Source organism: Mobula birostris, chromosome 12 (assembly GCF_030028105.1).
Source record: "Mobula birostris isolate sMobBir1 chromosome 12, sMobBir1.hap1, whole genome shotgun sequence".
Taxonomy (NCBI): domain Eukaryota; kingdom Metazoa; phylum Chordata; class Chondrichthyes; order Myliobatiformes; family Myliobatidae; genus Mobula; species Mobula birostris.
The window spans coordinates 9,379,594-10,533,026 of NC_092381.1; the positions used below are offsets into that span (position 1 = coordinate 9,379,594).

Consider the following 1,153,433-nt stretch of genomic DNA (forward strand, 5'->3'; position numbering starts at 1 on the left):
CTAATCTCACCCAACTTCATTGAAAAAAGCATGCTTACATTTACTCTATCTATACTCTTCATAATTCTGTGTATATCTCTCAAATCCCTCCTCATTATCCTATGCTCCTAATCTATTCAAACTTTCCCTTTAATGCTCAAGCAAGAAGCATTCAATCCCTTGACCAACAGACTATACCATCATGAGGTTTTCCATCTAGGCGGCATCCAAAATTAAGAACCCCTATCACACAGGACCTGTCCACTTCACAGAGAAGAGGTACAGGATCATGAAGAGACAATGTTTTAGGAACAGCTTCTTCCTCTCCACCACCTGATTTCAGAACAGACAATAGACCAGCCCATAAACTTCACCTCATCATTCAGGAAACCAGTGTGGGACAGTTTTTAAAGTGGAAAAGCTGTTGCACTGGTTCCACTCTATCCACCTCAGAAGTCCAGGTCCAGTGGTACAAACAAGTGTCACAAACTGGGGTCTTCCTTGGTTGGATGACCATGACGTTTTCTGTGCCTTGTCGTACCCTTGCTGTCCACAGAGTGTTGCAGTACCGCCTCCCTGGCCATTGGATCTCATCTGCCCAGTCTGTCAGAGCTGACTTCACATGCTAGGACAGGCGTGTCCCTATCTCACTGGGGCTGACCAGCTTGAGTATTTCACAACATATATCAGTGATAGGAAATCTGAATCTGAAGTGTTTTGCAAAAAAGAACTCCCAAAATTTCTCCACTATGACAACAGCTTCCTTGTTCAGTATGTCTCCCTACACACACACACACACACACACACACACACACTGTCTCTCACTCACACTTCATACACCCATGAACACAACCTCGCTACTTAAAAAAAAAAGGTTAATTTAACTTTTGGATTACTTAGCTATTTAATGTATATACTTACTGTAATTCACAGCTCTTTCCCTTTAACTTTGTATTGTATTGCTGCTACAAAATCAACCAATTTCATGGCATATGCCGGTGATATTAAACCTGATTCTGATTCTAAACTTCTTTAATACTTGGCCATCTTTAATGTACCACACCTGAGAAAATTCCTAATACATGTAAAGTATATGAGGGAATAAATTTGATAACCAATGGTGGTTGGAACTGTACACTACCATCACTTGAGCTAATGTAGTCCGTGGTCCACCCTCCTCAAAGCGAGGTGTCCGTTTCCCTTTGAAATATAAATCCAAATTATAGAGAGCTCTTTGACTAGAAGCATACATTATGAATATTATTTTCGTTAGCACTCCAAAACTGACTTCCCTCTGTAAATAAATGATCTCTCTAATAGCATACCGTTTAATGTAATGATAATTGCATTAAGTGCTAATGCAAGATGTCAGCAATAATTAAAATTTTGAGCTCAATGGGCCATAATACTAAAATTAATTCACTGGTATATGTCGTCTTATAGTACATCTTCAGACAAGGGAGAATTTCAGAAATGGGGGATTTTCTGCAAAGTTCTTTATCATAATGCAAGAAAAGAGTATGATTGCTCTGGGCCTGTACTCACTGGAGTTAAGAAGAATGAGAGGGATTCCCATTGAAACTACCAAATATTGAAAGACCTGTATAAAGTTGGGGAATCTTTGACCAGAGGGCATAGCCTCCGAATAGAAAGATATCTCTTTAGAACAGAGATGAGGAGGGATTTCTTTAGCCAGAGGGTGGTGAATCTGTGGAATTGATTGCCACAGGAGACTGTGGAGGCTAAGTCATTGGGTATATTTAAAGCAGAGGTTGATAGTTCTTGAGAGTGTCAAAGTTTATGGGGAGAAAACAGGAGAGTGAGGTTGAGAGAGATAATGATTTAGCACTGATGGAATAATGGAGCATACTTTGTGGGACAAATGCATTAATTCTGCTCCTGTGTCCTACGACCTTATGGCCTTATTTCTACGTTTATTCTCTGTGGTTTTTGAAGTATTTCTAACTGGCAGAATCTCAGAAGATGATGAGAAGGCATATATGGTGTGATAGACCAGCTGTTGAGTCATGACAACGACCTTGCACAATGTCAATAAGAACAAGGTTGACTGTGAACTTCAGGAAGGGGTAATAATGAGAACATACAGTAGTTCATGAATCACACAAAGTTGGTTTGCAGGTGCAGCAGGCTATCAAGAAGGCAAATGGAATGTTGGCCTTCATTGCTAGAGGGATTGAAGTTAAGAGCAGGGAGGTTATACTGCAACTGTACAGTGTACTGGTGAGGCCACACCTGGAGTACTGCGTGCAATTCTGGTCTCCTTTCTTGAGGAAGGACATACTGGTGGTGCGGAGGAGGTTCACCAGGTTGATTCCAGAGATGAGGGAGTTAAACTGTGAGGAGAGATTGAGTTGTCTGGCACTGTACTCATTGGAAATCAGAAGAATGAGGAGATCTTATAGAAACATATAAAATTATGAAAGGGATAGATAAGATAGAGGCAGCAAAGTTATTTCCACTGCCAGGTGAGACTAGAACTAAGGGACATAGCCTTAAGATTTGTGGGAGTAGATTTAGGATGGAGATGAGGAGGAACTGCTTTTCCCAAAGAGTAGTGAATCTGTGGAATTCTCTGCCCAAAGATGCAGTGGAGGCTACCTCAGTAAATATGTTTAAGACAAAGCTGGATAGATTTTTGCTTAGTAGGGTAATTAAAGGTTATGGGGAAAAGGCAGGTAGATGGAGATGAGTCCATAGCCAGATCAACAATGATCTTATCGAATGATGGAGCAGGCTCGATGGTCCAGATGACCTGCTCGTGCTCCTGTTTCTTATGATCTCAGTGAGGGGTCAGCAGTGGAAAGGGTGAGCAGATTCAAGTGAAGGATCCTCACCATTAAGGACATGCCCTCTTCTCATTTCTACCATCAGCAAGGAGATACAGGGGAGTGAAGACACACACTTTAGAAACAGCTTCTTCCCCTCTGCCATCAGTTGCCTAGATGACCTGTGAACCCATGAACTCTATGTCACTACTTTGCGCTATTTTTATTGTAATTTTTAGTGATCTTTTGGGTGGCAATATGTCTCTACCAAAGGAGACTCCTTCCCTCCACTGGCCTGCAGGTTGACCAATCAGGGTCTTGTGAAGCCACGGGAGCTGGTGGTGGATGGTCATACGAGCAGCTGGTGCATATCACAAGTGCTGGTTATGCAACCACTGGTGCCAGGCAGACAATCTCTGAAGAGTATTGATAATGGCTGAGGTCTCCTGTCTTGTCAAGACACTTCCCAGAAGAAGGCAATGGCAAACAACTTCTGGAGAAATATTCGCCAAGAACATTTAGGGTCAAAGACCATAACAACAGGAATTCTGCAGATGCTGGAAATTCAAGCAACACACATCAAAGTTGCTGGTGAACGCAGCAGGCCAGGCAGCATCTCTAGGAAGAGGTACAGTCGATGTTTCGGGCCGAGACCCTTCATCAGGATGAACTGAAAGAAGAGCTAGTAAGAGATTTGAAAGTGGGAGGGGGAGATCCAAAATGATAGGAGAAGACAGGAGGGGGAAGGATGGAGCCAAGAGCTGGACGGGTGATTGGCAAAGGGGATATGAGGGGATCATGGGACAGGAGGTCCAGGGAGAAAGATGGTGGGGGGGGCGGTGGGAAGCCCGAGGATGGACAAGGGGTATAGTCAGAGGGACAGAGGGAGAAAAAGGAGAGTGAGAGAAAGAATTTGTGTATGAAAATAAATAACGGATGGGGTACAAGGGGGAGGTGGGGCATTAGTGGAAGTTAGAGAAGTCAATGTTCATGCCATCAGGTTGGAGGCTACCCAGACGGAATATAAGGTGTTGTTCCTCCAACCTGAGCGTGGCTTCATCTTTACAGTAAGCGGAACAAGTGCTACACATGCCCTTACACTTCCTCCCTCAGCTGGGGTGATATACTGCGTCTGGTGCTCCAGACCCGACACAGACTGGGAGATCGTTTTGCTGAACACCTACGCTCTGTCCGCCAGAGAAGGCAGGATCTCCCAGTGGCCACACATTTTAATTCCACATCCCATTCCCATTCTGACATATCTATCCCCGGCCTCCTCTACTGTAAAGATGAAGCCACACTCAGGTTGGAGGAACAACACCTTATATTCCGTCTGGGTAGCCTCCAACCTGATGGCATGAACATTGACTTATCTAACTTCCGCTAATGCCCCACCTCCCCCTCGTACCCCATCTGTTATTTATTTTTATACACAAATTCTTTCTCTCACTCTCCTTTTTCTCCCTCTGACTATACCCCTTGCCCATCCTCTGGGTTCCTCCCCCCCCCCCCGCGTCTTTCTCCTCGGACCTCCTGTCCCATGATCCTCTCATATCCCCTTTGCCAATCACCTGTCCAGCTCTTGGCTCCATTCCTCTCCCTCCTGTCTTCTCCTATCATTTTGGATCTCCCCCTCCCACTTTCAAATCTCTTCCTAACTCTTCCTTCAATTAGTCCTGACGAAGGGTCTCGGCCTGAAACGTCGACTGTACCTCTTCCTAGAGATGCTGCCTGGCCTGCTGCGTTCACCAGCAACTTTGATGTGTGTTGGTCAAAGACCATGATCACCCACATCATACAACACAGCATGTAGTAATGTTGATAAATGATTTATTATAGGCATAACACTGTACTGCTGCTGCAAAGAAAGAAATTTCATGACACGTTATGTCATTGATAATAAACCCGATTCTGGTTTGAATTCAATGCACCTATCTTTCACTGGGCTTAAATGGGGCAAAATCTACTTAAAATCGATGAAGAGGCAGATGTGTGCCTTATTCTGAAGGTGATTGGAGGAAAGTATAGTGGGGGCTTCAGAGAATGGTGGGGGTGTGGCATGGAATGTTTGCCATGGGTGGTTGTAGAGGCAGATACATTGGAGGCATGTAGGAGGGCTTTAGATAGACACATGAATGAGAGAGAAATGGAGGCTATGTGGGAGAGATGAGCCAGATTGATCTTGGAGTAAGTTAAAAGATTAGCACAACATCGTGAGCTGAGAGGCCTACACTGACTGTGGTGTCCTATGTTTAATCATTACAGCTGTTGGATGAATGTGTTGTTGACGCTGCTGGGACACGTGACGGAACCAGCTTCTGGCTTTCCTCCTCCTGACTGTGGCCCATTTGGTTTGGGGACCAGAAAACAACCTTCTCTGCAGGGAAAGAGAACAAAAGGCTGGAGGGTTTCACTTCATGGGTTCAAGGTGAGAGGAGAAAGAACTAAACGGGAGCTGAGGGGAAACTTTTTCACCCAGAGAATGTTAAGTATATAGAATGAGCTGTCAGAGGAAGTCATTGAGGCAGGTACGATAACAAGGCTATTGAATAGTTCCCTATTATAATAAGATGGGCCCTTGACTTCATAATCAACCTCATTATGATCTTGCACCTTATTGTGCAATTTCTCTATAGATAATTATTTTATTCTGCACATTGTTATTGTTTAGCTTGTTCTACTTCAATGCACTGTAATGATCTGATCTGTGTGAACTGTATGTACAAGCTTTTCACTGTAGAGTATCTCAGTACATGTGACAATAATGAATCAATTCCAAGTCCCTGTCAACACTTAACAATTTTTGCAAAAGCACCATAGAAAGTATCTTATCTGGATGCATAGCGGCTTGGTTTAGCAACTGCTTTGCATATGACCTCAAGAAACTGCAGAGAATTGTGGACGCATCGTAGCACATTGCGGAAACCAGCCTCTCCTTTCTGGATCATCTACACTTCTCAATGTCTCAGTTAAAGCAGCCAGCATATCAAAGACCCCACCCGCACCAGACAGTCTCTCTTCTCCTCTTTCCCATCAGGCAGAAGACACAGGACTCCTAACCATCTTGCACCTTAATGTTCAAGGACAGCTTCCAACCCACTGGTTGTCAGACTGTGGATCTCTCGTAAGATAAATGGACTGTTGACCTCACAATCTACCTCATTATGATCTTGCACTTCCTCCTTTACCTACATTGCTCTTTCTCTGTAGCTGCGACACTTTATTCTGCATTGTTATGGTTTTACCATGTTCCACCTCAATGATTTGATCTGTATGCAAGATGTGCTTTTCACTGTCTCTGTGTGTGACAATAATTAACCAATTCCAGTACTTTATGTAGGCAGAATGGATTAGCTCAGTTGGGCATTCCTAACACAAATGTGCAGAGAATGATTCTTTATTGACCACTCTGTTCTCACCCCTCCCACTGGGCAGAAGATACAAAAGCCTGAGAGCACGTAACACCAGGTTCAAAGACGGCTTCTACCCCACTGTTGCCAGACTCTTGACTGAACCTCTCATAAAATAAACTGGATTCTTGACCTCACAATCTACCTCATTATGATTTTGCAGTTCCTTGTTATTCCACACCGCACTTTCTCTGTAGCTGTTACACTTTATTCTGCGTAGTGCTATTTCTTTAACATAAACATAGAATAGTACAGCACAATACAGGCCCTTCAGCCCACAATGTTGTGCCGACCCTCAAACCTTGCCTCCCATATAAGCCCCCACCTTAAATTCCTCCATATACCTGTCTAGTAGTCTCTTAAACTTCACTAGTGTATCTGCCTCCACCACTGACTCAGGCAGTGCATTCCACACACCAACCACTCTCTGAGTAAAAAAACCTTCCTCTAATATCCCCCTTGAACTTCCCACCCATTACCTTAAAGCCATGTCCTCTTGTATTGAGCAGTGGTGCCCTGGGGAAGAGGTGCTGGCTATCCACTCTATCTATTCCTCTTATTATCTTGTACACCTTTATCATGTCTCCTTTCATCCTCCTTCTCTCCAAAGAGTAAAGCCCTAGCTCCCTTAATCTCTGATCATAATGCATACTTTCTAAATCAGGCAGCATCCTGGTAAATCTCCTCTGTACCCTTTCCAATGCTTCCACATCCTTCCTATAGTGAGGCAACCAGAACTGGACACATTACTCCAAGTGTGGCCTAACCAGAGTTTTATAGAGCTGCATCATTACCTTGTCCTACCTCAATGCACCGTGTAATGATCTAATCTGTATGAATGAGAGAAACTTTCCACTGTCTCTCAATACGTGTACCAATAATAACATCAATTCAATCATTAAAAAAATGCTTTTGGGATAAGAATCATAATCAGGTTTCCTAATACTGTCATTTCTGACTTGTAATTTATTGACTTCTGGCAGGTAGTAGAGTGCAAAGGCATAAATTAATATAAATAACAAAAATAAGTGGTGCAAAAATAAATGAATAGTGTGGTAGTGTTCATGGATTCGTGGAGCATTTGGAAATCTAACGTCAGAAGGGGTGAATCTGTCTCTGAATCACTGAGTGTGGATCTTTAGGCTCCTATACCTCCTCCCTGTGGTACTAATGAAAGTAAGGCACATTTCGGATGATGAATGCTGCTTTCTTGAGGCTCTTGAGGTTGTCCTCGAAGTGAGGGTTATTGCCTCCACACCACTGAGTATATGGATAGGAAAGTTTTTGAGGGATATGGGTCAAATCGTCCTTGCTCACACGGGCAGTTTGACTGGCATGGACCAGTTTTGCCAAAGGGCTTCCATGCTGTTTGACCCAGGTGCCTTTGTCAGCAAGACCATTTCAAGATTGACTATTGCTTAATGTCATTTCCAGTACAGAAGTGTAAAGGAAAATGAAATAACGGTCGCCTAGTAGGGCGGCATGGTAGCGTAGTGGTTAGCACAACGCTTTACAGGACCAGCGACCTGCATTTCCCACCGCTGCCTGCAAGGAGTTTGTACGTTCTCCCCATGACTGTGTGGGTTTCCTCCGGGTGCTCTGGTTTCTTCCCAAGTCAAAATTCATTGTAAATTGTTCTAGGCTAGAGTTAAATCAGGGGTTGTTGGGCACTATGGTTCGAAGGGCCAGAATGCCTATCCTGCACTGTATCTCCATACGTAAATAAATAATTGTACTCCAGATCTGATGCAGTATGTAAAAAGCACCATATGGTAAAGAACACAATAATAATTAAATAACCATCATAAATATAAATATGTAGATAGCTAATATACATAGATTAATTGGATGTCCATATCAGTGCATAAGGTGGCTGACAGGAAATGATAAAGTAGTGGTGGCTGGTGGTGTGAGGGGTGGGTTGGTGAGTGGAGGTGTTGATCAACCTCACTGCTTGGGGAAAGTAATTGTTTTTGAGTCTGGTTGCCCTGGCATGGATGCTACGTAGCCTCCTCTCTGATGGGAGTGGGACAAGTAGTCCATGAGCAGGGTGGGTGGGATCCTTCATGTTGTTACTGGCCTTTTTCCATGTCCTTGACAGTGGGTAGCCTCATGCCAGTGATGCCCATTGGGAGAAAGACAGTACATAGAATTAGATGCAGGAGCAGGCCCCCAAACTTGTTCACTCATTTAAGAAAATTATGGCTGATTGGATTGCAATCAATTCAGTATTCCCTCAGTAACCTTTCACCCCTTTGCTACTCAAGAACCTATATATTTCCAATGCCTTTTGAAGACCTTAAGACTTGCATTATATTATGCTAAGAACTTGGATTTGGTCCCGCCTTCTGTGGACTCAGCACACCCACTAAAAACACTGTACTCTCGGAAATTATTGTGTGCAACTTCCCATTAACTGCAATAGTGACCAGAAGAGCCGCTTAAGGAAATCTGCGTCAGGAAGCGTAGGGCAGGCTTGACCCAAAAGCAGAGCAGCAGAGATCAATCAGCAGTGAATGGTAACTTTAATAGTAGACCACAAAATAATGAGCCACTAGGACCCATAAAACAAGAGAGCACAAGGTAAACACGGCGGGGAGAATGAGGGCTGAGGGCAACTGGTTGTGACGGCTACTTTGATGAGTGAACAAGGACTGTGACTGAGAACTGGGGTTAAACAGGCTGCAGGTGATGAGTCTGGGATGAGCAGCAGGTGAACCCTGTTGGTTGGGTGGAGATTGGTGGGGGTCAGCCGGAACCTGACAATCTGTTTGAGTAGGGTGGATGACCAGGACATTAGGTGAAACTCAAGAGCCATACAGCATAGAAACTTGCTCTTCAGTCCATGCCATGCTAGCTAGCTCTATTTGTCTGTATTTCATCCATATCCCTCTAAACATACTTTTAAATGTACCTGTTACAACCACTTCCTCTGACGCCTAATTCCATATATAAGACCATAAGATATCGGAGCAGAAGTAGGCCATTTGCCCCATTGAGCCTGCTCCGCTATTCAATTACGGGCTGATCCAATTCTTCCAGTCATCCCCACTCTCCTGCCTTCACCCCATACCATTTGATGCCCTGGTTAATCAAGAACTTATCTATCTCTGCTTTAAATACACCCAATGTCTTGGCCTCCGCAGCCGCTCGTGGCAACAAACTCCACAGATTTACCACCCTCTGACTAAAGTAATTTCTCTGCATTTCTGTTCTAAGTAGACGTCCTTCAATCTTGAAGTCGTGCCCTCTTGTCCTAGGATCTCCTACCATGGGAAATAACTTCGCCATATCTAATCTTTTCAGGTCTTCTAACATTTGGGACCACCATCTAGGTAACAAAATAGTCCCTTGGGTTCCAATTAAATTCCTCCTGTCTCATTTTAAACGAATGCTGTCTGGTTCTTGATTCCCCAGCTCTAGGGAAAAGACCCTATCCAGTGACCCTATCCAAGCCCCTAATTTTATACACCTCTATAAGCCCACCCTTCAGTCTCCTACACTCCAATAGAAAAAAAAGTCCCAAACTCTTCATAATTTTAAGGTGACTGGAGGAAAAGTATGGGGGGGGGGGGGTGTTGCGAGAGGTATGATTTTCACACAGAGCGGAGTGTATGTGGAATACACTGCCAGGGCTGGTGGTAGAGGCAGATACATTAGGGATATTTAATAGACCCTTAAATAGCCATGGATGATAGAAAAATGAAAGGCTTTGTGGAAGGGAAGGGCTAGATTGATCTTAGTGGTTAAAATATTGGCAGAACATTGTAGGCCGAAGGCCCTGTACTGTGCTATAATGCTGAATGTTCTGTTCAGACTCTCTTCACAACTCAGTCCCTCGAGCCCTAGCAGCATCCTCATGAATCCCCTCTACACTCTTTCCAACTCCTTAGCAAAATTTGCAAGTTTTTTTTTTCTGAATGTTCACCTGACAGAGTCTGGGTTTAAATTCTTGGCTGGAAAACACCATTGATGATAGTGACAGACCCTCAGCCCGCCTAGTAGTCTTGGTGCCAAGAAATGTAGGGGAGGCTTGACCCAAACGCAGTGCAGCAGGGGTGATTCCGCAGCCAGCGGTCACTTCAATAATAAACTGCAAAGTAACAAACCACGAGGGGTCACAAAACAAGAGAGAATGGATGCTTGACACGACAAGGCCACAAGATAACTGAAGGCAAGGAGCAACTGGTGCGGCTGACTGGTTTGATGAGTAAACAAAGGACTGTGGATGAGAGCTGGGTTTAAATAGGTGATGAGTTGGAACAAGTGGCAGAATTTGGCTGTTAGCTGGGAGGTGTGTCTGTCTGTGAAGGACTGACACTTGGTCTCAAACCTTGGAAGGACCTGTGACTTGATGTGAGTAGTATTTCGAGATAGGAGAAAACCAATACATGAAAGAAAAACACTTGTCTCTCTTGTGTTATCTGCAAAATTGTCACATTTATTTACTGTCAAAGAAGTGTTAAACTTTACATCAGAGATTAGTGGCAAGGGTCCCATTATTAACAGGGAGTACACAAAATCGATATTCTTGAACTATATATTTCCTGGGAGGGGTCAAATCCTGATTCGCAGACCTCGGTAAATAAATAAACTCTTGAGGGCTTTAGGAGGAATGAATCTTTGCAGAGTTAACGCTGACGGTCCGAGAGGGTCAACCTCCTCCTCTGATTGGCTGGATCAGGTTGGCATGACATTAATTCAAGTGCCTTTCAACCCACTCCCCACAAAACCACCCCCCCTCCCTGCCCTCCCTATCAAGTATAATACATTAAAACAAAGGGAACCATATCTCAGCGCATTGAAACCGATGGGGGCAACTCAGCTATGTCGGCAAAGATTAGAAGGACAAAACTCATTTGGCCAATGAATATATCATTAAAGGCAATTCATTAGAGGGGGCAAGAGAGAGTGGGAGAGAAAATGAGGAGAGAGGGAGGGAGAGAGAGAGGTAGAGAAAGAGGGAGAGAGGAAGAACGAGTGAGAGAGGGAGGGGGAGGGAGAGGGGAGAAAGTGAAAGAGAGAAACCTTTCTTACAAAGGCTAGTAATGCAATAAAAAATTGAAAGACTTTTGGCTTAATCTGCACAATGGACAACTTCCAAAACAAACCCCCCACATTTCATCATATGTGCAACTGGGAGATTCACATAATATTTTCATCAAATGTATTCCGTTTAAAATTCTCTTATATTTAGGTCTGACAACGTATTCGCTTTATTTTACACTAGCATTACAACAAAATATATCTTCTTTAGCCGTTTCTCAGTGAGAACAGATAGCTATACAGCTGAGCAGATGTGAGGTGCAGAGACTCGTCCAAAGAATGGAGAAGCCACGCCTCCTAAGGCCGGCTGAGGCCCTCCCCTGCCCTTGGCGGAGCCTCCCTGTGAGCATTAACAGTACTGGAGACAACCTTCGCAAAGTTGGAGACCTGTCCCTCGTGGTTGAGCCTGGAGTCCGGCTTTGGTTGTAGGATGGGTCAGGAGTGAGGTGTGGGGAGGGGTTGGGAGGGAACAAGAGGAAAGCAAGGTGCAACTATATACACAACTAGGAAACCGTTTTCAAAATGGCTGCCTAGACTGGCTCTCGCACCAGACGAGCTGGGGCAGCAACCTGCGTGCCTGGTCTCACTTGCGGCGGGACACCAATTTCTGCACTGAGTCCTTTGCCTCACAGACGTCCTCCCACAGGACCCAGCATTCCTTTCCACGTACATCCATATAACAAGCACAAGTCCGGCATCTGAAGAGGTCCATTAGTTTTCCTGTGTGTGTGTGTGTGTGTGTGTGTGTGTGTGTGTGTGTGTTGGTGTGTTTTTGTCTCACTGAGTCTTTGAGCGCTTCATTTCACAGACTGGTGATCAATTGCATTTGTCGTTCCCGCACATCCCCCTCCGGGATGGATTCCTCCTTGTTAACGGGGATAATATATCCGTCGCTGTTGCCCCGGCTGATCTGATAGTACGTTTGGAGCTGGTTCACCCCACCCAAGTTGGGCATACTCTTGTAATAAAGGTCCTCATTCTCGCTCCTCTTGGAAGGTGACAAGTCCTCCTCAGGCCCCGGGCTGTTCTCTGGGTCCGGTGAGTCCCTCAGGTTGGGCATGCTTGTGTACAGGGAGTCTCTGTTGGGTGACGGCAAAGGCTCGTCGGGGCCAGCGACGAAGGCTGGCTCAGTCCGCGGCTGTTCTCCTTTCTGCTGGTGGTACAGGAGGGAGTGAGTGCGCTGGGGGATGAGCGGCGCCTCCAGCTCTGGTTGCCTGGGCTCGCCGGCCGCCAGGGACGAGGCGTCGGCCACGATGGCGTCGTCCTCGCTGCTGCTCCCCCCCACTGGAGGGGCCGCCACCTTGGAGGGCAAGCCGCGCTCGGGGTGGTGGGCCTTGAGCCCCCCGGCCCTCAGATTGTTGTGCACCAGCTCAGAGATAATCATCTTCTCGAAGGCTGTGTCCCCCAGGCTCAGTCCGCAGTCCAGCGCCTGGACGCTCTCGTTGCCGAAGTCCCCGTTTTGGATGGAGTAGCTGTTGTTGAAGTTGCCGTTAAGTGGTAGGGTGTCCATTGTGCTTGCGTCCCGTCCGTTGTTCAGTGAAGGCCCTGGGGAGGGAGGAGAGAAGGTGTCGGGAGGGTGGGGGGGGGGGAATCAAAGGGGAAGTAGCGAAAAACACATAGCAATTAGCAGTCCATCTCTACCTGAACTTCCACCTACAGAGTAACCTTCTGGGGAAGGGGGGAGAAAAAAAATCAACCCTTTTAACGTAATCCAGGACAAAACGGCCAAGGCGGCTTTGGCCACGTTGAAGCATGGTCCCGCTTCCCCACACCATCCGCTCAACCCCCATCCCACTGGGTGTTCGAGCCAATCCGCTACAAGAACCCACCTTGTCCTGAAGTACCTTAAAAGCCAACTCAGGGAGGTTTGGGGCCCAGGGGTGGGAAGGTTACAGAAGGGAGAAAATGCAGCACCCACAAAGGACGAGCGCCAGATGGACAGACCAATCGAAAAGCAGCAGGCAAGGATGATGACACAGCCTCCAGCGACGAGACATGGTGATGGAAAGCAGGGGATGACAGGTGGTGAGGGGGAAAGGGTGGTCAGGCATGGCAAACACAGAAAGGGTTGTCCTCCAAGCAACACGGGTGAGGGGTGAAGGGGGATTGTTGTCACCACCTGGACACACGAGAGGACAAGCGGCTGGGTTGACTCACATGGGCAATTCACATCAAGTCTGTCTGCTCAGGCTAGCTGTGGTGAGAGTAGCTGATGCACAAAAGAAAGCAGAACGATCAACTGTAACACGAGGCGAGGGTCAGGTGACATCTCAGCAAACCAATCAGAGCACGGAGGGAAGAGACATACAGCGGTGGCCAAGGCCAGGGCGAGATGCGGGTGACACACAGGCCGACGACCTATTATTGGGGGAGGTTTTTTTTTAACAAGAAAGATGTGATTGGACGGGAGGGGCTCGGCTCTGCTCCACCTGGAACGGCTGCCTTTTCCGCCTCCCCCCATGGACATTACTCGGCCTGCTGCGTGTTCCAGCACCTCCTCCTGCTCTTTCTTCCGGATTTCTGGGGCTTTTGCTCTGGGCTGCAGGCGAAGCAGGGAGGGGGGGTGGGGGGGGAGAGCTGCAACAGACTGGATCGCAAGCAAAACTGGGGGTGGGGGGGTGTTTCTCTTTCTTTCCCTCGCCCCTCCCAACCCCTCTCCCCGTCCTCACCCTTCCTGATCAGCAAAGGACAAAAGTGTCTGCGAGTGCGCTCACCTTACCCACCTATTGCGTGGGGAGGGGAAGAGGGGCGTTTGCTGGGTGGACTTTCGGTGGAGTTGGGATCGGGGAGAGGAAGCTGGCCACATGTGTGGGTCGGGCCTCTGATGAAAGGGAGGACCCTTTCCTTCATGGAGGTGAGAGGTGGGGGGGCAGGGAAGGTTCACCACCTCCCTGTTTTCCCTCTCACCCCACCCTCTCCAGCGGGGCTCGAACAGAGCTGATGAGCACCGGACACATCATGGTGTGGAGCCCCGGAGCAGCCGACCGCTCCCCTGTTGTTGGCTACAATTTGGCAACCATCTCCTCCACTACCCTCTGCCCGCTTCACTGTCCTAACCTTATCTGCAGGAGGTCTTGGACTCTTGTGGGTGGGAACCCATTCTGAAAGCAGCCGGGCGCAACGTGTCCCCAGCAACTCAAGTTTTGCTGGGCAGGAAGGGTCAGACAGAGACATAAGGGTAGAATAATGCACATCTGTCCCAGGGCAAACCCTGCCCACAGATACCCCCTCTGTTAATCATCTTGGCACTGCAGGTTGTACGGGGTGGAGCGGCTCTGAAGTGGTGGGGTTGAGGCATCAAAGAGATCAGGAGCCAGGATCTGAGGAGTCCTGCCGTGAGAGATCATGGGGTCAGGCAGTGGGAGGCGGAATTAAAGAGTGAAGGATCAAAGGGTGCAAAGGTCATGGAGTGAAGGGCTGGAGGGTGAGAGGTTATGGAGTTGGGGGCCACAGGTTGAGAGGTCATGGAGTGAGAGGCCAATGGTTGAAGGGCAGGAGGGTGAGGGGGCACAGAGCTGAAGGAGTTAGGGGCCATGAGGTGAGAGGTCGAGGAGCGTTGGGAAGGGAAAACAAGCCAGGCTGTATCAAGCCCCAGAGTGACCATGACTGCTCATGCACATGAGAAGGTAGCAACACAGTCAGCAGGACGTGGGTGACCGGCCCAGACCAAGGACTGGCGTGACTTCAGTGAGGCTGACCTGGCTGGAGAGGTACAGGGTGCAGGACCCTTCCCTGGTTTGGTCTCTGCTGGTGGGGATTCGAGCCTGACACTCCCTGCCCTGTCAAGTGTGCCAGAACACATATTCCACCACCCACTGCTGCCTTCTATTCTGCACTGATGTGGGAGGGGTGTTGTGAGCTTCACGTGTTGACCTGTGCTCCTTCGCGACCCTCTCTGCTCACCTCACTGTCCTAACCTCACCGATAAGAGGTTCTGACTCCTGTGGGCAGAAACCCATTCCGAGTGCAGGTGGGTGCAAGGTGTCAGTAGCAAATTGGTTTTCACTGGGGCGGGTTGGGGCAATCCTCTACCATCTTTTGAAAGAAGGGAAAATCTGCCGAATGTGCAGACCCTGTTGACCACCGCCCCCCACCCCCTTCCCTCAAGCTCAAGGTAAGGTGGAGTGTTTGCCCTATGGCCTACGGACTCAAACACAGTCCCCCACCTAACCATCTGCTGAAAAGGGTGGGACCAATAATCAATGCCAGCTCCCTGAATCTCCAGCCATAATGAACCCCGTGCCTCATTTCAACAACAAATAGAAAATAAAAAGGAAACAGACATGCCAGAATTTATTTTTACATTTGATAGGAAAAGTTAAGTGTGTCTCCCATACTTGTCTCTCTGTAGGTCACTAGAGTGAAGCATAAGGAGAGAATAATAGAAAGGCAATGAAAACAAAAGAAATCTTGGGCGTTATATATATATTTCTTACTGCAAGTTATAGTATATTTTATGTATTGCACTGTACTGCTGCCGCAAAACGACAAATTTCACAACATAGGAACATGAAATAAACCTGATTATGATTCAATGTACCACATTTGAAATACATGCTCTTTTCTCTCTTTCCTCTTTTTCTTTCTCTATCTCTCACACATTCTGTCTCCCTTTGTCTCATCCTTTCTCTCTTTCCCTCTCTCCTTCCCTTCCCCTTTTTTTCTTTCTCTGACTTTGTGTGTGTGTGTGTGTGTCTCTCTCTGTCTCACACTCTCTCTCTCTCTTTATCTCTCTTTCCCTCTCTCTGTTTCTGCCTTTCTGTCTCTCTTTTCCTCCCTCTTTGTCTTTTTCTCTGTCTGTCTCTCTCCCTCCCTCCCTCAGTTTCATAATCTAGTCCCAGTGTAGATCTTTGTCAGATCTGAAATTGCAGACCAGTAACAGGTACGAGGCATCATGCCCTTTCTTGTGAGAGGGACTTTAATAGCTAACTCCAGTCTCAGTGGGGGCCTCCCCTCGTTCCCCCAATGCCCCACCCATTGTGCATACCCTTTGCCCACAGTCCTCGATGAGCCAGCCTCCAACCAAGCTCCTGCTGATGAGTGTGGGGTTGCAAGGGTTGAAGTCAATTTCTCCTCATCTCCAAATCCCACCAAGAGGTGGGAGGAGAGGGTTTGCCCCTTCCTGGTCACCAGGAGCATGGGGATGCTAATCCTTCAACCCCTTGCACCCACCGTCCCCATCTGATCAGTCAGCTCGAGGTCAGGTGGGATTGAGGCTCAGTCTTGGGGTGGGCTTCCCCATGGATACCAGCAACCTGAAGGATGGGATGGTGGTGGAGAGGGAAGTGTAGGCGAGGGATGGATGATGGGAAGTATGGGGGTGTTCTGCGGGTGTCAGGCGGGGAGGGTGGGGAGGAGTGTGAAGGAAGGATGAGGAGGTTGTCAGGAAGGGCAAGTTCAGGATTATGTGGGGAAGTAATGGTGGTGAGTGCAATGAGAATGAGGAAGTGAAGGGTTTGGTTATAATTGCAAATCTCCTTTGATCGATCCCCAGGAACAAAATAAAACAATTCCTCACCCCCAGAATAACACACACAAAAGACTAGAGGAACTCAGCATCCATGGAGGTGAATAAATAGTCGACATTTTGGACCGGGACCCTTCTTCGGGATCCGATGAAGAATCATCGAGCCCTGAGGAAGGGACCCGGCCTGAAATGTTGGCTGCTTATTCCCTTCCATAGTTGCTGCCTGACCTGCTGTGTTCCTCCAGCATCTCGTGTGTGTATGTTGCTCTGGGTTAACAGCATCTGCAGAATCCCGTTAATTTACGACCCACAGGTCCCTCACATTTTCCAGCACAACCTCGTCTACATAACTCTCCTTCCAACGGCAGCAGACACGATCCAGTAATAGTGTTAAGTCTCTTTACAGAAGTGAAGGAGGCACACCTGGTGAACTAAATACGTCAGCTGATGGGGCATTAAAGACAACAGTTTCGGCAAGCAAGGTGTTATAAGGGTTGTTAGTGCCGTGAGGCCGCAGAAGAGGATTTGTTAGTAGATAATTGCCTGTCATCCCTAGAGCAACAAGACAGAAAAAAAGAGGTGTCAGTTCAGTTTTTCCTTCATTAATCTCATCAAATCTCACACAGACAAGGGAATGAGAGAACACAGTGTGATAGCGTGGCGGTTAGTATAATGCTTACAGGTTCAATCCCCATCGCTGCATGTACGTTTGCCCTGTGACCGTGTGGGGTTGCCCCAGGTGCTCTGGTTAGGATTAGTCAGTTGTGGACGTGGCCACGCTTGTGGGCTGCCTCCGGCACAGACCTTAGACTGTGTCAGTCATTGACACAAATGGCACACTTCAATGTATGTTTTGATGTACATGTGACCAATTAAACAAATCTTTAACTGTTATCCTTCCCCTCTTAATAAACACCAGGCCACATCATGCATCACCACCTTGTATGGAGAGGCCACTGCACAGTCAAAAAAAAGCTGCCGAGGCAGCTCCATCATGGGCACTAGACTCCCCAGTATCCAGGACATCTTCAAGGGGTGACACCTCCACCATTAACATCCCTCACTATCCAGGACATGCCAACCAGGTTCAGGAAAAGTTATTACTCCTCAACCATCAGGCTGTTGAACAAAGGGGATAATTTCATTTGTCCCATCATTGAAATGTTCCCACAACCAGTGGACTCACTTTCAATGACTCTTCATCTCATGTTCCTGAGATTTATTACTTATTTATATTATTATTTCTTCTGTTTACATTTTCAGTTTGTTGTTTTCTGCACTCAGCTTGAAAGCCCTAGCTGGGTGGTCATTCACTGATTCTGTTATAGTTACTATTTTATAGGTTTGTTGAGTGTATCTCAGGGTTGTATATGATGAGGTATATGTACTTTGATAATAAAAGTTACTTTGTACTGTGTATGCCCTCTTCTCATTGCTACTATCACGAAGGTGGTACAGGAGCCTGAAGCCAAACACTCAGTGTTTTAGGAGCAGATTCTTCCCCCTCAGCCAGCAGATTTCTGAATGCATGAAGACCACTTTGCTTGCTTTATGCACAATTTATTTTACATTTCGTAACTTATAGCAATTTATATATGTTTAGTAATATTTTGTGTATTGGACTGTACTGCTGCCACAAAACAACAACATTTCACAACATTATGTCAGTGATAATAAACCTGATTCTGAATTCAGATGGAAAGGACACTGAAGTGAGAACTAGAGCAGATTTGCTTCCTCACGAAGAGGTAGCGGAAGGAAGATCCACAAAAACTGTGACAGTGAGGGTGATTCGGCAGATGAATATGCGCCTGGGGCACTGATGTAGGGGCAGGGGTTTCAGATTTTTGGACCATTGGATGCCTTTTGGGGAAGGTAGGACCTGTAGCAAGGGGAACCTGGGGGGGGGGGGGCAATATTCTTGTGAGCAGGGCTAGAGTTGTTTGGGAGGGTGTCAACTAATTTGGCAGAGAGTTTGGAACTGGAGTGATAGGGCTGAGGATGGGGTTAGCTGGTTTACAAACAGAGGCAGTGAGATTGTCAGGAAGAACTGGCAAATAAGGAAAATTTACAGTCAATGGGATGAATTGAAGTCTAACAGGGGGCCGAAAGCAAAAGGGGTGACGAACATAGGACTGAAGGTGTTATATTTGAGTGTATGTAGTGTACGAACCTCCAAGAGAACCGCAACCTTGTGGTTGGGTTTGAAGGCTTGCATGCCTCAATGACCCGGAGAGCTTTGCTGGCTGCAGTCGGGCTTTATGCTTAGGCTCTTGGCAGGGTCACCCAGGCCAAACAGGTCAAAGGTTTGAGGCCAGACTAAGAGTGGTCCACTGGTCCTCTAGGTTTGTGTGTTCAGCTCAGGGCTAACAGCAATGAAGAATCCTTATACATCTGAGTGTAATGGTATTCCCGAGTTTTCATGTGGGTCTTGCATGACTGACAGTAGTGAAACCTGAAAGGAAGCCCTGAACAATGCCAGAGTTTGAGGACCTTCATTACTGCCCTGTATGCCAGCAGAGTAACAGGCAAGAAAAATACGGAATAAGTTAGTTGAACTTGTAGCACAGTTACAAATTGGCATGTATGGCATTGTGGGTATTACTGAATCATGGAAAAATGGACTTTAGTTTGCACAGTTATGGAGGAGCTATGTGACTTCCAAGAGGAAAGTGAAAAAGAATGGCCACAAGGAATGGCCTAGTATCAAGGAAGACCCAGTTTCTGCCTTAATGATCACTTTCCAGTTTTATAACCTCTCAATAAGCAAATTATATTCTGAATTAACGTGTTGCTCTTGGTGATGCGTCCAGTGCTGAACTGCTCATGATGTGGTATCTTCTGATTCGGGGAAACCAAAAAGCAAATTGGGTGGCAGCTGTTGCTGATTGTCCTGTTCAGTCTGCGAGGGGAAATGGCACTTCCAGTGGCCTGATCGTTTACTCCTCTGTCCCATTCCCACGCTGACACCTCCTCCTCGGCTCCCTAACAGCGAAAGTTATTGTGAGATTGTGGTACAGCACCTCATCTTCTGACTCATTGTGTTACAGCCTTTAGGATTCTATGCTGAATCCAATGGTTTCAATTTATCAGCTCTTCCAGTCTCATTTGATTTACTTACCTCCTTTCTCCTTCTGATATTTGTTTTCATTGATCTCCTGTTTACAGATTCCCTCCAGACACATTCAGTACTGTTTGCCCTTTGCCCTTCTCTCTTAGTCAGCTGCACCTGGGTCTCCTGCTCTCCACTCTATTACCTTCTCCTTTCTTCTCTTTGCCCTACCAACCATGCCCCCTCCTGGTTACTTAAGATTGTCCTAGCTGGGGGTGGGCAGTGGGGCTAAGCTCCCACTACCTACTGAATGCACCCAGTAGCGTACATCGCAAATAGCCTCTGACAACTGGACTTCACGTGTGGCTTAGCTACTAAACCTGGCAGAACAGTTTCTGCTGACAGGAGAAGGGGCAAAGGTGGGTTTAACTGGTGCCTTAAAACCATTCGCTTCAGGCAGATAGGGCTCATCATCCATGGTTGGCACCTCATCTAGGAGAAGGAGTACTCTGATCACAGACCTATGCTGCCTTGCAGGTACACCCACTCACGGGGAAGGCTTCGGGAGTAAACCGCGAGGGAACAATCTGGAGCTGGCGACCCTAAGGCAGTCCTACCGAGTTCAATGCTGACTGGCAACTCTTGCAATGCTGCTGGTGCCCAATCAGTCTCTGGCCGTTCCTTTGAGATCATCAGCTCTGTCTAGAGGGGCAGCATGCCACATGGGCAAATGCTGCTCTCCAAATTGATCTGCCCTGGCTTCCTTATCTAGACAACTGGGATGCATTATCCATGGTCGACTCTGACCAGCCGAGACCTCGGCACCAACCACCCCCGTTTCTCTGCAACTTGTGTTCCTTCTCTAACTTTTCCCACTGCTGTTGAAAGGGAACTAGACTGGCACGTTAACTGTTTCTCCCAGCTCAGATGCTGCCTGACCTGCTGAGTATTTTGGATTTCATTTCAGATTTTCCAGTATCAGTGGGAGTGAGGGAAGTCAGCATGGCAGCCCAGAGGTTAGTGTCACACTTTACAATGCCAGCGAGCTGGGTTCAAAATTCCACTGCTGTTTTCCCTGTGGATTTCCTCTGGGTGCTCCGGTTTTCCCTCACATTCCAAAGCTATACAGGTCAGGGTCGGCCAGAATTCAGAACCACGGACAGGTTGACTACAAGCGGCAACTCAAAAACCAGGCCAATTCCAGCATCTGCCTACACATACGGTGATTGGCAGAGGGACCTGCAGCTGCACACATCCTCCCCACCACCTCAGGAACTCCAGCTGCCTACTTTGCTGAGGTCAGCCTTTTTGCAACAGGCCTAAAATGGGGCCTGAGCTGCAACAGCCACGAGATAAACTCTCTGGGTTAACAGAAAATCATAAATAAAAAAAATTCTTTGCAATTACATTTACATGTTCCTGCATTGATCCAGTGACCAAATTCATTGTTCTGATTCAGGATAGGTTGAATCTATCAGGAAAAGAAGCAGCCTAGCTTTTTGTTTTAAAAAAAAATGCCATTCAGAATTGATGATAATGAGAATTCTAGGCCTGTGAGGTTTTTTTTTTACAGAGCTCCATCACAGAGATTAGGAAACGTGACAAACGACATTCTGAAAGACATTACTGTTTGTGAATATTTACTTTTATTCCCAGGAACTGACCTTGGTTTAACGTCGAGGTACTGTTGATTTCACCTGAGATAAAGGAAGATTCTGATTGTTTTCGCACAGTGTCGTTCCACATCCTTCTGATGCGACTCTGCAAACAGGCCAGATAGGCTGGGTAAGCAAAAAAAAAGACGACTCCGGAACAAAAAAAAAATTAGGCCACCATACATGAAAGGCTGTACGGTGGGCCGAGCCTTGGCGCTTCTCGATGCCGGCCTGAACATTACCCTCAGATTGGGCCTCTGGAACGGGGAGCGGCTTGGCTCTCCCTCACTTGCATGCTTACACGCTTCAAGGGAGCCTCTGAGCACGCGGGCCCTGAAGGCGGGATTCTCTAAGGTACGCCGTCTCCTCGCTCGATGGTAGGATGCCCATTCGGGCCCTGGGTGAGTAGGCCTTGTGTGTGGTGCTATGCTACAAGCATTCTGCCATCTAACCGAATTCCCGCTTGGAAGAACTGCATTCCCTGCCTGGCATTCCGTCAACACCATCCACCTGCTGCTGCTCTGCCTCCTTTCGCTGGCATGGTTTCTAGTTGGCAACAATTCCCGATCCAGACACTTCTCAGTTTCAGATATTTTCACAATCTCACCCTCAAAAGCACAATGATTACACCAAGACAATGGGGCTTGGGAGAGTTGAAGCACATCTCACCATCTGCCGAACACATTTTAAAACTTCTAGTAATGAAATATGCAGTTATCTTAAGTACTGTCTTTTTTAAAAATTGCTTCACAGTCAATGCTTCTGCCATATTATGTAAACATTTGGCTTACATTCTGAGCTGGCTTCCTTAGACTGATATTTGATCTGTAAGTGATAACAAATAAGGTTCTCGTTACAGTGCTTGCAAACCTCACCTTGAGAACTCCGAAGGCGCCAGGCTGCTGACTTAAGCGTGAAATGAAGAAAAGGATTGCCATAGAGACATAGAGAACTACAGTCCAGAAACAGGCTCTTCAACCCAACTAATCTGTGGCAAACTGTTATACTGCAACTTCATAGAACTCTGGTTAGGCCACATCTGGAGTGTTGGATACTGTTCTGATTGCCCCATTATGGGAATGATGTTGACGGTTTGGAGGCAGTGCAGAAGAGGTTTACCAGGATGTATGTTGCCTGGTTTAGAGGGCATGTGCTATAGCAAGAGGCTGGATATACCTGGGTTGTTTTCTGTGCAGCAACAGAGGCTGAGGGGAGATCTGACAGAGGTTTATAAGATTATGAGAGGGATAGATAGAGTAGATAGGTAGAAATGTCTAATTCCAGAGGGCATGCAGTGAAGATCAGAGGGGGAAGGTTCAAAGGGGATGTGAGGGGGTAAGTCTTTTACTCAGAGTCAATGCCTGGAATGCGCTGCCTGGTGAGGTGGTAAAGGCAAATACCTCCGAGGCTTTTGAGAGACATTTAGATAGGCACATAGATATAAGGAAGATAGAGAGATGTGGACATTGTGTAGCTAGGAGGGATTAGTTTTTGTTTTTTTTTAAACTTACTTTTTAGCTGATTTGGCACAACACTGTGGGCCAAAGGACCTGTTCCTGTGCTGTACCGTTCTCTGTTCTATGCCTGGTCCCCTTGACCTGCACCTGGACCATAACCCTCCATACCCCTCCCATCCAGGTACCTCTCCAAACTTCTCTTAAACGTTGAAATCAAACCCGCTCCCCCCTCATGTCCCCCTTAAACATTTCAACTTTTGCCCTTGACCTATGACCTCTAGCTCTAGTCTCACTCAACCTCAGTGGAAAAAAGCCTACTTACAAATTGCGAAGCTGAGAACATTGGCAATGTTACAACAGTTAACATCAAGGCTGAGCAAGAAGTGAGTGTTTTGAAGTGCTGAGATCTGGGAGGGTTGAGAGGCAGGGAGTCAGTAACAAAACGGAGATGATAAAATCTTAAAGGAAATTTTGCAAGGTGGAAAGGATACAGACTACTATTAAGCGCAGTATGGCACAGAACATGTTCTTGGGGCGTCGATACAGGAGACAGACAGAGAGATGACTGACCAGTTTTGTTGGCATCTCCTGCTGTTCAGATCAGATGTGTGAAGTGCTACCCATTTTCCCTCTAGCAATGTTCCGTAGCAGTGTTCTACACTCATTGACCACCTGCTTAGTTATACCTGTACATTAATGCAAATATCTAATCAGCCAATCACATGGCAGCAACTCAGTGCATTAAAAAGCATGCAGACATGGCCAAAAGGTTCAGTTGTTGTTCAGACCAAACATCAGAACAGAGAAGAAACATGATCTAAGTGGCTTTGACCATGAAATAATTATTGGTGCCAGATGGGCTGGTTTGAGTATCTCAGAAACTGCTGATCTTCTGAGATTTTCATGTGCAGTTGCAGAGAATGGCATGAAAAGCAAAATAAAAAATCTAGTGAGCAGCAATTCGGTGGGTGAAAATGCCTTGTTAATGAGAGGTCAGAGGTGAACAACCAGATTGGTTCAAGCTGAGAGGAAGGCAACAAAACTCAAATAACCATGTGTTATAACAGTGGTGTACAGCAGACCATCTCTGAATGTACTCCCATTGAACCTTGAAGTGGGTGAGCAAAAGCAGCATCTGATCACAAAAATACACATAGTAGCCACAGCATTAGGTACAGATATGGCAAATGCAAGCAGGCTTTTTCCCGAGTTTGGGCAAGACTAGGATAGACTAAGGGTGAAAAGTGAAATATTTATGGGGAACCATATTCATTCGGAGCGATGTTCCAGAATGCAGCAAGGGTCTGACATGGAGAGTAACACTCACAGCCACCCAGGCAAAGTCTTGGTGCCTGCTGGTGAAGCCTGGCTTTGAGGCATTCTACCAGATGGCCTGACAGTGGACCTGCCCACTGGGTTCATCGAGTCTTCTGCAGTGTCCACAGGATATTCTGTGTTGACCACTGCCTGATGGGCTTGTGGTGAAAGTGTTGGTCAGGAAGAACTTTTCCACAAAGGGAAGCTAGTGCAACAATGTCCAACTGCCTGGGATATTGCGTGGCAACAGGGCCGGACCTGTATTTCACCACAGGGAAAGCTATAACCTTAGCAGGGGGCCAAGTGGTTAAGGCGTTCGTCTAGTGATTTGAAGGTCGCTAGTTTGAGCCTTGGCACTTAACCACACATTGCTCTGCAATGACACCGGTGCCAAGCTGTATGGGTCCTAATGCCCTTCCCTTGGACAACATTGGTGGCGTGGACTTCAGACAGATTAGGAGAATGGGCAAAGAAGTGGCAAATGGAATATAGTTTAGGGATGTATATGATCATCCATTTTGGCAGAAGGAATAAAGGTGTAAACTATCTTCAAAATGGGGAGTAAACTCAGAACTCAGAGTTGCAACGGGACTTGGAAGATCTCATGCAGTGTTCCCAAAAGGTTGACTTAGTAGTAAGGAAGGCAAATGTAATGTTAGCATTAATTTCAATTGGACTAGAAATTAATAGCAAGACTGCAGTGCTGAAGCTTTATAAGGCACTAGTCCAACTGCACTTGGAGTATGGTGAGCAATATTGCACCCTTTAGCTACGGATGTGCTATCATTGGAGTAGGTCCAGAGAAGGTTCACGAGAATGATCCTGGGAATGAAAGGATTAATGCATGAGGAATGTTTGATCGCTCTGGGCCTGTACTCGCTGGAGTTTAGAAGAATGAGGAAGGATCTCATTGAATATTGAAAGGCCTAGATAGAGTGAATGTGCAGCTTTCCTATAGTGGAGGGAGTCTCAGACCAGAGGGCACAGACTCAGAGTAGAAGGACATCCCTTTTAAACAGAGATGAAGAGGAATATATTTTAGCCAGAGAGTAGTGAATCAGTTAAACTTATTGCTGCAGATGGCTATGGAGGCCAAGTCATTGGTGATATTTAAAGCAGATGTTGATAGGCTCTCGATTAGTAAGGGCACCATAGTTTATGTCAGGGAACGTGGTTGAGGGATTAATAAATCAGCCACGTTGGTATGGTGGAGCAGGATAGAGGGCCAAGCAGGCTAATTCTGCTCCTATGTCTTATGGTCATAGGAAATCAATGGGCTGAATAGACTTATTCAGGGTAGTACGGAAGACATGAAAAGTGGGACTGTTAGGTTCATGTCTGGCTGAGGAGAATGGCTGAAAGCAGGAGAGGCAATATAATAACTGGGCATTTGTAAGAGGGTGGGGAGTTAACTTGGCAGAGACATTTCAAAGGGTACTCATCTGTAAATAAAACGCTGTTAAATTAAAACTTCCTGATCAGTATGTTCTAAATACTCATTAGGATGAAATGGTCTGGTGCCCAGCTTTATCCAGACCTCCTTCCAATGTATGAACAATGTACACACATCCTAATGGATCCCACAAGTTCACATCAAGCCTCAGCACGGACTGACCAGCTACTCTGAAGAAACTACGGGTGAGGGTCCATAAGACTATGGGAGCAGAATTAGGCCATTTGGTCCATTTAGTCTGCTCCACCATTCCCTCATGAGTGATTTATTATCCCTCTCAACCCCATTCTCCAGCCCCCTCCACATAACCATTGATGCCCTGACGAATCAAGAACTAAGCAACCTCCACTTTAAATATGCCCAATGACTTGGTCTCCACAACCATCTCTGGCAATGAATGTTGCAGATTCATTAACCTTTGGCTAAGGATATTTCTCCTCTAAAAAGGCTATATGGTCAACAAAGGCTAGCAGGAACTGACACACTTTAAAGGATACCAGTTTGTAAGCATATGTGTCAAAATAACTTTAACCTTCCTAATCAATATATCCCAAATATTCATGAGGATAAAATGTTCTGGGTGACTTTATCCAGACCACCTTCCAATCTAAGACCAAAGTACTGTACATACGTCCCATAAAGCACACATCGAGCCTCATCACAGACTGACCAGCCACTCTGAAGAAACTATGCAGGCGTGCCCATAACTAAGGGCGTGGGATTTCAGAGTTGAATCCCGACGTCATCTGTGCACCCTCCCCGTGGAATGCGTGGGATTTCTGCGGGTGTTTTGGCTTTCTCCCACAGCACAGAGATGTATGGGGTAGCTTCCTTGGTCATTGCAAATTGTCCCATCATCGGGTTAAGTTTACATCAGGGCTTTCAGGGGTTGCTGGGGTGGCGCTCCAAAGGGTTAGGTGGGACTATTCAGTGCTGTATCACTAAATAAGTAAGTTGATAAGACATGAGAGCAGAATTGGGCCATCGAACCTGCTGCATCGTTCCGTCATAGCTGATTTAGTTTCCCTCTCAACCCCAATTTCCCCAAAACCTTTGACACCCATACCAATCAAGAACCTATCAACCTCCACTTTAAATATACCCAATGGCCTTGCCTGCACTGCTGTCTGTGGCAATGAATTCCACAGATTCACCACCCTCGGGCTAAAGAAACTCCTACTCGTCTCTGTTCTAAAGAGGCCACAAGGTCAAGAAAGGCTAGAGGGGACTGAGCAGAGGGTGGGGGTGGGGTGGGAGAGCCAATTTTACGAATTGTTATGAGTTGGGAACATAAAAGAAGAAACATTCAATAATAAATTTTTTATAGAGCACTTTTCATACAAATGATGTAATTTAATGTGCTTTACAATGGTGTAAACTAGAAATATAAAACAAAAGACAAAAAGATATTACTTAAAAGCCGGGTTAAATAAATAGGCTTTGAGCTGGTGTTTAAAGTGTAAACTGAGTCTGCATCCCTTATAGTTTTAGCTATTGCGTTCCACAGTTTAGGAGCAACCAAATGAAGACTGAGAAATGGAGAAGCTCCAACCAAAAGAATCCAAGGTATGGCTCTGAGCAACAGAGAGCAAGTTTGAGACGTAACAAGTTGGCTCAGAATCCATGGAGCCATTGACTTTGGTAATGAAGTGTAGGATTTCTTCGAAAGTAACAATGCTAAATTAAAATATCCGGTGTTAATGGCACCATTAAATACGAGGGTAAATGAAAGAGGTGTAAACATGCATTTTTGACATCACTGCTGTATAATTTATAATGAAGGGTGTGGAACTTCACCAACTTGGCTCATGTACATCTTGGAGTTGTAAGATTGTGGCTTTGAACTTTGCAACCTCAGCTAGTATTTTAAGCGTCACTTTTATGTACATATAATCAATCTGTGAACAGTATAAAAGCCATCTTAAATATTTATATTTCTTGTTTTTTATTATTGTGTTCTTTTCCTTAGTACGTTTTTCATATGCTGCATTGGATATGGAGTGACAATTATGTTGTTTTCCTTTACACTCGATTACTGGAAAAGACATTAGATAATCTTGAATTTGATAACATTTACTGAGATGTTGCTGCATTACTGGATAATATTGTCCAACACATTTCGGGTAGCTTGATGTGACACTTTTCCAAAAAGAAGGGGGCTGGGTGGGTGAGTATACATACTTGGGGTATGGTGGGCAGTTTTGGGTCCCTTATCTAAAAAAGGATGTTTTGGTGTTGGAGGGGGTTCAGAGGAGGTTCACAAGAATGATTCTGGGAATTAAGGGGTTAACACATAAGGAACATTTGATAGCTTTGGGCCTTAATTCACTGGAAGGTAGAGAATGAGGAAGGATCTCATTGAAACCTATTGAATATTGAAAGTCTAGATAGAAGTGGATGTGAAGAGAATGTTCCCTGTAGCGGGGGAGTCCAGGACCAGAGGGCACAGCCTCAGAATACAATGACATCCCTTCAGAACAGTGATGAGGAAGAATTTTTCCCCCCAGAGAGTGGTGAATCTAAGCAGTTCATCGCCGCAGACAGTTATGAAGGCCAACTCATTGTGTAAATTTAAAGTGGAGGCTGATAGGTTCTTGGTAAGTCAGGACATCAGAGATTAGTGGTTAAATCAGGAGAATAGGGTCGAGAGGATAATTGATCAGCCATGCCGAAATGGCGGAGCAGACATGATAGTCTGAGTGGTCTAATTCTGCTCCTGTGTCTTATGGTTGAGGCAGGTTCAACAACAAGGTTTAAAAGACAGAGATTGGACATCGCTCGACCTGCCACACTGAGGACCATTCTGGCCCGGTCTACAGAAGGCTAGGTAACAAGCCAGACTCAGCCGTGTCAGCATTGTTAGGGAGAGCCGGTCAGTTTCCACAATGCGCATGCAGTTCAGTGACAGAGATTGGCAGGAACATCAAGTTACTGCAGGAAAGCCGGGAGAAGAAGAACATGCTTGTTTCTAGGAACACGGTACTGGGGCAATTCTCCCCTTACATCGATCCCATTGTCCAACCATTTTCACATAATAGGTGCAGCAAAATTAGGAGAAAGATCATGGAAAAGGCACCTTCAAGTTAGGCAGCAGAGAGGTTGCACCCTGTTATGAAAGCAAGCTACTCGAGCAGTTCCATTTTAACGTCCATTCCCGAAGAACACATCCAGTTCCCTCATGGAAACACTCCACTGCAGCCTCAGTATGCTTCGTCCCATCATAACAAACTGAGTCAAAACCATTTCCTCCTTCCTTGTAATAACTTTGTGTCCATCCCTTCCAATCACTTTCGGCGTCCTGGTTAAACCCCACTCTTTCTGACCCCTGATCCACCCAGACTGCACGTACCCCACCACCAAACTGGTAAGTCACCTGTCGGAGTACCTGGCTGCCGGAAGAGTAGCGGGCACTGGTCCTGTTGGTGGAGGGCTTTGCTGAGCTGTGCGAGCTCTCGGTGGTGAGCCTGCCGCAGCAGTTGGCGTAACGGAAACACTTCAGGTATTCCTTGCGGACCTGCGGACAAGCAGAGCGGTGAGTGATTACAGGATACTGAAAAGCACGGCTGATATGCAACACCGAATGCAGAATATAGAACATAGAATAGTACTGCAAAGGAGCAAACCCTTCAGCTGATCAGTTACGATTAGCATACAGGAAATGCTGGAGCAACTCAGCAGATAAGGTAACATCTATGGAGAGGTTCTGATGAAGGGTCTCTACGAAATGCCGACTGTTTATTTCCCTTCATACACGCCATCTGTCTTGCTGAGTTCCTCCATCATTTTGTGTGTTACCCTAGATTTCCAGCACCAGCAGAGTCTCCTGTTTAGAGGAATAAACAGTTGCTGTTTTGGGCTGAGACCTTTCAGCAGGGCTCATGAAGGATCTGGTCCTGAAACATCGACTGTATATTCCCATCCACAGATGCTGCCAGATCCATTGAAGCTAAAGCATCACAGTTTGTCCTGCAGTCCTGATGAAGGGTCTTAGAAACATAGAAAACCTACAGCACAATACAGGCCCTTCGGCCCCCTGAACTGTGCGGAACCTGAGAAATTACCTAGGGTTACCCATTGCCCTCTATTTTTCTGAGCTCCATAACCTGAAACATCAACTGTTAATTCCTCTCCATAGATGCTGCCTGACTTGCTGAGTTCCTCCAACATTTTGTGCCTGTTGCTCTGGATTTCTAGCATCTGCAGAATCGCTTGTGTTTAATATTTGCAACATTGCCTTGCACAGCTCTTGAACCCAATCCCTGACTAACAAAGGCTAGCACACCATAGACCTTCTTAACTAGAGGGTGGTGAGTCTGGGTAATTCATTAGGTATATTTAAAGTGGAAGATGAAATGTTGAACAGTTAAATTAACTTTTCTAATTAACTGACTTTACTAATTAAACTTTTTTCCATAATCCATATCCCTCCGTTCTCCATATATTCTATCTGACTCTCAAGCTACCTGGCAGCTTCTTAAACAGCTCCATCACATCTGCTTCCTCCAGCACCCCTGGCAACTCGTTTCAGGTACCTACCACTCTGTGTAAAAAAAAAAAACACTCCAAAGTTCAAAATACATTTATAATCAAAGTATGCATACTATATACAACCTTGAGATTCGTCTCGTTACAGGCAGCCATAAAACAATGGAACCCATTAAAACAAAAGAAGACTGGCAAACTTCCCTGTACATCTTCTTTTAATTTAATCCCCTCTCGCCAAAAATGCAAAACCTGCTCTATCTGGCATTTCTATGCCGAGAAAAAGATTCTGACTCTCTATTAATGCTTCTCATAAATTTAATAAACATCTTTCAAATCTCCCCTTATGTCTTTGACGCTCTAGAGATACCAGTCCCAGTTTGTCCAACCGCTCCTTACAGCTTGCAGACAGAAAAATAAACATAATCTTGTGGATTTTAAATCCATGGGTTGCTGGCAGCATGACTGGAAGGGCTGGAAAGGCCTATTCTGCGCTGTATCTCTAAACAAATAAATAAATTCCTGCTTTCTTTCCAAGATGTAATTAAACTTTTAAGTCATAAACAGACATCTGTTAGTAATCTTCACAATTTTATTGTTTCTCGAAGTATACAGCATTTATTACCCCTCAACCATCAGGCTCTTGAACCGAAGGGGTAACTTCACTTGCCTCATCATTGAGATGTTCCCACAACCAATGGACTCTCTTTCAAGGACTCCTCATCTCATAGTTTCAATATTTATTGCTTATTTATTTATTATTATTTCTTCTTTTTGTATTTACGTAGTTTGTTGTCTTTCACACTCTGGTTGAACACCCTGGTTGGACGGTCTTTCATTGGTCATCTTATGGATATTATTCTATAGAGTTATTGACATGCCCATAAGAAAATGAATCTTAGGGTCATATATGGTGATATATATGTACTTTGATAATAGAATTAATTTGAACTTTGAACTTGCGAAGCAGGCCATTCAGCCCAACTGGCGCATGCTAATCACTGGTTCAATTTGCCAGCACTAGGCCTGTATGCATCTAAAGGTCTTAAGTCTCCGGGCTGACGCTGGCTTCAAATTGTCTGCGATCAGATCTCTGATTTTAAGAGGGATCATTTACCCAGAGTGCTGTTGGAGAACTTGGCAGACATTTCACTATTGTTAATAAAAGTCAACAAACCAGTTGTAAATGCAGTTTTAAATAGGCCTCATTCATTAGATCAAACAGATTTATAGTTTTGACATGATAAAAGTTTGACATAAATACATTGAGGATCTGGCAACGTTCTTTCCCAATAAGAAATCACTTTATGTTTGGCCTTATTCCCTGGTGGATTGCAAAATCATTAAAGGTTTCTTCCTAAACAGTTAACAGGCCTGTTGGTCCAACTGGGCCATTCTGACCAGGGTATCAAACCAAGCTGGCCCCATTTGCCTGTGTTTGGCCTGTTTCCTCTAATTATAAGGAACTCTCATGTGTTGAAAGATGAACTCTTGATCTCCCAATCTACCTCATTAAGGCCCTTGCACTTTAGTTGTCCATCTGTTCTGGACTTTGTAACTGCAACTACACTCAGTGACCACTGTGTTGGGCACAGGAGTAGAACCCAGTGTAGACTTCTGCTGTTCTAGCACACCATCTTCAAGGTTCGACCGCCTTGTGTGTTCAAAGTTGTTCTTCTGCACACCACTGTTGTAATGTGTAATTATTTGAGTTACTGTCACCTCCCTGTCAGCTTGAAACAATCTGACCATTCTCCTCTGACCTCTCTAATTAACAAGGCGTTTTCACCCACAGAACTGGTGCTCACTGGATTTTTTTTTTTGTTTTCTCATACCATTCTCTGTAAACTCTAGAGTGAAAATCCTAGGAGATCAGCAGTTTTTGAGATAATCAATCCACCCTGTCTTGCACCAACAATCATTCCAAAGACAATTTAAATCACATTCCTTCCCCATTCCGATATTTGGTCTGAACAACGACTGAACCTCTTGACCATGTCTGTGTGCTTTTATGCATTAAGTTGCTGCCATGTGATTGGCTGATTAGTGTGTTTGCATTAACAAGCAGGTGTACAGGTGTACCTAATAAAGTGGCCACTGAGTGAATTTCCTTCTGGCATTACAATGGCTGTACACTCTCTGTTTCCTTTCATTGCTTATCAAACAGCCTCTTGGATGCATCTATCGAACTTGCCACCACGACCACCCTTGGACAGACATGCACCTGGATGAAGAGGTGGAAGGATGGTTGAGTAAGTATGCGGACGACATGAAGATTAGAGAAGTTGTGGATGGAGCTGCAGGTTGTCAAAGGTTACAAGAGGATATAGACAGGATGCAGAGTTGGGCAGAAAAGTGGCAGACGGAGTTCAATCTGGATAAGTGTGAGGTGATGCATTTTGGAAGGACAAACCAGAAGGATGAGTACAGGGTTAATGGTCGGTTACTTAAGACAGTGGATGAACAGAGGGACCTTTGGGTTCAAATCTATACATCCCTCAAGGTCACCGCATGGGTTGATAGGATAGTTAAGAAGGCCTATGGGATGCTAGGCTTCATTAATGGGATTGAGTTCAAGAGTAGAGAGGTCATGTTGCAACTCTACAAATTGCTGGTGAGACCACACTTAAGAGTATTGTGTTCAGTTATGGTCACCTCATTATAGGAAGGATGTGGAAGCTGTGGAGAGGGTGCAAAGGAGATTTACCAGGATATTGCCTGGATTGGAAAACAAGTCTTAGCAAGGTTAGCAAGGCTGAGACTTTTCTCTTTGGAGCGTATAAGGATGAGAGGGGACTTGATAGAGGTCTACAAGATTATGAGAGGCATAGATAGGGTGGATAGCCAGTACCTGTTTCCCAGGGCACGAATAGCAAACACCAGAGGGCATATGTACAAAGTTAAGGGAGGGGAGTTCAGGGGAGACATCAGGGGTAAGTTTTTTGACACAGAGGGTTGTGGGTGCCTGGTATGACTTGCCAGGGATGGTGGTGGAGGTTAAAACATTAGGGGTATTTAAGAGCAAACAACAGGAATTCTGCAGATGCTGGAAATTCAAGCAACACACATCAAAGTTGCTGGTGAACGCAGCAGGCCGGGCAGCATCTGTAGGAAGAGGTGCAGTCGACGTTTCAGGCCGAGACCCTTCGTCAGGACTAACTGAAGGAAGAGTGAGTAAGGGATTTGAAAGTTGGAGGGGGAGGGGGAGATCCGAAATGATAGGAGAAGACAGGAGGGGGAGGGATGGAGCCAAGAGCTGGACAGGTGATAGGCAAAAGGGGATACGAGAGGATCATGGGACAGGAGGTCCGAGAAGAAAGACGGGGGGGGGGGGACCCAGAGGATGGGCAAGAGGTATATTCAGAGAGACAGAGGGAGAAAAAGGAGAGTGAGAGAAAGAACGTGTACATAAAAATAAGTAACAGATGGGGTACGAGGGGGAGGTGGGGCCTTAGCAGAAGTTAGAGAAGTCGATGTTCATGCCATCAGGTTGGAGGCTACCCAGACGGAATATAAGGTGTTGTTCCTCCAACCTGAGTGTGGCTTCATCTTTACAGTAGAGGAGGCCGTGGATAGACATGTCAGAATGGGAATGGGATGTGGAATTAAAATGTGTGGCCACTGGGAGATCCTGCTTTCTCTGGCGGACAGAGCGTAGATGTTCAGCAAAGCGGTCTCCCAGTCTGCGTCGGGCACCGGACGCAGTTTATCACCCCAGTCGACTCACAGGTGAAGTGTTGCCTCACCTGGAAGGGCTGTTTGGGGCCCTGAATGGTGGTATGGGAGGAAGTGTAAGGGCATGTGTAGCACTTGTTCCGCTTACAGGGATAAGTGCCAGGAGGGAGATCAGTGGGGAGGGATGGGGGGGGACGAATGGACAAGGGAGTTGTGTAGGGAGCGATCCCTGCGGAATGCAGAGAGAGGGGGGGAGGGAAAGATGTGCTTAGTGGTGGGATCCCGGAGGTGGCGGAAGTTACGGAGAATAATATGTTGGACCCGGAGGCTGGTGGGGTGGTAGGTGAGGACCAGGGGAACCCTATTCCTAGTGGGGTGGCGGGAGGATGGAGTGAGAGCAGATGTACGTGAAATGGGGGAGATGCGTTTAAGAGCAGAGTTGATAGTGGAGGAAGGGAAGCCCCTTTCTTTAAAAAAGGAAGACATCTCCCTTGTTCTAGAATGAAAAGCCTCATCCTGAGAGCAGATGCGGCGGAGACGGAGGAATTGCGAGAAGGGGATGGCGTTTTTGCAAGATACAGGGTGAGAAGAGGAATAGTCCAGATAGCTGTGAGAGTCAGTAGGCTTATAGTAGACATCAGTGGATAAGCTGTCTCCAGAGACAGAGACAGAAAGATCTAGAAAGGGGAGGGAGGTGTCGGAAATGGACCAGGTAAACTTGAGGGCAGGGTGAAAGTTGGAGGCAAAGTTAATAAAGTCAACGAGTTCTGCATGCGTGCGGAAGCAGCGCCAATGCAGTCGTCGATGTAGCGAAGGAAAAGTGGGGGACAGATACCAGAATAGGCACGGAACATAGATTGTTCCACAAAGCCAAAAAAAGGCAGGCATAGCTAGGACCATACGGGTGCCCATAGCTACACCTTTAGTTTGGAGGAAGTGGGAGGAGCCAAAGGAGAAATTATTAAGAGTAAGGACTAATTCCGCTAGACGGAGCAGAGTGGTGGTAGAGGGGAACTGATTAGGTCTGGAATCCAAAAAGAAGCGTAGAGCTTTGAGACCTTCCTGATGGGGGACGGAAGTATATAAGGACTGGACATCCATGGTGAAAGTAAAGCGGTGAGGGCCAGGGAACTTAAAAGCATCGAAAAGTTTAAGAGCGTGAGAAGTGTCACGAACATAGGTCGGAAGGGATTGAACAAGGGGTGATAAAACAGTGTCGAGGTATGCAGAAATGAGTTCGGTGGGGCAGGAGCAAGCTGAGACAATAGGTCAGCCAGGACAGGCAGGTTTGTGGATCTTGGGTAGGAGGTAGAAACGGGAAGTGCGGGGTGTGGGAACTATAAGGTTGGTAGCAGTGGATGGGAGATCCCCTGAGCGGATAAAGTCGGTGATGGTGTGGGAGACAATGGCCTGGTGCTCCTTAGTGGGGTCACGATCGAGGGGTAAATAAGAGGAGGTATCCATGAGTTGTCGCTGTGCCTCGGCAAGGTAGAGGTCAGTACGCCAGACTACAACAGCACCCCCCTTATCGGCGGGTTTAATAATAAGGTTAGGATTAGTGCGGAGGGAGTGGAGAGCAGAGCGTTCGGAAGGAGTGAGGTTGGAATGGGGACAAGGAGTATTTAAGAGCCTCTTGGACAGGCGCATGGATGAAAGATAAATGGAGGGTTATGGGGTAGTGTGGGCTTAGTACTTTTTTTAAACTATATATTAAAACAGTGAGGTAGTGTTCATGGGTTCAATATCCATTTAGGAATTAGATGGCAGAGGGGAAGTACCATGACAGGACTGTCAATATTTTCACACAATTAATGTTATTTATTGTGATACAGTGGGGAACAGGCCCTTCCTGCCCTTTGAACCACACCGCCCAGCAATCCTCCAATTTGATCCTAGCCTAATCACGGGACAATTTGCAATGACCAATTAACCTACCAATTGGTACATCTTTGGACTGTGGGAGGAAACCAGAGCGCCCGGAGGAGACCCGGGGAGTACTTACAATCTCATTACAGACAGTGGTGGGAATTGAACCTGTGTCAGCTGTACTGTAAACCACAGTGCTAACCACTACGCTACTGTGCTGCCCCAATGATGTTCTAATAATGGATCCAAAACATAGCCTGGATGGTAGAAATAAAAAAAAATTAATAAGCTGTAAATACTCACCAGGTTCAGGAACTGTTATTGCTCCTCAACCATCTAACTCTTGAAGCAGAGAAGATAATTTCACTCAACTATACTTGCCTCATCATTGAACTGTTCCCATAACCTATGGGCTCACTTTCAAGGACTCTTCATCTCATCTTCTTGATATTTATTGCTTATTTATTTACTATTAATATTCTGCTAGTTTTTTTGTTCCTTTGCATTTACTGTGAATGCCCACAAGAAAATGAATCTGAGGGTAGTATATGGTGACATATATGTATTTTGATAATAAATTTACTTTGAACTTTGAATTTTGAGGTCAGACAGTGTCTGTGAAGGGAGAAATAGATTTAGTGTCTCAGATGAACAATATTTCATCAGAGCTGGGAATGGCCCAAAACAAATGAACAAACACAAGAAACTCTGCAAATACCGAAATCTTGAGCAACACACAGAAAATGATGGAGGAACTCAGCAGGTCAGGCAGCGTCTATGGGAAAAAAGCATAGTCGACCTTTCGGACAATACGCTTGAACAGGACTTCTGAAATAAGTTTATGTTAGTTTGCAGAGAGGATGGAGAGGGATCAATGGGTCAAAGGTGTTGGATCCTGATGTTTTTCATCCGAGGTACTTCAGAAGTCAAGAATGAAGCATAAAACTTTTTGCTTTTGGTTGCTTATTAAGCGTTACAAGAATAAAATGAAAGGAAAGGCAAGAGAAAAAAAAACAAGAGACAAAAATCTTGCAGGGGTCGGGGGAAGACAGGGACAAAGAGACTAATTCAACGTGGTTTGGTTTTCTTGTACCAGTTTGCTGATAACATTAAATTCCATACAAATTCCATTGCTTAAATTAACCAATAAAATAGCCCCTATTCCAGTAATGGGATACCCACCAGTAAAACAAAGTTTCTACATAGATATAAAGCACAGCTAATTTTATCAAAATGCAGACAGGCATAAGAAAGTTAAACTCCAAAGGAAATAACAATTTATATATTTATTTAGAGATACAGTGTGGAACGGGCCTTTCAGCCCTTTGAGTAGCACTGCCTAGCAACCCACCGATTTAACCCTAACCTAATCACAGGGCAATTTACAATGACTAATTAACCTACTAATCAGTATTTCATTGGACTGTGAGGGTCTAACAAACGTTATATCTGGTAAGATGAGACATGGGTTTCATCTCCCTGTTTCTCAGAGGACATGGGACACAGGAGTCTCTTGATATTTTCACGGAAATGCTTGTGATTCTTTTTCAGTGTGCAAGTGTAACAAACTCATGTTCTCAGTGTTATTTTGTTCACTTGTACAGTTTACCTTTTGCTCTTTTTGGTTGTTTATCAGTCTTTATGTGTAGATTTTCATTGATTCTATTGTATTTCTTTGTTCTACTTTGAATGCCTACAAGAAAATGAATCTCAGAGCTGTTTATGGTGACATATACATACTTTGATAATAAATTGACTTTGAATTTTAAATAATGTGTAAGATTTTATGTATGTCCATGTATGTGTCTACGTGTGCGCGCATGCATATAAGCATGTGTGTCTTCATGTATGTGCATGTGTCTGTGTGCGTGTGCATTTGTGTTTGTGTGCACATTCATGTCTGTGTATGTGTCTCTGTCTGCGCATGTGCATATGTGTCTCTCTGCGTCTGTATATGTGTTTATCCATGTATGTACTTTTAACAATACATACTCTCCTCTCTCTATTTAGGTCACTATGTGAACCCTGACAAAGCAGAAATATTTATAGACTCGAGGCATTAACTGTTTCTCTCTCTAGATGCTGCCCAACCTGCTGAATTTTTGCATTTTTACTAACAAACCCTGTTCCCAGGACTGGACAGTCACTTACCTTTTTCTGCAGAGCACAGTGAAATATAAAAATAAACATCCCCTGGAAAGTGTTGAAGATTGTGAAGAGATAGGCCATGACAATGGACTCCTCGTTGATGAAAAGCAAACCAAATCCCCAAGCCAAGCCAAGCAAACAGAGAAGAGCAAAGGCACCCATAACCCAGGACCTGGGGAGAGAGAGAGAGAAAAAAAGCATAAAGCTGATTAGGTTAAAACCTACATAAATGCCACTTTAAAAGACACAGCCTAATAGCAGCTTTTAACCATTAATACTACAGCTGTCTCCGCCAGTAAGCAGATTAAGTATGATCTCTCCTTTTACATTCTAGCTCCATTCCAGCCAGCTATGTGGGTTGCTGATATGAAGAATGCTTCTTTCTCCCACTCAGATCAGTGACCTTCACTTTAGGCAACAGATTTCTCTTGAATTAAAATGCAGTCGTGTGATATTAATAACTTTAACCTTTCCACATTGATGAGAACTGTTCACACCCATTGTTCGAATGGAGAACCAGCCCAAAAATCTTTCTTACCAACAGAGGACGAGGAACATCAACCTTTTTTATTGATCCTTTATCACTTGTATCACTTTACACCGATTGGCAAAAATGTTAGCATACAGTCGGTGGTGACTTTATTAGGTACACCTGTACATCAATACAATATCTAATCAGCCAATCCCATGGCAACATGTCAATGCATAAAAGCACGCAGACATGATCAAAAGGTTCATTTTTTGTTCAGATCACATACCAGAATGGGGAAGAAATGTGATCTAAGTGACTATGTCGAATGATTGTTGGTGCCAGATGGGGTGGTTTGAGTATCTCAGAAATTACTGATCTTCTGGGATTTGCATTTGCTCTCTAGAGTTTACAGAGAGTAGTTCAACAAGTACCTAGTGAGTGGCAGTTCTGTGGGCAAAAATGCCTTGTTAATGACAGAGGTTAGAGAAGAATGGCCAGACTGGTTCAAGCTGACAAGAAGGCAACAGTAACTCAAGTAATCACATGTTACAACAGTGGTGTGCAGACAGCATCTCTGAAAACACAGCATGTCAAACCTTGATGGACTACAGCAGCAGAAGACCACAAACATACACTTAGTGGCCACTTTATTCGGTACAGGAAGTATGTTCACATGACTTTTCAGCTTCCTAAGCACCTCCTCCTTAGTAATAGCAACAACACTTATTTCTGCCTGTGACACTTTCACATCTCTTACCCTGGTAAGTGTTGTTGTAATAGTCTTCACAAACATTGTGATTACTGTACTGTGTGAGCAGAAGCAAAGGGGTAAGAAGAAAAAAAGAGGGAGAGAGGAAAATGCTGCAGCTTTTGTCTCTCTCTCTTCCTCTCCTGCTTCCCCTCTCTCCCCTTCCTTCCCTCCCCCTCTCTCTCCTTCTCTGTCTCTGTCCATGCTGTATGCAGGGAAAGTGATTTTCAAACATCTCGCCAGCTGACATCAATAGGCATCATGTTCCTTTCTGGCTTTCCTCTCCCCATCTAACCCACTCTCTGCCTAAACCCTCAACTGCCTCCCAGGGTCCCAGAAATGCTTTGAACCCAGCTGGCTGGTTTCTCCACCATTCCAGCAACTGAGAAGCAACTTTGATTTTTTTTCTTCTCTTTCTTATAAATTGTCCTCAGTGCCAACCCAGACTGCATCCGATCACAAGGAGAGCTGCTGGAAAAGGCATTGCACTATGGCTCAGCCACGCGACTGTTTCAAAGAGTAAACCTTCGGCAGAGATGTGTGTGGTCTCACTACAATCCACTGCCTTGTGGTTCCTTTCATTTTTCCACGCAGTGAAAACGTTCAGCCTGTTAAATCTCCACAGTCAGAAATAAAAAAAATAAACTGCCCAAGACTCTCACAAAATCTTCGATTTACAACATTTGTAGAATGTACCAAAAGAAGTCTCCATTTCCCCAAAGTTCACTGGGGTAAATACAGGTATGCCAATGGGAGCAGCTTCATTTTTAAATTGCTTTTATTTTAGTATATGGGATATCAGTCTCTCAGCATCTATTTGTTATAGCAAGTAATAAATTTCCTTTCACTTTGCCCATCTCTAAGTACTGCTGAGATAGTAGTGTTGAGGCCCTTTCAGTAACTGTTGCAGTCTGTGTGGTAATGGTACCCTTGGGTTGGAAGCCCCAGGATAGAGACCCATCAGTACCCATATAATGTGTGGCAGTAAATATTCTGACTCAGGAGAGGGCATGTGGCCGACTGTGTTTGTGTGTGTGTGTGTGTGTGTGTGTGTGTGTGTGTGTGTGCGCGCGCGCGCACGCGCGCGCTGGATTGCTCAAAGCTATAAAAATCAACCACTACTCTGTTAACTTCCGCCAAGAATGGCTCACGAGAATGATCCTATGAATGAAAGGCTTAACATATGATGATCATCTGATATCTCTCGGCCTGTACTCGCTGGAGTTCAGAAGGATTAAGGAACATATTATTGAAATCTACTAAATTCTGAAAGGGCTGGATAGAGTGGACATGCAGAGGATGTTTCCTGTAGTGGGAGAACATAGGGTCCAGGGCACAGCCTCAAGATAAAGGGATGTCCCTTTAAAACTGGGATGAGGAGGAATTTCTCCATCCAAAGGGCTATGAATCTGTAGAATTCATTGCTACAGATAGCTATGGAGACCAAATCACTTGGTGCATTTAAAGCAGAGGATGCTAGTTTGTAACTGATAAGAGAAAAAGAGAGAATCATGTCAAAGAAAATCAGCCATGATTTAATGGTGGAATAGACTTGATGAGTCAAATAGCTGAATTCTTCTTCTATGTCTTCTGGTCTTACTTTGCTCATTAAACTCAGAAAAAAGTAAAGTGTAAAATTAGTTGTTAAAAAGTTGCAAAATTAGTCAACTCCATCATGGGCATTAGCCTCTATAGTATCCAAGACATCTTCAAGGAGCGGTGCCTAAAAATGGCAGTGCCCACCACCCAGGACCTGCCCTCTTCATACTGCTGGTGTGGAAAGGAGGTACAGAAACCTGAGGGCACAAACTCAGTGATTTAGGAACAGCTTCTTCCCCTCTGCCATCTGATTTCTGAATGGTCATTAAACCCATGAACACTATCTCACTAATATTTCTTTTTTCCTTACCTGTCCATCACCTCCATATGGTGATCCTCCCCCTTCCCTTTATTGCATGGTCTTGTACACTCTCCTATCAAATTCCCCCTCCTCCAGCCCCTTATCTCTTTGTTTCACCTCTACTCCTTTCCTGGTTTCACCTATCACCTACCACCTTGTACATCCTCCAACCCCCCCCCCCCCCCCCGCACCTTCTTACTCTGAATTCTCGTCTTTTTTTCCAGTCCTGGTGAAGGGTCTGGGCCCAATAATAATAAAGAGGATACCAAAAATTTCCTGAGGTACATAAAGTGTAAAAGAGAGGTGATATCGGACCACTGGAAAATGATGCTGGAGAGTTAGTAATGTGGGGGGACAATGGAATGGTGGACAAACTGAATAGTATTTTGTATCAGTATTCATTGTGGAAGACACTAGCAGTATAGTGGAAGTTCCAGGTGTCAGGGGTCATGAGGTATGTGAAGTTACCATAACAAGATAGAATGTTCTTGGGAAACTGAAAGGTCTGAAGGTAGATAAGTCATCTGGGCCAGATGGTGAACACACCAGGGTTCTGAAAGAGGTGGCTTAGGAGACTGTGGAGCCATTGGTAATGATCTTACAAGAATCACTAGATTCTGGAATGGTTCTGGAAGACTGGAAAATTGCAAATGCCACTCCACTCTTCAAGAAGGCAGAGGCAGAAGAAAATAAATTATGGGGCAGTTAGTCTGATTTTAGTGCTTGGGAAGATGTAGGATTAAGGATGAGGTCTCAGAGTACTTGGGGGTACATGATAAAATAGGCCTTGTTCAAGATGGTTTCCTCAAGGGAAAATCTTGCCTGACAAATCTGTTGGAATTCCTTGAAGAAACAACAAGCAGGATAGACAAAGGAGAATCGACTGATGTTGTGTATTTGGATATTCAGAATATCTTTGACAAGGTGCCACACATGAGGCTGTTTAGCAAGCTAAACACCCATAGTATTACTGAAAAGATTCCAGCATAGATAAAGGAGTGGCCAATGGGCAAGAGAGAAAAAGTGGGAATAAATGGAGCCTTTTCTGGCTGGCTGCCAGTGACTTGTGGTGTTCCACAAGGATCTCTGTTGGGACCAATTCTTTTTACATCATATGTCAATGATTTTGATGATGGAGTTGAGGACTTTGTTGTAAAGTTTGCAAATGATACGAAGATAGGTGGCGGGGCAGGTGGTTTTGAGGAAGTAGAGAGGCTACAGAAAGACTTAAGACAAATTAGGAGAATGAGGAAAGAAATGGCAGCTGGAATACAGTATCGGGACATGTATGGTCATGCGCTTTGATAGAAGGAATTAAAGGGTTGACTATTTTCTAGATGGAGAGAAAAAACAAAAAACAGGTGCAAAGAGACTTGGGAGTCTTTGTGTAGGATTCCCTAAAGGTTAATTTTCAGGTCGATTCTGTGGTGAGAAAGGCAAATGCGATGTTTGTAATCATTTCAAGAGGACTAGAATATAAAATCAAGGATAGAATGTTGAAACTTTATGAAACAGTATTGAAGCTTTACTTGATATATTGTGAGCAGTTTTGGGCCCCTTGTCTTAGAAAAGATGTGCTGAAACTGGAGAGGGTTCAAAGGAGGTTCACAAAAATGATTCCAGGAATGAATAGCTTGTCTTATGAAAAGCGATTGATGGCTCTGGGTCTGTATTCACTCGAATTAAGAAGAATGAGTGCTGTGACCTATCGAATGGTGAAAGGCCTTAATAGAGTGGATGTGAAGAGGATGTTTCCTATGGTGAGAAAGTCTACATTACCTCACGGTGATGACACAGTCTCAAAATAGAGGGACATCCTTTAGAATGGAGATGATTTCTTTAGCCAGAGAGTGGTGAATCTGTGGAAATCTTTGCCACAGGGGGCTGTGGGGGCCAAGTCTTTATATACATTTAAGTTGGATTTGATAGATTCTTGATTGGTCAGGGCATGAAGGGATATGGGGAGAAGATAGAAGATCAGGGCTGAGGGGAAAATGGATCAGTCATAACGAAATAGTGGAGCAGACTTGATGGGCCAAGTGGCCTAATTCTGCTTCTATATCTAATGGTCTTATGGTGAATGGAAATGTTGATTGTATTCTTTTCCATAGATGCTGCCTGGCCTGCTGAGTTCCTCCAGCATTTTGTGTGTGTTGCCTTATATATATATATTTATCATAATTCAGTTTTTTTCTATATTATGTATTGCATTATACTGCTGCCATAAAGATAACAAATTTCATGACATATGCCGGTGATATTAAACCTGATTCTGATTCTGAAGTGATTCACTTTGAAAGGTCAAACTTGAAGGCAGAATGCAGGGTTAATAGCAAGATTCTCAGTAGTGTGGAGAAACAGAGGCATTTTGTGCTCCACGTTCATAGCTCTCTCAGTTGCCGCACAAGTTAATAGGTTGGTTAAGGAAGCGTATGATGTGTTGGCCTTCATTAGTTGGGTGACTGAGTTGAAGGGCCGTGAGGTAATGTTGCAGCTTGGAAGTATGATTTTTGGTTCTGTTCATCTCATTATAGGGAGGATGTAGAAGCTTTAGAGAGGGTACAGGGGAGATTTACTAGGATGCTGCCTGGATTAGAGAGCGTGTCCTACGACAATAGTTTGAGTAAGCTAGAGCTTTTCTCTCTGAGGTGAAGGACGATGAGAGGTGACCTGACACAGGTGTACAAGATGACACAGGTGTACATTGATCAAGTCAGAGTCTTTTTCCCAGGGCAGAAATGGCTAATACGAACACTGTGTATTTAATATTTCAGTAATCTTGTTAATATGTTGGTTTATTAAGCATTCTTGGTCATTTAAATATTTCATTATGGGTTACATGTATAAATACGTGAATTGCATATGTCATCACACTACCACAAGATGTGTGCGCACCCGCTTAAAGTAAAATATAAACTAAAACTTGCATTTTGTGACTCTCTTGTTTTCCTTTGAATTGGTTTATTGTTTTGAAGTTACAAGACATAACAAGGAGGGGGGTGTAATTTTAAGGTGATTGAAGTATCCAGGAAGTGTCAGAGGTAGGTTTTTTTTTATACAGAGTGGTGGGTATGTGTAACATGCTGTCAGAGGTGGTGGTAGAGTCAGATACATTAGGGACATTTAAGAGACTCTTAGATAGGCACATGGATGAATACAAAATGGAGTGTATGTGGGAGGAAAAGATTAGATTGATTAAGACTAGGTTAAGGGGTCAGCTGAAGGGCCTGGACTGTGCAGTAATGTTCTACATTCTATGATGAGAATCAGAATCAGGTTTAATATCACCAGCATAGGTTGTGGAATTTGATGTCTGCGGCAGCAGTACAATGGAACACGCAATTGTAGAAAAAAAAACTGTGAATTACAGCAAGTACATATATTAAATAGTTAAATAAGTTGTGCAAAAACAGAAATAGAAAATTAGTGAGGTAGTGTTCATGGGCTCAATATCCATTCAGAAACCAGATAGCAGAGGGGAAGAAACTGTTCCTATATCACTGAGTGTGTGCCTTCAGACTTCTGTACCTCCTTCCTGATGGTAGCAATGAGAAGAGGGCATGTCCTGAGTAATTGGTGTCCTTAATGATGGATACCACCTCTTTGAGGCATCGCTCCTTGAAGACGGCCTGGATACTATGGAGACTAGCGCCCATGATGGAGCTGACTAATTTCACAACTCCCTGCAGCTTTTTTTGACTCTCCGTAGTGCCCCCACCCCACACCAGGTGGTGATGCAGCCAGTCAGAACGCTCTCCATGGTACATCTGTAGAAATTTGTGAGTGTTTTTGATGACAGACTAAATCTCCTCTAACCTCTCATGAAATATGGCAGCTATCATGCCTTCTTCGTAGTTGTGTCGATTTGCTCACTCTTTCCGATTCTGATCCCTCTATCCGGACTGGTGTGTGTATTCCTCCTTGTGAATCTTAGTCCACTTCTCCTTCCAAAATGGCCTTCACTACCCTTGGAAACAGAGCATCTAGTTCCTGATAACCAATTTCCCAAACCGCACTGTACTGTTATAGAATAATACCTGCTGTCATTATTCTATGCAAGTACCGTAAGTTGCTATGTGGCTGGCAGTTATTGAACAAGCCAAGAATGTAGTTATCACAGAGCCCCTTGACAGCCACTGGATTGTTGACAAACAAGCCGCTTCAGTCTCTGAAGAGTGCAAAATTATGAAGAAATACTTTCCGCTACCAAGGACGAGAAAGCCATTTAGCAAAACAAACTGCGTTAAGGCATTGTAAATATCCATACAAACAGTGGCCCGGGTTTCTAGAATACCAGTGAAATTACTTCACTTCTGACAAATGTGAGCCCTCGAGACTGAGATTAATACTTACTTGGCTTCTATTCAGAACCTGAAATTGGCCTTCGAAATTGCCAAGCAAAACTGACCTTTCTGGCCATGCTACAGAGAGAGGGAACTGAACCCGGTTGGGAGAGGTTTAGAGTCACAGATCACTGCTTTATTCCTGGTAAGGTTCAGTAACCTCATACAAGGACAATGGAATTCAGCTCCGAGGTTAGACTGGAGGAGTTGGAAATATCTCCCCTTGGAGTAGGAGAGATTGAAAGAGTTGAGAGACGGTGCACACGATCCCAGAGGGCTGAAATGGGGTAGAGAGAGAGGAGCTGCTACCAATCAAAGCAAGGTCAAGGGCCAGGGTTGCAGATTTACGGTTTTGGACCAATGTTACCTGGGGTCCTGATGATCCAGGACAAGGACTGGAGGACGAAGGGCCAATGTCTGTGATCAAGGACTGGTGAAAATGCAGGGATGTGGACAGAATGGTTGGGAGGGAGAGGGGCGTGGTGGTGATATAGATCATGTGCAAGCAGAAAAGATTTAGTTTTCTCTTTTGCCTGTGAGTCTGAGAATTCAGGACTAAGGACTGGAGGCCCAGAGATGTCTTGTCCTGGGGTTGGAGGCCTGTTTTTATGTGTGAGTGGGTTGGAAAGAGCCTTGTTTTGTGTTGTTCTTGTTGTTGCTTGTGTTGTTCTGCTGTACATCGTAGACAGACTATGTTGTCGCTGGAATGTGTGGCGGCATTTGTGGGCTGCCACCAGCACATCATTGGATTGTGTTGGTTGTTAACCCCTGACGAGACATTTCATTGTATGTTTCGACATACACGTGATACATAAATCTGAATCTGAAAGAATCTTTCAATGCAGGGAACACAAATTAGAACTCAGTGCCTGGGAGAGTTTGGGAAGTCAAATCCATGTAGGTCTTTCACAGTGACCGGCAGGGCCCCGGGTGGTGTTGTAAGACACAGGGACCTTGGAAGACAAGTACCTAGCTCACTGAAAGTGGAGTCACAGGTTGATAGGGTGGTGAAGAAAGCTTTTGGCATGCAGGCTTCAATAAGTCAGGATACTGACTATAAAAATGAAGAGGTCACTGTGTACAGCAATCTGGTGAAGACACACTGGTGAGTACTGTGTTCAGGTCTGGTCGAATGGCCATAGAAAAAGTGTTACTGAACTAGAAGGAGTGCAGAGAAAATATTACCTGGATATTAAGCAACTGAGTTACTGTATAGGGAGAGGTTGGACGGTCGCGGTCTTTTTATTCCTCACACCGTTGGAAACTGAGAGATGATCTTAAAGAGGTATATAAAATAATGAGGGCCATTGATAGGGTGAATACACAGTCCTTTTTTTCCAGGGTTCAGGAATCAAGAAACATAAGAGGACATAAGATTAAGGTGAGATATGAAAGATATAACAGGAACTTTGTGGGGGGGGGGGGCGGGAGAGCGGATCAGCTACTCTTTTACATCAGGGGTGGTCTGTATACGAAATGAGCTGACAAAGGAAGTGGTTAAGGCAAGTACAACATTTGAAATACTGTTTGACGGGCACTTTTAAACAAAGTGTGGAATCTGTAGCCAGAGAAAGTGGTTAAAGAAGTTACAGTAACAACTTTTAAATGACAACTGGATATATATATGTATATATGTAGTCCTGTATGTTTCTATGGAATTAGACAGATAGTCAAAAGAAACAATAAATAGCCAAGCAGTAGGGAAAGACCTGGAGGACCCAAACCTAGCCGTGATTTGGCGGCTTGTGTGTCTTAATGACTCAGAGAGCTATGTTGGCTGGAGTCAGGGCCTTGTGCTTTGGCTCTTGTAGAGTCCCCATGCCAAACAGGTGAAAGGGTAGAGGCCAGACTTGGAGTGGTCCACCGATCCTCCCAGTTTAGGGGTTCAGCTCAGGGCTCCTGATTGGTCAAAAAATAACTGTTATGTAAACAGCAATGAAGAATCCTTCCATAAAGATAGAGATGGAAGACCTTCAGTGCATCCCTAAATGCCAATGATGTAACAGGCAGTAATAAAAATTAGCAGAAAGAACTCCTGAGAGTGCTCTGTTCAGAACCAGCATAGTCTTGTTGGATCTGGATGGTCATTGAAAGATTGAACTCAGTGAACAGAGTCCAGGCCAGCATTGGAAAAGGCAATGGAGAAACAATTAGGCCATGCATCACAAAGTCTTCCAAGCACTCCACTGCCACACCCTCCGCGCAAAATTCCCTGATGCTTACTTGATGTTCTCCAACCTGCTGGAGTCAGGTTTCAGTGTCGGCGTGTGCTTCACCATTTTGTAGACGGTGACGATCAGGAAGAAGATGTTGACCTGCCAACAAAAGGAAAGGTCAGTTACGGCTAATACTCACATATTAACCAGGCTCCTGAACCAGTGTAGATAACTTCACTCATTCAAACACTGAACTGAACTCACAACCTATAGATGAAGTTTCACAAACTCTACAACTCATGTTCTCAGTATCATTTATTAACTGATTTATTACTTTATTTTGTATTTGCACAGTTTTTCTTAATTTGCACTTTGGTTCTTTGTCAGTTTCACTGATTCCTATTTATTTGTACAACTGAGAATGCCCACAAGAATATTACAAGGATGTTGCCTGGATTGGAGGGTGTACCTTATGAGAATAGGTTGAGTGAACTTGGCCTTTTCTCCTTGTAGCGACGGAGGATGAAAGTGACCTGATAGAGTTGTATAAGTTGATGACAGGCATTTTTCTCAGGGCTGAAATGGCTAGCACGAGGGGGCATAGCTTTAAGTTGCTTGGTAATAGGTACCGAGGGGATGTCAGGGGTAATTTTTTCACACAGAGAGTGGTGGAGCATGGAATGCACTACCAACAACAGTGGTGCAAGGGGATACAATAGGGTCTTTTAAGAGACTCTTAAATAGGTACATGGAGCTTAGAAAAATAGAGGGCTGTGCGGTAGGGATATTCTAGGCTCTGTCCAGAGTAGGCTACACGGTCGGCACAACATTGTGGGCCGAAGGTCCTGTAATGTGCTATAAATTTCTATGTTCTAAGAAAATGAATCTCAGAGTAATACATGGTGGCATATACATATTTTGATAACCAGCTTACTTTAAACATTTAATTTTGCACGAGAGTGCAAAGGAGATTGGATGAAAATACAGGAGGGATATCAGAATTAGGTTTTTTCTTACACAGAGAGTGGTGGGGGCGTGGAGCACCCTTCCAGGGGTGGTGGCAGATACATTAGGGGCATTTCGGAGACTCTTACAATCATGCAGTTGTAGAACTCTACAGCAGAGAAACATGCCCTTTAACCCATCCAGTCCACGTGGAACTGTTTTGTCTGCCTAGTCCCAACACCATGCATCTGGACCACAGCCAATAAGACCATCAGATATAGGAGGAGAATTAGGCCATTCAGCCCATCAAGTCTGCTTCACCATTCCATCATGTCTGATCCTGGATCCCACTCAACCCCATACACCTGCCTGCTTGCCATATCCTTTGATGGCCTGATCAATCAGGAAATTTATCAATTTTCGCTTTAAATATACCCACAGACTTGGCCTCCACAGCTGTCTGTGGCAGAGCATTCCACAGATTCACCACTCTTTGGCTAAAAACATTGCTCCTTACCTCTGTTCTAAAAGGTCACCCTTCAGTTTTGAGTCTGTGCCCTCTAGTTCTGGATACCCCCACCAGAAGAAACATCCTCTCCACTTCCACCTTATCTAATCCTTTCAACATTCGGTAGGTTTCAATGAGATCCCCCTGCATTCTTATAAATTCCAATGAGTACAGGCCCAAAGCTGCCAAATGCTCCTTATATGTTAACCCCTTAATTCCTGGAATCACCCTCATAAACCTCCTCTGAACTCTCTCCAATGACCAGGCATCCTTTGTGAGATATGGGGCCCAAAACAGTTGACAAGACTCCAAGTGCAGTCTGACTAGTGTCATATAAAGCCTCAGAATTATCTCCTTGCTTTTATATTCTATTCCCCTTGAAATAAACGCCAATATTGCAATTGCCTTCTTTACCACAGACTCAACCTGTCTCCAAGTACCCCAAAGCTTTATCCTCAATAATAACTTTCCCAGCCACTGAGGTTAGGCTAACTGGCCTATAATTTCCTTTCTTTTGCCTTCCTCCCTTCTTAAAGAGTAGAGAGACAATTGCAATTTTCCAGTCCTCCAGGACCATAACAGAATCAAGTGATTCTTAAACAATCATGACCAATGCATCCATTATCTCTTCAGCACCTCTCTCAGGACTCTGGGGTGTAGTCCATCTGGTCTAGGTAAGTTGTCCACCTTAAGACCTTTGAGTTTGCCTTACACTTTTTCATTTGTAATAGCAATGGCACTGACTCCAGATCCCTGACACACATGGACCTCTGGTATACTGCTAGTATCGTCCACATTGAAGTCTGACGCAAAGTACTCATTAAGTTCATCTGCCTTTTCTTTGTCCCCAATTACTACCTTACCACCGTCATTTTTTATAGTATGCCTCCTGTCCCATGATCCTCTCATACCCCTTTTGCCAATCACCTGTCCAGCTCTTGGCTCCATCCCTCCCCCTCCTGTCTTCTCCTATCATTTTGGATCTCCCCCTCCCCCTCCCACTTTCAAATCTCTTACTAGCTCTTCCTTCAGTTAGTCCTGATGAAGGGTCTCGGCCTGAAACGTCGACTGTACCTCTTCCTAGAGATGCTGCCTGGCCTGCTGCATTCACCAGCAACTTTGATGTGTGTTGCTTGAATTTCCAGCATCTGCAGAATTCCTCGTGTATACCCTTTCTTTCGCTTTTATGCAGTCCTTAACTTCCCTTGTCAACCATGGTTGCCATTTGAAAGCATCTTCTTCTTTGGGACATATCTATCCTGTGCCTTGTGAACTATTCCTAGAAACTTCAGCCACTTGTGCTCTGCCATCATCCCCACCAGTATTCTCCTGGCAAGCTCCTTTCTCATGCCTCGGTATCCCTTTACAGGTGGCCCGATTTCCAAATGTTCGCTTTACGGCACCTCGCTGTTACAAAAGACCTACATTAGTTACCTGTTTTTGCTAACAGAAGGTGTTTTCACTGTTACGAAAAAAGGCAGCGCGCACATGAACAGCCAAGCTCCTCCCCCGGAACGGCATTCTAGCCGGCATTGCTTAAACATGTGCTTTATCTCGATTTATTTTGTGCATCTGTTAGCAAGATGAGTTCTAAGGTATCGGAAAAACCAAAAAGAGCTCGTAAGGGTGTTACACTTAGCGTAAAACTAGACATGATTAAGCATTTCGATCGAGGTAAACCAAGTAAGGACATTGTCCGCGCGTTGAACTTGCCTGCATCCACCATTCGCACTATTTATTCACAGAGAGAGAGTATCCCGAAAGCTGCCGATGTTACTGTTGGTTCTGCTCGTAGCAAAGTGGTCTCTCTTAGTCGGCATCCAGTAATGGATAAAATGGAAAGTCTATTGCTTGAGTGGATTGATGGGTGTACAAAGCGTGGTGTTCCGTTAAGTTTTCTTATACTTAAGGAGAAATCAGTCAGTCTTTTTAATAAGCTGAAACAGAAAGCACTGGACGGTAGTGATGAAAGTGTTGCAAAAGTGGAATTTAAAAGTAGTCATGGGCGGCTTGATTGGTTTCTGAGGCGAGGGCACGGAACGCACCCAGCACATCTTCAAGAAAAAAGCCGAAATAAAGAAGCTAATTAATTAGGTGCCGCCCAGCACGTAAATGTCGGCCCAGATCAGAGGCGATTGCCGATTGCGTCAGGTGCTTATTTGTATAAGCAAGTGTTTAACTGTGACGCAACTGCAATTTATTGGAGTCTTCCCGATTCCGGTAAGTTAAACTACGCTGTACATACATTATTTCTACTTTATATAGGCTGTGTATTTTTATGCGTTACTTGGTATGATTTGGCAGCTTTATAGCTTAAAGGTCACTGGAGAGAGTGTTTCTGCCGAGAGCGCTTCCGCGAGATTTTCGCTGCGCTAGACAGTGCTGTAGGAAAGTATTTCTACTTTATATAGGCTGTGTATTTATCATATCATTCCTGCTTTTATTATATGTTACTGTTATTTTAGGTTTTATGTGTTATTTGGCATGATTTTCTAGGTTATTTTTTGGGAACGCTCAAAAAATTTTCCCATATTAATAAATGGTAATTGCTTATTCACTTTACGACATATGGCTTACGGACCGTTTCATAGGAATGCTCTATCTTTGGATAACGGGAGAAACCTTTATTCCATTGCGATACTAATACATGTGAGTTATGCTTCTCCCTCTCAGATTGCAGTATGAATTCAATCATATTCGGATCACTGCCTCCTAAGCATTCCTTTATGTTAAATTTCCTAATAAGATCTGGATTATTACACAACATCCAATCTAGGATAGCCTTTCCCTCAGTAGGCTCAAGCACGAACTGCTCTGAAAAGCCATCTCATAGGCATTCAACAAATTCCATCTTTTGCGATTCGACACCACCTGATTTTCCCAATCCTCTTGCATATTGAAGTCCCCCATTACAACTATGATAGTACCCTTATTATATGCATTTTCTAGCTTCCTTTGGAATCAAAACACCACATCTTAGCTACTATTTGGAAGCCTATGTATGATTCTCATAATGCTTTTTTTACCCTTGCTGTTTCTTAACTCCACCCTCAAGGATTCAACATTCTCTGACCTCTATGTCACCTCTTTCTGAAGACGTAATTCTATTTCGTGCCAACAGAGCCACATCACCACCTATTCCTTCCTGCCTGTCCTTTCGATACAAAGTATATCCTTTGATGTTAAGCTCCCAACTATGGCCTTCTTTCAGCCACGACTCAGTGATGCCCACAACATCATATTTACCCATCTCTAATTGCGCCATGGGTTCATCCACCTTATTCCGAATGCTACGAGCATTTAAACACATCACCTTCAGTCCTGCATTCTTTGCCCTTTTGAATTTTGACTCTATGGTACAATTTAACTCTTTGCTCTGTCTGCATTTGTACCCAATCATTGGTTTGTCCTTCCTTCCATTCACATTACATATTACACCATCTACTTGTAAACCTGCTGGCTCATCCTTAGCTCTATCCCACCCTGCCATTTTAGGTTAAACCACTCTCTACAGCTCTAGTAACTTTGCCCACAAGAATATTGGTCCCCCTTGGATTCAAGTGAAACCCGTCCCTTTTATACAGGTCCCACCTGCCCCATAAGAGGTCGCAATTATCCAGAAACCTGAATCCTGTTCCCCTGCTCCAATTCTTCAGGCATGCATTTATCTGCCACCTCATTCTATTCCTATCCTCACTGTCGCGTGGCACAGGAAACAATCCCGAGATTACTACCCTTGAGGTCCTACTTCCTAACTCCCTGTATTCTTTTTCAGGACCTCCCCCTCATTTTCTACCCATGACCTTGGCACCAATATGTACCACGACTTCTGGCTGCTCAGCCTCCCTGTTCAGGATATTGTGTTCGCGTTCATAAACATCTCGGACCCTGGCATCTGGGAGGCAAACTACCATCTGTGTTTCTTTTTCCCATCCACAGAATCACCTATCTGTCCTCCTAACTATAGAGTCCCGTATTACTGCTGCCAGCCTCTTCAGTTCCCTACCCTCTGAGCCACAGGGCCAGACTCAGTGCCAGAGGCACGGCCACTGTTGCTTCCCCCAGGTAGGTTATCCCCCGCCAAAAGCAGTCAATACCCCTGCTATTGAGCAGTCCATACCCCTACCATTCATGTAGCTATCCAAACTTCTCTTCATTGAAATCAACCCCACATCCACCAATTGCACTGGCAGCTCATTCCACACTCTCAGTACCCTATCAGTGAGTAAGTTTCCCCTCATGTTCCCCTTAAACATTTCACCTTTCACCCTTAACACATGACCTCTCACCCAACCTCAGTGGGAAAAGTCTGCTTGTATTTACCCTATCTATACCCCTCATAAATTTGTAGACTTCTATCAAATCTCCTCTCAATCTTCTACGCTCCCAGGAATAAAGTCCTGACCTATTCAACCTTTCCCTGTAACTCAAGTCCTGGCATATCGTAAGTTTTCTTTGCCCTCTTTCAATCTTGATCATATCTTCTCTGCAGGTAGGTGATCAGAACTGCACACAGTACTCCAAGTACAATGAAGATCTAGCTTTGGACAGCTTCCAATGGAGTTTCATGAAAATTATCCCGGGAATAAAAGGGTTACGATGGCTCTGGGCTTACTGAAGTTCAGAAAAAGGAGGGGGATCTCATTGAAATCTAGCGAATACTGAAAGGCCTGGAAAGAGTGGATGTGAAGAGTAAGAGTCTGGATAGGACCAGGAACCACAGCCTCAGAAACAAGGCCAGTGCCAAATTATTGGGTTTATTTAAAGTGGAAGTTGATTAGTTCTCAATCACAAAGGGCATCGAAAATTACAGGGAGAAGGCAGGAGAACAAAAGGAGAGGCAGCACACACTTGATACAAACAACACATTTCATGTTATGTTTCAATAAAGTGAATCTTTATCTTCAAGCATCCAAGCCCTGTCAGAATTATCAGTTCCAAGATCATCAATAATCTCCCATTCTTCTAAACTCCAATGACAAGAAGATCAAACTGGTCAGCCCTTCCTCATAACAAAGTTACTTCATCTAATTAATCAACCAACACAGCCTTCTCTGAACTGCATCCAATCGGTGTGTGACTGTCAAGCGATAATATCAGTGAACACTGCTTCACATTATGGGAACTGGAATTTTAAACTCTCTACTCAACCTCTTTTACGCCATGGACCAATACCATTAAGCAAGGACTTCATGGACCCCAGGTTGGGAACCCCTACTGTACCCTTTCCTATCGACCTCTAAAGATCCCCACCATCCGGGCACTGCTACAATGGGCAGGAGCTACAGAAGCCTGAAGTCCCACAACACCAGGTTTAAGAACAACTCCTTCCCTTCAACCATTTGTCTCTTGAAATAACCTGCACAACCCTTATAATTACTGTTAGCAACACTATGACTTTACACTACAAAGGATGTTGTCTGCTCTTCTTGTTTTAATTGTGGCCCCACACCACCAGGTTCAGGCCTCAACCATTAGGCTCTAAAACCTGATGTGATAACTTCACTCACTGCATCACTGAACTATTCCCACAACCAGTGGACTCACTTTCAAGTCTCTTTATCTGATGTTCTCAATGTTTATTGCTTATTTATTATTATTATTTCTCTTTTTCTCTTTTTGTATTTGCACAGTCTGTTGTCTTTTGCATGTTGGTTGTTTGTCTATTTTGTTGGGTGGGTTCTTTCGTTGATTCTATTGTGCTTCTTGAATATGCCCACGATAATGAATATCAGGGTAGTATATAGTGACATAGATGTACTTTGATAATAAACTTTATAATAACTGAATTTGAAATTTCTTGTAAAAATTGGGTATAGTTTATGTTAAATTCATGTTTCTCTTGTGAATATTGTGTCTCTGGTGCTCTCTGCCTGCGATGCTGTTGCAAGTAAGTTTTTCATTTCACCTGTACATACATGTAGAACGTTGACCAGTACGGCACAGAACAGGCCCTTTGGCCCACTATGTATGATGTCCTTTTAAACTAGTCTAAGATTAATCTAACCCTTCCCTCCTATAACAAGAAATTCAATTTGACACACCAAAATGCTGGGGGATCAAAGGGACACAGTTTTGAGCTGAAACCCTTCATCGGAACTGGAGAGGAAAGGGATAAATGCCGGAACAAAGATTGACTTCAGTCTAGGTATAGTGGTTAGTGTGGAGCGATTACATCTCGGGCTGTTCCACAGTTTAGAGTTCAATTTTGGCACCGTCTGTAAGGAGTTAGTACATTCTCCCAGTATAGATTTCCTCCAGGGGCTCTGGTTTCCTCCCACAGTCCAAAGATGTACTAGTTAGTAGGTTAATCGGTCATTGTAAATGGTCCTATGATTACACCAGGGTTCAATATGTGGGTTGCTGGGTGGTATGGCTTATTGGCTTATGATGAGGCTGGGGTTAAATCGGTGGTAGCTGTGTGGTGCGGCTCATTGGACCTATGATTGGGCTAGGATTAAGTAGGCAGTTGCTAGGTGGTGTGGCTCACTGAGCCTGTTCTGTGTTGTATCTCTAAATAAATATAAATAACCATGTGAAAGTTTCAGGAGCTGAGTCTGGATATAAAATCAAACTGAGAACGATAAGTTTTTGTGCAAGGGAGTCACTCGGGAAATCAAACCAAAGCAGGTCAAAGCACTGAGTTTCAGAACAGCTTAGGTCTAAGCGAACAACAGAACAGGCCCTAGACACTGAATGCTCTCCCTTACCTTATGTTTCCAGCTTAAACTTTTCAACAGTTTAGCTTTTTATTGAACAGGGTAAGGTTGGAAAGAAGAAAAGGAACAAAAAATTGAACTTTCTTTGTCTATAAACCGCCTGAGGGAACTCAGCTTATTCTGATCACATGATTTTAATACGGTGCTGGAACTTCAAATGAGAAATGGAGTTATTAAATATTAAATACACAACATCTGAAGGGGCAGTGATTTGACATATTTATTTTCGCTTTCAAATCAATATTACCAGAAAGAATTTTCTGAAAACCAGTTAGTTTGTGATAGATTACTGCTTTTGCACAGAAGGGAGTTCACTGACTTGGATGCATCTACGGTAAACATCTTAGGAAGGGGATTTGCAATGGTCGAACACTCATGGGCCAGTGGGAGAGGCGGCAGGAGTCCGCTCATTTACTGAGTACACGGTGGAGGGGGAATAGACAAACATGGACATCAGAACAAAGAACAAAATGAGGCTACACTTAGTGGCCAAATTATTCGGTACAACTTTATGCCTTCTCATGAATGGAAGTATCTAATCAGCCAATCATGTGACAGCAATTCAATGCATAAAAGCATGCAGGCATGTTCAAGAGGTTCAGGTTGTTCTGTGCAAACATCAGAATGAGAGAAGAAATGTGATTTAAGTGGTTCTGACTGTGGAATGATTGTTGGTGCCAGATGGGGTGGTTTGAGTATCTCAGTAACTGCTGATCTCCTGGGATTTTCACACACAACAGTCTTTAGAGTTTACAGGGAATGGTGCGAGAAACAAAAACAAGCATCCAGTGAGCATCAATCCTGTGGGTGAAAACTCCTTGTTAATGATGGAGGTCAGAGGAGATTAGCCACACTGGTTCAAGCTGATCGGAAGGCAACAGAGGAGCATCTCTGAACGCACAACACATTGAACATGGGCTACGGTAGCAGAAAACCATGAACATACACCCAGTGACCACCTCATTAGATACAGAAGCTATCTAATAAAGTGGCCACTGAGTGTATTTCCCCGTCATCTCTACTCTCACCCATGTTTTAGCAACTCCTTCCAGACTGTACAACTGTAAGAAATTACAGAGAATTGTGGGCAGAGCCCAGTCCATCATGAAAACAGATCCCCCATCCATGGATTCAGTCTACACTTCCTTGCTGATTCAGAAAAGCAGCAAACAAAATTACGAACTTTAACCCTGAACATTCTTTCTTCAACCACCTCCCAAGGTACAAAACCTTCACAACACAACACCTACAACCAGGCTCAAGGACAGCTTCTATCCCACCGTTATCAGATTCTTGAATGGACCTCACAATTGCTAAAAGAGGAATTTTTGATCTCCCAATCTACCTCATTGTGGCCTTTGCACCTTTTTTTTTTTGAGTTCCACTCTTGCATGTAAGAAAGTGGCCACTGAGTGCAAAAGAGTGATGGAAAACAATCCCGTTCAATAGAGGGACCTTCCTGAGATGGACAGTGGTTGGTCAAATGGTAGCTGGTTTATTATGTCACATAGAACATAGAACAGTACAGCACAGTACAGGTCCTTTGGTCCTCGGTCCTGCTGACCTTTTAACCTACTCTAAGATCAATCTGACAGTTAAAATAAAACCGTCAGTGGAGAATAACTGAATCATAGAAAGTCCAACTGAGACATTGGCAATGTTGAATTCAATTTACTCCTTCATCCTGAAAAATGATGACTGGTCAGAATAAGGACTCATCGTTCAGGACTCGCACCATCCAGTACATGCCCCCTTCTCCTTAGTACCACCAGGGTGGAGGGACAGGCAGACACTCTATGATTTAGGAGGTTTCTTCCCCTGCACCATCAGGTTTCTGAATGATACATGAACACATGAGCACTTGAAGATACCTTTTTTTTTGACTATTTACTTATTTTAGACCATAAGCCACCGGAGCAGAATTCGGCCAATGGCCCATCGAGTCTGCTCTACCAATATATCATGGCTGAGCTTTACTCCTCTCAACCCAGTTCTCCTGCTTTCTCTCTGTCCCTATTGATGCTCTGACTTATCAAGAACCTATCAGCCTGCTGAGTGTTGGGGTGAATATATGTCTTTACCAAAGGAGGTACAAGGCGCCCTTTCTCTCCACTAGCCTGCATGTCACCGTTGGGGAAGGTGTAGCACCTTCTTAGCCCCCCACCCACCCCTCCAAAGTCATGGGCACGTGAAGCCACGGGAGCAGGTGGCGGATGGTCGTATGAGCAGCTGGTGCCTATTGTCACAGGTCCTGGATACGTGACCACTGGCGCCAGGCGGACAATCTCTGAAGAGCACTGATAGTGGCTGGAGTCACCCGTCTTGTAGAGACACTGCCCAGAAGAAGGCAACGGCAAACAACTTCTGTAGAAAAATTTGTCAAGAGCTATCACAGTCATGGAAAGGCCATGATCACCCATATCATACGACATGGCACATACATGAATGAATGATGATGAGGATCATCCTCTGCTTTAAATACACCCAATGACTTGGCCTCCACGTCTATGGCAATGAACTCCACAGATTCACCATGGCAATTCTTGTAATTTATAGATTTTTACACCTTTGCACTGTACTGCGACCACAAAACAACAAACTTCATGTCATATGTCAGTGATAATAAATCTGATTTCAGAGTATTCGTAAACACCAGATGCCAGAAGACCAGAGACAGATGCATACAAGATGCTGGAGGAACATTTCTGGCTTCTTCCCCGTTCCTTTCTGGTCCTGATGAAAGGTCTCAGCCCAAAACGTCGACTGTTTATTCCCCTCCATGGAGCTGCCTGACCTCCTGAGTTCCTCCAGTACTTTGTGGATGTTACTGCGAAATTACAAAGGCGGGGCAGAGGTGAAGCTAGAATTGGAGTCAGGCAGCATTGAGGGCAGGAACTTATAACAGTCATCAGGCTGAATGCATTGAGATCAATCCATCCTGTATGACACTCTGGTAAACAAGAAACCGTCTGAACTCACAGCCAAGAACAACTGAGTCATTATTTTCCTTTCCTTCAGTGCTACAGATTGAAGAGTTCAGCAGCAGCCTTAGATCACCGACATGGATCTTAAAACCATCAGGCTGACCAGCCAACTCACATCTACCTCAGAGTTCAAACTCCATGTCATAGGACCTGTGGATACTGGCCTTCATAAATCAGGGCATTCTGCAGCTGGGATGTTATACTGAAGATGTATAAGTCGTTTGTGAAGCTGAATTTCAAGTACTGTAAGTGGTTCTGGTCTCCTCCCTACAGGAGATATATCAATAAGATTGAAAGAGTACAGAAAAAATTTACAAGGATGTTGCCGAGACTTCAGGCCCTGAGTTACAGGGAATGGTAGAATAGGTTAGTATTGTATTCCTTGGAGTGCAGGAAAATGAGGGGTGATTTGATAGAGGTATACAAAATTACGAGGGTTATAGGTAGGACAAACAGGCTTTATCCCCTGAGGCTGGGTACAACAGGAACTAGAGGTCATAGGTTCAAGGTGAAAGATTGAGGTAAAACTTCTTCACTCAGAGGGTGGTGGGAGAGTGGAATGAACTGCCAGGGGAACTGGTAGACGAGGGTTCAAAGATAACATTTAAGAGAAGGTTGGATAAGTACATGGATGAGAGAGTATGGAAGGCTATGGTCCGGGTGCAGAGAAATGAGTGTAGGCAGAAAACCAGGCCACACAGATTAGATGGGCCAAATGGCCTGCTTCTGTGCTCTATGAGAACAGCAAGATAGGATTGTGAAATATCTGTAGTGAACCAGCCTCACTTCCAGCACCCTCAGCTACTGTGAGCCAGTATGGATGTGTGTCGTCCTGTCAAAGAGCTTGGCTCATGACTGAGAGGTGTTGACTGCCAACCAGGCAAAGAGAGCTCGTTCAGTTCTCCCTGGGACCAAAGGACCACCCAAATGGTCTCAGAAGAAAGGCATGTGCGGGAGGTTGAACTCTGAATGAACCAAATTAAATAAGGTGCGGACGGAGCTGTCCGTGCGATAAGTACGGTTGTTGACATGTCGTGATCCGAGCTTTCATTGAAGCATTTCAGGCATACTAATAGTTCCCCAATACTCATTACATGCACTTGGCTCTCTTTGTGTGTATGATAACCTTCCAAGGGTTTCAAAGGAAGCTGATATAATTGTGCCTTTGTTGGTAGTAGGAGATGAACTCAGTGTCATGAATATTTGGGAAGTGTGTGGTGGGGAGATGGGGATGGCTTTTAAGTGCTTTGCCAGAGATATTTTATGATATTTTATAATACATGGGATTCACTAAATGAAAGGAGGCATTGAGGACCTTCCAGGAAGCTCTCAGCTCTTCGAGTCTTTCTTTTTGTTTTCCGTTTATTTATTGAGATACAGTGCAGAATAGGCCCTTCCGGCCCTTCAAGGTGTGCTGCCCAGCAAGCTCTCAATTTAGCCCTAGACTACTCACAAGACAATTTGCAATGGTCAGTTAACCTATCAGTTGGTACGTCTTTGGACTGTGGGGGCAAACCAGACACCAGAGTACCCAGAGGAAACCCACGCGGTCACAGGGAGAACGTACTATCTCCTTACAGGCAGCAAAGGGAATTGAACTTGGGTCACTGGTACTGTAAGGTGTTGGGCTAACTACGATGCTACCATACCACCACTACTTTCTGAAAATGTCGTCTCTGTTGTAATGTGAGGATTATAGATGGCGGTTTGCAGACAGCAAGGTCACACACACACGTTGTGCATTTAATATTTCAGTAATATTTGAGCAATCTTATGTATAGTGGCATGCAAAAGTTTGAGCACTCCTGGTCAAAATTGCTGCTACTGTGAATAGTTAAAGTGAGTAAAGATGAACTGATCTCTAAAAGTCATAAAGTTAAAGCTGAAACATTCTTTTCAACATTTTAAGCAAGATTAATGTATTATTTTTGTTTTGTACAATTTTAGAGTGAGAAAAAGGAAAGGAGCACCATGCAAAAGTTTGGGCACTCCAAGAGATTTGAGCTCTCAGACAACTTTTACCAAGGTCTCAGACCTTAATTAGCATGTTAGGGCTATGGCTTGTTCACAGGCATCATTAGGAAAGGCCAGGTGATGCAAATTTCAAAGCTTTATAAATACGCTGACTCCTCAAACCTTGTCCCAACAATCAGCAGCCATGGGCTCCTCTAAGCAGCTGCCTAGCACTCTGAAAATTAAAATAAATGATGCCCACAAAGCAGGAGAAGGCTATAAGAAGATAGCAAAGCATTTTCAGGTAGCTGTTTCCTCAGTTCGTAAGTTGAGGTCTGGAAGACTAAGAAAACTGCTCATAGGATTGCTAGAAAGGCAAATCAAAGCCCCCAATTGACTGCAAAGGACCTTCAGGAAGATTTAGCAGACTCTGGAGTGGGGGTGCACTGTTCTACTGTGCAGCGACACCTGCACAAATATGACCTTCATGGAAGAGTCATCAGAAGAAAACCTTTCCTGCGTCCTCACCACAAAATTCAGTGTAAGAAGTTTGCAAAAGAACATCTATACAAGCCTGATGCATTTTGGAAACAAGTCGTGTGGACTGATGAAGATAAAATAGGGCTTTTTGGCCGCAATGAGCGAAGGTAAGTTTGGAGAAAAAAGGGCGCAGAATTTCATGAAAAGAACACCTCTCCAACTGTTATGCACGGGGTGGATCAATCATGCTTTGGCCAGTGGCACGGGGAACATTTCACTGGTAGAGAGAAGAATGAATTCAATTAAATACCAGCAAATTCTGGAAGCAAACATCAAACCGTCTGTAAAAAAGCTGACGATGAAAAGAGGATAGCTTCTACAACAGGATAATGATCCCAAACACACCTCAAAATCCACAATGGACTACCTCAAGAGGCGCAAGCTGAAGGTTTTGCCGTGGCCCTCATAGTCCCCTGACCTAAACGTCATCAAGAATCTGTGGATAGACCTCAAAAGAGCAGTGCATGCAAGACGGTCCAAGAATCTTACAGAACTAGAAGCCTTTTGCAAGGAAGAATGGGCAAGTATCCCCCAAACAAGAATTGAAAGACTCTTAGCTGGCTACAGGAAGCCTTTACAAGCTGTGATACTTGCCAAAGGGAGTGTTACTAAGTACTGACCATGTAGGATGCCCAGACTTTTGCTTTGGGCCCTTTTCCTTTTCTGTTATTTTGAAATTGTAAAAGATGGAAATAAAAAGGTAATCATGCTTAAAATATTAAAGGAATGTGTCATCTTTAACCTTATGCCTTTTGGAAATCAGGTCATCTTTTACTTGCTTAGCTATTCACAGTAACAGAAATTTTGACCAGTGGTGCCCAAACTTTTGCATGCCACTGTATGTATTGGTTGATTGAGCATTCTTGTTCACTTAATTCATTATGGGTTATGTGTATAAATATGTGAACTGCACACCTCATGATATGCGCACCTTCCTTAAAGTAAACATTAAATTAGACCCACATTTCTGACTCTCGTGTCTTCTGTTAAATTAGTTTCATGTTTTGAAGTTACAAAACATAACATCGCACACAGACAAAGGGCGCCATCGTAGTGCAACGTTATTAAAGCTGGGGGCGTTGGAGTTCGGAGTTCAATTCAGATTCCTTTGGGTGCTCTGGTTTCCGCCGACAGTCCAAAGGCATACTGGTTAGTACATTAATTGGTCATGATTACACTTGGGTTAAATAGGTGGGTTGAACAATTTAAGTTTGTTCAACCTCTCGTTAAAGTACATGCCCTATAATCCAGGCAACATCCTGGTATACCTCTTCAGTACTGTCTCCAAAGCTTGGATATCCTTCCTAGAATGGGGTGACCAGAACTGTGTGCAATACTCCAGATGCGGCCTAACTAGAGTTTTGTAAAGCTGCAACATAACTTCCCGACTTTTGAATTCAGTGCCTCAACAAATAAAGGCAAACATGCCATATGCCTTCATAACCACCCTCTCAACTTGTGTAGCATAGCATGAACTTCACACTTGTTATCGCCAAAATATATTTGTGCTTTGGGATTTTATTGAAAGAAAATAGGACCTTGGTGTTATTAGCTCAGTTTCCTGGCTTACATTGCACTGTGCGTAATGACCCGTTAATACAAGACCATACAGACATCAGTTTGATGGCAGATGGAAGTGTCAATCAGCACGTTGGTGTAATGTCAAGCACACCACACCCTGTATTAATGCGTGTTGAAAGTTTTCTTCCTTTCCTATGAGCTCTGTGCTGATATAGGCTATTGTTTCAGGCTTAGCAGAGTCCCAGGACACCAACTCAACTGTTCCAAACGTGACCAGCAAAACAGATCACAAGCTAGAAAAAGAAATGGCATCAGCAAAAGAAAAAATATCTTACCACAATGATGAACGTAACTGGTCCAATGAAACTCCAGATGAAATGATTATCGTTCCTAAGCCAGCAACTGGAGGGAGAGGACAGATGTACATTAAGTATAGAATCCGTACATGAGGAAATTCCCATTTACTAGCTAGCTGGTGTTTATTGGGTGTCCTTGATGGGCTGAAGTAAGGCAGAAAAAGATGTTCTCATTAGTTCATGTTAGAAGGATTAAGGGGAAATGATTCAAGGTTCGGGGATAAAAGAAACTGTGAGGGGATGAAGCTATACACAAAATGCTGCAAGAACTTAGTGGGTCAGGCAGCATCCATGGAGAGAAATGGACAGTTGATGTTTCAGGACTGTCCATTTACCTTTCACGGATACTGCCTGACCCACTGAGTTCCTCCAGTGCTTTGTGTGATTCTCCAGATTCCAGCATCTGCAGGTTTTTGTGTCTCCAGTGAGGGCCATGAATCAGAAATATTGGATGCTTTGAGTGGTGAGTGGTGATGACCTGGAACTCGCTGCATGGGGTGGCGGGGGGGGGGGGGTGGAAATCGCAGAAACAGAGATGATCAATGATTTCATGAGTAAATTAGATGCCACTTGAAGGAAATAAATACCGAGCACAACAGAGAAAGAACAGGAGAATAGAGGCAAGAACTAGCTTGCATGATGTACTTATATGTAATTAGTGACTCCATGAATACAGAAGATCCTAGTGGTCCTCAAACTATCAGCATACTTAGAGATGGAACCCTCTGCAATAACACAGGCTTGTGGCAATGTTGGGATCCGATCTGTAGGTTTCAATTATGCATTGAGACAATGCAGTCAGTTTTAGAACAACAGCACAGTTTTAGTGCAAAGATCTTCAGCGCATATATACCCAAGACTATTGCAAACATGAGAAAATCTGCAAATACTGGAAATCCAAGGCAACACACACAAATGTTGGAGGAACTGATGAAGGGTATCGGCCCGAAATGTCGATTGTTTATTCCTTTCCACCGATGCTGCCTGACCTGCTGAGTTCCTCTAGCATTTTGTGTGTGTGCCTGACTATTGCACAGTACTATATTTGTGAATGTGAAGCGGAGTGCAGAGGATGTTGGGAATGGTGAGGGTGGAATGCCGCGGGAGGGGTGTGGAACGGGTGGCAGAGAAGGGGTGCCAGGGGTGTGTGGTGGCTTGGATGCAGACACACCCAGCCCTGAAACACCAAGCAAGTTCATTTGATTCCAAACATTTGGTTGATTGATCACTACAGAATGAATCTCTGGTGCTTCCCACTCCCTCCCCTCTCCCTTTCCATTTGCCCAACCGTGATTCCCCTCACCTAGCCCCATTCCCACTCTCAGTCCACAACAGAGACCCTCATCAGAATTAGGTTTATCATCACTCACATGTCATGAAATATGTTTCCTTTTGCTGTAGCAGTACAGTGCAATACATAAAATTATTACAGTACTGAAAAAATCCCTAGCTACATATAAGTGCCTAAAACTATTGTACAGTGCTGTACATCAGTACAAAACAGTATAGGCCCTTCAGCCCATATAAACCTACTCCAAGATCAATCTAACCCTTCCCTCTAAAAATCCCATAAGCTTTCATTATTTTCCATCCACATGCCGATCGAATGATCTCTTAAGTGTCTCCACTGAATCAGGTAACCAAAGAATTCTGATCAAGGAATGAAATCCACCGGATCCGTGGGTTTTTAAAATTTCAAAATATTCCCTGAAATCCATTTCTCTAAAGATATCAACTCTGACACTGCAGTGTGTGGAATTTGCATGTTCCCTCTGTGACCACGTTTGGACTCAGATGATGGCAGAGTACAGGTGGTTCAAGTTTTGGGGAATTATTCACAAGGTGCAGGATAGATATGTCTTATGGAAGAAGTTATTGGCAAATGTCAAGAGTAGGCAACCGTGGCTGACAAGGGAAGTTAAGGACTGCATAAAAACCAAGGAAAGGTCACATAATGTAGCAAAAAATGAGTGGGAAGTCCGATGATTAGGAAGTTTTTACAATCCATCAAAAGACAACTAAAAAAAACCACAAGAAGGGAAAAGATGAAATATGAGGGCAAGCTAGCCAATAATATGAAACACAATACTGAACAAATTTTCATTTATATAAAAAGAAGAGAAGTGAGAGTTGATATTGGATCACTGGAAAAAATGATGCTGGTGAGATAGTAATTGGGGAACAAAGAAATGGCAAGTGAACTTAATAAGCACTTTGCATCTGTCTTCATTGTGGAAGACACTAGCAGTGTGCCAGAGGTCCGTGAGTGCCATTGCTATTACAAAGGAAAAGGTGCTAGGTAAACTAAAAAGTCTTAGGGTGGATAAGTCACCTGGACCAGATGGACTACATCCCAGACTTATGAAAGAGGTTGCTGAAGAGGGAGCAGATGCATTGGTCATGATCTTTCAAGAATCACTTGATTCTGGCATAGTTCTGGAGGAATGGAAAATTGCAAATATCACTCCATTCTCTAAGAAGGGGGAAAGGCAAAGCAAAGGAAATTATTAGTCAGTTAGCCTAACCTCAGTGGTTGGGAAAGTGTGGGAGTCCACTATTAAGGATAAGGTTTCAGGGTACTCGGAGATGGATGATAAAATAAATCAAAGTCAGCATGGTTTCTGTAAAGGAAAATCTTGCCTGACAAATCTGTTAGAGTTCTTTGAGGAAGCAACAAGTAGGGTGGACAAAGGAGAGGCAGTGGATGTTATTTATTTGGATTCTCAGAAGGTATTTGATAAGTTGCTGCACATGGCACTGCTTAACAAGAGAAAGTCCTATGGCATTACAGGAAACATACTGGCTTGGATAGTGGAATAGCTGACAGGCAGGAGGCAGTGAGTAGGATTAAAGGGGTCCTTTTCTGGTTGGCTGCCAGTAATTAGTGTGTTCCTCAGGGGTCTGTATTGGGACTATTACATTTCACATTGTTTTTCAGTCACCTAGATAATGGAATTGATGGCTTTGTGGATGATACGAAGATAGGTGGAGGGGTAGGTAGTGCTGAGGAAGCAATGTGATTGCAGCAGGACTTAGACAAATTGGAAGAATGGGCAAAAAAGTGACAGATGAAATACAGTGTTGGGAAATGTACGATAATGTATTTTGGTAAAAGGAATAATAGTGCGGACTATTACCCAAATGGGGAGAAGGTTCAAACATCAGAGGTGCAGGGGGACTTGGGAATTCTTGCGCAAGACTCCCAGAAGATTAATTTACAGGTTGAGTCTGTGGTAAAGAAAGCAAATGCAATGTTTGACATTTATTTCAAGGGGAATAGAATATAAAAGCAAGGAGGTAATGCTGAAGCTTTATAAGACACTAGTCAAGCTGCACTTGGAACATTGTCAACACTTTGGGCCCCATATCTCACAAAGGATGTGTTGTCATTGGAGAGAGTCCAGAGGAGTTCACGAGGATGATTCTGGGAATGAAGGGATTAACATTTGAGGGTTTTTTTGGCAGCTTTGGGCCTGTACTCACCGGAATTTAGAAACAAATCAGGGTATCTCATTGAAACTTATGGGATGTTGGAAGGACTAGATAGTGTGGATGTGGAGAGGATGTTTCCTCTGGTGGGTTGTCCAGAACTAGAGGGCACAGCCTCAAAATTGAGGGGTGACCCTTTAGAGCAGAAGTAAGGAGGAATTTTTTTAGCCAGAGAGTAGTGAATCTGTGGAATGCTCTGCCACAGACAGCTGTGGAGGCCAAGTCCGAGGGTATATTTAAAGAGAAAACTGATAGTTTCCTGATTGGTCAGGGCATCAAAGGTTTTGGCAAGAAGGCATGTGTATACAGTTCCGTGGCATCTGGGATCAGCCATGACGGAATGGCGGGGCAGGCTCAATGGGCTGGGTAGCCTAATTCTGCTCCTATGTCTTATGGTCTTATTACCTACCACGTTCCTAAAAGATGCAGGAGGGTTGGTACCAGTAATTGGCCTTAGTGCATCAGTGATAGGGTGTCAATCACACCAGTGCCCAAGAAGAGATGAGTGAGTTGCCTCAATGACTTTCACCCAGGGGCTCTCACATCTGCTGAGATAAAGCGCTTTGAAAGGGTGGTCACGGCCAGAATCAACTCCTGGACCTGGACCTGCTGAAGTTTGCCTATCGCCACAACAGGTCTACAATAGATGCAATCTCACTGGCTCTCCACTCTGTACTGGATCACCTGCACAATAGTAATATCTATGTCAGGTTACTGTTCATTGATTACAGTACAACGTTCAATACAATCATACCGTCAGTTCTAATCAACAAGCTCCAAAACCTGATCCTCTCTACCTCTCTCTGCAACTGGATCCTTGGAACAGCTCCTTCCCCTCTGACATCAGATTTCTCAATGGACAATGAATTCATGAACATTACCTCACTATATTTCATCCTCTCTTTTTACACTGATATCTGCAGGAGGGCCACAACATTTTGGTCACCTACCCAAATGAACGATGAAAATCAGGTTGAAAGAGTACAGAGAAAATTTACAAGATGTTGCTGGGTCTGGGGGAGATTGAATAGATTAGGACTTTAATCCCTGAGACTGTATGAGATTGAGAGGAGATTTGATAGAGGTATACAAATTTATGAGGGGTATAGATAGGGTAAATGCAAGCTGACTTTTTCGACTGAGGTTGGATGGGACTATAACAATAGGTCATGGGTTAAGAGTGAAAGGTGAAATGTTTAAGGGGAACATGAAGGGAAACTACTTCACTCAGAGGGTTGTGAGAGTGTGGAATTAGCTGCCAGCACAAGTGGTGCATGTGAGCTCGATTTCAACACTTAAGAGACGTTTGGATAACTACATGGATGGTGGGGGTTTGGAGGACTATGGTCCCAGTGCAGGTCAATGGGAGTAGGCAGTTTAAATAGTTTCAGCATGTACTAGATGAGCCAAAGGGCCCTCCTTCTCATAGGATTTGGAGGCTTGCTTGCTTCAATAACTTGGAGAGCTATGTTTGCCGGAGTCAGGGTTTTGTGCTTGACTCCTGATGGGGTCACCCATGCCAAACAGGTCAAAGGGTAGAGGCAAGACTAAAGGGGTCCACCAATCCTCCAGATTCGGGGATTCAGCTCAGGGTTAACAACCCCTGACGAGTGGGAAAAAGAATTCTACGGAAACGGCAATGAAGAATCCTTCTGCATCTGAGTGCAGTACTGTGTAACGCCACTGACATTCAGGGCAGCAAGTAAGTAAGTTTTGCACTAATTATTTAATTTAAATTATATACGTATTTCTTAGTGTGATTTATAGTTTTTAATTTTTTTATTATTATGCATTGTAATGAACTGAGCTGCAGAAGAACAAATTTAACAACATACGCCAGTGTTATTAAACCTGATTCTGATTCCTGATGAAGGGTCTCAGCCCAAAACATCGACTGTTTACTCTTTTCCACGGATGCTGCCTGGCCTGCTGAGCTCCTCCAGCATTTTGTGTGTGTTGCTCGGATTTCCAGCAGATTTTCTCTCATTAGTAATCGGTAATTAATTTATTATGGCCTCGTGTGGGTTGTACGGGGTGTCCAGGGAGGGGTAGCCCCTCTGGTGAAAGGGCTTGTCATTGTCCAGTCAGGGACACTTTGGTCTCACCTATGGTTCCAGCTAGTTCACGCGTGACAGCAGCCGCACCCCGGCACGCTGCTTCAACCGGCGGGCTAAACCAGGTGAGGGTAGCTGGAGGCCTTGTACCCCGGTGAGATAGTGACCTGCCTGTTCGAGTTTGTGACGTCATCTCTGGAGGATGGCATCTACAGTGAGATCCAACTGCCAGGAGAGCGCAGGACATGACAAGACACAGAGGACATCATCGTCATCCACTGTAACCAAGTAAGACCTAGTTGGGATGCTGGTTTGTACCACTGGACCCAGAGTTCCAAAGTCAAGAGAGTGGAACTGTACCAGTGCAACAGCTGTTCCCCTTTTAAACACTCTCCCGCACAGGTTTCTTGTCATCGTCAGACAAAACATACAACCGCCAGCACAGTTATATGTACCAAGGTACAGTGAAACACTTTCTTTTGCATGCTGTCCCGAAAGTTCACTCTAAATGTAAGTGCTTTGAAGTAGTAAGTGAAAAGCAATACCAGAATGCAGAATACAGCACTACAGTAAGAGAGAAAGTGCAGTACATGCAGACAGTAAGGTGTAAGGCCATGACAAATCCATCTTATCATACCAGGGAGCTACTTGATATTCTCATAATAGTGGGATAGAAACTGCCCTTTAACCTGGTGGTACATATTTTAATCTTTTGTATCTTCTGCGTGATGGGAGAGGGGAGAAGAGGGAATGCCCGGGATGGATGGGTTTTGATTATGCTGCCTACTTTACTGAGACAGCGGGAAGTGTAGAGAGAGGCCATGGAGCAGAGGCCGGTATAGATGGGGACCTGAAGTTTACTGATGGGCTACGGGGCTGTTTTGCTGCTATTTTCTCTGCATACAGTAAACTTTAGCTTAAACAACACACTCAGCAGAAGCTACTTAGTGGCAAATAGTGGAACCATCAGCTATGAACTTACGCTTTCCTCGTCCCGTAGCTCTTGTAGTCGATGGCCGCTGAGACTCCGACGATAATAGCGGGAATGAGGTAGCCGCAGAGGTAGAAGTATTTTTTCCGAGAGTATTCGCTCTCAAAGACCTCCACCAGCATCAGATAGAGCTGCACACCTTCTAAGCACATCCAGATGAAGGCAGCCAGGAAGAAGAAATGTAGAACCCCAGCAAAAATGGAGCAGGCGATCTGAAACAAGAAAGACACCCTTTCAAACATAAAGGACGACAGGAGCTTTGGGAAAACTTTGCTCTGTCCACTGCACTGGCTAGGATATCCCGGTGACCAAGCATTTTAAGTCCACTTCCCATTCCAATGTAAAAATGTACCATGAAGTACCATGAGTTCCTCTTCCAATGTAGAGGAACAACACCTGATTTGCATGCGAGAAACTCATGGTACTTCTTAAAAGACTGGTCTGCTTATTGCAAATAGTATAAAAATTGTGTGAGCGATCTCTACTTTTACACATTCTACTGTTAAATAGGATAGAGGGATTTTCACATCCTCTGTAATAATGTTTAATCTTTTCCCCAGTTCTTAATATTAACTATTAGATTTTGAAAGTCCGTTTATTGCTTGTTGGTGGTCAAAACTACCCAATGCGTCACTGGTATCAGCCTACCCAGCATCGGGGACAAATATACAAAAAGGTGGAGGAAAGGAGCCAGTAACATTATGAAGGATCCCACCCACCCTGCTCATGGACTGTCTGTCCATCTCCCATCAGAGAGGAGGCAACATATCATCCACACCAGGACCACCAGACTCAAAAACAGTTACTTTCCCCAAGCAGGAAGGCTAATGGACTCCTTCAGCCACCAACTCCACCACTATTTTATTATTTCCATCAGTCACTTTATGTATTTATATTTATATTATTGTGTGTGTGAATTTTACTATTATAATTGTGTTCTTTATCCTTTGTGGTTTTTTTGTGTTGCATCGGATCTGGAGTAACAATTATTTTGTTCTCCTTTACACCTGTGTACTGGAAATGACATTAAACAAACTTGAACTTTGTTGCACTATTGATGTGATTTTATCTTTAATCGGGATGTGAGATTGGAACATGAACAGGTGCCAAAGGCTGGCAAACAGACTCGCTCAGGAAGACACCAGGGATGGAATGGATGAGTTGGGCGGAAGGGCCTATTTCTGTGCTTTCTAACTCCAGTGATATTTAGGTTACCCATTACAGAGTCTACCCCTTCATCATCACCCTTCTTTCCTATTCCTGTCCCGATACACTAAAGCAGGGGTTCCCAACCTGTTTTATGCCATGAACATCTACCATTAACCGAGGGGTCTGTGGACCCCAGGTTTTGAACCCCTGCACTAGAGTAACTGTTTCTGTGCTGTATTGTTCTATGACCCAATGACACTATCAGGAACAACAGTATGTACCATACTGGATTTCACCATCAGAATCAGAATCAGGTTTATTATCACTGGCTTGTATCACGAAATTTGTACAATGCAATACATGGTAATAGAGAAAGAACGAAAAGTAAATCAATAAATCTGTTAGGGGTTTCTTCTTTTGTGTTACTGCGTAGGCTAAATAAAATGGCTTCTTTGTTATGTTAACTGCTGAGAAAGTTCTCTCGCTAGCAGCTTGTTTGGGTGACATTATTGATAAGAGAGCGAACGAACCAATTGAGATAGATGTTATTCTTTCTTGTGTGTCTGTAAGCTATTATGATGCACGGGTTTTTGGGGCAGAAGGCACGATGGGGAGAGAGAGAGTGTGGACGCAGTGCTGTGAGCTGGCTAACGGGGTCGATCCCCGAGCAGGAGTCCGAGGTCCAGGGTGTTCGGCGAGGAGAGGAGACGGAGACAGACTTGTGTGGAACGTCTGGTCGACCACCGTGATTGGTCCCAGGTGGCGGGTCGAAATGGTCAGGGGGGATCAAATGGCGAAGAGAGGATCGTTACTAGAGTTCCAACTGTTTGTGCACGAAGAGATGGAACTTTGATAAGTTTGGTGCCTTTGATTTTCCTTTTATATTTTATCTCTATTAATTATATAGTTCCAGTAATATCTATAAATTGTAATCAATTAATCGTATATGGTGTTTTGTCTGTTATTTGGCGGGGTGGGGTACAATCACACAGCATCCACACAAACTTTAATTACCCAGTTTGGCGGGGCTGAGGGCTGCTTTCCCTAGACAGCGAGTTCACCGAGCCTGAGGCTTACCAGGGGACTACAATCAATTACAGTATATATATATGTGTGTGTATATTAAATAGATCAAAAATAGTGCAAAAACTGAAATAATATAAAAATAAATTGAGTTCATGGGTTCAATGTCCATTTAGGAATCGTATGGCAGAGGGGAAGAAGCTGTTCCTGAACCACTGAGTATGTGCCTTCAGGCTTCTGTACCTCCTCCCTGACAGTAACAATGGCTGAAGGGGCTCCTTGATAATGGACACCGTCTTTTTGAGGTACTGCTCAGATTTCAAGGATCTATAGAATCTGTGTATATAATGTTAAGGTGATTGGAGGAACATTCAGTCAGAGGAAGTTTTTTTACACAGATGCCTGGAATGCACGGCCAGCAGTGGTGGTAGGGGCAGATACATTAGGGACTTACGATGGACACATGGATGACTGAGAAATAGAGGGCAACGTGCAAAGGAAGGGTTAGATTAACCATGGAGTAGGTTAAAAGGTCGGCACAACTTTGTGGTCCAAAGGGCCTAAATCATGCTAAACTGTTCTGTTCTACATCCTGCACCTCATCACAACCCACATCTTGGAACTCCTTGGCTGGCAGACACAATGAGCTTCTAATGGCTAATTGGCCACTTAGATCAGGCCTACACAATGAAAGTGGCAAGATACCCATTCACACATAAAAGTTGCTGGTGAACGGGTGAGAATGACAAGTAATTTCGCCAACCATAAAAGCATTGTCTCTCTCTCTCTCTCTCTCTCTCTCTGTAACTCATAAAGCAAAACTAGAAACGATTATTATCAGTTGACCACTCTTCTCTTAAAGAATGAAAACAATTATGTCCATTGTTCAAATAACCAGTGACATTTATATAGACGACTAATCACTGCAGGCCCAAATTCAAATTTTGCAATTGTTAAATAATTCATCATCTTTCTATGTAATTACATTAACAAATTCACAGTGCCAATCACAAATGCATCTAATCTACCTGACCTTCCTTAGAAGCAACAATATTTGACGAGATGAGGTGGGCGATTGGATAAACAAATGGATACTAATTATAAAGGATTTGATGGGTTACCAGACAGAAAAAAAAAACTCCATCATTTTTAGTGTCTGCTTTAAAGCAGATTCCTGGTGGCCTTTTCGATTCAAATTAACTTAAATGTAAATGAAAGTTCAAAGTAAGTTTATTATCACAGTACATATATGTCACCATATACTACCCTAACCTCTAAGAAGACCACAACATCATTGTGGTTTGGAGGCTTGTGTGCCTCAGTGACCTGGAGAACCTGATGGTCAAAGGTCTTGATGCTTTCAGCTCCACTAGTTCGGGAGTTGGGTGGTTGAAGGTCCTGATCCTCACTGGTACCAAAGACAAGGACCACACCATTCAGAACTTGGAACTCAGGAGAGAGGGGAAAAGTGAGAAAGAAGGAACAAAAGAGAGTGAGAGAGGGAGGATGAAGGAATGAGAAAAATGTCAGATGTAGGATTGACAACAGCGAAAGTAGATGTGAATAGAGAAAACAAGTAGAGGGGAAGAAAATCAAGAACTTGATTTCATAAATGCAAGAGATTCTGCAGATGCTGATAATCCGCAGCAACACACACAATGCTGAGCTCCTCCAGCATTTAAAGTGTTAACTCAAGAACTTGAATTTGTTTGGGAACTTTCAGTTTTTTAAGGTGTGAGGAGGAATTTCTTTAGTCAGAGGGTGGTGAGTTTGTAGGATTCACTGTGGAGGCCCAGTCATTGGGTAAATTTGATAGGTTCTTGATTAGTAAGGTTATTGAGAGAAGGACGACAAAGGCAGGGCATCAAAGATTACGGGAAAAAGGCAGGAGAATGGAGCTGAGGGGATAATAAACCAGCTATGATGGAATGGCAGAACAGACTCAATGGGCTGAAAGGCCTAATTCTGTTCCTATGTCTTATGGTCTAAGACAAGGGTTCCCGACCTTTTTAATAACATGGACCCCTATCATTATCCGAGAGTCCCATGGACCGCAGATTGGAAACCCCTATATATCCCACAATATTTTAGAGCTAGGGAAGGATTTTTCAAGGGGAAGTCTCTTCTTGTGATTTGAGAAACATGGACAGGAGGTTCACACACTCTAAGTAAAAAATGGCTGAACAACTCTGCTGAGAGACACTTGTCATTCATGGCACAGTGGATGGCTCCCCTTCTCTGAAAATCATGCTCTGGGAGCTTTGACATTCAGCCAAGACAGTGAAGAGTAGGATCATATTGGGAAGACAGGGTCAGGTGTGAGGCCTGTGTGACATGTAAACCATGGACCCGGAGCCATTGACCTGAATGGCACACTCCTTTGCTGTAGACTCTAAACCTTACAGAACAATCAAGTCTGCAGTTTGCTTCAAATACTCCATGCACTCGTCTCCTACAAGCAATCTTGATTGCTGACCTTGCCATCTTTGCTTGCTCAACATGACAAATTGGCTGTTGCTAAGCAAGGCCTGAACTTAAGATCACAAGCGTTAACAGGTTAAATAGGCCACACCCAAGTTTTTGTGTAGAAATTCACATTCATTTCACAGTGAGGTAATCACTCACCAGTAACCACTACCCTCTGTTCCGCCGCTCCCCCACCTTATCTTCCTCTCACACCTTTCCTATTGCTTCCCCACCTTCATGACCAGCCATCCATCTCCCTCTAGTCCCCCACCTCCTTCCCTTCCTCCCACAGTCCACTGCCTTCTCCTATCAGATTCCACCTCCTTCAGCCCTTTACCTCTTCCACCTATCTCCTCTCAGCTTCTTACTTCACCCCCACACCCTCCCCCCCAGCTTCTTCCCATCCACCAACCTTCCCCCTCACTTGGTCTCACTTATCACTTGCCAGCTCCAGCCGTTTTATTCTGGCACCTTCTCCCTTCCTTTCCAGTCCTGATGAAGGGCCTTGGCCCAAAACATCAACGGTTTATTCACCTCCATTGACGCTGCCTGTCCTGCTGAGTTCCTCCAGCACGGTCTGTATCTGTTACCTTTGATAAATGCTAGTGATTGAGTGTTTGCCATTGGTTCCCAGGTAAGTGTATGAACAACAAACACGAGAAAATCTGCCAATACTGGAGATCCAAAGCAAAATGCTGGAGGAACTTGGCAGGTCAGGCAGCATCCATGGAGATGAATAAACAGTTGACATTTCGGACCAAGACCATTTTTCAGAACTGGAAAGGAAAGGGGAAGACACCAGAAAAAAAAGGCAGGGAGAGGGAAAGGAGGATAGCTAAAAGGTGATAGGTGAAGCAAGGCGGGTTGGAAAGGTCAAGGGCTGGAGAAGAAAGAATCTGATAGGAGAGGAGAGTGGATCATAGGAGAAAGGGAAGGAAATATGTGAGAAGGAGTAAAAGGTCAGAGCAGGGAATAAACAAGTATTTTATCCACAATTGTCCTTGAAGCATTGTTGTTCAGCTGGTAAAATTTAATCTGAACAATTATATCAGTCTGAATAAAATGGTTCCAAGTTATTGTTTTTTTATCAAGTTACACACACAAACTGCTGGAGGAACCCAGCAGGTCAAGCAGCATCTACAGAGGGGAATAAACAGTCAACTTCTTGGCTTGAGACCCTTCATTCGGCCTGAAACGCCGCCTATTCGTTTCTTCTCCATAGTTTTCATTTTTTCATTTAGGAACAAAATGCAGAACAGGCCTTTCCAGCTAAACAAGCCACATCGCCCAGCAACCCACCTATTTAACCTGGCCTAATCACAGGACAATTACAATGACCAATTAACCTACCAACCGGTATCTCTTTGTGGGAGAAAACCAGAGGCAGCTACATTAGGGATGTTTTTGAAGCATTTACTGTAGATAGGCACATGAATGTGAGGAAAATGGAAAGATATGAACATTGTGTAGGCAGAAGAGATTAGTTTAGATACCCCATTATAGGAAGGAAATTGAGGCTTTGGAGAAGGTGCAGAAGTTTACCAGGATGCTGCTTGGATTAGAGGTCTTGTGCTATAATGAGAGGTTGGACAAACTTGGGTTGTTTTCCCTGGGACGGTGGAGGCTGAGGAGAGATCTGATCGAAGTTTATGTGATTATGAGAGGCATAGATAGAGTAGCCAGACAGTATCTTTTCCCCAGGGTCAAAATTTCTAATACCAGAGGTCATATATTTAAGGCGAGGGGGGTAATTTCAAAGGAGTTGTGAGAGGCAAATTTTTTTACATACAGAGTGGTAAGTACCAGGAATGTGTTGCCTGGTGCTATGGTAGAGGCAGATAGCTTAGAGACTTTTAAGAGACGTTCAGATAGGCACATGAATGTGAGTAAAATGGAAGGATATGGACATTGTGTAGGCAGAAGGGATTTGTGTAGTTGGCCATTTGATTATTAATTTGGCACAGCATTATAAGCTGAAGAGCCTGTTCCTGTGCTGTAGTGTTCTACACCAGAGCACCCAGAGGAAATCCATGTGATGATAAGGAGAACGTACGAACTCCTTCCAGAATTGAACTCTGAACTCCAATGCCCCAAGCTGTAATAGCGTCACCCTAGCAACCACTATGCCACCGTGGCACCCCACTGCTGCTGCTGCCTGACCTGCTGAGCTCTTTCGTCATTTTCTGAGTGCTGCCGCATCACCAGGCTAGACCCATACCTGGTAGTTCACCTTATTGACGCCCACCAGGAAGATGAATTCCGCGACAAACAGGTTGATGCACAGGTTCTTGTGGATGGTGTTCCGGTCGCTTTGGAGGCCTCGGAAGAAGCAGAAGGTGAAGATGCAAATGCCCAGGCAGACGAGGGAGATGATGATTCCCACCCAGGTGATCATGGAGAGGATTAGTTCATGCATTTCGTTGGTGAACTGCAGGCAAAGAATGAACATGTACAAATAGTGCATCCTCATAGGTAACGGCTCGCCCACACAACGGCAACCCACTGTCTTGTATTTTTATTACTTTTATATTCAGAGATACAACATGGTAACAGGCCCTTCCAGTCCAATAAGGCCACACTGTCCAATTTCACCCATGTGGCCCATAAATCTACTAACTCCTACATCTTCGGAACGTGGGAGGAAATGAGAGCATCTGGAAAACACTCGCATGGTAAAGGGCCGAAAGTACAATCTCCTTACAGAGAGCAGTGGGAATTGAACCCATCTCGCTGGTACTGTAACAGACACCCCACCCTGCGAAAAATCATTTCAGGGAGGTAGCACCATCAATTTGCGGGAGACTTCCGGGAGAGATGGGATGTCTGCAACAGAGTAGCTCCTTAGCAGCTAACCAGCTAGTTTAAATAACGTTAGCTATGCTAATGAACGAATGACACCTGTTAAACTCACCACAACATGTCTTTTACAGTCTTAACCCACCATGGGCAATAGAAAAGTCACTGTTGCAAACAGTGCAGTGAGCAACACTGTCATTATTTTGACCCCTATTAGGCAGGGGTACACTTTAGTGTAGTCTGGGGTGACGTATGTTTTATATTTTTTTTTGGAACACTGCCATGGCATTATGGCATTCTCTCATTCTCTCTCATTCTCAATCTCTCTCTCTCGGTCACTCACGCACTCTTGCTTGCTTTCTCTCTTGCTCTCTCGCGCTCTCTCTTGCTTGCTTTCTCTCTTGCTCTCCCGCGCTCTCTCTCGCTCGCTTTCTCTCTTGCTCTCCCGCGCTCTCTCTTGCTTGCTTTCTCTCTTGCTCTCCCGCGCTCTCTCGTTCACGCACTGTCGCTTGCTTTCTCTCGCTCGCTCTCAAAAAAATTGATTTCCATGATATTGTATATAGTTTGCGGGCATCAGGGAGCCACGGTTCATATGTGGGAGACTCCCGGAACTTCCGGGAGAGGTGGGATGTCTGCTGTGATAGCGTTATGCTAACTGCCACGCTACTGTGCCCCTCCCCCCCCAGAAGCAGAAAGAGAAGTAATTTGAAGTTGAAGATTCTTGATAAGACTAAGCTTGGAGTATTTTGTATAGGGTGCCATGCCTTCTCCTCTTTTACATAACAATAATAAAGCAACTTATCAATTTAGAATATCATAGATAGAGTCATAGTATATTACAGTACAAAAACCAGCCAATGGGTCCATCTATTCCATGCTAGATCATTTAAACTGCCTAGTCCCACCGACTTTCACTGGGACTGTAGCCTTCCATATCCCTCCCGTCCACGTATCTATCTAAACTTCTATTAAACATTGAAATTGAAATCGCACCCACCACTTGTGCTGGCGGCTTGTACCAGACTCTCATGACTCACTGAATGAAGAAGTTTCCCCTTAAACGTTTCACTTTAAACCCATGAACTCTAGCTGTAGTCTCACCCAACCTCAGTGGAAAAAGCTTATTTATACCTGTTGACTTTTTACAACTATATTTAGAGATACAGTATGGAACAGGCTCTTCTGGCCGAACAGGCCACTCCACCCAGCAACCCACCTATTTGACCTGAGCCTAATCACAGGACAATTCACAATGACCAATTAACCTACTAACCGATATGTCTTTAGACTGTGGGAAGAAACTGGAGCACCTGGAGGAAACCCACGTGTGGTCACAGGGAGAACGTGAAGCTCCAAATTCCCTGAGCTGTAATAGTGTGTCCCTGACTGCTAAGCCACTGTGGCATGCCTCCTGTAGACTAAAAAGTCAGCACAACATTGTGGGCCGAAAGGCCTGTACTGTAGCGTTTATGTACTATGTTCTGTCTCCCCCCCCACTATGCTTCAGTGCACAGAATGAGCCCGAGAGTCTACCAGCAGCTCACCTCAATCTCCTTGTGGGCCATGATGATGGCAAAATTGGTCAGGTGCCTGCATTCGCACTTTGTGTGAGTCCTGTTGGTGTCGATCAGCTTACAGCCCTGAGTGGACCAAAACCCCATCATCGTTCGTTCCGAGTAGCTCCAGAATGAGCAGTTTGCATTGAAGTAGTTATCAGGCTGGAAGGAGGAAGAGGCAAGAGAGAAGGTCAAGACTTGCTCAGAATCTGAATCAGCTTTATTTCCACTGACATACTTAGTGAAAGTTGTTGTTTTATAGCAGCGGTGCAGTGTAAAAAATACTATAAGTTACAATAATAAGTATTATTAAATAGTGCGGAAAAGGACCAAAAAGTGAAGTAGTGTTCGTGGGTTCAATGCCCGTTGAGAGATCAGATGGCAGAGGGGAAGAAGCTGTGCCTCAAGATTCATGGTTCAAGTTTATTCATCACGAGTACATCGAAACAAACAGTGAAATGTGTCGTTTGCGTTACCAACCAATACTCGGAGGGTGTGCCGGGGCAGCCCTCGTATTCCGGGCTCCTGTGCCTCCTGTACCTCCTCCCTGATGGTAGTAACGAATAGAGGGTATGTCCAGGATGGTGAGAGTCCTTAATGATGGATGCTACCTTCTTGAGGCTCAGACTTTTCAACACCACTACCCATGAGGCAGCCAGCGAGGCCTACAATCCCCCGTATTTTACTTATTATTTTATTTAGCGATACAGTGCGGAGTAGGCCCTTCCGGCCCTTCATTCTGCACCGCCCCACTAACCCGATTAACCCTAACCTAATCACGGGACAGTTTACCATGACCAATTAAACTGCCCGGTATGTCTTTGGACTGTGGGAGGACCTGGGGAAACCCACACACTCCACAGAGAGGATGTTCAGAGATTCCTGACAGAAAGGCACTGGAATTGAACTCGGGCTGCAGAACGCCGGGAGCAGTACTAGTGTCACACTAACCGCTACGCTGCGGCTGTGCCCCTTTTTCCCGATCCTGGGCATTGATGCCTCCGTACCAGATGGCGAAGCAATCAGTCAGAATGCTCAGCGCGGTACACTTTGTAGAAATTTGCGAGAGCCTTTGGTGACAGTTGGGTCTCCTCAACTGTGAAAAAACCATTCTGATTGCTGCGCTGCAGTATTGCAAAGGCAGCTGGCTGAAAGGATCACAGCTGGATGAACAGTGTCATATTCAGATTTATGTAACACATGTACATCAAACACACAGTGGAATATGTCTATCTATCTATCGATTTATTTATTGAAATACAGTTAGTTCCCTTCCGGCCCTTCGAGCCACACTGACCATCAAACTCTGACTTACATCCTAACCATAAGTGACATGGTTTCATTATCTTGGCCCGCAGGAAAGATTCAAGCCGGGGCCCGTTCAACGTGGCCCAGTTGCCTGGGCGGAGTGTCTGATGTTGAAAGACCCAAAACATCCGATAACCACAGGTTACATCACTGTCAATGTGTTCCAGCACACACCAGGTTAATAAAGGCCAGTTGTGTTGGACCAGGTTAATAAAGGCCAGTTGTGTTGGACCGTGTTAATGAAGGCGTGAGCCAGTCAAGGCGGTAGAGTCGAGAGAAACTAACACAACCTCTAGTAACACAACAGGAATAATTTTCCCCACTGCATGCATAATTCCAAGCTACACACCCTGCTGGGGGCAGCCCACACTTTCCAGCACCAAAATAGTATGCCGATAACGTTCAGAGAACAGTGCAAGCAACTTCAACAGAGCACAACAAACAACAATGGCAAGCGAAGAGACCCTTTCCTCCTTACCACCCACCTGGTCACACACACACACACACACACACACACACACACACACACACACAGAGGAAGCGCTGCCTCCAAGCCTCCAGCCTGACGTGGACTCCATGAAGAAGCCTACAACTTTTAGGAACTCTCCCCATGGGTGTTACACAGCCGTGGGGGCGAGGCAACTACCAAAAGAGGAGGGGTCAAGAGTCTCTGATCATGCGACCTCTCCACCTCGCTCCTGCCCCACCTTGAACTATGACATTGGCACTCCACTCTGTAGAGATGGCTCTTTCTAGTGGCCATGAGATCTAGCTCTGATGACTAGTAGGACCAGAGCACTGAGAACTCAAGACAGACAGATACATATGGCATTACCACCATGTCACAGAGCGGTCTTTGGAACAGAGATGAGGAGAAATTTCTTCGGCCACAGGGTGGTGAATCTGCAGAAGGCATTCTGCTTGAGACACCAACAGAATCAACAAACTCATTCGTAAGGCCAGTGATGTTGTGGGGATGGAACTGAACTCTCTGACGGTGGTGTCTGAAAAGAGGATGCTGTCTAAGTTGCATGCCATCTTGGTCAATGTCTCCCATCCACTACATAACGTACTGCTTGGGCACAGGAGTACATTCAGCCAGAGACTCATTCTACCGAGATGCAGCACAGAGCGTCATAGGAAGTCATTCCTGCCTGTGGCCATCAAACTTTACAACTCCTCCCTTGGAGGGTCAGACACCCTGAGCCAATAGGCTGGTCCTGGACTTATTTCCTGGCATAATTTACATATTACTATAATTATTTATGGTTTTATTACTATTTATTATTTATGGTGCAACTGTAACGAAAACCAATTTCCCCCGGGATCAATAAAGTATGACCATGACTATGACTATGTGAAGGCCAAGTCATTGGGGATATTTAAAGTAGAGGTTGATTGGTTCCTGATTAGTAAAGGTGTCAAAGGTTATGGGGTAAAGGCAGGAGAATGGGGTTGAGAGGGATAATAAATCAGCCATGATGGAATGATGGAGCAGACTTGATGGGCCAAATGGCCTAATTCTGTTCCAATATCTTATGGTCTTATGGAGATGTTCACTCACATGCCCCTGCCATGGGTTGTTTCCTCTTTTGCTGGAGTTCATAAAGAATATTATTTCTCAAGTTTCTGTCAGAGGGATAGAGCTGGTTGGTGGGTTGACTGATTTACTTTAGTTTAAAGATTAGTTTTATTTGTCACCTATACAATGAGACATCAAAATATACAATGAGATGCGTCATTTGCATCAACCACAAACATAGTCTGAAGATGTACCTGGGGGCAGCCTGTGTGTATGTCCACACATCCAGTGTCAACATAGCATGTCCACAACTTACTAACCCAAATCTTTATGTGCTTAGACCAGGGGTTCCCAACCTTTTTTATGCCATGGAGCCTTACAATTAACCGAAGGCTCCATGGACTCCAGGTTGGGAACCCCTGGTTTTGAATCTTGGGAGGAAACCGGAGCACCCGGAGGAAATCCTTGTGGTCACAGGGAGAATGTACAAACCCCCTGTACAAACACATACAGGCATGTGTTCCAAAATACAGTGAAAAGCTTGCCTTGAAAACTGTTCATACAGATCAAATCATCACACAGTGCATTAAGGTAGAACAAGGTAAAACAATAACAATGCAGAATAAAGTGTAACAGCTACAGAGAAAGTGCAGTGTAGGTAAATGATAAAGTTCATGGTCATAACAAGGTAAATTGCGAGGTCAAGACTCAATCTTGTTGTACAGGAGGTCTCTTCAAGAGTCTGTTAACAGTGTGGCAGAAGCCGTGTTTCAGCCCGGTGGTACGTGCCTTCAGGCTTTTGTATCTTCTGCTGGATGGGACAGGGGAGAAGAGAGAATGTCCGGGGTATGTCACGTCTTTCATTGTGTTGGCTGCTCTACCGAGGCAGTGAGAAGTGTGGACAGTGTCCATGGAGAGGAGGCTGGTTATCGTGACGTGCTGAGCTGTGTTCACAACTCTCTGCAGCTTCTTGCCATACCAAGTCGTGACACATCCGGAGAGAATGCTTTCAATGTCCTTGACATCCATACATGAACAGTGGCAGAGCTGCTCCAGGGACCCCCAGTTTGATCCTGACTTTGAGTCCTGTCTGTGCGGAGTTTTCATGTCCTCTCTGTGACTGCATGTGCTCGCCACAAGTGCTTTAGCTTCCTTCCACATCTGAGAGACGTTCAGGTTGCTGGGTTAATTGACTGCTTGAAAACACCCATCACCAGGCTCGAAGGCAGCTTCATCCTGCTTTAGTAAGAATCTTAGACAGTTGCCTTGAACAATAAAGATATACTTTTGATCTCACAATTTACCATGTCATGGCATTTCAATGTTATATCTCTATCTGCACTTCACTTTCTCAGTAGCTGCTGCGGTATATTTTGGATTCTGTTATTGCTCTTTTAATTCTGTGCTACATCAAAGTTCTTAACTTTGGAATGATCTGTATGGAAGGCACACAAAACTAAGATTTGTTGTATACAGAAAAGTTTAATTTGCTAAACTCTGATACACTGAGCTGTAATAACATCGCAATAACCACTACGCTACCAATTGTTAGAGAAAGGCTGCAGGAGCTTTAGAGAGGATTGATTGCTTGCATGGTGGGTGGTGGGGGGAGCTGATGCTTTTGCTGAGGCAGGTGGGGGGGGAGGAGAGAGAAGGCTGATAGTTTTGCTGCTGCTTGTGCGTGGGAGGTGCGAGCGGGAGCTTTGGGGTTCTAACATATTTCTATCATTCATTCCTTCGGGTTTTTCTTCTGTTTTGTGGATGTCCTTGAAGATTAAGAATTTCAGGTTGTATACTGTATACATTCATTGATATTCAATTGAATCGTTGAACCATTGATGTAGAGGAGATTTACCAGGATGCTGCCTGATTAGAGGGCATGTCTTATGAAGATATGGGTGTGTGCAAAAGTCTTAAACAAATATAGATAGCTAGGGTGCCCAAGACTTTTGCACAGTACTGTATATTATGTCTTCACAGTTACCAAGTAACACTTAGTACTACTGAGCTAATACAAAGCTAAGTTCTCTGACTTCAGTTTCCCAACCATCTTCCTATTTTAATCAATATACAATACTGTGCAAAAGTCCTAGGCATCCCAGCTATACATATGTGCCTAAGACTTTTGCACCAGACTGTAGGTTCAGCAAGTTTTATCTTTCTTCTTTGGAGCAAAGGAGGATGAGAGGTGACTTGATAGAGTGGATAGCCACAGAGCTTCTCCCAGGGTGAAAATGACTAATACAAGGGGGCATAATTTTAAAGTGACTGGAGGAAGCTGTGGGGGGGGGGATGTCAGTTATTTACACAGGGAGTGGTGGGGACGTTGAACGTTCTGCCAGTGGTATTGATAGAGGCAGATACATTAGGGGCATTTAAGAAACACTTAGGTAGGCATATGAATGATAGGTTAATGGAGGGCTGTGTTAGAGGGAAGTGTTAGGATTGGTCTTAGAGTACATTAAAGAGTCAGCACAACATCATCAGCCGAATGGCCTGTACTGTCCTGTAAGGTTCTACGTTCCATGTTGTAGGTAACTCACATCGATGTGTTCCAACGTGAAGACCACCGGCTCTGTCACATAGATGCGGCTCGACTCCTTGTTGATCGACGCAGCGATGATGTGTGAGTTCACTGCAACAGTGTAGTTCCGCCCCGTACCGTCCCCTGCCACCTTGATTGTTGCATTCTCCGTGGTCAGGAACTGCCCCAGACTTTTGTACAGTGTGAACACCAACTTCGCTGCACCGACCCAACGTGGAAGGGGGACAGGACGGGAGGAGAGGAAGGAGGGGAGAAAAGAAAATATTAAAACCCATCAAAACACTCCCTTAAACCCCCACACGGAACACAAATGTTTATTTGACTCATCTCAATGCATTACGTGTGCATCCCTCCCTACCACATTGCCACAAGAAGGTGATACCCATCATCAAAGGGTCCCACCATCTGGGACATGCCATCTTCTCACAGTTCCCATCGGGCAGGAGGTACAGGAGCCCAAAGTCCCACACCACCTGGTCAGCAACAGCTAGTTTCCTTCAACTATTCAGTTCTAGAACCAATTAATTTAATTTTAAAACATTTTATTGCAATTTATCATTTTTTTATTATTACACATTACAATAAACTGCTGTCACAAAAAAACAAATTTCACAACAACACACACAAGATGCTGGGGGAGCTCTGCGGGTCAGGCAGCATCTATAGCGAGGAATAAACAGTCGGCGTTTCGGGCTGAGATCCTTTCAGCACATTTCAAAATATTCAGAAAGATCTCACAACATGTGCCAGTGATATTAAACTTGATATTGATTCCTAATCAAGTCGAGTTTATTGTTGTTTAACTATATACATGTATACTGATAGATGAGACATTTCTCTGAACCAGGCTGTAGTACACATATCACAGACATAATACACAATAACATATGAATGTAAGAATAAAATCTAAAAACAATTTAGGCACGAATAGTCTAACTAAAGAGCATAAGTTAAATATTGTAGGATACAGAACAAATCAACCGGTGACACCTCACACGCGGTGTGGCATCACTGAGGGCCTCAAGCAACACTACGACAGTTTTTGTTCTAATTGTTTTCTTTCTTGCAAAAATTGTGTATAATTTCATGTTTAATTTATATTTTTCTTGTCAGTGCTGCTTATCTGATGTTCTGTGTGCCTGTGATGCTGCTGCAAGTCAGTTCTTCATTATACCCGTGCAGACATGGACCTGTGGAGGTAGCAATGAACTTGACTTCGACTTTGATTATTGTTCACATTAATGGGACATTTACCTAAGTGACCATTTCATCAAGAAACAGTTGATTCAATGTGACACTAACTTTCATGTCAGCACAGAGAAGGGAGAACAGTGAATCTAAGAACAGAAGACATTGGAAATTTGCAGTGGCTCAGGTGGATCTGGGAATACAGGTCCATAATTCATTGAAAGTGGCAGCACAGGTAGATAGATAGCGTCATAAAGAATGCTTTTGGCACATGGCCCTTCACAAATCTATGTACTGAGTACAGGAGAAGGGATGTTATGTTGAAGTTGTCTAAGATGTTGGAGAGGCCTAATTTGGAGTATCATGTGCAGTTTTGGTCACCTAACGAGGTTGAAAGAGTACAGAGAAAACTTACAAGGATGTTGCTGGAACTGGAGGAACTGAGTTATAAAGAAAGAATGAACAGGTTAGGTCTGTATTTCTTGGAATGAAGAAGATTAAGAGGAGATTTGATAGAGGTATACAAAATTATGAGGGGTATAGATAGGGTAAATGCAAGCAGGCTTTTTCCCACTGAGGTTGGCTGAGACGACAACTAGAAATCATGGGTTAAGGGTGAAAGGTGAAAAGTTAAGGGGAGCAGGAGGGGAAATGTCTTCCCTCAGAGGACCATAAGAGTGTGGAATGAGCTGCCAGTGCAAGTAGTGCATGCAACCTCAATTTCAATGTTTAGGAGAAATTTGGATAAGTACATGGATGGGAGGGGTATGGAGGGCTTTCGTCCAGGTGCAGATCAATGGGACTAGGCAGTTTAAATCATTCGGCATGGACTAAGTGGTACAAGGGCCTGTTACTGTGCTGTATTTTCTATGATCCTATGACTCTAACTGCATAAGGAAAACTCTGTTATAATAATATTAACTTTCTGAAACTCCATAGATGCTGTCTGAGTCATAAAGTCATAGAGTCATAAAAAATTAAACAATTTGGCCACAACACTGACAGAAATTAATGCGCTTCAAAAAAAAAAATCCAAGCTTCTTTGGCCAATCAATTGAGGAATATTTGAACTGTGACCCCTGTTAAAGGCCTTTCACACATAAAATGCTGGAAGAACTCTGCAAGTTAGTAAGCATCTGTGGAGGTGAAGAAACAGTCAACATTTTGGGCTGAAACTTTCATCAGGACTGGAATAAAAGGGGGCAGAAGCCAGAAACACAGAAGTTGGATTTCTAAACACAAGAGATTCTGTAGATGCTGGAAATGCAGATCAACACACACACAAAATACTGGAGGAACTCAGTAGGTCAGGCAGCTTTAATGACAATGAATAAGCAGTTGACATTTCGGGCCACATGCCTTCATCAAAACGGAAAAGGAAGGGTGTAGAAGCCATAGTAAGTGGGGGGGGGGGTGTGGAGAAAGGGAAGCTAGAAGGTGATAGGTGAAGCCAGCTGGGTGGTAGTGGTGGTGGGGGGGGGGGGATAAAGTAAGAAACTGACAGGTGATAGGTGGAAAAGGTAAATGGTTGAAGAAGAGGGAATCTAATAGGAGAGGTGCTGAGAAATGGAAGGGGGAGTGGCACGAGGGTGGTGAGGGGGAGAGAAGAGGTGGGAGGGGGCCAGAATGTGGAAATCAAGGAGAGGGGAGGGAGTAAAAATGACTGGAAGTTGGAGAAATCGATGATCATGCCATCAACTTGGATGCTACCCAGACGGAATATGAGGTGTTGCTCCACCAACCTTGGAGTGGTCTTATCATGGCAGTAGAGAAGGCCATGGACTGACATGTCGTAATAGGATTGCGGATTGGAATTAAAAAGTTTGGCCACTGGGCATCCCTGCTTTTGGTGGAAGGAACAAAGTTGCTCGACAAAGGCCCCCCCGCCCCAGCCTATGTTGGGTCTCACCACTGTAGAGGAAGATTTTTGTTCAGAGTGCTATGAGCCTTCGGAACTCACTACCCCACAGCATAGCGGAGGCTAAATCAATGAATATATTCAAGGTGGATTAGTGGGGATGTGTTCTGAGGAGAAGTTGAGCAAACTCAAGTATTTGTAGAGGGGAATGGAGAATCGATGCTTCAGGCCGAGACTCGTCATGAGGAAGCTGCCTGAGCTGCTGAGTAGTTGGAGCAGTTGGAGTAGTTGTTCTTTTCAAGGCCACGGTGGTGTTGCTATCCGGATGACGGTCAGCGATCATTTGAGGACAACACTTACCAGTTCGACTGTTCTGTTTAATGGTGTTTCCAGAAAGCTGAATGGAGTTTCCTCCCATGTAACCCTGGGGAAATTTCAGGTCCTTAACTTGGCCTTCTGTGCTCAACACACCGACCTCCAGCACTGTGCAAGCAAGGGCAGAGGGAACAAGGAGAGCGAACTTCATTAGTAGGAGTACTCAAACTACATTCAGTGGCCACTTTATTAGGTACAGCTGTACACCTGCTCGTTAATGCAAATATCTAATCAGCCAATCATCTGGCAGCAACTGAATGCATAAAAGCACCTAGACATGGTCAAGAGATTCAGTTGTTGTTCACACCAAACGTCAGAACAGGGAAGAAAGGTAATCTAAATGACTTTGACCGTAGAATGATTTTTGGTGCCAGATGGGGATCTCAGATCTCCTGGGATTTTCACGCACAACGGTCTCTTAAGAGTTTACAGAAAATGGTGTGAAAAACAAAGAAAAGCATCCAGTGAGCTGCGGTCCTGTGGGTGAAAATGCTTTGTTAATGAGAGGTCAGAGGAGAATGGCTAAGCTGACAGAAAGTTGACCACAGGAACTTCAGGATAAATAACCACACATGCAATTAACCACACATTACAACAGTGGTAGAAGAGCATCTCCGAATGCACAACATATTGAACATGGAAGTGGATGACCTACAGCAGAAGACAACCATGAACCTAATCAAGTGGTCACTGAGTGTAGAACATAGAACAAGGAACATTACGGCGCATTAGAGGCCCTTTGGTCCACAATGTTGTGCAATCTAACCCTTCCCTTCCAAAAAATATCTGCCTCTACCAGAGGACGTTCCATGCACCCAGCACTCTGTGTAAAAAAACACTATACTTTCCTCCAATAACATTAAAATTATGCCCCCTTGTATTCGCCTTTCTGCACTGGGAAATGTCTTTGGTTGTCAACTCAGTTTAGGCTTTTTATTATCCTGTACTCCTCTATCAACTTACCTCTCATCATCTTTCGCTGCAGAGAGAAAAAGCCCTAGCTCACTCGACCTATCCTATTGGACATATAAGGCACGCTTTAAGACATCCTATAAGACATGCTCTCTAGTCCAGGCAGCATCTTGGTAGATTTCCTGTACATCCTCTCTAAAGCTTCCACATCCTTCCTATAATGAGGTGACCAGAACTAAACACAATATTCCAAGTGCGATGTACCTAGGTTTTTACAGGACTGCAACATTACCTCATGGCCCTTGAACTCAAATTACCAATCCTTATGACCAAACCAGCTAAGTACCCTGTAAAGAAGAGACGTTGACAGGTCCGGAACTGTAGGTAGGTTAGACTTTATGGTGATGAAAGATGTCATCAGATTTCTTAACGGTCCATGAATCCATGAACACTACCTCGTTATTATTTTACTTGTGCTTTTATAATCTATGAGCAGAGTTAGATGGCTCTGGGCCTAATGTCCATTTAAAACAGTGATGAGAAGGAATTTCTTTAGCCAGAGGGTAGTGAATCAGTGGAATTCATTACCACAGACAGCTGTGAAGGCCAAGACATTGAGTATATTTAAAGCAGAGGTTGATACGTTCTTGATTTGTCAGGGTATCAATGGTTATGTGGAGAAGACAGGAGAATGGGGTAGAGAGGGATAATAAATCAGTCATGCTGGAATAGCAGAGCAGAATTGATGGGCTGAATAGCCCAATTCTACTCCTATATCTTCTGGCCTTATGACCTAATCAAATTATTGTTGCTGTCTTCTGTGGCATGAAATGTTTTGTTTGCTGCAGCAGAGCAACAGGGGTAAAAGTTAGTGCATCATTTTACAGTGCCAGCAGTAAGAGCCTGGTTCACTTCCTGCCTCTGTCTCCCCATGACTGCATGGGGTTCCTCCCGGTGCTCCAGTTTCCTCCCACATTCTAAAGATGTATGGGTTAGGGTTAGTGTGTCGTGGGCATGCTTTGTTGGCGCTAGAAGCATGGCGACTGTCCCCAGCACATTCTTCACTGATCTGATTTGACAGAAACAATGCATTCCACTGTATTTTTTCATGTTTCAACGTACGGGTGACAAATAAAGCTAATCTTTATTCTGTACAGTGCAAAGACAAAAAAAAATCGATAAATTACGAAAATATATAAAGGGTTCACTATTTGTTTATCTTGCAGCTTAGAGTAATTTTAGTTTTTTGCAGTTTACTGCTGCCAGAAAACAGCACATTTCATTCATGTTGAGTAAGTCACTGATTATAAATGTGATCCCTATTTCCTTGACAGGACGCCGTCATGACGGCGTTTCTTTAGCAGGCTTTCTTATTTTTACAAGGTCCAGTTGCTAGCTCGATGCTCAATCCAGCACGGATGGAAAGCATGCAAGGGAGCCGGCTCGATTTGAACTCGGGAGCCTTTGCTCCGAAGTCCGGCGCTGATGCCACTACACCACCAGCTGGACATAGGTGAAGGAGATGAGCCTCTCCAAACTACCAGAAGGACCATTTATTTATTGAGATACAGCATGGAGTAAGCCTTTCCAGCCCTTCAAGCAGAGCTCCCTAGCAAATCGCCCGACTTAATCCTAGCCTAATCGTGGGACAATTTACGATGACGAAATAACCTACCAACCAGTACGTCTTTGGACTGTGGGAGGAAACCGGAGCATCGAGAGGAACTGGTTACTGTGAATAGAGCCAGCACACCAAATAAACATTTTTCACTATATCTTGGTACATGTGACAATGACAAATCAATATCAATATTAATTTAATTACTTGAATTTCAATCTTCCAGATAAAGCATTCATATTTATTTATTTATTTTACTTTATTTATTTCATGATACAGTGCGGAATAGGTCCTTCCAGCCCTTCAAGCCACACCAACCTGCAACCCCTTGATAATCCTGATTAACCCTAACCTAATCATGGGACAAATTGTAATTAACCTACCCGGTATATCTTTGGACTGTGTGAAGAAACCGGAGAACCTAGAGAAAACCACACATTCCATGAGGAGGACATACACACTCCTTACAGATGATGCTCGGATTGAACTCTGAACTGTGCTAACCCCTACATCACCCTGGCATTCTGACTTGTACAGTATGAAAACAAGCCGTATGGACAATCCTGTCCCTGCTAACCAAGGTGCTTTCCTGAGCTCATCCTATTTGCCCATATTAGAATCATTGTGGTGGTCGCACAGTAGATCACGCAAGTCAAGTATGATGTTCTAAGGGTTGCCTATTGGTGGGTTCTCAGGTGGCTGCAGATCCTGATCTAAGATCCACGTAATCCAGGATGTTAGGGTGAATTCCCTTAATGGAGAATGCCTGTGCGTGGCTTTGTTTAACATGGAGAGGCTGACATATGGGCAGCCACCACACCGCCCTTGACAGAATGGGTCAGGGCCAGTGATATGGAGTGCAAGATGACCGGGGACCCTTCACTGCTGCAGCCTTTCTCCACTTCACTGCCATTGTGATGTGTCATCATCTTCCTTCCATAAGCCCCTCCGCTAAGGTCTTTGTTGGATCACTCCTGTGTTCAGAACCTCTCCCTGGACCTTGCCATTATGGGTGATGCTACCAGGAGCTAACCTCCAGGCATTGCTCTCAAGATAGCAGGAACTCACAAGCCTCTCCGCCATGATAAAGTGCTGAGCCAGAGAGGAATTAAAGTAATGGAGCATGGATACAGGCTATTCAGCCCAACCAGTCTATGATAACCATTGTGCCCACCCCTCTAGTCCCGAGTTCCCATTCTCCTCCAAACCCTCCACCTCCATGTACCTATTCAAGTGCTTCTCTAATGATATTATTGTACCTGCCTCAACTACTTCTAAAAGGAGTTTGCACGTTCTCCCCATGACCGCAAGAGTTTCCTTTGGTTGCTCTGGTTTCCACCCACGTTCCAACTTGCGGGTTACGGTTAATAAGCTGTGGACATGCTATGTTGGCAAGGCATCCTCGGTCTGTGTTGGTTGTTAATGCAAACGATGCATTTCCTGCATGTTTTAATGTCTTGCGAGACCATGGATCTGCACCTGGAAAGTCTTCACTCTCCAGGGCGCAGGCCTGGGCAAGGTTGTATGGAAGACCGGCAGTTGCCCATGCTGTGAGTCTCCCCTCTCCACGACATCAATGTTGTCCAAGGGAAGGGCATTAGGACCCATACAGCTTGGCACCAGTGTCGTCGCAGAGCAATGTGTGATTAAGTGCCTTACTCAAGGACACAACACGTTGCCTTGGCTGGGGCTCGAACTCACGACCCTCAGGTCGCTAGTCCAAAGCCTTAACTACTTGGCCATGTGCCCACATACATGTTTGTTTTAATGTACATATGATAAATAAAGCTCATTTTTAATCTTCAATAAAGCAAATTGTAGACAGTCAGTAAGTTCAGCACCAATGGGCCCGTTTCTATCTGGTATGACTCCACAACTCCATGATGCAGATACTGGCCCGGATTCAACCCTTCCTGTGTTGAGAGATTGGCAGCATTGTTTGGCAAGGTCTCAAATCACTGCGAAAGGCCATTATGATTCAGCATGGGTCTGGAGCCATAGAGAAACCCAGAGTGAATAAGGAAGACAGGTTTTCCTTCCCTCAATGACTTTAGTGAACCTGTGAGAAACTTTAACAGCAGTTCCATAACTTCACACTCACTTTGCTGCAAATTGTCTTTTTTTAAATAAACTTCCAGATTTCCTTTCATAAAAGAAACCTCACGTCAAATTCAAAGTAAATTTATTATGAAAGTATGTATATGTCACCATATACTTTTTCCCTGCAGGCATTACCTCAGAGATAGAACTCTACAGACCACTGCTTGCACTACCCTGGACTTAGCTGTGACTGTTTATTACACTAATACAATTCATGTATAATTTGTAATCTGTGCATCGTCTGCACGTACGATGCTGCTGCTGCAAGCAAGTATTTTATTATACCTGTACCTCACATGATAATACACTTGACTTGGATATAAGATCAATAAGATATAGGAGCAGAAATAAACCATCAGGTCTGCTCTGCCATTTCATCATGGCTGGTTCATTTTCCCTCTCAGCCCCAATCTCCTGCCTTCTCCTCATATCCCTTCATGCCCTGACTAATCAAGAGTCTATCAGCCTCTGCCTTCAATATAAGCAGTGACTTGGCCTCCATGGCTGTCCATGTCAACAAATTCCACAGATTCACCACACTCTGGCTACAGAAATTCCTCTTCCTCTCCATTCTAAAAGGATGCCTCTTTATTCTGAGGATGTGTCCTCTGGTCCTAGACTCCCCCCACTATAGGAAACATCCTCTCCACATCCACTCTATCGAGGGTTTTCAACATTGGATAAGTTTCAAAGAGGTTATCCTTCATTCTTCTGAATTGCAGCAAGTACAGGCCCAGAGTCATTAAATGCTCCTCATACGACAAACCTTTCAATCCCAGAATCATTTTTGTGAACCTTCTTCATGAAAATGGTTCCAGGTTTGAAAGGCTTGTCAAATAGGGAAAGTTTGGATCAATTAGGGCTTTATTCTCTGGAGGGTGCAATATTGAGGGGAGATTTGATGGAGGTATACAAAATTATGAGGGGTATATGTAGGATAAATGCAAGCAGGTTTTTTCCACTGAGGTTGGGTTGACTACAAATAGAGATCATGGGTTCAGGGTGAAAGATGAAAAGTTTAAGGGAAACATAAATGGCATGTTCTTCACTCAAAGGATCGTGAGAGTGTGGAACAAGCTGCCACTATAAGCGGTAGATATGGGGTCGATTTCAACACTTAAGAGAAATTTGGATAGGTACATAGATGGGAGGGGTATTGAGGGCTATGGTCCAGATGCAGGTCAATGGGTCTAGGGAGATTGATAGTGCAGCATGGACTAGATGGTCTGAAGAGCCTGCTCCTCTGCAGTGGTATTCTATGATTCTATGACTATGACTCTATGGATTTGAGATTGGCTTTATTTGTCACATTCACATTGAAGCATCAAAACTCACAGTGAAATGTGTTGTTTGTGTCAAATCAAAGGGGTGAGGATTGCGCTGAAGGTAGCCCGCAAAAGTCACCATGGTTTCAGCGCCAGCATAGCGTCATTACATACACAAAGACTGACAAACAACCATCGTGCAAAATAGACAAGTAAATAAATAAATAAAACTCAGGACATGAGTAGGCAGAGGGGATTAGTTTAGTTGGCCAGTTAATTGGCTCAGCACAATGTAGACCAAAGGGCCTGTTCCTTTCGTGTACAGTACAGTCAGCCCTCCTTATCCGCGAGTTCCGCATGCATGAATTCAACCAACCGCGAATCGAGAAAACCTGGAAGTGCTCTTCCAGCACTTGTTGTTCGAACATGTACAGACTTTTTTTCTTGTCATTATTCCCTAAACAATGCAGTATAACAACAATTTTACATGGCATTTACATTGTGTTAGGTATTATAAGTAATCTAGAAATGATTTAAAGTATACGGGAGGATGTGCGTAGGTTATCATGGATAGGGATCGGAAAAAAACGGAAGTTCTCTTACTCAGTAAGTTGGAACAGGTACATCCGATATTATGTAGCGTCAGTTAGTCAAACGTTTGTCTTAGTATATAGTATATATTTTACCTATCTGTGCATATAAAACACTTAAGAAACGTATATTTCAGCGCCAGACTTGGGAACAGAAATTCCCAAGTTCGATCCAGTGACAGACCACTCCCGAGTGCGCTCTCCATCCGTGCCGGGTTGATGTGAAGGATCAAAAACCCAAAACCCCAAAACCCAATAATTAAACCACTGTGTTGCTTAGTAATAATTGTAGCTTTCATCAGGGCAGGGCTTTCCTCACTTTATCCTTTAAAATTGTTCCAATCGTTGACTGACTGTAGCCTAACGCTTTTCCAATGACCGATGGCGTTTCACCTCTTTCCGATGGCTTCATTATTTCCACTTTATTTTAAATCGCGATTATTTTCGTGAACAGAAACACTGCAGATTCAGACCTCTGCCACCAGGTCCTAATGCCCACCGCACTGCGACAGGTTAAATAAAGTCCGGGGTTCCGCTGGGTCCTATGAGTCAGCTGCACCTTTCCTCATTCCCTGTCACGCCCACTGTTGAGCTTGAACGCACGCGAGGTCATTACCCGCGCGTCATCCATGTCAGCGTGGGAAGGAGATCAACTCCTCGAGCTTGCAAATGACGGCAGGCTGAAAAGTTTCTTTGACATAATATCTCTGCCGGCATTCTGGATCAAAGTCAAGGCTAAAAATCCTGAGATAGCCACGAAAGCACTGAAAATGTTGCTTCCAACATATCTCTGCAATGAATGCAATGAAAACTAAATTGCGGAATAGACTGGACATAAGGAACTCCCTTCAAGTATAGTTGTCTCCCATCACCCCTCGATAGGACTGTCTTGTTGCAGGAAAACAAGCCCAGGGCTCCCACTGATTCAGCGATATTGGTGTGTTGCAATGATTTTATATGTTCATACGAGGAAAATATGCGCTGTGTGTTTGATATCCAAACATTACTTAAAATGATATGATGCTATTATAAGTGACTTATATAACCATGTAACAATTACGGCATGGAAACAGGCGATCCTGCTCCTTCTAGTCTGTGCCGAACGCTACTCTCACCTAGTCCCACCGACCTGCACTCAGCCCATAACCCTCCATTCCTTTCCTGTCCATCTACCCATCCAATTTTTCTTTAAATGATAATATCGAACCTGCCTCTACCACTTCTACTGGAAGTTCGTTCAACACTTCAAGCTCCCCTGATAATCGATGTATCACTATATTCATGCGAGGAAAATATGCACTGTGTGTTTAATATTAAATTTGTTAGATAAACCCTTTTAGAAACGAAATTGAGTGTATTAGCCACTTAGCACCTATTTTCCGGTTGTGATTAACACCGCCGCGGCCGCCAACAGAATCGGCAAAAACAATTTTTAAGAAATCGGCAAGTAAACGCATGCTCAAGTTACGCATGTTGCACTGGTGCCTGCGCAAGGCTTCATGGTCATTGTAGTCTTTCTCGGGGTAAACCCAACGTATTTGACTGCTACTCTGAAGGAAGAGTTAGTAAGAGATTTGAAATCTCTTACTAACTCTTCCTTCAGTTAGTCCTGACAAAGGGTCTCGGCCTGAAACGTCGACTGTACCTCTTCCTAGAGATGCTGCCTGGCCTGCTGCGTTCACCAGCAACTTTGATGTGTGTTGCTTGAATTTCCAGCATCTGCAAATTTCCTGTTGACTGCTACTCTTGTACGTTGGCAACCCTATCCCCCCCCCCGCCCCCACCCCGGTCGGCCGGTCCGCAAGAATATTGTTAATATGAAACTGGTCCGCAGTACGAAAAAGGTTGGGGACCCCTGAAATAAGGGACTTGAGCATCCGCGTTTTTTGGTATCCGCGAGGGATCCCGGAACCAATCCCTTGCGGATAAGGAGGGCTGACTGTACTATGTTCTGTGTTCTACCATGAGCTGTAGAGTCCTTGAAAGTGAGCCTACATGTTGTGTAATCAGTTAAGCGTAGAGGTGAGTGAAGTTATTCACACTGATTCAGGAGCCTGACGGTTGTAGGGTAAAAACTGTTCCTGAACCTGGCGGTGCAGGACCTAAGGCTCCTGTACCTCCTTCCCAATTGTGTAGTGAGGAGAGAGAATGGCCTGAAGTTCAAAGTACACTTATGCTCAAAGTACGTATAAATTACACAACCTTGAGATTTGTCTGCTTACAGGCAGTCGCAGGCGAATCTCATGGCTGTATAATTTATACATGGTGGGCTACTCTACCTGCCTTAATCGCTGTTTTTGGCAGCTCGTTCCTTATACTGACCACCCTCTGTGTGAAAAATGTAATCCCTCAAATTCCTATTAAATCTTTCCCCTCTCCCCTTAAAGCTGTGCCTTTGAGATCTAATAGGAAAGTTGGGGGGCTACTTTTTTTTTTACACAAAAAGCGGTATGTTTATGAAATGAGCTGCTGGATGAAGTGGTTCATACAGGTACATTAACACTTTCAAAAGGAAGTGGTGGAGGAGAGAGGTGGAAGGGGGAGTTGTAAATGACATGTTCTGGATTCAGCGAGAGGGTGGTGAATCTGTGGAATTCATTGCCGCTGATGGCTATGGAGGCCAAGTCATTAAATACATTTAAAGCAGAGGCTGATAGGGCATCAGAGGTTATGAGAAGACAGCCGGAGAGAAAAGTCATGATGGAATGCTGGGTAGCAGGATGAAGATACGTCTCTACCAAAGGAGGAGTGAGGCGCTCCTTCCCTCCCCTAGCCTGCACTCACCTTGAGCAAGGTGTAGCACCTGCTTAGGCCTCCCCCAGTCAAGGGTCACGCGAAGCCATGGGAACAGGTGGTGGATGGTCGTACGAGCAGCTGATGTATATCACAAGTCCTGGTGATGCGACCACTGATGCCAGGCAGACAATCTCTTAAGAGTTTTGATAATGGGTGTGGTCACCCGCCTTGTAAAGACACTGCCCAGAAGAGAGCAATGGTAAACCATTTCTGTAGAAAGTTTTGCCAAGAACGATCATGGTCACTGGAAGACCATGATCGACTATGTCTTATGACACAGCACACGATGATGATAATCACAGTGAACAGAGCTGAGGAGGAAATTCTTCAGCCCGAGAGCAGTGAATCTGTGACATTCATATGGCTATGGAGGCCAAGTCATTGGGTGTATTTGAAGCGGAGGTTGATAGGTTCTTGATTAGTCAGAGAGTCAAAGATTATGGGGAGAATGAGGTTGAGAGGGTAAGTATATCAGCCATGATTGAATGGTGGAGCAGACTTGATGGGCCATAAAGCCCAATTCTGCTCCTAGGTCTTATGGAGATGGAGGTGGAGGTGGGATGTGAGGAACGAGATGAAAAGGGAGAGACATAATTTATGTGTTCTGAATTAAAACTCTACCTTACCCACTTGCTGATGCAATGTAAACAGTGAAACCATGCAGCATCTGCCTTCCAGCCCAGTAATTAATTTAAAAAATAAATACATCTGCACATCCTGCAGATTCCCACTTCCCACCCCAAAAAAAAAAGAACAATGCCGTTCATTAAATATATTTTTGTAGTTTGAAAGCAATTTGTGAAAGACAATAGAGACAGATTTCCTCCAACCGCTATTCGTCACTGACACCCTGACTGGGAAAATTCTCTTATTGTTTCTCTCCCCTCCGAGGGTTATAACTCAGTTCTTTTAAAATTCATTTACTATTTCTCCAGAAATAGCTGAGGGCCAGATCTTCCTGACAACTCTGAGATTGGATTCCGGTACGATTATCCCATTTGAAAAGAATCCATCACCTGAGAGTAACTATTACCATCACGGCCTGACTCGCCATACAAGCCCCCATCTCTGGCATTAAACCCTTCTCAGAGCAGGACGATGGCGAAGGCTCCCTCAAAACATTACCCTATTCAGAGTTCTTGTCATGAGAACAGGTTATGTGGGGAGGCATGTCAGAAGTCACCTTGAAAGGGCGACTTCCGACATGCAGGAGGAGAAGATGGCAGCGCGCCTGTGTGTGCGCAGCCCTCTGGTGAAAAATGATATCGTATCTGTTAAATAGGGGCCGTGGACAATTCTGATTTGATGGAGAATGGACGTGAAAGCACAGAGGAGCATCTGGAGAAATTTCTGAAACGCTCGTTCGCTGCTGTCATTACTGTGTGGTCGGGAATCTTTCTCAGAGGGTAGGCCTTAAAATCCCCGGCCTTGCCTGCTTTTGGCGACCGAGAAGGAGGTGGAATCGTTCGGACAGAGATGGTGCTCAATACTCGGTGTCGGAGAGCTGATCAGAGCTCGAAGTTTTCGGATGACTCAGAGTCGGACCGTGGTCGGGTATGGCAGGGAGAGTTTTTCTTCCTTCTCCCGTCTGCGTGAGATGTGGGACATTTGAGAAACTTTGAACTTTACTGTGCTCATGGACTTCTTCATCAAGTTACGGTATTGTTGCACTGTTGTAACTATATGTTATAATTATGTGGTTTTGTTAGTTTTTTTCAGTCTTGGTCTGTCCTGTGTTTTGTGATATCACACCACCGAGGAAATATTGTATCATTTCTTAATGCATGCATTACTAAATGGCAATAAAAGAGGACTAAGTGTCTTCATAATCTGAAAAAGAGGCCCCACTGACTTTGTGGAAATCTGCGATCCTGACCACTCAAAATTGAGAAAGCGCTCCCAAGATGGTCTACTCCAAGGGTGAAACGCTAAAGATAGACACAGATATATTTTTGAAGGGTTGACGAGCCAGGGGAATATCTTTAGGTGAAAGGGGAATAGAGAATCTAAAGCAGGTCTGATGGAGGCTGAAGGCCAAAGAAGATTTGGGGTTAGAGAACTGAGTACGCTGTGGGAGGGAGGGATCATGGGATTGTTTTACAGTTGTTTGCTGGTTGCGTTCTGTGTTGTTCTGCTGAGCATTGTGGGCATGCTGTATAGGTATCAGAATGTGTAGCGACATTAGGGCTACCCATGGCACACCATCAGGTGTGTTAGCTGCTAAAATAAACAACGCATTTCACTGTATGTTTTGATGTACACTTGAGAAATAAACTTGAATCTTGAAGGACAGTTGGAGCATTGGGTTCAGACCTGAGCTATTCATTATAGGAAGGTACAGAAGGTTTAGAGAGGGTGCAGAGGAGATTTACAAGGATGCTGCCTGGATTAGAGATTGTATCTGGTGAGCGAGGGTTTTTCCCTTTGGAGTGAAGGAGGGTGAGAGGTGACTTGATAGGTGTGTACAGGATGATAAGAGGTACAGATCGAGTGGACAGAGATTTTTCCCAGAGAATGGTGGGTGCCTGGAATGGGCTGGCAGACAGATTGTGTTGTTTAAGGAACTGTTAAGCAAATAAATATACAGGGAACTGAGGGTTATGGCCCACGTTTTCTCCTGCCTGTGAGTGACAATCAAGAGCCAAGGCCTGGGGTGTGTGTGTGTGTGTGTGTTGGTAGAAGGGATGGGAAAGAAGATTGTTTTGCCATTATTGCCTTGTCTTATTGCGCTGCTGACACATGGGTCTCCAGTTTTGTTTCATCCATGTACCTTTCTAAGAGTTTCTTAACTGTCTCCATTGCATCAACTACCAACATCGCTGGTAGCACGTTCCACACACCCACCACTCTGTGCAGAACCCTACCTCTGACATCCCTCAGTACCATCCCCCTATAAATCCTCTGGTCTAGCCACTGCTGCAGAGAAAAACGGCTTGTCATCCAATCTACCTTGTTTCTTATCATCTTAAACACATCTATCAAGTCTAGGGGTTCCCAATCTTTTTATGCCATACCATTAAGCAGGAGGTCCATAGATCCCAGGTTGGGACCCCTGATCAAGCCCCCTCTAGTGAGGTTCCCCCTTTGTGTTCAGTCTCATGCAGGCAGTGGAAAAGGCCGAAGATGAACAGGCCAGTGTGAGATCAGGAAAGAGAAGTGGAATGGCTTGCAACTAATCCCCCACCTTCATTCTGTTGTAAACCTTGCCCATCTTGACACAACCATCAACACAATGATTGTGTTTTCACCGACTACGAGCAGGTAAATTGAAGGTTTTGTTTTCACTGTTGCTTCAGGAAGGGTAATAGTGTCGCACACAAAATGGCAGGGGTACTCAGCCAGTCAGGCAGCATCAATGGAGAGGAATAAACAGTCGACATTTCAGGCCAAGACTCTTCATCAGGACCCTTCATAGATGCTACCCTACTGAGTTCCTCCAACATTTTGTATGTGCTTTACTCTGGATTTCTACCTTCACACAAGCAAGATTTCTCATGCACCCTGCTGTACATGACAAGAAGCTAATCCAATAACTTGTTCTCTTTGTTGGCACCCTCTCTAATTTTGATTTTATTTCAGTAAGAGATAAAGAGCAGAATAGGCCCTTCCAGTCCTTTGAACCACACTGCCTAGTAGCCCCTGGAAAACCCCGATTTAACCTGAATGTAATCACAAGACAATTTACAATGACCAATCAGCCTTCCCGGTATGACTTAGATTGTAGGACTCGGGGAATATTCATGCATTCACGGGGAGGACATACAGAGACTCCTTGGAGAGGGCACCGGGATTGAACTCTGAACTCTGACACCGCAAACTGAAATAGTGTCAGGCTAACTGCTACACTACAGTGGGCGACTAATCTAATCCACATAAGTGGCAAAGGAGAGGGCATGCCTTCACTCCCATCTCAAATAATAATGAAATGGAGTACAGGAAGGAGATAGGGAGCTCAGTGACTTGTTGGAATGACAACAACCTTTCACCCGGTATCAACAAAAGAGCTGGTCATTGGCTTCAGGAAGGCAGCAGTGAACACACTCCTGTCTACGTCAAACGTGCTTTGGTTGAGAGGATTGAGAGCATCAAGATCAGAGATATAAAGGTTCTCAACAGTCTGTCTTGGACCAACCATGTCAATGTCACAACCAAGAAGTTCAGCACTACCTCTACTTCCTCAGGATGCTAAAGAAATTCAGCATGTCCCCTTTGACCCTCACCAATTGTTATTGATACACCATAGAAAACGATCTATCAGATGCATCATGACTTGGTATGGCGACTGCTCAGTTGCCGTAAGAAACTGCAAAGGGCTGTGGGCACAGCTCAGCACATCACAGGAGTCAGCCTCCTCACCAGTATAATCAAAGACCCTTCCCATCTTGGACATTCTCTCTTCTCCCCCTCCCGTCGGGCAGTAGATACGAAAACCTGAAAGTACGTACCAGCCGGCCCAAGAACAGCTTCTGTCCCACTGTTCTCAGACTTTTGAACTGACCTCGTGTTTGATAATCTACCTTGTTATGATCTTGCCCTTTATCGTTTACCTACACTATACTTTTTTGGTAGCTTTTACACTTTATTCTACCAGACATTCCACCTCTCCTGGAAGTTCCGGGAGTCTCCTGCATATTAATAGTGGCTCCCTGATGCCCGCAAATTATATACAATATCCTGGAAATCAATTTTTTTGAGAGCGAGAGAGCGCGTGAGCAAGAGAGCGACCATGAGAGAGAGAGCGAGAGCACGCCATGGCAGAGTGCTCCAAAAAAAGAAAACATAAAACGTACGTCACCCCAGACTACCCTAAGGTGTACCCCTGTCTAATAGGGGTCAAAATAATGACAGTATTGCTCGCTGCACTGTTTGCAACAGTGACTTTTTTATTGCCCATGGTGGGTTAAACTGTAAAAGACATGTTGAGGTGAGTTTAACAGGTGTCATTCGTTCATTAGCATAGCTAACGTTATTTAAACTAGCTGGCCTGCTGCTAAGGAGCTACTCTATTGCACACATCCCACTTCTCCCAGAAGTTCTGGGAGTCTCCTGCAAATTGATGGTGCTACCTCCGGGAAATGAGTTTTTGCAGGGTGGGATGCCTGTTCTACATTGTTATTGTTTTATCTTGTTCCAGCTCAATGCACTTTGTAATGGCTTGATCTAAATGCAAGACAAGCTTTTCACAAATGAACCAATTCCAATTACAGCACTTCACCCCGCAGGCCTGCACCCGAAGGCGGACTCACTCACCTATGTTCTCGGTGGGCACCGTGACAGTTGTTGGCTCGATGAGGTTGTCTGCGAGGACGAAGGCCCCCTCCTCCAGGGTGTCGAGGAGCAGGGTGGCGGCATGGGCCTGCTCAGTGGTGTTCATGTCCCTCCAGGACTGCAGCGCCTCCGGTCTCAGCAGATTGTCTACGGTGTCCACAATGGCCTGGGGGGGCAGATGGCAGGAGGGGAGGGGGGAGAGGTCAAAGTTCAAAGTTAAATTCAGTTTCACGATCAAAGTATGTATACCATATTCAACCTTAAGATTCATTTTTTTTTTGCAGGCGCCCATGGAAAACAATCAAATGCAATAGAATCCCCAAAATAAACACATATACATACACGTAACAGACTGACAAACATGCCATGCGCAAAAGAGGACAAATTGTGCCAATAAAACAAAATTAAACAAATAATATTGAGAACAGGAGCTGCAGAGTCGCTGAAACTGAGCCCATGCACTGCGGAATTAATTCAGTGCTGAAGTCAGTGAATCCCATCCACGCTGGCCCAGAGTCCAATGGTTGTAGTTCCTGAACATGTTGCCGTGGGACACAAGACTCCTGCACCTCCCACTCGGTGGTAGAAGTGAGAAGAGAGGGAGATGGGTCACATACAGGCAGATTGGACTGGCCCAGATGGGGGATTGGGCTGGCACAGAGTAATGGGACTGAACAGTGGTGTTCGTTTTCCGCTCTCCAGCCTCGAAGCTTTAACCTGGCTTGAGGCCCATTCTGGCGCTCTTTCTTCCAGTGACGGCCGGCCTTCGCCTGCTTCGAGGAGCCATACCAGTATTCCTGAGAGTCATGTTCGCCGAATCCTTCAGGGCACCATAAAATCACTAGTTCATTTGGAGCAGGGGAAACCCTGGTTTAGAGGAATATGGGCCAAAAGGGGGCAGGGGACGGGGACGGGGGGTGGGTGGGGAGTGTGACCAGCTCATTGAAAGTGGTTTCTGTAGGATCAAGACCATCGAACACTACTCCGCAGTACAGGCCCTCTCGAGGGAATGAGATGGGGAAATAAAGTAATAAATATCTAAATGGAGGGGCTGACATGGACACAAGTAAAGATCGAAATGGAATGAGACTGATGAGGGAGATAAATGGGCTGGCTGATGGAAATATCAACCAGCAAGACAAACAGACTCTCAGCAATCCTACACAGGCCCACGCTTTCTCAGACAGAAATGGGAAGCAGATATATAATCATCTGTGATGCAGAGAATCCCTTTTAATGTCTCTTAAGTAATGGGTCGACCTTTCTTCAAATATGGGCATACTCTTGCTGTACAAGAGTCTTGTACGATATTGTACGAGAGTTAGGACTCTACGGTAATACTGTTAGCACGTCGCTATGACAGCTCGAGGCGTCAGAGTTCGGAGTTCAATTTTGGTGCAGTCTGTAAGGGGTTTGTATGTCCTTCCTGTGATGCCTGTGGGTTTCCTTTGGGTGCTCTGACTTCCTCCCACAGTCCAAAGACGCACTGGTTAGTAGGTTAATTGGTCATTGTAAATTAACTTGCGTTTAGGCTAGGGTTAAATCGGTGGGTGGGTTGCTGAGCAGATTTATTATCTCTTTCAACCCCATTCTCCTGGTTCCCTTTTATACTGCGAATGACAGCAAGAAAACAAAACTCCACGTAGTATATGGTGACATACACTTAGTGGCCACTTTAATAGGTGCACTGTACGTCTGCTCCATAATGCAAATATCTAATCAGCCAATTATGTGGCAGCAACTTAGTGCAGACATGGTAAAGAGGCTCTGTTTTTGTTCAGACCAAACTTGAGAATGGGGGAGAAATGAGATCTGAATGACTTTGACCATGGAATGATTGTTGGTGCTAGACAGAGTGTTTTGACTATCTTAGAAACTGCTGACCTCCTGAGATTTTCATGCACAAGTTTCTAGAGCTTACAAAGAATGGTGTGAAGAACAAAAAAGACATCTAGTGAGCAGCAGTTCTATGGGTGAAAATGCATCGTTAATGAGAGGACGAGAGGAGAAGGGCCAGATCGATCCAAACTGACAGAAAGGTGAGAGTAACTCAAATAGCCATGTGTTACAACAGTGGTGTGCGGAAGAGCATCTCTGAAGGGACAACATGTCAACCGTTGAATTGGTTGGGCTGCAGCCGCTGAATACCAGGCACATGCACCCTGTGCCCACTTCAAAAGGTACAGGAGGCATCTAATGAAGTGGCTACTGAGTGTATATGTTATTTGGTAACAAGTTTGCTTCGAAAACTGAACATTTTTGTGAAACTTAATAGTTGATTTGAGGGACATCACTTGACTGGGATGAAGATCTTAAGCGAGGGGTAAAAGTACACAACAGGAGAAATAAGTAACATTTAAGCCAGGGGTGGCCAACCCTTTACATTCCACGCGTCAATTTTTTCATGCACGAGTTCTATATTAACATATTTTTACAAGAATTGTATGGTGCATCTGAACTCGTGAGTGAAAAAATTGACACATGGAATGTAAAACGTTGGCCACCCCGATTTAAGCCCTACCAGGAAATAACAATCAAGTTCAAATTCAAATTTATTGCCATCTGACTGTACAGATATACAAACAAAATAATGTTTCTCTGGACCACAGTGCATCCAAATTGCATACAGTACAGTATATCACACACAGTACAAAAAACAAAATATGTTGACTGGTAATTAACTCTGTTCTCTGCTGTGTAAGCAAGAGTGAATTATGCAGAGGAAACTGTGCTGTGGCCCAGGACACACAGTTACCAATTACTGAAGCCCCCCCACCCCTCCCCATCCCTTCACTCTGCACTGGTCTTTCTTTGATTAATGCTCATGGCACTGGTTTCGGTAACCCACTGCCTATTGCAAGGTGAGTTTTATACAGTCCTTGCAAGAATGATTAGGAAAGAAGTTTACCCAGGCGACTTGTCAGCATAGGATTAATTAGCTTAATCCATCTTGGTCTCCTCATTGTCCAGGTTTTCAGTCACACTGACCTTCCTAGCAGGTGGGAATACTTAGACGTGACATTGCCAGTTCTTTTCCTCCCTCTCTGACGGAGCCAGGTCAGTGGAATGTTAGCCCAAGCTTTTCAGTCAATACGGTCTTGCTACCACTGTGTATTGAAGAGCTGGATCCTGTGCAAAAACCTCCCCAATAGCTGAAGCGTGTACAAAGAACATAGAACTTGTGGGGTAAGTTGTTGTTTTTTTTTTACATAGAGTGTGGAGGGTGCCTGGGAACATTAATTCCCAGGATCAGAAAGCGGTGGATACAGTCCAGTCCGTCACAGGCAAAGTCCTCCCCATCACTGAGCACATTTCCATGGAGCACTGTCACAGGAAAGCAGCATCCATCATCAAGGACCCCCACCATACAGGCCATGCTCTCTTCTCACTACCACCACCAGGTTCCCACCCATCTGATCATGGACTGTTTGTTCCACCTCCATCAGGGAGGAGGCTACGTAGCATCCAGACCAGGGCCACTAGATGCAAAAACAGTTACTTTCCCCGAGCAGCAAGTCTGATCAACACCTCCACCCACTAACCCACCCCTCCACACACCTAACCACCACTACTTTATTATTTCCTGTCAGAGTCATCTTATGTACAGACACACCTGTGCCTAGTGTCACTATATGGACATACAATCAATCTACATATAGTTGTTGCTGAGTGTTGTCGAGTCACTGTCAATTCATGGTGACCCTATGGATAGTGTAGCTGTCCAGTGACAGCGATCGCTCTCACTGGAGGCTGGAACTACGCAGAGGTCCAAAAAGAGAAGAGAAGCTGAGGCTTGCTGCTGAAGAAAAGCGTACTCGTCGGAAAAACAGCACCAAGGCAACACTGGAGGACAGTGCCTTCAAGTGCAGTCACCGCAGACGAGACTGTCACTCCCGTGTGGGCCTCTACAGCCACAACAGACGCTGCTCTAACACAGACTGAAGCAAGACTTTCCAGGCGCAGATCCATGGTCTCGCAAGACTAACGGATGCTACCACCACCATAGGGTTTTCATGGCAAGATACGGAAGTAGATTTCCAGGCCTTTCTTCTGCACAGATACTACTGCTGCCCAGATTGGGACCCAGGCAGATTTGAACTCAGGACCATTCGCCTTGAAGTCCAGTGCTGAAGCCACTACACCACTGGCTACGCAATACAAATATCTATAAGCTACCTATATATTTATATTTATTGTGTTTTTTTATTATTGTCCTCTTTATCTTTTGTGTTTTTTGTGCTGCATCAGATCTGTAGTAACAATTATTTCCTTCTCCTTTACACTGGTGTACTGGAAATGATACTAAACAATCTTGAATCTCGAAGAAGGTACAGAACCCTTGGGTCGCATACCATCAGTTTCAGGAGCAGTTATTACCCTATAACCACCAGGCTTCTGAAACGTCGTACATAACTTCACTCACCTCAACTTGAACTGATTCTACAACCTACTTTTAAGGACTGCAGAAATCTAGTCTTCAGTATTATTTATTTACTTTAACTTTTTTTCATTTGCACGATGTCTTCTTTTTCACATTATTTGCCTTTGTTTAAGAGTACTTATTTTATAAAAGCTATTACATTTCTTTTTTTTCCTGTAAATGAATAAAAATCTATCTCAAGGAAGTATATGGAGTCATCGACATACTTTGATGATAAATGTACTTTGATTCTAATTCTGAATAGTGCTGCCAGGGACAGTGGTAAAAATCTGATATCATTATCATCATGTGCCATGTCCAATGATGTAGGTGATTATGGTCTTTCTGTGACCATGATTGCTCTGCCAAATTTTCTACAGAAGTGGTTTGCCATTGCCGCCTTCTGGGCAGTGTCTTTACAAGACAGGTGACCCCAGCCATTATCAATACTCTTCAGAGATTGTCTGCCTGGTGTCAGTAGTCACATAACCAGGACTTGTGATACACACCAGCTGCTCGTACGACCATCCACCACCTGCTCCCATGTCTTCACGTGACCCCAATTGGGGAGCTAAGCAGGTGCTACACCTTGCCCAAGGATGACCTGCAGACTAGCAGAGGGAAGGACTGCCTTACGCCTCCTTTGGGAGAGATGAATCTCCACCCTGCCAAACCAAAAAGCAGATATGGTAGAGGCATTTAAAAGACTTTTAGGTAGTTCCACAGATGTGTAGGGAATGGAGGGTTAGGAACATTGTGTTGCCAGAAGTTGCAAGCAATTTGGTTAGGTATTTAATTTTTTAATATTAATTTATGGGATGTGGGCATCGCCAACTATGCCAGCATTTATTGCCCATCCTAGTTACCCTTGAGAAAGTGAAAGCTGCCTTCCTGAACCGCTGAAGCCCCTGAAGTGCAGGTACACCTGATTATTTGTTTAATTAGGTTGCCACAATATTGTTGGCCAAAGGTTAGTAGGTAGGTAGGTAGGTAGTCATACTTTATTGATCCCGGGGGAAACTGGTTTTCGTTACAGTTGCACCACAAATAATTAAATAGTAATAATAAAACCATAAATAGTTAAATAGTAATATGTAGATTATGCCAGGACCAGCCTATTGGCTCAGGGTGTTTCACCCTCCAACGGAGGAGTTGTATAGTTTGATGGCCACAGGCAGGAATGACTTCCTATGACACTCTGTGTTGTAATTGGGCGTAAATCAAAGGGTGTAATTGGGCATTGTGAGAAAGTAAGTTGGTAAGTAAAAATGATTGTTTAATGTTTGTTTGTTGTTTAATGTTATTTCCAGTACACAGGTGTAAAGGAGAACAAAATAATCGTTACTCTGGATCCAATGCAGCACAAAAAAAACCAAAATGATATAAAGAACACAATAATAATAAAAGACACCAAGTATAAATATAAAGCACAGTAATACACGTAATATGCATAGTAAGCTCTGAAGGTAAAGATAAAATCGACAGATGAGTGATGCATAAATAACAAACTATGATGCATAAATTAAATATTGTAAAGAACTGAACAAATAAACCAGTGAAACTTTGAATATGGTGTAGCAGAGAGTTCAGAAGCCTAATGGCCTGGGAGAAGAAACTGTTTCCCACCTTGACAAGGCGACCGACAGGAAATGATAAGGTAGTGGTGGGAGGGTGTGTGCCAGGGTGGGTGAATGGGAGGAGATGTTGATCAGCCTTACTGGTTGGGGAAAGTAACTGAGTCTGGTGGTCCTGGCGTGGATGCTACGTAGCCTCCTTCCTGATGGGAGTGGGACAAACAGTCCATGAGCAGGGTGGGTGGGATCCTCCACGATGTCACTGGCCCTTTTCCGGCAAGTTTCTGTATACATGTCCTTGACCGCAGGCAGGCATTCAATATTGGAGATTGTAATTCTCAGCTGGCAGATGAGGAATGAGAACTTCCTTTGCCCTTGCTTTTGCAGACCAACGTGGATTAACGAACGTGATGTTCATCCATTTGCTACCAGTGGGTCAGTGATGAGACAAAAACGATCCTTCTGGGCTGCAGTCACCAAATCCATAGATCGAACACTGATAACGGTGTCATATGACTGCTCTACACAAGGTGCTAAATAAATTCAAAATGCCCTTGGAAGCTCGTTCCAAAGATCGATTGTTGTCTTAAATGTCATAAATCATTGATATGGTATTTTGTCATGTAAATGTAAACATTATGCTATTCTTGAAGAAAATGTACCATGGAGAGCTTTCTAACTGGCTGCATCACCGTCTGGGATGGGGGGGGTGGTGTGGGGGGTGCTGTGAATGCACAGGATTGAAGTAAGCTGAAGACAGTTGTAAAATTAGTCAGCTCCACCATGGCCACTAACCTCTGTAGTATCTGCACATCTTCAAGGAGCGATGCCTCAAAAAGGGCAGGGTCCGTCATTGAGGATCCCCATCAACCGAGACATGCCCCCTTCTCATTGCTATCATCAGGAAGGAGCTGCAGAAGCCTGAAGGCACACACTCAATGATCTAGGAACAACTCCTTCCCCTCCGCCATCAGATTCTGAATGGACATTGAACCCATGAACACTACCTCACTAATTCACTAATTTCTTTAAATTTTTTTTGCGCTACTTATTTAACTATTTAATACATATATACTTACTGCCATTCACAATTTTTTCCCTCTCTATTTTCATGTGTTGCATTGTGCTGCTGCCCCAAAGCCAACAAATTTCACAACATATGCTGGTGATATTAAACCTGATTCTGATTCCTTTGTAGCCATAGATTCAGAGTGTAGAAACGGGTCCCTCAGCCCTCCCGAGTCCGAATCGAACATCAAACACTCATTTACGCTAATCCCACACAAATCCATGTTTACTGACCCCACGTTCTACCATTCTAAAACACGAGTGACAATTTGCCATGACTTTGCAACTCATTGCAATTTTACCATAACTGTAACGCTTTATTCCTGTATTCTGTTATTGCTTTCCCTACTATTACCTCAAGGTAACAATGTGATGAAATTATCTGTATGGATGGAATCCAAAATAAGATTTTATTTTACTGCACATTAGTTAATGTGACAATAATAAACTTAATTTACCAATTTATAACAGCCAATTAACCTACAGACCCCTGTATGCTAAAGATGATCTCTCTGTCTGTCTTGTTATGCCCCTTGCACCTTATTCTCTATCAGCACTGCACTTTCTGTAACATTTTATTCGAAGTTCAAGATGCATTTATTATCAGAGTATGTATACCATATACAACCTTGAGATTCATCTTCTTGCAGGCAACCTCAACACAAAGAAACACAATAGAATCCATGAGAAACCCTCACAACAAAGACCAACAGGCATCCACTGTGTGAAAAAAAGAACAAATCATGCAAACAGTAAAATAAAACAAATAACAGACAGAACATGAACCACAGAGTCCCCGAACGCAAGACAGGGCGCCAGTTCAGCGCTGAGGTCAGAGAAACCAGTCCAGAAGCCCGCTGGCTGAGGGCCACAGCTGTGGAGTCTGTAATTCAGTGCTGACTGAATTACACTCCATTACTGCTTTACCTCAACATACCTCTGCAATGAATTGATCTGTATGAATCGCAAAATAAACTCTTTCAGTGTATCTTGGTACATGTGATATGAATAAACCTATTTGATTTGCCAATTTGCAATGGCCAATTAACTTATAGACCTCTTTATGCAAAATATGGACTCTTGATCTCACAATCGACCTTGTTATGGCTTTTGCACCTTCTGGTCTGCCTGCACTGCACTTTCTCTGTAGCTGTTACACTTTATCCTACACTGTTATTGTTTACATCATTACTGTGTAATGATTTGATCTGTATGAACAGTATTCAAGAGAAGCTTTACACTGCATGTCGGTGCACATGACAATACTAAACCAATACCAATTTACAACGACTAATTAACCTACAGACCTCTTTACTCTGAAGATGAATCTCAGGCTATCTCACTGTGCGCTTTATTGTATAAGGTGCTGTATAAATAATTCAATAATAAATATGTGAGAATAATAAACTAACTTAATTTACAGTGGCCAATGAACCTGCAGACCTCCATACTAAATATCTTTCAGTCTATCTCACTGTGGACTTTATTGTCCGCCTGCACTGCCCTCCCGCTGTAACTGTAACACTTTATTCTGCACTCTGTTATGTTTTCCTTTTGTACCTTCTCATTGTACTTACATACAAAATGATGGGTCTGGAAGGCAGACAAAGAAAGCTTTTCACTGTATCTCCATGCATGTGACAATACTAAACCTGTTACCACCTGGCATCGCCTCCAAGAGGACCAGTGTTATTGTCGTGGTTTGGAGGCTTGTGTGCCTCAGTGACCCAGAGAGCTATGTTGGCTGGAGTCAGGGCTTTGTGCTTTGACTCTTAGCAGGGTCACTCATGCCAAACAGGTCAAAGGGTAGAGGCCAGACTAAGAGTGGTCCACTGGTCCTTCAGGCTCAGGGCCAACAACCCTGACTGGCGAAACAAAATTGTTATGGAAACAGCAGTGAAAAATTCTTCTATACGAGCAGAGACAGAACATAGAACTCGACAGCACATTACAGGCCCTTCAGCCCACAATGTTGTGCCGACCATGTAACCTACTCTAGAAACTGCCCAGAATTTCCCTACCACATAGCCCTCTATTTTTCACAGCTCCATGTACCTATCAAAGAGTCTCTTTAAGACCCTATTGTATTCGCCTCTACCACCATAATGGGCAGTAAGTACCTAGCATATCCTTGGGGTGTGATTGGAACTTGGGACACCTGAAGCAACACATGCAGTTACAGGGAGATTCTGCAAACTCCACATGGTAAGCATTGAATATGGGTTAATGAAGCTCTACTGCCAATTCTCGCTTTCTGAATGACAGCACTGTGAAATATTACCCAGGAAATTCGCCGATCATACCGACACACAGCCAGTAAAAACAGAATTAACAGTCCAACAGGCGACACAGGGGTTTGCCTTTGTAGAAAATACAGGGATGATAATTAGGCTCCTGTACCATCAGGAAAGGGATACAGGAACCAGAAGACACACACTCAATGCTTCAAGAACATCTTCTTCCCCTCTACCATCAGATTTCTGAATGGACATTGAACCCATGACCACTACCTCACGATGTTTTATCGCTCTCTTTTTCAAATTTTCTAATAAATATTTCTGATTGTAATTTATAGTTTTTAAAAATTATTACGTATCGCAATGCTCTGCTGCCGCAAAACAAAAAATTTCACTACATATGCCAGTGATATTAAACCTGATTCTGAGAAAGTACAAGGGTGAAACCAGATGGCAAAGAGAGGCAGGAAGGACAGCACTGGGTGAGTGTGCGAAAGGGGATAGAGGGAGGGAGAAAAAGCGTCATGCCACATATCAGCCAAGCAAGACGCAACGGCCTCGATGGGGGCAAGGCAGACAGAGCAAAGGAAAATCAATATCACAGAGTGCTACCTTAATATATCCTCTGCAAGTCTTGTCTCTTCTTTGGAGCTTTTCCAGTTGTGGGAGGCAGAGAGAGAGAGAGAGAGACAGAGATGGAGAGAGAGAGAGAGACAGACAGACACACAGAGAGACAGAGACAGAGCAAGAGAGAGAGACAGACAGACAGAGGGGGAGGGAGAGACAGAGAAAGAGATAGGGGGTGGAGAGAGAGGCAGACAGAGAGAGAGGGGAGAGAGGGGGGAAGAGAGAGAGAGGGAGGGAGGGACAGAGAGAGAGAGGGAGAGAGAAAGAGAGAGGAGAGAAAACATGTGGTTATTACGGAGAGAGTCAGCACTGTAACATCATCAGAGTAGAGAGAGTCACTCACTTTGCAATCATCAGAATGGGAAGTTCTGACCCGAGGCTTTTGGCCTTCATGACCCACTGGCCTTACCTTGGTAAAGCTGCGCCCCAGCGTGTCCTTCTCGCTCGGCCGCAGTTCCTGGAGCTGGGCATCCAGGATGTCGACCAGCTGCTCCATAAGCCTGACTGATGAGCTGACATCTCCCGCGAAAATGGGTCCTTTGGTGTGCTTAGCCAGCTCATTTGCTAGGTTAGCAGCATTCTCTCCGCTCCTGATCTGTGAACACAAGTTCAAAGTAAATTTATTATCAAAGTATATATACAGTGCCTATCAAAAGTATTCATCCCCCCCCCCCCGGAGGTTTTCATGTTTTATAGTCTTATAGCATTGTTTTACAGCGGAGTCAAGGGATATGGGGAGAAGGCAGGAACAGGGTACTGATTGTGGATGATCAGCCATGATCACAGTGAATGGCGGTGCTGGCTCAAAGGGCCGAATGGCCTACTCCTGCACCTATTGTCTATGGTTTAACATTGAATCACAATGGACCTTTTTTGACACTGATCAGCAGAAAAAGACTCTTTCATGTCAAAGTGAAAACAGATCTCTATAAAGTAATCTAAATTAATTACAAATATAAAACACATAATAATTGATTGCATAACTATTCACCCCCTTTAAAGTGACACACCAGATCATCTCTGGTGCAGCCAATTGGTTTCAGAAGTCACATAATTAGCTAAATAGAGATCACCGTGTGCAGGCAAGGTATTTTACTGATTCTAATAAAAATACACCTGTAGCTGGTGTCCTAGCAAAGACTACACCATGAAGTCTCCAAGCAACTTCATGAAAAGGTTATTGAAAAGCACAAGTCAGCAGATGGATACAAGAAAATTTCCAAGTCACTGTATTTCCCTTGGAGTACAGTTAAGCCAATTATCAGGAAATAGAAAGAATATGGCACAGCTGTAAATCTGTCTGAACAGACCTAAAACCTCAAAAGCTGAGTGACTGTGCAAGAGGAGAGGACCACCAAGAGACTATGACATCTCTGGAGGAGTTACAAGCTCCAGTGGCTGAGATGGGAGATACTGTGCATACAACAATTGTTGCCTAGGTGTTTCATCAGTCACAGTTTTATGGGAGAGTCGCAAAGAGAAAGCCACTGTAGAAAAAATCTCTCATGAAATGTCAACTGGAATTTGCCAGAAGGCATACAGCAGACTCTGAAGTCAGCTGGAAGACGGTTCTATGGTCTGTTGAAACTAAGATTGAGCTTTTTGGCTATCAGACCAAATACCATGTTTGGCATAAGTCAAGCACTGCACATCATCATAAACACATCATCCCTACCATGAATTGGGGTGGTGGCTGCATCATGCTGTAGGGATGCTTCACTGCAGCAGGCCCTGGAAGGCTTGTGAAGGTAGAGGGTAAAATGAATGCAGCAAAATACAGGAAAATCCTGGAGGAAATCCTGATGCAGTCTGCAAGAGAACTGTGACTTGGGAGAAGGTTTGTTTTCCAGCAAGAGAATGACCCCAAGATTAAAGCCAAAGCTACACAGGATTGGCTTAAAAACAACAAAGTTAATGTCCTAGAGTGGCCAATTCAGAGTCCAGATCTCAATTTAACTGAAAACTTGCAGCTGGACTTGAAAAGGGCTGTTCCCTCATGATCCCCAAGCGATCTGAGAGAGTTTGAGCAATTTTATAAAGAAAAATGGGGAAAAATTCCAATGTGCAAAGCTAATAGAGACCTATCCACACAGACTCAAGGCTATAATTGCTGCCAAATGTACATCTCCTAAATACTGACTTGAAGGGGTATGTAATTATGCAATTAATTATTTTATGTTTAATAATTCTAATAAATTTAGACCAATTTGTAGAAATTTGCTTTCCCGTTGACAAGAAAGAGTCTCTTCTGTTGCTCAGTGTCAAGACAGCCAAATTAAATCCTCTGTGACTCAATGTTGTAAAACAATAAAACATGAAAACTTCCGGGGGAGGGGAGCAAATACTTTTTTATAGGCACTGTTTGTCACCATATACTACCCCGAGACGCGCTGATTAATCAAGAACCAATCAACCTCTGCTTTAAATATTTCCAATGACTTGGCCTCCACAGCTACCTGTGGCAAAGAATTCCACAGATTCACCACCCTCTGGCTGAAGAAATTTTTCCTCAGCTCTGTTCAAAATGGACGTCCCTCAATTCTTACGTTGTGCCCTTTGGTTCTAGACTCACACACTAAAGGAAACAATATCTGATACTAGAGTGACGAGTCTATGGAATTCTTTACCACAGGCAGCTGTGGAGGCAAAGTCTTTATGTATGTTTAATACAGAGTTTGATCGATTCCTGATTGGTCAGGGAGGGCATGAAGGGATATGGACAGGGAGGAAGCAGGAGATTGAGGCTGAGAGAAAAATTGGATCAGCCGAGATGAAATCTTGGAGCAGACTTGATAGGTCAAATGGTTTAATTCTTCTCCGTTATCTTGTGGTTCTGTAAGTTTCAATGAGATTCCCCACTCTCCCACCTCCCCACCCTTCATTCTTCTAAACTCCAGTGAGAACAAGCCCAGAGCCACCAAACACTCCTTATACATTACACCTTTAATTCCCGGGATCATTCTCATAAGCCTCTTCTAGACCCTAGCCAGCATAGCCTTTTTTTTAGATAAAAATCCCAAAACCGATCACCATCCTGCGAGTGCAGTCTGAACCTAACTCATTAAAATAAATTGGCTAGAGTCTGGGAAGATGTGGGAGGTAACAATCTGAGCATTTCACATTTTTTGACTGACAACAAATCTCATTGTGACCTTCCATGAGCTGTTGTGCTCCTTTGTGCCGATGATGAGAGAGTGTCAAAACTTTTGGTTCGATTTAATATTGAAGAATGTATACAATATGCAACCTAAAGTTTTACTCTTCACTTTTGTGTTATTTCGCTCTCCTTTTGTTGCAGATTAATCTAGTTTAGAGTTGTTAGATTGATCTTGGAGTAGTTTTAAAGATCAGCACAACATTTTGGGCAGAAGGGCCTGTAATGTTCTATTTTCAATGTTTTATTAAGATGACCAAACAGTTGGAATCACTGTCGACAAGCCTGAGTATTCATGGATCCATATGGAGCTTTAGCCAACCTCCAATGGCCAAAGGCCCTGACCAATTAAGTAATGACCGTTAACTCATTAAAACATCTGAGAGTGTTTGAACAAAATGCCAGGTAGCCGTCATATTTCTGTCTGTGGCAGCTTGCTTTGTACAGAGATTTCAAAAATGCTTTATCGCTTGTGCTCTATAAATGTACTTCCTTCTTCTGGGCCACGTGTGCTTTGAGACTCCTGAGCGATAACATCATCGCCGTCGATTTCATGAGCCCCATTGGACTGTGAAATATTTGGCCAATCTCTCAATCATATTTGCACAGTTTGAAAATATTACTTCGAGATTAAATGACTCAGAAACTGATAAAGGGATTCAAACTCTATTTGCAGTCCTCTTTGAAAGCAGCTGTCTTGCCCACATGTTAATTTCATATTCGAGTATACTTGGCAAACATTCTTTCAATTCCCAATGGCTAACCATGCCGTGCAAAAGAAAACTAATTATGTCCATTCCTTCAAAGGCCTTGGTTGGTTGTTAAAGGTTGTTAAAGCTCTAGTTTTCAAACATGAACCACAAGATGTAGGAAAAGAATCAGGCCATTCAGCCCATCAAGTCTGCTCTCCATTCTACTACGGCTGATTTATTATCCCTCTCTCTATTTTCCTGCTTCTCCACGTAGACTTTGACGCTGTCACTAGTAGTGTGGTGGTTAGCACAACAGTCTACAATACAGGTGACCCAGGTTCAATTCCCGCCACTGCATGCAAGTTCCCCCTGCGACTACGCGGGTTTCCTCTGGGTGCTCAGGTTTTCTCACACAACTCAAAGACATACTGGTTGGCAGGTTAATTGGTTAATTGTCATTTGTCCCATGATTAGGTTAGGGTTAAGTCAGGGAATTACTGAGAGGTACAGCTGGAGGGACTTATTCCGTGCTGTATCTCAAGATATTTAATCAAGAACCTAGCAACTTCCACTTTAAACATACTCAATGGCTTGACCTCCATAGACGTCTGTGGCAATGAATTCCACAGTTTCACCACACTCTGCCAAAGAGATTCCTCCTCAGAGATAATACAAAAAATGTGTAACTTGGGTAGTTGATAGTTGGGTTGAATTATTGGTCCCAAAGTGTGGCCACACCTGCAGGCTGCTCAGCACAGTCTTTACTGATTTGACTTGGCGCGAGCGATGTATTTCTCTATAAGTCTCAGTATGTTTCGATGTCCATGTGACAAATAAAGCTAATCTTTCTTTGTAGAAAAGTAATTAATGCATTTCTTAATTATATGTATGTTTATGTATTGCACTGTACTGCTGCCACAAAACAACAGATTTCATAACATATGGAGAGGATGTTTCCTGTGGTGGGGGAGTCTAAGATCGGAGAGGACAGCCTCAGAATAGAGGGGTGTCCTTTTAGAATGGAGGAACTTCTTTAGCCAGAGAGTAGTGAATCTGTGGAATTCATTGTCAAATCATTGGGTATATTTAAGGCAGAGGTTGATAGATCTTTGATTAGTCAGGGCATAGAGGGATATGGGGAGAAGGCAGGAGATTGGGGCTGAGAGAGAAAATGGATCAGCCATGATAAAATGTGGAGCAGACTAGCTGGGCCAAATTGTCTAACTCTGCTCTTGTACCTTGTGGTGTTGTACGTCAGTGATATTAAACCTGAATCTGATTATGATTAACTCACCCTACTGTAAAGCACTTAAAGATCCCTTTAAACCTCAATGCTCAGCACATTAGACATAGCAGGAACACACGACAAACCTTCTGAGCCACTTGGTTCACCCAGTGCGAGGTACAGTTGCTCAAGTCCGGACCCTTTGGGTTCCATGTGCCAGTGGTGATTACACAGAGGTAAGTGGCTGTGCCTGTAAAAGATGAATTAAGAAAAATCTTAGACAACTTCCCCTCTTCCCTTTCTTCCATGGTCTTCTGTCCTATCAGATCCCCCCTTCTCTTCCACTAATCAACTTCCCACTCTTACTCCCCCCCTCCCAGTTTCACCCATCACCTACCACCATGTACTTCTTCCTCCCCTTCGATACCACCCGACCCTCCCCACTTTCTTATTCTGACTTTTTTGTTCTTCCTTCCCGATCCTGATATAGGGTCTCAGCCCAAAAAGTTGACTTTTTTTCCCCGTTCATAGATGCTGCCTGACCTGCTGAGCTCCTCCAGCACATTGTGTGCATTGCTCTAGATTTCCAGCATCTTCAGTACCTCTTGTGTTTACAACTTGGTATTTATTTTATTTAGGAATATACAGTGTGGGCAGGCCCTTCGAGCGCAACGAGCCATATCACCCAGCAACCCACCAATTTAACCCCACCTAATCACAGGACAATTTACAATGACCAATTAACCGACTAACCAGTACATCTTTGGACTGTGAAAGGAAACTGGAGCACTTGGGAAAGAAGGTAGAAACCTAGAAGGCGCCGGAATTGAACTCCAAATTTGAGGTCATGAGCTGTAATTATGTCATGCTAACCTCTATGCCACCATGGCACCCATGTGCATACAAGAACAAAAAAGACAGTAAATGAACTGTGGCTCGGCCAACTCGATTAGCCATGACTTATTTCCAAATTAATCTTCCTACTTAACGTACTGGAGACCCAACACCAGTGACCCAGGTTCAACCCTGGCCATTGGTGATCTTGGATAGTACAGTACTGTAGTGGTTAGCGTCATGCATTACAGTCCCAGAGATCACGATCGGGGTTCAATTCCACAGCGATCTATCAAGTGCCAATCGAGGGTGTTTTTATCTTTTTTGAAACTTCTTTTTAACGATCACAAGACAGTGCTGGACATTAAAAACTTCAAGAACTGCAGATCTACCCCATCAGTGAGCTGCACGTTGGGATTGAAGCAACGCTTGGTGTGGATCATGTTACAAGCTGCTACAGGGGAGTCATCGGGGTCTGTGCACAGAGGCAGTGTGCAGTCTAACAGTAATTGATCGTCTTGGACGTTGTTCTTGTGATCGGAAGACCCTGTTGAACTTTGGTAATGTAATATACTGCAAGTCCATTTCCCTTGTTTACTGGCAAGACAGGTGGTTGGGAAGCTGCATGACCTCAGTTGTAGCAATGACTAGGCCTCAAGCCGTGGGCTTGCCTGTTGCAGCAGTCTTGTAGAGGAGAGGCCAAAGGCAGTGTAGCACAGCATCCATGCTGGGTTAAGGCTGAGCCCTCCTGTCAGTGCTGCCCTCTAGTGCTTGATTGGTGGAATGACAAGGTGGATTGCGTGTGTGCTTGTTCCTGCTGATAAAACCTTTGCACCATCAATTTACAGCACATGTCGGTCAGGGACTTGGGCTATATATTATTTTATTTGTGTGACTGTATGTTTACTGGTTATCTTATATGTGCTAAATCTGCCTTGTGCAGTGTATTGACTGTTGGTACTATGGTTTCCACCTTGGCCATGGAGGAACACTGTTTCATTTGGCTGTATTCATGGGTATTCATGAATAGTTGGATGATAATTAAAATTGAACTTGAATGATTCATGGTATGAAAGGGTTAACATTTGAGGATTGTTTGATGACTCCATACTCACTGGAGGTTAGAAGCATGGGGGGGGGGGAATCTCACTAAATCCTATTGAATATTGAAAGTTCTAGACAGAGTGGAAATGTTGCAGATGTTTCCTATAGTGACAAGAACCTCTGACCAGAAGGCACAGCCTCAGAATACAAGGACTGCCCTTTTGAACAGAGATCAGGAGAAATTTCTTTCTATAATTTGTAAAATTCATTGCCACAAATGGCTGTGAAGGCCAAGTCGTAGGGTATATTTAAAGCGGAGGTTGATCACAAGACAAAGGAGCAGAAGTAGGCCATTCGGCCCATTGAGTCTGCTCCACAGCTCCCCCATGAGCTAAACTATTCACCCATCTAGTTCCAATTTCCGGCTTTTTCCCCATATCCCTTGATACTCTGACTAATTAGATACCTGTCAATCTCCTCCTTAAACACTCTCAATGATCGGGCCTCCACAGCTGTATGTGGCAACGAATTCCACAAATCCACGACCCTCTGGCTAAAAAAATTTCTCCTCATCTCTGTTTTAACTGGGTACCCTCTAATTCTAAGACTATGGCCTCTTATCCTGGACTCACCCACCAAGGGAAACAACCTTTCCACATCTACTCTGTCCAACCCTTTCAACATTAATAAATTTCAACATTGATAAGTTCTTGATTAGTCAGGGCATAGAAGGTTACAGGGAGAAGGCAGGAGAACAGGGTTGAGATGGATAATATATCAGCCATGATGAAAGGGCGGAGCAGACTGGATGGGCTGAATGGCTTAATTTTGCTCCTATGTTTGATGGTGATCTCTATGGATGGCATGAAAAACACACAACTTTTCACTGTGCATGTGACAATAATGAACCAATTACCCAAGAACAAATGGTCAACACTTGAGACAGCAAGGCATGGGAGGCTCTCGGCTGAATGCTGGTAAATGGGATTGGTGTACATTGGCAAACTGGGTGGCAGGGATGAATAGGGTTATGGGCCTGTTTCTGAACTGCATGTCTCTGAGACTCCATAATACATCCTACATTGATTGATTTAGTTAGAGATACGGTGGCTCTGTAAGGTTGTCATAGCCATGGGTGGTAATGGTGGCAGGCTCTGACTACCTATTAAATGCTCCTAATGGTATGCATCTCAAATAGCCTCGGACATCCAAACCCAGTTCCTGACCTTCACATGTGGCTGAGCTACTAAGTCCGTCAGAGCTGACAAGAAGGGAGGCAAAGGTGGGTTACTGGCACCCTAAAACCAGTCACTTCAGGCAGATAGGGCTCATTAGCGATGGTTGGGGGCTCATTAGCGATGGTTGGCAGCTCATCTGGGAGAAGGAAAACTCGGATCTCTAACCTCCGCTGCCTTGCTGCTATACCCACTCATGGGGGGAGGCTTTGGGAGTTAACCCTGAGGGGGAAAATCAGGAGCTGAAGCCCGAGGCAGTCCAACTCTGACTGCCAACTCCTGCGACACTGCTGGTGACAAACTGTCACACTGCCGTCGCTTTAATTTCATCAGATGTTTGAGGAGGGGGAGCTTGCTACATGGGCACCAGCTTGCTCTCCATATCGTACTACCCAGGCTTGCGTATCTAGCCAGCCAGGATGCAACACCCATGGACGACCCTGACCGACAGAAGCCTCACTTACTCCAGGGGTATCGTGCGGAACAGGCTCTGCTGGCCCAGCAAGCCGTGCTGCCCAGCAACCCACCGATTTAACCGCTGTCTAATCACAAGACAATTTATAATGACCAATTAACCTACTAGTGTGTCTGTCTCGGGACTGGAGGAGGAAACTGGAGTATCCAGAGGAAACCCGCAGGGTTCACAAGGAGAACATACAAATTCCTTACAACAGACATCAAAGTTGCTGGTGAATGCAGCAGGCCAGGCAGCATCTCTAGGAAGAGGTACAGTTGACGTTTCGGGCCGAGACCCTTCGTCAGGACTAACTGAAGGAAGGGTTAGTAAGAGATTTGAAAGTGGGAGGGGGATGGGGAGATCCAAAATGATAGGAGGAGACAGGAGGGGGAGGGATGGAGCCAAGAGCTGGACAGGTGATAGGCAAAAGGGATATGAGAGGATCATGGGACAGGAGGCCCAGGGAGAAGGAAAAGGGGGGGGGGGGGGGAGGAGGAAGAAAACCCAGAGGATGGGCAAGGAGTATAGTGAGAGGGAGAAAAAGGAGAAAAAGGAGAGGGAGAGAGAGGGGGGGGAGAGAGCGGGGGAGAGAGGGGGGGGGGAGAGAGAGAGAGAGAGAGAGAGAGAGAAAGAGAAAGAATATGTGTATATAAATAAATAACAGATGGGGTACGAGGGGGAGGTGGGGCCTAGCGGAAGTTAGAGAAGTCAATGTTCATGCCATCAGGTTGGAGGCTACCCATACGGAATACAAGGTGTTGTTCCTCCAACCTGAGTGTGGCTTCAACTTTACAGTAGAGGAGGCCGTGGATAGACATATCAGAATGGGAATGGGATGTGGAATTAAAATGTGTGGCCACTGATGCCCTGAGCTATAATAGTGTCACGCTAACAGCTACATTACAGTGGTGCCCCGTTCAGAGATCCGGCCGAAAGAACCCTTGCCAATTACACCTATACGACCAATTGAACTACTAACCCGTACGTCTTTGGAATGTAGGAAACCCAGGTGGTCATGGGAAGAACATACAGACTCTTCACAAGCAGGTGCAGGAATTGAACCCGGGTCGCTGCCACAATGCTTCCAGTGCCAACACAGCATGCCCACAATTTACTAACCCAAGCCCCTACATCTTTGGAAAAGCCTAGTGGAAGCCCATACAGTTATGAGGAGAAGGCATAAACTCATTACTGACGGCAGTGTGTATTGAACCCCTGGTCGCTGGTGCTGTAATAGTGTTACACTAAATGCTACACTACCTTGCTGCCCAAAATCAGTATTTTGACAAAGACAGCAAAATAAGAATCAACAAGGGAGGAGTTAATGCAGTCTTCCAAGAGGTGCTCCTTTTAGATTTCTCTTTGCAGCAAAAGTTGTGATTTTTCGTGATGTGAATCAGAATCCATTTATTATCACTGACATATGTGAAGAAATTTGTTGTTTTGTGGCAGCAGAACAGTGGAAGATATAAATATCACTACAAGTTTCAATAAATAGATACACAGACAGATTGACAGACAGACAGATAGTGCAAAAGGGAATAGTAAGATGGTGTTCCTGGACTGTTCTGAAAATGGAGGGAAGGGAGCTGTTTCTAAAACACTGACTGTGAGTCTTCAGGCTCCTGCACTTCCTCTCCAATGGTAGCAATGAGAAGTGAACTATATGAATTGTTTTTAAGCCTCCTGTTAATGAGCTCTGAAGTGCGGGGACTGATGTGTCACGGAGGGCAAATGGAGTGGTGGAAGGAGATGTTAGATATGCTTGCTCCTGAGCATCACTGAAACTACCGCCTCCCATTTATCACACCTCCCGCAGCCGTCCCGCGCTGTGAGAAAGCAATTAGTTATTTTGGCTTTGGAGTGATTGCTGTTGTGTTGGCAAGTTTGGGAGGCACGGTGAAACTCCAATTATCTGGCACTTGATTGCTTGGAAATCCCAATAATCTGATTTCTGGCTTCCTCCTAGTCCTGGAATATGAGTCACAAATGCAAAGACTGAGGTTGAGGGACAGAGTGGATGGGGAGGGATGGGGGAGGGACAGATGGGAGGGAGACAGATTGAGAAAGAAAGAGGAACAGAGAGGGCAAAAGGGGAGGGAGAGAATGTGAGTGAGTGAGAGTGTGAGAGAGAAAGATGAAAGGAAGAGGGTGAAAGAGAAAGGGGTGGTAGAGAGCTGTAGATGGGTGGGATAGAAATTCTGCAGGTCTCACAACAACCGGTGGAGTCGTGGACAGTAGGGAATATTGTCAAGAATGGATATCAGTTGTAGATATCGGGGTGGGGATTGCAGATAGAACTTAAACCGGGAAGCCAAATTAAGGAAGTAGATGGACGGGAGGTGTATGGAGGGTTGTGATGCTGGTGCAGGTTGATGGGACCCAGCAGAATAATAGATTGGCACGGACTAGATGGGCCAAAGGGTCTGTTTCTGTGCTGTAGTTCTTTGACTTTGGCCTCTACAACCCTCTAGGAAAGAGTATTCCAGTGATTCACCATCCTTTGTTCCAAGAAGTAAAGGGAACAAGCAAGAGCAATGAATTGAGAACCAATCCAATTTGTGTCATAAATTAGCAGCTGTGTTAATCCAGTATTAGATGCTAATAGACAGCACCAGTGACCAACAGAGCATTTCATAGCATGCTTAATATCACAGGCTCTCCCAGTTGTACCTAAACACAGTTTATAACGATTACCCTTTGGGGAACTAAAATGCCAATTTAGCTGATTATTAGGAGATAGATCCAATTAACTCCAGTGCGGGAGTCAGACATACTCCGAGCTTTTCAATAAGTGGTGTCAATGTTGCATATGGTTTCAGCTCCACCACAAAACCCTTCACAGTGGGACTGATGGCACAAGATGCATCAAGTGCCAAGAATTTCTGGTTCCTGCAGGGCACAAAGGAGGATTAAAAGGCACAGTGAGCCTGTCCAATATACGGGTCTGAAATTTACAACGTCGTGCTGAAGGAACAAGATGTTTCAAAGTTCATAGTAAATTTAATATCAAAGCATGTACACATCATCATATACTATTCTGAGATTTATTTTCTTGCAATTACACAAAGATAAAGAAATACAATAGAATTTATAGAAATTATAAATAGCAAAAACTGACAATAAAAGTCAAGTTGTGCAAATAATAAAAAAAAATAAATATTCCTAAAAACATGATTTGTAGAGTCCTTGAGTGTGGAGCCAGTTCAGAGTTGAGGTGAGTGATGTCATCACACTGGTTCAGGAGCCTGATGGTTGCAGGTAGTAACTGTTCCTGAACCTGGTGGTGGCTTCTGTACCTCCTTCCTGATGGTAGTACTGAGAAGAGAGCGTAGCCTGGATGGTGGGGCTTCTTGTTGATGGATGCTGCTTTCTTGTGGCAGCGCTCCTTGTAAATGTGTTCAAAGTGGTTTGTAAGGACTCTGCTCAGGGTGGGGTTAGACAGATTGATCCCTTGCTGATTGCAAAAGTAACAGCAGTCATTAGTTCTGAGAGAGATGAGGCTGGGGGTGGAGAGGATGACATAACAGGGACAAGTGAGGAGATTATGCTGAGAGGTATAGAGTCACATGGCAAAGAAGACACTAAGATATGAGCAGAATTAGGCCATTGGGCCCTGCAAATCTGCTCTGTCATTTCTTTCACAGCTGATCCATTTTTCCTCTCAGCCACAATTTCCTGCCTTCTCCCCAATATCCCTTCACTCTCCTGACCAATCAAGAATCTATTACGCTCTGCCTTAAATAGACATAAAGGTGTGGGCTCCACAGCTGTATACGGCAAAGAATTCCACAGATTCACCACTCTGGCTAAATAAATTCCTCCTCATCTCCATTCTGAAAGGACATCCCTCTATTCTGAAGATGTGTCCTCTGGCTTTAGACTCTTCCACCATAGGAAACATTATCTCCACATCCACTTCATGAAGGCCTTTTATTATTTGATTGGTTTCAGTGAGGTCACCCTTCACTCTTCTGAATTCCAGTGAACACAGGCGCCGAGCCAGCACGCACTCTTCATATGACAAGCTGTTCTATCTTGGCATCATTTCGTGAACCTCCTTTAAACCATCTCCAGTTTCAGCACAACCTTTCAAAGACAAATTGCCTAAAACTGTTCAAAATACTCTAAGCGAGGCCTCACCAGTGCTTTATAAAGTCTTAACATCACATCCTTGCTTTCACAGTGTCTATAAAGAGTATTCACTCTCCTTGGAAGTTTTTGTGTTTTATTGTTTTACAACAGTTAATCACAGTGGATTTAATTTGGCTTTTTGATACTGATCCACAGAAAATGACTCTTTCATGTCAAAGTGAAAACAGATCTGTACAAAGTGATCTAAATTAATTACAAATATAAAACACAAAATTCATTGCTCAAGTATTAACCCCTTCAAGTCAACATTTATTAAATGCACCTTTGGCTGCAATTACAGCCTTGAGTCTGTGTAGATAAGTCTCTATCAGCTTTGCATGTCTGGACACTGCAATTTTTCCCCATTCTCCTTTACAAAACTGCTCAAGCTCTGTCAGATTGCATGGGGATTGTGAACCCTTCTCAACTCCAGCCACAATTCTCAACTGGATTCAGGACTGGACTCTGACTTGGCCACTCCAGGACATTAACTTTGTTGTTTTTAAGCCATTCCTGTGTAGCTTTGACTTTATGCTTGGGGTCATTTTCTTGCTGAAAAACAAATCTTCTCCCAAGTTGCAATTCTCTTGGAGACTGCATCAGGTTTTCCTTCAGGATTTCTCTGTATTTTGCTAGATTCATTTTACCCTCTACCTTCACAAGCCTTCCAGGGCCTGCTGCAGTGAAGCATCCCCAAAGCATGATGCAGCCACCACCATACTTCATGGTAGAGATGATGTGTTTATGATGATAGAACATAGAAAACCTACAGCACAATACAGGCCCTTCGGCCTACAAAGCTGTGCCGAACATGTCCCTACCTTAGAACTACCTAGGCTTTACCCATAGCCCTCTATTCTTCTAAGCTCCAGGAGTCTCTTAAAAGACCCTATCGTTTCCGCCTCCACCACTGTCGCCGGCAGCCAATTCCACACACTCACCAGTCTCTGCATAAAAAATTTACCCCTGACATCTCCTCTGTATCTACTTCCAAGCACCTTAAAACTATGCCCTCTTATGCTAGCCATTTCCGCCCTGGGGAGAAGCCTCTGACTATCCACACGATCAATGCCTCTCATTATCTTGTACACCTCTATCAGGTCACCTCTCATCCTCTGTCGCTCCAAGGAGAAAAGGCCGAGTTCACTCAACCTATTCTCATAAGGTATGCTCCCCAATCCAGGCAACATCCTTGTAAATCTCCTCTGCACCCTTTCTAGGGTATGCCAAACACAGTACTTAGTCTGATCGCCAAAAAGCTCAATTTTGGTTTCATCAGACCATAGAACCTCTTCCAGCTGACTTCAGTCTCCCAAATGCCTTCTGGGAAACTCTAGCCGACATTTCATGTGAGTTTCTTTTTCAATAGTGTCTTTCTCTTTGCCATTCTCCCATAAATCTGCAACTGGTGAAGCACCCAGGCAACAATTGCTGTATTCACAGTCTCTCCCATCTCAGCCACTGAAGCTTGTAACTCTTCCAGAGTTGTCATAGGTCTCTTGATTGACTTAACTATACTCCAAGGGATATTCAGTGACTTAGGAGTTTCTTTGAATCCATCTCCTGACCTGTGCTTTTCAATAACCCTTCCATAAAGTTGCTTGGAGCACTCTTTTAACTTCATGGTGTATTTTTTGCCAGGATACTGACTCACCAGCAGTTGGACCTTCAATTTTTACTACAATCAATTGAAACACCTTGACTGTACACAGGTCTACAAAAACAGATCTCCGTTTAACTAATTATGTCACTTCTAAAACCAATTGGCTGCACCAGTGATGATTTGGTGTGTCATATTAAAGGGGCTGAATACTTATGCAATCATTTATTTTGTGTTTTATATTTGTAATTAATTTGGATCACCTTGTAGGGATCTGTTTTCACTTTGACACAAAAGAGTCTTCTCTGCTAATCTGTGTCGAAAAAGCCATATTAAATCCACCTTATATTCCGTTTGGGTAGCCTCCAACCTGATGGCATGAACATCGACTTCTCTAACTTCTGCTAGGCCCCACCTCCCCCTCGTACCCCATCTGTTACTTATTTTTATGCACACATTCTTTCTCTCACTCTCCTTTTTCTCCCTCTGTCCCTCTGAATATACCTCTTGCCCATCCTCTGGGTCCCCCCCACCCCCGTCTTTCTTCCCGGACCTCCTGTCCAATGATCCTCTCGTATCCCCTTTTGCCAATCACCTGTCCAGCTCTTGGCTCCATCCCTCCCCCTCCTGTCTTCTCCTATCATTTTGGATCTCCCCCTCCCACTTTCAAATCCCTTACTCACTCTTCCTTCAGTTAGTCCTGACGAAGGGTCTGGGCCTGAAACGTCGACTGCACCTCTTCCTACAGATGCTGCCTGGCCTGCTGCGTTCACCAGCAACTTTGATGTGTGTTGCTTGAATTTCCAGCATCTGCAGAATTCCTGTTGTTTGTTTCCATATTAAATCCATTGCGATTCAATGTGGTAAAACAACAAAAAAACATGAAAACTTCCGGGGGGGGGGGGGGTGAATACTTTTGATAGGCACTGTATATTCTAGTCCTCTTGAAATGAATGCTAACATTGCATTTGCCTTCCTCACTACAGACTCAACCTGCAAATTAACCTCCACGGAATCCTGCAGGAAGACTCCCAAGTCCCATTGCACGTTAGTTTTTGTATTTTCACTCCATTTAGAAAATGGTCAACCCTTATATTTCTTGTGCCAAATTGCATGATCATCTGCCACTTCTTTGCCCATTCTCCTAATCTAAGTCCTTCTGTAGCCTCTCTAATTTCTCAAAACTACTGGCCCCTCCACCTATCTTCATATCGTCTGCAAATTTTGCAACAAAGCCATCAATTCCATTATCCAAATCATTGACATATAATGTAAAATGAATCAGTCCCAACAGAGACCCCTGTGGAACACCACTTGTTTCTCTTTATTCCCACTCTTTGCCTCCTGCCAATCAGTCACTGCTTTATCCATTCTAGAATCTTTCCTGTAACACCATGGGCTCGTAGCCTGTTAAGCAGCATGGTATCTTGTCAAAGTCCTTCTGAAAACCCATGCACACAATATCAACTGATTCTCTTTTGTCTATCCTGTGGTAATTACGCTTTCGAAGAATTCCAACGGATCTGTCAGGCAAGATTTTCCTTTGAAGACTGACTATCGCCGATTTTGTCATGTGCCTCCAAGTGACCTGAGACCTCATCCTTAATAATCCACTCCAACAAATTCCCAACCACTGAGGTCAGACTAACTGGCCTATAGGTTCCTTCCTTCTTTCTCTCTCCCCTCTTGAAGAGTGGAGTGACATTTGCAATTTTCCAGTCCTCCAGAACCATTCCAGAATCTAGTGATTCTTGAAAGATCATTACTAATGCCTCCACAATCTCTTCAGCCACTTCTTTCTGAACCCTGGGTTGTACACTACTGGGTCCAGACGACTTATTTAACTTCAGACCTTTCAGTTTCCCAAGAACGTTCTATCTTGTTGTGGTAACTTCACACACTTCATGACCCCTGACACCTGGAACTTCCACCCTACGGCTAGTGTCTTCCACAGTGAAGACTAATGCAAAATACTTATTCAGTTTGTCTCCCATTCCAATGTCCCCCCCACCCACCCACATTACTAACTCTCCAGCATTGTTTTCCAGTGGTCCGATATCTGCTTTCACCTCTCTTTTACACTTTATGTATCTGAAGAAACTTTTGGTATCCTCTTTAGTATTGTTGGCCAGCTTACTTTTGTATTCCATTTTTACCTTAATGACTTTTTTAGTTGCCTTCTGTTGATTTTTAAAAGATTTCCAATCCTCTAACTTCCCACTAAATATTGCTCTATATGCCCTTTCTTTGGCTTTCATGTTGGCTTTGATTTTTCTTGTTAGACATGATTGTGTCATCTTTCTTTAGAATACTTCTTCCTCTTTGGGATGTATATATCCTGTGCCTTCTGAATTCCTTCCAGAAATTCCAGCCATTTCTGCTTTACTGTCATCCCCGTCAGTGTTTTTTTCCAATGAATTCTGGCCAACTCCTCTCTCATGTCTCTGTAATTCCCTTTACTGCACTGTAATACTGATGCATCTGACCTTAGCTTCTCCTTTTCAAATTTCAGGGTGAATTTGATCATATTATGATCATTTCCCCTTGGTTTTCTTTTATCTGAAGATCTCAAATCCATTCTAGTTCATTGCACAACACCCAATCGAAAATAGCTGATCCTGTACTGGGCTCAACCATCAGCTGTTCTAAAAAGCCATCTTGAAGGCTCTCGAGAAATTTGTCATCCTGCAATCCAGCATCAACCTGATTTTTTTTCCCAATCTACCTGCAAATTAAAGATTGTAACACCGCCCTTCTGGCATACATCTTCTATTCCCTGTTGTAATTTGTTGGCCACATTCTTATTACAGTTTGGGAGTCCCTATCTGGGTCTTTTTAACCTGGTAGTTCCTTAGCTTTATCAACAATGATTCAACACCTTCTGACCCTATGTCACCTCTCCTTAATGATCTGATTTCAGTTTTTACCAACAGAGCTACACTGCCCTCACTGCCTTCCTGCCTGTTCTTTTCAGACAATATGTATCCTTGGACATTAAGCTCCCAGCTGTAATCTTCTTTCAGCCATGATTCAGTGATGCCTACAGGATCATACCTGCCCATCTGCAAATGTGCCTCAAGTTCATCTACCTTATTACAAATACTGAGCACATTTAGATAAAACACCTTAATTCCTGTATTCACCCTTTTTGATTTTGTCCACTTTTTAGATTGTAACTGATCCTGTTGACTGCAATATTGCCCTATCAACAGCCTCTCCTCACTACACGGTGCCTCTGTTTGTAAGCCAGCTACCTCACCTTCAGTACTATTAGCTGCTTTTCCTATGATATGTCTTGCATTGAAATGTATGCTGAATCAGAATCAGGTTTATTATCATCGGCATGTGACGTGAAATTTGTTTCAATGAGATTCTCCCCTTATCCTTCTGAAATGCAGCAAGTACAGGCCCAAAGACATCCAACACTCCTTGTACATTCAGCCTGTCACTCCCAGGATCATTCTTCTGAACCTCCTCTGGTCCCTTTCCAATGCCAGGACATCTTTCCGAGATACTGGGCCCAAAACTGCTCATAGAATTTCAAATGTGGTCCGACCAATGCCTTGTAAGGCCTCAGCATGACATCCTTGCTTTTGTACTCTCGTCACCCCAAAAATGAATGCTAACATTGCACTTGCCTTCTTCACCACCAACTCAACCTAAAAATTAACCTTCAGGAAATCCTGCACTAAGTCCCCAAAGTACCTTTGCACCTCAGATTTCTGAATTCCCTCCCCCTTCAGAAAAAACGTCTCCATCTTTATGCTCACTACAAAAATGCAAAACCCCACACTAGAAGCTTTCAGTGAAGACTGCCATTCCAATGACATTTCTTGTTAAATCCTGTACAGCAGACACATGCATTTGCTGAATTACGAATCCTCTTCCCACTAACAACATGGTCTAACAGGGGATTTCGGGAAGTATAAGCTGGCAAGAGTGAAGGGTTCCCAGAAGATGCCATGTCAACACATGCCCTTTCTGGGAAAGACTTGAGCACTATCTAATATTGGATAAGTTGGATGCATCAGCGAGGGAGATGAGGCTGAGTACAGGGCTACGGTAGGAAACTTTGTCACATGGTGTGAGCAGAATTATCTGCAGCTTAATGTGAAAAGACTAAGGAGCTGTTGGTAGACCTGAGGAGAGCTAAGGTACCGGTGACCCCTGTTTCCATCCAGGGGGTCAGTGTGGACATGGTGGAGGATTACAAATACCTGGGGATACGAATTAACAATAAACTGGACTGGTCAAAGAACACTGAGGCTGTCTACAAGAAGGGTCAGAGCCATCTCTATTTCCTGAGGAGACTGGGTCCTTTAACATCTGCTGGATGATGCTGAGGATCTTCTACGAGTCTGTGGTGGCCAGTGCTATCATGTTTGCTGTTGTGTGCTGGGGCAGCAGACACCAACAGAATCAACAAACTCATTCGTAAGGCCAGTGATGTTGTGGGGATGGAACTGGACTCTCTCACGGTGGTGTCTGAAAAGAGGATGCTGTCCAAGTTGCATGCCATCTTGGACAATGTCTCCCATCCACTACATAATGTACTGGTTGGGCACAGGAGTACATTCAGCCAGAGACTCATTCCACCGAGATGCAGCACAGAGCGTCATAGGAAGTCATTCCTGTCTGTGGCCATCAAACTTTACAACTCCTCCCTTGGAGGGTCATACACCTTGAGACAATAGGCTGGTCCTGGACTTATTTCCTGGCATAATTTACATATTACTATTTAATTATTTATGGTTTTATTACAATTATTTATGGTGCAACTGTAACAAAAACCAATTTCCCCTGGGATCAATAAAGTATGGCTATGACTATGACTATAAGGAACAGGCTGACCAACCCTTAGATGTCTCTGCCACATTATCACTAGCGCGGTAGCATAGCGGTTAGCGAGACGTTTACAGCACTTGCAGTCGGAAGATTGGAGTTCACTTCTTGCCGCTGCCTGCAAGGAGTTTGTCTGTTCTCCTCCATGTGGGTTTCCTCCGGGTGCTCCAGTTCCCTCCCGCATTCCAAAAGACGTACGGGTATGGACTAGTGAGTTATGGCATGCTATGTTGGCGCCAGAAGCATATCAACACTTGTGGGCTGCGCCCAGTACTTCCTTGCTATCCTCACGGTCATTGTTGCCCACAATGCATTTCGCTGTATGTTTGGATGTTTTGATATATATGTGACAAATAAAACTAATCTTTAATATTTAACCTTTCTTGTAACAAGTTGAGGGCTATCTCTGGTTGGAGGAGGAGCTGCCCACCCAGCCCTTAACCCGCACACGTACCCGACTGGCCATCTTACCTCGAGTGCCTTTGGGACAGGGGCGCTCCACCATGGTGCCTCTCTGGCTCCGAGGCCAGCCTATGCCCCTGGCTTCCGTAACTTCACAGAACCTCTCGGGGAGGGGGAAGGTGCTGGACACCGGGGGCGGCCTTGTGCCCACACCGTGGAGCCCTGGCCTGGCCCCTTGGCCGCCCTCCTTGGCGCCTGCTGCCAGGGTCGTGGTGGCCAGAGCTCTCTCAGCGGCGCCGGTAGTTGTGGTCACAGCAGTGGTCCTGGCACGCGTCACCCCCGGGGGAGTCGTCTCCACCGTTGTGGGCACTGCAAAATAAATCCGCACGTCAGCCAGAGTGATACAGCAATGGTATACGCCCTTCAGCCTGACCAATCCATGCTGGCAATTAGATATCCAGAGATATACAGCACAGTAACAAGCCATTCAGCTCAACTTGTCTGTGTTGACTAAGTTGCCTAGTCACGGTCGTCGAATTTGCATGTGTTTGACCATAGAACATAGAATACTACAGCCCAGTACACATCCTCTGGTCCACGATGTTGCGTTAAACTCTTAACCCAATCTAAGGTCGATTTAACCCTTCTTTTCTAACTAGCCCTCCATTTTTCTATCATCCGTGTGCCTATCTAAGTGTGTCTTAAATGCCCTTAATGTACCGGCCTCTATCATCACCCCTGGCAGGGTGTTCAGTGCTGTCTAAAAACTTACCTATGATATCCCAATCACCTTAAAATGATGCCCCCTCATTGCCATTTCTGCCCTGAGAAAAAGTCTGGCCCCTAGACCTAGTCATCTCTGCCCTATTTATGTATTTTTGTAACTTGGAATAATTTTCATATCTGATACAAGTTGTGGACGTGGCCAAGTGGTTAAGGCATTGGACTAGCAACCTGAAGGTCGTGACATTGAGCCCCAGCCGAGGCAATGTGTTGTGTCCTTGAGCAAGGCACTTAATCACACATTGCTCTGTGATGACACTGGTGCCAAGCTTTATGGGTCCTAATGCCCTTCCCTTGGACAACACTAGTGTGGTGGAGAGGGGAGACTTGCAGCATGGGCAACTGCTGGTCTTCCATACAACCTTGCCCAGGCCTGCGCCCTGGAGAGTGAAGACTTTCCAGGCGCAGATCCATGGTCTCGCTAGACTAATGGATGCCTTTAATTTACAAGTTCAAAGCCAGGTGGTATAGGACCTATGGCTTCTGTACCCTCTGCCCAATGGTGTTAGTGAGAAGAGAACACGAACGGTGTGGTTTTCTTGTTGCAACACTCTGAAAGCATATTCAACTATAGGGAAAGTTTTTCCTGTGATGAACTGGATTTCTGTGATGAACCACTTTCTGTAGATATTTCCGTTCCTGGGCATTGGTGTTTCCATACCAGGCCATGATGCAGCCAGTTAGCTTACATTCCACTGTGCATCTATAGAAGTTTGTCAAAATTTTTGGCGACATGCTAAATCTACACAAACTTTTCAGAAAATGGAGGCAATCTTGTGCCTTCTTTGTGATGACACTTCCTCCATCTGCCTTTTTTCGGCCCACTGGTGCAACTGATCAAGATCTCATTGCATTCTGAGATGACCTTCTACACTGACTACTACAGCAGAAATTTTCATGTCAAAGTTTAAAGTACATTTATTATCAAAGTTATCATTCACTAACTTAATAACCAAGGCAACTGCACTCTCATCCATATACAATTCACTCTGAGGGACAAAATTTGAGCTCAGCCACCCTCTGTATGAGAGACCATCCTTACATCAACTTCAAGTTTATCATTATTTCAACGGTACACATATATACTGGAATTTAGAAGATTGAGGGGGGATCTTATTGAAACAAATAAAATTCTAAAGGGATTGGACAGGCTAAATGTAGGAAGATTGTTCCCAATGTTGGGGAAATCCAGAACGAGGGGTCACAGTTTGAGGATAAAGGGGAAGCCTTTTAGGACCGAGATGAGGAAAAACTTCTTCACACAGAGAGTGGTGAATCTGTGGAATTCTCTGCCACAGGAAACAGTTGAGGCCAGTTCATTGGCTATATTTAAGAGGGAGTTAGATAAGGCCCTTGTGGCTAAAGGGATCAGGGGTATGGAGAGAAGGCAGGTACAGGGTTCCGAGTTGGATGATCAGCCATGATCATACTGAATGGCGGTGCAGGCTCAAAGGGCCGAATGGCCTACTCCTGCACCTATTTTCTATGTTTCTATACCAACAAACATAACAACGTTCCTCCAGACCAATGTGTACAACACTCTACATATAACAAACATGTAACACATAAAATAAGATTACCACAAATAATGTGTGTGTTATGTTTTGTGACTTCAAAACAATAAACTAATTCAAAGGAAGACACGGGAGTCTGAAATATGCGTCTAACTTCGTGCTTACTTTAAGGGAGGTCCGCAGATATCACGTGGTATCGTGATGATGTATGCAATTCATGTATTTCTACCTATGACCAGTAATTAATTATTTAAATGAACAAGAATGCTTAATTAAACAATATATATACACACACATACACAATATTACTCAAATATTACTGAAATATTAAATATACAACAGTCTGTTTATGACACAAGATAAGAAGTAAACTGTATAAAGTTACTGGTGCTTCACACATGATGAGACATGGTGGTCTCAGGGAACACAGCCTGGGTGAAGAAGCGGTTTCTCACCCTAATGGTCCTCGTCCTAATGCTATGGTACCTCCTATCTGATGGTAGGGGGTCAAAGAGATTGTTATTTGGTTGGGTGGAATCACTGACAATGCTAAGAGCCCTGCGTAGTCAGTGCTCCTGGTAAATTATCACTCAACCTGATTTTTACCCCCCCCCCCGCCCCGCAACCACCCAGGCTCTTAAATTCACTCAACTTCACTCAGCCAAACACTGAACTATTTCCACAACCTACGGGCTCACTTTCAAGGACTCTTCATCTCATATTCTCAATATTTATTGCTTATTTATTGTTATTATTATTTTCTTTTTATATTTGCTCAGCTTGTTGTCTTTTGCACATGGGCTGTTTGTCTGTCTTGTGCTTCTTTGTATTTCCTATGACTGCCTGCAAAAAAATGAATCTCGGGGTTGCAGTTGATGAAATATATGTCTTTAACAATAAATTTACTTTGAATGTTGAACTTTGAAACATCTTGGATGCACAGCACTCCTGGTAACTATTTTGGATCATCCATCACCCACTTACTGCTTTCAACACTCTTCCCTATTTTTTCCTCTCCCCTGCCAGAAAAAACAATGTTTTTCTATCTAACAGAGGCTGAGGCTTCATAAAAAATTGGTTAAACTTTGCTGGGAGTACTGTGAGCAGATTATCTAAGAAAGGATGTGCTGGCATCAGAGAGGGTCCACAGGAGGCTCATGAGAATGATGCTGGTAATGAAAGGTATGAGGAACATTTGATGACTCTGGACCTTTACTCAGTGGAGTTTGGAAGAATGAAGGGGATCTCTTTGAAACCTATCAAAGATCAAGAATCCTAGATAGAGTGGACATGGAGAGGATGTTTCCTATCGTGGGAGAGTCTAGGACCAGGGGCACAGACTCAAAATCCAAGACCGTTCTTCTAGAATAGGGATGAGGCAGAATTTTATTAGCCAGAGGGTGGTGAATCTGTGGAACTCATTGCCACAGCCAGCTGTTAAAAGCCAAGTCATGGGATATATTTAAAGCAGAGGTGTCATGGGATATATTTAAAGCAGAGGTTGATAGGTTCTTGATTAGTGAGGACATCAAAGGTTACGGGGAGAAGGCAAGAGAACGGGGTTGCGAGGCATAATAAATCAGCCACGATGGAATAGAAACATAGAAAATAGGTGCAGGAGTAGGCCATTCGGCCCTTCGAGCCTGCACCGCCATTTAGTATGATCATGGCTGATCATCCAACTCAGAACCCTGTACCTGCCTTCTCTCCATACCCCCTGATCCCTTTAGCCACAAGGGCCATATCTAACTCCCTCTTAAATATAGCCAATGAACTGGCCTCAACTGTTTCCTGTGGCAGAGAATTCCACAGAATGGTGGAGCAAGCTCAATGGAAAATGACCATGTTCCTAATTCTCAGCCTAATTCTTGCTCCTATTCTTATGGTCTTTCTCTATACTCTCACACCCAATCCCTGCATCATTTAATTACAATCTATACAATTCGATTTGCAAACACATACAGGACTGAGGTTAAAGCTGTGTGCAGGGCCTTAGCTTGCTTTCTGCAATAGAGAACATCTGAGAAACATCAGTATTTCCAGCTCTCAGGCACTAAAAACAACATTCGATCTGGATGAAAACAGTCATTAAATTTTTCTTTAAGCTAGCAATAAGCAAATGAGAGAATTGAGGAGTACGTGTCTGGGAAACATTCAACACTCAAGAAGCGTTCAATTTGAATCATGTTTCACTAACTTAATGAAGTGATTTACAAAAAAATAATGAACGTTAACATCTTGTAACCCCCTCCCACGGCCACTTAGGCATGAAAATAAGTCTGTTAAATTTACAAAGAACCATATTCTCTCGCAGTTGGAGCACTCCTTTTCTTTCACAAAGATACCTCAATATTCAAGATTCAAGTGCAGTACAGTACAAAGCTTTACATTACCAGTGACCCAGGTTCAATTCCCGCCACTTCCTGTAAGGAGGATGTACATTGTCCCCGTGACTGCGTGGGTTTCCTCCCACACTCGAAAGATGTACCAGTTGGTGGTTTAATTGGTCATTGTAAATTGTCCTGTGATTAGGTTAGGATTAAATCAGGGGATTGCTGTTTGGCACAACTCAAAGGGCCAGAAGAACCTCTTCCAAGCTTTATCCCAATAAATAAATAAAGATTTAATATTGTTTAATGTTATTTCCAGCACACAAGTGTAAAGGAGAATGAAATATTCATTATTCTGGATGCAATGCAGCACAGAAGAAAACCACAAAACAATAAATAACACAATAAACAACAGGAATTCTGCAGATGCTGGAAATTCAAGCAACACACATCAAAGTTGCTGATGAATGCAGCAGACCAGGCAGCATCTGTAGGAAGAGGTGCAGTCGACGTTTCAGGCCGAGACCCTTCGTCAGGTCTAACTGAAGGAAGAGTGAGTAAGGGATTTGAAAGTTGGAGGGGGAGGGGGAGATCCAAAATGATAGGAGAAGACAGGAGGGGGAGGGATGGAGCCAAGAGCTAGACAGGTGATTGGCAAAAGGGGATACGAGAGGATCATGGGACAGGAGGTCCGGGAAGAAAGACAAGGGGGGGGGGAACGCAGAGGATGGGCAAGAGGTATATTCAGAGGGACAGAGAGAGAAAAAGGAGAGTGAGAGAAAGAATGTGTGCATAAAAATGAGTAACAGATGGGGTACGAGGGGGAGGTGGGGCCTTAGCAGAAGTTAGAGAAGTCGATGTTCATGCCATCAGGTTGGAGGCTACCCAGACGGAATATAAGGTGTTGTTCCTCCAACCTGAGTGTGGCTTCATCTTTACAGTAGAGGAGGCCGTGGATGGACATGTCAGAATGGGAATGGGATGTGGAATTAAAATATGTGGCCACTGGGAGATATAAGATATAAAAGGCCACAATATATAAAATCCTACAAAAAGTAATGGATATGGCTCAGTCTGGTCCAGTGCTCCCGATGTGGCCTTTTATATATTGGTGAGACCCGACGCAGACTGGGAGACCGCTTTGCTGAACATCTACGCTCTGTCCGCCAGAGAAAGCAGGATCTCCCAGTGGCCACACATTTTAATTCCACATCCCATTCCCATTCTGACATGTCTATCCACGGCCTCCTCTACTGTAAAGATGAAGCCACACTCAGGTTGGAGGAACATCACCTTATATTCCGTCTGGGTAGCCTCCAACCTGATGGCATGAACATCAACTTCTCTAACTTCCGCTAAGGCCCCACCTCCCCCTCGTACCCCATCTGTTACTTATTTTTATGCACACAGTCTTTCTCTCACTCTCCTTTTTCTCTCTCTGTCCCTCTGAATATACCTCTTGCCCATCCTCTGGGCCCCCCCCCCCATCTTTCTTCCTGGACCTCCTGTCCCATGATCCTCTCGTATCCCCTTTTGCCTATCACCTGTCCAGCTCTTGGCTCTATCCCTCCCCCTCCTGTCTTCTCCTAGCATTTTGGATCTCCCCCTCCCCCTCCAACTTTCAAATCCCTTACTCACTCTTCCTTCAGTTAGTCCTGACGAAGGGTCTCGGCCTGAAACGTCGACTGCACCTCTTCCTACAGATGCTGCCTGGCCTGCTGCGTTCACCAGCAACTTTGAAATAACACAATAATAAAAACAATAAATATAAATACATAGCCTATATGCATAGATTGATTGTATGGCCATAAAGTGACTCTAGGCACAGGAGTGTCTGTACGTAAGGTGACAGACAGGAAATGATAAAGTAGTGATGGTTGGGGGTGTGGAGGGGTGGGTTGGTGGGTGGAGATGTTGATCAGCCTTACTGCTTGGGAAAAGTAACTATTTTTGAGTTTGGTGGTCCTGGCGTGTATGCTATATAGCCTCCTCCCTGATGGGAGTGAGACAAAGAGTCCATAAGCAGGGTGGGTAGGAGATCCTTTGTGATGTTACTAGCCGTTTTCCAGGACTTTTCTTTATATATGTCTTTAATGATCAGCAGGCTGGTGCCAGTGATGCGTTGGGCAGATTTGACTACTTCTGTCGAGACTTTGTGTCCACTGCAGTTTTAGATAAGTTCAAAAATGAGTTCACTTGTTGGAACTGGTCAACCTGCCCAGATCAGGAGAGGTGGCCAGAAGCTATATTTCATTCACAGTCTGAAGACATTTGGTATGTCACCAAAGCCTCCAGCAAATATCTATAGATGTAGAAATTTACTGACAGGAAATGATAAAGTAGTGGTGCTTGAGGGTGTGGAGGGGTGGGTTAGTGGGTGGAGGTGTTGATCAGCCTTTCTGCTTGGGGAAAGTAACTGGTGGTCCTGTTGTGGATGCTGCGTAGCCTCCTCCCAGATGGGAGTGGAACAAAGAGTTTATGAGCAGAGGTGGGTGAGATCCTTCATGATGTTACTTCTTAAATTACAAAAAAAAATCACCTCATACTTCCCTTTAAGTCTCTTTGAATTCTTTCAGTCTGAACTCATCCAAAACTTAGAATTCACACAAGATTATTGTCCAATCCCTCAAAGTCAACGTCAAAGTAAACTTCATCAAAGTCTGTATGTGTTACCACTTACTGCCTCAAGATTAATTCTCTTGCAGGCATTCACAGGAAAAATAATAAGTACAATAGGATTTATGAAAAACTATACATAATCAAAGACCAACTAAAGACCAATATGCAAATAAAAACCAAATGAGCAAATAAAAAAATAATACCGAGAAGTTGAGTTGTAGAGTCATTGAAAGGGAGACTGTTGGTTGTGGAGTCAATTTAGTGTTCAGATGAGCCTGATGGTTGTAGGATAATAATTGTTCTTGAGATTGTGGTGTGGGACCTAAGGCTTTGGTACCTCCTTCTCGAGGTCGTTAGCGAGATGAGAGGATGGCCTAGATCAGCGGCTCCCAGCCTTTTTTTTTACGCCATGGACCCGTACCATTGATCAAGCAGTCTGTGGAGCCCCTGGCCTAGATGGTGGGGGGTCTTGATGATGGATGCTGCTTTTTTATGGCAGTGCTCCAAGTAAATGTGATCAATGGTAGGGAGGGCTTCGCCTGTGATGGACTGGGCTGTACCTACCACTTTTGTAAGTTTCTTTGTTCCTGGGCACTGGTGTTTCCATACCAGGCTGTGATGCAACCAGTCAGGATACTCTAAGCAAATCTCTAAGAAAATAGAGGCGCTGTTGTGCATATTTTTATGGCACTTGTATGCTGGACAACTCCACCCTGGACAGTCCCAAGCCTGGCTGCAAAAGTGGGGGGGGAATTAACAGCCCCATCCAATAAAAATCCAGTGCTACAGAAACACCAACAGAGGCTTCAATGACCTCATCACTGGGAGAGGAAGGATCTGCACCGAGAAGATATATGGAATTGTGTGATGAAAGCCGCAAGTCCATGGAAGCCACAGGACCAATCAGCCTTCTACAGGAGAGGCTGGCCAAAAAATGTCTGCCGACGCAACCTTCAAACTGACTTCAGAATCAGGTTTATTGTCAGCGGCATGTGTTGTGCAATTTGGTAACTTAGCAGCAGCAGTTCAATGCAGTACATGATAATATAGAAAGAAGAAAAAATAAATAGGTAAGTTAATCCATTACAGTAAGTATATGTGTGTGTGTATATATATATATATATATATATTTATGCATATAGAATAGATTAAAATAGTGCAAAAACAAATAATATATATTTTTTAAAAAGTGAGGTAGTGTCCAAGGGTTCAATGTCCATTTAGGAATCAGATGGCGGAGGGGAAGAAGCTGTCCCTGAATCGCTGAGTGTGTGCCTTCAGGCTCCTGTACCTCCTACCTGACAGTAACAATGAGAAGAGGGCATGCCTTATGAATAGATGTCACCTTTCTGAGGCACTGCTCCATGAAGGTGTCTTGCCAAGAAGGTAGGTTATACCTGGACAACTTAAAAGACAGAGCACTCTTGGCGGCCTGTGCCTCTGTAGGAGTGATGGGATTTTTTTTTTTTGAGGCTCCACTGGTGAGGGTCAACCATGGATATTGCATCCAAGTGGTCTAGATACGCAAGCCAGGGCAGTACAATATGGAGAGCGAGCTGTTGCCCGTGTTCCTGACTACCCCTCTCCATGCATCTGAGAACCCAGAGTAACAGCAGAGACCGATACAGTTCAGCACCAGCAGCATTGCAGGGGCTGCCAGTCAGCATTGAACTCAACGAAGGACTGTCTTAGGGACTCCAGGTTTTTCCGCGGAGTTTACTCCTGAAGTTTTCCCCATGAATGGGTACAGCCTTAAGGCAATGGAGATCTGAGATCAGAGTCTTATTCTCCTGGATGAGCTGTGACCACGGCTGATGAGCCTCCATCTGCCAAGAGCGACTGGTTTTAAGGTGTCAGTAACCCACCTCTTCCCCTTCTCCTGTCAGTAGAAAGTGTTCTGCCAGGCTTAGTAGATGTACAGTTCGTCCATCGTCGTCGATGAAGACCTCGACACCATTAGTCACTCTGAGACTGGATGCGATGTGTCTGAAGATGACGGGTCAGGCCAATTCGGGCGCGGAATGCCCTGGCACATGTTGGGCAGACATGTGTAGGCACTGCAGTTGTTGCGCTGGTGGCTCTGGACTTGTGCAGCTCACGCTTATGTTGTGCTTCAGCAGCGCACCTTGCTTCGTAAGCTTGACAGCCCTTGCGGATGAGGCCGCGCCAGGTAGGGCGGTTTTGTGCCAGCGTTTCCCAGGAGGCTGTGTCTATGTCACACTACTTCAGGGAGGTCTTTAGTGTGTCTTTGTAACATTTCTTCTGCCCTCCATGCGAGCGTCTTCCAGCAGAGAGTTCCCCAAAAATGAGTTGCTTGGGTATGCGCTCGTCCGGCATGCGGATGACATGACCTGCCCACCGGGTCTGTGTTCTCATCAGCAGTGTGTGGACTGATGGTAGACTCATCAGTTTAAGGTCGTCATAGCCGGGGGGGCGGTAAAGGGGACAAACTCCCACTACCTATTAAATGCTTAGTAGATAGCCACACGTCAAGGCCAGGAGGGGAATTAAAGGTTATGGGGAAAGGGCAGATAGCTGGCATGAAACCACGGCCAGATCAGCCACGATCTTATTGAATGGCGAAGCAGGCTCGATGGCCGACTCCTTCTCCTATTTCTTATATGTTCTTATGTAGGAGCTGGACATGGCAGTCAGAAGCTACTTGAGACACACGCCATTGGGAGCATTTAATAGGTAGTGGGAGCTTGTCCCCTTTACCGCTCCCGGCTATGATAACCTTAAATTGATAGGATTAAGTAACTGACTTACGTACTGAACCCAGGCCTTCACTGCAGAATTACAGACTTTGAAATCTCTCTACTCCCTATCCCCAATCTCTGCAACCTCTTTTACCAAGGTTAATACAGTGAAGTGCCACAGAAGAGTTCAAAGTAAGTTTGACACCCACTCACAGCTACGTAACCTTAGTGCCCCTCCTTCCCTTTCTCCAATGGTCCACTCTCCTCTCCTACCAGATTCCTTCTCGAGCCCTTTCCACCTATTAACTGCCAGCTTCTTACTTCATCCCCCCTCCCCCCACCCTTTTAATTTTGGCATCCTCCCCCTTCCTTTCCAGTCGTGATGAAGAGTCTCAGACGGAAGCCTCAACTGCTTATTCATTCCTCACTTCAAGTGTTGGTGCGTGGCCAAGTGGTTAAGGTATGGTCTAGTGATCTGAAGGCCGCTAGTTTGAACCTCAGCTGTGGCAGCGTGTTGTGTCCTTGAGCAAGGCACTTAACCACACATTGCTCTGCGACGACACCGGTGCCAAGCTGTATCGTCCCTAGTGCCCTTCCCTTGGACAACATCGGTGGCGTGGAGAGGGGAGACTTGCAGCATGGGCAACTGCCGGTCTTCCATACAACCTTGCCCAGGCCTGCACCCTGGAAACCTTCCAAGGCGCAAATCCATGGTCTCACGTGACTAATGGATGCCTATATGTGTATACCAACTCAACCTTTAAAGTGAGAGGGAAAAGTTTAAAGGAGACTTCAAGGTTCAAGCGTGTTTGTCACAAGTACATTGAAACATAGAGTGAAATGTGCCATTTGTGTAAACAACCAACACAACCAAGGATGTACTGGGGGGCTGCCCGCAAGTGTTGCACACATTCCAGCACCAACACGGCATGCACACAATGCTCGGCAGAACACAGAACAAACAAACAATAACAAGCTCTGCTCACCCCTCCCACCCATCCACATACATACACTGTACTCTAACGCCTAGACATGCTGCCTTCTACAGCCCCCAGCCACCAGCAGACTCAGGCTCAGACTCGGAAATGCCAATATTTTTTAAACAATGTATTTTTTACACAGGGAGGTGGTGGAAGCAGGTTTGATAGCACTGTTTAAAAGGCTGTTAGACGGACACATGGACAGGCAGCGAATGCCATTTGCAGGCAGATGGGATTGTTCTGCCCTTCGGGCAATAGGTTTATTTCTACTATGTAATTGATTACGTTCAGCTTTTATTGTAATGAGCAGTTTCAGATCTGCATTAGGTCACTTCCAATGCAGTCAGGAAGTAGTAAATTGGAAAGCACTTTGGCTGGCAGAAGACCAGAGGGTTATGTTGAGAGAAAAAAGTTTCTATATTGTTTCACCAGCAGAAGCATTCCTTATAAGCTCTTGTTATATTGTTTAGAAGTTGGTCTAAAGTCATCAATACAATTTTGCTGAAATAGAATGTGATTAGACACTAACTTATTAGACAGTAACCTATACATTAATGGTTTACATATAATATTTATCTGCAGGAAATTTAATTAAGATCTTATTTATCTGTGTATATTTACTTGTGTGAATAAAACAATGAGATAATTGCACTGTATTTTGTTGTTTTTAGTTCCACTCCTTGTTCACTATGTCATGACATTGAGTCTGTAACAAAACTATGACTCTCATGCATTTCTGGATGGAGTTTGGCTGACTGTCTAGTTGATGTCACAACAATCAGTGAGGGCAGTACAGGCAGCACTGTCAGTACAGTCAGTGAGGGCAGTACAGGCAGCTCTGTCAGTACAGTCAGTGAGGGCAGTACAGGCAGCTCTGTCAGTACAGTCAGTGAGGGCAGTACAGGCAGCAGTGTCAGTACAGGTGCAGTGAGCTGAAGGGCCTGTTCCTGTGCCGTACTGTTCTAATTTTGATGCTTCAGGTTAACAGTGAGACTCAAGACAGCAGTGATATGCTTGAACTGAAATAATTATGAGATGGTGCTTCACCTCAGCCCTCAACATAAATAGACCATAGAAGACCTCACCACACAGTACAGGCCCTTTGGACCACAATGTTGGGCCAACCTCTGAACCTACTGCAAGATCAATCTAATACTTCCTTCCCACATAGCCCTCCACTTTTAGTTCATTCACATGCCCATCTAAGAGTCTCTTAAATGCTCCTAATGCCTCTACCATCACATTTGGCAGGGCATTCCACGCACCCACCACTCTCTGTGTAAGCAGCCTATCTCTGACATACCCCCCCCCCGCCACTCCTCCAGTCACCTTAAGCTGATCAACCGCAACTGCCTTCACTGTGTGAGCTTCTTCAGTTGGTTCACAAGAAGTCAGAAATATTCCTCTTTTTATTCATTTTACCGACTGTATTTTATCCAGTAGGAATGTTCCCCTTTCCCTCCACCCCACCCACTTTTTCGGGCAAGTTCTCCCTCCCTTTCCAGTCCTGATGAAGAGACTCTGCCCAAAATGTCCACTGTTTATTCCTTTCCATAGATGCTGCCTGACATGCTGCATTCCTCCAGCATTTTGTGCTTGTCGTACTTATGAAAATTGGTCCACTCTCATCTCCTATCATATTTCTTCTTCTTCAGTACTTTACCATTTCCAACTGTCACCTGCCAACGTCTCACTTAACACCTCTCCCTTCTGCTACCCCACTTCCCCCTCACATGGATTCATCTGTCACCTTCTAGATTGTACTCCTTCCCCTCCTTCGTATTCTGGCAAATACCCCCTTCCTTTCCAGCCCTGATGAAGGGTCTCCGCCTGAAACGTCGACTCTTTATTCCCCTCCATAGATGCTGCCTGACTTGCTGAGTTCCTCCTGTATTTTGTGTGCGATACTGTGTTCAGTAATTCAGGAAAGGTGCCAGGCAGGATTATGGGAGTATATTCTCTATTCTGTTTCTCTTTTGTACTAGCTCGATGCGCTTATGTGAACTGTTGGGCACTGAGAAGTGCGGCAGAATAAAGGGATCTGCAAATTTTTTTTGTGTGTGTGTGTGCCATACTCTGCCAGAGCCTCGGCAACCACCTTTCAAGTGGTTGTCTTGGGAGAAAGATTCTCTGAGTGGTCCTCCACGTCCTTCTCACAACGCAGTTTCTTTTTTTTAAACGAGGCCGGGTTGCTAGCTCGACACTCAACCCCGCACGGATGGAAAGCGTGCCCGGGAGCGGCCCGACTGGATTCGAACTCGGAAACCTTCGCTCCAGAGTAAGACGCTAATGTCACTGCGCCACCAGCTGGCCTATGGATCTGTATGAAATACAGATCCATAATTCTTTGAAAGTGGCATCACAGGTACACGTGGTCATAAAGAGAGTTACTGGCACCTTGTCCTTCATAAACCAATGTGTTAAATACATTGAGATGTTGTGTTGAAGTTTTATAAGACGTTGGTGATACCAAATTGTGTGCAGTTCTGGTCACCTACCTGCAGGATAGATAGCCCCGAGAATCAGTCACACCACCCAGCAACCTATTGAATTAAAGATACACGTGGACTGAGATGTTAACTGTCCTGTGCTAACACCAGTGGGATCATCAGTTGATCTGCCACCTGTCTTCAGGAGTTTCAGCCCGCTTATGATCAAGACTCCCTCGAGGTGGTGGGCCAGCAGTGCTAAAGCACCACCTCCCACTGGTGAGCTTAAAAACTTGGCATCTGCCTCTATCAGTCACTTCCATCCAACAGAGAGTCTGCTCTTCAGGCGTCTATGTAACTACTGAAGGTTTTGCAAGATATGTATACACTGTCTGACTATCTGCCCCTCTGGACGTACTTGGTTCACACCCATGCTGATCCTTTCTCTGCTGCCTCAGCTACAGCCCTGCTGGTTGACTTGATCTCTCTTCTAGTGAAGCCAAGGTCACGCAGCCACTTCTGGAAAGTGAACGCAATAAACGCACGACAGCCTACTTCGAATGGATAGCATGAGACCTTCCACCCTCTGTCTCTGCACTCTGATCTTACTTTTATTTAACCCAGGCCTAATCACAGGACAGTTTACAATGACCAATTAACCTACTAACTGGTACATCTTTGGACCAGGAAGAAACCAGAGCACCTGAATGAAACACACTCGCACATGGGAAGGACTTGCTTACAGAGGACGCTGGAATTGAATTCCAGGCTCCGACGCCACGAGCTGTAATAGCATCACACTCAACGCTGTGCTCCCATGGCAATGCCTCAGGAAGGCAGCATCCGTCATTAGGGACCCCCATCACCCAGGACATGCTCTCCTCTCATTGCTACCATCAGGGAGGAGGGACAGGAGCCTGAAGATACACACTCGGCAACAGCTTCTTCCCCTCCGCATCAGGTTTCTGAATGGACAATGAATCCATGAACACTACCTGATTACTTTTTTGCAGTACTTATTTAATTTAGCTTTTTAATATATAGATAGAGATACTTAATGTAATTCAGAGTTTTTGTTATGTATTGCAATGTACTACACCGTACAACAACAAATTTCACAACATATGCCAGTGTTATTAAATCTGAACATGAGAAAATTTGTAGATACTGGAAGTGCAAAGCAACGCACACAAAATGCTGGAAGAACTCAGCAGCTGATGGGGGCCCGGACGAAGGAAACATCCCCCCTTTACTCTTTTGCACAGATGCTGCTGGGCTTGCTGAGTTCCTCCAGCATTTTGTATGTGTTCTATTAAACGTACTTATGATTTTGATTAAATAAAACCATACCTTTCCAGGCAGGAATCTAGGGCCTTTTGGTGCCTGATTTTCTGTAAAAAAAAACTATAAATGGCTGTCTGAGTAACATATGAAATTAATTTAGGCTGGGGAAGAACAAGCGCATTAAACCTATCATGAGGTATTAGGTACAGTGAGATTCAAACTGCATCCAGATAATTTGTAGACCTTTTAATGTAATAAACTCATATTAAGGATACTGTCAACAAAACTGACAGAGCAGAGCACAAGTCAGCTTTAAGTGGCCAACACTCATTCGCGAGTTGATTGGCTGGAAAACTATTGAAGTCGACAGGAATGGCTTAGTAGTAAAGATTCTCAGTCCAGAGATCAAATGTCAGATTGGGACACAGCTGAGAGAATCAATGTAGTGGGTGGGGATTAAAAATTATAATCGATCCCCAATTTAGAAAATACAAAGATTCAAAAAAAAAACACTGCAATATCTTGCCATAAGAAGGTAGCCATTTTGATGATGAACTCATTTAGATGCAGATGTGTGTGTCATGTCAGTTCTTATTATGCCCTCTCCTAAGGGATAATCATCTTAGATGTCTGATTTTCAGCTATCTGATTAATAATCTAGTACACTTAGTAAACAAGGAATCTATTTTCCCCCTGAGACAACAGCACAGGGGCATATTCACAAGCAGCAGTGCATTCCAATGACACATTTTATACACAGTAATTAATCAAAAATGCAATAAAAACCTATCTTGCGAAGTCTTGCGAACATTTCTAATCATCTAGGGCTCTTTCCAGTGCAGTCAGAACCCGGTGAAAAAACTTGATTTCGACAATTAATTTGAATTGTAAAAAAAAATTCATTTAGCTGACATCATTCTTTTGTGTATGGATTATAATCACTAAATTATCACCTGTAAAAAATGATGTCTGAATCAACAGGGTATGAAGCGTACAAAACAAAACGTTTTATTTTTATTATGTTTTACTGAGACTAGGCCTCTCCTTCCCTTCAAGCCATGCCACCCAGCAATCTGTCGATTTTTATCTTGGGTTAATCATATGACAATTTACAGTCACTGATTCACCTACTAACAGGTACACCTTTGGACTTGGGAGGAAACTGGAGCACCTGGAGGAAAGCCATGTGGTCATGGGGAGAACGTACAAACTGCTCATAAGCAGCGGCGGGTCACTGTTACTGTAAAGCGTTGTGCTAACCACTACACTACATTGCGGCTAACGTTAGAGGGTAACTTATATCAACAGCTTCAATTTTGGGAGCTCCAGTGAGATGACATGGGGATGAGCCACCTTACTGCCTGCAATCAGCTAACTCAAGGGTGATGTGAGGCAGCATGGTAGCATAGTGGTTAGCACAATCGCTTTACATCGCCAGTAATCACCAATAGCGGTCTGAACCGCGCCACGCTAATGCCTGTAAGGAGCCTGAACGTTCTCCCTGGAAACCGCATGGGTTTCTTCCAGTGTTATGTTTTGTAACTTCAAAGCATTAAATTAATTCAAAGGAACCACGGAAGTCCAGGAATGCGGGTCTAACTTTCAGTTTACTTTACGTGAGGCGTGCACGTATCACGTGGCAGCATAATGACATATGCAATTAATGTATTTTTACATATAAACTGTAATTATTTTAATGAATAGGATTCTCCTCCGGGAGAAGGCTCAGGAGCTTGAAGACTCATACGGCCAGATTTGGGAACAGCTTCTTTCCAACTATGATAAGACGGCTGAACAGATCCTGACCCGGATCTGGGCCGTACCCTCCAAATATCCGGACCTGCCTCTCGGTTTTTTTGCACTACCTTACTTTCCATTTTTCTATTTATGATTTATAATTTAAGTTTTTAATATTTACTATCGATTTGTAATCCAGGGAGCGGGAAGCGCAGAATCAAATATTGCTATGATGAATGTACGTTCTAGTATCAATTGTTTGGTGACAATAAAGTATAAAGTATGCTTTATCCACCAATATATTTATGAGGTGACTCAAATATTACTGTAATATTAAATGCACAACATCCGGGTGCTCTGATTCACTCCCACAATTCCATGTTGTACAGGTTAGGTTGACGAGCTGTGGGCATGCTATGTCGGCCCTGCAGATGTGGTGACACTTGTGTTCTTTCCCCAGCACAGTCCTTGCTGATTTGATTTGACGCAAATGGCGCATCTCACTGAATATTTCGATGTACATGTGACAAGTAAAGCTAATCTTTAATTTTTAATGTGAGTTATGCCTAGCAGCCTTCTAAAATCCAGAACTATACAGTTGTCATATTTGGCTGCACAGGAAATATACATTTCAGTGAAGAAGAAAAAATGCTTGTGAAAAGGTGTTTTAAGGTTAATTATTTTGACTATTGTGTGATTTTATTATTCATTTGTTATATTTAGAGGGTGCACTAGTTTCACGTCAGTCTGTCTCCAATGTGACAGGATATCCTGACTCCTGCTGGTCTTTGTTCGGTTGCTACTGTCTTCTTGATGGTGATATTAACCCTCCAGGCAGTCAGCTCTGGTGGCTGCTGACAGGTTTATGTCAAGGCCGGTCTGTACGTGCACTGGCGCGACAATGTGCCTCCATCACAAGTTGTCCCTGGACGACAGACAGGTTTGTTTTTTTTTTACAGAGAGCAACAGAGTGTGAGCCTTTTGGCCCACAATGTTGCGCTGACATTTCAACCGACTCCATGATCATTCTAACCCTTCTCTCCTACACAGCTTCTGTCTTTCTTACACTTATGGGCTTAAGGAGGAGTAAGGCGCTCCTTTCCTCCACTAACCTACAGGTCACCCTTTTGCCAAGGTGTTGCACCTGCTTAGCCCCCAGATGGGGGCCATGTGAAGCCATGGGAGCAGCACTGACACCAGGCAGATCGCCTCTGAGGAGTACTGATAATGGCTGGCGTCACCATCATTGTTGCTCGTCTCTGCACCTTGTGGCACATCGGGCAGCATTTTTGCCATTTCCTTAGCACTTTTCGTCTGCTTTTACGAAACCAAGTTGCTAGCTCGCGCTCAACCCAGCAAGGATGGAAAGCATGCAGGGAGCCGGCCGCATTCAAACCTGCGATCACTCGCCTCGAAGTACAGTGTGGATGCCACTACGCCCCCAGCCGGTTATGTCATTAATGTAAATGTCCCTATTGTATTGGCTTCACCATCAACTCCGGCAGTGCATTCCAGGCACACACCACTCTCTGAGTAAAAAACAATCTAGAACATCTCCAATCACATTTAAAGGATGGTGTCTGGTATGAGCCATTGCCACCCTGGGAAAAAGCTACTGCCTGTCCACCTCATCTATGCCTCTTACAATTGTATACAGTCAATTTTGCCCTGAAATTGAATACTTTTAAAAAATCATTCGATTTGGTAACAATTCCTCCACAGTATTGTAAAGAACAGCTTCAAAGACACATAAGACTGATAATAAGGAACAATTCTACTGTATCTGAGGGTAGGTGGCAGGCCTGTTGGGATAGGTCTGTGCCTGTCCAAGCATGCAAGGTTAGCTCCGGCGGACTGGGCTGGTATGATCAACGTATGATCAGCCAGGAAGGCTGTTCTCAATGCTCTGTGGAGAGCAAGGGACATGACAAGGCACAGAAGTTGTGGTCATCCACTGCAACCAGGAAGACCCCAGTTTATGACAACTACTGTCCCCGGACCCGGACATCCGAGGTCAAGAAAGTGGAACTTCCCCAGTGCAGTGGCTTCTCCAGTTTAAAAGTTCTCCTGTCACTGTTGGATACAACAGACGATATAAGTGAAAAGAGGAAGGAAATTAGTTTGGCTTAACAACATATGAAACACACTTGATGGTTCTGGGCCGGTACTTGATGAGGACAGAAGGTTGAGTGGAGGTGGGGGGGATCTCACTGAAGCCTACCAGATACAGAAAGATGTTTCCATTTGTAGGAGAGTCTAGGATTCAAGCTTCAGAATAAAGGGATGTCCCTTTTAGAACAGAGATGAAGAATTTCTTCAGCCAGAGAGTGGTGAATCTATGGAAATCATTGTCACACAGGCTGCAGAGGCCAAGTGTTTGGGTATATTTAAGGCAGAGATTGATAGATTCTGGATTGGCAGTAAGGGGGAGGGAATGGGGAGAAGGTGGGAGAATGCAGCTGAGAAACAAAAATGTCATATTGTACCTCCCACAAACACTTCTTCCGTCAGCTTGTTTCAGATGCGCCCAACTGCGAATGGGACATTTTAAATCTGCCCGCTCTGAGAATGGTGTTGAAAAAAAAACACCCATGATTAAATGATGGAGCAAGCTCGATGGGCTGAATGGCCTAATTATGTTCCTATTATCACATGCTCTTATACAGCATTGTGTAAAACTCTTAGGCACATACTTAATACCCAGGTTGCCTAAAATATTTGTTCAGTACTGTAGTAATTTTATGCATTGCACTGTACTGCTGCAGCAAAAAAAAAACAGATTTCATGACATATGAGTGATGATAAACCTGATTCTGACATGGGTCTCCATTGTGGACTGAGAGTGGGAAGGGGGCAGGGAGAGGGGAATCACGGTTGGAGAGAAGCGGGAGGGAGTGTGAAGCACCAGAGAGACATTCTGTAATGATCAATAAATCAATTGTATGGAATCAAACCTTGCCTGGAGTCTCAGGGTTTGGTTTGTCTATAACTGTGTCACCACCCCCCCGCCACTGCCCCGGCACTCCTCTGCCACCTATCCCATGCACCCCCCACTTCACAGTGCTCCACCCTTACCATTCCCAACATCTTTTGCTCCCACCAGACTTACTAACTCGCTCTCTGCTCCACATTGACAAATACAGTACTGTGCAAGAGCTTTAGGCACCCTAACATCCTCTCTCCCCCTCCCTGTCTCTCCCCTTGCTTCTCTCTCTCTCTCTCTCTATTATATACAACTGAATTTTGCACAATACTGTAGTTCTGTTCTGCACACACACATATATTCTCTTCATACATGTGTATGTATGTATATGTATACACCTGAGTTTTGCACAATATTGTAGTTCTGCTCTACATAAGAACAAATTTGTGTAAGTATGTATGTATGTATGTACTTATTTATTTAATGACATACAGTACGAAATAGACCCCTCTGGCCGCACCATGCAGCAACCCCCAATTTAACCTGAGCCTAGTTACGGGACAATTTAAAGACCAATTAACCTCCTAACCAGTATGCCTTTGGACGATGGGAGGAAACCGGAGCACACTGAAAAAACCCACACAATCCACTTGGAGGCTGTACAGGCTCCTTAGAAATGACATTGAAATTGACCTCTGACCTCCAATGTCCCCAGCTCTAATAGTGTTGTGCTAATCGCTACACTACCATGGCACCCCATGTCAGACAATAGAATTTAATAATATTCCGGGAGTTCCTTTGTATGTAGGGCTGTCCGTAAGCCTGATGTTGCTAACTAGGGGATGGCTGATAACTCATTCCGAAGATGCATGACCTTTGACCTGGCAGGACTAGTCCTTAAATTTCTAGCTGGCGGAGTAGCCCAGCTGGCAAGGACAGGAAGGGCCTTCCTCTAAGCTATAAGTCTCTCATGATTCAGTGATGCAGCCTTCCCTAAAAAAAAAGTATTGTGTAGGTGTTGGTAGAGTCTGTGTTTATTTCAAACAAATTATTGGACACATCTCCTCCAAATCTCACTGAGGCGCACAGAATGTCTACCAGAACTTCTCCTCCTTCTCTCTAAACACTTCCTGCTTTAGTAACTTCATCTCAGACACCACCCCCACTCGTCAACCTGCTGCCGTGTAACTTCTTACACACCACCCACACGTGTGGAACCAGGACCCCTGTACTGCTTACCCTGACAGTCGTCATCTCTTTTCCCTTTGAAACAGACAGAGTGGATGTGGAGATTGTATTTCCCACAGGGAGGGAGTCTAGCATCAGAGGGCGCAACCTCAGAGTAGGGCAGGGATCTCCAACCTGAGGGTCCACGGACTGCTCGGTAAAGGGCAGGGGTAGACGGTATAAAAAAGTCTGGGAACCCCTGAAATAGAGGGACATCCATTTAGAACAGAGGTGAGGAGGAATTTCTTCAGCCACAGGGTGGTGAATCAGTGGAACGCATTGTGAAGACCATGTCATTGGGTATATTTAATATGGAGGTTGTTAGGCTCTTGATTAGTAAGGATGTCAAGGGCAAAGGGAGAAGGCAGCAGAATGGGGTTGAGAGGAATAATACATCAGCCACAATGCAATAGTGGAGCAGTCTTAATGGGCTGAATGGCCTAATTCTGCTCCTATGTCTTATGAAAAATCTTTACCCACTTGGCATCACTAGCCACTCCTGCCATGAACTATTAACTAATATCATTTTGTATTTTAGTTTTAACTAATATTATTTTGTATTTTATTTTCATGTTTGCCTATTGTAAAGCACTTTAAGATACATTGTTTTGTACAAAAAGTGCTCAATCAATAAGTTATTATTATTATCATTATTATTACGATTAACTCTGTAAAATGAAAATCCTTTCCATAGAGATGGGGATTTGACACCGGTGTTTAAAAAGGCAGAATGAACACATGCCGCTAAGTATCACTGAGTGGCAGAATTATGAAGTCAGTCCCAAACTGGGACAGATTTTGCAGTTGAGACCCACCAGATTTTAGCAGACACGATGCTGGAGGAATCCAGCTGGTCAGGCAGCATCAACGAACAGACGAGGGGTCTCGGCCTGAAACGCCGACTGTCCATTTCCCTCCACAGATGCTGCCAGACCTGCCGAGTTCCTCCAGCAGATACTGTGTTGCCACCAGGCAACTGTGTGAGCCAACAAGTTCAGGAACGATTATTACCCCTCAACCATCAGGCTCTTGAATCAAAGGGAATAACTTTACTCGCCCCATTATTGAACTGTTCCCACAAACAATGGACTCACTTTCAAAGACACTTCATTTCATATTCTTGATATTTATTGCTTATTTCTTTTTTTTCCCTCTTTTTGTATTTTCACAGTCTGTTGTCTTCTGCACTCCGGTTGAACACCCAAGCTGGTCGGTCTTTCATTGATTCTGTTATGGTTATTATTCTCTAAATTTATTTAGTATGCCTGCAAGAAAATTAATCTCAGGGTTGTATATAGTAACCTATATGTATTTTGATAATAAATTTACTTTGAACATTGAAGTCCATCAGGTTGTATCACAGACATACTGTACTGCATGTTGTGAAATATGTTGCTCGGTGGCTGCAGTACAGTGCAAGTCATGAAAATTCCTCTAAATCAAAAGAAAACCGGAGACACACAGTGCAAAAGAGGAATAACGCTTCATGGGCCATTCAGAAATCTGATGGGCAGGGGAAGAGGCTGCTCCTAAAACACTAAGTGTCCGTCTTCAAGATCCTAAGTAAAAGCAAGAGTCGGAAATATTCCAGATGGAGAATGTCCTTAGTAATGGATGCTACATTCTTAAGGCACAACCTTTTGAGGATGACCTCAGTGATGGGGAGGGTTGTTCCTCCCCCATCACCTAGAACACAGGGATGGGCCATTTGGTCCACGAAGTCTGTGCTGAACACGATGCTGAATTAAACTACATCTCTTCCGATCCATACCCTTCCATTCCCTTCATGTGCCTCTCTAACAGATTCTAAACCCCACTGTTATAGAACCCCTGTCAGCCCTTCCCAGATACCAGTCACTCACTGTAAAATCTTACCTTGCACATCTCCTTTAAACATACTCCCGTGCACCTTCAATGCATGACATTTCTACCCAAGAAAAACATTTCTATCTCCCTTTTCAGTACCTCTTATAATCTTATAAACTTCTTTCAGGTCTCACCTCAGACTTGACCACTCCAGAGAAAACAACACAAGTTTAGAGGTTTGAGCTATAAAGTGAGGCATGTTCACTCTCTGTGTCACTCTCTCTGTTTCTGTCATTCTCTTTCTCTCTCTCTCTCTTGCTCTCTATGTCACTATCTCTCTTTCTGTGATTCCCATGTACATTCGTCCCTCCCCACTTATCTCCCTCCTGGTATATAAACCTGTAAGCGACCTAAGACCTACACCTGCCCATTCACCTCCTCCCTCAACTCCATTCACAGCCCCAAACAGTCCATCCAGGTGAGGCAACACTTTACCTGTGAATCTGCTGGGGCCATCTATTGTGTCCGGTGCTCCCGATGTGGCCTCCTCTACACTGGTGAGACCTGACGTAAATTGGGGAACCGCATTGTTGATCGCCTCCGCTCCATTTGCCAAAAATAGGAATTCCTGGTCACCAACCATTTTAATTCCTATCCCCATTCCTGTTCTGACATCTCAGTCCATGTTGAAGATGAGGCCACCCTCGGGGTGGAGGAGCAGCACCTTATATTCTGTCTGGGCACCCTCCAAGTTGATGGCGTGAACATCGATTCCGCCTTCTGCTAATTTTTCCCCTCCTTCCCTCTTTTTCTATTCCCCACTCCGGACTCTTACCTCTTCTCACCTGCCTATCACCTCCCCGTGATGTCCCCCTTTCTTCTCTTTCTCCCATGGTTCACTCTCCCCTCCTATCAGATTCTTTCTTCTCCAGCCTTTGACCTCCCCCCCCCCCACATGGCTTCACCTATCACCTTCTAGCTTCCTTTCTCTGGCTTCTTCCCCCTTGCTTTCCAGATCTGAAGAAGGGTCTTGGCCCGAAACTTCGACTGTTTATTCATATCAATAAATGCTGCCTGACCAGCTGAGTCCTTCCAGCATTTTGTGTGCATGTTGATCTGTGACAATCTACCTTAGGTGAATACACAACTTTGAAAGAGAGATCTTTATGGAACACTGACCTTGTGCAGGGTCGGGAGGTCCAAATTCCAGGGTGTACCGCAGTATGAAGTAGTTATTCCAGACATACAGTAGATTGTCCCGTGGGTTGTAATCCACAGCAGCCACGTGCTGGTAGGGGTTGGGAAAGGGGATGTCTACGTACTCCTCTCTGTTGAGGTTAGTGTTGTAGGCATAGTCAATGGAGTTCTTGCCTGTCTCACTCTCGTTGTCCTCATACACCGACCGGACCACGTAGAGCACGCCGCAGATCATGAAAGCGTTGGAGGCCGAACGCTTGTCGTACGATGTGTCCCAGGTGCCCTCGAACCGCAGCGTGTACGGGTTGAGCTGGCTCACCACCATCATCCCATTGTTCTGCTCGGTGGCATAGATGACCCACAGGCCGTTCTCGTCCACTGCCAGGTCGATGTCAGACTTGCCCCCCCACCTGTAGGGCGAGGTGTCGTGGTAGTTGGCATTGGCGATGATGGCCTCGCCACTTTTGATCCGGGTCCGCAGGTCATACTTGACAATGTTCCTCGTCCGCTCCTTGTTGAAGAAGACTGCCCCGTCGTACACCACAAAGCCAGTTCCGTCGACACGGTGGGGCAGCTTGTAGGTGGTGGTGTGGCGGCCAGAAGTGAAGTCCTCCAGTGAGGCATACTCCATCAGCGTGTCCGTGCGGTACGGCGTCCATGGCATGTAGTAGATCTTGTCTCCAGCCTGTAGGGGGTCTTTGCACCAGGCACCAGACTGCTGCTCAGCCTCCGTTACGTAGGCCGACTCCACAATCCCTTTCAATGTCCCGGGGCACACAAAAACTGCAAAGATAAGATGGGCAGCACAGGAAGAAACAAAGTTAACATCTCTCTTGAACAATTTAATATCGCAACACCAGTCAAACTCAACAGGTGAGAGAGTGGAGATTTTGATTGAGAGCTCTGGCAAGAGGAAATGGGATGCAGGTTGAAGCAAGGTGCTGGGAGGGGTCGGGAGGGAGGTGGTGGGGAGAAGAGGGTGAGGGTGCAGGAAAGGGCTATGGTTGCATCTTTGCAACGGGAAAATGCAAGAGGCAGAAGGCACCAGGACGCAAGTCCAAGGAGCGATGATAAGCCAAGACATGCGAAGGGAAAGGGTTCTAGAAGCAAGGCAGATGACACCCGATGACACAACAGAAGCACTTGTTGCGTCTTGGAGTAGATCTCCATTGGGACACCAGCAACAGCACCCATCACCTTGAGACGTGAGTGGATGAGGCACTGTACACAGTTCAGAGCTGGACCGAGCAGAGGTTCCCTGGAGAGATACTGGTGTTAATAGGGTGGGTGGGCGAGGGGTGGTGGAGAGAGCACGGGTTCTTAAAGGGGTCAAGCAGCCAAAACAATCACAAGGAACCAGAGCGGGACTGTGCTGGATTCATTACCTTTTTGCTCCACTTCTATTTTAAGCATTGGGAGAGAGAGTGAGAAAGAGTGCAAGAGAAAAAGAACAGAGATTAACATGATTATCGTCAGCTTCTGCCACACCTCAACAAGCCGGCTCGTTAACACGCACCGAGGCAGGAGGGAAAGTGAAATTACAACTGTGTTCCTTGCTTGTCAAATTCTACATCAGTCACACATTATTATTTACTTATTTATTTAGAATTACTATTATTTGTTTTTGTCCTTACATTTCCACAGTTTGTCTTCTTAGGCACATTAGTCGATCTTCGTTTGTGTATAATTTTTATTTGTTTATTTGGAGATTCAACATGGAACAGACCCTTCTGGCTCTCTAAGGTGCGCTGCCCAACGACACGCCTACTTTACCCCGACGTAATCACAGAACAATTTACAATGGCCAATTACCCCACTGACCAGTACATCTTTGGACCGTGTGAGGAAATTGGAGCACCTGGAGGAAACCCACATGCACACAGGAAGAAACGTACAAACTTGTTTACAGCAGGTGCTGGAATTGAACTCCAAACTCTGGTGCCCTGAGGTATAATAGGACCGCGCCAACTGCTACGCTACAGTAACACCTCCATTTTAACAATTATAATTATCCTTATGCATTTGTACAGTTTGCCTTTTGCATACTGGTTGTTTGCCAATCTGTGTGTTGTTTTTTATTGATTCTACTCTCTGTTCTACTGTGAGTGTCTGCTAGAAATTGAATCTCAGGATTGTATATGGTGGCATACACACAGGTACTTTGATACTAAACTTACTTTATCCTTCCCTATTTTACTGTGATTTACAATACTCTTACAATGGAGGCAGAAGAGACACTGGAAGCAGCACACCCGATCTTTTGGAGGAACTCAGGAGGTCAAGCAGCATCTGTGGAAGGGGAATGAATGGCTGATGTTTTGGGTCATGACCCTGCATCAAAGCTTTCCCCTGACAGACGCTTCTCAACCTGCTGATTCCTTGTGGTATTCGCCACACAGTACCTGTGTTGGGACAGGCATGGACGGAATTAATAACCTGGGTTGACTTAATATATTGGTGGGTAGCCCACACAGAAAGTCTCCAGGATCAAGGATCAACTTTATTCACCAAAGACATTTACGTGTACTTGGAATTTGCTGTGGTGTGTTGGCATGACATACAATTCAACAATTATAAAGTATGAAGCAACTTTTCTCGACATCTAGAAAGTAGTCTATGCCTTTATTCCTAGAGCCTAAAGTACGGAGATGGAATAAAATGCGTATAAATACATAACAATCAGCACATATTAACAATGTAAGCAGCATTATAAAAAGCCAGTGTTTACAGTGCAGTGACTGGTGTAATTGATAGAGAGGGTGGGGTTTGCTAACTAGAATGGTTGATCAGATTAATGGCTTGTTTTAATAATTCCTATAGTGCTTTACAGAAGGGAACTTTTGGAAAAGACAGTTGGCTGTGTAGTATGAACACCAAATTTTGTTTTTCTTTTTTCCCCTTTTCCCTCCCCCTTCCCTCTTCTATTCCCCACTCTGGCCTCTTACCTCTTCTCACCTGTCTATCACACCCCCCCGATGCCCCTTCTTCTCGCCTTTCTCCTATGGTCCACTGGTCCACTCTCCTTTCATATCAGATTCCTTCATTGCTTGCATTTTAGCTTTCCCGTCCATCACCTGCCAGATTCTTACTTCACCCCCCTCCTACACCCGCCTGGTCTCACCTATCACCTTCTAGCTTGCCCTCCTCGCCCTACTGCACCCTCTTATTCTCGCATCCTCCCCCTTCCTTTCCAGTTCTGATGAAGGCTCTTGGCCCAAAATAGCCACTCTTTATTCCTCTCCATGTTTGCAGCCTGACCTCCAGAGCTCCTCCAGCACTCTCTGTGCGTTGCTCTGGATTTCCAATGTGGTATTGTCTGCCTGAGTTCTCAGTGTAAGAATCTATCATCGCTCTGCAGTTCACAACACCACCGCAGCCATCCAGTAGCAGTGTAATGGAGTTATACTGCATGGAAGCTTGCCCTTCAGCCTAACTGTTCGATCCTAACCTACATGACCCGACCAAGCTAATCTATTTGCCAGCATTTGGCCCAGAACCTCCTAAACATTTCCAATCCACGAACCTGTCCAACAGTCTTTTAAATGATGTTATTACGCTGCCCCAACCTGAATTGGTTGGACTTTATTCCCTGGACCATAGGAGAATGAGTGGAGATTTGACAGACCTTTTCAAAATGATGAGGGATAAATGCAAGCAGGCTTTTTTTCCGCTGAGGTTCGGTGAGACTAGAATGAGAAGTCATGGGTTGGGGTGAAAGGGGAAATATTTAAGGGGAATGAGCCAGCGGAAGTGGTGGATGTAGAGTTAAGAGAAGTTGGGAGGGGTATGGAAAGCTATGATCCCAGTGTGGGTCAATGGGCCCAGGCAGAATAACTGTTCGGCATAGACTAAATGGGCTGAAGGGCCTGTTCCTGTGATGTAGAGCTCCAAGACTGGCAATTTGTACCACTTACATACATACATACTGTACTGTAAAAATAATTGTCCCTCAAATTCCTATTAAATCTCCCCTCTCTCATCTAACTGCTATGCCCTCTAGTTTTGCATTCCCCAACTGCAAGAAAAAGACTTGAGTACATTCACTCTATCTGAGCCCCTTGTGGTTTTATACACCTCTAGGTCTCCTAAGCTCAAAGTCCAAATTAAGTGAGGGGTTCTGTCATGTCTGTTCCCTGACTGTCTCACTCAGGTAAAGAATGGAGGCATTGTATCTCTTTATCTATCTATTTATCTATTTATTTATTTATTTGGAGATACAGTGTAGAACAGGCCCTTCCAGCCCAACAAGCTGCACCACACAGCAACTCATCTATTTAACCCCAGCCTAATCACAGGACCTATAAGAGGAGCACAACCCGGTTGTGGTTTGGAGGGTTGTGTTCCTCAATAACCTGGAGAGCTACCTTGGCTGAAGTCAGAGCCTTGTGTGGTGGCTCTAGGTGGGGTCACCCATGCCAAACAGCCCAAAGGGTAGAGGCCAGACTAACAGTAGTCCAGCGGCCTTCCAGGTTCGGGGGTTCAGCTCAGGGCTAACAACTCTGACTGGTGAAACAAAACTGTTACGGGAACAGCAATGAAGAATCCTTCTACATCTGAGTGCAACAGTATTTCCGAGTCTCCACCCGGGACTTGCATGACTGACAGTAGTGAAAACCGAGAGGAAGCTACGGACATGATGAAGGAAGCCCTGAACGTCGTCAGAGATAGAGGACCTTCATTGCTGCTCAAAATACCAGAGGTCTAACAGGCAGTAAGTAGGTAATCACAGGACAATTTACAATGACCAATTAGTCAGGTTTGAGAAGGCAGAAGAATGGGGTTGAGAGGGGAAATTGGATCACCCATGATAAAATGCATTTTCCCCAGTGTTGGGCACGTGGCCAAGTGGTTAAGGCGTTCACCTAGTGAGCTGAAGGTTGCTAGTTCGAGCCGCAGCTGTGGCAGTGTGTTTGTGTCCTTGAGCAAGGCACTTAACCACACATTGCTCTAGTCTGTGCGAGGAGTGGTGCCCCACACAGATATCCAATCTGTCCCTTGTAAGGCATGAAAATGCCCGACACAGGCCTCCCATGGTCTGAGTCGACATTCCCTCCCCGCTCCCCATGATAAAATGGAGGAGCAGACTTGATGAGCCAGATTGCCTAATTCTGCTCCTATCCCTTATGGTCTTGTTTACCTACTAACTGGTTCGTCTTTGGACTGTGGGAGGAAACTGGTGCTCCCGGAGGAAACCCATGATCTCACTCTTACAGAGGATGCTGGAAATGAACTCCCAACTCCAACGCCCCAAGCTGTAATAATGTTGCTCTAATCGCTACACTACCATGCTCCCTCCCGTGGCGCTACATATTATTGTCATTTGTTCAAAGTCTAGCACTTTACGAGCAGCACCTTGAACACAAATTAATCAGGGCCGGTTTCACGCTTCCTGTTCAATCAATCGACTTGCATCGTGGATGCAGTTCTCAGGTTTCTTCCCTTCGTTTGGAAATGTTTGCAGCTAAGAGCATTAGCATAGTGTTCCATTACTCAAGGCATCAGAGTCAAAAAGAGTAAAGTTAATGCAAGGTCACGGTATTGATATCATAGGCCTTCCTTTCTGTGCCTCGCCACGATGGCTTTAATGATTCTGCCAACCAGTCTGGCTGCGTTTGCAATCCAAATGATAGAATTGTGATCAAAGTACTTCCCTCTACGTCTCTGTGTACGAACGCAGAGACAGAAGCTCAATGGGGTCAAGAGCACCCACCAAACAAATCCATTGCCTTCGATTAACCAGACTGACAGGCATTTTGAGAGAATATCTCAGCCAGCAACCTTACAGTACAATAAACAAAGTAAGGCCCTTGGTGGTATGCAGCCAGGAATCTCGTTTCAAAACTGAAGCATGAACTCCCACTTGAACATCAAAACATAGTGGAATCTCTCATTTGCGTTAACTATCAACACACCTGAAGCCGTGCGTGGGGTCAACCCGCAATGTCGCCGCACATTCTGGCACAGTGGTGGAAAGTGGGAATGAGGCATGGATAGAGCTGACAGCCAGTGTCTTTTTCCCCAGGTGGAAATGGCTAATACAGAGGTTCCCAACTTGGGGTCCCTGGGCCCCGCAGTTAATGGTAGGGGTTCACGGCATAAAAAGATTTGAAACCCTACGGTTACGTAAGGGGGCATAATTTTCGGGTGATTGAGGGAAAGTATTGGGGGTGGCAGAGGTAGGTTTTTTCACAGTGGTGAGTGCATGGAACGCACTGTCAAGAGAGATGATAGAGACAGATACATTAGAAGCATTTAAGAAGATCTTAAATAGGCACATGAAAGTAAAATGGAAGGCCATGTGGGAGGGAACGGATACATTAATTGTGGATCAGATTAAAATTTCAGCATAATCTTGTGGGCCGAATGGCCTGTACTGTGCTGTACAGTTCTATTTTCATATGACTAAAGAGGGCAGCACACTTATGCAGCTGGCAAAGACCTGAAATAAATCCCACCCTTGGATGCTGTTAGTCGATACTTCCCACTGTCTGAAGAAAGCAGCCCGCATAACAAGACCATAAGACACAGGAGCAGAATTAGGCCATTCAGCCTATCAAGTCTGCTTCGCCATTCCATCATGGTTGATTTACTATCCCTTCAACCCCATTCTCCTACCTTCTTCCCAGAACCTTTAACACCCTTACTAATCAGTACAAATAGACTGACATTCAATCAAAGCTCTCAGTGTGGCATCAACAGGCAACAAGCAGTCCAAATGGTAGCACGAACTAAAGGCTGTCACAGCTGCTTAATGCAAATCAGAAGGTGTTTGAGGAGGGAATAGATAAACAGATCGAAGACTTGGACAAAAGCTGTTTGCGATGTCAAAAAGTTCAAAATGCACCCTTTCAGGCATCATTACCCCCTTGGGAGAGGCTGTTGTCACCATGGCAAAGAGTACATATTGACTTTACTAGGCCATTCATGGACCCTGTGATTCTGATTGCTGTGAATGCACATTTGAGGCAGCCAAAGGTTATACCAATGAAGTCAACCACCTCAGCAAAGACTGTCTCTGTTCTGAGAACCATCTTCACCAGAAACAGCTTACCAGAAGAAATTGAGAGTGACAACAAACCATAACACACACCAGAAGAATTCCAACTATTCATGAAGAAAAATGGCATCAGACATTTCAAGTTGACTCCTCACCACCCAGCAATGAACGGGTTAGCTAAAAGGTTTACCCAAACCTTCAATAAGTCCATTAAAGCAATGGGCAAGGAGGACATTTCTCTGCAGCACAAGGTGGACAACTTCCTTTTTGTGTATCGGAACCCTGTTCATGCGACGATAAATCAAACACCTGCAATGCTGTTCATGAGTAGGAATCTGAGATCTTGCACAGACCTCCTGAAACCAGATCTACAGAGCGAAGTAGAGAATAAACAGTTCAGCCAGTTGCCAAGTGAAGCAGCAAGGAACTGTGAGAATGGACAGGAAGTCCGAGCACATGATTATTGAGAACACAAGTGGACATCCAGTAGGATAGCTACAAGAACTGGACCACTGATGCACACAGTGGATGTTGGAAATCAGACATGGAGACATGTAGACCAGATACTGGATGCTCAACTGAAGAACACACCTGAGTCGACTGCATCCAACAAGCCGGACTTGCCTCTCAATGACGATTATGTCACTGACAGCTGCGTAACACAGGAAACTGAGAACGTCCTCTTAGACAAGACACCTACTGAATGTGATGCAACTCCACAGGTCCAGAGGCGCTATCCTGAAAGACACAGAGCACCACCCAAAGACTGAACCTTTAGAACTGTGAAGTTAGTTATAGACTGTTACTGTTTATTTGGAATGTGGGTTTCTGAAAGGGAAATTGAATGTTTTGTACACATACTGTTTTGTGTTGCATTAATCTAAAGGGAGAGGAAGTGTAATATATAGATCTGTTTATTTTAGAGCAATGAACCCCTTCCCCCGCACTAAGTATTGATCTGTTCTCTGTGCATGCACTCTTGTCTACACATGTACATTGTTCTCTCTTCCTCTCTCGTTGCAATGTTAAAGCCATCTTCTGCATGGGTGCCTTTATTTAATATAATGTAGTTGTGCAACAACACAATTTATAAATTTATAACCTGTGCTTATCTGGCCCCAGTCATGTCTTCGGTGAATAGAGGAAGTGCTTCTCATGGGGTAAAATGCAAACACCACATGCTATCTATACAAGATAAGGTGGAAGTTCTGAAAAAGCTCGACAGTGGAGTGTCTGTGAAAAACGTATGACTTGTATAACATTGGCTCTTTCACAGTTTATGATATAAAGAAACAAAAAGAAAAGTTGCCCCAGTTTTTTTTCTTGCTGAGGGCAAATCAAAAAACCAGATGTGCATAAGGAAAACAATGAAAGATGGAAGAAGTTCACGACTAGATAAAGTTCTCATCAAGTGGTTTAAATTCCACGTCAGCAAAGGTGTAGAACTGTCAGGAGAGATGGTAAAAGAACAAGTAAAAATTATTTTGTTCAGTGCTGGGACCGCAGCTGTTTACAATATATATTAATGATTTAGATGAGGGAATTAAAAGTAACATTAGCAAATTTGCCGATGACACAAAGCTGGGTGGTAGTGTGAAATGTGAGGAGGATGTTATGAGAATGCAGGGTGACTTGTACAGGCTAGGTGAGTGGGCAGATGCATGGCAGATGCAGTTTAATGTGAATAAATGTGAGGTTATCCACTTTGGTGGTAAGAACAGGAAGGCAGATTATTATCTAAATGGAGTCAAGTTAGGAAAAGGGGAAGTACAATGAGATCTAGGTGCCCTTGTACATCAGTCACTGAAAGCAAGCATGCAAGTACAGCAGGCAGTGAAGAAAGCTAATGGCATGCTGGCCTTCGTAACGAGGGGAATTGAGTATAAGAACAAAGAGGTCCTTCTACAGCTGTACAGGGCCCTGGTGAGACCACACCTGGAGTACTGTGTGCAGTTTTGGTCTCCAAATTTGAGGAAGAACATTCTTGCTATTGAGGGAATGCAGCGTAGGTTCACAAGGTTAATTCCCGGGATGGCGGGACTGTCATATGTCGAAAGATTGGAGCGACTGGGCTTGTATACTCTGGAATTTAGAAGGCTGAGAGGGGATCTTATTGAAACATATAAGATTATTAAGGGATTGGACACGCTGGAGGCAGGAAGCATGTTCCCGCTGATGGGTGAGTCCAGAACCAGAGGCCACAGTTAAGAATAAGGGGTAGGCCATTTAGAACGGAGCTGAGGGAAAACTTTTTCACCCAGAGAGTGGTGGATATATGGAATGCTCTGCCCCAGAAGGCTGTGGAGGCCAAGTCTCTGGATGCTTTCAAGAAAGAGACGGATAGAGCTCTTAAAGATAGCGGAATCAAAGATTATGGGGATAAGGCAGGAACTGGATACTGATTGTGGATGATCAGCCATGATCACAGTGAATGGCGGTGCTGGCTCGAAGGGTCGAATGGCCTACTCCTGTACCTATTGTCTATTGTCTATTATTTCAATAAATTTCACTTGCTTTTCATTTGTCATTTCTTTTTTCTTTATTATCCAACGGTGATGTGATTTGGCAAAATCACTAATATGGCACTGTACAGGTACCAACCGCTCCGGATTTGCGGTTGTCAACCTGTACTTCCTCGATGCACTGTTGTAATGAACTGATCTGTATGGAGGACATGAGGCCACATGCTAACGTAGTGGTTAGCACAGCGCTTTACAGTACCAGTGATCTGGGTTTGTTCTCAACACTGTTGGTAAGCAGTCTGTATGTTCTCCCTGTGACCACGTGGGTTTCCTCCAGATGCTCCGATTTCCGCCCACAGTCCAAAAACGTACGGATTGGTAGGTTAATCGGTCATTGTAAGTTGTCCTGTGATTAGGCCGGGGTTAAATCAGTGGATTGCTGGGCGGTGTGGTTCAAAGGGCTGGAAGGGCCTATTCCACGCAGTATCCCAATAAATAAATAAATCAAAACAAAGCTTTTCACTGTCCCTCAGTATACATGACAATAGTAAACCGATTTGCCAGTTTTCACCAGGACTGAGGACATCTTCTATCCTGCTGCTATCTGACTATGGAAGAGAAATCTCACACAGGAAGGTGAACTCTTGATCTCCCAATCTACCTCACTGGTCTGTAAGATTTATTTGTCCAGTTGCACGGCAGAGTTCTCTCTAACTACAACACCATATCCTGCGTTCTATAATTTCTCTGTGGATGTAACACTATAATCTGTATTCTGTTTTACCCTCTGTGCTACTTTGATTGGTTGGTGTGATGGAAATACATCTCTACCAAAGGGGGTGTAAGGTGCATGTCACCCTTGGGCAGAGTGTAGCACCCGCTTAGCCCCTGATCAGGGACACGTGAAGCCACGGGAGCAGCTGGTGGATGGTTGTAGGAGCCGCTGGTGCACATCGCAAGTCCTGGCTATGCAACCACTGCGCCAGGCAATCTCCGAAGAGTGTCGATAATGGCTGGAGTCACCCGTCTTGTAAAGATGCTTCCCAGAAGGAGGCAATGGCAAACAACTTCTGTAGCAAAATTTGCCAAGAACCATGATCGCCCACATCATATGACACGACACATAACGACAGTGACTATCTTGGCGTACTTAAGCAAGGAAACATCTGTCTGAAGGGCACACAAACAGATGTTTTGCACTGAATTTCAGCAAGTGACAATAAATGCAATAAACGAAAAACTACAGCAACAGGATGGACAACCAGTGGGTAAAAGGTAACAAATCTGTGCAAATACATTGGAAAGAAAAAAAAAGAAATAATAGAAATAAATAAATATTTAGAAGCTTAGATGAACAGTCTTTGAAAGTGAGTCCATAGGTTGTGGGAACAGTTCAGTTATGGGGAAATGAAGCTGAGTAAAACTCTTCGAGGAGAGGGTCCAGAAGATGTTCACAAGAATGATCTCAGAAAGAAAGGGCTGATGTATGAGAAGTGTGTGCCTGTACATGATGGAGTTTAGAAGAATAAGGAGGGGCGTCATTGAAATCTTCTGAATATTGAAATGGCTAGATAAGAGTGGGCATGCAGAGGATGTTCCCAATAGCGGGAGAGTCTAGGAACAGAGAGCACAACCTCGGAACTGAGAACCAAAGGGCGATGAGTCTGTGGAATCGATTGCCACAGACTGCTGTGGCAGCCAAGTCATGGGGTATATGTAAAGCAGAGATTGATGGGTTCTTGATTAGTAGGGTATCAAAGGTTATGGAGAGAAGGCAGGAGAATGGGGTTGAGAGGGATAATAAATCAGCCATGATCGAATGGTAGACCAGAGTTGACAGGCAGAATAGCCTCATTCTGTTCCCATGTCTTCTGGTCTTAAGGTCTCTTCTTTCCTCCCTTTTATTTTGTTGTAGCCCTGCAGACTGTTCTCTGTTAAATGCATTTTGGAGTCTCCTTTGTAGGCTCTGTTTCCCCTGCTCAGCAGGCAGACAGGTCTGGGCTCATCACCGCTCCCTGCATAGAACAGTATTCCTTCCATCTCTCTCGTACTTCTCTGGTCACAGTTTTAAGACAGTTCTAAGCATAATCCCTCAACCATCCCCTCTCCCTTACATTACTCTATCTCCGCCAGTCATGCCTAAAATTAACCTCGCAGCGCAGAATGATGCCAAGTTCTGTCAGATAACATCCCTTTGAAGCATTTCAGCTCTTCGCATTTATGACATGTAAGTACGTTGTTGAATATTCATAGCGGGATTCAAATGATATAAACCAGATTCAAGAACCAAAGTAAAAAGGTACAATTTACCAAGCTTCTCAGAATTGTCATCTTTTCCGAATGTTTACACAAATTCTTTGGAGTGAATTCCTGTATCCAACGGCACTCAAATGATTAACTGCCTCACTGAACCAAGAGATGTGTTGAAATTCTCCTGAGCTTTGGGACTACATATGCAAACAAATTCCCTGTCCTCAACACGAGAGTCTGAGATTACTTTACTTTGGTCCCATCTGTGACACTTCAAGGCAAGAGACGTGGGGGGGGGGGGGGGGGAGAGAGTGGGCGGGAGAGAAACAAATGTCCAGGTGGATTACATACACCTTATTCATCAGTTTCAATGTGTAGTCAGAGGGAGGGGGAGAGAGAGAGAGAGAGACAGAGAGAATGACACTAACAGAAAGTGAGAGAGAGAGAACCACTGTGTGTGTGTGTGTGTGTGTGTGTGAGTGAGAGAGAGAGAGAGACAGAGAGACAGAGACAGAGGGGGAGAGAGAGAGACAGACACACACACACACACACACACACAGACAGAGAGGGAGACAGGATGCGGCGTAGAGAGAGGGAGAAAGAATGCAACCGAGAAAAGGAAAGAGAGCGAGACTGTGTGTGTGTCAGAGAGAGTGAAGAGGAACAGATGAGAACACAATATAAAAGAGAGGGAGAGGCTGGTGAGGAACACAAATTAAAGGATTAACACATGAGATGCGTTTGATGGAGCTGTGAAGAATGAGGGAGGATCTCTCATTTCAATACCGAATATTGAAATACCTAGATAGAATCGACGTGCCACAGGTGGCTGTAGAGGCCAAGTCATTGTGTATATTTAAAGTGGGGATTGATTTTTGAATAGTAAGAGCATCACAGATTAGGGGAGAAGGCAGCCAGATGGGGTTGAGAGGGATAATAAACCAACCACAATGGAATGGTGGGAAGACTTAGTGGGTCGAACTGGCCCAACTTTAGTCCTAAGTCTTATTATCTTGTGGTGATAGTTGGAAACATTAAAGGGAGGATTTACAAGGATGTTGCAATAACTCGAGGGACTGAGCTAATAGGGAGGGTTTGCGTAGGCTAGGACATTATTCCTTGGAACATAGGAGGCTGAGGGATGTTTTTATGGAGGGGTATAAATGATGAGGGGTATAGATAGGGTGACTGAACACAGTATTTTCCCTAGTGTTGGTGAATCAAGGATTAGAGGACTGAGGTTTAGGGAGATATATAAGCTTGAAGTCCCGCACCAGAACACTACTTCCCTTAAACTATTCAGTCCTTGTACCAAGCAGCACCGCTCTAATCACCACCGACTGGCAGCATACTTTGACAACTCTGCACTACAATAACTTTTTTTTTGTTTTAATTGTGTTTTCTTGTGAAAACTGGATATTATTAATTATTTATATTTTTCTTGTCTCTTATGATGATCATCAGGGACTCCCACCACACAGGTCATGCTCTCTTCTCACTGCTGCCATCTGGAATTAGATACAGGAGCCTCAGGACCCACACCATCAGGTTCAGGAACAGTTATTACCCCTCGGCCCTTGAACCAGAGGGATAACTTCACTCAACATCACCTGTCCCATCACTGAAATGTTCTCACAACCTATGGACTCACTTTCAAGGAGTCTTCATCTCGTGTTCTCGATATTTATTGCTTATTTATTTATTATGATTATTTATTTTTGTACCTGCACAGTTTATTGCCTTCTGCACTCTGGTTGATTGTTTGAGTTGGTTTAGCCTTTCATTGATTCTGTTATGGTTATTATTCTACTATAGATTTATTGTGTATGTCGGCAACAAAATCAATCTCAGGGTTGTATATGGTGGCATATATGTACTTTGATGATACATTTACTTTGAACTTTGACGCTATGTGATGCTGTTCCATTTTTCATTCGACTCGAACATCCATGGACATGCCTATGACAATAAAGTCAACTTTGACTTCAGAGAGAACCCAAGGGTCATGACATGGGCAAATGTGTGGAGGAACAGAGGGATCTTGGAATCAACATCCAAAGATCCCTCAAAGGGGAGAGGGTGACCTCATTGAAACCAATCAAACCTATCAGTACTGTGCTCAGTTCTGGTCGCCTCGCTACAGGAAGGATGTGGAAACCATAGAAAGGGTGCAGAGGAGATTTACAAGAATGTTGCCTGGATTGGGGAGCATGCCTTATGAAAACAGGTTGAGTGAACTCGGCCTTTTCTCCTTGGAGCGACAGAGGATGAGAGGTGACCTGATAGAGGTGTATAAGATGATGAGAGGCATTGATCGTGTAGATAGTCGGAGGCTTTTTCCCGGGGCTGAAATAGTTGCCACAAGAGGACACAGGTTTAAGGTGCTGGGGAGTAGGTATAGTGGAGATGTCAGGGGTAAATATTTTTTACACAGGGAGTGGTGAGTGCGTGGAATGGGCTGCCAGCAACGGTGGTGGAGGCGGATATGATAGGTTCTTTTAAGAGACTTTTGGATAGGTACATGGAACTTATAAAAATAGAGGGCTATGGGTAAGCCTAGTAATTTATAAGGTAGGGACATGTTCAGCATAACTTTGTGGGCTGAAGGGCCCGTATTGTGCTGTAGGTTTTCTATGTTTCTATGTTAAATATTGAAAGCTCTTGATACAGTGGATGTGGAGAGCATGTTTCCTATGTTGGGAGAGTCTAAGACCAGAAGTTACGGCTGCAGAGTAGAGGAGTGTCCTTTTAGAATGGAGATGAGGAGGAATTTCTTAAGCCAGAGGGTGGTGAATCTGTGTAATTTTTGCCACAGGCAGCTGCGGAGGCCATGTCATTGGGTATATTTAAAACAGAGGATGATAGATTCTTGATTCGTCTGGACATGAAGGGATATGGGGAGAAGGCAAGAGACTGTGGCTGAGAGAGAAACTGGATGAGCCATGGTGAAATGGCAGAGCAGACCTGATCAGCCAAACGGCCTAATTCTGCTCCTATAGCTTATGGTCTAAGTAGCTGTGCAGTTAATAGAGTGGTTAAGAAGGCATACGGTGTATTGGCTTTCATTAGTTAGGGTGATTGAGTAACCGGCCATGGGGTAATGTTGCAGCTCCATAAAACTTCTGGTTAAGTCACACTTGGAGTATTGTGTTCTCTTAAAGTATTATCTTAAAGTAGGTGGAAGAGCCTCTACTATTCTATATTATGTGGTCTGAATCATTGGGATTTCCACATCTGCCCCAAAGCATGGTATCAAAATGGATTTCAGAATCAGGTTTATTATCAGTGTTTTACATGATGTGAAATTTGTTTTCTGACAACAAAACAGTGCAAAGACATGAAATTGCTCCAAATTACTAAATATATAAACGATACAAAGAGGGCTATGTATGGGGTGTCTAGGGAGGGGTAGCACCTCTGGTGAAGAGGCTTGCCATGTCCATTCTGGGGAAGCTCACTTACCTCTGCTCTCACCCGTAGCTCCACGTAGCTGTTTGCATGCAACAGCGGCCACACCCGGTGAACCACTCCGACAGGTGGGGGAAGCCAGGTGAGGGTAGCTGTCGGCCCTCATACTTTGGTGAGTTAGGGGTATATCTGTCCTGGCATGTGACACCAGCTCCAGCGGACTGAGTGGATGAGATCTATAGTGAGATCCAACGGCCAGGAAGGTGGGGAGCAAAGGGTATCACATGTCACAGAAGACGTCATGGTCATCCACTGCAACTAACGTAGACCCCAGTTTCTGACACTCGTCCATACCACTGGACCCAGACTTCTGAGGTTGAGAGAGTGGAACTATCCCAGTGTAACGGCTTTTCCACTTTAAAAACTCTCCCACACAGGTTTCCTGACATTGCCAGACATGATGGACAACCACCAAATAATGCAAAACAAATCAGCAAGTAGTACTCATGGGTTTGTGGACCGTTGAGCAATCTGATTGGAGAGGGGAAGAAACTGTTCCTGAGTGGGGGTCTACAGGCTCCTGCATCTCCTGCTTGATTTCTTTTGGTAAGTGATTCATTATCATCATGTGCCGAGATAGGGTGAAAAGCTTTTATTTGTGAACCTTCCAGTCAGATCATTTCGTACACAAGTACCCGCAACGGCAGCGTAGCAGTTGGCGCGACGGTACTACAGCCCGGGCGTCGGGAGTTTGGAGTTCATTCCCAGTGTCCTCTGTGAGGAGTTTGTACATTCTCCCTGAGGAATGTGTGGGTTTCCTTCAGCTGCTTTGGTTTCCTCCCACAGACCAAAGACGTACTGGTTAGGAGGGAAATGGGCCATTGTAAACTGCCTTGTGATTAGGATAGGGTTAAATCGAGGGTTGGGGGGAGTGCAGATCTAAGGGCCGATTCTGCACTGTATTTTTAAATAAAGAAATAAACAAACAAACCGATAAATAAATAGTTACATAACACAGTAGCGTTGTGGTTAGCACAACACTTTACAGTACAAGCGACCCGGGTTTAATTCCCACCACTGCCGGTAAGGAGTTTGTACATTCTCCCTGTGAGCACGTGGGTTTCCTCCTTCAGTCTAAAGACGTGCCAGTTGGTAGGTTAATTGTTCATTGTAAATTGTCCCGTGAGTAGGATTGGGTTATGGGGGATTGCTGGGCAGCGCGGCCGAAAGGGTCAGAAGGGCCTATTCTGCACCATATCTCAATGAATAAATAAATGAGAGTAAGTGAGGACGACTGACTTATTCAGATTATATAAAAAAGTTGTTTACTACCACAAAATGTTGCACAGAGCTGTTAGAATTATGGGAGGATCTTTAATGGAATAACTTATTGAAAGCTGGCAGAGCAATCAATACGCTGAGGACACAAATGTAATTCAATTGGCAAATGAAGCTGACTGATTGAGATAAGGTGAATAATTCCTTTGATTGACTGAGTTCTTCTCATCTGGAAGACATTCTCTCAGAAGTCCCCAGAAACTATCAAATAATTCAAAAGAATGAAACAACTGTTGGATTAGGAATGGCTGGATGAACATTCGAACAAACAGTTAGAATGCTTCAGGGAAGTCAACCTAGGTACAGTGGACCAAAGAACCTTGTTTGGTTCTGTAGGTTTACAAAGAGGTCTACACCCAGTGGCCACTTTATTAGGTACACCTGCTCATTAATGCAAATATCTAATCAGCCAATCATGTGGCAGCAACTCAATACGTAAAAGCATGCATGCATGGTCAAGGGGTTCGGTTGTTCTTCAGAACAAACATCTGAATGGGGAAGAAATATAACCTAAGTGACCATGGAATGATGCTGGTGCCAGATGGGCTGGTTTGAGTATCTCCGGGGATTTTCACACACAACAGTTTCTAGAGTTTAAAGAAAATATTGTGAAAAATGAAAAATGTCCAGTGAGTGGCATTTCTGTGGACGAAAACGCCTTGATAATGAGAAGTCAGAGGAGAATTGCCAGACTGGTTCAAGCTGACAGGAAGGCGACAGTAACTCAAATAACCACATGTTACAACAGTGGTGTGCAGAAAGGCACCTCTGCACACACAACACATCGAACCTTGAAGTGGATGGGCTACAGCAGCAGAAGACCACAAATACACACTCAGTGGCCACTTTATTAGGTACTGAAGGTGTCGAACAAAATGGCCACTGAGTGTCCAGGCATTATGAATACAGTGAAATCCACTGTGCTTCAGCAACCCTTCTGGAGGTGATAATTTGGCATATGTAGGAAAATTGCAAACAGAAAATAGAAAGTTCGGATTCCAAATTATTCACTTAATTATTCCAGATCAATTTCGGATTGGCATTCAAGAACTTGCAGAGAGCTTCTTGGTGTCGGCACTGGGGGGATTAACTATTCATAATCTGCACTATTAACAGGTGTTAGATCTGGACATGATGTTCTTGTGATGGACATGAAGCTTCTCCGGAAGTAAAGAATGATGTGCTAGCTGGCTAGTGGAGTAGTGGCATCAGCACCGGACTTCGGAGCGAAGGCTCCCGAGTCCGAATCCAGCCGGCTACCTTGCACACTTCCCATCCATGCTGGGCTGAGCGTTGAGCTAGCAACTCGGCCTCGTAAAAACAAGAACGCCTGCTAAAAAAACGCTGTTATGACGGTGTCCCGATGACTCCACTCGGAGTTAAGGGCGTTCTTCTTCTAAGGAATGATGTGCACATGCAAAGTGCTGGAGGGACTCAGCAAGTCTTTGCTGAGAAAGTTCCTCCAGCCTGTGCATGTTGCTCAAGATTTCCAGCATCTGCAGTGTCGCTTGTGTTTAAGAACGAAGGGCAAATGTCATGGTTACAGGAGCAGCACGGTAGTACAGCAGTTAGGGTAATGCATAAGAGCACCAATTGTCATCGGGGTTCAATTCCTGCCGCTGTCTGTAAGGAATTCGTCTGCTCTCCCCGTGACCACTTTCGTTAACTCCCTCAGAGTACTCCAGGTTCCTCACACAGTCCAGTTCCAACTAAAACTGTTTATTCCATTTCTGTGTTTCTCCTTGAAAACTTAGGCCATCAGTGAACTCTTGTCAGAGACAAAAAAGGTGATTATATAAACATAGAATCAAGCATTAAAAAAAAGCTAAAACTACCAGGAAAACAGAATGAAATCAATAATCTTGGCACTAATCCAACACAGGTGAAGGGACCGAGTGCACTGCGATCAAATCTGCTGATGATACAGAGATGGGTGGGTTGGCAAATTGTGAGGAGAATGCAGAAGGACTTGTAAAGGGATATGGATCGGTGAAGTGAAGAGGCAACAGGTTGTCAAATGGGACATCATAGTACGAGGTTATCCATTTCTGAATGAAGAATCAGAATATAAATTATTATTGAAACAGGCACATTTAGTTCTGGTGGTGCTGGCTGTCCAGCCTATCTATGTCTCTTATCATCTTACACACCTCTATCAAGTCACTTGTCATCTGAAGAGTAATGAGAAATCATGTGTTTTCTGCATAAGAGTCTGCCAAGCGTAGACCTTCATAATTAATTGAGTACAGGAGTTGGGATGTTAATTTGAAGTTCTGTGAGATGTTGGTGAGGATAATTTGGAGCATTGATTGCTGTTTTGGTCACCTACCTACAAGAAAGATATCAGTAAGTTTGAAAGAGTACAGAGAAAATTTACAAGGATGTTGCCAGGATTTGAAGACCTGAGTTATAGAGGAAGGTTGAATAGGTTAAGATTTTATTCCCTCAAGCTAAGGAGAACAAGGGGAAATTTCATAGAGGTATACAGAATTATGATGGGTTTAGATAGGGTAAATACAAGCAGGCTTTTTTTCCACTGAGTTTAGGTGGGACTAGAACTAGAGGTCATGGGTTAAAGGTGAAAGGCTACACGTTTAAAGGAAATATGAGGAGGAACTTCTTCACTAAGAGGGTGGAGAGTGTGTGGAATGAGCTGCCAGGGGAAGTAATGGATGTGGTTTGATTTCAACATTTAAGAGAAGTCTGGATAGGTACCTGGATGGGAAGGGTATGGAGGGTTATGGTCAAGGTACAGGTCAAAGCAACTAGGTACGTTAGTAGTTCAGCATAGACAAGATGGGCTGGAGGGCGTGTGTCTGTGCTGCAGTTCTCCAAAACACACTGGTCAGTTCGAGCTCGGCGCTGACTAATATTCCTCATGAACAGTGGCATCAGCAGAATTCAAAGACAAGATTGACCTTCTATAAGAGGGCCATTAATCAATTTCCTGAGGAGGGGTCTACCTCCTGATAAGGTTGTCAGCTATTTTAACAGCTTCCATTTGAGAAAGATCACCCATTTAAGCCAGCATAAATTTACATTGGAAGCTGCAACTGCTTTTGTCATTCTCGACTGTAGCTTAAGCGTCAGAAACTTCTATTTCCTCTTCTTCTATTCCTCACTCTGGCCTTTTACCTCTTCTCACCTACTCATTACCTCCCCTTGGGTTCCCTCCTTCCCTTTCTACCATGGTCCACTCTCTTCTCCTATCAGATTCCTTTCTCTCCAGCCCTTTACTTTTCCCACCCTCCTGTCACCTTCTAGCTATCCTCCTTCCCCCTCCCCCCCACCTTTTTATTCTGCTGCCTCCCACCTTCCTTTCCAGTCCTGACTAAGGATCCCAGCCCAAAATGCCGACTGCAGATTCATTTCCACAGATGCTGCCTGACCTGCTGAGTTCCTCCAGCATTTTGTTTGTGTTGCTTTGGATTTCCATCAGACTTTCTCATATTTTTGAGAAGCCACACCAGACTATTTAAAGCAACTGTCTAATCCGAGGAAGAAGTTAGACGCACTTGAGTTAGATTAAACTAGCTTGCAGTTACATTAACCTGGCCTGCCCAGTCAACCGGGTCTTAAAGAAGCAGATTTGACAATCCAGTATTCACTGTGTTCCTGGAAAGGAAGAAATCATTTGGTTTTACAATTCACAGTTATACATATCATTATTAATTATTGAAATGCAGGAGTTCTAACAGTAAAGATCAGTGTTGAATCATCTTTAGCCCTGACCAATTTTCATTATATTCTTTAACAAAAGGAGAATATTTTCTTCTACAAAGCTCAGAAATTATTTAACAGATTTGAGGGGGTGGGAAAGGAAACTGAAATACACTGTTAAGGAGCTGGAAGGACACTGTGAACACTGCACCAGACTCAGGGTGGGTCAACGGTTAACGTGAAGGACTTTATCAGTCGCTCATAGCAACTAGAATATGGAGAGAATGGGTATATACACAGTGGGTTCCCATCCGCAGATGGTACATATGAATACATGCGAAAAGACATCCATTTTAAGCTGCTTACAGAATAATACACAGCAGGGATAAAGACTAGCTGTATGATCTGTTAATGGATTTTCCCTGCAATATGCTGCTAAATGTTTCAACTAACAGAATTAGAACATAGACCAATACAGCACAGTCAAGGCCCTGCAGTCCATAATGCTGTGTTGGCCTTTTAACCTACTCCAAGATCAATCTAACCCTTTCCCTCCACACAGATCTCCATTTTTCCTTCTTCCACATGCCTACCCCTACCTAGGAGCCTCTTAAATACCTCTAATGTATCTGCCTCTTCCATTATCCCTGGCAGCGTGTTCTACACACTCACCACTCTCTGTGTAAAGAATTGACCTCTGACATCCCTCCTATACTTTGCTCCAAACATCTTAAAACTATGTCCCCTCATATTAGACGTTTCTGCCCCGGGAAAAAGTATCTGGCTGTCAGTCCACTTCATCTATGCATCTTATCATCATCAACACATCCATCAAGTCTCCTCACATCCTCCTTCATTTCTAAAGAAATAAGCCCTCGCTCGCTCAACCTCTTCTCATAGGACATGCTCTCTAGTCCAGGCAGCATCCTGGTAAATCTCCTCTGCAGTCTCAACCCCTCTTCAGTGCCCAGTTCCCTGTACCCCTCAGTTCCTCAAACATTCACATACAGTGGCAGGAAAAAGTTTGGGCACCCCTGGTCAAAATTTCTGTTACTGTGAATAGTTAAAGTGAGTAGAAGATGAACTGATCTCCAAAAGTCATAAAGTTAAAGATGAAACATTCTTTTCAACATTTTAAGCAAGATTGGTGTATTAATTTTGTTTTGTACAATTTTAGAGTGAAAAAAAGGAAAGGAGCACCATGCAAAAGTTTGGGCACACCAAAAGATTTGAGCTCTCAGATAACTTTTACCAAAGTCTCAGATCTTAATTAGCTTGTTAGGACTATGGCTTGTTCACAATCATCGTTAGGAAAGGCCAGGTGATGCAAATCTCAAAGCTTTATAAATACCCTGACTCCTCAAACCTTGTCCCGAACAATCAGCAGCCATGGGCTCCTCTAAGCAGCTGCCTAGCATTCAGAAAATTAAAATAAATGATGCCCACAAAGCAGGAGAAGGCTATAAGAAGATAGCAAAGCGTTTTCAGGTAGCCATTTCCTCAGTTGGTAATGTAATTAAGAAATGGCAGTTAACAGGAACAGTGGAGGTCAAGTTGAGGTCTGGAAGACCAAGAAAACTTTCCAAGAGAACTGCTTGTAGGATTGCGAGAAAGGCAAATCAAAACCCCCGTCTGACTGCAAAAGACCTTCAGGAAGATGTAGCAGACTCTGGAGTGGGGGTGCACTGTTCTACTGTGCAGTGACACCTGCACAAGTATGACCTTCATGGAAAAGTCATCAGAAGAAAACCTTTTCTGCATCCTCAACACAAAATTCAGTGTCAGAAGTCTGCAAAGGAACATCTAAACAAGGCTGATGCATTTTGGAAACAAGTCCTGTGGACTGAAGTTAAAATAGAACTTTTTGGCCACAATGAACAAAGGTATGTTTGGAGAAAAAAGGGTGCAGAATTTCATTAAAAGAACACCTCTCCAACTGTTAAGCACGGGGTGGATCGATCATGCTTTGGCCAGTGGCATGGGGAACATTTCACTGGTAGAGGGGAGAATGAATTCAATTAAATACCAGCAAATTCTGGAAGCAAACATCACACTGTCTGTAAAAAAAAAGCTGAAGATGAAAAGAGGATGGCTTCTCCAACAGAATAATGATCCTAAACACACCTCAAAATCCACAATGGACTACCTCAAGAGGTGCAAGCTGAAGGTTTTGCCACGGCCCTCACGGTCCCCTGACCTAAACATCATCAAGAATCTGTGGATAGACCTCAAAAGAGCAGTGCATGCAAGACGGCCCAAGAATCTCACAGAACTAGAACCCTTTTGCAAGGAAGAATGGGCGAAAATCCCCCAAACAAGAATTGAAAGACTCCTAGCTGGCTACGGAAAGCATTTACAAGCTGTGATACTTGCCAAAGGGGTTATTACTAAGTACTGGCCATGCAGGGTGCCCAAACTTTCGCTTCAGGCCCTTTTCCTTTTTTGTTATTTTGAAACTGTAAAAGATGGAAATAAAAAAGTAATCTTGCTTAAAATATTAAAGAAACGTGTCATCTTTAACTTTACTCCTTTTGGAAATCAGGTCATCTTTTACTCGCTTAGCTATTCACAGTAACGGAAATTTTGATCGGGGTGCTCAAACTTTTGCATACCACTGTATTTATCTATCTCCACCTCAAATATACCCAATGATCTGGCCTCCACCACCTGAGGGTAGAGAATTCCAAAGGTTCACTCCCGTTTCACATCTACACCAAAACACAGAGTGAAATTTGTCATTTGCATTAACAACCAACACAGTCCGAGATGTGATAGCTGAAGCCAGCAATTATCACCATGCTTCCCGTGCCAACATAGCATGACCACGAGATTAAAGCTTTATTTGCCACATGTACATTGAAACACCAAAACAAGCTTTGAGAGAGCACTGAGAAACAAGTATTGTTTGTGTCAACAACCAACACGATCCAGAATGCGCTGGTAAATGCTTCAACTGACGCCAAAATAATATGCCCACAACTCTCTAACCCTAACTGGTAGGTCCTTGGAATGTGGGAGGAAACCGGAGCACCCGTAGGAATGTCGTTACAGGGAGAACGTGCAAACTTCTTATGGACAGCGGCGGGAATTGAACCCCGATCGGTGCTCGCTGGTGATTAAAACATTGCGCTAACCACTCTGGTACCCTGCCACCTTCTATTTCTTATGTGTCTAATTAAGGACACATGTCCTTGCAAGCCCACTGCAGGTATAGGGAGTGTGGACGAGTCTGAAGGGTGAATACTTACTGTAGGGTACACATTCATATTGAACCTCAAGGTACTTGTACGTTCCAGGGCAAGGGTCTGGAAACACATCAGATCCTGTGATCACAATGCACTGTGTTCGGTTGTTGCACCTGTAACAGAGGGCACATGAAATTATTCATTTAGTTCCTGAAGTCCAAATCCAGAAATTACAGTGAAGAGACAGCAGGCTTTGCTACACTACAAGATAGCCCGATCAATAGCTCAAAATACTTAATTAATATTACATTAGTCAGTATGAGCAAATAAAGCAATATAGACAAGAAGAAAAGACTCTTGGAGAACAGACAGTCATGCCTCAATGATTGGGTAGAATCCCAATGAACTGAAACAACTGCTAGGAATAGTCAGCAAACAATTCAAAAAGCAAATTATATACACTCAGTGGCTACTTTATTAGGTACACCTGTACACCTACTCCTGAATGCAAATCTCTGATCTGTCAATCATGTGGCAGCAACTCAATGAATAAAAGCATGTAGACACGGCCAAAAGCTTCTGCTGTTGTTCAGACCAAACATCAGAATGGGGGAAGAAATGTGATCTAAGTGAGTATGACCATGAAATGATTGTTGGTTGCCAGACAGGGTGGTTTGAGTATCTCAGAAACTGCTGGGATTTTCCACACACAACAGTCTCTAGAACTTACAGAGAATGGTGTTAGAAACAAAAAAAACAGTGGGTGGCAGTTCTGTGGGTGTTGCTGAGAGAGGTCAGAGGAGAATAGCCAGACTGGTTCAAGCTGACAGGAAGGTGATAGTAACTCAAATATCAAAACGTTACAACAGTGATGTGCAGAAGAGCATCTTTGAACGCACAACACATTGAACCTCGAAGTGGATGGGCTACAGCAGCAGCAGAATGCAAAGATACACTCATTTGCCACTTTATTAGGTACAGGAGGTAAAAGTGGCCACTGTGTGTAATTAATTTGTCATTACCAGCAAATAAAGCAATACATATTGATCACACTGCTTCCCCATTCTGATATTTCATCAGTACAACAACTGAACCTCTTGACCATGTCTGCATGCTTTTCTGCATTGAGTTGCTGCCATAATTGGCTGTTTAGATATTTGCTTTAATGAGCAGAAGTACTGGTGTACCCAATAAAGTGGCCACTTAGTGTATCTTAATGCTGCAATCTGTTTGGCATTTGCTTTTGCTGGGGCAAAAATCCATTAATTGAACAAAAATGCTTCACGTTTATTGACTTGTCGGGATCACTAACATATTATGCTGTTCTTGCCAGGACATTATGTACTGAAATCAGGCTGTAATTTACTGAGGGGAGAAACTGCGAAGACGAGTGTTGATGCACTAACACCAACCGAGCTGTGATTACGATCAACAGGGAAGTGTCACCCTTGTCAGAACTCCCACCACACAGACTCAATCAAACTTCAATTTCCTCGTGAGTGTCTTTGCGAAAAAAAAAAGCTGATAACACTTGGCCTGCAATTTGCTCGCTCTGGTGAAATAACTCTCCTCCGTGCATTGCAAGCACATACACAGTCACAGTGGATCCGTAAGCAGAGGGAGCCCAAGGAGTTATCAGAGCTGGTTACTAAAAGCGACTGAGCACAATAGAAAGTGGTCGCAAGGACGTTTCAAGTCATAGGAACCGCACAGTATGAGGCCACATCTGCAGTCTTCCAGAGTGCTCCGTTATAAATTAGAGACACAAAAGATTCTGCAGATGCTGAAAATCTCAAGCGACACGCACGTACACAATGTTCGAGGAACTCAGTGGGTCAGGCAGCATCGAAGGCCAGCAAACCCCATGAATGGATGTCAGGTCAGTAGGCGCAGTAGTCAAGGATCAGTGAACCCCGTAGTCAATGACTGAGGTCAGCAGGCCATGTGGATGAGAGCTGGTGACCCTCTAGGTCAGTGAGGCCCCTAAGTCGGTAAGGTCTGGGATCGGAAGTCCGTGCAGTCAGGTCCACTTCCTGCACTACCATGGACTTGTTTCTGATTATGGGATTTTTTTTTGCACATAATATTTTGTTTTCCAGAGCAGCACACATTAAATGCCTGAGGAACTCAGCAGGTTGGGAGGCGTCAATAGAGAGGAATAAAAAAGCTGAATCATATTTTGCCGGGGGAGTCTTCAATGTGTTGGCATGAACATTGATTTCTCTAACCATTCCCCTCTGTTCCCCCCATTCCCTGTTTTCCCACATTCTGGTAGCTTTCTCACTCCTTCTCTTCCTCTCCCCTGACCTCATGACCTGTGTTCCCTCTACGCTGTGCGCATGTGCGTGCGCACACACATTTTTTCAACCAGCGCGCAAGAGAAATTAATGTACGCACAAGAGGTTAGTTACCTAACATAATGCAGTAATTAATAATTATACATATTGAAAATAATCTTTCAGCTAAATGAATCTGTTAACTAGTTAGTCGGTTTTCAAATACCACAATGCACGTCACCTCACCTATCCTGTTCCGGGATCTGGGAGACAATGTTTCGTGGAGTGACAAAGTTAAAGTTTTCAGCAGGTCGGGCAGCATCAGTGGAAAAGATCGGTCGACGTTTCGGGCCGGAACCCTTCGTCAGGACTGTAGAGGGAGGGGGCAGAGGCCCTATAAAGAAGGTGGGGGGAGGGTGGGAAGGAGAAGGCTGGTAGGTTCCAGGTGAAAAACCAGTAAGGGGAAAGATAAAGGGGTGGGGGAAGGGAGGCAGGGAGGTGATAGGCAGGAAAGGTGAAGAAAGAATAGGGGAAAACATAATGGATAGCAGAAGGAGGTGGAACCATGAGGGAGGAGGTAGGCAGCTGGGGGAGGGGGCAGAGTGACATAGGGATAGGGGAAGGGAGGGGGAGGGAATTACCGGAAGTTGGAGAATTCTATGTTCATTCCAAGGCGCTGGAGACTACCTAGATGGTATACAAGGTGTTGCTCCTCCAACCTGAGTTTAGCCTCATCATGGCAGTAGAGGAGGTCATGCATGGACATATCTGAATGGGAGTGGGAAGCAGAGTTGAAGTGGGTGGCTACTGGGAGATCCTGTCTGTTTTGGCAGATGGAGTGGAGGTGCTCGACGAAGTGGTCCCCCAATCTGCGTCGGGTTTCACCGATGTAGAGGAGGCCGCACCGGGAGCACCGGATGCAATAGATGACCCCAACAGACTCACAAGTGAAGTGTTGCCTCACTTGGAAGGACTGTTTGGGGCCCTGAATGGTGGCAAGAGAGGAGGTGTAGGGACAGGTGTAGCACTTACGCTTACAGGGGTAAGTGCCAGGTGGGAGATCCATGGGGATGGACGTGTGGATCAGGGAGTCGTGGAGGGACAGATCCCTGCGGAAAGCAGAGAGGGGTGGAGAGGGAAAGATGTGCTTAGTGGTGGGGTCCTGTTGAAGGTGGCGGAAGTTGCAGAGGATAATGTGTTGGGTCCGGAGGCTAGTGGGGTGGTAGGTGAGGACAAGGGGAACTCTGTCCCTGTTGTGGTGGCGGGAGGATGGGGTGAGAGCCGAAGTGCGGGAAATGGAGGAGGTGTGGGTGAGGGCATCATTAATGACAGCAGAAGGGAAACCACGATCCTTAAAGAAAGAGGACATTTGAGATGTCCTGGAACGGAAAACCTCATCCTCGGAGCAGATGCGGCGGAGATGGAGGAATCAAAAGCTATCATAGAACCATAGAACCATAGAACATCACAGCACAGAAACAGGCCTTTGGCCCTTCTTGGCTGTGCTGAACCATTTTTCTGCCTAGTCCCACTGACCTGCACCTGGACCATATCCCTCCATACACCTCTCATCCATATACCTGTCCAAGTTTTACTTTATCTTTTTTTTTGTTATTTATTTTTTATTGAATTTCATTATCAAACATTTCCATAAGATGTATTTCAGATACTGTACATATATATTATATAATCATATTTGTCACAAATCTCCACATATTTTTTCTGATAGAAAGGAGAGGAAAGAAAGAACAATCGAAACAAGGAAACTATGTACAGAGTAGGGAGTGATCTTTTTTTTTTACAACATATTCATTGACTTGTGAAAATAAAATCAGGCCTATGAGGTTTTATGTAGTTAAACCATTTTTTCCAGTATGAATAAAATTGTTCCAACTTATGATTAACAGATGCTGTTATCTTCATTTTGTAAATATCCATTGTAATTTCAATCCATACATTTAGAGTTGGGCTTTCCTGTGATAACCATTTCCTGGTAAGGGTCTTTTTACCAGCCACCAGCAGTACATTCATTAAATATTTATCTCTTTTCAACCATTCTTGAGGTATATACCCAAAATATATAGCCCCCCTGTTTGCTGGAGAAATAGTGGAAATCAAACTGCAAACCATTATCATATTTTCTGGGAATGTCCTGTTATCAAAGACTATTGGAATGGGATACATAATGGCCTACAAGACATCTTTAAATGTGAAATACCTTTTGAGAGTAAGACCATATCAATTGGATGGAAGTTCTATTAGTCTAGATAAAGTTTACAAAGAACGGGTAAACGCCAAAGACAGGAAAGAGAAAAAAATAACTGACTTAAATAGTTGTTTTGTTGTTACTCTGTGCAGTTTTATGTCAAATATTTTGTAAACCTACATAAATTGTGCCATGTGTACATTCAGTGTGCACATATTTTTGTCACAGGAAGAAAATTTGCACAACATAAGATTTTTGCGCACACTGACCTCTAAAACTTAGAGGGAACATTGCTCATGACCTGCCCATCATCTCCCTCGATTCCCCACCTCCTACCATTGCCCTCTCCTATCCAATCCTTTTCTTCAGCCCTTTACCTCTTACCCCTCCCAACTTCTTACTTCATCCCACCCACCTTCCTCCTCACCTGGACTCACCCATCACCTCCAGCTCATACTCCTTCCCCTCCTCCAACATTTCGTTCTGACTTCTGCCCCCTTCCTTTCCCTTTCCAGTCCTGATGAAGAGTCTACGTAAGGTCTCAACTGTTCATCTCTCTCTCTATAGATGCTGCCTGACCTACTCTGTTCCTCCAACGTTTTGTACGTGTTGCTACATGATAATTGCAGAGTGAAGTTATAGTTCTTTTTCAAACACAATGCTAAACAAAGATAAACATTGAATGGGGGGGGGCAGCTGAAGGAACTGCAGATCGTGCAAAGACCTTCAGAAGCAGTCAGTAATAAAAATACGGTAATTCAACAACCTCATTGCATTGCCAGGACTTACCACTGTGACACATTTACAGCACCTTGGGCCAGTTATATTTTCTGTGTTCTGAGAATGTCAAGAGGGGATTTAGCAGGGGCCTGCAACATTCTGAGAGGTTTTAATGGAATCATTATGGAAACAGTGTGTTCCTCAGGCAGGAAGTCAGGAACCAGAGGAGGCAGATAATCAGAGAGTCATAAAATACTACAGCACAGAAAAGGCCCTTTGGCCAATATAGTGTGTGCCAAGCTATTATTCTTCCTGGTCCTATTGACCTGCACCCAAAGTATATCCCTCCCATCCACGTACCTATCCAAATTCATCTTGAAACAGAAGAGTTCAGGGACAGTATAAACCCTACAATCATCAGGCTCCTGAACCAGCGTGGATAACTTCACTCACCTCAATACTGAACTGATCCTACAATCTATAGATTCACTTTCAGGGACACTAGAACTCAGTATTATATATTTACTTTTTAAAAAATTATTTGGATGATTTGTTTTCTTTTGAACGTTTGTTATTTATCAGTCATTGTTTATGCATATTGTTGTATTTATTTATTTTTCCTGTAAGTCCTGCAAGAAAATGAATCCCAAGGTAGTATATGATGCTTGGTAATACATTAACTTTGGACTTTGTGTATTGAAAACAGTGTCACAGGTTGAAATGCTGGTGGCAAAGGCATTTAGCAGGCTGACCTTTTTTGAGTTAGGGCACTGAGTATAGGAGTTGGGAAATTATGTTGTAATTGAACAAATTGTTAATGAGGCTACATTGGGAAGTATAGAATATAGTTTTAGAACATGGAACAGTATAGCACAGTTGAGGCCCTTCTGCCCACAAAGTTGTGCTGACCCTTTAAACGACTCCAACATCAACCTATCCCTCTCACACAGCCCTCCACTTTTCTTTCATCCATGTGCCCATCTAAGAGTTTCCTAAATGCCACTAATGTATTTAACATCATCCCTGGCAGGACATTCCACACAGACACCACTCTCTGTAAAGAACCTATCTTTGACATCCTCCCTATACATTCCTCTAAACGCCTTAAAATAATGCCTCCTTGTATTAGCCATTTCCAGCCCAAGAAAAGATTTCTGGCTGTCCATATGCCTCTTATCATCTTGAAAACCTCTATCGAGAAACATCTCATCTTCCTTCTCTCGAAAGAGAAAAGCCCCAGCTTGCCCAACCTTTCCTTGTAAGGTTTGGTCATCCAAGCATAGGAAAGAGGAGGTTAAACTGAAAAGAGTGCAGAAAAAAACTTTTGGGGAACTTTTCCAGGTCTATAAGGCTTGAGATTTTAGGAGAGCTTGGCCAGACCAAGTCTTTTTGTCTTGGGATGTAGGAGAATAATGGGAGACCTTGTAGAAAGTTATTATGAGAGTTATAGATAACGGGGATAGTCACACTCCTTTCCCCAGGGCAGGGAAGTCTAAAGCTAGGGAGCATAAGGTTACAGTGACAGGAAAAAGACTTAAAGTTTAAAACTTCAAAGTTCAAAGCAGCAAGCAATGTACATATATGTCACCATACACAACCCTGAGATTTGTATTCTCGCAGGCATTCATTATAAATCCAAGAAAAACAAAAGAATCAATGTAGGGTTGTACCCAACAGGATGGACAAACAAACAATGTACAAAAGACAACCATGCAAATACAAAAGAAGAGAAAAATAATAATAAGTAGATGAGAAATTCATATTGAGAACATGAGATGAACAGACCTGAGTCTATCAGTTGTAGGAACCGTTCGGTGATGGGGCAAGTGAAATTATTCCCTGTTGGTTCAAGAGAAGGGAGCAAAGGGGCAAATCTTTCACCCAGAGGGCGATGACTTCATTGAATGAGCTGTTAGAGCAAGTGATTAAGGCAGGTACAATAGTATCATTTAAGAAGTATTTGGGAAAATACATAGTGCAGCAAACTAGCTGGGTGGGCACTGTGGCTAGCATGGATTGGATGGGCCAAAGAGCCTGATTCTTTGTTGTACTGTTCTAGGACTCTAAGATGGTTGGTTAAGTGAGCATCAGGAAATGAAGAAGCCACGATCTGAAGCTCATTGCCTGGAATGTGGATGGAAGCAAATTCCCAACAACAGTAAAGTGCCATTGGGTCTGCTCCAACATTCAGTCATAGCTGATTCTTCTTCAATCCCATTCTCCCATCTTCTCCCCCAGAATTTATGAATCTCTGCCTTAAATACACCCAATGGCTTGGCTTCTACAGCCATCTGTAGCAATGAATTCCACAGATTCACCACCCAAAATTGCATCTCATCTCCATTCTAAAGGGATGTCCCTCTATTCCAGGGGTTCCCAACATGGGGTTCACAGACCCCTAGCTTAATGGTATTGGTCCATGGTATAAAAAGGGTTGGGAACCCTTGATTTATTCTAGGTATGCCCTCTGGTCCAAAACTCTCCCACTTTAGGAAAAGTCCTCAATACGTCGACTCTGTCTGGATCTTTCAGTATGCAGTAGGTTTCAATGAGATCCCACCGCATTCTTTTGAACGCCATAGATACAGGACCAGGGACATCAAGCACTCTTCTTATTTTAAGCCTTTGCTTTGTGAACCAAAGGGAGCAACTTTCATTCTTGATGATGGCACCCAGCAATTTAGTTGTAGTCTTCGTGGGTGATGTGTTTTATCCCATGACGATTTCAATAGTTCAATTTAATATCCAAGAAAGCATACAGTATACAACCCGAAATTCTTATTCTTCACAGACATCCACAAAACAGAAAAAAACTCAAAGAGTGAATGACAGAAATTTCAGAACCCCAAAGCCCCCTTCCCTCTCCCATGCACAAGCAGCAGCAAGAGTATCAACCATCTCCCTTCCCCTCCCCACACTTGCTCCAGCAGAAGCAATAGCAAAGCCCTCAAAGAGACCTTGACAGAGCCCATTGAAAAACTACAGTCCATCCCAACACTTTGGTATCTGAGACAGGCTCTCCTTCACTAGCGAGGGAGAGAGAGGTCACTTGTGCAACAAATGGGTGCGGGAGACCAACAGCTCACTGTTGCAGTGTACAACCTTCCGTGTCACTTCTCCAAGTCCCATGACAGGAGGGAGGGGGGGAGGGAGAGTGTGTGTGTGTGTGTGTGTGTGTGTGTGTGTGTGTGTACACACACGTGTACAAGGCCCTTCTTCCGACAGCAGCTCACATGGCCTGCTGACAGGAATTCAGTGATGGCCCAAGCACAGAGGGAGGGACGGAACATGAATGAACAGTTTAGTGAGTTTTAATAAGAACTGTACAAAACAAAAGGTAAATCATAAACTCTAGGCAAACAGGGCCACTAATTAAAACTCTCAAACTAACTAAAGTCACTGCAGCGTGAAAGCAGTAACCAAGAAGACATTAATACCTCTCCTTTAACAGGGTCTATCTCAATCACTTTTCTTCTTTCCCGGAATGTGGACTATGGAAAGCAGGGAGTATTGTCTTCGCTGTTCTTCAATAAAGGTTTGACAAGATTGAAATACAATGAAGCGAGCGGGCCTGTCCTTCTGAAGGGTCTCAACCCGAAACGTCGACTGTGCTCTTTCCCATAGATGCTGCCTGGCCTGCAGAGTTCCTCCAGCATTTTGTGCGTGTTGAAGCAGGTTAAATACGGTGAGAAAGAAATTCTAATTGGCTGGAATGAGGGCATTCTGATGTTCATGATTGGCATACTCTCTCAGCTGCCCGCCTGTAGGGGCAGCCAGACTCTGCAGCGTGTCCGTGGTTGTGACACTATCTCCCTCAACACCAGGACTCCTGTTCCAATTAGCCTGGAAGTGATGATCATTAATCGGGTATTATTTTCCATCAATAAACAGACCACTGGAGAAACTCAGAGGGCCAAGGTGATGAAGGGACGTTAAGACGCTGCATTAGAACTGATACTTTTTTTTCCAGATTAATTTCAATTGAAAGACCAGTTTCTACTGCTACTGATTCAAAATGCAAAATAATTGACCCAAATGTGCACTGTGCAGGTCAGATTTCAGACATTTTGTCTTAATTCAACCTCCAATTAAGCTTTACATTGATAACCTCAAGATCTGTTGAAGACATCTTCCAGAAAGTTGTGCCTTTTTTTTAAAGAGGCAACTCAGATGCCCTTCTGAAGACTTCAGGGCAAATTGCAACGACGTTCCTTCAAGCTCAGAGCCCTTGAAATGTCTGCCTTGCACATTTTCCTTCTCTATTGAGTTTGGGTTTGTGACTGGCATGACCCCAGTGATAGTTTGCATCAATTATGAACTGGGCCAGAAGGGCTGACAAGCATTCAGAAAAGCACAACAAATTTCTGCAGCAGCGACACAAACCCGGACTTCGGCATGCAGGGAATCTGCAGCTCACGGATATCACAAACCTTTTACAGTTCTCTGGTGCAAAGGTCACCTTCCTCCTCGACCAGCTGGGACCATCTTGCGGATAGTGCCAGACTATTTTTAAACCGCACCTGCCTATTTATATTTCCCACCTGTCTCACTCCTCATCAGGCTATCAATGGAGAAAGGGGATAAGATCTCTACAAGAACAAGCCTCATTCCTTGGCTAATAAGACCATAGACATAGGAGCAGAATTAGGCCTTTTGGCTCACCAAGTCTGGTCCATCATACTATCATGGCTGATTTACTATCCCTCTCAAACCATTCTCCCTGTAATTTTACTAATCAAGGACTGATCACCTCCATTTTAAATGTATCCAATGACTTGAACACCGCAGCCATCAGTGGCAATGAATTTCACCAATTCCTCACCCTCTGGCTAAAGAAATTCCTCCTCATTTCTGTTTTAAAGGGACGTCCTTGTATTCTGAGGCTGTGCCCTCTGGTGTCTATAGGAAACATACTCTCTATATCCACTCTACCTAGGCCAAAGTTCCCAACCTTTTTTATGCCGCAGACCTTTACCATTAATCAAAGGGTCTGTGGACTCCAGGTTGGGAACTCCTGATCTGGCCCTTTCAATATTCATTATGTTTCAATGAGGTCCCCCTCATTCTTCTCAAATCCAGCGTGTACAGGCCCAGAGCCAATCCTGGGCATCAACAAACTCCTAACCAAGAGTGCCAAACTACGGTTCCTTTCCTAACCATTGAGAAAACTATCCACTGAAGAAATTCAGCACCTGCTACCCTCTGAATAAAACTAACAGTCAAGTGTTGAAAAGTGGAAACGTCTCTCTACCTTACCCTCCTATGTTTTCTAAGGTGGGGTGTGGTGGTGGGGGGGGGGGGGGGGGAGGTATAGGACAAGAGGACACAGCCTCAGAATAGAGGGGCGTCCATTTGGAAAGGATGAGGAGGTATTTCTTTATCTAGAGAGTGGTGAATCTGTGTAAGTCATGACCACAGGTGGCTGTGGAGCCCTAGTAATTTGGAATATTTAAAGCTGAGGTTGATAGGTTCTTGATTGGTCAGGGCTTAAAGGGATGTGGGGAGAAGGCAAGAGATTGGGCTGAGAGGGAAGTGAATCAGTCGTGATGAAATGGCGGATCAGACTTAATGGACCAAATAGCTAATTCCGGTCCTATAACTTATAGTCTTATGGTTTTCCATCTCAGGAAATGAAAGCGCGTTGAGCACTCTGCTCTGCACATATACGGGAAAGAGGTGGAGAGAGTAGAGAGTTTCAAGTTCCTTAGCGTCCACATCTCGGGTGACCTCACCTGGACTGCCCATATCTCTTATCAGGTGGGGAAGGCCCAACAGAGGCTCTACTTCCTAAGGAAGCTAAAGCACGCTCTCCTCCCTCATCACCTGCTGATCAACTTCTATCGGAAGCCTCCTGACGTATTGCTGTGCAGTGTGGATTGCCAGCTGCACAGAACAGGAAGGACTTGCAGCGGATGGTGAGGGTAGCAGAGCGGGTTACTGGCACAACATTACCCTCCCTCAGAGACATTTATACTGGCAGACTTCAAAAGAAGGCTACCTGTATTTCAAAGGATCCCACTCATCCTGGACATCACCTGTTTTCCCCTCTACCTTCTGGGAAGAGATACAGAGCATTAAGGACGAAAACAAAGAGACTCCTTAACAGCTTCTACCCACAAGCAGTGAAATGTATAACATCCCCTTCCCTTTTCCTGCCCCCCTCCTAAGACAGTGGTAGCTAAATGCATCACACTTCCAGGAATGGCAGGTGTGCAACAGTCCTACCCCCCACCCCCCCATCCATATATTATTAATTTTGGACTGCACTCCTGAGGTTTTAGAGTTTATTTTATGTATATATTGTCATGCTGAAAAACGTTGAGCTGCTAAACTGTGTTTCATTGCTCCACAACAATGGCAATAAAGATATTCTTCTTCTTCTTCTTCTAATGGTTTAAGTTGAGTGTTGGCTGAGGGAACAGCCTCAGTATAAGAAGTATGCAAGGACTCTGGGCCTGTACTCACTGGAGTTTAAAAGATCAAGGGGGGATCTAATTGAATAAGTAAAGAAAAACCATCTACTAGCTTTCATCTGTGAAGGGGAGGTATGATAATGATTAGAAGCAACATGATGGAGGTGTAAACTGATAAGAGGCAGAGATAGGGAGAACACCAGACAACAATGGCGAATACCAGAGGACATCTGTTTAAAGTGAGTGGACGAGAGTGTAGGGGGATGTCAGCAGTTGTTTTTTTACACCGAGAGTGGTGGGTGTGTGGAAAGCCCTGCCAGGGGTGGTAGTAGAGGCAGGTACACTGGGGGCATTTAAGAAACTCTTATATAGGCACATGGATGTAAGAAAAATGATGGGTTTTGGACTACTTAGGAGGAAAAGGTTAGATTGAGCTTGGAATACGTAAAAAGGTTGGCACAATACTGTGGAGCGAAGGACCATACCGCGCTGTACGGTTTACGAGGGGGCACAATTTTAAGGTGATTGGAGCAAAATATAAGGGGGATATCAGGTTAGTCCTGACGAAGGGTCTCGGCCTGAAACGTCGACTGTACCGCTTCCTAGAGATGCTGCCTGGCCTGCTGCGTTCACCAGCAACTTTGATGTGTGTTGCTTGAATTTCCAGCATCTGCAGAACTCCCGTTGTTGGGGGATATCAGAGGTAGTTTTTTTTCCACACTGAGAGTGGTAATACTTGAAAGATGCTGCCAGATGGGGTGGCAGAGGCAGATAAATTATGAATATTTAAGAGACTCTTAGACACATGGATAATAGATAAATGGAGGGCTCTGCGGGCGGGAAGGGTTAGATTGATCTTAGAAGATCAAGAGGTTGGCAGAATATTATGGAGTGAAGGGCCTGTTATGTTCCAACTCTGAGCCTAATGAACTACCAGCAGGACACAGCCTCTCTGGAGAACAGAAGAAAAGTGCAGGTGGGCGACATGATAGCCTAGCGGCTAGCGCAATCACTTTACAGCAATCCCTGACCAGGGTTCGATTCCCGCTGCTCCATCTAAGGAGTTTGTATGTTTTCCCCATGACTATGTGGGTGTCCTCTGGGTGCTCCTGTTTCCTCCCACATTCCAAAAACTCAGGGTTAGTAAGGTGTGGGCATGTTCTGTTGGTGGCAGAAGCAGGGTGACTTTTGCAGTCTGCTCCAGAAAAATGCTTTTCAGAATGATGTATTTTACTGTATGTTTCGAAGTACATGTGACAAATAAATCTAATCTTGTATGTGTGTATATATATATATATATATATATATATATATACACACACACATATATATATATATACATACATATACACACACACACTGTGTGTGTGTGTGTGTGTGTGTGTGTGTATATATATATATATATATATATATATATATATATATATATATATAAATATAACTTGAGTGTAACATACATATACACAAAGTAGCAATGAGAAGAGGGCATGTTCTGGGTGATGGGGGTCCTTAATGATGGATGCCACCTTTCTGGGGTATCGCTCCTTGAAGATGTCCTGGATGCTGGGGAGGCTAGTGCCCGTGATGGAGCTGACTGAGTTTAAGAATTGCACAGTAGCATTGATTATAAACACAAGGGATTCTGCAGCTGCTGGAAATCCAGATTAACACACACAAAACACTGCAGGAACTCAACGGGTCAGTCAACATCTATGGAAAGGAATGAAGGGTTTCAGCCCGATTCATCAACTCTTTATAAACATAGATGCTGACTGATGTGCTGAGTTCCTCTAGCATTTTGTGTGTGTTACAGCAGCACCGATTACTGTGCTAAGTTCTATTTTGCCTTCTTAGCTACAATCCTAAAGACGTACTGGGCAGTGTCTTGCAGTGGACAGGCTGCTGAATCACTCACTCTGTGTACCTCTGAAATCCGGGATCACATACCACAATCTCTAGTTGCAGCTCCACTTGTTATTAGAGCTGCTAAAAATGTCAGTCATGGCCTCATATTTTCCCTCTCAGTTCTTTGGATATCCAGGCACCCCATCTGGAGCAGGTGTCCCTGATGATATTCACTGACTCACTGATCCCTGCATATGGTCTGGATTCCTCAGCCCAAATGACTAGATCTGGCCTGCATTCAGATGTGTGTCCGTGAGACAGGACTCTCAGTGAACGGCTGGACCCTGGGGAGTGATGTTGGACAGGAGGTCCTCGGAGTACAAGTACGTAGTTCCCTGAAAGAGGTAGTCAGGGTGGTGAAGAAGGCTTTTGTCATGCTGGCCTTCATCAGTCAAGGCAATGAAAATGGAAGTTGAGATGTTATGAGGAAGATTGATGTCATGTAATGATATGAGTATCGATAGAAGGCAAAGACTGGCGATAAAAGGGGCCTTTTCTGGTTTGCTGCTGGTGCCTAATGGTGTTCTGCAAGGACTAGTGTGGGGACTGATTCTTTTTATGTTACATGTCAATTATTTGGATGCCAGAATTAATGGCTTTGTGGCCAAATTTGCAGATGATACCAGGATAAGTGGAAGGGCATTTTGTGTTAAGGAAGCTGAATTACAGAGACCATAAGACAGTGGGGTAGAATGGGGCCATTTGGCTCATCGAGTCTGCTCCACCATTCCATCACGGCTGATTATTTTCCCTCTTCATTCCATTCTCCTACCTTCGCCCATTATCAAAGTTTACAAACAATAAAAAAGGGATCAAATAATAATGCAGAAAGCAGGGATCACAGAGTCCCTAAAAGTATGCCCATAGCCATAGAGCCAGTTCAGCACCAAAGCAAGTAAAGCCGGTCCAGAAGCCTAATGGATGCCGGGCAACTACTCCCGGAACTGGTGGTGTGGACCCGAGACTCCTGCACCACTCATCCAATGGGCGACTCCGAGATCCACCATCAGACTGAAAGGAAATGTGGAAGAAGCCAGAATAAGGAGGTTAGGGGATGGGAAAGATTTCAAGCTAGCAGGTGATAGATGAAGCCAGGTGAGGGGGAAGGTAAGTAGGTCCCTCTAAGTCCTTCCAGCTTTTCAGACAGAGGGATTGTATGAGATCTTGATTACTTTTTGATCACAACTTTGTTTTTTTTTAAAACTTTCCTTTATTATCCCCTTTCCAAGACTCCTACGTATTGTAACATTTATCCTTTTCCAAATCGGCCTTAATACTTTTCACTATTCTTACGTCAGCTCAGGGACCCCCCTCATCAGTCATTCTTCGTGCCTGGTTAATTTTCAGCAGACATCTGGCTTACAGCAGTGGGACTCCCCCCCCTCACACTTCAGCCTAACGCCTTTGTTTAAATGGTGTCACTTTAATGCAGTGTGAGCTAACTGCAGGGTGAGGGAAGCCGGAATGAATTCATCAACAGAATAAAATAGGAACCGGAGCATGGCATTTAGGCCTTACACGAGTGGAAACCCATTAATCAAAACCCAGGAGTCCAGTAGAGATGGAGATTGTGGAGAGGATGCAGAGGAGGTTTGGCAGGATGCTGCTTGGATTGGACAATATGAACAAGCGTTTTGCACAGTGTGGTAGATACCTGGAAGAGTATTAGGAGTAATACTGGAAGCAGGCAGAGAGCCTTTTCCATAGTCACCTGAATATGAAAGCAATAGAGATATACAACATCATGAGGGTTATCATCATTATGGCATGTCGTATGAGGTGGGCACGTGGCCAAGTGGTTAAGGCATTGGACTAGCTATCTGAAGGTCGTGAGTTTGAGCCCCAGCCAAGGGAACGTGTGTTGTGTCCTTGAGCAAGGCACTTAATCACACATTGCTCTGCGACGACACTGGTGCCAAGCTGTATGGGTCCTAGTGCCCTTCCCTTGGACAACATTGGTGTCGTGGAGAGGGGAGACTTGCAGCATGGGCAACTGCTGGTCTTCCATACAACCCTGCCCAGGCCTGCGCCCTGGAGAGTGAAGACTTTCCAGGCACAGATCCATGGTCTTGCAAGACTAATGGATGCCTTAATGTATGAGGTGGGCACTCATCCTTTTCCCAAGATAAGAGAGTCCAAAACCAGAGGGTGCAGGTGTGAGGTGAGAGGAGAAGGATTTAAAGGTGACACAAAGGGGTAAAACTCTTTGGATGGTGGGTACATGGAACAAGCTGCCAGGGAGCCAAGTCATTGGCTGTATTTAAAGCGGGGCTGATTAGTCAGGGTGCCAAAGGTTATGGGGAGAAGGCAGGGGAATGGGGTTGAGAATGATGATAAATCGACCGTGATGGCGAGATCAATGACCTAATTCTGTCCCTATGTCTTATGGAAAGTGGTGGAGGTGGGTACAATTATAGCACTTAACGAAAGTCCTGACGAAGGGTCTCGGCCCGAAACGTCGACTGTACCTCTTCCTAGAGATGCTGCCTGGCCTGCTGCGTCCACCAGCAACTCTGATGTGTGTTACTTAACAAAAGCAATTGGATAGTATGGGAAAGGACCAGCGCCAAATGCAGGAAAATTAAGTTAGGCTCTTTAGGAATCTTGCACCTGGTTGACGTTTTTCTTGGTACTACCTCACTGCACTGATGTAATGAATTGATCTGTATGCGAGGCATGCAAAACAATGCTTTCCCCTGTACCTTATTTTAAATTTACCGATTTACCATTCCTAGTCATATTAGACAAGCCAGACCAAAAGGTTTGTTTCAGGGCTGCTTAATCTTATGGGTCTCTAACATATCTTAAGCAAAGCCCCCAAAAAATTGCTCTTTCCCCAAACAGTGTGACAAAACGCAAGCAAAACAATGCTGGATGCATCAAAAGAAAACTATCTCATGCAAATGGAACTTAGCTGGAGAGCCAGAAATGTGGCCACAAGACAGTAAGACGTAAGAGCAGATTTCCTTCCCTGTAGGACCCAAATCTGGGGTCAACAGAACCCTTGTTTAATGGTATTAGTCCATGGCATAAGTATAGTTGGGAACTCCCACCCTAGGACATGACTCAACCAGACATTTTTAAAGACCATTGTGGCTGCCATTGTTGAAGACAATAAAGCATAGGAGCAGAATTAGGTGACTAGGCCCATCAAGTCTGCTCTGCCATTCCATCATGGCCGATTTATTTTCCCTCTCAACCCCATTCTCCTGCCTTCTTCCTACAACCTGGACATCCTTGCTAATCAAGGATCTACCTGCCTCCACAGCCTTCTGCAGCAATGAAACCCACAGAATCACTACCCTCTGGCTAAAAAATTCTGCATCATCGCTGTTTAAATGGGTGTCTTTGTATTCTAAGACACTGCCCTCTGGTCCAAGACTCCCCACATCTTCTCTTTATCTATAGTACAGTGCAAAAGTCTTAGGCGCGCGCGCACACGCACTCACACACACCCACCCTTATGTATAGCCCCCACAAAGTTTCTCTCACTCACCGACAGTATTTATCACTGTAGATCCCACAATCTCTAAATTGCTCCTCTCCCTCCTATTCTCTATCCCCCACTCTTTCTCCCCCCTCTCTATCGCACTCTCTCTCCCCCTATCTCTCTCTCACTCTGTCTCTCTTTCACACACAATATTTATCACTCCAGTACCCCCTACAATCCTGACATCATTCATCTCTCTTTTTCTGTCTCTCTCCTTCTCCCCCCCTCCCTTTTTTCTCTTTCTTTCTCTTTTTTCTCTCTCCTTCCCCCTCTCTCCCTCTTTTTCTCTCCTAACACCTCTCTCTCTCACAATATTTATTGTTCCAGTCGCTCTCTGCAATCCTGATACCATTCATCTCTCTCTCTTTCTCTCACTCTCTCCTCCCCCTCACTCTCACAGTATTTATCGCTCCAGTACCCTCCACAATTCCAAAACCACTCATCTCTCTCTCTCTCTCTCTCTCCTCCGATGCACCATCATGCTTGGCTTCAGAGCTGGATGCAGCATCAAAATTTGATGTTCTGCTTGCAATGTTCTCATTCTCTTAATTAATAAAATATTAGAAAGAGCAACATCCCTGGAATTAATCCCTGCTCACCTCATCTGGTCACCAACGCCCAATATAAACCAACAACAACCCCTCTGCTTCCTATTAATTATCCAATTTGCAACATCCATTGTGATCCCATGAGTTCCAATTCAGTCAGCGGCCTTTTACAATGAATGTTATCAAATGCCTTTTAAAAGTCCGGATAAATATCTACAAGATTACTCTTAGCTGCTAACTCTGTTACGTACCTTAAACATTCTCATAAATTTGTGAGGGTTGACCTGTCTCTCACAAACCTATGCTGACTTTGATTTATTGGCCTTTATTCTTACTAAATGCTTCTGAATCGCTTCCTTTATAATAGATTCCAGCAATTTCCCCACTGCAGATGTCGAGTTAACTGGGTTATAATTCCCAAGATCATGTTTCTGACCTTTTTTTATGGATGGGAATTACATTAGTCGTTTCTTGGTCTTCTGGTTCTGCCCAGCATTTAACAAGCTCAGCAGATTTTCTCCTCTAACAACACTGCCATTTTTTTTAAAACAGAGCTTTCCTTTTAATATTCTTGGATGCACTCCATCTGCATCTGGTGCTTTGTGAATCTGAAGTTGTTCCCCTTCTCTTAACGCTCTCATTACTTGGCCGTTGTGTTTGCTGTGAACTCAGTCAATCAAAGCATTTGGAAATAGGCCTCAACTGGCCCAGTGGCACAGACTGTCCAGTTGTGCACCGCAAAGCTTGTTAGGGTAACGGAAGCTTGACAGAGTGAAGGGTAAATTCAGGTCCGAGGAGGAACACCTTATATTCTGTCTGGGTAGCCTCCAACCTGATAGAATGAACATCAGTTTCTCTAACTTCCGGTAATCCCATCCCTCTGACCCCCGCCCCTTTCTTCTTTTTCTATCTCCCAATCTCGAGGATCTCTCTTTTCTACATCCACCCTCGTGACCTGCACACCATCTCCCTCTGGCTTCTCACCTCCTTCCGTTTCGCTCATGGTCCACTCTTCTCTCCTATCATATTCCTTCTTCTTCAGCCCTTTACCTCTCCCACCTATCACCTCCTGGCTTCTTACTTCATCTTCCCTTCCCCCAGCCATCCACTTTTCCCCCTCACTTGGCTTCACCTGTCACCGGCCAGCGTGTACTCCTTCTCCTCCAGCCACCTTCTCAATGTGGTTTCTTCGCCCTTTCTTCCCAGTCCTGATAAAGGTTCTCAGCCCATAATGTTGACTGCTCCCCTCCTTAGATGCAGTCAGAAGTGTTGGGTTCCTTCAGCATTTTGTGCGTGTTGCTCAAAATTTCCAACATCTGCAGAATCTCTTGTGCGTCTAATTTATGTGTAACTTACATTCTGTGTATTGTCTGTAACTATGTGCTTAAGATACTACTGCAAGCAAATGTTTTCATTGTACCTGTACAATAAACTCCATTTTATCCTGGCTCCTTGACAAACCCCAGTGTGGGAAAAATACTTTTACTATCTATCCTGTCTATCCCCTTACAGTACTGAGCAAATGTTTAGGCACATACTCTATATATAGGTAGGGTGCCCAAGACTTTTGCTCAGTATTGTAGTAACTTTATGTATTGCTCACTATTGCTGTTGCAAAAACACACAAATTTCATCACATGTGGGTAATGATAAATCTGATTCTGATATGGGTCTCTGTTGTGGACTGAGAGTGGAAAAGAGGCAGGAAGTGGGGAATCATGGTTGGGAAAAGGGGAAGGGAAAGGGATGGGGAAAGGGGAAGGGGGAGGGGAGGGAGTGGGAAGCACCAGAGAGACATCCTGTAATGATCAATAAACCAATTGTTTGGATTCAAATGACCTTGCCTGGTGTCTCAGGGCTGGGTTTTTGCACCCGTGTCATCCTCACCTCACCTCCGCCCCAGCACTCCTTCTCTGCCACCTGTCCCACACCCCTCCTGCGGCATTCCACTCTGGCCATTCCCAACATCTTCCGCTCCTGCCAGGTTTACAAACTTGCTCTCCGCTCCATGTACAAATACAGTACTGAGCAAAAGTCTTAGGCTCCTACACTGCAGCACAAAAACAGGTCCTTTGGACTATCTAGTCAGTGCTGGATTATTATGATTTCTAGTCCCATAGACCTGTACCTCTATACCCCTCCTATCCATGTATTTTATCTGTTTCACTTAAGTGTTGAAATAAAATCTCCATCCACCACTTCCACCGGCAGCTCATTCCACACTCTCACCACCTGCTAAGTGAAGTGGATCCCCCCTCAAATTCACGACCTCATTCTCCGTAGAGAACGCCTGTTTCTGCTTACCCTATCTATACCCCTCATAATTTTGTACACGTGGTTGATCCTGGTGTGGATTGCACATAAATTTAGACAGCAAAAACATTCAACCATTCAGTCCAGGGTGTCCAAGCTAGGAAAATGCAAGCTAATCAGCACACTTCCATGTCCTACTTCATGCTCAATAGATCTACAGAGATTGATAGGTTCTTTATTAGTCAGGGTGCCAAAGGTTATTTGGAGAAGGCAAGCAAATGAGGTTGAAAGAGATAATAAATTAGCCATGCTGGAATAGCAGAAGAAGACTCGGTGTGCTAACTGACCTAATTCTGTTCCTATGTCTTATGGTTTTATGGTCTTATAGAACTATCCTATACTAGAATATAAAAGCAAGGATGTAATGCTGAGGCCTTATAGGGCATTGGTCAGACTGCACATGATGTATTGTGAGCAGCTTTGGGCCCCTTACCTATGAAAAGATGTGCTGGGATTGGAGAGGATACAGAGGACGATCACAAGAATGATTTTGGGAATGACGGGGTTAACATGTTTGATAGCTCTGGGCCTGTACTCACTGGAGCTCAGAAGAATGAGAGGGTTCTCATTAAAACGTATTGAATATTGAAAAACCTACGCAGAGTGGATATAGAAACATAGAAACATAGAAAATAGGTGCAGGAGTAGGCCATTCGGTCCTTCGAGCCTGCACCGCCATTTATTATGATCATGGCTGATCATCCAACTCAGAACCCCGCCCCAGCCTTCCCTCCATACCCCCTGACCCCCATAGCCACAAGGGCCATATCTAACTCCCTCTTAAATATAGCCAATGAACTGGCCTCAACTGTTTCCTGTGGCAGAGAATATGGAGAGAATGTTTCCTATAGTGGGGGAGTCTAGGACCAGTGGACACAGCCTTAGAATAGGAGGATGTCCCTTTTGAAAAGTGATAAGGAAGAAATTTTTTAGTCAGGGGATAGTTAAACTGGAATTCATTGCTACAGGCAGCTATGGAGGCCAAGTCATTTAAAGCGGAGGTTGATAGGATAATAAGTAAGCCTTGATGGAATATTGGAGCAAGCTCGATAGGCTGAATGACTTAATTCTGCTCCTATGTCTTATGGTTTTATGGTCCATAAAGTCTTATGGACCTATGCTGTACTAGAAATATAAAAGCTGAGGCTTTATAAGGCCTTGGTCAAACCACACTTGAAGTATCATGAAGTTTTGGGCCCCTGTTCTAAGAAAAGATGTGCTGGCATTGGAGAAGGTTCACAATAATGATCCCAGGAATGACAGGGTTAATGTATGAGGAGCATTTGATGGGTCTGCGGATGTACTCGCTGGAGCTTAGAAGATTGAGGGGAGGGTGATCTTATTGAAACCTTTTGAATATTAAAAGGCGGATGTGGAGAAATAAAGTGGGGTGAGTCAAGGACCAGAGGGCACAGCCTGAGAATAAAAGGACCTCCCTTTAGAACAGAGATGAGGAGGGCTTTCTTCAGCCAGAGGGCAGTGAATTTGAGGAATTCACTGCTGCAGACAGCTGTTGAGGCAAATCATTGGGTATATTTAAAGTGGAGATTGATTGGTTTTTGAGTAGTTAGGATATTGAAGTTTACGGGGGGGGTGGAGGCAAGAGAGTGGGTTTGAGAGGGATGATAAATCGGAAATAATGGAATGGCGGAGCAGATTTGATGGTCCGAATGGCCTAATTCTGCTCCTACGTCTATGGTCTAATGTTCTATAGGTTACACCTCTTCAAATATTTACATGCTTCTTTCTTACAGTCAAGGGAACATAGAGCCATACATGCATAGTCTGATCGTCCAATATCAATCTCGATTATAGTGTAGTCATGGAGTACTAAAGGAGAGAAATAGACTGATTTGTGGGAGTGTCACCAACTATAGGATCATGCTGGACAAATGGACATTATGGGCTGCACAGTATCATAGAGGTTAGCGTGATACTTTACAGCACCAATGATCACGATCCGGGTTCCATTCCCGCCACTGAGCTTGTATGTTCTCCCCAGGAATGCATGGGTTTCCTGTAGCTGTTCCAGTTTTTTCCCCAATTCCAGAAAGTATTACAGGATAGGTTTAGTAAGTTGTAGGCATGTCTTATACATTATGAAAGATACTTCAGGGGCATTAAAAAGATCTTGGATAGGCACGTGGATGATAGAAAAATGGAGGCTATGTTGGAGAGAAGGGTCAAGCTTAACAGTTAGTTAGGTATATTTAACGTGGAGATTGATAGGTTCTTGAGTAGTAAAGATAGTGAAGGTTAAGGGGAGAAGGCAGTAGAAAGGGATTGAGAGAGATAATAAATCAGCCATGATGGCACAACATCATGGACCAAAGGGCCTGCACTGTGCTGTAATGTTCTACGTTCAGGGTTGGCAACGGAACGATTGCAACTCTTATGCGCTGCCCCAAGACATCTTCAGATGTTTTGGCTGATGATGCAAATGACACATTTCACTTTAGGTTTCAATGTACACATGATTTCAAACTTCCGCTGCCTTGTGGCTACACCCACTCATGGGGAAGGCTTCAGGAGTAAACCCTGAGGGATAATGCCTGAGCTGGGGTCCTAAGGCAGTCTTACATTGAGTTCAACACTGACTGGCACCTCCTGCGATGCTGTTGGTGCCAAACTGTATCGGCCTCTGCCACTCCTTTGGGTTCATCTGATACGTGGAGAGGGGAAGCCTAATACATGGAAAACAGCTTGCTCTCCATATTGTACTGCCCAGCCTCGTATATCTAGACAACTAGGACGCAAAATGCATGGACGACCCTGACCATCGGAGGCCTCAGACACATGATAAATAAAGACAATCTTTAAAATTTAGCATCATGCTTCAGCATTTCCCACAATGCATTGCTCCCACATTGTGGCCTTGAGCACACCCAAGACGTCTAGGCCCACAATCTCCCCTCTCAGCCGCAACTGTGCCACCACATGAGGCAAGCAAACACAATTTTACATTCAGTTGCCATGGGAGCCCAAATGCATGCCCATAACCATGAAAGTCACAGCACCTGAGGGCAAATGGTTGCTTCAATGTTATTCCATAAATCTGGTGAGGAGAATGAGATAATGAAAATCAATAGCAACCAGCTCCCAGAACCTGAGCTGTAGCTGGTGACATAACCCTTGGCGTGTTCCCAAGCATGATAAACCATTGCCTGATGTGTTGCATTTGAAGGTAAAACACTACAAATAATTTGTCACCAACTGATGAGATGTTTCTTTCCCAAAAACACAGTCTGAGAAACCAGCTGACCAGCATGTTGGAAAATGGTCTGACAATCCTTTGTAGCAGAACGAGGAGAGATTTGATAAAGGTGTATATAATATTAATGGTATAGATAGGGTAAATGCAGGCTATAACGATAAGCATGCTTGAAATTTGGAGTAACATGCACATAAGATGCTGGAGGAAGTTAGCAGGTCAGGCAGCATCTCTGGAAATGAATAAACAGTCAACGTTTCAGGCTGAGACCCTTTTTCAGGACTGGAAATGAAGGAGTAAGGCATCAGAATAAGAAGGTGCAGTGGGGGAAGGAGGACTAGGCAGAAGGCGATAGGTGATGTTAGGTAGGTGGGAGAGGTAATGTACTGGTGAGGAAGGAATCTGATTGGGGAGGAGAGTGGACCATGAGAGAAGTGGAAGAAGGAGGGGCAGCAGGAGAACATGACAGGCAGGTGAGAAGAAGAGGTAAGAAGGGTCAGAGTGGGGAAAAGAAGATGAAGGAAGGGAGAGGGAAAAAGTTTTTTTTTACCAAAAGGAAAATTTGATGTTCTTCCCTTTCTATTGGCTTTTTCCACTGAGGTCAGGTGAGACTAGAACTAGATGACTTGAGTTAAGGGTGAGATGTGAAACGTTTAGGTAGAACATGAGGGGGAATGAGCCACCAGCACAAGTGGTGAATGTGGGTTCAGTTCTGACATTTAATAGAAATTTTAAATGTACATGGATGGAAGAGGTATGGAGGGATACGGTCTGGGTGCAGATCGGTGGGACTAGGCAAAATAATGGGTCGGCATGGACTAGACGGGCTGAAAGGCCTGGTTCGGTGCCGTAGTGTCCTATGACTCTATCTGTTAGTGTAACAATATTACAGTGCTGGCAGTCTGGGTTCAGTTCCCACTACTGGCTGTAAGGAGTATGTACCTTCTCTCCTGTGACTGTATGGACTACTTCCTGCTGCTGACACAATCCATCGATACGCGGATTAGTAGGTCACATGGTTATGACTGGGTGATAGAGGTTCACTGGGCTGAAAGGGCCCGTAACTGTGCTGTATCTTTAAATAACAAAATAAAACTCCCTCTTGTTCAGCAGTAAGGAGAAAGCATCTTCCAGCCGCATTTCTTTTAAAGCCATTACCCAGCCTTGCGCAGACAACACACAAATAAAGCAGTGAAGGTTTCCTAGGGTGAGATGCTGCTCAGTGACCTGGTGAGAGGTTTGAGAGGGAGGACTGATGATGCAGTGAGGAGAGTAACCTTGTCATTGACAGAGGGCTCACTCGAATGTCTCTCTGTCATATCTCTATCCCAGTCTCACCAGAAGAAAGGGAAACCTTAAAGACTGCAATTGATGGAAAGCTACAAAAAAAATACAGGGGAATAAAAACAATATCTTCCACAGGTCATGCTTCACCTGTGGGGACCATGGCTATGGGCATGGGTCTTCGACAAACTTTGATTGGATTGGTTTAGCATTGTTGCATGTCCATAGTTACAATAAAAGCTTGTCTTATGTATCGTTTATACAGGTCAAATTAGTGAGCTGGAATAAGGCAAAGCAATAACAATTCAGAATAAAGTGTAAATCCGCCAAGAAATGAGGTAGATTGTGAGGCCAGGAGTCCATCTTATTGTAGAATTGGTCTGTTCATGAATCTGATAACAGTGGGATATCAACCAAAAAAAAGAAGGGAAGGTGATGCCATAGAGGGTAAACAAGGGAAGAGAGATGGGCAGAAATCTTGTCAGAGAACAGAATAGGGGTTGAGTATCCCTGAAAGTGAAGCAGCAGTGAACTGAACAAGTCCTCGGCTTGCAAATCATTAACACAAGAGATTCAGCAGATGCTGGAAATCCAGAGTAACACACACGAACTCAGTAGGTCAGGCAGCATCTGTGCAGAGAAATAAACAGTCTCCATCCAGAGGAACAAACAGGCCACGTTTCAGACCGAGCCTCCCTCATCAAAACTGGAAAGAAAGGGAGGGACAAGAAGAAGCTAGAACAAGGTGTGGGGGAATTCCTCTGACTCCTGTGAGGACACTCTAAGCAGCTACCACTCTCTGTGTAAAAAAAAACTACTTCTGACAACCCCCTATACTCCAATCTCCATAAAATTATGTCCCCTGGTATTAGCCATTTCCATTCTGGAAAAGTCATTGACTATCCACTCAATCTACATAATTTTCTATCATCCCTGTGCATATCTAAGAGTTTCAAATGGGATGAATGGTCCAATTCTGCTCCTATCTCTTATTCTCTTAGGCTTCCTCACGGCCAGGTAACCGTCTACAAAAAAAACTGCCTGATTGAATACAGACTCGAAGCCTACAGGACAACACAATAGGTGTAGGAAACATTTTCTTCTGTTGACGACACGTCCTCACTGTGAGCACACAGGTGTCGATTAATGAGACCTTTAGGATGTGTAGCAGACAATTTTATGAAGGTGAATTTTATACTCTCCAGCCACAGACCTCTGCTGCTTGTTCCTAAGCTTTGACCAATTACAGCCTAAGGCCCCGGAGGCAAAGAGGAGAGGTTAGTGTGCTCTGCCCTCAGCTTCCTGCCAATCTGGAGGTAGAAACCAGAGGTGAAGGACAAAGGTTAACCACAGCACCAGTCAGTGGTGATAAAACCTGCCTGCTCATTGGAAGCTAAATTCTGCTGCCAGAACCCTTTATAGCACAAGGTGCTGGAAGTGTGGGTTTTAACAGGCAAAGTCCAAAATGAATAGTTCAATGAGATCTGTCTCCAACCCTCTGCTGCTTCCACATTCAAGATTCAATATTGTTTAATGTCATTTCCAGTACACGAGTGTAAGGGAGAACAAAATAATTGTTACTCCAGATCTGATGCAGCACCAAAAAAAGAGTAAGATAAAGAACCCAATAACTATAAGAACATAAGATAGCTTATACACATAGATTGATTGAATGTCCATAAAGTGACATTAGGCACAGGAGTGTCTGTACATAAGATGACGGACAGGAAATGAGAAAGCAGTGGTGGGTGGGGGTGTGGAGGAGGGGTTAGTAGGTGGAGGTGTTGATCAGCCTTATTGCTTGAGCCAAGTGACTGTTTTTAAGTTTGGTGGTCCTGGCGTGGGTGCTATGTAGCCTCCTCCCTGATGGGAGTGAAACAAATAGTCCATGAGCAGGGTGGACATATTGATTGTATGTCCACAAAGTGAGGCAACTATTGGGAACAATGCAAGCCCTATTAATAATTAACCTTATCTGTCACATGTACAAAAAACCATACATTAAATGCAACACTTGTGTCAACAACCATCACAGTCCGAGATGCGCTGGGGGCAGCCTGCGAGTGTCACTATGCTTCTGGAGCCAAGGTAACAAGCCCTCAGTTTACTGACCCCAGCCCGTACAGCTTTGGAATGTGGGAGGAAATCCATGCAGCCCTGGGGAGAACAAGAAATTCCTTCCAGACTCCAGCAGGAACTGAGCCGCGATCACTGTTCACTGGTGCTGTAAAGCATTACGCAAACCACTGTGCTACAGTACCAATCCTTTCTGCAGCGGTAAGGCTGGCCAAAGTATCCGATCCAAGAGCCTTATCAAATCTAATATACAGTGATGTCAGATCAAGGTTAACTTCCTGAATTCGGTGAAAGTTAAAGTAATTTGTTATGTATAAGTATATGTAAAGTATGTGCAGGTCACCTTATACTGCCCTGAGATACACCTGCTTGCAAGCATTTAGAGGAAAATAAGGTAGTACAATAGGATTATGAAAAACTATGCAGAAACAAAGACTAACAAACAACCAGTGTGCTGATTCAGGAGCCTGAAGGTTACAGCATAACATAATATCTGTTTCTGAACTTGGTGGTGGCAGCGAGAAGAGAGAATGGCCTGGATGGAGGGGGTCTTTGACAAAGAATGCTGCTTACTAGTGGAACCACTCTTTGCAGATGTGTCCACTGGTGGGGAGGGCTTTGCCTGCAAGGGACTGGGCTGTAACCACTACTTTTAGAGTTGAGAGGGATAATAAATCAGCATGATGGAATGGTGGAGCAGACTCAATGGGCTGAATGGCCTAATTCTGCTCCTTTGTCTTATAATCTCATGATCTAATGGAGGGTCCAGAAAAGACGGTTTCAGCGATAAGCGATTTCATCAACAGACATAGAAGTAAATAAATAATAGAGAACAGGAGTTGTAGCATCCTTTAAAGTGAGTGCGTAGGTTGTAGGATTCAGAGTTGGAGTGAGTGAAGTTATCCACGCTGGTTCAGGGATCTGATGGTTGAAGGGTAATATCTGCTTCTAAACCTGGCCCTAAGGCTTCTGTACCTCCTGCCTGATCGTGGTAGTGAGAAAAGAATATTGCCTGGATAATAAGGGGCTCTTGATAATGGATAAACACAAGAGGTTCTGCAGAAGCTGTAAATCCAGAATAATATACACAAAATGCCGGAGGAACTCAGTAAGTCAGGCAGCGTCTACGGAGAGGAATTAATTTGAGGGTCCTCGACGTGAGATGTTGACTGTTAATTTGTCACCACAGATGATGCCTGACAAGCTGACTTCCTTGATGATGGACACTGGCTCCTTGTGGCAGCGCTGCATGTAAATGTACTCAGTCGTGGGGAGGGCCTTTCCTGTGATGGACTGGGCCGTATCCACCACATCCAGTGTAGACTTCCCATTCCAGAAGGTGGTGGATAAAAAACGTCTCCGCCATTTTTTGCTGCACGAGCAAAGCTCGTTTGTAATGCTATTCCTCAGATAGCAGCACAGGCTCTAAGTGCCTTAACAGCAGGCTTTTTAAAATTTAAAGATGCTCTCCTTCCACATCCCGTTCACCGAGAGGAACGTGTGTTAACTGCCATCCTGCTGCCTAGTTGGAGGCAACTCCAGATTCGTAGGGATAATGAGAGCAAGGAAGGTGGATGCACTCAGACAACATCCCAGGAAATTGAAATAAACACAAACGTAGATGCTGGAAAGCTCAAGTAAGCGACACCATGGTAGAGTAGCAGTAGCAGTAGCAGTTAGTGTGATGCTCTTGCATATCAGGGCGTCGGAGTTCAAAGCGCAATCCAGCATCCTCTGTAAGCAATAGTGAGGCCTCACTTGGGAGTATTGTGAGTAGATCTGGGACGCTTATCTTAGAAAGGATATGCTGAAACTGGAGAGGGTTCAACAGAGGGTCACAAAAATGGCTTTCAATTGAATAGCTTGTCAATATGAAGAGATTTTGATGCATCTGGGCCTGTATTCACTCGAATTCTGAAGAATGAGGGGTAACCTCATGGAAACCTATCAAATCGTGAAAGGCCTTGATGGAGTGGACGTGGAGAGGATGTTTCCTATGTTGGGAGAGTCTAAGACCAGAGGACACAACCTCAAAATAGCCGGATGTCTCTTTAGCCAGAGAGTGGTGAATCTGTGGAATTCAGGTAGCTGTGGAGGCCAAGTCCTTATGTATATTTAAGGCTGATTTGATAGATTCTGGATTGGTCAAGAATATGAAGGGATATGTGGGGAAGGCAGGAGATTGGAGCTCAGAGGAAAAATGGATCAGCCATGATGAAATGGTAGAGCAGACTCAATGGGCCAAATGGCCTAATCCAGCTCCTATATCTTATGGTAAGGAGTCTCTGTACATCTGTACATCTCCCCTATGCAATGTGTAGGTTTCCCCTGGGTGCTTCAATTTTCTCCCATAGTCCAAAGTTAAATAGGTAGGCTAATTGGTCATGTAAAATTGTCCCATGATTGGGTCAGTGTTAAATCAGGGTTGTGGGGTTGCTGGAACAACATAGTTCAAACAGCCGGAAATGCCTATCCCTCGCTGACCTCTAAATAAATATGTCACCACATGCAACCCTAAGATTCATTTTCTTGTGGACATTCACAGCAAGAACAAAGGAGGAAAATAATAGTAAATAAATACACAATCAGTATTGAGAACATGAGATGAGAGTCATTGAAAATGAATACATCCATAGGTTGTGGGAAAAGTTCAGTGAGGGGGTGAAAGAAGTTGAGTGAAGTTCTCCCTTCTGGTTTGAGCATGATGGTTGACGGGTAACAAATGTTCCTGAAATTGGTGATGTGGGTCCTGACGCTCCTGAACCTCCTGTCCAATGGTAGCAGCAAGAAGAGAGCATGGCCTGGACAGTGGGAGTGGTTCTTGATGATGGAGGCTACTTTCCATCAAAGGGGAAAGGGGTTAACACTGAGAAAGAAAGAAATCAAGTTGGTTTCAGAGAAGAGATTGAATGTGGGGAATAGTGGAAATGTTTTGATAAATGTGAAACGCAATAAATTAATGTGATAATCACATTACTCTGTGTTATGTGTTTTGAACAGCTAAGCTGACCTGATATTCTGCTTAGTCCCAGCTCCTTCCACATAAACCCCTCCTCTCAAAGTACCTATCCAATCTTAAATGTTACAAGTGAAGCCGCATCCATCATTTCTGCTGGCAGCTCAAAAATGTCCCCTTCAGTGGAGGAAATAAGAGCAGAGGACACAGGAACCAAATACTGCTTTGCCATTCCATCATGACTGATTTATTATCCCTCTCAACACCATTCTTCTGCCTTCTCTCCATAACCATTGATGCCCTGACTAATCATGAACCTCTCACCCACTGCTTTAAATGTACCCAATGACTTGGCCTCCACAGTCGTCTGTGGCAATGAATTCCACAGATTCACTACCCTCTAGTGAAAGAAATTCCTCTGCATCCCTGTTCTAAAGGGATGTCCTGCTATTCTGAGGCTGTGCCCTCTGGTCCTAGATTTTCCACACTATAGGGCACATTCTCTCCACATTCACACTATCCAGGCTTTTCAATATGTGATAAGTTTCAATGAGATCTGCCCTCATTCTTCTGAACTCCAGTGAGTACAGGAGCAGAGGCATCAAACAGTCCTCATACGTTAACCCTTCCATTTCCCGGATCATACTCGTGAACCTCCTTTGGACCCTTTTGAATGCTAGCACACCCTTTCTTAGATAGGATTTCTTAACCTAAAACTGTTCATAATACTCCAAATGCAGTCTGACCAATGTCTTGTAAAGCTTCAACATTACATCTTTGCTTTTATATTCTAGTCCTCTTGAAATGAATGCTAACATTGTATTTGCCTTCCACACCAGTGATTCAACCTGCAGAAATATGTCATCCTTATCCAGTCTGGCCTGTAAGTGACTCTACACCCAAATACGGCATTGATTTTTAACTGATTTCTTGGTGAGGACGATAAATTCAGTGATGCTGGCACTCTATGAATGAATAAATTTTTTAAAAAAGGCCTTTGGAGTTGGATTTAAGCCACCTGTCTCTGAAGACTGTGGGCTCAACACACTCAGTCACGGCTGAGAAGATTGAGAGGAGGCACTTCCCCGTTTCAAGCCTTTTGTTGCTTCCTGACAACAAGCAAAGAAAAAAAATACCTAAAACTGGGCACATTGTTGTGTACAGGAGAAAATGCATTTATTTCCCTGTACTGAACAACAACAGAAATCCATTGCAAAGGCAAAAGTATCCATAAATCAGTGTTCCATTAACTAAAAATCACTGTCTTCAATAATTAAGTGCCAAAACACAGTGTCAAGCCAACCATGTCATTCACCGAAAGCCTACATCAGTGGAAACGTCCACTCAGGGAGATGTGTTGATTTACTGCCTGGCCTCAATCAGTGCTTTGCGATTATTACCCTACAAGAATGCGCTTAATTACGAAGCATATTTAAGTAGGCCGGCCCTCACTAGTGTCGTTCCCATTTATACTTGATTGTCGTGGTGAATTAGGAGTGGTCTGGTGTGATGTGTCTTTTGCCTGTGTGCCTTTGACAGCAGCACATATCATAGGGGTGTTCTCTGATGCTCGACGACCTCTGAGAGGCAGTGAAGCTTTCACAGCTACTGCAGAGGTACAAGAGAGAGGCCCCTCGTGCAGCCTGAAGCGACAAGACTGTAGAAAGCCTTGCTGCGTTCAGTGAGGCCTCACCTGAAGTATCAGGATGCCGGGATTAGAGGGAAGGTCAGACAAACTTGGGCTGTTTTATCTGGAGCATGAGCGGCTCAACAGTGTCTGCAGATATTGGAAATCCAAAGCAACATGCACAAAATGGTGGAGGAACTCAGCAGGTCAGGCAGCGTCTCCAGAGATGAATAAATAGCCCTGAAACTTTTTGCGAGTGCTGCTCCAGTTTAATTAATAATGATTAGCTTTATTTGTCACATGTGCATCAAAACATCGAAATACACAGTGAAACACAATGCTTTGCGTCAACAACCAACATAGTCCGAGGATGTGCTGAGAAAATCCCGCGAGTGTCACCACGCTTCTAGTGCCAACATAGGGTGCTCCACAACTTGTAACTCTGACGCATACGTGGAACGTGGGAGGAAATCAGAGCACCCGGAGCAAACCCACACGGTCACAGGCCGAATGCACAAACTCCTTAAAGACAGCAGTGGGAATTGAACTCCGTTCTTACAGCTGGGGCTGTGACGCGTTGCGCTAACTGCTACGCTACCGTGCTGTCCCACAATCTGCCATTGTGTTCAGCACTTTGCCTGTTGTCCAGCTGTGCTTTGCATGCGCTATGAGAAAAGGAACTAAGAAAATGAGAGGTGGCAGCAAGAAGAATGCAGGATTGCTTCGAGAGGAATCTTTGGCATGATGGATGAGCTAGATAATAAAATAGACGTTTTCGAAAGCAGACACGAGAGGTTTGCGTCGTCACAGAGATCATCTTTAAAAGGTCACGGCATATTGTGTTGTCATGAATAATGATGCGGGCTCTGCGAGTCTTGACAGAAAGCGTAGAAAAGCAGGGCTAGATGTGGCAATCAGATCCTGCCATGTCGGAGTACCGGGGAGGAGTTGAAGGAAAGCGAGAGGAGTGACAGGGCAACGCACACAAAATGCTGGAGGAACACAGCAAGTCAGGAAATCTGGCCTGTCCCCTAAAACCCTCACTAATTTTTATAGATGCACCATAGAAAGCATTCTTCTAGGGTGCATCACAACCTGGTATGGAAGTTGTCCTGTCCAAGACCGGAAGAAGCTGCAGAAGATCGTGAACACGGCGCAGCACATCACACAAACCAATCTTCCATCCTTGGACTCACTTTACACCGCACGCTGTCGGAGCAGTGCTACCAGGATGATCAAGGACACGACCCACCCAGCCAACACACTTTTCGTCCCTCTTCCCTTCGGGAGAAGGCTCAGGAGCTTGAAGACTCGTACGGCCAGATTTGGGAACAGCTTCTTTCCAACTGTGATAAGACTGCTGAACGGATCCTGACCCGGATCTGGGCCATACCCTCCAAATATCCAGACCTGCCTCTTGGTTTTTTTGCACTACCTTACTTTCCATTTTTCTATTTTCTATTTATGATTTATAATTTAAATTTTTAATATTTACTATCGATTTGTAATCCAGGGAGAGGGAAGCGCAGAATCAAATATCGCTGTGATGATTGTACGTTCTAGTATCAATTGTTTGGTGACAATAAAGTAAATATAAAAATATCCATGAAGAAGAAACAGTCAACACTTCAGGCCGAGATCCTTCATCAGGGGGCTAGAAGGAAGGAGAATAAAGATGGTCGGGGGGGGGAGGGGTGGAAGAGGAGGACCAGGACAAGCTGGCAGGTAATAGGTGAAACCAGGTGAGGGGGGTAAGGTGTGTGGGTGAGGGAGAGGGGATGAAGTAAGAAACTGGGAGGTGATAAGAAGAAGTGGTAAAGGGCTGAAGAAGGAATCAGATAAGAACAGAGTGTGGATCACTGGAGAAAGGGAAGGAGTAGATCTGGATGGAAGTGATGAGTAAGTGAGGAGAAGAGAAGAGTGAGAGGGACTCCAGAACGGGGAATGGCAACAAAGAGACATGGCTGGGGAGGCCGAGTCTTTGGGTATACTAAATGTGGAGTTGATAGGATCTTAATTGATAAGGGGGGGAAACAAAGGTTATGGGGAGAAGACTGAAGAATGGGCCCACTTTCTCTTTATATCTACAGGTAAGTTTCAAGACCTTTCAGGGTTAAGAATTCTTTCGTTTGAAAAGGAAAAAAAATGCCTTGATCGAATGGCGGAGCAGACACGATGGGCCAAATGGCCTATTTCTACTCCAATATCTTATGATCTTGTACAGAAGAGCAGGGGAAGAGATTGTCTCACACATTACCTACTTGTTCCCTTCCACCTTCCCCAACCTTATTATTCTGGCTTCTTCCCCTTTCCTTCCCACTCCAGATGAAAGGTTTAGGCAAGGAATGTCAACTGTTTATTCCTTGTCATAGATGCTGCCTGCTTTGCGGAGATACTCCAGAATTTTGTGTGTGTTGCTCTGGATATCCAGCATCTACAAAATCTCTTGTGTTTATAGTTACAAAGTAAAGTGGCTGTCATTCTAAACTTGGCCATCTAGGAACTTCTCTCAAAGAGTAGAGCAACACAAGAATTCTCCACTCTGAAATGTTGTTGAACATAGATATAAAGAGGAATTAGATCCATTATTGCACAACCAGGGTCTAAGGACGCCAGGGAACAGCAAGTTAGAGACGTTGAGTTCCTGGGTAGATCACATTGAATAGCAGGTTTAGCTTAATGTGCAGAGTGGCTTGCTCCTGTTCCTGTATTAGAGCACTACAGAGAAACAGGCCCTTTGGCCCATCTAGTCCATGCCAGCCTATTCTTCTGCCTCGACCCATCTACCAGCATCTGGCCCATATCACCCAAAACTGCTCCCATCAATGTATCGATCCAAGCTTTTCTTAAATTGAACCCACATCCACCATCTCCACCGGCAGCTCGATCCACACTCTCACAACCCTACAGTTATCACTCTGAACCAGTGTGGATAACTTCACGCACCTCAACACTGTACTGATTCCACAACCTGGAGACGCTCTTGCAAGCACTCAACAACCGATGTTCTCAGCATTATTTATTTATTTGTACAGTTTTTCTTCTTTTGCACATTGGGTGTTTGTCAGTCTTTCTTTATGTATAGTTTTTCATAAATTCTATTATATCTCTTCATTTTCCAGTAAAAACAGCAAGAAAGTAAATCTCAACATAGCATATGGTAACATATACATATTCTGATAATAAACTTACTTTGACCATGGCCCTCTGAGTGAAAAGTTCCCCCTCAAGTTCCCCTTCAAAATTTCACCTTTCACCCTAAAGCTATGACCTCTTGTTACAGCCTCACTCAAACTGGGGGCTGGGGAGGGGAGTACAGAAGTAAGCCCTTTGAACCATCCATGCTGAACTGTTAATTCTGCCTCATCCTATTGAGTCACATTTGGACCATAGTCCTTGGTACCTGCCCGTCAATATACTTATCCATAATTTAGTTAAATATTATAAGCAAACCCACACGCACCACTTCAACCAGCAACTCATTCCACATATGAACCACTCTCTGACTGAAGAAGCTCCCCCTCACATTTCCTTAAATTTTCACCTTTTACTCTTTACCTATGACCTCTGGTTCTGGTCTCACCGAGTGCAAAAAGCCTGCAATCATTCACCCTGTCATGCACCTCTCATAGTTTTCCAGATTTCAGATTCAACATTGTTTATTGTCAGTCAAGTCAAGTCAAGTCAAGTCAAGTCACTTTTTATTGTCATTTCAATCATAACTGCTGGTACAGAAAGTAAAAATGAGACGTTTTCCAGGACCATGGTGCTACATGGAACAATACAAAAACTACACTGAACTACATAAGAAAAAACACAAGAACTACACTAGACTACAGACCTATCCAGGACTGCATAAAGTACACAAAACAGTGCAGGCACTACAATAAATAATAATCAATAATAAACAAGACAGTAAGCACAGCAGAGGGTATAGTAGGTTGGTGTCAAGCCAGGCTCTGGGTATTGAGGAGTCTGATGGCTTGGGGAAAGAAACTGTCTGGTTGTGAGAGCCTGAATGCTTCGGTGCCTTTTTACACTCTTCAGTACCCGAGTGTAAAAGAGAATAGAATGATTGTTACGCTGGATCTGATGCAGCATCAAAAACACAATAAGCATAAGGAACACAATAAATGTAATTATACAAATAAAATTATATTTAGGTTCCTGATTGGACATGGCCAAAGGTTACAGGAGAAGGCTGGGAACTGGGGTTGAGGAGGAGAGAAAAAGGCTCAGCCATGATTGAATGGCCAAATTCTGCTCCTATGCCTTATGGTCCAAATATATATATATAAAATCATGGCAATGAGGCTAAGCACAGATCCGATGCTATATTTCAGTTTGCCGATGACATCACTGTCATTAGCCAAATTAAGGGTGGTTATCAATCAGGATAGAGGAGGGAGATTGAAAATCCAGCTGAGTAGTGCCACAACAACCACCTCTCACTCAATGTCACCAACAACAATGAGATGATTGTTGACCTCAGGTGGAGGAAATCGGAGGTCCATGACTCAGGACTCATTAGGGGACCAACAGATGGTGAGGGTCAGCAACTTTAAATTCCTCTGTATTATAATTTCAACGGATCTGTCCCGGGCCCAGCACGTAAATGCCATTACGAAGAAAGCACGGCAGCACCTCTACTTTCTTAGAAGTTTGCGAAGATTCGGCACATCATCTAAAACTTCGACAAGCTCGTATGGGTATGTGGTGGAGAGTATTTTGACTGGTTGCATCATGGCCTAGTATGAAAACCTTATTGCCTTCGTATGGAAAATGCTCTTGATTCATAAGGGTATTATGAGGAGAAAGCAGCAGAGAGATAATAAATTAGCCATGATGGAATGCTGAAGCAAACTCAATGGACCAAAAGGCCTATATCTGCCCCTATGTATAATGATTTTATGATTTTAAAACACCATACACTAAGTGTGGCTACAAATACATAAGGTAAGTTTGTATACATAGACTAATTATATGTACATAAAGTGATGCTAAGTGCAGGAGTATCTGGACATAAGGTGACTCAGACAGGAATTTCAGATGGTGACAAGAGGACCTATAGGAGCGAGATATACAGTATCGGCTGGTTGAGTGGTGTCGTACCAACGGTCTTGCACTTATCATCAGTAAGACCAACAAACTCATTGTGGACTTCAGAAAGGGTAAGACAAGGGTATTTGAACCAATCCTCACAGAGGGATCAGAAGTGGAAAGGGTGAGCAATTTCAGGTTCCTGGGTGTCAACATCTGTGGATCTATCCTAGGTCCAACAGATTGATGCAGCTATAAAGAAGACAGGACAGTGGCTATATTTCATGAGGAGTTTTAGATTTCTTTTAGATTATGAAGAGACGTAGTCCTCTTTTATTGTCATTTAGTAATGCATGCACTAAGAAATGATACAATATTTCCTCCGGTGTGATATCACAAAACACAGGACAAACCAAGACTGAAAAAACTGACAAAACCACATAATTATAACACACAGTTACAACAGTGCAACAATATCAAAACTTGATGAAGAAGTCCATGAGCACAGTAAAAGTTCAAAGTCTCTCAAATGTCCCACATCTCACGCAGATGGGAGAAGGAAGAACTCTCCCTGCCATGCCGACCACAGTCCGAATCTGAGTCATCCGAAAACTTCGAGGAGCTGAGGAATCTGAGAAGCTTTGGTATGTCATTAAAGATGCTCACAGGTTTCTACAGATTATTTAATAGACATATATAGGATTGAAGTAAGCTGCAGAGAGTTGTAAACTTAGTCATCTCCAGAATGTAAGCTCCATTCTTAGTATCCAGAACATCTTCAAGCAGCGTTGCCTCAAAAAGGTGGCATCCATCATTAAGGGCCCCATCACCCAAGACATGCCCTCTTCTCATTGCTACCATCAGGGAGAAGGTACAGGAGCCTGAAGACACTCTCAATGATTCAGGAACAGCTTCTTCCTCTCTGCCATCAGATTTCTGAATGGACATTGAACGCATGAGCACTACCTCACTACTTTTTTTTATTTTTGTACTACTTATTTTGTGTAACTATATGATATATATTTACTGTAATTCACAGTTTTCTTTCTCTATTATCATATCTTGCATTGTACTGTTGAAATAAAGACAACAAACTTCACGACATATGCCGGTGATATTAAACGTGTTTCTGATTCTGATTCTGAAATGATAAAGTGAGAAAGTGACTCTTGACAAAAAGCCGCCACGATGCGGAACTTTTCTTCCGCCGTCTCCGTCTCCGAGCTGCCACGATGCGGAACTTTTCTTCCGCCGTCTCCGTCTCCGAGCCTACTTCTTCGGCAAGGACTCTTCCACCCCCACCGATGACCCCTTCTCCCGTCTTCAACTCTCCTCTTCTTCATGGACACCCCGCTCTGGTCTTCTGCCTGCTCTGGATCTCATTATTGCTAACTGCCGACGGGACATCAACCGTCTCGACTTTACCGCACCTTGTCCCCATTCCAACCTCACTCCTTCGGAACGCTCTGCTCTCCACTCCCTCCGCACCAATCCTAACCTTATTATTAAACCTGCCGATAAGGGGGGTGCTGTTGTAGTCTGGCGTACTGACCTCTACCTTGCCGAGACACAGCGACAACTCGCGGATACCTCCTCTTATTTACCCCTCGATCGTGACCCCACTAAGGAGCACCAGGGCATTGTCTCCCACACCATCACCGACTTTATCCGCTCAGGAGATCTCCCATCCACTGCTACCAACCTTATAGTTCCCACACCCCGCACTTCCCATTTCTACCTCCTACCCAAGATCCACAAACCTGCCTGTCCTGGCCGACCTATTGTCTCAGCTTGCTCCTGCCCCACCGAACTCATTTCTGCATACCTCGACACTGTTTTATCACCCCTTGTTCAATCCCTTCTGACCTATGTTCGTGACACTTCTCACGCTCTTAAACTTTTCGATGATTTTAAGTTCCCTGGCCCCCATCGCTTTATTTTCACCATGGATGTCCAGTCCTTATATATTTCCATCCCCCATCAAGAAGGTCTCAAGGCTCTATGCTTCTTTTTGGATTCCAGACCTAATCAGTTCCCCTCTACCACCACTCTGCTCCGTCTAGCAGAATTAGTCCTTACTCTTAATAATCTCTCCTTTGGCTCCTCCCACTTCCTCCAAACTAAAGGTGTAGCTATGGGCACCCATATGGGTCCTAGCTATGCCTGCCTTTTTGTTGGGTTTGTGGAACAATCTATGTTCCGTGCCTATTCTGGTATCTGTCCCCCACTTTTCCTTCGCTACATCGACGACTGCATTGGCGCTGCTTCCTGCACGCATGCAGAACTCGTTGACTTTATTAACTTTGCCTCCAACTTTCACCCTGCCCTCAAGTTTACCTGGTCCATTTCCGACACCTCCCTCCCCTTTCTAGATCTTTCTGTCTCTGTCTCTGGAGACAGCTTATCCACTGATGTCTACTATAAGCCTACTGACTCTCGCAGCTATCTGGACTATTCCTCTTCTCACCCTGTCTCTTGCAAAAACGCCATCCCCTTCTCGCAATTCCTCCGTCTCCGCCGCATCTGCTCTCAGGATGAGGCTTTTCATTCCAGGACGAGGGAGATGTCCTCCTTTTTTAAAGAAAGGGGCTTCCCTTCCTCCACTATCAACTCTGCTCTTAAACGCATCTCCCACATTTCACGTACATCTACTCTCACTCCATCCTCCCGCCACCCCACTAGGAATAGGGTTTCCCTGGTCCTCACCTACCACCCCACCAGCCTCCGGGTCCAACATATTATTCTCCGTAACTTCCGCCACCTCCAATGGGATCCCACCCCTAAGCACATCTTTCCCTCCCCCGCTCTGTCTGCATTCCGCAGGGATCGCTCCCTACACAACTCCCTTGTCCATTCGTCCCCCCCATCCCTCCCTACTGATCTCCCCCCTGGCACTTATCCGTGTAAGCGGAACAAGTGCTACACATGCCCTTACACTTCCTTCCTTACCACCATTCAGGGCCCCAAACAGTCCTTCCAGGTGAGGCAACACTTCACCTGTGAGTCGACTGGGGTGATATATTGCGTCCGGTTCTCCCGATGTGGCCTTTTATATATTGGCGAGACCCGACGCAGACTGGGAGACCGTTTTGCTGAACATCTATGCTCTGTCCGCCAGAGAAAGCAGGATCTCCCAGTGGCCACACATTTTAATTCCACATCCCATTCCCATTCTGACATGTCTATCCACGGCCTCCTCTACTGTAAAGATGAAGCCACACTTAGGTTGGAGGAACAACACCTCATATTCCATCTGGGGAGCCTCCAACCTGCTGGCATGAACATCGACTTCTCTAACTTCCGCTAAGGCCCCACCTCCCCCTCGTACCCCATCTGTTACTTATTTTTATGCACACATTCTTTCTCTCACTCTCCTTTTTCTCCCTCTGTCCCTCTGAATATACCTCTTGCCCATCCTCTGGGTCCCCCCCCCCCTTGTCTTTCTTCCCGGACCTCCTGTCCTATGATCCTCTAGTATCCCCTTTTGCCAATCACCTGTCTAGCTCTTGGCTCCATCCCTCCCCCTCCTGTCTTCTCCTATCATTTTGGATCTCCCCCTCCCCCTCCAACTTTCAAATCCCTTACTCACTCTTCCTTCAGTTAGTCCTGACGAAGGGTCTCGGCCTGAAACGTCGACTGCACCTCTTCCTAGAGATGCTGCCTGGCCTGCTGCGTTCACCAGCAACCTTGATGTGTGTTGCTTGAATTTCCAGCATCTGCAGAATTCCTGTTGTTTTTGTTCTTGACAAAAAGAGTCTTCTTGGTAGCAGAAGGTATATCTCTGTAAGATTTCCCCTCATATTCCTTCAATCCAGGAAATAAAATAACCTATTGACTCTTTACCAATAACTCAACTTCTGTTCCTGTGTGATTTAGCGATACAGAGGATACTCCACCTCTGAAGTCTGCTCCACTTTTTAATTAGACCATATCTGAGCAGTACCTGAATTCTATTCACCTGTTTCAAGCCCATAATCCAAGAGTACACCCTCCGCCTAACAAAATAAAGCCTTATCGATCTTGGTCTTGAACGCTCCAATTGCCCCCAGCAACCACAGCCCCTTGGGGGGGGGGGGGGGATCTCAAGATATCTCATAAAAGCTCTCTGTATGTTGCTCCGATGGTTAAGATATAAAGTTTTGGGTTTGCGAGACATAAAAGCATCAATCTGAGAACAAGATCCATTGATCTTTCTTCCAATATCTTTTGTGTTTTACCCGGCTGGTACATTGGGAAAGTATAATCCACACAAGCATTGTGTGTGAAATACCTACACTCCTCAGCGCAATTTACAAAGTAAGGAGCAAAGCTTCCTGGTGTAATTTATAGCGCACAGAGAAAAGAGAGAGAGAGGAAAAATCAATAGCCTTGTTCTGCTGATGTAGCAGCAGGTTTTCTGTTTTGGCAAGATAACATTCGTCTACTCGGCCAGAACTCCCGGGAATCTGAATGAGATCATTAGATGGATTTTAAGAACACTTTGCGGATCTCATCTCTCTACCAAATGACTTGAGTCAGGCCGTTGGGGGGGGGGGGGGGGGTACACTGCCACTGCCTAAACTTCCCCAACCCTGCCTCCCGAGCCACATAGAGGTTATCAGCTGTAAGATGCCACATTCCACAGAAGCTACCGTGTCAAAATATATAAATTAAGAAAACACCATCATTCTTTGCCTCAGGCTGTTATTCTGATGTGTTCTCTGGGAGATTAAAAATGCAAGGGAAGGGGAAAAACTTAACAACTCGAACAAATATCCTGTAATTAAAATGAAAAACTTAGCGATTCTCAATTCACGAAAAGGAAGATTGAGACAGCCTGAAGATTTAGCAAGAAGACAGGTTTCCTTCCAGCATTAAAACTTTTTGTGCCATGTAGATCAGGATATCCCAATGCTTAATTGAAGTGATTTTAGACTTCCCTGGAGTTTAAAATTAAAAGAAGATTGGAACACTTACAAAGGGTGTACGCACGGCAGCGTAGTGGTTAGCACGATGCTTTACTGTACCAGTGGCCCAGCTTCAGTACACATCACTGCTTGTAAAGAGTTTGTAGGTTCTCCCTGTGTCTACATGGGTTTCCTCCAGGTGCTCTGGTTTCCTCCCACAGTCCAAAGATGTATTGGCTGGTTGCTTACTGGTCACTGTAAACCGTTCTGTGATTAGGCTTGGATTAAATCAGGGCTTGATGGGCAAAAGGGCCTTTTCCACACCGTAGCTCAATGAATAAGTAAAAAGCAAGCCTAAAAACACCAGGCTCCCAGACAGCTCTGTCACACTGTTACAAGATTACACTTGGCAAAAATGTTGATTTCATTGTTAAGCATTTGCCTGTGAAAGATGTCCATCGTAGTGATACTGATGGAAAGAGCAAGACTGATTGACCAGTACAAGCTGACAATTTCATTTCATATGCATCATGTGCTAAAAGTCTAAGGCACATATATACAGTCTATAGATAGGATGCTTAAGACTTTTGCACAGTACCATATTTGTCCATTGGGAGCGGAGAACGAGTTTGTAAACCTGGCAGGAGCAAACAATGTTGAGAATGGTGAGAATGGAGTACCATGGGAGGGACAGGGGATGGTGCGGGTGCAAACACACCCGGCCCTGATACACCAGGCAAGATCATTTGATCCCAAACAATTGACTTATTGATCATTACAGAACATCTCTCTGGTGCTTCCTGCTCCCTCCCCTCTCCCTTCCCCTTTTCCACTCTCAGTGCCCAATAGAATCCTGTTTCAGAATCAGGTTTTTCAGCACTCACAAATGTCATGAAATTAGTTTTTTTGTGTGGCAGCAGGACAGTGCAATATATAAAATTACTACAGGCTTATGCAGAAGTTTTAGGCACCCTACCTATATGTATGTGCCTAAGACTTTTGAACAGTACTGTATATGTATGTATGCGTATCTATACATACATATATATGAAATACATATATATGAAATATTTTTTAATATAATTTATGGTATACTTATGTATTACACTGTACTGCTGCCACAAAACAATACATTTTCTGACATAGTTTACTGATAATGAACCTGGTCTGGATTCTGATTTTAATCTACAGGCCTGATCTCTTTCTCTGCTGTTACTCTGGTGAGATATTTATCGAATTGAAATGTGGTGTCTTCCCCAGCAAGAATCAATGCGCCATGTGAACTCTGTCTGTGGTTGTTGGAGAGCCGTCTGTCTCAGTAGTGGCGGATCAGACAGTCCTTATACGGTTGTGAATCCATATCAGATGAGTCACTAGCCTGAACAATCACTATCTTCACACCAGCAAACCACAGCAATAGTGTGTGCCATCTACAATACGAACTGCATTTACTCACTCTCACTCATCTTCAATAACACACAAAAATTGCTGGAGGAGCTCAGCAGGTCGAGCGGCATCAATGAAGAGGAATAAACAGTCAAACTTTTGGCTGGGACCCATCAAAGGGATTGGAAAGAAAAGGGGAAGATGCCAAAGTAAGGAAGTGGGAGGGGAGGGGCAGCAGGGCAAGCTGGAAGGTGATAGGTGAACCCAGGTGGGTGGGGGAGGGGTTGAAGTAAGAAGCTGGGAGGAAATAAGTGGAAAAGGCAAAGGGCTGGAGAAGGAGGAATAAACAGGTTTCTTGCCCAGATCTTTCTTCAGGACTCAGAAACGTTGACTGCTTATTTCCTTCCATGGATGTGTCAGACTTGCTGAGTTCCTCCAGCATTTGGTGTGTGTTGCTCCAGTAACACTTCCCATGACTTCTATCTCCAAGGAAGAAAACTGCAGCGTTTACAGAGGAACACGCACAAAATGCCAGAGGAATTCAGCAAGTCGGGCAACATCTTTGATGAGGAATAAACTGTGGTGGACATTTCTGCCAAGATCCTTCAATCGCCTGTTCGTTTCCTCTCCATAGATGCTGCCTGACCTGCTGAGTTCCACCAGCATTTTGTGTTTGTATTGCTGTGGATATCCAACATCTGAAGAAGCTCTTGAGCCACCACAATCTGAGGCTACCCCTCCAAATTGCAAACTCTTTTCCAGGGAATGGTTCTCAGGTTCAAGAGGAACAAGTACATTCACCCCATCTATGCGCCTCATGATTTTATACACCTCTCTAACACCATCCTTATGTAACGCGTGTTGCAAGGAATAAAGTACCAGCCTCTCCGTACAGCTCAACCCCTTGAATCCTGGCAAAATTTTCATGTAAATCTTCCATGTACTCTATCCATCCTAATGACTTCGCCCCTATGATGACATTACCAAAATAAGAGACAATACTCCAAGTGCAATCTCTGTCACCTCTTGAACAAACAAAGGGGATGAGCTTAGAGTGTGGATCAGTACTTGGAGCTATGATGTAGTGGCCATTACAGAGACTTGGATGGCTCAGAGGCAGGAATGGTTTCTTAGAGTGCCAGGATTTAGATGTTTCAGAAAGGACAGGGAGGGAGGCAAAAGAGGTGGGGGCATGGTACTGTTGATCAGAGATAGTGTCACAGCTGCAGAAAAGGAGGAAGTCATGGAGGGATTGTCTACGGAGTCTCTGTGGTGGATGTTAGGAACAGGAAGGGGTCAATAAATCTACTGGGTGTTTTTTTATAGACCACCCAATAGTAACAGGGACATTGAGGAGCAGATTGGGAGACAATGTCTGGAAAGGTACAATAATAACAGGGTTGTCGTGGTGGGAGATTTTAATTTCCCAAATATTGATTGGCATCTCTCTACAGTGAGCGGTTTAGATGGGGTGGAGTTTATTAGGTGTATTCAGGAAGGTATCCTGATACAATATGTAGATAAGCCTACAAGAGGAGAGGCTGTACTTGATCTGATTTTGGGAAATGAACCTGGTCAGGTGTCAGATCTCTCAGTGGGAGAGCATTTTGGAGACAGTGATCACAATTCTATCTCCTTTACAATAGCATTGGAGAGGGATAGGAACAGACAAGTTAAGAAAGTGTTTAATTGGAGTAAGGGGAAATATGAAGCTATCAGGCAAGAACTTGGAAGAATAAATTGGGAACAGGGAAGAATAAATTGGGAACAGATGTTCTCAGGAAAATGTACAGCACAAATGTGGTAAATGTTCAGGGGATATTTGAGTAGCATTCTGCATTGGTACATTCCAATGAGACAGGGAAAAGATGGTAGGATACAGGAACCGTTGTGTACAAGGGCTGTTTTAAATCTAATCAAGAAGGGAAAAAAAGCTTACGAAAGGTTCAAAAAACTAGGTAATCATAGAGATCTAGAAGATTATAAGGCTAGCAGGAAGGAGCCTAAGATTGAAATTAGGAAAGCAAGAAGGGGCCATGAGAAGGCCTTGACGAGCAGGATAAAAGAAAGTCCCAAGGCATTCTACAAGTATGTGAAGAGCAAGAGGATAAGACATGAGAGAATAGGACCAATCAAGTGTGATGGTGGAAGAGTGTGTACGGAACAGGAGGAGATAGCAAAGGTATTTAATGAATACTTTGCTTCAGTATTCACTATTGAAAAGGATCTTGGTGATTGTAGGGATGCCTTTAAGCAGATTGAAAAGATTGAGCATATAGACATTAAGAAAGGGGATGTGCAGGAGCTTTTGGAAAGCATCAAGTTGGATACGTCACTCGGACCAGACGAGATGTACCCCAGGCTACTGTGGGAGGCGAGGGAGTAGATTACAGAACCTCTGGCGATGATCACAGCATCATCAATGGGGATGGGAGAGGTTCCGGAGGATTGGAGGGTTGCAGATGTTGTTCCCTTATTCAAGAAAGGGAGTAGAAATAGCCCAGGAAATTATAGACCAGTGAAATTATAGATCAGTGGTTGGTAAGTTGATGGAAAAGATCCCAAGAGGCAGGAGGTATGAACATTTGCAGAGGTGTAATATGATTAGGAATAGTCAGCATGTCTTTGTCAAAGGCAGGTTGTGCCTTACAAAACTGATTGAATTGTTTGAGGATGTCAATTATCACATTGATGAAGGTAGAGCAATAGATGTAGTGTTTATGGATTTCAGCAAGGCATTTGATAAGGTACACCATGCAAGTTTTATGGAGAAAGGAATGAGGCATGGGATCCATACTTATATTTTATACTTTATAGTCACCAAACAATTGATACTAGAACGTACAATCATCATAGCGATATTTGATTCTGTGCTTCCCGCTCCCTGGATTACAATTCTGGATTCCATGGGGATCTTGCTTTGTGGATCCAGAAATGGCTTGCCCACAGACGGCAAAGAGTGGTTGTAGAGGGGTCATATTTTGCATGGAGTTCGGCAACCAGTGGTGTGCCTCAGGGATCTGGGACGCCTTCTCTCTGTGATTTTTATAAATGACCTGGATGAGGAAGTGGAGGGATGGGTTAGTAAATTTGCTGATGACACAAAGGTTGGGGGTGTTGTGGATAGTGTGGAGGGCTGTCAGAGGTTACAGCAGGACATTGATAGGATGCAAAGCTGGACTGAGAAGTGGCAGATGGAGTTCAACCCAGATAAGTGTGAGTTGGTTCATTTTGGTAGGTCAAATATGATGGCAGAATATAGTATTAATGGTCAGACTCCTGGCAGTGTGGAGGACCAGAGGGATCTTGGGATCCAAGTCCATAGGGCACTCAAAGCTGCTATGCAGTGACTCTGTGGTTAAGAAAGCATACGGTGCATTGGCCTTCATCAATCGTGGGATTGATTTTAAGAGCCAAGAAGTAATGGTGCAGCTATATAGGACCCTGGTCAGACCCCACTTGAAGTACTGTGCTCAGTTCTGGTCACCTCACTACAGGAAGGATGTGGAAACTATAGAAAAGGTGCAGAGGAAATTTATAAAGATGTTGCCTGGATTAGGGAGCATGCCTTTTGAGAATAGGTTGAGTGAACTCAGCCTTTTCTCCCTGGAGTGACGGAGGATGAGAGGTGACCTGATAGAGGTGTATAAGATGATGAGAGGCATTGATTGTGTGGATAGTCAGAGGCTTTTTCACAGGGCTGAAATGGCTAACACAAGAGAGCACAGTTTTAAGATGCTTTAAAGAAAGTACAGAGGAGATGTCAGGGGTAAATTTTTTTACACAGAGAGTGGTGAGTGCGTGGAATGGGCTGCTGGCGACGGTGGTGGAGGCGGATACGATAGGGTCTTTTAAGAGACTCCTGCATAGGTACATGGAGCTTAGAAAAACAGAGGGTTATGGGTAACCCCAGGTAATTTCTAAAGTAAGTCCATGTTTGCCACAGCATTGTGGGCTGAAGGGCATGTACTGTGCTGTTTCTTTTCTGTGTTTCTATGTTTTAAATTTATCCATCTAGGGCAAGAAACACAAAATGCTAGCGGAACTCAGGCAGCATCTATGGAGGGGAATAAGTGTTTGAGGTCCTGATAAACGGTCTCGGCCTGAAACTTTGATTGTTTGCTCCTCTCCATAGATGCTGTATGACTTACTGAGTTCCTCCAGAATTTTGTGTGTATTGGTCTGGATTTCCAGCATTTGCAGAGTCTCTTGTGTTTACTCATCCAACCTAATTTCCTCTTGCACAACTTAAGTGTCGGGATCTGCATGCTAATTAAACATTTGAGGAAACTTGGAATTAAAGATTAAAAGAGTAAAAATTAGTTTTATTTGTCACATGTACATTGAAACATACAGTGAAATGTGTTTTTTGTGTCAATCATTAACACAGTCTAAGGATATGCTGGGCACGAGCCATACGTGTTGCTATGCTTCTAGATCCAACGTAACATGCCCAGAACTTACTATCCCTAACTCCTATGTCTTTGGAATGTGGGAGGAAACCGGAGCACCTGGAGGAAACCGGAGCACCTGGAGGAAACCCACGTGGTAGCACGAAGAACGTACAATTTTTTTCTTTTCAGACAGTGGTGGGAATTGCACTCAGATATATTGACCGCTGGTGTTGTAAAGCATTATGCTAACTGCTGTCACTTCTCTGCCACCGCAATGCTGAGCAAAATTTGTTGCTGTTTTGAATTTGCTTTGTAAATTCCAGTTACTGTTGGTGTGCGACCTGCCCACATTGACCTTGGCAAACTTAATGCCACCAACCATCCATGTGGTGCCGGTGAATTTAGTTTTGAGCTTATGAAGCCATCAAACCATTCCCTGCCTCACTTACTGTGTGCACTGAGGAAACTGTTCGATCAGTCACATTATAGTAAAAAATAATCCAAAAAAGAAACCATCCCTGCACTGGGTCAACAGTGAATGAATTTTCTCCAGGCTTTGTCATTGTACTCACTGACTATTGTTCAGTATTGCAACCCAGTCCTGTTTCACATCAGACACAGCCCTTTACAGAAATAGCGTGCCATAGGGTTTTCAACATTCTGCCTCATACTCTTGCTTCAGTAAATACAACCAGAAGAAGTGGATTGTCATAAGTACCACACACAAGATACTGGGGGAGCTCAGTAGATCAGGCAGCATCTAAGGAGGGGAATTAATAGTCAACGTTTCAGGCAGAGACCTTTCATCAGGACATAAGAAGGTTCTCAGCCCAAATGTCCTTTGTTAATTCCATTGCTTAGCTGTTGCCTGACATGTTTAGTTTGTGTGTGCGTTACTCTGGATTTCCAGCATCTGCAGAATCTCTTGTGTTTCTGAAGCGGATTGTCGTAGAGTCACTACGAACATAGAATGTTAAAACAGTACAGCACAGTAACAGACTCTTCCAGCCCAATGAGCCTGCATCACCTAAATGTATCCATGTCATCAAAATAACCTACTAACCTGCAAACACGAGGAATTCTGCAGATGCTGGAAATTCAAGCAACACACATCAAAGTTGCTGGTGAACGCAGCAGGCCAGGCAGCATCTCTAGGAAGAGGTACAGGAGTAAGGTTGGAATGAGAACAAGGTGCGGTGAAGTCGAGATGGTTGATGTCCCGTCAGCAGTTAGCAATAAAGAGATCCAGAGCAGGCAGAAGCCCAGAGCGGGGTGTCCATGAAGAGAAGGAGGGTTGAAGACAGGAGAAGGGGTCATAGGTGGGGGTGGAAGAGTCCTTGCTGAAGAAGTAGGCTCGGTGACGGAGATGGCAGAAGAAGAGTTCTGCGTCATGGTGATCACAGAACTTGCTGAGGTGTGGGCGAAGGGGGACAAAGGTGAGGCCCTTACTGAGGACAGAGCGTTCTGCCTCAGACAGTTGAAGGTCGGAGGGGATGGTAAAGATCCGGCACGGGTGAGAGCTGGTATCAGAGGGGGAGGGAGGAGGCTGAGGGTGTCAGTGGAGAGTGCAGGGTTGCGGTGAGAGGAAGATGGAGCCTCTGAGGGCCCAGGAGCTGATGGTGGGATCTGAGGGAGATGGGGTGTACCTCTTCCGAGAGATGCTGCCTGGCCTGCTGCGTTCACCAGCAACTTTGATGTGTGTTACCTACTAACCTGTACGTTTTTGGAATGTGGGGGAAACCAGAGCACTTGGAGGAAACCCATGAGGACACGGGGAGAATGTACAAACTCCTTACTGACAGCGGCGGGATTTGAACCCGTGTGATGATCCCTGGCACTGTAAAATATTACTCTACCATGCCGTACTGCTGGGAGTACTGTTCTTATTACTAGCATTAGAGAGGAGTTTCAGGAGCCTGAAGGTCCACACTCAAAGATTTGGAAGCAGCCCTATGTAAACCAGGTTATTCCAGCAGATAGAGGAGGATGAAGACCCACACCTAACGTTTTAGGTACATCTTCTGGCCCTCCACCATCACGTTTCTGAACATTCCATGAATTTCTTTCTTTTGCACTGTCGGAGCCAGAACCAGGTTTATTTATCACTAATATTTGTCATGAAAAATGTTCCTTTGCACCAGTAGTACAGTGCAAGCCAAAAAAAAATATTGTAAGCTGCAAAGTTAAATAAATTGTACAAAAGATGAATACTGAGGCATGCATTCAGGGACCATTTAGGAATCTGATGACAGAGGCGAAGAAGCTGTTCCTAAAACATTAGAACACAATTTATTTTGTAATTTATAGTAATTTTATGTGCTTGTACTGTACTACTGGTGCAAAAACAATATATTTCATGTCATCTGAATCAGTGATAATAGAGCTGATTCTGACTGGGATTTCCCCTCCTCAAGTACATATTTGCACTCATATCAGCTTGTGTGTCACTTCAGAGCTACCTGTGTGAATGATTATTAATTCTCTCCTTGGACTGGAAGAGTTAGGCATGAACAAATCATGTCTGGCTCTCCAGGGTTTCTTCAATGTGAACTATCCCAAATCAAAAAGACCATTACGTTCACCAAGCAAAGTATTTAAAAATCAGATTAAAATTAAGATTATCTTTTTTTTTTTGCCTTTTGCACGATTTGTTTTTGGGAGGTAGGGGGTCGCTGTTTCTCTTTGAACGGGCATCTTGGTTTTCTTCGTTCCGTGCGTGTCTGTGAGGAAGACAAATCTCAGGGTTGCATATTGCGCACGTATTTTGTTAATAAGTGTACTTTGAATCTTTGAATTTGTCACATGAACATCGAAACGTACAGTGAGATGCATCATTTGCTTCAATGATTTTGTGCCAGGGGCAGCCTGCAAATGTCACCATGCTTCTGCTGCCAAAATAGGATGCCCAAAATTCACTAACCCTTATCTATATGTTTTTGGAATTTGGGAGGAAACTAGGGCACCCAGAGATTCCCACATTGAACCCTGAGCACCAATCGCTTCTGCTAACTACTACGTTATTGTGCTGCCCCTTATTATACACTGTTTTTTTTTTACAGAACCAAACTCACTATGCTCTTCTCAATTAGGCCATAAGACCCTAAGGTATTGGATCAGAATTAGGCCATTCGGCCCATTGAGTATGCTTTGTCATGGCTGCTGTGTTCTGACTTAGAAAACACAGGATAACTTTAGTTATTCATAAAACAGCTTTAATTTTTCATGAACCAAATCTAAGTCTACTTTTCTGCAAATCCCATCAATACCTGACAGTTCAAAGGAAATTAATTATCAAAGTATATACATGTCACCATCTACAACACTGGCTCGCAGGCATTCACGATAAATACAAGAAACACAATAGAATCAATGAAATATTGTACCCAACAGGACAGACAAACACCAATGTAGAAAAGACAACAAACTGCAAATACAAAAAAGAAATTTAAAAATGGAATAATAATAACAATAAATAAATAAATAAAATCAATAAGTGAACAACACCAGAAATATGCTGAATTAAAAGAGGAAAGTGAAAGACTTTGGAACATGAACAAGGTATACATTGTCCCGATAGCAATATCTACAACTGGTGTCATCCCAAAGGCACTATAGAATAGCATTAAACAATTAGGGCTACACAGTAATATCTATGTAAACCTTCAGAAAGCCACAATATTAAACACCACTAGAATAGTTCAAAGGTTCCTAGCAATTGAGAAATGAGCGTGCTTGGCTATGCCCGTGCCTCAGGTTTTACTAGCTTGAGATGAGAAAAAAATGAATAAATAAGTAAGCAATAAATATTGAGAACATGAGATGGAGTACCCTTGAAAGTGAGTCCATATATTGTGGGAATATTTCAGTGATGGGGGAGTGACAAATCTGACTAACAGCAATTAGATCATTTTTGGTTTGTGTACCTCTGTTTTCAGACCCAAGACAACCTTGCACACTCTTCTTTGTGGGTGTTTGCTGGACTAGGAGCTGGTGGGTGAATGGCCAGCTCCAAAGCCGTTACAATTTTATGATTCCAATCTAAGCAAACCAGCCATAAATAAAAGAGACAGGAATTGCAGCCTGAGCAAAAGGACTTGGAATATTTTTTTTGGAATAAAAGCATTCTCTGCTTGTCTCATCGTCTAGTATGGAGGGGGCCACTGTAGAGGATCAGAAAACGTTGCAGAAAGTTGTAAACTCAGCCAGCTCCATCACTGGCACTAGCCTCCCCAGCGTCCAGGACACCTTCAAAAGGCGATGCCTCAGAATGACAGCATTCATCATTAAGGACCCCCATCACACAGGACATGCCCTCTTCTAATTGCTACCATCAAGGAGGAGGTACAGAAGCCTGAAGGCACACACCCAACAACTTAGGAGCAGCTTCTTCCCCTCTACAATCAGATTTCTGAATGGACATTGAACCCATGAACACTAACCAGTGTTCTTCCCTCTCTTTCTGCACTACTTTTTACATTTAATTTTAGTTCTTACAGTCATTTACAGTTTTTTTAATTATGTATTGCAAAGTACTGCTGCAGCAAAACAACAAATCTCACAACATATACCAGTGATATTAAACCTGATTCTATTTCTGGCAACTAAGAGCGTCACCATAAAAGAAACTGGAGCCCAATGCAATTATCATTTGAAATCCTGTTTGTTCCCCATTTGCTTCAGACCAGCTGTACTCACCACATTAAACTGACAGCAAACACTGCTCGCGGAGACCACAAATGTGGTCACAACACTGGCCCCACGCACTTCTCACATTATTTTAATCTCTGACGTTGCTCTCTTCTTTCTGTTCAGTGTTTGGGCCTAGCTCCTGCAGCCCTCCTTCAGTAGCCTCCCTTCCACAGACACTGTCTACACATTGCGCTGCCTCAGAAAAGCAACAAAGGATAGCATTCTCTCTTCTCCCATCAGGCTGAAGATATAAAAACTTGAGAACACATATCACCAGGCCCATGAACAGATTCTATCCCACTCTTATCTGACTCTTATACAATAAAGATGAGCTCTTGATCTCTGTCTAACTTGTCATGACCCTTGCACTCAATTGGCTAGCTGCACCACACTTTCTTTGTAACCTTAACACTATACTCTGCATCCTGTTCAGTACACTCAAAATGCCGGAGGAACGTAGCGGGTCAGGCATCACCTCTGGAGGGGAATAAATAGTTGACATTCTAGGCCAAGACCCTTCACCAGGCCTTGAAAGGAGCGGGACAAAATCCTGGCTTCAGGCCCCTTCATTCCAGTCCTGATGAAGAGACTTGGTCAGAAATATTGACTGTTTATTCCTCTCCATAGATGCTGCCCGACTTGCCGAGCTCCTCCAGCATTTTGTGCGTGTTGCTGTGGATTTCCAGTGTCTGCAGACTCTCTTGTGTTTATGTAAAGATATAAAGATTAGCTTTATTTGTCACACAAGTGTTGAAATAGACAGTGACGTGTGTCATGCGTGCCAGCAACGAACACAGTCCAACAGTGTGTGGGGGGCAGCTGACAAGCATTACCACACTTCCAGTGCCAATGTAGCTTGCCCACAACTCACTAACCCTCACCTGTACACCTCTGAAATGTGGGAGGAAACCAGAGCACCCAGAAGAAACCCACACGATGCTGCGGAGAATGTAAAACTCCTTACGTAACTGCAATGGGAATGGAATCCTATCCTCATAGGACATGCTCTCTCATCCAGGCAGCATCCTGGTAAATCTCCTCAGTGAAAGGGTTGGAGTTGAAATGGAACTCCACAGTGTGCATTAGTTGTTAAAAAGCTCCTTGACAATGTCTTTCCTGCAGTAGTCATGCCCTTTAAATTGTGTCTGATTGCATTAGGCAGGGCTTGGAATCAATAATAATTAATTGAAATCGTTAAAATTCAAGTGGAGATTGAACTGCTCCTTAAAAACCTGGATGGTATACAAAAGGCAGTAGAAGAAGGGAAACAATATAATTAATCATGTTACAAAATGCTGGAATTCTTCACATCCATTATGCATTCGATCCACAGTCATTCGTTCCCTTTATAATGAGGAGTGACTTGAGAGGTGCCAATATCCTTTCCTCATCTCAGAGGGAATGTCCCAAGGTGTTTCACAGGTAGAAACACATTCCAAGTTGGATGAAGGAAAACTCAAACAGGTAGACCCATCAATGAGCAACACACACAAAAGCCGGAGGAACTTCATTTCAGACAGCATCTATCGAGAGGAATAAACAGTCAATGTTTTGGGCTGAGACCCTTCATCAGGACTGGAAAGGAAGTGAGGAAAAAAATCAGAATAAGAAAGTGGGGGCAAGGGGAAGGAGTAATATCCTTCAGGTGATAGGTGAAGCAGGGGGGCGGGGAGGATGAAGTAAGAAGCTGGGAGGTGATAGGTTGAAATGGTAAAGGGCTGGTGAAAAAATCTGATTGGAGAGGAGAGCAGGCTGTGGGAGAAACGGATGGAGCAGAGGCACCATGGGGAGGTGATAGGTAGGTGAGGAGAAGAGAAGAGGTAAGGTGGGAACCAGAGTGGGGAATTCAAGGAGAGGAAAGCGCTCTGCCTTTTCTCCTTGGAGAGACGGAGGATGAGAGGTGACCTGATAGAGGTGTATAAGATGATGAGAGGCATTGATCGTGTGGATAGTCAGAGGCTTTTTCCCAGGGCTGAAGTGGTTGCCACAAGAGGACACAGGTTTAAGGTGCTGGGGAATAGGTACAGAGGAGATATCAGGGGTAAGTTTTTTACTCAGAGACTGGTGAGTGCGTGGAATGGGCTGCCGGTAACGGTGGTGGAGGCAGATACGATAGGGTAATTAAGAGACTTTTGGATAGGTACATGGAGCTTAGAAAAATAGAGAGCTATGGGTAAGCCTAGTAATTTCTAAGGCAGGGACATGGTTAGCACAACTTTGTGGGCCGAAGGGCCTGTATTGTGCTGTAGGTTTTCTATGAGGGGGGAAAATTGATGTTTGTTTGAAATCCAATCAATGAGCTGAATTTTGAAAGAGAACAAAAGGTGGAGAGCCCAAACACGAGGAAATCTGCAGATGCTGGAAATTCAAGCAACACACATAAAAGTTGCTGGTGAACGCAGCAGGCTAGGCAGCATCTCTAGGAAGAGGTACAATCGACGTTACGGGCTGAGACCCTTTGTCAGGACTAACTGAAAGAAGAGCTAGTAAGAGATTTGAAAGGGCGAGGGGGAGGGGGAGGGGGAGGGCGAGGGGGAGGGCGAGATCCAAAACGATAGGAGAAGACAGGAGGGGGAGGGATGGAGCCAAGAGCTGGACAGTTGATTGACAAAAGGGATATGAGAGGATCATGGGACAAGGTGGCGAGGTTTAGTAAGGCCATTCCCTACACTATAAGAGGCAGTACATTGATAAAGGCAAGACCCTTAACTGTGTTGATGAGCAGAAGGATCTTATGGTCCAAGTTCATATCTCCCTGAAAGTGGCTACACAGGTTGATAGCATAGTTAAGAGAGCATATGGCATGCTTGTCCTTACTTGTTGAGGCATTGAGTTGAAAAGTCAGGATGTTACAGATTTATAAAACTCTAGTTAGGTTGTATCTGGAGCACTGCAAATAGTTCTGGTCGCCCCATTATAGGAAGGATGTCGAGGCTTTGGAGAGAGTGCAGAGGGGTTTACCAGGATGTTGCCTGGATTACACAGCATTCCAAACAAACTGATTCCTAAGCTCCGGAACCTGGGCCTTAGCACTCAGATCTGCAGCTGGATCTTCAACTTCCTCACAGACAGGACCCAGGCTGTAAAAATAGGGGGCAAGCTCTCCTCCACAATCACTCTGAGCACCAGTGCCCCACAAGGCTGTGTACTCAGCCCCCTGCTGTACTCACTGTACACCCATGATTGTGTAGCCAAGTTTCCATCAAACTCAATATATAAGTTTGCTGATGACACAACAACTGTAGGCTGTATCTTGGGCAATGATGAGTTTGAGTACAGAGAGGAAATTAAGAACCTGGTGGCATGGTGCGAAGACAATAACCTATCCCTCAACATCAGCAAGATGAAGGAATTGGTTGTTGACTTCAGAAGGAGTAGCGGACCACACAACCCAATTTACATCGGTGGTGCGCAAGTGGAAGAGGTCAAAAGCTTTAAGTTCCTCGGGGTCAATGTCACAAATGACCTGAATTGGTCCAACCAAGCAGAGTTCACTGCCAAGAATGCCCACCAGCGCCTTTACTTCCTGAGGAAGCTAAAGAAATGTGGCCTGTCCCCTAAAACCCTCACTAATTTTTATAGATGCACTGTAGAAAACATTCTTCTAGGGTGCATCACAACCTGGTATGGAAGTTGTCCTGTCCAAGACAGAAAGAAGCTGCAGAAGATCGTGAACACGGCGCAGCACATCACACAAACCAATCTTCCATCCTTGGACTCACTTTACACCGCACGCTGTCGGAGCAGTGCTGCCAGGATAATCAAGGACACGACCCACCCAGCCAACACACTTTTCATCCCTCTTCCTTCCGAGAAAAGGCTCAGGAGCTTGAAGACTCATACGGCCAGATTTGGGAACGGCTTCTTTCCAACTATGATAAGACTGCTGAACGGACCCTGACCCGGATCTGGGCCGTACCCTCCAAATATCCGGACCTGCCTCTTGGTTTTTTTGCACTACCTTACTTTCCCTTTTCTATTTTCTATTTATGATTTATAATTTAAATTTTTAATATTTATTATCGATTTGTACTCCAGGGAGCACGAAGCGTAGAATCAAATATCGCTGTGATGATTGTACACTCTAGTATCAATTGTTTGGCGACAATAAAGTATAAAGTATAATGAGAAATTGGACAAACATGGGTTGATTTCTCTGGAGCGGCGGTGGCTGATGGGAGATTTGATAGAGGTTCATAAGATTAGGAGAGGTATAGATTGGTAGGCAAACAATATCTTCTTCCCAGGGTCAAAATGCCCAGTACCAGAGGGTGTGCACTTAGAGTGAGAGGGGGTAATTTCAAAGACGACGTGAGGGGCAAGGTTTTTACACAGAGAGTGGTGGGTGCCTGGGGTGGTGGGAGGAGTAGAAACATTAGAGACTTTTAAAGGACATTTAGATAGGCACATGGATGTGAGGGAAATGGAAGGATATGGACATTGTGTAGGCAGAGGAGATTAGTTTAGTTGGTTATTTGATTACTAATTTATTTGGTTTGACACAACATTGTGGGCCAAAGGTCTGGTTCCTGTGCTGTATTCTTCTATGGTCTATGCTATCATGCAGGTTAAGTCATTGGTAGGGAAGGCAAAGACTGGAATGTGAAAGCAAGAAGGTAATGCTGATGCTTTATAAGACATTGGTCAGACCACACTTGGGGTACTGTGAGCAATTTGGGGCTCTAAACTAAGAAAGGATGTACTTTCACTGGAGAAGGTAGTGTATGGTGACATCAGTATTTTGAGAATAAATTTATTTTAACTTTGAATGTTGAACTTTGGAAAGATCCTCTGCCTGTCTGCCCTGTCAGAACCCCCATACAGTCACGAATTGGCTCAGCTCTCCGCAGCACAGAGCACACAGCCCCTCACAAACACAGCTGTGCTGGAACGATAAACTGCATCGGAGCTTATTTTCTTCGGACATTCCAACTGTCTGCTAAACTTATAAAAAGCCTGTAACATTCCAAAGGCGGGATATAGGAGCTCAGTTTTCTCGACTACAGTCCACATGTCCAGATCTACCAATTGTTAGTCAAAGTATTTCAGCTTTTGAAAGCAGAGTGCCTTCACTGGATTTAGTTTCTAAGCACTCATTTTTTGCAATGCAAATATTTCTGTCTTGTCACGCTTTGCAGTTCTCATCCAAAGGGATTCATTTGGATTTGCACTCCTAAGCTCTTCCAGCAGCTCGGTAAGTAACCGACTGGATTGCCACACAGAAGAGTGAGGGATCTAGCTCACTAATAGGCTGGCAGAAAGGGGATTTGGTTCCTCATGTCCCCCTCTAAGAGAGAGTGGCAAGCACCCTTTTTTTTGAACCATCATGCCCTCCCCCCCCAGCCTGCTCAGTGACAGTGGAGCCACAGGGCTACTGACCGAGCAGGATAAGGAGAGCATTCTAACTGGTTGCGTCAGTGCCTGGTATGTAGGGGTCACTGCACAGGATCGGAAAAAGCTGCAGAAAGTTTCACACTCAGCCAGCTCCATCCTGGGCACTAGCCTCCCCAGCTTCGAAGGCGTCTTCAAAATGCGATGCCTGCAAAACACGGCATCCGTCTTTAGGGACGCCCATCACCCGGGACGTGTCCTTTTCTCATTGCTGCCATCAGGGCGGCGTTCCGAGAGCCTGAGGATACACACTCGACGTTTCAGGAACAGCTTCTTCCCTCTCCGCCATCAGATTTCTGAATGGACAATGAACCCATGAACAATATCTCACTACTTGTTTTTTTGCACAACTTATTTAAATTTTTATCTTACGGTAATTTATAGTTTTTTAATATTACGTATCGCAATGTACTGCTGCTGTAAAACAACAAGTTCCACAACATATGCTGGTGATATTAAACCTGATTCTGATTAAGGACACAATCACAGGGGATGAACAGCAGTTTTGACCTGCACCTGTGCCTCATGAGTGAAGGGAAAGGGGCGACGGGGAAAATTAGAACAATCCTTGGTTCCCATATCAACTTGTTTGGAACCTGGAGGAAACCAGAGAACAAGGAGGGAACCCATGCAGCCACGAGGAGAATGTTCAAATTCCCTACGGAGAGTAGCAGGTATTGAAACCCGGTCGCTGATCACTGGCACTGTAAAGCATTGCACTGACCAGTACGCTACCATACTGTTCTGTGAGAGATACGGCACAGGAAGAGGACCCTCAGCTCATCAAGTCCACCCTGACAGTCCACCATCCTAATTTACACTAATCCCATTTAAACTGGAGAAGTGTAATGTGAGACACTTTAGAAAATAGAACATGGAACAGTACAGCATAAGAACAGGCCCTTTGGCCCACAATACTGTGCTGAACCAAATAAATTCGTAACTAAATAGATAACTAAATGACTAATCACCTCTGGCTACACAATGTCCATATCCTTCCATTCTTCTCACATTCATAGAACATAGAACATAGAATAGTACAGCACAGTACAGGCCCTTGGGGCCACATTGTTGTTCCGACCCTCAAACCCTGCCTCCCATATAACACTCCCCCACCTTAAATTCCTCCATATACCTGTCTACTAGTCTCTTAAACTTCACTAGTGTACCTGCCTCCACCACTGACCCAGGCAGTGCATCCCACGCACCAACCACTCTCTGAGTAAAAAACCTTCCTCTAATATCCCCCTTGAACTTCCCACCCCTTACCTTAAAGCCATGTCCTCCTGTATTGACACAAACAAGAGGAATTCTGTAGATGCTGGAAATTCAAGCAACACACATCAAAGTTGCTGGTGAATGCAGCAGGCCAGGCAGCATCTCTAGGAAGAGGTACAGTCGATGTTTCAGGCCGAGGCCCTTCGTCAGGACTAACTGAAGGAAGAGCTAGTAAGAGATTTGAAATCTTTCAAAATCTCTTTCAAATCTCTTACTAGCTCTTCCTTCCTCTTGTATTGAGCAGTGGCGCCCTGGGGAAGAGGCACTAGCTATTCACTCTATCTATTCCTCTTAATATCTTGTATACCTCTATCATGTCTCCTCTCATCCTCCTTCTCTCTAAAGAGTAAAGCCCTAGCTCCCTTAATCTCTGATCATAATCCATATGTCTAAACCAGGCAGCATCCTGGTAAATCTCCTCTGTACCTTTCCAATGCTTCCACATCCTTCCTATAGTGAGGCGACGAGAACTGGACAAAGTACTCCAAGTGTGGGCTATCTAAATGTCTCTTAAAAGTCCTTAATGTATCTGTCTCTACTATCATACCAGGAAGCCCATTCCAGGCACCCACCACTCTCTGCATCCACCCCTCGCATCTCCTTTGAAATTACCCCCTCTCACCTTAAATGCATTTCCTCTGGTATTAGACATTTCAACCCTTGAAAAAAGATACTGTTTGTCTGTCTGCTCTATCTATGTCTCTCATAATCTGATAAACCTCTAGCAGATCACCCCTCAGTTTCTGCTGCTCCAAAGGAAACAACCCAAGTTTTTCTAGCCTTTCGTTATAGCGGTTGGAGAGGTTGAATTTGATGGCAGAATACAGGATTCTGGATTGAACTCCATCTGCCACATTATCTCATGGTTCTTGAACTCAATCCTCTGACTAACAAGCCCAACACAACAGACTTTGTTAGTCAGGGGACTGTCCAGGAGCCATGAGGTAATGTTGCGGCTCTATAAAATGCTGGTTAAACCACACTTGGAGTATGGTGTTCAGTTCAGGGTGCCTCATTAAAGGAAGGACGTGGAAACTTTAGAGAGGGTCCAGATGAGATGCTGCCTGGACCAGAGAGCATGTCTTATGAGGATAGGTTGAATGAGGTAGGGCTTTTCTCTTTGGAGCGAAGGAGGATGAGAGATGACTTGATAGAGGTGGCCAAGATTATAAGTGGCATAGATAGAGTGGACAGCCAGAAACCTTTCCCCAGGGCAGTGTGAGATGTTGCACTTTGAGAGGACAAACCAGGGTAAGAGATACACATTGAATGGTAAGGTATTGAGAAGTGTTGTAGAACAATGGGATCTGGGAATACCTAATTCTTTGAAATTGGTGAAGCAGGTCAAAAGAGACATAAATAGGGTTTTTGGCACATAGGCATCCATAAATCAGAATACTGAGTACAGAACTTGGGATATTATGTTGAAGTTGCATAAGACATTGGTGAGGCCAAGCTTGGAGTATTGTGTGCAGATTTCATCACCTACCTACAGGAAAGATATCAAAAAGATTGAAATAGCACAAAGAAAATTTACAAGGATGTTGCCTGATTCTGAGGAGCTGAGTTATCGAGATCATAAAGAGGCCATCTCGATGGCCACATCCTTTTCAGCTTTTCTATCAGTGAGTGACATCATTTCAAGGAACCACAATACAGGAGCTACAGAAGGGAGAATATTTAATGCCCTGTTAGTCACAGTCATGGAGTTATAAACAGTACAGGCGGTCACGGGGAGAACATACAGTGTCCTCACAGGCAGTGGTGGGAATCGAACCCCAATCTCAAAGCCGGCTACTGTAAAGCATTGTGCTATCCACTATGCTACAATGCCACCCTGATTCTAATTCTAATGCTTCGGTTGTATAGTGCATCAGTGAGACCATGTCTGGACTATTGTGTTCAAATTTGTTCCCCCTTATTTCAGATCGCAGCCGCACCCCCTCCCCCATCACTGAATAACACAGAGAGAAGAGAAAATCTGCAGTTGCTAGAAAGCCATGCATCACACACAAAATACCGGAGGAACTCAGCGGGCCAGGCAGCATCTATGGAAAAGAGTAACCAGCCTGATGTTTCAGTTTTGACGAAGGGTCTCGTCCTGAAATGTCGACTGTTCACTCTTTTCCGTAGATGTTGCCTGCCCTGTTGAGTTCCTCCACGATTTTGTGTGTGTTACTTACACAGATAAAGTCTGTTAAGACAACAGTCCGACTTCTTATTTACCCCAACTCTTTCCAACACTGCCACAGTTCTCATTTCCCCTTCGAAATTTTCAATCATTGTCTGCTGCCCAACTATTGGACCATTGCTTGTACTGAGCGGAGCCGTGATGAATGTACCATAAGGGAATACTTTCTTTGTTGACCCTGAATTCCCTGAACACTTAATTCAAGTTAAAAAAAATCATTTCATGGTACATCTGGCCGATAGATCAGATAGATCTATCTGTACTTCTTACATTTTTGTTTTATTTACTTTGTAGAGAAACAGCACGGAATTGGCCCTTCTGGCCCTTCGAGCCACACCACCCAGCAATCCCCCAAAGCCTAATCGCGGAACAATTTACAATGGCCAATTAACCGACCGACCGGTACGTCTTTGTACTGTGGGAGGAAAACAGAGCACCCAAGGAAATCCACCCAGTCACAGGGAGAACATACAAACTCCTCATAGACAGTAATGTGAATTGAACCTGGGTTGCCTGTACTATAAAGCATTGTGCTAACCAGGACACTACTGCAGCGCCCCTCACTTCCCTACTGAAGAGCTGCCAAGCACATTCCTTGGACTCACGGGCCTCAAAGTAACTTAATGAAAGCAAAATGTTTCAAATCAAAGAGAAGAGTACGATACGTCAAACTTTCACACATTCAAGAGCTTGAAGGGTTCCACATTTGTAACCTTAATTGGCTCCAAATATTTTCAGAACACAACTGATAGGCAGAGATGATGAAACGACAAAACTCTGGTGAGGCACAAGGAAGTGATTTCACTAATTAAAATGTCCTTTCCTCTCCTTGCAGGTTTTGAAATGCCACTGGATGACAGAATCGCGATCGGCCCTTTCTTTTAGTCCCCAAGTGTATTGACGCTAATCACTCCATTATTCAAATTCCACTGGCTCTCTCCTGTCTACGGAAACAAGCTGAGAACATTTCCATCCACGTTTATTGGTTTCCAAAGCAGTATCATCATCAGGTTTTGGCACAGAAGGAGGATATTTGGCATATCGACTCCTGGACAAACATTGTAAGAACAGTCCCACCCAAGCCATTCCCTGTAACCCTGCAAATGACGACCCCTCATGTGTCAACCCAATTCCCTGCCCGAAGACATAGGAGTAGGTTTAGGCCTTTCGGCCCATCAACTCTGCTCTATTATTGCATCGTGTCTGATTTATTATCCCTCTCATCCCTATTCTCCTGCCTTCTCCCCATAACCTTTGATGTCCTTACCAATCACAACCTATCACCTTCCGCTCTAAATATATTCAATGATTTGGCCTCCACAGCTGCCTTTGGCAATGAACTCCACAGGTACACCACCCTCTGGCTAAAGAAATTCATTCACATCTCTGGTCTAAGTGGATATCCTTCTATTCTGAGGCTGTGCCCTCCTGTCCCAGTCTCACCACGTCCACCCCACTTCCACTCTCTCTATGCCTTTCAATATTTGATTAGCTTCTAAGCAGTTCAACCAACTTTTTACTGGATACTGCTATTTATGAAGTACAAATCCTTTACATTTTATTGACTGCTCTTTCAACATGCCTACCACTTTAAAGAAATTGTGGATAGGTCCCCCATTCCAGTCATAAACATGAGAAAATCTGCAGATGCTGGAAATCGGAGTAACACTCACAAAATGCTGGAGGTACAGGCAGCAACTATGGAAAAGAGTACAGTTGATTTTTCAGGCTGAAGGGTTCCTCCAGTATTTTGTGTGTGTTGCCCCCATTCCAATACTCTCTTCCTAAAGAACCTATAGTCATAGATTTTTTGGAGTCATGGAGTCATAAATGGATGGTGGGCTGGAGATACATCTCTACCAAAGGAGGTGCAAGGCGCTCCTTTCTTCCACTACCCTACAGCGCACCCTTGGGCAAGGTGCAGTATCTGCTTAGCCCCACTATCAGGGTCATGCGAAGTCATGGGATCAAGTGGTGGATGGTCGGATGAGCAGCTGGTGCATATCACAAGTCCTGGTTATGTGACCACTGACAACAGGCAGACAATCTCTGAAGAGTATTGATAATGGTTGGAGTCACCCATCTTGTAAAGACACTACCCAGAAGAAACATTTGCCAAGAACAATCACGGTCATGGAAAGACCATGATAGCCTACGTCATACAAAATGGCACATAACAAACGAACAAGAATTATAGAGCTCTACAGCACAGAAACAGGCCCCTCAGCTCATCTAGTCTGTGCTGAGCTATTAATCTGCCTAGTCCTATCAACCTGCACCTGGACCAAAGCCCTCCATACCCCTCCCATTCATAGACCCATTCAAATTTTTCTTTAATGTTGAACTCAAACCTGCATTCATCACTTTTTCTGGCAGTTTATTCCACACTTCCACCATCCTCTGTGTGAAGAATTTCCCCCTTAAATATTTCACTTTTCACCTTTAGTTTTCTGTTGTTCTGCCAAGCTGCATCACCTCACTCTTCCCTGCATAAAATAACAAGCCAAACCTCAGGTGCAAGGTAATGTGTTAGAAAGAGACAAAAGATCTTTGCAGGTAACGTGCAAAATGCTGGCAGATCCCAGCTGGTCAGGCAGCATCCACAGACGGGAATAAACTGCCAACATTTTGGGCTGAAACCCTTCATCAGGATTGGAAGGGAAAGGAAGACAAGCCAGAATAAGAAGATGGGGGATGGAGAAGGAGTACAAGATGACAGGTGATACATGAAACCACGTGAGGGGGAAGGTGGAGGGGTGAGGGAGGAGGATGGAGTGAGAAGCTGGGAGGTGATTGGTGGAACAGGACTGAAGAAGAAGGAATCTGATGGACAGGAGAGTGGACTATGGAAGAAAGGGAAGGAGAAGGGGGGGGCGGTGCGGAAAACTAGAGGGAGGTGATAGGCAGGTGAGGCAAAGAGAAGGCATGAGAGAGAGAGAGAGAGACTGTCATATGCACCAAAGGGGATTTTTGTAAGCATGCATTCCATCACTGATGTAATTCCACGCTAGTTTCCAAAGACAACGTGACTCAAAAACCAAATGAGGTAAATTAAACTGAAAACCCCAAGCGATGAGCTGAATGCTCGAGGGGAAGAAAGTTAAGAGGCAGGGGTAATCTCCTGCAAAATGAAACACCCGATTCAGGAGAAGACAGTGGATTGGAAACACGCGGTCAAGATAGAAGATAAACCTCTTTACTACTCAGTGGAAATTGCTTGCTCCAGATGGAATCCATCCATATTAAGCTGGATATTTTCAACTAGTGCTAACAGAGTTTCTGGTTTTGATTTATATCTGAATAAATAAATAAATAAACAAACAATAAAAGCTCTCTTAAGCCTGTATTTATGTAGATATACAAAATAAATATTTTAAAAATTCAAAGGCTGACTCTTCAATTTTGGAGAGAGAAGCATGATGCTTTTTGGAAGCAGTACAAAGCTTTAATAAACAATCTTTCTATTTACATGACGTTCTCTGAATTAAACAGCAGAATACTATTGGTATTTTCCTCTTAATTCTGAAAGACCTTCTTTGATCTGCTTTAATGTCCGTTCATTATGTGCTGTGGCATATGTTGTGAGCAACCACAGTCTTTCCATGACCATGACCATGATTGTTCTGGGTCAATTTGTCTACAGTAGTGGTTTGCCATTGCCTTCTTATTGTCAGTGTCTTTACAAGACGGGTGATGCCAGGCAAAACAATCTCTGAAGAGTACTGATGGTGGCTAGGGTCACCCATCTTTAAAGACACTGCACAACCAAGTATTGTGATATGCACCAGCTCCTCATACAACCTTCCCATGGCTTCACGTGACCCTGATCGGAGGGCGAAGCAGGTGCTACACCTTACCCAAGGGTGACCTGCAGGCCAGCAGAGGGAAGGAGTGTCTTACATCTCCTTTGGTAGAGACGAATCTCCACCCTGCCATCCACCTGCTTTGACACTAGGATTAAACTCAGAAAGCCTGCCTCGCAGTCTACCACCTTATGCAGCCACAGAGCGAGGATGCAAGTCCTTCGGCACATTGAGTCGATGCCAATGATCAAGTACCCACCTACTGAAATCCTATTTTCATATTCTCTGCAGTACATTAAGGAAAATTATATACTTAAAAAAACCTTTCCTGAGCCATTACCAACATGACAATTCTTTCAATCCTGGAATCATTTTTGTACCTCCTTTGAACTGTCTCCTATGTCAGTGCATCCTTTTTTTAGATAAGGGGCCCAAAACTGCTCACAATACTCAAAGTCAGCCCTGACCAGTGCTTTATAAAGCCTCAATATAACAAACTTGCTTTTATATTGTACATAAACCACTCCTTTAGTTTGTATACCAAACAACATTGTAAGTTTTCTGCTACTTGCTGAAGATAGAAAGACTTCATATCCTCCCAAATCATCTTATGTGAAATATAGCATTTTTCTGTAATTCAGTTTTGGACTCTGAGCATTGATAGCACAGATGGGCATTGATTACATGGGTGGGTATTGATAACACGGATGGGCATTGATAACATGGATGGGCATTGATAACACGGACGGGCATTTATCCAATAGCCCTATCAACTGAAAACAAGAGATCCTGAAGATAAGGTTCAAATTTCAAAGTACATTTATTATCTAAGTATGTATACTATATACAACCTTGAGATTCGTCTTCTTACAGGCAGCCACAAAACAAAGAAAGCTAATAGAGCCCATTAAAAAAAGACTGTCAAACATCCAAAATGCGAAAAAAAAGAACAAATTATGCAAACAATAAAAAGTAAGCAAATAACATTCAAAACTAAACTTCCCAAAAGTAAGTTCACAACCTCGAAGGCAGTCATCACTGTAGCCAGTCAGTTGCAATTCACAGCAAGTTTTTGTTTCTTTATCTTTTCATGTAGGGAGGATTGACGTCTTTTTTCCCACTACTTCTAAGGTTTTCTGTATCTTATGGCTATCTTGAGAAGACAAATCTCTGGGGTGTATTCTGCATATCTACTTTGATAATAAAATGAACGCTTGAACCTTTTTTGATAGATAGGTGGGAAGATGGACAGATAGATATAGATAATCACAAATGTGAGAGAATCTGCAGATGCTGAAAATCCAGTAACACACACAAATTGCAGGAGGAACTCAGCAGGTCAGGCAGCATCGAGGGAAAAGAGTAAACAGTTGACATTTTGGGCCAAGACCCTTCTTCAACACCAGATAGATAAAAAGGTAGGTAGATTACTGTCAAGCTACCATGACACCCTCCTTATTGACAGAGGAGACGTATTCTTGCTTTTAATTCTTACGTGACTCTCACAAGCAGCTTTGCAAACACACACTACAGACCAGGCCCTCCAACGGTTAAATCTCATTAATGTTCAGTTATCGCTCCTCGCCTGCTCCCCAAAGGCCGGCAGCCACCGGGAACCGAAGAGAAAAGGGGGCTTGTAAAGTCAATTTTAAATTTCCAGTCAACCAAACCCCTGCCTGAGAATTAGCAGCAACCTCATCAGGGCAGAAAAAACAAATGCTAAACACATGCTAATAATTCCACCCTTTAATCCAAACATCTTTTCCCTTGAGCTGCAACATGCAAAATCTTCAGCTCATTTAACAACATAAATACAGCAAGGAATGGTGGCAAGTAAGCTTCCATTACCTGGTGCATTGGTACGCAAACAGGCAGGAGGCTTCACCAACGCTGCAAAAGGCTTTGCATTAAAGTAAAGCACCCAACTATTCAACGATGCCAAAGATCATGGCTTTAGTGGGTTGGCCCATTTTGGCACTGAGCTAGAAAGCGGTTTTAGGACTTGGGAAGAGATGAGATACCCCGTGAATCGGAATCAGGTATGATATCACTGGCATCTCTTGAAAACTGGGGCAGACTAACCACAACACTATTACAGCTTGGAGCTTCGGAATTTGGAGGTCAATCTCAGCATCTTCTGTACATCTTCCCAGTGACCGTGAGTGCTCCAGGTTTCTCCCACAGTCCAAAGATGTACAGTTAGTAGGTGAATTGGTCATTTTAAGTTATCCCCTGATTAGACTTGGGTTAAATCGGGAGTTGCTGGCAGCATGGCTGGAAGGGTCAGTATACCACCGTATATCTAAATAAATGAATTTGTTGTTTTGTGCAGCAGTACAATACATTAGAAAACTAATAATTACAGTAAAAAATACTGTGGTGCAAGAAGATTGCAAAAAAAAGTGAGTTGGTTCATTGTCTGTTCAGAAATCTGATGACAGAGAAGAAGCTTTTCCTAAAACAATTCCAATAACTGTTAATCCATAAACCCTCAAGCCACTAAGACACACCTCTCTTATAGAATTACAGAACCGTACACCACAGAAACAGGCCACCTTGTCCAAGCCAACCAGGATACCTCACTATGCTAATCCCATTTGCCGGATTAAGTCTGTATTGCTCTTTGCCTTTCTTATCTTAAGTGTCTGCCCAAACACCTTTTAAAAGTTCCTTAAGGTTGTTACAGTTGAGGGTGGTAATCGGGATAAGCTCCCACTACCTATTAAATGCTGCAAATAGATGCAGCTCCTGGCTTTCACGTCTGGCTTAGCTACTAGGCCTGGAGAAGCCGTTTCTACTAGGCCTGGAGAAGGGGCTAAAGTGGGCTTATTGGGGCCTTAAAGCTAGTCGCTTTGGGCTGACGGACTCTCAGCCATGACTGGCAGCTCACCTAGGAGAAGGAAAAACTGACCTCAAATGTCTGCTGCCTTGAGGCCATACCCACTCATGGGGAAGGCTTCAGGAGTAAACCCCGAGGGGGAAAGTCCAGAGCTGGCGTCATTAAGGCAGTCCTATGTTGACTTCAATCCTGAATGGCAACTCCCGTGACACTGCTGGTGCCAAACTGTATTGGTCTCTGCCGTTCCTTTGGAGTCATCAGATGCTTGGAGACGGGGAGCCTGCTACATGCTCAGACAGCTTGCTGTCCGCGTTGTACTGCCTTGGCTTGTGTATCAAGACAGCCAGAATGCAAACTCCTTGATTGACTTTGACCAATGGAAACCTACTGCTACTACTGCCTTTTAAATGTTGTCATTCTACCATTCTCCACTGTCTCCTCTGCTTGTTCCAGGTAGTCACAATCCTCAGGGTGAGAAACGTACCCTTCAATTTCCATTAACTTTCTCCCCCCTCACCTTAAACCTGTGCCATCTTGCTCTTGAATACTCTGCCCCAGGAAAAAATGAATCTGACCTATCTCTGCCCCTCAATATTTTATAAAGCTTGATAAGGTACTGCTCGGACTCAATATACCATACTCTCCAGTTTTGAACAGACCTCCAAAATGCTAGCAACAAACCCTTGATTTCCTAATCTACTTTGCAGTGACTATCACTTGTCTATCTGCACTGCATCTTCTCTCTGCAACTGGAACACAACAGTCTGCCCACTGGAGATTCTGCATGAGATCTTGAGCAACACACATTTCAAGCCAAAACTCTTCATCACGGAATGTTCTTCCACTAGGATGTCGACCATTTATTCTCTTCCATAGATGTTGTCTGACTTGCTGAGGTCCTCCACCGTTTTGTGATTTTTTTTTTATTTAGAGATGCAGCACCAGGTAACAGGCCCTTCCATCCCAATGAGTCTGCGCTTCCTTAATACACCCATGTGACCAACTAACCTACTAACCCGTACGTCTTTGGCATGTGGGAGGAAACCAGAGCAACTGGAGGAAACCTACCCAGTCACTGTGAGAATGTACAAACTTCTTACAGAAAGCGGTGGGATATTAACCCAGGTGTCACTGACACTGCAAGACCATTAAGGCTGATTTATACTTTAGCGTAGCCCTATGCCATAGCGTGCATGCATAGTTGTGTCTGCGTCGCTCTGCAATTCACGGCCAAAACGCTAGTTGGCGGTAGGATTTCTATGCCACTGTGTTGAGTTTCTTTGTGAGAGACATGGACGAGGAAATACATTTCAAATAATTTTGGTTGTCAGCAGGTAGATTTGACGATTTGGTTCATGCTCTCCAACCATTTATTTCACATCAGAGTACAGACGTGGCGGAGAAAAGCAACCGGAATGCGTAGGAAGAAATGCAATGCTACCAAGCGGACTAATCACAGTTGTTGCACTCTGCGTCACCGCGACATGTGAGTTACATTTTTGGGGAGGTGCATGTCACCCTATGGCGTAGGGTACGCGGTACCTACAGCATACATTTGACACACAAGTATAAATCAGCCTTTACTCAATCACTAATTCCGACAACCAATGGACTCACTTTCAACAGCTCTTCATCTCATGTTCTTGATATTTATTGCTTATTAATTTATAGTATTGCTTCTTCTTTTTGCATTTGCACACTTCATTGTCTTCTGCACTCTGGTTGAAATCAGAATCAGAATCAGGTTTATTGTCATCGGCATATAGCGTGAAATTTGTTAACTTAGCAGTAGCAGTTTAATGCAATACATAATCTAGCAGAGAGAAAAAAATAATAAATAAAATAAAAAATAATAATAAATAAACAAGTAAATCAATTACATAAGTTCAATAGATTAAAAAAAAACATGCAAAAAAGGAAATACTGTATATTATTAAAAAAGTGAGACAGTGTCCAAGGGTTCAATGTTCATTTAGGAATCGGATGGCAGAGGGGAAGAAGCTGTTCCTGAATCGCTGAGTGTGTGCCTTCAGGTTTCTGTCCCTCCTACCTGATGGTAACAGTGAGAAAAGGGCCTGCCCTGGGTGCTGGTGGTCCTTAACAATGGGCGCTGCCTTTCTGAGACACCGCTCCTTCAAGATGTCCTGGGTACTTTGTAGGCTAGCGTCCAAGATGGAGCTGACTAGATTTACAACCTTCTGCAACTTCTTTTGGTCCTGTGCAGTAGCCTCTCCATACCAGACAGTGATGCAGCCTGTCAGAATGCTCTCCACGGTACAACTATAGAAGTTTTTGAGTGTATTTGTTGACATGCGAAATCTCTTCAAACTCCAAATAAAGTATAACCACTGTCTTGCCTTCTTTATGTAACATGCTGTAAGGGTTCACTGCAATGCAACGGTTTTTTGCAATGTTCACTGCTGAAGTAATGGTTTCTTATGGCCGGAGATAACCGGACTGTTGATGCATGTTAGCCAATGAGGATTTTGTTGCCCTGTCTTATGATTCTGGAAGCAGTTGTTTTCATGGGCTTTTGAAAGAGAGAGAGAGCGAGAGAGAGCGAGAGAGCGAGAGAGAGAGAGAGAGAGAGAAAGAAAGAAAAAGAAAAGACGCGAATGGAGAAATTTGGTAGACTGCTGGACGGGGTGGACTCGGAACAGGGGTCCGAAGGTCGGCGACGCTCGGAGATCAATGCTGGAAGGAGAACTACTGAACTGCGTGAACTCCAACTTTGTGTGCACAGACTGTTTAATAAGATTTGGGCCCTTTATCTTTTCAATTTTATTTCTCTACTAATCATATCTTCAAAGAAGGAGTTATAAAGCTTAATCATTTAATCACATGTTTTGTACTGTTTGTTATTTCGGGGTACCGATTTGTAACAGGGGACATATCGCGCAGCATCTACCCAAATAAGATTTCTTAAGTTGGGCCGGGCAGGGCGTTATCACCCCCTCTATTAAGCCGCTAGGCGGAGTGAGTGTTACATTTAAAACTACATCAATATGTTGGGACCAAGTTAGATCCTCAGAGATCTTTAGGGATCTTCAGAGATCCCTAGTGTGGCAGTCGTAAACTGCTTCTGTTATAGTTACTATTCTATAGATTTGCTGAGTATGCCCACAAGAAGATGAATCTCAGGATTGTATATGTACTTTGACGACAAAATTTACTTTGTACTTTGTAAGCTACTATGTCGTCATACATTCTGAATTCTGATTTCAATTTCACTATCTCAATGTGATTATGTATGGAATGATCCGTCTAGATGGCAAGCAAAACAAAAGCTTCTCAATGTGTCTTGGTACATGAGACGATGATAAAACAGTATTAATCCTAATATCCCCTTGTAACAAAACTCCTCCATTCCAGGCTACATGCCAGTGAAACTGAGTAACAACCACACAGTCATACCATGTGGCAAGGCACACCCCAAGTTCCATCTATAAATTTGCTGATGATACAACCATTGTTGGTAGAATTTCAGATGGTGATGCAAGGGCACACAGGAGTGAGATATACCCGATAGTGGAGATATTTCAGATGGTGCTGCGAGGGCACACAGGAGTGAGATATATTGGATAGTGGAGATATTTCAGGTGGTGATGCGAGGGCGTACAGGAGTGAGATATATCGGATAGTGGAGATATACAAGATGGTGATGTGAGGGCACACAGGAGTGAGATATACCGGATAGTGGAGACATTTCGGATGGCGGTGCGAGGGCGCACAGGAGTGAGGTATACCGGATAGTGGAGACATTTCGGATGGCAGTGCGAGGGCGCACAGCAGTGAGGTATACCGGATAGTGGAGATATCTCGGATGGCGGTGCGAGGGCGCACAGGAGTGAGGTATACCGGATAGTGGAGACATTTCGGATGGCGGTGCGAGGGCGCACAGGAGTGAGGTATACCGGATAGTGGAGACATTTCGGATGGCGGTGCGAGGGCGCACAGGAGTGAGGTATACCGGATAGTGGAGACATTTCGGATGGCGGTGCGAGGGCGCACAGGAGTGAGGTATACCAGATAGTGGAGACATTTCAGATGGCGGTGCGAGGGCCCACAGGAGTGAGATATATCGGATAGTGGAGATATCTCGGATGGCGGTGCGAGGGCGCACAGGAGTGAGGTATACCGGATAGTGGAGACATTTCGGATGGCGGTGCGAGGGCGCACAGGAGTGAGGTATACCGGATAGTGGAGACATTTCAGATGGTGATGCGAGGGCCCACAGGAGTGAGATATATCGGATAGTGGAGATATCTCGGATGGCGGTGCGAGGGCGCACAGGAGTGAGCTATACCGGATAGTGGAGATATCTCGGATGGCGGTGCGAGGGCACATAGGAGTGAGGTATATCGGATGCTGGAGATATTTCAGATGGTGATGCGAGGGCCCACAGGAGTGAGATATATCGGATAGTGGAGTGGTGTCGCAACAACAACCTTGCAATAAATGTCAGTGAAACCAAAGAACTGATGTGGACTTCAGAAAGGTTAAGATGAGGGAACACACACTGGTCCTCATTGATGGATCAGAAGTGGAAAGAGTGAGCAATTTCAAGTTCCTGGGTGTCAATATGGGGGCTGGGTGCTACTGCATAGGATCAAAATAAGCTACAGAGTGAGCTCCCTCATGGGCACTGATAAAATACCAGTGGGTTGTGACCATCACTCTCAGACATATGACACTTGGAGATGGAGAAGAAATATGCCAACTATAGTATATTATATTCACTGAATAAAGTAAACTGCCAAAACTTCAAAGATCTTCTGAGGAACAGACAGGGGAGAGAGTGAGGAACGATTACCTCTGGTTGCGAGACTGGATTTAGGCTAGGCTTCATCTAAGAACTGGACTGGGCCATTGTGGAGTAGTTTGACATACAGAGCCTGGCAGAAATCCGAAACTCCCTGCCACAGACTGCAGCTGATGTAGCCTCAAATGACAATTCGAAATATGAGATCGAACATCATAGTGAAGGAATTAAGTCGTGTGGGTGACAGGTGGCTGTATGGAGCAACACTCGCAAATTGCTGCAGGAAATCAGTGACTTGGGCAGCACCATTGGAGGGAAATGGACAGGCGAAGTTTTGGGTCAGGACCCTGCTTAGAGGAAAGGCAGCCACAGACCCATGTGTCCTTCCCTTTAAAACTTCCGCCCTTCGGCTCACTAAATTCCAGGAAATGAAAGCACACTCCCAGAGTGAATTCTGGTGGACATCAGTCAGTCCTGAACATGAAGGGTGTGATTGTTCTGACCAAGACCGAAGACTGTCACTGAGGGACAACATTGTCACCAAGAGAGTGGTCAGTATACTTCTTCACTCAGAGACTGGACAAACTTGGGTTATTTTCTCTGGAATGGATGGGGGCTGAGGTGAGATCGGATAGAGGGTTATAAGATTATGAAAGTCATTGATAGAGTAGACAGATAATATCTTTTTTCCCAGGGTTGAACTGTCTAATACCAGATGGCATGCATTTAAGGAGAGATGGGGTAATTTTGAAGGAGATAGTGAAGAACAAGTTTTTTACACAGAGCGGTGGGTGCCTGGAATGCACTGCCTAGGGTGGTGATAGAGGCAGATACCATAAAACAATAAGACCCTAAGATACGGAATCAAAATTAGGCTATATGGCCCATCGAGTCTGCTCTGCCATTTCATCAGAGCTGATCCACTTTTCTTCTCAAACCCATTCTCCTGTCATCTCCTCATAATCTTTCACACCCTGACTAATCAAGATCCCATCAACCTCTGCCTTAAATATACATTAAGACTTGGCCTCAACAGCTGCCTGTAGCAAAGAATTCCACAGATTCACCACTCTCTGGCGAAAGAAATTCCTCTTCATCTCTGTTCTAAAAGGACATCCCTCTATTCTGAAACTGTGTCTTCTGGTCTTAGACTCCCATCATAGGAAACATCCCCTCCACATCCATTCTATCAAGGCCTATCACCGTTTTCTAGGTTTCAATTAGGACACCCCCCATTCTTTTCAATTCTGGGTAATACAGGTTCTGAGCCATCAAACGCTCTTCGTGTGATAAGCCATTCAATCCTGGAATCATTTTTGTGAATCCCCTTTGGACTTTCTTGAGTTGCAGCACATCCTTTCTAAGATAAGGGGCCCAAAACTGCTCACAATACTCCAAGTGAGGCTTCACCAGTGCTTTATAAAGTCTCAATATTACATCCTTGCTTTTATATTCCAGTCCTCTTGAAATGAATGCTAACATTGCATTTGCCTTCCTCACCACAGACTCAACCTTCAAATTAACCCTTAGGGAATCCTGCACAAGGACACCCAAGTCCTTTTGCATCTCAGATTTTTGTAATATCTCTCCACTGAGAAAATAGTCAATTCTTTCATTTCTTCTATCAAAGTGCATGACCATACACTTCCCGACTCTGCATTCAATCTGCCACTCTTTTCCCATTCTCCTAATCTGTCTAAACCTCTTCTGTAGCCACTCTCCTTCCTCATAACCACATGTCTCCTCAACGATCTTTGTATCACCTTCAAGCTTTACAAAAAACACCATCAATTCCATCATCATTAGGAACTTTCAAGAGACGTTTAGGTCGGCACATGAATGTGGGGAAAATGGAAGGAAATGGAGATTTTGTCAGCAAAAGGGATTGGTTTAGTTGGTTGTTTGATTACTAGTTTAATTGGTTTGGCACAGATTTGTGGGCTGAAGGGCCTGTACCTAGGCCGTATTGTGCTATGTTCTATATGGAATGAGCTGCCAGAGGAAGCAGTTGAGTCAGGTACATAAATAAATAACACAAAAAACATTATAGTTGTTCATTTATTTATTGAGAAAAATTATCCAATATTACATGTATTTGTTGGAAAAAGTATGTGAATCTTTGCTTTCATTAGCTGGTGTGACCCCCTTGTGCAGCAATAACTTCAACCAGACTTTTCTGGTAATTGTTGATCAGTCCCGCACATTGGCTGTGAGGAATTTTAAGCCATTCCTCCTTACAAAATGCCTCACCTCTGGGATGTTGGTGGACTTCTTTGCACAAACTGCTTGCTTCAGGTTCTTCCACAACTTTTCTATAGGATTAAGGTCAGGATTTGGCCATTTCTAGACACAAATTTTCTTCTTCTTAAACCATTCTGTTGGTGATTTGCTCTAGTCTTTTGGATCATTGTCTTGTTGCATTATTCAACTTCTATTAAGCTTCAGGTGAATGACTACTACCCTAATATTTTCCTGTAAAATGTCTTGATACAATTTTGAATTCATTGTTCTCTCAACAATGGCAAGCTGTCCAGGCCCTGAAGTAGCAAAGCAGCCCCAAACCATAAAGCTCCTTCCACCATGCTTCACAGGTGGGATGAGGTTTTGGTGTTGGTGTGCATTGCCCTTTTCCCTCCAAACATAGCAATGTGCATTTCTTTTAAAATGTTCAATTTTTGTCTCATCTGTCCACAGAACATTGTTTCAGAAGCATTGTAGAACATACAGATGGGCTTTTGCAAACTTGAGACAAGCAGCAATGTTTTTTTTGGAGAGCAGTGGTTTCCTACATAGTGCCATTCCATGAACACCATTCTTGTTCAGTGTTTTTTCCTACAGTGGACACATGAACAGAGACTTTAGGAAGTTCATAAGAGTTCTGCAGGTCTTTTGCTGTTACCCTTGGGTTCTTTTTCACCTCCACTGAGCATTGCACATTGTGCTGTTGGTGTGATCTTTGCAGGATACTCACTCTTAGATAGAACAGGACTGAGTTTCTTCTATTTGTAAATAATTTCTCTTACTGTGGACTGATAAACACTCAGATATTTAGAAATGTTTTTATAGCCTTTTCGAGCTTCATGCATTTCTACGATTCCTCTTCTAAGGTCCTTGGAATGTTGTTTTGATCGCGGCATGGTGCACATAAACAGATCTTTCTGGAGGAGAGCAAGCTCTATCAGTAACCTGACTTTGTGCATCTTTTTTTACAGGGTGGGCCACCTCTATAACCCACACCTCCAATCTCATCTCATTGACTGGAATACCTGACTCCAAATAGCTTTTATAGAAGACATTACTCTATAGGTTCACATACTTCTTCCAACAAATACATATAATATTGGATCATTTTCCTCAATAAATAAATGAACAAGTATAATGTTTTTTCTATGTTATTTATTTAATTGGGTTGTCTTTATCTAGTTTTAGGACTTGGGTGAATATCTGATCACATTTTTGGTCATATATATGTAGAAACAGAGCAAACTACAGGGTTCACAAACTTCCTAGCACCAGTGTACATTAACATCATTTCTGAGCGGGTAAATGGATAGAGTCATGAAGAAGTACAGCACAGAAACAGGTCTTTCAGCCCATCCAGTCCATGCTGAGGCATTTAAACTGCCTGCTGCCATGGACCTGAACTGGGACCATAGCCCTCCATAGCCCTACCATCCATTTACCTATCCAAACTTCTCTTAAGTGTTGAAAACGAGTTTGCATGCAGCATTTGTACAGGCAGCTCCTTCCACACTCTCATGACCCTCTCAGTAAAGATGTTTTTCCTCATGTTCCCCTTAAACTTTTCACCTTTTGCCCTTAACCCATGACCTCTGGTTGCAGTCCCACTCAACCTCAGTGGAAAAGTCTGCTTGCATTTACGCTATGTTTCCCCTTCATCATTTTGCATACCTCTATCAAATCTCCTCTCCATCTTCTATGTTCCAAGAAATAAAGTCCTAACATTCAGTCTTTCCTTATAACTCAAGTCCCTCAGTCCCGGCTACATCCTTGTAAATTTCCTCTGTTGTCTTTCAACATTGTTTAAACCTTTCCTGAAGGTGCAGAGGGATAGGAACCGTGCCCTGCACTGTTTTGTGCACTTTATGTAGTCCTGTGTAGGTCTGTAGTCTAGTGTAGTTTTTGTGTTGTCTTACGTAGTCTAGAGTAGCCTTGTGTTGTCTCATTTAGTCTAATGTAGTTTTGTGTTGTTTCATGTAGCACCATGGTCCTGGAGGAATGTTATTTTGTTTATACTGTGTACTGAACCAGACGTTTATGGTCGCAATGACGATAAAAAGCGACTTCACTTGACCTGAAATGCAGGAAATGGCACAAGCTTAAATTGGAATCATGGTCGGCATGAGCCAAATGGGCTGAAAGGCCATTTTCCATTCTGTCTGAATCTATCACTATCCTTCGTCTTTGCTGGCATGTTGCCTGGAATAGAGGACTGTGATGATCTGCAGAATGCAGACGATTCTGAAGATAGTAAATGCAGAATGCAGACGACAGAGAAGATAGTGAATACAGAATACAGGTGATAGTGAAGATAGTGAATGCACTGGATTTCGAGGCAACTGGCCCCTGGTTCGAATCTGGCCGGCTCCTTCCACACTCTCCATCCGTGCTGGGTCGAGCATCGAGCTAGCAACTCAGTCTCATACAAATCAGGCAAAAATGCTAAAGAAACAGCGAAGTTACCAGCCGATGCACCACAAGGCTCAGAAAGGAAGAACATCAAGAATACAATGAGCAACACACTCAAAATGCTGGAGGAACTCAGTAGGTCAGGCAGCATCAATGGAGAGGAACAAACAATGTTTCAGATCAAGGCCCTTCCTCAGGATTCATTCTCCTAAATTCCAGCGAGTACTAGCCCAGATCCATCAAACCCTCATCACATGTTAACCCTTTCATCCCTGGGATCATTCTGTTGAATCCTCTGGGCCCTCTCCAATGCCAGCACATTGGATAAAGTGCTCAAAACTGCTCACAATACCCCAAGTACAGTCTGCCCATGCTTCATAAGGCCTCAGCATTCCATTTTTTAATAGTCTCGTCCTCTCCCCTATGCGACTCTTTGCAGAGAGAGAGGCAAAACAGGCTTAAGATCATACACGCAACCTGAGAAAGTATTTTTAGCCAATTTCCATAATTAGCAAATGAATGAAAGCATAGCCACCGGGCATATATCCAACCCAGAGTCTTCCAGTAGCAATGCTGCTTGCCATAATCCCATTGCACTCGGCACCTGAATGTGTGATCACACACACACACAAACATTATGTGTCTGTGCATAACTGTCTTTGTCCAGGACAAAGAAGTGGGCGGGAAAAGTCATTGCAGATTTTACCCACCTTGCAAAATACCTTTTACTAAAACTCCCTTCTGGAAATCGCCATAGGGCTTTTAAAACAAAAACTTCTCGCCATTTTAAAAGTTTCTTTACCCCAGGCAGTGTATCTGATCAACCATTCTAGTTAACTCCCTATGCACCCCCGCCATCTCTAGTGACCTCATCACTGCACTGTAAACACCTTAAACTAATTTTTATAATGCTGTTTACATTAATATGATATTTATCTATTTATGCATATTTTATACCATTTCCATACATTAACTTTATATTTTTTAAATTCTTTATTCATATAATTGTTGAATGTTGTTTTTGTTGCATGCCATGTCCTGAACAACATATCACAACTAATTCCTAATACATTCCCTCACGTCATTAAGACAGGAGTCACAGCTTGAGAATAGGACTGAGGGGGAAAAGGGGAAGAAAGTGGATAGAGTGGGAGAGAAAGAACCAAATGAGGCAAGGAGGGAGGGTGGACGAGCGGGAGAGAAAAGGAAAGGAATGAAGAATGAAAAAATGTTCAAGACAAAGAAAAAGGAGAAAGAGAAAATAAAAGGAAGTGAGAGAAAAAGAAAAGGGAGAGGGAGAGAGGAAGAGAAAGAGGGAAAGTGGCAGAAAGAGAGAGAGAGAGAGAGACCGAGAAAGAGAAAAGGAAAGAGAGGAAGAGAAAGAGGGGGGGAAGGGAGATAGAGAGAGGGAGACAAAAGGAAGATAGATATACAGACAGAGACAGAAAGGGGGAGAAAGAGAGGAAGAGAAGGAGGGACAGAGACAGAGAAAGGGAGAGAGAGAGAGAGAGAGAGAGAGAGAGGAAGAGAAAGAGAGAGAGAAATAGTGATAGAGATAGAGAGGGACAGAGGGAGAGTACAATGCCTTGGGAGATTCCAACATTCATTATAGCTAATTGGAACATTATGAAAATTAAGTGCTGGGTATTACAAGTGTAAAAGTTAAGTGGCTTTGGGCCTGAAAAAGCAGGGAAAAGCTCAGGAACAGGAGGAACTCTGCAAGCTGAGGCTTGGGAAAAGGCATGGATCAGCACTGAGCACTTAAAATGGTGGTGAATGAACATTCAAATCCTCCTCATCGCCCGACGCTCCGTGTTTAACAGGATTGGAACCAGTTTCAAGGAACTTACATCCTGGGGTAAACTGAACTCACAGGAATCTTGTGTGGATGTTTTCAGCATCTACCTGCCAGTAGACAATGTTCATGGTCCCTGAATATTAACAGCAACTGTGCCAGGTCCAGTGGAAAACTGAGAGAAGGAACTCAGGTCTCCACTTGCGATCCGTGCAATCCATCACCTTATAGTTTCAGCACCTCTCGTTACACAGTCAAAGGAGATGTGCTTCCTCACTGACTGCCTCAATTGTTCCATAGGTTTCTTTTTTCTCTTTGCAATTTGATTTTGGTCCCTTGACAAGTGGACCATTCACTGATCACCTGCTAAGGGTTGACCGCCGAAGGATGGGCAACAATGAAAGGTCTCCATACCAGTAAATGATCTCACATGGACATGCCAGTGGAAAATCTTTGGCAACCCAGTTTCCACTAAAAGGTAGGTAGGTTACCTACCTTCAGGAAAGATATCAATAAGATTGAAAGAGTACATAGATGATTTATTGACTTAATTAGAGATACAACATGGAAAAAGGTCATCCGGCCCTTCAAGCTGTGCTGCCCAGCAACCCACATATTTAACCCTACCCTAATTACAGGAGTGTTGGCGCGTGGCCAAATGATTAAGGCGTTCGTCTAGTGATCTGAAGGTCGCTAGTTTGGCCTTGGCTGAAGCAGCGTGTTGTGCCCTTGAGCAAGACACTTAACCACACATTGCTCTGCGACGACACTGGTGCCAAGCTGTATGGGTCCTAATGCCCTTCCCTTGGACAACATCGGTGGTGTGGAGAGGGGAGACTTGCAGCATGGGCAACTGCCGGTCTTCCATACAACCTTGTGAGGCGCAAATCCATGGTCTCACGAGACTAACAGATGCCTATAAAATTACAGGACAATTTACAATTACCAATAAACCTACTAACTGGTATGCCTTTAGATCGTGGGAGGGAACTGGAGCACCCAGAGGAAACTGAAGCACACATGAGAAAGAGCATAAAACTTGCTTACAGAGGACGCCTGAATTGAGCTCCGAAATCCAATGCCCCAAGCTGTAACAGCATCGTGCTAATCATGACGCTACGTTTGCATCCATTTAGATGGATGTTGCTGAGACTTGAAGACCTATGTTATAGGGAAATACTACAGGTGAATACTTGGGACTTTATTCCCTGCAGCACAGCTGAATCGGAGGAGATTTGATAGAGGTATACAAAATCATGAGGGGCATAGACAGGGTAAATGCAAGCAGGCTTTTTCAGCTGAGGCAGAACTAGAGGTCATGGGTTAAGGGTGAAAGTGAAATGTTTAAGGGGATACTGAGGGGGAAAGTTCTGCAATCAGAGGGTGGTGTGAGTGTGGATCCCATAGTTAATCACAAACACCTGCATGAGGAAGGCCTCGTTAGGCTCTGCCACTAACCTAGTTACTGCAGACATGAGACACAGGCAAACGTCTGATCAGCAGTGATTTCATCCCACCATCAGGATGTCCTGTTAACCTCTGAGTTGCAGCAACACTGGGGGGTGGGGGTTCAATTGTAACATTTAACAGAAAGTTGGATAGATATATGGATGGGTGAAATATGGAGGGCTATTGTCCAGGTGCAGGTCAATGGAATAAGGGAGAATAACAAGTGTGGCACAAACTAGATGGACTGAGGGGACTGTTTCCATGCTCTAGTGTTCTACGACTCTGTGGTGCATAATCAAAGGAAAATGATTTGATATAAGATTAGATGGCTTCTCCAGCAACTATTTTGATGTCACCACCTTATATTTAGCATGATTAGTGATTTAACCAGACTATCTCTCCATTCCCCCCCCCACCCCCTCCCCTTTCCTTCTATTCCCACTCTGGCTTCTCATCTCTCCTCCCCTGCCTATCACCTCCCCCTGGGTCCCCTCCTCCTTCCCTCTGTCCTGTGGTCCACTCCCCACTCCTATTAGATTCTTTCCTCTCCAGTACTTTATCTTTCCCACCCACCTGGCTTCACCGATCACCTTCCAGTTTTCCTTCTTCCCCAAGCCCCCACATTTTCAGTCTGGCATCTTCCTCCTTCCTTCTCAGTCCTGAAGGGGGGGCCCGAAAATCCCTTAGACGCTGCCTGACCTGCTGAGTTCCTCCAGCATTTTGTGTGTGCTACTCTTCCACATGTATCCTTGCAGTGGGGCGGGCATTCTACAAAAAGAGATGGTGGCACACTGGCAGACTGTGAAGATTTACCACCATCCTTGATCTTGGCCCTGAGTTCGGAACAATCCCACAATCCCCCTGTGCCCTCCTGACCTGGCGGGTCCACTGCTGCATTCAGAATTAGAATCAGGCTTATTATCACTGATATATGTCACAAACCTTGTCGTTTTGTGGCAGAATGACATAAAAATACTATAAGTTACAATAAAAAATAAACCGATAAATATGCAAAAGAGGAATAGTGAAGTACAGCTCATGGGTTCATACCTTGGTCAGAATGGATGAGTTGGGCTGAAGGGCGATTTCCACGCGTATGACCCTATGAATCTAAAACAGCACCCCTGCCACAGGCTTGTCATATTTCCGGGGACCACCCATCTCTTCCATTCACGTCATGGGAATGAGCGTTCTGATCCTGGGCACCGCAGGGTAAAGCATTGTCCATTGAATTCTCCATGGGTCCTTGCTGCACCCTTTTCCTCTGGGACAAGCAGGGCACAGCCTCAGAATAGAGGGACGTTCATTTAGAAGAGAGGTGAGGAGGAATTTCTTTCACCAGAGAGTGGTGAATCTGAGGAATTCATTGCCACAGGCAGTTGTGGAGGCCAAGTATATTTAAAAGGGAGGTTGATAGTTTCTTGATTAGTCAGGGAGACAAAGGCTACAGGGAGCAGACTTGATGGACCGAATGGCCAAATTCTGTTCTTATGGCTTAAGGTCTTACTTGCAGGCATATCGTGTTCCAACAATGTTTCGAATCTGTTGCATCAGCCTTTCTAAATAAAAACCCTGCACAAACAGATATTTATAAAAGCCATTACTCTCATCTTAATCTTCAAATATGTTTCAGCTTAGTGCTGGTCTTAAAAATCCCACAGCTAATCACAAACACCTGCACGATGAAGGCCTCGTTAGGCTCTGCCACTAACCTAGTTACTGCAAACATGAGACACAGGCAAACGTCTGATCAGCAGTGATTTCATCCCACCACCAGGATGTCCTGTTGACCTCTGAGTTGCAGCAACACTGGGGGGAAAGGGGGCTGGCGAAATTTAAAAGCAACGGCTACTCCATTAAATGTGCTACCCCTCAGATCCTGTCTGGGTAGCTTCCAACAGTTGGCATAAACTTTGATTTCTCCCCCCCTCCTTTCTTTTTCCATTCCTCATTCTGGTTCCACTTTTGCCCTTTCTCTTCTCTTCACCTGCCTGTTACCTCCCTCAGTTGCCCCTCCTCCCATGGTTCACTCTCCTCATCTATCAGATTCCTTCTTTTTCAGCTCTTTACCTTTTCCACTCATCACCTCCCAGCTTCCTATTTCATCCACCCACCTTCTCCTTCACCTGGTCTCACCAGCACCTTACAGCTTGTCCTACTTCCCCTCCCATCACCTTCTTATTCTGTCTTCTTCCCCCTTCCTTTCCAGTCCTGAAGAAAGGTCTCGGCCTGAAACATCGACAGTTTATTCCCCTTCATAGATGCTGCCCGACCTGCTGAGTTCCTCTAACATCCTGCTTGTTAATAATGACTAGCTGAGTCTGAGTGTAGTTGAGTTATACAGCATAGAAACTGGCCCCTGGTGTTCCTCTTGTGTGTTTATGTAGAGTTACTCCTAACAGGTTGAAAGTACCAAACACGGGGAATTCTGCAGATGCTGGAAATTCAAGCAACACACATCAAAGTTGCTGGTGAACGCAGCAAGTCAGGCAGCATCTCTAGGAAGAGGTACAGTCGACGTTTCAGGCCGAGACCCTTCGTCAGGAAGGGTCTCGGCCTGAAAGTACCTGCCAACCATTCCCACATGGATCATACCATCAAAGGAACACCAAACAGCACAGGAAGAAAACATTTGGCCCACAATGTCTAGTGTGGATCTCAATCAACATTACCCTCCAATTACAAACCACTGGTCTTTTGTCCCCACATCCATCTGTAGCTTTTTTCTCCAACTTTGCAATCCTAAAGGCCATGATGGAACCTTTCCCCTGTAATATTTTGGTGTACCTTTGTTTTGATGTGCTTTACGTGGGTGGCCCTTCAAGAGGGCCACAAATTTGTCATTGGGTTTTGAGGACTGGGTACCTCAATGACCTGGAGAGCTATGTTGGCTGGAGTCAGGGCTTTATGGTAGGGTCACCCATGCCACAGATGTCAAAGGGCAGAGACCAGACTAAGAGTGGTCCACTGGTCCTCCAGGTTCAGGGGTTCAGCTCAGGCTGACAACCCTGACTGGTCAGAAAAAAATTGTTTGCGCAGACAACAATGAAGAATTCTTTTACATAGATGGAGATGGAGGACCTGCATTGCTGACCTAAATGCCAGCGGCGTAATGGACATAAGTAAGTATATGGATGGCATGCAAAAGGAAATTTTGCATGACAGTATCTCATGGAGTCGTACAGCACCTTTGGCCCAATCCATCCACGCCAACCGCGATGCCAATGAGCTGTAGTCCCATCTGCCCACAAATGCTCATATTCCTGTAAACCTGTCTTCGAAATGTATTTATCTAGATGGATTTTTAAGTGTTTCTAATGATGCCCACGCCAACCACTATTTCAATAAGACCATAGGCCCTAAGATATAGGAGCAGAATTAAGCCATTTGGCCCATTGAGTTGGCTCCCCCATTCCATCATGGCTGATCCAATTTTCCTCTCGGGCCCAGTCTCCTGCCACCTCCCTCTTTTCTGACAGTTCAATCCAAATACGTACCACTCTCTGTGTGAAGAAGCTGGTCCTGATGTCTCACCTCTGATCTTAAACTCTGCCCTCTTGTTGTTAACACCCCCTTCCTGAGAAAAGGCTACGTGCTGTCACCCTCATGATCTTATCAGATCTTGGAAACACCAAGAGATCCTGGAGTTCTTGGGGATAAACTAAACGCGGGAGAAAATCATGACAGATTAACAGAGTGTGTGAACATTGTGATGTGGCTTCTGGGGTGACCTACAGATAATGAACACTGAGCCGAATTGAATATGGAGTCTTTCATTCTTGTGTTTTATATTCTGTGTCTTCACTCATTCTTTTTGCTACCGTTTGCATGGGGCAGGGGTATGGGGGGGGGGGTTGATGATTTTCTTTGATTGGCTTTCTTTGTTTCATGGCTGTTGGTGGAGAACCAAACAGAGTTGTATACTACATATGCACTTTGATAGTACATGTACTTTGAATCCTTTTAGGTGTGGTGGAGGTAATTGGAATTGGTTTTGGCTTGGAGCCAGAATGACAATGGAGTGGTATGATTAAACATTTTTACTGAATCGTGTAAGTAGCAGTGCACACTGGACAACTTACTATGTGGGACCGACAAACCAGGCCCATAGAAATGAAAACACGTGCATTCGAATGCCTACGCCAAAACAGTGAGAGCCCTCCACAGATAGAGGGTCCGATGACTCTATCAGGTCATCCCTTAATCTCCTAAATTCCAGGGAATTAAAGTCCAACTTGAAGCAACCTCTTCTTGTAACTTAGGCCCCCAAATGTAGGTAATATTCTGGTAAATCTCAGTACATGTGACAATAATAAACACGAACTGCATTGCATCAATTGTGAGATTGTGGCAAGCACACATGCAGCCAATTGATCATGCAGTGTATCGATTGGGACCCTAAACGCGGTGGGTGGGTTCTCAGTCCCTCATTTGTTTTATCCCTATAAACTCCAAGAGCTCTCTCTCTTTCCAAGATCTGATAAAGGGTCTAGGAACTGTTTCTCTTTTGACAGATATTGTCTGTGATTTTTTTTTGGTAATTTCTGATTTAAACTCAGATTTTCCAGGATCTTCAGCTTTTTTTTTAGAATTTTGTCCTCTGGTGTTGCACTTGGCCGAGAAGGAGGTAAAAATCTCAAGTGAGATTAGTTTTACTTGTCACAAGTAAATGCATCGAAACGCAAGGTCAGATGTGTCATTTTGCATCGATGACCAGCACAGTCTGATGATGTGCTGGGGTCAATATACCTCCGGCGTCAACAAAGCATGTTCACAACTCACTAGCGCTTGGAAAGTGGGGATGAAACCAGAGCACCCGGAGAGAACCCTCGTGGTAAAGGTACGAACTCCTTACAGACAACAACGCCGGCCGCTGACACTGTCAAGCATTATTCTACCGTCCCTCCCCTTGCATTCCTCATTCTTACAAGTGAAGCTCAGGTGCCAAGGGCTGAGATGAAGGAAGTTGGGAGGGGGTGGGTGGAAGAGGTAAATGGCTGAAGAAGAATCACGGGAGAAAGGGAAGGAGGTGGGGATGCAGAGGAAGGTGTAGGTGAAGGCTGTGTAAGAGAATGGCTGAGAGGGCCTCCAGAATTAGTGAAAACAAGACAAGGAGGGTTGGAAAACAGAGGATGGTTGTTTCCAGAAGCTAGAGAAATTGATGTTCCTGCTACCTTATATCATGGTATCTGCTGTTTTGTGGCAGCAGTACAGTGCAAGATAAGGAAGGTGGACTGTCCACCGTGGCTTCACTCCTGCGCCCCACTGACATCTGGTAAAGTACAGCTACTCAGGCAGAGAGAAAAGCCTCAAACCACCAGCAAATGCTGCCATTGTGTGGCTGCCTGTTCCAGAGCCGTCAGTGAACATGGCAGACACAGATTCTCTGTGGCCGGTGCCAAATTGCATCCAGACACACATTCTAAATTCATTCCTTCATGTTCAGCCACAGTAAAAGGATCCTTGCACCAAAATCGAAAAAAGAAAAGATGAAAGTTTCTGTTGCTTGACAGGCATTGATATCCTCTGGAGAGAAATGGCAGAGTTCCATCGAACTCCATAAAAAACTGTTCTCTGCTGCCACAGCTTAACAGTGCATAAATTTTAATTAGCGAATCTTATGGTGCTTCTCATAGTCATAGAAAGCATCGAACACTACAGCACAGAAACAGAACCTTCGGCCCATTTAGTTCATGCCAAACTGTTATTCTGCCTAGTCTATTGAGCTGTTCCTGGACCATAGCCCTCCATACACAACCCCCCCCCCCTCCACTGATGTACTGTACCTATCCAAACTTCCTTTTAATATTGAAATCAAACCCGTATCCACCACTTCCGTTGGTAGCTCGTTCCATACTCTCACCACGTTCTAAGTAAAGAAATTCCACCTTGGGTTGAACTTAAACATTTCACCTTTCACCCTTAACCCATGACCTCTAGTTGTAGTCTCACCCAACCTCAATGGTAAAAGCCTGTTTAAATTTACTCTATCTATACATCTCATCATTTTGTATATCTCTATCAAATCTCCTCTCATTCTTCCACGCTCCGGGGAGTAAAGTCCTAAACTATTCAACATTTCTCCATAATTCAGATTCTCAAGTACCAACAATATCCTATGAAACTTTCTCCACACTGTTCCGATCTTATTGATATCTTTCATATTGGTAGGTGACCAGAACTGCAGACATCATTCTCCTTAAATATTCCTTCCTTATAATTTTGGAAGATCACTTCAAGCTGTTGAATCTTTCAAACTGAGGTAATCTTCGCAAGTCAGCATGGTGGCCTCTTCTACTGAATTTGCCTGCCTGCTGTTCATTGGAGGGGGAGTCTACTGACACAAATGCTTTGTGCCATTAAGCAATATTACAGAATCCTTAAAAAAGCAAACACGAGGAAATCTGCAGATGCTGGAAATTCAAGCAACACACATCAAAGTTGCTGGTGAATGCAGCAGGCCAGGCAGCATCTCTAGGAAGAGGTACAGTCGACGTTTCGGGCGAAGACCCTTCGTCAGGACTAACTGAAGGAACAGCTAGTAAGAGATTTGAAAGTGGGAGGGTGAGGGGGAGATCCAAAATGATAGGAGAAGACAGGAGAGGGAGGAATGGAGCCAAGAGCTGGACAGTTGATTGGCAAAAGGGATATGAGAGGATCATGGGACAGGAGACCCAGGGAGAAGGAAAACGGGGAGGGGGGGAAACCCCAGAGGACGGGCAAGGGGTATAGTCAGAGGGACAGAGGGAGAAAAAGGAGAGAGAGAGAAAGAATGTGTGTATATAAATAAATAACGGATGGGGTACGAGGGAGAGGTGAGGCATTAACGGAAGTTAGAGAAGTCAATGTTCATGCCATCAGGTTGGAGGCTACCCAGATGGAATATAAGGTGTTGTTCCTCCAACCTGAGTGTGGCTTCATCTTTACAGTGGAGGAGGCTGTGGATAGACATGTCAGAATGGGAATGGGATGTGGAATTAAAATGTGTGGCCACTGGGAGATCCTGCTTTCTCTGGTGGACAGAGCGTAGATGTTCAGCAAAGCGGTCTCCCAGTCTGTGTCGGGTCTCGCCAATATATAAAAGGCCACATCGGGAGCACCGGACGCAGTATATCACCCCAGTCGACTCATAGGTGAAGTGTTACAGAATCCTTGCAAGGGTCATTCATCCCATCTATCAGGGGATTGCCGCAGGATCTGGATCAACTGGGAAAATGGGATGGCAGATGGAATTTTAATTAGACGTGCAAAGGGGGTAGTTTTTTTTGGATAGTTTAACCGGGGCAGGACTTATACGGAAAATGACAGGAGCCTTGGGAGTGTGGTTGAACAGACAGACCTACATCGTTCCCTGAAAGAGGTAGACCCAAGAGCATGCCGACCAGGAGATGTCCCGAACGCCCCCTCCCTCCTCTGTATCAGCTGGTCAGGAGCGTGACACTGAACCGCAGCCAGAACTTGAGGAGCAGCCCCTGCAGGTAGTCAAATAGAGGCTGCACTCTCTCACACTCCACGTGGTTGTGGCACGTCGACTCCTCCGGGCCACAAAAAAAGAACATGCAGCAGGCCAGTCACTGAACTGACACAAAAATACCTTGCAGAGCTCTGTGCATCGCCTTCTACCCCAGGTCCCCAATGTACAGGGGAAGGGATCCCTTTCTCACAATTCCTTACACGGTCTGGTGTGAATTTAGACCCATCCAAAGACGGCTGTGTATTTTGCAAAAGGCAAAATGCAAATACAGGGTTCAGATTTTAAAGGATCCTAGGAACACACCATGCAGATGTACGAAGATGTCTTGAGAGCCTTTAGACTATCAGGATACAGGGCACGAGAGGCTCACACTGCTGTGCTCTCACCGGTCGGGCAGTCCTGACACTGAACTGGTGCTCTCAGGGGTACCGGAAAGAGGGATGCCTTCTGGGTTCTAAATCCTGCAGGCTGTAGAACAGAAGGACAGAAGGCTGTATGGAGAAAAGGGAGAGCCTCTTCCCCCATTTGCTTAGATACTCAAAACATTGATAAATAAAACAGAGAATTATCTTTGGAAAAGCAACAAAAAGAAAAAAAAAGTTGTAAATAATTAAAAATCCAATTCACCAAGTATTTCCTTGCCACACTTTGAAATGACTGTCTGAGTTCATTTAACAAAAAAATCAATAGCTCATTTAATTCATCAACTGCTCAATTCTATCAGAACTGGATCTAAATCTTAATAAACATAGCACCTTTTATGACCTCAGGAACCCAGAGAATCCACAAAGCATAATTGACACTCTGTTCTGTTTTCCATTAGGACAGGAGCCATTTTGTGCACAAGAATCGCTCAAAATGCCAGAGTTGCCTCAGAGTATAGAAGACTTTAGGACCATAAGGCATATGAGGGGCATTGGACCGTTTGGCCCATCGATTCTGCTCTGCCATTCCACCACGGTTGACTTATGATTCGTCTCAATCTTATGCTCCTGCCTTATTCCTGTAACCTTAGTAATCAAGAATCTATCAACCTCTCCTCGACTTGGCCCCCACAGCTGTCTGTGGTAATGAATTGCACAGATTTACCACCCTGAAGCTGAAGAAATTCGTCCTCATTTCATTCTAATGGGATGTCCCTGTATTTTGAGGATGTGCCCTCAAGGCCTAGAATTTTCCATTACTGCAAACATTCACTGCACCTTCACTCTATCTAAGCCTTTCAGTGTTTGATGGGCTTCAATGAGATGCCCTCTCGTTCTTCTAAACTTCAATGAGCTCAAGCCTCACACATTAACCCTTTCATTCCAGGATCATTTTCATAAACCTCCACTGTAATGCCAGTACATCCTTTAGTAATGAGAGAGCTATGGATGGCGGTGAACCCAAGTGCAGAGTGAGGTCTAAGATTAACTCAGAGTCAAAATAAACAATACAACAGAAACAAAATTCAAAGGCAAAATCGCAAACACTAGAAGCTCCTATGATTGAGCATTGAGTGCTCAGCACAAAGCCTTTAAGTACAGACTTTCATGAAGGAGATGTGGCAGACAATCGCTGTTAATTTTGGTTATTATTCTGTCAATTTATTGAGTATGCCACAAGAAAATGAGTCACCAGGTTGTATGTGGTGTCCTAGATGTATTTTGATACTAAGTTCGATGTAGATGTGGCAAATAAAGCTAATCTTTATCATTGCCTATCTAACTGCCTCTTAATTGCCACTCCTGTAAATGGTTCCAGTGCTACACCTGGCAGCTCATTCCAGGCAGTCACCACTCACTATGTAAAAAAAAACTTGTCCCAAATATCACCTTGCCCCTCTCACTTTCAAAGTCTTTTAGTAGTTGACATTTCTAACTAATGATAATGGCCTCTCAGCATTGTATAAACTTCTAGGATAAACATTATTGTTGTTCCTTTCTGCGCCTTGTGGCATATCGGGTGGCAACCTTGCTGTTTCTTTAGCATTTTTGTTGTGTTTTTACAAAGCCAAGTTCCTGGCTCGACACTCAACTCAGCACGGATAAAAAGGATGTAAGGAGCCAGCCGGATTTGAACCTGGGAACGCTCGCTTTGAATTCTGGTGCAGATGTCACTATGCCACCGGTGGCCTTGGTTAAAAGTCAAGTTGGCACAACCTTGTGGGCCAAGAGGCTTATACTGTGCTGTATTGTTCTATGTTTTATGTTCTATTTGGTCTCCCCTCAGCTTCCGATACTCCAGGGAAAACAACCCAAGTTTGTCCAACCTCTACTTTTAGTTCGTATCCTCAAATATCCAGTCAGCATCCTGGTAAATCTCTTCTGCACCCTTTACGAGGTTTCCACATCCCTCCTGTGATACGGTGACCAGAATTGCACACAAGTGCAGTCTAACCAAAGCTTTACATATCTCCAACATGACTTCCTGCTCATAGACTCAACACTCCATCCAATGTAGGCAAGTAGGCCAAATGACTTCTTTGCCACCTTGTCTCCTTGCATGGTCACTTTCAGAGAGCTGTGGACTTAGACCCCTTTGGAGTAGACTGTTCAATTGTCATTTTCTTTGCAGCTTAACAATTAATTGGCCGCTTGTATTTTTGACAACTACCTATAGATGTGTAACTGTTTAGTATGTTTCCCAGTGGTCACAGTATGTACATGCAATTGCTGAGTGTGCCCCCTGGTGGTCACAGTATGTATATGCAGTTGCTTGGTGTGTCCCCTAGTGGTCACAGTATGAATATACAGTTGTTCAGTGAGTCCCCTAGTGGTTACAATACATATATGCATTTCTTCACTGCGTCCACTGGTGGTTATGTTTGTATGATTCTGGAAGCTTCTTTAGTGTAGCACTATTTGAACAGGGGCTATCTTATTGGTTAACTCTTATCGAAAAATTTGTATGAAAAATTTCTTATCTATGGGGTATCAAAAGAGCCGCCCATGCTGTGCCGTCGCCTTCTGTCCCTTCCCTTCCTAGATCGGTATCACTGTTCATATTGAAGTCACTTTGTTCCATTAGTACCTAATAAAATGATCATGAAGCAGCAAGATTTTGGCTCCTTTCTTGACTTCCAAAAGAAGCTTGGATCAAAAACATTAGAAATCAACAATCTCAAGATCTTTCCGCGCATTAATGCTGTTAACAGTCCTGCCTTTTATTGTACACTTTCTCCATATGCATCATGGATACCAAACGGCAGTCTGAGCGACATGCTGAGTGACTAAACCTTACCTCTGCGTCATGATCTTGAAAGCATCCGGGAGGTAACACTCCACATTTTCCATTTGGAAGAGGTCAGCATCGCAGATCTTGTTGTCCGTCCGTCCGTAGTTGGCACTCTCGATCACGATGACATCGCTCCCGGGACAACGAAGGTCGATAGGGTATCCCTCACAGGACAGTTCTCGCCTGACCAGGCCAAAAGGCAAGGCAGCTCGGCTGAAGCCTGGAAAACACAAAGTGGAAAATTTCTGATATAACACACAGAAAATGCTGGAAGAACTCAGTAGGTCAGGCAGCATCTACGGAGAGCAAAAAAGAGGTGAGACCCTTCATCAGGACTGGTGATTCTGATATGGATTCCTTGTTGATAAGCAGACAAGAAAACAGCACTACCAAATCTCACCAGAGGCCAAAACATGTTGGGGACAAAAAGCAGGAAGATTCTACAATAAATCTCCACATTCCTTTGTTAGAAAACAGGACAAAAGGATGTGCTGGCATTGGAGAGGGTTCAAAGGAGATTCCGGGATTGCGAAGCTTATCATATGAGGGGCACTTGATAGCTCTGGGCCTCCAATCACCGTAATACAGAAGAATGAAGGGTGACCTCATTGAAAACTATCAAATGTTGAAAGGCCTTGATAAATGTTTCCTATAGCGGGAGAGTCTAAGACAAGAGGACACAGATTCAGAATAGATGGGCATCCTTTTAGAATGGAGATGAGGAGGAAATTCTTTTGCCAAAGAGTGACGAGCCTGTGGAATTCAATGCCGTAGCCGACTGTGGAGGGCAAGTGATTGGGTATCTTTAAGACAGGGATTGATAGATTTTTGATTGGTCAGGGCATGAAGGGATACAGGGAGAAGGCAAGAGATTGGCGCAGAGAGGGAAATGGATCAGCCCTAATGAAATGGTAGAGCAGGCTCGATGGGCCAAATGGCCTAATTCTGCTCCAATGTCTTATGGTCTTATGGTCTAATAATAAAGTAATATTAATACCAATTTTCCTTGAATATACTTGGCAACCCAGCCTACATAAATCTCTAGGGTAGATAGTTCCAAAGACTCATCTTTGGAGATACAAGAGACTGGAGATGCTGCAATCTGGAGCGAAAACCAAATTGTTGTTAAGACACAACAGGCTGAGCAGCATCTATGGAGGCAGAGGGATGGTTGATGTTTCAGGTCTGGACCCTGGGTCAGCACCAGTGTCACCATCTTTCTCCTGGTTGACCAACCCATCGTTTATGAGACAGTGACTATTGGTAGTACACCATGCAGCCAGGTCTTATAGTCTGAACTTGGCTTCAGTTCCACATGCCTGCACCTTTACCATAGTAAACACAAGAGATTCTGCAGATGCTGAAAATCCAGAGCAACACACACAAAATGATGGAGGACCACAGCAGGTCAGGCAGCGTCTATGGAGATGAATAATCAGTCGACGTTTTTGGCCAAGACCATCCATTTGGTCTGGAAAGGGAATGGATAACTATTCAGTGGGATGGCATGGTTAGTGTTAACACCCTACAACACCAGCTGTGAGATCCGGGTTCAATTCCTGCCACTGCCCATAAGCAGTGTGACCAGTCTTCCCATGAGTGCAGGGTTTCCTCCAGGAATTTCCGTTTCCTCCCACATTCCAAAGACGTGCCGCTTTGAGTTAGTCCTGAAGATGGGTCCTGGCCTGAAATGTTGACTGTTTATTCATTTCCATAGACGCCTCCTGACTTTCTGAGCTCCTCCAGCATTTTATATGTGTTGTTTTGTTAGTAAGTTGTGGGCATGCTTTGTTGGTGCCAGAAGCATGGCAACACTTGCAGGCTACCCCGCACGTCCTTGGACCCTTTTGGTTGTTGATGACAAACAGCGAATTTCACTGTATATTTTGTTGTACATGTGACAACTAAAGCTAATCTGAAAACTGTTGGGAGCCAAGGAGGAGGAAAATCTACAATAAATCTCCACATTAGGAGGGAGCATAAACATTAGCATGTAGGAGAAAGGATTAGGAGAAGTTGTTCCATCAATATTGAGATCATGACAGATATGAACTTGGCTTCAGTTCTGCTTTCCTGCCTATTCACTTTAACCTTCGACTTGAATATGGAGCAAAAATCTGTTTATCCTAACCCATACAAAGAGGGAGATGAAGGCATGTGACCTGCTTGCCTTCAGTGGTTGAGGTGCTGAGTATAAGAGTCAGGAAGTCATACAGCAGCTTTATAAAATTTTGGTTAGGCTGTATTTAGAGTAATGGGTACAATGTGGAGGCTTCGGAGAAGGCACAGAAAAGGTTCACCAGGATGCTTCCTGCATTTGAGGGAATTGGCCTTACGGACAGTTTGGACAAACCGGAAATTTTTTCTCAGGAGCGTCAAAGGTTGAGGAAAGATCAGACAGAAGTTTATAAAATTATGAGATAAGGCATATAATTACAAAGTTTTGTTCCCCAGGGTAGAAATGTCAAGCACTAGAGGACATGTACTTAAGCTGAGGGAGGTAGAGTTTGAAAACGGCGTACAGGACAAGTTTTATAAGGTCCTACATTCCAAGGAATAAAAACCAAACCTGGCCAATCTCTTCTATTGCTCAGGCCCTCAAATCCTGGCGACAGCCTTGTAAATCATTAATGCATGCTTTCCAGTTTAATGAGAACTTTTAGATGACCAAAACTGCACATAGTACTCCAAGTGCAGCCTCACAAATGACTCATACAACTGCAACATAATGTCCCAATTCCTATACTCAGTGGCCAGCATTCCAATTGCCATTTTCACTGACCTGTCTATCTCTGACGCCACTGTCAATGAACTATGCACTTGTACTCCTAAGCCGCTCCTGACCCATTACACACCCTAGTGCCCAACCATTCATAGTATATTAACTTTATGTGTTGAAGATAATATTACTTTATGTGTTGTGTGTGAAGCTACGTGTATTGTGTTGTGCACCTTGATCTGGAGGGGTGTTGTTTCATTTGGCACGTACATGTACAGTTGAATGATAATAAATTTGAACTTGATAAATTTACACTAGCCTGACTTTCCAAAAGCATCACTTCCCAGTTATCTGTATTGAAATCAATTGATCGCTCCTTGGCCCACTTCCTGACAATTCAGATACTAAGGAGGTAAGGAGTCATTGATTTAAGGAAAGAATTGAGAAGTTAAGAGTTTTGCTAAGAACTTTCCTCTCCCAACTCCTGTGGTGTAGAGAAGGCTGCAGGCAGGTCTAGTAAAGATTTACAAGATCATAAAGGCTTTTATTTAGGCAAACAGCGATAGATTGTTTTTACTACTGGGTGAGGGCTCAGGTTTAAGAGCATTAAGAACATTTGAAACAGGGGAAGGTCTTGACCAAATGGCCCCTCGAGTCTCCTTTGCAATTCAGTAAGATGTTGGCAGATCCGATCTTGGTCTCAGTTTCCTTTCTCTGTCTGGTCCTTTAACCATGGATTCCCCCATACGCTGGCACAATACAGACCCTTCAGCCCTCAATGTTATGCTGAACTTACCTAGCCCAGGATCAATCAAACCCTCTCCTATGAGATTCCTTCTTTTTCAGTCTTTACATCTTCTATCTGTTTTTCACTATAAAGGCCCTTCCCCCACCCACCCCTATACTATCCTCCAATCACTTTAAAATTATGCCCCTTCTATTAGCCATTTCTGCCCTGGGAAAAGTCTCTGGCCGTCTACTCAACCTTATCATCTTGTACAGCTCTGTCAAGTCACCTCTCATCCTCCTTCACTCCTTGAGAAAAGCAATAGGTCTTTCATCCTATCCTCATAAGAAAATGCTCTCTAATCCAGGCAGCTTCCTATGCACTCTCTCTAAAGCTTCCATACCTTTCCTATAACATTGCTGCCTTCATTAGTTGGCACACCGGATTCAAAAGCCATGAAGTAATGCTGCAAATCCATACAATTCCGGTCTGCGTTCAGTTCTGGTTGCCTTATTATGGTCAACATCATCATGTGCCATTTTGTACAATGTGGGCTGGGCAATTGTGGTCTTCCATCTATCATTATTCTGAGAAGCTCTGATAAGCTCTTCAAAACGTTTGCCTGTCCATCCCTTGATGCCTGTTTGCCTGTCCATCCATGGATGTCATGCGCTGTTGACCGCGACTTTTTCTTTCATCAGTTTTTCCTGTTACTTTAAGACGTTCCAGCTTTTCTTTCCTCAGTACCTGCCCCAGAAATTCCAGCTCCCTTTTCCTGATTAATGATATCAGCTCTCTCCTTATTCTGGCTTTTCGCAACACTTCTTCATGGTGCATCTGTGATAAAGTTGGGGGGGGGGAGCAACAGGGACACACCAAATATTGGTGGAAGATGTCCATCTCCTGTTCCCATTTTACCCCTGTGATTTTTCCTCTCCCACCCTCAGGGTGGAGTATGATTTGGGACTGGACAGAGCTAAATGAGTATGATTTGGGACTGGACAGAGCTAAATTTTGTCTGGATTATCAATGAATGCAAGTGCACTAGAGGAAGCCTGGCTGTGTTGTCAGCTGCCCCAGCTACTCCATCAATCATGATTGGGTCTGTAATGCTTGTAATTTTTAAACAATAATGCAATAAAACTTCATGTGCGTGGCAGTCATTACAGTGACAGGATATCTATTAACCATTATGAAAGACTTTGAAATCCGTCTGCAGTGAGGAGGGAAATGAGTCCTCAATTCAGAATGAGGTTAGAGGCGGAATTGGATACACGTCAGCTCTGGCAGGGTTCACAGGCCAGTACATCCTTCCAAGTGAAACCTGACATCATAAATGGGTGTGAAGCTTCACTCCTGGGTGAGCTCAAGGTATTCGATGCACGCTTTCAAAGGGAGAACAAAACTACACCTGTGCAAATCCTGCAGTGTCTGGTGGTTGAGATTTCCATCTCGGAGGCCAAAGTCAGAACATCTTTCAAGAGGGTGAACCCTCACAAGGTGTCAGGCTCTGATGGTGCACCTGATAGGCCTCTGAAAACCTAAGTCCAATACTGGCAGGTGTGTTCAAGGACATCGTCAATCTGCCTGCGGTCGGAGGTTCCCACCTGGTTCAAAAGGGTGACCAGTATCCGTGAAGACCATGGTGAGCTGGCTGAACAACTATGGTCCAGTGACTCTCACATCTGCTGTGATGAAGTGCTTTGAGAGGTTGCTGATAGCCAGAATCAACTCCTGCCTAAGCATAGACCTGTATCCTCTGCAATTTGCCTATCGCCATTATACGTCTATAGTGGATATAATCTCACTGGCTCTCCAATTGGCCTTGGATGACCTGGAGAATAGTAATATCTATGCTAGGCTGCTGTTTATTGATTACAGAACCTTCAACATAATCATACCTTCAGTTCTAATCAACAAGCTCCAAAACATGGGCCTCTGCACCTCCCTCTACAACTGACTTCCTCACTCTGTGTGGGTTGGAAATAACGTCTCCTCCTGGCTGTCACTCAACCCTGGTGCACCTCAGGGGTGTGTGCTTAGCCCACTGCTCTACTCCCTCTACACCCACAACTGTGTGGCTACGCACAGCTCAAATGCCATCTATAAATTTGCTGATGGCAGAATGTCAGATTCTGAGGAGGAGTCATACAGGAGAGAGATAGATCAGCTGCTGAGTGCTATCACAGCAACCACCTTGCACTCAACAGCAGAACGACAAAGTAATTGATTGTGGAGTACAGGAAGGAGAACTCGAGGAAACGCACACCAGTCTTCATCAAGGGATCCGCAGTGGAAAGGGCGAGCAGTTTCGTGTTCCTGGGAATCGACATCTCTGAGAATCCATCCTGGTCCAACACATCGATGCGATTACAAAGGAGGCACAGCCGCTGCTATATTCCCTTTAGGAGTACGAGGAGAAATAGTATGAAATCAAAACTCGCAAATTTCTAAAGGTGTACTGCGGACAGTGTTCTAACTGATCGCATCACTGTCTGGTGCGGAGGATCGGAAAAAGACGCAGAAAATTGTGAACTCAGTCAGCTCCACCCTGGGCAGTAGGCTCTCCAGCATTCTGTACATCTTCAAGGAGTCATCCGTAATTAAGGTCCCCCATCACCCAGGACATGCCTTCTTCTTATTGCTACCATCAAGGAGGAGGTAGAGGAGCACTCAATAAAGCAGGAAGAGTTTCTTCACCTTCCCATCTGATTTCTAAATGGACATAGAACCCATGTACACTACCTCACCGTTTGGTTCCCCTCGATCTTTGCACTACTTATTTAATTTTCATTTTTATATTTCTTGTTATAATTTAGAGTTTTTATGTTGCAATGCACTACTGCAGCAAAGCAACAAATGTCACAACACATGCCAGTGATATTAAACCTGCTTCTGATTCAGAGTCCAAGAGAACACCAGGTTAACATCGCTGCAAAACCAGAATGAAGAGGTCAGGGAGAGTTAAATCATAAAACAAAGAAACAGAATTCGGCTATTTGGTCCATTGAGTCTGTGCTGCTAATTGATCATAACTGATGTATTTTCACTCTCAACCCCACTCTCCTGCCTGTCCAAATGGGGTCTGACCAATGCCTTATAAAGCCTTGGCATTACACCGCTGCTTTTAAATTCTAAAGCTCTGCAAGAGTGTGTTTCTCTGCTGCACTGCTCTGTAACCATACACCCCTGTCTACATACCTGTCCAAACAATGTGACTATACACACTTGTAACTGTTCCTCTAACAGCTCCCTCATTCCATATACTCACCATCCTCTGTATGAGAATGTTGCTCCTTAGGTCTCCTTCAGATCTGTCTCCCTTTACCTTAAATCTATGCCCTACCTGGGAAAATGGCAGATGAACTGAGTAAGTATTTTCCATCATTCATCACTATGGAAGACACTAGCAGTACAGTTGATGTTGCCAGTGTCGGGGGCCATGAAATGTGTGAAGTTACCATTACTAGGGAGAAGATTCTTGGGAAACAGAACAATCTGAAGGTAAGTAAGTCACATGGACCAGATGGTGTACATGCCAGGATTCTGAAAGAGGTGGTTGAAGAGTCATGATCTTTCACGAATCACTAGATTCTGGAATGTTTCCAGAAGAATGGAAAACTCTTTCCACTCTTCAAGAAGGCAGAGAGGCAGAATAACGGAAACTATAGGTCAGTCAGCCTGACCCCAATGTTTGGGAAGATGTTGGAGTTGATTGTTAAGGATGTGGCTTTGGGGTACTTGGAGGTACATGATAAAAAAGGCTGGAGTCAGCATAGTTTCAGGGGAAAACCCTGCCTGACAAATCTGTTGGAATTCTTTGAAGAAATAACAAGCAGGATAGACAAAGGGGAATCAGTTGATGTTGTGTACTTGGGTTTTCAGAGGGCCTTTGACAAGGTGCCACACATGAGGCTAGTTTTCAAGCTATGAGCCCATGGTATTTAAGGAAAGATTCTAGCATGGATAAAGCAGTGGCTGGTTGGCAGGTGGCGAAGAGTGGGAATAAAGGAAGCCTATTTTGGATGGCTGCCGTGACTAGTGGGTTTCCACAGGGGCCTGTGTTGGGACAGATTCTTTTTACATTATATGTCAATGATTTAGATGATGGAATTAATAGCTTTGTTGCAGAGTTTGCAGATGATATGAAGATTAATGGAGGGGAAGGTAGTTTTGAGAAAGTAAAGAGGTTACAGGAGGACAGACAGATTAGGAGAATGGGCAAAGAAATGGCAGATGGAATACAACGTGGGGAAGTGTATGGTCATGCACTTTGGTATAAGAAATGAAATGGCTGGCTATTTTCTAAATGAAGAGAAAATACAAAAACCTGAAGTGCAAAGGGACTTGGGAGGTCTTGTACAGGATTCCTTAAAGGTTCATTTGCAGGTTGAGTCTGTGGTGAGGAAGCAAATGGAATATTAGTATTCATCTTAAGAGGACTGGAATATAAGAGCAAGGATGTAATGTTGAGACTTTATAAAGCACTCGTGAGGACTCACTTGGAGTATTGTGAGTAGGTTTGGGCCCCTTATCTTAGAAAGGATGTGTTGAAACTGGAGAGGGTTCAAAGAAGGTTCATGAAAATGATTCCAGGATTGAAGGGCTTGTCACTTAAAGAGCGTTCGATGGCTCTGGGTCTGTATTCACTAGAATTCAGAAGAACGATGATCAAATGGTGAAAGGCCATGATAGAGTGGATGTGGAGAGAATGTTTCCTATAGTGGGAGAGTTGAAGACCAAAGAACACAGCCTCAGAATACAGGGGCTTCCTTTTAGAATGGAGATTAGGAGTAATTTCTTAAACTAGAGAGTGGTGAATCTGTGGAATTCTTTGCCACAGGCAGTTGTAGAAGGCAAGTCATTATGTATGTTTAAGGCAGAGATTGATAGATTCGTGATTGGTCAGGGCATGAAGGGTTACAGAGCGATGACTTGAGATTGGGGCTGAGAGGAAAATTGGATCAACCATATTGGAAAGGCGGAGCATGCTCGATGGGCCAAATGGACTAATTCTGCTCCTTTGATTTATGTTCTTATGAAATAGACTTGTCCATGTACCCAATCAGTCCCCCTCATGAATTTATAAACTTCACTCATCAAGGCATAGAAGGATAACTGGGATGATAAGCTTGACTCTTGACATCACAATCTACCTCCTTATAATCTTGCACTTTATTGGTTACCTGCACTTCACTTTCTCCGTAGCTGTTACACTTTATTCTGCACTTCATAAGCTCAAGATATTTTGCAGATGCTGGAAATAAAGAGCAACACACACAAAAAACTGTAGGAACTCAGTATCTCTGGAGGGGAATGAACAGTTTTAGGCCAAGATGTCCTGATGAAGGGTCTCAACCCGAAACGTCGACTGTTTATTCCCCTCAATACAAGCTGCCTGACCTGCTGAGTTCTTCCAGTATTTTGCGTGTTACATTTTATTCTGCAGTCTTTTATTGTTTTACCTTGTTCTACCTCACTGCACTGTGTAATGATCTGATCTGTATGAACATTATGCAAGACAAACTTTTCACCGAACCTTGGTACATGTGACAATAATAAACCAATTCAAAATGATGGCAAGATTAGAGAACTTTTGTCTTGAGGTCCTTTACTAGACTTTTAATTAAATCAGGACTTCTTTTCAAGAGGATCCAGGTGTGTTGAAACATGTCAGTTAGTAACAAGCCCCTAGTTTCAGTGTAATTAACATCTTGAAACAAGTTGACATAAAGTGCATATTAGATGCATAGTTTTATATTTAACCAGATGTCATATATGCACATTCTGTCAACTTGTACATCAGCAGAATACAGTTTTGTTTGGCTGTTAATATTATTGGGTTAAGTGCTCTATGTGATATGTGTACTGTGTTTTGTACTTTGGTCCCTGGGGAATGTTGTTTTGTTCAGCTGAATATATGTGCTGCGTTGAATGACAATAAACTTTGAACTTCGTCCTAAGGGAGCAAAGTCCTTTAGGTAGACACTTAGAGTGTGTGTGGGCAACCTCACCTGTTGTGGAAATCAGAGTACCCACATTGTCCCCGTCCTCCCCCCTCACTGAACAGTGCAGCTGGAGGGGCATTAGCATCGGCATTGCTGAAGATTGATTCACAGAGTTACACAGCAGGAAAAAACAAGACAGCTCGACCATGCGAACCAAAATTTCTATCTACAGTATCCCATCTACCTGTGGTTGGAATGCATCCCTCAAAAGCAGGGGGCTCCCAAATGTTTTTATGCCATGGACAAATACCATTAAGCAAGGGGTCCATAGATCCCAGGTTGAGAACCCCTGCTCTAAAACAATGACCACAATGAGTGTGTGCATCTTCACCTCAGGTGAGACCATGGTTCTAGAGCTGCAAAACTCTGCTGCCCCATGTGGAGAAGGTCAGAGGGTGGTGAATCTGTGGAATTCATTGCCACAGACGGCTGTGGAAGCCAAGTCATTGGGTGTACTTAAAGTGAACGTTGAGAGTTTCTTGATCAGTCGGGGTGTCAAAGGTTAAGGTGAGAAGGCAGGAGAATGTGGTTGAGAAGGATAATAGATCAGCCGTGATGGAATGGCGGAACAGACTCGATGGGCCAACTGGCCCGACATTGCTCCTAGGTCTCAGAGTCTGATATTAGTTTTATTTGTCACATGCACATCGAAGCACACAGTGAAATGCGCCATTAGTGTCAAATTGATTCAGTGAGGATTGCGCTGGGGAGCCCACATGCGTCACCGTGCATCCGATGCCAACAAAGCATAGCCGCAACTAACCAACTCTAAATCTTATGTCCTCGGAATAACACCATAAGACCATAAGATATAGGAACAGGATTAGGCTATCTGGCTTACAAAGCTCAGGCTGTGTCCTCTGGTCTTAGACTCACCCACCATAGGAAACATCCTCTCCATATCCACCCTTTCACCATTCGATAGGTTTCAATGAGGTCACCCCTCAGTCTTTCAAAAGCTCTTTATGTGACAAGCCATTCAATCCTAGAATCATTTTCGTGAACCTCCTTTGAACCCTCTCAGTTTCAGCTCATTCTTTCTATGATAACAGGCCCAAAACTGCTCAGAATACTCCAGCTGAGGCTCACCAGTACTTTATAAAGTCTCAACATTACATCCTTGCTTTCATATTCTAGTCCACTTCAAATGAATGCTAACATTCCATTTGCTTCCTTACCAGAGACTCAACCTGCAAATTAACCTTTAGGAAATCCTGCACAAGACCTCCCAAGTCTCTTTGCACTTCAGGTTATTTGTATTTTCTCTCCATTTAGAAAATAGCCAACCCTTCTATTTCTTCTACTGAGGTGCATGACCATACACTTCCCGACACTGTATTCATTCTACCATTTCTTTGCCCATTCTCCTAATCTGTCTGTTCTTCTGTAGCCTCTCTATTTCCTCAAAACAACTGCCCCTCCACCTATCTTCATATCATCTGCAAACTCTGCAAGAAAGCCATCAATTCCATCATCTAAATCATTGACATACAATGTGAGAAGAATCGGTCCCAAAACAGACTCCTGCAGAACACCACTAGTCACTACTTTATGCATGCTAGAATCTTGCCTGTAATACCACGGGCTTGTAGCTTGTTACCAGCCTCATGTGTGACACCTTTCTGAAAATCCAAGCACACAACATCAACTGATTCTCCTTTGTCTATCCTGCCTGTTATTTCCTCAAATAATTCCAACAGATTTGTCAGGCAAGATTTCCCCTTGAGGAAACCACACTGACTATGGCCTATTTTATCACATGCCTACAAGTACCCCGAGACTTCATTCTTACTAACCGACTCCAGCGTCTTTCCAACCACTGTGGTCAGATTAACTGGCCTATAGTTTCCTTTATTCTGCCTCTCTCCCTTCTTGAAGAGTGGAGAGACATTTGCAATTTTCTATTCTTCTGGAACCATTCCAGAATCTAGTGATTCTTGAAAGATCATTACTGAACCCACACAATCGCTTCAACCACCTCTTTCAGAGCTTTAGGGTGCACACCATCTGGTCCAGGAGACTTAATCTACCTTCAGACCTTTCAGTTTCCCAAGAACCTTCTCTCTTATTATGGTAACTGCACATAACTTATGTCCCCAGAGACCTGGAACTTCTACCCTAAGGCTAGTATCTTCCACAGTGAAGACTGATGCAAAATACTTATTCATTTCTTCTGCTGTTTCATTATCCCCCATTACTACCTCTCCAGCATCATTTACCAGCGGTCCAATATCCACTCCTGCTTCTCTTTTACACTGTATGTATCTGAAGTAACTGTTGGTGTCTTCTTTAATATTATTGGGTCTCTTACTTTCGGATTCCATCTTTACCTTCTTAATAACTTTTTTTAGTTGCTATCTCTTGGTTTTTAAAAGCTTCCCAATCCTTTAACTTCCCACTAACTTTTGCTGTATTTTATGTCCTCTCTTTGGCTTTTATGTCGGTTTTGACTTCTCTTGTCAGCCACGGTTGTGTCATCTTTCCTTTAGAATACTTCTTCCACTTTGGGATGTCTATGTCCCATGCCTTTCGAATGTGCGAAGAAAGCAGAGAACCCAGAGGAAACCCACTCTGCGATGGCAAGAACAAATAAACTCCGTAAACATAGGTTTGGAATCGAGCCTCGATCTTATAGCTGGCACTGTTATAGCATCACACAAACCTGCTACTTCACAGAACTCCACGGAGATATTGGAAAAGTGAACAGGCCAGTGATGGAAGCAGGGAGGCTGAATAAAGGTTTCATCAAAGAGTGGGTTTGACGTTTGAAGTACAAAGCAGGAAGGTTTTAGGGGGTGAATACTGGAGTCTGGGAAGTGTAGAGTGGGAAGAGAATAACTAGTGATGTCAGAACAAATTGCAGCACCAAGTTTAATTGTGCAGTAGAGAATACAGTGTGCAATGTCAGGGAACTTCGTCACATTTTCAGAAATGGGGGAGCCACGGCACTGAAGCAGTTAGCGCCATTGCTACACATTGCCAGGGATCACTGATCGGGTTTCAACTCCCATCACTGACCGCAAGAGGTTTGTACTCTCTCCCCATCATTCATATCAGAATATGGCTTAATATCACTCGAATATGTTGTGAATTCTGTTATTTTGTAGCAGTAGTACTTTGTAATACATAATAATAAAGAAGTATGAAGTACAATAAGAAAGATATATAAAAAAATACAGTAGTACAAAAAGAGAGCAAAAAAAATACAGTGAGGTAATGTTAATGGGTTCATTGTCCATTCAGAAATCTGATGGCAGAGGGGAAGAAACTGTTCCTGAAACATTCAGTGTGTGTCTTCAGGCTCCTGTAGCTCCTCCGTGACGGTAGCAATGAGAAGAGGGCACATCCTGCGTGATGGTGGTCCTTTATAATGGATGTTGCCTAATTGAGGCATCAGCTTCTGTAGGTGTCCTTGTTGTCATTCATTGCACATCCCTAGTTCGCCCTGAAGAGTTAAGTTTGTTGGATGGAAGCATCCCAATCCAAAATGTCGACAGTCCACTTCATTCGCTGGACGCTGCCTCACCTACTGAGTTCCTCTCGCACTTCTAGTATGGCTATATTCATTGATTAATCCTTATCTCTGCTTTACAACATAATGTCACGAAAGACTCTAACAAATTTGTCGAGCATAACAACCTTTCATGGAGGCTTTTGCATCGTATTCATTATTTTCCATGACCTGTTGCTACTTCCTTAGTAACAGCTTCTAATATTTTCCCAATAGTTTAATCGTCGCTGTTATTAACACCAGCATTTGATTCCCTGGTTGTTCGAATTTAGATTTGTGGTATGATTTGAACAACTCCCTCTGGACTGACAGGACAGGCTGCCAAATGTTATTTGACAATCTTAACCATAATGAGTCTGTGCATCTTAGCCTTACAGGCCATGAAAGAGCTGATAAAAAAGGTGCAAGACATTACACATGTTTTACTCAATGCGAGCGCCAGACAAGCCCACACACTGCTCACATGGGAAAGGGGCAAGGGAGAGGAACAGACGAGAACTTTGCTATCATAGAGTCATAGAAAAGTACAGCACAGAAACAGGGCCTTTGGCCCGTCTAGTCCATGCTGATTCCTTCTAAACTGCCTACTCCTATCGACCTGCAACGGGACCATTTAGGCCTCCATACCCCTCCTATCGTTGTACCTATCCAAACTTCTCTTAAACATTGAAATCGAGCTTGCATGCATCACTTGTGCTTTCAGCTCACTTCACACTCTCACTCCCTCTGAGTAAAGTTTCCCCTCATGTTCCTCTTAAACTTTTCACTTTTCACCCTTAGCTCATGACTTGGAGTTGTAGTCCCACCAACCTCAGTGGAAAAAGCCTGCTTGCATTTATCCTATCCAATACCCCTCTTAATTTTGAACACCTCTAGCAAATCTCCCCTCAATCTTCTACGTTCTAAGGAATAAAGTCCTAACTATTCAATCTTTTCTTTATAACTCAGGTCCTCCAGTCCTGGCAACATCCTTCTAAACTTTCCCTTTCAGCTTTATTTACATCTTTGCTGTAGGTAGGTGACCAAAACTGCACGCAATACTTCAGATTAGGCCTCACCAACGTCTAATCTCCTGTTGTTCCTCTCCACGCCTTGTGGCGCATTGGGTGGTAAACTTATGGTTTCTTTAGCATTCGTCCGTTTTTTACAAGGCCGAGTTGCTAGCTCGATGCTCAACCCAGCATGCATGGAAAGTGTGTAAGGAGCCGAGCGGATTCGAACCCAGGACCACACACCTCGGAGTCCGGTGTGGATGGCACTACACCACCGGCTAGCTCTGTACTCAGTAAATACCGGTTGCTACCTGCCCCACGATCTTCCTGCGAGAAGTATTCAGCAAACAAAGAGTGCTGTCAGTGCTGGCTTTAGTACTCAGACACAGAGCACCAGTCTTCTATATTTACAGCCCCTCTGTGCACTGACTGTGTCCCGTCATGGTCCGTTGGAATGAGAAAACAAAAAAACAAATCCTGTGCATTGATTTGGTCATTAAGCTCGGCAGTGCAGTTCAGTCTTGCCCTCAGGAATAACAGAATAAAATCAAACATTCCGCTGAAAAATACTCCTGCATCAAGTTCTTTCTGTAGAATTTTATTCCTCAGTTGAGGCAAAGTAGAGAAACCAATCCTGGTGAGAGGTGAATGGAAGGATAGAGGACCATAAGACTAAGTATTCAGGGTTATGGCCAGGTACTGTTGACAAAGGGAGGTGGGGTGAAGATACGTCTCTACCAAAGGAGGTGTAAGGCACTCCTTTTCTCTGTTAGGCTGCAGATCACTGTCTCATAAACAACGGGTTGGTCAAGCAGGAGAAAGACGATAACACTGGTGGTGATCCAGGTCTAGAATTGAAACATTGACCATTCCTTTGCCTCCATAGATGCTACTCAACCTGTTGTGTCTTTCCAACAGTTTGCTCTTTGCTCCTGATTTCAACATCTGCAGTCTCTTATAGCTCCAAGAATGAGTAAGTAATAAACATCTAGATGGTGTTGATCCTTTGGTACTGTCTACTGAAGAGGTTTAGGTAGGCTGGGTTGCCAAGTATAATCAAGGAAATTTGATATTAGTATTACTCTATCATTGGACCAAAGGACCATAAAATATAGGAGCAGAATTGGGCCATTTGGCCCATCAAGTCTGCTTCGCCATTTCATTATGGCTCATCCAATTTTCCCTCTCAGCCCCAATCTTCTGCCTTCTTCTCCTATCCCTTCATGCCCTGTCAAATCAAAAATCCATCATCCCCTGCCTTACATATAACATATCTGCAGGCACTTACTAATCAAGACTTTATCCACCTCTGCCTTAAATATACTCAATGACTTGGCCTGCACAGCTGCCTATGGCAACAACTTCCAGAGATTCGTCACTCTCCGGCTGAAGAAATTCTACCTCATTTCCCTTCTAAATGGACACCTTTCTATTCTGAGGCTATGTTCTCTGGTCTTAGACTCCCCCACCATAGAAAACACCCTCTCCACATTCACTCTTTCGAGGCCTTTCACCATTCACTAGGTTTCAATGAGGTCACCCCTCATTCTTCTGAATTCCTGTGAGTAAAGGTCCAAAGCCATCAAACGCTCCACATGTAACAAGCCTTTCAATCCTGGAATAATTTTCATAAACTTCCTTTGCACCCTCTCGAAGTTTTATGAGTAGAATGGCCACTCATTAACCAAATAATAATTCCATGACTAGAATTGGAATTGGTTTATCATTGTCACATGTATGGATATACAGTGAAAAACTTATCTTGCATACTGTTCAGATCATTACTGAGTGCATTGAGGTAGAACACAGTAAAACTATAACAGGATGCAGAATAAAGTGTAAAAGCCACAGATTTTATGGAAAATAAAATTCCATTTGAATAAAATTTGAAAAAGATGATTTGCATCCTTTTTCCAACAGGATGGGAAAATGTATTTACTGAACCAGGGGACACAAATTGTCACGTTAGCAAACCCAAGGTTTACGGTGACCATTGCATACATGAGAGATTGTCGAGATTAAAGATTTAAGAGTCAAGATTGTTTTATTGCAATTCGTCAGTGCACAAGTGTAAAAGAGAATGAAATGATTGTTATTCCTGATCTGATGAAGTGCAAAAAAACATAATAAGCATAAAACACACAATATAAAAATGAAAAATAAACCCCAAATAGATAAGAATATAAAAACAATCCCATTAAAAATATACAAGCAACTGTTAGATACACAGACTGCGTGTACCTAACGTGATGTTAGGTGATGGGTAAATACTGGTGGTGGGACTTGGAGGGGTGAGGTTAGTGAGTGGAGGTGTTGATCACCTTTACTGCTTGGGGAAAGTAACTGTTTTTGAGTCTGGTGGTCCTGGCGTGGATGCTACGTAGCCTCCTCCCTTGTGGGAGTGGGACAAACAGTCCATGAGCAGGGTGGGTGGGATCCTTCATGATGTAACTGGCCCTTTTCTGTATAAATGTTCTTGATGGTGGGTAGGCTGCTGCCGGTGATGCATTATGGCTTTAATTTTTAATCCATGCTCTCATGATGAAGTGTGCCCAGTACTGAGCAGAATTTGAACCTGAATTTTCCATTGTCACCTCTCAGAGCACTGTGGGTGGCTCAGTGACTCAGCTGGTAGAGCCCACTGCCTCAGAGTGCCAGAGTACCGGTTGCTGTCTGTGTGGAGTTTGCACATTCTGCCCGTGATTCTTCGTGGTGACCCAGTTTCCTCCCAAGTCCCTAAGACATGCAGGTTGGTAAGTTAGTCAGCCACTGCTAATGACCCCAAGTGAGTGATAGAATTTGGGTGGGGAGGATTGATGGGAATATTGCTGGAATAGAAGACGGCATCGATGGTTAGCATGAGTTTGGTGGGGCGATAGGCCTCTTTCTGTGTTGCACCTTTCTATATCTCCAGGAGGTTAACTAAAATTTAGCGTAGTTCCAAAGGATGAAGGAAATGACGTTTCAATGGCTCTGGTTCTGAACTTGCTGGGGTTTAGAAGAACGAGGGGGATCTCACCTAAATCTACCAAATACTAAAAGGCCTCGATAGGGAAGATGTGGGGAGAGTCAAGGACCAGAGGGCACAGCCTCAGAATAGAGGGATCTTCCATTAGAACACAGATGAGAAGGAATTTATTTCACCAAAAGCTGGTGAATCTGTGGAATTCATTGAAACAGGTGGCTGTGGAGGACAAGTCATTGGGTCTATTTAAAGTAGAGGTTGATAGATTCTTGATTAGTCGGGGTGTCAAAGGCAGGAGAATGGGGTTGAGAGGGATAATAAATCATCCATTCTGGAATGGTGGACCAGACTCAATGGGCCGAATGGCCTAATTCTGCTCTTATGGTCTAATGACCCTCTCAGTTGTATCTGTTTGCCACGGGAAACAGCGCTGTTTATCACACAAGACAGTTGGGACTCAAAATTTAAACCAGTTTGAACAGGATGGCAAAATTGATTCACTGAACTAGGGGGCAATAATTGTCATGCTGGCAAGATTCAAGATTCAAGATTGTTTATTGTGATTCTTCAGCGTGCAAGGGTAAAGGATCCGATGCAGCATAAAAATATGCAATAAGCATAAAGAACATAATAAAAAACACAATAAATATAAGTATAAAAGTAAATCTAAAAAACAGAATGTACTCGTAACTATTGAATGTGGCCGTATATACACAAGATTAGCCTATGTACGTAGACTGATTGTGTGTACACAAAGTGACACTGGGTGCAGGGGTATCTGCACACGAGGTGACTCTGACGGGAAAGGATAAAGTCACAAAGTGATTCTTGTCAAGAGGATCTCTTCCAGGTGGCAGTAGGTCAAATGAAAACGCAGTAGGTCAGTGACTCGGTTAGTGTAGATATGAGGTGTGGAGTGTAAGCATATATTGGAAGTGAATGAGGGGGGCGAGGGATGAATGGAGGGAACACACACAAAATGTTGGGGGAACTTGACGGCTCAGGAAGCATCTATGGAGGCAAATATACAGTAATGGAAATGCTTACTCCCCTCGATGGACACTGCCTGATCTTCAGCATTTTAGCATCCGCAGAATCTCTTGGGTATTTGGAAGGAAGAGTTCACTCGTTTCTGTGAGACTCAAACACATCAAGGCTGCCACAGTTAGAAATAATTTCAAAGACTCTTGATATACTCAGATTGGAGGAGCATAATCTCTTTTTCCACCTGGGTACCTTCCAACCTGATGGCACGAACATCGACTTCTCTAACCTAAGGTAATTCCTCCCTCCTCCTCCCTTTTCACTGTCCATTCCTCATTCTGGTTCCCCTCTCACCTCTTCTCCTAACCTGTCTAGTACCTCCCTTGAGTTCTCCTTCTCCTTGACTTTCTCCCATGGTCCACTCTCCTCTCCAATGAGATCATTTCTTCTTCAGCCCCTCACCTAGACTCACCTGTCACCTGGCAGCTTGTACTCCTTCCTCTCCCCCACCACCTTACTCTCGCTTCTTCCTCCTTCATTTCCAGCCCTGAAACGCCGTCTGTTTATTCCCCTCCAGAGACGCTGCCTGACTTGCTGTGTGGGTGTGTGTTGCTCGAGATCTCCAACATCGGGAGAATCTTTGATGGTCTTGATGTGCAGTCTCTGCTTCTGTATGGAAAATGCAGTGGCCAATTTCATCAAGTCCCAAAGAACAGGAGTGTAAATAAATGCTAGATGATCTTCTTATTACCTCACCTAATGATCATTCAACACAGAGTGAGAACCTTCCCAACAGTGCTTCAACGGTTCAATTTAATGTCAGAAAATGTATACAGTATACAACCTGAGACCATGATCTAGAGCCCCTTAAAGAAAAACTGCCCATCCCAACACTTCCACATACTACAGACTCTCTCTCACTAACGACAGAGAGAGGTATCACTCCTGCCACAGAGAGAGGGAGACCACCAACTCGCTGTTTCTATGTCACAGTCTGCATCATCACTTATTTTGACAGTAGTGAACACTGCTGCCTTGATGTTCCGATCTCCTGCGGCACTTCAGTCAGCAACACGGGTGAGGAATCGGATTGTCTGCAGGGACGGACACACCCCAAAGGCACACGTCTTGGAGGTCACTTCTGGCGATATTGAAAATGCTGGGCCAGTTGGCAAGCTCCCAAGCAGGAAACCGCTGCATGAAGAGCCACAATTTGACTGCAGCTGTAGATCACGAACTGCGACAGGACTCCTGCTCCGTATCTTCCAATTAAGTACCCTGAGTGGGTGAGAAGCTACGCTGGCAGCCTCTGCTGAGAGGAGGCAGCCTGAAAGCATGACGTCTTCCAAACCCAGAATGCACCAGAGCATCGAAAAGACCGTATCATACTCGCATAATGAAGAAGCTTCAATCACTTCACAATTTATTCACAGAACCCCAACTACAAACAGCATGGAATGTCAATCCCATTAAATGAGCACAATCCGAGTCCTCAGAACCTTCTGCATCTCAGCTGTGCAGAATAAGAAACAAGGTTTTTAATAAGAGTATTACATTTTATAAGGGAATAGATAATTAAAGGCAAATCTCCTTGCACTCTTTTCTTTCCTGCTGAGCCACAGTTGGGGAAATAGTCCACTTAGCTGAAATAATTATTCACAGCAGTTATCAAACTCAGAAAGCAGTTTTGAATTTTCAGTCACAGATCGAAGATTGAATTGCAAAGGACACAACCAAGCTCCGAGACAGTTGCAATGCAGTTCAGTGAAAAGAAATTAAAACGCATGAGATTCTGCAGATGCTGGAAACCTAGAGCAACACACAAGCACGCGCACAGTATCAGAGAAGGTCAGATAGCATCATCTGTGGAGAGGAATAATCTGTCTATGTATCGAGACGAGACCCTTCATCAGGACTGGAAAGGAAGGGGGCAGAGGCCAGTAACTGAAGGTGGGTCATATATAGAGTCATAGTCATACTTTATTGATCCCGGGGGAAATTGGTTTTTGTTACAGTTGCACCATAAATAATAAATAGTAATAAAACCATAAATAGTTAAATAGTAATATGTAAATTATGCCAGGAAATAAGTCCAGGACCAGCCTATTGGCTCAGGGTGTCTGACCCTCCAAGGGAGGAGTTGTAAAGTTTGATGGCCACAGGCAGGAATGACTTCCTATGACGCTCTGCGCTGCATCTCGGTGGAATGAGTCTCTGGCTGAATGTACTCCTGTGCCCACCCAGTACATTATGTAATGGATGGGAGACATTGTCCAAGATGGCATGCAACTTGGACAGCATTCTCTTTTCAGACACCACCGTCAGAGAGTCCAGTTCCATCCCCACAACATCACTGGCCTTACGGATGAGTTTGTTGATTCTGTTGGTGTCTGCTACCCTCAGCCTGCTGCCCCAGTGTGTGTGCGTGTGTGTGTGTGTGTGTATATATCTATATATATATATATATATACACACATACACACACTTACTATAATTCATAGTTTTTTTTTCTATGACATATTGCACTGCTAAGACAAGTTTCATGATACATGCTGGTGATATTAAACCTGATTCTGAAAGGATTTATTAAAATTAGACTGTAATCAAAAATCAAAATACTGAAGACGTTGTAACTCAAATGAACAGTAAATACAGAATTCAAAGGTCCACAAAAAATATCGATCACAGTCCTTGGCTATGTTCAAAATCAGGTTTAATATCACTAGCCTATGTCGTGAAATCTGCTGTTTTGTGGCAGCGGTACTTTGCAATACATAATAATAAAAAATCTACAAATTACAAATAAGAAAAATGTATTACAATCAAAAATTAGTACAAAAAGAGAGCAAAGGAAAAATGAGCTAAAAACTAGTGAGGTAGTGTTCACTGGTTCAACGTACGTTCAGAAATCTGATGGCGGAGAGGAAAAAACCGTTAGAGAGAAAGATAGAGAGAGAGAAAGGGGAGAGGGAGAGCGGAGAGAGGGAGAGAGGGGAGAGAGAGAGAGAAAGAGGGAGAGGGAGAGGGAGGGGGAGAGAGGGAGGGAAGGAGAGTAAGAGAGAGAGAGAAAGAGGGAGAGGGAGAGGGGAGAGAGGGAGGGAAGGAGAGAAAGAGAGCTAGAGGGAGAGAGGGGAAAGAAAGAGAGAGAGAGAAAGGGGAGAGGGAGCTGGAGACAGATTGGGAGAAAGAGAAAGGAAAAGGGAGAGAGAGAAAGATGGAAAAATCAGAGGAAGAGGTTGAAAGAGAAGTGGCAGAGTGATGACAGCTTTTGAAACAAGACTCTAATCCAAAGGCAAAATAATAAATGCTGAAAGTCAAAATGAATCAGAAAATGACATAGATACACATCAGCCAGGCAGCATCCTGCCTTCTCCACATAACCTTTGACACCAGGACTAATCAGGAAGCTATCAACCAGCTTCTGCTTTGAATATACCTAATGATTTAGCCTCCACAGCCGTCTGTGACAATGAATACTGTAGATTCACCACCCTTTGGCTAAAGAAATTCCTCCTCATCTCTGTTCTAAAGAGTCATCCCTCTATTCAAAACTTCCTCTCTATGTCAACTCAATGCAAACCTTTCATACTCAGTACGTTTCAATCATATCCCCCCTCATCCTCATCCTTCCGAACTCCAATGAATACAGGCCCAGAGTCATCAAACACTCCTTACAGGTTAAGCTTTCTTTTTTCAGAATTTTTCTTGTGAATCTCCTCTGGATTGCCTCCAGGGCCAGCATGACTTTCCTTAGATATGGAGCCCAAAGTTGCTCACTGTGTTACAAATGGTCCAAAATGTGCTGTGGCATGCTACTTGTCACTAATGGAGGGTGTTGTGTGGGTATCTATTTCACTCCAGATCCATTAAGACTCCCCTTATCACTGCAACAACGCCCTGTGGAATGATGTGCTGATAACAGGCAGCACCTTCGGAAGGGCCAAGAAGCAGATAAGCCGGTGTGGTGGAATGTGTTGAAGGAGACGTTACAGCTCACTGTGGAACAAAGCCAAGCCAGGAAAGTTGTAAGGGTTCCCATGGAATCTGTCCAGCCCTCAGCTGGTATCTCCAGTGTCAACAGAGGGCAGCACGGTAGTATAGCAGTTTGCAAACACCTTACAGCACCAGAGACCCGGGTTCAATTCCCTCCGTGGTCTGTCAGGAGTTTGTACGTTCTCCCTGTGAACATGTGGGTTTCCTCAGGGTGTCCCCAATTTCCTTCCACATCATAAAGCCGTATGGCTTAGGGATAATAAGTTCTGGGCATTTCATGTTGGCACCAGAAGAGTGGCAACACTTATGAGCTGTCTCCAGCACTGTGTTGGTTGGTGACACAAACCGTGTATTTCACCTATTTTTGAATGTACTGTACATCTGACAAATAAAGATAACCTTTCAGTTCAGGAAGTGATTCTCCTGCAGTACGCCCTGTATGGCTGCCGTAGTTCATGTCTGACTCAGGACTGGAGCTGGTTGGGGTGAGACCTCAGCTCCAGGAGCCTGCACTCCCATTCAATAAGACTTTTATTGTGTTACTACAAACACAATCTGTGTATCCCTCCTCATTAAAAAGACAAACATTGGCCTATGAAGAGTCTTGGAATTATTTGTCTCTTTACAGATCCTTTATAAATCCGAGCTGTTAATTGATTACTAGACAATCTATTTGCCATCTATCACCATAAAACCATAAGACATAAGAGCAGAATCAGGTCACTCGTCATTCCATCATGGATGATTTATTATCCCTCTCAACCCCCATTCTCTTGCTTTTCCCCAGCATCCTTTGACAGCCTTACTAATCAAGAACCTATCAACCTCTGCTTTAAGACTTGGCCTCCGCAGCCATCTGTGGCAATGAATTCCACACTCTGGCTAAAGAAATTCCTCCTTATCTCCGTTCTAAAGGGAGGTCCTTCTATTCTGAGGCTGTACCCTCTGCTCCTGGACTCTCCCATTATAGGTAACATCCTCTCCAAGTCCATTCAATCTAGGTTTTTCAGTATTCGATGTATTCCAATTTATGTATTTATTTATTTAGCGATACAGTGTAGAACAGTCCCTTCCAGCCACGGTGCCCAGCAACCCACCAATTTAACCCCTGTCTAATCATGGGACACTCTACGATGACCAATTAACCTACTAACTGGTATGTCTTTGGAGGGTGGGAGGAAACCAGAGCACCAAGAAGAAACACAAACACACACACACACACACACACACAGGAAAGAACATACATACTTACAGAGGACGACGGAATTGAACTCTGACTCCAACACCGATAGTCTAACTGCTGTGCTAATGTTGCACCCCAATAAGACAAGATGATTGAGTCACAGAGAATGGAAATGAGCTCTTCACAGCACTGAGATTGTGCTGACTATCAACCACGCTTTATCGCTCCTCCTATGCTCAACTGTTTTTAACTTACCCCTCATCCCTGACTCCATACACACTCCAGGCAACTCACATCCTGGGTTACGGGAGGAAACCGGAGCACCCAGAGGAAGCCCACACGGTCTCAGTGAGAACGTGCAAACTCTACACAGACAGCACTCCAGGTCAGGATTGAGTTTCAGCAGCAGAGTCCTAATCAGGTATATTATCACTGCCCTACGTTGCAAAACATGTTGCTTCGTAGCAGCAGTGGAGTGCAAAATGTAAAATATACTATAAATTACGATAAGAAATGTACATAAAAAATTAAAAGAGTAGTTCAAGAAGAGAGGAAAAATAGTGAAGTATTGCTCCTGGGTTCATTGTCCATTCAGAAATCTGATGGCAGAGGAGAAAAGGCTGTTCCTAAAATGCCGGGTGTGTGTCTTTAGGCTCCTAAGGAGGGCATGTCCTGGGTATTGGGGTTCCTTAATGACATACGTCATCTTTTTGAGGCATTGCCTTTTATAGATGTACTTGATAAGGCCATGTCAATAAGACAGGAGCAAAATTATGCCACTCAGCCCACCAAGCCTGCTCAGCCACTCACTCACGGCTGATTTATTATTCCTCTCAACTCCAGCCTCCTGCCTTCTCCACGCAACCTCTGACACCCTGGCTAATCAAGAATCTACCAACCTCCGCTTTAAATATACCCAAAGACTTGGCCTCCACGGCAATGAATTCCACAGATCTACCACCCTCTGGCTAAAGGAATTCTTTCTCATCTCTGTTGTAAATGGGTGTTGTTTCATTCTGAGTGTGTGCCCTCTGGTCTTAGACACCCACGCACAGGAAGCATCCTCTCCAGATTCCAGAACTGCTAACAATATTCCACGGTGTACTCCATAATGCTGGGGAGGCCAGTGCCCACGATGGCGCTGGCTGCGTTTGCAACCCTCTTCAGCTTTATCCGCTCTTGTGAATTGGTGCCTCCCTACCAAATAGTGATATACAACCCATGAGAATGCTCTCCACAATTCATCTATAGAAATTTGCTCTTGTCTTTGGTGATATACCAAATCTCCTAATCAAATATATCCACTGGCATATCTTCTTTCCAAGCGCATCAGTATGTCAGGCCCAGGGCAGACCCTCAGAAATGCTGACACCCAGGAACTGGACATAGCTCACCCTTTCCACTGCTGATCCCTCAATGAGTGTGTGTTCCCTCAACTCGGACCCCCAGAGCCGTGAGGGAGCAGGTTGACCAAAGGAGCTGCCTCAGCGTTTGTGCTGTGCATTCTCAGTGGGGGTGGGGGTGCTATAACTGAGTGCGTTCTCCTGGGGTTTGAGAAGAAAGGGGTAACCAGTTGGCTGCGGTTCCCACTCTGGTCATTTCTGTCAGGACTATGAATGAGGGGCGGCTGGGTCTGTACAGAATCAAGCTCAAAGCTGTGATCTGAACTGTTTGTCAACACTCACCCAGGGCTCACATGCCAAGTCTAGGCGATGACAGATATGAACTTGATGACAGGAAACAGGCCATAAAGATAAGAGTTTGACTCACTGGTCCCAGTTTGAGAGACTTCAGCTACTTGCACAGGCAGACGGAAGGAGCTGGGGCAGCAGACGAGTGGTTGGAAGGGGGGGGGGCATTCTTCTCAGAGCAGGAAAGATTACGAGCTTTTCAAATTCCTGATGGGTTCTGATAGAGAAAATCTTTTTTTTTCCTACTTACAAATGATCACAGATTGAAGGTAAAGAAATCTGAGCATCTCATATTTCCAGTACTTTTTTTCCTTCTCTCTTGTTCTGCTACAATGTGGTCATTACGTTCCTGAGAAACCATGCTAGAAGGTCACAGTATAGCAGAATAGACTGCAGTTGCCTTCAAGGTACAAATTTAAACAGCTTTTCTATATCGAACAATAACCATAAGAGTACAAGTCATAGGAGCAGAATTGGGCCATTCAGTCCATCGAGTCTGCTCTGCCATTCCATCATGGCCAATTTATTATCCCTCCCGACCCCATTCTCCCACTTTCTGTCCATGACCTTCAACAAGAACGTCTGCTTTAAGTACACCCAATGACTTGGCCTCCACAGCCATTTGTGGCAACGAATTCCACAAACTCACTACCCTCTAGCTAAGAAATTCCTCATCTTCTCTGTTCTAAAGGGACATACTTCAATTCTGAGGCTGTTTTAAAGTTCAGGGTACAATAGTTCAAAATAAATTTATGATCAAAGTACATATACTTCACTATATACAACCCTGAGATTCATTTTCTTGCAGGCATACTCAGTAAGTCCAAGAACTATAATAGAATCAAAGAAAGACTGCACTCAGCAAAATGGCCAAACAACCAATGTACAAAAAATAAACCACAAATGCAAAAGAAAAAAAGGAAATAAATATTGAGAACATGAAGAGTCCTTGATAGTGAGTCCATAGGTTGTGCGAACAGTTCAACATTGGGGTGAGTGAAGTTATCCCCTCTGGTTCAACAGCATGATGGCTGGGAAGTAGTAACTATTCTTGAACCTGTAATTCTGAGTCCTGAGGCTCCTGTACCTTCTTCCTGAGGGCATTGGCAAGAAGAGAGCATGACCGGGGAACGAGGGTCCCTAATGATGGATGCTGTTTTCCTTTGTCAGAACTCTGTGTAGACGAGCTCAATGGTGTGGAAAACTTTACCTGTGATGGAATGGGCTGTATCCACTACTTTTGTAGGATTTTCTGTTCAAGGGCATTGGTGGCTCCATACCAAGCCATCATGCAACCAGTCAATATACTCTCCACCACAAGTCTATAGAAGTTTGTCAAGATTCCTCTGGCCCTAGACTCTCCCACTATAACAGGGGTTCCCAACTTTTTTTGTGCCTTAGACCATTAAGCAAGGAGTCCATGGATGCCATGTTGGGAATCTTTGCTCTATAGGAAACATCCTCTCCAAGTCCACTGTACCTAGGCCTTTCAGTATTCAATATATTTCAATGATATTTCCCACCCCTAAGGGTTTTTCTTTATCCAGAGGGTGGCAAATTTCTAGAGTTCATCACCACACATGGTTGTGGATGCCAAATCGTTCGGTATATTTAAAGCTGAGATTGGTAGGTTCCTGATTAGAAAGGCATCAAAGGTTAGCAGAGAAAAGCCATGGTGAGCTGTGATGCATCTGGAGAGGATGCTTCATTCGCTGGTGAATCACTAAAAATTGTGGCAGGTTGGTAAGGGACAAAGTAAATGATTTCTGCTCTGTCTGCCTTTTCCTTACAACCTGACACATCAGCTTCACTTAGGCTTTTGTTCTGTGACAAGAGGCAGGCCATTCTGGGCCTAATGTTCACGGCTTATCGTAATGGCTCTACATTGATTATTCAAACGTTACAAATTGTAGCCTCCTTTAACAGCATTATCTTAAACTCAGCACATGTAATTGGAAAGGATTTAACCTGCTGACACTGACAGCAAAATTTAGATGCACAGTCCTTGCTCCTAACTGGAGACCTTGGAGGTAATTTTTCCAATGATAATAGCTGAACTATTGCCAGCAGAATTGAATTGTGCACCCCTGTCTATTGTAGAGATAATCTACAGCAGACTGAACTCCCCTGAGACTCAAATCTACTCAGTAAACCTTTGCGTTGGCAGAGCTTTTAGATTAAAGAATGTAGAAACATGAATCAGATGAAGATGTTGCATGTGTATGAAACTTGGATCTGTACATTACTACGACAGTAAAAACTACCGAGAGGATGAGTGAGGTCTCCCTCCCCACTATTTGTGACATTTTTACCAGGAGCATTGTAGATGAAGGGCCAAAAGCATTGGTAAGGATCCCCACCACCCATTCCACACTATCGTCAGGAAGGAGATACAGAAGCATCAGGACTAGGACTGTCAGACTAGGTAACAGCTTCTTCCCTCAGGCTGTGAGATTAATGAATACTCAGCCACCACCGAGGTCTCCTCACTAGGACAGCAATCTGTTTACTGTTTACCTGTGCTGCTCATGTCGCGTGCATTTTGAATTATATTTTATCTACTTATTAGTGGTAATATTTTGTTTTTATGTGCTGAGTTATGTTTTCTGGGTGCACTGACAGAGCTGAGCAGCATGGAATAGCCCATCTTGTCCATGCCAACCAAGCTGTCAATCTAAGCTAGTCCCTATTTCAAAGTAAATTTATTATCAAAGTACAGATTGTATATGTCACCATGTACTACCTTGAGATTCGTTTACTTGTGGGCATTCACAGTAAATTTAAAGAAATTCAGTAGAATCGATGACATAACAAAACCATACAAAAATGTATAAGACAACAAATTGAGCAAATAGAAAAACAAAAAAAATTAATAGGAAATAAACACCAAGAACATGAATCACACAGTCCTTAAGTTTGCCGACGATACCATTGTAGTTGACGAATCAGCATAGAGGCGGGAGATTGGAAATCTGGCTGAGTGGTGCACTCACTGTGAGCAAGACCAAGGAGCTGATTATTGGCTTCAGGAGGAGGAAACCACAGGTCCATGAGCCAGTCCTCATCAGGGGATCAGAGGTGGAGACGGCCAGCAACTTTAAATTCCCAGTGTGTTACCATTTCAGAGGATTTGTCCCGGTCTAGCATGTAAAAGCCAAAGTTTGTGAGGATTTGGCATGACATCTAAAACTTTGACAAACTTCTATAGTTGTGCAGCAGAGAATATATAGACTGGTTGCATCACGCCCGGTATGGCAATACCAATGACCTTAAATGGAAAATCCTGTCGCAAGAAAGCAGTACCCATTATCAAGGAGCCCCAGCACCCAGTCCATGGTCTATTCTCACTGCTGTCTTCAGGAAGGAGGTACAGGAGCCTCGGGACCCACACTACCAGGTTCAGGAACAGTTATCACCTGTCATCCATCAGGCTCTTGATCCAGTGGGGATAACTTCACTCACCTTCACTCGCCACATCATTTGACTGTTCCCACAACCTGTGGGCTCACTTTCAACAACTCTGCAACTCATGTTCTTAATATTTATTGCTTATTTACTTATTATTGTTGCTGTTTTGTTTTTTTCTCATTTTGTATTTGCAGTTTGTTATCTTTACACACCAGTCTTCAATGATTCTATTGCGTTACTTTGTATTTACTTTGAATGCCCACAAGAAAATGAATCTCAGGGTTGTATATGTCTTATATGTACTTTGAAAGTGAGCCTGTAGGTTGTGGAGTCAGTTCAGTGCTGGGCAAAGTGAAGTTATCCACTCCCATCGCTCTGCATTTGACCCGTACCCTTCAATCCTTTCATATATCTGCCTCAATGTTTTTTCAAATGTTGTAGTTGTAACTCACCTCAACCACTTCCTCTGGCAGCTTATTCCGCATACCTACAAACTTGCTCCTCAGGAGAAAATCTGCTGATGTCGAGCAACACACACATAAAATGCTGGAGGAACTCAGCAGGCCAGGCAGCAGCTATGGAAAAGAATACAGTCGACATTTCGGCCGAGACCCTCCATCAGGACTTGCTCCACAGATCATCTTTAAATCCTTCCCCTCTCCCCTTACACCTGGAGTTTTAGACTCCCCTACTCTGGGGAAAAAACACTTGGATTCTCTAGTGTAGCGGTTAGTGTAATGCTATACACTGTTAAGCCAGGTTCAATTCCCACCATTGTCTGTAAGGAACTTGTACATTCAGCCCATGACTGCATGTGGTTTCCTCCGAGTGCCCCAGTTTCCTCCAGCGTCTTGTGTGTGTGTTCCTCAGGATCTTGGGCTGCAGGTCCATGCCTGTCTGAAAGTGGCCATAAAGGTAGATAGAGTGCTACAAAATACTCTGTGCATGCTGGGCTTCACTGCAAGGGCACACAGCACCAGAGTCAGGAAGTCATGTTGCAGTTCCGGTCGCCCTGTTATAGGAAGGATATGGAGACTTTGGGGAGGGATCAGAAGAGGATCACCAGCACGTCATGGATGTACTCTAACTGCATGCTTGCCCTTCAAAGGGAGACCAGAAGTAGGATCTGAAGCCCAGTGAGTCTGTGCCATGAGACCACAAGACATATAAGCTTGTTTTAATGTGGAGCCATTACAATAAGCAGTGAACAGGAGGATTGCAATGGCCTGCTTCTTGTCACAAAACAAAATCCTAAGTGGAGCTGATAGCACAAACACTTTACAGTACAGGTAACCTGGGTTGAATTCCCGCCACTGCCCATAAGGAGATTGTCTGTTCTCCCCATGACAGCCTGGGCTTCCTCGAATGATCCGGTTTCCTCACACCGGTAGGTTAATTAGTCATTATAAATTGTCCCGTGATCAGGTTAGGGTTAAAACTGCAAGTACCTGCACTTTCAGATTTACTTATATGTTTGAATTTGAAATTCCCCAGCTGTCATGGTAATTCTTGTTTCAGAAAGGTCCGGAATATGGGCGCGTTGCCCAGTCAGAAACAGAACACGTCCATAACTAATGGCATCACCATGGAACAAACCCCTATAATCCAACTCAGCTGACAAAAGAAACTCAAAAACCAGAGCTGCAAACTGCCCATAATTCTACGTAACTTCCACCACCTGCAACTGGATCCCCCCACCAAGCACATCTTTCCCTCCCCCCCCCCCCAATTCTCTGCAGGGACTCCCTTCGCCATTCATCCCTCCCCACTGATCTCCCTCCCAGCACTTAACATTGCAAGCAGAACAAGTGCTACACCTGCCCCTACACCTTCTCCCTCACCACCATTCAGGGCCCCAAACAGTCCTTCCAGGTGAGGGAACACTTCACCCATGAGTCTGTTGGGGTCATTTACTGTACCTGGTGCTCCTGGTGTTGCCTCCTGTATACTTTTAAGGCCTGACGTAGATTGGGAGACGGCTTCACTAATCTCCGTCTGTCAGGAGAAAGTGGGATCTCCTGGTGGCCAACCATTTCAATTCTACTTCCCATTACCAATCTGACATGTCAGTCCATGGCCTCCTCTACCGCCGCAATGAGGCCACACTCAGATATGAGGAGCAACACCTTATATTATGTCCGGGTAGCCTCCAAACTGATGGCATGAACATCAATTTCTCAAACTTCTGGTAATTATCCCCCCCCACCATTCTCCATTCCTGTTTCCCTCTCCCACCTTATCTCCTTATCTGTCATTACTCCCCACAGGTGCTCCTCCCCCTTCCCTTTCTTCCATATTCCTACCCTCTCCTATCAGATTCCCCCTTCTCCAGCCCTTACTCTCTTTCACCTATCAACTTCTCTGCTCTTTAATTCGTCCCTCCCCCCTCCCAATTTCACCCATCACCTGCCACTTTATATTTGTTCCTCCCCTCCTCCCACCTTCTTGTTCTAATTTCTCATCTTTTTTTCTCCAGTCCTGATGAAGGGTCTCGGCCTAAAAAAATCGACTGTTTACTCTTTTCCATAGATGCTTCCTGACCTGCTGAGTTCCTCCAGCACTTTGTGTCTGTTGCTTGAATTTCCAGCATCTGCAGATTTTTTTGTCTTTGTGCTAACTGCTCGATTCATTTCTAATGAGAAATAGATGTCACAATTGCAGATGTTACAATAAAGAAAATTATTATTTACAAGTATTTTGATGTAATTTCATAAAACAGCAATTCCCTTTCAAATTCCTCAAAAGATTTTTTTACCTGAGTCAGTCTAAATGTACTTGCAGAATTACCACTGCAATGGATTTGAAAAAGAACAATATATTAGCACCTCAATGTAATATAAATTGATTCATTGTATCAGTGATGGAAAGACACAATGCGAAGGATTACATCCTTTAAAAAGCCTCTCACCACTTTGTATTGAAATGGTCATTGTGTTTCCTAAGAATAAACAGCCGATACATCGGGCCAAGACCCTTCATCGTTGCCTTTCTGCGGTGGCTGACTTTCAAAAAGAATTGTTATTGGGACAGGATGAGGCCATCTGGCCCATCCAGTGCATACTAGCAACTGCTAAAACAATTCTTAAAAATTAAGGATTAGCTTTATTTCTCATATGTACATCGAAACATGCACTATTTTGCATCAACAACAAACACAACCCGAGTTTGTGCTGTGGGCAGCCTGCAAGTGTTGTCGCACTTCCAGCACCATCATAGCGTCCCCACCACTCGCTAACACTAACGTTATGTCTTTGGAATGTGGGAGGAAAGCCGAGCACCCGGAGGAAAACCACGCGGTCACAGGGAGTACAGACCAACTGCTTACAGACAGTGGTGGGAATTACACCCTGACTGGGGATCGCTGGTGCTGTAACGCGATTACGTTGCCATGTCAGCCATAATTGTCAGGAGTCCAGAGAGGCCCATCCGACTAACTAGTCACCCAAAGGAAGTGAGGAAAGGTCAAGGTCAATGACAAGTTTATTGCCATCTGCACAGGTACAGGTGCAATGAACAACTGACCTGCAGTCGAGCATCAGATAAGCAGCATTCACAAGAAAAACATAAATTAATCGTAAATTGTGCACAATTTTTGCAGGGAAGAACACAACTGGAAAACAAAAGTCTATTTTAGTGCAAGGTGACCAAAGTGGTCACAGGGTTGCTAAACTGGACTGATTAGGGCTGTGCCAGATGGTTCAAGAGCTGAAAGGTTGAAGGGTGAGTGAAGTTATCCTCACTGGCTCAGCAGTCCAATGGCTGAAAGGTAATAACTGTTCCTGAATCTAGTGAGATGGGACTTCAGGCTTCTGTACCTCCTGCCTAATTGTAGCTGCGAGAAGATGACATAGTGGGGATCTTTGATAGCGAACGTTGCCTTCTTGAGGCAGCACCTACTGCAGATACTACCGATGGTAGGGAGGGATGTGTCCGTGATTTATTTATTTATTGAGATACAGCATGGAACAAGCCCTTCCATCACTTCGAGCCACCCTGCCCAGCAATCCCTCGATTTAACCCTAGCTTATTCACAGGACAACTTACAGCAACTAATTAACCCACCCACCGGTACGTCTTTGGACTATGGGAGGAAACTGGAGATCCCGAAGGAAATCCATACGGTCACAGGGAGAACATACAAACTCCTTACAGACAGTGGCAGGAATTGACCCTGGTACTCTAGAGAGTAGCGCTAACCACTATGCAACCGTGCACCCGTGTATTGGGCGGAGACCAACTTCTGTCTGCAGCTTCTTACGTTCCTGCGCATTCAAACCATTTTACCAGGCAGCGATGCAACCAGACTGGACTTGTGAATCAGTCAACATTTTCCAGTGGCCTTCGGAATAAGAGACTCTGCCTTGGCGTAGGAACAAGGCATTCCGTTACTTTAAAAGGGTTTTGCAGTGATGTGAGGCTGTAACTGGGAGCAATTGTCAGTGAAAGGAACTCAACAATGGCAAGAGTGACAAGTGATCAAAGTGAGTCAGCTACGTTTTCTGAAGCATAGCTCAGCTCTGACTAATCTTGTTGAAGTCACTGAGAAAATGGGGTGGGTGTTTGAGATTATTGTCCACATCGCTACTCGGGAGGCATTTGATAAGGTCCCGCGCAGTTCATTATCAGAGGAACGACAGATCGAGACTAAAGAAGAGGGTGTGTGATTGGCAGGAAACGGGGAGCAGTGTTCCCAGTGCGTTCCGCATCACTTAGCTGGTACAGGACGCATTACAGGGAAAAAGAAATCCACCCCACATCAGGAAAGATTGGCCTTGGATTCTGTTGGTGAATTCTTAGAACATAAAACATACCAAACACTGAAAGGCCCTAAAGCCCATGATGTTATGCTGACCTTTTCACCAACTCTAAAATCAATCTAACTCTTCCCTCCCACATAGCCCTCCATTTTTCATTATCCACGTGCCTTGCAAATATGGTAGTTTTTTAAATTCCCCTATAACACAAGAGATTCTGCAGATGCTGGAAAACCAGAACAACACACCATCTCTTCTCGCCAATGCCATCAGGAAGGAGGTGCAGGAGCCACACGATCCACATCACCAGGTTCAGAAACAGTTAGTACCCTTCAACCATCAGATTCTTGAACCAGTGGGGATAACTTCATTTAACCTCACTCCTCCCAACACTGAACTGTTCCCATAACCTTTGGGCTCACTTCCAAGGACTTTTCATCTCATGTTCTCGATATTTCTTGCTTATTTATTATTATTATCATTATTATTATTATTGTTTTCTTTCTGTATTTCCACAGTTTGTTATCTTTCGCACATTGGTTGTTTGTCTATCCAATTGGGTGTGGTCTTTCATTGATTCTATTGTGGCTCTTGGATTTACTGAGTATGCCCACAAGAAAATGGAATCTCAAAGCTGCATATGGTGACTCTTCTGTACTTTGATAATAAATGTACTTTGAAGTGCTGGAGGAAGGTGCTGGAGAGGAAGGGGAAGAAGCTGGAAAAAGAAGGTGGGGAGAGGGAAAGGAGTACAAGTTGGCAAGTAACAGGTGAGACCAGTTGAGGGGGAAGGTATGTGGATGGGGGAAGAGGTGATGAAGTGAGAAGTTGGGTGGTGATAGGTGGAAAAGGTGAAGGGCTGAAGAAAGTCAAAGAGAACGGTCTCAGTCCAAAACTTTGACTGTTCATTTTCCTCCATTGATGTTGCCGGAATTGGGGAGTTTCATAAGACCAAAAGACATAGAGGCAGAATTAGGCCTGATGGTTGAAGGGGTAGTAACTGTTCTTGAACCTGGTGATGTGAGTCCTGAGGCTCTTGTACCTTCTGCCTGATGGCAGCAGTGAAAAAAGAGCGTGGTGGTGGGGATCTCTGATGATGGAGCAACACACATCAAAGTTGTTGGTGAACGCAGCAGGCCAGGCAGCATCTCTAGGAAGAGGTACAGTCGACGTTTCGGAAGGGTCTCGGCCTGAAACGTCGACTGCACCTCTTCCTAGAGATGCTGCCTGGCCTGCTGCGTTCACCAACAACTTTGATGTGTGTTGCTTGAATTTCCAGCATCAGCAGAATTCTTGTTGTTTGCGTTCTGATGATGGAGGCTGCTTTCCTACAATGTGTAGGCTGTGAGGGCTCTACCTGTGGTGGACTGAAACTCTCTGGTTCACACACACACACTCTGAAACCTGCCTTACCCCCCTCACATCTGCCCACACTCTCACTCGCTGAAACCTATCTAAACTCCCTCTACACACTTGTTCAGACACTCCCCGAAACCTGCTCACACTCACTCACGTTCCTTCACTCTCTTGACTTTTGACCCGGCCGTTCCCAGCCTTTGTCGCCGCTTTCCATTGCGCTCCCAGTTGTACTTTCAATAGGGCCTTCCCCCGTCTGTATCACTCAGCTAGCAGCAGCCTCTCGGGAAAACATTCTCCTAATCTCCAGCTTTCCTTTCTGCTTTTTTGTTTGTCCACAATATGCAGAGTCACAAAGTACCGTATTTTTCTCAAACTGACAGGCTGCTCCCAGTGGAATTTAACCCCTTCGTCTCATCACCATTGCACTGCTATCCATTGAAATATATGATTCCGTGGTTTGAATCCTTTACTCATGGTTGAGTTAAAGTGCTCATTTTCCGAACCTTATCGGCAAGACTATTTGATTGTTTTTAAAACCTACATCAAGCAACCTCTCTTTATCTGCCAAAGTAATGTTATTTGCTGACTCTTATTTGTTAAGGGATCCCCAAGGCCGAGCACCTTCCTTTCAGCTTCCTCCACCCACCTCCAACTTCACTCATCTGAAGCTGTCGTTAAGAAATAGCTCACATTGTCACTGGAATTCAGAGGTGGCTTCGCGCTTTCTGATTCAGTTCAGCTGCTGCATGTGGGAGTTACTGGCAAGATTTACACTGAAGATGTTGTGGCATTCAGCCCATCCTACCTATGCTAGCTGCCTGAGGCGCAACTCCCCTATTGCACACACCACCACCCCCACCCTCCCGGCACCACCACCAATTCCATCACCCCACACTTTAATCTTGTACTCCTGCCTATGATTCTCTTTCAAGTTGTTGTCCAGCCTCTGGAGATGCAAGGGGTGTTGAAATCCATCTAGATCAGGGGTTCCCAGTCTGGGGTCCATGGCATAAAAAAGGTTGGGAACCCCTGAACAAGATGAAGAGTCTTGACCTAAATATGTCAACCTTCGACTTCCCAAAACAGATACAAGGGACCTCCCACTTCTCACTTCATCCCCACTCCCTCACCCTCCTACTATCCCTCTTACCTGGCCTCACCTAACACCTGCCATCTTGTACTCCTTCACCTCTCCCACCTTCTTATTCAGGCTTCTTGCCACTTCCTATCCAGTCCTGATGAAGTGTCTCAGTCCTTAACATTGAACTGTTTATTCCCCTCCATAGATGCTGCCTGACCTGCTGAGTTCCTCCAGCACTTTGCGGGTATTGTGTGGGTTAAAATGACTGTTGGTTCCAGGTAGGGCCATTTGAATATCTCAGAAACTGCTGATCTCCTGTGATTCTCATGCACAACAGTCTCTAGAGTTTACAGAGAATGGTGCGAGAAACAAAAAAAACATCCAGTGAGTGGCAGTTCTGTGGGCGAGAATGCCTTGTTAATGATAGAGGTGAGAGAATGACCAGGCAGGAAGGTAACAGTAACCCAAGTAACTACACGTTACAACAGTGCTGTGCAGAAGAGTATCCCTGAATGCACAACACATCGAACCTTGAAGTGGATGGGCTACAGCAGCAGAAGACTCAGTGGCCACTTGATTCAGTCTAGGAGGTAGCTAATAAAGTTGTGACTGAGAGTACATCTTTGGTGCTGTGAGTCTCTGATGGGTTTATTTCTCTTGTTTCATCCTTTCCAGCAGAAAACTCAATCAATCTCAACATTCAAGATGGCGCCAAGCTGTGACCTCCACATTGAGGTTGTGGCTCACTTTTAGTTGTGTTTTTTTTTAAAGTGATTGTTTTATTGTTTACACAGGTTATTTTGGACCTAGTGTTTGGGGCTCCATCATCAGTGAGTCTGGAATTTAAGGCAGCTCCTGTGGCTGATGCTGAGGATTGAGGCCTGAGGGTCAAAATGGAAGACCGCAAATCGAGGCCTATTGGCCAGAGTCCCAGGTCTGTGAATCTCTGTGAGTTTGCTGGGTTAGTTGAAGGTCCAACATTTGTGCGTCCACATCTGAGGCCGGGTCTGCAAGAGGCCAAAGAATACAGAATCTCTTGGGGTTAGAGGACTATATTGGTGTCTGGGAAGGCTTATCTTGCTGCTATTTTGCTGATTGACGTGTTCTGTGTTGTTCCACAGAGCATTATGGACATGCTATATTGGTGCCAGAATGTGTGGCGACACTTGCATAACCTTGGGTGTGTTGGTTGTTAAGCCAAACAACACATTTCACTGTATGTTTCGATATACACGTGATAAATAAATTAATCTGAATCTGAAAAAAACTTGCTTCACCAAGCTGAGAGTGTGGCAGGAGAGGAGGCCATGGATAGGGAATGGGAAGTAGATTTAATATGGGCCAAGGGGCTTATTTCTGTGCTGTAGTGCTCTATGACGATGTCGAAACCAGTCTTTCCCCTCCCAGAATGACACTGCATGGGCTCTAGGAACACAAGGTACAGGAAAAACGACCTGTTCACTTAGACCGACAAATGGAAAGTCTTCTCTCATTACTGTTCAGGTCCCCCTCTGTGACAAAGTATTTGTGAAGTGACCATCTGCTGCTGTGCCGATGCGATTCAGGTGGACTGGAGATGAGAAGGGACAGCTCGCTCCTGGAACCATGGGACTAATTAAAGACCCAAACAAATGGAGGAACAACGTCGTCTTCTGCTAATTGGCAGCAGAGATCCTCACAGAAAGGAGATGTTTCATCGAGGGGAAAGAGGCGAAAACCAGCTTCAGAATCAGAATCCAGTTTATTATCACTAACGTATGTCGTGAAGTTTGTTGCTTTGCGGCAGCAGTACAGTGCAATACACAAAGTTATTAAAAGTAACAATATTTATACTTTTATTTAGTTATACAACATGATAACCGGCCCTTCTGACCCAATGAGACTGCGCCACCTAATTACACCCATGTGACCAATTAAAGGACTAATCCATATATCATTGGAACGAGGCGCGGTGGCATAGTGGTTAGCACAACGCTTTACAGTACCAGCGACCATGCTACAGCTCCCGTCACTGTCGATAAGGAGTTCGACGCTCACCCCGTGACTGCGTGGGTTTCTTCCGGGTGCTCTGGTTTCCTCCTACAGTCCAAAGATGTACTAGTTGTCAGGCTGATCGGTCATTGTAGATTATCCCGTGATTAGGCTGGGGTTAAATTGGGGGGTTGCTGGGCATCGTAGCTCAAGGGGCCTACTCCATTCTGTATCTCAATAAATAAATAACAGGACACCCGGGGGAACCCACATGGTCATGGGGAGAACGTACAAACTCCTCATCGACAATGGCAGGCAGTGAACACGGGTCACTAGTGCTATAATAATTACACTACTGTGCCGCACCAAATAGGAAATGTAAAAAATGAGTAAGTATTGCAAAAAGGGAGAAAAACAGGTTCATGGGTCATGAACGAGGAGAAGAAACTGTTATTAAAATGTCGAGTTTGTGGCCTCGGGCTCCTGTACCTCCTCCCTGATGGTGGCAATGAGAAAAGGGTATGTCCTGTGTTGTGAGTGTCCTTCATTAAGGATGCTGCCTTCTTTGAGATATTGCCTGTGGAAGATGTCCTCGATGCTGGGGAGGCTGGTGCCCATTATGGAGATGGCTGAGTTTACAACCTTCTGCAGCTTTTTCCAATCCTGTGCAGGAGCATCTCCACACCAAACAATGCAGTCGATGGAACAATGCAGTTACGAAGAAGGGATGACAGTGGCTATATTTCATTAGAGGTTTGAGGAGATTGGGAATGTCACCAAACACACTCGCAAATTTCTACAGATGTGCAGTGGAGAGCATTGTAACTGGCTGCATCACCGTTTGGTATGGGGCGGGTACGCCGCACAGTACACGATCGAAATGAAACTGCAGAGAGTTGTAAGCTCAGTCAGCTCCATCATGAGCACGAACCTCCCTAGCATCCAGGACATCTTCGAGGAGCCGCGCCTCAAAAAGGCATGCCTTGTTCCCATTGCTACCATCAGAAAGGAAGTACAGGAGACTGAAGGAACACATTCAATGATTCAGGAACAGCTTCATCCCATCCGTCATTCAATTTCTGAAAGGACATTGAACCATGAACACTACCTCACTAGTTTTTTAATATTCTGTATTGCAATGCACTGTTGCTGCAAAAACAACAAATTTCACAACATACACCAGCAATATTAAACCTGATTCTGATACTTCTGACTGTGATGGAAATGGAGATTTCAGAGATGGAGAATGGAATTTTTTGGCCTTAACAACTTGTTTTCAATTCTTTTGCATATAATCCCTATAATATGCAGCTAATTAAGGATTCACTTTGAGTTAGGTGTATGATGTAATTGGCACCTGTAACCACAGTGTAAGGAAATGATTAAGCAAAGATTGCAGCCCACTAGAACACACACTGCTTTAGCAGGCTCGGATTTTGGCCCACAAAATATTGTTAAAGATAGGTGTTTGTCTTAAAGATTGGCTTGCTTTGTTACATGTACATCGGAATATAAGAGGAAATGCGTTACTTGCATTAACAACCAACAGTCTGAGCATGTTGTAGGGTCTCACAGTAGCACAGTGATGAGCATGATTCTGCAACAGCTAGGAGCACTGGAGTTCCGAGTTCGATTCCAACGCGATCTGTAAGAAGTTTGTACATTCTTCCCGTGATTTTGTGGGTTTCCTCACACAGTTCAAAAATGTACCAGCTGGTAGGATAATTGTCACTGCAAGTTGTCCCATGATTAGGCGAGAGTCAAATCAGGGGTTGCTGGTGCTGCGATTTGAAGGGCCAGAAGGGTCAATTCCACGCTTTATTAGATTAGATTAGATTCAGCTTTATTGTCATTGTGCCGAGTACAGATACAAAGCCAATGAAATGCAATTAGCATCTGACCAGAAGTGCAAAAGAATAGTGTTATTTACAAAATAACTGCGAATAAAAAGTAAGTGTTACAGCACACAAATATAAAAGTACTGAGACAGTCCAATATGGGTGCAATACTGCTTAGCGCTGTGATGTGAGGTTCAGCAGTGTCACAGTCTCAGGGAGGAAGCTCCTCCCGTGCCTGCTGGTGCGGGAGCGGAGGCTCCTGTAGCGCCTACCGGACGGGAAAAGAGTAAAAAGTCCATGGTTAGGGTGAGATGCATCTTTGATAATGCTTTTCGCTCTGCCCAGGCAGTGTTTATAGTAGATGTTCTCAATGGCGGGCAATTGGGTGCCAATAATCCGCTGGGCGGTTTTCACCACCCACTGGAGTGCTTTGCGGTCCGATACGGGACAATTGCCATACCACACTGAGATGGTGTGGAGACGCTACTGCACAGGACTGGAGGTGGTACAGCGGTAAAAGTCCTCAATAAATAAATAAACAAACTCAAAGAAACACAAAGAATTAATGGAAAACCATACTCAACAAGATAGTTGAACAACCAGTGTGCAAAAGACAACAAACTGCGCAAATACAGAAAGAATAAGAATAATAATAAATAAGCGATAAACACTAAGAACATGAGATGAAACGTCATTGAAAGTGAGTCTATAGGTTGTGGGAACAGAACCTGTCCATCTTATTTTCTCCTGCACTCTGCGCAGAACCATTTAAGAGTCAACAGCTTTTAATTTCCAGACTGTTTTGAATTAATTGAACTTACTTCTTCACTCCAGTCTCTGTATCACTGGACTAGAACTTTCAACTGAAGATACAGTAATTTAACCACTAATGTACTCATTCCAAAAGGAGCTCTTCTTTCTTGATGACCTGACCACCCCACACCCAGTTTCACTCCCACCACTCTGCAGAATTGTGCCCAAACCAATTGCAGGTGCTTTTTGACATTATCATCATAAGACATTAGCATCTAAAGGCACAAATAGGCCATTCAGCCCATCAAGTCTGCTCCACCATTCCATCATGACTGATTTAATAACCCTCTCAACCCCATTCTCCCACCTCCCAAGAAACATTGACACCCTGATTAATCAGGAACCTATCAACCCTCTGCTTTCAATATATCCAATGACTTGGCCTCCAGAGCTGTCTGTGGCAATGAGTTCCACAGATCACCACTCTCTGACTAAAGAAATTCCTTCTTATGTCTATTCTAAAGGGTCATCTCTATATTCAGAGGTTGTGCTCTCTGGTCCTGAGCTCCCCTACTCTTGGAAACATCCTCTCCTTATCCACTCTATCTCGGTCTTTCAATACTCAATATGTTTCAATCCCCTGAAATCTTCTTCTAAACTCCAGTGAGTACAGACCCAGAGCCATCAAATGCTCCTCATAAGTTAATTCTTTCTTTTCCAGAGTAATGTCCTATGTTCTACACTCTATCCCTTTAAACACGTCCTATCCATTTACTTGTCCAAATGTCTTTTAAATATTGCAATGGTGCCCATGCCTAACACTTCCTCCGGTAGCTTGTTCCATACACACCACTCTTTGTGTGAGAAAAGTTGTTTCCAAGGTCCCTTTTAAATCTTTCCCCTCTCACCTTAAATCTACGCTGTCTCATTCTCGACTCCCCTACCTTGCACTCCTTATGGAATGGAAAGAAGGAAATGGTCTTTGCGCTGAAATGCCTGTACTGTGCTGTACTATTCAATGTTTTAAGATTAACCACAACCGTACTCATTAAAAAACACATGCTTTTCCTTCTTGGTGATTTGTTTACTTTATTTATTCAGAGATACAGTGTGCTGCCCAGTAGCCCACCTATTTAATCCTAGCCTAATCATGGGACAATTTACAATGACCGATGAACTTACTAACCCATACATCTATGGGACGTGAGAGGAAACCCATATGCACATGGGAAGGACGTATTAACTTTCTTACACAGAACTTCGGATTTGAACTGCAAACTCAGATGCCCCAAGCCAATCGCTGTGCCACTGTGGCACCGGGCTTGAACGATGTTCACCCCTCAATACTCCCAAAACTCACGCAGACGCCTCTTGACGTTAGAATCGCCATGATCTTTAACAATCTGCAGTCGTCTCTACCACATATATATCTCCAATTCCCAACCACACTCGAGAAGCCTGAAGACACACACTCAACGATTCAGGAACAGTTTCGTCCCTTCGCTCATCTGATTTCTGAATGGACATTGAACCTACGAACACTACCTCACTCCCTTTTTTATTTCTATTTTGCACTACCTTTTTAACTGAACTATATAATACATATATGTAATTCTCTATTATTATGTATTGCGTTGTACTTGAGCCACAAAGACAAAAAATTTCACAATACATAGCGGTGATATTAAACCTGATTTCGATTCTGAACATAGACAAGGACTGTGATAGATGTTTCTGTGACCTTTTGAATGATAAGGACAACCATGCCAGGCTGTTACTTGTCTGAACCACATCAATCACAACTGTCCTGATGCTCATGGAAAGGCTTTGCGGGAATGGCATACCTGTAAGTACCAATTTGATATATGGATCAGAATCTGAATCAGGTTTACACGTCATGAAATGCGTTGTTTTGTAACAGCAGTTCAGTGCAATATGCAAAAAAACATCGGTTCCAATAAGAAATATAAAAGTAAAGTAGTGCTCATGGGGCCAGAGAAACACAGGCTCAGTGTGAAAGGAATGGCTACGACTTCCATCTGTAAAAATGAGATGTCTAGGCTGCTCAGAATCACTTCTCACCACTCCTGGGATGACATGCCATCGGGAAGCTGAACCTCATTGCAAGGCTTGACTCACTAAACAACGTTCAGTGGCAGGAGAAGTATCCGGAGTCATTCACAGGCCTGGGGGTACTGAGAGAAGACGACTTTATCCAAGTGAGCCCGGGAGTGACACCCTATTCTCTGACCACAGCGAGGCATACAGCAGCCCCACTGATGAACTTGAGAAAATGGAGACCCATGACATCATAACTAGAGGGAATGGGCCTACTGACTGGTGTGGGGGCATCGTTCCTGCTCATAACCAGATGGCACAGTGACGATCCGTGTTGATCTAACAAAATTGAATAATGCAGTGAGTGAATTGGTTGATAGTTTATTCTGCCCTCTGTAGAGCACACATTAGGTATGCTGGGTGGAACAAAGTTCTTCACCAAACTAGATGGGAACTCTGGCAGATCCATTTAGCTCCTGAGTCACAGAATCTCACAACCTTTATCACACCATATGGACGCTATGCCTTCAAGAGACTTCTTTTTGGCATCTCATCAGCCCGTGAACTCTTTCGGATGAGGATGAACTAAGTTTTGCAGGGACTGGAAGGAGCACTCTGCCACATGGACGATATACTCATCTTCGGAGGCTCAAGTGAGGAACATGACAAAAGAGTGGCAGCTGCCTTGGAGAAACTGAAACAGACTGGAAATCACCCTGAACAAAAAGAAATGTGAATTTGCAAAATGTTGGAAGTGAAGTTCTTAGGCTATTAAAACTGGCCTCAGAGGGAGTGCAAAAAGATTCAGACAAACTGTCTGGAGTTCACATCATGGAACAGCTTACAAATGTATCAGAGATAACACACACAAAATGCTGGAGGAACTCAGCAAGCCAGGCAGCATCTATAGAAAAGAGTACAGTCGATGTTTCGGGCCGAAACCCTCCGACAGGACAAATTCTGCTGAAGGGTCTTGGCCCGAAAAGTCAACTGCACTCTTTCCCACAGATGCTGCTTGGCCTGCTGAGTTCCTCTAGGATTTTATGTGTGTTGATCGGATTTCCAGCATCTGCAGATTTTCTCTTGTTTATGAATGTATCAGAGATCCACAGCTTCCATGGCATGGTAAACCAGCTGGGAAAGTTCATTCCAGGTTTGGCAGAGAAAACAAAGCCACGATGAAACTTCCTCTCTCAGAGAAACATTTGGACCTGGGACGCACACAAAAGAAGTCATTTTCATCACTTAAAGCAGAGCTTATCTCTCCACCAACATTGGATCCGAACAAAACAACTGAGATATCAGCAGACGCCTCTTCCTTTGGCCTTGGGGGAGTGCTCATGCAAAACGGCAGTGGTGTAGGGAAACTGGTGACATATACATAGAACATAGAACAGTACAGCATAGTACAGGCCCTTCGGCCCACAATGTTGTGCCAACCCTTAAACCCTACTTCCCATATTTCCCCACCTTAAATTCCCCAATATACCTGTCTAGTTGTCTCTTAAACTTCACTAATGTATCTGCCTCCACCACTGACTCAGGCAGTGTATTCCATGCACCAACCACTCTCTGAGTAAAAAACCTTCCTCTAATATCCCCCTTGAACTTCCCACCCCTTACCTTAAAGCTATGTTCTCTTCTACTGAGCAGTGGTGCCCTGGGGAAGAGGCGCTGGCTATCCACTCTATCTATTCCTCTTAATATCTTGTATACCTCTATCATGTCTCCTCTCATCCTCCTTCTCTCCAAAGAGTAAAGATCTAGCTCCCTTAATCTCTGATCATAATTCACACTCTCCAAACCAGGCAGCATCCTGGTAAATCTCCTCTGTACCCTTTCCAATGCTTCCACATCCTTCCTATAGTGAGGCAACCAGAACTGGACACAGTACTCCAAGTGTGGCCTAACCAGAGTTTTATAGAGCTGCATCATTACCTCACGACTCTTAAACTCTATCCCTCGACTTATGAAAGCTAACACCCCATAAGCTTTCTTAACTACCCTATCCACCTGTGAGGCAACTTTCAGGGATCTGTGGACATGTACCCCGAGATCTCTCTGCTCCTCCACACTACCAAGTATCCTGCCATTTGCTTTGTACTCTGCCTTGGAGTTTGTCCTTCCAAAGTGTACCACCTCACACTTCTCTGGGTTGAACTCCATCTACCGCTTCTCAGCCCACCTCTGCATCCTATCAATGTCTCTCTGCAATCTTCGACAATCCTCTACACTATCCACAACACCTCCAACCTTTGTGTCATCGGCAAAATTGCCAACCCACCCTTCTAACCCACATCCAGGTCATTAATAAAAATCACCAAATGTAGAGGTCCCAGAACCGATCCTTGTGGGACACCACTAGTCATAACCCTCCAATCGAATGTACTCCCTCCACCACGACCCTCTGCTTTCTGCAGGTGAGCCAATTCTGAATCCACCTGGCCAAACTCCCCTGGATCCCATGCCTTCTGACTTTCTGAATAAGACTACTGTGTCAAATGCCTTACTAAAATCCATGTAGATCACATCCACTGCACTACCTTCATCTATATGCCTGGTCACCTCCACAAAGAACTCTATCAGGCTTATTAGACATAATATGCCCTTCACAAAGCCATGCTGACTGTCCCTGATCAGACCATGATTCTCTAAATGCCCAGAGATCCTATCTCTAAGAATCTTTTCCAACAGCTTTCCCACCACAGACGTAAGGCTCACTGGTCTATATTTACCTGGACTATCCCTACTACCTTTTTTGAACAAGGGGACAACATTCACCTCCCTCCAATCTTCCGGTACCATTCCCATGGACAACGAGGACATGAAGGTACTAGCCAGAGGCTCAGCAATCTCTTCCCTCGCCTCGTGGAGCAGCCTGGGGAATATTCCGTCAGGCCCCAGGGACATATCCGTCCTAATGTATTTTAACAACTCCAACATCTCCTCTCCCTTAATATCAACATGCTCCAGAACATCAACCTCCCTGATATTGTCCTCACCTTCATCAAGTTACCTCTCATTGGTGAATACCGAACAGAAGTATTCATTGAGGACCTCGCTCACTTCCACAGCCTCCAGGCACATCTTCCCACCTTTATCTCTAATCGGTCCTACCTTCACTCCTGTCATCATTTTGTTCTGCACATAATCGAAGAATGCCTTGAGGTTTTCCTTTACCCTACTCGCCAAGACGTTCTCATGCCTCCTTCTTGCTCTCCTCAGCCCCTTCTTAAGCTCCTTTCTTGCTACTCTATATTCCTCAATAGACCCATCTGATCCTTGCTTCCGAAACCTCATGTATGCTGCCTTCTTCCACCTGACTAGATTTTCCACCTCACTTGTCACCCATGGCTCCTTCACTCTACCATTCTTTATCTTCCTCATCGGGACAAATTTATCCCTAACATCCAGCAAGAGATCCCTAAACACCGACCACATGCCCATAGTTCATTTCCCTGCAAAAACATCATCCCAATTCACACCCGCAAGTTCTAGCCTTATAGCCTCATAATTTGCCCTTCCCCAATTAAAAATTTTCATGTCCTCTCTGATTCTATCCTTTTCCATGATAACGTTAAAGGCCAGGGAGTGGTGGTCACTGTCCCCCAGATGCTCACCCACTGAGAGATCTGTGACCTGACCTGATTCGTTACCTAATACTAGATCTATTATGGCATTCCCCCTAGATGGCCTGCCAACGTACTGTGACAGGAATCCGTCCTGGACACACTTAACAAACTCTACCCCATCTAAACCCTTGGAACAAATCAGATGCCAATCAATATTAAGGAAGTTAAAGTCAGCCATGATAACAACCCTGTTATTTTTGCACCTTTCCAAAATCTGCCTCCCAATCTGCTCCTCGGTATGTCTGCTGCTACCAGGGGGCTTATAGAATACTCCCAGTAGAGTAACTGCTTCCTTCCTGTTCCTGACTTCTACCCTTACTGACTCAAAAGAAGATCCTGCTGCATTACACACCCTTTCTGTAGCTGTAATAGTATCCCTGACCAGTAATGCCACCCCTCCTCCCCTTTTTCCGCCCTCTCTATCCCTTTTAAAGCACTGAAATCCAGGAATATTGAGAATCCATTCCTGCCCTGGTGCCAGCCAAGTCTCTGTAATGGCCACTACATCATAATTCCATGAATGTATCCAAGCTCTCAGTTCTTCACCTTTGTTCCTGATGCTTCTTGCATTGAAGTACACGCATGTTAGCCCTTCTACCTTCCTACCTTTACACCCTTTATTCTGCTTCTCTTTGCTCAAAGCCTCTTTATATGTTAGATTTGGCTTTACTCCATGCACTATACTTGCAGTTCCTGCATGACCTTTATCCTCCTCCACCTCACTATCTGCCGTAACACTCTGGTTGCCCTCCCCCTAGCAGCACTAGCAAACCTTCCCCAAGGATGTTAGTCCCCCGCCATTACAGGTGCAACCCGTCCTGTCGGAACAGGTGCCTCCTTACCCAGAACAAAGCCCAATTGTCCAGAACCATGAAGCCCTCCATCCTGCACCATCTCCTTAGCCATGTATTTATATCTTCCTATTTCTAGCCTCACTGGCATGTGGCATGGGTAGCAATCCTGAGACTGCAACCCTGGAGGTCCTGTCCTTCAATTTTGCACCTAACTCCCTAAACTCTCTTTGCAGGACCTCCTCCTTCTTCCTATACACGTCATTGGTCCCTATGTGGACCACAACATCTGGCTGCTCACCCTCCTCCTTGAAAATACCAAGAACTCGATCCGAGATATCACGGACCCTGGCAGCAGGAAGGCAACAGACCATCCAGGATTCTTGACCTCTCCCACAGAACCTCCTATCTGTCCCCCTAACTATCGAATCCCCTATCACTACTACTCTCCTCTTTTCCCTCCTTCCTTTCTGAGCTGAGGGTCCAGTCTCGGTGCCAAAGATGCGACAACTGCAACTTGTCCCTGGTAGGTCATCCCCACCAACAGTAACCAAAACGGTATGCTTATTATTGATGGGAATAGCAACAGGGGTGCTCTGCTCATTCTGTCTATTCCCCTTCCCCCTCCTGACAGTCACCCAGCTACCTGCCTCCTGACTTTTAGGGGTGACTGTCTCCCTGAAACTCCTGTCTATTTCTGCCTCTGCCTCACGAATGAGTCGAAGAAAAAGTCAAGTGCTCTGACTCCTACTGAACAGAATTACACCCAAATCAAAAAGGAGATGCTGGCTCTCGTGTGGGATTGTGAATGCTTCAGCTGTAACTTCATAGGCACTAAATTCCTGCTTAAACAGACCGCAAGCCACTTGTCAGCCATTTCTGTGCCTTCTCCCTGATGGCAGTAAATGAAAAGGCGCCATGTCCTGGATGGAGAGGGTCTTTAATGATAGACTGAGACCAATAAAACATAGGGGCATAATTAGGCCATTCGGTCCATCAGGTCTGCTCTGCCATTTGATCATAGCTGACTTATTTTCCCTCTCAATCTCATTCGCACCATAGCCTTTGATGCCCTGATTAGTCAATAACCCATCAACCTCCGCTTTAAATACACACAATGACTTGGCCTCTGCAGCTTTTAATGGTAATGAATTCCACAGATTCACCACTCTCTGGCTAAATGAATTCCTCCTTAGCTTTATTTGTTATCAGCACACCAGCTCTTGAACCAGAGTGGATAACTTCACTTATACTTTATACTTTTTGGCGCCAAACAATTGGTACTAGGCCTTTTCGGCAGTGAACTCTGCTTGGCTGGACCAAGTCACAGGTCATTTGTGATACTGACCCCGAAGAACTTAAAGCTTTTGACCTGTTCCACTTGCGCACCACCGATGTAAATTGGGTCGTGCGGTCCGCTACTCCTTCGTCTTGCTGACGTTGAGGGATAGGTTATTGTCTTCGCACCATGCCACTTGCCCCAACACTGAACTGTTCCCACAATCTATGGACTCACTTTCAGGGACTCTTCATTTTATGTCTGTAAATATTGTAAATGCCCACAAGAAAATGAATCTCAGGGTTGTATCTGGTGACGTATATGTACTTTGATAATAAATTTACTTTGAATTTTAAAAAACTAGGGGGTCGGGCACATCGCTTAAGGAATGCTACTTCAGTCTCTCCCTTTTCTTTGAACAGTAAAAGCGTGCCCCACTTTTGTTGCCCAAGAGCATTGCCAGTTAAATGGCACATTCTTTATTCCAACCACTTGTGATCGGAAACTATTCGTCTACTTTTAGTGATACATGCGATTGTGGATGCCAAAATCTGGAGCAACAGATCATAGTCTGCTGGAGCAACTCAGTGGGTTGAGCAGCATCTGTAGCGGGGGAAGGAACTGTTGATGGTTTGGGCCGAGACATCTCATCCCGACTGAGAGCTTACTTCTGGGGGTGCTTAGTGCTGACATGTGGGTGATTAGTCACAGAGAATGCTATCCTATATCTCACTCCCTTTTTCACTGCAGTAATGTCGAGATGAGGAAAATCTGAACTCATTTACATTCGCAACTTGAAACTCCTTTACATTCATCTCTCTTTCATATGCTGGGGTTTGTGTGTGTGTGTGTGTGTGTGTGTGTGTGTGTGTGTGTGTGTGTGTGTGTGTTTGTATATGAGTCATGTATGCGTGTCTGATTCTATTTGAGTACTGTGTGTGTGTGTGTCAATGTATATAACAATTACAACTTTATTTATGTAGCATTTTTCAAACAGACAAAGTAGTTCAAAGTACTTTGCAATGGGATAAAGTGAAAACATGAAAATAAAATACAAAACGCTGTTGGTTAAAAGCAAGGTTAAATACATAGGTTTTGAAGTGGTCTTTAAAAGTGTCAACTGAATCTGCATACCTTTAATTTTTGAGTTCCACAGTTTTAGAGCACAGTTCAGAATAGCTGACCTGCCAATTATTTTTGAGGGAGATTTGTTGAAATTTAAAAGAGCAAAGAAGATCTGAATGTATATGAGTGGTGTGGTGTGTGTGTGTGTGTGTGTGTGTGTGTGTGTGTGTGTGTGTGTGTGTGTGTGTGTGTGTATACACCTGTGTGTGCGCGCGTGTCTGTGTGTGTGTGTGTGCGCGTGTCTGTGTCTGTGTCTGTGTGTGTGTGTGTGCGCGTGTCTGTGTGTGTGTGTGTGTGTGTGTGTGTGCGCGCGCGCGCGCGTCTGTGTGTGTGTGTGCGCGCGCGCGCGTGTCTGTGTGTGTGTGTGTGTGTCTATGTGTGCGTGTACATACTGTATATATGTCCACAGTGTGAACACCAGGTCCTATTGCCCATCGATTCAATTCTCACGATGGGCAGAAGGTTAGAAGAACACTGAGTGATGAAAAAGTAAATACTACAGCTGTGTTGCAGCTCATCGTCCAGAGCTTGTGGGGGCAGTGTAGGGGGGCATTTGAGCATTTGATTAAAAACACATCATGACGTGTTGGGCACGACCCATAGCCCTCCATACCCCTCACACCCCTGTACCTATCCAAATTTCTTTTAAATGTTGAAATCAAGCTTGTATCCACCCCTTCTGCTGGCAGCTCATTCCACACCCTCACCAGCCTCTGAGTGAAGAAGTTCTCCTTCATGTTTCCCTTAAACATTTCACCTTTCACTCTCAACCCATGACCTCTGGTTGTAGTCTCACACAAACTCATAATTTTATACTCTTCTATCAAATCTCCCCTCAATCTTCTACGTTCTTGGGAATAAGGTCCTAAGTGTAGTGTATTTAATATTTTGGTAATATTTGAGTAATATTCTAAATATATTATTTGATTAAGCATTCTTTGTTTAAATAATTAATTGTGGTTATGGCATACCGTATGTCATCACACCACGCATCATAGGTGCGCACATCACTTAAAGTAAAAATGAACTAAGAAATTTATCTCTTAGCTCCCTTGGTTTCCTTTAAATTAGTTTCATGATTTGGAGTTACAAAACCTAAGTCAGGTCGAATCATGTTTATTGTCATTTAACTATATACATGTATACCAACAAACCAGACGTTTCTCCAGACCAGGGTGTAAAGCACAGTAGTACACAAAACAGACAATAACTTAGGAAAGTAAGAATAAAATCTACAAATGAATTATTTATAAATAAAAAAAAGTCAAGTGCATAAATTAAATATTGCAAGGTGTAGAACAAATTAACTGGTGACACTTCCTATTTAACATTTCGATAACACTAACCTATTCAACCTCTCCCTATAACTCAAGTCCCCAAGTCTCGTCAAAATACTTGTAAATTTTCTCTGCACCCCAAGAAAAAAATCTGCCTTGAAGTTTCAGGACAGATTGAGAGGAGGACGGAAAATAAGGACCAACGGATAATGTTAATCAGGCTTGTGCATCTGATAAACCATGTACAATACCATGTCTTGTGCTGTCAAGGACACCCTGAAACACAGCAAGCACTGAATAACACAAAACAGGAATGTTGCCGATTTAATGATGTGTCTAAATGTGAAGCTGTAAAGAGAATAATGCACAACAGATGATTTGAATTAATTTCACTCAGTTCCTCTTATTTTTCTTTATTTAGCGATACGAGACTGACCAGGTCCTTCCGGCCCTTCGAGCCACACCACATAGCAACCTCCAACAAGCCCGATTTAACCCTAACCTAATCACAGGACAATTTACAACGACCAGTTAACCGACCCGGTCTGTCTTTGGACTGTGGGAGGAAACCAGAGGACCCAGAGACAATCCACTCATTCCACAGGTAGGACATACAGAGAAACCTCACAGAGAACATTGGAATTGAACTCTGAGCTCTGACGACCCAAGCTGTATTAACGTCGCAATAACCGCTACGTTTTCAATGTAGTCACTTTAAATGTTCCAAACTCCTGTATAATCGATTTTGACTTTAAACGACCAGAATTCTTCCCCCCACCCCAGGAAATAAAACTGAAAAATATAGGACACAGATTTACGGTAGGAGGGGAAAGGTTTAGGAGGAACCTGAGGGGCAAGCTCTTGACGCAGACGGCGGTGAGTATATGGAACGAGCCTTAGGAAGCTGAGGAAGGTACAATAACAAGATTTAAGAACATAAAACATAGAACATTACAGCACAGTACAGGCCGTTCAGTCCAGAATGTTGCCCCAACCCTTTAAACTACTCAAGATCATTCTAACCCTTTCCTTCCACATAGACCTCCATTTCTCCGTAATCCATTTGCCTAAGAGTCTCTGGCTGTCCACTCTGTCTATACCTCTTTTTTCTTGTATTTAAAAGATACTCGGATAGGTATAAAGATAGGATAGTTTTTTTAAAATTTTGAGACACAGCATGGTAACAAGCCCTTCTGGCCCAGTGAGCTCTTCCACCCAATTATACCTATGTGGCCAATGAACATACTAACCCGTACGTCTTTGGAATTTGGAAGGAAAGTGGGGCACCTGAGGAAATGCACGCTGTCGTGGTGAGAACATGCAGATTCCTTACGGGCACTGCCAAGGTTTCTGGTGGTCGAATAGAGTTAGGCTACCATGTAGTTCCAAGGTTTAGAGGAATACAGGTCCAAATGGGACTAGCTGACCAAATTGGTCAGAATGGACGAGTTGGGCTGAAGGGCTTGACTCCATGCTGTATAAATCTAATTTCTAAATCACCTATTAAACGCAAAATTTGCCGGCTTTCCAGAGTCCATTCCCAGTAAGCTGTCTGTTTTCTCAAGAATCACACCATTACGTAAGACGCCATTTATCCAGATGTACATTTCCTTGCTCTGCGCCCAGTGACGTCTTTGAGCTACAGGACCACATTTAATTACTTAATAGCAGAAATTAGATCAAGGAACTGCACCCTTCAGCCTTTGTAGTCAATTCCGAGCCAAATAAGGAGCACACATCTCAACAAGCGAGTGTGGCTTGAATTTCCAGAGTCCCCCACTCCCACAATAACATTTCATGTTCAAAAACTATTTCTGTGAAACACAGACAAAATGCTGGAGGAACTCAGCAGGTCAGGCTGCATCTGTGGAGAGGAATAAACACTCGGTGTTTTGGGCCGAGACCCTTTGTAGGGACTGGAAAGGAAGGTGGTGGGGGGGGAGAAGAAGTACAAGCTAGTAGGTGATAGGTGAAGCCAGGTGGGTAGGGGAGGGGGATGAAGTAATAAGCTGGGAGGTGATAGTTGGAAAAGGCAAAGGGCTGGAGAAGATGGCATCTGATGGGAAAGGAGTGAAGGTGCTTGACATCGCAGTCTCTTGATGATGTTTCTCCAATATAGGATTTCATTTAGACCATAAGACCATTTTATAGTGGTACATCAGAAACCAGTGATTAAGCTTAATCTATAAAAGAATGGAATACCAATGCTGGTCAGTTTTATTGAGCTTAAGTACACACACACACACAAAATGCTGAAGGAACTCAGCAGGTTAGGCAGCATCTACGGAGAGGAATACACAGTCAGTATTTCTGGCCGAGACACTTCATCAGGACTGGACAGGAAGGGGGAGGTAGCCAAACTAAGGAGGAGGGGGGAGGGGGAGTACTAGCTGGCGGTTGGTAGGTGAGACCAGAGGGAAGGTAAAAAGATGGTTCTTCTGACGTTCAGTTCCCACTTAATTTCCCCCATCCACACCACTGTTCCCTCTAAGCTGCACAGGTGCGTGGCCATGCCATAACAGAAATGCTTCCAGACACTTTTGTCTTTGTTGACATGCAGCTGGAATTGGATACAGCTAGAAAGATTTTACAAAACGCGGAAGATTTTCTTTGCTACACTGCATTTCATTACACACTTCAATTAATAAATAACATCAGAAGTATGCTATCTTTCGATTTTCATTCTATATTCATAGTATGTATATTACAAAAAAAATCAAATGGGCTGCAGTTTTCGGGCCGTGTGAAAGTTTCCTGCTCACAGCAATGGTTAGTCCACCCAGCTGTAGCCACACCTGAGAGCACTGGTGTACACATTGAAGAATTTATTCACATAATTAAACAAGGAATAAAGAGTTAAACTGCACTGTGCTTAAATTTATCATTGCTTTAAGGAAAAGTAGACTTGGCTTCCTCCTAAACCTTATCACCTTCAGAGTCAGATCATTGTACATCTCAGAGAAAGTCAATCTAAAAAGTACCAATTCTTACCTTCAAAAAAAAAGGTCCCTTATAGATAATGCCTTGCTGGGTACTTATTAATCATTTTTAATCTTACCGATTTACATTCAGTGACCACTTTATTAGATACACTTGGGCACCTGCGCATTGATGCAAATATCAAATCAGCCAATCATGTGGCAGCAACTCAGTGCATAAGAGCATGCAGACATGGTCAAGAGGTTCAGTTATTGTTCAGACCAAATTAGGAAGAAGTGACTTTGACCGTGGAATGATTGCTGGTGCCAGATGGGGTGGTTTGAGTAACTCAGAAACTGCTGATCTCCTGGCATTTTTATGTACAACAGTCCCAAGAGCAAGGGTTCTCATGTTTTTTTAATGTCATGGACCCTTACCATTAACTGTCTATGGAGCCCAGGTTGGGAACCCGTGCTCTAAAGTTCACAGGGAATGGTACAAAAACAAAAACAGTAAGCCAGTGAGCATAGTTCTGTGGGTGACAATGCCTTGTTAAGAGAGGGAGGCCAGAGGAGAATGGCCAGACATGTTTGAGCTAACAGGAAGATGATAGTAACTCAGATAACCAGGTGTTACAACAAGGGTATGCAGAAGAGCATCCCTGAACGCACAGCACAATGAATCTTGAAGTGGGTGGGCTACAGCAGCAGATTATTAATATACGTCCAGCAGACACTTTATTAGGTTTTAGAGAGACTTAATAAAGTAACCACTGAATGTATTTTGCAAATTAAAGACACAAAACCAAGCTGGAGATTTTAGCGTATGCCCTCACTAGGTGAACCGTTCATAACACCATCGCATTTGCCGCAGCGTATCTGCTCACAAGCCCCCACACTGCAATAAGCAGGGGACACGTTTAAAGGATGCACAGACTCCTTTCTGTAACATAGCAACAGAACTGCATGGTAGCACTACTCAGCAAGCTTCTAGAAATTTCCTTCCAGTTTACATTAGTATGAAGAACAGAAGGCTGGAGGAGCAGGTACAGGCCTAACTGTTCCTCCTCTCTGCGCTACCATTGGGGGCTAACAATAAAAGATAAAGATTAGCTTTATTTGCCACATCCTGCAAGAGGACCACAACCTTGTTGTGGCTTGGTGGCTTGCGTGCCTCAATGACCCAGAGAGCTACGACGGCTGGCGCCAGGGCCTTGTGCATTGCTTCCTGGCAGGGTCACCCATGCCAAACAGATCATGGGGTAAGAGGACAGACTGAGAACGGTCCACCAGTCCTTTAGGTTCTGGAGTTCAGCTCCGAACAACCCTGATTTGTCAAAATAAATTGTTATGGAAACAGCAATGAAGAATCCTTTCTCTGTGTGTGATGGTATTCCTGAGCCTCCACCTGGGACTTGCATGGCTGAGAGCAGTAAAAACTGAGAGGAAAAATTTGGCACAATGAAGGAAACCCTGAACACCGCCAAGACAAGGATCAAAATTGGTTTCTGGAATGTATGAAGAGAGGCCAACATAATTCTCACGACAGCACTTCACTGGACCCATGAAGGGTGGAGGAAATGCAGTAGACTACAGGCAACTGTAGAGGCAGAAATGAGGCACAATGGTAAAGATGGCTCAGGACAGACAGAGATGGAGGACATACATCACTGCCCTAGGTGCCAGCAGTGTAAGGGGAAATAAGGTACATCAAAACATACAGTGAAATGCGTCATCTGCATCAATGATCAAGGCATCTCAAGGATGCATGGGCGGCAGCCTGTAAGTGACACCACGCTTCTGCTGCCAACATGCCCACAACTTACTAATCCTAACCACCCATATGTCTTGGAATATGTGCGGAAACTGGAGCATCCGGGGGAAACCCACATGGTCAGGGGCAAATGTACAAACTCCTTACAGTGAGTGGTGGGAACGAAACTCCAATCGGTGATAGTTGGTGCTGTGAAGCATTACACTACCTGTTCCCCATCTGATTGACAGAAAGACTCGTGCTCACAATCTACATCATTATGACCTTGCACCTTATTGTCCCAATGTGGTTCCTTAAGGTTGTCAAAGCTGGGGTGGTGACGTGTTTAAGTTCTCAATAGCTACTAAATGCTCCCAATGGTGTGTGCCTCGTATAGCCTCTTACAACCAAGTTCAGCTCCTGGTCTTCACGCGTGGTTTAGCTACTAAGCCCGGTGGAACCATTTCTACTGACAGGAGAATGGGCAAAATGGTAGGTTACAGGTGCCTTAAAACCAGTGGCTTCTGGCAGATGGGGCTCATTAGCTGTGGTTGGCAGCTCACCTTGGAGATGGAAAACTCTGATCTCAAACCTCCGCTGCCTTGTGGCTATACCCACTCATGGAAAAGACTTCGGGAGTAAACCCCAAGGAAAATTCCGGAGCTGCAATCCCTAAGACAGTCCTACGCTGAGTTCAATACTAACCGGCAACTCCTGTGACGCCGCTGGTGGCAAACTATATCAGTCTCTACCGTTCCTTGGATTCATCACCTGTGTGTAGAGGGGAGCTTCCGCATGGGCAACAGCTCGTTCTCGATATTGTACTGTCCTGGCTTGCATACTATCATGGAGACAGCTAGGATGCAACATTAATGGCTGACTACGATCAACAAAGAGCCTCAGTTTCAATGCACTGTGTAATGATTTGATCTGTATGAACAATAGGCAAGTTGGCGCTTTTCAGTTTAACTTTGAGATACCAGGTTGTAGTAGTCTTACCAATTTCTCAGCAAGCTCTTGACTTTGAAGTTTCTTTGATTGACATGAGGTTGTAAAAGCAGAAAGAAACCAGTGAAATTGGACTTGGATGAGTATGTAAAAGAACCTTTGAGAAGCTGGGAACTCTGGTGTATGCCTGGATATAAACAGCTATTTTTAGGAGAACAAGCAAACGCTCGAAGTGGATGTGGTGGTGTATGAGTGAGACCTGATTGTTCAAGAGGCTCCTAAATCAAACTCATGTTCGAAATGCTTTCTTCGTGTAACCAGGCAATGACGGAGGCAATAGAAGAACTGTGGGCCCGAATTCCTTCAAAGCTGTTGGCTTCCTGTTACTTATTTTGGGTTTTAATGACACATACTTTCCTAAGATTGGGAACATGGTAATGCAGTGGCTAGAAAGATGGATAGATAGATACTTTATTGATCTCAAAGGAAATTGCAGTGTCACAGTAGCATTACAAAGGCACAGATATACAAATATACAAATATTAGGAGAGAAGTAAGAAAAAATAAAAAAAATAAGTTTCCCCAAACAGTCTAACAGGATGGGGGTCATCACTTCCCCGGCTGACTCATTATAGAGCCTAATAGCCGAGGGTAAGAATGACCTCATATAGCGCTCTTTAGAGCAGCACAGTTGTCTTAGTCGAATACCAAAAGTGCTCCTCTGTTTAGCCAAGGTGGTATGCAGAGGGTGAGAAACATCGTCAAGAACTGCCAGGATCTTTCATAGGGTCCTTTGTTCTACCACAGCCTCTGGTGTGTCTAGTTTGACTCCTGTAATGGAGCCAGACATTCTAATCAGCTTATTGTGCTGGTTGGCATCACCTGGGTTGATGCCATTGCTCCAGTACATCACCATATAGAAGATGGTACTGGTGACAACAGACTGGTAGTACCTGTGAAGGAGAGGTCTTCATACGCCAAAGGACCTCATTCTCCTCAAGAAGTAGAGGCAACTCTGGCTCTTCTGTGTTGGCACTCCACTCAAATCTGTCATCCAGGTGCACCCCCAGGTACTTGTAGGTCTTCAGCACATCCACATCCTCACCATCAATAATGACAGGCAGCAGTGCAGGTATAGTCTTCCAAAGAGGCTAGTGTAATGCTTTACAGCGCCAGCTGAAAGCTTGGGGGTTCAATTTCTGCCGCTGTTGGTAAGGAGATTGTCTATTCTCCCTGTGACCGCAAGAGACTCCTCCAGTTGCTAAGACCATAAGACATAGGAGCAGAATTAAGCTCTTTGGCCCGTCAAGTCTACTCTGTCATTCCATGGCTGATTTATTATCCCTCTCAAACCTATTCTCCTGTGATCTTTAATACCATTACTAGTCACGAACCTATCAATTTCTGCTTTAAATATACCCAATGAGTTCCTCCAGCATTTTGTGTGACCGTCCGCTCCTTCAACTATTTGGCTTCACCTATCACAATCTAGCTTCAACCCTTCCACTACCTTTTTATTTTGGCATCTCCCCTTTCTTTCCACTCTGGATGAACGGTCTCAACTTGAAACATTGACTGTTTATTCCCATCCAGAGATGTTGCCTGATATGTTGAGTTCCTTCAGCATTCTGTGTGTGTCCCTCCACAGCTGCTGCCTGACCTGCTGAGTTCATCCAGCTCTTTTGTGTGCTGCTTCAGAATCCAGCATTTGCACCATTACTGATCAAGTTATTGGTATTGAAGTATTGCTCAATATCATTATTGACACAATTTCTGTGCCTTTGCTGAACAGCGGAAGTTAATTGGTTGGGTGGTAATTAACCAAATTGGTTTGACGCTGTCTTTTGCTGGGCAATTTTCCACATTTTTGAATAGAAATATTTTTATTTATTTAGCTGTACAGTTGGGAACAGGCCCTTCAGGCCCAACGAGCTGTGCAGGCCAGCTGTTCACCCATTTCCCACCAGCCTATTCACAGGACGATTTACAATGACCAATCAACCTACTAATCGGCGTATCTTTGGACTGTGGGAGGAAACCAGAGCACCCGGAGGAAAAATGCATGCGGTCACAGGAAGAACGTACAAACTTCTTACAAACTGAACTGCAAACTCCGACGCCCTTGAGCTGTAATAGCATTGTGCTAACCACTATGCTACAGTGAGACCCAGAATCTAGTGTTGTAAATACAATGGAACAACCTGGCCAGGGACTGCAAATTGTGATGGAGCACAGATAGAACACAGAATGTAGAAATCTCCAGCGCTGTACAGGTCATGATGCTGTGCCGACTTTTTAACCTACTCTAAGATTAATCTAATCCTTTCCTCCTAGCAAACAGTCCAACTTTGTATCATCCATGTGCCTATCTAGGAGTTTCTTAAACGTTTCTAATATACTTGTCTCTACTATGTGGAGACAATGTTTTTGATACTGGGGGAGACTAGGACCAGAGGGCACAGCCTCAGAATACAAGGATGTCCCTTTAAAACAGAGATGAGGAGGAATTTCTTTCTCCAGAGGGTGGTGAATCTGTTGATTTCATTGCCTCAGGAGGTTGTGGAGGCCAAGTAATTAGGTATATTTTAAATGGAGGTTGATAGGTTCTTGATTAGTCAGGGCGTCAAAGGTTACAGGGAGAAGGCAGAGCAATGGGATTGAGAGGGATAATAAATTAGCCATGATGGAATGGTGGAGCAGACTTGATAGACAAAATGGCCTAATATTCCCCTATGTTTTATGGTCTTATGTATCTCGGCACATGTGACAATAATAAACCAGTTCCAATTACCATCTAAGTTGGCTTAGACCCCCTCAAATACCATCAGACCTGTGCTTTCCACCAAGGAAAGATTCTGCATTTCAATTTCCAACAGTTCACAGAAAGCCTCTGAGTTATTCGTTAACTATTTCATTCACAGTTTAAATCTTTGAAGCTCTCATCAATACCTAAGTAGCCAACATCATTATCTCCAGGTCCTTTTCAAAGTTCAAGTTGCAAATTGATTTGATGTATTCATAATCCAAAATGAAATAATTATAGTTGAAAAATCCCTCTTTGATCTCATTCTTATGGTCTCTTGCTTTATGTTTCCTTGCGCGCTTTTGTGCACTTTCCATGCATCCCTTTTCCCTTTTCCTTCTTCCCTCTCTCACTCTTGGTCACTTTGACATTCCATGTGAATTCTCTTTCCAAGTACTCTTTGTCTCCTCTTCTACATCTCCATATTCTTGCCCTCTTCTATCTTCTTTTCTCTATCCCAATACTCACTCTTTTGCTGTTTGTTTCCCTCTCGCTTGTACACCCACCCTGCCTGTTTTCTATATTTCTTTACTCCTGTACTCTTCTATCGTCTATATCCCCCATGTTTTCCCTCTTCTATATCCCAATGCTCTTCCTCTTTCTCACACTTTCTCTCCTTCCCTTTTAGAGTCACAGAAAATTACAACACAGAACCTGGCCCTTTGGCCCATCTAGTCCATGCCAAACCATTTAAATTGCTTTCTCCCATTGAACTACACCAGGACCATAGCCCCATGCCCCTCCCACAAATGTACCTATCCAAACTTCTCTTAAACTTTGAAGTCGAGCTCACATTCAGCTCTTGCGCTGGCAGCTCCTTCCACACTCTCATGACTCTCTGAATGAAGAAGTTCCCCTCATCTTCCCCTTAAACCTTTCACCTTTCACCCTTAACCCATGACTTCTGGTTATAGTCTCACCCAAACTCAGTGGAAAAAGTCTGCTTGCATTTACCTTATATACACTCCTCATAATTTTGTATACCTCTATCAAATCTCCCCTCAATATTTTACATTCTAAGCAATAAAGTCCAAATGTATTCAGTCTTTCCTTATAACTCAGGACCTCTGGGCCTGGCAAAATCCTTGAAAATGTTCTCTGTACTCTTTCAACCTTATTTTAAAACTTCTATACCTTCTCTCCAATCGCCCCCCCCCCCCCAATAACTACATGCTCATTCTCTCACCCGACCTTCTACCCCAGAGGAAATCCATGCGGTCACAACAGGAACGTGCAAACTCCAAACTGACAGCGGCGGATGTCAGGATTAAACTAGGGTCAGTGGAACTGTGAAGCAGCAGCTCTACAACAGCCCTATTGTGCGGCCCCAAAAAAAACAGGGCACAGGGACTTTAATTAGCTGTTGCTCCTATCTGTGAAGAATACAAATTTCAGGATGTATATACATTCTCTGATATTAAAGGAACCTAAATCTTAACTAAATCTCCACCCTCCACCCCTTCCTTGATCATAAGGAAGTTTTACCATCACAGTTTTGATCGTAAGCTGGTCTGGCCGTCATGGTGATCACAGAAGCCTGGTTTGGGGTCAGCCATTGCTGTTTGGTGTGGAGTAGGCCTTTGTGGCCCTTCAAGCAATCCCCACGATTTAACCCTAGCCTAATCACAGGATAATTTACAATGCCCAATTAACCTATCAACCCTTCCATCTTTGGGAGGAAACCAGAGAACCCAGAGGAATGCCACACATTCACGGGGAGAACATACAAACTCCTTATAAGCAGTGGCGGGAATTGAACCCGCATTGCCTGCACTGTGAAGTGCTGTACTAACCTCTGCACTACTGTGACACCCTGACTACTAACCATTGTTGGGTGGTTGTGAAAACAAACTACTGGTTAGTGGGCAGAAGATTGATCAAGTAGACTGACGCCCTGCATTGCTGTGCTCACTGGAATGGTGTGGGAAAAGCATTAGAGCAATGACTTGTCTTAAGGTTGTCACAAATTACTGGGCCCAGCTCCATCTATGAAAATGAAAATCTCACTGTGGTCTACCAGGGGTTCCCAAGCTGGGATCAATGGACCCCTGGGTTAATGGTAGTTGTCCATGGCATAAAACCCTACGTCCCCATAGTGAGAGGTGGAAATGGGTAAGGTTGGCCCACAGGGCTCTGGTGAAGCTGTACAGGACAATCCCTGTGCAATGGATGCAATGGATTGCAGAAACATTGATGAACTCCAGCCACACCAGCAACCAGACGGTGATGGAGACGGGAGGTCATCAATGGCCTGTGTTCCAATGGGAAAAGGTTGGGAACCCCTGTGTCTACCGTTGCTGATGGAATGACTGTCCATGTAGAAAAGAATTGGCTTCTTAAACTTCCTGATCCGGACAAAACTGTGAGTTTACAGTACAGTGCGAAGACATAACAGAGGAATCGTGAGGGCATAGTTATATATTCAGAGATCCAGCATGGAACAGGCCCACTGAGTCGCACTCCCTAGCAACCCCTAGCCTAACCAGAGGAGAATTTAAAATGAACAATTAACCTACCAGTTTCTTCCCACAATCTTTGGATAGTAGGAGGAAACTAGAGCATCTGGAGGAAACCCACGTGGTTGACGGGGAGAATGTACAAACTCCTTACAGATGGTGTGGAATTGAACTCCAAATACCAGTTTACTCCCACAGACCAAATAACCTACAGGGGAGATTAATTGGTCATTGTAAATTGTCTCCTGATTGGTTAGGGTTAATCAACAGACCAGGCAGCATCTATGGAAAAGAGTATAATCAATGTTTTGGGCCGAGACCCTTCTTCACCAGATGAAGGGTCTCGGCCTGAAACATCAACTGTTTACTCTTTTCCATGGGTGTTGCCTGGCCTGTTGAGTTCCTCCAGCATTTTGCGTGTGATGCTTGGATTTCCAGCATCTGTAGATTTTCTCTTGTTAGGGTTAATTAGGTTTGTCGGGGGTTGCCCACACTCCACTGTATCGCTAAAATAAAATAAAAAGTTTAAAAATGAACATTTTGAGACGCGTAACAAATAAAGATAATCTTAAGTAAAACTAACGCTTGCCTTCAGGCTCTCAGCCAAACACTGGAGGAATTCTCTGCTGGAGTTGAAGTCCTGTACGAATAAACTCTAATGGGGGAGAGGGGAGGGAAGAGTTCAGATTAAAAGTAAGACTATAAGACCGTAAGACACAGGAGCAGAATTCGGCCATTCAGCCCATCGAGTCTGCTCCACCATTTCATCATGGCTGATTTATTTTCCCTCTCAACACCATTCTCTTTCCTTCTCCACCCTTATTAATCAAGAACCTATCATCCTCTACTTTAAATATACCCAGTGGTGTGGCCTCCACAACCGTCCTTGCAATGAATTCCACAGATTCACCACCCTCCATCTAAAGAAATACCTCCTCATCTCTGCTCTAAAGCAACATCCTTCAATTCTGAATCTGCGTCTTCTGGTCCTGGACTTCCCCACAATAGAAAACATCCTTTTCACAACCACTCTATATCTTGGCCTTCAAAATTTAATAGGTTTCCATGAGACTTTCCCTCATTCTTCTAAACTCCAGCCAGTACTGAGAAACTAAGACCTGTTTTCTTTAAATCTCTCATCCTGTCTCAATGTCCCTTCAACAATCTAGCCTGGGAGATTCAATAATGCATTAGAGATATCACGAAGCTATTGGGTCAGTGTGAGCTATGATGGTTGGGAGGACGGTGGTGGGAGTTGGAAGACAGCGAGAGTACTAAATGGGACCTACCAGTCTCAACAAACATCAGTGTCATCGGTTTGCAGAAGGTGGAAGTCTCTCCTTAGTTTCCCTCATCAGCCATGTGATCTGATATCAACCCTGACACAAGGGTGGCTGGATATTTGAATTGGAACTAGGCCTATTCCTATATCAGTGTTGCAACAGAGCAGTTTAAGTGTTTCCTGAATGAGAGTGTCAAATAAATCGCATGCGATGTAATTATATGTTCATCTGGCTGTCCCAGGACTTGAGAAAGAGCAACAAATCAGCTCTGGGGTGACAGCAATACTCGCATAGGCTAGGGCATAGGTGACACTGATCCAGAGAAGTACATTTCTATAGCTGTACGGTGGAAAGCATTCTGAGCACCACCAACTAGCACGGAGGCTCTAAGGCACAGGATCAGAAAAGGGTGCCGAGGGTTGTAAACTCAGCCAGCTCCATCGTGGGCACAAGCCTCCCCACCACCGAGGACATCTTCAAAACGTGATGCCTCACGAAGACGAAAATTATGAAGGACCCTCCTCATGCAGGACCTGCTCTCTTCTCATTGCCACCGTCAGAAAGGAAGTACAGGAGCCTGAAGACACACAGTCAAAGTTTCAGGAACAGCTTCTTCCCCTCTACCATCAGATTTATAAATGGACAATGAACCCATGAACACTACCTCAGTGCATTGGTCCCTTAGCTGTTAACCTGCACTGCACTCTTTCAATAGCTGTTGCACTTTATTCTGCATTATTACTGTTTTACCTCATTCTAGCTCAATGCCAATCATCAGGTACCATTTACCAGTCCAGTTTACCATGCCTTCTTAATTCAAGTTAGCCTTCAGATATGCCTAAATATTACAAGAGGACCTCTGTCAATCAGCTTCTCAGGCAGTAAATGGACAAATTACTCTCTCAAGAGAAGATTAAGATGTAATGAAAGTGAAGGTTTGGGGCGGGCTGACCAAGGTGGAATCCTACCACCGCCACGGGCTGGGGGCTCCCACCCTTTCAAAGTTCAAAGTACATTTATTATCGAAGTCTATATACCATATACAACCTTGAGACTCATTGTTTTGGCGAAGAAATGATGCAGGAGCGCATATTAGGACACAAAAGATGGTGAACTGTGACCGGGTAGGGCGAAGCCTGTAACCATTCTGATATGTAAAATAGTCAGCTGACCTTGGTCTTGGGGCAAAAGACTAATCGAACCGTCTAATAGTTGGCACTCGATCCACACCCAGTTTAATCTGGTAGAGCGAATGACTAGAGGCTGTCAAAGAGCCTTTGCCTTCTTTGTTGTTTATCTGGAGCTGAGATGGTTATCAATCAATCAGACAGGCACATGCCACAAGATTTGATACTCTGCCGATTCGGTTGACTGAACTGTACTGTTCTAGAAAACTGAATCCATTAATGTAAGCACAAGAGACGCTGGAGATGCTGGAAATCCACAGCAACACTCACAAAATGCTCAGGAGGAACTCAGCAGATCAGGCAGCTTCTATGGAGGAGAATAAACAGGCGGCGCTGAAACCCTTCATCAGTACTGGAAAGGAAGAGCGAAGTGAGATTCTGGCCTCTTTCCCTTTCCTTTCCAATCCTAATGAAGGGTCTGGGCTCAAAACATTGACTGTTTATTCATTTCAATAATATTGTCTGACCTGCTGAGTTCCTTCAGCATTTTGTGTGCATTGCTCTGAATCCTTAAAGGGTTTGTTTGACAGCTTAGATTCAGAGTTGATTTCCCCCGCGGCTGGTGCGTCCAGAGGTGGGGTGGTCACAGTTTTGAAATAAGAGGTCAGCCAGTCAGGCATAAGGTGAGCAAACGTTGCTCCACGGAGAGGGTGGTGAATTGTTGGGATTCTCTACTCAAGGCAGCTGTGACTACATTCAATAGAAAGATCAATAAATCTTCAGATATGAAGGGAACCAGAGTGTTTGTGCAGTTAAAATCTCAGGGAGGTATAGACAACTATAATCATGTATGCATGCAGGCTTCTTCCCCTCTGGTTGGGTGAGACTAGAACTAGAGGTCATAGATGCCATACTAGTGTATCGGTTAGCACGGCACTATTATAGCCCAGGGCCCTAGAGTTCAGAGTTCAACCCTGTTGGCCTCTGTATGTCCTCCCCATGGAATGTGTGGGTTTTTCCGGGTGCTCCCCTTTCCTCCCACAGTCCAAAGACCAGTTAGTAGACCATTGTAAATTGTCCATAGAGCGACAGAGGATGAGAGGTGACCTCATAGAGGTGTATAAGATGATGAGAGGCATTGATCGTGTGAATAGTCAGAGGCTTTTTCCAAGGGCTGAAATGGTTAACACAAGAGGTCACAGTTTTAAGGTGCTTGGAAGTAGGCACAGAGGAGATGTCAGGGGTAAGTTTTTTACGCAGAGAGCAGTAAGTGCGTGGAATGGGCTGCTGGCGACAGTGGTGGAGGCAGATATGATAGGGTGTTTTAAGAGACTCCTGGATAAGTACATGGAGCTTAGAAAAATAGAGGGCTATGGGTAACCCTAGATAATTTCTAAAGTAAGTACATGTTTGGCACAGCATTGTGGGCCGAAGGGCCAGTATTGTGTTGTAGGTTTTCAATGTTTCTGTGTTTCTATGTCCTTTGAATAAGCTAGGATTAAAGGGGTTGCTGGGGAGTGTGAATCAAATGGCATATCCCTCAATGTATTTCGAAATTAGACAGACAGATAGAGAGGCAGACAGATTTGAAATATTTAAGGGGAATCAGAGCGGAATCTTCACTCAGAGGGTGGTGTGAGAGTGGAACGAGCAGCCAGCAGAAGTGGCAGATGCGAGTTCATTTGCAATATATAAGGGAAATTTTGGACAGGTAGATGGGAGTGGCTAGAGGGATATAATCTGGGTGAATGCAGATGGGACTAGGCAGAAGATCGGGTTGGCATGGACTAGATGGCCTGAAGGGCCTATTTGTGTGCAGCAGTACTTTATGACTCTGTTACAAAAAAACAGTCATCGTAGAGTCATAGAGCACTATAGCATGCAAACAGGCACTTTGGCCCACCTCGTATTTGTTAAACAATGCCCACCCAAGCTATCTACATTTGACCCATATCTCTCCAAGTCCTATCTACATATCCTTTAAGTGCTCTTATTGTATCTTCCTTTGGAAGATTGTTTCCTCCCAGTACCACTGTCCACGTGAAGAAATTTCCTCTCATGTGTCTGGGAATATAGAAGAGTCTTGATCCTGACGCACAGCAGCAGAGATAATTTAGCAATGAGTGAGAACTTTAATAATGAGCTGCAAGATAACAAGCCACAAGGGAACCACAAAATGAGATAATAAAAAAATGAAAGCTAGGAGCAACTGGTTGAGCCTAGCTGGTGCGCAGGAGTGGACAAGGATTGTGGATGACAGTCGGGTTTAAATAGGCTGCAGGTGATGAATTGGAAACGGGTGGTGGGTGACTCCTGTTAGTCGGGTGGAGACTGGGAGGTGACTGTCTGTACAGGCACCTCCCAGGTCCTTTTAAAATATTTCCCCTTTTTACCGTAAACCTTTGCCCTCTAGTTTTTTATTCCCCTTCCCTGGCAAAAAGACCATTCTAGCTACACCCCTTATAATTTTATATACCTCCTGCACCTGTCTGTAACGAGCTTGTATGCTCAGAGAAACTTCCTTAGCCAAAGGATGGTGAATTTGGGGAATTTGTTGCCACATGCAGCAGTTATAATGGGTGACTTCAATCTACATGTAGATTGGGTGAACCAAATTGGTAAAGGTGCTGAGGAAGAGGCTTTCTTGGAATGTATGCGGGATGGTTTTTCGAACCAACATGTCAAGGAACCAACTAGAGAGCAGGCTATTCTGGACTGGGTTTTGAGCAATGAGGAAGGGTTAATTAGCAATCTTGTCGTGAGAGGCTCCTTGGGTAAGAGTGACCATAATATGGTGGAATTCTCCATTAAGATGGAGAGTGACATAGTTAATTCAGAAACAAAGGTTCTGAACTTAAAGAGGGGTAACTTTGAAGGTATGAGACGTGAATTAGCTAAGATAGACTGGCAAATGACACTTAAAGGATTGACCGTGGATATGCAATGGCAAGCATTTAGAGGTTGCATGGATGAACTACAACAATTGTTCATCCCAGTTTGGCAAAAGAATAAATCAAGGAAGGTAGTGCACCCGTGGCTGACAAGAGAAATTAGGGATAGTATCAATTCCAAAGAAGAAGCATACAAATTAGCCAGAAAAAGTGGCTCACCTGAGGACTGGGAGAAATTCAGAGTTCAGCAGAGGAGGACAAAGGGCCTAATTAGGAAGGGGAAAAAAGATTATGAGAGAAAACTGGCAGGGAACATAAAAACTGACTGTAAAGGCTTTTATAGATATGTAAAAAGGAAAAGACTGGTAAAGACAAATGTAGGTCCCCTACAGACAGAAACAGGTGAATTGATTATGGGGAGCAAGGACATGGCAGACCAATTGAATAATTACTTTGGTTCTGTCTTCACTAAGGAGGACATAAATAATCTTCCAGAAATAGTAGGGGACAGAGGGTCCAGTGAGATGGAGGAACTGAGCGAAATACATGTTAGTAGGGAAGTGGTGTTAGGTAAATTGAAGGGATTAAAGGCAGATAAATCCCCAGGGCCAGATGGTCTGCATCCCAGAGTGCTTAAGGAAGTAGCCCAAGAAATAGTGGCTGCATTAGTGATAATTTTTCAAAACTCATTAGATTCTGGACTAGTTCCTGAGGATTGGAGGGTGGCTAATGTAACCCCACTTTTTAAAAAAGGAGGGAGAGAGAAACCGGGGAATTATAGACCGGTTAGCCTAACGTCGGTGGTGGGGAAACTGCTGGAGTCAGTTATCAAAGATGTGATAACAGCACATTTGGAAAGCGGTGAAATCATCGGACAAAGTCAGCATGGATTTGTGAAAGGAAAATCATGTCTGACGAATCTCATAGCATTTTTTGAGGATGTAACTAGTAGAGTGGATAGGAGAGAACCAGTGGATGTGGTATATTTGGATTTTCAAAAGGCTTTTGACAAGGTCCCACACAGGAGATTAGTGTGCAAACTTAAAGCACACGGTATTGGGGTTAAGGTATTGATGTGGATAGAGAATTGGTTAGCAGACAGGAAGCAAAGAGTGGGAATAAACGGGACCTTTTCAGAATGGCAGGCAGTGACTAGTGGGGTACCGCAAGGCTCAGTGCTGGGACCCCAGTTGTTTACAATATATATTAATGACTTGGATGAGGGAATTAAATGCAGCATCTCCAAGTTTGCAGATGACACGAAGCTGGGTGGCAGTGTTAGCTGTGAGGAGGATGCTAAGAGGATGCAGAGTGACTTGGATAGGTTGGGTGAGTGGGCAAATTCATGGCAGATGCAATTTAATGTGGATAAATGTGAAGTTATCCACCTTGGTGGCAAAAATAGGAAAACAGATTATTATCTGAATGGTGGCCGATTAGGAAAAGGGGAGGTGCAATGGGACCTGGGTGTCATTATACACCAGTCATTGAAAGTGGGCATGCAGGTACAGCAGGCAGTGAAAAAGGCGAATGGTATGCTGGCATTTATAGCGAGAGGATTTTCCTGGGATGGCAGGACTTTCATATGAAGAAAGACTGGATGAACTGGGCTTGTACTCGTTGGAATTTAGAAGATTGAGGGGGGATCTGATTGAAACGCATAAAATCCTAAAGGGATTGGACAGGCTAGATGCAGGGAGATTGTTCCCGATGTTGGGGAAGTCCAGAACGAGGGGTCACAGTTTGAGGATAAAGGGGAAGCCTTTTAGGACCAAGATTAGGAAAAACTTCTTCACACAGAGAGTGGTGAATCTGTGGAATTCTCTGCCACAGGAAACAGTTGAGGCCAGTTCATTGGCTATATTTAAGAGGGAGTTAGATATGGCCCTTGTGGCTACGGGGATCAGGGGGTATGGAGGGAAGGCTGGGGCAGGGTTCTGAGTTGGATGATCAGCCATGATCATAATAAATGGTGGTGCAGGCTCGAAGGGCCGAACGGCCTACTCCTGCACCTATTTTCTATGTTTCTATGCAGCTGTGGAGCCCAGGTTGTTGGGTGTAGTTAAGGCAGAGATTGAGAGGTTCTTGATTGGACATAGCATCAAAGGTTACGGGGAGAAGGCCGGGAACTGGGGTTGGGGAGGAGAGAAAAAAGCATCAGCCGTGATTGAATGGCAGAGCAGACTCGATGAGCCAGGTGGCCTAATTCTGCTCCTATGTCTTATGGTCTTATGGGCATACAATCAATCTATGTATTGTATATAAACTATCATATGTATTTATATTTTTTTTATTATTGTGTTCTTTATTTTATTGTGGATTTTTCATGTTGCATCATATCCAGAGTAACGATTATTTTGTTCTCCTTTACAATGTGTATGGGAAAAGACAATAGACAATCTTGAATCTATTTAGCCTTCTTCTCATTGCTGTTTAGAGCATCTTGCTCTCCAGTAACTGGCAATGCTAAATCCCAGATTGAAACAGTGTCCAAAAGCCCTTTTGTTTTGGCAGTGAAGTACTCTGTGTGTCCTAAGGCAGTTAGGAATAAAGGATGTGATGCAAATACATTATCCTCTTGCCAGGCTATCGAGCTAATTGTCATCACCAATCTGTCATCTGACGGGAAATGGAAGCTCTCCACACAAGTCTCTGCTCAATGATAATGGAAGCAGGCAGAAGAGAGACCTCCCACTCTGAACTCCTTGTGTGTGTGCGTGTCAGGGGATTTATCTCTTCCAATTCTGTGTCAGAGGAAGAATACACTTGTCATGCACCCAGTTCCGGAACGGCAATTCAATGTGAAGGTATCACGCCACAAGAAGACAGAGCCTGTACTGCCCGAAGTGGAGATAAGACCATAAGACCATATGACAAAGGAGCAGAATTAGGCCATTCGGCCCATTCAGTTTGCTCTGCCATTCTATCACGGCTGATTTATTATCCTTGTCAACACCATATTGCTGCCTTCTCCTTGTAACCTTTGACACTCTGACTAATCAAGAACTTATCAACCTCCATATACCCAGAAGATAAAGGAGCCGAATTAGACTACTCGGCACATCAAGTTTGCTCTGCAATTCCTTCATGGCCAGTCTATTTTTCCTCTCAGCTCCATTTCTCTTGCCTTTTCCTCGTAACCTTTGACACCCTGACTAATCAAGAACCTATCAACCTCTGCTTTAAATATACCCAATGCCTTTGCCTACACAGCAGACTGCAGCAATAGATTCCACAGGTTCACTACCCTCTGGATAAATAAAATCTTCCTCATCTCTGTTCTAAATGTACACCTCTCTGTTCTGTAGCTGTGCCCCCACTATACAAAACATCTACTCCACGTCCACTCCATCTAGGCCCTTCATTATTCGATGGATTTCAATGAGATTCACCTTCATTCTTCTAAGCTCCAGTGAGTACAGGCCAGGGGTCATCAAACACCCCTCACATGTTAACCCTTTCATTCCTGGAATCATTCCCGTCAACCTCCTCTGGACTCTCTGCGGCGCCAGCACATCTTTTCTTACATAAAATGTGGTGAATGCACTCAGTCTTTTACACAGGCTTGGTGAAGTTGAGAACTAGAGAGCTGAGTTTAAAATGAAAGGAGAGAAAAAAAACCCCATTTGTCTAACCTTTCCTTATTGCTCATTACCTCTAATCCAGGCAGCATATGCAGTGGAGCATGGCAGAGTGTAGGGCATTATGGTAGTTTGTTAGTTAGCAGAATGGCTTTGGGGTATAGGGGGCTCTGGATAGAGGTAGTACCTTTGATGTCTGGCATGCTGCTCCCTACTATACAGGGTGGACGGGCATCACTGGTCCTCATCCATCTCCTAAATCTCTCACGTGTTGGCTCCCAGCGACATAGCCCGGTAAACCACTTCAGATGGTGGGCTAAACCATGTGAGGGGGTGGTGTTAACGCGGCACCACTGGGCGAAAGACTTCCATGGTGAAGTCACCGGCCAGGGTGGAAGGGTTCTCAGATGAACTATAACGGCCACGTGTTCATGACCAAGGCGAGCCACCTAGTTGGAGGAAATAGGCTGAGGTCAAACCTGGAGGGGGATGGGCTCCGCCAGGTTTCAGATGCCCAAGACACGCCGCATGATGAGCACACCAAACTGGTGCAAAGCTTGTCATGACGGCGCCCCGACGACTCCACCAGGAGCTAAGGGCGCAAGAAGACCTCAATGGCTTTACAGCTCCAGCCGTAAGATTCGCGTTCAGTTCCCGCCATTGTCTGTAAGGCTTCTGCATGTTCTCTGTGTGACCATATAGGCTTCCTCTCTGTCTTCTGGTTTCTTCCCTCTTTCCAAAGGTGTACAGTCAGGGTCAGTGAGTCGTGGCCATGCTATGTTGACACTGGAAACATGGTGCCATTTACAGGCTGCCCCCAGCACAATCTTCACCGAATGGATCAGACTCAAATGATGCATTTTACCACATGTTTCATTGTACATGTGAGAAATAACTTATCCTTCTTTAATATTTATCCTTCTGCCTGCACATGAACCACCTGTCTATTCATGAGTCAGGCAACTTCTGAAATGCCACAATCGCATCTGCTTCCACCAGCACCTCTGGTACCCCGTTCTTCGCACCTACAATTCTTTGAACTAAAAACTCCCCGTACACATCTCCTTTGAATTTTCCACCCTCTCCTTAAATGCATGCTGTCTAATATCTGTCATTTCCACCCTGTGAGAAGCATTCTGACCCTCTATCCTATCTGTGCCTCTCATATATGTTGCACCCTAGCTGGTTTCATCAGTTGATATGCACGTTGTGGCAGTATCATGTGGACAGGAGGTCTTGCCCATACAGGAGACTCTATCGCTTTTCGCAGCCAATGAATCCAAAGGAACAGTAGAGAATGGCACAGTTTGGCACCAGTGGCGTTACAAGAGTTGCCAGTCAGTGTCAAAGTTAACACAGAACTGCCTTAAGAGCTCCAGCTCCGGATTTTCCCCTTGGGGTTTACCCTAAAACCTCCCCCATGAGTGGGTATAGCCGCAAGGCAGCGGAGGTTTGAGATCAGAGTTTTCCTTCTCCCAGATGAGCTGCCAACCACAGCTGACAAGCCCCATCTGCACAAAGCGACTGGTTTTAAGGCGCCAGTAACCCACCTTTGCCCCTTCTCCTGTCAGTAGCAATGGTTTCACTGAACTTAGTAGCTAAGCCACACATGAAGGCCAGGAGCTGGACTTAGTTGTCGGAGGCTATTTGAGATGCACACTACTGGGAGCATTTAATAGGTAGTAGGAGCTGGTCTCTAGTATCACCCAACCACCACACTAATCCCCCCACCCCCACTATAACAACCTTAAGAAACCTGGCTGAGAACACCAAGCATGAAAGTAGCCGAAGTCTGCAATCAGAAACTGCCTTGAGCCCAAGGCACTTGAGGGGTTTTGGGGAGAACAGACTCCCCTCCTGCCAGCATTCCAAGGCGAGAACCCCTCCCACACCCGCTGTCAAAACCACTCACTCACTTTCTCTGACCTCTGTGCGACGAGAGGCTGTGGGACCCCATTCACCATGTTGAAGGCATTACAAACCCAACATTTACTCACTGTGGGTATGATACAATCACCGGTTCTCCAGCAAAGCTGAAATGGAGTAATCTGGTTTTGACGATGTTATTAGTGGGATTGGTTTACAGAAATCATCCTCGGAGGACCTGACCTATTCAAAAACACGTGACCTCTCCAGATGCAAGTCAAACAGCTGAGATTACAGCTCGCCTTTGGTATCAGAGCTTTCAGAACGGGCAAAAACCCTGGGAGCCCATCGTCCCAAATTGGATCAGACAGAGGATCTCACACTTGCACAGAACTTACAACATTACAGCACAGTACAGCCCCTTTGCCCCACAATGTTGTGCTGACCTTCTACCCTGCTCTGAAAACAATCTAACCCTTCCCTTCTACACTGTCCACCATTTTTCAATCCTCCATGTGCCTATCTAAGAGTTTCTTAAAAGTATCTAACGTATCTACCTCTACCACCAGTACATTCTATGAACTTACCACTGGCATCCACCCTCTGCATTCCTCCAATCACCTTAAAATTGTCCCCTTGTAATACCCATTTTTGCCATGGGGAAAGGTCTTTGGCTATCCAATCAATCTATGCCTCTTACCATCTGGTAAACCTCTATCAAGTCACCTCTCATCCTCCTTTGCTCCAAAGAGGAAAGCCCCAGCTCACTCAACTTATCTTCACAAGACATGCTCTCTAGTCCAGGCAGTATCTTGGTAACTCTCCGCATCCTCTTAAAGGTTCCGCATCCTTTTATAGTGAGGTGGACAAAACTGAACACAACAGTCCAAGTGCAGTCTAACTAGATACTTATCAAGCTACATCGTTACCTGGTGCTCTTGAACTTAGTCCCCTGACTAGAGGTGATCTACACACCATACGCCATCTTAAAGATCAGCCATGATTGAATGGTGCAGCAGACTTGATGGGCCAAATGGCCTAATTCTGCTCCTGTGTCTCATGGTCTTATCTGAGGGGAAAAAAGGACCAACCATGATTGAATGGTGGAGCAGAGTCGATGCACCAAATGGCCTAATTTTGCTTCTATATCTTATGGTCTTAACCACCTTATAAGCTTGAAGTGTGCATTTGATTCCTGGTTTTCCACTGAAGGTCCCACAAGTGGTTTCCAAAGGGTGATGAGGACAGTAGTGGGGTAGGAGGTCACCGATTTCTATCCTTTGCCACAAGCAGTAAGTATAGCATAGAGGCACAATAGCACCGGAGATTCCTGCTCAAACCTGATTTCAGACACTGTCTGTGTGTGGGAGCTTGCATGTTCACACTGTGACTGTGTGGGTCCCCCCCCCCCACCCCCACAAGTGCTCTAGTTTCCTCCTACACCCCAGAAAGGTGCTAAATGTTCACTGGTAATTGTAAGGATCAGGATGAAGGTACAGGAAGCTCAGGACCCACACCGCCAGCTTCAGAAAAGGGTTTACCCCTCAACAATCAGACTTCCAAACCAGAGGGGATAACGTCACTCACCCCAAAACTGAACTGTTCCCACAACCTATGGACTCACTTTCAAGGCCTCTCCATTTCATGTTCTCAACATTTATTGTTTACTCATTTATTTATTACCATTTTTATTTTTTTTCTTCACTCATACTGGTAAAACTGAGTTGAGGGCATAGCCAAGCACACTTGTTTCTCAATTGCCACGAACTTTTGGACTATTCTTTGCCGCCAACTTATAGCACATGGTTTCCAGACTCGTTTTCAAGCTTTTTTGGACTATTCTAATAGTATTTAGCATTGTGGCTTTCTGAAGATTTACATTGATATTGCTGCGTAGTCCTAGTCGGACTCACTTTACACCGCAGGCTGTCGGAGCAGTGCTGCCAGGATAATCAAGGACACAACCCACCCAGCCAACACACTTTTCGTCCCTCTTCCCTCCAGGAGAAGGCTCAGGAGCTTGAAGACTCGTACGGTCAGATTTGGGAACAGCTTCTTTCCAGCTGCGATAAGGCTACTGAACAGATTCTGACCCGGATCTGGGCCGTACCTTCCAAATATCCAAACCTGCCTCTCGGTTTTTTTGCACTACCTTACTTTCCCTTTTCTATTTTCTATTTATGATTTATAATTTAAATTTTTATTATAATTACTATCGATTTGTACTCCAGGGAGCGCGAAGTGCAGAATCAAATATCGCTGTGATGATTGTACACTAGTATCAATTGTTTGGTGACAATAAAGTAATAACGTAAAGTAATTGTTCAATGTAGTGACTCTGGGATGATACCGGTTGTAGATATTACTATCAGGACAATCAGGTTCATGTTCCAAAGTCTTTCAGTTTCCTCTTTCAATTCAGCATATTTCTGGTGTTTTTTCACTTATTGATTTCTGTATGTTGTATGTGCTTGAAATGGCTATATCTATTAAGTAATTTGTTCTTGCTTGTTTATCCTGTATTATTATATCTGGCGACAGCTGGGAAGGGATGGGATTCGTATTCTGGAGATGGAAAGAACAACCAGAAGACAGCAGAAGAGAGCCAGGAGAAATGCAGCCATGGTTGCCGCCACTACTACATGTACATGTCCCACCTGCAATAGAGCTTGTGGATCCAGAATAGGACTGTATAGTCATCAAAGATCTCACCGTTAAAGGAGTGGACGTCGTCATCGGATTTCGATGGACAACCGGAGAGAAGGAGATTATATCCAAATGGTGATTATAGATTGTCCTATCTGTAATAACAGATCAGTCGTAATATTATCTGTGTTCATGTTATTATTATTATTATTACCTTTCGTATTTGCAGTTTTTTTTGCACAGGGACTGCCTGTCCTATTGAGGACGGTCTTTCATTGATTTGCTTGTGTTTCTTGTATTTACTGTGAATGCCCGCAGGAAAACAAATCTCAGGGTTGGTGTATGGTGATATATATGTACTTTGACAATAATTTTAGTTTGAACTTTGAGCTTTAAATTTTACCAAGTTTGGGTGGGGGAATTGCAGAGAAAATATATTACAAGAAAATAGGGAGTTGAATACATTGATGGGATTGCTCTGGGGGATCAGCATGAACCTGATAGGTCAAATGGCCTCCTTCTGTTTCACAAGAGAACAAAACATAACAAATGTAAGATCAAAGGAGACACTACCGAGACTTTGAAAATTGTTGGTCAGGAAGCATTGTCCAGTATCTCTGATAATCTATCCCAGATCCAACATGTTGACGCAGGCTATATATTATTCGGAGTTTGAGGAGATTTGGTATGTCTCCAGAAACACTCGAAAAATTTCTACAGATGTAGTATCCAGGACATCTACAAGGAGCCATGTCTCAAAAAGGCGGCATCCAACAGTAAGGACCCCTATCACCCAGGTCATGCCCTGTTCCCATTGTTCACATCAGGAGGAAGAGTGCAAGAGCCAAAGGGCACACACTCAATGATTCAGGAACAGCTTCTTCCCCTCTGCCATCCAATTCCTAAATGGACATTGAACCCATGATAACTGCCTCACCATTTTTTAATTTCTACTTTTACACTACTTATTTAATTTAACTATTTATTACATGTAGTTACTGTAATTCACATTTTCCCTCTATTATTATGCATTGCATTGTACAACTGTTGCAAAGACAACAAATTCCATGATATATGCTGGTGTTATTAAACCTGATTCTGATTTGGAATACTATGAGCGATTTGGGTACCGTATCTCAGGAAAGATGTGCTGGCCTTGGAGAGAGTTGAGGGGAAGTTCATGAGAAAGATCCCTGGAATGAAAGGTTTAACATGCGAAGAGATCTTGATGTCTCTGGGCCTGTACTCATTGGGGTTCATACGGATGACGCGAAGTCACATTGCAGTCGATTTCTGAAAGATCTGGATAGAGCGGACATGGGGAGGATATTTCCAATTGTGGGAAAGTCTAAAGCCTCAGAATAGGATGATCTCCCTTTAGAAAAGAGATGTAGAGGTACTTCCTCAGCCAGAGGGTGGTGAATCTGATGATCCGAATTGAGAGGGCTATAAATACAGCCAATGATTTGACCTTTAATGTAGAGATTGATATGTTCTTGATTGGTTATGGGGTTAAGGGTTAAGAGGAGAAGTTGAGAGAATGAGGTTAGAAAATACAATTCAGCAATGATTGATTGATTGAGTGGCCTAACTCTGCCCACATGTTTGAGAGTCTGAATGGTCTAAACCTATCTCCCATGACCGCTCCTAACTCCAGAACAATCCCGGTAACCCTCAGGCGGATGTGATCTCACAGGGGCTCCCCAGCTGACCTCAGATACACACGGCTATCCCACGGAGTGTTTGTCAAGATGATAAGAGGCATAGATCGATCGGACAGACAGTGCCTTTCTCCCAGGGTGGAAATGGCTAATTTGAGGAGGCATAGTTTTAAAGCGATTGCAGGAAAGTGTGGGAGGGATGTCAGAGGTAGGGTTTTTACATGGAGAGTGGTGGGTGCGTGGAGTGCCCTGCCCTGCCCTGCCCTGCCCTGCCACAAGTAGCAGTGGAGGCAGGTACATTAGGGACATTTAAAAACACAAGGGATTCTGCAGATGCTGGAAATCCAGAGCAACCCACACAAAATGCTGGAGGAATTCGGCATCTATTGAAAGGAATAAACAATCAATGTTTCAAGCTGAGATCCTTCATCAGGACTGGAAAGGCAGGGGAAAGAAGCCAGAATAAGAAGATTAGGGTGAGAGGAAGGAGTACAAGCTGGCAGGTGATCGGTGAGACCAGCTGAGGGGGAAGGTAGATGGGTCGGGGAGGAGAGACATTTAAAAGACTCCTAGATTGGCACATGTATGAAATAAAAATAGAGGGCCATGCAGGAGAAAAGGATTAGATTGATCTTGGAGTGGGTTAAAAGGCTGGCACAAAAATCATGGGCTGTTGGGATTGTACTTTTCTATGATCTATGTTCTATATGACGTGTGACCCGTAAACCTTGACCTTTCCAACTCAAAAATAAAATCTGGCCCAGCTAGCTAACAGTTGACAATTTTAAAACAAAGACATGTGATCTGCCAACCAGTGACCTCTGGCAGATAGTGTTTTAACTCTCCTTTCAGGCACTCGGCAGACACCACTGGTTCTTTAGATTAAACTTCGCAGCAAAGCATTTTGATGTATCTATCAGCTTCTTGCCCTAAAGCTGGGCGGCTCCATACAATTTTATTTTTAGCTGGTGGCTATCAAATATTTAAGAAATCTAAATGCTCCTCTTGATTCAGTGTAGTTGGGCCATCAAACATTCCCACAGACAATCTTCAGGAGACATAGAGAGAGAAAGAGAGAGAGGGGGGGGAATAGAGAGATAGAGATAGAGGGAGAGAGAAATAGAGAGATAGAGGGTGAGAGATAGAGAGAGAGATATAGATAGAGAGATAAAGATAGGGAGAGAGACAGGTAGAGAGAGATAGAATGGAGAGAGATAGAGAAATAGAAAGAGATAGAGAAAGAAAGAGAGAGAGAGAGAGAGAGAGAGAGAGAGAGAGAGAGAGAGAGAAAGAGAGAGAGAAAGAAACACTCCAATGCATCTGAATTGAGCAAAGTTGCAAAGCTCAACAAGGGAGCTCAGAGACCACAAACCATCTCACTCAGGGTTCACACAAACCTACTGGCGGCAACATACTGTGTTGTAGTACCCACATACAGTGCTGCCTCAACAAGTCTGGTATGAGGGAGTGGGGGCTGCTGCACAGAATCAAATTAAGCTGCAGGGAGTTATAAACTTAGTCATCGCCATAGTCTCTATAAACAGCTTCCATAGTATCCAGGACATCTTCAAGGAATGATGCCTCAAAAAGGCAGCTGCATCATTAAGGACCACCATCACCCAGGACATGCTCTCTTCTCAGTGCTACCATCAGGGAGGAGGTACAACAGCCTGAAGACACACACTCAACATTTCAGGAACGCCTTCTTCCCCTCTGCCATTTGATTTCTGAATGACCATTGAACCCATGGACACTAACTCACTACTTCTTTTTATCTTTTATCTTAGCACTACTTACTTAATTTAACTATTTAATATATACACATACTTAGTACAATTCACAGTTTCTTTCTCTCTATTATTATGTATTTCATTGCGCTGCCGCCACAAGGACAACAAATTTCACAACAAATGCCGGTGATATTAAACCTGATTCCGATTCCAACAAGGATCCTCACCAAAAGGGCTATGACATAAGATCATAAGACTATAAGACACAGGACCAGAATTCAGCCTATTGAGCCTGCTCCACCATTCAATCATGGCTGATTTATTATCCCTCTCAACCTTATTCTCCTGCCTTCTCCCCATAACCTTCAACAGCCCTTACTAATCAAGTATCTAACAAACTCCATTTTAAAGCCGCCTGTGGCAATGAATTCCATAGATTCACCACCCTCTGGATAAAGAAATTCCTCTTCATCTCTGTTCTAAAGGGGCATCCTTCTATTCTGATACTGCGCCCTTTGGTCCTAGAATTCCCCCACTACAGGAAACATCCTCTCCACATTTACAGTAATGAACCTAATTACCAATTATGGTCTGAAACAAGGATAAAATTCATCATTCACATTTTCCAACTGCAGAGCTAATGACTACTTCAATGTAAATAGGGTGTGTGTGTGTGCGCGCGCGCACGCATTGGTGGTCTAGGGCCAAGCGGGCACAAGCATGGACGTATAATCTTTCTACCTCGTAACACCGTGGTTACAATGTTGACCAAATGTACTAAAGGTGTCGTCCTGAGGGTGTCAGGGAATAACTGAAAGACAGCATATTAGAATCAGAATCAGTTTTAATATCACCAGCATATGTCGTAAAATTTGTTGGCATTGCGACAGCAGTACAATGCAAAACATAACAATAGAAAATAACTATGAATTACTATATATATATAATTAAATGAAATATGTAGCACAGCAACAGAAATAAAATACTAGTAAGGTAGTATTCATGGGTTCAATGTCTATTCAGAAATCAGATGGCAGAGGGAAAGAAGCTGTTCCTAAATATCTGAGTGTGTGCCTTCAGGCTTCTGTACCTTCTTCTTGATGGTAGCAATGCAAAGAGGGCATGATCTGGATGATGGTGGTCCTTAATGATGGATGCCGCTCTTTGAAGATGTCCAGATACTATGGAGACTAGTGCCCATGGTGGAGGTGACTGAGTTTATAACTCTCTGCAGCTAATTTTAATTCTGTACAGTAGCCACCCTATACCGGAAGATGATGCAACCAGTTAGAATTCTCTCCTTGATACATCTGTAGAAATTTTCTAGTGTTTTTTGGTGACATACCAACTCTTCCCAAACTCCTAACTCCAAACTCCATGCCTTCTTTGTAGTTGCATTGGTAAGTTGGGACCAGGATAGATCCTCAGAGATATTGACACCCAGGAACTTGAAATTGCTCAGTCCTACTTCTGGGGTGCAATAAAGAAGGCAACCCGTGTAGTAACAGATCCTTCCAGCCCAATGAACCCATGCATCCAGTTATAGCCATATGGCCAATTAATCGACTAGCCCATACGTCTTTGGAATGTAGGAAGAAATTGGAGCACCCAGAGGAATCCCACCCAAGCTGTGTTGACAAAGGATGGCTGTAGAGACAAAGTCATTAGGTACATTTAAAGTAGAGGTTGATAGTTTCTGAATTAGTCGGGGAATGAAAAGTTACAGGCAGAAGGCAGGAGAATAGGGTTGAGGGGGAAAATGAGATTTGAGAGGGATAATAAATTCACCATGATGGAATGGGTGGAGCAGACTCAACGGGCCGAATGGCCTGTTTCTGCTCCAATGTCTTACAGACGATGGTGGAATTGAACCCCAGATGGAGATCACTGTCAGTGTAAAGCGATTGCACCACCTCCGTTTAAAGTTAAAGGTTAGCTTTATTTGCCATGTACATCGAAACATTGAAAAACACAGTGAAAGGCCTCAACTGCATCAGTAACCAACACGACCTGAGGATGTGCTGGTGGCAAACCACAGGTGTTGCCCTGCTTCAGTCGCCAACATCGCATGTCCACAACTTACTAACCCTAACTGGCACAGCTTTAGAAACGTGGGAGGAAACTGGAGCACCCAGAGGAAACCCACACGGTCACAGGAAGAACGTACAAACTGCTTACAGACAGTGGCAGCAAATGAACCCAGGTCGCTGGCTCTGTAATGGCATTATGCTTCCTGTCTTCTGGGACACCAAATTTTTGGAGATACAGCATGGCACAGACCCTTCTGGCCAATGAGCTGCACCGCTCAGCAACCCATCTCTTTAACTTGAGGCTAGTCACAGGACCAACTCCTTACAGAGGATGTCAGGATGAACTCTGAACTCTGACGCCCCGAGCTGTAACAGCGTCGTGCTAACAGCTACGCTACCGTGAATGCCTGTAAGAAAACGAACATCAGATCTGAGATACAGCACAGGCCAGACCCTTCCAGCACAACAAACTGCACTGCCCAGCAACTCACCTATTGAACCATAGTCTAATCACAGGACAATTTACATGGCCAATCGACCTACTAACTGGAACGTCTGTAGACTGTGGAAGGAAACCGGAGCACCCGGAGGTAACCAACTCCTTACAAGGCAGTGGCAGGAATTGAAACTGGGTTGCCGGGTTATGGTACCGCGCAGCTCTCAAGTTTCACAAATCCCAGTGCTTTTGCCTTGAGTACTGACCCAACAGTCCGATACGTCGCTCCTTACTGTAATTAGATTATCATTTCATTCTGAATTAATCTTGCGCAAACTGTGCACAGACTGAGTTAATCCATCTGTACGGTCACATTACCAGGCCGACTATAAAGCTCAGCACACTGGAAAGCAGGATTTACGCAATTGGCTTTAATAATCGAAAGGAAATGGACATTACTGGATAATGAATGCATAGCAGTGATAAACAGCGTGTTCCTTAATGCTTTATCAATTGGTATATTATACCAGCAGCAGCTTGGGAGTTTGTGAAAACACAAAACCATCATAAAATTATCATAAATAGAAGCTGGAGTACCTCAGTCAGATTAGATATTTATTTAGACATACGGCGCGCAAAAGGTCCTTCCGGCCCTTCAAGATGCGCTGCCCTGCAACTCAATTATTTAACCCTAACCTATTCACAGGATTCCCCACCCCACCCCGCCAAAAGAACCACAGCATAGCCGTAGGGTTTGGAGGTCTGCATGCTTTAATGACCTGGAGAGATCCGTTTGCTGAAGTCAGGGCTTTATGCTTTGGCTCTTGGGAAGGTCACCCTTGCCAAGCAGGTTAAAGGGTACAGGGCAAACTAACAGAGGTCCTCTGGTCCTCCAGCTTCAGGGGTTTAGCTCAAGGCTAACAACTCTTGACTGGTAAAACAAAATTGTAAAAGAGACAGCAATGAAGAATCCTACATCTGAGTGTGATGGTATTCCTGAGTCTGCCCTTGGGACTTGCATGACTGACAGTAATGAAAACCGAGAGGAAGCTGCTGACATGATGAAGGAAGCCCTGAACACTGCCAGAGATGGGCGACCTTCATTGCTGCCCTAAATACCAGCGGTGTAATAGGCAGTAAGTAATCACGGGACAATTTACAATGACCAAATAACCTACCAGCTGGTACATCTTTGGATTGCGGGAGGAAACCCACGCAGGCTCGATGGGCCAAATGGCATAATTCTGCTTCTATACGGTCATTCTATGGGAAGACATACAAATTCCTTACAGAGGACACCGGAATTGAACTTCGAACTCCAAGCTGTAATGGCATCGCACAAACTGTGCATCTTCTGGGCTGCACCAGTATCCGCACATGGATATTTCACTTCAGACGCACGAGATTCCGCACAAGCTGGAAAACCTGCGGCAAAATTCACACAAGTGCTCTCCCTGTCATTGAGCGCATTTGCAAGGAACGCTGCCACAGGAAAGCAGCATCCATCATCAAGGACCCCCACCATGCAGGCCATGCTCTCTTCTCGCTGCTGTCATCAGGAAGGACGTACAGGAGCCCCAGGAACCACGTCACCAATTTCAAGAATAGTTATTACCCCTCTACCATCAGGCTCCTGAATCAACACGGTTTCACCTCAACTCTGAACTGACTCCACAACGTACAGACTCACTTTCAAAGAGTCCAAAACTCATGCTCACAGTAGTATTTATTGGTTATTTGCGTAATGTTCAAAGGTTGAACAGCCTTGATAAAGAATAGTTTAATTGCTCACATGGGTGTAATTGGGCAGTGGAGGGTTGATGGTGCGGAAGGACCTGTCACCATGCTGTATCTCTCAGTGAAATTAAAATGGACAATGGTGTGCACATTCTGTGAACATCACTGAAGGTAAGGTAAAGGAAGCATGAAAAGCTGTTGTCAGCAAGCCATCACCTTGGAGCAAGAAGTTCAGTACATAAACTGTTGCCTCTCCGGACAACTGAGCTGGGTCGATAACCAATAAGAGGTCATTCAAAGGAGAACATTGGCACCAATAGTTAAATCGTTGGGTTGTGGTTAAATTATTCAAATAACAATCCAGACACCTGATATCTGTGTGCATTTTATTTTCTGTGTGTGTTCACGTGCGTGCAAAAGTGTAGTGCATGTGAATTGGTATGTTTGTGTGTTCATGCAGTGCGTGTGTCTGAGTGCATGCATATGTGTGTTTACAATTTATTTATTTATTGAGATACAGTGTGGAATAGATCCTTCCGGTCCTTCGAGCCGCACCGCCCAGCAACTAATCCCTCCCCAAGCTCCCCTGATTTTAACCCTAGCCTAATCAGGGAACAATTTACAATGACTAAATAACCTACTAACAGCTACATCTTTGGACTGTGGGAGGAAACCAGAGCAGCCAGAGTAACCCTTGCAGTCATAGCGAGAACGTACAAACTCCTTACAGGCAGCGCGGCAGGAACTGAATTTGGATCGCTGGCACTGAAAGCACCATGCTAACCACTATGCTACCATGCTGCCCTGTGTGGTGTGTGTGCGTGTGTGTGTGTGTGTGTGTGTGTGTGTGTGTGTCTCTAAGTGCACCGGTAATGCTGCGACTGTACATGTCCACCCTCAGTTCTGCTCCCTTGTGCCCTTGGGTCGAGGGCTTTACTCAGGAATGTCAGGACTGATGTCAATGCTTCTAAATGTACCACAGCCCTTCCCCTCAAACAGTCATTTGCTCTATAATCCTGACGGAATTTTGCTCTGTCACTTGATCCACTCTGCGACTCCCAGTTAATGAAGTTAGGGGGGGAGGGTGTGCAAAAAAAGGAGGGAATTGGCATGGTCTAAACGGGGAGCAAATTCAGAAATCAGAGGTGCAAAGGGACTTGGGAGTCTTCAGGCAAGATTCTTTAAAGGTTAAATTGAAGGTTGAGTCAGAGGTGAGGAAGGCAAATGCAATGTTAGTATTCAATTTCAGAGGACTAGAATGTAAAAGCAAAGATATAATGCTGAGGAACACACACAAAATGCTGGGTGATTTCAGCAGGTCAGGCAACATCTATGAGAATGAATACATAGTCAACGTTTCAGGCCTAGACCTTTCTTCCGGACTATGCTGAGATGAGGTACTGGTCAGAATTCACTTGGAGTATTGTGAGCAGCTTTGGATACCATATCTAAGAGAGGATTTGGAGAGAGTTGAGAGGAGATTCACGAGAATCATCTTGGGAATGAATTGGTTAATGTATGAGGAGCATTTAATGGCTCTGGGTCTGTACTCACTGGCATTTAGAAGAATGGGGGAGGGGGATTCTCATTGAAGCTTATTAAATATTTAAACACCAAGATTGAGTGGATGTGGAGAGGATGTTTCCAATAGTGGGAGAGTGTAAGTCCAGAGAATGCAGCCTCAAAATAGTAGGACATCCATTTAGAGCAGAAATTTCTTTAGCCAAAAGGTAGTGAATCTGTGGAATTCATTGTCAGATGGCTGTGGAGGCCAAGTCATTAGGTATATGTAAAGTGGAGCTTGATAGGTTCTTGATTAGTCAGGTGGGGAGAAGGCAGGAGAATGGGGTTGAGAGGGATAATAAATCAGCCAAAATAGAATGACGGCACAGACTTGATGGGCTGAATGGTTTAATTGTGCTCCTGTGTCTTATGGTCATAAGGGTTGGTGGGGGGAAATACCGCAGGAAGGCGGTAAAGAATCGGGTCGTTTTCTCTGGAGTGGCAGCAGCTGATAGAAGTTGATGAAAGTCAGGTACTAAAGGACAGGTATCTAAGTTGAGAGGAGGATGAAGTTTAAGAGAGATGCATGTGGTGAGTATGTTGGTTAGCTGGTATGGCTGCCATGAAAGTGATTGATACAGACACAATAGAGGTGTTTAAGAGACATCATGAATATGCAGAGTAGTGGGCTGTGCACCTTTTGCAGGCAGAAGGGATTTGTTTAATTCAGTATCATGTTCAGCACAGATCTGGTGGGCCGATGTTCCATGGCTGTACTGTGCCATGTTCTACCAGACAAAAAGGAGACAGAGAGGTCAGCTGTAAACAACACGCTCAGATTAATATTTGAAGCAACGCACAGCAGAGAACAGGGCAATTGATGGACTCTGATTTTTTTTCCAGCAAAATGCATTCATTATAAATTCAAACTACTACACAGTACTATTGTACAATCACAAAAACAGACAAATCATACGAATGCAGACTGAACTAACAGCTTCCAATTCTCATCAAGGATGGCATTTATCCCCTGTGGTGCCCAAAGGGCACAGAAATACCTCTATAGTACCCGTGGTTGCCGCGTGTTATTTTCCTCAGCACTCTGCTTTAGGGCAATGGGATTACAGTCTTTATGATAGCAACACACATCAAAGTTGCTGGTGAACGCAGCAGGCCAGGCAGCATCTGTAGGAAGAGGTGCAGTCGACATTTCAGGCCGAGACCCTTCATCAGGACTAACTGAAGGAAGAGTGAGTAAGAGATTTGAAAGTTGGAGGGGGAGGGGGAGATCCAAAATGATAGGAGAAGACAGGAGGGGGAGGGATGGAGCCAAGAGCTGGACAGGTGATAGGCAAAAGGGGATACGAGAGGATCATGGGACAGGAGGTCTGGGAAGAAAGACGGGGGGGGGGGGGACCCAGAGGATGGGCAAGGGATATACTCAGAGGGACAGAGGGAGAAAAAGGAGAGTGAGAGAAAGAATGTGTGTATAAAAATAAGTAACAGAAGGGGTACGAGGGGGAGGTGGGGCATTAGCGGAAGTTAGAGAAGTGGATGTTCATGCCATCAGGTTGGAGGCTACCCAGACGGAATATAAGGTGTTGTTCCTCCAACCTGAGTGTGGCTTCATCTTTACAGTAGAGGAGGCTGTGGATAGACATGTCAGAATGGGAATGGGATGTGGAATTAAAATGTGTGGCCACTCGGAGATCCTGCTTTCTCTGGCGGACAGAGCATAGGTGTTCAGCAAAGCAGTCTCCCAGTCTGCGTCGGGTCTCGCCAATATATAAAATTTATATAAAAGGCCACATCGGGAGCACCGGACGCAGTATATCACCCCAGCCGACTCACAGGTGAAGTGTCGCCTCACCTGGAAGGACTGTTTGGGGCCCTGAATGGTGGTAAGGGAGGAATTGTAAGGGTATGTGTAGCACTTGTTCCATTTACCCGGATAAGTGCCAGGAGGGAGATCAGTGGGGAGGGATGGGGGGGACGAATGGACAAGGGAGTCGCGTAGGGAGCAATCCCTGTGGAAAGCAGAGACGGCGGGGGAGCGAACGATGTGCTTAGTGGTGGGTCCCGTTGGCGAGACCCGATGCAGACTGGGAGACCGCTTTGCTGAACACCTACGCTCTGTCCGCCAGAGAAAGCAGGATCTCCCAGTGGCCACACATTTTAATTCCACATCCCATTCCCATTCTGACATGTCTGTCCACGGCCTCCTCTACTGTAAAGATGAAGCCACACTCAGGTTGGAGGAACAGCACCTTATATTCTGTCTGGGTAGCCTCCAACCTGATGGCATGAACATCGACTTCTCTAACTTCCGCTAATGCCCCATCTCCCCCTCGTACCCCATCTGTTACTTATTTTTATACACACATTCTTTCTCTCACTCTCCTTTTTCTCCCTCTGTCCCTCTGACTATACCCCTTGCCCATCCTCTGGGTCCCCCCCCCCTTGTCTTTCTTCCCGGACCTCCTGTCCCATGATCCTCTCATATCCCTTTTGCCTATCACCTGTCCAGCTCTTGGCTCCATCCCTCCCCCTCCTGTCTTCTCCTATCATTTTGGATCTACCCTTCCCCCTCCAACTTTCAAATCTCTTACTAGCTCTTCCTTCAGTTAGTCCTGACGAAGGGTCTCGGGCCTAAACGTCGACTGTACCTCTTCCTAGAGATGCTACCTGGCCTGCTGCATTCACCAGCAACTTTGATGTGTGTTGCTTGAATTTCCAGCATCTGCAGAATTCCTGTTGTTTACAGTCTTTATGATGTCAGGAAACATATCGAGGAGGCCACTTTAGCCACAGAATACAAGGCGTTAGAAACTCCTAACTCACTCTTTCTATCAATGTAGTGCACAATATACAAAGAAGAATTAAGCTCAAATTCAAGTTTATTGTCATCTGACTGTTCTTTTATTGTCAAATGCAGCAGAAGAAAGCAGCAATTGGATTTGGATTAAAAGGAAAGGCAACAACTGGGCTGCAAGATGAAGACAGGAGGGTATGGAACTGAGGGGGGTGTATCTGGGACGCTAGGTAGCACCATTGAGCCTTCTGGAGACGTCATGGGCTTATCAACGAAACATCAAAGAAGGAGGGTGCCCACCTGATGACCCCGATGACGTACCTACCCTCCCTCCTTGTCACCACTCCAAACCCACTGCCAACATCGAGAGTGCCACCTTACCATAGGGATTGAAACATCAAGTCCTAGTAGCTCACTAATACACTATACAGTACTGTAGTGCTGCCACAAAAACACATTTCATGACATGTGAGTGATGATAAACCTGATTCTGATGTGGGTCTCTATTGTGGACTGAGAGTGGGAAGGGGGCAGGGAGAGAGGAATCATGGTTGGGAAGAGGGGAAGGAGTGGGATGCACCAGAGGGGTATTCTGTAATGATCAATAAACTACTTGTTTTGTATCAAATGACTTTCCATGGTGCCTCAGGTCTGCCACCACTCCCCACGCCCCACCCGTCCCTGACACTCCTTCTCTGCCACCTGTCCCACAGCTCTCCCATGGCACTCCATATACACCATTCCCTCCCTCCCCCTCCGGATTTACAAACTCACACTCCACTCCACGTTGACAAATACAGCACTGCGCAACAGTCTTAGGCACCCCAGCTATACAAAGAGTGATTGATAAGTTCGTGGCCTAAGGTAGAAGGAGTAAATTTTAGAAAACCTAGCACATTTATTTTTCAACATAGTCCCCTCCTACATGTACACACTTAGTCCAGTGGTCGTGGGGCATATCGATCTTGGACCTCCAGAAAGTGTCCACAGCAGGGGTGATTGATAGGTTCGTGGCCCTAGGTAGAAGGAGATGAGTTATACAGCTCTCATTACGTGCACATGCAGTTCAACTCTTTCAGTGATTATGCAGAAAGTTAATAACTCATCTCCTTCTACCTTAGGCCACGAACTTATCAATCACCGCCGAGGAGTTATTAACTTCAAACCTTCCACATAATCACTCAAAGAGTTGAACTGCATGTGCACGCAACGAGAGCTGTATAATTTATCTCCTTCTACCTTAAGGCACCCTTGCTGTGGACACTTTCTGGAGGTCCAAGATCCGTATGCTCCACGACCGCTGGACTAAGTGTGTACATATATGTTGAAAAATAAATGTGCTAGGTTTTCTAAAATGGACTCTTTCTACCTTAGGCCACAAACTTATCAATCACCGCTCGTATACTGTATATGTACCTAACATTTTTGCACGGTGCCATACAACCAAACAAAACAGTGTTCCTCTGGACTATGGTGCACCAACAAAGCATACCACACTTAAAACAAAATATTAACATAAATATGTTAATAAAATAAAATTCAAAGTGCATGTGGTGCACACCACAGGTAAACAGTAAACAGCTCGCTGTCTAAGTGATAAGACGTCAGTGGTGGCAGCGTATTCATTAGTCTCACAGCCTGAGGGAAGAAGCTGTTACCTACTCTGGCAGTCCTCTACTGATCCTAGCCCTGATCACTTGACTAGAATTAAGATTCCAGACAAGCCAGTAATGTGTCAGGTACACTAGTCCAGACCTGCTTCAGGGTATTACAGATAAATAAAGGTTTGCATTTATTCTCCAGTTTGGATGTTCCCTAACCTTTTAACAGTTAGTGAAGTACCTGCTGAATCCCATTAGCAACACACACAAAATGGCGGAGGAACTCAGCAAGTCAGGCAGCATCTAAGGTGGGGAATAAACAGTTGACATTTTGTGCTGAGATCCTTCATTAGGACTGAAGATCTGTGTCCTATTTATCTTTTCTTCTGTACGACCTCAGCGTACTTGCAAGATCAGAAGACACAAGAGAAGACACAAGCCTACTCCACCATTCAATCATGGCTGATTTATTATAGAAACATATAGAAACATAGAAAACATACAGCACAATACAGGCCCTTCAGCCCACAAAGCTGTGCTGAACATGTCCCTACCTGAGAACTACCTAGGCTTTACCCACAGCCCTCTATTTTTCTAAGCTCCATGTAGCCATCCAGGAGTCTCTTAAAAGACCTTATCATTTCCGACGCTGGCAACCCATTCCACGCACTCACCACTCTGTGTAAAAAATTTGCCCCTGATACCTCCTCTGTACCTACTTCCAAGCACCTTAAAACTATGCCCTCTCATGCTAGCCATTTCAGCCCTGGGAAAAAGCCTCTGACTATCCACACGATCAATGCCTCTTATTATCTTGTATAGCTCTATCAGGTCACCTTTCATCCTCCGTCGCTCCAAGGAGAAAAGGCCAAGTTTACTCAACCTATTCTCACAAGACATGCTCCCCATTTCAGGCAACATCCTTGTAAATCTCCTCTGCACTCTTTCTATGGTTTCCACGTCCTTCCTGTAGTGAGGTGACCAGAATTGAGCACGGTACTGGTGGATTGGGTTCAATTTCAACAATTAAAAGAAGTTCGGTTAAGTTGATGGATCATCTCTCTCAACCCCATTCCCTTGCTTTCTCCCCTTAACCTTTGACTCCCTGACTAATCAAGATGTATGACTGTAACAAAAGCACTTCACTATACCTTCGTACATGCAACAAAAGTAAACCAATGACCAATTTGGCCAGAAAACTGACAGGAATTACTTCTCTTCAAAAAAAATTCTAAGAGCTTCTTTAACACATCAAATGAGAAATATTTGAACCGCTAAAGGCCTAAACTTTGTCAAATCTTGAGCAACTCACATGAAATAGTGGAGGAACACAGCAGGTCAGGCAGCAAATATGAGATATAAACAGTTGACAGTTTGGGCCGAAACCCTTCATCTGGACTGGAACGATACCTACAAGCTCAATTAAGAGAAGCTGGAGTAAGAAATGCTAAATTTGATTTGTTAAGAAGTGGTCAGAGATATGACTGTTTTAGCTAAAGCAGGCAATATCTTTTATATGAGCAACACACATCAAAGTTGCTGGTGAATGCAGCAGGCCAGGCAGCATCTCTAGGAAGAGGTACAGTTGACGTTTCGGGCTGAGACCCTTCGTCAGGACTAACTGAAGGAAGAGCTAGTAAGAGATTTGAAAGTGGGAGGGGGAGAGGGAGATCCAAAATGATATGAGAAGTCAGGAGGGGGAGGGATGGAGCCAAGAGCTGGACAGGTGATTGGCAAAAGGGATATGAGAGGATCATCCTTCTCCCTGGGCCTCCTGTCCCATGATCCTGATCTGTTGTTCATTCAGTGTTTTGTGTGTGTTGCTCAAGATTTCCAGCATCTGCAGAATCTCTTGTGTTTCTGATAAATTCTTCCCATTAACTGTTGGCACCAGCAATAGGAAAACTGATTTGCAGAGATGTGGGGAGACAAGAGGAAAAAATATCTTACACGCAACAACTGCCGATGACCTGGAATGCACGGCCTGAATGAGTGGCGGATGTGGAGTTGATGAATTGTTCCAAAAGAAAATTGGATTGTCACATGCATAAATTTGCAATGCTAAGAACAGGAATCAGGGCATGGAGGCTGAGAGGATTAATTTAGAAAGCTGGCATGGACTTTGATGTGCCAAATGATCTTCTATGCTCCAGCTACTCAGGAGAAGGCAAAGGAGCCTAAAGACACACACTCAAAGTTTCAGGAACAGCTTCTTCCCCTCTGCCACCCAATTTCTGAATGGACAATGGACCCATGAACACTATCTCACTACTTTTGGTCTCTTTTTGCACTTCTTTTATATATATAACAAATTTCATGATATATGTGAGTGATGATAAACCTGATTCTGATATGGGTTTCTATAGTGGACTGAGAGCGGGAAGAGGGCAGGGAGAGGGGAATCGTGGTCGGGAAAAGGTGAAGGGAGAGCGAAGCACCCAGAGAGACATTCTGTAATGATCAATAAACTGATTGCTTGGAATCAAATGGCCTTGCCTGGTGGCTCATGCCTGGATGTGTCTTCGCCTGTGCCACACCTTGCCCCCGGCATTCCTTCTCTGCCATCTGTCCCACACCCTGTCCTACGCACCCTACCCTCACCATTCCCAACATCCTTTGCTCCCACCAGAGTTACAGACTCGCTCTCCGCTCCACATGGACAAATATAATCCTGGGCAGAAGAATGAGGCATCCTTGCAAATTTCATGACACCGTCAGCACATGCCCTCTTCTCATGGCACACACTCAACATTTTACGAACAACTTCTTCTCCCTCACATTCAGATTTCTCAAAGGTCCACGAACACCACCTCACCATTGTGCTCTTTTTTGTGCTACCTACTTATATTTTTATTTATTTCTCATCATACCTGATAGTAATTTTTTATATGTGTTAGACTGTACTGCTGCCACAGAACACAATTTCACTGATAATAAGCCTGATTCTGGATATTGTACCAATCCAGCATTACAATGTTAGGAATGTCAACAAGGTGAAGTTTTTAAAAAATCAACCATCGTGGCACAACACTATACCAGCGGCGTGAAGATTACTCTGAGAGGATTACAGTTACAAACAGCAACATCAGAACATGAGACAGTTCAGCCCCTCGAGTTTACTTGCCCATTCGATCAGCTCACCGCTAATCCACTCAACTCCACTTTCTCACGCGATCTCCACATCCCTTAATTCCTAACGTATCCAAAAATCTATCAATCTCTGAGTCAAGTAAGCCCGAGCTATTCTCAGCACCCTCCAGAGAAGAGAGTTGCAACACAATTCGAGTGAAGAAATAGTTCCTAAACAGCTGGCTCAGAGATGGCAAGCTTGAATTCTCGGATCCTCCCCCCACCCCAGTGTGATTTTGAAAGATTATTTGTAACATGTTTACATGGCAATAGAGTTCATGCTTGTCAGATGTGAAATACTTAGTGAGCAGTCACAGAGTCATAGAACAGTGCAGCACACAAACAGGCCCTTTGGCCCATCTAGTCTATTCTGAACTGCTACTCTGCCTGCTGGACCAACAGCTGGACCATAGCCCTCCATATTCATCCCATACATGTAACTATCTAGATTTCTCTTAAACATTGAAATCGAGCCCACATCCACCACTTCGACTGGTAGTAGAATCAAACGGTTAACGTACGAGGAGCATTTGCTGGCTCTGGGCCTGTACTCTCGTGAGATTAGAAGAATTGGGGGGATTTCATTTAAACTATAAAATATTGAAAGACCTAGATAGAGTGGGCATTTCCAATTGTGAGGAGGTCGAGGACCAGAGGACACAGCCTCTGAAGGATGTCCATTTAGATCAGAGATGAGGAGAAATTTCTTTAGCTAGAGAGTGATGAATCGGTGGAATTCATTGTCACAGACTGCTGTGGAGGCCAAGTTATTGGGAACATTTAAAGTGAAGCTTGATAGGTTCTTGATTAACAAGGACATCAAAGGAATAAGTTTGAGAAGGATAATAAATCAGCTGCGATGAGATGGCGGAGCAGACTCAAAGAGCCATAGGGTCATAGGACACCATAGTATAGAAACAGGCCCTTCTGCCTATCTAGTCCAAGCTGAGTTCTTAATCTGCCTAGTCTCTTCAACCTGCAACCAGATCATAGCCCTCTAGACACCTCCCTTCCATGTACTTACCCAAATTTCCCTTAAGAATTGAAATTGAACCCAGATCCACCAGCTTGTTCCACCCTTTCACCACCCTCTGTGTGAAAAGTTTCTCCCTCATGTCCTCCTTAAACACTTCACCTTACACCCTTAACCCATGACTTCTAGTTGTAGTCTCACTCAACCTGAGTGGAAAGAGCCTGCTGGTATTTATTCTATCTATACTCCTCAGAATTTTGTCTAGCTCTATCAAATCTCCCCCATTCTGCTGTGCTCCAGCAAATAAAATCCTTACCTATTTAACCTTTCACTCCCAGGAGAGAGAGCCAACAGCACTCTCATGTGGGAATAAAAAGGTTGATGTCTCTGGGCCTGCACTTGCTGGAGTTTACAAGAACGAAGGGGGACCTCAATGAAACCTATTAAATATTGAAAGTCCTAGATAGAGTGGACATTTCCAATAGTGGGAAGGTCTAGGACCAGAGGACACAGCCTCAAAACTGAAGGATGTCCCTTTAGCAAAGAGATGAGGAGGAATTTCTTCATCCAGAGGGTGGTGAATCTGTAGAAGTCATTGCCACAGGCCGTTGTGGAGGCCAAATCATTGAGAACATTTTAAGTTGAGATTGATAGGTTCTTGATTAAGGGTGTCAAAGGTTTATGGGGGAAAGGCAGGAGATCGGGGTTGGGAGGGAAAATCAATCAGTTATGAACGAGTGGAGGAGAAGACTCAATGGACTAAATGGACTAACTCTGTCTTATGATCTCTCCCTTCTCAGTGCGTACAGCATTCACTTGGGGAAAGAGGCTTTGAAAAAGAACATTTGAAAGTACATCACATGGTTGGATCAAACGATAACACCTTGGCTGAACATTAGATGAGATATTTTCTCTCTCTCCTGATGGCTATTGCCACACAGACATGGAGAGGGCCAATAGGCCCAGACATAGTAAATGCAAGAATGGATCAATTTTAACTTAACAGGTCAGTCAGCACACTGACAAGACACCCAAAGCCTGTCTCAGAGGCAAGAAAATTCTTTTGTGAAAAAGAGGAAATAAAACAATTTAAAAACATCTCGGAGTTTCTTGTGTTGTTTTCCATTTGATCACAGACAAGACTCCCACACAATAGCTGGACGAAAGCTTTTAAGAACAATGTGTCACCTTTCCTGACAATGTCATGCAATTACCAAAGACAACCAATTTCAGAAACGGTTCACCAACGGTAAGTAAAAGGATCTGCAGTTCCTTGTAGCTACAGCAACTTCTTTCATTGGTCTTGTTAATTTAACAGCAGCTGCCCCGAGGTTAAAAGGCATTACATCTCATTAGGTGTACTGATGGGCATTCTGTGGTATTGCTCCTGTTAATCAGGTGATACTGACATATCTCGTGATGCACAATCTATTTGCTCCATGACAGAGCAGCACTGAGTGAGTGTGTGTGCGGGTGTGCGTGTCTATGTGTTTCTGTGTGCATGTGTGTCAGTGTGTGCATGCATCTGTGTGTGTGTGTGTGTGTCTGTGTGTCTGTGTGTTTGTGTGTGTGTGTGTGTGTGTGTGTGTGTGTGTGTGTAGTCAAGTTGAGTTTATCGTTATACGCTCAAGTACCCGTACGCACAGGTGCAATGAAAAATTTACTTGGAGCCGTGTGGCAGGCACACAGCATCAGATAAGCAGCATTCACAAGAAAAACATAAATTATATTTTTTTACAAGAAAGAATGCAATTAGAACAAAATCTAGTCTATTTTAGTGCAAAGCAATCAGAGTGGTCCTTGCGTTGTAAAGCTGTGGTGATGAGAGATGTTGTGATAGAAGAATTAAATGGCTGAAAGGAAATAGGTGTGAGTATGAGTTCATGTATGTGTGCACGTAGAAGTATATAGTCAGACCATCTTTAGCACACACTGCCTTTACCACCAGCATATTGTGCTGCCATTTAGCCCTTTATAAAGTTCTATAGCAACCTATCAAAGATTCTTCAACAGAACCTCCCAAATGTTGAATCTCCACCAACAATGGTGATGATGATGCAGAAAGCCAAAAGGAAAACTATCCCAGGCAGATTCCCTTTCAACGTTACCGGCAGCTTAATAGCTCTGCTATTGACCAGTTCAAGACTCACTAGGGTCTTGGGAATATATTGCCATTTCTGTACCACTGGGTCTAGTTCCTACAATGTTCCTATCAATGGCATGGTGGGAGTACCTTTACAACAAGGATGATGCATTCACCACCATCTATTCAAAGCCAATTAGAGATGGGAAATTAATACAGATGAGAATGGATGCTGAAATGATTTGAGAGGTTGGTAATGAGAACTATCACCTCTTGCCTGAGGAAAAACTTGGTATCGCTGGCACCAGCCTACCCACCGTCAAGGACAAGTGTACAGTGAGGTGCTGGAAAAGGGCCAGTAACATCATGAAGGATCCCACCCACCCTGCTCATGGACTGTTTGTCCCACTCCCATCAGGAAGGAGGCTACGTAGCATCCACATCAGTATCACCAGACTCAAAAACCTTTACTTTCCCCAAGCAGTAAGGCTGATCAACACCTCTACCCACTAACCCACCCTCCACACCCACGACCACCACTACTTTATCATTTCCTGTCAGTCTCATTAAGTATAGACACTCCTGTGCTAGCGTCACTTTATGATCATACAATTAATGTATGGAAACTATCTCATGCATTTGCATTTATTGTGTTTTATTTTTATAATTTTTTAAATCTTTTTTTTGTGCTGCAACAGATCTGGAGTGACAATTAATTCATTCACTTTTATACTTGCGTATAGGAAATTAGATTAAACAATCGTGAATCTTGAATGAAAAAACCATTCCTTCGCAATGAACAGGGTGGGATATTTTGTATTGCTCTGGTCTGCACAGTAACACTCAGACAAACTTGCTCTGGAGAAGGTGCAGAGGAGATCCACCAGCGTGTTGCCTGGGATGGAATGTCCCTGCCATGAGAAGAGACTGCTTTCCCAGGGTTTGCTTTCCCTGGGGTGGAGAAGGCTAAGATAAGACATGTTAGAGACATATATAGGGGAGATAGTAAGAAACCCTTCCCGATGGCAGGGGTCAGAATCAGAATCAGGGTTATTATCACAAAAGTAGGTCATGAAATTTGTTGTTTAGTGGCAATACATAATATTACAGTGCATTATTGCATTAGTGATACATAATAATAAAAAACTATAAATTACAGTAATATATATTACAATATACAATAGTAAACAGTGTAAAAAGAATGCAAAAAAAGAAAAATGAGAAAATAAAGTGAGATCGTTGTCCATTCAGAAATCTGATGCAGAGGGGAAAAAACTGTTCCTGAAATTGAGAGAAAATCTTCATCTCCTCACTGACGACGAAAGGGCATGTCCTTGGGTGATGGGGGTCCGTAATGATGGATGCTGCCTCTTTGAGGCGTTGCCTTTTGAATGCGCCATGAAGAAGCTGGCTGAGTGTACAACTTCGTAAATTTTAAATTTGTAGTTATGCAAGAACAGTATAATGAAAAGGCATAAAAATCACAATCGGTTACAAAAAGAAATAAATAACCCAAAAGGGGAATAGCGAGGTAGAGTTTACGGGTGGTTCGGATATCTGATGGTGGAGGGGATAAAGCTGTTCCTAAATCATTGAGTAAGGATCCACTGGCTCCTGTACCTTCTCTCCGATGGTCATAACAAGAAATGGAATGCCCTGGATGGTGAGGGTCCTTAATGACAGATGCCGAATTCTTCAGAGACCATCCCTTGAAGATGTGAGATATGTCAGACACCCTGTGTGTAACACCAGAGGGATGGGCGTAAAGTGATGAGTCGGTTGTTCTGACGGGATCACAGACAGGTATTTCACTCTGTGTTTCAAACATAGAACATAGAACACAACAGCACAGTATAGGCCCTTCTGCCCACGATGTTATGCCAATTTCTCCAGCCCTTTACCTTTCCCACTTACTTGGCTTCACCTATCACCTTCTAGCTAACCTCCTCCCCCCACCACCACCTTTTTATTCTGGCGTCTTCTCCCTTCTCCCATTCCTTTCAGTCCCGAAGAAGGGTCCTGGCCCAAAACGTCGACTGTTTATTTATTTTCATGGATGCTGCCTGACTTGCTGAGTTCCTCCAGAATTTTGTGCGTGTTCCTTTACAATGCCTGATCAAATCCTGTACAGTAAGGAGGAAAATTAAAGGCATGTTGAGAACAGACATAGCCAGAGGCACCACTCAAAGGCCATTTCAGCTGGCCAAGTGGTCCGATCAACAGGCCACACAATGGAACTATAAGCTACCTTAGCAGAAAGAAGCACCTCAGTCAAATTGCAGCATTGTGCTCTGTTCTGGTCAGATTACTATGCCAAAGATGCCAGTAAGCAAGCCGGAATGAGTGCAGAGGAGATCAACAAGGATGTTACCAGGGCCTGAAGGACTGGGTTACAGAGAAGAGTTGAGCTTTAGAGCAGAGGAACCTGAGGAGTCAACTTATAGAGGAGTATAAAATCATGAGAGGCATTGATAGATGAATTTCCCAGCGAAAGGGAATCAAAAACCAGAGGTTTAATGTGAGAGAGGAAAGATTTAACAGGGACCTGAGGGGAAAACTTCTTCACATAGAGGTTGGTGGATATATGGATCGAGTTGCCAGAGGAGGTGGTTGAGGAAAAGTTCAAAGTAAATTTATTATCAAAGTACACATATATCACCATATATTTTGAGATTTATTTTCCACCAGACGAGTACAGGAAAGTAAAGAAATACAATAGAATTTATGAAAAAATATACATAAACAAAGACCAACAAACATCCAAGGTGCAAAAGAGGACAAATTGTGACAAGAATAAATAAGAAAAGTGAATAAATAAAATTGAGAACATGAACTGTAGGGTCCCTGAATGTCAGTCTATAGGTTGTGGAACCAGTTCAGTGCTGAGGTGAATGAAGTTATCCACGCTGATTCAGGAGCCTGATGGTTGTTGGATGGGGTGGCACAGTAGTGTAGTGGTTAGCACAAAGAATTACAGTACCAGCAACCAAGGTCCAATTCCCACCGCTGCCTTTAAGGAGTTTGTTTGTACGTTCTCCCCGTGGCAGCATGTGTTTCCTCCGGGTGCTCTGGTTTCCTCCCAAAGTCCAAAAGTACACCATTTGGTAGGTTAATTGGTCATTGTAAATTGTCCCGTGATTAGGCTAGAGTTAAATTGGGTGTTGCTGGGTGGCATGGCTCGAAGGGCCAAAAGGACCTACTACGTATTCTTACTATCTCAATCTCAATAAGTGGTCCTGAACCTGGTGGTGTGAGGCATATGGTTCCTTGTACCTCCTTCCCAATGATAGTAGTGAGAAGTGAGCATGCCCTGTATGGTGTGTGTACTTGACTGCTGGTTTCCTATGGCAGTGCTCCTTGTAAATATGCTCGATGGTGGGGAGGGCTTTGTCTGTGATGTACTGGCAACATTGCATCATTGGTGTAGTGGTTAATGGGACACTATTACAGTTTGTGACGTCAGAGTTTGGAGTTCAAATCTGACCTCCCCTGCAAGAAAGTTTGTACGTTCTTCCTGTGTATGCGTGGGTTTCCTCTGGGTGCCTCCCACACTCCAAAGATGTACTTGTTAGTAGGTTAGTTGGTCACTGTAAATTGTCCTGTGACTAGACCATAAAACATAGGAGCAGAATTAGGCCACGTGGCCCATTGAGTCTGCTCCACCACTTCATCGTGGCTGATCCATTTCCCTCTCAACCCCATTCTCCTGCCTTCCCCCGTCACTTTTCACGCCCTGACTAATCAAGAACCTATCGACCGCCAACCAAATTAGGCTAGAGTTAAATGGGTGGGTTGCTGGCCAGTGGACCGCAAGGGCCTGTTCCATGCTGTATCTCAAATAAAAGACATTTGGTAAGGGGCAGATGCATACGAGGATTATGAGTCAAATGTAATCAAGTGGGATTTGTTTAGAGGGGCACCTTAATGAGCCTGGACGACTGGGACCAGTGGGCTTGCTTCCAAGCGGCATATCTCTATGGCTATGAAATAAATCTGCCTCCTCACTCGCCAGCAATATTTTGCCCTAGTCACAGCTGCTTACCATGTTTCATTGGTTTCATTCTTGGCACAATTTTGCACATTGGATGCTTGTCAGTCTTTGTTTACATATCGGTTTTCTCAAACTCTGGTGTATTTCGTTATTTTTTTCTGCAAATGCCTCCAAAAAAAACAAGTCTCAGGGTATATATGGTGACATATATGTACTTTGATAGCAAGTTCACCTTGAACTTCGAACTGTGAACCTTCTTCAACCACTTCCTCTGACAGCTTGCTCTATCCCCGCCACCCTCTGTGGGAGGAAGTTACCCCTCGAGCCCTTTTTAAATTTTCCCCTCTCATCTTAAACCTCTAGTATTTTATTCCCTTTCCCTAGGAAGTGTATCCGATTTATGCCCCTCATCAATACCTGTCCAAACTGACCCCTTGGTCTCCTACGCTCCAAGCAATGAAGTCATCGCCTGCCCAACCTCTCCCTGTAGTTCAACTCCTCAAGTCCTGGCAACATCCTTGTAAATCTCCTCTGCACTCATACCAGATTGCTCATTCCATTTTAGTGTGTGTAAGGCAGTGAATGGCTGCCAGCCTGGCTCCCACCCCTGTGACTTTCGCCTGTGTTGAAGATAAAACAAAATGGCCTGACACAGCCAACATAATGCGATCATTGTGATGTGCATCCTGCTTATCGCCAATTTTGTAAATCTCTCACAATATAACAGGATAAGGGTATCACAAAGTGAGGGAATCAGCAGACAGTGAAGGGCCATGCCTCATGCTATTGGGATCTTTAACCACAGCAGTGTCCTTGACATTGTCCATTTAATATAGGGTGACAGAGGCATCGAGTAATACAGCACAAATAAAGGCCTTTCGGCCCGACTCACCCTACCGACCAAGGTGCCCACACAAACTAGTCCCACTTGCCTGCATTTGGCCCCTATCCCTCTGAACCTTTCCTATACAATACGTATTTTCAATCTTTTTATTGTACCTGCCTCAACTACTTCCTACAGCATTGAAGTTTCTTGCAAATTCTGGTCAGGCGGCGGCTTGACCCAAGTGAGGCCGGCCAAGGAAAAGATTATCTGTATTTGTCGCGTGTACATTGAAACATACAGTGTAGTGTGTTGTTTGTGGCAAACCAAATCAGTAAGGATTGCACGGAGGAAGGAGTCACCACACTTCAGTTCCATCACGGCATGCCCACAGCTCACTAACTCTAACTCATACATCTTTGGAATGTGGGAGGAAACCAGAGTACCCAGAGGAAACACATGCAGTCATGGGAAGAACATAGAAACTCGTTATAGACAGCAGCGGTAATCAAACCCCAATGTTACAGGCTGTAAAGTGATTGCGCTGACCGCTACGCTGCCATGGTGGCGTGTGAAGAGCTGAGCCGGTGAAAAAACCAGGAGGCCAGAAACATTGCCTGGAAAGACATGAAAGTCACTGAGAAGGGATCACATCCTATTGTCCCCTCTCCAGCCAAGGGCACAGACAGAAGTGAGTACAAACTTGCTAAGATCAACTTAAAATCAAACCTGAGAGACAGTCCATCAGCCATTCTGACATAAGACTATAAGACACAATAGCAGAATTAGGCCATTCAGCTGTCAAGTCTGCTCTGCCACACCAATATGGCTGATTTATTATCCCTCTCAACCCCATTCTCCTGCCTTATCCTAGTAACCACTGACACCCTGACTAATTAAGGAACTATCAACCTCTGCTTTAAATATATCCAGTGACTTGGCCTTCTGTGGCGATGAATTCCACAGATTCACCACCCTCTGGCTAAAGAAATTTCTCCTCATCTCTGTTCTCAAGGGATATCTTTCTATTCTGAGGCTGTGTCCTCTGGTCCTAGACTCCCCCACTATAAACACCCTCCCCACATCTACTCCATCTAGGCTTTTCAATATTCAGATTTGAGATTCTTCCTTCATTCTTCTAAACTCCAGTGAGTACAGACCCAGAGCCACCAAACACGCTATATATATTAACCCTTTCATTCCCAGAATAATTCTTGTCAACTCCTCTGGACCTTCACTAATGCCAGCACATCCTGGATTTGGGACCCAAAGCTGCTCACAATACTCCAAATGCAGTCCGGCCGATGCCTTAGAATGCCTCAGCATCACATCCTTGCTTTTGTATTCTAGTCCTCTCAAAATGAAAGCTAACATTGCATTTGCCTTCCGTACCTCCGACATATCATTATGAGGAGCCGCTCCAGCAACCTCAGTACAGAGCACCTCGTGAGAGCAACAGCTCTGAGAAGAGCTGAGAAACAAGTTGTAAAAGTCTTTTTGTCAAATCTATATAAAAAAAAGGGCAAATATTAAAAAAGAGTGTGTATTGATTTTCACATCTGCCAGACAAATAGTGTCTTCAGAAATCTTCAGTACATTGAGGAACGAGAGAGCAAGACTGAGCCAATGTTGATAAATTGCCAAACTAATGAGATGAGGTTAAAGTTACATTAACTCACGATGGACAGACTTGCAACATAAATCTATAGAGCACCAGTTTCCATAGATAAGACACTCACACTCACAATATGTGGGTGTCTAGTCCAAACAATTTCAATACATTACATGTGAATCACAGGATCTCCAGATCTGACTTGAATGTATCCAGTCTTTTTTTTGCCACAGTCACACACCTGCACTTTCTTTGTAAGTACAGCATTTTTTTTGTTTTCATAATGATAAGTTTTATTTGTCACCTCTACATCGAAATGCACCATTTGTGTCAATGACCAACACTGTCAAAATATGTGCTGGGGAAGCCCACAAGTGTCGTTACACTTTTGGTACCAAAATAGCATATCTCTCTCTCCCTCCACGTTTCTCTCTTTCTCGCTGTCTCTGTCTCTTTCTCTCTCTCTGTCTCTGTTTCTCTCTCTCTGTCTCTGTCTCACTTTCCCACTCTTCATCACTCACTCACACGATATTTATCCCTCCATTAGCCCCCACAATCCCAACTGCACTCATCTCTCTCTCTCTTTCCCTCCCTCTGTCCCTCCCCTTCTCTGCCCCTCCCTGTCTCTCTCTCTCTTCCTCTCTTCTCTGTCTCTCTCTTTCTCTCTCTCTCCAGCTCTCCATCACTCACTCATGCAATATTTATTGCTCCATTAGCCCCCACAATCCTGACTGCACTCATCTCTCTCTCCTCCACACTCTCTCTTTCTCTCTCCCTCCTTCTCTCTCTCCCTCTCTCTCTCTCACAATATTTATCACTCCAGTACCTCCCACAATGCCGACACCACTCATGTGTACGCTTCTGTCACTCACTCAGACAGAATATTCACCACTGCATTGGATCCCACGATCCGTACACCACTCATCTCAATCTCTCTCTCCCTCTCTCTCGCTGCCACTCTCGTGCTTCCTCGCTCTCGCCCTCTCCCCCACTCTCTCTCTCTTTCTCATACACAAATACACAATGTTTAACACTCCACCAACTCCCACGCAGCTTTCGTACAAGCTGCTCCCTCCAGTGCAAAGCGCCCTAGGAGGACCTGAGGATGAGGAAAGTACTGGAAAAGTCGGAGACTGGAATAATGTCCTATCTGGGCACGGACGGGTTAACGGACACCTGTACAGCAGCATATACTCACGGTGTCAGAAGACCAAGAAAGTTGTAAAGAAGGAACACCATTATTGATTTATTTGTTGTTTTGTTTTAAACTGTGAAGAACAGTGACTTTGAATTATTCAGAGACATGCATAAATGATGAATACTTTGCGCCAAAGTGGTTCAATAGTAAATCTGTATTCACAGTTCAATCCAGCATCCCATTCTGCAGTTAGCCGACCTCAACCAACAGCTGATTATTCATTACTTTTCCACAGACGCACTCCACAACTGTATGTACATATGGGCCCAACAAAACATCATTCAGTCCGTGTGCATGGTGTCTAGCCTCTTTAAAGTGCACTGCAGCCACCCACCAAGACTGCTCCAACATCTCCACACAAACCTGCGTCACAGTCACACAATGCAGAAACAGGCCCTTCAGCCCACTGAGACTGTCCCACCGAGTTGGGGAAAAAATGTTGCAGAGGCTTGGAGACTCAGCCAGCTGCTTCAAAGTAAATTTATTATCAAAGTCACCTGAGATTCATTTTCTTGCACACATTCATGGTAGGACAAAGAAATACAATAGAGTCAATGAAAAACTACACACAAAGACAAAAGATGCAAATGCAAAAGAAATATATAAATAAATACTGAGAACATGAGCTGTAGAGTCCTTGAAAGTGAAGCAAGTAACTTCTTCCTCAATAACAAGAAAAAGAAGATGCCTTATCAACTTCAGAACTCACACTATCCACAGCCCTCTTTACATCGGCAGCACAGCAGCGGAAACTGTGAGCAGTTTCAAATTCCTGGGATTGCACATCACACACAAAAGAGCCAGCAACATCATGAAGGATCCCACCCACCCTGCTCATGGACTGCTTGTCCCACTCCCAGGGAGGAGGCTACGTAGCATCCACACCAGGACCACCAGACTCAAAAACCTTTACTTTCTCCAAGCAGCAAGGCTGATCAACACCTCCACCCACTAACCCACCCCTCCACACCCCCGACCACCACTACTTTATCAATTCCTGTCCGTCTCATTAAGTATAGACACTCCTGTGCCTAGTGTCACTCTATGGACATACAATCAATCTATGTATAGAAGCTATCTTATGTATTAATATTTATTGTATTTTATTTTATTGTATTATATTAATCAGAATATGTATATAAGCTACCTTATTTATTTATATACTGAGATATAGCACAGAATAGGCCCTTTCCGTCCCTGGAGCCACGCGACCCAGTCATTTCCCCGATTTAACTTTAGCCTAATCATGGAGCAACTTACAATGACTAATTAACATACCAAATGGAGCACCTAGAAGAAAACTATGTGGTCACAGGGAGAACGCACAAACTCCTTAGTGGCAGCAGCAGGAATCGAACCCCAGTCACCAGCACTGTAAAGTGCTGTGCTAACCGCTACACTACTGTCCCATATTTATGCAGTTATGTTTATTGTGTTCTTTAAAATATTATTGTTTCGTTATCTTACCGTGTTTATTTGTGCTGGATCGGATCCAGCGTAACAACAATTTTGTTCCCTTTTACACTTGTGTACTGGAAATGACATTAAACAACTTGGAATCTTGAAATTATTAATCATCATTCCATTCTTTTTCATCTCCATTCTAAGACTGTGAGAACTACTAAAATGTAAATGTTCTCTTAAAACAGGGCAGCATTACGCTTTCCTGCACCAGCAATCTTGGTTCAGTTTCCAGAAGGAGGGGTCAGATTGAGCTTGGAGTAGGTTATCGGTTAGCACAGCATTGTGGGCTGAAGGGTCTGTATGGTGCTGTAACATCGATGTTTTATTTTTGGACAAGTTCATTCCTGACTTAGCAAATATTCGCTCGCTGCCAAAAGAGATTTTGTTGCAGGTTTAATTCAAGGACTCTACAACTCATTTTCTTGATATTTATTGTTTATTTATTCATATTGTTATTTTTTTCTCATTTTCTATTTGTACATTTTTTTGTACATCTTTTGTTTATTGGTTGTTTGCTCATCCTGGGATTTCCAATACACAAGTGTAAAGGAGAACAAAATAATTGTTACTCAAGATCTGATGCAGCACAAAAAACACAACACAATAAAGAACACAGCAATAAAAAAAACACATCAAATATAAATTATAGGGTGGTCCTTCATTGATTCTGTTGTACACCTTGTATTTACTATAAGTGCCCACAAGAAAAAAAATCTCAGGGTTGTATATGGTGACATATATGTACTTTGATAATAAATTTGCTTAGAACTATGTTGGATTCTTGTCTATGGTCTTCATAATGAGTTGAGGAGAGGAACAGAGGAAATCCACATAAACTAGCCACAAATTCCTGAATCCCAAAGAAACTAGATCGTTTACTGCCAAGACCGCTCATCAAGACTGGAAAGGAAGGGGGAAAAGCCTGAGTAAGAAGGTGGGGCGTGGGGTGGAGAGATACAAGCTGGCAAGTGATAGCTGAGACCAGGTGAGGGGGAAGGTGAATGGGTAAGGAGGGAGGAGATGAAGTGAGAAGCTGGCAGGTGATAGGCGAGACCAGGTGAGGGGGAAGGTGAATGGGTAGGGAGGGGGGATGTAGTGAGAAGCTGGCAGCTGATAGGTGAGACCAGGTGAGGGGGAAGGTGAATGGGTAGGGAGGGGGGATGTAGTGAGAAGCTGGCAGCTGACAGGTGAGACCAGGTGAGGGGGAAGGTGAATGGGTAGGGAGGGGGGATGTAGTGAGAAGCTGGCAGCTGATAGGTGAGACCAGGTGAGGGGGAAGGTGAATGGATAGGGGAGGGAGGAGATGAAGTGAGAAGCTGGCAGCTGATAGGTGAGACCAGGTGAGGGGGAAGGTAAATGGGTAGGGAGGGGGGATGTAGTGAGAAGCTGGCAGCTGATAGGTGAGACCAGGTGAGGGGGAAGGTGAATGGATAGGGGAGGGAGGAGATGAAGTGAGAAGCTGGCAGCTGATAGGTGAGACCAGGTGAGGGGGAAGATGAATAGGTAGGGAGGGGGGATGAAGTGCGAAGCTGGCAGCTGATAGATGAGACCAGGTGAGGGGGAAGGTTAATGGGTAGGGAGGGAATATGAAGCTAGGAGGGGATAGACGTGAAGGGCTAAAGAAGAAGGAACCTTCTTCCTGACCTGCTGAGTTCCTCCAGCATTGTGTGTGTATTGCTCTTAATTCCCAAACATCTAAATCAGCCTGAAGAAATTCAACATTACAGCTAAAAACTGGGATGATATGGCACTCCTTAGATACACCTGGAGGAAATCTGTTCAAGAGGGAGCTGTGTGACATGAGAACAATATCCACTGTGCCACAGGGAACAGCTGTGTAAGGAGAGACTGAACAACCAAAAGACCCAACCACTGACCACAGTCACCACTTTCTCTTGCTACACTGCACCAGAACACGTCGATCTCGGATCGGCTTCTATAGCTATCTGCGGACCCACCAATAGACAAATATGAGGACATTGTACACAATTTGAGTGATCACAGTACTGATTCCCAGCATCTGCAGAATCTCTTGTGTTTGTAAAGTACTACAGATGCTGGAACTGAGGCATGAAGTGTCTCATAACTGAAATATTAAGTCTGTTTTTCCTTCCACTAATACTGCCTGACCTGCTAACTGCTTCCAGCATCTTCTATTTTAAAAAAATCAGAATAGATTATCCCAATTATCCAGTGGAGAACTGTTCCTCTCTCAGCAACCGGTTGTAACCATTGTTCACCACTGAATTCATATTAATCTTGATAATAGCTGCCGGATTGCTTCACTGATCACAGTGAAACACCATCACATTCAGCCGAGACAGGTAAGCAAGCCCTGCCGTCTGTTCTGCAATAAATTACACCGCACTTGCAAAAAGCTACAATGCAGCAGCTGTAAAGGCTGAAGGAGCCTCCACACGAAACCCATTCAAGTGTTGTCTCCCAGAATTCAGCAACATTGTACGATGAACGGGTGACACTCTTGTTCAGTTGTACAGAATGCCCAGCGTGACAGATCGCAGTTAACCTGGTGATCACACTGTTACTGTGAGAGGATTTGCCCGGAGATGTAAAGATGTCTTATTACAACTGCTCAGGGCTCTGGTGATTCAACTATTTGGTACTCTGACCAACTAGAAAAACCCCAGTCACACAAACTGCCAGAGGAACTCAGCAGGCCAGGCAGCATCTCTGGAGAGGAATGAATGGTTGATATTTTAGGCCTAGATTCTTCATCAGGACTGGAAAGGAAGGGGGAAGAGCCAGAACAATAAGGTGGGGAGAGGACAAAGAGTACAAGCTGGCAGGTTACAGGTGAGACCACATGATGGGGAAGGTGGTGGGGGAAGAGGTGGGATGAATTAAGAAGCTGGGCGATGATCAGTGGAATAGGTTAAGGGTTGAAGAAGAAGGAATCTGATAGGTGAGGAGAATGGACCATGGGTGAAAGGGAAGGAGGAGGAGATCCAGAGGGATGTGAGGAGGAGGAGGAGAAGAGAAGAGGGTGAGAGGAGAAACAGAATGGGGGAATGGGAAAAGCTAGGAGGAGGGAGGTGATAAAGACTGATGATGGATCTTGGCCTGAAACATCAGTTCTTTATTACCCTCCATAGATGCTGCCTTACCTGCTGAGTTCCTCCAGCATTATGTGTGTGTGTGTGTGTGTGTGTGTGTGTGTGTTGCTGTGGATTTCCAGCATCTGCAGAATCTCCTGTTTTTAAAGCCCAATCACTACAGTTTAGCAACACTGTGACCGGCGTGACCACTTTGCAGTAAAACGGACTTTATTGTATCCTAAATGTGTTCCCTTGGGATTCCCAACCTGGGGCCCACAGACCCCTTGCTTAATGGCATTGAGCCACAGCATAAAAAAAGTTAGAAACCACTTTCCTAACGGGACTTTGTCTGTGGAACGAGTGTTGGTGCCAGACAGGGTGGTTTGAGTATCTCAGAACCAGCCAATCTCCTGAGATTTTCACGCACAACAGTCTCAAGAGTTCACAGAGAATGGTGCAATAAACAAAAGAAACTCCAGTGAGTGGCAGCTCTGCAAGCAAAAAATGTCTTGTTGATGACAAAGCTCAGAGGAGAATGGCCAGACTGGTTCAAGCCGACAGTAACTCAAATAGTCACGGGTTACAACAGTGGGGTGAAGAAAAGCATCTGCGAACGCACCACACGCCGAATCTCGAAGCGAATGGGCTACCACAGCAGAAGACCACAAACATAACTCACTCAGTGGACACTTTATTAGGTACAGAAAGTACCTAATAAAGTTGCCACTGAGAGTCTGCGTAAATAATAAATTTACTTTGAAACTTGAACTGCTGGAACTGGGATACTCCACCGCGAGCCTTTTCCTAGATATTAGCCAGCAAGCAGACTAGAGGACAACGCCCTTGGTTCACCTCGCACTGATTAAAGGCCAGAAGAAGAGGAGGCAGGGTATGAAAGTCTCCCTGCGCAGACATGGCCACAGCTGTGTTCCCTGTATGATGTGGTTTTGTGGGTTTCCTGATATTTTACACTCAAGAGAAATATGCAAACCTCTCTGCCTGTGTTCAGTCCAAATCAAACAAGGTATCCCCGAGGACTGCAGGCTATTAAGGGTCTAGACCTTATGTTTTTCAATAATAATCAACTTAAACAAGATGAAGTACTCTGAGATGGGGGTGGTGGGGGGTGGGGTTGGGATGTAAACCACCACTTGATCTCTTATTGCTCACCAGTGCAGCATCTGTCAGCATACCAACTACCTGCTGGAGAAACTCAGCCGTCTGTGGGAGGAAAGGGATTGGCAGCTTGAAACACTGCATCCACCAGAACTGTTCGAGCAGGTTCAAGAACAGCTACGGAAAGCTGCAAACTCAGCCAACTCCATCGTGGACAGTAGCCTCCCTCGCATCGAGGACACCTTCAAAACGTGGTGCCTCAAAAGAGGCAGCAGTCGTGGTTAGGGACCCCGACATCTAGAATGTACCCTCTTCTCATTGCCAACATCAAGGAGGAGGTACAAGGGCCTGAAGACACACACTCAATGTTTCAGGAACAGCTTCTTTGTCTCCATCATCGAATTTCTGAATGAACAATGAACCCATGCACACTACCTCATTTTTTTGCTGTCTTTTTGCACAACTTATTTAATTTAATTGTTATGTACATTTCATATTGTAATTTACATTTTTTAATTATTTTTATGTATTGCAATGTACTGTTGCTGCAAAGGCAACAAATTTCGCATCACATGCCAGTGATGTTAAACCTGATTTGATTTTGATTCCCTTCAACCATTCCCTTTGTGAGGCAATAGGCACAACCTTCGGAGCAAGATAATGTGTGATCTCCCTCTCCACGGCCCTCTTTATGCTGGCTATCTTGCCTTTCCACTCTCAGCTATAATAAAATTCAAGTTATAGAAACATAGAAAACCTACAGCACAATACAGGCCCTTCGGTCCACAAAGCTGTGCTGAACATGTCCCTACCTTAGAACTACCTAAGCTTTACCCATAGCCCTCTATTTTTCTAAGCTCCATGTAGCCATCCAGGAGTCTTTTAAAAGACCCTATCATTTCTGCCTCCACCACCACCGCCGGCAGCCCATTCCACGCACTCACCACTCTCTGCGTAAAATACTTATCCCTGATATCTCCTCTGTACCTGCCGTCAAGCACCTTAAAACTATGCCCTCTCGTGTTAGACATTTCAGCCCTGGGGAAAAGCCTCTGACTATCCACACGATCAATGCCTCTCATTATCTTGAACACCTCTGTCAGGTCACCTGTCATCCTCCGTTGCTCCAAGGAGAAATGGCCGAGTTCACTCAACCTAATCTCATAAGGCATGCCCCCAATCCAGGCAACATCCTTGTAAATCTCCTCTGCACCCTTTCTGTAGTTTCCACATCCGTCCTGTAGTGAGGTGACCAGAATTGAGCACAGTACTCCAAGTGGGTTCTGACTAGGGTCCTATATAGCTGCAACATCAGCTCTCAGCTCTTAAACTCAATCTCATGATTGATGAAGTTTATAAGCATATTTTTATTTTTATTTCATTGCGATACAGCGCAGATCAGGCCCTTCAAACCGCGCCACCCAGCAACCACCAATTTAACCCTAGTCTAATTACAGGACAATACTCAATGACCAATTTACTCCGGGAGGAAACCGGAGCAACCGGACGAAGTTCGTGCGGTTACGGGGAAAACGTACAAACTCCTTACAGGCAGTGGCAGGAATTGAACATGGGTCACCTGTACTGTAAAGCAATTTGCTAACCACTGCTCTAATGTGCCAAAAGTATATCCACAGGCGTAATCAGTACCTCAGGGTAGCAACACATCGTTCACTGTTTTTTTTTGGTTCTAATTGTGCTCTTTCTTGCAAAAATTGCACATAATTTTTATTTAATTTATGCTTTTCTTCTGATTCTGGATGTGCCTGTGATGCTGTTGCAAGTAAGTCTTTTTTTAATGCACCTGAGAATAAACAAGGGGATTAAAGGCAACCCTGACCTGTACAATCCATGAGACACAGGAGCACTCGGCCCATCAAACTTATTTTGCCGTCCGATCATGGCTGATATATCATCACTCTCAACCCCATTCTCCTGCCTTCTCCTCGTAACCATTGACACCCTGACTAATCAAAAACCTATCAAGCTCCGCTTTAAATATACCTACAAAGCCGAGAGATGCTGCAGGTGCTGGAAATCCAGAGTAACGTACACAAAATGGCAGCATCTATGAAGAGGAATAAAGAATTGGTATTGAGGGCTGAGATCCAACATACTCAATGACTTGGCCTGTACAGACTCACCATTTTCTGGCTAAAACAAGTTCCTCCTCATCTCAGGGGAAGTCCCTGTATTCTGATGCTGTGCCCTCAGGTTCCATGTTCCACCACTACTGGAAACATCCTTCTCATATCCATTCTATCTAGGGCTTTCAATATTTGATCGGTTTCAATATCCCGTCCCCCCCACCCCATTCACCTAAACACCATCGAGTGCCGATCCAGAGTCATCAAATGCTCCTCATACATTCCCCCTTCTGTTCCTTGGAATGTTCTAGTGAACCTCCTCTAGAAATTGCCAGCACATCCTTTCTCAGCCAAGGAGCCCAAAACTCACAATGTATCCTTGGAGCAGAAAGGGATGAGGTTATGCCACCACCTGAAGCAGTTAAGGGCACCACACCCTTGTAAGAACTCGTTTGTTTTGGATAGCCATCAGTGTTGATTTTCCAGAATAACACCTGAATTCCAAGACTGTGATTGCAAGGAGAGATTAAACCTGAGCTAGCGTTGCTGGAATTTAGAAAATGGAGTGGTAATCTGATCCTGGTTTCCTTGGCTCCAGCTGCTGAATGGAGTCAGTTCAGGGCACTGCACTTCAGGATGGATGGGGATTCTGGGGTGAGGAGTACTGGCAATAACTCAGGGGTGAGGGGGTGACACAGTCTGCAGAAGTTAGGATCATTCTCTAAAATCAGAGGTACAAATGGTCTTGGGAGTCCTTGTGCAAGATCCCCTAAAAGTTACCTTGCAGGTTGAGTCAGTGACAAAGAAGGCAAATGCAATGTTAGCATTCAGTTTTTGAAGACTATGATACAAAAACAAGGATGTAATGCTGAGGCTTTTTTACGACATTGATGAGGCCTCACTTGGAGTATTGTGACCTGTTTTGGGCTCCTTATCTAAGAAAAGATGTGCTGGCATGGGAAAGGGCCCAGAGGAGGTTCACAAGAATGATCCTGGGACTGAAAGGGTTAATGTATGAGCAGCAATTGATGGCTCTGGGCTCATCGAAACCTATTGAATATTGAAAAGGTAGAGTGGATATGGAGGGGATATTTCCTATAGTGGAGGAGTCTAGAATCAGAGGGCACATCCTCAGAATGGAGTGGTTTTCGTTCAGAATGGAGGTGACGAGTAATTTCCTTCCCCAGACTGTGGTGAATCTATGGATTTCATTGTCACAGATAGCTGTGGAGGCCAGTCATTGGGTATATTTAAAGAGGAGGTTGAAAGGTTCATTATTAGTCAGGGTATCAAAGGTTATGGGGAGAAGGCAAGAGAATGGGGTTGAGAGGAATTTTAAAAAATCAGCCATGATCAAATGGTGAAGCAGATATGATGGGCCAAATAGCCTAATTCTCCTCCTATGTTTTATGGTCTTACCTTGTAAAGTTCAGGTTTGTATCTATGATGCCGTTACCAGTCAAGAATCTACCATCCTCAGCTTTAAATACACCCAATGACTTTGCCTCCACAGCCATCAGTGACAATGAATTTCAGAGATTTACCACCCTCTGGCTAAAGAAACTGTTCCCCATCTCTGTTCTAAATAAAATTGTCCAGTTACCAGCACATGTACTTTTGCGAGCATGTTAACATAAAGACATTTTGGCAACTATTGACTAGGTAAGGAGTAAGTTGAATCTTCCAACAAACGCACACTGGTATGATGATTAATTGAATGCTGGAATAAAATCATCTGCATCCTTGAAGTCAAAATCTGCAATTGAGATAGAAACAATGACATTTTGTTGAGAAGCCGTTTGTGTGCACCTGGCAGTATACAACCATGAATCAAACAGAGGGACAACATCCTGTTACTTACAAACAATAATTAAAAGCATTGCCAAAAAAAAAAATTGGGCACAACGTTTTCTTAAAGGCAAATTCCTGTCAGGTGCTTGCACTTTCCTTTAGAACTTCAGAAAATACAGAAGTTCCTTATTCTGCCTACAGTGACTTAACTGGTTGGTAAACACCTGAAGGTTTGATACTGAGCAACACACACAAAATGCAAGAGGAACTCAGCAGGTCTAGCAACACCTATGGAATCATTTTGGGCCGAGACCCTTTCTCAGGACTGGAAAGGAAGTGGGAAGATGCCAAAATAAGTGGAGGGGAAGGAGGAAAAGCTAGAGGGTGATTGCTGAATCCATGTGACTGGGGGCTAGTAGGTGGAAAAGGTGAAGGGTTGCAGAAAAAGAAATCTGATAGGTGAGGAGAGTGGGCCATAGGAGAAAGGAAAGGAGGGGCACCGGGAGGAGGTAATGAGTCGAGCCAATGAGGAGAAGAGGTAAGAGGCCAGAGTGGGGAAATGAAGAAGAGGGAAGGGGGAAGGGACCAAAGTTACCGTAAGTTGGCAAAATCAATGTTTATGCCATCAAGTTGGAAGCTACCTTGGTTTGATACTACACCTGTTAAATTGGATAGTTCTTTAGAAGAAGCTAAATCATAAAAAGGCACATGTCTTCATTCTCCCCATATTCCAGCGAGCTCACCCTCAAATTCTACTGCTCACTAGCACTCCAGCGGTACGCTATAATAGACCATTAACCTATCAACATATCATTGGAATCAAACAGAGAACATAGAACAGTACAGCACAGGAATAGGCCCTTCAACCCACAATGCTGGGTCAAACCAAATCAATCTGTAATCAAATGGCCAACTAAATAAATCTCTTCTGCTTACACAATGTCCATATCCTTCCATTTTCCTCACATTCAGATTCCTATCTAAACGTCTCTTAAATGTCCCAAATATATCTGCCTCTGCCACCACCCCAGGCAGTGCATTCCATGCACCCACCACTCTCTGTGTAAAAAACACCTCATATCTCCTTTAAAATTACCCCCCCCCCCTTAAATGCATGTTCTCTGGTATTAGATATTTGCACCCTGGAAGAAAGATACTGTCTGCCTACTCTGTCTATGCCTCTCATAAACTTATAAATCTCTATCAGATCCACAGAAAACAAGCCAAGTTTGTCCGACCTCTCGTTAAAGCACATGTCGTCTAATCACGGCATTGTCCTGATAAACCTCCACCGCATTCTCTTGAAATCCTCGACATCCTTCCCGTAATGGGGTAGCCAGAACTGTATGCAATGGGAATGGGATTTGGAAAGAAACCAGGGCAGCCAAAGGAAGACTACATAGGGAAAGCATGCAAACTCCACACAGGCAGCATACAAGGTCAGGGTTGCGCCCATGTCTCTGGCACCGATGCAGCAGCCCTGGAGGAGCCTGAGGTAGATACCCTTGGCTGGCTTGTCCAGAATCAGGGAGCTAGCTCTCGAAATATGGGGCTGGACTTTTCAGGTAGAGGAAGGAGACATCTTGTCATCCAGAGGTTGCAGTAACTTTGGAATTCTGGACAAGGAGACTGGGAAGGGTCAGTTGCCAAGTGTATTCAAGATGAGGGTTGCCAGGGATGGAGGAAAATGTCACTGAGGCTAAAAAATATTGAACTCAGTGATGGAGCTAACATGAGGTGCTGAATCATAAGACCATAAGATAGCAGAGCAGAATTGGGCCATTCAGCCCATCAAGTCTGCGCTGCCATTTTGTCATGGTTGATTTATTTTCCTTCTCCACCCCATCTCCCTGCTTTCTCCCTGTAACCTTTGATTGCCTTACTAATCAAAAACCTCTTAACCTCCACTTTAACTGTACCCAATGACTTGATCTCCACAGCAGCCTCTGGCAATGAACCCCACAGATTCTAAATCCTCTGGCTGAACAAATTCATCTCTATTCCAAGGGGATGCCTTTATATTCTGAAGCTGTGTCCTCTGGTCTTAGACTCTCCCACCATAGGGAACATCATCTCCACATCCACTCCATAAAGGCCTTCGAATATAGGGTCAGTTTTAATGAGACTCCCCCCCCCGCCATTTCATTGTCCTGAACTCCAGTGAGTACAGTCCCAGAGTCTGGGTATGTTCCTCATTTATATTAACCCCTTCATTTCCAGGATCGCTCTCGTAAAGCTCCTCTGGACCCTCTTCAATGCAAGCACATCCCTTCTTAGATATGGGGTTCAAAGTTGCTCATGATACTCCAAATGTCATCTGACTCATGCCTTTTAAAGCCTCAGGATTACATCCTTGCTTTATGCTCAAAATGAATGCCAGCATTCCGCTTCCATACTGGTATTTACTCTTGTTTTTATCTATTATGTCCCGAGGATTCCTTCTGTACACTGCTGTACCCCGATATTAAAGGGAATCCTGAGGGTGGAGGAGGCAGAAATTCAATTCGTACACGGAATTTGGACTCTTTCTACTTCATACTTGACAGAAGTTTATAAATGTGTAATATAGAGCTTTGGAATCCCACGGTAGAAGTGACAAACACTAGAGGACAGTCGTTTAAACATGCAGGGATGTGAGAAGCTGCAGAGAATAGTGGACTAAGCCCAGTACATCATGGGCAAATACCTCCCCACAATTGAAGGTATCAATAGCAGATCCCTGGAGCTCAGGGAGTAGCTATCTGCTGCATTGCTCCTCTTCCCCGCACAAACCCACTCACAGTTCCCCCCCGCGCCTTGGTTTTTACTGTTAACACGTATGATCACCTGGGCCTCCTGAATCTGAATCTCTCTAATCTCTTAGATATGCTTCTGAGAACAGACCCCACTCAGTTCTTTTGAAATCTCTCTCTTGATACGCAATCCAACATCTCCTCGGGAACTGTGGGGCATAAAATATCCTGACTGCCCCCGCTCGCTTCTTTTGAGATCTCTCTTATGTACAGACACTTCTGTGCCTAGCGTCGATTTATGTACATAAGCAACTTTATGTATTTATATTTATTGTGTTTTTTTAATTATTGTGTTCTTTAACTTATTACGTTTGTATTAGGGTTGCATTGGATCTGGAGTAACAATTATTTTGTTCTCCTTTACACTTGTGTACTGGAAATGACATTATAGAATCCGGAATCTTGAGCCCAAAGAGGTATATTGGAGCTGGAGGAATAGATCAGAGTAGGAATAATATCCTGTAACTGGAACACAAATGGCTTGTGCCCTGAGTTGTTTGTCTTTAATGACCCACTGGTCAGATGGTTAAGTTCAAATTCAATTTATTTTCAAAGGATATACAACCCTGAGCTTCGTTTTCTTGCGGACATACTCAATAGTCATAGTCATAGTCATAGTCATACTTTATTGATCCCGGGGGAAATTGTTTTTCGTTACAGTTGCACCATAAATAATAAATAGTAATAGAACCATAAATAATTAAGTAGTAATATATAAATTATGCCAGGAAATAAGTCCAGGACCAGCCTATTGGCTGAGGGTGTCTGACCCTCCGAGGGAGGAGTTGTAAAGTTTGATGGCCACAGGCAGGAATGACTTCCTACGATGCTCTGTGTTGCATCTCAGTGGAATGAGTCTCTGGCTGAATGTACTCCTGTGCCCACCCAGTACATTATGTAGTGGATGGGAGACATTGTCCAAGATGGCATGCAACTTGGACAGTATCCTCTTTTCAGACACCACCGTCAGAGAGTCCAGTTCCATCCCCACAACATCACTGGCCTCAATAAAGCTTTAATAGAATCAATGAAAGACCGCTTCTACCAGGGTGGACAACCAGTGTGCAAGAAACAAAAAACTGTGCGAATACAAAAGAAAAAAAAGGAAATAATAAATAAGTAAGTAAATAAATAAGCAATAAATATCAAGAGTCCTTGAAGGTGAAGCCATAGGTTGTGGTGGGAACAGTTCAGTGATGGTGCAAGTGAAGCTGAGTGAAGTTATCCCCTCTGGTTCAAGAGCCTGATGGTTGAGGGTTAATAACTGTTCCTGAACCGTTCACAAACAGGAGGAATGGATGAGTCATAGAGCCTCCGCTTGCATCAAACAGACAATCAGGCAGGACGATCAAAAGGCGCGGCACTGAAGGGAGGTATGGACAGCTTGAGCACAGCAATATCAGTGGAAGTTGGAGAACACCAGAGCAGAGGTCACAATTCACCTCAGAAGCAGCAGGAAGCGTTCTGGGAGTTGGTCAACTTTTCGCCCATAGCGTTTCACGTTAGTGTCCTCTGGAGCTAATCTGCAGTGGCACTGGCTACCAGAGGTCAAATGAAAATTTCACCACTAATCTGAAGCAAACAAGAGGCCTTTTATTTGCACTGAAAATATTCTCCCACCTACTTCAGACATGGGTGATGGACACTTCATGAAGCAAGGGTGGAATGGCGGGCAACCCACATCATACAGAACAAAAGGGTACGCGTGCACATCAAACTCCAGTTTAGACATGAAACACCATTTGTATAAGCAGACAGCAATGGAAATCTATTCCAAATTTCAAACTCATTGTGAATACAAAAGGTTGGCACTCAACAGCAAAAAAATTAAGATCTTACCTTTTGTGAACGGTATCCACCCACCAAGGACAATAAACCACCACAAGACCCAAAGCTTCCAGACAGATGATGACATCTTCTGATCCTTTAATCTTGTTTTTTCTCTTGGCAGACACTGTTTCACACGTCAGATTATTGGCCTCTCATGGAACAAATGTTAATGACTTCCTTCATAACACTTCAAGTCTGAAATAAAGAAAGAAGACAATCTGTTACCACCAATAAAATGAGGCATTACTTACCCACTTGAACCTTGAACCTTCTGTACTGTACCTTCCTGAGATGCTAAGACTCTATAAAGTATACAGTGAAATGCGCTGTTTCCATCAAATCAAATCAGTAAAGATTATGCAGGGGGCAGCCTGCAAGTGTTCGAACACTTCTGGTGCCAACACAACATGCCCACAGCTTGCTAACCCTAACTCAAATGTCGTTGAAATGTGGGAGGAAACCCATATGGTCACGTTGAGAACATACTAACTCCTCACAGGCAGTGGCGGGAATCAAACTCTTTTCAGTGGTTGCTGGCGCTGTAAAGTGATTGCACTTACGTCCCACAGAGACACAGGTGACTATGCAATACTGCCTGGCTGTGCCAACTTACCTCATGTGCCTGCAATTTGAGAGCAAGGCTTTTAACCTCTTAAATCATGGTTGGCTTTAACTAAATCACAGTTGGTTTTAACTAAATCACAGATAGTTAAAGCCAACTCAGGGAAATACAGGCTTATGATGTGGTGGGAAACCACTCTGTGCATTGAGTCTGTGATGGAGTCGGTGGTGGGTTTAATCCCCATCCCGGTATCCAGGGTTGTGGGGATGCCCAATTTCTACACACGGTAGCCTTGAGGGGCAGCTGAATCATGGATCACCTACAGGAGGCACCTAAATGCCCTGGAACAATACCACCAAAGATCCTGATGAAGAATTTTGAGGATCATCTGGAAGGACAGATGCACCAACACCAACGTACTGGAGAAGGCGAACATGAACAGCATCTCCACCATGATAAAGCAACACCAACTCTGATGGATACCTTATGTCACCCGGATGCCTAAGTCATATCTTCCCAAACAGATCCTTTACTCCCAGTTGAAGGTTGGTCAGCGAGCCCCTGGTGGGCAGAGGAAACACTTCGAAGATAACATCAAAATCAGCCTGAGGAAATTCAACATTACACCTAAAAACTGAAAAGACTTCACACTCAATAGAAACACCTGGAGGAAATCTGTCCAAGAGGGAGCAACATGACAACAACCTCCACTGTGCCACAGAGAACAAGTGGCAGCTGTGAAAGGAGAGAGTGAACAAGTAAAAGATCCAACCACTAACGACAACCACCACTTACTCTTCTCTACACTGCACCAGAATATGTCGATCCCGGATCGTTCTTCTATAGTCACCTGAGGACCCACCAATAGACAAACTCTCAGAGAACATCATACTCAACTCGAGTGATCGCACTACTCCTAAAATCAGTGGCCACTTTACTGGGTACAAGAGTGGAAACCAGTGTGATCTTCTTCTGCTGTAGCCCAGCTATTTCAAGGTTTGACATGTACATCACTATTGTAACACGAGGTTATGTGAGTTTCTGCCACCTTGCAATCTGGCTCTTCTCCTCTGACCTCTCTCATCAACAAGGCGTTTTCACCCACAGAACTGCCACTCACTGGATTTCTTTTTGCACCATTCTCTGCAAACTCTAGAGACTTATACATGAAATTCCCAGAAGATCAGCAGTCTCTGAGATACTCAAACCAACCCATAAGGCACCAACAATCGTTCCACGGGCAAAGTCACATAAATGACATTTCTCCCTCATTCTGATGTTTCGCCTGAACAACAACGGAATCTCCGGACCATGATGCGTGCTTTTATGCATTGAGGTGCTGCCACACGATTGGCTGATTAGATATTTGCATTAACAAGTAAGTGTAGAGGTGTACTATTAACGAGCAAGTGTAGAGGTGTACTGTACCTAATCTGGAGTAATCTGGACTCTGGAGTAAATCAGAGGGTGTGCCTTCTTCTGGAGAAAATGTGTGACCATAGGTGACGACAAAGATGTTTCGTGTGGTTGAATAGTCTAACGTCAAATTCAGATTTACTTATCACACGTACATCAAAACATACAGTGAAATGGGTCGTTTGCATTAACAGCTCACGCTACCTAAGGACTTTATACTTTGGAAGTTAGAAGACTGAAAGGTGACTTTGTATAAAATCACAAGGGGCCTTTATGCAGGGCTGGAGAAGCAACAACTGGGACATGGGTTTAGGGTGGGAGGTTAAAGATCAGGAAGTTAAGAGGCAACTATTTTATACAGATGATGGTATGCAGTGGAATCAACTACCAGAGGGGATTACTGAGGCCAGCACAATTAAAGTTCAAGTGCAGAAGACAACAAACTGCAAGTGCAAATATAAATAAATAGCAATAAATAATGAGAAAATAAGATAATGAGATAATCAGTCCTTAAAGTGAGATCATTGGTTGTGTATAAAACAGACAACGTTACCACAATGCTGTGCTGAACTGATTAAACCGATATCTAATTAATCTACTTATTCATTGAGATACAGCATGGAGTAGCTCTTCCAGTCCTTCGAGCCGCACCACCGAGCAACCCATCGATGTAACATTTGCCTAATCATGGGACAATTTACAATGACCAATGAACCTACTAACCGGCACATCTTTGGACTGTGGGAGGAACCCGGAGGATCCAGATATGATTCCATGGGGGAGAACGTGCAGGCAGCGCAGAAATTGAACTCAAAACTCTGAGCCCCGAGCTGTAATAGCATTGCTCTAACGTGGCGCCTATGTGCTCTTTCCAGTACTTTGACACTATCCTGCTCCCTTCTCAGCAGATTCATGTGCCTATATAACTCACTTAAATACCCCTCTGCTATCTGCCTCCACCATCCCCCAATCAGCTCATACCAAGCCCCCACTCCCCTCTGTGTAAAAAAAAATTGCTCTACATATATTTGTTCTTTCCCCCTCTCACATTAAATACATGTGCTCTACTACTAGATATTACAATCCTGGTAAAAATAAATGGGATTGAAATATCTACCTATGCCTCACATAATTTTATAAACTTTACTAAATCTTCCTTTATCTTTTATTACTCCAGAGGAAATAGCCCTGGTCTGATAAACCTCTTACAGTACATGTTCTTCAGACTGAGCAGCATGCTGATAAACCTCCTCTGCACCCTCCACATCCTCCGCCTATAACAGGCAATCAGGCTGCACAGCCCACAGGTCAAAGACTGAAGCTGACGAGACTAGAAGTCAAGGGCCTGGGTCTGTGGGTCCATGAGTCGGCTGGAGGACAGAGGCCCAGAGATGCCCTGTCCTGGAGTTGAAGGCTGTTGGTGTGTGTGAGCGGGTGGGTGGGAGGGAGGAAAGGGGGATTGTTCTGCTGCTGCTGCTGTGTTGCTGTTGCTTGTGTTGTTCTGTGGAACACTATGGGCATGCTATGCTGGCGCCGAAATGTGAGGACACTTATGGACCATCTCCAGCATATCGTCAGGTGTGTTGGTTGTTAATGCAAAAGACACGTTTCACTGTATGTTTCAAAGTACATGTGATAGGTAGATAGATAGACAGAAGTTGAGATAAAGGTAGAAAACCTAAGGGATATATATTTACCCTCTTTATACCATTCATAATTTTGTGTACCTCTATCAAATCTCCCCTTAATCTTCAATGTTCCAAAGAATAAAGTCCCAATCTATTCAACATTTCCCTGTAACTCAAGCCTTCATCTATTTATCTTCTCTCTCTCTCTCTCACACACACACACTCTCTCTATCTATTATAATAGATAAATAGATAGATGAAGGCCTAAGTTACAGGGAAATGTTGAATAGATTAGCACTTTATTCTTTGGAACATTGAAGATTAAGGGGAGATTTAATAGAGGCACACAAAATTATGAATGGTATAGATAGAGTAAACAAAAGCAGGCTTTTTCCATTGAGCTTAGGTGGGACTACGACTAGAGGTCATGGGTTGAGGGTGAAAGGTGAAATATTTAAGGAGCACACGAAAGGCTGCTTCTTCACTCGGAGGGTCATGTGATTGTGGAACGAGCTGCTAGCACAGTGGCGGACACGAGTTTGATTTCAAAATTTAAGAGAAGTTTAGGGGGAGGGTTACGGAGGGCAACGGTCTCAGTACAGGTCAATGGGAACAGGCAGTTTTAAATGTTTGGATGGCAGGGGTGTGGATGGGAAATGTATGGGAGAAGTTTGGACGGTAGGGGTAGGGCTGGGTGCAGGTCGATGGGAACAGGCAGTTTAAATAGTTCGGCTGGACTGGACGGGCCGAGCAGCCTTTCTGTGTGCTGTACCTTTCTATGACTCTATAACTTGACAAGAGTTAGAAAAAGAGGAAACAGAATGAACGAACGACTCTATTCCATGGAGCACTGATCGGAAACGGGTCCGTTCTTTATTTCTGCAAAATAAAAGCCTGGTAACCAACCAGTAGTACAGGTGCCCGCCGAAGTGGCTCTGCAGACATGCTGATCCCGGACGCGAGCTCCCCGGTGACCTGAGGCAATTAAGGCCGTTGACAAAGAGGCAGCTTTCAGACCATGTAATTGGGGGACTCAGCTTCCTACAAAGACAACTAGTCTGGCAAACAAACAAACAGACAAACAGGTAATGCGGATCAGGTTTCTCGGAGCCTGTCAAAGGGTGGATGACTGCTGGTATTTCGGCCCCTGTTGACCTGGTTGAAGAGACCACCTCAATTTCACTGACAACGATGCCTTTTTTTTTTCGCTGATTGCAGCATCTTACAAGCAAGAGGACGATCAGATATCACAGACTGCAATTACTTAGGAGGTTTTTAGTTGCAACCGGATCCCTTTTCCTGTGTGCTTCGACCGGCTTGCTCGTCCCCCCCCCACACCCCTACTTTTCACCAAGCTCCTTCCATTGTTGCGCCATCAACCTTTACTGACCCCGGTGTTTGGAGTAAGTCAAAACAAACAGCAGAGACAACATGAAAGCATGAGCGAGAAAGCCGGACAATGAGGGGAGTCATGCAGGCAGAACGTGCCCCAGTTAAAAGGAAATTTTTGAGCAAGGTAAATACGAGAAGTGACTGTGGCATTCCTGACTTCTCCCTGTGGTGTATGGGAGAACAATCCCGAGTATTCACGGAGCCGGGGCCCTGTGAGGGATTATGGTCCGTCAGACATGAAATGGAGCCCACCTGGACGAGCCTGGCTCCTCGTGAGCCCAGCCCCAACCCTTGAGTGTAAAGTATCCAGGTTTACATACCTGCTAGTAGCACTGGCAATTTGCCCTCCTACGAATGGCCTAGTCTACCCCATCAGTGCGGTGGAATGTGTGTGACAGATATTGGGGCAGTTATTTCAAAAGGGAGAGGAAAAAAGGCAGACAAAGGGGGGAGAGACAGACAGACATCCACACTGGCGTAGAAGGTAAGAGGGAAAGAGGGGGAGAGGGGGAAGAGAAAGGGAGGGGGAAGAGAAAGGGAGGGGGAAGAGAGAGAGGGGGAAGAGAGAGAGGGGGAAGAGAGGTGAGAAGAGAGCGACAGAGAAAGAAAAAAGAAAGATAAAAGGTAGAGACCGAGAGATAGACAGATAGAAAAGGGGAAAGATAGAGACAGAGAAAGAGACAGGCATTGAGGACAAGATAGAACGAGAAATGGAAAGAGTGAAGAGAGAGAGAGGGTGAGGGAGAGAAGGGGGAGAGAGAGAGAGAGAACAAGAAAGAGAGAGAGAGAAAGAGAGACAGGGAGCAAGAGAGTGAGAGAGAATTCTCTTCAGTGAGCTAGAACCAATGCTCTTCACTTACCCAGCATCTCTACAACAGACTGGAGCAAAACACAAGCACACATGGAACGAGCTGCTAGAGGAAGTAGAGGCAGGTACAATAACAACATTCGAACCTGTAGACTCGAAGAACTGCCCTCAACTACACAGAGCTGAAATGCCTTCGCACAACACTGAGCAATGCCAGTGTAAGGAGCAGGACAGAGGGGGAGGGGAGGCTCTCCAGCCCTCATGTACACCCAGGCCCAAAGACTCCAGCGGAGAACAAAATGAAATTATCAAAGTACAAGCCTGAAACTGAATCCATTCCCACAGAAACAAAAGCGGCCTGTTTCTGTACCAGTCATACAGGTCCTTCAGCCCATTCAGCCCATGGCAACCAAGACTCCCATCTAAACTAGCCCCATTTGCCAGTATTGAGATCATATCCCTTCAAATGAGGGGTTCCCAACCTGGAGTCCTCACAATGGTAGGGGTCCGTGGCATAATAAAGGTTGGGAATCCTGCTCCGGATGTTTCTTCTCCAAAGGTCTTGTAAGCATTGTTAACATACTTGTCTCAACCCTCAGGTTCCTGTCAAAATCTTCTCACTATCTCAGTAAAGCATCGAAGACCCCTCTAGACATCCTCTTTCCTCCCACCCTCTCATCGGGCAGAGGATACAAAATCTGAAAGCATCTACAACCAGTATTAAGGACAGCTTCTGTCTCACTGTTTTAAGACGATTTGTCACTCATTGTCAGCAAGACCAAGAAACTAACTATAGATTTGAGGAGAGGGAAACCAGAAGTCCATAAGCCAGTCTTCATCAGAGGATCAAAGGTAGAGGGGGTCAGCAGCTTTAAATTCCCTGATGTTTTCACTTCGGAGGACCTGTCCTGGCCCCAACAGATGAGTGCAATTGTGAAGAAAGCATGGCAGTGACTAAACTTTCTTCGCAGTTTGCAGAGATTTGGCATGACATTTAAAAATTTGACAAGCTTCTTCTGATGTGTAGTGGTAAGTATGGAATAGTATGGAAATGGTATGGAATGGCTTGGTATGGAAACACCAATGCCTTTGAATGGAAAATCCTACAAACAGTTGTGGATTCGGCCCAATACATCACAGGTAAAGCCTGACACCATTGTGCACATCCACATGAAATGCTGTTGTAAGAAATCACTATCCATGATCAGAGACACCGTCCTCCCAGACCAAGCTCTTTTCTTGCTGTTGCCGTCAGGTAGAAGGTACAAGAGCCTCAGGACTGCACCACCAGACCCGTGAACCGCAACCAATGATCTCACCTTATCTCACATTGTCATTATTTATTGCTATTTACTTCTATTTGTATTTGTACAGTTTGTTGTCTTCTGCACTCTGGTTGATCTTTTACTGATCCTGCTATAGTTACTATTCAATAGATTTGCTGAGTTTACCCACAAGAAAATGAATCTCAGAGCTATGTATGGTGATATATATGCACAGTACTTTGATAATAAATTTACTTTCATCTTTGAACAATAAGATGAACTCTTGACCTCACAAACTTCCTCGCTATGACCTTGCACCTTCTTGTCTATCTGCACTGCACTTTCTCTGTAACTGTAAAACTTGATTCTGCATTTTATAGCTACACACACAAAATGGTGGAGGAACTTAACAGATTGGGAAGCATCTGCAGGGAGGAATAAACAGTCGATGATTCAAGCTGAGACCCTTTATCACTTTTATAATTCTGCACTCTTATTCTTTTCCATGGTTTTCTTTGTTTTGTGGCTGTCTGTGGGGAAGATGAATTTCAGGGTTCTGTACTGCATACATACTTTAAACCATAAGATATAGGAACAGAATTTGGCCATTTGGCCCAATGAGTCTGCTCTGCTATTTCATAATGGCTGATCCATTTCCCCTCTCAGCCCTAATCTCCTCCCTTCTCCCTGTATTTTTTCATGCCCTGACTAATCAAGAACCTATCAACCTTTGCCTTAAATACACCCAATGACTTGGCCTATACAGGCACCTGTAGCAATGAATTCCACAGATTCACCATTCTCGGGCTAAAGAAATTCCTCCTCATCTCCATTCTAAAAAAGCACCCCTCTACTCTGAGGCTGTGTCCTCTGGTCTGAGATTCCCCCACCATAGGAAGCATCCTGACCACATCCACTCTTTCAAGGCCTTTTACCATTCAATAGGTTTCAATGAGATCCCCCCTCATTCTTCTGAATTCCAGTGAGACATCCAACGATCCTCATATGACAGGCCTTTCAATCCCGGAATCATTTTCATAAGCCTCCTTTGAACCCTCTAATAATAAATGTACTTTGAATATTTGAATCTTCAAATCGTTTAACTACCTGAACACGGCGTTGTAATGAAGAGATCTGTATGGACAGCATTGAAAACAAAGTTTAAACTGTACCTCAATACAGGTGGAAAGAACAAACCAATTTACCAGCTTCCTTGATTTGTCCTCTCACACTGAACCCATGTAGTATGACTCTACAAGACTCTAAAGATGCAAAAATTAGTAAAGGTTAAGGTTTAGTTGTGTCACATGTACACTTAAACATTGAACCATTGAGTGAGATGGGTCATTTGTATCAATGACCAACACAGTCTGAGAATGTGATGGGTGGCAGTGACAGCTGTGAGGCCAGGTCATTGGTTTTATTCAGATGAAAGGTTGATAGGTTCTTGATTAGTAAGAGTGATAGGTTCTTGATTAGTAAGAGTGACAAAGGATACTGGGAGAAAGCAAGAGAATGGGGTTGAGAGGGATAATAAATCAGCCACATTCCTCCAGTATTTTGCCTACATGCCTCTGAGTTAAGTTGTGTGGAGCTTATTTTGTTGATGGGCAAAAGAAAACGGGTGGTTTTGTGGAACCATCAGAACTTCTGGCTGTGTATTCAGTCCCCAGTGTAATGTGGGAAGCCCTGCGGCCAGATCACACAAACAGAGTTCCCACAAAGAGTGGGTGATGATCAGACGGCATGCGTCTTTGAAATCGGCAAGCAGAAGACTGCACTCAGTGGAAATCTGAACTAAAGTAAAATGGATAATGCCTGCCTGACTTGCTCTCTGTCCATCACCTAAAGTAGTTATTCCTGGCTCAATGTGGTTCAGTGTGCACCAACTCCAAATTACCTTGTAGTAACTATTTGGCCCATCGAGCCAACCACACTGTTCCATCATGTCTGATTTATTATCCATCAGATTTCTGAATGGACATTGAACCCATGAACATTACCCCTCTACTTAATTTTTCCCTCTTTCTGCACTACTTGTTTAATTTAATTTTTTTAAATATATAAATGGACTTCTTACTGTAACTTTTTATTATTATGTATTGCAATGTACTGCTGGGCATAACAAGTTTCACAGCATATGGCAGTGATATTAAACCTGTTCTGATCCCTCTCAAACGTATTATCCTGCCTTCTCCCATAACCTTTGACATCCCTACTAATGAAGATCCTTACAACCTCTGCTTTAAATATACCCAATGACTTGCCCTCTACAGCTGCCTATGGCAACAAATTCCACAGGTTCGCCATCCTCTGGCCAAAGAAATTCCTCCTCTCTGTACTAAAGAAACATGCCCCTATTCTGAGGCTGTTCCATCTGGTCCTATTCTCTCCCACTACAGGAAACATCCTGTCCACATCCACTCTTTCTAGGCCTTTCACCATTCGATAGGTTTCGATGAGATTGCCCCTCATTCCTCTAAACAGCAGCGAGTGATCAAATGCTCCTCATACATTAACCCTTTCATTCTAAAGCTTCCACATCCTCCTCATAATGAAGCAACCAAAACTGCACAGTTTCGTGTTTGTTGAGGTAGTTTCATTTCACCCTCCACAGGGGTCTCCTGATGCCGAGTTTGGTTGCCTGGGAGCTGGAGAGTTAATTCTGTCACGTGTTTGCCACACGGCAAATGGAACCTGTCTCTCCCACCACTCAATTGTGGTGGCCTTTTCTCTCAGTGCAAATTTTTACACCTAGTCTCTCAAGACTGTTAAAATCTGCTGCTCACTGAGATGCAAAAGCAATGAATACGGGTTTCAAAGCAAGGCAGGCCACTCAGCCAGCAGATGCTTTGATATACGTCTCACTTCTCATATAATCCTTGCTCTAACTTGCAAAGCCCCCATCAACTGAACTACACCTGGTGCAGAAAGTTGTGTACTCAGCCAGCTCCATCTTGGGCACCAGCGTCTCGAGCATCAAGAACACCTTCAAAAGGAGATGCCTAAGAAAGGTGGCATCCATCATTAAGGGCCTCTGTCACCCAGAACGTGCCTTCCTCTCATTGCTACCTTCAAGGAGGAGGTACAGGAGCCTAAAGACACACACTCAACATTTCAGGAACAACCTCTTCCGCTCTGCAATCAGATTTCCGAATGGACAATGAGCCCATGAACACTAACTCACCATTTTTTGTTCTTTTTTGCACTTCTTATTTAACTTAATTCTTTTTTTTATATAAGACACTGACCAGAAAAAGGCAATGGCAATCCAGTTCTCTAAAAAAATTTGCTAAGAACAATCATGGTCATGATCACCTACGTCATATGACACAGCACACAACGATGATGATAAAAATATGTTTCTTATTCTAATTTATAGTTTTCATATTATTATGTATTGCACTGTACTGTTGTCACAAGCACAACAAGTTGCACAACATAGGTCAGTGATATTTCAGTTGTCATATGTTTCATATGTCAGTTTATTCTTTTAACATTTTGTGCCTCAAATGTGCTGCCGGGAGAGGTAATAAGGCTGCATTCAAGAAGCACTTGGGTAGGAAATGGAAGGATATGGACATTGTGTAGGCAGAAGAGAGTTGATTTTTTTTGGGCTTTTGATTACTAATTTTATTAGTGTGAGCTGAAGGGCCTGTTCCTGGTCTGTACTGTACTCTGTTCTATGTTCTATTGTGGGTCAAATGACCAAAGAGTTTTATTGATCACATGTACATCAAAACACGTGCTGAAATACAACATTTACGTCAATGACCATCTCAGTCCAAGGGTGTGCTGGGGAGAGCCCACAAGTCTCGGCACGTTTCCAGTGCCAAAAAAAACATACCCGCACTTCACTAACCCTAACCTGTACATTGTTGGAGTATCGGAGGAATCTGGAGCACCCAGAGGAAGCTCACATGGTCTCTTTGGAAGGTCAAGTTTGAAGCCGGAGTACAGGATTAACAGTAGGATTCTTAGCAGTGTGAAGGAACCGAGAGATGTTGGGGTCCAAGTCTATACGTCCCTAAAAGTTGCCACGCTGGTTGATAGGTGGTTAAGAAGGCATATGGTGTGTTGGTTTTCATTAGTCAGGGGACTGGATTCGAGACCCATGAGGTAATGTTACAGCTCTATAAAATCTTGGTTAGACCACACTTGGAGTATTGTGTTCAGTTCTGGTAGCCTCATTATAGGAAGGATGTAGAAGCTTTAAGGAGGGCGCAGAGGAGACTTATCACAATGCTACCCGGATTAAAGGGCATGTCTTACGAGGATAGGTTAAGCGAGCTAGGGCTTTTCTCTTTGGAGTGAAGGTGGATACGAGGAGACTTGATAGAGGTGTATAAGATGAGACATAGATAGAGTGGACGTCCAGCGACTTTTTCCCAGGGTGGAAATGGTGAATATAAGGGGGCATAACTTTAAGGTGATTGGAGGAAAGTATAGGGGGATGTCAAAGGATGGATTTTTAGATGGAGAGTGATGCGTATGTGGAATGCCCATCCAGGGGTGGTGGAAGAGGCAGAGACATTAGGGACATAAAAGAAACACTTAGGTAGCCATGTGGATAATATAAAGATGGAGGGCTGTATGAGAGGGAAGGGCTAGTTCGATCTTAAAGTGAGTTATAAGGTTCTCCAAGAAGACCACAACCATGTTGTAGTTTGAAGATTTTCGTGCCTCGATGACTTAGACTGCAATGATGCAATTCAACTACTTAACCCTAACCTAATCACAGGACCCCCCCCTCCCCCAAAAGGACCACAACATAGCCGTAGCGTTTGGAGGTTTGCATGCTTCAATGACTAGAGAGATACATTGGCTGAATTCAGGGCTTTATGCTTTGACTCTTGGTAAGGTCACCCATGCCAAAGAGGTCAAAGGGTAGAGGCCAGACTAAGAGTTGTCCACCGGTCCTCCAGGTTCAGGGGTTCAGCTCAGGGCTAACAACCCTGACTGGTAGAGCAAAATTGTTATGGAATTTGCAGTGGAGAATCCTACATCTGAGTACCACAGTATTCCTGAGTTTCCTTGTCTGTATGACTGACAGTAGTGAAAACCAAGAGGAGATTACTGACACAATGAAGGAAGCCCTGAACACCAGCAGAGATGGAGGACCTTCGTTGCTACCCGAAACACCAGCTGCATAAATGGTCAGTAAGTAAGTTATAAGGTCAGCATAACATCGTGGGCGGAAGGGCCTGTACTGTGCTGTAATGTTCTATGTTCTAGGACTCAAGAGAAAGTTAGTTGAATGTGTGCTCTCTGCACAGTGTGTAAACAGTGAAATCAGGCATAGTGTATCTATTTACTGTGCATAGAGACAGACAAAAAACATCAATAAAGCCTCTTCTCAAAAGACTCAATTACACCCTGTACTGTAATGAGCAATGAGAACCTCAAGGCACAAAAGCCACCGATTTCACTACTAGCTCCCGATATCAAAATGCAGCCCTGCACACCATCTCTAATCTGCTCGATCACACCAGTTGTCTATCAAAGACAGGCATCTGTTCCTTCAAGCATGGAACTTCTCATTTTTCATTGCAGGGATTTCAAGTAAGGGTGGCGGGTATGGATTAACAGCAGAGGACACAGCGTCTCTGAGGAGATGGGGGTGAACTGGAATGAACAGCCATCCTCCCATTCGTTGGGTGCGTCAGTACAAGGGGTCTTGTCTTCAGCACCCTCTGTTCCTTGAGAGTAACTTGGCTTCTCGAAGTAACAGGAGCTACACACTTGGAGGCTAAGTGGGCTGCCTGAGCGGGCGGCTGCCTTGTGTATCTCTCTGTGCCCTTGGTAAAAATTTAAAGATAAGTTTTGTTTGTACATCGAAACATCAGTACGTACAGCAAAATGTACTGTTTACACCAAATCAGATCATCGAGGATAGTGCCAGAGCTAGCCCACGTGCTTCGGCACACCCTTTTATTCTGAGGCTGTGTGCTTTAGTCCTAGAGTCCTCAAACACAGAAAACATCCTCTTGAAGTCCACTCTACTTAGGCCTTTCAATATCCATTAGGTTTCAATGAAATTCCCCCATTCATTATTCTAAACTCCAGTGCGTACAAGCCCATAGCCATCAAACACTCCTCATATGTTTAACCCTTTCATTCCCAGGCTCATTCTCCTAAACCTCCTCTTGACCTCAATTGCCAGTACATCGTTCCTTAGGCATGGAGCCTAAAGCTGCTCACCATGTAGTCTGACCGATGCTGAATCAAGCTTCAGCATTACGTCACAAAGAAGAGAAAATCTGCAGATGCTGGAAGTCAAAGCAACACGCACGACATGCTGGAGGAACTCAGCAGGCCAGGCAGCATCTGCGGAAAAGGGTAGAGTCAACGTTTCGGGCCGAGACCCTTCAGCAGGACTGGTCAGAAGGTATCAGCCTAAAACATCAACTGTTTACTCTTTTCTATAGATGCTACCTGGACTGCTGAGCTCCTCTAGCATTTTGTGTTTGTTCCTCAGCATTATATCCTTGATTTTCTCTCAGATAATGACCTGCACTGTGCCCACTGACTTGCAGGCGCACATTAATTTAAGTCCTGCAAATATCACCCCCCCCCCGCAGATTAGCTCTCCCCTTATTCTTCTCTCCTGACTGATGGTCTCACAGCAGGAGGGCCTTTTCCTTCCAGGATGAGATGAGTTCCAGACACTCTGTGCAAAGGTCACTTGTCATTTCAGCAGCGGAGAAGCGACAAAGCAGCTGAGAAGTACTCAGAGCTTTTCTCCCACACGGTATAAAAACGCCGGCTGTTATACCCATCTCTGCATGTTCATACCAAGGGCAACAGGGGCCTCATGATGGAGATGGCACCACAGGCTCATAGTGGGGCTTCCTACATTGTGGCACCCTTCAACACACCGTCCATCTTCGTCAGCCCATCTCCAGCTTCTTCTTTCCCCCATTCCCCCCACCTACTGCCCACTGAGACACAGAGTCAGGACAGAAACAGGCTCTTCGGCCCATCTAGTCCATACTGAACCATTTAAACCGCTTAGTCCCCTCAGCCTGCAACCGGACCATAGCCCTCCATACCCCTCCTTCCATGTACCCAACTTCACTTATATGTTGAAGTCGAGCTTGCATGCATCACTTGTACTGGCAACATGTTCCACACTCTCATAACCCTCTGAGTGAAGAAGTTTCCCCTCACGTTCTCCTTAAACAATTCACTTTTCACCTTTAGTTATGACCTCTAGTTTTCATTGCACCCAACCTTAGCGGTAAAAGCCTGCTTGCATTTACCCTATCTACACCCCTCATAATTTTGTATGCCTCTGTCAAAACTGCTCTCAATCTTCTATGTTCCAAGGAATAAAAGAACATCTTCTTTCCCCACTCCCATCAGATCAAAAGGCATAAGAGCAGGCCATTCAGCCCATCAAGTTTGTTCAGCCATTCCATCATGACTGATTTGTTATCCCTCTCAATGCCATTCTCCTGTCTTCTCCCTGTAACCCTCAATGCCCTTACTAATCAAGAACCTATCAATTTCAGCTTTAAATATTCCCAATGACTTGGCCTCCAAGTCAGTGGCAATGAATTCCACAGATTCACCGCCCTCTGGATAAAGAAATTCCTCCTCACCTCTGTTCTAAATGGATGTCTCTCTATCATGAGGCCCCCACTATAGGAAGCATCCGCTCCACATCCGCTCTATCTGGGCCTTTCAATATTTGATAGATTCCAATACGATTCCCCTCAACCTTCTAAACTCCAGTGAGTACAGGCCCAGAATCTTCAAACGCTCCTCAACCCATTAATTCCTGGGATATTGCTGCAATGATATTCCAAATCCATAAATCTAACTTTATATTGTTAAAGTTCTTTATCCTTTGTAATTAGTTGAATATTATTTTTGTTGCATGTCCCTTCCTGACAACACCTACAGCAAATTCCTAAAACATGGTGTATGGTGAATAAAGTTGATCCTTGGTCATAGAAGAAGTTCCAGTGCACTAGTTTTGGAAGGGAATCTTGACACTGCTGCATGAGGTGATGTTTGAGCTTGTCCTGCTTACTCAGGGGGAAAATGACTTTGGATCAAGAATGCACAACATTTGTGCCTGAGTTAGCCATACCTGGATGTGGGACTTATCATCTTGCACTCGATCTGTGGCAGATTGAAGGATTGCAGTGAAAGATCCTTAGGATTAAGAGGTATTAAGAGTGTGCCTGATCCACTTTGCAGACAGAAAGCATCAACCAACATGTTTTCACTCAGGAGGAATTGCACAGGTAACAGAACATATCAGGAACAAGCCAGTTAGCCCACAATGCCTGCATATCTATAATAACTAATCCCATCCACCTGAACACAGTGCACATCAAGGACCAAGGATCACAAACACAAGAGATTCTGCAGATGTTGGAAATCTGGTGGAACACACAATGCTGGAGGAATTCTGCAGGTCAGGCAGCGCCTACGGCGAGGAATAATCAGACAACGTTTCAGGCTGAGCCTCTTCATCAGGAGTGGAAAATAAAGGGGAAGGATCCAGAATAAGAAGATAAGGGAAGGGGAAGGAGTATAAACTGGCAGATGATAGATGAGACCAGATGGTGCAGGAAAGTGGTTGGGTGAGGGAGGATGAGGATAAAGTAAGAAGCTGGGAGATGAGAAGTGGAAAAGGTAAAGGGCTGAAGAAGAAGGATTCTGATTGGAGAGGAGAGTGGACCGTGCAAGAAGGGGAAGGAGGAGGGGCACCAGAAGGAGGTGATGGGCAGCCGAGGAGAAGAGAAGAGGTAAGGGGGACAGAGAATGGGGAAAGAAAGAAGGGAGAGAGTAGTGAAGTTACAAGAAATTAGAGAGATTGATGTTCATGCAATCAGGTTGGAAGCTACCCAGACAGAATATTAGGTGTTGCTCCTCCAACCCTGAGAGAGGCATCAGTGGAGGCCATGGGCAAACAGTTTGGAAGGGGAATGGGGAGTATAACTAAAACAGTTGGCCAGCGGGAAATCTTGTCCGTTGCAGACAGAGAGAAGGTGCTCGATCAACAAAGTGCTTCCCCCAATCAAGGATGAGTGATCAACTTTTATTCACCATTTACATTTATACAAATTAGCAATTTGTTGTGGTGTGTTGGTCAGGATGTGACATGCACCAAAACACAGCACTCAACAATTATAACAAATAAAACATAGTCCAGCAGTCGTGAAGCATACAGATCCCTTCTTTGTAGAAGTCGGTGTCTTGGACCTCCAGAAGTGGTCCACAGCGGGGGTGATTGATAAGTTCATGGCCTAAAGTAGAAGGTGATGAGTTATTAACTTCAAATTTTGTGCATTTTCACTCAAAGAGTTGAACTGCACGTGCATGTAACGAGAGCTGCATAACTCATCTCCTTCTACTGTAGGCCACAAACTTATCAATCACCCCTGCTGTGGACCACCTGGAGGTTCAAGTTGCTCTCGTTGTGCTGTGCTGCCCAGCAACCCACTGACTTAACTCTAGCCTAATCACAGGACGATTTACAATAACCAACTAACCTACTAACTAGTACATCTTTGGACTGTGGGAAGAAACCAGAGCACCCAGAGGAAACACAAGCATTCAAGGGGAGGACGTACAAACTCCTTACAGATGGCATCAGAATTGACCTTTGAACTCTAATAGTGTCACGCTGACCGCTACACTACCATGGTCCCCCAAGGTAGAGGTGTCAATGCCAAAAGTCAGTCCGTTTGCAGTATACTCCTCACCCCCTTTCTCCCCCAACTCAGCACTTGCACCGCACCCTGATACTGAAAAATGACGGGAAATCAATTGCAAGTGAAAATGTAATCTCTGCAGCTCCAGATGATTGCCTCAAATTCTGCAGCCCATTAATCACAGCTCACAGGGATCCCAATAAATCAATATTCAGATTACCTCACAGTGTACACACACATCTGGCTTCCAAACGAAGCAGTAATGAGCCAAAATCTGTTCCGCATTAAGTCATCAGTAGCACTGGGAGGATGGGAGTGAGAGAGGGCTGTTGAGAAGGAGATCTCAGCCAGGAGTTGGCAACAAGATTGGAGGGTATGGAATCACCACCAGCATCAGTAGGGCGAAAGAGCTGATTGTGGACTTCAGGAAGGGTAAGACGAAGGAATACATACCAATCCTCATAGAGGGATCAGAAATGGAGAGAGTGAGCAGTTTCAAGTTCCTGGGTGCCAAGATCTCTGAGGAACTAACCTGGTCGCAACATATCAATGTAGTTATAAAGAAGGCAAGACAGTGGCTATATTTCATTAGGAGTTTGAAGAGATTTGGCATGTCAACAAATACACTCAAAAACTTCTATAGTTGTACCGTGGAGAGAAGTCTTACAGGTTGCATCACTGTCTGGTATGGAGGGGCTACTGCACAGGACCAAAAGAAGCTGCAGAGGGTTATAAATCTAGTCAGCTCCATCTTGGGTGCTAGCCTACCCAGGACATCTTTAGAGAGCGGTGTCTCAGAAAGGCAGTGTCCATTATTAAGGACCTCCAGCACCCAGGGCATGCCCTTTTCTCACTGTTACCATCAGGTAGGAGGTACAGAAGCCTGACGACACACACTCAGTGATTCAGGAACAGCTTCTTCCCCTCCACCATCCGATTCCTAAATGGACATTGGATCTTTGGACACTACCTCACTTTTTTTTAATAACATTATTTCTGTTTTTGCACGTTTTTTAAAAATCTATTCAATATACATAACTGATTTACTTGTTTACTTATTCTTATGTTTTATTTTATTTATTATTATTATTATTTGTTTTTTCTCTCTCTGCTAGATTATGTATTGCATTGAACTGCTGCAGCGAAGTTAACAAATTTCACATCACATGCTGGTGATAATAAACCTGATTCTGATTCTGATTCTGAATCATTATCAGGTTTATCATCACTGACATATACTCGGTGGCCACTTCATTAGATACCTCCCACACCTAGTAATGTCACCACTTGGTGTATGCTCATGGTCTCCTGCTGTTGTATCCCATCGACTCCAAGGTTCGACGTGTGAGTTCAGAGATTCCCTTCTGCACATCACTGTTATAATGTGGGTTACTTGAGTTACCGTCACCTTTCTTCAGCTTGAACCAGTCTGGCCATTCCCCCCAAGCTCTCTCACTAACAAGGCTTTTTTGCCCACAGAACTGCCACTCACTGGATTTTTTTTTTTGGTTTTTGCACCACTCCCTGTAAATACTCAAGACAGCCGTGTGTGAAAACCCCAGGAGATAAAGCGATTTCTGAGATACTCAAATCAGCCCGTCTGGCTCCATCATTCTGTGGTCAAAGTCACTCAGATCACGTTTCTGAGTAGGCCAGGCAGCATCTATGGAAAAGAATACAGTCCACGTCTTGGCCCGAAATGTGGACTGTTTACTCTTTTCCATAAATGCTGCCTGGCCCACCTAGATCTTCCAGCATTTTGTGCATGTTGCTTGGATTGCCAGAATCTGCAGATTTTCCCTTGTTTTAGATCATATTTCTTCACCATTCTGATGTCTGATCGGAGCAACAACTAAATCTCTTGACCATAAGACATAGGAGCAGAATTAGGCCATTCAACCCATTGAGTCTGCTCTGCCGTTCCATCATGACCGATCCCAGATCCCACTCAAAACTCCATACGCCAGTCTTTTTGCCATAACCTTTGATACCCTAAGCAAACAGGAAACTATCAATTTTCATTTTAAATATACCTACAGTCTCGGCCTCCACGGCTGTCTGTGACAGAGCATTCCAAGGGTTCACTACTCCCTGGCCAAAGAAAAAAGTCCTCCTTACCTCTGTTCTAAAGGGTTGTCCTTCAATTTTGAGGCTGTGCTTGCATGCTTTTATGCATTGAGTTGCTGCAACATGATTGGCTGTTAGATATTTGCTTTTAAAGGCATGTGTTGAGGTGTACCTGATAAGGTGGCCATTCAGTGTACTGATGCTAAATGGTCTTGTCGTCAACCTGGGTACCCTTTTGCTCTGTCCCACTCTGCCTCGGTATCCCCTCTCCTGGGCGCTGTGATAGATAACACACAAAGGCCTGGTGCACAGAACAACCAAGGCCATGCAGCTCCCCCACCGTCATTCTCACCAATGAGCTCGTGATTCGGCCTCACAGTATTCTACATTACCAGTGTCTAACAGGGTCTTACAACCATAATGAAAAGTCCAAGGCAATCATTTGCACCGTTTGTTGGATCGCGCACTGCCTCTGCACAACAACGGTACGCAACAGTCCGGGCGGCGACACAACGTTGAGCAACAGGTTTAGTGTGGTAAACCTGCAGTACTTCTTCTCATTATCCAGTCGTGTCGTGCAATGGTAAAAAGGGAACAAAGGACAAACAGCTACACCTTTGGCTGGACCTGGAGAAGCCACAGCCACCATGCACGCCACCATCATCTTATTTGTGCTCAAGGGATCTGCTTGAACCCAGTTGCCCGTATCTGAATATACTTCCCTCTTTTTCCTGACCAGAGCCTCAATGTTTCTCATCAAGCAACGTTCTCTAAGCCTGCCAGCCTTGCACTACACTCTGTAAGAAACTTGCTCGCCCTGAACTCTTCCAATCTCACATTTAAAAACTAATGTACTGTACCTCTGCAATTTCCTCTCGTTTGTGATCAAAATTAGCTTTCCACTATTCAGAGCTTTAACTTATGGAACAGTGCCTTCTTTTCCAATATCTATTTTACAGAAATATGGTGTTTTGACACATCAGCGTGCCGTGAAATTTTTTGTTCTACAGTAGCAATACAGGGTAACAGATAATAAATTATTATAAATTACAATAAGATATATAAAAACAGAAATAATTAGTGCAAAAAAGAGAGCAAGAAGTGAGGTAGTGTTCATGAGTTCATGGACCAATCAGAAATCTACTGACAGAGAGGAAGAAACTGTTCCCAAAACGTTGAGTCTGTGTCTCCAGGTAATAATGAGAACAGGGCATATCCTGGATGGCGAGGTCCATAACGATGATATCACAGTCGCATTTAGTGTCAGACTCAGAGTTATTTATCATATGAACAATGAAACATGAAGTGAGATGTATTGTTTGTGTTACAGACATCCCACCCTGCAAAAACTCATTTCAGGGAGGTAGCACCATCAATTTGCAGGAGACTTCCGGGAGAGGTGGGATGTCTGCAATAAAGTAGCTCCTTAGCAGCTAACCAGCTAGTTTAAATAATGTTAGCTATGCTAATGAACGAATGACACCTGTTAAACTCACCTCAACACGTCTTTACAGTCTTAACCCACCACGGGCAATAGAAAAGTCACTGTTGCAAACAGTGCAGCGAGCAACACTGTCATTATTTTGACCCCTATTAGGCAGGGGTACACTTTATTGTAGTCTGGGGTGATGCACGTTTTATATTTTTTTTGGAACACTCTGCCATGGCACGCTCTCGCTCTCTCTCGTGGTCACTCGTGCGCTCTCAAGCGCTCTCGCTTGCTCTCTCTTTCGCTCGATCTCTCTCGCTCGCGTGCTCTCGCTCGCTCTCGCACTCTCTCTTGGTTTTTCTCGCCCGCTCCCAAAAAAATTGATTTCCGTGATATTGTATATAATTTGTGGGCATCAGGGAGCTACTATTCATATACGGGAGACTCCCGGAACTTTCGGGAGAGGTGGGATGTCTGGTGTTGACAATTGACCTCAGGATGTACTGGGGGTAGACCACACGTGGCATCACACATTCCAGCACCAACACAGCATGTCACAGTGTTCAGCAGAAGAATACAGAGCACAACGAACAATAGAGCAACAGCAAAGCAAGGCCCTTTACTCCCTCCCACCCAGCCACCACCCACACACACTGAAAGTCTTCCAATTCCAGGACAGGCCTACAATCTTCAGCCTCCTGTCTCCAGGCTTCAACCTTGGGACTTCCGCTCAACCTTCAGGGTCACCATCTTTGGAATCAACCCTTGGACTAGCCGTTGATGGGGAGGACCTGTCAAGGTCCAGCACATAAGTGCCATTATGAAGAAAGCACAGCAGTGCCACTACTTTTCTAAAAAATTACGGAAATTCGGTATGTCATATAAAATGTTAACAAATTTCTATAGATGCGTGGTGGAGAGTAGATTGAATGGCTGCATCACAGCCTGGTATGGAAACACCAATGCCCTTGAATGGAAAATCCTACAAAAAGTAGTGGACACAGCTCAGACCATTCAGGGTGAAGCCTTCCTCACCATTGAGCACATCTACATGGAGCACTTTTGCAGGAGAGCAGCATCCATCATCGGGGACCCCCACCACCCAGGCCATGCTCTCTTCTCGCTGCTGACATCAGGAAGGAGGTCCAAGAGCCTCAGGACCCAAACCACAAGGCTCAAAAACAGTTATTACCTCTCAACAACCAGGTTCTTGAACCAGAAACGTCGACTGAAATGGTGACTGCTCATTCTGCTCCATAGATGCCTCCTGGACTGCTGAGTTCCTCCAGCATTTTGTGTGTGTGGTCCAACAAAGCTACCAAACTGCGCATTTCAGAGATTCGGGAGGAACGCGAAGCACCCAAGGGAAACCTACACGGATACAGGAAGAATGTGCAAAACCAAACATGAGCAGCAGCTGAGGTCAGAGCTGAATTTTCTCTTCTTCGTCATCAGTATAACCTTCTAAAGGTTCCCAGTGCATCAGGTCAGACTCCAGAGTAAGACTGGTCAAACACCTGTCCAAACAAAGTGCAATGTCCTTCCCTTTGTATTCCAAGCTCAAGATTGACACTGCATTTAACCTATCGTTCTCTCAACCAACAGCTGCACGGAAATTGTCCAACTTCACCTCTATGTCAGCCCAGGGATCATCGTACTGCTCGTTCCCCTTGGCTGAATTTGCAGCCAAATGCCAAGGCAAGAGGTCACGCACGCTTCATTTATCAGACCTTCTCCATCACGCAACGTGTCATTTCCTTCCCACTACATCCCCAGTCTTCCAGCCAACCTTCCAAACTGACACAACCGAGGAAGATAACGACAGCAATTTCAGAGAAGCAATGTACTAGAAACACTTGTGACTACAAGTTGACTCTGAGGGGCACTTGCGCGCGCGCGCACACACCCCCTCTATACCCAGAATGTAGACTTACTCACACTATGTAAGTGCACATTCTGGCTATAGGGGGTGCGTGCACACACACACACAACTTATGAGTGGCATGGACCACAGTGAATATTTGATAATGATAAGGAATGTAAAACCATAAGATCTTAAGACACAAAAGTATAATTAGGCCATTTGGCCCATCAAGTCTACTCTACCACTCCATCATGACTTATTTATTATCCCTTCCAACCCCATTCTCTTGACTTCTTCCTGATAAGGAGGTGAAATAATGTGAGATTAATTAGCTTTACTTGTCACACGTACATCGAAACACACAATGAAATGCATCATTTGCATCACATCAAATCAGCAAGAATTGTGCTATGGGCAGTCCACAGGTGTCGCAAGCTTCTGGCGCCAGCAGAGGATGTCCACAATTCACTAACCTTAACCTATACATCCTTTAAATGTGGAAGGAAAGCGGAATAACCAGAGGAAACCCACACAATCACTTACAGATAGTGGTAGGAATTGAACCCCGACAGGTAATTGCTGGTGCTGTAAAGCTTTGCACTAACCACTACCGTGCTGTCCTAACCTTCACTGGTTCACCCCAATGCTCAGATCTTTTGTATGTCTTTCCAAAAGGAACAACACAACTTGGGAATTAAGACAATTATTCGGACAGTCAAGTATCTTCTATCATGTCACCGAGATTGAGGTTAACATACACCTTATTTCATCCACCTGCCCTGCCTCCGTAATGTGGATGCAATTACAATGAAGGCACGCTCACTGCTATACTTCATTGGGAGTCTGAGGAGATCTGGTCTGTCATCAGAAGATCTAGCAGATCTCTACAGATTTACAGTGGTGCGCATTCTGACTGGTTGCATCACCATCTGGTACAGGGGTTCCAAAGCTAAGGATCAAAAGAGATTGCGGAAGGTTGTAGATTCACTCAGCTCCATCACAGGAACAAGCCTCCCCACCATCACGGGCATCTTCAAGAGATGGTGCTTCAAGAAGGCAGCATCCATCAGTAAGGATCCTCACCACCCGGGACACGCCCTCTTCTCATTATTGTCATCAGCCTGAAGACCCACACACACAAAGGTTGTGGGAAAAGCATCGTCCCTTCCACCATCACATTTCTAAACAGTCTACAAACCTATGAACACTACCTCGATATTTGTTTTTTTGCACCATTTATTCATTAGGTTGATTGACTGATGGTAAGTTACAGTAATTCTTCTTGTGTCATGCATTGTACTGCTGCTACAAAACAACAAATTTCACAACATACGTCAGTGATAATAAACCTGATTCAGATTCTGTTGATACAAAGCCATTACAATGATAAATTCTCAAGAGTAATTACGAATGGACATTACACGTTGCCTGTGCCCTGTACATTTGAATAAAATCAACATTAACTTGAGCTTGCAAATTCCATACTTACTGAGAACGTAGAACAGAGTACAGGCCATTCAGCCCACGATGCTGTGCTAACCTTATAACCTATACTACGATCAATCCAAATCTTCCCTCCCACATAGCCTGCCATTTCTCTATCATCCATTTGCCAATCTAAGAGTCTCCTAAATGATCCTAAAGTATCTGTCCCTACCACCACCCCTGGCAGGGCATTCCTCGCACACACCACTCTTTCTGAAACCCCCCTATACAGCACTGCACAAAAGTCTCTGACACATATATCTAGCTAGCGTGGCTAAGACTTTTGCATAGTACTGTAGTGACTTTATTATTGCACTGTACTGCAGCTGCAAAAAAAGGAAAACACATTTCATGACATATGTGAGTGATATGAGGTCATATACAGGTTTCCCTTGGGTGCTTCGCGTTCCTCCCGAGTCCCTGAAATGTGCAGTTTGGTAGCTTTGTTGGACCACACACACAAAATGATGGAGGAACTCAGCAGTCCAGAAGGCATCTATGGAGCAGAATAAGCAGTCACCATTTCAGTCGACGTTTTTGGTTCAAGAACCTAGTTGTTGAGAGGTAATAACTGTTTCTGAGCCTGGTGGTCTGGGTTCTGAGGCTCTTAAAAGGGGAAGGGAGAGGAGAGGGTGCGGGAAGCACCTGAGAGACATTCTGTAATGATCAGTAAACCAATTGTTTAGAATCAAATGACCTTGCCTGGTGTCTCACAACTGGGTGTGTCTCCACTAACCCCGGCTCCTGGCACTCTTTCACTACCAGCTGTCTCACACCCAGCCCACAGTGCTCCATCCTTGCCATTCCCAACATCCTTTGCTCTCCCCTCCACATAGACACATACAATACTGTGCAAATGTCTTAAGGCACCCTAACTATACGTACATATGTGATTAAGACTTTTGCATAGTACTTTTCTTTTGTCCATTCACCTTAAAATTATGCTTTCTCATATTAGCAAATGCTGCACTGGGAAAAGAGTGTCTTATCATCTCTCAGGGAATTGCAAATATTCAGCACCCGGTGAATGAGGAGCTTTATCCTTGTCTCAGACCGTAATTGGTAAATTGGTTTATTATTGTCATACGCACTGAGTTAAAAGTGATATATTTTGGTTCGCATTCCATTCCTACAGATCATTTTATCACATCAGTGTATTTGAGGTAGGACAAGCGAAAGGCAATAACAGAATGCGGAATAAAGTGTCACAGCTGCAGAGGAGGTGCAGTGCACATTCAATCAGGAGCAAGAGTAATGGCGAGGTGGATGGTGAGGCCAAGTGGCCAACTTGTTGTCTTATTCAGTCATCCTATAACCCTGCGTTGGAAGCTATCCACTCTATTGATGCCATTATCATCTTGTACACGGCTATCAGGTCACCTCTCATCCTCCTTCTCTCCAGAGGGAAAAGCCCTAGCTCACTCAACCTATCCTCATAAGAAATGCTCTCTAATCCAAGCAGCTTCCTGGTAAATCTCTGCACCCTCTCTAAAGCTTCCACATCCTTCCTGTGACTCCATTCTACCCAAACCAGTTAAGTACCCATCTATACTGTTCTCATTGACCAACACCTGCCACATAGTCGTCTATATTTTGGCAATTCAAGTGTTCATCTGGGTACGTGTAAGTTCCAGACTGAGGCCCATGGGTATTCTATCTCTGCAGCTTTGAAAATGTACGGGCCCATTAAACACCTCTTTTCATGTTTAACATAAAGGGTCTCATTTGGAGTGATCGCCCGGATGCTCTAAGGCACTTTACAACCCAGTCCTGATGAAAAATATTGGTCCCCAATGTTGACTATTCCTCTCCATAGATGCTGCCTGACCTGCTAAGTTCCGTCACCATTTTGTGTGTGTTACTCTAGATTTCCAGCATTTGCAGAATCTCTCGTGTTCATGACTTTATGTCTTGCTGGTCGAAGTAGCAACACAACCAGAAGGCACATGATGAGGTGAGAAGAAGGGAGAGAAGAAGTGGCAGAATTTATAGTCCTTATGTCTTCCCCCCCCATAAAGTCTACTGATACATGGCTTTATAGATTCGTTGTGGACATTCTGGGTAATTAGAAGCAGCGGGTTAAAACTATGCTCCATTGTAATCCTCCTCCACCCACATGGTGGCTTAGTTGTTAGTACAATCGCTTTACGGCGCCAGCGATCACTGATAAGGGTTCAATTCCCACCACTGTCCGTGGGGATTGTGTACACTATCCCAGTTCCTTCAAGTGCTCCAGTTTCCTTCCGTATTCTAAAGGCTAGGGTTAGGGTTAGTCAGTTGTGGGCACGCTATGTTGGCGTGGAAGCGCAGTGACACTCGCAGGCTGCCCTCTGCACAGGCCTCACTGATTTGATTTGACGCAAACAACGCACTTCATTGTTCAAAGTTCAAAGTGAATTTATTATCAAAGTGCATATAAGTTACCAGATACAATCCTGAGATTACAGTGAGCAGTCACGGCAAGGACAAAGAAGCAAAAAGAATCAGTTAAAGACCGCACCCAACAGGATGAACAAACAGCCGATTTTCAAAAGACAACATTGCAAATATAAAAAAGTAATAATAATAAATAAGTAAGCAATAAATATTGAGAATGTGCAGTGAAGAGTCTTTGAAAGTGAGCCCATAGATTATGAAAACAGTTCAGTGTTGGGGTGAGTGAAGTTTGGAGAAGTTACCCCCTCAGCTTCAGGAGCCTGTTGGTTGAGAGTAATAAGCTGAAACTGTTGGTATGTTTTGATATATTTATGACAAAGAAACATAATCCTTTACGTTTCCAAATGATTCAACGTTCTGGTCACCACACTACAGAAAAATATATGACAGAACCATACAACCATAGAACAGTACAGCACAGAAAACAGGCCATTTGGCCCTTCTAGTCTGTGCCGAAACATTATTCCACTAGTCCCATTGACCCGCACCCAGTCCATAACTCTCCAGACCTCTCACATCCATGTATCTACCAATTTGTTCCTAAAAGTTAAGAGTGAGCCCGCATTTACCACGTCAGACAGCAGCTCGTTCCACACTCCCACCACTCTCTGAGTGAAGAAGTTCCCCCTAGTGTTCCCCCTAAATCTTTCCCCTTTCACTCTAAAGCCATGTCCTCTCATGTTTATCTCTCCTAATCTAAGTGGAAAGAGCCTATTCACATTTACTCTGTCTATACTCCTCATTATTTTGTAAACCTCTATCAAATCTCCCCTCATTCTTCTACGCTCCAAGGAATAAAGTCCTAATCTGTTCAATCTTTCCCTGTAACTCAACTCCTGAAGACCTGGCAACATCCTAGTAAATCTTCTCTGCACACTTTCAATCTTACTGACACACTATTCCAAATTTGGCCTCACCAATGTCTTATACAACCTCACCATAACATCCCAACTCCTATACTCAATACTTTGATTTATGAATGCCAGGATGCCAAAAGCCTTCTTTACAACCCTGTCTACCCGTGACGCCACTTTCAGGGAATTAGTATCTGAACCCCCAGATCCCTTTGTTCCTCCGCACTCCTCAGTGGCCTACCATTTACTGTGTATGTCCTACCTTAATTTATCCTTCCAAAATGCAACACCTCACACTTGTCTGCATTAAATTCCATCTGCCATTTTTCCAGCTGGTCCAGATCCCTCTGCAAGCTTTGAAAGCCTTCTAATCCCGCCCACAACGCCTCCAATCTTAGTGTCATCAGCAAACTTGCTGATTCAATTTACCGCATTATCATCTAGGTCATTGATATAGACAACAAACAACAATAGTCCCAGCACAGATCCCTGAGGCACACCACTAGTCACAGGCCTCCAGTCTGAGAAGCAATTATCCACTACCACTCTCAGTCTTCTCCCACACAGCCAATTTCGAATCCAGTTTACAACCTCTCCATGGATACCTTGTGTCTGAACCTTCTGAAATAACCTCCCATGTGGGACCTCTCCAGAAATGGAGAAAGACCACAGAGAAGATTCACCTGCATTGGAGGACCCTAGCAATGGGGAGAGATTCGATAGGCTTGTTTTCCCTGAAGTGAAAGAGGTTGAGGAATAACACGATAAAAGTCGAGAAAACAAGTAATGGACAGCCAGTACCCTTTTCACGGGGCGGCAAGGGATAGTGTCGGAAGACATCCTATTAAATAGAGTGGAGAAAAGTTTAGGAGAGATATCAGAGGTAGGTTTTAAACACTGAGAGTGATGGGTGCGTAGAATGTACTACCGGGGATGGTGGTAGAGTCTCAAAAAACAGACACCTTTGGACTCACTTTTAAAAGTCATACAACTCAGGTTCTTGCTTATTTATTTGTTATTAATATTTTTATTTTTTCTCAGCTCAAGATAGTAAAACCTGAGGTATGGGCATAGCCCAAGCACACTAATTTCTCAATTGCTAGGAATTTTCAGACTATTCTAGTGGTGTTTAGTATTGTTGCTTTCTGCAGATTTACATAAATATTGCCACGTAGGCCTAATTGTTTAGTGCTTTTGTGTAGTGACATTGGGATGATACCAGTTGCAGATATTACTAATGAATACCTTGTTTCTGTTTTATAGTCTTTCAGTTTCCTCTTTTAATTCAGTATATTTCTGGTATTCTTCACTCACTGATTTTTTTAATGCTATGTAATTTGGAATGGTTATACCTACCAAGTAAATTGTTCTTGCTTGTTCATCCTGCATTATTATATTTGGACGGATATTATGGATTGTCCTATTTGTAATAATGGATCAGTTGCAAGATAATTTGTAGAACTCTGGCCCTAAAACTGAACCAGGTTAGTATTTATAGTAAGATATAGTTTCCTTTATGAGTTTGAATTTTATTGTTATTATCTTTTGTATTTGCGCTGTTTATTTTTTGCACATTGGTCAATTGTCCTTCTTTGTCATGAGCAGTTTTTCAATGATTCTGTTGTTTATTTCTGTTTACTGTGAATACCCGCAGAAAATGATGTATGAAATTGTATACGGTAACATATATGTACTGTACTTTAATAATGTATTTATTCTGAACTTTGAACATGGATGTAGGGCAAATGGAGGGTTATGTTATGGGCTGTGTAGGAGGGAAGGGTTAGATTGATCATTATACAGATCGGCCGAAGGACTTGTACTATGCTGAATTGTACCACGTTCTACGTTCTATGTAAGATTATGAGCGGCAGAGATAAAGAGTACATAGTTAAAATCTTTATCCAACTGTAAAAGGTTGAAGGTGAGAAGGAGACAGGGGTGGGGGGGGGGGGGGAGTAATTGGCTCATGTGGAGTCCAGATAAAGGCTCTCGATCTGAAATGTTGAAGCGCGAATTCCTTCCATAGATGCTGCCTGACTTGCCGAGTTCCTCCGGCACCTCATGTCTTACTCTTGATTCCGGGACCTGCGGTCTCTTGCGTCGCTCTGCACTTGTCTCACTACCCTCAAAACAAGGCCACTGGTATTTCCGTAAGCAGGCCTCAGACCTCGAGCTGTGTCGCAAACTAATGAATGAAATCCCGCAGTTCACTCCCATACAGCAAGATAAATGCTCAGTGCTGGTTTTCTGAATTCTAGGCATGGACTCTCAGTGGCATTAGCTATTGCTCCATTTTAATGAAACCGTGTACAGTGTCTAATTTATCTGTCTTTGTTCATTTGCTGAAAACATGCACTGCATGCAGCAATCAAAAGGTCAAAGCCGAACCAATTCACACATTGAAACAAATCACGACAGGCTCTCTTTAAAGGAAAAATAAAGCTCGGTTTCATTTTTGGACCACAGGTGATCTTTTACAGGGTGGCTTGTTTTTCTCAACATTCTCCTGTGGATGATGGTACACTAAAACTGGAAAAAAAAATTGAATAATAAACAAGAGAGTCTGCAGATGCTGGAAATCCAGAGAAATGCTGGAGGCACTTAGGACAAAATAGATGCAGGCCAACTATTGAGCACATCTACATGAAACATTATCGTAGGGAAGCAGCATCTATCATCAGAGATATCCACCACCCAGGCCATGCTCTTTTCTCACTGCTACCACAAATATGATGGCAGAATATAGTATTAATGGTAAGACTCTTGGCAGTGTGGAGGATCAGAGTGATGTTGGGGTCCGAATCCATAGGAAGCTCAAAGCAGCTGTGCAGGTTGACTCTGTGGTTAAGAAGGCGTACAGTGTATTGGCCTTCATCAATCATGGAACTGAATTTAGGAGCCGAGAGGTAATGTTGCAGCTATATAGGACCCTGGTCAGACGGCACTTGGAGCACTGTGCTCAGTTCTGGTCGCCTCACTACAGGAAGGATGTGGAAGCCATAGTAAGGGTGCAGAGGAGATTTACAAGGATGTTGCCTGGATTGGGGAGCATGCCTTATGAGAATAGGTTGAGTGAACTCGGCCTTTTCTCCTTGGAGCGACGGAGGATGAGAGGTGACCTGACAGAGGTGTATAAGATGATGAGAGGCATTGATCGTGTGGATAGTCAGAGGCTTTTTCCCAGGGTGCCACAAGAGGGCACAGGTTTAAGGTGCTGCGGAGTAGGTACAGAGGAGATGTCAGGGGTAAGTTTTTTACTCAGAGAGTGGTGAGTGCATGGAATGGGCTGACGGCAACAGTGGTGGAGGCGGATATGATAGGGTCTTTTAAGAGACATTTGGATCAGTATATGGAGCTTAGAAGAATAGAGCGCTATAGATAGCCCTAGTAATCTCTAAGGTAAGGACATGTTCGGCACAACTTTGCGTGCCAAAGGGCCTGTATTGTGCTGTAGGTTTTCTAAGTTTCTATGTTTCTATTAGATAGAAGGTACAAGAGCCTCGGCACTCTTGAGGTGCTGAGGGAAGGAAAGGAAGGAGGAAGATGTCAGAATGAGAAGGTGGGAGAAGGGGTAGGAGGACAAAGTAGGAGGTGATGGGTGAAGCCAGATAGGTAGGGGGAAGGTGACAGGTGGAAAAGGTGATAGGCTGGAGAAGAAGGAATCTGATAGAAGAGGAGAGTGGACCATGGGAGAAAGTTAGAACAATATTATTCACAGTATTATTTTGAGCAATAGTTTTAGGACAAAAATGGCAGAGTACTCTGATTGAATGCTGTCATGTGGAGTTATTAGAATCACTGATATATACAGGCATGTATTTTTGTAATAAATTTACTTTGAGCTTTGAACTTTGAAGCAATGATATCGCACAAAGCAAAGAGAAATCTCACAACACTGAGAGATTTCACATCAGATTGGGAAGAAGGGGCAGGGAAAGATCTTAACCAGACATCAACTGAGAGATGTCTTCTGGATAGCATGACATAGTAAATAGCAGGACCCTGGATCACCATGGACTTGTCTCTGATTATGTTTTGTCCACTAATATTCTGTTTTTCTGAGTGGCAGGGTGGAGATATGTTTTTACCAAAGGAGGTTTAAGGTGCTTCTTCCTTCTGCTAGCCTGCAAGTTACCCTTGGGCAAGGTGTAGCAGCTGCTTAGCCCCCCAATCGGGGTCATGTGAAGCCATGGAAGCAGGTGGTGGATGGTTGTATGAGCAGCTGATGTGTATCACAAGTCCTGCTTCAGTGACCACTGATGTCAGGCAGACAATCTCTGAAGAGAATTGATAATGGCTGGGGTCACCTGAATTTTAAAGACGCTGCCCAGGGCAAGGCAATGGCAAACCATTTCTGAAGAAAAATTTGCCAGGAACAGTCATGGTCATGAAAACCATGATCACCCACGTCAATATGACATGGCACATGATGATGATGATGATAATAATTTTGTTTTTCCAAAACAACAGGCACAAAATGCTGGAGAAATTCTGCAGGTCAGGCAGCCTCTATGGAGAAGAATAAACTGTCAGACCGAGACCCTTTATGGAGAGGAAGGGGGGGCAGAAGACAGAATAAGAAGGTGGGAAGAGGAAGAGGAGTACAAGCCAGCAAGTGATAGGTGAGATCGAGTGAGAGGATAGGTGGGTGAGTGGGAGTGAGGTGAAGTGACAAGCTGGAAGGTAATAGGTGGAAGATGTAAAGGCCTGAAGAAAGAATTTGACAGGAGGGGCAAATGGACGCTTGGAGAAAGGGAAGGGGAAGGGGTACCAGAGTGAGGTGATGGAAAGGTGAGGAGACAAGAAGTGGTGAGAGGGGAGTCAGAATGGGGAATGGGAAAAGAGGGAAGGGAGAGGGGAGAGGGAGGGAATTTACTGGAAGTTGGTGCCATTAATGTCCAAGCCGTTAGGATGGAAGTTAACCAAACTGAATATGAAGCGTTGTTTTTTCAGTCTGAGAGTGGCCTCATTGTGGCAGTAGACATGGAGTGACATAAGACCATAAGGCTAAGGAGCAGGATCAAGCCATTTGACCTATCCAATCTGTTCTGCAATTCCATCTTGGCTGATTTATTATCCCACTCAATCCCATTCTCCTGTCTTATCCCGTAACCTTTGACTCTCTGATTAATCAAGAATCTTTCAACCTTTGCCTTAAATATACCCAATGATTTGGCCTGCATAGTTGTCTGTGGCAATGAACTCCACAGATTCACCACCTCTGGCTAAGGATGTTTTTCCTCATCTCTGTTCCAAATGGATATCCTTCTGGTTCTAGACTTACCCACCATACGAATCAACCTCTTCACATCCATTCTATCAAGGACTTTCAATATTTGATAGCTTTCCTCCCTCATTTTCCTAAGCTCCAGCGAGTACAGGCCTGAAGCCTTCAGACGCTCCTCGAACATTGACCTTTTCATTCCTGGGATCACTCTCGTGAACCCCCTCTGGACCTTTTCCAATGACAGCTCATCTTTTTGACGTGTCGGAATAGGAATAGGATGCAAAATCAAAATGGGCAGCCATCAGGAAATCCATGCCTCGCGGCAAAGGCGAAGATGATACTAATTTCCCAGTCTTTTTTTTCTTTTTACTGTCTTGTATAATTTATATTCTGTGCACTGTCTGTATCTTCATGCCTGCAATGCTGCGGCTCTGGCAGGGTTTTCACTATACCTCAATGAACTTATGCATATGACACTGAACATCCTCGCCCTCACCACTCTCTGTGTAAGAAAAAAACCTACCTCCAACATCTCATGTTCCCCCATACTTTCCTCCAATCAACTTTAAATTAAGCCCTCTTATATGAGCTATTTCTGTCCTGGGTAAATATCTCTTGCTGTCCCTTCTGTCTGTGCTTCTCATCATCTTGTACACTGCTAGCAAGGCACCTTGCATCCTCCTTTGCTCCAAAGAGAAAAGCCCTTGCTCCCTCAACCTATCTTCATAAGACATGCTTCCTAATCCAGGCAGCATTCTGGCCAATCTCCTCTGCTTCTTCCCTGAAGCTTCCACATCCTTCTCAAAATGATTTGACCAGAATTAAAAGGCATTTGATCAGCTACATGGAAAGTAAAGCTGAGAGGATGTCGGTTAGAGACAGGCAAGTGTGACTTTATTGGCCTGGACGAGTTAAGCCAAAGGGCCTACTTCCAGGCTGTATAATGTTAAGCCCCTGTTACAGTTGTGTTTCGGAGAACTTGCAGGGCAGAAACCAGCTGCTGGGTTTCTCATTGTCACAGTTCAAGTATGGTTATTGATGGACCCACCCACCCCCTGTCCCTGTGAGCAGCCCTCTACAATAAGCAGCTTGTTCCCTCCTTCTCAATCAATACGGACCACAAGGTCTCAACTCTGGCACTTGCTGAGCATGCATGTTCTTGACCTAATGGCAGGACTCAGAGTGCAACAGTTGGTCAGGGCACTGGGATGGGAATTGACCGTGAGGGAGGAGGCTAAAGCAACTGGCTGTAGCTCCCACTCTCAACAGCTATGCAGTTGAAGTGGCAGATGTGTGCGTGTGTGCGTGCGAGTGCATGTGTCTGCGTGCCCATGTGTGTGCATGCACACGCGTGTGTGTGAGCGTGTGTATGTGAGTGTGAGCGTGTGTGTGTATGTGTGTGAGCGTGTGTGTGCATGTGTGTGAGCGTGTATGTGTGAGCGTGTGTGTGAGCATGTGCGCACGTGCGCGTGTGTGAGCATATGTGTGTGTGTGCGTGTGTGTGTGTGCGTGTGTGTGTTCACGCGTGCCATGTGGGTGAGAGAGGGAATCAGTATCTTATTTATTATCACTGACATATGTGGTGAAATTTGTTGTTTTATGGTAGCAATTCAGTGCAATATATAAATATTACGATAAAATAAATAGAGTGCAAAGAGGAATAGTGAGGTAGAGTTCATGGATTCGTGGACTACTCAGACATCTGATGGCAGAGCAGAAGAAGCTGTTCCTAAAAGCGTTGATCATGAGAGAAAGAGCAAGAGAGAGTGTGAGAGAAAGTGAGAGTGTGTGTGAGAGAGAGAGAGAGAGAGAGAGAGAGGAGAAATACAGTAAAAGACAGACAGAGAGGGCAAGAGAGTGAGAGAGAGATGAACAGAGAGAGAGAGAGGGAGAGAGAGAGAGAGATGAGACAGATGGAGGGACAGAGACAGACAGAATGAGAGATTGCCAGCCAAGAAGCAGGCTTGTTTTGAGCCATGAAAACAGTTTCCCTGCGGTACCTGCTGAAAACTCTCCATGTAAAGACTGGCCTCTCAGATGAAACTTAATCCAAACGGCAGGAGAGGAGGGGCGGGGTGGTGGGGGGGGAAGAGTAGGTACTTGTCAAAAGGCAAAAGCTGCCTTGCATTAAACTGCAATAAAAAGAAAACCACAGCTGTTGAGGATTTGCAAGGCCTGAAAAAAAGTCTCCCAACTCGTTCACCAAACAGCCAAATATTTGCAATTCAAATGGATCGCAATGCATTGACAGAGACTGCACATTCTGATCCAGAATATATACTTTGTTGGAGTTTAGAGAGCGGACATTCTATGGCCAAGGCTTAGAGGACACACATTGTCTTCAATCCTGAAACAGCTATTGTAGTGCTGCAGCTTCTGTTGGAGAGTCTCATCCTAAACCATAGGTTTTTAATTTCCCTGCATTAATGCTTCCTGTGTCTGTCATTTCCCAGTGCCCAACCATTTTAACTTCTATCCTCATTTCCATTCCGACATGTTGGTCCATGGCCTCTCTTTTGCCACATTGAGGCCCCTCTCAGGGTAGAAGAATAACACATTATATTCTATTTACGTAACCTCCAACTTGATGGCATGAACATAAATCTTCTTTTCCCCTTCTCTTTCCTTCTCCTTCTATTTCCTGCTCTGGCTTCTTACCTCTTCTCCTCACCTGCCTAACACCTCCATTTGCTGCCCCTCCTGCTCCCCTTTCTCCTGTGGTCCATTATACTCTCCTGACAGATTCCTTCCTCTCCAACCCTTTTCCTCTCCCAACCATTTGGCTTCATCTAGCACCTTCCAGCTATCCTTCTTCCCCTTCCCTGCACCTTTTTATTCTGGCTTCTTCTCTCTTCCTTTCCAGTCCTGAGGAAGGGTCTCAGTCTGAAACGTCAACTGTTTATTCATTTCCATTGATGCTGCCTAACTTGCTGCGATCCCCTAGCATTCCGTGTGTGTTGTTCTGGATTTCTAGCATCTGCAGAAATGCTTGTGTTTATAATGTGGGTACTGTTGCAGCGGATTCAGAGTAACAATTACGTTGTTCTTCTTTACACAAACAACCTCATTATTTTTGCACTATTTATTATATATATATATATATATAAGTAAAGCATCCGTTAGTCTTGCGAGACCATGGATCTGCGCCTAGAAAGTCTTCACTCTCCAGGGCGCAGGCCTGGGCAAGGTTGTATGGAAGACCAGCAGTTGCCCTTGCTGCGAGTCTCCCCTCTCCACGACACCAATGTTGTCCAAGGGAAGGGCATTAGGACCCATACAGCTTGGCACCAGTGTCGTCACAGAGCAATGTGTGGTTAAGTGCCTTGCTCAATGATACAACATGCTGCCTCAGCTGGGGCTCGAACTCACGACCTTCAAGTCGCTAGTCGAATGCCTTAACCACTTGGCCACGTGCCCACTATATATACACAAACATATATATAGTACACACATATACAGACTTTTTCCACTGAAGTTCGGTGAGACAACAACCAAAGGTCATGGGATAACAGTGAAAGGTGAAAAGTTTAAGGGAAACATGAGGGGAAACTTTTTCACTCAGAGGTTCATGAGAGTGTGGGATGAACTGTCATTGCAAGTGGTACATGCAAGCTCGAATTCAACGTTTAAGAGAAGCTTGAATAGGTACATGGATGGTACAGGTATGGAGGGCTATGGTCTCGGTACAGGTCAATGGGACAAGGAAGTTTAAATGGGTTGGCACGGACTAGGTGGTTTGGAGGTCTTGTTTCTGTGCTGTACTTTTCTTTGACGGTATATATCTTATTTCATATATATATATAGATATAGATATATCTGAAATAAGAAGCAACACACACAAAATGCTGGAGGAACTCCGAAGGTCAACCAGCATCTATGGAAGTGAATAAGTAGTCACTATTTCAAACTGAGACCCTAATTCAGGAAATAATAAATTTCTTCAGGATAATTGAGAATAGGTTTATGGTTTATCTTATATATTGCAGTGTCCTGCTACCACAAAACAACGAATGTCACAACTTACGTCATTTATAATAAAACCGATTCTGATTAAGATTCAGAGACTGATTGTTCTTTCGCCGTGAAGGAAGAGTTCCTGATGTACCTGAATGGGAACTGCTGCTGCTTTTATTAACGCTGCTGAAAGTGTATTTCTCACTGAAAATGAGTAGTTCCATTTCGCAAGTGATCACTCCTCCAGCTGCGCCTAACTCAATTTAAAATCACTGAATATCACTTCATAAAACTAGCAGAGAAATGCACAAGCCACTTTCTGCCTGTCACAGCTTTAGGCCCACAAATATGTGCTTGGCTATTAACGTGCCTCTCCAATGGCCCAGCAAGTTTCTTAGCTCAGGGGCATTGGGGGAAGGACATTATTGCTTGTGTCTTCTAACCCCCAGTGAATGAAAAAGTTTAATCAGCATACATGGATTGATTCCTCAGCCAGTTTACTTTGTACCCCAAGGATCCAAATGTTTTGAAGTCTTAGTGTTCACTTCATATGATGTGCATGGTAAGACCTCACACTAGACCAGTGTTACTTCACAGATCATAAGGAATAAGACGTAGGAGCAGAATTAGGCCATTCAGCCCATCGAGCCTGCTCCACCAATAAACAGTGACAATGAAACTGATTCTGTTTCCATGGTTTCCACCACCAGTGGTCAAAATTCAAAGAGAGGGCAAATAGCCAATAGCAATGTGAGGTCAAAAGTCAAGTTGAGTTCGAAAGTCAGAAAGTTATGTTGCAAATTTATAACCCCCATCCCCACCCTCACCATCCTACCAAAGGGTTTCGGACTGAAACGTCGTAAACACAAAATACTCTGCAGATGCTGGGGTCAAAGCAGCACTCACAACACACTGGAGGAACTCAACAGGTCGGGCAGCATCCGTGGAAATGATCAGTCAATGTTTTGGGCTGGAACCCTTCATCAGGACTGAAGAGGGAAGGGGCAGAGGCCCTATAAAGAAAGTGGGGGGGAAGATGGGAAGGAGAAGGCTGGAAGGTTCCAGGTGAAAAGTCAGTAAGGGGAAAGATAAAGGAGTGGGGGAGGGGAAGCAGCTCTGCTTCACATTCCCATTCGGATATGTCCGTACATGGCCTCCTCTACTGCCATGTTGAGGCTAAACTCAGGCTGAAGGAGCAACACCTCATATACCGTCTAGGTAGTCTTAAGCCCCTTGGTATGAACATAGAATTCTCCAACTTCCGGTAATTCCCTCCCCCTCCCTTCCCCTATCCCTATTTCACTCTGCCCCCTCCCCCAGCTGCCTATCACCTCCTTCATGATTCCGCCTCCTTCTACTACCCATTGTGTTTTCCCCTATTCCTTCTTCACTTTTCCTGCCCATCCTCTCCCTGTTTCCGCTCCCCCACCCCTTTATCTTTCCCCTTACTGGTTTTTCACCTGGAACCTATCAGCCTTCCCTTTCCCACCCTCCCCCCACCTTCTTTATAGGGCCCCTGCCCCCTCCCTCTTCAGTCCTGACGAAGGGTTCTGGCCCGAAACGTTGACTGATCGTTTCCACGGATGCTGCCCGACCTGCTGAGTTCCTCCAGTGTGTTGTGGACTGAAACATTGACTGTACTCTTTTCCTAGATACTGCCTGGTCTGCTGAGTTCCTCCAGCATTTTGTGTGTATTCCCCTTCACCGTTTCAATGGACAATAGACAATAGGTGCAGGAGTAGGCCATTCGGCCCTTCGAGCCAGCACCGCCATTCACTGTGATCATGGCTGATCATCCACTATCAGTATCCAGTTCCTGCCTTATCCCCATAACCTTTGACTCCGCTATCTTTAAGAGCTCTATCCATCTCTTTCTTGAAAACATCCAGAGATTTGGCCTCCACTGCCTTCTGGGGCAGAGCATTCCACATATCCACCACTCTCTGGGTGAAAAAGTTTTTCCTCAACTCCATTCTAAATGGCCTACCCCTTATTCTTAAACTGTGGCCTCTGGTTCTAGACTCACCCATCAGCGGGAACATGCTCCCTGCCTCCAGCCTGACCAATTCCTTAATAATCTTATATGTTTCAATCAGATCCCCTCTCATCCTTCTAAATTCTAGTTTCCTTCACCATTCCCCATTCTTGCTTTCTTCTCACACCTCCTCATACCAGCTCATCACATCCCTCTGGTGCTCCTCCCCCTTCCCTCTCTTGAACGGCCTTCCTCTCTCATCAGGGCTTGTGTTATAATGAGAAGTTGATCAAACTTAGGCTGTTTTCGCTGGAGTGTCAGAGGCTGAGGGGAGATCTGATCGAGGTTTAGAAGATTATGAGAGGCAATAAAGAGTACACAGACAGTATCTTTTCCTCGGGGTTGAAATCTCATTAATAGCAGAGGGCATGTGCTTAAAGTGAGAGAGGGCAATTTCAAAGACGACGTGAGGGGCAAGGTTTTTACACAGAGAGTGGTGGGTGCCTGGAATGGTGCTAGAGGCAGATACATTGGGGACATTTAAGAGAAGTTTAGATAGGTACATAAATGTGAGGGGAATGGAAGGGTGTGAGCATTGTGTAGGCAGAAGGGATTAGTTTAATTGGTCAACTGATTACTAATTTAATAGGTTCAGCACAACACTGGGGGCCAAAGGGCCTGCTCCTGTTCTGTATTCTTCTGTGTTCAATGTGTTAATGGACGCCATTAATCCTGGCAAAGACTGAGTAAGCAGTAGCTGGAAATCAAACAAGCTCTCAGTGACGAGAGTTTTTTCAACCAGTTTCTGTCACACATCTGTCCTCCGCTCACTGCCTTTCACACAGGTGAACCAGATCTTGCCAACACAGGTACACCAGGTGCACTCTCTGCTACCCCATACCAGACCTCACCTGGGCCAGTCTCCGAGAACAGCGTCCCGCATCACACACACCGGGACAATCTCAGACCCGTCTCTACCGCTGGGGTTTACAAGTTGGCAAACTACTTTGCTACTATCGTCCACTAGTTCTGAAGTACAGTGAAAATCTTTGTTTTGCATGCCATCAAAGCATGCATACTTTCAGGCAGAACAAGAGAAATCAGTACCAAAGTGCAGAATAAAGTGTTACAGTTACAGAAAGAGTGCAGTGCAGGTACACAATAAGGAACAATACCATAATGAAGTAGTTTTGAGGTTAAGAGCCCATCACATTTATTTATTTACTTTTTAAGATACAGCGAGGAATAGGCCCTTCTGGCCCTTCGAGCCACGCCAGCCAGCAACCCTCGTATATAACCTTAGCTTAATCGCAGAACAATTGACAATGACCTATTAACCTACCAGTCTTTGGACTGTGAATCTGGAGGAAACCCACGTGGTAATGGGAGAACATATTAACTACTTACCGACAGTGGCGGGAATTGAACCTGGTTCGCTGTTGCTGTAAAGCACTGTGCTGACAACTACCCTAATGTGCCACTCCTCCTCCCTCTACGCAGTTATGGGGAGAACGTACAACCTCTTTACAGACAGTGGTGGGAATTGAACCCAGGTCGCTGGTACTGTAAAGCATTGTTCTCACCACTACACTACCGTTACATTACTACATTACTAGGAGACATTGTAATGGTCTTATAACAGCAGGATAGAAGGTGCAAGGCCATGACAAGGTAGATTGTGAGGTCAAGAGTCTATCTTATCATACGAGGGCAGGGGTTCCCAACTTGGGGTTCACAGACCCTTGCTTATGTCATTGGTTCATGGCGTAAATAGGACTGGGAACCCCCGTACTAGAGAAATATTCAATAGCTTTATAACAGTGGGGTAGAAGCTGTCCTTGGGCTTAGCATTATGTGCTCTCAGGCTTTTGTATCTTTTGTCCGATGGAAGACGAGAGAAGAGAGAATGAATGGGGTGAGTCAGATGAGTTTATTATGCTGGCTGTTTTACAGAGGCAGTGAGAAATATAGACAGAGTCGTTTCCATAATGTGCCGGACTGTGTCCTTGCAGTCTTGGGCAGAACAGTTGCTGTACCAAGCCTGGAAACATAGAAAATCTACAGCACATTACAGACCCTTCGGCCCACAATGTTGTGCCGACCATGTAATCTACTCTAGAAGCTGCCTAGAATTCCCCTTCCGCGTAGCCCTCGATTTTACTAAGCTCCATGTACCTATCTAAGAGGCTCTTAAAAGAGAGCCTCCTGCTTCTGTTTCTTTTGTGGCATGGGGTCATATAGCAGAGAACCAGGGCATCAGGGCCACCACATTGCACACTGCCTTCACTGGGATACAATCACTATGAACGAACGTCAGAGGCTCCAGTTGGCTGGGAGCTTGAGGAGAGACTCCAGCACAGTTCAATTGCTGCCCGCACAGAGAGCATTCCGACTGGCTGCCTGACAGAGTTTCAGCCAGAGCGCAGCCCTCCGGTGAAAAATGATATCGTATCTGTTAAATAGGGGCTGTGGACAATTCTGATTTGATGGAAAATTTCTGAAATGCCCGTTCACTGCTGTCGTTACTACGTGGTCGTGAATCTTTCGGAGGGTAGGCCTCGAAATCCCCGGCCTTGCCTGCTTTTGGCGACCGAGAAGGCGGTCGAGTCGTTCGAACAGAGATGGCACTCAGTACTCGGTGTCGGAGAGCTGATCAGAGCTCGAAGTTTTCGGATGACTCAGAGTTGGATTGTGGTCGGCATGGCAGGGAGAGTTTTTCTTCCGTCTGCGTGAGATGTGGGACATTTGAGAAACTTTGAACTTTACTGTGTTCATGGACTTCTTCATCAAGTTATGGTATTGTTGCACTGTTTGTAACTATATGTTATAATTATGTGGTTTTGTCAGTTTTTTCAGTCTTGGTCTGTCCTGTGTTTTGTGATATCACACCGGAGGAAATAATGTATCATTTCTTAATGCATGCATTACTAAATGACAATAAAAGAGGACTACATGTCTTCATAATCTAATTGACAATGCCCAGTTAGTTCACCTACTAACTGTACCTCTTTGGAATGTACACCCAGAGGAACCCGATGTGTTCATGGGGAAAAACATACAAAATCCTTACAGGTGACTATGAAATTGGACTCTGAACTCTGACACCCCAAGCTGCAATAGGTACAAGCTAACCGCTACGCTACCTTGGATTAAAATGGATTAAATTCCATTTTCCGCAGCTTTGCCCAACTTTCCAGCCAATCCACATCCCTCTGTATCCTAAGGCAACTATCCTCAGTGGATACAACTCCACCAATCTCAATCCACACATCAGAGATATTTATCGGGAGCACAGCATACATGGGACCCTTAGCATTGTGAATGATCCCTCCCATTTGTCCAACAATCTCTTTGGCCCCCTACCATTACACGGGAGGTGCCCTCGCATTAGGGCAAGGACTTTTAGGATGGGAAGCAGCTTCTTCCCCCAGGCCGCGAGACTACTGAACTCCCTGCCACCACCGTATCTCATCACTTAAGATGCGCCAACAGCGTTTTTGCGTTATACTGTTTATTTTTTTACTTTGTGTTGTAAATGCACATCATTATTTGTTAATTTGTTTTGTGGTAATATTACTTTATGTGTCGTGTGTGAGTTATATGTACTGTGTTGTGCACCTTGACCTACAAGGATGTTGTTTCGTTTGGTGGTATACAAGTATACGGTTGAATGGCAATAAGCATGAAATTGAGACATTTTTTCCCAAAGTATATGACAAGCAACCAAGCTCACGTCTGAATTAAATCCGTGTGGGTGAAATTGGCCTACACTAGGGAATCACATTCAAAGCATCGGTCTTTCATTGTTAGTCACAAAACTATTATACAGGGAATAGACTTATTTCTGTTCAAATGTTTTTATCTCACTGCAGTGTTTTCCTCTCCCAACTCTCTTGCAATTAACTGAAGCTCGGTGGGATACAGCATCACAGGCACAGGCTGTTCACGTTACCTCCTCACCGGAGTGCAGGCCTATCCCCAAGGAGAACATTCACGGGCTACGTAACCATGGTCTGGCACAGGAACATAAATTGCAGAGCGAAGAGGACTCAGCTCAATACAACATGGGCAACATCCTTCCACACCATCACTGGCATCTACAACAGGTGCTGCCTCAAGAAGGCAGCGTCCATCATCAAAGAGTCCCACCATCCAGACCATACCATCTTCTCACATCTACCATTGGTCAGGAGATACAGAAGTCTGAAGTCTGACATCACCAGGTTCAAGAGCAGCTTCTACCCTTCAGCCATTCAGTTCTTGAACCAACCAACACAATCCTAATCACTGCAGTTCAGCAATGTGATGACTGCTTTGTACTAAAGTGGACAAATTGTGTCCATTTTTGTGAATGCTGTTTATCTCATGCTATATTCCTGCGACGCTGACGTCAGTTCATTCATTACACGTACATACATCTACTTGTGCCTTTGAGAATAAACTTGATCCTTTTGACTTTGCAGTTACCTTGAATATAATCCACACTAGATACCCCAGATACCCCAGCATGAACTTTTCAATCAGGGAGATCAGTCATTCGGTAGACCCCACCCACTCCAGGCATTCTCTCTTCTCTCCTATCTCACTGGGCAGAAGGTACAAAAGCCTGAATGCACGTACCACCAGGCTCAAACAGCTTCTGTCTTGCTGTTATCAAAGTCTTAAATGGACCTCTTGTACGACGAGATGGACTCTTGGCCTCACAATCTGCCTCGTTAGGATCTTGCACTGTACCTTCTCTGTAGCTTTTACACTTCATTGTACACTGTTACTGTTTTACATTGTTCTACCACAAGGCACTGCGTAATGATCTGATCTGTGTGAACAGAATGCAAGATAAGCTTTTCACTGTATCTCGGTACATGACAATAATAAGCCTATACTAATCAACGATCATCTGGGGACTGTGCTGGGGACAGCCCGCAAATGTCACCACGCTTCCTGAGCCAACACAGCATGCTCACCACTCACTACCCCTGACCCATACATCTTTGGAATATGGGAGGAAACTAGAGCACCCAGAAAAACCCATGCGATTACAGGGAGAACATACAAGCTCCTTAAAGAGGGCAGCGGTAATTCAGAATCGGATTCAGGTTTAATATCACTGGCATATGTCCTGAAATTTGTTTTGTGGTAGCAGTACAATGTAATGCATAATATTTTTAAAGACCATAAGTTGTGCAAAAAAAAAACAATAAAAAAAACAGAAAAAAAGAATAGTGGGATACTTGGACAAACAACAGGAATTCTGCAGATGCTGGAAATTCAAGCAACACACATCAAAGTTGCTGGTGAACGCAGCAGGCCAGGCAGCATCTCTAGGAAGAGGTGCAGTCGACGTTTCAGGCCGAGACCCTTCGTCAGGATCGGCCTGAAACGTCGACTGCACCTCTTCCTAGAGATGCTGCCTGGCCTGCTGCGTTCACCAGCAACTTTGATTTGTGTCAGTGGGATACTTGGGTTCATTTTCCATTCAAAAATCTGACGGTGAAAGGGCAGAAGTTGTTCTTGAATCATGGGAGTGTGTGTCCTCAGACTCCTGTACCTCCTTCCTGATGGTAGCAATGAGAAGAGGGCCTGTCCTTGGTGATGGGGGTCTTCAGTGATGAATGCTATATCAGTATGTTGGGTCCAGGATCAGTGATCGCTGGTGCTCTAAAGTGACTGTGCTACCTTTAAGGACAATAAAGCCTAAAAGGACATTAAATGACTTCTCTCACAAAATGGAATGCAACTAGTTTTATTGAAGACTGATTGGGTAAGGTTTGAGATGGCCAAGGGAGGAGGAACAGGATTTTGGGGGGGTGGGTGAGGGGTGGGGGTGCCAAACAACAACCCCACATCAAAGTTGACAGGTTAAGTCTGCCTCAAACTGTTTGCCTTGCAAGCATCGACCAGACGTGGAGGGCTGGATGAAATTATCCAAGAGACACTTCAATAAACTTAACGACAGGAAGTCATGGACTGAAGCGGGCCATTGTCTGAGATCAGGGAACCGACCCTGGTAGAGGAGAGGGCACTCACGAGTTTGGTCCCTTGACACAGAAATCTCTATTCTTCCGATGTGAACGCCGTCGCAGCATACAATGTGCCATTGTTCCTTCTGCCGGGGCAGGCTGCCTGACCTAAACAAAAGATGCTAGAGCGTATCAGCTTGCTCCTCCTGCCCGCAGTCGGTCAGGGATGCTGCATCACAGGTTGGGACTAACGCAGGGCTGGATGGAATGGTGACCTTTTGAAGGTCACTCATTTAATTATTTGATTTTACTTGGAGATACAGAACGGAAAAGGCCCTTCCAGCCCAACGAGCCATACTGCCCAGCAAAACACTAATTTAACCAAACCTAATCGTGCGACAATTTACAGTGTCCATTTAACTAACTAACTGGTACCTTATGTCAGGGGTCCCCAACCTTTTTTGCACTGCGGACCGGTTTAATATTGACAATATTCTTGCGGACCGGCCGACTGGGGAGGCGGGGGGGGGGGGGGTAGGGTTGCCAACGAACAAGAGTAGCAGTCAAATGCGTTGTTTACCCAAAAGACTACAATAACCATGAAGCCTTGCGTGGGCACCAATGCACATGCGCGTCGTGACCTGCCGATTTCCACCTCCCTCCCCCAGCAAATCCTTTTTGGCGATTCTGTTCGTGGGGGTGGGTGTTAATCACTACCGGAATATAGGTGATAAGTGGGTAATATACTCAATTTTGTTTCTAAAAGGGTTTATCTAACAAAATTAATATTAAACACACAGCGCATATTTTCCTCGCATGGATATAATGATAAGTCAATTATCAGGGGAGCTTGAAGTGTTGAACGAACTTCCAGTAGAAGTGGCAGAAGCAGGTTTGATATGATCATTTAAAGAAAAATTGGATAGGTATATGGACAGGAAAGGAATGGAGGGTTATGGGCTGAGTGCAGGTCGGCAGGACTAGGTGAGAGTAGCGTTCGGCACGGACTAGAAGGGCCGAGATGGCCCGTTTCCGTGCTGTAATTGTTATACGGTTATATAGGTCACTTATAAGTCAATAGCATCATAACATTTTAAGTAATATTTGGATATTAAACGCACAGCACATATTTTCCCCGTATGAATATATAAAATCATTGCAACACACCAAATCGCTGAATCAGTGGGAGCCCTGGGCTTGTTTCCCTGCAACGACACCGTCCTATCGAGGGGTGATGGGAGACAGCGATACTCGAAAGGGGTTCCTGATGTCCAGTCTATTCCGCAGTTTAGTTTTCGCTGCATTCATTGCAGAAAACTCCACTTCGCAGAAAAATGTTGGAAATGAAAGCAACGTTTTCAGTGCTTTCGTGGCTGTCTCAGGATATTTAGCCTTGACTTTGATCCAAAATGCCGACAGAGATATTATGTCAAACATACTTTTCAGCCCGTCGACATTTGCAAGCTCGAGGAGTTAATCGCCTTCCCGCCCTGATACGGATGACGCGCGGGTCATGACCTCGCATGCGTAATGGCTGATCAGTGGCCGTGACAGGAAATGAGGAAAGGTGCAGCTGACCAAATCAGATCGCTTCCTCGCGGCCCGGTAGCGCATGCTCTGCGGCCCGGTACCGGTCCGCGGCCCGGTGGTTGGGGACCGCTGCCTTATGTCATGTGGAAAATAAACCGGGAGCACTCAGAGAAAACTCACACGCACACGGGAAGGAACGTGCAAAGCTTTCTTCAGAGGATGCTGGAATTGAACTCCGAATACCGCCACCCTGAGCTGTAATAACCACAACGCTACCGGGGCACCCCAACATTACAGCTCCTTGGTCCACAATGTTGTGCCGATTGTTTCACCTGCTCTAAATTCAATTTAACCCTTCCCTCTCACACCACCCTCCATTTTTTTCTACCACCCATGTGCCTGGCTAAGAGTTTCTTAAAGTTCAGAGTTCAAAGTAAATTTATTATCAAAGTACATATACATCCCTGAGGCTCACTTTCTTATGGGCATACTCAATAAATCCATAGTGGAATAATATCCATAACAGGATCAATAAAAGAGCGCATCAAAATGGGCATTCAACCAACGTGAAAAAGACAACAAAGTGCAAATACAAAAATAAAGAAATAATTATAAATAAATAAGCAATAACTACTGAGAAGAGAGATGAAAAGTCCTCGAAAGTGAATCCACGGGTTGTGGGAACATCTCAGTGATGGAAATGTCCTTAAGAGGATCACTCAGAGGGTTGTGAGAGTGCGGAATGAGCTGCCAGCTTGATTTTGATGTTTAAGAGAAGTTTGGATAGGTACACGGATGGTACGGGCATGGAGGGCTATGGTCCCCATGCAGGTTGATGGGAGTAGGCAGTTTAAATGGTTCGGTATGGAGTAGATGGGCCGAGGGGCCCTCTCCGCACTGTACTTTTCTGTGACTATATGTCTCTAATGTGTCTGCCTCAACAGAACCCCTGGCAGTGCATTCCACACACCTACACTCTGAGTAAAGACCTACCTCTGACACCCCACTATACTTTCCTCTAAATTATCACCCCTTGGATTAGGCACTTCCACCCTGGGAGGCAGTGCCTGGCTGTCCACTTGATCCATGGCTCTCATCACCTTGTACGAGTCACAGTCCATCCTCCTTGGCAAGGAAGGTAACTCACTCAGCCTATCCTCTAAAGACAGGGCATCGTATGTGTGGAATTTGCATGCTTTCTCTGTGACCATGTGCGTTTCCTCTGGGGGGGCTCCTGTCTACTCCCACATCCCAAAGAAATGCATCTTGGCAGTTCAGCACTGTAGGTAGTGGCACAATCTAAAGGAGGATTTGATAAGAATGTGGGAAGATGGAATTAATGTCAAGTTTAGTGTAAGTGGGTAGTCGATGACTGGCATGAACTCAATGGGCGAAAGAGCCTGCTTCTCTTTAATTTTACTGGCTATAGATTGCTGGATGCCAAGGGCCCTGCTACCTGCATTAGAGGACAAATGCTGTACGGTTCAAAGATACAAAGTACATTTATTGTCAAAGTTATGTCTGCATTCTATCTCTCTGAGATTCATCTTCCCACAGACAGCCACGCAAGACAAAGAAAACCCTGCATCCCGTACAAAGAAATATACCACACCATCCTCTCCCCCCACCCAATGCACAAAGAAAACCAAATCACGCCAATGGTTAAAAAAAGGAACAAAAACACATAAATCAAAGCAGTCCAGGCATATTCAGCTCAGCTCAGTTCTTTTCAATTGAGCCCTGCGTCATTCCTTATCTGCAGACTGCCCCAATCAAGATCTCCCAAAATACTGAGAAAAGGAGCGACCAGAAAGTAGAGAGACGTCATTAGGGGAGGCTGGAGAAAAATTAGGTAGTTTTCTTCGGAGCTGAGGGGAGACTTGATCAAGGTTCGTAGGATTACGATAGGCACGAATAGAGTAGGCAGCCAGTAGCTTTTACCCCAGTGACCAATCTGACATCAAAACAGGGTTAAAATGTCTAAAACTGGAGGACAAGCTTTTCAGGTGAAAGAGGGAAATTACAAATGAGATGTAGAGGACAAATCTTTTTACATAGAATGGTAGTTGTCTGGAATGTGCTGTCAAGGGTGGAAGCAGATACGATAGAGGTGACTGAGGATTATGAATACGCAGAGGCTGGAGGGATATGGACCAAGTACAGGAGAAGGGACTGAGCTTAAGCCATTGCCTTAAGTAGTTCAGCACAACACTGAGCCTGTTCCTGCACTGTACTGCTCTATGTTCCAAGTATTTTGAATTTTTAGATTATAAGACCATAAGGCATAGGATCAGAATCAGGCCATTTGGCCCATCAAGTCTGTTCCGCCATTCGATCATGGCTGATTTATCATCCCTCTCAACCCCATTCTCCTGCCTTCTCCCCGTAACCTTTGACACCCTTACTATTCAAAAACCTATCACGATCAGCTCTACATATATCCAATGAGTTGTCCTCCATAGCTGCTTGTGGCAATGAATTCCACAGATTTACCACCATCTGGTTTAAGAAATTACCCCTCATCACTGTTCTAATGGGATGCCCTTCTATTCTGAGGTTGTGCTTTATCAGCAAGAGAAGCCTCCTTTTGTGTGCTCACACCAGGGCTGCAGAGATTATGGATTTAATGAAGGTAAATTAGATGGGTGCGGCTGTCAAGAAGGAAATAATGAGCCATACTGCCTGCTTCTGCACTAAAAGCCTCCCCAAATTTCTTTGACTCTTTGTTTCAATGTCAGATTGGCCACTGACATAGAGACAAAGGAGCTTCAATGGAAGGAGAACTGCTTTATGCAGTACAGCCTACACTGCGGTGGACAAGAAAGCTCTTCGACGGGTAGTCAAAGCTGCCCAATGCAACACTACCACCAGCCTACCCGCCATCAGGGAAATACAGTACATTCAGAAAGGTGCTGGAAAAGGGCCAGTAACATCATGCAGGATCCCACCCACCCTGCTCATGGACTGCTTGTCCCACTCCCATCAGGCAGGAGGCCATGTTGCATCCACGCCAGGACTTCCAGGCTCAAAAACAGTTACTTTCCCCAAGCAGTAAGGCTGATCAACACCTCCACCCACTAACCCACCCCTCCACACCCCCACCCACCAACCCACCCCTCCACACCCCCACCCACCACTACATTATCATTTCCTGTCAGTTACCGTATGTACAGACACTCTGTGCTTAGTGTCACTTACGAACATACAATCATGTATATAAGCTATCTTATGTATTTATATTTATTGTGTTTTATCATTATTATTGTGTTCCTTATTTTATTATGTTTTTTGTGCTGCATCAGATCCAGAGTAACAAATATTTTATTCTCCTTTACACTTGCGTACAGGAAATGACATTAAACAATCGTGAACAATAGAGTTTCGATTGAAGATCCCAGGTGTCTGTCTCGAGTCACACTACTCTGAGCTCCAGTTATAACAGTGTGCCTGTTTTTGGAACAAAGGCAGCAGCAAAGGGCAAGGTGACATTGTAAAGGCTGGCCCACAGAGGGACTGGAAACAATGGCCCTGGCGAGGCATCTGACGATCGAACCTCAACATAATTCCACTTTAATTAACCTGCATCTTCTCTGACTTTCCTTGCTTGTGCACTTTAAATTTTAAGATTTGAGATTTGAGATTAAGATTTCCAGTGTACAAATGTAAAGGAGAATGAAATAATCCAATGTGGCACACAAAATACAATCAGGTAAGGAACACAATAATAATAAAAACTAAACACAATAAATGCAATGGATTTCAGTTAATCACGGCAGTCACTTATTTGGGATAACAAAAATAAATCAAAAAAATAGCCAGGATTTCCTTCATTTATTTGGGACACTATACCCCTTCATTGGGACAGGAGACGGTCGCCAAGCAGTTTCTAACTGGCATCAATCACGTGCATGTCGTGTGGCCATTAGACTCTACACTGTGCTTAGAGTGACAAGTTTTTAAATAGCATCAGCTGTGTGTGCTTGTGTTCAAAAAGCAATGGTTATTGTCACTGATAGTTGATGCAAAGTAAGCAGTGAGACAATTCGGAACTGTACTAAATTGAGTGGAAAAGCAAATTGTGCAGAAGATACAGAGGGTCTGCCGAGAGATATAGATAGGTTAAGTGAATGGGCAAGGCTCTGGCAAATGGAGTACAATGTTGGTAAATGTGAGGTCATCCACTTTGAAGGGAAAAATGAAAGCAGATTATTATTTAAATGGTAAAAAATTGCAGCGTGCTGCTGTGCAGAGGGACTTGGGAGAGCTTGTGCATGAATCACAAAAGGTTGGTTTGCAGGTGCTGCAGGCTATCAAGAAGGTAAATGAAATGTTGGCTTTTATTGCTAGAGGGATTGAATCAAGAGCAGGGAGGTTATGCTGTACCTGGAATAGTGTGTGCAGTTCTGGTCTCCTTACTTGAAGAAGGATATTCTGGCTTTGGAGGCGGTGCAGAGGAGGTTCACCAGGTTGATCCCAGAGATAAGGGGGTTAGATATGAGGAGAGATTGAGTCGCCTGGGACTGTACTCGCTGGAATTTTGAAGAATGAGAGGAAAACTTCTATAGGTGTACCGTGGAGAGCATTCTGACAGGCTGCATCACTGTCTGGTATGGGGGGGTGGTGCTACTGCACAGGACAGAAAGAAGCTGCAGGAGGTTGTAAATCTAGTCAGCTCCATCTTGGGTACTAGTCTACAAAGTACCCAGGACACCTTTAGGGAACGGAATCTCAGAAAGGGAGTGTCCATTATTAAGAACCTCCAGCACCCAGCGCATGCCCTTTTCTCACTGTCATTATCAGGTAGGAGGTACAGAAGCTAGAAGGCACACACTCAGCGATTCAGGAACAGCTTCTTCCCCTCTGCCATCCGATTCCTAAATGGACACTGAACCCTTGGACACTATCTCACTTTTTTAAAATATAGAGTATTTCTGATTTTGGCAAGTTTTTTAATCTATTCAATATACATATACTGCAATTGATTTATTTATTTATTATTATACTTGATTATTTTTTTTCTCTTCTAGATTATGTATTGCATTGAACTGCTGCTGCTAAGTTAACAAATTTCACATCACGTGTCGGTGATTATAAACCTGATTCTAATTCTGATTCTGAGATCTTAGAGAAACATACAAAATTATGAAAGGAATAGATAACATAGAGGCAGGAACGCTGTTTCCATAAATATAATTTTATGCGTATGTGTATATTTATAAATCTCCATAAACTCTAGGCACAGGAGGCACAAGATGACTGACAGGAGATGATAAAGTAGTAGTGGTTGGGGGTGTGGAGGGGTGGGTTAGCTTTACTGCTTGGGGAAAGTAACTGTTTTTGAGTCTAGTGGACCTGGCCTGGATGCTACATAGCCTCCTCCTTGAAAGGAGTGGAAGAAACCGTCCATGAGCAGGGTGTGAGGGATCCTTCGTGATGTTACGGACCCTTTTCCCAGCACCTTTCTGCATACGTCCTTGGTGGCAGGTAGGCTGGTGCCGGTGGTGACTGAGCTGCAATTAGCCGGCTTCTGCTGTGCCTTTCATGATCAAAACAGAGAGAATTCATCTTCCAGCCATCCACTCCATGTCCCACGGGTGGCTCCTGATCCGTATACCTGGTCTGTCAAATGCTACTCGCACTCACATGGGAGAAGAGCAAAACACAGGCAGCTGTAAAAGGTAACAGACACAAGTTCTCCGCAGTGTAGCTGGCACTCCCTGCTAAGGGAATCACTAAACCCTCTTACTTAGGAGAAAGAGGATTAAGCAATTGTTCCCAACAGCAGGGCTCCCATGTTAACAGCGACTAACAGGCATGCAAACGTGGTCAGTCACCGGCCAAGCCCATAACAAGCGGGAAGGGAATCTCTGAATCAAGATGTTGTGTTTGAAAAGAGGCACAGGCTGCCCCGTAAGGAGTTTTGTCTAAATAAAGAGCCAGGGTACACAAATTAAAGCTAGCTGCTGAGAAAAAGCCACTGGCATCTCTGACATGATGTTACAATCAGGAACTCCCCGCCAAAGATTCGACGATGATGCTCAATAAATTGGAAAAAGAAAGAATATACCCCATGGCTGGCTGATGGTGACTAGTGGTTTTCCGCAGGGGTCGGTGTTAGCCCTGAAGGTTAACTTACAGGTTCAGTCAGTGGTGAGGAAGGCAAATTCAATGTCAGCACTCATTTCGAGAGGACTAGAATATAAAAACGAGGATGTCATGCTGAGGACTCTTCATCTCATGCTCTTGATATTTATTTCTTATTTATCTATTTATTTATTATTATTTTGATTTTTTTTCTTTTTGTATTTTGTCCTTTGCTGGTTGTCTGTCCTGTTGTGTGTGGTTTTTCATTGATTCTATTGTCTTTCTTTGTATTTGTGAATGTCCACAAGAAAATGAATCGAGAGGTTTTATATGGTGATATATATGTACTTTAATACTAAGGTTACTTTGAACTCCGATGCAGCCACAACGTAAGAACATACAATATAGGAGCAGGAGTCGGTGCCTGCTTCGCCGTTGAGTAAGATCATGGCTGATCTGTCTGTGGACTCAGTTCCATCTACCAGCCTTTTCCCCATAACCCTTAATTCCCCTGCTATGCAAGAATGTAACTAAATATGTCTTAATGACACAGTCTCTACTGCTTCATTGGGCAGTGAATTTCACAGATTCACTCCTCTCTGGGAAAAGCAGTTCCTCCTCATCTCCGTCCTAAACCTCAAGCCATTAGACTCCTCAATTCCCAGAGTCTAGTCTGACACCAACCTACACACACACACACACAGACACACACTCAACTAAACACCACTCCACTCCCTTTGCAATTTTTTTGCTCATTTCTTTCTCAATTCCTGCTAAAACATTGTTTACATTTACATTTCTATCATTTATTATTATATTGTAATTTGTCCTTTACTGTGCTTATTGTCTTGTTTATTAATTATTGTACTGTCTTGCATTGTTTTGTGCACTTTATGTAGTCCCGTATAGGGCTGAAGTCTAATGTAGTTTTGTGTTGTTTCATGTAGCACCATGGTCCTGGAAGATCGTTGTTTCGTATTTACTGTGTACTGTACCAGCAGTTATGGTTGAAATGACAATAAAAGCAACTTGACTTGACATCTGCAGATCTTGAGGCCATATTGCCCAGTTCTAGTCTCCTCTACCAGAAGAAACAACATTTCCGCCTCTGTCCTATTTATGTATCCCTTTCATAATTTTATGTTTTTATAAAATACCCTCTCATTCTTATAATTTCCAGCCCAGGTTCTCTAATAGGTTAAAGTTTAAGTCCCACCATATCAGGGGCAGAATTTCAAGTAATTCAATAAGAAATCAAATGTAAAAGAAAAACGCATTATTTTTAAATCAATTTCTCTTTCAAAAAAAAAGAAAAAGAAAAAATAAACATGAACTCCTGAATTCCTTGAAAGTGGCATCATAGGTTGAAAGGGTGGTGGAAACGCCATTTGGTAGGCTGGCCTTCACCATTCAGACACGGTGTAGATGTTCAAATATTATGTTGCAGTTTGTCAATGCCTTCGAGGATCTATCCTGGGTCCAACATATTGATGCAATTACAAATAAGGCACAACAGCAGTCCAATTTCGTTAGGAGTGTGGGGAGACTTGGTACGTCACCAAAGATTCTAGCAAATTTCTATAATTGTACAATGGAGAGCATTCTATCTGGTTGCATCACCTGGTACGGAGGGGCCACTGCACCGATCGGAAAAAAGCTGCAGAAAGTTATACACTTAGCCAGTTTCATCATGCCCCCTTATTGAGGACATCTTCAAAAGGCAAAGCCTCAAGAAGGCAGGCAGCATCCTTCCTCAGGGACCGCCATCACCAAGACATGGCCTCTTCTCAGTACTACCGTCAAGGAGGAGGTACAGGAACCTGAAGGCACATGTCAATGATTCAGGAACAGCTTTTTCCCCTCCACCATCAGATTTCTGAATGGACATTGAACACTGCCTCACTATTTAGTTTGTTCTCTTTTTGCACTAATTAATTTCTACATGCATTTCTTCTTGTAATTTATAGTTTTTTAAATTATGTATTTCAATGCAGTACTCTGCAAAAAACAACAAATTTCATGTTATATGCCAGTGATGTTAAACCTGATTCTGTTTCAGTTGTACAAGATGTAATGAGGCTGCACAAGCAGTATTGCAGTTTTCATTGCCCTGTTCTAGAGAAGATGTTATTAAGCTGGAAAGATGATTTATGGGGATGCTGCCAGTACTCGGTTGGCCTAAGTTTTAGGAGGCTCGGCAGGCTAGTATTTTATTCCTTGGAGCATCTGAGACAGAGATGAACTTACAGAGATGCCTAAAATCGTGAGCTTAGATGGAGTAAATACACTCAGGTATTCTCCCAGCTAGGTAGAATCAAGAACTCGGTAACAGGGGAGAAATCTGAAGAGGACCTGAGGAGCAAACTTTTTACGAGCTGCTAGTAGAAGTGGTGGATGCAATAATAGCGTTTAAAAGTAATAATGAAACATAGAAACATAGAAAAAAGGTGCAGGAGTAGGCCATTCGGCCCTTTGAGCCTGCACCGCCATTCAGTATGATCATGGCTGATCATCCAACTCAGAACCCTGTACCTGCCTTCTCTCCATACCCCCGATCCCTTTAGCCCCAAGGGCCATATCTAACTCCCTCTTAAATATAGCCAATGAACTGGCCTCAACTGTTTCCTGTCAGACAGGTACAAATATAAGAATGGCTTAAGACCATAAGACCACAAGATATAGGAGCAGAATTAGGCCATTAGGCCCAACGAGTCTGCTCCACCATTTCACCGTGGCAAACCCATTTTCTCCGTCAGCCCCAGTTTCCTGCCTTCTCCCCGTATCCCTTCATGTCCTGACTAATCAAGAATCTATCCACCTCTGCCTTAAATACACCCAATATTTAGAAGGATGTGGGCCAAACACAGGCAAATGTAACTGGATTAGATGGATTCTTAGCTGCCCCGACGGGACCTGTTTCCATCCTGCATTACTATATAGAACATAGAAGATTACAGCACAGTACAGGCCCTTCAGCCCACAAAGTTGTACCAACCTTTTAACCTACTCTGAGTTCAATCTAGCCCTCCCTTCCTACATAGCCTTCCATTTTCCTATCATCCATATGCCAATCTAAGAGTTTGCTAAGTGTTCCTAACAAGAGTGCATCAAAAAAAAAAATTGGCCTGCCTGGTCTCCACTCAGAACCTCCTGCACCGAATAAAGTGGTCACTGAGTGTGTGTTTGTGGTCCTCTGGTGCTGTAGCCCATCCACTTCACGGTTCGACGCGTTGTGCATTCAGAGATGCTCTTCTGCACACCACCGCTGCAGCGACACATGTACGACACCTGCTTTAGCTATAGTCATAGTCATAGTCATACTTTATTGATCCCGGGGGAAATTGGTTTTCATTACAGTTGCACCATAAATAATAAAGAGTAATAGAACCATAAATAGTTAAATAGTAATATGTAAATTATGCCAGCAAATAAGTCCAGGACCAGCCTATTGGCTCAGGGTGTCTGACCCTCCAAGGGAGGAGTTGTAAAGTTTGATGGCCACAGGCAGGAATGACTTCCTACAACGCTCTGTGCTGCATCTCGGTGGAATGAGTCTCTGGCTGAATGTACTCCTGTGCCCACCCAGTACATTATGTAGTGGATGGGAGACATTGTCCAAGATGGCATGCAACTTAGACAGCATCCCCTTTTCAGACACCACCGTCAGAGAGTCCCGTTCCATTCCCACAACATCACTGGCCTTACGAATGAGTTTGTTGATTGTGTTCTATGTCATTCACAATAATCCACACTCTACTCCGGGAGCTATGAGGAATGAGGAACAAATTGCCACTGCTAACTGCATCTCACAAATAGATAAATTAAAAGAAAAAGTTGGCCAAGTTGCTGGGTGATGTCATCTCACAACAGAGATGTCACCCAGTGCGGAAGAGTGAAGCTGGCCCTGTCCCACTGTGAAGCTAGCTCCCTGGCAACCAAAGAATCCGCAGCCAAATCTACTCCTCTGTGTCCAGCCTGATAGCAGAAAGCCTATTCTGGGAGAGCTTTCAGTAGCCTATACATCAAAGCAGATGCAGTGACGAGTAGCAGGAAAAGCAAGCCAACAGCAAGGCAGAAGCAGACATAGAAGGATATTTCATTGAAACATCTCACTCCATCTATTTGGCCTGCTTTTTGAGATCCTGTACGTAGTGTAGTTCTTGAGGTCGACTCTTCAGATAGTCATAGCCCGATCCGACAAGCGTAGTGGTTAGTGTGACGCTATCATCTACTCGAGGCGTTGAAGTTCGGTGTTCGACCCCGGTGTCCTCTGTGAGCAGGTTTGTGCTTTCCTTCCCATGTGCGCAAGGGTTTCTTCCCGTGGTCCAAAGACAACCCGGTTAGTAGCTTATTGACCATTGTGAATTGTCCTGTGATTAGGCTCAGATTAAATCTGGGATAGCTGCGCAGTGCAGCTCGAAGGGCTGGAATGGCCCGTTCTGCGCTGATTCCTAATAAGTAAATAACTTTAAAATGTTTCTTGTATATTCTTTCATTGTACAAATCTGGGTAAGTGCAAAAAATGCACAGATATTTTTTAAAGGATCATTGTAATGATTATAAACACAAGCAATTCTGCAGATGCTTGAAATCCGGAGTAACACACACGAAACGCTTGAGGACTCAGCAGGTCTGGTAGCATCTATGGAGAGGAATAAGAAGTTGATATTTCGGACTGAGGCATTACATCAGGACCCTTCATAATCATTGCAAAGATTAATTTTATTTGTCACACCGAAACATATAAAGTGAAATGCATCGTTTGCATCAATGCCTAACAAGAATGGGAAGGAGGAGCTTAGGAGGACGATGGCGCCTAACAGCAACTCCTTTGCTTGCATCTTCGTAAACAGCTCTATTTCTATCTATAATATCTCTATGTTTCCCTTTCAGGGTTCTTTTGAAGACCCTGACCTGGGGTTACACGCTGATTTTGGTTCTTTGCGGGAATGGGAGTCGCTCTCAGGATCTCACGACTGGCCGCTATTCGATATGCCAAGGACGCGGCCTAGAAGACCAACGCGCCTTCAGGGTTCTGGACCCGAAGTCAGTGTCGCTGCATGAAACTGCTGTGTTTAATGCAGATGGAAGATCGAAAGCAGCAAGCTTGCTGCTGGCTGTGTGCCCAGAGACCCGAGTTCTTTGGGCACAGAGCTTGGATGAAGCGATGTAACAGAGTTTTAACACCGTAAATCGGTGAGTTGTTTGTTATGTCTCCGCTCTCGTTGTGAAACGGAGACAACTCTTTTTCCCTTATTAGGGAGAGAAAGAGCCTGTGGTACGTCAAATTACCGGGTGAACGAGTAGTCTTTGGGGTATTGCAAGTCTTTGTCTTCACTGAGGCTTTGCTGCACGCTTGAGTGCTCGGTGGAGGGTGCCAATGCTATTTTTGCTGGTGGGGGAGGGGGGATCGTTGCTTTGGTGCTGCTTATGCATGGATGGGGGGAGCTGGAGGGGACTTTGGGGCTCTAAAATTTAACTGTCATTCATTCTTTGGGGCACTCTGTTTTCGTGCATGCTTGCGAAGAAAAAGAATTTCAGGTTGTATATTGTATACATTTCTCTGACTTTTGAAACCTTTGAATGTTCTGGGAGCAGGCTGCAAGTGCCACCCTACTTCAACGTAGCGTGCTCACAACTCACTGACACTAATCTGTACATCTCCAACGTAGCGTGCTCACAACTCACTGACACTAATCCGTACATCTTCACCGTAGCCTGCTCACAACTCACTGACACTAATCCATACATCTTCAACGTAGCGTGCTCACAACTCACTGACACTAATCTGTACATCTCCAACGTAGCGTGCTCACAACTCACTGACACTAATCCGTGCATCTTCACCGTAGCCTGCTCACAACTCACTGACACTAATCCATACATCTTCAACGTAGCGTGCTCACAACTCACTGACACTAATCCGTACATCTTCAACGTAGCCTGCTCACAACTCACTGACACTAATCCATGCATCTTCAACGTAGCGTGCTCACAACTCACTGACACTAATCTGTACATCTCCAATGTAGCGTGCTCACAACTCACTGACACTAATCCGTACATCTTCAACGTAGCCTGCTCACAACTCACTGACACTAATCCGTACATCTTCAACGTAGTGTGCTCACAACTCACTGACACTAATCCGTACATCTTCAACGTAGCGTGTGACAACTCACTGACACTAATCTGTACATCTTTGGAAGTTGAGAGGAAACCGGAGCACCTGGAGGAAATCGACAATCATGAGGAGACTGACAGCAATGGGAATTGAAGAAGATTGCAGATTGCTGGTGCTGGAAAGCGTTGTGCTAACTGCTACACTACCAGGCCACCTACATACTTGCTTGCCACATGCCCAAAGAGTTTGTCTGGCACTGGGAGAGAAGACAGCCATGGTGAAAATTTGTTTTCGGCTGCATGGATTGTGAAATGTACTTCTCCACTGCAACATGAAGATGATTTCACCTGAAACCCCGTCACAAGGTTAACTCCAACTGACAGACAATGGACAAGCATTAAGATATAGGAGCAGAATTAAGCCTATCAGACCATTGAGTCTGCTCTGCCATTCCATCATGGGTGATTTATTATCTCTCTTAACTCCATTCTCCTGCCTTTTCCCTGTAACCTTTGACACCCGTACTAATCAAGAATTTATCAACCTCCACTTTGAATATAGGCATCCGTTAGTCTCGTGAGACCATAGATTTGCGCCTTGGAAGGTTTCCAGGGTGCAGGCCTGGGCAAGGTTGTATGGAAGACTGGTGGTTGCCCATGCTGCAAGTCTTCCCTCTTCACGCCACCGATGTTGTCCAAGGGAAGGGCACCAGGGCCGATACAGCTTGGCACTGGTGTTGTCGCAGAGCAATGTGTGGTTAAGGTTAAGGACACAACACGCTGCCTCAGCTGAGGCTCGAACTAGCGACCTTCAGATCACTAGACCAACATCTTAACCACTTGGCCACGCGATAGCCTATGAATTTCATAGATTCACTGCCCTCTGGCTAAAGAAATTCCTCCTCTTCTCAGTTCTAAAGGGACGTCCTTGTACTCTGACACTGCGCCCTCCGGTCCTAGACTGCCCCACTATTGGAAATATTTCTCCATGAAGCAATCTTCCAATCTACGTCAGGTCTCACTGAAGTAAAGGAGGCCGCACCAGAACCACTGGATACAATAGATAACACAGATAGACTTGCAGATGAAGTGGAACCTCACCTGGAAGGACAGTTTGGGGCCTGAATGGTACTAAGCGAGGAGCTTTAGGGGCAGGTGCAACACTTGACATGCCCCATCGAGTCTGCTCTGCCATTCCATCATGGCTGATTTATTATCCTTTTCAACCCCATTCTCCTGCCTCCTCCCTGTAGCCTCTGACACTTTAAGTGGATTCTACAGATTCACCACCCTCTGGCTGAAGAAGTACCTGCTCATCTCGGATGCAGTGGGATGTCTTTCTATCCTGAAGCTGTGCCTTCTGGTCCTCGCCTGCACACCATAGAAAACATCCTCTCCACATTCACTCTATCTAGGCCTTTCAATGCTCAATAGGCGTTGATGAGATCCCCCTCTCAATTCTTCTAAATTCCACGAATACAGGCCCAGAGCCATCAAGTGCTCCTCGTACATTAACCCTTTCATTCCTGGGATCATCCTCATGAACCTCCTTTGGATCTGCTCCAATGCCAGTACATCCTTTCTTAGATAAGTGGGATGCTAGAATTGGAGGATCCGTCTGCTGGAGTAACATCATCTATGGGACGGGGAAAGAAAGGTCAAAATTTCAGGTGAAAGCCTTGCACCTGGATCTGTCAACCTACCTTTTATTCATTTAGGTACTTTATTTATTTATTTATTTGGAGACACAGTGTAGAACAGGCATTTCTGGCTCGATGAGCTGCAGCACTCAGCAACCCACCTACTAACCCCAGCCTAGTCACGGGGCAATCAGCAAGGACAAACTAGTCTACTAACCCGTACGTCTTTGGCCTGAGGTAGGAAACTCGAGCACATGAAGAAGCCCACACGCTGATGGTAAGGATATACAATCTTCTTACAGACAGTGCGAGAATTCACCCTAACGCCCAGAACCAAAATAGCGTCAGGCTAACCGCTACGCTCTGTTTTTTAAATTTAGTTTATTTACTTATTTATGTCTCATTGCTCTAATTTCTTTTTGTATTTGCACAATTTGTCAGTCTCTGCTTGTGTGTAGTTTTTTTTAAAATTCCATTTTATTTCTTTGTTGCACTGTGAATCCCTGCAAGAAAATGAATCTCAAGGTAGTAAATGGGGATATATACTGTAATGTACAGATCTATTTCTTTTAGATTAATGACACCCCCTGAGCACTACGTATTGATCTGTTGTCCATCCATGTGCTGATGTCTACGCACGTGCATTTTTACCTTTCTCTCTCGCTGCAATGTGAATACAACAGTTAAAGCCATTTCCCACCTCTGTGCTTTTATTTAAGCAACACGTGCACAGACACAACAAATATGTACTTGGATAATAAATTTACTTTGATGGGGCTTAACTGGGTATATTGCTCCAGCAACACACACACACCCTGAAACATTGACTGGCTATTCATTTGCTGCCCGTCCCGCTGAATTCCTCCAGCATTTTGTGTGTGTTGCTTTGCATTTCCAGCATCTGCACACTTTCTCATGTTTATGATCTATTTTTCCTCCAGCAGACTGCTCGTTGCTCCTAATTCCAATGAGGAAAACCCAGGTGTGGAACAGTGGAGCCACTGCCTTATTGTGCCAGCAACCGTGGTTTGATCCTCATCTCTGCTTCTGCCTGTGTGGAATTTTCACCTTCGCCCTGTGACTACATGGGTTCCCTCTGGTCTGATCCCACATCCCAAACAAACGTATGGGCATGACTCTACTCTGGGGCACAGGTGCAAGGATTTGAGGAAAAAATTTCCGTCATTCCTTTGGGACATGGAAGTTAGAACTAGGTAGGGAGGTGGTAATGGCAGGTGTGGGGGGAAGAACAAAACTGAACAAGGGTCTGATGTGAAGACAATGTATGGGTGACACCTACACGGACATTATCACTGTCCTATTGGGTTTTCATATGCCCTGCTGCTACCAAGAAGAGTTTCTCTTGCCAAGAGTCACCTTGTCACGTTAGCATTTCCGTTCTGTCACCTTATGCACAGAGACTCATACACCTAGAGGAATGATGACTCAAAAAGGCGATGTCCATCGTTAAGGACCCCTATCAGTCAGAACATGCCCTTTTCTCAAGGATACCATCAGGAAGGAGGTACAGAAGCCTGAAGGCACTCATTTAATGATTCAGGAGCAGCTTCTTCCCCTCTGCCATCTGATTTCTGAATGTACTTTGAACTCTAGCTCAATACTTTATTTCTATTTTTGTAATACTTATTTGATATGCATATACTTACTGTAATTTAGTTTTTGTTCTTATATATTTCACTGTACTGCTGATGCAAAGACAACAAATTTCACAACATATGCCTATGATATTAAACCTGATTCTGATTCTCGTTCTGACTTTAGGTGCATACAATCAGGCCTAAAGGTATATAGGCTAATCTTATGTGTATATGGCCACACTCAAAACAGTTACTTGTAAATTGCATTTTATAGGATTGCTTTTATATTTCTGTTTATTGTGCTTTTTTTTTTATTATCTTCTTTATGCTTATTGTGTTTTTATGCTCCACCAGATCTGGAGTAACAATCGTTTCATTCTCCTTTACATCAGAGTTCTGAAGAACGACAATAAACAATCTCGAATCTTGCAAACAAAGGGTCCAGAAATACATATGGACACAAGAGACAGCAGATGGCAGAATCTGCAGGAATCATTCAACAGATCAGACAATCAACCTTTCAGTCCGAGAACTTTCATCTGGACTGAAATATAGTCACTGTCCGTAAGGAGTTTGTACGTTCTCCCGGAGACATTATGGATGTCCTCCCACATTCTACAGACTTACGGGTAGAGTTAGTGCATTGTTGGCATGCTGAGACAGTGCCATAAGCGTGGTGACATTTCCAGGCAGCCTCCAGCATAATTCTCAGACTGTAATGGGCATTGATTTAATTAACACAGATCAAGGTATTGATGTATGACAAATAGAGCTGATCTCTAAAGTTTAAAGATCATTAATCGTTAGATTGTCTGTATAAAGAGGTGAAGTGGAAGGGATACAGCAAAACCCATAGCAGGTCAATGGAACTAGGTAGAAATAGTTAGACATGGACTAGATGGGCCAAATGGCTTGTTCCTATGCTGTACTGCTCTGGTTGCCACAAGAGGACACAGGTTTACGGTGCTGGGGAGAAGTCAGGGGTAAGTTTTTTACTCAGAGGGTGGTGAGTGCATGGAATGGGCTGCTGGCGACGGTGGTGGAGGCGGATACGATAGGGTCTTTTAAGCGACATTTAGATAGGTACATGGAGCTTAGAAAAATAGAGGGCTATGGGTAAGCCTAGTAATTTCTAAGGTAGAGACATGTTCGGCACAACTTTGTGGGCTGAAGGGCCTGTATTATACTGTAGGTTTTCTATGTTTCTATGTAGTGCTCTAAGACTTTGTGATTCAACTAAAAATCAACATCATCATTATGTGCTGTGTCACATGATTTAGGCAATCATGATTGTTCTTAGTAAATTTTTCTACAGAAGTGGTTTGCCATTGGTTTCTTCTGGGCAGTGTCTTTACAAGGTGAGTGACCCCAGCCATTATCACTTCAGAAATTGTCTTGCTGTTGTCAGTGTTCACATAACCAGGGCCGGTGATGTGCATCAACTGCTCAGATGACCATCCACCACCCGTTCCCACGGCTTCACGTGACCCTGATCAGGGGGGCTAAGCAGGCACTGCACCTTGCTCAACGGGGACCGGCAGGCAAGCAGAACACTTTACACCTCCTTTGGTAGCAACTTATCTCCAACCCACCACCCAAGACAGCAATGATGAGAAATTGTGCTGAGACTCTACGAATTCATAAATCTAGCCAGAGTTTGCAAGCATAATGCTTTCTTTTAATTCAGGGGACATTCTAACAGTTTGCTCACCAGCACAATGAACAGTTGAGCCAATTAACAAAGGAAGTGGGAAAGCAATGCAGCAAAAATGAGACATAAAAGGATGTATTGATTCTTTTTTCTATCACAGGATGTGGATATGATTGGCAAGAACTGCATTTATTGTCACTAACTTTTCTACACTCAGTGGCCATTTTATTAGGCACCTCCTGTACCTAACAAAGTCAACACTGACTGTCTGACCGTAATCTTCTGCCACTGTAACCCATCCACTTCAAGGTTTGACATGTTGTACATTCAGAGATGCTCTTCTGCACACCACCATTATAACATGTGGCTATTTGAGTTACAGTCGCCTTCCCATCAGTTTGAACCTGCCCGGTCATTCTCCACTGACCTCTCTCATTAACAAGGTGATGAGAAATGCCACTCAGTGGATGTGTCTTTATTTTATTTTTGGCACCATTCTCTGTAAACTCTAAAGCAGGGGTTTTCAACCATTTTTATATCATGGACCCCTACCATTAACTGTGGACCCCAGAAAGGGAACCGCTGTACTAGATACTGTCGTGCAAGGTGGTCAGCAGTTTCTGAGATACTCAAACCACCCCATCTGGCACCAATAATCATTCCACGGTCTAAGTCACTGAGATCATGTTCCTTCCTTATTCTGATGTTTGGTCTGAACAACAACTGAACCTCTTGACCATGTCTGCATGCTCTTATGCATGGAGTTGCTGCCACGTGATTGGCTGATTAGATATTTGCATTAACGAGCAGGTGTACCTAATAAAGTGGCCGCTGAGTGTGTGTTCTGCATAATGGTGAGCCTGGGTCATATCTACAGAGCCAGAGAGTCCTACAGCATGAAAATAGGCCCTGCGGCCCAACTGGTCCATGCTAACCCGGATGACTTTCCAAGCAAGTAAAACTGTCTGGCATTTAACCCCTTAAGCTTCTATCTACGTCCGGCTCCAAGTGTCTTATACCAGCCTCAATCGCTTCCTCTGGCAGCTCGTTCCTCATTGCCACCACTCTCCGTGTAAAAATATATCCCCACAGACTATGAAGTTAAACAGCATGGAAACAGGCCCTTCAGCCCAAGCGCCCCTGCTGACCAAAGTACCCCACCCAATCTAGTCCCATTTGCCATTAATTGGTCTCTAGCCTTCTAAACCTTTCCAATCCATGTCTGATACCTTTCCGTTCCTGTCCAATTGTCTTTTAAAATTACTACACCTGCCTCAGCTACCTCCTCTGGAAGCTCATTCCACGTACATCCCCATCTCTCCTTGGGTAAAAATGCTGCTCCTCAAAGCATATAAAGAAGAATAAGATTTAGAATAGAATTTATGAGAAACTATACCAGGGGTTCCCAACCTGGAGTCCACAAACCCCTTGCCTAATTGTATTGGTCCATGGCATAACAAAGATAGGGAACCTCTGCTACACACAAAAAAGTCTGGGAAATAACCAATATGCAAAAGAAGGCAAATACTGCAAATAAAAAATAAATAATACTGAGGAGATGAGTTGCCAGGTCATTGAAAGTGACTCTGTAGGTTATGGAATCAGTGCAGTGTTGAGGTGAGCGAAGTTACCCAGGCCAGTTCAGGAGCTTGATGGCTGAAGGGTATTAACTGTTCCTGAACCAGGTGGTGTGGGACCAAATTCTTCTGCACTTCCTCCCTGATGGCAGTAGTGAGAAGAGGGCATGGACTGGATGGTGGGGGGGTCCTTGGTGGTTGGCAGCTCTCTATGTAGATTTGCTCAATGGTGGGGAGGACTTTGCCTGTGATTGGCCGGGCTGCATCCACCACTTTCTGTAGACTTCTCTGTCTCTAGGTAATGGTGTTTCCATACCAGACCACGGCGCAACCAGTCAGGATACTCTCCACTGTGTGCCTAGGGAAATCCGTTATAAAGATTCTGGTGACATGCTGAATCCATGCAAAAGTTCAAAGGAAGTTTAAGTGCTGTCATGCCTTCTTTGTGATGGTACTTACACGCTTGTCTCTCTGATATGATAACACCAAGGAATTTAAAACTATTGGTCCATACTGACTGTCCATTTCCCCTCCACAGATGCTGTCTGACCTGCTGAGTTCCTACAGCTCGCTTGTGTACGTTGGTCAAGAAACCAGGACCAATCTGATGGACAAACGTCTCCTCCTTTGCCATGACAATTCCTTATTGTCTAAAGAAAGCAGAACCAAAACTGAGCTGCAAATGTATAACAAATTGCATCAGGCTGATGCCAAAGATGAGATTGAGCAAAGGCAGAAGCCTTGTTACTGTTGTAATTGGGATGGACAGATTGCACTCATTCCAATCAATGCTACAGAATTCTACATATATCCGCACTACATAATCCCCAAAGTAGAAATGACGCAGAGGATATTCTCAGCATGGGTTACAAAAACATCCTTTGTACAAGCTGCTGAAAAGCCACAGGATAATTGGTCAGTGGCTGAGCAGAAAAAAAACTCCAAACCAAAGACTTCCTAAATTATCGCAAACCTGCTGAACAAGTTTTCCCCGAGTTATATCCAATTTCCATTGTTGTCCTTGGCAACAGATGCCAACGGGTCTCACCCAACTTTGCTTGTCAATAAACTTGCTTCAGGGACCTGCTGGATAGTAACTCTGCCCAAGTATGGCTGCTTTGTAGATGAGGTGCTCGACTCAAATAGAATCAGATTCAGGTTTATTATCATGAACTTATGTTGTGAAATTTGTTGCTTTGTGCCAGCAGTACAGTGCAATATGTAAAAAAAAAACTATAAAATACAAGAAATAAAGAAAATAAATAGTGCAGAGAGGAACAATGAGGTAGTGTTCATGTGTTGATGGACTGTTCAGAAATCTGACGGCGGTGGGGAAGAATCTGCTCCTAAAACATTGAGTGTGGGTCTTGCACCTCCTCCATCCCTTCCCTGTTCAGTCCTGACGAAGGATTCTAGCCCGAAACGTTGACCGATCATTTCCACGGATGCTGCCCGACCTGCTGAGTTCCTCCAGCGTGTTGTAAGTGTTGCTTGGACCCCAGCATCTGCAGGGTATTTTGTGTTTACCTCCTCCTTGATGGTAGCAATGAGAAGAGGGTACGTCCCATATAGTGAGGATCCCTAATGATGACTGCCGCCTCCTTGAGGCATTGCCTTTCGATAGAGCGGAGGGTTGATGGAGCTGGCTGAGTCTCCAAGCCTTGTCCAATCCTGTGCAGTGGGCCCTCCATACCAGATGGTGAAGCAACCAGTTAGAATGCTCTCCACAGCACCTCTGTAGAAATTTGTTAATCTTTACAAACCTCCTCAAACTCCTGCTGAAGTAGAGACACTGGCATGCCTACATATACATAGAACATAGAACACTACAGCACAGTACGGGCTGTTGGGCCCACAATGTTTTGCTGATCACTTAACCCACTCTAACATCAGTCTAACCCTTTCTTCCTAAATAACCTCCATTTCTCTGTCATCCATGTGCCTATCTAAGAATTTCTTAATTGCCCCAGTGTATCCATCTCTACCACCACCCCTGGCACTCATTCACCACTCTCTCTGTAAACACAAGAAATAAAGGTTTCCAGGCTGAAACATTGGCTGTTTCTTCCTCTCTATAGATGCTACCTGACCCATTGTGTTCCTCCAGCATCTTGTGTATGCTAAAATAAATAAAGGCATCCATTAATCTTGCGAGACCATGGATCTGCGCCTGGAAAGTCTCCACTCTCTAGGGTGCAGACCTGGGCAAGGTTGTATGGAAGACCAGCAGTTGTCCATGCTGTAAGTCTCCCCTCTCCACGACACCAATGTTGTCTAAGGGAAGGGCATTAGGACCCATACAGCTTGGTACCAGTGTCGTCGCAGAGCAATGTGTGATTAAGTGCCTTGCTCAAGGACACAACACGCAGCCACGGCTGGGACTCAAACTCACGACCTTTAGGTCGCTAGTCCAATGCCTTAACCACTTAGCCACATGCTCACATGTGTACGTTACATCTGGGTAAAGTAAAACTAGTCTCTGATGTCTCTCATATACATTCCTCTAATCACCTCAAAATCATGCCCCCCCCCGCCTCATATTAGCCATTTCCACGCTGGGAAAAAGTCTCTAGCTCTCCAATTGATCTGTATCTCTTATTATTTTGTACCCCTCTATCAAGTCACCTTCTATGCTTCAAAGAGGAGGGCCTTAGCTCACCCAACCTATCCTCATAAGTCAGGGTGATGTTTGTGTGGACTTTGCAAGTTCCCTCTGAAACCCCACTTCAGGAGAGATAATACTCTCCATATCTTGACCAATATTCATCTCTCAATGATCACAGCTTTAAAAATTCCAACATGGCACATCACACTATACTCGGCAGCAGTGGTTTGGAAATGGGGAGAAAAAAAACACAAGACAATGAACTTACAACTGGCAAGCTGTCAGCTCAAATATACCAACACACATTTATAAACACAAGGGATTCTGCAGGTGCTGGAAATCCAGAGCAACACACACAAAATGCCGGACGAACTGCAGGCCGGGTAGCATCTATGGAAATGAATAAACGGTTGATGTGTCACCTCAACACTGAACTGTTCCCACAACCTATGAACTCACTTTCAAGGTCTCCTCATCTCAGGTTCTCGATATTTATTGCTTATTAATAGTGTTCCTTTCTTTCTTTGTATTTACTGTGAATTCCCACAAGAAAATGAATCTCAGGATTGTATATGGTAGTATATATGCACTTGGAACTTAGAGACCCTTCATTTAAGACCAACACACATTTGTCTTTGCAATTTCCAACCAGCCTCCAAAACAAAGCTTACAGCCATGAATAACAGGGAAATATCACCTCCCCCTTTCGCTCTTACTTGCCACTGCCCCCCCCACCCTTTGCCCTTTGTCGTGTGCAATGGAAGCCATAATGCAGGGTAGATAACTGGCCCCGCATTACCACCACTGAGCCAACAATTCAGTTTGTATTCCTCTGTACCCCCACATTCGAGGTGGTCTCATAAAAAGACTGATGCATCAATTTTACATTGAGACTAAATAGAAGGCTCCGCAATTGGGCTCTATTGGTAGATTAATCATTCACCAATAAAATTACAATCAGTAACTGCCATGATGAGGCCAAACTCAGGTTGGAGGAGCAACACCTCATATCTAGGTAGTCTCCAGCCCCTTGGTATGAACATAGAGTTCTCCAACTTCTGGTAATTCCCTCTCCCTCCCTTCCTCTATCCCTATGTCACTCTGCCCCCTCCCCCAGCTGCCTATCACCTCCCTCATGGTTCCGCCTCCTTCTACTACCCATTGTGTTTTCCCCTATTCCTTCTTCACCTTTCCAGCTTATCACCTCCCTGCCTCCCTTCCCCCACCCCTTTATCTTTCCCCTTACTGGTTTTTCACCTGGCACCTACCAGCCTTCTCCTTCCCACCCTCCCCCCACCTCCTTTATAGGGCCTCTGCCCCTTCCATCTTCAGTCCTGACGAAGGGTTCCGGCCCGAAACGTCGACCGATCTTTTCCACGGATGCTGCCCGACCTGCTGAGTTCCTCCAGCGTGTTGTGAGAATTGCAATCAGGTTTATTATCACTGACGTACTGTATGTCGCAAAATCTGTTATTTTGCAGCAGCAGTACTGTGCAATGCATAAATTATAAATTACAATAAAAAAAGAGAAATGATTTCATTAATAAATTGGGATGGCACGGTAGCGTAGTGGTTAGCACAGTGCTTTACAGTACCAGCGACCCAGGTTCAATTCCTGCTGCGGTAAGGAGTTGTACATTCTCCCCATGACTGTGTGGGTTTCAGCCAAGTGCTCCGATTTCCCCCCACAGTCCAAAGACGTACCAATTGGTAGCTTCATTAGTCATTGTAAATTGTCTTGTGATTAGGCTAGCATTAAATGGGGAAGAGGCGCACTACAGGATCTAAGTAAGCTGCAGAAAGTTATGAACACAGTAGCCTCATCATGGGCACTAGCCTCCCCAGCATCCAGGACATCTTCAAATCACCATGTCTCAGAAAGGCAGCATCCACCGCTAAGTTTCCTCATCACCCGGGGCGTGCCCGCTTCTCATTGCCTCCACCAGGGAGGAGGGACCGAGCTCTCAACAATTCAAGATCAGCTTCTTCCCCTCTGCCATCAGATTTCTGAATGGACGTTGAATCCGTGAACACTACCTCACGACTTTTTTCCCCTTTTTACACTGCTTATTTAATTTAACTTATGGTATATATATATGGCAGCACAACAGCAAATTTCACAACATATACAGTACTGATTCTGATTCAGATTTTGAGACTGTTTTACTCCTGTTGTAATTACCGTATATATGCTGCATTTGCCTTGTGCTGTGTGTGACAGTGTTTTGCACATTGGCCCCAGGGGAACACTATTTTGTTTGACTGTATGCTTATGTATGGCTGAATGACAATTAAACTCAAGTTGATTTATAAGGTACACTGAACATAGCACCCCTCTTCTCGATGACTTTGCCTTGCCTGATGCAAAGTACTCAAAGGTTCAACTCTTTTTTCCATAAGACCATAAAACATAGGATCAGGTTTTGTCCATTGGGCCTATCAAGTCCTCTCTACCACTTCATCGTGACTGATTTATTTTCCCTCTCAACCCCTGCCTTCTCCATGTAACCTCTGACCCCCCCCCCCCAATTAATCAAGAACATATCAACTTCCGCTTTAAATATACCCAATGACTTAGCCTCTTCCACCATCTGTGGCAATGAATTCCAGATTCACCAATCTCTGGCTAAAAAACTTCCTCCTTATTACTGTTCTAAAGGGACATCTTTCTATTCTGAGGTTGCACCCTCTGGTCCTAGACTCTCCCTCTATAGGAAACATCCACTCCACGTTCACTCTCGGTAGGACATTCAATATTTGAGAGGATTCCAGCATTTTTTCTGCCTTTCTCCGTTAACTGAGTTAAATATTCAACTTGAGAACACGTCTCTTCAGATGAAGAAGATGACGGCAAACCTCGACGTAAGCTGAAACGACTCATTAATAAGGCAGCAATGAATAATTACTAATAATGAGAACGCAGATGGAGTTCAATATATTGCTTAAGGTTCATTTACAAATGAGTCCCCCTTTGAGAACCAAGTTTGGGGGTGATTTTAAATTTCACAGTTTCCTATCACATCTATTTGAAATGAATTCCGTGAAGTAGTGACGCAAATTAGTTAATGAGTTTGAATTAATGAAATCATTTTTACAATTACAGTATCATATTCCCATAATACAAGCAAAAGATTAGGGAATAAAAATCGTAACCGCACATTCATCGTTTCTTGGTTCTGAGATATCAGCTCCATTCTGGGCCCTGGCCTCCTCCTCAGCATCCAAGACATCTTCAGAATATGATGCCTCAGAAAGGCAGCATCCATCATTATTGGCCCAATCACCTAGGACATGCCCTCTTCTCATTGCTACCACCAGGAAGGACGTACAGGAGCCTGAGGACCAATAATTCAGAAACAGTTTCCTCCCCTCTACCATCAGATTTCTGAACGGTCATTGATCCCACAAACACAACCTCACTAGTTTTTTTCATCTTTTTGCATGACTTATTAAATTTGACATATATACAGTATATCAGAATCAGGTTTAATATCACTTGCATGAATTTGTTAACTTTATGACAGCAGTACAATGAAATACATGATAATATAGAGAAAAACTGAATATGTTAAATATATAAGTTAAGTAGTTAAGTAAAATAAGCAGTGCAAAGAAAGCAAACAGAAATAATAAAGTAGTGAGGAGGTGTTCATGGGTTCAATTTCCATTTAGAAATCAAATAGCAGAGGGGAAGAAGCTGTTCCTGAATCACTGATTGGGTGCCTTCAGGCTCCTGTACCTCCTTCCCAATGGTAACAGTGTGACGAGGGCATGTCCTGGGTGGCGAAGGTCCTTAATGATGGATGCCACCTTCCTAAGGCACCACTCCTGGAAGATGTCTTGGATACGACAGAGACTGGTACCCATGATAGAGGTGACTAATCTTACATGTGTCTGCAACTTACTTTGATCTTGTGCAGTAGCCACCCCATACCAGACGGTGATGCAGCCAGTCAGAATGCTTCCCACAGTATATTTGCAGAAGTTTGAATGTTGTACGTGACAAACCATATCTCCTCAAACTCCTAATGGAATATAGACACACTCTTGCCTTCTTTATAGCTGCATCCAGGTTAGGTACTCAGACATATTGACACCCAGGATCTTGAAACTGCTCACTCTCTCCACCTGATCAGTGTATGAGGATTAGCATGTGTTCCCTCCTCATACCCTTTCTGAAGTCCACAATATATATACTTACTGTAATTTACAGTTTTTATTATGTATTGTGATGCACTGCTACCGCATGACAACAAATTTCATGACATATGCCATCACAAACAAGAGAAAATCTGCAGATGCTGGAAATCCGAGCAACACACACAAAATGCTAGAGGAACTCACAGGCCAGGCAGCATCTAGGAAAAGAGTACAGTTGAGGATTCGGCCCAAAGCATTGATTGCACTCTTTTCCTAGATGCTGCCTGGCCTACGCAGTTCCTCCAGTATTTTGTGTGTGTTGCTCATGACACATGCCAGGGATATTAAACCTGATTCTGATTCACCATCGAGAAGGGTAAATTATCATTTACTAAGGGTGCATTACAGCCACAAAATTTATGCACAAGAGATCCTGCAGATGCTGCAAATCCAGAGCAACACACAAAATGCTGGAGGACCTCAGCAGGTCAGGCAGCATCTATGGAGGGGAATAAAGAGTCGATGTTTCAGGCTGAGATGGTCTCATCCCAAAATGTTGTCTCCACAGACGCTGCCTGACTGCTGAGTTCCTCCAGCATTTTGTGTGTTGCTCCCAAATCTAGACAATGCCCAGCAACCGATAGGGTGATGTACAAAACATCCTGGGACAGACAGGAGAGAGGAGGGGAGAGAAAGACTAGAGTGGGGAGTGGGTCCTTGATGAGTTCACTGTGCTTGCGAGGCAGTGGGAAGTGTAGCCAGAGTTAATGGAGAGTTTGGCTTTTGTGAAGGATTATGGACCTGATAGAATTTTTTGGATAATGAAAGAGAGTAATTCACTTAATGTGGAGTACATCCAGCAGGCTCTTAATAAGGTGGTTCGGAATCCCATGATCAGCAAGGTCAGAGTTCAGCACTGGAGATTTGGGTACTGTCATCAGTGAGTTTAGGATTCGAGACTTTGAGGTCAGGGTCGCAATATCTCTGTGAGCTGGGGTCAATACCGAATTTCATTTATTTATTTATTTCAAGATACAGCTTGGAACAGGCCCTTATGGCCCAATGAGCCAGAATGCCCGGCAACCCACCGATTTAATACCAGCCAATCACAGGACTATTTACAATGACCGATTAACCCATTAACCGGCAGGTCTTTGGAGTGTGGGAGGAAACTGCAGCACCCAGAAGAAACCCAAGGTCACGGGGACAATGTGCTAATTCCTTACAGATGATGCCGGAATTGAACTGTACTCCTGTGCCCTGAACTGTAATAGCAATGTGCTAACAGCTACACAACCATGGCACCCAAAGGTCAAAGACCGAAGTCAGCAAGCTCGAAATCAAGGCCATATGGCCAAATGCCCGAGCCTGCAAGTCTGCCAGTCCACTGGAGGCTGGAGGCCCAGGGGCTTCCTATCTTGTGGTGTGTGTGTGTGTGTGTGTGTGTGTGTGTGTGTGTGTGTGTGTGTGTGTGTGTGTGTGTGTGTGTGTGTGTGTGTGTGTGTGTGTGTGTGTGTGCAGGAGGAAATTGGGCTGTTTTGCTGTGGTTGTTTTATCCTCTGTTGATCTGTTGTTGTTGCTATTTGTGTTGTTCTGCAAATATTGTGGGCAGGCTATGCTGGCGTCGGAATGTGAGGTGACACTTGCAGGCTGCCCCGAGTACATCCTCAGGGTACGTTGATCACTAACACGAAGGTCACATTTCGCTGAATGTTTCGACGTACATTAATAAATAAGTGAATCTGAATGAGACAGCACATGGCATTGAAAGTGAGGACATGAAACTGTCCAATTAATAGATGGCAGATGTGAGACACAAGAGATTCAGCAGATGCTGGAAACCCAGAGCAACACACATAAAATGCCGAAGGAACTCAGCATTTCAGACATCATCTATGGAAAAGAATAGAGAGTCGACGCTTTGGGCTGACTTTCAGGTCAAGAAACATCTCCAACTATGCCCTACTCCTTCAGTGTCACCTAGAGGACATGGCCACGATCACACTGAGGAATTGCTGGTGATGAATTGGACATGTGATTAGAAGAGAGGCCAACTCTATCATCAAGACAGCACTTCATTGTACCTCAAAAGGGGGAAGAAACACAGGAGACCAAAGACAACTTGGTGCCGCACTATAGAGGCAGAAATGAGGAGCTCTGGGGCACAATGGAGAAGATGACCAAGGACAGACAGAGATGGAAGACTTTCATTGCCACCCTAAATGCCATCAGTGTAATGGGAAATTTGCCAGTTTTGGGCTCTGAGACTTCGTTCCAGTCCTAAGGAAGGGTATTGTCTCGAAATGTTGACTGTTGATATTCTGTGTAATGATACATATGAAAGGTTGTTTCTCGAGCTATAGGAAGGTTTGTCACAGCAACCACCAAACATTGGTGATGAGATATTGCTTTTTGCTTTATAAATCACCAAGATTTTGGAGCACAAGCCCCAATTTCTAAAATTCTGGTTGATGAAGACTTGCGTTTGAAGTCCAGGGTGGAGTTGTGATCAATTGTACCAGGATTAAGAGCATGCTGCTGGAATGGCCAGATAGGTGGTGGATGAGGTCAATATGGAGAAAGGGGAGGTAACACATTTTGGAAAAAAGGTACATGGATACTGTGTTAAAAGGGACGGAGGAGCAAGGCAAACAAGGTACATAGCAAAAATCAATGACAGTGCTAGTGGATGTTGAGAACACAATTAAGAAGACATACACAATTCTGGGCTGCATCATCAGTGGTATAACATATAAAGACAAGAATTTATACAGAACCTTTACAAAGCACAGGGCTTAAGTCTCAACTGGAATACTGTGTTCAATTCTAGTCATAGAGTCAAGATACCTACAGCACAGAAAAAGCCCTTTGGCCCCTTTAGTCCATGGCAAACTATTATTCTGCCTAGACCCATCTCCACAGTTTCGGAAGGGTGTGACAACATTAGAGTGGTTGCAGGAAAATTTATGAGAAATGGTTCCTGGGATGAGAGGTTACACTTATGAGAATAGATTAGAGAGTCTGGGACTGTTTTCTTTGGAGACGTCTCAACAAAGACTTGATATAAGTGTATAAAATAGTGAGGCGTCTGGAAAGAGTGGTAGTGGGAGGCAGTTCCCTTTGGTGGGGTACGGGGGGAAGGGTTGATTTCTGGAGATCACAGGGATACAACAAAGGGGAAGAGAATTAAGAATGAGAAGCGGGAGCATTTTTCATGCAATGCGCATTTGGAATGTGGAGTGCATTGCCTGCAGATGTGGTGGAGACAGATTCAAGTATAATCTTCACAGGGGATTGGAATATATAATAGTTCATGAAACAGTACAGGCTTGTCAGTCCACTATATTGTGCCAATCTTTTAATCTACTCTGATCAATCTAACCCCCACATAGCCCTCCATTTTTCTACTATCCATGTGCCTATCTTAAATGTCCCAACTGCTTTTTCTATCTATACAGTACTGTGCAAAAGTCTGAGACACATTTATGTACCTAGGGTGCCAGGGACTTTTGCACAGTACTGTAATTGTCAACTTGGAGGGGAGAGCGACTTTATAATTCTCAAGTGAGTAAGGATGCTGGGAGTGGTGAGGTGGAGCACTGTGCAAGGGGTGTGGGATAGGTGGCAGAGAAGGAGTGCCAGGGCAGGGGGACCAGGTGGACTGCCAGATGCAGACACATCCAGTCCTAGGGCACCGAGGAAGGTCATTTATTTCCAATTAATTGGTTCATTGATCATTACAGAATGTTCCTCTGGTGCTTCCTGATCCCTCCCCTCTCCTTTCCCCCTTTTCCAACCATGATTCCCCTCTCCCTGCCCCCTTCCCACTTCACTCCACAACAGAAACCCATACCAGGATCAGGTACTCACATATGTCAAGAAATTTGGGGTTTTTTTTGCAACAGTACAGTGGAATACATAACCTTACTACAGTACTGTGCAAAAGTCTTCGGCACCCTAGAGATAGATATGTGCCTAAGACTTTTGCATAGTAATGTGGAGCTGCCTCACCTGTTGAGTTCCTCCAGCATTTTGTGTGTGTTATTCCCTGGGTAAAGACTTACCTCTGACATCTCCTTTATAGTTCCCTCCAATAACCTTAAAATTATACCCCTGGTATTATGGATTTCCACCCTGGGGAAAAGTCTCTGGCCGTCCACTCCATCTAACCTCTCACCATTCTAAGCACCTCGATCAAGTCACCTCTCATCTTCCTTGCTAACCTACCCATTAAATGTCTTCTTAATCATTTATAACAATCACAATGATCAAAGAAAGCTTCGGGAACAGGGCCTGCGAAACCAGAGAGTTGCTGCAGAAAGGGACATCATTTACACGATGGGCTGAACAGCCTCCTTCACTGTAACTATGTTGTGACTTGGAACTGACCCAAGGAGAACTTACAGCAGGGGATTATATCAGCTGTTACAGTATAATCTCGGAATTTTCAACTGAAGATTAGGACCTGGTCATAAATCAAATCATTAATGCAGAAGATTCTGCAGATGCTGGAAATCTAGAGCAACACACACAAAATGCTGGAGGAACTCAGCAGGTCAGGCAGCACCTATGGAAAGGAATAAACAGTTTATGTTTCGGGCCAAGATCCTTCTTCAGGACACAAATCAAGAATGATACCACACATTGTCAAGTAAGTTTCCCCTCACCTCCACCTGCATGATCATAAGATACAGGAGAAAAATTAGGCCATTTGGCCCATTAAGTCTGCTCCACCATTTCCTCATGGCTGATCCATTTCCCTCTCAGCCCCAATCTCCTGCCTTTTCCCTGTATCCCTTCATGCCCTTGACTAATCAAGAATCTATCACCTTGCCTTGAATATACCCAATGACTTGACTTCCACAGGCTGTGGCAACGCATTCTACAGATTCACCCCCTCCCTGCACATCTACAATTCACACAGAAAGATGAGGCGTTAGGCTTGTAGGTGAGTGTCATGTTGACACATTCCACTGGCAAATAGTGAGCAATTTCTAGCTGAAAAAAAACGACAAGATAAAAGGTCTAATTTGATGTCCATTTCCTACAGAGCCTACTAAATGCTTTCAAAGGCACAGCAAGCAGAACGGAGAACAGTAAACATTGCAGTAAAGTGCCAGGCCACACCAGGCAGCCTTTCCTTATTCAGGATCTGGCTCCTTGCTCTCTACAAACTCATTAGAGGCACACAGGCCGTTTCACTTACCGTGCCAAGAAACACTAAAAGGAAAGTGAGTTCACATTTCTCTTTTAGATCTTCTTACTGTGTAAAATAAAATCACTGCTCCACATTTAGGCTTTGTATACACACACAAACTGATATGGGACACACAAACAAACACACACACACACACACACAGATATACACACCGTGAGTTTCATGCATCACATTAAGCACGGACACAAACTCTGTTGCAATGAGGCAGGGCAGTAGCTGTCAGTGAACGAGAACAACTGCACTGGTTCCGTTTACGGCGGGGTGAGTATGTCCCCTGCGAAAAACTGCTCGAAGGGTAAGCGGGCAGATCAACACAAAGCATCAATCGCCAAGACTCTACCCTCAGTCAGCCATCATCACTAAGCCGCTACACAATGCTGCCGAGATCTTCTCAGCAACAGCAATGCCATCATTAGGACTTCAAGGTAAAAATTAAACTGTACGACACACAAAATGCTGGAAGAATTCACTAAGTCAGGCAGCAGTTATGGAGGGGGATAAACAGTTGACATTTTGGGCCGTGACCCTTCTTCGGGACTGGAAAGGAAGGGGACAGAAACCAGAATAAGATGAGGGGAGGAGAAGGAATACAAGCTGACAGGTGAGACCATGTGAGGTGGGAGGTGGGTGGGTGGGGATGGAGGACTGACGTAAGATGCTACTATCAGCAGGTCAGAACTGCAATGTAGTGGTTAGCACAACGCTTTACAGTACCAGAGACCCGGTTCATTTCCCACTGCTGCCTTTAAGGAGTCTGTACGTTTTCCCTGGGCTTATTCTGCACTGTATTCCAATAATAGATTGATAAATAATCAACCTGGAGGAGATACAGGAGCCTGAACACTTCAAGGACATTTCGGTTTCTCCCCCTCCGCCATCACATTTCTCAACAGTCCATGAACTCACCTTTCTATTTCTGCACTATTGACTTTTTTTATTATTATTTATTGACAAACACAGCCCAGCAATCCCCCAATTTGATCCTTACCTAATCAAGGGACAACTTATAATAGCCAATTAACCTACTCACTGGTACATCTTTGGACTGTGGGAGGAAACCGGAGCATCTGGAGGAAACCCACGTGGTCACGGGGAGAACGTACAAACTCCTTATATGCAGTGGTGGGAATTGAACCCGGGTCAATGATTCTGTAAAGCTTTGTGCTAACCGCTACACTACTGTGCCACCTGAAAACAAACAAATTTCATGACTTAAGATGGCGACAATAACCCTGATTCGGATCCTGGAGGGGGGACTCACGAGAGAGAGAGAGTGAAGGAAAGGCCTGAGATGCTGCTCAGATATAAACGCAATGTCAAAGCACCCGTCACTTTCAGTCTACAGACTCAGCCTGAAAGATCGTTACCACATTATCACTGAGAGCAATAATGTTAGCCTTCTTAGCCAATCTACAAGTCTCAACTTAAACAGATTAACTGCTTACTTACATAATATCATTAATAAGACTATAAAACAAAGGAGGAGAATTGGGCCATTCGGCCCATCAAGTCTTTACCACTGTTTCATCATGTCTGATTTATAAGACACTTATCAACTCTACTTTAAACTTCACTTGCCTATCAGTGAAATGTTCCCACAACCTACAGACTCACTTTCAAGAACTTTACATGTCATGGTCTCAATACTTATGCTTAGTTATTTCTTTTTGTATTTGCACAGTTTGCTGTCTTTTGCACACTAGTTGATTGCCCCAGTGGGTGTGGTCTTTCGTTGGCAATTATTCTATAGATTTATTGAGTATGCCCACAGGAAAATGAATCTCAGGGTTTTATATGGTGATATATACTGTATATACACACTTTGATAATAAATTTACTTTGAACTTTGAAATATACCCATTGACATGACCTCCACAGCCATCTGTGGCAATGAATTCCACAAATTCACCACTCTTTAGCTAAAGAAATTCCTCTTCGGCACCATTCTAAAAGGATGCCCCTCTATTCTGAAGCTGTGCCCTCTGGTCCTGGACATGCTCACCATAGGAAACACCCTCTCCTCATCCACACTAATCAGTCCCTTCAGTATTTGATAGGTTTCAATGCGATTCCCCCTTCATTCCTCTGAACTCCAGATTAACGGGATCTTGCTGTGCTCAAACGAACCATTTCTAGCATTTCAACCACGATCAAGTCTCAAAAGTAGTTAATTGGCTGTGAGGTAATGAGTTCCTTGTAGATACCTATATAGTTTCATATGCTTTTTTATTCGCCTGCAGCTCAAATTTATTTACTTATCATGAGATTCAGCGCAGAACCAGCCCTTCCAGCCTAATGAGGTGTGCTACCCAGCAACCCATCTATTTAACTGTAGGCTGACCACTGATAATTTACAATTACCAAGTAACCTACTAACTGGTATGTCTTTGGACTGTGGGAGGAAACCATAGCATCCGGAGGAGACCTTTACAATTACAAGGAGAATATACAAAATTCTTACAGATGGCGCCACAATTGAACTTTGAACTCCAAATCACCTCAGGCTGTCGTGGAGTTGCACTAACCGCTAAGCTACCATGATGTCCCACTTTAGGCAAGTTAACATCTCTGTCAAACAGCAAGGAAGAACGAGATGCAAATGCTTGAAATATTGACTGTGTGTTATCCCCACTGTGTCATGTCAAGCTCTTTCACTCAGTAGCTGAACTAGACAGCAAGCAAGGTCTGGAATCAGATACAAGTGATGTGCTATTAAAGCCCAGTGTAATCACAGGAAAATTTACAATGACCAATTAACCTACAATCTGGAATGTCTTTGGACTGTGAGAAGAAACTGGGGCACCGCGTGGTTCAAGAGGAGAATGGACAAATGCCTTACAGACGTGGCTGGAATTGATCTTGGAACTCTGGAATGCTAGGAACTGTAATGGCTTTGCCCTAACATGGCGCTCTATCTGGTTTCATCTCTGCATGTTACCTATCTCCCCTTGATCTTCCAGTGCACATGAAAGATCTCAACTGTCCATTCCCCTCCACGGATGTTGTCTGACCTGCTGAATTCCTCCAGCATTTTGTATGATGCTTCATCTCCCAATATCTGCAGTCTCTTTTATATGTAGCCTTTTGCATTGAAATTGTTTATTAAATGCTTGTAAAATAAATAGACCCAAAAGTGACTCAACATCAAGTTAAGGACAAAGTCAAGTTCTACAAGGACAGATATGAAAAGGAATTCATTTAGCCAGGGGTGGTGATTCTGCAGAATTCATTACTGTGTAGGCCAAGTCATTGGGTATATTTGAAGTGGAGGTTGATAGTCAGGGCATCACAGGTTATGGGGAGAAGGCAGGAGAATGGGGTTGAGAGAGATAATAAATCAGCTATAATGGAATGGCAGAGTAGACTCAATGGGCTGAATGGCCTAATTCTGCTCCTATGTCCTATGGGCTTATGGCCTAGTGCAGCCAAATGGTATTAGCATAGAGAGATATCAGGGCCAGTGTGGGCTGGACTAAAAGGATTTGTTTCTATGAGATGTGTTCCTACACTCCTAAGAAAAGCTACTGACCTGAAATATTAACTGAGTCTCTCTACAGGACAACACACACAGATTGGTGGAGGAACTCAGCAGGTCAGGTAGCATCTATGGAGGATAAAGGTGACTTGAAAGAGGTGTACAAGATGCTCTGGACCTGTACTTGCTGGAGTTTGGAAGAATGAGGGGTGGGGGATCTCATTGAAACCCCTCGAATATTGAAAGGCCAAAATGGAGAGGGTGTGGAGAGGATGTTTCTAATTGTGGGAGAATCTAGGGCGGAGGGTACAGTCTCAGAATAGGAGGTCTCTTCAGAACAGAGATGAGGAGGAGTTTCTTTAGTCAGAAGGTGGTGAATATGGGGAATTCATTGCACAGACAACTGCGGCAGCCAAGTCATTGGGTGTATTTGAAGCAGCAGTTGATGGGTTCTTGATTAGTAGTAGTGTCAGAGGTTACGGGAGCAGGCAGGAGAATGGATTGAGAGGGATAATAAATCAGTCATGGTGCAATGACGGAGCAGACTCGATGGGCTGAATGGCCTATTTCTTCTCCCATGCCTTATGGTCTTTAAAAAAAAGAGCAGAGAACAGTAAATCTGAGTCATAAACCTTAAAGGAAAACAAATTCCAGAGAGTTGGAAGTGTTTGCCTCTCGTGGACAGAAGGATGATTACAGAGTGGGGCAAAGTTGTTGAGACTTACATTGTTCTTACCCACAGTGACAGATGACACACATCGTTCAAAATAGAAACTGCTCTACATAATTCACAACCTCCCTCATAGAGTTGTTGTGTTCACTTTAAGAGACAGGCTCTGACGTAATGACATCAGCATAATCTGTCTCTTTTTAGTTTGTTCGCGATGCAAGTAAAGGCCTGCGATTTTGCTAAGTACATAAAGCGACTCTCACATGTTTTATTCACAAAATCCTACTGCTGTCCCCGCCAATGACAGGAGCTGCTGTGGGTGGTGGTTCTGAAGACACCTCTTATCTCAGAGTTTCTGAAGTCACAACATAGAGCGACTCAAGTTAGCTTTAGGTTATCTGCAATGATGTACTTCTACAGAGAGGCTAAGAAGAAAGGAAATCTCCTGTCTTTCAAACTGTAATATCCAGATAGCTACAGCAAACTAGCAAGATAGCTAGCTGGCTGAATAGATAGATATAGGTAGATAGACAGACAGCTGGCTGGATAGATAGATGGAAATACAGTATGTGGTTGTATAGATAGATATATGTAGATGGATAGATAGATGTATGTGGCTAGATAGATAGTTGTATGTGGCTGGCTAGATAGATAGATACATGGCGAGAGAAATAGATAGTTATGTAGCACAAAACAGGCCCCTTTGCCCAGCTCATCCATGCTTACTAAGATGTCTAGTTGAGTTAGACCCACTTGCCATCATTTGGCCCCTTTCCCCCTGAACTTTCCTATCCACGTACCTGTCTAAGAGTCTTTTAAACACTGAAATTGTAGCCGTTTCTACAGCTTCCTCTGGCAGCACATTCTATGTACCCAGCAACTCTCTGTATGATTCCCTCCACCCCCCATCCTTCCCTACTACCACACAGCAAACCTGCTCCATGCAAAGGCACACGGAAATCCCCTTTGAGTTAGCCCCCTCGGGTTTTTGTCAAGGCTCTGCGAGGCTTATCTTTTTCTCCCGGAGATTCCTAGGAAGCCAGAATGACTGGCAGCCTGCAAACATCTGTGCCCAGAGGGAGAGATGTAGGAGGTGGGAGGTGGGGTGAGAGAGAGGGAATAAAGATGTACCAAGCAGGTAGCATCTGCAGGATGATGTGTGGGGACTTCCCTGAAGTCCCAAATCTATTAGCACAGAGACCATTGTGGTCATCAATTTGTTCCACCTTGTTATTTCCATTCCAAGCATTCTTTATGGGTTTGACAGTCATTATGGGTTTTATAGGCCTTTTCCTTCAGTGCTCTGATTACAAAGGCTCAGATCACCGGCTTTAGCAGCAGCAGAACCACAGAGCGCAGGAACAGGCCCTTTGGCCCATCAAGTCCATGCTATAAAGCTATAGAATCGATTGATCATTCATTCCTTATGTGCCATGTTGTATGACGTGGGCGGTCACGGTCTTTCCATGACCACGACTGTTTTTGGCAAATTTTTCTACAGAAGTGGTTTGCCATTCCCTTCTCCTGGGCAGTGCCTTTACAAGACGGATGACCCCAGCCGTTATCAATACTCTTCAGAGACTTTCTCTCTGGCATCAGTGATCACATAACTAGGACCTGTGATATGCACCAGCAGCTCACATGACCATGACCATGACCATGACCATGTGAGCAGTGGTCCTGATCAGGATCGAAGCAGGTGCTACACCTTGCCCAAGGGTGACCTGTAAGCCAGCGGAGGGAATGAGTGCCTTACACCTCCTTTGGCAGAGATGTATCTCCACCCTGTCACCCAAAATTACCATACGATATAGGAATTAGGCCATTTGACCTCTCGAGTCTGCTCTGCCATTTGATCATGGCTGGTGTATTATCCATCTCAATCTCATTCTCCTGCCTTCTCCTCGTAACCTTTGACACCCTGACTAATCAAGAACCTATCAACCTCAACATTAAATATATCCAATGATTTGGCCTCCACAGCCATCTGCTGCAATGAATTCCACTAATTCACTACCCTCTGGCTAAAAAAATTCCTCCTCATCTCTGTTCTAAAGGAAAGTCCTTGTACTCTGAGGCTGTGCCCTCTGCTGCTACACTCCCCCACTACTGGCATTTGCCAACAATTAATCTCCCTTTTTACACAAATCTGACCCTCCCACATGCCCCCAATTATTAACTCTTATTGAAATACTACAGGTAAATTAAGCCACCAACCACATGTCTTTGATCCCCACCCTCGTGGGAGGAAATCTGAGCACCAGGGTTGAATCCCACAGTCACGGGAGAGAGCATGCAAACTCCACAAGGAAAGCACTGAAGATCAAGCTTGAACTTGGATGGCCAGTGCAGCGAGGCAGTGGCTCGATTGGCTGGGTTCAATCCCAACTACGCAGGACATCCATGGGACTACCTGGGAGCGCCATGTTCCTCCCAGATCTCAAACACATGTGGGTCGGTAGGTTAATATGGCATTGCAAATTGCCCCTAGAGTACAGGGGGGCAGTGTAATCTCTCAGGGGTGTTGAAGGAACAGGTTATGGTGAAAGGAGCCTGAAAACTCACATTCAATGATTAAGAAGGAAGGATATAAATAAGGTTGAAAGAGTGTAGAGAAGGTTTACAAGGATGTTGCCGGGACTTGAGAAACTCAGTTACAGAGAAAGGTTGAATAGGTTAGGACTTTATTCCCTGGAGCGTAGAAGAATGAGGGGAGAATTGATAGAGGTATATAAAATTATGATGGGTTTTGATAGAGTGAATGCAAGCAGGCTTTTTCCACTGAGGCAAGGGGAGAAAAAAATCAGAGGACATGGGTTAAGAGTGAGGGGGGAAAAGTTTAAAGGGAACATGGGGGGGGGGCTTCTTCACACAGAGAGTGGTGGGAGTGTGGAATGAGTTGCCAGACGAGGTGGTAAATGCGGGTTCTTTTTTAACATTTAAGAATAAATTGGACAGATACATGGATGGGAGGTGTATGGAGGGATATGGTCTGTGTGCAGGTCAGTGGGACTAGGCAGAAAATGGTTCGGCACAGCCAAGAAGGGCCAAAAGGCCTGTTTCTGTGCTGTAGTTTCTATGGTTTCTATGGTAAGAAACAACTTCTTCCCCTCTGCCATCAGATTGCTGAGGGGTTCATGAACCATGAACACTACCTCAATATGCCTTTGTTTTCGCTATTTATGTCATTGAGTACTACAGCACAGAAAAGAACACCTTTGGCCCACCTAGTTTGAGCTGAATTAATATTCTGCCTGGACCGCAGCTGGACCATAGTGCTCCATAGCCCTCCCATTCATGTACTTCTCCAAATGACTCATTGTGCATTTTGTAATTTACAGTAATTTTCTGTCTTTGCTGCCGATAAACAACAAATTTCACATCAGATAAGTCTGTCATAATACACCTGGTTCCAAATCATCAACACATCTGTAAAGAGATGCTGGAAGTAATCTGCACACACACAAAGTGCTAGAGGATCTATGAAGGAGTCCTGATGAAGGGACTCGACACAAAAAGTTGACTGTTTACTTCCCTCCATAGATGTTGCCTGACCGCCAGTATTTTAGAAACAAAACCTTCAGCACAATACAAGTCCCGTCAGCCCACGATGCTGTGCCGAACATGTCCTTACTTTAGAAGTTACCTAGAATTACCCATAGCCCTCTATTTTTCTAACCTCCATGTAGCCATTCAGGAGTCTCTTAAAAGACCCTATCGTTTCCACCTCCACCAACGCCACCAGCAACCCATTCCATGCACTCACCACTCTCTGCATGAAAAATTTACCCCTGACATCTCCTCTGTACCTACTTCCAAGCACCTTAAAACTGTGTCCTTTCGTGTTAGCTATTCCAGCCCTGGGTAAAAGCCCCTGACTTCCAAACGATCAATGCCTCTCATTATCTTATACACCTCTATCAGGTCACCTCTCATCCCCGACCGTTCCCAAGAGAAAAGGCCGAGTTCACTCAACCTATTCTAATAAGGCATGCTCCCCATTCCAGGCAATATCCTTGTAAATTTCCTCTGCACCCTTTCTATGGTTTCCACATCCTTCCTGTAATGAGGCAACCAGAACAGAGCTCCATGTAGGGTCTGACCAGGGTCCTATATAGCTGCAACATTACCTCTCAGCTCTTAAACGCAATCCCACAGTTGATGAAGGCCAATGCAGCGCATGCCTTAACCAGAGTCAACCTACGCAGCAGGTTGTGTTTGTTGCTCTGGATTTCTAGCATCTGCAGAATCTCTTGTGTTTATGTTACGGTACACATCTATACCTCAAACTCACATCCTGCCTGCTAACACTTACAAATATCTCCCTCACTATCTCCATCTTTGTTGCATCCAAAGACTCATATAAAACTCGGCTACTGGTCTGCAATGTCTCAAATAGCACCTTCTTTTCATCTCAACCAAACCCTGTCAAATTCACCATGTAGGGAGAGAACAGGATCAGAATCAGGTTTAACATCACTGGAATTTGTCATGACTTTTGTTGTTTTGTGGCAACAATACATTGCAATACATAAAGTTACAATAAGAAATATATACACCCTGTGGCCACTTTATTAGGTACCTCCTGTACCTAATGAAGTGGCTACTAAGTGCTCATTCGTGGCCTCTTGTTGTAGCCCATCCACCTCAAGGTTCGTCATTTTGTACGTTCAGAGATGCTCTTCTGCACACCACTGTTGTAATGTGTGATTAGTTGAACTGCTGTTGCCTTCCTGTCAGCTTGAACCAGTCTGGCCATTCTCCTCTGACCCCAGTCATTAACAAGTTGCTTTCATCCCCAGATCTGCCACTCACTAGATGTTGTTTTGTTTTTCATACCATTCTCTGTAAACTCTAGAGACAGTTGTGCATGAAAATCCCAGGAGATCAGCAGCTTCTGAGATACTCAAACCACCCCGTCTGGCACCAACAATCATTCCATGGTCAAAGTCGCTTAGATCGCATTTCTTCCCCATTCTGATGTTTGGCCTGAACAACAACTGAATGCTTGACCATGTCTGTACGCATTGAGTTGCTGCTACATGATTGGCTGATTAAATATTTGTATTAGCGAGCAGCTGTACAGGTGCACCTAATAAAGTGGTCACTGAGTTTATATAAAACAGAATTAAATTAAACAAGCTGGGCAAAAAGAGAGCATGATAGTGAGGTAGTGCTCATGGTCCATTCAGAAATGATCCCTCAGCTCGAGAAGTGAGAGTTCTCCTCTTGTATTTAGCTGGCGGGCATGAATTAGATAATGCACAGCTTTTTGGTCTTGTTGTTCATGCTCTTTCCCTTAACAGCATTGCTTACTCATGTGGCATTAATGCAAATGGAAGAAAGCATCACCACAGCTCTGGCACCCAACCGGCCTGCAGCATGCGATCAGGATAAAAATGCGGTTATTCCAATTTAATACCACGTCGCTTGTATCTGATTCCAGACCTTGCTTGCTGTTTAGTTGAGCTACTGTGTGAAAGAGCTTGAAATTACACAGTGGGGATAACACACAGTCAATATTTCAAGCATTTGCATCTCATTCTTCCTTGCTGTTTGACGTTTGACAGAGGTGTTAACCTGTCTAAAGTGACATAGCAGCTAGTGCAATGCTATTACAGCTCGGCGTGTTGGAATATGGAGTTCTATTCTGATGCCATCTGTGAAACGGTTGGACACTCCCCTGCAGAACCACGTGGGTTTTTTTTCGGGTGTTCCAGTTTCCTTCCATGTTACAAAGATGTCCTTGCTAATAGTTTAATTGGCCATGGTAGATTGTCTAGTGATTAGGCGGCGGTAAATATGTGGGATGCTGGTTGGTGTGGCTCGTTGGAGCAGATGGGCCTGTTACACACTATATCTCCAAGTAACTAAACATAAATTTAAAACATACAAAGCTATTCCATTCACCCCCATTCACAGCCCTTAACAATCCTCCCAGGTGAGGCAACAACTTCACCTGAGAGTTTGTTGGGGATCATCCAGTGATCCCGGCATGGCCTCCTCTACATCAATGAGACTCCAGGGGAACACGATGCCGAGCATTTTCATTTCGTCCTCAACAAGCAGGGTTACCCAGCTGGCCAATCAGTTTAATTCCAATCCCAATTTCCACTCTGACATATCAGGCCATGGCCTCCTCCTCTGCCAAGATGGAGGATGGAAAAGCAACACCTGCTGAGTTCCTCCAGCACTTTGTGTGTGTTGCTCTGGATTTCTGCAGGGTCTCTTGCGTTTAAAATACAAAGATTATTGATTTCTTTTGAGAAACAGTCCTACATGTTCCATCATGGCCTGGTATGGAAACACCAATGCCAGGAATAGAAAATGGTGGATACAGTCAGTCCATCAAAGATAAAGCACTGCCTAATATTGAGTACATTTACATGGGGCATTGCCATAAGAAAGCAATACCCATCACCAGGGGTGTCCACAGTCCCTCAGTTAATGGTTAGGCTCCATGGCATCAAAAAGTTGGGAAACCCTGACACCCACTATCCAGGCCATGCTCTCTTCTCACTCCTACCATTGGATAGAAGGTACAGAAGCTTTAGGTGACATATTAACTAGTTCAGGAATAGCTATTACCCTAAAACCATCAGGCTCCTGAGCTGACATGGTTGGTGTTACTCACAACAACTCCGAACTGATTCTACGACCTACAGACTCAATTTCAACTCATGTTTTCAGAATTACCTTTTTATTAGTGCAGTTTAACTTCTTTCACACGTTGGCTAAACACAGAACAGTACAGGCCCCTTGGTCCATTATATTGTACCAACTTTCTAACCCACTATGATCAATCTAACCCTTCCCTCCTACAAAGCCCTTTATTTTTCTTTCAAATATGTGCATATCTAAGAGTTTCTTAAATGCCCCAATGTCTGCCTCTATCAATATCCTTGACAGTGCATTCCACGCACCCAACATCCTCTGTGCAATAAAACTATTGCTGACAACGTTCCCACCCCATTCTTTCCTCCAATCACATTAAAATTTTGCCCCCTCATATTAACCATTTTCATCCTGGGACAAAATATTTTTGGCTGTACACTCATGCCTTTTATCATATTGTACACCTCTATCAGGTCACCTCTCATCCTCCTTCACTCCAAAGAGAAAACCCCTCGCTCACTCAACCCATCCTCATAAAACATGCCCTCTAATCCAGGCAGCATCCTGGTAAATTTCCTTTGCACACTCTCTAAAGCTCTTAGTTATTTGTCAGTCTTTGTTTATTTATGAGTTTTTTTGTAGATTCTATCATATTTCTTTATTTTGCATGCAAATGCCTGCAAGAAAATGAATTTCAGGATTGTATATAGCAAGGTTCTCTCCTCCCGCTCCCCAATGGGCAGGAGATACAAAATCCAAATGCACATACAATGAAGCTCACGGACAGATTCCACCCTTCTGTTATAAATGATTTCCTAGTACAATGGTGGACTCCTGACTTCACGATCTACCTCATTATGATCTTGCACTTTGCAGTCTACTGGCACGTTCTCCGTAGCTGTTACACTTTATTCTGCATTCTGTTATTGTCTTACCTTATTCTACCTCACTGCACTGTGTAATGATCTGATCTGTATGAACAGTATGCAAGACAAGCTTTTCACTGTCTCTCAGTAGATATGACAATAATAAATTAATTCCAATACCAAATTCCTTGAATGATAGTGAGGCCACAAATGGCAGCCAGACCCGTGGAGAACTCGCTCCACTGACACCCCTACCTTGTCACCTTTAGTAGGTGGGTGGAGGGGAGTTGAGGAAAAAACCTCACCTCCTCTCAAAACCAGTTTGTGATGTGTTTAGAAATGGCACAATAGTGTAATGGTTAGCATAACTGTACACAGCCAACAACCAGGTTCAATTCCCGCCACTGTCTGTGACAAGTTTCTATGTTGTTTCCATGACCTGATGCATTCCAGGCATTTACCACTCTCTGTGTAAACATTTTTTGCCAGTCATGTCCTTTTAAAACTCCTACCTCTCACGTTAAATGCATGCCCTCCGTGCTTGTGAAAAAGAACCTGACTGTCTACTCTATCAATGCTTCTCGTAATGTTTTAGTAACAGAATCAGAATTAGATTTATTGTCACTGACATATGCCGTGAAATTTGTTGCTTTGTTTAGACGCAGCCGTACAGTGCAAAACAAAAAAATTATGATCGCGAGATGGAGAGAGGGGGAAGACAGCAGAGAGAGGGACGGGGGAGAGGGAGGGAGGGTGGGGGAAGGGGAGGGTGGGGAAGAGGGAGTGGAGAGAGGGGGAGGGGAGAGAGTACAAAAAAAAGAATAGTGATATGGTTCATGGAACATTCAGAAAGTAATGGCAGAGGGGTAAAAGCTGGTCCTAAATGTATGGGATGTTGCTATACTGAAGACATGCAAAAATGATTTAGCAAACCAGTGGGCTTGACTTATTAGCAGAGATTGCATATTTTCTCTCTGGAGTGTAGAAAGCTGAAGGGTGACTTCACAGATCATGAAGGAAAGGTATGAGGTTGAAGAGTACAGTTGAAAAGGATTTAAAGAGTGCAAAATCTGCAATTAAAGGATAAAGAAGAAGGGAAATGTTAAAAGGGACCAGAGGGGAAACTTTTCCACTCTGAGGTAGGTACATGGAGTGGCGACACAAGATAATGGAGACAAAGGAGCACTGAGGACACCTTTGAACGTCGATGCCTCAAAAAGATGGCACCCGTCATTAAGGACCCCCATCACTCGTCTCACTGCTACCAACACAAGGACAAGGTACGGGAATTTGAAGACATACTCAAGATCTCAGGAACAGCTTCTTCCCCTCCACCGTCATATTTCTGAATGGGCAATGATCGCATGAACACTACCTAAGTACTTTTTTCCCTTCTCTTTCTGTAGTAATTATTTAATTTAGTTTTATATATACTTCCTATTGCAACTTATAGTATTTATTACTGTGATGGCAATGTACCGCTGCCACAAAACAACACATTTCACAACATATGTTAGTGATATTAAACACAATTCTAATTCTGAGACTTTGTGCTGAAGGGGGAAATCTTCAGCAATGCACGTAAAATACTGCAGTAACTGAGCAAGTTAGGCAGCATCGATGAGGGAAATGAACAGTCAAAATTTCAGGCTAAGACCCTTCATCAGGACTGGGAATATGGAATGATTAGGTTAGATTATTATTAGATTAGGTTACTTCATTGTCATTACACCAGGGTGCAATGAAACTCTTGTTCGGAGACACTCACAGGGTACACTGGATGTGTGATAACAATCAACACAGCAACATGCACAAACAGCAGAGTGGTGAAATGATCACAAGTGAGCGGCTGGATGAAGAGGCAAAGTCAGATATGGTAACAACATTGAAAAAGAACTTGGACAGGAAAGATTGAGAGGGAAATGGGCCAAATGCAGGCAAACAAAAGTCGCTAACTCGGATAATCAAAGTCAATTTATTATCAAAGTACATATATGTCACTATATACTACCCTGTGATTCATTTTCTTGTGGACGTTCACAGTAAATAGAAACACACAATAAAATCAATGAAAACTTGAACGCAACAGAGACAATGTGCAAAAGATAACAGACTGTGCAAATACCAAAAGAAATAATAATAATAATAATAAATAAACAATAGATATCAAGAACATGAGATGTAGAGTCCTTGAAAGTGAAACTATTGATTGTGGAATTAGTTCTGCATTAGGGCAAGTGAATTTGAGTGATGATATCATCGTTCAGCAAGGATGTGTTGGACCAAACGGCCTGCTTCTGTTCTTTTTGACTCTGCCAACTAGGAAAGTTGCCAGAACAGAGAAGGGGAACCAAAATGCATGGAAAGAATAAAACACATCTAATCCCTCCAAAGTAAATTTATTATCAAAGTACATAGATGTTACCATATCCTACCCTGAGAATTATTTTCAAGGATCAAGGGTATTTGCTGTGGCTTGCCCATCATTGCACGTCATGCAACAAAAAAACAGCATTCAACAATTATAAAGAATTATATAACAAATAAAGATAGAGGATAAAGTATAGACATGGAATAAAATGTGCACAGGTACAGTACATAAATATTGGCATTCCTTGCATTTGCAAATAAATACATTATGATTTTATGGAAAACTATACCTGTGCAAAAGAAGACAAACTGTGCAGGCAGAAATGATACTGAGAACATGTGTGGTAAAGAGTCCTTGTATGTGAGCCTGTAGATCATAAATTCAGACTGGTGAGTGAAGTTACCCACTCTGGCTCAGGTGTCTGATGATATTAGGGAATAACTGTTCCTGAATTTGGTGGTGGGGGACCTAATGCTTCGGTACCTCCTTCCCGATGGTAGTAGTGAGAAGCGAGCATGGCCTGGAGGGCGGGGGGGTCTTTGACGGACGCTGCTTTCTTGTGGCAGTGTCCCACGTAAATGTGCTCAGTGGTAGGGAGGCTTTGCCTGAGATGGATTTGGCAGCAGGGCTTAACGTCGACATGAGCTGAGAGTTGAGTGTGCGCTGGATTTTCATTGTACATTGCCTGCCAGACTCTATGTATCTCTGGGGTATACCTCTAGGGGGGTACCACGGCATTAGAGGGGATAATCCAGAAGATATTGGATCCAATAAACATTAATGGCACCATCTCCGCTTTTCAAATCCATCCCAAGGTCCCCTTTAATCAAATCTGCGTGTGATGGATTTGCCCAGCGTCTGGGCTCTCCTCACCGTTGGAAATTCCTTGAAAATAAAAGGAGAAAGTCTAAAAGATGACCTGCAGAGACCGCAGACTAACCCCTCCCCCTTTCACAGGGCCAGTGAGGCAGACGTCCGCAGACGGTGCAGTGTGCTCTTCGCTCAGTCTTTTCGATAAAGCTGCCTTCATGTCGCCGACCTGACCTACTTAGAAGATATTACAGCGTCTGAGCTCCACGCCATCCCGACACATTCACTGCTCCGTTCCTCCAGAGGCTTCCCATCGGATCCATAAACATCTCTAAATTAAGTGACAGGCAAAATGGCAAATAGAAGGTCTCTCTCTTGTCTTGGGGGAGCGTCTTGTCTGCGGAGGCTGTATCCGGAGATGGGGAAAGCGGATAGCGACAGGGACCGCTGCCGGGACAGTGACTAAGGGTGGTGGGGGGAAGAGGGAGGGAGGGAGAGAGAGAGAGACAGAGGATGAAATTTTCTTCTCTCGTCCTGTTTGGGAAGGGTCGCTCCCTCTGCACTGAGCTAAGGCTAAACCTAAGCGGCGGGGTTAGATGGGTTACGCTTTCGGCAGGACGGACAATAGATGCGGAATGTAGCGAGTCCACAGCTTGTAGGAAAACGAATTTTGAACAGGTTGGGGGGGGGGAGAAGGCGGGTAACCATCAACGGGCCCTCCTTCCAGCTTCCCCTCCTTGTCGGGTGCTCGACACCCAAAGATTTCCAAAGCGGTATCAAACTCAGTCAGAGAGGAACACGAGAGATTCTGCAGAAGCTGGAAATTCATAACACATATACACACACAAAAAATGCTGGAGGAACTCAGCAGGTCAGGGAGCATGTACGAAACAGCCGACTGACCCCTAATCGGTGTTAGTTGAGAAAAACCATTTGTGCTTTATTCTCAGTTCCACCAGCAAGTATGTGCGTGTGTTACTCAAAATACGGGGTCCCCTTGCAACTCAACTTCTAGTTTTGCTCGCCGCCGCCGAATGCAAACATCCCAGGGCCGAAGCGTTAAAAGATGCCGACTAATTCACTGTACCTCCACACGCTTTACTGGGACCCTTTGCGTTTTAACACCAGACTCTAGCCCCGTCCGACTGGCACCCCTATTCTCCGCGCTGTCCGTTGTTTCCCGGAGCAAAGCGTCGATCAGAAGCGGCTTAGCTGCAACACGTACAAAATGCTGGAGGAACTCAGCAGGTCTCACAGCGTCCACTCTGTGGAAATGAATGAATGAACAGTCGATGTTTCGGGCCGAGGCTTGCGGCCCGGCATTGTGCGTGCATGTCGCTCTGAATTTCCAGCATGTGCAGAATTTTCTGTGTTTACAGTCAGGTATCGCAGATTTGAGGTTAGCAGGCGGGCGGGACCGTTTTTGTTCGGATCAAAGCATCCCAGAATCAGATGAAGATCATAAGACATAGAGCAGAATTAGGCCATTCGGCCCATCCGCCATTCCATCGTGGCCGATTTACTATCCCTCTCAACCGCCTTCTGCCCGTAACTTTTGATGCCCTAGCCTATGAAGGACCGATCCACCTCCACATTAAATATACCGAATGACTTAGCCTCCACAGCCGTCTGTGGCAACGTATTCTACAGATTCACCAGCCTCTGGCTAATAAAAAAAATCCTCCTCATCTCTGTTCTAAAGGGACGTCCTCCTATTCTGAGGCTGTGCCCTATGGTCCTAGACATCCCCAACTACAGGGAACATCCTCTCCACGTCCACTCTGTCCAGGCCTTTAGCCTTTGGAATCTGGGTTCGATTCCTGCGCGGTTTGTAAGGGGTTTGTGCGTTCTCTCCACGACCACTGGGTTTCCTCCGGGTGCTCTGGTTTCCCCTCACATTCCAAAGACGTACTGGTTCGGGGTAAGTGAATTGCGGACATGCTATGTTGGCGCCAGAAGAACAGTACACTTTTAGACTGCCCCCAGCATAGTCCTGGCTAATTTGATTTGACGCAAACGGCCCATTTCACTGTATTTCGATGTACCTGTGACAAATAAAGCTAATCTTTAAATCTATCTAAAGTATTTTACATCTTTTATCTTTTGACAAATCTTTCTGATTTAAAGAAAAATCTTTGGACTAATGTATGGGAAGGTGACCCTGGGTGGGTATAATTGACCGAATGGTATTGATTGTGGCAGCCATCCTATAAAGACATATGTTGGAATCACCCCAATCACTGTGGTTTGTAGCAAAGTTTTCAAACCCGCTCACATTACATCATTTTGTGCTGATCACCTTATTCATTAACAAGTGCACTATTTACCCCAGAACTTAATGTGAATGAGTGCTTTCTCCCTGGAATACAAGACAATATATTCATCTCATTAAATTGATAGAGGTGTGCATGTGATAAGAGGCATGGACAGAGGGGAGAGCTACCACCTTCTCACAGGGCAGCAGAGCAGAGCAGTGGTTAGCACAATGCTTCATGGTACAGGTGACCCGGGTTCAACTCCTGCCGCTGTTTTACGTCACCCCACTGGACTGCGTGGGTTTCCTCCACTTCCCTCCCACTGTCCAAACACAGAATGGTTGGTAGGTTAATTGGTCGCAAGTAAAATGTCCCATGATTGGCCTAGGATTAAATCAGGGGATTGCTGGGTGGTGCAGCTGGGAGGGCTGATTCCATGCTGTGTCTCAATACACAAATAAATAAAAGATGTTAAATGGCTAATATGAGGGGGCATAATTTTAGTGTGATTGAAGGAAAGTATAGGGGTATTTCAGAGGTTTTTTTTACACAGAGATTGGTGGGTGCATTGAATAACTGCTGGGGATGGTGGTAGAGACAGACAGATAGATTAGAAGAGTCAAAGTGACTCTTATAGTAGGCACATGGATGAGAGAAAAATGGAGGGATATACGGAAGGGAAGCATTAGTGACCTTGGAGCAGGATAAAAGGTTGGCATAACATTGGAGGGCCGAAGAGCCTGAATTGTGTACAGTATGTTCCAATGTAATCTAACCTCCTCTCCACCCATATTTGGTAGAGGTTATAAAGGGGAAACTAGAAACAATCTTGTGGAATAATCTTATTCCATCTAGATGGGTGCACAGAGCTGTAACACAGGTGAGCAGTATCCAATTCCAGTCCAGGAACTGCACCCCGCCCCCCATCTCTGCCAACAACAATCTCAACAAAAGGACACTCAGCGTGCCACCGTTCACTGCACAATGCGGGCAGCTGTTTGGCTGGGAGGGCGTGGTACCAACACATTCCCTCCCAAGCTGGACAGCTACAAAGAGCAGGCAAACACCGTGCCAGTGTTCAATGAAAATCCAGCTGAGGTGGGCTGGAGCAGTGCAGTTGCTAACATACTAATACACACTGACACGCAAATATGAACACACTAACACACATTCTAACATACTCTAACAGAGAAACACAGACACACTCTATAGTACATTCTAGCACACACTAACTGAAGCATACTAACACACACACAAATACACAATTCTCTGTGTGTGACAGCAGATACTGGGATCTGGAGCAACACACAATAAGCTGGAGGAACCGTCCAGATGATGAAAGGTCTTAACCAGAAACACTGACTGTCCAATTCCCTCCACAGAAGCTGCCTGACCTGCTGAAACCTTCTGACATCTTGTTTGATGCTCCTTATTCCCTGTCGTGCTATTTTCAACCACTGACATGTTCTGTTTAAATGGGTCATGACATCCTTGTTACAAACAGGTATTGCAACGGGAACCTTGTTCGCATGCTAGCTACCAACACAACCCGTGGAAGACCAGGTAAGTAGACGGCATGTCAAGTGAGCTACTAATATCTTTCAAATCACCTTGAAAAATGAAACGCCGTGAGCCTAACGCATTGCGGAGACTGAGTGCATGACCGAACCTCTTTGGCACTTTTTTCTAAGCTGCGCGGGTGCGCAACCGCGCAGTAACTGAAATGCTCCCGTGCACATAGCCTTTGTTGCCACACAACTGGAATTTTCTTTTATATAATGTTTCATTAAAGTGCCGTGCAAGTTTTTAGGCCATGTAAAAATTACCTGCTCTGAGCAATGTTTAGTCCATGCATTTGTAAGCAAAATACTAGAGGGAATGTTATTCTTTGGAGCATCTTCTCAAACTCAAGCAAGCCGCTTGCTGGAGTATTGTCTCAAGATGAAACTCCATGAGATGAAGAAGACAGATCCTACTCACTTAAGGTTGGACCCGTCACACACTTGGATTAGAAAGACCTACAATCAACCTTCTAGCATCAACCGTAGAACAGGGCGCTACCGCTGGGAGATGGCCAGGAAGCTAACAAGTCAAAAGGAGATTTGTTGAAGGTCCAAAATCTCTCCTTTATTTCTCCTCTGTTAGAAAAATAGGTATGAGAACAGGGACGTCCTCAGGTAAAGTCATTATTAGGGCCATGCAAGGACAACCACTGAAACAGGACTCAAACTAGAATGAAAGCTCACCTCAGAGTCCAACTTGCCCATTCAGTTTGTCCTCTTCTCTTACACGGGCTCACCAGAACCTTCCTTTAAGCAGACCTCATGACGTAGGCAAGCTCCAGCAACTGGGCTTTCTTTCGTCTGGACACTGAAGCTGGCCAGACAGCTGATTAAATGTAGACACAGGCACAGATCTCACACTGTCACTGACACACACACATACACAGGCGGACAAAATGCTGGAAAGAGGAAAAAAAAGGGAAACACAATCACTCGCAAGAGCGAGAGAGAGAAGCAGCAATAAGAAAAAGAAGGGGAAGATATGGTAAACACATACCAGCATACATTCACACACACATCAGGGGGAGAGATGAAAAAGGAATATACAGTAAAATTTGAGCATCTGCAATATGCACACTGAAACACAAAGAAATTTTTGTGTACGCACACACTAACACTGACACACATACAGAGTAAGGATTACACACCTGCACTAGCACACAGTCTAACACAGATTAGATTTGTGCACCAACGTGCATACAGTGTTTTACATCCACACTAGCGCATTCTCAGATTCATAAGGTTTGTGCGCATGCGCGCGCACACACATGCACACACACACACACACACAGAATGAGCAAGGTACAGCAACATTAGCGCACACTCAAACATTCATGTTGAGACACGCGCAGATGCACATATACGCAGTGAGTGCTATACAACCTCACTGATGGACATCCACATACACAATGAGATTTGCACACACAAGCATACATTCACACACAAAGCATGAACAATGGACACACACTATTGAAACACTCAGTTTCTGCAGTGACCGATGCTCAGACACAGCAATTAATTCAACTCATATTTTACATACCCATCCATAAACCGCAGTGTCAACTCAAAGTACCTTTAATTGTTTTAGTGTCAATTTCTCCAGCTGAAACATAAACAGAACAACATGTACAAAGTGCTGGAGGAACTCAGCAGGTCAAGCAGCATCTATGGATGACAGTCCAGATGAAGTAGTTGGCCCAAAACATCCACTATTTATTCATTTCCATAGACGCTGCCTGACCTGCTGAGTTCCTCCAGCATTTTGTGTGTGTGTGTGTGTGTGTGTGTGTGTGTGTGTGTGTGTTGCTCTGGATTTCCAGCATCTGCAGAATCTCTTTTGTCAGAGACATAAACAATGCAGGTTAACTCCATCACAGTATTGACACAAACTCGGAAAGTGCTACACATGGGGTATTATACACCCGACTCAATGCATCACCTCCATTTGCCACTACAACTGACACTTCAGCTATTCAGGTCAAAAGCTTTCCACTTAAAAGCCAGATGTGCATGGGTAAAATGCGCTGCTGTTCTATGTTCTGTCACCACAGCTGCTGCAGATGCATAGAACATACTTTAGATTATACTGCATATTCCATTCCCAGACACTGGTAAATCCTTTCTGACAGATTGAAAAGGAAACTGGGTTAATTAACATTAGAAAAAAAAAGTAGAATAAAGAGATGCAAAGAAACAGAACCGGCAGTAGAACATAGAACAGTACAGCCTGGGAACCGGCCCTTTGGCCCACAATGCTGTGCCGATCCAATTTAATTAATAATCAAATGGCCAAATAAACTAATCCCTTCTGCCTACACAATGTCCATATTCTTCCATTTTCCTCACATTCATGTGCCTATCTAAATGTCTCTTAGAAGTCTGCCTCTACCACCACCCCTGGCAGCACATTCCGGGCATCCACCACTCTTTAAATAAAAACTTGACCCTCACATCTCCTTTGAAATTACTCCCTCTCACCCTAAGTGCATGATCTCTGGTATTAGAGATTTCAACCCTGGGAAGAAAGGTACTATCTATCTATACCTCTCATAATCTTATAAACCTCTATTAGATCTATCTCCCCTTAGCACTCTGCCACTTCAGAGAAAACAACCCAAATTTGTCCAAGCCTTGTTCCAGCGCATGTTAAGTGGAAGTGTAGCCATATAACCTCAATTACTGCTTCAGTGCTAAAGAGTCAATGACTTATATACACAAGTCTATTGAACATTATTTAAATTCATTCCAGCCCGAAAACAACTCGTCTCATTTCCACTTTCCTCAATTCTTTAAACCAAGCATTGACGAACAATGAACAATATGCTAGAAGAACTCAGCAGATCGAACAGCGTCTGTGGATGGAAAGAAGCTGTCGGCCTTTCGGGTCGAAAAGCTGCATCATGTCAGAGATGTGTTAAAGGACATTTAGTCACTGTGCTAATAAAATCACAATATTCTGATTGAAAGGTTAGAACTAAAGTCATTCACCAGAGACGTATATTATTTTGGGGCACTATGCTAGCCCAGCTCATGGTGTTGGAGTTCAGAGTTCAATTTCAGTGACCTCTGTAAGCAAGTTTGTACATTCCGTCCCATGACTGCATGGGTTTCTTCCGGGTGCTCCAGTTCCTTCCCACATTCCAAATATACCAGTTATTAGATTAATTACTCATTGTAAATTGTGCTGTAATTAGGCTAGGGTTAAATTGGTAGGTTGCTGGGCAGTGTGGCTCAGTATGCCAGAAGGGCCTGTTCCATGCTGCATCTCTAAAATAAAATAAAAATATTTTCTTGCTGCTGGGTGATTTCAGTGACTGTAATTTGTACCTCTTGCATTTTATCTGTATCAGTTTTTCAATATTGTGCATTAATGCATTTAAGGACACCATTTCTACGATGAAATTGAATGCATAAATGCATTTGTTGGAATGGACCAAACGCTTCCACATGGAAGGGGCAAGATTTTGCCCGTGTACGGTTTCTCTGCACATCCGCACCGGGGAAGTCAGTCCCCGCTGTCAGATCCGCGTCCTCCTCAGGACAGGGTGAAAACGCAGCTGCACTGCCAAAGCAAGGCTTCCAATTATACACGCAAAGTGTCCTAAGTTAACCCAGCAGCCAGAATTTCATGCACATAGCCATGAATGGATAAAGAGATTTCTGTACGACCCAGATGACATTTTGGCTGGAGGCTTTGGTTTGACTGCAGGTGGCAAGTCTTTGTATAACATCTCCCTCTCACTCCCAACCACTCAGAGTACTATCAATGAGTATCTTCCTTCTTTACTAAAAATACAGTTTGCTCTTGGTAAATAACAGGGTTGTGCAGGCAAACAACTGATATACACACTGCAAAAACCTTGCTGTGGGTTACGGACAGGGGAAAAGTGTACACAAGAATAATTCTGTTATTTCGTAAGACCCTCCAAATTGCCTGGTGAATTATTAATCATATTCTGCAACGTGCCAAGCTTCAAGACATGATTGAAGATTATTATTTCTAAACAATACGCTCCTGCAAGTAAATTATAAATTTCTTACAGATTTACCGACGGACTGCGTCTACTAATCGGCAGTTACAACTCAGCTTCTCGCTGGACTAGTACAGGGGCAAAGGAGCTCAGCCGGTCTCCGTTCAATGTTTCGCCAACAACCCACACAGCCTTGGCTGCAAAATCAACAAATGTGGCTTAGTAGACCCTCAGACCAAAGGCAAGAGCAAAGATTATATTCATCAGCAGAGGAAGGACAAAATAAAGTCATTGCAAACACCCAGTTATCAGTGTCTGAGTATATGACAACAAAAAAAAATAGAATTAAGGGAGCTTTTATGAGTTCCAAATAATTTCATTCCATTCAAAAAACAGACCTAAATTATTTATAATTTGGTGTGTAGGATAATAAATATAAAAATTTGCAGATTGAAATTAAGTTCTCAAATGAAAAAGATTTTCCAAACAGTTACAGTAAATTGTTAAAATGAATTTCCTTGCACAGTTAAGCCCTCATTCATCTTGAATTCTTTTCCCACCCACTGGTATTTTATCCTTCTCTGGGGCATCCAGTGTTGCAATACCCATGGGCTCTGAAACCCCCACCCCTACCTCCAGAATGAGTCGTCTTCTCCTCCGCCGACTGACGGTCGCCCCCAACACTGGCTTTCCGGCTTCTTGGCTTCCGTCCTCCCTACTCTCGATGTCAGCTCACTAGCCTTTCCGGCGCGCAGTGCCAAGGAAGCGGTCAGCGTTCCGCTTCCCACCCCCCCCCGCACACCGACTCCGGACGGATCACCGACAAAAGCCCCGCGCCCACCGCGAGCCAACCGCTCCGTCGCTGATGGTCTCACAGTCCGTTGTGCGCGGACCCTCTACCCACATTAGCAGTACAGGTGAGGTGGTTCTGCAGCAAGAACCACACCTCTTCTCTCCCCGCAACCCCCCACAGCCAACCCACTCACCCCACCCTAAACTCCCTCCCTCGTTCTCGTCTACGTACGCTGACTGAGGAACCTCTGCTGCTAGCCTCAGCTCTTCTCAGAGAAAGGGGGTGGGACATAATGTGTACCAGAGCTCACTGAATACACGAGCCAGCACTGTGATCACACCCAGTAAACCCACACTTGCATTTATATAGGGTCTACAGCGTCCCATGGCATCAACACAGGACAATCAGTAAAAAAGCTGGCGTATATGGAGGGACATTCCCAGCACAAATAACCAACAGTTCAGTCCTATCTCAGCCAAGGAGGAAATGCAGAGAAGGGAAATTTATTAATGAAAGAGACAGGGAAAAGGGGCCTTCCAAAGGCTAGCAGAGTATGAAGATTAAAAACACAAATTTCTTATTAACGACTAATATTTTGACACATCTGCCTCGACAATTATCCCATAGACATTTCTGCAATAGTATAATTAATTCAGACAGAATTTAATAAAGAAAGAAAATCCAAACGACTGTTAAAAGAGGGTGGGTGGGGCAACTGGCCCGGTGCTGAACAAATCCAATCAGTGGCCTTGGAGCTGGGTGCCCTTCCGTCCTCCGGGTGCACCCACTCAAAGTCATCTCCAAATGCTCTGTCTGACTGGCCAAAGTCAAAATTGTTAAGGAAGATTTAAAATTGCGGCTACTAATACGAAAAGGTGTAAAAATTGCAAATAGACTCTCCCTCTCCAGAACAAAAAAACACAAAGTTTACATTAAAATTCCAGTCAGAATAGAACGTTTTTTTTTACCTCAAGAAGAGGCAACGAGCTGGGGTTTGCCGAAAGAGAAGATAAGACTAGCAAATTGTTTAATGTCATTTCCAGCACACAAGTGTAAAGGAGAACGAAATTATTGTTACTCCAGATCCGATGCAACGCAAAAAGCACAAAAAAAGAACATAATAATAAAATACGCAATAAATATAATTACAAAAGATAGCTTATGTACACAATTGTATGTCCATAAAAGTGACATACGTAAATGGACGGAAGATATTTAAAACATGATTTCTTCCACCGTAATCCTTTACATTAAGCATTAACAAAGGGGGGGGGGAACGTAAACTTCGGTGGTAGGAATGAGATTAACAGACCAAAGAAGAAAAGTTCGCTGTAACGTTTGGGGCACGCTACCCGTTGACTGAAGGACATCCCAGTGGCTTGGCAGCCCGCAGACGGCACACGGGGCGGAGAAGTGGGTGCAGCAACAATCTCGCCCTCCGTCCACCACCCCCCCCCCCCACACACACACTCAATTCTGAGACTGAATTAGTGCGGAGGGCTCCCGTCTTTGAATGTGGTGGCCGCGGTGGACATCGGCCGCCAGTCAGCTCTGCACACGGCGACTCGTTTCAAGACCAGTCTGTGAGATTTGCACGGGTGAGCTCTTTCAGATTCTTTGCCCGCCAAATGCAAAAGTGCTATTAAAAATAAGAAAGGAGTGGTCGCGTTATTCTAGTTCTAAATGAAACAACGGAGCATGATTATAAATGTATTTTTAAAATTTGCTGAGCACTGTTATGTGATTTATTTAAAAAAAAATAAAGCATTTAGCGAATTAATCAGCAACAGATGATCAAGCTTCGAGCAAACGGCCGCGTTTTCAATACCAGCACAAACTCTTCGCGTTGCAAGACGAAGCCTCCAAACTCTCTCACGTCAAGAGCCGAGCAAGCGGGCATTCTGACAGTGAGCGGCCGGAGTTGCTACGCAAATGTAGCAGTCTCTTCAGATCCTGGGACCCCAAAGACTAAGAGACCGAGGACTCGAAGAAGGTCGCTGGGTGCAGTTCCCTCTCTCTTTCATGTAACAGACTATTAATCACAAAAGTCTAGGGGCTTTCAAAAAAAGCTTGTTTAGCACACATTTTCAAAGAAAACAGCGCTCACTTAATTATTTTTTAAAAAGTGCAGTCCCACATGTCTGTCTATTGACAATCCTCTTCCAACAAATCACCTCCTCTCTCTCGCCACCCTTGCCCTGGAACCATTGCCCTTTGGGTCTTCCGAATTCACAGCCAAAACTACAGACACCGAACCGAAGTTTCTCGCCCGCTCTCACTCAATTGAACCGATGCCGTGAAACTCTTTGATATGCTAATTCCTCTTCAGACCGTGCAGATTCCCCGCACCCGTATTAATTCTGACAGCTAGCTGGGGGATGATGTAAAATAAGCAACTCTTTATTTTGTCATTGAGAATGGCGTAGGGGAAGGGGTGAGTTTGAACAAAAGGAGAGAGTCACACAAGTATCAGACGCTGGCGGACAACAGGCGAATGGTTCCAATGACTGCCTCTCCCTCTCTCTGAATACAAATTGGATCTATTAAATATAACATATAAAACGCAACAAACAATTCTTCAGTCAGACTGCGAGGGTTTATACCGTTCCCGGGGAGGTATCAGAGCGGGTACTTTCTATACCCTAAAGGTCCAACGACTGAACTGACACAAGGTTAACGAAATTCTGTTCACAAGAGAGATGCCGACAACGCTGTGTTCTCGAGGAGATCTCCTACCCTTCAATCAGAGGAATTCTGAAGTAGTTTTTTGTCTGTTAAGGAGGAGATGGGAAAGGTGAAGAGAGAGAGAGAAAAAGATTTGGAACAACAAGAACCGGCCCCTTCTGATTAAACCTCTAGTGCCGGGGTGGGGGGGGTGGGGGAGATAACTCAGTCCAAACCTGTTTCAGGCATATTCTTCCAAAATAATCCAAACGCTGGTGTAAGTGCAATGGGTAACCCTGAGGGCTATTTAAAAAATATGTGTGTGTGTGTGTATAGATAGAGAGAGAGAGAGAGTGATTTTTAATTAAATGTTCCTGGACTGATTTCTGGGAGCATGGGGCTTTGGCTTCCATATAATTGTTGCCAGTCTCATACAGCGGAAAAATGTTAACACAGAAACAGAAAGAGAGGCGGAGAGAGAGGAGTTGAGACAGAGAGAAGGCAGGGAGATACATTTAACAAAGCTCAGAAGGGATAGAAGGGATCTTTTCAACCCCAACGCGCGTGCACACACACACAATCGGCGGACAGATGCAAATACGAATACGCGCGCACATTAAGTTGTGGGGGAAAATCACACACATTGCAGGGAGAGGGGACTTTAAATTTAACACGCACACACGCGCGCGTAATCCACGGACAAATGTCAAATGTTAACACCAACACACACGCGTAATCTACAGAGGGGGAATGCCTCTGCCTTCACACTAACACAAAATGTACAGAGGCGGTTAAGTTTGAGACCTACACAGATACAGTCTAGCCGGAGATTATGTTAAATTTGCGCGATGTACGAAGACGGTATATTGAGATAAAGTAACACACAAAATTTCAAGTTTAATACTAACACAGGCGTAATGATATTAAGTTTAACACTAACAGACATCAGCGAGGGAGAGTGTTTAACATTCACACACACACCACGCGCAAATGCAGAAGTTAGCAGAGGTGCTAAGATTGCCGACGCTCACGGAAATAACCCCAGTTCGGCCGCATCTATTTCTACATCTCCTAGACGGCAGCCTCAAACTCCTCTTGCCCATCTCACACTTACCTTTCGAACGAGGGGGCGCGCCGTGGATCGGGGGCTGGAGAGGAGGCGAGCCGGCTAGGAGAGAGCCCACGGCGGGTCGGCGACCGGCGTGAATTCGGCCGTCTCGGCTGCATGCTCCAGTCACCGGGCGTAAAGGAAGAAGTTTTCCAGCACCATCCTCCGGGAACTGTGCTTTAGAGTGGCGGGGGGGGGGGGGGTCGGCCTCTCTTTTTAAGTCCAAACGGTTTGCAATACCTTAATGTTCATAGCTGGAAGAACTGTGCAAAGTAATATTGCACTGTGCACGTACACGCACAGAGAGAGAATCATCAAACAGCTCAAGGCAGGAATGCAGACAGTCTCTCTCCCTCTCTCAGCCGCTGTAAAATTATTTTACATCTCCGAGGATATCTGATCGATCCGGTCCACCTCCCCTTCCCCCTGTTTTTATTTTCCCCCCAACCGTTCCCCACGCTCCTCCGGCGACGTTTTTTCGGGAACCGGGGAACGGACGCTCCACGCTGCAGGCACCGAGAGACGACAAGATGAACGCAGGCCCCTTTTTGATGGGCTTGCCCGCCTGTTGTAAGGGGGAGGCGGAGGGGACTGGTGAGAAGGGGGAGGGGGAGTGGGGGTAGGGAGGAGGCAAATTCTGACACGGAGTCCGTTCCAGTCCTGAACTGGAGTTACCAGATGTTGAGAGAGAGACAGAGAGAGAGAGACAGAGAGAGAGAGAGAGAGAGAGAGAGAGACAGAGAGAGAGATAGATAGATAGAGAGATGTGAGTCCAGCCTTTGCAGTATTTTTAAAAATAAAGACCCCGAGGTCAAATTCTCTTCATCTGTTAGGTATCTTGTACTCGGATTTGAGTAACGCCCGCTCTCCACACATAATCAATACACCCAGGACTAACTTGAATCTCTACACAGGCAGACACAGACACACACACAGGCCCTCACTGGGGGATGGGATGGGACACACACATACATAAACACATGGACAGGCAGACACATAGGCACATACAGTCAAACTCACTTAGACGAGCGGGCACACACTGACACACCCACAGTGTCTCGGTCTGTCTGTCTCTTTCGCTCGTTCTCTCACACACAGGGTCTCTCTCCCTCTCACTCTCTCTTCCACACACATAAAAGGCACTGTCAAATACGGCGCGGGCAGCGAGAATGGTTGAGTTAGGGGGCGTCCATTGCCCAGCCGTGTCCCAGCGCTTGTGGACAACATCTGGACGTGGACCAGCGTCCACAGCACAGAGCGAGAGGAGGGTCAAGGCTGCGAGAGCAATCCCGGCAACTAGAGAGACAATACTTTAGCAATGGGATGTCTTTGAGAAAAAAAAGACATGAAAATCTCTCTTTAAACAAGAACCAGGGGGACTTCACCTCCAGAGTCCCAAAACATTTTTTTTTATTCTCACCGATTTAAAAGGATGTTTGAAAATCACATATTGGCTGCATACCAACAAGAAGTCCACCATGGATGGTGCCAAGCCCTACTGCGAAAAGAGGATGGTCGGCCGTGGGGCTAGCAACCCCATCCCGTAAAAACCCAGAGCTACAGAAACGCCAACAGAAGCTCCAAAGACCTCATTCCTGGGAGAGGAAGCGTCTTCGAAGATGAGTTACACCCAGGGACAACTTGAAAGATTGACCCAGGACACTGGCGAGTTGCCGCTGGCGGCCTATGCCCCTATATGGGGCGCCGGGCTTCAGTAAGTAAAGCATACCAACAGGAGACTATTGTATTTCTCTGTTCTACTGTGAATATCTGCGAGAAAATGAACTTCAGGGGTAGTAAATACGTACTTTGACAATACATTTACTTTGAACTTTGTTCAGTATGGAGTCCGCTGCCACAGAGTGGTGGAGGTGAACGACGGGGGGGGGGGGGGGTGCAGAGAGTCAGTGAAAAGAGGCGGGGCAACTACAATATGAACAACGGCTGGTTTCCGTACGGTAAATCCGTCTTCAGTGTAATCATAATTAATTCCCCCCCACAAAAAAAAATCTGCCACCTCTTACGCACGTTGAGGTCATGATCTGCATAAACATTAAACTTTTTTTCCAACACTTCTTACTCCCTTAGTAAATCAATCCGTGTAATCAAAGACACCCCACACCCCCCAACCCCACAGGGCAAAAGCTACAAAGGTCTGAAACCACCAGGCTCAAGAACAGCTTCTCCCCACTAATATGAGTCTGGTTTTGACCCGTTAGTATGACACGCTGGACACTTGACCTCACAGTCTACCTCGTTATGGCCCTCGCATCATATTGTCTACCTGCACCGCACCTTTGTAACTGTAACACTTTGTTCTGCACTCCGTTATAGTTTTCCCTTGTACTACCTCAATGCAGCGTTGAATTGGTCTCTATGAACCGTAGGCAAGACAAATTCTTCACTGTGCCTCATTCAGAGCTGCACCGCCCAGCAATCTCCCAATTTAATCCTAGCCTAATCCCGTTACATTTACCAGTCCTTGGACTGTGGGAGGAAACGGGAATAACCGGTCATGAGGAAAGCATACAAAATCTCCTACAGGTAGCGGGGGAACTGAACCCCAGCTGCCTGTACTGTAAAGCGTAGTGCGAACCACTACACTGCTCTGCCGCCTCTACACGTGTCAATAATAAAACAATTTGCATTTCACATACAGTATGACACTCATGAACAATAGCTTCACGTTTTGGAACACCACTACCACAACATAAATATCAGAAAGGCCTTTCTTTGGAGTTCATCAAACAAGGACACCCAGCAACGTAGGAACATACAAGGTCAGGGAGCAGGAGTAAGCCAATCGGCCCATTGAAGCTGTTCTGTTAATAAGAAGTGTCCTCAAAGCTCAAAGTTATTATCAAAGTTGTCAGGAAATATAGAGGAGGTTTGACCCAAATGCAGAGCAGCGGAAGATGACTTAGCAATGAACAATAACTTGAATATAGACACAAGCCACCAGGGGGTCACAAAACAAGCGAGAACAAATATTAAACACAATATGCAACAAGGTAAACTTTAGGCGGGAAATGTGAAAGCTAGGAGCAACTGATTGAGTCCAGCTGGATCAGTGAGTGAACAAGGACTGTGGATGAGTACTGGGGTTAAACAGGCTGCAGGTGACGAGTCTGGAATGAGCGGCAGGTGAATCCTATTAGCTGGGTGGTGACTGAGAGGTGTCAGTGGGAGCACACCTGATGACAGTATACAGTTTGTCACTATATACAACCCTGAGATTCATTCTCCTGAAGGTATTTACAATAGAACAAAGAAATACAATAGTCAATTAAAAACTACACAAAAGCACTGACAAAAAATTTCAAAAGATGGCAGACTGTTCAAATACAAAAAAAGTAACAAATAAATAATACTGAGAAAATGAGCTGTAGAGTCATTGAAAGTGAGTCCATAGGTTGTGGAATCAGTTCAGTGTTAGGGCGAGTTAAGTTATCCTGGTCATATGTTCACCTTCACATACCCACCTATCACAGATAATTTGGCACCCAGTTGCCTATCAAGAACCTGCCTTAAAAATATTTAACAGCATGACTTCTGCTGTCCTCTAAGAAAAAAAGACTCAGGAGAGGATCATTCATGGTCCCTGCCTTAAACGACCTTTTTTACTTTAACCTGGCAGGAACGTTGGAAGGGAAAGAAGTTTGCAGAATCAGGTTTATTAGCACTGACGTATTTCACGAAATTTGTTGTTTTGTGGCAGCAGTGCAGTGCGAGACAGAAAAAAAATACAAGTTACAAGAAAAAGCTGTACAAAAGAGGAGTAATGAGGTAGTGTTCAGGGTTCATGGATCATTCAGAAATTCGATGGCAGAGAGGAGTGTGTCTCTTTAGGCTCCTCCACCTCCTCCCTGGTGGTAGTAAAGAGAAGCAGGCATGTCCCATATGGTGAGGCTCCTTAATGATGGATGCCGTCTTCCTGAAGGGCTGCGTTTTGAAGATCTCCTCAATCGCGGGGAGGGCTGTGCCTGTGATGGAGCTCGCTGGGTCTACAACCCTCTGCAGCCTCTTTTGATCCTGTCTATTGAAACCTCCGTACGAGGCTGTGCTGTAACCACTCAGGAAGCCCCCCGCCCCCCAGTTTACACCTGTGGAAATTGTCTAGTTTTCTATGGGAGGATATTCTTCAGCTTGGCAGATGAAGGCATAAACGCTGATTGTGTTCTGAGCTGATTACTTAAGATAAGATCCAGCATTCTGAATAATAGCGAGCTCAGACTTCTTAACAAAAAAAAAGCAAAGATGTGTGCAGCAGCTTAAATGTGATCATTTTGTTTTTTTGGAGGAGGTTTACATAGAGACACACATGCAAACATACTCAATGTCTTAGGAACAGCTTCTTCACCCCATCATCAGATTTCTGAATGGACAATGAACCCATGAACACCATCTTGCTATTTTTGCATGACGTATTTATTTTTACAATATATATATATATTTGTAGTATATTTTACTACAAAAAAATAAATTTCACTGCATAGATCAGTGATATTAAACCTGATTCTGGTTCTGAAACATCTTTGATACGGTTAATGATCGGACTGCAGAGAAGGAGACCCTTGCCAAACCCTTACTCTTGATAATGGTGGAGAAAAAACATTTTGTGTGAATGGGTGAATGCGACAGCTAAAGGAAAGTTGACAAATGTAAATAGTCCAGCCCAGTTATTTCAATTTAATTACCCACATAACCAGCTTCCCTGCTGTCCCCTCACTGCCCAACCAAGTTTCCACTTCCAGCCCTCTCTCCTGAGGATCTGTTTTTCATTTGGCTATGCATACTCTTGAGTCACTATTGAGCACATCTACAAGGAGCACTGCCACAAGTAGCAGCACCCGTCATCAAGGATGCCCACCATCCAGACGATGCTCTCCTCTTGCTTCTACCGTCGGAAAAGCAAGGTACCACACCACCAGGTTCAGAGACAGTTATTACCCTTCAACCATCGGGCTCCTGAACCAGTGTGAATAACTTTACTCACCTCAACTCTGAATTGAATCCATAACCTGTGGACTGCCTTTCAAGGACCCTACAACTCATGTTCTCAGTATTACCTTGTACTGAGAACATGATTTGCACAATTTGTCTAGTTTTCTATGGGAGGATATTCTTCAGCTTGGCAGATGAAGGCATAATGTAATAAAAATTATAAATATAACTATTTTATATATGCATTAATATATCCAATTATATTAAAATAAATACTATAATATAAATATAATCATGTACTGAAAACATGATCTTACAATATAAATAGAGTCATAGGAAAGTACAGCACAGAAACTGGCCTTTTGACCCACCTCATCTGTACCAAACCATTTAAACTCCTACTCCCATTGACCTGCACTGTACCATAGCCTTCCATACCCCTATTATTCATGTACCTATCCAAACTTCTCTTAAATGTTGAAATTCAGCTTGCACGCCCCGCATACGCTAATAGCTTATTCCACACTCTCATAACCATCTGAGTGAAGAAGTTTCCTTTGTGTTCCCCCTAAACTTTTCACTTTCACCCTTAATCCATGAACTCTAGTTGTAGTCTCACCCAACATTGGTGGAAAAAGCCTGCTTGTTTTTACCCTATTTATACCCCTCACAATTGCTCTGCGATGACACCGGTGCCAAGCTGTATGGGTCCTAATGCCCTTCCCTTGGACAACATCGGTGGCATAGAGAGGGGAGACTTGCAGCATGGGCAACTGCCAGTCTTCCATACAACCTTGCCCAGGCCTGCGCCCTGGAAACCTTCCAAGGCACAAATCCATGGTCTCATGAGACTAATGCATGCCTATAAATTTTGTATACCTCTATCAAATCTCCCCTCATTCTCTTACACTCCAAGGAATAAAGTCCTAATGTATTCAATCTTTTTATATAAATAAATTATATTATTTGTATAAGTAAGTAATACCTAGAACATACTTTGTACAAATCGTCTTCTGGTGCCTCTGAATGGAAAATCCTACAAAAGGTAGTGGATTCAGCCCAGTATATCACAGGTAAAACCCTCCCAACCACTGAGCACATTTACATGAAATGCTGTTGTAGGAAAGCAGCATCCATCATCAGAGATCCCCACCACCCAGGCCATGCTCTTTTCTCACTGCTGCCATCTGGTAGAAGGTACAAGAGCCTCAGGACTCACACCACCAGGTTCAGGGACAGTTACTACCCCTCGGCCAGCAGGCTCTTGAACTAAAGGGATAACTACACTCACTTGACCAACCATTGAGATGTTCCCATAACCAATTATCTCACTTTAAGGTCTTTTTTATCTGTTATCTCATGATCTCATTATTTATTGCTATTTATTTATATTTGCATTTGTGCAGTTTGCTGTGTTCTGTACTCTGGTTAATCCTTCATTGATCCTGTTATAATTACTATTCTGTAGATTTGCTGATTATTCCGGCAGGAAAATGAATCTGAGGGTTGTATTTGTGATATATATGTACTTTGATAATAAATTTACTTTGATTTTTCACCTCTCTCACTGGAGCAGCTGACCAAAGGCTCAGCCTGGGACGTTACAGACACGACAGCCGAGTTGTACTGACCGAGTGCACCCACCTTCTATCCAATGCATCTTTAAAAAGCCCAATAATCTTCAGATCACAGATTGTGTTGGAAGGCAGACAGAGTATCTCCTAACCCTTCAATTCAATTATTTCTACTCCCCCTGCTCTTTCTCTCCCCACTCTGTATAAATTTCTCATCCATTTGGCTACTTGCGCTGTGTGGTATGAATTCCCTTTTGAAAGCTGCAGCTAAAACAGTGTTCACCATGTTCCCAACCTGATGTCAACAGTCTTATTTCTGTTATTCCTGGTCTTTATTTTTGTGCTTTAACCCCCCCCCCCACTCATTTCCCGTCAGATTTCAATGAAAGCCACACACACCAACTACACCAACTATTATTTTTCTGCCCGTTGAAACCAATTCTTGTCAAATTAGCTTCTATTTACTTTTTCCCAGAACCACACTTCACACCTCTCACTCCATCTACCCTATCAATCCCCAAAGCCTGGAACCTTGCAACTTTTTTTTAACATTCAAGATTGTTCATGGCCAAATCATTTAACTCTTGACTTACCCTGTCTTTAACATTGTTTCAGTATTTTATGTTCTCTCGTGCTCTGGACCTTTGCTGTGGAAAACCAGCAGAAGGGTGTAATCTAATCACTGGGTCTACAGATAATGGCTATAAACCATTCATTCTTCATCATTGCTATCAAGACATTATCCGAATTTGATTAGATAAGAGACTTCTGAGGCCACAGGCATGGCCGTGGATATGAAAGGTTGCCTCTCCTTGGAATCCCAGAATATTGGAGGAAATTGTTAAGTAACAACACAAAATGCTGGAGGAACTCAGTAGGTCAGGCAACATCTCTGGTGAGAAATAAAGAGTCGAAATTTCGGACCGAGACCCTTCATCAGGACAGGAAAGGAAGAGGGAAGCCAAAATAAGAATGTGGGGGGGGGGAGGGGAAGGAGTACAAGCTTGCAGGTGATAGGTGGAAAAGATAAATGGCTAAACAGGAAGCAATCTGATAGGAGAGGAGAGTGGACCATGGGAGAAAGGGAAGGGGAAAGGGGAGGGGGGAATCAGAGAGAGGTGACAAGCAGGTGAAGAGGAGAAGGGGTAAGAGGGAAACCAGAATGGGGAATTGAACACCTCATAATCTCAGGCATTGGGCAGAGGTTGGACAGAGTTCTGCAGCAGACAGCCAGCCTCCTAGGCTCATCTGCTCCATGTCGTAATGTTATTCTGTCTAGTCCTATCAACCCTCCATACCGCATCCACCACTTCACAGGCAGCACATTCCACACTCTCACCACCTCCTGAGTGAAGAAGATTCCCTTCAGATTCCCCTTAAATGTTTCACCTTTCACCCTTAACTGATGACCTCTAGTTCTAGTCGCACTCAACTCTACAGGAAAAACGAAACCTGCACTGCATTTCGTTCATCATTTCTGTCGTACGACATGGGCGATCCTGGTCTTTCCATGACCATGATTGTTCTTGGCAAAGTTTTCTACTGAAGTGATTTGCCATTGCCTTCTTCTGGGCAGTGTCTTTACAAGACAGGTAACCCCAGCCATTATCAATACTCCTCAGAGACTGCCTGGCGTCAGTGGTCACATAACCAGGACTCTGATCTGCACCAGCTGCTCATACGACCATCCACCACCTGCTCCCATGGCTTCACGTGACCCTGATCGGGGGTCTAAGCAGGAGCAACACCTTGCCCAAGGGTGACCTGCAGGTTAGCAGAGGAAAGGAGCGTCTTACACCTCCTTTGGTAGAGATTTATCTCCATCCTGCATTGTATTTAACCTATGTAAACCCCTCCTAATTCTGTATACCTCTATCAAATCTCCCCTTATTGTCCTAAACTCAACGGAATAAAGTCCTAACCTATTCATCCTTTCTCTATAGCTCAATTCCTCAAGTCCCGAAACATCCTTGTACATTTTCTCAGCATCTTTCAATCTTATTGATATCTTTCCTATCAGTAGGTGACCAGAACTACACACAACACTCCAAATTAGGCCTCACCAACATTTTATATAACTTCGGAATAACAGTCCAATTCTTGTTCTCCATACGTTGACTTATGAAGAGCAATGTACCAAAAGATCTCTTTACGACTCTGTCTAACTATGACTTCATTTTCGTGGTATTAATCCAGTTGACTAAGGCCTCCTTTTACCCCAACCAATGCACCCCATCTTCTTCAGCTATCCCTCAGAATCAAGGGTAACTTACTTCTACTCTGGTGTTGTGAGATCTGAGGTAACTGATGGGGTCCCAAGCTCCTCCATACATGGGACAGGAGTCAAATGGGTATTGGTAACTGATTTGGTATTGATATTGGTTGCATGGTAGCATCGCGTTTAGCGTAGCACTTTACAGTACCAGCGAATGGGATTCAATTCCCACCACTGCCTCTAAGGAGTCTGTGGATTCTCACTGTGGGTTTATAAAGCTAATCATAGATGAGTCATAGAGTAAAGAAACAGACCCTTCGGCCCATCTAGTCCATGCCAATGTGTTCTCTGCCTAGTTCTATCAATCTGCTTCTGGACCATAGTCTCCACACCCCTTTCATCCATGTACCTATCCAAACTTTCCTAACATGTTTTAATAGAACCCACGTAGATTTATAGAACAGTACAACACAGAAACAGGCCACGGCCCTGCCAAACTATTACTCTGCCTAGTCCTATCGACCTGCACCTGTACCATAGCCCTCCATACCCCTTCCATCCATGCACCAATGCAAACTTCTCTTAACTGTTACAACTGAACCTGCTTTTACCACTTTCAATGCAATTTCATCCACAATTTGCGTGACAGAGTTCCCACTCAGGTTCCTCTTAAGTTTTATACCTTTCACCCTGAACCTCTGACCTCTAGTTCCGGTCTCTAGTGGAGAGCACCCTAACTGGTTGCATCACCATCTGGTATGGAGGGGCAACTGCACGGGATCAGAAAAAGCTGCAGAAAGTTGTAAACACCGCCTGTACCATCATAGGGACGAGCATCAAGGATATTTTCAAAAGGCGATGTCTCGGGAAAATGGAATCCATCATTAAGGAGCCCCTCATCTAGGACCTGAGCTTTTCTCATTGCTACCATCAAGCAGGAGGCACAGGAGCCTGAAGTCAAACACTCAGTGTTGCAGGAGCAGCTTCTTCCCCTCTGCCACCTGATTTCTGAATGGACCACGAACCCATGAACACTATCTCAGTATTTTTTTGCTCTCCTTTCACACTTCTTAGCGAATTTGATCTTTATACAGTATACAGAATATTCCTTATTGTAATTTATAGTTTTTATTATTATGTATTGCAATGTACTGCTGCTGCAGAACAATAATTTCACGGCATACTGTATGCCAGTGATATTAAACCTGAAACCGGTTCTGGTTCACCCACCTGGAAGAGAAAAAGCCTGTGTGCGTTCAACGCGTCAACGTAACATGCTGCTCATGAACGAAGATAAAGCAAACTGCTGCAGGAACTCAACGAGTCAGGCAGCATCCGTGAGGGCTACTTTTAGTAGAAATACAGAGCGGACAAGCTCTTCCGGCCCTTCTTGGTAGCACTGCCCCACAACCCCCAATTTAATCTTCACCTAATCGCGGGACAATTTATAATGACCAATTAACCGGTATGTCTCTGGACCATGGGAGGAAACTGGAGGACCCAGAATAAACCCACTCATTCCACGGGGAGTATGTAGAAGTTCTCTACAGAGAGCACTGGGATTGAACTCTGAATTCCAACGCCCCAAGCTGCAATAACATCACGCTAACGCCTACGGTGATGCCTGAAAAGGGTCCGTCAACGTCTCAGGTGGAGAACCTTCATCTGAACTCGACCCTGAATCGCTAACTCTTCTGTTTGCTCCGTGGATGCCACCTGAGTTCCTCGGGCAGCTTTTTTTGCCCCAGGTTCCAGCGTCTACAATCTCCTGTGTCTCCACATCCTCCCCAGAGTGGCAAGCAATGCTCCATTACCAAACTGCCTTGCACAGAAATTTAACTGGATGTCCTATCATATACTGTATGTTAAAACTGACAAGAGGTCTGAAGACCAGTAGATGGCACACCTCACTCTAACCTTGTACTCACTGGAACTTACTATGTACTGTATGATATCATGTGATAGACCATAGAACAGAGGAGAAGAATTAGGGTATTCAGCCCATCCAGTCTGCTCTACTATTCGATCATGGTGGATTTGATTTAACTTCATTCTCCCACACTTTTCCATAACCCTTAACCACCTCCCCCTTATCATGACCAATTAACCTACTAACCAGTACACCTGTAGGAGGAAACCAGAGCACCCAGAGGAAACCCACACACTCATGGGGAGAACATACAAACTCCTTACAGGTGGCGCTCTAACTGAACTCTGAACTCAGTCGCTCTAAGTTGTAATAGTGCGGCGCTTACTGCTGAGTTACCAAGGCGTCCCATAATAAATGAGTTGAAACAAAGAGCACAACCGAAAAGTCCTGATAAAGGATCTCTATCCCAACTCTTCCTCATCTACCACCTTCTCCTCATCTGGTTTCACTATCAACTTCGAGTTAGTACTCCTCCTGCTCCCCACACCACCTTATTCTGGCTTCTTCCCCTTTTCTTTCCTCTCTTGATGAAGGGTCTTGACAGAAAACGTTGGGTCTTTATTCCTCTCCATAGGTGCTGCCTGACTTTGAGTTCCTCCAGTATTTTGTGTGTGTATCTCTATTATTCTGGATTTCCAGAACCTGCAGAATCTCTTGTGTTTTGTATTAATGTGAGCCTTGCAAACACTTCAATGTGTTTCACACATGTCTTGTTTCCTGCTCTTTGGCGCAGCACTGTGGGTGAAATCAAACGGTTCTGTGAAGAAAGGGACTGTCCCTTGAACTGGAAACATGCGGCTCCCTTGTCCTTTCATTCCTCCCCACTGATCTCCCTCTTGGAGCTCATCCCAGCATGACCAGTGCTACACCTGCCCCTACACCTCCTCCCTCATCACCACTCAGGGCCATAAGCCATTATACTCGGTGAGGTGACACTTCACCTGTAGGTCCGTTTTGGTTGTCTACTGTATCCAGTGCTTCTAGCGTGATGTCCTCTACATTGGGAGACCCAACACAGATTGGGGGGGCCGCTTTGTTGAACACCTTCCCTCTGTCTGCTGCAAAAGACAGGATCTCCCAATGATCACCCATTTCAATTCCACTTCCCATTCCGACATGTCTGACAATGGCCTCCTCTACTGCCACGATGAGGCCAAAATCAGGTTGGAGGAGCAACACCTCATACTTCATCTGGGTAGCCTCCAACCTGATGGCATGAACATTGATTTCTTTACCTTGTGGTAATTATTCCTCCCTCCCTCCTCTCTTTTTCATTTCCCATTCTAGTTATCCTTTCATTCCTTCTCACCTGCCTATCACCTCCTTCTTCACTTTCTCCTATGGTCCACTCTCCTCTCCTATCAGATTCCTTCTTCTTCAATTCTTTACCGCTTCCACCTTTCATCTCGCGGTTTCTTACTTCACCCCTTCCTCCACCCACCATCTTCCCCCTCAGTTGGCGTCACCTATCACCTTCTCGTCACCCTTCTCCCCCTCCCCCCATGTTTTTATTCTGACATCTTCCCCCTTCCTTTCAAGTCCCGATGAATGGTCTTGGCCCGCAAAGTCGACTGTTTATTCCACTCCATGGATGCTGCCTGACCTACTGTGTTCCTCCAGCAATTTGAATGTGTTACTCTCCAGAACAGAAAGATTCAAAATTGTTTCATGTCATTTCCTATACACAAGTGTGAGAATAAAACAATTGTTACTCCAAATCCAATGCAGCACAAAAATAAATACAAAATATAAGAACACAATAATAATAAATACACAAGATAGCTTGTATACAATGACAGACTGTATGTTCATGAATTGACATTAGGCTCTACATAAGGTGACTGATGGGAAATAATGAACTAGTGGTGAGTTAATGGGTGGAGGTGTTGATCAGCCTCTCTGCTTGGGAAAGTAACTGCTTTTGAATAGACCGCATGAACAAAAGCATCAAAAAGCAGACAGTTGAGAGCAAGAGGAAGGGAGAGCAGTTCAATGAGAACACACAACAAATAGGAAGACCTGGAAACATTCAATTGATCAGGCCGCTTCTGTGGGAGTAGAAACAGGGTCGACATTACAAGCTGAAGATGGTGAGAAATGGGAAGGAGAGAACAGAACCTTCTTAAATATAGTGAAACTGAGGGAGGAGATGTCCAGGGTAAAAGCAAGGTGATCATGCTGATAAACTGTGAATGCCTGGCACTAAAATGGACTGTATGTTTTATTCTAGTTGTGTTTTCTTGTAAAAACTATGCATAATTTATGATTAATTTAAGTTTTTTTCTTGTGAATGTTCTTTCTGTGATGCTGTGTGCCTGTGATATTGCTGCAAGTAAGTGTATCATTGTATCTGTGCGCTGTACTTGTGCGTATGACGATAAACTGCTCTTTGACTTTGAACAAAATTATCTGGGCAAGGAGCGAATGGAGGCAGTTAGAGAGTGAGAACAAAGACAAACAAATGTAGGAACTGCAAAACGCAGTGCAAGAAAACATGTCTGGCAGATGGAGATCTCTCTCTCTCCCCTCTCTCTCTCTCAGCTCGCCCTCCCTCTCTCTATCAATCACACTTTGCATCTCTCTTCCGTCTCTCTCCCTTTCTCCCTCTCAGCTCCCTCTCTCTCTTTCAATCACACTTTGTATCTCTCTTCCCCCTACCGCCAACTTTTCACTCACCTCTGTCTGTTTGACTCCATCAGTCCAAACATCGGCCCAAAACATCGACTGTTTATTCCCCTTCATAGTGGCTGCCTGGCCTGCTAAATTCCTCCAGCGTTTTGTGTGTGTTGCTCAAGATTTCAAGTATCTGCAGAAGCTCTTGTATCTCTGTTTGCCTTCCTGTCTGTTTGTCTTTCGCTTTCTTCATCTCTCCCTCCCCCCTTTATTTCACCTCCATCTGTCTACTTGTCTGTCCGTCTGTCTCTCTCTCTTTCTCCCTCCCTTTATCTCTCTTCCCCAACCTCACCTTTTCCTTCACCTCTGTCGGACTGCCTGTCTGGGTCTCTCTCTAGCTTTCTCTGGCCTTCCTCTCTCTTTCTCTCCCCGTCCCCTTCTTTCACCTCTGCCTGTCTCAGTCTATCTTTCCATCTGTCTCTTTCTCTCTGTCACTGTTAGGCCCTCCACCTATCTCTATCTTGTCATCTCTCTTTTGCCTTCTGCTTCTCCAACTTTGAAAAGTCTGCGATAAAATGCAGTATAAGAGGTTATGAAACTAAATGAGACAACTGCAATTAGGGTGCTAAGGTAGCTTATTGGTTTGTGGGAAGCCATTACAGCCAAGGTCGGAATTCAGAGTTCAGAGTTCAACCTGGGCATCCTCAGTGAGGAGTTAGTTCATCCTCCCTGTGGAATGTGTGGCTTTCCTTCCAATGCTCTGCTTTCCTTCCATTCTAAGGATTTGCTGGTTGATAGGCTAATTGGTCATTGTAAATTGTCCTGTGATTAGGCTTGGGTAAAATTAGGGGTTACACGCAGCATGGCTCGAAGGACCAGAAGTGCCTAGTGGGTACTGTATCTCGAAATAAATAAATAAAACTCGAGATGAGAGTGAGAGTTATGGACAGAGGACTGGTTAACAGACAGAAAACATGAAGTAGGAAGAAACTGTTCATTTCCGGGTGGATAACTTGTGTCAAGGGGATCGGTGCTGGGTTACCAGCAGCTGACAATTGACATCGACGTTCTAAGCCTTCCTATGCTATGTCGATGACTGCATTGGTGTTGCTTCACGCACCCATGCTGAGTTCATCAATTTCATCATGTTTGCCTCCAACTTCCAGCCTGCCCTCAAATTCTCCTGTTCCATTTCTGACGTTTCTCTCCCTTTTCTCGATCTCTCTGCCTCCATCTTTTATAACCCTACCGATTCCCATTGTTATCAAGAACACAATATCTCTTCCCACCCTGTCTCCTGTAAAATCGCTATTCCCTTTTCTGACTTCATTATCTCAATCGTATCTGCTCCAAGATGCGGCTTCCCATTCCGGGACACCAGAGGTGTTCTCCTTCTTCAAAAACAGGGGTTTCCTTTCCTCCACCATTAACGCTGTCCTCACCTGCATCTCTTCCATTTCCTGGACATTTGCCTTCACCCCATCTTCCTGGGGTCTGAACAGGAACAGAGTTCCTTTTGTCTTCACCTACCACCCATGAGCCCTCACAACTAACACATCAGTCTCCGCAACTTTTGCCACCTTCAGCGGGATCCTACCACCAAACACTTCTTTACCTCCCCGACTCTACTCTCCTCTTTCTGCAGGAATTGCTCCTTCCACTCTTGTCCACTCATCCCTCCCCACTAATCTACCCCCAGCACACATTCCTGCAAGCAAGAGAAATGGTACACCTGCCCATTAACCTCCTCTCTCCCCTCCATTCAGGGCCCAAACACCCCTTTCAGCTGAGGTAACACTTCACCCTGAATCTGTTGGGTCAGTTATTGTATCCGGTCCTCTTGATGAGACGTCGTCTACATTTGTGAGACCTGATGTAAATTGGGGGACTGCTTTGTCAAGCACCTCCATTCCATTGGCGAAAGCAGAAATTCCTGGTGGGCAACTATTTTAATTCCTATCCCCATTCTCATTTCAACCTGTGAGTGCAAGGTCTCCTCTTTTGACAAGATGAAGCCATTCTCAGGTTGGAGGAACAACACCTCATATTCCATCGAGGAGGCTCCAACCTGATGGCATGAACAATGAATCCTCCCTCCCCCTTCCCTCTGGCATCTTATCTCTTTTCCTCACTGGCCTATCACCACTCCTAGAGCCCCCTCCTCCTTCTGTTCCTCCTATAGTCCACTTTCCTCTCCTTTAAGATTCTTTCTTCTCCATCCCTTTACCTTTCCCACCTGCCTAGCTTCACCTACCATTTTCTAGCTATCCTCCTCCACTCCCACCCAGCTGTTTATTCTGGTAACTTCCCCCTTCCTTCCCAGTCCCGAAGAAGAATCTTGGCCTGAAAGTGTAAACTGTTTATTCCCTTCCATCGATGCCGCCTGACCTGCTGAGTTCCTCCAGCACTTTGTGTGCATTTCTCCTTATTTCCAGCACCTGCAGAATCACTTGGATTTATAATCAGCATCAGTGCTCTGGATGAGAGAACGAGGTATTATATACCAGGGTGGCATGGTAGCATAGCGGTGAGCATAACACGGAGATCAATACTCACCGCCATCTGTAAGGGGTTTGTATGTTCTCCCACATGACCACATGGGTTTCCTCCCACATGCCAAAGGTATTTTGGCTGAGTAGGTTAATTGGTCACACAGGTGTAATTGGACCGCCCGGAAGGGCCAGTTACTACATAACTGGGCAGCGCAGACTCACTGGGCCAGAAGAGCCGTTAACTGTGTAATTGGGCAGCGCAGGCTTCGATTTCCAACCCCATTCGAAAGACATATGAGTTAAGGTTAGTGAGTTGTGGGCACGTTATGCTGGCATGGAAGCGTGGCGACACTTGTGGGCTGCTCCCAGCACATTCCTGATGCAAACAATGCACTTCCCTCTTTCTTTTTATGTACATGTAATGACTCAAGCTAGTCTTTATCTTTACAAAATAGAATTGTTTTCAATGGTGAGATATTGAAATGTGTTTTGCGTCGAGGGATCTTGGTATCTTTGTACATGAATCACTGAATGTACATGTAGAGTAAGTGATTAGCAAGCCAAGTGGAATATGATTACAATTGTTGATTGTATAATTGTTCTTTTTAATCTGTTGGAACTGTTGTATAATTACTGAAACTCTGGAAGATGACATGTCATCTCTTAGTCAAATTCCATGACAATTCTTTCTTGCGGCATGGGCCATCACGTGCATATCAATCTTCAGTTCCATTTTACTCTTCGAGTACTATTTTGTTACTCCTTAAAGTTCAAAGTATATTTATTATCAAAGTATGTATACATTATACAACCTTGAGATTCGTCTCCTCACGGGCAGTCACAGAACATGAAATCCCAAAGAACCCATTACAGAAATGACCAACAAGCACCCAATGTACAGACAGAGAAAAAAACACAAATTGTGCAAAGAATAAAAGCAAGCGACAGCATTTGGAACGAAAGTGAGTCCGTAGACATGAAACCCGGAGCAGGCAGAGCAGGCCCACTGTCTCAGTGCCGCGAAGAAGGAAGTAAATGACACAGAACAGCGAGCAAAACCAGCCCAACCCTCGCCCCCGGCCCCGACACCCTGCTTTGTCGATCTATCCAGCCCGGCGTGTACATCGCCCAAACATTGGGTCAATCCCCACACTAGAACCCAGGCCCTATCGCTTTGATACGCTCTGTCACTGCAAAGTGTTCTGCTAACTCCTATGCTACTGTGTCACCATATTAATTCCATACTTCTTCAAGTACTCTTCATTCAAATACCTCTTCTCACTATTACCTTTGGGTTTACCGTGCTTTTGTTAATATCTTAACTCTCTTCATTTCATCCAATAACACCTTTAAATTATTTTTGTCAGCTACAGTATGTAGGAATCCAGATTGGGTGCTTATGCTTAAGGGAATATTCAAAATTATTTAAAAATTAGCCACTGCTGATTTACTGTTGTGCGTTATACTGTAGGTAGTTTTCCAGTCTACCACCACTTTATGACTTCAAACTAGGCATTGTTTCAGTATTTAAAGTCAAAGGTCAAAATATATTTACTATCAAAGTACATTCACGTCACAAGAGATTCACTTTCTTGCCGGCATTCACAGTTAAACAAAGAAATGCAATAGAATCAACGAAAAGCTGCACACAGACAAAATCAGAATCAGGTTTGATATCATCAGCATATGTCGTGACATTTGACAACTTTGTGGCCACATACAATGCAATAAGTAACAATAAAAATCTGTGAATTAAGTAAATATATATACACACACACACACACACACACACACACACACACACACACACAGGTATATTACGTAGTTAAATTAAATAAGTAATGCAAAAATAGAAATAAAAAGTAGTGAGGTAGTGTCCATAGGTTCAATGTCCATTCAGAAATTGGATGGCCGGGGTGTAGAAGCTGTTCCTGAATTTTTGGGCGTGTGCTGTCGGTCTTCTGTACCTCTTTACTGATGGGAGCAATAAGAACAAGGCATGACCTGGGTGGTGGGGGTCCTTAACGATGGGTGCTGCTTTTTTAAGGCATAGCTCCTTGAAGATGTTGTGGATACTACAGAGGCTAGTACCCTTGATGGAGCTGACTTAAATTTACAACTCTCTGCTACTTACTTAGATCCTACGCACTAACCACCAAACCACCGCCCCCCCATACCAAGACGTTCATCAGGACTGAGAAAAAAGAGGGAATACTGCAGAATAAAAAGGTGGTAGGAAGGGAAGGAGGCTAGCTAGAAGCAGATAGATGATGCTAGTTGGGTAGAAAAGGTAAAGAGCTGGAGATAAAGGAATTTGATAGGAGAGGAGAGTGGACCATAGGAGAAAGGGAAGGAGGAGGGGACCCAGGGGAGAATGATAGGCAAGTGAGAAGAGCTAAGATGCTATTGTGGGGAATAGAAGTGGAGGGAAAAAGATATTGATGATGGATGTTGCTTTAAGTTCCTCATTTCACATTGACCTAAACTGATTTTCATCTCCATACAAAATGTTATCATTTTAAAATTACTCTTCACCAATAACCCAACTCTTTTTCATTCCACAATACAGCACCAGATCTAAAATAATCTTTTCCTTCATTGCTTTAGTAAAACATTAATCTGCAAAACATTCTCATATATACTCCTTGAAATGGCCTTCCACAGAGTTACTGCTCATTTTACCTTCCAATCGTTCTGGTTTCCTTAACTTGATACCTTATGAAACAGTAATCTAACCAAGAGGAAGGTCCCTTATGTGTTAACAAACTGATTTATTTCTCCAAGAGGACCACAACCTTGTCATGGTTCTGAGGCTTGGGTACCTCAATGACCTGGAGAGCTATGTTGGCTGGATTCAGGGCTTTATGTTCTTGGTAGGATCACTCATGCCAAACAGTTAGAAGGGTAGAGGTGAGACTAAGAGTGGTCCATTGGTCCTCCAGGTTCAAGGATTCAGCTCAGGGCTAACAACCCTGACTGGTAAAACAAAACTGTTACAGCAACAGCTGTGAAGAATCCTACATCTGAGTGGCCAAGGACAGACAGAGATGAAGGACCTTCATTGCTGCCCTAAATTCCAGCGGTGTGACAGGCAGTAAGTAAGTAAATGATTTGATTGGTATTAACATATTCAATGAAGGGCACTTTCAGGTGAAAATGTGCCACATTTATGCTAAATAATGTGGCATTCTATAAAAACATTTTGATAAATTCATATAAGAGTCATAGGATGATACAGAATGGAAATAGGCCGTTTGGCCTAACTCATCCATACCAACCAGGATCTGTCATTTAAGACAGGAGTTCCCAAACTTTCTTATGCCTTGGATAATTACCATTAAGCAATGGGTCCATGGACCCCAGGTTGTGAACCCCTAAGTTAAGAACATAAAAATTTAAGATATAGGAGCAGAATTAGGCCATTCAGCCCATCATGTCTTCTCTGACATTCAAATATGACAGATTTACTTTCTATCTCAATCGTATTCTCCTACCTTCTCCCCATAACCTTTGGCCCCCTGAATAATCAAGAACCTATCAACCCCCTCTTTAAATGCACGCAATAACTTAGCCTCCACAGCCGTCTGTTCTAAAGGACCATCCCTTTATTCTGAGTCTGTGCTCTCAGATCCTAACCTTTCCTACTAAAGGAAACATCCTCTCTATGTCTAGGTCAATCATTGTCAGTAGCATTATACACTTAACAGGGTAAGCAGTTAATAGCCTCTTGGCAAATTTTTATAATCAGATTCAGGTTTAACATCACAGACATGTATCATGGTGTTTAGTGTTTTGCGGCAGTATGTACATGAAACATACTGTAAATTACAAAAGAAATGAAAAAATAGTGAGGTAGTGTTCATGAGTTTGTTGTCCATTCAGAGAAGAGAAGAAGCTGTTCCTAAAATGTTGTACATGTGTATTAAGACTCTTTTACTTCCTCTCTGACTGTAGGTACTATCTCCTTTTGAAGATGTCCACGATGGTCTGGAGGCTAGCTCCCGTGACGGAGGTGGCTGAGTTTACAATTTCTGCAGCTTTTTCCGATCCGGTGCGGAGTCACCTCCATGTCAGACCGTGATGCAACCGGTCAGAATGCTGACCACCAGTAGAAGTTTGCTGAGGTCTCTGGTGACTTACCAAATCTCCTCAAGCTCCTGTTGAAGTATAGCCATTGGTGTGCCTTCTTCATAATTCTATCAACACGTTAAGGTCAGATGGATCTTAAGAGATGTGGACACTCAGGTTTCCTGCCACTTTCTGTAGTATGTTGAGAATTGCTCGGGGTAGGACAGGCAACCCTTTATATTTCCAAGGCCTTGGTAATTCATTGTTTTAACTCTGTGTTATCTAGCTCTGTGATTTTTTTTGGTAGATGGTCCTGTATTCTACAACTTTCTACACCCAGCGGCCACTTTATTAGGTAAATCTTGAGTATATGTTCATGGTCTTCGGCTGCTTTGGCCCATCCACTTCAAGTTTCAATATGTTGTGTGTTCAAAGACGCTTTACTGAAAACCATTGTTGTACTGCATGGTTATTTGAGTTACTGTTGCCTGCCTTTCAGCTTGAACCAGCCTGGCCATTCTCCTCTGATCTCTTTCATTAACAAGGTGTTTTCACCCACAAAACTGCCGCTCACTGGATGTCTTTTTGTTTCTCACACCAATCTCTGTTAACTCTAGAGACTGTTGTGCATGAAATTCCCAGGAGACCAGCAGTTTCTGAGATACTCAAACCACCCCATCTGACGCCAATAACCATTACACGGTCAAAGCCACTTAGATCACATTTCTTCCCCATTCTGATGTTTGGTGTGAACAACAATCAAATCTCTTGACCATATCTACATGTTTTTATGCATTAAGTTGATTGGCTGATTAGATATTTGCATTAGCGAGCAGGTGTACATGTGTACCTAATAAAGTGGCCACTCGGTGTATACTTGGTGACTTTCTTCCCGATGGAAATGGTGCCATAGTTGCCTAGTGGTTAGTGTGACACTATTGCAGTCAGGTGTATTTGAGAGTCAGCAGTCCAATTATAGTGCTATTTGTAAGGAGTTGGTACATTCTTCTCCTGAATACGTTGGTTTCCTTCCACAGTCTAAAGGTGTACCAGTTAGTAGGTTAATTGGTCATTGTAAATGGGGCTGCTGGGCGTTGCAGCTTGTTGGGCTGGAAGAGCCTGTTTTGTACTGTATCTCCAAATAAATAAAAATGTTTTAAAAAAAGCAGGCATGGCTTTGCCTGAGGAGATGGTGCCACTTCAAAGTGACTAGATCAGGATGACGTCAAGGATAGATTTGGAATGCCTCAGTCATCGTTACTCATAGGGACCATATAGGCTGAGAAAGTGAGAAGGGTAAAGTAACCACAGTCTCGCATCTCCCCAAATGCATGCATTATTTTCTCTGTACTTTGTAAGATGCTCAATAAATTAATAATGTGCTGGAAAGTCTATCTTATTACACCAGAGTCCCGGGTCCAGCACATAAGTGCCATTACAAAGAAAGCATGGCAGCACCTCTGTTTTCGTAAAAGTTTGTGCAGATTCAGGATGTCATCTAAATCTTTGACAAACTTCTATAGATACGCAGTGAAGAATGTCCTGGCGGTCTGGTATGGAACACCAATGCCCTTGAATGGAAAAGCTTCTCAAAAGTATTGGATACAGCCTAGTCCATCACGGGTAAAGCCTTCTCCAGCACTGAGCACATCTACAACCAGCGCTGCCACAGGAAAATGCCATCCATCATCAAGGACCCCCACCAGCCAGGCCATGCTCTCTTCTTGTTGCTGCCATCAGGATGAAGGTACAGGAGCCTCAGGTCTCACACCACCGGGTTCAACAACAGTTAGTTATCTGTCAACCATGAGGTTCCTGAAGCAGAGGGGTTAATTTCACTTAACTTCACTCACCCCAACACTCCCACTCCTAATTGTTCCCACTCCGATGGATTCATTTTTAAGGACTCTTCACCTCATGTTCTCAATATTTATTGCTTACTTATATTATTTGTTTCTTTTTATTCTCTTTTTGTATTTGCACAGTTTGGTGTCTTTCAGACATTTGTTTTTTATCCTTCATTGTTGTGTGTGGTTTTTCATTGATTCTAATCTGTTTCTTTGTTCTTACTGTGAATTCCCAAAAGAAAATGAATCTCAACTTTGTATATGGTGCCATATATGTACCTTGATAATCAATTTACTCTGAATTCAAAACTTTACTCCCCGAGAATCAAACAGTCACCTTCAACGCAAGGGGGCCTGGTTCCTGCCATACACTTGGGAGCAAAGGTTTGGTAGCTATTGAATTAAAGGTTTGTTCGGTAGAGTAGGAGGTGATTCTATCAGGTGAATCCGTGCTGGCTCTTAATACATGCTGGATTGGACTATATAATTGTTATTTTCTTTGACAATATAATAGTTTATGCCTCCTGCTATTTTATATAACTACCTGTATACATGTAACTGTTTAGTATGTTTGCTTGTGGTTAAAGCATTCCAATTTATTTATTTTAAATTACGATACAGCACGGAATAGGCTCTTCTAGCTGTTTAAGCCACACTGCCCAGCAATTCCCTGATTTAATTCCAGCTTAGTTACGGGACTTTACAATCACCAATTAACCTACTAACCGGTACATCTTTGGACTGTGGATAAACCCGGAGCACCCGGAGGGAACCACGCAGTCACGGGGAGAACGCACAAACTCCTTCCAAGCAGCAGAAGGTGCAACTGTTCAGTGTAGCCCATAGTGGTCACAGTTATTTGCATTATACTGAAATCTTCTTGGTATTGCATTATATGAATAGGGTCTCTCTGACTGGCTAACTCTTATTTGCACATTTGAATGGAATGTTTTTTTATCTATGGGGTATAAGAAGGGCAGAACACATTGCCCACCATCTTTAGTGTTTACTGTTTCTTTGTTCTTAGCCACTAGAATTTTGCACTATGTTTCCAACTCTCTTTATTCTATTAGTGCTCCGTAAAATGATCATTTTATGAGCAAATGATCAAGTTTTGTGCCTCTTTCTTGACTTCTCAAAGAATCTTGAGCAACAGCATGAGGATCCAACATGGAACAATCACGTTATTGTCTCTCTCACTCCTCCTTCAAGTCATCCTCACTAGAGCAGGAAACTTCAAGTAACTGGAGAAAAGTTAGAGAAATCCACGGTCATGCTGTCAGGCCAGAAATGGATCAGCCATGGAATAGCAGAACAGACTCGATAGGCCAAGCGGCCAAATTCTGCTCCTGTATCTGATGTTCCTGTTACCAAGAGGGAATTTGAGGTGTTGCTCCTCCGATTTGAGTCTGGGCTCATCATGCCGGTGGAGGAGGCTGTGGCCAGACATGTCAGTGTGGGAATGGGAGGCGGAACGCCTGACAACTGGGAAATTCTTTACTCAAAATACATTGGTTAACCGGTCTCTACAATTCATGTTCTATTTATTTATTATTTGCTGTTTTTCTGTATTTGCAGTTTGCCTTCTTTAACACATTGGTTATTTGCCCGTCTTTGTCCGCGTCGTGTGTGGTTTTCTTTGTATCTACTGTTAATGCAGTGGTTAAGGCATTGGACTAGCGACCTGAAGGTCGTGAATTCGAGCCCCAGCCGAGGCGACGTGTTGTGTCCTTGAGCAAGGCACTTAACCACACATTGCTCTGCGACGACACTGATGCTGTATGGGTCCTAATGCCCTTCCCTTGGACAACATTGGTGGCCTGGAGAGGGGAGACTTGCAGCATGGGCAACTGCTGGTCTTCCATACAACCCTGCCCAGGCCTGCGCCCTGGAGAGTGAAGACTTTCCAGGCACAGATCCATGGTCTCGCAAGACTAACGGATGCCTTTACTTACTTTAATGCCCACAAGAAAATGAATATCAAGGTAGCATACAATGACATATCCTGTGCATACTTTGATAATAAATTTACTTTGAACTTTGGTTAGGCTTTTATAACAATCCAATGTTATCACAAAATCAGATTTTAAATCCAGATTCATTCAGTTCATTCAAATTAATTTAGACTCTTTGGGCCTCCAATCTATGTATTGATAAACTCGCACCTTACTGTCTGTCTGCACTTTCTCTGTAACTGTAACACTTTATTCTGCATTCTGTTATTGTTTTCCCTTGCACTCCCTCAATGCTCAGTGTAATGAAATGATCTGTATAGATGATATGCAAATGAAAGGTTTTTAACACACCTTGGCACGTGTAACAATGATAAAACGATTTATCAATTTTAAGCTTCCTAAATACATTAGTGGGATTTGAACTATCTTCACATTAATCACTCAGCCACCTAAGCATGATTCCAGTCACCATTCTGCTGAGTCACAGTGCCGTAAGACCATAAAGCCCAAAGAAACAGGAGCACAGCTCGGCCAATGAGCCCATTAAGTCTGCTCCGCTATTCTGTCATGACTGATTTATTATCCCTCTCAACCACATTCTCCCCATAACCTTTGACACCCTGACTTATCAGGAACCTATCAACCTCCACTTTAAATATACCCAATGATTTGGCCTCAACAGCCACAGACTCACCACCCACCACAGGCTGGAGGAACTCAGCAGGTCGGGCAGCATCCGTGGAAACAAACAGTCAACGTTTCGGGCCGAGACCCTTCGTCAGGACCCCGGAACAGGGTCTCGGCCCGAAACGTTGACTGTTCATTTCCACGGATGCTGCCCGACCTGCTGAGTTCCTCCAGTGTGTTGTGAGTTGTTGCTTCCACCCCAGCATCTGCAGAGTATTTTGTGTTTAAGACTCACCACCCTCTGGCTAAAGAAATTCCTCCTCATCTCTGTTCTAACGTGATGACCTTCTATTCTGAGGCTGCTGCCCTTTGGTGTAGACTCTCCCAGTGGGGGGAAACATCCTCTCCACATCCATTCTATCTTAGTCTTTCAATCTTCCATAGGTTTCAATGACATCCTTCCTCATTCTTTCAGACTCCAGTGAGTACGGGCCCACAGCTCCTCATACGTCAACTCTTTCATTGTCAGGAACGGTCTCTGGGCCCTCTCCAGAGTCCCCACAGCGTTTCTTAGATAAAGGGGCCCAAAACTGCTCTCAATGCTCCAAGTGCAGTCTGAACAATGCCTTATAAAGCCTCAGCATTACATTCTTGCTTTTGTATTGTAGCGCTCTCGAGTGTGGTCTAGTGCAGATCACAGGCAGGTCATTGTAACTGATAATTGCCAGATAGCTTGCTATGCACTGTCTTTAGTTTCTTTAAATTGTTCACACTAGGCAGGTAAACAGGCAGAAACAGTTCTAATGTAGGCAAAAGAGATCAGTGTAGATGGGGGGAAAGGGCTGGCATGGGCATGACAGGCTGAAGGGCCTGTTTGAATCTTTGACTCACTTTCTCTACAACACTATGATACTGCAATGTCAGCAAGTAGACCGTTTGATTCAGGCTATTGAGTAATGAAGACGTAAGCTCTACAGGTGTAATACCCACTTTATTAGGCACACCTGTATACCTGCTCGTTGGTGCCAGACGGACTGGTTTGATGTCACAGAAACTGCTGATTTTCTTGGGATTTTTACAGACAACACTCCCTAGAGTTTACAGAGAATGGTACAAAAAACAAAACAAACAAAAATCCAGTGAGCGGCAGTTCTGTGGGCGAAAATGCCTTGTTAATGAGAGGGGTCAGAGGACAATGGCCAGACTGGTTCAAGCTGACAGGAAGGCGGCAGTAACGTAGATAACCACAAGTTACAACAGTGGTGTGCAGAAGATTACCTCTGAATGCACAACATGTCAGACTTTGAAATGGATGGACTACAACAGCAGAAGACAAGGACCATACACTCAGAGGCCACTTTATTAGGTACAGGAGGGATCTAGCAAAGTGGTTACCGAGTGTAGGTTACATCAGAAGTATGTGCATATCCCTTCATAGATCTTTGATCACATTATTTAGAGACAAGTTCCTAACAATACACCTCAGATAGTGCAATCAGCTGACCTGCTGGAGGCAGCCTGATCTAACCAGTGAGGTGGACTGCTCCTGTTTATAATCTTGCCACAGAAGGTGCCAGTCAATGACCGGATTCAACTAATGAGAGTATCTGAGAGTATCACCACTTCCAATCGGGATTCACTGGGCTCTTTAGTTGTCAGGTAACTTATGTTCGACATCCCCACCATGCACAGACTGTTGGATACAGTGCACACAATACACACACACACACACACACACACACACACACACACACACACACACACGCACAGACACACACACCACAAACATACACATAGACACACACACCACAGACATACACACACACAGAGATACACAGATATAGAGAGAGACACACACACACACACACACACACACACACACACACACATACAGACATGACACACACACACACAGATACACAGACATAGACACACACACACAGATACACGGACATAGACACACACAGACACACACACACACACACACAGAGATACACAGACATAGACACACATGCACCACGAACATACACATACACACACACCACAGACATACACAGAGATACACAGATATAGACACACACACACATACACAGATACAGACATGACACACAGACACATACACACACACACACACACACCATATTCATACACAGACACACACAGATACACAGACATAGACACACACACACACACACACACACACACAGATACAGACATGACAAACAGACACCACAGACATACACACACACAGTCTCATGCACAGATACACATACACACACATACAGAGACACACACCACAAGCACATACACATGCAGACAGACACACATACACAGTCGTTCTCTCTGTTACAGACACACAAATACACATACACACAGATACAGAGTCACTCACATGCACATAGATCACAGTTGGTATATTGTGTACAGTTCTGGTCACCTCACTAAAGGAAGGATATGTAAGCTTTGGGAGGACGCAGAGGAGATTTACCCGGATGCTGCCTGGTTTATAACGGTATAGGACATAGAAGCAGAATGAGGCCATTTGGCTCATCAAATCTATTCTTCCACTCAATCATGCTGACTTATTATCCCTCTCAACCCCATTCTCCTACCTTCTCCCTTTAACCTTTGGCACCCTTACTAATCAAGAACCTATCAACGTCCACTTTAAATGCTGTACACACAAAGACTTGGCCTCCACGATCAATTCCACAGATTCACCACCCTCTGGCCAAAGAAAGTCCTCCTCATCTCTGTTCCAACTCTGTGCGGACCTTGAACATGATCCAATGTGCAGACGAATCTAGCACAGAACATCATTGCCATTTAAAAATACATCGCTTTTTTTAGCTTATTGCAGGAGTTAATTCAGACAAGACCAAGTGGCCCTTTAAGGTAAACTGCAAACTTTGCCTTATTTATTCCTAATTAATTAAATGGTCATGAAGAAGTTGCCCTTCAGTTGTCTTTTAAATTGTTTCCCTCTCACCCTAAATCTATGCCCCCTTGTTTTAGCCCCCTACCCTGGGGAAAAAATTCCACCATGGGACAGTCCCAAACCCAGCTGTGAAAGGAGAAGTGTTAGGCATGGGGTTAGCAACCCCATCCCATTAACAACCCAGAGCTACAGAAACACCAACAGAGGCTCCAAACACCTCATCCCGGAGAGAGGAAGGAACTTTGATGGGCTAAACTTGGGGACAAGTTGAAAGACTGGCCCATGACAGAGTGCTCTGGTGATGGGCCAAAGTAAGTAAATCAACAATACACACACAGTCTTTTATCATTTAAATGTTTATAACAACAGAAATAACACAGCAAGGTGAATACATACACAGATGCACCTATGTCCTCCTAGTGGCTCTTGAATCCTATTAAATGTGCTTTCATGGCAAGATATACTGAGACACAAGAGGGGAAAACTTTCCTTTTTTATATTGAAATCTGACTGATTTTTTTCCCAAAAAAAATTCTGTGGAGGTGTCAGAGGCAGGTTTTTTTTTCCACACAGGGAGTGGTGGGTGTGTGGAACGTGCTGGCAGTGGTGGTGGTAGAGACAGATACATTAGGAACATTTCAGAGAATCTTAGAGAAGCACATGGATGATAGAAAAATGCACAATTATGTAGGAGGAAATTCTCTTCCCAATATTTTACTTGTCGACACATCTGTAATTTTCTTTTAATGTTCTACTTTCCTCAATTCCTAATATGACGGGGCATAATTTTAAGGTTATTGGAGGAAAGTATCATGGGGTGGGGAATGTCTGAGTTTTTTACTCTGAATGTTTTTTTTACGCAGAGAGAGGTAGGTGCATGGAATACCCTGCAATATGTGATGGTAGAGACAAATACATTAGTGAATTATAAATTACTCTGAAATAGGTACATGGATGATAGAAAAATGGAGGGTTGTATGGGAGGGAAGGGAGTAAGTTATAAAGTCTGTACGACATTGTCAGCCAAAGGGTTAGTACTGTGCTGTAGTGTTCAATGTTTCCTGTTGCTTTTAGCGACTGGGATTCTGTCAGTCATTAAGATCTTTCTGGGATGTCTGTGGCATGTGTCCTTGCTGGAGGGGGAAGGTCAGATTAACAAGGACTGACGAGAACTGAGCTTGTCATGATACCAACCCTATCTCTCCCTTCCCCAATAAAGAGTCCAAAGTTCTGGCCCAGATGGCTGAAGGCAGCAAGCCAATCTTATCTGTAATTGATAGGCGTTTGGATATTAATGAAATCGTAGGATATGGGGTCAGAACAGTAAAGTGTCGCTGTGATAAAGGATAAGCCAATATCTTACTGAACGAGCAAGGAGGGATAAAGGGCCAAATACCCTGCTTCTACTTCTTATTTTTATCTTTTTATATTATTGTCTCATTCCCCAGTCCCTCAGGCTTACCCCATGGGGGTGGTTACAGTAGATACAATAGCAGTGTTAAGGAGGCTTTCAGATATAGCGCTGTGCAAAAGGCTAAGGTACCCGAGATATCTTATCTGGTTTCAGAGGGTATAGCTTCCACAGAGCCCTGATCTCCACATCATGGAGGCTGCTTGGGATTACCTAGAGAGACAGAAGCAAGCGAGACGGTCAAAGTCTGCAGAAGAACTGTGGCACGTTCTCCAAGATGCTTAGAACAACCTACCAGTCAATTTCCTTACAAAACAGCACAACAGTGTACCTAAAAGAATTGATGCAGTTTTAAAGGCAAATTTGATTTTTTTTTACTGCTTCCTGCTCTTTAGAGTAATTTTTTTGATACAGTATTCAGAAACTTTTCATTTCATTATTTTTGAAAGCATCTTCCTTTTACAGAATGTTTTTACATGTGCCAAAGATTTTTGCATGGTACTGTAGTCACACGAAGTTGGAGATTGGAGGCCTGATTGTCTTCAATTCTGGGGATCTGGGCCAGGGACAGGAGGCTGGAGGAGGCCTGATATCTCCATCTCTGGGAATGTGGGCCTCAGACAAGAGGCTGGAGGTGCAATTGTCTGCATATTTGAGAATCCAGAGCAAAGGACTGGAGATCCAGAGGTGGCCTGTCTTGGGGTTGGAGGCCTGTGTGTGTGAGGGAATGGGATGGTGGGAAAGGGGCTAGTTTTGCTCCTGTTGTCTTGTTCTTGTCCTATTGTTGTTGTTGTTTGTGTTGTTCTGCTGAGCATTGTGGGCATGCTACGTTGGCACCGGAACATCTGGCTGGCAACACTTGCAGGCTGCCCCCAGCACAACTTGGGTGCGTTGGTTGTTAGCGCAAAAGATGCATTTCACTGTATGCTTCGACGTGCATGTAATAAATCTGAATACGCACGCAAATTGGTAAATTGGTTTAATATTGTCCAATGTACCACGGTGCAGAGGTACAGTGAAAAAAATGACCCCCATATCATCCATACAGATCAATTCATGGATCATGGGCAGGCAAAAGAGATTTAGTTTAAGTTATCATCGTATTCAGCACAGACATGGTGGGCTGAATGGCTTGTTCCTGTACTGTACTGTTCTATGTTCTATAAGACCATAAGACATAGGAGCAGAATTAGGCCACTCAGCCCTTGAGTCTGCTCTGCTATTCCATCATGGCTGATCCTGATTCCACCAGCCCCATACACCTGCCTTATCCTTTGATGCCCTGACTGATCAGGAAATAATCAACTTCCAGCTTAAATATATGCATAGACTTGGCCTCCACTGCAGCCTGTGGCAGAGCATTCTACAGATTTATTACTCCACAGCTAAAAAAATTCCTCTTTACCTCCGTTCTAAAGGGTCGCCCCTCAATTTGAGGTTGTGCCCTCTAGTTCTGGATACCCCCACCATAGGCAACGTCTTCTCCACATCCATCCTATCTAATCCTTTCAACATTCGGTAGGTTTCAACGAGATCCCCACACATTCTTCTAAATTCCAGTGAGTACAGACCCAGAGCTGCCAAATTCTCCTCACATAGTTATACTTTATACTTTACTGTCGCCAAACAATTGGTACTAGAACATACAATCATCACAGCAATATTTGATTCTGCACTTCACACTCCCTGGATTACAAATATTAAATATTATAAATATTAAAAATAGTTAAAATCAGTAAATATTAAAAATTTAAATTATAAATCATAAATAGAAAATAGAAAAATGGGAAGTAAGGTAGTGCAAAAAAAGCGAGAGGCAGGTCCGGATATTTGGAGGGTACGGCCCAGATCCAGGTCAGGATCCATTCAGCAGTCTTATCACAGTTGGAAAGAAGCTGTTCCCAAATCTGGCCATACAAGTCTTCAAGCTCCTGAACCTTCTCCCGGAGGGAAGAGGGACGAAAAGTGTGTTGGCTGGGTGGGTCGTGTCCTTGATTATCCTGGCAGCACTGCTCCGACAGCGTGCGGTGTAAAGTGAGTCCACGGACGGAAGATTGGTTTGCGTGATGTGCTGCGCCGTGTTCACGATCTTCTGCAGCTTCTTTCGGTCTTGGACAGGACAACCTCCATACCAGGCTGTGATGCACCCTAGAAGAATGCTTTCTACGGTGCATCTATAAAAATTAGTGAGGGTTTTAGGGGACAGGCCAAATTTCTTTAGTTTTCTCAGGAAGTAAAGGCACTGGTGGGCCTTCTTGGCAGTGAACTCTGCTTGGTTGGACCAAGTCAGGTCATTTGTGATATTGACCCCGAGGAACTTAAAGCTTTTGACCTGTTCCACTTGCGCACCACCGATGTAAATTGGGTTGTGCGGTCCGCTACTCCTTCTGAAGTCAACAACCAATTCCTTGGTCTTGCTGACCTTCATTAGTTAACCTTCATTACCAGAATCATCCTTGTGAACCTCCTCTGAACTCATAATTTCTGAGATATGAGGCCCAAGACTGTTGACAATACTCCAAATATAGCCTGAATAGTGTCTTATATGTCTCCATCTTTGATATCTCTTTTTTCCCTTTTCAAGATTCTTTTGAAGACCCTGACCTGGAGTTACACTCTGACTTTGGTTCTTTGCGGGTATGGGAGCCGCTTTCAGGGCCTCACGACAGGCCACTTTTTGATATCCCAAGGGCGCGGCCTGGAAGACCAGCATGCCTTCAGGTTTCTGGAATTTTGTGGCTCTGGGGACGGGCTGATTCTAGGCAGGTGCCCCTGACAGAAGCATCACAGGAGAACACGGAATACCAGGAGCAGTGGGTTAGCTGCTGGGTTTGGGGGTGTTGTGTGTCCGGAGGCCTGAACCCTGAGGCCAACTCTCTGGGCTCAAAGCTCAGAAAGAGCGACGCAACATACTTTTCACATCGTAAATCAGTGAGTTGTTTGTTATGTCTCCCCTTAGTAAGGAGAGGAGAGCCTGTGGTATGTCGAATTACCAGGTGAACGAGTAGTCTTTGGGGTACTGAAAATCTATGTCTTTATTGATGCTTGCTGCATGCTTGAGTGTTCAGTGGAGGGCGCCGATGCTTTTTCGCTGGTGGGGGTGGGGAGGGGTTCATTTCCTTGCTGCTGCTTATACATTCTAATGCTTTAACTGTCATTCATTCTTTGGGGTACTCCCCAGCTTTCGTGGATGTTTGTGAAGAGAGAGAATTTCAGGATGTATATTGTATACATTTCTCTGACATTAAATGTACCTATTGAAACCTATTAGAAAGGCTTAGCATTATCTCCTTGAAATAAATGACAACATTTGATTTGCCTTCTTTACCACAGACTCAATCTGTAAAGTAACCTTCTGGGAGTTTTGCACAAGGACTCTTAAGTCCCCCATGCATCTCTGATGTTTGAACCTTCTCCCCAATTAGATAATAGATATTGTTCCTTTTTACCAAAATGCATTATCATACATTTCTCAATACTATATTCCATCTGCCACTTTTTTGCCCATTCTTCCAATTTGTTTGTCCTGTTGCAATTGCATTCCTTCCTCAGCACTACCTATGCCTCCACCTATCTCTGTATCATCCGCAAACTTTGCCACAAAGCTATCAATTCCATTATCCAAATCATTGGCCATGTGAAAAGCAGCAGTCCCAATACTGACTCCTGAGGAACACCACTAGTCACTGGCAGCCAACCAGAAAAGGACCCTTTTATTCCCACTCACTGGCTCCTACCTGTCAGCTATTCTCCTGTTCATCCTAGTATCTTTCCTGTAATGCCATAAGATTTTATCTTGTTAAGCAGCCCCATATGAAGCACTTTATCAAATGCCTTCTGAAAATCTAGGTATATGACATCCACTACCTCTCCTTTGTCCACCCTGCTGTTATTTCCTCAAAGAATTCTAACGGATTTGTCAGGCAAATTTCCCTTTACAGAAACCATGCTGACTGACTTATTTTGTCATTAGTCTCCAAGCACCTTGAAACCTCATCCTTAATAATAGACTCCAACACTTTCCCAAACACTGAGATTCGGCTACCTGGCCTATAATTTCATTTTTTTGCCTTCCTCCCTTCTTAAAGAGTGGAGTGACATTTGCAATCTTCTAGTCCCCTGGGACTATGCCAGAATCAAGTGATTCTTGAAAGATCATGACCAATGCATCCATTATCTCTTCAACAACCCCTCTCAAGACTCTGGGATGTAGTCCATCTGGCCCTGGTGACTTATTCACCTTAAGACCTTTGAGTTTGCCTAGCACTTTTTCTTTGTAATAGCAATGACACTCACAGACCTCTGGCGCACTGCTAGTGTCTTCCACAGTGAAGGCAGATGCAAGGTACCCATTGGGTTCATCTGCCATTTCTTTGGCCCCCATTACTACCTCACCAGCATCATCTTCCTGTGCTCCAATATCAACTCTCACCTCCCTTTTATTCTTTATATGACTGAAAAAACTTTCGGTATCCTGCTTTATATTATTGGCTAGTCTGCCCTCATATTTCATCTTTTCCTTCTTATAGCTTTTTATGTTGCCTTTTGTTGGATTTTAAAAGCTTCCTAATCATCCACCTTTCCACTCACTTTTGCTACCTGATATGCCCTTTCCTTGGCTTTTATGCAGTCCTTAACTTCTTTGTCAGAAATGGTTACCTACCTTGTCATCTGTGAGACATATCTATCTATTGCCTTGTGAACTATTCCCAGAAACTTCAACCATCTCTGCTCTGCCATCATCCCCCCAGTATCCCCCTCCAATCCACCTGGGCAAGCTCCTCTCTCATGACTCTATAATTCCCCTTATTCCCTGTATAAGGCCAGACCTTAACATTTCTCAGGACAGATGCTAGTTTTCATTAACTTTGCACCAGAATTTCGCACAATTGGGAAAGACTTGGAACTTTAACCCCCCCGTGGACTTCAGATTTTTACAGATGTACCATGGAGAGCATTCTGACTGGTTGCATCACCATCTGGCGTGGAGACTCCTATGCGCAGGATTGGAAAAAGTTGCAGAGGGTAGTAAACTCACCCAGGACGTGCGCTCTTCTCTTTGCTATCATCAGGAAGGAGGTACAGGAACTTGAAGACACACACTCAATGTTTTAGAAATGGCTCCTTCCCCTCTGCCATCAGATTTCTGAATGGACAATGAAGCCGTGAACACCATCTCACGATTTTGCAATATTTTTCTTCTTTTATATTTCTTAATGTAACATTTTTATTTTAATAAATTAATATTGCAAATTAATTACAAACTATTATAATTTTGTTAAGCATTGCACTGTTCTCCTCCTGCGAACCAACAAATTTCATGACATATGCCTGTGGTAATAAACCTGATTCTGATTCTGAACGTGTGTCTCTTCTTCAAACCAGTTGTCTTCCACTGGCCCCAGACGTAGTGTAACAGTTACAGTACCACTGATTGGGGTTTGATTCCTGTCACTGTCTGTAAGGAGTTTGTACATTCTCCCCATGACTGTGTGGGTTTCTGCCAACATTCCAAAGACATAGGAGTTAGTACAGGCTAGTAAGTTGTGGACATGCTATGTTGGTACCAGAAGCACATCGATACTTGTGGGCTGCCCCCAGCACGTCCTCAGACTGTGTTGGTTATTGATACAAATGATGCATTCCACTGTACATCTTGATGTTTCAATGCATGTGACGAATAATGCTCTTTCCATAGAGAGCATTCCATCCAGATGCATCACAGCTTGGCATGGCAACTGATCTGCTAGGCAAACATTGACTGAAGTTCAGCCAGGAGCACCATCTTACAGCTGAATTTAAACCTGAGCCCTATCTGTCTCCTGAGACCGATAGGAGTAATTTCACAGCAATTTCTTACAGAATGTCTGGGGGTGCCTTTCCCAAGCTTAACACACTCCCAACATTACTCGGAAGAATTCTTCAGTCATTATCCTACAGCTGAGGAAGTCTAGTGAACACAAACCGCCTCCCACATGTACGTAATTGGCTGCAAAGTATCTGACGAAGTGTCATGTTTGGGAAATGCATTATTTCTTCAAATATAAGCAATAACACTGTCAGTTTATAGTCATAGAGTCACAGAGCAATAGTTGAAAGTCCTTTTACACCGAAGTTGTTCCCATACACCTTGGGGACCTGGGGTGGAAGCTGCTGCATAGAGCGATGGCCTGTAATACGTTTCTTAGTTTGTACACAGATCTTCCAGCTGCATATCGCTTTTGTGGGCTGGAGGAGACTGTGTATCACATGTACATGGAGTGTACGAGGCTGTAGCCCCCTTTTGCATATCTGCAAAGGCTGCTCCTTGCGTTTTGGCTGCATTTTAGGCTCACCCTATTTATATAAGGAGGGATGGGGCTGTCCTTGGGAACTTGCTCCTGGGGCTAGCTCAAACAGCTATCCGTGGGTTCTGGAAGCGGGTGGTAGAGGCACTGCCTGGCAGTGATACTTTATACTTTATTGTCGCCAAACAATTGGTACTAGAATGTACAATCATCACAGCGATATTTGATTCTGCGCTTCCCAGTCCCTGGATTACAAATATTAAATATTAAAAATAGTTAAAATTAGTAAATATTAAAAACAAATTATAAATCATAAATAGAAAATAGAAAAATGGGAAGTAAGGTAGTGCAAAAAAACCGAGAGGCAGGTCCGGATATTTGGAGGGTACGGCCCAGATCGGGGTCAGGATCCGTTCAGCAGTCTTATCACAGTTGTAAAGAAGCTGTTCCTGTGATTAGGGGGTACGTAACCACCGAGAGGGAGCACATGTTGCCTATGGCAACCAAAGTGGCATCCCGGGACTGAAGGGCTCCACAGTGGATAAGCACATCACCAATAGAGGTAGGAACATTTTAGTTTATTTTGATTTGTCTGATAATTGTGTTAGTCACTGTTTTGTGTTTATGCTTGTGGTATTGCATCATTGTGTTTGCCAAAAAGACATTCTGTTACAAGAAAACAGAGCAATACACCAAGGAAACAGGCCCATTGGCCCAACCAGTCCTTGTCCATAAGACCAAGATGCCAATCCAACCTCATCCCAGTTGTCTGCTTTTGACCTTCTAAGCCTTTACTATCCATGTCCCGTTGTCTGCAAAGTTCAAAGTTAAATGCCGCTGTCGTACCTGCCTCAACCACTTCCTCTGGCAGCTCCTTCTACATACCTCACCAACCTCAGTGCGCCATGACTGAATGGCGGAGTAGACGCAATGGGCCGAATAAGGTTACTTCTATGTATTATAGTCTTATGGGAAAGATACCCCTCAGGTCCCCTTTAAATCATTTCCCTCTCACCCTAATTAGATGCCCCCTAGCTAATGTCCCCTACCCTGGGGAAAATACTCTGCCATGGATAGGCCCAAGCCTCGCTGTGAAAGGAGGTGGGTTGGGTATGCAGACATCCTACCTCTCCCGGAAGTTCCGGGAGCCTCCCGCCTATGAATAGTGGCTCCCTGATGCCCGCAAATTATACACAATATCACGGAAATCAACTTTTTTGAGAGGCAGTGAGAGAAAGCAAGAGAGAGCGCGAGAGCGACCATGAGAGAGCGCGAGCACGAGAGAGACAGCGAGAGCGCGCCATGGCAGACTGTTCCAAAAAAATATAAAACATACGTCACCCCAGACTACACTAAAGTGTACCCCTGCCTAATAGGGGTCAAAAATAATGACAGTGTTGCTCGCTGCACTGTTTGCAACAGTGACTTTTCTATTGCCCATGGTGGGTTAAGACTGTAAAAGACATGTTGAGGTGAGTTTAACAGGTGTCATTCGTAGCTAACGTTATTTAAACTAGCTGGCCAGCTGCTAAGGAGCTACTCTATTGCAGACATCTCACCTCTCCCGGGAGTCTCCCGCAAATTGATGGCGCTACCTCCCTGAAATGAGTTTTTGCAGGGTGGGATGTCTGGGTATGGGGTTATCAACCCCATCCCGTGACAGCCCACAGCTGCAGAGGCAGCAACAGAAGCCCCGGCATCCTTGTCCCTAGAACAGGAAGGATCTTTGAAGATGTGCTATGCCTGGGACAGTTTGAAGGACAGGCCCAGGACAGTGGACTCTGGCCCGCTGCTGTCGATGGCCTAAAGAAGGAGAAGAACCCTGGGGAAAAGTGCTATTGTCCAGCTTGCCTGCGTCACTTTCTTTTTGCAATTTATTTAGAGGTACAGTTGGAACAGGCCCTTCTAGCCTACCGAACCACCACTTTAACCCTTTAACCGTAGTCTCATTACAGGACAATTTATAATGCCCAACTAACCTACTGATTGGTACATCTTTAGATTGCGGGAGGAAGCCAGAGCACTCAGAGAAAACTCTCTTACAGAGGACAGCGGAATTGAACTCTGAACTCTGATGCCCTGGGCGGTAACAGAGTTGCGCTAACCGCTAAGCTACTGTGGCACCCCCAAATGCCAGTTTGAAACCAACAGCATTAGGAGCACCACAGTGGCTCCGGGAAGCATTCTATACAAATCCACATCTGCAAACAGAGGACACAGATAAGGATAAGAAGTTTGCATCATATCATCGTCTCCAAGGCTGGCTATATATTTCATGACTGACTGTATTGCAGTAACTCACTGCTCATGAATCCCGCCCACTCAGCAGCTGATAAACTCAAGGCTGTTCTGTTTGTTGAATGGACTTTACAGAACCCATTTATCCGACACAAAAACCTCCCTCAACCATCAGTCAGCAACTTTAAATTCAGCGTTATCATTTCAGAGTTGTCACTCAACTTCACTCACCCCAACACTGGACTGTTCCCACAACCTATAGACACACTTTCAGGGACCCTACAATTTCATGTTCTCAATATTTATTGTTTATTTATTTAATATTATTGTTTTTGTTTTATACTTTTTTGTAATTGCACAGTTTTTTGTCTTTGCACAGTGGTTGTCAGTCTTTGTGTGCAGTTTTTTTATTGATTTTATTGTGTTTCATTGTACTTACTGTGAATGCCAGCAAGAAAATGAATCTCAGACTAGTATTAGGTGACATATATATATTTTGATTTCTGGTGGCTAGATCAGACAAAGCAAAGGATGGATACCTTATTTTAAAATGTTAATTTTTAAAACATTTATTCATCTTTTGGAATCTTGACATTACCTGGCAAGACCAGTCTAACTGCAGAACAGAGAGACTGAGGGCTACAGGTATATAGTTTTCTGAAAGTATATGGGTACACAGGGGGACATAGAGGCTATTTAACACACTTCCCTTCACTGGTCAGGGTTTTGAGTACAAGACAAGGGTGAATTAGAGGGTATTGGGCATGTTTCCCTTCACTGGTCAGGGTTTTGAATACAAGAGTTGGGACATCATGGTACAACTGTTCACAGATACAGTTATACACAGATGTAAATATTAAGGTCAGCATAGATAACTTCACTCACCACAGTAATGAACTGATCCAGCAACTTTCAAGGCCTCTTCAACTCATGTTCTGAATTTTATTTACCTATTAATTAAAATATTTATTTATTTATTTGTTAGTCATTCAACCATCAGGCTCTTGAACCAAAGGGGCTAACCACTCAATTTCACTTGCCCCATCACTGAAATATTCTCACAACCTATGGACTAACTTTCAAGAACCCTTTGTCTTATATTCTTGATAGTTCTTCATTATTTATTTGGTATTGCAAAGTTTGTTGTCTTTTGCACACTGTTTGAATGCCCAAGTTGATTTTATCATGGTTATTATTCTATTATGAATTTATTGAGTATGCCCACAAGAAAATGAATCTCAGATTGTTTATGGTCACATATATTTGCTGCCCTCTGACTCTTCGGCCATGTGCTCACCAAGGCCTGCTACTTCTTCCTCCCCTCTGACTTCTCATCGTTTTCTCCAGTCCTGATGAAGGGTTTTGGCCTGAAACATCAACTGTCTACTCTTTTCCATAGATGCTGCCTGGCCTGCTGAGTTCCTCCAACATTTTGTGTGTGCTACATGGTCACATATATCTATTTTGATAATAAATTTAGTTTGAACATGGTTTGTCTTCTTTTGCACATTGGCTGTTTGTCAGTCTTTGTGTGTAGTTTTTCATTGATCCTATCTATCGCAATTCTTTGTTCTACTGTGAGTGTCTGCACGGAACTGAATCTCAGTGTAGGTTAAGGTGACTTAGACATACATTGATAATAAACTTATTTTGAACTTTGCAGGCCACACTTGCTTACAGTATTGTGTACGGTTCTGGTCACCCAGCTTCAGAAAGGATAGGGTACAGGAAAGATTCACAAGGATGTTACCGGGACTGGAGGCCTTAAGGCTGGACAGACTGAAACTTTTGTCCTTGAAGCAAGAGACTGAACAGTGACCTTATGTATTTAGTTAGACTTATTGAGTTACTGCGCAGAATTAGACCCTTCTGGCCCTCTGAGTCACGTTGTTCAGCAATTCTCTGATTTAATCCTAGCCTAATTACTATGACCAATTAACCTACCAACCGGTACACCTTTGGACTGTGGGAAGAAACTGGAGCACCCAGGGGAAACCCAAGTGATCATGGGAGAATGTACAAAACTCCTTACATGTAGTGGTGGGAAATGAACCCAGGTCACTTGCATTGTAAAACGATGTGCTAACCATGCCATTTATGAAGTCAGGAGAGGAGGAGAGTTGACTTTTCCTGAGGGGAAGGGAGTCTAAAATTAAAAGGTGTTGGGTAAAGGTGATAGGGCAAAAATTTGGAAGGGACGTGAGGGGCAACTTTAATCATGCAGAGTTGTGTGTACATGAAACACGCTGCCAGAGAAAAGCCGGGGAGGCAGGTACAATTACAAAGTCTAAACAGCAGTTAGACAGGTACGTGGGTAGAAAAGGCCAAGAGGGATATGGACCAAATGCAGTCAAGTAGGACTAGTTCAGACAGATATCGTGGTTGGCATAGATGAGTTTGAGACAAGCTGTTCAGCACTATGACACGGGTACTACGGTAATGTAGCGGTTAGTGTGATGCTATGACAGCTTGGGGCATAGGAGTTTGGAGTTCACTTCCAGCATGTTCTGTAAGCATGTCTGTACGTTCCTTCCTGTTTGTGCCTGGGTTTTCTGCAGGTGCTCCAGTTCCCTCCCACAATCCAAAGGTGTACCAATTACTGGTCAGTAGGTTAATTCTTTCATTCATTCAGGCATTTTGCAGCATGTCGTATGACATGGGTGATTATGGTCTTGACCATGATTGTTCTTAGCAAATTTTTCTATGTAAGTGGTTTGCCACTGCCTTCTTCTGGGCACTGTTTTTACAAGGCAGGTGACCCCAGCCATTACCAATACTCTTCAGAGATTGTATCTTGAAATAAAATAAACAATTGCCCTTTATGAAGTGGTGGTGAATGAACATCTGGAATGGTGCAGACATTTGGGTGAAAGTTCTGTCATGGTGTTTTGGTATTGCTACCAGATGTGGACAGAACAGCAGCGAAGGAGCTGTGATAAGTTTCATAAACACAAGAGATTCGGCAGATTCTGGAAATCTTGAGCAACACACACACACAATTCAAAATTCATCTCTCATGCTTGCTGACTGTCATTTCCAGCACATAAGTACACAGGGGAACAAAATAATAGTTACTCTGGATCCAAACTATCATTAAAAGAAAGACAATAAAGAAAACAATGATTAAAAACACAATAAATATAAATACATAAAATAGCTTATATACCAGGACTGACTGTATGTCCATTAATTAACACTAGGCACAGGAGAGGCTGTACACAAATGATAAAGTCGAGCCAGACTTATTGCTGTTTCACTATACATACGTATACCGTCAAACGAGCCAATGTTTCTTTGGACCAAGATGTAAAGCACAGTAGTACACAAATCACACAATAACTTCGGAAAGCAAGAATAACATCTACAAATTAGTTACACATAAATAAAGTGAATAAGTTAAATATTGTAGAGGACAGAACAGATTAACCGGTGACACTTTGACTGCGATGCAGCAGGGAAGAAACTGTTTCCCATCCTGACTGTTCTTGTTTTTATGCAGGAGTCTCCTGCCTGGTGGTAGAAAAAGAGGATGCTGGGTGGATGGGTGGGATCCTTGATAACACTAAGGGCCCTGTGTACACAGTACTCCTGATAAGTGATCCCAGTGTATGGTAGGGAGACCCCTATGATTCTCTCAGCCATTCTCAGAGTCCTTTGTTGAGACTTCCAGTCTGGTGCTCGGCTGCTCTCACACCAGAGGGAGACGCAACTTGTCAGGACACTCTCTATAGTGCTCCTATAAAACACAGTTAAGGTGGGAGGGGGTGGAGAAGGAGCCTCTCTTGTCTAAATCTACATAGGAAGTGAAGGCACTTTCAGGGAGGTAATATTGAGGGACCAGGTGATATGAGCTCCCAGGAAGCTGGTGCACTTAACTCTCTCTATGGATGAGCCATGTATGTACAGAGGAGTATGGCTCATCTGCACCTTCCTAAAGCACACAATCATTTTCTTGGCCTTCTCCACGTTCAGAAATAGGGTTTTCTTCTCACATCAGTCCATCAGCCGCTCCACTTCCTCTCTGTGCTCCAATTCGCCATCGTTGTTGATAAGGCTGTTGTGTCATCCACAACCCTGACAACACGGTTTGAGCTGAGTCCTGTGACAGGGTCATGTATCAGCAGTGGGCTGAGCACACAACCCTGGGGCCCGCCCATGCTCAGCATGATCAGCTGGAAGCTCGGGCACACTAACACCAGCACATTGGAGGAGGCCGACATGAACAGCATTTCCACCATGACGAAGCAAAACAAACTCTGATGGATAAGTCATGTCACCTGGATGCCTAACTCACCTCTCCACAAGAGGATCCTTTACTTCTGGTTGGAACAAGGTCAGCTCTGGTAGGCAAAGGAGATGCTTCAAATATATCATCAAAATCATCCCGAAGAATTTCACCATTAGATTCAAAGATTCAAGATTCAAAAATCTTTATTGTCATTCTAACCATACATCAGCTCTGCAGGGCAGAATGAGACAGCGTTTCCCAGGAGCAGTGCAATCATAACAAACGCAACACTAAATAATAAACATAACAATAAATAGTAAAACACAACAGCCACACATCAGTTATAAGTGTCCAGTGCAAGTTAAAAGTGTCCAAAGCAGAGTCAGGTGGAGCAGCTATTTAGCAGTCTGACTGCCTGTGGGAGGAAGCTGTTTAGTAGCCTTGTGGTTTTAGTTTTGATGCTCCTGTAACGTTTGCCTGATGGCAGAAGAACAAACAGTTCATGGAGAGGGTGTGAGGGGTCTTTAATGATGTACCGTGTCTTCTGGAGGCATCGACTCTGAAAGCGGTCTTGGACAGAAGGTAGGGAGACCCCAATAACCTCCTCTGCTCCCCTAACCACCCTCTGCAAGGCTTTTTTGTCGACAGCACTGCAGCTGGAGTACCAGGTTGTGATGCAAAAGGTCAGCACACTCTCAACCACGCCTCTGTAGAATGTAGTTAAGATGTTAGTGGGGAGTGATGCTTGTTTAAGCTTCCTCAGAAAGTGCAATCTCTGCTGGGCCCGTTTCACAATCCCAGTGGTGTTCCTGGACCAGGTGATTTTACATCTAAAATCTGGGAAGACACTGCAGTCAATAGATACATCTGGAGGAGATCCGTTCAAGAGAGAGCTGTGCTACATGAGAATGACCTCCACTGTGTCACAGAGAACAAGCGGCAACTGTGAAAGGAGAGACTAAACAACCAAAAGATCCAGACACTAACCACAGTCACACGTTCTCATTCACAATGCACCAGAATATAGTCAGTAGCCACTTTGGTAGGTACACCTACACACCTACTCATTAAGGCAAATATTTAATCAGCCAATCATGCGATAGGAACTCAATTCATAAAAGCATACAAACATGGGCAAGAGGCCCAGTTGTTTTTCCGACCAAACATCAGCACGGGGAAGAAATGTGACCTAAGTAACTTTGACTGTGGAATAATTATTGGTGCCACACAAGGCAGCTTGAGTATCTCCTGGGATTTTCATGCACAACAGCCTCTAGAGTTTACAGAGAATAGTAGGAAAAAAATCCCAGTGAAACAAAGAAAAATAGCAGTGAGTGGCAGTTCTGTGGGTGACATTGCCTTGTTATTGAGAGAGGTCAGAGAACTGGTTCAAGCTGACAGAAAGGCAACAGTAACTTAAATAATTACGCATTACAACAGTGGTGTGTGAAAGAGCATCTCTGAATGCACAACACATCAAAACTTGAAGCGGATGGGCTACAGCAGCAGAAATCCACACACACACACACACACACACTCAGTAGCCACTTTCTTAAGTACAGGAGGAACGCAATAATGTGACCATTGAGTGTACGTGGATCCTGGATCGGCCTCTACAACCACCTGGGAACCTACCAACGGACAACCTGTTAGGAGTATATCATACTCGGCTCGAGAGATTGCACTAATAAAAAAACTTAACACATTGCAGGATCAGGCACACCGTTCTGTTGCCCAGTTGTGCTGGGGAACTGAGTCCTTCTGTCTGCAAATAAACTGTTGAATTTCTGTGGGTACGCTAAGTGGAACCCAACTGAGGTGACCCAGAATGCATCAGACATGCAAGTTCCTAACTAATGGCAAAGAACAAACTTCATTCCCAAGAGAGGAAATACAAAGTGTGAGGGGTGATTACACACTCAGCTACAGAAACTGAACTTGCGTCCATGACCAGGTGTCCCGGAGGTATGATTTTAACTAACTGAGCCTAACAACTGCATTTTAATGACCACTGCCTTTATAATTGGGCCTCTTCCTGGTTAGAATGTGCAACCCCGTGGCCTGTATTAAAAGAGAAGTCAGCGCATTTCAGGGATAATTCATTACGTGTTACACCACAACAGGGCCACACTTAACTGAACAAGCTACAGCACGACGCATTATGCTACAAATTCACAATTAGATCATTGACCATTCCAGGACCCAGACGGGGGTGGTTTACACCAGTAGAACCAATGGGACAGCTGTTTTGAGGCATGATATGGATTTATATTGGCTTCAAGCCAGGATCCCAGGATTAGAAGGGTTCAACCTGAAAGTTTAACCCGAGCACAGTTGAAATGCCACTCTCACAACGGCTAAAGCCACCCTCCCACTGTGGCTTAATTGAGAAGCACTATACTGATGTTGTCCCATGTTGTGTCAATCAAGGCTTTCACAGGCTCAGTACAAGGTGAGGCTGACTCTAGCTGGAACTTACAGTTCAAAGCAAATCTATTGTTTAAGTACATATGTGTTACCATCTTCTACCTTGAGATTCATTTTCTTGGAGGCTTTTACAGGAAACAAAGAAATACAATAGGATTTAGGAAAACTCAGAGATGAGGAGGAATTTCTTTAACCAGAGGATGATGTATTTGTGGAATGAAAGGGGGTCTCGTTGAAACTTATTGAATGTTGAAAGGCTCAGATAGAGTGGATGTGGAGTGGCTGTTTTCTATAGTGGGGGAGTTTAGGACTAGAGGGCACAGCCGCAGAATGGAGGGACATCCATTTAGAGCAGAGATGAGTAAAGATTTCTTTAGCCAGGGGACAGTGAATCTGTGGAATTCATTGTCACAGATGGTTGTGCAGGCCAAGTCATTGGGTATTCTTAAAGTTGAGGTTGATATATTCTTGATTAGCAAGGGCTTCAAAGGTTACGGGGAGAAGGCAGAAGAATGGGGTTGAGAGCGATAATGAATCGGCCATAATGGAATGGTGAAGCAGATTTGATGGGCCAAATACCCTAATTCTACACCTATGCCTTATAGTGTAACTACAGATCAACAGAAACCAGCAAGCAACCAATGTGCAAAAGAAGATAAACTCTGCAAATAAAAAACAATACTGAGAACATGAGTTGTGAAGAGTCCTTGAAAGTCAGTGTGTAGTTCGCAGAATCCGTTGTGTTGAGGTGATTGAAGTTATCCATGCTAGTTCAGGAGCCTGCTGGTTGGAAGGCAATAACTATCCTTGACCTGGTGGTGTGGAACGTGAGGCTTCTGTAGCTCCTTCCTGATGGCAGTAGCAAGAAGTGAGCATGCTTTGGAGGATGGAGTCTTTGTCGATGGATGCTGCTTTCTTGTGGCAGCTCTTCATGTGAATGTGCTCCCTAGTGGGGTGGGCTTTGCCTGTGATGGACTGGGCTGTATTCACCATTTTCTGTTCTTGGGATGGCCATGCTTATCTCAGCCCCTTCAAGCCAGGGGTGGGGAAAGCTTTTGAAGCAGATGACATGGCTGTAGGATGTTTCCAAGCACAGACCTCTGGTAGCAGAGAGAGCAGGGACTGTGGATGAGTGGAAAGAGACCAGACACACCTATGTTGTCACACCAAATGGGCTACATTAATTATTAGTTACTTAATCACCGTTTACTAACAGAACAGCTTGCCAGACTGAACAATATAAAATGATTAACTATTAACATATGCGACACAGGCAAAAGGTCCTTGGTTGAAGGCTGCTTGCTTGCTGGCCAACATATGTTCAGTGACCTAGGTGTTTCCCTGCTAACCTCAGCAAGGACAGAAGGGGTCAGAATGTGTGTGTGTGTGTGCGTGCGTGAGAGTGTGTGTGCACGTGTGTGTCAGTATGAGTGTGGTTGTGTGTCTGTTGAGTGTGGTTGTGTGTGTCTGTTGAGTGTGGTTGTGTGTGATTGTGTGTCTGTATGAGTATGAATGTGTGTCTGTGTGTGTAACTGTATGAGTGTGATTGTGTGTGTGTCTGTATGAGTGTGAATGTGTGTGAGTGTGTGTTTGTGGGTGTGTGACTGTATGAGTGTCAGTGTCCATGTGTCAGTGTGAGTGCGATTGTGTGTGTCTGAGTGTTAATGTGTGCATGTGTCTGTGTGAGTGTGAGTGTGAATGTGTTTGAGTGTGAGTTTGTATGTGTGTCTGTGTGAGTGTGAGTGTGAATGTGTTTGAGTATGAGTTTGTACGCGTCTGTATGAGTGTGATTGTATGTGTATGTGTCTGTGTGTATGAGTGTGCCTGTGAGTGTGAATGTGTGCATGTGTGTATCTGAGTGTGAATGCGTGAGAGTGTCGGTATGAGTGTGATTGTATGTGTGTGTCTATGAGTATGAGTAAGTGTCTGTTTATGTGTGTTTACATTTGTGCATATGTGTGAGAGAGAGTCCATGTGAGTGGGAGTGTGTATGTGTGTACAGGTGTATTTTTATGTGTCTGTGTGTGAGTGAGTGTACTTACCTAATGACAGGTATAAATCCTAATGAGCTGAACTGGATCCCAGTTAATCCACTCAATATTTAAAACCATCCTTGTTCTCAGATTCATCTATAGTTCTCATTCTAACCTTTTCCTGGAATTTATTCCGAGATCTCTTTGCTCCAACTCCCCTTATTGTCCCGAAATGCAAATGAGTGAAAACTACTTTTAAGAGTAAATACTATTGTTCTACATTCCCCATTCGGGGACAGCAGCGACCTGTACAATGCAGCAAACTTCAAATAGATGATGGCACTTTCATTCCTTACCCATGTACCCCTTCCATAATGGTCAGGATGTATATGCATGATCTTCCAAAAAGGTTCAAATTTAAATGTCTACACATGTCCCTGGAAGAGATATATTCTGTATTAATATATATTGAATCCCAATATCAGTTATAGTTAAAACACATATCCATGGTTGTGTGTGTGGGGGTGTTAATACACAAGCATGTGTACCAGAGTGAATATGAGCATGTACATAGATCAGATGGCTCTCGGCCTGTACTCACACAAGGTTAAAATAAAAAGGAGGGGTTTCACATTTTATCTCAATTTCATATTAGTTCAGCACATCATTGTGGGTCAAAGTCCCATACTATACTGTAGAATTCTATATCCTAAGTTAAACCTATTGAATATTGAAAGGTCTAGATAGAGTGGATGTGCAAAGTATGTTTCCAATAGTGGGAGAGTCTTGGACCAGAAGATGCGGCCTCAGAAGACATAGTTTAGCTGGGCATAGGGTTGAATTAAAGTCAAATCACTTTGACTGGCTATTTCTTATACATACAACAGTACAGTATGGTTCCTTTGGCCCATGATATTGTGTCGTCCTTTTAACCTAGTTTAAGATCAATCAATCTTCCCTGCTACATAGCCTTGATTTTCTATCATCCATGTGCCTATTTAAGGGTCTCTTAAATGCTCCTAATGTCTCTGGCTCTACCACCACTCCTGGCGGGGAGTTCCACACACCCACCATCCTCTGTGTAAAAACCTCCTCTAATATCTACCCAATACTTCCTCCAATCATCTTAAAATTATGCCCGCTTCTATGAGCTGTTTCCACCCTGGCTATCCACTTGATCCAGTGCCTCTTATTATTTTGTATGGCAATGTATTCCCACTTTCAGAGCTCAGTGAGTGGCCTAGCATTTTCCAAATCTCCAGGAGCAGCCTCCGGGGCGCAACCCTACGGCCCTGTGGACAGCCCGATTCCTCGCCGGTGTTGCCGACTGAAGCGTGGCGGGAGATCAGAACATCAAGACAGCGCTGTTATCTGCTGTCAAAACAAGTGACAATGCAGACTGCAACATCGAAACAGCGAACTGTTGGTCTCCCTCGGGAGAGGGAGAGCGAGAGCGAGAGCGAGCGAGCCTGGGGCATGTGGAAGTGTCAGGATGGACAGTGCTTTTTTTTTTAAATGGACTCTAGATCATGGTCTTTGGTAGTGCGCATGTGCCGGTCGTGCATGCAGCCTGTTACAGTTGCTCTGTAGTGTCTTACTTTTAAACTTTGTTATATTTTTTCCCCCCCCACAGTAACACGTTGAAGCTGCACCCTCTCTAACATGCTGGTGGAGAGTGTTTTACTTTTTTTTAAATAAAAGCACTGGAATTAGTTGTACTCGGACACGTCTCGTTAGCGTGGCAGCAGGATGGCCGCATTGTTTATTCCAGGGGCCAATTAACCAATTTCCCCTGGGATCAATAAAGTATGACTATGACTTGGGGGCTTTGCTACAGCTTGCATGAAGGGTGATGGGTGGGGGGGGGGGTTGATGCATTTGCTGAGGCAGGTGAGGGGAAGGTTGATGCTTTGCTGCTACTTGTGCGTGGGAGGGGGAGAGAGGGCTTTGGGGTTCTGATATTTATCTGTCATTTATTCCTTAGGGTTTTTCTTCTGTTTCGTGGATGCTTGCAGAGAGCAAGAATTTCAGGTTGTATACTGTATACATTCTCTGATATTAAATAGCACTATTGAAGCACCTCTATCAAGTCACCTCTCATCCTCCTTCACTCCAGAGAGAAAAGCCCTAACTCACTTAACCTTTCCTTGTAAGACACACTCTCCAATCCAGGCAGTATCCCGGTCAATCTCCTCTGCACCCTTTCTAAAGCTTCCATATCCTTCCTATGGTGAGGCTACCAGAATTCAACACATTGTTGATTCGACACAATGTCCTCAGATGAGTTGTTGAGGAACTTGTGTGCGCAAGTTGAGGGAGGTAGGGAATGGCACATGCACTTAACAGCAGACAACAACCAAGGGAGGAACATACCCGCGACTTGTATCAACTAAAAGGGCTGTAAAGATTTCATCTTCTTTGCGGCGTGGCTTCTGAGTTGAACACCCTCTCTGATCTTCAGGACATTTCACTAATAACCTGCGATACAGTGCATTCTTCAGGAAGCCGCCTTTAAAGACTCAGTCTCAAATATTGACCTTTTTAGGAGACACACCTGGAATATCAAAGTGTCACACTAAACCTTATCGGCTGAAAGGCATTTTGAACCTCTCAGTTTTATTGATGGCCAACAGTAAGTGTCCAATAAAAGCCAATTTGTTTATTAATAAACTAAGTGTTCTCAAATAGGAAGACTAGTGCTATCAGGGGATAGGTATAGTCAGAAACTTTGAAAGAATTACAACTCATTACCCTTGCAATTATCCTGAAAAGTATATTACCTATTTCTCTCTCTCTCGTTTTCTCTCTCTCACTGCTACCTGTTGTAACCATTGTTCAGCACTGAATTCATATTAATCTTGATAATAGCTGCCGGATTGCTTCACTGATCACAGTGAAACACCATCACATTCAGCCGAGACAGGTAAGCAAGCCCTGCCGTCTGTTCTGCAATAAATTACACGGCACTTGCAAAAAGCTACAATGCAGCAGCTGTAAAGGCTGAAGGAGCCTCCTCACGAAACCCATTCAAGTGTTAAACACAAGAAGTTCTACAGATGCTGGAAATCCAGAGTAACACACATACAAAATGCTGGAGGAATTCAGCAGGTCAAGCAACATTTACAGAAATGAATAAACAGTCGATGTCTTGAGCCATAGGCATTCCCAGGACTGGAATGGAATGGAGGGAAGATGCCGGTAAAAGGAGTTGTGGGGAGGGGAAGGAGGACAAGCTGGAAGGTGATAGGTGAAGCCAGGTGGGTGGGGGAGGGGGGATGTGATTACAAGCTGGGAGCTGATGAAGTGGAAAAGGTAAAGGGCTGGAGAAGGAGGAATCTGAGATAAGTAGAGAACAGACCATGTGAGAAAAGAAAGGAGGGGCACAGGAGGAACGTGATAGGCAGGGGACGCAAAGTCGGGGGGGGGAGGAGGAATGAAGAAGAATGAAAGGGGCGGAGAGAATTACTAGAAGTCAGAAAAATCAATGGTGATGCTACTAGGTTGGAGCCTACCTGGAGGGAACATGAGGTGTTGCTCCTCCACCATGAGAGTGGCCTCATTGTGGCAAAAGAGGAAGCTGTGGACCAACATGTCCGAATGGGAATTGGGATAGGTATTGAAATGGTTGGCCTCCATCTTTGCCATTACGAGTATTACAAGTAGGTAGGGGAGTGGATGGAGGACAAGATAGAGGGTGGTAGGTGAATCCAGGTGGGTGGGGGAGGGGGGGATGGAGTAAGAGGCTAAAAGGTGATAGGTGGACAAGGTAAAGGGCTGGAGAGGAAGAAATCTGATAGGAGAGGATGATTGGTCCATGGGAGAAAGGGAAGGGCGGGCGGGCTCCGGGGGAAGTGATAGGCAGGTGAGGAAAAGAGGTATGAGTCCAGAGTGGGGAATTTAAGAAGGAAAACATTTCCCAAAAGTTGAAGAAATCTATGTTCATGCCATCAGGTTGGAGACTGCCCAGACAGGATATGAGGTGTTGCTCCTCTCTCCTGGAACTCAGCTGAATAGAACACTTTGTGCAGCACCCAGCATGACAGGTCCCGATTGACTTGTGGGGGAATAGAAGAACGCAAGGAAACAGGAGCAGGAGCAGCAGACTTGGCCCTTGTAGTTAGCCCTGATACTTAGCATTTAGACAAGAGGAACAGCCTCCATTAAACCCATGGGTTCACGGAACGGTGAGACTGGAATTCATTGCCTGGTAATCAGGTTCCTATCATCAGCGAGTCTGGAAGTTCGAGACCTGGTGTTTGGCAAGTTCTGGGATCGAGGCAAGGGGACGAATCGGAAGTCCAGAAGTCAAAATCTGTTGGCTAAAGTCAAGTCTGTGAATCTGTGTTAGTCCAGTGAGGAGGTCAAAGCCCGGTGTCCGGATGTCGGAATCTGCATCAGCTGGAGGCCTGTCCTGGGATGGAGGACTGTGTACGTGCGTGGAGGGTGGGACGTACGGAGTTTGTTTTCCTGTTGTTGCTTGTTGTGTTCTGAGCATTGTGGACGTGTTAAATTGGCACCAGAACGTGTGGCAACACTCGTGGGCTGCCCCCAGCACATCATTAGGTTGTGTCGTTTGCGGACACAAATGACACATTTCACTGTATGTATGGATATACATGTGATAAATAAACTGGAATCTAGAAAGTGTTCAGAAAGGGTCAGTAACATCATGAAGGATCCGACTACCCTGCTGAGGGACTCCCTTCAGGGAGGAGGCTACATAGTATCCACATCAGGAGCACCAGACTCAAAAACAGTTACTTTCCCCAGCAGTAAGGCTGATCAGCACCAGCCCACCCCTCCACACCCCCCAGCCACAAAGAAGAGAACATCTGCAGATGCTGGAAATGCAAGCAACACACACAAAATGCTGGAGGAACTCAGCAGGCCAGGAAGCAGCGATGTAAAAGAGTAGCCAGTCAACGTTTCGGACCGAGACACTTCTTAATACCTGAAGAAGGGCTGTGGCCTGAAATGTTGAGTGTTTCCTCTTTTCCATAGAGGCTGCCTGACCAGCTGCGTTCCTCCAGCACTGGGAGTGTGTTGCTTTATATTTAGTGTTCTTTTATGATTGTGTTCTTATATCCTTTTGTGTGCTGCATCGGATCCAGAGTAACAATTATTTCGTTCACCTTTACACCTGTGAATGGGAAATGACATTAAGCAATCATGCAACTTGAATCTTGAATATGACCAAGGCTCAGATTCGCACTTCCACCAGGATTAAGTGAAACTCCCTGCTTGTGTGAACCTCACAGGGTACACCTGGTAATAACAAACACAAGAACAAAGAACTGGTGCAAAGATTGCAGAACAATGTGAAGTTGTGCAAAAAGAAATGGTAAAGTGACAATAATGGAACAACTGAAAGAGGCAAAGGTAAGATTCCAAGAACATGGACACACTGGGAATGGGGTGTGAAAGGGGAGATCGGTTCAGGAATCTGACAGCAGTGAGGAAGAAGCACATCTGGACAGAAAGATTAAAGTTTTATTCATACATCGAAACATCAAAACACAGTGAAATGTAATATTTGCATCAACGACCATCACCGTCTGAATATGTGCTAAAGGGAGCCTGCAAGTGTTGCCAGGCTTCTGGCGCCAACATGCCATCCCACAATTTACTAACGCTGACCCGTGTGGGAGGAAACCGGAGCAGCCACGTGGACAAGAGTGAATGTGCAAACTCCTTAGAGCCAGTGGCAGGAGTGGGAACCCATTCACTGGCACTATAACACACTGTGCTAACCATTATGCTACCATACGGCCCAAGTTCCTGTCTCTTACATAGAGGTGGAAAAGAGTAAAAAGAAATGGCCAGGTAGCAGATACCCTTGACGATACTGTTTCCTCCCTGAAGCAATGCAAGGAGAAGAATGACTGGGAGGAAGGAGGGGACAAATCTGTGCAATTGACGCTTTGTGGAACATGTTTTTTGCCAAGTTGCAGAGAATGAGTTGGGGACACTACACCAAATGTGGCATGGTGGCTTAGTGGTTAGCGTAACTCTTTCCAGCACCAGTGATCTTGCGATTATGATCATGGTTCTGTCCCTGCTCTCTTGTATTCCCCACACCTCAGTCAGGACTTGTCACACTGGACATCTGTCACAACTGCATTGAGCGCTGTACAAGAACTCCTGTCTGTGAGGTGTTTGTATGCTCTCCCTGACCGTGTGAGCTTCCAGAGCAGGTGCGGGTCAGTCTGAGTAAGTTGTGGGCATGCTATGTTAGCACTGGAAACATGGCGACAGGGCACATCCTTAGATTGTGTTGGTCACTGAAACAAACGGTGCATTTCACTGCAACACACAAAATGCTGGAGGAGCTCAGCAGGCCAGGCAGCATCCATGGAAAAGAGTTTCGGGCTGAGACCCTTCTTCTGGAATGATGCATTTCAATGTGTGTTTTGATGTTCTGATGTACATGTGACAAATAAAGCTAATCTTTATCATTAAGTCTTTCAATTAAATTAAATCCATTCACTTGGTGCACATCCATCCATTCCCCTGCACATTCATATGTCTATCTTTCACCACTGCATTGCATTCCAGCCGCCCACCACTCTGTGTAAAAACATACCCCACAGATCTTCTTTAACCTCTCTCTCTTTCTCCTTATGTGCACTTATTCCAGTGTCTCTCATACAGAGAGCAGGAGGCATCAGTGTGGAATTCCATTCCTGCAAACAATTCCACCCTGACATGTGGTGCAACAGAGGTAATAATCACAGGGAGAAGGAAAAAAATTAACTCCAAAAATCAATAACTATTCACTCAGCAGTTTGCAAACAAACGAAGATAAGAATGCAATGATCTTTTCTAATTGGCCCTTTTAAAAAAAGCAGAATTTTTAACCCATTTCAATGTGCTATACATGTTGAATAAACCATACAGGACTTGCGCAGTATAAATTGATGAAACAGAGGAATGGGATGGTAGCATAGCAGGTAAGGTAACACCTTACAACAGCACTGGCCCGTGTTCAATTCCCACCACTATCTATAAGGGATTTGTATGTTCTCCCCATGACCGTATGGGTCTCCTCCTGGTGCTTTGCTTCACTCCCAAGTTCCAAAGACGTACAGGTTAGGATTAGTGAGTTGTGGCCATGCCATGTTGGCACCAGAGGCATGGTGAGACCTACGGGCTGCCCACAGTGCACCCTTGGGCTGTGTTGGCTGTTGATGCAAACATTTCACTGTATGTCTTGATATTTCCTAGAAGATAGAACAATACAGCACTTGAACAGGCCCCTTGGCCCACAATATTGTGCCGAATCTATTAAATTAGTAATCAAATGGCTAATCTCTTCTGCCTACTCAATGTCCATATCCTTCTTTGTGCCTCTCTAAACAAATCTTAAGAGTCCATAATATTTCTAGTACATTCCCAGAAGGAACATTCCAGGCCCCCACCACTGTCTGTGTAATAACTAGCCCCTCACATCTCCTCTGAAATTACCTCCTCTCACCTTAAATGCATGCCCTCTGATATTAGATATTTCAATCCGGGGAAAAAAAAAAGATATTGTCTGTCCACTATGCCTCTCATAATCTTATGAACCTCTATCAGATCTCCCCTCAGCCTCCATTACTCCAGAGAAAATAACCCAAGTTTATCTAATCCATTGTTATTACACAGATATTCACTTCTTTCAATTCTTCCTGGGGAAGAAAGGGTTAACATATGAAGAGCATTTGATGGCTGTAAGCTTGTACTCGCTGGGGTTTGGAAGAATGGGTTGGGGGGGGCGCGATATCATTGAAACATTAAATAATGACAGGCCTGGATGGGCCACATGGCCTAATTCTGCTTCTATGTTCCTCTCACCTTTCAATGAACGTATGACAAACGAAGCTAATCTTTACATCTATAAATCTGTTGCATGTTGACTGACTGATTAAGTGAGTCTCACAAAGTTCTCATGCATCAGTGCTTGGTTAACATAGAACGTAGAAAACCTACAGCACAATACAGGCTGTGCCAAACATGTACTTACTTTAGAAATTACCTAGGGTTACCCATAGTCCTCTATTTTTCTAAGCTCCGTGTACCTATCCAAGAGTCTCTTAAAAGATCCTATTGTATCTGTCTCCGCCATTGTCGCAGGCAGCCCATTCCACGCACTCACCACTCTGCGTAAAAAACTTACCCCGACATCTCCTGTGTACCTACTTCCAGGCACCTTAAAACTGTGCCCTTTCATGCTAGCCATTTCAACACTGGGAAAAGGCCTCTGACTCGTTGTTGTGGCTATCCCTCGAGGTCGAGGATGAAGGCCTTCATTCTGAAGAAGTGGCCCACAGAGTGAAGACTATTCACACGATCAATGCCTCTCATCATCACGGGCTGCCCGTTGGGGGGGGGGGGGGGACTCAAAGGTTGTTGGCTCTCTCCACACAAAAGACAGAGGCTCAAATAGCCAGGTTTGCACTCCAGTACGTTACAGTGAAAGCTTTAGATTACAGCAGGCACAGCTTCAGGAAGGGGGCTTCCATCATTAGGGTTCTCCACCTTCTGGGACATGCCTCCCCCTTTGCACAGCAGGGGGCCATTTGGCACCCAGAGACAAGATAAAGATGCAAATGAAGATGACACACCTGGATGACACTTACTATTGGTCAGTTACTTCACAAATTCTGAATTTTAATTGGCCTGTAACAGAGATTCTATTGGGTATAAATACCTGTATTATCATAGGGTGCTGGATGATTGATCATGCAAATAAGGAATTTAAACACACAAGATTACCAATTGGTTAGTATCTGTATCTGCTTGTCAATTCTGTCTATAGATGGCATTTCTGACTTTCATTAACAAAGCGTTTTTGAACACAGACCTGCCAATCACTGGAAGTTTTGTTTTCAACCCCATTCTCTATAAACTCCAGAGACTGTTGTGCATAAAATTCTCAGGAGGTCAGCAGTTTCTGAGATACTCAAACCACCCTGTCTGGCACCAGCAATCATTCCATGATTAAAGTCACTGAGATCACATTTCTTCCCCGTTCTGAAGTTTGGTCTGAACAACGACTAAACCTCTTGACCAATGTCGGCTGCTTTTATGCATTGCGTTGCTGCCACATGATTGGCTGATTAGATATTTGCCTTTACAAAAGGTGTATCTAATAAAGTCAGCACCATGTGTAAATAACATGTGACTCAGGAACGAGTGTGAGTTTTCAGAGTCCAGTAAATTGGTGAAGACACCTTGCTCCTATTCTTCAGTGTGTACGCTTGTATCCTAACCAGCCCACTTTTAAGAGTTACTTTTCCAGTCCATCAGAGAGTTATCCCACACGATCAGTGCGCGTGTGCCGGTCGTGCATGCAGCCTTTTACAGCCGTTCTGACTAGTTTTCTTACTTTTTTAAACTTACGTTATTTGTTGTATTTTTTTTCATGGTAACACGTTGAAGCTGCGCCCTCTCTAATATGTTGGTGGAGAGAGTTTTATTTGGGTTTTTAGCGCTGGAAATAGTTACATTCGGACATGTCTCATTAGCGGGGCAGAAGCATGGTCGCATTGTTTATTCCAGGGACCAGCTGATTGTGCTTATGCCGGCCAGTTTAGCGAACAGAGCAGCCGACACCCCTGCTGAGATCTGGAGGAAAACACACACAGAGGATGCAGAGGGGGATCACAAAGTCGAAGAAAGAGGACCGGGTCGAGACAACAGAGACTTATGGAGAAGAGGAGTTCGGTGGGTAATAAAATGGATGAGTTGACGGCGCCAGCCAGGCGTCAGAGAACATTTCGGGAGGGCAGTGTTATGTGTTTTACTGAAACGTGGCTGCATGAGGACGTACCCAACCAAAACGTTTCCATAAAGGGCTTCCAAACCGTTCGGGCTGACCGGAAGTGTACTGAGAGCGGTAAGCATAAAGGAGTTGGGGGCTTGCTGTTCTGGTTAACAACAGATGGTGCAATCCGGGTCATATTACGATCGAGGAACGTGTTTGTAGACCGGATATTGAACTTTTTGCTGTTGGACTCCGGCCATATTCCACCGAGATACAACACTGGGCAGCATGAGAGGTCGTTCCTGCCTGTGGCCATCGAACTTTGCAGCTCCTCCCGTGGAGGGTCAGACACCCTGAGCCAATAGGCTGGTCCTGGACTTATTTCCATCTGGTATAGTTTGCATATTGTTTGATTTTTTTGTGGTTTTTGTACTGCTATATTTATGCTCTATTCTTCGTTGGTGCGGCTGCAACTAAACCCAATTTCCCTTGGGATCAATAAAGTATATCTATCTATCTAAAATACAAGAGATTCTACAGATGCTGGAAATCCAGAGTTAACACCCACAAAGTGCTGGAGAACTCAGCACGAATGGAAATGATAAGCAACCGACATTTCAAGCCAAGACCTTTCATCAGAACTGTAAAAGAGGGAAGACACTGGAATAAAGGGGGGGGGGAAAGGAGTACCTGCTGGAAGGTGATGGGTGAAGCCAGGTGGGTGGGGGATTAAGTTAGAAGCTGGGAGATGATAGATGGAAAAGGTAAGGGACTGGAGAAGAAAGACTCTGATAGGAGAGTGGAGTGGACCATGGGAGAAAGGGGAGGAGGAGGGGTGCCAGAGGGAGGGGATAAGCAGGTGAGAAGTGGTGAGGTAAGAGGGGAGCCAGAGTGGGGAACAGAAGAAGAGAGAAGGGGAAGGAAGGAGACATTACCAGAAAGTAGAGAAATCAATGATTATACTGTCAGCTAGGAGTATGGAATATGAATATGTATACTGTATGATGGAATATCCCACATTCCAGCAGAGAATCTGACACAGAAATACCTCAAGGGCTCTGAAGCTAAGCAAGCTGTTTCTCCAAGTCTTGTGGTCAACTTAATTGTGCTCTGAAGTGGCTCGCAACCCGTCCAGTTTAAAAAGGACGGCTGCTGACACATGTTCGGAGCAATACCAGCTCTGGCCGCATCTAAGGAGTAAAGCTGGAGGAACTTTGGAAGGGAATGTGTGAATTCTGGTATGAACTAAATGTGTTTTATGATGGACAACAGAACAAAGTCTCCCCATGGCTCTGAAACTCCTTGAGATCTTTAAGAGCAGAACAGTGAACCACCCTTATCTGTCAAGTTGCCAGAATCGTCACATGGAACTCACAAGTTACGAATGTGTTGACGTAGGCAAGGCTGTCAGACAGATGGGGCTCATCAGGCATGGCTGCAGTTCATCTAGGAGACGGAAAACTCTGATCTCAAACCTCCGCTGCCTTGTGGCTACATCCACTCACGGGGAAGGCTTCAGGAGTAAATCCTGAGGAAAAATCTGGAGCTGGAGTCTCCTAAGGCAGTCTTATGTTGAGTTCAATGCTGACTGGCAACTTCTGCGACGCTGCTGGTGCCAAACTATAGTGGTCTCTGCCATTCCTTTGGATTCGTCAGCTGTATGGAGAAGGGGAGCCTGCTGCACAGGCAACAGCTTGCTCTCCATTTTGTACCAACCTGGTCTGTGTACTGGCTTACATAACACAGACAGCTATGACGCAACATCCACCATCAACACCAACCACCAGGGTCCTCTAAGGCAGGCTGGCTTCTTAGGGAATCTCAAAATGATTGCAGGATGCATTCATTTTGTGTAACAACATTCTACACTTCCCACTGTCTCAGGAAAGCAGCCATACACGATGGGCGCAATCAGCGCAACTCTTTACAGCGCCTGTGAACCGGGTTCATTTCCCTGTGACCTTGTGGGTTCCCACTGTGTGATTTGGTTTCTTCCCACGTTCCAAAGATATACAGGTCAGGGTTAGTGATTTACGGGCATGCTATGTTGGCACTGGAAGAATGGCAACACTTGCTGAATGCCCTTCAGCACATCCTCGAACTGCAGCTTATTCCTTTGCACAGTGCTGCAGTGTGCCGCTGCCTTAAAGAAAACAATTTCATGACATGTGAGTGATGATAAACCTGATTCTGATATGGGTCTCTATTGTGGACTGAGAGTGGCAAGGGGACAGGAAGAGGAGTGTCATGGTTGGGGAAGAAGGGAAGGGAGAGGGGAGGGAGTGGGAAGCACCAGAGAGACATTCTGTAATGATCAATAAACCAATTGTTTTAGAATCAAATGACCTCACCTGGGGTATCTCAGGACAGGGTGTGCCTGCAATCGTGCCACCCCCTGCCCCGGCACTGCTGCTCTGCCACCCATCCCACACCCCTCCCGCGATGCTCCACCTTCACCATTTCCAACATCCTTTGTTCCCACCAGATTTACTAGCTCGCTTGCTGCTCCACGTTAACAAATAGAGTACCATGCAAAAACCTCAGACACCCTAGTTACATATATGTGCCAAAGACTTTTGCACAGTAGTGTACGTGGATAGGAAAGGTTTAGAACATAGATAAGGGGTACCTAACCCAGGGTTCACAAACCCCTTGCATAATGGTATTGTTCCATGGCTTAAAATAGGCTGGGAAATCCTGAGCCATGGGATATGGGCCAAATGCTAACAGGGGGCTCTAACCTGGTTGGATATCTTGCTTGGCACGGTCCAGTTGGCCAATGGGTCTCTTTCTGTGCTATAAGTCTTTACCACCTAAGAGGACAGATGAAAACTTGGCCTGATATCTCATCTGAAGATGAACCTTTTACTTTAGAGTCTATGCTGTACAGACCTTCAAAATTCTAAGTAAGTTTACTATCAAAGTACATACAGCATATGTTACTCTATACTAGCCTCAGATTGATTTCCTTGCAGTAGAATACAATAGAATATAAAATCACACACAATGACTGACAAACACATGTAAAAGAAAAACTGTGCAAATATAATAATAAAAAAAAATGTAAAAATAAATAATATTGAGAACATGAGTTGTAGAGTCCTTGAAATTAAGTCCACAGGTTGTGGAATCAGTTCAGTGTTGAGATATCCATGCTGGTTCAGGCGCCTGATGGTTGAAGGGCAATAACTGTTCCTGAACCTCCTGATGGCAGCAGTGAGAAGAGAGCATGTTCTGGATGATGGGGGCCCTTTGGCCCAACTAGCCCATCCTGGCCAAGTTGCCTATCTGAGCTGGTTCCATTTTCCCGCACTTGGCCCACACCCACCTTTCCTATCCATGTATCTGATTAAAGCATCCGTTAGTCTTGCGAGACCATGGATCTGCGCCTGGAAAGTCTTCACTCTCCAGGGCGCAGGCCTGGGCAGGGTTGTATGGAAGACCAGCAGTTGCCCATGCTGCAAGTCTCCCCTCTCCACCACATCGATGTTGTCCAAGGGAAGGGCATTAGGACCCATACAGCTTGGCACCAGTGTCGTCACAGAGCAATGTGTGATTAAGTGCCTTGCTCAAGGACACAACATGTTGCCTCGGCTGGGGCTCAAACTCACGACCTTCAGGTCGCTAGTCCAATGCCTTAACCACTTGCACCTGATTATACATCTTTTAAATATAATTGTACCCACCTCTACCACTTCTGTCAAGAAACGTAGAGGAGGCTTGACCGAAAAGCAGAGCGGTGGGGATGAATCAGCAGTGAATGATAACTTTAATATAGGCAGCAAAACAATAAGTCACAAGAGGCCACAAAATAAGAAAGAACAGATATGAAACACAACAGGCAACTTGGTAAACTTTAGGCAGGGAGGGTGAAAACTGGGAGTAACTGGTTGAGGCTGGCTCATTTGATGAGTGAACCAGGACTGTGGCTGAGAACTGGGGTTAAGTAGGCTGCCGGTGAGGAGTCTGGAATGAGAGGCAGACAACCCCTATTAGTTGGGTGGCGACTGGGAGGTGTCAGTGGGAGCAGGCCTGCCGACTTCCTCTGGCGGTTCATTCCACAAAAACAACACACCGTTTCCCCTCAGGTCCCCTTTAAATTTTTGCTTTCACATTATCAGAATCAGAATCGGAGATTGTGTTACAGAAGTCATGCATTAGTCTTTTGGACTTCAATAGTGAAAGGTTAGGATTATGTATTCGAGCTTTTCTAAGCAGGGAGGAAGAAAAGAAGCCATTTCAAATTGGTTCCTAAAGAATCTGAACTTATTGACATGTGCAGTCATAGAAAGTGAATCAATCTTCATTCAGGATTCAGAATAAACATGCACAATGTGAAATCAATAGCCCAGTCAAAGTCCACAGACACAGACAACGGTAAGCAACAAAAAGGCGAACAATGCAAATGTTCTGTGGGCTGTGCTGAAGAGGCTGCTGGCTGCTGCCTGCTGAAACAGGGACGTGGGAGGGAGGGCTGGAAAGACAGCTAGTGGTCCTTACAGTCGTCAATTCATGCTTTCCCACTGGCTTGATGTGTTGGTTGAATCAGCATCAGGTCATCACCGGGTCTTGCATGGGCTTTACATAGACCACCACAGCAGCGTAGTGGTTAGCTCGTGGCATTGGGAGTTCGGAGTTCATTTCCAGGTTCCTCTGTAGCAGAGTTTGTACATTCTTCCTGTGAGTGCCTGGGTTTCCTCCAGGTGCTGCAGCTTCTTCCGACAGTCCAAAGACATACCATTTGGTAGGTTAATTGGTCATTGTAAGTTGTCCAGCGTTTAGGCTAGGGTTAAATAAGTGGGTTGCTGGTCGATGCGCCGCGTTGGGCCGGTAGGGCCTGTTCTGCATTGTACGCCCAAATAAAATAAAGAGCTGACTTGATAGAGGTGTAGAGGATGGGTCACAGTCTAGTATGGAGGGAGCCACACTGGACAGGATCGGAAAAAGCTGCGGAGTTACAAATTCAGCCAGCTGCATCACAGGCATAGCCCTCCCCAGCATCGAGGATATCTTCAAAAGGCAATGCTTCCTAAAGGCAGCAGTCATCATGAAGGACTCTTACCATCCTGGACATGTCCTCTTCTCATTACTACCATCAGGGAGGAGGCACAGGAGCCTGAAGACACACACTCACCAGGACCATGCGCCCCACAAACCCCACAACCCCGATTCAGACCTAACCTAATCCAGACATCCCACCCTGCAAAAACTCATTTCAGGGAGGTAGCACCATCAATTTGCGGGAGACTCCCGGGAGAGGTGGGATGTCTGCAATAGAGTAGCTCCTTAGCAGCTAGCCAGCTAGTTTAAATAACGTTAGCTATGCTAATGAACGAATGACACCTGTTAAACTCACCTCAACATGTCTTTTACAGTCTTAACCCAGCACGGACTATAGAAAAGTCACTGTTGCAAACAGTGCAGCGAGCAACACTGTCATTATTTTTGACCCTTATTAGGGAGGGGTACACTTTAGTGTAGTCTGGGGTGACGTACATTTTATATTTTCTTTTTTTGGATCCCTCTCCCTCTCCCAAAAAAATTGATTTCCGTGATATTGCATATAATTTGTGGGCATCAGGGAGCCACTATTAATATGCGGGAGACTCCTGGAACTTCCGGGAGAGGTGGGATGTCTGCTAATCACGGGACAATTTACAGTGACGGAGTAATCTACCCGGTATGTATTTGGACTGTGGGAGGAAACCGGAGCACTCGGGGAAAACCCCACACATTCCATGGGGAAGACATACAGAGACTCCCTACAGAGGGGAAGCCGTCGCTGCTTAACGGGATCTTGCTTTATACAGGCAGCTGCTCTGTCTCCTGTGTTACAGCTTGAAAAGTTGTCTGTGAAACACCATGGGATGCTCAGAGGTTGCATAAGGTGCCCGTCAAGTATATATTGCCTTGCTTGCTTGTGATCAGCAAAGCCCTGTGGCCGAGAGAACAGGACTGACTCTGCTGAGCACACACCATTCCCTGCACTCTTACGCAGAGGGCCCTTGTTCTGCTTCTTGGCGAACCCCAGCTCTGGCTGATATTAATACAACAATGATTGGTTGTCCTGAAAACACAATTAAAAGCCTGCTGGCTCTGTCTCATAATTCACTCTCAGGGCTAATAAGCAGAGTAGCAAGTCTATTTACTCTGCATTGTTCCTGTCCTGTCAAATTCAAAACAGGACACTTTTGTAAACACAACTGCGTCCTCTGAGCTGTAGTGACTCACTGGGTGACTCACTATTCCAAGCCTGTTGCAGCTTTTCCTACTTTTCCAAAGAATTGTCATTCACAAGCAGCATCACAGTTATAGAGTTGTTCAGTTATAGAGTCAAACACCACAGAAACAGGCCCTTCGGCCCAACTCATCCATGCTGACTGTACTGCCCAGTGAGCTGGTCCCATCTGGGCCTATACTTACTGGAGTTCAAAGGTTCCTTTAACATAAGACATAGGAGCAGAACTAGGCCATTCAGCCCATCGAATCTGCTCCACCATTCCATCATGATTGATCCCGAATCCCACTCAACCCCATACCTCTGCCTTCTCACCATATCCTTCAATGCAATTTGCTCGGTCAGGAAACTATCAATTCCTGCTTTAAATATACCCACGGACTTGGAGTCCACCACAGTCTGTGGCAGAGCATTCCACAGATTCACTACTCTCTGGCTGAAAAAAAATTCCTCCTTACCTCTATTCTCAAGGGTCACCCCTCAGTTTTGAGGCTGTGCCCTCTAGTTCTGGATACCCTCATCATAGAAAACATCCTCTCCACATCCACCTTATCTAGTCCTTTCAACATTCGAATTTCAGAGTACATTGTTGTTCCTTTCAGCACCTTGTGGCGCACCGAGCGGCAAAATTGCCGTTTCTTCAGCATTTTACAAAGCCTTTACCAGCTTGATGCTCAACCTAGCATGGATGGAAAGAGTGGGTTCGAACTCCGGACCATTTGTCTCGAAGTCCAGTGAGGATACCACTTCGTCACCAGCCAGTTATCAGAGTATGTATACAATATACATTGATAACTGAAATTTGTACTCTTCACAGGCATCCACGGAACAAGAAACCCCAAAGAGTGAATTATAGACACATCGAAGCCCCCTTCTCCTTCCTTCACACAAACAGCAGCAAGAGCATTGGTTCCCACCCTGCCAGCAAAAGCACTGACCTCCCCACTCCCCCCATATGCAAACAACAGCAGAAGCCCCAAAGAGTCCTTAATCTTAGAGTCCATCAAAACTACAATCCACAAACCAGCACTTCGGTATCTCAGACAGGCTGTATCTCATGGTGAGGGAGAGAGAGCCCGAAGTCCTGCAACAATAACAGTAGAGACCAGAATCTCGCCGATCCGATGTTAAATCTGTGTTGCTTTTCCAAGCCACCTGTCTGGAGGAGCAATAGGCTCTCGCTCTCCAGCGAAAGAGAGAAGAATAAAAGGGGGGATTTCATTGAAACCTACCAAGTACTGAAAGGCACAGATAAAGTGGATGCACAGAGGATGTTTCCAGTAATGAGGGAGTCCAAGGCCAGAGTGATCAGACTTAGAACAACTAAATCTGAGCTGCGATTTGAAACCACGTTGTCTTGGGCTGTCAGCCTTCTCTCTAAGGGGCTGGGTACTGATGCACTGTTACATACACAGATACATTGTGCATTGGGCAGGAGAGCTCTGCTGTGCTATCACACTGAAGTTAAAAATAAATTTTAGGTACTTGGAGTTTGAAACAAAAAAAAATTGCTGGAAATATTCAGCAAGTCAGCCAGTATCCATGGAGAAACAACTCAACGTCCAGGTCAGAGATTCTTACATTTCAGATTTCTAGCATCTGCAGCTTTTGTCCTGATTTTCTCTTAACTTTTCAAAGAAATTCTTTCTGATAACAATCCTGTCTTGCTTTTTAATAAAAAGAAATTTTTACTAGTGTATCCAGATCTTTGTATTGCAGGCAAGGACAGCGTTTAATGTCTTCTCATGTCTGGGTGTGAACTGAATGGCTTCGCGAGTCATTTCTTTGACAGCCTCATTAGTAGGCAAGGAGTCAGTACAGGTCATAAGGACAGTGCTTCCTCCTCTGAAGGACACTGATAGTAGTTTTATGCTTTATAGTAGTTTTATGCTCACATTACTGATGACTATTGCCTTTTTTTAAAAAAAATACTTCACACTGTTAATCTGAATTTTATAGTTACACAGCACGTGGTCAAGTGGTTAAAGCATTGGACTAGCGACCTGAAGGTTGTGAGTTCGAGCCCCAGCCGAGACAACGTGTTGTGTCCTTGAGCAAGGCACCTAATCACACATTGCTCTGCGACAACACTGGTGCCAAGCTGTATGGGTCCTAATGCCCTTCCCTTGGACAACATTGGTGTCGTGGAGAGGGGAGATTTGCAGCATGGGCAACTACTGGTCTTCCATACAACCTTGCTCAGGTCTGCACCCTGGAGAGGAAGACTTTCCAGGCGCAGATCCATGGTCTTGCAAGACTAACGGATGCCTTTATTATTTATTTTGGTCATTGTAAGATGTTCTGTGAGGCTAGGGTTAAATAGGTGGGCTGCAGGTAGTCCAGCTCATTGGGCCAATAGGGCCTGCTCTGCACTATAATTCTAAATCAATAACATTTACAAATAGCACGGCTGCCACTCATGTAACCCCTGGGGTGGTATACTACTGCAATAACTGAGGGTCTTCCTCACCCAGCCTGGCCTCTCCCTGTCCAGTAGCAGAAGAACTTCCCCATCGAGCTTCAGTGCGCCCCTCAGCACAAACTCCTGCAGCCTGTAATGTGCCATATTATATACAATTATATAAAAATATCGTTAGAGGTTAAAATATAGAGATGGAATAAACTGTGCATAAATGTATAAATACCAGCATGTATTTACAATGTGCACAGCATTCTAAACGGCAGTTTAGAGCGTTTACAGTGCAGTGATGGGGGCAATTGAGCGAGATGGGATAGCTAACTGGAATGGTTGATCAGATTAACTGGCAGGGTGCAGAAACTTTTAAAATGGCATGAAGTGTTTGTTTTAATAGCTTTATAGTGCTTTCCAGAAGAGAGCTTTTGGAAAAGGCAGTTTGCAGGGTAGAGAGCGTGTGGAATAGTTTTTCCTGCCTGCTTCTTTGTCCTGGATACGTACAAGTCCTGCGGTGATGGGAGATTGAAGGCAATGAAGGTAACGATGAGAGTAAAAGTCCTCTGCTCTTGACCACATCAGAGAAGGTGTCTTAGGTGAGCCAGAGTTCCTACCCTGCACACTATAGTCACATGCTGCATACAATCCCCTCCCTTTCGGCAAAACACCACACACTCACTTACCTGCTTGATAAGAATGCAGAGCTGCAGCTTACCACGTTTAGATGTTGTAGACTTCAGCATCTTGCTGGAGTTTTGAGGAATCCTGCAAAGGAAGACAAACACGTATGAAGGATTTTCATCCGAGAGGCAGTCAGGTTCAATTTACCAAACCTTTAAGTGTGCATCTCTATTAAGCACAGGAGCTCTCCAGTTATGAGCAGAGCGTGGACAATGCTCAACAGGCTGAAAAGGAAGACTACAGATTAGCCTGTGACAAGGGAAGGACACAGGCAGAGTGTACTGAACTCCAGATCTCTGCCGGTATTTTCAGGGAAAGAAATACAGGTACTTGCCATCAATGCACGTTGGTTATTTGTCAGTCATAGTCACAGAACACTACAGTACAGAAACAGGCCCCTCAGCCCATCTAGTTTGTGCCAAACTAACAATCTGCCTAGTCCAATCGACCAGACCATACACTCCATACCCCTCCCATCCATGTATCTACCCAAATTTCTCTTAAATAGAGTCACAGAAAAGTACAGCGCTGATACAGGCCCTTTGGCCCATCTAATCCATGCTGAACCATTTAAACTACCAACTCCCACCAACCTAGCCCTCCGTAACCCTACTATTCATGTACCACCTATCCAAGCTCCTCTTAAACACTGACAATGAGCTTGCATTCACCTCTTGGGCTGGCAGTTTGTTCCATTCTCTCACAACCTTCTGTGCCCTTTAAACATCTTCCCTTTCATTTTTAACCCCATGACCTCTAGTTCTTGTCTCAGCCAACCTCAGTGAAAACAGCCTACTTGCATTTGCCCTGTTTACACCCCTCAAATTTTGTATACCTTCGTCAGATCTCCCTTTAATCTTCTACCCCCAGTCTTTCTCAGTTTATCCATAATTTAAATGTTGAATTTATTTAAATCTTACATCCATCCCACAACATGAGGGAGTAAAAATCTTTGCGTTATGACTCTGTTGTAATGGACAGACATGTGAATTTAAGTCTAATGGCGTGTAGAAAGAAGCTGTCCCATAGCCTGTAGGTCCTGACTTTAATGCTGTGGTACCGTTTGCCAGACGGAAGCAGCTGAAACAGTTTATAGTTGGTGCGACTGGTGTCACTAATGAGTTTCTCATTGTAAATGCTTGCAAGGAAATTAATCGCAAGGTAGTATATGGTGACATATAAGTACTTTGAAAATAACGCAAACACTGCAGGAAATCTGCAGATGCTGGAAATTCAAGCAACACACACAAAATTCTGGTGGAACACAGCAGGCCAGGCAGCATCCATAGGAAGAAGCACAGTCAATGTTTCAGGCCGAGACCCTTCGTCAGGACTGGAACTGTGTCTCGGCCTGAAACTTCGACTGTGCTTCTTCCTATGGATGCTGCCTGGCCTGCTGTGTTCCACTAGCATTTTGTGTGTGTTACTTTGGTAATAAATTTACTTTGAACTTTGAAATTTCACGTGGCCTCCACTATATCAGAGTAGATTGGATGAGCTAAAAGGCCTAATTCTGTTTCTATGCATTATGGTGTTTCCAGATAGAAGCAGGTTTATTGAGCACCTGCAAAGTTGCCATCTGAAGCTCCCAGTTACCAGCGATTTTAGTTCCCCTCCCTATCATCACACCGACATAGAACATAGAAATCTACAGCACACTACAGGCCCTTCAGCCCACAATGTTGTGTCAACCATGTAACCTACTCTAGAAACAGCCTCTTTTACTGCAAGGGTGAGACTAAATGCAAATTACAGGAACAGAACCTCATGCTCCACCTGGGTAGTCTACACTACGAAGGCATGAACATTGGAGTCTCCAATTTCCAGTCAAATGTCTCTTTTCTCTTTCGTAAACACAATAGCTTCTACAGATGCTGGAAATCCAGAGCAACACACACAAAATGCTGGAGAAACTCAGCAGGTCAGGCAGTACCTATGGAGGGGATTAAAAGAGATGACTTTTTGGTCCAACAGGGTCTCAGCCTGAAACGTCAATTCTTTATTTCTTTCTGTATATGCTGCCTGACCTGCTGAGTTCCTCCAGCATCTTCGGTGTGTTATTCTTTTCTCTCTCCTCCTGATCTACCCAGTTCCCCCCCACACACAATTCAATCCCACCAGCCTCTTTCTTCCTCTTCCTTCCTCTTCCTTAAATACAATGTTCAACACGCGAGATTCTGCAGATGCTGAGAATCCAGAGAAACACATACAAGACATTGGAGGAACTCAGCAGGTCAGGCAGCATCTACGGCAAGGAATAAGCACTCAATGTTTCAGGCTGAGAGCCTTCTTCAGGACTGAAAAGGAAAGGGGAAGATGCTAGAATAAAAAGGTGGGGGGAGGGGAGAGAGGATTAGCTAGAAGGTGATAGGTGAAGCCAGGTGGGTTGGAAAAATAAATTGCTGGAGCAGAACGAATCTGATGGGAGAGGAGAGTGGACCACAGGAGAAAGGAAAGACAGAGGGGACCCAGGGGGAGATGACAGGCAGGTGAGAAGAGGTCAGAGGCCAGACATACCATAGACCTCTACCATTTGTCTGGTTCTGTCAGGTTTCAGCAGGACTCAAGTGCAGACCAACGAATACTTTTTCACCAGGGTTTATTAGGGAGCACAAGGGCAACTGTCTTTCAAAAACGGAAGGCAGGCACGAATCTGAAATGGCAGGCAGAGGTCTTACCAGGAAAGGCAGTCAGGCGATGGCAGATAATCCAGAGTGCACAGGCAAAAATCAGATCCAAGGACAGGTAAAATCCCCCCAAAAAAGCAGGCAAAATCAGTTGGCAGAAGTCGCAATGACAGGCTAGAATGACACAGGTCAAAACTGGGACAATCTAGCAGAGAATGCTAGCCAAGGCAGGGTTTAAATGGACAGGATAATAAGTGAAAATTAGACACAGGTAGGTGCAAATGAGGAGACAAGCAGGTAATTGGAGGAAGTCCAAAAAGGGAAGGGGCTGGGCCAGAACCCACATGGCCAGGTGAAAGAAAACAGAAATTAAAGACAGTGGTGATCCAGAGCTACTAGCAGAGGCCCTTCGACCCAGTGTTCAGGCCAGATGCTTAACACCATTAAGCAATGTGTCCATGGACTCCAAGTTGGGAACCCCTGTTCTACGATAAATAGGGATGATTCATCGACTGAAAAAATTCCCTTGAGTCAGTAGTTCTCCACAGAACTTTGAATGATATCCTCCTTCCAGCACAGGAACAGGCCCTTTGGCCCACAATGTGTGTGCCGAACATAATGTCAGTTTTAACAGTGCAGGTTATCCATTACAGGAAGGACATGGAGGTTTCAGAGAGGCTACAGAAGACCAGAAACAGGACCATCAACCCATTTTTTCCATGCTGAACTATTAATCTGTCCAGTCACATCAATCTGTAAATGGACCATACCCCTCCCATCCATATACCTATCAAAAATTTCTCTTTAAAATGTTGAAATCGGTCCCACATTCACCACTCGTACCGGCAGTTCGTTCCACACTCTCATAACTCTCTGAGTGAAGAAGTTCTCCCAAAGGTTCCCCCTTAAAATACCTTTCACCCTGAGACCCATATCCTCTCGTTCTAGTCTCACCCAATCTCAGTGGTAAAAAAGCCTGCTGCGAATGCTCTGAAATGTGTTTTTGGTTTCTCGGGCGCACGGACGGGCGTGTTATTCTGTTTGCGAGCTGGTGGGGGCAGTGCGTTCTATCAGTTGCGGCTGACAGTCGGCCGAACCTGTGCAGAGACCACAGTCAGCTCTTCCCTCAGTCGGGAAACGAGCGGCGGGGGAGAAAAAAGGTTGTGAGAAGGATAAAGGGAGCAGCCGGCAACTCGCCCAGCACCGGGTGCAAGTCTGAGCAGCCGTCTCGGTATCAGCCTCTCCAAGAAATCAGCGCTGTTGTGGGTGACTGCTCACACCCCGTCTCTGTGCTCGTGAAGCGGGTGCCGCAAAATGAGCAAACGGGCCAGATTTAATTAACTGAAGACCTCCACATTTCATCACCTATTACTATGGTAACATTCAGTTACGCGGCAACGAGGCAGGTTTTAATCGGAGAAGAGTCTTCTTACCGTTGCTGCTGGAATGTGGTTGAACTTACAGCTAAGGTTTGATCCCGCCGATAATTCCCCGTAACTTAAAGTATAGAACATGGAACACTACAGCACAGTACAGGTCCTTCGGCCCACAACGTTGTGCCGAGCTTTCTAACCCGTCCCCCCTATGTAGTCGTTCAGTTCAGGCGGCACCTACGGAGAGGAATGAACCGGTGACATTTCGGTCCGCAACCCTTTATCAGGACTGTCTCAGCCTGAAATGTCGACTGTTGATTCCACTGCATAGACACTGCCTGATCTGCTGAGTTCCTCCAACATTTTGTGTGTGTGTGAATTTCCAGCATCTGCAGAATCTCTTGTTCGCTACTCCACCCCGATTTCTCTGTCATCCAGTGCCTTAAATGACCCTAATATATCTGCCTCTGCCACTGTCCACTGGCAGTGTGTTCCATGCACCCACCACTCTCTGTGGACAATTCCCCCCAAAAAATAAACTTTACTCCAGTCAGCTCAAAATTATGCAGCCTTGTATTAGCCATTTCCACCCTGGGAATAGGTCTGTAGCTGTCCACTCAACTTTGTGCCAGTTCATTTGAAATAAAGTATCTTAATTATAGTTAACAATGCATTGACAGGGAGACACAGTGGCTGAAGAATACAGAGTGAAACTGGGCTTTCCTTTGGTAATCATAAAGGACCCAGGTCCATGAAACCAAATAAACATTCCGCTCTGAGTGTTTATATTTTCATTTCTCTGAGACTTTTCCTATGTGACAAACACAAGAAAATCTGCCAATGCCGGAAATCCAAAGCAACACACACACACACACACAATGCAAGAGGAACTCAGCAGGCCAAGCAGCATCTATGGAAGAGTAAACAGTTGATGTTTCAGGCCAAAACCCTTCATCAGGACTGATAACTATTGCTGCCTGGCAATAGTCCAGCAGTGTGAGAGTATATTCCTTTCCTATGTTATTCTGGTTTGCATCTGATACTGAGATAATGGTGGCTCTTGGTGAAGAAGGCATTTCAGCAGCAATACAGTTGATTCCCTTTAATTGGGACACATCGGGACCGGTACACTTGGCCCTATTAAACAGCTGCCCCAATTAGCCAAAGTTTCATGGAAATAGATAAAACGGTATAAAAGAGAGAAACTATTGTTTAACTGAATAACAAATTATGTACTTAAATGAAATGCAGAACAAATTAGAACATCGCCAATACTACACAGTACTATCAAACAGTGTATTAGTTTGTAATAGTTAGCAATGGAGGAAGTCATCCGGTGTACACTGCTATGATCTTTTGAGTGGCTGAACAAAATCAGCACAGACACCTAGTGCAGATAATGGACTGCATTCATACAATGCTTTCAACAATTGCATCCTTCAAATCTTCCTTTTTATTGTAACATTCACGATGGCTGTTAATACCTTCAAATCCGTCATCATTCCTAACTTGTTGAAGTAGTGAATTTGTTTCATTTTCTCTCCTGACCGTTTCTAACTTCTCCAAGCCTGGAATGTTTGAAACAAAACAATTTTGATTCAAGGATATCCTCAGAAGATCCTCAAGAAGGTGACGTCCGTCATCATCCATCATCCTGTTCAACTGCCTTTCGAAAGTTGTGAATGTACCTGGCACAACCACTTCTTCTGGTAGCTCAGTCCACACAGATCCTACCCTCTGTGTAAAAATGTTTCCCCTCCGATCTCTCCCTCTACCTTAAACCTACACTCAGTGGCCACTTTATTAGGTATGTCCTATCACTAATAAAGTAGTTACTGAGTGTATTTTCATGGTCTTCTGCTGCTGCAGCCATCCACTTTAAGGTTTGAGGTGTTGTGCGTTCAGAGATGCTCTTCTGCACACCACCGTTGTAACGCCTGGTTATTTGAGTTACTGTCCCCTTCCTGTCAGCTTGAACCAATCAGGCCATTCTTGTCTGACCTTTCTCATTAACTAGGCGTTATTGCCACAGAACTGCCGCTCAATGGGTGTCCCTTTTTTTTAAATGTTTTTTGGTCCATTCTCTGTAAACTCTAGATACAGTTGTGTGTGGAAAATCCTAGGAGATCAGCAGTTTCTGAGATACTTAAACCACCCTGTCTGGCACCAACAATCATTCCATGATTAAAGTCACTCATAGCACTTTTCCTTCCCATTCTAATGTTAGGTCTGGACAACAACTGAACCTCTTGACCATGCCTGCATGCTTTTATGCATTGAGTGGCTGACTGGGTATTTGCATTGCAGGTGTACCTAATAAACTGGCTACTGAGTGTACCGCACTGCTATTTGTGCAGATTGTTCACTGCATTTACCTACAGAGCAACATTGCTACTCTGCTGAAGTAACTCATTGCCATTGCTAGCATGCCCAGAGGAATTGAATAACATGATATTAATTCCTCATCCGAGTGATGAACAACTCATCATTTTGTCACCAGACATGGGCAGAGAGCAGGAAGAGTCCACATTTCTAATTAAAATCGGCCCGCTTATCCTCGCCGTCTTGCAGGTTGTTTAAGTCCAAATACGGCAAATGCTTCCAGAAACAGATTATTCACCGGCGTTCCAAGCAGCCTGACTACATTAATATTCATGTGGAATTTCAATACTCTGCGATGTGTTTTCACTCAATGCATGCCAATAACATGGTGCCGAGATTCGCCACGTCCTCCTCTGCTGCAGATACAACATTAAACCGAAATGGGCAGCATAGTAGCATTGTGGTTAGCACAAAGCTTTACAGTACAGGTGACCTGGGTTCTACTCCCACCGCGGCCTGTAAGGAGTTTGTACGTTCTCCCTGTGACTGGGTGGGTTTCCTCCGGGTGCTCCAGTTTCCTCCCACAGTCCAAAGCTGTACTGGTTGGTAGGTTAATTGTCCCATGATTAGGCTCAGATTAAATTTGGGGATTGCTGACTGGTGTGGCTTGAAGGGCCAAAAGGGCCTATATTGTGTGCTGTATCTCAATAAATAAAAAAAAGGTCCTCACAATTCCCATGATGCTCGTTCAGAGGACTCATCTTTTTAAATCTGCTTATTTACTTATTGATTATTTGATTGATACATTGTGAAACAGACCTAACCAGCCCACCAAGCCACGCTGCCCAACAACCCACTGATTCAACCCCCAGCCTAATCACAGGATGATTTACAACCTACCAACTGGTACGTATTTGGACCATGGAAGGAAACTGGAGGAAACCCAAGTTACATGGGAAGGACATCCAAAATTTCTTACAGTGGACTCCGGAATTGAACTTTGAATTCCAATCCCCCAAGCTGCAATAGCATCATGCTCATTTTTTTTTGTTGAAACTTGAAAGATTCGGAGGACATAGAGCACAGAACTGTACATCACAGGATAGACCCTTTGCCCCATAATATTGTACCAAACTAAATAAACCAAAGATTCCTCTTCACTGCACATTGGCCATAGCCCTCCCTGAATGCAAGTAGCTCTCCTCCATTCCTTTTTCCCATGGTCCACTCTACCTCTCCTATCAGATTCCTTCTTCTTCAGCCCTTTACCTTTTCCACCTATCACCGTGCAGCTTCTTACTTCGTTCCCCCTTTCTTCACCCACCCACCTTCCCACTCTTCTGGTTTCATGTATCACTTACAGTTTGTACTTCTTCCCCTCCCCCTACCTTCCATGTCCTCTCCATGTCCACTGTGTCTTGGTCTTTCAATATTCCGCAGATCTCAATGAGATTCCTCCCCCCATTCTTCTAAACTCCAGCAAGTACAGGTCCAGAGCCATCAACCACTCCTCATACGTTAACCCTTTCATCTGTATGTTCTGTTTTTAATTTTGTTCTCTGACCTGCTCTTGTTGCCCAGTGGTTTTGTGGCTGGTCCATTTAAGTTTCTGCCCAGTAATTGCCCTCAGGATAATGATGGGGTGATATTCATCTCATTGTTCTCAATTACCGAAAATACTCATTTCCTGGTGAATGCATGGTGCCATTGACACACGGTAAAGGGGTTTGGGATTCAGGGAAGATGCAAAAGAAATGCAAAACTTAAGAACATGGATAGATAGATACTTTATTTAGATACACTAATACACACACACATAGACAAAAACACACACAGACACGCTCAGACATACGCATGGACACAGACAGACAGACAGATAGACACACACACACACACACACACACAAAGGAAATTTAGCATCACAGCAGCATGACAAATGCACAAATATACAAATATTAGAAGAGAAGTAAGGAAGAATAAAAAAAGTTAACTCAAACAGTCTAACAGGAGGGACTCATCACTTCCTGGGCTGTAGTTTGACTCATTATAATGGCCAAGGGAAGAATGACCTCATATAGTACTCTTTGGAGTAGTGCAGTTGTCTTAGTCTATTACTAAAAGTATTCCTCTGTTCAGCCGAGGTGGCATGCAGAGGGTGATTGTCCAGAATTGCCAGGATTTTCTGTAGGGTCCCTTGTTCTACCACAGCATCAAACATAGAAAATGCATGATTGAATGCTGGAGCAGACTCAATGGGCCAAATGGCACAATTCTGCTCCAATGTCTTATGGTCTTTTGCAACAGTACAGGCTCTTCAGCCCATGATGTTGTGTTAGCCCTTTAACCTACTCTAAGCTCAATCGACCCCTTCCCTCCTATATGGCTCTCCCTCATGTGTCTATCTAAGAGTCTCTTAAATGTCCCTAACATATCTGCTTTTGTCAACACCCCAGACAGGATGTTCTAAGCACCCACCATTTCCTGTATAAAAAACTTACCTTTGACATTCCTCCTCTATTTTCTTCCAAACACATTAAAGTTTTGCCCTTTCGTATTAGCTATTCTTCCCTCGGAAAATGTTCTGGCTGTCCATTCTATCAATGCCTATTATTATCTTATACACTTCTGTCCAATCTTTTAAATGTCCCTAATGGGTGGTAGGGTGGACATACGTCTCTACCAAAAGAGGTCCAAGGGACTCCTTCCCTCCACTAGCCTGCAGGGCACCCTTGGGCAAGGTGTAGCATCCACTTAGCCCTCCCCAAAAGACAACCCCCCAATCAGGGTCATGTGAAGCCATGGGAGTGGGTGGTGGATGGTCGTATGAGAAGCTGGTGCATATCACAAGTCCTGGTTATGACGCCAGGCAGACAACCTCTGAAGAGTATTGACAATGGCTGGGGTCACCTGTGTTGTTAACACACTGCTCAAAAGAAGGCAATGGCAAACCACTTCTGTAGAAAAAATTGCCAGGAATAATCACGGTCATGGAAAGACCATGATCACCCACGTCATACAATATGGCACATAATGAATGAACGAACAAATGTATCTGCCTGGCAGTGTGTTCCACACACCCACCACTCTCCATGTAGAAAAACTTAACTCTGACATATATTTAACATATACCCCCTATAACTTTCCTCCAATCACAGTAAAATGATGCCCCCTCGCATTAGCCATTTCTGTGCTGGGAAAATGTCTCAGTCTGCCAACTCTATCTGTGCCTCTGATCATATTATACAGCAGATATCATACATCGAGTACACTGAGGTAGTAAAAAGTAAAGAGGACGCATATTATGGTGTTCCACACACCAATCGCTCTCTGTGTAAAAATTACCTTTGATATTCCCCCTATGCTTTTCTCCAATCACCTTAAAGTTACTAAGGATCGAGGATCAACTTTATTCACCTTATTAATTTACATGTATTAAGAATTTGCTGTGGGGTGTTGGTGCGCTTTGCAACAAAAACAACATTCAACAATTATACAGAATAAAGAATTATATAAAAATAAAGGCAGAGGTACAGATGTGGAATAAAATGTACATAAATACATAAATGTACATGGAGGAATTTAAGGTGGGGGCTTATATGGGAGGCAGTGTTTGAGGGTCGGCACAACATTGTGGGCCGAAGGGCCTGTACTGTGCTGTACTGTTCTATGTTCTATGTAATACCAGCACGCACTTACAATGTAAGCAGCATTATAAAAGGTGGTTCAATGTGTTTACAGTACAGCGCAGTGACGGGGGTAATGTATAGAGGAGGGTGGGGAGGGCAACTAGAATGATGGATCAGATTAACTGCCTGGGGGAAGCAAATCTAAGATGGTGTGATGTTTTTGTTTTACTCGCCCTATTTCCAGTGGAAAGCTTTTGCCCCTTGTATTAGGCATTTCTGCCCTAAGAAAAAAGTCTTTATTTTTTAGCAAGACTTAACTAAAATAAAAACAAGAGACCTTTTGAGACTCAACTTAAAGCAAAACACATGTAGGGAAAAAAAATCTGTTTCTCTCCCATCTACCGACGTGTGCCAGAGCCACTTAATTCCATTGTAGTAATGGAATACATGCAGCTATGGAAACAATCAGCCCTTCAGAATACACATGCAGGCAGTCAAATTAATGAAGGCTGATTTCTTAGCCGTTTCTACACACCAGTTCATCGCTGTGCTATGTTGTAGGACAAAGTCATCAATTTGTATTCAAAATGACGAAGTTGCTTTGCTGACCTTCATGGCTACACAGAATACAGAGTCATAGAGACATAGAAGAGTACAGCACAGAAACAGGCCCTTCTGCTGATTTAGTCCGTGCTGAACTATAAATCTGCCCAGCTCCATCAACCTGCACCCAGATCATACCTCACTCATCCAAGTACCTACAAAAACTTCTCTTAAATGCTAAAAGCCAGCCCACATCCACCACTGCTGCTGGCAGCTTGCTCCCCACTCGCACCACCCTCAGAGTGAAGAATTTCCCCCTTAAACACTTCACCCTTCACTCTTAACCCATGACCTCTTCTTCTAGTCTTACCCATATTGCTCCACACAGAAAAGTTAGCAATGCTCTCCAGGAAAGGTGTACACACACACACACACACAAATACACAATAGGTGCATTTAATTTGCTTCAAAACAAGAATTCTGAACCCAGCCTAAAACTTGGGTAATTTGCAGGGTTCTTAACCTGCAATTATCTCCAGTAACAATGTAAATAAACACAAATCACTGAATCAACGGCCTGCTTCAAAGCTCTGGCTGATGAAAGGTTAAATACAACAATTGCGCTGATTATGTTGATCTGCCCAGGCTTCAAGCTGCTGGAATGGCCGCCTGTCTGCCAATCACTTTCTCCTTATTTTGAAAAAACAGCACAATCACAATCACGGTTACGTCTGATTGACAGACTGGCGCTGTAAGGTGGTATTTAAAGGAACATACAATAACTTGCTGGCGCCACACACAATCTGGTGATGCGTACTGTATAGTGGCATATGGTGTACATACATCGCGCCTGCATTTAACGCAAAGCTTTACAAGGCTGGTGATCAGCAATCAGTGTTCCATTCTCATGTTGCCTGTAAGTAGTTTGCATGTTCTCACCGTGACTGTGTGAGTTTCCACCAGGTGCATCGGCTTCTAATAATCATAGTCATGGAGTCATAGAAAAATACAGCACAGGAAGAGGCCCTTCAGCCCATCTATTCCGTGCGAAACATTGAAACTGTCTTCTTCTATCGAATTGCACTGAGACCATAGCCCTCCATACCGCTATACTATCCACGTACCTATTCAAACTTCTCTTCAATGTTGAAATGAGCTCGCATGCATCACTTGCACTGGCAGCTCATTTGACACTGTCACAGCCCTCTGAATGATGAAGTTTCCCCTCATGTTCCCGTTAATTTTTTCACCATTCACTCTAATCCATGACCTAGGGTTATAGACCCACCCAACCTCAGAGGAAAAATTTCCACATTCCGGAGACGTACAGGTTAGGGTAAGTGAGTTGTGGGCATGCTATATTGGAAAAATTCCCACATTCCGGAGACGTACGAGTTAGGGTAAGTGAGTTGTGGGCATGCTATATTGGAAAAATTCCCACATTCTGGAGATGTACAGGTTAGGGTAAGTGAGTTGTGGCGTGCTATATTGGAAAAAATCCCACATTCCGGAGACGTACAGGTTAGGGTAAGTGAGTTGTGGGCGCGTTATATTGGTAAGTGAGTTGTGGGCGTGCTATATTGGAAAAATTCCCACATTCCGGAGGCGTACAGATTAGGGTAAGTGAGCTGTGGGCATGCTATATTGGAAAAATTCCCACATTCTGGAGATGTACAGGTTAGGGTAAGTGAGTTGTGGCGTGCTATATTGGAAAAATTCCCACATTCCAGAGACGTACAGGTTAGGGTAAGTGAGTTGTGGGTGCGTTATATTGCTAAGTGAGTTGTGGGCGTGCTATATTGGAAAAATTCCCACATTCCGGAGGCGTACAGATTAGGGTAAGTGAGTTGTGGGCGTGCTATATTGGAAAAATTCCCACATTCCGGAGACGTACAGATTAGGGTAAGTGAGTTGTGGGCATGCTATATTGGAAAAATTCCCACGTTCTGGAGATGTACAGGTTAGGGTAAGTGAGTTGTGGGTGCGTTATATTGCTAAGTGAGTTGTGGGCGTGCTATATTGGAAAAATTCCCACATTCCGGAGGCGTACAGATTAGGGTAAGTGAGTTGTGGGCGTGCTATATTGGAAAAATTCCCACGTTCTGGAGATGTACAGGTTAGGGTAAGTGAGTTGTGGGCGTGCTATATTGGAAAAATTCCCACATTCCGGAGACGTACAGGTTAGGGTAAGTGAGTTGTGGGTGCGTTATATTGGTAAGTGAGTTGTGGGCGTGCTATATTGGAAAAATTCCCACATTCCGGAGGCGTACAGATTAGGGTAAGTGTGTTGTGGGCATGCTATATTGGTAAGTGAGTTGTGGGCATGCTATATTGGAAAAATTCCCACATTCCGGAGGCGTACACGTTAGGATAAGTGAGTTGTGGGCATGCTATATTGGTAAGTGAGTTGTGGGTGTGCTATATTGGAAAAATTCCCACATTCCGGAGGCGTACACGTTAGGATAAGTGAGTTGTGGGCATGCTATATTGGTAAGTGAGTTGTGGGTGTGCTATATTGGAAAAATTCCCACATTCCGGAGGCGTACACGTTAGGATAAGTGAGTTGTGGGCATGCTATATTGGTAAGTGAGTTGTGGGTGTGCTATATTGGAAAAATTCCCACATTCCGGAGGTGTACAGGTTAAGGTAATTGAGTTGTGGGCATGCTATATTGGCGCCAGATGCATTGTGACACTTGCGGGCTGCCCCAGCACATCTTCATATTGAGTTGACGTTGACACAATGTTTCAAAAAGTACAATGTTCAAAGTTAATTTATTTACACATATGTTACCATATACTACCTTGAGATTCATTTTCTTGCAGCCATTCGCAGGAAAATAAAGAAATAAAACAGAATTTATGAGAAGTACATATCGCAGAGATGGACTTACTGTACATCCAATGCACTGTATGTTTTGATATGCATGTGACAAATAAAGCTAGCCTTTAAATCTTTAATCTTGTTTCGGTCACCTGCACATCACTTACTGCTGGATCCCCTCCTCCTTCCCTTTTTCCTATGGTTCACTCTCCTCTCCTACCAGATTCCTTCTTCTCCAGCCCTTGACCTTTCCCATCCACCTGGCTTCACCTATCACCTTCCAGCTGGTCTTCCTACCCTGGCCCCACCTTTTTATTCTGTCATCTTCGCCCTTCAGTTCCAGTCTTGATGAAGGGTCTTGGCCCGAAATGTCCACCGTTTATTCATTTCCACAGATGCTGTCCGATCTGCTGAGTTCCTCCAGCATTTTGTGTGTGTTGCTCTGGATTTCCAGCATCTGCAGAATCTCTCTTGTTACTAAGTGCTGGAGTTGGGATGTTACGTTTGCAGTTGTACAAGAGGGCAGTAAGACTGCACCTCGGTTTTGGTTGTTTTAGGCCGGCTGTCATTAAGCTGAAAATAGTGCAGATAAAGCAGAAGATTAACAACGATGCTACCAGAATTTAAGGACCTGAGCTTTAGGGAGAGGTATGTACACACACACACACACACACACACACACACTCTCACTCCATGGGTGTCCCACTCTATTGCAGCACCCTGGCTGGTTGTGGGTTGTAAACAGCCAGGTGAGACCCATCTGTCTGAAGCAACTGGTTTTCAGGGTCGACCATGGATCTTGCATTGTAGCTGTCTACATGGTATGCAAGCCAGGGCAGTACAATATGGAGAGCAAGCTGTTGCCCATGCAGCAGGGATCCCCTCTCCATACATCTGATGAACCCAAAGGAATAGACAATAGACAATAGGTGCAGGAGTAGGCCATTCGGACCTTCAAGCCAGCACCACCATTCACTGTGATCATGGCTGATCATCCACAATCAGTACCCTGTTCCTGCCTGCTCCCCATATCCCTTGACTCTGCTATCTTTAATAGCTCTATCTAACTCTTTCTTGAAAGAATCCAGAGAATTGGCCTCCACTGTCTTCTGAGGCAGAGCATTCCACAGATCCACAACCCTCTGTGTGAAAAAGTTTTTCCTCAACTCCGTTCTAAATGGTCTACCCCTTATTCTTAAACTGTGGCCTCTGGTTCTGGACTTCTGGTTCTGGAATGGCAGAGACCAATACATTTTGACTACACCAGCAGTGTCACAGGAATTACCAGTCAGCGTTGAACTTAACGTAGGGCTGCCTTAGGGATGTCACTTCCGGATTTTTCCCTCAGGGTTTACTCCTGAAGCCTTCCCCATGAGTGGGTCTATCCGCAAGGCAGTGGAGGCTTGTGACCACAGTTTTCCTTGTCCTGCCAGCTACGGCTGATGAGACCCACCTGTCTGAAGCGACTGGTTTTCAGGTGCCAGTAACCTGCCTTTGCCTCTTCTCCTGTCAGTAGAAATGGTTCTGTCGGGCTTGGTAGCTAAGCCACATGTGAAGGCCAGGAGCTGGACCTGGTTGTCAGAGGCTATTTGAGACGCATGCCAGTGGGAGTGTTTAATAGGTAGTGAGTGCTAATCCCTACTACCTCTCCTGGCTATGACAACCTAAAGGACCCACTACCTTGTCTACCTGTGCCACAATGAGCAGGCAGCTAGGAACTCCCCAGCTGAAAGGCATTGATTGTGTGGATAGTCAGAGGCTTTTTTCCAGGGCTGAAATGGTTGCCGCAAGAGGACACAGGTTTAAGATGCTTGGAAGTAGGTACAGAGGTAAGTCAGGGGTAAGCTTTTTTATTCAGAGAGTGGTGAGTGCGTGGAATGGGCTGCTGGCAACAGTGGTGGAGGCGGATACGATAGGGTCTTTTAAGAGACTTTTCGATAGGTACATGGAGCTTAGAAAAATAGAGGGTAATGGGTAAGCCTAGTAATTTCTAAGGTAGGGACATGTTTGGCACAGCTTTGTGGGCCGAAGGGCCTGTATTGTGCTGTAGGTTTTCTACATTTCTAACTTGTACCCCAAGCAAGCTCCTTATCATTTATTGAATTTGTCCAGTATTAGATAACCCAGACTGCAACAAATCATTCTTGTCTGCATTAAATCCCAACTCTCCGGCTGATTTAGAACATAGAACATATAATTGGTACAGCACAGGATCAGGCCCATTGACCCACAGTGCTGTGCTGAACCAATTACATTAGTCATCAAATGGCTAAGTAATCTAATCCCCTCTGCCTACACAATGCCCATATTCCACCATTTTCCTCACATTCATGTGCCTATCTAAACACCTCTTAAAAGTCATTAATGTACCTGTCTCCACCATCACCCCAGGTAGCACGTTCCAGACACTCACCAGTCTAGTCTCTGTGCAAAGAACTTGCCCCTCAGATCTCCTTTGAAATTGTCAGTTCTCACCTTAAAAGCATGCTGTCTAATATCAGACATTTTAATCCTGGAGAAAAAGATAATGTCTGCCTATTCTATCTATGTGTCTCATATTCTTATAACCCTCTCACAGAGGGACCTCTATGTCCTTCTGTATTTTAGGCAACAATTCTTGCCAAACTGGTAAACCGGTTTATGAGTCACATGCAGCAGGATACAGTGAAAAACTTGTCTTGCGTACCATTCACACTGATCATTTCATTACAGTGAGGTTGCAGAGTTCAGAAGTTTTAAGTCCTTTTATTATCAAAGTACGTATACTATATACAGCCTTAGATTTGTTTTCTTATGGGCAGCTACAAGATAAAGTAACTCAATAGAACCCATTAAAGAAAGACCGTCAAACACCCAGCGTGCAGAAAAAAAAAAAATTGTGCAAACAACAAAAGTAAGCATATGCTGAAGTTCATGAAAGTGGACAAAGCCAGTCGTCACTGCAGCTGATCCAGGAGCCCGTTAGTAGCAGGCCACAGCCTCACTTCAGCACAGAGATGAGTGAACCTTGCAGAACAGGCCCAGACACCCCAAACTTATCACTCTTTTCAAGATACAGGTGAGGTACAATGCAGGCAGACAGTAAGATTGAAGACAATAACAATGTAGATTATCAGGGCATGAGTCCATCCTGTTGTACTAGGGGACTGCTCAAGAGTCTGATAACAGTAGGATAGAAGCAGTCCTCAAATATCCCACCTCTCCCGGAAGTTCCAGGAGTCTTCCGCATATTCATAGTGGCTCCCTGATGCCCGCAAATTATATACAATATCACGGAAATCAATTTTTTTGAGAGCGAGCGAGAGAGAGAGAGAAAGCAAGAGAGAGCGCAAGAGCGACCACGAGAGAGAGAGAGCGCGAGAGAGAAAGCGCCATGGCAGAGTGTTCCAAAACAAAAGAAAATACAAAACGTACTTCACCCCAGACTACACTAAATTGTACCCTTGCCTAATAGGGGTCAAAAATAATGACAGTGTTGCTCACTGCACTGTTTGCATCAGTGACTTTTCTATTGCCCATGGTAGGTTAAGACTGTAAAAGATATGTTGAGGTGAGTTTAACAAGTGTCATTTGTTCATTAGCATAGCTAACGTTATTTAAACTAGCTGGCTAGCTGCTAAGGAGCTACTCTATTGCAGACATTCCACCTCTCCTGGAAGTTCCGGGAGTCTCCTGCAAATTGATGGTGTTACCTCCCTGAAATGAGTTTTTGCAGGGTTGGAAGTCTGAGTCCTTGAACCCGGTGGTACGTGCTTTCAGGCTTTTGTATCTTCTGCCCAATAGGAAGGGATAAAAGAGAGAATGTCTGTTGTGGGTCTTTGAAGGAGGGAAGGAGGAGGTGCAACAGAGGGAGGTGATGGGTAGGTAGGGACAAGAGGAGGGATATGAAGACAGCCAGAATGGGGAATGGAAAATGAGAGAACGGGAGGGGACAGAAATTGCCGGAAGTTAGAGAAAGCAATGTTCATGGCATCAATTTGGAGGCTACCTAGACGGAATATAAGGAGTTGTTCCTCCAAACTAAGAATGGCCTCATCGTGGCAGTAAAGGAGGGCCATGGAGTGACATGGCAGAATGGGAATGGGAAATAGAATTAAAATAGGTCGTCACTGGGAAATACCACCTGCTGTAGCAAACGGAGCGAAGGTACTTGACAAAGCAATCTACATCAGTTCTCACCAATGTAGTTATTTGGAGAACTAAAAAAAATTAAAGGCTTCTATGTTGGAAAATGCTACAAATAGAGATAGAACAATTTAATATTATTCATGAGTTAAATAGCTCTCTATCTTCCTGGAAACCTCACCCAGTGAGAAAAGAAAAATCTTTTCCTTGGGAATCAATGGTGAGGAGCAGAAAAGAATCTAAGGAATGGGTGTGATGAAGAGTCACCCTCACTTCCATCTATTTATAGACATTTTATTTCCCGGTGAGCTCAGTGAGAAGGACAAGGAACTCCAGTTTCAGCCTATTGAAAATGAGATGCAGAAAACACTCATTAAATGCCCTTCAGCAGTTATGACACTTACAGAAATACAGTATAGTCTATTTTGTTACAGAAGCTCCACGTGATGTCAGGAAGTCAGTATGGACACTTTATTCTATTCCTTTCCAATATTCCCTTCCTTCTCCCTGGTCCTCAAGAGATTAGGTTTGCTACAAACAGGACCTCATATCCTGGATGCTCAATCATGAGCACCAGCCTCCCTGACATCCAGGACATCTTCAAGGAGCGGTGCCTTAAAAAGGAGGCAGCAATCACCCAGGACATGCCCTCTAATCATTGCTACTATCAGCAAAGAGGTACAGGATCCTGAAGACATACACACACACACACACACACACACAAACACACATATTTACTTTAATTCACATTTTTATTATATTGTATTGCAACGTACTGCTGCCACAAAACAACAGCATTCATGAGATATCCCAGTGATATTAAACTTCATTCTGATTCTTATATTCCGCAGTAGCTGACAGAGTTTCAGGCATGGAGGCATAAAGTGGTAAGATAGATCACTGGTTGGGTGGGTCATAGTAACAACCTTGCATTCAGCATCAGCAAGACTGAGAATTTGATTGTATACGTTACGAAGGGGAAGCCAAGGGACCACACACCAGTCCTCATCCAGCAGTCTGCAGGGAAAGGGTGAGAGGCTACAAGTTTCTGGGTGTCAACATCTCTTAAGATCTATCCTGGGCCCGACATATTGATACAATTACAAAGAAGGCACACCAGCAGCTATATTTCATTGGGAGTTTGAGAAGAATTGGTATGTCACCAAAGATGTTCACAAATTTCTACAAATGTACCATGGAGAGTGTTCTGACTGCTTGCATCACCGTCTGGTCTGGATGGACCACTGCACAGGATCGGAAAAAACTGCAGAAAGTTATAAACTCAGCCAGCTCCCTCATGGGTACTAGCCTCTCCAGCGATGCCTCAAAAAGGCAGCATCCATCATTAAGTACCCTCGTCACCCAGGACATGCTCTCTTCTCATTGCCACCATCAGGGATGAAATAGAGGAGCAGGAAGACACACATTCAACATTTTCGGAATAGCTTCTTCCTTTCTGCTATCAGATTTCTGAACGGATAATGAACACTAACTCATTATATTTTCCTTGCTTGTTGCATTACTTACGTAATTTGTTTTTTTTTTAAATATATACAGTACGTACTACTATTGTAATTTATAGTCTTTATTATTACACCATACTGTATACAGCTGCTGCAAAACAACAAATTTCATGACATATACTGGTGATATTAAACCTGATCCATTGAAAACTGGCTGATCGCTGGTGATAGGGCAGGACTGTGGTGTAGCAATAAGTGTATTGCTTTACAGCACCAGTGTTCACTGTTCAGGGTTCAATTCCCACCACAGTCTGAGAGGAATTTGTACACTCTCCCCAGAACTGCATGGGATTCCCCTGGGCACTCCAGTTTCCTCCGACGTCCCAAAGATGTATGGGTTGTGGTTACTAAGTTGTGGGCATGCTGCGTTGGCGCCAGAAGCCTGGCAAAACTTATGGGCTGTCCGAAACACAATCTTTGTTGATTGTTTTGACGCAAATGACGCATTTCACTGTGCGTTTCAATATTTCCATGTGTGAGTGACAAATCAAGCTAATATTGAATTCATGTCAAGTCCCATGTATTTCATGTGCACCTGTACAGTGAAGTACACAGTTTGTAAGCTGTAGGCATTAGTTCTGGCTACATCAATGCTGGAAGTATGGCAACACTTGTGGGCTGCCCCAGCACATATTCAGACTGTGTTGATTGTTGATGCAAAACGACGTATTTCACTGTATGTTTCAATATACAGGTAACAAATAAGTCTAATGTAATCGAGAAGATTTCCTTCCCAAACTGCTTTCAGCAGGGCAAAACCTCACTGGCAACCAAGACAGTCAGCAAGTCTGCCAGGAGATGTAGAGATCAAATCTCCTCTTACAAGTCTTCATCTCAGAAAGAAAATAGAAGCCCATTTTCCTTCCTGCCTCATTGGCTCCGGAGACTTGTTCTGTAAGGCATTAGTTATTAAGGCTTCCAAATGAATTTTCATCAGCAGCTCAGCAAGCAACTAAAAGGCAAATTCCCAATCCCACTGCCACTTCTGTTTGGCTCTGGTTTCTGGAGTCTGTGCCAGGATTGGCAACATGGAGGACGCATTTTGGTCTTCCCTCCATATGCTGGGTTTGTTTCAGTATCTCATCAAGTCACTGACTGAGGATGACTCAAGGGCTTCATCCTAATCTAATCCATCTCCAGTAATATGTCCAGTCGTGTAAAGAGTCGAAGAATTTTACGGTACAGGACCAAACCCTGCAGTCTACTAAACCTATGTGATCCATCAGACACCCACCTAAACCAATCCAATTCACCAATGCTAGCATACTATACCTTGGCAAGCAAGTGTTTGCCCAGATGTGTCTTAAGTGTCTACTCCGTTGAGGTCAATGAGAGGTAGTGTTTCAGCTTAAACAGCATAATTCCATTAGTACTTGCATTACTGGACTTGTATCCAAACCACTGAACTAAGAGAGAATCAAGTGTGAATCTCACTGGGGCAGTTGGGGAACTTTAATTTCCCCAGTCTATCATGGGTAAAGCCCTCCCAACCACTGAGTACATGTACGTAAAATGCTGCCGCTGGAATATAGCATCCATCATCAAAAACCGCCATTATCCAGACCATGCTCTTTTCTCACTGCTACCTTCAGGAAGGAAGCACAGAAGCCTCAGGAGATTCACACCACCAGGTTCAGGAACAGTTATTACCCCTCAACCATCTGGCTTTTGAATCAGAGGGGATAACTTCACTCACCCCAGCACTGAAATGTCCCCAAAGCTTATGGACTCGCTTTCAAGAACTGTTCATCTCATGATCAAGATATTTAATGCTTATTTATTTATATTTTTTGTTTTTATATTTGAACAGACTGTTATCTTTTGCATATCAGTTTTTGCCTGCCTTGTTGGGCGCAGTCTTTCATTCATTCTATTGTGTTTCTTCGTATTTACTGTGAATGCCTGCAAGAAAATGAATCTCAGGTTTCTATGTGGGGACATATAGGTACATTGATAATAAATTTACCCTGAATTTTTGAACTGAACTAACCCCTAGAATATAGAATTGCTTGAAATTAGAATTGCTGGTGTCGGCAATGAAGGTATTGCTTTGTCAGTAAACCAGGGACATAAAGTCTGAGAAACAAGACACAGACTCAGTGGTGGAGTATGTTGTGTGTCATCATCAAGGACCCCCACCATCGATTCCTTGCTCTCTTCTCCGTGCTACCATCAGGAAGGAGGTACAGGAACTTTAGGTCCCACCACACCAGCTTGAGGAATGGTTATTACCCTTCAATCATCAGGCTCCTGAAATGCCGTGGATAACTCATCTCACCTCAACATGGAACTGATTCTACAACCAATGGGCTCATTTTTAAGGCCTCTCCAACTCATATGCTCAGTAATATTTATTATTTATTTAATTGTTATTATTATTTGCTTTTTTTTTGCATTATACAGTCTGTCTTTTTTTTTACTGTGCATTGATTGTTTGGTAGTCTCCAACCTGATGGCATTTATAACCAGTAAAATAAAACTCCCACCCTATCCCTGCTTCTTGTATTCGTCACTCTGGCCTCTTGCCTCTCCTCACCTGCCTACTACCTCCCTCTGGGTCCCCTCCTCCTTCCCTTTCTCCAATGGTCTAATCTTCTCTTCTATCAGATTCCTTCTTCTCCAGCCTTTTACCTTTCCCATCCACCTGGCTTCACCAATAAGCTTCCAGCTATCCTTCTACACCCCAGCTCACCTTTTTATTCTGGTGTCTTCCCCCTTCCTTTCCAGTCCTGATGCAGGGTGTTGGTTTGAAATGCCAACTGTTCATTCAGTTCCATCGATGCTGCCTGACATGCTGAGTTCCTCCAGCATTTTATGTGTTGCTTTGTTTGTGAGAAGTTTTTCATTGTTTCCATTGTATTTCTTTGTATCTACTCTGAATGCTTGCAAGAAAATGAATCTCAGGGTAGTATATGGTGGCACATATGTACTTTGATAATAAATTTATTTTGAACTTTGAAGTGTTTATGTGGATACTTCTAAAATGTTGCCCCACCTCCTCCTCAAGCAGTGTGTTCCAGATTCCAAAGGTCATTCCTTCACGTACTGAAGTCCACCACCATTACCTGGCCTGGTTTATCTGTAACTGCAGACCCACCAATAAGTGGGCTCTTCTTTGCCCTCTGAAATGGTCCAAGAAGCCGCTCATTTCAAGCCCATTAGTGCAAGACCATTAAATAAATTCGTGGTACCATTTCCCATAAATGGACAAATGAAGAAGAGATTCATCCAAACCAGGTGATAATCACCACTGATTTACCGGTTAATTAATGCAGACTACATCCTCCCATAGAGTCATGGAGAAGTACAGTACAGAAACAGGCCCTTTGGCCCATCTAATCCTACCTACTCTCATCAACCTGCACTGGGACCACAGCCCTACCATCCATGCACTTATCCAAACTTCTCTTAAATGTTGAAATCAAAAATACATGCACTACTTGCACTGGCAGCTCATTCCACACTCCCACCACTCTCTGAGTGAAGAAGTTTTCCCTCATGTTCTGCTTAAACTTTTCACATTTTGTCCTTAACCCATGCCCTCTGCTAGAAGTCCCACCCAACCTCAGTGGAAAAAAGCCAGCTTGCATTTACTATACCTATACCCCTCATAATTTTATATAATTTTATATCAAGTCTCCTCTCAATCTTCTATGCTCCAAGGGAATAAATTTGTAACCTATTCAACCTTTCCTTATTCAATGAGCCTGGTGCAAGGAGCAGGGCTTCAGGTTCTTGGATCATTGGGATCTCTGCTGGGGGAGGTATGATCTGTACAAAAGTGACGGGTTGCACCTGAACCCGAGGGGAACAAATATTCTTGCGGGAAAGTCTGTTAGAGCAGTTGGGAAGGGTCTAAACTAATTTGACTGGGGGTGGGAACTGAAGGGACTCAGGATAGGATGGAAGGTGAAAAAAGCAAAGATAGTGCATAATCAGACTGTTAGGAAGGGCAGGCAGACAATAGGACATAATTGCAGCCAGCAGGGTGAGTATCAGTGCATTAGGGATGCAGAATCAAAAAGGGTAGCAAATGCAGTACTCAAAGTGTTATATCTCAATGCACGGAGTATAAGAAATAAGGTGGATGATCTTGTTGCACTTTTACAGATTGTCAGGTATGATGTTGTGGCCATCACTGAATTGTGGCTGAAGGGTGGTGTAGTTGGGAGCTGAATGTCCAAGGTTACACGTTGTATTGGAGCAATAGGAAGGTCGGCAGAGGGGGTGGTGTGGCTCTGCTGGTAAAATATGGCATCAAGTCATTAGAAAGATGTGACATAGGATCAGAAAATGTTAAAACCTTGTGGGTTGAGTTAAGAAACTGCAAGGGTAAAAGAATGCTGATAGCAGTTACATACAGGCCTCCCAACAGCAGCTGGAATGTGGACCACAGATTACAACAGGAGATAGAAAAGGCGTGTCAAAAGAGCAATGTTATAATAGTCATGGGAGATTTCAACATGCAGGTCATTTGGGAAAATCAGGTTGGAAATCAATCCCAAGAGTGCGAGTTTGTTGAATGCCTACAAGATGGCTTTTTAGAGCAGTTTGTCGTTGAGCCTACTAGGGGATCAGCTATTCTGGAATGGGTGTTATGTAATGAACTGAAGGTGATTAGGGAGCTAAGGTAAAAGAACCCTTAGGGAGTAATAATCACAATATGATTGAGTTCAACATGAAATTTGAAAGGGAGAAAGAAAAGTCTGACATAGCAGTATTTCAGTGGATTAAAGGAAAATACAGTGGTATGAGAGAGGAGTTGGCCACGTAAATTGGAAGGAGGTGCTGGCAGGCATGACAGCAGAGCAACAATGGTGTGTGTTTCTAGGAAAAATGGGGAAGATGCAGAATAGATGTATTCCAAAAACAAAGAAATATTCAAATGGCAAAAAAGTACAACTATGTCTGACAAGGGAAGTTAAAGTTAATGTAAAAGCAAAAGAGAGGGCTTACAACAGTGGGAAGATAGAGGATTTGTAAGCTTTTAAAACCCTACAGAAAGCAACTAAAAGAATCATTGGGGGGGAAGATGAAATATGAAAGCAAGCTAGCAAAAAATATCAAAGTGGATAGTAAAAGCTTTTTCAAGTATGTAAAAAATAAAAGGGAGATGAGAGTGGATATAGGACCACTAGAAAATGAGGCCAGAGAAATAATAGCAGGGGACAAGGAGATGGCAGATGAACTAAATCAGTATTTTGCATCTCTCTTCACTGTGGAAGGCACTAACAGTGTGCCTGAAGTTGAAGGGTGAGAGGGAAGAGAAGTGAGTGCAGTAACTATTACAAGGGAGAAGGTGCTCAAAAAGCTGCAAAACCTAAGGGTATATAAGTCACCCAGGCCAGATGATCTGCACTCTAGGGTTCTGAAAGAGGTAGTGGTAGAGATTATGGTGGCATTAGTAATGATCTTTCAAAAATCATCGGACTCTGGCATGGTGCCAGAGGACTGGAAAATTGCAAATGCCATTCCACTCTTTAAGAAAGGAGGAAGGCACCAGAAAGGAAATTATAGACCAGTTAGCCTGACCTCAATGGTTGGGAAGATGTTGGAATCAATTCTTAAAGATGAGGTTATGGAGTATTTGGTGACAAAGTCAACATGGTTTCCTTACGGGAAAATCTTGCCTGATGAATCTGTTGGAATTATTTGAGGAGATTACATGTCAGATAAATAAAGGGGAAACAGAGGATATTTTATGGTTGGACTTTCAGAAGGCCTTTGACAAGGTGCCACGCATGAGGCTGATTACCAAGTTAAGAGCCCGTGGCATTACAGGAAAGTTACTGGCATGGTTAGAGCATTGGCTGATTGGTAGGAGGCAGCAAGTGGGAATAAAAGGATCCTTTTCTGGTTGGCTGCCAGTGACTAGTGCTGTTCTGCAGGGTCCGTGTTGGGACCACTTCTTTTTCTGCTGTATTTCAATGATTTAGATGATGGAATAGATGGCTTTGTTGCCAAGTTTGCAGATGATACAAAGATTGGTGGAGGGGCAGATAGTGTTCAGGAAACAGGAAGGCTGCGGAAGGACTTAAACAGATTAGGAGAATGGGTAAGAGAGTGGCAAATGAAATACAATGTTGGAAAATGCATGGTCATGGACTTTGGTAGTAGAAATAAATGTGCAGGCTATTTTCTTAATAGGGAAAAAAATCCAAAAATCTGAGATGCAAAGGGATTTGGGAGTTCTTTTGCACAACAACCTAAAGCTTAACTTACAGGTAGAGTCAGTGGTGAGGAAGGCAAATGCAATGTTAGCATTTCTTTCAAGAGGTCTATAATATAAGAGCAGGGATGTGATGCTCAAGCTTTATAAGGCACTGGTGAGGCCTCACCTTGAGTACTGTGAACAATTTTGGGCTCCTGATCTATGAAAAGATGTGCTGATATTGGAGAGGGTTCAGAGGAAGTTCACAAGGATGATTCCGGGACTGAAAGGGTTATCATATGAGGAATGTTTGATGGCTCTGGGTCTGTACTCTCTGGAATTGGGGGGGGGGGGGCGCGGGTGTCTCATTGAAACCTTTTGAATGTTGAAAGGCCTGGACAGAGCAGATGTGGAAAGGATGTTTCCCATGATGGGGGAGTCTAGGACAAGAGGGCTCAGTTTCAGGATAGAGGGATGTCCATTCAAAACCGAGATGCGGAGAAATTCCTTTAGCCAGAGGGTGGTGAATTTGTGGAATTTATTACTACAGGCAGCTGTGGAGGCCAGGTCATTGGGTGTATTTAAGGCAGAGCTTGATCGGTTCATGACTGAACATGGTTTCAAAGGTTATAGGAAGAAGGCTGGGGAGTGGAGCAGAGGAGGGGAGAAAAAGATCAACCATGGAGCAGACTCGATGGGCCAAATGGTCTAATTCTGCTCCTATGTCATAGTCATGTGAACCTCTTGTCTCAGATGTATCAGGGTAGTTAAGAAAGTGCTTGGCACACTGTAATACACACAAAATGATGGAGGAACTCAGCAGGTCAGGCAACATCTGTGAAGGGAAATAAACAGTCGGCGTTTTGGGCTGAGACTGTGACCTTCACCTCTCAGGCCATTTGAGTATTGGAGTTTGACATTATGTTACACTTGTACAAGACACCGGAGAGGCTGCACCTGGAGTATTGTGTATTAAAGAGGCTGTTTTAGGTGTGGAATCAAACAAAACTTCAAAACTGAGATTGGGAGGCAATATGTTTTAGTTATGGGTATGTAGCAAGGGGCACCCAAGTGAAGATTAAAGTAAAGATCAGTTTTGATTCAAGTGAGTAAGTTTTAGAGAAAGTGCAGAGGGGATTTACCAGGATGCTGTCTGGATTTGGACAGCATGTCATATGAGGATAGTTTGAACGAGTTATAGCTTTTCTCTTTGGAGTGAAAGAGGATAACAGGCTATTTGACAGAGCTGTACAAGATGGTAAGAGGCATAGAGTGGACAGTCATAGACTGTTTCTCAAGACAGAAATGGCTAATACGAGTGAGCATAATTTTAAATTGATTGGGGAGGGGGGAATATTACATTTTTTTTTACAGAGAGTGGAAGTTGCACAGAATGCATTGCCAGGGATGGTGGTAGAGGCAGATACTGTACATTAGGGACATCTAAGAGACTCCTAGATATGCACATGAATTAAAGAAAAATGGAGGACGATGCAGGAGAGGAGGGCTGATCTTGGAGCAGGCTAAAAGGTCGGCACAACATGGGTCTAAGCTGTGCTAAAATGTTCTACTGAATGTTCTAATGGAATTGTACAAGGTGCTTGTAGTTCTGAGGGATAATTCTCATTCATCACTTCTGATTTTTTCTTTGCCTGCCTCTATCATTTACCTGCCTTTGTCTCCCCACTGCACCCCTCCCTGCTCACCCCTCCCCTGCGCCTTCATCTGCCATTTCCACCCCAATCCTCCTCAGTCTACCAATTATCTGGGGCTCATGTCACTGCTCTTCTCCTCATACTGACCATCACCCTCTCCACTCTCTGTCCTCGATGTAGGGCTTCAACCCAGGACATTGGCAATTCCTGCACCTCTTACGCAGGTGCAGCCCGACACATTGAGTTACTTCAATGGATCGTTTGATGCCACTGATTCCTGCATCTGAAGAGCTTTCTGTGCGCTTATCATGTGTTTCACATCCAGAACCCTGAATGAGTGAATGAAATGCAATAATACAACAGCAGACAGAGTGAGGGTGGGGGAGAGGGGGAGAGAGAAACAGAGAGGGGGGAGTGAGAAACAGGAAAAGGGGGAGAGAGACCAAGAGAGAAGCAGAAAGAGAGGGCAGAGAGGGAGAGAGAGAGAGGACAGAGAGAGATAGAAAGAGATTCAGGAGAGGGAGAGAAGAGGAGAGAGAGGCAGAGAGAGACAGAGAGGAGAGAAGGAGAGAGGAAGAGTGAGGGAAAGCACGGAGAGGGAGGGGATAGAAGGGGGGTAGAATGAGAGTAAGAGGGAGAGGGTGAGAGGGAGGAAGAGTGTGAGACAGAAAGGGAGGGAGGGAGAGAGAAGGAGAGGGGAAGGGAGGGAGGCACAACAGATATATATATATGGAAAGAGACAGAGGAGGAGAGATCGGGGGGGAGAGAGAGAGAGAGAGAAAAGGGGAGAGAGGATGAGTATGAGGACATGCAAAGGTGGATAACTGAAACCATACCTTAAATATTAGACTTACTGAATCTTATTTTTAACCAAACTGGTTGCCTCCTTCACCAACGTAACTTTGGTGCCTGAAGCTACTGGTGCTGACATATTGATCATTGGATGTGGGCCAATGATCAATGCCTCATTACTCCATCAGCACAGAATGACAAATGGAGCAGCTTTGTTAATTCTGCGGGTGGTCCTTCCCTCAAGATGAAGGTATGAGATCATGACTGCATTCAGTTCTGGTCACCCCTTTACAGGAAGGATGTGGAGACTCTGGAGAGGGTGTTGACGAGATTGACCAGGATGCTGCCTGGATTAGACAGCAATAAGCTATAAGGAGAGGTTGGATAAAATTTGGTTGCGTTCTCTGGAAAGACGATGGCAGAGGCGGGCTCATCTCACACTCATGTTTCTATGGATTGCGGAACTGAAGTCAGTCATAAACAGAAGAGATTCTGCAGACGCTGGAACTCCAGAGCAACACAGACAAAATGCTGGAGGAACTCAGCAGGTCAGACAGTGTTAATGGAGAGGAATAGTCAATGTTTTGGACTGAGAAGATTGGAAAGGAATGGGCAAGAAGCCAGAATAAGAAGGTGGTGGGAGAAGAGGGAGTACAAGCTGGCAGGTGTTGGGTGAAGCCAGGTGAAGGGGAAGGTGTTGTCGATGTTTGGGGGCTGTGATTCAGTCATGTTTAGATGAGAATTAGGAATGGTGGCTAGCACCTTTAACGCAATAGGTCACAAGTTCATAGAGGGACACAGTATGGAAATAGATCTTTCCATTCACCGTGTCCATGGCAGCTGTCAGGAATCCATTTTTATTTTGCAGCTAATTTTGCTTGGTCCTCCACACACTCCTATCAACTATCCTGGATTCCACCACTCACCTCTGCACTGCAGACAACTTACAACTTAACCTATCAATCTACATATCTTTGGGATGTGGACAGAAACCAGAGAAACCAGGGTAAATTCACACGGTTACAGGGAGAGTAAGCAAACTCGACAACAGACAGCACCAGAGGTCAGGATTGAACGTTGGGGTCTGGCGCTGTGAGACAGCAGCTCCTATGACAGCATTGTCGCAACATTGTGCAGATCCTGAGGGCTAACATTGCTGGCTGGAAATAGAAGTGCTACCAGAGTGGACTTCATCTCCTATATTACATCAATTGGACGTCAGGAGAAAGGCTGGAGATCTATGAGCCAATCCTCATTGGGGGTTTGCAGGGTCAGTAGCTTTCAGTTTCTTGGTGTTAACAGACCAAAAAAAAGTCAAAAGCAAATTTAATTATCAAAGTACATATGTGTCAACCGTATACAACCATAAGATTTATTTTCCTGCAGGCATACTCAGCAAATCTATAGAATAGTAACTGTAAACAGGATCGATGAAAGATCGATCAGAGTGCAGAAGACAACAAACTGTGAAAATGCAAATATAAATAAATAGCAATAAATAATGTGAACATGACACAACAAAATAAAGAGTCCTTAAAGCGAGATCATTGGTTGTGGGAACATCTCAACAGATGGGCAGGTTAGTGGATTTTGTTCAAGAGCCTGATGGTTGCGGGGTAGTAACTGGTCTTGAACCTGGTTGTGTGAGTCCTGAGGTCCTTGTACTTTCTACTTGTTAAATAAATAAATAGGCATCCGTTAGTCTCATGAGACTGTGGATTTGCACCTTGGAGAGCTTCCTGGGCAAGGATGTATGGAAGACCAGCAGTTACCCATGCTGCAAGTCTCCCCTCTCCACGCCACCGATATTGTCCAAGGGAAGGGCATTAGGACCCAGTGTCGTCACAGGACAATGTGTGGTTAAGTGCCTTGCTCAAGGACACACATGCTGCCTCAGCCAAGGCTCGAACTAGCGACCTTCAGATCACTAGACGAACACCTTAACCACTTGGCCACTTGTTAGTAGCAGTGAGAAAAGAGCATGCCCTGGGTGGTGGATGCTGCTTTCCTGCAACAGTCTTTCAGGTAGATGCGCTCAATGGTTGGGAGGGCTTTACCTGTGATGGACTGGGCTGAATATCAGAGGATCTGTCCTGGGACCAGCACGTAAGTATCATCACAAAGAAGGCACGACAATACTTCTACCTTCTTTGAACCTTGTGTAGATTTTGCATGTCACCAAACACTTTTACAAGCTTCTATAGATGCCCAGTGGAGATTATCCTAACTGGCTGCATCACAGTCTGGTAAGGATATACCATTGCCTAGAAATGGAAAACACTCAGGAAAGTGGTGGGCACATCCCAGTGTACCACGGGCAAAGCCCACCCCACCATTGAGCACATTTACATGGAGTGCTGGTACAAGACCCCCCCACCTCCCCTCCCCCATCATCTGGGCAACGTCCCCTTCGCAATATCATCATCATGCAGGAGCTACAGAAGCCTGAGATCCCACACCAGCAGGTTCAGGAACAGCTATTACCCTGCAACCATCAGTTTTGTGATCCGGTGTAAATACGGTAACTTCAGTCACCACTACTCTGAACACAAGTGCTTCTGCAGATGCTGGAAATCTCGAGAAACGTGCACAAAATGCTGGAGGAACTCAGCAGTTCAGGCAGCATCTACGGCAGGGGTTCCCACAGACCCCTCAGTAAATGGTAGTGGTCTGTTGCATAAAAAGATTTGGAAAAACCCTGATCGGTGGAGAGGAATAAGCAGTTAATGTTCTGGACCAAGACCCTTCATCAGGACTGGCCAGATTCTATGACCTACAAACTCACTTTCAGGGATTCTTTGCAACGCTTTCTTTCAGTATTATCTTTATTTGTACATCCGGTCTTCATTTGCATTCTACTGCGTTTCCTTTTCCCTGTCAATCCTGCAAGAAAATGAATGCTGAGGTAGTATATACATTCTCAAAAATGAACCTCAGGGTTGTAGATGATAAGATATAAGTACTTTGATTGTCAATTTACTTTGAACTTTGAACCCACACAAAACTCTAGAGGAACACACTGTGTCAGGCAGCCTTTATGGAGAGGAATGAACAGTCAACGTTTCGGGCTGAAACCCCTGATCAGGACTTGAAATGGGGGGGGGGCAGAATCCAGTGTAAGAAGGTGGAGGGAGCAGGAGGAGTACAAGCTGGCAGGTGATAGGTGAAGTCAGGTGAGGAGAGAAGGTGGGTGGGTGGAGGAGGGAGGATAAAGTTAGATCTGGGAGGTGATAGGCGAAGCCAGGTGTGGAAGAAGCTGGTTGGTGGGTGGGGAAGGAGTGATGAAGTAAGAAGCTTAGAGCTGAGAGGTAAGATAGATAGCTGATATTTTAGGTTGAGGTCCTTCATCTGAACATCACTTATTGTGCTGCTTTAATTAAATGAAGAGTACAAGAGGGAAAGGATGATTGGGGCTGATGTACACTGCTGATTGCTGTCTTTCCTTTCCTCCCCCTTCAGTTAGGTGGTTGTACTCAGCCCAACCTCTAAAGCAAGCGGTTAATCCACATTTCAGCTTCAGAGTGGAACTCCAGAACAAAACACTGTGTTTGGGATGTAATGATAAGACTGTCAGCTACTCTTGAAGGTAAACTTAAAGAATTTCCACTTGCTGTTTTAAAAAAGAGCAATGCAGATTATCCCACGAGTCCTGGTCTTTATATGACCAGAAAACAGGAGTAGAATAGGCCATTCAGCCCATCGAGTCTGCTCTGCCATTTCATCATGGCTGATTTATTATCCCTCTCAACTCTATTCCCCTGCCTTCTACTCATAAGCTTTGATGCCCTGGCTAATCAAGCACCTGTCAACCTCTGCTTTAAATATACCCAATGACTTGGCCTCCACAGACATCTGGGGCAATTAATTCCATAGACTTGCTACACTCTGGCTAAAGGTATTTCTCCTCACCCCAGTTCAAAATGGACATCCCTCTATTCTGAGCAGAAAATAATCTGCAGATGCTGGGGTCAAAGCAACACTCACGACACGCCGGAGGAACTCAGCAGGCCGGGCAGCATCCATGGAAGAGATCGGTCGATGTTTCGGGCCGGAACCCTTCGTCAGGACTGTAGAGGGAAGGGGCGGAGGCCCTATAAAGAAGGTGGGGGGAGGGTGGGAAGGAGAAAGCTGGTAGGTTCCAGGTGAAAAACCAGTAAGGGGAAAAAAAAAGGGGTGGGGGAGGGGAGGCAGGGAGGGAGGTGATAGGCTGGAAAGATGAAGATAGAATAGGGGAAAACACAATGGGTAGTAGAAGGAGGTGGGACCATGAGGGAGGTGATAGGCAGCTGGGGGAGGGGGACACCTACTTCAACTCTGCTTCCCACTCCCATTCAGATATGTCCATACATGGCCTCCTTTACTGCCATGATGAGGCTAAACTCAGGTTGGAGGAGCAATGCCTCATATACCGTCTAGGTAGTCTCCAGCCCCTTGGTATGAACATTTTAGTCTCCAACTTCCGGTAATTCCCTCCCCATCCCTTCCTCTATCCTTATGTCACTGTGCCCCCTCCCCCAGCTGCCTATCACCTCCCTCATGGTTCCGCCTCTTTCCACTACCCATTGTGTTTTCCCCTATGCCTCCTTCACCTTTCCTGCTTATCACCTCCCTGCCTCCCCTCCCCCACCCCTTTATCTTTCCCCTTACTGGTTTTTCACCTGGAACCAACCATCCCCCTACCTTCTTTATAGGGCCTCTGCCCCTTCCCTCTACGGTCCTGACGAAGGGTTCCGGCCCGAAACGTTGACCGATCTTTTCCACGGATGCTGCCCGACCTGTTGAGTTCCTCCAGCGTGTTATGAGTGTTCCTCTATTCTGAGGCTGTGACCTCTGGTCCTGGACTTCCCCTATTTACTTATCCATCCATCAGCAGAATGTCCTGTTGCAGTACAATGGAAGCTTATTGCCTACATATTGGTTGGACCATAACACCATAAGACATAGGAGCAGAATTAGGACATCTGGCCCATCAGGTCTGCTCTGCTATTCAATCATGGCTGATGCTTTTTTCTTCTCCTCCTCAACCCCAGTTCCTGGCCTTCTCCCCATTACCTTTGATGCCATGTCCAATCAAGAACCTATCAACCTCTGCCTTAAATACACCCAATGACCGGGCCTCCACAGCAGCAGTTGTTGCGTGCAATCTTTAGAGCAGGGATTCCCAAACTTTTTCATGCCATGGACCCCTACCATTAACCGAGGAGTCTGTGGATTCCAGGATGGGAACCTCTGGTTTAGAATCATAGAGTCAAAGAGCACTACAGCACAGAAACAGGACCTTTGGCCCATCTAGTCCATGTTGAACTGGTATTCTGCCCAGTCCCATCAACCTTCACCTGGACAATAGCTGTCCACAGCCCTCCCATCCATGTTCTTATCCAAAAATCGCTCAAATGTTGCATACATTTGCACCTGCCTATGTTAAAATAGTACTTCATTAGCGATGAGACACTTCAAAAATCTGCAAAGGTGCTGCCTGAAATCTCGTGCACTGCACAAGTTAACTTCTAAGCCCACAAAACCAGGATACACACTATCAAAGCCTCCCTTGAAGTTATGCATCTCCAGAGAGAAGATAGTGCATTAATTCTGCTGAGGGGATGAGTTGCAAATTCCACACTTTGCCGCTATCATTAATGTGAAGCTGTGAAGACATTATAAAGAAAATTAAATTAATTTGTCAGAATCAAACACTCTCCCAAAGTCACACACAGAACCCCTGAGGAACTCAGCAGGTTCGATGAAGGGAAATGGACAGTCAAGGTTTTGGGTGGAAACCCTTCATCAGGACTCAAAGACCTCATTAGCTAAAACCGGTGGGATTACATCAAACGCATAACATTACAGCACAGTACAGGCCCTTCAGCCCATGATGTTGTACTGACCTTTTAACCTACTCTCATCAATCTAACATTTCCCTCCTACATTTTTCTATCATCCCAAGTTCAAAGTACATTTATTATCAAATTATGTAGAAATTATACAACCGTGAGATTCATCTTCATGTGATCCATATGGCTATTTAAGAGTTTCTTCAATGCCCCTAATGTTATCTGTCACCACCACAAACTCTAGCAGGGTGTTCCATGAATTGATCATTTTCTCTGTAAAATCTTACCTCTGGTATTTCCCCCATATTTCCCTCCAAGCACCTTAAAATTATATCCCTCATGTCAACCATTTCAGCCCTGGAAAAAAAGTCTCTGGCTGTTCACTTGTTCTATGTCTTATATCATCTTATACACCTCCGTCTATCACCTCTGATCCTTCTACACTCCGAAGAGAAAAGCCCTAGTTCAGTTAACCTATCCTTATAAGCCATGCTGTCTAATCCAGGCAGTGTCCTGGTAAATCTCCTCCACAAAGCCTCTAAAGCTTCCGCATCCTTCCAATAACAAGGTGACTAGTTTGGATTCATGTCAAGAGAGCTATTTTGTATCCAGATTATTCACTGTGTCACCACAATTAGGAAAGAAGATAAGATCCTTGAATGAGTTCAGATGAGGTTTATTGCAAGGGTTCTAGGACTGAGGAATCTCAGAGACAGGGACTGGAGAAGCCTAGACTGTATTCCCTGGAGTAGCACCATAAGTAGCTGAACAGCTTTGAAGGCAATTACAATGTTAGCATTCATTTCAAGAGGACTTCAATATAACAGCAAAATCTAATGCTGAGAACTTAGACCACATTGGTCACACTCCATTTGGAATATCGTGAGCAGTTTCTGGTCCTGTATCTAAGAACGGGTACTCTGGCATTATCCCAGGAAGGAAAGGGTTAATATATGAGGACTGCTTGATGGCTCTGGGCCTGCCTTCACTGGAGTTTAGAAGAATGAGAGGGCTCTAACTGAAACCTACTGAACACTGAAAGACCTAAATAGAGTGGACAGGGAGAGGCTATTTTCAATAGTGGGAGAATGTCTGATGAGAAGGCACAGATTCAGAATACAAGGATGTCCCTTTAGAACAGAGATGAAGAGAAATTTCTTTAGCCAGAGGGTGATGAATCTGTGGAATTCTTTGCCACAGAAGGCTGTCACTGGGTATATTTAAAGCAGTGGTTGTTAGGTTTGCAGGAGTCCTCACTGGTTACAAGGAGAAGGCAAGAGAACAGGGCTGTGAGGGAAAACAAATCAACATTGATTGAACAGCAGTGTAGACTTGATGGGCCAAATGGCCTAATTCTGCTCCTATGTCTGATGGTCTTATAAGTGCTAGGCTTTGAACCAGTTGTAGTCGGTTCATGAAGTGTTAGAGGGAATTGTAGTCGTAAGTTTGGATGCTATATAGAAGAGATGGGATTGAAGCTGGGTTTCACAACATCACTTGAAGGAAAGAAAAGAGGAATAACTGATTGCAGGGCTAAAATAAACCCACAGTTTTAAACCAAACAGTTCCTGACCATGCACAATCATTGTGACCTTCTGGCAATCATCGCGGATTATCAACAGGTCCAGAGGTTAAACGTCTCTCCCTGAGGCAAAGTGTGTGAATAAAACAAAGCAAGTCATGACGAAGATGGAGCTTAGAGCTACATCTCTGTAGTTACCGGTTTCCAAGCCCCACAGCACTGACCACACTGTCAAATGGTTTATTTATCACCTGGCAACTGGATTGCCAAACAGATTATGATGTTTGCATGAGGCATTTGTTTGAGAGAGAATTCTTCAAAACGGTTCAAATGACAAAGGTCATTTGGGACTCAGCTCTCTGCCAGTCCTATGCTCCTCTTATTGGGGCTGCATTAGGAAGTATGTATAAGAGCGTCACAAATCATGCCCTCTAATCCAGGCAGCATCCTGGTAAATCTCCTCTGCGCCCTCTCTAAAGCTTACACATCTTTCCTACACCGAACTGAACACAATATTCCAAGTATGCTCTAACCAGGGATTTATAGAGCTGAAACATTACCTTGTAGCTCTTTTGAAGATTCAGGCTGTTTTGAGGTGGTAGGTGGGAAAATCAAGGCTGAATCCGGATACTAGTGCCTTGAGTGAATTAAAATTTCTCACTATGAGCTGGCTCCCCTCCCCCCACCCCAACTTGTTTCGGAAACTCCGTCAAATCTGCCTGTCCTGAAACAAAATAGACATTAGTCAGTGAGAGCAGGAATTAACCTCTAGAAACAGACCTTGTATTGCTCTGGCCCTCGATTGCTAAAAATACAAAATTAATTAACTTATTGCAAATAATTGCTGTCAGGGCTATTAGCAAAGGTCAAAGGAGTGTGAAGGGCATCTTAATGAATAACGATTTGACTACCTGGATGGAATCTTTGCTTGGGAATGATCCACCAGTCTAGAGTCATAGAGTACTACAGCACAGAGGCAGAACCTTCAGCCCATCTACTCCATACCAAACTGTTATTCTGTCTGGTCCCATTGGCCTGCACCTGGACCATAGTCTTCCATACCTTTTCATCCACATATCTCTCCAAATTTCTCTTTAATGTTGAAATCAAATCCACATCCACAGATTCTGCTGGTAGATCGTTCCACACTCTCACCAACCTCTGAGTGACAAAGACCCCCGTTGTTCCCCTTAAACATTTCATCTTTCACCCTTAATCCTTCACCTCTGGTTCGAGTCTCATTTAACTTCAGTGGAAAAAGCCTGCTTGCATTTGCCCTATCTATACCCCTCATAATTTTATATACCTCTATCAAATCTTGCCTCATTCTTCTATGTTCTAGGAAATAAAGTCCTAACCTATTCAACCTTTCCCTGAAAGTCAGGTCCTCAAGTCCCATTAACTTCCTTGTAAATTTTTTCAGCACTCTTTCAATCTTCAAAGATTCAAAAGATTCAAAGCACATTTATTATTGAAAATGTATAGATTATACAATCTTGAAATTTGTCTGCTTACAGGCAGCCACAAAGCAAGAAACTCGAATAACCCAATTAAAAAGGACCAAAAATCAAAAGGGAGGGAGGAAGAAAAACACATCGTGCAAACAATAGAAGCAAGCCAACAGCATCCCGAACCATATCGAGTCCCAGATCCTCTCTTAGAGCAGCTGGAATCGGTCCAAGCCGAGCCTCAGTCCACAGTTTTCACACCAGCGGGGCGGAAACGCACAGCAGCCGAATCAGTTCACAGCCTCGGCGCTACGAAAAAGAATGAACATTTGCGGGCGAGCAAGCAAAATTCAGCCCAACCCTCCATACCTGACACTTAGGCTTCCAGTTTATCTGGGCTGATGTACAAATTGTCTAAGCACTGAGTAGTGCCACGTTCCTGGACCCGGATCCAAGCGCCCTGATACGCCTGAGCCGCCTCACCCAAAACTGGTTTCTATCTCACCAAATCTGCTCGGTGCTTAGAGTGATCTAACCTTGCACCCGGGTTGAGTGGACGGGCATCGAAACTCTTCCACATCGACTCCTCTCCAAATCATTCCAGCAGCGAACCCAAATCCGTCTGCGACCCCGGCTCGAACACGAAGATATTGCGCCTCGGAATACCTCAGCACGCCAGCCAGCCTGCCTGCCTCACAGTCTGTGGTAATAATTCACCACAATTTGCTTCATGAAAGATGTTATAAGTAATGGTTTTAGTCGTATTTCTTGTCTTATGATTTATCAGTAAGCTGTCGCACATCTTCGGTAGCGCCATCTTATTGATATCTTTCCTGTACTAGACACAATACTCCAAATTAGATCTCTTCTACGTCTTATACAACTTCAACATAACATCCCAGCTCCTATACTCAGTACTCTGATTTTGAAGAGCAATGTGCCAAAAGCTCTCTTTATGACTGTATCTACCTGTGATGCCACTTTGAAGGAATTTGTTGTTCCTTTCCACGCCTTGTGGCGCATTAGGCAGAAACCTTGCCATTTCCTTAGCATTTTTTTTGTCTGATTTTTATGAGGCTGAGTTGCTAGCTCGCCGCTCAACCCAACATGGATGGAAAGCGTGCAAGGATCCGGCCGGATCTGAACCTGGGACCATTCGCCTCGAAGTCCAGTGCCACCACTATGCCATCGGATGGATTTTTCAAGGAAATATGGATCTGTATTTACCATATCAATCCAGAAAGGACGCAACGATGGCAATCTTCTTAATTCATGTCCGGGAACTGCACACTTCACAAAACAATGACTTGTATTCTTTAATACTATCAGAACAATACCATCAGATCAGGCAGAAGACCAAGCTGGTATGGGCTAGACGGGCCGAAGGGCCTGCTTCTGTGATGTAGTGCTCTGTGACGATGATGCAACCCTCTGCCCAGTCTACAGTCCACCAAATATTACAGTATTTAACTTACAATAATTTTTATTAAGTAAAAGTTATTTTCAAGTACCATCTATGTTACCATCTATCCCCTTGAGATTCATTTTCTTGCAGGCATTTGCAGGAAAATAAAGAAATACAATAGAATTTATGAAATACTATGCAAAAACAAAGGCTGACAAATAGCCAATGTGCAAAAGAAGACAAATGGTGCAAATTAAGAAAAATAATATTAAGAAGTTTATGTTTTACAATGCGCTGCAGAAATTTTTAGATACATTTCTCAATGACAACAAACTTGATTCTGAATCACCTTGGAGTCCTAGAGGGTGCAAAGGATGCTGCCTGGATTAGACAGCATATCTTATGAAGAAAGATGTTAAATTTCTAATTCCAGTGGGCATGTTTTGAAGGTGAGAGGCTGTAGGTTCACGGGGGATGTGAAGGGGAGGCTTTTTTATTCAGAGTGGTGGATGCCCAGACTGTGCTGCCTAGTGTGGGGGTAGAGGCAAATATATTAGTGGCTTTTGTATAAGCACACAGATAAAAGGATGATGGAGGGAGATGGACATGGTGTAGGTAGGAGGGATTAGTGTTGGGTGTTTATGATTTGCTTTTAGTTGGTTCAGCACAACATTGCGGGCCGAATGGCCTGTTCCTGTGTTGTAATCTACTGTGTTCTACGTTCTATGAAAGGCTGAGCAAGTCTGGGCTTTTCTCGTTGGAGTTAAGGAGGAGCAGACCACCAGATTCTGCAGATGATGGAAATTTTGAGCAACATGCACAAAATGCTGGTGGAACTCACCAGGTCAAACGACAGCTGTGGAGGGAAATGAACAGTCAACAATTCAGGTCGAGACTCTTCTTCAGGGCAGCAATGAGATGAGGGCTTGTCCATGGAGGTGGGGGTTCTTAATGATGGACGTGACCTTCTTAAGCCATTGCCTTTTGATGATATCCTCAGTGGTGGGGAGGTTGAGTTTATAACCCTCTGTCGTTTTTGTCTGATCCTATGCATTGGTAATAAACCTGATTTTGGTTCTGATCCTGATAAGGAAACATGGAAAATGCAAGGGCACTCCTGACTCTCAGCACCTTCCATCCAACTGATCGACCCCCACCATCCATTCACCCAGTCAACCAACAGAAGCTTAAACACAAAATACTCTGCAGATGCTGGGGTCAAAGCAACACTCTTTATAGGGCCTCTGCCCCTTCCCTCTTCAGTCCTGATGAAGGGTTCCGGCCCGAAACATTGACTGATCGTTTCCACGGATGCTGCCCAATCTGTTGAGTTCCTCCAGCGTGTTGTGAACCAACAGAAGCTCACAGTGCATGGCAAAACAACTAGGCCTGCGCCTAGCACACAAAAAAACTGCAGTCGCTCCCATCATGAATATTGATTTCCTTTGTAATAAATCCAAGGGAAAGATTAACAACCTTCAGGTCATGATAGACTTCCTACCATAAATAAATTCAACACTCAGATTGAATAAACAGAGGCTCGACTGGCTGGCACCCAGTGCTTCTCTGAATGAGCTGCTAAGTTATTAGATGGCCTCTTGACAATGAGGGTGGCCACCCGGCAAAGTTTGATCTTCAATCGCACAAACTTGGGGATTTGAAAAGGGAGACACTTAAACCAAAGGCTAACGTAGGCCAGCAGGACACAGGGGAGATTGTGAGGGTATGTGGCAGAGATGAAATCCTGGATGTGGATGCAGGTGGGGACAGCAGAGGGACTGATAATTAGTTTAACATCACACGTGCCAAGATGCAGAGAAAATGTTTTGTTTTGCATGCCTCCCAGATAGATTATGCTATACAATGAAGTAGTTAAAGGTTTAGATTTAGCTTTATTTGCCACAGGTACATCAAAACATACAGTGAAATGTGTCATTTGCATCAAATCAAATCAGCAAGGATTGTGCTGGGAGCAGTCCAAAAGCACTGCCATGGTTCTAACAGCAACGGAGCATGCCCACAACTCACTAGCCCTAATCTTTGGAATGTGGGAGCAAACCAGAGTACCGGGGGAAACCTACACGGTGATGGGGAGAACATGCAAACTCCCTACAGATAATGGCAGGAATTGAACCCTGATCAGCACTCGCTGGCACCGTAATAGTGTTACACCAACCACTATGCTACTATGCCACTGAAAACAGAAAACAGAACGCAGAACTGGCGTTGAAGCGACATAGAAGGTGAAATGCAGGTAGACAAATCCTTCGGGAGTACAGGAAGGAGATAAAGAGCTTTCTGACATGTTATCATAACAAAAACATTTCTCTCAGTATCAACTAAACAAAAAAAAACTGGTCTTTGACTTCAGGAAGAGGGGTGGTGCTCAGGCTCCTGTATACATCAACGTCCTTGAGGTTGAGATGGATGAGGCCAATAAATAGTCTGTCCAACCATGTCAACCACATGGCCAAGAAAGCACACAGACATCACTACTTCCTCAAAAGGCTAAAGAAATTTGAAATACCCACTTCAACCGTTGCCATTTATTTATTGAGATACAGAGGATCTTCCAGCCCTTCGAACTGCCTGGCCCAGCAACCCTCCAATTTTAACCCTAGCCTAATTACGAGACAGTTTACAGTGTTCAACTAACCAACTAACTGGTATGTCTGGACTGTGGGAGGAAACTAGAGCACCCGGAGGAAACCCACATGGTTACGGGCCATGTCCTTACAGGCAGCGGTGGGAATTGAACCCATCACTGGTGCTGTAAAGCGTTGTGCTAACCACTAGGCTACCATGCTGCCATTGAATCCATGAACACTACCTCACTACTTTTTTCTTATTTCTGTTTTTACGCTATTTATCTTAATGTAACTATTTAATATACATTGATATACTTACTGCAATTCACTTTTATTTATACGTTATGTATTGCATTGTATTGCTGCCGCAAACTTAACAAATTTCACGACATATGTCGGTGATATTAAAACTGATTCTGATTTTTATTGATGCACCATAGAAAGCATTCTGTAGAGAGGCGTAACAGCTTGGGATGGCAACCTATCTGCGTGTCACCACAGGAAACTGCTCAGCACATCTCAGAAACTAGCCCAACCTTAGACGTTACCTCTCACTGCCTTAGTAATGCAACCAGCATAATCAAAAACCCCACCCACCCCAGACATTCTCTTATCTCCTCTCTCCCACTGAGCAAGAGATTTAAAAGCCTGAAAGCATGTCCCACCAGGCCCAAGGACAGCTTCTACCCCACTGCTATCAGATGTTTGTTGTACAGTAAAATGGGCTCTTGGCCTCACAATCTACCTCGTTATGACCTTGCACTTTCTCTGTAGCTTTTACACTTTATATGGCATCGTTTTTGTTTACCTTATTCTAGCTTAGTGTACCCAGTAATGATTTGATGAGTATGAACAGTATGCAGGATAAGCTTGTCACTGTATCTTGGTAAATCTGACAAGAATAAATAATCCAAACACGAAGAATAAATAATATTGTACTACCAATACAAATAAGATGCAAAGGCCAAAATGACATAGATTGGGAGATCAAAATTGCACCTTCTGGCGTGTGAGAGGTTTGTGCAATAGTTTGATAACAGTGGGATAGCAGTTGTCCTTAAGCCTGGTGGTACATACTTCCAGGCTTTTTCATCTTCTTCCTAGTGGAAGGAGGGAGAAGACAGAATGTCCAGGGTACAAGGGATCCTTAATAATGTTGGCTGATTTCCCAAGGCAACCGAAAGAGTTAACAGTATCTATGAAGAAGTGGTGGTGCGGTTACCAACCAAACAGGTCAAAAAACATACAACGCAGAACAGCACAGTACAGGAGCTTCAGCCCACGATGCTTGCAGGCCCTTTAACCTACTCTAAGGTCAAACTAATCTTTTCCCTCTCACATAGCCTTCCATTTTTCTACCACTGATGTGCCTATCTGGTTTCTTAAATGCCTCTAATGTATCTGCTTTTACCCCCACCTCTGGCAGAACATCCCATGCAATTCTGTGTAAAAAACGTACCTCTGAAGTCCCTCCTATACTTTCCTCCAATCACATTGTAATTATGGCCCCTTGTATTGGTCATTTCTGTCCTGGAAAAAGTCTCTGTCTGTCGACTTGATCAATCTGATGACATGAACTTCGATTTATCCAAATTCTGGTATAATTTGAAGGAACAATACCTCAAATTAAACTGGACTGATGGCATGAACATCAATTTCTTTAACTTCCATTAATTTCTACCCCCTCCCCCTTTCGTCTTTTTCCACTCCCCATTTCTGGTTACCCTCTCATGTCTTCCCTTCTCCTCACCTGCCTCACCTCCCCCTGGCTCCCCTCCTCCTTTCCTTTCTCCCATGGCCCTATCACTCACATTCCTTCTTCTTCAGCCATTTACCTTTTCCACCTATCACCTCTCAGCCTGTACTCTTTCCCCTCCCCTTACCTTCTTATTCTGGCTACTACCCCCTTCCTTTCTAATCCTGATGAAGGGTTTTGGCACAAAATGTTGACTTTTTATTTCCCTCTGTGGATGCTGTCTGACCTGCTAAGCTCCTCCAGCATTTTGTGTGTGTTGCCCTTTTAAATCTTTTTTAAAGAGAAGACATCTTGAACCCAGGCTGATCTTGGCACTCCTTCCCTACCCTTCATCCTGCCAATCTCCCTTCTCCACTCTCAGTCCTGCCGCAGGGTTTTCATCTTAAATGTTGACATCTCTCCCTCCCACAGATGCTGCTCAACCCACTGAATACCTCCTGCAGATTGTATATTATATTAAATTAATTTTAATGAATTAATTTATTTGGAGAGACAGTGTGGAACAGCTCTTTCTGGCCTATCAAGCCGCACCATTCAGCAACCCACCTACTTAACCCTAGCTTAATTACAGAATAATTTCCAATGAACAATTAACCTACTAACCGGTACATCTTAGGACAGTAGGAGGAAACCAGAGCATCTGGAGGAAATGCACATGCTCACTGGCAGAATGTAAAAACTTCTTACATATGGCGCTGGAATTGAACCCGAAGTCCGGAATGCGCAAAGCTGTAATAGCATTGCGCTAATTGCTATGCTCCCATGATACATGTTTGTTGCCACGATAATATAGCAGTTAGCATGACACTATTACAGATTGGGGCATCGGAGTTCAGGATTCAATTCTGACAACACCTGTAAGGAGTCAGTATGTCTCCTCACGGAATGTGTGGGTTTCCCCCTTGTGCTTCCGTTGCCGCCCCCAGTCCAGAAACGTATCGGTTAGTAGTTTAATTGGTCACTGTAAATTGTCCCGTGATTAGGCTAGGGTAAAACCAGCGGTGTGGCTCGTTGAGCTGGAAGGGTCTGTTCTGTGCTGTATTTCTAAATAAATAAAATAAAATAAAGGACATTTTAAATAAATAAATAAATCAACTGGTCTTGCTGCAGGTGGAAGTTGGTGCCTTTAATACAGTGCCTTGTTTCCACAGCGACTACACCGTACTTGGCTTTAAAGCATTCTGAAGAATCCTTGGATCTGGAGAAGCACGTTATAAACACAAGCTTTTCATGAGGTTTTGAATTACTCGACAGAAGGTCTCTGAAGTCTGGCAGGTGTCTGATCAAGTTGACAGCCAAGTAAGACATTCTACTCAAAATGCACATAGTATCATTTCTGCAGGTTGCTTCCTGGATCCAAGATAATTTCTGGGTTACTAGACAGATAACAAATCAGTCATATAGACTTTGTCCTTGTACTCGCAGTCCACACACAACACGCCCGCTTTCATGGCATTGAGTATGTGTAATATTTCAATGCAACATGTCTAATGCATCCCCCATTGAAATAATGTGTGGCAACTTACATCAATCTCCAGGGATGACAGCAACGAATTCACGAGTCAAGATTCAAGATTGTTAAATGTCATTTCCAGTACACAAGTGTAAAGGAGAATGAAATAATTGTAACTCCAGATCCAATGCTGCACAAAAAACACAATAAGATAAAGAGCACTTTAAGAAAGAGACACTATTAATATAGATACATAATGTCACATGTCTATAAAGTGACACTAGACACAGGAGTGCCTGTACATAAGGTGACTGACAGGAAATGATAAAGTCGTGGTGGGTTAGTGGGTGGAGGTGTTGATGAGCCTGAATGCATGCAGAAGGTAACTCTTTTTGAGTCTGGTGGAGGAGGAACACCTCATATACCGTCTAGGTAGTCTCCAGCCCCTTGGCATGAACATAGAATTCTCCAACTTCCGGTAATTCGCTCCCCCTCCCTTCCTCTATCCCTATTTCACTCTGCCCCCTCCCCCAGCTGCCTATCACCTCCCTCATGGTTCCGCCTCCTTCTACTACCCACTGTTTTCCTGGCTATCACCTCCCTGCTTCCCCTCCCCCAGCCCTTTGTCTTTCAAATGACTGGTTTTTCAACTGAATTTACCAGCCTTCTCTTTCCAACCCTCCCCCACCTTCTTTATAGGGCCTCTGCCCCTTCCCTCTTCAGTCCTGACGAAGGGTTCCGGCCTGAAACGTTGACTCATCGTTTCCACGGATGCTGCCCGACCTGCTGAGTTCCTCCAGCCTGTTGTGAGTGTTGCTTTGACCCCAGCATCTGCAAAGTATTTTGCGTTTTTGAGTCTGGTGGTCCTGGCTCCGAGGTGCTACATAGCTTACTCCCCGATGGGAGTCGGAGAAGTAGTCTATGAGCAGGGAGGGAGGGATCCTTCGTGATGATATCAGCCCTTTTCTGCTACTTTTCTGTAATATATGTCCTTGATGGTGGGTAGGCTGGTGCCAGTGATGCATTGGCCATATGTTAATTATAAACATAATTACAAATTATAAATAAAGCTTAGGCTTTGTGATGTAAACTGTGAGAAGAGGCAGAGATACCTCCATGGAGTGGTGGAACACAGATAACTCCATCGAGTGAGGGAACACAGATACCTCCATCCAGTGATAGAATGCAGATACCTCCATTGAGTGATGGAATGCAGATACTTTCATCGAGTGGTGGAGCACAGATATTGCTGTACTCCTTAGTTCATTTTGGTTTATACAAGTTGGGACATCATGCTGCAGCTGTACAAGACATTGGTGAGGCCACAGTTGGAGTACTGTGTCCAGTTTTGCCCCCTCCGAGAACTTCAGTTATATAGAAAGATTGAATAGGTTAGGATCTTATTCCTTGGAAAGTAGAATATTGAAAGATTTGATAGAGGTATGCAACATTACGAGGGCTATAGAGAGGGTAAATGCAAGCAGGCTTTTTCCACAGAGGCACTGAGGTTGTGTGGGACTACAACTAGAGGTCAAGAGTTACGGGTGAAAGGTGAAAAGTTTAAAGGGAACACGAGGGGAAATTTCTTCACTCAAGAATGCCGTGAGAGTGTGAAATGGGCTGCCAGCACAAGTGGTGCATAGAAGCTCGATTTCAACGTTTATGTGAAGTTTGGACTGGCAGGGAGTACAGAGGGCTGTGGTCCCAGTGCAGGCTCAGCACAGACTAGATGGGACGAAGGGCCTGTTTCCGTGCTGTACTTTACTATGACTCTATGACACCATCACACTATTGTAGGAAAGATAAAGCTAGAAGGGTGCAAAGAAGATTCAGGAGAAGGTTGCCAGGGCTCGAGGGCCTGAATTGTAAGGACAGGTTGGTCAGGTTAGGACACTATTTGTTTGAGTATAGGAGACTGATGGGTGACTTTATAGGAGCAAATAAACGCCCCTCTTAATGCAAAGTGATCAAAGTCGTCATGGTGTTGATAAACTGAGGTAGTCATTAGCAGACATCCCACCTCTCCCAGAATTCCAGGAGTCTCCCACATATTAATAGTGGCTCCCTGATGGCCGCAAATTATACACAATGTCACGGAAATCAACGTTTTTTGACAGCGAGCAAGAGAAAGCAAGAGAGAGCGCGAGAGTGACCACGAGAGAGAGAGAGAGAGAGAGAGAGCGTGCGAGAGAGAGCAAGAGAAAGCAAGCGAGAGAGCGCACGAGCGAGAGAGAGAGAGAGCGAGAGAGAGAGAGAGAGAGAGAGAGAATCACCATGAGAGAGAGAGAGCAAGAGTGCGCCATGGCAGAGTGTTCCAAAAAAAGAAAATATAAAGCGTACATCACCCCGGACTACACTAAAGTGTACCCCTGTCTAATAGGGGTCAAAAATAATGACAGTATTGCTCGCTGCACTGTTTGCAACAGTGACTTTTCTATTGCCCATGGTGGGGTAAGACTGTAAAAGACATGTTGAGATGAGTTTAACAGGTGTCATTCGTTCATTAGCATAGCTAACGTTATTTAAACTAGCTGGCTAGCTGCCCAGGAGCGACTCTGTTGCAGTCATCCCACCTCTCCAAGAAATTGATGGTGCTACCTCCCTGAAATGAGTTTTTGCAGGGTGGGATGTCTGCATTAGGGTTATGACAAGGCAATTAGGGTTGCCTTGTTGCATTGTTTCCACTGTACTGCTGTTGCAAAGCAAGTAATTTCACAACACATGTCAGTGATAATAACTCTGACTCTGATTCTGAAATGGAAGATTGAATGGAAGTGCACGTGTGAAGTGTTTACGTATATATGTACACGTCAGTGTATATATGTGTCAGCACAAGTGTGCATGTAAGGACATGTATGCGTGTGTGTTTGACTATGCATAAGTGGTAGGTCAAATATAATGGCAGACCATAGCATTAGTGGCAAGACTCTTGGCAGTGTGGAGGATCAGAGGGGTCTTGGGGTCCGAGTCCATAGGACACTCAAAGCTGCTACACAGGTTGACTGTGGTTAAGAAGGCATACGGTGCATTGGCCTTCATCAGTCATGGGATTGAGTTTAAGAGCCAAAAGGTAACGTTGCAGCTTTATAGGACCCTGGTCAGACTCCACTTGGAGTACTGTGCTCAGCTCTGGTCACCTCGCAAAAGGAAGGATGTGGAAACCATAGAAAGGGTGCAGAGGAGATTTACAAGGATGTTGCCTGGATTGGGGAGCATGCCTTATGAGAATAGGTTGCCTTTTCTCCTTGGAGCGGCGGAGGATGAAAGGTGACCTGATAGAGGTGTTCAAGATGATGAGAGGCATTGATCGTGTGGGTAGTCAGAGGCTCTTCCCCAGTGCTGAAATGGCTAGCATGAGAGGGCACAGTTTTAAGGTACTTGGAAGCAGGTACAGAGGAGATGTCAGGGGTAAGTTTTTTTACGCAGGGAGTGGTGAGTGCGTGGAATGGGCTGCCGGCAGCGGTAGTGGAGGTGGAAACGATAGGGTCTTTTAAGAGACTCCTGGATGGATACATGGAGCTTAGAAAAATAGAGGGCTATGGGTAAGCCTAGGTAGTTCGAAGGTAGGGGCATGTTTGGCACAGCTTTGTGGGCTGAAGGGCCTGTATTGTGCTGTAGGTTTTCTATGTTTCTGTGTTTCTAAGTGAACTTACTGTATATAAAAATTATATTTATGTTTGAATTTAGATTTATTAATCACATGTACATTGAAACATACAGTGCTATGCGTCATTTGCGTTAACATGGGGGGGCTAGAGAGGACCCTAACTGCAAGCTTTGTGGTCAGCGGGGATCATTGGCACACATGCTGTCAGGATGCAAAACAGCTTTAACACAATGATAGGTATGGGTGGCACCATCACAAGGTCCTGCTGTCCCTTGTTGACACACTGGAACGGGAGAGGTGTAAAAAGAGACCAGCTGGCAGAGAGGCAAACAGGGCAGCCATTTTCATCAAGGAGAGGGCCATGCCTGTCATATCAAGGAGGCCTAAATCCAATCTGCTGCAAACTGCCAAATCATGGGAGATGAGGGTTGATGTGGGGAGGAAGCTGCGGTTCCCAGAGGTGGTGCAAACCACACTTCGACCAGACATCATACAGTGGCCCACCAAAGACAAGAAAATCATCCTGGTGGAGCTCACAGTACCACGGGAGGAAGGATGCGAGGAGGCTCACGAGAGGAAGGTCTTGAAGTACCAGTCCTTAGTCCAAGAGTGCAGGGACAAAGGATAGCAGACGTGGCTATTCCCCATGGAGATCAGCTGTAGAGAGCTCCTGGCAAGGTTAGCAAAGAGGTTGCTGTCTGTGCTGGGCCTTGATGAAAAGAGCAAGAACCAAGCAGCGCACAGGATGGGGAGGAAGTAGAAAGAGCCTCTTGTTGGATATGGAGCAGGCGAGAAGAGTCAAGCTGGAAGTCAGGAGCAGACGGCCAGTGACTTGGCCACCACCGCTGACCCGCCAGCTGGAGAGTGTAGTAGTTAAAGGTTGAAACACTTTCTGAAGGTTGGGCACCACTTGAGGACATCTGCCCCTGGACAAAGGCTACGGTTACCTGAAGAGAGCAGCCTGGTGTATGATGCAAACTATGCGTGATTTGTGTTAACAAGCAACATAACCGAACGATGTGCTGGGGGCAGTCCGCAAGTGTCGCCACACACTCCAGTGCCAGCATAAGCACAAGAGATTCTGCAGATGCTGGAAATGAAATCCAGAGCAACACACACAAAATGACAGTCGTCCCAAAGAAAGGTCTCGGTGCAAACCATTGACTGTTTATTCCTCTCTACAGATGCTGCCTGACCTGCTGAGTTCCTCCAGCAGTGTGTTGCTCTGGTTTTTCAGCATCTGCAGAATCTCCTATGGTTTGGAAGTGGTTGAGCATCAAGGGTGAAGGCAACAATGTGTCTAGGTGAAAGCTTTTCCTTGATGCACGTTAGATAAAGTCATTTTATTATGAGGTGAATTGATAGAGGTGTACACAATGATAAGAGACATAGATTAAGTGCACAGTGAAAGATCTTTTCCCCGGGAATGGATAGGAGAGGAGAGTGGACCATGGAGGAAGGAAAGGAGGGAGGAAATAGCTTGGTGAGGAGAAGAGAAGGAATAAGAGGTGTTATGTTTTTGTAACTTCAAAACATTAAACTAATTCAAAGGAAGTCATAGGAGTCTGAAATGTGAGTCTAACTTTGAGCGAGGCACACATGTATCACGTGGTAGTGTGCTGACATATGCAATTCACATATTTATATATATAACATGTAAAGACTTATTTAAATGAGCATGAGTGCTTAATCAGACTATATAAGTATATACAAGATTACTCAAATATTTATGAAATATTAAACACTGAAGAAGGAAACCAAAATGAGTGATGCAAAGAGAAGGAGAGGAGAGGGAGAGAAATGAGCAGAATTGAGAAAACTTGGCGTTCATGATGTCAGCTTGGAGGCTACCCGGATGGAACATGAGGTTTCGCTCCTCCGAACAAGGAGTGGCCTCATCGCGGCAGTAGAGGAGGCCAAGGTTTCTCGCCATGGATGCTGTCTGACCTGCTAAGTTACTCCAGCATTTTGCGTGTGTTGCTCTGAATTTCCAGCATCTGCAGTATCTCTTGTGTTTATTAGAGGCTTCAATCCTCTCAGATTCCTTCTTCTTCGGCACTTTATCACCTCTACCTATCACGTCCCAACTTCTTACATCACTGTCCCCTCCTGCACCCAGCCACCTGTCCCCTCACCTCGTCTCATTTATCACCTGTCAGCTAATGTGTGGACACCACCATTCTCCACGTTCAGCTCTGGACCTGACACTGAACTGGGACCTCACCAGACTCACCCCAGCAATGTGGTCATGTGATGACTCGATGCCATTGGTTGCTTGATCAGGTTTGCTGGCTCTGATCTTTACCACCCTATCCATAGTATAAAATGGATCAGCTCATTTTTAGTCACAAAAATAGTCCAATGTACAATATAACACAAACAAAATGCTAGAGGAACTCAGCAGGCCAGTCAGCATCTATGGAGAGGAATAAATAGTTGACACTTCATCAGGACCAAAAAGAAAGGGACAAGAAACCAGAATAAGAAGATGGGGAGGAGGGGCTTCTCCATTTACCATTCTGGCTCTCCTCTTACCCCTTCTCTTCCCCTCACCTGCCTATCACTTCCCTTTGGTTCCCCTCCTCCTTCCTTTTCCCCCATGGTTCAATTTCGTCTCCTATCAGAATCCTTCTTCAGCCCTTTACCTCTTCCACCTATCACCTCCCAGCTTCTACCTTCAAATTCCCCCTTCCCCATCCACCCACCTTCCCCTTCGCCTGGTCTCACCTGTCAACTGCCAGATTGTACTCCTTCCCCTCCTGCAAACTTTTTATTCTGGCTTCTTCCCCCTTCCTTTCCAATCCTGATGAAGGGTCTTGCGCAAAATGTTGACTGTTTCTTCTGCTCCATAGCTGCTGCTAGACCTGTTGAGTTCCTCCAGTATTTCCTTGAAAATGTCTACAGATGTACAATGGAGAGCACGCTAGCTGGCTGCACCACCACCTGGTATGGGGGAGGGGGTAGCTACTGCACAGGATTGAAATAAGCTGCAGAGAGTTGTAAACTTAGTCAGTTCCATCATGGAAACTAGCATCCACTGTATCCAGGACATCTTCAAGGAGCGATGCTTCAGAAAGCCAGTGTCAATCATTCAGGATCCCAATCACCCAGGTCATGCCTTGTTCAATTCCACGTCCCATTCATATTCTGATATGTCTATCCACGGCCTCCTCTACTGTAAAGATGAAGCCACACTCAGGTTGGAGGAACAACACCTTATATTCCGTCTGGGTAGCCGCCAACCTGATGGCATGAACATTGACTTCTCGAACTTCCGCTAATGCCCCACCTCCCCCTTGTACCCCATCCGTTATTAATTTATATACACATATTCTTTTTCTCTCTCTCTCTTCCTTTTCTCCCTCTGTCCCTCTCACTATACCCCTTGCCCATCCTCTGGGTTCCACCCCCTTTTCTTTCTCCCTGGGCCTCCTGTCCCGTGATCCTCTCATATCTCTTTTGCCAATCGCCTGTCCAGCTCTTGGCTCCATCCCTCCCCCTCCTGTCTTCTCCTATCATTTTGGATCTCCCCCCCCCCTTCCACTTTCAAATCTCTTACTAGCTCTTCCTTCAGTTAGTCCCGACGAAGGGTCTCGGCCTGAAATGTCGACTGTACCTCTTCCTAGAGATGCTGCCTGGCCTGCTGCATTCACCAGCAACTTTGATGTGTGTTGCTTGAATTTCCAGCATCTGCAGAATTCCTCGTGCCATGCCTTGTTCTCTTTGTTACGATCAGGAAGGAGATACAGAAGTCTGAAGGCACAGGCTCATTGATTCTGGACATCTTCTTTCCCTCTGTCATCAGATTACTGAATGACATTGAACGCTACTTCAGTACTATTTTTATTTGTATTTTTTCATGACTTATTTAACTATATATATATTTAGTGTAATTCAGGATTTTTGCTCTGTTATTATGTTTTGCATTGCACTGCTGTTGCAAAGACAACAAATTTCATAACAGCTGCCGGTGATATTGAACCTGATCCTGGTTCCCTGCTTGTTACTCCAGTGCTCACAATGTTCAGCAGTGTTTCAAGTGTTATTGTGAACACAGCTAGCTTGCTCCAAAACTAGGGTAGCCAACTTTCTCACTCCCAAATAAGGGACAAAAGTAGCAGTCAAATACAGGACACTTGTGTTTACCCCGAGAAAGACTACCATGACCATGAAGCCTTGCGCGGGCACCTGCGTGTGCATGCGTGACGTGCGCATGTGTGTATGTGCCGATTTTTTTCCTACAAATCGGTTTTGGCTTAATCTTCCCGATTCCGTTAAGTGAAACTACACTGTACATACATTATTTCTACTTTATATAGGCTGTGTATTTAGCATATCATTCCTGCTTTTGCTGTATGTTAGTGTTATTTTAGGTTCTATGTGTTATTTGCTATGATTTGGTAGGTTATTTTTTGGGTCTCGGAATGCTCAAAAATTTTTCCCATATAAATTAATGGTAATTGCTTCTTCGCTTTACACCATTTTGGCTTACGAATGGTTTCATAGGAACACTCTACCTTAGCGGGGGAAATACAGGACCAGGGCAGTCCTGTATGGGACAAAGCAATTTAGCCCAATATACGGGATGTCCCGGCTAACACGGGACAGTTGGCAACCCTATCCAAAACACACATCAGTGACAGGGCCTGGCCTAAACTGGGCACAGAGCAAGCCTGCGTCAGCAAAACAAACAGAGAAAAATCTGAGTGAAGAAGAAAGGTCAACAATATTTCTAATCAGCTTTCAGGGGTTGAAGAATCGCCTTGTAGTCTCTGTATCCAGCCGCATTTGTGCTTTATTACCGGATTGAGTGGATTCTGGTGGGAGACGGCTAGTCTGCATGGGGCCAGCAGGTTAACACAACGGCTGCCTACTCGGTCCACTTTAGGGACTGAGGGAATTCACCTCATCGTCAGAGACAGGTCATCTCCTCAAAGCAGGTTTATAACAAAATGATGCGTTTATAGAGAGTCTGAAAATCAAGTAGTCTCTTCAGACCGGACTTGTCTTTACATTATTCATTAGCGTGAGTGAACTTGACTGAGATCTGTGGGCAAGTGTAGACACAACTGTAAATGAACGGGCAATATTGACTGGAGATAACTCAACACATCCTTTGCTGAAGAAGATTGATGATTCTTTCACTGACTGAAACTTGACTAACAAATTGCTTTACTCATTGCTTAAGACATAAGAAAATCCCTATCAGACTACTTCTTCATCAGCCCTTTATCTTATCCATCTATCTCCACACAGCTTCTTACTTTATCGTCTCTTCCCACCTTCCCACCCTCCTCTTCAACCAGTTTTACTATCACCTGTCAGCTGGAACATGTAGAAACTTGGAGTTGTAGAGTTATAGAACCCTACAGCATAGAAACAGTCCCGTTGACCCACCTAGGCTCTACTGAGCTGTAATTCTCCCTAGTCCTATTGACCAACACCTGGATCATAACCGTCCTTACCCCTTTCATCCATAGTCATAGTCATAGTCATACCTTTATTGATCCCGGGGGAAATTGGTTTTCGTTACAGTTGCACCATAAATAATTCAATAGTAATAAACCCATAAGTAGTTAAACAGTAATATGTAAATTATACCAGAAAATAATTCCAGGACCAGCCTATTGGCTCAGGGTGTCTGACCCTCCAAGGGAGGACTTGTAAAGTTTGATGGCCACAGGCAGGAATGACTTCCTATGACGCTCTGTGCTGCATCTCACAGGAATGAGTCTCTGGCTGAATGTACTCCTGTGCCCAACCAGTACATTATGTAATGGATGGGAGACATTGTCCAAGATGGCATGCAACTTAGCATCCTCCTTTCAGACACCACCGTGAGAGAGTCCAGTTCCATCCCCACAAAATCACTGGCCTTACGAATGAGTTTGTTGATTCTGTTGGTGTCTGCTACCCTCAGCCTGCTGCCCCAGCACACAACAGCAAACATGATAGCACTGGCCACCACAGACTCGTAGAACATCCTCAGCATCGTCCGGCAGATGTTAAAGGACCTCAGTCTCCATACATCTATTCAATCTTATCTTTAGTGTCGAAATCAAATTTGTATCCACTACTTCCTCCGGAAGCTCGCTCCACACTTGCACCCTCCACCAAATGAGTGAAGTTATTCTCTCTCAGGTTCCTCTTAAATATTTCACCTTTCATCTTTAACCTATGACTTCTAGTTCTTGTTTCTAATGCAAACCTGCATGCATTAACCCTATCTATATCCCTCCCCCTCTCACCACCTTTTTATTCTGAAGGCCCTGAATTTGCATATTCTGGCTTCTGCTGCCTCCCCTTTCAGCTCTGATGAAGGGAGTCAGCGCAAAACGTCGCTGTTCGTTCCCTTCCACAGATGCTGCCTGATCTGCTCAGTTCCTCCAGCGCTTTCTGCACCTTCCCCAGGATTTACAGCGTCTGTAGCATCTCCTGTGTCCAAAGGGTTCATCTGATGGACATCATATAGATTGGGATTCAAAGAGCCAGGTGGCACAGAAACAGGGCTTCTGGCACAAATTATCCATGCCAACCAAAGTCATATATCCAAGCTAGTTATGTCCTTCCACTGGCTTGCATTTGGCCAATTTCCCTTTGAATCTTTTCTGTCCACTCTTGTTAGTGAGGGGAGTGGCTTCAGGGAAAATCCGGCAACCTCTCCCTTTCTTGGTGGCCACCCAATGACTTCAGAAGCAGAATCAGGTTTAATATCACTGGCATATGTTGTGAAATATGTTGTTTTGCAGCAGTGGTACATTGCAACACACAATAACAAAAAACTATAAATTATAAGAAATATATATATATATATATATATATATATATATATATATATAAATTAAATGAAATAAGTAGTACCACAAAGCAAACAAAAAGAGAAAAAATACAGTGAGGTATTGTTTATCGGTTCATTGTCTATTCAGAAATCTGAGGGTGGAGGGGAAGAAGCTGTTCTTAAAATATTTAATGTTTGTCTTCAGGCCCCTCTACCCCCTCCTTGATGGTAGAAATGAGAAGAGGGTATATCCTGAGTAATGGGGTCTTTAGTGATGGATGGTGTCTTTCTGAGCTATCGTCTTTTCAAGATGTCCTTGACACTGGGGAAACTGGTGCCCATGATGAAGCACATGATGGGCCCATGATGAAGCACAGTTTGCAACTTTCTGTAGCTTTTTCCAACGTGGAGAGTCCCCTCCATACCAGATAGTCCTGCAACCAGTTAGAATGCTGTCCATGATACAAATGTAGAAATTTGCAAGAGGGTTTGATGACATTCCAAGTCTCCTCAAACTCCTCATGAAGTATGACCACTTTTATGCCTTCTTTGTAATTGTGTCAATATGTTGGGCCCAAGATAGATCGTCAGAGATGTTGACACCCAGGAACTTGAAGTTGCTCATCCTTCCCACTGCTGATCCCTCGATGAGGACTGGTGTGTGTTCCCTCAACTTCCCCTTCCTGAAGTCTACAATCAATTCCCTGGTCTAAATGACACTGAGTGCAAGGTGCTTACTGCAATTCCACTCAATCAGAATCAGAATCAGAATCAGGTTTATTATCACCGGCATGTGACGTGAAATTTGTTAACTTAGCAGCAGCAGTTCAATGCAATACATAATCTAGCAGAGAAAGAAAAAAATAGTAATAATAATAAGTAAAATAAAACATAACAAATAAGTAAATCAATTACGTATATTGAATAGATTTTTAAAAAATGTGCAAAAACAGAGTTATACAGCTCTCGTTAAATGCACGTGCAGTTCAACTCTTTGAGTGATTATGCAGAAAGTTTGAAGTTAATAACTCATCTGCTTCCACCTTAGGCCATGAATTTATCAATCACCCCTGTTGTGGACCACTTTCTGGAGGTCCAAGGTGCTGACTTCTACAAAGAAGAGATCCGTATGCTCCACGACCACTGGACTAAGTGTGTACATGTAGGAGGGGACTATGTTGAAAAATAAATGTGCTAGGTTTCTAAAATTGACTCCTTCTACCTTAGGCCACTAACTTATCAATCACCCCTCGTAATGTGGTACACACTCAGCAAACACGAGGAAATCTGCAGATGCTGGAATTTCAGGCAGCACACATAAAAGTTGCTGGTGAACGCAGCAGGCCAGGCAGCATCTATTGGAAGAGGTACAGTCGACGTTTCAGGGGGAGGGGGAGATCCGAAATGATAGGAGAAGACAGGAGGGGGAGGGATGGAGCCAAGAGCTGGACAGGTGATTGGCAAAAGGGATATGAGCGGATCATGGGACAGGAGGCCCAGGGAGAAAGAAAAGGGGGAGGGGGGGAAATTCCCCCCTCCCACTTTCAAATCTCTTACTAACTCTTCCTTCAGTTAGTCCTGACGAAGGGTCTCGGCCTGAAACGTCGACTGTACCTCTTCCTAGAGATGCTGCCTGGCCTGCTGCGTTCACCAGCAACTTTGATGTGTGTTACACACTCAGCAATTCAGGAACAGTTTCTTCCCCTCTGCCATTCAATTTCTAAATGGACGTTGAACCCATGAGCACCATGTCAACACTTTCTTATTTCTGTATTTTTTGCCCTGCTTATTTTAACTTAACTATTTAATAGACATTTATATACTTAGTGTAACTCAGTTTTTCTCTCCATATTTATTTATCATAGTCATAGTCATAGTCATGCTTTATTGATCCTGGGGGAAATTGATTTTCATTACAGTTGCACCCTAAATAATAAATAGTAATAGAACCATAAATAGTTAAATAGTGATATGTAATTTGTGCCAGGAAATAAGTCCAGGACCAGCCTATTGGCTCAGGGTGTCTGACCCTCCAAGGGAGGAGTTGTAAAGTTTGATGGCCACAGGCAGGAATGGCTTCCTATGACGCTCTGTGCTGCATCCCGGTGGAATGAGTCTCTGGCTGAATGTACCCAGTACATTATGTAGTGGATGGGAGACATTGTCCAAGATGGCATGCAACTTAGACAGCATCCTCTTTTCAGACACCACCATGAGAGAGTCCAGTTCCATCCCCACAACATCACTGGCCTTACGAATGAGTTTGTTGATTCTGTTGGTGTCTGCCACCATATATTTCATTGTACTGCTGCAGTACAGTTAACAAATTGCACAACATATGCTGATGATATTAAATCTGATTCTGATTCTGGCAAACTAGATCAGTAAATTTGTGGATGACACTAAGATTGGAGAGGTGTAGTGGGCAGCAAGGAAGACTATCAAAACTTGCAGCAGCATCTGGACCAGCTGGAAAAATTTGCTGAAAAATGGCAGATAGGATTTAATGCAGACGAGTGTGAGGTGCTGCACTTTGGGAGAGACAACTAGGGTAGGTCCAACACAATGAGCGGTAGAGCACTGATGGGTGAGTAGAACTGAGAGGTCTGGGACTGACCTGAAGTCCATAACTCCTTGAAAGCGATGTTAAAAGTAGATAGCGTCATAAAGAAAGATTTTGGCACATTGGCCTTCATGTATGAAGATGGGATGTTATGTTGAAATTGTTTAAGATGTTGGTGAGGCCTAATTTGGAGCATTGTGTACAACGTTGATCACCTACCTGCAGGAAAGATGTAAATAAAACTGAAGAAGTGTGCATAAGAGTCAAACACGAGGAATTCTGCAGATGCTGGAAATCCAAGCAACACACATCAAAGTTGCTGGTGAATTCAGCAGGCCAGGCAGCATCTCTAGGAAGAGGTACTGTCGATGTTTTGGGCCGAGACCCTTCGTCAGTGCAAAAGAGTAAAAGCTAACAAGATTTTAAAAGCACAATGAGTGTAAGTGCATTTTATTTGAATGCCCATAGTATTCAAAACAAGGTCAGTGAACTTGTGGCTCAAATCAGTACAAAGGAATATGATTTAGTGGCCATTACAGAAATGTGGTTGCAGGGTGAAGAAGATTGGGAATTAAATATCCAAGGATATCGGGTAACATGGAAGGATAGGCAGGAAGGTAAGGGAGGTGGGGTAGCGTTCTTACTTAAAGATGAGATCAGGGCGATAGTGAGAGACAATATAAGATCTAAGGAGTAGAATGTTGAATCCATCTAGGTAGAGATTAGGAATAGTAAAGAGAAAAAAATCACTGGTGGAAGTTGTCTATCGGCCACTGAATAATAACATTACAGTGGCACAGGCAATAAACAGAGAAATATCTGAGGCATGTAAGAATGAAACAGCAGTTATCATGGGGGACTTTAACTTGCACATAGATTGGGTGAATCAAGTTGGCTGAGGCAGTCTTGAAGAGGACTTCATAAAATGCATCCGTGACGGCTTTCTCGAACAGCATGTTACTTATCTCCTTATTTATCTTTTTTATTTAGTACAGCACAGTTTCAGGCCTTTCCAGCCCAATGAGCCCATGCCACCCAATTACACCCTTGTGACCAATTAACCTACTGACCGATATGTCTTTGGAATTTTGGAGGAATCCAAAGCTCCAGGAGGAAACCCAAGCCAGCACAGGAAGAACTGGCTGCATCACTATCTGGTGTGGGGTGGGGGGCACTGGTAAATTCAGTCATTTCAGTCATGGGCTCAAGCCTCCCCAGCATCAAGGACATCTTCAAAAGGCGATGCCTTAAAAAGGCAGTATCCATCATTAAGGACTCCCATCACTGAGTACATACCCTCTTCTCATTGTTACAACCAAGGAAGAAGTGCAGGAGCCTGATGACCTACACTCAATGATTAAGGAACAGCTTCTTCCCTTCTGCCATCAGATTTCTGAATGGATAATGAACTCATGAACACTACCTCACTACTCTTCTCCCTGCTTATTTAATTCAACTATTTTATAGTTTGTGTGTGTGTGTGTGTGTGTGTGTGTGTGTGTGTGTGTGTGTTATTGATCTCAAAGGAAATTACAGTGTCACAGTAGCATTACAAGTGCACAGATATACAAATGTTAGAAGACAAGGTAGAAAATATATTTTAAAACTACCTTAAAAATAAGATGTACAAGATTTAGAAGCCAAGCATTACAAGATTTACAAGATTTTGAAGTTCACACTGATAAGATGGCCGTGCAAGAATTATGGAAATTGGTGAACATTTGCACCATCCAGATAAGAAGTGATGATAGTATTGCACAGTGTCCACGATAGCAGGGTGTGGTAAACAGAGTTAAAAAGAGCTCTGCTACACAGAGGTTAATAACAGTCTAACAGGAGGGGTCATCATTTCCCTGGCTATACGTTGACTCATTGTAGAGCCTAATGGCTGAGGGTAAGAATGACCTCGTATAGCACTCTTTGGAGCAGCACAGTTGCCTTAGTCTATTACTAAAAGTGCTTCTCTGTTCAGCCAAGGTGGTCTACAGAGGGTGAGAAACATTGCCCAGAATTGCTAGGATTTTCCGGAGAGTCCTTTGTTGTACCACAGCCTCCAATAATGACTCCATCTTGACTCCTCTAACAGAGCCAGCCTTCCTAATCACTTTATTGAGCCTGCTGGCATCACTCGCATTGATACCATTGCCCCAACACACCACCACATGGAAGATTATACTGGCTACAACAGACTGGTAGAACATGTGAAGGAGAGGCCTACATACTCCAAGGACCACAGTGTCCTCAGGGAGTAGAGGCGACTCTGGCCCATCTTGTATACAGCTCTGTGCTGTAAAAAGTATATACTACAATAAGTAGTATATATAAAAGTATATATACAATATATACTTACTGTATGTATTTCACAATTCTTAGTAATATATAAAGTACCGCTGCCACATAACAACAAATATTAAACCTGACTTTAATTCTGATTCTGAGAATGTACAAACTCCAAACGGACAGCAGCGGGAATACAACCCTAATCAGTGATCGCTGGCACTGTAACATTTATGTGAGGTTTTTCATGTCTCCGAGTTGTCCCAAGGCTTTATAATCACTGAAGTACTTTTGAAGTATAAATCTCTTCCACAGTCTAGAAAGGCGGTAGCCCACCCCTGCACAGGAAACTCACACAGACAAAATTGTGACAAGAATTCCCACGCCACCAGGTTCAGAAACAGCTACTTCCCTTCAACCGTTCAGTTCTTGAACCAACCTGCATAACCCTAATCACTGCAGTTTAGTAACATTGCAATCAATAAAGACCCCGGTTTGTCATGCTTGTTCGTATCACTGGACCTGGACTTCTGAGATCAGAAGATGAAACTGTGTTTCCACTTTAAAACTCTCCCGCACAGACTTCCTGTCATCATCGGACATTATGGACAACTACCAGACCAAATTAGTAATACTATAACCACCTTGACATTTTGTTTGTTTCAATTGTGTTCCCTCGTAAAAATTGTGCGAAGCTTAGAAGAATGAGGGGAGATTTGAGAGAGGTACACAAAATTATGAAGGCTATAGATAGAGGAAACGAAAGTAGGTGTAACACCCTGTGGATAGTTTCACGGCTAACGTAATGGTCTTTCTGTAGAAGCAGTGCTTGGGTTATGATTAGAGATAACGGGGCTTTGGAATGCGAGCTCTCCAATGAAGGGGGTGTGTTTTTGTGTTGTGCGCCTGACACCGGTGTGAGCTGGGTCTTCTGTTTGGCAGGAGATGAAGGGAGAGGGCGCCGGAGAGAAGAGGTTGTAGGACTCGGCCCGGAGTGGGGCCGTGATCCGATGAAGGCTGGGGAGATCAAAGGAGGATCAGTGAGGAGGAAACCGTGACCTCCAATTTGTGCTCAATACTGTTTCATTAAAATGGGCCCTTTTCTTTTTTTGCTTTTTCTTCACTAACCCCTTAGTCAAATTAAGAATTATAAAGCTAAATTGTTTCAGTGTATACAGTGTACTGTCTGTTATTTTGAGGTACTTATTTGTAACAGGGTAATGAATCACGCAGCATCCACACAAACAGTGGGTTTGGGGTGGGCTCAAATCTCACACGTTTGGCGGGGCTGGAGATTGTCTTCCCTAGACCTACGCAGCCAACGGAGCCAGAGTGTTTCATAGGCTTTTTCCACTGACACTACAGTGAGACTACAACTAGAGGTCATAGGTTAAGGGTGAATGGTGAAATGTTTAAGGGGAACACGAGGGGGAACTTCTTCACTAAGAGGATGGTGAGACTGTGGATCGAACTGCCAGCAGAAGTGATGGATGTGGGTTCAATTTCCACATTTAAGAGTAACTTGGATAGTTAGATGGATGGGAGGGGTATGGAGGGCGATGGTCCAAGTAGACGTCAATGGGACTAGGCAGATTAATGGTTCAGCACTGACTAGATAGGCCAAAGGGCCGGGTTGGTAAGTTGATGGGGAAGATCCTGAGAGGCAGGATTTATGAACATTTGGAAAGGGCATAATATGATTAGGGATAGTCAGCATGGCTTTGTCAAAGGCAGGTCATGCCTTACGAGCCTGATTGAATTCTCTGAGGATGTGACTAAACACATTGATGAAGGAAGAGCTGCAGATGCAGTGTATATGGATTTCAGTAAAGCATTTGATAAGGTACCCCATGCAAGGCTTATTGAGAAAGTAAGGAGGCAAGGGATCCAAGGGGACATTGCTTTTTTGACCTAGAACTGGCTTGCCCACAGAAGGCAAAGAGTGGTTGTAGACAAGTCATATTCTGCATGGAGGTCAGTGACCAGTGGTGTGCCTCAGGGATCTGTTCTAGGACCCCTACTCTGTTGATGACACAAAGGTTGGAGGTGTTCTGGATAGTGTGGAGGACTGTCAGAGGTTACAGTGGGACATCGATAGGATGCAAAACTGGGCTGAGAAGTGGCAGATGGAGTTCAAACCAGATAAGTGTGAGGTGGTTCATTTTGGTAGGTCAAATATGATGACAGAATTTAGTATTAATGGTAAGACTCCTGGCAGTGTGGAGGATCAGAGGGATCTTGGGGTCGATCTTCAGCTGCGCAGGTTGACTCTGTGGTTAAGAGGCATACAGTGCATTGGCCTTCATCAGTCGTGGGATTGAGTTTAGGAGCCAAGAGGTAATGTTGCAGCTATATAGGACCCTGGTCAAGCCCCACTTGCAGTACTGTGCTCACTTCTGGTCACCTTGCTACAGGACGGATGTGGAAATGATAGAAAGGGTGCAGAGGAGATTTACAAGGATGTTGCCTGGATTGGGGAGCATGCCTTATGAGAATAGGTTGAGTGAATTTGGCCTTTTCTCCTTGGAGTAGCGGAGGATAAGAGGTGACCTGCTAGGGGTGTATAAGATGATGAGAGGCATTGATCGTGTGAATAGTCAGAGGCTTTTTCCCAGGGTTGAAATGGCTAGCACGAAAGGGTACAGTTTTAAGGTGCTTGGAAGTAGGTACAGAGGAGATGTCAGGGGTAAGTTTCTTATGCAGAGAGTAGTGAGTGCATGGAATGGGCTGCCGGTGACGGTGGTGGAGGCGGATACGATAGAGTCTTTTAAGAGACTCCTGGACAGGTACATGGAGCTTAGAAAAATAGAGGGCTATGGGTAACCCTGGGTAATTTCTTAGGTAAGGACATATTTGGCACAGCTTTGTGGGCTGAAGGGCCTGCATTGTGCTGTAGGTTTTCTATGTTTCTATGTTTCTCTGCTGTAGTGGCTATGGGCTCCTTGATTCTAATCTACGTTTAATTTACATTTTTCTTGTGACTACTGCTTGGATGCTCTGTGCCTGTGATGCTGCTGCAAGGCAGTTTTTTATTGCGCCTGTGCACCACATACCTGTCCACATGCCAATAAACTCATCTTTGACCTTGACTTTTGAACCCCAACATCCTGATTAGCATGAGCAGACCTCCCTGCAATATATTAGTGCTCCTGAAGTTCAGGGGCAGCACTGCCCTAAAAGAGATCCCAATGATCGAATAAGCAGAATTTCCCCCTCCTTTGCCAGTTCCTGTATGCGATATGGTGTTGTATTTAAAGTTCAAAGTAAATGATCAAAGTACACTACGCTGAGATTTATTTCCTTACAGATATTACAGCAAGGATGTAATGCAGAGGTTTTATAAGCCATTGGTCAGACCACACTTGGAATATCCTGAGCAGTTTTGGGCCCCTTGTCTAAGAAAGGATGTGCTGGTATTGGAGAGGGTCCAAGGGAGGTTTGCAAGAATGATCCGGGAATGAATGGGTGAACGTACGAGAAGCTTTTGAAAGCTCTGGGCCTGTACTTGCTGTTATTTAGAAGAAGTGTGGCAGGGGAGATCTCATTGAAATCTATTGACTATTGAAATGTCTGGTTAGAATGGACATGAGAGGATGCTTTCTGTAGTAGCGGAGTATAGGACCAGAGGGCACAACCTTAAAATTGAGGGATGTCCACTTAGAAGAGAGATGAGGAGAAATTCTTTAGCCAGAGTGTGGTGAATCTATAGAATTCATTTACATAGATGGCTACAGAGGCCAAGTAATTGGGTATATTTAAAGCAGAGGTTGATAGATTTTGATAAGTCATGGTGTCAAAGGTTATGGGCAGAAAGCAGGAAAATGGGGTGAGAGGGATAAGGAATCAGGCATGATGCAATGGTGGAGCAGACTCGATGGTCAAATGGCCTAATTCTGCTCTTTGGTGTTATGATCTATGGTCTTATGGAAAATAAAGAAATACAATAGAATTTATGAAAAACTATATTTATCAAAAACTAGCAAACAACTAATCTGCAAAAAACAGACAAATCATAAAAAATTGGTAAAAAAATTAAATAAATACTATTGAGAAGAAGAGTTGTAGAGTCTTTGAGAGTCAGTCTGTAGGTTGTGGAATCAGTTCCGTGTTGAGGTGAGTGAGGTTATCCGCACTGATTCAGGAGCTTGATGGTTGTCAACTGTTCCTAAACCTGGCGGTGTGGGACCTGAGGCTCTTGAACCTCCTGTAAGTGGTGATGTGTTCACCTGTAAGTCTGTAAACTCCTGGTCGACAAAGCTTTAATAAAAAAGAGGAGATTTTGATGTGACGGTGTGGGTGAGGTGGCATGGGTGAGGTGGCATTGAGCAAGTAGTACCTTATCGACCATCCAAGCCAGTTGCCGTAACAATGCTGGGAAAGCTTAATAAAGGGCAGCATGGGCCTCCTTCATCTGAGTTCAGCATGGATAATTTCACTCACCTCCACAATGAACTGATTCCACAACCTATAGGTTCACTTTCAAGACTCCACAGCTCATCTTCTCTGAATTATTAATTTATTATTTCTATTTGTACAGTTTGTCTTCTTTTGCATATTGATTGTTTGTCAATCTTTGTGTGCAGTTTTCCATTATTTCTATTGTATTTCTTTATTCTACTCTGAATGCTTGCAAGAAAATTAATCTCAATGTAGTATATAACTCTGCCATGGATGGTCCCAAGTCCTGCTGCAAAAGGAGGAGGGATGGGCATGGGCATAGCTACCCCATCCTGTAAAAACCCTGATCTACAGAGACAGTAAGAGAAGTTCCAGAGACCTCATCCCTGGGAGAGGAAGGATCTACACCTGGGGATAACCTGAGAGACTGGCCCAGACAGAGGAATCTGCGAGCTGCTGTCAGCAGCCTATGCTCCAGTAGGGATGATGGCCTTAAGTAAGCATATGGTGATATATACGTACTTTGATATTAACTTTACATTGAACTTTGTACCTCGAGATGACTCATCACCAACATATCAGCAAGTTACAGAATTAAAGGAAAGAGGCAAACATGACATTTGAAGAGGGAACAAAAATAAGATATTTTTTTCCCTTCCTAGTCATTTATTGGGAAACAACCCAACAGACTTGTTGAGAATTCCTTGTGTTCTTCTATAACTTGATACCCTATAGTTCTGTGCTCAAGTGCGCAAGAAACTACAGAGAGTTGTGAATAGACAGGGTAAATGCAAGCAGGCTTTTTCTGCTGAGGTTGTGTGGGACTACAGCCAGAGGTCGTGGGTTAAGGATGAAAGGTGAAGAGTTTAAAAGGAACATGCGGAGAAACTTCATCACTCAGATGGTCGTGAGAGTGTGGAATGAGCTGCCAGCACAAGTGGTGCATGCAAGCGCAATTTCAATGTTTAAGAGAAGTTTGGATAGGTACATGGATGGGGGGGGGGGCTATGGCCCTGATGGGAGTAGGTGGTTTAAATAGTTTGGTATGGCCTAGATGGACCGAAGGGCCTATTTCTGTGCTGTAGTTTTCTATGACTCGATGCAGCTTATTCCATCACAGAAACCAGCTTCCTCTTCATGGACCCTGCCTACACTTCTTATGGCCACAATAAAGTAGCTAGCATAACCAAGTACCCCTACCCAACCTGGGCACTCTCTCTTCTCCCATATCCCATTAAGCAGAAGACACAAAAGATTTAAAGCATGCACCACCAGGCTCAGTATAGTCATAGACGCATGAAACAAAGAAAAAGGCCCTTCGGCCCAACTTGTTCCTGCTGACCAAGTTGCCTGTCTCAGCTAGTCCCATGTGCCTATGTTTGCTCCATATCCTTCTAATGTTTTCCTATCCACGTTTCTATTCATGTGTCTTATAAATGTTGTTATAGTAATTGCCTCCATCAGTTCCTCTGGCAACTCGTTTCACATACTCACGACAATGTGTGCAAAAAATTGCCTCTCAGCTCCACTTTAAATCTATTCCCTCTAACCTTATGCCTCAGCCCTCTAGTTTTTGATACCTCCAGCGGGAGAAAAAGACTGTGACCATTCTCTTTATATCCCTGTGACTGTGAGAGGAAATCAGAGCACTCGGAGGAAACCCACACAGTCACAGGGGGAACGCACAAACTCTTTACAGGCTGTGGCGGGAATTGAACCCAGGCCACTTGCGCTGTAAAGCAATGCGCTAACAATGACACTACTGTGCCATCTCAATTTTACATTTCGAAATTGTGCCGACTTCTATCCTTTAATAGGTTATGCCGGAAATACTCCGCAGGTCAGTCAGCATCTGTGGACTGAGAAACAGGTTAAGACCATGGAAATAGGAGCAGAATTAGGAAATTGGCCCAATGAATCTGTTCCGCCAGTTCATCATAACTGATGCAATTTTCCTCTCGACCCCAATCTCCTGCCTTCTCCCCATGTCCCTTCCTGCCCTGACCAATGTAGAATCTATCAACATCTGCCTTAAATATGCATAAGGACTTGGTCTCCACTGCTGCCTGTGGCAAAGAATTCAACAGAATCACTTCCATTGAAGTCATCTCCTCATCTTCATTCTAAAAGGAATAGGAAACATCCTCCCTACATCCAAAACTAGTCAATGTTTCAGGCTGATGACCTTTCAGTAGAACCCAAACCTTGACTCTGTGTCTCTCTGCACAGGGGCTGCTTTACCTGCTGAGTAATTCTAACACATTCCATATCGTTGACTAGCTTTGCTCCACCTGTCACAAAAGGCGGTATTTCCCGGTGACCACCAAAGTGAACTTCAACATGTTGGTCCATGGTCTCCTCTACTGCCACATTGAGGCCACACTCAGGTTGCAGGAACTACAGGTGGCATGGTAGCGTAGTACCAGCGACGTAGGTTCAATTCCCAGTGCTACCTGTGAGGAATTCGTACAATCTCCTGATGACCGTGTGTGTTTCCTCCGGGTGCTCCGGTTTCCTCCCACAGTACCAGATAGCAGATTAAATAGTCATTGTAAACTGTCCCATGATCAGGTTAGGATTAAATTGGGGGGATTACTGGGCAATGAAGCACAAAGGGCTGGAACGACCTATTCAGCACAGTATTTCAATAAAATAAAATAAACACCTTATATTCCATCTGGATAGGCTCCAACCTGATGACATGAATATTGATTTCTTCAACTTACAGTAATTTCTCATACTTACCCTTCTCCCTTTTTCCATTCTCCATTCTAGTTCCCCTCTTAACATAGAAAACATAGAAAATAGGAGCAGGAGTAGGCCATTCGGCCCTTCGAGCCTGCACCACCATTTATTATGATCATGGCTGATCATCCAACTCAGAACCCTGCACCAGCCTTTCCTCCATACCCTCTGATCCCCATAGCCACAAGGGCCATATCTAACTCCCTCTTAAATATAGCCAATGAACTGGCCTCAACTGTTTCCTGTGGCAGAGAATTCCACAGATTCACCACTCTCTGTGTGAAGAAGTTTTTCCTAATCTCAGTCCTAAAAGGCTTCGCCTTTATCCTCAAACTGTGACCCCTCGTTCTGGACTTCCCCAACATCGGGAACAATCTTCCCGCATCTAGCCTGTCCAATCTCTTTAGGATTTTATACGTTTCAATCAGATCCCCCCTCAATCTTCTAAATTCCAACGAGTACAAGCCTAGTTCATCCAGTCTTTCTTCATATGAAAGTCTTGCCATCCCAGGAATCAATCTGGTGAACCTTCTTTGTACTCCCTCTATGGCAAGGATGTCTTTCCTCAGATTAGGGGACCAAAACTGCACACAATACTCCAGGTGTGGTCTCACCAAAGCCTTGTACAACTGCAGTAGTACCTCCCTGTTCCTGTACTCGAATCCTCTTGCTATAAATGCCAGCATACCATTTGCCTTTTTCACCGCCTGCTGTACCTGCATGCCCACTTTCAATGACTGTTGTATAATGACACCCAGGTCTCGTTGCACCTCCCTTTTTCCTAATCGGCCACCATTCAGATAATAATCTGTTTTCCTATTTTTGCCACCAAAGTGGATAACTTCACATTTATTCACATTAAATTGCATCTGCCATGAATTTGCCCACTCACCCAACCTATCCAAGTCACCCTGCATCCTCTTAGCATCCTCCTCACAACTAACACTGCCGCCCAGCTTCGTGTCATCCGCAAACTTGGAGATGCTGCATTTAATTCCCTCATCCAAGTCATTAATATATATTGTAAACAACTGGGGTCCCAGCACTGAGCCTTGCGGTACCCCACTAGTCACCGCCTGCCATTCTGAAAAGGTCCCGTTTATTCCCACTCTTTGCTTCCTGTCTGCTAACCAATTCTCCATCCACATCAATACCTTACCCCCAATACCGTGTGCTTTAAGTTTGCACACTAATCTCCTGTGTGGGACCTTGTCAAAAGCATTTTTGAAAATCCAAATATACCACATCCACTGGTTCTCCCCTATCCACTCTACTAGTTACATCCTCAAAAAATTCTATTTCCTTTCACAAATCCATGCTGACTTTGTCCGATCATTTCACCGCTTTCCAAATGTGCTGTTATCACATCTTTGATAACTGACTCCAGCAGTTTCCCCACCACCGACGTTAGGCTAACCGGTCTATAATTCCCCGGTTTCTCTCTCCCTCCTTTTTTAAAAAGTGGGGTTACATTAGCCACCCTCCAATCCTCAGGAACTAGTCCAGAATCTAACGAGTTTTGTAAAATTATCACTAATGCATCCACTATTTCTTGGGCTACTTCCTTAAGCACTCTGGGATGCAGACCATCTGGCCCTGGGGATTTATCTGCCTTTAATCCCTTCAATTTACCTAACACCACTTCCCTACTAACATGTATTTCGCTCAGTTCCTCCATCTCACTGGACTGTCTGTCCCCTACTATTTCTGGAAGATTATTTATGTCCTCCTTAGTGAAGACAGAACCAAAGTAATTATTCAATTGGTCTGCCATGTCCTTGCTCCCCATAATCAATTCACCTGTTTCTGTCTGTAGGGGACCTACATTTGTCTTTACCAGTCTTTTCATTTTTACATATCTATAAAAGCTTTTACAGTCAGTTTTTATGTTCCCTGCCAGTTTTCTCTCATAATCTTTTTTCCCTTTCCTAATTAAGCCCTTTGTCCTCCTCTGCTGAACTCTGAATTTCTCCCAGTCCTCAGGTGAGCCACTTTTTCTGGCTAATTTGTATGCTTCTTCTTTGGAATTGATACTATCCCTAATTACTCTTGTCAGCCACGGGTGCACTACCTTCCTTGATTTATTCTTTTGCCAAACTGGGATGAACAATTGTTGTAGTTCATCCATGCAACCTTTAAATGCTTGCCATTGCATATCCACGGTCAACCCTTTAAGTGTCATTTGCCAGTCTATCTTAGCTAATTCACGTCTCATACCTTCAAAGTTACCCCTCTTTAAGTTCAGAACCTTTGTTTCTGAATTAACTATGTCACTCTCCATCTTAATGAAGAATTCCACCATATTATGGTCACTCTTATCCAAGGGGCCTCTCACGACAAGATTGCTAATTAACCCTTCCTCATTGTTCAAAACCCAGTCTAGAATAGCCTGCTCTCTAGTTGGTTCCTCAACATGTTGGTTCAAAAAACCATCCCGCATACATTCCAAGAAATCCTCTTCCTCAGCACCTTTACCAATGTGGTTCACCCAATCTACATGTAGATTGAAGTCACCCATTATAACTGCTGTTCCTTTATTGCACACATTTCTAATTCCCTGTTTAATACCATCCCCGACCTCACTACTCCTGTTAGGTGGCCTGTACACAACTCCCATCAGCATTTTCTGCCCCTTAGTGTTACTCTTACCCCTTCTCTTCTCCTCGGCCGTCCACCATCACCACCTGGTGCGCCTTCTCCTTCCCTTTCTCTCCTGTCAGATTCCTCCTTCCTTTTCCCTTTACTGCTTCCCACCTAACCCGTCCAACTCTGCTGCGGATGGTCCGAACACTGTTTGTGAAAGGAGGAGGGTTGGGCAGGCAGCCGGTGACCCCATCCTGCAAAAACCCAGAGCTACAGAAACGGCAACAGAAGCTCATCCTGGGGACAGGAAGGATCTTCACCTAGAAAGTGTATGGTTAAAGTGGAAGCTGCAGGGCCAAGCAACCTTCAGCCCAGAATAGAGGACGAGCTGGTGAGCTGCTGTCCGTGGCCTATGTCCCAGTAGGGACAATGGGCTTCAGAAGAAGAAGGAAAACTATCACCTCTCAGCTTCTTAATTCATTCACCTCTCCTCTACCCACCCACCTTCCCCCTCACCTTGTCTCACCTATCACCTGCCAGCTTGTACTCCTTCCCATCTTATTCTGGCTTCTGCCCCCTTCCTTTCCAGTCCTAATCAATGGTCTCAGCCAGAAACATTGACTGTTTATCCCCTACCAAAGACGCTGCCAGGCCTGCTGAATTCCTCCAGCATTTTTGTGTGTTATTTTGGATTTCCAGCCTCCGGAGAATTCCTTGCGTGGACCTTCTGTTTTGTTTCTGACTGCCAGAGTCTGCAGGATGTTGTAGTTCTAGTCTTTAATGTACTTCCAGTTCTGGTGTTCCTCTATTAAATCTTTGACTCAGGATACCACTGTTTTTCGTACTGCTGACATTAAGATAATTGATCCAATATTCCTGGAGAGGTTCTATCTTCACATTTCCCCTCACAGAAAATCCATTATCATTCAGCCAGTTCTCTTCCAATATTCCCATTCATAATGAATTTTTATAAATTTGAAATAGTGCTGCCTCCATGACTTATTTTAATATGTACAGACGGATCCAATTCAGACCAGAGGTTTCATCCTGTCCAAATCTAATTAGATTTTTTTCAATTATAACCACTTGCCCTTTTCTTTCATTACTTTCCCTTCTGCTTTCATTGATCGATCTCTTTGAGTCACTTCCGCCATGTTTGCCTTGCTGAAGCAAGTCACCAATAAAATCATTTCATACCAATTGGGTATTGTTTGAGTGGCAGGGTGGAGATACATCTCTACCAAAGGAGCTGTCAGGTGCTCCTTCCCTCCACTAGCCTGCAGGTCATCTTTGGGCAAGGTGGAACAATTTCTTATTCCCCCCCCAATTAGGGTCACATGAAGCCATGGGAGGCAGTGGTGGGTGGTCGTATGAGTAGCCAGTGTAATATCACAAGTCCTAGTTATGTGACCACTGGCGCCAGGCAGACAATCTCTGAAGAGTATTTATAATGGCTGGGGTCACCCATCTTATAGAGACACTGCCTAGAAGAAGCCAATGGCAAATCACTTCTGCAGAAAAAATTGCCAAGAATAATCATGGTCATGGAAAGACCAAGATCGCCCACGTCACACAACACAGCACATGATGATGGAGATGAGTGCCAAATGGTTCCTCAGCATTCTCAAAGCCAGATGAGGTAGTGAGGATAAGCTCTCGCAACCTATTGAATGATCTCAATGGTGTGCATCCCAATAAGCCTCCGACAACCAAATCCAGCTTCTGGCCTTCACATGAGCCTCAGCTACTCAGCTCACTGAAACCGTTTCTGTTGACAGGAGAAGGGGTAAAGGCAGGTTACTGGTTAAAACCAGTTGCTTCAGGCAGATGGGGTTCATCATCCGCGGTTGGCAGCTCACCTAGAAGAAGGAAAACTTTGATCTCAAACCTCCGCTACCTTGCAACTCTACCCACTCATGAGGAAGGTTCAGGAGTTAACTCTGGAGAAAAATGCAGTCCTATGTAGAGTTCGATGTTGATCGGCAATTCCTGCAACGCCGCTGGTGCCAAACTGTATCGGTCTCTACTGTTCCTTTGGATTCATCAGCTGTGTGGAGAGGAGTGCCCCACTACATGGACAACAGCTTGCTCTCCATATCGTATTGGCTTGTGTATTACATTTCAATGGTTAGGATGCAATTTCAATGATCAGCTTCGACCAACGGACATCCTCGCACAATACCAGTTAATTTTGACAACGCTGTAGCAGTTAATGAGTTGCAGGTGGGATGCTGGAGTGTACATAGTGTAGAAATAGTGCGTTCACTCGCGTCAAGAAACATGGTCTCCAAGGGCTTGCCTATTGGTTGGTCCTTAGGTGGCGCAAGAGGCCAATCCGAGATTCGCATAAAAGGAGAATGCCTGTACGCGACTTTGTTTAACGTAGGGAGGCTGATGCCCAAGCATCTATCATTGACTGAACTGAAATGAACTGTACTGAATATACTGGGACACCTTCTATGACTTTGTGGGTTAATGTTTTTATATTTGGTGTTTATTGCTCATTTTCTTTTTGCCCATTGGGGTTTGATGTTTTATCTTTGAACGGGTTCCATGTGTTTCTTTATTTTGTGACAGTCTGTGGGAGGTCAAATCTCAGGGTTGTATACTGCATACAGACTTTGATAATAAATGTACTTTGAATCTTTGACAGATCAGGGTCGGAGTCCAGAGCAATGGAATGCTGGATGACTGGGGACGCTTCACTGCTGCAGCCTTCCTCCGCCTTCACTTCTGTTGGACGGATCGCTCTTTGTCTGGAACTTCCCCCTTTGACCTTCCCGCCATGGACGACCCTACTAGAAGCTAAGCACCAGATGGTTAAAGTCCAGACAGCATTATTCTTGGGATCTCAAGAACTCTCAGGCCTCTCCAGCTTGGCAAGGTGATGATGGGGAGAGCTTTGCCTGTGATGGACTGAGCTTTAGTGTGATCACTTGAGTCACGTACGATGTTCCCCTAAGGCGTCGGCTATTGGTGGGTCCTCAGGTGGCTGTACAAGCCTATCAGGGATTCATGTACCTGGGATGTTGGGGTGGATTTCCTTAATGGAGAACGCCTGTGCATGACTTTGTTTAACGTGGGGAGGCTGAAGCCAGGGCAGCCACCACATGGTCCTCGGCAGAACGGGGTCAGGGTCCACAATAAGGTCAATAGTGAGGTTCCAGACAAAGAGCAATCCAACCAAGTCTTCAGAGGTGGAGCTGGTGGGAGATGATGACACGTCACAACAGCAGTGAAGGTGGAGAGAGGCTGCAGCAGTGAAGAGTTCCCAACCTCAACAGTGTACTGGAGCAATTTACAAAAGATGTGAAGGAACTCAGCAGGTGAGGCAGCATCTACTGAGGGAAAATGGACACCCAATGTCTTACTATGACCTGCTCAGAATGACTTGAAAGGGCTGATATTGTGCTTATTTGGTCAGACCAAAGTTCAAATGTTCAAAAATCAATTTAAATTTATTATCAAAGTATGTATTTGTCACCATATAATATCCTGAGGTTCATTTTCTCGAATACATTTACAGTAGAATAAAGAAATACAATAGAATCAATGAAAAACTATTTAGAGACTTGACAAACAAGCAATGTGTAAAAGACAAGCTGTGCAAATACAAAAAAAACAAATAATAATAATAATGAAAGACTTTGGAACATGAACCAGGTATACATTGTCTCAACAGTCATTTCTACAGCTGGTATCATCCCAAAGGCACTGCACAATAGCAATAAACAATTAGCGCTACACAATATTTATGTAAATCTTTTGAAAGAAAATATACTAAACGTCACTGGAGTAGTCCGAAAATACTGAGCAATTGAGAAATGAGTGTGCTTGGCTCTGCTCGTACCTCAGGTTTTACCAGCTTGAGCTGAGAAAAAATAAAACTCATAAAATACTAATAATAGAAACTGTACATAAATAATATTGAGAGACGAGATATGGACTCCTTAAAAGTGAGTCCATAGATTGTATTTCAGGTGAGTGAAGTTATCCACACTGGTTCTTGTCATGAATATGTTCAGGTTCACTGATCACAAATAATATTTCTTATTCATGTATTGCACAGTACTGCTGCGCAAAACAACAAATTTCATAATAGCAAACTTGATTCTGATTCTGAACTTGATTCTGAGCTGTAATGTTCTATGTTCCATTTGAAACTGAGACCAATTTGAGTCTTCAGGCAGTGGTCACCCTTGGACAAGTTGTAGCACTTGCTCAGCACCGCACCCCCTCCTCCCGATCAGGGTCATGTGAAGCCATGGGAGCAGGAGGTGGATGATCGAATGAGCAGCTGGTGCATATCACAAGTCCTGGTTATGCGACCATTAAACATAGAACATAGAATAGTACAGCACAGTACAGGCCCTTTGGCCCACAATGTTGTGCCGACCCTCAAACCCTGCCTCCCATGTAATCCCCACCTTAAATTCCTCCATATACCTGTCTAGTACCTATCTCTTAAATTTCACTAGTGTATCTGCCTCCACCACTGACTCAGGCAGTGCATTCCATGCACCAACCACTCTCTGAGTAAAAAACCTTCCTCTAATATCCCCTTGAACTTCCCACTCCTTACCTTAAAGCCATGTCCTCTTGTATGCAGCAGTGGTGCCCTGGGAAGGGCGCTGGCTGTCCACTCTATCTATTCCTCTTAATATCTTGTACACCTCTATCATGTCTCCTCTCATCCTCCTTCTCTCCAGAGAGTAAAGCCCTAGCTCCCTTAATCTCTGATCATAATGCATACTCTCTAAACCAGGCAGCATCCTGGTAAATCTCCTCTGTACCCTTTCCAATGCTTCCACATCCTTCCTATAGTGAGGCGACCAGAACTAGACACAGTACTCCAAGTGTGGTCTAACCAGAGTTTTATAGAGCTGCATCATTATCCCGCGACTCTTAAACTCTATCCCTCGACTTATGAAAGCTAACACTCCATAAGATTTCTTAACTACCCTATCTACCTGTGAGGCAACTTTCAGGGATCTGTGGACATGTGCCCCCAGATCCCTCTGCTCCTCCACACTACCAAGTATCCTGCCATTTACTTTGTACTCTGCCCTGGAGTTTGTCCCTCCAAGGTGCACCACCTCACACTTCTCTGTGCTGAACTCCATCTGCCACTTCTCAGCCCACTTCTGCATCCTATCAATGTCTCTCTGCAATCTTCGACAATCCTCTTCACTATCCACAACACGACCAACCTTTGTGTCATCTGCAAACTTGCCAACCCACCCTTCTACCCTCACATCCAGGTCATTAATAAAAGTCATGAAAAGTAGAGGTCCCAGAACAGATCCTTGTGGGACACCACTAGTCACAACCCTCCAATCTGAATGTACTCCCTCCACCACGACCCTCTGCTTTCTGCAGGGAAGCCAATTCTGAATCCACCTGGCCAAACTTCCCTGCATCCCATGCCTTCTGACTTTCTGAATAAGCCTACTGTGTGGAACTTTGTCAAATGCCTTACTAAAATCCATGTAGATCACATCCTCTGCACTACCCTCATCTATATGCCTGGTCACCTCCTCAAAGAACTCTATCAGGCTTGTTAGATATGAACTGCCCGTCACAAAGCCATGCTGACTGTCCCTGATCAGACCATAATTCTCTAGGTGCCCATAGATCTTATCTAAGAATCTTTTCCAACAGCTTTCCCACCACAGATGTAAGGCTCACTGGTCTATAATTACCTGGACTATCCCTACTACGTTTTTTGAACAAGGGGACCATTGACGCAAGGCAGACAATCTCTGAAGAGTATTGAAAATGTCACTGTCCACAAGAAGGCAATAGCAAACCACTTATGTCAAAAAATTTGCCAAGAACAATCATGGTCATGAGATCATGATCATCCACGTTATATGACATGGCACATAATGATGTTGATGAGGCAGTAGACCATGTGGGAACTGAGAAAGTAACTAAATATGATAGATAACCATCACTGTTGAATGGAAGAGCAGGACTGAGGGACTAAATGGTTAACAATTTCAATTTCAATTGTACATACATACAACCAAATGAAACAATGTTCCCCCAGACCACAGAGCACCCACAAAACATATCCAGTCTGGCAGTCCTAGTCCTGGTGCTTCTGTGCCTTCTTTCTCATGGTGGTGGGTCAAAGAGATTGTGGGATGGGTGGTAGGGATCCTCAACAATGCTTCAGCCCTCCGTCTGCAAATATCCCGGTTAATGTCACAAACAGAGGGGAGGGAGATCCCAATGATCCTCTCGGCAGGTTTTAATATCATCTGCTCCACTTTCTAATACGAAGACAACTCCTGCCCTGCAAGCTGCCTTTCTCTAAAGCTTCCTTCTGGAAAGTGTTAAAGAACCATGAAAGCAAAAAAGTCAGGCTGTCATAGAAGTTTCTTCTCCCGGGCGGTTAGTCTGGTCACCCATTTTAGTTAACCTTCCTACCCTCCGCAATCAATGACCCCCATCACTGAAGTGCACTGTGAACACTTTAAACATAAACCTAAATAATAGTTTACACCATAAGTACATGCTCTTATCTATATATGGTATTTAGCTATATTTTATTACGTATCTGTACTTTAACCTATACTTCTGTATATAATTCTTCATTCCTTATGATTGTTGAATGTTGCTGTTTTTCGTTGCACGTTGTTTCCTGACCAAAACACTACAGAAAATTCCAAAAACAGATAGATATATATGGCAAATGAAGTTGAATCCCTGGTGCTTGATCCTCAATCATTATTTCATGAAGACCACGACTATCTGAACTACTCAGTGCCCACAACTGTTGCCAGTTTATTATATGCAGTTTCAATCACTATATTTCTGTTGAAAACTCTCTCTCTCTCTCTCAAAAAATCAATACTTTTTTCTGCTGCATTGACAGGGTTCACAGACTGTAAACTACACGAGAAGTTCCTTACCATGAACAGACTAGAAGTGCAGATGTCAGGTGAGAACGGAAACTGTAAATCAGAAGTTAGACATAGGTAGAAAAAAGCGTCCAGATGGAGGAAGGTCTTTAAAGAACCAAAAAGATAATACAAAACGTCACTGGCGTCCTCTCCCAATTACTTCCTTCCATGTAATCATTTACAGCCACTTCCTTCCTCGACATGTGCAGTGAGAGTGCACTAAGTGGCCACTTTATTAGAAACCTCCTGCATTTAATGAAGAGGTCCCTGAGTGTATGTTCATGGTCTTCTGCTGCTGAAGCCTATCCACTTCAAGGTCCAAAATGTTGTACATACAGACATGCTCTTCTGCACACCACTGTTGTAATGTGTGGTTACTTGAGTTACTGTCACATAAAAACACAGAAACATAGAAAATAGGTGCAGGAGTAGGCCATTCTGCCCCTTGAGCCTGCACCACCATTCAGTACGATCATGGCTGATCATCCAACCCAGAACTCTGTACCTGCCTTCTCTCCATACCTCCTGATCCCTTTAGCCACAAGGGCCATATCTAACTCCCTTTTAAATATAGCCAATGAACTGGCCTCAACTGTTTCCTGTGGCAGAGAATTCCACAGATTCACCACTCTCTGTGTGAAGAAGTTTTTCCTCATCTCGGTCCTAAAAGGCTTCCCCTTTATCCTCAAACTGTGACCCTTCGTTCTGGACTTCCCCAACATCGGGAACAATCTTCCTGCATCTAGCTTGTTGTCCAATCCCTTTAGAATTTTACACGTTTCAATAAGATCCCCCCTCAATCTTCTAAGTTCCAGAGAGTATAAGCCTAACGATCCAGTCTTTCATCATATGAAAGTCCTGCCATCCCAGGAATCAATCTGGTGAACCTTCTTTGTACTCCCTCTATGGCAAGAATGTCTTTCCTCAGATTAGGGGACCAAAACTGCACACAATACTCCAGGTGTGGTCTCACCAAGGCCTTGTACAGCTGCAGTAGTACCTCCCTGCTCCTGTACTCGAATCCTCTTGCTATGAATGCCAGTCAGTCTGTCAGTCCTGTCAGTCTGGCCATTCTCCTCTTACCTATCTCATTAACAAGGCATTTTCACCCACAGAACCGCTGTTCACTGGATGTTTTTTTTTCGTTTCTCACATCATTCTCTGTAAACTCTAAGGACTGTTGTGTTTGAAAATCCCAGGAGATTAACAGTTTCTCAAACCCCCCCATCTGGCACCTATAATTACTCCATGGGTCAATGTCACTTTGATCACATTTCATTCCTTGTCTGATATTTGGTCTGAACAATAACTGAACCTCTTGACCATGTCTGCATGCTTTAATGCATTGAGATGCTGCCTTGTGATTGGCTGATTAGATATTTATGTTAATGAGCAGGTGTAAAGGTCTACCTAATAAAGTGGCTGTTAAGTGTATAATTCAACTTAATTGTTAAATAGTTTACAGAACCCATGTTCCTTAAGGCTATCATAGCAGGATTTGGGGTGGGAATCAGCTCCCTCTCCCTATTAAATGCTCCCAATGGTGTACGCTCAAATCGCCTCTGAAAATCAAGTCCTGTTCCTGGCCTCATGTGTGGCTAATTGACAAAGCCCAGCGGAACCGTTTGTACTGACAGGAGAAAGGGTAAAGGCAGATTACTGGTGCCTTAAAACTCTGGGCAGATGGAGCACATCAGCTGTGATTGGTAGCTCATCTAGGAGAAGGAAAACTCTGATCTCAATCCTCTGCTACCTTGCAACTATACCCACTCATGGAGAAGGCTCCGAGAGTAAATTCCGAGGAAAAATCAGAAGCCTGAGTCACTAAAGCAGTCCTACATTGAATTGAATGCTGACTGGCAATTCCTGCGACGCCGATGGTGCAAAACTGTATCGGTCCCTGCCGTTCTTTTGATTTCATCAGCTGCGTGGGGAGGGGGAGCTTGCTCTCCATATCATACTGCTCTGGCTTGTATGCCGGCGGCCCAGGACTAACAACATAGATAGCTTGGATGCAACGTTCATGGTCGAACCCAAACAATAGAGGGCCTCTGTAAGCCGAGGGTAGGTTGGCCTGCTCTTGTTGCTAAGTTCTCGTGCCTTGGGTAATCGCAATGCACATGAACATAGTAGGAGCAGAATTCAGCCGTTCTGCCTATCAGCCACTCCACTATTCAATCATGGATGATTTGTTTTTCAACCTCATTTTCCTGCCTTCACCCTGTAACACTTAACCCCCTTGCCAATTGAAAGCCTAGTAACCTCTTCCTTAAATATACCCAATGGCCTCCAAAATTCATTGCCTCCGTCTGTGGCAAAGAATTCCACAAAGTCACCACCCTCAGGCTAAAGAAATTCCTTCTCTTCCCTGTTATAAAGGGACGTGCCTCTGGTCCTAGACCCCGTCGCCACTATAGGAAACAACTTCTCTACATCCACTTTATCTCGACCTTAATTTATTATCAAAGTCCGCCATTTTAGCATTATAGTTAACATAATGCTTTTGCAGTTTGGGGTGTAGTTGTGACATGACATGAGACATGGATGGTTTGGACCCAAATGCTGCGGTATCTGAAGGAAAGTTCAAGACGGTATCAAACTGGATCTGAGCACGAAACAAATGCCAGACGATATCACTAATAGGCTTACGATTGAACACTGAATTGCAGTTCAGGTGTTGCTTGAAGACGCGATTCTTGGCACCCAAATCATGATTACTAATTAGTGAGACCATCCTGAACCCTTAAAGTGGCTGCACCAGCTATCCATACTCTGGGGAGTTAGAACGTCAAAATTTCGGAAGATGGTGCTGTTGGGAGCATCTCATAACAGTAGGAAATCAGAATTCAATTCCAGTCTGTAAGAACATTTGTACGCCCTTACCGTGACCATGTGGGTATGCTCTGGTGTTCTGATTTCTACCCATAGTCCAAATACCTACCGGTTAATCGGTCAATTGGTCAGTGATCAGGCTTGGGTTAAATCAGTGGGTTAGCCAGCTGGTGGTCTAGTGGCATCCGCTCTGGGTTTTCCGGCAAATGTTCCCGGGTTCGAATCCAGCCGGCTTCTTGCATGCTTTCCATCCGCACTGGGTTGAGCATCGAGCTAGCAACTCAGTCTTGTAAAAAACATTGACATGCCATGGAAATGGCAAAAATGCTGCCCGATGTGCCACAAGGCATGAAAAGGAACAACAGTGGGTTGCTTGGTGGCGCGGCTCGGTGGGCTAGAAGCACCTCTTCCACACTATTTCTCTAAATAAATAGAGAAATAGATATTTTATGTTACCGTATATGACCTTAAGGGTCATTTTCTTGCAGGCATTTATAGAAAAATAAAGAAATACAAAAGGATTTATGAAAAATTATATAGAAACAAAGACTGACAGACAACATGGACCAGATGTTCTAAAAGGTCAGCACAACATCATGGGCCGAATGGCCCATACTGCAATGCTGTGCTGAAATATTCTCTGTCCTAAACAACTAACGTGTGAAAAGAAGAACTATAGTACAAATAAAACAAAACACAGTCAAGATGGGCTGAATGGATTTTTTCTGTGCTGGTGGATTTAGTGATTCTACAATTGACGTCTTCCAAATGTGTATAAAAGCATCGGCGGGAATCAGAAGCCTTGAACTATGGCCCAGATTTGGAAAACATTTAGGCAACATGATAGTCACCTTTAATATTCCCTCTGGATGTTCTTTAAAAGCAGTTTCGTAGAAAATGCCTGTAGTAACAGGATGTGATTTTTACAGCCAGACAGCAGTTTCATGTCGTTATTATCGTTCATTTTGACAAGAACTCCACTGGCATTAACTAGCCCCATGATGCATAGAGAAGAGAGTTATGAGCCAGGAATGAACGCGAATACCCAACATTTTCTGAACAAGCATAAGTGAAACCAGTTATATCCCATTACTGAGGTAGACAATAGTCTACCTTCTGCAGAGCACACACAACTCTAATGTTTATCAGCTTTGGTAAATGCTCAGAATCAGAATCAGGTTTAATATCACCGACATGTGTCATGAAATTTGTTGCTATGTGGCAGCAGTACAATGCAATATAAAATAGTAACAACTGTGAACTATATATTCTTTTAAAATAAGTCATGCACAAAATTAGTGAGGTAGTGTTCATGGGTTCAATATCCATTCAGAAATCTGATGGGGTATTCATTGGCCGAGCTCTGGGGGGGGGGGGGGGAGGAAGCTCTAAAATTAAATTAAAAAAAAGAAATCTGATGGCAGAGGGGAAGAAGCTGTTCCTGAATCACTGAGTGTGAGTTTTCATGCTCCTGTACTTCCTTCCTGTTGGTAATAGTGAGAACAGGGTATGTCCTGGTGATGGGGGTCCTTAATGATCGATGTAGAACAGTAGTGCAGTGGTCAGCACAGTGCTTTACAGTACAGGTGACCCGGGTTCAATTCCTGTCGCTGCCTGCAAGGAGTTCCTACATTCTCCCCGGTTCTGTGCCTCGGTTTCCTCTCACAGTCCAAAGATGTATCAGCTTGTAGGCTATAAATTGTCCTGTGATTAGGCTAGGGGGCGGTTGGGCAGCGTTGCTTGAGTGGCCAGAAGAGCTTATTTCATGCTGCGTCTCAGTAAATACATAAATAAACAATGGAGGTGAGTGAGTTCACAACTTTACCAATGCACAGTAGCATACTGGCGATAGTGGTTATCGCAATTGCCTCACAGCGCTCGTGATCACCGACTGATCGCTGTCCGATTCCCGCAGCTGTCCGTAAGGCGTTGGCACATTCTGCCCGTGATCGCGCAGGTTTCCTCCAGGACATCTGCTTTCCCTCCACAGTCTAAATAAGGTGAGAGAGTACTAGGTGCCAGAAGTGTGGTGACACTGGCGGGCTTCCTCCAGCACATTGCAATCGATGACACCAATTGCACACTTCAATATTTCAATGTACGTGTGACAAATACAGCTCATATCTCACAGTCTGAGTTCAGCATCTGAACGCAGTTTGCTCGAAACCAGCAAGGGTGACTGGAACAGTGTGGTTGGTTACTTTAATCCAAAAATATGAAAAACTGTTCGCCTGCAGTTTAATCTATTCTCTTCTTTTGTTCTTTATACAATCCACTGAGTAAGCAAATAGTAACCAGTTTATTTAAATATTAACTCTTCTGTGCCTAATCTGCGTAACATGGGTCTCAGCCAATGCACAACCGGGCAGGATTCCAAAGGACGATTTAAAAGAAAAAGGGAGAGAGAGATGGAGAGGGATAGAGCTAGAAATAGAAATAGAGAGATAGAGAAAGAGAAAGAGAAAGAGAAAGAAAGAGAAAGAGGTAGATAGAGAGAGAAAGAGAGGGAGGGAGAAGGAGAGAGCAAGAGAGAGGAAGAGGCAGTGATGAAGGGAGGTGAAGGGGACAGGCAAGAAGGGGGGAAAGAAAGAGAGATGCGGGGAGGGGGAGGAGAGAGAAAGAGAGAGCGATGGAAGGGGGAAAGAGAGAGGTGGAGAAGAGGAGAGGTGAGGAGAGACAGGGAGAGAAAGTGGAGAGGAATGGGGAAGAGATATTTCATTGCATGCTTCCATCTTAATATGGCAAATAAAACTAATCTTCTTTCTTTTCTTCTTCACTTGGGCTGATATCCCCCAACCAACTCCCCCCACTCCCACCCCCCGCCTCCCCGCCTCCACAGATGGTGCTCGACCCATCATGTTCCACCAGAATTTTGTGTGTTGCTCCAGATTCCAACATCCACAGCCATTTATGTCTCTACAATAGCCCTGAGCTTGTGCAAGCGCGATATTTATGCCACATAAGGCATTGCACAGACTGTGTTTGGAGTATTGTGAGCAGGTTTAGATCCCTTATCTAAGAAAGGATGTACTGGCTTTGGAGAGGGTTCAGAGGAGGATCAAGAGAATGATTCCAGGAATGAAAGGGTTAACATATGAGGAGTGTTTGATGGCTCTGAGCCTGTGCTTGCTGGAGTTCAGAAGAATGAGGGGTTATCTCTTTGAAACATTGAATATTGAAAGGCCTAGATAGAGTAGATGTGGAGAGGATGTTTCCTATAGCGGGGTAGCCTCAGAATAGAAGGATGTCCATTGAGAACAGCGATGAGGAGAAATTTCTTCAGCCAATGGGTGGTGAATATGTAGAATTCATTGCCAAAGGTGGCTGTGGTGGCCAAGTCATTGGATATATTTACAGTGGAGGTTGATAGGTTCTTAATTAATCAGGGCATTAAATGTTACAGGGAAAAGGCAGGAGAATGGGGTTGAGAGGGAAAATTAATTAGCCATGATGGAATGGCAGAGCAGATTCGATGGGCTGAATGCCCTAATTCTGCTCCTATGTCTTATGGTCTTACTTTACACTGTTTGGAGAGAGCAGGCAGTGTGAAATTCAGTTTTGTGAGTGACCCATCCTCTCAGGTACAGTTCTGCTACGGCAGTTTGGGAATTCGTTCTGCTCTGAACTCTTTTTTCAAGGCCTACACAAAGAAGCAGAGTTGTAACATGGTGGGTGTGTGACAGGTTTAGAGCAACACAAAGCTGGAGGTTTGACAACCTAGAGCCTCTTGCTGAAGAGCGTTCGTGTGTGGCTGGGAACCGACGTAGGCCTGACCCCCATGTGTCCTTGCCGCCCTCTCATTCGTTTAAGAACAGCCGCTCGAGATAGTGAGAGCCACCCAGAGATACACAACACATTGAGGTTGGCCACAGATCAGGGAGGAGAGAAACTTGGCAGGGAGTGAGAGATAGACAAAGTGGGGGATTAAAAAAATTGCTGTGCTTTTGAACAGGATGCTGATTAATGGCTTGGAATTGTGGTGCTGACTGTACGTATTCTGGCGCTAAGCTCACTACATAAGGCAAGGTTACCTCCTCTGGGTTAGTGACCTCAAGATAGTCTGAGCCCACAGACAGCGCACCAGTCACACATGAGAATAGTTAACTATAAAAGCAAGCAAATCGCTCCAGAAATAATTCCTCATTCAGTTTCTCCAGGCCAATCTGTTTTGCATTACACAAACACAAGAGATTCTGCAGATACTGGAAATCCAGAGCTCCACACACACACACACAAAATGCTGGAAGAACTCTGAAGGACTGGCAGCATCAACAGAGAGGAATAAACAGTTGATGTTTCAGATCGAGACCCTTCATCGGGACTGGAAAGGAAGCAGGAAGCCAGAATAAGAAGTTGGGGAGGGAGGGGAGGGGAGGGGAGGGGAAGAAGTATAAATTGGCAGGCGATAGGTGAGACAAGGCGAGGCGTAATGTGAGAGGGTGGAAGAGGGAGGATGAAGTGAGAAGCTGGGAGGTGATAGATGGATGAGGTAAGGGGATGAAGAAGAATGAATCTGTTTGGGGAGGAATGTAAACCGTGGAAGAAAGGGAAGGAAGAGGGGAACCAGAGGAGGAGACGGGCAGGTAAGGAGAAGAGAAGAGTTGAGAGGGTGGCCTGAATGGGGAGTTGAAATTGGATTTTTTTTTCCCCAATTCTCATTCTGGTTACAGAGGCTGAGGAAAAGGCAGACCACACTTGGAAATATTTTGATCCCCATATTGAATGTCTCAGGGGCATTTGATGTCTCTGGGTATGTATTTAATGTTTAAGCACAGATCGAGTGGTCAGCCAGTGACCTTTTCCCAGGGCAGAAATGGCTAAAACAGCCGGCATATTTTTAAAAATGCAAACAACAGGAATACTGCAGATGCTGGAAATTCAAGCAACACACATCAAAGTTGCTGGTGAACGCAGCAGGCCAGGCAGCATCTCTAGGAAGAGGTACAGTCGACGTCTCAGGCTGAGACCCTTCGTCAGGACTCCATATTTTTAAGGTTATTGGAAGAAAGATAGGGGGGAATGCCAGAGGTAGATTTTTTATACACAGAAAGTGGTGGGTGTGTGGATCCAACCACTTCTATGGCACACACATTTTATTTGTACACCGATACTACGCCTCCTCTGCAACTGTTAACACTCTATTCAGCACTCAGGTTTCATCCTACAACCTCAATGTAATGACGTATGGCATTATCACCCTTCAACTATCAGGCTCCTGAACCAGTGTGGATAACTTCCATGAGGAAATCTAAAGCAACACACACAAAATGCAGGTCAGGCAGCATCCGTGGAAAAGAGTAAACAGTCGATGTTTCGGGGCGAGGCCCTTCTTGAGGATTGGAAAGGAAGAGGAGAAGTCTACCATCAGGGTGGGCTGAGGGGAGGAAGAAGTACAAAATAGCAGGTGATAGGTGGAACTGGGAGAGGGGAGGGGTGAAGTAAAGAGGTGGGAAGTTGAATGGCGAAAGAGATAAAGGGCTGGAGAAAGGGGAATCAGATAGGAGAGGACAGACGTCCATGGAGGAAGGGGAAAAGAGCACCAGAGGGAGGTGGTGGGCAGGTAAGGAGATAAGGAGAGAGAAGGAAACAGGAATGGGGAATGGTGAAGGAGAGGAGAGGGAGCAATTACTGGAAGTTCAAGAAATCAATGTTCATGCAATGAGGTTGGAGGATAACTTCACTCACCTCAACCCTGAACTGATTCCACAACCTATTGATTCACTTTCAAGGACTCTACAACTCATGTTCTCAGTATTATTTATCTATTTATCTCTTATTTACTTAGTATTATTATTGTATTTGCACCGTTTGTCTTCTTTTGCACTTTGATTGTTTGTCGGTCTTTTTTCATTGATTTCTCTAGTATTTCTTTGTTCTGTGGTGAATGCCTATTTTGAACTTTGAGTGTTGATCTAAGTGGATGGCATGCAAAAGCTTTTCACTGCATCTTGTTACATGTGACAATAATAAACCTCCTTGCCAATGAGCCAAAAGCTCACGTTGTCAAGTTTAAATTCACTCATAATGTTGCCTGAACATGCAAGGCCAAGTTGCAAGGACAGGTTGCGTACACTCAAACTTTCAAACTTCATTCTCTGAAAGATAGGGGACAGAAGGATGACCTGATAGAGGGATATAAAACCATGAGAGGCATAGGTTGAGTGGCAGGGTGGAGATACGTCTCTAGCAAATGAGGTGTAAGGCTCTCCTTCCCTTCGCTAGCCCGCAGATCACACTGTCAAGGTGTAGCATCTGCTTAACCTCCCCCGATCGGGGTCACATGAAACTATGGGAGCAGGTGGTGGATGGTCGTATGAGCAGTTGGTGCATATCACAAGTCCTGGTTATGTGACCACTGACACCAGGCACACAATCTCTGAAGAGTATTGATAATGGCTGGGGTCACCCGTCCTGTAAAGAAACTGCCCAGAAGAAGGCAATGGCAAACAACTTCTATAGAAAAATGTGGCCAAGAACAATCATGGTCACATGGTCGACCACGTCATACGACATGGAACATAATGACTATGATGAGACAAGGTGACAGCACATAATATTTTCCCAGCAAGAGGATGCAAAGGTTTAAGTTCAGAGGAGTTTGAGGGGGGCAAACTTAAGGAGACCAGTTGTATAAATAACAAAAAATAATACTGAAACATGAGTTGTGAGGAGTCCTCAAAAGTGAGCCTGTGGGTTGTAGAATCGGCTCAAAGCTGTGGTGAGCGTAATTATCCATGCTGTTACAGGAACCTGACGGTTGTAGGTATCGATAAATGCAACAAATACCTTATTTAAGAAACAACTTGCTGGCATTGGAAAGTGTCCTGAGGAGGTTCACCAGAATGATCCCAAGAATGAAAGGATTAATGTACGAGGAGCATTTGATGGCTCTGGGCCTGTACTCATTGGAGTTTAGAAGAATGACGGGGGATCTCATTGAAACCTGTTGAATATTGAAAGGCATCGATGGAGTGAATGTGGAGAGGATGTTTCCTCTAGTGGGGGAGTCTAGGACCAGAGGGCACAGCCTCAGAAAAGAAGGACGTCCCTTCAGAACAGAGGTGAGGAGGAATTTCTTGAGCCAGAGGGTGGTGAATCTATGAATTTTATTGCCATAGATGGCTGTGGAGGCATTGAGTATATTTAAAGTGGAGATTGATAGGTTCTTGATTAGAAAGGCTGTCAAAGGTTACAGTGTGAAGGCAGGAAAATAGGGTTGAGAGCGATAATAAATTAGTCACAATGAAATGGCAGAGCAAACTCAATGGGCTGAATGGCCAAATTCTTTTACGATGCCTGACTGTTTTTTGAACTTAATGTACTCTGCTTCTTTCACCCAGTTACCCTGAGACATACAGAATATTGCATCCTCAATGGTCTTTATGTTACAGGAAGGAAGTCATAGGGTCAGAGAGACAGTCATACAGTATGGGAAGAGGTCCTCCAGCCCAACTGGTCCATGCTGACTAAGATGCCTATCCAAGCTAGTCATATCTTTCTGCGCTTGGCTCATATAATCTCTCCTGTACTAGCCATCGTATTTCTGAATGGTTCATAAACCCATGATCACACCTCACCATTTTGCTCCCATTTTGCAATATTTATTGATTTTTTAATGTATTTCCTATTGTAACCTATAGTGATTTTTTTTCATCTACGGCACAGTTCTGTTGCCGCAAGACAACAAATTTTCTGACATACCTCAATGATAGCAAACCTGATTCTATACATATTCAGGAGTCTTAAATACTGTTACTGCACTTGCCTCAACCATTTTCTCTGGCAGCTCGTTCCATTGTCACACCACCCTCTATGCAAGGGAACTGCCTATCAAGTCTTTTATTAAATCTTTCTCCTTTCAGCTTAAACCTCTGTCTCCTTGCTTTGATGCTCTTCTAAAGACACCAGCCTTCTGAAGACACTGCCTAGAAGATAACAATGGCAAAACACTTCTGTAGAAACATTTGCCAAGAATAATCCTGGTCATGGAAAGACCATGATCGTTTATGTCATACGACACAGTACATAATGAATGAAATGACAAGGCCATGACATTTTTGAGAGGCTTTAGAAGAGAGTGTAGAAGAGGTTCACCGGGATGCCTCCTGGATTAGCTACAGGGAGCGGTTGGACAAACATGGGTTGCCTTCTCTGGAGTGTCAGAGGCTACAGGGAGAACTGATTGTGAGAGATTATGAGAAGCACAGATAGAGTAAATATAATCTTTTTACTCTAAGTGACAAGTACTAAGCGAAGTGTATTTAAGGTGAGGGAGGGAAAGTTTAAAAGAGATACATGAGCCATGTTTTCCACACATTGAATGGCGGGTGCCTATAACAAGCCTACGGGGTAGTGGTGGCGGCAGAAATGATGGTGGCTTTTAGATGGACGCATGAATATACAAGGAATGGATCACGTAAAACCAGAGCAACACTCTCAAAATACTGGAGAAGCAGGCAGCATCTATGGAAAGAAAGAAACAGCTGACATTTTGGGCTGAGACTTTGGGCTGTTAGGTTTCTGATTACAATCTTGTCGAAGGTTACAGGGAGAAGGCAGGAGAATGGGGTTGAGAGGATTAATAAATCAGCCATGATGGAATAGCAGAGGAGACTCAATGGACCGAACAGCAAAATTCTGTTTCTACGTCTTATTAGTGCTGCTGATATGTCTCCACCTGCCTGTGATGCTGCTGCAAGTAAGTTTATATTGCACCTGTGCGTACATGGACTTAAGCCGATGACAGTAAGTTCCAGCTTCTCCCCATTCCCTTTCCAGTCCTGATGAGGGGTCTTGGCCTGAAATGTTGACTGTTTATTCATTTTCATAGACGCTGCCTGGTCTGCTGAATTCCTCCAGCATTTTGTGTGTGTAATTTTAGTGGGCCTATTAGCTAACCTAGAAGCCACTAGCAGTCAGTCCGGATCGGGAGCAGCACCTCCAACACCATCACACTGAGCACGGGGGCCCCCCAGGGCTGTGTGCTCAGTCCACTGGTGTTCACTCTGCTGACCCACGACTGTGCAGAAATACACAGCTCGAACCACATCATCAAGTTCGCCGATGACACGACCGTGGTGGGTCTCATCAGCAAGAGCAACGAGTCAGCATACAGAGAGGAGGTGCAGCAGCTAACAGACTGGTGCAGAGCCAACAACCTGTCTCTGAATGTGAACAAAACAAAAGAGATGGTTGTTGACTTCAGGAGAGCACGGAGCAGCTGCATCACTGCCTGGTTCGGGAATTGTACCATCTCGGATCGCAAGACCCTGCAGCGGATAGTGAGGTCAGCTGAGAAGATCATCGGGGTCTCTCTTCCCGCTATTACAGACACTTACACCACGCACTGCACCCGCAAAGCTAACAGTATTGTGAAGGACCCCACACACCCCTCATACAAACTCTTCTCCCTCCTGCCATCTGGCAAAAGGTACTGGAGCATTTGGGGTCTCACGACCAGATTGTGCAACAGTTTCTTCCCCCAAGCCATCAGACTCCTCAATACTCAGAGTCTAGACTGATTATCTACATCATTTATTATTATATTGTAATTTGTCCTCTACTGTGCCTATTGTCTTGTTTATTAATTATTGTACTGCCCTGCACAGTCTTGTGCACTTTATGTAGTCCTGTGCAGGTCTGTAGTCCAGTGCAGTTTAAATGTTGTTTTATGTAGTCTAGTGTAGCCTTGTGCTGTCTCACATAGTCTAGTGTAGTTTTGTGTTGTTTCATGTAGCACCAGGGTCCAGGAGAAATGTTGTTTTGTTTTTACTGTGTACTGTACCAGCAGCTTATGGTCGAAATGACAATAAACTTGACTTGAATTGAGAGCAGGAGTCCCTGGCTTGGAAGAACTTTTCCCTTCTACGAGAAGAGTTCATTCCCTTTTCCAAACGGTTCCACTTTTGGCAGGCAAGTCACAGACAGCCTATCGATCATCAATCATATTGAATGAAGCCTCTTTATAGATTCTCTCTGTAGCCTAGAAGTAACAGCAATAGCTCTTCAAAATAAAACACCATAGTGATTGACAAACCACTACAACCTAGTCACGAGATTGATCCATGCTTGGAGCTCGAAAACAAGATGTCACTGTGATAGCTGTAAAGTTCAATGGTGTGTGTCCAGGAAACATTGACACATTCTCAGGAAAATAAAATAATCGATCTGCCAATAATAGAAACATAGAAAACCTACAGCACAATATGGGCCCTTTGGCCCACAATGTTGAGTCGAACATGTATTTACTTAGAAATTACCTAAGGTTACTCATAGCCCTCTATTTTTCTGAGCTCCATGTACCTATCCAGGGGTCTCTTAAAAGACCCTATTGTATCTGCCTCAACCACTGTTGCTGGCAGCCAATTCCATGCACTCACTACTCTCTGTGTAAAAATCTTACCTCTGACATCTCCTCTGTACCTACTTCCAAGCACCTTAAAACTGTGCCCTCTCGTGTTAACCATTTTAGCCCTGGGAAAAAGCCTCTGACTATCCACATGATCAATGCCTCTCATCTTCTTACACACCTCTATCAGGTCACCTCTCATCCTCCATTGCTCCAAGGAGAAAAGGCCAAGTTCACTCAACCTGTTCTCATAAGGCATGCTCCCCAATCCAGGCAACATCCTTGTAACTGGGACCACCTGCACCGAGATTTCCATTTGCTGAACACCTACGCTCTGTCCGCCAGAGAAAGCAGGATCTCCCAGTGGCCACACATTTTAATTCCACATCCCATTCCCATTCTGACATGTCTATCCATGGCCTCCTCTACTGTAAAGATGAAGCCACACTCAGGTTGGAGGAACAACACTTTATATTTCGTCTGGGTAGCCTCCAACCTGATGGCATGAACATCGACTTCTCTAACTTCCGCTAATGCCCCACCTCCCCCTCGTACCTCATCTGTTATTTATTTTTATACACACATTCTTTCTCTCACTCTCCTTTTTCTCCCTCTGTCCCTCTGAATATACCCCTTGCCCATCCTCTGGGTTCCCCCCCCCCCTTGTCTTTCTTCCCGGACCTCCTGTCCCATGATTCTCTCATATCCCTTTTGCCAATCACCTGTCCAGCTCTTGGCTCCATCCCTCCCCCTCCTGTCTTCTCCTATCATTTTGGATCTTCCCCTCCCTCTTTCAAATCTCTTACTAACTCTTCCTTCAGTTAGTCCTGACGAAGGGTCTCGGCCTGAAACATCGACTGTACCTCTTCCTAGAGATGCTGCCTGGCCTGCTGCATTCACCAGCAACTTTGATGTGTGTTGCTTGAATTTCCAGCATCTGCAGAATTCCTGTTGTTAACATCCTTGTAAATCTCCTGTCCACCCTTTCTATGGTTTCCACATCTGTCCTGTAGCAAGGTGACCAGAAGTGAGCACAGTACTCCAAGTGGGGCCTGATCAGGGTCCTATGTAGTTGCAATGTTACCTCTCAGCTCTTAAACTCAGTCCCACGGTTGATGAAGGCCAATGCACCATATGCCCTCTTAACCACAGAGTCAACCTGCACAGCAGCTTTGAGTGTCCTGTGGACTCAGACCCCAAGACCCCTCTGATGCTCCACACTGCCAAGAATATTACCATTAATACTATATTCTGCCATCATATTTGACCTACCAAAATGACCACTTCACACTTACCTGGGTTGAACTACACCTGCCACTTCTCAGCCCAGTTTTGCATCCTATCGATGTCCTGCTGTAACCTCTGACAGCCCTCCACACTATCCACAGCACCCCCAAACTTTCTATCATCAGCAAATTTACTAACCCATCCCTCCACTTCCTCATCCAGGTCATTTATAAAAATCATGAAGAGAAGTGGTCCCAGAACAGATCTCTGAGGCACACCACTGGTCACCAACCTCCATGAAGAATATGACCTGTCTACAACCACTCTTTGCCTTCTGTGAGCAAGCCAGTTCTGGATCCACAAAGCAAGGTCTCCTTGGATCCCATGCCTCCTTACTTTCTCAATATGCCTTGCATGGAGTACCTTATCAAATGCCTTGCTGAAATCCATATACACTACATCTACTGCTCCACCTTCATCAATGTGTTTAGTCACATCCTCACAAAATTCAGTCAGGCTTGTGAGGCACGACCTGCCTTTGACAAAGCCATGCTGACTATTCCTAATCATATTATGCCCTTTCCAAATGTTCATAAATCCTGCCTCTCAGGTTCTTTTCCATCAACTTACTAACCACTGAAGTAAGACTCATTGGTCTATAATTTCCTGGGCTATCTCTATTACATTTCTTGAATATGGGAATAAGATCCAATCCTCTGGAACCCCTCCCGTCCACATTGATGATGCAAAGATCATTGCCAGATGCTCAGCAATCTCCTCCCTTGCCTCCCACAGTAGCTTGGGGTACATCTCATCTGGTCCCGGAGACTTATCCAACTTGATGCTTTCCAAAAGCTCCAGCACATCCTCTTTCTTAATGTCTACATGCTCAAGCTTTTCAATCCGCCTTAAGTCATCCCTACAATCACCAAGATCCTTTTCCGTAGTGAATACTGAAGCAAAGTACTCATTAAGTACCTCTGCTGTCTCCTCTGGTTCTAAACACACTTTTCCACTGTCACACTTGATTGGTCCTATTCTTTCAGGTCTTATCCTCTTGCTCTTCATATAGTTGTCGAATGCCTTGGGGTTTTCCTCAATCCTGCTCGCCAAGGCCTTCTCTCAGCCCCTTCTGGCTCTCCTAATTTCACTCTTAAGCTCCTTCCTGCCAGCCTTATAATCTTTTAGATCTCTATCATTAGCTAGTTTTTCAGACCTTTCATAACCTTTTCTTTTCTTCTTGACTAGATTTTCAACAGCTTTTTTACACCATGGTTCCTGTACCCTACCATCCTTTACCTATCTCATTGGAATGTACCTATGCAGAACGGCACGCAAATATCCCCTGAACATTTGCCATACTTCTTCCGTACTTTTCCCTGAGAACATCTGTTCCCAATTTATGCTTCCAGGTTCCTGCCTGATAGCTTCATATTTCCCCTTACTCCAATTAAACACTTTCCTTACTTGTCTGTTCCTACCCCTCTCTGATGCTATGGTAATAATTTATGAATCCTGGTCACCACAAGGTTATTGCAGGTCTTATCGTTTTGTGGGAGCTGCCGGTTTCAAAAGGAGAGGTACTACTGAGAAAGGGAGATGGCTGGACAAGCAAAGTAGTGGGCAGCCAAAGAGAGCCATACTGATATATTAGAAAATCCTGCAAAGATCTTAGTCTGAAGTGGATGTCCAGGGAGGGTTTTACATAAATACTGGTAGTGGCGTGGAATGTCCTGCCAGAAATGGTGGTAAAGGCAGATGTATTCCCTTTCCTCCACTTTCTTATTTTGGTTTTGGCTTGCTTCCTTTCCACTCTTAATGAAGGGTTTCAACCTGAATTGTCGACGGTTCATTTCTCCCATAAATACTGCCTGACCTGCTAAGTTCCTCCAGCATTTTGTGTGGGTTACTCTGGATTTCCAGCATCTGTAGAATGTTAATCTCACAACCTACCGCATATTGATCTTTCACCTTATTGATTACCTGCACTTTCTCTATAGCTGTTAGGTCTTTGATTACTAAGGTTATGGAGAGAAGGCAGGAGAATTGAGTTGGGGGGGGGGATAATAAATCAGCCATAGTCAAGGGGTGGCACGGTAGCACAGTGGTTAGCACAACGCTTTACAGTACAGGCAACCTGGGTTCAATTCCCGCAACTGCCTGTAAGGAGTTTGTACATTCTCCCTGTTACAGTGTGGGGTTCCTCCGGGTGCTCCAGTTTCCCCCCACAATCCAAAGACGTACCTGCTGATCGGTTAGTTGGTCACCGTAAGTCGTCCTGCAATTAGGCAAGGATTAAACTGGGGGACTGCTGGGCCACGTGGCTCGAAGGGCTGGAAGGGACTACTCCATGCCGTATCTCAATAAATAAATAAGACTCCATGTGTCTGAGATGCTGCTGCAAGTAAAGCTTTCATTGCACCTGTGCATACATGCACTTATGCAGATGACAATAAATTTGACTGTCAGTAAATTAGTCCCACCCAACTAAAGTGGAAAAAGACTATTGCTTTTACCCTATTTATTCCCCTCATAATTTTGTATACCTCTATCTTCTACATTCCAAGGGATGAAGTCCTAACCTATTCAATTTTTCCTTATATGTAACTCAAGTCTTTCAGACATGGTAAACCTCTGTACATTTTCACCTTTGTTTACATCTTTCCCATTGTTAGGTTACACAAACCTGCACACAATACTCCAAATTAGGCTTGACCAATGTCTTATGCAACTTTAACATAAAGTAGCAGATGGTGGACCCTGAAGTCTAAATGGAAATGGGCAGATAGCTTGTTCTTGTGGTATCGGGACTAGCTTGTACTGCATATTCTGCTCAACATGCCACAGTAGGCAATATTGACCAGACTTCCTCAGGAAGATAAAGAAATATGGCTTGTCATCATGGAGTTATACAGTCATAGTGCAATACAGCACAGAAACAGGCACTTCAGCCCATCTAGTCCATGCCAAACTGTTAGTTGCGCAGTCCCATTAAACCGCAACCCTGACAGTAGCCTTCCATCCCCTCCCATCCATGTACTTATTCAATATGAATATGTACAGAGTTTAGAAGAATGAGGGGAGACCTCATAGAAACATTTCAAATGTTGAAAGGCATGGACAGAGTGGATGTGGCAAAGTTGTTTCCCATGATGGGGGAGTCTATTACGAGAGGGAATGACTTAACGATTGAAGGGCGCCCATTCAGAACAGAAATGCGAAGAAATTTTTTTAGTCAGAGTGTGGTGAATCTATGGAATTTGTTGCCACAGGCAGCAGTGGAAGCCAAGTCATTGGGTGTTTTTAAGGCAGAGATTGATGGGTATCTGAGTAGCCAGGGCATCAAAGGTTATGGTGAGAAGGCGGGGGAGTGGGATTAAATGGGAGAATGGATCAGCTCATGATAAAATGGCGGAGCAGACTTGATGGGCCGAATGGCCGACTTCTGCTCCTTTGTCTTATGGTCTTATGGTATTTATGTACTTTAAATATGTACTTATTCAAACTTCTCTCTAGAAAATGACCCTTCGTCCCCAACCTCTGCTAGCCACGCTTTCACACCCCTCTGAGTACAGATATTCCCCCTCAGGTTCCCCTTAAACATTTCACCTTTCGCCCTTAACCTGTGACCTCTAATTCTGGTATAACCCAGCTTCAGTGAAAAGTTTGCATTTAACCTATCTATACACCTCATAACTTTATATACATCTATCAAATCTCCATTCATTCTCCTATGTTCCAGGGAGTAAAGTGCGAGCCTATTCAACCTTTCTCTGTAACTCCCCTCCCCAAGTTCCTTGTAAATTTTCTTTGTATTCTTTTAATCACACAATACACCAAATTAGGCCTTATCAACACTGTGTACAACTTCAATCTAACATCACAACTCCTCTTCTCAATGCACTGATTTATGAAGACCAATGCGCCAAAAGCTCTCTTTATGACCAAGCTGTGAACCAAAAGTGGTCCTGTGACATAACTTTCAAGGAATTATGGATCAGTATTCCCAAATCCATCTGTTCTCAGTGCCCTACCGTTCACTGTGTACTTCCTACCCTGGTTTACCCTCACAAGGAAAACATTCTGTTTCAAAGTTCAAAGTAAATTTATTATCAATATACTATATGTCACCATATAGTACAACCCTGAGGTTAATTTTCTTGTAGGCATTCACAGTAAATACAGAAAAACACAACAGAATAAATGAAAAGCACAAACACAACAAATACAGGCTAACAATCAATGTGCAAAAGACAACTATCTGTGCAAATATAAAAAGAATAAAACAGTACATGAAGAGACAATAAGTATCGAGAAGATGAGTTGAAGACTGCTTGAAACTGAGTTCATAGGTTGTGGGATCAGTATTGGGGTGAGCGAAATTCAGTGAAGTTATCTCCTTGAAACCCAATGAATATTGAAAGGGTCAGATTGAATTGAGATTGAGAGGCTGGTTCAAATAGTGAGGGAGTGTAGGACCAGAGGGCACAGCCTCAAAATACAAGGCTATCCCTTTAGATCAGAGATGAGGAAAGATTTGTTTGGTCAGAGAGTGGAGAATCTTGTGCTGACACAGGAGAGGGTTCAAAGGAGGTTCACAAAAAATATTCCAGATTGAATGGTTTGTCATATGAAGAGTGTTTCAGTGCTCTGGGCCTGTATTCACTAGAATTCAGAAGAATGAGAGGTGACCTAATTGAAACCTATCAAATGGTAAAACGCCTTATTAGAGTGGATGTGGAGAGGGTGTTTCCTATGATAGGAGAGTTTTTGACCTGAGGACACAGCCTCAGAATAGAGGAGCATCCTTTTTATAAGGAATTTCTTTAGCCAAAGAGTGGTGAATCTGTGGAATTTGTTGCCACAAGTGGCTATGGCGGTGGTGGTCAAGTCTTAATGTATATGTAAGGCAAAGGTTGATAGATTCTTGATTGCTTGGCATGAAGGGATATGGGGGGGGGGGAGAGGCAGGCGATTGGGACCAAGAGAAAAATTGGATCAGCCATGATGAAATAGCAGATCAGACTCTATAGGCCAAATGGCCTAATTCTGTTCCTATATCTTATGGTCATATCTATGGAATTCATTGTCATGGATCACTGTGGAGATGAAGATATTGAGTATCTTTAAAGTGGAGGTTGGTAACATGTTCATAACAATGTGGCTAGAAAGGATGCCTTAAGAGGATAGGTTGAGGGAGCTAGAGATTTTTTCTTTGGAGTAAAGAAGGATGAGAGGAGACTTAACAGGAGTGTACGAGATGTTAAGAGGCATAGATTGAGTGCATAACCAGACTGTTTGCCAGGGCAGAAATTGCCAACACAAGAGGGCACAATTTAAGGTGATTGGAGGAAAGTATAACGGGAATGTCAGAAGTGAACCTTTTACACAGAGAGTGACGTGTGTGTGGAACACGCTGCCAGTGTTAGTGGTAGAGGCAAATATTTTAAGTGTGTTTAAGAGACAATGAACACATGGATGAAAGAAAAATGGGGAGGCTATGTGGGAGGGAAGGGTTAGAATGATCTTGGAGCAGGTTAAAAGATCGGCACCACGTCGTTGGCCTAAGGGGCTGCAGTGTGTTGTAATGCTCTATGTCTATGTCTAAAATGTGGATCAAAGGCAGTAAGTGTAATAGGGGGAAATGATGTAGACATTGAATGGGCCATTTATCTCATTTGTCAGTCTAATGTATTGTTGATGCTGGAAGTTGAAAATATGTTTATTCTTCTCACGTTTACCCAGATGCAGTTGGAAGCCTTGTTTTGCATGCACTTCAGACAGATCATTTCATATAGAAGTACATCAAGGTAATACAAGGGGGAAAAAAAACACAAGATAAAGGAGCAGAATTAGGCCACTTAGCCCATTGAGTCTGCTCCACCATTCCACCAATGCTGATTTATTATCTCTCATTCCCATTCTCCTGCCTTCTCCCTGTAACATTTGGCACCCTGACTAACCAAGAACCTATCAAACTCCAGAACCTCCAACCTCCATACCCAATGACTTAGCCTCCACAGCCATCTGTGGCAATGAATTCCACAGACTCACCATCCCCCCCGGGGCTAAAGAAATTCCTACTCATCTCTGTTCTAAGTGGACGTCCATCTATTCTAAGGCTGTACCCTCTGGTCCTAGACTCACCCATTACAGGACACATCCTGTCCACATCTACTCTATCTGGGCTTTTCAATATTTGATAGATTTTAATGTGATTTCTGCACGCCCCACCCTCCTATTCTTCTAAATTCCAGCGGGTCAAACAGAGGCATCAAACAGTCTCATATGTTAACCCTTTCCTTCCCAGAATCGTTATCATCAGCCTTCTCTGGACCCTCTCCAATGCCAGTACATACTTTCTTAGATAAGGGTCCCAAAACTGTTCTCAATTCTCCAAGTGCAGTCTGACCAATGCCTTATAAACCTCAGCATCAAATCCTTTCTCTTATATTCCAGTATTTTCATTGCATTTGCCTTCCTTACCACTGACTCAACCTACAAGTTAACATTTAGGGAATCCTGCATGAGGACTCCCAAGTTCCTTTGCATCTCTGATTTTTGAATTTTCTCCCCGTTCAGAAAATATTCTATGCTTTTATTCCTCTACCAAGTGCATGACCACATACCTTCTGTCACTATATTCCATCTGCCATTTCTTTGCCCATTTTCCCAATCTGACCAAGTCCTTCTGCAAACTACCTGCTCCTCCTCCTCCTATCTTTGTATAGTCTGCAAACTTGGCCATAAAGCCATAAATTCTGTCGTCTAAATCACTGACATATAATATGAAAAGAAGTGGTCTCAAGAAAGAGTCCTGTTGTCACTGGCAACCAACCAAAATAGCCCCCCTTTATTCCAACAATGTGCCTCTTTCCAATCAGCCGATCTTCTATCCATGATAGTATCTTGCTAAGGAGCCTCATGTTCGGCACTTTGTCCAAGGTCTTCTGAAAATCCAAGAAAGCAACGCTCACTGACCCTTCTTGTTATTTCCTCAACAAATTCCAAAAGATTTGATAGGCAATTTTTCCCCTTAATGAAACCATTCTGACAATAGCCTATTTTATCATGCATATCCAAGTACCCTGAAACCTCATCCTTAATAATGGACTCCAACATCTTCTCAAACACTGAAGCCAGGCTAATTGGCCTACAGTTTCCTTTCTTCTGCCTCCCTCCATTCTTAAATAGTGGAGTGACATTTGCACTTTGCCAGTCCTCCGGAACTATTCCAGAATCCAGTAATTCTTGAAAGATCATTACTAATGCCTCCACAATCTTTTCAGCTACCTCTTTCAGAACACTGGCATGTTGTCCATCTAGTCCAGGGGACTTACCTGTTTCAGATCTTTCAGCTTCCCAAGGTTTTTTTCCTGAAAGATAGCAACTACATTCTGCCCCCGATCCTCTTGAATTTCTGGCATACTGCTAGTGTCTTCCATCGTGAAGACTGATACAAGATAGTTATTAAGTTCATCTGCAATTTCTTTGTCCCCCATTACAACACCTCCAGCATCATTTTCCAATGGTCTGATATCCTCTCTCACCTCTCATTTACTCTCTATACTGTATATCTGAATAAACCTTTGCTATGCTATCCAATATTTTCAGGATTTTCACACACAACAGTTTCTAGAGTTTACAGAGAATGGTGCAAGAAAAACCAACACACTAACCCTTGAAATGGATGGGCTACAGCAGCAGAAGACCACAAACATACACTTACTGGCCACTTCATTAGGTACAGGTTTGTTTGTTATATGCCATGTTGTATGATGTGGGTGATCATGGTCTTTCCATGACCATGATTGTTCTTGGCAAATTTTTCTACAGAATAGGTTTGCCATTGCCTTCTTCTGGGCCATGTCCTTACAAGATAGGTGAACCAGCCATGATCAATACTCTCCGGAGATTGTCTTCCTGGTGTCAGCGGTCGCATAATCAGGTCTTGTGATATGCACCGGCTGCTCATACGACCATCTACCACCGGCTCCTTGGCTCCACACAACCCTGATCAGGGGGCTAAGCTGGTGTTACACCTTGCCCAAGGGTGACCTGCAGGCTAGTGGAGAGAAGGAGCACCTTACACCTCCTTTGGTAGAGACATTGCTCCACTCTGCCACCCAGTTAGGTACAGGAGCTACCTAATAAAGTGGCTACTGAGTCTACAATAGAATCAATGAAAATAAAACAAAGACTGACAAACAATCAATATGCAAAAGAAGGCAAACTGTGCAAATAAAAAAATAACTTATAAACATGAGAACGTCTGCAGATGCTGGAAATCAAGAGCTTTATTCACAAAATGCTGGAGTAACTCAGCAGGTCAGGCAGCATCCAATGAAAGGAATAGATAATTGATGTTTCGGGCTGAATCCCTTCTTCAGGAATGAGAAGGAAGAGAGAAGATGCCAGAATAAAAAAGGTGTGGATAGAGAAGGAGCCTACCTGACAGATGATAGGTGAAGCCAGGTGGGTGGGAAAGGTCGAGGACTGGAGAAGAAGGAATCCGATAGGAGAAGAGACTGAACCATAAGAGAAAGGGAAGAAAGAAGGGACCCAAATTAAGGTAAAAGTTCACAGTGGGGAATAGAGTATGTGGGGGGAGGGTGTAAAATTTGTTTACCAGAAGGAGAAACTGATATTTATGCCATCAGGTTGGAAGTTACCCATACGAAATATAAGGAGGCCTCATCGTGACACAAGAGGAGACCATGGACTGACAGATCAGAATGGGAATGAGAATGGGAATTAAAATGTTTGGCCACCCATAAGTCCCATTTCTGGTGGACAGCACGGAGGTGCTCGAAGAAGCAATCTCCCAATTTATGATGTGTCTTACCAATGTAGAGGAGGACGCATTGGGAACACAGGGCACAATATATGCAGGTGGAGTGTTGACTCACCTGGAAGGACTGTTTGGGGATCTGAATGGAGGTGAGGGAGGGGGCGAATGGGCAGGTGGAGCACCTAGGCCACTTGCAGGGATGTGCTGGGAGAGAGATTAGTGGGAATAGACAAATGGACAAGGGAATCATGGAGGGAGCAATCCCTGAGGAAAGTGGAGGTGGGGTAAGTATAGTGGCAAGATCCCTTTGGAGATGGTGGAAGGAGAGGAGGATAATGTGTTGGATGTCGCTAATAAAAAAAATAGTAAATAATTAATACCAAGAACATGTGAATTATCGAGTCCTTGAAAATCGGTCCATAGGTTCTGTAAACTCTTCTACCTGTATATGATCCATATCAGCATTGTTGTCAGGAATTGATAACCTGAGTAACAAGGTTGAATAGTTTAGGATCCTTTCTCCTGGAGTGCAGAAGAGTGAAGGGAATTCTAATAGAGGTATATAAAATTATGAGCTGTGTTGATAGGGTAATTAAATGCAGGCTTTTTCCTCTCATGTTGGGTGACAACAGAGGCCATAGGTTAAGGGTGAAAGTTGAAATATTTAAGGGGAACGTGAGGGGAAACTTCTTCACTTAGAGGGTGGTGAGTGTGGAACGAACTGGATGTGGGTTCAATTGCAATATTTAAGAGAAGTTTGGATCAGTACAAGGATGAGAGGGATGTGGAGGCCAATGGTCTAAGTATGGGTCAATTGAAATAAGCAGAAAACAGGTCAACACAGACAAGATGGGCTGAACGCCCTGTTTGTTAGAGTGCTCCGTGACTTTATATCCTTCCATTCTCAGTATATTCACGTCTATCCAACACTATGGCTATGCTTGTCAGAACGTGGTCCAACTGGTTTACATCTTTGAAGAAAAGTACTGTTCCTGTTGTCAATACTTGGTCCACATGTACAACAGAAACACCATTCTTCTTCATGAAATTACCCTCTCTCATTTCACCAGACTACACATTAATTTGGAACATGATGCCTTCAGGTAACAATGTCAGAAATGCGTCTTTAAGAAACCCCTTTTAAATTGCTGGCCAATTTTGTCTATTCATATCAGATGTGGCTCATTTATCACTTGTAAGTTCTGTCCCACTTTCTGTCAGTAGTTTCAAAGCACACCATGCTTTTCTCTTGAGAAAAACAAAACACTGAGGGATGACCTAACAAAGGTTTTGAAAGAGATGAAAGGTTGGAATAGATTCAGAAGGTTTCATTATGGAGGCTGTCAGAGCGAGCTCGTCACTTGAGAGATCGAAGAGGGGATCCTGGCAAAGCCCTCCCCATCTTTGAACGCATTTACATGAAGTACTGCCACAAGAAAGCAGCATCCATCATCATAGACCCTCCACTATCCAGACCATGTTCTCTTCTCACTGCTGCCCCTGTGGTACAGGTTCAGGAGCCTTTGGTCCCATGCTACCAGGTCCTGAACAGGCATGGATAACTTCACTTCTCTAAACTCTGAGCTGATTCTGACCTACAGACTCACTTCCAAAGTTCAAAGTTCAAAATAAATTTATTATCAAAATCAGTCTATGTCACCATATGCTAACTTGAAACCTATTTTCTTGCAGGCATTCACAGTGGTATAAAGAAATGCAATATTATCAGTGAGAAGCTAAACACAACCAATGGGCAAAAGGAGACAAACTGTGGAAATACAAAGATATAATAACAAATAAATAATACTGAAAACGTGAGTTGTAGAGACTTTGAAGTTGAGTCCAGAGTTGAGGTATTCATGCTGGTTCAGGTGCCTGAGTTGATGGGTGGTAGCTTTTCATGAACCTGTTAGTGTAGGACCATAGGTTTCTGTACCTCCTGCCCGATGGTCGTAGTAAGAAGAGAGTATGGACTGGATTGTGGGGGCCCTTAATAATGGATGCTGCTTTTTTGCAGCCGCACTGCTTGTAAATGTGGTCATTGATGGGGGGGGGGCTTTGCCCATGATGGGCTGGGCTATACCCACCACTTTTTAAACACTTTCCATTCCTAGGCATTGGTGTTTCCATACCAGGCCATGATGCAACCAATCAATAGACTCTCCGCTGTGCACCTATAGGATATTGTCAAAGTTTTCTCTACAAATTTCTAAGAAAGCGGAGGTGCTGTTCTGCCTCTTTGTCATGGTATTTACGTCCTGGTCTCAGCACAGATCCTCTGATATGACAATGCCAAGGAATTTAAAGTTACTGAACGACTTCACCTCCGATTCCCTTATGAGGACTGGCTCATGGATGTCTGGCTTCTTTCCCCGTAGTCAATAATCATCTCTTTGGTTTTGCTGACATTGAGTGAGAGGCTGTTGTGGTGGTACCACTCACTCATTCAAGGACTCGACAATTCAGTTTTGTTTATTTTTACTTATCTGTACTATTTGTCCTCTTTTTCACATTGGTTGTTTGGTAGTCTTTTTTATGTACAGTTTTTCATAAAATTCTTCTATATTTATTTTCCTATAAATACCCGCAAGAAAATGAATCTCAGTGACATATGTAACCCAGGTCAATTAAACCCAAAAGGTGTAATGTTAGAAAGCTCCACCTATGGAGGAATGAAAATGAGATTTACCAAATTTAAAAAAGACAACTTTTTAAAAATAGCTATGCGAGAACGAGGCATGGCTGGCGCAGACGTGGCCAGCGACAGAAATGCTGCAAACTATTCAAACTATAAACTGTTAGTAGGTAGTATCTCTACCCTACTTACTGGAAATCCTCAGGGTGAAGTCCTTGAAGGAGAGACAATATCGATAAAGATTTATTGAAGCTATGGCTATAATGAGCACCAGCTACAGTGAGACAAGATCGGAGCGGTGAGTGTCCAAGACCTCCACCGTATAACTGGGAATTAGTTCTGTTAAATCATACCAAGGGATCTGGTGAATTAAAAAACTCACTGTTCCGAGTGTATAATTTGTGTTTGAAATATGCTCAGTAATGTTGTAACTGAGAAATGTTTGGAAATGACAATGTGATATTGAGTTATTTTGAAATAGAAAATAGAATGCGTATAGGAACTTCTGGGTTATAATCCTGTTGTATACAGGTCAGGTTTTGTTTGCGAAGTTTTGTGAATGAACTTTCCATGGATGACCAAACATTTCACCCAACAACCATGAACCAAATGGTGAGCCACCTAAGATTGCAGAACCAGCACGGGAAAAAAATTTTCAAGACATAGGTAGTTTAATATGATTGGATGTATAAGGTTATTTCTCATTCTAGGAATCTCTGAATTTGATTTTCTGGAAGAAATTATTATTTTTGCAAGGACATTGATAAGTGGCTGAATGAGATTTGTATTGAAGTTGAATTTGTAGACATACTGATCTGAAACTGAAACTGAAACTGATGTTAACCATAATACCAGAAAACAGGAATTCAATTAGTTTCCTAACTATCTAGGGATAAATAAAAAGGCAAGTATTAGTCTGTAAACCATTAAATAGGGAATAATATTAGATCTAATTAATCAGAGAAAATGGAGTAATAAAGGTTATTCTGATGAGTCTCACTGATTCTAACTACTAAGGAATTTGGAATTGTGCTTACCCGTGTAAATATTTTGTATATATTATTATTTTTATAAACAAAATTTACCTCCAGAAGTGTATGCTTTCTATTCACTGCCTCCTTTCAATACCTAGAGCATCTGGTGGCCCACATGCACCCAGTAAAGTACAATGTAATTAGACTTTTCTCATAAAGGGTGCAATGACCAGTCACATACGATAAACATAGAAACACAGAAAATCTACAGCACAATACAGGCCCTTCAGCCCACAAGGTTGTGCCAAACATGTCCCTACCTAGAAATTACTAGGCTTACCTATGGCCCTCTATTTTTCTAAGCTCCATGTACCTATCCAAAAGTCTGTTAAAAGACCCTATCATATCCCCCTCCACCACCGTTGCTGGCAGTCCATTCCATGCACTCACCACTCTCTGAGTAAAAAACTTGCCCCTGGTCCCAGCACCTTAAACCTGTGTCCTCTTGTGGCAACTATCTCAGCCCTGGGAAAAAGCCTTTGACTATCCACATGATCAATGCCTCTCATCATCTTATACACTACACAGCACAAGCACTACACAGGTGTTACACATACACGTTTCTTTGATAATAAATTTACTTTGAACTTTGAATCCAGAAAAGAAATCCTTTTTGCAGAGAGTGGTGGGAAATGAGGCAACACGGTGGCATGGAGGTTAGTGCAAGGCTTTACAGTGCCAGTGATCAGGGTTCAATTCCCACTGGTGTCTGGACGATGCTTATACGTTCTTCCTGTGACTGAGTGGTGTTTCAGTTCCCTCCCATATTCCATAGACCTGCAGGTTTGTGTCAGTAAGTTATGTTGGCACAGGAAGCATGGTGACACTTATGTGCTGCCCCCTGCACAGCCTCGTACCTGTTGGTCGGTGAGTCAATCGAAGCATTTCACTCACTGTTTCAGTGCTGCATTGAATAAACACAGCTAACCTTTGTCTTTCCCCCCATGGGGAGGAGTTGCAATAAATTGTACAGATGCTTTAAAGGGGAGGTTGGGCAAGTGGGTGTCGGAAAGGGCAGTAAAGTGTCACAGAGGGGAATGATGAAATCCAGGAGGGTGTTTGAGTGGATCCCAGATGTGAACTGGCTGGGCTGAATGATGTGTTTCATGGCCTGTATCCAATGTAATCATTCACTGGAGGGACTCAGCAAATCATCTATGGAGTGAAATAGACCATCGACGTTTCAGGTTGAGACTCCTCACTTGATCAACGAGCCCACATCAAGAGTCTTAACCTGAAGTGTTAATTATCTATTTCTCCACCACCACTTACATACTTACTGCTATGCCACTGGAGATGTAGAAGGATTCTTCCATTGCTGTTTCTGTACCAGTTTTTTTTTATCAGCCAGGGTTGTTAGCCCTGAGCTGAATCCAAGAACCTGGAGGACTGGTGAACTACTCTTACTCTGGCTTCTAACCTTTGACCTGTTTGGCATGGGTCACCCTACCAAGAGCCAAAGCACAAGGCTCTGACTCGAGTCAACATAGCTCTCGAGGTCATTGAGGCACGTAATCCTCCAAACCCTACAGCAAGGTTGTGGTCCTCTTCCAAGTCCCCATCACTCCACACTGTGTAAAAAAGTTGTACTGTAATCTGCTTTGAACTTACTCCCACAACTTAAATTCAAGTCTGTTAGCATTTGACATTTCAACTTGGGAAAAGATAAAAGCTGTCAATGTCTCTCATACTCATACAAACATCAAGAGACTTGACAAAAATAAACCAATACCAAAGTTGCCAGCTTTTATTACAGTCATAGAGTTATCCTAAGTGGAAACAGACAATTTGGGCCAACATGTATATGCCATCCAATGTATCTACCTATGCTGCTTCGATTTGTCTACATTTGGCCCATAACCTTCAAAGGATTTCCTGCCCAAGTACCTGACCAAATATCTTTTAAGTGTTGGAAGATGTCCCTCAATAGACCTACCAATAATTACTGCCCCAAAACTGAAGAGGCAGTTAAGTGTTTGGAATCAAGGTCTGCAACTTACACACAAAATGCTGGAGAAATTCAGGTGCTGATGAAGGAGCTTGGCTCTAGATGTCGATTGTCTATTTCCCTCCATAGATGCCGCTTGGCTTGCTGAGTTCTTCCAGCATTGTGTGTGTGTGTGTGTGTTTCTTAAGATTTCCAGCATCTGCAGAATCTCTTGTCAAGCAGGAGAAAGGCAGTGGATTTCTATTCCTGAAGGATGTCTGTGAACCAGAAGGTAGTATCTTCGGACCCTTCGGCCCATGATGTTGTGCCGACCTTTTTATTTTTCTCTAAGATCAGTCTAACACTTCCACTCCACAGAGCCTTCCATTTTCCTTTCATCCATGTGCCTATGTGAGGCTGCTGTAAATGTCACCAACGTATCTGCCTCTATCACCAGCCCTAGCAAGGTGTTCCATGCACCCACTGCTCTCTGTTAAAGAACTTAACTCTGACGTCCTCCATATATTTTCCTCCACCATCATCATTATGTGCCACTTAAAGTCAATGACCATGATTGTTCTTGGAAAATTTTTCTACAGAAGTAGCTTTCCATTGCCTTCTTCTGTCGTTACAAGATGGGTGATCCCAGCCATTATCAATACTCTTCAGAGAATGTCTGCCTGGCGTCAGTGGTCGCACATACAGGACTTGTGATGTGCACCAGCTGCTCCTACGATCATCCATCACCTGCTCCCAGGTCAGGTGTGGTGGGGAGGGGGGAGGTGGAGGGCTTCACCTTGCCTAATCATGATCTGCAGGCTAGCGGAAGGAAGGAGCACCTTACACCTCCTTTGGTAGAGACGTATCTCCACCCCACCACCCAGTATTTTCCTTCAATCACCTTAAAACAGGGGTTCCTACATAATCATGGAAACATACATTGAAATGCGTTGTTTATGATTACGCAGCTATTACTTCTGTCTATCTAATTAATCCCAGACAGCCTCAATAATGTTGAGATCGGGGCTCTGTGAAGGCCCTCCCCTTCTACTCCCCACTCTGGCCTCTTCCCTCTTCTCACCTGCCTATCACCTCCCCTGGTACCCCTGCTCCTTCCCTTTTTTCCCCTATGGTCCACTCTCCTCTCGCATCAGATTCCTTGTTCTCCAGCCCTTTACCTTTCTCACCCATCACCTTCTAGCTGGTCCTACTTCTCCTCCCCCCATCTTTCATTCAGGCATCTCCCCACTCCCTCTCCAGTCCTGATGAAGGGTCTGGGTCCAATTCAGGAGCAGCTTCTTCCCTTCTGCCATCCGATTTCTGAATGGGCACTCAGCCCATGAACACTACCTCACTACTTTTTTATTTCCATTTTTGCATACTTATTTAACTAATTATATATATATATATATATTTACAATAATTGATGTATTTTTGCTCTTACTATGTATTGCATTGTATTGCTGTCACAAAGTCAACAAATTTCAGAACTTATGCCAGCGATATTAAACTTGATTCTGATTCTGAAACAGTGACTGTTTATTCATTTCCACAGATGCTGCCTGACCTGCTGAGTACCTCCAGCATTTTGTGTGAGTTACTTATGGTTACCATAACTACTATCAGCTTTCCTTCCCCCCACTAAAAACAAATCCAGATTTATTTAATCTGTTGTGTTTAAATCCCTGTGCTGCCATTGCTTTCTGGATCAAGAATCCTGAACTTTGGCTGCCATCCCAGTAACTTAATGCTAACCTGCTCCTATATTTCCATTTCCTATTTGACTTTGGCATATAAAAATTGTCCTAAGCATTTAGTTGCCGGGCCAAAGGAGGTGAGATTGACGTGAGTGAGAAAGGGTGGGCTTCAGAAAGGGCCACGGGAGGACAGGGCAAGTAGGATGCTTCTGGGTTTTATATAATTCTCTGGGAATTGCCCAACTGTGGCTTAATGCCTCCTCCATAGACAGAGTCAGGAGCATCAGGTTTCTTGGAGTGCACATCACACACGATCTCACCTGGTCCCTCAAAACCAAGTCTGAGGCACCATAGATTTTTTATATGATTTCAGATGGCATGGCCTCCACAGAGCCCTGATCTCAACATTATTGAGGTTGTCTGGGATTAATTAGATAGACAGAAGCAAGCGAGAATGCCAAAGCTGGCAAAACTGTGGCAAGTACTCCAAGATGTTTCGAACAACCTACCAGCTGATTTTATAATAACACTGCATGACAGTGTACTTAAGAGATTTGATGCAGATTCAAAGGCAAAGGGTGGTCACACCAAATATTGATTCAATTAGTTTTACAAAATATTTTGTTATATTTGGAAACTTTTCATTTCATTATTTTTGAAAGCATCTTTGCTGTACAGAAGTTTTGTATGTACCTAAGGCTTTTGGACAGCACTGCAGGAGCAGAATTGGGCCATTTGCCCATCAAGTTGCTCCGCCATTTCAATATTATCCCTCTCAATCCCGTTCTTGACATTCTGTCCAACCAGAAACCTATCACCTTCCTCTTCAAATAAACCCTACGTCTTGGCTCCCACAGATTCACTACCCTCATTCCTGCTCTAAATAGATGTCCCTCTATTTTAAGGCTCTGCCCTCTAGTCCTAAACTCCCTCATGAAAAGAAATAACTCCTCCATATTCATTCTACTAATGCCTTTCAATATTCCATAGATTTCAATGAAATTCTCCCCTCATTCTTCTAAACTCCAGCAAGTGTAGCACCAGAGCCATCAAATGCTTTTCATATGTAAATGCTTTCATTCCTGGGATTATTGTCATGAATCTCTTCTGGACCCTCTCCAATGCCAGCACATCATTTCTTAGAAAAGGAGTCCAAAACTGCTCACAATACCCCAAGTACGGTCTGACCAATGTCTTAAAAAGCCTCCTTGCTTTTGTACTCTAGTCCTCTCGGAATGATCACTAACATTGCAATTGCTTTTCTTACCACAACTCAATGTGCAAGTTAACCTTTAGGGAACCCTGCACAGGGACTTGCAAGTCTCTTTACACCACTGATTTCTGAATTTTCTCCACATTTAGAAGATAGTCTCCATCTTTATTCCTTTTACCAACGTGCTTGACCATAGACTTCGCTACATTACATTTCACGTGTCACATTTTTGCCTATTCTCTCAGGATGTCTAAGACCTGCAGACTCCCTGCTTCCATTTACCCTTCCACCTAACTTCAAATCATCTGCAAATTTGGCCACAGAGTCTTAATTCTGTCATCCAAATCATTGACATACAACATGAAAAGAAGCAGTCCCAACACTGACGCCTGCAGAATACTACTAGTCACCAGTAGCAAACTAGAAAATCCCCCTTTACTTCCATTCTTTGCCTCCTGCCAGTCAGCCAGTTTTCTACCCATGCTAGCATCTTTCCAGTAATACCATGGACTCTTATCTTCTTAAGAAGCCTCGTGTGTGGCACCTTGTCAATGGCCTTCTGAAAATCCAAGTAAGCAACATCCACCGATTCTTCTTTGTCTATCTTGCCTTTTATTTCCTGAAAGAGTTCCAACAGATTTGTCAGGCAGGATTTCACCTTGTGGATACTATGCTGACTTTGGCCTATTTTCTCATGCGCCTCCAAGTACCTCAAAGCCTCATCCTTTATAATGGACTCCAACAACTTCCCAAGCATTCAAGTCAGGCTAACTGGCCTATAGTTTCCTTTCTTCTGCCTCCCTCTCTTCTTAAAGAGTTAAGTGACATTTGCAATTTTGCAATCCTCCAGATTAATTCTAGAATCAAAGTTTTCTTGAAAGATCACATATGGGTGGCATGGTAGTGTAGTGGTTAATGTAACAGTTTACAGTACCAGTGACCTGGGTTCAATTCCCACTGCTGCCTGTAAAAAGCTTGCACGTTCTCCCCGCGACTGGGTGGATTTCCTCTGGATGCTCTGGTCTCCTCCCACAGTCCAAAGACGTACCAGTTTGTAGGTTAATTGGTCATTTCAAATTGACCTGTGATTAGGCTGCAGTTAATCGGGGTAATGCTGGGTGGCATGGCTTGAAGAGCCGGAAGGGCCTATTCCATGCTGTATGTCAATCAATCAATCAATAAATCAATTAATCAATCATTACTAGTATCCCGACAATCTCTTAAGCTTCTTCCAGGAACCTGGGGTGTAGTCCATCTGGTCCTGATGACTTACCTACCTTCAGACCTTACAGCTTCTCAAGCATCTTCTCCTTAGTAATAGTAACTACACTCACTCCTGCCTCGACACCCTCAAATTTCTGGCATACTGCTCATGCCTTCCAAAGTGAAGACTGATGCAAAATACTTACTAAGTTTGTCCACCATTTCTGTGTCCTCCATTAATACGTTTCCCGCGTCATTTTCCAGCGGTCCGATATTGCAAGGTGTCAAATCACAACACCCTGCACTAGATTGTGAGGATTGCTGAGAGGATCATTGGGGTCTCTCTCCCCACCCCCCCGTGATATACACCGGAAATGCTGAATTCTCATAGCCCCCAGCATTGTCAAGGACCGCTCCCATCCATCCCACAATCTCATTGACCTTCTACCATCAGGCAGAGGTACCACAGCAAAAGAACAAGGGCTGCTCGGCTGGGTGACACCTCCTTCCCCCAGGCTGTGAGACTTCTGAACACCCAGTTACCACCCAGTCAGAGTAATACTGCTGTCTATTTAACTCGACCATAAGGCCATAAGACATAGGAGCAGGATTAGGCCATTTGGCCCATCCAGTCTGCTCCGCCATTCACTCTTGGCTGCTCCTTTCTTCTCCTCCTCAGCCCCATTCCCCGGCCTTCTCCCTGTAACCTCTGATGCCACATCCAATCAAAAACCTATCAAGCTCTGCCTTAAATGCACCCAATCTCCTGGCCTCCACGGCTGCCTGTGGTAATAAATTCCACAAATTCGCCACCCTCTAGTTAAAGAAATTTCTCTGTATCTCTGTTTTAAATGGATGCCCCTCTAGCCTGAGGTTGTGCCCTCTTGTCCTAGACTCCCCCACCATGGGAAACATCGTTTCCACATCTACTCTGTCTAGGCCTTTCAACATTTAAAAAGTTTCAATGTGATCCACCCCACCCCCAATCCTTCTAAATTCCAGCGAGTGCAGACCCAGAGCCCATCAAACATTGTTTGTAAATAACTCTTTCATTCCTGGAATCATCCTCGTGAACCTCCTCTGGACCCTCTCCAATGCCAGCACATCTTTTCTTAGATGAGGAGCTCCAAACTGTCCACAATACTCAAAGTGAGGCCTCACCAGTGCCTTATAAAGCCTCAGCATCACATCACTGCCTTTGTATTTGAGACCTCTTGAAATTAATGCTAACACTGCATTTGCCTTCCTCACCACTGACATTACCTGCAAGTTAACCATTAGATTGTTCTACACAAGGACTCCCAACTCTCTTTGCATCTCAGAAGTTTGGATTTTCTCCCCCATTTATAAAATTTATTTCTACTACCAAAGTGCATGACCATGCATTTTTCAATATTGTATTTCATTTGCCACTCTCTTGCCCATTCTCCTAATCTGTCTAAGTCCTTCAGCAGCCCAGCTGTTTCCTCAATACTACATGCCCCTCCACCAATCTTCTTATCCTCAGCAAACTTGGTAACAAAGCCATCTCTTCTATCACCTAAATCATTGATATACAGCATAAAAAGAAGTGGTCCCAACACTGAGCCCTGCAGAATACCTCTGATCACCGGCAGCCAACTCAAAGGATCCTTTACCATAATAGAATCAGTGAAAGACTACCCAACTTGGGTGTATCATCCAAAGTGCAGAAGACAACAAGTTGTGCGAATACAAAAAGTAAGAAATAATATTAGTATTAAATAAGTAATATATATTACTTATTAAACGTATGGCCAGATTTGGGAACAGCCTCTTTCCAACTGTGATAAGACTGCTGAATGGATCCTGACCTGGATCTGGGCCGTACCCTCCAAATATCCGGACCTGCCTCTCGGTTTTTTTTGCACTGACTTACTTTTCATTTTTCTATTTTCTACTTATGATTTATAATTTAAATTTTTAATATTTACTATCGATTTGTAATCCAGGGAGCAGGAAGCACGGAATCAAATATCGCTGTGATGATCGTACGTTCTAGTATCAATTATTTGGCGACAATAAAGTATAAAGTATATATTGAGAACATGAGATGAAGAGTCCTTGAACGTGAGTCCACTTGTTGTGGAAACATTTCAATAATGGACCAAGTCAAGTTGAGTGAAGTTATCCCCTTTGGTTCAAGAGCCAGATGGTTGAGGGGTAGTAACTACTCCTGAACTTGGTGGGGTGCATCCTGAGGCTCCTTGATCTCTTTCTGATGGCAGCAATGAGAAGAAAACATGTCCTGGGTAGTGGTGGTCCCTGATACTGAATACTGCTTTCCTGCGACATTGTTTCATGTAGATGTGCTCAATGGTGGGGAGGGCTTTACCCGTAATGGGACTGGGCTGCATCCAGTACTTTATGTAGGATTTTATGTTCAGGAGCATTAATGTTTCCATACCAGACTGTGATGCAGCCAATCAATATACTTGCTACTACGCATTAATAGAAGTTTGTCAAAGTTTTAGATGAGATGTCCTTCTGAATTTCTGCAAGCTCCAAAGAAGTAGAAGCACTGTTGTGTTTTCTTCATCATTTCACTTATGTGCTCAACCCAGAACTGGTCCTCTGAAATAATAACACCTAGGAATTTAAAGTTGCTGAACCTCTCCACCTCTGATCTCCAATAACCCGTGGACCTTTGGTTTTCTTCTCCTGAAGTCAATAATCAGCTTCTTGATCTTACTGACATGGAGTAAGAGGTTGTTGTTATGGCAGCACTCAGCCAGGTTTTCGATCTCCCTCCTATATACTGATGGGTCACCACCTTCAATTCGGCCTATGAATCCTGGAGGCTGGCTGCCCAGAGATATGTCCTGAAGTTGGAGGACTGTTCCTGTGTGAGCTGGTGGCAGGGAAGAAGGGAGGAATAGGTCTTGTTTTGCTGCTCGTTGTATTCTGTGTTGTTCTGCCGAGCTTTGTGGGCACGCTATGTTGACTCTGGAATGTGTGATGACACTTGCACGCTGCCTCCAACACATCCTTTGGTATGATGGCTGTTAAAGCAAACAACGTGCTTCACGGTATGTTTTGATGTACATGTAATAAATAAACGTGAAGTTGAAATCTGAGTTCAATTTCCAGTCGGGGAAATACGTTCTGTTCTTTCAGTCGAACCTTGTTATGGTGTTGTGTGGGGATGTGTCTTATTTGCCCATCGAAAGCTGCTTCCACCACGCTGATTGGTCAGTTTAAAAACTGTGGCTGCCTTTCCCATTGGTTCGTTTCCATGGCATGGCACTTATTTCAGTTCTGGGTGCCCTGGGGGGGGTGGGGGTGGTATATGATTAACACACGCGCGAGGTTCATTTTCATTCCTTTTGTTCCCAGGGTATGCCTCACAGAACCATAGGGAAGGTATATCCACGTGCACTTTTAGTTAAGTACCTGTTCGTTAAATATTTCATTTTGTAGTTGGTGTAACCTGGGGGAACTGAAATGTTTGGTTGAGTTTTTTTACTGTCTGTAAATAAACGATTAACGTGCTAATTCGTAGTCAGTGTTTTCCGTCTCACTCGCGCAAACCCGTGAACCTGCTTCCACATTGCATGTGGCCCTTGCAACTTACTGTCCATCTGCATTTCACTTTCTCTGCAACTGCAGCGCTCTATTCTGCATGTTATTGCTCTTGCCTCTGTACTACCTTGATGTGCTTCTGTTTTGGAATGCTCTGTATGGGTGGCAAGCAAACAAAAGCTTTACACTGTATCTCAGTAACATGCGATAATAACACAGCAATTATCAATTACCAACATTAACAACACGTTACACAGACTGATAGTTGCTGTCCAACCTGCTGAGCTCCTCCAGCATTTGTTTGCTCCTCCAGACTTCCAGCATCTGCTGTTTTTCTTATATCTCCATTACACAGACAGAGAAGATTAACAGCACAGAAATCCAATTACCAACTGGTAACCCTGTAGATCAAATGGTTCGCTCCTTCCCTCCAGAGTTAGCATCATGGAGCATTGCCGAACAGTACAGGCCATTCAGCCCACAATTTTGTGCCGGCCTTATCAACAAGATCAACCTAACCCTTCCGTCCTGTGTAACCCTCCACGAACTACCAAGTTCAAGAGCAGTTACTATCCCTCAACCATGGCTCTTGAACAAAAGGGGGAAACTATACTCATCTAAGGATTCTTTTATATTGCTATTTCATGTTCGTTATTTATTGCTATTTATTTAGATCTGCATTTACAGTTTGTTGTCCACTGATTCTGTTTATAGTTATAGTTCTATAAATTTGCTAAGTATGCCCGCAGTAAAATAATCTCAGGATGATATGTGGTGACATGTATGTACCCTGATAAAAAAATTTTACTTTGGAGTTTTGAACTTTAATTTTTCTTTCATTTGTGTACCTATCTAAAAGATTCTTAGATATCCATAATGTATTTCTCTTCACCACCACCCCTGGCACCATGCACCTACCACTCTACTTCACTTTTTTAATATATATTATTTCTGTTTTTTTGCATGATTTTTAATCTATTCAATATATGTATACTGTAACTGATTTACTTATTTATCTATTATTTCTTTTCTCTTCTTCTTCTATATTATCTATTGCATTAAACTGTTGCTGCTAAGCTAACAAATTTCACGACACAGTCCAGTGACAATAAATCTGTTTCTGATTCTGACTTTTTGTGCAAACAACCTACCTCAGACATCCCCCACAAATCATTTCCTCCAACCACCTTAAAATTATACCCCCTCACATTAGCCACTTCTGTCCTGGGAAAGAAGTCTCTGGCTCTCCACTCTGTCTATGCCTCTTATAATCTTGTATCCCTATATCAAGCCGAGTCTCATCCTCATTTGCACCAAAGAGAAAAGCCTTAGCTTGCTCAGCTTATCTTCTTAAGACATGCCCTCTACCTAAAGCAACATCCTGGTAAATCTCTGCACCCACTCAATTGCTTTCACGTGCTTCCTGAAAACAGGCAAGCAAAACTGAACACAAGATTCCAATTATGATGCAGGGTTTCAACCCGAAACATCAACGATTCCTTTCTTCCCACAAATATTGCTCAACCTGCTGAGTTCTTCCAGCACATTGCCCACCAGAAGGGCTGCAGCAATACAAAGCAACGCACACAAGATGCTGGAGGAACTCAGCAGGCCAGGGAGAATCTATGCGAAAGATTAAACAATCAAGGTTTTGGGCTGAGACCCTTCATGGGAATGAAGGGTCTCGTTCCGAAACATCTACTGTTCACTCTTTTCCATAGATGCAGCCTGGTCTGCTGCCTTCCTCCAGCATTTTGTGTGTGCTGCTTTTTGATTTCCAGTATCTGCAAATTTTCTCAAGTACAGCCATACAAAGACTTGATTCACTTGAGCTACTTGCCCATTTGTGAATTTGTCGGCTTTCTTTATCATACAATCCTAGATCTGAATAGTTTCATTAATGGATTAACCAATTCTGCTCCGGTAACATACCCAGTATTTCAAATGGGGTGACACGACAGCATAGTGGTTAGCACAACACTTCACCATACTGGCGACCCGGGTTCGACTCCCACCACTGTCTGGAAGGAGTTTGTACGTTCTCCCCGTGACTGCATGGGTTTCCCCTGGCTGCTCCCGTCTCCTCCCACAATCCAAAGACATACTGGTAGGTAGGTTAATAGGTCATTGTGATTGGGTCAGGATTAAATCGGGGGTTGCCAGGCGGCATGGCTTGAGGGGCCAGAAAGGCCTGTTCTGCGCCGTATCGCAATAAATAAGTAAAAAAAATAAGTGTCACTGGAAACCTCTCACCTCCATTACTATGTCACTGAGTTATTTTCTGCATCCCCTTCTTCCATGGTAGGTTAACTGCCCACTGCAAATTGACCATAAAACCATAAGACATTGGAGCAAAATTAGGCCATTCAGTCCATCAAGTCTGCGGCATCATTTCATCATGGCTGATTTCCTATCCCTCTCAACAGCATTCTTCTGCCTGTTTTTCTGCAAACCATTGACACCTTTACTCATCACGAGCCTATCAAACTCCGCTTTACATAGATCCAACGAGTTGGCCCCCACAGCCGCCTGTGGCAGTGAATTCCACAGATTCACCACCCTCAGGCTAAAGTAATTCCTGCTTACCTTCATTCTAAATGGATTCCTTCTATTCTGTGCCATTTTCTCCAAGGCTTCCCCACCACAGGAAATACCTTCTCCTCATTCACTCTATCGGGGTATTTCAATATTCGATAGGTTTCAGTGAGGGCCCCCTTATTCTTCTGAACTCCACGAATACAGACTCAGAGCCATCAAATGCCTCGCACGTTAAGCCATGCAATATCGGGATCGTTGTTGTGAACCTCCTCTGGATCAATTCCGATGGTAGCAGACCTTTTCTTAGATAGGGTCCCAAAACTACTCACTATTCTCCAACTGCAGTCTGACCAGTGATGGATAAAGCCCCAGCATTACGTCCTTGCTTTTATATTCTCGTCCCTTGGAAATGACTGCAAATAAATGTGCCCTGCTGTGTATGTGGTTGAGTGGTGGAGTCAGAGGGGTGTTAAGTGTAATGATAAGTGTAGAATGATGTGTATTTGTGCTGGATAACCAGTCTGTTTCTTTAAAGAAGGAAACTGCAATGTTAGCTTTCATTTCAAAGCACCAGATCATAAAAGTAGGGATGGCCCACTGAGGATAGGCCTAGAAAGGCCCAGGTAGAATGGCCATGGGGAGGATGTTTTCAATTTTTGTGGGGGAGGGGGGTTGGTGGTCTAGGAATTGAGAGTATAGAAAGCATAGAGTTTGATTTCATAAGAACATAAGACATAAGAGCAGAATTAGGCCATTCAGTTGGGGTGTCTAGGACCAGAGGGCATGTCTCAAAATATAAGAACAGAGGTAACAAGGATTTTTTTTTAACAGAGGTTGGTGAATCTGTGGAATTCATTGCCACAGACAGCTGTGGCGGCCAAGTCATTGGATATCTTCAAAGTGGAGATTGATAGGTTGGTGATAGTATGGGCATCAATGATTATGGGAAGAAGACAGGAGAATGGGGTTGAGAGGGAAATGAATTAGCCATGATGGAATGGTGGAGCAGACTTGGTGGGTGGAATGGCCTAATTCTACTCCTGTATCTTATAGTCTTCTGCATTTATAAGACATCGGTCAACCTACATTTGAAATATCTTGGAACTGTCTCTAAGGACTTGGAGACATTGGAGGGGTTCACAAGAAAATTCCCCAGGAACGACAGGCTTAATGTATGATGAGTCTTTGATGTACTGGGCCTGTGCTTGACGAAATTGAGAAGGATGATGAGGGATGTCATTGAAGCCTACCAGATACTGAAAGGCCTGCCTGGAGTGCACATAGAGAGGGTACTTCCATTGGTAAGAGAGTGCGCAAGCTCAGAATAAAGACATGCCTTTAAATGTGAAATGAGAGGGAATTTCAGGCAGAGGGTGGCGAATCTATGGAATTCAGTGAAACCGAAGGCAGTGGAGGCCAACCTATTAGGTCTATTAAGGCAGAAATTGATAGGTTCTTGATTGGGAAGGGGATATCGAGAGAAGGCAGGAAATTCGCATTGAAATTAAAGACATATTTAATGGGCCAAATAGCCTATTTCTGTTTCTATATCTAATCGCCTTTACTGTATGACTCTGGAGGCCAGAATTGAATCAAATTCTCCATTCTGGGCCTGACTAGTGGGTTTATTAAAGCTTTCTAAGAAAAGTAGGCCATTTGGCCTCTTGAGCCTTCAGCACTCAGCAAGACCGTAACTGTTCTACATCAAACATTGTTCTCCTGTCAATCCCCATTCCTTTAAGATCCAGAAATTTATCAATCTCTGCCTGCAACTAATTCAGTGACTGAGGCGGCACGGATTCATTGCCCTCAGTGTGAGGAAATTACTTTCATTGGAGTCACACGCAGACAACTCCTTCATCCGAAGACTGTAATTCCAGACTCCTCTTTGTTGTTCACATTGACCATCAAGGAAATCTGTATGTTTCAGTGAGCTCCCCTGTAGAACACTACAGCCCGGAGACAGACCCTTTGACCGATCTTCTCCATGCCAAACTATTAATCTGCCTCGTCCCATTGACCTGAACCCGGACCATAACCCTCCATACCCTTCCCATCCATGCATCTATCCAAATGTCTTTTAAATGTTGAAATCAAATCCACATCCACCAATTCCGCTGGCAGCTTACTCCACAGTTGCAACAGCCTCTGAGTGAAGAAGTTCCCTCTCATGTTCCCCTTAAACATTTCACCTTTCACCCTTAACACATGACCTCTAGCTACCTGACCTCAGTGGAAACAGCCTGCTTGTATTAATCCTTTCAATGCCCTTCATAATTTTGTATACCTCTATCAAATCTCCCCTCATTCTTCTACGCTTCCATAAGACCATAAGAAATAAGAGCAGAATTAGTCCATTCAGCCCATCGAGTTTGCACCACAATTCCAGCATGCCTGGAATTTATCACCCCTCTCAACCCCATTCTCTTGCCTTTTCCCCATAACCTTTGACACCCTGATTAATCAAGAACTTATCAACCTCCATTTTAAATATACCCAGTGACTTGGCCTCCACAGCCACCTGTGGCAATGAATTACACTGAGAGGCCAGAGCAGAATGGCCAGACTAGTTCAAGCTGTTAGGAAGGTGACGAAATTCAAATCCACATCTTATAACAGTGGTGTGTAAAAAAGCATCTCTGAGAAGAGCATAAACAAGAGCGTTTGTACCACATTTCCTATGTGGAATTTGGCGAGAAGTATGGTCCACAATTGGCTTTGTTTCCATCAGTTTTAACAAGAGGTAGTTCATTTAATCACGTTAAGACATCATTGTTAACTGTACTGACCTTGGAGCAGTTGTGATTCTTAGCTGACACGAGAATATGTAATCATATGCATTGAGAGTTCAGCTGCCACACGAGTCGCCACTTGAGACATCTCGGAAGAGGGTTCACAACCAGATGAACTCAACGCCTTCTATGCCCGCTTTGAAAGGGAGAATATAACTGCAGCTGTGGAGATCCCTGCTGCAGCTGGTGACCCTGTGATCTCTGTCTAGGAGGCCGATGTTAGGCTGTTGTTAAAGAGGGTCAACTCTCGCATGGCAGAAGACCCCAACGGATTACCTGGTTAGGCTCTGAAAACTTGTGCCAACTAACTGGCAGAAGTATTCAAAGACATTTTCAACCTCTCACTGCTGTGGGCAGAAGTTCCCCCTTGCTTCAAGAAGGAACAATTATGCCAGTAGCTAAGAAGAATAACGTAAGCTACCATAATGACTGTCGCCCGGTAGCACTCACATCGATTGTGATGAAATGTATTGACAGGTTGGTCATGACTAGACTGAACTCCTGCCTCAGCAAGGACCTGGACCCACTGCAATTTGCCTATCACAATAGGTCAATGGCAGGTGCAATCTCAATGGCTCTTCACATGGCCTTAGACCACCTGGACAATACAAACACCTATGTCAGGATGCTGTTCATCGACTACAGCTCAGCATTTACCACCATTATTTCCAAAATCCTGATTGGTAAGTTACAGAACCTGGGCCTCTGTACGTCCCTCTGCAGTTGGATCCTCGACTTCCTAACCGGAACCTCTGTGGATTGGTGATGATATCTCCCCCCCGCTGACAATCAACACTGGTGCACCTTAGGGGTGTGTGCTTAGCCCACTGCTGTACTCTCTCTATACCCATGATTATGTGGCTAGGCATAACTCAAAAACCATCTATAAATTTGCTGATGATGCAATCATTGTTGGTAGAATATCAGATGGAGATGAGAGGGCATGCAGGAGCGAGATATGCCAACTAGTGGAGTGGTGTTGCAGCAACAACCTGGCACTCAACGCCAGTAAGACGTAAGAGCTGATTGTGGACTTCAGGAAGTGTAAGACGAAGGAACACATACCAATCCTCATAGAGGGATCAGAAGTGGAGAGAGTGAGCAGTTCCGAGTTCCTGGGTGTCAAGATCTCTGAGGATCTAACCTGATCCCAACATATTGACATAGCTATAAAGAAGGCAAGACAGCGGCTATACTTCATTAGGAGTTTGAAGAGATTTGGTATGTTAACAAATACACTCAAAAACTTCTATAGATGTACTGTGGAGAGCATTCTGACAGGCTGCGTCAATGTCTGGTATGGGGGGGGGGGTGGGAGGAGGTGCTACTGCACAAGACCGAAAGAAGCTGCAGAGGGTCATAAATATAGTCGGCTCCATCTTGAGTACTACCCTACAAACTGCCCAGAACATCTTCAGGGAGCAGTGTCTCAGAAAGGCAACGTCCATTATTAAGGACCTCCAACACCCAGGGTATGCCCTTTTCTCACTGTTACCATCAGGTAGGAGGTACAGAAGCCTGAAGGCACACACTGAGCAATTCAGGAACAGTTTCTTCCCCTCTGCCATCTGATTCTTAAATGGACATTGAACCCATGAACACTACCTCACTTTTTAAATATATATTATTTCAGTTGTTGCACCACAATTTTTCATTCATTCAATATACATATACTGGAATATATTTATTTATTTATTTTCTTCTGTATTATGTATTGCATTGAACTGCTGCTGCTAAGTTAACAAATTCCATGACACATGCCGGTGATAATGAGCCTGATTCTGATTCTGAACATATGATAGGTCGAATATTGAAGTGGATAGGCTACAGAAAACTGTGAACGTACACTGACTGAATATATATCCTTTCCATAACAAAGGAAACCAAATTGGGCAGAACCCTCCTGGGGTGATCTCTCAGAGGCTTCATAAGATATGGATATAACCATAATAAATACAGTTTGAAAGTTCTGATGCTTGAGCAGTGTGCCAATAATAACATCTTGTGCAAGGTAGAAACTTGTCTCCAAAAAAAGAATTGCTTCCATCAGAGATTATTTCAGTGAAGCATGTCACTATATCTTGAGGAGGGATAGAATGAGAGAAGGTCATTCTCAACAACAAGTGCTGCCTAATTAACCCTCCATCCACTTCTGCTTCGCACCGGTTCCACGGCGAGTGAAGACGGCCGTGTCGGGATGCCTGGTGTCTGAAGTAACCTGACTGAAAACCGCTGTGGTCTGCATTAGTTTGTCCCCTGATGTTAGCAGAAGCAAAGGGGCCAACTCCCTTCACGTCCATCAAAGCTACACAACATCACACCATCATGGGGGGAGGGGGTGGCACAGCACAGTAGGTTAGCAGTTAGCGCAATGCTCCACAGCAGCCAGCTGTAAGATCGGGGTTCGATTCCTGTCTGTAAGAAGTTTGTACGTTCTCCCCATGACCACATGGTTTTTCTCTGGGTGACCCGGTTTCCTCCCACAGTCCAAAAATATATGATTAGGGTTAGTGAATTGTGGGCATGATATATTGGCACTGGAAGAGTGTCGACACTTATGGGCTGCCCCTGCAAAATCCTTGCCCATTAATTTTACGTAAGCTATGCATTTTACTGTATGTTTTGATGTACATGTGAATAATAAAGCTAATCTTTATCTTTATAAAAAAGGGAGATCATCATACACAGAACATAGAACAATAAGCTCAAGAACACTCCCTTTGGTCCAAAATGGCTGTCTAGGAGAGTCAAATTAAACTTGAACCACACAAAATGCTGGAGGAACTCAGCAAGTCAAGCAGCATCTACGGAGAGGAATAAACAATTGACGTTTTGGGCCAAGACCCTTCTTCAGGACTGGTAGAGAAGAGGGCAGAAGCCTGAATAACAAAGTGGGCTGGAGTGGGGGGAGGGAGGGGGAAGAGTAAGGAGGAAGTGGGGAGAAATTACTGAAAGCTAGAGAAATCAATGTTGCTGCCATCATGTTGGAGGCCTCTCAGGTGGAATATGGAATGCTTCTGCTCTACAGTTATCCACTTCAGTTCAATGTCCCATTCCCATTCTGACATTTGGGGTTCTAACATAGTTCTGTCATTCATTCATTCTTTATTTTTTCCTCTTTGTTTTGTGGATGTCTGCAAAGAGTAAGAATTTCAGGTTGTATACTATATACATTCCCTAATATTAAATTGAATCATCGAATCATTGACATGTCTGTCCATGACCTCTACTACCACAATGAGGACAAACTACGGTTGGACAAGCAACTCAATTTACCTATGTTCCATACACCATTTGACTATATTCAAAATATTAAAGTTAAGTAGGTGACTATGGCAATTAAAACTGTAGTTAATTGACAATTGTTACCCTTGTGTTAAAGATGTAGAAAACATTGTGTCAGGAAAGTGAGAGTTTCTTGGAATCACTTGGACTCTCTGTCTTGGAGGCCTGCTGTGTGAATAAAGACTTTTATATTTCCTTGTTACAGGTTCCGTGTGGCTCAGCTTTAGTCAGTCACAAGGGCTCTAGGTCAGAGGTTTTCAACCGCAGGTCAGGAGACTTCCGAGGAGAAGGACTTTCACAGCAAGTGGCAGGGCCCTAAGGAGTGCTGTAGGACTGGGGAGTGCAAGTGCATTGCTCACAGAGAGTAGAGAGACATGAAGACAGGGTAGTGAAGAAGGCTTTTGGCATCAGTGGCTTTAACTTCGCTAATATTGATTGGCACCTGATTAGTTCCAAGGGTTTAGATGGGCAGAATTTGTTAAGTGTGTCCAGGATGGATTCCTGTCACAGTATGTTGACAGGCTGACCAGGGGGAATGCCATACTAGATCTAGTACTAGGTAATGAACCAGGTCAGGTCACAGATCTCTCAGTGGGTGAGCATCTGGGGGACAGTGACCACCGCTCCCTGGCCTTTATAATTATCATGGAAAAAGATAGAATCAAAGAGGACAGGAAAATTTTTAATTGGGGAAAGGCAAATTATGAGGCTATAAGGCTAGAACTTGCGGGTGTGAATTGGGATGATGTTTTTGCAGGGAAATGTACTATGGACATGTGGTCGATGTTTAGAGATCTCTTGCAGGATGTTAGGCATAAATTTGTCCCGGTGAGGAAGATAAAGAATGGTAGGGTGAAGGAACCATGGGTGACAAGTGAGGTGGAAAATCTAGTCAGGTGGAAGAAGGCAGCATACATGAGGTTTTGGAAGCAAGGATCAGATGGGTCTATTGAGGAATATAGGGAAGCAAGAAAGGAGCTTAAGAAGGGGCTGAGAAGAGCAAGAAGGGGGCATGAGAAGGCCTAGGCGAGTAGGGTAAAGGAAAACCCCAAGGCATTCTTCAATTATGTGAAGAAAAAATGGATGACAGGAGTGAAGGTAGGACCGATTAGAGATAAAGGTGGGAAGATGTGCCTGGAGGCTGTGAAAGTGAGCGAGGTCCTCAATGAATACTTCTCTTCGGTATTCACCAATGAGAGGGAACTTGATGATGGTGAGGACAATATGAGTGAGGTTGATGTTCTGGAGCATGCTGATATTAAGGGAGAGGAGGTGTTGGAGTTGTTAAAATACATTAGGACAGATAAGTCCCCGGGGCCTGACGGAATATTCCCCCGGCTGCTCCACGAGGCGAGAGAAGAGATTGCTGAGCCTCTGGCTAGGATCTTTATGTCCTCGTTGTCCACGGGAATGGTACCGGAGGATTGGAGGGAGGCGAATGTTGTTCCCTTGTTCAAAAAAGGTAGTAGGGATAGTCCGGGTAATTATAGACCAGTGAGCCTTACGTCTGTGGTGGGAAAGCTGTTGGAAAAGATTCTTAGAGATAGGATCTATAGGCATTTAGAGAATCATGGTCTGATCAGGGACAGTCAGCATGGCTTTGTGAAGGGCAGATCGTGTCTAACAAGCCTGATAGAGTCCTTTGAGGAGGTGACCAGGCATATAGATGAGGGTAGTGCAGTGGATGTGATCTATATGGATTTTAGTAAGGCATTTGACAGGGTTCCACACAGTAGGCTTATTCAGAAAGTTAGAAGGCATGGGATCCAGGGAAGTTTGGTCAGGTGGATTCAGAATTGGCTTGCCTGCAGAAAGCAGAGGGTGGTGGTGGAGGGAGTACATTCAGATTGGAGGATTGTGACTAGTGGTGTCCCACAAGGATCTGTTCTGGGACCTCTACTTTTCATGATTTTTATTAATGACCTGGATGTGGGGGTAGAAGGGTGGGTTGGCAAGTTTGCAGACGACACAAAGGTTGGTGGTGTTGTAGATAGTGTAGAGGATTGGCAAAGATTGCAGAGAGACACTGATAGGATGCAGAAGTGGGCTGAGAAGTGGCAGATGGAGTTCAACCTGGAGAAGTGTGAGGTGGTACACTTTGGAAGGACAAACTCCAAGGCAGAGTACAAAGTAAAAGGCAGGATACTTGGTAGTGTGGAGGAGCAGAGGGATCTCGGGGTACATGTCCACAGATCCCTGAAAGTTGCCTCACAGGTGGATAGGGTAGTTAAGAAAGCTTATGGGGTGTTAGCTTTCGTAAGTCGAGGGATAGAGTTTAAGAGTTGCGATGTAATGATGCAGCTCTATAAAACTCTGGTTCGGCCACACTTGGAGTATTGTGTCCACTTCTGGTCACCTCACTATAGGAAGGATGTGGAAGCATTGGAAAGGGTACAGAGGAGATTTACCAGGATACTGCCTGGTTTAGAAAGTATGGATTATGATCAGAGATTAAGGGAGCTAGGGCTTTACTCCTTGGAGAGAAGGAGGATGAGAGGAGACATGATAGAGGTGTACAAGATAATAAGAGGAATAGATAGAGTGGATAGCCAGCGCCTCTTCCCCAGGGCACCACTGCTCAATACAAGAGGACGTGGCTTTAAGGTAAGGGGTGGGAAGTTCAAGGGGGATATTAGAGGAAGGTTTTTTACTCAGAGAGTGGTTGGCGCATGGAATGCACTGCCTGAGTCAGTGGTGGAGGCAGATACACTAGTGAAGTTTAAGAGACTACTAGACAGGTATATGGAGGAATCTAAGGTGGGGGCTTATATGGGAGGCAGGGTTTGAGGGTTGGCACAACATTGTGGGCTGAAGGGCCTGTACTGCGCTGTAATATTCTATGTTCTATGTTTCTATGTTCTATCAGGGCACTGAGTATAAAATTGGGATGTCATCGCGCGGTTGCATAGGACGCTACTGAGAATCCAAGTGGAGTATTGTGTTCAGATCAGACGAAGCCACAATGCTACCAGATGGATACATTCCACTGTGGCACCTTGGGAAGTTTGTCAAAGTTTTAGATGGTAAACGTATGTAAACTTCTAAGAAAGTAGAGACAATAACAACATCTAAAATGCAGTTGGACAGCTACATGGATTGGAAAGGTTCAGATGATTATGGGTGAAATACTGGCAAATTTGGATGAGGCTTGTTGCCAGCATGGCCCAGTTGGGCTAAAGGGGCTATTTCCATGCTTTATAACTATGTTTCCATGACTCTGTAAGAGTCACAATAAATGGAACCTTGAGCAGTCCGAGGAGGCAGCTTCAGCAAAAGTGATCCACCATTTCAAATGGAGTTTCAGAATTCAACTGCATTACTTTCAGAGATGAGCAGGGATGTTTTCATAAAGTTAGGTAGTTAGTTAAGCCCATCACCCCTACTGGGGCATAGACGGCTGACAGCAGCTCGCCAGAGTACTCTGTCCTGGACCAGTCTTTCAAGCCGTCTCCAGTGTAGCCCATATTCTTCCAGGCAAAGTTCCCTCCCCGTGAGCCTGTCCTCATCAGAGGTGGAGAGGGTCAGCAACTTGTGGGAGGAAACCTGAGCACCTGGAGGAAAGCCACACGTCCACAGGGAGAATATACAAACTCCTTACAGGCAGCAGTGGGAATGAAACCCAAGCTGCTAGTCAGTTAGTATTATACTAAGTGATACGCTATCATCCCATATCATACCATTTCCCCAGAATCCTGTGAAATTATTTAGTTAAATTCAGGATGAACTCTGAGTACAGACATTGTGGGCTGATAGGGTAGTTCCTGTGCTGTACTGGTCTATATTCTATGTTATAAGGATAAAGAACACTCAATAACTCTACTGGGTGTTTTTTATAGACCACCCAATATTAACAGGGACATTGAGGAACAGATAGGGAGACAGATTCTGGAAAGGTGTAATAATAACAGGGTTGTTGTGGTGGGAGATTTTAATTTCCCAAATAGTGATTGGCATCTCCCTAGAGTGAAGGGTTTAGATGGAGTGGAGTTTGTTAGGTGTGATCAGGAAGGTTTCTTGACACAATATGTAGATAAGCCTACAAGAGGAGAGGCAGCACTTGAACCGGTTTTGGGAAATGAACCTGGTCGGGTGTCAGGTCTCTCAGTGGGAGAGCATTTTGGAGATAACGATCACAATTCTATCTCCTTTACCATAGCATTGGAGAGGGATAGGAACAGACAAGTTAGGGAAAGCGTTTAATTGGAGTAAGGGGAAATATGAAGCTATCAGGCAGCAACTTGGAAGCATAAATTGCGAACAGATGTTCTCAGGGAAATGTACGGCAGAAATGTGGCAAATGTTCAGGGAATATTTGCATGGCGTTCTGCATAGGTACGTTCCAATAAGACAGGGAAAGGATGGTAGGGTATAGGAACCTTGGTGTACAAAGGCTGTTGAAAATCTAGTTAAGAAGAAGAGCCTACGAAAGGTTCAAAAAACTAGGTAATGATAGAGATCTAGAAGATTATAAGGCTAGCTGGGAGAAACTAAAGAATGAAATTAGGAGCCAGAAGGGGCCATGAGAAAGCCTTGGTGAACAGGATTATAGAAAACCCCAAAGCATTCTACAAGAATGTGAAGAGCAAGAGGATAAGATGTGAGAGAATAGGACCAATCAAGTGTGACAGTGGAGAAGTGTGTATGGAACCGGAGGAGATAGTGGAGGTACTTAATGAATACTTTGCTTCAGTATTCACTACAGAAAAGGAACTTAGCGACTGTAGGGATGACTTACAGCGGATTGAAAAGCTTGAGCATATAGACATTAAGAAAGAGGATGTGCTGGAGCTTTTGGAAAGCATCATGTTGGATAAGTCTCCGGGACCAGATGAGACGTACCCCAGTCTACTGTGGGAGGTGAGGGAGGAGATTGCTGAGCCTCTAGCAATGACCTTTGCATCTTCAATGGGGATGGGTGAGGTTCCAGAGGATTGGAGGGTTGTAGATGTTGTTCCCTATTCAAGGAAGGGAGTAGAGATAGCCCAGGAAATTATAGACCAGTGAGTCTTACTTCAGTGGTTGGTAAGTTGATGGAGAAGACCCTGAGAGGTAGGATTTATGAACATTTTGAGAGGCATAATATGATTAGGAATGGTCAGCATGGCTTTGTCAAAGGCAGGTCGTGCCTTACGAGCCCGATTGAATGTTTTGAGAATGTGACTAAACACATTGATGAAGGTAGAGCAGTAGATATAGTGTATATGGATTTCAGCAAGGCATTTGATAAGGTACCCTAAGAAGGCATGGGATCCAAGGGGACCTTGCTTTGTGGATCCAGAATTGGCTTGCCCAGAGAAGGCAAAGAGTGGTTGCAGACGGGTCTTATTCTGAATGGAGATCGGTGACCAGTGGTGTCCCTCAGGGATCTGTTCTGGGAACCCTTCTCTTTGTGATTTTTTTTTATAAATGACCTGGATGAGGAAGTGCAGGGATGGGTTAGTAAATTTGCTGATGGCACGAAGTTTGGAGGTATTGTGGATGGTATTGGAGGACTGTCAGAGGTTATAGCAGGACATTGTTAGGGTGCAAAGCTGGGCTGAGAAGTGGCAGATGGAGTTCAACCCAGATAAGTGTGAGGTGGTTAAGTTTGGTAGGTCAAATATGATGGCAGAATATAGTATTAATGGTAAGACTCTTGGCCGTGTGGAGGATCAGGGGGATCTTGGGGTGAGTCCATAGGACACTCAAAGCTGCTGTGCAGGTTGACTCTGTGGTTAAGAAGGCCTTCATCAACCGTGGGATTGGGTTGAAGAGCCGAGAGGTAATGTTACCAACTATACAGGACCCTAGTCAGACCACACTTGGAGTACTGTGCTCAGTTCTGGTTGCCTCACTACAGGAAGGATGTGGAAACCATAGAAAGGGTGGAGAGGAGATTTACAAGGATGTTGCCTGGATTGAGGAGCATGCCTTATGAGAATAGGTTGAGTGAACTCGGCCTTTTCTCCTTGGAGCGACAGAGGATGAGAGGTGACCTGATAGAGGTGTACAAGATGATGAGAGGCAATGATCAAGTGGATAGTCAGAGGCTTTTTCCCAGGGCTGAAATGGCTAACACGAGAGGGCACAGTTTTAAGGTGCTTGCAAGTAGGTACAGAGGAGAGGTCAGGGTCAGTGTTTTACACTGAGAGAGGTGAGGTACATGGAATGGGCTGCCAACGATGGTGGTGGAGGCAGATACGAGTCTCTTTTAAGAGACTCCTGGATAGGTACATGGAGGTTGGAAAACTAGAGGGCTATGGGTAAGCCTGGGCAATTTCTAAAGTAAGTACATGTTCGGCACAGCTTTGTGGGCCAAAGTGCTGTAGGTTTTCCATGTTTCTGTGATGGTGCCAGGACTTGAGGACCTGCTTTATAGGGAAATATTGAATAGGTTAGGAGTTTATTCCCTGAAATGTCGAAGATTGACAGGAGAATTGATAGAGGTATACAAAATTATGAGGGGTATTTACAGGGTAAGTTAAAGATTTCTCCACTGATGTTGTGTGACACCAGAACTAGAGGTCATGGGTTAAGGGTGAAAGGTGAATTATTTTAGGGGAACTTCTTCACTCAGAGGGTGGTGATAGTGTGGAATGAGCTGCCAGTGGAAATGGTGGATGTGGACTTGTTTTTGTGCTGTAGTGTTCTATGACTCTATGTGTGTGATGTGTTCAGTGCATTGACACAGTGCTGAATGAGGTGCAGACAGAAGTGGATACCAACCCCGAGGTCTGTGGGCTCAGCTTGGGGAAAACAGTGTAAAGTATACGATGACAAAACAAGGAAATACAGCTTTCAGCAATGTTCCTCCCTCTCTTGCCCTTCTGTCACCTCCAGAAGCCACACACAAACAGAATGGAAGAGTGCCACACCGTTCCTCACACTTTAACACCACATTTTATTCCAGGTTTCGATCTAACACTCACCTAAACCTCATGTTTCCTCTCAGCATTCCCAATTTAATTCCTGCATTGCTAAACTGCCAAGAATGGTTTATTGATGCATTGGCTTCCTGTATCTTTTAGAATTGATTTTAAAGTTCTCTTACTTGTCTTTAAAGCTCTTAATGGTTTGGGACCAGAATACATCACAGAATCATTTTCATTTTATAATCCTGCTCGAACTCTGGGCTCTTCTTCCATCGGTGTCTTAAATTTAAACAATCTCTCTCAAAGGATAATTGGCAGGTCAGCTTTTTGACTTATGTTCCCAAATTGTGGAACTCAATATCTAAAACTATAAGCGATGCAGACTCAGATGACACTTTTAAACAGCAGCTCAAAACGTATTGATTTAACCCTGATCTTAACCAACATCTTTTTGTCTTTAGTTTTGTGTTTATTTCTATTCTATTTTCATGTTGGAACTTTATTCCATTGTAAAGCAGTTTGAACTGTATCATCTATACAAAAAGCGCTCTATAAATAGGACATGATTATTATTATGAAAGTACAGACCAAGAGGTCATAACTCAGATGGCAGCCAACCTCTCCTCTACAAGTCAGTCACTATGCTTGATGTCAGGAGATTCATTGTGATGCAGCATTATAATTGAGTAATCCTATATACCCATCAAAGCCTTTAGCAAAGTTCGACATACTGCGGAGAGCATTCCAAGTGGGTTCATCACTGCCTGGTATGGAGGTGCTAATGCGCAGGATCAAAAAAGCTAAAGAGGGCTGGAGACTCATCCATCTCCATCAAAGCCACTAGCCCCTCCCGCATTGAGGACATCTTCAAAAGGCATGGAAGGTGGCATCCATTATGAAGGACCCTCACCATTCAAAAGAGGTCTTCTTCTTATTACTACCGGCAGGGAGGAGGTACAGGAGCCTGAAGACACACACTCAACTCTTTAGGAACTAAGATAAGTGGCTGCGTCATGGCCTGGTATGGAAACATCAAAGCCCTTGAACAAAAAATCCTGCAAAAAGTAGTGGATACGGCCCAGTGCATCATGGGTAATGCCCTCCCCACCATAGAGCTATATCGAGTGTTGTCACAGGAAAGCAGCATCCATCATCAGGGACCCCCACCACCCAGGCTATGCTCTCTTCTCACTGCTGCCATCAGCTTCATAACTCACAACACCAGGATCAGGAACAGTTACAACCCCTCAACCATCAGGCTATTGAACCAGTGGAAATAACTTCACTCAACTTCACTCTCCACAACTGTTCTCACAACCTATGGCCTCACTCTCAAGGACTCTTCATTTCATGTTCTCGATATCTATTGCTTATTTATTAATTACTTTTATTCCCTTTTTCTTGCATTTGCAGTTTGTTGTCTTTTGCACACTGGTTCTCTGCTCTGTTCAGTGCGGTCTTTCATTGATTATATTATGGTTATTCGATATATTGAGTATGCCCTCAAGAACATGAATCTCAGTGTTGTATATGGTGATATATGTAACTTGATAATAAATTTACTTTGAACTTTCTTACCCTCTGCGATCAGGTTTCTAGATGGTCCATGAACCCATGAACACTACCTCACCATTTATTTAATTTATATATTCTTTTTGTACTTATGGTAATTTTTATATCTGCACTGTACCGCTGCCTCAAAAGAACAAATTTCACAATATGACGCTCAGTGGCCACCTTATTAGATACACCTGCTCGTTAATACAAATATCTGATCAGCCAATCATGTGACAGCAACTCAATGCATTAAAGCATAAATGCAGACATGGTCAAGAGGTTTAGTTGTTGTTCAGATCAAACATCAAAATGGGGAAGAAATGTGATCTAAGTGACTTTGACCATTGAATGATTGTTGGTACCAGATGGCGTGGTGTATCTCAGATACTGCTAATCTCCTGGGATTTGGACAAACAAGCCTCTAGAGTTAACAGAGAATGGTACGAAAAGCAAAAAAAGGTCCAGCGAGTGGCAGTTCTGTGGGCAAAACTGCCTTGTGAATGAGAGAGGTCAGAGGAGAATGACCAGACTGGCTCAAGCTGACGGGAAGGCGACAGTAACTCAAATAACCACACATTACAGCAGTGGTGTGCAGAAGAGCATCTCTGAACGCATATGTTGAACCTGGAAGTGGATGGCCTACAGCCGCAGGAACATAACATGAACCACAAGCATAACAAAAACATTCACTCAGTGGGGACTTTATTAAGTACAGGAGGAACTGAATGACCATCCTTATTGGAACTTGCAGTGATTTTTATGTATTGCACTGTACTGCTGCAAAACAACGAATTTCACAACATATGTCAGTGATAATAAACCAAATTCTGATCCTGGTTGCCTGAATAAGACTGTTCTTCCATCATCATTTGCTTTCCATTCACTCCAGTGGGGTGAGGAATGATAATTACTACCATCTGAGGTTAGCCCATGAGTTATGTTCCCCTGACACCCAGAGCAACAACTCATCCAGCCAGCAATTGATGAGCCAGCAACACGGAAGCATGAGGGATTACAAGAAATAGCTCCTGAGATGCTGATGCACGGTAAGTGGCAAACTCAGGCAAAACAGCTTCCAGCCCTCAGTTGCAAAAACGCGAGGAGCAAACCTGGTGTGAAACCATTCTAATGGAGCACACAAGATCACAAGATTCCATTGTGTGTGGGGGGAGGGGAAGGAAACTGACCTACTGGAAAAATGTTTCTTCCTTCCCTCCCCCCACTTTCTTACTCTGACTCCTCATCTGTTTATCCTGTCTTGATGAAGGGTCTCAGCCCGAAATGTCAGCTGTACTCTTTTCCATAGATGCTGTCCGGCCTGCAGAGTTCCTCCAGCATTTTGTGTGTGTTGCTCGGAGTTCCAGCATCTGCAGATTTTCTCTTGTTTGTGATTGGTCCACATCTGATGACTCATTTTCAATGACTCTACAACTCCTGTTCTCAGCATTATCTTTCTATTGGCCTATCTATCTGTCTGTCTGTCTACCTATCTATTTATCCATCTGTTCATGGAACATAGAACATAGACATCTACAGCACATTACAGGCCCTTTGGCCCACAATGTTGTACCGACCATGTACCCTACTCTAGAGGCTGCCTAGACTTTCCCTACTGCATTGCCCTCTATTTTCTACCTATCTAATAGTCTCTTAAAAGACCCTATTGTATCTGCCTCAATCACCTTTGCTGGCAATGTATTCATCTAGCTGTTTATTTATTATTATTTTTTACTTTTTCTCAGCTCAGACTGGTAAAACCTGAGGTGCAGGCGTAGCCAAGCACGCTCATTTCTCAATTGCTAGGAACTTTCGGACTATTCTAGTGGTGTTTAGTATTGTGGCTTTCTGAACATTTACATAAATATTGCTGTGTAGGGCTATTTGTTTAATGTTATTGTGTAGTGACTTTGGTATGACACCAGTTGTAGATATTAATAATGGGACCATGTATACCTTGCTCATATTCCATAATCTTTCAATTTCCCCTTTTACTTCAGCATATTTCTGGTGTTTTTCACTTAATGGCTTCTGTATGATATGTACGTTTGGAATGGCTATATCTATTAAGTAAGCTGTTCTTGTTTATCCTGTAATCTTACATCCAGACAGTTATTTTAGATTGTCCTATCTGTAATAATGGATCAGTTGTAATATAATTTGTAGGATTCTGACTCTAAAACTGGATCAGACTTGTATTTATAGTAAGTATGGTGCCTCTAATGAGTTTATATTTTAAGCAAGAGTTTGGTGAATGATGCTTGCTTCTTGATTGTGCCTGTGTGCGTAATTAAAAGGCTGCAGGATCCTGAAATGTGTCTGGTTTCTCTTGGCATTTTCTGCATTTTTCATCCTGAATTTATTGGTCTTTTTTATGTTAACCCCTCTTTTTCTGAGAAGAGGTCTCCAGCTCTGAGCCAGCCATTCAAAACTTTCTAGTCTGCTCAGTTGTCTTCCACGGAGGGTCATGCTCTTCCAGTGGTTAATTTTTCCCTCTGTAATGATAATATCTTCATATTTTCTGGGTTATGCTTTTATTTAAATTTAGTGGTGTGTACATCTTATCAGAATTCCATATGCTCACTGAATCCTGTTTTCTTTATGAAAGATATGAAAGTATATCTTTAGAAGTTTTATCTGACTATTGTGTGTTTTTTTTTATGTCTGTTATTCCTCTTCCTCCTCTGTCTTAAGTAGTGTTAATCGAAGTGCATTCGAGTGCACAGAATATTCTCTGAAATTGGGCATTTCAGTTCTTTCTTTTCTTTGTAAGTTTTCCATTTCGGTTTCAGACCAAGATATTATGCCAGAAGAATACATTAATATGGGTATCACAAAATTGTTTATTGCCCTTGTTATATTTTTACTACTGAGCTCTGTTTGGCAGATTTTCTTGAGCCTTGAAGTGAATTCTATCGAAAGGTTTCCCTTTATCACACTATGATCTATTTTCTTTGCTTGTTGATATCCTGGATACGTATATGTTTCATATTCATCCATCAGTTGTATTATATCCCGCTGCTCTGCTTTGTATTCTATTAGCCCTATTGCACCTTTCCTTATGTTTAATGTTTTGCACTTATCTATTCCAAAGTTCATGTTTATATCTTTAAAAAATGGTTTCACCTTTTGAGTTAATTGCTTTAGCTTTACCGATGAAGGTGTGTATAATTTCCATGTAAAGAAGGTGTGTCAAGGTATAATTCTATAATTCAAGGTACAGCATTATTATTTATTTGTTTTTATGTATTCACACATTGGTGGCTTGTTAATTTGTGTTTCTGTGTAGTTTTTCATTGATTGATATTGTAGTTCTTCTACTGTGAATGCCTGTGAAAAAATGTAGCTCGGGGTAGTATATAATGAGATATATGTACTTTGATAATAAATTGATTTTGGACTTTTAACTTTGAATTCAGTGAGTCAGGCAGCAACTATAGTGGCAAATGGACATTGATATTTTGGGCCATTACCTTTAAGAGGACTTAGCAGGATAGATATCCTGATGAATAGTCTTGGCCCAAAACGTCTACTGTTTATTCCTCTCCATAGATGCTGCCTGACCTGCTGAGTTCTTCTTGCATCTTTTGAAGAGATTAGCTTTATTTGAGAAATATATATTGAACCATACAGTAAAATGTTTTTTTTTTCATCAAAGGGGAGGAGGAGAAGGAGAAGATGGCAGCGTGCGCGGCCACTCCGGTGGTGATGTCCGTTATTTGTCAAGTAGGGTACTGTACACAATTCTGATTTGATGGAGACAGACATGAGAGTACGGAGGAACATCTGGAGAAACTTCTGAAATGCCCGCTTCGCTGCCACTGTGCGATCCAGAATCTCCGGAGGAGAAGGCCCCCGAATCCTCGGCTTTGCGTGTTTCAGCGGCTGGGACGAGGTCGAAGGCGCTCGGGAGGCTGTATCGGAGGGGCTGGACGGAGGCTCAAAGTTTTCGGACAGATGGACTCAGTGTCGGCTGTGGTCGGGTGCTTCCAATGCATCGGCAGTTGTCGGTGCCTGGAGGTTCATGGCAGGGAGATTCTCTTTTTGCCACCTGCTATCGGGGACTCAGGAGTCGATCAGGACTTTGAGACTTTTTTTTACCGTGCCCATGGTCTGTTCTTCATCAAATTATGGTATTGCTTTGCACTGCTGTAACTATATGTTGTAATTATGTGGTTCTGTCAGTGTTAGTCTTTCGTTTATCCTGTTTTCTGTGATATCACTCTGGAGGAACATTGTATCATTTCTTAATTCATGCATGCATTTCTAAATGACAATAAACGAGGACTGAGTGTTTTCATAATCTAAAAAAAAATCAAATCAGCAAGGACTGTACTGGTCCGCCCTCAAGAGACACCACGCTTCCAGCACCAACATAGCATGCCTACAACTTACTTACCCTAACCAGTAAGTCTTTGGAATGTGAAAGAAAACTGGAGCACCCAGAAGAAATACACAGTTACAGGACAAATGTACAAACTCCTTTCCGACAGTGGCAGGAATTGTACCCCAATCACTGATCGCCGATTGCTAGCACTAACCAGTATGGTACTGTGCTACCTTTTGTGTGTGTTGCTCAGGATTTCCAGTATCTGCAGAATATCTTGTGAACTGAGATGTAAACATGAAAAAGTCTGCAGATGCTAGAAATCTAGAGCAACATACACAAAATGCTGAAGAAACTCAGCAGGTCAGGCAGCTTCTATGGAAATGAATAAACAGTTAGAGTTTGAGATGTTTTCACTTGTGGTAGAGTCTCAGGCATGGGGACACAGCTACAAAGGTTTGGATAGGAAAGCTTCAGAGAGACATGGGCCAAATGCAGGCAAAGGGCAATAGTTCAAATTGGTACTTTGCCTAGCTTGGATGAATTGGGTTCCATGCTAACCAAGATGTCCATCTTGGTTCCATGCACTGCATCCTTGATGATTCAATGTAAGGGGAAGACATTTAAAAAGGTGTGTAGACATTTCTTCTTGGATAGGGTGAGGATCATCTGAACTTCCCTGCTAAAGAAAATTGTTGAGGTGATATCCATCATTGAGAATCCTCATCTCTTCTCATTACTACCATTGATGACATGTTCTTCTCATTACTACCATCAAGGACGCTTCCTCTTCCTCAGGAAGGAATCTGAAGATACACAATCAATGGCTCAGGAGCAACTTCTTTTACACTGCCACCTGATTTATGACTCCATGAGTCCTTGTTCCCTCAAGAACTACCTTGTTAGTCCTATTTATTTATTTGTTTTGTCATTTACAGTATTTTTTATGCCTTGCACTGAACAACACTAAACTAAACAACAAATCTCATGACATATATCAGTGAGAATAAACCTGATTCTGATTCTTATTGGAAGGATCTGAAGTGAAAGTGGAGTACGTTTTCATAAGATCAATGAAATATGGGCCATTGGGAACAGGCCCAGAAGGGGAGATGAGGCCTAGGACAGTTCAGCCATGATCAAGATTCAAGATAGTTTAATGTCATTTCCAGTACACGTGTAAAGGAGAATGAAATAATTGTTACTCTATATCCAATGCGACACAAGCAGACAAACACAATATGATGAAGAACACAATAATAATTAAAAACACAAAAATATAAATAAATAAGATATCTTATATACATAGGTTGATTGTACGGTCCATAAAGATGGTTCATAAAGTAAAGATGCCTGCCTATAGAGTTCGCCAACATTTTGAGTATATTGGTCAAGATTTCCAGCATCTGCAGAATTTCTTGTGTTTACTATAATTAATACAGATGACAAAAATTGCAAAGAAGGTATTTGGCCCGTTTGACTTCATGGGCCAGGGCACTGAGTACCAGGATTGGGATGTGGAGTCATTATTACATTAATCTGATTTATTTGTTACATATACACTGAAATGTATACACACCGAAGGATTCAAGATTGTTTAAGGTCATTTGCAGTACACAAGCGTAAAGCAGACTAAATAGCTGTAATACTGGATCTGATGCAGCACAAAAAAACACAGTAAGGTAAAGAACACAATAATAATATAAAACAATACATCTAAATACTTAAGATCATTTTTGTATATACATAGATTGACTTTATGTCCATAAAAATGACTCTGGGCTCCGTACATAGGGTGACTGACAGGAAATGATAAAGTAGTGGGGGTTGGGGGTGTGGAGGGGTAGGTTAGTGTGTGGAGGTGTCAATCAGCCCTACTACTTGGGGAAAGGAACTGTTGTCAGTCTGGTGGTGCTGTTGTGATCCTGATCACACTGAATATCAGGGCAGAGCTGAGAAACAAGAGAATTAGCAAGGCTGGAATCTGAAGCAACACACAAAAACTCAGAAGGAACTCGGCAGGTCAGGCAGCATCTGCAGAGCAAAGTGGGCAAACGTCGTTTCGTGGCCTAAGCCTGCTCTTCTTTCTTCTTTTTTGTGCATTTGGTGAGCAAACCATTAGGAAAGTTGCCATGGAGACTGCACAAGGCTTAGTCAGTCAGCGTGGTGGGTGGGAGAGGAGAAAGAGTGGGTGAAAGGGAAAGGGAGAGCAGGAGAGAGAGAGGGTGAGAGAGAATGAGGGAATAGTTGAGTGAGTCAGGGTGTGGCAGAAAATGAGGGAATGAAAGAGAAAGGAATTCAAAAAGTGTCCTGACTGGTTGCATCATGGTCTGTTACAGCAATTTGAATACACAAGAACATATAAAGTTACAGAAAATAGTGGACTGGGCAATATATCAATGGCATAGCACTCTCCATCATCAATAGTATCATCATGGAGAAGGCAACATATGATTAAAGATCCCCACTGCCTAGGCCATGCCATCTTCTCACAGCTATCATCAGGTAGGAGGTACAGAAGCCTAAAGTCCCACACTGCCACATTCAAGAACAAGAACAGCTACTTCCCTTCAACCATTCGGCTCCTGGACCAACATTCACAACCTAATCACCATCTCAGTACAGACACTGTGAGCATTTTGTGCTACAGTGGACTTTGTTTCTTTTTGCACTAGTTCTTCCTTCTTGCATAATTTATGTTTAAATTATGTTTCTCTTTCAAGAGGACTCACATATAAAAGCAAGGATATAATGTTGAAGCTTCTTAAGACATTGGTCAGACCACATTTGGAGTATTTTCAGCAGTTTTGCACTGGAGAGGGTCCAGTGGAGGTTCACGAGTATGACTAGGGAATTAAAGGGTTAACATATGAGGAGCGTTTACTTGCTGGAGTTTAAAAGAATGAGGGGGATTGCATTCAAACCTATCAAATATTGGAAGGTCTAGATAGAGTCAACTTGGAGAGGATGCTTCATATTGTGGGGGAGTCTAGGACCAGAGGGCACAGCCTCAGAAGGCAAAAATGTTCCATTAGAACAGAGATGAGGAGGAATTTCTTTAGCCAGAGGGTATCGAATCTGTGAAATTCATTACCATAGACAGCTGGGGAGGCCAAATCATTGGGTATATTTAAAGTGGAGGTCGATATTTCTTGATTAGTAAGGGTGTCAAAGAATACGGGAAGAAGGCAGGAGAATGAGGTTGAGAGGGATAATACATCAACCATGACGGAATGGAACAGCAGACTCGATGGGCCGAATGGCCCAATTCTGCCCCTATGTCTTACGTTCTTATGAATAATGCTCTGTGCCTGTGATGCTGCTGCAAGTAAGTTTTTCATTGCACCTGTGCACACACGGACTTGCGCAGGTGACGATAGACTTGGCTTAGACCGCGTGATGGACCAAGTGCAATCAACAGAAAGGGAGAGCACGTGTGCGAGTAAGAGAGAGAAAGAGAGCAGTGTCATCATGGACACGACCTACCCCACCATCAAGGGCGTTTTCAAAGAGCGATGTATCTATCATTAAGGGACCTCACCACCCATGATACGTCTTCTTCTCATTGAGAGGAGGCATATACAAGCCTGAAGGAAAAACTCAATGTTTTATGAACAGCTTCTTCCCCTCCAGCATTACATTTCTCAATGGACGATGATCCCATGAACACTACATCACTATTTTAGCTCTCTTTTTGCTCTACTTACTTAATTAATTATATATATATATTGTAATTTATAGTAGATTTTATATATTGCACTGCACTGCTGCCACAAAACAATAAATTTCACAACAGTATGTCAGTGATCATAAATCTGATATTGCATAGAACATAGAGCATAGAAATCTACAGCACATTACAGGCCCTTCCGCCCTCAATGTTGTGTTGACCATGTAAGCCACTCTAGAAACTGCCTAGGATTTCCGTACCACATAGCCCAGTATTTTTCTAAGCTCCATATACCTTTGAGTCTCTTAAAAGACCTTATTGCATCCGCTTCCACCACCTTCACTGGCAGTGCGTTCCACATATCCACAACTCTCTGTGTGAAAAAATTACCTCTGACTTCCGCTTTGTACCTGCCTCGAAGCACCTTAGAACTATGACCCCTCGTGTTAGCCATTTCAGCCCTGGGGAAAAAGCCTCTGGCTATCCGCACTATCAATACCTCTCATCATCTTATGCACCTACGATTAGGTGTATAAGACGATTTTGATTTTTGATTCTGTCGGAGGTGGAGAAGGAATAATGGCAGATCAGGTGGGGGAAGAGCTAGGGGGTTGCCAGTGAGGGGACTGACTCAGCAGACGAGAAGGTGGTGCAGAAGCTGAAAGGCAGGCACGCAAGCCGAGAGGGAGTGTGTCCAGTCTGAGAATCAGGTGAGAAATTATTAAAGAAATAATTTCTGCATGAGCGAGTTAAATGAAGAATAAGAGGCAAGCAAGCAGGACGGCGATAGAAAGGGAGTAAAATTGTTGTCTCTCTTTCTCTCTGGTATCTCCTTCAGCATCACAACTGCCAGATTGCCTTTATTAACAATATATCCTGAGTTATCCTTATTGGAAGGCCACAGTCTGTGCAGACTGGAAAAAAATATTTCCACCCCGCTGACAATCAACACTGGTGCACCTCAAGGATGTGTGCTTAGCCCACTGCTCTCCTCTTTCTACACTCATGACTGTGTGGCTAGGCACAGCTCAAATGTCGTCTATAAATTCGCCTATGACAGAAATTCTGACGGCAGAATCGCGGATGGTGATGAGAAGGTGTACAAAAGTGAGGGATAATAGCTAGTTGAGCGGTGTCACAGCCACAACCTTGCACTCTGCACCAGCAAGACTGAAGAACTGACTGTGGACTTCAGGAAGGGTAGGATGAGGGAAAACCCACCAGCCCTCGTAGAGGGATCTGAAGTGGAAAGAGTGAGCAATTTCAAGTTCCAGCGCGTCAGCTTCTCTGTGGATCTATCTTAGGCCAAGTGTATTGGTGTAGTTACAGGGAAGGCAAGGCAGCGGCTATGTATTTCATTAGAAGTTTGAGGAGACTTGGTAAGTCACCAAAGACACTTGCAAAGTTCTACACGTTTACCATAGAAAACATTTTAAATGACCATATTACCATCTGGTATGGATGGTGGGGGCGGGGGGGGGGGGGTCACTGCATAGGATCAAAAGAAGCTGCAGAAAGTTGTGAACTCAGTCAGCTCCATCATGGACACGAGCATCCAGAGTATCCAGGACATCTTCAAGGAGCAGTGATCAAAAAGGCAACATGCATCATTAAGGACCCCCCTTCACCCAGGACGTACCCTCTTCTCACTGCTACCAGTAAGTTGGAAGCACAGAAGCCTGAAGACACACACTCAATAATTCAGGAATAGCTTCTTCCCCTCTGCCATCAGATTTCTGAATGAACATTGAACTCGTGACCACAACCCCACTACTTTTCTGCACTACTTATTAAATTTAACTCTATCTGTTTACTGTAATTCACAGTTTTTATTATGTATTACAATCTACTGCTGCTGCAAAAACAAAACAATTCACAACATAAGTGATATTAAACCTGATTTTGACTCTGATTCTGCTATAATCCCTCCAAACCTCAGCAATTCTAAATGCAACCACTGCATCTGAAGTCGCAAGATCTTGTTCCTCCGATCAACATAAGATAGTATGGTAAAATTGTCAATAAGTAAATATTTCCTCTAAAGTCGTTCAGTGAATTTCAAAGTAGATCTGTTCCTTCCTGGTAAAACTTGTATAATAAATTGTGCCAAGGATAGGGAGCATATGAAAGAGGGAAGAATGAGATTGACTTCTGAGGATTTGCTATTAATTTGCTGCTAAGCTAGATTTCTGTTTTCAGTTTTACAACAGACGACCTACTTAGAAACCATAAGTGATTCCAGAGTAACACAGATAACTGCTGGAGGAACTCACCCGACGTTTCAGGTTGAGACCCTTGAAACTGAAAGAAAGGGACAAGAAGGTAGGAGGAGGGAAAGGAATACAAGCTAGCAGGTGATTGACAAGACCAGGTAAAGGAGGAGGAATGAAGTAAGATGCTGGGAGGTGACAGGTGGAAGACATAAAGGGCTGAAGAAGAAAAAATCTGATAGGAGAGGAGACTGGTCCTTTCGGGCAGACACCCTTTGTAAGGAAATAGGCAGTTGACATTTTGGGCCTTCATCAAGACATGTTGATGAAGAGTCTTGGCCTGAAAGATTGATTGTTTATTCCTCTCTACAGATGCTGTCTGACCTGCTGAATTCCTTCAACTATCTGTGTTATCCCTTGAGAAATTTTGCTTTTACTATTCTAGTAAATACAGCTCCAGTTACGGCAATATATCTTACAGAGGTAGCTATGCCTTTTGCTTTAAGAATGCAGCTTTCACTGGTTTTCACAAACCACCAAAAATTTGCATGCATAACATCAGACTTTGATCTCACTGTTATCAGCCTCTTGAAAGGACCTCTCGCACGTTAAAAGATGAACACTAGATCTCCAAGTCTACCTCAATATGGCCCTTGTACTTCATTTGTCCACCTGCCCTGTACTTTCCCTGTAACTGTAATACCATACTGCACTTGCGCAAGATAAGGAACTGCTGTATGCTTGTTCTTGCAGAAACCTGGCTCCAGGGCAACACCCCATGCACCATCAATACAGAAAAAAGGGACGTGGGCTATACTATTTATATTTTTTGTGACTGTGTTGTGTATTTGATATTTCAATAATATTTGAGTAATCTTGCATATATATATAGTTTACTTAAGCACTCATGTTTGTTTAAATAATTAATTACAGAATATATGTAAAAGTACATTAATTACATACATCACACAAATATGTGATACAGGCACACCTCACTTAAAATAAACGAGGTTAGACACACATTTCAGACTCCTGTTCCTTCTTTTGAATTAGTTTAACGTTTTGAAGATACAAAACAAAAGAGTATGCTCTTCTGCTATTGTACAAACGTTGTAATCCCGTGCTATATGTGCCCTGTGATGTGTGTGACTGTTGGTACTGTGTTTTTTACCATGATCCCTGAGGAACACTGTTTCGTTTGGTTATATTCATGTGTATTGTTGTCTGACAATCAAACTTGTACTTGAACTTGGTATTCTGCATTCTGTATTCTTGATTACTAAAGGTCACACGTACCTGTCTTTTCCCCATACCCCTTAATTACCCTATTATGCAAAAATCCAACTGCGTCTTAAATCTACTTAATGAGGAGGCCTCTACTGCTTCCCTGGGCAGTGAATTCCATAGTTTCACTTCTCCCTGGGAAAAGGAGTTTCTTCTCATCTCTGTCTGAAATTTATTTCCCCAAATCTTGAGGCTATGTCATTGGGTATATTAAATGCAGAGGTTAGTACGTCCTTGGTTAGTCAGGGTGTCAATGATTACAGGGAGAAGGCAGGCAAATGGGGTTGAGTGGGATAATAAATCAGCCATGATGGAATGGCGGAGCACAGTTGATGGGCCAAATGGCCTAATTCAGCTCCTGTGTTTTTAAATTTAATTTTATTGACATACAACATAGAATATGCCCTTAGACTATAAGACCATAAAACATAGGAGCAGAATTAGGCCATTAGGCCCATCAAGTCTGCTGTCCTATTTTATTATAGCTGATCCAATTTTCCTCTCAGCCCAAATCACCTGCCCTTTCCCTGTATCCCTACCTGCCCTCACCAATCAAGAATCTACCAACATCTGCCCTAAATATACATAACTTGTCCTCCACAGCTGCTTGTGGCAAAGAATTCCGCAGATTCACCATTCGCAAGCTACAGAAATTCCCCTGTTCTCTGTTCTGAAAGAAGGATGCTCCTCTACACTGAGGCTGTGTCCTCTGGTCTGAGACTCTCCCATCATAGGAAATATCCACTCCACATCCAAAGCCTTTCACCATTCCATAGGTTTCAATGAGGTCAACCCTCACTCTTCTGTATTCCAGAGAATACTGGCCCAGAGCCATCAACCACTCTTCATATTACAAGCCATTCAATCCTGGAATAATTTTTGTGAACCTCCTTTGAGCCTTCTCCACTTTCAGCATATGCTTTTTAAGATAAGGGCAGACATCCCACCCTGAAAAAACTCATTTCAGGGAGGTAGCACCATCAATTTGCAGGACACTCCCAGAACTTCTGGGAGAGGTGGGATGTCTGCAATAGAGTAGCTCCTTAGCAGCTGGCCAGCTAGTTTAAATAACGTTAGCTATGCTAATGAACGAATGACACCTGTTAAACTCACCTCAACATGTCTTCTACAGTCTTAACCCACCATGGGCAATAGAAAAGTCACTGTTGCAAACAGTGCAGTGAGCAACACTGTCATTATTTTTGACCCCTATTAGGCAGGGGTACCCTTTAGTGTAGTCTGGGCTGACGTACGTTTTATATTTTCTTTTTTTGGAACACTCTGCCATGACGCTCTCTCTCTCTCTCTCACGCTCTCACTCGCGCTCTCTCTCTCACACGCTCTCTTGCTCTCTCTCTCTCGTGCTCTCACTCTCGCTCACTCTCAAAAAAATCGATTTCCAGGATATTGTATGTAATTTGCGGGCATCAGAGTGTCACTATCAATATGTGGGAGACTCACGGGACTTCTGGGAGAGGTGGGATGTCTGTAAGGGGCCTAAACCTGCTCACAATACTCCACACAAAGCCTCACCAGTGCTTTATAAATTCACAACATTACATCCTTGTATTACACCCTTCTGGCCTTTTGGGCTGCCCAGCAACCCCCAAACTTAATCCTTGCGTAATCATGGAACGAATTACAATTACCAATTAACCTACCAACTGAATGTGGGAGGACCACAGGGCAGCTGGAAGAAACCAATGTGGTCACAAGGAGAACGTGCAAACTCATTACAGACAGCAGCTGGGAATGAACCTGGGTTGTTGGTACTGTAAAGCGTTGTGCTAACCACTACACTACTGTGCAGCCCGACAACACCTTAAGGTCTTATGGGTTTTTACAACTTTGATGTAATTACATACGGTGTGATCTGTCATGTTGGAAAGGAAAACAAAAGCTTTTGACTAAAGCTCAGTAAATGAGACAAAAATAAACCAAAAATTAATACGAAAAGCCAAACATGCTGCTGAATATCTTAACTGGATAAATCATGGGGAAAAATATCTGATTAGTAAAACTGGGGAGAGCAACAGATGGTCATGAATGTGAAGATACATTTATTATCACCAATTTAGTTGCAATTTATTGAAAAGTAAAAGTTGTAATAATTGCCTCTTCCTATTTTTATGCATCAGGGCCTACCTACTTTTGTCGAGCAGAATCAGAATTACAATCGTGATTATTATCTCAGATGTACAGCATGCCATGAAATTTGGTATTTGGTGGCAGCCGTGCTGTGCAATACATGAAAATTTATTATAAATTACAATTAAAAAGTAGTGTTTAGCGAAACACTATTACAGCCCAGAGCGTCAGAGTTCAAACCCAGTGCCCTTTGTAAGGTGTCTCTGTACGTCCTTCCATGGAATGCATGTGTTTTCTCCGGAGCCTCCGGTTTCCTCTCATAGTCCAAAGGCATACTGGGTAGGTTAACAGGTCATTGTAAATTGCCCGTGGTTAGGTTAGGGTTTAACCTGAGCAGTGTAGCCAGAAGGGTCTATTCTATGTCATACCTCTAAACAAATAATAAATAAATAAATAAACCACAAAAAGAGAGTTGAAAAAGTGAGGTAGTGTTCATTGTCCTTTCAGAAATCTGATAGGAGAGGAGAAGAAGCTGTTCCTAAAACATACAGTGTGGGCCTTCAGGCTTTTGTGCCTCCTCCATGATGGTAGCAATGAGAAGAGGGCACGCCCTGCATGGTGAAGGCTCATAATGATGGATGCCAGCTTCCTGAGGCACCACCTTTTAAAGATATCCTTGAGGTCAGGGAGTCTGGTGCCCATGATGGAGATGACTGAGTCCACAATCCTCTACAGCTTTTTCTGATCCTGTGCTTTAGAGTTTCCATACCAGGCCATGGTGCCACCAGTCAGGATGTTCTCTATGGTATATGCAACGAAATTTGTAGTCTTTGGTGACATCCCGATCTCTTCAGACTTCGAATGAAATATAGCCGCTGGCATGGCTGCTTTGTGAATGTATCGATATGTTTACCGGGGGATTGATCCTCAGGGATGTTGACACCCTGAAGCTGCTCACCATTGCCAATGCTGACCCCTCAAGGGGACAGGTGTGTGTTTTCCCAATTCCCTTCCTGAAGTCCACAATCAGTCCCTTGCTCTTGCCGGTATTGTGTGCAAGCTTGTTGTTCTGACTCTGCTCAACCAGCTGATCTATCTCACTCCTGAATACTTCCTCATTGCCATCTGTGATTCTGCCAATACCAGACATGCCATCAGCAATCAGTATCCGATCCTTCCGACTTTTCCCTCCAGCTTCCCGTCAAGCTTCCAGCACAGGTGGTGTTTGTGTTCCTGCCTTATCACCCTTTTGCTGTTTCCACTTTCTTTTAAAAATTAAAAATTAGCTTTATTTGTCACATCTTCATCAAAACAAAAAAGCACATAGTAAAATGCATTGTTAATGTCAACGACCAACATAGTCCAAGGATGTGCTGGGGGCAGTCACTAAGCGTCGCCACCCTTCCCGTGCCAACATAATATGCCCACATCTTACTAACACTAAACTATACATCTTAGGAATGTGGATGGAAACCGGAGCATCTGGAAGAAACCTAAACCTTCAAAAGGAGAATGTCGAAACTCCTTAAAGACAGTGGGAGGAATTGAAGCCCAGTCTTCTGATCATTGGCGCTGTAAAGCAACACACTACCCATGCCACCCACTTCTTCCTGACCTCTACCTGACTCCACCTGCCTGTTGTTCTTCAGCTTCCTTTGGTCCACCAATCTACTATGGCAAAAAACAAAGTGGCTGGGGATGAAGACCTTAACAATTCAGGAACAGCTTCTTCCCCACAGCCATCAGATTTCTGAATGGTCCATAAACCCATGAACACTACCTCGCTACTCGTCAGTGCTAGTTACTTAGTTTTAGTTTTTATCTTTGCACATCCTGTGAAACATCTTACTTCACATCATATGTAAATTATAATAAATCTGACTCAGATTCCAATATGAGAAGGTATACTGTGTACCTTCAAAACATTAAGCGAATTCAAGGGATGTCACGGAAGACTGCAATGCATGTCTAACTTCCACATGCGTGTCTAACTTCGAGTTTACTTTAAGCAATGAACCCATGTATCATGTGGCAGTATGATGACGTATGCAAGTCACATATTTATAAATATAACCTGTAATAATTTATTTAAAAGAACACAAATGCTTAATCAACCAATATGTACACAAGATTACTCAAATTTTATTGGAATATTAAATACACAACAGTATACAGATAAAGAATGGGGGAAAGCTTAAAAGAGAAATGAGGGGCACATTTTAGAGAGTGGCAGGTGCGTGGAATGCACTTCTAGGGACAGTAATAGAGACAGATACAAAACACATAATAATTTGAAGTCTTTTCACTCTACTTCTCCTGTAAAAGAACAAATTTCACAAAAAGTATGTTGGTGATGATAAAGCAGATTCTGGTTATGTCCCTAATGGTTAGAAACAGTTGAAAAACAGTTAAATGAGTAAAGTAAAAATTAATAAATAATTAAAACATAACAAATTTACTTAAATCTAGACAGAAGTAAATTAACAAAAATTAATTAAAGTGATAGCGTTACGGAATTATTCAGCATGGAAACAGGTTCTTTAGCGAGCTGTAACACACGCAAAGTGCTGGAGGAACTCAGCAGGTCAGGCAGCATCCATGGAGGGGAATAAACAGTCGACATTCCAGGCCAAGACCCTTCATCAGTTCTGACTATTTAATCATCTCCATAGATGCTGTCTAACCTGCTGACTTACTTCAAATTTCACGCATAATTTTATTTAGAGACACAGTGCAGTGCAACGAGACGATGTGAGGAATCTGGAGTACCTAGAGAGAGCCCACACTGTGACGAGACGAACATATATACTCCTTACAGACGGCAGTAGGAATTGAACCCCAGACTCCAACAACCCAAGCTATAATAGCATCGAACTACCGTGGCGTCCATTTTGTGTGTCTTAGTCTGGATTTCCGGCATCTGTAGAATCTTTTGTGTTTATGACCTTTAGCCAGCTGGCCCATGCCAATGAAAATGCTTTTATGTGCTAGATATTTTTATGTTTTTATGATTTCATGTTTTTATTTTCTTTTGTTAGGCTCATATCACTCCAAACCTTTCCTACCATGTACCTGTCTAAATGTCTTTTGAACACTGTAATTACTTGCCTCAACCACTTCTACTGACTGCTTGCTCTGGACAACCACAGAAAAAAAGATGCCGCTTAGGTTTTGTTTAGCGAGGACTAGAATTTTTTAAATATTTTATTGAGATACAGTGGGGAATAGGCACTCCTGGCCCATCGAGCCACGCTGCCCAGCAATCCCCAATTTAAGCCTAACCTATTCATGGGACAGTTTACAATGACGATTTAACCTACCGACCAGTACCTCTTTGGACTTTGGGAGTAAACTGGAGCACCTGGAAGAAGCCTATGTGGTCACAGAGAGAACATGCAATCTCCTTAAAGACAGTAGTGGTGGGAATAGAACCCAGGTCGCCTGCGCTGTGGAGCGCTGTGCTGACCAATATGTTACTGCACTGTGCTACAAAAGCAAAGATGCAATGCTGAGTCTTTATAACCATCGGTCAGACTGCACTTGGAGTACTGTGAGCAGTTTTGGGCCCTTTGTGCTGATATTGGAGACAGTCCAGAGGACGTTTACGAGAATGATCCCAGGAAGGAAGGAGTTAATGTATGAGGAGCGTTTGATAGCTCTTAGCCTGTACTTGCTGGAGATTAGAAGAATGAAAAGGGATCTTATTGAAACTTATTAAATACTGAAAGGCTTAGACAGAGTGGACTTGGAGAGGATGTTTTCTCTAATGGGGGAGGTAGGGGGCGGGGGTAGTTCAGGACCAGAGGCACATCTTCAGAATGGAGATGAAGATGAATTTCTTTAGCCAGAAGGGGGAATTCATTGCCATACACTGTACTTAAAGCAGAGGTTGATAGGTTCTTGGCTCCTTAGTGCTGTCATAGCCAGGGTGGTAACGAGGACAAGCTCCCACGATCTATTAAATACTACCATATGCGTACATCTAAAATAGCCTCTGACAACCAAGTCCAGCTTTTGTACTTCACGTGCGACTTAGTTACTAAAGGCAACGGAATTGTTTCTACTGATAGGAGAAGGAGAAAAGGTGGGTTACTGGTGCCTTAAAACAGGTCACTTTGGACAGATTGTACTCGTCATCCATGGTTAGCAGCTCATCGAGGAGAAGGAAAACTCTGATCTCAAACCTCTGTTTCCTTGCGACTATACCCACTCAAGGGGAAGACTTCTGATGTAATCCCCAATGATAAATCCCCAGTGGAGACCCTAAGGCTGTCCCACATTGAGTTCAATGCTGACTGGCAAGTCCTATGATACCACTGATACAAAACTCTATTGGTCTCTGCCATTCATCAGCTGCTCGGAGAGGGGGAGACTGCTTCATGAGCTAGAGCTTGCTTTTCTTGTCCTGGCTGTTGTTCTGGCTTGGGTAATGACAGCTAGGATTCAACATCCATAGTCAATCCCAACCAACGGAGGACCTTTGATAGGTTCTTGATAAGTCAGGACATCAAAGGTCTTACCCTAGAAACAGGCCCTTTGGCCCAACTGGTCCACGCCAATCTAAGCTAGTCCCATTTCACAGTGAGAATTTTATAAATTGTTACTGTACCAACTTCCCCACTAGATCAAACCAAATACTCATCACCCTCAATGTAAAAAGGCCACAGGGTAAAACAGCACCAAAATGGAATCACAGAGTCATGAGGGATTGAGCTAAGGTGTATCTTATTCCCAAGGCCATGGGATCTGAATTCAAAGAGTCTGAAACAAGGCGGCGGCGATTCATATTTAGATGAGGAAGACTTAGACTTTCTGACTGAGAGGCCACTCAGTTCATCGAGACTGCTCCAAGACCGATTCATTATCCCTTTCAACCCCATTCTCCTGTCTTCTCCCCGTAACCTTTGATGCCATTGCTAATCAAGAACCTATCAACCTCCAAATGTACCCAATGACTTGGCCTCCACAATTGCCTGTGGCACTGAATTTCACAGATTCACCACCCTCTGGCTAAAAGAAAATTCTTCCTTATCCCTGATCTAACTGGACATCCTTGTATTCTGATGATATATGACTCAAGAATCTAGATTCGTTGCCTAAAAGGGTTGAGGTGACAGAGTCAATCACAGAGCAATATAGCAGGGGAAAGGCCCTTCAGCCTACAATGTTGTGCTGAATTAATTAAACCAATTCACTAATTAATCTAAGCAACACACATCAAAGTTGCTGGTGAACACAGCAGGCCAGGCAGCAACTTTGATGTGTGTGTGTTGCTTGAATTTCCAGCATCTGCAGAATTCCTTGTGTTTGCACTAATTAATCTAACTCCTTTTCCCTATAGATTAACAACATCACCCTCTTCCATCCATCTCCCTGTGCCAATCCCCTAAATACTCCTGTGCTATCTGCCCAGTATGGGCAGCATGGTAACATAGAGTTTAGTATTATGCCTTACAGTACCAGTGATCGGAGTTCAATTCCTGCTGCTGTCTACGAAGAGTTTGCACTTTCATGCTGTGGCCTTTTGGGTTTCCTCTAGATGTTTCAGTTACGTCCTACAACCCAAGGATACACAGTTTAGGTTAGTGAATTGTGGGCATGCCAGTTCGACGCCAGGAGCAAGGTGACACTTGACGGCTGCCCAGCACATCCTCGGACTGTGTTGGTCGCTAATGGAAATGACGCATTTCACTGTATACTTTGACTCAATGTTGTAATGTAAAGCTAATCAAGAGGGAGGAGAAGATGGCGGCGCAGTGCGCAGTGGCCACTCTGGTGATGAATATCTGTGTTCTGTCAAGTAGGGTGCCGTGCACAATCCTGATCTGATGGAGGCAGACGTGAGAGCACGGAGGAACATCTGGTGAAACTTCTGAAATGCCTGTTTTGCTGCCGCTGCTCCGGTGTGATCCAGAATCTCCGGAGGGGAAGGCCCCGAGTCCTCGGCTTTGCTTGTTGTTTGGCAGCCGGGGCGGGGTCGAAGCACTCGGTGTCGGAGGGCTGGTTGGAGGCTCGAAGTTTTCGGACAGACTCAAGAGTCGGCTGCGGTCGGGTGCTTCCAATGCATCGGCAAGTTTGCGGCGCTTGGCGGTTCATGGCAGGGAGAGTTTCTCCCTTCTACCGTCTGCGTGAGATGATGGGGCTAACGGGACTTGAGAGTGCCCATGGTCTGCTCTGTATAAAATTACAGTATTGTTTTGCACTGTTGTAACTATATGTTATAATTATGTGGTTTTGTCAGTTTTAGTCTTGGTTTGTCCTGTGTCTCTGTGATAACTTTCTGAAGGAACATTGTATCATTTTTAAATGCATGCATTTCTAAATGACAATCAACGAGGACTGACTGTCCTCATAATCTAATCTAATCCTTAGTCTTTAAAAATCCTGCTTTAAAAAGTTAGTGCTGATGCTCTCTTCTTTATGGGAACTTCAACGGCAAGCCCTGCACTATATCTTTTACTTTATCTCCATGGTGGTGTAGCAGTTACAGCAAAACTATCATTGCTCGAGTCATCAGAGTTCAGAGTTCAATTCTGGTGTCCTCTGTAAGCAAGTTTTTACACTCCTTCCCATGTGCACGTGGGCTTCCACCCATGGTCTAAAGACGTACTGGTTAGTAGGTTAATTGATCATTGTAAATCATCCCATGATTACGCTAGGGTTAAATAGGTGGGTTACTAGGTGGCACAGATCAAAGGGCCTGTTCTGCACTGTATCTCTAAATAATTAAATAAAATAATCTTATTTTCATTTCAATTGGCTGGCATCTTCATTGAAACAGGATATAAATGGAATCTCACATGGATATATTAACATGGTCAATGCCCAGGATGAACCCGCAAGATACTAAAAGACAGGCAAATGCTTCCTCAAAAGATGGCAGACATGAAACCCAAAAGAGATCAATAGCTGCCTGAACCCTCCTGACCCCTGCAGCAGAGCAAATAAGCAAAATCTTCTCATGAAAATTGTTTGCGCTGTCATAGAAATCACTTCAAAAGCCCCGAGAACTAAGCAAAAAGGAAAGAAACCTCACTATCACCCACATGCATTGAAAGTAAGGGGACCCCAGCTTCAAGTCATCAATATGCCTTAGTCAGACAGATTCAGAATAACATTTATCCATGTTCTTTCAGAGACCGGTTACTGAAACCTTCTTTGCATTCTTCTTTTAATTTCCCTGCTCTGTTAATACGCATTTAGCCATGTCTCCAGGTTAATTCAGATACAAATTAGCCAGCGCCGCACTCAATAGGGCTGTGTCTATCATTCACTGTGCTTTTATTCTGCTTCTCAGTAAATGGATGACACTTTCACGGCCGCACGTGGGACACTCGGTTGTCCCCAGAAGTTGTCAGAGAAAACTATTGTTATTTTTTTAATCAACTAAGCAGCTGGTGAGACCCTTTCACAGGTCCCAAGCGGCAACGAAGTAGGAATCACAGGGTTTCTTCCCAGATAAACAAAGATGAACACTTGGATTTTCTAACAATATTGCACCTTTCACGATTGGATAGAAACCAGCTGGGCTCTCGACAAGCAAGACGAAACCTCCCCCAAGCTCAAAAATTACTTCTCCTATTGAAAAAGGCTAAAGAGTTTGCATCTGTGTTCCTTGGAGTTTAGAAGAATGAGGAGCAATCTTATTGAAATGTATGATCCAAAACCAGCTTAACAAATAGCACTGAGATGATAACGGGAAAGCCTTGAACATGGTTCATTGTTTCATGATAAAGGGCCAGACAATTAAATACTTATATTTATTTTGTTGTGTATTTAATATCTGTTGTATACATAATGCATTTCAGGTTATATGTAAAAATACGTAAATGGCATACATCATCACGCCATCACATAATAAGGCGCGCCTCGCTTAAAGTAAAAACAAAGTTAAACTCTCAACCCGACTCCTTGTTTTCCTTTCAATTAGTTTTTATGTTTTGGAGTTACAAAACATTAACAATTTAATTTCAGAGATACAGCACAATAGGAATTACACTAATAAACCTTCTAACCCATACATCTTTGGAACATGGGAGGAACTGGAACCAAAACCCACGCGGTCACGGGGAGAACCATACAAACTCCTTACAGACTGGGTTGCTGACGCTGTAATAGTATTATGCTAACTGCCACGTTACTGTGCCACCACAAAGCAGCTGGCACGGTGGGGTAGTGACCAGTGTAATACTTTAGAGTGCCACGATTGGGGTTCAGTTATCGCAGGTGTCTGTAAGGAGTTTGTCTGTTCTCTCTACGACTGCGTGGGTTTCCTCTGGGTGCTCTGCTTTCATCTCACATTCCAGAGACATGCGGGTTAGGGTTAGTAAGTTGTGGGCAAGGTATGTTGGTGTTGGAAACATGGCAACACACGTGGGCTACTCCCTGTGTAGCCTTGGACTGTGATGCCTGTTGACACAACTGATGTATTTCACTATATATTTCATTGTACATGTGACAAATAAAGCTAATCTTTAAAATATCAAATATGAGCCGTGTAGAATTTCGTTCTCTCAGAGGTCCTCACACTGCTTGGAAAAGCAGCCAGGAGAATTAAAGACCTCTCTCACCTTCAACATTCTCTCTTCCCACCGCTTCCATTAGGCAGTAGATTCCAAAACCTGAAAGCACCAATGGCCAGGCCTTGACACTGCTGCTATAAGACTTTGGAGTGGTCTCCAAATACAAGAAGTTGGACTCTTGTTCTTACAATAGTAATGTCAAGACTATTAACTGCTACTCTACTGCAGTGTCAAGACCTTAACATGGCAAAGGGCACCAGAGTAGTGTACAGGTCAGCGTGATACTATTACAGCTCGGGCATCGGAGTTTGGAGTCCAAGTCCAAGTCCAGTGCCGCCTGCAAGGAATTTGTACATTCTTATGTGATTATATGGGTTTCCTCCGGGTGCTCTGGTTTCCTCCCACATTCCAAAGACGCACCGGCTGGTAGGTTAATTGGTCATTGTAAGTTGTTCCGTGACTAGGCCAGGGTTAAACAGATGGGCTCCTGGGCAGTGTGATTCATTAGGCCAGAAGGGCTTGTTCTGTGTTGTATCTCGAAATATATAAATACTAACAATACAATCTACCTTGTTCTGACCTTACAGACGATCTCTGTAAATGTAACACTTTATTCTGCCTTATGTTATTTCTCTTCCTGTGATTGGCTGTAGGGGAAGCTTTCAGCTAGGGTATTAAGGTAAAGTTCTCCCCTCGTACTCTGTTCTTTCCAGATGGAGCGGAAGGATCCCGTACACATGACATAAAGATGTCGTGGCCCAAATTCTTATATTGCTGGTTACTTGTTTGAAACCAAATTGCTATTTGTTGGATTTGCTTGGGGCGGGGGAATGGTTTAACATTTTCTAAATGACGAGAATGTTAAAGTTTTATTTATTAGGTATAAAATTCTTTAAGAGAAACACCATCTGAGCAGAAGGCTCCCATGCACAGGATGAAAAGAGGCCACAGAGTGTCGCAGACTCAGGCAGCTCCACCGTGGGGACAAGCCTCCCCACCATTAAGGACCTCTTCAGGAGGTCAGCATCCATCATTAAGCACCCTCACCATCTGGGATGGACATGCTCTCTACTGCACATATGTACAAGGTCACGAGTATAGATGTGCAAAGTCCAGCTCTCTTCAGCCTCCTTAGAAAGTAGAAGCATTGGTAAGCTTTCCTGATTGTGTAGGATGTGTTCTGGGCCAGGAAAGGTCCCTAAACACAACAGGAGAGACTTTTAACAATCCAAATCTTACAGACACAGCATTCCAGCTCCCTCCCTCTGCTATCAGATTTCCGAATGGGCAAAGAACCAATGTGCACTACCTCACTATGTTTTTGCTTGCTTTTTGCACTACATAACCTTGTTCATTTTTTAAAAATATGCATTTCTTATTGTAAGGTATAGTTGTTTTATTACTATGGATTGCAATGTACTGCTGCCACAAAACAACAAATGTCACGACATATGATAGCGATAATAAAACTGGTTCTAATCTTGATTTATTACTTTGACATTGAAAGGGAAAGAGCATCAAACCTGCACACGGTTAACTTTGTGCTGTTAATACCAGGATACAGAGGATTGTAGTTTGCAGAGTGATGCTCTCTTTTAAGTCCATTTTATGCATTTAAATTTGTCCTATATAAAACATGAGGATAGGTTGAACGAGTGAGGGCTTTTCTCTCTGGATTAAAGGAGGATGACTTGATGGAGGTGTACTAGTAATAGTAGTTTGATCACTCGAGTCGAGTACGATACTCTCCTACGGGACGTGCATATTGGTGGGTCCTTAGCTGACTGTAGAGACCAGCCTGGGTTTCACCTATTCTGGTGCAGTTAAGTCATGGCTGGGGTTAGTGGTTGGGTCTTTTGGTTGTTCATTCTCCCCTTTCACAGCTTCCACTTGTTCTCTGTGGCACAGCAGAGGTGAACAAGAGGCATAGATCGAGTGGACAGCCAAGGACTTCTCCTCAGGACAGAAAGGGCAAGTAAGACGGAAACATAATTTTACAGTAATTGGAGGAAAATTTAGTGGGGGGTGGATGAGAGAAAAGTTTTTGACACAGAGAGTGATGAGTGCATGTAACACCCTGCCAGGGGTAGTGATAGAGGGAGGTACATTAAGGGCATTTAAGAAAGGAAAATGGAAAGCAGGAAGATGGTGGGCTATGTAGGAGGAAAGGGTTAGACTGATCTGAGAGTTGGTTAAAGTTTTGGCACAACATCGTGGTAGAAAGGCACTGTACAATGCTGTCCTGTTCTATGTTCTAAAACGCAACTCAGTCAGAATCCTAATCAAAATCCATCATTTGAACTGAGCCAAAGCTTATATGGGTGGAGGGGTGCTAAAGCTTTTTGATGGAACAAATAGGGGGAGGGAATGGGGGGAGTCCGGATGGTTTTGCTGTTGCTTGTGCGTGGGAGAGAGAGGGGCTAACTTCTTTCCGCCATTCATTCTTTGAGGGTTTTTCTCTGCTTGATGGATATCTGTGAAGAGTAAGAATTTCAGGTTGTATACTGTACACATTCTCTGATGTTAAATTGAACCGTTGAAGACCTACACTGGGGAAAGTCAAACTCAGATAGGAATTTCACAGAGAGCAGCAGCGCCCTGGGAGGTGCTGCATAACAGAGGGACCTTGGAGTACACTGAAAGTGGAGCCACAGGTAGATAAGCTGATGAAGGGTGCTTAGGGCCCAGTGACCTTCACCTCTTGGGGCACTGATTATAAAAGATGGTGTAGTTGCGTCAAAATGGTTGTTGTGATGCGTCTAGTGAGGTAGTGTAGCGGGTAGTGCTTGTCGATCTCACTTTCAACTTCCACTGCTGGCTCGCAGTCTTGCGAGAAGGAGAGCTGAATGTGTGAGTCTCGGCCTGCCAGTACACAGTCTCTCCAACATCAAGCATCATGTAGTGCCTCCTCGCGGGAGACACGCGAAAACTGAACTCCTTTCGGACTCAGGCTGAACTACAGCGGACGGTGGACCTGCCGGTGTTCGGGCATGCCCTGGTGCTCGTGAACCAGATCCCCAGCTTTGGGTAAATAGCCCCACTGCCTCAGGAGAGACGAAGGCTACGGGAGTAAACCCAGACAGCAAATCCGGAGTGGAGTCCCTGAGGCGGCTGGACATCATTGAACATCCTTCCGGCAGCTCTTGCAGCCAATCTGGTGCCAAATGTATTGCTTCATAAGTCGGGAGGGGGATCTTGTCGACTGGGCATCTCAGGATCTCCATCCCCTCCACCCAGGCTTGTGATGATGATCATCGTCACTCACTGTCCTTTGAGACAGATGGAGGCCAACCAATTGTACAAGATAGGTACATGGGCTTGTTTCTGTGTTGTTTGGTATGACTCTTTGATCTGAGAGGTGGAGGAGTATGCCTCATGATCAACTCTTCTTGGTGCGCAAATATATCACTGCTGTCCTAATTCTGCTCACCAGACCTGGAATATCTAGCAGTAAAGTTTTTACCTACCTTTTTACCTACCACGGGAGTTCTCCGGGGTCATTTTGGTAACAGTATACATTTCACCTCAGGCCAATGTCAATCAGGCTTTAGATGATCTGAGCAATGGGATCAATACGCACGAAACAGCGCATCCTAACACCTTCGCCATTGTTTTGGGGGATTTTAATCAGGCCAGTCTGAAAAAATCACTAAGCAACTACATCAACAGATCACTTGCAATACCAGAGGAAACAACACATTAGACCATTAATACACCACCAACAAGAATGCCTACCATACTTTTCTACGCCCTCACTTCAGGAAGTCTGATCACCTGGCTGTACTTCTACTCCCTGAGTATAGGCAGAGACTGAAGACTACAGCACCAGTAGTGAGGACCAAGAAGGTTTGGACAAGAGAAGCACAGGAATGATTACAGGACTACTTTGAATCAGTGGACTGGACTGTATTCAGGGATTCATCTTTGAATCTGGATGAGTATGCTGCAGTAGTTACTGATTTCATTAAAACCTGTGTGGATGAGTGTGTGCCCACAAAGACTTACTGTACATTCCCAAACCAAAAGCCGTGGATGAACCAGGAGGTACATCGTCTGCTGAAGGCTAGATCTGTGGCATTCAAGTCTGGCAACCCAGGCCTGCACCAAAAAAGCAGGTATGATTTGCAGAGGACTATTTCAAGGGTGAAGAGACAATTTCGAACGAGGTTGGAGACGACATTGGATGCACGGAAACTCTGGCAGGGTCTGCTAAACATAACTTCCTACAAAGCGAAACCCAAGAGCCTGAATGGCAGCGATGCGTCACTACCAGATGAACTCAATGCCTTCTATGCTTTGAAAGGGAGAACACAACTACAGCTGTGAAGATCCTTGCTGCACCTGATGACCCTGTGATCCCCATCTCAGATGCTGATGTTAGGCTGACTTTAAAGAGGGTGAACTCTCGCAAGGCGGAAGGTCCCAATGGAGTACCTGGTAAGGCTCTGAAAACCTGAGCCAACCAACTAGTGGGAATACTCAAGGACATTTTCAACCTCTCACTGCTATGGGCAGAAGTTCCCACTTGCTTCAAAAAGGCAACAATTATATCAGTGCTTAAGAAGAATAATGTGGGCTGCCTTAGAGGGAACAGAAGTGGGGAGAGTGAGCAGCTTCAAGTTCCTGGGTGTCAAGATCTCTGAGGATCTAACCTGGTCCCAACATATCAATATAATTATAAAGAAGGCAAGACAGTGATAATACTTTATTAGGAGTTTGAAGAGATTTGGCATGTTAACAAATATACTCTAAAACTTCTATAGTTGTACTGTGGAGAGCATTCTGACAGGCTGCATCACTGTCTGGTATGGAAGGGCTACTGCACAGGACCAAAAGAAGCTGCAGAAGGCTGTAAATCTAGTCAGCTCCATCTTGGGCACTAATCCACAAAGTACCCAGAAGATCTTTAGGGAGCAGTGTCTCAGAAAGGCAGCGTCCATTATTAAGGACCTCCAGCACCCGAGGAATGCCCTTTCCTCACTGTTACCATCAGGTAGGAGATACAGAAGCCTGAAGGCACACACTCAGCCATTCAGGAACAGCCACACAGGCAGTCAGACTGCTAAATAGCTGCTGCACCTGACTCTGCTTTGGACACTTTTAACTTGCACCGGACACTTATAACTGATTTAACTGACATGTGGCTGTTGTGATTTACTATTTATTGTTATGTTTATTATTTAGTGTTGCATTTGTTATGTTATGATTGTACTGCTCCTGAGGAACGCTGTCTCATTCTGCCCTGCAGAGCTGATGTATGGTTAGAATGACAATGAAGTTTTTTGAATCTTTGAATCTTGAACCTTCTTCCCCTCTGCCATCTGATCCCTAAATGGACATTGAATCCTTGGACACTACCTTAATCTTTTTTTAAAATATACAGTATTTCTGTTTTTGCTTGTTTTTTAAAAATTCAATATATGTAATTGATTTTCTTGCTTATTATTATTATTTTCTCTGCTAGATTATGTATTGCATTGAACTGCTGCTGCTAAGTTAACAAATTTCACATCACATGCTGGTGATAATAAACCTGATTCTGATCTTCAGATGCATGGTATCAAGTTTAATTTCCTTTCCCTGCACAGAGTCATAGAGGATTACGGTACAGAAACAAGCTCTTTGGTCCACCTTGCCAGTGCCAGACTGTTACTCTGCCTAATGCCATCGACCACATCCGGACCATTCCCCTCCCATCCATGCTCTTATCCAAACTTCCCTTAAATGTTGCAATCAAACCCACGTCTGTCAACTCACTTTACACTCGCACCAGGTTCTCAGCGAAGAAGTTTCCCCTCAGATTCCCCTTAAATATTTCACCTTTCACCCTTGACCTATCAGCTCTTATGCTAGTCCCAGTGGAAAAAGCCGGCTTGTGTTAACCCTATCTATACTCCTCATAATTTTGCATACTTCTAGCAAATCTTCCCCCCGTTCTCCTACGCTCCGGGGAATGAAGTCGCAACCTGCTCAACCTTCCCCTGTAACTCAGGTCTTCAAGACCCGGCAACATTCTTGTAAATTTTCTCTGTACTCTTTCAATCTTATTGACATCTTTCCTGTAGTTGGTGACCGGAACGGCACACAATACTCCAAATTCTGACTTGTTTCGCTTGAGATTTTTTTGATGATAAATATAAAATCAATCCAATCTGACCGGTTTGCTTCATCGCATCGCAGACATGTGTCATCCTCTGTTTGCTTTCTCTCCCCTGGTCCCAGAGCACAGACAACATCGGTTCTCGCCGAGCGGTTCTACAAAGGTCAGATGCCTTGGATAACGTGCTTGATGCTGAATGCATGTAAGCAGATTGTTTTATGAGATGCAGGGCTTTTTTCACTCCCCCACGTTACGAGTCTTGACCTTCTTTTTGTGTCATGAATTTTCAAATGAGTTCAGGGAAGGATTGTTACTGCTGCTGTGTACATTCTGTTAAAACCCCAGGCAGAATGTTAAAAGAAATACCGTCTAATCATGACAACACTCCACCTGGGACCAGCACAAGTTTGGCTTCACATGACAAGGCAACCAGCCACTGATGTCAGAAACCACACTGCATTTTGCAAGGAGGAATTCATTTTTTTTTATTATTAACTTGCAGACCTGTTGCACACCGTTCTGACACTCATCAGACCAGTGTCCCGCAGTGTACACTCAGTAATCTTTGGTTTGTCCAAAACTCAGCTATGCACGTCCTGACTCCAGCTATCTCAAGCCCCTCGTGCACATTGACCTACATAGTTCATTAATGTAAACACGAGGAAATCTGCAGATGCTGGAATTTCAAGCAACAGACCATCAAAGTTGCTGGTGAATGCGGCAGGCCAGGCCGCATCTCTAGGAAGAGGTACAGTCGACATTTCGGGCCGAGACCCTTCGTCAGGACTAACTGAAAGAAGAGCTAGTAAGAGATTTGAAAGTGGGAGGGGGAGGGGGAGATCCGAAATGATAGGAGAAGACAGGAGGGGGAGGGATGGAGCCAAGAGCTGGACAGGTGATTGGCAAAAGGGATATGAGAGGATCATGGGACAGGAGGTCTGGGGATAAGGAAAAGGGGGAGGGGGAAAGCCCAAAGGATGGGCAAGGGGTATAGTCAGAAGGACAGAGGGAGAAAAAGGAGAGAGAGAGAGAGAGAAAGAATGTGTGTATATAAATAAATAACGGATGGGGTATGAGGGGGAGGTGGGGCATTAGCGGAAGTTTGAGAAGTCAATGTTCATGCCATCAGGTTGGAGGCTACCCAGACATTCATTAATGTCTTGGTTTTCAAAGTGCTTAATCACACACCTTTTTCTTTGCTCAACCTATCACTAGAAGCCCCTCGATCTCCACCCTCCCTAACTCCAGAAACCCCTCCATCACCATCCTCCCTGTTTCCAGAAACTGCTCCATCTTTAACCCCACCATCTCCAGAAACCTCTCCATCTCCACCCTATTTCTCTCTGTCTATCTTGTCTATCTCTCTGCCTGTCCATCTGATTCTGTCTCGCTGGCACTGTCTTATACTCTGTCTCTCTTTATCTCTCACTCCATCTCACTCTTTCTCTCTCGCTCTCCCTATCTGTCTCTGTTTCTCCTCTCTCTCTTTTTCTGTATGTCTCTATTTCTCGCTCCCATTTTCTCTCTCTCAATATTTTGAATGTGATCTCAGGAACAAGCTCCCTTAAATTCACTGATTCTCTTCTCCTTTAAGATGGCCTATAAAACCAAGCAAGTCTGTCCTAATAACCTCGTCTTCTGTGGCCTGATGCCAATGCTGTAATGGGATGTTTTACTTTGTTAACTATACAGCATAAGCATTTTGTTGTTATTCTTGAACGAGGACCAGGGTGCAATGCAAGACCATGACATTTAACCATTGGGCAGGAGCAAAGTCTCTGCTTAAACTGCTTTGTCCTCCTGAAGGCCATTTGATCAGTGCATTCCTGTGGGGGAGGACCTAGAATTGTATGCATATTAACTGAGATGGCAGCTGTTTGTAAATCTCCTTGGGGAGAGGCCAGTTTGCCAACATCCAAGAAAAATCCCCCACAGGAAAGAACTGACTTTCCTTTTATCCCCTCTACACTTGATGCTCTGTGAAGTAACAGCCAGATTCTTGATGTAGTATCTTATCGTACTTGAGCTGTTGGGTATTAAATTACTTTAGAAAAATAGCAAATGAGGGAAAAATTCAGGAGACCATCCGATATAGGAGCAGAATCAGGCCATTCGGCCTATCAGGACTGCACTGCCACTCCATCGCAGCTGATTTATTATCTCTCTCATCCCTAGTCTCCATTTGCCTTCCTGTAACCTTTGACACCCTGATTAATCAAGAACCTATCACCCTCCACTTTAAAGATACCCAATGACTTGGTCTCCACAGCCCTGCTTGGCTGACACAGTTTGTATGTTCTCCCTGTGACCGCGTGTGTTTCCTCTGCATGCTCCGATTTCCTCCTACATTACAAAGACATATGTTTGCCTTCTCCCGGTCATCTTTGACACCCTGACTAATCAAGAACCTAACAACTTAGGCTTTAAATATACCCAATGACTTGGCCCCCACAGCTGCCTGTGGCAATGAGTTCCATAGATTCAACTCTCTGGCTAAAGAAATACCTCCTCTTCTCTGTTTAGAATGCACTTCACTCTATTCTGAGTCTGTGCCTTCTGATCCTCACGATAGGAAATATCTTCTTCACATCCACTCTACCTAGCCTTACAATATTCGATAAGTTTCAATGAGATCCCCACCTCCCCCCCTCCACTTTTCAAAACTCCAGCGAGTAAGGGCCAGAGCCATCAAACATTTCTCATGCGTTAACCCTTTCATTCTGGAATTATTCTCATGAACCAGCTCTGGACCCTCTCCAATGTCAGCACATCCTGGTTTAGATAAGGGCCCTAGCCAAGCTAATCCTATTTGTCAGTATTTTACCCATATGCTTCTCAACAGTTCTAATCCGTGTACCTTTTAAAAGCTGTTACTGCACCGGCCTCAACCACTTCACCTGGCAGAACTGCTGAAGGGTCGACTTGCTATTCCTCTCCATAGATGCTGCCTGACCTGCTGAGTTCATCCAGCATTTTGCATGTGTGCTACCCTCTAATTGTGATTCCTCAGCCTTGGGAAAAAGACCGTGGGCATTCACCCTATGACCCCCATGATATTATACACCTACAGTACTGTGCAAAAGTCTTAAACGCAGATATACATATAGCTGGGATGCCAATGACTTTTGCACAGAACTGTATTTGTCAATGTGGAGTGGAGTGCAAGTTTGGAAATCTGGTGGGAGCAAAGGATGTTCGGAATGACGAGGGTGGAGCACTGCAGGAGGGGTGTGGGACAGGTAGCAGAGAAGGAATGTCAGAGGTGGGTGCAGACACACCCAGCACTGAGACACCAATCAAAATCATTTGATTCTAAACAATTGGTTTATTAACCAGTACGGAATGTCTCTCTGGTGCTTCCTGCTCCCTCCCCTCTCCCTTCCCCCTTTCCCAAACATGATTCCCCTCTCCCTGCCCTCTTCCCACTCTCAGTCCACAATAGAGACCCATTTCAGAATCAGGTTTATCACCACTCACATACGTCATGAAATCTGTTTTTTTTTGGCAGAATACAGTACAAAACATAAAATGACTACAGCACTGTGCAAAGGTCTGAGGTACCCTATGTGCCTGCTGAAGGGTCTCGGCCCAAGACGTTGACTGCACTCTTTTCCACAGATGCAGCTTGGCCCGAGTTGCTCCAGCATTTTGTGTTTGTTGCTTGGATTTCCAGGATCTGCAGGTTTTCTCTTGTTTGTATATATGTGTGCCTAAGGCTGTTGCACAGTACTATATATAAGATCACCTCTCTGTCTCCAACACTCTGAGGAATAAAGTCCCAGTCTGTTCAGGCTCTACCTATAATTTCAAGTTCAGGTTTACTGTCATTCACTCCATGCATGTATACAGCTAAACACAGTAATCAAGGTGCAAAACACAGTACATATGTCACATAATAGAGCACATAAAAATATTAGCATCATAATATTAACAAATAGGCACAGTCGGTTGAGTTATTGCAACACTCTTTGAAAATCTTTTCTGCACAACCTCAATATCTTTTGCTCTCTTCTAAGACATTATTGAAATTTATACACCTATTTCTTATTGTAATTTATAGTTTTTTTACTGTATTGCACTGTACTTTTACTACAAAAAAACAAATTTCATGACATACAGATCAGTGGAAATGTCAGTCATATTATACCTGATTCCGACTGCTGCAGTGTGTTCGTCAGATGAGCTGCACTGGTTTATCAAACTATCTGCTGGAGTAACGCACAGTGGGAGGAAAGTGGCAGCACTGGAGGGAGGAAAGGAATTGTGGGCGTTTCATTTCAAAACCCTGAATCCGGATAGTTACTGATTCCTCCACCCCTCAGATGCTGCTTGACCTACTGAGTTCCTCCAGCAGATTGTCTATTGCTCCAGATTCAAAGCCCAAAGTAAATGTATTATCAAATACATACATGTCACCATATCCTACCCTGAGATTCACTTTCTTACAGGCGTTCTCAGTAGAACAAGCAATACTAAAGAATCAATGAAAAAACTACTCACTAAGACTGGCAAGCAAACAATGGACAAAAGATAAACTGTGCAAATACAATATAGATAGATAGATAGATAAAAAAAACAAACAAACCAATGACATGAGTTGTAGAGTCCTGGAAAGTGAGTTCACAGGTGGTGGAATCAGTTCAGTGTTGGGATGTGAAGTTATACATGCCGGCTTTGGAGCCTGATGATTGAGGGGTAATAATTGTTCCTGAACCTGGAGGTGTGGGCCCTAAGGCTCCTGTGCCTCCTTCTGGATGGTAGCAGCGAGAACAGAGCATGTTTCTGTCATGGGAAAAGTATTTCTGGTACTCACCTTATTGAATACGTTATGAACAATACAGAGAATGTGTGGTGGAATCCTTGAAAGTGAGTCCACAGATGTGGAATCAATTCAGAGCTGAGGTGAGTGGAATTGCCAACTCTGGTTCAGGAGCCAAATGGTTGAGGGGACACTGGCATAGCACCCTCAGTATTGATTTATCATAGTCACAAGTTCCAAAACACGGTGGAAAAACATTTGCTTCTGTGCATGCTGACATCAATTATGCCAAAGCAGCAAAAAGAAAAGCGTGCACAATACAATTATTAGAGATACAGTACAGTAACAGGCCATTCTGACGCAATGAGCCCACACCATCCAATTACGCCCATGTGGCCAATTAAACTACTAAGTTATGTGTCTTTGGAATGAGGGAGGAAACCAGAGCACCTGCAGTAAGACCGCGCAGTCACAGGGCGAGCACTCAAATTCCTTACAGACAATGGCGGAATTGAACCCAGGTCACTGGCATTATGCTAACTGCTACATTACCATGCCACCACTGTGTAGCAGCAAGAGAGAAAGCGCATGCCAGTAGGACTCTGACTCTAAAAACTGGATCAGGCTTGTACTTATAATAAGGTTTGGTGTCTTTTATGGGTTTGTATTTTAAAGCAAGAATTTGGTGAATGATGATTGCCTCTTGTAAGTAATTAGATTAATTTAAACCGTTGCAGGATCCTGTAAAGTGTTGGATTGTTTCTGGTTTTTCTTGGCATTTTCTGCAGTTATCATCGCAAATTTGTTGGTCTTTTATGATCTATTTTTGATAAATTTTGTGTTAACCACTTGGTCCTGTATCACAAGGAATAATATACATCACATTTTATAATGCTGTTAGTACTGTAAATATATGCTGGTATAATTATTATAATTATGATTATATCAGCACTTATTTACAGAGTAAACAGCATTATAAAATGTGGTTAAAATGGGGTAAGAAGCTAGCTTTTTTGCAGGAGCATTATACTGTAAGATAGGGACAAACATGTTAACATAGATTATGCATATATGACAAAATAAATATAAATTAATGGTCCAAGGGCCATGACATGGCTCCTGAAATTTACCACCAACTTCTCAGCAGTGAACATGAACAACACACACATCCCAGGAATGAACCCAATGACATCTGAAGCCTCCTCTCCCTAACACATGTGACCCATGCTGTTCACCCGTTAATGTGTGATACAATCCCTTGCACCCTCACCATCCCTTTACATGAAGCAAACAAAACTGATGCAATACTTCAATGTAAAACTACCTGTCAAAAAACCCCAGAAATCTAACGGAGTTTACTGCCGAGGGCTTGAAAAGAAATCACACAAAAAGCTGGAAGAGCTCAGCAGGTCAGCCGAGGAAGGAATCTGATAGGAGAGGAGAGTGGACCATGGGAGAAAGGGAAGGGTGAGGAGAACCAGGGGCAGCTGAAGGACAGATGAGAAGAGGTAAGAGTCCAGAGTGAGGAAATGAAGCAGAGGGAATGGGGAGAGGGACAAAAACACCAGAGGTTGGAGAAATTGATGTTCATGCCATCAGGTTGGTGTCTACTTAGAAGGAACATTGGACCAGAGTAGTTTCATCATGGCATAAGAGGAGGCCATGAACTGACGTGTCAGAATGGGAAGGGAGTTGGATTTAAACTGGCTAGCCACCAGAAACCTCTGCTTTGTGCTGATGGAACAGAGGTGCTCAAAGCCATCCCCCAGTCTACGTCAGGTCTCACCAAGGTAAAGGAGGCCAATTCGGGAGCACTAAATGCATAAGTGTGGCATCTACCTCCTTACTTTTAATTCCTGATTAAGGGTTTCAGCCTGAAACACTGACTGTTTAATCCATTCCATAGATGATTCCTGACCTGTTGAGTTCGTTCAGAATTTTGTGTGTACTGCTCAAGATTTCCAGCATCTGAAGAACCTCTTGTGCTTTTGAAAGGAAATAATTATTTCATTTTGTTTAAAACAATGCCCGAGGAAAAAAAGTTTCAAGAACACACTTAACACCTATTGAGATATTCACTTGAAAATCTCTTGTCAGAGAGAAATGACTGACCTTAATATGATCTAATGAATCTATGGAGGTGGTGTTGGTCTCGAGTTTCCACATTCCTCAGCACATTCTTTTGCATCAATGAAATTCTTAGAAGCCAGTCAAACTAGATCAAAATGAGCAGTACACACAAAATGCTGGAGGAGCTCAGCAGATCAAGCAGCACTTATGGAGGGGAATAAACACTCAATGCTACAGGCCCAGGCACTTCATCAGGACTGGAAAGAAAGGGGGAACATGCCAAGATAGAAAAGGTGGAGGGAGGGGCAGGAGGGCAAGCTGGAAGATATTAGGTGAAGACAGACGTGTAGGAAAGGTAAAGGAGTGAAAAAGAGGGAATCTGATAGGAGAGAAGAGTGGACCATGGGAGAAAGAAGAAGAGAGGGCAACAGGGGAGGTGATAGGCAGGTGAGGAAAAGAGGTAAGAGATCAGAGTGGGGAATGAAAGAGAAGGGAAAGGGGAGGGGAAAAATAGAAATAACGATCTCAGGAAGGAAAAATTGATTTTCACGCCGTCAGGTTGGAGGCTAGCCACATGCAATATGACATGCTGCTGCTCCTCTTTGAAAGTAGCCTCACTGTGGCCGAAGAGGAAGTCATGGACCGACATGTTGCCCATGTTGATGGAAAGACATTAATTTGATAGCCACTGTGAATTCCACTTTTGGAGCAGAGATGCTCGACAGTCGTGCACACAGCATTGAAAAGAGCCAAGCAAGAGTGGATTTCTGTCATAGACCTGATGGGCAATAATAATAGGTCAGAGCATAAGCATATCCAGTTCAGAGTTCAATTCTGCCACTTTGAACCACGTGGGTTTATTCCAGGTGTTCCAGTTTCCTCCGACAGTTCAGAGATGTAGCGGTTCATAGGTTAATTGGTCATTGTAAACTGTAAACAACAGGAATTCTGCAGATGCTGGAAATTCAAGCAACACACATCAAAGTTGCTGGTGAACGCAGCAGGCCAGGCAGCATCTCTAGGAAGAGGTGCAGTCGACGTTTCAGGCCGAGACCCTTCGTCAGGACTAACTGAAGGAAGAGTGAGTAAGGAATTTGAAAGTTGAAGGGGGAGGGGGAGATCCAAAATGATAGCAGAAGACAGGAGGGGGAGGGATAGAGCCAAGAGCTGGACAGGTGATAGGCAAAAGGGGATACGAGAGGATCATGGGACAGGAGGTCCGGGAAGAAAGACAAGGGGGGGGGGACCCAGAGGATGGGCAAGAAGTATATTCAGAGGGACAGAGGGAGAAAAAGGAGAGTGAGAGAAAGAATGTGTGCATAAAAATGAGTAACAGATGGGGTACGAGGGGGAGGTGGGGCCTTAGCAGAAGTTAGAGAAGTCGATGTTCATGCCATCAGGTTGGAGGCTACCCAGACGGAATATAAGGTGTTGTTCCTCCAACCTGAGTGTGGCTTCATCTTTACAGTAGAGGAGGCCGTGGATAGACATGTCAGAATGGGAATGGGATGTGGAATTAAAATGTGTGGCCACTGGGAGATCCTGCTTTCTCTGGCGGACAGAGCGTAGATGTTCAGCAAAGCGGTCTCCCAGTCTGCGTTGGGTCTCGCCAATATATAAAAGGCCAAATCGGGAGCACCGGACGCAGTATATCACCCCAGTTGACTCACAGGTGAAGTGTTGCCTCACCTGGAAGGACTGTTTGGGGCCCTGAATGGTGGTGAGGGAGGAAGTATAAGGGCATGTGTAGCACTTGTTCCGCTTACACGGATAAGTGCCAGGAGGGAGATCAGTGGGGAGGGATGGGGGGGACACGAACGGACAAGGGAGTTGTGTAGGGAGCGATCCTTGCGGAATGCAGAGAGAGGGGGGGAGGGAAAGATGTGCTTAGTGGTGGGATCCCATTGGAGGTGGCGGAAGTTACGGAGAATAATATGTTGGACCCAGAGGTTGGTGGGGTGCTAGGTGAGGACCAGGGGAACCCTATTCCTAGTGGGGTGGCGGGAGGATGGAGTGAGAGCAGATGTACGTGAAATGGGGGAGATGCGTTTAAGAGCAGAGTTGATAGTGGAGGAAGGGAAGCCCCTTTCTTTAAAAAAGGAACTCTGCTCCGTCTAGCGGAATTAGTCCTTACTCTTAATAATTTCTCCTTTGGCTCCTCCCACTTCCTCCAAACTAAAAGTGTAGCTATGGGCACCCGTATGGGTCCTAGCTATGCCTGCCTTTTTGTTGGCTTTGTGGAACAATCTATGTTCCGTGCCTATTCTGGTATCTGTCCCCCACTTTTCCTTCGCTACATCGACGACTGCATTGGCGCTGCTTCCTGCACGCATGCAGAACTCGTTGACTTTATTAACTTTGCCTCCAACTTTCACCCTGCCCTCAAGTTTACCTGGTCCATTTCCGACACCTCCCTCCCCTTTCTAGATCTTTCTGTCTCTATCTCTGGAGACAGCTTATCCACTGATGTCTACTATAAGCCTACTGACTCTCACAGCTATCTGGACTATTCCTCCTCTCACCCTGTCTCTTGCCAAAACGCCATCCCCTTCTCGCAATTCCTCCGTCTCCGCCGCATCTGCTCTCAGGATGAGGCTTTTCATTATAGGACGAGGGAGATGTCTTCATTTTTTAAAGAAAGGGGCTTCCCTTCCTCCACTATCAACTCTGCTCTTAAACGCATCTCCCCCATTTCACGTACATCTGCTCTCACTCCATCCTCCCGCCACCCCACTAGGAATAGGGTTCCCCTGGTCCTCACCTACCACCCCACCAGCCACCGGGTCCAACATATTATTCTCCGTAACTTCCGCCACCTCCAACGGGATCCCACCACTAAGCACATCTTTCCCTCCCCCCCCCTCTGCATTCCGCAGGGATCGCTCCCTACACAACTCCCTTGTCCATTCGTCCCCCCCATCCCTCCCCACTGATCTCCCTCCTGGCACTTATCCGTGTAAGCGGAACAAGTGCTACACATGCCCTTACACTTCCTCCCTTACCACCATTCAGGGCCCCAAACAGCCCTTCCAGGTGAGGCAACACTTCACCTGTGAGTCGACTGGGGTGATATACTGCATCCGGTGCTCCCGATTTGGCCTTTTATATATTGGCGAGACCTGATGCAGACTGGGAGACCGCTTTACTGAACATCTACGCTCTGTCCGCCAGAGAAAGCAGGATCTCCCAGTGGCCACACATTTTAATTCCACATCCCATTCCCATTCTGACATGTCTATCCACGGTCTCCTCTGCTGTAAAGATGAAGCCACACTCAGGTTGGAGGAACAACACCTTATATTCCGTCTGGGTAGCCTCCAACCTGTTGGCATGAACATCGACTTCTCTATCTTCCGCTAGGCCCCACCTCCCCCTCGTACCCCATCTGTTACTTATTTTTATACACACATTCTTTCTCTCACTCTCCTTTTTCTCCCTTTGTCCCTCTGAATATACCCCTTCCCCATCCTCTGGGTCCCCCCCCCCCCTTGTCTTTCTTCCTGGACCACCTGTCCCATGATCCTCTCGTATCCCCTTTTGCCTATCACCTGTCCAGCTTTTGGCTCTATCCCTCCCCCTCCTGTCTTCTGCTATCATTTTGGATCTCCCCCTCCCCCTCTCAAATCCCTTACTCACTCTTCCTTCAGTTAGTCCTGACAAAGAGTCTCGGCCTGAAACGTCGACTGTACCTCTTCCTACAGATGCTGCTTGGCCTGCTGCGTTCACCAGCAACTTGGATGTGTGTTCATTGTAAACTGTCCCGTGATTAGGCTATGGTTAAACAGGTGGATTGCTCGTCAACACAGCTCACCGGACCAGAAGGGCCTGTTCCGTGCTGTGTCTCTACATAAATATATAAATACGTAAACACAAGGAATTCTACAGATGCTGGAAATTGAGGGTAACAAAATGCTGGAGGAACTCAGCAGGTCAGGCAGCATCGGAGAAGAGGAATATATAGTTGACATTTTGGTTCAAGACCCTTCATCAGAACTAGAAAGGAAGTGAGCAGAAGCCGGAAAGAAGGTAAGGAGAGGGAAAGGAGTGGAAACTGAAGGGTGACAGGTCAGACCAGCTTCGGGGGGGGGGGGGGGGCGGGAGAAGAAGATTCTGGCTTCCTCTCCCTTTCTTTACAGTGCTGGTAAAGGATTTTGGCCCAATTCATTGACCGGTTATTATTTTTCAATTTACTTATTATTGCTGCCTGACCTGCTGAGTTTCTCCAGTATTGTCTGTGTGTTGCTCTGGATTTCCAGCATCTGCAGAACCTCTTGATTATGACTGGTCACACTGAACCCGGTTAACCTGGACATTATTGCCAAGAAAGCGCATGCAACTGTAATAATACTGATGAACTAATTGTGATTTGCAACTTCAGCATGGACGATGAATTAACACTAAACACAGCACCGTGTGTTAACACACACTTCAGCTCTTTGGCGACATGGTAGTGGAGCAGTTATCACAATGCTTTACAATGTTGGCTGTAAAATTGATATGAGATCAATTCCCACCACTACCTCTAAAGTCATTCCCATGAACACCATGAAACCATAAGACTTTAAGATCTAGGAACAGAATTAGGCCATTTGGCCCATTTAGTCTGCTCCACCATTTCATCATGGCTGATCCATTTTCCTCTCAACCCCAGTCCCCTCACATCCCTTTATACCCTGACCAATCAAGAATCTATCAACTTCTGCTTTAACTATAGATGTAGACTTGGTCTCCATAGCTACCTGTGGTAAAGATTTCCACAGATTCACCACCCTCTGACTAAAGGAATTCCTCCTCATCTCCATTCTAAAAGGACGCCTGTCTATTCTGAGACTGTGTCCTCTGTTCAAAGACACCGTCACCATTGGAAACATCCTCTCCACATCCACTCTATCAAGGTCTTTCACCATTCAATAGGTTTCAATTAGGTCACCTCTCATTCCTCTAAGTTCCAGCAAATACAGGCCCAGAGCCATCAAACACTCTTTATAAGACAAGCCATTTAATCCTGGAATCATTTTTGTGAACTCCCCTTGAACCCTTCCTGGTTTCAGCAAATCCTTTCAAAGATAGGAGCCCAAAACTGCTCACAATACACCAAGTGAGACCTCACCAGTGCTTTATAAAACCTCAACCTTACATCCTTGCACTTATATTCTAGTCCTCTTAAAATGAATGCTAACATTGCATTTCCCTTCCTCACCACAGACTCAACCAGCAAATTAACCTTTAGGGGATCCTACACGAGGACTCCCAAGTCCCTTTGTGCCTCACTTTTTTGTATTTTCTCTCCATTTAGAGATGGGGAAAAAATGTCAAAGTGCATGACCATACACTTCTTGACATTGTATTCCACCTGCCATTTCTTTGCCCCTCCTCCAAATCTGTCCAAGTTCTTTTGTAGCCTCTCTACTTCTTAAAAACTACTTGCCCATCCACCTATCTGCAAACTTTGCACCATCAATGCCATCAAAATTATTGGCAAGTAACGTAAAAAGAATCAGTTCCAATACAGACCCCTGTGGAACACCACCAGTCACTGGCAACCATCCAGAAAAGGCTCCCTTTATTCCCACTCTTTACCTCCTGCCAATCAGCCACTGCTTTATCCATGCTAGAGTCTTTCCTGTAATACCGTGGGCTCGTAGCTTGTTAAGCAGCCTCATGTGTGACACCTTGTCAAAGGCCTTCTGAAAATCCAAGTACACAACATCAACCGATTCCCCTTTGTCTATCCTGTTTATTACTTCTTCAAAGAATTGCAACAAATTTGTCAGGCAAGAATTTCCCTTGTGGAAACCACGCTGGCTACAGCCTATTTTATCATGTGCCTCCAAGTATCCTGAAACTTCATCCATAATAATCAACTCCAACATTTTCCCAACCACTGAGGTCAGAATAATTGGCCTATAGTTTCCTTTCTTCTGCCTCTCTCCCTCCTTGAACAGTGCAGTAACATTTTTAGTCTTCCAAAAATGTTCCAAGATCTAGTGATTCTTGAAAGATCATTACTAATGCTGCCACAATCTCTTCAGCCACCTCTTTCAGAACTCTGGGGTGTCCATAATCTGGTCAACGTGACTTATCCTGTTTAGACTGTTTAAGGTAATGCTTTTATAAAAAAAAATTCTTACTTCTCTTCTGATATTGTATATCTGTGAATTTGTAATGCTACTGTGACACTGTATGTTCCTTTAGGACCAATAAAGTATCTATCTATCTATCAGATACTGATACATCTGACTTTAGCTTCTCCTGCTCAAATTTCAGGGTGAATTCAATCATATTATGATCACTTTGCAAGAAAAGTTCCTTAACCTTAAGCTCTCTAATCAATTCTGGTTCTTTGCACAATGCCCAATCCAAAATAGCTGATCCACAAGCTGCTCTAGAAAACCATCCCATTGACATTTTAGAAGATCCTCCTCTTGTAATCCAGCACCAACCTGATTTTCCCAATCTACCTGCATATTGAAATAGGCATCCGTTAGTCTCGTGAGACCACGGATTTGCGCCTTGGAAGGTTTCCAGGGCGCAGGCCTGGGCAAGGTCTGTATGGAAGACCGACAGTTGCCCATGCCACGCCTCTCCCCTCTCCACACCACCAATGTTGTCCAAGGGAAGGGCATTAGGACCCATACAGCTTGGCACCGGTGTCATCGCAGAGCAATGTGTGGTTAAATACCTTGCTCAAGGACACAACATGCTGCCTCAGCCATGGCTCGAACTAGCGACCTTCAGATCACTAGACGACACCTTAACCACTTGGTCACACGTACTGATGTCCCTCATGACTATTATAGCATTGCCCATCTCCCCTTGTATCTTGTAGACCACATCCTTACTACTGCTAAGGGGTCTGTATATTATTCCCACCAGGTGTTTTTACACTTGCAGATCCTTAGATCTATCCACAACAATTCAACACCATCGATCCAATGCCATCTCATTCTAATGATTTGGTTTCATTTTTTACTAACAAAGGCACACCACCTCCAATGCCTTCCGGCATGTCCTCATGATGCAATGTGCATCCTTGACATTAAGTTCCCCGCTATAATCTCCTTTCAGTATGATTCACTGTTACATGCCAATCTGTAACAGTGCTACAAGCTCATTGACCTTATTCTGTATACTTCACACATTCAAATAATACCTTTTCAATTCTGTCAGCCTTTTACATTGCATCTCATCCTGTTGACTGCAATTTTGCCGGATCATCAACCTCTCCTTGCTTGGAGCTTCACTACACACTTCTTCTGTTTGTAGACCAACTATCTCATCTTCAGCACTATCACTCCAGTTCCCATCCCCCTGTTAAATTAGTTTAAATCCACCCGAACAACTCTAGCCAACCTGCCCGCAAGGACATCAGTTCCTCTCACGTTCAGATGTAACCTATTCTTTTTCTGCAGGTTATATCTGCCCCAGGAGAGATCTCAATGATCCGTAAATTTGAACCACTGCCACCTGCGCCAGTTCCTCAGCTATGCCTTCACCTGCCACATCATCCTATTCTTACCCTCACTGGCACATGACGCAGGCAGCAATCCAATGATTACTACCCTGGAGGTCCTATTTCTCAGCTTTCCACCTAGCTTACTAAAATCTCTCTGCAGGGCTCTTTCATCTTTCCTCCCTATCTCACTGGTGCCAATATGTACATTTGGCTGCTCACCCTCATCCTTGTGAACACCAGGGACCCAAACTGAGACATCCCTGATCCTCTTACCAGGGAGACAACACACCATCTGGATGCCACTTCTGTGCTCACAGAACCTCATCTCTGCTCCTCTGACTATCATCACTGCAGCCCTCTTCCCCTCTCTGCTTTTCTGAGCCACAGCACCAGACTTGGTGCCTGAGACCCAGTCACTGCGGCTCCTCCTTTGTAGGTCGTCCCTCTCAGTAGTAGCTAAAGTTTTATACTTACTATTGAGGGGAATGGCCGCAGTGTACTTTCCACAGACAGTACATTTCCCTTCCTTTTCCTGACGCTCACCCAGTTACCTGTCTCCTGTAACCTAGGGGTAACTACTGCCCCGTCGCTCCTCTTTATTACGTCCTCTTTCTCCGGTACGAGTCAAAAGTCATTGAGCTGCAGTTCCATTTCCTTAATACCTTCTCTCAGGAGCTGAGGCCTGGTGCATGTGTGTTGACCTGGAAGACTGGATGTCTCCAAGACTTCCCACATCCCACATACAGTACAGATCACTGCTCCTGGGGCTACTCTCACTAATCTACTATACCCTAAGAGGGGAGAGGGGGGAGGGAGGGGGAGAGGGGACCCTCACCTAAGCCTGATGAGCCAAAGCCATTCTAAAGACTGGCACACTTCAAAACAACGGCCACTCCACTTGCACTTGAATTATTTTTACTGGCCCCTTTCTAATGAATCCCTCTTGCTGATTGGTCGCTCTTCAACTCAGAGAAACCACTGCAAAGCTGTGCCTTTAAAAAGTCTGATAAAAAAGGAGCTGTTTTTATGCACCCCAGATGTGGATTGCGCTACACGTGGGTTTCCTCCAGGTGCCCCGGTCTCCTTCCACGTTCCGAGGACATACAGGTCTGTGGTAGTAGGCTGTAGGCATGCTATGCTGGCAAGCATGGAGGTGTTTGTGAACTGTCCCTAGCACACCCTTGGACTGTATTCATCATTGATTCACTGTACATGTCACAAACAAAGCTAATCTTTAATATTGAGATGAACTAATTAAATCAAGGAATCCTAACCTGGAGTCCACAAATTCCTTGCTTAACGGTATTGGTCCGTGGCATAAAAAAGGTTGGGAACCCCTAAATTAAACCAATGACTCTTCATTAGATTCAGTCCTTCTGCCTGCACATGGTCCATGTCCCGCCATTCTGTGTAGATTTTCGAACGACTTCTTAAATGCATTTATGACTATATCTGCTTCCATCATCTCCACTGGCAGCACGTTCCACACACACCTACCACTCTCTCGAAAACTTGCCCCACATATCTCCTTTGAGCTCTCCCCGTTACATTACATGTATGCCATCTAGTATTAGCATCAGATTTACTGTCACTGAAACATGATATGAAATTTGTAGTTTCTCAGCAGCGGTAAAGTACAGAGCATGACAAGACACAGAAGAGGTCCTGGTCATCCACTGCACCTAGTCCCATCTCCAGCCGTCTCGATTCAGTCTTGCCACTGGATCCAGGTGTGTGTGAGAGTGAGAGAGAGAGAGAGAGACAGACAGAGAGAGACAGACGCTGCGCAACTCTCCCTCGGTTAAATCCAAATCACGTGCTAGTCTGAACACCATCAATGGTGTCGAGGCCTTCATCGGCGACGACGATGGACGAACATTCATTCAAAGTACAAAAATATAAAAATCCGTAAATTACAGAACTAAATTGTGCAAAAAAAAAATGAGGTAGTAAACACACAAAAAGTGCTGAAGGAAGTCAGCAGGGCAGGCAGTATCGATGGGAGAGGAATAAACAGTTTACGTTTTGGGCCAAGACCCTTGATGAGGACTGTTTAGAAATATAAAGGCTAAGGCAATAAACTTGTTTCTAAAATGTTGGGTTTGGGTTGTCAGGTTCCTGTACTTCCTCATCGATGGTAGCAGTGAGAAGAAAATATATTCTAGATGTTGAGGGTACTTTATGATGGATGCTGTTTCCTGAAGGCACTGCCTCTTGAAAATTTCCTCGATGGTTATGGAGCTGTCTGAATATACAAACCCCTACAGCTTTTTCTGATCCTGCGCGTTGGAGCCTCCATACCAGTCAAAGTGCACTCCATCATTCATCAATAGATATTTGTCAGAACCTTTAATGAGATTTTATTTATATTACTTGGCGGGGTGGCACAGTGGCGTAGTGGTTAGCACAACGCTTTGCAGTACCAGTTACCCAGGTTCAATTCTCGTTGGTGCCTGTAAGGAACTTGTACGTTCTCCCTATGACCACGTGGGTTTCCTCTGGGTGCTCCGGTTTCCTCCCACAGTCCAAAGATGTACCAGATGGTAGGTTAATTGGTCATTGTAAACTGTTCTGAGATTAGGCTAGAATTAAATCGGGGGATTACTGGGTGGTACGGTTCGAAGGGCTAGAAGGGCCTATTCCATGCTGCATCTCAATAAGTCAATTCAGCGCAGAACAGACCTTACTGACTCATTGAGCTATACCACCCATTTAACACAAGTCTAATCACAGGACAATTTACAGTGACCACTTAGCTTACTGACCCATCCATCTTTGGACTGTTTGAGGAAACCAGAGCACCCAGGGAGGAACATGCAAACCTGCTTAGAGAGAACGCCTGATTGAACTCCAAACTTTGATGCTCCGAGCTGCAAGAGCATTGCGCTAATCAGTACGCTACCATGGCGCCCCAAACATATCAAATATCATTTCCAATCTCTAATGAATTAGAGCCGTTAGTGTGTCACTTCATGACTGTATCAATGTGTTGGACCCAGGGGAAATTATTTGGGTATTTGAAACCCAAGTGGGAAGTACCACTCTTTAGGAGGAAATGTGTAGGTGAACTATGTGTGGTGGTGAGTGGCTACACCCAGGAGAGGAGTGGTTGATGATAGCTGATGGAGGTGTTGGGGGGTATTTGGGAAGGGGAGAAGAAAAGTTGGAAGACACTGAAGAGTTTTGGCTAAAATTGACCATTCCTTAATTTATTAGGATAAAAACAAGACCAGAAGACATAGAAGCAGAATTAGACCATTCAACCAATCAAGTCTTCTGCACCAGATTATTAAATCATGATAATAAATATAATGTGTTGGTGCGTGGCCAAGTGGTTAAGGCGTTCGTCTAGTGATCTGAAGGTCACTAGTTCGAGCCTTGGCTGAGGCAGCATGTTGTGTCCTTGAGCAAGGCACTTAACCACACATTGCTCTGCGACGACACTGGTGCCAAGCTTTATGGGTCCTAATGCCCTTCCCTTGGACAACATTGGTGTCGTGGAGAGGGGAGACTTGAAGCATGGGCAACTGCCGGTCTTCCATACAACCTTGCCCAGGCCTGCGCCCTGGAAACCTTCCAAGGCGCAAATCCATGGTCTCACTAGACTAATGGATGCCTATTATTAAGTATAATTATAAATATAACAAATACATAATAAAGCAGTAAAGCTGATCAGCACCTCCACCCACTAACCCCACCACTACTTTCTTGCTTCCATCAGTCACTTTATGCACATTCTAGCAACAGTTTATGGATTTACACTCAATCTATGTATATGCATATAAGCCATCTAATGGATTTATACTTATGATTTTTTATTATCCTTGTGTTCTTTATCTTTTGTTTTGTTTTATTTTGTGCTGCATCAGATCCAAATTAACAACAACCCTGAGTCTTGAACCTTGATTCGTTTACCCAGGATAGAAATGTCAAGTACCTTGAGGCTCTCCTTTAGTCAGGGTCGACCATAGATGTTGCATCCCGGCTGTCTACGTGATACACAAGCCAGGGCAGTACAGCACAGGGAGCAAGCTGCTGCCCGTGTAGCAGGCTCCCCTTCTCCGTGCCGCTGACGAATCCAGACGAATGACAGAGACCAAGACAGTCAGGGCTATCAGCTCCTGATTTTTCCTCAGGATTTACTCTTGAAGTCTTCCTGCTTGAGTGGGTACAGCGGAGATTTGAGATCAGAGTTTTCTTCTCCTGGATGAGCTGCCAATCACTGCTAATGAGCTCTTCTTCCTGAAGCAACTGGCTTTAAGGTGTCAGTAACCTGCCTTTACCCTTTCTCCTGTCAGTAGAAACAGTTCTGCTCGGTTTAGTAGCTAAGCCCACATACGAAGACCAGGAGCTGGATATGGCTGTCAGAGGCTATTTGAGGCACTTGCCATTGGGAGCATTTAATCGTCAGTGGGAGCTTACCCCCACTACAAACACACAATCCAACCCCTCCCCCCGGCTGTGACACATCTTAAGGAACAATACTATAGGACATGTATTTAAGAAGGGGTTTAAGGGAGATGTGGGGGTCAAGATTGTTTTGCACAGAGGAGGAGAGTGCCAGGAACATGCTGCCAGGATTATTTTATTTTATTTTATTTAGTGATACAGCCCTCTCAGCCCTTCGAGCCTCACTGCCCCACAACCCCGATTAACTCTAACCTAACCACAGGACAATTTTACAATGACCAATTAACCTACCCAATATGTCTTTGGATTGTGGGAGGAAACCGGAGCATTCAAGGCAAACCCAAGTATTCCACAGGGAGGATGTACAAACTTCTTACAGAGGGTGCCCGGATTGAACTCTGAACTCCAGAACACACTGAGCTGTCATTGTGTTGCGCTAACCGCTACAGTACCATGGCAGGTGCCTGGAGCGGGTCGAAGGAACAGGTATGATCATGGCATTTACGAAGTTTTTAGACAGACATTTGGGGTGCATGTGATGTCCAGGGAGGGGTAGTACCTCTGGTAAAGGGGCTTGTCATGGCCAAGCAGGGGCAGCTGACTCACCTTTGAACCCTACCAGACACTCAGCTCTCACCTGTGGATCCAAGTAGCTGTCTAGTAGCTTGCAGTAGCTACAAGCCAACAATGGAGGGATATGGATCATGTACAGCCAGGAGAGATTTAGTTGAATTTTGTTTTCCATTTGGCCCAGATACTGTGTTAAACTGTTATATGTTGATTAACTACTATGTACTTTCCTCTGCCTTTCAGCTAAACATAAAAATCCCAGGACATGATTTACTAAAAAGGCAAGACATATGAAAGCCAATATTTACCCTCAAGCAACATCACCATGATGTAAACAGATGATTATCTGGTTACCATCACATTGTTTGGGAAACCTGTTATGGTAAATTATCTGTCATCAATTCAACAACACTTCAAAACCACGACAGCGTAGTGGTTAGCATGATACTATTACAGATTACACATTGCTGAATGTAGAGCAGTGGATGCAGTGTATATGGATTTCAGTAAGGCATTTGATAAGGTTCCCTATGCAAAGCTCCTTCGGAGGCATGTGATCCAAGGAGACCTTGCTTTGTGGATCCAGAATTGGCTTGCCCACAGGAAGCAAAGGGTAGTTGTGGATGTTTCGTATTCTGCATGGAGGTCAGTAACCACTGGTGTTCTATGGGGATCTGTTCTGGGACCCCTCCTCTTTGTGATTTTTATAAATGACCTGGATGAGGAAGTAGAAGGGTGTGTCAGTAAGTTTGCTGATGACACAAAAGTTAGGGGTGTTGTGAATAGTCCAGAGGGTTGTCAGAGGTTACAGTGGGGCATCGATAGGATGCAGAACTGGGCTGAGAAGTGACAGATGGAGTTCAACCCAGATAAGTGTGAAGTGGTTCATTTTGGTCAGTCAAATTTGAAGACAGAATATAGTATTATTGAGGAGGTGTATAGTATGTTGATCTTCATCAACCATGGGATTGAGTTTGAGTGTTGTGATGTAATGTTACAGCTATATAAGACCTTAGTCAGACTCCATTTCGAGTACTGTGTTCAGTTCTGGTCACCTCACTGCAGGAAGGATGTGGATACTATAGAAAGAGTGCAGAGGAGATTTACAAGGATGCTTGGACTGGAGAGCATGCCTTATGAAAAAAGTTTGAGTGAACTTGGCCTTTTCTCCTTGGAGCAATAGGGGATGAGAGGTGACCTGATAGAGGTGTATGATGAGAGACATTGATCGTGTGGATAGCCAGAGGCTTTTCCCCAGGACTGAAATGGCTAACATTTAGGTTGTTAGGTGTAATAGTTGTAAGGTGATTGGAAGTAGGTACAAGGGGGATGTCAGGGGTAGGTTTTCCACAAAGAGAGTGGTGAATGTGTGGAATGCACCGCCAGCAACAGTGGTGGAGGAGGATACAGTAGAGTCTTTTAAGAGTCTCTTAGATAGGTACATGGAGCTTAGAAAAATAGAGGGCTATGCTGTGGGGTAATTCTAGACAGTTTCGAGAGTAGGATACGTGGTCGCCACACCATTGGGGGCTGAAGGGCCTGCAATGTGGTGTAGATTTGTATGTTCTATGTTCTTCAGATTGGGGATTTGAAGTTCAGAGTTAAATTCTAGTGCCGTCTGTAAGGAGTTTGTACGTTCTACCTATGTATTGCATAAGTTTCCTTCCACAGTCCAAAAAATGTACCAGCAAGTAGGTTAAGACATCATGGTAACTTATCCTATGATAAGGCTAGGGTTACAGTGCCTATAAAAAGTATTCACCCCCCCACCCTTGGAAATTTTCTTGTTTTATTGTTTTATAATATTGATTCACAGTAGATTTAATTTGTATTTTTTGACACTGATCAACAGAAGACTCTTTCATGTCAAAGCGTAAGCAATTTTCTACAAAATCGCACACAATAGGTTGCATAACACTGGACAACAAAGGTTTTGCTTCCTGAACACCTTTAGGTGTATTTTATGAATTTTGGGCTACTGATCATGAAAATCACCATGAAATTTCCCTATCACACACAATTTTTAAAAAAAATCACTTATGTTTATTATTTCAATTCAGAATTCAAGTCAATTAAAATGTTGCCTACAATGTCTAAACTGGAAAGTTTCCTATCTTGTCCAGGCATGCTTGGCCATGGTTAGGCGATGCAGCTGCAGCATGGCAGGACAGGTTTTAGTAATAATTATTGGGTTCAGGACTGTAGGGATGGAATTTGCTATCACCAGGCACAAAAATTTCTAAGAAGGATTTTGATATTTGAGACAGATGCTTCCCAGAATAACTGATGCCAAGATTAAGGAAATCATTTTTGTTTGTCCGTAAATCAAACAGGTCATCAATGATAGGCAATTTGAAGAATTTCTAGTAGGATTGGAGAAAATCACATGGAAGGCATTCATGGAAGTTGTTGAATTTTTTCCTCGGCATCTACAGAGCACCAATCTACATGCAAACAACAGGAATTCTGCAGATGCTGGGAATTCAAGCAACACACATCAAAGTTGCTGGTGAATGCAGCAGGCCAGGCAGCATCTCTAGGAAGAGGTGCAGTCGACGTTTCGGGCCGAGACCCTTCGTCAGGACTAGTCCTGCACCTCTTCCTAGAGATGCTGCCTGGCCTGCTGCGTTCACCAGCAAATTTGATGTGTGTTGCACCAATCTACGTGCAGCTGGTTGAAAGCATGCTTCAAGCACATAAAACCATGAAATACAACACATCACTAAAGATTCATTTTCTGCGTTCCCATTTAGACTTCTTCCCTGCAAATCTTGGTGCTGTTAGTAACGAGCATGGTGAAAGGTTTCACCAAGATATTGTGGTCATAGAGAAAAGATACCAGGGCAACTGGAATCCATCAATGCTAGCAAATTATTGTTGGACACTTAAGCGAGAAGCCTCAGACACTGAGTACAAATAAAAATCATTAACAATATATTTTTAACTTAGTTGAACTATTGCAAAGCATCAGCACCATTATGCAATTAAACACATTATAGTCAATAAAAGTTAATTTGTTGTTTCTCCAAATCCCTACATGATACAAGTAGTCTGAAATTATATTTGTGTTCATCTTCAAGCAGTCTATCGTAAACAAAAAAAATTCTGAGGAAGCAACACTTCTGAAAAAAATGTGCTGTCCAGTGTAATTATTCACCCCTTCTAGTCAGTATGTAGTAAACGCACCTGTGGCAGAAATTACAACCTTGAGTCTCTGTAGGTAGATCTCCATCAGCTTTGCACATCTAGACACTAAAAGTTTTCCCCGTTCTTCTTCACAAACTGCTCAAGCTCTATTAGATTGCATGGGGATTGTGAGTGAACAACCCTTTTCAAGTTCAGCCACAAATTCTCAATTAGATTGAGGTCTGGACTCTGATTTGACCACTCCAGGACATTAAATTTCTTGTTTTTAAGCCATTCCTGTGTAGCTTTGGCTTTATGCTTGGGGTAATTGTCTTGCTGGAAAATAAATCTTCCTTCAAGTCACAGCTCTCTTGCAGACTGCATCAAGTTTTCCTCCAGGATTTCCCTGTATTTTGCTGCATTCACTTTACCCTCTACCATCACAAGCCTTCCAGGGTTTGCTGCACTGAAGCATCCCCAAAGCATGGTGCAGCCACCACCATGCTCCAAGGTAGGGATGGTGTGTTTTTGATTATGTGCAGTATCACACAAAACATAATGTATAATCTGATGGCCATAAAACTCAATTTTGGTTTCATCAGACCATAGAACCTTCTTCCAGCTGACTTCAGAGTCTCTCACATGCCTTCTGACAACCTTTAGCTGAGATTTCATGCATGTTTTTTTCAATAGTGGCTTTTTCTTTGCCATTCTTCCATAAATCTGCAACTGGTGAAGCACCCAAGCAACAGCTGTTGTAAGTGCAGTCTCTCCCACCTCAGCCCCTGAAGCCTGTAACTCCTCCAGAGTTGTCATAATTCTCTTGGTGGCCTCCATCACTAGTTCCCTTCTTGCACAGTCTCTCAGTTTTCAAGGACGGCCTGCTCTAGGCAGATTTACAGCTGTACCATATTCTTTCCAGTTCTTGATGATTGACTTAACTGTACTCCAGGGGATATTCAGTGACTTGGAAATTCACTTGCATCCATCCCCTGACTTGTGCTTTTCAATAATTTTTTTGCAGAGTTGCTTGGAGTGTTCTTTTGTCTGCATGGTGTAGTTTTTACCAGGATATTGACCTACCAGCAGTTGGACTTTCCAGATATAGGTGTATTTTTACTACAATCAATTGAAAAACCTTGACTGCCCACAGGTGATCTCCATTTAACTAATTATGTGACTTCTGAAACCAATTGGCTGCACCAATGATGATTTGGAGTGTCACATTAAAGGGGGGGGGGGTGAATAGCCACACCATCAATTTTTTGTTGTATATTTGTAATTAATTTAGATGACTTTGCAGATATTTGTTTTCACTTTGACACAATAGAGTCTTTTGCTGTTGATCAGTGTCACAAAAAGCCAAATTAAGTCCACTGTGATTCAATGTTGTAAAACAATAACTTCCAAAGGGGGGGGTGAAGAGTTTTTATAGGTGCTGTAAATAGGTGGTTTGCTGGGTGGCTCAGTTTGTTGGGCTGGAAAGGCCTTTTCCATGCTGTATCTCTAAATAAATGAATGAATAAATAAAACAAAGAGCCAAAGTAGGCCGCAGATGCTGGAGTTTGAAACAACACAGAATCTGCTGAAGGAACTCAGTGATCCTAGCACTATCTGTGGGGAGGAAAGGAATAGTTGATTTTTTGCATCAAAATGTTGCATCAGGACTGAGAAAGGAAAGATGGCTAGTACAATGAAGTGTGAGGGGGGGGAGTAGTGAGACAGGGGTATGAGGTGATTGGTGCACTGAAGAGAGGGAAGATCACCAGCAGATTATGCCAAGAAGGAGAGGGAAGAGCACTGGAGTTGGGAGACAGCGGAGGATGATGATAGATGGAGGCAAAGGAAGAGAGAGACTTTAAAAGGGATTAATACTTCATAAGTATTCTTTCAGTGGTAAATCTTTGTAGGAATTGTAAAGTTCCCAGTTCAATGCAATTTATTCTCAAAATACATACCGTTGTTGTTGTAACTTTCTGCACCTTGTGACGCATCAGGCGGCAACCTTATTTCTTTAACATTTTTCTGTTTTTATGAGGCCGAGTTGCCAGCTCAATGCTCAACCTAACACGGATAGAAAGCATGTAAGGTTTGAACCCAGGAGCACTCGCCTCAGAGTCCGGTGTGGATGCCACTACACCACCAGCCAGATAATATGTCTCATATACTATGGTGAGATTTGTTTCCTCGTAAGCATTCATAGTCGAACAAAGAATCACTATAGAATCAATGAAAAGCTACACACAAATAGACTGACAAAAGTAAAAACAACCAACCAACCAAACAAATAAATAAATAATACCAAGAACTTGAGTTGCAGAATCCTTGAGTAAAGTTATCCACGCAGGTTCAGGAGCCTGATGGTTGAGGGGTAACATCTGTTCCTGAACCTGGTAGCGTGGGACATGTACCTCATTCCTGATGGCAGCAGCAAAAAGGGAGCATGACCTGCTAGGGGTGGGGGGGGGGGGTGCATGTCCTGGACGATGATGATCTTCAGTATCAAGGATCTTCAAAATTGACATCTTCAAAAGGCGATGCATCATCCCGTCATCCAGAACATGCTCTCTTCTCATTGCTACCATCAAGGAGAAAGGGTATAGGAGCCTGAAAACACACACTCAACATTTCAGGAACACCTACATCCACTCCGCTATCAGATTTCTGAATGGACAAGGAACCTAGGAACACTACCTCACTTTTTCACTCTCCTTTTTCTCTACTTATTTATTTTTTTTAATCTCTTGCTATAACTTACCATACTATTTATATATTGTACTGAACTGCTGCCACAGAACAAGAGATTTCATGACATATGTCAGTGATTATAAACCTGATTCTGATTCTGGTTCTGAAGGATGGAGAAGGAGCTACCTCAAATGTTCTTAAGCATCATCCTTCAATATCTGGAAAGCTGAATCTCATTGACTGCTTGAGGTCATATTATTTATTGAACACTCATTCAGAAGTAGATTGGACCATAATGGGAGCAGAATTAGGCAATTTGGCGCATCAAGTCTGCTCTGCTATTCCACCATGGCTGCTTCATTATCCCTCACAACCTCCACTCTCCTGCCTTCTCCGTGTAACCTTTGACACCCTTACTAATCAAGAACCTATCAACCTCTGCCTTAAATATACAGGGACATCCATTTCGAACAGAGATGAGGTGACCTGGCCTCCACAGCCATCTGTGGCAATGAATTTCACAGATTCAGTACTCTCTAGCTAAATAAATTCTACCTCATCTCTGTTCTAAATGGATGATCCTCTATTCTGAGGCTGTTCCATCTGGTCCTAGACTCCCCCACCATAGGAAACATCCTCTCTACACCCACTTTATCTAGGACTTCCAATATTTGATAGGTTTCAATGAGATTCCCCCCTCATTCTTCTAAATTCCAGTGTGTACAGACCCAGAGCCATCAAATGCTCCTCATATATTAACCCTTTCATTCCCAGAATTAATCTCGTAAATTCAATGACTCTAAGATCACGAGGTATCATGGAATCATCAGACATCCCACCCTGCACAAACTCATTTCAGGGAGGTAACACCAGCAATTTGCTGGAAACTCCCGGAACTTCCCAGAGAGGTGGGATGTCTGCAATAGGGTAGCTCCTTAGCAGCTAGCCAGCTAGTTTAAATAACATTAGCTATGCTAATGAACGAATGGCACCTGTTAAACTCACCTCAACATGTCTTTTACAGTCTTAACCCACCATGGGCAATAGAAAAGTCACTGTTGCAAACTGTGCAGCGAGCAACACTGTCATTATTTTTGACCCCTATTAGGCAGGGGTACAATTTAGTGTAGTCTGGGGTGACGTACGTTTTATATATTTTTTGGAACACTCTGCCATGGCGCGCTCTCTCTCTTGTAGTCTCTCTCGCACTCACTCTCTTGCTTGCTCGCTCTCTCTCTCTCTCTCACACTCTCTCTCCCTTGCTCGCTCTCAAAAAAATCGATTTCCGTGATATTGTATATAATTTGCGGGCATCAGGGAGCCGCTATTAATTTGCGGGAGACTCCCGGAACTCCTGGGAGAGGTGGGATGTCTGAATCATACAGCATGGAAAAAGGCCCTTTGACCTACTGAGTCAACGTTGATCATCAGCCACCCATTTACATTAGGTCCAGGGAAAAGCCACATGATCGAGGGAGAACACGTTGCATCATGGTGTGGTACGACAGAACCCATGAAGCCTCAGAGAGTAGCAGACTCAGCTTAATAAGTCATGAGTATAGCCCGCAAAACTATCGGTAGTTTCTCCAGGAGTTGCTGCCTCAAGATGACGGCATCCATCGTCAAAGACGTATTTATTAATTTGAGGTGGAGTGTGGGACAGGTCCTTTCAGCCCACCGAGCTGTGTGCCCTCTAACCCTCCAATTTAGCCCTAGCCTATTGACAGGTCAATGTACAATGACCAATTAACCTAGTAGTCAGTACGTCTTTGATGAAGGGTCTCAGCCTGAAATGTAGACCAGCATTTCGTGTGTGTTGCCATGGGCTTTCCATGACCATGATTGTTCTTGGTGGTTTTTTTCTACAAAGTGGTTTGCCATTGCCTTCTTCTGGGCAGTGTCTTTACAAGGTGTGTGACCCTAGCCATTGTCAATGCTCTTCAGTGGTCGCATAACCAGGACTTGTGATATGCATCAGCTGCTCATTCGACTAACCACCACCTGATCCCATGGCTTCACGTGACCCTGTCTGGGGGGCTAAGCAGGTGCTATGCCTTGCCCAAGGGTGACCTGCAGGCTAGAGAAGGGAAAGAGCACCTTACACCTCCTCTGGTAGAGACGTATCTCCACTCTGCCACCCTCATCTACATGGATGGTATGCAAAACAAAGTTTATCACTGTTTTCTCAGCATACATGATAATAATAAACTAATTTATCAAATTATCATCAGCACAATAGCACCTGCCCACTCAAAAGCTCTCAAGCTACTTATTTACGATCTGATCAAAACTGATTAGAACTGGATCTAGAGGTCATGAGTTAAAGGTGAAAGGTGTAATATTTCAGGGTAACATGAGGGGGAACTACTTCTTTCAGAAGTGTGAAATGAGCTGCTACAGGAAGTGGTGCATGCAGGTTTGATTGCAATGCATGATTGAAGTTTGGATAGGTACCTGGATGGGAGGGGTGTGGGGGGCTGTGGTCTGGGTGTACCTTGATGGGACTAGGCAGAACCCAGGCTGGCACGGACTGGATGGGCCAATGGGCCTGTTTCTGTGCTGTAGGGCTCTATGTGGGTGGCATTGGGGTAATACGTCTCTACCAAAGGAGGTGTAAGTCACTCCTTTCTCTGATAGCCTGAAGGTCTCCCTTGGGCAAGGTGTTGCACCTGCTTAGCTCCCCACCGTACCGCCACCCCAATCAGGGTCCCATGAAGCAATGGGACCAGGTGCTGTGTATCACAAGTCCTGGTTATGTGACCACTGATGCCAGGCAGACAATCCCTGAAGAATGTTGATCATGGCTGGGGTCACCACCCCCTGCCCAAAAGAAGGAAATGGCAAACCACTTCTGTTGAAAAAATTTGCCAAGATCAATCATGGTCATGAAAAGACCATGATCTCCCACGTCATATGACACAGCACAGAATAATGATGATGATGAGTGTTCTATGACTCTATAACTCTGTGATAATGTTACATAAGATAATAAGACCAGAAGATATAGGAGCTGTATTAGGCCATTTGGACCATTGGGTCTGCTCTGCCATTTCATCACCGCCGATCTATTTCTCCCCTCAGCCCCAGTCTCCTGCCTTCTCCCCGTATCCATTCATGCCCTGACTAATCAAGAGCCTATCGTCCTCTGTCTTACATATAATAAAACATATCTGCACAGGTTTCTTGTATATATAGGAATTGGATTATAATTGTCACATGTATCAATACCTAGTGAAAATCTTGTGCTGCACATTGTTTATGATGGGGAGCTTACAAAACCTCCACAAAGAATACATGAGGTCACACAAAGAACAAGTGTAGAAAGCCTTGTCTAACCAATCAGTTTTACGCCGCAACAACTAGGGTGCTAGATCGGCCTTGATGAAATGGCGCAGCAGACTCAACATTAGCATCGTGGTTAGCGCAACATTATTACAGTTCAGAGTTCAATTAGATTAGATTCAACTTTATTGTCATTGTACCGAGTACACATACAAAGCCAATGAAATGCATTTAGCATCTGACCAGAAATGCAAAGCTAAGTGTTATTTACAAAATAACTGCGAATAAAAAAGTGCTACAGCACACAAATATAAAAGCACTGAGACAGTACAATATGGATGCAATATTGCTTAGCGCTGTGATGTGAGATTCAGCAGGGTCACAGCCTCAGGGAAGAAGCTCTTCCTGTGCCTGCTGGTGCGGGAGCGGAGGCTCCTGTACTGCCTACCGGATGGGAGGAGAGTAAAAAGTCCATGGTTAGGGTGAGATGCATCTTTGATAATGCTTTTCACCCTGCCCAGGCAGCGTTTATAGTAGATGTTCTCAATGGTGGGCAATTGGAAGCTGATAATCCGCTGGGCAGTTTTCACCACATGCTGGAGTGCTTTGCGGTCTGATACGGGGCAATTGCCATACCACACTGAGATGCAATTCCAGCGGTTACCATAAAAAAGATACGTTCTTCCCATGAGCGCATGTGTTTCATCTGAGTGATCCAGTTTCTCCCACAGTCCAAAGACATACCAGTGAGTAGGTTAGTTGGTCATTGTAAATAGGGTTAAATAGGTGAATTGCTGGGCGATGCAGCTCATTGTGTCAGAAGAGCCTGTTCCATGCTTTATCTCAAATTAAAATAAATAAAACTAAAACCAAGCAAGTTCTTGAGAAGCCTTTTTACCTTGAGCTTTCCGGTGGCCTCTAAGTGTACAGAGCTTTCTAGAAAACCCACAGACTTTCAGATAAATCCATACAGTTGGCAAGTCAGAAAATAATCAATTTGCTACGACCGGCTTCGCTTCGATTAACAGGTTAATGAGCTTATTATTAGTATTTGGAAACAGCCCCTGGGCTAAATATGCATGTTCTAATCGGCTAGAACTACTTGGCAGAAATAGTTAGTTGTTTGTAAAACAAATCACATATAATCTGCAGAATTTAGTAATGTCACAAACACTAATGTGACTCTCATAAATACAGTTCAACCCTGTTGGCAAGGCAATTACTCTCAGCCATTGCAATGTTTCACAATGAGCTTCTTCCCCCTCTACCATGAGATTTCTATACGGACAATGAACCCATGCACACTGCCTCACTCTATTTTTTGCTTTCTTTTTGCACTACTCATTTAATTTAATTTTTTACTATATATTTCTCATTGCAAGTTCTAGTTTTTTAAAATTGCTTTGTATTGCCTTGTAATACTGCCGCGAAACAACAAATTTCACAACATATGCCAATGATGTTAAACGTGATTCTGATTGGGTCAGACCGCACAGAACAGAGGCATTATCACAACAGGGTGACAAAACGTAAACTCGTTCTTCCTTTGGTCTGACTAAATGTGGATGCTAGGTGGAAAATGGCCTGAATATTTGCGAGGATTCCTCCCATAGACAATTTATTCCAATTGCCAAGGCATTAAAACTCACAGACACAAGAGATTCTGCAGATGCTGGAAATCTGGAGCATCACACACAAAATGTTGGAGGTCAGGCAGCATCTATGGAGGAGTATGGTCTCTGCTCTGTATTTGAAAGGCCAGCGATATAGACGTAGGATGAAGGCCAGGTACAGAAAGAAGCCCAACATACATGGAAAATAAGGTGACCTTTGCAGAAACTACTTTCTCAACACACAAACATCATTGAAGGAGCTCAGCAGGCCAGGCAGCATCTACGGAGGGGAACAAACAATTGATGTTTCAACCCAAGATCCCTCTTCAGGACTGGAAAGGAAGGGGCATTAGCCAGAAGGACAGGGAAGGAAAGGAGTACACGCTGGCAGCTGATTGGTGAGGGGGAAGGGTGGTGAGTGTGGAAGAGAAGATGATGTAAGAAGTTGGGATTCAAGATTGTTTGGTGTCATTTCCAGTACACAAGTGTAAATGAGAATGAAGTAATTATTACCAGATCCGATACAACACAAAAAATACAATAAGATAAAGAACATAAAAATAAAAAAGCACAATAAATATAAATACTTAAGACAGCTTATATACGTAGGTTGTTTGTATGTCCATAAAGTGACGCTAGGCACAGGAATGTCTGTACATAAGGTGACTGACAGGAAATGATAAAGTAGTGGTGGTTGGGGCTGTGGAGGGGTGATAGATGGAAGAGGTATAGGCAGAAGGAAGAATCTGATAGGAGAGAACAATGGACCATGGAAGAAAGAGAAGGAAGATGGGAACCAGAGGGAAGTTACGGGCAGGTCGTGACGGTGAGGGAAGAGAGAAGAGGTGAGAAGCTTACCAGAATGAAGAATGGAAAATGAGAGAAGAACTGGCTTGACAGACAAACAACAGGCCTAATACATGTGAACAGGTTAGTATGGATTGGTACAATGGGCAGTATAGGGTTTGATGGGCTGAAGGGCCTGTTTCTGCGCTGTAAGACTTTAGGACTAATTATGAGAAGCAAATATAGGGTGAAACAGGTTGAATTTAGGATTTGTAAAATTAAAGAGCAGTTGTAGAAAATGTTGGTGAGACCACACCTTGAGTATTATGTTCAGTTCCAGCTGTGCAGCAACAAAGGCTATGTGCACAGGAGCATTTCAGTTACTGCACGGCCATGCGCCTGTGCAGCTCAGAGGGAACAATGGGACATACACTGTATATGAGGATATTGCCAGGTCCTGAGGGTCAAAGTTTTAGGGAGAGATTGGATAGGCTCAGACGTTTTCTCGAGAGACTGTGAGGTATTCATATAGAGGTGTAAAATCAGGAAGGCTATCAAAAGGGTAAATCCACTGTCTTTTTCCCAGGGCTGGAGAATCACAAATTAGAGGGCAAAGATTTAAAGCAAGAGGATAGAGACTTAATAGGAACCTGATGGGCAACATTTTCTATGCAGAGAGTGGTCAGTACGTGAAACGACAAATCATAAACACAAGAGATTCGGCAGATGCCGGGAACCTTGAGCAACACACTCACAAAATGCTGGAGAAACTCAGCAAATCAGGCAGCATCTATGGAGGGAAATAAATAGTTGACATTTTGGGATGGTCCAGATAAAGGGTTTCATCCTGAAACATTGGACATTTATTCCCCTCCATAGATGTTGCCTAAAATGCTGAGATCCTCATATATATATATATATATATATATATATATATATATATATATATATACACACACAATCAAACGAGATAATGTTTCTCCGGACCAGGGTGTAAAGCACAGCAGTATATATAAACACACAATAACTTAGTAAAGTAAGAATTAAATCTACAAGTGAATTATACATAGATAAACAAAGCAATGCACACAAATTGTAGGGTCCAGCACAAATTATCCGGTGACACTTTGAATGCAATGTGGCAGGGAGTTCAGAAGCCTAACGGCCTGAGGGAAGAAGCTGTTTCCCATCCAGACTGTTCTTGTCTTTATGCATCGGAGTCTCCTGCCTGAAGGTACAAAGTCAAAGAGGATACTGTTATGGATGGGTGGAATCCTTGGTAATACCTGCACACGAAGCTCTCGTGATGAACGTCCCCGATAGATGGTAGGGAGATCCCTACGATCCTCCCAGCTATGTTTAACTGTTGCTATTCTACCTGCCTCAACTATTTCCTCAGGCAGCTCTTTCCATGTACACACCAAGGAAGCTGCCTCTCAGCTCCGTTTTAAATCACTCCCCTCTCAACTTACATCTCTGCCCTCTACTTTTTGATTGCACAGCCCTGGGAATAATTCATACTATCTATGCATCTCATGATTTTTTTAACTTATTTTTTTATTTATAGTCCACTGGTCCAACTAGATAAGCAACCCACCTATTTAACTCTAGCCTAATCACCAATGACTGATTAATCTACTAATGGAATGCGTGAGGAAACCGGAACACTTGGAAGAAACCCACATGTTTATGAGGAAGAAGGTACAAACTCCTTACAAAGGACGCCAGAATTGAACTTTGAACTCTAGCTCTCCAAGTTGAAAGAGCGTCACGCTGCACTTATGCACTTTGTTAGGCCTTTGATAACAGTTGATATGCCATTATCTTTTTCAATATTTTTATTAGTTTCTACATAGAAGAATACAGAGTACAAGAAAGTACATATAAAAGGTCAAAAGTGATAAGAAAAAAAACTACCAATTACTTTGTATCTAATCATAATAACAATCTCATTACTCCGTATTCATGTAGGTCAGTCAATAGTTATATTGAAATATACTAATTTATTACAAAAAAAGAATCTAATCCCTACCAAGACCGAAGCTGTTTATTAAGGAGTAAAAAAGGCAAAATACTTTCTCCGATAATAAAAATTAATAATAGCCAACATCTAAATTTAAGCAACAAATTGAGGGTTTTGAAAGTTTTGAAAATAGTTCAGAAAGGGTCCCCATGACATTTGAAAGTCTTGACGAAATTCAGAAATTGATGAACGAATCTTCTCTAAATCTAAGCATGACATAACGTCACATAACCATTAAGCATGAGTAGGAGGAGAAACATCTTTCCATTTAAACAAAAGCGCCCTCCTAGCTATAAGACAGCTAAAGGCCAAAATATGTAAATCAGATGTCTTCAGCTTGATATCTTGTCCTGCAACAATACCGAATAGGGCCGCCAGAGGATTAGGCTTAAAATTGACTTTGAAAAGTAAAGAAAAAGTTTGAAAAACTTCCTTCCAATATTTTTCAAGACACGGACAAGTTCAAAACATATGAATTAATGAAGCTTCTCATTATCTAATTTAAACCTCCCCTCAAAAGAATGCTGAACTTTACAATGAAGGGTGTAAAACCTGTTAAATCTGAAAGAAAAAAAACGATCTTTGGTATGAACTCAGCAGTTGCTTCAGGCGCAGATGCTCTCTACATGTTCATATTTGCTGCCGATGTTTGACTATCTGCCACTCATTGATCTAAGTTAAAATCCCCATCTAACCCCTGCTTTTTGCTGTTTTAGGTAGGACAGACCACGACAGGGACAATGCTAATTTGGGTCAACTGCATCCCAACTGGATTCAGTTTCCCTGTGATCAAAAGCCCCTGAGCATTCTCGCTGTATTAATCACACGCATGGTACGCTGCAAAACAAACATTTAACCTTCAGGAAGCAGCTCCCATTCACTGTCCTTGTCCACCTCAGGCACAGATGACTAAACACGTTTCTTTTGATAATTGCTTGATATAACATGCCTGAGTGGCCAGATGATTCTGTGTGTAGGTGGGAGGGGGTTCCTGAAAAAGCAGAGCTGGAGTTAACCCACCTTGTGTTTAGATCTGGTTGCTTCATTATAGTAAGGATGTGGAAGCTTTAGAGAGGGTGTAGATGAGATTTAACAGGATGATGCCTGGAACAGAGAGCATAGACTATGCAAGCTGGGGCTTTTCTCTTTGGCCCATACTGTGCAGCATTGTTCTATGGTCTACACTCAGTGCTCACTTCATTAGGTTCACCTGTACATCTGCTCGTAAATACAAATCATGTGGCAGCAACTCAAAGCATAAAAGCATGTAGACATGGTCTAGAAGTTCAGTTGTTGTTCAGACCAAACATCAGAATGGGGAAGAAATGTGATCCAAGAGAGGTGCCAAATGGGATGGTTTGAGTATTTCAGAACCCGCTGATCTCCTGGGATTTTCATGCAGAAAAGAACAGAGGAGTTTGCAAAGCTTTTTAAAGTCATGGATCACTAATAACTCAAATAACTACATGTTACAACAGTGGTGTGCAGAAGAGCATCTCTGAACACACAATGCATCGAACCGTGAAGTGGATGGGCTACAGCAGCAGAAGACCATGAATATACACTCCGTGAGCACATTATTAGGTACCTCCTGACCATTTGAGCATTCCACAGAGATCAGTTTCTATAATCATGTTATGCTTGCAGTTACCCTTCCCTTTTAAAGAAATGTGACACATACTTGGTGACTCTGAACAACTTTGACATTCTGGGTGCATCACAGTTTGGTGACTGCTCTGCCCACAACTGCAGTAAACTGCAGAGAATTGTGGACACAACTCAGTAAACTGCAGAGAACTGTGGCCACAGCTCTGCACTTCATAGAAACCAGCCTCCCCTCCATGGTCTCTGTCCATCATTCCCACAGGGAATTCAGCCAACATAATCCAAGACCCCCTCCTATGTTGATCACTCTCAAGGAAACCAGACTAAAGGACAATTTTAATTCTGCTGTTATAAGCAGGGATGGCACGGTATTGTAGTGGTTAACATAGCACTATTACAATGCTAGTGACTGTGGTTCCGATCCCGCCACTGTCTCTAAGGAGTTGGTACGTTCTCCCAGTGACCGCGTGGGTTTCCTCCAGGTGCTCCAGTTTCCTTCCACATTCCAAAGACGTACGGGTTTGCAGGTTACTTGGTCACTCGGGTGTAATTGGGCAGCGTGCACTCATCGGGCTGAAAGGGCCTGTTACCTGGTGCTGTATCTTGAAATTAAATTTAAAATAAAACTACGGATAAATGGACATGGCCTCTCGACTTCACAATCTGCCTGCACTGCACTTTAGCACTGTACCACTATACTCTCCAGCCTGTTGTTGTTTTCCCTTGTACTGATGAAATGCACAGTATTGTATTTGTCGCCATGGGGTGGAGAGCAAGTTTGTAAATCTGGCTCTTGGACCAGAAGGGATAACTTCACTCAACTTCACTTGCCCCACTCAACTGGACTCACTTTCAAGGAATCTTCAAATGGGTTGTTTATTAATTTATTATTATATTATTATTACTCTTTCTTTTTGTATTTGCACAGATTGCTAGTTTTATTTTGTACATTGGCTGCTATTCACACTGTGGGGTACGGTCTTTCATTGATTCTATCGTGTTTCTTGTACTTACTGTGATTGCCCACAAGAAAATGAATCCCAGTGTTGTATACAGTGACATATTTCTTCTTCACTGACACTGACATTTAGGCAGCAATGAAGGTCTTCCATTGTTAGCGGTGTTCAAGTCTTCCTTCACTATGTCAGTAGCTTCCACTTGGTTTATAGTCAGTCATGAAAGTCCTGGGTGGAAGCTCAGGAATATCGTCCTCCTGACAGATGTAGGATTCTTCATTCTGTTTCAGTAACAATTTTGTTTTACCAGTCAGGGTTGTTATCTCTGAACGGAACCCCTGAATCTGGAGGACTGGTGGATCACTTTTAGTCTGGCTTCTACGCTTTGACCTGTTTGGCATGGGTAACCCTACCAAGAATCAAAGCACAAGACCCTGACTCCAGCCAACATAGCTTGCCAGGTCATTGAGGCACGCAAGCTTCCAAACCCTCCGACAAGTTTGTGGTCCTCTTGGAGGTTATGGTGACATATACCTACTTTAATAATAAATTTACTTTGATCATTGAACTGCCCATGTGCTGTGGTGATCGATGCTTTATGTCCACTGGGGACAGGGGGTTATGCTAAGTGGTAAACCAGGTTGGATTTCCATATATTGGAAATACGGGGCAGCATGTTAGCGTAGCAGTTAGTGCAATGCTTTGCAGTGCAAGCGTTCACCGACCGGCTTTCAATTCTACCCAAAGTCTTCACTGCCTGGAAGCAATTTGTAGGTGGTATGTCAATAATCTGTAATCTGTATGGGTGAATTGATAACTCTGTGGCCAGATTGGTGGATGATACAGAGGTAGTGTTGAGTCTGCAAAGGACTTGGACATCTTAAGAGAATTGGCAAAGAAGTTTCAGGTGGAATATAGTATAGGGAAGTGTATGGTCATGCACTTTGGTAGAAGGAATAAAGGCATAGACTACTTTCTAGACGAGGAGAAAATTCAGAAATCAGAGGTTTAAAGGGTTTTGTGAGTCCTCGTGCAGGAATGCCTGAAGGTTAACTTGCCAGTTGAGTCAGTTCTAAGGAAGGCAAATGTGACGTTAGCATTAATTTCTAAAGCACAAGAATATAAAAGCAAAGGTGTAATGTTGAGGCTTTATAAGGCATTGGTCAGATCATGCCTGGAGTAGTGTGAGAAATTTTGGGCCCCTTATCTAAAAAAGGATGTGCTGGTCTAGAGGAGGTTCACGAGAATGATTCTGGGAGTGAAAGGGTTAACATGGGAGGCCTACTTCATGGTCAGGGCTTGTGTGTCCCTGGAGTTTAGAATGGGGGGGGGGGGGATCTCACTGAAACCTCAAAAATCGAAAGGCCTAGATGGAGTGGACGTGGAGAAGATGTTTCCTACACTTGGAGAGTCTAAGATCAGAGGGCATAGCCTCAGACTACAAGGATGTCCCTTCAGAACAGAGAAGAGGAAGAATTTCTTTAGCGAGAGGCTGGCAGATCTGTGGAACTCAATGATACAGATGGCTGTGGAGGCTATCACTGGTGATATTTAAAGCGGATACTGATAGGTCCTTGATTAGTAAGGGTGTCAGAGGTTACAGGGAGAAGGCAGGAGAGTGGGGTTGAGAGGGTTAATAAATCCACCATGATGGAATAGGCTGAATGGCTTAATTCTGCACCTTTGACATATGGTTTTATGGACTTGGGTCTTACGCTCTGGTTTGCTCCCACTCTTTGTACACTGGTATGTTAACTAAATACTGTACATTACGCCTGGTGTGCTGAAATGTGTTAGAACCTGTGGCAGAGGTGAGGGAGGAAGGGGTTCATTGGAATGTGGGATTAATGGGTGCATGGTGGTCAGCATGAACTTGGTGGGACGAAGGGCCTGTTTCTACATTGCATTTCTCTCTGACTCTGGGTTTTGTGTGTACTGTAACCGAGGATGAAAATTGCCGGTGTTTTTTTAGCAGGAAATGGCAACCTTGACAGAGCAAAGGAAGACATCTGAGAACCTCCTCGTAAGAAATAACGTCTTCAAAACATTCGGAAAGAAAAGGAAACTATAACTTGGGAGAAGGGGAGAGAATGAAAGAGAGTAAAAAAAAGCTAGTGAAGAATGCAACAAGTGCAAACAGGTTAATTTAATGAGTAAACAAAGTTAGAGGACCAACATGAAACCCACTTCAAATCTAATTAGGTGCCATGATATCTTCATATAATTGGCCCCATTGAAATCTGGCTCACTGAAGGCAATTTCAAAGATTCAGTCAATTAAATACAAATAATGTATTATCAGAATATTAAAAAATGGAAATCAAAGGATTTAAATTATATTAAAATGTAATTAAAATCAAAACTACAAACCTCACTGACGTTACACAATACTTGGGGATTTTATCATTTGTCACCATGCCTTCATCAACTTCTAACAGTTAATTTCAAATCACTTGACTCAACTCACTTGACAAGAATACAGGAGCTTTTACTGTTTGAGGGGTTATGTGACTGTGCTCTGTTCATTATCAAATGTGCTTAATATTATTTCACATTCGCTATCATTCTTCCTGAATCTTTGCAGAGATTCTGGGGGTGGCACAGTGGCGTTTATGTAATGCTGTTACTGTGCCAGTGACCCAGTTTCAATTCCCACCCTTGTCTGTAAGGAGTTACGGGTAACACGGTGGCACAGCTCAAAAAGTTCAGAGTAAATTTATTATCAAAGTACATATATGTCACCATACACTAACCTGAAATTCACTTTCTTGTGTGCTTTCAAGGTAAGTACACAGAAAAACAATAGAATCAATGAAAGACTACGTCCAACAATACAAGCAACCAGTGTGCAAAAGACAATAAATTGTGCAAATACGGAAAGAAATAAAAATAATAATGAGCAGTTTAACATAATCTGATTACTTGCACAGGCACAATCAAGTGGCAAACTTGATTCTTGCTTTAAAATACAAACTCATTAAAGACACCATACCTTACTATAAACACAAGCCTGATTCAGCCTTAGAGTCAGAATCCTACAAATTATACTACGATTGATCCATTGTTACAGATAAGACAATCCATAATAAGTCAGGATATAATATTACAGAATATGCAGGCAAGAACAACTTAGTTAATAGATAGAGCCATTTCAAACATACATAATATTCAGAAATTAGTAAGTAAAAATCACTGAATTAAAAGAGGAAATTGAAAAACTATGGAACATGAACAGGGTATAGATTGTCCCAATAGTAATATCTACAACTCCAGAAAGTCACAGCACTAGATATACTTTCCACAGTGGAAACCATAGAAAGGGTGGAGAGGAGATTTACAAGGATGTTGCCTGGATTGGGGAGCATGCCTTATGAGAATAGGTTGAGTGAACTCGGCCTTTTCTCCTTGGAGCAACAAAGAAGAGAGGTGATCTGATAGAGGTATAAAATGATGAGAGACATTGATTGTGTGGACAGTCAGAGGCTTTTTCCCAGGGCTGAAATGGTTGCCACAAGAGGGCACAGGCTTAAGATGCTGGGGAGTAGGTACAGAGGAGATGTCAGGGGTAAGTTTTTTACGCAGAGAGTGGTGAGTGCGTGGAATGGGCTGCTGGCAACGGTGCTGGAGGCAGATATGATAGGGACTTTTAAGGGACTTTTGGATAGGTACATGGAGCTTAGAAAAATAGAGGGCTATGGGTAAGCCTAGTAATTGCTAAGGTAGGGACATGTTCGGCACAACTTTGTGGGCTGAAGGGCCTGTATTGTGCTGTAGGTTTTCTATGTTTCTAAACAACACTAGAATAATCCAAAAGTTCTTAGCGATTGAGAAATGAGTGTGCTTGGATATGCCCGTACCTCAGGTTTTACCAGCTTGAGCTGGGAAAAAAACAAAAGTAATAATGAGTGGTTTAACACAATCTGATTACTTGCACAGGCACAATCAAGAGGCAAACATCATTCACCAAAATCTTGCTTTAAAATATAAACTCATAAAAGGTTTCATACCTTGCTATAAACAGTTTTAGAGTCAGAGTCCCACAAATTATATTACAGATAGGAAAATCCATAATAACCATCCGGGTATAATATTACAGGATAAACAAGCAAGAACAACTTATAGATAGAGCTATTCCAAACACACATAACAAACAGAAATCAGTAAGCAAAAAACACCAGAGGAAATTGAAAGACTTTGGAACATGAGCAGGATATACAGTGTCCCAATAGTAATATCTACAACTGGTATCATCCCAAAGTCACTATACAATAGCATTAATCAATTAGGAATGAACATCAATATCTATGTAAATCTCCAGAAAGCCACAATACTGAATACCACTAGAATAGTCTGAAAGTTCCTAGCAATTGAGAAATGAGCTTGCTTGGCTATGCCCGTACCTCAGATGTTATCAGCCGGAGCTGAGAAAAAATTAAAAACAACACACCAAAAACAATAAACAAATAAATAAATAAATGTCCATAACCTGAGTTGTTGAGTCTTTGAACGTGAGTCCATAGTGTAACGTTATTACTGTGCCAGTAACTCAGGTTCAATCCCCGCCACCCTCTGTAAGGTGTTTGTACATTCTCCCTATGATCACATGGGTGTTCGGTTTCTTTCCGCATACATTACAAAGACATTACCAAATGTCTTTCTATTACCTTAAGGCATGGTGGCGTAGTGTTTAGCGTACACCGTTACAGCGCCGGCGACCTATATTCAATTCTGTTGCTGTCTGCACGGAGTTCTGCACTGTGCGGTAGAATATCAGTTAACGTAATGCTGTTACAGTACTGGTGACTTGGGTTCAATTCCGCTGCTACCTGGACGGAATTTGTATAGTCTCACCATGATCATCTCCTCTCCAATTTCCTCGAAACATCCATTACCAAATTTACTTTCTATTATTTTACAGCATGATAGCGTAGCATTTAGTGCAATGCTATTTCAGCGCTAGTGGCCCGGGTTCAATTCCACCACTGTCTGTACGGGATTTGTACGTTCTCCCTGTGACCATGTGGAACTTATGGAATGTTTCCCCCTTGTAGGTAGGATGTGAAAGCTTTAGAGAGGATGTAGAGGAGATTTACCAGGATGCTGCCTGGATTAGAGAGCATATTGTACAAGGATAGGTTGAGGAAGCTAGAGGCTTTCTCTTTGGATCAAAGGAGAACGAAGGGTTAATCTTGGACTAAATTAAAAGGTGAACATAACATCATGGGCCAAAGAGGCACTACTTGACAGAGTTCAGCAGGAATGGGTGGGGGGGGGTGTGGTTTGCATTGAAACCTACTGGATACTGAAAGGCCTCGATGGAGTTTACGTGAAAAGGATTCTTCCATTAGTAGAAGTGTCTCGGACAAGAGAACACCCCCTCCCTTTCAGAATGAAGGGATGTTCTTTAAGAACAGAGAGGAGAAGGAATTTCTTCAGAGAGAGCGTGGTGAATCTGTGGAGGTCAACTCCACAAACAACTATGGAGGCTGAATTTAATACAGAGATTGGTAGGTTCTTCAATGGTAAAGACATTTAAAGTTTACAGGGACAAGGCAGGTGTCACAAAGGGGGCACTGGTGAATGGACCTAAGTGGAAGACACAGATACTGAAGTACTAGGAACAGGACTTGACTAGAGTAGGGATGTGATAGGATACAGACAAGGAGCAGGGACAAGAACGCAGACTTGGGCTAGGACATGGACTAGACCGGGAACCCAGACAAGCAACTATGAACTAGGAGCTTGGGACTCTGAGCCAGAGACTGGACAAAGACCCAGAACCTGGGTCTTGCCTCGGGCTCAGACCCCAGAACCAGGCAAGGACATGACGGTGGGGTACTGTCACGGACCAGTCCGTGAAGTCCGCATTCCGGTTCACGGTCCGGTCCATGGACTCTACTGCCATGGCTTTGTGTTCTCGTCTTGTCCATGTGTCTCGCCCAGCCCAGGAGTACTTTGCCCAGCCCAGTGCTGGGGTTCCCTCGTCCTGTGTTGGGATTCCCTTGTCCTGTCCAGGAGTCTCACATCCTGTCCTTACCCCCTGTCTGAATCCCTTCCCTTCCCCTTCCTTCTGCTGCCTCGCCTGAAGCCTTGCCTTGCCTTGCCTCGAAGAACCCAAGCCTCGTCATGTCTCACCTAGTTCTGGGGTCTGAGTCACGGACCGGACCGTGAACTGGAATACAGACTTCATGGACTGGACCATGACAGCAGGAGAATGGGGTTGAAAAACAGTTGGCCATAATTGAACAGCAGAGCAGATCGGTGGGCTGAATGGCCTACTCTGCTCCTATTCTTATGGGATTATGAAATGAAAGAATGATCGGAAATGGGGTGCGACATCAGTGTGATGGTCAGCGCGATGCAGTTACAGCTCTAGGTGCAGGTTTCCGAATTCAATTCCAATGCCGCCTGTAAGCAAGTTTCATACATTCCTTCAAGTGTGCGTATGGGTTTCCTCCAGGTGCTCTGGTTTCCTCCCACAGTCCAAAGTTAGTAAGTTAATTGATCATGGTAAATTGTCCTGTGATTAGTCTTGGGTTAAATCGATGGGCTGCTGGGTGCAGCAGCTCAGTGGATCGTAAAGGCCTGTTCCACGCTCTAATTTTAAATAAAATAAAGAGAGAAAGGTAGAGTGCCATAACAAGGGTAGCCATAGAAAATAGACACTCCTGAATAAGGAACAATTGGTTTACAGAGAGCCTTAGATAACCCACTAACTGCCCGTGTTACTAGCAGGACACTCAATTCCATGGCCTAACGCCCCAAAACTGACACCTCAGGCCGTCATCCAAACTGACGTGAGCAAAACTGCAGGGGATCACGCCGTGCCCAGTGACAGAGGAGCTGCAACCATTGTGTGAACTTACTGATCAGCCTCAGTGGGCTCGTTGTCTGCCAGTGGTCACCAGATTGATAGAAGGCAAACACTAGCATTAGATTTATGGAAGTCCAGGGACTTCCATATCTCTCCTTCCTGACAACATAGGAAATATCAAGTGTGCAGGGCTGAAGTAAGACCGAGGTACCACGTGCGGCCAAAGCAATTTCTTTTGGAGGCTTCTTATGGTCCTACCTAAATCCAGGAACTCCCTCCCCAATGTGATTGTGGGATGCCTTTACCAGGAGGACTGCAGTGTGTCAAGATGGCTGCTCACTACCACGTCTCAAGGGCAAAAAACAAGGGTATTCGTGCAACATAGGACATAAAACACTCCAGCACAGTACAGGCCCTTCAGCCCACAATGCTGTGCCAAACTTTTAACCAACTCTAAAGTCAATCTAACCTCCTCCCTTCATGTTCCCATTGTCCAATGCATCTGCCTAAGTCTCTTAGATGTCCCCACAGTAACCGCATCCACCTTGCAGTGAGTTTCATGTACTTACCACTCTCTGAGTGAAGAACCCACCTCTGATTACCTATACCAACCCCTATACTTTCCTTCAATCACCTTCAAATTATGCCCCTTCATATTAGCCAATTCTGCAGTGCAAAAAAAGTCTCTGTCTGTGCATGTGAACTATGCAAGTTATTATCTTGTACACCTCCATCAAGTCACCTCTCATCCTCCTTCGCACCAAACAGAAAAGCCCAAGCTCGCTCAGCTTCTCCTCATCTCTCTAATCTAGGCAGCATCCTGTGATGACTAATTTTCATTACCTGACCACCTGGAAATGGACACATGGCTTTGACCAGAAGCATCGACAGTTCCTTTCTGCCCACCATTGCTGCTTGGCCTGCTGAGTTCCTCCAAACGATTACATGTTGCTCTAGGGTCCAGAACCTGCTGTCGTGTGGAATTCTCTGCCTCAAACAACTTTGAGAGCTCTATCATTGAACACACTCAAAGCAGAGAAAGAATTCTGGACCCAAGGACTATAGAGAGCAAGCAGGGAAGAGGAGAGGAGGACAAAGGTGGACCAGCCAGGAATTTTCTATGTGATAGAGCAGGCTTTAATGGCCACACAGCCAGATCCTAACCCTGATGAATGGTCTTGGCCTGAAACCTTGACTGCTTATTCCTCTCCATAGATGCTGCCTGACTTACTGAGTTCATCCAGCATTTCAAAGTTCAAAGTAAATTTACTATCAAACTACATATATGTCATCATATACACCCTGAGATTTGTTTTCTTGCAGGCATTCACAGTAGAGCAAAGAAATACAATAAAATCAATGAAAGCCCTCCTTTGGTTGCGGTTGACCATGGGTGTTGTGTCCTAGCTCTCCACGGGATACACAAGCCAGTAAGCAAGCAAGGGCAGTACAACATGGAGAGCAATTTGTTGCCCACGCAGCAGGCTCCACCTCTTCACGGGAACGGCAGAGACCGATACGGTTTGGCACCGGTGGCATTGCAGGAGTTGTCAGTCAGTATCGAACTCAACATAAGACCACCTTCTGGATTTGTCCTCGGGATTTACTCCTGAAGCCTTCCCCATGAGTGGGCACAGCCGCAAGGCAGCAGAGGATCAATAAAAAACTACTTGCAGATAACAAACAAAATATTTTGTGAGCAAGTCCTACTCTGCCATTCCAAAATGGCTGAGTTGGCCTGATATGACCTCTTGTGCACATGTTTATTCAACGGTAATGACAGCCAGCCCTCACCAAGCATGCACGTATTAAGATTGATATCTGTTAAGCATCATAAGAGGTAGAACTGATTGTAACTTTGAAACGTACCACACAGAGCCACACAAAGTCTCGCTGCGTCCATCTTCCAGACTCTTGATTCCAGGCTCAACTGTTGCTCCAATCTACGCAGGTCAACACCTTCCTCTGCTGACGCGTGTAACTAAGGTGACAGTCCAGACAAGGAAGGCCGGTGAATTCATGGATTCAGCTTCGCAGAGACCCCTTTTAAGGAATAAGACGAGAGATTGCCAATCAGTACCACTACATATTCATATGCTCCCTCCTCAATAACAGCAACAACAAAAAGAAAGATCCATTTGCTGCCTTTTCAGAGTTATATAGCACCTGGTGTGGGAAATCAGAGCCCGGCATTGAAACTGTCTCAAAATAGTTAACATCTAGGTGAATGCACACGATTAAACTGGCAAGACATCAGAACAATGAGGGTTTCTTTGTCGCTGACAGGAAATGTTATTAATGATTACTGCCATTTTTCCTCAGCATAAAAGGAACCAGAAGGAAGCTCAGCGCTTTGCAAATGAAGTCATGGGAATTGTTCCCTTCAAACAGATCATTTCGTTCTCTTAGAGACAGAGAGGAGGGAGGCAGGGACATGCAGAATAAAAACATTTTTAACATATTCCCAGCAGTGCTGAACCACTTCTTTGCAAATGATTACAATGGCAGTGAAAATTGCTGCAGTTTCTTTCCCTGCCTTGGCTCTCTACAGCACGTCGGTCCCAAATCAATGATAACACGGTGAATTCTGCAGGGACTGTTGCTTTAAGCATTGTCTCACTCCTCTCAGGAGCTGACAATCCAGGGCTTAAGATGTCAGTTCCTAGATTTAAAAACAATTAAAAGAAGCGTAGACTGCATAATTCCAGGAGTTATTTCCCACAGTCTCAGTGAGATGTCTTACTTTTTTTTGTGTGGGGGTGGTTCGCAAGGGGCATAGGTTAATGTTCGCAGACCCGGTCGGAGCAGGTTTACCCTTTACGTTGATCCCGGAGTCTCCTATTCATCGTATTGTCTCTGGGAAATTTACACATCATCTTCCTTGGTGGAACTCTGCTATGGATGGTCCCAAGCATAGCTGCAAAAGAAGGGGAGTTGTTGGGCGAGCGGCCCAGAGCTACAGCAACACCAAAGGCCTCATCCCTGAGAGAGGAAGGATCTCTGAAGGTGGGCCGTGCCTGGGGACAACTTGAGACACTGGCCCAGGTCAAAGGACTCTGGTGAGCTGCTGTCAGCTGCCTATGATAAAGAAGGGGAGATGGGCTCAAATAAGTAAGTTCCTTGGTTGGAAAATACTAATAGCGTTTGTGATGAATGATTTTTGTTAAACTTTTACTTCACCGGTTTGAGAGTCTTAGCATTTAGAGTCCTCACATCATAATCCACGGGCCTTTTCTTCAATTCCCTCGTACGAAATGGACTGTGACAGAACAATAAACGAGAGGGGATTGCCTTGACCCCGACAGAATGAGTTCATCATGACAAATGACAAATACATAACTGTAAACATCTCTCCTTCCTCAGCTTTTCATTTCTAATTGGGAGGGACGTGTCTCCTTTAAGAATTTGAGATGCTTCATTTTAATCAGAGCATTGCTCACGAAGGGATGAGAACATTGTGGTCACCATGGTAGCAGAGTGGTTAGCACGACGCGTTACCGCCCGGGGCATTCCCCTGATCGGTGTCCAGTCCTGCCATCCTCTGTAAGCAAATTCATACATTCTCCCCATGGAATACGTGAGTTTCTCCCGGGTGCTCCGGTTTCCTCCCGCAGTCCGAAGATGTACCGGTTAATAGGTTAATTGGTCATTGTAAATAGTCCTGAGATTAGGCTAGAGTTAAATAGGTGGATTACTGGGTGGAACAGCTAATTGAGCCGGAAGGGACGGTTCCACGTTATGTCCCTAAATAAACAAATAATAGTACAGCACAAGACAGGCCTTTCGGCCCAACATATCAGTACTGGCATTGATGCTAAATTAAACTATATTCCTTATGCCTGAACAGGATCCATATCCTCATATTTCCTGAGTATTCATGTGTCAAACTCGAAGTCTCCTAAAAGCCACTATCATCTTTGCCTCCACCATGCTCCCTAGCAGCCCATTTGAGGCATGGACCACTGTCTGTGTCAAAAAATGTGTCCTGTACATCCCCTTTAAAACCTCCCCCTTCACCTAAACTGTATGCTCTGTAGAATTACACACACAAAATGCTGGAGGGACTCTCATCAGCTCTCCTCTCAGCCTTTGATACTCTAAAGCAGGGCTTCCCAGCCTGAGGCTCATGGTCCCTTCGGTTAACGGTAGGGGTCCTGGCATAAAAAAGGCTGAGAATTCCTGCTCTACAGAAAACAACCTAAGATTTTCCATCCTCTCCCTTATGTCTGATGCTCTCCATTTTAAGCAATACCCTCGTAACACAGACAAAGTGCTGGAGGAAGTCAGGCATCTATGGAGCAGAATAAACAGTGGAATCAAATGACCTTACCTGGTGCCCCAGGTCTGGGTGTCTGGGTGTCTCTGTGAATGCACCACCCACTGCCCCTGGCACTCCTTCTGTGCCATCTGCCCCACACCTGCCCCACGACGTTCCGCCCTCACCATTCCCAACATCCTTTGCCCCCAACAGATTTACAAACTCACTCTCTGCTCCATGTTGACAAATACAGTCCTATGCAAAAGTTTTAGGTGCTCTGGCGAAATATATATCTCCCTAAAACTTTTACACACTACTGTACAACCCTGAGGTTCATTTTGTTGTGGGCATTTACAGGAAATACTAAGAAACAGAACAGAATCAATGAAAAACCACACTCAACAACAAATGTGCAAAAGTCAACAAACTGTGCAAATACGGGAAGAAAAATAAAACATCATCATAATAATAAATAAATAATCAATAAATACTGAGAGCATGAGTTAAAGAGTTCTTAAAAGTACGTCCAAAGTTTGTGAGAACAGCTCAGCACTGCTGTGAGTGAAGTTGAGTGAAGTTCAATATCCCTTCTGGTTCAGGAGCCTGGTGATTGAGGGGTAATAACTGTTTCTGAACCTGGTGGTGTGGGTCCTGAGGCTCCTGTATTTCCTTCCTGATGGTAGCAGTGCGAAGAGAGCATGGCCTGGATGGTGGGAGGTCTTTGATGATGGATGTGGCTTTCGTGCAACAGCGCTTAGAAACATAGAAACATAGAAAATAGGTGCAGGAGTAGGCCATTCGGCCCTTCGAGCCTGCACCACCATTCAGTATGATCATGGCTGATCATCCAACTCAGAGCCCTGTACCAGCCTTCTCTCCATACCCCCGATCCCTTTAGCCACAAGGGCCATATCTAACTCCCTCTTAAATATTGCCAATGAACTGGCCTCAACTGTTTCCTGTGGCAGAGAATTCCACAGATTCACCACTCTCTGTGTGAAGAAGTTTTCCCTCATCTAGATGAGCTCAATAGTGTGGAGGGCTTTTCCTGTGATGGACTGGGCTATATCCACTACTTCTTGTATGCTTTTCCATTCAAGGGCATTGGTATTTCTATACCAGGCTGTGGCAGAACCAGTCAATATACTCTTCACCACACATCTACAGAAGTTTGTCAAAGTTTTAGATGACATTCTGAATGCTGTGCTTTCTTCTTAATGGTACTTAATACTGGGCCCAAGACAGGTCCTCTGAAATGATAACAATGAGGAACTTAAAGTTGCTGACACTCTCCACTGTGATGCAACCACTCAGTATAGAAATTAGATCTACAGAATGCCCAGGTTACAGGTTATGGACACCCCGGCAAATAAATGAACTCCCATAATATTATTAAGTTCATAACAACACTCAGAAAATGCTGGAGGAACAGCAGGTCAGGCAACATCTATGGAAATGAATGAAGAGTCAACACGGTCGACGTTTCCGGCTGAGATCCTTCATCGGGACATTGTTTAATCCCCTCCATAGATGCTGCCTGACCTGCTGAATTCCTCCAGCATTTTGTGTGTGTTGTTCTGGATTTCCACCATCTGCAGAAAATCTTAATTTTATTATCCGGATGCATGATGGCTTGGTACGACCAATGTTCTACTAGATCCCACAGAAGACTGCAGAGAGGTGTAGACGCAGTTCCACACATCACGGACACCGAGCCTCTTCTGCTGAGGTCGGCTGAGGTTAGAACCACAGTTCACAGGCAAGTGTGAAAGGTGAAGTACTTCAGGAGAACCTGAGGAGCACGTCTTTGCTCAGAGGGTGATGAGAGTGTGGAATGAGCTTCTGCTGGAGGTGGCGCAGGCAGGCTCAATTGCCACAGTTAGGAGTAATTTGGATGGGTACATGGAAGGGTGGGGTATGGACAGTTAAGATCCAGGTGCAGGTCAAAGGGACTTGGCAAAATAATAGCCCGGCATGGATTAGATGGACGTTAGTTCAGGACTACAACCTGTTTCCATGTTCTGTGACTCTACGACTCCTGTGCATAACGTCACTTCATGGACAGACAATCATTCTATGCATATGAGCTATCTTATATATTTATATTTATTGTATTTCTTTTCATTATTGTGTTTTTTAAAAAATCTCATTGTGGGTGTTTTTTTGTGCTGCATCAGATCTGGAGTAACAATAATTATTTCATTCTCCTTTACATTCATGTACTGGAAATGATATTAAATAATCTTCAGTCTTGAATCTCTGTTCTGTCAGAGGTGGTCAGACTGTTCAGTTAGTAATTCCCACTGCTGGATCATATGTAGGTTTGAAGCAGCACAAGATCGAATAACTTATGCACAGAGTGACTCGGACGCAACTAGGAATGTGGCCCTTTTGATAAGATATGGGAGGGCTCCACGCCTGCGGGAGTGTGTTCTCAGAAGTCCTAACTCCACCGAGGCAGACGGAGAAGAAATCTATATACTTAGCAGTATCTCATCAGGTCCAACATGTTCTGATCATCTCAAGTCTCCTACAGCCGGTTGTTTAATGCTGGGCACTTTGTAACTGACACTTACAAGCACTTTCCTAGTAGCATCACATCACTCCACCAAAATAACAGCTGGGAAGAACTTTGTCTACTGCTGTAAGAGATGAACGTGCACTGGTGACAGAATAAAGACTTTGCTTTTTGTTTCACAACTTCGCCGTGGACCGTCCCGCCCGGCTGCGAAAGGAGGAGCTTTGGACACAGGGGCTAACAGCAACATCCCGTAAAAAGAAGCACAGCTACAGAAATTCTAACAGAAGCTCCAAAGACCTCATCCCTGCATGAGGAAAACCTTCGCCTAGAAGGTGTATAAAGTCATGCGGTGAAAACAGAAGCCACAGGGCCGATCAACCTTCTTTTGGCCCGGGACAGAGGATCTGGCAAGCTGCTGTTGGTGTCCTAGGCCCCATTATGGTGATGACCTTAAGATATAGGAGCAGAATCAGGCCATTTGGCCCATCGAGTCTGCTCTGCCATTTCATCATGGCTGATCCAAAAAGGAAGAGAAGATTCTGTTTCACATATACTATTACTAGAAGATGTTCAAATTAAAGATTAAAGATTAGTTTTATTTCTCACACGTGCACTGAAACATCGAACCATACCACTGAGATGCACCATTTGCGTCAACGGCCAACGCAGTCCGTGTATTGTGCTAGGGGCGGCCCACAAGTGTCACCAAGTTTCCAGTGCCAACACAGCATTCCCATAACTTACTAGCCCATACACGTTTAGAACGTAGGAGGCAACCCCTGTGGTCACAGGGAGAACATACAAAATTCTAACAAAGAGCAGTGGGAATCGAACCCTGATTGCTGATTGCTGGCACTGTAAAAGAACAAACATTGCCCAAACTGCTGCGCTACTGTGCTGACTTGCAGTGTTCAGTTCCTACTGAACCTTATACTTAGTTCAATGGTGGAAAATTAATTATTGCACAGAAACATATGACTTAGAAGGTGTCAGCCACACGGCCCCTGAAGGCCAACCTGCTCTTCAAGAGATGCTCTGACTGTGACTTCAAATAAGATACATACAAAAAGATGTATAACACACACTTTTTGTGCTTTTACGGGTCAGCGGTGGAGTGCAATCTGACTGGTCACCTCATCACCTCGTACGGAAGCTCTAATGCACAGGATCTCAAGAGGCTGCCGATGGTTGTAGGTTCAGGCAGGTCCACCGTGGGCACAACCCTCCCCAATGTTCAAGGATATCTTTAAAAGTTAACAACTCAACAAGGAGGTATCGATCACTGAGGACACCCATCATCCAGGCTATGTCCTCTTCTTGTAACTACCATCTGGGAGGAGGGACAGGAACCCGAAAACCCAACAATTCAGGAACAGCCTCTTCTCCTCCACTGTCAGATTTCTGAATGGTCCAAGAACCCATGGACAGCCTCTCATTTTCGCTTTTTAATTACACTCAGTACTTATATTTGTGACTTATTGTAATTTTATGACTTTGCACTGTACGGCTGCAACAAAACAAAACAAAGTTCAGACATCTAAGTCAGTGATGAATGTGAACCTGATTCTGACTCTGCATTCGCATCTACTGCAGGTAACTTGTTTCCATTGGGACAAGAGTCTAGCATCCAAGGACACTACCTTCAGAACTGAGATAAGGAGGAATTTATTTGCAAGTTCATAAAGTCACTCTAGGCCCAGAAGTGACCGTACATAAGATGACTGATAGAAAATGATAAAGTAGTGGTGGTTGGGGGTGTGGTGGGTGGGGTTAGTGGGTGGAGGTATTGATCAGCCTTACGGCATGGGGAAAGTAACTACTTTTGAATCTGCTGGTCCTGGTGTGGGTGCTACATCGTCTCCCCCCAACCCCACCTCCCCGATGGAAGTGGGACAAACAGTCCATGAGCAGGGTTGGTGGGATCTTCATGAAGCTACTTGCCCCTTTGTGCGAGATCTGCACTCCCATGAGTTTGAAACTACATGCAGTTTCTACTCCTGTGCCGCTGACGTAAAGAGGGATGTGTCACACTATTTGCTAGGCTTCCGGATCATGCAGACTGTCGTATTTATTAAATTTAGAGATACAGAGTGGAATAGGCTCCTCCAGCCCTTCCAGCCATACTGTCCAGCAACCTCTAACCCGAACAATAACCAACCTTCCCAGTATGTCTTTGGACTGTGGGAGGAAACCAGAGGACCCGGAGGAAACCCGCACATTCCACAGGGACTCCTTACCCAGCAGAATACTGGATTCCACCATCTAAAACCCAGCCCTCTACCCCCACCGAAGTAACACCTCAGGCCACCATCCAAACCGACCAGATCACGCTGTGCCCAGTGACAGAGGAGCTGCAATCATTGTGTGAACTTACTGATTGGCCTCAGTGGGCTCGTTGTCTGCCAGTGGTCACCAGATTGATAGAAGGCAAACACTAGCATTAGTTTTATGGAAGTCAAGGGACTTCTATATCGCTCCTTCCCAGACAACATAGAAAATATCTGTGTGCAGGGCTGAAGTAAGACGAGGTATCACGTGGGGCCAATGCAATTTCCTTTGGAGGCCTGGACTTCTATGTCACTGAGGGCGTACCTACAGATCACACTGACGAAACAATTACTGACAGAACAGATACTCACTCCAAACAGCCAATTGTTCCCCAAGCTCAGAATTCCAATATTAAATAGAGTCATAGAATTATACAGCACTACAGTACAGAAACAGGCCCTTTGGCCCATCTAGACCATGGCAAACTATTATTCTGTCTAGCTCCATCGACCCACACCCACACGATAGCCCACCACACCCCTCCAATCCATGTACATCCAAATTTCTCTTAAGTGTTGAAATCAAACCTGCACCCACCATTTCCACTGGCCGATTGTTCCTACGGTCCTATACTGTTAGGCACTAGGAGTGGCTGTTTGCAAGGACCCTGTAAAGCAGGGATTCCTGATGTGGGAGGTGTCTATGGCATAAAGACGGTTGGGAACCTCCTGCTGAAAAGCCTGATGCTAACCGTTGTGATACTGTGCCCCCTACGGGATGGTCACAGTGGGGGGGATATGATAGCGCAATGGTTTGTGTAATACTTTATAGCACCAGCGATCGAGTTTCAATTCCTGCATTTGTCTGTAAGTGGCATGGCCTCTTCTCCCTTCCTTTTTATTCCTCGGCTCAAAAAGTCAACTGTTCCCTCCACAGATGCTGCCGAACACTCCGTTCTCAGTATATCACACACCATGTTCAAGAACAGCTATAAGACCATAAGACCCACAGTAGTATTAGGCCATTTGGCCCATCAAATTACCCTGCAGTCCATCAGGCTCTTTAACTGGCCTGGATAACTTCACTCACCACAACTCTGAACCAATTCCACAACCTACAGACTCAGTTTCAAGGACTCTGCGACACATTTTCTCTGTATTATTTATTTACTCTATTGGACTTCTTTTGCACATTGGTTGTTTGTCAGTCTTTGTTAAAGTCCAGTTTTTCATAAATTCTATTGTATTTCTTTATTTTCCTGTAACTGCCTGTGAGGACTCAAATCTCAAGGTGGTACAGGAAAAGGTGACTTATACTGGTAGCTGGGGTTGAGGAGGGGTTTGATGTTGGGGTGTTCACCAAGCTTGCCAATTAGCTTGCAGATGTTTCATCACCAGTCGAGGTGACACCCTTAGTGGGCAGTTGTTGGTGTTTCTCTCTGGGAGTGCTCACGTTTATATAGGTCCCGTTCGCTTGCTTCAGTCCTGATTGGCTGCCCCTTCAGCTGACCTTTGAATTCTATTGGCTGGTGTTTCTTTGGCTCTTAGGGGGTCTGTCGATGGCGTCTATTTCAATATGTCTGTTTACGGAGTTACCAGAAGGAGAACCACATTTCTAAAAATTCTCCTGCCTGCTTCATGTTTGCCTGCACGAGAAACTCCGAGATATTCCAGTTAAAGTGGTGTCCTTCTCGGCCTTCGTGAATCAAGATCAGCGACAGTGGATCGTGTTTCCATACTGCCAGTTTGTGTTCTCATAAAACCTGTTGAGAGTTTACGTCCTGTCTGACCGATGTAGATTTTGTTGCAGTCTCCACTGGTGATCCTGCACGCCACATTGCCTTTGTCGATGACAGAAACACACATCGATAATAAATTTAAAAACACAAACAACAGGAATTCTGCAGATGCTGGAAATTCAAGCAACACACATCAAAGTTGCTGGTGAACGCAGCAGGCCAGGCAGCATCTCTAGGACGAGATACAGTCGACATTTCAGGCGACGTTTCCTGACGAAGGGTCTCGGCCTGAAACGTCGACTGTACCTCTTCCTAGAGATGCTGCCTGGCCTGCTGCGTTCACCAGCAACTTTAATGTGTGTTGCTCGATAATAAATTTACTTTGACTTTGACCATGGTAACACTATTACAGTGCAGGTGACCATGGATCACTATCCAGAGTTTGCACGTTCCCTGCATGATCATGTGGATTTCCTGCAGGTGTTGTGGTTTCCTCCCATATCCCAAATGACATAGGGGTTAGGCTTAGTGAGTCGTCGGCACGCTTTGTTGGCGCCAGAAGCGTGGTGGCATTTACGGGCTGCCCACATTCCAGGACTGTGCTGGTCCCTCCCTTCAGTAAGTCTTTCATAACCTCAGGAAATTCTGAGCCCTTCCAACAAATAGAATGTTTTTTTGCAGTTTTATTCACTTTGTAAGAAATGCAACAGCCAATTTCTTTTACCAGCGGGAGTTTTCAGCATGGAAGAATGTGACAATGATCAGACAATATGCTAATTTTAAAAGTGATGCTGATTGTGGGATATATGTAGGCCAGAACAATTTTCTACTTTTTTTGATTTAGAGACACAGCACGAAAACAGGCTCTTCTGGCCCAGTGAGCTCATGCCGTGCAATTACACCCGTGTAACCAAATTCCAAATTAACCCATTATTCTGTACGCCTTTGGAATGTCAGAATCAGGTTTAATATCTCTGGTGTATGCCGTGAAATTTGTTATATTTGTGGCAGCAGTACAATGCAGTGCATGGTAATATGGAAAAAAACTGTGAATTACAGTAAGTATATATTAAATAGTTAAATGAAATAAGTAGTGCAAAAAAAAAAGCAGTGAGGTAGTGGTCATGGGTTCAATGTCCATTCAGAAATCTGATGACCGAGGGGAAGAAGCTGTTCCTGAATCATTGAGTATGTGCCTAACGGCTCCCAGACCTCATTCCTGATGGTAACAATGGGAAGAGGGTATGTCCTGCGTGGTGGAGGTCCTCAGAGATGGACACTGCCTTCCTGGGGCACCGGTCCATGAAGACATCTTGGATACTGCAAAGGCTAATGCCCATGATAGAGCTGATTAAGTTTACAACTCTCTGCAGCTTCTTTCAATCCTGTGCAGTAGCAACCCCATACCGGACTGTGATGCAGCCAGTTAGCGACAATACAAATCTTCTCAAACTTCTAATGAAATATACATAGCTGCCGTCTTGCCTTCTTCACAGCTGCGTCGATATGTTGGGACCAGGTGAGGAACACCCAAGAACCTGAAATTGCTCATTCTCTCCACTTCTGATCCCTCACTGAGGACTGCTGTGGGTTCCTTGGTTTTATCCTTTCTGAAGTCCACAAGCAGCTCTTTAGCTTACTGAGTGCAAGGTTGTTGCTGTGACACCACTCAACTGGCTGGTAGATCTTGCTCCTGTACACCCTCTCATCTCCATCTGAGATTCTACCAACAATGTCATCAGCAAATTTATAGATGGCATTGAGCTATGCCTAGCCACACAATTGTGGGTGTAGAGAGAGTAGAGCAGTGGGCTAAGCACACACCCCTGAGGTGCTCCATTACTGATTGTCAAAGAGGCGGAGATGTTACTACCAATCTGCACGGACTGTGGTCTCCCGTTAGGAAGTCGAGGATCCAGAAGCAGAGGGAGGCTCAGGTTCTGGAACCTTTCGATCGGGAATTTAGGAACGATGGTGTTAAACTTTGAGCTGAGGTCAATAAGCAGCATCCTGACACAGGTATTTATAATGTGGAAGAAAACCAGAGCACCCGGAGGAAATGATCGCCAGCTGGTTATTCCCCTCCACAGATACTGCTTGACTTGCTGAGACTCTGCAGTATTTTTGTGTGTTATCCATTACATGCTTATGTTTAATATTTATATTTAATATAGTTTATTTAAAGATACAGTATGTTAACAGGTCAGTATTGAAATGTTTATTATATGAGGAGGGTTTGATAGCTCTGGGCTTGTACTCTCTGGAATTCAGAAGATTGAGGGGTGACCTCATTGAAACCTATTGAATGTTGAAAGGCCTCGATAGAGTAAATGTGGAGAGGGAGCTTCCTATGGTGGGGGAGTCTAAGACCGGAGGACACAGCCTCAGAATATAGGAGCATCCTTTTAGAATGGATGTGAGGAGGAATTTCTTTAGTCAGGAAGTGGTGAATCTGTGGAAATCGTTGCCACAGGTGGCTTTGGAGACCAAGTCATTGGGGATATTTAAGGCAGAGTTTGACAGATCTTTGATTAGTCAGGGCATGAAGGGACATGGAAAGAATGCACGATATTGGGGATGAGAGGGAAAATTGGATCAGCCATGATTAAATGGGGCAGACTCGATGGGCCAAATAGCCTAAGTCTGCTACTACATGTAATTGTCTTATGGTTTCATTATGGCCCAGCAAGTCCGCAAGTAACTAATTAATCTGCATGCCTTTGGAATATGGGAGGAAACTGGAGCACCTGGAGGAAACCTACACAGCACTGTAACAGTGTTACACTAACCGCGACACTACCATGACACCAAAGTCCACAATGTGCTTATCTTCTCTATTTCTTCCAGAAGTTCGTGTGTCATTGCGCCAGTTTACAGCATTTCTGGTTTCTTGTGTCTCCAACAAGCTCGATCCACTGCCTGTCCACAAGATAGGGCCACGGAGGAGACAAGATCATGACTGCTCTCCTCACCTGACCAACAGAACCATACAGGTGTCATCAGTTCAGGTTGTTCAGCTTGACCTACACTTTCTGATTCAGGAAACGAGACAGTAACCACTGGACTACTCGGGTTTCAGCTCAAGCATGGCTTGAGGAAGTCTCTGACCACTGAGGCTATCAGTCCTCAGCTCTGTGGGTAGAACATTGATCTTCTTGGTTTCTTGAGCACTGGTATTTACCAACTGTTATCTTAACTAGTCTGTAAGCCCTTCTGCTTTTGGTTTAATCTTGTCAAGTTAATTATGACTGGCACCTGTTTACTGCACTCTATGATTATCTATAAGAGTCTCTGGTTAAATCTATAATGAACCCCCACTGCATTATAGAGAATGATTAGTCTTGTGGTGTCACTCGGTCGTCCCTCCAAGTCTATGTTCATAATCCTATGCCTAACCTTGTTTCCATCTCTTCTTGGGGATTCTGTCATTCAGCCACCCCTGGGTTGAGATGTAAGCCTGCTGTCCACCACACCTGGATTGAGTCAGTGCCAACAGCGACCCTGAGAAAGTCTCCTGCTTCTCTGCATTTGGATCCAGTCCCTGTAAGTGCACACCGCGACACCATCTGTAAAAGGCGATGCCTCAAAAAGGTGTTCCTCATTAAGGACCCATCACCCAGGATGTGCCCTTTTGTAATTTCTACCATCAGAGAGGAGGTACAAAAGGCTGAAGACACACACTCTATCTTTTGGCAACAGCTTCTTCTCTCCTTCATCAGATTTCTGAATGGACAAACTCTGTGGCTACTTTATTAGGTACACCTGTACACTGGCTTGTTGATGCAAATATCTAATTCACTACACAGCAATTCAATGCATAAAAGCATACAGACATGGTCATGAGGTTCAGGTGTTGTTCTGTCCAAAATCAGAATGGGGAAGAAATGTGATCTAAGCGACTCTGATTTTGGAACGATTGTTGGTGCCAGATGGGGTGGTTTGGGTGTCTCAGAAACTGCTGATCTCCTGGGATTTTCACACACAACGGTCTCTGGAGTTTACAGAGAATGGTGCAAAAAAACTGAAAAGTATCCAGTAAGTTGCAGTTCTTACAAATGCCTCGTTAATGGGAGAGGTGAAAGGAGAATGACCAGACTGGTTCAAGTTGAGAGGAAGGTGACAGTAACTCAAATAACCACATGTTACAATAGAGGTGTGCAGAAGAGCATCTCTGAATGCACAACAGATTGACTGGAAGTGGATGGGCTACAGTAGCAGAAGACCACAAATATACACTCAGTAGCCTCGTTATTATGTAAGTGGTAATAAATCTGATTCTAATTCTATCACACTGTTGTACATCAGATCTTATTGAGATAGATAGATATGGGGGAGATAGATTTTTATAGAGAGTTCCAAAATTCTGAGTGGTATAGATAGGGTAAAAGCATGCAGGCATTTTCACCCATGACTAGAACTAGAGGTCAAAGGTTAAGGATGAAAGATGAAATATTAGAGGGGAATCTGAGGGGAAACTTCTTCACTCAGAGGTTGGTAAGAGTGTGGAATGAACTTCCAGCAGAAATAGTGGATCCGGGTTCAGTTGTAACATTTAAGAAAAGTTTGGAGCGAGGAATGGAGGGATATAGTCTGGGTGTAGTTAGATGAGACTATCACAGCAGTAGAGCAGTTAACGTAACACTATTTTAGTGCCAGTGATCTGTGATCAGTTCCACCTCTGTCTGTAAGGAGTAAGTACTTTTTACCACGTGACTACATGGATTTCCTCCTGGAGCTCCAGTTTCCTCCCACAGTCCAAAGATGTACAGATTAGTAGGTTAATTGGTCACATAGGTGTAGCTGGTTGCCGCGGAGTCATTGGCTTGGAGGAGAGTGTTACTGTGCTGTAGCTGTAAATCAGAGTGTCCCAACCCGGGGGCCGCACACCTCTCATTTACTGATAGGGCTCCAAGGCAGAAAGAAGGTTGGGAAGCCCTGCTCTGAATAAATAGAAACAACCAGCATGGACCAGATGGGACGGTGCCCTTTCCTGTGCTGCAGGTCTCCATGACAATGACTCCATGAAATGTTTCCCTGGTATGCTGAGATAAGATTCTTAACTTCACGATTTGCCACGTTGTGGCTTTGTATCTGAATGTCTGCCTGCACGGCACATCCTCCGTAACTCTAACACTTTACTCTTCATTCAGGGTTTTGGCGAGATGATAAAATCCCGAGACCACAAGACATAGGAGCAGAATTAGTACTTGTACATCAGTCACTGAAAGCAAGCATGCAAGTACAGCAGGCAGTGAAGAAAGCTAATGGCATGCTGGCCTTCATAACAAGGGGAATTGAGTATAAGAGCAAAGCGGTCCTTCTGCAGCTGTACAGGGCCCTGGTGAGACCACACTTGGAGTACTGTGTGCAGTTTTGGTTTCCAAATTTGAGGAAGGATATTCTTGCTATTGAGGGAGTGCAGCGTAGGTTTACAAGGTTAATTCTCGGGATGGAGGGACTGTCATATGTCGAAAGATTGGAGCGACTGGGCTTGTATACTCTGGAATTTAGAAAGCTGAGAGGGGATCTTATTGAAACATATAAGATTATTAAGGGATTGGACACGCTGGAGGCAGGAAGCACGTTCCCGCTGATGGGTGAGTCCAGAACTAGAGGCCACAGTTTAAGAATTAGGGGTAGGCCATTTAGAACGGAGTTGAGGAAAAACTTTTTCACCCAGAGAGTGGTGGATATATGGAATGTTCTGCCCCAGAAGGCTGTGGAGGCCAAGTCTCTGGATGCTTTCAAGAAAGAGATGGATAGGGCTCTTAAAGATAGCGGAATCAAAGGTTATGGGGATAAGGCAGGAACTGGATACTGATTGTGGATGATCAGCCATGATCACAGTGAATGGCGGTGCTGGCTCGAAGGGCCGAATGGCCTACTCCTGCACCTATTGTCTATTGTCTAATTAGAACATTTGGCCCACTGAGTCTGCTGCTCCAACATTTCACCATGGCTGATCCAATTCTGCTCTCAACCCCAATCTCCTGTCTCCTCCCCTTATCCCTTCATGCCCTGACCAATCAAGAATTTATCAACCACTGCTTTAAATATACATACAGACTTGGCCTCCACAGCTGCCTGTGGCAACGAATTTCACAGATTCACCACTCTCTATCTAAAGAAATTCCTCCTCATCTCCATTCTAAAAGGACAACCCTCTATTCTGAGACTGTCCAGGTCCCGAGCCGTCAAACTCTCATCACATGACAAGCTGTTCAAACCCACAATAATTTTCGTAAACCTCCTTTGAACCCTCCTGAGTTTTAGCACATCGCAAGGAGCCTAAAACTGCTCACAATACTCCAAGTGAAGCCCTACCAGTGCTTTATAAAGTCTCAACATTACATCCTTGCACTTATATTCCAGTCCTCTTGAAATGAATGCTAACATTGCATTTGCCTTCCTCACCACTGAGTCAACCTGCAAATTGACCTGTCAGGAATCCCGCACAAAGACTCCCAAGTCCTTTTGCAACTCAGTTTTTTGTATTTTCTCTCCATTTAGAAAATAGTTAAACCTTTCATTTCTTCTACCAAAATTGCATGACCATTCGCTTCCCAACACCGTATTCAATCTGCCATTTCTTTGCCCATTCTCCGAATATGTCTAAGTCCTTTTGTAGCCTCTTTACTTCCTGAAAAGTACCTGCCCATCCACCTATCTTCATATCGTCTGCAACAAAGCCATCAATTCCAGCATCCAATTCATTAACATATAATGTAAAAGGAATCGGTCCCAACACAGACTCTTGTGGAACACAACTATTCACCGGTACCCTACCAGAAAAAGTACCCTTTCTCCACACACTTTTCCTCCTGCCAATCAGCACTGCCTTATCCATTCTAGAAACTTCCCTGTAACACCCTGGGTTCGTAGCTTGTTAAGCAGCCTTGTGTGTGGCACCTTGTCAAAGTCCTTCTGGAAATCCAAGTACACAACATCAATCAATTTTCCTTTGTCTATCCTACTTGTTATTTCTTCAAAGAATTTTATCAGACTTGTCGGGCAAGATTTTCCCTTTAGGAAACCATGCCGACTATGGCCTATTTTATCATGTGCCTCCAAGTACCCTGAGACTTCATCCTTAATAATTGACTTCAACATCTTCGCCACTACTGAGGTCAGACTAACTGGTCTATAGTTTACTTTCTTCTGCCTCTCTCCCTTCTTGAAGAGTGGAATGACATTTGCAGTTTCCAGTCTTCTAGAACCATTCCAAAATCTAGTGATTCTTGAAAGATCATTACTAATGCCTCCACAATTTCTTCAGCTGCCACTTTCAGAACCCTGTGGTGACTTATCCACAGGGTGATGCAAAATACTTATTCAGTTCATCCGCCGTTTCCTTGTCTGCTAATACCACCTCTCCAACATCATTTTCAAGTGGTCCGATGTCCACTCTCACTTTGCTTTTACACTTTATGAATCTGAAGAAACTTTGGTATCTTCTTTAATATTATTGGCTAGCTTACTTTTGTATTCCATCTTTACCTTTTCAATTACATTTTTTAGTTACTTTCTGTTGGTTTTTAAAAGCGTCTGAATCCTCTAACTTCCCATTAATCTTTGCTCTATTATATGCCATCTCTTTGGCTTTGACTTCTTGTTAGCCACGGTTGTGTCATTTTTCCTTTAGAATACTTCTTTCTCTTTGGGATGTACATATCCTGTGCCTTCCGAATTGCTTCCAGAAATTCAGTCATTGCTGCTCTGCTGTCATCCCTGCCAGTGTTTATTCATTTCCACAGATGCCGCCTGACCAGCATTTTTGGAGAGTTAGTGCCATAGAGTAACAGAAAAGTACAGCACAGAAACAGGCTATTTGGTCCATCTAGTCTATATCACACCATTTAAACTCCCTACCCCATCAACCTGCACCAGGACCATTCATGTCCCTATCCAAACTTCTCTGAAATGTTGAAATCGAGCTTGCATGCACCACTTGTGCTGGCAGCTTGTCTCACACTCTCATGACCCTCTGAGTGAAGAAGTTACCCCTCATGTTCCCCTTAAACTGCACACTTCACCCATGACCTGTAGCCCCACCAAGCTCAGTTGAAAAAGCCTATCTCTACCCATCATAAATTTATACACCTCTATTAAATAGCCTCCAAGAGAACCACAACCTTGTTGTAAGTTTAGGACGCTTGCATGCCTCAACTTACAGGAGAGCTATGTTGGCTGGAGCCAGAGCCTTGTGCTTTGACTCTAGGAAGGGTCACCCATGCCAGACAGGTCAAAGGGTAGAGACCAGACTAAGAACGGTGCACCAGTCCTCAAGGGTTTGGGTGCTCATCTCAGGGCAAACTACCCTGACTGGTCATGGAAACAGCAATGAAGAATCCTTCTATACAGACAGATGGCGGACCTTCATTGCTGGCCTAAACACCAGCAGCATTACGGGCTGTAAGTACTATAAAGTATCCTCTCAATCTTCTACATTCCAAGGAGTAAAATCCTAACCTACTCAATCCTCCAGCTTTTTGTTTGTGTTCCTCTGGATTTCCGGCATCTGCAGAATCTTGGAATCTCTTGTGCTTTTGACTTTATTCTGTATTCTGTTATTGTTTTACCTTGTACCACCTCAAAGCACCATCGTAATGAAATGATCTGTACGGACGGCATCCCAGACACACTTTACACTGTACCTTAGTACGTGTACATAAATCTATTCACCAGCTTACCAAAAGAACTGAGAAGTTACGGAGCAAGAGCCAAATACCAGTGCTCATCAGTGAAGAGGATAAAACACTGATGTTTGTTAAGAATCAGAATCAGAATCAAGTCTAACCTCAGGCATACATCATGAAATTTGTTGTTTTGCGGCAACAGTACAGAACAATACACAAGAAAGATCACCATAAGTTACAATAAGAAATATATGAAAAAGCAAAAAGAGAGCAAAATACTGAAGTGCTGTTTATGGGTTCATGTACTGCTCAGAAATATGATGGTGGAGGGGAAGACGCTGTTCCTAAAGCAGTCTTTAGGTTCTTGTACCTCCACCTCAATGGTAGCAATAAGAAGGCGGCCGTGGAGCCCAAGTCACTGGGTATATTTAAGGCAGAGGTTGATAGATTCCTGATTGGTTGGGACATGAAGTGACATGGGGAGAAGGCAAGAGACTGGGACTGAGAGAGAAAATGGTGGAGCTATGGTAAAATGATGGAGTAGAACTAGGCCAAATGGCCTTCTGCTTCTGCAGTATTTCTTATGGTCTTAAGGTCTAAGAAGGCATGGTGAGGGTCTTTGATGATGAATGCCGCCTTTGTGAGGCATTGCCTTTTGAAGATGTCCTCAATGTTGGGGAGTCTAGTGCCATGATAGATTCCAGATGCACACTGCCTGTCAATTGTACAGATTGGTGAAGTCCGAGGTCAAAGTCTGAGGCACATTCTAAAAAATTATTAATTTTGAGGCAGTTGGGGCCAACCCGTGGAACACCCTCTTGTGGGATTGCCCATCTTTCGTTAAATGTTTAAAACATTGCAGCTGTGAAATGGATGAATGATGGTTCAGAGAGCCATTTAAAGTTCAATACACATTCACAGGTCTGCAGTCACAGGTAGGCCAGACCCGGGGGAAGTCGGGCAGACTTCCTCTTCTGAAAGTGATTAAGGAGCCAAAACACAGCCCTGATGAATTATAGTCATCGCCACTAATAACGTTTTTTGATCGTTCCAGATTATTAACTAAATTTAAGATCAACAGGTGGCATTTGAACTCCAATCCTTGGAATGTTCAAAGTAAATTTATCAAAGTACATATATGTTACGATATACTACCTTGAGATTCATTTCCTTGCAGGCAATTACAGGGGAAAAAAGAAATACAATCGAACGTAGTACGTAGAACAGAAATCGGCCCTTTAGCCACAATGTTGTGCTGAACCAAATAAATTAGTAATCAAATGGCTAACTAATCTCCTCTGCCTACACAACGTCCCTATCCCTCCATTTTCCACACTTTCATGTGCCTATCTAAACATCTCTTAAGAGCCCCTAATGTATCTGCCTCCACCACCACCCCAGGCAACGCAGTCCAGGCACACACCACACTCTGTGTAAAAAAACTTACCTCTCACACCTCCTATAAAATTACCCCCTCTCATCTCTCACCTTTAAAATGAAATTTACAGAAACAATTATACATTAACAGACAAAGACTGACAAACAACCAATGTGTAGAAGAAGGCAATCTGTGCGAATACTCTCAGTGGCCACTTTATTAGGTACAACTGTACACTCATATGTTAATGTAAATACCCAATCAGCCAATCATTTGGTAGCTACTCGAAACATAAAAACATGCAACATGGTCAAGAGGTTCAGTTGTCCTCCAGACCAAACATCAGAATGGGGAAGAAATGTGATCTCAGTGACTTTAACTGTGGAAGGATTGATGGTACCAGATGGGGTGGTTTGAGTATCTGGGGAAACTGCTGATCTCCTAGGATTTTCACAGATAACGGTATCTAGTCTCTGCAGAGAACAGTGTAAAAAAAACAAAAAAAATCCAGTGATGGTGAAAATGCCTTGTTAATGACAGAGGTCAGGGGAGAATAGCCAGACCAGCTCAAGCAGATAGAAAGGCAGCAATAATTCAAATAAACACCTGTTACAACAGTGATGTGCAGAAGAGCATCCCTGAACATACAACATGTCAGACCTTGAAGTGGATGGGCTATTGCAGCAGAAGAGCACACTGGGTTCAACTCCAGTACCTAATAACGTGGTCAATGTGTGTAAAAAAACACCGAAAACATGGGTTGTAATGAGTCCATGAGTTTGTAAGGCATAGAATCAATTCGTAGTAGTGGTGATTGAAGTTATCCATGTCGGTTCAGGATCCTGTACATCCTGACCAATGGTAGTACTGAGAAGAGGGTATAGCAAGAATGGCGGGTTCTTTAATGATAGATGCAACTTTCTCATGGCTGTGTTCTATGTAACTATGCTGAATGTATTGTTAGTCCATGCCTATGGGTAACTGTCCAGGTACCTCCACCAACACCACATCTCACAAACTCCTTCTTCAAGATGGCATTTTAAGTGGCATTGTTACAGATTTTTCTTTGTGGAATTTGTTTTGATTTCTTGAAAGCATAATAAACGATCAGATTTACATCGCAAAGTGGCCTCCACTCATACTGTGAACGAAAGAGGGGGAGAGAGGGAGAGGGGGGAGGGAGAGAGAGGGAGAGGGGGAGAGAGGGACAGGGGTGAGAGAAAGGGAGACGGGGAAGGGGAGGAAGGGGGAAAGGGAGAGGGGAGGGAGGGAGAGGGAGAGGGGAAGGGAGGGAGGGAGAGGGAGATGGGGAGGGAGAGGGAGAGGGGGAGAGAGAGAGAGAGACAGGGGGAAGGGGAGGGAGAGAGAGGGGTGAGAGAGAGGGAGATGGGGGAAGGAGAGGAAGAGGGGGAGAGGGGGGGAGAGGGGGAGGGAGGGAGGGAGAGGGAGATAGGGAGAAGGAGATGGGGAGGGAGAGGGGAGGGAGAGGGGAAAGAGAAGAAGGAGGGGAGGGAAAAGAGGAGGGAGAGAGGGAAAAGGAGAGATAGAGATGGAGAACTCCCTAAATCTATAAATTTGCCGACAATACAACTACTGGAGAAACTGTCCTCTCTGGGTCTCAACACCTCCCTCCATAACTGGATCCTGGGCTTCTTAACAGAAGGGCCGGAGTCAGTCTGCGTGTGCAGCAACGTCTCCAGTCCCATTACGCTGAACACTGGTGCTCCCTAGGGCTGTGTGCTCACCCGCTGCTGTTCACACTGCTGACGCATGACTGTGTCACAGGATTCAGCTCAAACTGTCTCATCAGGTTTGTGGATGACACAACAGTGGTTGGCCTCACCAACAACCATGATGAGATGGCGTGCAGAGAGTAAGTGGAACAGGTGGTGGGTTGGTGTGAGAACAACAACCTAAGTTGGAACGTGGAGAAGATAAAGGAAACCATTGTGGACTTTAGGAAGGTGCAGATCAACCATCCCGCTCTGCGAATACATGGCTCCTTCTGAGAGAGATAAGTGCACCAAGTTCCTGAGAGTTTTCATCATGGATGGCCTCATCTGGTCCCTCAATATTACTTTCCTGAATAAGAAAGCACAGAAGCGCCTCCACTTCCTAAGGAGATTGGGGCAAGTGTGGCTCTACGCTTCGCTCAGTCTTAACTGAATTTTACATAAGCACCATTGAGAGCGTTGACAAGTTGCATCTCCATCTGGTCTGGGAACAGCACAGCATCGGACCAGAAGTCCCTACAAAGGACTGTAAGAACTGCCAAGAGGATCATAGGGGACAATCATCGAGTAGTAAAGCTACTAGGACTTGATGTTTCAGTCCCTGTGGTAAGGTGTCACTCTCGATGTTGGCAGTGGGCTTGGAGTGGTGACAAGGAGGGAGGGTAGGTATGTCATTGGGGTCATCAGGTGGGCACCCTCCTTCTTTAACATTTTGTTTATAAGCCCACGACATCTCCAGAGGGCTCAACGGTGCTACCTGGCATCCCAGATACACCCCCCTCAGTTCCATACCCTCCTGTCTTCATCTTGCAGCCCAGTTGTTGTCTTTCCTTTTAATCCAAATCCAGTTGCTGCTTTCTTCTGCTACGTTTGACAAGGACTTGATTGCTTGTTGGAGGGAGTGACCCCTCACCCCCATCTTCAATAGACTGGTCGTAGATGTAGCAACGAATCCCCTGCATCCCACTTCTACAGGGAAAATCTTGGTCTTCCAGCCATTCTGGGCAGCTTCAGTTGCCAGTTCAGAGTACTTGGTCTTTTTCCTCTCATAAGCTTCTTCGACACCATCTTCAATTCCACAACATATGCCAACTTGGCTGTTGTGGACCACAGGACCATGTATGGCCTGAGTGTTGTAGCCGCAATGTCTGGGGGAAACACAAGCTTTTTTTCCCCAAGTCCATGTCCACTTTCTAATCCCAAGCAACCTGCAGAATGCTTACATCTTTTGATGTTATATGGTGCTCTGGAGGTTGGCCTGCTGGTACAAATCGTGTGATGCGGACATTTCCTGCCAATGTTTGTGGGAGAGTATTTGTGGTGATTCGCCCTTGTTCCAAGATTGATGCCAGTTGTCTGATAACTTGGTTATACCGCCAAGTGTACCGCCCCTGGGTGAGGTTCGTGGTGCATCCTGTTAAAATGTGCCTCAGTGATGCAGCTGTTTGACAAAGAAAGCAAGCGGGGTCTTCTCCCCACCACTGGTTCAAGTTCTGGGGTGTGGGTAGGATGTCATAAGTGGCTCTGATGACAAAACTTAGCCGAGATAAGCTGAGGAGGCATATCTTTCCTGCTGACTTGTCCCTTCACTCCAAATTTCTCCTTTCCATAGCTGTAGATCAGGTCACCCATCCTCTCCAACTTCTTTTCTGCTGATCCCTTGATGCCACTTAAGATCAGGCTCACATCTGCATTGATGGCTTCCCACTCCTTGCTGTTAGACTTTGGCCATTTCACCAACGGCTTACATCCTTGCATGTTCTCCACTTTACGATGTACCTGGCTGTGTCTTGGACTGCTGCTTGTGCCTGAAACTTCTTGAGAAAGTAGCAAAGCTACTGAAGGACTTAGACAGATTAGGAGAATGGGCAAAGAAGTGACAGGTGGTATTAGCATTCATTTCAAGAGGACTAGAATGTAAAAGCAAGGATATAACATTGAGACATTGTAAAGCATTGGTGAGGCCTCACTTGGAGTTTCTGTGAGCAGTTCTGGTCAACTTAGTGTTGTTGAAACTGGAGAGGGTTCAAAGAAGGTTCGCGAAAATGATTCCAGGATAGAATAGCTTGTCATATCAAGAGTGTTTGTTGGCTCTGGCCCTGTATTCACTAGAATTCAGAAGAATGAGGTATTGAATAGTCAAAGGCCTCAGAGAGTGGATATGGGGAGGACATTTCCTCCGGATGGAGCGTCTAAGACCAGAGGACACAGCCTCTGAACAGAGGGGCATCCTTTTAGAATGGAGGTGAGGAGAAATTTCTTTAGACAGAGAGTGGTGAATCTGTGGCATTCTTTGCTACAAGTAGCTGTGAAGGCCAAGTCTTTATGTATATGTAAGGCAGAGTTTGATAGATTCTAGACTGATCAAGGCATGAAGGGATATGGGGAGAAGGCAGGAGATTAGGGCTGAGAGGGAAATGAATCAGCCATAATGAGATGGTAGAGCAGACTCATTGGGCCATTATCATACATTTTCCAACACCGTATTCCATCTGCCACTTTTTTGCCCATTCTTCCAATTTGTCTAAGTCCTGCTGCAATCACATTGCTTCCTCAGCACTACCTACCCCTCCAGCTATCTTTATATCATCCGCAAACTTTGCCACAAAGCCATCAGTTCCATTATCCAAATCACTGACAAACAGCGTGAAAAGTAGCGGTCCCAATACTGACCCCTGAGGAACACCACAAGTCACTGGCAGCAAATCAGAAAAGGCCCCTTCTATTCCCACTCACTGCCTCCTGCCTGTCAGTTATTCCTCTTTCCATGCCAGTATCTTTCCTGTAACGCCATAGGATTTTATCTTGTTCAGCAGCCTCATGTGTGAAGCCAGTTCCATCATGGGCACTAGCCTCCCCAGCATCCAGAACACCTTCAAAAGGTGATACATCAAAAAGGCAGCATCCATCATTAAGGACCCCCATTTTCCAGGATATGCCCTCTTCTCATTGTTACCATCAAAGAGGAGGTACAGGAGCCAGAGGGCACACATTTAATGTTTCAGGGGCAGCTTTCTCACCTCCACCATCAGATTTGTGAATGGACAATAAACCCATGAACACAGTGTCAGCATTTAGTCCTCTCTTTTTGCAGTATTTATTTAATTTAATTTTCTTTTTTCATATATATCTTTCTCATTGTAAATTCTAGCTTTTATTATTATGTATTGCAATCTGCTGCTGCCAAACAACAGATTTCACGACATATGCTGATGATGTTAAACATGATTCCGATAAAGAAAGAGTGGGAGAAAGAATTAGAGAGAAGAGATAGAAAGAAAAAGAGAAGAGGCACAAAGGGAGAGAACAGAAAGTGATAGAGAGGTGGCAGAAAGAGAAGAGAGAGAAAGGGGGAGGGAGGGAGAGAGAGGGGGGAGGAAGGAGGGGTGGGGGAGGGAAAGAGAAGCTGTTCCTCTGCTTCAATGTGACAGATTTACTGCATTTGAAGGGTTATATATAGACTGCATTTCATAATGCACGACACGCTGACCTTTGTGGCTTTTGGTCCATAAGGTCATAAAATATTTAGTCGGGGTAATACGACAAAAAGTTATTTGGCAGGAGGTTTTTAAATCCTTGTGTAAAGAAGCACTACAAATGTACTAAGCAGCTTCGGAATGCTCTTTTCATTAAAATTACAGCATTGCAAGCACGTGGAAGTCAAAATAGAATATACGATCATGTTTATAATAAGTTTAAGTGTGTCATCTGAAACTGAAGAATCAAGGACTCTCAATTCTGCTTGTGGAAGACACTAGCAGTATGGTGGAAGCTTCAGATGTCAGGTATCATGAAGTGTTTGAAATTACATTTATAGAGCGAAGGTTCTTGGGAAACTGAAAGATCTGAAGGTAGGTAAGTCACCTGGACCAGATGGTGTACACACTAGTGTTCTAAAAGAGGTGACTGAAGAGATTGTGGAAGCGTTGGTAATGATCTTTCAAGGACCACTAGATTCTAGAATGGTTCCGGAAGATTGGAAAGTTATAAATGTCACTCCACTCTTCAGGAAGGGAGAGAAGCAGAAGAAAGGAAACTATAGGTCAGTTAGTCTGACTTCAGTGGCTGCGAAGATATTGGGATTTGGTTATTAAGGATGTGATCTCAGGGTACTTGCAAGCAATGATAAAACAGGTCGTAGTCAGCATGGTTTCATCAAGGGAAAATCTTGCCCGACAAATCTGTTCGAATTCTTTGAAGAAATAACAAGCATGATAGACAAAGGAGAATTGATTGATGCTGTATATTTGGATTTCCAGAAGGCCTTTGACAAGGTGCCACACATTTTGATTATGAAGACACGCAGTCCCCTTTTATTGTCATTTAGCAATGCATGCATTAAGAAATGATACATTATTTCCTCCAGTGTGATATCACAAAACACAGGACAAACCAAGACTGAAAAAACTGACAAAACTGATGAAACCACATAATTATAACATACAGTTACAACAGTGCACAATACCATAACTTGATGAAGAAGTCCATGTGCACAGTAAAGTTCAAGGTTTCTCAAATGTCCCACATCTCACACAGATGGGAGAAGGAAGAAAAACTCTCCCTGCCATGCCAACCACAATCCGACTCTGAGTCATCCGAAAATTTCAAGCTCTGATCAGCTCTCCGACACTGAGTACTGAGCACCATCTCTGTCCGAGCAATTCAACCTCAATCTCGGTCGCCAAAAGCAGGCAAGGTCAGGGATTTTGAGGCCTACGCTCCGAAAGATTTCCGACCGCGCAGTAACGGCAGCAGCGAACGAGCATTTCAGAAATTTTTCCAGATGTTCCTCTGTGCTTTCATGTCCATTCTCCATCAAATCAGAATTGTCCACGGCCCCTATTTAACAGATACAACATCATTTTTCACCGGAGAGCTGCGCACTTGCGGTGCGCTGCCATCTTCTCCTCCCGCCTTTATGAGGCTTCTTAACGAGCTGCGAGCCCATGGTATTACAGGGAAGATAAAGCAGTGGCTGCTTAGCAGGAGGCAAAGAGTGGGAACTAATGGAGACTTTTCTGGTTGGCTGCCAGTGACTAGTGGTGTTCCACAGGGGTCCTGTGCTGAGACTAATTCTTTCTACATTATATGTAACTGAGTTGGATGCTGGAATTGATGGCTTTGTTGCAAAGTTTTCAGACGTTAAGAAGACAGGTGGAGGGGCAGGTAGTTTTGAGGAAGTAGAGAGGCGACAGAAGGACAGATTGAGGGAATGGGCAAAGAAATGGCATATGGAATACAGTGTTCAGCAGTATATGGTCATGTACTGAGGAAGAAGAAATAAAAAGGTTGACTAAATTCTAAATGGAGAGAAAATACAAAAACCTGAGGTACAAAGGGACTTGTGAGTCCTTGTGCAGAATTCCCTAAAGGTTAATTTGCACATTGAGTCTGTGGTGAGGAAGGTAAATGCGATGTTAACATCCTTTTCAAGAAGACTAGAATGGAAAAGCAAAGCTGAGAGTTTATAAAGCACTAATGCCTCATCTGGAGGCATTTGAAAGTGATGCCTCACTTGGAAGTATTGTGAGCATTTTCGGGCCCCTTACTTTAGAAAGGATGTGCTGAAACTGGAGGGGGTTCAAAGGACATTCACAAAAATGATTCTCGGATTGAATGGTTTGTCATATGAAGAACATTCGATGGCTCTGGGCTTGTATTCACTCGAATTCAGAAGAATGAAGGGTGACCTCATTGAAACCTATCAAATGATGAAAGGACTTGATAGAGTGGATGTGGAAAGAATGTTTCCTATGATGGGAGAGCCTAAGACCATTGGACACAACCTCAGAACAGAGGGGCATCCTTTTAGAATGGAAACGAGGAGGAATTTCTCAGCCAGAAATTCCCTCCCCCCCAACCACCCCCCATTCTAAAATTCAAAGAAAGGTCACACTGCAGTGGGGTGAATCGGCCACACTAAAATCCGGGGCAGACATGTGTATCGCCAGCTGATTAGTGGAATCTAATGGACACGCACCGGAATAAATGCCCTGTTAACCCGGATTCCTTTCATCCAGCCTCTGAGTACTTACCTCTCTCTGAACATTTGGTCCTTCTGAATAACTTAAGGTGACAATTGTAAACCAAAGCATAAACATCTTTATCTCTGACCACATGTACATGTTTCTCCCTCTTTCTTTCTCTCTCCCCCTCCTCTCTCTTTCTCGCTTACAGAGTAACACACACAAAATGCTGGAGGAGCTCAGCAGGTCAGGCAGCTTCTATAGAAAGGAATACACAGTCAACATCTTAGGCCAAGAAATCGCTTCTCTCTCTCTCTCTGCCATGTTTGAACTGAGCAATCTTTCTCTCTTTCTCTCTGTCTCTCGGTCCTTATACGCCTGTCTCTCTAGCTCACTCTATCTCTTTTTCTCTTGCTTACTCTCTGTCTCTCTTTTCCTCTTTCTCTCTCTCTGTCCCTGTCTGTCTCTTTCTCTGCTTTCTCCACCTCTCTAGCTCACTCTGTCTTCCTCTCTCTCCCTCTCTTTCTCTGTCAATATTTCTCTACAAGATGATAAGAGTCATAGATCGAGTGGACAGACAGAAATTTTTTCCAAGGACAAAAATAGCTAATACAAGGGGGCACAATTTTAAGGTGATTGGAGGAAAGGGTGATGTTAGAGGTTTCTTTACACAGAGAGTGGTGGGTGGTGGTAGAGGCAGATACATTAGAAACACTTAAGAAACTCTTAAACAGACAGATGGATGAAAGAAAAATGGTGGGTTATGCAAGAGGAAAGGTTTAGATTAATCTTAGGGTAGATTAAAAGATCGGCAGAACATCAGGGGCTGAAGGGCCTGTACTATACTGTAATATTCTATGTTCTATGCATCCCTCTCTCTCCCCTGTCTCTCTATTTTCATCACGCAAACAACAGGAATTCTGCAGATGCTGGAAATTCAAGCAACACACATCAAAGTTGCTGGTGAACGCAGCAGGCCAGGCAGCATCTCTAGGAAGAGGTACAGTCGACGTTTCAGGCCGAGACCCTTCGTCAGGGGCACCAGCAACTTTGATGTGTGTCTCTATTTTCATTCTCTCTCTCTCTCTCTCTGTCTCACTCTCACCCCCTCCACACTTAGATTTGTTTCAAAGCCTTAACAATTATCTGTGTACCAAAAAAACCCAGGAGGTTTGAGGACCAAAGTGGATTACTGTGTCATTTACAGTTTCTTATGAGAAATCACACATTACACATCCACTTATCAGCTCCTGACTGGAGGACGGGCACTTGTGCCAAAATGAGCTCGACATGGGATCTCTCTCTCCGTGTAATCGTTGAAGTGAAGTTGAGAATGTAAAATAGCAAAAGACAAGAAAGCTTGCTAATCTGAAATTAAAATACTGATACACAAACTGATTCAGTAGAAAGAGAAAGGGAGAGGGAAGGAAAGGGGGAGGGGAAGCAAGAGAAGGAGGATAGGGAAAGATAGAGCGAGAAGTAATGGAAGAGGGAAGGGGAGAGGAAAAAGGAGAGACAGAGACAGGGAGGGGAGATGTGAGGGGGAATAGAGAGAGAGACAGAGAGAAAGATAAACATAGACAAAGAGACAGGCAGAGGGAGAATGAGCGGGAAAAGGAAAGAGAGAGACAGAGAAAGAGAAGGGGAGAAGGACAGTAGTAGAGGAAGGGGAGGGTAAGGGGGAGAAGGAGAGAGAGAGGGGCAAAGTAAGAGGTGGGAAGAGGGGGATAGAGAGACAGCAAGAGAGATACAGATAAAAGTAGAAGAAGAGAGGAGGATGGGGGTAAAGAAGAGCAAGAGAGAGAACAGAGAGTGCAAGAGAGTGAGAGAGGGGGAGACAGTGAAAGACAGGACAAAGAAGATGGTAGGGGATACAGAGAGACAGAAAGAGAAAGTGGGGGTGCGAAGAGAAAGAGGTAGAGGAAAGGTGGAAGGTGAGGAGAGAGAGTGGTAGAGTGAGAGAAGGGAGAAGGGATAGGAAGAGAAAGAGACAGAGGTAGAGGAAGAGAGGAGTGTGAGGGGTAAATAAGAGAGACAGCAGAGAGAAAGGGGGGGAGAGAGAGAGAGAGAGAGAGAGAGAAGGGCGAGAGAAAAAAAGAAAAAGATAAAGAAACATTTGAGCCAAGCTTCTATGCCAGAATTTGTCTCCTGTTTTACTTTGATGGAGGCAAGGGTGGGGCAGGGAGGCTGGTATTTTGTGGGTAAGCTGTTGGCTGGGATAGATCTCCAATCAGAGAAGGTTTACACTTAAATTAAGGGCTTTCCTTTTTTCTAATGGTAAAGTGAAGTGTTGCCAAGAGGGATGGTAACCAGATAGAGATTTAAGATAATTGTCGACAGAAACAAGGGGGTAATATAAAGGGAAATAAAACTTCCACATTGTGTAGTTATAAATGATGCACTTGCGGAAGCAGATTCAATTAGAAGCCTGACAAATGGCATTGGCTACATACTTCAGAAGAAATATTCATTGGATTATGGAAAAGAACTAGGCAGGGATTTATGTGACTTGTCAGTTGTGTAATTTCAAACATTGAGACTTCATACATAATACTCTGAGTGAACAGTTGAGATGGGGAGTTAAACTCCTGAGAGACCAGCTGGTAATAGTCTAAACCCCTCCCAAACTGGCAGGATTTGGTGTTAACTGCCCCCTCTGGGATGTGAGCACACACTGGGGCTTAACGTCGTATCTCAAAGCACTGCTTTGTCAAAAACTGCACAATCCGAATGAGATATCAAACACAGACGTTCCAACTGTTCAGTCATTGGACATTCTCAGACACGTTCTGAAAAAAAGCGAGAAGGTTGCGTGCTCAGCCAGCCAGCTTCAGCATGGGCACTAGCATCCCCAGCATCGAGCACATCTAAAAGGTGATGCCTCAGAAAGACAGCATCCATCATTAAGGACCGCCATCACCCACATTCCCTCCTCTCACCAGGAAGGAAGCACAGAAGCCTGAAGGCATAAACTCAACGATGCAAGGACAGCTTCTCCCCTCTGCCATCCGATCTCGTTTTGGGACACTACCTCAGTACTTTCTTTCTTTTTCTCCCTCTTTTTGTGCTACTTACTTAACTTAATTTTGTATATATTTCTTATAGCAATTTTTAGGTTTTTATTATTATCTATTGCGGGGGGGGGGGGTGGGTGAGGTCTGGTCCTGACGTCCCGCTCACCCAGGGGAAGTGTACACGCAATACATCGCCTCTCCTCTCCTTTCCCGGTGCAGTGCTCAGCACGTGGTCACTGTCTGGCCTCTCCTACATTACTGCGTCCATAGCAACACCTTCTCGAATGTGCCCCCCGTTTCCAGTGAGCTTGCTATGTCATGGCGCGACCGGGTGTCCGGCGGTATAACTGGATGGGTAGGCTGGGCTCGTTAGCCTTGGTTGGCAGTCAGCCTAAGAGAGGGACAACTTTGAATCCAAACCCGGGCAGGTGGGGCTCGTTAGCCTTGTCAGGCCATCCATCTCGGAGAAGGATACTTCGACGTAACTCCTACGACCCAAGGACATCGCCGTCACCGTCCCAGCTTGCTAGGCTATGGCAGGTGAACCCCGGGTGTAAAGGGTGGGGCCAGTACCGTGCACACTGCACCCCACCTGAAATACCATTGTGCAGGCCGAAGGACACGCCCGTGTCTATGGCCATCCTCCCCGACCATTCATCAAGCCCTACAGCGATGGGAAAGGGGCGAAAACGGCAGGAGGAAGATGACACTGGAAGCCTCAGTTCTGATCCTGCGTGCAGGCAGTTCAGGTGTATGGGTCATCTAATGTTGACCCCGAAGACAATGATATCATTCGGCAGCACCCTGAACGACCAAGCAGCCTTCTCTAGGGACAGCACTGCTTGCTCCACACGGAGCGGGGCCTAGAAAAGGTGGCCTAACCAAAGTTCGTCTCCACTTCCCCCAGCTGGCTAGCCGCGGTCAACGGGCGTCCTCAAATGCGGTCGAACAACAACAAAAAAGGTACACACCTGCCTACGCACGCAGGGCTGGCATTGAGGTCAAAAGGAGAAGGAGGAAGAACCGTGACACAGCAGCACCAAACCCAGAACAGAATTTCCCTTGCAGCCGCTGTGGCCAGACCTGCCTGTCCCATATTGGCCTCGTCAGCCACCAGCGAGCCTGCAACAGAGGTGGGCAGCCCCATTCCTAAATCTTCGTTCGCGAAGCCAAGCCATGACATTGCAATGTACTGTTGCCACAAATTTCATGACATATTCCGGTGATATCAAATGTGATTCAGCTTATTCACCAAGTATCCCAAGCTGAAGTTATGGAGCACAGAAACAAGCCCTTCGCTCATGTTTTTCTGTTAAGTCCCATCTACCTACACTTTGACCACATCCCTCAAAACCCTTCCCATCCATGTACCTATCCAAACTTCTCTTAAACGTTACAAATGAGGCTGCATCCTGTTCTTCCTCTTTCAGCTCATTCCACACTTGTACCAGTCCTCGGGTTTCTCCCCTCACTTTAAACCTATACCCTCTCGTTTTGATGCCCTTTCTAGAAGAACAAGGCTGGGCGCATTCACTCTATCTACACCCCTCATGATTTTACACACTTCTATGAATAACATAGCCTGCCCACCCTCTCCATATAACCGTCCCACAGTATAAAAAGAGCAGATGAATATTCTACGCCTGCTTCTCTTTCCTATTCTCATAGAACTCAGCGTTCAACACCACCATACTCCCAGTACCGTGAGAACACTGAGGCTGTCGACAAGAAGGATCAGAGCCTTCTCTATTTCCTGAGGAGACTGAGGTCCTTTAACATCTGTCGGACGATGCTGAGGATGTTCTACGAGTCCGTGGTGGCCAGTGCTATCACGTTTGCTGTTGTGTGCTGGGGCAGCAGGCTGAGGGTAGCAGACACCAACAGAATCAACAAGCTCATTCGTAAGGCCAGTGATGTTGTGGGGATGGAACTGGACTCTCTGATGGTGGTGTCTGGAAAGAGGATGCTGTCCAAGTTGCATGCCATCTTGGTCAATGTCTCCCATCCACTACATAATGTACTGGGTGGGCACAGGAGTACATTCAGCCAGAGACTCATTTCACTGAGATGCAACACAGAGCGTCATAGGAAGTCATTCCTGCCTGTGGCCATCAAACTTTACAACTCCTCCCTTGGAGGGTCAGACGCCCTGAGCCAATAGGTGGGTCCTGGACTAATTTCCTGGCATAATTTAAATTACTATTTAACTATTTATGGTTTTATTACTATTTATTATTTATGGTGCAACTGTAACGAAAACCAATTTCCCCCGGGATCAATAAAGTATGACTATGACTACTAATCAACAAGCTTCAAAACATGGGCCCCTGTACCTCCCTCTGAAACTGGATCCTTAACTTCTTCTCTAGACCAGTCAGGTCAGATCAGAAATAACATCTTCTCCTTGTTGACAATCAACACTGGTGCACCTCGGGGATGACTGTGTGGCTCGGCACAGCTCAAACATCCCATTGACTTCTCTGAAATGTTACAATTGAATCTCTGTCCACCACTTCCTCTAACAGCTCATTCCAGACTTGCTTTGTCGACAACACAACTATTGTTAGCAGAGTTTCAGGCGGTGATGAACAGGCATACAAGAGTGAGACAGATCAGCTGGGTGAGTGGTGCCGCAGCAACAACCTTGCACTCAGTGTCAGTAAGACCAAGGAATTGATTGTGGACCTCAGGAAGGGGAAGTTGAGGGAAAGTACACCAGTCCTCCTCGAGGGATCAGCAGTTTCAAGTTCGTGAGTGTCAACATCTCTGAAGATCTATCCTGGGCCCAACATACTGATGCATTTACAAAGTAGGCACAGCAGCGGCTATATTTCACTAAAAGTTTGAAAGTATGCCACCTGAGACGCTAGCAAATTTCTACAGATGTACCATGGAGAGCATTCTAACTGGTTGCATCACCGTCTGGTATGGAGGAGCCACTGCACTGGATCAGGAAAAGCTGCAGAGAGCTATAAACTTTGCCAGCTCCATTATGGGCACTAGCCACCGCTGTATCCAGGACATCTTCAAAAGATGATGTCTCAAACGGCGGCGTCCATCACGAGGGACCCCATCACCTGGGACATCCCCTGTCCTCATTGTTACCATCAAGGAGGTAGTACAGGAGCCTGAAGACACACGCTCAACATTTTAGGACCACCTTCTTCCCCTTCACTGTCAGATTTTTGAAATGTCCATGAATCCATGTACACTACCTCACTATCTTTTTTCTTTTTATCTCTCTTTTCACACCACATATTTAATTAATTTATTTTTATATTATATATATATTTATACATTTACAACTTGTGTTTTTCTCATTATGCATTTCAATGTACTACTGCCACAAAACAACAAATTTCACAGAATATGTAGTGATACTAAACCTAATTCTGTTTTGATCGTTCACCAAGTATCTCAAGTCAAGGTCATCAAAGAAAAACCAGAATGACTCATAGAATCAAAGAGTACAGAAACAGGCCCTTCAACCCAGCTAGTTTGTGGTGTTCTACCTAGTCCCATCAACTTCTCTTGAATGTTACAATTGAATCTCTGCCCACCACTTCCTCTAACAGCTCATTCCAGACTTGCTTCTTTTGGGATTCTTTTTGTTTTCCCGACTCTCAGGAAAAATGCAGCATCTTTTGGGTTTGGGTTCCCACTTCATTGAGTGGGAACTGGAGATGGAAATGACAGTTGTTCCGTACACCACTACCATCCACAGCAAGCATGGAGATCTCTAAAGTCCGTGATCATTCTGACCCGTTTCCCTCCACAGTGTGCTGATAAACTAATATCCATGACAACGCTACCAAATCATTAGCTTCTCATGCAGTGTGAATGGAATAAACTGTCAAATTTCTGGCCTTAAAGTGTGATTCCCTCCGAAAATGATCAAGCTGTGCCGAGTCATTAGATTTGATTAAATTATGACCATAAAGCTGTAATATAATATTAATTATTTGGAATTAATGCTTTCCCTTTGCTACTTGTGCCTTAATTTAGAGTCACAGGGGTTACAGAGGAATGGAGTGTGGATCTGGGCCTTTCAGCCAAGGCCAACCACGGTGCCTACCCAACAAGTCCCAGTTTCCTGCACTTGGCCCCTGCCCCTCCAAGGCCATCGCGAATAAAGCCCTCACCACCACTGGGCACATCGACATGGAGCACTGTCACAACAGAGCAGAAAGAAGATATGGTTTCCTGCATTTGACCCATGTCCCCCCAAACCCATCGGGGTAAAGCTCTCCCCACCAGTGAACACATCTACTGGACAACTGTTGCAGGAGAGCAGGAAAGAAGTACAAGGGCCTTAGGGCTCACACCACCAGGCTCAGGAACAGTTATTACTCCTCAACCGCCAGGGTCTTGAACAAGAGGGGATAACTTCACTCAACGTCACTTGCCCTAACAATGAACTGTTCCCACAACCTATTGACTCACTTTCAAGGAGTTTTCATCTCATGTTCTTGACATTTTTTTATTGTTTGTTTATTTATTATTATCATTTCTTTGTTTCATTCTTATTGCATTTTGCATGTGGGTTGCTGTTGGGCACGGTCGTTCATTGATTCTATTGCTTTTCTTTGTATTTATTGTGTATGCCCACAAGAAAACAAAAGTCAGGGTTGTATATTGTGACATAAATTTACTTTGACCTTTGAACCCCCAACACTCCGTACACCTATCAAAGTGCTTCCTAAATGATACTATTGTACCAACTGCAACCATTTCTTCTGGCAGCTCATTCCATATATTCACCATCTTCTGTATGAAAAGGTTCCCCTCAGGGCGACAGCGTGCCCTAGTGGCTAGCACAAAGCTTTATAGCTCCAGCGACCTGGGTTCAATTCCCACCGCCACCTGTAAGGAGTTTGTACGTTCTCACTGTGATCGCATGGGTTTCCTCCAGGTGCTCTGGTTTCATCCCACAGTCCAAAGTCATACTGGTTGGTAGGTTAATTGGTCATTGTAAATTGTCTTGTGATTAGGCTAGGGTGAAATCGAAGGTTGCTGAGCAGCATAACTTGAAGGGCTAGAAAGGTCTATTCAACGCTGTATCTCAATAAATACATAAACAAGTCTTTCCCTTCTCACTGGAAAGGTATGCTTCCTAGTTATGGACTCCCCTACTCTTGGGAAAAGACTGTTACCATCTACTGTATCTCTGCCTCTTATAGTATAGAACACTTCCATAAGGTTGCCTCTCATTCTCCTATCTTCTAATGAATAAAGACCTCTCCCTGTAACTCAGACCCCTCAGTCCTGGCAACATCCTCAGAAATCTTTACCGCATTCTCTCCAATATAGCCACATCTTTCGTATAACAAGGTAACCAATGCCGTACACAACAGTGCAGCCTCACCACCTTCTACAAGTTGAAGATAAAGACTTAAATGACTGATGAATTCCAGCGTGCTAAACGCCTTTGTCACCATCCTGTCATGGTTGTACAAAATGGACACAGGCCCTTTGGTTCAACAAAAAGCATCAACCAATAAGCACCTACTTACACTAATTTTTTAGATTATGAGAACACTCAGTCTCTTTTATTGTCATTTAGAAATGCACACATGCATTACAAATGATACAATGTTTCTCCGGCGTGATATCACAGAAAACAAGACAGACCAAAGACTAACACTGACAAAACCACATAATTATACCATATAGTTACAGCAGTGCAAAGCAATACCATAATTTGATGAAGAACAGTCCATAGGCACAGTAAAAAAAATAGTCTCAAAGTCCCGAGTCGATCGACTCCCGAGTCCTCGATAGCAGGCGGCAAAAGGAAGAAGCTCCCTGCCATAAACCTCCAGGCACTGTCAACTTGCCGATACCTTGGAAGCAGCCGACCACAGCCGACACTGAGTCCTTCTGTCTGAAAACTCTGAGCTTCCGAGCATCCTCTCCGATACAGCCTCCCGAGCGCCATCCTCTGCCGAGCGCCTTCGACCTCTCCCCGGCTGCTGAAACACACAAAGCCGAAGATTTTGAGGCCTTCAGCTCCAGAGATTCCGGTTACCACACAGTAGCAGCGGTCGCAAAGCAAACATTTCAGAATTCCTGGGGTGTATGAGGTGTCCAGGGAGCGGTAGCACCTCTGGTGAAGGGGCTTGTCGTGTCCACCTTGGGCAGCATTCATCTTTGGTCCACACCGGGCACTCAGCTCTCACCTGTGGCTCCAAGTAGCGATTTGCATGTGACAGCAGCCACACCATAGCACACAGCTTTGACTGGTGGTATTAAACCAGGCGAGAATAGCCAGCAGGCCTCATACTCCATGAGATAGGGACATGCCTGTCTTAGGATGCAACGTCAGCTCTGGCGGGCCGGGTGGATGCAATCAACAGGGAGATCCAAAGACTAGGAAGATGGTTCTGCAATGCTCCCTGAAGAACGAATGGCATGATGAGGCACAAAAGCAGTCACGGTCATCCACAGCAACCAAGGAACGTCCCAGTTGCGACAACTACTTGTACCGTTGGACCCGGATTTCCAAGGTCGAGAAAGTGGAACTGCCCCAGGGCAGTGGCTTTTCCGCTGAAAACTTCCCTGCACAGGTTTCCAGTCATCGTCAGATACGACAGACAAAGCTTGAATCCCATTTTATTCCTGAAGACACAAGACCCTGCAGTGTAAGGCTTGTTGGTGCAGATCTTTTCCCCACAGAGTGTGGCAGGTATGTGGAACATGCTGCCAGGGGAGGAGTGGAAGCATAATTCAGAAAGGTTAAGATCAGGAAACACACACCAGTCCTCTTAGCGGGACCAGAAGTGGAAAGGGTGAACAACTTCAAGTTCCTGATTGTCAATATCTCAGAGGATCTATCCTGGACCCAACATATTCATGCAACCACAAAGAAGGCATGACGGTGACTATATTTCATTACGAGTATGAGGAAATTTGGTACGCCAGCAAAGACACTCGCAAATTTCTACAATGTACCATGGAGAGCATTCTAACTTGCTGAATCAGGTATGGGAAGGGCAGGGGAGGTGGGGTGGCTACTGCACAGGATCAAAATAAGCTCCAGAGAGTTGTAAACGTAGCTAGTCAGCTCCATCATGGGCATTGGTATCCGTAGTATCCAGGACATCTTCAAGGGGCGATGCCTCAAAAGATGTCATCATCAATAAGGTCCTCCACCACCAGGACATGCCCTCTTCTTATTGTTACCATCAGGAAGGAGGTTCAGAAGGCTGAAGGCACACACTCTACAATTCAGGCATAGCTTCTTCCCCTCTGCCGCCTAATTTCTGAATGGACATTGAACCCATAAACACTACCACACTATTTTTTTATTTTGATTTTTGCACTATTTATTTAATTTTATGCACACACACACACACACTTATATATGTAAGGGGTCTTTCTTTTTTTTGTATGTTAAATTTAAAATGGCTTCTTTGTTATGTTATAATCGGGAATGCTTCTTTGTAATGTTAAATGCTGAGAAAGCTCTGCGCTAGCAGCTTGTTGTGGGTTAAGGGGTGATAGAGAATGTTACGAATCAATTGGGATAGTTGTTATGTTTTTGGTGTATCTGGAAGATTTGTATGCGCGGGGTTTTGAGGTAGAAGGCGGGAGAGAGAGACAGAGAATGGACCAGGTGCTGTGATGTCCGCTAACGGGGCCGGACCCCGAGCGGGGCGTTCGGTGAGGAGACGGAGACAGACTTGTGTGGAGCGCCTGGTCGACCACCGTTGTTGGTCCCAGGCGGCCGGAGGTCGAGGTGGTCTGAGGGGTCACAGGGTGAAGAAGAAGGTTCTTGAGCTCCAACTGTTTTGTGCAGGAAGAGATTGAACTTTGATAAGTGTGGCACCTTTTATTTTCCTTTTATATTTTATTCTCTATTAATTATATAGTTCCAGTAATATCTATAAACTGTAAATCATTTAATCGTATCTGGTGTAGTGTCTGTTATTTGGGTGGGGTGGGGTACATCACACAGCATCCACACAAACTAATTACCCAGTTTGCCAGGGCTGAGGCTGTTTCCCTAGACGACAGCGAGCCGAGCGACCCTGAGGCTGGCCGGGGGGGGCTACATATATATACATATATAAACTTGCTATAATTCATGGTTTCTTTTTCTTTATTATATATTGCACTATACTGCTGCTGCAAAGACAACAAACTTCATGACATATGCTGGTGATATTAAAACTGATTCTGTTTTTTAAGAGGCATTCAGGCAAGCAGATGAACATTAGGGATCATGTGAAGTCAGATAGATTGGTTTTGTTTGGCATGGAGTGGATGTTTCCTATGGCGGGGGAGTCTAAGACCAGAGGACACAGCCTCAGCATGGGAGGACGTCCCTTTAGAACAGAGACGAGGAGGAATTTCTTCAGCCAGAGATTGATGAATCTGTGCCACAGACAGCTGTGCAGGCTAAGTCACTGAGTATATTTAAAGTGGAGATTGAGAGGCTCCTGATTAGTAAGGACGTGAAAAGTTAAGGCAGGGGCTCCCACCCTGAGCTCTACGAACGGGCGACTCTTTCTGAAACTATAAACGCTGGTTTTAGCTAACACAGCCACGAATAACATCAGCTTGACATCTCCCTTCTTCAGCCACTTAAGAATTTTCTCTCTCCCAATGAAATTACCTCCTATTCTTCTCAATTCAAGAGCCTAGACGGCTCATTCAACCAACGTTCAGGCTATTATGTTCTGCAAATTCATTTGCCAATCAGTTTGAATAAAAAGAAATCCATTAAACCTTAAACATAATTCAGCGTTATGATTTTCAGATTGCACGGTACCACATCAATGTAGAAATGCTTAAACTTGCATATATTTACATCACCTACACCTCTAACAAGGGCTTTAACAAGTGTGATGCCTCTCATGTCAATAGCATACAGTGCAATTTCTAGTGTAAGGCATTCACTCGATTTTTTTTTGCTTCATCTGAAGGGGCAAAATGTGAATTTATTCTGTATGTGGACACTTTTCCTGATTGCAGACTTATCAATGAAGTACTTCAGGGAGCACAGACACTCCAATTCAAGTAAATTTATTATCGAAGTACATGTCAGAATATACAAGCCTGAAATGAATGTTTGTGGGCATTCACAGTAAATACAAGAAACAGAATAGAATCAATGAAAGACTACATCCAACAGGACGGACAAACAAACGATGTGCAAAAGATAACAAACAGAGCAAGTGCAAATGAAGTAATGAAAAAAATCAATAATAATAGATAAGCAATTGATATCGAAAACATGAGATGAAGAGTCCTTGAAGTTGAGTCCATAGAAAACAGCGAAGATAGAACAGTACAGTAAGGAACTTACTGTACAGCATTGGCCCGCAATGCTGTGCTAAATCCATTAAATTAGTCATCAAATGGTAAGAATCAACTGAGCCATAGCAAGATTCCCCCAAAAATTGCCTGTGATAATGACTGGATCATCCGTTTTATCCTGCAGCATTATTGGTTTTGTGATAAATATCCAGCAGGACGATTTGTCTTGCTGAGGTTGAAATCAGGCTGTGGGTGATTTACCATCTACCTGTGAACGCCGAACATGACATTTTCAACCACTCCGATGATTACCGCCCTCTCCTGCTGTAGTTCAGACTGCAGTAATCTGGTGGCAGGTTCCTAAGGTTGTCATGGCGATAAGCTCCCATCCCCACACAAATGGAGTGTGACTCTAACAGCCTCTGACAACCAGGTTCAACTCTTGGCCTTCATATGTGGCTTATCTACTAGGCCCGGCAGAACTGTTTGTACTGACAAGAGAAGGGGCCAAGGTGGCCCACTGGTGCCTCAGCACCAGTTGCTTCGGGCAGGTGGGGTTTGTCAGCCTTGGACGGCAGCCCGCCTAGGAGAAGGAAAACTCTGATGTTAGACCTCCATTTCCTTGCTTCCTCCCGAGGAAGAAATCCGGAGCTGGGGTCCCTAAGACAGTTTGATGTTGTTTACAACTTCACTCTGGCAACCTCTGCGACGACACTGGTGCCAAGCTGTATCGGCCCTTGCCCTTCCCTCTAATGACATCAGTGACGTGGAGAGGGGGAGCTCTTTGCATGGGCAACAGCTGTTTCTTCAAATCATCCCGCCCAGGCCTACGCCCTGGAGGGGACACAGTCCACCAGAGGCATAAACCCATGATCCCCTGGGATCTACGGCTGCCTTCAAACCTGGTGGCAAACTATTTAAAGCTCCAAAAGGCGCAAGGAATCAATGTGCCCTGTGTAAAAAGTTTACAACAGCCTATGTGCTATAACGAGGACTGGACAAACTTGAGTTGTTTTCTCCGGAGCAACGGAAGCGGAGGGAAGATTTGTTAGAAGTTTATAGGACTACCAGAGGCATAGATACACTAGACAGACGGCATCATTTACCTAGGGTTGAAATGTCTAATACCACCATGGAGACCATGGATTTGCGCCTTGGAAGGTTTCCAGGGCGCAGGCCTGGGCTAGGTTGTATGGAAGACCAGCAGTTGCCCATGCTGCAAGTCTCCCTCTCCACGACACCGATGTTGTCCAAGGGAAGGGCATTAGGACCCATACAGCTTGGCACCAGTGTCATCGCACAGCAAAGTGTGGTTAAGTGCCTTGCTCAAGAACACACATGCTGCCTCAGCCAAGGCTCGAACTAGTGATCTTCAGATCACTAGACGAACATCTTAACCACTTGGCCACGCACCAACCTAATACCAGAGGGCATGCATTTAAGGTGAAAGGGGGTAATTTCAAAGGAGATGTGAGAGGCAATTTTTTTTTACCTGAGAGTGGTGGCTACTGGGGTGGGTGATAGAGGCAGGTACATTGAAGACTTTTAAGAGATATTTAGATAGGCACATGATTGTGAGTAAAATGGAAGGATATGGACATTGTGTAGGCAGAAGGGATTAGTTTAGGTGGCTATTTGATTACTAATGTAACACACATCAAAGTTGCTGGTGAATGCAGCAGACCAGGCAGCATCTCTAGGAAGAGGTACAGTCGACGTTTCGGGCCAAGACCCTTCGAAGGTCTCGGCCCGAAACGTCGACTGTACCTCTTCCTAGAGATGCTGCCTGGCCTGCTGCATTCACCAGCAACTTTGATGTGTGTTGCTTGAATTTCCAGCGTCTGCAGAATTCCTCGTGATTACTAATGTAACTGGTTTCGTACAGCAATATAAGCTGAAGGGCCTGTTCCTCTGCTGTAGTGTTCTATGTTAGAAGCATAGAAAACCTACAGCACAATACAGGCCCTCCGGCCTACAAAGCTGTGCTGAACATGTCCCTACCTTAGAACTACCTCAGCTTACCCACAGCCCTCTATTTTTCAAAATTCCATGTACCTATCCAAGAATCTCTTAAAAGACGCTATCGTTTCCGCCTGCACTGCCACTGCCGCCAGCCCATTCCACACACACACCCTTCTGTGTGGGATCTCATATCGCAGTGAACAGGTCTACAAGGAGCACTGCCACAAGAAAGCAGCAGCCATCATCAAGGACCCCCATCATACAGGATGTGCTTTCTGCTCGCTGCTGCCATTGGGAAGGATACAGTGCATAAAATGGTTGCTGGTCCCGATGGGGTGTCTCAACCTGAAACGTTGACAGTATTTTCCCCTACATGGGTGCTATCAGACCTGCTCAGTTCCTCCAGCATTATGTGCATATTGCTGAAGATTTCCTGCATCTGCAGAATCTCAGGTTTATAAAATGCTGAGTCTTTTTGTAAAAAAATGTTTTATCTGTGTTTTTCTTTTCAATTCTGCTTATGTAATGTGATGTGCCTGTGATTATCCTGCAATAAAGTTTTCCTTTATACCTGTGCATACACTCAGAGCTGACTTTATTAAGTATCTCCTATACCTAATAAGGTCCATTCAGAGATGCTGTTCTGCACACCAATCTTCTAACACGTGGTTATTTGAGTTACTGTCACCTTCCTCTCAGCTTCAATCAGTCTGGCCATTCTCCTCTGACCGCTCTCATTACCAAGGTATTTTAACACAAATTGCACATTTCACATAAGCTTCAATGTACCTGTGACAAATAAGGCTAATTTTTATGTCTTTACCACAGTAAGTGGAGAGAAAATACAAAAAACTGAGGTGCAAAGGGACTTGGGAGTCCTTGTGCAGGATTCCCTAAAGATTAATTTGCAGCTTGAGTCTGTGGTGTGGAAGGCAAATGCAACGTCAGCATTCATTTCAAGAGGGCGAGAATATAAAGATAAGGATGTTTAGACTTTATAAAGCACTGGTGAGACCTCACTTGAGTACTGGGAACAGTTTTGAACCCCTTATCTTAGAAAGAATGTGCCAAAACTGGAGAGAGTTGAAAGGACGGTCATGAAAATGATTCCAGGTTTGAACAACTTGTTTGAACAGTATTTGATGGCTCTGGGTGTGTGTTCACTGGAATTCACGAAGAATGAGGAGTGACCTCATTGAAACATATTGAATAGTGAAAGGCCTCAAAAGAGTGGATGTGGGGAGGATAGCTCCTCTGGTTGGAGTGTCTAAGACCAGAGGACACAGTCTTGGAAAAGCAGGGCATCCTCTTAAAATGCAGATGAGGAGGAATTTCCTTAGACAGAGAGTGGTGAATCTGTGGAATTCATTGCTACAGGTAGGTGTGGAAGCCAAGATGTATGTATATTTAAGGCAAACATTGATAGGTTCTTGACTGATCAGAACATGAAGGGATACGGGGAGAAGGCAGGAGTTTGGGGCTGAGAGGAAAATTAGATCAGTATTAACGTCTCAGGGTGAAGACCCTCAGCTGAACCCACAACTCCAGCTCTTCTTCTACGGACCAAGCCCAAGGTTTTCCCCATCATTAAGCACATTTACATGGAGTCTGTCATCATTAAGAACCCCCATGATACAAGACATGCTCTCTTCCCTGAGGATCATCACCTTGTTGTGGTGGAGAGACTTATGCGTTCCTGAGATCCCAATAATGATGCTGTCTGGAGCTTAGCCATCTGGACCTTAGCTCCTGGCAGGGTCACGCATGGTGGCAAGGTCAAGGGGGAGGCTCCAGCTAAAGACACACCACTACGGCAGTGCAGGCAGAGGAAGTCTGCAGCAGTGAAGGGTCCCCGGTCATCTTGAATTTCAATCTTCCAGAAATAGTAGGGGACAAAGGGTCTAGTGAGATGGAGGAACTGAGGGAAATACATGTTAGTAGGGAAGTGGTGTTAGGTAAATTGAAGGGATTAAAGGCAGATAAATCCCCAGGGCCAGATGGTCTGTATCCCAGAGTGCTTAAGGAAGTAGCCCAAGAAATAGTGGATGTATTAGTGATAATTTTTCAAAACTCTTTAGATTCTGGACTAGCTCCTGAGGATTGGAGGGTGGCTAATGTAACCCCACTTTTTAAAAAAGGAGGGAGAGAGAAACCGGGGAATTATAGACCGGTTAGCCTAACATCGGTGGTGGGGAAAATTCATGAGTCAGTTATCAAAGATGTGATAACAGCACAGATGTGACAGCATCATTATTGGGATCTCAGGAAAGCGGTGAAATCATCGGACAAAGTCAGCATGGATTTCTGAAAGGAAAATCATGTCTGACGAATCTCATAGAATTTTTTGAGGATGTAACTAGTAGAGTGGATAGGGGAGAACCAGTGGATGTGGTATATTTGGATTTTCAAAAGGCTTTTGACAAGGTCCCACACAGGAGATTAGTGTGCAAACTTAAAGCACACGGTATTGGGGGTATGGTATTGATGTGGATAGAGAATTGGTTGGCAGACAGGAAGCAAAGAGTGGGAATAAACGGGACCTTTTCAGAATGGCAGGCAGTGACTAGTGGGGTACCGCAAGGCTCAGTGCTGGGACCCCAGTTGTTTACAACATATATTAATGACTTAATGAGGGAATTAATGCAGCATCTCCAAGTTTGCGGATGACACGAAGCTGGGCGGCAGTGTTAGCTGTGAGGAGGATGCTAAGAGGATGCAGGGTGACCTGGATAGGTTAGGTGAGTGGACAAATTCATGGCAGATGCAATTTAATGTGGATAAATATGAGGTTATCCACTTTGGTGGCAAAAACAGGAAAACAGATTATTATCTGAATGGTGGCCGATTAGGAAAAAGGGAGGTGCAACGAGACCTGAGTGTCATTATACACCAGTCATTGAAAGTGGGCATGCGGGTACAGCAGGCGGTGAAAAAGGCGAATGGTATGCTGGCATTCATAGCAAGAGGATTCGAGCACAGGAGCAGGGAAGTACTACTGCAGTTGTACAAGGCCTTGGTGAGACCACACCTGAAGTATTGTGTGCAGTTTTGGCCCCCTAACCTGAGGAAAGACATTCTTGCCATAGAGGAAGTACAAAGAAGGTTCACCAGATTAATTCCTAGGATGGCAGGACTTTCATATGATGAAAGACTGGATCGGCTAGGCTTATACTCGTTGGAATTTAGAAGATTGAGGGGGGATCTTATTGAAACATATAAAATCCTAAAGGGATTGGACAGGCTAGATGCAGGAAGATTGTTCCCGATGTTGGGGAAGTCCAGAACGAGGGGTCACAGTTTGAGGATAAAGGGGAAGCCTTTTAGGACCGAGATTAGGAAAAACTTCTTCACTCAGAGAGTGGTGAATCTGTGGAATTCTCTGCTACAGGAAACATTTGAGGCCAGTTCATTGGCTATATTTAAGAGGGAGTTAGATATGGCCCTTGTGGCTAAAGGGATCGGGGGTATGGAGAGAAGGCAGGTACAGGGTTCTGAGTTGGATAATCAGCCGTGATCTTACTGAATGGCGATGCAGGCTCGAAGGGCCGAATGGGCTAATCCTGCACCTATTTTCTATGTTTCTAAGCCATTAGACCCTGATCCCAATCTGTCAAGGACCATGTGATGGTTGCCTGTGCATCAGCCTCCCCACGTTAAACAGAGTGATCCACAGTGTTCTCCGCAAAGGAAATCCACCCCAACATCCTGTTATGTAGATCCCAGACTGGCCTCTACAGCCACCTGAGGACCCACCAATAGACAGCTCCTAAGGAGAACATCATACTTGACTCGAGTGATCGCACTAGAAATACTGTGTCAGAGAGAGGTACAGGAGCCTTAGCTCCCTACAATCATCAGGCTCCTGAACCAGCATGGATAACTTCACTCACCTCAACTCTGAGCTGATTTCACAAAGGTCAAAATAATTTTTTTTATCAAAATACATGTATGTCACCATATACAACCCTGAGATTCCTTTTCTTGTGGCATACTCAGTGAACCTACAGATTAATAACCACGACAGAATCGATGAATGACCACTCAACTTGGGCATTCAGTTAGAGTGCAGGAGACAATAAACTGTGCAAATACAAAAAATAAGAAATAATATAATAAATAAAACATTCATATCAAGAACATGTGATGAAGAGTTTTTGAAAGTGAGTCCATTGGTTGTAGGAACATTTCAATGACAGGGCAAGTGAAGTTGAGTGAAGTTATCCCCTTTGGTTCAAGAGCCAGATGGTTGAGGTTTAATCACTGTTCCCGAACCTGGTGGTATGAGTCGTGAGGCTCCTGTGCCTTCTACCTGATGACAACATTACCTTTCAAGGAGCATTCAACCCATGTTCTCAATTTTACTTACTTACATTTTTATTTATTATTGACATAATTTGTCCTCTTTTGCAAATTGGATGTTTGCCAGGTTTTGTTATGTATAGTTTTTCATAAACTCTATTGTATTTCTTTATTTTCCTGTGTACGCCTTCAAGAAAACGTATCTCAGTTTAGTATACGTTAACATACACAATAAGGCATCTGCTAGTCTTGCGAGACAATGGATCTGCACCTGGAAAGTCTTCACTCTCCAGGGCGCAGGCCTGGGCAAGGTTGTATGGAAGACCAGCAGTTGCCCATGTTGCAAGTCTCCCCTCTCCACGACAGTGATGTTGTCCAAAGGAAGGGCAAGGGCCGATACAGCTTGGCACCAGTGTCGTCGCAGAGCACTGTGTGATTAAGTGCCTTGCTCAAAGACACAACACGCTGCCTTGGCTGGGGCTCGAACTCACGACCTTCAGATCACTAGCTGAATGCCTTAACCACTTGGCAACGTGCCCACAACATACACAAACTTCGATAATAAATTTACTTTGAACTTTGAATGGGCGCTGCTTGACCTGATGTTCATTATTTCTGTCTTTATGAAATTAGAAATTTGTCACTGTTCTGTTCAGCCTGGGGAGGTACAATGTCCAGGAACTGGAATCATAGCATTGATTTTTTTCATCGCATCACCGACCCGATATTTTACCAGGCCTCTTTCTTCACAACGACATAACAGCAGAAACTGATCCTGAGCCTCTGTCAGAGCCCAAGCTGCTTTCCTGACTCTGATGTCTAGTGGTTTCAGGAAGTCTGAATTGGTTTGATTTAAGGTACACTTCCCGCAACTTAGCGACCAAGACAATCTGCCTCACTGCATGGTTCTCACTGCTTGTGGCTTGGCCATTCTTGCACAAAGCATCTATGAGGTGGAAAGTGGTTGTATTGCATTTCTGATTAAATATTAACGCCTTCACCTTGCTGTCAGTTATTAATTCAAATGCCCCACACCCCTGAGTCTGACAGTGTAGAATTGCAATGGTTTTGCAGGAGACAGATAGTCAGAATCTATTCCTCAGGGTAGAAAGGTCAAGTACGAGAGGGTAATGCTTTTAGGTTAGGGCACCATGGTAGCACAGTAGTTAGCGCAATGATATTACAGCTTTGGGCTTAAGAATTCAGAGTTCAGTTCCAGTGTTGTCTGTTAGCAAGTTCGTACATTGCTTCCTGTGTGCGTATGGGTTTCTTCCAGGTGCTCCGGTTTCCTCCCAGAGTCCAAAGACATTACTAGTTAGTAGTTTAAATGGTCAGTGTAAATTGTCCAGTGATTAACCTAGGATTAAAGAGGTGGGTTGCTGGGCGATGCAGTTCAAAGGGCCAGAAGAGCTTGTTCTGCACTTGTATTTCTAAATAAATAAATAGGTAAAAGGAGAAATATTTAAAGCAGGGGTTCCCAACCCAGGGTCCATAGAACCCTTCCAGGCATCCAAACTCCCCTGCCTTCTCTCCATACCCTTTGATACCCTGGCTAATCAAGAATCTATCTATCTCTGCATTAAATGCACCCAATGACTTGGCCTCCACAGCCACTCGTGGCAACAAATTCCACAGATATACCACCCTCTGACTAAAGTAATTTCTCTGCATCTCTGTTCTAAATGGATGTCCTTCAATCCTGAAGTCGTGCCCACTTGTCCTAAACTTCCCTACCATAAGAAATAACCTTGCCATATCATATCTGTTCAGGCCTTTTAACATTTGGAATGTTTCTATGAGATTCCCCCTTATTCTCCTGAACTCCAGGGAATACAGCCCAAGAGCTGCCAGATGTTCCTCATTAGGTAACCCTTTCATTCCTGGAATCATTCTTGTGAATCTTCTCTGAACCTTCTCCAATGTCAGTATATCCTTTCTAAAATAAGGAGCCCAAAACTGCATACAATACTCCAAATGTGGTCTTACAAGTGCCTTGTAGAGCCTCAACATCACATCCCTGCTCTTATATGCTATAATTCTAGAAATGAATGCCAACATTGCATTCACCTTCTTCACCACCAACTCAGCCTGGAGGTTAACCTTTCGGGTATCCTGCACAAGGACTCCCAAGTCCCTTTGCAGCTCTGCATTTTGAATTCTCTCCCCATCTAAATAATAGTCTGCCCGTTTATTTCTTCCACCAAAGGCATGACCATATACTTTCCAATATTGTATTTCGTTTGCCATTTCTTTGCCCATTCCCCTAAACTATCTAAGTCTCTTTGTAGGCTCTGTTTCCTCAGTAGTAACCACTCCTCCACCTATCTTTGTATCATCAGCAAATTTAGCCACAAATCCATTAATCCCATAGTCCAAATTATTGACATACTGTACATCATAAAAAGCAGCGGTCTCAACACTGACCCCTGTGGAACTCCACTGGTAACCTGCAGCCAGCCAGAATAGGATCCCTTTATTCCCACTCTCTGTTTTCTGCCGATCAGCCAATGCTCCACCCATGTTAGTAACTTCCCTGTAATTCCATGGGCTCTTATCTTGCTAAGCAGCCTCATGTACAGCACCTTGTCAAAGACCTTCTGAAAATCTAAGTACACCACATCCACTGCATCTCCTTTGTCTACTCTACTTGTAATTTCCTCAAAAAATTGCAGTAGGTTAGTCAGGCAGGAATTTCCTTTCAGGAAACCATGCTGGCTTTGGCCTATCCTGTCACGTGCCTCCAAGTACTCCATAATCTCAACCCTAACAATCGATTCCAACAACTTCCCAACCACTGATACCAGGCTAACAGGTCTACAGTTTCCTTTCTGCTGCCTCTCACCTTTCTTAAACAGCAATGGAGGTGGGCATGCTATGTTGTTGCCGTACTATGTGGCTTCCCTCAGCAGATCCCAAAGTTGTGTTGGCTGTTAATGCAAATGACACATTTCACTGTATGGTTCAACGAATTTGTAAGAAGTAAATCTGAATATGAATTCAGAATTCAAAATTCAAAGTATGTTTATTATCAAAATATTTGTACAATATAGAACCTTGAGACACGTCTCCTTACAGGCAGCCTCAAAACAAAGAAACCCAAAAGAACCCATTATAAAGAAGAAGAGTTTCAACTACGTAGGGCAAGTTGTGTTTTTTCACACACAGAGTGGTGGGTGGCTGGAACAGGTTGCCAGCAGAGGTGGTGGAAGCAGGTATGATATGATGTTGTAGGCTGTCTACAAGAAGGGTCAGAGCCGTCTCTATTTCCTGAGGAGACTGAGGTCCTTTAACATCTGTCAGACGATGCTGAGGATGTTCTATGAGTCTGTGGTGGCCAGTGCGATCATGTTTGCTGTTGTGTGCTGGGGCAGCAGGCTGAGGGTAGCAGACACCAACAGAATCAACAGACTCATTCGTAAGGCCAGTGATGTTGTGGGAATGGAACTGGACTCTCTGACGGTAGTGTCTGAAAAGAGGATGCTGTCCAAGTTGCATGCCATCTTGGACAATGTCTCCCATCCACTACATAATGGTCTGGTTGGGCACAGGAGTACATTCAGCCAGAGACTCATTCCACCGAAATGCAGCACTGAGCGTCACAGGAAGTCATTCCTGCCTGTGGCCATCAAACTTTACACCTCCTCCCTTGGAGGGTCAGACACCCTGAGCCAATAAGCTGGTCCTGGACTTACTTCATAATTTACTGGCATAATTTACATATTACTATTTAATTATTTATGGTTTTATCACTATTTAATTATTTAAGGTGCAACTGTAACGAAAACCAATTTCCCTCGGGATCAATAAAGTATGACTATGACTATGTTTATTTATTTTTAGTGGTTTTATTTGTTTTATTTAGAAATACAGCACTGTAACAGGCCATTCCGGCCCTTTGAGTCTATGCTGTCCAGTTACACATTGGGACTAATTAATATATAGACCCTTACATCTTTGGGATGCGGGAGGAAGCCAGAGCACCTGCAGCGAACCCACACGGTCATGGTGAGAAAGTACAAACTCCTTACAGACAGCGGTAGGAATTGAAACCGGGTCACCGGCGCTGTAATAGTGTTACACTAACTGCGATGTTACCATGTCGGACCCAATAGGCTTTTAAGATAGGTGCGTGAATTTGCGGCAGAGGGAAGCATATGAAGGTAGAAGATATTCTGTTTAATTTCAAGTTCAATTTCAAGTTTATTAACCTGACTGTACATATGAACAACCAAATGAAACACTGTTCCTCTGGATCACAGTGCACCAACAAAGCATAGATCACACAAAGCACGTAAACCAAAATATGATACTATAAATGAGTTACTAAAATATAAATTCAATATGCACATTGGTAAAACACGACACAGGTAAACAGTAACCAGTAATCTGGGATTGCGTTCAGCTCAGATATTGTGATCCAATGGCAAGACCGGAGGTCAAAGCCTGAAAGCTGAAAATGCAGATCAATGAGTCCAGAGGTTGAAACCTGAAAGTTGATCATAGGAGGTGATGAGTCCAGAGGTCGAGGCCGGAAGGTCGAAGCCCCTGGGTCGGCATGTCTGGTGGTTGGAGGTCTGTGAGTTTGGGCCAGGGATTGGAGATTGGAGGCCAGATTCTGAGTCTGATGTCCAGATTGAAGAAGGACAGATGGACAGAGGCCCGAAGGCGGCCTGTCCTGGGGTTGGAGGCCTGACTGTGTGTGTGAGAGGGTGGGGGAAAGGGGGTTTGTTTTCTTGTTGTTGTTGCTTGTGTTGTTCTGCTGAACGTGGTGAGCAAGCTAGTTTGGTGCTGGAATGTTTGGCTCCAGCACATCCTTAGGTTTTGTTTATTATTAATGCAAACGACGCATTTCACTGTATGTGTCAATGTACATGTGATAACTGAATGAACTGGAATCCCATGCTCTATTGTTGTATGTCCTCTGCCCATTGAATCTATGCCACACCATCAATTCTGCAACCCCGTTCTCTGCTCAATACCCTGTAAGTTACTCTCACCGGAGCTCATCAGATTCCCCTCCTACTGATTCAGTTTTCACCACTTCTGTAAGAGCTGAACAAAACAAAAATAAATTATTACCCCGATACAGCTATTTCCCATCAACCATCAGGCTCCTGAACCAGTGTGGTTAACTTCACTCACCTCAACACTGCACTGATTCCACAACCTACAGACTCACTCTTAAGGACTCTACAATTCATGTTCTCAGTATTATCTATTTATTTGTTTAATTATTTGCACAAACGTAGTTTCTTTTGCACACGGGTTGATTGTCAGTCATTGCTATTTGAAAATCCTTCCTCACCATTGAGCACCTCGCACATGCAGCGCCGACACAGGAAATTAACATCCATCATCAGGGAACCCCACCATCCAGACCATGCTCTCTTCTCACTGTTGCCATCATGAAGGAGGTATAGGAACCTCAGGGCGCACACCACCAGGTTTACCAACAGTTATTACCACTCAACCATCAGGATAACTTCACTTACCCCAACACTGAACCGTTCCCACAACCCATGGGCTCACTTTCAAGGACTCTATAATTCATGTTCTCAGTAGTAGGTTAATTGGTCATTGTAAATTGTCTTTTGATTAAGCGAGGGTTAATTCGGTGAGTTGCTGGTTGACATGGCTCGGTAGGCCTGAAGGGCCTGATCTGTGCTATATCTCTAAATAAAATAAAATAACAAAATAAATTACAATATTGAACATTTGATCATTAGTTTTACTTTGACTTTGAGAAGGTACCGAAAATATTCATAGGAACTTTGCTAGAACAGGAGGTCTTGAATTATAAAAAGAGATTGGATAGACTGTGATTGTTCTCACAACAGGAAAGAAGCCTAAGGGATGACCTTATAGAGATTTATAAAACTATGAGGGGAATAGATAAGGTGAATGAACATTCTTTTCCCAGGGTAGAAGAGTCTACAACTACAGGGCATACTGTAGATTTAATGTGAAAGGGGAAATGTACATAGAGAGATGGGTTATAAACACAAGCGATTCTGCAGATGCTGGAAAGCCAGAGTAACACACACGAAATGTTGGAGGAACTCAGAAGGTCAGGCAGCATCTGTGGAGGCGTATAAACAGTTGACATTTTGGGCCAAGACCCTTCATCAGGCCTATATCTTGTTCTATATTCTATGTTTTAAAATTCTAACAATTAAAATTCAAAGAACACATGTGATCAAAGTATGAACGTAATATACAACCCTGAGATTCGTCTTCACACAGACGGCCACAAAACAAAAAAAAACCATGAAACTCGTTCAAAGAAAAAAAATCAAACACCCAACACGCAAAAAAAAAACAAATCATGCAAACAGCAAAAAACAGGGCAAGAAACACAGAGTACAAAACATCAAACCACAGAGTTATTGGAATGGTGTAGGCATGAACATAAATGGTTAATAATTAACCTTTGGGTGCCACAGTAGTGTAGCTGTTAGCACAATGCTATTACAGCTCAGGCACCAGAGTTCAGAATCCAGGTATCCCCTCTAAGGAGTTATTACATCCTCCCCGTGGAATGCATGGATTTCCTTCAGGTGCTCTAGTTTCTCCCACAGTCCAATGACGTACCAGTTAGCAGATTAATTGGTCATTGTAAATTGTCCTCTGATTCGGCTAGTGTTAAGTAGGTGGCTTGTTGGGCAGGCAGGGCCTGTTCTGCTCTAAGTAATAATAAATATTAGTTGTAAAAACATTGGATGCCAGCCATTTTACTAGTGGGGAAGCTGGACCTGGAAGGAAGTGTGATTTATTTTTTAAAAAACTCTAGGAATGTATTCTTCGAGAGCTGGCAGTCATAATTCAGCCATTCTCTGTGGCAAAATACGTCTAATAGTTTCTACTTTACACTCATCACAATTACTGCAGGAGTAAGGTAGCGTAGCTTGTCTGATTATATAAATGTGATGAATTTATACATTCCACATTCTGCTGTTGGTCGTGTGCCCTATACTGAGCTTAAATTGTTTATTATGGCTTTCTGTTTTATTAATAAAATATTAAATAACTTCTTGACTTGTAAAATGCAAAATTACCAGAATCGGTAAGTACCACATGTATTGCGTGCTCTGCCAGGCCTCATAGAACCTAAGACCTAGGCAATTTGGTCCATCAAGTCTGCTCTGCTAATCCATCATGGCTGATTTATTATCCCTCTCAACCCCATTTTCCTGCCTTCTCCCCAATGGGTAGAACCTCTCTCAGGAATGGGTAGACTTCAAGCTGGAACCGTGGTTGGTTCTGCTGTTAGACTGGGCTATCAAATTGTTATTTGAACCTTCCTGTGCTTGCTTGTAATTTTTATACAACCACCCATATACATGTAGCTATTCAGTGAATTTTCCAGTAAAATCGGCACGATTGCTTCTGTATCTTTCTAAAAGTTTCTTATTTTTCACACCACTTGAATATTTATTTTCATGTCTATTTTATTTTGAGATACGGTGTTGAATAGGCCACTCTGGCCCTTTGAACTGTACAATCAGCAACCCCCAATTTAACTCCAGCCTAATCACAGGACAATTTAGCAATTAATCTGCTAACTGGTACGTCTTTAGACTGTAGGAGGAAACCAGAGCTCCCAGAGGAAACGCACATATTCATGGGAAGGACTTACAGAGGGCACCAGAATTGTACTCCGACACACCAAGCTGAAATAGTGCAGCACTAATCTCCACGCTACCGTGGCACCTCAATGTATGAATATATGAAGGAGTGGCTGATGAAATTAAAATAAGTTTCTATCATTATAATTTTTAATTTTTTTTTGGAGATGCGAGCATTACTGGAAGGCCAGCACAACTTCCCTGTAGAAGGTGGTGAGACACCTTCCTGAACTGGTGCAGTACTTCCAGTGAAGGGGCTGACTTAGTGCTATGGGTTAGAGAGTCCAAATGTGGCTTGGTCAGGAATGCGCTTATCATGCTCCCTCCAGAATAGTGTGGAGGCTCCAATGCACAGGATCGCATGAGGCTGCAGAGGATTGCAGACTGGGTCCGACTCGAACACAAGCCTACCCACTACTGAGGACATCTTCACAAGGTGGTTCCTCAAGAAAGCGTAAGTAACCAGAAAGGACCCTGATCACCCGGAACATGTTCTCTTCTCACGGCTACCGTCAGCGAGGAAGTACAGCAGCCTGAAGGCACATAATCAATGATTTAGACGCAGTTTCCTCCCATCTGTCTTCAGATTTCTGAATGGTCAATGAACCCATAAGCGCTACCTTATCATTCCTTTTTTGCACACTTTAATTATTTTTGAAACATATAGTCATTTCTATCTTCTGCTGCTACAAAACAACAATTTTCACAACGTATGTCAGCATTTATCTATTTACTTATTTAGAGATACTGCACAGACCAGGCACTTCCTGTACAACGAGTTGTGCCACCCAGCAGCCCACTTACACTTAACCCTAGCCTAATCACAAAACAGTTTACAGTGATCTGTTAACCAGCTAACCAGTATATCTTTGAACTGTCAATAAAAAACAGAGTACCCAGAGGAAACTCATGCGCTCGGGGGAAGAACATCCAAAATCCGTACAGGCAGCACTGGAATTGAACTCCGAACTCCAGTGCCCCTGAGCTGTAATAGTGTTGCGCTAACTGCCTCGCTACCGTGGCGTCCCTGAATAAACCTGATTCTGATCCAGAGTATTGTAAAGGGAAATAATCTTCAAATCCTAGAAGTAAGATGTTCCCAAACTGGGAATAAAGCTGCTCCCTGCACTTTACAAATTCTTCACTTGAAACTCAATGGCTTATCAATAAAAAGAAAAGATTTGCATTTACTTTGGCCCCATTCACCACTTCAGGAAGCAGTAAAGCTTGTTACAGTCAATATATTTGAAGAGAAGTAACTCTGGGTATATTGAAAATGCTGTAGATTATTTGTAGATAGTTCAAAGTAAATTTATTATCAAAGTCTCCACATACTATCCTGAGATTCAATTTCTCGCAGGCATTCACAATAGAACAAAAACAATGGGATCAATGAAAAACTACTCACAAATACTGACAAAAAACTAGTGTGCAAAAGAAGGCAAACTGCAAAAACAAAATAAAATCAATCATTCCATCAACCTAGCATTACACATGCAAGGTTATTGCCTTAGAGTCATTGATATAGGCCCATTGGCCTATCTAGTCTGTGCCAGCCTGGTCTTCTACCTAGTCCCATCTTCCTGGACCCAGATCATGGCCTTCCCTACCACTCCCATCCATATATAGTCTATATATATATATATATATATATATAGACCTTTACACAGTCCTGTAGTGATTGTATGTATTTCACTCTACTGCTGCAAAAAAAAATCAAATTTCATGACATACGTGAGTGATGATAAACCTGATTCTGATATGGGTCTCTGTTGTGGACTGAGAGTGGGAAGGGGGCGGGGAGACGGGAATCATGCTTGGGAAAAGGAGAAAGGAGGGAGGAGGAAGGAGGAAGGAGGAAGGAGGAAGGAGGAAGGAGGAAGGAGGAAGGAGGAAGAAGGAAGGAGGAAGGAGGAAGGAGGAAGCAGAAAGCACCAGAGAGGCAGTCTGCAATGATCAATAAACTAATCGTTTGGAATCAAATGACCTTGACTGGTTTCTCAGGGCTGGGTGTGTCTGCACCTGCACCACCTCCTGCCCCTGGCACCCCTCCTCTGTGACCTGCCCCACATCCTTCCTGTGGCACTCCACCATCACCATTCCCAACGTCCTTTGCTCCTACGCTCCCAGCAGATTTACAAACTGACTCCCCGCTCTACACTGACAAATGCAGTACTGTACAAAAGTCTTAGGCACCCTAGCTATATGCACTGTATGTATATCAAGCATTATCAGGGATGCATCTGACCCTAACCATGGACTTTTTACTCTCCTCCCATCCGGTAGGCGCTACAGGAGCCTCCGCTCCCACACCAGCAGGCACAGGAAGAGCTTCTTCCCTGAGGCTGTGACCCTGCTGAACCTCACATCACAGTGCTAAGCAGTATTGCATCCGTATTGTACTGTCTCAGTACTTTTATATTTGTGTGCTGTAGCATTTTTTTTATTCGCAGTTATTTTGTAAGTAATACTACTCTTTGCATTTCTGGTCAGATGCTAACTGCATTTCACTGGCTTTGTATCTGTACTCGGCACAATGACAATAAAGTTGAATCTAATCTAATCTAATCTATGGAACATAAGACATAGAGCAAAATTAGGCCATTCAGCCTACCATTCCATCATAGCTGATTTATTATCCCCGTTCTCCTACCTTCTTCCTGTAACCTTTGGCACCCTTACTAATCAAGAACCTTTTAACCACCACTTTAAATGTACCCAATGACTTGGCTTCCACAGCCATCTGCTACAATGAGTCACAGTTCCAACTGACGCCATATCCACGTCTTCTGCTGGCAGCTCGCTCCACACTCACACCACTCTCTGAGTGAAAAGACTCCCTCTCAGATTCCCCTTAAATATGTCCCCTCCCAGGTTCACTTATCACATTGCAACATGCGGTGAAATGCACCAACAACATCCTGCTCAAACCAAAGGATGTGCTGGGAGCAGCCCGCAAATGATACCACACATTCAGGTGCCAACATAGCATTTCAACCTTTCACCCTGAACCTATGACCTCCAGTTCTAGTCAATCACCTTCATCTACTGGGGCCACAGACTTCCAGGAGTTTTATAGTGGATGTACAGCGCAAGAAATATCTACAGAATAATCAACGTACACAGAACGACATATCTGGTGCCATGGCAGCATAGTGGTTACAGCTCGTGTCATCAGAGTTCAGAGTTCAATTCTGATGCCATCTACGTTCTGTGATATGTGTGGGTTTCCTCTTGGTGCTCCAGTTTCCTCCCACAGTCCAGATATGTAGCGGTTATTGTACATTTTCTTGTGATTAGGCTAGTATGGGTGGTGCAGTTCATCGGGCTAGAAGGGCCTGTACAGTGCTGTATCTCTAAATAAATAAATAACCTTTATGACTCCTGGAACAAACAGAATGATTCAAAGTTAAAAAGCTTTGGATTCAGACTCTGTTAGCAACCATTGTCCCCAAGACCCCTAACACTTTTCCTCCTCTTGCAAGCCCACCCTACCTCTTCGCTGCACTCAAGAATCCTTTGGGGTGGCACAGATCGGGATGAACTATTCCAAAGAGCCGGAACAGGCAGAACTTGTGTTATCAACAACCCCTTCATTCAACACTCGAAAACCAGGACAGCGGCCAGCCTAATTGTCAATTACTGGCAACGTTCTTTGCTGATGTATATAAAAAAAACATGCAGCATCACAAGACTGCATGCCAAATATAGCTGATGGTGGAATGTCTTGAGAGACACATTTCCCAGTCCAACAGTATTGGGTAACTCGAGCTGGGAGCCTGGGCCTATTACACAGAAAGACTGGAAGTATTTCATGATCAAGTCCATTATGACAAGCACTTGTCTCAGACGACAGCAGAACAGAGAAGGAATTGAAGCTGATAAATTAGTCTTGAAGCCAGTTTCATTTACATAACGGCTGGAAGTTCATTAATAACAGGCTTTTAATTATTCATCACCTTGTTTCTCTGGACATTGCAGATTTTTTTTCCCAGTGTTTATGGATGTCTGGAGTTCCTAAAAGTAGAAAGATGTGCGGCTACTTTTCTAATTTGTCAAAGAGACAGATGCTGGAACTGGCAGCTGGAAAGACTCAGCAGCATCTCTGGTAGGGAAGAAACTGTTGATACTTTGAGTTGAAACCTGATACAGTGTATTCGTCCTCCTTAACTTTCTCCCATGGTCCACCGTCCTCTTCAATCAGATACCTTCTTCTGAACCTTTTCCACCTATCACCCCGTCACCCCCCCCCAGCTTCTCACTTCATGACTCCTCCCCTACCCACTTACCTGGCTTCACGTATCACCTGCCAGCTTGTACTCCTTCCATTCCCCTCTCCCTTTCTTCTTATTCTGGTTTCATACTCCTTCCTTTCCAGTCCTGACGAAGGGTCTCAGCTGAATATGTCAACTCTATATACCTATCCATAGATGCTTCCTGACCCGTTGAGTTCCTCCAGCATTTGCTGTATGTTGTTCTGAATTTCCAGCATCTGTAGAATCTCTCGTGTTCATCCATCATCAAGAACCTCTATTGTCGAGGTAATACTCCTTTCTCTCTACGATGATCAGGCAGGAGGTACAGGATAAAATAAACCATTTTGAACTTTGAACCTACCTTTCCCCTCACCTGGCTTCACCTATTATCTTCCGACTTGTACTCCTTCGCCTCCCCTCACCCCACCTCCTCATACCTGGCTTCATTTCCCCTTCTTTTCCATTGCTGATTAAAGGTCTCGGTCCAAAACGTTGACTGTTTGTTCATCTCCGCAGATGCTGCCTGACCTGCTAAGCTCCTCCGCACTGTTTTGTGTGGGTTGCTCAAGCGTCCCAGCGCCTGCAGAATCGCCTGTGTTCAGAGTTTTAACTTGAAACGTTGGCAATTCTCCTCCTTCCACAGATACTGCTCGGCCTACTGAGTTCCTCTAGCAGATTGCTTGTTGTTCCAGATGTGTTCTGCTTCTGTTATTTTGTGTGAAGCTCTTGGCTCTTCAAGGAAGGCATAGGATGCCCGAGAGTGAAGCACTGGAACTAGAATTGGTTGATTATTGCCATGCGCATGGAGATACAGTGAAATGCTTGTCTTGCATACTGTTCACATAGATCATCCCCTCTCCCCCACAAATCCGGCATCAACTATCACCTTCTAGCTTTTTCTATTTCCCCACACCCACCTTTCTTATCCTGGCATCTTCCTCCTTCCTTTCCAGTCCCGATGAAGGGGCTTGTCCTGAAATGTCGACTGTTTATTCCTCTCCGTAGATGCTGCTTGACCTGCTGAATTCCTACATCATTGTGTGTGTGTGTTGCTCTGGATTTCCAGCATCTGCAGAATCTCTTTTATTTAAGATCCGTTTCTTGCGGTCACACGTAGAGCAGTTGCCATGCCAAGCCTTGATGCATCCACGGGGAATGTTTTCTATGGTGCATCAACAAAAAGGAATTGGACCTGCTGAATTTAGCGTCCTGAGGATGTAGAGGCATTGGTAAGTATTCTTGACCATGTCCTTCAGGGGAGAAACTTTACAGTCCATAAAGCCATAGGATATAGGAGCAGAATTAGGCTATTCAGCCCATCAAGTCTGCTCCACCTTTCCATCACGGCTAACTTATTATCCCTGTCAACCCTATTCTCCTGCCTTCTTCCTGTAACTTTTGACTGCATGACTAATCAACAACTTATCAACCTCCACTTAAAATATACCCCAATGACTTGGCCTCCACAGTCATCTGTGGCAATGAAGTCCACAGATTCACCACCCTTTGGCTGAAGAAATTCTTCCTTCTCTGTTCTAAGTGGACATCCCTCGGTTCTGAGGCTATGCCCTCTGGTCCTAGACTCCCACATTGTAGGAATCACCCTCTCCACATCCACTCTATCCAGACCTTTCAATACTCAATAGGTGTCAATGAGATCCTCCTCATTCTTCTGAACTCTAGTGAGCACAGACTCAGAGTCTACACCACTATTCCATCATGGGTGATCTATTACCTCTCTCAACCACATCCTCCTCCCTTCTTCCCGTAACCTTTGATGCCCTGACTAATCAAGAACCTATCAACCCGCACTTTAATCTGAATCATTCCTCACTGTATAACATTCCGATTTGAAGACAGCGGAAGCAGGAGAAGGACAAAAGGGAAGCATAAATAGGGTGAATGTGTATGAAATTATGATGGACATAGATGGGGTGAATGACAAAGTCTCTTTCCTCAGCGATAGAAAATCGAGAGGACGTAGGTTTGAGATGAGAAAGGATAAATATCATCGGAATCTGAGTGCAGTTTTCTTTTTTTCACCCAGATAGGTGTCCGCCTAAGGAATGAGCTGCTGGAGAAAATAGATGAGGCTGGTACATTCATTATGTACGCCATGTCCTATGATCAAGGTTTTTCCATGACTGTGATTGTTCTTGGCAAATTTTTCCACAGAAGTGGTTTGCCATTGCCTTCTTCTGGCCAGTGTCTTTACAAGACAAGTGACCCCAGCCATTATCAATACTCTTCAGAGATTATCTCCCTGGCATCAGTGGTTGCAGAATCAGGATTTGTGATCTGCACCAGCTGCTCATACGACCATCCACCACCTGCTCCCTTGGATTCACCTGATGCCAGTCGGGGGTGGGAGGGCTAAGCAGGTGCTACACCTTGTCCAAGGGTGAGCTGTAAGCTAGTGCAGGGAAGGAGTGACTTACATCTCCTTTGGTAGAGACACATCTCCAGCCTGCCACCCAGCAAGTAGATTAACAGCAGTTAAAAGGTACTTGGACAGGAATATGGATTAGCAATATGGGCCAAGTTAGGGAAATGGGACTGCCGTAGTTGGAAGTCTTGGCTGGCATGGACAGGAAGGGTCGAATGGCTTGTTTTCCTGCTGCATGATTGTATGACTCTACAGAGGATACCCAGCAAATATCAAAAGGGAAGATCTCGCAGAAGGGTGGCTGGAGCAGAGACTGACTGCGTCACTTGCACTAACAGCCAACATATTCTGTACAGTCCAATGGCCTTCTCAGGGGCTGCAATCTCCACTGACACACGCTGCAGACCACAGGAGGATCCAGACTCAAGTGGACACTGTTGCCATTTGGAGAAAGGAACAGATAACGTAAGGGCATTAATAGAGGTGAATCCTCTGTATAGTGGATGCAATGGATTGCAGAAACGTTGATGAACAGTTATACCATTGACTTTGGACGATGGGGAGGGGAGGTCTTCAATGGCCTATGCCCCACAGAGAGCTAAGGGCCCAAGAAAAAGTTGTTGTTCTGGGTTGTACCACACTGTTGCAATTGTAAGAATGCAGTTGCTTGATTGTGTGGAGAACTGATTGGTCCTGCTCTACACAGAGAGTTCACTCTTTTCGCGTGGGCTTTCAATTACTTTTCATCCTGGCAGGCCCGGCTGTAGTTCCCACACAGTAAGTTATCCGGCGTGTACCACTACTGACCGTGACAGTGTGGGCACGTGGCCAAGCGGTTAAGGCATTGGACTAGCGACCTGAAGGTCGTGAGTTCGAGCCTTGGCTGAGGCAGCGTGTTGTGTCCTTGAGCGAGGCACTTAATCACACATTGCTCTGCGACGACACTGGTGCCAAGCTGTATGGGTCCTAATGCCCTTCCCTTGGACAACATCGGTGTCGTGGAGAGGGGAGACTTGCAGCATGGGCAACTGCTGGTCTTCCATACAACCTTGCCCAGGCCTGCGCCCTGGAGAGCGAAGACTTTCCAGGCACAGATCCATGGCCTCGCAAGACTGACGGATGCCTTTACTTTATCACTGCTGACATGACTTAGTCAAAATTCTTAATCATATTCCTCTGTTGTTGCTCTTGCCCCAAGCATATCTAACAAGGGTCAATTGTGGTAATAGGGGGTCATTACCACAATTTACACATTCTGATACTAAATTATTTTTCAAAAGCAGAAAATATAGATGCTGTTATTCTGAAATAAAATTAGAAATTGCTGGAAATACTCTGCAGGCCAGGCAGCATCAGAAGAGGGAGGAACAGTCTCAACATTTTGGGTTGAAACACTTCATCAGGTTAAAGTTCCTGGATATGAAATATTAACCGTTTCTCTCTCTACAGATGTTGCCTGTCCTGTGAGTGTTTCACCATTTTCCTGATTAAATTAAATCAGAGGCTTATGTTTGCATTAAAATAGAGATAACGAGGATTAAGGAATAGTAAGTTAAGTCTGAAAAATTTTTGTTACTATATTCCTGAGATTATAACTAGCAGGATGGACAAGGGAATCAGTATATATGGTGTACATGCTCCACGAGGACCTGTGTAAGAAGATAATTTATTTTGCTATTCAGCACAAAACAGGCAGTTCCAACCGCGCCACCCAGCCGCCCAGTTGATGGAAAAATATGAAATCATCTACATTGGAGAGAAAAAAAATTACCAAGTTTCTATTTTTTTCCACCAACTGTCTGAGATTGAAAGGTATTGGTTTTCAGATTGACCTGGGTGTCCTTGTATACAAATGCTTCAAAGTTAACATGAAGGTACGGCATGCAATTAGTAAGGCACATGGTCTGTTGGCTTTTATGCCAGAACAATCTGAGTAAAAGATTGAATTTGCACTGGAACTAAGTGGGTCCCTGGTGGCCATTTCTGGTCACCCTATTATAGAACAGATGTAGTTTAACTGGAAAAATGCAGAGGAGATTTATGAGGACATTGCCAGGACTAGAGGGCCTGAGTTTGGGGGGGGGGGGCTGTTTGACCAGGCTGAGTCTTTATTCTATTTTTTTTATATTTTAGTTTATTTAGAGATACAGCACAGTAAAAGGCTCTTCCAGTCCAATGAGCCCATGCCACCTAATTACTCCCTACTGTATTCCATGGAACACAAGGGAATGAGGGCGACCTTGTAGAAATTTTAAAATCATGAGAGGCACAGAGAAGGTGTCTTTTCCCCAAGGTAGTGGACTCCAAAACTAGGTGGCATAGATTTAAGGTGAGAGGGAAAAGATTTTAAAGGGAACTGAAAGGCAATTACTTTCCACACAGAGAGTGAAGAGTAGAAGGAGCACTGCCACAAGAAAGCAGCATCCATTATGGAGGACCGCCAGCATGCCTTTTTCTCGCTACGACCATCGGGCAGGAGGGTCAAAAGCCTTCGGTCGCACACCGCCAGGTTCAGGAACAGTTATTACCCTTCAACCATCAGGCTGCTGTACCAGTGTGGATAACTTCACTCACCAGACCACAGAACCGAATGCACAACCTGCAGACTCACTTTCAAGGACTTGACAACTCACGTTCTCAGTATTTATGTTTGCACGACTTGCCCTCTTTTGCACGTTGGTTGTTTGTCAGTCTTTGCTTGAATATAGTTTTTTTTCCATAAATTCCATTCTATTTCTTTATTTTTCTGTAAATGCCTGAAAGAAATTTAATCTCAAGGTTGTATATGTCAACATATACATAAGGTGTATGCGGTTAAGCGAGCTAGTACAATAGTATTATTTAAGAAGCGTATGAAGGGGTGCAGTTTGGAGGGATGCTAGTAATTTGGACAAGCTGGGTGGGCCGAAGGGCCTGTATTCATGCTGTGTTGCTCTCTGACCATATCTGGAATATCATCACTCTAGTTTCTCTCTCAAAGGATATTCTCATGATGGAGGGGAGCTGCAGAGGTTCACTAAATTCCTGGATATGGAGGTGAGGTAAGGGAGAGGGGGAAGGGAGGAAGGAAGAGGTGGGAGGAGGGAGGAGGTGGAAAGGGGGAGGGAGTTGAGTTATATAATACAGCTCCACTCAACCCGAGATTCAAGCGCTGGGAGGTAATTTACACTCAGTGGCCACTTTATTAGGTACACCTGTACACCTGCTCGTTAGTGCAGATATCTAATTGGCCAATCACGTGGAAACAACCCAATGCGTAAGAGCATGCAGATATGGGGCGGTGGTAGAGGCAGATTCATTGAGGGTTTTTAAGAGATGTTTAGATAGGCACAGGAATGTGAGGAAAATGGAGGGATATGGATATTGTGCAGGCAGAAGGGATAAGTTTAGTTGGCCATTTGATGACTAATATAATTGATTCGGCACAACACTGTGGGTCATAGGGCCTGTTCCTGTGCTGTTCTATGTTTTATGTTCTATGATAGCATCATTATTATTTGACCTTGTTCTACCTCAATGCACTGTGTTATGATCTGATCTGTATGAACAGTGTGCAGGACAAGCTTTTCACTGTATTGTATCTCGATACATGCGACAATAATAAACCAATTCCAGCTCTCTTCCATGTTAGCATATCCTGGGGTACAGCTAGCGCTGGGGCTTAATTGGTTCAAGCACCTGCCTTATGAACAGGAGATCCTGAGTTCAAACCTCAGCAGTGCCTACTACAGACAGACGATCAGTTGGCACAGTAGCGTAGCAGTTCGAATAGTGCTTATTACTGTGCCAGCAATCAGGTTTCAACCCCACCTCTGTCTGTACTCCCTGGGACTGCATGCATTTCTCCGGGTGCTCCTCCCACATTCCAAAGACTTTCACGGTAAGTTGTGGGCATCCTACGTTGGTGCTAGGAACATGGTGACACTTGCAGGCTGCCTCTAACCAGCAGATCCACGGACTATATTGCTTGTTGATGCAATTAACTGTATTTTATTGTATGTTTCGATATACATGTGACAAATAAAGCTAATCTTTCAAGTCTTTCAAATCTCTGCACAGTATTGCCAATGCCTGAACTGTTCTCCACCTCAGACCACCCAAGACATCAACAATTCGCCCGGATCCACAAAACTCTCAACTCAAGACAGTGTGTAGCACCAAGCCTGCTGAAAGAAGGACGTCATTCAGCCAAAAAGAGTGCAGAGAAGATTTACGATTGATGTTGCCGGGACTTAAAGGGACTAAGTTATAGAGAGAGCTCGAACAGCTTGGGACCTTTTCCGTTGCTGATCTTATTAAACTGGATTTGGAATCTACACTCAGTAACCACATTATTTGGTACAGCTGCTCATTAATGCAAATATCTAATCAGCCAATCACGTGCCAGCAACTCATTGCATAAAAGCACGTAGACATGGTCAAGAGGTTCATTTGTTGTTCAGACCAAACATCAGAATGGGGAAGAAATGTGATCTGAGTGACTTTGACTGTGGAATGAGTGTTGGCGCCAGACGGGGTGATTTGAGTATCTCAGAAACTACTGATCTCTTGGGATTTTTATGCACAACAGTCTCTAGAGTTTACAGAGAATGGTGCGAGAAAACAAACTATCCTGTAAGCAGTGGATCTGTGCGTGGAAATGCTTTGTTAATGAGGGAGGTCGGAGGAGAATGGCCTGACTGGTTCAAGCTGACAGGAAGGTGACAGCAACTCAAATAACCACATGTTACATCAGTGGTGTGCGGAAGAACATCTCTGAATGCATGACACAAACACACACTCAGCGCCAACTTTATTAAGTACAGGAGATAGCTAATAAAGTGGTCACTGGGTATAGTTTACTCAGATACAGTGAAAAGTTTGTCCTACATACTGTTCATACAGATCAGATCATTACGCAGTGCACTGAGGTAGAACAAGATAAAACAATAACAGAATGCAAAATAAAGTGTAGCAGCTACTGAAGACGTGCAGTGCAAGTAAACAATAAAGTTCATGATCATAGCACAGTATATTACTGAGGTCAGGAGTCCATCTTTTCGTACTGGGCAACCATTTAATAGACTTCTCAGTGTGGCTTGGAAGTTGTCCTTGAGCCTGGTGGTATGTGCTTTCAGGCCTTATGGGAGACAGAAGAGAAAATGTTCAGTGTGGGAAGTGTCCTTGCTTATGCTGACTGATCAGTGAGCAGGGTAGACAGGGTCCATGGAGGGGAGACTGGATTCTGTGATGTGCTGAGCTGTGTCCACAACTCTCTGCAGTTTTTTGTGGTCACGTGCAGAGCTCTTGCCATACCAAGCCATGTTGTGTCCAAATGTAAAATCATGAGGGCATTGACAGGGTGAATGCTCACAGGCTGTTTTTTCCCCAGGGATGGGCAGTCAAGAACTAGAGAGACTGAGTTTAATATGAGAAGGGTGAAAATTAATAGGAACCTGAGGGTCAACATTTTAACCTAAGGAGTGTCAGTTTATGGAACAAATTGCCAGAAAGTGAGTTATAAAATATTTCAAGAATTGGACTAGTACAGCACAATACAGGTCCTTCAGCCCATAATGTTGTGCTAACCCTTCAACCTTCTCCAAGATCAATCTAACCCTTTCGTCCTACGTAGCCACTCCATTGTTTTTCAACCACGTGGTAAATCTTCTCTACACCCTCTCAAAGCTTTTGCAACCCTTCCGCAATGAGGCGAACAGAACTGAGCAAGTGCAGTCCAACCAGATTTCTACAGAGCTGCAACACGACCCTGCCCCAGAACTCAATCCCCCGACCCATGAAGGCCAACACAGCACACCTTCTTAAGCACCCTATAAAACTGTACTACAACATTGAGCGATCCATGGATGTGAACCCCAACATCCCTCTCCACCACTGCAGATCCTGCCATCCTGTTAAGGCAGGTTTATTAACATATAAAAAAAAAGGTACTCAGATAGGGATCATGCAGCAGGATATGGGCCAAATGTAGAGAAATCAGATTAGCTTAGGTGGGAAACTTGGTTGGCATGAAGTAGTTAGGCCGAAAGACCTGTTTCTATGCTTTATGACTCAGTGACTGTGGCAAAACTTTGCAGGAAAAGTGGGCTCATAAATCTCCCATTTTTGACACCAAGTGTGAATGCAAACATGCCTTTGACACACACTAAACCTCAAGTGAAACAGCCAACACAATTTCTTCCAAGATGCCCAGCAATCTACAGTACAGAAAATATAAAATATACCTGAAGTTGAGATCTTCAGCAATGCAGTTCTACAAGTTCACAGCTCTCAGGCAGATTTATTCAGAGATAAGGAAATACTTAAAAAAAATCAAGAGTATATTGAAGATCAAGAATAGATCTTCCAATTCCCTTTGGGGGACAATATTATTGTAACCATAGCCTAAATCCAGAAAGCCTGACCACCTTGATCCCGGAATGAAAAGGTCAGACTACAGTGATGGTTATAGATGAGTAAAATTCAGAAAAATATCTCTTACCTCAGTCTCTGAGCACTGCACTGTAAACCATGTTTTATAAAGCTCTTTACATTGTAAATACATGCTAGCATCTCTGTGATTATGCACATTTTGTCCCATATCCGTACTTTATATAATTCTTTGTAAATGGCGGATCTTGTTTTTGTTGCATGTCACACCCTACTCAACACACCACAGCAAATTTCTGATACACGTAAATGTATATGGCAAATAAAGTTGATCCTTGATCAATCTTTAAAAAAAAATTGGATTTTGTCACCAGCATCTTGAACTCCCTCTGAAGCACCAGCCCACCTGCCATCAAGAACATACATATACTAAGCAGAAAGGAGATGGAAATGACCCAGTAACATCATGAAGGATCCCACTACCCTGCTCACGGACTGTTTGTCCCACTTCCATCTGGGAGGAGACTATACAGCATCCACACCAGGACCACCAGACTCAAAAACAGTTACTTTCCCCAAGCAGTAAGGCTGATCAACACCTCCACCCACTAACTCACCCCTCCACACCCCCAACCACCACTACTTTATCATTTCCTGTCAGAGTCAAATTATGTACAGACACTCCTGTGCCTAGTGTCACTTTATAGACATACAATCAATGTATATAAGTTATCTTACGTATTTATATTTATTGTTTTTATTCTTGTGTTATTTATCTTTTTTTTTTGTGCTCCATCGAATCCAGAGTAACAATTATCCCATTCTGATATGTCTATCCACAGCCTCCTCTACTGTAAAGACGAAGTCACACTCAGGTTGGAGGAACAACACCTTATATTCCCTCTGGGTGGCCTCCAACCTGATGGCATGAACATTGACTTCTCAAACTTCCACTAATGCCCCACCTCCCCCTCGTACCCCATCCGTTATTTATTTATTCATATACACACATCCTTTTCCTCTCCCTCTGTCCCTCTCACTACACCCCTTGCCCATCCTCCGGGCTTCCCCCCTCCCCCTTTTCTTTCTCCCTAGGTCTCCTGTCCCATGATCCTCTCATATCCCTTTTGCCAATCACCTGTCCAGCTCTTGGCTCCATCCCTCCCCCTCCTGTCTTCTCCTATCATTTCGGATCTCCTCCTCCCCCTCCCACTTTCAGATCCCTTACTAGCTCCCCTTTCAGTTAGTCCTGACGAAGGGTCTTGGCCCGAAACGTTGACTATACCTCTTCCTAGAGATGCTGCCTGGCCTGCTGTGTTCGCCAGCAACTTTTAAGTGTGTTGCTAACAATTATTTTGTTCTCCTTTACATTGTTTAATATAATTTCCAGTACACAATCTTGAATCTAGAATCTGTAGGAAATATCCTCTCCATATTCACTCTAGCTCGGCCTTTCAATATTCAATAGATTTCAATAAGATCCATCCTCATTCTTCTAAACTCCAGTGAGTGCAGGCCCAGAGCTATTAAAAGCACATCATATGTTACACCTTTCATACTCAGCAACATTCTCATGAACCTTCTCTGGATCCTCTCATATGCCAGAATATCCTTTCTTAGATAAGGTGCTCAAAACTGCTCAGAGTACTCCAAGTGCGGTCTGACAAATATCTTACAAAGCTTCAGCATTACATCCTTGCTTTTCTTTCTAACCTGACCATTTCATTATCTCTGAGACACGTAGTGTCCCAACTGCCCCCACTCCTGTGCCTACTGCCACTTTCATGACATACAATCAATGTACTGTGTAAAAGCTAACTTATGTATTTATATTTGTTGTGATTTTTTAATATTGTGCTTTTTATCTTATTGTATATATTTGGGTTGCTTCAGATCCAGAGTATCAATTATTCCATCTCCTTTACACTTGTGTACCGGAAATGACATTGAACAATCTTAAAGTAGTAAAGATGGCAACAGACATCTTCGTTGTTGGTGTGGCAAAGTTAAACCCGAATTTCAGATTTTAAAAAACTGCCTGAGGATAAAAGAACTTCCCTTCAAAACTGAGGTGTGGAGTAATTTCTTCAGCCAGAGGGTGTTACTCATTGCCACAGAAGTCAGTGAACAACAAGTCATTGGGTGTATTTAAGACCGAGATTGATAGGTTCTTGATTGGTGAGGGTTAAGGGTTACAGGGAGAAGGGGGACAAAACAAATTCCTAAGCCATGATGGAATGGTGGAGCAGACTCGATGGGTTGAATGGCCTCATTCTGCTCCTATATCATATGGTTCATTAATGTTGTTATAGACAGCGGAGGGGGGTGATGTGGTGGGGAGCGGGCAAGCTCCCACACCTATTAAATACTCTCAGTGGTATGCATCTCAAATAGCCTCTGACAACCGGGCCAGCTCCTGGCCTTCACGTGTGGCTTAGCTACTAAACCCTGCAGAACCATTTCTACTGACAGGAGAAGGGGCAAAGGCAGGTTACTGATGCCTTAAAACCAGTCGCTTTGGGCAGATGGGGCTCATCGGCCGTGGGTTGGCAGCTCATCTAGGAGAAGAGCTCAGATCTCAAACCTCTTCCGCCTTGCAGCTATACCCATCTGTGGTGAGGGCTTCCGGAGCAACACCCGAGAAAAAAATTCGGAACTGAAGACCCTAAGGCAATCCTACATTGAAACAACTCCTGTGACTCCACTGGTGTCAAACTGTATCAGTCTCTGGCGTTCCTTTGGGTTCATCAGCTATGTGGAGAGGAAGAGTCTGCTGTATGGAAACAGCTTGCTCTCCATACCATAATAGCCTGGCTTGCGTACTGACATATAGACAGCTAGAATGCTGTCGATCTCGACCAACGGGGGAGGGGGTGGTCTTAAAAGAAGAATAATAATGTTCTTCTAAAATAGAATGATTAGGGAAGAATATAAGAATAAAACTAGAATATTGTTATTACGAATAATTTGAAGGACGTGTAGCTCGAGTGGTTGATGGTGGGTTGAGTTCTTCTCCAATTTTGGCAATTTACTTGCAAACGTTTCATCACCACACAAGGAGACATTGTCAATGCGCTGTTAATTGTGGTGTGTTTGCTCTTTATATACTTATCAATCAGTTGATTGAATGACATTATGGAAACTCAAATGTGATGCTGGGAGGAAATCCCGTTGCTGATTGGCTGCGTGGCAAACTTCGTGCATTGTGGTCTGAAATTTTGCCCTCTTTAGCTCATAAATACAATCAAAGTTTGCCTGTCTGTTTAAAGGATGGTTTGCAGAAAACCAATTCTTCATCGGTTGGCTATGACTCCTGGTATCAATTGGGTTTCCAAAAGGACAACTGACCAACTGGTAGATAAGTATGCAAAGGCCAAGCATTTGGAGGACACACCACAATTAACAGTATACTCATGATTCTCCTCACATGGTGACAAAATGTTTGCAAGTTAATTGCCAAGATCGGAGACAACCCAAGCCAACCAATATTCACTTATATCCACACAGTCACCACTCTCTGGCTAAAGTTCCACCCCATCTCTGTTCCAAAGGAACTTTCCTCTATTCTGAGGCTGTGTCCTCTGATCCTAGCCTCACCCACTATAGGAGACATCCCCTCCACATCCACTCTATCTAGTCTTTTCAATATGCAATAGGTTGCAATGAGATCTCCTGTCACTTTCCTGAGTACAGTGAGTACAGACCCAGCATCTGCTCCACTCCACTATTCCATTGTGGCTGAATACAGGCACAGAGCCTTCAAGTGCTCCTCGTACCTTAACCCTTTCATTCCAGGAGTAATGCTTTGTGTTTAGAGCAACAAACAGAACCCGTGCTGTCTGTGGGAGAACAGGCAAACTCCTCACAGAAGGCAGCCGAGGTGAAGATAGAACCTGGCTCTGTGAGATAGTGGCTCCATTAACAGAATTACTGTATCACCTCTGATCCATGTGTGCGTGCTCGGGGAGCTTTCATTTCGTACTTCTCGATGAATAAATACATTTGGGAGTTGTGAACTCCACAAACGAGATGCTATAGCTCTCAATTTTCACAAATTTTTTTTTTTCCCTGAACATCTTGTTAATGCAGCAGGGGTGAGACTGCCTTAAGACTGGAGGCTGCAGAGATGATAGATTTGGGACATCTCACATGCTACAAGAACAACCACATTTTACTGGTGATCAAGCACTTTGGGACATCTCGAGATTGTGAAAGGCACTGCACAAGCGCAAAAACACAAAGAGATTGTACAGATGTTGGAAATCCAGTTCAACACACACAAAATGCTGGAGGAACCCAACAGGTCAGGCAGCATCTATAGAGAGAGATAAACAGTCGATGCTCTGGGCTGAGGCCCTTCCTCAGGACTGGACGGGAAGGAGGAGGATGCCAGAGTAAGAAAATGGAGGTAGGGGAAGCTGGAAAAGCTAGGAGGGGATAGTTCTTGCCAGGTAGGTGGGGGATGAGGGAGGTGGAGCTATCTGAAGAATACACAAGACAAGCATTTCACTGTATCACCATACGTGTAGCAGTAAACAACCAATTCCCGTTCCAGTACTTCACTGGAACATACTGTCAGACATCCTATGCCTTTCTTGAAAGAGCTTCACGCAAAACAACACAAGCAGAACAAATCTGGAGCAGCAAGCAATCTGCTAGAGGAACTCAGTGGGCCGAGCAGTATCTGTGGAGGGAGGAGAATTGTCAACGTTTCAAGTTAAAAACCTGAACGCACAGGACACTCTGCAGACGCTGGAACACTTGAGCCACTCCCACAAAATGGTGGAGGAACTCAGCAGGTCTGACAGTATCTTTGGAGAGGAATAAACAGTTGACATTTCAGGCCATGACCAATCAACAGAATTGAAAAGGAGGGGTTGAGAAGCCAGAATAAGAAGTGGGGGGGGGGGTGGGGGAGTACATGCTGACAGGTGATAAGTGAAGCCAGGTGAGGGGGAAGGTAGGTTTAAAGTTCAAAATTTATTATCAATGTACATATATTTCACCATGATTCATATTCTTGTGTGCATACACAGTAAATACAAAGAAACACAATAGGATCAATGACAACAAACTGCAAATGCAAAAAAATGAACAATAAATATAAATAAGCAATAAATATCGAGAGCATGAGATGAAGAGTCCTTGACAGTGAGTGCATAGATTGTAGGAACAGTTCAGTGCTGGGATGAGTGAACTTGAGTGAAATTCTCCCCTCTGATTCAAGAGCCTGATGGTTGAATTGTAATAACTGTTTCTGAAACTGGTGGCGTGAGTCCTGAGGCTCCAGGACCTCCTTCCTGATGGCAACTGAGAGCATGACCAAGAGGAGGTGGGGGTCCTTGATGATGGATGCTGCTTTCCTGTGACAACACTCCATGTAAATGTGCTCCTTGGTGAGAAAGGCTTTACCCATGATAGACCAGGCCATATCCACTACTTTTTGTAAACTTTTCCATTCAAGGACATTGGTGTTTCCATTCCAGGCCACGATGCAAGCAGTCAACGTACTCTCCACCACACATCTGTAGATATTTGTCAAGGTTTTAGCTGTCATGTCAAATCTTTGCAAACTTCTAACAAAGTAGAGGCGCTGCCGTGCTTTCTTCATAATGGCATTTACATGCTGGATCCAGGAAAGATCCTCAGAAATGACAAAACAAAGGAATTTAAACTTGCTGACCCTCTCCACCTCTGATCTCCTGATGAGGACTGGCTCATGGGCCACTGGTTTGCTCCTCCTGAAGTCGATAATCAGCTCCTTGGTCTTGCTGACATTGAGTGAGAGGTTGTTGCTGTGGCACCACTCAGCCAGATTTTCAATTTCCTTCCTATATGCTGAATCATCATCACCGTTGAGGTGGATGGCGATGAAGTGTCTTCAATATTTTGATTAATAAAGGCCACTGTGCTAAAAGCTCTCTTTATGACCCTACTGCTCACTGGGTAATTCCTTGTCTGGTTTGTCCTCCCAAAGTGCAGCACCTCACACTTGTCTGCACCAGAGGTGGAAAAGGTTATTTCCACTCGTTCCTTCAGTCCAGATGTGGGATCTCAACCACAGCTTACATCAGTGATCATAAATCTGATTCAGATGCCAGATGTTTCTTCATTGCAAAGCCACAGTCATACTTACAATCTGTTGCTAAATGCATCAACATGTCTTTATCTAACACCTTTAAAAGAACTAAATGTCCCAAAGAAACATTATCAAACCAAACACCAGTGTTAATCCTTAAGGGGAATAATGTCCAAAGTGGCCATTGTAAAGGACGAGAGAGTTGCAGAGAGGCAGCAGGCTTGCTTAGTGTTTTGGAAAAATGGTCTCAATGATTAAGTGCTTGAATTCAAGGAGAAATGAATGTAACACAGACCTCACAGTGTTGCCATTTATTGCCCTTCCCTAGTTGCCACTAGCCTGAGTGGGTTAAACAAAACATAGAGCAGCACAGCACAGGAGCGGGTCCCTTGGCCCTCAATGGTAAACGAAGTTGATCCTCCCTATCTGCACAAAGTCTGTATTCCTCCATCCCCTCTCTGTTCATCTGTCAGCCTCAAGGCCTCTTAGACACAACTATTGTACCTGCTCTCAGTACCACCCCAGCAGCCTATTCCAGTCATCAACCACTCTGTGTCAGAAGACTTATACCTCTTTTAAGATTTCAGCTTTTTGCTCCACGTTACATTGAAGCATACACAGTGAAATGGTTCGTTTTGCCGAAGACCAACACAGTCCAATGATGTGCAGGGGGCAGCTGACAATTATTGCCACGCTTCCAGCGCCAACAAAGCATACCCACAAGATACTAAAAATACATCTTTAGAATATGGGAGGAAACCAGGGCACCTGGAGGAAATGTGCATGGTCATCGTAAGAGCGTAGAAACTCCTAACAGATAGTAGTGGCAATTGAACCCCAATCAGTAATCACTGATGCTCTAAAGGGGAAAAGCTATGTCCTTGTTTTCATGGCCCAATTCAAGGGCAGGCAAGAGATGGGATTGCAAATGAAGCCACCAAGGCAAAAGCAGATTTTCTTCTCCGAAGAGCCCCAAATTAAAATCTTCAAGAAATCTTATAGGGGTCGAGCAGATTATAGAATGCAGAAAGTGAGTAGTGGATTGTGTGATCAGAAAGCAAGAAAAACTTGAAAAGCTACATTCAGTGGCCACTTTAATAGGTACCTCCTGTAGCTTCTGAAGTGGCCACCGAGTATAGGTATATGTTTAAAAATTGCTAGGCCAGGCAGCATCTATAGGAAGGGGTACAGTCGACGTTCCGGGCCAAGTCCGGACGAAGGGTCTCAGGCCGAAATGTTGACTGTACCTTTTCATATAGGTGCTGCCTGGCCTGTTGCGTTCACCAGCAATTTTTATGTGTGTTGCTTGAAATTCCAGCATCTGCAGATTTCCTCATGTTTACAGGTATATATTCATGGTCTTCTGCTAATGTAGCCACCTTCTTCAATATTCAACATGCTGAGTGTTCATCTGCACACCTCTGTTGTAATGTGTGGTTATTTGAGTTAAATTTGCCTTCCTGTCAGCTTGAACCAACCTAGCCATTCTCCTCTGACTTCTTTCATTAACAAGGCATTATTGTCCACAGAAGTGCCACTCACATGATGCTTTTAGTTTTTCACACCACTCTCTGTAAACTCTAGAGTTTGTTGTGCTTGAAACCCCCAGGAGATCAGCAGTTACTGAGGTACTCAAATCACCCTGTCTGGCGCCAACAATCATTCCATGGTCAAGGTCACTTAGTTCACATTTCTCCCCCATTTTGATGTTTGGTCTGAACAACTGAACCTCTTGACCATGTCTGCATGCTCTTATGCATTGAATTGCTGCCACATGTTTGCTTTGTTAGATATTTGCATTAATGAACAGGTGTATATGCGCAGCTAGTAAAGTGGACTTCACTATGAGTCAATATTCGACATATACTGTACATAACAATGTTCAAAGTATAATTTTTCCAAGTGGTTAAATTTTCTCTTCTTGAAACAGCGTTTGAGAGATTACACACAAATTCTTGGATTTTCTGGGGAACTAGAAACTTGACAACTTCACTTGGTCGTCTTCGATCAACTGTTGACATCCCCGCAGTGATGTAACACCCGACACCTTGGATTGATCTATTACACACAGTCAAGGTCAGGTTAAGACTACTTTGCATCTCTAATACAGGATGTGATCTTGCTCATCCAATGACAGAATGCTTTCCAACCATCCCACAATCTCTTTGTCCTCCTACCGTCAGGCTGAAAGGTATCACAGTAGAAAAATGTGGACTGCTAGGCTGGGTATTATCTCTTTCCCCAGGCTGTGAGACTCCTGAAAAGCTTGCTACCACCCAGTACACATTATTTATGACAGCGGCAGTAGCATTATACTGTTGTATATTTAACTATATGTCGTACAGTTAAACGTATGTCAACTTGCACATTTACAGAATATTAATTGTATTGGGTTAATATTATTTTACGTACTGTATGTGATTTTTGTGTTGTGATTTACATTTCAGTCTGTTTCATTTAGTTATTTATATATAAGCGTTTGAATGACAATAAACTTGAATCCAACACCAACAGCTTACTGTCCTCACATCTGTCTAGATTTTAGACCAAAAAGAACAATATAATGATTATTTTAATATAATACCTTAAAAATGCTGTCCAATGAAGAACCTTGGTCCCAACATCAATTCAAGACAGATGCTGCCTGACCTGTTGAGTTCCTCTAGCATTGTATGTATGTTGCTTTATCTGCAGAATCTCAAGATTAATCTGGTAGTGTAAATCCAAGGATTCTTTCAAGCACATAATTATGGTGAATTCAATCTCTTGTGCCCAAATTAGTGACGTAAATTTGAGGCCAATAAATCAGATTTGCTCAAGAACATCATGATAGCAAACATTCCTTGTCACACACGCAGTACAATATTACATGCCGTCCTGTATTGGAGGTCACAAGGGTGCAGGCTTTGGGATTTATGGATAAATATTCATGCAGGTTGGGTGGCGGAGTGGAGATGCATTGCTACCAAAGGAGGTGTAAGGTGCTCCTTCATTCCGTTAGCCTACAGGTCACCCTTGGGCAAGGTGAAACAGCTGCTTAGACTCCCTGTGTCCCAGCACACCCAATCCGAGTCACGTGAAGCCATGGGAGCAGGGGGGCGGTTGGGGTAGATGATCATATGAGCACCTGGTGTGCAAATCACAAGTCCTGGTGATGTCACTTCCTCCAGTGTAACCTGCTGGTCAGTCTAATTGTGATTCAAATGGATTCATCGAGGCTTAAATGCTTTTTCCATTGAACAAAAACATACAATAAGTTACAATCTAAAATGTACAAAAAGCAATTTCCACACTAAACGTTAAGGAGGTTTTCCCAAATTGAACCGACAGAATCAATTACATTACATCAGCCAAGCCACAAATACTTAGAAAATCATTACTGCGCAATTAAAGGCAGCCTGCCGTAAGTGGATTGGATTTTCTTTGACTCAGAGCGAGTGTCTTGAATTTATACTTCTGGAAGAAAAATCCTTGCTAGCCATGGTCAGATAGCAACATCTAACAATAGGCGGTCACTGTTTAGAGGTTGTCATAGTAAGCCAGTCACTTGAGTCGAGTATGATGTTTTCCAAAATGGTTGTCTGTTGCTGGGATTTTGGGTGGCTGTGGAGGCCGCTCCAGATCCAAAATAGAGTAGGGACTTCCAGACCTTATAATCCTGACCCCTTTGCCACGGGATTTAATCTGGGATTTTACAGTGGATTCTGTGTGAGACTTTGTGTAATGTAGGGAGACTGATACACAGGTAACCACATCATCCCCGACAGATCGGGGTCAGGGTCCAGTCACATGGGGACCCTTCTTCCTCCTTCCCTACTATTGTGATGTGTCACAACCTATCAGTCTCTGCTTTAAATATACATAATATCTTGGCCTCCCCAGCCATCTGTGGCAATGAACTCCACAAATTCACCAACCTCTGGCTAAAGAAATACTTCCTTATCTCTGTTCAATTGGGAAGTCCTTCTATTCTGAGCTTGTGCTCTCTGGTCCTATACTCTCCTATTATTGGAAATATCCACTCCAGTCCAACCTATCTAGGCCTTTCAACGTTCGAGGTTTCAATGAGTTTCCCCCCGTTTCTTCTAAACTTCAGTGAGCACAGGCCAGAGCCATCAAATACTCATATGTTAACCCTTTAATTCCTGGTATAATTTTTGTGAACCTTCTCTGGACCCTCTCCAATGTCAGTACATCCTTTCTTAGACAAGCTCACAATCTCCAAGTGCAGTCTGGCCAATGGGTTAGAAAGCCTCTGTTATTGCAGTCATTCATTCCCCCAGACTAGAGACTGTATACACTGGAAATCTGGAGCAACACGTAAACACTGGGGGGCTCAGCAGGTCAGGCAATATTCTATGCTGGGAAATAGTTAGTGACATTTTGGATTGAGACCCTTCATAAGCCCAGTACTAATGAAAGGTATAAATCCAAAATGATGATAACTGCCCACTTCTCTCCATAGATGCTGACTGACCTGATGAGTTCCTCCAGCTTGCTGTCTGCTGCACTGACACACACGGGCTGCCGTGTCTGCCGTCGACAGTATGTTGTTATAGCAGAATACGGCATGCTAAAGGCCATTCAGCCCATGATGTTGTGCAAAACTTCTAACCTACTCCAAGATCAATCTAACTCTTCATTAGCACATAGCCTCCATTTATCGTCCATGTCTCAGAGCCTCTTAAATGTCGCTAATGTATCTGCCTCTCCCACCACCCCTGGCAGCACATTCCCCGTATCCATCACTCTCTGTGTAAAAAACTTACCTCTGATATTATGAACACAAGGGAATCTGCAGAAATCCACAGCAACACTCACAAAATGTTGGAAGAACTCAACAGTTCAGGCAGCGTCTACGGAAATGAACAAACAGTCAACTTTTTGAGCCAAGAGCCTTGACCAGTTCCTCTTGCATTTTGTGTGTGTATCTTTGACGTTAATCACCTAAACGTTATGCCCGTTCATATAGTCCTTGCTGTTATGTTTCGTAACTTCAAAGCATAAAAACTATAGGTAATTGAAAGCAAAAACATGGAGTCGGGAGAAATTCTGTACATTCGTATTTACCTTTAACCAAGGTGTCCACGTTTGACATGGTGTCCGTGATGACATATACTTTGTACATATAACCATAATAAATTATTTAAACATCAAAGCATGCTTCATCAAACAATATATTTGCAATATTAATCAAATATTACTGATATATTAAACACACAACATTCCTCTCTGCTTATCTATAAACTCCAACTCAATATCTCAACTTATACACTGTAGATATACTGTGTATATGTGTATATACAGTATACATGCAGTATACTATACAAGACAACTACTACATACATAGACATCCACAGCATAGTAAATTTTAAATTGTCCCATTCAGGCCTAAGGATTTAATCACTGTGGAAAATTTCTTACTCTTGTGGAATAACATCTTTGTTGACAAAGCAGATCACTCTACTTGGCAGGTGAGACTTGTGGCTGTAAAACAATCTCAGATTCTGGGACTTCCTCCATGGTGGTTGTAGGAGTTGATTCTGAGATTGCAGGAAGTGCTACTGACAGCTCTGGACACCTTTCTTAGACCATAAGACAAAGGAGCAGAAGTTGGCCATTCAACGTTCTTCTCACCTGCCTTCTCACCATAACCTTTGATGCCCTGGCTACTCAGATACCTATCAATCTCTGCCTTAAATACACCCAATGACTTGGCCTCCACTGCCGCCCGTGGCAACAAATTCCATAGATTCACCACCCTCTGGCTAAAAAAATTTCTTCGCATTTCTGTTCTGAATGGGCGCCCTTCAATCCTTAAGTCATGCCCTCTCGTACTAGACTCCCCCATCATGGGAAACAACTTTGCCACATCCACTCTGTCCATACCTTTCAACATTTCTTCTCCTTTTCTCTCACAGGATCTACTTTGGTCCTTGCTTCTCTCCTGGTCCCAGCTTCTTTCTCTCTCTTTATCCCACTCTCGATCCCTTTCTCAGTCACAATCCCTTTCCTTATCCTTGGTTCTCTCACGATCCCTGTCATGATCTTGCTCACAGTCTCCTTCCTGCTCATGATCTCATTCCCACTGTATTCCTGTCAAGTTCCTTCTTTCTTTTTTCAACTTCTTGTCCATCTTTCTTCTTCTTGCCTTCATTTTTCTTTTTCTACTTTCTTGTCAGTTTCTCTGAATTTGCTAATTTCTTGAGATCTCGTTTATCCTCTTCCATTTCCATAGCACTCGTGTCATCCTCTTTCTTTTCCTTTTGCTTCTTTTGAGCTTGTGCATCTTGCTCTTGGGAAGGTGCATTTAGTTCACCGGAGTATTCTCGTTAATCTTCCATTGCTCCCTTTACGATCTGATCTCACTTCTTGGTTTCCTCATCCACAACATCATCTGACCAATTCTCTGTTTCTGTATTTCCACTGACTCCTTTCTCTTTGCCTTTCCACTCATCCAGCTAGGCTTTGGTCTTTGCATCTACTTTTACAAGTAGCTTTTTGTCTCCCACTTGAAGTTCATGCAACAACCTTAATGCTCACAGAACAGATTCTGGTTCTTTATACTCACAAAAGCCGAATGCTTGCAACTTTCCTGAATCTCCTTGAACTCTCTTCCAGCTTACACAAGTAGCTGCCTGATTAACCGATCGGAAGCATGCTCAGATAGGTTGCCCACAAAAACTGTTGCAGTCAGACCGCTGCTTTCGTCACTTTCATGGTTCTTCTGAGTTGCACGCTCCTTCCATGGTCCTATATGTTTTCCAGCTGGAGGCACAGAGTTTGTCACCAACACCCGTTTGCCCTCTGTTGGACAATAGTTCATGGTGCTCAGCCTGGAGACAGTAGGGACATCATCCAGCACCTTTCTTGATTCACTTTCATTTGACTCTAATGCAGAGGATGTGGCATGCAACTGATGGATGGATTTCCAATTAAGTTGTAGTTGTCTCAGCCAATCACATCCCAACAATGCGGCCCTCCTGTTTTTCACCATATAAAAGCCCAGTGTGGCTTGTTCGTTGTTGTATTTCACTGTTAACAATGTCATTCCCACAGAAATGATCTTTTCTCCAGTATAAGTTCTTTGTTGGATATCTGGAGGTTTCAGTTCAGCATCTTTGAAATGTCATGCAAACCCATTTTGGAAAATGTTGAAACAGCTGACACAGTGTCCAATTCAATTTAAATTAATTTGCCATTCATTTCTGGCATAAGCCATATTGTTTACCTATCGTTAGTTTTTAATCTCAAGGCTTCCAGTCCTGCATCACTCTCATCATTATGAAACTGCAACTCAGCTTTTTGTCTTTTTCTCTTCCTGTACAGCTCATTTACATTTGTCTGCCTGATATGTTATTTGTATGTATCCTACTGTGTTGCATTTTCTGCAAATTTCACCTTTGAACCAGCATTGGTCTGGTGTATGTGAGCCTCTGCCACAACAGTAACACAATTTGTTCAGGCGATCTAGTTTCTGTTTTCAGACATTGCAATTTTGTTCACAGTCACTTTCATCCTAACTGCAACTCAATTCCATCTCTGTCTGTTGTTTCCATTGATACAGCTATTTTAACTGTTCTTTTAAATGTAAGTTATGCTTCAGTTAGGAGCCATTTTTGAATGCTTTCTTGTATGATTCCATAAACTAAATGATTTCTCAGTGCATCATTAAGCCCATCAGAGGTAATGTAAAGATTTTTACTCCTCATGTATATGAAGGATGCAAGAAATAAAGTCAATTCAATTCAATCACTGAACTGACATTGTTCAGACAACCTATTCAATTCAGCCACATAAGCTGAAATGGACTCCCCTTCCTTTTGATTGCACTTATTAAATCTAAAGCATTCTGCAATCAACAATAGTTTTGGTTCTAAATGTTCCCGCATTGCATTCAAGATATGAGCAAAGCTTATTTTGGCTGGTTTGGTCAGAGCAGTCAAGTTCGTCAGAAAACTGTATACTTTTCCACCCAATGGTGTTTGTCTCACATTGGCTATTCCATTTTGCTTTAAAATATTGTTCAATTAATTCCGTCTACAGCAGCTAGTTATCTGTTGTGTAATCAAATGTGTGAATCCTTCTGCTGTAGCTAAGCATTCCTGCTTTTTATAAATTTAATCACTGTTTATGAACCCGTGAGCTTATCCATTTTCAGCCTTTTCTTTAATGTCGACAGTCTCTGCCCATTCCTGAGGAAGCACATGCTGCACTTTTTTAAAAAACTGGAATGTTGTGCTGCACTTCAACGGGTCTCGGGTTCCTTTAAAACTTCCTCATTGCCACTGTTATGTTTGTGGCTCCAAAGCATATGAACTAATTGAAAGTAAAAACACGGAGCTGGGAGAAACCGTATGTTCGTATGTACTTTTAAGTGAGGCACAAATGTATGACGTGCGGCTTAGAGACTCCAAAATAAATAAATAAGCAATAAGTTGAGAGTGGTTGTCTGTGATTTATTTCTGGCGATGGGACAGGGGATTTCCCTACATCTGATGATTTACAAATCGCCCCAGGGATGGAAGAAAACTAAAGGTCTGTTTACACACATCAAGAGACAGAAGCCAAAAATTTAGACTGAGACACGTGCTTCCTGGTGGCTTCCTTCAGATCACAGTTGATGCTGTTAGTATTTAAAACAGTTCACTTTTTTCTAAACAGAACTATGTACTTTGGCAGGAAGCCAAGCTATTAAACACAGCTTTGCTGTTTCCTTGCTCTTCCTAAGGGTTACTTTTTTGAAAATATCACACTCCTTCCTGAACTTACAAATTACTAAAGATGCCTCTTTAAATTTTTAAATCAAAAGATTGAACATTTCCTTTCTTCCATCAATGCTCACTTACTCTTTAGTATTGGTGTTGATTTATTAATATCACTGAGATTCAGCAAAAAGCGTGTCTTGCATACTGTTCATACGGATCAGATCATCACCAAGAGCAAGTTCCAAGTAAATTTATTATCCAAGTACATATACAGTGCTATGCAAAAGTCTTAGGGATATATATAGCTAAGGTGCCTGAGACATCTGCACAGTATTGTATTTGTCAATGTGGAGCAGAGAGCGGGTTTGTAAATCTGGCCAGAGCAAAGGATGTTGGGAATGGTGAGGGTGGAGCACCATGGGAGGGGTATGGGACAGGTGGCAGAGAAGGAGTGCCAGGGGCAGGGGGTGGCACAGGTGTGGAAATACCCAGCCCTGAGACATAAGGCAAGGTCATTTAATTCCAAACAACAGGTTTATTGATCATTACAGAATGATCTGGTACTTTCCGCTCCCTTCCCTTTTTCCCAACCATGATTCCCTCTCCTTGCCCCCTTCCTACTTTCAGTCCACATTAGAGACCCATATCAGAATCAGGTTTATCACCACTCACATATGTCATGAAATTCTTTTTTGCAGCAGCTGTACAGTGCAGTACTTAAAATTACAACAGTACTGTGCAAAAGCCTTAGGCATCCGAGCTACATACGTGTGCCTCAGACTTTTGCTCAGTACTGTACAACCTTGAGGCTCATCTTCTTGCAGGCATTTACAGGAAGCTAGGGAAATGCAATAGATTTTATGGAGGGCTCTAATTAGGAAAGACTGACAAGCAACCAATGTGCAAAAAGACAATTTATACAAGTAAAGAAAAAGAAAATAAATAATACGTGTAGAATCCTTGAAAGTGAGTCTATAGACTATGGAGTCCGTTCGGCATTGCGGTGAGTGATGTGGCAGTAAACTGCAGTAGAGAAAGGTAAAATAATAACAATGCAGAATAAAGTGTAACGGCTACTGAGATAGTGCAGTGCAGATAAATGGTAAAATGCAAGATCATAACAGTAGATTATGATCTACTGAGAGTAAGAGTTCGACACGGACTAGAAGGGCCGAGATGGCCTGTTACCATGCTGTAATTGTTATATGGTTATATGGTTATAGATTGTGAGGTCAAGAATTGTCCTTCTGTCATCCAGCACCATTGTGCAACCGGTAACGTGGTAACCTAAGGGAAAGCCAAAGACAGGCCAGCCAATGAGCATCCGCCGGTGTGGCCTACATTCTGACACCACAGGCCTGTGGACAATCCCAGGACAGGGGACTGTGGTGAGCCGCTGTCGGGGGCCTGTGTCCCAGTAGGGGTGATGGGCTTAAATAACAAATGCCAGAGGGGACTCAGCAGGTCAGGCAGGGGGATGGGAAAGGAATTGCCAACTTTTACGGTCAAGACTCTACATCTAGACTGAGAGTGGAGAGGGGAGACAGCTGGTAAAAAAGGGAATGGCGGAGGGTTGTGGAGGAAGTGTTCAAAGTACATTTATTACCAATGAAAGTATATACTATACAACCCTGAGCTTTGTCACTTTACAGGCAGCCACAAGGCAAAGAAACCTCGTGTCACCACCTGCGCAGAACCGTGCTGGATCGATCGTGAGATTGCAGCCAATTGCTCATTCGGTGAATCGATCGGGCCTCCTACGCATGGAAGTCTCTCTCCTTTTGCACAGGCTTCAGAGTGCACGTGTTTAAGAGAGACTTCAATTGGCACATGGGTGGAAGAAAAAATGGAGGTTCCTTTATTAATTTAGAGATACAGCGCGGAAACGGCCCTTCTGGTCCACCAAGCCAGCAACCCACAAATTTAACCCGGGCCTAATCACAGTTTAATTTACAATGGCCAATTAACCTACGATTCGGTGCATGTTTGGACTGTGGCAGGAAATCAGAGCACCTGGAAAAAACCCACGTGCACACAGAAGGAAACGTGCAAACTTTCTTACAGAAGATGCCAGAATCGAATAACAACACCCTGAGCTGTAATAGTGTCACACTAACCGCTAGGCTACCGAGGAGTCCTACCATGTAGGAGACAAGGGTTATATTGGTCATAGAATAGGTTAAAAGGTCGGCCAACATTGGGCTGAGGTACTGCTCTATCATGGGCACTTGCTGTGTGTTAATTGCCTGTACCATGGCAGTGACTACATCCCAAGAGGTTGCTATGATGTAACATGTATAATATTGAAGTGAAAAGCCATTAATGAAATGTATGCCTTTCTTTCCTCCAAACTGTGAAAGGCTAATCAATGCAAAAGCTGCTTAAAATTCACAACAACAATGTACAGTGCAAAATAGACCTTTTTGTTCAAAATCCAAACCGCAGAAAGTAAAAAGCAAGATCTTATCTTGCTAATAAAGTTGTTTCAAAAATGTTTTTGTGTCTTGAGGCATTGTAGTATTAAATGATGTGCACATGAACCTATGGAGATATGACAAATCTTGTACCCAGGGAACAAAGTTACCGAGGCACAGTCACTGTGCAGGGAAGTACATTGTCAAAATCACCTACAGGTTTCAGCCAGTCATTCTGTTGAGTTGATTTGCTCAAAATCTGACAAATGCCAAGATCTGAATTTTTTTTTCCAAGAAAGGAAATAATAATGCTGCATCATATCATCCAGGACATGTTCTCTTCTTGCTGCTGTCATTAGGAAGGAGATACAGGAGCCTTAGCTCCCACACCAGCAGGTTCAGGAACTCCCTCAACCATCAGGCTTTCAAAGACTCTACAACTCATGTTCTCAATATTTATTATTACAGTACTGCTTTTATTTTCCTTTTTTGTATTTGCGCAATTAGTCGTCGTTTGCACATTGGTTGTTTGTCCATCTTTGTGTGCAGTTTTTCATTGATTCTATTGTGTTTCTTTGTATGTAGTTAAGCGGGCTTAACAATTTCTTTGCCCGCTTCAAAGCATCAAAGACTACAGCAAGGGGGAGAGCCAGTCCTTTTTTACTATCTGACCAGCCGGCTCCAATCATTGATCCAGAGCAAACACGGAGGACACTTGCCAGGGTCAACCCACGAAAAGCGGGAGGTCCCAACAACATCCCTGGACGTGTGCTCAAGGAATGTGCTGATGTATTAGCAGATGTCCTGACAGACATTTTCAACATCTCCCTTAGTCAAGCTATTGTCCCCAGATGCTTCAAAACTTCCACAATCATCCCTGTAGCAAAGAAATCAGTTGTAGCCTGTCTGAATGATTACCGTCCCGTTGCCCTGACCCCCATAGTGATGAAATGTTTTGAACGGCTTGTCAAGCCTCATATCACAGCCAGTCTCCCCTCATCGCTGGATCCTCTACAGTTTGCTTATTGTCCAGATCGCTCTACGGAGGACGCAATATCCACCACGCTGCACACAGCTCTCTCTCACTTGGACGACAAAGATACTTATGCCAGAATCCTGTACATTGATTTCAGTTCAGCATTCAATACCATCATCCTGCAGAGACTAGTGGAGAAACTGTCGCTGCTTGGCCTTAGCACTGCCATGTGTCGCTGGATTCTGGATTTCTTGACAGAGAGACCACAGTCAGTCCGTGTTGGCAGGAACATCTCTGACCCCATCACACTGAGCACTGGATCCCCACAAGGCTGTGTGCTTAGCCCATTGCTGTTTACACTGCTAACACATGACTGTGCAGCCAGATTCAAGGAGAACCTAATCATTAAATTTGCAGATGATACCACAGTGGTGGGGCTCTTCAGCAAAAATGATGAAACTATGTACAAGGGAGGAGGTCAAACACCTAGAGAGCTGGTGCAGGGATAACAACTTGATTCTTAATGTCACCGAAACAAAGGAGATGATCGTCGATTTGAGACGGTCTCAGCCTGAGCACACACCCCTCAGCATCAGCGGCTCCACAGTGGAGAGAGTGGAAAACATCAAGTTCCTTGGGGTGCAGATCTCGGACAATCTCGCCTGGTCCAGGAACACCACTGGGATTGTGAAACGGGCCCAGCAGAGATTGCACTTTCTGAGGAAGCTTAAACAAGCATCACTCCCCACTAACATCTTAACTACATTCTACAGAGGCATGGTTGAGAGTGTGCTGACCTTTTGCATCACAACCTGGTACTCCAGCTGCAGTGCTGTCGACAAAAAAGCCTTGCAGAGGGTGGTTAGGGGAGCAGAGAAGGTTATTGGGGTCTCCCTACCTTCTGTCCAAGACCTCTTTCAGAGTCGATGCCTCCAGAAGACACGGTACATCATTAAAGACCCCTCACACCCTCTCCATGAACTGCTCGTTCTTCTGCCATCAGGCAAACGTTACAGGAGCATCAAAACTAAAACCACAAGGCTACTAAACAGCTTCCTCCCACAGGCAGTCAGACTGCTAAATAACTGCTCTACCTGGCTCTGCTTTTGGACACTTTTAACTTTCACTGGACACTTATAACTTGATTTTAACTGACATGTGGCTGTTGTGTTTTACTACTTATTGTTATGTTTATTATTTAGTGTTGCGTCTGTTATGTTATGATTGCACTGCCCCTGAGAAACGCTGTCTCATTCTGCCCTGCAGAGCTGATGTATGGTTAGAATGACAATAAAGTTTTTTTGAATCTTTGAATCTTCTTTGCACTGTGAAGGCCTGCAGGAATATAAATCTTAGGGTAGTATATGGTGACATATCTGTACTTTGATAATAAATTACTTTGAACTGGGAATTTTCATTGATCTTAAATTTCCAGAATTTAACAATCCACACACAGACGGCTAATCATCCATCTGTAAATTGCCGCTAATGTGTGGATCAATGGTGGAAACTGGAGAGAGTGGAGAGTGGAATGTGTGGAGAATGCATGGGGTGGCATGGTGGTGTACCAGTTAGTGTAACACTTTAAAATCTCAGCTATAAGATCGCATTTTGATTCCTGCTGGTGCCTGTAAAGAGACCAAAGGTTTGCCCTGTCTCCATGTGGATTTCTTTCAGCTGCTCCGGTTTCCTACCATATTCCAAAAAAAATGTACAAGCTATGATTATAACTTGTACATGAAAATATACAAGTTATGTTATATGGCTCAGAATGCTGGACAATATCTAGAAACATGAGGAAACGAATCGAAGCAGCAGAGATGTGGTTTTTGAGGAGGATACAAAGAATATCATGGACGAAACTCCCCTCACTATAGGAAGGATGTGGAAGCATTGGAAAGGGTACAGAGCAGATTTACCAGGATGCTGCCTGGTTTAGAGAGTATGCATTATCATCAGCGATTAAGGAAGCTAGGGCTTTACTCTTTAGAGAGAAGGAAGATGAGAGGAGACATGATAGAGGTGTACAAGATATTAAGAGGAATAGATAGAGTGGATAGCCAGCACCTCTTTCCCAGGGCACCACTGCTCAATACAAGGGACATGGCTTTAAGGTAAGGGGTGAGAAGTTCAAGGGGGATATTAGAGGAAGGTTTTTTACTCAGAGAGTGGTTGGTGCATGGAACACACTGCCTGAGTCAGTGGTGGAGGCAGATACACTAGTGAAATTTAAGAGACAACTAGACAGGTATACAGAGGAATTTAAGGTGGTGGGGTTATATGGGAGGCAGGGTTTGAGTGTCAGCACAACAATGTGGGCCGAAGGGCCTGTACTGCGCTGTACTATTCTATGTTCTATGAAACAAATACTTAACAAGGATGTCATGAATAGAGCAAACACAAAAAGAGAAATAATGTATGAGATCATGAAAAGGCAATGTAACTTCATTGGACATGTGATTGGGAAAGAGGAGTTAGAATGCACGGTAATTATGGGAAAGATTGAAGGGAAGAAAGCAAGAGGAAGGCAAAGACAAATGATGATGGAGACAGCAGCCAGAGAATTGGAAGTGAATACCAATAAATTGATCCACTTGACCCAAAACAGGAGTGTGTGGGCCACGGCAGTCAAAGCTCAAACTGGGCACGGCAACTGATGATGATGATAATGATGATGATGATTATTAACTTGCAGACTACCCCAGCACAAACTCAGATTGTGTGGGTTGTTAACACAAACAATGCATTTCACTGTTTTGATGTCTCGATGTACATGTGACAAATAAAGCTAATCTTTGACCTTTGAATTAAAAAAATATGATTAATGTAGGAGTAGGTGCTGTTGGTCATTGTGAACTTGGAGAGGAAAGGGCCTGTTTACATAGTGGGGGATTACCATCTGCCCCACCTCAGTAACCAACCCCAATCAGCTTCAAAACCCAACCGCATGGTCCTCAGGTGTTGAGAGTTCATCCAAATCTGGCCTCTCGCTCATCCAAGTTCAGCCCCAATTGTTTGTGTCCTTCGTGATGTCGTCTTCTCACTTTTATTGTCAGGAAGGAAGTTATAGAACCCTGAAGGCAGGTGGTTCACAAACAGCTGCTCCCCTACTTTCATTAGATTTCCGAACGGTCCAATACACTCATTTTCCCTTTTCCTTTGCACTGTTTTTGTAACTTGTAGTAACTTTATGTCTTTACACTGTACTGCTGACACAAAACAACAATTTCATGTCTTTAAGTCCAGCATAATAAAGCTAATTCTGAGTCGGCCCTGGTGTGTGTGTGTGTGTGTGTGTGTGTGTGTGTGTGTGTGTGTGTGTGTGTGTGTGTGTGTGTGTGTGTGTGTGTGTGTGTGTGTGTGTGTGTGAATGTGTGTGTGTGTGTGTGTGTCTACGCGCGCATAAGATTCCTGTTAATATTCTACATTATCTTTTATCGCTTGCTCAATTTTCATAGCTTTATTATGTTAGAAAGATTTTGTGCACTCTTTCGACCGCACTACAGAAGATGAGAAAAACCACCAGCAGGACCCCTGGGGTCTCCCTCTGCCCTATTTGTGACGTTTACCAGGAGTGTTGTAGACGACAGGACTGAAGCAGGACTGAAGCGACCACCCATCCGCCAATCCCTTTGACCCACTACCAACAACAGGAAGGAGGTACAGAAGAATCAGGACTACGGCTGCCAGACTGGTAACAAGTCCTTTCCTCAGGCTGTGAGACTAATGATACCCTGCCACCACCGAGGTCTCATTGCTAGAACAGCGAGCTGCTTACTGTTTAACTGTGCTGGGCACTACATGCATTTCCAACTATATTTATTAACTTAATTGTGCTAACATTTTGTTTTATATACTGTGTGTGATGTATGTTTTGTGGGTGCATGTGGTACGTTGGTTACATATATATACCCAGATGACAATAAACTTGAACTGTTAGCAACCATATCTCAGTCACCCTACCTGAACTGTTTGCAAAGCTTTCATCCCTCTGCTTCTGTGTGATCCATATTGACCCTCCTTGTTAAACACTTCCTTCAGATTTCACAAAGTTCAAAGTAAATTTATTATCAAAGTACGTATATGACATTATCTACAATCCTGAGATTGATTTTCTTGCAGGTATTTACAAACAACAAAAAACTACAGTAGAATCAATGAAAACTACACACGAAGGCTGACAAACAACCAATGTGCAAAAGACGACAGACTCTGCACATATAAAAATTATTATAAATAAATCAGAATTAGAATCAGGTTTTGATATCACGGGCATATGTTGTGTCTAACTAAATATTACGGAGAACATGAGTTGCAGCGTCCTGGAAAGTGCGTCCCAAGGTTGTGGAATCAGTTCAGTGTTGAGGTGAGTGAGGTTTCCACACTGGTTCGGGAGCCTGATGGTTGAGGGGTGATAACTGTTCCTGAACCTGGTGGTGTAGGTCCTAAGTCTGCTGTACCTCCTTCCTGATGGCAGCAGCATGGCCTGGATTGTGGGCAGGGGTACCCAAACTTCTTTATGCCATGCAGCCTTACCATTAACTGAGGAGTCCATGGACTCCACCTTCTGAACCCTGATGAGCAGGGAACCTTGAGGATAGGCAATAGACAACAGGTGCAGGAGTAGGCCATTCGGACCTTCGAGCCAGCACCGCCATTCACTGTGATCATGGCTGATCATCCACAATCAGTATCCAGTTCCTGCCTTATCCCCATAACCTTTGATTCCGCTATCTTTAAGAGCTCTATCCATCTCTTTCTTGAAAGCATCCAGAGACTTGGCCTCCACAGCCTTCTGGGGGCAGAACATTTCATATATCCACCACTCTCTGGGTGAAAAAGTTTTTCCTCAGCTCCGTTCTAAATGGCCTACCCCTTATTCTTAAACTGTGGCCTCTGGTTCTGGACTCACCCATCAGCGGGAACGTGCTTTCTGCCCCAGCGTGTCCAATCCCTTAATAATCTTATATGTTTCAATAAGATCCCCTCTCAGCCTTCTAAATTCCAGAGTATACAATCCCAGTCGCTCCAATCTTTCAACATATGATAGTCCCGCCATCCCGGGAATTAACCTTGTGAACCTACGCTGCACTCCCTCAATAGCAAGAATGTCCTTCCTCAAATTTGGAGACCAAAACTGCACACAATACTCCAGGTGTGGTCTCACCAGGGCCCTGTACAGCTGCAGAAGGACCTCTTTGCTCTTATACTCAATTCCCCTTGTTATGAAGGCCAGCATGCCATTAGCTTTCTTCACTGCCTTCCTGCAACAGCACTCCATGTATATGAGCTCAATGGTGGGGAGGACTTTTCCTGTGTTGGACTGGGCTGCATTCACTACCCGTTCTATTTTTCTGCTCTTGAAATTCGGTGTTTCCATACCAGGCTGTGATGCAATCAGACAGCAAACTGTCAACTGTGCACCTACAGAAGTTTATCTAAGCTTTGGATGACATGCCCAAATTGCACAAACTGCTTCGAGGTGCTGCTGCACCTTCTCTATAATGGCTCTTATGTCCTGGACTCTGGACAAATCCTCTGAAATGAAACACCAGGGAATTTTCCCTTTGCTCAGCAGTCGTTTCGTATCTGTAATGGTGCCACAAAGTACTTCACTCAGGCATCCCACCCCTCCAAGTTAAAGATGCTGTATAAACACAGGTCGTTATATCACAATGAAGTCTCGTATTGTTAATAGAAATGTTTTAGACTGCAGTAGATTCCAGGGAATAATTCTTCCATGATCACGTTTAACAGACTGGAACTAGAACAACAATTTAATTATAATTTCTGTTGAAGGAGTCACGTAGTTCTTTTCTTTCTTTGCACGGTTGGCAGTGAAGGTCACCATCCTTCAGGTCAATGCCTGTTCTTTAAAGGCAACTGGATCACCCACCAGGAGGAGTCAGACTTTGCAGAAACTGGTGCACGTTGGGTCATGAGCTTCAAAAGCGGTGACCCTGGCTGGTGGGAGAGGGGATGGGTGGTGGGGGGGGCGGGTGTCAGAAGGCAGTATCTCCTCCTGAAGAATGGGGGGGGGGGGCAAGAGACTCAAGCAGAACATCCTGCGGGGTAAGGAACAAATTCTACACAACCAGGGAATTGCTAAATCTGACTCGTAGACACTAAAAGTCACAGTCAAGTCGCAGTAAATGTATTACCAAGGTACATATACTTCACCATGTACGATCCTGTGATTCATTTTCTTGTGCGCATTCGTAGTAAATACAAAGAAACACAATAAAATCAAAGAAACACCACACACACCAACTAATGTTCAAAAGATGACAAAATGTGCTAATATCAAGGAGGAAAAAATAGATGAACAATAAATAGCAGGAATATGAGCTGCAGAGTCCTTGACATAGGGTATATGTCACCATATGCTATTATAAGAGACACCTTCTTGCAGGCATTTACAGGAAAATAAAGAAAAACAATAGAGATTGTGAGAAACTATACATAAATAAAGACTGACAAACAACCAATGTTCAAAAGAAGACAAATTCTGCAAACATAAAGGATACATTTAAAAATAATACTGAGCACATGAGTTGAGAGTCCTGGACAGTGAGTCTGTAGGTTGTGAAATCATTTCAGAGCTGAGGCGTGTGAAGTTATCCACGTCAGTTCTTGGGAGCATGATGGCTGTAGGGTAATAAGTGCTCCTGAACCAACTGGCAGAGAACCTAAGGCTGCTGTACTTCCTACCTGATGATTCTAGTGAGAAGGGAGGTACAGAAGCCAGAAAGCACACACTCAGTGATTCAGGAACAGCTTCTTCCTCTCTGCCATCTGATTCCTAAATAGACATTAAACCCTTGGACTTTTTTTTAATGTATAGTATTTTTGTTTTTTGCATGCATTTTTAATCTAATCAATATACGTATATTGTAATTGATTTACTTATTTATTATTATTATATTTTGTTTTTTTTCTTCTATATTATGTATTGCATTGAACTGCTGCTGCCAATTTAACAAATTTCATGGCACATGCCTCTGATCATAAACCTGATTCTGATTCTGGCCTGGATATTGGAAATCCTTGATGACGGCTGCTGCTTTCTTGTGACAGCGTGCCTTGTAGACGTGCTCGATGGTGGGGAGGGCTTTGCCTGCGATGGGCTGAGCTGTATCCACCACTTCCTGTGGACTTTTCCATTCTTGGGCATTGGTGTTTCTATATCAGGGAGTGGTTAGGATGCACTCCACTGTGCATCCATAGAAGTTTGTCAAAGTCTTAGGTGAGATGCCAAATCTACATCATCTTCTAAGAAAACAGACACTGGCATACCTTCGTAAACAACAGGAATTCTGCAGGTGCTGGAAACTCAAGCAACACATATCAAAGTTGCTGGTGAATGCAGCAGGCCAGACAGCATCTCAAGGAAGAGGTACAGTCGACGTTTCGGGCCGAGACACTTCATCAGGACTAACTGAAGGAAGAGCTAGGAAGAGATTTGTATTTACTAGCCCTTTCAAATCTCTTACATGTACTTTTTGCAAGTCAGAGAGGAGAGTGTGGCGGCACAGAAGCAGAGGTGCTGGGAGAGCTAGCAGGCCGAGAGAGAGAATCTGCCATCCGTCGTCGCTGAACCAGTACTGGTGTCACCGCCTGGTTTGGAAGCTCCAAAACGCTGTATGGCTAAAGGCTACACCGCAGAGGATTCCACACTCAGTCAGCTCCATCACAGGAACGAGCCTCCCCAGTGTTGAGAGCATCTTCAAGAAACAGTCACTCAATAAAGCAGGGAGAGGCACAGGAGTCTGAAGACCTGCAAAGAATGATTCAAGACTCTTCTTCTCCCCTGCCATGAGATCAGTCCATTAACGTTATCTCATTACAAAAACATTGCAAAAAGGAATAATTATTATGTATTCAAAGCACAGGAATGGACTACTTGGGCCATCAAGCCCGTGCTGTCCAATTACACCCATATGACCAAAGAACCTACTAACCCATACATCTTTGTAATGTGGAAGGAAGTCCACAAGGTCATGAGGAGAATGTACAATCTCTTTACATACAGCAGCAAGAACTGTTGTTCTACACGGAGTGGTGAGTGAAAGGAATATGTTGTCGGTGATGGTGGCAGAGGCAGATACATTGGGGATAGGCACATAGATGAAAGAAAAATGGAGGGCTATGTGGAGGGGGGGGGCAAGGATTGTATTGATCATAGAGTAAGTAGGGTAAAAGATCAGACTCCATACTGCATCCATGAACTTATCCATACTTCTGTCAAATGTTGAACTCAAACCTTCATCCATCATTTCCGCTGACAGCTCATTCCACTCTCACCACCCTCTGAGTGAAGAAGTTCCCTTTCAGGTTCCTCTTAAATATTTCACCCTTAACCCTTGACAACAAGCAAGCTCAAGCCTCAGCCTAACTGACACCCACTAGGCTTGGGTGTGAGCAACTGCTTTGGAAACAAGGGTCCTATTACCAGGCCAAGCTCCAACCATGTAGGTAACACAGTAGACAATCTGGGTGGCATTGTTCCAGAAAGAATTTGGCTGACCTCTAAAAATCAAGGAAGAAGAAAGGAGTCAGAACAAATGTTTGTCCTTTTTATCATATTGACAAAGTGATGCAAATTTGTTTTGACATGATTTATAACGACAGACATTATGAGCAATTTTAACTAAATGAAATATCATTCACAAGTATGATGTCTAACTGGCTGTAATTTCTGCTGTACCACGCTTTCTCTGGCACCATTTCTCATGTAATTAATAAAACCAGCAAGGAACGAGAGTACAGCAACATCCCAAGTACAAATTATATCCATGGCAGTAGGAGTGTCTGTGACATTTCAGCACCCATCCAACACCCCACTCAACCAAAAACAGGCATGGTCCCCACAATAAATTAATTGCCACCCAAAAATGGGCACTGTCCCCACAATACATTAATTGAGACCAGCAGTTTTACATTTCCAGCATCTACAGACTTTCTCTTGTTTGGGTTTTGAATTTAATTTGTGTTATTTAGAGATACAGTGTGGAACAGGCTCTTCTGGCCCAAAGAGCTGGACTGTCCGGCAACACACCTATTGAAACCTAGCCTAATCACAGGGCTTTTTACAATCACCAGTTAATCTACTAACTCTGGACTTTGTGACTTTGGATCTTTGGACTGTGGGAGGAAACCAGAGCACCTGGAGGAAACACATGCGGTCAAAGAGAGAACGTACAAACTCCTTAAAGACGACACTGAAATTGAATTCTGAACTCTGATGCCCCAAGATGTTACAGCTTTGCACTAACCACTAGAGTAGGGTGTTTGTGAGATTCCATGAGTTTGCAGATTTCACAATTTACATTTACAACTGGAGCATGTTGTAAAATTGAAGTTTTATTGCACCCCAACTTAAAAAAAAGCTACTGGCTGCTTCCAGGATATAAACATGGGAATCATTACATTCATACAGCCTCCCATAATATCATTAAATTCACAAGGTCCGGCGTACATTTAAAGAAGATTATAGATTAGCTTCATTTGACACATGTATGCCAAAACATTAAAACATGCAGCAAAATGTGTCGCTTGCATCACCGAGGATTGTGCTGGGGTGAGCCCGCAGGTGTCGCCACGCTTCCGACGCCAACGTAGTGTGCCCAGAACTTACGAATATTAACCCATACATCTTTGAAATGTGGGAGGAAGCCCACACAGTCATAGGGAGAACGTAGAAAGTCATTTACATGAAGGCCGAACACAATCCACAATGTGCTGGGGCAGTCCGCAAATGTCACCGTGCTTCCGCCGCTAACTTGACCTTCGCACAACTCACTGACCCTAACCTGTACGGACTGCATTTGTAGTGCAGGAGGGAAGCGGAGCACCCGGAGGAAAGAAGGAAACCCAGGCGGTCATGGGGAGGATGTACAAACCCCATGCAGTCAGAGGAGAGCATTGAACACGGATCACAATAGATGGTATTGTAAAGCATCATGTTAACTGCTGTGCCACTGTGCCATCTTGGATTCATTTATGACTGGAGCAAGACACACACGAGTTGAAGAATTATTGTCCTCCAGGTTAAAAAATGACCATCTCTAGGTTACAAGCATGGATTCCCCTACAAACAAACAAGCATTTATATTATTAAATTCAGGAAGTCCGCTTCAAAGTTCACAGTGCAAAGTAAATTTTAATTATCAAATACACATATGTCACCATATACAACCCAGAGATTCATTTTCTTGTGGGCATACTCAACAAATCTATAGAATAATAATAACCATAACAGAATCAATGACAGCCTGCCGGACCAGAGTGCTGAAGACAACAAACAGTGCCAACACAAAAAGATGGATTAATATTAATAAATAATTAAGCAATAAAAATCGAGAACATGAGATGAAAAGTTCCTGAAAGTGAGTCCATAAGACCATAAGACTTAAGAGCACAATTAGGCCATTTGGCCCATTGCAGCTGCTCTGCCATTTCATCATGTCTGATCCAATTTTCCTCTCAGCCCCAACCTCCTGCCTTCTCCCTGTACCCCTTCATGCCCTGACCAATCAAGAATCTATCAATTGCTGCCTTAAATATACAAATATGTACATAAAGACTTGGCCTCTGCAACTGCCTGTGGCAATGAATTCCACAGATTCACCACTCTCTGGCTAAAGGAATTTCTCCTCATCTCCATGCTAAAAGGACACACCTCTATTCTGAAGCTTGGACCTCCGGTCTTAGACTTTGGTCATAGGAAACATTCTCTCCACATCCACTCTTATCAAGGCCTTCATATGACAAGCTATTCAATCCTGGAATAATTTTCGTGAGCCTCCTTTGAACCCTCTCCAGTTTCAGCACATCCTTTTTAAGATAAGGGGCCTAAACCTGCTCACAATACTCCGAGTGAGGTCTCACCAGTGCTTTATAAAGTTTCAACATTACATCCTTACTTTTATGTTCTAGTCTCTTGAAATGAATGCTAACATTACATTTGCCTTCCTCACTACAGACTCAACCCAGATGTCCAGGGTCATGAAGCATGTGAAGTTACCATTACTACGGAGAAGGTTGTTAGGAAACTGAGAGGTCTGAAGGTAGATAGGTCACCTAGGCCAGATGGTGTACACCCCAGCGTTCTGAAAGAGGTGGCTGAAGAGATCATGGAGGCATTAGTAATGATCTATCAAGAATCACCAGATTATGGAATGGTTCCAGAAGACTGAAAAATTGCAAATGCCATTACACTCTCCAAGAAGGGAGCAAGGCAGAAGAAAGCAGAATATAGGCCAGTTAGCCTGAGCTCACTGATTGGGAAGATATTGGAGTCGATTGTTAAGGACGTGGTTTCGGGGTACTTGGAGGTGCATGATAAAATAGGCCGTAGTCAGCATGGTTTCCTCAAGGGAAAATCTTGCCTGACAAGTCTGTTAGGATTACTTGAAGTAATAGCAAACAGGATAAACAAGGAGAATCAGTTGATGTTGTAACATTTGGATTTTCAAAAGGTCTTTGACAACTTGCCATACACAAGGCTGCTTAACAAGCTATGAGCTTAGGGTATTACAGAGAAGATTCTAGCATGGATATAGCTGTGGCAGATTGGTAGATGCAAAGAGTGGGAATAAAGTGGGCCTTTTCTGGTGCGTTGTTGGTGACTAATGGTGTTGCACATCGGTCTATGTTGGGACCGATTCTTTTTACGTTATATGTTACGATTTGGATGACGGAACTGATGGCTTTGTTGCAAAGTTTGCAGATGATACAAAGGTAGGTGGAGAGGCAGGCAGTTTCGAGGAAGTAGAGAGGCTACAAAAGGACTTAGGCAGATTAGGAGAATGGGAAAAGAAGTGGCAGATGGAACACTGCGTCAGGAAGGGTATGGTCATGCACTTCGGTAGAAGAATTGAAAGGGTTGATTGTTTTCTAAATGGATGAAAAATACAAAAAACTGAGGAACAAAGGGACTTGGGAATGTTTGTGCAGGATTCCCTAAAGGTTAGTTTGCAGGTTGAATTAGTGGTGAGGAATGCAAACACGATTTAGCATTCATTTCAAGAGGACTAGAATATAAATGCAAGGATGTAATGTTGAGACTTTATAAAGCACTGGTGAGGCCTCACTTGGAGTATTGTGAACAGTTGTGGGCCCCTTATCTGAGAAAGGATGCACTGAAGCTGGAGCGGGTTCAAAAGAGTTACACAAAAATTGTTCTAGTTCTGAACAGCTTGTCGTCTGAAGAGAATTTGATGGTTCTGTGCATGTAATCACTGGAATTCAGAAGAATGAGGGGCAACTTCATTGATACTTATTGAATGGTGAAAGGCCTTGACAGAGTGGATGTGGAGAGGATGTTTCCTTTGGTGGGAGAGTCTAAGACCAGAGGACACAGCCTCAGAATAGAGGGGTGTCCTTTTAGAATGGAGATAAGGAGGAATTTCTTTAGCCAGAGAGTGGTGAATCTGTGGAATTCTTTGCCACAGGCAGCTGTGGAGGCCAAATCTTTATGTATATTTATGGCAGAGGTTGATAGAGATTCTTGGTTAGTCAGGGCAGGAAGGGATACAGAGAGAATGCATGAAATTGGGGCTGAGAAGAAAAATGGATCAGTCTTGATGAAAGGGTGGAGCAGACTCAATGGGCCAAATGGCCTGATCCTGCTGTTATGCCTTATGGTATTATGGTCTATAGCTTGAATGCTATCACCTTTTATAAAGATAAATCAAATAAAACAGGGAACAGCAGAGCTTTGTTTTCAGATGATCTCAATGCCTTCTATGCTTGCTTTGACCATCAAAACATGGAGGGACCATCATAAACTTCCATGGCCCTGATGGTCCTCTGTTATCAGTCTCTGAGGCCAATGTGGGAGCAAACTTCGGGATGCTGAAGCCATAAACAGCATCAAGCCCCGGTGGGGTTCCAGGCCAAATTCAAAAGTCCTATGCTGATCAACTGGCTGCAGTGTTCACGGAAATCTTTAAATCCACACTTCGGCACTCTGAGGTGCCCACCTGCTTCAAGCAGGCTTCAATTATACCAGCGCCTAAGGAGAAAGTGGTAACCTGCCTCAATGACTATCATCCAGTACAATTTACATTCATAGGGATTACGTGTTTTGAGAGGGTGATGATGAAACATATCAACTCCTGCCTGAGAAATGACTTGGATCCGCTCCAATTTACCTACTGGATGCCATTTCACTCAACCCTGGCACACCTGGACAGCAAAAATGCATACATCAGGATGTTCTTTATCAACAACTGCTCAGCATTCAGTTCCATCATCCACTCAAAACTAATCAACAAGCTCAAGGCCTTGGCCACAATACCTCCTTGTGTAATTGAGTCCTCGATCTCCTCACTTGCAGACCCCAGTCAGTTCAGATTTGTACAACATCTCCTCCACAACCTCCATCAGCAGAGGTGCACCACAAGGCTGTGTGCTTCGCCCCCTGCTCTACTCACTTTACACTTATGATTGTGCGGCTAAGTACAACTCTAACGTCATATTCAAGATTGCTGCTGTCGGTCGAAGCTAAGGTGGAGATGAGTCAGCATATAGGAGGGAGATTGAAAATCCGGCTGACTGGTGCCATAACAACCACCTCTTACTTAATGTCAGCACGACCAAGGAACTGATTATTGACTTCAAGAAAAGTAAACCAAAGGTAAATGAGCCAGTAACACACATCAAAAGTGACTGGTGAACGCAGCAGGCCAGGCAGCATCTCCAGGCAGAGGTACAGTCTACGTTTCGGGCCGAGACCCTTCAGCATCTGCAGATTTCCTCGTGTTTGCGTAAATGAACCAGTGCTCATTGGAGGATCCGAGTTGGAGAGGGTCAGTAACTTTAAGTTCACCAGGGAGTAGTGAATTTGTGGAAATTATTACCACAGGCAGCTGTGGAGGCCAGATTATTGTGTGTATTTAAGGTAGGCCTTGATAATTACTTGATTAGACACGGCATCAAAGATTACAGGGAGAAGGCTGAGGAGGGGGGAAAAAGGATCAGCCATGATTCAATGGCAGAGCAGACTTGATGGGCCAAGTGGCCTAATTCTGCTATGTCTTATGCTCCTCCATATTCTCATTTTGGAGGCCCAGCCCTGGGCACAACACGCAAGTGCAATTACAAATAAAGCACACCAGTGCCTCTCCTTCCTTAGTAGTTGGCAAACATTCAGCATGACATCTAAAACTTTGACAAACTTCTACAGATGTGTGGTGGAGAGCGTACTAACTGGCACTATCACAGCCTGCTATGGAAAATCCAATGGCTTTGAATGGAAAATCCTACAAAAAGTAGTGGATACGGCCCAGTCCGTCAAGGGTAAGGCTGTCCCCACCACTGAGTACACCTACACGGAGCATTGTTGCAGGAAAGCGGCATCCATCGTTGAGGACTCCTACCACCCAGGTCAAGCTCACTTCTCACTACCTGCCATTTGGAAGAAGGTACAGGGGTCTCAAAACTCATAACACTAGGTTTAGGAACAGTTATTACCCCTTAATCATCAGGCTCTTGGACCAAAGGGGGTAACTTCACTTGCCTCATCATTGAAATGCTCCCTTTTATAGACTCTTCATCTTATGCTATTGATATTTATTGTTTTTTAAAAACGCAAACAACAGGAATTCTGCAGATGCTGGAATACCCCTTGCCCATCCTCTGGTTTCCGCGCCCCCTCCCCCCGTCTTTCTCCCCAGACCTCCTGTCCCATGATCCTCTCGTATCCCCTTTTGCCAATCACCTGTCCAGCTCTTGGCTCTATCCCTCCCCCTCCTGTCTTCTCCTATCATTTTGGGTCTCCCCCTCCCCCTCCCACTTTCAAATCCCTTACTCACTCTTCCTTCAGTTAGTCCTGACGAAGGGTCTCGGCCTGAAACATCGACTGCACCTCTTCCTACAGATGCTGCCTGGCCTGCTGTGTTCACCAGCAACTTTAATGTGTGATATTTATTGTTTATTTATTTATGTATTATTATTATTTCTTTCTTTTTGTATTTGCATAGTTTGTTGTTTTTTTTTTGCATACTGTTTGAACACCCAAGTTGGTGTGGTCTTTCAGTGATTCTATTCTGGTTATTATCCTGTTACTGATTTATTGAGTGTGCTCACATGAAAACAAACCTCAGAGTTGTATATGGTGACATATACATACATTGAACTTTGAACTTTGACTTTATTCTGGTTGTCATTTTTAGCTACTTAAGAGCAGGTACTCATTCACAATGTATGTTAATTGTAATAAATCCACATGCCATGCAACTTTCTTTGAAAAAAGAATTTTTTGATGATTAGATTAGATTATGAGGACACGCAGTCCTCTTTTACTGTCATTTAGTAATGCATGCATTAAGAAATGATACAGTATTCCTCCGGTGTGATATCACAGAAACACAGGACTGACCAAGACGGAAAAACTAACAAAAAACACATAATTATAATATATAGTTACAACAGTGCAACAATACCATAACTTGATGAAGAACAGGCCATGGCACAGTAAAAAAGTTCAAAGTCTCTCGAAAGTCCCACATCTCACACAGACGGGAGAAGGAAGAAAACTCTCCCTGCCAAGCCCGAACACCGTCCGACTCTGAGTCGTCTGAAAACTTCAAGCTCCGATCAGCCCTCCGACACTGAGTACCGAGGACCATCTCTGCCGAACGCTTCAACCTCAGCCTCGGTCGCCAGCAGCAGGCAAAGCCAAGGGTTTTGGGGTCTTCCCTCCAGAGATTCTTGATCGCACAGTAGCAGCGGCAGCGAACCGGGCATTTCAGAAATTTCTCCAGATGTTCCTCTGTGCTTCTCACATCTGTCTCCATTAAATCAGAATTGTGCACGGCATCCTACTTACAAATATGATATCATTTCACCGGAGAGCTGCATGCGCTGTGTCGCGCCTCCATCTTCTCCTCCCGCCTTCATGATATTTTCTTGTTTGAAGTTTTGATACACTGCTGGATATCAACAGCTCACAAGTTTTACATATTAGCAAAACTCAGAAGATGATAAAAGAATCTTAGTCTAATTTGCTTGCTACAGAGGGAGCACTGTAACAGAGTACAAAGAGAAAGCATGGACAGCATCAGAGTTCAGAGGTCACGCTCCACTACACTTAAATGTGCTCAGCGGTAAGGAGGCCTTTCCCTGTGATGGGCTGGGATGTGGTCACTACTTTCTGAAAACTTTTGTGGATATAGGTATTTCCAAACCAGTCCATGACACAACCAGTTTGGATACTCTCCACTGCGCATCAGTAGAAGTTTGCCAAAGATTTTGCAGACATACCAAACCTCGGCAAACTTATTTATTGATTGATTGATTGGTTGAGATACAGCAAGGAGTAGGCCCCATCTGATTCTTTGAGTCGTGCCACACAGCAACCCCCAATTTAGACCTAACCTAATCATGGGACAATTTAGGTCCTTGGACTGAGGGAGGAAACCGGAGCACCTGGAGGAAACCCGTGTGGTCATGGGCAGAACGTACAAACTCCTTACAGGCAGCAGCGGGAATTGTGCCACCCCACTGATACATAGCATGCAAAACATTTTTTTTCCACTGTACCTTCAAAAACATACAGGCACTGATGTGCCTTCTTCGTAATGACATTCATGTGCTGGTCCCAGGGCAGAGCCTCTGATGTTAACATCAAGGAATTTGAAGCTACTGACCTTCTCCACCTCGGTTCCCCTAATGAGTACTGGCTCATGGAGTGCTGCCTTCTTCCTTCTGTAGCTTTTTGGCTTTGCAGTAAAACATGGTTTTGCCTGTTAAATAAGAGGCTGTCGTAGCACTATTCAACCAAATTTTCAATATCCTTCCTGTACTTCCTGATTCATTAACTTTCCACTGTGCCTTTTCTTCAATGACACGTGTTCTATGCAATTATCCACCATTCAGTCTCTAGCACCCTACAATTTTATTTCCAGCTTTTTAATCCTACAACTTCCTGCCAGAATGCCCTATATGAACTTATTTTTTATTGACCTATGCACTCAGGGCCTACCTCGGACACAGACTCTATTCAATACCCATGTCCCCAGTGTCGGGTGGTGGGGACAACAAGTTCTGGAGGCTTGCATGCAGGCTTCAACTAAAACATGCATGCCTTGTTCACCCGGAAATTCCAGGTTCAGCTCAATTCATTGAAATCCAGCTATAAAATGTCTCCCTTATTTAAAAAAAACACACACACACACACACACACACACACACACACACACAGAGTCTATTACCCAACTAAATCACCACATCAAAAACAAAAGAGAGTCTGCAGATGCTGGAAATCTTGAGAAACACACACGAACACACACACACACACACACACACAGTGCTGGAGGAATACAGCAGGTCAGGCAGCATCTATGGAGGGGAATAAATAGCTGACGTTTTGGGCTGAGACCCTTCACCAGGACTGGAAAGGAAGCAGGAGGAAGCCAGGATAAAACAGTGGGAGGAGGGGAAGGAGTTCAAGACGGCAGGTGATAGGTGAAGCCAGCTGCGGGGAAAGTAGGTCGGTGGGTGGGGTAGAGGGGATGAAGTAAGAAGCTGGGAGAAGATAGGTGGAAGAGGTAAAAGGCTGAAGAAGGAGAAATCTAATAGGATAGAGCAGTAGACCATGGAAGAAATGGGAGGAGGGGAGACAGCAGTGGGAGGAGATGGGCAGGTGAGTAAAAGGAGTTAGAGGGAAACCAGAATGGAGAATGGTAAGGGGGGGGGGGGGGGGAGAAATCACTGGATGTTTGAGAAATCGATGTTCATGCCATCAGGTTGGAATCTACCCAGATGGCTTAAGAGGTGAAAAGTCAAACTGAAGTGGATGGACGTCTGTGCTCCCTTATCACCTGCCTTCTTGTTCTCCAACACCCCCACCTATCTTCATATTTTGTGTTCTTCCCTTTCTTTCCAGTCCCAATGAAGGGTTTTGGCCTGAAACATCGACTGTTTATTCCTCTCCAAAGATGCTGCAAGATCTGCTGAGCTCCTCCAGCATTTAGAGTGTGAATCTCCACATCAAAATGTTTGAGCGCAGTCTGGCTCGTGAACTCTGTGACATTCACTGTCTTTGTGGCACATTGCCTTCACCGGAGAGTTATTGAGAAATCCCAAAATAGAGTCATTTTATCCAGGCTCTTACACAAGACCTGCTAGACATACATTTACAATTATTTTGAATGATTTATTCTGCGGCCCTTCATGACAAACAGCTTGGAATAAATAATTCAGAAGCACTAATCATTAGTCTATTTTTCAAAACTCTAATTTGTCTTCCTCTCAAGCAGAACACATTATTTTACTCATTCAATGCACACCAAGCTGATGTTCAATATTTTTCCTAAAAGGCCCCATCAACGAACTGCATTATTTATCCAAATTATAATTTTCATAAATTAAATTTTCCAGTTTAACAAATTTAAACTTATGTTTAAATGTAAATTAGATTTGTGCTAAAATGCAAAATTAATTACTGTATTCTGTGCCAACACCGAGGATTCTTAGTGCAATTCCGAATTACATTTCAGAATTAATTAACTCTTAGGGGAAGAGTTAATTAACACATGGAACTTGTCAAGGAACAAGTGGCCAATGACTCTGCTCCATCTGCAAAAAGCAAAATTTCGTGGTGGCTAACCATTTTAATTCCTATCCCCATTTCACCTTTGGGCCCCACCGGACACTCAGTCCTCACCTGTGGCTCCAAGTAGCTGTTTGCATGCGACAGCAGCTACACACACCCTGGTACACCACTTCGAGAGGCAGGCTAAATCAGGCAAGGATAGACTGCGTGCTCCACATCTCGGTGAGTCATGGACGTGCCTATCCTAGCTCCGGCAGACTGGGCCAATATCATCTACAGTGAGATCCAACAGCCAGGAAGGCAGCTCTGTAACGCTTCGTGGGGAACGACAGGCATGTCAAGACACAGAAGAAGTCATGGTCATCCACTGCAGCCAAGGAAGACCCCACTACTTGTATCACTGGACCTGGACTTTTGAGATCGAGAGGGTGGAACTGTCCCAGTGCAATAGCTTTTTCACTTTAAAAGCGCCCCTGCACAGGTTTCCAGTGATCATTGGCCCCGACCAACGGAGGGACTTACTGAATGCGGCTTCTTAGAGCATCCTGGTCAAATTAGATGGGACGGGGCTTCATTTAAAAGTTTTTACACCTCTTTAAGGGGTTTAATGATGGATTTTTATACTCAGGATATTGAGACAGAGGTTTGTAAATCCCCATTCACGGATCAACCCTTCACAGAAACCAGTCTACACTTCTCACTATCTTAGTAAAGCAGCCGGTGTAATCACAGGCCCCACACACCGTGGACATCCTCTCTTCTCCCGTCTCATCAGCTGGTAGCGATGGCAGTAATGAGAAGAGAGCATGGTCAGGATGGGGGTGGGTGTCCTTCAAACCTTTCCTATCCATGGACTTCTACAACTGTCCTTATAGTCCCAGCAACCCAGGTTCAATTCCTGCTGCTCTCTGTAAGGAGTTTGTACGTTCTCCCTGTGACCGCATGGGTCTCCTCCCACAGTCCAAACTCGTACCGGTTAGTAGTTTAATTGGTCATTGTAAATAATCCTGTGATTAGACTAGGGTTAAATCATGGGGTTGCTGGCGGCACAGCGCAAAGGGCCTATTTCGTGCTATATCTCAATAAGTAAATAAAATTAACATTGTCTCAGTTAATTCCTGAATGCATAATGATTTGTTACGACAACTGCACTGCACGTGGCCACAAGAAACTGCAGACAGTTGTATACACAGCTCAACACATCACAGGAACCAAACTACCCTCCGTGGACTCTCTGTACCTTAGAAAAGCAGCCAGAATAATGATAGACCTCACCCACCCTAGACATCCTCTCTTCTCCTGACCCCACTGGTAGAAGATACAAAAGCCTGAAAGAACGTACAACCAGATACAAGCTCCACCAAGCCCCATTGTTATCAGACTTTAATGGTTCCCTTCTACAATAAGATGGATTCCTGACCAGACAGTCTACTTCATTATAACCCTGCACCTTATTGCCTGCCTGCACTGCACTTTCTCTGCAGTTGTTACACTTTATTCTGCATTCTTTTATCGTTTTCCCTCAATGCACTGCGTAATGAGTTGATCAGTATGAACAGTGTACAGGGCAAGCTGTTCATTCTTATATAGGCATCCGTTAGTCTCATGAGACTATGGATTTGCGCCTTGGAAGGTTTCCAGGGTACAGGCCTGGGCTAGGTTGTATGGAAGACCAGCAGTTGCCCATGCTGCAAGTCTCCCCTCTCCATGACACCAATATTGTCCAAGGGAAGGGCATTAGGACCCATACAGCTTGGCACCGGTGTTGTCGCAGAGCAATGTGTGGTTAAGTGCCTTACTCAAGGACACACGCACTGCCTCAGCCAAGGTTCAAACTAGCGACCTTCAAATCACTAGACGAACGCCTTAACCACTTGGCCACGCACCAACACTTCCATACATATGACATTAATAAACCAGTTCCAATCAGCAGTGGACCATAGACAATAAGAAAAACTCTTCTTACCTCACATTTAGTGAGGACACGGATAAGGGACTACAGATCCATAATTCCTTGAAAGTGGCTTTTCAGGTAGAGAGGGTATTATCGAGTGTTTTAGACAGGTTGGCCTTTATTAATCAGAGTATTGTGTACAGGAGTTGAGATTTAAATTGAAGTTGAAGCTGTACAAGATGTTGGTGAGATCAAATGTGGAGGATTGTGCGCAGCTTTGTTCACCTCCCTATTGGAAATCCTCCAAGAGCACCACAACTTTATCATGGTTTGCAGACTTGTGTGCCTCAATGACCCAGAGAGCTATGTTGGCTGGAGTCAGGGCTTTGTGCTTTGGCTCTTGATAGGGTCATCCATGCTAAACCGGTTAAAGGATAGAGGCCAGACTAAGAGTGGTCCACCGGTCCTCCAGGTTTGGGGGTTCAGCTCAGGGTTAATAATTTTGACTGGTAAAACAAAATTATTATGGAAACAGCAATGAAGAATCATTCTACATCCGAGTGCGATGGTATTCCTGAGTCTCCACCTGGGACTTGCATGGCTAAAGAAGCGAAAACCGAGAAGCAGTTACCGACACAATGAAGGAAGCTCTGAACACTGCCAGAGATGGAGGACCTTCATTACTGCCCTTAATGCCAATGATGTAACGGGCAGTAAAAACATCCAACTGGAAAAGTATCAATAAGATTGAAAGAGTACAGACAGAATTTACAAGGATGTTGCCAAGGCTTGAGGGCCCGAATTATAGACAAAGGTTGAATAGGTTAGAACTTCATTCCCTGGAGTGTAGGAGAATGAGGGAAGATTTGATAGAGCCATACATAATTATGAGGGGTATAGATAGGGTAAATGCAAGCAGGCTTTTTCCACTGAGGTTGGATGAGACTAGAATTAGAGGTCATAGGTTAGGAGTGAAAAGTGAAATATATAATGGAAACCTGAGAGGAAACTTCTTCACTGAGGAGGTGGTGAGATTGTGGAACAAGCTGTCAGTGCAAGTGGCGGATTTGGGTTTGCTTGCAGGATTTAAAATAGATTTGGACAGGAACATGGAAGGGAGTGTTCTGGAGGACCACGGTCCTGGTACAGATCGGTGGGGCTAGGCAGATTAACAGCTTGGCATGGACTAGGTAAGCAGAAGGAGCTGTTTCTGAGTTGTAGTGCTCCATGACTCTGTGAATGGACATCGTTGTGTCTCAGTGAATTTACTATTCTTTATAACCAAGTCTGGAAACCATACCACAGTCCTGTCCTTTACCTACTTCTGTCAGCAAACAATCTACAACATAGTTTCTTTGTCAGGAGAAGTGGTTTGAGAGCTGGAATTTTAAAGTACTGAAGTCAATTGAGAGATACCAGTTGACAACCAGCTAGGAGACAGAGATCTTGCACTCCAGAAGGTCAATGTCATGTTAGTCAGAGTCATCTTTCACAAAAAATATCAAGAACAACACCATTATGTGCAACAGCTCACCAGAAAGGTGAGTTAGAGACAAGTTGTGCAAATACAAAATCATTAACTAACAAACAAACAAATAAATAAAAAAAAAGGCCCTTTAAAGTGTATTCATTTGTTATGGATCCAGCTCAGTCTTGAGGGGAGTGAAGTTTTCCATACTGGTTCAGGATGAGTATAGTTTAAATGTAATAACCGCTCCAGAACTTGGTGGTGTGGAACTCAAGACCACTGTAGTCCTGCCGAAGGGTTTCAGCCCGAAACGGCCACTGGGCTTTTTTCCCCATGGATACAGCCTGGCCTGCTGAGTTCCTCCAGCATTTTGTGTGTGTTGCTCGTATTTCCAGCATCTGCAGATTTTCTCTCGACTCTTGTATCTCCTTCCTGTTGGCAGCAGCGAGAAGAGAGCATGGCCTAGATGGTGGGGGTGCTTGATGACGAATGTTACTTCTTGTGGCAATACTTAATGGTGGCAATGATTTTGCTTGAGATGGACTGAGCTGTATCCACCACTTTTTCCATAGGCTTTTCCATTCCTGGGCATTGGTGTTTCCATACCAGGCCAAGATGCAACCAGTTAGGATACTCTCCATTGTGCATCTATGGAAGTTCTGTTAAGGTTTTAGATGACATGCCAAATCTGCACAAAGTTCAAAGAAAGTAGAGGTGCTGTCATGCTTTCCTTGTAATGATGCTTACATGCTGATTCCAGAACAGATCATTTGATATGATAACTCCAGGAATTTAGGTTTACTGACCCTCTCTACCTCCTATCCCCTAATAAGCGCTCGCTCATGGGCCCCCAGTTTCTTCTTCCTGTAGTTAATTATCAGATCTTTGGTTTTGCTGACGATGTGTTGGCTTACAGTACATTGCAAGTTTCCTACGGTTGAATGATTCAGTTCTGGAACAGAACACAGGGAACAAGGAGCAAACGGAGTAGTTTCATTTGGGACACAGGGAGTTGAGTTTTAGATGACATAACATCTACTTGTGATGCGGAGAGCATTTTAGAGTCTCCCTTCCAACTGATTGCAGCCGGGATCAGGAGGGACTCATAAAACTGAAAATTTCCCACCATAAAAGTGTTAAATATAAAGATAAATGTCTCATTAGTTAATCTCCAGTGATTAAATTGTTCATATCCCGAGCTGTGCATCGATGCCCTGCCAAGGTACCTATCACCTGGTATTATAAATAACTCAGTTACACCTCATTGCAACGTAGGTGAACTGCACTGTGTTTTCCAGTAGATCAGTGTTGGTTTAGATTCGATAAGGCTGCTATCAAGCTCAAGTTTAATTGTCAGTCAACCTCACACGTGTATACTGCTGAACAAAACAGTATTCCCCTGGGGCCAAGGTGTAAAACTCATCAGAGCATACAGTCATACACAGCACATATAGTTATGATAATAGAAGAAACAGTCACAAAAATTAGTAAAATAGCCTAGGTTCCTGGGCGGCATGGTCTGTAAATTGATGATGCACGGGATGTTGGCCTGGAGCCACGTGTCTGCAAGAATCCAGCTCGTCTGCCTGGGAGTGAACACAATGGAGTAACACCAACGAGAGGGGCCAGCCTCCAACCCAGCACGGATTCCCTGCACCCGCTGCACCTCCTCTCTCTTCCACATTGCCTTCGCCAACTGCTTCCCTGGGCGGCCGCAATAGGTGGTGGTGAGAGGCAACAAGCAAATCCTGTAGACTGTCTTTGTCTTTGGGTTGACTTTTGATTAAATCAAAAAAAAAAGTCTGGCGGGTCCAGATTCTTGGAAACCAAAATGGATTGGTAGGGCAAGTCCTGACGAAGGGTCTCAGCCTGAAACGTCGACTGTACCTCTTCCTAGAGATGCTGCCTGGCCTGCTGCGTTCACCAGCAACTTTGATGTGTGTTGCTTGAATTTCCAGCATCTGCAGAATTCCTGTTGCTTGGATTGGAAGGGAATCTTTTAGAAATAATTCTAATAGTCAAGGTTTACCTTCACTTGGAAAGGCAAGGCAAATGTAAGTTAGATCAAGGGGCTGATTGTGGATGTCAGGAAGAGGAAGTCGAGGGAACACACACCAGTCCTCATTGAGGGGTCGGCAGTGGAAAAGATGAGCAGATTCAAGTTTCTGGGTGTCAACATCTCTGAAGATCTATCCCCCCAGGCACAACTTATTGATGCAATTACAAAGGAGCCACACCAGTGGCTAGATTTCATTAGAAGTTTGAAGAGATTTGGTCTGCCACCAAAGACGACCAGGTTTCTACAAACGTACCACGGAGAGCACTCTAACTGGTTGCATCACTATCTGGTATAGCGGGGTCAATGCACTGGGTGGGAAAAAGCTGCAGAGGATTGTAAACGGCCATCTCCATCATGGACACCAGTCTCCCTGCCAACAAGAACATTTAAATAAGGCGGTACTTCATGAAGGCAAGATCTGTCATTAAGGGCCCTAAACCTCTTCTCATTACTACCATCAGCTGGAAAACACACACCCAAAGTTTTAGGAACAGCTCTTCCCTTCCATCATCAGATTTCTGAATGGTCCATACATCCACAAACACTACCTCACCAACTTTGCTTTCTTTCTGCACGAATTATTAAATATATATTTCTTATCATAATTTAGAGTATAGCTTATACATTGCACTGTACTGCTACTGCAAACCATCAAATTTCATGACTATGTTAGTGATGATAAACCAGATTCTGAGACTGAAAATTATGAAGGGATAGAGAGGGTAGATAGTCAATCTCTTTATCCTTCAAGGATAGGTGAATGGAAGATGGGCTCAAAGATTGAAGGTCAAAGGGATCCTCAGTGGATTTTACTTGATGGTTTGAGTCTAAAATGTAATGTCACTACATGGTACAATCTGGCAGAATTTGTTGAGAATAAAACATGATTAACCCAGGATCAGTGTAATCGGGTGGTTGGGGGTCAGCGGGTTTCCATGCTGTACCTCTCTGTGACCTGTAGGAGGCTTTGTTTAACATGGAGAGGCTGATACAGAGGCAGCCACCACGCAGTCCTTGACTGATCAGGGTCAGGTGGCTAAACTCCAGATGGCATCAATGTCAACATCTCAGGAGCTCACAAGCCTCTCCACCACAAGGTGACAATCCTCCGAGATGAGGAGGGGTGAGAGGGTAACTAGGACAGGGAATGTTAAAAGAATTGGGGGGGGGGAGTAATTAGCAGAAGTTAGAAAAGTGGAATTTCATGCCAACAACAGGAATTCTGCAGATGCTGGAAATTCAAGCAACACACATCAGGGTTGCTGGTGAACGCAGCAGGCCAGGCAGCATCTCTAGGAAGAGTTACAGTCGACGTTTCAGGCCGAGACCCTTCATCAGGACTAACTGAAGGAAGAGTCAGTGAGTCAGCCCTTCAGTGAGTCCTGACGAAGGGTCTCGGCCTGAAACGTCGACGGTACCTCTTCCTACAGATGCTGCCTGGCCTGCTGCGTTCACCAGCAACCCTGATGTGTGTTGCTTGAATTTCCAGCATCTACAGAATTCCTGTTGTTGGCATGAAATTCGACTTTTCTAACTTCTGCCTATTACTCCCCCCCCCCCCGCCCAATTCTTTTAACATTCCCTGTCCTAGTTACCCTCTCACCCCTCCTCATCTCGGAGGATTGTCACCTTGTGGTGGAGAGGCTTGTGGGTTCCTGAGATGTTGACAGTGACGCCATCTGGAGTTTAGCCATCTGACCCTGATCAGTCAAGGACTGCATGGTGGCTGTCTCTGTATCAGCCTCTCCATGTTAAACAAAGCCACGCACGGGCATTCTCCATGAAGGGAACAGACAACACCTGAGGAGAACATCATACTCAACTAGAGTGATTGCACTATGATTACTCACCTCAGAACTCCTAGTGTAGTCACACCAGAGCTGCAACGTTACCTCATGGCTCTCGGGTAATGGAGACCAACACCATACACCTTCATATTTACACTATCAACATGCACAAAAACTTTGAGGGATCGAGGGACTCACTATTCCTCCACACTGCTAATTATCCTGCTATTACCTTCAAGATCAACCATCCAAAGTGTGTCACTTCACACATACCTGGATTGAACCCCATCATTTCTTGGTCCTGTACTGCATCTAATGACGTAATTTGGAAGTGAATTGCCACAATATATAGGTGGCATCCAATTTCTACACAGCAAACACCTACATGCCAACATGAGAGCTGGCACATTTTGAACTTGGCTTCTGAAATTAAATTTAAGGAGATATGGCATGTCACTTGGGTAGCGGGGGGGAATGGAAACACATCCCTACCAAAGGAGGTATAAGGCACTCCTTCCCTTTGCTAGCCTGCAGATCACCTTTGGGCAAAGTGTAGCACCTGCTTAGCCCCCCGATCAGGGTCACGTGAAGCCATGGCAGCAGGTGGTAGATGGTTGTATGAGCAGCTGGTGCATATCACAAGTCCTGGTTATATGACCACAGACGCCAGACAATCTCTGAAGAGTTCTGGTGATGGACTGGGGTCATCTGTCCTATTGAGACACTGACCAGAAAAAGGCGATGGCAAACTACTTCTGTAGAATTTGTCAAGAACAATCATGGTCATAGAACACAATCACCCACTTCATACATCACGGCACATAATGATGATGATGGTGATGGTATATCACTGAAGACATTTGCAAAATCTCTACAGATGTGCAGTTGAGAGGATTCGGACTCGTATGCAGACTTCAATGAACAGGGGACTGCACAGGGGTTGAACACTCAGCCAGTTCTCTCATGAGTACAAACCCTCGACATCGAAGACATCTTCAAGAAGCAGTAACTCAAGAAGATGGCAACCATCACTAAAGTCCCTCACAATCCCGTACATGACATCTTCTCATTACCACCATTGGGGAGGTGGGTTCGAAGCCTCAAGACCTACGCTCAATGATTCAGAAAACTCTTCATCCCTTCCACCATCACATTTCTAAATGATCCATGAACACAACCTCATGGGCTCATAGACATTAGAACACTCCCACACAATACAGGCCCTTTAGACCATGATGTTGTGCCGACCATTTAATCTACTCCACGATCAATCTAATCCTTCCCTCTCACATAATTTTATTCTGATTGTGTATAATTTTCTTTCCTATCATGTAATTTATAGAATTTTTATGTCTTTGCAGAGTACGGTTGCCATAAAACAACCAAATTCACATGATACAAATGTAGCCCCCGGTAAGCCTCAGGCTCGCTCAACTCGCTGTCGTCTAGAGGAAGCAACCTTTGGCCCTGCCAAACTGGGTAATTAAGTTTGTGTGGATGCTGTGTGATTGTACCTCACCCCGCCAAATAACAGACAAAACACCATATACGATTAATTGATTACAATTTATAGATATTACTGGAACTATATAATTAAGAGATAAAATATAAAAGGAAAATAAAAGGTGCCAAACTGATCAAAGTTCAATCTCTTCGTGCACAAACAGTTGGAGCTCTCTTCACCACTCGACCCCCTCTGACCGCTTCGACCCGCCACCTGGGACCAACAATGGTAGTCGACCAGACGCTCCACACAAGTCTGTCTCCTCTCCTCGCCAAAGACCCTGGGGCTCGGAGTCCTGCTCGGGGTCCGACCCCGTTAGCCAGTCACAGCACCGCGTCCACTCTCTCTCTCCCCATCGCACCTTCTGCCCCAAAAACCCGCGCATCACAATAGCTTATAGACACACAAGAAAGAATAACATCTATCCCAATTGGTTCGTTCGCTCTCTTATCAATAATATGACCCAAACAAGCTGCTAACGAGAGAAATTTCTCAGCAGTTAACATAACAAAGAAGCAATTCTAATTAGCCTACGCAGTAACATAAAAGAAGAAACCCCTTACACTCTCCCCCCCACCAAATAAAGTCATGTCCTCATGACTTCTAAATAACTTGCCAACCATTCCTGCAGACACAAAAACCCAATCCAGGTACAAACAGTGACATTGCTCCCCAAACAGTGGACCTTACGCCCAGTCCCACGGGCGCTACATAGGCCAACCTATCCTCCGAGACCTCCGCACCCCCTCACCTAAACCCTTAAGGCTCAGACACTACGGGGGATACCTCGGGTCTGCTTGCCAAACCCTCTCTCAATCCCTCACTCAAGAAACTGCATATAAATCTGATTCCAATTCTTCTGAACTCGGTAATCCTTTCCCACGCACACACAGTAGCTATCAGTCAACGTAGCAATACTATTGTGACACAGAACAGTGATCGGTTCAATTCCCGCCAAATCCGTAATTCTCCTCATGACCTTGTAGGCTTCCTCCAGGTACCTGAGTTTCCTCACACATTCCTAAGATGAACACGGTGGTGTTAAGTAAGTTGTGGGCATGCTGTGTTGGAGCCATGCGCTTTGGTAAAAGGAAGAAAAGCAAAGGCCATTTTCTAACTGGAGTGAAAATTCAAATATCTGAGGAACAAAGGGGCCAAGGAGTCCTTGTGCAGGAATCCTTAAAGGTTAATTTGCAGGTTGAATTGATGATGAGGATGGCAAATGCAATGTTAACATTCATTTTGAGTGGATAGATTATAAAGCAAGGATGTGACGCTGAGGCTTTAAGGCACTGGTGAAGCCTCACTTGGAGCATTGGGAGCAGTTTTGGTCCCCTCATCTAATGGAGGATGTGCTGGCATTGCAGAGAGTTGAAAGGAGGTTCACAAAAATGATTCCAGGATTGAAAGGCTTGTCATATGAGGAGCATTGGATGGCTCTGGGTCGGTACTCACTGGAATACAGAAGGCTGAGGGGGGATCTCATTGAAACCTATAAAATGTTGAAAGGCCTACACAGAGTGCTTGTAGAGAGGAAGCTTTCTATGGTGGGAGAGTCTAAGACCAGAGGACACAGCCTCAGAATAGAGGGATGTCCATTTAGAACAGAGATGAGGAGGAATTTATTTAGCCATAGAGTACTGAATCTGTGGAATTTCTTGCCACAGGCAGCTGTGTAAGTCAAGTCATTGGGTGTCTTTAAGAAAGAGATTGATAGATTCTTGATTGGTCAGGGCAAATGAAGACGGCAAGAAGGTAGGAGACGGGGCCTCAGAGGGACATGGATCAGCCATAATGAAATTGTGGAGCAGGATCAATGGGCCAAATAGCCTAATTCTGTGCCTATATCTTATGGTCTTATGGAGCGGGAAGCAAGGCAGCTCCTGTGGCTTGTCCCCAGTACGTCTTCGGACTCTGTTAGATGTTGACACAAAATGATGGGTTTCACTATACATTTTGATCTTCAAATGGACACGTGACAAAGGTAATCAAATGAAGCTAATCTAATGTTTAGTGATCCAAATGAAAGTTCAAAGTAAATTTACTATCAAGGTACATAAATGTCACCCTACATTAACCTGAGATTCATTTTCTTGCTGGCATTATCAGTAGATACAAAGACACACAATAGAATCAATGAAAAACCATACACATCAATAAGGATAAACAACCAATGTGCAAAAGATACTAAACTGTACTAAATAATAACAAGACACGAATAAGCAATAGCTATCAAGAACCTGAGATGAAGAGGCCTTGAATATGAATCTACAGGTTGTGGGAACAGTTCAGTGCTGGGAAGAGTGAAGTTGAGTGAAGTTATCCCCTCTGGTCCAGGAACTAGATGGATGAGGGGTAATAACTGTTCCTGAACCTGGTGGTGTGGGTCTTGATGTTCCTGTACCTTCTTCCTGATGGTGGCAATGAGAAGAGAGCATGGCCTGAGTGTTGGGGTCCTTGGTGATGGATGCTCCTTCCCTGCGATAGCACTCCTTGTAGATGTACTTATTATTGGGAAGGGCTTCACGTGTGATGGATTGGGCTGTATCCATTACTTTTTGCAGGTCTTTGCAAATAAATTTCAGTTATAGCAGTCCAATGTGAATTTATTGCAACGTTGCACATTTGAAGCACTCAGTAGATAAAGCTCTGCAATGTTTTTTCCTCAGCTGCTTCCTGACTTGCCCAACATTTCCAGCAGTTTCTTTTCATAAGGCTGGAAAGCACTAATTGTGGAGTTGTTAAAATACATCAGGATGGATAAGTCCCCAGGGCCTGACGGAATATTCCCCAGGCTGCTCCACGAGGCGAGGGAAGAGATTGCTGAGCCTCTGGCTAGGATCTTTATGTCCTCGTTGTCCACGAGAATGGTACCAGAGGATTGGAGAGAGGCGAATGTTGTCCCCTTGTTCAAAAAAGGTAGTAGGGATAGTCCGGGTAATTATAGACCAGTCAGCCTTACGTCTGTGGTGGGAAAGCTGTTGGAAAAGATCCTTAGAGATAGGATCTATGGACATTTAGAGAATCATGGTCTGATCAGGGACAGTCAGCATGGCTTTGTGAAGGGCAGATCATGTCTAACAATCCTGATAGAGTTCTTTGAGGAGGTGACCAGGTATATAGATGGGGGTAGTGCAGTGGATGTGATCTATATGGATTTTAGTAAGGCATTTGACAAGGTTCCACACGGTAGGCTTATTCAGAAAGTCAGAAGGCATGGGATCCAGGGCATTTTGGCCAAGTGGATTCAGAATTGGCTTGCCTGCAGAAGGCAGAGGGTGGTGGTGGAGGGAGTACATTCAGATTGGAGGATTGTGACTAGTGGTGTCCCACAAGGATCTGTTCTGGGACCTCTAATTTTCGTGATTTTTATTAACGACCTGGATGTGGGGGTAGAAGGGTGGGTTGGCAAGTTTGCAGACGACACAAAGGTTGGTGGTGTTGTAGATAGCGTAGAGAATTGTTGAAGATTGCAGAGAGACATTGATAGGATGCAGAAGTGGGCTGAGAAGTGGTAGATGGAGTTCAACCCAGAGAAGTGTGAGGTGGTACACTTTGGAAGGACAAACTCCAAGGCAGAGTACAAAGTAAATGGCAGGATACCTGGTAGTGTAGAGGGGCAGAGGGATCTCGGGGTACATGTCCACAGATCCCTGAAAGTTGCCTCACAGGTGGATAGGGTAGTTAAGAAAGCTTATGGGGTGTTAGCTTTCATAAATCGAGGGATAGAGTTTAAGAGTTGTGATGTAATGATGCAGCTCTATAAAACTCTGGTTAGGCTGCACTTGGAGTACTGTGTCCAGTTCTAGTCACCTCACTATAGGAAGGATGTGGAAGCATTGGAAAGGGTACAGAGGAGATTTACCAGGATGCTGCCTGGTTTAGAGAGTATGCATTATGATCAGAGATTAAGGAAGCTAGGGCTTTACTCTTTAGCGAGAAGGAGGATGAGAGGAGACATGATAGAGGTGTACAAGATAATAAGAGGAATAGATAGAGTGGATAGCCAGCGCCTTTTCCCCAGGGCACCACTGCTCAATACAAGAGGACATGGCTTTAAGGTAAGGGGCGGGAAGTTCAAGGGGGATATTAGAGTAAGGTTTTTTACTTAGAGAGTGGTTGGTGCGTGGAATGCATTGCCTGAGTCAGAGGTGGAGGCAGACACACTAGTGAAGTTTAAGAGACTACTAGACAGGTATATGGAGGAATTTAAGGTGGGGGCTTATATGGGAGGCAGGGTTTGAGGATCGGCACAACATTGTGGGCCGAAGGGCCTGTACTGTGCTGTACTATTCTATGTTCTATGTTCTATAACAACACTCGTGATATTCATTATCCAACAGCCTAATGCATCACTGGCACCAGCCTACCCACCATCAAAGACATAAATACAGAAAGGTACCAGAAAAGGGCCAGATACATGATGAAACATCCCACCCACCCTGGTCATGGGCTGTTTGTCCCACTCCCATCAGGGAGGAGGCTACATAGCATCCATGCCAGGATCACCAGACTCAAAAACAGTTACTTTCCCCAAGCAGTAAAGCTAATCAACACCTCCACCTCCACATGCCCAACCAACACTACTTCATCATTTCCTGTCAGTCACCTTATGTACAGACACTCCTGTGTCTAGTGTCACTTTATGGACATACAATCAATCTGTGTCATCATCATCATGATGTGCTGTGTCATATGATGTGGGTGACCATGGTCTCATGACCATGATTCTCTTGGCAATTTTTTCTATTAAAGTAGTTTACCATTGCCTTCTTCTGGGCAGTGTCTTTATAAGACGGGTGACCCCAGCCATTATCAATACTCTTCAAGGTTTGCCTGGTGTCAGTGTTAGCATAACCAAGACTTGTGATATGTATCAGCTGCTCGTACGGCCATCCACCACCTGAACCCATTGCTTTAGTTAACAGTGGGGCTCAGCAGGAGCTACACCTCACCCAAGGGTGGCCTGCAGGCTAGTGGAGGGAAGGAGCACCATACACCTCCCTTGGCAGAGACATATCTCGACCTCACCACTCTATATATCTTACGCAATTATATTTAGTGTTTTTATTATTATTGTGTTCTTTATCTTATTGTGTTTTTTTGGTGTTACATTGGATCTGAAGTAACAATTATTTCATTCTCCTTTACAGTTGTATACAGGAAATGACATTAAATGGTTTTCAATCTTGATATTTTAACTTAAAACACACCAATTAACTTTCCCTTTCAAACGTCAACCAAAAGGGTTTCACCACGAAACACAATTAATGTTGACTCTGATTATAACCAATTGCCTTTCCCTAAATGTTTTAGGTCAGACTGATTATGGGACTTAGCTAAAGCTTCCTTTCTAAACTATTACCTGACAACATCACAATTAGGTATCCAGTCTGATCCACGTTAGGGCTCACTGAAAGCAGGTTTGCAAACAAAGCGTAAATAAAGCTGCTGAATTACAGTAAATATCTTTAAGCCTTTAAGCAATTATTCAATTCACAAGGAATTGCAGACTTACTTTGAACTCTGAAGATTACAGAGAACCTCAAGATGTGGACAAAAATGCGTAGTCTTCAAGACAAAATGTTGAAGTGTAAGTGGGGCAATGATAGTGGCAAGTTTGTCGTTAAAGACCAAAATGTGCTTGAAATACTTAACAGCAGGTTTACCTGACCTGAATGCCTTAATCCTTCAGCTAGAGTGTGGTGAACCTGTGGAATTCATTGCTGCAGACAACCGTGGAGACCAAGTCACTGGGTATAGTTGAGGCAAAGTTTGAAGGGTTCTTGATTAGTAAAGGTGTTAAAAGTTACAGGGGGATGGCAGGGGAATAGGGTTGAGAGAGAAAATGAGTCAGCCATTATCAAATGGCAGAGCAGACTTGATAGGCTGAATGGTCTTATTCTGCTCCTATATCTTATGGTCACCTCATCAACAACCATTCACTCAGTTCTCCACCATGTCGCAGTCACAATATTTATTTTATGTTCGAGATACAGAGCAAAATAGGCCACTCCCAGCCAATGAGCCACACTGCCCAGCAACCCCTGACTTAACCCGAGGCTAATCACAGGACTCACCAGCCAGTGGTGTAGTGGCATCTGTGGATGCTACAAGCCAAATGGTGACATGGTAGTGTAGCAGTTAGCTCAGCGCTGTTACAGCTTGGAGCATCAATCGGATTTCCAGACGTGTGGTTCCAGCTTCGAGTCTGGCTGGCCTCTTGCATGCTTTCTATCCGTGCTGGGTTAAGCATCGAACTAGCAACTTGGCCTCATAAAAAAGCAGACAAATGCTAACGAACAGCAAGGATGTTGCCTAATGCACACAAGGTGCAGAGAGACCCAACAACAATCACGGGACAATTTACTATTGCCAATTAACCTACCAACTGGTATGTCTTTGGACTGTGGAAGGAAACCAGAGCGCCCAGAGGAAACCTATGCGTTCCATACAGAAGACACCGGGATTGAACTCCAAACATTGATTCTCCAAGTTGTAACGGCACTGAGCTGATGGCGATGCTACCATGTCACCCATTGGCTTGTAGCATCCACAGGATTCAGAGCAGTAACTCACCAAGACTCCAAGTCCATCACATTGGCCAGCGAGAAGGTCAAGGCTGCAAAGGCACAGAAGATAGCACCCCTTGCAAGTTTCTCTCCAGGCTACACACCATCCCAGCTTGGAAATATCTCACTGTCCCTGGATCAAAAGTCCAGGAACTCCCTCCCCGTCAGCACTGTGGGTCTCCCCACACCTCAGGGACCGTAGCAGTTCTAAAAGGCAGCTCACCCCCACCTTCTCAAGGGCAACTAGGAATGGACAATTAAATGTCAGCTGAGCCTCACATTCTTTAAACCAATAACAAATAAAAATCTATCAGACTCTCTCTCTTTTTTAGTCTTTTACCGGTCCTACCCATCACTTTCCCCCTTTTCATTTCATCCCATGCACCCACCTTTCCCCTTCACCTGGTCTCACCTATCACCTGCCAGCTTGTACTGCCCCACCTGCCCCTGACATCACTGATTAACGGGACTGAAAACTCAAACTTGTTCTCCAGTCACACTTTATGTGCTTGTGCACGTGGAGAACAACCCTACCTTCTTATTCTAGTTCTTCCCCCTTCCTTTCCAGTCCAGAGGAAAGGCCTCAGCCCAAAACGTTGACTGCTTATCCCACGCCTGACCTGCTGAGATCCTCCAGCACTCTGTTTGCATTGTTACACAAGCCAGGAGCCTCAAGAGAACATGGCATTGATCAGTTCCTCATAACCCGATAAAAGCCTTCAACTTTATACGAAAATCAATGCGAACATGGTTGTTCTTTTCTCAACCTAGTCACCTCCCAATGGTAACATCACCATCTTATTCTGTCTTCTTCCCCTTTCCTTTCCAGTCTTGGTGGATGGCCTTGGCCCGAAACGCCAAATGTTTATTCTCTTCCATTGAAGCTGCCTGAGCTGCTGAGTTCCTCCAGCATTTTGTGTGTGTTGCTCTGGATCTCCAGCATTGGCTGAACCTCTTGTGTTTAAGATCTGCTTCTTGTGGTCATGTGCAAAGCAGTTGCCATACCAAGCTGTGATGCATCCACAGAGAATGCTTTTTATGGTACACCAATAAAAGTAGATTAAAAATAGACATGCTGAATTTCTTTAGCGTCCTGAGGAAGTATTTTTGGCTGTGTCCTTCAGGGGCGAAAGTCTATGGTCCACAAGGCCTTAAGACATATTGTAAGAGCAAACTTAGGCCACTCGCCCTGCTGAGCTCTTCCAGCATTTTGTGTGTGGATTGCAAACAGGACATGGCCCAGACGAAAGCAATGGCAAACCTCTTCTGTAGAAAAATTTGCCAAGAACCATCATGGTCATGGATAGAGAATAAAATAAGAACAACAGCATGAACAGGATCCTCCCCACAGGCTTAAGACAGATGGAAGACCATGATTGCCCACATCATAAGACATTGGACATAACGATGATGTTAAGTGCTAACAAAACATTCTGTGATGAAATTCTGGGACTTCAGGCAGCTGGAACTGTTGGCATGTATTGACCTAAGCTTTTCCCAGCAGTCTTCCCACCCTTTATTTCAGCTTTCCATTGTCTACGGTATTTTGCTTCCCTTTCAACGCATTACCTGCACGCCAGGTGATGGCATGGTAGACAGTGGTTAGCATAATGCTACTGCAGCACTAGCTGTAATATCGGGGTTCAATTCCCATTGCAGTCTCTAAGGAGTTTGTATGGGTTTCCTTTGGGTACTCTGGTTTCACTCATGATCTAAAGACAACAGGTTAGGCTTGGCACACCATGTTGGTGCTGGAAAGTGGCAGCAATTGTTGACCCAAACTATGCATCTCTGTGGTGACACAGTGGCATATCGGTTAGAGCAGTGCTATTAAAGTGCCAGCTGTAAAATCAGGGTTCAGACACCACCACTGTCTATAAGGAGTTTGTACATTCTCCCCATAACTGCAAACATGAGGAAATCTGCAGATGCTGGAATTTCAAGCAACACACATCAAAGTTGCTGGTGAACGCGGCAGGCCAGGCAGCATCTCTAGGAAGAGGTACAGTCGACGTTTCGGGCAGAGACCTTTCGTCAGGACTAACTGAAGGAAGAGCTAGTAAGAGATTTGAAAGTGGGAGGGGGAGGGGGAGATCCAAAATGATAGGAAAAGACAGGAGGGGGAGGGATGGAGCCAGGAGCTGGATAGTTGATTGGCAAAAGAGATATGAGAGGATCATGGGACAGGAGGCCTAGAGAGAAAGAAAAGGGGGACGTCCCATGATTCTCTCATATCCCTTTTGCCAATCAACTGTCCAGCTCTTGGCTCCATCCTTCCCCCTCCTGTCTTCTCCTATCATTTCGGATCTCCCCCTCCCCCTCTCAAATCTCTTACTAGCTCTTCTTTCAGTTAGTCCTGACGAAGGGTCTCGGCCCGAAATGTCGACTGTACCTCTTCCTAGAGATGCTGTCTGGCCTGCTGCGTTCACCAGCAACTTTTGTGTGTGTTCCCTGTGACTGCAAGGGTTTCTTCTGGGTGCTCCAGTTCCCTCCCACATTCTGAAGACATACAGTTTAGGGTTAGCCAGTTGTGGGAGTGGTATGCCAGCACTGGAAGCATGTCGACACTTTTGGCAGGCTACCCCTAGCACAATCCTCACTGATCTGAACTGATGCAAGTAATATATTTCTCTGTTTCGATGTACAGTACTAAACAGTTATTACCCCTCTACCATCAGGCTCATGAACCAAAGGGGATAACTTCTCTCGACTTCACTTGAAATGTTCCCACAACCCATGCACTCACATTCGAGGACTCTTCATATAATGTTCTCAATATTTATTGTTTATTTATTAAGGTATGTATGTATTTATTTATTTATTATTATTCCTTCCTTTTAGTATTTGCATAGTTTCTACAGATGTGGGGGATGGGTGGGCTATTAGCGAACTGCAGAACGCACACCCTGATGGACTGCTTACTGTCACTGGAGATTTTAACCACGTGAACCTTAAGTCAGTGCTCCCCAGATTCCATCATTATGTGGACTTTGCAACAAGAGGGGAGAACACGTTGAACCTTGTTTACACAAGCATTCCCAACGCACACTGGGCAGAGCCTCGCCCCCACCCCGGTTACTCAGACCACATCTCTGTTATGCTAATCCCAGCATACAGACCGCTCGTCAGGCGCTCCAGACCAGTTCAGAAGCAGGTGAAAACCTGGCCAGCAGGAGCCATCTCTGCTCTTCAAGACTGCTTTGAGCACACTGACTGGCACATGTTCAGGGAGGCTGCAACCGATGGCGACTCTACCAACTTAGAGGAGTACATGGCATCAGTGACTAGCTACATCAGCAAGTGCATCAATGACGTCACTGTGGCTAAGACCATCACTACACGCGCTAACCAGAAGCCATGGATGACCGCGGAGGTGTGTGTGCTGCTGAGGACCCGTGACTCTGCCTTCAGAGCAGGCGACAAGGCAGCCCTAACAACAGTGAGGGCCAAACTGTCCCGGGCCATCAGAGAGGCAAAGTGTGCACACACCCAGTGAATCCACAGCCACTTCCAGGACAGTGGCGACACGCGGCGCACGTGGAAGGGCATTCAGGACATCACCAACTACAAGACAACACCACCTGCCTGTGCTGGTGATGCCTCCCTCCCAGATGCGTTGAACAACTTCTACGCTTGTTTTGAGGTGGAAAATGACATGGCAGCGAGGAAGACCACCCCTCCTCCAAACGACCAGGTACTGTGTCCTACCATGGCCGATGTGAGGAGAACCCTCTGCAGGGTCAACCCACGGAAAGCTGCTGGACCGGACGATATTCCTGGCAGAGTGCTTAGAGGATGTGCAGACCAGCTAGCAGAGATTCTCACTGACATCTTCAACATCTCCCTGAACAGCGCCATCGTTCCCACGTGCTTCAAGGCCGCCACCATCGTCCCCGTGCCAAAGAAGTCTTCAGTGTCCTGCCTTAACGACTACCGTCCCATTGCACTCACATCTATCATCATGAAGGGTTTCGAGAGGCTCGTCATAAGGCACATCAAGACCCTGCTGCCCCCCTCACTGGAACCCTGCAGTTCGCGTACCGTCCCAACCGTTCAACAGATGATGCCATTGCCATCACCCTCCACCTGGCCCTAACGCACCTGGACAAAAAAGACACGTACGTTCGAATGCTGTTCATAGACTTCAGTTCAGCATTCAACACAATCGTTCCTCAGAAATGACTGGAAAGCTGAGCCTACTGGGCCTGAACACCTCCCCCTGCAACTGGATCCTAGACTTCCTGACTGGGAGACCTCAGTCAGTCCGGATTGGAAGCAGCATCTCCAACACCATCACACTGAGCACGGGGGCCCCCCAGGGCTGTGTGCTCAGTCCACTGCTGTTCACTCTGCTGACCCACGACTGTGCTGCAACACACAGCTCGAACCACATCATCAAGTTCGCCGATGACACGACCGTGGTGGGTCTCATCAGCAAGAACGATGAGTCAGCATACAGAGAGGAGGTGCAGCAGCTAACGGACTGGTGCAGAGCCAATAACCTGTCTCTGAATGTAAACAAAACAAAAGAGATGGTTGTTGACTTCAGGAGGACACGGAGCGACCACTCTCCGCTGAACATTGATGACTCCTCTGTAGAGATTGTTAAGAGCACCAAATTTCTTGGTGTTCACCTAGTCCCTCAATACCAGCTCCATAACAAAGAAAGCCCAGCACCGTCTCTACTTTCTGCGAGAGCTGAGAAAAGTCCATCTCCCACCCCCCCATCCTCACCACAGTATACAGAGCTTGTACTGAGAGCATCCTGAGCAGCTGCATCACGGCCTGTACGGAAATTGCACCGTCTCGGATTGCAAGACCCTGCAGCGGATAGTGAGGTCAGCTGAGAAGATCATCGGGGTCTCTCTTCCTACCATTACAGATATTTACACCACACACTGCATCTGTAAAGCTAACAGTATTGTGAAGGACCCCACGCATCCCTCATACAAACTCTTCTCCCTCCTGCCATCTGGCAAAAGGCACCGAAGCATTCAGGCTCTCACGACCAGACTATATAACCAAGCCATCAGACTCCTCAATACCCAGAGCCTGGAATGACACCAACCTACTGTCCTCTACTGTGCCTATTGTCTTGTTTATTATTTATTGTAATGCCTGCACTGTTTTGTGCACTTTATGCAGTCCTGGGTAGGTCTGTTGTGCAGTGTAGTTTTTGTGTTGTTTTTACGTAGTTCAGTATACTTTTGGATTGTTTCATGAAGCACCATAGTCCTGAAAAACGTTGTCTCATTTTTACTGTGTACTGTACCAGCAGTTATGGTCGAAACTACAATAAAAAGTGACTTGACTTGAAGTACTTTGAATTGAATTGACTTTATTACTGACATACTTCATATACATGAAGAGTAAAAATCTTTACATCTCCACCTAAAAGTGCAATGTGCAATTTATAGTAATTTATAATTTAGTATGGAAACACCAATGCCGTTGAATGGAAAATCCTACAAAAAGTAGTGGATACAGGCTGGTCCATCATGGGTAAAGCCCTCCCCACCATTGAGCACACCTACATGGAGTGCTGTCACAGGAAAACATTATCCATCATCAGGATCCCCCACCCCCAAGGTTATGCTCTCTTCTTCTTGCTGCTATCAGGAAGGTGGTACAGGAACCTCAGGACTCACACCGCAAGGTTCAGGAACAGTTACTACCCCTCAAACATCAGACTCTTGAACCAAAGGGGATATCTTCACTCAACTTCACTTACCCCATCACTGAACCATTCCCACAACTAATGGACTCACTTTCAAGGACTTTTCATCCCATGTTCTCAATATTTATTGTTTTTTTATTATTATTGTTTCTTCTTTTTTTTGTATTTGCCCAGTAGCCTTCTGTATTCTGGTTGAATGCCCAAATTGGGAGGTCTTCATTGATTCTGTTGTGGTTATTAGTCTATAGATTTACTGAATATGTCCACAAGAAACTTAATCTCAGGGTTGTATTTGGTGACATAAATGTACTTCGATGATAAACTTACTTTCAACATATGACAAAGAAAGCTCCTGATTTTCAATAATCCAATGGTTCTATTTAATATCAGAGAATGTATACAGTACACAACCTGAAATTCTTACTCGATGGAGACATATACGAAACAGAAATAAAAACCCAAAGAATGACAGAAAAACGTTAGAACTCCAAAACTCCTCCACCTCCCCCCCACCCCAAAAGCACAGCAAAGCATCAACCCTCCCCTTCCTCCCATCATGCCTCAGGAGACCTGCTTCTTGTTCAGTCACACCCCTGCTCCCAGAGCCAAGGAGAACCAATGACCCAAAAATGAAACACCAACCTCACAGCTGCAACATGAAGGGAAGCTTAAATTTACAGTTCAAATAGCATGTTGCTTTGACTGGAGAAACATGAATTACCAACTTCAAGCCTGCAGAGTTCATGTAGAAGTACTTGCTTTTTTACTTGGTGCTTTTCTTTAAAATAATAATGGAGGTCACATATGGTCCAGCTAAAGCAGCTGACATGCATGACGGTTTCTGGATAAAGTAATCATATCTCATTAAATAAATTCATAAATCAACCAAGCATTAAACAGCATCATTTGCTGCTCGGGTGAGTGGGATATGTTTATTCTGGATGAATAACACATTGGAGCAGGAAACTGTCCCATTTCTCTTCTGAAACACCCTCCCAATTCCATTTTCCTAACACTTCAAGTGAGCAATTTCAAGTTCCTAGTCGTCAATATCTCTGAGGATCTAACCTGGACCCAACATATCAATGCAGCTGCAAAAAATACACCCCGGTGGCTGTATTTCATTAGGAGTTTGAGGAGATTTGGAATGTCACCTAAAACACTCTTAAGTTTCTACAGTTGTACCGTGGAGAGCATTCTGACTGGCTGCATCACCGTCTGGTATGGGGGGGGGGGGGGAGCTGCTGCACAGGATCGAAGTAAGCTATGGAGAGTTGTAAACTCAGTCAGCTCCATCACGTGCACTAGCCTCTCAAGCATCCAGGACATCTTAGGAGTGACGCCCCCAAGAGGCAGCTACATCATTAAGGGCCCTCTCACCCAGGTCATGCCTTGTTCTCATTGTTATCATCAGGAAGGAGTTACAGAAGCCTCAAGGCACAGATTCATTGAATCCATAAATACTGTGCCCGCAACTTACTACCCCTAACATGTACGTCTTCGGAATATGGGAAAAATCCAGAGCAACTGGAGGGCATCCACACAGTCAGATGGAGAACGCAGAATATAGAATAGTACAGCACAGTACAGGCCCTTCAGCCCACAATGTTGCGCCAACCCTTAAACCCTACCTCCCATATAACCCCCGCACCTTAAATTCCTCCATATACCTGTCTAGTAGTCTCTTAAATTTCAGGAGTGTATCTGCCTCCACCATTGACTCAGGCAGTGCATTCCACGCACCAACCACTCTCTGAGTAAAAAAAATTCCTCTAATATCCGCCTTGAACTTCCCACCCCTTACCTCTTGTATTGAGCAATGGTGCCCTGGGCAAGAGACACTGGCTGTCCACTCTATCTATTCCTCTTAATATCTTGCACATCTCTATCATGTCTCCTCTCATCCTCCTTCTCTCCAAAGAGTAAAGCCCGAGCTCCCTTAATCTCTGATCATAATGCATACTTTCTAAACCAAGCAGCATCCTGGTAAATCTCCTCTGTACCCTTTCCAACGCTTCCACATCCTTCCTATAGTGAGGTGACTAGAACTGGACACAGTACTCCAAGTGTGGCCTAACCAGAGTTTTATAGAGCTGCATCATTACCTCGCAACTCTTAAACTCTATCCCTCAACTTATGAAAGCTAACACCCCATAAACGTTCTTAACTACCCTATCTACCTGTCAGGCAACTTTCAGGGAGCTGTGGACATGTACCCCCAGAACCCTCTGCTCCTCCACACTACCAAGTATCCTGCCATTTACTTTGTACTCTGCTTTGAAGTTTGTCCTTCCAAAGTGTACCACCTCACACTTCTCCGGGTTGAACTCCATCTGCCACTTCTCAGCCCACTTCTGCATCCTATCAATGTCTCTCTGCAATCTTCGACAATTCTCTACACTATCCACAACACCCCCAACCTTTGTGTTGTCTGCACACTTGCTAACCCACCCTTCTACCCCCCACATCCAGGTCATTAATAAAAATCACGAAAAGTAGAGGTCCCAGAACCGATCCTTGTGGGACACCACTAGTCACAACCCTCCAATCAAATGTACTCCCTCCACCATGACCCTCTGCTTTCTGCAGGTGAGCCAATTCTGAATCCACCTGGCCAAAATTCCCTGGATCCCATGCCTTCTGATTTTCTGAATAAGCCTACCGTGTGGAACTTTGTCAAATGCCTTACTAAAATCCATGTAGATCACATCCACTGCACTACTCTCATCTATATGCCTGGTCACCTCCTCAAAGAACTCTATCAGGCTTGTTAGACACGATCTGCCCTTCACAAAGCCATGCTGACTGTCCCTGATCAGACCATTATTCTCTAAATGCCCAGAGATCCTATCTCTAAGAATCTTTTCCAACAGCTTTCTCACCACAGACGTAAGGCTCACTGGTCTATAATTACCCGGACTATCCCTACTACATTTTTTGAACAAGGGAACAACATTCGCCTCCCTTCAATCCTCCAGTACCATTCCCGTGGACAATGAGGACATAAAGATCCTAGCCAGAGGCTCAGCAGTCTCTTCCCTTGCCTTGTGGAGCAGCCTGGGGAATATTCCGTCAGGCCATGGGGACTTATCCTCCTAAATGTATTTTAGCAACTCCAACACCTCCCCTCCCTTAATATCAGCATACTCCAGAACATCAACCTCACTCATATTGTCCTCACCGTCATCAAGTTCCCTCTCATTGATGAATACCGAAGAGAAGTATTCATTGAGGACCTCGCTCACTTCCAGAGCCTCCAGGCACATTTTCCCACCTTTATCTCTAATCAGTCCTACCTTCACTCCTGTCATCCTTTTGTTCTTCACATAATTGAAGAATGCCTTGGGGTTTTCCTTTACTTGCCAAGGCCTTCTCATGCCCCCTTCTTGCTCTTCTCAGCCCCTTCTTAAGCTCCTTTCTTGCTACCCTATATTCTTCAATAGACCCATCTGATCCTTGCTTCCTAAACCTCGTGTATGCTGCCTTCTTCCACCTGACTGGATTTTCCACCTCACTTGTCACCCATGGTTCCTTCACCCTACCATTCTTTATCTTCCTCACTGGGACAAATTTATCCCTAGCATCCTGCAAGAGATCTCTAAACATCGACCACATGTCCATAGTACATTTCCCTGCAAAAACATCATCCCAATTCACACCCGCAAGTTCTAGCCTTATAACCTTATAATTTGCCCTTCCTGAATTAAAAATTTTCCTGTCCTATCTGATTCTATCCTTTTCCATGATAATGCTGAACGTCAGGGAGCGATGGTCACTATCCCCCAGATGCTCACCCGCTGAGAGATCTGTGACCTGACCCGGTTCATTACCTAATACTACATCTAGTATGGCATTCCTCCTAGTCGGCCTGTCAACATACTGTGACAGGAATCCGTCCTGGACACACTTAACAAACTCTGCCCCGTCTAAACCATTGGAACTAATCAGGTGCCAATCAATATTAGGGAAGTTAAAGTCACCCATGACAACAACCCTGTTATTTTTGCATCTTTCCAAAATCTGCCTCCCAATCTGCTCCTCTGTATCTCGGCTGCTTCCAGGGGCCCTATAGAATACCCCCAATAGATTAACTGCTCCCTTCCTGTTCCTGACTTCCACCCATATTGACTCAAAAGAGGATCCTGCTACATTACCCACCCTTTCTGTAGCTGTAATAGTATCCCTGACCAGTAATGCCACCCCTCCTCCCCTTCCCCCCCTCTCTACCCCTTTTAAAGCACTGCAATCCAGGAATATTGAGAATTCATTCCTGACCCTTACAGACAACAGCAGGAATTGAACCCTGACCGCTGTCAGTGTAAAGTGTTGAGTTACCCCGCTATGCTACTCTGCTGCCCTCAATTTATTTGGCTCATTTTTAAAAAAATGGCTTCCCTTCAAATGGATGCCAAGCATTAGGCACATGTCGGGGGGGCGGGGGTAGTTGGTAAGGGAAAGTTTACAATGCCACAGTTTATATTGTTTATACAAATCAAATCATTACACAGTGCTTTGGGCTAGATGGTGGTTCCCAACCTGGAATCCACTGACCCTTTTTCATAATTGTGTTGGCTCAGAACCCCCAAAGAATAATGTAAAACAATGACAATGAGGAAATAAATGCAAAAGCTACCAAGGAAAGTGCAGTGTAAGAAAACAAAGCGCAAGATCATGTTGAGGGAGATTGTGAGGTCAAGAGTCCATCTTATCTGTTATGAGGTCTTTTCAAGCATCTGATGACAGTGGGGTAGAAGCTGTTCTTGAACCTGGTGGAACGTGCTCTCCAAAGGGAGAGGGGGAAAAGGAGAGAACCCCTCCGAAGTGGATGGAGTCTTGGATTATGTTGGCCGCTTTACTGAGGCAGACGATGACAAGCTTCAGTAAGGTGGCTGCTAACGTTTTTTTCCCTAGGGTAGGGGAGTCTAAATCTAGAGGCACAGGCTTAATGTGAGAGCGGTCTGAGGGGTAGATGTTTTCACACACAGGGTGGTGAGTATATGGAATGAGTTTCCAAAGGAAGTATCTGAGGAGAGGTACAATGGTAATAGGGTGGAGATACACCTCTAACAAAGGTGCTCCTTCCCCCCGCCAGCCTGCAGGTCACCCTTGGGCAAGGCGTAGCACCTGCTTAGTCCCCTGATCAGTGTCACGTGAAGCCATGGGAGCAGGTGGTAGCTGGTCATACAAGCAGCTGGCGCACGTCACGAGTCCTGGTTATGCAACCACTGACGCCAGGCAGACAACTAAAGAATATTGATAATGATTGGGTCACTCATCTTGTAAAGACACTGCCCAGAAGAAGCCAATGGCAAACCACTTCTGTCAAAAAACTTGCCAAGAGCAATCATGAGACTTGGTCACCTAAGTCATATGACATGACACATAATGATAGTGTTATTTAAGAAGCACTCAGATCTGTACACAGAGTGGCATGGCTTTGAGGAATATGGGCCGAACACAGGAAACCGGGGCTAGCCTGGGGGGCGAGGGGGGAAGGCGGGGTTGGCATCGCATTTGGCACAGACTGATTGGGCCGGAGCCTGCCTCTGTTCTGTTTTAATCCATGACTCTGATACAAACACTTGAGAACATGTACCAGCAGGCTCAAGGAGAGCTTTTATCCTGCTGTTGTAAGACTCTTGAACAAAGCTCTTGTATGATGAAAACTAATTCTTGATCGCAAAGAATGCCTCATCATGCCTCTTGCACCTTATTGTCCACTTGCACCGCACATTTCTTTAACTGTAACAAAAAATCTGCATTGTTATCGCTTTTCCCTTTGTACAACCTCAAAATACTGATGTGAAATGGTGTATGGTCCCCTCCCCCTCCCAGTGCTACCTCACTGCAGATGACAAACCAAAAGACAAGGATATGTGCGGATGCTGGGACACCAGAGCAACACTCACAAAATGGCAGAGGCACTCAGCAGGTCACGCAACTTCGATGAAGTGAACAACCAGTCCACTTTTCAGGCCGAGGCCCTTCTTCAGGACTGAGAAGGAAGGGAGAAGATGCCAAAATAAAAAAGTGGGGGGTGGGGCAGGAGGAGGAGGATAGCTAGAAGGTGATAAGTGAAGGATGCTGTCCAAGTTGCATGCCATCTTGGACAATGTCTCCCATCCACTACATAATGTACTGGTTGGCCACAGGAGTACATTCAGCCAGAGACTCATTCCACCAAGATGCAACACAGAGCATCATAGGAAGTCATTCCTGCCTGTGGCCATCAAACTTTACAACTCCTTCCTTGGAGGGTCAGACACCCTGAGCCAATAGGCTGGCCCTGGACTTATTTCCTGGCAAAATTTACATATTATTATTTAATTATTTATGGTTTGATATTGCTATATTTATACTCTGTTCTTGGTTGGTGCAACTGTAACAAAACCCAATTTCCCTCGGGATCAATAAAGTATGACTATGTGAAGCCAGGTGGGTGAGAAGGGTCATGGGCTGGAGAAGAAGGAATCTGATAAGGAAAGGAGAATGGATCATGGGAGAAAGGAATGGAGGACAGGACCCAGGGGAAAGTAATAGGTAGGTGAGAAGAAGTAAAAGTTCAGAATGGAGAACAGAGAAAGGCGGGGGGATATGGGGTGGTTTGTTTACCAGAAAAAAAAATTGACATTTATTTCATCAGATTGGAGGCTACCGAGACAAATGCAGGGTGTTTCTCCTTCACCCTGAGGGTGGCATCATCTTGGCACAAGAGAAGGCATTGGACCGACATACTGGAGTGGGAATGGGAATCGGAATTAAAATGTTTGGCCACTGGGAAGTTCCACTTGTGGCAGATGGAACAGAGGTCCTCAACGAGGTGTTCCCCCAATTTATGACAGGTCTCACTAACGTAGAGGAGGCTGCATAGGGAGCACTCTACAGAACAGATGACCCCAGCAGATCTGCAGGTGAAGCGTTGCCACACCTGGAAGGACTGTTTGGGGCCCTGAATGGAGGTGGTGCTTGGGCGGGTGTAGCACCCGGGCCCCTTGAAGGGATAAGTACCAGGAAGCAGTTTAGTGGGAAAGGACAAATGGACAAAGTGGTTGTGGAAAACAGAGAGAGGGTGGGGCGGAGATAAAGCTATGTTTAGTGATAGGGATCCCTATGCAGATGGAGGATAACGTGTTGGATGCAGAGGCTGATGGGGTGGTAGGTAAGGACAAGGGGAACTCTATCACTGTTAAGGTGGTGGGAAGATGAGGTGAACAAACCTGTTAAGTCTGTCTTAAGAGAGATAATTATTCCTCCAAAAACCTTAAAATTGGGTCCCTTGTACTAGCTATTTCTCCCCTGGGAAAGTCTCTAGACGCCCATTTGCTCTATGTGTCTTATCTGCTTATACAACTCTACCCTCCTTTGCTCCAGAGACAGGAAAATATTCCTTCCATGTGTTTATCTAAACTGCCTCAAACTCCACCAAACAACCTTCTAGGCACCTACCATTCTCAGCATAAAAAATGTACCCCTCAGGTCACCATTAAACAGCTTCTCTTCCATCCCCTCCCTGCCGAGATTAAAAGCACACCATTCTGAACGATGGACAAAAAGTGCAGTCTCTGACAACTGAATTCCGATCCAGATATGAATAAAGAGGAATAGAGATTGGCTAGGATTTGGGGGTACCTCTCTGACTGCCTATCACCTCCCTCAAGTGCCCCTCCTCCTTCCCTTTCACCCATGGTCTACTCTCACCTCCTCTGCTGGCACAATGAAGTCACTTTCAGGTTAGAGAGGCAACACCTCATATTGTGTCTGGGTAGCCTCCAACCTGATGGCATGAATATTGATTTTTCTAATTCAGGTTATTTCATCCCCCTCCCCTTCTCTCTTTTTCCAGCCACCATTCTGGCTCCCCTCTTACCCCTTCTCTTCTCATCTGCCTATCACCTTCCTCTTGTGCCTCTCCTCCTTCCCTTTCTCCTATGGCCCACTCCCCTCTCCTCTCAGATTCCTTCTTCCGCAGCCTTTAACCTCTTCCAGCTATCCGTCTCTCTTCTGATCCTGGGCATTTGTGTTTCTATTTCAAAGCTGTGAAGCAGCCAGTTAGGATATTCTCTACTGTCCGTCTGTAGAAGCTTGTCGAAGTTATAGGTGACATGCTCGATTTATGCAAACTTCTAAGAAAATAAAGTCTCTGTTTGTGATAGCATAAGAAGACATGTTAGTGAAAATATGATGTGGCAAATATGTCACAAACTCTTTCCATTTAATATCATTCATTTCAGTGGAGGAGAGAATTGAGGATCACAGATCACCTTGTCGAAGGGACAGCTTCTTCCTCTCCGGCATCAGATTTCTGAATGGACAACGAACCCTTTACACCACCTCATTATTTTTCCCCCTCTATTTTTTGCACTACTTAAGTTAATTTTTACATTTTTTATTGTACTTTATAGTTTTTTAAATTATGTATTGCACTGCACTGCTGCTACAAAACAAGACATTTTACAACATATGCCAGTGACATTGAACCTGATTCTGGTTCAGAGAGGCTGCTGCTTGATATCGCTGTAGAGTGGTGTAAGGCTGGAACCTTCTGTGTGGGAGGAGAGATTACCCACCGACACATCATTGACACTTCAGGAACTGAACCAGCAGGAACAGTCAGCTCAGGAACCCGGTGCAGAGAAGCTGCTAGTCTCTCTCTCCTAATTTTATCACTTAGTAATAAACTATTTTATCAATATACATGAGTAAATGATATGGTGTTAATTGTATTAATCAGGGATAATTAACAGTGGTGTTTAGCCGGCATTGTGGCCTCTGAGGATTTGAACGCATGTTATGCACACACTCTGCAGGCAGTTTGCTCATCCATTTCCATCAGGATTATTTTTCATAATTCTGGAATCTAATCATTAGTGGTGCGGCTGTAAAGTCTAGATTTACTGAGACACTGAACTTGAGAGCACCACGGGGAGAACGTGCTGTATTTGTTTGAATTAAAAACTGGCTCGTTTTCCCACTCTTGACACTGAGTCAGAAAGTCAGTGGCTCAAAACACAGGCGAGGCTGACTCACCCAGTGTGATGCTAAGGTTACTCAGCTGAGGATGGAGAGGTTCGCGGTTCTGAATAATAATTAAAAAGGGTAAGGGGGAGAGGGTCACAAACACAACAGGGTCTGAAGATGCTGGAAATCCTGAGCAACATAGTAGTTATAGCAGTGGCGCAGTTAGCCCGACTATTACCGCCCTAGGCAATGGAGTTTGAGGTTCAGTTCTGGCATCCTCTGTAAAGAAGTTTGCGCGACCTTCCCAAGCGCATGTGGGTTTCCTTCCCACCCCCCCCCCCCGACCCCCACCAAGTCGAAAGACATACCGGTTAGTTAGTCGGTTAATGGGTCATTCATTGTAAATTGTCCTGTGGTTTACAATGAGGCTGGGGTTAATCAGGTGGTTAGCAGGGCAGTGTGGCTCGCTGGGTCGGAAGACCTCTTCCTCACTGTACCTCTAAATAAATGAATAAATAAATAGCACATGTCAAATGCTGGAGGAACTCAGCAAGCCAGGCAGCATCTATGGAGGGGAATAAACAGCTGATGACTCAGGCCAAGACCTTTCAGCAGGACTGGAAAGGAAAAGGGAGAAAACCCAGAATAGAAAGTGGGGTGGGGGGACAAGGGGAAGGAGCACAAGCTAGCAGGTGATAGGTGAGACCGGGTGGGAGGGTGGGGGGGAAGGGAAGATGAAGTAAGAAGCTGGCAGGTGATAGGTGAGACCGGGTGAGGGGAAGAGAGGATGAAGTAAGGAGCTGGCAGGTGATAGGTGAGATTGGGTGAGGGGGAAGGTGGGTTGATGTTGATGGGGGAGTTGGGGATGAAATAAGAAACAGGGAGGTGATAGGTGGAAATTAGGCGACACTTCACATGTGAGTCTGTCGGGGTCATCTATTGTATCCGGTGAACCCAATGTAGATTGGATGACTGCTTTATTGAGTGCATTTGCTCCCTTTGCCACAAAAGGCCACCCATTTTAATTTGACTTCCCATTCAACCTGTCGGTCCAAGACCTCCTTTACCGCCATGATGAGGCCACATTCAGAATTGGAGGAGCAAAACCTCGTATTCAGTCTGGTAGAATGTTTTTGTACACCTGATAATTTCTCTCCCCTCCCTTTTTCCATTCCCCAATCTGGTTTCTCTCTTATCGCTTCTCTTCTCCTCACCTGCCCATCACCTCCCTCTGGTATCCCTCCTCCTTCCCTTCCTCCCATGGTCCACTCTCCTCCCCCATTAGATTCCTTCTTCTTCAGCCCTTTACCCATTTCACGAACCATCATCCCCCTCCCCGCTAACCATCTACCTTCCTCCTCATCTGCTCCCACTATCGCTTTGACAAGAAAATCTGGAAATCCAAAGCAACACATACAAAATGCTGGAGGAGCTCAACAGGTCAGGCAGCATTGATGGAAAAAAGCAAACAGTCGACATTTTGGGCCAGGACCCTTCATCAGGACTGGAAAAAAAGATGAGGTTAGATCAAGAGATGGGGGAGGAGGGGAGGAAGAAGTAGAAGGGGGTAGGTGATAGCTGAAACTGGGAGAGGGGGAAGGGTGAAAAAAGGGCTGGGAAGTTGATAGGCGAAAAAGATAAAGGGCTGAAGAAGGGGGAATCTAATAGGAGAGGGTAGAGGACCATGGAAGAAAGGAAAGGGGGAGGAGCACCAGAGGGAGTTGTTGGGCAGGTAAGGAGATGAGGCGAGAGTGGGAAATGTGAATGGGAATGGTGAAGGGGGTTTTCTACCCTCTCCTATCAGATTTCCCCCCTTTCTAGCTCTTTATCACTTTTACCAATCAACTTTCCAGTTCCTTACTTCACTCTATTCCCCCATTCCCTAATACCTACAGCTTGTACTTCTTCCTCCCCTCTTCCCATCTTCTTGATCTAACCTCATCTTTTTCTTTCCAGCCCTCAAGTAGGGTCTTGGCCTGAAATATCATTTCCATAGACGCTGAGTTTTGTGTGTGTTACTCATCTATCATCTGCCATCCTCCTTCCCTTGCCCCAGCTTCTTATTCTGGCTTCTTCCCCCTTCCTTTCCAGTCCAGATGAAGTGTCTCAGCCTGAAAAGTCGACAGTTTATTCTTCTCCACCGATGCTGCCTGTCTTGTTGTTCCTCCATCATTTTGTGTGTGACGCTCAAGATTTCCTGCATCTGCAGAATCTCTTGTAGTTGTTAGAAACAAAAGATACAAGCTAATCAAAATGGTCATAGGCGAGAATAGATATCAGACCACTGGGAAACGATGCTGGAGAGGTCGTAATGGGGGACAAGGAAATGGCGGGTGAACTGATGAAGTATTTGGCATTGGTCTTCACTATGGAAGATACTACTAGTATTCCAGAAACAAGAAAGAATCTTCAGATGCTGGAAATCCAAGCAACACACACAAAATGCTGGAGGAATTCAGCAGGCCAGGCAACATCTATATTAAAAAGTACAGTCGATGTTTCAGGTTGAGCCCCTTCGACAAAGCTGGAGAAAACAAAATTCCAGAAGTTTGGGAGCGTCAGGGGGCAGAACCGTTTGGAGTTACTATTAGAGGCTGTCAGAGGTTACAGCGGGACATTGATAGGACATTGAAATTGGGCTGAGAAGTGGCAGATGGAGTTCAACCCAGATGTGTGAAGTGGTTCATTTTGGTAGGTCAAATATGATGGCAGAATATAGTATTAATGGTACGACTCTTGGCAGTGTGGAGGATCAGAGAGATCTTGGGGTCCGAGTCCATAGGACGCTCAAAGCAGCTGCACAGGTTGACTCTGTGGTTAAGAAGGTGTACAGTGTATTGGCCTTCATTAATAGTGGAATTGAACTTAGGAGCTGAGAGGTAACGTTGCAGCTATATAGGACCCTGGTCAGACCCCACTTGGAGTACTTTATACTTTATTGTTGCCAAACAATTGATACTAGAACGTACAATCATCATAGCAATATTTGATTCTGCGCTTCCCGCTCCCTGGATTACAATACTGTGCTCAGTTCTGGTCGCCTCACTACAGGAAGGATGTGGAAGCCATAGAAAGGGTGCAGAGGAGATTTACAAGGATGTTGCCTGGATGCCTCATGAGAATAGGTTGAGTGAACTCGGCCTTTTCTCCTTGGAGCGACGGAGAATGAGAGGTGATCTGATAGAGGTGTATAAGATGATGAGAGGCATTCATCGTGTGGATAGTCAGAGGCTTTTTCCCAGGGCTGAAGTGGTTGCCACAAGAGGACACAGGTTTAAGGTGCTGGGGAGTAGGTACAGAGGAGATGTCAGGGGTAAGTTTACTCAGAGACTGGTGAGTGCGTGGAATGCGTTGCTGGCAATGGTGGTGGAGGGGGATATGATAGGGTCTTTCAAGACACTTTTAGATAGGTACATGGAGCTTAGAAAAATAGAGGGCTATGGGGAGATCTAGTAATTTCTAAGGTAGGGACATGTTCGGCACAACTTTGTGGGTCAAAGGGCCTTTATTGTGCTATAAGTTTTCTATGTTTCTATTACTAGGGAGAAGGTTCTTGGGAAACTGAAAGGTCTGAAGGTAGATATGCCCCCTGTACTAGATGGTGTACACCTCAGGATTCTGAAAGAAGAGGCACGATGGCCTAATCCCTGGGTTGAATACTCCAACTGATGAAGCCCAGTGGGCCGATTGCCTTCTTCACCACCTGTCCAACTGTGTCACTAATTGTCCACACTGCCAAAATACACTAACCCAACTTGCTTGTATTAGGCCAATCAACCTCTCTTCCTTTTGATATGCAATACAAGCTTTGCACTGACCTGTGACAATGAAAAATACAATTCCAATTCCAATAAAACGATACAGATACAATGAAGACACAAAATGCTGGAAGAAGGCCCCGCCGAATGGCCTCGGCACGAAACGTCGACGATACTCTTTTCCACAGACGCTGCCTGGCCCGCTGAGTTCCTCCAGCATTCTGTGTGCATTGCTCGGATTTCCAGCATCTGCAAATTTTCTCTTGCTTGTGAAATGCTGGAAGAATTTGGTTTTGAAATGTTGACTGTTTATTCCTCTCCATTGATGCTGCCTGACCTGCTGAGTTCCTCCAACATGTTGAGTTTTTTGCTCTGGATTTCCAGCATCTGCAGAATCTCGTGTTTATGATCTGATGGCGGATGTTGTCCTCAAGCAGTGCCTGCTGTAGATACTCTCAATAGTGGGAAGGGATGTACCCAGTGATGTATTGGGCTGAGTCTGCTTCTCCCGCCAGCTCCCTCCACTCCAGTGCATTCGAATTAGCATACCAGACCTTGATGCGACCAGTCAGCACACCTTCACCTTGTTAGAATGCAGACATCCCACCCTGCAAAAACTCATTTCAGGGAGGTAGTACCACCATTTCAGGGAAGTCGTACCCCTGAAGTACCACCATTTGGAGGGAAGTCGTACCTTGTGCTCTACTTAGCACAAAGAGAGACCAATCAGGATGCTCACTCTCCCTCTCAAAAAAAATTGACTTCCAGGATATTGTATATAATTTCTGGGCGTCAGGGAGCCGCTATCAATATGCAGGAGACTCCCAGAACTTCTGGGAGAGGTGGGATGTCTGAGAATGTTTGATAACAAGCCAGATCTCTAACATCTTTAGAAAAATACTTGGTACATCTTTTCCTATGATTGCATCCTCCTGCTGGAACCAGGACTAGATGAGCCAAAGGGCCTGTTTCTATGACTCAATGACAGAGCATCTGATATGCTGAAGCCTAGGGACAAAAAGCTACTGACTCATTCCACCACTGATCCTCCAGTGTCACAGTTTCAGCCTCCATCGCTTTCCTGAGTCAACAATCAGCTCTTTAATTTTACTATCCATACCAACTTTAGAGCCAGTGAAGTATGTGATGGGTACAGTACAGTCCCTCACAGGAAAAGCCCTCCCCACCATTAAGCATGGAGCACTGCCACAAGAAAGCAGTATCCATCATCAAGGACCCATCATCCAGCCCATGCTTTCTTCTCACTTCTACCATAGGGTAGGTAGGTCCCAGACCACCAGGTTCAGAAACAATTGTTACCCTTCAACCATCAGGCTCCTGAACCGATGTTGGTAACTTAACTTACTTCAAAACTGAACTGATTCTATAACCTACAGACTCACTTTCAAGGTCTCTACAACTCATGATCTCAGCATTATTTAATTTTTCTTTGCACAGTTTGTCTTCTTTTGCACATTGGCTATTTGTCAGTCTTTATGTAATTTTTTTTTGTAAATTCTATTATGAGTCTTATTTCCCCTGTAAATGCCTGCACAAAAGTATCTCAAAGTAGTGTCTGGTAATATATACGTACCTTAAAAAAAAATTACTTTGATAGGATATTCAAGGTTATAAATGCAAATTGTTCTTTAGAGAAATCTAAGACCAAACAGTTTCAAAGGAGCAAGAACAATCACTGATCTCCTTCCAACATTTTTTATTCCATAGACCCCTACCATGATCCAAGGACCCCAGGTTTGGAACCCCTGTCCTAGTGGAGGATCCTTCCACAGTTAACTGACTTGTCAGCACTCACTGTTTAGGGCCCCATGATTGTCGAGTCCAGTGCTGAAAGGTGGAGGTCCACATCCTCAATCGTCATCATTGGTGAGTCCAGGGTTGTTTGAAGTTGTTCAGAAGTCTGGAAGTAAAGGCCTGATAGCAAGAGCTCCAAGACTGTGAAGCTCTGAGAGTCTGCTGGGACAGCCCAAGGCCCAATATCTTCAAATCCAATCTATACAACACCAATGCCTTTGATCGGAAAATCTACGAAAGGTAGTGGATTTGGCCCAGTACATCACAGGTAAAGCCCTCCCAACCACTGAGCACAACTACATGAAATGTTGTAGGAAAGCAGCATCCATCATCAGAGATCCCCACCACCCAGGCTATGCTGTCTTCTCGCTGCAGAAGGTATAGGTAGAAGGTACAAGAGCCTCAGGACTCGCACCACCAGTTTCAAGAACAGTTACTACCCCTCAACCATCAGGCTCCTGAACAAAGGGGATAACTACACTCACTTGCTCCATCATTGAAATGATCCCACAACCAATGATCTCACTTTAAGGACTCTTTATCTCATTATCTCATGTTCTCGGTATTTATTGCTATTTATTGATACTTGCATTTGCACAGTTTGTTATTTTCTGCTCTCTGATTGATCTTTCATTGATCCTGTCATAGTTACTATTCCACAGATTTGCTGAGTATACCCACAAGAAAATGAATCTCTGGGTTGTATGGGGTGACACATATGTACTTTGATAGTAACATTTACTTTGGACTGTGAGTCCACCCCGGAGGCTGGAGGCTAAAAATGGCCTGCCATGGGGTTAGGGGATTGTGTATGTGCGCCAGTGGGTGGAATGGAGGAACGGGGCATGTTTCATTGTTGTTGCTTTGTGACTTAGAGTGTTGAGTTTTGCTATATTCTGCCGAGCATGTTGGCGCCAGACGACACATGTGGGCTCCCCCCCCATTAACGTAAATGGCGCATTACGCTGTACATTTCCAAGTACATGTGATAAAGAAACCTCCGTCTGAACCAGAGTCGGGGTGCAGAATGTATCAGGATGCGTGTTGTTTGAGAAGGAGTTGTCAGCCATATGCAGGAGAGGATGAACAGGGGGATGAAAGCAAATACACCAGCAGGGAATCGAGAGGTGATCGTGTGAATTTGTGAAAAATGATACTTGCACTAATTATACTCAGCAGTTCCCCACCAGCTGGGGAACAGTGACGGGAGTTTGCTGATGACGTTTGTGGGAACAGAGATCTCAAAACAATCTACCAAGGTCAGGAGGTCATCTCTGCTGGCCTTGAAGCTGACCAATCTTCAGTCACCACAGGCTTAAAGGAAAGAAATGGAACAAACTCCGCTCCTGAAACAGCTTGTCGCTCTCGCTGTCCAGAGGCCTCTGGAGTGCAGCCTCAGCAGTTTTCACACTCGATATTGCAGAACACAGCAATATGGTAATGACACCACTTGAGACAGTAACTTTTTTTTAAACAGTCTCCACAGACTCCACAGTGTCTGTAACACATTAAAGGCCATGTTTCCCAAAAATAATCTCCCAGAACAGACAACTGCAAATGGAGTTTAATTCATATAAATGCAAGGTCATACAGCACATATCATCATCTAGTCCATGCCGAAACTATTTAAACTGACATCTCCCCTCGATCTGCACCAGGACCAGAGCCCTCCATACCCCTACTATCTATGTACCTATCTGTACTTCGCTTAAACGTTCAAATTGTGCTCGCATGCATCTCTTTTGCTGGCAGTTCGTTCCACACCCTTACGAAAAAGAATCCCCTCAAGTTCCCCATAAACTTTTCACCTTTCACCTTTAGCCCGCGATCTTTGGTTGCAGTCCCACCCAATCTCTTCTTATTGCTACCATCAGGGAGGAGGTACAGGATCCTGAAGCCTGGCACTCAATGTTTTAGGAACACCTTGTTCCCCTCTGCCATCAGTTTTCTGAATAGCTCACAGACACCTCACCATCCCGCTTTTGCATTATTTATTTATATTTTATAATTTATAGTAATTTTTTAAGACTTGGGGCATGGTAGAATAGTGGCTAGCACAACTATTTCCAGTAGAGGTGAACCAAGTTCAATTCCCGCCACTGCCTGTAAGGAGTCTGTATGTTCCTCCCCAGGACTGTGTGGGTTTCCTCCAGGTGCTCTGGTTTCCTCCCACACTCCAAAGATGCACCAGTCAGTAGGTTAGTTGGTGATTGCAAATTACCTCATTATTGTAGGGCCTACTCCACACTGTATCTCAATAAATAAATAACACATCAAACATATTTCATGACAAATAAGTGATAATAAACCCAATTCTGATTCTTAGCAATTTAGCACAGAACTACCATCAGGGAGGAGGTACAGGAGCTGAAGACCTACAGGCAACACTTCAGGAACATCTTCTACCCCTATGCCCTCTGATTTCTGGAGGTTATCAGGACTGGAGGAGAGGTTGCAGCTTACTCTTCCTGGAGCTTCGAAGGCTGAAAATGTGACTTTATTAATTATAGGAGCCCCACGGTAACGGTAGTGTGGCGGTTAGCACAACGCTATTACAGCCCAGAGTGTTGGAGTTCACAGTTCAATTCCAGCATCCTCTGTAAATAGTTTGTCCATCCTCCCCGTGAACTGCGTGGGTTTACTCTGGGTGGTCTAGTTTCCTTTCACAGTCCAAAGATGTAACAGTTAATAGGTTAATTAGTGATTGTGAATTGTCCTGTGATTAGGCTAGGGTTAAACACGCAGGTTGCTGGGCTGCGTGGCTCATTGTGCCGGAAGGGCCTGTCCCATGCTAAATAAAATGAATGAATAAATAAAGTAAAGGCATCTGTTAATCTTGCGAGGCCATGGATCTGTGCCTGGAAAGCCTTCACTCTCCAGGGTGCAGGCCTGGGCAAGGTTGTATGGAAGACCAGCAGTTGCCTATGCCGCAAGTCTCCCCTCTCCACGACACCAATGTTGTCCAAGGGAAGGGCATTAGGACCCATACAGCTTGGCACCAGTGTCGTCGCAGAGCACTGTGTGGTTAAGTGCCTTGCTCAAGGACACAACAGGTTCCCTCGGCTGGGGCTTGAACTCATGACCTTCAGGTCACTAGTCCAATGCCTTAACCACTTGGCCATGTGCCCACACAGAATGAATAAATATAAAACCATTATCAGTATTGATCATGTGCATGTGGCTTCTGAACTGTTCACAAACACCACGTCATTATTTCTCTTTAGCACGATTTACGTAACTTAATCATTTTTTTGTCTTGTAAAGTACTGTTGCCACAAAACAACAAGTTTCACGACATATGCCAGTGATAATAAACCAGGCCCTCATTCTCAGCTACCTGTCCCAGCAAGGCACGAGTAGGCAGGGAAATGATTTAGTTGTGTGTAGCTGTCCTTCTCCCCAGGGCAGGAGAGTCTGAAGCCAGAGGGCAGAGGTTTGAGATGAGAGGGAAAAGGTTTAAAGGGACCTGCTGGAGACATGAGACAGTAAATGCTGGAATCTGGAGCAACAGACAGACTGCTGCAGGGACTCAGAGGGTGCAGCCACATCTGTAGGGGGAAAGGAATTGTTGACGGATCAGGTCAAGACCCTGTATCCTATCGGGACCCGTTGAGTTCCTCCAGCTGATTGTTTGTTGCTGACTGAAAAATCATTGCACACAGAGCGTAGCAAGTCTATGACAGAGGAAGTGATCGAGGGAGGTATGTGTACAACAGTTAAAGACTTTTGGACAGTTTGAAAGATAGGAAGGAATATGAGCCAAACACAAATGGGGCTCGCTCACTCTGGTAACTTAGCATGGACAAGTGGGGCAGAAGGGTCTTGTTGCGCACTGTATAACTATGATGTATGCACTGTAAGCAAGGGAGAAAGTTTCCCGAGAGCTGCACAGCATGAATCCATTTCTCTACCCATTCATGCCTTGCTGGGTCAAGCAAAGTAGAGGAATGACTCAAGTCAAGTATGATGTTCTCCTAAGGGAAAATGCGTGAACTTGTTTATCATGGGGGGTGGGGGATGCACAGCAACCACCACACAATCCATGACAGGTCGGCATCAGGGTCCAGTGGCATGGAGTACAAGATGACTGGGGACCCTTCACTCCTGCAGCCTTCCTCCTTCCTCACTGATGTGATGTGTTATCATCTTCTGCCAGCCCCAGCATTGAGGTCTTGGTTGGATTGTCCTTTGCGTGGAACATCCCCCTTGACCTTACCACCATGGGTGACCCTATCGGGAGCTAAGCAAGCAGTAGAATACATTGCTCTCACGATCTGAGGAACTCACAAGCCCCTCCACCATGCCAAGGTGACCATCCTCGGAAAGGGCTGGGACGGGCAGCTGAGGATCAGAATCAGCTTCATTATCACTGATAATATGTCATGAAGTTTGTTGCGTTGTGGCAACAGCACAGTGGAAGGCAAAAAATACAAAGCAGTGCAAAAGAGAAATTGTGAGGTAGTGTTCATGGACCGTTGAGAAGCCACGTTGGTGGCCAGTCGATGATCCTGGCTGTTGTGGCGGACAAAGCAGAAGTTCTCGGTGAAGCTGACACCTTTTCATCAACCTCAGCAGGCCTGCTTTATGTTGAGCACTTTCACTCTGTCTGCCCCAAGACCTCGGATCTCCCAGTGGCCACCTATTTCAACTTGACCTCCCATTCCCACACTGGTATGTTTGCCCACAGCCTCCACTGCTGCACAAAGAGGTCAAACTCAAGTTGGAAGATCAAAATCTCTTTCTGTTTCTATTATGTATTCATGTATGTTTAACCCTGACGGGTTACTGTCAGGTTTCCCTGTGTGTCACGTACTAAATGTAACGTGAGAGGGCATTCTAGGTAGATGACTTACAAGCTAGATAAAGAGCTGCATGCTTGTTCCTCGCCTCGTGTGCGCTAAAATGGCTACCCAGCTTCCCAGCACCACAACCATAACAATTTGGGTAGCCTCTAATCCAGGGGTTCCCAACTGTTTTTTATGCCAACAGCGAATACCATTAAGCAAGAAGTTCATGGACCTCAAACTGGAAACCCATGCTCTAACTTATTGTTATGAACATCGATTTCTCTAACTACAAGTAATGACTCCCCTCTATTCTCTAACACACCCTTCTTTCTTTTCACTCCCCAATCTGTCTCCTTTATTATCCCTTCTCTCCACCTCAGCTGCCTCTGTTGCCCCTCCTCCTTCCCCTTCACTCATGGTCTACTCTCCCCCTATTAGGTTCCTTTCTCTTCAGTCCTTTAACTCTTAGACCTATGCTTCCTAGATTCTCATTTCATTCTCCCTCCCCCATCCACCCATCTTCTCCCTCACCTGGTCTCACCTGTCACAAGCCAGCTTGTACTCTTTCCCCTTCCCCAACTTTCCTATTCTGGCTTCTTCCCGCGCTTCTTCCTTTCCAGTGCCAGCCCGAAACATCAACTGTTCATTCAGCATTTTGTGTCTGTTACTCAAGGGAAGAAAGGAGTAGACCATAGCTGGGAGGAACACAACTTATTTGAGGAATTGGGGACAAGGTGAAGCAGCAGGGCAGATGATGGAGAAGCAAAACGCAAGCACAAGAGATTCTGTAGATGCTGGAAATCCAGGGTAGCACACAAACTCATGGAGGAACTCAGCAGGTCAGGCAGCATCTATGGAGGGGACAAACAATTTAATTCCAATACCCGTTCCAACATGTTGGTCCATAGACTCCTCCTGTGCCAAAATAAGATCACCCTCAGGATGGACAAACGACACCTTGTATTCCACCTGTGTACCCTCCAACCTGATGGCATGAATATCAATGTCCCTTTCTGGTAAATAAATTCCCAAACCTTACCAACTTCCCCACTCTGAGCTTTCACCTCACCTGCCTATTACTTGCTGTGAGTCCCCTCCTCCTCCCCTTTCTCATATGGTCCACTCTCCTCTCCTATCAGATTCTTTCTTCTCTAGCCCTTGACCATTCTCACTCACCTGGCTTCACCCAGCACCTTCTAGCTAATCTCTTTCCCTTCACCCCACCTTTTATTCTGGCATCTTCCCCCTTCCTTCTCTGTCCTGAGGAACGGACTCGGCCTGAAATGTCCACTGTTTATTCATTGCCATAGATGCTGCCTGACCTGCTGAGCTCCTCCAGCATTTTGTGTGTTGCTTTGCATTTCCAGTATCTGCAGACCTTCTCATTTATCTATGGAGGGGAGTGAACAGTCGATGTTTTGGGCCAAGACCCTTCATAAGGGTTTGCCTGATCTGTTGACTTCCTCCAGCATTTTGTGTGCTGTGCTGGTGATGGAGGTGGTATTGAGAGATTAGTGGTGGAGCTTTAAACCAGCATATTCAGAGAGAGAACCAGTTTGTCAAGGGACAGAGTAGTACCTACTTTCGTCATGGAACAGTGACCACTAAGGTCTCTTCTCTCGGCAGGAGAGACAGAGGTGTGGGACTAAACAAGAAGAAAAGGTATTGCTATATCCAGCTCCATTAGTTACATCATGAAGGATCCCACCCACCCTGCTCACGGACTGTTTGTCCCACTCCCATCAGGGAGGAGGCTACATGGCATCTGCACCAGGACCACCATACTCAAAAAGTTACTTTCCCCAAGCAGTAAGGCTGAACAACACCTCCACCCAGTAACCCATTCTTGTTACCCTCTCAGCTCTTCTCCCCTTGTGACCTGCCCATTACTTCCCTCTCTCATTCCCATCTTCATTCCCTTTCTTCCATGGTCCACTGTTTTTTCCTATCAGATTCGTCCTTCAGACTTTCACCTCTTTCATCCTCCAAACCCTCTGATGGTCACTATTTTATCATTTCCCGTCAGTCACCTTATATACAGACACTCCTGTGCCTAGCATCACTTTATGGGCATACAAACTGTATATACACAAGTTATCTTAAGTACTTATATTTATTGTGTTCCCTATCTTTTTTGTGCTGCATTGGATCCAGAGTAACAATTATTTCATTCTCCTTTACATTTGTGTCTTGGAAATGACATTGAACAATCTTGATTCTCCAAGTTCAGGCTCCCAGCACACAAAATAGCTTCCAGATCTCAGCCGATTACTTAACAAGCACAATTAGTCCAAGGTCTCTTTGGCTGCCGCACTGAGGATATAAACAAAGTCCAGTCAGTGTACACAGACACAGTCCTGCACTCCTTCAGTGCCCACCAAGATGTGGAAATGCCTCCAGCTTCAAGCTAATGCATTGATAGAGCAGAGCATTGCTGTGCTGAAAGCAGAACTCAGATTCCATTAAATGTTCAAAATGGATACGAGTAAATATCAAGGCCAAATCAGACAATTATTTATACATCTGTTACCAGTGCTCTGACACACAAAGCCTGGGGATCAATTCCTGTCTGTTTGAGTTCATAAAGAGCACTCTTTTAATGTTGATGCCCTTTGACAAACAGCTATACTTGGGGTGAGTTGTAGAATACATCAAATAGACAGAGATGCAATATTATCATCAGCCTGCCACCTTTTGGCACACATTGATTCATCAGTCCATGCCCTGCAAATTAACACACTCCTCTGACTGACTGCAGAGAAAGAGAGTCTAACAGGAAAATGCCCAGCGCTCTGTGACAGCCACAACAGTAACATGGGTCATACAACTGAGAATAAGTGTACAACTCCATTTCACTTCAGCGAGATTTTCAGAAGGGACACAAAACCGATCCGTGTACATACATCTGAAGTCGTGCATCAGAATTACATAAGCTTTGAAAATTAACTAAATTACTCAGCAGAAATCTGCAGTTTGAGTGATTTTATCAGACTGATTGAGATTACAGCAGCACTGTGCTGGCACTAACAGAACTTTATATCAACTTTGCTTGGTTCCACTACTTTGCTTTCAAGGACATCTTCAAAAGACGATGCTTCAGGAAGGCAGCATCCATCAGTAAGGACCCTTACCATCTGGGACATGCCCTCTTCTCATTACTATCATCATCAGGGAGAAGGTACAAGAGCCTGAAGACATACATATATATAAAAAAATAAAAGGTTGCTATAGCTGGGGGTGGCAGTGGGGCTAAGCTCCCACAACCTATTAAATGCTCCCAAAGGCTTGCAACTCAAATAAGCTCTGACAACCAAGTCCAGCTTCCGGCCTTATCATGTGGCTTACCCACTAAGCCTGGCGGAACCATTTCTACTGAGAAGAAGGGGCGCGGGCAAGTTACTGGATCCTTAAAACCAGTCGCTTCGGGCAGATGAGGCTCATCAGCCTTGGTTGGCAGCTCATCTAGGAGAAGGGAAACTCTGACCTCAAACCTCCACTACCTTGTGGCTATACTCACTGATGGGGAAGAGCTTAGGAGAAAACCCCGTGGAAAATCCCGGAGGTGGGGACCCTAAGGCAGTCTCACGTAGAGTTCAATGCTGACTGGCAACTCCTGCAATCCTGCTGGTGCCAAAATGCATCAGTCCCTGCTGTTCCCTTGGGTTCAGCAGTTGTGTGGAGAAGGGAGAGCTTACTACATGGGCAACAGCTTGCTCTCCATATTATACTGCCTAGGCTTGCACATCTAGACAGCTAGGACACAACATCCTGAGTGGCGGAGACTGGAGATATTTACATATACTGTATAAAAATACATTTGTGTATATAACTACAGTACACATGGAAGAAATTTATTATATTTCTTTTTGTAACTTTTTTCTGTATTGCACTGTGTTGCTGTCATAAAACAAATTTCACAACATATGTCAGCGATATTAAAACTGATTCTGAAAAATAGTTCTAGGCTAAATTTTCATTCTTTTATCTCTTTTGTACAATTATGCCTGGGATGTGAGCGCATCTGCTTCGCGTACTCCCAACTGTCTTTGAGATAAGGGTGGTGGTCTACGAGAATGCTGGGCTATTGACGTGCATAGATTCAGTACTCACGACATGGGTATTAGAACGATCTGTGAGGTTGTCAGCGAAAACATGGCAGAAAGCAGCTGATAGAATGGTCAACTGGGCACAGGTGGCAAATAGAAATTAATCTACAGAATCAAAATACAAAACTACTGGAAGAACTCAACAGGCCAGTCAGGCAGCTTCTATGAGGAAATAAACAGTTGATGGTTTGGGCATAGAAAGATAAAGATTAGCATCACGTGTCCCATGTATATCAAAACATACAGTGAAATGTGTTGCTTTGGGTCCAATCAATTCAATGAGTACTGTATTAGGAATCCCCTCCAAGTATTGCCACACTTCCAGTGCCAACATAGTGAACGGAGAGCATGTTAACCCTAGAACAGAATAGAACTTTATTTTCATTCCACAAGATAATGAGATTGCAGTGCTACTCCAGTCCATGCAAAAACAGATATTTACAATGCATGAACTATGACTTAATTTTTAAAAAATCCCATTTTTACATGCAATAAGTGACTTCAGTTCTCCATAACATTCAAAGGCCATTGACAAGCCAGGGTACAACGTTATTCAAGGTCATGTTGATGGACAAAGGAGCTCCTCAGAGAAGTTCATCCCCAAAAATTTGAAACTGGAAACCCTTTCCACTGCCTCACCATTTATGAATAGTGGAGCTTGTTCAGGACCTTTTGCCTTCTTCAAGTCGATTACCATTTCTTTTGTCTTCTTGACGTTGAGTGATAGATTGTGGTTCCTGCACCAATCGAACAGTTTCAGCACCTTCTCTCCATATGCAGATTTGTTATTGCTTGTGATTAGGCCTGTCGCAGTGGCGTCCTCTGCAAATTTGATGACCGTGTTTGTAGCTTGAAGAGGAGTGAAGCGAGAGTAGAGAGAGTAGAGAGGTGGGCTCAGTACACACCCCTGTGGTATGTCTTTGGGATGTGGGAGGAAACCAGAGACCCATGCAGTCATGGGGAGAACGTACAGGCAGTGGTGGGAATTGAAGCCCAATTGGTGATTAGTGGCAAGGTAATGCAACATTCTAACTGCTACGCTATAGTGGCTGGAGTGTCGACTGTTTATTCCCCTACAAAGATACAGCCTAACCTGTTGAGTTCCTCTATAATTTTATATGCATTGCTCAAGATTTCCAGTATCTGCAGAATCTCTTGTGTCTTCACTACAGAAGTGTGAGTCAATGTATTTGGGTAGGGTGACAAAGCTAAGGGGCACAGCAATAAATTCCAAGACACTGGAATTTGGGAGGAAAAATATATTGAAAATTCATTCTGGGTAAAGACAAAGTTTGAAGTTCAATGTAACTTTTATTATCAAAGTACATATTTGTCAACATATACAATCCTGAGATTCATTTTCCTGCGGGAATACTAGGCAAATCTATAGAATAGTAACTGTAAACAGGATCAATGAAAGATCAACCGGAGAGCAGAAGACAATAAACTGTGCAAATGCAAATATAAATAAATAGTAATAAATAATGAGAACACGAAATAGGAAGATAAAGAGTCCTTGAAAGTGAGATCAATGGTTGTGGGAACATCTCAATGGATGGGCAAATGAGTGTAGTTATCCCCTTTGCTCAAGAGGCTTATGGTTCAGGAGTAATAATTATTCTTGAACCTGATGGTACGAGTCCTGAGGCTCTTGTACCTCCTACCTGATGGCAACAGTCAAGTGGACATGACATGCCAAATATTTCCTTTAAAATAAATAAACAGGAATAAATAAAATAAATAACGTCAGGAAGGTTATATTGGAACTGTAAAGGCCCCCCTTAGCTTACAAGCACCTGACTTACAGGCAGCCATATATACAAAGGAGAGTGGATGACCTGACTGCTGTAGGCATCTTCTGCCATGTGGAAACTCTGATCATAGCTGGATTTCCTTTCCTCCCATGTGACCACTTTTGGGGAACTATGGAAATAAATCCCCAGGTCTCACTGTACGTCATCATTCTTGGTGTCCTGCTGCATGTATACAACTCACTGCCTCAGTAAAGCAGCCAACAGAATCAAAAACCTCACCCATTCTGGAAATTCTTCTCTCTCTTTTCTTTTTACTATTGCGAAACTTGATCAAGATACGTCAGCGCTGAACCGACTCTGTGGCTGTGGTCTGCACAATTTGTTCTTCCTCACTCATTGAGTGTTCGATAGTCTTTGTTGGGTGGGGTTTATCTTTAAACAGATCCTATAGTGTTTGTTTTGTGGCTGCCTGCAAGAAAATAAATCTCAAGGTTGTATACAGTATACATTCTTCGATAATAAATGTATTTTGAGCTTTGAACTCATTAGGCAGAATATATAAAAGCCTGAATGTACAAATACCATCAGGGTTAAGGACAGCTTCTATCCCATTGTTAAAACACTATTGAACAGTCTTTTAGTATGGTAAGATGGACCCTTGACCTCACAATCTACCGCATTATGACCTTGTACCTATTGCTTGGCTATGCTGCACTTTCTCTAACTGTAAAACTTTAATCTACATTCTGTTATTGTTTTCCCTTGTGCGACCTCAATGTACTGATGCGATGAAATGATCTGTATGGATATTATGCAAAGCAAACATGTTCACTCTGTACACGTGACAATAAAAAGCCAATTTACATCCTGCTCCTCTTTGACATCCCATTAACTGACACCATTATTGAATGTTGTATCCGTTAACAATCCGCCCAATTGATCTTTAAGGAGATAAAGATCTGAAGATTAGCTCTGTTTGTCAGGTGTACATCAAAACATACAGTGAAACGTGTTGTTTGTGTCAAATTAGTGGAGATTGTGCTGGACAGCCTGCAAGTGTTGCCACACATCCAGTGCTGACATAGCACGCCCGTAACTCACTAACCCTAACCCAAACGTCTTAGGACTATGGGAGGAAACCAGAGCTGCCAGAGGAAACCCACATGGTCACATGGAGGAACAGACAGGCTCCTTACAGAGTCGCGGGAATCGAACCCTGATTCACAATTGCTGTCATTTTAAAGTGATGTGTCAACTGCAACAATACCATGCCAGCCCAGCATGCTGACCTGTATCCTGCTGTAACGTTAAACACCCTTCCTCACTATCCACAGCATCACTAATTTCTCTATGCCTACTAATCTCTTACTAACCTGCAGTCACATCTAAGTCATTACTAAACATCACATGGGAGCTCTGGATCCCACCCACACCCTGAAGATGTACAGGTTGGCAAGATAGTGAGCCCGCAAGTTGCCCCTGGAGTGGACGAGCGGTACGCTCCGGGGAGCTCATCAGAATGGAGGGAGGATGTACTGTACATGGAAGTAATGTGGGATTAGAACAGCACAGGACAGTACAGCCCCTTTGGCCCGTGATGCTGTGCCTATCTTTTAACCTACTCTAAAATGGTTCAATTTAATGTCAGAGAATGTATAGTCTACAATCTGAAATCCTTAGTCTTCACAGACGTCCATGAAAGAGAAAAAATGAATGAATGACAGAAAAACTTTAGAACCCCAAAGCCCCAACACACAAGCAGCAAAGCAACGACCTTCCCTACCATTTCTCAGCAACCACCTTCCCTACCATTTCTCAGCAACCACCTTCCCTACCATTTCTCAGCAACCACCTTCCCTACCATTTCTCAGCAACCACCTTCCCTACCATTTCTCAGCAACGACCTTCCCTGCCATTTCTCAGCAACGACCTTCCCTGCCATTTGTTCCTACATACCCTCTATTTTTCTATTGTCCATGTGCCAATCTAAGAGTTTCTTACATGTCCCTAACACATCTGCCTCTACCACCACCCCTGGCAAGGCATTCCATGAACCCGCCACTCTCCATGTGAATGAAGTGCCAATGGGTGTGTGATGGCCAGCAGGGCCCGTTTCTGTGCTGCGTCCCACTCTACCTGCCTACAAAACGTTTGCTGAACTACGCACTGGGAAAATCAAATCATTATCCACCATCTCTCACCATTTAAAGAACATAATTTCAGACATCCCACCCTGCAAAAACTCATTTCAGGGAGGTGGCACCACTGCCCCGGACCCCCGCAACCCCATATCCACCCCCCGCCCCCCGGTCGACTTCAAAGGGTGTATGTATACAGGACATTTGATTATGAAAGAACACAACAATTTATTTGATCACATATTGAAACTATATATATTCATTCCTTGTTGAATATTCCTTGTAGAGTAGCTCCTGAGCAGCTAGCCAGCTAGTTTAAATAATGTTAGCTACACTAATGAACAAATGACACCTGTTAAACTCTCCTCAACGTGCCTTTTACAGTTTAACCCACTATGGACAATAGAAAAGTCACTGTTGCAAACAGTGCAGCAAACAACACTGCCGTTATTTTTGACCCCTATTAGGCAGGGGTACACTTTAGTGTAGTCTGGGGTGAAGAACGTTTTATATTTTCTTTTTTTGGAACACTCTGCCATGATGCTGCAGGACACTAAACTGAACTGATGGACAATGTGAGAGAGACAGAGACACAGAGACACAGAGAGACAGAGAGACAGAGAGACAGAGAGACAGAGAGACAGAGAGACAGAGAGACAGAGAGACAGAGAGACAGAGAGACAGAGAGACAGAGAGACAGAGAGACAGAGAAAACTGATAGGTCTACTTAGCACAAAGAGAGACCAATCAGGATGCTCGCTCTATCACTCTCTCGCTACGTCTGTCACTCTCTATCTCCCTCCCCCACCCCCACCCCCCCCTTTCGCTCACTCACTCAAAAAATAAATCGATTTCCGGGATATTGTATATAATTTGCGGGCATCAGGGAGCCGCTATCAATATGCAGGAGACTCCCGGAACTTCCGGGAGAGGTGCAATGTCTGTACTTTTCCTGCTAAATGTTTTCTCTCCCCTAAGAAAGGTAACACTAGCAGCAGAATAGTGTAGCAGTTAGCGCATCACTATTACGTTGCCAGCGACACAGGTTCAGTTCCCGTCACTCTCTGTTCGTACGTTCTCCCTGTGACTGTGTGGGTTTCCTCCAAGTGTTCTCGTTTTCTCCCACGTTCTAATGATGTACGGGTTAGTAGGTTAATTGGTCACATCAGTGTAATTGTGCCGTGCAAGCTCACTGGGCCAGAAGGGCCTGTTACCGTGCTGTAAAAACAAAATAAATACAAAGAAAAAACAAAAATATAGCTTTGTATTTTCCCCCACATCATACTCCATTTGCCAGATCTCTGCCTGCTCACTCAACCCATCCGTATCTTTCAAATCTCCTCATTTCCTCTTTACAACTTAATTTCCTGCTTATCTTTGTGTCATCGGTAAACTTAGCAGCCACTCTTTCATTACCCTCATCCAAGTCTTTTATACAAATGGTAAGCAGCCATTGTAAGGCAATCTAGTGTACAAATCTGCCTCATGCACTGAGGATTTTGCAGTAGGGGAAATCATTTCTTTGGGTTTAAAAAGCCATTGTTTGGTTAAAAATAATACCACTTAGTTTCATTGCTTTTCAGACTGTCCACAGGGTATGAACACCAACATATGTACAGCCATATTCTCAACATGATCTCGTAATATTAAATTCAGAAGTGCAACACATATCCATTTCTGTGAATGGCCAAATCTCCCTCCCTCTCTCACTCTCCATTTATACACACACGCGCACACACACACACACACACACACACATGCATGATGACATGTATTTCAACAATGTGGAAATACGGTAAAATAGAGTGATTTTTGTGGATTTTCTGACTGATAGACAAGATTGACTGAAGGCATCAATAGAAACAGAACCCATTCACTATCTAGGAGCACTGAACAGTACAGTTGGGGCCCTTCAGACCAAAAATGTTGTAGTAACCCATATGAACCTACTCTAAGAACAATCTAACTCTTTCCTTCCACAGAACTCTTCATTTTTCTTTCATCCATGTGCCGGTCTAAGAGTGTCTCAATGTCTCTAATGTATCTGGCTTTACCACCACCTCTAGCAGGGTGTTCCATGCACCCACAACTCTGTGTAAAAAAAACATATCCCTGACATACCCCTTATACTTTCCTCCTATCACCTCCTTAAAATTATGCCCACTCATATTAGTCACTTCTAACCTACGAAAGATCTTTGCTTATCCACCCTATCTATGCCTATTATCTTATCAAAATATTTCTCATCCTCTTTCACTCTGAATAGAGAAGCCCAAACTCGCTCAGTCTTTCCTCATAAGATAAGACATGCTTTCTAATCCAGGTTGCATCCTGGTAAATCTTCTCTGCACCCTCTCTAAAGCTTTAATTTCTTTCCTATGACAAGGCAACCAGAACTGAACTCAATATTCCAAGTGTGGTCTAATGAGAGTTTTATAGAGCTCCAATATTAACTCGCAGCCTCTGTTCGCTCTAAGCTGCGTGGGTATGCGGCCGCAGAGTAACTGCGCATATAGCCTCTTTTGACGTGCATCCGTAATTTTCTTAACACTTGAGAATTTAAAGTGCCGCACAGTTTTCAGGCCGTGTAAAAGTTTCCTGGTCAGAGCAAACGTGGGTCATCAGAGCTGTTTAAAAAAAAAAAAGAGGTAACTTTGCTTATGGCCCATTACCTTGACAGCCCGTAATCAAACCAAAAACTCTGTAGCCTGGTTTACTCTGCCTCTGTTCTAAGGTCACAATGAAATGGAACTCACACAGGTCTGATCTCACCAAATCTACACCAACAACTCAGCACCTATTTTTGTTAATCCTATCTTGATCGCATTTCCTTTCACATCCCCATCACCCACCCCACCACACTATTACCATGCCAACCACCCACACTAATTGGATGTTCTAAATGGCTCCCAATCTGCCAACCACATTCGTTACGTGGGACCAGAGCAGCCAGAGAAAACCCAAATGGGAGAAGATGTGAACTTGACACAAGATCGAACCCAGTTGGTGGAATTATGAAGTTCAAAACGTTGAGAATAATTTTATCGTCAAAGTACATATATGTGACCATGCCCTTCCATGAGACTAATCTTCTTACCAGCATTCACAGTAAATACAAAGAAACAACAGAATCAACAAAAGACCACACATAAGATACCCAGACATAAATGCACCCAATGATTTTGCCTCCACAGCCATCTATGGCAGCATATTCCACAGATTCACCACCCTCTGGCTAACAAAATTCCTCCTCATCTGCTATAATGGGATCTCCCTTTATTCTAAAGCTATGCCCCCTGGTCCTAGACTCAACAACTATAGGAAACATCCTCTCCACATCTACTCTCTCACGGTGGTGTCTGAAAAGAGGATGCTGTCTAAGTTACATGCCATCTTGGTCAATATCTCCCATCTCCCAAGCACTGGGTGGGCACAGGAGTACATTCAGCCAGAGACTCATTCCACTGAGGTGCAGCACAGAGCGTCATAGGAAGTCATTCCTGCCTGTGGCCATCAAACTTTACAACTCCTCCCTTGGAGGGTCAGACATCCTGAGCCAGTAGGCTGGTCCTGGACATTTCATAATTTACTGGCATAATTTACATATTACTATTTAACTATTTATGGTTCTATTACTATTATTTATGGAGCAACTGTAACGAAAACCAATTTCCCCCAGGATTAATAAAGTATGACTATGACTATTTATCTAAGCTTTTCAATATTCAATATGTTTCATTGAAATCTACCCTCATTCTTCTAAATTCCTTTGAGCACAGGTCCAAAGGCATCAAATGCTCCTCATAGATTAACCCTTTTATCCCTAGAATCGGTCTTGTAAACTTCGTCTGGACCATCTCCAATTCCAGCACATCCTTTCTCAGATAAGGGGCCCAAAATTGCTCACTATACTATGAGTGTGGTCTGACTAAATGCCTCATGAAGCCTCAATGTTACATTCTTAATTTTATATTCTAGTCTTCTCAAAATGGTTGCTAACATCGCAATTGCCTTCCTCACTAGTGACTCAACTTGAAAATTAACCTTTAGAGAATGCTGCATGAGAACTTCCAAGTCTCTTTGCACCTCTGATTTCTGAATTTTCCTCCCTGTTAGAAAATAGTGTATGCCTTTATTTGCTGGGTGCCACAGTAGTGTAACGGTTGCTGTGACACTATTACAGTTCTGGAGATCAATTCGTGCACCATTCTGTAAGGAGTCCCTCCACATCCTCCCCATGGAATGCTTGCGTTTCCCCCAGGTGCTCCGGTTTCCTCCCACAGTCCAAAGATGTACCGGGTAGGTTAATTAGCCATTGCGAATTGTCTCGTGATTAGGTTAGGGTTAATAGGGTTATGGGTTTCCTGGGGTGACATGGCTCAAAGGGCAGCAAGGACCTGTTCTGCACTGTATCACTAAATAAATAAAAAAACAATACATTTCTTTCTTCTACCAAAGTGCACGACTGCACACTTCCCAACACTATGTACATCTGTCTCTTCTTTTTGTCCATTCTCCTAATGTGTCCAAGTCCTTCTACAGACTCTGTGCTTCCTTAACACTGTTTGCCCCTCCACCTGTCTTCGTATTATCTGTACACTTGGCCACAAAGCCACGATCAAGTGGCAGACCAGGCTCGATAGACTCCTAAGTAGTATGGTTACCAGACCTGGACTTTTGAGATCGAGTGAGTGGAACTGCCCCAGTGGCTTTTCTACTTTAAAAACTCTCCCACACAGGTTCCCTTGTGCAATTCACATCATAGAAGAACTGCATAAATCTAATAGTAACTGTTGGACATGACGCTCATCAACCAATCACATATGGCCATGACAATAAACTTGGATCTGGTATTGTTTGCAGCACATCTCCCAGAAATCACAAACAGGACTTATTTATTTATTTATTTATTTATTTAAAGCCCTTCTGACCCTTTAAGCCACACCACCCAGCAACCCCTGATTTACAATGACCAGTTAACCTACTAACCGGTCCATCATTGGACTGTGGGAGGAAACCAGATCACCCAGAGTAAACCCATACATTCCACAGTTATGACATACAAACATTTTACAGATGACACCGGAATTGAACTGCGACACCACGAGCTGTAAGAGCGTCGCGCTAACTACAGTACTACCACATCGCCCAATATTCCAACGTGTCTGCCACCTATCAGAGACATGTACGCAATAGGCTGAAGAGCAGCAGATTTTTCGGAGAAAATTTACCAACCTCAACAGAAACAGGCAGTACAGTCTCTTAGCATCTCACCAGTTTGGGAAGCCTCGATCAGCTGATTTGTTCCAGTACTGACAGACTTTCATAAACACAAAGCTGTGTGGAAAGTACTCATCCCAAGTATGTCAAGTTCAGGTTTAATTGTCATTCAACAGTACATGTGTATACAGCTGAATGAAGCAGTGTTCCTCGGGGACCACGGTGCAAAACACAGCACCTATATCACATACAGCACATAAAATAATATTAACAGATGATAAAATAAATATTCTGTGGGTGTACAAGTTAACATAATGTACATGTATGACATATAGTTAAATATACAACAGTATTAATGTGACTGGCGCTGTCATAACAGAGTGTTCAGAACTAGCAGGGTGTTCTGAAGTCTCCCAGTCTTGGAGAAAGAAGCTGGTACCCAGCCAAACAGTCTTAGACTGCGGAATTTTCTTCCAGAGGTCGAAGAGATTGTGGGATGGATGGAAGCGTTCCTTGACACTGTTGAGGGCTCTGCAAATGCATATGGGAGGAGATTCAGAATGTGTTGAAGACCACAACTAGGGTGGGGTGTGTTTCATTAATTCCCGATACCACTTCGGTTCCCATACAGCTCATTTGCCTCCATGTGAAACAGCTGGAAATTAAAGCCAACATCTGTCTTAGACATCTTGCTAAATTAGCTATCCGGGAGGCGAATAGAGAAAGGAATTTATCATCCTCAGGATAGAATGAAGTGCCAATAATGAACATTGTTAAAACCAGTCCTTTTTGAATGCAGGTTCACCTGGCTAGGAATTAAAGACCGAGTCAGCACACTTATACTTTATACTTTATTGTCGCCAAACAATTGATACTAGAACGTGCAATCATCACAGCGAAATTTGATTCTGCGTTTCCTGCTCCCTGGATTACAAATCAATAGTAAATATAAAAAATTTAAATTATAAATCATAAATAGAAAATAGAAAAAAGGAAAGTAAGGTAGTGCAAAAAAACCAAGAGGCAGGTCTGGATATTTGGAGGGTACGGCCCAGATCCGGGTCAGGATCCGTTCAGCAGTCTTATCACAGTTGGAAAGAAGCCGTTCCCAAATCTGGCCGTACGAGTCTTCAAGCTCCTGAGCCTTTTCCCGGAGGGAAGAGGGACAAAAAGTGTGTTGGCGGGTTAGTCGTGTCCTTGATTATCCTGGCAGCACTGCTCCGACAGCGTGCGGTGTAAAGTGAGTCTAAGGACGGAAGATTGGTTTGTGTGATGTGCTGCGCAGTGTTCACGATCTTCTGCAGCTTCTTCCGGTCTTGGACAGGACAACTTCCATACCAGGTTGTGATGCACCCTAGAAGAATGCTTTCTACAGTGCATCTATAAAAATTAGTGAGGGTTTTAGGGGACAGATCAAATTTCTTCAGTTTTCTCAGGAAGTAAAGGCCCTGGTGGGCCTTCTTGGCAGTGGACTCTGCTTGGTTGAACCAAGTCAGGTCATTTGTGATGTTGACCCCGAGGAACTTAAAGCTTTTGACCTGTACCACTTGCATACCACTGATGTAAATTGGGTTGTGCGGTTCGCTACTCCTTCTGAAGTCAACAACCCATTCCTTCATCTTGCTGACGTTGAGGGACAGGTTATTGTCTTTGCACCATGCCACCAGGTTCTTAATTTGCTCTCTGTACTCAAACTCATCATTGCCCAAGATGTGGCCTACAATTGTTGTGTCATCAGCAAACTTATATATTGAGTTTGATGAAAACTTTGCTACACAATCATGAGTGTACAGTGAGTACAGCAGGGGGCTGAGTACACAGCCTTGTGGGGCACTGGTGCTCAGAGTGATTGTAGAGGAGAGCTTGCCCCCTATTTTTACAGCCTGAGTCCTGTCTGTGAGGAAGTTGAAGATCCAGCTGCAGATCTGAGTGCTAAGGCCCAGGTTCCGAAGCTTAGGAATCAGTTTATTTGGAATGATGGTATTAAAGGCAGAGCTGTAGTCAATGAAAAGGAACCTTACATATGTGTCTTTATTCTCCAGGTGTTCCAAGGAGGAATGTAGGATTCCTCCTTAGAACAACACTAAATGTTGCTCCTTAGAACAACACTTGGAGTATTGTCTTCAGTTTGGTCACCTCATCATTGGAAGGATGTGGGAACTTTAGAAAGGGCGCAGAGGAGATTTACCAGGATACTGCCTGCACTAGAGAGCATGTCTTATGAGAGTAAGTAGAGAGGGTTAGGGCTTCCCTCTTCAGTGAAGGAGTTGATAGAGGTGTATAAAAGTCACAGATTGAGAGGAGAGTCACAGACCTTTTCCCCAGGATGGAAATGGCTAACATGATGGGACATAACTTAAAGGTAATTGGAAGAAATTGCAGGGGAATGTCAAAGGAAAGATTTCTTTTTCCCCCAGTGGTGAGTGCATAGAACACCATGCAGGGGCGATAGTAGAGGCAAATACATTAGGGGCATTTAAGAAACTTTTAGATCGGCACATGGATGATGGAAATATGGAGGGCTACGTAGGAGGGAAGGGTTAGATTTAATCTGCTCTAGGATCAAAGGTTGCCATATCATCATGGACTGAAGGGCCTGTAATGTTCATATGGCATAAGGCACTCGTGAGGCCACACTTGGAGTACTGTGTGCAGTTTTGGGCTCATTTTAGAAAGGATATACTGACATTGGATGGGGTCAGAGAAGATTCACGAGAATGATTCCAGGAGTGAAAGGATTACTGTATGAGGAACGTCTGGCAGCTCTTGGGCTGTATTCCCGGGAGTTCAGCAGAATGAGGGGGGTGAGGGGGGATCTCATAGAAACATTCCGAATGTAAAAAGGCCTGAACAGATTAGATATGGCAAAGTTATTTCCCATGGTAGGGGAGTCTAGGACAAGAGGGCACAACTTCACAATTGAAGTAAGTTCTTTTAGAACAGAGATGCAGAGAAATTATTTTAGTCAGAGGGTGGTAAACCTGTGGAATTTGTTACCATGAGTGGCTGTGGAGGCCAAGTCATTGGGTGTATTTAAAGCAGAGATAAATAGGTTCTCGATTAGCCAGGGCATCAGAGAGTATGGGGTGAAAGCAGGGGAGTGGGGATGACCGGAAGAATTGGATCAGCCAATGATTGAATGGCAGAGCAGTCTCGATGGGCTGAAAGGCCTATTATAACTTATGGTCTTATGGCATGAAAACAGGCCCTTCATCCCATCAGGTCTATGCTAACCAAGGTGCCCATCTATACCAGTTGCATTTTGGCCTCTATCCCTCTAAACTGGTGGACTGTGTTATTCTCACAAATACCATGGTGCAGTGAAAGACTGTTTTGCTTGTCATCCATACAGATCATTTCATTATAATAGTGCAACAGGTAACACAAGGGAAAACAAGAACAGAATGCAGAACAACATTATAGTTACAGAGAAAATGCAGTGCAGGGAGACAACACAGCCACTGCCTGCAAGAAATTTGTATGCTCCACCTCATGACCACGTAGGTGTCCTCTGGCACTCCAATTTGAACCCATATTCCAAAGACGTACTGTTTGGCCGGCTAATGGCCATTGTAAATTTTCCTGTGATTAGGCAAGGATTAAATCGGGGGGTTGCTGGGCAGCACAGCTCGAAGGGCTGCAAGGCCTATTCCATGCTGTGTCCCAACAGATGAATAAACAAGGAGCAAGGTAATAGTGACATCCAAGAGGACCACAACCTTGGTTTGGAGGCTTACGTGCATCGATGACCCAGAGAGCTATGCTGGCTGGAGTCAGGGCTTTATGTTCTTGCTCTTAATAGGGTTACCCATGCCAAACAAGTCAAAGGGTAAAAGGACAGACTAAGAGTGGCCCACTTGTCCTCCAGGCTCGGGGGTTCAGCTCAAGGCCAACAACCCTGACTTGTCAAACAAAAATGTTACGGAAGCAGCAATCAAAAATCTTTCGACATCTGAGTGTGAGGGTATTCCAGAGTCTCTACCCGGGATATGCATGGCTGACAATAAACTGAGAGGAAGCTACTGGCACAATGAAGGATGCCATGAACATTGCCAGAGATGGAAAACCTTCTCTGCTGCCCTAAATGCCAGCGGCTTAACAGGCGAAAGAAGGTAATAGTGAGGTAGATTGGGAGGTCAAGACTCTATCTTATTGTATAAGAGGTCCACTGAGGATGCTGATAACAGTTGGATAGAGGCTGTCTTTGAGCCTGGTGGTACATGTTTTCAGGCTTTCATATCTTCTGCCCAATGGGAGGGGGAGGAGGGAATGTCTGGGATGGGAGAGGTGTTTCATTTGCTGGCTACTTTAATGAGGCAGCAAGTAGTATAGACAGAGTCCATGGAGGGAATGCTGGTTTCTGTGAGATGCAGAGTTGTATCCATAACTCTCTGCAGTTTCTTGCAGTCATATGCAGGGCAGTTGCCATACCAAAGCCATAATCCAGAGTGATGCCTTGTTATAGTGCATCGATAAAACTTGGTTAAACTTGATGGGGCAATGCAACACTTCTTTAGCCTCCTGAGGATGCAGAGGCATTGGTGAGCTATCTTAGCTATGTCATCAATGTGTGTTAGGGCATATTCTGCGGTTAGGGTATGTAACAAATAATTAAATTCTTCAGCAGCCATTGTTCAGACTGAATATGGATTGTGAATTAAATTTAAAATGCAGACCTGTACAATAGTTCTCCCTTGGGCTGTGGACACCAGTTTATTGAAAACCAGACAACACCGATTAACATACAATTTTGGGTGTCTGGAGTATGGGTGCGAAGGAGTTGTGTCAAAACAATATGCAATCTAAAGGAAGCATTGTATATACTTTGTAACTACAGAATTGTCCTGCAGTTACTTTTGACCTTTAGCATATAAAATGTCATGTGATATTGGCTCAAACAGGCCTATTCCTCCAAGAGTGTCTCATTTTGTTGACTAAAACACTTCTGCATCCATTAGTTTCAGCGTCTCTCCAGTGACTTGTTCACATTACAACAATGTGGCTGGACCAGGACATGCCATTGGTGATATTTACACCTTGGAACTTGAAGCTCTCAACCCTCTCAAACTCAGCATTGTTGATGGAAACAGGAGCTTGAGCACCACAGCCCTTCCTGAAGTCACCAACCAGCTCTTTTCTTTTGTTGACATTGAGGGAAAGGCTGTTGCCACGATGCCATGTTACTAAGCTGCCCATCCCATTCCTATATTATGACTCATTGTTATTTGTAATGCGGCCCACTACAGAAGTATCACTTAGCCCCTCTCCCACGACTATCAATGCCTCATCTCTAGATTCAACATTAGAGCAGGAGGCCAGATAATGTTTTAGGGCCTTGGATGGCCTCAATCCCCAACTTCCACCCTCCACATCAGAGGCATGCGGAAGTGTGTATATCCATTAATCCCTTGGTTCTGTACCTAAGAGTCAGCAATTACTTATTGAAATCTTGGATACCAGATCAATTCCTCACAGTGAGAAGGATGCCATGTGGAATTGTGTCACAGGGTCTAAACCCCTGAGATTTTATCAGGATGCGATGATCTCACTGAAGTGTACAAGTTTTTGAAAATGCCCGAGAAGCACCTTCTCATAACCTTATGAGAAGCACCTTCTCATATCTCTTTCAAGTAGATTCTCATCCACCTTCACTCCAAGAGAAAAGCCCAAGTGCCTCAAACTACTCATACAAAACATACTCTGTAATTCAGACAGCATATCCTCTGCACCATCTCTAAATCTTCCACATCCTTCCCATAATGAGGCCACTAGAACTTGAGCTTTAACTGTACAGGAGTGAGATAGATCAGCTGGGTGAGTGGTGTTGCAACAACCTTGCACTCAGTGTCAGTAAGACCAAGGAATTGATTGTGGACTTCAGGAAGAGAAAGTCAAGGGAACACACACCAGCCCTCTTTGGGGGATCAGAAAATGGAAAGGGTGAGCAGTTTCAAGCTGCTGGGTATCAACATCTCTGAAGACCTATCCTGGGTCCAACATATTGAGACAATTACAAAGAAGGCATGCCAGTGGCTGTATTTCATTAGGAGTTTGAGGAGATGAGGTATGTCACCAATACTCTGGCAAATTTCTGCAGGTGTACTGTGGAGGGCATTCCCAGTCAAGGCTTTTGGAATTTTTAATCATAGAGGATCATCAGTTTTAATTAATACATGGCAGAGCAGGCTCACATTTTGCTGATTCCTAAACTTGTACTTCATGTCCTTAACCTTCAGACAGCAAAGTGCTGAAGGTACTCAGTATGGAGTACTGTTGGATCACCCCAAGCAGCAGAAACCCATTGAGAAACAGACTGGATATCTTGGATTAATTTCACATGGTAGTTAATTAAGATGTCCATCAATATGTGTATCTCAGCCTCTTTGAGATCGAGGGCTCCCAGCAGTGACATAGGATGCCTTGTTATGACTTAGAATTGACTTAGTTTAGTTCTCTTGTTTGGAGTTGTCCTGATACTACATGAGACCACAGGAAAAGTAATAGGCTCTTGCATATTTCCCATTCAGTCATTGTTTGACAGTCCATTCATTCATTGAAATTGTCCTGATAAGGGGTTCCAAACCATTTTTTATACCATGGACCAATACCATTAAGCAAGGACCCCAGATTGGGAACCCCTGGCCTGAGTGATGTGGACGATAAAAAGAGTAATGTGTACTAGTCAACATAATTCCTGACAAACACACCCTGAGAAATGTGCACCTTGATCAGAATTGATGTGGCATGGCAATCCCATCTCAAAAACTTGTCAACCATTACTAGCACGTCCCAGTATCCTTGACACATCCTTCCCAAGATTACATAGGGGACATAACCTCAAGATTCGGTGGAGTAGATTTAGGATGGAGATGAGAAGGAACTGTTTTTCCTAGAGAGTAGTGAATCTGTGGAATTCTCTGCCCAATGAAGTAGTGTAGGCTACCTCAGTAAATATATTTAAGGCAAAGTTGGATAGATTTTTGCATAGTGGGGTAATTATTGTATGGCAGAGTAGGCTCAAGGAATTGACAGTGGACTTCAGTGAGAAGCCAAAGGAACACACACCAGTCCTCATCAAGAGGTTAGCAGTGGAAATGGTGAGTAACTTCAAGTTCCTGGGTGTCAACCCCATTGAAGATCTATCCTGGGACCAACATATTGATGCAATTATGAAGGCAGCACATCAGTGGATATATTTCATTAGGTGTTTAAGGAGATTTGGTATGTCATCAAAGACTCTAGCAAGTTTCTACAGATACATGATGTCCAGCATTCTAACTAGCTGCATCACTGTCTGGTATGGAGGAGCTACTGCACAGGATAGGCAAAAGCTGCAGCCAGCTCCATTGTGGTTACTAGCCTCCCCACCAGAGGACATCTTCAAAAGGCAAGCCTCAAAAATGTGCATTCTTCATTAAGGACTCCACCACCCAGGTTTTGCCCTCTTCTCATTACTACCATCAGGAAGGAGATACAGGAGCCTGAAGATGCACACTCTATGTTTCAAAACAGCCACCCCCTTTCCAGCATCGGATTTCTGAGTGGACCATGACCACCACCTCAGTGATACTAAACCAGATCCTAATTCTGGCCTAACATGTCACTGCTAACCACCTTGTCCACCCACTTAGTCCCAATTTCCTGCACTCAGCCCAAATCCATCCATGTCCTGCTCCTCCATGGACCTACCCAAGCAACTACCTCAACAACTTCATCTGGCAACTCGTTCCATATATTCACCACCCTCTGCATCAGGGGTTCCCAACCTTATTTTATACCATGAACCCCTACCATTAGCCGAGGGATCCGTTAACCCCAGGTTAGCAACCCCTGTAGTCCACATGAATGTAGCCTTTCAGACTATTGCCATCCTCCTTATCTATATCCAAAGCACAGACCATCCCTTTGGCTCCAGAAATGCAGTTTGACCTGCTTTGATTTCTACTTCGGCTTCTAACATCTGCAGTCTCTTGTATCTGAAAGAAGGATGAGCTCAATAGTTCAAGATCAACTGAGGCAAGAGAATGTTCTGCATGAAAAAAAAATCCAATCTAGACAGAAGAGATTATGCAGATGCTGAAAATCCAGAGTAACACACACAAAACTTTGAAGGAACTCTGCAAGGCAGGCAGCATCTATGGAGAGGAATCATGAGTTAACGTTTCATACTTCACAGCAAATATTATCAAAGTCAACATATACAACCTTGAGATTCATTTTCTTGTGGGCATACTCAACAAATAACCATAACAGAATCGATAAAAGACCACCCAACTAGGGTGTTCAACCAGAATGCAGAATAAACTGCAAATGCAAAAAGAAGAAACAGTAATATAAATAAGCAAGAAATATCCAGACCATGAGATGAAGAGTCATTGAAATTGAGCCCATTGCTTGTGGGAACATTTCAGTGATGGGGTGAGTGAAGATGAGTGAAGATATGATGAAGGCTGCGACTCTTCGTCTAAACTGGAAAGGAAGGGAGATGTCGGCAGAATAAGAGTTGGGATAAGGGGAAGGAGTACAAGCTGGCAGGTGACGGGTGAGACCAGGTGAGAGAGAAGGTGGGTGGGTGGGTGGGAGAGGGGGGTGATGAAGTAAGAAGCTGGGAAGTGATAAGTGGAAAAAGTGAAAATTCTTTAGAAGCAGGTCAAGGTGGAGACCATTTCCTTGTTTTATTAAAATGGGCATTGAAGCTCAAAGTACGAAGTATATGTACCATATACAATCTTGAGGTTCATCTTCTTGCAGGCAGCCACCATACAAAGAAACACAATAGAATCCACGAGAAACCCCACACAGCAAAGGCCATCAAACATCCAATGTGCAATAAAGGAAGAACAAATTGTGCAAACAATAAAAAAAGGCAAACAAACAAACCACAGGACACGAACTGCAGAGTCCCTGAAAGGAGGTCCACAGTCATGGAACCAGTTCCGAGCTACAGTCAGTCCGGGAGCCCAATGGCTCCAGGCCAACCCACTCTAAGGCTGTGGGAAATTGCTACATGTATTCAATGAGAAGACAGCAAAACACACACATCTGCCAAACATGACAATTCTAAAGTATAAGGACAATTGACAGATACTTCCTGGAGTGACCCTTTTTATAGCAGACACTTATTAACTTTGAGGAAAATCTGCTTGGGTAATCGTTTTTTTTTTAAAAAGAAAAGAACATGAAGGTGGCAAGTAAGTGCCCAAACAGACAGCAACATAAATCTCTCACTTGTCAGCATTCAAAAGGAGAGAAAGGTTACCTTTCTCGTTTCATTCCGAGTGCGGTACTAATGAAAAAACCTTTGTGGTTCATTGCATGACGGAGAGAGCTACAAAATTTCAATAGCTTCTGATTGGAAAACTGAAGCAAAGAACACCCTGGAAGAACTTTGAGAACTTTACCATAAACACTTGCATAACTTATTCCCTGCTTTCCAATACTCACCATCAAATTCTGTACTATTCCCCTCACCCTTCTTCAATTCCTCACTCTGGTCTCTTACTACTTCTTCTTACCTGCCCATCACCTTCCCCTGGCACCCCTCCTCATTCCCTTTCTCCCATGGGCCACACTCCTCCCCTATCAGATTCTCTCTCCTTCAAATCTTTGGCTTTTCCACCTATCACCTTCCAGCTTCTTACTTAATCCCCCTTCTCCTAACCACCTGACTTCATCTATCTAGCTTGTCCTCCTTCTCCTTCCCCACCCCTCCCAACCTTCTTATTCTGGCATCTTCCCCCTTCCATACCAGCCTGAAAGGTCAGTTACTTATTCCTTTCCATCGATGATGCCTGACCTGCTGAGATCCTCTAGCATTTTGTGGGTATTCCTACTGAATTTCCCTCTGCTCAAGATATCTAATGCATCATACAACTGATTAAACAAAGTGCTCTCTGATCAACAAGTTTAGTGGGTCACTCTCCCTCTCCTGGTACAGAGAATACTGCACATACAGGTGTCCCCCGCTTTTCAAACGTTCGCTTTACGAAACCTCACTGTTACGAAAGACCTACATTAGTTCCCTGTTTTCGCTAACAGAAGGTGTTTTCACTGTTACGAAAAAAGGCAGCACGTGAAAAAAAGCAGCGCGCGCCCTGAGCAGCCGCTATCCCCCGGATTCAGAATGGCATTCTTACCGGCATTGGTTAAACACGTGCCTGTGAGCAGCCGTTAGCAAGATGAGTTCTAAGGTGCTGGAAGAGCCTGAATCAGCTCGTAAGGGTGTTACACTTCACGTAAAACTAGACATAATTAAGCGTTTCGATCGTGGTGAACGAAGTAAGGACAAAGTGAGTTTGGCTTGTGGAAGTTGATGAAGATGATGTTGAAGAGGTTTTGGCATCACATGACCAAGATGAAGAGCTGATGCAATTGGAAGAGGAAAGGATAACAATCACACCGAATGCAGTAGCGAACGGACCGAAAGTGAAGTCGTCCAGGAACCAAATGTGAAGCAACTGCGTGAGATTTTCACTGCAATGATAAAGTACGACTTTAATTTTGAAAGGGTACGTCGGTTTGGGGCATATTTGCAGGATGGTTTGAGTGCTTACAAAGAACTATATGATAGAAAAATGCGCGAGGCTAAGCAGTCAAGCAAGCCTTCTACATCAGCCACAGCAGATGACGAACCGCGACCTTCGACATCGAGTCAGGCAAACATAGAAGATGACCTGCCTGCCCTGATGGAAACAGGTGATGAGATGACACCCCAGTGTCCCACCACCCCAACCCCCGGGCCGCGGACAGATACTGATTCGCGGAGAATGCAGCAGTAGCCGGGAGGCACTCAGCACATCTTTAAGAGCAAAGCCAGAATAAACAAGCTAATTAATTAGGTGCCGCCTGGCATGTAAACGTCGGCCCAGGTCAGAGGCGATTGCCGACTGCATCGCCTCTGATCTGGGCTGACATTTACGTGCCGGGTGGCACCTAATTAATTAGCTTGTTTGTTTCAGCTTTTTTCTTAAAGATGTACTGTTAGCATCCCGGCTACCGCTGCGTTCTCCATGGCAACGTATCAGTTCACTGCCCGGAGGGTGGGGGCCAGTGCACCACCCCAACCTCCGACAACGCAACCTAACACACTATCATCAGTGTGCTCGATGTCTTCCCGATTCCGGTAAGTGATACTACACTGTACATACATTATTTCTACTTTATATAGGCCGTGTACTTTTACGTGTTATTTGGTATGATTTGGCAGCTTCATAGCTTAAAGGTTACTGGACAGCGCTTGCGCCGTGTTTGCGTGAGATTTTCGCTACGGAGAACAGTGCAGCAATGATTGTGGAAAAGTATTTCTACTTTATATAGGCTGTGTATTTATCATATCATTCCTGCTTTTACTATATGTTACTGTTATTTTAGGTTTTATGTGTTATTTGGCATGATTTGGTAGGCTACTGCTGGGTCTGCAAACACTCACAAAATTTTCCCATATAAATAAATGGTAATTGTTTCTTCGCTTTACGACATTCCGGCTTAGGAACCGTTTCATAGGAACGCTTTACCTTCGGATGGCGGAGGAAACCTGTATGGTGAAACAGTGCACAAGAGCAAGCTCTGGCCTTATATTTGTGTGAGTTTAGAAGAATGAGGGGATGGGGGATTCTCATTAAAACCCATCTCATATTGAAGGGCCCAGACAGAGTGGCAGTGGAGAAGATGTATCTGATGGTGAGAGAGTCTTGGACCAGACAGCACAGCTACAGAACAGAAGGACGTCCCTTTATACAGAGTAAGGGAAATTTCTTGTCCCAGAGGGTAGTAACTTTGCGGAATTTGTTGCCACAAATGGCTTTGGCAGCCAAATCATTGGGTATATTTAAAGCAGAGGTTAGTATGTTCTTGACTAGTAAAGGTGCAAAAAGATAAGGGAAAAAGCAGGAGAATGGGTTGAGTGGGATGATAGATCAGCCATGATGAAATGGTGGAGCAGACTCAATGGGTTGAATGGCCTAATTCTGCTCCTGCATCTTATGGGTAAGAACAGTCATGATTGTATGGAATCCTGGGGCAGGTTTGAGGGGCTGAATAGCCCACTCCTATCAAAATTAAATTGTAGGGTTCTCACCAGGACTCTTAGAGAGTCACATGGATAAAATGGTGTGCTAAATGGGGTTAGAGGGTTAAATTGATTGTGGGGTATGTTAGAAGGTCAGCCCAACATTTTATTCATTTGTTTAGAGATACAGCATGGGACCGGACCCTCTGGCCAACTGAGCACGTGTTGCCCAGCCCAGCAAACCACCTATCTAACCTCAGTCTAATCACAGGGCAATTTACAACAGTACGTCCTGGGAGGGAAAACACAGCACCCAGAGTAAATCCACACAATCAGAGGGAGTACAAAGTCCTTAAAGATGGCACTGGAATTGAACTGCAAACTCTGAGCTGTAACAGCATTTTTCTAACCCCTACTCTGCAGTGGCACCTTAGCATTGTGGGCCATTGCAGTTCTAGGTTCGATAGTAAGTAGCCCTTAGTGCACATAACTAAGAGCGGATGGCTGGGGGGTGGTGCGTGTCATGAAATTGGTGGGAATGTGCGAAGAGCAAATTGAGTTAGTGGAGAATTAGTGTCCTGCAGCTTTGGTTCTTAGCCCTGCACTGGCTTTGCCCTCCTGTGTGCTGCTGAAGGAAGACTACATAGTTAGAGCACTACCTTTTATGTCAGACTCCGTGCCAGCTCTCTGAAGTGAACATCGAAGATTCCAGGTACCACAGAAGAACAGCGCTGGTGGCTGCAGTTTTCTGAATAATTCTGATTTAGTTTGTTTATCAAAACATGCAGTGAAATATGTTGTTTGTGTTAACAACCAACACGCTTGAGGATAGGCCACAAGCGTCACCACACATTCCGGCACCAACACAGCATACCCACAATGTGCAGCAGAACAACACACCACACAAGAACAGCAAAACAAGCCTCATTACTTCCTTCCACCCACCCTCACACACACACCTCTAATCCTAGGACAGGCTGTCTTCAAACTCCAGCGGACCCGAGCGTTCACAGACATTGAGCCCTCAACTTCCCCAGCAGTCTAGTGGAGATTGGCAGACTCAGGGCTCCGGAGATCGAAGATCAGACCTCAACTTATGGACCTGTGATTAACCTTTGCACCCCAAATTTCGGTATCCACCCAGTACTCGCCAGTGATGACAAATAAAAACCCTGGATGAGGACCTGACCTCCAGGCCTTGAACTCTGACCTCACCAGCTCACAGATGTAAGGCACCCTGTCCTTGCCTGTCTGCTGGCCTGACATCCGACCACATCGACGGCGCCGGCCTTTGAATGGTGAATGGAAACCTAGGCTCTAGCCTGTCGTCTAATGGTGCTGGCGGTGAATCAGCATTCAAGAGGGTGATCAAAAATTTAGCTGAGTGGTGTCATAACACCAACCTTTCACTTAATGTCAGCAAGACCTAGAAACCGATGGTAGACTTCAGAAGAGGGAAACCAGAGGTCCTCATCAGAGGATCAGAAGTGAAGAGAGTTATCAACTTAAATTCTTGAGTGTTACTATTTCAGAGAATCTGGCCTGGACCCAACACTTAAGAAAGCAAGGAAGTGCCTCTACCTCCTTAGGAGTCTGTGGAGATTTGGCATGACGTCTACGAGAAATATTCACACCTCTCCCCCACCCCGGGAGTTTTCATGTTTTATTGTTTTACAATATTGAATCAGAGTGGATTTAATTTGGATATTTTGACTGATCAACAGAAAAGTCTCTTTTGAGTCAAAGTGAAAATAGATCTCCACATAGTGTTTAGTCTGATGGCCAAAAAGCTCAATTTTGGTTTCATCAGACTACAGAACCTTCTTCCAGCTGACTTGGGAGTCTCCCACATACCTTATGGCAAACTCTTGTCGAGATTTATTCTTTATACTTTATTGTCGCCAAACAATTGGTACTAGAACGTACAATCATCACAGCGATATTTGATTCTGCGCTTCACACTCTCTGGATTACAAATATTAAAGATATTAAAAATAGTTAAATTAGTAAATATTAAAAATTTAAATTATAAATCATAAATAGAAAATGGAAAAGTTGGAAGTAAGGTAGTACAAAAAAAACCGAGAGGCAGGTCCGGATATTTGGAGGGTACGGCCCAGATCTGAGTCAGGATCCGTTCAGCCGTCTTATCACAGTTGGAAAGAAGCTGTTCCCAAATCTGGCTGTACGAGTCTTCAAGCCCCTGAACCTTCTCCCGGTGGTTTCACGGAAGTTTTTTTAAATAGTGTCTTTCTCTTTGTCACTCTTCCATAAAGCTGTGACTGGTGAAGCACCTGGACAATAGTTGTTGTATGTGTAGTCTCTCCCATCTCAGCCATTGAAGCTTGTAACTCCTCCAGAGTTGTCATAGGTCTCTTGGTGGCCTCCCTCACTAGTCCCCTTCTTGCATAGTCACTCAATTTTTGAGGACAGCCTGCTCTAAGCAGATCTACAGCTGTGTCATAGTCTTTGCATTTCTTGATGATGGACTTAACTGTACTCCAAGGGACATTCAGTGACTTGGAAATTTTCTTGCATCCATCTCCCGGCTTGTGCTTTTCAGTAACCTGAATCTCAGGGTTGTATATGGTGACACATACGTACTTTAATAACAAAATTTACTCTGAACTTTGAATTACCCACATCCCGGTCCCTTTCCAGTGGTTCCCAAAAGGGGTTTATGGACCCCTTGGTTAAGGATAGAGGTACATGACATAAAAAAGTTTGGAAACTCCTGCTTTAGCCTAACCTGATTCACAACTCCCTTCTCTGTTCCTACAACCATTTTTCTGAACCAAAAGAAAACTAAAAAGGACAACCAAGTGTGATCTCAGTGTAATCTTAAACATTTCTTTCCTATAAATCAACATCACTCAGAACAGATGATAAATCATTTACTCTATCATGACCTTTGCTTGTCATATCTGAACTGTATGATTAAGTTACAGCAGTGGTTTCTATCACTGCGAGGATCATGGAACAACATCAAGCCCAGAGGGAAAGTAGAGAATCTAACTCAATTCCATTGATCCAGGTTCTAGTTAGGTGTCAGTGCTGTCTGTGTGGAGTTTGTATGTTTTCCCTGTGCCTGCATCGGTTTCCCCATCATGGGTGCTCCCGTTTCCTTCCACGTCCCAGAGCTGCACAGGTTAGGTTGAACTGGGCACTGCAAAATGCCCCTAGTGTGTAGGTAAGCATCAGGGTGTGGGACTGCTAAGCAGGCCAGGCAGCATCTATGCAGAGGAACAAGGAGTCAACAGTTCAGGCTGAGACCCTTCATCAAGACTGAAAAGAAAGGGGGTAGACATCACAATAAGCTGGAAGGGGTGGGCTGGTTGTTGGAAAGGAGTACAAACTGGCAGCTGACCTGGCTCCCCTCTTTTCATTTCTCTGCTCCTCACCTGCCAACTTCCAGCATCTGCAGAGACTTTTGTGCTTAAGGTGTGGGGCTGATGGAAATGTCGGCAGAATGGAAGGGAGCTCATTGACAGGTGTTTGATAGCTGGCATGGATCCAATGGGCCAAAGGGCCTGGTCCCACACTGCATGGCTTCTTGCTATGAAAGTCTTTTGCATTTAGTGACCAAAAGGTTTCTAGTCACAAAGTCCAAGTTCAGAACCTGCTGGAGTAACTTGTCCAACTTGTTTTGTCTGCCAAGTGGGGGAGGTAAAGAACACAGACTCATTTGAGCCAGGGTATTTGGAGTGACAACCATACAGATAATGCCCAATACAAGGTGATAAGAAATGGAATATGAAATATTAACTCCACACAAAGATACGTCTGATTTTAAAAAATCAAATTTTTTGAAGAGTAAATTTCAAATAATCATCACCATTATGCACTGTATCACATGACATGGACGATCTCTATCCATAAACACAAGAACATATGCAGATGCTGGAAATCACACAAAATGCTGGAGGAACTCAGCAGGACAGGCAGCATCTATGGAAAGGAATAGACAGTCGACAGTTTTGGCCTGAGATCCTTCATTGGGATACCAAGATAGCCCTTGGCAAAATTTTCTACAGAAGTGGTTTGCCATTGCCTTCTTCTGGACAGTGCCTTTACAAGATGGGTGACCCCAGCCATTATGAATACTCTTCAGAGATTTTTAGCCTGGCATCACTGGTTGCATAACCAGGATTTGTGATATGCACCAGCTGCTCATACAACCATCCACCTCCTACTCCCGTGATGCTGATCTTGGAACTATGCAGATGCTACGCCTTGCCCAAGAGTGACCTGCAGGCTAATGGAGGGAAGGAGTGCCCTACACCTCCCTTGGTAGAGATGTATCTCAACCCTGCCACCCAACATGGAGAGTGGGGCTGAGGAGGAAAAAAACAGGCATAATTGAATAGTCACAAGAGATTCTACAGATGCTGGAAATCTAGACACACACAGACTGAACACGTCAGGCAGCATCTATGGATCCATGAGAGGTAGAGACGATTACGCACGGCATTCCTACAGAATGACTACAACGTGAAGGAAATCAATCAAGCCCTCAAAAGGACCGAAGAGAAAACCTGGAAAGCTAACTATGAGGAGGAACCCATCACTACTGCCTGTCTTCCCTATATTTCCATGGTTTCTGGAAGAACCGCTGGGATACTGAAGAAAGACTGGAATGATACTATCCACAAATCTGCAAGGAAGCAGAAATCACAGCTTATGCGGGTCAAAGATGACCTGGAACTCAGGACGGCTGGCATTTCCAGGATTTGGGTTACCTGGAGAAATTGGTGGTAGCAAAACATTGCAACTGCAATTACCATAGGATTGACTTTGACAGAACAAAACGACTGTGCGACACCGAAGGCATTTGGGACCATCTGGTGAAAGAAACCATTGAAATAAAACTAGAGGAATAGAATTTTAACGAAGATGAAGTTCTCACTCTAAGTAAGAACTGGAATTCGATTATAAACAAGGTGGGAGAGTGGAAACCTGATTGGATGAGGACTAACCAATCAAGAGGGATGGATGACAGGGGTATAAATATCACCAGACTAGACATGCTCAGGCATCTTCCCTGATGAAGATGGCAGAGTTTGTCATCGGAACATTGGTTAAATTCGATACCTGTACCCAGCTAGAAGCCAAGAGGTTACTCTACAACCTCACTACTTTTGGATTTCTGTTAAGTATTCCTACATCAAACCTTAGTCTGATCTTAGACCTAGTTAATGTCTATACATTTCCATTTTCCTCACATCCATGTACCTATACAAACATCTCTCATTACATCACCCCTACCACCACCCCAGGCAGCACCTTCCTGGCACTCCTGCTATATTTTGTGCAAAAAAAAAAAAAAAAAAAAACTTTGCCCCTTACACCCCTTTTGAAATTACCACCCTCCCCCCAAACTTAAATACATGCCCACTGGTATTAAATATTTCGATGGTGGGATAAAGGTACTGTCTGTCTACTCTGTCTATGCCTCTCTGGCCTTATCATCACTGACAAATATTGGTTCGCAGCAGTATAGTGCAATACATGGAATTATAAATTACAGTAAGAATCTATAAAAAAAAGTGCCAAAAGAATACAAAGTAGTGAGGTAGTATTCCTGGACCGTTCAGAGTTCTGATGGCGGAAGGGAAGAAGCTGTTCCTAAAATGTTCAATGCAGATCTTCAGGCTCCTGTACCTCCTTCCTGATGGTAGTAATAAGAGGTCCTGTCCTGTATGATGAGGGTCTTTTAGGATAGACTCCTCCTTCCTGAAGCACCACCTATTAAAGATGTACTTAAAGTTGGGGAGGCTGATGACCATGTTGGAACTAAGCATGTTTACAACCCTCTGCAGTTTTTTGAGCTCTTGTTCATTTAAACCTCCATACCACAGTCACATAACCAGTCCACAGTACATCTGTAGCTTGACTTTTAATCTCACCAAACTCAGTTGAAGAACCTTGTTTGCATCAAGACCATAAGACACGGGAGCCAAATTAGGTCATTTGGCCCATCGAGTCTGTTCCACAATTTCATCATGGCTGATCCATTGCCCTCTCAGCCCCATTAATCTGCCTTCTCCCCATAATGGTAGCATAGAGGTTAGCACAATGCTTTACAATACCAGCATCCCAGGTTTATTTCCCTCTGTTGCTTGTAAGGAGGTTGTACATACTCCCCATGATGGGGGAGTCTAGTATGAGAGGGAATGACTTGAGGATTGAAGGGTGCCTATTCAGAACAGAGATGAAGAAATTTTTTTAGCCAGAGGGTGGTGAATCTGTGGAATTTGTTGCCACGGGCAGCAGTGGAGGCCAAGTCATTGGGTGTATTTACGGCAGAGATTGATAGGTATTTGAGTAGCCAGGGCATCAAAGGTTATGGTGAGAAGGCGGGGGAGTGGGACTAAATGGGAGAATGGATCAGCTCATGATAAAATGGCGGAGCAGACTTGATGGGCCAAATGGCCGACTTCTGCTCCTTTGTCTTATGGTCTTATGACCGCATGGGTTTCCTCCAGGTGCTCTGGTTTCCTCCCACAGTCCAAAGACATACCAGTTGGTAGGTTAATTAGTCATTGTAAATTGTGCTGTGATTAGGCTGGGATTATATCAAGGATTGCTGGGTGGTGTGGCTCAAAAGGCCGGAATATTCCACACTGTATCTCAGTAAATAAATAAACAGACAAACTTCAACACACAGCTTAATCAAGAACTCATCAATCTCTGCCTTAAATAGACCCAATGACTTCACCTCCACAACCATCTGGTGCACTGAATTCCACAGATTCACCATTCTCTGGCTAAAGAAATCGTTCCTGATCTCTGTTCTAAATGGATGCCTGTCAATTCTGAGGCTGTGCCCTCTGATCCTAGACTTCCCCACTGCAGGAAACATCTTTTCCACATCCACTCTATCAGGATCTTTTAATGAGATCCTTCCTCGTTCTTCTAAACTCCAGGAAATATAGGCCCATTTACCCAATCTATACCTCTCAAGTTTTTATACCTTGATCAAATTCATCACATTCACGCCTCTCGTGATGTTATACAATTCAATAAGCCTTCAAGAGTTTTGAGAAAGTATTTCAGAAGGTCCAAATCTTTGCAGAGAGACATTATTAAATAGAAAACAACGTGGCGTGAGTTTCAGGACGCAGGGACTGTGCATTGCCAAGTGAGTAAGTAGTAATTATTGGGACTGTCAAATGCTCCACAGCATCAATAAATAAGCAGCATCCTACTGATCGTACCCTGGACTTTATTATAATTTGTTCATCTGGGTTGGGAATTGGCTCCGTTTTTACCAGACTGTGAGTGTGTAGGGAGTCTGAGCTACTAATATCCTCTAAACAGAAGCTGGTCCAATCTCTTCCCTTGTTTTCCTGCCAACCCTCGCACTGAAGCCAAAGGCCTGCTGGTACTGAAATGCTGAAATCTGCCCACAACAATCTGGTGCCAGTCAGAGAAGGCATCAGCAGCCAACTGCTGTGGCTCTGCTGGAGAGGCTGCTAGCAAGAGAGGGAACTGCACGGAAGAACCTCGCTTCACATTTGGGATCGTTAAAGCCAAATTGTGTTTGAAGGAGCCACATTGGCGATGAAGCTGCCAATTTGCACATAGCAAGCAAGGTCCTTTGACACGTAATGATTAGCTAATCTGCCTCACAGATAAATTGTTAATGACAGCAGTAAGAATTCCTCTGCGCCGACTTGAAAGGTGCAGGACAACTCATACAAAGTGATGGAGGAACTCAGCAGGTCAGGCAGCATCTATGGTGAGGAATAAACAGTCAACGTTTCAGGCCGAGACCAGAATCAGAAGGTGGGGGAGGAGTAGAAGTTGGCAAGTGATAGGCAAGGTCAGATCAGGAGAAAGGTCGGCGGGTGGAGGAGGAAAGATGAAGTGAGATGCTGGGAGTGATAGGTGGAAGCAGTAAAAGACAGAATCTGATAGGCCAGGAGAGTAGACCATGGGAGAAAAGAAAGGAGGAGGGGCAACACACAGAGGTTATGGGCAGCTGAGGTGAACAGAGGGGTTAAGAGAGGAACCAGAATGCAGAAGACAGAAAGGGAGGGGGAGTGAAGAAGTTATTGGAGGTTAGGAAAATCAATATTCATGCCTTCAGGTTGGCTTCAGAGTAGTCTTGGTGAAGACTCTTCCACATCAGTAGGACCTAACATAGATTGGAAGAACTTCAATATCAGCCATGAAACCTCCATGAAGGGAGGTACTACTGCAGTTGTACAAGGCCTTGGTGAGACCACACCTGGAGTATTGTGTGCAGTTTTGGTCCCCTAATCTGAGGAAAGACAACCTTGCCATAGAGGGAGTACAGAGAAGGTTCACCAGATTGATTCCTGGGATGGCAGGACTTTCATATGAAGAAAGACTGGATGAACTGGGCTTGTACTCGTTGGAATTTAGAAGATTGAGGGGGGATCTGATTGAAACGTATAAAATCCTAAAGGGATTGGACAGGCTAGATGCAGGAAGATTGTTCCCGATGTTGGGGAAGTCCAGAACGAGGGGTCACAGTTTGAGGATAGAGGGGAAGCCTTTTAGGACCGAGATTAGGAAAAACTTCTTCACACAGTGAGTGGTGAATCTGTGGAATTCTCTGCCACAGGAAACAGTTGAGGCCAGTTCATTGGCTATATTTAAGAGGGAGTTAGATATGGCCCTTGTGGCTACGGGGATCAGGGGGCATGGAGGGAAGGCTGGGCCGGGGTTCTGAGTTGGATGATCAGCCATGATCATAATAAATGGCGGTGCAGGCTCGAAGGGCCAAATGGCCTACTCCTGCACCTATTTTCTATGTTTCTATGAAACAAAGAATACCATGGAACCCATTCAAAGAAAAACATTAAACACCCAACGCGCAAAAAGAACAGAATTGCACAAACACCAAACAATAAACACAAAGAAAAACACAGAATATGAAACAGCAAACCACAACGTTATCAAACTGATCCAGGCATATTCAGTTCAATCTAGTGCTGCGTCCCTCTTAACTTTAGCTCCCAGAGCCAGTCGGCCCCAATCAAAGTCGCACAAACTAACAACAAAAAGAAAGAAGCAACAAGAAACCAGAAGCACATAACGTGAACCATAGAGTACATTCCACAAACTACACTGATTAAACCTTGTCCACGACCCCATCGAGCGAGAGTTAGACAGAGAGTGCTTGAACCAACAGGGAGAAGAGCTTTGAATGTAAGATACAAAATGGGACTTGGGTCAAGGAAAATTTCCTCTGAAAAATATTAGCATAAGATTTGTGATGGAGAATGCAGATCTAATGGAGTAGTACCCTTTAAACTCAGTGAATTGTGATCAAACAGCAGTCTTCAAAATGGATAATAGGACTGTTAAACGAGTCAGTCATTCTGCAGGGGAAGACGATACAGTGGGACTAATGGAGCACCATGGGAACATAGCAGACATTATGATGCTATTACAGCTTGAGATCAGAGCTCAAGTCCGGTATCATCTGTAAGGAGTTTGTACGCTCTGCCCGTGACCGCACGAGTTTCCCCCGGGTGCTCTGGTTTCCTCCCACAGTCCAAAGACACATTGGTTAGTAGATTAATTGGTCATTGTTAATTGTCCTGTGTTTAGGCTAGTGTTAAAAAGGTGGGTTGCTGGGCAGCATGGTTCAGTGGGCTGGAAGGGCCTGTTCTGCACTGTATCTCTAATAAAATAAATAAACTCTTTCTAAACAACTGGCACAAACAAAAGTATGACTCGTCTCCCCCTTGGTACATGGTTGGGCAGGAAGTTAAACACAGGAAAACCAAGAGGGACTAGAGCAACCTGGGGTCCCTTAATCCATGGCATAAAAAGGTTGAAAACCCCTGGTCTAGAGGATTCAGAAGCTCAACAACGTGTGTGAAAAACCAAGCAGCTGGTTTTGTGCATACGGACTGGCTGGGCTTCTCTTGCTCAGGTCTGACCATGGATATTGTGTCCGAGCTGTTCATGTGATCCGCAAGCCAGAGCAGTATGATCTGGAGACCAAACTACTGCCCACACAGCAGGCTTGCCCTCTCCATGCAGCTGAAGAATCTAAAGGCACGTCAGAGACTGATACATTTAGACACCAGCAGCGTCACAGGAGTTGCCAGTCAACGGTGGACTGCCTTAGGGACTCCAGCTCTGGGTTTTTCCCTCAGCATTTACACCCGAAACCTTTCCCGTGCGTGGGTCTATCCAGAAGGCAGCAGAAGTTTGAGATAAGAGTCTGCGATGAGCTGCCATACCCATCTGCCTGAATTGACTGGTTTTAAGATGCCAGTAACCTGCCTTTTCTTCTTCTCCTGTCAGTAGAAATTGTTCCACCAGGCTTAGTAGCTAAGCCACATGTGAAGGCCAGGAGCAGGACATGGTTCTCAGAGGCGATTTGAAACTCACGCAATTGGGAGCATTTATTGGTAGTGGGAGCTTGTCCCCATTACCACCCCGGCTATCACAACATTCAGGAACCATGCATACAGAACTTCCATTTAAAATAAACAGGCAGGAATAGATACACTTCTGTGTGACAAAACTTCAGCATCATATCATCTTGTCAGACAATTCTGATGTCTCATCCTCAGTAAGTGACAAGTAGATGGTGGTTGAAATTACAACTGTACAACACTTTCCCCGAAGCTGTAAACGTACACACAGACACGTACATGTCTCTGGTATACAAGATGATAAAAGGTATAGATTGAATGGATAGCTAGAGACTTTCTCCCCCAGGCAAAATTAGCTAATACCATGGGCCATAAGTTTAAGGTGATTTGAGGAAAGTTTGGGAGTGGGGGAGGGGTGCATGTCAGAGGCAAGTTATTTACAAAGAGTGGTGGGTGCATGAAACGCCCTGCCCAGAGTCGGTGATAGATGCAGATACATTAGGGGCATTTAAGAAACTCTTAGGCACATGGATTTAAAAAAAATGCAGGATTACGTAGGAGGGAAGGGGGGGGGGCTCTAAATTGGGGGACCGGTTTATCAAACCCTCCACACCATCCGTCACAAGCAGGACTTCCTGGAGGCCAAACATTTTAATTCCGATTCCCATTCCAACACGCCAGTTCATGGCCTCCTCTTGTGCCAAGATGAGACCACCCTCTGGGTGGAGGAGCAACACCTTAGGTTGGTACCCTTCAATCTGATGCTATAAATAGTGATTTCTCTGCCTGGTGAACGCATTTCTCCACCTCCCCTCTTCCTGTTCCCTACTCTGACTTTTTACTTCTTCTCACCTGCCTATCACTTCCCCCTGGGTCCTGTCCTCCTTCCATTTTCTTCCTACAGTTCACTCTCCTTTCCTATCAGATTCCTTCCTCCCCAGCCCTCGACGTTTCCCACCCCACCTATCACCTTCCATCTATCCCCTTTCCCCTCCCCACACGTTTTTATTCTGCTATCTTCCCCCCACCCCTCTCAGTCCTCCAGAAGGGTCTCAACCTGAAACATCAACTATCTATTCATTTCCATAGATACTGCTTGACCTGCCAAGTTCCTCCAGCGTTTTGAGAGTATTGCGGAGGATAGGTTTAGATTGATGTTAAGAGTAGGTTAAAAGGTCTGCACAACATCATGGGCCAAAGGGCCTGTACTGCACTTTAATAGTCTCTGTTCTATGAGAGTTAAAAGCAGATTTGGGCAAAAGACCATTAAAAGAATAAAAAAAAACAGGTACACTGAAATCAGACAGATGAAGAAGCATGAAACAGTGAACAGACTTTCTGATGTACAAAATAAAATGGCCACCACGGTAGGGTGACAGTTAGTGTGACACTATTACAGTTCCGGGCATTGGAGTTCGGAGTCCAATCCAGAATCCTCCGTACATCCTCTGCATGGAATGCATAGGTTTTCTCTGGGTCTTTCCATTTCGTCCCACAGTCCAAAGGCGTGCAGGTTAGTAAGTCGATTGGTCATTATAAAATTTTCCCATGATTAGGTTAGGATTAAATCAGCGTTGTCAGGGATTGCTAGGTGGTGTGGCTCAGAGGGCCAGAAGGGCCTATTCTGCGCCATATCTTGAAATAAATAAAAATAAGTAAAACATTGGGTGAGAAATAGATTTATTTCCACAGAGAGGTTTCATTCAATTCATACATCTGCCAAACCAATCACTGCAGTTGTAAGCCTTAATTATGAGCAAAGAGGGGTTTGTTTTGGGGTAGAAATTCCAACATTAAATTATATTGTAGACACGAAAGCTAATTTCCCTCCCTCAGAACCACTGTTCATTGTAATCGTTTCTGAACGCTTGTTGATAATTTATTTTCGTTTTGAAAAATGATATTTATTACCTGGTGACATCACCACAAATTCTACCTTTCTAAAGAACATATTAAAATTATGACTGCAGAATTAGATTTGGAATAAATCTGGAAAGAAGTACTAAAAATTTGACATTTAATATTTCAGCTAACTGTGTTAGATTCAACCAAGAGTGTAGGTTTGCCAAATGTTTTTAAAGTAAACACAAATGTTTAAAAAAAAATAAATTACTTCAACAAAACATGATTTCTGCTACACTTTAGCAGGGATTAGGGTTGAACTCGTCAAATTTTCTGACTGGCTATTTCTTATACAAAGAGCCTAGAATATTACAACACCGTACAAGCCCTTTGGCACCCAATGTGTGCTAACCTTTTAACCTACTCCAAAATTAAACTAACACTTCTCTCCTTCATGTGCCAAAGAGTTTATTAAATATCCCTAATGTATCTACCTCTACCACCAACCCTGGCAGGGTGTTCCGCACACCCATCCGTCTGCGTAAAACAAAAATCTACCTCCGACACCTCGCTATACTTTCCTCCAGTCACTTAAAAATGATAAGACCTGAAGAGATAGGAGCAGAATCAGGCAATCAACTCTGTTCCGCCATTCTATCATTATCCCTCTCAACACCTTTCTCTTGCCTTCTCTCTGTACTTTTGATGTCTGACCAATCAAGAACTTATCAACCTCTGCTTTAAATATACTCAGTGTCTTAGCCTCCACAGCCACCCATGGCAATGAATTACACAGGTGCACCAACCACTGGCTAAAGAAATTCCTCCTCATTTCTGTTCTAACTGGATGTCCCTATATTCTGAGGTTCTATCCTCTGGTTATAGACTCCCCCACTATTGAAAACATCCTCGCCACATCCATTCTGTCTAAGCCTTTCAATATTCAGTAGCTTTCAGTGAGATCTCTCCCTTCTATTCTTCTGAACTCCAGTGAGTACAGGCCCAGGGCCATCAAATGCTCTTCATGCATTAACTCCAATCATTCGTGGAATCATTTTCATGAACCTCCTCTGGACCCTCTCCAATGCCAGTGCATCCTGTCTTAGAGAAGGGGATCTCTCTTATTAGCTGTTGGTGCTCAGGGAGAAACTCTATGGTTGTCTACTCTATCTATGCCTCTTATATACCTCTATCAAGTCTCTTCTCATCCTCCTCCACTCCAAAGAGAGAAACCCTAGCTCAGTCAACCAATTTTCAGAGATTACATGTTCTTTAGTCCAGGCAGCATCCTGGTAAATCTCTGTACCCTCTCTAAAGCTTCCACATCCTCCCTGTAAAGAGGAAACCAGAACTGAACATCAATGGAATGCAAGACCTCCATTACAAATCCAAAATGAGATGCAGCTAGCTTGCAGGAGTCACAGAGCAATACAGCACAGGCACAGGCCCTTCAGCCCAATAAGGACTTGCCAACAACATGCCAATCCAGCCAGTCCCTAATTTCCTCCATGTACCTATCCAAGTACTTTCTAGGCAATACTCATTCGTCCATCGTCGTCATCGATGAAGACCTCAACACCATTGATGGTGTCGAGACTAGCACATGATTTGGATTTAAGTGAGAAAGAGTTGTGCAGCATCAGCCTCGCTCTCTCTTCCCAGTTCCCATCTGGATCCAGTGGCAAGACAGAGTCTAGATGGCTGGAGATGGGACTAGGTGCAGTGGATGACCAGGACGTCTTCTGTGTCCTGTCGTGCCCTACACGTTCCACAATGCTTGCAGAGACCACCTTCTTGACCATTGGACCTTCCATTGGTCTCGTCCACTCAAACTGCTGGAGTCTGTCTTCACATGTTGGGATAGACATCTCCCTATCTCATCGAGGGTTTGAGACCCGTCGGCTACCCGCACTTGGTTTAGCCAGCTTGTCGAAGCCGTTGCCTGGGGTGTGGCTGCTGTCACATGCAAACAGCTATGACTAGGCAATACTACTGTACATATTTCAACCACTTCACATTTCACAGTACGTGTCCAAGTACACATGATAAAAACAATCTAAATCTGAAATCTGCTGAGAGTTAACCCACTAAACAATGTGAAATACTTTTCAAACACAAGAAATTCTGCAGATGTTGTAACGCCAAAGCAATACCACAAAATGCTGGAGGTACTCAGCAGGTCAGGCAGCATCTATGGAAAAGAGAAAACAGTCGATGTTTCAGGTTGAAGAAGGGTCTCTAGCACTTGGTGCATGTTGCTGTTTTGTTTGCATGACTTGCGGACATTTCATCCCATGTAAGGGTACTTTAAGGTCGTACAAAAGGAAAGCAGGATGCAGAAATGTCACGGCTACAGAGAGAGTACAGTGCAGGTAGACAAGTTCAAGGGTCAAGATGAGGTAGATTTGGACATGAAGAATTCAATAGATTATCCCCTAGGATGTGTAAGAGATCTGATAACAGTGGGATAGAAGCTGTCCTTCAGCCTGAAGCTGTGTGCTCATACATGTACCATAGAGAGTATTCTCGTGGCTTGCATCACCGTCTCCTTTGGAGGAGTCACTGCACAAGATGAGAAAAAGCTGCAGGAAAGTTGCAAACACAGCCAGCTCTACTAATTCCACCACCCCCACCCCCCATCGCGGCATCGAGGGCACCTACAGAAGGTAATGCCTCAAAACGCTATCAGATTTCGGAACAGACAATGAATCCGAGTCTACTACCTCAGTACTTTTTTTCTTCTATATCTTTGCTCTCTTCTTGCGCTAATTTTGTAATATTTCTTACTGTAAATTACTGTTTATGTATTACACTGTATTGTACACAAAACAAATTTCATGACATATGCCAGTGACATTAAACCCAATTCTGATACTCATTATCCTTTGTGACTCTCATAAGTTTTTCTTTCCCCTCTCACCACAAGTCTGTGCCCATCCCAGATTTCAGATTAAATGCAAAGAGCTTAATGTTCCTCACAAAGGACCAGCATAGACTGACAGCACAAAACACCATTAGAAATGCAATTGGTCTATCTACAGGACGTCAGGTAATGACAGCTGGCACCGATTGTGGGACTAACGTGCACAAGTAACTGACTGCCATTGAATCCAGTGTTTATTCAATGCAACACATTATTCTCTGTAGGTGGCAAATCACTTTATGGTCATCAGAACAAATGGTTGAACAAATCAGGGGTGCATTAGAAGCCAACTGTTTGAGCAGAGCAAGGTCAACTTCAGAGCAGATTTTGTGTCCTATGTTTGGTGAATTTCAAAACTAGCTGACTTTCCTATCCCCGAGGATAGAGTCATAGTCATAGAGCAGCACAGCACAGAAATAGGCCCTTCAGCCCATCTAATCTATGACAAATTATCCTGCCTGGACTGTAGCTGTCCCTCCTATGTACTTATCCAAACTTCCCTACAATACTGAAGTTGAACCCATATCCACCACTTCTGCTGGCAGCTCATTCCACAATGTCACCACCCTCTGAGTGAGAAAGTTCCCCTCATGTTTCCCTTAAACATTTCACCTTTCACTCAATTTCAGTGGAAAAACCCTGCTTGCATTTATCCACATAATTTTGCATAGGTCAGGCAAATCTCCCTTCATTCTCTAACACACCAGGAAATAAAGTCCTAACCTATTCAAACTTTCCTTATAACTCAGGTCCTCAAGTCTGGGGAACATGCTGCAACTCTTTCTATCAAATGGATATGCAATGCAAGAGGCTGTTGTGCATCTATTGAACTCTGAGGGTTAGTTTTGACAACTCACTATTCATGGGATATTAAGCAGGAATGTGAATCAATTCAGATCTGTCAGGCCTGGTGCTCATGCTCCGATAGAGCAAGTCCAAAATAATACTACTATAGTGTCAACTCTCCTCCAAATCTTCCTGATGGCTGCATGCTAAAAAGAACCTCAAGACTCACACCAGCATTTCAGGAACAGTTATTACCCCACAACCATCAGGCTCTTGAACCAAAGGGGATAACTTCACTTGCCTCATCATTGAGATGTTCCCTACTGGGCAATTAATATTTGATATATTATCTGTTGGATTCAATATTCAGACATATATGACTGTCCTTTATGGGTGGATTTGGAGAAAAACTCAGTGAAGGGGTATTCCTTGGCCTCTTTACTGGGAGCTCCTCTTCCTTTTCTGCTCTCTAAGATTGATAGACAAGACCTTAATCCTATTATTAAACAAACATTAAGATTGGTTTTAGTTTCGCAGATTTTTTGAATTAAATAGTTTTGTCCTTTCTAGTAAAATATATCGCAACTATTTTTTTAAACCATCAATTTTAAGATCAGGCTTTTTTTAAACTTGGAAAACCAAAGGAATAACTACTTTTTCGGATTTGTTCATAGGGGATTGTTTAAATGTCTTTTACTCAGCTAGTGGATAAATTTGATTTATCCAATGTACACTTTTTAGATATTTACAAATTAGAATATTTTTTTTTAAAAAAACGTACTTTGCTTCCAAATTATCCTTCCGCTTTTCCATCTAATAGATACCCTCTTCCAGGTTAAACCACTCCAAAAAGGATTAATAGCTACAATTTATAAATGGTTATTGAATTTATGAATGATATCTAACGATAAGATTAAAGCTGCTTGGGAATTGGAATTTCAAGAGTTACTTTCAGATAATCAATGGAGTAAAATTTTTCATCTAGTAAATACTTCATCTATTTGTGCCCGTCATTCCTTGATACAGTTCAGGATAGTGCATAGGGCACATATGTCAAAGGATAAATTAGCCCGTATTTTTCCCAATATTAATCCTATTTGTGATAGATGTCATACTCAGGTGTCCACTTTAACTCACATGTTTTGGTCTTGCATAAAGTTGGAGAATTTTTGGAAAGATGTTTTTAAAACCTTATCAAAAGTGCTGGATCTGAATTTACAACCAAACTTATTTACAGCTATTTTTGAGATTATTCCATCGGAAGCAGAATATACTCCTGCTTCCGCTCAGCGGATGATAGCCTTTTCAACCTTATTGGCTAAGAAAGCCATTTTACTTAAATGGAAGGACCCTAACCCTCCTACCATCTTTTATTGGCTTTTCCTTATCACGTCCTGTTTAAGTCTAGAGAAAATAAGAAGTTGGACATTGAATACATCCTTTAAATTTGAAGAAATCTGGCGACCTTTTATTCAATATTTTAATATGATCTGATTTTTGTACTGATTCTCTTCCAGCTATTTTTTCAGAACCTTGGATTTGATCAGAGAGTCTCTCTTCTCTTGGCTTTTCTCTCAGGGTGGACTGCCCAGTCCTTTTTCTCTACCCCCCCCCCCATTTAGAAGTGTTTTTTTATTTACTGTATAAAAATTTCTAATAGTTTTTCCTTCCTTCATAAATTGATGAGAATTACATTCTTTTTTCTGAATTATACATTCTATATCAAATTTATACTTTGTAGATCAACACAATGTGTGATTCTGATATTATTTTACCTTCTGTATGTACTCTTATTGACATACATACCAGAGATATTTTCCTGTTTGTATACACTTTTTTTTTTAAAAAAATCAATAAAAAGATTGAAAACAGAAAAGAAGTATGTTCCCACCATAAATGAACTCACTTTCAAGGACACTTCACCTCATGTTCTTGATATTTATTAGTTAGTTCTTTTTGTATTTACAGTTTGCTTTCTTCTGCACTCTGGTTGAACACCCTATTTAGGTAGCCTTTGATTCTTTTATGGTTAGTATTCTATAGATTTAATGAGTATGTTCTTAAGAAAATGAATCTCAGAGTTGTATATGGTGACATATCTGCAAATTGATAATAAAATTTACTTTGAAGTTTGAATCTTCCTTGAAGTTGCAAATACAATGGATTCCAGTTAATTGAGCCATCAGTTAATCCGGATAGCCACTTAACCGATACAACTCTTAAAGAACAAAACCAAGTCAACAAAATAGCTGGGATTCCATTCGTTTATTGCTGCTTAATTGGGACAGAAGACTTTTGCTGAACAGTTTCTAATTAGCATCAGTGGTGTGCATTTTGTGGCATTAGACACTATGACGTGCATTTGAGTGAACAGTTTATAAATAGCGTCGGAAAACAGTGATTTTTGTCATTGACAGCTAGTAAGAAATAAGCAGAAAGCTAATTCTGAACAGTTTTGATCATAGTGGTTTTAAGCATTCAGGCGTAGAGATGTCAGAAATGGCCAGGAGTGAAAATGAAAAGATTTCATGACTTCAACAAGTTAGGAACCATGAAGAATTAAAGTATTGGCAACCATACTAAATGTTACCATGAAAATAAAAGTTGAGGATGCAATTGTTGTAAGCATTGTTTTAAGACAGTCCGTTACCTCCACTAGGTTACTATGTTAATTTTGCTTATTTACTGTCAATCCGAAGAACATGGTGTAAACAGGAAGAATTCCTCCATCAATAACTATTAGGAATCAATACAGTTTTATAGTATTGTTGTAACATTGGTAGTGTTCTAATTTGCTTTTGTTTCATTTAAACACATATTACTCAGTTAAATGGCAGTTTGTCTTTTTTTTAAGATATATACCATCTTGACTACTTCCATGAAATTTTGGCTAATTGGGCTAAAATGTACTGGTTCCGATGTGCCCCAGTTAACAGGAATCCACTGTATGGTGGTGGGGTAGAGATACATCTCTACCAAAGGAAGTGCAAGGGGCTCCTTCCCTCTGCTAGCCTGCAGGTCACCCTTGGGCAAGGTACAGCACCTGCTTAGGCCCATGCTCAGAGTCATGTGAAATCATGGGATCAGGTGGTGGATGGTTGTATGAGCAACTGGTGCATATCACAAGTCCTGGTTATGTGACTACTGACCGCTAGGCAGACAATCTCTGAAGAGTGCAAACACAAAGAAATCTGCAGATGCTGGAATTTCAAGCAACACATATCAAAGTTGCTGGTGAACGCAGTAGGCCAGGCAGCATCTCTAGGAAGGGATGCTGATGTCCTGACAAAGGGTCTCAGCCTGAAAAGTCAACTGTACCTCTTCCTAGAGATGCTGCCTGGCCTGCTGCGTTCACCAGCAACTTTGATGTGAATCTCTGAAGAGTATTGATAATGGCTGGGGTCACCTGTCTTGTAAAGACATTGCCCAGAAGAAGGGAATGGCAAACCACTCCTGCAGAAAAATTTGCTGAGAACAACTGCTGTCACGGAAAGACCATGATCACCTATGTCATATGACACAGCACATAACGAACAAACCACTGTACTCTCTCGTGTTGTTACTGAGGAAAAGAAATGCTTGCTGATGCCATTGAGGACGATTTAGACTGCAAGTGTTTCCAACCTGGAGTCCATGGACCTCATGCTTAATGGTATTAGTCCATGGCATTAAAAAGTTTGGGAACCCCTGATTTGGACCAAGTTGAGAGGGAAATGGTACAGATGGGGATTGGAGAAAATGGTTGGAGTCAAATATGGAAGTTAAATCCATCCTGTGGGCAGAGGACGCATGGACATGGACAGGAATATGGAGGAATACAAGGCTACATTACATCTGCTCTAACGATAGGAGTCAGATTTGTCAGGCAGATGAACTGACAGCATTGATCAGGAGATGAGATTACAAAGAGTTAAAGTGAAATGCTTTTGTTTGCCTATCGTACTGTACCGTGAAAAGTTCTTAGCACATATGCAAGAACATCACAAGAATGTAATGTTGAGATTTTATAAAGCACTGGTGAGGCCTCACTAGGAGTATTGTGAGCAGTTTTATGCCCCTTATCTTAGACAAGATGAGCTGAAATTGGAGTGGGTTCATTAAAATGATTCCAGGATTGAAAGGCTCATCATATGTTGATGCCTCTGTGCCTGTATTCACTAGAATTTAGAAGAATGAGGGGTGCCTTCATTGAAACCTATCCAAAAGTGAAAGCCCTAGATAGAGTGGATGAGGAGAGGATGCTTCCTATGGTGGGTGAGTCTAAGACCAGAGGGGGCAGTCTTAAAATAGAGGGGCACCCTTATAAAACAGAGATGAGGAGGAATTTTTCTTTAAAACCAGAGGGTGGTGAATCTGTGGAATTCCTTGCCACGGGGAGCTGTGGAGGCCAATCTTTTATGTATATTTAAGGCAGAGCTTGATAGATCCTTGATTAGTAGGAGATTTGAGCTGTGAGGAAAATTGGATATGCCATGATGAAATGGAGAAGCAGACTCAATGGGCCAAATTGCCTAATTTCCTACAGGTACTCCGGTTTCCTCCCACAGGCCAAAGACACACCAGTTAGTAGATTAATCGGTCTTTAGAAACATAGGAAAACCTACAGCACTATACAGGCCCTTTGACCCACAAAGTTGTGCCAAAAATGTCCTTACCTTAGAACTACCTAGGCTTACCCATAGCCCTCTATTTTTCTAAGCTCCGTGTACCTAACCCTATCGTTTCCGCCTCCACCACCCCATTCGACACAGTCACCACTCTCTGTGGAAAAAATTACCCCCGACATCTCCTCTGTACCCAACTCCAAGCACCTTAAAACTATGCCCCCTCATGCTAGCCATTTCAGCCTTGGGAAAAAGCCTCTGACTATCCATCTGATCAATGCCTCTCATTATCTTGTACACAAGAGGTTAATTGCTCTTAACAGGTGTAATTGAATGGTATGGTATGGGCTCTCTGGACCAGAAGTCCCTGTTACCCTGCCACATCTCCATCACAAAGGAGGCCAGGAACAGTTATTACCCCTCAACCATCAGGTTCCTGAACCAGAGGGGATAACTCCGCTCCTCCAACGTCAAACTACTCCCACTAATTATGGTATAGACTCACTTTCAAGGACTCATGTCATTCTTGATACTTATTGCTTATTTACTGAATATTGATATTTATTTTTTTTCTTTTTGTATGTGCACATTTGTTGTTTGTCCATCTTTGTTAGGTGTGGTCTTTCACTGATTCTATTGTGTTTGTTTCACTGTGAATGCCCACAAGGAAATGAACCTCATGGTAATACATGGTGACATTATGTACTTGGTGCTCAAAGTTCAAAGAAATTATTGATAGATAGATAGATAGCACAGAAAGACAAGTGCAAGGGCCATGCTTTGGAAGACTGAGATGTCCTTTTACACCTGAAGTTCAGATGAATGGGGTGCATATGCTACCTCTCCCCCTTCACTATCCTCCATTCCCTTTTCCTTCTTTCCACTTACCTACCCATCACCTCCATCTGCTGCTCATCCCCCTTTTTCCTTCTTCCATGGCCACCTGTCCTCTTCTATCCAGCCCTGTATTTCTTTCACCAGTCAGCTTCCCAGCTATTTACTTCACCCCTCCTCCCTCCCAGACTCACCTATCACCTTGTGTTTCTTCCTCCCCTCCCTCCACCTCCTAACTCCTGACTCCTTGTCTTCTTTTCTCCAGTCCTGATGAAGGCCCTTGCCCTGAAATGTCAGCTATACTCTTTCGCCATAGCTGCTGCCTGGCCTGCTGCGTTCCTGCAGCATTTTGTGCACGCTGCTTGGACTTCAAGCAGCTGCAGGTTTTCTCTTCTTTCTGCCTCACCACTCTTACCTGTAAGCTGTTGCATCTCCTGACCAAGGGGAGGAAAGAGAAGAGAGAGGGCACAAAGAAGATTTTACCTATGGGAACCAGCAGGACCTGACGGGCTGAATTGCCTCCATCTGTGTTGCGACAAGTTATAAGCAGCTGATCCTGAGCACAAAATGGAGGGAGGCCAATTGGCTATCAAGTTCACTCGAGCAATTTCTGCACAGATATTCCACTGAGCTGCCAAATGCCATTACATCAGGGCACAAGGTTTTGAGTCTCATCATCTTTAGTTCTCTGACAAATAAACCCTCTAACAGGACGATTTGGATACCGTCCTTTCCTGCTGTCTGAGACTGCAATAAGCTGCAGAGTTGAGGACACAGCTCAGCAAATCACAGAAAACAGCCTCCCCTCCATGGGTTCTGTCTGCACTTCTCACGGCCCTGGTAAAGAAGCCAACAAAACCGAAGACCTCGCCCACCCCAGACATTCTCTTCTCCCATTGGGCAAAAGGAGAAACCCTGAAAGCAAATACGGCCAGGCTCAAGGACAGCTTCTATCCCATTGTTATCAGACTATTGAACAGTCCCCAAGTGTGATAGAATAGATTTGTGAAGTCAAACGTCTAACTCATTAAAGCCTAACACATTATTGTCTGTCTGCACTTTATAACTACAACACTGTTTTGAAACCTATTGTTTTTCCAAGGCCTCCGGCGGCGGAATCCATCATAGGTGTTGCGTCCTAGTTTGAGTCTGTATACAAGCCAGTACACAAGCCAGGGCAGTACAATATGGCAAGCAAGCTGTCGGCCATGTGCAGGTTCCCCCACTCCACACAGCTGATGAGTCCAAAGAAACAACAGAAACTGATACCATTTGACAACAGCAGCATCATAGGAGCAGCCAGTCAGAGTTGAACTCAAAGCCAGACTACTTAAAGACTCGGGCTCCAGATTTCCCCCCCCCCACCCCCCAAGTTTAATCCTGAAGTCATTCCCATGAGAAGGTATGGCCGCAAGGCAGCGGAGTTTTGAGAACAGTGTTCTTTCTCCGGCATGAGCTGCCAACCGTGGCTGGTGGGCCCCATCTGGGCAGAGCGACTGGGTTTAAGGCACCAGTAACCCACCTTTGCCCCTTCTCCTGTCAGTGGAAACGGTTCTGCCGGGGTCAGTAGCAAAGCCACATGTGAAGACCAGGAGCTGGACTTGGCGACAGATGCTATTTGAGATGAATGCCATTAGGAGAATTTAATTGGTTAGTGGAAGCTTACCCCCATTACCCATCACCTCCCCACCCTGCCTCCCCAGATATGACAACTTGAGGAACCTGTTTTTCCCCTTGTCATCATCATCAGGTGCCATACCCAGTTTGAGTTTTGACTGCCGTGGCCCACACACTCCTGTTTCGGGTCAAGTGGATCAATTCATTGGTATTCATTTCCAGTTCTCTGGCTGCTGTCTCCATCATCATTTGTCTTTGTCTTCCTCTTGCTTTCTTCCCTTCAATCTTTCCCATAATTACCGTGCATTCTAACTCCTCTTTCCTAATCACATGTCATAGTCATACTTTATTGATCCCGGGGGAAATTGATTACATTGTCCAATGAAGTTACGTTGTCTTTTCATGATCTCATACATTATTTCTCTTTGCATTTGCTCTGTTCATGACATCCTCATTAGATATTTGTTTCGTCCATGATATTCTTTGCATCCTCCGCAAAAACCACATTTCTGCTACAACAATTTGTTTCCTCATGTTACTAGATATTGTCCAACATTCTGAGCCATATAACATAACTGGATAAACGTAACATTTCAGTACTCTGAGGCGGGTTGTCATGCCTAGTTTAGTATTGGTCAGTATACTCTTCATTATCGTAAAGGTGTCTTTTGCCATCCCCATTCTTCTTTTGACACCCATGTCGCACCTGCCATCTGATGTCACCCAGTTTCCTAAGTAGCAAAAGTTCTGTACATGTTTTATGTCTTTCCCATTTATTCTCAGCCTGCAGATAGGATTCTCTTTCTTTTTGGATATCACCATACATTCTGTCTTTTTGCAATTGATAGATAGACCCATTTTTGCACTTTCTTCAACAACGATACCAATTTAGTCTTGTAGTTCTTCCCCAAAGCTCTGAAAGTCCCCAGTCAGACCCTCATCACCAGTTGCAGTTTAGAGTCGTACCCAGGACAATTTCCCCTTGTACTACCACAGTTCAATGAGGTATTGAAATTATCTGTCTGGATGCCACACAAAATCTAGTTCTTCACTGTATCTTGGTACTTGTAACACCAGACATCCCACCCTGCAAAAACTCATTTCAGGGAGGTAGCACCATCAATTAGCGGGACACTCCCGGGAGAGATGGGATGTCTGCAATAGAGTAGCTCCTTAGCAGCTAGCCAGCTAGTTTAAATAACGTTAGCTATGCTAATGAACGAATGACACCTGTTAAACTCACCTCAACGTGTCTCTTACAGTCTTAACCCACCATGGGCAATAGAAAAGTCACTGTTACAAACAGTGCAGTGAGCAACACTGTCATTATTTTGACCCCTATTAGGCAGGGGTACACTTTAGTGTAGTCTGGGGTGACGTAAGTTTTATATATTTTTTTGGAACACTCTGCAATGGCGCGCGCTCTCTCTCTCTCATGATCGCTCACATGCTCTCGCTTCCTTTCTCTCTCTCGTGCTCGCTTGCTCTCGCTCTCGCTCGCACGCTCTCGCTTCCTCTCTCGTGCTCGCTTGCTCTCGCTTCCTCTCTCGCGCGCACGCCCTTTCGTTGTCGCTCTTGCGCTCTCTCTTGCTTTCTCTCGCTCGCTCTCAAAAAAATTGATTTCCGTGATATTGTATATAGCTTGTGGGCATCAAGGTGCCACTATTAATATGCGGCAGACTCCCGGAACTTCTGGGAGAGGTGTGATGTCTGTAACACTAATAAGGCAGTCACATATAGTGTTCATGATGCACATTAAAGCCAAACCAATTGTTGGCCATCTACAGAAATATCATAACTTGGTCAAAGTTATCTGAAGCTATTGACCATAAAAGATTGGAGCAGAATTGGACCATTCAGCCCGATTTTGTTCTGCCATTCCATCGTGGCTGATTTATTATCACTCTCATCCCCATTCTCCTACCTTCTTGCCATAACCATTGACTCCCTTACTCATCAAAAACCCATCGTTAAATATACCCAAGGACTTGGCCTCCACAGCCATCTGTGGCAGTAAATTCCACAGATTCACCACCCGCTGGCTATATAAAAAAAATCCTCCTAAATCTCTGTTCTAAAGGGACGTCCTTCCACTCTTTCTGGTGTGCTTCAATCACTGCTGGCTACTGTACCAGGGTGGACAACTTCACTCACCTGCACCGATTCTACAGACTTACTTTCAGGGTCTCTACAAATCCTTCTCAGTATAATTTAGTATTTGCAGAATTCATCTTCTCTTGCACATTAGTTGTGTTTGTCAGTCTTCATATAAATAGCTTTTCATAAATTCTACTGTATTTGTGTTCCTGCAAATGCATCTTAATGGTGTCATATGCAGTTTGATAATAAAGTTACTTTGATTAGGATTTTTTTTTCAGCACAAAAATCTCTTTCCTCGCACTTTTTAATACCATAAACACAAGGGATTCTGCAGATGCTGGAAATCTTGAGCAATTCACACAAAGTGCTGGAGTAGCTCAGCAAGTCTGAGTGCTTCTGTGGAGGAGAATAAACAGTCGACATTTCTGGCCAAGACCTTTCATCAGGACTGAGGAGAAAGAGGGCAGGAGCCAGAATAGGTTGGGGAGACACAGGGAAGAAGTACAATGTGGTAGGTGACAGGTGAAGGGGAAGATGGGTGGGTGGGGGAGCAGGTTTGAAGTAACAAGCTGGTAGGGGATAGGTGGAAAAGGAAAAACGCTGAAGGAGGAATCCAATAGGAGAGGACAGTGGACCATGGAATAAAAGGGAAGGAAATAGGGGACTAACTTCTCCCTCATTTCCCTTAACTCTTTCACTTTCCCCTAATGCCCTCATGAGATCTGCCCATCACCTTCATCTTACTCTGGTTCCCCAACTCCCCTTTATTCCATGCTCTTCTGTCTTCTACCAGAATCCACCTCCTGCCCTTTGCTTCTTCTGTCTTCCACCCATCAGCTCCCAGTTGCTTATGCCTTTCCATTTTCTCCCCCCACTCACCCACCTTCTTACCCTCCCCCATCACCTGAATCCACCAATCACTTGCCACTCCCTGCTCCTCCTCCCCTCTGCTGCCCTCTTGTTTTTCCAGTCCTGATGAAGATTCTCAACCAGAATAAAGTTATGTATGGAGACCCTCCCATTTTTACAGATGTCCTCGAGTCAATTGTATCCGCAAGTCAGAAAAGGGACAGAATCTATGGTAATGCAGAACTCCCAGTATGTAAATTGGAAAGAGGTGGGGAACCACAGGGAAGTGATGGGCAGATGAAGAAAAGAGAAGGGGCAAGGTGAGATCCAGAATGGGGAATGGTAAAAAGAGAAGGGGGCAGGGGCGAGAGAATACCAGAAGTTGTAGATATTGTCAATATATCATCATTCAACACAGTCATTATCTCTTCGGATTCATGCTTTCTTGTTATTGGAAAGGATGGGGAGGAACAACACGCAGGTCTGTGGTATTCTATTATTTCCTCGCCTCCTCTCCCCAGTGAAAAATAACCACATATTTACTGAGAATAAAAAAAACAGCAGTAATGTATTCAAATCAAAGCATGAAGAAAATGCCAGCAGCACTTTCAGGTTGGACTGTACTTATTTATTTAGAGATACAGCGTGGAATAGGCCCTTCTGGCCCAGCAACCCACTGATTCATCCTAGCCCAGTCACAGGACAATTTACAATGCCAATTAACCTAATGACCAATGGGTCTTTGGACTGTGGGAGAGAACCAGAGCACCTGAAGGAAACCACATGCACACTACCAAAAAAACGTATGTATAAACTTAGAAGAGAAGATCGTGGCTGAAGGATGGTGAGAGCTGAATGTCCAAGGTTACACACTGTGTCAGAGGGATAGGAAGGTAGGCAGAGGGGTGGTTTGGTTCTGCTAGTAAAGAACGACATCAATCCATTTGAAAGGTGTGACCTAGGATCGGAAGATATAAGATCCTTGTGGGTTGATTTAGAAACTGCAAGGGTAAAAGGATGCTAATGGCAGTTAATTACAGGACTCCAAACAGTATCTGGGATGTGGACCACAGAATATGTCAGGAAAGAAAAAAGGCATGTCAAAAGGGCAATGTTATGATAGTGATGGGACATTCAGCTAGATTAGGAAAATCAGGTTGGTAATGGATTTCAAGAGTGAATGCCTATGAGTTGGCTTTTATTTAAAAAAAAAAAGCAGTTTGTCATTGAGCCTACTACAGGATTAGCTATACTGGATTGGGTGTTATGTAATGAACCAGAGGTGATTAGGGAGCTTACGGTAAAGGAACCCTTAGGAGACAGAGATCACAACATAATTGAGTTCAACTTGAAATATGATAGAGAGAAAGTAAAGTATGACGTAGCAGTATTTCAGTGGAGTAAAGGAAATTACAGTGGTATGAGAGAGGATTTGTCCAAAGTAAATTGGAAGGAGTTGCTAGCAAGGTGGTCAGCAGAGCAACCATGGCATGCATTTCTGGGAAAAAATGAGGAAGGTGCAGCTCATGTGTATTCCAGAAATGAAGAAATACTGAAATGGCAGAATAGTACAACCATGCTTAACAAGGGAAACAAGGGAAGTCAAAGCTAATGTAAAAGCAAAAGAGAGGGCATATAACAAAGTAAAAACTAGCCAGAAGGCAGAAGATTGGGAAGCTTTTAAAAACCTACAGAAAGCAACTAAAAGAATTAGGAAAAAACAGAACATGAAAGCAAGCTAGCAAACAATATCAAGGTGGATAAAAGAGAGATGAAAGTGGAAATAATAATGAGGGACAAGGGGATGGCAGAGGAACTAAATGAGAATTTTGCATGTCTTCACTGTAGAAGACACTAGCAGTGTGCCAGATGTTAAAGGGTGTGAGGGAAGAGAAGTGTGTGTAGTTACCATTACAAGGGAGAAGTTGGTCAAAAAGCTGAAAGACCTAGAAGATACACGAGTTACCCAGAGCAGATGAACATCCTAGGGTTCTGAAAGAGGTAGTGAAAGCATTAGAAATGATCTTTCAAAAATTATTAGACTCTGGCATGGTGCCAGAGGACTGGGAGAAAAAAAAAATAAATCGCAAACGTCACTCCACTCTTTTTTTTTTAAATAAAAAGAGAAAGGCAGCAGAAAGGAAATTATAGACCACTTAGCCTGACTTCAGTGGTTGGGAAGATGTTGGAGTCAATTATTAAGAATGAGGTTATGGGGTACTTGGTGACAAATACAGCATGGCTTCCTCAAGGGAAAACCTTGCCTGGTGAACCTGTTGGAATTCTTCAAATAGGATGGATAAAGGGGATGTAGTTGATGCTGTATATTTGGATATTAAGAAGGCCTTTGACAAGGTGCCACACGAGGCTGCTTACCAAGTTAAGAAGCCCATGGTATTACAGAAAGCTGCTGGTACGGTTAGAGCATTGGCTGATTGGTAAGAGGCAGCGAGTGGGAATAAAAGGATCCTTTTCTGGTTGGCTGCATGTGTCTATTGGTGTTCCGCAGGGACTGTAGTTGAGACCTCTCTTTTTATGCTGTATATCAATGATTTAGATTATGGAATTGATTGTTGCCAAGTTTGATACAAAGATTGGTGGGGGGGCTGGTAGTGTTGAGGAAACAGGAAGGCTGCTGAAGGACTTAGGCAGATTAGGAGACGGTGCAAAAAAAGTGGCAAATGAAATACAATGTTGGAAAATGCATGGTCATGAACTTTGTTAGTAGAAATAACTGTGCGGACAGTTTTCTAAACGGGGAGAAAATCCAAAAATCTAAGATGCAAAGGGACTTGTGAGTCCTTGTGCAGAACACCCCAAGGGTTAACTTGCAGGTAGAGTCAGTCATGAGGAACTCAAATGCAATTTTAGCATTCATTTCAAGAGGTCTAGATTACAAGAGCAAGGATGTGATGCTGAGCCTTTATAAAGGTACTGGTGAGGCCTCACCTTTTGGGCTTACCTAAGAAAAGATGTGCTGGTGTTAGAGGGGTTTCAGAGGAGGTTCACAAGGATGATTCCGGGAATGAAAGAGGAACATTTAATAGCTCTGGGCCTGTACTCGCTGGAATTTAGAAGGATGGGGGGTGGGGGGGGGGTAGAAAATCACATTGAAATCTTTCGAATGTTGAAAGGCTAGACTGAGTAGTTGTAGAAAGGATGTTTCCCTTGGTGGGGGAAGCCTCAGGATAGAGGGTTGCCCATTTAAAACAGAGATGCAGAGAACTGTCTTTAGCCAGAAGCTGGTGAATTTGTTAACACAGGCAGCTGTGAAGGCCAGGTTGCTCTGCGCTTTTAAGGTAAATACAGGGCAACGCACAAAATGCTGGAGGAACTCAGCATACCAAACGGCGTTTATGGAAAAGAGTAAACGGTTGACGTTTTGGACCAAGACCCTTCATCAGGATTGGAAAAAGCTTGGAACTTCTCATCTTTTTTCCCTCCAGTCCTGATGCGTTGTATGTATAAACTTTCTTACAAAAGACGCCAGACTGAACCCTGATGCCCCGTGCTGTAATAGTGTCACACTAACCACTACACAACATGGCTTCCAGCTGAGGCAAATATAGAGCACATATGAAAATCATGAAATCTCTAATTTTATATGTACATCAAAATATTGAAGCATACAGAAAATTGCTAACCGCTACACTACCATGGCACTGAGTGTCTTGAAGAGTTTCCAGCATCTGTAGATTTTCATCTACAATATGCTCAACATGGGTCACTCAAGCTTTGGAGGAGAATTTGTTCTTTACCTTGTTAAAGCGACATTAATAAGTACATGCTCTGCAAGACTGGATTAAGAGCTTTAAAACTGCAATCAATGTAACAAAACAGAACAGCGACAAACCATTGGGGAGACTGCAAATGACGTTCACGACATTTTCAAGAGGGTGCTGATACAGTCTGCGTCTCAGCTTCAGTACTAACGTAACACAAGTCAAACTGCTTGGCCATACTTGTGGGAGACTTCAGGCACGTCCTTCTCTATTCTGACCATAACAATCCCTCCACTGCTGGCTGCCCTTTAAAATCATCAGGAGGCCACTAGTCCGATGCAAGAGCAAGTTGCCGGCCTCCAGCTACCACTTACGGGTGACCGCAAGGCACAGCAGAAGAGTTAGGTCAATCAGCCCACCGAGTCTGCCCCATCGTTCCCTCAAACCCATTCTTTTCCATTCTCCATATAATCTTTGACACCGTGACTAATCAAGAAACTATCAAACTACACTTTAAATATACCCAACACCTTGACCTCCACAGACATCTGTGGCAATGAATTCCACAGATTCACCACTCTCTAGTGAAAGAAATTCCTTCTCATTTCTGTTTTAAAGGGACTGCTTCTATTCTAAGCGTGTGCCTTCTGGTCCTTGACTCACCCACTATAAGAAACATTCTCTCCACTTCCACTCTATCTTTGTCTTTCAATATTCGAGAGATTTCAGTCAGATTTCCCCCTCACATTTTTCCGAATCCCAGCGAGTACAGGCCCAGAGCCATCAAACGCTCCTCATACTTTAACCCTTTCATTCCCAGAATCACTCTCATGAAACTCCTCTGGAACCCCTGAATGCCAGCCTTTCTTAGATAAGGACCAAATGCTGCTCGCAATACTCCAAGTGCAGTCTGACCAATGACTTATGAAGCCGCGACGTTATATCCATCCTTAAGTATTCCAGTCCTCTCGAAATGAATGTCAACATTGCATTTGCCTCCCTTACAACCATCAAGGACAAGCCAGAGGAACCACACACAACAGTTCAGGAACAACTTCTTCCCCTTCCCCATCAAATTTCTGAATGGTCCATAAACTACCATAACTACCTTGTTATTCCTCTTTTACACTTTTTTGTAACTTACAGTATTTTTGTCTCTGCACGTTGCTGCTGCCGCAAAACAAGTTCATAACCTGTATCCATGATAATAAACCAATTCTCATATCCTTCTTACATTTTCTCTGGAGCAGTGAAAGCTGAGGGGAGATCCAATAGAGGTTTATAAGATTATGAGAGGCATAGATGGAGTGGATAGGCGGTATCTTTTTTCTTAGGTCTGAAATATCTAATACCAGAGGGCATGCATTTAAGCTGAGAAGGGGCAATTTGTAAAGAGATTTGAAGAGCAAGCTTTTTACACAGAGAGTGGTGGGAATGCGCTGCCTGGGGCGGTGGTAGATGCAAATGCACTAGAGACTCTTAAGAGACGTTTAGATAGGCACATGGAAGTGGGGAGAATGGAGGGATATGGACATTGTGTAGGCAGAAGGGATTAGTTTACACAAAATACTCTGCAGGTGCTGGGGTCAAAGCAACACTCCCAACACACTGGAGGAATTCAGCAGGTCGGGCAGCATCCGTGGAAACGATCAGTCAACGTTCCGGGCCGGAACCCTTCATCAGGACTGAAGAGGGAAGGGGCAGAGGCCCTATAAAGAAGGTCTAGTTGGCCACTTAATTACTAATTTATTTGTTTCAGTCCAGCATTGTGAGCTGAAGGGCCTGTTCCTGTGCTCTACTGTGCTATCTTCAATAATGGGGCAACCAGAACTTTAATGCGGCTCACCGAAGTTTTATTTTAATGCATTCCCTTTCCCGGCTTCTGAATGGTGGGGTGGGCAGATGGTGAAGGAGAAGATAGGTGGGCGACACAAAGTCACTTTAGTCACCGATATTTAGTCAGATGTAGTAGACTGGGTGTGTAACCATGCCAACCAGCTCCTTGTAGTGGTGCCAGATTTCTCACTCATCAGATTTCTTGAAAAGAAAACTAAAATCACAAAAAGATTTGGGAGATTAAAATGTCCAAAAGCAGAGGGTGATACTCCGTACATCTCAGGGGATTGGGAAGATGCTGCCTGACCTGCTGAGTTCCTCCAGCGATTTGTGTATGTTACCAGGATGCTGCCTATTAAATCTCTCCTCAATCTTCTACGTTCCAAGGAATAAAGTCTCAACCTATTCAACCTCTCAACAGACTCAGGTCCTCTGGATCCAGCAACATCCTTGTAAATCTTTGCTTTTTCAACTTTAACAACATTTTTCCTGTAGGTAGGTGACCAAAACTGTACACAGTGCTGCAAATTAGGCCTCACTAACTTCAATATACTATCTCCTGTACTCAGCACATTGACTTATAAAGGCCAATGTGCCAAAAGATTTCTTCATGACCTGGGACACCACTTTCAATGAATTTTGGACCCATATTCCAAGATCCCTTTGTTCTACCACACTCCTCACAGCCTTACTGTTCACTGTGCAATACGGACTCTGGTTCATCCTATCAAAATGCAAGACTGAGCATTTGTCTGCCTTAAATTCCATCTGCCATTTTTCAGCCCATTTCCCCAGCTGGTTCAAATCCCACTGCAAGCTCTGAGAAGTTGGACAAAAGTCTGGGTCCTTTTCTACAGCATGGAAGCTGAGGAGAGAACCGATAGCTATAAAAATCTGAGAATTGAAGAATCGCCAATTCTTCAATTCAAGCTTGTGATTGATTGTGAAAGAAACATGCAACAACATTGTCATCATTTGCTGCAGCAATTTACAAGATGGCACCCATTTGGGGCCTCCATTAAAATTGCAGTTCAGGTGTAGTTGTACTTTTTTGTTTAAATTGCTGGTGAACGCAGCAGGCCAGGCAGCATCTATAGGAAGAGGTACAGTCGATGTTTCGGGCTGAGACCCTTCATCAGGACTATCTCTTCTTTCAGTTAGTCCTGATGAAGGGTCTCAGCCCGAAACATCGACTGTACCTCTTCCTATAGATGCTGCCTGGCCTGCTGGGTTCACCAGCAACTTTTATGTGTGTTGCTTGAAATTCCAGCATCTGCAGATTTCCTCGTGTTTGTACTTTTTTGTTTGTAAGTTTTGTTTTAGGGACAGAGAGGGGAGTTGCGGGTCAGGTTAGCGTTTATGGACAGCGATGTGGGGGAAGTAGATATCCCATTAGGCATTAGGTACAGGGATGTGGAGAGGTTAGAGGCCAGGCATCCATTGTGTTCAAAGTCCAGCAAAATGGAGGTGTGATGAAGGAAATCTGCAGTCCAGGCATCGGCTCAGCAATCAAAGGCCAGTCTGAGTGAACAGGAGGCATGCGGGCCAGCCGTTTGGAACGCTTAAGTTTAGAAGGTTGTCATTGGCCAGTCTAGGGGATTGGAGCCCGAAGGCCAATCAGAAGTCTGGAAGCTGAAGCCTGATGGCAGATGCTCGAGACCTGAGGCCTGGAGTCCTGTCCATGTGTGTGGTAGGGAGGGAGGGAGGGAGAAAAGGGGCATGTTTTACTGTTTTCTTTTGGATTTTTTTTGTCATCAGTTTTGTTGGCGCTGGAACGTACACTGACACTTTTGGGTTTGTTAATGCAAACGGCACATTTGACAGCACGGTATAATGTATAGTACCCATGATAAATAAATCTGAATTCAAGCATCTCTAAGACCTAATGTTCTGTTCCCCTGGTATGTACCGAGCTGGCAGATTTCATCTCAAGAGTAATGAGAGATGTTATTTGCAACTTCATAGCTGAGTGATTAGAGAGGTCAAATTCAATCACCCTTCCCACGAGAAGCCGTGCTCAATTGCTCACATAGGCCCATTAGGAAATACCTCTCCTGCCCACAGAGAACGCTGAGATACACTGAAAGGAACACTAAAGATGTTTTTTAAAAAAAAAAATTGCAAGTCTTTCCGTGGTAGTCATTTACATGTGAGGAAAATGGAAGGATATGGCCATTGTGTAGGCAGAAGAGATCAATGTAGTTAGCCATTTGGTTTCTAATTTAATTGGTTCAGCACAGCATTGAGGACTAAAGGGCCTTTTCCTGTGCTGTACTGTTCTATGTTGTGTTCATTTAACATCATGTCTAATCTGACTATAAACTGACGGTCATAGAGAACAGGGAGGACATACAAAACTCCTCACAGAGGACACCATGATTGAATTCCAAACTCCGACATCCTGAGCTGGAATAGTGTCACACCTCCGCCACATTACCTCGACGGTAGACACAGAAAGATTAGGGACTTTTACGAGGCGTATAGATAAGCACATGAGTGTGAGAAAAATGGAAGGATATGGATATAGGGTAGGCAGAAGGGATTAGTTTAGGAGGCCATTTGATTACTAATCTAATGGGCTCAGCACAACATTGTGGGCCAAAGTGCCTGTTTCTCTGCTGTACTGTTCCATGTTCTAAATCTTCTGGGCATTGAACAGATCTCTCATAGCTTTATCTCTAAAATCTGCAGCAGCGTGGCAAGGATTTAATCCAATACTGAGCAGAGTAAATCTTGCTCCTTCACAAGCATGGTTAGTGAGGTATGTGGCCCTTTAGAGCATAGAACAGTACTCACTTTCAAGGTCTGCACTAAAAAAAATTGTTGACAGCAACAAAGTCATTGACCTGAATATATAAATCTCTCTCTGTCTCTCCCCCTCTCTCGCTCTCTATACACAGACCTAACCAGACTCGAGTATTGCCAGCACTCATGTGTTTTTAGATTTGATTTCCAACATCCACACAGTTTTAATGGCAGCTGCTTGGGCAAGGGAGAAATAAAAGTCATCTTTACATTGATAACAATTGATCAAAATCAAATTTCTCTTTCATCCTTGTTTTAAATGATTCCACGTGGATTAGAATTGTAATGACATCTTTTGCAAGAACACAGAAGCAAGGCAGTATCACATGAATACATCAGAGACCGATTTTCACACGGTACTGTATTTGTCAATGTGGAGCGGACAGCCAGTTTGTAAACCTGGCGGGAGCGAACAATGCTTGGAATAGCAAAGGTAGAGCACCACGGGAGGGGTGTGGGATGGCTGGCAGACAAGGAATGCCAAGGATAGGGGATGGCACAGATGCAGGCAAGGTCACTTGATTACAAAGAATTGGTTTTTTGATCATTACAGAACATCGCCCTTCCCCTTTTCCCAACCACGATTCCCCTCTCCCTGCCCTCTTCCCACTCTCAGTCCACAATAGAGACCCATATCAGAATCAGGTTTATCGTCACTCACATATGTCATGAAATTTGATTTTCTTTTGAATGCAATATACAAAATTACTACAGTGTTGTGCTAAAGTCTCAGCACTTTAGCTATATGCATGTGCCCAAGAATTTTGCACAGTACTGTATGCAAGATTATGAGGGATATAGATAGGGTAAATGCGAGCAGGCTTTTTTCTGCTGAAGTTAAGTGAGACTAGAACTAAAGATCATAGGTCAAGGGTGAAAGGTGAAACATTTAAGAGGAACATGAGGGGGAGCTACTTTATTCAGAGGGTGGTGTGAGTGTGGAACTAGCTGTCAGCTGAGGTGGTGGACGCTGGGTTTGATTTCAACATGTAACTTGGATGTACATGGATGGTTGGGGTATGGAGAGCTATGGTTTGGGTGCAGGTCAATGGGATGAGGCAGATTAACAGTTCACCATGGACTAGATAGGCCAAAAGTCCTGTTTCTGTGCCGTAGTGCTCCTTGACATTTAATTACCTTGTGCAATTGTTTCCTCGGGTCAGAATATTAGATAGATCAACGTAGTAATTAATGGATAATAAAATTAAACTAAACTATTAAATGAGTAGGTACTTACATTTAAAAAAATCAGGATGATTGAACCAAGCCTACACTTACCCATTTTGCATTTTAACCAATGACTAGTTCATAACTAGCTCTGACTATTTGTTGTAGCTAAGGATGACATTTCAATGACCGATGAAAATGGATGCCTGGGATTCTTTGGATCCTCACTTTGTCCAGATTTTTTAAGATTTTGTTTTAAATTATAAAGATTAGCTTTAGACTCAGTGGCCAGTTTATTCAGTACCTCCTATATCTAATAAAGAGGCCACCGAGTGGTCGTCTGCTGCTCTAGCCCATGCAAAGTTCAAGGTTCGATGTGATGTGTGTTCAGAGATGCTCTACTGCCTGGTGTTACAACTGTAACAACGTCTTAGGCACCCTAGAGATAAACAGAAAGATATAGGTATCTATAGAGATGTACGCCCAAGACTTCTGCACACTGTTGTAGCATGTAGTTATAGAACAGTAAAGCACAGTACAGGCCCTCGGCCCACAATGTTGTGCCAACCCTCAAACCCTGCCTCCCATATAACCCCCCACCTTAGATTCCTCCATATACCTGTCTAGTAGTCTCTTAAACTTCACTAGTGTATCTGCCTCCACCACTGACTCAGGCAGTGCATTCCACGCACCAACCACTCTGAGTGAAAAAACCTTCCTCTAATATCCCCTTGAACTTCCCACCCCTTACCTTAAAGCCATGTCCTCTTGTACTGAGCAGTGGTGCCCTGGGGAAGAGGCGCTGGCTGTCCACTCTATCTATTCCTCTTATTATCTTGTACACCTCTATCATGTCTCCTCTCATCCTCCTATTTGAGTTTCTGTCACCTTCCTGTCAGCTTGTACCAGACTCATGACCTCTCTCATTAACAATGCATTTTCACCCACAGGACTATTGCTCACTTGATGTTTTTGTTTACTAAAACCATTCTCCGTAAACTCTAGAGACTGTTGTGTGTGAAAATCCCAGGAGATCAGCAGTTTGAGGTACTCAAACCACTCTGTCTGGCACCAATAAATCATTCCACGGTCAAAGTCACTTAGATTACAGTTCTTCCCCATTCTAAACGTTTGATCTGAACAACTGAATCTTCAGCCATGTCTACAAACTTTTATGCATCGAATTACTTATCACATGATTGGCTGATTAGACATTGCATTAATAAGCAGGTGTATAGGTCTGCTTAAGTGGCCACTGAGTGCATAAATAAGGCATCCATTAGTCTTGCGAGACCATGGATCTGCACCTGGTAAGTCTTCACTCTCCAGAACACAGGCCTGGGCAAGGTTGTATGGAAGACCAGCAGTTGCCCATGCTGCAAGTCTCCCCTCTCCACCACACCAATGTTGTCCAAGGGAAGGGCATTAGGACCCATACAGCTTGGCACCGGTGTCATCACAGAGCAATGTGTGGTTAAGTGCCTTGCTCAAGGACACAACATGTAGCCTTGGCTGGGGCTCGAACTCACGACCTTCAGGTAGCTAGTCCAATGCCTTAACCACTTGGCCACATATATTAGGAAATTGCTGCGGTGCGTTGGTACGGCATGCAACAAAGAAAAAAAACATTCAACAGTTATAAAGAATAAAGAGCTACATAAAATATAAAGTTAGCGGTTAAGGTACAGATAGGGAAAAATGTGCACAAATGGCACCTTTACAAAGTGTTTAACAGTGGTTACGGTGCAGTGACGGGGGTAGCAGATAGAGGGAGATTGGGGTGAGGAGGGGGAAGGTATATAGAATGGTTAGTCAGATTAACTGCCTGTGGAAAAGAAACTTAAAACAAAAAAAAACCATACTGTCTTAATGTTTAAATAACTCCCATTAGAGACCTCTTCCAAAATTAGTCAGTAGAGTGCTGTAGGAACACACTTTTGCATTCGCAAGCCCAAGTAACTTATTACTTTGTAGATATTACTTTGTATGACACAACTCTTGTCCCCTCCAACAGGCCATACAGGTCCCAGATTAGATTCCTACAATTTCATGGTGCTTTAACTCTGTCATCTGCGAGGAAGCAACAGGAAGTTCACGTGGAGTGCCGAGTCTTTGTTGCAATCCTGTGCGGGTGGAGATCAGGTTTGAGTGGTTCTACACATGGGACAGACCAACATATACTGTGCAGAATATACCGTCATAGTTTGTAGAATATTAGGAGTCAAAGTAGGAACTTGCAGAGAGATTAGCATTCTGTGTCACATGTACATTGGGACACACAGTGAAATACGTCGTTTGTGTCAATGACTGACACAGTCTGAGGCTGTACTAGGGGCAGCCCGCAAATGTCGCCACTCTTCTGACGTCAACACAGCATACTAACACAAACTGGCCATCTCTGGAATTTGGGGGGAAACCAGGGCACCTGGAGGAAACCTACATGATCACGGGGAGAACGTACAAACTCCTTACAAACAGAAGCTAGAATTGAATCCTGGCTGCTGGTGGTGTCATAGCTACTTTACAACAAGGTTCCTCACTATTTTTGTCTGTATGTTTGGGTTTTCTGATTTGAGGAACTCCCAGTGAAAGGAGATGCAGCACAGAAATGGGCATCTCTGCCCACAGAGTACACAGCAAGAGTCAGTCAGATAAATCACATCCTTTCCCCATTCTGATGTTCGGCCTGAACAACAACTGAGCCCCTTGACCATGTCTGCATGCTCTTATGCATCAAGTTGCTGCCATGTGATTGGCTGATTAGATATTTGCATTAATGAGCAGCTGTACAGGTGACCCAAATAAAGCAACCACTGAGCGTAGCTTGCAACGTATATGTGGCAAATAAAGCTAATCTTTAATATTGAATATCCTGACATTTAAAGGAAGGAGGAAGAAAATAGACAAAGAAATAGGAAGTTGAAATAAAAAGGAATATGTGGTATTGAAAGCAAATGCCCAACAGTGTTGGGATAATCCGTCCTTCTGCTAGCAAGATGTGCTGATCAGTCCATTTGCCAGAGCGAAGAAGAGAGGTGACTCCACTCACCCTAGCAGTCACTCATATTCGCCAGATTGCCATCAGGGAGATGCTACGTGTTCATCACCACCAGGATTGTGTGTCATCTCGGACGTTTCTTTCTCACAGCTATCCAACCTCTCAACGAAACTCACTCAGGCGTAAAACTCTAACTGCCCCTGCACAGCATCCAGTAAACGGTCTTCCCTGCTCTCCTTGTCCTGTTGATAATTATCCAGTCTGTTTACAGGTTTCCCCTGCTATCTGAAAGTACAGCGTTCCTATGAAACCTTTCATAAGCCAAAATGGCATAAAACAAAGAAGCAATTACCAGTAATTTATACGGGAAAAATTTTTGAGCGTTCCCAGACCCAAAAAAATAACCTACCAAATAGTACATAAAACCCAAAATAACACTAACATACAAGTAGAAATAATGTATGTACAGTGTAGTTTCACTTATCAGAATTGGGAAAATTTAGCCAAAACTGATTTGTAGAAAAAAAACCGGCACGTACATGCATGCACACACACCTGCCCGCGCAAAGCTTCACGGTCATGGTAGTCTTTCTCGGGGTAAACACAAGTTTAAAGTGGGCACCTTTTCTCGCAAAAGCGAAAATCCTCTTCAGATTTCTTTCGGTTGGCGAAAACAGGTACTAATACAGGTCTTTTGTAAAAGCGAAGTGGCGTAAAGCGAACTTTCGTAAAGCGGGGGACACCTGTATATGTTCACATTTAAGTTTGATTATTGACATTTGTGCATGTGACCATTCTGCTAATTGTTGATAGTGCAAACAGCCATGCACTATCGTCTTGTAGATTGTTGGTTGTTACTGTGTTGCCTGATGCGATATTGTCCTGTGTTAAATGTTAGGCACTGAACCACAATCAATTCTGATATGTTTCATGTACTGGGAATAAAGTGATTCCGATTCTGATTCTTACAATCACAAATGCCCAGCAGTGCTGGGAGCAGTCTGCCCTTCTGCTTACAAGAAATATCAGCTCATTTTCTCATCATTAGCAGGAGTGAAGTACTGGCGCAGCAGCAGAGCAGAGAGAGAAAAAAAAACTGAAAATAAAAAAATCTCCACAACAAAGCAACTAAAGGTGAAAATGATCACAAGCTTGTGGCCTAGAAATCAGGCCATTTCCTTTCTGGTTCCAAAACCAGGATTTGAGGCTTTCTTGAGGTGTGGGTCAGACCGCATTTGGAGTATTGAGGAATTTTGGGCCCTTTATCCAAGGGTGTTCTGGCACTGGAGGGGGTCCAGAAAAGGTTCATGAGAGTATTTCCCAGAATGAAAGGGTTAACATATCGGGATGTTTGTTTGCTCTGGGCCTGTACTCACTGGAGTTTAGAAGGATGAGGGGGAATCTCATTGAAACCTGTTAAATATTGAAAGACCTAGATAAAGTAGACATGGAGAGGATGTTTCCCACTGAGGGGGAGTCTAGGAACAGAGGGTACAGCCTCAGAATTGAGGACCATCCCTTTAGAACAGAGATAAGGAGGAATTTTTTTTAAGCCAGAGGGTGGTGAATCTGTGGACTTCATTGCCATGGATGGCTGTGGAGGGCAAGACACCGGGTAAATTTATGGTCCATCTACTGTTGGAAAACACCTTTGCAGTTCTCCTAGGTAGCTTGCTCAATTGGCTGTTTACAGTCTTTCTCCAGAACAGGGGTTCCCCACCTAGGGTCCATGGACCTATTGGTTAATGGTAAGGGTGAAAGGTTGGGAACCCCTGCCCCAGAGTGATACAAGATAACCATGCAGTTTCAGAAAATCCGAGTTAGACCACACTCTCAGTATTGTGTTCAGTTCTGGTTGCCTCTGTCTAGGAAGGAAGTTGAAACTTTAGAGGTGGTGCTGAAGAGATTTACCAGGATGCTGTCTGGATTGGAAAGCACGTCTTCTGAGTAAAGGTTAAGCGAGCCAGGGCTTTTCTCTTTGGGGAAAAGGAGGGTGAGAAGTGCACAAGATGATAAGAGGCATAGATCGAGCGTTCAGCCAGAGATCTTTATCCCAGGGTGGCAAGGCTAAAATGAGGGGGCATTAAGGCGATTGATTAGAGGCAAGTATGGAGAGATGCCAGAGGTAAACACAAAAGATTTTGCAGGTGTGGGAGATCCACAATAACACACACAAAGTACTGGAGGAATTTAGCAGCATCTATAGAGAGGAATAAACAGTCAATGTTTCAGGCTGAGACCTTTCGTCGTGTCAGAGGCAAGTTCATTACACAGAGGTAGTGTTTTTTTAACTTACAAAGTGGTGGGTGCATGGAACACCCTGGCATGGGTGGTGGTAGAGGCAGGTTCATTTAAATTAGATTAGATAGGCTCACAGATAAACGATGAATGGGGTGGGAAAATGGGGTCAGAAGGGCTAGATTGATCTTAGAGCTGGTTAAAGGGTCAGCACAACATCATGGGCAAAAGGGCCTTACTATTCGATGCTCTTCAGCTTTTGAACTCAATTTACCATTCATCTAGAGTTTGGTTGGTTTGTTCAAATCCATTTAGCCCCAGTTTTACTTTTTCACCCTGAATCTTGGATAGGGCAACACTATAAGTCTCAGTTCACTTGACCCAATGTCCTTTTGGGATGAAGAAGAGAATTCCCCCTTTTAAAGTACCTCCTCCCGAATTCATCTCTCATTTGAAAGGAGTTCTGTCCAAGATGCAGCAGATGGCAAGAAGTATCAAATTCTTTAATCTTCTTAATAATCTCAAGCAGAGTTCAGTCATTTTCTGCTTGAGGAGTTTTGGGCGTTAATTAGAAGCTTAAGTTATGGCACACCACGGAAAACCAACAAATTTTTACATGTTTACTGTTGACAGCATCCTGACTGGTATCCGAATTGCCCTGACCACAAAAGCATCATGGTCTAATTTGGAAATTCAAATGCTCAGGAATACAAGTTGCAGAGTGTGTTGAACTCAGCCCAATACATCACAGGCACATCGCTCCTCACCATTAAATGTGGTATTGCCTCAAGAAAGCAATATCCAAAGATCCCCATGATCCAGGCCTGCCATCTTCTCACTTCTGCCATTGGGAAGGAGGTAGAGGACCCTCAGGTTCCCTCCCCCCCCCCCCCCCGCAAAATAAAAACAAAGACAAACAACAGGTTCAGGAACAGTTAGTATTCTTCAACCATCTGGCTCCTGAACCAACACGGACAACTTAACTCATCTCAACACTGAACTAATTCCACAACCTATGGACTCACCTTCAAGGACTCTACAACTCATGTTCTCAGTATTGTTTACTTACTGTTGATTTAGTATTATTTGTTTCTATTTTTAGAAATAGAAACAGCAAGCTGGTAGTCAGTGCAAAGCTGGGAGAACAGAGTGATTGGTTACACAGTTTTCCCCCCCCAACTCAGCCACTTCCACTGTATGCTGGATGCCAAGTAGGAAGAAAAGTAACCAGGACTTGTCTTCCTTGTTCAGGAGATTCAAGAGCCTTTCCAACTCCACAGCAATCACGAGTCACCAATTGTGAAGCAAGTCTTCACTGCCGATTTCTTTCCACAAATGCTTAAAGTACATTTATGATCAATATCTACTGTATATGACCTGGAGATTCAGCTCTTTATAAGCATCCAGAAAACAAAGAAACCAAATAGAACTTATTAAAAAAAAACAAGTGAGCCAAAATAAAAACAAACCACGCAAACAATAAATGTATGCAAGTAACATTTAGAATTAAAGATCACAGAAGCCAGTCACAGCTGATCCAGGAATCACAGCCTCAATTCAGTTCAGTAAACCTCACCGAGCAGCTGAACCGACCTGTCCCTCACCTCCAGCTCCAACACTCCGACCTTGTTAATCTGGCCCAGGGCCTAAATTGGCCATACCTCATCCCGTTCCTCTCTTGTGGACCAGGGCCCTGCCAGCTCAATATGCTATTGGGCCTGGGCTCCACAGCCTTGATTCAGCCGATACCCACCCTTTCCAATCTGGGCCAGTGCTTAAATCGATCAAACATCAACTCATTCCTCGCCCTAGATCACGGGCCGCACCAACTTGACTCTGCCCATCTCAGGTCTGTCGTTTCGAATTGGCTCCAAGTCCGCTCCAGCATGGTCATACATTGGCTCATTCCTCGCTCTTGGGCCCAAGTTCCACCGCTTTGACTTGGCCTGAACATGCCAAGCCGCAACTGTCCTACACCTCATACACTTCAGTTTACACCACAAAAATGTAATGCTGTACAGCTGGTTCAAAAGCTCAGCTCTGAAAGTTACAGGCTATTGATTGCAATCATCCTTTTCCAGAAAAAGTGAGAGTAATAGAGTAGTTAGTAGTTCTGTTTGCTGCCAGTAAGCCGTTGCTGTATTTCACTAGTGCCATTTTAAACCAGAAGTCTAACCCACTGAGTTCCACTGGCATCTTGTTTTATTTTTCTCCCTACAAAACCATTCAATTTATCCAGGACAACTAACAAAAACATGTAGGGAAAGAACAAACATGGGCAACATATGCAAAATGCTGGAGGAAATCAGCAAGTGAGACAGCACCTATGCAAATGAATAAACAGTCAACATTTCAGGCAGAAACCCTTCATCGGGGCTAAAAAGGAAGGGGACAGAAGCCAGAATAAGGTGGGGGGGGGAAAGAAGAGAAAGAAAGGGGAATGAGTACAAACTGGCAGGTGATAGGTGAAGCCAGGTGAATGGGTGGGGTAGGTCGGTGGGCAGATGGGATGAGGGGATGAAGTAAGTAGCTGGAAAACAATAGGTGGAAGCAGTTAATGGGCTGAAGGAGGAGGAATCTGATAGAGTAGAGTGGACCATAGAAGAAAGGGGAGGTGGTGCACCAGACGGAGGTGATGGGTGTTCTTTCAAACCAAATACCCAACTGATGTTGGCCTATTTGCCATACATCTTGCTGAACCTTTCTTACCCATGCCTTGATCCAAACACTTATTAAATCCCTGGTTGTACCTGCCTTTAACATGTAGCCCACAGCAGATTCCATGTACCCACCACTGTATGAAAACATTGGCCATCAGGTCCCCTTAAGATATTTCCCTTCGCCCTTTAAGTCCTTACCCTCCAGTGTTGGGCTCCCCTGCCCTGTGTCAGGCCTGCACACACAGGCACCTCGCAGTCTTCACCCAGTGAATAGGACTCACCTGCTGCTCATTCCAGGCTCATTACCCACGGCCCATTTAACCTCATCCACAGCCAGTTCACTCATCGAACCAACTAGCCTCAACCAGTTGCTCCTCGCCTTTGTCCTCCCTGCCTAAAGTTTAACTCACTGCCTGTTGTGTTCAGTGTCTGTTCTCTCTTGTTTTAAGAGGCCCCTCCTGGCTTGTTATTTCACAATCTTTTATAAGAGTTATCATACATGACTGAATCGTCTCCACTGCTCTGCTTTTGGGTCAAGCCGCCTCCACATTTCCTGACACCCTGGGAATAAGATTGTGAATATTCCTCTTATCCATGACCCTCAAGATTTTATAAATAACTTCACGGTCACCCCTCAGCCTCCTACTTTCTAGGGAAAGAATTCCCAGCCTGTCCAATCACTCCTCAAAGCCTCCAACTTCTGTAACATCCCACACAAATGCTTACTATGCCTCAAACAGGAATTCTGCAGATGCTGGAAATTCAAGCAACACACATCAAAGTCCTGACGAAGGGTCTCGGCCTGAAACGTCGACTGCACCTCTTCCTACAGATGCTGCCTGGCCTGCTGCGTTCACCAGCAACTTTGATGTGTGTTCCTTACTATGCCTTTGCAGTTTAGTAACCTAGAGCAGGGTGACCAGATCTGTATGCAGTGACCCAGCACATTGTAAATTTATTAACAAATTATGTTTATGTCACCATATACTACCTTGAAATTCATTGTCTTGCAGACATTCACAGAACAAATACAATAGAATCAAAGCTACACACAGACTGACATCCAACCAATTTTAAAAATAAACAAAAAAATACTGAGAACATCATTTGTAGAGTCTTAAAATGAAACTACAGGTTGTGAAACTAGTTTAGTTTTGAGGTAAGTGAAGTTATCTGCACTGGTTCAGTAGCCTGATAGCTGAAGGGTACTAATTGTTCCTGAACCTGGTGGAGTGAGTCCTGAGGCTCCTGCATCTCCTTTTCAATGACAGCAGCGAGAAGGGAGCATGGCTTGGGTAATGAGGGTCCTTGATGATGGATGCTGCTTTCTTGTCGCAGAGCTCCGTGTAGATGAGCTCAATGGTGGGGAGGGTTTTTCTGTATCTACTTTCTCTAGACTTCTTCCAATCTTGGGCATTGATGTTTCCATACCAGACCAAGATGCAACTAGTCACTCCAGTGTGCCTCAATAGAAGTTTGTTCGTGTGGTCTTACTGATGTCTTGTACAGCTATACCATGATAGCCCAACCCCTGCATTCAGCATCCTGACTGATGAAGCCCAGTGTGCCAATTGCCTTCTTCACCACCCTGTCCACCCATGACACCAATTGTCCACAATGCCTTAATACACCAATCCCATTTGCGTGTATGAGGCCTATTAGCCTCACCTCATTTCCATAAGATATAGCAGCAGAATTGGAACATTCAGCTCATTAAGTCTGCTCTGCCATTCAATTGTGGACATATAAACACACAATCCCCAAAGATTAGAGATAGAGATAGAGATAGAGATAGAGATAGAGATAGAGATAGAGATAGAGATAGAGATAGAGATAGAGATAGAGATAGAGATAGAGATAGAGATAGAGATAGAGATAGAGATAGAGATAGAGATAGAGATAGAGATAGAGATAGAGATAGAGATAGAGATAGAGATAGAGATAGAGATAGAGATAGAGATAGAGATAGAGATAGAGATAGAGATAGAGATAGAGATAGAGATAGAGATAGAGATAGAGATAGAGATAGAGATAGAGATAGAGATAGAGATAGAGATAGAGATAGAGATAGAGATAGAGATAGAGATAGAGATAGAGATAGAGATAGAGATAGAGATAGAGATAGAGATAGAGATAGAGAGAGAGAGAGAGAGAGAGAGAGAGAGAGAGAGAGAGAGAGAGAGAGAGAGAGAGAGAGAGAGAGAGAGAGAGAGATAGATAGATAGATAGATAGATAGATAATGTTTTGGGCTGGGACCCTTCCTAAACCATCAGTTTATTCCCCTCTATAGATGCTGCCTGACCTGCTGGGTTCCTCCAATAATTTTTCTGTGTATTGCTCTAGATTTCCAGCATCCGCAAAATCTCCTGTATCAATTCAATCAAGGCTGACATTTTTTTCCCCCTCAGCCCCATTCTCCTGGTAACCGCTAATCTCCTCACCAATCAACAATCTACCAGCCTCTGCCTCAAGTACATCTAATGACCTGTCCTTCACAACACTCTATCACAATGAATTCCACAGATTCACCACCCTCTGGCTGAAGAAATCCCTCATCTCTATTCTAAAGGGATGTCCTTCTCTTTTGAGTCTGCACCCTCTGGTCCCAGACTCTGCATATCCAACCTATCTAGAGCAGGGATTCCCACCCTGGATCCACACAATCCCCCACCCCCTAGGTTAATGGTAGGGGTTCATGGCATAAAAAGGATTGGGAGCCCCTGATTTAGGTCTTTCAACATTTTTTTTTAAAAGCCAAGATTCTTCATCAATGACCCTCACCGTCCACACCATGCCCTCTTCTCATTGCTACCATCAATGAGGTGATACAGGAGCCAGAACACACATTCTCAAAGTTTTAGGATCAGCTTCTCCTCTGCCAAGAGATTTCTTTATGGACCATGAAAACTACCTCATTTTTTGCACTACCTTTTTTTTAAAAAAAGAAATTACAATAAGAAATGAGACAAAAATGGCAAATTTAACAACAGGTTGAAGGACAGGTGATGGAATCAGAAATGTTAACATTTAAGATGGACACTTGAAGACCCTCCAACCTGGGAGTGGGTAATTACCCTTACTGTGGTACACACCACAGGGCCAATGGCCTCTTCTGTGTTGCAAGTCAGGATCAGGTTTAATATCACTGGCTTACATCATGAAATATGTTGTCTAGCAGCAAGAGTACATTGCAATAAGTAACATAAAAAACTAAAAAGTTACAAAAAAAGAGACAAATTAGATAATTAGTGCAAGAAGGGGGCAAAGAGAAAAGTTATTAGGGGGTGAATATGGGTTCAATGTCTATTCAGAAATCTGATGGTGGAGGGGAAGAAGCTGTTCTTAAAACATTGAGTGTGGGTCTTCAGGCTCCTGCACCTCCTCCTTGATGGTAGTAATAAGAGGGCATGTCTTGGGTTGCTTTAATAACGATGCCGTCCAGTTTGATCACAGCACCAGCTCCCATTGCAAGCTGTTTGTGATCCTTCCCAAATAAGTGTTGAAATTACGGTGATTATCTCTTTGATCTGACCTGAAGGCCTCCAATGGCAGTACCCAAGACCAATGCACGGTACACCAATAAAAAGCCCCTCTGCTTTTACACGTAGACATGGGGGGGGGGGGTCCAATTTATTCCCAAGGCAAGGATGGAAGATTTTTTTTAAAAAACAAGATTATACTTTGGGGCGCAGGTCTCTGCGGGACGATACGAGCCCGAAGCTAGTTCAGCTGCTCATACCTCGGTGCCCAGAGAGGCTGCGCGCTATAGCCGGAGAGCCGTTTAAAGACATCTTTTGAGCTTCGAAGGTGTGTCTGGATCTCTCTACCCCGCGATAACACCCGGACTGCCAATAAATCTACATACACAACCGAACCCCGCTGCAGACGGGAAAGAGAGAGAGTGCGCGCACACACACACACAACAGAAAACTTCCACTTGTTCTAGTTTGTACAACACGGGAGGTTTGAGAGGTCTGGGATCACCTTATTCTCCCACACATCTTGCCTAAATAAATCCGCGAACTTCCTCACCGACGCATGAAAGGGAAAACAAATTCATTCAAGTGAAATCGGTATTTTTTTTAAAAATCAAAACTAATTATTTTCACGCTACACTTGAGAAGGTTTTAACTTGGTCGCCGAGAAAGTCATTAGGCAACACTTAAACCGCAGCGAGCCGTGTTTACTCATGTACTGAGACAATCCAGGAGCATTCACTTCCCCGGGTCTCCCGAGCCCTTCAACTCGGCACCAGCAGCAACTCGTTGCCGCCAGGTCCTTAATTACTTCATTAAGAAACAAGAAAGTTGTCAAGTGGCCGAGGATCGACGTTCCTTAACGTTAAACTCCGCGTAATGATGAGCAGTCACGTAACGAACATGGACACGAAAGAACAGCCTTTGCCAATTATCTTTACCGCTTAAACATCTCACTGCAATGAAGACAACTTCATAAACACAGGATGATATATGGCACGGTTTGAGAGAACCCACTTAGAAACTACAGAGATTTTTTTTAAATGTCGTATTGGATGGATTGGAAATAGAGAGAGACAGAATCGACTCCACGTCGAATCTATCCCCTGAATGGATGACAGACGGCAGTGAACATACCTTTCTGCAAGACAGGTCCAGCAGGTCTGCGATGCTCCGGACAAAGCGAGATAGACACATTCACTCAGCGACTATTTGTGACTTGCATTTCTCAAGGCGGAGAAAGGTTTTGCAAAGAGACTGATGAACGGCCAGACCTCCGAGAGCTCAGGCCGCTTTGTGAATCAAACATACCCTATTTGTGCGGCACAGTCACACTGATTTTGCATTGATTATCTCCACTTGAGCAGATACATTTAAATTAATCTGGCACCGTTGCAATGAAGAGGCGGGGTCGCCGCGAAAGCCTGGACTGGATTTGTAGGTTCCGCCAGAACCGGAGGACGTGTTACGTGCGAAGAAGGAACGATCACAACTTCAGTCGGCGTAGGAAACCTGTACTGACAGATACAAGACGCCTTTGATTTACCACCACGCACTTGATCTTGGATTTGAATCTTTCTCCAAAATAGTTGTTTTTAATGTGAAAAAAATCTTTAAATTACAAATTTAAAACCTTCGCTATTTTATCATTTCCTGTCAGTCACCTTATGTACAGACGCTCCTGTGCCTAGCGTCACTTTATGGACATGCAATCAATCTATGTATATAAGTTATCTTACGTATTTATATTTATTCTACTTTTTAAAAAATATTGTGTTTCGTATCTTATTGTTTACTTTGAACTGCATCGAATCCGGAGTAACACTTACTTCGTTCTCCTTTACGTTTGTGTATTGGAAATGACATTAAACAATCTTGAATCAAAGCAAAAAAAAAATTAAGGAAGGAAAAAAATAATAAAATATTAGAAATACTTGTAAGATCAGGCTGGACCTGTAGAGAGACAACTAAAATTCAGAGTCATGCTAATATTATTTTGTGACTGTATGCATTGGATTGTAACTATATGTGCTGTGTGTGGCTCTATCTACTCTATTTTGCCCCTTGGTCCCAGAGGAATGTTGTTTCATTTCGTTGTGTACATGTGGATGTTTAAATGACAATAAAGTTGAACTTGAACTTGAGTTTCCAGCTGTTTATGAGTTGTGGATGTGGCTCAGCAAATGACAGAAACCGGCCTCCCCTTCACGGACTCTGTCTGCGTTTCTCGCTGCCTCAGCAAAGCAGCCGGCATAATCAAAGACCCCAGCCACCCAGGGGCATTCTCGCTCCTCCCCTCTCCCATCGGGCAGAAAATAGAAAAGCTTGACCACCCGGCTGAGGAGTTCCCTAAAGGTTAATTTGCTGGTTCAGTTTGTGGTGAGGAAGGCAAATGCGATCTTAGCATTCATTTCAAGAGGACTGGAATATAAAAGCAAGGATGAAATGTTGATACTTTATAAAGCTCTGGTGAGGCAGTGAGTAGTATTGTTAGCAGTTTTGGGCCCCTTAGAAAGCGTGTGTTGAAATTGGCGAGGGTTCAAAGGGTGTTCACAAAAATGATTCCAGGACTGAATGGCTTGTCATATGAAGAGGGCTTGATGGCTCTGGACCTGTTTTCACTAAAATTCGAAAGAATGAGGGATGACCTCATTGAAACCTATTGAATGGTGAAAGGCCTTGATAGAGTGGATGTGAAGAGGATATTTCCTATGGTGTGAGACTCTAAGATCAAAGGACACAGCTTCAGAATAGAGGGGCGTTCTTTTAAAACGGAGATGAGGAGGAATTTCTTTAGCCAGAGAGTGGTGAATCTGTGGAATTCTTTGTCACAAGCAGCTGTGGAGGCCAATTCTTTATGTATATTTAGGCAGAGGTTGATAGATTCTTGATTGGTCAGGGCATGAAAGGATATGAGAAGAAGGCAGAAGACTGGGGCTGAGAGGAAAATTCAATCAGCCATGATGAAATGGTGGAGCAGGCTCAATTGGCCAAGTGGCGTAATCTTATGGTCTTGTGGTCTTATAGACAGCTTCTAACCTGCCATTAGAAAATGTTTGAATAATCCCCTTGTACAATGAAATGGATGCTTGACCTCAAAATTGACCTTTTCACGGCTTTTGCACCTTATTGTCTACCTGCACTGCACTTTCTCAGTAAATGTAACACTTTATTCCACATTATGTTCTTATTGTCTGCTGCACTACCTCAATGTACTGATGTGATGAAATCATTTGTATGAATGCCATGTGGACCACGACTGTACCTTGGTACATGTGACAGTAATAAACCAATTTATTTACCAAAATTACTTTGCATAATTTTCCATCAGTTTTTCACCTTGTGATTACATTTTTATTTTTGAAAGGATATTATCAATATGAAGATTTATCTTTGAAATCATGGAGAGGAGGGGTAGAGGGTCACTACTACTGTTCTCTGCATCCTATGTCAATATAGACATCCTCATTTTCTTCCCCATACACCACCCTTTCCAGCCCTCATCTTCCTCCTGTTCCAAGACATACCTCATCCAGTCCTACCCCGAAGTTTAAGGAGATTTGGTATGTCATTGAAGTCCAGTAAGTTTCCACAATATTCAGTAGTATTTTGTCTGGTTGCATTATCGTGTGGCATGAAGGCTCCAAAGCATAGGATCAAGAGATCCTGCAGAGGCTTGTGGAGTTAGTCAGCTCCATCACAGACACAATGCTCTCCACCATCAAGAACATCTTCAAAAGGCGATGCCCTAAGAAAGCAACATCCAGCATTAACAACCCTCGCCATCCAAAACACGCCCTCTTCTCAGTTCTACCATCAAAGAGGCTGAAGGCACATACATTTTAGGAACAGCATCTTCCCCTCTGCTGGCAGATTTCTGAATGGTCCATGAACCCATGAACACTACCTCATCATTTTAAACACAAGAGATTCTGTAGATGCTGGAAATCCAGAGCAACACACACAAAATGCTTGAGGAACTCAGCAGGTCAAACAGCATTTATGGAAATGGATAAACTGTCAACATTTCAGGCTGAGACCTTATTGCTCTCACTATTTATTCATGTTTTTATAATTCTTATTGTAATCTTTTTATGTATTGTACTGTACTGCTGCCGCAAAACAGTAATTTTCATGATGTGTCCATGATAGTGAACCTGATCCTGATTCTGAAACTCTTCCCAATCTCTGGTAGCTACTCCTTCAGCTCTCCTGGTAGTGAACTTCAGAATCCCCTTTGCTGAATCTCCCTGCCTCTTGAATCCTCTTTTGCAGAACACAGGAAATGCTGCTAAAGATTAAGTTTAAGCTCAGCTCCCTATCTCAACCCTTCAGCTCTCGATTAATGTTCTGTGGAGCTAAGAACATGGAACAGCACAGAAAAAGACCCTTCTGTGCTGACTATGAAGTCAATTCAATATAACCCTGCCCATATGCATATCGTCCCATTCACGTTCATTGACCTCTCTAAATGCCTTGTCAACACCATCACCATGTCTATTCCCACCACCAACCCTTTTAGTTATGGCTGTCTGTTTGGTTTGAGGCAACCATGGATGTTGTGTCCAAGCTGTCTAACAATGATAATGCGCAGTCCAGGGAGAGCAAGCTGTCAGCCATGTAGCAGCCCCCTCCTCCATGCAGCTGATGAATCCAAAGGAATGGCAGAGACCGATACAGTTTGAGTTAGGACAAGGTAAAATAATAATAATAATAAAGAACATGGAACATTACAGCACAGTACAGGCCCTCCAGTCCATGGTGTCATGCTGACCTTTTAACTGACTCTAAGATCAATCTCACCCTTCCCTTCCACAGAGCCCTCCACTTTTCTATCATCCATGTGCCCATCTAAGAATCCCTTAAATGTCCCAAATGTACCTGCCTCTACCACCAGTGCAGGGTGTTCCATCTCCCCACCACTCCCTGTGTAAAAACCTACCTCTGACATCCCCCCTGTCCTTTCCTCCAATCACCTTAAAATGATAGCCCTTCACACTGCAGAATAAAGTGTAAAAGTTACTGAAATCATGCAGTGCAGGAAAATGATAAAGTGCAAGATCGTAACGAGGTACTGAGGCAGCGAGAAGTACAGACAGATTTCATGGAGAGAGGCTGGTTTACATGATGTGCTGAGCTGTGTCCACAACTCTGCAGTTTCTTTGAGTCCAGTTCTGGTCGCCTCACTATAGGAAGGATGTGGAAGCATTGGAAAGGGTACAGAGGAGATTTACCAGGATGTTGCCTGGTTTAGAAAGTATGCATTATGATCAGAGATTAAGGGAGCTAGGGCTTTACTCTTTGGAGAGAAGGAGGATGAGAGGAGACATGATAGAGGTGTACAAGATAATAAGAGGAATAGATAGAGTGGATAGCCAGTGCCTCTTCCCCAGGGCACCACTGCTCAATACAAGAGGACATGGCTTTAAGGTAAAGGGTGGGAAGTTCAAGGGGGATATCAGAGGAAGGTTTTTTTACTCAGAGAGTGGTTGGTGCGTGGAATGCACTGCCTGAGTCTGTGGTGGAGGCAGATACACTAGTGAAATTTAAGGGACTACTAGACAGGTATATGGAGGAATTTAAGGTGGGGGGTTATATGGGAGGCAGGGTTTAAGGGTCGGCATGACATTATGGGCCGAAGGGCCTGTACTGTGCTGTACAATTCTATGTTCTATGTTCTGGGTTCATGGACAGAGTAATGTCATAACAAGCCATGGTGCATCCAGATGGAATCTGTTGCTCATGGTATGTACAGAAGAGATGGCCTTTTGGCATTAATATCAATTGACTTTTTCCTGCTTCCCTATAGACCCACTCAGTTATTGATAAGTGTCCATGGCATAAAAAAGGTTGGGAACCCCTTCTCTAGAACATAGAACATACAGCACAGTATAGGCCCTTCAGCCCACGATGTTCTGGCAACCTATATAAACCTACAGAACTGCACAATCATCAGGTACAAACTCAGATTCAGATTTACTTATATATCACATGTACATACAGTGAAAATGCATTGATGTGTTAACAACCAATACACCTCTGCTGGAGGCAGCCCTCAAGTAATCTTTCCCTCCTAAACAGCTCATAACCCTTCATTTTTCATTCATTGTTCTCATCTTCTGGAAGTGTGTCGTGTCTTAAAGGAAGAGATTCATAGGTCGAGAGGAGGGAAGGATTCTAGGCCAGAGAACCTTGGAAGCTGAGGTCACAATTATGTGGTCAAATCTGACTGTACACAAGAAGCTAAGCTTGGAAGACTTGTCTGAAACGTTGACTGTTTATTCCCCTCCATAGCTGCTGCCTAGCTTGCAGATCTCCTCAAGAATTTTGTGTGTTTTGCTTAACACTTCCAGCATCTGCCAAATCTCTTGTGTTTCAGATCACTAAGTTGGATACAGTGCATCTGTGGCAAAATTTGTAAGAACCAGAGAGGCTTGAAAATCCACCGGTCAAGGGTGAAGTGTAAAGAGCAACAGAGAGCACCACAATGCGCAGATTCCCAGTCGGGTGAGACAGAGGAGAAGCAGGGTCAGGAAGCACCCCACAGTACCCAGAGACTCCGCGTGGTTCAAGCTGCGCATCCCAACAATCACATCTCAGACCATGTGGATCAGATGGCCCAAAGCCTGCCAGACAGCAGAGTGGCAAAGACTTGATGAGGACATAGATCTAGTGTTGGAAGCAGTGGCCAAAGGTGGTGTGGAGAGGAGATTGCAGATAATGACAACAGTGATCATAACTGTGGCAGCAGAAAGATTTGGTACTGAGGAAGAGAAGCGGGTCAAACAGCCATTTGTTAAAAACAACAGAGCCACCAAAATCCACAACATCCGGAAAGAACTCAAGGCGCTCAAGCAACAACGTAAATTGGCAAACCATGAGGAAAGAGCACCACTGCGTGTGATGCTGAGGAAAGGGCTCATCACTCTGAGAAGAACGGAGCAACATCGGAGGCGCAGTAGACAAAGAGCACAGAAAAGATCTGCATTCATCAGCAACCCATTTCAGTTCACCAAACAGCTGCTGGATCAGAAGAGAAGCGGAAAGCTGTCCAGCACAAAGGAACAGATGGACCACCATCTTTGAAGCACTTTCAGTAACCCGGACAGAGAAGTTGAACTGGGAGACTGTGAGGCCCTCATCGCCCCCGCAGAACCAACAGAAGCTTTCGGCCTTCGAGAGCCTCTCTTCAAGGAGGTTCAGCACTTAGTTACGAAAGCCAGAGCCGGCTCAGCGTCTGGTCCGAGTGGCACCACCTACAGCATCTACAAACACTGCCCCCGGCTTCTCCGGCGGCTGTGGAGAATCCTCAAGGTCGTCTGGAAGAGAGGCAAAGTGCCCAAGCAATGGAAGTATGCAAACGGAGTGTGGATTCCAAAAGAAGAGAACTCTGAGAACATCAGGCAGTTTAAGGTAATATCCTTGCTGAGTGTTGAAGGGAAGATCTTCTTCAGTGTGGTGGCAAAGCGCCTAACAGAGTACTTCCTGGGGAACAATTACATCGACACCTCCGTCCAGAAGGGTGGCGTTCCAAGGGCACCAGGCTGCTTGGAGCACACTGGAGTCATTGCACAGCTCATGAGAGAGGCCAGAGAGAATAAGGGTGACCTAGTGATTTTGTGGTTGGATTTGGCCGATGCCAATGGATCAATCCCCCACAAGGTTGTTGAAGACGCTCTGAAGAGGCACCAAGTTCCTGAAGGAATCAGAGGCCTCCTTATGGACTACTACAACGAGTTCCACTTGAGAGTCTCAACAGGGCCAATAACACCAGACTGGTGCAGGCTGGAGATTGGTATCATCACAGGCTGCACCATCTCAGTCATCCTTTTCGCCCTGGCAACGAACATGCTGGTAATATCTGCAGAGCCGGAGTGTCGAGGCCCGAAATCAAGATCTGGTTGACCAATACAACCACCAATACAAGTCTTCATGGATGATCTGACTATCACTACGGAGTCAGTGCTTGGTGCTAGGTGGATTCTTAAGGGGCTGGAAAGGTTGATGAGGTGGGCAAGTGCTGAAGAAGGGGAGGGTACAGAAGAAATTTTGTTTCTCTATTGAGGACATTCCAATTCCCACCATCACAGAGAACCCTGTTGAAAGTCTCGGGAAGATGTTTGATGCAACACTCAGATAAGGCGGCAATAAGAAACACCTGTGGGGAGTTTGAACAATGGTTGCAAGAGGTTGACAGGACTGGCCTTCCAGAGCGGTTTAAGGCATGGATCTACCAGCACGGTGTAGCACCAAGAATCCACTGGTTACTGCTTCTCTATGAGTTTCCAATTTCCACTGTTGCTGAATTAGAGAGGGTAGTCAGCCAGTTCCTGCAAAGATGGCTGGGTTTACCAAGGAACATCAGCAGCATCGCTCTGTACGGGAATAGCTGCAAACCAAGGCTCACCATGAAATCCATCGAGGAGGAGTTCAAGGTTTTGCGAGCAAGGGAGGTTCTGCAGTTCCGGGAATCTTCAGATCCAAAGGTTGCCAGAACAAGAGTGGCAGTGAGAACTGGAAGAGGGTGGAGAGCAGAGGCTGCAGTGGAAGAAGCTGAGGCACAACTGCGCCACAAAGTGCTGGTGGGGGCTGTCGCCAAGGGAAGAGTTGGACTCGGAAGCCTTGAAGTCCCCCATTTTGACAAAGTACAAGGGGAAGAGTGATGGGAACTGGTCCAGAATGAAGAAAGGGCAGCTGTGGAGGATGAGAGGATCAGCAGAGCAGTGGCAATGAAACAGCAAGGAGCCTGGACCAAATGGGGGCAGGTGATCGAGCGAAAGATCACGTGGAATGATCTCTGGAAGGTGGATTCACACCGCATCAAGTTTCTTATCCATGCTGTTTATGACGTCCTTCCCAGCCCATCCAACCTGCACTGCTGGGGCCTTGCAGAGCAACCAGATTGCCCCCCTGTGAGAAGACGGTACGCTAGAGCTCATTCTGAGCTGCTGCCCCAGAGCTCTTGCGGATGGCCGTTATCGGTGGCAGCATAACCAGGTCCTCTGGACAGTTGTTGAGACAATCTGCAGCACCCTTAACATCAGCCGGAAAACAAGTCCGGTCAAGAATAACATCCGCTATGTCAAAGAGGGGGAAAGACCAACAGAACACCAGGAAGCAATTGGGTTGCTCTTCACTGCGCAGGACTGGAAGCAAAAAGCAGACCTGGGAAAACAGCTGTAGTTTTCTCCCGGCATCACAGAGGCCACATTGCGGCCCGACATTGTGTTGTGGTCGGACTCATTGAAGCACGTTCTTACGCTTGAGCTTACCGTGCCGTGGGAAGAACGCATGGAGGAGGCCTACGAGCGGAAGAGAGCCAAGTATGAAGATCTGAAGAACAACGGCCAAAGAAGAGGCTGGAGAGCAAAGTGTTGGCCCGTGGAGGTTGGGTGTCGTGGTCTTGCAGGCCAGTCACTCTGCAAAGTATACACTGCACTTGGAATCATGGGAGAGAGAAGGAGAGTCATTTCTACCACCACAGGTACAGCAGAGAAAGCGTCAAGGTGGCTCTGGATAAAGAGGGCAGATCTGTAGGTTGCTGCTAGGACACAGGCCGGGGTATGATCAACCCCGGTCGGGTCGCCTAGGCGAGGGTGTATGATGTTGAAAGACCCGAAACACCTGTCAGCCCCAGGTAACATCACTGATGAGGTGCCCTAGCTTAGTATCATGCAGCTGTCTCTGTAAGAAGATAGGGTGCAAGTTTGAAAAACTTCCATTGATTTGACTCTTGGGAATCCCGGACCTATGACCACTCAAAGTGGAGAAGGAGTATTCAGGATGGCATTATGAATCTCAAGAGAGCAGACAGCAGGCCCCGTGGCAATAGTGGTAGAAGAACATCATGCCCCACTGACCCCATAAATCGGCTGCTCTCCCAGGTTGAAGAGTCCGCGCTCTCCACATCAGTCAGCTCAGAGCCAACAAAACAGATGCACAAGCAAGTGATTCTTGATCAATGGGGACTGCCTAAGAAGGAGGTACAAACAGTCAAGGGGAAGAACTATGAGAGGAAATAAATCTATCTATGTCTATCTATATATATATAGCAATGCTGGTATTGCTGGAGAACGATGCATGCTCGACCAGCTGGGACAAGGGTCTAGTTTCTGTGCTGTAAATTCCTTGTAAAGCTGTAAAATTCCTTGTATTTGATGCAAAATAGAACACCTGTTTACATGCAGAAGAATTCCTTTCTTGTCCAGATAATAATTTATTTATGAGGAAAGGCTGTCGACCTGGAACGCTGTTACGCATTTCAGAGATGTGGAATTTTTCTGTCACGTCCATTTTGTTTCCCTTTCAGAATTCCAGCATGCACAGTACTGTGAACTGTGGAACAGAACCCACCATATTGTTACAGTGCATTTATGAGGCCATTTGGCCCATCAGCTGTCTGTCAGCTCCATTGTTTTTCTCTTTTCCCACTGCCTTACAAATTATTCTCAGCCAAGCACATACCCAATTCCTTTTTGAAAGCTCTTGTTGATCCCTACAGACAGTGAGGACCAAATCATCGACACACTTTCTACATATATTTATTTTCTCTCACACCCCACTGACCTTTGTCCGTTGTTTTTCACTTTAGCATGTTTTATTTCTAAGAGAATTGCCAAATATTGCAGATACTTTGCTTTCAATCTTGGCAGTCCATAAGACGTAGATCTAGGAGAAGAATGAGGCAATTCGGTCCATTAAGTCTGCTCCAGCGTTCCATTATGGCTGATTTATTATCCCTCTCAACCCCATTCTCCTGCTTTCTCCCTATAATCTTTGATGTCCTTAATAATCAAGCATCTATTAACTTCCATTTTCAATAGATCCAATGACTTGTCCTCCATAGCCATCTGTGGCAATGAATTTTACAGATTCACCACCCCCTGGCTAAAGAAATTCATCCTTGTCTCTTTCTAAAGCGACATCCTTTTCTTCTGAAGCTGTAAATTCTGGTGCCAGATTCTCCTACTACAGGAATCATCCTCTTCAATCCACTCTGTCTAGACCTTTCAATATTCAAAAAAGCAAACAACTGGAATTCTGCAGATGCCGGAAGTTCAAGCAACACACATCAAAGTTGCTGGTGAACGCAGCAGGCCAGGCAGCATCTCTAGGAAGAGGTACAGCCGACGTTTCGGGCCAAGACCCTTCATCAGGACTAGCTGAAGGAAGAGTTAGTAAGAGATTTGGACGTGGGAGGGGGAGGGGGAGATCCAAAATGATAGGAGAAGACAGGAGGGGCAGGGATGGAGCCAAGAGCTGGACAGGTGATTGGCAAAAGGGATATAAGAGGATCATGGGACAGGAGGCCCAGGGAGAAAGACGGGTGGGGGGGGGGAGCCAGGGGATGGGCAAGGGGTATAGTCAGAGGGACAGAGGGAGAAAAAGGAGAGTGAGAGAAAGAATGTGTGTATAAAAATAAATAACGGATGGGGTATGAGGGGGAGGTGGAGCATTAGCGGAAGTTAGAGAAGTCAATGTTCATGCCATCAGGTTGGAGGCTACCCAGACGGAATATAAGGTGTTGTTCCTCCAACCTGAGTGTGGCTTCATCTTTACAGTAGAGAAGGCCGTGGATAGACATGTCAGAATAGGAATGGGATGTGGAATTAAAATGTGTGGCCACTGGGAGATCCTGCTTTCTCTGGCGGACAGAGCGTAAGTGTTCAGCAAAGCGGTCTCCCAGTCTGCGTCGGGTCTCACCAATATATAGAAGGCCACATTGGGAGCACCGGATGCAGTATATCACCCCAGCCGACTCACAGGTGCAGTGTCACGTGTACCAAGAAATGTAGTGTGGTGGAAATATGTATTTTCCAAAGGAGATGTAAGGCTAGCCTGCAGGTCACCCTTGGACAAGATGTAGCACCTGCTTCGCGCCCCCCCCCCCCGATCAGGGTCATGTGTAGCCATGGGATCAGGTGGTGGATGGTTGTATGAGCAGCTGGTGCATATCACAAGTCCTGGTTGTGTGTCCACTGATGCCAGGCAGACAACCTCTGAAGAGTATTAATATTGCCTGGGGTCACCCATCTTGTAAAGTTTCTGCCCAGAAGAAAGCAATGGCAAACCACTTCTGTAGAAAGATTTGCCAAGAACAATCAGGCTTATAGACCATGATCACCCACACCATACGACACAGCACATAATGATGATGCAGTGAAAAGCTTGTCTTGTCACACTGTTCATACAGATCAAATTATTACACCGTGCATGCTAGAATACAGTAAAAAAACCAATAACAATGCAGAATAAAGTGTAAAAACTATAGAAAAGAAGCAGTGTAGGTAAATGATAAAGTGCAATTTTATAATGACATTGATTGTGAGGTCAAGGGTCCAATTTATCAAACAAGGTCCAATCAAGAATCTGATAACAGTGGGTAGGAGCTGTCTTTGAGCCTGGTGGTACATGCTTTCAGGCTTTTGTCTCCTCTGCCCAATGGAAGAAGGGAGAAGAGGTGCGGTCTTTGATTATGCTGAATGCTTTACTGAGGTAGCAAGAAATATTGTATAGCCTCAGTAACTAGCCATTATAATCAAAGACCACACCCACACCAGTCAGAGCCTCTCCTCTGTGGACTTCATCTACAAAGGGAAGGCTGGTTTCAATGATCTGCTGAGCTGAGTCCACAACTCTCTGCAGTTTCCTACGGTCACCTGCCCTATCAAACCATAGTGCCTTGAGAGAGAATGACTTCGTTGTCTATTACACATGATGCTGCAGATGGTATGGGACTGACAGGGCTGCTCTGAGAGCCAGCATTAATTTGAAGGGCAGAAAGTCCTCCTTGCATACCATACAGAAACTAGTTTATTAACTTAAATCTGAGTATTATAGACTGTTGGCTTTGTGGTGGCATTGGGGTGTATGAATTTTCCAGGCTGGGGTTGCACCTCCAGTGAAGAGGTTTGCCGTGTCCATTCTGGGGCACCTCACTCACCTTTGCTCCCCATCGGACACTCAGCTCTTACCTGTGGCTCCAAGTAGCTGTTTTTATGCGACAGTGGCCAAACACTGGTACACCAGTTTGACAGGTGGGTTAAAGCAGGTGAGCCTCATATCCCGGTAAGATAACGACATGCCTGTCTTAGCATGTAAAGTCAGCTCTGGCAGACTGGGCAGATGGGATCAAAAGTGAGATCCAACAGCCAGGAAAGCGGTTCTGCAATGCTTCATAGTGAGCGAAGGGTATGACATAGCACTGAGGACATCATGGTCATCCACTGCAACCAAGGAAGATCCCAGTTTGTGATGATAAGTCGTCTCACTGGATCTGGACTTCCAAGGTCAAGAGAGTGGAACTACCCAAGTGCATTGTCTCTTCCACTTTAAACACCCTCTCACACAGGTCTCCTGTCATCATTGGAGATGATGGACAGCTAAGCTTGACCAAGTCTTAGTCCAAGAATGGCTTGTAAGAAAGAAAGCTGACAGAAAAAGTCTGGGAACAATCAATAGGTTAGGCAGCATCTTTGGGTAGAGAAATAGAGACCATGCTTTTGGTCATAGTCATACTTTATTGATCCCGGTGGAAATTGGTTTTCGTTACAGTTGCACCAAAAATAATAAATAGTAATAGAAATAGTAATAGTAATACTACTTTTAGTAAATAGTAAATAGTAATAGTCATAGAGATAATAAATAGCAATAGAATAGTAATAGAAAGTAGTAATAAATAGTTAAATAGTAATATGTAAATTATGCCAGGAATTACGCCTCACCTGGAAGGACTGTCTGGGGCCCTGAATGGTGGTAGGGTGGAAGTGTAAGGGCATGTGTAGCACTTGTTCCGCTTACAAGGAGAAGTGCTGGGAGGGAGATCAGTGGGGAGGGATGGGGGGGACGAATGGACAAGGGAGTCGCATAGGGAGCGATCCCTGCGGAAAGCAGAGGGTGGGGGAGGGAAAGATGTGCTTAGCGGTGGGATCCCTTTGGAGGCGGCGGAAGTTACAGAGAATAATATGTTGGACCCGGAGGCTGGTGGGGTGGTAGGTGAGGACCAGAGGAACCCTATTCCTAGTGGGGTGGTGGGAGGATGGAGTGAGAGCAGATGTGCGTGAAATGGGGGAGATATGTTTGAGAGCAGAGTTGATGGTGGAGGAAGGGAAGCCCCTTTCTTTAAAAAAGGAGGACATCTCCCTCGCCCTGGAATGAAAAACCTCACCCTGGGAGCAGATGCGGCGGAGACGGAGGAATTGCGAGAAGGGTATGGTATTTTTGCAAGAGACAGAGTGAGAAGAGGAATAGTCCAGATAGCTGTGAGAGTCAGTAGGCTTATAGTAGACATCAGTGGATAAGCTGTCTCCAGAGATAGAGGCAGAAATATCTAGAAAGGGGAGGGAGGTGTCGGAAATGGACCAGGTAAACTTGAGGGCAGGGTGAAAGTTGGAGGCAAAGTTAATAAAGTCAACGAGCTCAACATGCGTGCAGGAAGCAGCGCCAATGCAGTCGTCGATGTAGAGAAGGAAAAGTGGGGGACAGATACCAGAATAGGTAGGGAACATAGATTGTTCCACAAAGCCAACAAAAAGGCAGGCATAGCTAGGACCCATACGGGTGCCCATAGCTACACCTTTTGTTTGAAGGAAGTGGGAGGAGCCAAAGGAGAAACTATTAAGAGTAAGGACTAATTCCGCTAAATGGAGCAGTGTGTTACTTTCAATACTCAGTAGATGTCAATGACAACCCCCCTATTCTTCTAAACTCTAGTGAATGCCCTGTACCCACATCTCAATGAGTTCTGGGCCCATCACAATGTTGAGCTCTTCCATCATTCCAGATGAAATTGTGTCAACTGGATGGAAACAGGGGTCACCGGTACCTTAGCTCTCCTCAGGTCTACCACCAGCTCCTTGGTCTTTTTCACATTAAGCTGCAGATAATTCTGATCACACCATGTGACAAAGTTTCCTACGGTAGCCCTGTACTCAACCTCATCTCCCTTGCTGATGCATCCAACTATGGCAAAGTCATCAGAAAACTTCTGCAGATGACAAGACTCTGTGCAGTAGTTGAAGTCCAAGGTGTAAGTGGTGAAGAGAAAGGGAGACAAGACAGTCCCCTGTGGAGCCCCAGTGCTGATGATCACTCTGTCGGACACACAGTGTTGCAAGCACATGTACTGTGGTCTGCCAGTCAGGTAATCAAGAATCCATGATACCAGGGAAGCATCCACCTGCATCGCTGTCAGCTTCTCCCCCAGCAGAGCAGGGCGGATGGTGTTGAACGCACTGGAGAAGTCAAAAAACATGACCCTCACAGTGCTCACTGGCTTGTCCAGATGGGCATAGACACAGATCTGCAGGTAGACGATGGCATCCTCAACTCCTCAAGACCCCTTGTCAGATCATTCTCGACCTTAACCACTTGAAATGAAACGTTAGCTCTGTTTCACTTTCCACAGATGTGAAATAACCCGCTGACTGGTTCAATCAGGGAGGATTTTCCAGTGGCCAAAAAATTTTAATTCCACTTCCCATTCCCATTCTAATACGTCAGTCCATAGCATCCTCTATTGTCACGATGAGGACACTCTTAGGTTGGAGGAACAACATGTCATGTTCCATCTGAGTAGCTGCCCACATGACAGCATGAACGTAGATTTCTCTAACTTGCCATTATTTCTCTCCCTTCTCTCTTTTTGCATTACTCATTCTAGCTCCCCTCATACCACTTCTTCTGCTCATTTGCCCTTCACCTCCTTCTGGTGCCCTCCTCCATCCATTTTATGGTCCGCCCTTCTTTCCTGTCAGATTCCTTCCACTTCAGCTCATTACTTTTACCTCCTATCTACTCCCATCCTTCTCCCCCACCCTCTCTCCTTCACCCTCACCTGGTTTCACCTATCACCTGCCAGCTTGTACTCCACCAATCCCCTTCCCCCAACCTTCTTATTCTGATTTCTGCATGCTTCCACTGCAGTCCTGATGAAGGGTCTCAGCCCAAATCGTCGGCAGCCTATTCCTTTCCATAGATGGTGACTGACCTGCTGAATTCCTCCAGCATTTTGTAAGTGTTGCTCTGGATTTCCAGCACCTGCACATTCTCGTGTCCAGCATATTTTCTTTGCTTTCTTTTCAGATTTCCACCCTTTGCAGTTTTAATTTTGATTTTCATTTGTAGGAAAGAATTTTCAGTGTTCCAGGAGCTTCTAAACTCAGAGGATAGAAACAGCACAGATGTCTGAAATGATGCACTCGTTCCACGTCCACAACGTATCACAAGCAACAAACGTTAATTTACACTTTACAATTGCAAATGTCTTTTACAGAGAATATCACCCCAAATTTACCAGAATGAGGCCAAGTGTTAAGTTATGCAGAGAGATCACGCAAAATTGGGTTGCATTTGCTGCAGGTTTGGGGTGATTTGATTAAAATTTTCAAGGTGTTAATGGGAACTGATTAGGTGGAAGAAGAGTAATTTCTTGACTACAACCAAGAAAATGCACAGGTGCCTTTAGTTAGTTGGGAGAAATTAGGAATATCCCCCTCTGACACTCACCAATTATTATGCATTTGGTGGACACTTTACGATACCTAAGAAAGAGGCCACTGAGTGTAAGTTCTACTGCTGTAGCTGATCCACTTCAAGGTTTGATATGTTCTGAGTTCAGAGATGCTCTTCTGCACACTACTGTTGTAACGCATGGCTATTTGAGTTACTGTTACCTTCCTGTTAGCTTGAAACAGTCTGACCTTTCTCCTCTGACCTCTCTCATTAACAAGGTGTTTTCCTCCACAGGACTGCCACTCACTGGGTGTGTTTTGTTTCTCGCACCATTCTCTGTAAACTCTAGAGACTGTTGTGAATGAAAATCCCAGGAGATGGGCGATTTCTGAGGTACTCAAACCACCCCAACCAGCACCAACAAATATTCCACGGTCAAAGTTATTTAGATCACATTTCTTCCCAATTCTTATGTTTGGTCTGAACAACAAATGAACCTCTTGAATATGCCTGCAATTTTTTATGCATTCAGTTGCTGCCACGTGACTTGCTGATTAGATATGTGCATTATCATAAAGGTGGCTGCGGTGTCTACATGCGCCGTAGAAAGCAACTTAAGCAGATGCATAAAGGGTTGGTATGGCAACTGTTCTGCCTAAGACCACAAGAAACTGCAGAAGGTTGTGAACGTGACTCAAGACATCACAGAAACCAGCTTCTTCTTCATAGACTTTATCTACACTTCTTACTGCTTTGCTAAAGCAGCTAGCATGATTAAAGACCACTCTCATCTTGAACATTTTCCCTTCTCTCCCCTCCCATTAGGCAGAAGATACAAAAGCCCCAACGTATTGGTAAATTATTTTCATGTGTCATACAGTCATAGGACAGTACATCAAAGAAATAGGTCCATTAGCCCATGCTAAACCATTTAAACTGCCTACTCCCATTGACCTGCGCAGGGACCAGAGCTCTCCATACCCATCCCATTCACATACCTATCCAGACTTCTCTCAAATTTTTGAAATCAAGCTTGCGTGCACCACTTGCACTGGCAGCTTGTTCTACACTCTCACAATCCTCTGAGTGAAGAAGTTTCCCCGCATGTGCCCTCTAAATTTTTCATCTTTCACCCTTAACCCATGACCTATGGTTGTAGTCCCGCCCAACCTCAGTGGAAAATGCCTGCTTGCATTTACCCTATCTATACCCATCATAATTTTGTATACCTCTATCAAATCTCCTTTCGAACTTCTTGGTTTCTAGGAATAACTCCTAACCTATTCAATCTTTCCACATAACTCAAGTCCTCCAAATCCGACAAATTTCTTGTAAATTTTCTCTGTACTCTTTCAACCTTATTTACATCTTCCCTTTAGGTAGGTGACCAAAACTGCACACAATACTCCAAATTAGGCCTCACCAATGTCTTGTACAACTTCAACATGAATGACACCCCATCTCCCGTACTCAGTGTTTTGATTTATGAAGGCCAATGTGCCAAAAGCTTTCCTTATGACCGTATCTACATTTGACGCCACTTTCAATGAATTATGGATCTGTATTTATTGGTTCTACCACATTCCTCAGTGCCCAACAGTTCACTGATTACGACCGACACTGAGGTACACTGAAAAACTTGTTTTACATACTTCCATATATATTATTTCAGTACTACAGTACATTAAGGTAGTAAGAGATTGATGTAGATGGTTAAAAGCCTGGCATGGGCTTGATGGGCTGAAGAACCTACCTTTGTGCTGTATGACTCTATGAGTGCCCATGTTCTTAGGGTGGAATGGTAGGATGCTGAGATGTGTTCAAAGTGGCTTCTTGCTCTTCCTCTGTTTAAGGGCATAAGGAAATCAATGAGAGTCTTTGAAAGAGATTAGGTTGAAGTTCTATCTCCATGGAAAGAATGGGGAATACTGGTGTGGAATCTATCTCAAACATTTCACAGCAATTTAACATAAACAGCTTGGCCAGATAATCTGTTTCATATGTTGTTGAACAAGACAGAAGTACTTTCTCCCCTGCTTTTCAGAAGAAAGGTTGTACGGTCTTTTAGATTCTCATAAAAAGGCAGAAGGGGCTCTTGGTTTCTCATCTCACATTGCAGATGTCGGCTCTCTCCTCCGAAATGTCAGAAGAGATGATGAGCTTTGCTTCTTGTAGTGGGACTTGAACGCAGAGCCGTGTGACGCAAAAGCAAGTGCACTACCCGCTGAGCCACGGCTGATGCCAGATGAGGAAGTGCGAACACAAGCTGTGTTTGTAAAGGCTCATATGCCTGTCTATTGTAATTGGAGCTCAAGGAGGGTAAACAAGCATCTGTAACTTCAATGCATATTCCATGTCAACATTACTCATTGAAGGATCTTCCTCCCTGTACATATGAATTGTGCAGTTGCGTACGTATAGACTCCCATGTTGAATCTCTAATCACAGACACTCTTCTGAGTGTGGGGGTGGGGGGAGCTACTGCGCAGGATCGAAGTAAGCTGCAGAGAATTGTAAAATTGGTCAGCTCCATCATGGGCACCGGCCCCTACAGTATCCAGGACATCTTCAAAAGGAGATGCTTCAAAAGGGCGGCGTTCATCAGTAAGGATGCCCATCACCCAGGATCTGCCCTTTCCTCACTGCTACCACCAGGAAAGAGGTACAGAAGCCCAAAGGCACACACCCAGCGATTCAGGAACAGTTTCTTCCAAAGTTCAAAGTTCAAAGTTCAAGGTAAACTTTATTATCAGAGTACAAACACGTCCCCACATGCAGCCCTGAAATTATTTTTCTGCGGGCGTACTTGGAGAATCTGTAAACAGTAACTGTAAACAGGATAACTGCACAACACTGCGTAAATGTAGAAATAAAAAAAACAATAAATGAAAAGCATAGAATAACAAAATGAAGAGACCTTAAATGAGTGTAGTTATCCCCCTTTGTTCAAGAGCCTGATGGTTGAGGGGTAGTAACTGTTCTTGAACCTGGTAGTGCATGTCCTGAGGCTCTTGTACCTTCTACCTGATGGCAGAATTGAGAAAAGAGCATGGCCTGGGTGCTAAGGATCTTTGATGATGGTTGAAGTTTTTCTATGGCAACATTTCATGTAAATGTGTTCAATGGTTGGGAGGGTTTTACCTGTGATATATTGGACTGAATCCATTACCTTTTGCAGGACTTTCCACTCAAATGGATTGGATTTCTGCCATCCAATTACTGAATGGACATTGAACCCATGAACACTACCTCACTACTTTTTTATTTCTGTTTTATTGCACTACTTACTTAATCTACCTATGTAATATATATATTTATTGTAAATCACAGTTTCTTCTTCTATTACTATGTATTGCATTGTATGCTGCGGCAAAATTAACACATTTCACAACATGCAGTATGCCGGTGATATTAAACCTAATTCTGATTGCTGCCCCCATGGACACACGCAGATAGTCACTGTAATAACAATTCACAACCATATTTTATTCCAGCCATTACCCAGTACAAATGGTGGCCTAATTTATATATCTGCTATGGTATATCCATCTATCTATACATATAGATGCAGCACATACCAGGCACCCACCACTCACTGTGTAAAAAAAATCTGCCTCTCACATCTCCTCTGAGATTATATGGAGGAATTTAAGGTGGGAGCTTATATGGGAGGCAGGGTTTGAGGGTCGGCACAACATTGTGGGCCGAAGGGCCTGTACTGTGCTGTACTATTCTATGTTCTATACCCTTACCTTAAATGCATGCCCTCTGATATTAGATACCTCATCCTTGGGAAGAATATAGTGTCTGTCTACTCTACCTTATATAGTTAGTCAGGTTCAACAATGGATGTTGTGTCCTAGCTGTCTAGATATTCAAGTCTGGGCAGTAAAATATGGAGAGCGAGCTGTTGGTCATGTAGCAAGCTCCCCTTCTCCACGCATCTGATGATCCCAAAGGATCAGCAGAGACCGATACAGTTTGGCACCAGCAATGTCGCAGGAGTTGCCAGTCAACATAGGGACTCCAGCTCCGGATATTTCTCTTGGGGTTTACACCCAAAGCCTTCCCCGTGAGTGGGTATAGCCACAAGGCAGCGGAGGTTTAAGATGAGCTTTGAGGTTTGAGATTAATTTTGCTTCTAGATAAGTTCCCAACCGTGGCTCATGAGACCCATCTGCCCAAAGTGTCTGGTTTTAATCCACTTTTGTCCCCTCTTCTGTCAGCAGAAACGGTTCCACCAGGATTAGTAGCTAAACCAGATGTGAATGCCAGGAGCTGGACTTGGTTGTCAGAGGCTATTTGAGACACACATCATCGGGAGCATTTAATAGGTAGTGGGAGCTTACCCCCATTACTACCCCCGGCTACAACAACTTTAAAATTGTGCAATCCATTAAAAAACTATAAATTACGTATATATAGAGCCTACATTCTCTTTGTATTTATGAACTACTATAATCTCCAAGAGGCTAACAAACTTTTCGTAGGGTTTGGAGGCTTGCCTACCTCAATGACCTGGAAAGCTGTGCTGGCAGCAGTCAGGGCTTTATGCTTTGACTTGTGGTAGGGTCACCCATGCAAACAGGTCAAGGAGTAGAGGCCAGACTAGGAGTGGTCCACCGTTCCTCCAGGTTTGAGGGTTCAGCTCAGGGCTATCAACTCTGACGGGTCAAACAAAACTGTTACGGAAACGGCAATGAAGAATCCTTCTACATCTGTGCACAACAGTATTCCTGAGTCTCCATCTGGGACTTGCATGACTGATGGTAGTGAAAACTGAGCTCCTGACATGATGAAGGAAGCCCTGAGCTCCGCCAGAGATGGAGAACATACATTGCTGCCCTAAATGCCAAGGGTGTAATGGGCAATAAGTTTATATGATAAGGTGGCTAGGTGGGGAAGATGGGACGAAGGAAGAAGCTGAAAGTGGGTAGGTTGAATAGGCAAAGGGCTAAAGAAGAACGAATATGATAAAGGTTGGACAAATGTGCAACATCAGAGGCTGAAGGGACACATAAACACAAGAGATTCTGCATACGCTGAAAATCTTGAGCAACACACACCAAATGCGGGTTAGGCATCATCCATGAGAGAGGAATAAGCAGTTGATGTTTTAGGTCGAGCCCCTTCTGTTTCTGTCTTCTGGCTTCTTTCTTCTTCCTCTTAGACCTGATGAAGGATTGCAGCCTGAAGCACCAACTATGTATTCCTCTCCATGGATGCTGCCTGGTCTGCTGGGCTCCTCCAGCATTTTCTGCATGTAACTTTTCAGATGAAACCAATGACTGGTACTAGTTTGACCAGATTGATTTAATTGTTCAGATTTAAATTCCAGCCACGGCAGAGATATATGAATTCATGTTAATGAAGGTAAAGTCTGCTTCAGGGTATTAAGTGTAGAAACAAATCCTGTGCTGCGTCATCCTGCAATTTTGTGAGAGAATTGATTTACAAGCAAACACTGTACATTTAGAGTTCCAGAGTCATAGAGTTATAGAGTTACACTGAAACAGGACTTCCAGCCCAACATAAGCTGCTGCCTTTTCCCTGTTTATGGCATTCAAAACATTTCCTATCCATGTACCTGTCTTTTCAATGTTGGGAAAATATCTAATTTTTCCCCTTTCCCTCCTTCTCTCCTTTTTCATTCCCCGTTCTGGCTCTCCTCTCACCTCTTCTCTTCCCCATCTGCTCCCTCTGGTTCCTCTCCTTTTTCCCTTGTTTCCATGAGGACAGTATCTCTTCTATCAGATTCCTCCTTCTTCAGCCCTTCACCTCTTTCTCGTATCAGTGCCGAGATTCTTACTTCATTAACCCTCCCTCTCCCAGACATTCCCCCTCAGTTGGTGTCATCTGCCACCTGCAAGCTTGTAATCCTTCCCCCTCCTCTCAACTTTTTATTCAGGCTTCTGTTCACTTTCCTTCCAGTCCTGATGAAGGGTCTCGGCCTGAAACATTGGCTGTTTGTTCCCCTCCCTCGATGCTGCCCGACTTGCTGAGTTCCTCCAGCACTTCGTGAGTCGCTGAAGATTTCCAGCATCTGCAGAACATCTTGTATTCATCACGTGTTTACCTGCTTCAACCGGAGGCATATTCCACATACTCACTCCATCCACCCTTTGCGTGGAAAGCTTGCCCGCTCAGAGTTCCTTTGGATTGTCATAGAGACATAGAAAAGTACAGCACAGAAACAGGCCCATCAGCCCATCTAGTCCATGCTGAACAACTTTAACTGCCTACTCTTATCGAACTGCACTGGTACCACAGCCATCTACAGCTCAACCATGTATGTACCTACCTTTCACCTCTCACCTTAAAACTTGTCCCTCTAGTTTTAGACTCCCCTATCCTGGGGAAATTAAGACCATAAGACTACGAGATATAGGAGCAGAATTAGGCCATTTGGCCCATTGAGTCTGCTCCGCCATTTCATCATGGCTGATCCATTTTCCCTCTCAGCCTCAATTTTCTGCCTTCTCCCTGTATCCTTCCATGCCCTGACTAATCAAAGATCTATCAACCTCTGCCTGAAGTTCACTGAATGACTTGGCCTTCGCAGCTGCCTGTGGCAACGAATTCCACAGAATTGCCATTCTCTGGCTAAGAAAATTCCTCCTCATCTCCATTCTAAATAAATGTCCCTATATTCTAAGGCTGTGTCCTCTGGTCTTAGACTCCTTAACCATGGGAAACATTCTCTCCACATCCACTCTGTTGAGGCCTTTCAACATTTTAAATGTAACCAAGATATGTGACCAATCAGTTTATCTCATTCCTTATGAATTTAGAGTCCACTGTAAGTCACCCTCAGCCTCCTATGCTTCAGCAGTAGAAGTCCCAGACTATCCAGTCTCACCTCATAGCTTAATGTATCAATCAATTTTTATGGTTAGTGAGTCAGTCACAGTTCTGGGGCACATATAAAATTAAAGATTTAATGATTTTCATATGTATATCAAAATATTGACACATGCAGTGAAATGCATTGTTTGCCTCAAATCAAGTCAGTGAGGATTGTTCTGCGGGCAGCCCACAATGAGCAGTGGACGTTTTAGGTCCAGACACTTCATCTAGACAAGGAGTTCCAAAGCTGGGGTTCATGGACCTCTCGGTCAATGGTCAGGGGGCTAACTTACTTAAGCCTATCCCCTATACTGGGCTATAGGCTGCTGACAGCAGCTCGACAGAGTCCTCTGTCCTGGGCCAGTCCTTCAAGTTGCCCCCCAGGTGTGGCCCATCCTCTTGGTGCATCTTTCCTGGGTTTTGACCGGATGAGGTTGCTAGCCCCATGCCCAACCCTCCACCTTTCGCACCCAAGCTTGGTGTTGTCCTTGGCGGTGAATGGTAGGGCTCCATGACATAAAAATGGTTGGGAACTCTACCCCGGCAGACTGAAAGAAAGAGGAAACAGCGAGTGTAAGGAGGTGAGGAGAAAGGGTGAAGCAAACATTGTCAGGTGAAAGGTGGGCCCAGGTGAGGAGGGTTGCAAACTGTTGAGGTGGGGGAGGGAGAGGGTGGTGGATGCGAGAATGAAATAAGAAGCTGGGGGATAATAGGTGGAAGTGACAAAAGGCTGAAGATGGCAGAATACCTCATATTCTGTCTGGGTAGCCTCCAACCTAATGGTATGATCATCGTTTTCTCCAACTTCTGATAAATATTACTCCTCTTTCCTTTCCTGTTTTCCCTCTTTTTCCATTCCCTATTCTGGTTCCCCTCTTACCCCTTCTCTTCTCCTCACCCGGCCATCACTTCCCTCTGGTTCCCCTCCTCTTTCCCTTACTTCCATGATCCACCCTCCTCTCCTATCAGACTCATTATTCTTTGCCCCTTTGCCTCTTCTGCCTATCCTCTTCCAGCTTCTCATTTCAACCACCCTCTCTCATCCACTCACTTTCCCCCCTCAGCTATCAGATGCCAGCTCGTACTCCTTCCCCTCCTCCCACCTCCTTATTCTGGCCTCTGCACCCTTCCTCTCCAGTCCCAATGAAGGGTCTTGGCCCGAAATATCGACTGTCTACTTCCCTCCATAGATACCACCTGACCTGCTGGGTTCCTCCAGCATTTTGTTTGTGTTGCTTAAGATTTGTAGCATCTGCAGAATGTCTGGTGTTTCAGATGATGGAATCTGATAGAAGAGGATAGTGGAGCAATTGGATAAAGGAAGAGAGGTGGAGAGGAGAGCCAGTGGGAGAAGGGTGTGTGGGTGATGTGCAGATGGAGAAGGCAGGGGAGGAGAGCACCTCATATTCCTCCAGGGGAGGTGCCAGTTGGATCAGGAGGTGAGAGAAAAGAAAAATGGTGGTAGGGGGAGGGGCAGAAGGGATGGTAGTGTAGCGGTTAGCGTAACACTTCACAACACCATCAACTCAGGTTCAATGCTCACAGCTGTCTATAAGGAGTTTGTACGTTCTCCCTGTGACAGTGTGGGTTTCCTCCGGGTGCTCCAGTGTCCTCCCACGTTCCAAAAACACACTGGCTAAGGTCAGTAAGTTGTGGGCATGCTATGCTGGTGCCAGAAGTGTGGCTACAGTTATGGGCTGCTCCCAGCACGTCCTCAGACTGTGTCGGTCATTGACGCAAATGATACAGTTCACTTTATGTTTCGATGTACAGTACGTGTGACAAAGAAAGCTGATTTTTACACAAACAAGGAGATTCTGAAAATGCTGGAAATCCAGCACAACACGCACAACAGTTCAGGCACCATCTATGGAGAGGAATAAACAATCAATATTTTGGGCTGAGTCTCTTCTTCAGAACTCATGACGGGTCTCAGTCCATAATATTGGCTGTTCCTCCAGCACTTTGTGTGCGTTGCTAAAGCGAATCTTCAATCATTATCTTTAAAGTTCAAGAATCGGTGCTTATGCCACCAGTTTGGAGACTAGCCAATATCAGGACCTGATCGTATAGTTTGTATTTGGCCTCATCCTGGTAGAAGGGAAGGCTGTGGACAAACATTTGGTGTGACAGTGGGACATTGAATTAAAATTGCTGGCCCCCGGGAGATCCTGGCTGGCATGAGGGATGGAGCAAAGGTGTTCGATGAAGCAATATACCCCTCCATAGGTTCTACCTAATCGGCTGAGTTCCTCCAGAATTTTGTGTGTATTGCTCCCGATTTCCAGCATCTGCAGTGTCTCTTATGTCCATTCAAGCATTTACTAGGTTTCAGTTTTGGTTTTAAGGAAGGAAAAGAAGGTTAGGTTTTGTTTTAAAAATGCTAATGTTTCCAATAGTACATCATGGTATTGAAGGCACCAATACTGTACTCTAACCACCAAATTAAAATGAAATTTGCTGAACTGGCTTGAAGAAACATTTCACCAGAGAAAGGCATCAACAAGTCAATGACCTGGTCTAATTCTAGAGAACGGCGTTCAAATTCCACCACAGCAACTGAGGGATTTTAAATTCAATTTATTGAGTAAATCTGGAATGAAATACAAGGGCTATTAATGGTGACCATGAATCTAAGAGAATGTGGGAAAACTCTAAATGCTTCACTATTGCCTCCTGGGAGAAGAATCTGTCATCCCTTCCCTGCTTTCCCTGTATGTGATAACTCCGCAAAGGATCAAGGATCGAGGTACAACTTTATTCATCTTATATATTTACATGTATTAGGAATTTGCTGTGGTGTGTTGGCCAGGGAGTGACACGCAACAGAAAAATGACTACATTCAACAATTATAAGGAGATCTGGTATGTCACCAAGGACCTAGCAAATTTCTACAGATGTACTGCAGGGAGCATCCTAACTGGTTGCTTCACCATGGAAGGGCCACTGCACAGGATTGGAAGAAGCTGCGGAGGGTTGTAAACTCAGCCAGCTCCATCAAGGGCATAAGCCTTCCCAGGATGGAGGACATCTTCAAAAAGGGGCATCCATCATTAAGGTCCTCCATTCCCCAGGACATGTCCCCTTCTCATTGTTATGTTTAGGAAGGAGGTACAGGAGCCTGAAGACACACACTCAACATTTTAGATACAACTTCCTCTCCTCTGTCATCAGATGTCTGAATGAACAATGAAGCCATGAACACCACCTGACTATTTTTGTACTTTTTGAACTACTTAATTTATATACATATACCTCCAAGAACCAGAGTCTTCCACTTCAGACAGAGTAGCAGAATGGGTTAAGTGGCCTCCAGCAACCCACCAGAGGGTGTTGCTTCAGTCTGAGGCGGAGGTGTTCTACTTCATTGAGACAATAGCCAAGGGAGATGTCGATAGACAACTCCAGACCATTTCTACTATAATTATCAGCTTTGCCCCTGAGAGATTCAGCATGACATGGTCATTCTGTCAGAAACATTGACACTAGTGGTCATGGTAGAACTGACAGTTCCTTGGGAAAACCTGTGACGAGAGTTCTTGACGAGGATGTTTTGGACCCACGTGCTGGAGTATCCGAGGCTGGAATTGAGACCCCGTACTAGATTGAAACAAGAACTGAGTACAGTACTTAACAAGGCACTTTACCATAATCCAAGTAGTATTTATGATTGAGCACTGAGGATCTGTTCAGGTGCTCTTTAAATACTGAATTCTCGGTGCTGAAAACATGATTGCCAATTAGCAGGGTAGTCCTGTACCCTTAAATGGGCTGCACCAGCTATCTATACTCCAGAGAGTTTGAGTGCCTAAACCCCGGCAGCTGGCTCGGTTTGGATGTGTTTCGTAACAAGACTGAATTGAGGAGCTGTTTGAACGTAACAAAGCCAAATAACAGGAGCTGGTAAAACAGTGTCAGAGACAGGGGTAGAGGGCATGATTTGAGCCTATGGGGGGGGGGGGGAGGTTTTGCTGGCTGTTCGCTGTGCAAAACCTATTTTCTCCTTGGCATTACGGGGTCTGCAAAGAAAGGAGCCACCAGGACCATCACAGAGGCTGCTAGCAAGCCTCCAGATCAAAAGGTGTGACCTGTGGACCTATGCTGCTGAGACACAAACCAAGCCCTGATCAACCCTGGCTGAGTCGCCTGGTCGAGAGTGTCTATTGCTGAAAGACCCCAAGCACCTGATGACCCCAGGTTACATCACTGGTGATGCGTCCCAGAACGTCTTAGGGTGCTCCACAGCATCTTACTGTAATTTATAGTTTCTTAATATATTGCATTGTATGCTGACGCAAAACAACAAATTTCATGACATATATCAGTGATAATAAACTGTATTCTGAATAAATGATTATAAAATAAAGTTGAAGGATAAAGTTTATAAATTGAATAAAATAGTAATTATATTGACCCTTAAATGCCTTTTGAAAGTGGCTAACGAGGTTCCACATTGAAGAGCAATTAGAAAAAGCTTCTAAATGACCAGATCTACAGGGAAGTAATAAACAAAATATCTTTCTTGGCCAGGAGGCACAGAATTCTCAGGATACGCCGATGTCAAACAGTGTCTTACCACTTTAAGTATCTGCAGAATACTTTGCGCTTTCCTTGTACTGAATGCCATTGTTTAGCAGTCAACGGAACCCAGCACAGAGGTCCACAGTTCACTGCTAAAGGAAAGCTACAAAGAGAACATCGGCTCCATTAGTCTGTCCTCCATCAACTGCCAGATCTAGCTTACTTAACCACAGGACTGCTCCAACGTTAGCAGAGTTTGTTTTTGCTTTGGCTTTCTGTCTACTGGCCTGACAGCTTTTGATCTTTTACTCCTCTCTGTTCTCTCCATTCTTGCTTGGTGTAACACTGTTAAATCCTGGTTTAACCTTACAGTCTCCCCCTCATTGAAGTCTGCATCTCCTTTAAGGACTCATCTTTATTCACAGGAGAGATTTCCTTGAGTGAAATGCACTGGTGGCATGGTGGCATTGGGTGGCATGGGACAGTAGTGGTTAGCGTGATGCATGCCATCACCAGTGATCACCAGTCAGGGATCAATTCCCACTGCTGTCTGTAAGGATCTTTAACGTTCTCTCTGTGACCGCATGGATTTCTTCCCATGCTCCAAAGGTTAGAGTTAGTATTTGCTCTGGGCACACCGTGCTGGTGCCAGAAGCGTGGAAACACATGTGGGTTGCCCCCAGCACATCCTCAGAGTATGTTGTCATTGAAGCAAAAGAGACGCATTTCTCTGTGTTTTGATGTTTCAACATGCATGTGAAAAATAAAGCTAACCTTTAGATATTTATTTTTTAATTAAAAATTTGGAGATACAGCACAGTAACAAGCCCTTTCGGCTCAACGAACTCACGCCACCTAATTGCACCCATATGACTAATTAACCTGTATGTCTTTAGAGTGTGGGAGGAAACCAGAGCACCTGGAGGAAAATTGTGCGGCCACAGGGAGAACGTACAAAATCATTAAAGGCAGCAGCAGAATTGAACTCTGAACTCCGACGCCCTGAGCTGTAATAGCAGCGTGCTAATTGCTACGTTACCATGGAGCCCCTAACATAAGTCACTAATATATGTCATGAAATTTGTTCTGTGACGGCAGAAAAATGCAATATGCAATTTTTGAAATTACTATAGATTACAATATGAAATAAAAATAAGCAAAGAAATAATGCAAAAGAGAGCAAAATCATCACGGGGAGAACGTACAAACTTTGTACAGACAGCGGTGGGAATTGCTTGTGGTTGCTGGCACTGCAGAGCAATTGTGGTAATGACTACGTGCTGTCCTTTTACGGGTTGGTGTAGAACATAGAGCATAAAAGATAGAATACAAACAGTACAATACATAGACAGGCCATTTGGTCCATGAAAGATGTGTGAGCTAACTACACTAGTAATTAAACACCAAAGTAAACGAATCACTTCTGCCCACACAATGACCATCTCTCTCCATTCTCTGTACACTCATGAATATTAAACGATTGAATGACTGTTGTATTGGCCTGGACTACAACCCCTGGCTGTGAATTCCAGGCACCTACAACTCCCTGGATAAATAAGCTTCTCCTGCACATCTCCTTTGAACTTCCCCTCCTCATTTTTTTATCTTTCAATATTTTTATCAGTTTCTACATAAAAGAATACATAGTACAGGAAAGTATATATAAAGGTAAAAAAAACTACCGATTACATTATATCTATTCATAATAACAATCTCATTACCCTGTATATATGTAGGTTAGTCAAAGTTATATTGAAATATACTAATTTATTACAAAAAAATCTAACCCCTACCAAGACCCAAGCTATTTTACTAAGGAGGAAAAAAAAGGTAAAATATCTTCTCGTATAATAAAAATTAATAATAGCCAACGTCTAAATTTAAACAACGAATTGAGGGTTTTGAAAGTTTTGAAAATAATTCAGAAAGGGTCCCCACAATGTTTGAAAGTCTTGACAAGATTCAGAAATTGAACGACTAATCTTCTCTAAATCTAAGCATGACATAACATCGCATAACCGTTGAGCATGAGTACGACTAGACACTACTGTCCCATGGCACCAGTGCATTTCACTCAAGAAAATCTCTCCAGTGGATAAAGATGAATCCTTAAAGGAGAAGTATCTTTCTATTTAAACAAAAGCGCCCACCTAGCTATAAGAGAGCTAAAGGCCAAAATGTGTAAATCTGATGTCTTCAGCCTCCTCACTTTAAACAAATACTGGCTAGTGTCACACATTTCAGCCCTAGGAAAAAGATACCAGCTGCCTTCTTTATTTATACCTCTCCTAATCTTGTAACTTTGACCAGATCTCCCCTCAGCCTCTGCAGCTCTAGAGAAAACAACCCAAGTTTGTTCAACCTCTTGTTTTAGCACATACCCTTTAATCCAGGTAGTATCCTGGCAAACCTCTTCTGTACTCTCTCCAAAGCTCGATACCTTTCTTATAATGGGGCAACCAGAACTGTTTGCGATACGCCAGATGTGGCCTAACTAGAGTTTTGTGAAGCTGCAACATAACTTCCCTTGCTCAGAGCCTTGATTAATAAAGGCAAGCATGCCGTATGCCTTCTTCACCACCCTGTCAATCTGTGTAGCCATTTTCAGTGAGCTGTGAACTTGAACCCCCAAGGTCACCACCCTATCAATTTGAGCAGCCGCCTTTACCACTCTATTTCCCTGTTTAACCAGTCTGATCTGTCTAGTCCGATGATGTGCTGGGGACAGCCCACAAGTGTAGTGTTGCTGTGTTTTTAATGCCAACGTAGCATGTCTACAAGTTACTAAACCTAACCTGTATGTCTTTGGAATATGGAAGTCTAGCAGTCACTGAATGTGGTCCGAGTCACGTCACTCTCTGTATTGAGTTTCTACGTTCTCCCCATGACTTTGTGGGTTTCCTTTGAATCGTCCTGTTTCCTCTCAAATTCCAAATGATGTATGGGTTGGAATTAGTAAGTAGTGGGCATGTTGTGTTAGCACTGGAAACTCGCATGCCACTTGCGGGCTGCTCCCGGTACAACCCTCAGACTGCAAACACAAGAGATTCTTTAGATACTGGGAATCCAGAGCAACACACACACACATACACACAAAATGCCAGAGGAACTCAGCAGGTCAGGCAGCATCTATGGAAATCAGGAATGGTCTTACACAAAAAACGTCAACAGTTTATTAATTTCCATAGGTGCTGCCTGATCTGCTGAGTTCCTCCAGCATTTTGTGTGTGTTGCCCTCAGACTGCAATGGCTGTTGATGCAAAACTGCATTTCAATGTACCGTGACAAATAAAGCTAATCTTTATTTTATGGATGCAGAGTTCTTCCCTGGGAAGATGTTAATTTTACAATAACCATTATTAAATTTTTTTCGGCAGATTATTAACTGAACTTAAATTCAGTGTCTATGGTGAGAACTGAACTTCTGTCCCTGTATAGTTACAAGCCTGATAACTTAACCACTGAATCCAATTAAAAAAAGGCTTGTGACCCCAAAACAAAGCGAAATCAATCAAAAATTGGAAAAAAATGAATGTTTTCAGGGCGTTCCAAAGTGCTTCATAACTAATTCATTACTTTTCAAAATCGTCACAATTGCCATGTCAACAAAGTCAGCAAGCCTATCCCCACACTGCAAGATCCCACAAACAAGGAAATAGGAATCAGTTCATTTGCTACAACCAAGAGTTGTAGAGGTTTAGGTTGTCTGAAGGGCACTCAAGATTGTTAATCTAAACCTTCATAAATCAGAGCAGGAACATAAACTTTTAACACTATAAAACACAGGAGCAGAATTAGGCCATTCAGCCCATCAAGTCTACTCCACCATTCTGATTTATTTATTCTCTCAACACCATTCTCTTGTCTTCTCCCCATAACCTTTGACACTCTTACTAATCAAGAATCTATCAATCTCCACTTTAAATATACCCAATGACTTGGCCTTCACAGCCATCTCTGGCAATGAATTCCACAGATTCACCACACACTGGTTAAAGAAATTACTTCTTACCTCTGTACTAAATGGATGTCTCACTCTCCTGAGGAACATCTTTCTATTCTGAGACTGCTCTCTGGTCCTAGGTTCCCCCACTATAGGAAGCATTCTCTCCACCTGGCCTTTCGATATTTGTTTTAATGATATGTCTCAGCCTGAAACGTTGACTGTTTATTCCCATTCATAGATGCTACCTTTCCTGCTGAACTCCTCCAGCACATTGTGTGTATCGATCTAGATTTCCAGCACCTGCAGTCCCTCTTGTGCCTTTCAATATTTGGTGGGTTTCGATGAGATCCCCACCTCATTATTCTAAAATCCAGTGAGTACAGGCCCAGAGCCATCAAATACTTTAAGTCACCTAAATAGGGTAGCAAGTGCCTTGGATTAATGCGTTGTCCAACTGAGTCAGGTGCTACCTAATTTCTACAGTCGAGTACTTTCTTATATTGTAAATTCAAGACTCTGGAGACCCGAATCCATAATTTATTGGAGCTTGTATTTTCTAGAGGAAATTGCTAATTGGACACGGGAGTGGAAAGGGCCAAGTCATTTTGGCTATATGATTAATTTTAGACTATGTTCACCTAAGCAAAGCAGAAAATGCCTCTTGCATGTGGCGGCTGTTAGCATGATTACCATCATTCTTTTCTGACATCCTTGCTTTAAGCTTAAGACACAGCTGACACAGCACACAGATTTTGTGCTGTTTGATGAAAATAAACCCAATTATATCAAACCTTGTGAAAAACTGACAGCACTCCTACAAAGCCAAAACATGCACTCAGTAGCCGCTTTATTAGGTACATCTATACATCTGCCCTTTAATGCAAATATTTAATCAGCCAATCGTGTGCCAGCAACATGATGCATTAAAGCAAGCAGAAGTTCAGTGGTTGCTCAGACCAAACATCAGAATGGGAAAGAGATATAATTTAAGTGACTTTGATCGTGGAATGATTGTGGTGCCAGACAGGGTGGTTTCAGTATCTCAGAAAACTGCTGATCTCTTGGGATTTTCATGCACAACAGTCTCAGTGAGTCCGGTGAGTGGTAGTTCTCGGGGTGACAATGGTGTGTTAGTGAGAGAGGTCAGAGGTAAATGGTCAGTCTGGTTCAAGCTGACAAGGAGGTAACTCAAATAACCACATGTTAAAACAGTGGTGTGGAAACAAAAATATCTGAATACACAACACATTAAACTATGGCAGCATAAGTCATGAACATAACTTAGTGACCACATTATTAGGTGCAGGAGGTGCCTTCTTTCCCTCCCCCCCCCCCCACCTTTTTATCCTAGCATCTTTCCCCTTCCACTTCAGTCCTACAGAAGTGTCTTGGTCTGAAATGTCAACTGTTTGATCTTTTCCATCGATGCTGCCTGATCTGCCGAGTTCCTCCAGTGTTTTGTGTGTGTTGCCTTAAAATTATTCCCCCCTGTATTAGCTATTTCCACCCTGGGAAAAAGTCTTTGGCTGTCCACTCCATCTTTGCCTCTTATCATCTTGTACACCTCTATCAAGTCACCCCTCATCCTCCATCGCTTCAAAGAGGTGTATATATAGAGTGAATGCATGCAATCTTTTCCCCAGGGTAAGAGTTCCAAAAAACCTAGTGGACATAGGTTTGAGGTAAGAGTGAAAGGTTTTAAAAGGGACCTGAAGGGCAACATTTTCATGCAGAGGATGCTGTGTGAATGAACGAACTGCCAGAGAAAATATTAGTTTACTGTTGTCATATGAACGAAGATACACTGAAAAGCTTGTTCATTCAGATCAACTTATTACACAGTGAATTAGAACAAGGTAAAAACAATAGCAGAATGTAGAATAAAGTGTAACAGCTACTGAGAAAGTGCAGTGCAGGTAAACGATAAAATGCAAGATCATAATGGGGTACATTGTGAGACCAAGAGTCCATCTTACCGTGCAAGAGTATCTGAATACAGTGGGGTAATAACTGTCCCTTGAGCCTGGAGGTACGTGCTTTCAGGCTTTTGCATCTGGAAGAGATCAGCAGATCAGGTAGCATCTATGATTGTGAATAAAAAATCATCATTTTGGGCCGAGGTACTTCATCAGGGTCTTGACCCAAAACATCAACTGTTTATTCCCAACCATAGATGCTGACCGGCCTGCTGAGCTCCTCCAGCACATTGTGTGTGTTGCTCTAGATGTCCAGCAGCCACAGGACCTCTTGTATCTTCTGTCCAGTGGGAGAGGGGAGAAGAGAGAACGTCTCGGTTCAATGCTGGTTGATTTACTGAGGCAGCGAGAAGGACAGACGGAGTCCGTAGAGTGGATCTTGGTTTGTATGATGTGCTGAGCTTTGCTTACAATCCTCTGCAATTTCAAGTTCAACTTTAATTGTCATGTAATCATACCTATGAATACAGCCAGATGAAAAGGTGTTCCTCCGGGGCCAAGGTGCAAAAGCCATTATGCACAGTCACAGAGGGCACAAGGCACATAAAGCACATCTAATAATGATAGCACAAAAACACACAGTCACAAAAAAATATAGCCCAGGTCCCTGAGTGTCATGGCCTGCAGATTTTTGGTGGATGGGATGCAAGAACTAAGACACAGCAGTTCAAACATTCACAGACCAGTTGCCTTACATGGAAAATAACACCATTTAAAAGATTGTTGGAGGAGAACATAGATAGGAAAGGTTTGAAGGATATAGGCCAAATAAGGGGAAATGGGACAGACTTAGGTGTTCATCTTGGCCCTTCACTCTATATGTATCAGGAGGCGATGGGATCTCAACACAGATGCCTTCTGCATACATCACTGATCTCAGTCTCCCAACTGGAAAATTACCCATTTATCCCTGTTCTGTGTTTTCTTACCATTAATCCACCCTCAGCCAGACCAGGAAATTACCTTAAGTACTCCGCACTCTAATTTTCTTTAACTTCCTGTATGGCACATTATTAAAGGATTCTGAAAGTTCAGTGAAATCTTATCACTTGTTCTCCCTTATCTATCTTGTTATTTCCACAAGATCTGTCAAGCAAGATTTCCCTTTTGATAAATTTAACTTGACTGCCTAATCTTAATTTAATTTTTCAAAGCCCCGTTAACACTTATGTAATAATATATATATAAGCCTGTTCCAGTTCAAGTTTATTGTCATTCAAATAAATACACGTATTTAGCTAAACAAAACATTAGAAACACACCCAAAATGCAGGAGGAACTCAGCAGGTCAGGCAACATCTATGGAAAAGGGTAAACAGTCAATATTTTGTGCTAAGACTTTTCTTCAGGATAAAACAGTATTCCTCTGGTTAAATTGCAAAAAACAGTACATATGGTCACGATATAGTTAAGATCCAGCACATACAGTCACAAAATAGTATTAGTACAAGTCCCTGAGTGGCTTGGCCTGGGCTGAAGACTGACAGGTTAGCATAAAGCGCGAAATGCACGCTTATGTAAGACCATAAAATGTTACTGACACTTTTGTAATAAAACAAGCAGCCATATGAATATGTGAAACAGCAGCAATACAAGATGAGAAGTGACCAGTGCAGGATGAGAGTGTATCTGTGAGTCGGGGAGTGGGGAGGTCGGTGGCCAGGCATTCAGACAGGTACATACGTGCTGGGTGATATTCCACTACTACATCAGGCGAACGAGTGGATGGCTCTCACTCTTCTACCACACCTTCTGTCTGATATAGTGGGCTTACATTTACTACCTTTCAAACTCTTGAAGCTGTTCAATAATCATCGGAATTTTGGAAGATGACAGCCAGTGCATCTACAACCTCCTTCAAAATCAATTTGGGGTATTATACTTTATACTTTATTGTCGCCAAACAATTGATATTAGAACATACAATCATCACAGTGATATTTAATTCTGCGCTTCCTGCTCTCTTGATTATTTGGAGTATTGTGAACAGTTTTGGGCCCTATATCTAAGAAAGCATGTGTTGCCATTGGAAGCTTTATATGTTATTGGTCAGGCCACATCTGGATTATTTGGAGCAGTTTTTGGGACCAAGGAAGGCTTTAAGGAGGAAGTTCACTAGAATAATTCCAGGAATGAAAGAATTAACATATAAGAAGCCTTTGATGGCTCCACACCTGTGCTTGCTGGAGTTTATAAGTATGGGGGGGAGGGGATCTCACTGAAACTTATTGAATATTGAAAGGCCTAGATAGGGTGGATGTGGAGAGAATGTTTCCTACGGTGGAGGACCAGAGGGAACAACCTCAGAATATAAGGATGCTCTTTAGAATAGAGTTGAGGAGGAATTTCTTTAGTGGTGAATCTGTGGAATTCCTTGCCACGTATGGCTGTGGAGGCCAAGTCATTGAGTATATTTAGAAAAGAGGTTGTTAGGTTCTTGATTAATAAGAACATCAAAAGTTATGTGGAGAAGGCAGGAGAATGGGTTGAGAGGGATAGTAAATTAGGCATGGTGGAATGGCAGAGCAAACTTGATGGGTCAAATGGCCTAGCTCTGCTCCTGTGTCTAACGGTTTCATAGATTTCTAGGATTCAGTCATCGGGTCTTGGATTCAGTCATCGGGTCTAGGATTCAGTCATTTGGTCTTGGATTCAGTCATTGGGTCTAGGATTCAGTCATTTGGTCTTGGATTCAGTCATCGGGTCTAGGATTCAGTCATTGGGTCTTGGGGGATTGACTGCCTCTCAGTCCCATTCTATTCCCTGATAGTTCACATGTCAAGGCATATAAGACTTTGAACAGTGTGGGTAAATAGGATGAGTGTTGATAGATTCAAAGAGTAATGTGGTCATGGTGGGATGAATAGCCTGTTTCTCTGCTGATAAGGTAGTAAATCAGATTAGACATTGGCTTCGCGGAAGAAGCCAGACAGTGGTAGTAAGTGACTCTCTGACAGAAGGCCTATGACTAATGGTGTTCCACAGGGATCGGTGCTGGCTCTGTTTTTGTTTGTCATGTCACCTCTGTTAGACAATAGATAGTGCAGTGAGAGTGGCTCCAGGGGCTGGGTTGTGTTCTGTGTGTGAGATGTGGGAATTCTGGGAGGCTGCCACCGTCCTGGATTAACACCATCAGCACCAGGTGCACCAAGCTGCAGCTGCTCGGAGAATGCGTTAAGGACCTACAGGTGCAGCTTGATGACTTTCAGCTCATACGGGGGGCTGGGGAGGTGATAAATAGGAGCTACCGTAAGGTAGTCACCCCTAAGGTGCAGGAGGCAGGTAAATGGGCGATGGTCAGGAGATGTAAAGGAAATGGGCAACCAGTGCAGAGGCCCCCTGTGGCCTTTCCCCTCAATAGTAAGTACACCACTATGGATAATATTGTGGGGTGTGGTCCGCTTACCAGGGGGAAGCTGCAGTGGCTGGATCTCTGGCACTGAGTCTGGTGCAGTGGCTTAGAAGGGAAGTGGGGAGCAGAGGTCTGCAGTAGTGATGGGGGATTCCGGAGGCAGAAGAGTAGACATGAGATTCTGTGGACGTGATAGGGACAGCCAGATGTTATGGACACTAGCAGGGATGATGGCAGAGCAGCAATGGCTGGGGTTTCTGGGAACAATTTGGAAGGAGCAGAATGGATACATCCCAAAGATGAAGAAGTATTCTAAAGTTAGGATGACACAACTGTGGCTGACAAGTGAAGTTAAAGCCAACATAAAATCAAAAAAGATGACATATAATAAAGCAAACAATAGTGGAAGTTAGAGGATTGCGAAGCCTTTAGAAACCAACAGGAGGCAATGAAAAAGCCCACAGGGAGTGAAAAAATGAAATATGAAGGTAAGCTAACTAGTAATAACAAAGAGCATGCCAAACGTCTTTTCAGACAAATAAGGAGTAAAAGTGATGCCGGAGTAGATATCAGACCACTGAAAAATGATGCAGTAGATGTATTAATGGAGGACAAGGAAATGGGAAAAAACTGAATAAGTATTTTGCATCAGTTTTCACTGTGGAAGGCACTATCAGTATGCTGGATGTTTGAGAGTGTGAGGGGGCAGAACTAAGTGCAGCTGATATTACTCGGGAGAAGGTGCTTGGGAAGCTGGAAGGTCTGAGGGTAGATAAGTCACCTGGACCAGGGTTCTGAAAGAGGTAGCTGAAGAGATTGTGGAGTCATTATTAGTGACCTTTCAAGAATCACCAGATTCTGGCCTGTTTCCAAAGGAATGGAAAATTGTAAATGTCACTCCACTTTTCGAGAAGGGAGAGAGGCAGAAGAAAGGAAATTATAAGCCAGTTAGCATGACCTGAGTGATTGAAAAGATGTTGAAGTCGATTGTTGAGGATGTGGTTTCGGGGTACTTGATAAAATAGGCTGAAGTCAGCATGGTTTCCTCAAGGGAAAATCTTGCCTGACAAATCTGTTGGAAATCTTTGAAGAAATAACAAACAGGCCAGACAAAGGTGAATCGATTGATGTTGTGTACTTGGATTTTCAGAAGGTCTTTAACAAGGCGCCACTCTTGAGGCTCCTTAACAAGTTAAGAGCCCATGGTATCACAGGAAAGATCGTTGTTGTTCGTCCATTGTCGACGTCGATGAGGTCCTCGACACCAGTTGGTGTCGAGACTAGCGCGTGATTTGGATTTAAGTGAGGGAGAGTTGCACAGTGTCAGCCTCACTCTCTCTTCCCAATTCCCATCTGGATCCAGTGGCAAGACAGAGTCGAGACGGCTGGAGATGGGACTAGGTGCAGTGGATGACCAGAAGGTCTTCTGTGTCTTGTCCTGTTTTACACGTTCCACGACGCTTGCGAGACCGCCTTCTTGACCATTGGACCTTCCATTGGTCTCGTCCGCTCAATCCGCTGGAGTCTGTCTTCACATGCTGGGATAGACAACTCCCTATCTCACCGAGGTTTTGAGACCCGTTGGCTACCCTCACCTGGTTTAGCCGGCTTGTCGAAGCCGTTGCCCGGGGTGTGGCCGCTGTCGCATGCAAACAGCTACGGGGAGCCACAGGTGAGAGCTGAGTACCAGGTGGAGACCAAAGGTGGACTAACCGCCTTGAAAAGGACGCGACATGTTCCCCCACCAGAGGTGCTACCCCTCCCTGACACCCCATACACCCCAGGAAAGATACTAGCATGGACAAAGCATTGGCTGATTTTCAGGAGGGAAGGAGTGAGTATAAAAGGAGCTTTTAAAAATGTAAACACGAGGAATTCTGCAGATGCTGGAAATTCAAGCAACACACATCAAAGTTGCTGGTGAACACAGCAGGCCAGGCAGCATCACTAGGAAGAGGTACAATCGACGTTTTGGGCCGAGACCCTTTGTCAGGACTAACTGAAGGAAGAGCTAGTAAGAGATTTGAAAGGGGGAGGGGGAGATCCAAAATGATAGGAGAAGACAGGAGGGGGAGGGATGGAGCCAAGAGCTGGACAGGTGATAGGCAAAAGGGATATGAGAGGATCATGGGACAGGAGGCCCAGGGAGAAGGGAAAGAGGGAGTGGGGGAAAAACCCAGGGGATAGGCAAGGGGTATAGTCAGAGGAACAGAGGAAGAAAAAGGAGAGAGAGAGAAAGAATGTGTGTATATAAATAAATCCCGTCTTCATGCACATCTGCTCTCACTCCATCCTCTCGTCTTCATGCACATCTGCTCTCACTCCACCCTTCCGTCACCCCACTAGGAATAGGGTTCCCCTGGTCCTCACCTACCATTCTACCAGCCTCCGGGTCCAACATACTATTCTCTGTAACTTCCGCCACCTCCAACAGGATCCCACCACTAAGCACATCTTTCCCTCCCCCCCCCGCTCTGCTTTCCACAGGGATCGCTCCCTACGCGACTCACTTGTCCATTCGTTCCCCCCATCCCTCCCCACTGATCTCCCTCCCAGCACTTATCCTTGTAAGCGGAACAAGTGCTACACATGCCCTTACACTTCCTCCCTTACCACCATTCAGGGCCCCAGACATTCCTTCTAGGTGAGGCGACACTTCACCTGTGAGTTGGCTGGTGTGATGTATTGCGTCCAGTGCTCTCGATGTGGCCTTCTATATATTGGCAAGACCTGATGCAGACTGGGAGACCGTTTTGCTGAACACCTACGCTCTGTCCGCCAGAGAAAGCAGGATCTCCCAGTGGCCACACATTTTAATTCCACATCCTATTCCCATTCTGATATGTCTATCCACAGCCTCCTCTACTGTAAAGATGAAGCCACACTCAAGTTGGAGGAACAACACCTTATATTCCGTCTGGGTAGCCTCCAACCTGATGACATGAACATCGACTTCTCTAACTTCCGTGAATGCCCCACCTCCCCCTCGTACCCCATCCGTTATTTATTTATATACACACATTCTTTCTCTCTCTCTCCTTTTTCTCCCTCTGTTCCTCTGACTATACCCCTTGCTCATCCTTGCTCCCCCTTTTCCTTCTCCCTGGGCCTCCTGTCCCATGATCCTCTCATATCCCTTTTGCCAATCACCTGTCCAGCTCTTGGCTCCATCCCTCCCCCTCCTGTCTTCTCCTATCATTTTGGATCTCCCCCTTCCCCTCCCACTTTCAAATCTCTTACTAGCTCTTCCTTCAGTTAGTCCTGACGAAGGGTCTCGGCCCGAAACATCGACTGTACCTCTTCCTAGAGATGCTGCCTGGCCTGCTGCGTTCACCAGCAACTTGGATGTGTGTTGCATAAAAGGAGCTTTTTTTGGCTGGCATCCAATGATTGGTGGTGATCCATAGGGGTCTGTGTTGGGATGGCCTACCTTTAGATTATTTGTCAATGACTTGGATGACGGAATTGATGAACTTGTGGCCAAGTTTGCAGATGAAACAAATATAGGTGAAGGTGCAGGTGATGTTACAGAAGCAGGGAGGCCGCAGAAGGACTTAGACGAATTAGGAGAATGAGCAAAGAAGTGGCAGATGGAATACAGTGTTGGGAAGTGCATGGTAGAAGAAATAAAGGCATGGATTATTTTCTATATGGAGAGAAAATTAAAATATCCAAGGTGCAAAGGGACTTGGGAGTCCTTTTGCAGGATCCCCTAAAGCCAGTGTTCCCAGCCTTTTTTTAAGCCATGGAGCCTTACCTTTAACTGAGGAGTCCGTGGACCCCAGGTTGGGAAACTTTGCCTGAAGTTTAATTAGCAGATTGAGGGCCCATATATAAGACAGGATGTGCTGACATTGAAGGGAGTTCAGAGGAGGTTCACAAGAATGATTCTGGGAATGAAAGGGTTAGCGTATGAAGCCTAATTGGTGGCTCTGGGCCTGTTGCTCAATGGAAATCAAAAGAATGAGATGGGATCTCATTGAAACCTATCAATTGTTGAAAGGCTTTGATAGAGGAGAAGATGATACCAATGGTGGGGGAGCCTAGGATCAGAGGGTACAGCCTTAGAATTGAGGGATAACCATTTAGAATAGAGATGAAGGGGAATTTCTTTAGGCAGAGGGTGGTGAATCTGTGGAATTCATTGCTACAGACAGCTTTGGAGGCCAAGTCATTTGGGTATATTTAAGGCAGAGGTTGACAGATTCTTAATTAGACAGGGCATGAACGATTATGAGGAGAAGACAGGAGATTGGGGCTGAGAGGGAAATGGATCAGCGATGATGAAATGGCAGAGCAGACTCGATAACCAAGTGGCCTAGTTCTGCTCCTATGGCCGATTTACTCGTATATCAACAATCTGGAAGAGAATGTGGTAAACTGGACCAGCAAATTTGTGGATGTCACCAAGTTTGGGGGCTCTAGTGGAAAGCGAGAAAGATCTCCAAGACTTGCAGTGAGATGTGGACCAGCTGGAAAAATGGGCTGAGGAATGGCAGATGGAATTTAATGCTCATGATTGTGAGGTATTGCACTTTGGGAGGACCAACCAGAATAGATCACGGTGAGTGGTAAGGCACTGATGAGTGTGGTAGAACAGAGAGATCTGAGAATACCAAAATTCCTTGAAAGTGGTGTCACAGGTACATAGGGTCATAAAGAAAGCTTTTGGCACATTGGCCTTCACAAATCAGAGTATTGAGTACAGGTGTTGGGATGCTATGTTGAAGTTATTTAAGATGTTGGTGAGGTTACCTCGGGAAACGTGTTCATAAGATTGAAAGAGTGTAGAGAAAATTTACAAGGATGTTGCCTAGACATGAGGGCCTGCATTCTAAGGAAAGGTTGAAAATGATATGTCTTTGCTCCCTAGAACGTAGAAGATTGAGCAGAATTTTGGTCGAGGTATACAAGTAGGCTTTTTCCTCTGAGGTTGGGTGAAAGTGCAACTGGAGGTCATTGGTTAAGGGTGAAAGGTGAAATGCTTAAGCAGACAATGAGGGGTAACTTCTTCAGTCAGAGTGTGGAATAAGCTACCAGTGCAAGTTCAATTTCAACATTTAAGAGAAATTAAAGGGAGGAGAAGATGGCGGCGCGTCTGCGTATGTGCAGCCTTCTGGTGAAAAATGATATCGTATCTGTTAAATAGGGGCCGTGGACAATTCTGATTTGATGGAGAATGGATGTGAAAGCACAGAGGAACATCTGGAGAAATTTCTGAAACGCCCGTTCGCTGCTGTCGTTACTGTGTAGTTGGGAATCTTTCGGAGGGTAGGCCTCAAAATCCCCGGCCTTGCCTGCTGTTGGGGACCGAGAAGGAGGTCGAATTGTTCGGACAAAGATGACCCTCAGTACTCGGTGTCGGAGAGCTGATCAGAGCTCGAAGTTTTTGGATGATTCAGAGTCGGATTGTGGTTGGCATGGCAGGGAGAGTTTTTCTTCCCTCTCTCCGCCTGCGTGAGATGTGGGACATTTGAGAGACTTTGAACTTTACTGTGCACATGGACTTCTTCATCAAGTTATGGTATTGTTACACTGTTTGTAACTGTATGTTATAATTATGTGGTTTTGTCAGTTTTTTCAGTCTTGGTCTGTCTTGTGTTTTGTGATATCATACCGGAGGAAATAATGTATCATTTCTTAATGCATGCATTACTAAATGACAATAAAAGAGGACTACATATCTTCATAATCTAATCTAATCTAAATTTGGATAAGTACATGGATATGTACAGGTATGGAGGGACACACATAAAAGTTGCTGGTGAACGCAGCAGGCCAGGCAGCATCTCTATGAAGAGGTGCAGTCGACGTTTCAGGCTGAGAACCTTCGTCAGGACTAACTGAAGGAAGAGTGAGTAAGGGATTTGAAAGTTGGAGGGGGAGATCCAAAATGATAGGAGAAGACAGGAGGGGGAGGGATGGAGCCAAGAGCTGGACAGGTGATAGGCAAAAGGGATACGAGAGGATCATGGGACAGGAGGTCCAGGAAGAAAGACAAGGAGGGTGGGGGGGGGGAAACCAGAGGATGGGAAAGGGGTATATTCAGAGGGACAGAGGGAGAAAAAGGAGAGTGAGAGAAAGAATGTGTGCATAAAAATAAGTAACAGATGGGGTACGAGGGGGAGGTGGGCCATTAGCGGAAGTTAGAGAAGTCGATGTTCATGCCATCAGGTTGGAGGCTACCCAGACGGAATATAAGGTGTTGTTCATCTTTACAGTAGAGGAGGCCGTGGATAGACATGTCAGAATGGGAATGGGTATGGAGGGCTATGTTTTGTGTGCAGGTTGATGGGACTAGGCAGATAAGTGGTTCAGCATAAAGTTGATGGGCCGAAGGGGCTGTTTTCTTATTGTAGTGCTCTATGACATATAAATACCTTGTTGTGCAGTGGAGTTTCCTCAGGAAAGTGTCCTATGATTCTATGACTCATAGTGGGAATGCTCAAAGAACTCATATGTGACATCTTTTTTATACTAAGTGTGGTAAGTAGCATACCTCCCACTCCTGTGAGGTAAACCGTGTTCTCCCCTCTCCTATCTTCTCTATACTCCAGTGACTGCACCTCTAATGATCCCTCTGTAAACCTGGTAAAGTTTGTGGACGACACTGCTGTCATCACTAGAGGGTGACGAATCCAAGCACCACCAGGAAGTAAACAAACTGATGTCCAGGTGCAACCACAATAACTTGGAACTGATTGCTGGCAAAACCACGGAGATGCATATCATCTTCAGGAGAAATGCCTCTCACCTCCCCACTCTCATCATCAACAACATAGTTAGCAACATTTCAACATTCAGGTTATTGGGCATCATTGTTTCATAGGACTTAATGTGGGAGAATCATAATTCCTTCATATCAAAAGACCAGTCAGAAGATATAATTCCGGTGGCATTTGGTAAAATTCTATCTTCCCCAGAATGTGCTGGTGCAATTCAACACTGGCCTTTTGCAATTCTAGTGTCACTGCAGAACTTGCATGTGTCCAGGATAAAGAAGTGGGCAGGAAAAATCATTGCAGACAATTCCCACCCAGCAAACGGCCTTTTTCAAAAGCTACCTTCTGAAAGGCACTATAGGGCTATTAATACCAAAACTTCATGCCATCTTAAAAGTTTCTTTCCCCAGGCGGTTAATCTGATAAACCATTCTAGTTACCACATACCCCATCTCTCTATTATCTCAGTCACTGTACTGTAACCGCTTCATCCTCTTTTTATAATGCTGTTTACATAGTAAATACATGATGGCATTTATGTATATGTCTGTACTTTAAACTCTATCTTCCATATAATTATTTATTCTTATTATTGTTGAATGTTGTTGTTTTTGTTGCAAGTCGCACTAAAACACCACAGCAAATTCCTGGTTAACATGTAATGTATATGCTGAATGAAGTTGATCCTTGATTCATGATAAAGGTAATGCTTTGTGAGCACTGTAATCTATGGTATAATCACAAACTATCGAACACTACAGGGTAGGGCAGGCCCTTTGGCCTACAATCCTGTGCTGAACTAATTAACAATCAAATGCCCAACTAAACTAATCATTTCTGCCTCCACAAAGTCCATACCCTTCCATATCCCGCACATCCATGTGCTTATCTAAGAACATCTTAAACACTCCTATCACATTTGGCTCCATCACCCACCCCAGGCATCGCATTCCAGGCACCCACCACTCTCTATGCAAAAAAACTTTGGATGCACACCTCCTTTGAACTTATCCCCTCTCAAGATAAACACATATCATCTAGTATGAAACATTTTGACCCCGGGGAAAAGATTCCTTCTGTTTATTCTATCTGTGCTTTCTGATATTAGACATTTCAACCCTGGGGAAAAACGATACCAGCTGTCTAATCTATTTGCACAGTGGCCACTTTATTAGGTACACCTGTACACCTGCTCGTTAGTGCAGATCTCTGATCAGGCAATCATGTGGAGCAGCACGGTGCATAAAAATATGCTGACGTGGTCAAAAGATTCAGTTGTTGTTCGGACCAAACATGAGAATGGGGAAGAAATATGATCGAAGAGACTTTGACTGTGGAATGATTGTTGGTGCCAAATGAGGTGATTTGAAGAGGAACATACACTGGGTGGACTGAGCTCTGTACAACCTATTCTATAGCCTTTTCTATTCCTAGGCACTGATGCAATTGTGTGTTATTCAGGAAGAGGGTATTAATTGCAGAGAGTGTGAATGTAACATCATCTATTACAAAGACTAGCCTCCCCTCCTTTGACTCTATCTACACTCCAAAAGCTTTGGGAATACAGCCAACGTAATCAAAGACTCCTCTGAACTCAGCTATTTTCTCTCCTCACCCCCTCCCATCGAGTTGAAGTTGCAACAGCTTGATAACACGGACCGCCAGGCTCAAGGACAGCTTCTATCCTGTTGTTAGATGACTTGAACAGATCTCTTATACAATCAATCAAATCGCAATCTCTCAATCTATCTCGTCATGGTCCTTGCATTATATTCTACCTGCGATGCTCCTTCCCAGTAACTGTAACAATATATTCTGCAGTCTTTCATTTTCCTTTTGTAGCACCTTGATGTCTGAAATGATCTGTCTGGATAACATGCAAACAAACCTTTTCACTGCATCTTGATACATGTGACAACAACAAACTAATTACTGATGCCAAATATTGGCAGATAGACACCTGTTATTCCAGTCACTTTAAATATCACTCATAGGACTGATGCATTTTATTTATTTAGAGATACAGCACAGTAGCAGTCCCAATGAACCTGTGCTGGCCTATTACAAACATACGACTAATTAACCTACTAACCCATACGTCTTTGGACTGTGGGAGCAAACTGGAGCACCCGGAGGAAACCCACATGGTCACGGGGAAGAATGTACAAGCTCCTTACAGATCGCAGTAGAAATTGAACCCCGTTGCTGGTGCTGTAATAACATCATTGTAACTAATTGGCCTAAGTAGTAGACAATGCTGAGATTTGAACTTGGGATTTCCCGTTTATTGGAGGGACAGTTTAATCAACTAAGCCACAGTGCCTGCTCTGCCCCAAAGTATGCTAACAAGGAAGAGGACTAGAATTGGAAATGGTTTATTATTGTCTTATGTACTGAGGTACAGTGAAATACAGTTTGTCTTGTATAGTGCTCATACAGATCAAATCATTACACTGTGTAGTGAGGCAGAACGCAGTAAAACAGGAAAAGAATGCAGAAATAAAATGTAAGAACTGCAGAGAAAATGTAGTGCAAGTAAACAATAAGGTGCAATATCACAATGAGGTAGATTGAGAGGCCAATAATATCTTACTATATAGGGAGCCATTTAATAGTCTTATAACATTGGTGTAGAAGATGTCCTTGAATTTGATGGTGTGTGCTTTCAGGCTCTCAGAGAGAAAGGAGGGAGTGAAGAGGTCTAGTCTGCTTTTTCCTGGAGCAGACGGGCAGAAGAGGGGACGTAATTGAGGTATATAAAATGCTGAGTGATACAGGTACAGCCCAGTTTTTATTTCCATTATTGTTTGATGTTTGGAGAGCGAGACTTGTGAACACAGCCTAATCCAACATGAAGACCTCCCTTCTCTCTATTGACTGTATAAATAACAATCTAATAATTGGCGATTAGGAGGATTTTGGTGTGCTAGCTCATGATATGCAAGTAGGCTCTTTCCGTTGAGGTTGGGTGGGACTACAACTGGAGGTCAAGGGTTACGGATGAAAAGTGAAAAGTTTAAGTGAGACATGAGGGTTGTGAGAGTGCGGAACGAGCTGCCAGTGCACGTGCTATACTTTTCTATGACTCTGTAATTCTGTCTACATTTCCAACAGCTTTGGGAAAACAGCCAAAATAATAAAAGACTCCACGTAACCATCTAAGAGTAATGCTGTCTTTGGAAATCCTATACTGTATCAAAATTAAATAAAACTAATGGATGTAGGTTTCAGGTAAGGGGGAAGAAATTTACAGAGAATCTGAAGGGACATTTCTTACCCAGAGAGGGGTGAGTACCTGGAAAGCACTGGGAGCAGTTTTCACAGCGAACCAAATCAGCTATTGGTCAGCTGACAACACGTACCAGTGTGACGTTCACGGATTTGTTGTTGTTGCTATCAACGACCTGAATGGCCTTCAGAAACCATTTACATACTTGTGCTTTCGGAGGTACCGTTGAGTTTTGAGATTTTAGCAGTTGTAGGGGTTTATTTTGTGTCCTGCCTTTGTTCTGTCTCCTGGCTTCAGGTCTCATCAGTAGTATTAGGCAGGTGAACACATCAGTGGTGGGAGCAGCGCCACTGAGAGCATTGGCGGAGTAGTCCAGAAGAGTCCGTAAAAATATTCTATCCCCCATTCTGCTTCACTTCACCTGTCCATCACCTCACTCTGGTGTCCCTCCTTCTTCTCTTGGCCAAGTTCTCTCACCTATCAGATTCTTTCTTCATCAACCCTTTATGTCTTCCAACTATACCCTCCCAGCTTCTTATGACATCACACCTCCCCCACCCACCCACTTTCTCCTTCAGCTGGTCTCACTTATCACCTGCCAACTTGTACTCCTGACCATTTCTCTCGGCCCCCCCCCCCATATTCTTATTCTGGCTTCTGATCTCTTCCTTGAAATCTTGAGGAACACGCACAAAATGCTGGAGGACCTCAGCAGATCAGGCAGCGTCTCAGGAGATGAATGAATAGTTGACATTTTGGGCTGAGACTCATTGTTAGTTGTCAGGGTTCGTGATGTTTCTGAATGTGTACACAATATCCTGAAAGGGTGGGAGGGCAGCGGTGAGCAGCCAGTGGTTATGGTACATATTGGTACCAACGACATAGGGAGGAGGTCCTGAAAACAAAATACCGGGAGTTAGGAAGCAAGCTGAAAATCAGGACCTCAAGAGTAGTAATCACGGGATTGCTGCCTGTGCCATGCAACAGTGAGGATAGGAATAGAATGAGGAGGCAGATAAATACATGTCTGAAGAATTGGAGCAGGGGGATGGGATTCAGATTTCTGGATAATTGCGATCTCTTATGGGCAGGTAGGACCTGTATAAAAGGGGCGGGTTTCACTTTAATCTGAGGGGGACCAATATTTCGGTGGGCAGATTTACTAGAGCTGTTGAGAGTGGTTTAAACTAATATGGCAGGAGGATGGGAACCGGTATGATAGAGCTGATGGATGAGCCAGCAAATTTACAAGTAGATGATGGATGTAACATGAATGTAAGGAAGGACAGGCCAATGATTGCCTATGAATTCAAATTGAGCAAAGACTTAAATTAAACCACGGACAAAATTTAAAAAGGGCAAAGAATGTGGGACTGAAGGTACTGTATTTAAATGCGTGTGTAGCATTCGGAATATGGTGGACAAACTCGTGGTGCAATTAGAGATTGGTGGGTACGATGTTGTGGGCACCACTGAGTTGTGGCTGAAAAAAGGCAGTAGTTGGGAGCGTAACATCAAAGGATATACTTTGTATCAAAAGGGCAGGCAGAAAGGCATAGGTGGTAGTGTGGCTCTGTTTGTAAGAGATGAAGTTACATCTTTGGAAAGAGGTGACATAGGGTCAGAAAATGTTGAATCTTTGTGGGTGGAGTTAGGAAACTGCAAGGGTTAACAAAAACATTATGGGAATCATATATATATAGGCCTCCAAATAGTAGCCAAGATGTGGGGTTGAGATTACTAAGGGAGCTGGAAAAATGCATGTAATAAAGTAATGACACAATTGTAATCGGGGACTTCAATATGCATGGGGATTGGGAAAATCAGGTTGGTGTCAGATCACAAGCAAGGGAATTTGTTGAATACCCATGAGATAGCTTTTTAGAGCAGCTTGGAGAAAGGCTATCTTAGATTGGGTATTGTGTAATAACCCAGATCTTATTAGGGAGTTTAATGTAAGGGAATCTGAGGAGGCAGTGATCATAATATGATTGAATTCATACTGCAGTTTGAGAGAAAGAAGCATAAGTCATATGTATCAGAATCGGAATGGAATGAAAGAAATTACAGAGGCATGAGAGAGGAGCTAGCCCAGGAGGACTGGAGGAAGATACTGGTGGGGATGACAACAGAGCAGAGATGGCTGAAGTTTCTGGGAATAGTTCACAAGGCCCAGGATAGATATGTCTCATAGAAGAATAAGTTCTCAAGTGGTAGCGGTAGGCAACTGTGGCTGACAAGGAAGGCAAAACAAAGAAAATTATAGGCCAGTTAGCCTAACCTTAGTGGTTGCGAAAGTGTTGGAGTCTTTTACTAAGGATAAGGTTTCGAGGTATTTGGAGACTAATGATAAAATCAGTCAAAGTCAGCATGGTTTCTGTGAAGAAAAACCTTGCCTGACAAATCTGTTAGAATTCTTCATGGAAGTAGCAAGCAGGGCGGACAAAGGAGAGGCAGTGGATGTCAATTACTTGGATTTTCAGAAGGCATTTGATAAGGTGCCACACATGAGGTTGCTTAACAAGATAAAATCCTATGGAGTTACAGGAGAGATACTGGCATGGATAGAGGAATGACTGACAGGCAGGAGGCAGTGAGTGGGAATAAAGGGGGCTTTTTTTTGTTGACTGCCAGTGACTAGTGGTGTTCCTCAGGGGTCAGTACTGAGACTGCTGCTTTTCACATTGTTTGTCAATGATTTAGATAATGGCCCCCTCCCACTTTCAAATCTCTTACTAGCTCATCTTTTAGTTAGTCCTGACGAAGGGTCTCGGCCCGAAACGTCGACTGTACCTCTTCCTAGAGATGCTGCTTGGCCTGCTGCGTTCACCAGCAACTTTTATGTGCGTTGCTTGAAATTCCAGCACCTGCAGATTTCCTTGTGTTTGCGTAGATAATGGAATTGATGGCTTTGTGGTAAAATTTGCAGATGATATGAAGATAGGTGGAGAGGTAAGTACTACTGAGGAGCAGGACTTAGACAAATTGGAAAAAAGGGCAAAAATGTGGCAGATGGAATGCAGTGTTGGGAAATGTATGATAACACATTTTGGTAAAAGGAACAATTGTGCAGACTATAATCTAAATGGGGAGAAGATTCAAACATCAGATGTGCAGAGGGATTGGAAGTCCTTGTGCAAGACACCCAGAAGGTTAATTTACAGGTTGAGTCTGTGGAAATGAAAGCAAATGCAATGTTGGCATTTATTTCAATGGGAATAGAATATAAAAGCAAGGAGATAATGCCAGAGCCTTTATAAGACACAAGTCAGGTTGCACTTGGAGTATTATCAACAGCTTTGGGCCCCATATCTCAGAAAGGGTGTGTTGTCATTGGAGAGACTCAAGAAGAGGTTCACAAGGATGATTCCGAGAATGAAGGGTTTAACATAATGAGGAGGGTTTGGCAGTTTTGGGCTTGTAGCCACTGGGATTTAGAAGAATGCAAGGGGATCTCATTGAAATCTACCGGATATTGGAAGGACTAGATAGGATGGATGTGGAAAAGATGTTTCCTGTTGTGGGGTTATCTAGCACTAGAGGGCACAGCCTCAAAATTGAGGAGCAACCCCTTAGAACCGAGGTAAGGAGGATTATTTTTAACCAGAGAGTAGTAAATCTGTGGAATTCTCTGCTGCAGACTGTGGTGGAGGCCAAGTCCGTGTGTATGTTTAAGGCAAAAATTGATCATTTCCCGATCAAAGGGCATCAAAGGATATGGCAAGAAGGCCAGTGTATAGGTTTGACTGGGATCTGGGATCAGCCACAATGGAATGGCAGAGCAGACTCGATGGGCTGAATGGCGTAATTCTGCTCCTGTGTCTTATGTTCTTATGGTCTTATCAGATCTGGAAATGAAGGGGGAAGAAGCTCAAGTAGCAAGGTGTGGGGTGGGGGAAGGAGGAAGATAAGCTGGCAGGTGAAACATGAGATCAGGTGAGAGGCAAAGTAGCTGGGTGGGGCAGAGGTGTATGAAGTAAGAAGCTGGGAGGTGAAAGGTGGAAGAGGTAAAGGGCTGAAGAAGAAGGAATCTGTCAAGGGAGAAGGCGGAGGGGCACCATAGTGAAGCAATGGGCAGGTAAGGAGAAGAGAAACTATTAGAAGAAAGCCAGAATGAGAATGGGAAAAGAGAGAAGAAGGAGGGAGGAAAAATTACCGGAAGTTAAAGAAATTGATGTTTTATACCAGCACCTCTTGGATCATTTTCCCAGGACAGGAGGATGGTTGGGTGGGAAAATTGTGACTCTTCCATCTGAGAACTGCAAGCTGGTCTATCAGACTCAGTGTAGGTGTAGAAAGAAATATCCAAGCACAGCAGGATCTGGCTCTGGCTACAAACCTACCTGCATTCCTGACTCCGGTGTTCCACACTCCATCGATCTCAGCCACAGCCAAATTCCTCAACAAGAGAAAATCTGCAGGTACTGGAAACCAAAGCATAAACTGTCAATGTTTTGGCCCATGATCCTTCATTCTTTTTCTAGTCCCGATGAAGAGCCTCATATTGAAACGTTGACTGTTTACTCTTTTCCATAGATCCTGCCTAGCAGCTGAGTTTCCCCCAGCATTTTGTGTGTGCTTCGAATTCCCCACTTGCACTTGGGACCTCTAGCTCACATTCCAGACTAATGAGAGAACCAGGCACTGAATACACCAGGATTTCCAAAGAGCAACAGCATTAAGCTACAATCATTAACACAAGAGATTCTGCAGATGCTGGAAGTCCAAAGTAACACAAACAAATTGCTGGAGGAACTCAGCAGGTCAGGCAGATTCTTTGATGAGGAGAAAAGTGTTGATGTTTTGGACAAAGTCTCTTCATTAGAATTGGAAAGAAAAGGGCAGGAACCTTCCAAATTGGCTTCTTCCCCCAGTCTGTAAGGCTACTGAACTCCCTGCCTTCACCCAGGTCTCACCACATATGATGTGCTAGCACCATTATACTGTTTACTTACTAATTTGTGTCACTAAATGTTAATTTATTTGTGGTAATATTACTTCTCCGGTTGTGTGTATGAGTTATACGTACTGAGTTGTGCATCTTGGTCTGGAGGAACATTGTTTCATTTGGTGGTTTACATGGGTGTGGTAAGCGACAATAAACTAAAATTAAACTGGACCTGAACTTTAGATGGAGGAAGATAGAGGTCAGCATGGACGAATTGGGCATCTTGATCAGCATGGATGAATTGGGCGAGAGGGCTCAATGACTGTAATTGGATTTTGAATGATCAAGTCTTTCTGTAAAAGATTTAGTCAATCATAAACTCATTAGCTATGTTCTACAGACTTATGTAGGTGATGAAAGACATTTATGGATGTTGAGCTGTCCCTATGCAAAGAGGAGGCATGAGGAAGCATGGTGTCTGGTCAGTCGGTGAGCCTGGAGTCCGGGCCGCCGACATCGGCTAGTCCAGAGGTCAATGTTGAAGGTCAAATTCCAAAGGCTGATTGGAGGACTGTCCATATGTGTAGATGGATGGGAGGGAGGAGAGGGGCTTGTTTTGCTGTTGTTCTGTTGCTTGTTCTGAATCAGAATCAGGTTTAATGTCACTGACAAATGTCATGAAATTTGTTAAATTTGCAGTAGCAGTACAATGCAATACATGATAATATAGAAAAGAACTGTAAATGGCAGTAAGTATATGTATGTATATCACAATTAAATTAAATAAGTAGCTACAGACACAGAAATAGAAAGTAGTGAGGTAGTGTTCATGGGTTCAATGTCCATTCAGAAATCAGCTGGCAGAGGAGAAGAAGCTGCTCCTGAATTGTTGAGTGTGTGCCTTTGGGCTTTTGTACCTTCTCCCTGATGGTAGCAATGAGAAGAGGGCATGTCCTGGGTGGGGGGTGTGGGGTCCTTCGTGATGGGCACCGCCTTTCTCAGACACCGCTCCTTGAAGATGTTTTGGATACTGCGGAGGCTAGTACCCATGATGAAGTGGACTAATTTAACAACTCGCCGCAGTTTATTTTGACCCTGTGCGGTAGTTTCCCACCCACCCCTGCCACACACACACACCAGACGGCAATGCAACCAGACAGAATGCTCTCCACGGTACAGCTGTACAAATTTACAAGTGTTGTGCTGTGTTCTATGTTCTGCCGAGCGCAGTGGGCAAGCTATGTTGGTGACACTCGCTGGCTGCCCCTAGAACATCCTTAGCTTGTGTTCATTGTTAATGCAAATGATGCATTTCACTTTCTGTTTGTGTGTGTGTGTGTGTGTGTGTGTGTGTGTGTGTGTGTGTGTGTGTAATGAATGATTGAATCTGAATATTGAAGGTTGCATAGTTAGCAGTTCATATCTGAACTTCATTTATTTCATCTATGACCACCTTCTAAACCTTTCCGAGTTCAGTATATACAGTATCAACATTTATGACTGATTTATGATTTAGAAATGTACTTCAAGAAATAATAGCCTGCAAAATTTCAACATAGAAAATCAGTAAATACCCTCCAGCACTATGTTCCAAGATGCTTTACAACATTTTTTTTTCTCTCTGTTCACTGGAAATCATGTTGTGATTTACCACATCCCAAAACTGTAATTTTTGCACAAAGGATTTTCACAACAGCCCAAGAGGAAGAGTGAGAAGAAAAGATTGCAGGCAGCTAATAGGTAAAAGAGACAGTGAGATAATGATAGCTGACGTGCGAGAAGCAAAGCAAAGTGTGTAAGCGCGACTCCAGTCGCAAGGTGGAAAATAAGTTGCCTTCAGACAGCACCTTTCACATACCCATGAGCTGACACCTTGTCAGAGAAGGTAAACAGAACATGGCAGTGAACTAATTGCTGAACAGAGCCAGTTTAAGAACTTGGAATAGAATAGAATAGAACTTCATTACCATTGCTCAAGACAATCAGATTATTTATTTATTTATTGAGGTACAGCACAGAATAAGCCCTTCCGGACGTTCAAGCCATGCCGCTCAGTTATTCCTGATTTAATCCCAGCCTGATCTAACCCTACCAACTGGTAGGTCTTTGGACTGTGGGAGGAAACTGGAGTACCGAGTAAAATAGCACATGTGATCACGGAGAGAACATACAATCTCCTTATAGGCAGCGAAGGGAACTGAACTTGGGTTGCCTGTACTGTAAAGCATTGTGCTAACCACTACACTACTCTGCAGACGTGGTCCCATGCTACTTCAATAGGTGCAAAAACAGATACTTACAATGCTTGGCGTATGGCTTAATTATAAACAAACTCTCATATTTGCGTGCAATAAGTGTCTTCGATGGTCCATATCACTCAAAGGCCATTGGCAAGCCGGGGTGTAGAGTTATTCAGCTGCACAACAGTACAGCACTGCTGCTATACTGGGCGCATTGTAGTGTAGCAGTTGGTGTAATGCTTCACAGTGCCAGTGACCTGGGTTCAATTCAGCTGCTGTCTGCTGTCTGTAAGGAGTTTGTACCGTTTCTGAAGTTTTACAGTGCCAGTGACCTGGGTTCAACTCAACCATGTCTGTAAGAAGTTTGTGCCGTATATGACATTTTACAGCATCAGTAATAGGAAGATCGGGATTCAATTCCGGCCGCTGTCAGTAAGGAATTTGTAAGTTCTCCCTATGACTGAGTGGGTTTCCTCTGGATACTTTGGTTTTTTCCCATATCCCAAAGATGTTTGGGTTAGGGTTAGTGAATTAAGACCATAAGGCTATAAGACATAGGAGTAGAGTTAGGCCATTCGGCCCATCGAGTCTTTTCCACCATTCCATTATGGCTGATTTATTTTCCCTCTCAACCCCATCCTCCAGCCTTTTCCCATAACCTTTGACACTCTGACTAATCAGAAACCTAGTTCTTAAGATGTGGGCATGGTTGTCACCAGAAATATAGTGACACTTGTGATTTGCCTGCAATATATATTTGGACTGTGGTGGTCTTTGATGCAGATGACGTATTTCACTTTTGTTCTATATGCACGTGACAAATGAAGCTAATATCTTTAGCAGTAGCTGCAACTGCCCAACCACTAACCACTGCTACCACATACATACACTTGCGCACATTGTATCAGAATATGTGCATCCCCGATCAGACTTTACAGCCACCTGAGGACCTGCTGACAGTCAGCTTGTTATGAGAACAACATAACTCTGCCGTGGACACAACCTCAGTAAGGCCAAAGAACTGATCGTGGAGACGAGGGAACACACACCTGTCCTCATAGAGGGATCAGAAGTGGAGAGAGTGACCAATTTCAAGTTCCCGGATGTCAGTTCCTCTGAGGATCTATCCGGGAACCAACAAATCGATGCAGCTACAAGGAAAGCACAACACCGGCTATACTTCATTCGGAAGATGACGAGATTTGGTATGTCACCAAGAACACTTGCAGATTTCTACAGGTGTACTGTGGAGAGCGTTCTTACTGGCTGCATCTCCATCTGGTATGGGGGCAGGGGGTACTGCACATGATTGAAGTAAGCTCCAGAACATTGTAAACTTAGTCAGCTCCATCAAGGGCACTAGCCTCCACGGTATCCAGGACATCTTCAGGGAGTGATACCTCAAAAAGGTGCTGTCCATCATTAAGGACCCCCATCACCCAGGCCATGCCTTGTTCTCATTGCTGCCATCAGGGAGGAGGTACAGAAGCCTGAAGACACATTCAATGTTGCCGGAACAACTTCTTCCCCTCTGCCATCCATTTTCAGAATGGACACTGAACCCATGAACACTACCTCACTACTTCTTAATTTCTATTTTTGCACTATTTATTTAATTTAACTGTTTAACATATATATACTTGCTGTAATTGACGTTTTTTCCCTCTATTATGATGTATTGGATTGCACTGCTGCCACAAACTCAACAGATTTCATGACATATAGTATAGCAGTGATATTAAACCTGATTCTGATCTGATGTTCCCAAGTACGGCTGCAAAAGGTAGGCATGGGGTTAGCAACCCCATCCCGTAAAAACACAGAGCTCCAGAAATGCCAGCAGAGGCTCCAAATTCCTCATCCCTGGGAGAGGAAGGATCTTTGAAGATAGGCTACACCTGGGAACAATTTGAAAGACTGACCCAGGACAGAACAATCTGGCAGCTGCTGTCAGCGGCCTTTGACCTGGTAGAGGTGATAGTCTGAAGTCAGTAAGTATGAGAACATTATTCTCAATTCAAGTGATTGCACTACTTATCTCCTTAATCTTCAGCCTCTAGACAGGTAAATTGGCCCATGATGTTTGCCAATCTTGATGCCAGGTTATATTTAATATCCACCTCCCGTGTGACATCCATATGCCTCCATTATCTTCTTATTCATGTAGCTGCCTTTTCGAGATCCAACTCTTTCTTTCCCATTACTGATGAAGACTTGCAAAGTGGACTGATTCTCTCTCCACAGAAGCTGCCTGACCTGCTGATGAGTGGTTCCAGCATTTCCCGTTTCGTTTCAGGTGCCCAGCACCTGCAGATGGTTCATGATCCATTCCACTCTGCGCACAGCCATTCAAATTAGAATCGTAGAGCCATACAGTGAAACAGACAGAAACGTGTCCATGTCAGCCATAGTACCCACCAAACCCATCCCACTTGCATGCACTTGGCTTTCTAACGTTTCTTATCCATGCACTTATCCAAATTTATTTTAAACATTCTTGTTGATCCAGCATCTACCACTTTCTCTGGCAGCTAGCTCCATTTATCCCCCACCCTCTGGCTGATGAAAGTACGCCCTCAGCTCCCATTTTAAATCACTGATGAACCAGATTTATCAGTGGAAAAGCTTACACCAGTCACTGCCTAGAAATGGCTTTGTAGCCATTTTTGGTGACACTTATGGGTCCGACATATGATACTGTGATACAGGGGATGTCAGAGCAGAGGCCTGCTGTCTGTGAGTCCACAAGTCCACTAGAGGTTAGAGGCCCAGAAGTGGCTTATCCTATGGTTGGAGGGGTGTGTGTGTGTGTGTGTGTGTGTGTGTGTGTGTGTGTGTGTGTGTGTGTGTGTGTGGAAAGGGGCTTGCTTTTCTGTTGTTCTGTTTTGTTGCTGTTGTTGTGTTGCTTCTGTTGCTTGTGTTGTTCTGCTGAACGTCATAGGCAGGCTACGATGGTGCTGGAATGTGTAGCAAAACTTGCATGCTGCTCCAAGCAATCTTTAAGCTGTGTTGGTTGTTAACCCAGATGATACATTTGCCTCCAGGTTTCAATGTATATGTGATAAATAAATCTGAATGTGAATCGGAATCTTAATGGTAGGTATCAGCATTAGGTGCAGGAAAGTGGTGCCATGATCTTAATGGATAACACAATAGATAGGAGGAGCTGAATGGCCTTTTCCTTCTGTTTTTTGTTTATATGCTCAGACTGCATTGATGGGGCAATGGTAGCCAAGGGAAGGTGGAGAATTGGGACATCCTTGGTTTAAGGGACATTCATTATAGTTATCTTCCATATAAGATCCAATATCATGAATGGCAGTGATGCTTTGCTACCAGATGAACTCAATGCCTTCTATGCACACTTTGAAAGGGAGAACACAACTACAGCTGTGAAGATCCCTGCTGCACCTGATGCCCCTGTGATCTCCATCTCAGAGGATGATATTAGGTTGTCTTTAAAGAGAGTGAACCTTCACAAGGTGGAAGGTCCCAACGGAGTACCTTGTAAGGTTCTGAAAACCTGTGCCAACCAACTGGTGGGAGTATTCAAGGACATTTTCAACCTCTTACTGCTACAGGTGGAAGTTCCCACTTGTTTCAAAAAGGCAACAATTATACCAGTGCCTAAGAAGAATAATGTGGGCTGCCTTAATGCCTGGTAGCACTCACATTGACCGTGGTGAAATGCTTTGAGAGGTTGGTTATGACTAGACTGAACTCCTGCCTCAGCAAGGACCTGGACCCATTGCAATTTGCCTATCGCCACAATAGGTCAATGGCAGATGCAATCTCAATGGCTCTCCACATGACTTTAGACACCTGGACAACACAAACACCTATGTCAGGATGCTGTTCATTGACTATAGCTCAGCATTTAATATCATCATTCCCACAATCCTGATTGAGAGGTTGCTGAACTTGGGCCTCTGTTCCTCCCTCTGGAATTGGATCCTTGACTTCCTAACTGGAAGACCACAATCTGTGTGGATTGGTGATAACATATCCTCCTCGCTGATTTTCAACGCTGGGGCACATCAGGGGTGTGTGCTTAGCCCACTGTTCTACTCTATATATACACATGACTGTGTGGCTAGGCATAGCTCAAATACCATCTACAAATTTGCTGATGATACAACCATTGTTGGTAAAATCTCAGGTAGTGACGGGAGGACGTACAGGAATAGATATGCCAACTAGTGGAGTGGTGTCACAGCAACACCTGGCACTCAACATCAGTAAGACCAAAGAGCTGATTGTGGACTTCAGGAAGGGTAAGACGAAGGAACACATACCAATCCTCATAGGGGGAACAGAAGTGAAGAGAGTGAGCAGTTTCAAGTTCCCAGGTGTCAAGATCTCTGAGGATCTAACCTGGTCCCAACATATTGATGTAGTTATAAAGAAGGCAAGACAGCGGCTATACTTTATTAGGAATTTGAAGAGATTTGGCATGTCAACAAATACACTCAAAAACTTCTATAGTTGTACCGTGGAGAGCATTCTGACAGGCTGCATCACTGTCTGGTATGGAGGGGCTACTGCACAGGACTGAAAGAAGCTGCAGAAGGTTGTAAAGCTAGTCAGCTCCATCTTGGGCACTAGTCTATAAAGTACCCAGGACATCTTTAGGGAGCGGTGTCTCAGAAAGGCAGCGTCCATTATTAAGGACCCCCAGCACCCAGGGCATGCCCTTTTCTCACTGGTACCATCAGGTAGGAGGTACAGAAGCCTGAAGGCACGCACTCAGCGATTCAGGAACAGCTTCTTCCCCTCTGCCATCCGATTCCTAAATGGACATTGTATCTTTGGTCATTACCTCTCTTTTTTTTAATATACAGTATTTCTGTTTTTGCACTATATTTTACAATATTTCTGTTTTTTAAAATCTATTCAATATACATATACTGTAATTGATCTACTTGTTTATTTATTATTATTACTTTTATTTTATTTATTATTATTATTTTCTCTCTCTGCTAGAATATTTATTGCATTGAACTGCTGCTAAGTTAACAAATATCACATCACATGCTGGTGATAATAAACTTGATTCTGATTCTGATTTTGACCATAATACATAGGAGCATAATTAGGCCATTTGGTTCATTAAGTCTGTCTGCCATTCAATCATGGCCGATCCTTTCTCCCCCTCCTCAGCCCCACTCCCTGGCCTTCTCCCCATAATATTTGATGTTGTGTCCAATCAAGAATCTATCTAGCTCTGCATTAAATAAACCAAATGACCTGGCCTCCACAACTGCCTGCGTTAATAAATTCCACATATTCACCACCTTCAAACTATACAGTTCTCCTCATCTCTGTTTTAAAGGGACACCCCTCTAGCCTGAGACTGTGCCCTCTTGTCCTAGACTCCCCCACCATGGGAAACGTCTTTTCCACATCTACTCTGTTTAGGCCTTTAAACATTTGAAAGGTTTCAGTGAGATTCCCCCCTCATCCTTCTAAACTCCAGCTAGTACAGACTCAGAGTTATCAAATGTTCCTCATATGATATCCCTTTCATTCCAGCAATCATCTTTGTGAACCTCCTCTGAACCCTCTCCAATACCAGCACAACCTTTCTTAGATGACGAGCCCAAAGCTGTTCACAACGCTCAAGGTGAGGCCTCACCAGTGCCTTATAAAGCCTCATGATGACATCCCTGCTCTTGTACTCTAGGCCTCTTGAATTGAATGCTAACAATGCATTTGCCTTCCTCACCACCAACTCCACCTTCAAGTTAACCTACCTGCAAGGTTGTTCTGCACAAGGACCCCCAAGTCCCTTTGCATCTCAAATTTTTGGATTTTCTCCCCGCTTAGAAAATAATATGCTCATTTATTTCTACTATCAGAGTGCATGACCATGCATTTTCCAACTTTTTATTTCATGGGAATGAGATAGGTCAGGCGACGGAGGTTTGTGTTGGGGAGCACTTTGGGTCCAGTGATCACAATGCCATTAGTTTCAATATAATTATGGAGAAGGATAGGTCTGGACCCAGGGTTGAGATTTTTGATTGGAGAAAGGCTAACTTTAAGGAGATGCGAAGGAGTGGATTGGGACAATTTGTTTATGGGAAGGATGTAATAGAGAAGTGGAGGTCATTTAAAGGTGAAATTTTGAAGGTACAGAATCTTTATGTTCCCGTTAGGTTGAAAGGAAAAGTTAAAAGTTTAAGGGAGCCATAGTTTTCAGGAGATATTGGACACTTGATTTGGAAAAAGAGAGATATCTACAATAAATATAGGCAGCATGGAGTAAACGAGGTGCTCGAGGAAAATAAAGAATGTAAAAGGAATCTTAAGAAAAAAATTAGAAAAGCTAAAAGAAGATACGAGGTTGCTTTGGCAAGTAAGGTGAAAATAAATCCAAAGGGTTTCTACAGTTATATTAATAGCAAAAGGATAGTGAGGGATAACATTGGTCCCTTAGAGAATCAGAGTGGACGGCTATGTGTGGAGCCAAAAGAGATGGGGGAGATTTTAAACAATTTCTTTTCTTCGGTATTCACTAAGGAGAAGGATATTAAATTGTGTAGGGTAAGGGAAACAGATAGGGAAGTTATAGAAACTATGATGATTAAAGAAGAGGAAGTACTGGCGCTTTTAAGGAATATAAAAGTGGATAAGTCTCCAGGTTCTGATAGGATATTCCCTAGGACCTTGAGGTAAGTTAGTGTGGAAATAGCAGGGGCTCTGACAGAAATATTTCAAATGCCATTAGAAACGGGGATGGTGCTGGAGGATTGGCGTATTGCTCATGTTGTTCCATTATTTAAAAATGGTTTAAGAGTAAACTTAGCAATTATCGGCCTGTGGGTTTGACGTTAGTGGTGGGTAAATTGATGGAAAGTATCCTTAGAGATGGTATATATAAATATCTGGATAGACAGAATCTGATTAGGCACAGTCAACATGGATTTGTGTGTGGAGAATCATGTTTGACAAATCTTATTGAATTTTTTGAAGAGGTTACTAGGAAAGTTGACAAGGGTAAAACGATGGATGTTGTCTATATGGACTTCAGTAAGGCCTTTGACAAAGTTCCACACGGAAGGTTAGTTAGGAAGGTTCAATCGTTAGGTATTAATATTGAAGTAGTAAAATGGATTCAGCAGTGGCTGGATGAGAGATGCCAGAGAGTAGTGGTGGATAACTGTTTGTCAGATTGGAGGCCGGGGACTGGTGGTGTGCCTCAGGGATCTGTACTGGGTCCAAAGTTGTTTGTCATATACATTAATGATCTGGATGATGGGGTGGTAAATTGGATGAGTAAGTATGCAGATAATACTAAGATAGGTGAAGTTGTGGATAATGAGGTAGGTTTTCAAAGCATGCAGAGAGATTTAGGCCAGTTAGAAGAGTGAGCTGACAGATGGCAGATGGGGTTTAATGCTAATAAATGTGAGGTGCTACATTTTGGTAGGACTAATCAAAATAGGACATATATTGTAAATGGTAGGGCATTGAAGAATGCAGTAGAACAGAGGGATCTAGGAATAACAGTGCATAATTCCCTGAAGGTGGAATCTCATGTGGATAGGGTGGTGAAGAAAGCTTTTGGTATGCTGGCCTTTATAAATCAGAGCATTGAGTATAGGAGTTGGGATGCAATGTTAAAATTGTACAAGGCATTGGTAAGGCCAAATTTGGAGTATTGTGTACAGTTCTGGTCACCGAACAATAGGAAAGATGTCAACAAAATAGAGAGAGTACAGAGAAGATTTACTAGAATGTTACCTGGGTTTCATCACCTAAATCCCAGAGAAAGGTTGAACAAGTTGGGTCTTTATTCTTTGGAGCGTAGAAGGTTCAGAGGGGACTTGATACAGGTATTTAAAATTATGAGGAGGATGGATAGAGTTGATGTGGATAGGCTTTTTCCATTGAGAGTGGGGAAGATTCAAACAAGAGGACATGAGTTGAGAGTTAAAGGGCAAAATTTTAGGGGTAACATGAGGGGGAACTTCTTTACTCAGAGAGTAGTAGCTGTGTGGAACGAGCTTCCGGCAGAAGTGGTTGAGGCAGGTTCGATATTGTCATTTAAAGTAAAATTGGATAGCTATATGGACAGGAAACGAATGGAGGGTTATGGGCTGAGTGCAGGTCGGTGGGACTAGGTGAGAGTAAGTGTTCGGCATGGACTAGAAGGGTCGTGATGGCTTGTTTCTGTGCTGTAATTGTTATACGGTTATGGTTATTTGCCAATCTCTTGCTCATTCTCCTAATCTATCTAAGTCCTTCTGCAGCTCACCTGTTTCCTCAACACCACTTGCCCCTAAACCAATCTTTGTATCATCTGTGAACTTGGCAACAAAGTTCATATATTTCATCATCTAAATCATTGCCTTATAGCATAAAAAGAAGTCATCCCAACACCAGCCCCTGAGGAACATCACTAGTCACTGGCAGCCAACCACAAGATGATCATTTTATCCCCATTCGCTGCCTTCTACCACTCAGCCAATGCTCTAACCATGCCAGTAGGCTAGATATTCTCTTTAGGAAACCATGCTGACTTTGTCCTATCTTGTCCCATGTCATCAAGTACTCCATAACCTCATACTTAACAATTGACTCCAACATCTTCCCAACCACTGATGTCAGGCTAACTGGTCTACAATTTCTTTTCTGCTGCCTTGCTCCTTTCTTAATGAGTGGAATGACATTTGCAAATTTCCAGTCCTTAAGCACCATGCCAGAGACTAATGATTTTTGAAAGATCATTACTAATGCCTCCACAATCTCTACTGCTAGCTGTTTCAGAACCCTAGAGTGCAGTTCATCTGGTCCAGGTGACTAATGTATCTTTAGGTCTTTCAGCTTTTTGAGCACCTTCTCCCTCAGAATCAGAATCAGAATCAGGTTTATTATCACCGGCATGTGACGTGAAATTTGTTAATTTAGCAGCAGCAGTTCATTGCAATACATAATATAGAAGAGAAAAATAATAATAATAATAATAAATATATAAGTAAATCATTTACAGTATACGTATATTGAATAGATTTAAAAAGTGTAAACAGCAGAAATACTGTATATTAAAGAGTAAGGTAGTGTCCAAGGGTTCAATGTACATTTAGCAATCCAATGGCAGAGGGCAAGAAGCTGTTCCTGTATTGCTGAGTATGTGCCTTCAGGTTTCTGTACCTCCTACCTGATAGTAACAGTGAGAAAAAGGCATGCCCTTGGTTCTGGAGATCCTTAATAATGGACGCTGCCTTTCTGAGACACCACTCCCTGAAGATGTCCTGGGTACCTTGTAGGCTAGTACCCAAGATAGAGCTGACTAGATTTACAACCCTTTGCAGCTTCTTTTGGTCTTATGCAGTAGCCCCTCCATACCAGACATTGATGCAGCCTCTCAGAATGCTCTCCACTTTACTTCCTCCCTATCAAATTTCAAGTTGAACTCAATCATATTGTCACCACTGTCTCCTAAGGGTTCCTTTACCTTAAGCTCCCTAATTGTCTCCAGTTCATTACATAGCACCCAATCCAGTACAGTTGATCCCCTTGCAGGCTCAATGACAAACTGCTCTAAAAAATCATCTCATGGGCATTCAACAAATTCACTGTCTTGAGATCCATTAACAACCTAATTTTCCCAATTACCTACATGTTAAATTCTCCCATGACTATCATAACATTGCCCTTTTGACATGCGTTTTTTATTCCCATTGTAATCTGTGGTCCACATCCCAGCTACTTTTTGGAGTCCTGTATATAACTGCCATCTGGGTCCTTTTACCCTTGCAGTTTCTTAACTCAACCCACAAGGATTCAATATCTTCTGATCCTATGTCACATCTTTCTACTGATTTGATGCCACTCTTTATCAGCAGAGCCATGCCAACCTCTCTGCCTACCTTCTTATCCCTCCGATACAATGTGTAACCTTAGACATTCAGCACCCAACTGCAACCATCCTTTAGCCAGAATTCGGTGATGGCCACAACATCATACCTGACCATCTGTAATTATGCAACACAATCATCCACCTGATTTCTTATATTCTGTGCATTGAGATATAACACTTTGAGTACTGTATTTGCTTCCCTTTTTGATTCTGCATCCCTAATACACTGATACTCATCCTACTAGCTGCAATTATGTCCTAACTTCTGCCTGCCCTTCCTGACTGTATGCAATCTTTGCTTTTTCACCATCCATTCTATCCTGAGTCTCTTCTCTCTGGTTCCCAACCCCTACCAAATTAGTTTAAGTCCTCTCCAACAGCTCTAACAAACCTGCCCATGGAAATATTGGTCCCCCTCAGGTTCAGGTGCAACCCATCACTTTTGAATAGGTCATACCTCCCCCAGGAGAGATCCCAATGATCCAAGAACCTGAAACCCTGCCCTGTACACCAGCTTCTCAGCCACACAATTATCTGCCAAATCATCTTGTTTCTACCCTCACTGACATGTGACATAGGCAGCAATCTAGAAATTACTACCCAGGAGGTCCTACTTCTCAGCTTCTACCTAGCTCTCTAAATTCTCTTTTCAGGACCTCTTTACTCTTCATTTCATGTTATCAATACTTATTGCTTATTTATTTTTATTATAATTTTATTCTTATTTTCTTTTTGCCTTTGCATAATTTGTTGTTTTTTGCACACTAGTTGTCTGTTATCTTTGTTGCATGCAGTTTCTTTGTACTTACTGTGAATGCCTGTAAAAAATGAATTTCAGGGTTGTATATGGTGTTATAAATGCACTTTGATCATAAATTCACTTTGAACTTTGAAAATTATGTAAGTGACTGATGAGATGAGGCAGTAAAGTTGTTTCCACTGGTAGGCGAGACTGGAACGAGGGACATAGCTTCAAGGTTCGGACAAGTGGATTTAGAATGGAGATAAGGAGGAAGTGGTTTTCCTCTTAGAATTCTTCCACAGAGAATTCCACCAATTCCTTTGAGTTGAATCTGTGGAATTCGCTGCCAAAGGAAGCAGTAGAAGCTACTTCATTAAATACAGTAGATTCTGGTTATTTGGGACACGTTGGGACCAGTACATTTTGGCCCAATTCAGCGGCTGCCCCAGTCAGCCCAATTTCATGGAAATACAGTAGATTCTGGTTAATTGGGCCATTCAGTATTCCGGGCTTCTGTTTATTTGGGACAACTCTTAAAGAGCAAAAACAAATTGAGACAATAGCCAGGATTCCCTTCATTCATGTTGGACACTATGCCACTTATTTGGGACCGGAGCCTGTTGCTGAACAGTTCCTAACTAGTGACAATTGCATGCACTTGTGTGGCTGTTGGACACTACATCGTACTTAGTGTGAATCATTTTTAAAATACATCAATTACGCATGTTTGTGTCAAAAAGCAGTGATTTTTGTCACTGATATTTGGCGAGAAATAATCTCCCAGCCGTTCCTGGCAACTCAAAGCCTGAATACTTCAACGATGGTGAGCAAAACAGTTCCAAATTGTCTTACAGCTGTTTCTGGCATCTCCAAGGCTGAATGATTGAAACTGTACTGAGCAGAACAGTTCCAAGTTGTCTTACAGCCGTTTCTGGCATCTTCAAGCCTAAAAGCTTGAAACCACAATAGGTAAAACAGTTGCGAATTATCTTAATGCTTATTTTTATTTGTATACAAACTGTTCGGTTTAAGCATTATGTAGTGCCCAACGACCACACGTGCACATAGCTTTCGCTAGTTAGAAACTGTTCGGCAACAGTCTCTTGCCCAAATTAAGTAGTGTATTGTCCCATTTAAACAAAGGAAAACCTAGCTACTTCCTTCATTAGTTTTTGTTCTTTAAGAGTCATCCCACATAAGCATCTGCCTTGATTAACCAATGGCCTAATTAACTAGAAACCACTGTATATTTGTGCGAGCACATGACCAAGTGGCTAAGGCTTTGGACTAGCTACCTGAAGGTCATGAGTTCGAGCCCCAGCCGAAGGAACATGTTGTGTCCTTGAGCAAGGCACTTAATCACACATTGCTCTGCGACGACACTGGTAATGCCCTTCCCTTGGACAACATTGGTGTCGTGGAGAGGGGAGACTTGCAGCATGGGCAACTGCTGGTCCTCCATACAACCTTGCCCAGGGCCTGAGCCCTGGAGAGTGAAGACTTTACAGGCGCAGATCCATGGTCTCGCAAGACTAACGGATGCCTTTATTTATTTTACTGTATATTTAAGGCACTTTACACTTCATCCTAATACTTTATATGTACTGCACTGTTTTTTCCCTGTAATTGTAACATTATATTCTGCATTTTGTAACAATAAATGAAATTATCTGTCTGGATAGCACACAAGAAAAAGCTTTTCACTCTATCTCAGTGCATGTGTTAATATTAGACCCTCTTTCTAAACCCTCCCAGTATTGGATATGTTTCAGCACCTACTCTGCCTTACTTTGGTGTTGAGTCAGATGAAGAAAGATTAAAGATTAGCTTTATTTGTCACGTGTATATTGAAACATCGGAACATACAGTCAAATGTGTCGTTGGCGTCAATGATGTGAGGATGTGCCGGGGACAGCCCTGAAGTGTCACCAAGCTTCAGGTGCCAATGTTCTCTGGCCCCCAACTTACTAATCCAAACCCGTATGTCTCTGAAAAGTGGGAGGAAACCAGAGCATCAGAGGAAATCCACACTGGTACTGTAACGTGTTGCACTAACCATTACGTTTCCATGAACTAACATAGTCTTCTTCCTAGACTTGGGGAATCAAGAATTTGAGGACATGGGTTTAAGAAATGTGTTGGGAATTGAACTCTGATAAAGCATTATGCTAACCACTATGCTACCATTGCTCCCTGTCAACCAAAGTTTTGGTCAAAAACGCAGGCTTCAGAAGGCAAAAATTAAATGACTGGCATGTGTTGGCTAGGGTGGTGGTAGAGGCAGATATATTAGAAACTTATAAGAGATGTTTAGATAGGCGGGGTGGAGATACGATTCTACCGAAGGAGGTATAAGGCGCTCCTTCCCTCCACTAATCCGCAGGTCACCCTTGGGAAAGGTGTAGCACCTGCTTAGCTTCCTGATCAGGGTCACGTGAAACCATGGCAGCAGGTGGTGGATGGTCGTACGAGCAGCCGGTGCATATCACAAGTCCTGGTTATGCGACCACTGACGCCGGGCAGACAATCTCTGATGAGCATTGATAATACCTGGGGTCATTTATCTTGTAAAGACACTGCCCAGAAGAAGGCAGTGGCAAACCAGTTCTGCAGAAAAACTTGTCAAGAGTAACCATGGTCGACGTCAACCATGATTGATCGTTGACGTCATACGACATGGCACATGATGATGATGATGGTGATTAGATAGACACACAAATGTGAGGGAAATGGATGGATATGGACATGGTCTAGGCAGAGAGATTAGTTTACTTATAGCCATTTAATTACTAATTTAATTGTTGGCTGAAGGGGCTGTCCCATGTTTTATATCTATGTGCGACTGGATGACTTTAGTGGATTGGACACAAGCGGTGTAGATGGAGGAACAGAACAAAAAATAAAACGTGCCAGATTTCTTCCAGCAGTCTATGGTTTTGCTCCAGATTCCAGGCATCTGCATTCACTTGTGCCACCATAGTTTGGTAAGTGTCAAAGGAGGAAAGATGACAAAACAGAGATTTTGGGAATTGGATCAAGAGCTCTGGAACTCAGCAACTAAAGGTACAACCATTGATGGTGGAGGTAAGAACAAGTAGGACAAAATAAATCAGAATCAGGTTTAACATCACTGGTTTATGTCATGAAACTTGTTGTTTTGCAGCAGCAGTACATTGTAATACGTAATAAGAAAACTATGAAGTACAATATAAAAACTATAAAGTACAAGTAGAAAACTATAAAATATAATATATAATAAAGTAAGTAGTGCAAAAAGAGAGAAAAAATACTGAGGTAGTTATCATGAGTTCATTGTTGTCCTTTCAGAAATCTGACGGCAGAGGGAAGAAGCTGTTCCTGAAATATTGAGTGTGGGTCTTCAGGCTCCTGTACCTCCTCCCCGATGGTAGAAGTCATAGTCATAGTCATAGTCATACTTTATTGATCCCGGGGGAAATTGGTTTTCGTTACAGTTGCACCATAAATAATTAAGTAGTAATAAAACCATAAATAGTTAAATAGTAATATGTAAATTATGCCAGGAAATAAGTCCAGGACCAGCCTATCGGCTCAGGGTGTCTGACCCTCCAAGGGAGGAGTTGTAAGGTTTAATGGCCACAGGAAGGAATGACTTTCTATGACGCTCTGTGTTGTTGCATCTCAGCGGAATGAGTCTCCGGCTGAATGTAATCCTGTGCCCACCCAGTACATTGTGTAGTGGATGGGAGACATTGTCCAAGATGGCATGCAACTTGGACAGCATCCTCTTTTCAGACAACACCATCAGAGAGTCCAGTTCCATCTCCACAACATCACTGGCCTTACGAATGAGTTTGTTGATTCTGTTGGTGTCTGCTACCTTCAGCCTGCTGCTCCAGCACACAACAGCAAACATGATAGCACTGGCCACCACAGACTCGTAGAACATCCTCAGCATCATCTGGCAGATGTTAAAGGACCTCAGTCTCCTCAGGAATTAGAAGAGGGCTTGTCCTGGGTGATGGGGTCCTTAATGATGAAAGCTACCTTCTGGAGGCATCCCCTTTTGAAGGTGCCCTCCATGCTGTGGGAGCTAGAGCCCATGATGGAGCTGGCTGAGTTTATAACATCCTTCAGCCTTTTCCGATCCTGTGCAGTAGTCTCTTCATTTTCTGAAATCATGTCAGTTCATTATCTACTGCTTGTTAATGACATCCCAAGGACTGTTTATTGTTCAACTCTGTTTCCATCGTAATGATGAGGGCACGTTGGGGTGTGTGGTGAGAGAAGGAGAGTGGCCGGGTATGCAGAAAGGGAGCTGCAAAGTATCTGGGAAGGAGAGGGTCAGAGCAGCAGAGTCATTTAGCACAGAGAGGTGTTCTGTTACCTCGGGGGCCAGCCTACCTACCATGTTCCTGCATATGATTAAGGATATTATGCAAATACAACACAGGCCATGCAAGATATTTTGACATTTTCACCAATTAAACTGAACCATACATGAATTCAGTCTGTAAGCATCAACACTTAGGGTCTGGGTATATTGCAGCCGCACATAAACTTGGCCTGGGGAAAGAATGGGGAAGAGGAAGCCTTTTTTTTAAGTAATTACCTGACAATTTTTAAATAAAGGCTCCTGGTTAGGAAAGTAGTGATACTGAAAACTAAACTTCACATTTTCCTTTTCAGTTTCTTTAGGCATTACATCCGTAGATCGACAAAGCAACTGAATGGAATAATCATGTTTGATATTCATCCCTTTCTCTGTTCACGATCTGTTTGTGATTGTGTTCAACAACGTACTTAAAAGGCTGAATTTACTCTTCATCAAACCACAAAGTGGGTAATTAAGGCCAATTAGTTAAGGGACATTAAGGTCAATATGCCCATCGTGACTATCCCCACTCGATGAAAGAACCACTGAGGCAACCATCCAGTGGCACAGTATCATGGTGGTTTGCTCAATGCCTTATTGTACAGGTGACCTGGGTTCAATTAACCATTGCTGCCTGTAAGGAGTTTGTATGATCTCCCCGCGACCATGCGGGTTTCCTCCCACAGTCCAAAGACGTACCACTTTGTAAATTAATTGATCATCGTACATTGTCCCACGATTGGGCCAGATTAAATCGTGGATTACTGGGTAGTGTGGATCAAAGGGCTGGAAGGGCCTCTTCTGCACTGTATCTCAATAAATAAATTAAGTAAATAACCCCATTCCTCCCCAAATAAGGTTGAAAGAGTAGAGAGAAAATTTTCAAGGACAGTGCCAGATCTGGAGCACCTGAGTGGTGAATATGGAAAGACTGAATAGGTTAGGAATTTCTTCCTTGGAACATAGAAGATTGAGAGGAGATTTGATAGAGGCGTACAAAATTATGAGGGGTATGGATTACTGCTGAACGAAAAGGGGACTTCTATTCTAGCGGGAAGACTGCTAATACTGCACCGTGGGGGTTAAACTAGCGTTGCAAGGGGATGGGACCCAGAGAGCCAGAGAGCCAGAACAGTTCATGGAGAGGTTGTGGAGGCTGTTGTTGGTAAGACCTCTGACAAAGTTAGGAATCAAAAGGTTGAGCTTGCTGTGACTAGTGTTCTGAGCTGCCTGTATTTCAATGCAAGAAGTATTGTAGGAAAGGCAGAAGATAGTGCTGAAGGTGAGGTAGCTGGTTTATGAGCAGGGGCAGTGTGTAGTGAGGAAAGGTTGTTGATAGGGCAAAATTGCAGTTAACAGATTGAGTTGCAATGTAAAAGGCAGACAAAATCGAAAAGAGTGAATACAAGGTGTTGTATTTGGATATATACAGTATACAGAATAAGGTAGATGAATTTTCAGCACAGTCGCATACTGGCAGGTACGATGTTGTAGACATCACTGAATCAAGGCTGAATGATCTGCAGATCAGCAGGTATGATGTTGTCGGTATCACTGAATCACGGCTGAAAGATTATAGCAGGGAGCTTAGTGCATCAAAATGATAGACAGGAAGGCAGAAGGGGTGGCGATGCTCTGTTGGTAAAAATTGAAATCAAATCATTAGAAAGAGGTAACAGGGTCGGAAGGTGTTGAATCATTACGGATAGAGTAAAGGAAGTGCAAGGGTGAAAAGACCCTGTTGGGAATTGTATACAGACCCCTAAACAGTAGTAAGGATGTGGCCTACAAACTACAATGGGAGATAGAAAATGCATGTGAAAAGGGCAATGTTAGAATAGTCATGGGGCCTTCAATACGTAGGTAGATTGGGAAAATCAGGTTGGTGCTGGATTACAGGAGAAGGAATTTCTAGAGTGCCTATGAGATGGCTTTTTAGAGCAGCTCATGGTTGAGCCCACTAGAAGATCAGATATTCTGGATTGGTTGTTATGCAATGAATACAAATTGATTAGAGAACAAGGCAAAAAGAACACTTACAGGCAAGTGTTCATAATATGACTGAATTCACCCTGAAATCTGAGAAGGAGAATCTAAAATGTAGCTTCTCCTTATCAGATTTCAGGGTGAATTCAATCATATTATGATCACTTGCCTGTGGAGTAAAGGGAATTATAGAGACATGAAAGAGGAGTTGGCCAGAATTGATTGGAAAAGAACACTAGCAGGGATGGCAGCAGAGAAGCAATAGCAGAATTTCTAGAAGCAATTCGGAAGGCACAGGATATATACATCCTAAAGAGGAAGAAGTATTCTAAAGGAAAGATGACACAACCGTGGCTAGCAAGAGAAGTCAAAGCCAACATAAAAGCCAAAGCAGGGGGCATATAATAGAGGAAAAACTAATGGGAACTTTTTAAAGCACTTGGAAGGCCTCAGTTGGAGTATTGCGAGCATGTTTAAGCCCATTATCTTAGAAAGGATGTGTTGAAACTGGAGCAGGTTCAAAGAAGTTTCCCAAAGATGATTCCAGGATTGAATGGCTTGTCATATAAAGAGCATTTGATGGCTCTGGGTCTGTATTCACCACAAGTTGCATGCCATCTTGGACAATGTCTCCCACCCACTACATAATGTACTGGATGGGCACAGGAATACATTCAGCCAGAGACTCATTCCACCGAGATGCAACGCTGAGCATCATAGGAAGTCATTCCTGCCTGTGGATATCAAACTTTACAACTCCTCCCTTGGAGGGTCAGACACCCTGAGCCAATAGGCTGGTTCTGGACTTATTTCCATCTGGCATAATTTACATATTATTATTTAATTATTTATGGTTTTATATTGCTATATTTATACTCTATTCTTGGTTGGTGCAACTGTAACGAAACCCAATTTCCCTCGGGATCAATAAAGTATGTCTGTCTATCTATCTATCTATCTATCTAATTCAGAAGAATGAGGGGTGACCTCATTGAAACCTATCGAATAGTGAAAGGCCTTGATATAGTGGATGTGGAGAGGATGTTTCCCATGGTGGAGGAGCTTAAGACCAGAAGACACAGCCTCAGAATAGAGGGTCGTTGTTTTGGAATGGAAATGAGAAGGAGTTTCTTTAGCTAGAGAGTGGTGAATCAGTGGAATTCTTTGCCACAACCAGCTGTGAAGACCAAGTCTTAATGTATATTTGATGCAGAGGTTGATAGATTCTTGATTGGTCCAGGCTTCAAGGGATATAGGGAGAAGGCAGGAGATTGGGGCTGAGAGGAAAATTGGATCAGCCATGATGAAATAACAGAGTAGACCTGATGGGCCAAATGGCCTAAATCTGTTCCTATATCTTATGGTCTTACGATATAGATAGGGTCAATGCAAGCAGGCTTTTTCCACGTAGGTGGGACTACAACCAGAGGTCATGGGTTGAGGGTGAAAGGTGAGAAGTTTAAAGGGAACATGAGTGGAAATTCTTCACTCAGAAGGTTGTGAGACCCTGGAATGAGCTTCCAGTGTAAGTAGTGCATGCAAACTCGACTTCAGTGTTTAAGAGAAATTTTGTTAGGCACATGGATGGGAAGGATATAGAGGGCTATAGTCTTGTTTCAGGTTGATGGAGTAGGCAGTTTAAATGCTTTCAGCATTGACTAGATAGACTGAAGGGCCTGTCTCTGTGCTGTACTTTTCTATGACTCTATGACATATGGAACTGTCATGGCAGGGAAGGAGTCCATTCAACCCCTTGAGCGTATGCAGACCAATTAATTCAATCACATTTCCCCACTCTTTAAAGTTTAAAAGTTCAAAGTAAGTTTGTCACCAAGTACATATGTGACACCATATACAATCCTGAACTTCCTTTTCTTACGGCCATACATGGTAAATCCAGGAAACACAACAAAATCAATGAGCAACTGCACCCAACAAAGACAGACTAACAGCCTACCTGCAAAAGACAGCACATTATTCAAATACAAAACTGAGAAAAAAAATAGATAAGTAATAAATATTGAGAACACGAGTTGCAGAGTCCTTGAAAATGAGTCTATCGTTTGAGGAATCAGTTCAGTGCCGAGGTAAGTGAAGTTATCCCCTCTGGTTCAGGAGCCTGATGCTTGAAGGGTGATAACTGTATTGAGCATGGTGGTGTGGGAACTTCCTGATGACAGCAGTAAGAAGGGAGCACGGCCTGGATGGTGGAAGTTCTTGATGATCGATGCTGCTTTCCTGCAACAGTGCTCCGTCTTTATGTGCTCAGTGGTGGGGAGATCTTTACCCGTGATGGATTAGGCTGTATCCATTACTTTCTGTGGGCTTTTCTTTTACTAGGCATTGGTGTTCCCATACCAGGCTGTGATGCAACCAGTAGGATACGCTCCTCTGTGCAACCATAGAAGTTTGTCAATGTTTCAGATGACGTGTTGAATCTCCATGAATTTCTAAGGAAGTAGAGGCGCTGCTGTGCCTTCTTTGTAATGGCAATTATGTACTGTGCCCAGAATAGGTACACTGATATGATAAAAGCAAAAAGAATTTAAAGTTACTGATGGTCTTTCCTCCAATCCCCAAATGAGGACTGGCTCATAGACCTCTGGTTTCATTGTCCTGTAATCAATAATCGGCTCTTTTTCTGTTGACATTGAGTGAAAGGTTGTTGTTGTGTCACCACTCAGCCAGAATATCAGTCTCCCTCTTTATGCTGATTCATCACCACCTTCAATTCAGCCTACTGCAGTGGTGTCATCAGCAGACTTGAATATGGTGTTGGAGATGTGCTTAGCCTCACAGTTTAAGTATAAAGTGACTAGAGCAGGGGACTAATATAGCCTTGTGGTGCACCTGTACTGATGGCAATTCTGGAGATATTGTTGCCAATCCAAATTTAAGTAAGTATTGGCATTACACTCTCAAATGGAAGGTTCTGAATTAATGCAAATAACTATTTCTATATCAAAGTTCAGAATCAGAATCAGGTTTATTATCACCGGCATGTGTCGTGAAATTTGTTAATTTAACAGCAGCATTTCCATGCAATACACAACACAGAAGAAAAAAACTAAAATAATAATAATAAATAAGCAACTACAAATGTAAATCAATTATAGTATACGTATATTGAATAGATCAAAAATCATGCAAAAACAGGAATAATATATATTAAAAAAGTGAGGTAGTGTCCAAGGGTTGAATATCCATTTAGGAATCGGATGGCAGAGGGGAAGAAGCTGTTCCTGAATCGCTGAGTGTGTGCCTTCAGGCTTCTGTACCTCCTACCTGACGGTAACAGTGAGAAAAGGGCATGCCCTGGGTGCTGGAGGTCCTTAATAATGGACACTCCCTTTCTGAGACACCGCTCTCTAAAGATGTCCTGGTACTTTGTAGGCGAGTCCAAGATGGAGCTGACTAGATTTACAACCCTCTGCAGCTTCTTTTGGTCCTGTGCAGTAGCCCCTCCATACCAGACAGTGATGCAGCCTGTCAGAATGCTCTCCACGGTACAACTATAGAAGTTTTTGAGTGTGTTGACATGCCAAACCTCTTCAAACTCCTAAAAAAGTATAGTTGCGGTCTTGCCTTCTTTTTAACTACATCGATATGTTGGGACCAGGTTAGGTCCTTAGCGATCTTGAAGCTGCTCACTCTCTCCACTTCTGATCCCTCTATGAGGATTGGTATGTGTTCCTTCTTCTTACCCTTCCTGAAGTCCACAATCAGCTCTTTCATCTTTCTGACGTTGACTGCCAGGTTGTTGCTGGGACACCACTCCACTATTTGGCATATCTCACTCCTGTACGCTGTCTTATCACCACCTGAGATTCTACCAACAATGTTTGTATCATCAGCAAATTTATAGATGGTATTTGAACACGCCTAGCCACACAATCATGGGCATAGAGAGAGTAGAGCAGTGGGCTAAGCACACACCCCTGAGGTGCACCAGTGTTGATCATCAGTGAGGAAGATATATTATCACCAATCCGCACAGTTTGTGGTCTTCTGGTTAAGAAGTCGAGGATCCAATTACAGAGGGAGGTACAGAGACCCAGGTTCAGCAACTTGTCAATCTGGATTGTGGGAACGATGGTACTAAATGCTGAGCTATAGTCGACAAAGAGCATCCTGACGTAGATGCTTGTGTTGTCCAGGTGGTCTAAAGATGTGTGAAGAGCCATTGAGATTGCATCTGCCTTTGACCTATTGTGGCGATAGGCAACTTGCAGTGGTTCCAGGTCCTTGCTGAGGCAGGAGTTCAGTCTAATCATGACCAACCTCTCAAAGCATTTCATCACTGTAGTTGTGAGTGCTACCGGGGAATAGTCATTAAGGCAGCTCGCATTATTCTTCTTAAGCACTGGTATAATTGCTGCCTTTTTGAAGCAAGTGGGAATTTCTACCCGTAACAGTGAGAGGTTGAAAATGTCCCTGAATACTCCCGTCAGTTGGTTGGCACAGGTTCAAGTACATTTAATATCAAAGTCTGTATACTTCATACAAACTTGATATTTGTCTCCTTATGGGCAACCATGAAACAAGGAACCCCAACAGAGCCCAGTAAAAATGAAAGAAGACTGCCAAATACCCAATGTGCAGAGAGAGGAAAAAAAACACATTGTGCAAACAATAAAGCAAGCAAACGGCATTCAGAAGCGAGCTTCACAGTGCCAGGTATCACTGCAGCACATGCAGAAGGCTTCAGTCCAGCAGTGAGTTGAGCAAATCCCACGGAGTAGTGAGCCGAACCAGTCCATCTCTCTCTTCCGAGCCCGACACCTGGACCATTTCAATCTGGCCCGGTGATTAAGTCTCTAATCTTGGGGTTATTCCTCACAGATGGGCTCAGGCTCCATCACCTCAGTGCGGCCAGTACACAACCTGTCCAATCCAGTCAGCCTCTTAAATGGATCAAACATCAGATTGTTCCTCGTCTCACCTTGGCTCCGTCGGATCAAATTACATGGGCTTTCCAATTCGGCTTGGCTCTTAAATCGATCAGACCTTGAAACTTTCCGCACTTTGCCTCGGCTCCGCTGCATCACGCCACATCAGATTGCCTCCATGCCCGCTCCAGAAACTACAGCCTGCCGTGCTGCAATCACCCTGCCCCAGTGAGACACCAGCCGTACTGCAAAAACGCCAGATCGTACAGGCAATTTCACTCAGCTCCAACAGGGAAACCACAGGTCACTGTTTACCAGAAAAAGTTAATGACAAAACTAGTTTTATAAAATGGCATATACAAAATGCTGGAAGAACTCTGCCGGTCAGGCAACACCTATGGAAAGGAATAAGCATTTAAAATTTTGGGCTAAAGCCATTCGTCAGGACCAGAAAAGAAGGGGAAATGTCTCAGCCCAAAATCTCAGCTCTTTATTGCTTTCCATAGATGCTGCCTGACCTGCTGAGTCCCTTCAGCATTTTGTTTGTGTTCCTCTTGTGTTCCAGCATCTACAGAAACTCTTGTGTTTTAATTTTACAAGATAATAGATTAAAGATTTAACTTTTGGATTCAACAATTTCAGATAACCAGACTTCCAGTTCATATCTGGATAAATCTAATGAAACCATAGTGTTAAGTCTGAAGTTTAGAGCAGGGATGAGAAGGAATTTCTCTATCCAGAGGGTGGTGAATCTCTGGAAGTTATTGACACAGATGTCTGTGGAGGTCAGGTCATATTTAAAATGAAGGTTGACAGGTTTTTGATTAGTAAAGGAGTCAAAAGTTATAGGGAGAAGGCACCAGAATAGGGTTGAGAAGGAAAATAAATCAGTCATGATGGAATGGTGGAGCAGAGTCGATGGGCTAAATAGTCTTGTTCTGTTCCTGTGTTTTAATGTCTTATCTTTTCTGTCCCTCTCCTTCTCTCTCCTTTGATGCAGGTTCTGTTTGAAATATTACATATTTCAACTTTTTCTATTCAGATTTCCAGTGATGTTGTGCATCTCACACTTCTTTAAATTGTTCTTTTCTCTCTCATCACATTTAGATCTTTCTTTTTACACCTCCTCCATATGAAGCAGCTGAGATGAAGAGGTCTTCGCCTCCTGCTCTCAGCTGGCATCACCACGATTTTTTGCAGTCTCCACCCTATAGACTATAGAACATAGAACACTACAGCACTGTGCAGACCCTTTGGCTGACAACATTGTGTCGACCTTTTAAACTACTCCATGATCAATCTAACCTTTCCCTCCCACAGAGCCCTTCATTTCTCCTTCATCCATGTATCTATCTAACTGCTTCTTAAACGTCCCTAATGTATCTGCCTCTACCACCGCCCCTGGTAGTGCGTCCCATGCACCCACCACTCCCTCTGATAAAAAAAACACCCTGCAAATCCTTACTCTACTCTCTTTAAAAGGATATCCTCTAATATTAGCCATTGCTACTCTTGGAGAAAGGCTCAGGCTGTCCTCTCTATCTCTGCTTCTGCTCGTCTTAAACACCTCTATCAAGTCTCCTACCAGCACAACATTGTGGGCTGAAGGGTCTGTAATGTGTTGCAAATTTCCATGTTCTATATTCCTCTCATCCTCCTTCACTCCAACGATAAAAGCCCTAGCTCACTCAGCCTATCCTCATAAGACATGCTCTCTAATCCAGGCAGCATCTTTGTAAATCTCCTCCGCACCCTCTCTAAAGCTTTCACATCCTTCCTATAATGAGGTGACCAGAACTGAATCCAGTGCTATAACCATGATCTGACCAGGGTTTTATAGAACTAAAACATTGCCTCATAGCTCTTGAACTAATGAAGGAAAATACACGATCCACTTTCTTAAGCATCCTATCAACTTGCATGGAAACTTTCAGGGATCTGTGGACATGGAGCCCTAGGACCCTCTGCTCTTTCACACTGCTAAGAATCCTTCCATTAACCATGTATTCCTCCTTCAGGTTTGAACTTCCAAAGTGAATCACTTTTTGGGATTGAACTCCATCTGCCACTTCTCAGCACTGTTCAGCACCCTATCAATGTCCTGCTGTAACCTATGACAACCTATTCACAACGTCACCACCCTTTGTATCATCCACAAACTTACTAACCTACCTTTCCAATTCCTTATGCAAGTCATTTATAAAAATCGCAGTGTGTTCCTTGTTCTGAAAAATAGCACAGTACTGTGCAGTGAGGCCCTTCATCCGACAATATTGTACCAAACCAGTTCAGTTAATGACCCCTTCTGCATGGACAAGGTCCATAGCCCTGTACTTACTGCACTTTATGTGCCGATCTCAGATGCCTTTATCACTTCCATCATATCTACTCCCAACCACAACTCCTTGGCAGTGCATTCCAAGCACCCACCACTCTATGTGTAATAAATCTGCCACACAAATCACCCTTGAACCTAGCCCCTCTCAAATTAAATGTATGCCAACTAGCTTTTGACATATCAGTCCTGAGGACTTATCTACCTGTGAGTACGTGGCCAAGTGGTTAAGGCATTGCACTAGCTACCTGAAGGTTGTGAATTCGAGCCCCAGCTGAGGGAACGTGTTGTGTCCTTGAGCAAGGTGCTTAATCACACATTGCTCTGCGATGACACCAGTACCAAGCTGTATGGGTCCTAATGCCCTTCCCTTGGACAACATTGGTGTCATGGAGAGGGGAGACTTGCAGCATGGGCAACTAACTGCCGGTCTTCCATATAGACCTTGCCCAGGCCTGTGCCCTGGAGAGAGAAGACTTTCCAGGCACAGATCCATGGTCTCGCAAGACTAACAGATGCCTTTTTTCTACCTTCAGACCTTTTTTTACATATCAAGACCATAAGATTTAGGAGCAGAATCAGGCCATTTGGCACATTGATTCTTCTCCACCATTTCATCATGGCTGATCCATTTTCCCTCTTAGCCCTAATCTCCTGCTTTCTCCTCGTATCCCTTTATGCTCTGACTAATCAAGAATCTGTCATCCTCTGCCTTAAATATACCCAGAGACTTGGCTTCCACAGCCACTTGTGGCAACGAATTCCACAGACTCACCACCCTCTGGCTGAAGAAATTCCTCCTCATCTCCATTTTAAATGGACATCCCTCTATTCTGAGGCTGTTCTTTGGTTTTAGACTCCCCCCACAAAGGAAACATCCTCTCCACATCCACTCTATAGAGGCGTTTCAACAAACAGTAGGTTTCAATGAGAGTCAACACCTCATTCTTCTGAATTCTAGTGAATACAGGCCTAGAGGTACCAAATGTTCCATCTGACACTTCTTTGCTCGTTCTCCCAATCTGTCTAATTTCTTCTGTAGCATCTCTGCTTCCTCACCATTTCCTGCTCTTCCACCTACCTTTGTATTATCGACAATCTTAGATTAGATTATGAAGACACACAGTCCTCTTTTATTGTCATATAGTAATGCATGCATTAAGGAATGATACAATATTTCTTCCGGTGTGATATCACAAAACACAGGACAGACCAAGACTGAAAAAAACTAACAAAACCACATAATTATAGCATATAGTTACAAACAGTGCAAAAATACCATAACTTGATGAAGTCCATGAGCACAGTAAAAGTTCAAAGTTTCTCAAATGTCCCACATCTTACGCAGACGGAAGAAGGAAGAAAAACTCTCCCTGCCATGCTGATCACAATCCGACTCTGAGTCATCCGAAAACTTCGAGCTCTGATCAGCTCTCCGACACCGAGTACTGAGTGCCATCTCTATCTGAACAATTCGACCTCCTTCTCGGTCCCCAACAGCAGGCAAAGCCGGAGATTTTGAGGCCTTCCCTCCGAAAGATTCCCGACCGCGCAGAACGACAGCAGCGAATGAGCATTTCGGAATTTTCTCCAGATGTTCCTCTGTGCTTTCACGTCCATTCTCCATCAAATTAGAATTGTCCACGGCCTCTACGTAACAGAAACAACATCATTTTTCACCGGAGGACTGCGCAAGCGCTGCATGCTGCTCTCTCCTCTCGCCAATCTTGACCTTAAAGCCTCAATTCTGTCCTCCAAATCATTGACATGAACGTAAAAAGTGCCCTGTGAAACACCACTCATCACTGACAGCCAACCAGAAAAGGCTCCCTTTATTCCCACACTTTGCCTCCTGCCAATCAGCCACTGCCTTATCCATGCTACAATCATTCCTGTAATGCTGTGGGCTTGTAGCTTGTTAAGCTCTTCATGTGTGGCACCTTGGCAAAGGCCTTCTGAAAATCTAAGTGCACAAAATCCACCTTTGTTTATCCTGCTTGTTATTTGTTCAAGGAATTCCAACAGATTTGTCAGGCAGATTTTCCTTTAAGGAAATCATGCTGACTTTGACATATTTTATCATGTGACTCCAAATATCTCAAAACCACATCCTTAACAATTGATTTTAACATCTTCTCAACCACTGAGGTCAGACTAACTGGCCTATAACTTCCTGTCTTCTGACTCTCTCCCTTCTTGAAGGGTGAAGTAAAATTTGCATGCTAGAATCCATTGATTCTTGAAAGATCATTAGTAATGTAACTTCTCTCACTTCTGCTCCCTGACACTCTCAAACTCTCAGCATATTGTGAGTAAGTTGCACAATGAAAACTGATGCAAAATACTTATTCTATTCTTCCACCATTTCCTTGTTCCCCATTACTGCGTCTCTAGCATCATTTTCTAGCAGTCTGATATCTACTCTCACCTCTCTGTTATATTTTATACATCTGAAAAAAAATGTATCCTCTTTGATATTATTGGATAGATTACCTTTGTATTTCAGCTTTTCCTTCTTTATGACTTTTTTATTTGCCTTCTGCTGGTTTTCAAAAGCTTCACAATCCTCTATCTTCTCACTAATTCTTGTTCTGTTATATGCCCTCTCTTCGGACTTACATTGGATTTGACTTCTCTTGTCAACCGTGGTTTCATCATTCTGGTTTTAGAATACATCTTCTTCTTTGGGATTTATCTATCCTTTGCCTTCAGAATTACTTCCAGAAACTCCAGCCATTGCTGCTCTGCCATCATCCCTGCTAGTGTTCCCTTCCAATCAATTTTGGCCAGCCCCTCTCTCATGCCACACGCACAAAATGCTGGAGGAACTCAGCAGGCTAAGTAGCATCTATGGAAAAAAGTAGAGTCGACGTTTGGGCTGAGACCCTTTGCCAGGACTGGAGCAATAAATGAAGAGGAGTAGATTTAAAAGGTGGGGGAGGGGAGAGATAAACACAAGATGATAGATAAAACTGGGAAGGGAGGAATGAAGTAAGGGGGTGGGAAGTTGATAGGTGAAAGAGATACAGGGCTAGAGAAGGGGGAGTCCGATAGGAGAGAACACCATGGAAGAAAGAAAAGTGGGGAGGAACACCAGAGGGAGACAATGGAGATAAGGTGAGAGAGGGAAAAGGGGATGGGGATTGTTGAAGAAGAGGAAGGGAGGGCATTATCGGAAATTTGAAACAGAATATAAGGTGTTGCTCTTTCAATCTGAGCGTGGCCTGATCATGACAGTAGAGGAGGCCATGGATTGACATATCAGAATGGGAATGGGAAGTAGAATTAAAATGGGTGAAGCATCACCTTACCTGGAAGGACTCTTTGGGGCCCTGAATGGTAGTGAGGGAGGAGGTGTAGGAGCAGTCCACACTCAGATTGCAGGAGCAACATCTTATATACCATTTGGGTAGCCTCCAACCTGGTGACATGAACATCGATTTCTCGAACTTCCGGTAATGACCCCCCCCCCACCCCTCCATCTCTTTACTATTCCCCATCATCTTTTCTCTCTCTCACCTTATCTTCTTGCCTGCCCATCACCTCCCTCTGGTGCTCCTCCCTCTTTTCTTTCTTCCGTGGCTTTCTATCCTCACCTATCAGACTCTCCCTTCTCCAGCCCTGTATCTCTTTGATCAATCATCTTTCCAGCTCTTTACTTCATCCCTCCCCCACCCAGTTTCACCTATCTTATGTTTCTCTCTCCTCCCCCACCTTTTAAATCTATTCCTCATCTTTTTTTCTCCAGTCCTGCCAAAGGGTCTCCACCCAAAACATTGACTGTACTTTTTTCCATGGATGCTGTCTGGCCTGCTGAGTTTCTCTAGCATTTTGTGTGTGATGCTCGGATTTCCTGCATCTGCAGATTTTTTCTCCTCTCTCATGCCTCTATAATTCTCTCTACTCCAATGTAATGTTGATACATCTGACTTTTGCTTCTAGAATTGCAGGTTGAATTCTATAATATTCTGATCACAGATCCCCGAAAGGTTCTTTTACCTTCAACGCTCTGATCAATTCTGGTTCATTGCACAACACCCTGTCCAGTATAACTGATACCCTATTGGGTTTAATCATGAGATGCTCTAAAAATCCATCTTGTAGGCATTCCTCAAATTCCCCCTCTTGGGATCCAGCACCAAACTGATTTTCCCAATCTACCTGTATATCAAAATCCTCCATGAGGATTGTAACATTGTAACAAACCTCTATCATCTCACCCCTCGGCCACTGATACTCCATAGAAAACTACCCTTGTTTACCCAGCATCTCCTTGTAGCACGTGTAATCTAACCCAGGCAGCATCCCAGCGGTAGAGTTCCCTGTGCTTTTGCTGTCCTTGTCCTTCCAGCTGGTAAACATTGTGGGTTTGGATGATACTGCCTAAGGAGTCTTGGCGAGTTGCTGCAGTACCTTCTGAAGATGGTACAAACTGGTACTACCATGTGTCAGTGACAGAGTGGGTGAACGGTTGTAGATCGGGTGCCCATCAAAGATGGTACAAACTGGTGCTACCATGTGTCAGTGACAGAGTGGGTGAACGGTTGTAGATCGGGTGCCCATCAAAGATGGTACAAACTGGTGCTACCATGTGTCAGTGACAGAGTGGGTGAACAGTTGTAGATCGGGTGCCCATCAAAGATGGTACAAACTGGTGCTACCATGTGTCGGTGACAGAATGGGTGAACGGTTGTAGATCGAGTGCCCATCAAAACAGTTAGTATGTTCTGTATTTATTCAGTTTTTTACTTATATTTAGAGATGTCGTTTGATAACAGGCCTTTTAGGCACACCAAGCCCACGCTGCCCAATTACACCCATGTGACCTACCGATCTGTGCGTCTTTGCAACATAAGAGGATACTGGAGGGTCTGGAGGAAACCCACGCTGTCATGGGGAGGATGTACAAAATCCTTGCAGACAGCAGTGGATTGAACCCAGATTGCTGGTGTTGTACACATCAAAGTTGCTGGTGAACACAGCAGGCCAAGCAGCATCTCTAGGAAGAGGTGCAGTCGACGTTTCGGGCCGAGACCCTTCGTCAGGACTAACTGAAGGAAGAGTGAGTAAAGGATTTGAAAGTTGGAGGGGGAGGGGGAGATCCAAAATGATAGGAGAAGACAGGAGGGGGAGGGATGGAGCCAAGAGCTGGACAGGTGATAGGCAAAAGGGATACGAGAGGATCATGGGACAGGAGGTCCGGGAAAAAAGACAGGGGGGGGGGAACCCAGAGGATGGGCAAGAGGTATATTCAGAGGGACAGATGGAGAAAAAGGAGAGTGAGAGAAAGAATGTGTGCATAAAAATAAGTAACAGATGGGGTACGAGGGGCAGGTGGGGCCTAGTGGAAGTTTGAGAAGTCGATGTTCATGCCATCAGGTTGGAGGCTACCCAGACGGAATATAAGGTGTTGTTCCTCCAACCTGAGTGTGGCTCCATCTTTACAGTAGAGGAGGCCGTGGATAGACATGTCAGAATGGGAATGGGATGTGGAATTAAAATGTGTGGCCACTGGGAGATCCTGCTTTCCATCCGATTCTCATTCTGACATGAGTGGAGACAAAAGCAATCGACTTCGGGCCAGCAGATAAAGGCTACTCTACAGATCACTGATAGTACTATTAGAGCTTAACTTTTAACAATAAAGAATGAAATAAACAAAGAAGCGAATTAAATACCTTTTAGCATTTGAGCCCCTTTTAACGCATGTTTTTACCGTTTTTAAACAATTTTTAAACACCTTATAAATTATTGCTCATGACCGTATGATCTTTTTAACCTTATCACAGCATACTTTTTATCTTACTACAGACCATGAATTTACTGTCTTTTTAAACTTAACAGATCTTTAGTGTATTATCCTTTAGCCTGTTACACATGAACTCTAAATCTCTTTGACACTATTGATTGATGATTGATTGAAATTTATAGTAATTTTTATGTCTTGCTCTGTACTGCTGCCACAAAACAAAACGTTTCTTGGCATATATCAGTGATAACAAACCTGATTGTGATTCTGAAAAGCACGGTCAACAGTCAACTGTTCATTAGAGAGGTAGTGAATATCCCATCACCCACCTGACTTATGCCTTATAGAGAATTCTACTGTGTCTGGAGAGACACTGAAGCTGGTGATATAGAAGTCTTTATTCATGACTACAAGCAGGCAGCTTCCAGAGACATTTTTGGTAGAGTCTCACAAACTCAAAGGTAAATCACATTTTTATACCCTTAAGATCAAAGTTAACATTCAGTGATTTAATACAATTTCAATGGTTACAATGACATTGTTTACTTCAATATTTTGGGTTAACAAATGGTTCCTTTGAGATACATAGTAGAAGCACATTACAATTGATAAGAAACCGCTGAAGGTCCAAGTGCCTTTGGGAGAAACTAATTAAGACAAATATTCTATAATCTTTTGACCTAAGGAGCCAGACACCCAAAATTAATGTTGACAGGGCTGTCTCTAAGTACACAAATATGATAAATACATAAAAACTATTGATTACCTCTACCTGTGACCGTGTTTGATATGCTAAGTGATGACATCTGTCTGATCTGCCAGTTTGAACTCAAGTCACAATGGTGCAAATAAATTAGCCGTATTGCCTGGTTTGATGCAATCCAATTAATATAATCCTATTGCTTTAGTATTTGGCTCTTGCATGTTTAATCTTAGTCTGTGGGCTAATTTAACTTTAATTTACTGCTTGCAAGTTACAAAAACAACTGAAGGATATTTGCAAGTTTCTTGGATTTATTTACATTTACAATAAGATCTCAAGATGGTGCCTTGCTTGAATTAATATCTACTATATTCAAATAACTCCAAGATACTTTTGAACATACCCTCCACTTGGCTGCTGGACAGAAATCTGGCCAAACCTTAAATAGGCTCGGATTAAGCAGGGCAGTGAAAGTGCCATTTACTTTGGATCCCATCTGCAATTCTGCAATTGCTAACCCACATCTACTGTACATGATCTAACATCCTTCATTGGCTATCTTCAAGAGCGAGCAGAATGACAATAAAACATTCCAGAAATGTGATCACTTCCTCTTCACACCTCCATTCGCTTATAGCTAAAACTATCAGTAGTTACTCTGTATGAACTTTCAGGTTCACAGACAACGGTTCACATTCCAAGCCATGACAGAAGGTTATCAGAATGGTTTGGACGTCGAGTCCTTTTGATGGATCTACAGGAGCGTTTGGGGGGGGGGGGGGTTCTCTATTTAAATTGTTGTAAGGATCTTGCCCCTGTAGCACCTCCCCCCAACCCCGGAATGTCCTTTCGATCACTGGCCCAACCACTGAAAGCGCCCGGCTTATTTGTGTTCACTCCCCACCCGTTCAGCTGGGGTTCCTGCCTTGCAATACTGTGTGTGATTTCTCCTCTCTTTCTCAGCCTGTCTTACTATCGAAGTTGTGGAACTTGATGGAACTTGTGGAACTTAATCTGGATCCCTTCCTATTTATTTTCCCCAATATCTTTCTATTCTAATCTATACAACTAAACATCTACTCCAAGAACCAGCCTTTGTTACAAAGTACAGTTATCATTAAACTTTAAACTTTATTCACAGTTCGCTGACACACTCTCTCTCAGTCGTCCTCATTTGCATTTCCATTCTCTTTCATTTGTGGGTCTATTTCCATTGGGTGTCATCAGCTGTGATGCAGCAGGCATCTCTCAGCAATGATGCTGGTGGATTTGACCCTTAGTTCTGACTGTGGGGGGACAAAAAGGTGAGTCATACAATTTAACCTGAGTCCAGCGTTTCCACTGGCTGCCTAGCTGGTCTGTACACGAACACACCTGTGCTCCTGTCCAGCTAGGTGAGGGCGCTGCCTTTTCATGACTTCCCATGACTGTGGGAGGATTATCTTCTCGCCCTCTGGCTCTCTCTGATGAGTGATGTGTTGTTTTTTTTGCTCGGTTCCTCAACACTTACAGGGGTTACAGAGGTCCTTTACATACTGGGTCCTTTGCAAAGTTTCCGGGTTCGCCACAACCTATAGTCACCCCATAAGCGAGCCACATGACTTGCCCTGTCAGCAATTCTAAGGGCTAAGACCCAGTGTGTGGTTTTGGGTTGCAATCTCATAAGGATTCCTGGCAATACATCGACCCATGTCTTTCCATCTCTGTTATAGCTTTAGCTAAAGCAGGTTTGATTGTTCAGCTCATCCTTTCTACCATTTCTGAGCTCTGAGAGTGGTAGGGTATGTTAAACCATTGTTGAATACCTTAAAGCTTTCACATTCCTTCATCACTTTCCCTATGAAATATGCTCCCTGATCTGAGTCCACCTAGGACTCCACTGGGGGAGGATTTCCCAAGCTAACGTCCGTGCTGCTGTGCTGGCAGTACAGTCTCTCAATGGGAAAGCCTCTACTTACTGGGTGAAGTGATCCATGATCATCAAACAGTCGCCTTCCCCCCTGCTTTTTGGCAGAATCCGTGAAGTCCACCAGGATTTCCCTTCTCCAAGTGTCCCTTCAGCCATGGCTGGTTTGCCAGCCACACCTTTATTCCTCCACTGGAGTTATATTGGGCACGAATAATACATATGCAACAAAATTTCTTAATGTTCTTGCCCATCCCTGGGCACTATTAAGACTTCCGGAGGGTCGTGGATCATATTGTGTCTTAGGTTTTCATTCTCAGGTTTTCATAGTCATAATCATAGTCATACTTTATTGATCCCGAGGGAAATTGGGTTTCGTTACAGTTGCACCAACCAAGTATAAGTATAGCAATATAAAACCATAAATAATTAAATAATAATATGTAAATTATGCCAGATGGAAATAAGTCCAGGACCAGCCTATTGGCTCAGGGTGTCTGACCCTCCAAGGGAGGAGTTGTAAAGTTTGATGGCCACAGGCAGGAATGACTTCCTATGACACACAGTGTTGCATCTTGGTGGAATGAGTCTCTGGCTGAATGTACTCCTGTGCCCAACCAGTACATTATATAATGGATGGGAGACATAGACCAAGATGGCATGCAACTTGGACAGCATCTTCTTTTCAGACACCACCGTCAGAGAGTCCAGTTCCATCCCCACAACATCACTGGCCTTACGAATGAGTTTGTTGATTCTGTTGGTGTCTGCTCCCCTCAGCCTGCTGCCCCAGCACACAACAGCAAACAAGATAGCACTGGCCACAGACTCGTAGAACATCCTCAGCATCGTCGGACAGATGTTAAAGGACCTCAGTCTCCTCAGGAAATAGAGACGGCTCTGACCCTTCTTGTAGACAGCCTCAGTGTTCTTTGACCAGTCCAATTTATTGTCAATTCGTATCCCCAGGTACTTGTAATCCTCCACCATGTCCACATTGATCACCTGGATGGAAACAGGGGTCACCAGTGCCTTAGCCCTCCTCAGGTCCACCTCCAGCTCCCTAGTCTTTTTCACATTAAGTTGCAGATAATTCTGCTCACACCATGTGACTAAGTTTCCTACTGTAGCCCTGTACTCAGCCTCATCAACCTTGCTGATGCATCCAAATATGGCAGAGTCATCAGAAAGCTACTCATAGTCACACACACACACACACACACACACACACACACACACACACACACACACACACACAAATAAATCCCCAAACGAGCATACGCGCACCCTCTGGTGACCTAAATGGTATCTTCCACACTACCCAAGTGTTTTCAGTAGCCATGCCACACTTAATCCATTGCCCATTGAATGAGAAACACACCTGTGGGTCTGGATTCAAGTATAGGCTGAGTTCTTCTGCAAGGATCGTTACCTTGTCAGTGGTCAAAAGGCTTGGGAGTTCCTATGATCCCAAGAATGATGAAGTCTGGAATTTAGCCATCTGGTGCTTAGCTCCTGGTAGGGTCACTCATGATGTTGTCAAAGGGGAGGTTTCAGATAAAGAGCGATCCAGCTGAGACCTCAATAGTGGAGCTGGTGGAAGATGATGACACATCACTACGGCAGTGAAGGCGGAAGAAGGCTGTAGCGGTGAAGGGTCCCCAGCCTTCTTGCACTGCATGGCACTGGACCCTGGCCCTGATCTGTCAAGTTCCATTTGGTGGCTGCCCATGCATCAGCCTCCCCAGGTTAAGCAAATCATGCACAGGCCATAAGACCATAGACGATGAGACATAGGAGCAGAATTAAGCAAATTGGCCCATTGTGTCTGCTCCTCCATTTCCTTCTCATGCTCTGACTTATCAAGAATTAATCAACCTCTGTCTTAGATACATCAAAAGACCTGGCCTGTGGCAACAAATTCCACAGGTTCACCACTCTTTGGCTGAAGAAACTCTTCTTCATCTCCATTCTAAATGGATGTCCCTATATTCTGAGATTTTGCCCACTGGTCCTAGACTCTCCCACTTTAGGAAACACCTTTTCCACATCCACTTTTTAAGCCTTTCAATATTTGATAGGCATCAATGAGATCACCACCTGATTCTTCCAAATAGCAATGAGTACAGACCTGCAGCCATCAAAGGCTCCTCATATGATAAGTCTTTCCTTCCTGGAATCATTTTTGTAAACCCCCTTTGAACCCTCTCCAATATCAGCGCAACCTTTCTTAGATATGGGGGCCCAAAACTGCTCACAATACTCCCCTGTGCTTTATAAAGCCTCAACATTACGTCATTGTTTTTGTATTCCAGTCCTCTCAAAATGAATGCCAACATTGCATTTGCCTTCCTCACCACCAAATCACCTGAAAGATAACCTTTAGGGAATCCTGCAAGAGGATTTCCAAAAAAACAACAGGAATTCTGCAGATGCTGGAAATTCAAGCAACACACATAAAAGTTGCTGGTGAATGCAGCAGGCCAGCATTCTCCTAGAGATGCTGCCTGACCTGCTGCGTTCACCAGCAACTTTTATGTGTGTTGCCAGAGGATTTCCAAGTCCCTTTGCACCTCGGAATTTTTGAATCTTGTCTCCTTTTAGAAAATATTCTACGCTTTTGTTCCTTCTACCAATGTACATGACCATACACCTCTTGACAATGTATTCCATCTGTCACTTCTTTGCCCATTCTCCTAATCTGTCTGTCCTCCTGCAGCCTCTCTGCTTCCTCAACACTACCTGCCCCTCCACCTACCTTCATATTGTCTGTGAACCTTGCAACAAGACCATCAATTCCTTCATCCAAGTCATTGACATATAACATAAAAAGAATCAGGCCCAACTCCGACCCTTGTGGAACACCACTAATTACTGGCAGCCAGTTAGAAAAGGCTCCCTTTATTCCCACTCTTAGCCTCCTGCTATTCAGAGAATACTGTATCCATGCTAGTAAGCCTTTAAGGGAATCCACCCTTAGATCCTGGATTAAGTCCTGTAATGACCAACAAGTGGTAAAGGGGACAATATTGTGAGGTTTGGAAACCCTCTTGTTGGCTTCTACAGCCAACTGAGATCCCACCAATTGACAGCCCTTTAGGAAAACATCATACTCGACTCAAGTGATAGGTCTACTACTATAGGCCGGGTCAGGTAACTGTGGCTGAGTTCCTGATCATATAATAACTGATAATAGCAGTGACAATAAACCTGATTCTGAGAAGTATTAGTCAACCAGACAGGTTTTAGTGACGATCGCGGATTCAATACTGTATCACTCAATATCTTTTTTTAACTATCTCAGAGTTACTTAATCTTTGAATTTAAGTTTCCTCAGTGCTCAGATGTAGTCTTCTCACTTGTAATTAAGGTCACAGGTTAATGTTCCCTTTCAGAGCCAGGTACACAAAATCTGCTGACAATCCTCTACAGCAGAGAAATACACCATACTGCTGGAGCTGCACCCTTCACAGTGAGAATGGAAAATTTATACAACCTCACAGTTTACCTATTTAGTCATTGGATGTGGTGCTATTCCCATTCCCCTCTCCTCTATCAGCCTGTCATCCCCTTCAACTGGATCACCTATCACCTGCCAGCTCTTGCTACACTTCTTTATACCTTTCTAGCCATACGAAGGGCCCCTGCACAAAACGTCAACTGTCTGTTTCCACCCACAGATACTGCCTGATCCTCCAGCATCTGACCTGTCACCCCAGATTCAACAAGCTATTGACAGGATGCAGAGCTGGGCTGAGAGATAGCAAATAGAGTTAAATAGAAGCGTGAAGTAATTCATCTTGGAAGGTCAAATTTGAAGCAGAATACAGGGTTAATGGCAGGATTCATAGTAGTGTGGAGGAACAGGGGGATCTTGGGGGCTACATCCACAGATTCCTCAAAGTTGCCACACAAGTTGATAGGGTGGTTCAGGAAGTGTATAGTCTTCATTAGTCGGGGGATTGAGTCTGAGGACTGCGAGGTAATATTGGAGCTCTATAGGTCAAGTCAAGTCAAGTTTATTGTCATTTTGACCATAAGCTGCTGGTACAGTACACAATAAAAATGAAGCAATGTTCCGCCAGGACCCTGGTGCTACATGAAACAACACAAAACTACACTAGTCTATGTGAGACAGCACAAGGCTACACTAGACTACATAAAACAACATAAAAACTGCACTGACAAAATGCTGGTGTAACGCATCAGGCCAGGTAGCATCTATACGAAGAGGTACAGTTGACATTTCGGGCCGAGACTTCGACTGTTCCTCTTCCTATAGATGCTGCCTGGTCTGCTGCGTTCCACCAGCATTTTGTGTGTGTTGCTTGAATTTCCAGCATCTGAAGATTTCCTTGTGTTTGCATTTTTAAAAACTGCACTAGACTACAGACCTGCACAGGACTACATAAAGTGCACAAAACAGTGCAGGGCAGTACAATAATTAATAAACTAGACAATAGGCACACTAGATGACAAATTACAATATAATAATAAATGATGTAGATGTCAGTCTAGACTCTGAGTATTGAGGAGTCTGATGGCTTGGGGGAAGAAACTGTTACATAGTCTGGTCGTGAGAGCCTGAATACTTCGGTGCCTTTTGCCAGATGGCAGGAGGGAGAAGAGTTTGTGTGAGGAGTGCGTGGGGTCCTTCATAATGCTGTTTGCTTTGCGGGTGCAGCGTATGGTGTAAATGTCTGCGATAGTGGGAAGAGAGACCCCGATGATCTTCTCAGCTGACCTCACTATCCGCTGCAGGGTCTTGCGATCCGAGACGGTGCAATTCCCGAAAAGGGCAGTGATGCAGCTGCTCAGGATGCTCTCGATACATCCTCTGGAGACTGTGGTGAGGATGGGGAGTGGGAGATGGACTTTTCTCAGCCTTTGCAGAAAGTAGAGATGCTGCTGGGCTTTCTTGACTATGGAGCTGGTGTTGAGGGACCAGGTGAACACCAATAAATTTGGTGCTCTTAACGATCTCAATGGAGGAGCCATCAATGTTCAGTGGAGAGTGGTCGCTCCGTGCTCTCCTGAAGTCAACAACCATCTCTTTTGTTTTGTTCACATTCAGAGACAGGTTGTTGGCTCTGCACCAGTCCATTAGCCGCTGCACCTCCTCTCTGTATGCTGACTCGTCGTTCTTGCTGATGAGACCCATCGCGGTCGTGTCATCGGCGAACTTGATGACCCAGATTAGAACATACGAGAAATATTGTGCTCAGTTCTGGGCGCCTCATTCTAGGAAGGATGTGGAAGCCTTGGAGAGGGTGCAGATGCTGCCTGGATTAGAGAAAATTTCTTATGAGGATAAGTTGAGTGTGCTAGTGGCCTTTCTCTTTGGAGTGAAGGAGGATGAGAGGATCCTTAATAGATGTCTGCAAGATGACAAGAGGCATAGATTAAGTGGACAGCCAAAGACATTTTCTCAGGGCAGAAATGTCTAACATGAGGGGGCATAATTTTAAGGTGATTGTTGGAAAGTTACGGGGATGTCAGAGATAAGTTCTTACACAGAGAATGGTGAGTTTATCAAGTGCCTAGGGTGGTGGTAGAGGGAGAAATGGAGGCATTATGAAACTCTTAGATAGGCGAGGGGGTGATATAAAATGGAGGGCTGGTTGGGTTGACCTTAGTGTAGGTTAAGTTCCATAAGATTTTCATAGCTGAGGGGGGGGGGTGGAGGTTGGGGGGCGGTGAATAAGGACCCACTACCTATTAAATGCTCTCGATAGTGTGTATCTCAAATAGCCTCTGACAACCAAGTCCACACTCGTTAGCTGTGGTTGGCAGCTCAACTAAAACTCTGATCTCAATCCTCCACTGCCTTGCAACTATACCCTCTCACGGGGGAGGCTCAGACAGTAAACCCCAAGCAGAAGCTCAAGCAACACACATCAAAGTTGCTGGTGAACGCAGCAGGCCAGGCAGCATCTCTAGGAAGGGGTACAGTCGACGTTTCAGGCCGAGACCCTTCGTCAGGACTAACTGAAGGAAGAGCTATTAAGAGATTTGAAAGTTGGAGGGGGAGGGGGAGATCCAAAATGATAGGAGAAGACAGGAGGGGGAGGGATGGAGTCAAGAGCTGGACAGTTGATTGGCAAAAGGGATATGAGAGGATCATGGGACAGGAGGCCCAGAGAGAAGGAAAAGGGGGAGGAGGGGAAGAAAACCCAGAGGATGGGCAAGGAGTATAGTGAGAGGGACAGAGGGAGAAAAAGAAGAGAGAGAGAAAGAATGTGTGTATATAAATATGTCCCTGAGGCAGTCCTATGTTGAGTTCAATGCTGACTGGCAACTCCCGTGACACTGCTGGTACCAAACCGTATTGGTCCCTGCTGCTCTTTTAGATACATCATCTGCGTGGAGAGGGGCAGCCTGCTGCATGGGTAACAAATTGTTCTCCATATCCACTGCCCTGGCTTGCGTATCATGAACAGCTAGGATGCAACATCCATAGTCTACCCCTGGCAATGAAGGGCCTTGGAGTGTAGTTAAAATGTTGGCACAACATGGTGGGCAGAAAGGCCTGTACTGTGCTGTAATGTTTTGTGCTCTAGGTTCTGTATTCCAGCACCTGTAGCCTCTTGTGTCTCCAAGATGTAGATAGATGGATTGATATGGTGGGAACTGAGAGGATGCTCTTACAAGTGTCATCCAGATCAACAGTAGAAGACACATTTTCAGATAAGAGTCTACATTTCATTCGATGTGAAGAATTTTTCTCTTAAGAGTTCTGTGGAATTCTCCACTTCCACAAAGCTGTAGATTCCACCCAGCAGACAGACTGGCGATGCTCCGCATATATGTTCATGCCTGGGTAACCATGGAGAGGGGACACGCGGTGTCCACAAATAGCATGGATCTGTTCCAGGACTTTTGAACATTGCAAGGGACAAATGCCTTCCTTCACAGGGATGGGAACATTTTAATTCAGTTCATGTTAGTGATTGTGTTACTGACTGCTATTGTCTCTGTGTTTGTTGTGGTATTGTAGAACATAATTAGTAATACATGTACTTTTGTTAAAAACAGGGAGCTGTAGATGAAATGTCATTGAATATATTCAAGTCAATGATCATCAGCTCCTTAATCTGCAACAGAAGGAACAGGTATCGGAAGGAAATGAGATCTTATTGAATTGAACAGCAAATATCAAACACAGTACAGACTCACTGGCCCACAATACTCTTCCAATCTCTTAACCAGATCCAAGATCCCTTTATCCACCCTTGTCCCTGTACCAAAAAAGACCAAGATAACACGCCTGAACGACTGGTGTCCTGTCGTACTCACCTCAATAATAAGCAAATGCTTTGAGAGGCTAATCAAGGATTACATCTGCAGCTTGCTACCACCCACACTGGACCCTCTAGAATTCGCCTATCAACACAACCGATTGACAAAAGGCGCAATAGCCACTGCTCTACATACCGTCCTTACACTCCTGGAGAAGAAGGAAGCTTATGTGAGAATGCTTTTCTTGGACTACAGTTCAGCATTTAACACCATAATTCCATCTAGGCTTGAGAGGAAGTTCAGAGACCTCGGCCTTGACCCTGCCTTGTGCAGCTGGATCCTGGACTTCCTGTCAGATCGCCGGCAGGTGGTAAGAGTGGGCTCCCTCACCTCTACCTCTCTGACTCGCAACACAGGAGTCCTTCAGGGCTGTGTACTAAGTCCCCTCCTTTACTCCCTGTACACCCATGGCTGTGTCTCCACCCACAGCTCTAAGCTGCTAATTAAGTTTGTCGATGACACTACATTGATTAGCCTTATCTCAAACAATAACGAGGTGGCCTACAGGGAAGAAGTCATCTCTCTGACACAGTGGTGTCAAGAAAACAGCCTCCCCCTCAATATTGCAAAAACAAAGGAGCAGGCTGTGGATTACAGGAGGAATGGAGACGGGCTAACCCCTATTGACATCAGTGGAACTGAGGCTGAGAGGGTGAACAGCTTTAAGTTCCTTGGCATCCACATTACCGAAGGCCTCACGTGGTCTGTACACACCAGCTGTGTAGTGAAAAAGACACAACAGCGTCTCTTTCACCTCAGATGGTTGAAGCAGTTTGGTATGAGCCCCGAAATCCTAAGAACTTTCTACAGGGGCACAATTGAGAGCATCCTGGCTGGCTGTATCACTGCCTGGTATGGGAACTGTACCTCCCTTAATCGCAGGACACTGCAGAGAGTGGTGCGGACAGACCAGCACATCTGTAGTTGTAAACTTCCCATGATTCAGGACATTTACAAAGACAGATGTGATATAAGGGCCCAAAGGATCATTGGGTAGCAAGCCATCCCAACCACAATCTATTCCAGCTGCTACCATCCGGGAAATGGTACCACAGCATAAAAGCCAGGACCAACAGGCTCTGGGACAGCTTCCTCCACCAGGCCATCAGACTGATTAACTCAGGCTGATTTGAGTGTACACTACATTACATTGACTATTCTATTTACTATAAATTATTATAAATTACTATGATTGCACATTGTACATTTAGATGGAGATGTAATGTAAAGATTTTTACTCCTCATGTTTGTGAAGAATGTAGGAAATAAAGTCAATTCAATTAAATTCAATTCAAAATCAATCTAGTCTAAAGAACCATCCATTGTTCTCTCATCTATGTGCCTATCAAAGAGTTTTGGAAATGCCCCTAATGTATCTGCTTCTACCACCACCCCTGGCAGTGTGTTCCACACACCCACCACCCTCTGTGTAAAAAATGTAACTCTGACATCCCCCCTATACTTTCCTCCAATCACCTTAATATTACACTCCTGGTATTAGTCATTTCCACTCTGGGCATCTTGGATATCACCAAATGGTGATGCCTCAAAAAGGCAGCATCCATCATTCACAACACGCTGGAGGAACTCAGCAGGTCGGGCAGCATCCGTGGAAAAAGATCGGTTGACATTTCGGGTCGGAACGTTGACCGATCTTTTTCCACGGATGCTGCCCGACCTGCTGAGTTCCTCCAGTATGTTGTGAGTGTTGCTTTGACCCCAACATCTGCAGATTATTTTGTGTTTAGCATCGATCATTAAGTTGCCCCATCACCCAGGACTGTTGTATATTTAATATTCCAGTAATATTTGAATAATATTGTAAATACACTGATTAATTGAGGCGGGAGGAGAAGATGGCGGTGCAATGCAGCGTGCGCGGTCTCTCTGGTGAAATGGTATCATATTTGTTAAAGAGGGGGCCATGCACAATTCTGATTTGATGGAGACAGACGTGAGAAGCACGGAGGAACATCTGGAGAAACTTCTGAAATGCCCGGTTCACTGTCGCTGCTACCGTGCAATCGAGAATCTCCAGAGGGTAGGCCCCAAATCCTCGGCTTTGCCTGTTGCTGGCGGCCGGGGCTGGGGTCGAAACGCTCGGCAGAGATGGTGCTTGGTGTCGGAGGGCTGGTTGGAGGCTCGAGGTTTTCGGACGACTCAGAGTCGGACTGTGGTCGGGTGCTTCCAGGATGCTGCATTGGCAAGTTTGCGGCACTGGAAGGCTCATGGCAGGAAGAGTTTTCTTCCTTGTCCCATCTGCGTGAGAGCATGGGACTTTCGAGAGACTTTGAACATTTTTTTACTATGCCCATGGCCTGTTCTTCATCAAGTTACGGTATTGCTTGCACTGTTGTAACTATATGTTATAATTATGTGGTTTTTGTCAGTTTTTCAGTCTTGGTCTGTCTTGTGTTTCTGTGATATCACACCGGAGGAACATTGTATCATTTCTTAATGCATGCATTACTAAATGACAATAAAACAGGACTGCGTGTCCTCATAATCTAATCTAAAATCTAAGCATTCTTGTTTGTTTAAGTAATTCATTATGGACTATATGTAAAGGTACATGAATGGCATACTGTATGTCATTGTGTCAGCACATCATATGTGGACACCTTACTTAAAATAAAAATGAAGTTAGAATCGGGCTACAGTTTCCCTTGTTTTTCTTCTAATTAGTTTTATGCTGTGGTGTTCCAAAACATAACAGCGGCAACAAGGAAGTTTTAAAAGAACCCGAGATGACTACCTACCTGTTGAAGCACAACGAGTGTTCGAGTCAAAAAAAATAGGGCAGTGTATAGTTTCTTCAGAAGAGCACATGGTCAAGTTTAAAACAAAAGCAGAAAACAGACAAATTCACTGATTCATGAATCGTGAGAAATGGCTGGCTACATCAGAAAGGCAGACGTGTTCAGTGGCACAAGATATGACTGGATTTTGTATACTGAGCAAATAGAGCAGTATCATAAAGCAAATGAAATATCCAGTGAGAAGCGAGTGCCAATTTTTTGTGTGCATTGGGTTTAAAGACACACAGTTGTTTCAAAGTTTGACTGACCTAACCAAGCCAGCCAAAATGAGCTTTGATGATATTGTGAAAGTAACGCAGGAACATTAGAACCAGTACTATTATTGATTGCGGAATGCTTTAAGTTTCATCAGTGGAATCAAAAGCAAAAAGAGTCCATTTCAGCTTACTTGGCTAAATTTGAAAAAGTCTAAGCAAAGTCACTTCAGTGATGGGATTAATCACATTTTGAAAGATCATCTAGTTTGTGAAATCTTACAAGAAAACATTAAAAAGTGGCTCCTATCTGAAGCACAACTTAAATTTAAAAGAGCTGTTGAAACAGCTGTATAATGGAAACTGCAGTCAAAGAGGCAATTGAGTTGCAATCAGAAATGGAACTGAGCATGAGCGAAATTGCAATGTCTAAACAGAATCTAGCCAGGCAGCACAAATTCTGTTACCGTTGAGGCAGGGGCTCACATACACCAGACCAATGCATGTTTAAAGGTGAAACTTGCAGAAAGTGCAACAAGGTAGAACACATACAAAAAGCATATTGGGCAGAAAAAAATAAATGGACTGCTTGGGGAAGAGATGGGAAAAGCCAAGTTGCAGTTTCAAAAAGAGCACCAATCTGCATGATTTTTTTTTACATAGTAGGAAAATTAATGATTATGGGGAAAAGGCAGGCAGGTGGAGATGAGTCCATGGCCAGATCAGCCACGATCTTATTGAATGGTGGAGGAGCTCGATAGGCCAGATGGTCTACTTCTGCTCCTGTTTCGTATGTTCTTATGTCCTTATGAAGAATCTCGGCTCGAAGTATCAAAACGATGCTGCCTGACCTGCTGAGTTTCTCCAGCACTTTGTACGTGTTTCTCAGATTTCCAACATTTGCAGATTTTCTCTTGTTTGTGATTGGATTAATCTCCATGCTATTTGATAATCTGATAATGATGAAAGTGAGACGGGACTCAGTAGCCTTAAAATTTACAATGTGGAAAATGATAATTGTAACGCTCAGCTATATTGGCTCGTGTTTATCTAGGGGAAACCCTGTCTGCTGCCCACCTTGTCTCCTGGTTATGTTGGTTGCTGTACAAATGCCACCTGATTCAGTTTCAAGCATCGATCATCAGCCAGCATACACTGTACGTTTTACCAATTACACTTTATAGATATTACTAAGTCTATGAGATTAATAGAAGTTCAATACAAACAAAGGGATGGAAAAGGCACCAGACTTATCAGAGTTCAATTTCTTCGTGCACACGTTGGAGCTCAGAACCCTCTTCGGGACCATTCTGACCCCTTCGACTCGCAGCTTGGGACCACTCGGAGTAATCAACCTGAGCTTTCCCGGCACGTCCGTCGTCCTCACGGTCTCTCCTCCAACTCCCCGCCAAAACCCCCTGGATCCCAGCCATATTTGACAGCATTATCACTCCAAGAAAGAATAACAAGGACACCCATTGGTTCATTTACTCTATTATCTGTTATAACCCAAGCAAAGCGCTAGCTGGAGACTTTCTCAGCATTTAACATAACCAAGAAGCCATTTTGATTAACATACGCAGTAACATAAAAGAAGAAACCCCTTACACAATAGACAAGCAATATGGTTTACAGCAGAAGTGAATGGCAAATTAATTAAATTGGAGTTGGACACTGGCCTGGCTGTTTCAGTCATTCTACAAAATGTGTTTGAATGGCATTACAAAGATACTGAACTGATAACTCCTGTGGGAAGGACACTTGTAACAGTGAAATCCAACAGCCAACAAGCCACATTTGGCTTGTATGTGGCAGCGCGCACGGCCTCTCCGGTGATGAATATCTGTTATCTGTCAAGGAGGGGACCGTGCACAATCCTGATTTGATGGAGACAGACGTGAGTGCATAGCAGAACATCTGGAAAACTTCTGAAATGTCTGCTTTGCTACCGCTGCTACTGTGTGGTAACCGGAATCTCTGGAGCTGAAGGCCTCGAAATCCTCGACTTTGCGTGCTTCAGCGGCCGGGGAAAAGTCGAAGGCGCTCGGCAGAGGATGGCGCTCGGGAGGCTGTATTGGACAGGCTCGGAAGCTCGGAGATTTCGGACGGATGGACTCAGGGTCGGCTGTGGTCAGCTGCTTCCAAGGTATCGTCAAGTTGACGGTGCCTGGAGGTTTATGGCGGGGAGTTTCTCCCTTTTGCTGCCGTTATCAGGAACTCGGGAGTCAATCGACTCGGGGACTTTGAGACTTTTTTTTCACTGTGCCTATGGACTGTTCTTCATCAAATATATGGTATTGCTTTGCACTGCTGTAACTATATGTTATAATTATGTGGTTTTGTCAGTGTTAGTCTTTGGTCTGTCTTGTCTTCTGTGATATCACGCCGGAGAAACATTGTATCATTTCTTAATGCATGTAGGTGTTTCTAAATGACAATAAAAGAGGACTGAGTGTTCTCATAATCTAAAATCAGGAGGTTCAGTGTTGTGGGTACATGACTGGCTGAGACAACTACAACTTGATTGTAGATCTACCCATGATTTGCATGCCATATCCCCTGCAATAGAATCAATTGAAAGTGAGTTAGGAGAGGTACTGGATGATGCCACAGCAGTGTTCAAGAATGGCATTGGAAAACTCAAACATATCAAGGGTAAAGTAGTGTTAAATGAAAATGCCATACCAAAGTTTTCCAAAGCCTTTCCGGTTCCTTACACCGTCCATGATAAAGTAGCCAGTGAGCTAGATTGCATGGAATCTGAAGGAATTCTTTCCAAGGTTGAGTGGAGCCTGTGGATAGTGCCAATGGTCCCAATGGCCAAAAAGAATGGGTCTGTCTGGATATTTTATACTTTATTGTAGCCAAACAATTGATGCTAGAACGTACAATCATCACAGCGATATTTGATTCTGCGCTTCTCACTCCGTTGATTACAAATCAATAGTAAATATTAAAAACTTAAATTATAAATAGAAAATAGAAAAATGGGAAGTAAGGTAGTGCAAAAAAACCGAGAGGCAGGTCCGGATATTTGGAGGGTACGGCCCAGATCCGGGTTAGGATCCGTTCAGCAGTCTTATCACAGTTGGAAAGAAGCTGCTCCCAAATCTGGCCGTACTAGTCTTCAAGCTCCAAACTGTAGTGATCTGTAGTGATTTTAAAGTCATCATCAACTCAGTACTGAAAATAAATAAATACCCCCTGCCCAGGATAGAGGATATCTTTTCAAACCTTTCTGGAGGAAAACACTTCAGCAAAATGGACTTAGTTGAGGCCTACCTACAGATGGAGATGCAAGAAGCATCCAAAGTGTTTCTCACCATAAATACTCACAAAGGGCGGTATCACTATAATAGGCTTATTGTTTTGTTGTCCCATCTGCACTTGCACTCTGGCAGAAGGCTATGGACCAGGTGCTGCAAGCTTGTCCAGGCACTCAGTGTCACCTGGATGACATCATTGTTACCAGTAAGGATTGCAAGGAACATCTTCTAAATCTCAAGTCAGTTTTAAAAAGATTATGGGCTCAGGCATGATGCAACAAGTGTGAATTCTTTAACCCAAGGATCGATTACTGTGGTCACACCATCAACACACAAATGTGGTGGGAAAATTCAAGCGGTGGTGGATGCCCCAAGGCCAAAGGGTGTGTCACAGTTGGATGCGGTCCTTCCCAGGATTTGTCAATTACTATAACAGATTCCTGCCAAACCTGGCTATCATGCTCCACACCTTAAACCCATTACCACAGATTGGGAAGTAATGGCAATGGACAAAGCAATCTGAGGTGGCTTTCCGAAAGGTAATGGTGACATCAGGCACTGTGCTCACACGTTATAATCCACATTGACCACTGAAGCTTGCCTGTGATGCCTCGCCTTATGGTACAGATGCAGTCATGTCACATGTTATGAGTGATGGAAGTGAACTTCCAATCACCATTGCATCACATTCCCTTACCACTGCAGGGAAAAATTGCACACAGATTGACAGAGAGGCCTTGAGTCTGTTTCAACCAGTACTTGTATGGGAGAGAGTTTACCCTCATTGTTGATCATCAATCATTTTCAATCCATAGAAGGGGTTGGCACTAACAGCAGCAGCTCAATTGCAGAAGTGGGCTCTGTTTCTTAGAGGACACAATCACAAGCTAGAATACGAGAGAACAACTAATCACGGAAATACTGATGGATTGTCCCATTTACTCTTGGAAAAGGGAATACCTGAAAGAAATGTACAAACAGAGACAGAGCTGGTCCACTCTGTTACACCGTAGAGATTGCATTTGATGTCATCTGGAGATGACACATCGATTAGTTGAGGAGGGCAGGGACGATTGTTAGTGAAAAAAGGTGCCCAGAGCTGTTACAACCCCTTCCTGCAGTCCCAGAAAGGCAAATGCCATCACACCACTCTGTCATATGTGTGACCTCGCTTAAAGTAAAAACAAAGTTAGACTCACATGTGGACTCCCTTGTTTTTCTTCTCATTAGTTTTGGAGTTACAAAACACAACAACAGTATGCCCTCTTCTCATTACTACCATCAGATAGGGGGTGCAGGAGCCTGAAGATACACACTCAATGATTTAGGAACAGCTTCTTCCTCTAAGCCATCAGATTGCTGAATGGACAATGAACTAACTCATGAATATTACCTTACTATTTTTGGCTCTCTTTTTGTATTTAATTAATTTGATTATGTATGTGTATATATTTATCAATACTTTTCAGAGATTCTCTGCCTGGCGTCAGTGGTCACATAACCAGGACTGGTAACATGCATTAGCTGCTCGTATGATCATCCATCACCTGTTCCAATGGCTTCACATGACCCTGATTGGAGGTGGGGGTGGGGGGCTAAGCAGGTGATACACCTTGCCCAAGGGCAACTAGCAGACTAGCGGAGGGAAGGGGCATCTTACACTTCCTATGGTTGAGATGTATTTCCACCCCGCCACCCATAATTTATATTCTATTTTATGCATTGCACTGTACCACTGCCGCAGAACAACAAATTTCATGACGTACTGTACGCCGGTGTTATGAAACTGTTCTGATCATCTGGTACACCTCTATCAGGTCACCTCTCATCTTCCTTTGTTCTTAAAAGAAAAGCCCTAACTCATTCTGTTCCTGCTTCTTACTTTGTTATATTCCACAGATATCGCCATACCTGTTGGGATCTTCTAATACATTGTGTTGTATATCAAAGAACAGTCCATCAATATTTGAAATTCTGAGTTTCAAGTCAAGAGAATTAACACAACACGTAAAGTAAAGTGTTTTGACTGTCATTGCAAGAACAGAGATTATTTTGATGCTCTCAACAAAGGTTATAGTCATAGTCATTATTGATCCTGGGGGAAATTGGATTTTCGTTACTGTTGTTCCATAAATAATAAATAGTTAAATAGTAATATGTAAATTATACCAGGAAATAAGTCCAGGACCAGCCTATTGGCTCAGGGTGTCTGATCCTCCAAGGGAGGAGTTGTAAAGTTTGATGGCCACAGGCAGAAATGACTTCCTATGACGCTCTGTGTTACATCTCAGTGGAATGAGTCTCTGGCTGAATGTACTCCTGTGCCCAACCAGTACATTACGTAGTGGATGGGAGACATTGTCCAAGATGGCATGCAACTTAGCATCCTCTTTTCAGACACCACCATCAGAGAGTCCAGTTCCATCCCCACAACATCACTGGCCTTACGAATGAGTTTGTTGATTCTGTTGGTGTCTGCTCCCCTCAGCCTGCTGCCCCAGCACACAACAGCAGACATGATAGCACTGGCCACCACAGACTCTCCTACTAGATTCTATATTTGTTTTCTTTATGTTCCTGCAGTGTACCATCTAGGAACCAATTTGTCCATAGGCTGTCATCTCAGTACATTAACAGAAGTGGAAAAATATCCAATCACAAACACAAGAAAATCTGCAGATGCCTGAAATCCAGAGCAACACACACAAAATGCTGGAAGAACTCAGCAGGCCAGTCAGCGTCTATGGAAATGAGTAAACAGTTGACATTTCGGGTTGAGACCCTTCATCAGTTGAAGAAGGGTCTTGGCCTAAAGTGTTGACTGTTTACTCTTTTTCACGGATGCTGCTTGGCCTGTTGAGTTCTTCCAGCTTTTTGTGTGTGTTGCTTGGAACAATATGCACTATTGTTCAGGCACAATTGGCTCAGACTTAGTTATTTTTTTCATTCTTAGGGATAGCTTTAGGGACAGAGAGCAGAGTCCAAGATCAGATTAGGGTTTATGGACAAGGATATGGAAAGGTCAGTCTGGAGTCTAGGCCTCCGCTCCATGCTGCACATTCAAAAGCCAGCAACGTGAACGGTAGACAAAGGACATCCTGATTTCAAGCTACTGCACTGCCCTTGAAGACCGGTGATGTGGACATGGGACAACATTTGGAATCTAAGCTTTTGCTCCGTACTTGAAGGCCCTTTGGATGTTGTGCTGTTCCAGGTTGGCCGTTCTCGGGCATGAGGGCTGGTGCTCAGGGTCTTGTCGATACCGAAGGCTGTTGGAAGTTTGGAAGTCAAAGCCCAGTGGCTGAAGCTTTGGGACTGGAGACAAGCGACCCGAAGGCTTGTCCTGTGTTTGGAGGACTATCCATCTGTGTGGGAGGGTGGATGGGGAGAGAAGCGGGGCTTCATTTGCTGTTGTTGTTTTGTTGCTGGTTGTGTTCTGCGTTGTTCTGCTGGGCAATGTGTGCGTACTATGCTAATGCTGAAATGTGTGATGACACTTGCGGCCTGCCTCCAGCACATCCTTGGGTTGTGTCTGTTGTTAATGCAAAAGGCATATTTCACTGTACGTTTTGATGTACATGTGACAAATAAATGAATCTGAACAATGGTGGTAGTTAAGAGGATGTAGATAGACACATGAACGTGCAGGAAATTGAGGGATAGGGATTGTGTGCAGGCACAAGAATTAGTTTAATTTGACATTGTGTTCAGCGCAGATACCGTGGGCTGAAGGGACTGTTCCTATGCTGTGTGTACTGTTATGTGTTTCACATTCTAACTTCTAAGTTCTATGTTCAATGTTCAATGTATAACTCTGCATCTGTACTTCTCCATATAAACTGTCATTTCTGCCCAAGTATTCACTGTAACACACACACACACACACACACACACGCACACACACACACACACACACACACACACACACACACACACACACTCACAATGTTGGAGGAACTCAGCATCTATGGAATATATTCATCAAATATTCATCATTGCTTGTGACATTTGTAGCTTAATTAACATTAATTGTGAGCCTCTTAAAGAATTGCATTGGTAATTGGTTTATCATTGTCAGACAGCGAAAAGTCGTTGTTTGAGTACAACCTGGGCAGAACATGCCTCATGTAAGAACACTGATGGAGTTAAACAAACAAAAAACAGAATGCAGAATATCCAGCTACACCGAAAGTGCAGAGTAGGCAGACCAATAAAATACAAGGAATTGGGAGATAAAGGGTTAATCTTGTATTCCATGTTTGGTTTGGTCCATGTTTACGGATGAAAAGGCTAGAGCAGTTTGTCTGCGTGATAGATGCTCCTCCCCCCCCACCACCATAGAGAAATCCCTCTTTATCAATTCTTTTACTTTATTAAGCATTTTGTTAATTTGAACCATGACATCTTTCCCCACAATTTTATGGGATTTTGCAGAGACTGTATCTAAGCAAAATACAAAGTCTTAATACTCAAATTTGCTAATCAGTGCTGCACAGGGGTGTTTATCATGAAGCCTTCTGAGAAGGTGTCGTTTGCCGAAAGAAAGATTGAACCAAAAGTACTCTGTTCGGATTAATGTAAGAGTTCCCAGGGTGGATTGCAATGAGAGTACCTCTGTGAACTCGGTTGGTATTCGTTCCACAACCTATACTAGATTGTATATAAACTTATGAGAGGCAGAGCTGGAGTGAACAGCCAGAACCTTTTTCTCAAGGTGTCAATGGCCAATACCAGAGCTCATCTCTTTAAGGTGAATGGAAGAGTGTTTAGATGAGATGCCAGACATAGTTCCTTTTCATGCAGAAATTTGTGGGAGAATGGAACACGCTTACAAGAGTGGTGATAGAGTCTGATGCATTAAGGACATTTAAAAGACTGGCACGCAAAATGCTGGAGGAGCTCAACAGGTCAGGCAGCATCTATGGAAATGAGTAGATCATCAACCTTTTTGGCTTAGACCTTTCTTCAGGACTGAGAAGAAAAGGGGAAGATGACAGAATAAAAAGGTGGGGTGGGGTGGGAAGGAGGTTAGCTAAAAGGTGATAGGTAAGCCAGGTGGGTGGGAAAGTTCAAGCACTGGAAAAGAAGGAATCTGGTAGGAGAAGCGAGTGGGCCGTAGGAGAAAGGGAAGGAGGAGGGAACCAGGGGTGAGTAATTGGTAATTGAGAAGAGGTAAAAGGTCAGAGTGGGGAATAGAAGGAGAGGAGTGGGAGGATTTTTTTTACCCGAAGGAGAAATCAGTATTCATGCTATCAGGCTGGAGGCTACCCAGATGGAATATAAAGTGTTAAAGCCTCCTAGATAGACACATGAACATAGGAAAAAAATAGAGCATTATGGGCTATGCAGTAGGGAAATGCTAGACTGATTGTGAATGCTGGCCTCAGGTTGTGTTGGCGTGGAGGTTGTATGTTCCCCCCTGACCATATGGGTTTCTTCTGGATGTTCTATTTTCCTCCCAGATCACAAAACTGTGTGATTTATAGTCTAATTGGCCACTGTAATTGCCCCTGGTGTGCATGTGAATAGTCATAGAGTCATAAAGCACAACAGCACAGAAACAGGCCCTTCTAGTCTGTGCCAAACTGTTATTGTATGAAGCTACATCTTCCCATTCCCATACCATATCCCTCCAAACCCTTTATCCATATACCTATCCAAACTTTGCTTAAGTGTTGAAAGCGAACCCATATCCATCACTTCTACTGGCAGCTCGGTCCATGCTCACACCCTCTCTGTATGAAAAAGTTCCCCTTAAATATTTCACCTTTCAACCTTAATCTGTGACCTCTAGTTCTAGTCTCACCTAGCCTTACAGGGAAAAAGCCTGCTTGTATTTACCACATCTACAATCCTCATAATTTTGTATACCTCTATCAAATCTCCCCTCATTCTATGCTCCAGGGATTAAAGTCCACACCTATTCAAACTTTCCCTGTAACTCAGGTTCTCGAGTCCTGACAACATCTTTGTGAAATTTCTCTGTATTCCTTGCACTTTATTCCTGCAGGTAAATGACCAGAACTGCTCACAATGGCGGAACCTGCGAGGAGCTGATGAAAATGTGGGAAGATAAAGAAATGAGATTATTGCAGGATTAGTGTGAATAGCTGGAGGATAATCAGCACAGAATAAATGAGCCAAAAGGCCTGTTTCAATGGCTCCTTCTTAATGACTCTATGAATTTCTAATAGTGAAGCAATTTGAGAAGTGTGTCCACAGTTTCAAGTTGGAAAACACTGCCATTAATTTAGGTAAAGCAAGCTCCCACAAAACAGCAAAGATGTAATGGCTATTTGGTTTCGATTGGATATGTCTTGTAGACTGATTGGCCAATGAATTGAGGCCCAGTAGTTGAATCAAAAGTTCGGAAGTCATGGCCCGTTGTCTGTGAGTCCACTGGGGTGGTCCTGCCTCCTGCTCGATGTCTGCAGGCCCGAGTCCATGCCTGCTGGAGGCAGGAGGCAGGAGGCAGGAGGCCTGTTCTAGGGATGCATGGGAGGGAGGGAGGAATGAGGCTTGCTTTTGTTGTTGTTTTTGGCTTGTGTTCTGTGTTGTTCTGCCAGACATTGTGGGTTTGTAAGTTGGCTCCGGGACGTGTGGCAACACTTGCGAGGTGCCCTCAGTACCCGCAGGTGTACAGGTTGTTCATACAAAACAATGCATTTCACTGGATGTTTTGTTTTGATGTACACGTGACAAATAAACCTGAATCTCGAATCTTGTATTAGCTGGGCCAACAGAGATAGCTTGCTTGCTTTTCTTCAACATCTTACAGACAGTGGCCACTTTATTAGGCACACCTATTAGGTAGCACACACAAAATGCTGGAGACACTCAGCAAGACAGACAGCATCTATGGAAAAGAGTAAACAGTTGACCCTTTGGGTGAGGCCTTTCTTCAGGACACCTGTTTGGTACACCAACATCTGCTGCTGTAGCCCATCCACTCCAAGGTTCAATCTGTTGTACATTCGGAGATACTCTTGTGCAAATCATTGTTGTAACACATGGTTACTAGAGTTACTGTTGCCTTCCTGTCAAATTGAACCTCTCTGGCTAATCTCCTCTGATCTCTCTCATTAACAAAGTGATTTGGTTTACTGAACTTTACTCACCAAGTTTTTGATTTTGTTTTTTGCACCTTTCTCTGTGAATGCTACAGAGTATTGTGCAAGAAAATCCCAAGAGATCAGCAGTTTCTGAGATACTCAAACCACCCCGTCTGGCATCAATAATCATTCCATGGTCAAGGTCACTTAGATCACATTTCTTCCTTATTCTAATCACAAGCAAGAGAGAATCTGCGGATGCTGGAAATCCAAGCAACACACACAAAAAGCTGGAAAAACTGAGCGGGCCAGGCACCATCTTTGGAAAAGAGTACAGTCAATGTTTCGGGTTGAGACCGTTCAGCAGGACTGGAGAAAGGAAGCTGAGGAGTAGATTTAGAAGGTGGGGGAAGTCTGATAGGAGAGGACAGAAAGCCATGGAAGAAAGAAAAGGGGGGAGGAGCACCTGAGGGAGGTGATGGGTGGGCAAGGAGATAAGGCAAGAGAGGGAAAAGCGGATGTGGAATGGTGAAGGAGAGGGGGGCACTCCCTCCTGGCACTTATCCTTGCAAGCGGAACAAGTGCTACACCTCCTCTATCACTACTACCCAGGGTCGCAAACAGTCCTTCCAGGTGAGGCGACACTTCACCTGTGAGTCTGCTGGGGTCATACACTGCGTCTGGTGCTACCGGTGTGGCCTCCTGTACATTGGTGAGACCTGACGTAGATTGTGAGACCACTTCACTGAGCACCAGAAAAAGTGGGATCCCCCGGTGGCCACCCATTTTAACTCCACTTCCCATTCCCATTCCGATATGTCAGTCCATGGCCTCCTCTACTGCCGTGATGAGGCCATACTCAGGTTGGAGGAGCAATTCTGTCTGGGTACCCTGCAATCTGATGGTATGAACATCGATTTCTTGAACTTCCAGTAATGCCACCCTCCACCCCCCCCCACCTTCACCATTCCCCATCCCCTCTTGCCTTTCTCACCTTATCTCCTTGCCTGTCCATCGCCTCCCTCTGGTGCTGCTCCTCCTCCTTTTCTTCCATGGCCTTGTGTCCTCACCTATCAGATCCCACCTTCCCCAGCCCTGTCCTGACGAAGGGTCTCGGCCTGAAACGTCGACTGTACCTCTTCCTAGAGATGCTGCCTGGCCTGCTGAGTTCACCAGCAACTTTGATGTGTGTTGCTTGAATTTCCAGCATCTGCAGAATTCGTGTTGTTTGCGTTCTCCAGCCCTGTATCTCTTTCACCAATCAACTTCCCAGCTCTTTACTTCATCCCTCCCCCTCCTGGTTTCACCTATCACCTTGTGTTTCTCCCTCACCTCCCTCCACCTTTTCAATCTACTCCTCAGTTTTCTTTCTCCAGTCCTACTGCGGGGTCTCGGCCCGAAACATCGACTGTGTTCTTTTCCATAGGTGCTGCCTGGCCAGCTGAATTTTGTGCGTGTTCCTTATTCTAATGTTTGGTCTGAACAACTCAACCTGTTGAGTGTATCTTTAACTGAGAGAGTCTCTGGGAAATGGGACTGGATGTTGTGGATTAGGTTATGTATGTGGACATCTGAGTGGGAGTAAGGCCAGAAGTTTTGACTCAGCAAATTGTTTTATTATTGAGTTACAGTGAGAAACTTTGCTTTGCATGCCATCCATATAGATCATTTCACACATCAGTGTGCTGAGGCGGTACAAGGGAAAACAATAACAGAATGCAGAAAAAAGTGCTACAGTTCCAGAGAAAGTGCAGTGCGTGCAGATAATAAACTGATTAGCTGTAATGAGATAGATAATGAGGTCAAGAGTCCATACTAGGGGACTGTTTTATAGTCTTATAACAGAGCTGTCCTTGACTATGGAGAGATGGGCTTTCAGGCCTTTGTATCTTCTGCCTGCTGTGAAGAAAGTTCCTACCTATCTATCTATTTATGCATTTATCTACCTATCTATCTATCTGTCTATTTATGCATTTACCTATCTATCTATCTATTTAGTTAGGGTTACGGTGTGAAACAGGCTCTTCCAGCCCAATGAGAAATACTGCCCAGCTATAACCCCATCCTAATTGCAGGACAATTTACATTGACCAATTAACCTAGAAACTGGTATGTCCTTAGTGTGCGGAGGGCAATCGGATTGCCTGGAATAAACACGTGCGTTCACGGGAAGAATGTACAAATTCCTTATAGACAGTGCCAGCTGCATTTGAACCCCAACGTCCTGAGCTGCAGTATCGTCACACTAACTGCTGTGCTACCATTATTCAATGCCCTCCAGCAACCGAAGTTGGGATCTGTTTGTGCACAGAATGGTTGCTTTAATTCCTTGAAGAAAGACGAGTGTTTTTTATGGGAAACTGTGACTTGCTGCTTGTTTGGCACTTTTCCAAGAATTACGGCGTGTTGTTTTATGAACATAGGTCCCCCTCTACCTCCCTCCTGCTGTAAAGCACAGTCATGTGTAATCTCTGGAATGTTCCTGGACGTTTTCTCTCTCACAAATAGCCAGCTTAATGTTTAATGTCATAAAGCAGAGGATTTCCATAACCATCTGTACATGTAACCATGATATCAAACTGGTCTATCACTGCAACAGAAGGAAAAGATTAAACATTCAGTTGATGAACTTCAAACAAAATAAAACTCTGAAAAAATTGCTAATTATATAGTCAAGTAATATTCATCAAAAGAATCAGAATGTATCGTTGGCTCTTCTCTCTTTATGTAAATGGTGTTCATAAAACATTCCCTTTGAACTCCTCACTCAGCTTGCATTTTAATTGTTTAACTTTATTTCTGTAACCTCAGAGAAATCTGGGAAGTGGGGGTTTTAAACTATTTTGATAACTACTAAAGTAGTTCCACTGCAGACTGCTGGGGAGGATCCCAGTGCAAAATTTTTATTTCTTATTTTTTTTAAAAGATACAGTGGGGACCAGTCCCTTCTGGTCCAGTGAGCCACGCTGCCCAGCAACGCAACTATTTGAAACCAGCTCAATCACAGGCTCTCCCATTATTGGAACCATCCTCTCTGTGTTCACTCTATCTCGGTCTTTCATATTTGATAGGTTTCCATGAGATACCTCCCATTCTTATAAAAAACTCCAGTGAGTACGGGCCCAGAGGTATCAAACACCCTCCCTGCCATCTGAGCTGAACAGTGGAGTGTCTAATTTGAATAATAATATCACCAAGTATTCCGATGAAGATTCACTGAATCTACTTGTTCTTCCACAGACGCTACCTGTTACTTTGTATCCATGCTGTCAAGACTTAATTCTGCCATATGCTTCCACCGAGCTGCCAGAAATAATGATTGGGGGGTGGGGGTGAGACGGAGAGACGGGGTTATATCATTCTGTATTGATACGTAGATTGGATAATACTGTACAAGGATAGGACTGACTCGCTGGGCAGTATCGAGGCCACAGTCTCCTCTCACTGCTGCCATCTGGAAAGAGGTACAGGAGTCTCAGGTCCCACACCAGCAGGTTCAGGAATAGTTATTACCCCTTAGACTTCAGGCTCTTGAACCAGAGGTGATAACTTCACTCAACTTCACTCACCCCATCACTAAACTATTCCTATTGAGCTGAACTCACTTCCAAGGATGTCATCTAAAACTTTGACAAACTTCTATAGATGTGTAGTGGAGAGTTTCCATACCGGGCATTGCAGCCTGGTGTGGAAACACCAATGCCTTTGAACAGAAAATCCTACAAAAAGTAGTCGATACAACCCAGTCCATCATGGATAAATAAATCCTCACCATTGAGCGCATCCACATGGACTGTTGTCACGGGAAAGCAGCATCATCAGGAACCCCCACCACCCAGATCATGCTCTCTTCTCACTGTTGCCATCAGCAAGGAGGTACAGGAGCCTCAGGACTCACACTACCAGGTTCAGGAACGATTATTACCCCTCAACCATCTGACTCTTGAACCAGAGGGGATAACTTCACTCAACTTCAATTGACCCATCAGTGAAATATTTTCAGAACCTATGAATTCACTTTCAAGGACTCTTCATCCCATGTTCTCAATATTTATTGCTTATTTATTTATTATTGTTTCCTTTTTTTGCATTTGCACAGCTTGTTGTTTTCGCAGACTGGTTGAATGCTCAAGTTGGTGCGGTACATCACTGATTATATAATAGTTATTATTCTGTTATGGAGTTATTATGCCTGCAAAAAATGACTACCAGGGTTGTATATGTTGACATATATGTCCTTTGATAATAAATTTACTTGGAAATTTGGAATTTGAACTGATTGCATGGATGAGTTGGTCCAAAAGGCCTGTTTTGATGTTGTATCACTGTGTGACTTTATCTCTGAAAGGTGCGAGGAATCCAGAGTTTCCAGAGGAAACGCATGTGTTCACAGAGAAAATGTGCAAATTCCACACAGAGAGTGCTGGTGCCAGGACTGGAAGCAGTATCTCCAGTATTTGCACTGCTGTGCCCTACGAGTCTCATAAGTATTCAATGAACTCTCTTTTGAAATTCTTACTGAATTTACAGTACGTATTCATTTTCGACTATTAACCAGCAGATGAACCTTCCCTTCTGCCATCAGATTTCTAAATGCACAATAAACCCATGAACACTACCTCACGGTTTTCTTTTTATTTCTTTCTGCACTGTTTATTAATTTAATTTTTCTATATTTATTTCTTATTCTAATGTATAGTTGTTATGATTATGTATGAGATTGTATTGCTGCTGCTGCAAAAAACCAAATTTCATGAGATATCAGAATCGGGTTCATTATCACTGGTACGTGGTGTGAAATTTGTTAACTTAGCAGCACCAGTTCAAAGCAATACATAACATAGAAGAAAAAAATAAAATAATAATAATAAATAAGTAAATCTTAATTCAGTATACTTTATATAATACTGTATACGTATATTAAATAGATTAAAAATGGTGCAAAAACAGAAATACTATTCATTAAAAAAAAGTGAGGTAGTGTCCAAGGGTTCAATGTCCATTTAGGAATCGGGTGGTGGAGGGGAAGGAGCTGTTCCTGAATCGCTGAGTGTGTGGCTTCAGGCTTCTGTACCTCCTACCTGATGGTAACAGTGAGAAAAGGGCATGCCCTGGGTGCTGGAGGTCCTTAATAATGGACGCTGCCTTTCTGAGACACCAGTCCTTGAAGATGTCCTGGGTACTTTGTAAGCTAGTACCCAAGATGGAGCTGACTAAATTTGCAACCTTCTGCAGTTTCTTTTGGTCCTGTGCAGTAGACCTTCCCATAGCAGACAATGATGCAGACTGTCAGAATGCCCTCATCTATACGAGGAAATCTGCAGATGCTGGAATTTCAAGCAACACACATAAAAGTTGCTGGTGAACGCAGCAGGCTAGGCAGCATCTCTAGGAAGAGGTACAGTTGATATTTCCAGCCGAGACCCTTCGTCAGGACTAACTGAAGGAAGAGCTAGTAAGAGATTTGAAAGTGGGATGGGGAGGGGGAGATCCAAAATGATAGGAAAAGACAGGAGGGGGAGGGATGGAGCCAAGAGCTAGACGGTTGATTGGCAAAAGGGATATGAGAGGATCATGAGACAGGAGGCCTAGGGAGAAAGAAAAGGGCGGGAGGGAAGCCCAGAGGATGGGCAAGGTGTATAGTGAGGGGGACAGAGGGAGAAAAAGGAGAGAGAGGAAAGAATGTGTGTATATAAATAAATAACCGATGGGGTATGAGGGGGAGATGGGGCATTAGCGGAAGTTAGAGAAGTCAATGCTCATGCCATCAGGTTGGAGGCTACCCAGATGGAATATAAGGTGTTGTTCCTCCAACCTGAGTGTGGCTTCATCTTTACAGTAGAGGAGGCCATGGATAGACATATCAGAATGGGAATGGCCACACATTTTAATTCCATGTCCCATTCCCATTGACTTCTCAAACTTCTCAAACAGCCTCCAAACAGTAGCCAGGATGTGGGCTACAAATTACAATGGGAGATTAAAAAAGGGCAATGTTACGATAGTCATTGGCAATTTCAATATGCAGGTAGATTGGGAACATCATGTTGGTGCTGGATCCCAAGAGAAGGAAATTATAGAATATCTATGAGATGGCTTTTGAGAGCAGCTGGTGGTTGAGTCCATTAGGGAAAAAGCAATTCTGGACTGGGTGTTCTGTAGTGAACCGGATTTGATCGGGTGTTTATGGTAAAGGAATCCTTAAGAAGCAGTGATTATCATATGGTAGAACTCACCTTGTAGTTTGAGAGGGAGAAGCCAAAATCAAATGTATCCATATTAGAGTGGAGTAAAGGTAACTAGAGAGGTATGAGAGAAGAGCTGGCTAAATTTCATTGGAAATTGAGTGAAAGGGTACATTAACAGGGATGATGACAAAGCAGCAATGGCTAGAGTTTCTGGAAGTAATTTGGAAGGTGCAGTATGATAAGACACAGGAGCCGAATTAGGTCATTTGACCCATTGAGTCTGCTCCACCATTCCATTAGGACTGATTTATTATGTCTCTCAACCCCATTCTTCTTCCTTCTCTTGCCATCTCTTTGATGCCCTGACTAACCAAGAAACCATCAACCTCCGCTTTAAATATACCCAACTCCTGGTGCAAGATTCCCTAATGGTTAATTTGCAGGATGAGCTTGTAGTTAGGAAAGCAATTGCAATGTTAGCATTCCTTTCAAGAGGACTAGAATATAAAAACAAGGATGTAATGCTAAGGATTTATGAGGCACTGGTCAGACCACATTTGGAGTATTGTGAGCAATTCTGGACCCCTTAACTGATATACTGACATTGGAGATGATCCAGAGGAGGTTCACAAGAATGGCTCCAGGAATGAAGGGGTTAATATATGAGGAGTGTTTTTAATGAGTCTGGGCCTGTACTCACTGGATTTTAGAAAACAGAGATGGACTTCATTGAAGCCTATCAAATATTGAAAGGCAAACACGAGAAAGTTTGCAGATGCTGGAAATCCAAAGCAACATCCGCAAATTGCTGGAGGAACTCAGCAGGTCAGGCAGCATCTATGGAAAAGATCAAACAGTTTCAGGTCAAGACCCTTCTTCTGGAAATATATTGCAAGACTTAGATAAAGTGGACAAGGAGAAGATGCTCCATTATTCTGACGGAGCCTAGTACCAGAGTTGAAGGACGACCCTTTAGAACGGAGCTGAAGAGGAATTCTTTAGCCAGGGGTTGGTCTGTCTGTGGAATTAATTTCCACATATGGCTGTGGAGGCCAATTCTTTAGGTATATTTAAAGCAGAGGTTGATAAGTTCTTGATTAGTAAGGGTGTAAATGATTATGGGGAAAAGGCAGGAGACAGGTGTTGAGAGGGAAAATAAATTAATCATGATCAAATGATGGAGCAGACTTGATGGGCTGAATGGACTAATTCTGCTCCTATGTCTCATGGTCTTAATGTCTTGGAAAATTACTTCCGCTGGTAGGCAAAATGAGAACTAGAGGACATAGCCTCAAAATTTAAGGAAGTAGATTTGTGATGGAAATGAAGAGGAAACAACAGGAATTCTGCAGATGCTGGAAATTCAAGCAACACACATCAAAGTTGCTGGTGAATGCAGCAGGCCAGGCAGCATCTCTAGGAAGAGGTGCAGTCGACGTTTCAAGCCGAGACCCTTCGTCAGGACTAACTGAAGGAAGAGTGAGTAAGGGATTTGAAAGTTGGAGGGGGAGGGGGAGATCCAAAATGATAGAAGACAGGAGGGGGAGGGATGGAGCCAAGAGCTGGACAGGTGATAGGCAAAAGGGGATACGAGAGCATCATGGGACAGGAGGTCCAGGAAGAAAGACAAGGGGGGGGGACCCAGAGGATGGGCAAGAGGTATATTCAGAGGGACAGAGGGAGAAAAAGGAGAGTGAGAGAAAGAATGTGTGCATAAAAATAAGTAACAGAAGGGGTACGAGGGGGAGGTGGGGCCTAGCGGAAGTTAGAGAAGTCGATGTTCATGCCATCAGGTTGGAGGCTACCCAGACGGAATATAAGGTGTTGTTCCTCCAACCCGAGTGTGGCTTCATCTTTACAGTAGAGGAGGCCGTGGATAGACATGTCAGAATGGGAATGGGATGTGGGATTAAAATGTGCGGCCACTGGGAGATCTGTCCGCCAGAGAAAGCAGGATCTCCCAGTGGCCACACATTTTAATTCCACATCCCATTCCCATTCTGACATGTCTATCCACGGCCTCCTCTACTGTAAAGATGAAGTCACACTCGGGTTGGAGGAACAACACCTTATATTCCATCTGGGTAGCCTCCAACCTGATGGCATGAACATCGACTTCTCTAACTTCCGCTAGGCCCCACCTCCCCCTCGTACCCCTTCTGTTACTTATTTTTATGCACACATTCTTTCTCTCACTCTCCTTTTTCTCCCTCTGTCCCTCTGAATATATCTCTTGCCCATCCTCTGGGTTCCCCCCTCCCTCCTTGTCTTTCTTCCCGGACCTCCTGTCCCATGATCCTCTCATATCCCCTTTGCCAATCACCTGTCTAGCTCTTGGCTCCATCCCTCCCCCTCCTGTCTTCTCCTATCATTTTGGATCTCCCCCTCCCCCTCCAACTTTCAAATCCCTTACTCACTCTTCCTTCAGTTAGTCCTGACGAAGGGTCTCGGCCTGAAACGTCGACTGCACCTCTTCCTAGAGATGCTGCCTGGCCTGCTGCGTTCACCAGCAACTTTGATGTGTGAAATGAAGAGGAAGTGGTTTTCCCAGAGGGATGAATCAGTGGAATTCTCTGCCCAGTTAAACAGTTGAGCTTACTTCACTAAATAGATTTAAGACACAGTAAGAAAGATTTTTGCAGAGTAGGAGAATCAAGGATTATGGAGAAAATGCAGGTCTATGGAGCTGAGTCCTCAACCAGATTATCCATGATCTTATTGAATGGTGGAGCAGACTCAATGGGCCCAATGGCCAGCTCCTGCTCCCAGTTCTTATGCTCTTGTGTCTCCTCATTTATTTCCTTGGATCTATGACAATTACACTCAGTGACCACTTTATTAGTGCTGTTGCCCATTCACTTCAAGGTTCAACATGTTGTGCGTTCAGAGATGCTTTTTTACACTGTTTTGACGCATGGTTATTTGAGTTCCTGTCAGCTTGAGCCAGTCTGGTCATTCTCCTCTGACCTTTCTCATTCACAGGGAATTTCCACCCACAGAACTGCTACTCACTGGATGGTTTCTTGTTTTCTTCACTATTCTCTGTAAATTCTGGAGACGATTATGCATGAAAATCCCAGGAGTTCAGCAGTTTTGGGATACTCAAATCTCCCCATCTGGCACCGACAGTCATTCCACAGTCTTCCTCATTCACATGTTTGGTCTGAACAACAGCTGAACCTCTTGACCATGTCTGCATGCTTTTATGCATCGAGTTGCTGCCATATGATTGGCTGATTAGATATTTGCATTAATGAGTGGGTACCTAATAAAGTGACCACTCAGTGTATATTATTGTGTTCTCTGGTTACCAACCCACTGTCGGTAGAAATACATTCTCCTTATTTAATCTATCAAAACCTATCATCATGTTGAATTGAACATAACCTGCTAAATGTCAGCTTGTAATTGGATCACATGAGGCATGGAGGGACCTGGCTCATTTTCGGATCTACGGTGAGTTAGCTCAGCCTGGAGTTGTAGGACATCGTTACAGTTGGACTACACTGGAGATCAGCCAAGGTTCCTTCCCAGTATTTATGTAGTCTGCTGACTGTGTGGCTGTTTGGGCACCAGTCCTGTTTCTGACTCTGATGTTTGTGTGTTTAAATCCCATCAGAGTGGAGTGAGAATTAGCATCTAGGCCAGTGCCACAATGGGGGCAAGCTGTGCTGGCAAGGTCTATGACTTTGGATGAGATACCATCACTGTAATGAGGGTGTGAATGATTTTTGCCAAATGTCTGTCTCTTCTTTAATTCCAATCTGTATTACATAGAGTATTAGAGCATTACAGCACACAAACAAGCCTTTCGGCTCATCTCATCCTTGCTAAACTGATATCCTGTCAATTACCATTGAGTCTCACGTAGTCCATAGCCTTCCATATCCCTCCAATCCGTGTACTTATTGAACTACTGCACTGTTATGCACCATGTCTTATGATCATAGTCTTTCCATGACCATGATTGACACTTACATCCACAGTGATGCTATCTCATTGGCTCTTCACACAACTCTGGAACATCTGGACAGAAAAGATGCATACGTCGATTACAGCTCAGCATTTAATACCATCATCCCCTCAAAGCTGATCAGTAAACTCCAAGATCTGGGTCTCTATATCCCCTTGTGCAATTGGATCCTGGATTTCCTCTCTTGTAAACCCTTGTCAATTCGGATTTGAAAAACATCTCCTCCACAAACTCCAACAGCACGGGTGCACTGCAGATATCCTGGAAAATCCTGCCTGACCAACATACTGCAATTTTTTGAGGAAATTACAATCAGGGTAGACAAAGGAGATGCGATAGATGGGGTGTACCTGGATTTTCAGAAAGCCTTTGACAAGGTGCCGCACATGAGGCTGCTTAGCAAGATAAGAGCCCATGGAATTACAGGGGAGTTACTAGCATGGGTGGAGCATTGGCTGATCGGCAGAAAACAGAGAGTGGGAATAAAGGGATCCTATTCTGGCTGGCTGCTGGTTACCAGTGGAATTCCACACGGGTCGGTGTTAGGACTGCTGCATTTTACGATGTATGTCAATGATTTGGACTTTGGAAATAATGGATTTGTGGCTAAGATAGGTGGAGGAGCGGGTAGTGTTGAGGAAACAGAGAGCCTGCAGAGATCCTTAGATAGTTTAGGGGAATGGGCAAAGAAGTGGCAAATGAAATACAGTGCTGGAAAGTGTATGGTCATGCACTTTGGTGGAAGAAATAAATGGGCAGACTATTATTTGGATGGGGAGAGAATTCAAAATGCAGAGATGCAAAGGGGCTTGAGATTCCTTGTGCAGGATACCCTAAAGGTTAACCTCCAGGTAGAGTTGGTGGTGAAGAAGTTGATTGCAATGTTGGCATTCATTTCTAGAGGTATAGAATATAAGAGCAGGGATGTGATGTTACGGCTCTATAAGACACTCATGAGACCACACTTGGAGTATTGTGTGCAGTTTTGGGCTCCTAATTTTAGAAAGGATATACTGTTGTAACACATTGTAATGTTTCACTGCTAAGGCTAATGTAATGGCTTCTATGTAATGTTTCATTGCTAATGTAATGGCTTCTCTATTTTTGGGTTATGACTAGAGATAACGAGGCTTTGGAATGTTTGTCATCCAATGGGAGAAATGTTGTTCTTTCTTGTGAGTCTGGAAGAGAGATTTTTACGGTCTTTCGTTGGGGATTGATGGAGAGAGAGGAAGCGAATAGAGAGAATCAGAAGACCACCAGACAGAATGGACTGAGGAGCAAGGATCTGAGGGCAGGCAATGCTTGGAGGAGGCCGACAGTTGATGAATAGCTGTATCAGTGAGCTCTAACAATGCGCAATAGACATTTTCCTTAAAATGGGCCCTTTTACTCTTTATATTCTTTACTAACCCTCTATTCAGATTAAGATTTATAAAGTTCGATCAGTTAATTGCATAGGATGTACTGTTTAATATTTCGTGGTGTGGGTTTGTAATCAGGCGACACATCAAGCAGCATTCACACAAATGAGATCTCTCAGTTTGGTGGGGCCAGGAGTTGTTTTCCCCGAGACAAACATGTGCTGGCTGAGCCTGAGGGTTACAATTGTGGGGGCTCATCCGGGATTGATTCTGTGGGATGCCGCATGATTGTCCTGAGCATTGAACCAGTGGGCTGTGTGTTTAAGTTTGTGCTGGTATGGATGCTGCTACGGTGGAGTGGTGGTGCACCTCTGAGGGATTACTGGTAACTAATGTGTGCGTGCTGAGTGGGGTGGATGTTTGTACCCCGGATAAATTGTTAATTCGATTTTTGAGTACGGTTAAAGCTATTGGCAAAGTTGAAATTGTAGCGCAGAGTTATGATAAAATGGCGGACTCAGACCTTGTTTTAGTTCAGACGAGCGCTGACATAATGGCGATGGGACTGCCAGTGTCTATCGGTGCCCCAGGTGAGGCGGAGCCATGGCCTGTCCATACTGCCAGGGAGGAGGAGAAGGTAGCCGAGCGGGCTGAGTCAAAAGTTGAGTTTCCTGTAGCTGGGGGCAGAGACTTCAAAGACAGTGTTCTATCGTTTCTGAGAAAGCTTATGGGGTTCCGCAAGAAGAAAGCTGGGGAGACCTTTCTGGGGACATTGTCCATGCACCCGGTGTTTTGAGCTGCTTTTGAGGAAGTACGTGACTGCATTGAGCCCAATACCGAATTTAAATGAGGGACTGTGAGGTTCACCCAGTCAAAGCTACTGGTGGTTCAGCCGGGAACATAACAAGAGTGATGAGGACCCCCAAATTTCCCTCTTAGTGGACGCTCCGGAAGACCTCGAGGAGGATGCCCAGGCGCACCTGTTCCCGGTGATGGTAATGTCCAGTGTCCCTGTGAGACAAGCTGGGGAGAAACTATAGGAAAAAGGGGAAAAATTGACAGCAAAGATAGAGATGGTTACCACTGTACGCTTCTTCATTGGGTTCTGTGGTATATGCTGCCTTTCATTAACTCGCCATTGATTGAGGAAGAGACTCCCGACCCTTTAAAGCAGAGATGGATAGGTTCTTGATTAGCCAGGGCATCAAAGGGTATGCGGAGAAGGCAGGGGAGTGGGGATGACTGGAAGAATTGGATCAGCCCGTGATTGAATGGTGGAGCAGACTCAATGGGCCAAATAGCCTACTTCTCCTCCTAGATCTTATGGTTTTATAAATATGTTTACTAAGCACCCTGCTCCACTCGCTTTAAACGTCTTGTTTAATTGCTTGTTTTAGTTCCACAGTTTCTGGCTCGGTTTCTTCCTCTTCTTGTTTTTCTTCCATCTTGACATCAGACATTGGTGCTTGACGATTTGTGTCTCTACTGGGCTGGTGACAGCTCTGTTGTGAGCTGTGTCAAAGGTGGTGCTGACTGAGCATACAGGAGGAAGTTTGAAAATTTGGTTGAGTGATGTAATAAAAACAACCTCTCACTCACTGTAAATGAGACCAAAGAATTGATAGTAGGCTTCAGGAGAGAAAAACCAGAGGTCCATGAGCTAGTTAGCAATGGAGGATCAGAGGCAACTATAAATTCCTGGGTGTCACTATCTCAGAGGTCCTGTCCTGGACCCATCATATAAATATAATTGTGAAGAAAGCATGATACTTCCTTAGGGGTCGACATGTCATCAAAAGTCTTGCCAAACTTCTATAGATGTGTGGTGGAAAGTGTGCAGACTGGCTGCATTATGGCCTGGTATGGGAACACCAATGCCTTTGAGTGAAAAATCCTACAAAAGATAATGGATTAGGCCCAGTACATCACAAGTAAAAGCATCCCAACTATAAAGCACATTTGCATTAAACATTGCTGTCGAAAAGCAGCACCCATCCTCACCATCCAGACCATGTTCTTCTCTCACTGCCGCCATCAGGTAGAAGGTACAGGTGCTTCAGGACTCGCACCACCAGGCAAAGGTACTACCCCTCAGCCATCAGGCTCTTGAACAATAAGAGATAACTATATTCATTTAAGGACTCTTTTATCTTGTTATTTCATGCTCGTTATTTATTGCTATTTATTTATATCTGCATTTGGACAGTTTGTTCACAGTTACTGTTCTATAGATTTGCTGACCTATAGATTTTTTTCTATAAATTTTCTTTTTGCTCCCAGAAAAAGAATCTCAAGGTTAAATGTGGTGACATGTATGTATATATTCTGATAATAAATCTTACTTTGAACTTTGACTGTTATTGACAATTTTTTCTGCAGAAGTGGTTTGCCATTGACTTCTTTTGGGCACTGTCTTCACAAGATGGGTGACTCCAGCCATTATCAACACTCTTCAGAGATTGTCTGCTGGGCGTCAATGGTCACCTAACCAGGACTTATGATATGCACTAGCTGCTCATATGACCATACACCAACCTGCTCTCATGGTTTCATCTGACGTTGATTGGGGTAAGGGTACTAGGTAGGTGCTATGCCTTCCTCAAGGGTAATCTGCAGGCTAATGGAGGAAAGGAAAACCTTACACCTCCTTTTGTAGAGACACATCTCCATCCTGCCACCCCAACTTATCCAAACTTCTGTAAAATGTTGCATTGAACCTGCATTCACCACTTTCACTGGCATCTCATTCCACATATAGTGAATTCACAGAACCCTACTCAACCGTGTCAGCTATGGTTTCCATCCGAGCTAATTCCACTTGTCCATGGTTGTCTCACATCCCTCTCAACCCTTCCTATCCATAAACCAGTCAAAATGTCTTTTACACAATGTATTGTATGTATCTCTACTGTTATGTATTTGCTATTTCAGGAGTATTTCAGTAATATTGTAAATATTAAGCATTCTTGTTCATGGGACTTATTTGTGGGAATATATTGTTTTACGTACTGTGTATGATATATGTTGTGTGGCTGCAGAATGGTCTAGAAGAAAGTTATTTTGTTTGGCTGTATACAGGTAGATATGGTGAGGACCTACAAGTACCTGGGGGTGTGGAACACCAACACAGAGGCTGTGTACAAGAAGGACCAGAGTTGTCTCCACTTTCTGAGGAGACTGAGCTTCTTTGGAGTATGCAGACTTCTCCTTCATATGTTCTACCAGTCTGTTGTCTCCAGTATAGTGTTCTATGTGGTGGTGTGCTGGGGCAATGAAATCAACACGGGTGATACCAAGGCTCAATAAACTGATTAGAAAGGCTGGCTTTGTTATAGAAGTCCAACTGGGCACACTGGAGGCTGTGGTCGAACAAAGAACCTACAGAAAATCCTGGCACTTCTGGTCAATGTTTCTCACCCTCTGCATGCCACCTTGGCTGAATAGAGGAGCACTTTCAGTAATAGACTAAGACAACTGTGCTGCTCGGAAGAGGCTATATGAGGTTATTAGTCTCTATAATGAGTCAACCTATAGCTGGGGAAGTGATGACCCCTCCTGTTGGACTGTTTGAGGTAACTTGCTTTTTTCTTTCTTACTTCTCTTCTAATATTTGTATATTTGTATATCTGTGCACTTGTAGTGCTACTGTGACACTGCAATTTCCTTTGAGACCAATAAAGTATCTATCTATCTATCTATCTATCTATCAATATTGGGTACAGTCTTGGTCATCCTGTAATTGGAAAGACATCATTAAGAAAGGAGGACCTCAGCAGGTCAGGGAGCATCTAAGGAAGGGAATGAACAGCTGACATTTCAGGCTGAGACCCTTGATCAGAACTTCATTAAATCTGGGGGTACATCCAAGTCCAGAAGCCGAGGCCCGAGGTGCTCTTCAGTTGGAGGCCAATGATTCCAGAGTTCGAGTCTGTCGAGACATAAAGGTCTAACCTGTTATTGGCAAGTTCTGGGGTCATACCTGGAGGTCAATGTAGTCTGGAGGGTAGAGCCACCTGTCGAAGTCCAGGGATCAGTGAGACTGGAGGTAAAAGCTCAAAAGTTGAATTCCAAAGTCAGTAAGTCAGCAGTTGATTGAAGTTCTGCACAACAGGAACATTCCTGTGCAGGTCCACAAAGAGTTTGAAGAAGTAGGAAGTTTTTTGATGGGTGTCATTAATTGGAGTACTACACAGATGCAACGGGAACGTTCCTCCGCAGGTCCGCGAAAGAGCTTTTAAAAACCCAGTCTCTATAAAGAGAGGTACCACCTAGTTGGAGTAGTCATTGGAGTAGTCTTGAGTCAGAGTAGTAAGGCTTTGGCTCAACCGGGCTTCAGCAAGAATGGGCGGAGGTAAGGTAATTTCATCCCTTATTTCTTATTTAACTCTTGAGAGAATAGGGGGTATGTCCACAGAGCCAGTGCTCTGTTCTGGGTGTCAAATGTGGGATTTCCAGGAGACTTCCAGCCTCCCCAAAGGCCACATTTGCACCAGGTGCATCGAGATGCAGCTCCTTAGGGACCGTTAGGGAACTGGAGCTGCAGCTCAGTGACCTTCGGCTTGTTAGGGAAAGTGAAACAGTGATAGGCAGAAGCTACAGAGGTGTAGTCACCCAAGACTACAGGAGATAGATAAATGGGTGACAGTCTGGAGAGGGAAGGGAGAACGTCAGATAGTGAAGAGCTCCTGTGTCCATCCCCTCAACAAAAAGTACTCAATTTTGAGTACTGTCGGGGGAGGGGGGGGGGTGCGCGGGGAGATGACCTACCTGAGGGAAGCAACGGCGGTTGTGTCTCTGGCCCTGAGTCTGGCCCTGTGGCTCAGAAAGGTAGGGAACTGATGAGCATGAAAGCAGTAGTAGGGAACTCTATAGTTAGGTAGACAGATAGGCGATTCTGTGGACGCAAAAAAGAAGCATGGATGGTAGTTTCTCTCCCAGGTACCAGGGTCCGAGATGTTTCTGGATGTGTCCGCAATATTCTGAAAATGGAGAGTGTGTAGCCACAAGTCATGAATCTTAGAATCAAGGAGGCAAATACCAGGTTAGCACTTACTTCAAGGGGAATAGAATATAAAAGCAACGAGGTAATGCTGATGCTTTATACGACACTAGTTAGACAGCACTTGGAGTATTGTCAAGAGTTTTGGGTCCCATATCTCAGAAAGAATATGTTGTCATGGGAGTGAGTTGAGATGATGTTCACGAGGATGATTCCGGGAATGAAGGGGTTAACATATAAGTAGCATTTGGCAGCTTTGGGCCTGTACTCACTGGAATTTAGAAGAATGTGTGGGAATCTCAATGAAACCTACTGAAAGTTGAAAGGACTAGATAGGGTGGATGTGGAGAGGATGTTTCCAATGGTGGAGGTAACCAGAACTAGAGGGCACAGCCTCAAAATTGAGGGGTGACCCTTTAGAATAGAGGTAAGGGGGATTTTCTTTTAGCCAGAGAGTAGTAAATCTCTGGAATGTTCTACTATAGACTGTAGCGGAGGCCAAGTCCATGAAGGCAGAAGTTACTCGTTTCCTGATCGGTCAGAATATCAAAGGATATGGCGAAAAGGCAGGTGTATGGGTTGACTGGAATCCGGGATCAGCCATGATGGAATGGCGGAGCAGACTCGATGGGCTGAGTGGCCCTAATTCTGCTCCTATGTCTTATGGTCTTATGGTAAGTCTGGAAGTAGAGGGCAATTCTGGGACAGAGACTGGAGGTTGGAATTCCAATGTCTGCAACTCTGGGAGTCCAGGCCAGAAGGGGAAAGATGAAGACTTAATGTCTGAGAGTTTGGGAGTTTGAGAGGCCAAGGTCTGGAGACACAGAGGCAAGCTAGCCTGACCTTTGAGACCTGTATGCGCAAAGAAGATTTATCACTCTTTGTACTGAACGTGGAATTTTCTACCTTCTCGTCTGTTTTTTCCTCTGATTTTGGGTGAGACTAAAGTTAGATGTCATGAGTTAAGTGTGAAAGGTGAAATGTTTAAGGTGAAAGTGAAGGGGGACTTTTATCATTCAGCGGGTGGTGAGAGTGTGTAACGAGCTGCCAGCGGAACTAGTGGATGTGCACTGGATTTCAACATTTAAGACAAATTTGGACAAGTACTTGGATTGGAGGTTTATGGAGGGCAATGGTCAGGGTTCAGGTTGAGGGAAGTAAGGAGAATAATAGGTTGCCATGGACTAGATGGGCTGAAGGGCCTATTTGTATGTTATTGTGTTCTATGACTCTCTGACTCTATGGTACTGGTAGCAGCACAAATGAAAAGTAGATGAAACCCCGTTGGTTTCCTTGGCTGTGTAAGTCGAGGGAATACACACTCCGTTCCCTCCAAACCCCTGAAACTGAGATGGCCCTACCACCCCAATCCTCAGTTTGTGTGGAGGCTGTGTAATTTGCTACCCTATTACAACTCAGTGCTGAGAAATAACAGACAGCACACTGCATACGATTAAAGGAGTTACATTTATGAATCGTAACTTAACTAATGGGTTAATAAAGAAAAGAAAGAAAAAAAGACAAAAAGGGCCCAATAGAATTAAGCAATCAAATGTGTTCAAGTTGGAGCTCAACTCTTCCCAAAAGCAATACTCATCGGTCCGCAGTTGACCTCAGCACCTCGCTCTATCGAATTGTGGTCTCCCACCGGGTCGAATCCTACGACTGTTTCTCTCCAGCGTCTTTTCTCTTCATCTCTCGCCGAGCAAAGGACCCCAGCTCACACCGATATCAGGCACACAACACAAAACCCACTCCCCTGATTTGATGGCTTACATTCCAAAGCACCCATTATCTTTAACCATAATCCAAACACTGCTTCTACAGAAAGGCCATCACGTTGGCAGTGAAACCTCTCCTAGTGTGTTACACTGGAGTATACCTCTTGTATCAAATAAACTGGCCTTGGAGTGTATGTTCATGGTCTTCTGCTGCTGTAGCCCATCCACTTCAAGGTTTGACATGTTGTGCATTCAGAGATGCTCTTCTACTCAACACTATTGTGTGGTTATTTGAGTTGCTATTGTCTTGTGAGCTTGAACCAGTCTGGCCATTCTCCTCTGACCTCCCTCATTAATAAGGCATTTTCACCCACCGAATTGTTGCTCACTTGATTTTTTTTTGTTTTTTACCCTTCTCTATAAACTCTAGAGTCCGTTATGTGTGAAAATCCCAGGAGATGAGCAGTTTCTGAGATACTCAAACCACCCCGTCTGGCACCAACAAACATTCCACAGTCAAACTTACTGAGATCACATTTCTTCCTCATTCTGATGTTCGGTCTGAACAACAACGGAACCTCTTGACCACGTCTGCATGCTCTTACGCAATGAGTTGCTGTCACATGATTGACTAATTAGATATTTACAGTCACAAGCAAGTGTATAGGAGTATCTAATAAAGTGGCCACTGTGTGTAATTATTCCCCACTCAGAGACCCCTCCGCACATGTCTTATTCTGCAATTAAATGAGTGATTTTACAGTTTATTACGAAGATTGCGTTCTGCAGTGGATTAGACGCGCTGAATTGCTAATCTCCTTTTCTGCTTAGAGTCCTGCTGTGGTAATATTGTAAATGTTTTTTAATCTCATCAGCTCAACCCTGAGAGATTCCAAAACTCCATCTCCAGAACTGGCAGATTTATCATTCATGAAAATAGCCTGGAGTACCTATTATTTAAATAGTTTGTCGAAAATGAAATCAGGATCTTAGTGGATAAGGATCAAGGTAGGTCTATTTTGACAGGAAAGGTCCGAGCCATATCAGGAATCAAGGTGGAGCTGTGCTGAATTTACTGAGCTGAGCTGATATGTCTATTTGGAGACTAAACAGAGAAGTTTAAACCAGAATCAGGTTTAATATCGCTGGCATATGCTGTGAAATCTGTTGTTTTGTGGCAGGAATACATTGTAATACATAATAATAAAAAGTAGAAATTCCAATAAAAATATATTAAAAATAAATTAAATAAGTTGTGCAAAAGAGAGCAAAAAATCAGTGAGGCAGTCCAATCACAAACAAGAGAAAATCTACAGATGCTGGAATTCCAAGCACACACACAAAATGCTGGAGGAACTCAGCAGGTCAGGCAGCATTTGTGGTAAGCAATAAACAGTCAACGTTTTGGGCCAAGGCTCTTCATCAGGACTGGAGAGAAGTCAGAATAAGAAGGTGGGGGGAGGGGAGAAAGAAGTACAAGGTAGTAGGTGATAGGTGGAACTGGGAGGGGGAGAGGGGTGAAGTAAAGAACTGGGAAGTCGATTGGTGAAAGAGATAAGGGGCTGGAAAAGAGGGAACCTGATAGGAGAGGACAGAAGGCCAGGAAAGAAAGCGAAGGGGAAGGAGCACCAGAGGAAGGTGATGGGCAGTTAAGGACATACGGAGAGAGAGGGAAAAGGGAATGGGGAATGGTGAAGTGGGGAGGGACAGTACTGGAAGTTTGAGAAATTGATGTTCATGCCATCAGGTTGGAAGTTACCCAAATGGAATATACGGTGTTACTCCTCCAACCTCAGTGTTGCCTCTTTGTGGCAGTAGTGGAGGCCACGGACTGACATGTCGGAATGGAAATGGGAAGTAGAATTAAAATGTGTGGTCACTAGGAGATCCTGCTTTTTCTGGTGGACAGAGCATAGGTGCTCGACAAAGTGGTCTCTCAGTCGACGTTGGGTCACATCGACATACAGGAAGCCACACCGGGAACTCTGAATACAGAAGATAACCCCAACAGACTCACAGGTGAAGTGTTGCTTCCCTGAAAGGACTGTTTGGAGCCCTGAAAAGTAGTGAGGGAGGAGGTGTCGGGGAAGGTGTAGCACTATTCCACTTGCAAAGATAGGTGTCAGGAGAGAGATCAATGGGGAGGGACAGAATCCCCTTCATTACACCATAATTAGGATTTCCATGCTTCATGTAATACTGACTCTATCTTGCGACACCCAACTCCCTTTAGTCATCCTTAGTGGCAAAGCTCACTTGCAGCTTGTTTCCCTGTGGAGTCCTGATCACAGGCCTCAGTGTCGCATTCCTCGTCTTTCTCCTCTCCTGCCGCCTGCTCCTCTTCACCTTTCACCGCAGGAGCGTCCTTGATGAGAACATGAGAGTTACGTAGGGTGTGATCCCTGTGGAAAGCAGAAAGTTGTGGGGTGGAGAAGATGTGCTTGGTGGTGGGATCCCATTGGAGATTGCAGAATTATGTGTTGGATGTGGAGGCTGGTGGGGTGGTAGTTGTGAGAGTCAGTGAGTAGTGAGGTAGTGTACATTTATCAATTCAGATATATGATGGCAGAGGGAGATGCCGTTCCTATAATGTTGAGTCATGTCCTTGATGGTAGCAATGAGAAGAGGCCTTCCTGATGGGTGTCGTCTTTTTGAGGCGTCACTTTCTGAACATGTCCTCGATGCTGGGGAGGCTAGTGCCCATGATGGAGCTGGCTGAGTTTTCAGCTTTCTGCAGCTTATTCCCGTGCAGTGGTCCCTCCGTACCAGACAGTGAAGATGCTCTTCACGGTATGTCTGGAGAAAATTGCGATTCTTTGGTGTCACACCAAGTGAACTCAAACTCCAAATGAAATATAGCTGCCGTCATCCATAGCCGATGTTCCTTACTAGATCATTTGTGCCATGGTGTCCGAGGTTTTATAAGGCAACGGTCAGACCACATTGAGCACATTGTGAGCAGTCTTGGGAACAGATATGCTAGTATTGGGAGAGTGAATAGCAAATTCATGAGAATGATCCCAGGAGTGAAAGGGTTAAAGCATAAGGAGCAGTTGGAAGCTCTGGGCCTATACTGACTGGAGGCACCCAGAGGAAACAGATATAGTCATGACAGAATGTACAAACTCCTTACAGACAGTGCCTGAGTCAGCATACAGAGAGGAGGTGCAGCGGCTAACAGACTGGTGCAGACCCAACAACCTGTCTCTCAATGTGAACAAAACAAAAGAGATGGTTGTTGACTTCAGGAGAGCTTGAAGTGACCACTCTCCGCTGAACATTGACGGCTCCTCCATTGAGACTATTAAGAGCACCAGATTTCTTGGTGTTCATCTGGTGGAGAATCTCACCTGGTCCCTCAACACCAGCTTCAAAACCAAGAAAGCCCAGCAGCGTCTCTACTTTCTGCGAAAGCTGAGGAAAGTCTATCTCCCACCCCCCATCCTCACCACATTCTACAGAGGATGCATCGAGAGCATCCTGAGCAGCTGCACCACTGCCTGGTTCAGAAATTGCACCGTCTCGGATCGCGAGACCCTGCAGCGGATAGTGAGGTCAGCTGAGAAGATCATCGGGGTCTCTCTTCCCGCTATTACAGACATTTACACCACACGCTGCACCCGCAAAGCTAACAGTATTGTGAAGGACCACACGCACCCCTCATACAAACTCTTCTCCCTCTTGCCATCTGGCAAAAGGTACTGATGCATTTGGGCTGTCACGACCAGACTGTGCAACAGTTTCTTCCCCCAAGCCATCAGACTCCTCAATACTCAGAGTCTAGACGGACATCTACATCCTTTATTATTATATTGTAATTTGTCATCTAGTGTGCCTATTGTCTTGATTATTAATTATTGTACTGCCCTGCACTGTTTTTGTGCATTTTATATAGATCTGTGCAGGTCTGTAGTCTAGTGCAGTTTTCATGTTGTTTTACGTAGTCTCGTGTAGCCTTATGTTGTCTCACATAGTCTAGTGTAGTTTTATGTTGTTTCATGTAGCACCATGGTCCTGGAGGAACGTTGTTTCGTTTTGACTGTGTACTGTACCAGCAGCTTATGGTCGAAATGACAATCCAAGCTTCTCTTAAACATTGAAATCAAGCTTGCATGCATCACATGTGCTAGCAGCTCATTCCACACTCTCATAGCACTGTGACTGAAGAAGTTTCCCCTCATGCTCCCCTTAAACATTTCACCTTTCATCCTTAACCCAACTACAGTGGAAAAAGCAACACACATAAAATTTGCTGGTGAATGCAGCGGGCCAGGCAGCATTTCTAGGAAGAGGTACAGTCGACGCTTCGGGCCGAGACCCTTCGTCAGGACAAACTGAAGGAAGAAGCCTGCTTGCATTTACCTAATCTCAACCCCTCGTAATTTTGTGTACCTCTGTCAAATCAACAGGTTTCAATACATACATTTAATGTCAGAGAAATGTATATAATATACATCCTGAAATTCTTTTTCCTGAAAATCTCCCCTGTCTTCTATATTCCAAGGAATAAAGTCCTAACCTTTTCTATTTTTCCTTATAACTTAAAGTCTTCCAGTCCCAGCAACATCTCTGTAAATTTTCTCTGCTCTCTTTCAACCTTATTTCTTTCTTTCCTGTAGGTAGGTGACCAAAACTGCACACAATACTCCAAATTAGGTCTCACCAACATCTTATACAACTTCAACATGACGTTCCATTTCCTCATTTCTCCAGTTCGTTGACCACATCCTTACCAAATCTCAGAATCCAAATTAGATTCAGATTTATTATCATTAACTTACATGAAGTGAAATTTGTTGTTTTGTATCAGCAGTACAGTACAAAGCATGTCACAGTAGCGGTTAGTACAAAGGGTGTCACAATAGTGTAGAGGTTAGTACAAAGGGTGTCACATTGGTGTAGAGGTTAGTACAAAGGGTGTTACAATAGTGTAGTGATTTGTACAAAGGGTGTCACATTAGTGTAGTAGTACAATGGGCATCATGATTGCGAAGAGGTTAGTACAAAGGGTGTCACAGTATTGTAATGGTTAGTACAAAGGGCGCCACAGCCCTTGTAGTGGTTAGTACAACAGTATTGTAGCTCTAGGCGCTGGAATTTGGAGCTTACTTCTAGTGCTTTCAGTAAGACGTTTGTTCATCCTCACTGTGAACCACGTGGATTTTTTCCTGGTCCTCCAGTTTCCTCCCACAGTCCAAAGACATGCTAGTTAGGAGGTCATTGGCCATTGTAAATTGTTCTGCAATTAAGCTAGGGTTAAATAGGTGGGTTGCTGGGTAATGTGACTCATTGGGCAAAATGAAGGAATAATGGGGTGGGTTAATGGGTCCATGGAGGGTTCAGAAATCTGATGGCAGAGTGGAAGACTCCTGTACTGCCTCCCTGATGGTAGCAATGAGAAGAGGGCATGTCCTGGGTGGCGAAGGTCCTTAATGATGGATGCTGCCTTCTCGAGAAATCACATTTTGAATGTGTCCGTAATGGAGTTGACTGAGTCTATAATACTCTGCAGCCTCTTGTGATCCTGTGTAGTGGAGCTTTCTTCCCAGTTTCCAATCTTGTCTGGTCCAGTCCTGATTCAGGCTTTTGCCAAAAAATGTCAATAATCCTTTCCCTCCACAGAGTTCCTCCAGCAGACTATTGCCAATGCACATGTGTGGGAGAAGGACAGAGCCGATCCTCACACCTCTCCCTCATTATTAGAGCATGTTTTGGATATTTCAAACCTCTGTTTTTGTTGAGTGCCCACTACTCCATGAGACCTCACTCACCTCAGCTCTGAACTGGCTCCATGGAGTGGATTCACTTCCATGGGCACTGTCTTTCATGTTCTGTGTGTTATTTACCCTTTTTTAGCGTTTGCCTGATTTACTCTCCTTTTCATAACTGAGTGTTTGATAGCCTTTGTGGTGTGGAATTCTTAGTGAATTCTATTGTGTTTCTATTTCTATTTCTATCTTTGATATCTCTTTTTTTCCCTTCTCAGAGTTCTTTTGAAGAATCTGACTGGGAGTTACACGCTGACTTCGGTTCTTTGCGGGAGTGGGAGCCGCTCTCGGGCCCTCACGATCGGCTGTTTCTCGATATGCCAAGGACGCGGCCCAGAAGACAAGCGTGCCTTTATGGTGCCGGATTTTCGTGGCTCTGGAGGCGGGCGGATTCGAGGCCGGCGCCGCCACCTGATGTGTCTGGGAGATAGAAGATCATAAGCAGCGAGCTGACAGCTGGCTGCGTGCCCAGAGACCTGAGATCTTTGGGCATAGAGCTCGGAAAAAGCGATGCAACAGACTTTTAACGTCATAAATCGGAGAGTTGTTTTGTTATGTCTCCCCTCTCGCTGTGAAACAGGGACACCTCTTTTTCCCTTATTAAGGAGAGAGAGCCTGTGATATGTCAAATTACCAGGTGAACGAGTAGTATTTGGGGTACTACAAGTCCGTGTCTTTACTGATGCTTTGCTGAACGCTTGAGTGCTCGGTGGAGGGTGCAGATGTTTTTTTGCTGGTGGGGGAGTCCATTGCTTTCCTGCTGCTTATGTGTGGGAGGGGGGGAGCTGGTGGTGGTCTTTAAGGTTCTAATACTTAACTGTCATTCATTCTTTGGGGCACTTTGTTTTTGTGGATATTTGCAACGAAAAAGAATTTCAGGATATATATTGTATACATTTCTCTGACATTAAACTGAACCTATTTTTGTTTACTTTGTGGCTGTCTGCAAGAAGATGAATCTCAAGTTTATATACAGTATACATTTTGGAGGCCTCCTTTGGTCAGGGTCAGCCATTGATATTGCATCCTGGCTGTCTAGGTGTGTAAGCCTGGGCAGTACGGTATAGAGAGCAAGCTGTTGCTCGTGAAGCAAGCTCCCCCTCTCCACACATCAGAGGATCCCAAAGGAACGGCAGAGACCGGTACAGTTTGGCACCAGCAGCATTGCAGGAGTTTCCAGTCGGAGTTGAACTCAAGGTAGGACTGCCTTACGGACTTCAGCTCTGGATTTTTCCCTTGGGGTTTACTCCCGAAGTCTTCCCCATGAGTGGGTATAACCGTAAGGCAGCAGAGGCTTGAGATCAGAGCTTTCCTTCTCCTAGATGAGCTGCCAGCCATAGAAAACATAGAAAATAGGTGCAGGAGTAGGCCATTTGGCCCTTCGAGCCTGCACTGCCATTCAGTACGATCATGGCTGATCATCCAACTCAGAACCCTGTACAAGCCTTCCCTCCATACCCCCTGATCCCTTTAGCCACAAGGGCCATATCTAACTCCCTCTTAAATATAGCCAATGAACTGGCCTCAACTGTTTCCTGTGGCAGAGAATTCCACAGATTCACCACTCTCTGTGTGAAGAAGTTTTTCCTAATCTCGGTCTTAAAAGGCTTCCCCTTTATCCTCAAACTGTGCCCCCTCGTTCTGGACTTCCCCAACATCGGGAACAATCTTCCTGCATCTAGCCTGTCCAATCCCTTTAGAATTTTATATGTTTCAATAAGATCCCCCCTCAGTCTTCTAAATTCCAATGAGAATAAGCCTAGTCGATCCAGTCTTTCATCATATGAAAGTCCTGCCATCCCAGGAATCAATCTGGTGAACCTTCTTTGTACTCCTTCTATGGCAAGGATGTCTTTCCTCAGATTAGGGGACCAAAACTGCACACAATACTCCAGGTGTGGTCTCACCAAGGCCTTGTACAACTGCAGTAGAACCTCCCTGCTCCTGTACTCGAATCCTCTCACTATAAATGCCAGCATACCATTTGCCTTTTTCACCGCCTGCTGTACCTGCATGCCCACTTTCAATGACTGGTGTATAATGACACCCAGGTCTCGTTGCACCCCCCCTTTTCCTAATCGGCTACCATTCAGATAATTATCTGTTTTCCTGTTCTTGCCACCAAAGTGGATAACTTCACATTTATCCACATTAAATTGCATCTGCCATGAACTTGCCCACTCACCTAACCTATCCAAGCCTAACCATGGCTGATGAGCCCCATCTGCCCCAAAGCGACTGGTCTTAAGGCACTAATAACCTGCCTTTGCCCCTTCTCCTATCAGTAGGAACAGTTCCGCTGGGTTTAGTCTCCTAGGCACACGTGAAGACCAGGAGCTGGGCTTCGATTTCGGAGGTTATTTGAGTCACATGCCATTGGGTGAATTTAGTAGATCATGGGAGATTATCCCTACTACCTCCCCTGACTATAATAAGTAATCATGGTATACAGACTTTTATAATAAAATATATTGAATTTTTGAACTATGAAAGGATTGTAAAAGCTACTGCAGTTGGAGGAAATCTCAAATGAACCAGGAAATGCTGGAATTACTAAACAGGCCAGGCAGCATCTCTGCAGGGAGGAACTGGTTTAACAGTTCGAGTGGAAGAATGACCAGAGTTTGGCACGGAATGTGTTTGGTGAGCACGGTAGCATAGCAGTTAGCTCAACGCTTTACACTGTCAGCGATCGCCAGTCAGGGTTCAATTCCCGCTGCTGCCTGCAAGGACTTTGCACTTTCTCCTCGTGACTGTGTGGGTTTCCTCCGGGGTTCTGGTTCCTCCCATCATTCAAAGACATACGGGTTAGTAGATTAATTGGTCACATGAGTGTAATTGGGTGTTGCGAGGTTGTTGGGACGGAAGGGCCTGTTACCGTGCTGTATCTCTAAATAAAAAGTACAAAAAGAGTTTACAAATGCAGTATAGTCGGAGAGAGGGGAGCCCTCCCCTCTTCTCTGCAAGTTAAATCATATTTGGTTTCTAACTCTTCATGGTTTTGACAAGGAGGCTTTGACCTGAAACATTACCCTCTCCCCGCCGACGCAGCCTGACCTGCCGAGTGCTTGTGCAATTCCCTCGTCTGTTTCAAGCAATCCGAGTTTTTACATATTGTTGGTATTATGTGTTCTCTCTCACGCACACAGAAAAACACGCAGATACACAGACACAGACATGCACACACAGAAAAACCTGTACAGTTGCACACATGCATAAACGTACACATGTGCTGATGAGTAGATACACACTACAAATACACGTATCTGCACACGCATGTACAGAAACACAAAGGGAATGTATATTGCTTACAGAAACACACGGGCATAAAGTACATTCACGTAAGCAGATGTGTGCAGAAATGCACAGAGAATTATCTGCTCAGCCCACATTCCACACTCTCCACAGACACAGCAGACTCTAAACACATGGAAGCACAGACATAAACACTCACACACGCACACTCATACACACATCATCACACATATGGGTACACTGGAAAGCCTCATTCAAAAGCAGACATGGTCATTCCTGTTAATGGGTGGAATTTAGTGTCATCTGGCCTTTCCACATTTACTTCTTTGCCTTCAGGGAAGCCAAACCTGGGGGAGCCATTACTAACCACAGAAAGAGGAGCCATTATTACACGATGCATTACTAGAAGATTCACTGGCGACTTTCAAGAATGTTCCTAGAAATACTTGTCATGGGGTTTGGAGGCTTTTGTGCCTCAATGACCCGGAGAGTGATGCTGACAGGAGTCAAGGCTTTATGCTTTGGCTTTTGGTAAACAGATCAATGGATAGAGGCCAGACTAACAGTCGTCCACCAGTCCTCCAGGTTCAGGGGTTCAGCTCAAGGCTAACAACCCTGAATAGTCAAACAAAACTGTTAAAGAAAGAGCAATGAAGAATCCTTCTACATCTGTGCACAACAATATTCCTGAGTCTCCACCAGGGACTTACATGGTTGACCCTGAACCATGCCTGGGGCACAATGGAGAAGATGGCTGAGGACAGACAGAGATGGATGACCTTTATTTCTGCCCGAAACACCAGCGGTATAATGGGCAGTAAGTAAGAAATACTTGTAAAAGTATTTCTCCCCCCCGCCCCCCCACCATCCATATATTATTAATTTTGGACTGCACTCCGGAGGTTTTAGAGTTTATTTTATGTATATATTCTTTGTCGTGATGCAAAATGTTGAGCTGCTATGCTGTGTTTCATTGCTCCACAACAATGACAATAAAGATATTCTTATTCTTATTTTTAGAAAGGAAAAAACCAAACACAAGAAATTTTGCAGCTGCTGGAAATCTTGAGCATCACTGAAGGGTTTTGGCCTGAAACACCGACCGCTTATTCCCACCCATAGATGTTACCTGCTTTGCTGAGTTCCTCCAGCAGTTTGTGTGTGTGTGTGTGTGTGTGTGTGTGTGAGTGTGTGTGTGAGTGTGTGTGTGTTACAAAGGAAAAACAGCCATTTTGAAGAGAATGATTCCTGCTGGCTGCGACACATGAGCCCACATCATTTCTCAGCCACATTTTTAGTTTTAGTTCCCCTCTTACCTATTCTCTTCTCCTCACCTGCCTACCACCTCCCTCTGGCGCCCCTCCTCCTTCCCTTTCTCCATGGGCCACCGTCCTCTCCTATTAGATTCCTTCTTGTTCAGTCTTTACCTTTTCTACGATCACCTCTCAGCTTCTGATTTCTTTCCAGTCCTCCCCCACCCACCCACCTTTCCCCTCACCTGGCTTCACTTATCACCTGCCAGCTTGTACCCCTTCCCCTCCCCCTCTCAGCTTATTATTCTGGCTTGTTTTATTTATTTACTGAGATACAGCATGAAACACGCCCTTCTGGACCAACGAGCCATACCGCCCAGCCACCCACTGATTTATCCCTAGTCTAATCACCGGGCAATTTACAATGACCAATTAACCTACTGACCAGTGTGTCTGAGAGGAAACCGGAGCACATACAAACTCCTTGCAGGTTGTGCCGGAATTGAACTCGGGAATGCCACGAACTGCAATAGCATTGTGTTTAATAAGCTACCACAGCGCTTTTCCCCCCTTTCCTTTCCTGCCTTTTTGAATGGGGTCAACCCAAAACATCGACTGTTTATTCTCCTCCATAGATGCTTCCTGACCTGCTGAGTTCCTCCAGCATTTAGTGTGTGTTGCTCAAGACTTGCAGCATTTGCAGAATCTCTTGTGTTTAGTGTCACTGAGCCCAGGAAAGGACACACATTAACAGCAACCTGGGGAAATATAACCTGTTTTCTACTTATATGGACAGAGCTCTCCCCATCATTGACAACACAAGGAGTATTGTTATGGCGGAAGGAGAGACAGCAGCGCGCCGTGTGTGCGCAGCCCTCCGGTGAAAAATGATATCGTTAAATAGGGGCCATGGACAATTCTGATTTTATGGAGACGGACGGGAAAGCACAGAGGAACATCTGGAGAAATTTCTGAAACGCTTGTTCACTGCTGTCGTTACTGCGCGGTCGGGAATCTTCCGGAGGGAAGGCCTCAAAATCCCCGGCTTTGCCTGCTGTTGGCGACCGAGATTGAGATTGAATCGTTCAGACAGAGATGGCGCTCAGTACTCGGTGTCGGAGAGTTGATTCTGAGGCTCGAAGTTTTCGGATTACTCAGAATCGGACTGTAGTCAGGTATGGCAGGGAGAGTTTCCTTCTCCCATCTGCGTGAGATGTGGGACATTTGAGAGATTTTGAACTTTTTACTGTGCTCATGGACTTCTTCATCAAGTTATGGTATTGTTGCACTATTGTAAATATATGTCATAATTATGTGGTTTTGTCAGTTTTTTCAGTCTTGGTCTGTCCTGTGTTTTGTGATATCACACTGGAGGAAATATTGTATCATTTCTTAATGCATGCATTACTAAATGACAATAAAAGAAGACTGCGTGTCTTCATAATCTAATCTAATAGGTAGGATAGACAAGGGAGTGTCAGTGGACATTATGTGTTTGGATTGCCAGTAGGCCTCTGACAAGGTGCCACACATGAGGCTGCTTAACATGATAAGAGCCCATGGTATAACAGGAAAGATGTTAACCTGGATAGAAGACTGGTTGATGGGCAGGAGGCAAAGTGTGGGAATAAAGGGACCCTTTTCTAGTTGGCTGTTGGTGAAAAGTGGTGTTCTGCAGGGGTCGGTGTTGCGTCTGATTCTTTTCACATTATATGTCAATGATTTGGTTGACAGAATTGATGGCTTGTTGGCCAAGTTTGTGGATGACATGAAGAAAGGTGGAGGGGCAGGTAGTGTTGAGGGAGCAGTAAATCTGCAGGATTTAGATTAGGAAAATGGGCAAAGAAGTGGAATATAGCGTAAGAATTGTGTCGTCATGCACTTTGTAGAAAGAGTAAAGGCATAGACTATTTTCAAAATGGGGAGAAAATTCAGAAATCAGAGGTGCAACAGGACTTGTGCGTCTTGGTGCAGGATTCCGAAAGGTTAACTTTTAAGTGAGTCAGTGGTAAGGAAGGCATATGAATGTTAGCATTCATTTCCAGAGGACTAGAATATAAAAGCGAGGATGTAATGGGGAGGCTTTATCAAGCATTGGTCAGACGGCACTTGGAATATTGCAAACAGTTTTTCTCCCCTTATCTAAGAAAAACGTGATGGCCTAGTAAATGTGGACATGGAGAAAATGTTTCCTATTATAGGGGAGTCTAGCACCAGAGGGCACAGCCTCAGAATAGAGGGACATTCATTTAGAACAGAGATAAGGAGGAATTTCTAGAGCCAAAGTATGGTGAATCTGTAAAATTTATTGTCATGGACAACTGAGATTGGGCATATTTGGGTATATTTAAAGTGGACATTGATGTGTTCTTAATTAGAAAGGGCATCAAAAGTTACACAGAGAAGGCAGGAGAATGGGCTTGAGAGGGATAATAAATCAGCCACGATGACACAGCAGAGTAGACTCGATGGGCTCAACAGCCTAATTCTGTTCCTATACCTGGTGGTCTGATGGTCTTAAGAAGGTGGGTAGAGTTAAGAAACTGCAAGAGTGAAAGGACCCTGATGGGAGTTATATGCAGGCGTCCAAACAGTAGCCAGGATGTGGGGTACAAATTACAATGGGAGATAGGAGAAGCATGTAAAAAAGGCAATGCTATCATAGTCAAGGGGTATTTCAATATGCAGGTAGATACGGTAAATCAAGTTGTTGCAGGATCCCAAGAGAAGGAATGTGTGGAATGTCTACAAGATGGATTTTAAGATCAACTTGTGGTTGAGCCCACTAGGGAAAAGGCAACTCTGGATTGGGTATTGTGTAATGAACCAGATTTGATTAGGAAGCTTAAACTAAAGGAACCCCTAGGAGTAGAGGTAAATATGACAGAATTCAGCCTGCAGCTTGAGCAGAAGAAGCTAAAATTGGATATATCAGTACTGCAGTTGAGCACATGTCACTACAGAGGCATGAGAGAGGAGCTGGCCAAAGTTGATTGGAAAGGGCAGCTAGTGGGGATGATGCTAAAGCAGCAATGACAACAGTTTATGAAGATAATTCGGAAAATGCAGGATCCATTCATTTGAAAGTAAAAAAAGCATTCTAAAGGGAGGATGAGGCAATTGTTGCTTTCAAAGGCAGTCAGAGGCAGCATAAAAGTAAAGAAAATGACATACAATATAGCAAAAACTTGTGGGAAGCTAAATGATTGGGACATTTTAAAAAAAATCCAAAGACTACTAATAAAACAATAAGGAGAAATAAGATGAAAAATGAATGTAAGTTAGCCAAAGTATAAATGAGGATACCAAACATTTTCTCAGATGTATAAGGAATTAAAGAGAGGCAAGTGTGGTCACTGGAACAGTGGAAAAGGATGCTGGATATAGTCATAGTCATACTTTATTGATCCCGGGGGAAATTGGTTTTCGTTACAGTTGCACCATAAATAATAAATAGTAATAGAACCATAAATAGTTAAATAGTAATATGTAAATTATGCCAGGAAATAAGTCCAGGACCAGCCTATTGGTTCAGGGTGTCTGACCCACCAAGGGAGGAGTTGTAAAGTTTGATGGCCACAGGCAGGAATGACTTCCTATGACGCTCTGTGTTGCATCTCGGTGGAATGAGTCTCTGGCTGAATGTACTCCTGTGCCCAACCAGTACGTTATGTAGTGAATGGGGGATGGGAGACATTGACCAAGATGGCATGCAACTTAGACAGCATCCTTTTTTCAGATACCACCATCAGAGAGTCCAGTTCCATCCCCACAACATCACTGGCCTTACGAATGAGTTTGTTGATTCTGTTGGTGTCTGCTACCCTCAGCCTGCTGCCCCAGCACACAACAGCAAACATGATAGCACTGGCCACCACAGACTCGTAGAACATCCTCAGCATCGTCCGGCTGATGTTAAAGGACATCAGTCTCTTCAGGGAATAGAGACGGCTCTGATCCTTCTTGTAGACGGCCTCAGTGTTCTTTGACCAGTCCAGTTTATTGTCAATTCGTATCCCCAGGTATTTGTAATCCTCCACCATGACCACACTGACCCCCTGGATGGAAACAGGAGTCACCGGTACCTTAGCTCTCCTCAGGTCTAGTAATTGGTTAGTTAGTTAGTTAATCCAGTACAGGTGATGAGCTCTATCATATAATGTCTGTATCAAATGACGTGGGTGCTCTTGGCAAATTTTTCTACAGAAGTAGTTTGCCATTGCCTTCTTCTGGGCAGTGCCTTTACAAGATGGGTGACCCCAGCCATTTCCAATACTCTTCAGAAATTGTCCAGTGTCAGTGGTTGCATAACCAGGACTTATGATATGCACTAGCTGCTCATACGACTATCCACCACCTGCTGTCATGGCTTCACATGACCCTGACAGGGGGGCTAAGTAGGTGCTACACTTTGCCCAGGGTTGACCTGCAGGCTAGCGTAGGGAAGGAGCATCTTTCACCTCCTTTGGTAGACATGTGTATGTACCCCTCCACCCAAGTTTAACTAGCAAACTAATTACGGAGTTATGGGGAAGAACAAAATGGTGGATGAACTCATTAAGTATTTTGTGTCAGTTATCACTGTAGAATATACCAGCAGCATACAAGAATTTTGAGAGTGTCTGGGGTCAGGAGTGCGTGTAATTGATATTACTAATGAGTATGTGCTTGGGAAGCTGAGAGGCTGAAGGTAGAAAGTCACCTGGACCAGATGGGCTACACGCCATTTTTCTAAAAGAGGTGGCTGAAGAGATCATGGAGGCAGTCGGAGTGATCTTCCAAGAATTATTAGTTCTGGAATGTTTCATAGGACTAGAAAATCACAAATGTCATAAGATCATCAGACATACAGAAGGAACAGAATCAGACATTTGGCCCATCGAATCTGCTCCACCATTCCATCATTGCTGATTTATTATTCCTCTCAACCCTCTCCCTTGCATTCTACTCGTAACTTTTGACTCCAATCAAGAACCAATTGTCCGCCATTTGTCTGTCTGTGCCAAGAAATTCCATAGATTGACCACTCTCTGGCTAAAGAAATTGCCACCTCATCTTTGTGGACATTCTTTTATTTTGAGGCTGTGTCCTCTGGTCCTAGACTCCCCCACTATTGGAAACATCCTCTCCACATCCACTCTATCTAGGCTTTTCAATACTATGTAGATCTCAATGAGATTCCCTCCTCCCCTCATTTCTCTACTTCCCAATGAGTACAGCCTCAGAGCTATCAAACGCTGTTCATACATTAACCACTTCAATCCCAGTATCAATCTTGTGAACTTTCTCTGGTCCCTCTACAAAGCCAGCACATCCTTCTTAGACACAAACTCGAGGAAATCTGCAGATGCTGGAATTTCAAGCAACACACATAAAAGTTGCTGGTGAACGCAGCAGGCCACGCAGTATCTCCAGAATCTCGGCCCGAAACGTCAACTGTACCTCTTCCTATAGATGCTGCCTGGCCTGCTGCGTTCACCAACATCCTTCTTAGATAAGGGATCCAAAATTGCTTACAATACTTCAAATGTGATCTGGCCAATGCCTTGTAAAGCCTCAGCATTAGATCCTTGCTTTTATTTTCTAGTCATCTGGAAATGAATTCTAACTTTGCATTTGCGCTCCTCATCACTGACTCAACCAAAGAGTTAAGATGGATACTTTGGCACTAAATCGTAGCAGGTTGGTCACACCAAAGAGGAGAAATTAGGACAAGGCTGCCAGGTAGAGCAACGATTTTCATTTCACTAGTCAGACTCAGAATTTTCCCAGGTAAAACTGAATTGTATTAACACACCACATTGGCCCCAGCCTTTCCTAACATAGTTCTGATCCTGGAATTGACTGCGTAATGAGCTGCCCATATGTCTGTCTGTGTAAAGCTTCTGAACAACCTGTCGACTTCCTGTTGTACTGCAGTCGCAGTGTGAACAAGAAATCCTGTTAACGCACTGTCAGTGACGAAGGTAATTTGCATGTCTATGGAGGTGAGACGGTTGTGCTTCAGGCTGACAGTCACCATGGCGTGGGCATGACGAAGAAGAAGTCAGAGAGGCACACATGCATGCATATATAAACATCAATACATGCGTGTATGTATGTGGGTATATGTAAAAGACAGAAACACAAGCATGTGTGTACACACATACATTCATCCTTACACAAACAACTGCACACACACACATATGCTTGAGGCTTAATACATACACATACACTCAAGGACACATTGGCATATATACATAAACATGCACACGCATACAGATGCATGCATGCACAACATGTAGAAATACAGACAAAACTATGTACTTGCATACATACTTTACATGCATGCAGAAACACGCCACACACACACACACACACACACACACACCCTGCAATCCCAATATTGGCAAAGGGTCATTTAGTTTTTGCAAATCTCAGAGTCTTTGAACATATTCAGGGCAGTGGGAGATGAACTTTTGACGAGCAAGAGGGCGAAAGGTTACTCTGTAAAGGTATATGGAGATGACATTACAGTCAGATCAGTCTTGATGTTGATAAAGGTGGGCAATCTCAAGGAGCCTACTCCTGGCCCCAACTCTATAGGATCGTAAGACTATAAAACATAGGAGCAGAATTAGACCATTCAGCTATTGACTCTGCTCTGCCATTCCATCATGGCTGATTAGTGTGCAAACTTAAAGCACACGGTATTGGGGGTAAGGTATTGGTGTGGGTGGAGAATTGGTTAGCAGACAGGAAGCAAAGAGTGGGAATAAACGGGACCTTTTCAGAATGGCAGGCGGTGACTAGTGGGGTACCGCAAGGCTCAGTGCTGGGACCCCAGTTGTTTACAATATATATTAATGACTTGGATGAGGGAATTAAATGCAGCATCTCCAAGTTTGCAGATGACACGAAGCTGGGTGGCAGTGTTAGCTGTGAGGAGGATGCTAAGAGGATGCAGGGTGACTTGGATAGGTTGGGTGAGTGGGCAAGTTCATGGCAGATGCAATTTAATGTGGATAAATGTGAAGTTATCCACTTTGGTGGCAAAAATAGGAAAACAGATTATTATCTGAATGGTGGCCGATTAGGAAAAGGGGAGGTGCAACGAGACCTGGGTGTCATTATACACCAGTCATTGAAAGTGGGCATGCAGGTACAGCAGGCGGTGAAAAAGGCGAATGGTATGCTGGCATTTATAGCGAGAGGATTCGAGTACAGGAGCAGGGAGGTACTACTGCAGTTGTACAAGGCCTTGGTGAGACCACACCTGGAGTATTGTGTGCAGTTTTGGTCCCCTAATCTGAGGAAAGACATCCTTACCATAGAGGGAGTACAAAGAAGGTTCAACAGATTGATTCCTGGGATGGCAGGACTTTCATATGAAGAGAGACTGGATGAACTGGGCTTGTACTCGTTGGAATTTAGAAGATTGAGGGGGGGATCTGATTGAAACGTATAAGATCCTAAAGGGATTGGACAGGCTAGATGCAGGAAGATTATTCCCGATGTTGGGGAAGTCCAGAACGAGGGGCCACAGTTTGAGGATAGAGGGGAAGCCTTTTAGGACCGAGATTAGGAAAAACTTCACACAGAGAGTGGTGAATCTGTGGAATTCTCTGCCACAGGAAACAGTTGAGGCCAGTTCATTGGCTATATTTAAGAGGGAGTTAGATATGGCCCTTGTGGCTACGGGTTCAGGGGGTATGGAGGGAAGGCTGGGGTGGGGTTCTGAGTTGGATGATCAGCCATGATCATAATGAATGGCGGTGCAGGCTTGAAGGTCCGAATGGCCTACTCCTGCACCTATTTTCTATGTTTCTATGTTTCTATGTTTATCATCTCGCTCAAGCCATTCTCCTCTTAACCCTATGATTTGGCCTCTACAGCTGTCTGTTGCAATGAATTCCACAGATGCACCAACTTCTGGCTGAAGAAATTCATCCTCATCTCCATTCCAAAAGGACGTCCTTCTATTATGAGAGTGTGATTTGAAATTCATGTGTTTGTGTGACTTTGTTAGTCAGGTCATTCTGTAGAGCACTGGGGCTTTCATCTGTCTGAAACTGAAACATTTCACATCCATCTGTGGGAGTGGAGAGTTTGACATTTCATTCCAAAGACATTAGCGCAAATAATGCAACACTCCACCAGTACTGCACCAACGCTTTACCTGGAGATTTGATCTTAAACCTTTAAATTGGACAGGATCAAGTACCTTCCAGCACAGTGGAGAGAGTGTTGTCAACTGAGCCATAGCCAACACATGTGCGTGCGCGCGCACACACACACACACACACACGCGCGCGCGCACACACACACACACACACACACACACACACACACACACACTGCAATTTATTGATGACCCCTAGACATGAACTCCAACTTGACAGGAAGCAACCTCTGTGTTTCTGTCCTTTCCCACCCAAGCTGGGCGTTCTCTTTTCCCTTCTCCCCCCACCCATCGAGCAGAAGATACAAAAGCTTGAAGGCACCTACCACCAGGCTCAAATCTAGTGACAGTTGTGACACTTGCAGACATTCTTTGCTGATTTGATTTGACACAAACAATGCATTTCACTGTAAGTTTCAATATTTTGAAGTTCATGATGTATAAAGTTAATCTCTTTAATCTTTAAGGACAGCATCTACCCCGTTGTTATCAGACTATTAAATAGTTCTGTACTACGATAAATTGGATTCTTGACCTCACCAGTAAATAGTCCTAATGAAGGGTCTTGGCCCAAAATGTTGACTGTTCATTTCCCTCCATGGATGCTGCCTGATCTACTGAGTGCCTGTAGCATTTTGTGTGTGTTGTTCATTATTAAATACATGGAGCTGAATCATGGACCAACTACAGTAGATACAATAAACTACAGTAAAGACCTGGAACAATACAGCAAATACAATAAAGGAATTGAAGGATTAGTTGGAGGAGACCAACATGAACAACATCTCCACCACAATAAAGCAACACAAACTCTGATAGATAAGTTATGTCATCCAAATGTCCAACTCATACTCCTCAAACAGATCCTTTAATCCCAAGCAATGCACATGAAGCACTGGAGGACCTCAGCAGGTCAGGCAGCATCTATGGAAAAGAATAAGCAGTCAACTGAGTCCTGAAGAAGGGTCTCATCCCAAAACACTGTTTATTCATTTCATAGATGCTCCCTGACCTGTTGATTTCCTGCAGCATTTGTGTGTGTTGCCAGGGAAGTGATAGATGCAGACACAATGGTGGTGTTTAAGAAGGTTTTAGTTAGGCACGTGAATATACAGGGCATGGAGGGATATGAAGTGTGTGCAGACAGAGGAGGTTGGGTTTCATTAGGGATCATGGTCAGCACAGACTGAAGGGTCTGTATGTGGAAGGAATGTTGCCTCAAAGAGGCAGAATCCATGATTACGGATTCCCATCACCCAGTATGTGCCCCCTTCTCATTGCTCCCATCAGGGAGGAGATACAGGAGCCTGAAGGTGCACACTCAACCATTCAGGAACAGTTTCTTCCCCTCTGCCATTAGATTACTGACAGGCATTGAACCCATGAACACAACCTCACAAATTTATTTTTCTCTTTTTGCACTACTTATTTAATTTAATTTTGTAAATGTATAATTATTCTTATTGCAATTTACAGTTTTTATTGTGTATTGCATTGTAGCACTGCAGCATAACAGCAGATTTCACGACATATGCCATTATTATTAAACCTGATCCTGATTCTGAATTGATCTATTTTCTCACCAAAACCTTTAAATATTTTGTTTGGGCCGTACTTGTAATATTGCATGCAGTTCTGGTAGACTGTTACAAGAAGAGTTTGGGGACTGTGGAGAGGCTGCAGAGGAGGCTCCCCAGGACAATGTTTGGATTAGAGGACATGTGCTGTAAGGAGAGACTGGGCAAATTTAGGCTGTTTCTCTGGAGCAGCTGAGGCTGTGGGGAGACGCGAGGAAAGTTAATAAAATAACGAGAGGCACAGGTGGAGTAGATAGAAAACATCTTATCTCCAGGGTGAAAATGTTCTGTACTGGAGGGCATGCACTTAAAGCAGTGGTTCTTAACCTTTTCTATGCCATAAATCCTTTGTCAGTCTGGTGAAGCCTATGGACCCCTTCTCAGAATTATGTATTTAAATACAGAAAATAAAATAGTTTGGATTACAAAAGAAACCAGTTATATTGAAATATAGTAATCAAAGTATTAAAAAGACAAACTTGTGATATAGTAATATATGTGCTTCTTTATTAACACATTAAATAACAAGACTTTACATTTAAAATAAAGGCAAGTTAAAACTAAATTTTATTTTTTAAAGACATCAGTGTAAAGGCTGTTGTTGCTCGGCTTGAATAAAAACATTGAACTACGAGCTGGTCTTTGACAAAGCAACATGCATGTCATCTTGGACATCAGACCATAGGGTTGCCTGATAGTTGGCCAGCTCGATCGCACAAGCAACTGCAGACAGGAAGACTACGATCATGTTCAATCTAGCAGGGATCTAATAACTAACGTTATTTCATAGTAGTGATGAGTGTGCCGTAAACGATATTTTGAGATATCTGTAACAATGGTAATATGATACAAAAAACTCAATGATTTCTATTGGTGACAAAGTCACAGGTACTGCTAAAACTACTGTGAGTTGTTGCCTACATTCACCATTTACAGAATGCTAAATTTCAGTTACAGGTTTGTGAAAATGAAGATATAGATTTTTCCCCATCCAACTTCATGTGGAGCCCCTGGAACCTATCCACAGATGCCCCCAAAGGGGCCATGGACCCCAGGTTAAGAGCCCTTTATTTAAAGTGGCAGGTGGAAAGTGAGAGAGAGAGAAGATGTGAGGGGCAAGCTTTTTAACCAGAGAACGAAGCGTACTTGGAATATGTTGCCAGAGGTGATGGTGCAGGAAAATATGAGAATGAAGTTTAAGAAGCTTTTAGATAAAAACATGAATATGCAAGGATGGAGGGACGAAGTGGCAAAATGGTTAACTTAACACCTTATGACGGCAACTGTAAGAGTAGGGTTCAATTCCCACTGCTGTTTGTATGTTTTTCTGTGATGGTATTGTGTTTGTTGACTGGCGAACATTCTAAACTCAAACAAAGATCTTAAGCCTTATGGGATATAAATAGCCACAAGTACTCTCTCTAAAAGGAGATTATACTGTATCTAGCCAATCTTCAAAGACTAGTTCCCTGTTTATTCTCTGCGGCAGGTCTTAGCTGCCAATAACCACTATTTGTGGTTCCCACATCTCTACCACAGCGAAGAGACTTCCAGCTAACAAATTAGCTTAAAACACAGTTCATTTATTTACAGTGATACACATTTGAATTCACACCTTCTTAAAACCATTTAAAACTCAGAGAGCATTGCTATCTTAAATGTTTCTTTCCTAATTACAAAACGTTTCTAAAACACAAAGCATCTCTTCAAAACTCAAACCATTTCCAAAACACAGGTGCAATTTCTATAAAACTAAAAAACATACCACCATGCAGACAAGCAAATCATCTGTTGTAGAAATCGAAGTTAGAGGAATAGATTCTATTCACCCCAGCTTCTATCATTCTTCTTGATGTTTTTCAACCACTCCTAATAAGTCTGAACTGCTCTTAACGTTTATGCCCTTTTTCTACCACCTGGGTGACTGTGATACCCTTTCAACACAAATGTTCTAAAAGCATTTTGGAGACGCAGTTCTTCAGCTACCTACCATTAATATTGTAAAGCTGTGAAGCTAACTTCCTCGAGCACATAAAACCTTCCAATTATAAATGCACCGTTATTATTGATATGCTAAATAATATAATGCCTCTATTCCGCAAGCTTCCTTGAATTAAGCAATTTAGGAGGCAGCTTCTCTGTTTGAAAAACCTAAATTAAACAGCTCATTGTCTAATCCTGCATCTTGAGCAGTACTGAAGCAGGTGTAGTGAGCAAAACCTTACTTCTCCCAGACAGAATGTCTACTATCCATAAAGATTGTTTGCAAAGCTGGTCAACGCACACAACACCCACAAAATGCTGGAGGAACTCAGCAGGCCAGGCAGCACCTATGGAAAAGAGTATGGTCGATGTTTCGGGCTGAAACCCTTCAGCAGGCCTGGAAAAAAAATGCTGAGGAGTAGATTTACAAGGTGGGGGGGAGGGGAGGGAAGAGGCAAACACAAGGTGATAGCGACAAAGATATGTTCCCAGAAAGGATATATGGCTGTAGTAGCAGGACTGGGTGAGCACGTGGTTGAAGAGTCTTCATGCCTTCGCTGCTATCACCTTGTGTTCTTCTCTCTCCTTCCCCACCTTTTAAATCTACTTCTCAGCAATTTTCTCCAGGCCTGCCAAATGATCTTGGCCCAAAACTTCAACAGTACTCTTTTCCATGGGTGCTGCCTGGCCTGCTGAGTTTCTCCCACATTTTGTGTGTGTTGCTTTAGATTGCCAGCATCTGCAGATTTTCTCTTCTTGGGTCTTTGGACAATACTTGTGTTAACCTTAAGGTGATTACTGTTTGTCGTTTACATTTCAAGAACTGAAGAGTGACTTCCCTTTATGACCAGAAGTCAAACAACTGTTACCTGGAAGTTTACTTCCATCTGTTTGTGTTCTTACAAGTGGCAGATGCTGTGTTTACAAAGGTAGATTTGCAAACAAAAAAGAAAGAGAAGGAGAACTACTGGCCAAGAACTGAATGTGTATCACACTGTCAGTGACCATGTGGGTTTCATCCAAGTGTTCCGGTTTCCACCCAAATTCCAAAAGGCAAACTGTTATGTTGGTGCCAGAAACATGGCAATACTTGCAGGTTGCACCCTGCACATCGTGGACTGTGTTGGTGATTGACACAAACATATATGTTTCAATATATACACAACAGATAAAACTAATTTTTATCTTCTATATGACATGTTCATTCACTCATTATGTGCCATGTCGTATGATGTGGATGATCATGCTCTTTGACCATGATTGCTCTTGGCAAATTTTTCTACAGAAGCCTGCTACTGGACAGTGTCTTTACAAGACAGGTGACCCCAGTCATTATCAGTTCTCTTCAGAGACCTGAAATAAACAGCCCATTGTCTAATACTGCATCTTGAGCAGTACAAACGCAGGTGTAGTGAGCAAAACCTTATTTCTCCCAGGATGTGATATGCACCAGCTGATCATACGACCATCCAACCCCTCATCCCATGGCTTCACGTGATCTTGATTGGGAGTGGGGGGCGGAGCGGCTAGATAGGTGCTATACCTGGTCGAAGGGTGGCCTGCAACCTGGTGGAGACAAGGAGCACCTTACACTTCTTTGGAAGAAATATGCCTCCATTCTGACACCCAACTATGGACCACGTACAGAAGGGATTAGGCTTGATTGGTCCAGCACAACAGCGTGGGCCGAATGGCTTGTTCTTGTTCTCTACTGTTCTATGTTCTACTAAGTCCAGCCTTTGAAACCATCCCCTCATGCTACTGAACATTTCCTTGCTCTTTTTGACCATCAAAGAGATTTTTCCAGCCTCCTGAAACATTTGAAAACTTACTTTCTTTCTTGAAGCTCTCCAAAGGTGGAGCGCTGTCAGTAACCTCTCTTTGCATCTGAATATGAGCACACTGATTACTCAGCTCTTTGCTGAACATAGAACAGTACAGGTCCTTTAGCCCACAAAGTTACTTTCATCCTTTACCTAATCTAAGATCAATCTGATCCTTCCCTCCTCCACAGCCCAGGATAGTTCTATCACTCATGTGCTAATTTAAGAGTTTCTTAAATGTCCCTAATGTATCTGCCTCTACCAGCACCGCTGGCAGGGCGTTCCATGCATCTACCATACTCTGAGTAAAAAAACTACCGCTGACATCCACCTATACTCTCTTCCACTCACATTAAAATTATGTCCCCATAGATTAGCCATGCCTGCCCTGGGAAAAAGTCTTTGGCTGTCCACTCAACCTATACCTCTTATCATTTTGTACACCTCCTTAAAGGCACCCATCTTCCTCTTCACTCCAGAGAGAAAAGCCCTAGCTCACTCTCGCTATCCTCATAAGGTATGTTCTCTAATCCAGGCAACATCCTGGTAAATCTTCTCTGCACTCTGTTTAAGGCTTGCACACCCTTCCTATAAAGAGACAACCAGAACTGAACACAATATTCCAAGTGTGGTCTAAGCAAGATTTTATAGAGCTAAAACATTATCATGCCCTCTAGTCCAGGAAGCACCCTGGTAAATGGAAATAATTTGGAAAATGCGTAGCTCAAGAGGTCAATGTGTGGGTTGAGTTCTCTGACCCTGACAATTAACTTGGAAACATTTTGTCACCGTGCGTGGAGAGATTGTCAGTGCGCTGTTGATTGTGGGGTGCCCTCCGAATGCTTGGCCTTTATATACTTGTCAATCAGCTGGTTGGATGTCATTTTGGAAACTTATTTGTGATGTGGGGAGGAAACCTTGTCCCTGATTGGTGAACGAACCAAGCTGTTAGACAGGACCAATGTGACCTACAAAATCCAAAGCGGGGACTGCAGCAAATATTACACTTGCCAAACTGGGAGAAGAATATCCACAAGGATCCCTGAACATCAACTGGCTGTGAAGTGACTTGACCAACTCTGCCTGGTCTCTACACATGAAGATCAAGAGGGGCACAAATTCGACTGGGGCCTCAGTGAAAGTCATGGCACAAGCAAACACACAGCATGCAGGAGAAATCTTAGAAGTGTGGTTTTCTGTGAAAAATTCTGCCAACAAGCATGTAGACCTCGAAACTAGTTATGAGCCCATGTGGGCAAAATTCCAGACCGCCATGACAAAATTGACTACACAGCTAATCAGCGATGAGGTTTCCTCCCCACTTCACAAGTGAATTTCCGAAATGAAGTCAAATCAACTGATTTGTAAGTATATAAAGGCACACTACAATTATTAGTGCACTGACGATGTCTCTTCACATGGTTTGCAAGTGAATTGCCAAGATTGGAGAGCATCTCAACCCAGCCATCTTGGTAAATCTCCTCTGCCCCTTTTCTAAAGTTTCCCATCCTTCCTATAATGAGACTTCTAGCACTGAGCATAATATTCCACTATTGAAGTTATGCTCTCAATAGTAAAACATGCTGACTTACTCATACATAACATTGTAATACTGAAGTGTGACATAAAACTACACATTAGTTTTAAAGTTATCCTTCTTATGGGATTTATGTATTGAAGCAATTGCTTGCTGAAGTGTTATTGTATTCTAGCTGCTGGATATAAAACTTGCATTGAACGTGATAATCAGTCTGCATGTTCAAACGAGCCTCGCTCTGTATAATTTCCTTCATTAAAGCTTATAGCAGCTCGAGCGGTTTGAATGCCTACTGTTAATTATACAGTAATGAAATTCTTCACCACATTTTCAGCCGCAATTCAAGGACCAGTCTATTTGTGTTAGGCTTTGGATTTTGCGATAACAATTGGAATGGCTCAGAAGGGGCAACAGAGATTCTCACAGCAAAGCAAGGCCATGGGGCAAGTGGGAAATTGTTTAAACAGGAAAATGTCTTACCCAGAATCAAGTTTAATATCACTGGAATATATCATGAAATATGTTGTTTTGCGGCAGCAGTACATTGAAATACATAATAAGTACCATAAATTACCATAAGAAAAAAAAATATATGCAGTAGATTCTGATTAATTGGACCAGTTGTTAATAGGGGCAGCCATTTATTTGGGACAATTCTTAATGAACAAAAACTAAATCGAGAAGGTAGCCGGGATTCCCTTCATTTATTTGGGACACTATGTCATTTAATTGGGCTAGGACACCATTGCCTAACAGTTTCTAATGAGTGCTTGTCTGGCCGTTAAACACCACACTGTGTCTAGGGCGAACAGTTTTTAAATAGCATTGGTTGTGTGTGTTTGTGTGGAAAAAGCAGTAATTTTTGTAACTGGCAGTTAGTGAGAAATAAACAATAAGACAATTCAACACTGTTTTGGTTACCACAGTTTGAAGCTTTCAAGCTTGGAGATGACAGAAATGGCCAGGAGTGAAAGTGAAACGATTTTACTACTTCAACAAGTTAGAGACTATGACGAATTTGAAGGTACTCAACAATCTTGAATGTTACAATGAAAATGAAAATTTGGAGGATGTAATCATCTAAAGCAATGTATGTATAGGTGTCTGCACTGACTTTGTTCATTTTCAGGCAATCAAAAGAACACAGTAGATATCCATTAGGAACTACTACACAGTTTTATAAAGGTATTGGTAGTGTTCTTATTTCTTCTGTATTTCACTTAAATGAGACTATAAGGCTACGTCCACACTACGCCGGATAATTTTGAAAACGCCGGTTTCGAGTAAAAACGACAGGCGTCCACGCTAAGCGTTTTTCAAAATATCTCTGTCCACATTAGACAGATTTTTGGGCTAATCTCCTCCTACTGGGCATGCGCAGGACACACAGAAAACAAGCGAAGAGGAAACGGTATACTTGGTGCGCGTTTGTCCAGTTACAAGCTAGAAAAACTTAAAAGGAATTGCTCTTGGCTCTCGCGCAGGAGGACTTAAGACTAAAAAAAAACAAATACTGGAGCTTATGGAGGCAACCGACAGGGAGTTCATGGACAGTATGACCCGGCTGACGATGAACATTGAAAAACTGACCAACTCTGTTGCATTAATAAAGCACCTTGTTCAATGTATAAACATGTCTGCATCAGTGTTATCTTGCATTTCCATACAATGTTACATTAGGCTGCTACACATCTATTGTCAGAGAAGTACTTGCATAAATAGGTAAACCACCTTGGTTGTTGGTTCTTGGTTCTTGATTCTCCAAAATATTCCGCATGGAATTTAAACTGGAGGTGGTGGAGGGTGTTTTCTGTCCTTACCTTCATACAAGCAAGGACAGAAAACAGCGCAAAGTGAGTATATTTATTTATTCAGTAAGCTATGGGTCAAAGTATTTGGTGAGTACATTTCTAACTCTTCTGGCTTCAGTCTCGTTGCCGTCTGTTCTGAAATTGTTAGGTTCTGCAAAGCGCAGAATCAAATATCGCTGTGATGATTGTACGCTCTAGTATCAATTGTTTGGCGACAATAAAGTAGTAATAACAATAATAATAAGAAGAAAACAATGAAATGCCGTGCTGTCGCCATCTGTTGCGGCACGTCATGACAGCGGTTTTAAAAAGCTCCGGTTACCCCGTACACACTGCAACAGATATTAGGCGTTTTCAGATTTATTCACTCTGGAGACCATTTCTGAAACTCTTTATTTTTGGGGGATGAAAACACCATTTTAGTGTGGACAGAGGGTCAAAATGAAGAGAAAAAGCTTCATTTTCAAAATTATCCAGCGTAGTGTGGCCGTAGCCTCAGACCATAAGACACTGGAGCAGATTAGGCCATTCAGCCCATTGATTCTGCTCTGCCATTCTATCATGGCTGATTTATTATCCCCCTCAAACCCCACTTTCCTGCCTTCTCCATGTAACGTTTGATGACCTGATTAAATAAGAATGTATCAACTTCCATCTTAAATGTACCCAATGACTTGGCCTCCATAGTTGTCTGTAGCAATCAATTCCACAGAGTCACTGCCCTCTGACTGAAGAAATTGTTCTTCATCTCTGTTCCAAATGGATATTCCTCTATTCTGAGGCTGTGCCCTCTGGTCCTAGACTTCGTGTCTATAGGGAACATCCTCTCCACACCCACTGCTTCTTAACCTTTCAATATTTGATTGGTTTCAATGAGGTCTCCCCTCATTCTTCTAAACTCCAGTGAGTACAGGCCCAGAGCCATCAAACACTCCTCACGTATTAACCCTTTCAATGCTGAGTAGTCTTTCTTTTTTCTTTTTAAATTTTTTTATTGAATAAGTATACAAAAAGGTAAGCCATATAGGCACTAATACACTGTTAGAATATAATAAAATTACGGGAGATATTAATACAAAAAAATGATACAAACAATGTAATTTAAACATAACGTACCAAGGTAACATAATAGTATACTAATTTTAATATATATATCAATAGAGAAAAGGAAAAAAAAAACCAAAAAAAACCCACCGTGCAACTAACTAACTAAAAGCAAAGCAAAGCAATGGGCTAACTTGAAACCAAACAGAGTTAAAAAACTTAAAATCATGTCCTCAATCCCGACCTCCATTAAAAACAGTAAAAAAAAACAAGAAGGGTATATATTACATTAAATGAAAATATTGAATAAAAGATCTCCAGGTCTGTTCAAATTTAAATGAGGAATCATAAAGATTGCTTCTAATTTTCTCCAAATTCAAGCATAATATCGTCTGAGAAAACCAAAAAAAGGTAGTTGGAGCATTAAGCTCTTTCCAATGTTGTAAGATACATCTTTTCGCCATTAAAGTAAGAAATGCAATTATTCTACGGGCTGAAGGAGAAAGACTACTGGAAATTTTAGGTAGTCCAAAGATAGCAGTAATAGGGTGAGGAGAGATATCTATATTCAATACCTTGGAGATAATATTAAAAATGTCTCTCCAAAGAGTTTCCAGAGTAGGACAAGACCAAAACATATGAGTTAAGGAAGCTATCTGCCCCGGACATCTATCACAAAAAGGATTAATATGAGAATAAAAGCGAGCTAATTTATCTTTGGACATATGTGCTCTATGAACAACTTTAAATTGAATTAGGGAATGTTTAGCACAGATAGAGGAAGTATTGACTAATTGTAAAATCTGCCCCCAGTCATCCACGGAAATGATAAACCCCAATTCCTGTTCCCAATCTACCCTAATCTTATCAAATGGAGCTTTCCTAAGTTTCATAATAATATCATAAATCATAGCCAATGCACCTTTCTGACATGGATTAAGGTTAATTATAGTATCTAAAATGTATGTAGGAGGAAGCATTGGAAAGGAAGAAAGTATAGTACTTAGGAAATTTCTAACTTGTAGATATCTAAAAAAATGTATTCTTGATAAATTATGTTTATTAAATAATTGTTCAAAAGACATAAGGGAACCATCTAAAAATAAATCCAAAAACCGTGAACTACCCTTAGTCTTCCAAATTTGAAAAGCACAATCCGTAAAAGAGGGAGGAAAAAATATGTTACCTAAAATAGGAATCGCTAGCCCAAATTGGTTAAGATCAAAAAATTTTCTGAATTGAAACCAAATACGTAAGGTATATTTAACTATCGGGTTAGATACCTGTTTAAGGCATTTCAAATCAAAAGGAAGAGAGGAACCTAAAATAGAGCCAAGTGTATAACCCTGAACAGATTGTAATTCCAATGCTACCCATTTAGCAATGGATAGTATATCCTGGTCAAGTAACCAAAATTTCATATGTCGAATATTAATTGCCCAATAATAAAATCTAAAGTTAGGTAATGCTAAACCTCCATCTCTCTTAGCTTTCTGTAAATGTATTTTACCCAGTCTCGGGTTTTTATTTTGCCAAATAAATGAAGAAATTTTGGAGTCAACTTTATCAAAAAAAGATTTTGGAACAAAAATTGGTAATGCCTGAAATATATATAAAAATGTTGGCAAAAAAAACATCTTAACTGCATTAATACGACCAATCAAAGTTAAATATAAAGGAAACCATTTAGATGAAAGTTGAATAATATGGTCAATTAAGTGTAAAAAGTTAATCTTAAATAAATCTTTATATTTACAAATAATTTTAATCCCAAGATATGAAAAATAATTATTAATCAATTTAAATGGAAAGTTATGATATAAGGGAAGTTGTTTATTAATCGGGAAAAGTTCACTCTTACTAAGATTTAATTTATAACCTGAAAAAAGACCAAATTGTGCTAATAACTCTAAAACAGCAGGGATGGATTTTTGGGGATTAGAAATATATAAAAGTAAGTCATCAGCATAGAGTGATATTTTATGGGACTTTAAGCCAACTGAGTAGTCTTGTGAACCTCCTCTGAACTGCCTCCAATGCTAGCACAACTTTTGGTAGCTCAAAACTACTCACAATATTCCAAGTACAGTCTGACCAATAGCTTATAAAGCCTCAGCATTATATCCTTACCTTTGTATTCTAGTCTTCTCAAAATGAATGCTAACATTGCATTAGCCTTCCTTATCACAAACACAACCTGCAATCTAACCTTTATGAAATTCTGAATGAGGACTCTCAAGTCCCTTTGCACCTCTGATTTCTGAATTTTCTCCCCATTTGGAAAATTGTCCGCACCTTTCTCTTTCTACCAAAGCGCATGACCGTGCATTTCTCTACACTATATTTCCATCTACAACTTCTTTGCCATGTCCCCTAATCTGTCTAAGTCCTACTGCAGACTCCCTGCTTCTTCAATACTACCTGCCCCTCCACCTCTCTTTTATCATCTGCAAACTTGGCTGCAAGAGCCAATTAACTGTAATCCACTGTGTGTGTGTGTGTGTGTGTGTGCGCGTGTGCATGTGCGTGCGTGTGCGTGTGTGTGTGTGTGTGTGTGTGTGTGTGTGTGTGTGTGTGTGTGTGTGTGTGTATACATATTCTACACAGCCATGGTGCAAAAAGAGAGCAAAAAATGAAAAAAAATAATTTGTGAGGGTTCATTGTCCATTCAGAAATCTGATGGCAGTGGGGAAGAAGCTGTTCCTAAAGTGTTGAGCAAATGTCTTGAGGCTCCTGTACCTCCTCCTTGATGGTAGTGATCAGAAGGGGGCATGTCCTGAGTGATGGATGTCCTTTGTGATGGATGTCCCTTTTTTATGACATTGCCTTTGGAAGATGTCCTCTGTCAGCTGTTTGGAGGTGAGTGTTTATTGTGGGCAGTGGGACAGGAGCTGGGCATTCATGCATCCAGGACTGTACATCTGTTCAATCAAATCATAGTCATTCATTTGTACTTAGAACCATAGCCATGAATCCCTCTGGCTGGTCATCATTTAGCTGTGAGTGTGTGTGTGCCTCCTAATCCAAAGACATCACTTCAAGTCATTCTTGTAAATTTGGGCATACAAATCAGGGCTGTTGAAGGAAATTCTGCATGTCTTTGGAATTCTGCATGACCCTGACTGCTTCAGAATCAAGTTTATTTATCTCTGACATATGTCAAGAAATTTGCTATTCTCTGGCAGCGAGTTATAAAAGACTATAAGTTGTGATAAAAGAATAATCAAATAACTAGTACAAAAGAGAATAGAGAGGCAGAGTTCATAGATCCATGGAGCGTTCATAAATCTGTGGCAGATGAGAAGAAGCTGTTCCGAATACATTGAGTGTGAGTCTTCAGGCTCCTGTTCCTCCTCCCTGATCGTAGCAATGAAATGAGGGCATGTCCTGGGTGACGAAGGTCCTTCACGATGGGTGCTACCTTCTTAAGGCATTGCCGCTGGAAGTTTACCTCAATATGGGGGAGGCTTGTGACCAGTCAAAATGCTCTCTGTGGTAAATCTGCAGGGATCTCCAGGAGTCTTTGTTGACATTCCAAACTCTACAGATGTTTAGTTTAGCAGTTAGCACAACACTTCACTGCACCAGCAATCACGGATCAGGGTTCAATTCCCACCTCTCTCTATAAGGAATTTGTACATCCTCTCCATGACTGTGTGTGTTTCCTCAGGGTGCTCGGGTTTCCTCCCACATTTCAAAGACATGCAGTTAGGATTAGTGAATTGTGGGCAAGCTGTGTTAACTCCACCATGGGTGCTTCCAAGCCCAGCTGTGAATGGAGGAGGGTTGGGCATGGAGCTACTACCCCATCTTGTAAAAATCGAGAAGTGCCACCAGAAGTTCCAAAGACCTCATCCCTGGGAGAAGATGGGCTGCGCCTGGGATAACTTGAAAGTGTGGACAATCCCAGGACAGCGGACCCTGGTGAGCTGCTGTCCGCGGTCTATGCCCTAGTACAACAAATTTCAAAAATCTGAAAACCTCCGAGACCTGAGCACTGACAAGGTGTCACAAATGGAAAATTCCACAAGGCGCTGAGAAGGTTCCCAGGTGATGCGTAGGTCTCTTCACACCACAGACAGTTCTGAGAAGTGACCTCACATATGCAACAAACAGAAGTTAATGAAAAATAGAAAAGCACTACGTAAAGTGAAAAATGGAGATCGTGATCGTGTATTGAAAGCATAAATTTGTCACTGTCATATGCCCCTTAACGTTACGCTGATCATGAAACAAGGAAAGATCTATCAAGTTGAATTGAATGTAATTGGGAATATTCAGCAGGCTGGTTGCAGAAATTTATATTAATGGTATGGAACAATCATTACTGTTAAGCACATATATATATATGTGATGAACAAGTGTAAGACAAAGACTGCTTAAGTTCATATAAGTTCACAGTCCAAAATAATGCCAATCCCAAGCTATCCCATCCAAAATCCAAAAAAATCTGAAATTGTAAACATTTCCGGTCCAAGCATTTCAGTTAGGGGGTATTCAACCTGCAGAAGATAAGAGCATGTTATGTTGGTGCCAGAAGCATGGCGACACTTGCAGGCTGCCCCCAGCACAATCCTGGGACTGTGCTTGTTGTTGACGCAAACTATGTATTTCACTGAACGTTTCAATGTACCTGTGACAAATAAAGGTAACACTGGATAACAGAGATCTTGCTTCCTGAATACTTTTGGTTGTATCTTATGGATTTTGGGCTGCTGATCATGAAAATCACCATGGAATCTCTCAATCACACAACATTTATTTTGAAATTGCCTATATTTGTTATTTCAATTCATAATTCAAGTCAGAATAACTGATGCCAAGATTAAGGAAGGCATTTTTGTTGGTCCACAAATCAAACAGGTCGTCAATGACAGGCAATGCGAAGAACTTCTAGTGGGACTGGAGAAAATTGCATGGAAGGCATTCAAGGTTGTTGAAAATTTTCTTGGCAACTACAGAGCACCAAAATATGTGCAGCTGGTTAACAACATGATTCAAGAATTCAAAGCCATGAAGTGCAAAATGTGATTAAAGATCCATTTTCTGCATTCACATTAGACCTTTTCCCTGCATATCTTGGCACTGTCAGTGACGAGCATGGTGAGAAGTTTCACCAGGATATTACCTTCATGGAGAAGCAGTATCAGGGCAACTGGAATCTATCAATGCTGGCTGATTATTGTTGGACACTTAAGTGAGAAGCCTCAGACACTGAGTACCAATGAAAATTATTAACAAATCATTTTTAGCTTAGTTGAACTACTGCAAAGTATCAGCACCAATATGCAATTAAATGCATTATATTCAATAAGAGTTAATTTCTTGTTTCTCCAAATTGCTATGTGATAAAAGTATGTCTGAAATTATATTTGTGGTTAACTTCAAGCATTCTAACATAAACAAAAAGAATTACTGAGAAAGCAACACTTTCAAAAAAATTTGTTGTCCTGTGTGATCGTCATCTTTTCTGCGCAGTTGCTAGTAATGGTAATTGTTGGCACTTTGCGGCTTCTGGGAGCTTACAGTGTGCATTTTTTCATGTATTACAGCAGTGTCCACTCTCCATCGATGATGAAGAACTTTTGTCAGTGTTGTGAAAAGTAAAAGCCTTTCAATTTCTATTAGCCAAATAAAAGTCCTTTGATCTCAGCCCAAAGGAAATAAGTCCCATGAATCTAGTATCTACTTTATCAAATAAAAAAGTACCTTCTGATTTCCCTGCTAACTGTCCTGGTCTAATATTAATGTCCCCTGGTTTAAAAGCAATCTTTGAGCCCTGATTGGAGCAGCTCCCCCAGTTGTTATTCCACCAATGACTACATCTAAAGTGCATACGCTCTTGATGAAACCTGGATTTCGTTTACATCAGAGCTGACTTGGATAGGATCCACTTGGCTGCCAGCAGTACTTTGAACTGCCAGAAACTGCATAGCTTTGAAACGACACAGTCCTTCAGCATTTCATATGCAACTCCATACCACTCAAATTTCGCCTCAGTCTGAAACTGGATCTTGTTAGATACAAATTCCAGATGGATACCATTAGTGTCTAGTGAGCATCGTTAACTTTAAAAGTGTGCATTTGATCAACTGGTGGCTGTGCTGCCTTACATCTTCTAGCATTTATTTCAGAGCTACTAAACCAGTGTACAGATTCTGAGCTGGATGTCATCACTGTGAATTCTTTGCAGAAGTGATACGCACAAAATGCTGGAGGAACTCAGCAGGTCGGGCAGCATCCATGGAAAGGAAAGCTGACATTTCAGGTTGAGGCCCTTCATCAGGACTGATGCTACCTGACCATTGGGTTCCTCCAGCATTTTGTATGTGTTGCTCTGAATCTCTTGTGTTTATGTTCAAGTTCAGGTTTAATTGTCATTCAACAGTACATGTGTATACAGCTGAATGAAACAGTGTTTCTCGGGGACCAAGATGCAAAACACAGCACGTACATCACATACAGCACATAAAATAATATTAACAGATGATAAAATAAATATTCTGTGGATGTACAAGTTGACATAAAGTGCATGTATGACATATAGTTCAATATACAACAATATTATTGTGACTGGGCTGTCATAAATAATGTGCACTGGGTGGTAGCAGCTTGTTCAGAAGTCTCACAGCCTGGGGGGAAGAAGATGGTACCCAGCCCAAGAGTCCTTGTTCTTGTACCGTGGAACCTCTTGCCTGATTGTAGGAGGTCAAAGAGTTTGTGGCATGGATGGGAGGAGTCTTTGAGGAATGCTGAGTGCTCTGTGAACATAAAGCTTCTGATGTACGTCCTGGGTGGGAAGGAGAGTGGATTCTCTCAGCAGTCCTCACTATTCTTTGCAGCGATTTACACCCAGCACTTCTACGTTGAGTTGTGAGAAACACACAAAGTGCAGGAGGAACTCACGGAGTTGGGCAGCATCTGTGGAAGGAAATAAACAGTTGATGATGTTGGCCTGAGACCCTTCACCTGTGCTGAAATATAGGGAGGAAATAACTAGTAAAAAGAGGTGGAGGAAAGGGGTAGGGGCTTCTCCGCTGAGATTGGATAAAACTAGAACTAGAGGCCATACTGTGGGTTTAAGGTGAAAGGTGAAATATTTAAGAGAACTTGAAGGACAACTTTGTTACTCTGAGGAGGGGATTGAGCTACCAGAGGAAGTGGTAGATACGGGTTCAATTTCAACATCTAAGAGAAGTTTGGAGGGGTACATGGATGAGAGGGGTTTGGAGGGATATGGTCCAGGTGCAGGTATATAGGACAGGGTAGAAGACAAGGGTAACATGGACTAGATGGGCAGAAGGATCTGTATCTGTGTTTTAGTGCTTTTTGACAGCTCCGTGACTCGCTCTGTGAAGGGTAGATCCAGATGAAGGGGGAGGACTGACAGGCAAATAGGGTGGGGGGGGTGTGACTGATATTCAATTAATATGCCCCAGCACACTGATGTCCAGCATGATCATTGTCTTCTTTCTGTTAGCCATGATATTTAAAATAAAATTATAAGCTTAATTAAACTCTGGTTAGAGCACACCCAGAGTATTGTGTTCAGTTTGAGATGTGGAAACTTTAGAGAAAGGGCTGAGGAATTTTACTAGGCGGCCTGGAACATGTCTTCTGAAGAAAGGTTGAGCAAGTTAGGGCTTTTCTCTTTGGAGCAAAGTAGAATGAGAGGATTGATCTTAGACGGGTTACCGGGAGAAGAAAGAAGAATGGGGTTGAGAAAAAAAAGTAGCCATGTTGGAATGGTGGGGAAGATGGATGGGCTGAATGGCCTAATTCTGGTATTATGGAAATTTAGGAGGGATTTCAACCAGAACAAAAGTCAACGCTTGGAATATTGTGTTCCGTTCTTGTTTCCTCTTCATAGGAAGGATTTGGAAGCTTTAGAGAGGATGCAGAGGAGATTTACCAGGATGCTGCCTGGATTGGATAGCATGTCCTATGAGGCAAGGTTGAGTGAGCTAGGAAAACAAATGGATTGTAGGCCTTCAGGGTTGAAGAAGAATCTGCTGTAATCATTACCAATCCTCATGCCTTGAGCATTGTGAGTTTAACTCTGAAATGGGCTTCCAGAGCAACCAGTTCAAGGATAATTTTGGCACTAAGTACTGGCCTTTGCCAGCCTTGGTCAGATCCAGAAAAAATGTATGAGGTTACAAGAGCTGTTGCCATGAAAACATGCTGGTTAGTAGAAGGATGTTTGCTCTAGACAGATGGACATGAAGAATCGAATGGAAAGCAAATAATTTTTCTCTAATACAAAGGGTCAAAAGTGAGGGACAAATCTTACAACTGGAACTATGCCACTCAAAGTTCAAAGTAAATATATGTCACCACACACAACCCTGAGATTCATTTTCTTGTGGGCATACTCAATAAATCTATAATAGAATAATAAAATAATAGAATCAATGGAAGTTCACACCAACCAGTTCAACCAATGTGCCAAAGACAACAAACTGTGCAAGTACAAAAATAAAGAAATAATAATAATAAATAATACATAAATATTGAGATTCTGAAAGTGAGTTATTGGTTATGGCTCTATTTCAATGATTGGGAAGTGAAGTTGAATGAAGTTATCCCCTTTGTTTCAAGATCCTGATGACTATGGGGTGATAACTCTTCCTGAACCTGGTGGTGTGAGTCCTGAAGCTCCTGTACCTTCTTCCTGATGACAATGATGAGCATCTCCAGGGTGGTGAGAGTCCCTGATGATGGATGATGCTTTCCTGCGACAATGTTTCATGTCGATGTGCTCATTGGTGGGGATGGCTCAAAGGCAACATCAAGAAGCACTTTTTCACAAAATGGTGAAGTTGTTAAAGACATTGGCGAGTTTGCACCTGTAGTATTGTGTATCCTCATGAAGAGCGTTGGTCCAGAATGTCAACTGTTGTTTCCTTTCACTAGAATCTGCCTGACCTGCTGAACTCCTTCAAAATTTTGTGAGTCTTTCTCCGGACTTCCAGCATCTGCAGAATCTTTTGTGTTTAGGTACAGTGTGCTGCTTTGAATTCCCCATTATAGGAAAGATTTTGCTGTAGGATAGGTGAATTTTGAAAGGCTGCACTTGAATATTGAGAATCAGTCAGACTGTACTTGGAGTATTGTGAGCACTTTTGGGTCCCTTAACTAAGAAAGAATGTGGTAGCATTTGAGAAGGTCCAGAGGAGGTTCAGAGAATGATCCCAGGAATTAAAGTGTTAATGTGTGAGAAATGCTTGATGGCTCTGGGTCTGTAGTTGCTGGTGTTTAGAAGAATGAGGGAGGAATTAATTGAAACTTAGTGAATATTGAAAGGCTTAGATGTGTTGGCGCGTGGCCAAGTGATTTGAAGGTCGCTAGTTCGAGTCTTGGTTGAGACAGCGTGTGTGTCCTTGAGCAAGGCACTTAACCACACATTGCTCTGTGACGACACTGGTGCCAAGCTGTATAGGTCCTAATGCGCTTCCCTTGGACAACATTGGTGTCGTGGAGAGCGGAGACTTGCAGCATGGGCAATTGCTGGTCTTCCATACAACCTTGCCCAGGCCTGCGCCCTGGAAACTTTCCGAGGCACAAATCCATGGTCTCATGAGACTAACAGATGCCTATAAAAAAAAAGATATAGTGGACTTGGAAAGAATTTTTCCTATAGTGAGGGAGTCTGGGACTAGAGGCGCAGCCTCAGAATACACAGATTTTCTTTTAGAACAGAGTTGAGGAGGAATTTCTTTAGTGAAATTGTGGTGCATATGTGAAATTTTTGCCACAGGCTGCTGTGATGGCCAAGAAACTGGGTATATTTAAAAGAGAGGTTGATAGGTTTTTGATTAGAAGGCAGGAGAATGGAGTTGAGAGAGACAATAAATCAGCCATGATAGAATGGTGGAGCAGATTCAATGGGCCAAATGGCCGAGTTCTGTTCCGATGTATTGTGGTCTTATAACCATAAGACTCATAGAATAAAGCAGCATGGAAACAGGTCCTTCGGCAAATTAGTCCAATGCTGTCCACAATGTCCCTTCCTGCCAGTCCAAATTGCCAGTGATTGGCCCATAACCATCCAAATCTCTCCCCCCCATATACCTATCCATTAAGCTGGACCGAGTGCAAAGAAGATTTGGAAGGATGTTGCCAAGACTTGAAGGCCTGAGTTATCGGGCAAGTTTGGACAGATAAATGTTTCCTATGCGGAGAGCAAGGACGACAACAGAGTGACATAACTAATTGTTTTTACTGAGTCTTGTTAGAAACAGCACACACTAGCCAACTTACAGTGTGGGAGCGACAAACTGGGTCCACTGAGAGGAGAACACTTACACCGGAAAGTCTGTGCTGAAAAGAGCGTGCTTGCTGCATGTTGCACTAATCCATTCACCACACGATCGATAGGCTGCATGCACATTTGCCACAATTGTGCAATCCATCAGACGCAGTGCAGTAAGAACCTTATTTCATGGAGTGCTGAAAACCGAGGAGTGACCTTATAGAAATGTAGAAAATCACTGGGCAGGGCAGATAGACATAGAAAGGGTCACAAGGAAATGGAATCGAAGAGTTCATAGGTTTTAAGGTGAGAGGGGGAAGATTTAAAAGGGACCTGAGGAGCAACTACTTCATGCAGAGGGTGGTCTGCACATGAAAGGAGGTGCCAGAGGAAGTGTTTGAGACTGGTATAATAACAACAATTAAAGGACATCTGTACAGGTCCATGGATTGAATGGCAGTGCAGATAGATGGACTTCATCTGATTGGATGGCAGTGCAGATAGTGTCTTGATCTGATTGGACAGCATTGCAGATAAATAGACTTCATTTGATTGGACAGCAGTGCAGATACATGGACCTGATCTGATTGGATGGCAGTGCAGATAGTGACTTGGCCTGATTGGACAGCATTGCAGATAAATTGACTTCATTTGGTTGGACAGCTGTGCAGATACATGGACTTGATCTGATTAGATGTCAGTACTTGATTTGACTGGATGGCAGTGTATATCCATGGAGACAAAATGGACAACTCCATTTGCTTGTATGTAGAGAGAAAAGGAATTTCTAACAACAGAAAAATAACTGGTACTAATAGTTCAATAGTTGCATTTAATATCAGAGAATATATACAATATACAACCTCAAATGATCATTCTTCACAGACATCTACAGAAGCAGGAGAGTGTCCCAAAGAATGAGTAATAGTAAAAACTGTCAGCACCCTAAAGACCCCCAACACCCTCCTCCCATGCACAAGCGGCAGCAAAACAATGACCTTCCCCCTCCCTCACTTATTTCAGCAAAAAGCATCAGCACCCTCCACCCACCAAGCAAGTGATAGTAAATCCACCTGCTAATGATCTGCTAATCGTTCAGCCGAGAATTCGACATACCACAGGCTCTCTCTCTCCCTAATAAAGTGACAGGGAGGAGTCGCTCAGTGAGAGGAAAGACATAAACAAGATAAAACAACCTGCTGATTTATGATGTTAAAGTCTGCCATGTAGCTTTTTCCCGAGTTCTCTGACTCGAGAATCGGCAACAAGCTCTCCCCCACCAATGAGAGAAAGTGAGAGACAGAGTGCGATCCGCTTATGGAGCTCCTGACAGCTGATCCACTCTTCCCGATATTCCATTTTCTCCTGTGATGTTTCAGTTGCTGCCACCGGCATAGTACTGCCTCATCCCCAGGGCCGCAAAGCATCAGAACACCAAAGGGGCGCTTGTTCTAGCCTGCATGCTTCAGATATTGAGAAACGGTTGGTCAGTGAGCCCTGGGAGCGTGTCACGTCGCTGCCAATGTTCCCTCTACTTTGTAATAACCAGTATGCAGAAAAATCCTGTGCTTTGCAATTTTTTTTTGCCCAGTGACAACAACATGTGCACACTGATTTTTATATATAGATGTATCCATTTTAACAGCTAGCAAAGCACTGTAAATAAGAGCTTTGACCTCCTTTGGGTTTGATTATTTTTACTCTTATTCATCTGCACCCTCACAAAACATACCTAGCAGGCCTGCAGTGGGCAATGAACCGTTTTCTCACCGGAGGTTTTGCACACTGTCCATATGTGTTTTGCTTGATAAGTGATACTTTAAAAAGTCAAGTTTCCAAACATGACTCCACTTCTTCCCACTTGAAAATTCTCTAGCAACTTTTGCATCATAGCAAAACACACAGGTAACACCAGCTTCTGTATTGTAAATAAATATTTCTTGTAGCTGCACGTTCCTGACCTCGTGAGCTTTCAGGGTAGTAGTTTCAACTGTTTCATTAAGTCATTCCACTTTAAGTGAACTAGCAGTTCTTTTGTGCTTCACGCCCTTTGCTTCTTTGGAATTCGACATAGAGAATCAATAATTTCTTCAATAAAACAGTATAAATAAGCCAATTCTAAAATCTGCAGTCAAATCATCACACGCTGTCAACACTGTCCACATCAGGAACTGTGATTGTGTACAATCATGAAATATACTTAACTTGCCAATGAGGTAGAGGGTGACAATCTTTTGTGCGCAGTTTAAATTTCTTTGCGTGCTAGTAGCAGAAGATGTATGTGCATCTTAGAGGGAACATTGATCGTCGCAAAGAACCAAAGTTTGAGTGTAGCTCTAGGTCAACAGAACCCCATCCATTATGAAAAGTAAAAAGAGATATATTAAAGATAAAATAAGCTGTTTCCACAGATGAGCTCGAAGAAATCACTGTCTAGTGCCACCTTAGCTTGTGGACTACATTCCAGAAATCAGTAGCAGGTTTGTCAGCTTCTGCAGAGAATATCAATGGGGTTTAGTGGGGATGTTTAGTTTGTGAGCTCCTACAGAGGGTATTGATGGGGTTCAGTGGAGGTGTGCAGTTTGTGAGTTCCTACAGCGGGTATTGATGGGGTTCAGTCGAAATGTTCAGGTTTGTGAGCTTCTGCAGAGAGTATAGGTGGGGTTCAGTGCAGCATAAAAACACAATAAACATAAATAAATAAGATTATCTCATAAACATACTGTAGATTAATTGTGTGTACATAAAGTGATACTAGGCACAGGAGTGTCTGTACGTAGGTTGATTGACAGCAATTGATAAAATAGTTGCACTTGGGGTTGTGGAGGTGTAGGTTAGTGGGTGGAGGTGTGATCAGCCTTACTGCCTGAGGAAAGTAACTGTTTTTGAATGGTGGTTGTCCTACAAGCCTGCTCCCTGATGGGAGTGAGAGGATCAGTCCACAAGCATGGAGGGTGGAATCCTTCATGATTTTGCTGACTTTATTCTGGCACCTTTCTGTATACATTGTATATCTTTGATGGTGGGTAGGCTGGATGTGTGGGCACGTGGCCAAGTGGTTAAGGCATTGGACTAGCTACCTGAAGGTAGTGAGTTCGAGCCCTAGCCAAGGGAACGTGTTGTGCCCTTGAGCAAGGAACTTAATCACACATTGCTCTGCGACGCTGGTGCCAAGCTGTATGGGTCCTAATGCCCTTCCCTTGGACAACATTGGTGTCATGGAGAGGGGAGACTTGCAGCATGGGCAACTGCTGGTCTTCCATACAACCTTGCCCAGGCCTGCGCCCTGGAGAGTGAAGACTTTCCAGGCGCAGATCCATGGTCTTGCAAGACTAACGGATGCCTTTAATTTAGGGTAGGCTGGTACCAACCAGAGTATAGATTATAACCCAATATAATCCAGGAATTTACAGGTGAGGCAATACTCCTCCTGCAAATCTGCTGGGGTCGTCTATTGTATCCGGTGCTCCCAGTACAGTGTCTTCTACATTGGCGAGACCCATCCTCAATAGGGGGACAGCTTCATCGAGCACCTCCATTCCATCCACCAAAAGTGAAACTTCCCAGTGGCCAGACATTTTAATTCCAATTCCTATTCCTGTTCTGACATGTCCATAAGACCATCAGATATAGGAGCAGAATTAGGTCATTCAGCCCATCGAGTCTGCTCTGCCATTCCATCACGGCTGATCCCGGATCCTGCTCAACCCCATACGCCTGTCTTCTCGCCATATCCTTTGATGCCCTGACCAATTAGGGAACACTTTAAATATACCCATGGTCTTGGCCTCTATCGCAATCTGTGGCAGAGTATTCCACAGATTCACAGCTCTCTGACTAAAAAAAAATCCTCCTTACCTGTGTTCTAAAAGATCACCCCTCAATTTTGAGGCTGTGCCCTTTAGTTCTGGATACCCCCACCATGGGATACATTCTCTCCACATCCACTTTATTTAGTCCTTTCAACATTCAGAAGCTTTCAATGAGAACCTCATGCATTTTTCTAAATTCCAATGAGTACAGGCCGAAAACTGCCGAATGCTCCTCATATGCCAACCCCTTCGTTCCTGAAACCATCCTCGTGAACCTCCTCTGGACTCTCTCCGATGACAACATATCCTTTCTGAGATATGGGGCTTAAAACTGTTGACAAACTCCAAGCACAGCTTGACTAGTGCCTTATAAAGCCTCAACATTATCTTCAAGCAACACACATAAGAATTGCTGGTGAACGCAGCAGGCCAGGCAGCACTTATAGGAAGAAGTACAGTCGACGTTTCGGGCCGAGACCCTTCGTCAGGAGTCCTGAAGGAGATTCACATTAGGCAGAAAATGGTGTTGGGTAAACTGATGGGACTGAAGGCTGATAAATCCCCAGGGCCTGATGGTCTGCATCCCAGGGTACTTAAGGAGGTGGCTCTAGAAATCGTGGATGCATTGGTAATCATTTTCCAATGTTCTATAGATTCAGGATCAGTTCCTGTGGATTGGAGGGCAGTTAATGTTATCCCACTTTTTAAGAAAGGAGGGAGAGAGAAAACAGGCAATTATAGAGCAGTTAGTCTGACGTCAGTGGTGGGGAAGATGCTGGAATCAATTATAAAAGATGAAATAGCAGAATATTTGGATAGCAGTGGTAGGATAGGTCCGAGCCAGCATGGATTTACAAAGGGAAAATCATGCTTAACTAATCTTCTGGAATTTTTTGAGAATGTAACTATGAAAATGGACATGGGAAAGCCAGTGGATGTAGTGTACCTGGACTTTCAGAAGGCCTTTGATAAGGTCCCACATAGGAGATTAGTGGGCAAAATTGGAGTACGTGGTAATGGGGGTAGGGTACTAACATGGATAGAAAATTGGTTGGCAGACAGGAAACAAAGAGTAGGGATTAACGGGTCCTTTCAGAATGGCAGGAGGTGACTAGTGGGGTACCTCAAGGCTCGGTGCTGGGACCACAGCTATTTACAATATACATTAATGATTTAGATAAAGGGATTAAAAGTAACATTAGCAAATTTGCAGATGACGCAAAACTGGGTGACAGTGTGAAATGTGAGGAGGATGTTACATGAATGCAGGGTGACTTGGGCAGGTTAGGTGAGTGGGCAGATGCATGGCAATTGCAGTTTAATGTGGATAAATGTGAGGTTATCCACTTTGGTGGCAAGAACAGGAAGGCAGATTACTATCTGAATGGTGTCAAGTTAGGAAAAGGGGAAGTACAACGAGATCTTGGTGTCCATGTTCATCAGTCACTGAAAGTAAGCATGCAGGTACAGCAGGCAGTGAAGAAAGCTAATGGCATGTTGGCCTTCATAACAAGGGGAGTTGAGTATAGGAGCAAAGAGGTCCTTCTGCAGTTGTACAGGGCCCTGGTGAGACCACACCTGGAGTATTGTGTACAGTTTTGGTCTCCAAATTTGAGGAAGGACACGCTAGCTATTGAGGGAGTGCAGTGTAGGTTCACGAGGTTAATTCCCGGGATGGCGGGACTGTCATATGTTGAAAGATTGGAGCAACTGGGGTTGTATACACTGGAACTTAGAAGGATGAGAGGGGATCTGATTGAAACATTTAAGATTATTAAGGAATTGGACACGCTAGAGGCAGGAAACATGTTCCCGATGTTGGGGGAGTCCAGAACACGAGGCCACAGTTTAAGAATAAGGGGTAGACAACTTAGAACGGATTTGAGGAAAAACTTTTTCACACAGTGGGTTGTGGTTCTGTGGAATGCTCTGCCTCAGAAGGCAGTGGAGGCCAGTTCTCTGGATTCATAGTCATAGTCATAGCCATACTTTATTGATCCCGGGGGAATCAATAAAGAGTTAGATAGAGCTTTTAAAGATAGCGGAGTGAAGGGATATGGGGAGAAGGCAGGATAAGGTACTGATTGTGGATGATCAGCCATGATCATAGTGAATGGTGGTGCTGGCTCGAAGGGCTGAACGGCCTACTTCTGCACCTATTGTCTATTGTCTATTGTCTATCTTTCCAACCCGTCTGGCTTCACCTATCACCTTCTAGCTATCCTCCTTCCCCTTCCCCCACCTTTTTCTTCTGGCTTTTACCCCCTTCCTTCTCAGTCCGACGAATAGTCACAGCTCAAAATGTCAACTGTTTATTCATTTCCATAGATGCTGCCTGACTTGCTGAGTTCCTCCAGCATTTTGTGTTTGTTGCTCTGGATTTCCAGCGTCTGCAGATTTTCTCATGTTTATAATCCAAGAATGAACTCAATTTCTCACATCTAATGATGGAGTGCCTGCGATTTCTCAGCATCCCCCGATGTTTTCAATTCGAAGCATGTTATTTTATGTAATTTCCTGCTTTACATGAGAAGCTTTGCAAAAATGACATCTGGCTTGGAACATGCTGACGGGGAGCATTAGAATTTGAATTCCCCTACATTCAGAATGATGCACAGCCCACTCAATGGCAAGGCTCCCAATCCTTGTGTGTCATCTGGAGCTCATCTTCATATACATTCTTTTTCTTGAGTCAGAAGGTTTTTTCATCACTTTATCTCTCCAGAGATTTCAGCCCAAAAATCCAGGTTGTTCCCTGGTGTAGGAATGCTATACACAGAAGCAGTTGTCTTTCAAATCATATGGTAAAACAACGGCCTGGGTCTCTCTCCGAATCAGAATTAGAATCAGATTTAATTTTGTAGGTTTTCAAAAATAAAAATGACATGAGACATTTTATGTTTAAGAAAAAAACGTAAAATTGAACTCCAAAAAACTGAACACAAAGCGTGGTAATTACATCATCACATCAGACCAGCCTCTTAAATTGAAACCCCAACTCAATGTCGGTGGTTGTGAATTTTGTACATTTCCGCCAATTAAATTACTCTACAATATCACCGGTATATGTCGTGAAATTTGTTGTTTTGCAGCACCAGTACATTGTAATACATAATATTAATAATAAAACTTTAAATTACATTAAGTACACACACACACACACACACACACACACACACAGACACACACAATGATATGGTGTTGTCCTTCATGTTTGACAATGACGGGAGAGTTTTTAAAGTGGTAATACCATTACACTGGGGCAGCTCCACTCTCCTGATCTCAGAAGTCCTGGTCCAGTGGTATGAACAAGCATCACAAACTGGGCTCTTCCTTGATTGCAGTAGATCACAACGACATCTTCTGTGCCTGGTCAAGCCCTTTACTCTCCACGGAGTATTGCGGTTCCACCTTCCTGGCCTTTGGATCACACTCTAGACCTCATCACTCTGTCCATTAGAGCTGACTTTTCATGCTAGGACAGGATATCCTATCTCACTGGGATGTGGGCTGTTGATTACCCTCACCTGGTTTAGCCCACCTGTTGAAGTGGTGTACCAGGGTGTGGTTGCTGTCGCATGCAAACAGCTACTTGGAGCCAGCGGTGAGAGATGAGTGTCCAATGGAGACTAAAGATGAGTGAGCTGCCTCAGAATGGACACAACAAGCCCCTTCACCTGTGGTTCTACCACTCCTTGGACACCCCATATATCCCATGGTTCCTTAATGTTATTTTAGCCAGGGGTGGTAATGGGAACAAGCTCCCACTGCCTATTAAATGCTCCCAATGGTGTGTGCCTCAAATAACATCTGACCTCCAAGCCCAGCTCCTGGCATTCACTTATGGCTCAGCTATTAAACCCGTCTGAACTGACAAGAAGAGAGGTAAAGGAGGGCTAATAGCCCCTTAAAATCAGTTGCTTCAGGCAGATGGGGCTTGTGATTGACAGCTCGTCTAGGAGAAGGAAAACTCTGATCTCAAATGTCTGCTGCCTTGAGGCCATACTCACTCATGAAGAAGGTTTCAGGAGTAAACCCCCAAGGGAAAAGCCCGGAGCTGGAGCCCCTGAGGCAGTCAGCAATGAGTTCAATGCTGACTGACAACTCCTGCAATGCTGCTGGTGCCAAACTGCATCAGTCTCTGCCATTGCTTTGGGTTCATTAGATGTATGGAGAAGGGGAGCTTGCTACATGGGCAACAGCTTGCTCTCCATATCGTGTGTCTTCACAATCCAGTACCTCTTCCCTGATAGTAACAATAAAAAGAGGGCATGTCTTGGGTGATGGAGTCCTTATTGATGGATGCTTCCTTTTTGAAGGTGATCTCGAAGCTGGGGAGCCTAATGCCCACGGTGGAGTTGGCTGAGGTTACAACTTCCTGCAGATTTTTCTTTTCTTGGACAGGTGCCCCTCCACGCCAGATGTAACCAGTAGCCAGTATAACCAATTAATCTGCTCATATGGCTGGGAAAGATCCTTGTTCTCTGGAATGACTCTCCTTTTCCTTAGGTCCCACATTTCCCTTGATTAGGCCCCACACCACCAGGATTAGGAACAGATATTACCCACCAACCAACTAGCTTCTGAACTAGACCTTGACTCACCTCAACTCAACTCTAAACAGATTCCACAACCTATGGATTGACTTTAAAGGACTCTACAACTCATGTTCTCAGTATTATTTATTTAAGCTTGCACACTTTATCTTCTTTTGCCCATTGGTTGTCTGGCAGTCTTTGTGTGTAGCTTTTCTTTGATTCTATTGTAGTTCTCTGTTCCACTGTGAATGCCTAGAAAATGAATCTGAGTAGTATAAGGTGACCTATGCATATTTTGATAATAAATTTTCTTTGATCATTGAACTTCTCCTTAGCCAACACTACAGTACATTTTAATTTTATTTAAAGATACAGCAGAGTAACTGGCCTTTCTGGCCCAATGAGACCTTGCCACCCAACGACACCAATATACCCAATTAACCTGCTGACCTGCACGTCTTTGGAATGTGGGATGGAACTGAATCACCCTAAGAAAACACATGCAGTCATCGGGAGAACGTACAAACCAGTTGCTGGCAGTTTAATAGCGTTATGCTAATCGCAAAACTACCATTGCTGCCCTTACTATTTTTGATACTATTAACCAAACAAGATTAATGTATTTTGCACTTTATCATTTACCCGCACTTCACTTTCTCTGTAGCTGTTACACTTTATTCTGTATTGTTATTGTTTTACCTTGTTCTACCCTCAATGCACTGTAATGATCTGATCTGTACGAACAGTCTGCAAAAGAAGCTATTCACTGTATCTCAGTACATGTGGAAATGATAATAATAGAAAATGATAATAATAATCACCTACAAGTGTGCAGGTGATATTACTGTTGTGGGCCACATCTCAAATAATGATGACTTGGAGTACAGGAAAGAGATGGAGAGTTGAGTGACAATAAGTTATATTCCTGGTCTCATAATTGACCTCATTATGATCTTGCACCTTATTGTCTGCTTGTACTACACTTTCTTTGAAGCTGTTATGTTTTATCCTGCAGAGTGGCGAGGTGGAGATACGTCTCCACCATTAGCCAAGCTGTTCCAGTACCGCTATAACACTGGCATCTACCCACCAATGTGAAAAATTGTCTAGTTATGTCCTGTACAGAAGAAACAGGACAAGTTCAACCCAGCCAGTTTACCACCCTATCAGCCTACTCTCAATCACCAGCAATGTATTGGTAGGGGGCATCAACAGTGCTGCTATGCAGCACCTACTTGGCAATAACCTGCTTATGGATGCCCACTTTGGGTTCTGTCAAGGCCACTCAGCTCCTGACCTCATCACCTCCTTGGTCCAAACATGGACCAAGGAGCTAAATACCTGAGGTGAGGTGAGAATGATAGCCCTCAATATCAAGGCAATATTTGACCAAGTATGGCAACAAGGTGTCCTGGCTAAAATGGAGTCAATGGGAATTAGAGGGGAAACACTTTGCTGCTTGGAATCAAAATCTGATTCAAAGGAAGATGGTTGTGGTGGTTGGAGTTCAATCATCTCATCCTCGGGACATCACTGCAGGAGTTCCTCAGGGAAGTGTCCTAGGACCAACCATCTTCAGCTGCTTCATCAATCATCTTCCTTCCGTCATAACGTCAGGAGTGGGAACGTTTGCAGATGACTGCACAATGTTCTGCACCATTCGTGACTCCTCATATAGTGAAGCAGTTCATACCCAAATACAGCAGGATCTGGACGAGATTCAGGCTCGGGCAGGTAAATGGCAAGTAACATTCAAGCCACGCAAGTGCCAGGTAATGACCATCTCCAACAAGAGAGGCTTTAACCATCATCCCTTGACATTCAGGGACATCACCTTCACTGAATCCCCTGCTATCAACATCCTGGTGGGGGGGGGTTACCATTGACAGGAAACTGAACTGGTCTAGCCATATAAACACCATGGCTACCAGAGCAGGTCAAAGGCTAGGAATCCTGTGGTGTGTAACTCACCTCCTGACTCCCCAAAGCCTGTCCACCATCTACAAGGCTCAGGTCAGGAGTGTAATGGAATACTCGACACTCACCTGGATGAGTGCAGCTCCATCAACACGCAAGAAGCTTGACACCATCCAGTACAAGGCAGCCCACTTAAATGATACCCCTTCCACAAGCATCCGATCTCTTTACCATCGATGAACAGTTGCAGCAGTGTGTACTATCTACAAGATGCACTGCAACAACACACCAAAGTTCCTAAGACAGCATCTTCCAGACCCACAACCACTGCCATCTAGAAGGATGAGATCAGAAGATACCTGGCAAGACCACCACTTGGAAATTCCCCTCCAAGTCACTCACCATCCTGACTTGGAAATATATTGCTGTTCTTTCATTGTCACTAGGTCAAAATCATGGAATTCCCTCCCGAACTGCACTGTGGGTGAACCTACATCTCGGAGACTTCAGTAGCTCATCACTACTTTCTCAAGAGCAATTAGGGATGGGCAATAAATGCTGGCTTAGCTGCTGATGCCCACATCCCGTAAATGAATAAATGAAAAAAAAAGTGTAAGGTACTCCTTCCTTCGGCTAGCCTGCAGGTCACCCTTGGGCAAGGTGTAGCACTTGCTTAGCTGATCAGGGTGACGTGAGGTCATGGCAGCAGAAGCCATTTCTGTAGAAAATTTTGTCAAGAGCAATCATTGTCATGGATAAGAACATGGTCACATATGACACAGCACATAATAATGACGGTGATAACTTTAGCTTGTTTTAGTTCAATACATTGTAAATGACCTGATCTGTATAAACAGAATGCAAGTCAAGCTTTTCAACGTGTCTCCATACCAATACCAATGGAACAGAAGTCCATAGCTCCCAAAACATGACTACACAAGTAGATGGGCTGGTAAAAAAGGCATATGCATGCTTGTCTTCATTATTTCTAGCATGAAGTAAAAGACTTGTCCTGCACGTCAACTTTAATTTTTTCCCCCTCTCACCTTAAAGCTATGCAACACACATTAAATGCTGGAGGAACTCAGCAGGCAGCAACTATGGAAATGAATAAACAGTTGACATTCTGGGCCGAGACCCTCGATTAGCACACAAAAGGTAGGGGGAAGAAGTCAAAATAAAAAAGTGGGAGAAGGGGAAGGAATACAAGCTAGAAATTGATAGGAGAGGTCAGGTGGATGGGGAGGGGGTAATGAAATAAGATGATGGGAGGGAATAGGTGGAAAAGATAGAGGACTGAAGAAGAAGAAATCTGATAAGAGAAGAGAGTGGACCATGGGAAAAAAAGGAGGAAGGAGGAAGAGCAAAAGGGGGAGGTGATAGACAAGTGAGGATTTCCAGTCCTGATTAAGGGTGTCAGCTTGAAATGTCGACTGTCTATTCCTTTCCATAGATATCACCTGACCTGCTGAGACTCTCGAGCATTTTGTGTGTGTCTCTTTGGATTTACAGTATCTGTAGAATTTATTGTGTCTATTAAAGCTTTGCTCTCTATTATTCAACATTTCTACTATGGGAAAAAGATATTGGCAATCTTCCCTATCGAGGCCTCGCGTAATTTTTGAAACTTCTTTTGTATCTCCCCTTGGCTTCTGACACTCCAGTGAAAACAACCCAGGCTTGTTCAACTTCTTCTTATTGCTCATGCCCTCCGCTTGTTAAGGATTGTCAGGTGCAGAACCTCCTTCTGGAATTAAGGTGTCTAAAGTCGTGAATCCAAACAAAAACCATTTTCGAGGAACTACTTCAAATTGTAACCTTCAAGTAGTAATCTTATTTGAATTTAAATGACTGCAATGGGGGCAGAAATAGGCCACTTGGCCCCTCAAGACTCCCCACCTCTCAATTTACTATGATCATGACCAATCTGCCTTAGGTTTCATCTCCTCTTCTATATCAGTTGGTCAAAATTCTTAATTCCTTATACACTCAATGGTTACTTTCTCAGGTACACCTGTACACCTGCTCATTAATGCAAATATCGAATCAGCAAATCATGTGGCAGCAACCTAATGTATAAGAGCATGCAGACATGGTGAAGGGGTTCAGTTGTTGTTCAGATCAAACATCAGAATGGGGAAAGAAGTGTGATCTAAGTGACTTTGACTGTGGAATGATTTTTGGTGCCAGATGGGATGGTTTGAGTATCTCAGAAAATGTTGACCTCATGGAATTTTTACAGGCAACAGTCTCTAGAATTTACAGAGAATGATGCAAAAAACAAACAAAAAATCCAATGAATGGCAGTTCTGTGGGCAAAAATGCCTTGTTAATGAGAGAGGTCAGAGAAAAATGGCCAGACTGGTTCAAGCTGACAGAAAGGCAACAGTAACTCAAATGACCTGGCATTCCCACAGAATATGCAGAAGAGCATCTCTGAACGCACAACACATTGAACCTTGAAGTGGATGGTTACAGCAGCAGAAGTTCATTAACATACACTCAGTGGCCATTTTATTCGGTACAGGAGATACTTAATAGAGTGATCATAGGGTGTATATTCATCACCCCCAGGAGTAGAGAATGCCAGAGACCCTTTTACCCCTGAGAGGAGAAATTTCTGCATACCTCAGGTTTTAAATCTCCAGCCCTTTGATTTTGCACATGTCCCCTTGTTTGTGACTGTCCCACTAGTTAAATCATTTCAACATTAAACTGCACCAAGGACCTTACATGTTTCATTAAAGTCAGCCCTCATTTATCTAAGTCCCAAGGTTCTCACAAAAGAAATTTCAAATTTTGAACCTTTCTTCCATTGCTGGTGACGGGAGGTGTGTTAAAGACCTTGCCCAAAAATTCATTGCAGTTAACAGTGTTGAATGCACTTCAATGCTTTTCAATATTTTTCTCCATTTCCAGTGTTCATTCAGTTGATTTCAGTGAGGACAGAACACAATGTGTTGACATTGTCAAACGGTGCATTTAGCTCAGCTGACAGGGAATGAATTCCTCAGCGGCAATCTGTTGAAGGACAAGGAGTCCACCCTTTGGGTCAGGACTTTTCATCAAGTTCTGACCTGCTCGGTTCCTCCAGCGTTGTGTATGCGTTGCTCAAGATTTCCTGCATCTGCAGAATCTCTTCTGTTTAAAGAGTTTACCTGATAGAGTCATGGAACAAGACAACACAGAAACAGGGCCCTACGGCACAGTAGTCCATGCTGAACTACCAACCTGCCTAGTTCCATCGACCTGCATCCAGATCATGTACCTATCCAAATTTCCCCTAAATGTTGAAATTATGGCTGTATAAATCACTTCCACTGGTAGCTCGTTCCACACCCTCACCAACCTCTAACTGAAAAGGTTCTCCCTTATGTTCCCGTTAAATATTTCACCGTTCACTCTTAACATATCACCTCACCTTCTAGTCCTACACACCCTCAGTGGAAAAAGTCTGCTTACATTTACCCATCTATCATTATCATCATCATTACGTGCCATGTTACGTGACATGGGTGATCATGGTCCATGACTATGATTGTTCTTGGAACTTTCTTCTACAGAAGTGCTTTGCCATTGCCTTCTTCCGGGCAGCATCTTTCCAAGATGGGTGACATTATGGGCAGTCATTATCAATACTCTTCTTCAAAGATGGTCTGTCTGGTGTCAGTGGTCGCATAACCAGGACTTGTGATATGCACCAGCTGCTCATACGACCATCCACCACCTGCTCCTATGGCTTCACATGACCCTGATCAGGGTGCTTAGCAGGTGCTACACTTTGCCCAGGGGTGAACTGTAGGCTAGCAGAGGGATGGAGCACTTTACACCTCCTTTGGAAGAGGCGCATCTTCACCCTGCCACTCTTACCCATCTATACCCCTCATCATTTTGCATACCTCTATCAAATCTCTCCTCATTTTCCTGCGCTCTAGGGAACTCAAGAACTATAGAACATAGAACATAGAATAGTACAGCACAGTATAGGCCCTTCGGCCCACAATGTCGTGCCGACCCTCAAACCCTGCCTCCCATATAAGCCCCCACCTTAAATTTGATCATCATGAAAAAAAAATTGCAGCAGTTGATCAATGGACATGTTTCCAAAACACTGATCTATGCACAGTGGAGATGCGGGAAAGAGCAGATGCTGGAATCTGGAACAAAAATGAAACTGCTGGAGCAAGTTATCAGTCAGTCAGCAACCGTGAGGGATATGAATAGTCATCAGCCTGGGTCAAGGCTCTTCCTCTGCTCTGAAAGAGAGATGGGAGTAGGCAGTATACCAAGGTGAGGGAGAGGAAGAGAGAAGAGTGGAAATAACTGGGAAGTGACAGAGCTTGGAACATATAACAGTACAGTGCTGTACAGGCCTCTCAGCCCATAAAGATGTGGCAACCTTTTAACCTACTCCAATATCAATCTAACCCTTCCCTCCAACATAGCCCTCTATTTCACTTTCATCCATGTGCCTACCTAAGAATCTTGTACATCCTTAATGTATCTGCCTCTACCACCACCCCTGACATGTAGTTAGCACTCTCTGTATATAAAATCAAAACCTTGCTCTGACACCCCTTCTATACTTTCCTCCTTTCATCTTAACATTAGATTATGAAGACACGTAGTCCCCTCTTATTGTCATTTAGTAATTCATGCATTAAGAAATGATACATTATTTCCTCCGGTGTGATATCACAAAACACAGGACAGACCAAGACTGAAAAAACTGACAAAACCACATAATTATACATATAGTTACAACAGTGCACAATACTATAACTTGATGAAGAAAGTCCGTGAGCACAGTAAAGTTCAAAGTTTCTCAAATGTCCCACATCTCACGCAGTCGAGAGAGGAAAGAAAAACTCTCCCTGCCAGGCCGACCGCAATCCGACTCTGAGTCATCTGAAAACTTCGAGCTCTGATCAGCTCTCCGACACCGAGTACTGAGTGCCATCTCTGTCCAAGCGATTCGACCTCCTTCTCGGTCGCCAAAAGCAGGCAAGGCCGGAGATTTTGAAGCCTACCCTCTGAAAGATTCCCGACCACACAGTAACAACAGCAGCGGACGGGGGTTTCAGAAATTGCTCCAGATGTTCCTCTGTGATTTCACGTCCACTCTCCATCAAATCAGGATTGTCCACGGCCCCTATTTAACAGATACAACATCATTTTTCACCAGAGAGCTGCCTACGCGCGGTACGCTGCCATCTTCTCCTCCTGCCACATGTCTCCTCCTGCCTCATGTATTAGCCATTTCCACTCTGGGTAAAAGGTACTGGTTCTCCAATCGATCTATGCCTCCTATCATCTTATTTACTTCTATCACGTCACCTGTTATATGTCTTCACTCCAAGGACAAAAGCCTGAGCTCCCTCAACCTGTCCTCATAAGGCATGCTCCCCAATCCAGGCAGCATCCTGGTAAGTTCCTCTGCACCCTCTCTGAAGGTTCCACACCCTTCCTATGATGAGATGACTGGACTGAAAAGTGGAGGCAACAAGAGGTCTCAGATAATGGACTCTGATAGGAAAAGAAGGTCACGAACAAGAGAAAATCTGGAAATCTGAAGCAACACGCACAATATTGGGGGGGGGGGCGGGTGCTCAACAGGTCAGGCAGCATCTATGGAAAAGAGTAAACAGAGTAAGCTTTGGAAAGGGTACAGAGGAGATTTACCAGGATGCTGCCTGGTTTAGAGAGTATGCATTATGATCAGAGATTAAGGGAGCTAGGGCTTTACTCTTTGGAGAGAAGGAGGATGAGAGGAGACATGATAGAGGTGTACAAGATAATAAGAGGAATAGATAGAGTGGATAGTCAGTGCCTCTTCCTCAGGGCACCACTGCTCAATACAAGAGGACATGGCTTTAAGGTAAGGGGTGGGAAGTTCAAGGGGGATATTAGAGGAAGGTTTTTTACTCAGAGAGTGGTTGGTGCGTGGAATGCACTGCTTGAGTCAGTGGTGGAGGCAGATAAACTAGTGAAATTTAAGAGACTACTAGACAGGTATATGGAGGAATTTAAGGTGGGGGGTTATACGGGAGGCAGGGTTTGAGGGTCGGCACAACATTGTGGGCTGAAGGGACTGTACTGTGCTGTACTATTCTATGTTCTATGAGGAAGTTTCGGTCCTGATGAAGGGTCCCAAAACATTGGCTGTTTACTCTTTTCCATAGTTGCTGCCTGGCCTGATGAGTTCCTCCAGCATTTTGTGTGTTTTGCTCAGGAAGAGTAATTTGAGTTATATTAATTCAGATTGACTTATTTTGAATGCACATTCAGATGCCACTCGCCCATGGATGGTCGCAAGGCCAGCTGTGAAAGACGGAGGGGTGGGCATGGGGCGAGCACCCCCATCCCATAAAAACCTAGTGCAACAGAAAAGCCAACAGAAGCTTCACAGATCTCATCCCCAGGACAGGGAGGATCTTTGAAGATGGGATACACCTGGGGACAACTTGAAAGAATGGCCCAGGTCAGAGGACACTGGTGAGCAGCTGTAGGCAGCTATGCCCCCGTAGAGATAATGGGCTTCAGAAGAAGAAGGCGTTTGGATGTGCGGCAGATTCAATAAATAGACAAAAATGCAACTGCACAAAAGTCTCACTGTGCTGGAATATCAACAAAGCAACCATCCGTACCATTATTAATTGTAAAAGGTTATGACAGACACACGATTGAATGAAGAATTGCTGTCAATTATCAGGGTGTTGTCATGCACAGCTGATAAAGACTAATTCAGAACAGTTTTAGATGTTAAAAGAGGATCAATACTCTCTGATGGTGGTGTCTGAAAAGAGGATGCTGTCCAAGTTGCATGCCGTCTTGGACTACGTCTCCCATCCACTACATAATGGACTGGTTGGGCACAGGAGTACATTCAGCCGGAGACTCATTCCACCGAGATGCAACACAGAGCGTCATAGGAAGTCATTCCTGCCTGTGGCCATCAAACTTTACAACTCCTCCCTCGGAGGGTCAGACACCCTCAGCCAATAGGCTGGTCCTGGACTTATTTCCTGGCATAATTTACATATTACTATTTAATTATTTATGGTTCTATATTGCTATTTTTATACTCTATTCTTGGTTGGTGCAACTGTAACGAAAACCAATTTCCCTCAGGATCAATAAGGTATGACTATGACTATAAAAGCAATAGTGATTTAAGTAGATCCTTCTGTTACTGGGAGATTGTTCCTGCTTTTCTGTCTGACACCAAGTCAGTTTAATAAAGGATGGTTGAGATTGCCCAATGGCAGACAAAAGCAGACTGCTTGTCTATAGATGTGAAGGAGGCTGTGGGAGCCAACCTGTGCAAGATGAGCCTAGACAAAGTGGAGGGGGAGAGGATGTTTCCTAAAGTGGGGGAAGCCCCGGAGCAGGGGGCACATCCTCAGAATAGTAGGGTGTCCCTTTTGAACAGACATATGCCTGTCCAAATGCTTCTTCAAATATACAATTGTACCTGGCTCAAGTACTTCCTCATCAGTTCCTGCCATATACTGTCCAGCCTCTCAGGTTCTTCTTAAATCTTTCCTCCTCACCCTAAACCTTTGCTCCTAGTTTTGAACTCCCCTACTCTTGGAAAGACTGATATCATCATCATCATCATCATGTGCCATGTCATATGACATGGGTGACCATGGTCTCATGACCATGATTGTTCTTGGCAAATTTTTCTACAGAAGTGGTTTGCCATTGTCTTCTTCTGGGCAGTGTCCTTACAGAACGAGTGACCCCAGCCACTATCAATACTTAGCTATATCATAATTTTAAATACTTTGATGGGATCACCCCTTATTCTTTTATGTTCCAAAGAATAAAGACGCAGACTAGCCAACCTCAGGTCCTCTGGTCCTGGCAACATCCTCATAAATCTTTGCACTCTTTCCAGTTTAGCTGTATCTTTTCTTGAACAGGACAGCAAAAATAGTACAAGTGCAGCCTCAATAATGTCTTATCATCATCATTATGGGTGAACATGGTCTTTCATCTCTACCATGATTACTCTTGGCAAATTTTTCTGCAGAAGTGGGTTGCCATTTTCGAAGATGGGTGACCTCAGCCATTATCTTTAGAGATTGTCTGCCTGGTGTCAATGGTTGCATAACCAGGACTTGTGATATATACCGTATACACCAGTTGCTCATGCGACCATCCACCACCTGCTCCCACGGCTTCATGTGACTATGATAGGAGGAAGGTGGGGCTAAGCAGGTGCTGCACCTTGCCCAAAGGTGACCTGCTGGCTACCAGAGGGAAGGAGCACTTTACGCCTCCTTTGGTAGAGATGTATCTCCACCCTGCCACCCATAATACTATAGAACTGCAATATAATTTTCTAACTTCTACTCTCAGTGCCTTGACTAATGAAGGCCAACGTGCTAAATGTTTTTCTCACCATCCTGTCTACTCGTGATGGCACTTCCATTTATATCCAAGGTCCATCTGCTCCATTACACTCCACAGTGACCTACCATTCAAGGGCTCTTAGTCCTTGTTCAACTAATTCAATCTGGTGTTGCAGCACAGAGTCCAGCACAGCTCTGTCAAGCTCCTTAGTTCCGTCTGCAACAAGCGGAATTTCCCATTAGCAACCATTTTAATTCTGATCACTACTCCTATTCCAACATGTCAGCCCGTGGCCTCCTCTGCTGCTTTGGTGAGGCCAGTCTCTGGTTGGAGGAGCAACACTTCATATTTCGTCTGTGTAGTCTCCAATCTGATGGCATGAGCGTCAAGTACATAGAACATCGACCATAGAAATTTACAGGAAATTATAGGCCCTTCGGCCCACAATATTGTTCCGACCATGTAACCTGCTCTAGAAACTGCCTTGAATTTCCCTTACGCATAGCCCTCTAATTTTCTAAGCTCCATGTCTCTAACTTCCAGTAATTTTTCTACCTTCCTCCATTCCCTATTCTGACTCCCTTCTTACCCCTTCCCTTCTCCTCACCTGCTGATCATATCCCTCAGATGCCCCTCCTCCTTCTTGTTTTCTCAATGTCCAGTCTCCTCTCCTATCAGAATCCTCTTCTTCTGCCTTTGTTGACTGTTTAGATGCTGCCTGACTTGCTGAGATTTTCCAGCAGCTTGTGCGTGTGTTTCTCTGGATTTCCAGCATCTGTAGATATAGGAGCAGAATTTGGCCATTTGGCCCATCAAGTCTGTTCCACCATTCCAACATGACTGATTTAATATGCCTCTCAAACCCATTCTCTTGCCTTTTCCCCATAATCTTTGATCCCCTGACTGGCCAAGAACCTGTCAACTTCCACTTAAAATATACCCTGTCCATGGCAATGAATCCCAATGACTCCATCCTCTGACGAAAGAAATTCCTCCTGATCACTGTTCTAAAGGGATGCCCTTCTATTCTGAAACTGTGTCGTCTGCACCTAGACTCTCCCACTGTAGGAAGCATCCTTTCCAAGTCCACCCTATCTAGGCTTTCAATATTTGATAAGTTTCAATAAGATCCCCCCTCATACTTCTGAACTCCAGTGAGTACAGCCCCGGAGCCATCAAATGCTCCTCATGCATTAACCCTTTCGTTCTCAAGATCATTCTGTGCTCCACTTTCATCCATTGCTCCCAATTTCCAGTGATAATGTGAGGCATGAGACACTGTGCAACTATCCTCTTGTGATACTGATCCTTTGACATCACACAACTTGCGGAGACCTCCTTCTCATGGCGACACCTTGCTCGAGTACAGTCCACTGACTGTGGCTTTGAGGCAGAGGGAGGTGAATAGCAACTGTGTTTAATTATTTGTCTCTGGGTTACTAGAATGACCTTTAATGTTCACGGTGCCCTCTCTCCCCAAACAGCTGTGGAATACAGACAGTTTCTCCAGCATCCGTGGGAACAATATTTTACCACTACTGTTCTCTACAGCCGTCTCCATCCATCTCAGTACACGAACAATGGCATCTTAGAAACAGAAATGAACGAAATGAAATGAAGGAATGAGCGATCGCAATATGTAAACATATTCATCAAACGATATTTAAAAATATTTGTGGTGGGAGGTCTAAATGGAGTATATGACTTGCAACACTATTGCATGCAAGATGTCAAGATTAAGTACTGTCTTCGGGTTGGAGGTTGTAGAATAATTAAGACCAGGAAGAAATAAAAGGAGCAAGGGATAATTAAATCCAGGGCTGATTATAGCTGGGAGGTAATTAAGGCTGAGGTACAGTGAGGCAATTCTTATTACTTTGTAAGGTCATCGTGTGTCTCAGAGAGTTTAAATCCCAATCCATTTAATTTCTGCCCACTTTTTCAACAATGGCAAATTCAAATAGGGGTTCAGAAACTTGAGATGTAAAGGAACTAGATAAGGGTAGCCTTAAGGTTAGCTTTTATATTGAGTTAGTAATCATCATCATCATCATTACGTGCTAGCTTTGTGTAGTGGCATCCACACTGGACTTTGAAGTGAGTGGTCCTGGGTTCAAATCCGGCCGGCTCCTTGCACGCTTTCCATCTGTGCCGGGTTGAGTGTCAAGCTAGCAACCCACTCTCATAAGACCAAAAAATAATGCTAAAGAAATGGTAAGGTTGCCGCCCGATGTGCCCCAAGGCGTTGAAAGGAATAGCATCAATCATTATGTGTCGTGTCGTATGATGTAAGCGATCATGGTCTTTCTATGACCATGATTGTTCTTGGCAAATTT

At 44.0% G+C, this 1,153,433-nt stretch overlaps 1 protein-coding gene across 18 annotated transcripts; it reads right to left on the reverse strand.

Annotated features, from left to right (window-relative positions):
• Positions 1 to 10,925: 10,925 nt before the first annotated feature.
• Positions 10,926 to 969,771, reverse strand: adgrl2a (adhesion G protein-coupled receptor L2a). Of its 18 annotated transcripts, none has more exons than XM_072273297.1 (25): positions 969,563 to 969,771; positions 753,560 to 753,733; positions 552,443 to 552,524; positions 516,343 to 516,423; positions 384,284 to 384,469; positions 268,455 to 268,668; positions 178,244 to 178,353; positions 154,863 to 155,663; positions 131,422 to 131,721; positions 116,951 to 117,054; positions 112,143 to 112,328; positions 111,719 to 111,757; positions 101,790 to 101,973; positions 87,244 to 87,366; positions 83,836 to 84,035; positions 78,451 to 78,624; positions 76,329 to 76,538; positions 69,464 to 69,684; positions 62,918 to 62,984; positions 47,480 to 47,571; positions 37,797 to 37,965; positions 28,996 to 29,136; positions 21,405 to 21,501; positions 17,112 to 17,240; positions 10,926 to 12,766 (listed from the first exon to the last, which is right to left on the reverse strand). In XM_072273297.1, the coding sequence occupies exons 5-25, from the start codon at positions 384,357 to 384,359 to the stop codon at positions 12,024 to 12,026; spliced, it is 4,380 nt and encodes a 1,459-aa protein (XP_072129398.1). In that variant the 5' UTR covers positions 384,360 to 384,469; positions 516,343 to 516,423; positions 552,443 to 552,524; positions 753,560 to 753,733; positions 969,563 to 969,771; the 3' UTR covers positions 10,926 to 12,023. The 18 variants fall into 18 exon arrangements, 17 of the variants coding, with proteins under 17 accessions (XP_072129398.1, XP_072129396.1, XP_072129397.1 ...); XM_072273295.1 differs by lacking the exon at positions 516,343 to 516,423 and adding an exon at positions 582,786 to 582,883; XM_072273296.1 differs by lacking the exon at positions 516,343 to 516,423 and adding an exon at positions 830,209 to 830,295.
• Positions 969,772 to 1,153,433: the final 183,662 nt, after the last annotated feature.

Coding starts and splice junctions, on each gene's coding strand:
- adgrl2a (XM_072273294.1), bottom strand. CDS start 384,359: ATGTCATCATCTGTCTGGAAGCTTTGGGTCTTGTGGTGGTTTATTGTC. Junction 117,055..131,421: donor CTGTCCCAAAGGCACTCGAG/GTAAGATGGCCA, acceptor CATCTTTTACAG/GCACAGCCACTTACCTCTGT. Junction 12,767..17,111: donor TGACGTATTTAGTTCACCAG/GTGTGCCTCCTT, acceptor CTCCCTCCCCAG/GGCCTTCACTGAACAACGGA.